General features: G+C 39.8%; 7 protein-coding genes and 1 long non-coding RNA gene across 20 annotated transcripts; 4 read left to right on the top strand and 4 right to left on the bottom strand.

Moving 5' to 3' along the window:
- Positions 1–8,213: 8,213 nt before the first annotated feature.
- Positions 8,214–56,518, top strand: LOC124545335 (PC4 and SFRS1-interacting protein-like). 2 transcript variants are annotated; one of them, XM_047124244.1, is made up of 4 exons: positions 8,214–8,329; positions 8,853–8,995; positions 40,253–40,256; positions 54,628–56,518. In XM_047124244.1, exon 4 carries the CDS (start codon positions 54,650–54,652, stop codon positions 56,063–56,065), a length of 1,416 nt encoding a protein of 471 aa, XP_046980200.1. In that variant the 5' UTR covers positions 8,214–8,329; positions 8,853–8,995; positions 40,253–40,256; positions 54,628–54,649; the 3' UTR covers positions 56,066–56,518. The 2 variants fall into 2 exon arrangements, with proteins under 2 accessions (XP_046980200.1, XP_046980194.1); XM_047124238.1 differs by lacking the exon at positions 40,253–40,256.
- Positions 56,519–122,036: 65,518 nt separating this feature from the next.
- LOC124611465 (mannose-6-phosphate isomerase) lies at positions 122,037–236,338 on the bottom strand. 5 transcript variants are annotated; one of them, XM_047140247.1, is made up of 7 exons: positions 221,683–221,852; positions 203,682–204,009; positions 189,257–189,398; positions 150,112–150,285; positions 149,835–150,002; positions 139,201–139,403; positions 122,037–122,820 (listed from the first exon to the last, which is right to left on the bottom strand). In XM_047140247.1, exons 1-7 carry the CDS (start codon positions 221,742–221,744, stop codon positions 122,617–122,619), a joined length of 1,281 nt encoding a protein of 426 aa, XP_046996203.1. In that variant the 5' UTR covers positions 221,745–221,852; the 3' UTR covers positions 122,037–122,616. The 5 variants fall into 5 exon arrangements, with proteins under 5 accessions (XP_046996203.1, XP_046996207.1, XP_046996204.1 ...); XM_047140251.1 differs by lacking the exon at positions 221,683–221,852 and adding an exon at positions 222,858–223,144 and having other exon boundaries at positions 122,038–122,820; XM_047140248.1 differs by lacking the exon at positions 221,683–221,852 and adding an exon at positions 236,207–236,338 and having other exon boundaries at positions 122,039–122,820.
- Positions 236,339–236,392: 54 nt separating this feature from the next.
- On the top strand, positions 236,393–285,974 carry LOC124545318. 2 transcript variants are annotated; one of them, XM_047124229.1, is made up of 2 exons: positions 236,393–236,504; positions 283,892–285,974. In XM_047124229.1, exon 2 carries the CDS (start codon positions 284,221–284,223, stop codon positions 285,226–285,228), a length of 1,008 nt encoding a protein of 335 aa, XP_046980185.1. In that variant the 5' UTR covers positions 236,393–236,504; positions 283,892–284,220; the 3' UTR covers positions 285,229–285,974. The 2 variants fall into 2 exon arrangements, with proteins under 2 accessions (XP_046980185.1, XP_046980179.1); XM_047124223.1 differs by having other exon boundaries at positions 236,401–236,523.
- A 40,622-nt stretch (positions 285,975–326,596) lies between these two features.
- On the bottom strand, positions 326,597–369,996 carry LOC124611438 (PC4 and SFRS1-interacting protein-like). The gene is made up of 2 exons (XM_047140245.1): positions 369,735–369,996; positions 326,597–328,919 (listed from the first exon to the last, which is right to left on the bottom strand). Exon 2 carries the CDS (start codon positions 328,407–328,409, stop codon positions 326,892–326,894), a length of 1,518 nt encoding a protein of 505 aa, XP_046996201.1. The 5' UTR covers positions 328,410–328,919; positions 369,735–369,996; the 3' UTR covers positions 326,597–326,891.
- Positions 334,660–339,267, top strand: LOC124611454. Its single transcript, XR_006979502.1, has 2 exons — positions 334,660–334,905; positions 338,474–339,267. It is a non-coding gene; the product is annotated as an uncharacterized LOC124611454 (long non-coding RNA).
- A 76,400-nt stretch (positions 369,997–446,396) lies between the features above and the next one.
- On the top strand, positions 446,397–961,985 carry LOC124611375 (ATP-binding cassette sub-family C member 5-like). 4 transcript variants are annotated; one of them, XM_047140240.1, is made up of 32 exons: positions 446,397–446,508; positions 504,291–504,411; positions 506,210–506,344; positions 518,786–518,929; positions 520,286–520,444; positions 520,671–520,818; positions 533,416–533,558; positions 562,162–562,252; positions 572,312–572,485; positions 592,951–593,098; positions 627,885–628,033; positions 658,395–658,505; positions 659,971–660,081; positions 670,701–670,846; positions 670,929–671,049; positions 726,350–726,546; positions 779,383–779,532; positions 779,721–779,847; positions 792,378–792,526; positions 811,910–812,016; positions 820,612–820,799; positions 826,714–826,860; positions 826,952–827,081; positions 839,704–839,857; positions 839,954–840,082; positions 841,634–841,725; positions 851,268–851,452; positions 880,044–880,206; positions 907,029–907,212; positions 938,765–938,957; positions 948,850–949,014; positions 961,419–961,985. In XM_047140240.1, exons 3-32 carry the CDS (start codon positions 506,223–506,225, stop codon positions 961,500–961,502), a joined length of 4,311 nt encoding a protein of 1,436 aa, XP_046996196.1. In that variant the 5' UTR covers positions 446,397–446,508; positions 504,291–504,411; positions 506,210–506,222; the 3' UTR covers positions 961,503–961,985. The 4 variants fall into 4 exon arrangements, with proteins under 4 accessions (XP_046996196.1, XP_046996198.1, XP_046996199.1 ...); XM_047140241.1 differs by lacking the exon at positions 446,397–446,508 and adding an exon at positions 482,645–482,732; XM_047140242.1 differs by lacking the exons at positions 658,395–658,505; positions 659,971–660,081 and adding an exon at positions 632,854–632,964.
- On the bottom strand, positions 942,477–947,961 carry LOC124611422. The gene is made up of 2 exons (XM_047140244.1): positions 947,752–947,961; positions 942,477–944,395 (listed from the first exon to the last, which is right to left on the bottom strand). Exons 1-2 carry the CDS (start codon positions 947,938–947,940, stop codon positions 943,835–943,837), a joined length of 750 nt encoding a protein of 249 aa, XP_046996200.1. The 5' UTR covers positions 947,941–947,961; the 3' UTR covers positions 942,477–943,834.
- A 33,606-nt stretch (positions 961,986–995,591) lies between the features above and the next one.
- LOC124611329 (pyrroline-5-carboxylate reductase-like) lies at positions 995,592–1,074,028 on the bottom strand. Of its 4 annotated transcripts, none has more exons than XM_047140238.1 (9): positions 1,073,810–1,074,028; positions 1,073,610–1,073,726; positions 1,070,785–1,070,880; positions 1,062,942–1,063,064; positions 1,045,763–1,045,920; positions 1,036,495–1,036,576; positions 1,022,835–1,022,974; positions 1,018,883–1,019,094; positions 995,592–995,800 (listed from the first exon to the last, which is right to left on the bottom strand). In XM_047140238.1, the coding sequence occupies exons 2-9, from the start codon at positions 1,073,704–1,073,706 to the stop codon at positions 995,734–995,736; spliced, it is 975 nt and encodes a 324-aa protein (XP_046996194.1). In that variant the 5' UTR covers positions 1,073,707–1,073,726; positions 1,073,810–1,074,028; the 3' UTR covers positions 995,592–995,733. The 4 variants fall into 4 exon arrangements, with proteins under 4 accessions (XP_046996194.1, XP_046996192.1, XP_046996193.1 ...); XM_047140236.1 differs by having other exon boundaries at positions 1,073,610–1,073,709; positions 1,073,812–1,074,028; XM_047140237.1 differs by having other exon boundaries at positions 1,073,610–1,074,028.
- Positions 1,074,029–1,075,904: the final 1,876 nt, after the last annotated feature.

The following is a 1,075,904-nucleotide window of genomic DNA, read 5'->3' as shown; positions in this document are numbered from 1 at the left end:
CAGCCTATTGCGCACAGTTTGAGTCGTAACAGGACGTCCGGGAGCTACACGAAAAGCATTATTCAACATGGTGGCGTTACTTTGAGGGTTCCTCTGAGCCATAATCTGTAGGTAGCGGTCATCCATTGCAGTAGTAGCCCTTGGGCGGCCTGAGCGAAGCATGTCATCGACAACTCCTGTCTTTCTGTATCTCCTCCATGTCCAAACAACATCTCTTTGGTTCACTCCGAGACACCTGAACACTTCCCTTGTTAAGAGCCCTTCCTGGCACAAAGTAACAATGCGGACGCGATCGAACCGCTTTTCTTGTAATGAGGTCAACATTCTGTATTAATTCTGGTAGCATTTTACCAATGAACGACTTTCCAGCATTGTTATGTATTGTCGATGTTTCGTAAACAGTTCTCTTGATATGGGAAGTTCGAAGAATGTCACATTATGATAGGCCTTCCATAATTTTTGTAACTGTCTGTTTATTTTTTCAAGCTCCGAATTTATGACTGTGTTACCCTGCAGATCGTATCTGTGTGGCATGCTAGCAACTATGACGTTAGACACTTTGAGATCATGTAGTGTATATTTTAAACACTGTGTAGCATGTTTACCCTCATTCTGGCAAACATCATTGCTTCCACCCATGATTATGACGGTATCATTCTTGGATAACTAGTTTAGTGAGCTATTGTTTTTTATTATCTCAGTGAGAGGTGCATTCGGTTTTGTTATTCCTCTAGCCATAAGTGACGTAATATAATCATTTATTTTTTCGGCAATTATCCTGGCGTCACTGTCACTGAGCATCACAACTCTTTTTTTTAACTTCACTTGTTTATTACTTGCTGGCATTTTCTTGGCCATGTACTCTGAGTTAAGCTCTATAACTTCTAGTTGGGTTCATTGGGTCGATTTGGAGAGGAGGCCAAACTGCAAGGTCATTGGTCTTATAACTTCCAGTATTTAAAACAGTTGTTGCATGCACACGACAGAAATAACGAACAAGAAGCACTCGTGAACAGTAGTTTGCTAATGTTTTGAACTACTTAAAATGCCGGCGCGCCTCGCCCACTCTGGCTTCAAAACAATGTAAAGTATAAAGCCGGGTTCTCAGCCGCATCTTCTGTGGCGCCACAACTTATAACTTTCTGTAGTTGGATCGTGAGCTACCGTTCACACAGGACACTACAAATGCTACATTGTTGCACAGATTTCAGTATGGCATCAATTGAAATCACATGAACCATTGGGGCTACCAACAGTCTCTCCTCAACGAGCATTCAACATACGTCGCTGCATGTGCTTTTCAAGCTCCTTGGTGGTAGATGAAAAAATCAAAATGTTATTAAGAGATGCTTATGCTAATGGCAAGCTGAACAAGAGAGATTCAATAAATCTCCCCTACATTTGAGCCTTATTTTTGAGGCTGTAAGGCATGAAGGATTAATCATGAAGCCTGAAGGGGGGTAATCAGTTCTGCTTTTTGAAAGTCGTCAGTGAAAAAAGGTATGTGGTGGTAAGTTTTGCAGCAGTCCAGAACTCTGAACACAAGTGCACCATTATGGAATTGGATGAAGTCTGTGATAGTTCTAGAGTTCAGGACCCAGTAATAACAGCATAGAAGAAACAAGCCATCTTTATTCTGCACAAGATGTATGGGGAAGAACAATTGCTATCTAATGGACATGTGGTTCCAGCGTTAAGTAGTTTCCTAATAATTGACTTGGGATGTCATCACCTTTAAGTGTTAAGGCAGCTCTCCTTATAATATTTGGACGCACCTTCTGTTGTATTAATTCTGTGCCCCATGCCATTAGAGATCGCTATCATGAATGCATTGTTGAAAATCACCTGAGTAGCGCACTGCCAGAGAGCAAGGGTGAGACACTGATTGGACAAATGTCACTGACCTTGGAATTCTGAGACATCGATGGCAGTGATGGAGGGCACACTTGATAGCAGCTCTATTGCTGGTTGTGAGGAAATCGGATTGGGGAGCTGGCACACTATGTGAAGAGCCTGTGTCAGCCATTTAGATGCAGCATCAATCTGTTGATGTAGTGACGTGTGCACTCGAAGAGCATCGATGGTGAAGTGCTCAAGCGACAGCTCGATCAGTGAAAGAGGGAGCTGGGCTAATAACCTAGAGCACTCAGAGAAGGAGGGTAGGAAGGTGTATTGTATATATAGCATGGAAAGGGGCAGTGTCGAATGGACCTGGAGTTAATGAGTCAGATGCATATTGTAACAGTCAAGTTGACTGTTTGTTGGGTGAAAGTTTGAAACGTCTAAGGAAATCACCAATTCGTCGACATCAGCGACGTGAAAATTCCATGGCAAATACGGTTCGGATGTTAGATGGACCTGAAGATTCACAGTGCTGAGGACTTGATGCAGGAGTTGTTTGCTGCATACAATGTCAGTCCAGTAGGAAATATGTCAGATGGGGCCAGTGTCGTAGGTATAACACTAGCCTCCACACTTACATTGATGAGAAATGGGAGACCTACTGTGGGGTCTGTAAAGTAAAGATGAAGACCAGGAGATGAGGAAGCGTTTGTTTTTTAATGAGGTGTGATGTAGCAGGGAAATGGGCTGGCGTTAGGTGCTCATAGAATTTACCATGCGGGACAGGTGACAGTTCTGAGTGGCATCTGCGAATGTAGTGCGGAATCAGCAGAGGGTGTACACAGGGTTAGGAGTAAGCTGTGCTGCATGCATGCACTCTGTTGGATTCTGAGCGGAGGTTTCCTGCTGTTCGTCTACTTCCTTGGTAGAGGTCAGAAGTGATCAGGGAGTCAGTGCGAGCAGTGTATGGAAATTATGCCTGGTGATTGTGTGTCACCCCAGGCAACTGTGGGCCCTGTCATGCAGCGTCTGGCAACTGAGTGAGGTGGAGTGTGGTAGAGGATGTCACGTGTAGTGCTAATATTATCAACCATTCGACCACTAAGGCTAACGAAAATGTGTCTGTACTCCAGGATGCTATATGCTCGACCCGCAAGGCGTAACTTATGTTGGGATGGATCCTGGATCCTAAGTTCTCATCATGTATAATACAATGCACAATCTCTGAATTTCAATAATGTTTGGAGAGAGGACCAAGCCACTGATAAGAGCTGTGTGGTCATGCAAATGACTAACCAAGATAAAGAACAGGAGGCTTCATCCACAAAGCCATGAAGGCCAAATATGTTATCTGTCAAGATGAACAACATACTTGAATTATCCTTCAGCTATGGAGGAAATATAGGAAACATACGAGATAAAACCATTTGCATAGATGTTGGCATAGGAGATAGACCTGCAGTGACCGGTGAAGGCAACACAATTTTGGGAGTGTGCGAAATCGTGATTGAACATTGTGGGTGTCTCATTGAGGTGCCACCTGAGGTCGTCATGGGAAGCTTGATGTGATGACCATGTGCAGCACACAACATAGTAGGCACAAGAACACAGTAGGCCATTGCAGCAGGATGACCTCATCATTTACGTAGCATTGGGTGAACATTCGAAAGACGTATGTCTTGTGAAGTGTAGTCCATAGCCCATTTGGGGGGGGGGGGGGGTGGAGGCTGATGATGTGAGATGTGGGAGGTACAGAGGTGCAGTAGACCATCGCTGGAGGTAAATCCATAGCTGCAGATCTCGAAAACGGATAATTTGGAAAAAACGGAGCCATAGAGCGGACAGTATCTATAGAAGAAAAGTAGTACGCAGATCCCAGGCCATCGAATGGAAGTGCGAAGTATGTAATACAGTGGTTACTCATTGCAAGGTTACATCAGATCCAGAGCTTAAAATGTCAACAGGTTGCGTGACGTGCGAAGTGCCGAAATCGACGTTACTGCATGGAAACACTGAAGTTGGTGAGCTGTTTTCGCGTCATTGCGCAATCAGAGAGTTAGAGCATCCATTCGGGTCACGTAAGGGCAGAATTGTTTCTGCTTCAGTTTAGTGGTAGGATGTCGAGGACGACACGTTTGAGATGCACAGTCTACAGTTGCAACTTCGACACGTTGTACGTTGCACTACTGATAGTAAGGTGCATAAGCAGAAATAAACAAACACCAGAATTTAGGCGAGTCTGGGACTGTACACACTCAGGTTGAGAAAATACACACTAATCACACTTCCAGTGCAATGCATCCAGATGCAGTGGTCTATAAAACCAGTGAATGTAGAAGTCCAATGATAGATAACCGCACTGTCAGACCGTAATAAAGTACAAATTCGCGTTGCAGCTGTCGAAAACGACATCGGTGAGCGACGTCGAGGTCTTCAGCGCGGGAATTCCAGTTGTAACGGAGGATGGAAATCACACAACAACACCACAACAACAACAACAACAAAGGCTCTTTGCACCATTTCATTTCTAGAATATGAAGCAATCTACAGAAAAAAAATGGTTTCACAAACAGCCCCTCACTTATCGACCTTAATGACAGTGAAAAATTAATCCACGTGCAGCTAATGGAAATTTGGGAAAAGCAATCGTCACCGAAGTTAATTTCTCGGTAAAGAGGGAGGACAGAGTTACATCTAAATGAAAGGAAAAATGCAAATGAAATTGGTGAAAATTAATTTTGAGAAAAGGGTACAATTAATAAAGAAAGTAAATGTGCTGTCGTTACGTTAACAATTAATTGGTGTTAATTAGATATTTGAGATTTGGTGAAATTACGGTCGCCAGTCCTATGGACAGCTACTATAATATCTGAAAATGAAAGATTAATGCACATATAATTAGCACTAAAAGCGTATAATACGATATTGCAGTGTCTGTGTTATTCTTATTTACGATGCAATCTTCATTCTGACATCCAATGCAAAATCGAGTAACCATTATTCACAAGTCAGGAATTATAATAGACCAGACAGTGGATTTTAGGGACCAATGAACAATTGATCTCTAAACGGCAACAGCAACTCACAAACCTAGGGTGAGTCCTGTCTGGGTTTTGAGGATGGAAACCATTGTCGAAAGAAAGATGGACTAAGATTAACAGAACAGGTATATAAATAACGTAATGTTTATGGAAGTAGAATATTTATTATCTATGTACACGATCGTAGGCGAAAACTTGTGGAGAAGATAGAGTGAACATTGCAGTACAGTTACATTATCCTAGGAGAAAGTGCCGAATTCTATTAAATAGGGAAGCTAGTAATATAGATAATGCGGGTTTCCAGAACTGGAATTCATCACAAAATTCCGATGGAGGGCTCTAGCCAAATTCCATGACTGAGTCGGAGTTAGCGGCAAAACCGACCAGTTCAGAAAGTGGGTGTTTTGAACTATTTCTGAAATACATATGCAATAGTAACAGTGATACTGTATGACACAAAATAAAAGAAATTTTAGGTGTTGATTGCAGCGTGGCTGCAGGCACATTTGCTGCATATGTAATTGCTATCACTAAAGGGATATAAGTGGGCAGGAAAGTCACACATCATTTCATGCAATTCATGCCACGAGTGTCACTAATAGTGAAGACTCTATGTCAGTGGCGTAGGCAGATTCAGTGGAAATGATGAGCTTATACATGAAGAGGTTACGGTGTAACTCATACTACTGATGATGGAATTAGCACATTTATTTGCTTAATGAGGTATAGGCCATCAGCTTTCGACAGGCAGGTCAATATGACATTGTTGTTGAAAGTTAAACAAGATTTCCGTGTGGCACACTGAATAGGGTTTAACTTCCTAAATTATATGAAAGTAAAAAGCATAGAATCTATAGTATATTTGTAAACCAAGGAGTATCACAATATTGAAGTGGAGTTTAATGAGGTGGTTATAGTGTGCGATCAGATAGCAGGTGAAGTTTTTGATGGAATCTGTATAAGGTAGTATATAAATAAAACAAGATTGTGATATTGGAAACAATTTATTGGGGGCATGAGGGCATGACGTCTAGAGAAAAAGACAGTTGAGAATGTTGAGCTCATCATTGAAATTTTTTGTACATGGAGTGTGACAGAAGCGATTTTCAATTCCTGGAGACAACTGACCAAAATATCAGCTTTTTAAGAAAAAATTGAATAAAGATCAAATTAATTTTCAGTTGCAGATATAAAAATAAAAATGACTACAAGTGGTCAAAGTAAGCCTCTTAAACAAGTAACTTCGTTGATATTTACTTGTGAAAAGTGAACTGGGTATAAGTTGTTTCAGTTAGTTGTAGTTCGGGAAGTATTTGAGGCATAGAGCCCTTGACTAAATACAAAATTTCTCTGAACTATGGGTAGATGTTCTTTGAGTTCAAGCAGGAAATGAACCAGAGCCATTTTTGATTTAAGGACATACTTTGAGTTGCAAAGTGGAGAAGATCAAGGACAGATGTGGTGCACAGATCACAAGGGTACAAGTCATGAGTAATCTCAAGGGTGTTAATGATTTAACAGCAGCGCAAAAAGAAGCACTACTGGGATTACAAAGTAGGTATGATAATGTTTTCTCAGAAAAATATTTTGAAGTGGTGTATTTCGAGTATAAGCAGAAAGTTGTGCCACGTGATCGAATCAGGTTAAATTCATAACCTATTACACTTGTGGATGGAGATGTAATGCATATTAGCTTAAATAAAAAGATGGAATGGGACTCTGTAGGTGTCCCATAGTGACTGAAAAAAAGGGATAAGTTAGTGAGAATTATTTTAGATGCACTTAAACTGAACACAATTATAGTTAGAGAGAATGACATCTGAAGTTTCAGTTTTAAATTTGTCCCCCTTTGGGCAAACAGTTCCAATTGCTGTATTCGTTGGATTACTGAGCCAAGCTAATCTGATGCGAAAACTCTCAGTTTATGCTGCTGAAATTTTGATAGCCCTAGCGTCATTGATATAAGGTTTTAAGTTACTGGAAGAGGTTCTCGTAACTCTAAGAAAGGCTGGAATTAAGTTGAAGTTAGAGCAATGTGAATATGTTGGGGCTGACAGTCAGTTTGTAGTCTTCAAACTCACGATGGAAGGAATAATGCTGAATGGCGAGAAGCCAATTGTAAGAAAAGAATGCGAAAGCAATTGAAGTCGATCTACGGTTCATGAGGCTTCTGCTACAAACTCCTGAGCGATATTAACTTTCCGTATCACTGGTCTCTACAGGCTGTTAAAGTAAATCATAGTACAGTAGCGGATCCACTAATTTAAAAATTGCAAATAAATAAATAAATAAAGATAGTTATTGTACAGCCTCAATATGTTGCTTTCAATCAGTCTTGCTCAGAGATTTCAGACTACAGTGTCTGGGGGGCCTTTCAAGAGAAGGTTGTGCAGTAGTGAAGTGACATCGAAGTGTGGCATTTGCTATAGGTGCATGCCATTCAAAGACGCGTGTGGCTACAATATCTCTGAATACGTTGCGATACTGAAGTGGTACTGTGTCACATGCGCTGATAGTATTCAGTGGTTGAAGGTATTTTCTGTTTGATAGAATGAGGTTCTTGTTATAACTTTACATTTTCCACTTTACTAAGTATTTATTAATCTTGTTGAAGGGAAATCTCATTTTTTGGCCGTGATGTTAACTATGCAGACACTCGAATAAATGGTTCAAGACGTATAACTTACTGTCGAAAGGGAGAATGGAAAATGAAAGCTAGTTCACCTAACAGCAGTTGCAGAATCTCTTGGACGATACATCTTTTGTTATGGTATTTGAGCACACAAATTATTTTGAGAAGGAACTTATTTTCGTTTCGACCATTTGTGTAGTTCCGTTTCCTCTTCGCTAACGTTTCTTATGTCGAAACTTACATAATTGAATTTATGTTTCCACACTTAACCGGACCGTGAGATCTGTGCAAGTAGGAAGTTCGATCTCGCCTGTGGAAACTCTGATCCTTAAAGGATATGGTGGGAGGATTCATATGTATGGGTGTCTGTGTGTCTATGTAATCTACAGTACAGGTTGTACCTTCCTCAGCGTAACTTGGAGCACTATATAATTGTAACGGAATTTACCTATTTATTTAATTTAGTTATGGAACGTTCCTGTGTTATAATTTGTATATGTATATATGCTTGTAAATTATTTCAGTTTCTCATTGATATTTTGTAAAGTCGTTGAGGAAGATGTAATTATTTTCTTATCAAAGAAACTTATAATTTTTTGATGTTTGGTAATGTAATTGATTTTCTTCGAGTTTCGAAAGGTACTCTTTATTTGTCATTCTTCGTGTCTCACACAAATCTTTTTTAATCGTGTTCAACTAGGACCTTTGACAGTATAGTTTTATCTTTCTGTTCTGTAGTCTTTGTTACCGGTGCGACATTTTGGCGCACTTTGGTTGTGAGTAACAGGAGCACTGGAAGAGTTATTTGAATTAGGTGAGGAGATTTAGTGTTTTGAGAAGTTATTTTTGCTACAAAAAGTCACGTCATTTCTGATCATGGGAAACGAATACAGTAACGCTTAGTGGGTTGTGTCGTGGGTATTTGTAATGTGAATTGTGTGGAACCTATTGTAATGATTTATTCTCCACTTTTTGTGTCATTGTAAAAATGGCAGTGGGACTGAGATGTCAGTGAAAAGACGCTCCAGTTTAAGAGTAGTTACCACAGTTAATGTTGTAGATGAATTTAGTATGTTTCTTTAGGCGTGTTGTGCTAGAAGAAGTTAAAATTTTACTTGTAATTTGTCGCTTTAATGTTTATTCGGCATGGTGGTTGCGAGTGTTAAGTTTTTGGAAACGATCTTGCGTGCTGTGAAACTTGAAGATGTTTGCGTACTTCAGAAGATATCATTATTGATATGGGAGAACGCCCTACAGAATTGTACTCTAGCATGATATGATATTGAATTGATGGTTACTTTCGCGATACGTTAATGGTACCAATATTTGTGTTGCAGTGTTTGGACTCCTTGGTCTTCGTTGAACTGCAACGTGTTCAATTATGGTGAAAGCAGGCGAATTGTCTTAAAAAGAGCTGGTGGAAGTATCGTGACTGGTGTGCGGCAATACAGCCGCACGTTTTGATACTGACATTTTGGAGGTACGTTAATATATTTGTGGAGTCAATTATTGTTTTCCTGGTAAGCACTTGTTGGAACTTTGTTTTTAAATTGTAAATTTAGTGTTCCTACAATCTAAAGGAATTGTAGTCTGTCCGTTAAATACATGTTTGATTTTTTAATATATCGGATATCTTTGCGAACTATTTAAGTAGAGAATTTCTATGCTGTTTGAATATGTCGGCGTTTTTATTGGAGAAGTAATAAGTTTCTGTTCCATTGCTTGCAGATTTAGTTGATGGTCCTATGTTATATATTGTGTTTAACATTCGGGATTTCCAGTTCAGTAGTTCACAAAGAAGAATTAGGGTCAATGTTCCAGTTTTGGGCGCTGTCGTAATTAGCGTATTATAGACATTAAATGTGCTGTTAGATATAGAAGTATTTCTTTGTTCTTGTTCGGGGTCCTACTTCTGTGTTAAGGCCTGTTTTGAAATTGTTTTGTAAAGGTTTTTCTTTAAGCAACATATAACCGTTTTTCATATTCCACATATTGAAGTAAAACATCCGAAGAAAGTTAATCTCTTGTGAGGTAAGGTGAAGGATTGTAGTTTTAAGTTGAATATGAAAAATCACAAAAATCATGTTGTTAAACTTCATGGCCTTTAACAGCATTTGTGGCTATATGTAGATGTGTGTTTTATTTTGACCACTTACAAAACGGGGCATTACTGAGGACTGGGATAAGGCCTGTCAGTTTTGACCAATGCCATCAGAAGTTACCACAGATGGTGTATTGCAAGGATTTAACAGAATGACGGATGTTGAGAAACAAAGGGATGCAGTACTGAGCAAACAAATGGACATGTCATGTACATCCTGTTCAACTTCCTATGAGCTGAAATGTAGAGGTTAACTACAGTATGGGATAAAATTTTGACATATGTAGATGACCTGTGTAGGTCAACTGAAATATACTATTCAAATTTTACAGGTGTTGCTTTTTTCGCCTCTGCTACTACTAGTACCCTATTCTTCAGCTTATATTAGTACTAGTAAAGGTGAAAAGACCAAAATATGTATCCCATACTTCAGATGACCTATATTTGCCAGCTGTAGAGTAGGATACTAGTGCTAGTAAGACGAAAAAATCGATGTACGTAATATTGGCAGCCTTGTACCTCAGTTGAACTATGTGAAGGCGAATAAAAGGGTCACTTGTCAAATTTTATCCTATACTTCAGTTGACCTGTACAAATACAAGTTTTGTTTTGCCTTTGATACTGACAGTATCAACTTAAAATTAGTTTATATAATCTCTGCAATCCAACAGTCATACCCACATGCCACACACATCACCCTTCTCAGGTTGTGAATCTGAATATTATCCTGCAGTTTCTGAGGTGTTGGCTGAACAAACGAAATTTCTTCCATCTTGTTCTTTAAATGGCATGCAATATGAGTTTGCCCATCACTTTGAGTCCAAAAAGTCTTCTGAATTCCTTTCACAGTAGTAGATTGTTTGGTCTATTCTTCTTTTTCTACTCACAGAATTCTTAGATTTCCTCTTTGGACAAAAGAACGAGGGCTGTGTGTAAGATTTATTGGCTCTCTTAAAATCCTCAGCACTCTGAATCACAGCTGTATTTGGTCTGGAAAGATTGTGTTATAACATTGTGCTCCAACAAGCCTCCTACACCATCACAAGGCCCCTTTCCTGTGATCAGTAGCACTGTATAACCAGTCAGTTGGCACAAGCGACTCGCTCACTTCAGACAGCTGGTAATGATTTTTAAAATGACTAGGAGCACAATCAGAAATGATCTTCTCTGCCCCTGTTTGCAGTTGAAGAATTTTGCACATTGCTAGTAAAAAAGGTCCTTTCATCACTTATAACTGCAACACTTTTGGTCTTGCTTTGAAAATATTTCACTCCTGTAAAAATTGAAATCTGGTCATTACTCTAGTGATACCCTTGTACTTCTTGTGGGAAAGTTACAGACCAGTTCTCAGCAAAATCATGGTTCTGTGGTGTTACTGATTTCACTGACCAATTACCAAGTTCATCAATGAAACTGTCAAAGGCAACAGGTTTTTAAGTAGTTTATTTTCCTCCCGTGTTGTTATGTAATTTCTGCAGAGTTATCTGCTATGTCTTCCAGGCCAAGTGTCTGTAAAGACAGTCCTCCCTTTCCAGGGCAGTCACCACCACATTCTTGAAACAACCAAGTATTTTGATTTACTTGACAGACTACCAATGACTTCACACACCCAACCAAGATGTCATATGTCACTTGCTCCAGCAAGTTCTTCAAAGTTACCACACAGTTCAAAATTCACGCAGTACACACATAAACAGACATCTCTAGGTGGGTGCGGAGCTGCTCATTTAGGTCATAGTGCATGAAATTTTGATCTTCCAATGTGTGAAGTTCTGTAGTTGCTCTTATAAACTGCAAAAAGTTTCTTTAATACTGCAAGTCATTTACCTCTTCACTTTCACAATTTTTTGACCTTCAGCTGTTACAGTTGTAGTGTCTTTTTTGTTGGCACACTGGCGAGAATTGTCCCATTTATCTTCCAGATAAAATGACTGCACTGTTTGAACTTTAGCTGCTTCTACAGGATGACCAGAATAGGGACCTGGTCTTCCAAAGACTCCTTTTACAGACCTCACATTTCGTGAATTGTCTAACATGACTTTGATACTTATGGAATGTGGTTCAAAATTTTCTTTGAAAATGTTTCTAGAATAATAGTTAAAACTTGCACCTTTTCACTATAGGATGCACAGTATTCAACAGCTGAATTGATATTTGTGAAAAATTCCTAGCGAGAGGTGCAAGAGTGCTTTGGTCCATTTTCTTCTGAAGATGGAATTTCTACTTTGAAGACTGTGGTCAGTTTTACTGTAGTGTATTAATCGATAGCTCTAGTCATTTCTCTGTGCTTTCTTGATGCATAGAGCTCATGACTCTTCTTCACTGACCACCGTTTCTTAACAGGACTAACACATACCTCTGTAGTTGACTTATTCAGGGTATTTAATTCTTCCTCTATTGATGCAAAATCTGCACCATGAAGGCTTCACCTTGTTCAGATACTGTCATTGTGGTTATTTTGTCAAAACATTTAGAACACAAAGTTGTCACTGGAAACATCTTCTTTGAAACAGCCTTCAAATGAGAAAACTTATTCCCAATCTGAACAGTCTGTTTTATGTAAATAGTTAGCACACTTCACTCTCCTGTGGCCCCAGTCAGAGGACATGTCAAACAGTCCTTTTCTCAAAACACACTGGAACTGTCCCAACTGGCAAATTCCTCACAAAATCACAGAACTCACTGGATGGTCTCAGATTTCATAAAAGCCTCTTCAGTAAACAACTTAGTACTGAACAACTACAATAAGAAAACCAACAATGAACAACCACAACAAAGAAAATGACTAGAAACTACAACAGAGTGAAAAGAAATAACTGCCATAAAGTGAAAAAAAAGAAATAACTGCCACAAAGGCAATAGATATAAACATTGCAACAAAGAAATTAGAAGAAACAGCTTCAGTGAAGACATACATGACCCTTGAGAGTTAAAAAAAAAAAATTTTTTTTTAATAAAACCTGTCCAGCTTAAAAGTGGAAGCTCTCCTTTACAGGGAATGTAATGTGGTACTAATCAACAGAAAAAAATATTTTATAGATTATAATTTTTGAAAAAATCCGTAAGTTATAAAGAAGTTCAGAATGCTATAGTAAAAGAACTTTGATGGGTAAGTCCAAATGGAGCATTTCTATGTAATCATGAAGCAATTCTTTCAAATAAAAACCCCAACAAAATATCTAGAATTGTTCCAGAGATACAGCATTCTAAAATTTCTTCCAAAATTCGCATCTTCAAAATGCTGTTTCCAGTGACATCTTTGGAGGCCTGTGTCTCGGGGCAGGAATTTTTTTTGGAGAAAAGAAAAAAATACGCGTTTCTTATGAATTTTAACATATGCTAAATTCAATAACATCAGAGACTGAAGGTGACCCCTTTGCCTGAAGTGATACGGATAATGCCATACACGGTCACTCCGATAAGAGGCGACAATTGTGCCATACACAATGTCTAGCCCTCTCTTTTAGAAACACTTTAATTCAATTTACAATGGTGACGCCTCACCGCAGAAGGTAACCGATGTATTATCCATGGCTTGAAAATAGACATTCATTTCTAAGCGTAAACCACAATGTCGGCCGTCGAAGCTGATCGGTTGTATCCCATTTTTTCACTTGACCCAAAAAAATGTTTACAGAACATATATAACAGACCAACAAATTTGGTCTGCATTCTAAGTAGGCCGATTTTAAGTAGGCATATTGAAAATAATTGTTAATTTTTTATTTCAAGATAGACACAATTAAGTCTAGCCCGAGCATCTTGTAATTTATCTGTGCTTGTAGCATAATAAAATATTCCACATGAATTATAAAAATATGACATTTTTAACTAAAGGTTTTTGAGTCAACCCAAAAAAGTATTTCAGTATTCTCCCAGTGAAGTGAAAAATGCACAGGAAGGCTATTGTTGAGGGAATGAAGGTTGCTTCTGCAACAAAGTTGTGCAATGCTCAAAGTACATTAAAGAAATAAGATTTCTGATCGATCTCTGTGAAAATCTGTTGGGCACTGTGGCCCACGTTCAGTCTTGGGAGGAAAAAAGTTGCTGGGCTTGGCTCTGGATGGTTCAAAGATGGGTTTCCAGTTTCTAATGAAAATAGTGATGTATATATGCAGGAAGGTATTGAAGAAGCAGATTTGTGAAATTCTAAGGCTGCATTGCAAACAATCTGCAGAAAGTGATATGCTATTCTGAAGAGAAGCAGAGCTTAGTAACACAAAGCTGCTGAATGTTAATGGGATTAGAGATACAATAACAGCAGTAAAAATAATAAATTGGTTCCAGGAACAAACTGAATGACGATGTCATGTTTGCTTATTTTTCTGGCTCCTAAAGGAGAATTAATTGTAGATTGCTTCTAGGCCAGTTATTACAATGCTTTAGGCCAATCATTAAAATGCTTCTGTTGATTGTTTTTCTATTCCAATCAATTGCTGTAACTTATATCTGCTTAATACATCTTTCTTAAATGCTTGTATAAAGAACAAATCACTTTTCAGCAAACAGTTACTTAAAGGCCCAAAAGTGGGTAAATGTCTGGCCATAACTAGTTTGTGGGGCAAAATGGGGAAATAAACGATTCTGATTTCAATTTTTTTTTCTATAAAACTTGGAAGGTTTAATACATAGTCGTAATATACATACTTCGAAACAATAGAAATGATTTTTTTAAAAGTGATGTGTAAACATCTTTCCTGGAGCAATCATAAAGTCTGTTGTGAATTGTCTGTAAGATAGCCAGAAGTGGTGCCTCAACCCTACAGTAGAAAGTCACTCTTAATAGATTTCATAACATTATTCTTCCTCACATATGGTAACTTAATGTTTTTGCAGGTTGGTTATTAGCTACACAAAATATAGACTGTGGTTAACCTTCCAGTTCTAGTCATAGTCAGAAAGTAGCATACTGTGTGATTTTGTATCAGGTTGGCTTGTTCGAGATAGTCTGCACTTCACTCCATAAGATTTTGTTCAAATTTGGTGTGTGCTTTTGCTAAATGAGATGATTTACAAATTTCTAGCTTTCAAATGCTTTGTGATGAGGGATCTCATAAGTGAAGAGCATAGAAATGTTGGATCAGTGTAACAGAACTTACATATCTTTGAACTGCTGTAAGACAGCAAATAATTGTGGAAAAGATGCAAAGCATGGCAGGATAGTGGAACAGTGCATTTGTACATAATTGGGAAGTTTTATTTGGGTCCCTAGTTTTGGTCCAAGTGGAACTTGGTTGCCAAGAAATTTTGTAATGAAAAAGTTGAAGTAGCTAGATTCCTGTTTGTGGTTGGTTTTGAAACTTCTCCTTTAGTGACTTACTTTCTAGTTAGGCTTACTTGTCTATAAAACTTGTAAGTTTTAGCACTTCTGGGCTCATTATCATTGAGATAAACAGATGTGAAAGTACCTTTGAACAGATTTGCTGCAATAGTGAATTTTGAACCCTTTTATCACTGAAGGGGTACCTCATCCATACTTGGGTTAACTACCATTTGAAAGAGCATCTTTTTCTGTGTGCAATACCAGGTTCCCATGGATGCTTTTTTCATTGGTTAGGGACTATCCAGTAAAATTTCTTATGAAAATATTTTAGAGTATCAGGAATCATTGGATTTTTAAAATAGTTGTCAGTCACAGTAGAATTAAAAGCTTGTGCAAGTCCATGGAAACTTTTGCCACTGCCAGTTAAAAAGAAACTGGCACCAGCATTGCCAAGGTGCCATGCCTGATTGCCACCCAAGACTCACCACAAGGGGAGTCACTTTCTCAGGTTCCCGAGATAGAGTAGTCGTGGGTGACCTCTTGTCTGCTCTGAGCTATGTACTGTCTCAACTCATATACATTTATTTTTCCTTAAATTATTTATCAGCTCAGTTGCAGTATTGCTTTAAACTGTGCAGTGGCTTAACACCCAAACTAGTTGCCAAGTCTAAAAGTATGTTGTTTAATAAAGGTACCCAAGCCCTTGGGAGTTGACTGTTCCTGATGACCTCCATGCTATCACTGACATGACAAAACACAGTATTAGTGCTGCAGTGACTTACAATTTTCATCAGCTTTGGTAATGACTGGTTCTGGGAAACTCTCGTTGACGGTGTTGTAAATGGCACTAGTAGATTTGTGGTAAATGTGCTGATCAGGGAGCCAGCAAGTATGTTTTGAACTACCAAATGAAGCAACTCCAGAGGGCCAAAAGTATACACAAAATTTATTAAATGTGTTTCTCATCAAATGATATTTCTCGAACATCACCAACACACAACCATGTTGTCATGCAAGCATGTGTGCAATTCTGTACTGGTTGTAGTGTTGAAACCATAACTTCTGCATTGGTTCATATATTTTGGCAAAGAAAAACGTTTTCTGAGAATCACGGGCTACTCATTTCTTCTCCATAAAAATTAATTTTGTTTAATTTCTACTTACCAAATTTGAGTACAAAGAAGTGCAGACTTGATTTCCCTGGGGATGCTGTAGGGTAGTGCGTCCAGCCAGTTGTTTTTACAATGTCTCTTATTACAGTGTGCGGATTTGCACGACTTGTTGCAAAAAAGTTTGGCTCAGAGTTAAAGATTTTGGTGTAAATACTAAAATTGTTAAAACTTTTGTGCTGGCTTGCAAAGACATCACTGAAATATGCAGTTTTCCTTTGATTCATCACTTTTGTTTCAGTAATCCCATAAATTTTCTCAAAGGGATGAACTGCAACAATATCGTCTATGGGTGTCAGTAATTATATGAAGCCTTTTGTAATGTCTTCACTTAAAACTTCCGGGCTGATAGGCCGTGGTCGAAGTAAAAAAAACTCTCTCCTGACGTTTCGTCTCAGACTGCTGGAGACATCCTCGGAGGTAAAGCGGCGAACTGCGAAGAGAATTCGAGGAAGTGCTGATTATATATGCAGTACAGAGGGCACCACAGTCGATCACGTGGTGTCAGCTGTGAGATTGTCTCTGGTGATGCCAACATTCTCGATTGAAAGTAATCGATCATCACGCTTGCGGTGCAACGCTGACATCCAAATTTTATCCAGTTTAACACCTTCGTCTTTCCTGTTAAAATTATTACGATGTTTATCAATCTCGATAGCCTCTCTATACAAGCGTGCATAACGAGAGGTTTTTGATATGACGCTTGTCTTGCTGAATTTTATTTCATGATCGCCTTCCTGGTAAACATGTTCCGCTACGGCCAATTTATCCGTGTGACCCAGGCGGCGATTCCTCTTATGTTCGACAAGACGGGTGTTCACACTTCTCTTTGTGGTACCGATGTAAACCTGTTCACAACTACAAGGAATTTTATATACCCCCAGTGTAGCCAAAGGGTGTCGTTCATCTTTTGCCAACCTTAAAAATTCTTTTATTTTCCTAGTGGGTCTGAAAGTAGTTTCCACCCCATACTTGCCTAAAACTTCCCCAATGCGATCTGTGACCTTACTAACGAACGGAGAAAAACTTTGCCCTTGGGCGACTGTTGTTCGTCGTTGCTCCTGGTTCTCTGCCTAGAGCGAAGTGCTCGATCTATATCCTTGCTAGAATAGCCATTCTTCATGAAAGTTGACTGTAGATGTTCAATCTCATCTTTTAAATAAACAGGTTCACAAAGTTTGTACGCCCTGTCTACCAAAGTTTTCATTACACCTCTTTTTTGTCTAGGGTGGTGGTTTGAATCTTTATGTAGATAACGATCAGTATGTGTGGGCTTTCTATACACCTTATGGCCCAACGCTCCGTCCCGTCGTTTAATCACACACATCCAGGAAATTCAATTGCCCATTCCTTTCCGCCTCCATAGTGAATTGGATATTCGGATTAATGCTGTTTAAATGTGTCGGGAAGGCATCCAACTCTGCTCCATGTGTCCATACTACATCGCTATGTCGATGACACGTTCGTGCATGAAATAACATCACTTTAATGTTGGGCAGAGTGCTAGCGTGTCTGAACGCAAAGTGCACCAAACACTCCTAACGATGGGCCTCTACAGCACCTGTATGTGTGTCAGTGTTAACACAGACATCTGCTACTATGTCTGAAATGGGCATGTGATCGTTCGCCCTGTATGTTGGTGCAGTGGCAGAGCGTTCCATGATATGGGGAATCGTGATATTTTAATCATACTGATGGGAGGGCGTGAATCAGTCCTTGTTGACACCTGTACTTCCAGATGGAGACAAGCTGAGGACGGCTCCATTATGCTCTGGGGAACATTCATGTGGGCATCTATGCATCCAGTGAGGCATCTATGCGTCCAGTGAAGCTCTGCAAGGGACTGTAATGGCCAAGGAGTATCATACACTGGTTGCAGACCACATACACTGCTTCATGATTGTTTTTCCTGATGTCAGTGGCAAAGCACCATGTCACAAGCTCAGGAGTGACTGTGTGGTTTGAGGAGCACAGTAGTGAGTTCCAGTTGATTTGCTGGCCCCTGTGCCAACTCCCTTATTGCTTCCCTGGCTGTGCGGTTTGAGGCGCCATGTCTAGGATTGTGCGGCTCTTCCTGCTGGAGGTTAAAGTTCTCCCTCAGGCATGGTTGTGTGTATTGTTCTCAGCATAAGTTAGTTTGTTAGTGTAAGTAGTGTGTAAGTCTTGTGATCGATGACCTCTTCAGTTTCGTCCCTTAGAAATTCACACAAATTTGAACATTGCTCCGCTGCCACAATACGTCGCTGCTGTTCTCCGTGCCAAATCTCTCTCTCTCTCTCTCTCTCTCTCTCTCTCTCTCTCTCTCACACACACACACACACACACACACACACACACACACACACAACCAATTGCTTAGCAGCAGCCGTTTTTGTTTCTAATTTGGACAAACAAATCCTTCATGCCATGGCAGAGCTTACAGCTATCGTCCTGAAAAAATTCATGCGGTTGACTTATTACTCCATCAGAAAGGACTATGCTCATTTTTTCATGTGGTGTTGGTAGCTCATCCTTTTAAACTTCCTAGCTGTTTTAACCATTATTAAGGAGACAAGAAGTTTTGCTGATTTGTAATGGACCAACTCTTGTGTGTGTGTGTGTGTGTGTGTGTGTGTGTGTGTGCGCCAAATTTTCTCAAGTGTGAATTTGTCAAGTCTGACAAGTCAGAACAATTCCCTCTTGTTTATCTGAACCTGCTGCAACTCAAAAAGGTGAAAACCACTAACCATGTGGCTACTCATTAGTCTTTGTACCTGATTGACTTTGTTTGTCACAGCCTTTTAAATTACATTTTTATTGGCACTTTGAATTTTAAGAGGGGAAGCCTTGAGAGAACATGCTTCATTCTATCAATCTTCATTAAATGAAACCTTAACCATTCATAGTTGCTAATTGCAGCGTGTATACGACCCGGGACAACCGGGAGATCCGGGAAAAACCCCGGAATTTTTTCATCTGGGAGAAAACCGGGAAAAAGCCGAAAATTTTTCATTGTTGTAGTTTTCAGTTAAATTTTTGTTGTTTTGACTGGTAAGAACCGGTATTCGAACAAAGGATATTACCGTATCCCGCTACTGCAGAATAATTCTGCAGCAACAAAACATGAACGAGAGAAAAAAAGAAAACGGAAATGAAACTTAAGTTGCAAAGGAAATGTGCTATATACAACAACTAAACACAGTGCTCAGACGAGCGTCTGCCAACATCAAAGTGTGTCAGAGGCCTTGGAAAGACTATGCAATGCTTCATAACAAAAAATTGCCTCTGATGGGCATGACGTGACAGCTGTTTAAATTAGATTCGTTTGAGCAGTTGCTTCTGGTTACAGAAGTGTGGCTGGGTGCCACTATCTAGTATTGTCCTGTTTACGAAATATCGTAGATCTGGGGCTGATGCACAGAGCAGTCTGAGTTGTGGTGGGAAGGTGGGTCGTCTCCACGTGACCTCTGTTTATGTTCAGTGGTTTTTTGTTTCCTCCTAGTTTCTTGCTCTCACGTTAAATGAAAACAAAACGAATTTTTGTGGCTGGGAGCTAGCTAATGTTAGCATAATTACGGAAGGCTACAATATTAATTTCAGATTTTATGTCCACCTTTCTGACAGTCAAGCATTAATCGCCTTGCAGAACAGTGAAGTTATTTTTGTCCGTTTGCTAAAGAGATTTGGCTTTTATTAAATCTTTTCCGCTGAGGCAGTCAATTTATTTGAAGCAAAGTGTTTAATTTCACACTGTTGGCTAGTTTCAACTGTTCGCTGCATTTCAAGTGCACTTATGGCATTATGCAATAATAAAGAACCAAACATGAGATAATACAGTACTGGTATTCCAAGAAAATTTGCATCCGAATCTGGACATACGAATGTGCACTTTAAGCCGAGTTATGCATTTTGGTATGATTCATGAAATTCCGATGCTCTTGAAGTATCCTCTGATGTCTTGTTTCTTTTATGTCCTAATGTAAGATCTTTTAATGTTTTACACGTAGGAACATCAGATTTCCTGCGTCATCGTAGCTAAGCAAGCGTGGTGACGCCCGTTATCTGGTGCTCTCTGGCAACTGCTGAAACGAACCTATTTCTAACAGGTCACGGGAAAATGTTGCGGTTAGTGGTTTGAAAAGTGTTACATTCAAAGTAAATTTCCGTTTACGCAAGATGAACTACGTGCGAGAATGTACGATGAATTTCTTAAATCACAAAGCGTTTGACTCTCATTTAAAAATCAATTCTTTGAGGACGACCATTTAGAAGAATTTAGAGCCAAGAAGATCAGAACATTTACATCGCTATTAAATATTTGCTGGTACATTTGTGTGATGTATCTTAGTGTAACATGAGCAAAAAAGATCAACATTATATGTGGAAGCTTAGCTTCTCTTCCAGCTTATTAATCTTCTTATGTGAATGCTATGTATATTAATGTAAACCATTAACTTTCGTTACTTGTGTGTTCGCGCTGCTTAAGAGTGATCTTGCTATTGACTGACTGCATCACGTGTCTTACGCTGTCATCGGCTGGCGAGATCACGTGACATGAGCTATGACTGGCTTACAAAAGCGCATCGCAATCTCAGTTTCAATGCTTCGGAAAGTGACATGCTGTGTTTGCTGGAATTAAGATTTATACCTTCGTAATACGAAAATATGCAGCGTACGTGTTGCTGCACATCAAATGTCTTTAAAAATGTGTTTTTCCCCCCCCTGAGTTTCTCTTTCTAAAGTGCCGGGAAATTCTACCTCGGTATATAAAACCATAAACATTCAAAGGATTGATGAGTTATACAGTGCCGAGGAGTAGTATACTGTCACTTAACGCAGGAAAGTATATTTTCATCCGGGAGAAAGTGTATTTTTAACCGGGAAAAGCCCGGGAATTTTTTTCCCTTGTCAATGTATACACCCTGTAATTGGCTGCGACCTTCAATATGGCAATTTACACACAGTTTCCCAAACTGAACTGTACTTCCTGAAATTTTTTGTCTGATTTGACAGTTTTATTCAAATACCTTAAATTTTTTCCAATTATGTTGAGCCTTATGTGAAGAAGTATTAGTGTGATCTTTGCACAGATTTATATTTTTAAAGTTGGCTCATTATCTACATCTACATTTCTACTCCACAAGCCACCCAACGGTATGTGGTGGATGACACTTTATGTGCCACTGTCATAACCTCCCTTTCCTGTTCCAGTCGCGTATGGTTTGCGGGAAGAACGACTGCCGGAAAGCTTCCGTGCACACTCGAATCTCTCTAATTTTACATTCGTGATCTCCTCGGGAGGTATAAGTAGGGGGAAGCAATATATTCGATACCTCATCCAAAAACGCACCCTCTCGAAAACTGGCCAGCGAGCTACACCATGATGCTGAGCGCCTCTCTTGCAGAGTCTGCCACTTGAGTTTGCTTAACGTCTCCGTAACGCTATCATGCTTACCAAATAACCCTGTGACGAAACGCGCTGCTCTTCTTTCGATCTTCTCCATCTCCTCCGTCAACCCGACCTGGTACGGATCCCACACTGATGAGCAATACTCAAGTATAGGTCGAACGGGTGTTTTGTAAGCTACCTCCTTTGTTGATGGACTACATTTTTTAAGGACTCTCCCAATGAATCTCAACCTGGCACCCGCCTGACAACAATTAATTTTATATGATCATTCCACTTCAGATCGTTCCGTACGCATACTCCCAGATATTTTACATGTTTGTTCCGCTATCATATAATCATACTATAAAGGATCCTTCTTTCTAGTCCGCGAAAAGCCGCATGGAACTTCAGACACGATCTACTAGGTCATTTATTTATATTGTGAAATGCAATGGTCCCATAACACTCCCCTGTGGCACACCAGAGGTTATTTTGTCTGTAGACGTCTCTCCATTGAGAACAACATGCTGTGTTTTGTTTGCTAAAAACTCTTCAATCCAGCCACACAGCTGGTCTGATATTCTGTAGGCTCTTACTTTATCAAGCGACAGTGCAGAACTGTATCGAACGCCTTCCAGAAGTCAAGGAAAATGGCATCTACCGGGGAGCCTGTATCTAATATTTTCTGCGTCTCCTGAGCAAATAAAGCGAGTTGAGTCTCACACGATCGCAGTTTCCGGAATCCATGTTGATTCCTACAAAGTAGATTCTGGGTTTCCAGAAATGACACGATACGCGAGCAAAAACATGTTCTAAAATTCTACAGCAGATTGATGTCAGAGATATAGGCCTAGAGTTTTGCACATCTGCTTGACGACCCTTCTAGAAAACTGGAACTACCTGAGAGATTTTCCTATCATTTGGAACCTTCCGTTCCTCTAGAAACTTGCGGTACACGGCTGTTAGAAGGGGGGCAAGTTCTTTCGCGTACTCTGTGTAGAATCGATTTGGTATCTCGTCAGGTCCAGTGGGCTTTCCTCTGTTGAGTGATTTCAGTTGCTTTTCTATTCCTTGGACACTTATTTCGATGTCAACCATTTTTTCGTTCTTGCGAGGATTTAGAGAAGAACTGCAGTGTGGTCTTCCTCTGTGAAACAGCTTTGGAAAAAGGTGTTTAGTATTTCAGCTTTACGTGTGTCATCCTCTGTTTCAATGCCATCATCATCCCAGAGTGTCTGGATATGCTATTTTGATCCACTTACTGATTTAAAGTAAGACCAGAACTTCCTAGGATTTTCTGTCAAGTCGGTACATAGAATTTTACTTTCGAATTCACTGAACGCTTCATGCATAGCCCTCCTTACGCTAACTTTGACATCGTTTATCTTCTGTTTGAGAGGTTTTGGCTGCATTTAAACTTGCAGTGAAGATCTTTGCTTTTGCAGAAGTTTTCCTAACTTTGTTGTTGAACCACAGTGTCCCTCACAGTTTTACTCGGCACGTACCTGTCGAAAACGTATTTTAAGATTGCCTTGAACTTTTTCCATAAACACTCAACATTGTCAGTGTCGGAACAGAAATTTTCATTTTGATCTGTTAGGTAGTCTGAAATCTGCCTCCCAAATTACTTTTGCTAAACAGATAAACCTTCCTCCCTTTTTTTATAAGCCTATTTACTTCCATATTCAGGGATGCTGCAATGGCCTTATGATCACTGATTCCCTGTTCTACACTTAGAGTTGAAAAGTTCGGATCTGTTTGTTATCAGTAGGTCCAAGATGTTCTCTCCACGAGTCGGTTCTCTGTTTAATTGCTCAAGGTAATTTTCGGATAGTGCACTCAGTATGTCACTCGATGCTCTGTCCCTACCACCCGTCCTAAACATCTGAGTGTCCCAGTCTGTATCTGTTAAATTGAAATCTCCACCTAAGATTATGACATGCTGAGAAAATTTATGTGAAATGTATTCCAAATTTTCTCTCAGTTGTTCTGCCACTAATGCTGCTGAGTCGGGAGGTCGGTAAAAGGAGCCAATTATTAACCTAGCTCGGTTGTTGAGTATAACCTCCACCCATAATAATTCACAGGAACTATCCGCTTCTATTTCACTACAGGATAAACTACTACTAACAGCGACAAACACGCCATCACCGTTTGCATGCAATCTATCCTTTCTAAACACCATCTGTGTCTTTGTAAAAATTTCGGCAGAATTTATCTATGGCTTCAGCCAGCTTTCCGTACCTATAACTATTTCAGCTTCGGTGCGTTCTATCAGCGCTTGAAGTTGCGGTACTTTACCAACACAGCTTCGATAGTTTACAATTGCAGTGCTGACTGCTGCTTGGTCCCCGCATGTCCTGACTTTGCCCCACACTCTTTGAGGCTGTTGTCCTTTCTGTACTTGCCAGAGGCCATCTAACCTAAAAAGCCGCCTAGTCCACGCCACACAACCCCTGCTACTTGTGTAGCCACCTTTTGGGTGTAGTGGACTCCTGACCTATCAAGTGGAACCTGAAACCCCACCACCCTATGGCGCAAGTCAAGGAATCTGCAGCCCTTGTGTAATACGATATTAAAAGTGGAAAACTTTTGGAATAGACTTCAGTATCATAAATATTCAATTTCTGTGTTACATTTGGAACATCACATACAGGAAAATAGAAGAAACTACTAATGATATTCATGTCACTCTCCTCAAAAACAAAGGAGGCAAGGAAATGTAGCTACCCACATGCAAAGGTTTTTGTGAATTTTTGGTGAACTCTGTAGTTCATATTCACAAAGTTATATTCCCAAAAAATTACTGTATTGATTGCAAAACAATAAACTGTAGATTTGAGAGTTGATTTAACATGACGATAGTTCAGTTAAAATTTTCATCTCTGTGTCCGTTTTACTCTAAAATGACCTCATTATCATTTGCATGAGAAACTTTGTTTGATAATGGTAAACAAAATATTTGATCAGGTGAACATTTGTATCTGAGGAAAATATTAATAGACTAAAAAATCTGCTTCATGTGCCAGTAATATTTTATTGCACAACCAGTTTCGAAGCAGGTGCCACCAACTGCACAGATCCACAATTCTGTGTTATTACTAGAATAAAAACACTGGTTAAGTTATTTATTGCACAACTGATGTAAAAGCTTAAAGCATAATCTTCAGGTCTCAGAACTGCACAGTTGGGTGCACCTGAAGATGAAGCTGCAGTCTTCGAAAGCGGTTGGCAATAAGTTATTGGCAACTGAAGCAGATTTTTTATTGTATTAATAATGCACGATAGTGGAGATTAAAGGAAGAAAGCATTTGTGGAAACATGTTTTTTGTAGAAAAATTGGACCTTTCGGACTTTTAACAAGTGTGCATCAGGTATCCCTGCTGGGGTATGGGTTTCAAAAATAATTTACTTTAGAACAAATTTGTTTATGGATGATTCACCAGGTTGCAGCATAAACAGTATTAGGAAAAGGATAGAATGCTACTCACTGTAAAGATCACAGCTTCAGTTGCAGGCAGGGACGACAAAAGACTGTTACACAGTAGAGCTTTTGGCCAAAGTTTTCCTCAGAAATGAAAACACACATTCACACAGGCAAGTGCACCTCACACACAACTTCTACAATCAGCACCTCTGAACAGAATGAGACTGTCTTATGAATAGCAATCTGGAGTGGGGTGGGGTGGGGAGGGGAGAGGCATAGAAGGGCATGGGAGGCGGGGGGGGGGGGGGGGGAAGAGTGCTGTCTGATGGAGCGTGCAGGGACTGCCAGGCACAGTGTCGTGTGTAGGAGGGGGAATGGGGAGTGGAAAAGGAGAGGAACAGGGAAGGGGAAAGGATGGACACACATGTTGGAAGAGGACAGCACCCAAAGAGGGTGAGTGAGTGTAAAAAGGGAATAGGTGACAGTATAAGAGGCAGAAACTGTTGGGTGGAGGTTTGATTGAGGCTGGGATAATTTTGGGATGCAGAGTGTGTTGTAAGGATAACTCCCATCTCTGCAGTTCAGAAAATCTGGTGGTGGAGGGTTGTGAGGCAGCTATTGAAATCCAGCTGCATGCTGCATGTTGTCACAAGATGCTAGATTTTATTCTTTGCCACAGTTTGGTGGTGGCTATTCGTGTTGGACAGCTGGTTGGTAGTCATAACAGTAAAAAAAGTTGTGTAATGTTTGCAGCAGAGCCATAACACAACTTGGCTGCTATCAAAGGTGGCCTAACCTCTGAAGGGGTAGGATAATCCTAGGGCAGGACTGGAATAGGAAGTGCTGGGTGGGTGGCTGGATTGATTGGACAGGGTTTATGCCTGGATCTTGAATGGGGATATGATCCCTGTGGCAAGGGATTAGGAATGGCATGGACATGGTCTAGGATGTTGTGGAGGTTAAGTGGGTGTCAGAGCACAACTGTGGGGAAAGGCTTTGGCCAAAATGTATAACAATATTTTTGTTGTCTGTCTTCAACTCATCTTTACAGTGCATAGCAATCTGTCCTTTTCCTAATACTGTTGTTAGGTTTTATAAAAAAATTACTCTGCAATAAGTTCACAAAAATGTTGTTTCTAAAACTTGTACACAGACTAATCAACTTGGGAGAATTTTGGTGTACAAATTTTGAGAAGTTGTAATGCCTCTTGGAGCAATAATTGTGACCCACATGACATAGAACTTGCAGAATGTGCAGCATATAGACTGATCTTGCCAGATTTTGCAACTTTATCACAACTGTCCACAGAAATGCAGCACTTCAAAAGAGATCTCATTTTTGAAATGTGGAAGTGAGATTAGTACTTGCTTTACCAAGAACTGGGTGCTGTGGGGTGCGCATAGAACATGCAATGTTGTTTTTCATGTTAGTTTTGATATGGTGAAGTTACTTAGCCGCTGTAGTATTTGTTATGGCTGACATAAAGCAAACACAAGGATTTTAAGAAGCAACATGCTTTTTTCAAGCATAAAAATTCTACTGGGGGAGTCGGAAGCAGTAACAGTGGATCAGTGTAGCACATATTCTACCGTTGCCAGCTACCAGGCTAGGCCATGGCTGCGTATGACATGCAAGCTGTTACCTTTTTATATGCTGACTGCTGTGTTGTCTTGTCGCTTGATGCCAACCATATACTGGTGTTGATCAATTCTGTCTGCAGTAGTTCTGTCAAACTTAAGTTCTGCTTCTTGTGTTAATTCTGTGTTGTGTTTTAATAGTCATGCAAGAATGAGTATGGAAGCAACTCTTTGGCAATCTCATATTCTACTTAACCTGAGTTACCTCTTTTCATTATTTTGACATAAACTTAAAATCCCGATTACACTCTGGCAACTAAAGGAAAGACCTTCAAAAAAATAAAACCCTGCTTATGTCAGTTTCCTTGCTGGTAGTAAAGAGCTCGGCCTCTAGAAAGCATCTGGTATTACGTGGGTTGGAACACTAATTGTGGCAACTATTTATTTACAGTTCGTACAAAATAGATACGTGTTTCAAAGTTTTACTGACCTTCAAAGTAGTCACCACCATTGTGAATAACCCATTGCCAGTGGTGTGGAAGTCGTAGGATACTCTTAGCAGTGCCAGTTACATTGGCAGTTCGAGCGGCGCAGTCTATTGCCTGACGAATTTGTAGCAGTTCTGAAGCGAATGCCGTGAAGTGTTTCTTTCAGTTTAGAAATAGAGTTGAACTCGCGAGGGCTTAAGTCAGGGGAGTGCAGTAAGTCGTATAGCACTTAGCAGCCCCGTCAGTCAAACAAGTCAGTAACAGCTTGCACTGTACGTGCTTGAGCATTGTCCTGCAAAATGATGGTCAGGTACTGCAGAAAGTGTCATCACTTCTGTCTCTATGCTGTTCGCCAGTAGTATGAATTAATACATCCAATGTGCTCCAGCCATCTCCTCAAAGATTTATGTTAATAGGAAATCATTGTGAAATAAATGGTTAGAATTCATAGCTACACAGAAACTAAAAATTGGCTTAAAGTTTCAGGATAATGTAGTTGAAGGCCAGTGCACAAGTATACTGTGTGATCTTCATGTTGTAACTTACTATTTTGAGCTTTTAAGGGGAGTTGGAAAGCTCTATCCTGACAATGTTAAATTTAGTGACTTGGCTTCCCTGTATTTCAGGAACCACTGTAGCTATTGACATGAAACATTTACAGTACTTTAAACTGTATGTTCTGAGTCTGCATTTTTTAATTACATGGTTAACATTTTGTGAACTTTTTCTTACATTATCCTAAATAGTTTTAATTATACGTAACATTGTTTTTCCTTTAGTTCAGTAGACTAAGGATATGTATGTTATTATTCCCTGAAAATTTGAATGCTGTTCTGGAAGTGGTTTCAGAGATTTAGGGAAAAATGCACTAGAAAATGTAAGTTTTCTGGAACGTCTCCTAAAGTTTCAAGACTGTAACTCACTTGATATATGCTTAATTTTTTATTTTCAGTCACTCGGAAGCACCTTGCACCATACTGTATATCATCCTCTTGATCTTTTTCAGAGGTTTTTTCTTCATTCTGGACTCCTTAGTGGCCAACTGTGCTGCGTACTCTGCTTTATCAATGCGAACCTTTTCCATCTGTTCAAGTTCTCTGATGCAGTTTGCTCCAGGATTAATTGCCATATGCTGTAGTGCTTTCATCCTACCAATGTTATCATCATTAAAAGCAATAACAGCATCACTGCCGCCCCCCTCCCTCCCTCGCACTTTAGTATCTTCATTCCAAAAAAAAACATTCTTTGGTGAGTGAGTCCATATGAGATTATTGAACAACTCCATGGGATTGAGTCTGATCATGCATACATTTCTTCAGTAATTCAGGACTTGCCAGGTCTCTGTAAATAGGTTTTATGATATCCATGCTGCTGGGATGGAATGTTTGATTGTCCAGTACTCAAACAGTTCATACATTGTGGTAATTGCACCATGAATCAGGTCCAGGAGGGCAAAGGCTGTAGTTCATCAATCATTTTGTCTGCCAGCCTGCCTCTTACAGTTTTACTATTATAAAGTTTCTTCTTGTCTCTCAAACTTCGTTTCAACTTCCTCAACCTGGTGCCCATCCTCTCCTGCACATTACCTTTATAACTCAGCAATCCACAGCCTTCTGTATAAAAAATTACCGATTTTATTAGATCTTGAAGTAATGCATGTAAAAATTTTAACTTTTATAACTAGTGTAGATTATATTTAAAAAAAGAAAATAAAATACTTTCCATGTTTATAAGTGATACATAGATCATTTTATTCAGGAAACTGCAAATTTTATAGTGAGATAAAAATTTGAAAATGTGAAAAAAAATTCCGTTCTAACTCCCCTCAAAGATGTCTTTGTGACTGTATGTAATATCATTCATTATAGGATGGTTTTCATTATTAAAAGAATTATTTTTGGAGCATAATTTTCAAAATATCTTTGAGGGGTTAAGACTTCCTCTCAGAATATAATTGTCACTAAGCATAGGAAGGTGTAGATGACCAATATACAGGGTGTTGCAAAAAGGTATGGCCAAACTTTCAGGAAACATTCCTCACACACAAAGAAAGAAAATATGTCATGTGGACATGTGTCCGGAAATGCTTACTTTCCATGTTAGAGCTCATTTTATTACTTCTCTTCAAATCACATTAATCATGGAATGAAAACACACAGCAAGAGAACGTACCAGCGTGACTCCAAACACTTTGTTACAGGAAATGTCCAAAATGTCCTCCGTTAGTGAGGATACATGCATCCACCCTCCGTCGCATGGAATCCCCATAAACATGTACCAGCTTTGGATGCGTGTCTTTCGGTGTCTTGCCAAGCTTAAAACAAATCTTAAAATTGATCCTTTTCTCATTCATTGTCCTGTTCCCATTTCTTAGTCCAACAGGTCTAACTCGGAACTCACACGATGCTTAACTGAACTATGGTGGGTGCAGGTTGTCAACAATGGCCGCTACACAGGTGCAGCGTTGTGAGTCAGTAGTGTTGCTCAATCGACTGTTCTGACTTCATTCACCAAACTTTGTCAGATGTTGTATTTAGAAATTTGATGAGAGCCCTTCATGCAGCTCATGCCTTGAGCCCTGTAAGACTTTTCTTAGACGTGATGGATGTTAATGGCAGCTACTCCCAGTTAAATATATTTTTTCTTTTTACAATTGCTCAGAAAATGTTAGAATTGTTCTAAAAAGCATGAACCAAATGTAGCTTGTATTTAGATGAGGCAGTTTGCTTTCTCTAATCATAGTTACTCCTTGTCGACCTAGTCACTTCTCAAATTCCAAATCAAATTGTTTGTGTGCTGGTCGCTCTCACTTTTTTAGCGAAGAAAGTCCAGTCCCTGCTGTTGCTGTCTGACTCTGCACTTGTCCGAAATTTTTATAGTAGTAGGGATTGTTTGGAAAGGACACCTTAGTTATACTGTTTGAAAGTAACCAGTTTTGGATGGTACTCCAGTCAAAAAGCCAACATGGATAGCCAGTGTGATATGGTCATCAGGGAGACGATGCCAAAGTGGTTACCTTCTGCCCCAAACTGAGTAGGAAGTCTACTTAACCCAATTTAAACAAGTGAGAGTGTTATCTTAAAAGGTTCCGAACACAGCTTCAGTGATCGCACATAATGTGACTGCTCAGTTGTTGGGAAACTAATGGCATATTGCGTAGTAATGTTGGCAGCCACTGCCTATTCATTTGCATTCATGCTTCATCAAGCATTATTGGGACATAATACTTGGTTTCTGAACTGAAACCTTGAGACATGAAACACCCTTTTATTGATTGTGAATTTAACAGCCTTTAGCACAGTGCATAGATATTTTCCCATGAGCAAACACACATTACCAAATGCTGCATCATCTCATTAAGAGGGAAATCAGGGAAACTAACAATATTCCACAATATGTGGCAACAAGAACTTTCCCTACCCAATGGAAGAAAAACATAGTTCGTCAATTCTGCAACCTGGCAAAAGTCTGGCATGCAGAGCAAGTTTGGTTATCAACTGATTAGCTTAACAGCAACTCTGTGCAAATACGGAGCAGGTGGATAATATTGTTCCACCTTCATGAAAACAGCGATTGTTCACTTTTGTAGCTTCAGGATGTAGGCAGTTGAATGTTTCACAGGCAGGCCCTATAAAATAAAGCAAGGTATTTAAAGGAATCATCCTGCATTAAAACTACTTTATTCTGCATCAGTCCTCTTCAGTCTGGTTCACCCAATGAATTGCACAGTTCTGTCATTTGAGAAACTGTGTTAATATTCATAATATGCCCTTCGAATAATATTTCTCTCTGTGTCATTGCAGCTATTTAAGTATGGCTGTTGAAAGTGAAAGGTTTTTCTTTTGCTCTTCAGGAACGGTTGCAGCCGACAAAACAAAATTGTTCGCACGGAAAATGCCTACGGTGCACATCGGGTGTTTTTGGTGTGTACATACACATCACAATTGCTTGCAACACTTTTGCCCTTCATGGCCATTTTATATTGTACTGGTAACATATCATACCAATGAGACATACAGTACACAACATTGAACAATGGAAACTTCTGGTAAGAATATCAACAATTAGGAAAAGACAGTGCTACTTACATTAAGGTGGCATACTGAGTTGCAGGCAGGCACAATTAAGGCACGTACATAAAGCTTTCGGCCACAGCCATCATCAGCAAAAGAGAAACACACACCATTCATGCACACAACTGCCAACTCCAGCCTCTCAGGCCGGAATGCTAAGCTGTGATTGGCAGCCATGTGCATGAGGTGTGTCTGAATGGTGTGTTTTTTCTCTTATGCTGATGAAGGCTATGGCTGAAAACCTTGTGTGTCTTAATTGTGCCTTCCTGCAACTTAATGTGTTGTCTTTAGGGTAAGAACCAATCTGTTTTTTCCTACATTATACAAAACTCATGCCAATTAAACATAATTTACAAAAGTATAGGAATCAATAGCAATTGTGAAATATTCAGTGATTTGACCATCAGTTCAAGATGCCATTGCTGTGCCTCACGGTCAGAGTGCTGGGTATTAGCCTGTTAACCAGAGTTCAGTTCTGCCAAGTGGCCAATAGTTTTTTGCCTCTGTTGTGTTAGGTGCCGACTGTCTTTCCTTGGTAAATTGTTGTCTTCGTGAGCGCAACACTGGTGTATATTTTTTATAGTCTGTTTCAAACTCTCAAGATTTAAAAAAAATTCCATCCAAGTTATTTTAAAGGCATTTGTTTTGTAGGAGTAAGAGAATATTATGACTACGTCATTTTAGATTAATCAGACTTCTAGCAAAATTTTATCTATTCTGAAGATCGTATTTGAACTGTATGGGTGAATAACTCATTAAACAATTATTAAATTTTTTGTCATGAATGAAATTGGTAATGATACACTTTTCATCAAATTATGCACTCAAATGTAAACAGTAAACTCAGCAGCAGTCCTTTTGCCCTTTTATTCAGGAACATTGAAGTTCACTATCACTTTAAATTTTGAAAAACAACTAAGCCCGTATTAAGTTGCCAAAGAGAAATTTGTGTGCATGCACAAAACTATTCATGGAAGTAATGGACAAAATGGGAAAGCAGATGCAGCAGAAAAATCATTAAGATGAAATTGAAAGCTCATAAATATTCGTCTCAAAGTATATACACATACTCTGGGAAAAGTAAGTTAAATTATTCAATGTAATGGGTCTGAATAAGGTGTTAAAATTGTCATACAATATTTATTAAAATCTGGTTGGATGTGTATAATGATCCGCCAGAGATACGCATGTACAAAATTGCATGACCTTCCAGTTGACAGGCCAAGTGTAGAATATAATTTTACAGTTAGTGGGATCATTTCTCCATAATTTGCAAGGAAAATAGAACTCAGTAATTTCAGAGACATGGGGCCTGAATATGCTGAGTCTTTGTGGCATTAAATGACTTTGTTAGTCATCTGTGGCACAGTGTTAACTTACGCACACCTTTGTTATATTCATGCTACGTTTGGCACTCATCTGCAAACAAGACAAAAGAATCAGAGGGATGTGAATGTTAAGTACTACCACGGAACTCCAGAGCCTCAAATGATGCCACACAGCTACCACATAACAATACAGTTTTCCTCTGACTTGTACATTAATGCAGAAATATCTCTGTATTTCAGACAGGTAAGCGGTATAGTACATATAAAAAACAGTAAGCAGTAATTACACACAATCACAGAAAATCAAAACAGTCTAAAAGTAAAATCGTACAATAAGAACAACAAATAGTGTTAAAAGTGAATTACGTGTGGCGCTGTCACTGTTTCCAGTGTGTGTTGCTTTCCCATTGGTGCAAGTTTGACACAACTGTAGATAGCAGAACTTATCAAGATGAGTGAACAGTTTTGTTTTGTCGACGTATGTGTGGTTGTCATCCCATACTTTCCAAGACTACTTCAGTAAATAACACATCAAATTCTGCCTTGTAAAAGAAGGAAAGAAATTTGTTCCTTAATGGAATATGCAAACAATGTTGTATTGGAATTTGATATCTCTGGTAACTTCTATGGCATAAGGTAGATAACCGAGCGAGGTGGCGCAGTGGTTAGCACACTGGACTCGCATTCGGGAGGACGACGGTTCAATCCCGTCTCCAACCATCCTGATTTAGGTTTTCCGTGATTTCCCTAAATCATTTCAGGCAAATGCCGGGATGGTTCCTTTGAAAGGGCACGGCCGATTTCCTTCCCAATCCTTCCCTAACCCGAGCTTCGGCTCCGTCTCTAGTGACCTCGTTGTCGACGGGACGTTAAACACTAACCACCTACCTACCATAAGGTAGATAACAAAGTACGAAAATTCCTCCTATAACTGAATGACTTCTGCCCATGATTCAGGAAGGTTCACTAGCTCCTTGACCTTACAATGAATAGGACTACATTTCTGTTCTCAAACATCTGTGCTCAATATATTGTAGGTTACTGTTGTTTCCATGAACCATGGACCTTGCCGTTGGTGGGGAGGCTTGCGTGCCTCAGCTATACAGAGAGCTGTACCGTAGGTGCAACCACAACGGAGGGGTATCTGTTGAGGCCAGACAAACGTGTGGTTCCTGAAGAGGGGCAGCTGCCTTTTCAGTAGTTGCAGGGGCAACAGTCTGAATGATTGACTGATCTGCCCTTGTAACACTAACCAAAACGGCCTTGCTGTTGTGGTACTGCAAACGGCTGAAAGCAAGGGGAAACTACAGCCCTGATATTTCCCAAGGGCATGCAGCTTTACTGTATGATTAAATGATGATGGCGTCCTCTTGGGTAAAACATTCCAGAGGTAAAATAGTCCCCCATTCGGATCTCTGGGCGGGGACTACTCAAGAGGATGTCATTATCAGGAGAAAGAAAACTGGTGTTCTACAGATCAGAGCGTGGAATGGCAGATCACTTAATCAGGCAGGCAGGTAGGTTAGAAAATTAAAAAAGGGAAATAGACAGGTTAAAGTTACATATAGTGGGAATTAGCAAAGTTCGGTAGCAGGAGGAACAAGACTTTTGGTCAGGTGAATACAGGGTTATAAATACAAAATCAAATAGGGGTAATGCAGGAGTAGCTTTAATAATGAATAGGAAAATATGAGTGTGGGTAAGCTACTACAAACAGCAAAGTGAACGCATTATTGAGGCCAAGATAGACACGAAACCCACACCTACTACAGTAGTACAAGTTTATATGCCAACTAGCTCTGCAGATGACGAAGAAATTGATGAAATGTATGATGAGATAAAAGAAATTATTCAGGTAGTGAAGGGAGACGAAAATGTAATAGTCATGTGTGACTGGAATTTAACGGTAGGAAAAGGAAGAGAAGGAAACGTAGTAGGCGAATATGGATTGGGGCTAAGAAATGAAAGAGGAAGCCACCTGGTAGAATTTAGCAGAGAGCGTAACTTAATCATAGCTAACACTTGCTTCAAGAATCATGAAAGGAGGTTGTATGCATGGAAGAACCCTGGAAATACTAGGTGGTTTCAGATAGGTTATATAATGGTTAGACAGAGATTTAGGAACCAGGTTTTAAATTGTAAGACATTTCCAGGGGCAGGTGTGGATTAGGAACTATAGATTAAAACTGAAGAAACTGGAAGAAAGGAAGGAATTTTAGGAGATGGGACTTGGATAAACTGAAAGAACCAGAGGTTGTACACAGTTTCAGAGAGAGCATAAGGGAACAATTGACAGGAATGGGGGAAAGAAATACAGTAGAAGAAGAATGGGTAGATTTGAGGGATGAATTAGTGAAGGCAGCAGAGGATCAAGTAAGTAAAAAGAGGGCTAGTAGAAATCATTGGGTGACAGAAGAAATATTGAATTTAATTGACGAAAGGAGAAAATACAAAAATGCAGTAAATGAAGCAGGCAAAAAGGAATACAAACGTCTCAAAAATGAGATCGACAGGAAGTGCAAAATGGCTAAGCAGGGATGGCTAGTGGACAAATGTAAGGATGTAGAGGCTTATCTCACTAGGGGTAAGATAGATACTGCCCACAGGAAAATTAAAGAGACCTTTGGAGAAAAGAGAACCACTTGCTTGAATATCAAGAACTCAGATGGAAACCCGGTTTTAAGCAAAGAAGGGAAAGCAGAAAGGAGTATATAGAGGGTCTCTGTAGAAGGGCGATGTACTTGAGGACAATATTATGGAACTGGAAGAGGATGTAGATGAAGATGAACTGGGAGATACGTTACGATGTGAAGAGTTTGACAGAGCACTGAAAGACCTAAGTCGAAACAAGGCCTCGGGAGTAGACAACAGTAGAACTACTGACAGCCTTGGGAGAGCCAGTCCTGACAAAACTCTACCATCTGGTGAGCAAGATGTAAGAGACAGGCGAAATTCCCTCAGACTTCAAAAAGAATATATTAATTCCAATCTCAAATAAAGCATGTGTTGACAGATGTGAAAATTACTGAACTATCAGTTTAATAAGTCACGGATGCACAATACTAACACGAAGTCTTTACAGATAAATGGAATAACTGGTAGAAGCCGACTGTGGGGAAGATCAGTTTGGATTCCGTAGAAATATTGGAACACATGAGGCAATACTGACCCTATGACTTATCTTAGAAGCTAGATTAAGGAAAAGCAAACAAATGTTTCTAGCATTTGTAGACTTAGAGAAAGCTTTTGACAATGTTGACTGGAATACTGTCTTTCAAATTCTAAAGGTGGCAGGGGTAAAATACAGTGAGCGAAAGACTATTTAGAATTTGTACAGAAACCAGATAGCAGTTATAAGAGTCAAGGGACCTGAAAGGGAAGTAGTGGTTGGGAAGGGAGTAAGACAGGGTTGTAGCCTCTCCCCAGTGTTATTCAATCTGTATATTGAGCAAGCAGTAAAGGAAACAAAAGTTCGGAGTAGGTATTAAAATCCATGGAGAAGAAATATAGACTTTGAGGTTCGCCGATGACTTTGTAATTCTGTCAGAGACAGCAAAGGACTTTGAAGAGCAGTTGAACGGAATGGATAGTGTCTTGAAAGGAGGATATAAGATGAACATCAACAAAAGCAAAACGAGGATAATGGAATGTAGTCAAATTAAGTCGGGTGATGCTGAGGGAATTAGATTAGGAAAGAAGACACTTCAAGTAGTAAAGGAGTTTCGCTATTTGGGGAGCAAAATAACTGATGGTCGAAGTAGAGAGGATATAAAACGGAGACTGGCAATGGGAAGGAAAGCGTTTCTGAAGAAGAGAAATTTGTTAACATCGAATATAGATTTAAGTGTCAGGAAGTCGTTTCTGAAAGTATTTGTATGGAGTGTAGCCATGTATGGAAGTGAAACATGGACAATAAATAGTTTGGACAAGAAGAGAATAGAAGGTTTCGAAATGTGGTGCTACAGAAGAATGCTGAAGATTAGATGGGTAGATCACATAAATAATGAGGAGGTATTGAATAGGATTGGGGAGAAGAGAAGTTTGTGGCACAACTTGATTAGAAGAAGAGATCGGTTGGTAGGACATGTTCTGAGGCATCAAGGGATCACATATTTAGCGTTGGAGGGCAGCGTGGAGGGTAAAAATCGTAGAGGGAGACCAAGAGATGAATACACTAAGCAGATTCAGAAGGATGTAGGTTGCAGTAGGTACTGGGAGATGAAGAAGCTTGCACAGGATAGAGTAGGATGGAGAGCTGCATCAAACCAGTCTCAGAACTGAAGACCACAACAAAAACAAATTTGCAATATTTTTTTAAGCTTTCTTGTAGTAACACATGTATTAACTGTAATTTTCAGGGCAGGAAAAGTGGGAACCCTGTTTCTTGCACACATATGGCCTTAATTTTTTTTTTGTCTCGGCATTTCTTCTCAGTAAGTGTTCACTTCTTCACTCCCATTTAGTTCCATGTCTTTGATTTTCTGACCTGTCTCCCTCCTTCCTCGCACTACTTCTACTGTATGTAACGAATGCACTTTCTGCTCTTATTAACTTGCAAGATGTTTTGTCAGTGATCGCTGACTTGCTTATTTATTACCCTGTTGTTTACTTTTAAGCTCTGCCTGAAACCTTCCAGCCTCTCCAGGTCTCTTCCAGATGTATGATCTTCTTTCAGCAAGGGTAATCATTATGCTTTGTAAAAAAATACTACCAGCCGAAGCTCTTTCATTCCTATTGCTTAGGTCATGTGTTTGTATTCTTCCTTCTCCTCCTCTTCCTGCTATTCAATTCCAATCACTCATCACAATTAAATTTACGCCTCCATTAAATATTTGAATAATTTTTTTTCTCGCCTTACATTCTTGCAATCTCTTCATCTGCAGAACTAGTTGGCACATAACTTAGAATCCCTGCGGTGGGTACGCACACGCGTGCGCGTATGTATCTATGCAGCTTTGCAAAATCAGTTTTTTTCACAAAGTATTTCAATTCCAGGAGGAATAATATTCACTACTCCCAAATCAAAAGTTTACAATGCCTGATCCTTCTGTCCTGTATAGCAGTCAATGAATAAAACAAAATCTTTGTTTTTGTAAAGAGCAATCAGACATTCATTAAAATATTCTACTAGTCTTTCCTTCATTTTGTCACAGCTTCATCAGGGTTTTGTGCAAGTGCCCTGTTCACCAGTTGCTGAACTTGTGATCCAAATACACCATTGTTTCTTGCAAACACAAGTAAAATAGAGCAAAAAGAAAGAATGCTTTAAGAGCATAGTGTAAGGTGTGACTGTGGGAACGTGACATGAATATGAATATGGTGTACACTACATATAGTATGTTCTCCAACTAATGGAACTGTATGGGTCAATTTCATTTCGTAGTTAAAGCCAAACTGATCTGTGTAGACAAATGCATCTTCATACTGGTAGAATTGGATGTTATTTGGTGCAGTAAACTTCTTGGAATAGATCTTAAAGTTCATTGACATAGTTTTTGCTTACATATTTGATATTGCTGCTTGTTATTATGTATTTTCTTTTGAAAGTGAGTAACCTATGCAGTGAAGCTTTAAAGTTCAGACCAATTTGTTTAGCCCCCTGCGGGCACGGGGGTTAGAATAGGCCCGAGGTATTCCTGCTGTCGTAAAAGGTGACTAAAAGGAGTCTCACACCATTCGCCCTTTATGTGATGGTCCCCACTCCTCTCTCTCTCTCTCGCTCTCTCTCTCTCTCTCTCTCTCTCTCTCTCTCTCTCTCTCTCTCTCACGCCCCCCCCCCCCCCCTGCAAAAAAAAAGTAAAGTAATTCCTGGAGAGCCAATCAATTGGGGAAGGGTGCCTTACATGGTGCATTGTGCATTGAGAACCTTAGCCCACTTTCTTGTTGTGGTATTGCAGTCCTGCTCATCCTCCTTATCTTGAGTGAACACACCTTCCTGGGTGCATTTTTCTCCGCCCACTATGCAGTGTTGTTTTCTGTGCTGACAATCACTAGGGAATTCCTTGTCTCATATCCAGCACGGGAGCAAGTCAGTTGTAGTGTGGCCCCTTGTACCCTGTTGTTTGTAGCCCCCTGACTACACAGGGATCGCTCTGCTGATGCCTGTGCCGTTCACTCTCCACGTATGCTAAGAGTCACCTTGGGGCATCGGGACTCCGCGCAATGGCCATCCTGCCTGGTGGCGTTTGCTGCGGCTGGGTGGTGCCTGTGGGGAGGGCCCCTGGTCGGAGTGGTGGCATCAGGGCGAATGACGCACAATGAAGTGTACCACGTCATCACTTGCTGGTGATAAACGCCAGCAGTCCCTAAGTGTTCAAAGTCTCAGCACAATGCAAGGAAGCATGGTCCTAAATTGTTCCCCTCCCTGACCACACTATGGGAGGAACACCAGGCTAAGGATGACAGCATACCTTATTTGTCCCGGTACGTCTTATTTAAGAGTGCTGATAGAGACTCCTTTGTCTCTATGAAGCCTCAGTTTTTTTTGTAGATCATTTAGAGGACAAGTTTGGAGAGGTGAAGGGCTTGCCCAAAATATGGTCAGGGTCAGTCTTGATGAAAACAGCATCCTTTGCCCTGTCATGGGCATTACACGCTTGTGACAAGCTGGGGATATTTCAGTTACCATTATGCCTCATAAGAATTTAAATATGGTCCAGGGACCTTCTTTTGCAGTCTGACAAGGAGCTGTGTGCCAAATTAGAGCGACGAGGAGTTAATTTCGTCTGGCGTCAGTCGGGGTCCGAGGGATAATCAGGTTCCCACTGGTGCCTTCATCTTGGCCTTCGAGGATGACACATTACCTTAGAAGGTCAAGGTGATAGTCTGCTGCTGTGATGTCAAGCCATATATCCCTCCCCAAATGCGGTGCTTTAAGCACTGGAAGTTCGGCCATATGTCTTCCCACTGTACTTCCAGCATCACATGTGGAGATTGTGAATGTCCATCCCATCCCAAGACTACATGTGCCCCTCCTCTCATCTGTGTCAACTGTGGAGAGCATCATTCCTCTTGCTAACCAGACTGCAGGATTTTACAGCGAGAAAGGAAAATTGTGGAATACAAGACCCTGGACTGACTCACCTACACTGAGGCCAAGAGGAAATTTCAGCGTCTACATCCTGTGGCTATGACCACCACTTATGCCACCACTATGGGAACAGTTGCAGCCCCATCAATTCCGCGAGTTCCAGTTGGCTCTGAGCCGTAAGACTACACCTGCCCCCTTGATGGTGGGAGGCACCTCCCTCTCTGTTGCCTCCACAGCACCTACCTCGGGAGCACTGTCGCCCCAACCATCAGGGACACCAGTTCCCACTTCTCTGCTGGAGAAGTGCAAGTCTTCTTTGGCTCCTCTTGCTAGTAAGGGGTCCCTTGGTTCACTCCTTCCCAGCTTCCTGCTAGTGTGAAAGATGACACCCGCCATTGGCTGAAGCTGCCCAAAAGCAGCTGGTCATAGGGGCTTCACGATCATCCTCAGTCCTGGAGACTGTATCAGTGAAAGCCTCCCAGCCAGAGAAACCCAAGGATCAGTGAGAGAAATCCAGAAAGGACATCCATCATTTCGGTGCTAAAACCTGGTAAAAATCTGCTTGATGTGGATAGCTATCGGCTCATCAGCCTTGCCAATGTTCTCTATAAGCTGCTGGAGCATAATGGTGTGTCAGTTGGGTTGGGTCCTTGCCATGTGGCCTACTGGCTCCATGTCAGGGCGGCTTCTGCCAGGGTCTCTCTACCACTGATAATCTTGTCCTTTTAGTCTGCCATCCGAACTGCCTTTTTCAGATGCCAAAACCTGGTAGTTGTTGTTTTTTTTTTTTTACATAAAGCATACGACACAACCTGGTGACATCATATTGTTGCCACATTGTATGAGTGGGGTCTCTGGGGTCGCTCCCGTTTTTTATCTAAAACTTACTGTCGATCCTAACTTTGTGTCCAGATTGGTGCCTCCCATAGTCCCCCGCCCCCCTCCCCCCCTATTGACAAGAATGGCGTTCTGCAGGGCTCTGTATTGAGTGTATCTCTATTTTTAGTGGCCATTAACAACTTAACAGCAGCTGTAGGGCTGTCGGTCTCCCCTTCTCTGTATGCGGATGACTTCTACATTTTGTATTGCTCCTCCAGTACTGGTGTTGCGTAGTGGCACCTACAGGGAGACATTCACAAGGTGCAATCATGGGCTCTAGCCCATGGCTTCCAGTTTCTAGCTGTGAAGTTGTATGTCATGCACTTCTGTCAGTGTCGTACCATTCATCCAGAAACTGAACTATATCTTAATGACGATCCACTCACTGTAATGGAGACACATTGATTCTTAGGACTGGTTTTCGACGCCCGATTGACTTGGCTACCTTACCTTCGTCAGCTAGAGTGGGAGTGCTGGCAGCACCTCAATGCTCTCTGCTGTCTGAGCAACACCGACTGGGGTGCAGATTGCTCTACGCTGCAGCAGCTCTACAGAGCTTCAATCCCGCCTTGATTATGGGAGTCTGGTTTGTGGTTCGGAGGTGCCTTCAGTGTTGCGTTTAAGTGACACAGTGCAGCACTGTGGCGTTTGCCTAGCGATGGGAGCTTCTAGAATGAGTCTGGTGACCACTGTCCTGGTGGACAATGGAATATCCGTGGCCTACTGTCCAACAGGGTGGATCTCCAGCTGCTCCTGTGATCGCAATGTCTACTTGTAGTCTGTCTCCAAGAAACCAAGCTATGTCCTCAAGACCATTTTGCTCTTTCCCATTTTACTTCACTACGAATCGACCTATCTCTTACTGCGGGGATTCCTGCTCATGATGGGGCCACGCTGCTTCTACGACATGATGTTTGTCATTGTTGCGCGCACGCGCACACACACACACACACACACACACACCTACACTTACAAGCAGTTGCTGCGCGTGTTTTCCTTCCTGAATTTACCTTTTCCCTCTGCACCATTTATACCCCTTCGTCCTCTGCTATCGTGAAGGTGGACCTGATGCAGCTTGTTGCTCAGCTTCCTCCACCCTTTCTGCTTCTTGGTGACACCAATGCCCGTCATCCTCTTGAGGTTCGCCTGTCTGATAGGTTCTCTTTTGGCAGATCATCTTAATCTTGTGTGTCTTAATATTGGTGAATCCATGTTTCTATCTGATTCCACACACACTTATTCACACTTAGACCTCTCAATCTGCTCTGCCCAGCTTGGTCGACGTTTCAAGTGGTGTGCTCTTTCTGATACTTACTCGAGTGACCACTTCCATTGACAGACTCGCCTGTACAACCATACCCAATCACAGTGGCCCGGTCATCGGAAATTCTCTCTTGCTTACTGGAGGCTATATTCCTCCTTGGCAGTCTTTGACGAATGGCCATTTACCAGCTGTGATGATCAGGTCGAGCACCTCGTAGACATTATTCTCTCGGCTGCCGAATCCTCTGTCCCTCGTATTACTACTCCTCCCCGTCGGGTCCCAGTCCCTTGGTGGACTGTGGAGCGCGGCAGTGCACTTAGTGTCTTTCACCGTCATCCTACGTTAACTAACTGCATCCGCTACAAGCAACTACGTGCACAGTGCCGTCTCACTATTAAGGAAAGCAAGAAACCATGCTGGGTTTCCTTCTTCAGCTTTTTCACTAGCTTTATTCTGTCCTCTCTCATTTGGGTTGGCTTGCACTGGCTTTCCGGAACTACCGCCAACTCCCAGATCCCTGGTCTGACTGGCGGGATATGTCATAGTCGACCCTGTCGATGTTTCCAACGCTTTGGGCCGGTACTTTGCGGAGGTTTCAAGCTCCACACACTACCATCCTGCCTTCCTTCCTCGGAAACAGGCGGTGGAGGATTCTCGTGGAATCTCTTTTTCTCTCTTTGAATCGAAATGCTACAATACTCCTTTTACTATGAGGGAGCTCGGGCATGCTCTTGACTCATTCAGGTCTTCTGCTCTTGGGCCCGATACGATCCATGTCCTCATGCTGCAGAAGCTTCCTCCTGCGGGAAAACGCTTTCTCATCGATACCTACAACCGTATTTGGACTGACAGCGTATTTCCCACGCTTTGGCATTAAGCTATTATTATTGTTCCCTACCTAAGCCAGGTAAAGATAAATCTCTTCCTTCCAGCTATCGTCCAATTTCCCTTACCAGCAGCGTTTATAAGGTGATGGAACGCATGATCAGTGGTCAATTAGTGTGTTGGCTGGAGTCACACCATCTTCTCACTAATAACTCAGTGTGGGTTCCGAAAGCGCCGCTCAGCGGTTGACCATCTTGTCACCCTGTCGACATTCATCATGAATAACATGCTGCAGAAGTGACAAACAATGACTCTATTCTTTGATTTGGAGAAAGCCTATGATACCTGTTGGCAGACAGGCATTCTACATACTGTGCACAAATGGGGCCTTCGCGGTCGTCTTCTCACTTTCATCCGGGAATTTTTGACAGACAGTTTTCCGGGTACATGTGGGTTGCTCCTTATCCCACACCTTTTCACAGGTGAACGGGGTGCATCAGGGCTTCGTACTGAGTGTTGTCCTCTTTGCCACAGCCATCAACCCAATTATAGACTGCCTTCCAGCTGGCATTTCCGGCTCTTTTCGTTGGCTTTGCTATTTATTGCAGCTCCCAGCAGACGTGTCTCCTGCAATGCTGTCTTCAGCATTGTCTGGACTGTCTCTATTCGTGGAGTGTCACAAATGGTTTCCGCTTGTGTCAACAGGGTGTATACGACCCGGGACAACCGGGAGATCCGGGAAAAACCCGGGAATTTTTTCATCCGGGAGAAAACCGGGAAATACCCGGGAATTGTTTAAAATTCCGGGAATTTTTCATTGTTTTAGTTTTCAGTTAAATTTTTGTGATGTTGACTGGTAAGAACCAATACTCTAACAAAGGATATTATTATATCCCGCTACTGCAGAATAATACTGTAGCAACAAAAGATAAATGGGAAAAAAAACGAAAATAAAACTTAAGTTGCAAAGGAGTGTGCCTTATACAACAACAAAACAGTGCTCATACAAGCATCTGCCAACAGTAAAATGTGTCGAAGGCTTTAGGAACACTGTTGTTGTTGTGGTCTTCAGTCCTGAGACTGGTTGGATGCAGCTCTCCATGCTACTCTATCCTGTGCAAGCTTTTTCATCTCCCAGTACCTATTGCAACCTACATCCTTCTGAATCTGCTTAGTGTATTCATCTCTTGGTCTCCCTCTACGATTTTTACCCTCCACGCTGCCCTCCAACACTAAATTGGTGATCCCTTGATGCCTCAGAACATGTCCTACCAACCGATCCCTTCTTCTGGTCAAGTTGTGCCACAAACTTCTCTTCTCCCCAATCCTATTCAATACTTCCTCATTAGCTATGTGATCTACCCATCTAATCTTCAGCATTCTCCTGTAGCACCACATTTCGAAAGCTTCTATTCTCTTCTTGTCCAAACTATTTATCGTCCATGTTTCACTTCCATACATGGCTACACTCCATACAAATACTTTCAGAAATGACTTCCTGACACTTAAATCAATACTGGATGTTAACAAATTTCTCTTCTTCAGAAACGCTTTCCTTGCCATTGCCAGCCTACATTTTATATCCTCTCTACTTCGACCATCATCAGTTATTTTGCTCCCCAAATAGCAAAACTCCTTTACTACTTTAAGTGCCTCATTTCCTAATCTAATTCCCTCAGCATCACCCGACTTAATTAGACTACATTCCATTATCCTTGTTTTGCTTTTGTTGATGTTCATCTTATATCCTCCTTTCAAGACACTGTCCATTCCATTCAACTGCTCTTCCAAGTCCTTTGCTGTCTCTGACAGAATTACAATGTCATCGGCGAACCTCAAAGTTTTTATTTCTTCTCCATGAATTTTAATACCTACCCCGAATTTTTCTTTTGTTTCCTTTACTGCTTGCTCAATATACAGATTGAATAACATTGGGGAGAGGCTACAACCCTGTCTCACTCCCTTCCCAACCACTGCTTCCCTTTCGTGCCCCTCGAATCTTATAACTGCCATCTGGTTTCTGTACAAATTGTAAATAGCCTTTCGCTCCCTGTATTTTACCCCTGCCACCTTCAGAATTTGAAAGAGAGTATTCCAGTCAACATTGTCAAAAGCTTTCTCTAAGTCTACAAATGCTAGAAACGTAGGTTTGCCTTTCCTTAATCTTTCTTCTAAGATAAGTCGTAAGGTCAGTATTGCCTCACGTGTTCCAGTGTTTCTACGGAATCCAAACTGATCTTCCCCGAGGTTGGCTTCTACTAGTTTTTCCATTCGTCTGTAAAGAATTCGTGTTAGTATTTTGCAGCTGTGGCTTATTAAACTGATTGTTCGGTAATTTTCACATCTGTCAACACCTGCTTTCTTTGGGATTGGAATTATTATATTCTTCTTGAAGTCTGAGGGTATTTCGCCTGTTTCATACATCTTGCTCACCAGATGGTAGAGTTTTGTCAGGACTGGCTCTCCCACGGCCGTCAGTAGTTCCAATGGAATATTGTCTACTCCGGGGGCCTTGTTTCGACTCAGGTCTTTCAGTGCTCTGTCAAACTCTTCACGCAGTATCGTATCTCCCATTTCGTCTTCATCTACATCCTCTTCCATTTCCATAATATTGTCCTCAAGTACATCGCCCTTGTATAGACCCTCTATATACTCCTTCCACCTTTCTGCTTTCCCTTCTTTGCTTAGAACTGGGTTTCCATCTGAGCTCTTGATATTCATACAAGTCGTTCTCTTATCTCCAAAGGTCTCTTTAATTTTCCTGTAGGCGGTATCTATCTTACCCCTAGTGAGATAGGCCTCTACATCCTTACATTTGTCCTCTAGCCATCCCTGTTTAGCCATTTTGCACTTCCTGTCGATCTCGTTTTTGAGACGTTTGTATTCCTTTTTGCCTGTTTCACTTACCGCATTTTTATATTTTCTCCTTTCATCAATTAAATTCAATATTTCTTCTGTTACCCAAGGATTTCTACTAGCCCTCGTCTTTTTACCTACTTGATCCTCTGCTGCCTTCACTACTTCATCCCTCAAAGCTACCCATTCTTCTTCTACTGTATTTATTTCCCCTATTCCTGTCAATTGCTCCCTTATGCTCTCCCTGAATCTCTGTACAATCTCTGGTTCTTTCAGTTTATCCAGGTCCCATCTCCTTAAATTCCCACCTTTTTGCAGTTTCTTCAGTTTTAATCTACAGGTCATAACCAATAGATTGTGGTCAGAGTCCACATCTGCCCCTGGAAATGTCTTACAATTTAAAACCTGGTTCCTAAATCTCTGTCTTACCATTATATAATCTATCTGATACCTTTTAGTATCTCCAGGGTTCTTCCATGTATACAACCTTCTTTCATGATTCTTAAACCAAGTGTTAGTTATGATTATGTTGTGCTCTGTGCAAAATTCTACCAGGCGGCTTCCTCGTTCATTTCTGTCCCCCAATCCATATTCACCTACTATGTTTCCTTCTCTCCCTTTTCCTACACTCGAATTCCAGTCACCCATGACTATTAAATTTTCGTCTGCCTTCACAATCTGAATAATTTCTTTTATTTCATCATACATTTCTTCAATTTCTTCGTCATCTGCAGAGCTAGTTGGCATATAAACTTGTACTACTGTAGTAGGTGTGGGCTTCGTATCTATCTTGGCCACAATAATGCGTTCACTATGCTGTTTGTAGTAGCTTACCCGCATTCCTATTTTCCTATTCATTATTAAACCTACTCCTGCATTACCCCTATTTGATTTTGTGTTTATAACCCTGTAGTCACCTGACCAGAAGTCTTGTTCCTCCTGCCACCGAACTTCACTAATTCCCACTATATCTAACTTCAACCTATCCATTTCCCTTTTTAAATTTTCTAACCTACCTGCCCGATTAAGGGATCTGACATTCCACGCTCCGATCCGTAGAACGCCAGTTTTCTTTCTCCTGATAACGACATCCTCTTGAGTAGTCCCCGCCCGGAGATCCGAATGGGGGACTATTTTACCTCCGGAATATTTTACCCAAGAGGACGCCATCATCATGTAATCATACAGTAAAGCTGCATGCCCTTGGGAAATATTACGGCTGTAGTTTCCCCTTGCTTTCAGCCGTTCGCAGTACCAGCACAGCAAGGCCGTTTTGGTTATTGTTACAAGGCCAGATCAGTCAATCATCCAGACTGTTGCCCTTGCAACTACTGAAAAGGCTGCTGCCCCTCTTCAGGAACCACACGTTTGTCTGGCCTCTCAACAGATACCCCTCCGTTGTGGTTGCACCTACGGTACGGCTATCTGTATCGCTGAGGCACGCAAGCCTCCCCACCATCGGCAAGGTCCATGGTTCATGGGGGGGTTAGGAACACTATGCAATGCTTTATAACAACTAATTGCCTCCGATGAGCGTGACGCGACAACTGTTTAAATTACATTCGTTTGAGGAGTTGCGGGCGGGCTCTTGCGCATGCGCAGTCAAGTCATGTATGAGTAGTACCTTCTCCCGCTTCTGGTTACGGAAGTGTGGCTGGGCGACACTACTTCATATTGCCCCTGTTCAGAAATATCGTAGATCGGGGGCTGATGCACAGAGCAGTCAGAGTTGTGATGGGGAGGTGGGTCGCCTCCACGTGACCTATGTTTACGTTCAGTGATTTTGTTGTTTCCTCTTCGTTTAATCCTCTCACGTTAAATGATAACAAAACGGGTTTTTTTGTGGCCGGGAGCTATTAAAAGAATTAAAATATGTTCGCATAATTATGGCAGGCTAAAATATGTTAAGTTTCAGTTATTATTTCCACCTTTGACAGTCAAGCATTAATCGCCTTACAGAACAATGAAGTTATTTTTGCCACTTTGCTAAAGAGATTTGGCTTTTATTAATCCTTTCTACTGAGGCAGTCAATTTATTTGAAACGAAGTGTTTAATTTCACGCCATTGGCTAGTTTCAACTGTTTGCTGCATTTCAAGTGCATGTATTATTCTATAATAAAGAACCAAACATGAGTACTGATACTCCACGAAAATTTACATACGGATGTGCATTTTAAGCCGAATTATGCATTTTAGTATGGTTCGTGAAATCCCAATGCTCTTGAAGTATCCTTTGATGTCATGTTTATTTTATGGCATAATGTAAGATCTTTTAATGTTTTACACGCACGAACATATGGGCTTTCTGCGTCATCGTAGCTGCGCAAGTGCGGTGACGCCAGTTATCTGGCGCTTTCTTGCAATTGCTGAAACAAACCTATTTCTAACAGGTCGCGGGAAAATATTGCGAATGGTGGTTTGAAAAGCGTTGCATTCAAAGCAGATTTCCTTTTACGCAATATGAACTATGTGCAAGAATGTACGATGAATTTCTTAAATCACAAAGCGTTAGACTCTCATTTAAAAATCAACTCTTTGAGGACGACCATTTAGAAGAATTTCGAGCCCAGAAGATGAGACATTTTCGTCGTTATTAAAAATTTTACTGGCACATTTCTGTGATGTATCTTGAAGTGTAACACACGCAAAAAAGATCAACATTATATGCGGAAGCTTAGCTTCTCGGGCTACCGCCCACTTTGCCAGACATTTTAGCAGATGACATGCGAGCTGTGGCTCACGTTTTCAAGCTTTTTAAAAAGCAATAATATGACAAGAGATTTGATTTCTACCTGGGGACTCCGGTGTCTTGTCGCTATCCTTTAGATACTCTTCATAATGTCTGACGTTTCAGATTTGTTTTTTCTTCCTTTCTGTTTTGGATCTCGAAACGGTTTTTTACACTCGCAGTCCCAGCATTCTATGGTTGTATACTGGGTGCTTATGACCTTAGATGTTTTGCGCCCTAAACCCCACAAAAAAACTTCGATTCTTGATGTGTTCTGGGGCTCTGAAGTTGTTTACACCGACAGCTTGCTGGCTGATGCTAATGTTGGCTTCACCTATGTCCACAGAGGCCATGTTCGACAGGATTCCTTGCCCGCTGGCTACAGTGTATTCACTGCAGAGCTTGTGACCATATCACGTGCACTTCAGCACATCCGTTCCTGTTCTTGAGAGTTGTTTTTTCTCTGTTCTGACTCCCTGAGCAGCTTACAAGTTACCGGCCAGTGCTACCTTCACCATCCTTTGGCACCGAACATCCAGGAGTTCATCTCCGCCCTGGAATGGTCCAGTCGTTCGGTGGTGTTTGTGTGGACCCCAGGACATGTCGGAATCCCAGGCAATGAACTTGCTGACAGGCTGACCTAACAGGCTACATGGAAACCGCTCCTGGAGATGGGCATCTCTGAAACTGAGCTGCTTTAGGAGACAAAGTGGCATAACAGTATGCACAACAAACTGTGTGTCATTAATGAGACACTGAATCTTTGGAAGTCTTCACTATGGGCTTCTTACAGGGAATCAATTATCCTTTGTCAGCTCCGCATTGGCTATATGTGGCTCACACATGGTTACCTCTTCCGTCGCGAGGGCCGAACTCGGTGTCGCTGTGGCTTCCAAATGACAGTCGTGCACCTCTTGCTGACTGCCCACTTTCAGCTGCTCTGTAGTGGGCTTTTAACTTTTCCAACACCTTACCTTCGGTGTTGGGCAACAGTGTCTCAACAGCAGCTTTAGTTTTAAGTTTTATTTGTGATGGTGGGTTTTATCATTTCATCTGAGTTTCAGCGCATGTCCTTTGTCCCTCTGTGTCCTCCACCCATGAGCTTTTAGTTTGGCCGTTTTAATGTGTAGCAGAGTGGCTGGCTTCTCCTTTTTTTATTCTCAAGCTCAGCCAGCCATGGTAATATGCTTTCTTGTTTTTAATCTCTTCTCCCTGTTTCTTGCACCTCTGTGGTTTTCTTGTCCTATTTTGTCCATTGTAGTGTTTGTTGTCCTCCTGTCAATCTTCTGGTCCTTCCTTTCCCCTTTTGTGCCATAAGTCTTCTTTTTCTTCTTTTCCTTGGGTAATTGTTCTACTGGGAACAAAGGACCGATGGCCTCATAGTTTGGTCCTTTTTCCCCCCTTTTAAACCAACCAATTCGATTAGCGTAATGCAATCCCAAAATATTTAAGTCTTCCATGCACAGAACTTAATTTCTGGCTGGAATAAATTGTTGGTATACGTGGTTTCTAATTCACTGAACTTCCATCTTCAGGTTCCATCTTGTTCCACGACTGCTTTAAAGCATTTAATTGTGTGTTTTTCTTTCCTACATCCCTTTAAACGTATTGAATTTATTTGTAACTTCACTCTACAATCTGTCTTTCAGTTGGTTTGGATTTTATTGGAGCATTTCCTTCATGTAACCTAACGAAATGCCATCAGATTGACATCACAGCATCTCTTGTTTGTATAGACCATGAACATTCCCATCTTGTACATACAGCCCTGCACCATTCAACAGTGTATCTCTTTCAACACTTGTTTATCAACAAATGAAGGAAATAAAGTGTACAAATATTGCACAATCATTTGATCTCTGAAGGAGCTTGTAACTTCCTTACTTTGGAAAATATTCATGGATCTTTTTATGTAAGTCATGAGCTATATTTGCAGGACTCAAGTTGCCGGGATCCTGTGATTACAAGGTGATGAGCCACTGAACCTACATAATCTGCAGCAGCAACATATTGAATGAGCCCTCAGGCACATTATTAAGTGCACAAGATCATCCTTCCAGTCCCTTGCTGTAATTTTCCTAAGGGTTACCATTATTAGCTGTAAGCTCGAACAGCATACAATTAACAGATCACTACTATTTTGCAGTTGTACCCTTCCCCAAACACAAGACACAGCAGAATTCACAACAGGTGTCTCACTGGCTCAGTTTCAGTTGAAGAATCTCAAACTTAGATGGAAAGTGTTACAATACCCAGAGTAGAGTTCGTGCAGAATACTGTGGCCAGTAGATGTGTGAATGGCAGGGCACACTTGAAGAGAGTGGTAGTGGTGGGAGCTGCAGGCAGTTGCTGTAGGGGAAATGCCAAGTGTTGGAGGGGAAGTGCCATTCTAAACTGAAGCCTTCACTCAAATGTTTTATAAATACGAAGTGGGTCCCCACCATGCCTAGAAGTGTCAAGTGTACCTAATTAAGAGTAAAACCTATACCATTCTCATGTTGCCATGTTAACATGTGCAGTTGCAATTGAGAGAGAATTCTGAAAGAGTTGTTTTTTAAGTTTATTAAATAATGAACTGAGGACAAGGAAGGTCAGTATCTTATTCAGATTGCAGATTATTTTCCTCGGGTGTATTTTTCAAAATAAATTTTAGCTCATTTGTAATGATTGCAGTGTTGACGAAATGCTAAACCCTATTTTTCCTTGGCTTTGTATTAATGGTAAAAAATTAAATTTCTGTGTTGCTGTTGTCTTGATTGGAGAATCATTAGTTTGTATTAAAGTTGTATTTACTTAGTTTCTTTGCAAATTTTAAAAGTAAATTGAGGGGATTGGCTCGATTGCAGCAACTGCACCTAATATAAACAGCAATAAAATTTGTCAGATATAGTTGCAGTGCTAGGTGCAGGAGAAGGGATGCTTTCTTGATATTCAGATATACAGGGTGTTTCAAAAATGACCGGTATATTTGAAACAGCAATAAAAACTAAACGAGCAGCGATAGAAATACACCGTTTGTTGCAATATGCTTGGGACAACAGTACATTTTCAGGCAGACAAACTTTCGAAATTACAGTAGTTACAATTTTCAACAACAGATGGCACTGCGGTCTGGGAAACTCTATAGTACGATATTTTCCACATATCCACCATGCGTAGCAATAATATGGTGTAGTCTCTGAATGAAATTACCCGAAACCTTTGACAACGTGTCTGGCGGAATGGCTTCACATGCAGATGAGATGTACTGCTTCAGCTGTTCAATTGTTTCTGGATTCTGGCGGTACACCTGGTCTTTCAAGTGTCCCCACAGAAAGAAGTCACAGGGGTTCATGTCTGGCGAATAGGGAGGCCAATCCACGCCGCCTCCTGTATGTTTCGGATAGCCCAAAGCAATCACACGATCATCGAAATATTCATTCAGGAAATTAGACGTCGGCCGTGCGATGTGGCCGGGCACCATCTTGCATAAACCACGAGGTGTTCGCAGTGTCGTCTAAGGCAGTTTGTACCGCCACAAATTCACGAAGAATCACACGATCATCGAAATATTCATTCAGGAAATTAGACGTCGGCCGTGCGATGTGGCCGGGCACCATCTTGCGTAAACCATGAGGTGTTCGCAGTGTCGTCTAAGGCAGTTTGTACCGCCACAAATTCACGAAGAATGTCCAGATAGCGTGATGCAGTAATCGTTTCGGATTTGAAAAATGGGCCAATGATTCCTTTGGAAGAAATGGTGGCCCAGACCAGTACTTTTTGAGGATGCAGGGACGATGGGACTGCAACATGGGCTTTTCGGTTCCCCATATGCGCCAGTTTTGTTTATTGACGAAGCCGTCCAGGTAAAAATAAGCTTCGTCAGTAAACCAAATGCTGCCCACATGCGTATCGCAGCCATCAATCCTGTGCACTATATCGTTAGCGAATGTCTCTCGTGCAGCAATGGTAGCGGCGCTGAGGGGTTGCCGCGTTTGAATTTTGTATGGATAGAGGTGTAAACTCTGGTGCATGAGACGATACGTGGACGTTGGCGTCATTTGGACCGCAGCTGCAACACGGCGAACGGAAACCCGAGGCCGCTGTTGGATCACCTGCTGCACTAGCTGCGTGTTGCCCTCTGTGGTTGCTGTACGCGGTCGCCCTACCTTTCCAGCACGTTCATCCGTCACGTTCCCAGTCCGTTGAAATTTTTCAAACAGATCCTTTATTGTATCGCTTTTCGGTCCTTTGGTTACATTAAACCTCCGTTGAAAACTTCGTCTTGTTGCAACAACACTGTGTTCTAGGCGGTGGAATTCCAACACCAGAAAAATCCTCTGTTCTAAGGAATAAACCGTGTTGTCTACAGCACACTTGCACGTTGTGAACAGCACACGCTTACAGCAGAAAGACGACGTACAGAATGGCGCACCCACAGACTGTGTTGTCTTCTGTATCTTTCACATCACTTGCAGCGCCATCTGTTGTTGAAAATGGTAACTACTGTAATTACGAAAGTTTGTCCGCCTGAAAATGTACTGTTGTCCCAAGCATATTGCAGCAAACGGTGTATTTCTATAGCTGCTCGTTTAGTTTTTATTGCCGTTTCAAATATACCGGTCATTTTTGAAACACCCTGTACATCAAAACAAAGAAGACTCAGTGTAGCTTTTGGTTAACTTCAAGAATACATGAAGCAGAAGTGTTGACGGCCTTGAATTTTGTTTGTACCACAGTGGAAGTTACTCATAATTAATGTCAAACTTTGAGTGTTTTTAGAATATAATTTAACAGGCAGTAGTAGTTTTTCATTTGTTAACTTGATTGGAAAAGTAGTAATAACACATTTTGGCTCAGCATTGTGTCCAGACTGATCAGAGGTGAACAGAATTTGAGAACATAAATATGGGGATCACATATTTCAGAACAGATACCTGCAAAAATTGTCAACAACTAAGGTGCTTAATTCAATGACATCAGGAAATTAGTTCGTATATTATCTTTAAGTCCTCTGATTTTATGAGACTGGAAATTTTAGCAGAATTGAAAAGTAGTGTCAGTAGATGTGTTTCTAAAATTGCTGAGGCAACATGTTGTCAGAATCAACCAGTAGGAGTTGTATTCCTATACAGTTGGTATTGTCATTATCATTTTGTATCAAGTGGACCAGTGAAATACAGGTTGTACATAAAGTTGGGAACACTTTGTTATTTATTGCAGGAGAACTAAACATTTTACAGATGTAATACCTATTGCATTTTGAAAAGAAACTCTAATCGAATTCTTGCCTTACCAGTCCCAGCATGGCATCGTTGACTGTGGCAGTCACTTCCTGTATTCTCTCCTGGAACTCTGCTACATCACATGGTAGAGGCGGTACATACACCACATCATTAATGTGTCCCCACGGAAAAAGTCACACAGAGTGAGATCTGGTGATTGGGGAGGCTATTTTGTCAAATGGCTGTCCCGTTCCATAGCACAGCCGATCCATCGATGCGGCAGCTCCTTGTTCAGGTATCCATGAGCTTCACAATGAAAATGGGGGTGGAGCCCCAGCCTGCTGAGAGATGAACGGAGAGTCTGATTGCATTTGAGACATCAGCCATTGCTATAACGTGTCAAAGTAGGAATATCCAGTGACGGTGCTCTTGGCGAAGAAGAATGGTCCGTACAGTTTTCGACGTGACAAGGCACAAAAAACATTTACCTTTGGGGAATCATGCTTGAATTCAATGCATTTGTGTGGATGCTTTGTACTCCAGATTCGACAATTATGCCTATTCACTTTCCTGTTAATGTGAAAAGTGGCTTCATCTCTAAAAATGAAGCGATCGACAATGCCAGCCCCATCGTTATTCACTTGTTGCAACTGCGAACAATACCCAACATGCTTGTCTTTGTCGTCGTCGTCGTTGAGCTTCTGCACTAGCTCCAATTCGAATGGTTTGGGATGCATGAGACACTGATCTCTTTGGACTCCTTACAAATGTTATGAATGTCCCTCGTACGCACTCCACATTCACTTCACTCACTGGGACGTCAGCTTCTCTATGCCGGGTACAAGCAACCCGCTGTAACGAATTTGTTGTGCCAGTGGTAAAGGGCCTTGTTGGTGGCCTCTTCCTGTACTTGGTTCTAAACATACGTTGAACAGCTGTAGCACACTTGTTTTTGTCGAACTCGAACACACAGAAAGCTCGCTCCGCACCTGAATTCGCCAGGTTTGCAACGACTGCTGACTATCAGCAAATTAACAAACTACGTTGTGACGGTACACATAAGAAAAAAAACTTTCAGGGTTTCTCTTCAAAATGACATATGTATGGTATCTGTACATCATTTGGTTCTTGTGCAATAAATAATTGAGTGTTCCTGGACTTTATGTACAGCCTGGATAAAATAGATAGGTTTCAGGGCATGCAATGAATAATAAATGAAACATAATGGGATCAGTTGTGTAGTTTAGAGCAGAAACTTAATTTTAAAATGTTCCTGTGCTCTTTTATGAGGAGTTGAACTGGTATGTAGTGTGTTTAGATCTGAGTGATAAAATTTTAGGTGCTACTGTGATGAAATAATTTGCCTAGTGTACTATACTTCTGTATCTGTCTGACTTCACTGAAAGTCATGTTAATCTGTCAAATCTTAATTATATGTTTCTGTAGATATTACGAAGATAAAAAATTCCACAAACAACCTTGTGCTTTTAGCTGACTGAGTTATTTACGTATTTTCTTTTTCTTTTTCAGATTGACACATTTGCACTCAAAAATGAAAACCTTTCATCCTGGAGACAAGGTTTTTGCAAAAGTTCGCGGATACCCACCGTGGCCTGCAAGAGTGGAAAATGTAGTAGCGTCAACTCCCAATAATGTGAAATATAATGTTTTCTTTTATGGTACTGCAGAAACAGCGGTTTGTAAAGTTGAAGACCTGTTTTTGTATTACGAAAACAAAGAAAAATATGGAAAACCAATAAAGCGCAAAGGTTTTGCCCAGGCGTTAGCACAGATTGAGGGAAGAGAACCTCCGCCTCCAAATATGCCGGGTAGTATTCCAACTACACAAAGTGCAGATGGTGAAAGTGAAGGTGAAGGAGACTTGGTCATTGATGAAGCACCGAGAACTTCTGTTTCAAAGCCATTAGTGCCTGATACTGCAGAGGACAAGAAGCGTCCCGTGAAGCGTAAACGTGTGACTGAAATTGGTCCTGATGAACAGGAAACAAAACGAACAAAGCGTCAGAGTACTTCAGGTAACCGGAAGTCTATGAACAAAGAACCTTTGCGCACTCCAGAGACTGTCGGAATACAGCCTTCTCCACAGAGAGCAGAGATTGTAAGTAGATCTGGCCGTAAAATTAAGCCAAAAAAGTTTGCAGATGATGACGACGCTGCTGCAGCTGCTGCATTAGAAGAAGGTGCCATTCAAACCACCATACTTGCTGCTGACGAAGGATCTTCTCAAGAACAAAAACCTTCAGTGAAAATTGAGAAAAGTTCTGCAGACATAGAAGGTGGTGCAAAAGAGCTTAAGAAAACTCTGCGAAAGAACCAGTCGGTGAGGGCAAATGCTCCATCAGGTCAAGCTGTTTGCATCCATATAAATACAGATGAAGAGAAAGCTCTTGAAGGTGCCCTTAAATTGAAGGATTTAATAGAAGCAGGTGATATTATTCCAAAAACTATGCAAATGTACCTTAAAGAAGAATCAGAAAATACACATGGCCAACTGTTAATTGAACGTCGGAAGAGTAAAATTAAATGGCTCAAAACAGAACTTCGCTTGGCACAGCTTGATGGTGCAATAAAAGGCTGTCTAGGTTTATTGAGTGCAGATCCTGACAAATGTTTGCAACATTTAGATGAACTCGCTGGTCTGTCTATTGATCCCTTGATGCTCCTCAAGCAACCGAGCTTAGTAGAAACCATCAGGAGGCTTCGTCATTATGTAGGAAATGTAGACAAGTGGAATTTCTCAGAGCAACAAAAGGCACAGTTCTATCCCAAGACAGCCACAATAAGAAATAAAGCAGCCTACATTTACAGCCAGTTTAAATCACTTTTTACTGTTCCCGATAATCAGTCATTTTGGAGTTCTTTTACAGAACGCAAACTAAAATTCCAGAAGGTTACAACAGCATTCCCTAGAGAGTGTGTCCATTCCTTCATTCAGGATTCAAAATAATCAGAAGATTGAAAATCAGCTCAGAGAGTAAGTCTTCTGTTAATGTGTAATGGACTACTGGAAATTCAAATCTGTTAAATATTTGATTCTTCTTATGTACTGATATGACCCTCGTATTCATACTACTTTTTAACAGTATTAACTGTTACAGAAAAACACTTATGAGGTGTGAAAAATAAATGTAAAAAGCAACTGATTTGGTAGACAATGTTTTAACAACCTTACTATGTTAAAAGGACGATTCATAGTGGTTTGTCATTTTGTAGCTCTTTAAATTTGTGTGGGCTGTTTTTATGTCCAGCTGTCCCATCCGTTAAGAATACAATGTAATGTTTTGCATGCTCTGTTGTAAACTTAGTGAAAAAATTATGGATAGGTGATTGTTTCGTATAATAATATGAATTTTGTCCCATCTTGATAATCAATAAAGATCTGTATGTATATGTATCTAAACTCTTTAAGTTTGATTTCAGTTGATCGTATGTACTGTGCTGAAACTTTCTTGTCCTACATTTGATGCATTATTTTTAATGTTCACATTAATTTTCACTCCATTCCAGCCTGACAAAAGGCTTTTGTTAGCAAACCGTATGATGTGTTTTATTGTTAAAACAGTCAATCTTATCAGGATCAGATAAGTGATTGACAGCCAAGTGTTTACCAGAAAACCACCTAGGTTGTGCCCTCCTTTCTGTTCACTGTTGTTATATCAGTTGTGGTAAACTGTCAGCAGACTGTAATATGTAACTTGTGAGTAATGGAGAACGTGTTGAGATTTAGAAATGAATTGCACAGTTCATGTCACCGTAATCATATTGTATGTGTGGGTACAGTACGAATCTGCCATTGCTCCTATCAGTTTATTTTGACCCAAGTATAAATATAAATTTATATTGTTTCTTAACTGCATAGTAAAGATGCTGAAAGTAGGTAAATATTTACAGAGATCTAAGCAAAGGGACAGTACAATAAACCTTTGTTCTGAAAGAATTTTTCATTGTGTGGTTAAAGACTGAAGATGCCACAAAAAATTTTCTTTTCAAGCTAGACAAAACCAGTGATATAGTCACCATTTTACTCTTCATATAATTATTGACTGTGGTTCATATTATTAAAGTAGGGGAAATATCCTAAAAGTAGAACTGTAACTGAAATGAGGATTAGAAAGTCTTTCCTGTAGAAAGCAAATGGTAAAGTTTGGGAAACTAAGAAACAGCAGTTGTGGTTCTATTTCTGGATTACACACACACACACACACACACACACACACACACACACACACACACAAAATCAAAATTAACAGCTTGTGGACAGAAAATATGGCAATGGTTTTTTCGTGATACAATGTCGGGAGATACATTTGTGACTATATGAAAGTTCTACACTTTGATACCGTAAACCAACATCAGCTTGATTCAGAGGAGTTTTGTCATAAATTTGAATTTATTTTATTGAAATGTGTCCCCTGCTGTACAATCTGGGACAAATTACAACTATTCCAACAGCTCTTTTCTTGCTAATGCCACATTAAGATTTACACAGTACATGGCTAATAAGCTAGATAAATTTGACAGTGGATGTAGGCAACAAATAGTTTTTAAATGCATTTCAATGCCTGTAAAAGTACTATTTACACGTAATTATTACATACAGAGAAAGTTAACCAGCTTACACCGTTTTTGCCTTCTCATGGAACTAAGACTTGAAAATATGAAAAACACAGGGGTAAAAAAAATATTTTCTATAATCTGTGGGTAAAATAATAATGAAGTAATAGATAAGAAATGTTCATGGCAGTGGAGTGTAAGTGGAATAACAAGGTGATTTACGTACATGGTGCTTAACTTTGGTTTTCAAGCCAAGCAAACAGTTCTGTACTGGGCTGCAAATCGAGAAGTGATTTTTGTGTGTGTGTGTGTGTGTGTGTGTGTGTGGGGCGTGCACGCATGTGTACATGTACCTAAAACAATACTCTGAATATCTCATGATCTAGCATCTATGTGCTAAAGTTGCAGTGTTTTAAATACTGCAAAGGCTACGTAAATGATTGATGGCTGGCTGAGAGATACGTAGTTTACTCCGATTGTATGTGGCAGTGCAACTAAAATGAACACATGATACATTATGGTGCAGTTGTAAACATTAGGCTATGTTAGAGGTAAGTCTGTTACAACAATGTTTATTTGAAATTCACATTTGTTGGCTGTGCCAAGTCAACCAAATTATCACCTCTCAATCTAATTTAGACCTTGGTCTAGGCTTCAGATCAGTATGTCACCACACCAAATCTAAAGATTTCACCAAAGTGCCAATTGCACTATACATATTACCAAACAGCTCTACCACTGATGCCAGTGCATCACAAACAAACCAAGTGGTATAAAATTGTATTAAACATACTGGCCGCAAATCAGATGCTCTGAAGTGGTAAGTACACAAGTACATTTTTGTAATGGGTTTCCACTCATATCAAACAAGAGTCAGCAGTACAGTGTTAGTTTTGTAAGATATTAAATTGTTTGTGCAATACCTTCCACATAGAAAGTAGTGTATTCTTTTCTTTGAAGATAGATTGTTTACTGCATCCAATGGAGTGTTACAGTATCAGGCAAGTTAGGAAGTTACTAAGATTGTTGTAAATGAAGATATTCCTCAGCCCAAACCAAACATTGCTCACTATGCAATAATCATGACACAGTTGCATCAGGGGGTGGCAAGACTTGGAGTATGTAGCATTCTTAATATAGGGTGTTTATAAATATTCAATGTGAGCACCATTTGTCTCACGGCATACATCAAGTCTATAACAAGAGTTCATCCCAAACGTTGATACATGTGTCTTCGGTGACTGTAGCTGCTTCAATCTTATTTCTTAGTTCAGGGAGGTCTGCTGGTAGCAGAGGGACGTACACATGATCCCTGATGAAACCCCAAAGGAAAAAAATCTCATGGCTTTAGGTCAGGCGAACGTTGAGGCCATACAAAGCAAGCCCTGTCAATGGGCCCCTTGCTATCGACTTCAGGTGTGCCGTGTGACAAATGGTGCTCACATTGAACATTTATAAGGTTCTTGGTAAAACTGTTAGAGTTGCTCTTTCATTTGACATATTTATAACTGTAAGTTTAATATAATAAATATTATAGAGTGTTACACCTCGATATTCATTTATAAACACCCTCTATTATGGAAGATGAAAGGTGACTTGACAGAAATTGTGAAAAGAGTTCCAGTTCCAACCTTTTAAAGTACTTTCTTGGAAGAACTCAGGGTGCAAAACCATAATGGAAGGGGAATTGATGACCTGGTATTAGTCAGGAAATATCCTAGTTCAAACTCGAAAAAAGAAACTGATAAGTTCTTACCACATTACAGTAGGCCATATAAAATAATTGGCATTCCCCATCCTAAAGCTTTTCTTCTTGTAGATCCCACAATGGGTCAAGAAACAAGTTGATATAACACTGATGTGAAAAAATTTGAACACTCAGGAGAATTTGCAATATTCTGTAGATTTGGCAGTTTGACCATTTACATGTTCCATGTTAGCTGCTTCAGCCTTTCATATTTAGTTTTCCCCATAGTTTTGTGGACTCTTAGCTTTTCTATTATCTTTAAGTGAAGTTTCCTACTAGTATCCTATCCTAGTAGGATAAACTCTACAGAAGAGACAGAGAATTAGAATCACTAAAGTTATTATTCTGTCAGACTGACAAAAACTGTCAAAGTAAAATTACATTAATTAGTGACTAAATATTGCTTGTTTACTATCTTCAATTATAAGTATCTAGTTATTTATTAATGTTTATGATGTAATGACTTCTACAGTCCATGCTGTAAAACAGCATAGCTGACATCCACCTCAGAATTAGCACATTTCTCATCTCTCTAAGTAGATTTGTATCATTGAAAGTGGTCATTTAACTGGTTGAAAGTAGTAAAATCTACACTTGAGACAAGTGGCGCAAGTTCATTATGATAATAAGCAATTAAATTACTTTCGTGCATTTAAGTAGTTCATGATGGGTCAGTAAGTATAGAAGCGTGAATAATTTGTGGGAAAAACAATGCAGTCTTAACTAGATTCTTAAATTGCAATTCAAAGAATTTTCCAGTGTGTGTTCAAACACTGTAGATGATATTACCTGTTGAAAAATTCATGCATGTAAGAATAGCAGACGTATTCTATGACCAAATCACTTTTTCGTTCCTCCCCCTGTCCCACAGTAGCCCAAATTACATGCTTTCACATTTTAGGTACTGCCATAACCCAACAGGATTAGCAACATACTTACGTGAATCCCTCATTAAAATAGGAAGTGATGTGGGATTTTTCAGGTGCAGTGGAGTAAGTTGGTGACATCCTGGCTGAGATTTATCAGGTCTCTAAGGTTGGAGACAGTACATAAACTCTCGGGGTATCAGGCTAGGGATGTAGAAGTGAAGAAACGAGCCTCTTTAAGTTGGTACTTCAGTTTCATTTTATTGCTTCTTGCCAAGTTTATATCAACATGCTGAAGAGCACAGACACTGGATCGTAATTTCAGTGATTGTGACATTGTAATTCTGTCAGAGACAGCAAAGGACTTGGAAGAGCAGTTGAACGGAATGGACAGTGCCTTGAAAGGACGATATAAGATGAACCGCAAAACCGTGCGATTAGTAGACGAAAGGACGTGCCACTCCAATGGGAACCGAAAACATTTGATCGCAAGGTCATAGGTCAACCGATTCCACCACAGGTAAACACGTCTGATATATTCTATACGACACTGGTGACGGCATGTGCGTCACATGACAGGAATGTGTTGTCGACCCATCTAACTTGTACACTTGGCGAATGGGTAAAAAGATTCTTCTACTTTGCCTGCTTTAGGTTTTCTTTTGGATGTGATAATCACTCCAAAAAAGTGATGAAAACATAAGTTTGTCAGATAATAATTGTCTGAAAATAAAAAATTAAATTTTTCACTCGAGGGAAGACTTGAACCAAGGACCTCTCATTCCGCAGCTGCTCACGCTAACCACGGGACCACAGCGCTCCTAAGCCCACATTATCCTTGATGTTGCCTGTCTCACCATGGACTACTCAGTTTGTATATTTTGCTTATTTTTTTCATAGTTCCACACAACCTCTTCCTGATTTCTCGATTGATCTGTGTTCAGTTTTTCAAGGCCTATCCATTGTGCCAACTTATAACTAAATCTGAGGGGGTGCGATGGGGAGGTTCCCTTGTTAGTGTACAAGCCTAGTTGAATAGATTTTTATGCTCAATTTGAAATCTGTGGTTTCCTAATGTTCACTACCTCATATTGGTCTGGTGAAACCAACAAGCTCTGTACGTCTCTATCTAGGTTTCCAGGCTCTACTTGCTAAAATTCCTAATAAGGTGACCATTTTTCTTTTGACCCTTCATGATTTGGACACAATTCTTCACTAATTTTACTTTTTTACACACCAAATACACAGGTTTCTTTTTTTAACACACGAAGAAACATTCATAAGTTTTCTCTTTCTTATGTATAATATTTATGCAAGAGGTTTTTATTAGTACAGTTTATATACATCCTTGAAGTGTAAATACGTGCAACATGTGACCACTTCTTTCTCTTGTGTGTGTGTGTGTGTGTGTGTGTGTGTGTGTGTGTGTGTGTGTGTGTGTGTGTGTGTGTGTGTAGTGGTGAAGCACTGTGATTAGGGTAAACTTCATCTGGGGGGTGCACTGGACATTTTCCCCTAAGCTATATCATAATTCACACACACACACACACACACACACACACACACACACACACACACACACCTGGTGGTAAGTTCTCTCTTCTTTCCACTCCCAGCATTGGACGCTGGGTTTGCTATACCTAAGAAGCTATGAGGGTGGCAGTTGTTGATGCCTAGATGAAAACGCATATTTCCCAATTGGATCTCTGTTTCTATTATATTATATAATCCTAATTTATTTTTTAATTTGAACACACTGCCCGACTCCTTTTTTAGGTCCTGCGAGTGACTTATTTTTTTGTAGGTGCAGGGAACTGTCAGTCTTCATTTTCCTCCCTGCCTTTATGTATTCTGGTCCCGAATAGGAACTTTTCATGGCCATGTTAATATTGGGTTGTATGTCCCAGTGTGCTCATTCAGTCTCTATCGTTTGCTGTGTATGTGGTATAGTCTGGTCAACATATCCTGTACACTCTCTTAGGAATGTGTTTTCCTGTTCCTGTCGTGATTACATCTATTAGTTTATGACTCACATAACAAAGTTAATCCTCCTTCTCTGGGGTCCAAATGGTGCTTTTGATAAGTTTCTTGATCCAGATAGTTGGAGTCTGTCGGTTGTTTAAACAGATCTGTCACACAGGGGTTGTGTTCGCTTGTCATTTAGATTACAGACGTGTTTGCATATCTTCTGGGCTTGTGCTGCTGCTTTACAATATGGCTGATTCCAGTGTATGGCGGCGTGTTGTTGCTTGGTGTCACCTTTCAGTAGACGGTCAGCTTCAGGAGGTAGAAATAAATGCCATACCTTCCCGCCTCTTACGGGAAGGCGTAATACCCTCCATAAATTAAAGACCTGATTCTCAATTAAGGGCATTTCCAATATGTATGCTACATGTGTGTCGGTAAGAATACAGCAGTTTCTATTATTCAGAGGAACCCATACCCATTTCCCTTTTTTAGATCTAGGGGAAAGTGTTGTCACCGATGTCATCTATGATTAGTCGAAGGTATTCTATTACCTGTGCAGGATTAATGATACGCTGCATCCTCTAGTCTGTTTTCTTCTGGGTTTCTTGATTTTTCTCCATACTGGCTCGCTGGATATTAGGGTACTGCTGATTTTAATGATGTTAGTTCCTCCTGGCTTAAGTGCAGCAGTTGTTTCTGTTCCTATTCCACTTGTATTCTGGTTTCAACCTAATATTGTGCTTCACAATCATTGTATACATTAATCTGTCTCCAGGCAAGTAAAATACATTGTGGTATGGAATACATATCTCAATCAAACCCCTTTCTTCATTTAAATAACCCACTCGAATCATTAAGATGCTAATCTGCGACCTTGTCTCCTATCTTCAACTCGGAACACTTCAATACGACCTTTCCTTCTGTAGTATTCTGAATACTCATGGCATATGCACCTTTACACAGTCACCAACACTGCAGGCTCTGTCTCTCTCTCTCTGTCTGTGTGTGTGTTCTATCTCCGGCTCTGCCTGCATCCCTACTGGTGCCCTCGTTCTCGCTGCCCATTTTTCAATGTTCGTTGCTTGCAGCTCTCTCCCAGACTGCAAGATTAGATGGTCTGTTTCTGTTCCATTTGTAGCCATAATGGTCAGCTGCTCTCGACCCATAATGTCTTTGGTGTGTAATCTATTATTATTTTCTGCTTCTCATAAAAGTCTGCCTAAAATTCTTTTGTATGGGATATGTAACTCTTACTCTGCTACATGGAACTTGTGCTATACACACGTTTACTCTCAATGTTAATATTGCAGCTCCACGTCACTATTACTTTTTAGTGATCCCTCTTTTTTATTCTCTCATTCGTCAATCCCACATTGTACTGTCCACTGACTCTTAATATGCTAATCTGAGTGGCGCCATCTGTAAAACTTGATTTCTGTGCCCTTATGCTTAAAAATCATTCTTTCCCATGCAGTCTACTGACTAAACTTTGTAGCATGGGTCAAATGCATAATCGTGCTGTCCCGTGAATCATCATACTTGCTGACCCATTCTTGACATTGAATTGTCGAGCTACATGTTCTGGTTCTCTACAAACATATTATGGTCCTGCATATATTTGTAGGTTTGACTGGCTGCAGATAGTCATCTGTATGCTTTCCATGACCGTGCGATCTCTGCATATCTCATCTGTCCTTGGTGGTGAGATGATTTGGCTGCATGGTGTCTTATTTTTCTGATGTCTCTCCATTGCACAGTGCCTTGCATGATGACCTTTCTTACACCTAACACAATAGTCTGTCACGTCACTGGATTCACCAAGCCTTTCTTCACAAGAGGCGATCTCCATTAATGCTAAATCCACTGCTTTGTTAAATCCTCTCCTTTTTTGATTCCTTGTATGAAAACTGCTCTTGCTAGCATTCCAATGAAAGCTTGGCTCCCTGGACAGCTTCTCGAAACTGTTGCTGCAGTGTGTCCACTCGACTTGCCCATTCAACCATAATAAACAAGCTTGGTATTCCAAAGTCCATTTTGACTAATAGGTCTCGAGCAGAATTTGCTTCACATCTGCCCAGGTTGTGGTCAGATCATGTTCGAGTAACTTACTCACTGTGGCTCCTCCAATCCTAGTGGTATACTATGAATACCTGGAGTAAGTTCAATTGCTAACTCACAATTCTCTAAGAATTCCTTAAGATTGTCTTTATTTCCACTGAAAGTTTTTGGAATTAACTTCAATGCGTCAGATATAGCTATTTGATGGGTGGGGAACCCACTACCTTCCAGATTCACATTAAGTGTTTTTTCATCCTTCCTCGCAGCTGCAGACCTTGTTTTCATGCCAGGGTGTTTAACTCACCATGTTTGATCAGGCGAACAGTGCTGTGTCAGCATCTTGCCTGACAAATTGGTGTAACTTCTTATGACGTCGTATTCAGTGTTCACTGGCAGTGGTCTCGTAATTCAGTGGTGCAGGACAGCTGACAAATTGAAGAGCTCTTGTTCTTCCTTCCTCTGCTTGTTACTCCCGTACACTAAAAGGGCTGCTCTGCCTGTTTTATGGTACCTGATCTATCTCAAAAGCTAAACCAATTTGTCTCAAGACAGAGGCTTGCCAGTTCTAACTTTCGTACTCAACGGCACCTTACTACTTAGATAAGGTACTCAGCCAGGAATCGAAGCCTGGACCCCACATTTGACACATATCTACATATCGTAAGCTGATGGGTGTCGCAATATACATAGTTGAATCCCTCAGTTGAATTGGAAACGATGTGGGATTTATCGGGTCTACAGTCTTTGGTATGCAAGCAGCTTTGTGCAAGGGAATAAATCAGTCAAAGCCTAACTGAGGTTTATCAGATCTCTATGGTTGGAGGCTGTACTTACGGAATTGGGTGTTAGGCTAGGGAAGTAGAAATGAGTGGGGTTGGTACCATGATTTGATTTTATTGCTTCTTCCCGAGTTTTTTGGTTGAAGAGCAGACACTGGATCATAATTTCAATGAGCATAGAACATAGATGAGGCTTGCTTACTAGATACTCAAATTACTAGAACAAGTAGCCTGTCTGGCGTATCACTCTAACCATGTAAAGGAGTCAGGTTTTTATTGCTCAAATCGAACCTTAATGGAACATAGATTATTTCTCCAAACTAGTATAGAGAGGCAGATTAATAAGAGATGTGCCCATACATGCATGAAAATAAAATGGTATCAGAGATAATATATGGTAAGTCACAGTAACAAGTCAGTGATTACCTCACACTTAGAGGCAACATAGATAATTTGAGGTAGAAAACTAAATGGAAGATGTTTTAATTTCTCATATGTGTACACTAGGGCAGGGTTTTCCTAACAGTGTTCTGCAGGAAATATGTGCTCCAACATATTGACAGTTCTAATTATTTTTATTGGGATTTTTGTGTTATTAGTCAAGATTTAGAATTGAAGTAATCACTATAAAGTTTTCTCATCCTTCAAAATGAACAAGGTGTTCCATCAAATTGCCAGTGTTGTCAGAAGAAAAGTTCGTTTGGGAATCCCTGCTCTAAGATTTTGCTGAAATGCACAAAGATGAATAATTAATACTACTGAAAATTGTAAGTGGAAATTTCCCGCAAATAATTAACAATACCGTCCAATTGTAAATAAGCAGAAATTATTTTGAATTAAAAAAAAAAGAAATGATAACAATTACATTTTACAAGATGAAACGAATTAAATCTTAGAGAAAATAATGGGTTACACACTTGATCCTTCTAAAAAAAGATGATCATGACATCTAATGAACATGTGTGTTAGTAATCCAATTTTCAAAAGGATGTTGCCAGCGTAATCTTTTATGTTCAGGTTATACAAGGTACATACGTACCTGCTGTGGGCCAGTTGTGGCTTGGAGGTGTGTTGCAGCCATGGAAGAACAGAGCTCACAATAACAGTAATACTGTAGAAGCCAAAAAACAAGTCTGTAAAAACTGTCATACTGTCTTGTTATTGGTTGTGTGGCTTATTCTCATTGTAATTCCTGATGAAACAGTAATATACATATGTCAGTTAGCTCAATGTGGCATCGGAAGAAGAAATATTGTTTGTTAGTAAGTGAAATCTAGAGATTTCAGCTTCTAGCACCGAAGACACTGCAAGAGAATAGCAGTCTGTTGGCAAGAGGAGTGGTACAGTTACGTGGATTTTACCAGATAGCCCGGATAGTAATTTTGGGAAACAGGGTGACAATGGAGAATGTTACACAAGATAGAGTACCCACCACAGTAGTAAACACTTTTTCATCCACAAAGCTTGGCACAACTGTATGCAAATTATGCTCCATACAGATCATCAGATTGTCACACTCACCACTGTATACTAGCCACTTTCTGGTGTTATGATGAGATTGCTCCATGGAATCCTGCAAAATGGCAAACCAGAAAGATCTCCATTGAGCAAGCCAAGCTGGTGTAGGTCCTATTTGCATCCTTAACAGACCCCACACTGGTGCAGACCTCACCTACAATTTTTGCACCTTTGCCCCAGCTGGGAGCCCACACAGAAGTTGTCTGGTAAAAAAGTTTCACAGTAGAGGGGATGGCAGTTGTTTGGAATCTTTTATGTATTTCATGCAGTGAGAATAAGTAATCCTGCACATTTTAATTCAGCTTATGTCATTTTGTGGTGTACAATTCTTATCCGCACAACAATCTGACTGGAGCAAAGAAGAAAGTTCACTAACAGATTATTTCCTTCAGTACATGAAAGTACATTGCTAAGCATTATTTCAAACAAGTGCAAGGGAAACACAAGATGAGCCAATTAGTTGAAAAAATGGCAGATGAATTGGAAATAGTTTTACAAACATACTCTATGAAATAAGAGGAGAAACAAAAAAAAATCACTAAGAAACCAATTCAAGGACAAGAAATGTGTAGAAAACATCAAAATGGTGTATATCTGGGCTATAAAAATGAATTTGTCACGGAAGGCATATTGTAACCTAACGCTCAAAACTATTGGAAGCGAGTCTTTCATCTGGAAATGTTTGAAGCAGCACTTTTTTGCACCAACAGATAGCAACTACAATAAACACATACAGCTATTAAAACAGCTAATGACAAAACCTGTAAACTAGAAATTCTGGAAATAATAAAATGAATCAATCTAATAAGAGTGTGGGGTGAAAAGAAGTCATTAGCAAAATATTCCTTCATTCAGTCTTTAAAAGTATGCCAACGATGTACCACACTTGCCTGAAACATGGCTGTTTTAAGAAGAAAGCCACTGTAATATCAATAGTAAAACCGAGAAATGCGAACTGTATGGAAGATAAATATGCAATCAGCTTTCTGTATAGAGGCAAAAGTGCTAGAAAAACTTTATTAGCGGTCTAGTCTAACTTAACCTGAGTTTCCTCTGCAGAAAAGCGATGTAGATACTTTCGAAGAAATAAGTTGAAGACAGTATGGTGGATGGTCATGACACGTTAATGGTAAGCCTGGACATACAAGGAGCCTTCAATGGCCAAGTATTCTCAATGCTCTACAGAACTTGGTGTCCAAAAAACTTAGATAATTTAGTTAAATTAATGGCATTTTTGTCAATGTCAAGACTGAATGAAAAATAACTAACGTACGCTTCTAGGGTTCCTGTTGTGGGTCATGGTTCTGGAAAATATTGCATCATTGCTCCATCTAAATCACACAACACAAAAACATGCGAATGCTTTGCTGGGGATTCGGTAATGCTTATGGAAATACGAGGATTTATAATATCAAAATACGAAAAGTTGAATGGCCTAAAAGTAACAAAATTTATTTTAATGATAAGAAACCAATGGTCCTACCAAGAACTTGGAAAAGGGGACAAAACAAAAGTCAGTATCATCTTGAACAATAAACCAGCAGGTTGCGGGAAATCGGTCGGGGCCCTTCTTGAAAAGGTAAAAGCTTTGACACTTTGCAACTACAGTAAAATAATATGAAGCTCACTGTGAAACAAGTAGTGTCACACATAGAAAATCTATCCGCTGTTTCTGAATGTGGAATAGAGGAATTTTTAAAAGGAAAGGTTAATAAAATTAATGAAAAGCAAGCTGTCGTGAGGAAAAACAATGCCTCGAAAGGTGCGCAAAGGACAAGAAGAGATTCAAGTTAAATTTCCTGGTCAAACTGATCACGGGGCAAAGGAATTAAATACTGTAAAAGAGCAAACAGGTGGTAACACATCACACACATCTCAGGTGGATGGCGCCAATGACGACTATCTTAGTCAACTATTCCAAAGCAATGCATGACAGATGCCCAGGTAGACAATTGCCACATAACTATACCCACAGAAATTTAGTGGAAGGACCCACCCTTACTTCTGTCTTTTGTAGGAAAATCTCAAACATAGACAATTTTAGGTGTTCATGCCACAAAATAAAACTGTACATACTACAATTTTCATTAAATATTTTACAAATATTGCCTAAAACGTGGTCTGACCACAAAAGATTCAGTTCATGTCTTCCTACAAGGCGAGGGTGCCCTATGGGCTACCAAAACTGCAGAACATCACTTGTACGAACAATTTGAGAATGCCATTTTGGCACAGTATTGGTCCCAATGCATTCAAGAAAAACTAAGAAAGGAATCTTTGGATTTAGTTAGGAACACTTTTTATCTGTACTAGACTACATTGATTTACCAAATGAAGATGCAAGGGCTATAGTAATGGGAATGGTATGAATCAGGCAACACTACTGTCAACAGTACAGTGAACAATCATGACCGATCAGCTGACACTGCCGTCAGTGGCTCAGATGCCAGCTGCTGGTGGATATGTAAATGTTGACTCTCCAAATCATACGAGAAAGACCAATGATAGGTACCACCTGGGTTATCAAAATAATGGAGTATGTCCCTGGAATAGTCACAATCAGTGGTCTTCCAATGCTTAAACACATTGCAGCTCAGTGCAACACAAAATAATTCAGACAACCAGTTGGCGTACTGAGGCGTAATCAGAATCCCACAGTGAATATTGTCCAAGTCACATGTTGGCCACAGGCTGGAGTTGGGGGGCCAACCGATTTATGCAGTCATGAAGATCTAGATTTGAGAGATGAATTAATAGAGAATTTTCACATGTGTACTGCAAGTTCAAAGGAGATAGTGCACTATATAAACTATTCCAGTTGTTATCTTGCTTGAGGGTGGGGCAATGATCAATTTGATTAAATGAGTAAAATTCGAAAGATGTCAGCTTGTCCAGTTCAAAGTTGCAGGATCATTGTTAGTAATTTGAAACCAGTAAAAATACAAACATTGTTAACATTATGGTAGGAGGCACAGCCATATAATGCATCTTCCTAGTAGTGACAGGTCCGATAGGAAAGTGTATTTCTTGCATGGAGTTCTTAAGGGGGATGTAATGGATTTTGATTAAAAAAAATAAAAATAAAAAAAAATTTCAAAAATATTATTTTCTTGATCTACACAGATTGAGCTATGTTGTGTGTGAATTTTATCATGATAGCACCTTTACAAATGCCTTTACAGTGTTAAATTGATTAACTCTCCATTGGCGGCCCCTCCCACCTTTTCGAGAAACTGATTACTTGGGCAGAATTTTTGTCAGTGTGAAGGCTATTTTCTTCCAATATTTTTGGCTGATGTCTATATCCTTGCCCGAAAACTTTCTTGCATGTGGATTATTTACATTTTGACAATACTAGGTGGAAGGTTGAATTCGCAAACATTTATGTGGAAGTCAAGATTTATGCGTAATGGGTGGTGGAAAAACTGTTTAGGAAACGGAGGTTTCATGGAAATTGGTTTACCAACAAAAAAAGGGGAAGCATCTCGAAATGAACATAAGCTCTTCAGCTTCAGCATCGAAGCTTGGGACAGAATTGTACAGGTGCGTGAATGATGTTGATATGGATTCTTCTGGCTATAAAGTTGTCTGTTCGTGTGTTAGCTGTAAAAATATAGAACACATGATTGTTACTGAAGAAAGAAGAGTGGGAATAGCTTGTGATTTTAAATTAATTTGTAATTCGTGTGGCTATGAATTTTCATTTTCCTCCTCCAAACAAAGCTGACACTGGTACCTATGAAAGCAACTTTAGGTTAGCATATGATCTGAGATGTCTTGGACAGGTCAGGGAAGAAGGTAATTTATTGTGTGGTTTCTGAACATGCCTCCAACTTCTGCAAGGTTTGAAAAAAATAAGTAAAGAAATGTCTGATGCTGTATGCGATACTGCCAAAGTTTCTACAAAGAAAGCAGTGTAGGAATTGGTTGAAATAAACCAAAAAGAAATAGGTCCTAGGGTAATCTCCTACAAATGTCACTGACCTGTGTGTGTGTCTGTAGATGGGACCTGGATGAAAAGGGGTCACACATCTCTGTATGGAGTTGCATCTGTTATTGGTATTGACTCAGATAAAGTTTTATGTGTAGAAATTATGCCACCAGTGTGCAACAAGAAAAATGTCGAACAATGAAGACAGAAACTGTGGCAAGAAAAACATGCTCTAAAAATTATAGTGGCTCAAGTGGAGGCATGGAGAGGCTGTTGCAGTTGTGACGATGTTGTCCAGATCTGAGGACCAGTATGGTATTAGATATACTCAATGTCTTGGTGATGAGGACTCCTCTTCATTCAAAGCTGTAACAGGTAAAAAATCTGTACAATAAAACTATAGAAAAGTTGGAATTTGTTGGCCACATCCAAAAGAGGCTTGGTGGTAGGCTTCGTCGTGTGCTGAAAGAGAAGAAAGGTGAAGTACTCGAGGGTGGAAAACAACTAGGAGGAAAAGGCAGGCTTACTCTGAAAGAAATTGATTCTCTTCAGTTATTTTATGGGAGAGTTATCAGGAAAAACACACAATTTAGAGGCAATGATGTGTGCTGTGTGGGCAATTTTTTCCCCACAAACTATCCACTCACCAATCATCAATGCGCAATCTGTGTCCAAAAGATGATTGGTGTAGTAAGTTCAAGAACAGAAACGAGATGTATTCACACAAACACTCCTTACCAGAACCTGTTATGAATGCAATTAAGCCCACATTCAGGTTTCTTGCAAACCCTGATTTAAGGGCAAAGTGTCTTCACGGAAAGACGTAAGTCAAATGAAAGGCTCAATAATTTAATTTGGATTAGATGCTCAAAAAGGAAATTCTGTGGACTTGAAGTACTCAAAATAGGTGTCTATGATGCAGTTTACAATAATGGCAGAACTGAAGTGCTGAAGAGAGTTGGTGTAAATCCTGGTGTGTTTACAACAAAAGCATTTTACACCATCGACAAGAGCAGGGTCAAGAAAGCTGGCAGATCTGTGTCTTCCCTGCAAATACAGGCCAGGCAGACACGAAGAGGTACCTGGAAGATGAGTGTCAGTGTGGAGGATTTTAAAATTGAAGTAAGCTTATTACATGTAGAAGTATGAGAAGAAAACCATTGAACTTCATTTTATTTGTTATACATTTACGTTATTAGAAGCGTTTTATCAAAAAGTATATGCACTAATGCTATGAAATTTCCAGGAAATGTTCACAACGTTTTGCTGACTCCCTGGAACTTAGAGGATTGTATGTAGAAAAAAAAAGTTAATTTTGGATGTGCAAAATTAAAAACCCTGTTAATGATACAATTTGTAACACAAATTAATAACTGTAGTTCAGTGGTATTATAACCTTCTCAGGACACTACAATAAAATTTTCAGATTAATTGCATGGTTAGAATTTCAGTTATGGCTTTTTATAAAAAAAGACAAAATTAAAAAATCAAATTTCTGGCAAAATATTAATCCTACATATTTTTATATTTTTCCGTTAAAATGCAGCTCTTTTGCTTTACACATGCCAAAGTTTAGATTTGTACATTAATAAATGTGGTTGTAATGATTTTTTAAATAAATGTTTACATTTTTCGTTTCATCTCCCCTTAAGGGAGAAGTGTGTCAAAATTGATTTAAGAGTTGGGTAAATGCTATCTTTGTGTTGATGAGAGGGAAAATTTAATCAGAATTTCTAGGCACCATGATAAGTATTGTCAAAACATTCAATTAGGGCTTCTAAAAAACGAGGCAGTTAAGGGTTAATGATTCATTTCATCATAGTAGTTTGAGTTGTGAAGATGAAACATTAGTTCAGGATCATCAAGCTTTGTTGTGCCCTCACTGCAGTCCACCTCTTGCAATGACTAAGCCCAATGGGAAAGTATGCCTCATACTCGACACAAGGAAAATAAGTTGCATAATTGTGCTGGTACAAACATATCCTAACAAACAACTACAGAGGTTTTTCAGTGTTGGATGTTTTATCTAGCCTTGACGTGTGAGATTAATACTGGCAGATTTTGCCCTCAGAAGACATGGGGAAATATACTGTGCTGGAAGATGTTACCAATACTGCCTGTTGCCCTTTGGAGTGAACACGAGTTCGGGGGTCTTTATAGCCGCATCTGTCAGTGTTTGACCAGAACTACTGGATAAAATAACTGTGCATGTTAATGAAATCCTAACTGCCACACCTACCTAGTAAGAAGACATTGAACTGTTACGGGTGGGGGGGATAATGCACAAATTTTCATTCTCTGCAGTTACTGCAGATTTATCAAAATTCAAGTTTGTGCTAAGCAAGATCAAATTCCTTGGTATCGTAATTTCATCTGAAGGTCGAACATCTGATCATGACAAACTGAGTGGCACTAAGAACACAATGTTTCCAAGGAACAAATGACATCTGTAAGCCTTTACAGGGTTATGTTCATTTTTAGGTGATTTTTCACAACATCAGTTGTGAATAATAATGCCTTGTTAGACCTTTAGAGAAGAATAGCCCATGGTGCTGGACAGTATTGCAAGGAGAACTTTGAAGCTATGAAACATGTGTTAGTTCGCTCAGACACATTATATGATCTTGACATGTCAAAAGACTTTTGGCTTGCCTCTGGTGCTTCATTTTGTGGGCTGGAGAATGCCTCTTTCAATTTTACCCAATTAAGGAAAAAAATGAAATAAGGTTAATCAGTTATGCCAGTAGGACCTTTTCCGACTGCGAAAGGGGATATTCTGTAACTGAAACTAGAGGCCTTGGTTATGGTCTGGGTTTAAAAAAAAAATTAATTACTGTTTGTTTGGGAACCATGTCACAGTTTACTGTGATCACCAAGCTTAGAGTTTCTTACTGTCATGTAAACTGCCACTTTTCATAATATTGTTACATTCCATTCTGGATTTTCCGTTGTTTGTTAAACTGCTGCACAGTGTCTTGCCAATTGGACGTGTCTTCCGTCATATGACTTTGAGTGTGTTTACGTAAAAGGAAGTGACAAAATCATTTCTGACACCATATCATGATTGCCTCAGGAATTGCCTGAATCTAAAGATGAAACCTCTGAATTCCAAATTATGCTGACAAAAGATTCAAATATAAGCTATATTTTCTAGACCTATGTAAGGACATGAAGGAATTATAATGCCATGTGGAGTAAAGTGAAGGTGCTTCTTCAGCAAAGGAATAACCCCAAGATTGAACAACATTATCGGTTATATAAAGGTCCTTTGTTTTACAGGAGAGATGTCCTATCTGACAAGTGGTGTTTTTCCCTCTCTCAATCAAAATACTCTTGTATGGCATACTCATTATGTGGGAGCATTGTGGTGCAAACAAGTGCTGCAGGAAATTGAACATACGTTGCTATTTCCCAAATATGTTGTGATAAGCACAACAAATTCTGAACGCTTGTCTACTTTTCCAAAGGGCAAAACTTTCAAACTGGACTAGTAGGACAGTACTGAATCCAATATTACCTATAAAACCTCCAAGTAGGGTTTGTACTAACCTTTCGGGGCCACTACCTTCCACTTGTGGGAACATTAAATATATTGTTGGCTTATACGACATCTTTTCTAAATATGCAGTTTGATGCAGTGAAATCAGCTGCTGCCACATCAGTCATTAGGAAAATAGTGACGATATTTCTATGGCAGGCAAGCCTGAATCGATTTTATCCAACAACATATCCAATTTCACTTGTCATAAATAGCAGGAATTCTTGAAAGATCAGCAGATTAAGCAAATATTGGTCTTGCATTTCAACCCATAGGCCACCTCACACAGAAGATCTTTCCTGAGTTTGTTTTATGAGAACCTATGCACCTCACGAACAGATCAAATTGGTAGAATTTCAAGGTGTGGTTGAAGAAATAGTTAATAATCTTCCTATATAGTCTACCTTACACACTCCAGCTGATTTAGTGAAAGGGGGAACAGAAAAGGATTGGCAGAAACCCATTCCACGTAAGCCACGAGCAGAAGAAACCCTGAAAGAAAAGATAAAACAAGTTTTGATCTCAATCAAGAAAATACTAATCTGGAAAGGAATAGTACGACAAGAGGCTAGGCAGAATGCAAGTATACTCTATAGGTCAGAAAGTGGTGTTGAAAACCCACTATAATCCTTCACTATTAGTAAGAAAGAATAAGAAATGGCAAGTACTATATACTGGACTGCGCCAGATAACCCAGTCACCAAGAAGGTGTTTACCTATTGGCTTACCAACTACAAGGAAAACTAAAGAACTGTACCCTCATCATAACGTGGAGATGGATTTCCAATAGCTGAATGCATATATTGACAGAAACAATAAAATAGGAAGAGGATAAGCTTTAGTAATGTGATTGCACTAATTACAGTGACAATATATTTCTGCTCTGTTGACAATGTTAAGAAATGTGAACATAAATTACCACAAGCGATTAACTTTTAGTTTTTGTACAGGAAATTCCTTGGCTGTAAGTTCGTCATCTAAAATAGTGAAACTTGAGACTATTATGTACAACATATTGCTTGATATTCTGTGCAGTTTTTGTTTGAAAATGTGCATCAACATACATTTTATAAGTATTTGAATTTTTTAATTACCACTGTTTCTATAATGTACCTTTTGTCATAAACTAATCAAGCAATAAAACTGGAATTTTACAGGTTACATCTGCATAAGAGACTAATAAAACATGTGGAACAGATTTTTGTTTAAGGTCATAGTTGCTTTGGAATTAATTTTTCAGTTTTGTGTTGTTCGGGACTGCTCTATTTTCTCAAATTTTAAAGGAGACCTTTTCTCACAGAAAAGATAATGGACAAGTGCTGCACAGGATTATTCAGTAAGTACTTCTAACAACTATGCCAAATGTCAGGATGTTAGTGTGTATAACTCCACAGAAAAGGTACATTATAGCTCAAAAAGGTCAATTTAACGCAGTTTGCATTAAAGTTTTTATTTTAATTTTTGACACCTCTAGTGACTAATGCTGTCCTTGTCCATAACTTTATTCTCTTCCTTATCTTCCTGGAGTAATCTCTTCCTCTCCCTCCTTTGCCTTGCCAACTTTTGCATTCTTTTCTTCTGCTGCCTGAGCTTTGTCCAATCTCACATCATCGATGCTTCTGAGAATCTTCAGTGTGAATGCACCTAGATGGATGCCTAGTCTTTACAGTCACTTAATCCTACCTACATTTCCACTACTGAACACTAGATGGGCATCACATGCCGCTATCTTCACAACAACTGAGGACACATACTGTTTTTGGGCAATGCATCCATATGAGGTGATTTTAGCTCTCATTTGTCTTCCGTGTACAGATTTTTCCAGCATACCTGAAAACTGGTTCATAACATCTAAAACAAGTGGCAAACCATGTTTGTGGATGTATGGCTTTCTACTCGCTTCTGTCTGAAGATATTTGCACCACAATATGTCACAAAGGGAATGTTGAGGATTATCATCTGTGAAAGTTCGTGAAAGAATATTGCCCACATGGCTTGCTGCACTGTGTAACTTGTCCCTGATAGCTTTTTCATAATATATTTGTAAAGTGTGAATTTCCTTATCTGTCAGCCTGTTTACACAATCTTCTAAAAGCTACATTGTAAACAAAGGAACAAGCAAAGATAATCTTTTGCACAGCCTCCTAGACTCATCTGCAGTTCCTTTCAATTGTGTGAACAAAAAAGTAACGCACAAAAAATTTCTAGCATAGAGAAGGTGGGGATCACAGCACAGAAAGAGGTGCCGTGGCATGCGCAAACAAACTTTTTTAAAACCTATTTCTAGCCACAATTAGATTAAGAAACTTTGCAATGTTATTCTTAAAGGTTAAGTCTAATAAATTAAACAATTAAAAAGTTTTTTTTTGTGGTTTTGCCCTCCATCTGCCCTTTAAGTGAAAACATGCACTTGATGTGTCTGAGGAGAATGTTTGCATATTATGACCACTGCAACCTTAGATTAAGTATTGGTTATGGGCATTGCAGTCAATGGACATGAAACATTTAGTATGTAAGTAAAAGCAATTTGGGATTAAAAAAATTAACAACCCTCTTCAAGGTACAAAAAGTATTTTGTACAATAAGTAAATGACTATGTAAGAATTTTACACACAACATCTAAATCCAGTCAAATGCTATATCCTTACTATATAATCTTCCAAGTGACTGAGTCAGTGATCAGAAAGTTTAAGCAAAAAAGATCATATTTTAAGCATATCAACAATCTGTAAATGTTTAATCCCATATTCTAAGAATTTGATTTAACAGCCATGTGCCTGAATCTGTGGGTCAATGACTGTTCTGTCTGCGTTGTAGGATGTCTGGAATATAAGCATATAAAGTGACTAATAATTACACCCAAATAGATCTAGATAGTGCAGACTTCTAACTGATGGTGATGAAATAATTTAGCTTTCTTGGCTACACAAAATTCAGGTAGTAAAGACTTTTACAGTCACAAGAAAGGTCAAACAGTGTGAGAATAGTGTACTACCTAAATGAGTTAACTAATTGTCCACTGTGTCAGAAAATGAGTAAAACTTGTTAGTCATGTGGTGATAAGTGGTCCATGAATAAAATTCATTGCACTACCAATAAGGGTAGAATGTAGACTATCACTGCAATGTCGGAGTAATTGCATAGCGGTAGCAATGATATTTTTTTAATCTATGGTATTGATTATGATGTCTATGTATGTTCGTATGTGTATAAATGTATGTGTAGTAGCAATAAATTTTGTCATACACAGCAGCAATCAGCTATCTCATATAATGAAAGCAAAGGAAGAGACGAAAGTAATGTCAGATTGTGTTATCTGTGTCCAAGATTGAAGACCCAATGTAAATGGAAGTTGCAAACTTGTGAAATTTTCCTATTCCAAAGGAGTTAGTTTCTGTAAAATGAGTGTGCAGGCAATCTGTGAATGTGCAAATTGTTGGAATAAAATGTTAATGGATTAGACATGACAGCAACTGCATTCTATTTGGATTTCTCACAAGAGAGGCCTTGAAACATGTATGTAAAGCAATATAAATAAGGCAAGGGAGACAGGAATCACAGTAATAATTGATTTTAACAACCAGTTCTAACATGGACTTAAAAGCTAACAGTGTAACTAGTAAGGCACACACCTGCATACCTGTAAGGCATATTCCTGTTAGTAACATAAACCTGCATACTTGTAATATGGTGTGGTGATCTTGAGACGAGTTCTCATGGTGCACTCAAAATGTTATTCCATACAAGAGATAATTGATGTTGCATTCAAAGTTGCAGATGAAAAGTACATGCACGAAACTCCACGGGTGTTTCACGCAGTCGGGGTTTCAGCACTGAACTGGCTGCTGAGGCGATTTAATTCTAGTTGCTAGCAGTGCCTTAGGCATGGAGCCCACATTCTTGAAGTTTAAATGGTTCACTTTGCAATCTACAAACTGATGCATAAAGGTGATGTCACCTGTATCGTCTGTTTTACTATTTTCTATTTAGCTTCTATCAAGTGAATGAACTAGTTTAAAGAGCTACATAGAGCACTTTTTAAACAATGTGTGTATACAGTGTAATACCACTACAGTTACCTAATGGTAACATGGCCTCTGTTACACTCAAGAGAATCACATGCAAATCAATCCTTATATAATTAAAGACCAAACAATAGGGAAATGCACTTTGCTGTGCACATGCAATCGGTCTAATTCCCATGTCTTTTCTATGAAAAGCACTAAGGACATCACAGCAACTTCCTGGAGTCCTGACCAAAGGAGTAGGGAAGTACCTAACTCGATGGTCCTAAAAAAATTTACTGGTGTATGACAGGTCCTTGGTCGTTCCCATCTAGTACCTGCGACTTGCTGTTCCTGATCTCGCACTTACCACAAGCATCAGCCTAATCCAGTATGAATGAACTATATTTTACATAAAATAATTTTTTCAGAAAAATATTTGAAGTAACTTTTGTTTTCTAACTTTCTATTATATGTTAAGCAAACAGACTAAAATCGAATGAAACGCATGAAACTTATGTGTGATGAGTATTAAGTGACTTTAAGTCCATTGAGATGAAAGTAAGGACACTATGATTAAATGTTAAAGAATTACGAGCTAATGCCAAGACCATCTACACAAAAAATGCTATTTTTATGGCGCATGTAATTCATTACGTGAAACTTAGAAAAGTGACTTAAGTATGGAATACGTGCCCTACATAGGCACTCGTTGCAGTGAAAGCAACATTTGATTTCACTGAGAAATTTATAAAGAAAATTCCTTGCTTCAATCAAAGGGGGCGGGGAGGACCTCATAGTAGTTCCTATGAAAAACCATGGAAGAGCCAGTTGACAATATTAATTTATGTAAAACTTTTAGTACAAGATTGAGAACTGCTCAGGCCACAAAAACCTGTACTCACATATGCCATAGAGTTCATCATTATTTCAAAATGGTGGAAATTATTTGCAGAAAATAATAATAGAAGAGTACAAAATCAACAAATCAAGATTAATGTGACAACAATCATTTAAAATGTTGAAAAGCGATGCTGTAGTAATCGAATAAACTACACTCCTGGAAATGGAAAAAAGAACACATTGACACCAGTGTGTCAGACCCACCATACTTGCTCCGGACACTGCGAGAGGGCTGTACAAGCAATGATCACACGCACGGCACAGCGGACACACCAGGAACTGCGGTGTTGGCCGTCGAATGGCGCTAGCTGCGCAGCATTTGTGCACCGCCGCCGTCAGTGTCAGCCAGTTTGCCGTGGCATACGGAGCTCCATCGCAGTCTTTAACACTGGTAGCATGCCGCGACAGCGTGGACGTGAACCGTATGTGCAGTTGACGGACTTTGAGCGAGGGCGTATAGTGGGCCTGCGGGAGGCCGGGTGGACGTACCGCCGAATTGCTCAACACGTGGGGCGTGAGGTCTCCACAGTACATCGATGTTGTCGCCAGTGGTCGGCGGAAGGTGCACGTGCCCGTCGACCTGGGACCGGACCGCAGCGACGCACGGATGCACGCCAAGACCGTAGGATCCTACGCAGTGCCGTAGGGGACCGCACCGCCACTTCCCAGCAAATTAGGGACACTGTTGCTCCTGGGGTATCGGCGAGGACCATTCGCAACCGTCTCCATGAAGCTGGGCTACGGTCCCGCACACCGTTAGGCCGTCTTCCGCTCACGCCCCAACATCGTGCAGCCCGCCTCCAGTGGTGTCGCGACAGGCGTGAATGGAGGGACGAATGGAGACGTGTCGTCTTCAGCGATGAGAGTCGCTTCTGCCTTGGTGCCAATGATGGTCGTATGCGTGTTTGGCGCCGTGCAGGTGAGCGCCACAATCAGGACTGCATACGACCGAGGCACACAGGGCCAACACCCGGCATCATGGTGTGGGGAGCGATCTCCTACACTGGCCGTACACCACTGGTGATCGTCGAGGGGACACTGAATAGTGCACGGTACATCCAAACCGTCATCGAACCCATCGTTCTACCATTCCTAGACCGGCAAGGGAACTTGCTGTTCCAACAGGACAATGCACGCCCGCATGTATCCCGTGCCACCCAACGTGCTCTAGAAGGTGTAAGTCAACTACCCTGGCCAGCAAGATCTCCGGATCTGTCCCCCATTGAGCATGTTTGGGACTGGATGAAGCGTCGTCTCACGCGGTCTGCACGTCCAGCACGAACGCTGGTCCAACTGAGGCGCCAGGTGGAAATGGCATGGCAAGCCGTTCCACAGGACTACATCCAGCATCTCTACGATCGTCTCCATGGGAGAATAGCAGCCTGCATTGCTGCGAAAGGTGGATATACACTGTACTAGTGCCGACATTGTGCATGCTCTGTTGCCTGTGTCTATGTGCCTGTGGTTCTGTCAGTGTGATCATGTGATGTATCTGACCCCAGGAATGTGTCAATAAAGTTTCCCCTTCCTGGGACAATGAATTCACGGTGTTCTTATTTCAATTTCCAGGAGTGTAGATAATGACTAAAGGCTGGAGCTGATAAATTTTACATGTTCGTTGGTTTTTGAAAATTCAGATATGAGTCTAGATACCGTATTTACTCGAATCTAAGCCGCACCTGAAAAATGAGACTGAAATCAAGGGAAAAAAAATTTCCCGAATCTAAGCCGCACCTGAAATTTGAGACTCGAAATTAAAGGGGGGAGAAAAGTTTTAGGCCGCACCTTCAAACTGAAACAATGTTGGTCCATTGTAATATGAGACACAATTTAGGTCGAATGAATGACGATACAGCTACAGTAGTTTGGTTCGAGTCGTAAGCTTAGCAGCTAAGCTTTCCCAGGTAGCCACTGCTATGTGTCAGGCGCTCCGTCCGTATTTATACGGGTACCCTTCCTTTTTCACGTGCTTTCTCTGGTTTGAAATGATTGCTTATTTTTCTTTGGTCTGATAAGTGCCGTTCTCTTTGTTATAGGTGTTGACGTCACTCTAAGCTGAAGATGCTTTGTCGCATTCTGATAATGTTTACGGCCTGTCGCCGCTCGCGTCATGGCTTGCTTTTGTGCGTGCTACCGCTGCCCCCCTTTTTTTTTTTTTTTTTTTTTTTTTTTTTTATATATATATGTATATTCTTCCGCATTTGCTGTTGTCTCACTCTAGTTTCGTAGTTTATTAGGCAGACAGAATTTAAATGAGATAGCAGCAAACACGAAAGAATACATGGCAAAATGTTTATATTCATATTATTCTTATGGTGAAGAGAATACTGCATGCGATTCAAAATTCTTAAAAGTTCCTATTGGCAACCGTCTCTTCTCACAGGTAGGAAAAAATTCAGAACGTAGAGTTGGCCATATTGACAAACATCCCTAACAGTCTTGCCAGTCGGATTTTCGTATTACATTGAAACGTTGCAACATTCGAAGATGAACAATACAGAATTTGTATTTACTTCGATGGATAATGTATGAAAATGCAGTGGTCGAAACTCGGGGCAGAGGAAACAAAGCTCGTCTTCCACTTTTTTTATTTATTTATTGACGCAGAAGTTTTGGTGCCAGTATTTATCTTTGTGCCTGCAAAGCATGCCTGTATAGCGCTACATATATTCGACGGCAAGTTGTGGCGGCACGTACCAACATTTTTCAGAACTTCCGCTTACTTTGCACTCGATTCTAAGCCGGAGGCGGTTTTTTGGATTACAAAAACGGGGAAAAAAGTGCGGCTTAGATTCGGGTAAATACGGTACTTCAATTTCTTTTCCTACTTATGTCAAATGATTTTTAAAGTTGTTTGCGCATGGCAGGAGAAGGCAAACTTAATGCATATGTCATTAATTGTAATAAAGATCAACAAAATGTTCTCTGAATTTTCGTATGTAGTTTATCACTTGTCTTTAATAAACTCTCTCTCTCTCTTTCTCTCTCTCTCTCTCTCTCTCTCTCTCTCTCTCTCTCTCTCTCTCTCTCTCTCTCTCTCTCGTCTTCTTCTTTAGCTGCCTCTCCTCTTCTGCCTTGGCCAGTGCTTGTGTAAACATTTGTGATTATTAGATGACAATAATTGCATTAACTGGGAATGGTGTACATGTACTTTCACAGCTGACTGGCCAGATTTTCAGGTTCCTTTACATATTTTTAACATGTGCCAGAATATGGGCTTGCTGATGAACAATTAGCAGCCATTTTCTACATCTCATGTAGATTGCTACTAATGGTAGTACACTTCTTGAGAGTCTGCAGTTATTATTTCATTACAAAGTCCCATCTCCAAGCATGAATGAAGTTGGCTTGTGTGTAAGAATTAATATACATGCGGTTGCAAATTTGGAATTGCAAGCGTGTTATTCTTGCAACAGAGTACTAATCTATTCTAAAAATTTAAATAATTTTCTCTGCCAATGTAATTCTTCTTCTCGGTCAGAGAGTGAGAGTTATACCTTGTCATGTACAAATCAGCAAGAATGTCTACAATTCTTTTTGTAAGAATTCTATTAATTATTAAATGGGATCAAATTAGGGCAATTTTCATATCAAATAATACATTTCAAGAGTAAATATCATACATCACTATTTCAAAGTTAGCTGAAAAAAATATATGTTGAAGTTCTGCATGATACCTCTCCAAAACTACAATACTTTGATTTTCTAATGATTTGTTAAAATGCTACAGATATCTTTAAATGAGAGTATTTGTGAAACATGTAATGAAAGGGAAAATTGTAATAAAGATCTGAATTTATTTTCAATAAGTACTTTGTTCCCAATACTATGAGATATCATTAATACTTACACACTTCTGAGCTGGCTTTCTCTCTCTCTCTCTCTCTCTCTCTCTCTCTCTCTCTCTCTCTCTCTTTCTTTTATATATAAACTATGAAAATTTGTAACTCTTTTTTGCAAAATTATGTTTTGAAAATATGAATAGTCACAGGACGTTAACTGCCCTGAGAAATTATAAAGTGAAAGGACTGTTAAGTGTCAGGTATAACATTAATGCACAAAATTCTTAAACTGACAGAATATTTGTACATAAAGACGAAAGAATATGAAATTTATTGGTTATTTAGAAATTACTTTCTCCAAAAACCCCATTCTAAATATTCTAAAAATTTCATGGTACTTTAGTTGGTCATTGTATTAGGAAATGTACAATCAAAATGGGCAATACTTGTCTGTACAAAATGTGAGAAATTTTTTAGGTAGACCTATACTCTCAAGGTCAAAACATCATGGACACTTATATACTTTAAACTGATCGCTGATTTTAAGTAAATGTCATTCGAAACTGGTACTTCTGAATCAAAATAATTACTCTACAACATTACAAGTGAGTGGGAAAACAATTCATAATTATGTTTGAAAGCATTTTATAACAAAAATGAGATACAGAATATTTATACTGACTTTTCTTTTTTTGGTATTATTCACAAATTATTATTGTCTTCTGTCATGATTTTACTTCTTCATGACTTTCCATGAATTAAAATTGCCTACAATGTGACAATCAACACTGCACTGTTGAAAAGAGTAAATTTGTTTTTTTAATCTGCTTGTATAGCTGAGCTGAATTTGCACACGGACAAGGATGATCCAACAAGAGCCACTACTTGGGTAATGGGAACTGCACACTGATCTTTTGAGGATGGCCATTTGAAAGCGTTAGCAGGACCATGAGGTGTCATAAAGAAGACATTAATATTTGCAGCTCGTGATACACACTTCTCTCTCCCACCTACCATGTTAGACACACAAGAAATGAAGTAGCTCACTACAAAGTCTTCTAATGTACACTGTGGTTTCTGCATTTCACATGCAGTACCAGGCTACACTTTGTGGAGAACCATCCTTGCAATGTTATGTACCACTCCAGGATGCAATCCAGTAGTGACTTGATTGAATTCCTACTACAGACTTCATAGCAGACCACTCCTCTCTTTTTTAAATGGAATTCCTTTATGTACTTTCATTTAGTATTAAGAGTTTCATTTTTCTTACTAATGTTGATATGGTGTGTACAAATCAGTAGCATCTCTTATAGCACCAAAAAGTTCGTGCAGGATATTTACAGAGACTTCCTACCCCATCACATGCATTTTTTCCATGACCTGTTGCTGAAAATACCCATATTTTGTCTTATTTCCTGTACTACAGTGTTAACCTAGCTCATAAAGCTGAAAATGGTTTTTAAAATGAGATCTAGCATCATCAGTCACATACACATGTTCAATGTCAAGAATGATGTCATCACTGACGATAACAAAACAGTGTGATGCTCCACAGAAGTGAGCAACACATATGAATATTGATACCTGTGGTGTGTGTCAGTGGTAACTCTTGAGTTTCATTCTGCAAAGCAACAGACCAGTTTTCAGCAAAGTTGAAATGGAGAACTAATGCGTCAGTATTCTGGGATGTGGCTGATTTTACTTCTGCTACGGCCTGCCTCTGAATTCTTCGGATGTGATGGTGAGCTACTCCTTTTATGACCCTGTGCCTAACCTCTGTAACAAACTTCTCTGACCCTACTGTCTTCTTCACCAACTGTCCTCCCTCCCTCAATGCATAGGTTATGTCAGTGTCAGTATCCTGAAGGTGTAATGCTTCAACAGTCATCACTTCAGCACGAGGACACACTGCAGACTCCTACAACCAACATTTATCTTGCAGCTATTGACACACACAAAAGCATCAGGTCCATCTCTGTGTATTTCTTTCCTGTGACACTGCTTATGGTGGGGAGAAAAAAACACAACACGTTTCAAATTAGTGCAGCTGTCTGGCATTTTACCCATTTTGGTTGTAAGGAGTAGAATTTTGAGGGACCAATTTTTAAATTTGGGTTCTCCTTTTACATTAGGAGATAGGCTTCTCTTATTGATTTTGTCATATATCGTTTTACCTTTTCACTATTTTCACTAGCAGAGATAGCATCAGCCTGGTTAGGACTTGTGTCTACTGCAGTCTTTTTCATCACTTAGGTAATATTCCAGAGCAACACTAAGTGTATAATCTTGCAATGGATGCCCACAGTAAGAATCTTGGCATGCTCAAGTACCTTTCTCACTCTTTATTTTAAGGGCTTCTGAAATCAAATAATGCGAGGAAGTGGGTATGTATTTCTGTACCTGCTGTTTAGATAAGCTACCTGGTATCGGTGTCAGTAACTGTACCTTCTCAACATAAGTGGCTGCTGAGATAGCAGTATTTTGGTTTTGAAACCACACATCACATTTTGTGCACATCTTCAGGTTGTGCAAGAAGCGCACCTACATTATACTCTTTACAAAGTTTTGAAGATGTTGCTAGTGTAAAACTGGTTTCAATTTCTTCCACTTTTCTTTTTACATTCTGTTGTCTTCTTACGTTACCTGGAGGATTAAGAGGGAACATAGTAGGGGCTACACCAGAAATGCTAACATTCAATGCATCAACAACTTCACACCCAGGAATATAAACATCTGCACTGTCTTTTTCAGTTTCACATTCGGGTGATGGTGATTGTTCAGGTAGGTTGTCACTAAATTTCTTCTTGTAGTGAGTGTAGCAATTCCTGCACAATGGATGTCATGCTCTACAGTTACTTGAGGACCAAGATATTTCCACAACATCTCTGACAGATTTCTAACAACTATGAAGTGTTTTTCACTTTACTTAAACACCACCTTCTTGTGTCTTGTTTCATAGTCCACACATCTCGCACTTTCACTATGTATTTTTTCACTGACATTGTATCTTACACAAAAAGTTCAAACAAAACAGAAAACTCTAAGTAGAATTTTTTGTGCAAGTTCTCATTTGTTTCTTATAAACAGAAGAGCACTGGAAACAATGTTGCAAACATGCATATTTTATACTAGAAATTAAGTGATGCAAAATATGCAGAATATTGAAAATTTTTAACACTTTACACAGAAAAATATTGCCCACTGTGTTTGCACTGACTACTAACATTTTAACCAAACAATATTTTGTGTAATTCTCAAAAGTTTTCGGATGGGGGTTTTCAAGTAAATAATTTGTGAAAACTCATAAAAATGCAATTTTTTACATTTTTAGCAATAAAAATTTACATAATACAGATAGCTACAGCAGATAAGATACTGTTTATGATTACATCAGTAGTATCTGGTAATATGACAGAAAAGATAGCATTCTGTGACTTTCCAGATTAGTGGGGAAAAATTTACTTAAATTTGTAAGTTAAAGGATGCCAATAAGAGAGAGTGTGTGTGTGTGTGTGTGTGTGTGTGTGTTAGAGAGAGAGAGAGAGAGAGAGAGAGAGAGAGAGAGAGAACTAAATTTCAATACACTAAGAGGGAGCTTTAACACAAAACATCTGCCAGGCCACCAGTACTTTTGGTTTAATAGTTATATATTTTTTTGTTCTCTACTGTTTTAAGAGTTGTTGAGAAAATATACATTTCTCGAAGGACTGTACCATTTACAAAAATTAAGATACAACGGAAATACTTTATTTCTTAACACTTATGATATAGAGGTCTAATATATATATATATATATATTTTACAGAGAAATTCATTACCACAAGTTGACATGACCTGTACGATTTGAGATGAAATCACCCAGTAGTGGAGAAAGATGTATTTATACCCAGGTGATATCTTGTATATGTTCAAATATTTGTTTTGTATTATTATTATTTTTGGAGTACTCTTTGGGTCGTGTGCGCTAGATGTAGATGAACAGCAGACAACCAACACTTTGTCACTGTAGGTGCTGCATGGAGCTATCAATACCATATAGAGAGACAAGGATGATCTCAGGAGTACTCTATTCCTATGAAAAACCATGGAAGAGCCAGTTAACAACATAAATTTAAGTAAAACATTTAGTTTGAGTAGAAGCTTAACCACTGCTCAGGCCACATGCCTGTACTCACCACATGTAATAAAAGTTCATCATTATTTCAAAATGGTGGAAGTTATTTGCAGCAAATAGTAGGAGAGTATGAAACTGACAAATCAAGGCTAATATGACAACGATCATTTAAAAGGTTGAAAAGCAAAGCTGCAGGTATATTCAGAAAGCAAATCCTCATCACTTTCATTTTGACTCATTATGTGCCGTTCTGCCTTTCAGTAGCTGACTTCTTAAGCCATCTAATTACCATGGATGAGTTCTGGCTGCAGCACTATGGCCCAAAGAAACAAAGCCAGCAGTGGAAATATGGACTCACTACTGCTCAAAAACCGGAAGAACGAGGCATCATTACACAAGATGACACTGGATTATTTTGAAATGAGCAGGATGTGGTGCTAACAAATTATGTCTGTAATGGGTAAACTACCACCAAGGGGTTGCCAGGAAGCTGTTGAAAAGGGTCCTTTTACTCTACAGCAACATTTCAGGTCATCCTGCCCAGGTCAGAGTCATACATGCTGCTTTTTTAGACCAGAGTTCACTAAATTGTAGATCCCCCTCTGGTTGGGTAAGCCAGATTAAAAAGTTGGAGGAAGGCAATACCATACTACCTCCAACAGAACCACACCTAGTAAAACGCTATAGGGCAACGTTTGAGTTGAAGACAGCTACACCAGCTCAAAAACATTGAAGAAGTGATATTACACAAAAATGTCCAACCAGTATTAGGAGATATTGCTTGTTTCAAGAATTAAAATAAAAATTCAAGAATCTGAAATGAATCTTCTGATAATAAAGAGCAAAGAGTAAATGGAAGTCTTTGGTTCATTGGAACTGCTTTCCTGAAATTTGTGCCTTCCTTTGAAACAAAGTGCTACCACTCTTGCCAGAATTGCAAAATGCCATGACATCTTCATGATGTTATGGAAAAGAGCATAATTTTCCATATTCACCATTCATAGCAGGATATTCCTGCCACTTCCTCTGTAGTGTTTTCATCAACCAACTACAACTGTGACTTTCTCTTCATTTGTTTAAACCCTACAAGTATTAAAAGGCAGCATAACATATCTACAGTATGACTAGACATAATTTAGCAGTCAGTTTGAATATACTATGAAGGGGGGGGGGGGGGGGGGGGAGAGAAAAATCAGATGCTGACAATGCAAGAAATGTTTTCCACCCCTGTGAACAGAGACCTTTAACAGAAAACTCAGTTTCAAACATGATTCCGGCAGCAGTGTGTACACAGCTGAGGAAATGACAGGGAACAATCAATCGGCTTGTACTTACAGTCCTTCAACAAAAATTTATGGACAAGAAGCATTACATACTGTAGTGCATCGAGAATTTCAGGTTCATTCTAGAAACACTTGGCTCTCCACTGTCTCGAACACCCGATATTTTAATGACAAGGGTGAGAGAGCCTTTTTTACTGCACCACACATATCTGTGTGTGCAGAAGGGTCAGCGGTCATGAGAAGCCAGGAGCTGTGTCAGACAAGCGGCCCCGACAAGTTGTTACTAGCAGCACCTTGGAATTTTTATCAAAAAGTCAAAGAGTATTTGTATACCGTATTTACTCGAATCTAAGCCGCACCTGAAAAATGAGACTCGAAATAAAGGAAAAAAAAAAAAAAAAAAAAATTACCGAATCTAAGCCGCACCTGAAATTTGAGACTCGAAATTCAAGGGGAGAGAAAAGTTTTAGGCCGCACCTCCAAATCGAAACAAAGTTGGTCCATTGTGATATGAGACACAATTTAGGTCGAATGAATGACAATACAGCTACAGTAGTTTGGTTCGAGCCGTAAGCTTAGCAGTTAAGCTTTACCAGGTACCATTGCTATGCGTCAGGCGCTCCGTCCGTATTTATACGGGTACCCTTCGTTTTTCACGCGCTTCGTCTGGTTTGAATTGATTGCTTATTTTTCTTTGATCTGATTAGTGCCGTTCTCTTTGTTATAGGTGTTTCCGTCACTCTAAGCTGAAAATGCATTACTGTATTGTGTCATGCATTGTTTATTGCATTCTGATGATGAGTGTTTACGACCTGTCGCCGCTTGCGGCATGGTTTGCTTTCGTGCCTGCTACCGCCGCTTACAATAAAAAAAGAGAGGAATTGTCTCAGTTGCGAAACAATGGCAAGAGACTGCTATTTGTTGTTATTTACACTGCTGCTTTCTTTGATAATGAGCAACAAGAACCAAATAATAAACTGTGTATGATAGAAGATGTTCTGAACGAGAGTTTAGCGAAAATTTTTCTCCGTTTAAAAATCTTTGCAGACGCCTCTTTAGTACATTACTTTCTGCACAGAAATTAGAGTCATCTTCGATTTAAAAATCTAGTCAATTGCCGTGCTTCATTTCTAACTGTATCACTATTAGGCATAAGAATAATACGAATATAAACTTGACATGATATGTGTATACTCCTGCGTTTGCTGTTGTCTCACCCTAGTTTCGTAGTTTATTAGGCAGACAGGATTTAAATGAGATAGCAGCAAACACGAAAGAATACATGGCAAAATGTTTATATTCGTATTATTCCTACGGTGAAGAGAATACTGCATGTGATTCACAATTCATAAAAGTTCCCATTAGCAACCATCTCTTCTCACAGGTAGAAAAAAAGTCAAAACGTAGAATTGGCCATATTGACAAACATCGGCAACAGTCTTGCCAGTCGGATTTTCGTAGTACATTGAAAAGCTGCTACATTTGAAGATGAACAATACAGAATTTGTATTTACTTCGTTGGATAATGTATGAAAATGCAGTGGTCAAAATTCGGGGCGGAGAAAAAAGGTCGCCTTCCACCTTTTTTTTTTAAATGTATTTACTGACGCAGAGGTTTTGGCGCCAGTATTTACCCTTGTGCCTGCAAAGCATGCCTGTGTAGCGCTACATATATTCGACGGCAGAAGTTAGTTGTGGCGGCACCTACCAACATATTTCAGAACTTCCGCTTACTTTGCACTCGATTCTAAGCCGCAGGCGGTTTTTTTTATTACAAAAACCGGAAAAAAAGTGCGGCGTAGATTCGAGTAAATATGGTAATGTTCTGTGGTTTGTGGTGTCATGAGAATTGTTACAGAAACAGATGAAGCGTGTATTGTATAGAGACTCTTACTTCATGTCTTGACTCTGCATGAGGCAGCACGTATGTAATTGTATGGGTGTTTTGTCGATTCTGATATTTGTCTTGGAACCAGTTGGCTTGCTGGAGCTTGTACAGAATAATTGTGACTTTGGGGATGAGAAAATATATTGTTGTTGAACTGAAAAGATTATACGAGTACATGATTTGTGGTGTCACCGCCAGACACCACACTTGCTAGGTGGTAGCCTTTAAATCGGCCGCGGTCTGTTAGTATACGTCGGACCCGCGTGTCGCCACTATCGGTGACTGCAGACCGAGCGCCGCCACACGGCAGGTCTAGAGATACTTCCTAGCACTCGCCCCAGTTGTACAACCGACTTTGCTAGCGATGGTTCACTGACAAAATACGCTCTCATTTGCCGAGACGATAGTTAGCATAGCCTTCAGCTACGTCATTTGCTACGACCTAGCAAGGCGCCATTACCAGTTACTACTGTAATCATGTACCGTCAAGAGCGAATGTATCGTCAAGAGCGACGCTCATCATTAATGGATTAAAGTTAAGTATTCCACCAGCTACGTCCGTTTTTCTAAATTCTAATTTCCTTGTCCTGTTCCAGACCTCATGCCAGCCTGCGTGAGCTAAAACGCGTGCCTTTCGGCTTCCTCTTGTAACCCAGTGTTGGCTCTCCTGCCAACCCACAACATGATTTATTTCAAGAATAGAGAGTTGGTTGATATTATTCCCTTTAACATGATACAGCCTTTGGAGAAGAATTAAATGGTGAGAGGGATGTAGCTGATGACACAAAGAAGAGGATCGGCTGCACGCACAACATATGAGTCAACTGGAAGAGACATGCGAGTCGTGCAACCCAACACAGCACTCTCTCTTGCCGTCCAAGAAAGCGTTAGAATACTGATGGGATCTACACGAAGAAGAAATTCATGCGTTCTTGGGTAACATGCTACCATACAGGATGGGGTAGGACAGGATACGAAAATGTTCCAGCAGAGGGTACATCATGACTGAGCAGTGCACTTCACTGATTTAGTTTGTTACGTTACAGTCTGCTTCAGCAGTAGTGTCTGCTAGTTTGTTTATCTTATTCTTTTTCTTGCAGCACTGTTGGGAGCCTTTATTTCCAAATATTTTTTTCCTTTATTTTGCTGTACCTTAAGTTTATGTCTCTCACACATAAACAAGACTCGAAAAGTAGTAGATGTCATCTGTTGATATTAGAGGACAACTGTAGATTCTCTGTTCAGACAGTAGTGGCAGCTAGTGGCTGCTTCTGCAATTATGGGAGATTGCTTAGGAGTTAAAACTGGATTGATTGTTGTAAAAATAACGTATCTGAGTGAAGTTGGTTGTTCATTCCAACTCAGAAACTGTTGAAAAATCCCCTTGCCTTGTGAATTTCATTCTTAAAAATTCTTCTGAGGGAGTACACTTGTATTCTGAATAAGTTGGGATTATATGAAGTGTCAATAGTGAGGTTTAGAAAGCTGAAAAGCATGCAGTGATGTTGATTGGATTGGTTTCATGTAACAAGTGATTCATTACCTTTTGTGCTGACACTTGTTTGGAATCACACACCTCTGTAAGTAATTGCAAATACAACTGCAGGTCAACTTTAGTGGATGCAAACAACAAGCACTCAAGACTGCCAATAATGAACCTGAAAGACCCCTTCTGCATTAAACTGTTCTAATATGGATTAAGGTACTGTTCTGCAACACAATTCATCATCTGAGTACTTGCAGTGCAAAACACAAGTTAATTACAGAATATGTAGTGACTTTTTTAATCACCAATAACAGAAAGTGCCAAACTATTACAAATAGAAATATATTAATCAATAATTCTTTTATTTATGAGATGAAATTCTATGAAGCATTTTGAGTACTATGAAGTTGAATTTAGTTACCATCTGAGTGGAAGAAGCTTTGTGGTACAGATATAAGAAGCCTTTCTCACATTTATTCAGCAAGGCAGTAAAGGATTGGTGGCTTCACACCTCACACTTTGCTTTTGTAGGAGGAGCCCACTGTATTTTGGAGATGTTTCTCAACTGAGTACTGTCCTTACGATGACAAGTTTGCTTCAAAAGTATATCTTCAATACACATACAGAACAAGGCTATCAAGGAAATCCACTTACTTGGCCCCACTTATGTAGGTTACAGTGTTCACTTAGAATACAATAAAACAGATTTAATAATTCATTTTGTGTTGTAATAAATAGGTGATGATGTGATGAAGTTTAGGTGTAACATTGTAGTTATGTGACATGGCAAGAGCAAGTACATATAGATATGTCTCAATATTATCTGCTGTATAGTGGAACAGAAAGATGAGAGTAGAAATCTACTGGAATTTTAATCTACAAATGAAAGGCTCAGCAGACTGAGAATAAAATGGAAATCCAGGAATGTAATGTCAACTTAATACACATCAACAGAAGAAACTAAAATAGGAATAAAAGAAGAATTTCAGACAGGCACAATGAAAAGACTGAAAGAAGGAAATATCTTCCAACCTGGATTATCCATTGTTTGGATAAAAGAAGCCTAAGTGGTGTAACTTCACTTTTCCATATTTTTTAAAAATAAGGTTAGGAGCCTGTTTTATAGGTGGTGTTATGTTACTGGAGTAAATGGTAACTTGCACAGCAACTGCATAGGTAGCAGCACAATTTCCTGCTGTAAGCAGAGACATCTTTTTGTTGACCCCTGAAGTGTAGTAGTTGTGAGTTACAGTGCCTGCTATTGTTTTGAGTTTCCTCAAATTGCGGTAAATGTTTGATCTTATGATTGTTCCAATAATTAGATTTTACTTGTTTAACTGTTTGAATTGTGTTTAGCGTGATTTACCATGAGTTATATTAATAAAAACATCATCAGGGAACCAATTGTTTGGGATGATAAACTATCCAGCAATGAATATTGACCATCACGTTCTGAGTCATACACTGCCAGTCAGTGTTTTTTATTTTATTATTATCTTGTTACTTTAAATAAAAATTAACAGTTTTCATGGATTCTGATGATTTTAGCAATATAAAGTGCCTGTCTGAGTTATAACAGCTGTAAATTGTATACGATATGATGCTTTCACAAATAAACTCAAAGATTCAACAGATGAGCAACAAAAGGAACAGTTTCAATAAAACCACAAACTGCTTCTATGTAAGGCCAAAAATGCTTGGGAGTTCATGATAGTGGACAGTGAAAAACCAGCTGTTGATAGTTCATACAATGCTGTTTCTTTTGGTTTAGGAAAATCTCTATTCTTTCCTAGACTGACATGTCAAGTAGTTTATTAGAAATGTAATTTATATGCTTACAATTATTTGGGTTGCCATGAGTTGCCATCAAAATTCGAACTCACGTACTTCTGGGACACTAGATCTGAAGGTTCGCGAGAAATTGTTATCTGTCTGGTCAAACACATGAAAACAAGAGTGTAATGCACAGTGTTGCCTGGAAAAAGACATAACAGAAATTTGAAAATTGCCATGGCATTAATGGAACTAGTTTTAACCAAGTCAAGGAAAAAATCCCTTTCATGTCACTGTAATGACAAACAATGACTTCTTGGCTGTGAGAAACTTGCTACAGTCAATCACCAACAGGAAGACTGATGCTATTGAACATCCAGTGTCATGGCTAAAGATTCAGGGAATTTGGCACAAAAAGAATGATCCCTTCACACTATCTTTCAAGGAAACTCTTTCAATGGACATGAAGTTTCATAAGACTATCTAAAAAAGGGTACACAGTTTCTCTGACTTACCTCAAGGAAAGCAATACATAGGATCATGGGCTGTTACAAAACAGACAAAGAATAACAAGAGAGAACTCTGGCCCTTAAATCCACCCATTCATCACCACTAATTTCAGAGTCTTCTTTCTTCTGGCAGTGCTGAAGACATTGGAACGCTGAATGGAAATGACAATAATGATGATGAATACCAAAGGTTACATAAAACTATGTACGAGGGTAAGTCAATTATTATTCGCAATTTAATTATATTTTTGTTTATTTTGAGAGTACTGTCATTTTATGTTGATGACACATGCTTTGTTTATTTGTTGTTATATCTTTGCAATATTCAATCTGCTAGGTTACTTTCGTTATCGCTGCCGAACTGTTAATCATGGCTGCTCCGCTCTCTATTTGTACCAAAGAAGAGCAATGTTCAGTGATCCAATTTTTGTGGTCAGAAGGCACATCAGAGGCCGAAATTCATTGAAGACTTTTGGTACAGTACGAAAACAGTGTTTTGCCACAACGGAGTGTCTACGAATGGATTGAAAAATTCCGAAATGGTTACAGAAGTGTTACACACGATGAAGGAACCGGATGACCGTTTACTGACACAAATGAAGAAACCCTTGAGTGTTCATGTAAAATGATTCTCTTAGACAGATGATTAACTATTGACAAAGTGGCACATCGTCTGCAAATTAGTCACAGTTCCGCCTACAAAATCATCCACAACTGACTTGGGTTTCATAAAGCTTGTGCAAGATGGGTCCCAAAACAACTCACGCAGTTTTATAAACAAACACACTTGGAGATCTGCAAATAACATTTGGATCGCTATGGTAACGAAGGGGACAACTTCTTAGACAGGATCATTACTGGTGACAAAACATGGATCCATCATCATGAGCGAGAGTAAACGGCAGTGTTTGGAATGGAAACATCCAAATTTCGCCATGCAAGAAAAAGTTCAAGACCCAACTGTCTGCAGGGAAACTGATGCTTACAGTTTTTTGGGACGCACAAGGTCCAGTATTGGAACATTATGAGTAAAGGGGCACAGCAATAAACAGTGTACTTTACAGTGAGATGCTTACTGCCCAGGCTAAAGCCTAAAATTCGAACTAAACACCGAGGATTGCTGTCAAAAGATGTTGTGTTGTTGCATGACAATGCCCGTCTGCATACTGCTGCCCACACTGCTGAAATGCTCCAGAGACTCAAATTTGAATTACTGGATCATCTTCCATATAGTCGCAATCTTGCCCCTTCTGACTATTACTTATTTGGTCCACTCAAACAGGCATTAAGGGGCCGTCGATTTGCCTCGGACAAAGCAGTGAAAGAAGTGGTGCAATCCTGGCTTGCAGCTCAACTGAGAACCTTCTTTTATGAGGGCATCAGGAAGCTTGTACAACGATGGACCAAGTGCATTGAAATGCAAGGAGACTATGTTGAAAAATGATGTTCTTGTAAGTTTCCTATTTGATTACAATAAAATTTTATAACTACTTTGCAGATAATAATTGACTTACCCTCATACATACAGTGTTGTTGACTTTCAAGTATATTTTTTATCACAAATAAAATCCTTTTAACTGTTTCAAACACTGGAAAATCCAGGATGGAATCTAACATTATGAAAGGATAGTTGCTACTCACCATATAGCGGAGATGCTGAGTCGCAGATAAGCACAACAAAAAGACTGTCGGAAAATGAGCTTTCAACCAACAAACCCTTTGTCAAAATTAGACAAAAAACACACACATGCACACGCACACGCGCGTGTGCGCGAGACCACAGCCTCTGGCAGCAGGAGCCAGACTATGAGCAGGAATGCTTGATGGGAGAGGCAACCGGCTGCTGGGGGTAAGGAGGAGGGGTGGGGACGGGGAGGGATAGCAAGGTAGGGGCAGGGGACAGTGGAAGTGCTGATTATGGGAGTGTACAAGGATGAGGTGGAAAGAGGGTAGGGCAACTAAGTGCAGTCAGGATGTTAGACAGAGGGCGAGGAGGGAGGGAGTAGCAGAAAAGGAGATAAGTAGAAAGACAGGGTGCACTGGTGGAATAGAGAGAGGGCAGTGTAGTGCTAGAATGGTGGCAGGGAAGGGGCAAGATGGGTAAGGAGAATGACTGACGAAGTTTGAGGCCAGAATATATTGTAGGCAGAGTTTCCACTTGTGCAACTCAGAAGAGCAGGTGTTGATGGGAAGGATCCAGGTAGGACGGGCTGTGAGGCAATCATTGAAATGAAGAATGTCATGTTGGGCAGCATGCTCAGCATCAAAGTGGGCCAGCTGTTTCTTGGCTACAGCTTGTCGGTGGCCACTCTCGCAGAATGTCATGTTGGGCAGCATGCTCAGCATCAAGGTGGTCCAGCTGTTTCTTGGCTACAGTTTGTCGATGGCCACTCTCACAGAGAGGCAGCTTGTTGGCTGTCGTGTTCATGTAGAACGCAGCACAGTGGTTGCGGCTTAGCTTGTAGATCACGGGTGGTTTCACAGGTAGCCCTGCGTTTGATGGCATAGGTGATGTTTGAGACTGGACTGTAGTAGGTGGTTGTGGTGGTGGTGGTGGTGGTGGTGGAAGGATCTACGGAATGGGAATAGGGAAGGGGCTTGCGTCTAATCAATTGCAGGGATATGAGCCATGATGCAAGGGGTTGAGAGTAAGGGTTGTGTAGGGATGGACAAGAATATTGTGTAGGTTTGTTATGCAGTGGAATACCGCTAGGGAAGGGGTGGGACAGGTAGTGGGTAGGACATCTCTCATTTCATGGCACAGCGAGGTGTAGTCAAAAACCTGACAGAGAATGTAATTCAGTTGCTCCAGTCCTGGGTGGTAGTGAGTCACGAGGGGAATGCTCCTCTGTGGCCAGACGGAGGGACTTTAGGTGGCAGGTGACTTGAAAGATACGGCACAGGAGATCTGTTTCTGTACAATGCTGGGAGGATAATTACGGTCTGTGAAGGTCTTAGTGAGACCCTTGGTATATTCCGAGAGGGACTACTCACCACTACAGATGCAACAACCACTCTCTATGGAAGGGACTTCTTGGTATAGAATGGGTGCTAGCTGTCAAAGTGGAGATATTGCTGGTGGTTGGTAGGTTTGAAATGGACAGAGGTACTAACGTAGCCATCTCCGAGTTGGAGATCAACATCAACCAAGGTGGCTTGTTGGGTTGAGTAGGACCAGGTGAAGCAAATGGGGGAGAAGGTGTTTGAGGTTCTGGAGGAATGTGGATAGGGTGTCCTCTCCCACGATGCAAATCACAAGGACGTCATCAATGAATATTAAGCAGGTTAGAGGTTTAGGATTCTGGGTGTTTACATAGGATTTCTCTAGATAAGCCATGAATATGTTGGCACAGGACAGTCCCATGCAGGTGTCCACAGCTGTACCCGAGATTTGTTTGTAGGTAATGCCTTCAGATGAGAAGTAATTTTGGGCGAGGATGAACTTGGCCATGGCGACTAGGAAGGAAGTTGTCAGTTTGGAATCCGTCGAGCATTGGGAAAGGTAATGTTCAATAGCAGTAAGGCCGTGGGCATTATTGATGTTACTCTAAAGGGAGGTGGCATCAATAGTGACAAGCAGAGCAACATTTGGTAAAGGAACAAGAACTGTGGAGATTTAGTGGAGGAAATGGTTGGAATCTTTTATATAGGAGGGTAGACTGGGGTAATAGGCTGAACATGTTGATTTGTGAGAGCAGACATTCTCTCAGTGGGGACACAGTAACCGGCCACAATGGGTCATTCTGGGTAGTTGGGTTTATGGACTTCAGGAAGCATGTAGAAGGTAGGAGTGCGTGCAGGGAGTGGTAGGGATGAGGAGAGATGGACTCCGGTTCTGGGATGGGCCTAAGTATTTGAGGAGAGACTAGAGATCCTGCTGGATTTCTGGAATGGGATCACTGTGACAGGGTTTGTAGGATGAATCTGACATCTGGCAGAGTCATCCTACCAGGTATTCCTTGCTGTTCAAAACAACAGTGGTGGAGCCTTTGTCAGCAAGTAGAATTATAAGGTCGGGATCAGTTTTTAGGTGGTGGATTGCGGTTCTTTCTGTGGATGTAAGGTAGGTCTGCATGTAGAGGGATTTGTGGAATGATGGTGAGGCAAGATTCGAGGTTAAGAAATTCTGGAAAGTTAACAGGGAGTGATTTGGGGGGCAATGAGGGTGGATCATGGTTGGATGGGGGAGTGAACTGAGTCAGACAGGGTTCAACGTTGGTCATTGGTTGATGGTGAAAAGGTGTTTCGACTTCAGGGACCATGAGAAGGAGAGAAGGTCTTCAACAAGTCACCCCCTATTGAATTTGGGAGTGGGGAAAAAGGTGAGGCCTTTGTAAAGGACTGATACTTCTGTGGGGCGAAGGCTTTTGGGAGAAAGGTTCATGACTGTGTCTCGGGTCTGTTTAGGTTCTGGATTCTGTGTGGTGGTGGGAGTGAGTTTTTGAGGGTGGGGTAAATGTTGTAGGTCTGTGATACAGGGCTTGTCAGCTATGAGACACGGGCGGGGGGGGGGGGGGGGGGGTTGGAGGTGGTGGATAGTGGTAATCCGAGGTGGCAGCAGGAAGTGAGATTTTTTGAGGCAGTGTTGTGCATGTTGCTCTAGTTCCTGGAGGACAAGAGTTTTAGTGTGTTTTATGGGATCCAGGAATTTGGGATTGCTTAGCAGGAGATTCTTGCAGATGGTGAAAAGGTATTGCAAAGAGGTCTGAGCCTGACTTGTATGGTTTTGGACTGGTGAAATCCGAACAGATGGAAGTCATGGTGGAAGGAAGGGTGGGAGCCAGACATGGGCAATTTGATGGTAAGGCCATTGGGGGGGTGGGGGATTAAACATGCTTTGCTACAACGCAGAAACAGTATGTGAGTCTGGGTTCTGGATAGGGATAAGGAAAACAACGCAGATAGAACGAGCACGGATCCATGGTGATGGATAAAAACGCGTAAAAATACATAAATAACATAGAATTACACCAGAAAAAAATTGCAAACATACACCCAAACATGTTAGAAGAATCACGAAAAGGATGAAGTATGGGGCTCCAGCCACAGAGCATTCCCCTCATGACTCAGTACCACCCAGAACTGGAGCAACTGCATTACATTGTCCGTCAGCATTTCGACTACCCCTTGTCGTGTCCTGAAGTGAGAAATGTCTACCCATTATCCTTCTCACCACTTCCACAGTGGTATTCCACTGAACCCAAACCACATCCTCATCCTCATCCATCCCTTCACAATCCCTGCAACCCAACCCCTTGCTTTTTTTATAATTTTAATATGCTGCTATGGTACATCATGGCAACGGCCTTGCCGCAATGGATACACCGGTTCCCGTGAGATCACTGAACACTGTCAGGCATGGTCGGCACTTGGATGGGTGACAATCCAGGCCGCCATGCGCTGTTGCCATTTTTCAGGGTGCACTCAGCCTCGTGATGCCACTTGAGGAGCTACTTGACCGAACAGTAGCAGCTTCAGTCAAGAATACCATCAAAACGACCGGGAGAGCGGTGTGCTGACCCCACGCCCCTCCTATCTTCATCCTCCACTGAGGATGACAGGGCAGTCGGATGGTCCTGGTAGGCCACTCGTGGCCTGAAGACGGAGTGCTATGGTACATCATACCATTACATCTGTACCATCACTGCTACAAAAGGGACTCAATACAGCACCCATCAATGTCCAAAAGAGTCTGCAAGTGCAGGATTGCATTCTGCACAGCAGATTGAAGCATGCCTGAACCATGAATTTACTTTCAAAACCTCTTCTTAAGAATTTACTTTATTTACTAGCGATTTATCAAGAACATTAACACATTTAATCACACTATGTGAGCGTGGAAGTAGTTGCCAGGGAGTAACTGATGAAATCTCTTTTAACAAATGGGAATTTTATTCCTAAAAGCTTTTTAAGAAACAGATTTAAAATTATAAGCAGAGAGCACCCTCTCAACATCAAATTACAATTCATTCAGAGGCAGAAAGAAACAAATTTTTGACTGTATGAGCTTCGGGCTGAGAACCTTGCCGTTCCCTTTTGACAGGCCCGTCGTCACGACCCCTCACAACAACCTCTGAAAGACTACACAGGTGCAAATCTGCAACACACTAGATTACCTTAAAGTAAAGTTTTAACAATTCACACAAGCACACAAACTATGGAGGGATGGAAATGGTACAAAACACTAAAACTAAAAGATTAACTTTCCACCGAAGGTGCAACTTGATTTTAACTTCTAAGAAAAGTCTTACGGTGGAAGGGTGGCAACTTTATATACTAAAATGACCATTTAAATAAAAGCCCATTAAATGCAATCTTACATAAAATTATGCAAGGTTGGCCAAACATGCTCTACAGTACGCATATACCACCTCTCAAGATGATAGGCAAGATAAAAACATATTTCAGGAATTAGGCCGTTACACTTCAAGCAATAAATTCGTTAACACACCGAATCCGAGAAACATGACAGAGGCAGCTATTAATGTACGGCAGATTGACAGGGCGATTATCGAACAACCGGAACCGCAGGTTGCTCTAACCCGCCCCTACTCCACAAGGGAAAAACGGACCACCCAATTCATAAATAACCACCTTCCCGTGGGTGGGCAAACGGAGAAGAATGGTGGGACGACCCCAAAACAAAGCGGCTGGTGACCTCACCAAGAAAACAAGTAGATTTTAACAAGTAAATGAAACAACATATCACCAATCACTTAACTTCTAATAAACTGCGATTTCTGGTGAAGACCTGGTGCAGCACCCACAAAATGCTCTCCCGAACCGTCCGCTGCCAGCCGCTTCAACGGACGCAGGAAGGTGCGCCGATCTCCCGTCTCACGGCGTCGCAGCTCGCACCGGCCAGACCGATGTCGTGGGTTGACTCCTGTTGTTCTCATGTCGGCCGCGAAGCCACTACCCCTCGCTATATGGCGCGGCCTACTGGACTCACATGGCGACTTCACATGTGCCGACGCTCAAGGCATACAAGTCATCTTGTGTCTCAGTACCGACCAACCGATCGATCCAACTGCCAATGACCGTTGCCTGAGCAAACTCGAGCGATGCTCAAGGCATACAAGTCATATTGTGTCTCAGTACCGACCAACCGATCGATCCAACTGCCTATGACCGTTGCCTGAGCAAACTCGAGCAGACTGGCAGCCTAACGCGCAGACTCAGATGCAGGAACTAAGCCCCGACCGGGCGACCACTCACTGAGTTCTCTTACTGGCGGAGTGAAAAGACTCTCATTTTGCCGGCTGTAAAGGTTGATCGGTACGACAGACAGACTAGCACTCCGAACGACAGACAGACACTAACTGCCTCACCAATGCAGATGAGGGACAAACTAGCAAGCTGGGGATGAGAGACTGCCTCCACCTGACTCTGACGAGCTCATAGCGTGCTTTCAATGCACATAAACGCAACTTTTCCCCTTTCCCACCAGAGGAAGACACCAAAGCTGCGACTGCCACAGTTGCACCACCGCCAGAAACGGAGGGTGACTGCTTCACACATCGTACTTCGGCGCGCTCTTCAAAACAGCAATTTTTGCCACAGCTCAATGTCCATAGGTATCTGACTACCTCTCGATATGCTACACTTCAGATAAGCACATGTGTGAATGTTCTCCTGGTAAACCCTGTCTGTTAGGAAACCCCACAACCAAAATCACAGGGAGTGAGATAGGTGACTATGCCGGATTTGGAAATGATCGGCTGATAATTCGATCATTTCCAAAAGTGTTTCAGAGAAGCAGGTAACTTCATGAGTGATGTGCGGTGGGGATCCACCTTGCATGAAAACTGTTGGGTTCAATGCTTCTCTCTCCTATAGAGCACGTATGACATGCTGGCAAAGTAAATCATAGCAACACTGACCAGTCACACTGCATGTCTTTCGTCCTTGAGTGCTAACCTGTTCAAAAAAGAATGAGCCAATGATGAACATAGACTTGAAGCTACACCATATGTTGACACGTTCACCGTATGGAGGAACTTCATGCACAGTTACTGGAGGTGAAGATCCCCACACTCAGCAATTCTGTGTGTTCACCTCACCTGTCAGTGAAAAATGAGCTTTGTCTGTACACAGGATGGTCCACGGCCAGCCCTCGTCAACTTCAGTCCTTGCAAGAAAGTGGAGAGTGAAGTCAACATGTCAGTGTGTGTTCTGTGGTGCAAGCCGCTGTACGATATGGATCTTGTATGGATACCATTTGAGAATGGTTCAAAGCACCTTCCATACAGTGCACCATGGGATGTTTAACTGTTGCGACACAGCAAGCGCACTGCCTCACAATCGGGAATTGTGTGCAGTGTTGTCTGCCACAGCGACAGCGACTTCATCAACCAACTGTGGTGCAACTGGTCGTCAACCTCTTCCCAGAGTGACACCCAGTTCTCCAGTTGATTCGAACTACTTCAAGCTCCACATATCAGGTGGCAAAAGAGGACCCTTCCGCATTCCTTTCAGCTGGTGATATTCTCGAAGTGCAGCTGCAGCATTACTGTTGTTTTGATAGCAGAGCTTCACCAATAGTGGCCTGCTCCCTTTGTCCAAGCTCATGTTGACACATCAACAAGTGCAGTGCAACTGGGCAGGTGTGTGGAACTATGAATTACGATGGATAATCACAGCACCTGGTAACCATAGTCGTAACTGGACAGTGGTGCTGTGGAAATCATGCACCACGTACTCTGGACATTAACGTTACCAAGTTTGGTACTCGTATGCTAAGTAGTTTCCATGTTATAATGTGTTAAATAGGGAAAGTTTAATTACAACCACCCTGTAGGCTTAGATGTAAGACCTGTTCCATAAATCCTCCCACCACCATCTACTCCAATCTGGTCACAAACAACACTTATCATATCAAAGGCAGGGCTATCTGGAAACCACTCATGTGACCTAAAAGCTAAGCAGCAACCACTGTGTTGCATTCTACATCATTTCAATGACTGCTTCACAGCCTGTGCCAGCTGGATCCTTTCCATCAACACCAGATTTTCTGAATTGCGCAGGTGGAAACTCTGCCTGCAATATATCCTATATTTCCATAACCCTCCTGGCCTCAACCTTCATTAGTCATTGTCCTTATCATCTAGCTCCTTCCCTTTTCCCATTCCAGCACTACACTGCCCTCTATTCCACCAACACACCCTCAGTCTTTTTATTTCTCTTCTTTTCCACTATCCCCATTCCCGCCCCCCTCCCTCCCACCCTCTGTCTAACCGTCTAACTGCACCTAGCTGCCCTACCCTCTCTCCACCAACTCGATGTACACTCCCACAATCAGCACTTTACCATCCTCTACCCCCTACCCCATTCTGCTATCCCTCTCCCTTCCCCTTCCCCTCTCTGCCCCAGCCTCCTCTTTACCTTCACCACTCAGTTGCCCCTCCCATAATGCGCTGTTGCTTGCAGTCTAGCTTCAGCTGCCAGAGACTGTGATCATGTGTGTGAGAGTTGCGTCTGCTTGTGTGTGTTGTCTAATTTTGATGAAGGCTGGCTGAAAGCTCACTTTCCAACAGTCTTTTTGTTGTGCCTATCTTCAACCCAGCATCTCCATTCAATGGTGAGTAGCAACTATCCTTTTAACTGTTTATATCTCAAGTGGAGTAATTTTGTTAAGGCCGCCCTTACATCAGGTAATAATTGGATATAATTTACTGAAATTCTTAAAACAAGTTCCAAAAAACTATTCTGATAATACCAAAGTATATGATAAACATTTATAAAAGTAATAGAAAAACTGTTGAATTTTTTATAACAATTTTAATAAACCATTAAATTTCTTGCAACAAGAATATGTGCGTTACACCACTTGTGCTGCAAGTGATTCACTCAGAAAAATACAACAGGCTTCTAGTTTTGGAAGACTTCAATGCAAATGTTGGATGAAACAAATGTGGGGTAGTATCAAGAGCACTCACATTACACAAAAAAGTAATGTTAATGGGACTAGTTTGCTGTTAATAAGAATTTACTCAGAGTATCTGTTTTCCATATAAAAAGATATTTTTTGGAACACAGAAGTGAGTAATCAAACTGTTCATGTATTAGTTAAAGTACATCATTCCTTACCAGTCAGTCACAGATGTAAAGAACTGCAGAGGTCCAAACTGAGTCCGACCACGATACTGTAAAAGCTGTAGTAAGACAGAAGTTGACTGGAATAAATGAAATCAGAATAAAAAGAAAATCAGAGCATAGAAAAATTATATCATTTCTGAGAACGGCCAACAAAGTCTTTATAGGGGTGCTGAATGAAAGAATATAAAAGTGAAGATATCCTTGGAGAGTACCAAAATTATTTTCGACCAAACAAAGACAGTTTAGATCAGATATCTTTTCATTAGACAATTAATCAAAAAATATGAATATTGCAGTCTTCAGTTTTTGTTTGTTGATCTTAAACAAGGAGTTGATAGTGTTAAACACATCAGCACTGTATAAAGCACCGAAGGAACTATGCACCTCTGACAAATTAAGAACCTTAGTTCACAATGAGGGACACAAATGCAAAAATTAAGATTGAGAGGTTACATGGTTTTATTGGTGGTAATTTTGGTTCAAGTTAGTTGGCTGTCAGAAACTCCTGTACTGCAGTTGTCTACAAACAAACAAGTACAACGAATTTTGCATTAGTGGAAAGTTGGCTGGAAATCAGATAAGATCATCTTCTCGAGAATTAAAGTTGTCTTTATTTGGTATCAATGTTACTTTAGATCACATTCTGTTGTTGCTCTGTTTGTCTGTCTGAGGTTTTCCTTTTGGGCTTCGTGCGGTGACGAGAGTAATCGAGCTGCACCTAATGTCATCACAAGTACAGCAAAGTGACCTGTGGGCTGTATGCTGCTCCAAGGATTATCAATGACTCAAGCTTTCGATGAACAATAATGTCACCTAAATTTGTTATTTGTAATACCATTCATTTTATGAGTTAAATGTTAGACCAATACATGTTAAGAGTCACTGTATGTTAACAGAAGAATAAGTTGTGTGTTTCCTTCAAGCAGCTGGAGTACTCCTTTAGCATAGTTGCAAAACAACAAATAAGTAAGGAGTACCCATGTGGACTTTAACAACTTTTGCTAAATAAAAATAAGTTTGACAGTTGTGCGCTCACATACAGTAAATAAAAAACTACACATCTGGAGTGAAACAGGGTCATGGACACTATGCAGTGCTTTTTAATGGCGGCATAGTGTGTTACAAAAAATTGTCAAAATACATACAGTAGTGATGAAGTCCAATCAAATATGTGGATATGCAGATGATACTGCATTATGGTAAGGCACAAACACACTTAAAGAAATATATCATCAATGAAGAAACAATACCACGTAACTGTCAAATAGCCAATTTTTAGTTTTTCAGTCAGATGATGTTGTTGACCGTACGCACATCTGCTCTTAATGCCATAATGGTGAATTTTTAATTATTTACCATGAAAAAATTATCTAAAACAATACCACGTATGTGACACAGCAAATAAACAGATTGCAATACAGCAGAACTGTAGAGAATTAAACACCGCGTATCTACAAACTATGGATACTGTAAACAATACCGCGTGAATACAGAAGTGTGCACAGCCACAGCACGTTGTTACTGCCATATTACGTATTTAACAGTGCTCGAAAGTGGTTTCATGTTTGTAGCTCCATTCATGATAATGGACAGCGGTATAGATGATGATCCTTTTACTGAAGAAGAAATTGTTACTCAGCTGAAATTAGCTTACGAAAGCAGAGAATCGTTCCTGAGAGTGACTGACAGAGGTCAGAAAATTGTTTTATTATTCACCTTTGAAAGTTAGTAGCTCCGCAAGTGTCTTATTGTGATATAAATCAGAACACCCCCACTTCACTCGTTCTGTGCTTTATTAGTTTTTGCAAAAATTTCTAGACTGTCCACTTTCTTTTAGGGTCTCCCGATAATGCAGAACAAACAACAGGCGAGAAAAGTCGTAATGCTGAAGTTACATTTACAGAAGAAGAATTAATTTCGTATATGGGGTTCTCGGTTACTGTTCCTACATATAGTGATGCAGGTAAATTTTCTTGGGATTATTGTTAATAGTATAACTGATGTCTTTGTTCTCATAAATACATGAATTTGAGATTCATCTTTGTCTGCTTAAATTAATTTATAAATATTTTTCCATCTGGAAACTTCAGTGGCTGTACCCAACAATGCTCAAAATGAAACCACAGTCACAGTTTCCACTAAAGATGACAGTACTTTACACTCACTGCTATGTGATGGTGCTCATTGTTTGCCAAACACTCTGGATAAATTATCGGAAGATCAGGGGAGCAATAATGATGCTGACAGTGAAGGCCAAGAATTTTATGGTGACGTAAGCAGCGACAGGAAAAGGAAGGCTAAACCACATCTTGAAGATTGGAAGAAAAATGCCATTAAAATTCTTAGAATGTGTGGACAGGCATATATTGGATACAAAAGAAGTCGAATTGGTAAAATCACTCATGATACTCCGAGAGAGGCACAAAAATTAGGTCCAACATGTACTTCAAAGATGTGCCAGAAATCCGTTCAAAGGAAGTGTCATCAGTTTTCTGCTGATGATAGGCAGGCAGTATTTAGCACATTTTGGGAAACGGTGTCATGGGATCAGAGGAAGGTTTACGTTATCAACCTTGTGAACGTAATTCCAATCAAATGTACAGGGAAGAACACTGGCAAATTCAGGAGAAAAGGGACGCTCATTTATCATTTGAAAAATGAGCTGGGGAAACATAAAGTATGCAAAAAGATGTTCCTCAATACTCTTGGAATTAAAGAATGGACTGTCCGATATTGGCTGGGTAATTCCACAGATCGGATAGTCCTGATACAGAATAGTCAGTACCTCGAATTAAACAGACGAAGAAGAAAGATGAGAGAACCTTCATGAAAGAATTCCTGGACTCTCTTCCGAAACTTCTGTCGCATTACTGCAGGAAATCCTCCTCGAAGTTGTACCTTGAGCCTATTCTACAATCCAAACAACAGCTCTATGGAATCTATGAGGAAAAATGTGCGGAGAAGGTTTCACCATTAAGTCGGGCTACCCTTAACTTGATTTTAGAAGATGGTAATATTAGCTTATTTTCCCCCAAGAAAGACCAGTGTGACTTGTGTTGTAGTTACAAGCTTGGTAACTTGAGTGAAGACGTGTGGAAGCAACACACAGTACGGAAAGATCAGGCAAGGATGCAAAAAGATGCTGACAAAACAGAAGCACAGCAGAAGCTCTGCTCAGTGTACACCATGGACTTACAGGCCATGAAAGTAACTCCAGTTTTAAGTGCAAGTGCAGCTTATTATAAAACAAAGTTGGCTGTTCATAACTTTACAATGTATAATTTAGAAAGTCGTGATGCAGTATGTTACGGGTTCGGTGAAACGCATTTGGCTGCATCATGTTTTGCCTCCTGTATCGTGGGCACCCTATTCAGAACAATTAAGGAAAATCCCATTCAAGTCATTCTGTATTCTGACGGCTGCACATATCAGAACAGAAATGTGATATTATCAAATGCTCTTAAGATTAGCAATTGATACTGGAGTATTGATTAAACAAATGTTTTTGGAGAAAGGCCATACTAAGATGGAATGTGACTCAGCTCATAGATCCATCGAGTGCAAGCTTAAAGGATGTGAAGTTACATTTCCTAGCCAATAAGCTATGATATCCAAAAAAGCAAGGAAAAAGTCACAGCCATATGAAGTCCATTACCTAGATTATTTCTTTTTCTTCAATTACGCAGAGCAACGTTCGTGGCTGTATGACTCAATTAGGCCTGGAACAGCTGTAAAAAATGAGTCTACAGTTACTGATCTGTGGGTGCTACAGTACCGCCCAAATGGTATTATTTACTACAAGTGCTCCTTCAACGAGATGTGGCAAGAATTACCGAGGCGTCCGAGGAAAATTCTTGGAGATGTTTGCTTCCCGAAACAATACAAGGAAAGACTGAAAATCAAGAAATCCAAGTGGGATCATTTACAAAAACTTAAATCTGTTCTTCCTAAAGATTGTCATAGTTATTATGACAACATTCCTTATGAATGAAAATTATCGCGGAGGTAACTGTGTGACGAGTATCAGTGCAGTGTAATTCTCTGTTGCTCGTTTGAGTGACGTTTAGGATTTTTCTTGAATAAATGTGCAGACATTATCAGAACTATGTAAACATTATATTTATTTAAAATGTTTCTATGAAGTATTTCAATAAAAAAATTTAATTCTCCAAAACGTGTTCTTACTAGCTTTCTCAGCACCAAATGACAACGTAAATGTGTCAAATTGTGCCGGAAGACTGACAAACAAATATCGCGTAAGTAACAGATCATGGCATAAATACCGAGACAATTCCATGTATGTGCCGTAATTAAGCTTGATCCAATATTTCCTTGTAGTGCTATGACGCAAATTTAGTACCGCTATGAAATGTATTAGGCATTTTAGACAGTTTTTTGTCTCTTGTGTAAAATTCTTATTTTGCTACTTATGCCGTATTGTTTCTTCACCGACGATATGCACCAATAGCAGTATAAGGAGCAAATTAAAATAAACACAAAGTATACACTGTCCGTCCAAAATATTCCAAGACTGACTTTTTTCCTGGTGTATAAGCATTGTCAGTGCAGTAGCTAAGGTGTCAGCTGGTACTAAGAACTGTACGCAACAGATTTGCATTTGACTACTTGGTTGTGAGGAGGCACTGTTACGTAGTGCAGCCGCAGTGTGTCAGAAATCACAATATCTGTAAAACCAGTGTTTGAGACATTCTCCGTAAGGCTTTGAAGAAGAGAAAGTGTATGCAAAGACTTTCCCACATACCTAGATTCCCGAACAAAAATGATGCCTTGATGCCAAACGCTACATGATTAAAATGCAAAATGCTACTAATTCTTTTCTGGAGGAAAAAATAAATATATATCATGGGTGACAAGCTTGGCGGTATCAACATGAACCTATGACAAAATGCAGGCATACACATGAAGGGTCAACTCTTTGACAGCAAAACCAACATTTGAGTCAATGTGACACACGATGTGAGCAATATACCAAAGAAGGACTTTCCTGACACTTTCACACACTTCTATGAACATTCTGTGCATTGTACTCAAGTGTAGGAAACTATGAAGCCTTAAAACGATCCTCTTAACATTCCTCTTTTTTATTAATCCAATCTCAAAACTGTTTGTATTGATGGGATATATGATAGATAATGCCAAATTCTAAGGCCAGAAGAACACCAGATGACCCGAACCCCTCTAATGAATATTTCAAAGGAATCTGCTTCTTCAATTATCCAGGTGTCCTTTTAACCAGTGGTAATAATATATGACAATGTACGAGGGGAAAACATACAGTGCCACAAATAAAGCCTATTTTGCAAACTTACAGATATTTAAGAATTCTCTAGTCACAACAACAATCAAGTTAAAAGTATACTATTACTTGTACAATCTGTAGTTACATATGTGTCACAAGTGTGTACGATGGAAATAGATATGAACACACTAGGAATATTTGAATGAAAAATCAATGAGCTTGTGAGAGGGGCAGCGGAATTGAGAGTAAGATATAAGCATTAACTATAGCAACTTACATTAACTATACCAACTTACACAAAGGAAAGAGACAGCTCAATTTGTCAAATTGCAGGACGTCACATAGAGAGGAATGGTAGATCAAATAATACCCAAGGAATAATTACAGGATGATTGTATACCAGAAGAAAGAAGGGCGAATCAAGATCAAAATAGACCAACAATGTGTTAGATGATCCTGCAAACTGGAGATCTGAGGGTGGAGGAAAGAAACAGAGGAGACAGATGTATGGAGGCTGATTGTTGAGAAGGCCAAGGCCCATCAAACATGTAATGCAGCAGAAGAAAAAGATCCATAGTTACTGTCACAAAGTTCCATTTCCACAAATTCTATTGTTCTCATTGTGAATAACTTATGAAATCACATTCCAAGGCTGGATGCCGCAATATTATGAAAAGGATAGTTGCTACTCACCACACACTGGAGATGCTGAATCGCAGAAACGCAAAACAGAAAGACTGTCGGAAAGTTAGCTTTTGGTCATTAAGGCCTTTGCAAAAACCACACACACACACACACACACACACACACACACACACAGAGCAGAGTAAAATACTACAAAAACTGCTTACAAATAAAGGCATTTTACTGTGTTATGCTATATTTTGCAACAGTAAAGTCTGTTACACTAAAGTCTGTTACACTCAAAATTAAGCTTAGAGGTCAGGTTATTGATGGTTATACTACTGAAGTTGTTAATGGAGTTATATTACTGAAACCACACAAAGTGGTTGAAATGCCATCTAGAGTAAAATACGGGCAAAGCACTCATTGTCCACGTGGCTTTGGGGTTTCATCAGCAGGTGAAGCATGTGTGTTTCTTTACTAGTTTAAAAACAGGATTAATATTCTATATTTTCAGTCTTGGAAAGTATCGTGGCAGTCATATCTTAATAAGTTTGCAGACGATCACTTCTGATCTATGTTTAAGAAGCTGCAACATACTATAATCCTTACAACCAACACCAGGTGCCATATTTTATATATCTGATACTGCAAATCACAATTCCCAGTTGAGACTAATATGGAAGCTTACTAACTATCATTCTTCCTTTCACAAAACTATTGGGAAATGGAAGAACATAACAATGTCATATGGAAGTACCCTCCATCAGGTACTGAAAGGTGTGACAGTACATCCCCTTTGAGCACCAAGCAATATAACATCCATGAGCGCACTTGCAAGTCAGAAAGAAAAGGAGGCTTTGATGTCTGGCACGAGTTTGGCAGGACCCAGATTTCAAAAGTGAGGAGGTGGCTCTCTGCAGGAGGTAGCTGAATTTCACTGTAAACATGTGGTGTGTGGTCCTTAGCATTCCCTGCAAAACTGTACAGCCGCCTAATCATCATTTTAAAACCACAGTCACAACAGCAAGTGCACATGCACCATCGACATGTCAGAGTTTAGCTTATCAGATTGAAGGTCTAATCGAATGAAACAGGTGGGAATTAATATTTATTTTTGTGTTATTAGAAATTTTCCATATTTCGCAAGTAACTATAGTAAAAAATATTGTTAATATTAATTACCTGTAAGAAACTCAATGCAGCATGATGAAGTACAGTTAAAGATGATTTGATTGAGATGCTGCAATCTATGGCATTCACTGTGACTCGGGAAAATCAGCAGTAAGCCATATAAAAGAAGTGATCACTCAAAATAGCACCCACTCTCAATAACATCCACCAATAAAAGCTGGTGAGTTACCGTTCTTCAACATGTGGTAACAGGGTGTTTCACAGTTTCTATTACAAGCTTCTAGCAATTGTAGACATGATGTAGTAGATAAAGTTTTGATAAGGAACCCGTGTCCAGAAATGTACCAGTTGGATTTAAAATAAGTTTGAAGATGAGATCACTTTCAAACCTCCTGCTTCATGGTAAGCATACTGTGGAGGCAACAAGCTCTAACCTGTGTGCTCTACAGGAGTTGCTCCATGTTGTAATCTTACTAGCCCAGAAACTTCACCTCTGCTAGTCTCATAACCTGTCATTATGAATTGTCCTGTTATTAATGGGCTTGACTGACATTTGTTAAAAGAACATAACAACACTGCAGCAAATGATTTTCAATTTCGTCATTTATTGGCACATTATGTCCCCCCCCCCCCCCCCCTTTTTTTCATTTTTTTTTTCTTCTTCTCCATAATCAGCTTTGGTACATCCAGGAGTCACAATATTAGACACAGATTAGTAAGTTACACTTAAAAACAAACATCCACAAAGTTCACTGGTGACAGATTAATCTATTACTCTATGCAACTCTGACACACATAAAGACTTCTACATCTGTCTCTACATCTACAAGGATACTCTGCATATCACATTTTAGTGCCTGGCAAAGGGTTCATCAAACCACCTTCAGAAAAGTTCTCTATTATTCCAATCTCTAACAGCGCGCAGAAAAAGCGAACGCCTATATCTTTCCATGCGAGCTCTGATTTCCCTCATTTATGATGATGATCATTTCTCCCTATGTATGTCAGCGTCAACAATATATTTTTGCATTCAGAGGAGAAAGTTGGGCGATTAAAATTTTGTGAAAAAATTCTGCCTTTGTTTGAATTATTCCATCCCAAATCCTGTAACATGTCAGACACACTTTCTCCCCTACTTCTCAATAATACGAAATATGCTGCTTTTCTTTGAACTTTTTCAATGTACTCTGTTAATCCTATCTGGTAAGGATCCCTTACTATGCAGCAGTGCTCCTAAAGAGAACAGACAAGTGTCATTAGGCAGTCCCTTTAGTAGACCTGTTGCATTTTCTGTGTGTTCTGCGAATAAAACACAATCTTTGGTTTGACTTTTCCCACAACATTCTCTATGTGTTCTTTCCAGTTGAAGTTGTTTGTAATTGTAAATCATTGGTATTTAGTTGAATTTACAGCTGTTAGATTTGACGCATTTCTTGTGTAACCGAACTTTAATGTTTTCCTTTTAGCACTCACGTGGATATCTCACACCTTTCATTATTTAGGGCCAAATGCCAATTTTCACACCATACAGATATCTTTTCTAAATTCATGTTGTAACAGTTCAGCACAGATGATTTGCATAATTACCTAACTTGCAAGTGACTGATAACATATTGTCACACAGATGGTTACGTTATGATAGTTAATCACAGACTATCTATGTGGCTTTAACATAATGATTGCTGAATGAGAACTGCCTCAGACCTTCGTGTGATACCTACTTATAGGCATCTGTTATATAAAAAATTATAATTTGGTGAAATACAAGTTATAATAAGTCAGCTAACAATATAAAAGATAGGCAAATTAAAAGGAACAGAGACACAACAGGCACTGATGCAACTTTATTTAATGAAGACTAGTACAAGTAGAAAATTGCAAAAATGATAGGGTGATTTTAATGTATATGGGGAGTTTCAGAACCTGGAGAAAGGTTTGGCAACGCGAAATTTTCTAATTGGAATAATTAACAAACAAACTATTTTAGTGAAAATTTGCATTTTTCAAAACAGAAAAATTAGGGGTATGAAACGATGGTACTGAATTTCGGACAGAAGTATATTTATGATTTCAATATTCTGGAATATGAAAATTTTGAAACCAGGTAAATTTTCAAATATAGAGTTCCTGCAAACAGTAAAACTTTATTGAAAAGAGGAGAATGAGGACTTTCATAGAAGGTATACCAATTTAGAAACAAGCAACTATTTGTTCACAGAAAATTTCACTTTCAGCTGGTTTGCATGTGTAGTTAATCACCAATATTTCTTTAAAGAAAACGTTTCTGTAAGACCCAACTGCACTATTATCATGAGTAATGTGAAAATTATCCTGCAGATAATGACTTTTAATGAAATACAGAGCAACTCAGAAATGAAGTATTTTGTATATTTACAACTAACGAAAATCGCTCCTTCCAAATTTGAATACACAGACTGATATTTAAACAGTAGCTAACTGAATAAGCCAATGTAAAAAAAAACTTACACACAAAAACTACAGAGCACAGTCAGAACTTAACACATAATCAGTTACTTCACACCATTAATTATAATGGAATTTTGACAATCAACAATAATAATTGAGGCAGTGGCTGGGGAAAGGGCTCATAGACAAATACCATGGTTTGAGATAAAGAGCTGTACAGTTTTGTTTTCTGTCTATAAAAGTATTTTATTTATTTGCCATTATAATTACCACGTTCTGAATTAAATATAAGCTTCCTTATTACAATAAGTTTAGTTTCTTGACATTTATATGATTGTTTTATTAGAACAGGAATTTTTGAAAAAAAAGTGTTATATGTGTTTTTCTGACCAGTAAGTACTATAATAATTAATATATTAACATATAATTAATAAAAAGCCTATAAAGATTTATTCAGATGATACAATTTATTACTGCTGAAAAACATTCCTTTTAGAAATAATTATATTGCAAACAATATTCCAATGTAATCAGTTAATGCATGTAAGGTATTCAAGTCATTTTCAATATCAAATACTACATCCTTAGCTTTAAGAGCAGCTGGATGCCTTTCCATTAGAAAACTTTCAATCCAGTCTTCGCTCTCTTGGTCAGTGAAGCGGCGTAAGTCTCCAACATCTGGTTTGTACTGTAGTTGTATGTAACTCTGAATTTCAAATGGATATTGTTTAGACAAAGGGGCCTCTATGAAGAACTTGCTCATTTGTCCACTCCAGTCTTTGATTATATCAGCACAGTAGCATACATTGAATGTGGAGATCGGCATACAATAACTGCTTCAAGGTATGGTTAAGCTATAAGGGATAATGGTTTTCTTTCTTAGAGCTGATTTCACTGTGAAAAATTTCTATCACATTAGGAAAACAAGTTTCCACACACTGGGAAAAGTTGATGTATACTGCAGTTTCATATACATGAAAGTTATTAACAAAAGTACCCATGGCTTTATTCTTATTTTACTAATCTGCAGCATCAGAAAGAAATATTACATTTCTCAAATCTCTATATTTTATCATTTCCATTTTAGGACAGCCATTACGAAAAGGTGAAATAGAGTTGGCATCTTTCCTTGGTAGAGTTTCTAAGAAGAAGTACATGTAGTGTGTCTTGTAATTATGAAAATGAACACTGAATATGTACATGCATAGCATCTTTTGTGAAACTGACCAGTCTCATTCAGCTTTGGCATCAAAGTTTTAGACATACTCAAATTCCATGACACTACATGTCACAGTGTCTTTATCTTTCTTTAAAATTTCACCTATCACTTCAAAATATTTGTCAACCTTTTCTTGTGAAGTAAATATTCACCTATGTAACTGTTACTAGGCCTACTTTTGTTTCACCTTGTGTACAGTGGTCACATGCATCACTTTTAGGTTTTCGGAATGAGAATCTACATTTCTGTCTAAAGAATTTGAAGTATGTGCTATACCTCGTAATAAGAGGTTTCCCAGTTTGATCCTTCAAAAATTTCCTGAATATTTCAGGAAACGTTTTTACATTTAAATCTAGATCATTGGAATAATATCAGTTAGATTTACTTTGGCAGTAATGACTTTTTTGTGAGACATGGACTGCAAATCATTTGCCATCAGTTCCCGTATATTTTGATCAAACTTAGATGACAAGTTAGCATGAGTGCCTCGTATCCTCAAAAGATTTACACTCCTGGAAATGGAAAAAAGAACACATTGACACCGGTGTGTCAGACCCACCATACTTGCTCCGGACACTGCGAGAGGGCTGTACAAGCAATGATCACACGCACGGCACAGCGGACACACCAGGAACTGCGGTGTTGGCCGTCGAATGGCGCTAGCTGCGCAGCATTTGTGCACCGCCGCCGTCAGTGTCAGCCAGTTTGCCGTGGCATACGGAGCTCCATCGCAGTCTTTAACAGTGGTAGCATGCCGCGACAGCGTGGACGTGAACCGTATGTGCAGTTGACGGACTTTGAGCGAAGGCGTATAGTGGGCCTGCGGGAGGCCGGGTGGACGTACCACCGAATTGCTCAACACGTGGGGCGTGAGGTCTCCACAGTACATCGATGTTGTCGCCAGTGGTCGGCGGAAGGTGCACGTGCCCGTCGACCTGTTTCATTGTGAAAGCTAGCAAAGCAAAGCTCTGAGAGACCTTTTGTCTGTGTACCTGTCAATGACGCAGCATGTCCGCCTTTCAGTGAGTCGCCTCCATGCGTACATTTGCTCCTGTTTCTCCTGCAGCATGAGAAAGGAATTTCATTCTAAAAGCTAGCAAAGCAAAGCTCTGTACCTTTTGTCTGTGTACCTGTCAACAACACAGCAATTCTGCGTTTCATTGAGTCGTCATCTTCGTTCCTAAATAATTCGTTACTCTTAACCAGAACTTTCCGTACATTGTAATACCAGCCATGTTTGAATGTGTAAAGGGCTGTTGCCAGAAAGACTGTTACAAGGAGGAACATTTTAATGGAGTACTCCAAGATGGTGTTTTTAATAAGTTGTGATTAAGTGGTTCTAAAGAATGCTAGCTAATGGTATGATATGTAATGAACAAAAAAGCTATAGCTCTAAATGCTACAAAGACTCAATCGTATATCTGGGATTATAGGTTATGTCGGGGATCTAAGTCAAAGTTTGTCAGAAAATTTTATTAACTTTAAGGCTAGTGTTATTAGAGTACATTGTATTCAGGAGAAAGTTGCTCTAAATACACTCCTGGAAATTGAAATAAGAACACCGTGAATTCATTGTCCCAGGAAGGGGAAACTTTATTGACACATTCCTGGGGTCAGATACATCACATGATCACACTGACAGAACCACAGGCACATAGACACAGGCAACAGTGCATGCACAATGTCGGCACTAGTACAGTGTATATCCACCTTTCGCAGCAATGCAGGCTGCTATTCTCCCATGGAGACGATCGTAGAGATGCTGGATGTAGTCCTGTGGAACGGCTTGCCATGCCATTTCCACCTGGTGCCTCAGTTGGACCAGCGTTCGTGCTGGACGTGCAGACCGCGTGAGACGACGCTTCATCCAGTCCCAAACATGCTCAATGGGGGACAGATCCGGAGATCTTGCTGGCCAGGGTAGTTGACTTACACCTTCTAGAACACGTTGGGTGGCACGGGATACATGCGGACGTGCATTGTCCTGTTGGAACAGCAAGTTCCCTTGCCGGTCTAGGAATGGTAGAACGATGGGTTCGATGACGGTTTGGATGTACCGTGCACTATTCAGTGTCCCCTCGACGATCACCAGTGGTGTACGGCCAGTGTAGGAGATCGCTCCCCACACCATGATGCCGGGTGTTGGCCCTGTGTGCCTCGGTCGTACGCAGTCCTGATTGTGGCGCTCACCTGCATGGCGCCAAACACGCATACGACCATCATTGGCACCAAGGCAGAAGCGACTCTCATCGCTGAAGACGACACGTCTCCATTCGTCCCTCCATTCACGCCTGTCGCGACACCACTGGAGGCGGGCTGCACGATGTTGGGGCGTGAGCGGAAGACGGCCTAACGGTGTGCGGGACCGTAGCCCAGCTTCATGGAGACGGTTGCGAATGGTCCTCGCCGATACTCCAGGAGCAACAGTGTCCCTAATTTGCTGGGAAGTGGCGGTGCGGTCCCCTACGGCACTGCGTAGGATCCTACGGTCTTGGCGTGCATCCGTGCGTCGCTGCGGTCCGGTCCCAGGTCGACGGGCACGTGCACCTTCCGCCGACCACTGGCGACAACATCGATGTACTGTGGAGACCTCACGCCCCACGTGTTGAGCAATTCGGCGGTACGTCCTGCCGGCCTCCCGCAGGCCCACTATACGCCCTCGCTCAAAGTCCGTCAACTGCAGCTGCAGGAGCAACAGGCATGCACGCAGTAGGGAGACAGGTGTGTGTGTGTGTGTGTGTGTGTGTGTGTGTGTGTGTGTGTGTGTGTGTGTGTGTTTGTGTGTGTGCGCATGCACACCCACATTTCTCATACAGCTTTAGAATGGAATTTCATTCTGAGAGCTAGCAAAGCAAAGATCTGTCCCTTTTGTCTGTGTACCTGTCAACGATGCACCACTTCTGCCTTTCAGTGAGAAGTCTCCTTTAATCCTAAATAATTTGTTATAGCTGGTATTACCTTATTCAAAGCAGTAACATATTGTTTGCCTGCATTTCTTGCTGCTTTTCTATGTTCCTTAATCGAAGAGTCTCTTCCATAACACTCGACAGACCTGTTGTGCTGCAGGCCATTTGTACCTTTGTCATGAACACACTGCTTTCATCGCTTCTTTTATAACAACAAAGTGTTAAATTTTAAATTTAAAGTTACTGAAGGTTACCTACCATCATCATGCAGCTGTAACCAGCTGTTCAATGATTCCATCAAACTGCTGTCCTGATATCTAGAGTTAATTGACTGACACAGAAACTATGGAGATCATAGATGAAAGTATGGTGGATTATTTAACCCAATGGATGGAAAAGAGGCACGTAAGTCCACGTGCCCTTTTTCCAGCCATCACCTCAAATACAGATGTCCAACAAAATAAATGTTCAAAACTAAGACAGCCATAAACAGTTATTTTACAAAGTTTCATTGTAGAGCTAAAGTTGCAAAGGTGACTTTCGGAGTAAAGGAGACAAAAATTCAACAGCTATTATCAACTTCAATGTATGTGGTAATTAAATCCAAACAGTACATGTTTATATTCCCTAAGAGGTGGAGAAATGTTGGATATTCAGTTTTGGTGACATTATTGCTCACAAAATACTCAGGAATACAAGCAGAAATTAGGGAACTTTTCTATTGAGAAGGATATTTTAAATGTTTTTCATATCAATGTACAGTGTCTGAGAAACAAAATACTGTGAGCTAGAGAATTTTCTGGAAGATTTTCCATGTGATATTCTATGTATTAATGAGCACTGGCTCTCAGAGGTTGAAGGAACTCTCTATGTTCCATCTGGGTTTGAATTAAAAACAGGTTTTTACAGACAGAGACTTGGTCTTGGAGGTGTCTCAATTTTTCTAATAAGTAATAATCATCTAGACCACCAGTTATTGAGTCTAGGAACTTTCTGCTTAGAACAGTCATTTGAAGCAGCAGGTGTCCTTTTCTCAGGAATTAAGCTGATTCTGATCTCACTCTACCGAACCCCAGCCGCAGACATAAATATATTTATAACCCACTGGGAACAACTGACACAGTATTTAAAGAAGTACAAGACTTTCAATATAATTTATCTAGGGGACATTAATATTGATGTCTTAACCCAGTCAAATGCTAAGACCCAATTATGTAATATTTTAAGATCATACAACTTCTATCTGATTAATGACCAACCAACAAGAAAGAAGTCTTCCCTAGATAATATTCTCACCCACATGGATAGAAATTCATTTTCATACAGAGTTGAAGATCCACTCATCTCTGACCACAGTGGGATCTGGATTAAATTTCCAATGACAAGAACCAAGTATTATAAAAGGGAACAGAAAACGTTCAAAATGTTAGAGGAAAGGAACATAGAAAAACTTAGATTCGTTTTAAGGGAGATGGACTGGGAAAATAAAGTTTTGAACTGTAAGAATGTAAATGAGGCCTTTACAAACTTTTAGTCAACACTTAGCTTTAATATTAATAAATACTGTCCAAAGATAACAAAGGTACTAAATAACCAAAATAACTTGAAAAGGAAACAGAGCTGCAAATGGTTCACTCCAGAACTTGCAGCCCTTAGGAAGATTACAATCATCCTTCATAAAAAAAGCCAAACAAGGAAACCAGGCAGATAAAGATAGGTATACCAGGGCAAAACAAGTCTACAGAAGGGAAATAAAAGCAGCCAATGAAAATTTTATCAATAATTCTAAAAATAAGTGTAAAGCTGCCTGGGCAGTTATAAATAACGAATTAGGAAGAAAAGTAAGAAAGGAATCAGTACCTGTTGCACCTAACATACTTAATGAGTTCTTTGTATATAGTGTTAAAAATATTACTCCCACTGACAATCTCGAGTTAATATATAAACACAGAGTGAGCAACTACGGCACAGATAGAACTAGGGGATTAAATTTTAGTTGGAAACAAGTCACCCCTAGGGAAGTGTCTAAAATAATTGCAAAATTGAGTAACTCCGAAACCGAGAATTATTACGGTTTCTCTAATGCGATATTGAAACAAATCTCAGACACAATATTGTTAACGTTAACTTATCTCATAAATTGCATCCTTGAGGAGGGAATCTTTCCAGATTGATTAAAAATGACTATCACGGTTCCGATCTACAAGAAAGGGACTGTCCAAATAACTACAGACAAGTTTCGATTGTCCCTATTTTATCAAAAGTCATTGAATATTGCATGAAAACACAACTATTGAAGTACTTTGTAACGAACAATTTATTTACAATGCTCAGTTTGGATTTCGGACAGGTAAATCAACCATTAAAGCCATCGACAATATCATCAATGAGATTGTTGCCAATTTCGAGTTACATTTAATTACTAGTATTACACTCTTAGACCTCAGTAAGGCTTTCGACACTATTTCCCATGAGATCTTATTTTCCAAGTTAAAACTATACGGAATAAAGGACTCACAGTTATCGCTAATAGAATCGTACCTTGATAACAGACAACAAATGGTCATAATTGAGAACCAGCTATCAGACATACTCAAAATTGAAACCAGAGTTATTCAAGGATCAGTAATTGGCCCATTTCTCTTTCTAATGTATAACAATGACCTCCCACATAACTTGCCAGACAAATCAATTCTATATGCTGATGACATCAGCTTAATAACATCAAATGGAAATCTGGAAACTTTAGAGGACAAAAATACAGACATGGTACAAAACTCCACCACAAGGTTGCAAAACAATACATTGGTCTTAAATGGCAATAAAACAGAGACAATACATTTTCGTTTGAGTAAGTTGAAACCAGAAGGGACGGTAATCTGTCAAATTGCTAGGAATTTATTTAGACCCGAATTTGAACTGGGGCGAACATATGCACAACAATGCAAGAAACTGTCCAGAGTAATTTTTTTACTACACAAACTTAGGACCCGTGTCAGTAAGAGCCAAATGTTAGAGGCATACTATGCCTTTTTCCACTCGCACCTGGTCTATGGCATAATACTTTGGGGGAACTCTTCAGGGGCTCAGGAAGTTTTTAAGTGACAGAAGAGGGCAGTTAGGGGTATAAAGGGCTTACCAGACAATGAATCATGCAGACCAGTATTCAAGGAGCTGAAAATAATGACTCTCTCTGCAATATTCATACACCACTGTCTGATAGACATCAATGAAAATCAGAGTAACTTCACAGTAAGGGGGGAGGTACATTCACACAACACAAGAAATAAACATTACATTGACACGCCCCAGGTAAGGCTAAAGAAAACCCAAAACTGCCATAACTACATGGGGATTAAGCTATTCAACAGGGAAATGCCAGTACAGCAATTAGGGAAGAAACTTAAAAATTGGCTGATTCTGAATACAACCTGCAACATTCTGGAATTCGAAGAAAACTTGAGACGCCTCCAGAATGAATGATGGTTATAGCATGTAGTGAAAATATAGGCGGCATCATATTCTGTGACAAATTTGATCCAGGAGATGTATAACTGTAAATACTTTTCTTTTCTGTATATTTTTAAAACCTAATTGATACCTTAAAAAAAAGCAACCTGTATGTATGTATTGTATTGTGTTTTGGTACCTTTCCTTGTATTTTTTTGATGCTGTCTATTACAACACTAAGTTGTTTAATGACAATAAAATTTAATTTGATCTGTTTGGTTTTATATTGTTTAGAGGTACTTCAGTATGATCCAGTGCTCTGTTAATGATCATTCTTATACAGAATTTCAATACTCAAATGGAATTTTTTGGTCATGTTATTGAGCTCAGCAAAACTTGTTGAGGCATTATTTGGTCCAGTATTTCTCTACAAAACGTGTGTATATAAACCATCACAGTCTTCGGCCAACCAAGAGACAAGTTGCAGATTAAAGGACAACCAAAACTGAGCCAAATGCAGACAGAGGTGTCTAGGCATTGCAAGTACTGTAATGTGGCACCTGCACGATTTGGTTCAGGTTTCAACTCAGTTGGGAAATCCCACATCCACTTGTTCAAAGTGAAGTGGAAAAGACAGACACAGGTCAGAAACAAGACAGTCCAGCCCCCCCCCCCTTTCTCTCTCTCTCTCTCTCTCTCTCTCTCTTAAAAACAAACACACATACACACAAAATAGTTTCTTCCTTGAAAAAGAATAATCAATTTTTCTTAAACACATCATTTTTTATCAGAGTACATTTTTAATAACCATTCTGCAACTCTCTGAAATATAGATGCATTTCCTGAAGGCTGCATATAAATGTGCATGCTCTTTGCTCTGAAGAACACTGCAACTCTGAGAGCTGAATTACAAAGTTCATCTCGTTTGTGTGCCCGTCCACTGAGCAGTATCTCCTCTACATGACAGATGACTGACTTGACCGCAGACATATGTTTAAAAAATTTTCTTAAGAAAAGTGCATAAAGTTATTTGTATATATATATATATATATATATATATATATATATATATACCGCCATATTTCTGATAACTATGTCATATACAACTATCTAAATTCTTAACTCAGAATAGTTAAATCACTATCATCAAATATTAATATAGTATGACATATAAAAAAAAAACCAAAGCGTAAATTGCGTATATAGCTAAAAACTAAGTGTAAATTTCAAAATTTGTAATTCACTGTTTTTGGCACAGTTATACGAAAAAAAACCTGTTTTGTCAATATTAATTCAGTTTGAATCTACAACCTGTGTGGGAAGTGAATGTTTACTACTTCCACAGCCTGACACATTTGCATGTGCAGTTACAGATGTCAGATTTTACCTGAGACAAAAATTACATTTAAAGTTATACAATGCTGGAATGCAAATTTTAGCAACTGAACAGAGTGTAGTACATGATAATGATCATGAGATAGATATATAACAAATACACAATGCATCTGTACAAGTTACACTAAAATACGGTTTCAATAATTTAAATGGCACTACCCAAAGTACTGTGAACTGTAAGTTATCACAAAGTCACTGCATAAAATTTACACTTAGCACAATACTACATTTCTATGCAGCCTTTTACAGTGATGTGCAATGAATGACACTTCCTTTTCATTCTACACATTACAAAAAGCTTGGTACAATGTAATACCTTTCCCTCTAGTGACCTTCTGAATTGTCAATTCCTGATTCTCTCGGAGGAATAAAACAGTACCTTTTCTCAGTGCCAGTAGGTTCGTATTGGCTTCTCCCTCAATTACTATCAAAATGCTGGCACAGTCTCGACGAATGAGATTATAATTGGATTTTTCTGCCGGCACCTAAAACCAATAAAAATCCCAAGCATGCATATTTTACATTGATGTAAAAACAAGACACCATTTTAAAATAAATGAATATTTAAGTACATTAAAGCAGGCACTTTTCCAAAACTTTTTGCAGTAATCTGGGAGGAGCATGTAATGACAATGAAGAAAATTAGGATAGCACAGAATATTTCTATGGCCAAAGGCAAGAAAATGATCAAAGAAATGAAAACTGAAGTGGCAAAAAGAGTTTTGATGCTAAAAGAAATCTAGGAACAATATATGTATAATGACAGCAAAACATGACACACATCTACAGGTGGAAAACTGGATCTGGAAAAAATGATTTATCAATTATGATGATAATATATGAACTTAAAATTGACCAATTGCATACATTGTATATGTGCTTGTGTTTTTTCTGTATATATCACGATAGCGTAAACCATTCATCACACATTTTGTTGTTATGAATGTATTATTTAAATTTTAAAGCAACTGAAATCAATGTAGATAATATTAACTAAGCAATAAAGTAATACTAGGAAAGTAAAAGATGGAGACAAAAATTCAAAAAAAATATGCTGCCAACTACAAAATGCTTTTGTCGGATATGAGGAGCTATCTAATGAAAAATGTTCAAAATCTGACTAGTTAGAACAAGGTTGTTGAAAAAATTTAATACTCATCATGAAATATGTATTTTAATTATGAATATACACAAAAATTTAAGATGTGCTTTACAATTTTTCTGTTATCATCCAAAACAGCGAGCTGTGCCCTAACAACGCAACAAACTGCAATCCCACCAATAAACAAAACATTCTGTCAGAATTGACTTACTGATACTGAAACAAGTAGGCCAATTGTCTGGATAACTTGTTTCATGACAAGATAATTTTTGGCATTCTTAAATGACAGAAACAATTGCAAGGGACTAATGAATAACCCATTATAACATTTCATTTTCTGTGCTGTTTAGATACAACTCTGTGAACCAATGGCTGAGTAATTTTAATCAATCATGAAGTACGTAGTTTCTCGTCCTCTTCTTAGCTTTTGGTAAAGGTGTGTATGGACTCCATGGGACCAATTTGTTTCTTTAGAACTCGATTGAAAACAGTCTTTTGTCACCTATTCATCAAAGGCTGGTTATGCCTGCAAGACTAGAGAGGTTGATCCTTTACAAATCCAATGATTCTTCACAGCATGTGTAGTGAGTAGTCAGCTACAAAGATGGGAACTGTTTTCATAGTACATCTGACGTGACTTGCTGGTCTGGTCATATGCTAACTGATAGAGCACAAAATGAGGCACTTGTTTTCGACAAAACTATTCTTCACAAACTTTGCTCAAAATGTGCTCTGTCTGTCTGCTGCTACGCTTACAAATGCAATAGGCATATGGCACAACGATACTGATCGACACAGTCCTGTGGTCACAAAATAGTTATTGCTGCAATAAACTGGCACTACACAGTTTGAAAGCAGTGAACTTTTCCACTCCTGGGTGGTAAACTCTGATTAGCTACTCCCTAAACTTCATGTGGAAAGGGATAGCAATTTCGCGGTTCTCTTATCTCACTGGTAGATTGGTGGTTGTAAGATTATGATTGGACAAAACAAGCCATTCGCTTTCCTTAGGAAAGATGAAGTTAAACTGAAATTAAAAGTACAAAGGACATTTTTATGCTAGGCTCCAAGAGGACAGACATTTGTTCTTTCAGCAGGCTCTGAGGCAGCATTCTTCAAGAGTTTGGTGCTGGTGGTATTCAAATCCTGACGGCAAACCTTGAATGGCAGACTTCTAGTCTCTGGGAGCAGTCCAACGGTTATTGACACTGTCTTCACTCTACGAAGGCAGGCGTTAAACTTGTGTGGTATCACTAACTAGGACACTATGCCCCAGCTGAGTTTGTCAAGCTTCATGGCATTCAGGAAGCAAAGGTTTAGCTTAGTTTAATTCTGTTAATTCAACTAGCCATCTCTCTTTAATTCATGAGTGGACGACGGATTCATAATTGCTTTTCCATTTCCAAGCAGATGTAATTTCATCTCACACATGTTTAACTGTCATTTCTATAGTACCATATGAAGAAAGCAATTGCTTTTGTCCCATCCCATCATGTAGTTTGGCCCATCTCATTCCAAGTGATACCGTTTGTCTGTCTTGTTAGTTTTTCCTTGCTGCGCAACCACCAATAAAAGATGTCCATTTCTGATGTTCTCTGAAGGTGTTAATAAATATTCAGATGTAAATTTGAAACATGAATAACTTGTAGAGTCCATACTGCCATTGTGTTACTTATGAGAAATATTAAAGAATCTAATGCATCCTGCAATTATGGTTTCCTTTAAGTAGTTAGAATCGGCACACATACTCCTTTCGATGCATACTACCATTAGCAATAGATACCATTGGACTCACATAAGGAAGAAACCTCTGTGTAAAAGACTGTGCCCTCTTTTGAAAGTACTTCAACTTGTGTCTCTGCTGGCCATGTCATCACCTCTAAAACTGCTCCTTGTTGTTATTCATTTCGATCCACTCATTCTCTCACTTATGTATGGCAGCGATAAAGTTTAACTACTCCTCTTTCCAATTATGCATGATTTTGTGAGTCAATTGTGAAATAAGAACATACTGGGAGATATTACTATGCTCTTTTGGTTATAAATCCTAACACTGGTTTAATGTAGTTTTCAACTACAATCTTCATGCAAGGATTTGTCTCGAAATATGTGTGCAACCATATTCTCTATTTGATTCATTATGACTTTTCTTTTAGGCTTTTTTGTTTTTGACCCTTAGAAGGGCATCTTCAGTCATCAATCAATCAATCAATCAATCTTGTCTTAAACGGTTTCCTGTAACACAATATTCCAAAAGCTTGTAATGATTTCATATAGAGCTATGTTCCAATTGAAGCTTTTCATGGATCTATTTCTGAATCTCAAGGTTTGTAGTTTTGGATTTTAGCAGTTATTTTTCTTTTTATAAAAAGTAATACATTGTTTCAAAGAATAAATCTCATAGCCAAGCATGGCTATCACATCTACCAATTCATATCCCCTTTCCCAGAAGGGAATTGTGGATGCCCTGGATACATATCTGCACCTTGTAGTTTTTTACCTAAACTCACCAAAGGAGACAGGAAAAAAAATCAAATTTGCTGCAATAAGTTACTCTTACTGAGCAGCTTCCATGAAAATAATTGAGGGTATTCCTTTACCTCTAGAGGAGAGCTGATGCAATATGGCATAGTGAATTTGTTCTGGCCATAGGCTCTCTTGTATTACAGCTAGGGATATGCAACAATCTTTTGAAACAGAGCCTTATTAATGTCCTGAAAATTCATCAGTGTGTGGTATTATTTGCCAAAATCAAAAGGTTTTATCATCAGATATACAGATATAAGAACAGTGTCAAGAGCAGTGATTTGCAGAAAGGAGTGTCTGGGTGATGGATTAAAAACAAGGTTTGGCTCATTCTTGTTACCAGTCTAAACATGCTCCTATCAGAGCACAAAAAATACAAATATGTTCCTGTTAATCTAAAAGACTGAGTGAAAAGTGGAGAACTGGCTGCCTCATTCTATATCTCACAGCACCTTTAAAAATCTGCTCAATAATTTTGGCATGTGATCATATTCACACTTTTTTTTTTTAATATGCAACTCACCTCAAACTCCCACAAGCTCCCCTAACTGTAACTCATTCACACCCAGTAGTCCATTGCTGTAAGTCACTCATATCCAAGCACTTCCAGTTGCCCTTTCTCAATCACTCATCCAGCCCAATTCATTGTCATTATTCTTTGTCTGTCTCTGTAATACACTCCTACATCACCATCACAGTCCCCTTTGTTCTGTGCTACTACTACAGTTTCCTCTCTCTCTCTCTTTCACTTACTTACTTCTAATATCTCATTCCTTCCTTCTGCTGCTGTCTCTTCTCAATGTCACTATCTCTCTCTCTATCTCTCTATCCCTCATTGTCAATGTCATATACTCCGTCATTATCACTGGCTCTCACCCACTTCTACTTTATCTTTATCCCCCCCCCCCGGCACTGTCTCCTTCCCTCTTTTCATAGCATTGTTCTGTCACTGTCAACTATGCTCCACTGCCATTTGCCCCTCTCTTTCTCTCTCACTTTCATTGTCTCCTTCACTCTTGCTATAACACAACCCCTATCTAGATTCTTCCAGTATTTATATTACTGTTCTGTGTCTTTGCCATTGTCACTGTTGTCTCCTCTCACAGCATAAAAAAGTGTGAATACAATCACATGCCAACATTTTTAAAGATGCCAAGGAAGGTTGAATGAGGCAATTGGTAACTCACTTTCCAGTCAGAGTCCTTTAAATAAGAAGGAACATTTTGAATTTTTTGTGGTCCAGTAGGAGCCTGTTTCCATTGGGTCCCTTCTTTTCCTTGCTGCAGGAGAGCATGTAATTTATATACTGAAGTGCCAGAGAAACTGGTACACGCATGCGTATTCAAATACAGAGATATATGAACAGGCAAAATACGGCGCTACAGTTGGCAATGCCCATACAAGTGTCTGGCGCAGTTGTTAGATCAGTTACGGCTGCTACAATGGCAGGTTATCAAGATTTAAGTGAGTTTGAAGGTGGTTTTATAGTCAGTGCACAAGCGACAGGACACAGCCAAGGTAGTGATGAAGTGGGAATTTTCCCATGCGACCATTTCAAGTGTAGTGAACATCAGGAATCTGGTAAAACATCAAATCTCCGACATCGCTGTGGCCGGAAAAAGATCCTGCACGAACAGGAATGACAACAACTTAAGAGAATAATTCAACATGAAAGAAGTGCAACCCTTCTGCAAACTGCTGCAGATTTCAATTCTGGGCCATCAACAAGCGTCAGCATGCGAACCATTCAATGAAACATCACTGATATGGGCTTTCGGAGCCAAAGGCCCAATCGTGTACCCTTGATGACTGCATGACACAAAGCTTTATGTTTCACCTGGCCCCGTCGACACCGACATTGGACTATTGATGGTTGCAAACATGTTGCTTGGTCGGGCGCATCTTGTTTCAAATTGTATTGAGCAAATGAACGTGTATGGGTATGAAGACCACCTCATGAATCCATGGACCCTGCATGTGAGCAGGGGACTGTTCAAGCTCGTGGAGGCTCTGTACTGGTGGGAGTGATATGGAACCCCTTATACGTCTATATACAACTCTCACAGGTGACATGTACATAAGCATCCTGTCTGATCACCTGCATCTGTTTATGTCCATTGTGCATTCCAACGGAATTGGGCAATTCCAGCACGACAATGCAACACCCCACACATCCAGAATTGCTACAGTGTGGCTTCAGGAATACAATTCTAACTTTAAACACTTCCGCCGGCCACCTAACTCCCCAGACATGAACATTATTGAGCATATCTGAGATGCCTTGCAAAGTGCTGTCCAGATCTCTGCCCTCTCATACTCATGAATTTATGGACAGCCCTGCAGGATTCATGGTGTCAATTCCCTCCAGTAATGCTTCAGGCATTAGTCGAGCCCATGCCCTATCATGCTGCGGCACTTCTGCATGCTTGCGGGGGCCCTACATGATATTAGGTAAGGGTACCAGTTTCTTTGGTTCTTCAGAGTATGAAAAGAAATGTACTGTACAGTAAAATTTAGATAGTTTACTTATGTGAAAATGAAATAATGCAAAACTAATTTTACATCTCAGACTGGGTTTCATGTGCAAAAAATTTTTTGCATATGTTTCACAAATACATATGATGTTCCTAAATGATAACAGAGACACTTTACAGCATATTTCTCTGTGCTATGTCACTTTATAAACTATGTTTTCACCTCACACCAAATTTTACACATGTATTTTATGTGTACACCCAAGGGTAATTTTGAATCTCTGTATACTGGAAAAGGATAAATATATGAAAGAAGTTTTCAAGGTTGTACGAGACTGGCATCTTAGAAATATATTGCAAAACTTACAGCCATTTGCTGTGCATAGCCACCTCAGAATCTTCGGCTGGATTTTGGACTGCTGGTGACAGCAAAAAAAAAACCACCTTTCTTTGAAGTTTTCTGAGGAACTGCCCATGAACTAATGGTGTCTCCATTAAGTCCCATCATGCCCACCACAAACCACATCAAATGCAAAAAGAACCAACTGATTTGCTTCATTTGCCTAAGCAGGAAGAAGAGTGTAATATTCATACTTTGATTCTGTACTGCAGGATAGTGGTACTAAGACGATCCTCCTGTTGGGTATACAAATGGTCCCTAGCCCAAGGACTATCCAAAACACTTGACCCTGCTTTTTTATCATCCATAGAACCCGAGGTATGAGCACCAGAAAATTCCATTTTGATGTGCTGCATTCTGGAACATACACTATGTGATGACCTGGCTGAAAATGACTTACAAGTTTGTGGCACCCTCCATCAGTAATGCTGGAATTCAATATGGTGTTGGCCCACCCTTAGCCTTGATGACAGCTTCCATTCTCGCAGGCATATGTTCAATCAGGTGCTGGAAGGTCTCTTGGGAAATGGCAGCCCATTCTTCATGGAGTGCTGCACTGAGGAGAGGTATCAATGTCGGTCGGTGAGGCTTGGCATGAAGTCAGCATTCTAAAACATCCCAAGGGTGTTCTACAGGATTCAGGTCAGAACTCTGTGCAGGCTAGTCCATTACAGAGATGTTATTGTTGTGTAACCACTCTGCCACAGGCCATGCATTATGAACAGGTACTCGATTATGTTGAAAGATGCAATCGCCATCCCCGAATTGCTCTTCAACAGTGTGAAGCAAGAATGTGCTTAAAACATCACTGTAGGCTTGTGCTGTGATAGTGCTATGCAAAACATACTCACACTGTGCCATCAGATTGCCACATTGTGCACTGTGATTCGTCACTCCACACAACATTTTTCCACTGTTCAATTGTCCAATGTTTATGCTCCATACACAAAGTGAGGTGTTGTTTGGCATTTACCAGCTTGATGTGTGGCTTATGAGCAGCTGCTCGACCATGACATCCACGTTTTCTCACTTCCCGCCTAACTGTCATAGTACCTGCATGGATCCTGATGCAGTCTGTAATTCCTGTGTGATAGTCTGGATAGATGTCGCCTATTACAATTATGACCCTCTTCAACTGTCAGCGGTCTCTGTCAGTCAACAGAGGTCGACCTGTACTCTTTTGTGCTGTAAGTGTCCCTTCTTGTTTCCACTTCACTATCACATCGGAAACAATGGACCTAGGGATGTTTAGGAGTGTGGAAATCTCACATACAGATGTATGACAAAATAGACACCGAATCACCTGACCATGTTCGAAATCCATGAGTTCCGCAGAGTGCCCCATTCTGCTCTCTCATGATGTCTAATGACTACTGAGGTCGCTGATGTGTGAGGTCGCTGATGTGTGAGGTCGCTGATGTGTGAGGTCGCTGATGTGTGAGGTCGCTGATGTGTGAGGTCGCTGATGTGTGAGGTCGCTGATGTGTGAGGTCGCTGATGTGTGAGGTCGCTGATGTGTGAGGTCGCTGATGTGTGAGGTCGCTGATGTGTGAGGTCGCTGATGTGTGAGGTCGCTGATGTGTGAGGTCGCTGATGTGTGAGGTCGCTGATGTGTGAGGTCGCTGATGTGTGAGGTCGCTGATGTGTGAGGTCGCTGATGTGTGAGGTCGCTGATGTGTGAGGTCGCTGATGTGTGAGGTCGCTGATGTGTGAGGTCGCTGATGTGTGAGGTCGCTGATGTGTGAGGTCGCTGATGTGTGAGGTCGCTGATGTGTGAGGTCGCTGATGTGTGAGGTCGCTGATGTGTGAGGTCGCTGATGTGTGAGGTCGCTGATGTGTGAGGTCGCTGATGTGTGAGGTCGCTGATGTGTGAGGTCGCTGATGTGTGAGGTCGCTGATGTGGAGTACCTGGCAGTATGTGGCAACACAATGCACCTAATATGAAAAAGTATGTTTTTGGGGATGTCCGAATACTTTTGATCTCATAGTGAATTAGGTATGCATACTTTGTGGCAAGACATGGAAATCTATTTCTGCTCTCTTGTAGTGTTTACACAAGAAAGGCAAATAAGACTATGAGAGATTTCCCCTGGTGTCAGCTCCTCACAACTGTTACAAACTTTTCTTTGATATTGTATCAGTCATTGCTTTGGTTGCAATGGGGTCAACAGTCACCACAAATCATTCAAAAGACGATAGTTTTACTATATTTTTTGAAAAAAATTTTCTATTTATTTTGTTTCCACTACTATGCAGTTTAGCTTTTGAAGCCATTTTTAAATATACTCATAATCACAACCTGTAAGAACGGCCACACCAGGCTCCGAGTTCAAGAACTCTGCAACCCATGCAAGTAATTGTGAAAACATATAGTTCTAAGTGGTACTTTGGACAGATAAAAAATCTACTCACCAAGTGGTGGCAGAACACGTGCATAAAACAGGGTTGTAATTAGGTAATGGCCTAATTACATCCCTCTTTTATGCGTGTGTTCTGTTACTGCTTGGCGAGTAGATTTTTTTAACCATCCAGTGCAATTATTTTGTCAAAATTGATTGTTTTGGAAAAATAATGATACATCTGATGTCATGGGCTTCACTGTGAAGATCGATACAGTGGCTATCTTATATGGTGACACAATGTGAACAATAAGTTGTCGGATTATAAGTAAGAGGAGTAAATCAAGAATGCTTGCATGGGGCAAGCAGGCTCTATGAAGAGCAGTTTCACAACACGCATTACTTTATCTAGTTAATTTTTTAAGCCTCCCAACAATTTCAATTTGGCAGGCCATATAAGGTTGCATATTTAAGAAAGCAATGTTTCTTCCTCATTCCAAATTTCTATAACACTTTAGTGTGTTTATCATTCAAATACTATACAAATCTTGAAATCTAATGAGTAATTTGTTACTTGCATGTTTCTTGGATTATAGCTGGGATCTCTTCCTATGATGCAGACCCATTCCATTTTACAAGTACAGTTCATTTGTTATACATACAGAAATTTTTCTATCAAGTACAAAATGTTATCTACATCAACATATATACTCCGCTAGCCACCAAAGTCATATCCCCCCCAACCCTCTGTTCCAGTCGTGAATCGCGCGAGGGAAAAGCGACTGTCTGAACACCTCAGTACATGCTCTAATTTCCCTTATCTTTGAATGGTGATCATGGCGCGATCTGAAAGTTGGTAGTGCTAATATATGCTCTACATCCTCAGCGAAGATTGGACTTCGGAATTTAGACTGCAGCCCCTTCCATTTAGTGCGTCGTCTATCTGTAAGTGTGTCTCACTACAAACTTTCTATGAGATTTGTAATGCTCTTTTGATGGCTAAATGTACCAGTCTTTAGACCTTCTCAATCTCTTGAATCAGACCCAACTGGTAATAGTTCCATACAGACGAACAATACTCTAAGATTGGACGAACTAACTTATTGTATGCAACTTCCTTTGTTGAAGGACTGCATCGCTTCAGGATTCTACCAATAAACCGCAATCTAGAGTTCGCATTGCCTGTTACTTGTGTAATCTGATAATTCCATTTGAGATTGTTTCGAATAGTCACACCCAGATACTTGACGGATGTTATTGCTTCCAAAGACTGGGCATTTATTTTGTACTCTTACTTTAATGGGGATTTCCGCCTTGTTATACACAGTAGGTTACACTTACTAACTGCCAGTCATTACACCCCGCATTTATTTTCCGCAAATCCTCACTGATTTGTTTACAACTTTCGTGTGATACTACTTTCCTGTAGACTACAGCATCATCGGCAAACAGTGTAATGCCGCTGTCATTACCATCAACCAGATTGTTTATGTAAATTGTAAAAAGCAGCAGACCTATTACGCTGTCCTGGGGCACACCTGAAGTTACGCTTGTTTCTGTTGAAGTCACCCCATTCAGGACGACATACTGCTCTCTATCTGTTAGAAAACTTTCTATCCAACTGCATATGTCATCTAATAAACCATACGCGCACACTTTTTGGAGGAAGCGACAGTGCGGAACTGAGTCAAACGCCTTTCGAAAGTCGAGAAATATGACATCAACCTGGAGCCGGTATATAGAGCCGGTTGTATATCATGCACAATGAGGGCCAGCTGTGTCTCGCATGACCGCTGTTTCCTAAAACTGTGCTGTCTGGGCCAGATGCCTTCCAGCCGTCTAAGGATATTAACTGTTTTACAATCCCAGATACACTATGTCAGCCATCCTTGTGTTTGTTCGATAATTGAAAGGGGGAATGGTGCTGCAGTCCTCCACCGTAAACAAGTTTTTGAAAGCTAGGTTTAGAATTTCAGCCTACTGTTTATCATCATCAATTACATTACCCGTATTGTCAGCACGAGAAGGTACTGAATTATTTGTAGCAGTCAAAGATTTTACATAGGACCAAAATTTTTTGGGGTTATTTTTAGAATCTGCAGATAAAATATTGGTTTTAAATTTGTTAAAATAATCTCTCATTGACCTTTTGACAGTTGCTTTCATTTCGCATAATTTCTGTTTGTCAGCGGGGCAGTGACTATGTTTAAAACGACTGTGCAAAATTCTCTGCTTTCTCAGCAACATCCTAACATGTTTGTTGTACCAAGGTGGATCCTTTCCCTCCCCTATATTTTTGCTAGGCACATACTTCTCTAGCATGTGGTGCAAAATACCTTTAAATTCCGAACAAAGATGCTCAATATCTCTGGGCCCCACGGTGATTGCTTGGAGCTGACTATGAAGATATTCATTAATGACACTTTTATTTGCTTTCCCAAACAAGAAAACTCTATGCTGCTTCTTTGGTTTTTTTGCAACTTCCACTGACATAGAAGCCACGACAACATTATGGTCGCTAATACCGTCTTCTTGATTAACTTCCTCAAAAAGATCAGGTCTATTTGTCACCAGGCTATCTAATATGTTCCCATCTCAAGTTGGTTTTCTAACCAATTGCTCAAGGTTGTATGTTGAAAGCGTTCCTAGAATAACTTCACACGAGTCTTTGCTTTGCCCCCTGTGATAAACGTGTATTTTTCCCAGTCAATGGATGCCAGATTAAAGTCTCCACCTACAACTAATGAATAATTGGGATATTTATTTCCTATTTACTCAAGATTTTCCCTGAAACGTTCTGCGACGTTTATTGCGGGTGCTGGTGGTCTATAAAGACATCCTAATACAATGGTCAATCCTTTTCTGATTGACAGCTTTATTCACACTATTTCACAGTCCGACCCACTATTGATCTCAACTGTGTTTAAACAGCTTTTAACTGCAATGAACACACTGCCTCCCATAGTATTAGTACTATCCTCCCTAAACATTGTCCAATCAGAGTTCAAAATTTCATTGCAATTTATGTCTGGTTTCAACCAGCTTTCAGTACCTATCAGAAGCAGATATGATTTCAGTTTGTGTCAAAAGTTAATTTTACTGTCTATTACATTTCTTTACATCGTGGGTAGGTACGGTCAAAGATTTTTATGGCTGAATGTCTGTCTCCTTCCTGTGGAAAATCCAGGATGGAATAACGACAGTATTATGAGAAGGATAGATTGCTACTCATTATATAGAGCTGCTGAGTCACAGATAGGCACAACAAAAAAGACTGCTGACTATCAGTCAGCAGACTGACTCAACAAAACAACTGTTAGATTTAGTAGTCTTTTTGTTGTGCCCGTCTGTGTTCAACATCTCCTGTGCAATACAACAGTTGAGTGAAGGAAATGCAAGTAATTTTCCTTCTAGCACTATATTTTTGAATGTTAATGTTGTCTTCAAACTGTGATTCATTGTTTACAACAAATTTCATATGGGAGCATATGTACTGTGGGGCTGCCCCCAACTGTTTAAAGAGCTGTCTACGAGAAGTTCTAGAAATAGCACATTATCATTGTTAGATACTTTTGTACAATAAACATCATCATCTTCAGTAATGAATTACCCCAGTATATGATGCCATTAAATATTACTGAATGAAAATGAGAAAAGGAAATCGACTTTTAGACATTTTCATCTCCACAATCTGACACGAACTGTAACACAAAAATAGCAGAGCTCAAATATTGTATAGGCACGTGGCTGGGAGAGCAGCTTCCACTCATTTATTTCATTAAATGAAGTTTAAATATAACTGTTTTAAGAAGGGAAAATCATGAAATTTACTTCTGTCATATACTATTCTTGACTACTAACTCATCCATTCATCTAGCCATTAGAAAAGAGCACGTAATGGAAATAGCATGGTCCCAAAAATTAAGCACTTATTTGCATTTATACAGAAATTTAGTTTAGTGTTTCTCATGAGCTGCTGTTCAATTTTGGTTGTAGGATGGATAGGAAGTGTGAATGCAGTGAGCAGGTGCAGGAAGTTGGTTGATTTGGGGGGGAGGACCAAACAACGAGGTCATCTGTTCCATCGTACTAGGGAACGAAAGGAAAGGATAGGAAATTGGCCGTGCCCTTTCAGAGGAACCAGCGCAGCATTTGCCTGAAGCAATTTAGGGAAATCACACGAAACATAAATCAGTATGGCTGGACATGGGTTTGAACTATTGTCCTCCCAACTGCAAGTCTAGTGTGCTAACAATTGCGCCACCTCATTCGGTGATGCAGGAGGAGCTGGACGCAGCCTGCCAACAGCTCAAGACCCTGTTGGCCATAGTCAGCCATTTCCTGACTGCCTCGAGTGTAACGGCAATGGAGAAACTGGTGCATTGCATGGGACATCTCAAGTGTCACTCGTTTCACCTACAGTCTCTGCTGCTGAAGCACCTTCCCACATACCACATGTGGGTCACTTTCACTGCACAGTCAGGGGCAGAATGTAATGTGTTCATGTTGATAGAAGCAAAGGGTGAATGTGAAGACTGGCCATCCGGCCTTGTCCATTCAAACTGTAAGTGAACAAGTGGCCGCTCTTTCAGCAGGATCCAAGCAGTCACACAGGGAGAGATTTGTTATGTATCAGGAGTTCCAACGTTAGGTGTGTTATGGAGTTCCTTAGGAAAACAGCCTCCAGGGCTGGAAAAAGAAGTCCAAATTGCACGCAGTGCCTGCCAGGATGATGGGTGGGTTGGGGAGGGTTGGAGAAGAGAGGCTCGTCCTAGATATTGAGGAGGTTCTGCCTGTGGTTGTCAAGGATGCAAGGTCATGGAACAGAAATGACAGATTAAACGCCACAGGAGTAGGAGGGGCGGGGGGCTGTTCATTGCAATTTACAAAAGTACAGTGTCTATCAAGGCTGAAATTGAGTGTGATTGTATGCGAGTAGCCAGTGTAGTTGAAATCAAGTTTTTATTGGCAAACAAATTCAAATTCCACCACAACAGCTGTAGAATCATTTGAAGGCAGTCTACACTCAGCAGCGAAGAAACACATGATCATACAATATTAGTTGGAGGCAACTTTAACCTACTGAATACAGACTGGGATGTCTATGGATTCACTGCAGGTGAACAAACAGACAATCTTGTGAAGTAATTCTGAAAACATTCCAAAAACTGTCTTGAGCAGCTAGTTCAACAACCCACAACCAATAGAAATATTTTAGCCCTCATAGCTACAAACAGGTCTGATCTTAACAGTAACAGTATAGTGATGATGGTTAGTAAAGCTAATAAATCCATGAAGAAGGTTAGGAGAGCTTTTATGCTGGATAGAACTGATAAGCAACTGTTGACAACCCACTTGACAATGAATGAATATCATTTAATTATAATACAAGTGACATAAAGGAATTATAGGCAAAGTTTTAACTAATAATAACTTGCACTCTGGAGAAGTATGTGCCAAGTAAGTGGATTAAAGGTAGGAAAGATTCACCATGGCCTGAAACAAAATTTCTAAGATGCTGAGGAAACTGAAATTTTTGCACTCTTGCTTCAAAAAATATTGTGAAAATGTTCAGAGACAAAAGTTACGGGAAATTCATGTGTGTATAAAAAGATGGATGTGCAAAGCAGATAACAACTTCCACCACTGAGTGTTAATGAAAGATCTTGCTGAGAAACAGAACATTCAGGTCCTACATAAACGTACTAAGAATGTCAAAAGATTTTATACTGTCACTTGTTGCCTAATCCGGTGTGGCAATAAAAGACAGCAAAAGAAAAGCTGAAGCTTCAAATTTTTCATTTCAAAAAGCATCCATGCAGGAGGACCAAGCATACTTACCACTGTTTGACCACTGCACAGAATCTTGTATTAAGTACATAGAAACAGGCATTTCAAGCACTGGAAAACGACTGAAAGCAAGCATTTGATAACATGTAAGTTGCCAGGTCTGGATCCCAGTTTGACTTTAGACAGAGTGCTCTTCAGCACTGGTTCCTTCACTCCACTTGTTCTTATCGCATACCTTAAACCTGCACAACAAAATCTCAAGTGTCTGCAAAAAGTGCATGTAACTCCTATGTATATGGAGTGTAGAAGAACAGACCTGAAAAATTACAGACCAATACCCTTAATATCGGTTTGCTGTAACATTCTTGAGCATATTATTGGTTCGAGTATAAAAAATTCCTTGACACAGAAAAGCTACTATCCACAAATCAGCACAGCTTTAGAAAGCATCACTTGTGTGAAACTCCACTTGCTCTTTTGTCACACGATATTCCGTGAACAATGCACAAAGAACAACAGGTAGATTCCATATTCCTAGATACCTAAAAAGCATTCAACAGAATGCCCCACTGCAGACTGTTAACAAAGGTCTGAGCATACAGAATAGGTCCTCAGATATGTGAGTGGCTCTACGACTTCTTAAGTAACAGGATCCACTATGTTGTCCTGGATGGTAAATTTTATCAGAGATAAGGATACTGTTGAATGTGCCCTAGGGAGGCAAGATAGGAGTGCACTTGTTCTCTATAAACATAAACAATCTGACAGATAGGGTGAACAGTAATCTGCAAATGTTTGCCGATGTAGGTGTAGTATATGCCAAATTGCAGTATGAGTGACTGTAGGATGATACAGGATGAATTATACAGAGTTTCACTTTAGTGTGATAAATGACAGTTTGCTCTAAACGTAGAAAAATGTAAACTAGTGCAGATGAAAAGACAATACACTCTCCTAATTTTCCAAATACAGTACTAATAGCGTGTCGCTTGACAGTCATGTTGATTAAATATCTACGGGTAACACTGCAAAGCAATATGAAATGGAATGAACACATAAGACAGGAAGATGAATGGTCAGCTCCGATTTATGTGAAAATTCTAGGAAAATGTAGCTCATCTAAAAAGGAAACCATGTAGGGAAATCTAGTGTGTCCATTCTTGAGTACTGCTCAAGTGTGTGGCATCCTTATCAAGGTGGATTAAACTCTGGTTCCAAAAATTAGGAGTACTGTATCTATTATTATATGATTTTAGACTGTACAGTCAGTTGCACCTCCTGAGGTCAACACTATCTTTTTGTGAAACAATATTGAAAAAAATTTTGAGAGCTGGCATTTCCAGCTCACAAGAGAACAATTCTACTGCAACCAATGTACATTTCACATAAGAACTGCGAAGAAAAGATAGAAATATTATTGCTTATATGGAAGCACAGCAGCAGTCCCCCCCCCCCCCCCCCCCCCTCTTGCTCCATTTGCGAGTGGAACAGGAATTGGAATGACTAATACTGGTACAAGGTACCCTCCTCCATGTTTGCAGAGTATGTATATAGGTGTATATAAAAAGATAATTTGTCAAACTCTTTGTAAAGAGAAGTATGGTTTGGCCATATTTTAGGAGGAGCTCGTTTCAGCATCTTCCCGATACCTTTTTATACATCTTTGCTCGTCTCCTCCTCAAACAAAATTAGCCCCTCCTAGTGTTTGTTTCTTGGTTTCTAACGAAGTGAAGTAAACTCTGGTTCCAAATATTAGGAGTACTGTATCTATTATTATATGTATTTAGACTGTACAGTCAGTTGCACCTCCTGAGGTCAACACTATCTATCACATTTGTTTCTTTGCGAATTTAATAAATTCCTGAATCTCAACTTATGTCACAACGTTTTTGTCTCTGGTCTTATCAGTTTACTTGTAATGTCATAACTTTGTGCACATTAGCACTGCCAAGTGGGCTGAACTCAAGCCACCTTTTCTATTTAGATTCTGATAAACATTTTGTTTCTTTAGATGCCATTGTCTGCATGAAATTAAATGCTATGTCACAGCATAAGCCATGTCACATCTTGTGCTAATGGGCAATTTAAGCATTGCAATATCTTTATGTTTCACTTGGAAGCTGCTTCTTATTTACCACAACATGGTGTACGCATAATTTCATTAATGATGTAGATCCAGGCTGAATTATACGAAGGTATAATGATTTACAGATCAGTTATATTGTATGACTTACAGATATTTTGGCAACAGCAAAGTCTGGTACAGGTGGCTTGTATACTTGTGTATATACATCTTCTCCAATCGGCTTAAATAATTTGTCTCCAGCTGGTGCTCCTTTATAATTCAGCATATTACAAAGAGTGTCAACATCTTTATACTTAGGTGTAAGTCCAGCACGGACTACATTATCAGAACAGGCCATACATTCTACACAATCTGCAAGATAAAAGCTTTATTTTAAAAAAGTAAAAATAAATGAGTTACATTCCTAAAACTTCTCTGTGAACTGTATATTTTGGCATTTACAGTGTTTCATATTATTCGTTTTAAACTTTAATGAAAATATTGATGAAATCAATCTGGAGAATAGAGTACCTGGTAGTCACCTATCAAAATGATATTTTGCATTACTTACAAAAATTAAAATACAAATGGAGATGATGTAAAAGTGCTTAAGAATTGTTATTCCATGCATATTGCAATGGGTTTAAGAATTAAATGATTTTAGAGGCCTCAAATTCTTTGAAAGTTCACAAAATGTATATGATCACCAGAAAAAAGTATTAGTCACCTCTTTAAAACAGCGCAACAGTTACATGGAGCACTGCAGATGGTGTAGAATTGACATCCATCAGCCACATTACCCTCTACCGCTGACGTAAGTTATGGCAGTAAAGTGGCTTGTATGTGCCAGCAAGATGTATGGAATCAGTGCAGTAAGATGGATTCATGTGGAAATGTTTGGTAGAAAGAAGCTATTGCATTTTGTTGTGACTATGATCACACTACAAATACAGTTGCCAATTAGTTTAGTATCAATGCAAACTGTCCGATATTTCCATGAACCATTCACAGCCATGTCAGACAGCAGAAGAATAACAACCATAAAAATATCCTAACCGACATGGACCAGACAAATGTTGCACCTTGTAGGCGATGAGTGGTTTCTAAATGGACAAGACTGCTGCTGCCAGGGAATGGCGGCCCATCTGAGCCAGTTTCTGAACCAACATTGCAAATGTAACTGCATTTGGAGGACATTTGTAGTCGGATACCTCACAAATGGCAATTGCTCATATCAGCACATAAATTTGCACCTCTTCAGTACACTACACATCACAGAAACTGGACATCAGTTAATTGGAGACAAGTAAGCGGCTGATTGGAGGCAAGCAATGTATCTGACAAACTGTGATTTTGCCACTTTGCAACTGATGCAAGGCATTCATTGCACCTACAGCACAGTAAGGAATTTAATTCACAGAGCGAGAAGGGTGTAGTTCAGGCCAGAGGCGGTCCTTTGATATTCAGATGACTGTGGAAATGAACCACGATGTTTATTTTGCCATCTCAATGACACAGAGTCGACCTTTCTTCCACATCTCCATGATGAGGATATGCTGTAGACAATCCTGTCTTCCAATATCACAACAGCCGTCTTCATGCAGCTTCATACATGTGTTCCTGGTTTGATGAACACTCTGGTACACTATCACTTTTTGACTAATCCAATAAATCACCTGATTTTAATCCCATAAAAATGCCTGGCTTTATTTGGAACAGCAGGTGAAATGTTGCAGTCAACATCCCTGCAATCTGGTAGCTCTACAGGGTCTGATTATCAGTTAGTTGTTTCAGATGGATACAGCATACTTGCTGATTTGCTGATTTAGACAGTAATCAGGGCTAGAAGCACTGTAACATGTTACTGTGACATTATCTGTGTGTGACTAATTTTTTGTCCAGTGGGTTTACTTCACAACTTTTATGTAGCTACTTATTGTCTTACAACTGCACATTAAAGGAATTTTCAGTTTCACTTCACTGACAGCATGTCAAAGAAATGAAGACTGGACCAATGACAAAATTGTGCAATTCTCTCTCTTTTTTAAAATAATTATTGTTCAATCGTTTCACACACTCAATTGGATATAACATGTATGTGGTATTTCACAAATACATGTCATCTGTGGCTGATTTGTGTATTTCATATTAATGTGCTGTACACATTCCAAGTAACATACCTTGTGAGAAATAGGCATAGTTAACAAGTGGAGGGAAAACAAAAACACCACAACCATGTTTAAATTGGGAGGGGATGTTCAAGTACCAGTTTTTTAGTCTTAGCTTTTACTACAGACCACCAATTCAAGTTTTTCATAGGCTTGGCATAAACTGAATGAAAAATACCAAAAAGTAAAAACCAGCAGAAAAAAACACCCTTTGAAATCCTGAGATTAGAACAAATCAATAAAGGTTGATCAGAACAGACATTGTTAATAGGACTTACATAGAACATAATTATTATTTATGGTGATAACAACTGTCCAGATGTATATTGTGTGTCAATTCCTTCTAAATGCTGTTTAATATTATAACCTCGAAAGTTAACTGCGATGTTTTATTATTTATTTATCTACCTGAACCATAGGACCATGCTAGCCACAGCTACTCAGTCATAGTATGAGTCAATACGTAGTTTACAGAATGCCTATACAAAATTAATATACAAAAGAACTTAAAAAACTAATAAAATGTGAGGAGAAAGTTGTGAGAATAAATAACATATCACAGAAGAAAAGTTCTCAGCTACTGTGAGGAATAGTATTAAAGAAAGAAGTGTTCCACAAAATAATCTTTCGACTTAGATTTGACACTCCGGATTTATCATTCAAGTTTTTCAGTCGCTGAAAGTCTATTAAAAATGCAACTTGCTGAATAGCGCACGTTTTGCTGTAAAAAACTCAAGGAAGTGTTGTCCAACTGCAAATCATTTTCCCCTCTAGTGTTCACTGAATGAATTTTGAGCTGCTTCTGAATGAGTCAACCACAAACCTCGTTATGGAGTATATAAGGTGTTAAAAAAAAATTCCATATTTTAAGAGGCACTAGTATGGACCGAAACAAGAAATGAGTGCCCCATAAACATGCGCTATGGAAGACAAACCGTAAGTGCTATGAGTGCGGGAAAGTAATCTCATGGTTGGTTATTATGTGACGCACTCCGTACACCAGCTGTCACTTGGTTGCATGTATATCAATCTTACAATTAATTTTTGGTGACCATTCTCAAAGTTAATTCTCTGGTGGACCTGCTTTGCAGTGCCACTAAACCGTGATGTGTGACTTCTTATCCTCTGCAATTGAGGCAGGTGCCACAAGAAAGCTTTGATCTACAGGATGTTTGGAAATTCCTGTTACAAACTTCTAGGATTTGTAGAGGGGAGTTAGTACCAAATAACATGAATATGAATCCCTTGCAGGAAATATACTGCTTCTGTGCTACAACCGTCTGAAAACATGTTTGTTAGGTAGGTATGAGTGATTTAACTGTATAAAATTAATGTATATTTTCAAATAACATGGATTACGAACAAAATTTACATTACTGTACCACATCTAACTGCAATAGATCCATATTAAGAGCTACATTATGTTCTGGAGGTATAACAAGGTGAAGAGGGACAGGGAGGCGGAGTGGAAGTTAAAAGTGTGAGGGAAACAAGGTCACCAGATTGTGGTCATGCATGTCCTCTTTCACAGGTTTGCAAAATGAAGAGCGAGCAGGCAATTCTCCATTCTTTCTACTGCACTGCATCACAAAAGGCAACTACAGAGAGCTTCATTAAGTTATACCCACCATTCCGCAGTTCATTTTGTGAGTCACTGGCTGCAAAGTGTTTAGATATGCCCAGGTGTGTTTATTTCCCAGAAAGTTCCTTAAGGTAATTTCCCTGTGTATCTGCTTCAAAAACTCGATTTTTCTTTGTTCATCTTAAATCAATGGCAGTTAAAAAAAATGAACTGGACATCAGGAAGTTGTTTAAAAAACAACTTAAAGATCTCCTGATTTGCATTTACACCCACATTTCTGCTGCTGTAAGAGAAACATATGCTATACAACTGTTATTCTAGTTGACAGCTCTGCTAGAAGATAAGCTTTGCGATGCTTATATGTTTCCCTTGTAAATATTTGGTTTTTGAGTGTTGTTTGCCTATAAACTTTTTCGTAATTAGAGTTGCTGCTATTTCGTCATTCATGAAAGTTATTGTGCCTATAATTTGTTATAATGTGGAGCAATTAGCAGGTGTGAAGTTTTAGAGCTACCAGGAATGTTTTCTGAGTTTAATACTACTATTGCCAATTGATGCTATAATCGTTGCTGAAGAGTAGGTCCTTGAGGTAACTAAAGCTGCCAAAATTGCGAGGAGAAACAGTAAAAGAAAAAGAGAAGATGTAAACCAAGATTATGCTGCTGGAATATATTAGTGAAAACAGATGCGAGTCATAGCTCAAACTTTGAAGTGAATTTCCCAAGAATAAAATTTTCCAACATGCTTACCTATACATAAAAAATCTATTTGAGGTAGACATCTGAATATTTTTTGAGATGTTTCGAGGTACTGTTTGGAGGAGAGCAGAATTCAGACAGTAATGTACTATCAATAGGAATGAAAAATGAAATGAAATGACTGCGTGGAATTGTTGGCTGGCAGGCCACGTCCGGGGAATTTCTGCAGCCGAGTGCAAGTCTTATTTCAGTCAGTGCCACATTGGGTGACTTGCATGCTGGTGATGAGGATGAAATGACGATGAGGATGACACACTACCTAGTCCATGAGGGGAGAAAATCTCCAACCCAGCTGGTAATCGAACCTGGGCCCGCTACATGGTGAGCAAGCATGTTACCACTCAGCTAAGCTGGCGGATAAAAGGAAGGAAAATACATACTGATGAATTATAAAAAAATATCCTTAATTTTGATTATTGGATGTAAATATTTCTAGAATAAAAAATTGTGGCTGAAATGAGATGATTGTTGTCTACATTTTAGATAGACATTTGTTAATGTCTTAAAGTTACAAGCATCTAAGTCAGACAGATAGTCAGTGCATAGTTTCCAAGCATAGACCAGCATATCAATGTGAAGATTTTTTTTAAAGTAATACAGTCAACATGAGAACTTATACAGCTAAATGTATACCAAAATGTTCATGAAGAATCATTCCTATTGTCCTACACTTTTCATGCTACTAAGAGTTCACATTGTTTAGTTAGAGCCGTGTAAATTTTTTGAAAAGTGTTGTTATTTTTCCAGGTATTCACAGACAAGTTACCTTAAAACTGCACTGAATACAGATGTGAATTAGTAATAATACTAATGCAAGAATCGCATACTGCTTAAATATTTGCACACTGTTGTACAATCGTAAAAGGAAACTGATTCTTAGTGATCTTCCACAGCAGCTGTATCATTCTTCCAGGAAAGGCAACTTCCTCCGCCGTGAGCACTGCTTGCTTCTCAGTTTACAGACAGAGTTTGGAACGTAGGAAATGGGATATTGGTTGAAGTAAAGATGTCAGAACAGGTAATGAGTTGTGCTTGAAAAGCTCAGTCTTTACAGTGTTTGCTCATGAAAGACAAAGGTCCCGAGTTTAAGTCTCAGACTAGCACACAGTTTTAATCTGCCAGTAAGTTTCACAACAGCACACACAACGATCAAGAGTGAAAATTTCATTCTGGAGACTAAATCTGTCCAGTTCTCTTATGTAAGCAGCCGAAATAACTTCAATGGGCTAGTACTTATACAGCAGAGTTATATTCAGTTTATTAAGTGAGTGCTTATTTGCAATTGTTAAGTGAGTTTTTGTGTCAAATATGTTCCTATAATCTAGGTTGAAAAGTGCTTAATTTGCAAGAGTGTTGCTGTCAGTGATCTATGTAGTGTTGGTGGAAAATGTGTTGGACTCTTAAATGTGACATCATGCTGGTGCCTGTCACTGACAGCATATTGTAAAGCCATGTAACTGTGTTGTATTCATTTGGTGGAGGATTAATGAAAGACCAGAAAGTTACTTCCTTTCTCTCACCATTGACTGTGTTACTGGTAGCATGCATAAATCTCTTCCATTCAGGAATTGCTGGCATTTGTAGAGTGGACTGCAATGAGTGGAGCTACTTATCACAGATCCACAGTATACTTGCAAGATGAGTGTCAATATGTATGATGATATATGACTGATCATATTTAAATCTAACATGATTGCTCAGTCCCTCTTCCCAAATGAATCATGGACCTTGCCGTTGGTCGGGAGGCTTGTGTGCCTCAGTGATACAGATAGCCGTACTGTAGATGCAACCACAATGGAGCGGTATCTACTGAGAGGCCAGACAAACGTGTGGTTCCTGAAGAGGGGCAGCAGCCTTTTCAGTAGTTGCAGGGGCAACAGTCTGGATGATTGACTGATCTGGCCTGGAAACACTAACCAAAATGGGCTCTCTGTGCTGGTACTGCAAACGGCTGAAAGCAAGGGGAAACTACAGCCATAATTTTTCCCAAGGGCATGCAGCTTTACTGCATGGTTAAATGATGATGGCGTCCTCTGGGGTAAAATATTCCGGAGGTAAAATAGTTCCCCATTCAAATCTCCGTGCGGGGACTACTCAGGAGGATGTCGTTATCAGGAGAAAGAAAACTGGTGTTCTATGGATCGGAGTGTGGAATGTCAGATCCCCTAATCGGGCAAGTAGGTTAGAAAATTTAAAAAGGGAAATGGATAGGTTAAAGTTAGATATAGTGGGAATTAGTGAAGTTCGGTGGCAGGAGGAACAAGACTTCTGGTCAGGTGAATACAGGGTTATAAATAAAAAAATCAAATAGGGGTAATGCAGGAGTAGGTTTAACAATGAATAAAAAAAATAGGAATGCGGGTAAGCTATTACAAACAGCACAGTGAAAGCATTATTGTGACCAAGATAGATACCAAGCCCACGCCTACCACAGTAATACAAGGTTATATGCCAACTAGCTCTGCAGATGAGGAAGAGATTGATGAAATGTATGATGAGGTAAAAGAAATTATTCAGATAGTGAAGGGAGATGAAAATTTAATAGTCACGGGTGACTGGGATTTGACAGTAGGAAAAGGAAGAGAAGGTAACGTAGTAGGTGAATATGGAATGGGGGTAAGGAATGAAACAGGAACCACCTGGTAGAATTTTGCTCAGAGCGCAACTTAATCATAGCTAACACTTGGTTCAAGAACCATGAAAGAAGGTTGTATATATGGACGAGGCCTGGAGATACTGGAAAGTTTCTGACAGATGATATAATGGTAAGACAGAGATATAGGAACCAGGTATTAAATTGTAAGACATTTCCAGGGGCAGATGTGGTCTCTGACCAAAATCTATTGGTTATGAACTGTAGATTAAAACTGAAGAAACTGGAAAAAGGTAGGAATTTAAGGAGATGGGACCTAGATAAACTGACAGAACCAGAGGTTGTAGAGAGTTTCAGGCAGAGCATTGGGGAACGACTGACAAGAATGGGGTAAGAAATACAGAAGAAGAATGGGTAGCTTTGAGAGATGACATAGTGAAGGCAGCAGAGGATCAAATAGGTAAAAAGAAAAGGGCTGGTAGAAATCCTTGGGAAACAGAAGAGAGTTTGAATTTAATTGATGAAAGGAGAAAATATAAAAATGCAGTAAATGAAGCAGGCAGAAAGGAATACAAACGTCTCAAAAATGAGATCGACAGGAAGTGCACAATGGCTAAGCAGGGATGGCTAGAGGACAAATGTAAGAATGTAAAGGCATATCTCACTAGGATAAGATAGATACTGCCTACAGGAAAATTAAAGAGACCTTTGGAGAAAAGAGAACCACTTGTATGAATATCAAGAGCTCAGATGGAATCCCAGTTCTAAGTAAAGAAGGGAAAGCAGAAAGATGGAAGGAGTATATAAAGGGTCTATACAAGGGTGATGTACTTGAGGACAATATTATGGAAATAGAAGAGGATGTAGATGAAGATGAAATGGGAGATATGATACTGCGTGAAGAGTTTGACAGAGCACTGGAAGACCTAAGTCGAAACAAGGCCCCGGGAGTATAAAACATTCCATTGGAACTACTGATAGCCTTGGGAGAGCCAGCCCTGACAGAACTCTATCATCTGGTGAGCAAGATGTATGAGACAGGTGAAATACACTCAGACTTCAAGAAGAATATAATAATTCCAATCCCAAAGAAAGCAGGTGTTGACAGATGTGAAAATTACCGAACTAAGTCACAGCTGCAAAATACTAACGTGAATTCTTTACAGACGAATGGAAAAACATGAATGATAAATAGTTTAGACAAGAAGAGAATAGAAGCTTTTGAAATGTGGTGCTGCAGAAGAATGATGAAGATTAGATGGGTAGATCACATAACTAATGAGGAGGTATTGAACAGAATTGGGGAGAAGAGAAATTTGTGGCACAACTTGACTAGAAGAAGGGATCAGTTGGTAGGACATGTTCTGAGGCATCAAGGGATCACAAATTTAGCATTGGTGGGCAGCATGGAGGGTAAAAATTGTAGAGGGAGACCAAGAGATGAATGCACTAAGCAGATTCAGAAGGATGAAGGTTGCAGTAAGTACTGGGAGATGAAGAAGCTTGCACAGGATAGAGTAGGATGGAGTGCTGCATCAAACCAGTCTCTAGACTGAAGACCACAACAAAAACAATTGCTCGGGTTTAAATCTAGAACAGTAATCTGCTGTGATGCGTTACTCGACGTGTGTTGAAATACCTGAAGTTCTGTATCACTTAGGTGACCCACTTCTATTACAGCAAGAGTCAATTTAAACTTCTGTGCTTCTATAGATAGTGGGAGAGATGAGGCTGGGTTGGTGAATTTCATACCTTCAACGCTGCTAAAAGTATTCCTGCAGAGACAATGAAATCGACATCATTAAATACATATTGCCAGCATGTTACACTTAGGACAGGCTCTTCAGTGTGGTAAACAGTTGACAACACCAGCTGTTGACCGTTTTTTACATAACAGCTTGTCTAACAACTGTAAATAAGTACTCACTCAATAAACTGAAAATAACTGCACTATACTAATATGATCTCAGTGAAGTTACTTTGTCCACTCACATGAGAGAACTTGACAGGAAATGCTGGGGAGATATAGTCTGTGAACTGCAAAGCGAGCAGCACTCATGGTGGGAGAAGTTGCCACTTCTGGAATAATGTTACAGTTGCCATACAGGATGATTAAGGATCAATTTCCCTCTACCATTGTACAACACTGTGCAAATATTTACACAAATTCTGTCCATATGCATTTCTTGCATTTGTATTATTGGTAATTAGTATGTGTATTCCATGTAGTGACAATTCAATTTCTTGGAAATAAACAACACTCCTGGCATGTCTATACACTGTGTCGCCAGTGATTAGTAACACAAACTACAGAAGGGTTGGCATAACTTTGTGAAACACTCTGTAGTTGCTTGTCATGATGTAGTCCGGTACACAGAATGGGAAATTGCCTGCTCACTTTTCATTTTGCAGACCTATATGGGAGAGAAATGCATGACCACAACCCGGCAACCTGTCTTTCCTTGCACTTCTCACCTCCAGCCCCTCTTCCAGCTTACTACACCCCCACGACATAATTTATCCATTCTACTGCACTTAGAGGTGGTATAAAAATTTGATATTTGTCCTTATCCAATGTTATTTAACAATACACATTCATTTTGTATCGCTAAAACACCATTTTTTAAAATTGTGATTTTCCATCCCCTGCAATACGGAAAATATTAGCCCTAGAGAAAAAATAAATGGGTACCTTTCTGTAGGTAATTTAATGTAGTTCAATTCTGTACTGCAAAACATTTTTGCTACAAGTCACTGTTCTCGAGATATTCAAAAGAAACCTAAAAAAGTGACCTATAAATGCCACTCATCCCCATGCTCAAACCCCATGGTCAGGATTTTTTGTGTGTTTTTCATTACACTTCCCCTACCACTGTACAAAAATTTGGAACTACACAAATATTTTCCCTTTAGTTTCTTTCGTTAGCCGGACTAACACACCTAAGTTGACTTATATGCATTTTGGGGGATTTGGTGACTACAATCTTTATGTTAGCCACTATTTCACAAGTTGAAGATTTTCTACATTGATACATTTATCTTTTCCATGAGATTTAGTGTTGACAATATATAGTGGTTAGAAAGAGAGGCATACAAACTGAAGAGTTTTAATGAAAATCATTATATTTCTAAACCCAAGTACGTGTCGGTCCCATTTCATTTTAACTACAATTCGGGATATATTGTTTCTCAATTGAAGACTCAGAACTGTTACACAATCCAGCTTTTGAGATTTTCCAAATCATTCTATATGTACACCAAGGAGGTTCCTTAACATACCTATAACCTTCACAATCTCTGTCCATAGTAACTAATTTTAAATTAACCCCTTTGCAGTCACATTATTATTTTCTGTTAGCAGAAGTAGTAGGCAGTAAATATTATTAGAAGAAGAAGTAGTAGTAGTAGTAGTAGTAGTAGTAGTAGTAGTAGTAGTAGTGGTAGTAGATGTTCATTGTATTTAATTGTTATTCATCTAATCTAATACTGTGATCAAGTGACAATTTTACAAGCATTGTATGGAATAATAAATCAATTTGTGTAACAATTACAATGCTGTGTATTTATATTGATGCCTCGAAGCTTATTTCCAGGCATATGGTTTTCTTCATTGCCTGGCTGATGAGTATGGAATGGCAGTTTATGAAGTTCATCAATTAAAGCAAAGGCATGCATAATAAATATCAGGAGCCAAAATCTTACCACCAGAAAGATATGCATGTGGTTCATTAGGTCCTAAATATATGGCTTCCTCGGGTTTCAAAATAATATGATTGAGCAAATATATGGAGAAGCATCCAACATCTCCAGGAAACTGCATATGTAATCGTCTAAACAAATCACCATTAATCAATGTTCTAGTGTCATCATCTGAAATGAAAGTTTATTATCTCTAAAAATCATTTCTTTAATTTATCATCCATTCGCACAACAATTAACGAATTCAAAACTATCACATTCTGAATTTTTGGGTACCTACCTAATGTGTCAAGTCTTTCCAGCAGGTGTGACAGCTGTTTTTCTATTTTACTGGGTTCACATTTCATCAAAGCAGTGAAACATACTTTAAGGTTATACTCTGCATCCTTTTGTTCACTACATAAAAACTGAGAAGTTACTTCTAGCCCACAAACTTCTCTCAGTTCAGGAACATCTACAGGCACAAAGAATAAATAAATAAACAAGATACTGAAGAAGTCTTGCATAAACCACAACAGAGCAGAAAATATTATCTAAGATACTAAAGGATTAAAATATCCCCTAAGAAAATAAGAGACAGTATTTATTGCTTAGCAGATGATCAGTGAACTGTCTCTATTTCTCAATTAGGCTTTTCCATATGATGTTCTTAACACTGTAGTATGGAATCTGTTTTATTTCTGCTTTTGTCTTATACCCAAAATTATGCCAAGTAACATCACTCTCATTTTACACATTTACCTCCTCTGCAATTCAAGTTACCCATTATATATCAGACAACTTATTAAAATGAAGAAACACAGTAAGGATGCATATTATTCCTACAATGTATTAAAACAAATTACTAATCGATGGACTAGAGAGCGAAAATACTGTTACAACTGCGAATTCTGTTGGGTAGTGTGGTGCTACATATCAATCGTGTACTGTAAAACAGTGTAAAAGTTTTAAAATGTAGAAGAGTGCTAATGTTGCATTTGTTTGTGGTAGTTTGCATGTGGTGAACAATGTGGTTGAATGTCTTCAGAGTGGGACGACGATCTTATTAACTAGGCAAGCGGATTGTGCACACTCCAATGAATTGTCACACGAAGTCGGAGGAGTGCATTAGTTCTGGAGTAAGAGCCACAAACGGCAGTAGGGAAGCATTATCTTGAGGCTGCAGCTCTTCTATCCACGTTTGCGTACAAGTAATATGTTTTTGGAAGGGGTCCGCCTTGAGCAAAAGACTCTCTTTTCCCTTTTCTTCTATTGCCCAAGATATGTTTCGCTGAAGTTTCAGGATCATTAATGACTTTTATTTTCTTTCTATTAAACAACAGGAAAAATACCCTTTACTACTTGCATGCATATAAATTAAAGTTTTTAAGAAAATGTTTAGTAATCTGAAAAAGTAGACAAAGAATTGTACAGATACCATTTTATCACATACTGTGGTTTCCTGGTTCTTTTTTTTTGTGTTACATTTGTTTTCCTTCCACAGTTTTTTCATCTGCAACCATACAGAATGCAGTATGGAGAAGCTATTTACCTCAAAATTGTATACAAACTGTGACAACAAGATGCCAAACTCACACCCAGTGATCTGGGTGCGAGTTTTGGGGAAAAAAAGATAATTAACACACACACACACACACACACACACACACACACACACACACACGCGCGCGCCCGCGCGCGTGCGCGTGTGCATGGCAAAGACACCTCACACAGATTCAAAGCTTCCGCCAAGAACACATTCAACCATTTGTGGCGATATCTTAGCGACAACACTGACCAGAGAGTCTCCATGGTGGATTGGATTATCTGCGAGGCACACAACTAAGACATTTCAGTTGCATTGAGCTCTGTCATGATAAAGTCATTTCACTCAATATTGTGTCATCTATGTTTGTGGTAATTTTCCCTGTATCGGTAAGTGATTACTGTGACTGTAAAGCACAACAGCAAGGGCATTGCATCGGGCTGTCGGTGGTGCCGGTAACAGCTGGTGAGGCACCTGCAGCAATGCAGAGATGGTGACCACACCAGAGCAATCGGCCCCGTGGTTTGGATCAGCAGAATGTGTATTTACATCATTTGGAATTTTGGATGGCAACTCCAAGTTTGTGACATTGATCTGGCAACTCACTTAGCATGGTGACAACAAGTCATACTGACACCCCCGGCACACAATAAATCTGCAATAGCCATATCTGCAGTGATTCAACCCTATCCCACACTCCAGAAATCTACTTTGACAAGCAATCTATGATGAACAGCTAGCAGATAAAACCCCATTTCAGCTTAGGTGGCAGCTCAGAACTTTATTGGACATGACTCTGATGCTGGACACTGCATCATGGGCAAATGTCATACTGCCACCTCACCTCCAGCTTGCTATGATCGCACATGGAGCAAAACCACTTGACAAGAAGACCAGCCTTGTGGGTACGATGCAACATATTCCTTTGCCAAATGTTAGATTTCTTTCACCTACCTCACGTGGTGGACTGGGCCAACCATGGCCAATGACAGCCTGGGCAATGACCAGCCACTACTCTTGTAACCGACAACACTACGCTGTGCCCCTGCTGTTTCCAGGTCACAGAATTGCTGGTACCACACCCAGTTTGGCGACACCGAGAACAACTGCTATTCTCCCAGCGGGTTCCCAGACTTCAAATGCGGGCCACTGTAAATTCATCAGCCCGCACTGGGATGTCAAGTCGTACCTACCACGCAAGATGCACACCTATCATGTTGGCACACCAGATGGATGAAAGATTGTAAGTTCTGGACAGACCTTAGCTCACACACATATTTGTCATAGATACAGGATTGTATATTAGCACAGTTTCAGAAGATATGTTCACACAGCTCACTGATATGTTTGGGGTGCGCCTCAGTGGTACTGACAATTCTCCAATGTCTGTACATGGAAAAGTACATCATGTCATACATCTCAACACAGATTTCCAACGCCTGTGGACTTTCTAGGTCACAGACATCTGGGGCTTGACTTCCCCCAACACTTTCACCTGTCTCCAAACTTGGAACATACTGTGCTTCTTTAGTACACAACATGTGATCTCATCTTGGGGATTTACACTCCATCACCACCTCCTCGGGCGCACACCTAAGTGTACTACCGAGCTGCCTAGCTACAATGAGATAGCCTCACATTGGCTCAAAGTGCCAATTAAAGAAGTCACAGTGGAATTTACCACTTGAAATTTCATTAACAGATGGATAGTTCACTTTGGTTGTCGTTAAACAGTTACAGAACTACAGGGAGATAATTGAAATCCTCGCTACTTGACACTCTGCAACTTTTGCAGCCTCCCTCATGACAGCCTTGTGAAGCATTGGCACTGCACCTGAGTACTGCACTTATGTGCCGTGGCGGAGGTGGAGGAGATCTTGTCATGGGTGTTACTTGGGGTTTGTGCAGCATTTAAAGAGGACCTGAAGGCTTCCCTGGCAGAAGTCCTATACGACGAAGCACTTATACTTCCAGCAGAGCTCATCTTAATGACACCCACCCCAGACCTTGTAGATATCCCAGCATTTGTGGAATTGGTGGAACGCCACACTAGAAAATGCAGGTGACACGCCTATGACACACACTCCACCAAAAACCTTCCTCCACTAAGAAATATTGGACTGTCATTATGTCGTGCTACGTGATGACACTATAGGGCCAGCCCAGCAGCCACCATATTCTGGACTGATTCCAGTTGTCAAGTGCGTACCACACACCTTTGATGTTGTAGTCAATGGGAAAATAACAACGGTATTTGTCCACAGACTCTAACTGGCATGCATCCTTGGTGACCTTGGCACATCATGCCCTACTAATTTAGCCGCTACATGTTGACCACGTTGGTTACTCCCTTGTCGACATGACTTTGGCCTTCTTGCAACCCAGGATTACGGCAGTCGTCACTCTCAATGTCTGTGACTTCCACCTCAAAGACCTCAGTGTCAAACTTGTTGACCTCGATTTTCATAATAGACGTCAACTGTGAAGCTTCTCACACCCACTGCTGCAGTTGCCCACCTGCTCACTCATTTCTAATGATTACCACCATTCACTGACTATGCAGCATTATCCTGTCGTCTGTCAGGAGATGGTGTCTTAGGATTTACCAATGCAAACTGGTAAAAGCTGGATCAAAGACTCTTGCCTCCGTCGCGCAGGTTCAGACAAGTTCCAGTGTTGCCAATTTTGTGTTCAGATAAGTTTCTTTGTTGGCAATTATGAATTCTCAGTCCACTCACCGCTGCGTAGCTTCAGTCAGTGTCGAGCACTGTCCGTACGGTCATCTCTGTGACTCATTTTAGTGGTGTTTCTTTTGCAGCTTTGCATCAGAATGAGTGTTATTAGTAACAGATTTTACGAACTTTTAAGTGAATCAGTGAATAGGAAGAAGGACAACAATTTTTATTTGAAGCGATACAATATTCCCAACATCGGAGGTGAAGAGAAACTCGTAGCACCGGTGTCTGCTGGAAAAGAAGAAATTCATTATTATGTTTGTTTTGATGAACTGTTTAACATACTATATGAGACCCATGTTGCTATAGGCCACGGCGGCCAAACACGGATGATTGTGGAACTGAATTTTAGGTACAAAAATGTGACTGTTGAATCAATCGTTACTTATATGAGATTATGTGAACCATGTCAGTAAAAACAAAAAGCATTAAAAGGGGTGTTGTGAAATCTATCTTATGTAGCGAAATGAATTCACAATGCCAAATTGACTTAATCGACATGCAGGCAAACCCAGACAATAAGTTGAAGTTCATACTTATATACGAAGATAATTTGACAAAATTTCTTATTCACCACGCACTAACTTCAAAAAGGGCTGATGAAGTAGCATATCATCTTTCGGGCATTTTTACCACCTTTGGTGCCCCACGCATCCTTCAGTCTGATAATAGTAGAGAGTTTTGTAACCAAATGATTCAAAGTTTATGTGGGTTTTGGAGTGATACAAAGATAGTCCATGGCAAGCCGAGGCACAGTCAGTCTCAGGGATCAGTCAAACTAGCAAATCAAGATATCGAAAATATGTTATCAACATGAATGGAAACAAACAAAACTTCAAAATCGTCTGAAGGGCCGAGGTTTGTGCAAGCAATGAGAAATGGGGCTTATCGTGAAGGGATCAGATATTCACCATATGAAGCCATGTTTGGGGTACCAATGAAAATGGGCATTGTGACCTCAGTTGCTCCACATGATTTCATAAAAAATATAAACACTTAAGATGATTTGGAAACAATGTTAAACACCACTTCCACTGACTCACAGGAAATTGAAAATAATGGCCAAGGAATAGATGCCAGTGAATCAAGTACTGGAACAGAAGGAATGGAGGTAGAAAGTGTGGCTGCAGCAAGTGAGGAATCACCAATGACACAGGATTTGACGACAGTTAACAGGACACCGGCACCAGATGATGGTTGTGATGAGACGTTGACAACTTCCAACAATGTTAATAAAGTGAAACAGATCCGAGAAGCTGCCAAAGAAGATCTTCAATTGCAGGCAAAGAAAATGAAAGCAGCCTCACGTAACAAAATTTCAAAACCTCCAGCTGGACACAACATGAGGACTAAAGTACCAGATGTAGATAGAGCAAAAATTGATGCAAAATCTATAATAGCAGTTGCGATAAATATTCAGGATGACAAATTTTATCAACTTGGTACCAAAACTGTAAACTGAAGTCATTGTACACTAGGAACCAATTTACATTGTGCAAGGAAAATTTTATCAACGTCGAAGAAATAGCAAGAGAAGAAATTAATATATGGGAAGTGGTTGCCAAACAATCTTTTGTTGGAGGAGAAGGGTTCAAAAAGTGCAATAGCTTAAAAAAAGTGTTCGACTAAAAAATGCTTGTGTAAATCATCTCCCATATTATGTAATTCAAAATGCCACAATAGTCAGCCTTGTTGTAACAAAAATTAACATTCACAAGGTAATATTTTATACAACATTTTTCACTAATATGAAATATTGCTCATTATAATCACATTGGAATGCAAGAATGTTTAAAATACATACATTTACAATAAATACAAACTATTTCAATAAACTGTTAAGCTGATTTTTTAAAATTAATCCAGTTTTACAAGTTGGTATGGGTACATCCTAAGATTTACCAATGTCTCTTGTTAAAAGTTCGAAATCTATGCATATAATAAGAAATTTCAAACTTTTACCATACCGTAATGGTAAGCCTTAGGTTTCACCAGTTAATTCTAGGATTTACTCACCATTTAATTCTAGGATTTACCAATCATCTTACTTTTACAGTAACATATATACAAAACTGTGACTGGTCTTCAAATTTCTAAGGAATTTCTTAAAAACTCGAATTTATATATTTACAAACAGTGAAGGGCACTTTTCCTGTTGTTTAACAAAAAGAAAATAAAAGCCAACGGATGGTGCTGAAACTTCGCAAAAAAATGTCTGGTTAATAAAAATTAAAAAAAAATATATATATATATATATACACATTTTTTCTAGACCGACGCCTTTCAGAAATAAATAGTAAAACAAACTAAAGCAAACAAAAAAATCTCAAATATGTACTTATTTTGTTGTATTCTGATCTGTCAAACTGACATTTATTTTGAGACTGACAATTAAGTAATTATTGTAATATGTGTCCATGGAAATGTTTAATGTGTAGAGTTACTGTATTTGAGAGGAAGAAAATATGGCACATAGACCTGACGATTGTCATATTTATCTATCCAAAAGCATACTGCGCTAACTTCTTGGCTTCCAGCATTTACTGCCAAATTTGAGGATTAAGTCCAAGCTTTATCCACTGTCAACCTAAAAGCGAAGTAAATAATATTCAGCACTCACTGCTCAAGAGAAAAGGTAAGCTCAATAAAAAAATCAGTCATTAAAAAAAGGGGGACATTACATTCTGGCACCATGGTGAAAGGACCCAGAACAATTACCTCTGGAAGTAAATTGAACAGATGAATAAAAATGATAAATCTAATACAGAATTATTAAAGAAGATGTGTGAATATTAATTGAACACTGTTGTCATCGACAATCCTGTCAACAGCAGGATATTACAATGAAGCACACAAATAATTACCAGTACTACAGACAATTCAGAAGAAATTAGTTTTTCAATGAATATTAATTAAGTGACAAAATGTACACCTCAGAAGCACTTAAGAAGTTAACGAATCGAAAGATCGGTGGTCAACGATTACCGAGGCCTACAACGTTTTCATCGCGTCCAAAAAAAATTTCACAGCGGTGGACATGAGCAACATCAGCTGTGCACCTACCGACAGCAACTTAGTTTCACCAGCTAGTCTTCAATATCTCTTACATATTCCCTATTCTCACAGGCAAACAACCCAAATAATTAGACAACATTACCTCAAATTTCAACTGTCAAAAACATGTTCTCAAATTTCTGTTAACAAAACATTAACTTCGTCTTCACAGAACACACAACTTGACTCCAGGGGAAAAAAAGGGAAGAGCATTTATAGGGTTGAGACAAAAATATAGAAACATCATGAGAAATACATGCTTGAACATAAATGCTGATGCTAGCCAACCCTGCAGGTGGTGCAGTTACATTTGACCACAAACAGCAACTGTGCAGTGCCCTCAACTTAGCCGACAATTTTACTTGCCACTCTTGTGTTTTAGTTTGCAATGTGATTGTGTTCAAGTGGTTCTATTTGCTAATTTGTTGTTGTGTTCTTGCATGTATTCTAAAAGCGGAGCCGCAGAACTAATCAAATCTCTTTTCAGAAGCTTTGCTTGCTTTCTAATATAACGTCTTTGTGTAAACCATGAATTCCCTGCCCCATACACCCACTGTCCCCACGTCTCAGCCACAGATGGCCAATGTGGCGGATCAAACGCAAGTTTTTCAGTTTCATACTGAAACCTTACTGACTATAGTCCAACAACTACTGGCTGCACAAGCTGTGTTGGCCACACAACCACAATCAACCAACTAACCAGCCCAAAAAGTGCCGCTGACCAGTATACCAACTGTTCTAGCATAACCTCAAACACCGGAAAGAAGAGGCGGCACGCAAGAGCAGAGAAGGCTGTGAAGAAACATATTATCAGTGGGTAACAGACTTGCAGGGTATGACAAGGAAATGCAAATATAAACATGTTTGCGGTGCTTTATATTCAGACATTATGTAGGGTGATGCAATCGTGTACAATGTTCCTGATGTCAAAATCAGAGAACAAATTTTGAAACAGTCCGATCCATCATTTTAACAGGTAGTGCAAATATACGATTCCGGTGCCTTGTTGGAATAGCTATTTGTCGGATTGAGTCCCTTAGTTGTGATTGCCCCATTCCGCACCAGCAGCGTGCGCTAGCCACACAAAGTAAACAACCTTCCAGGCCACATAGACAGTTCGCTAAACAGGCAGCTACACAAGTGAACAGAATTAAGTCTTGCCCTCACTGTTTTACACGGCACAAATGCCAAGACATGTGCAATCTGTAGGTTTGCAATGGAACAAACATAAGCATTCAGCCCACTTACAAAACTCTCGTCACAAGGCCCATGTCATTAATTCAGCAGGATATTCCAAGTCTGCAACTGGCAAGCATGCAGTTTTGTCAGTGGCATGTCAGTCAAACAAACTTCTTGTTCATTTACTTATTTGTGGGAAACGTGGGAAATTTCAGTTGGACATGGGTGCCTCTGTCACATTGCTCAAACGTTACACACATGCACTGTTAGGCTCCCCACACCTGTCTGCAACTAGCACACAACTGATGGCTTATAAAGGACAAGACATTCCCGTGCTCGGAGCATGTATTGCTCACATATGCGAACAGTGACATTTACAGTGCTACAATCACGTGAGTGTGAAAACATATTTGATCTTGACTCTTTTGAATTGTTTGGCTTTAACATTCAGGACAATTTGTTGTCAGTTTCTGCATTCAGTGCCAGAGAGAGTGTAGCTAGCTTGCTAAAGGAATTCCCAGGACTCTTTTCTGAAGGTTTGGGAAAAGCTTTCAATTTTGTTGCACATATTTTGCTGAAAGACAATGCTCAGCTGAAATTTTGCTGAGCCAGAACTGTTCCCCATTGCATTACAGGACAAAGTCACTGTTGAACCTCAAGACTTGCAAAATAGCAGAGTTATTGCGCCCATATCAGCTAGTCAATGGACAAGTCCACTGGTTTTGCTCCCCAAACCTTCAGGTCACATTCACCTCTGTGCTGACTTTAAGTCTGCACTCAACCAACAAACTGTCACCGATACTTATCCATTGCCACGCCCAGAAGATCTTACGGACAAATTAGGCGCTGGATGCTACTTTTCTAAAATCAATTTGCACGACACATATCTGTAAATACCGCTTGATGAAGAATCACAAAAAGTGTGTGTAGTAAATACTCATTTGGGCTTGTTTAAATATTTGTGTTTGCCTTTTGGCAGTGCTTCCGCCCCCATCATATTCCAGCAGTATTTTGAATAGCTGACTGCGCTTGTGCCAAACTATTCAAACTATTTGGACAATATTGTAGTAGCAGGTCGAACACCTGCAGAAAATATTGCAAATTTACATGCTTTGATTCATATGTTATCTGATGCAGGACTAAAGTGTAAACTGGACAAGAGCGATTTTTCAAACCTGAGTTACAGTATCTTATTCATGTCATAAACAGTCAAGGTGTACATCCTATGCAGTTGCATCTGTTAGCCATACGAGGCTTGCCAGTTCCTTGTAATATCACAGAATTGCAGTCAGTTTTAGGAAAAATGAACTATTATATTTGGTTCATACCGAATGCGCGCAAATCATGTCGCAAAAATGTTCCTTTTGTTTGGACAGATGAGTGCCAAGTAGCTTTTCAAAAACTGAAAGATGCATTGCTCAGTGACTGATGCTTAGTTCACTTTGATCCTGAAAAGCCAGTTGCATTGCAAGCTGATACTCCCTTTTACATAATCGGTGCAGTGCTTTCACACAGGATTGGTGATAAAGACAGACCTATTGCTTTCGCATCAAAAGTGTTGTCCAAAGCTCAGTGTAACTATCTACAAATTGGAAAAGAGGCACTGGCTATTGTGTATGGTGTCACCAAATTCCACATCCATTTATATGGCAGAAAATTCTACTTGGTTATGGATCACACGCCTTTGCAGTCTTTGTTTCATCTGACAATACCAGTTCCTGTATGAACTGCAAAGACGGGCTTTGTTGTTGTCGTCTCAATACCAGTATGAGATTGTATATCGTCCAACAGCTCAACACAGTACTTTGGAAACGCTTTCACGTCTTCCGATTGTCCCTGACACGGACTTTGACACTTCCGCTGCTTCTTGTTATCACATCGTTTCTCAAGATTCTGAATTGCTTCAGGCTTTTCCACTGAACTATAAGAAAACTGCACAGGCTACAGAAGCTGATCCCAATTTGAACATTTTGCTCAATTATATTCGCACATCTTGCCCTCTGGCATAGCCTTGTTGTGCAAAAAGGTGTGATTCTTGTTCAAAATGTCAATGGACAGTCACGTGTATTAAGCCCTAAAGTATTGCAAAAAGAAGGACACTGGGGGATTGTTCGTACAAAACAGCGCATCAACACTGTACTTGGCAGGACATGGACACCCACATAGAACACATGACATCACAGTGTCACGCATGTGCAGAAAATCAGTCTGCTTCGCCATAAAAGTTCTCTGCTTGACCCATGTCGTATTTGCCATGGCAAAGTGTGCACATAGACTTTGCGTGGCCTGTCTGGAACACTCACTGGTTAATTGTGGTTGACTCATATAGCAAGTTTCCTTTTGCTGTGCCCATGAACTCGACAACATCCCATAGCACAATTCAGGTGTTGTCATCGATTTTTTGCCTAGAAGGTTTACTTGAAGTAATAGTGTCAGACAATGGACCCCAGTTCACGTCACATGAATTTCAATCATTCTTTGAATGAAATGGCATACAGCATCTAACTAGTGCACTGTTCCATCCACAGTCAAACGGTGAAGGGGAACATTTTGTCAAAACACTCAAGCAGCACATGGCCAAACTTCACTCCGCACAAACCATTGCAACTATTTCTTGCCTCGTATTGTTCACACCTATGAGATGGACTAATACCGGCAGAATTGCTTCACAGCCATTGCTGTCATGCACTGCTCCACCCTCCTCAACATCCAGTGCCGCAGGAAGGCCACAAGTATCACTTCCCGCCGCATTATATTGTCTTTTATAGGACTTTTAGTGGCATCAGATGGACGGCACGAGGCGAGACCGTCCGTCGACTAGGCGCTTGCATGTATCTTGTTTCAGATCCATATGGTTTGCAGTGCCACCATCAAAATCAACTTTGTATCTGTCACATACATGATGATCTTTCAGTCTCTCTTCTCCCAGATTCAAAGGTCCAGAGGGCAATGCGGCCGCAGCAGCTGCCGGAGGTTGTCAGCACGACACCACGGGATGACCTGATGGAGACGGGACCCTTTGCCTCCTCCCGTCTTACCCATGGAGATGGACCCGCCCACACCGCAGCTGTGGCTGCCTTCTTCATCTGGTTCATGGCAGCAGGGGGTGGACATGTACCTTTCTGGTCATTTTCTGGGGGATGTTTCTGCCGATCGCAGGCCGGATGGCAGGGTATGACTGGAAACTGGTCGTCCCCTGCATCTACAGCTTCCGGCCCATTAGAGTGCCCACCCTCCTGCATCCCCTGCTGTTTTCACACTCCATACATGATGATGCTCTATCATTTTGGGGGGGAGGAATTTTCTGGCACAACCACAAATGTTGGAACGAAGAGGTGGCATGCAAGAGCAGAGAAGGCTGTGAAGAAAGGGCGGCCAATAGTACGCGGAATCGGACAGCGCCACACTAGGCGTGCCCCCTGCAGCAAGGGAATATATACACAGCTCCTGCTAGCCTCGGCTGCTTAGATCAGCCAGCGTCTGCAACATATTTAGTGCTTCGCTATCAGACTGTATTGTTTTCATGTCGCCTCTCACTAGCGACATTTGCTATAGTCAAGTTAAGTATTGTCAATTTGCTTTCCAGGAATAAAACTACTAATGTTATTTGATTGAATTGTTGTATAGCATTTCGAGAATGCTGCAGACTGCAGGCACACTATTAGCAATGAGTGGAGCAAGGCACCACATCAACATTCCAGCAATTTAAGGAAACAGAGGAAGAGTGGATTGGTGCTTCCTTTTAAATGCAGGGTCCCAAGTGTTGAGGTCAATACAAAAACTATTTCCAGCCGTGTTTCCCGACGAACTCGTCTTTGACCAAGTTGTTGTTGTTGTTGTCTTCAGTCCTGAGACTGGTTTGATGCAGCTCTCCATGCTACTCTATCCTGTGCAAGCTTCTTCATCTCCCAGTACCTACTGCAACCTACATCCTCCTGAATCTGCTTGGTGTATCCATCTCTTGGTCTCCCTCTACGATTTTTACCCTCCACGCTGCCCTCAAACACTAAATTAGTGATCCCTTGATGCCTCAGAACATGACCTACCAACCGATCCCTTCTTCGAGTCAAGTTGTGCCACAAACTACTCTTCTCCCCAATCCTATTCAATACCTCCTCATTAGTTATGTGATCTACCCATCTAATCTTCAGCATTCTTCTGTAACACCACATTTCAAAAGCGTCTATTCTCTTCTTGTCTAAACTATTTATCGTCCATGTTTCACTTCCATACATGGCTACACTCTATACAACAACTTTCAGAAACGACTTCGTGACACTTAAATCTACACTCGATGTTAACAAATTTCTCTTCTTCAGAAAGGCTTTCCTTGCCATTGTCAGTCGACATTTTATATCCTCTCTACTTCGACCATCATCAGTTATTTTGCTCCCCAAATAGCAGAACTCCTTTACTACTTTAAGTGTCTCATTTCCTAATTTAATTCCCTCAGCATCACCCGATTTAATTTGACTACATTCCATTATCCTCGTTTTGCTTTTGTTGATGTTCATCTTATATCCTCCTTTCAAGACACTGTCCATTCCGTTCAACTGCTCTTCCAAGTCCTTTGCTGTCTCTGACAGAATTACAATGTCATCGGCGAACCTCAAAGTTTTTATTTCTTCTCCATGGATTTTAATACCTACTCCAAATTTTTCTTTTGTTTCCTTTACTGCTTGCTCAATATACAGATTGAATAACATCGGGGAGAGGCTACAACCCTGTCTCACTCCTTTCCCAACCACTGCTTCCCTTTCATGCCCCTCGACTCTTACAAGTGCCATCTGATTTCTGTACAAATTGTAAATAGCCTTTCGCTCCCTGTATTTTATACCTGCCACCTTCAGAATTTGAAAGAGAGTATTCCAGTTAACATTGTCAAAAGCTTTCTCTAAGTCTACAAATGCTAGAAACTTAGGTTTGCCTTTTCTTAATCTTTCTTCTAAGATAAGTCGTAAGGTTAGTATTGCCTCACGTGTTCCAACATTTCTACGGAATCCAAACTGATCTTCCCCCAGGTTAGCTTCTACCAGATTTTCCATTCATCTGTGAAGAATTCGCGTTAGTATTTTGCAGCTGTGACTTATTAAACTGATAGTTTGGTAATTTTCACATCTGTCAACACCTGCTTTCTTTGGGATTGGAATTATTATATTCTTCTTGAAGTCTGAGGGTATTTCACATGTCTCATACATCTTGTTCACCAGATGGTAGAGTTTCGTCATGACTGGCTCTCCTAAGGCCGTCAGTAGTTCTAATGGAATATTGTCTACTCACGGGGCCTTGTTTCGACTCAGGTCTTCCAGTGCTCTGTCAAACTCTTCACGCAGTATCGTATCTACCATTTCATCTTCATCTACATCCTCTTCCATTTCCATAATATTGTCCCCAAGTACATCACCCTTGTATAGACCCTCTATATACTCCTTCCACCTTTCTGCTTTCCCTTCTTTGCTTAGAACTGGGTTTCCATTAGAGCTCTTGATATTCATACAAGTGGTTCTCTTTTCTCCAAAGGTCTCTTAAATTTCCTGTAGGCAGTATATATCTTACCCCCAGCGAGATCAGCCTCTACATCCTTACATTTGTCCTCTAGCCATCCCTGCTTAGCCATTTTGCACTTCCTGTCGATCTCATTTTTGAGATGTTTGTATTCCTTTCTGCCTGCTTCATTTACTGCATTTTTATTATATTTTCTCCTTTCATCAATTAAATTCAATATTTCTTCTGTTTCCCAAGGATTTCTACCAGCCCTTTTCTTTTTACCTACTTGATCCTCTGCTGCCTTCACTACTTCAGCCCTCAAAGCTACCCATTCTTCTTCTACTGTATTTCTTTCCCCCAGTCCTGTCAATTGTTCCCGTATGCTCTCCCTGAAACTCTGTAAGTATTCGCTGCATTAACTCAATACTATGACCATCAAGTTCAAGTAGCTGCAGCTAGATACCAGTTCTTTTGCTTGCAGAAAAAGCCTGAACAGACAGACTGCCAGTGGCGTGACTAGGAAGTGTAAATTTAAATGTAGTTGTGACAACTTTTACAGTGATTTAATGAAACGTGATACCATAATATTCAATGTCCCAGATAGTAGCTTACAAGAACAGATCTTAAAGTACTCTGATCCATCCCTTCCTCAAATATAGCAAATTTTAGAGCAAAATGATTTGGGTGCCATAGTGGCTGACTTGTTTGACCAGGCCCCAGTTTGTCAGGTCAATTTGCCCCTTGTTTGTGACTGCCCCAAGCAGCCACAACAATTGTGAACACAGCCATGCAGACAGCCACAGAGATGTGTAAACAGGCCTCTGAATTTAGTTAAGTCTTGTACTAGATGTTTTGCTCGCCATAAAAGACAGGATTGCCCAACACATAACACAACATCCTACATGTGAGGGGAAAAAAAGACTATGTCCAAGCAGTTTGTTTGCAATGACACTAAAACACCAATTTTGCCCCCCTCCCCACCCCCCCCCCCAAAAAAAAAAAAAAAAAAAAAAAAAAAAAAAAAAAAAAAAAAAAAAAAAAAGGCTCAGGCACATGCAGTGAAAGTTGCATTTTCAAAACCTACAACAGGTTTTGACAAAAGTAAGATTAAGGTTGTGCCTCCATCTTGATCTAGTGCTGTGTAATGACATTCTAACAAACTATTTGTCTCATTACAAATTGGTGGCCTCCGTATGAACTTTCAGTTAGATGCAAGTGCCTTAGTAACTTTGCTTAATTGTGTTGTGTACAAACAGTTAGGCTCACCATGCCTTTCTAAATCTAGCAAGCACTCCACTGCTTATAATGGACAGGAAACCCCAGTGCTTCGACAGTGTAGGTTGCCTGCCACTTACAAATCTTACACTAGGACAGTGAACTTTACTGTGTTGAAATCAAGAGACAGTGAGAACATATTTTGCTTAGATGCATTGGGTTCGTCTGGACTTAGCATCCACGACTCATTGTATGCATTTGACCCAAAAGACTTTGAAGCTACCTTGTTTAAAGAATTTCCTGAACTATTTTCAAAAGGAAAGGGAAAGGCTAATAAATTTGAAGTGCATGTTACATTGGAAGACAATGCACAGCCTAAGTTTTTCTGGGCCCAGTCCATTCCAATTGGTTTAAGAGACAAAGTATTCAGTGAATTGAAAGAATTGCAAGATAATGGTATAATTGCTCCCATTCAAGCTATTCAATGGTCAAGTCCTCTCATTTTGTTGCCTAAGCATTCTGGTCACATTCGCATTTGTGTTGACTTCAAGTCTACAGTCAACCCACAGAAAGCAGATGACACTTATCTGTTGCATCGCCCTGAGGACAATCGACAAACTTGGTGCATGACATTGCTTTTCTAAGATAGATTTGCATGATGCCTACTTGCAAATTCCACTGGATGAAGACTCACAGAAAGTGTTTGTTGTAAATACACACATAGGACTGTTCAAGTATTTGCGTGTGCTCTTCGGCAGTGCTTCTGCTCCCACCATTTTTCAATGTTACTTGGAACAGCTGACTGCAAAAGTGCCATTTAGCTCAAACTACCTTAACAATACTGCTGTACACCAGAGGAACACATTGCCAATTTGCATACTCTTTTATGATTGTTGTTAGAAGCAGGACTCTAGTGTCGTTTCGAAAAGTGTGACTTTTTCAAACTAAAGTACTTGGGTCATGTGGTAAACAGTCTGGGTGTCCACCTCCTCCAATCTCATTTGCTTGCAATCTCTGACCTGCCCGATCATCGCAATGCGTCTGAACTGCAGTCAGTACTAGACAAGATGACATGCTATATTCTGTTCATACTGAGTGCCACACAGATCATGGCTCCATTGCATCACTTGCATTGTAAAAATGTACTTTTGCATGGACTAAAGACTATCGAGAGACATTTCAGGAACTCAAAAATGCTTTGCTTAGTGACAGATGTTTCGTGCATTTTGACCCTGTCAAGCCAGTAATTTTGCAAGTAGACACTTCCTCTTATGGAATCAGCGCTCTGCTTTCGTACAGATTGGTGCACAAGACAGACCTATTGCTTTTACCTCAAAGTTGTTAACTCAAACTCAGTGCAATTATTCAGAAATTGAGAAAGAAGCTCTCACTATTGTGCATGGTGTGACAAAATTCCATCACTATCTGTTTGATCGCAAGTGAAAGATCACAAGCCTTTGCAGTCCTTGTTTCATCCATCAAAGCCGGTTCCTACACATACTGCTCAAAAATTGCAATGTTGGGCTTGCTTCTATCCCGGAACCAGTATGAAATTGTGTACTGACCTACGGCAAAGCATGGCAATGCAGACACCCTATCTCGCCTTCCGATTTGCACAGAGTCTGATTTTCATGCATCTGCTGCATTTTGTTGCCAAATCGATGCACAGAACTCTGAATTGCTGGAATCTTTTCCCTTGCACTACTGAAAAATTGCACAGGTCATGGAAGCAGACCCAGATTTTGTTGCATTACTTTCGCACACCTTGGCCTTGTTCATTGAACAGTATCCAGAACTCAGTTGTGTGCCGAAATTTTGCACCTCAGCATACCCTTTCAGTTCAACAGGGTGCGATTCTAGTTCAAAATGACAGTGGACAATCGTGTATTCTTATTCCCAAAGTATTGCAAAAGGATGTGTTGTGATTGCTTCACCATGGACATTGGGAATTGTTCGCACTAAACAGTAAGCGCGACAGCACTGTACTTGGCAGGACATCAACGCCCATATTGAACAGATGACATCACAGTGTTGCGCATGCACAGAAAACTAATCTTCTCTGACACAGACATTCTCATCTTGGCCTAAGACACAATCCCCATGGCAATAAGTGCATATTGACTATGCAGGACCATTCTGGAGCACTCATTGGCTCATAGTGGTAAACTCTTTCAGCAAGTTCCCATTTGCAGTGCCTTCACATGATTTTAAACAATTTTGTGATTGAAATGGCATTCACCATCTAACAAGTGCTCCGTTTCATCCCCAGTCCAACAGAGCAGCAGAACGCTTTGTACGCACTTTTAAACAACAGATGGCCAAGCTTCGCACCACTCACACATGGGAACAGGCACTGCAACTCTTTCTTACCTCCTACCGCTCCCACCCACGAGACGGACCATCACCAGCGTAATTTCTGCATGACTGCCGCCATCAGATGCTGCTACACTTGCTACACCCACCACAGCATCCGGTGCTGCCAATGGTCTGCAAGTATCGCTTTGCAATCTTGTAGGCAACTCTGCGTGATGGGAAAGAGGCGTGATGCAGGAAATGGCTCTTTTACATACTAAATTGTAGGTCCCGATGGTTTGCATTGCCGCTGCCAGAACCAAATTTGTAAGTGTCATTTGCCCCATGATTTGCTGATTTTCTTCCCCCAGATTCAAGGCCTATGGACCCGTGCGGCCTTTTCAGCCACCAGAGCACCCCAGGACGAGCAGATGGATGATGCGCCATCACCCCTCCCATCCCCAATCGCCAACCCGATGGACTTGAACCCATCGTCATCATCGCTGTCGCTGTCATCGCCCCAGGACACGCCCTGACTCCTGCACGTGTGCCCAGGCAGCAGTTTTTGGAGGATGTTCCTGTTGCCCCGCAAGCCAGATGGTGGGGTATGGTCAGGAGTACACTACCCTCCACAGTCACAGCTCTTGACTCATCTCTACATCCAGCATCCTGCCTCCCCCTCACTGTTGTTTGCATCCTCCCTACATGACAACAGTGCGGCATTTTTTGGGGGGGGGGGGGGCAGCTGGTGGGGGGTAGCGGAATGTGCTGGCTGAAGCTGTTGCCAGCACAGCGGTCAGCAAAGAGGAAGCTCGACAATTGAATAGTAGGTGCTGGATCAAGCGCGCCTATCACGAGAGAAGCCAGGGACACACCCACAAACAACACCCCACCAACACCCTCTCGACAGCATGTATTTAGACCACCACCGCTGACTGGAGGGCCTCATTCAACCAACCGGTTTAGTGTCTGTCAGTTTACTCGCAGAGCGGGTTTAGTCATGACAGGCTACTACAGTACATAGCAAACAGATTAGTGACTACAGTGGGATTAGTTTACTTCAACCAGAATTGTACTTTACTAGCAGTGAGAAACTAAAGCTTGTAACAGCAAGATTACCAATATTGACATTACATTAGTCTGCCAGAGGACTATTACTGATGTGCTTGTACCACAAAACATGGACTCTATTCCAGTTAAGTAAATGCTTCCAGTTAACGTAAATAAAGGACCATATTAATCCACGTGCACATGTGTATTGTAGAAAGAGGATACCGACCACCCGTAACAACATCCTCTCTCTTGCTTCCTTGCAGTACAAGACTCTACACTGCATATGTTAGTTGCAGCCATAAGAACAGTGTTCAGTATAGTTGTTAGTGTATTATCTCAGAGCTAAGTAAATTCCAATGTCATCAAATTGTTGGTGTCTGTAACCAATGTAAATGAAGTTTGTGGTGATACAAGAGGCACCGCGTCAAAGATTTATACTGCGCACAGGAAAAGCAGAAAACATTATCCACTAAGTCACAATGTGGTCAAAGGTGTGTGTTGAGTGATTGTAACATATGGTCACTGAAGACAATTACAACAAGAATAAGAGGATGACAGCTGTATAAGTCATGACGACACCTGTATAACTCAGTGCAGAACTAAATGTATGTATGTATTATTCTCCTGCATGAACAATTTCTTGCACATGAAATTTAAAACTTCGACTTTCATTTTGCTATCTTCAAATGAGATACCAGACTGGTCAACAAGTGACTGGATGGGAGCCTTAGACCCACTCCTGGATGTTACATAGGACCAGAATTTTCTCCGGTTCTCTGCCAGATCTATTGCTAAGGTATGACAGTGGCAGCAGTTGTATGCTTCATACATATATCTCTTCACAGAAGCACGAATCTCTACTAATTTTCACTTGTCGTCATTTGTGCATTCTCTTTTGAACTGGGAGTGCTAAAGCCTCTGCTACCTCAGTAGTTTCTGAACTTCGTTATTATACCATGGTGGGTCTTTTCCATCCTTAATCCACTTAGCAGGGACATAACTCCCTAGAATACGATTAACAACCTCCTTAAACTTTACCATCACTCCTCTGCGTCCATCTTACTGGAACTAAGTGGTGCCAGTTCACTGTTCAAGTGAGATGCTTATCTGTTCTTCCTAACAGAAATATTCTCCTAGAGTTCTTGAATGATTTAACTTTCATAACCATAGTTGCTATAACGACATCATGATCACTAATCCCCCTTTCTATACTGACATTGTCGTTAAGGACCAGCCTATTTGTAGCTACAAGGTCTAAGATATTTCCATTGCATGTGGACTTCCGAACTAGCTGCTCAGGACAATTTTCAGAAAATGTGTCCTAAAGTACTTTGTATGACTGTTTGTACCCCCTACAATGAATCCATAGGCATTCCAGTCTGTACTCGGTATGGAATGACTTTAGAACTGTCACAGCAGAATCGGGTGGCCCGTAAACCATCCAACATTAACTTGGTTTCACTTACACCTGTTATACGTGACCAGATATATTTTCTGTCACTTTGCTTTGACTTCAATAGAGGCGATATTTTTGTCAACTAAAATAACCACTCCCTCTTCTGTGGTCTCTACTCTCTCTTTCCAATATATGTTCTATGAATCACTAAATATTTCAAAGCTTTCCACTTAGAGTTTCAATCAGCACTCAGGCCTGAGGATAATTTTGAGCACAAGATCTTTCCTGGAAGGCACTAAATTCAGGAACCTTGTTATGAATACTTCCAACAATTTACCACTAGAATTCTGCCAGTCAAAGTGTTTCTGCATATCGACTGGCGAGTGTTCATCAGAGTAACTCAAACTACTGCCTACCATAAAAAACACTCATGTCCACTCCATAATCACTCTGCTACATGAATAGCTGATTCCTTTGTGTAGTGCATCCCTGAGCTCTAAAGTGGAGTCCTACAAACCCCAACCGATAACACAGGTCTTGAAATCTGCAGTCAAGACCATCAGAGTCGATGAATCCTTTGGTTGAGACCCTAAAATCAGCTCCAGACCAAAGGACCAATTCCGATCTGCCAGAGACAGTGCTCATATGTGTATGAGGTGTGCTTGCTCATGTGAATAAATCTCTCTCTCTCTCTCTCTCTCTCTCTCTCTCTCTCTCTCTCTCTCTGTGTGTGTGTGTGTGTGTGTGTGTGTGTGTGTGTGTGTATGTGTGTGTGTGTGTTTTTCCTTTTCTGAAGAAGGCTTTGGCCAAAAGTTCATGTGTAACTCTCTTTTCATTGTGTCTGTTAGCAATCAACGCGTTTTCTTTACAATATGTAGCAATCTATCTTTTCCTTATATTGTTGTTATTACAACCTGGGATTTCCATTGCTTAATGAGTCTACTAATTCCAAGTTCAGTGATTAAGCTTGTCTTGTAAGTACAGCAAAAAAGTTCACAAGACTTTCTATAATATGAGTCTTGCAGGCCACATCTGAAGAAGACATACTGTGTGTGTTGTTTCTTTCTGACAAGGAAATTTGTAATGCTGTGGACAATATGGATTTGGTGCAATGGGTCCTAATTGTAGCTTACTTTGATGATGAATGACTGGGAATTACTGGAGGCTTTGTTTGTTGCTGAGGCTGCTTCTATGTTTTTGAAACTGCCATTCGCAATACTTTCGCATGACCTGTACGAAATGTAAACAGTTGTGATGTCACACTCATCAAAATGAGGCCCATGAGAAAGATGCATCGAAAGCAGTTTGTTGTTATGAAGTATTGCATAGCCTTTGACACATTTTGTGGTCAGCACATGTTTGTATGGGCACTGTGTTATGTTGTTGTAAATGACACATTTTCTTTGCAACTGAAGTTTAATTTAAGTATTCTTTTCTCATTTATGTCTTATTGCTGCAGTGTTATTCTGCAGTAGCAGAGTAAAGTAAAATTTTTTGTTATCCTATCAGTTCTTACAAGTCAAAATTACAAAAATTTAACTGAAAACAAAAACAATGAAAATTCCACAAAAATCCTGGGCTTTTCCTGGATTTCTCCCAGATGAATAAATCCCCAGCTTTTTCCTGGATTTCCCCATTGCCCCAAGGTATACATACCCTATATGTAGTGGTCAACTTGCTTGTCCTCTCTCAGCCACTGAAACATCGCAACTTTCGCATACGGTCTGCCTTATCAATCAAGTTATGATTACCTTTACAATGAACACACATGGTACTTGGATTTGAGCACCCATCTGCTGAATGACTGTTACCACAAGTTCTGAGAACGACATTGACAACTGATATGGTCGAATCTTAGACAACTGACACCTCGTCGAAATGTTGCTACATATGAAACAATGGAAACTCCATGTTGGAAAATCAATAATATTACGAAAAGGATAGATTGCTACTTACTGTAAAGATGACACGTTGAATTGTAGACAGGCATAATGAAAAACACTGTTAAACAGTTAGCTTTCACCCAAAGCCTTCTATACACACACATTCACACAAGCAAGAACAACTCGTGCACACATGGCCATTATCTCTGGCAGTGCCATTACTTGTGTGTGCGTGTTTTCTGTTCTCAAGAACTCTTTGGTCGAAAGCTATATGTGCAACAATCTCTTCATTGTGCCTGTCTACAATACAATGTGTTGCTACATGTGGTCAGACTTGACATCTCATCTTATATTCGCTTACACGTTCTGGCAAATGTTGGGAATCAAAATAAGTTTTTCTGACAGAGATGACCAAGAATTCCCATTTAAAACATGCTTATGTCATCCTGATGCCGAGAAACTCTATCAATGATTGCATTCTATCAATGATTGCATTTATTCATCATCACTAACATTCACATCAACATCATGGATTACATCACACCAGGTTAACCTGTGAGCTGGAATGTAGGCAAATACTGTATACTAGGAAACAGTAATGATTCTACTAAGTTGTTTGCCACTTGTGCAGAAGTTAGGTTTATTATAAGTAATTTGTTCCTACTAAGCTGATATATGTTATGTTCCTCCGTCAGCCTGGTCCTGCTTGAAAAACAATTTTTCCCAATGGTATCATGTGCATGTTGCCAACATCTCCAGCCTTTCCTTCTATGTATATGCAAAAAGGACCTGATAAATTGACTTTGTGTCAATTGTTCTTGGATTTCACATACACAGCTTCTATGTGTATCTGACTGACTGAACTGGAACAGGATGTGCTAAGGTTTTTTTTTTACATCAGTTTTAAACTTTTAAATATTCAAAGCAGTGTAACTGGTAACTGATTCTAAAGAGTATTCCAAGTTACTGTAATGCAATACCTGTGAAGTGATTTTGTCAATTTTATTCAGTAATTTCTTTGCTTTTGCCAGGTGCTAATCTTTCTTCACATCTGTCTCATCAGATAAACATTTACTATTCAACTTACAGTTTGTGGTGTTGACATCCATAGTCAAGAGCTTGCTGTCTTCATTCTGGTTAATTGGGGACTCAGCCACACTTACATCTGAGTACCATGGTTCCTGCATTGCAAGTTCATCCGTATTCAGCCATAAATTGAAATGATTATCTTCATTGTGCTGTCCAGTGTCCATAATATTAATGTTCGCTACAGGGTGTGAAACACCACAAAAAGCACTACGGCACATTGCAGTTGGTGTTGCTAATCATAATTATGGAACATAATTAAGTTGAAAACTTACTTCACAAAATGAGAAAATAAACAGTGTTGTCGACAGCTACATCTACACTATGTGATCAAAAGTATCCGGATACCTGGCTGAAAATTTCTTACAAGTTCATGGCACCCTCCATTGGTAATAATTCAGTATGGTGTTGGCCCCTCCTTAGCCTTAATGACAGCTATCACTCTCGCAGGCATATGTTCAATCAGATACTGGAAGGTTTCTTGGGGCACGACAGCCCATTCTTCAAGGAGTGCTGCACTGAGGAGAGGTATCAATTTCAGTCAGTGAGGCCTGGCACAAAGCTGTTTTACAGGTGTTGAAAAATGCAATCACCATCCCCAAATTCCTCTTCAACAGTGGGAAGCAAGAATGTGCTTAAAACATCACTGTAGGCCTGTGCTGTGATAGTGCCACGCAAAACAACAAGAGGTGCAAGCCACCTCCACGAAGAACATGACTACACCATAATACCACTGCCTCCGAACTTTACTGTTGGCACTACACACAATGGCAGATGACTTTCACTAGGCATTCACCATACCCACACTCATCCACTGTTTACGCTCCTTACACCAAGCGAGGCATTGTTTCGCATTTACTGGCATGATGTGTGGCTTATGAGTAGCCGCTTGACCCTGAAATCCAAGTTTTCTCACCTCCCGCTTAACTGTCATAGTACTTGCAGCAGATCCTGATGCAGTTTGGAATCACGGTATGATGGTCTGGATAGATGTCACCTATTGCAATTATGACCCTCTTCAACTGTCAGCGGTCTCTGTCAGTCAACAGAGGTCGACCTGTACGCTTTTGTGCGGTATGTGTCCCTTCACATTTCCACTTCACTATTACATCAGAAACAGTGGACCTATGGATGTTTAGGAGTGTGGAAATCTTGCGTACAGACGTATGACACAAGTGACACCCAATCACTCGACCACATTCAAAATCCGTGAGTTCTGTGGAGTGCCCCATTCTGTTCTCTCACGATGTCTAATGACTACTGAGAACGCTGATATGGAGTACCTGGCAGTAGGTGGCAGCAGAATGCACCTAATATGAAAAACATACGTTTTTGGGGGTGTCGGGACACTTTTGATCACATAGTGTATTTACATTGGTATGTCAGGACGCTTTTGTTGTATACTTTGGAGAGAAGTGCGCATGATCGTTATCCACCTCCATCATCATTACCGAACCTTGCCACTATTTTGCAGAAAGATTGGTATAGGATTCCCTTGAAAACTGTACAGGTTTTAACACTTCAGCTGCTGCTGTGGAGTAATATGCAGGGACATAATATGTGCATAGTCTTCCCTAAACAGTAAATAAGTTGCACAGCAAAGCAATACGCCGCCGTGGCCATCACACAGTTCAGGGCGTCGCTTACTTACTGATTAACTTGTGAAAGATACGACACTAACTAGCAAATACTATGCAAGACTTCTGGACCAAATACATGAAAAAAATAATTGATAAGATGCCTTGACTGCAAAAGAAAAGTCTCATATTTTATGAGGAAAGTGCAACTGTCTACAGTGGGCCTTTGGCAAAGGGGAAAACTTGTGAACTTTGGAAATATCCCCCAGAGGACCACATTTTGCATCTTTGTTCTCTTATTTCTATGTCTAATGAGTTTGTAGTTGGATACAATTTTGAGTCTGCTGCAGTAGTTAAGAAACCGAAACATGGAATATTTTTCAGAATCTTAGTGTAGAATTTCTCTCACTATAAAACCTCAGACAAAGTGCAGTGATGAGAAAGAGGAATCTACACTGAAAAATAATTTGTTCCAGAAAGCAAAAAGAAAAAAATTCATAATAATGCAGATTCCACTGCAGAGAGGAAGTTTCATTACAGTAGCAACATGATCTGTGAAGACATCAGAAACTCGGCATAAGACCTGTCCAGTGGTACAGTGAATGGAACAAAAAATCTGGAAAACAGTGGCAGCTCAGGCATTTAAAGAATGTGCAATTGCTGTTAATAAGCTGACAGCTATCACTTGCTTGTGCAAACCTAGCTCTGGATTACCACTTCTTCCTTGTCTCTAGCATCTGCTTGTATGATACTTCAACTAAAAATCTCACATAGCCTCAGTCTAATTGCTCTCTCTCATCGTATGTTGGAATATCTCGTCCATTTCCAATGGAGTGCAGTAGTTTTACTGATTAATCTTTCATTAATTGTTGCAAATGAAACTGGAGGTAAAGGAATAAAGTAGACATTGAAAAACCATAACTTACAGAAAATATATTGAATTTAAGAACAACACTGTGAAAGTTATAAAACTTGACCATTTATGCCAAAGCTGCTCAAGCAGAACATACAGATATAAATTCTACATTGCCATTCTATTCTTCTCCACGCTGACTGTATATTCTGTATTGCGGTGCCAAATTCTTCAAAAAAAAGAAGAAGAAGAGCCATTCACAGAAAGTCTTAAAAAAAAAACTGAAGGCACACTTCATAGACAAAGTTTCAAAAAATTATACGAATTTTGCAACTATGATTCTGGTTAGTTGGTATGGCATAACATACGAGGTAAACGAACCCTCAAATCTTATTGTTCATGCTCCTGCAGTATTTAGCAGCAAGGCAGGCACTGTCACTCATGGACTGATTTACTATTAAAATGCCGAAAGCACACAATCCAAATTGAATTCAGTAGCATATTATTTTTCCCAACATATAACACTATGATGATGACGACAGAGAAATTCATCTTGTATGGTGGTGTATCAAGAGCAGGTCATTCCACAAACAGAATAGGACAGGAGAGGACTGGTAGGTCACATAGGTTCTTTGACTAGCAGAGCTGAAATGCTAAACATATATAGAAACAACTGAATAATGTCACTGGTAAGCAGCCTCTTTTCTAATGTTTAATACATTTATCGAAATTCGTTGTAAGTATATACGGAGTAAAGGTGATACCTGTTTTTAATATAATCAAACAGATAAATAATAATTAGTCATTACTGGAACTACCAGTAACATTCCCAACAGAAGCAACTGTTACGGACTGTATCTATATACCACACCGTGTAAGACGCAGTCTCTAAAAGCCGATTCTGTATTGCTGACAATTAAAACTAAAATACCACGAAGATGGTATGCATCAGTCGTCAAATTGGCACGGAGTTCACTATGTTCGTGAATACGCAAAAAATTTGCATCTCAACACAACTGCAACGATTACGTAAGTGTACCACCATCTGTGTTCTCTTCCTCCTCCTCCTCTCTCAAATGTTATGCCTCCTGTTGTCTCTCTTTCTTCTCCTGTTTCTTCCTTTAATGCCTCAACACCTTCATTATTTCTTATTCATCAATAACAGTTTTTTCCTTTTGTGCCCCTTCACGTAATGCTGAACAAGGTGTGCCACTACATGTAACCTGAATCTCCAGTTTCGGCCATAATTAATAATTTTATAATAGTTCAGTCTTAACAATTTGCTCAAACATATAAAATACAGTTCAAACCCAGTTCACTTTGACTCATCACCCACTGTTCCACACTCCAAAGGTACGCCGGTCTCCATAAAATGTTCTGCTGCAGCATTCTTGGCAAAAAAAATAGTTTCTTGCAAACTTACTTTTCATCATCTTGAGCTGTTGTTGTAGCAATGTAGCCTGTTATTGTGACCTCTTCAATGTTGAATGCTGCTCCATAATGTTCTTATAATTTTCTATGTTGTTTCACTTTTGCAGATATATCCCTTTTATCTGATCCAACGTGCAAAAATTCCTCTCCGTTCTGGTCCCACGATCCGCTACACTATCCATCCACTCGACAATGAGTACCGTCCTGCCTACTGTCAGCACGTAATTACAGATCAAGACGACAACTATCTGTTCTAAATCATTAAGTAACAAAGCCATTTATTGTGAATCTGAAAGCTAAGAACTAGTCCCTTCCATTCTTAGACAAACGGGAGGACTGGGCACGTTCACTGTAACATCGGTAAAATGTTGAGTTATTATGCAAATAAGCACCACAATGACTGGGATGTTTATCTACCCTATGTAAAAGCCACAAATAACTCAAATGTGCAAGACAGTATTGGCCTCTTGTCATATGAGATGGTATATGGTAGGAAGATGCCGTAACTTTTCGCTGTTATTAAACCTAAAATTGACAAAAATGAGAAATCAATACAAAAATTTGCAAAAACATTAAAGGCTGAGTGGAAGCGAGTGAGGAGGGCAAATAATAAAGCCCTTGAGTGGTAGGAAAGGACAGGACAACGTACTGTTAGGTTACTTGGGTATAGGGTTGGCCAATGGGTCATGCTAGCAAGTCCCTGTACATTAAAGGGCAAAATGAACAAATTTCTTATGAATTATCAGGGGCCATACCAAGTCATATAGATGATATTTCCTGTGAATGTGTAGTTGCAATTGCCAATGCGAACTTCCACTGCCCACATAAGATACGGTACATCTTTTATGAATACCCTAGGCACATTACTGCAAGTGTCGGTGCTGCTACCTATGATGAAAGCAAAATACAAAAAGAGAAGGAAGGAGACAGAAACTAGGAAGCAGCATCTATGCAAGGTGCAGCATGCACTTGAGCTGGACCAGTAATTATTCATTTTTATGAGGTGTAAGGAAAAGCTTGACAGTTATGTCTATATCACTGTCCTTGTGCGAGGGAGTTATTATATGTTAGTATAGGATATTGGGATGTTAGCATGGAGCCATTACTTAAATCATCTACAGAATATGACAAACACCAGGACCTGAGACAGGGCAGAAACACAGAAGAGAATATACCAGTTCCTTCCTAACATAAAATAAAGATCAAGAATGGCATACTACCTTCAGACCAAGGGAGTTATACAGTATCTGTGATGACTCAGTTCACATCTCAGCTACTTACTGAAAAGACAACACCATACCACAGTTATTTCTGAATGTGGAACAACTGACACTCTGGACTGCATCATTTGGTAGTGTGCCATAGACAAGGCGTTACAGACCAGGATAGGAAGGTCTTTGTCAATACACCTGTACAACACATAATAAGAAGTGAGGAGCTTTGGCACAAACTGAACTTACTGCCAGTTAAATTATCAGCTTACAACCTGCAAGCCTCCATGATCAAAAAACAATGAAGAGGAGGCCATACAATATGGCAGCAAGATGTACCTTGGGTAAACATCTACTTGCAACAACCTTATGGAGGCATCCAGATGAGCCTTAGGGATGACCAGGAAGGATTTCCTAAGACTCTGACAGACACCTTGTAATCTCTTCAACCCTGAGCAGCATGGTAGTACAGCACCTGTGAATCCTGGAGCTGTACCTCAGTGCACCAGAGGCTGCCTACCCAGGCAAATGAGGAAATCTAGTTTCATTTTGATACAAAGTAGATGAGAGGAGTGTAGTGTAGCTTAGTACAGGAGAGCAGTAGCATGTCCCTTTGGATTCTGAATGTATATTTAGCTGTGGGCCAGATGGCTGAAAGGTATAGTACGCAGATTTACTGAATTATTTATATATTTTTTTAAGTAGAGATTTTACATTCCTCCCCCCTCCCCCCCCCCTTAAAGACCATAATGCTTAGTTATATTAACTCATTTGAAATCGTTTGAAGCTAATGTGTATTCTACACATATATAATAACTAATGTACAACATTTGGCCTGTCCTTGAATGAAGGTAAGTCTAAGAAAACAGAAAATACATAAAAATAATAAAATAATGGGAACGGTAGCCAGTATAGTGTGTAATTCAAATGCGAGCACGCTATGGTAATGCAGTGTGCTGGGAGATGATGAACAATGTACATCCATCCTTGAAGGTGGAGAGAGAGTGAAATGGGTCGTCTTCCCCCCCCCCCCCCCCCCCCCCCCAAATGGTAGATATAGAGCAAGGTGTACTGGATAATAAATGGATGACACAGGATTTAACTACTGAACAAACAATATATACAAAGATAACCATGGGCACAATCAATCAAGATTTAGACATGATACAAACCCAATTTAATTTACTAGATGTAAGAACTGCTGTAGTAAGACTTCTCTAGACTCTTAGCAAATAGCATAGAGGGTGCACAGGTGGAAGCGACAGCATTACAGAGTTAGTACACCACTTCGTACATGGACAATGGCTCCTACACAGTTACCTCCAAGATAGGTCCCTGCTGGCTTGTGCAGGGTGCAGGAAAAACTAGAACTACACCATATGCTGAAGCTTGCAGACCAAAGCTTGACATCGTGTTAACACGTCAACAGTTTAAATTAACACCGACAGAGCCAGACTTCATATATTCATTTGATTTCCCATAGCAAGTATCAATATATATTATAGGTGATCTGCAACACACTCGCATTAGGTAAAATAGGATGCTATGAGGAAATATATGCAGATGAAGATGCAGGAAGTATTGGTAATCTGCAAGGAGAAAGGAAGGTATTGTTGATGTCAATGGATGAATTCTAATTAAGCAAAAGAGAAAGTATTACCATACACCCAACCAAGATGGTCCAGAGCGGCATGTGAGCATTTCAGATACAGTTATTGTTAGGTGAAACTGAGGTGGCAGGAGGTCAAAGAGATGTTCTAATGCCGCATCCATTCTTCCAAAGTGTGTTAGGTATTGGTTTTACTCTGCATTTGAATTGGAGACACTGACTGAATTGTTATGAACAAGGTGGACTCAAGGGGATGACAAGGCTGAAATTGAAAGGTAGTGGGATACTCATTAATAATTCAACCTGTGATATAGCAGGAACTTCATTCTGTCTCCCACCTCCTATTCCTGGGACAACTACAATGAAACAGGTACAGCCTTTGTACTGGCCAGAAAGAACATTAGATGTGTTGCACAGAAATGTCGTATTACCACTGAGCATATGTTACAGCTTGTTCGGCAATACCACAATGAGCAGTGCAATATGATTATGCCCAAGAGTGTCTCAGTTTCGGGTATTGCTGTGGTTCTGACATAGCTTTGTGTAATGTGTGTCTACTTCAAGTGGAAAGCTGCCCAAGCGATCAAGAATCCAGTGCAGCAGTTACCAATGGTCTGGGGTAAGCACACACAGTAACATGTAGAATAAGGTACAGCCAATGAACAACATGATTTATGCTGAGAATTAGAGTAAGAGGACAAGGAAAATCTTATGTTTTTATGTGAATTTATAAAACACATTTTCAGAAATTTGTTATCCAGAAATGTACGAATGTCACATCCACAGACAGGATTTCCTCAAGAAGGGAGGAGTGTTGCACAACGAGTCTGTTGTGTATGATGAACTGCTCCTCTGACACTCAGCAAAATGATGGTCATACAGAGGGAAGTGAGTGTCAGCCTGAAGCCAAGACACCATTCCACAAGAAGTCTTGTTCCGAATTAAATAGTGCTTATTCAGGAAGCTGATGAAATGAAACCAGCTAGTCAGCACCTCTGAGGGGTGAAGTTGAGCAATATTACAGCTCCAGCTAGGCTTCTGCAGTCGTAGACTAAACAAGAAACTCAGAACAAATAAAGCCATTGTCACCCAATGGTGACATAAGGTCACTACAGCCTGTCTCTCCTGGGGTAGGAGTGTTGATGTCAGAGAAGTAATGACCAGCAGACACTCATAAATACTACCCCCATATCAGACTATCACTCTCAGTTGTTGACTATCTTCTAGTGCTGATCACCTGCCTGGTGAGTTACTTAACTGAGCCTGGGCAAGAAGCTGCCTTGTCTCTCTCTTGCTGTTCACGAGTCCCTGAAGGCTTCATTGTTGCTGGTCATCGCCCAGTGTGCGTAAGCCTTCTACTTCAGCCATGTTGGATGGTCTGGTTTAAAAAAAAAAATAGTCAGGCTGTCAAAACCTGCACCTAACACAGGTGCTGAAGTCATCTTTGCTGACGCCAATGGCCATCACTGCTAACACGGGCTGTCCTCCAAGCCAGCAGTTGCTGATCTCAGCACCCAACGTGCCAACAACTATCTAAGTCACTTAGAGCAAATAGCCTCCTGCCTGCTGCAATCCCATCTCTGTACCAAAATAAATAAAGCACAATTGTAAACAGGGATGTTTCATTAACAGGTCATTGAGTAGTTCCAGTGACCATCAGCTCCACGACCCATGTTCAAATGAAGAAGCGGTGCCTTCTCCTGAACTATGAATGGCCGATTCCTCCACCTCTATTGGGGTCAACGTCCATCCCCAACAGTTTAAATGCCTATGTGCACTATGTAATTAATCTAATCTGGTCCTCTTGATCCCTACGAGCTCGATACATAGAGGATTGCAATATATTCCTAGCATCATCATTTAAAGCCATTTCTTGCAGCACGGTAAGTAGACTTTCTTGGGATAGTTTGCCTCTATATTCAAGTGTCTACCAGTTCAGTTTCTTTAGTATCTCTGTGGCACTCTCCCATGGATTAAACAAACCTGTGACCACTTGCGCTGCCCTTCTCTGTATACATTCAATATTCCCAGTAAATCCTATCTGGTAGAGGCCCCACACACTTGAGCAATATTCTAGGACCGATTGCACAAGTGATTTTGTAAGCATTCGCCTTTGTAGACTGATTGCACTTCCCCAGCATTCTATCAATAAACTGAAGTCTACTATCTGCTTTACCCATGACTGAGCCTATGTGATCACTCCATTTCATATCCCTACAAAGTGTTACACCCAGGTATTTATATGAGTTGGCCAGTTACAACTTTTGACTCATTGTTGTTATAGTCATAGGACATGACTTTTTTCTTTATGTGCACAATTCTACATTTCTGAAGATTTAAATCAACTTCTGAATCTATGCATCACTTTGAAGTCTTAACAAGAGCAGCCTGAATATTTGTGCAGCTTTTCATATAGAATTTCATATAGAAAACCGCATCATCCGCAAAAAATCTGAAGTTACTATTAACACCAAGTTCACTAATATTCAACATCAACAGTGAGGGTCCAAATAACAGAGCCCTGGGCACACCCAAAGTTACTTCCACATCTGAATCCAAGTTCGGTTTCACCTGACAGGTATTTTTGGAATCCTTCTTCGTTGGCATGGAGGAAGTTATGCTGTTAGAGATTAGAGATTAAGTTTTGAGTTCAGGATATAAGAACCTAAGAATCTACAGCAAATGGATTTCAAGGATATTGGACAATGGTTTTGCTGATCACTTCCTTTTTGTTTGAGAGATATATTATATTATATTATAGTTAAAAAAGAAGCTAAATCATTTATAAATTCGGTATAGAATCTGATACGTATTTTGTCAGGCCCTGGAGCTTCATTCAATTTAATATCTACATCACTCATCTTTGCATTGGCCCAAGAATCAAACTGGGCAATAAACCTGCATTTTCATTTGTGAATAAAATTTGGAAAACTATGCTTAGGATTTCTGCTTTTGCTTTTCTACCCTTAATTTCAGTTCCTATATCATCTGTGAGTATCTGGACATTATCTTTGGTACCAGTATGACATATGATCAGAATTTCTTTGGGTTTGTGCGAATCCTTCAGTAAACCCTGCTATGGTTCCACTACATACATGTTATGTTCACAGTCTATTAGTCTTATAAACCTGAGCCACAGTTCTACATGCTCCTCTCCAGAGCTAAATATTTGAGTTCCTTGTGGAGGTACAATGCTATTGCCTCATTATCTAGTTTGCTGACAATGTAAGTACCTCTACTTGTTTTAGCTGCCCTGTCTACTTTGATGCTGTTGTTACTACCACTTTGTAGTCGCTGATACCAGTTTCTGTGTGGATAATCTCAAATGGAACCTTGCTTCTAAAGCAGAAAACACACACACATTTACACAAGCACAATGTCTGCAGCTTGTGGTCTAGTGGTTAGCGTTGCTGACTCTAGATCACGGGGTCCCGGGTTCGATTGCCGGCCAGGTTGGGGATTTTCTCTGCCCGGGGACTGGATGTTTGTGTTATTATCATTATCATTATCATTACCATCATCATCATCATCATCATTTGTGATAGTGGATAGATTGGACTGCATAAAAAATTGGACTGTTTAAAAATTGGTACTTTGTAGGGGCGCTGATGACCGCGCTGTTAAGCACCCCAAAACCAATCATCATCATCATCATCAACACAAGGACACACACACACACACACACACGCACGCACGCACGCACGCACGCGCGCGCACGACCACTGTGGTAGGACTGCACATTGCAACAGTCTGGCCGCAGCGACCAGACACAGTGGTCATGTGTGCATGAGTCGTGCTTGTGTGAATGTGCGTGTTTTCTTCCTCAGAAGAAGGCCTGTTGGCCAAAAGCTTAAAGGTATAGCAGTCTTTTCATTGTGCCTGACTGTGATGACTCCACATCTTCTCCATTTGGTAAGCAGCAATATTATTGTTAAAGTGCGTCCACACGATGCCTTTTTTTCTGTTCAACTTTGCACATGCGCATAAATTTCCAACAGCACCAACTATATATGCACATTGGTGCATGCGCGATTTCCTGGAAAAGGGATTCACGCATATAGCTCATTGCTTCCCGGCTTTGGTGGGAATCTTTGCACTTTTTAGCAGACGACAAGCAGTTGGGTCCTGTGTGCATTTCACTGTGTGTTGTTGAGACCGAGCGAGGTGATGCAGTGGTTAGCACACTGGACTCGCATTCGGGAGGACGACGGCTCAATCCCGTCTCCGGCCATCCTGATTTAGGTTTTCCGTGATTTCCCTAAATCGCTTCAGGCAAATGCCGGGATGGTTCCTTTGAAAGCGCATGGCCGATTTCCTTCCCCATCCTTCCCTCACCCGAGCTTGCGCTCCGTCTCTAATGACCACGTTGTCGACAGGACGTTAAACACTAATCTCCTCCTCCTCCTGCGTGTTGAGGTTATGTTGTGAAGCGGTTTACATGCACTAATGTATGTTGCCTCCAAAGGTAGTACACTTTTATTTAGAGATGATTACAAACAAAAGAAGTCTGTGCCAAACACCATTTCTAAAGATTATTTGAATAAAAAATTGAGATGTGATGATCAAAAGTACCACGTATTACATAAAAAGTCTCCTATCATATTACTTTAAAGAATAAGACATCATAAATTTTGAAGCATGAAAACAAGGAAGAATTAGCCAGAAATTTTTTTTAAAGTGTCTACGAAAGCTGCGGACGAATATTCATGTTATGGGGACTTAATAGCATAACTGAGGGGCTTGACATCTGAACAAAACAAATGATGGGATATGTGTAGCTCCTCAACAAACAACTAGAAATATAAAAGAAGGGCACTGATGATGCAAAAAATACAAAATTGGAAAAAACAACCTCTGTCCTAATGGATTTTGGCATCTACGCAACTTGCAAATTTGTCGAAGCGGAAGATGTTAATCAACATAGCCTATTAAGCTTTCAAGATCAAAATCGCGTAAACAACTTTCTTTATAAAGTAAAATACAAATGACACATAGGAAGTTAATTAACCTTCACATAACGACCAAGAACCTCCACCTCAGTTTCACAAGTAATCACTGAAATGGTTTGTTTTACAAAGCTAAATAAATAGTTAAAACTGGTATATACATCACCAGTTGCCAGCTAATAAGATGTTATTGCCAGCTTTATCACTGCAGCTTCCCAAGCAGAAAATCTAAAATGCCACTGTGACTACCTTCTGAAATTTGCAAACAAGACATTGTCATTACTTTGTATTTCTCATACCTCTGTTAGATACTTCTTAACCCACAGTCTTTGATGCATTTTCTTTTTTGTTACCCTTAATCTCGGCATAGAGGTAAAAAAAATTTATAGATATTGCAAAGGAAAAGTTTGAAAATGACAATCTAAAAGTCAACTTACAAAAAACAAATATAATTCCCTTCAATTTTGGTGATTTGCAAACTTGTAATGATTCTCAAGATAGTAATATTTTAGGGAAAATCTGCAGTGAGTGTGAATTCCTAAGTATATGCATAGATAGCAAACCACTATGGACACAACAAATTGACAATGTATATGCAAGGCTATCATCTAGCCTATATGTTTTAAGAAGAATAGCTCCATACGTCAATACCCAAACGATGAGAATGATGCATTTTGGTTTAATACATCCATTTCTAGCATATGGTCTTTCATTGTGGGGCAGACCTTCCAAAACTCATGTAGACCGAGCTTTTAAACTCCAGAAAAGAGCCTTGAGAATATTAGCCAAAAAAGATGCTAGAACATCATGTAAGGGATTGTTTATACAATTTAAAATTCTGACTATCTATTCTATGTATATGTTTGAAACAATAGTATTAACTGTAGAAGATAAGAAATATACAAGTCGTAAAGCAGAAATTCATGATCACAATACTAAACAAGTACAAAATCACCATATGATAAACAAAAGACTGAAATAAACAGCAAACAGTCCATATATTAATGGAGCAAAATACTTCAATGCACTGCCAAATGAATTGAAGGTAATAACTGGAGAGACATTCAAAAAACATCTAAAATCATGGCTCATTGAGCAGTGCTTCTATGGCCTTCTGTAGAAACTAAAATCTAAAGTATAATTATGTCAAATAATTTGGACTACATTCTTAAGTTCCTATTATAAAGTAAATTTAGATTGTATACTGTTGTATTGTACTACCAATTGCCCTACGAATGTAATTACATGTTTCACACAAATAAATTACAAATTTTCTTCCAATAAATGCAGCACCAGCTCCCAAGCAATGAGATAATGTGTGGACAAAAAGATGCCCATGCATACATGCTTTAACACTTTGGACGACGATTTAAGTGTGAAGTATATATACTAACATCCAATCCTTTTACAAGATGACTTACTTGCTGTCCACAGCCAATCTTCTTCGCTGGCTTCTGGAATCTCTTTAAACTTCTTCTCCAAAGAGTGATGCTGGGAATATTTAAAATTCTCCCTCTTCTTGTGAAACAAATAGATACTCGAAGGTTACTTTTCATCAACTAACGATATCTTAAAAACTTCATACAGAATAAGTTTCTCCCTTCTCACATAAATATCTGACTTCTTGTAAGTCACTCTTATCTCCTCAAGTCAGAAACAAACCTAATTACATCCACAAAAGAACTGGCTTAATAACCATAACCATAACCCTATATCACAGGATTCATGAAATGCGTCTTGCCTCTAACAAGGTTGGAATAAGAGTTTTTTAAGAGTTCTGTTTTCACTAACGATAGCCACTGACACTATTATCACAGAGTTACATAAATACTCCGTGGTCCTCTCGTACGCACTCACTAAATATCCATAGACTGCCCGACAGGTACTTGTCGGTGCCGTTCGATCGCCGCGTCTACATTCTTCCTGCAACTGAATTTAAACCTGCACACACAGACATATGACATGCTGTAGGTAGGATTCCACTCCCTCACACTCATATCTAAAATATTGTGTGTTCGACACGATAGAAGACTGAGTGGTTCTAAAATTTACGCAGAAATTCTCGAAACACTACAATGTGTTCTTTCCACAAATTTTGTGCATGTCCTTTTATTCCCATGCGTCTGTGATTGCGAACAAGGAAAGACACATCATGTGAACATACCTCAATTCCATCCTGGGCTTTACATTGTGTAGCCACTCACACTTCATTATATTTAGTGGAATTAATTACAATTCTCTTTCCACATAGTCATTGTAATCAAACCGAGTACTTGCCGTCACATCACCAAATGAAGCATCTGTACAGTTGGTATGCGCTCAAACTGCTGTTGTGCTTAACCATTTCTGAGGTGGAGTAACATTCTTAACATCATGAAAGTACAAAATGGCTACAAAATTATCTGGTGAACTTCTGAAATAAATGTGTCAGTGGCATACTAGCAAGTAACCATCCAATGGTGGAGACACCAGTCTGAACAGTGTGCTAGCTGTTTAACATCAATCTTCTTACAATTTCACCCATTTTGATGTTCGTGTTTATACAACTGGAACATTAATTCAGTCCAGTAATTCATCAACCACTTTGAAATGACTGGTGTACCCAAGAGCAGGAAAATACAGATATACAGATACATAATTTACTAGCTGCAGTGCTAAATCATGATATTAGCTATTATTTAAGGAAACACATCTCTTGACTACATAAGATCTAATAATCTGATCCCTGTCCATTTTGTGGTCAAGTCCTGCAAAATACTAATTAATAGAGAACAGTCAGTTTTAGCATTATGTCAGTGAAAACCATTTTGTATATGATAAATATCCCTCCCCTCTTATCAGAATAAAAATTACACTGCAATGGAAAGAAGGATAAGGGAGGGTATCAAATTTGTCAAGTTTTATGTATTAACAAGAATTTATAGAACATGGTTTAATTTCTACAAGGGCCACACATTTCAAAAGCCCTGTAAAGTGTGCATGCATGATTGTTATGGTGTTGTGATGAAGTTGAAAATCATATCAACTGAGAGTAAGACTTTAGACATGACAGTCATATATGTGTTTGCTGGTTTGTATGGCTGCATTATGAGTAATTCAGTTTTAAAATGGAAGCTGAAAATGAGTCACGTTGGATTACACACAGTGACCACAATTCCTACATCAAAATCTAAACCCTACGTGGAAGGAACCCACTTTGAAAGGGGTACATGGGAATAGTGTTGTGGGAAGTAGGACAGTATCACGGTGGTCTGCTCATTTCCGTGAAGGTCAGGTGAGCACTGAGAACAACGCAAGAAGTGGAAGGCCATCAGCTGCAACATACTACACCTCTCAGGTTATTGTTAATGACATTTTGAGAGGGGATTGATGAAAAACAGATGAGGAAACTGCATATGAGGTTAGAATGTTTGTAACTTTAGTTTACAGAATCATAACTGAAAAGTTATTGGTGAGAGAAGTTGCTGCTACATTGGTTCTGCATGATCTGACAGAAGATCAGAAAGCAGGTCATGGAAGAATTGCTCCAATATTATCGAACAGAGGAAGAATAGTCTCTGAAAAGGATTGCTGCACTTGATGAAACCTGGAGACGAGATTTTGGGCCAGAACTAAAGTCTCAGCCATTGCAATGGAAAAATTCTGACTCTCCATGGCCGAAAAACTTGTGCCACCAACAATCGAAGGTGAAACTCGTAGTGCATCTAAACTGGATATGTGAAAAGTAAATGGTATAGAATCAATGTTATATCAGTAATTCCAGTTTTTAATGTTCATTTGTTGACAGTTTTCTTCTGTTAATCACTTCTCCTGTCTCAGACGCCTCCATGGTGACACTCCATCTTTTGTATAAAGAAAAAAGTGTAAACTTGTATCAAAAAGTATTCAATGCAGTGTTTATTATAAGTTTGGAGTGGGGTTTTATTTGGGAGGAGGAAAAAGACATGTCCATTACAATTCCTTCTACAAAAATTTTATATTAAGAAAACAATGCCTTATTGACACAACACGGTCAGAAGAAATTTATTTGTCTATTAAGAAGAAGGCTGAAGAAGAAGATTCTGGAGCTGCTGCTATTAAGAAGAAATGACATAAAGCAATAACATCTGTGGATATTACTTTAGAAGACATAACGAAAATTGGTAGCGATACAGGCAAACTTAGCAATAGCAGCTGTTCAGTCTGCCACCCTCCCCATGTATCTTCAAAGACTTACCATTATTAGCATAAATTTAAAAATAAAAATATATAACTAAATCATGTCACCCCCTTTGAAACTGATGATGGTCTCTGTATATGACATGAAAGGAGTCATAGCTACAATAAAGAGCCCCGGGCATGTGCTACAAACTGTTCCTGCAAAATGTTTTGCATCCGAAGGTCTGACATACTTGCAGCTGGTGTCCTCATTTTGCACAATAATGCAAGACCACACACTGCCCTGCCAGTGAGAGACATGTGCAACAGATATGGGTGGGTAATCTGATATGAGCCCACCAGATTTTGATTTTTTTTTTTTTTTTTCAAATTGAAGGAACAACTCCATGAAAAATGGTTTGATTCAATTATGAAACTTCCATGGCATGATCAGAGTAATCAGACAGCTCAACAATGAAAGTGCCCTATCTCGAATGCAGATGTTCTCAAAATGCTGGGAAGCTGTCATATGCAAGAATGGAGATTATGTTGAAGGCCTGTGAAGATATTTTGTAAAATAAATTATTTTATTCAATTCTATCTTACAGTGTGCAGACCTTTTGAAAAGTCCTTTTATATGTTAACACCCCGTAATTTGGTTGAAGTATTAAAACTTAATATCCTACAGATTATCACAAAAGTTTCATGACAGTAACACACAACTATACAACTATGCAAAATATGTCAGATACGTACGTCTCATAAAATTTTTGACAACCTCAGCTGGTCGGAATCCACACAGTGCTTCAAAATCTGTTAGTGCAATGGCTAGTTCAGGTTTGTGATTAGGATCTTTATACAGATCTGGATATTTCTGATGTAGTATTTCAGCATGAGCCTGTAATTAATAAGTGACATGTTCTCAGGGTTGAAAAGTCATAGAATCAATGTAAAAAATTATCAGTGTTGCAAAGTAAGAAGAGTAAATGGGGAGACACTAGGGATGTAGTACTGACTAAAGGAGAAACACCAGTTGTTCACTGTCAACTAAGCATACCATACAACTTCTTTTTTCAGAGATTATGAGAACAGAAGGAGAAAATAATTTTATGCATGTCCTGCATTGTGCTGCCACAACTGTTGCTACTTTGAGGGATATGTAAATTACCACTTTCTTATCAGATGCCTCTCTGATTGATTTCCATACTCCTATGGCTGGTGTGAAACAACTACTAGAATTCAGAAAATTCTGTCATGGCCTTCTGCTGCTATCTGTAACTATTTGCCATGTTTTTGCCTTTGCAATCCAAAAGACAGATTCTCTTCTGATGGACTGGTCTGAACCTTCACAGTGCTGCTCACCTGTCTACGATTACAGAATGGCATTCATAATTCCACCAAGGGATAGACGGTTTTGCAAAGTGTTCTGAAGACTTTGATAGGAATACCTTAGCTGCAAGACAAATCACTCTTTAACATAAATCATCCATCCTGGACACTGTTTTCATGTTCACACTCAGCTATTTGGCTATACAGCATCAAGTTTTCTTTGCTCAGCACTCATTTCAAGCTCAGCTTCCTTTCACGATCCCTTCTGTTTGGAATGTGCGTCCAGATAGAGCAGATAATGTTCATTTCCCACTCTGCAGTATCTTTGAGGGTGGCTGAATAGAGAGGAAAGTCAGTGGCTGAATCAGCACTGTGGCTGAGCTAAAATGTACTGCTTGACCTCTGTTCAGAAGTCAGTTGCTATATGAGGTCTACAACAGCCTCTAAGAGGTGGCTCAAGAGGTGGAAGTATCTTCACTGATGCATGCATGACAACAGCTACTGCCTTTAAGATGGTGATGAGAGAAACAGATGGAGTGTAACATGCTACTAATTAATGATGTTACCTACTGCTTGATTTGTTATAGTACACGCTGGTACCACATACTCGTACCTCTGACGAAAAAAATCAGACTGCAGATTTTGAGATGTGATACGAGACAACTATTTTTTTACCAGTACAGATGTTATATTTACACTTCTAAAATGCTCAAAAAGATGCTAAAATAATACTTTAAGAAGCCCAATTTAATTTAAAAAAAAATGGAATGCTACCTAACCCTCAGCCCTTTTACAACAAAGGTTTTGTTATGATTCTTCTGAGAGAGAGTAGGTTTCCAGCATAGGGTATAAGCATTTTTCAAGTGTGTTTCCTGGAGACATAAGAAAAATGGCTTTTTCTACGCTAGAAGTTATATCTATTCTATGAGAGTTTTGAACCTATTTATGCTCCATAGTATTAGGGGAACTACCCATTAATGAGAGTTTTCTTTTCTGTTTTCTCTTTGCCTTGCTGATGCTGGAAAAAACTGTCAGGATATTTGGTCCCTCTTGTGGACTTCAATGAGTACAACACTACCTTTGCCATGAGAAGTTAGAATTCTCAGTGACTGGATGGTTTCAAACCAGCTTTCTTTGGTTTTGGTCACCTTTTGGATGAACATTTCTCTATACTTGGAAGTGATGTATTTATATGGACAAGGATATTTGTTTTTTGGCTTCTTGAGATTGCATATTTTTGTTCAAAAGATAAACTGACAAAGAGTTTTTCCATTTTCAAGTGCAGGTGCAAATAAATGCATTTGTGGCCAATTCTGATGCTTGAATTTAGGTTGAGGCATCTCTCTTGGTGGTGGTTTTTTTTAAAAGGTGCTGCAAAGGGTGTTCTTCGTACTGGAGGTCGCATCAACGTTTAGATTCATCATAAGAACTTGAAGCCGATATTGTAGGAAGATAAGTGGAATTAGACAAGGGTGAGATGGGAGATGACGTACTGCAACAAGACCATGACAGAGCAGAGAAAGACATAAGTCTAAACAAGGCCTCTGGAGTAGACAACATCCCCTTAGAACTATTGAGATCCTTGGGAGAGCCAGCCGAGACAAAAATATCCCAACTGGCAGTCAAGGTCTATTAGTAGGGAGCATAAAGGTGGAGGCTAAAACATAATTTCCCAACATATTAATGATAACAGCTTACAAAAAATATAACAAATGAACAAAACATCCAATATGTACTTAGGTATGATATGTACTCCTAATCTGAAAGCTGACTGTGTAAGCAATCATGTCAACATGTAACTTCCATAATCACATGAAATATTAACAATTAATTGAAAATATACGCAAATTGTGCTGTAACTACAATTTCTCCACATAAAAACATAGTATGAGATCACAGCTGGTAAACTTTTTGGGGTATAATGTCATGGTCCATGAAACTCTTCTGTTCCTAATGTTTTGTCCAGGACTGCAGCAGTCATCTTCAGAGACGTTGCTCCTCTGTTGAGTCTTGCTGACTGATGGGTCGGACGGCTGAGAGGGACATGTATTCTGGAGGGAGGGGGGGGGGGGGGGGGGGAGAAAGAGAGAGCATAGCCTGAGTTACACATGATAAACAGAGATCATACGTGTCAAAGATAGAACTTACCTTTCAATTGCTGTTTTGTCAAAGATAAAAAAGGGGTTTAGCAATTCTGCAAAGCTACTGTCTATATGACATTAACATTTCTCCTTTCTTATTAAAATCATCCCTATGTTTATATATTTCAACAGCTTCTCTACACAGCTGTAGTTCATTTTCATATATAAAATTTTTGTTTCAGAAAACTTCACTTTGGGACTTTCTGGCTGTAGAGCATGCTCCTGCTGCAGCCAATTTGTCTATTTTCCCCAGCTGGCAAAGATTTTTGTATTCCTTTAGCTGTGTACTCACACTTCTGTTGGTTGTTCCAAAATAAACTTAACCACACGTACACGTAATTTTATACACGCCATTTGCTTCCACAGGAGGGTGTTAATTTTTTTCAGATTGTAATGCTTGACCAATTTTCTTAGTTGGTGTAAAAACCGATCTAATATCTTGTTTCTGTAAAATCTTTCCAATTTGATCTGTTATTATTTTAATAAAAGGGAGAGAAACTGTATTCTTTCACCATTGTTTTTCATGCTTGCCCTTTGACATACCATTACTTGGTCATAGAATTCTGTTTCATTCTTTTCGTGAATAACCATTTTTCTCAAAAGCCTGCTTTAGATGTTTTAATTCAGCGTCCAGGTATTCCAGCATGCAAATCCTTTTGGTTCTATCATCAAGACTTTTAATGACATCTCTCTTTTTCTGTGGATGGTGATTAGGGTTCTTATGTAAAGTATCTGTCCGTGTGCGTTACTTTTTGAGAAACCTTATGTTCCAAACTTCCATTGGTCTGTCTCATAACTAACATGCTCAAGAAAGGTATTTTGTTGTCATTTTCTATTTCCATAGTGTACTGGATTTTTGTATTTATATTATTAGAAAACCAAAGAATTTGTCCAAAGCTTTTTCATCACCATGTGGCCAGACCACAAATGTGATTCACAAACTGATATCAGTGAGATGGGTTTCTTATCTGGTTTTTCTAAAGCTGACTGTTCGAATTTCTACATATAGAAATTTGCTATAGCAGGACGTAATGGGTTAACCACTGCTAGACCATCAAGTATGTGTTAGTTATGGGACAGACCAATGGACATTAGGAACATAAGGTTTTTCGAAAATAACTCACACAGATAGATATTTAAGTAAGAACCCTAATTGCCATCTACAACTAAAGAGAGGTGTCATTAAAAGTCTTGCAGACAGAGCCAAAAGGATATGCATGCCGGAGTACCTGGATGCTTAATTAAAACATCTAAAGCAGGCTTTTGAGAAAAATGTCTATTTGGGGAAAGAAGTAAACAGAATTCTACAACCAAATAATGGAAGGTTGAAAGACAAGCATGAGAAACAATGATGGAAGAACACAGTCTCTCCCTTTTATTAAAAAAGTAACAGATTAGATTGGAAAGATTTTACAGAAACAAGCTATTACACCAGTTTTTAGTTCAACAAAGAAAATAGGTCAAGCATTCCAATATGTTATGAATTAACGCCCTCCTTTGTCAGAACATGACGCATATAAAATTCTTTGTAGGTAAGATTTATATTAGGACAATCAACAGAAGCATGAATACACGGCTAAAGGGATACAAAAGTCTTTGCTGCCCAGGGAAAATAGACAAATTGGCTGTAGCAGGGCAAGCTCTTCAGCCAGGAAGTAACAAAGTGAAGTTTTTTTGCAGCAAAAATTTTATCTTCGATGATGAATTATTATCCATAGCTATGTAGGCAGGCCATTGAAATATATATACATAGGGATAATTTTAATAGGAAAGAAGAAACCATGGAACTTAACAACATACGGACAGTAGCTCTGTAGAATTGCTAAACAGTTTTTTTATCTCTAACAAAACGACAATTGATATCTAAGTTTTATCTACGACAAGGATCATCTCTGCTTATCAGGTGTAACTCAGGCCACACCCATTTTCCTAGAGTACATTGGCATCTGACCCATCAGCCGCCACAACTCAACAGAGGAGCAATGCCTCTGAAGACATCCACTGCAGTTCTGGACAAAATGTTTAGAGCAGAAGTGTTTCATGAACCACGACCTTATACTCCAAAAAATTTACCAGTAGCAATGACATCCAGTCATGAAAACCTTCATTCTATCATAGTATGAAATCAGCAAAAGTATCCGATTCCATTATCCAAACAATCATTACATCTAACCAATCATAATTCAGTGTTTTAACATGTATTTGTGGTTTAAATTTGAAGACATCATAGTAGTGGATGTATTCACTCATTTATTCATATCTATTGAAATAATGAACAAATGTTTTAATATACAGTGCAAATTGATCATGATCATTTATTATATGCTCTAGGTTTTATATATATGAAGTTAGTATTTATAACTGAATGGTGGTCATTTTGCAAATACATGTACTGAATTCAGTAGTGGCCAGTTGACTAAATGCTTAAAGAGCATACAGAGTAGTGCTTGTATTCTTTAGTAGGTGAACTTTCAGGATGAGAGGCTGTTAAAGTCTTTGTGCAGCCAGAGCAATGCATGCCCTAGAATAGCATGTGTTGGACTTAATAAGTTTCTGGTGGTCGCAAATTAAACACTCATAAATATTTTGGGATTTCAAATAATTTTGAGGGAATGAGTTCTGGACATTAAATTCTGTTGGAACTCAAGAGATTTTCACGTGGCTTTGAGCAATTGTTTTTCCTTGATCACATGAAGTTTATTGTTATTTAAACAGTTTTAGGTAGCTGTGAACTAATATTACACTGCTTTTATTATTTCTAATTGTGACAACCTTATTAGTTATATCAACAAAAACAATAAATTTTTGAACATATGATTTAATTGGATCGATAAAAAAATCTACTCACCAGGCAGCGGTAGGAGAACACACATATAAAAGTATTAAAGTTTGCAAGCTTTTGGAGCCAGTGGATCCTCCTCCTGACAGAAAGGTTGAAAGGGAAGGAACAGAGGTGAAGGAAAAGGACTGGTGGGGTTTATGAAAAAGAGTAGTGTTCAGAAAAGTTGCCCAGAAACCCGTGTCAGGGGAGACCTGCAGGACAGGATTACATGGAAATTTCCTTCTCATCACGTGAGAATGAGTTTAAAGCCACTGAAGCTAATTAATAATTATTTTTGAGAGAGAGTAATGCGTTCAAGAATATAACTTTATTTTTGCATGTCGTTGAACACAGGAACAATACCACAGACCAGATATATAAAAAAAGATCACATAATGCTAGAACAAAACCAAAGAATAAACACACTGTAAATAACATTCTTCACAGAATAAACCCCAAAGTTCACTGTGCAATTTCATTGTGTCACCAGGCAGTTCCTACACAGCCCTCCCTTTGTAGAGCCCAGCTCCGGCACGTAAGGATACTTGTATTTTATAATTCTGCCTGCCCTAGAGTGCTTCTCTGAGAAGCACTTTTGGTGTGGTTTCCTGCTTCTGGCTTGGCGTGTTGCTCTCTGCATGCAACACCTCTTCGTCAAATTGTGTAGACGGCAGTTCTTCACAGGTGTCTTGATTTTCTTCATCACAGGGCGGCCACATGTGCGCTGGTTTAACTCTCTCAATGGAAACTGTTTGTCACTTCCCGTCATGATTTATCTGCAGCGTATGTTCATCTCTCGCGAGTACTTTATACAGCCCAGTATACAGTGGCTGAAGAGGTGTTCGTACAGCATCTGTCCTCAGCCACACATAAGGGCACTCGCTAACCTGCTTGTGAACGAACGGCGTGTTGCTGCCATTTCGAGAACCAGATGTAGGTCGTAGCTGTGCCATGTAGTTGCAGACTTGTTGTAAGACGTAAGGCATGTCGCCCGCTGTCGCTTCCATTGGTTCAATGAAAAATTCTGCCAGCAGCCTGAGGTTCTCTCCATAAACCAGTTCAGCCACAGATGCACCTAGGTCTGATTTGCAGGAAGTTCGGAGACCTAGCAGCACCACTGGCAACACTGAAGTCCAGCTGTCCTTATAGCACATCAATGCTGTCTTTAGTGTCCTGTGCCACCGCTCAAACATGCCATTGGTCACTGGGTGATAAGCGGTTGTGCGGTGATGGCGGGATCCACAGAGCTTGGCTAATTGTTGGAACAAAGTGAATTCAAACTGTCATCCCTGATCAGTTGTCACGTATAGTGGAAATCCAAAACGGGAGATCCAAGAAGCCAAAAATACTCAAGCTACCATCTCTGCTGAAATGTCCAATAGTGGGGAAGCTTCTGTCCATCTTGTATACCAGTCCACCAACGTCAACAAATACTTGTAGCCTTCCGACCGTGGTAGAGGGCCCACAATGTTGAAATGAATTTGGGAGAACCTATTTGTTACCGGGGGAAAATCTCCAACTGCTTTATGTACATGTCATCCAATCTTGTTCCTTTGGCACAGCATGCATGTTGTTACCCAACCACGGCAATCCTTCATTATACTTGGCCAGACAAAATGTTCCGTGAGTAGTTCGATAGTTGTTCTGCTTCCCCGGACGACTGAGTCCATGAATGCTGTCGAAAACCACTTTCCGTAGTTGCCTTGGAAAGAAAGGCCTGGGTTTGTTCATAGCTATGTCGCACCATTTCATCACATTCATGCCCGCTGGCTGGATTAATTTTAACTGAAGTCCGGTTCTTACATACTGTAAGTACTGTTGGAGATGTGCGTCATTAGCTCCTGCTGTGGCTAATTTATCCTAGTCTATGGTTTGTGAAATAACCGAGACCCACAACAGGAAATCGGTGACTATGTTTTTGACTCCCTTGATATGCTTGATATCTGTGGCAGATTGACTGATGTATTCTAAGTGGTGAAACTGACATGGAGAACAGTTATCCTGTGACTTACTAAATGAAAAGATTATTGGTTTATGGTCAGTGTATACAGTAAATGCCCTTGCCTTTACATACGGGCAAAAGTACCAGATAGCTTCACATATCGCTAATAGTTCTCTGTCATATGTGCTTCCTTTCCTTTGTGGGTCTGTAAGTTTTTGTGAGGAAAAAACCCAAAGGCTGCCATTTGTCATTTACTTTCTGGTGCAGTGCGGATCCCAACGCGTCTTGGCTGGCATCGACTACTATTGACAGAGGTGCTTTTGGTACCGGATGAGTAATGAGTACTGCTTTTCGTTAGTCGGCCTTTATGTGTTGAAATGCTCTCTCCATGTCCGAGTTCCATTGCAACACTCATTTGCCATTTGCCGCGAGAGCGTCTGTCAAGGGCACTTGTCCTAGTGCAGCTCGGGGCAAATGCTGTCTATAGAAATTTACCGCACCTAAAAATCTTCTGAGTTGATGGTAAGTCTTGGGGCGGTTCATGTTGTCGATTATTGCTACCTTGTCCTCTCACAGGCGTATGACCTCTGCCGAAGCTTCATATCCTAGAAACATCACTTGCTGTTTTCACAGTTCGCATTTTGCTTTGTTGACTATTATTCCGTAGTGGTTTATGTGGTAGAACACTGCGGACAGTTGCTTCTCGTGTACTTCTGCCGTTGTCGATGAGATTAATATGTCATCAAGATAAGCAAAGCATCCTTTCAACCCGCGCAACACATCATCAATAAATTGTTGCCATGTTTGAGGTGCGTTTTTTGACCTGAAAGGCATTCGGACATATTCGAATAAACCGAAAGGTGTTGTAATTGCTTTTTTCAGTATGTCTTCTTCTGCCACCAGTATCTGGTGATAAGCTTTTTTACAATCAATAATGCTATAGATCGTTGGCCCAGGTAATTGATTTGTGAAATCGCGAATACTAGGCACTGGGTAATGATCTGGTATAGTACATGCGTTTAACTTCCTGTAATCGCCACATGGTCTCCATGGCTCATCTTTTTCCTTTACCAAATGTATGGGTGATGCCCAGGAGCTGTCTGATCTACGATTGACACCTGATGCCAGTAATGCCTCGAATCCTGCTTTTCCTGCCACGAACTGATCGGGTGCTAACCTGCGCGGCCGTGGATGTATTGGCTGACTGGGTGTGGTGTAAATGCAGTGTCCAGTTTTGTGAGTTACTGCGAATTTTTCTACAATCATGTTATCACTTACGGCATGTGACACCGTGTCACAGTTATGCTTACCAGTACGGTAAGTGTCACGTTCCGTGATGCCATCTACTGTCTCTTGATATCGTTTAATCTGTGCATTAGCAAGATCTACAGTAATGTGCATGTCACAAAGAAAGTCTGCACCCAATATCACCTCTGACACAATGAAGGTCCACTGACAGCTTTGTGAGAAACCTAAAGCAACTTCAATTTTACACATGCCATGAGCGACAATGGGCAATTTACTTGCTGCGGTTAATTGCATCAATGGAGTGCCATCTGTTCCTTGATGGTCAGTAAAGGGGAGCACAGTCACATCGGATCCTGAGTCTATTAGGTAGAAACGGTTAGACTTGACATCTCTGAAGAAGCTGTTTGGAGGTGGTAAGAAAATTATTGAGGTTACTCACCCGTCTGTAGATTGCGTAGATCTCACCTCGTTGATGCAGGTGCTTTTCTGTGCTACGGCGGCCCGCTGTGCCTACTGATGGCCGCCGTTCACGTTTGAGTACACACATGGCTGTGCACACTTTGTTGCTCTATCCGCGAAGTGTTGATGGTACCAACATACCCGTCCTTGTTGAATTTCGCCGTTGGCCTTGCTGTTTTCATTCTGTAGCAATTGTGAGACCTGTTGCTCCAATAATGTCATCTGTCATGTTAGTTCTTGCATTATTTTGTTGACGTCTGTATGCTGAGTCTTCTGTATTGCTGATATCACTTCTTACGCTTCTTCCCCATTAAAGATTGCCATGCAAGCCATCTGAGGATTGCCTACAGCCGCATGGACTTTGCTATCTCCAAGAGGCTCTGCATGTTGTCTTTTTCATGAGTTACTAGTGTGGCTTTTACCATGCTTGATAATTGATCTAGCCAGATGTGTTTCAGCGTCGCATCTGACAATTCTTCTGTGTTGACGATACCGCATAAATGTTTCCAAAATTCCAACGGTGTCCTGTCACCTATAGCTTCTTCTTTACGCACCTGCTGCATGCGTTTATTTAACGGTTTATGCATTCCAGTGAGTAATACATTTTTCAATGCTGCATACGGTTGTTCTGCTGGAGGTCAGAGCATTACATCTTCTGCTGCTGTTGCTGCTCTAGCATCCAGCACTTTCACCGTTATCGCAAACTTGGTCTGCTCATCATGGATCTAGCTATGGGCAAATGTGAGCTCAATCACTGCAAACCATAGCTGTAGTTTGTCTGGCAGGAACTGTGGTGTTCGCATGTTTATGTGCTGCATGTTTTTCAGTCAGGCTGTTGGTTTGTACGGCCGCACGCGTGTTTGACATTGGAGTAATAGGCCTCTCCAATGCTAACTTCAGTGCTTCAAGTTGTTCATGTATCTGTTCTTGAAGGTTCACCAGCTGCATTTCTTCATTCCTCTGTGAACTTTCTGAAGTCGATGAATTCTCTTGTTTTTACATCATAATTTTCTTCAAGTTCAGTGTTTGGAGTCACCACTAAAGCTACTGAGGCTAATTAATAATTATTTTTGAGAAAGAGTAATGCGTTCAAGAGTATAGCTTTATTTTTGCATGATGTTGAACACAGGAACAATACCAAAGACCAGATATATAAAAAAAGATCGCATGCACTAGAACAAAACCAAAGAATAAACACATTGTAAATAACATTCTTCACAGAATAAACACCAAAGTCCACTGTGCGATTTTGTTGTGTTACCAGGTGGTTCCTACAAGATCAACCGGATGGGAAGGGAAGGAAATTTCCTTATCATCCTCTCGAGTAGGTCTCCCGACTGGGGTTCTCGGCAACTTTTCCATACTCCCCCTTTTCCTAAACCTCATCAGTCTTCTCCCCCTCTTTTCTTCCCCATTCAAACTTTCTGCCAGAAGAACAAGCCACTGGCTCTGAAAGTTTTAATATGTTTATATGTGTGATCTCCTGCCGCCACTTTGTGAGTACATTTTTACCCATCCAATTAAATTAATTTGTTAGTTAGGTATTTGTCACCAAAGTATTGGTGATAAATGAACTTAAGTTTTTGTTGTGACTGTTAATGATATTTCATGATGATGGATTTTATTAATATTTAGCTGACAAGCTTTTAAGATTTTGCTTCTGTTTTTCATCAATTAATTTATTTTGCATATGCTACTGTGTGTAAATGCTTTGCTTGCACTATGTAACTACATTTTGCGCTGCTGGTTTAACTACTGTTCCAACAGATTTATCTATTTTACTTATATAAGTCCATCACTCACGTATTTATGTCAATATACATGGTATAAACAATTAGTTTGAACTATAAGAATTTGGTTTAGACCACATTACAATCCTACACGATTTCAGTTGACTATTTGTTCCTTACTTTAATTATTTATCTATTATATATTTTCATTTTAAAATTTAAATTTGTTAGGATTTGGGCTTTAAGGTGACAGTGCATGGCCACCCGCTACTGACTTCAGCAATCCATGCTAGTTTGAGGTTGCACATTGCCCTCGCCATCTATTGGATGTAGTTGCAAGTTAGTCTTGCCCCCGATAAAGCCCGTCCTGTCATACAGTGACCAAATCCTGTTAAAAAGTTTGTTGTTCTGGTGAGGATTTCTGCATGGCAACACAGTTCCTCTATATGACAAAACTGATGCTACTCAGTAAATCCCAAGTGTTGAAACAAAAATATCTATATCCACATCTATACTCTGTAAACCACTTTGAGGTGCATGGCAGAAGGTACGTCCCGCTGTACCAGTTATAAGGGTTTCTTCCTGTTCCATTCACATACGGAGCGCAGGAAGAATGATTATTTGAGGGCCTCTCTCTCTCTCTCTCTCTCTCTCTCTCTCTCTCTCTCTCTCTCTCTGTGTGTGTGTGTGTGTGTGTGTGTGTGTGTGTGTGTGTGTGCGTGCGTGTGTGTGTGTGTCCGCGCGCACGCGCAGTAATTCTTCTAATCTTATCCTCACGATCCCTATGAGAATGATATGTTGGGGGGTTGTAGCATATTCCTAGAGTAAACATTTAAAGCTGGTGCCTGAAACCTTTGATAATAGACCTTCTCAGGACAGTTTACATCTATCTTCAAACGTCTTCCAGTTCAGTTCCTTCAATATCTCTATGACACTCTCCCACAGATTAAAGAAACCTGTGACCATTCGTACTGCCCTTCTCTGTATGCATCCAATATCTCCTGTTAGTCCTATCTGGTATGGGTCCCACACGCTTTAGCAATATACTGGGATGGGTTGCACGTGTGATTTAGCCATGACTGAACCTATGTGATCATTCCATTTCATATTCCCACATAGTGTTACACCCAGGTATCTGTATGAGTTGGCTGATTCCAACAGTGAGTCATTCATATTATAGTCATTTTGTGAGGTGCAAAATTTTAAATTTCTGAGCATTTAGAGCATGTTGCCAATCTCTACTTTGTGTCGATATCTTATCAAAATGTGAGTGAATATTTATGCAGCTTTTTTCAAATAGTACTTCATTAAGATAACTGAATCATCTGCAAAAAATCTGAGCTTACTATTAATATTGTCGGCAAGGTCGTTAATATACAACGGGAATAGCAAGAGTCCCAACACAGTTCCCTGGGGCAGACATGAGTTATTTCTACAACTGACAATGATTCTACATTCAAGATAACATGTTGTGCCCTCCCTACCAAAAAGTCCTCAATCCAGTCACAAATTTCAGTTGATACCCCAGTAAATCATGCTTTTGAGAATAAGCGTAGGTGCGGTATTGAGTTGAATGCTTTTCGGAAATCAAGGAATACTGCATGTACATGGTTGCCTTGATAAAAAGCTTTCAGTATGTCGTGTAAGAAAAGTGCAAGTTGGGTTTAACATGATTAATGTTTCCGAAATCCACACTGGTTGGCATTGAGGTGGTCATTCTGTTCAAGGGACCCCACCATGTTTGAGCTCACAATATGTTTTTAAGATTCGCAATCAAATCAATGTCAAGACTATTGGACAGTAGTTTTGTGGGTCACTTCCACATCATTCTTGTAGACGAGTGCAACCAGTGCTTTTATTCCCACAAACTGGGCATGATTTTTTCTTCAAGGGATTTATGATAGATTATAGCTAGAAGGCGGACTAACTCAGCCACAACTCCAGTATAGAATCTGACAGAGATTCCATTGGGCCCTGGAGCTTTGTTCAATTTTAATGATTTTCAGCTGTTTCTAAACACCAGAGATATTACTACTTTTTTCATTCATCTTTTCTGTGGTATGAGGATTAAATTGGGGCATTTTTCCTGGGTTTTCCTTTGCAAAGGAACATTTGAAAATGGATAAGCATTTCAACTTTTGCTTTGCTACCCTCAATTTCCATTCCTGTCTCATTTGCTAGGGACAGGCCACTAATGTTGGTGCCACTAATGGCCTTTACATACGACCAGAATTTTTCTGGGTTCTGTGAAAGATCACTCAACAATATTCTGCTACAGTAGTCACTGAAGGCATCATGCATTGCTCTCTCGACAGCCAAACGTGCTTCATTCAGCATCTCTCTATCTACTGCCCTACACTGTGTTTTACATGTATTATGCAGTAAACACTGTTTCTTTAGAAGTTCCTTTACAGTGAATGTATACTATGGAGGTTCCCTCCCATTATGAACCGTTCTGATCAATACGAGGGGGGACCCAAAAGTAACCGGAATCGTAATGCTGCACATCGTGTACTTGTAGTACCAGGTTGTGCCGCCAGACAGCAAACCAACAATTATATTTGGAGGTTATGAAACAGCTTCGCAGAAGTTTGTCGTGAAAATGTCCAGCTTTGTGGGATTCTGGCGTGTGGTTCCTGCATCACGACAACACTCCTGCGCACACGGCTCTCAGCGTTCGGCAGTTTTTGGCCTCAACGAAGACGACTTCATTGACCCACGCGCCCTATTCACCGCATTTAGCACCCTCGGACTTCTTCCTATTCCCAAGGATGAAAAGAGACTTGAGAGGGAAGCGTTTTACGGATGTGGAAGACGTAAAACGCAATGTCATGAAAGTGCTAGCAGGTATCAAAGAGGACGAATTTAAAAGGTGCTTCGAACACTGGAATGAACGTTTGGACAAGTGTATTAATGCTAATGGAGAGTAATTCGAAGGAGATTAAGGTTGTATTTGAAAACAATAAAGTATATGCTTTCTAGAAAGAAATTCCTGTTATTTTTGGGTCCCCCCCCGTACAGTCTGGGGTGGTGTTGAGCTGAGCATACATAAACTACAGATAAATAGATTCGTCTAAGCAAAAGATCCACGCTGTTCGTAGATGTCAAGTTTCAATGAAACTCTCAGAATACAAAGTCTTGTACAGCTTCTATGGTACACATCCACTCTTTCCATTATTTCTTTGAATGATTTCTATTTAACTACTGCTAATGTGGTACAGTTACAATATTATATGAGTGCTTATATGAGAATTCATTTTTGTTATCTTTGTGAAATTATGCTACACGAAAGTAAGTGAGACAGACAAATGTAAAAAAAGTGTAATGGTTACACAGCTGCAAATATTAACTAATGTAATCAAACAATTGCTGTTCTATATTTTTCTCATTTGATATGTGTATTTGCACGAGGACATTTTGGCTAGAATGTTACAATCCTCAGCATGTTTTATGTTGGCATTATTAAGCATACAATTTTATATGGTCCAGAAAAAGAATTCAAATGCATTACCTTGGTGGGATGAGCCTGAATAGACAAGGCTTTGTTGATTGACAATACTTTAAAAAGAAATGGCAACTGAATACCAAATGATGATACTACTTTTCTACCTAGTGCCTGTGAATTGCCTTCGATCCAGTCCAATAATTTTTCACCAGAACTTTTCACAATAGATGGGCCATTGGGATGAGTTCCCATCCAAAGTTCAGCGTATGGCCTGTTTTCATCTATTATCAATTCTGGTTCTGCACATTTTAGAAGAGATGCCACTTTGCTGTTGAGCCCAAATTTTCCCCAGTCATACTGCTGATATGCACACTTCAATTCCATGGCCGTTATTCTGTAAATTAAAGAATACCAATTTAATTATCATCTTACAACAAAAATTACACACACACTTTCTAATAATGCACTGTGCACATAAAAAGCGTTAAACCACAGTGTATCTTTCCACCCTCAGAAGACAATGAGAATTAGTGGTCCAACTTGTTAGCAACTATGAACTTGTATAACAAAGTAGTTCAAATGCCCACTTTCCCAAAACTTTAATGGGCATAATACTACAGTAATAATAGGCACCTTAGTAACTGTTGGCAATATTACTATCTTTTCCACCTGGTCAAAAACAGCTAAATATTCATGTTCTAACATTTCAATACTTTTATGACACTTATAGTGTAATATAATCATATAGTGTGTTTGTTTCTTTGTTTCATATGTGTTAAGGGGAATTCTGACACTGTAGTGTCATCACTTTCACTTGAGGCAAGAAATTTCCACTGCAGGTCAACATGATATTTTACCACACGGCCAACAACAGCAAGAACTGTCAATATCTCCTAAATTATGGTAAAAATAATACAAAAAAAGATCCATTCACAGTAATCAAAAACTGTGCCATGGCATAGCAGAAGTTTAGTGTTTGTTTTTGTCTGTCAAAAGTTACAGTTTATGAACACATTGTAATGATGCTGGTTAGTGAGGACAGCAAATATCTATAATGAAAAGATGAATAAACGGTACTTCAGATGAATTATTCACAATGTATTATTTTGAAGCTGAGTGTTCATATTTTCTATAATATATTTATTTATTTGACAAGACTGAAATTATTATACTGAAATCAAATAAGTAATGTTGTAACCGCAACAGGAATGGTCGCGGGGTTGCTGCTAACGAAAATGTGGCGGGACCGAACGGGAGCAGCCTTCGAACAAACAAGACGGATGAACGAGAATGCAAAGACAAGCACAACGACGGACGACCAAGCCAGACACCAAGCTAAACAACAAAGAATTAAGCAATGGGGTCACGAGAGATAACCTCACAGAATCACAACAACGTCCATTCGTAAACGGGAAGTAAGCACACGCAACTTAAATAAGCTGTCTGTAAGTGACTCAACATGAATATCGGACTGCCTTGCTGAGTGAGAGGCAGCCACCTAAATACATGACAGGGTATGTCGGTATTGGCTGCTGGGAACACGTGCTCCACAGTGGCACCCTCACGTTAAGACTCGGGGACAGGAGCGCGTGCAGACACAGCATATGATGTGACTGCTGCAGAGACCTCTAGTGGTCATCGAGTCTCATGCTGTCTGGCTCGTATTCGAAAACCGCGGCACTCAGTACCAGAAGTAACAAAAGCAAAAGGAATTTGCATTAGGTTTGGGATGGGGTTGTTTCATGTACAGCATTGTTTTCTATCACCTGAGGAGGCGTTTTAACATTGTTTCTATGTTTTTAAATTCGTTCATTAACTGTGTTAATTTCATTATTCTTCATTATATGTTATTTCCTTGTGATATGCATCTCGATCTCTCATTCATGTGGAATCTGGTGTCTGGTAAACCTGATTCTTGGTTTTATTAATGTTGTTTTTGTTGTGTAAGTTTTGGCCTCCTGCATTGGTCAATGTTTCAGAATTGTGCTTTATGGGTCAACTGATGCTGATATTGCCTTTCATTAATTTTGATGGTTGACTGCTACATGCATCTGTTTTGACTTCTGACTTTTTGTGGTGTGATCTGTTTTAAAAGTTTTGTAGTGGTATCAGTCTTTCATATTGAGCTATGCAGGGTAAACATTAATAAAACCGACAAACTGCAGGGGCAGATTCCTAACTAGAAATGGACAAAAAGTCCTATGAACATGTGTTCGGAAATGGACAGTGTGCGTGCAATGACAACAAATTGTCCCACAACACAGTACAGAGCTGCATTGCATCCACGTCACGATGGACGTTCAAAGTGGCCTCCACGAGATGCAATGCACTCTTTCTCACGTTACGGCCCCTCTCTGGATAGTGTTGTACACACACTATTGAAGTAAATAGGACTGATGACAGATGTCTCACAATTGTGATGGTCTGGTACACAAACCATCAGCAAAATCCTTCCTGCAGAGGGAAACCCCCACCGATAATCTTTGCAATAATTGCAGGTGACAGTGGCAGTTGCAGTTGTCATGCAAGATACACATAATCATACTTTGGCTTACACCATGTTGGCAGGCCACTTGTACTAGAGTTCATCTCAATATCCTGTACAACCCAGTCCTCCAAATCTGATGTACACACAGTCCACTGCCTCCCTGCACATTTGTCAGCCTGGAAGGACAATCACACAAATGCCCAAATAGAGCTTGGAATGTTGTGTTATATATGGTTGGTGTCTGTGAGGGTACTTGTTTTGGTATAGTCATGTGCCAACTCTTTACCGCTTCCAACTGCTTGGCTGTACACAAACTTCATCTTGGCTTGTTCCTGAGACAATTACTGGACCATTCTGCTGCTTACCCGTATATTGCATCAATCATGCATCCTGTAAAACACAAGGAATACATAGCATGTGGTCAGAGGAATCTTCATTCGTCAGTCATCTGCCATGGCAACAATGCATTTCCAGACATGTTCACATGCTCTTTTTACCTCCATTTCTTGCAGTTTGGCAGTTTTATTAATGCTCACCCTGTATAGCTCAACTGATGTTGTCGATACCAGACACAATGTGTTTGCTCTTACTATGCGTTTTTGAAACTATTGTTTTATCTTGTTGCTTTGTTTTTGCATTTCATATACACTCCTGGAAATTGAAATAAGAACACCGTGAATTCATTGTCCCAGGAAGGGGAAACTTTATTGACACATTCCTGGGGTCAGATACATCACATGATCACACTGACAGAACCACAGGCACATAGACACAGGCAACAGAGCATGCACAATGTCGGCACTAGTACAGTGTATATCCACCTTTCGCAGCAATGCAGGCTGCTATTCTCCCATGGAGACGATCGTAGAGATGCTGGATGTAGCCCTGTGGAATGGCTTGCCATCCCATTTCCACCTGGCGCCTCAGTTGGACCAACGTTCGTGCTGGACGTGCAGACCGCGTGAGACGACGCTTCATCCAGTCCCAAACATGCTCAATGGGGGACAGATCCGGAGATCTTGCTGGCCAGGGTAGTTGACTTACACCTTCTAGAGCACGTTGGGTGGCACGGGATACATGCGGACGTGCATTGTCCTGTTGGAACAGCAAGTTCCCTTGCCGGTCTAGGAATGGTAGAACGATGGGTTCGATGACGGTTTGGATGTACCGTGCACTATTCAATGTCCCCTCGACGATCACCAGTGGTGTACGGCCAGTGTAGGAGATCGCTCCCCACACCATGATGCCGGGTGTTGGCCCTGTGTGCCTCGGTCGTATGCAGTCCTGATTGTGGCGCTCACCTGCACGGCGCCAAACACGCATACGACCATCATTGGCACCAAGGCAGAAGCGACTCTCATCGCTGAAGACGACACGTCTCCATTCGTCCCTCCATTCACGCCTGTCGCGACACCACTGGAGGCGGGCTGCACGATGTTGGGGCGTGAGCGGAAGACGGCCTAACGGTGTGCGGGACTGTAGCCCAGCTTCATGGAGACGGTTGCGAATGGTCCTCGCCGATACCCCAGGAGCAACAGTGTCCCTAATTTGCTGGGAAGTGGCGGTGCGGTCCCCTACGGCACTGTGTAGGATCCTACGGTCTTGGCGTGCATCCGTGCGTCGCTGCGGTCTGGTCCCAGGTCGACGGGCACGTGCACCTTCCGCCGACCACTGGTGACAACATCGATGTACTGTGGAGACCTCACGCCCCACGTGTTGAGCAATTCGGCGGTACGTCCACCCAGCCTCCCGCATGCCCACTATATGCCCTCGCTCAAAGTCCGTCAACTGCACATACGGTTCACGTCCACGCTGTCGCGGCATGCTACCAGTGTTAAAGACTGCGATGGAGCTCCGTATGCCACGGCAAACTGGCTGACACTGACGGCGGCGGTGCACAAATGCTGCGCAGCTAGCGCCATTCGACGGCCAACACCGCGGTTCCTGGTGTGTCCGCTGTGCCGTGCATGTGATCATTGCTTGTACAGCCCTCTCGCAGTGTCCGGAGCAAGTATGGTGGGTCTGACACACCGGTGTCAATGTGTTCTTTTTTCCATTTCCAGGAGTGTATTTTACTATTATTGTGATTTTATAGTTGTGAAGTTAGATTTTGGTATGTACCACACAAAACCCATATTTTCCCATTGTAGCCCTGTTAGCTTCAATACCCATTATTAAGAATTTGTTCGATTTTCTACTTGACATTTGTATCTTCATGCTGTGGAAAAGTTTAAGGTTAATGATTGGCATTGTGAAATCATGTTTGTGTTGCATCTTCTTGTGTTGTGTGGTATGATGTCATTGGTCAAAGCTGTCAGGTGGTGTGCTTCAAATTTGTTGTATATGGCACCTAGCTTCTACCAAAAGTAAAAGTATTATGACATTACCGGCATCCCTCTTATATGGATTCAGTCTTATTTTCTTAAAAGAAAGCAGAGAATCAAATTCACAAGTGTGAAAAATCAACTCAGACAAGGGCAAATAACATGTGGCGACCCAAAAGGATCAGTATTGCACACACTTGTTCTTCGACTACATACATAATCTTCCCAGGTGTTTAAAACTTGTTTTTATGAAAACGACAGAACTTTTATTAGTCTTTCAGTGTTTTCCCCCACAGATTCCGCTTTATCAGTGTGTTTGCTGATGTTATAAGCATACAAATTAATGCCCCAAACACAACCTCACCAGACAGCTCAGATTACAGCTGAATATGCCTATAATAGGCTCACATCAAACAGTTTTTATCTTAATATAACAATGACTCATAAAATGCAATTTCAAACAAGGAAAAAATAACATGCTAGCATCAGATGAAAACATTAATTGTCATACAGAAAATGAAACACCTGGCATAATACTCCACCAGATCCGTCCATGTAACAAGTTGAAATTGTGTCACCAGATAAACTAATGAATACAATGAATTACACGTGTTGCTTTTAGATATATCCCTGATGGTCTCTACTTAAAGACAACAATGTTGGCTTATTTTGCGTATTTTCAGTACCTGTCTTACAGACTACAAAGTCTTTCGTGACAGAGTCCTTGAATAAAAAGTTCCCAGTTTACTTGCTGTGTCAAGTTTTGATAAGATCCTAAGCTTTTGACAAAGTTCTCCATCATTGTTGTCAGGGGCTAAGTTTGACTGTTGCGAAACTGGCGAGGCTCCCACTTTTATACCAATAGGATGGCAACTGACTGACTGGATTATGTCTTGAAAACACAGAAATGACACGTTGATTAATTGGGTTTCTGCCGGTTATTCGCATCTTCCCTGCATGATATTTCAACTGCGTGACTTGCAGTCTTCTTCAGGTGCTGCCAAATACTGATTCCAGTGTGTAACGAGTCCAGTATTTATGCCTATATTTTTTTAGGCGTTCCCTCTGCAGTCCGCACCACATCTGGCACTCTGTCCGTTGTGTGCGCCGACCAATAGCAATGGCTGTAGCGGTTTCTTCTAGCTGCAGCTCTTCTGAATGCTGTGCACGTACTTTGTGGCTATTATCCATTGTCAATATAGCTGAACTAAGTTCTGAATGGCGTCCAAGCTGTGCTAGACGTTTTATCTGCCGATTGTCATCATTTGAGTCCTTCTGTGAATTGAGGCGTTCTGTTACCATGGTGTACCGTGTTAGGCGTTCCGTCCGAAGTTCTTGTCCCCCAGGAGTGGCTGCAGTGTCATTTTCAGGCCGATTCTGTTCAAATTGTCGCTCAAGACTCAGAAGAACACCCTCAGATTTGTGTTTGTTGTCTGAGGGACCATTTCACATATGTTTTTTGTTACATGTACTGGGCTATTATTCCTAATTCCATTTTTATACTTGTCTCCCTTGTGGACTGGACGTTGCCTACGTTGCGTCTTCAGAAGGTGGAGTGCTGGGTTCCAAGCCAAGCTCGGCTGGAAACTCATGTCCTGGTTAATGAGATTCTCCGCGACGTTAATCTCAATAGATTATTTATGACGCTGTTCCAGTACCTCGATGTTGGTGTTAAAATCTTGGCATCATTATACTTCATAGAATGATCGAGTTCTAAACAAAGCTCAGCAATCACTGACTTGGTTGCCTGTCTCAGCCCGATGTGCCTTTGGTGCTCTTTGCACCTGATGTCAACGGTCCTGGTTGTCTGGCCGATGTATGCCATCCCATATTCACATGGTAAACGTCTGGTTTCTGTAGATGCAGGTCATCCTTCACTCCCCCTAGCAGAGCCTTAATCTTGGTGGGTGGATGGAAAACGCTTTTAATGTTTTGTTTGAGGAGAATACTGCTGATTTTAGCAGATATCTGTCCAACATATGGCAAATGTGCAGCCTTTTGCATTTCTTCTTGTATCTCCTCAAGAACTGCTGGTGGTGAAATAAGGCGCAGCCTCCCTTTGAAGGTCTCAAGAAGGGTATCCATTTTTGTAGAATGGAGATTGTAGATGTTGTATCTCTGTCGCCAAATTATCTGGATCTGACAGAGTTCTTGACCAGTGAACCAGTGTTCTGAGTACAGTGTTTTTCTGTGCCGGATGGTGGCAACTGCTGGCTTGCAGATACAAGTCGGTATGAGCGGGTTTGTGGTACACACCATGACTGAAGGTACCAACTTCCTTCCTCTTAGATAGTACGTCTAGGAAAGGGAGTAGTCCATCTTTCCCCAATTCCATGGTGAATTTAATGATAGGGTGGCATGAGTTTAGATGGTCCAAGAAAACATCATCAAGCTTTTCCCTCCCATGGGGCCATATGACAAAGGCGTCATCCATGTTTCTGAAAAAGCATTTTGGTTGATCTGGGGTCGATGTAAGGGTGTCCTCTTCAAATCTTTCCATTAAAAGATTGGCCACCACCGATGAGAGGGGGCTGCCCATTGCCACGCCTTCCATTTGCTCGCAGAATTGACCCCCATATAGGAAGTACGTCAAAGTCAGTATGCGTCTGAATAAGTCCACGAGAGCACCGTTGTACATTTCTTCAATCAGCTCAAGTACATCACTCAGTGGTACACAGGTGAACAGGGAGATCATGTCGAAACTGACCATAATGTCAGTGTCTGAGATCTGTAGCTGCCTGAGGCATTGTAGGAAATCCTCTGAGTTGCAAATGTGATGGGCACACTTCCCTACATATGGTGAGAGCATCTTCTTAAGGTGTTGAGCAGTGAGGTAGGCGGCTACACCAATATTGCTGACTATTGGACGTAGAGGAACCGCTTCCTTGTGCACTTTAGGCAGGCCATAAAATCTGGATCATACTGGTGCTTTAGGCCTCAGCTGTTTAACATCAAGATACTGGGACAGCTTCAGCAAAGAATCTATTGAGATAAAGGTGGCAGAGAATTTCATTAACAGGGACACTGGTTTCCAGCTGAGCTTGGCTTGGAACCCAGCACTCCATCTTCTGAAGACGCAATGTAGGCAACATCCAGACCACAAGGGACACAAGTATAAAGAAGGAATTAGGGATGACAGCCCAGTACATGTAACAAAGGACGTATGTGAAATGGTACCTCAGACAACAGACACAATAGCTGAGGGCATTCTTTCGAGTCTCGCCCGACAATTTGAACGGAATTGGCTTGAAAATGACACTGCAGCCACTCCTGGGGGACAAGAACTTCGGACAGAACGCCTAACATGGCACACTACAGTAACAGAACGTCTCGATTCACAGAAGGTCTCAAATGGCTACAATCGGCAGATAAAACACTTTGCACAGCTTGGACGCCATTAAGAACTTAATTCCGCTGTATTGACAATGGATAATAGCCACAAAGTACGCACACAGCTTTCGGAACAGCCGCAGCTAGAAGAAAGCACTACAGCCGTTGCTATTGGCAGCCTCACACCACGGACAGAGCGCTAGACACGGTGCGGACCGCAGAGAGAACGCCTATCACAGCATAGCCATAAATACCAGACTCGTTCCACAGTGGAATCAGTATCGGTCAGCACCTGAAAAAGATCAAGTCACACAGTTGAAATATCATGCAAGGAAGACGCGAATAACTGTCAGAAACTCGATTAATCAACATGACTACGCCTTGCTGGAAAAGCCCGAAGAATTACAGAAATGATATGCTCAGAGGTGGCGCCCTCTACATCAATAGATTTTGTTTGCACCATACAAAATGTAAATCATCATCCAAGTGTGCTGAAATAATTTCAAAATTTCAGGTGAGAAATGAACGTACCAGTAGAAGACACATTAAAACTTTTGGTTGCTCATTTCTCCCTTGATTGTCCACAATTATTTTGACACACTTTCACAACCATTTACTTTTTGTACATTGGAAACAATTATGAGCTGACCAATATAACAGTCATCTGTTCACCATGTCGCCCGCCATAAATAATATTTTTATAGGCGATTTTCAAGAGTCAGCATGCTCCTTTCCACCTTTCCACCCATCCTGTTTCTTCTGATATGGTGACAATACATTTTTAATCTGACCACACAACAGTGAGAGGCTGCAGTAGTTTGCTGACTGTTTGAGTGGTATACACCTAACATAAGACTTTCAGAGGGGGGTGAAGAAGAAAAGGAAGTTACCTTTCCTAGATCTGTTTGTAGAATGGAAATCAGGTGGAAGACTTGGCCATTCTTGTACAGAAAATTTCAAACAAGGATAACCTCGGCTCTGAGATTAATCATCCGATGACAGTGTTCAGAAGAAATGGGTATTTTGTCCATGGTATAAGGTAAATGCTGTCAAGGAAACCAAGACACAATGCTGTTCAAGCAAGCCAAGAGGACCAACACATACTGTGGCTTCTAATCCATGGTGCAAGAACTGCTAACATAGGTAGAGACCTAAACAGGCAAGGAACGAGTCCTAAACAGGCAAGGAATCAGACCAGCCTTCCTGCCACCCAGTAAAATTAAAGAAATGTTGTGACCTGTCAAGGACAATCTTGGCCTGAGAGTTCTAGGCATTCACAAATTCCTTGCAAATGTGGCAAAAGCCATGTGAGCCTGTCCATGTTAACCACTGCCGATCGCTACATTGAGCTCAGCCAGGGTGTATACGTGGACAAGGAAAAAAAATTCCCGGATTTCTCCTGGATTTCCCGGTTAAAAATGCACTTTCTCCCGGGTAAAAACATACTTTTTCCCTGTTAACTGACAGTATATTTTCTCTTGGAACTATATAAGTCCTTTGAATGATTATGGTTTTATACACAGGAGTAGAATTTCCCGGTGCTTTATAAAACTAAACACAGGCAAAAAAACGTGGTTTGGAAAGATCTTTGATGTGCAGCAACATATATGCTGCATATTTTCGTATTATGAAAGTATAAATTCGAATTCCACCAAACACCGCATGTTACTTTTCGAAGCATTGAAATCGAGATTGCGATGCGCTTTTGTAAGCCAGTCATAGCTCATGTCAGTGATCTCGCCAGCCGATGACAGCGTGTATTCAGAGCTTAGGACACATGATGTAGTCAGCCAATAGCAACATCACTGTTAAGTAGCGCCAATGCACAAACAGAAAAAGTTAATGGTTTAAATTAATATACATAGTGTTGCTACATGAAACGCAAAGCTTTCACATATATTGGTCTGTAAGATTAATACGCTGCAAGAGAAGCTAAGCTTTCACATACAATGTTGGTCTTTTATGTGCGTATTACAATTTAAGATATATCACACAAATGTGATCGTAAAATTTTTAATAACGGCTTAAATGTCTGATCTTCTGGGCTCGAAATTCATCTAAATGGCTCGTCATCAAAGAGTTCATTTTTAAATGAGTGTCAAACGCTCTGTGAACTAAGAAATTCATCGTACATATTCACACATAACTCCGTTGTAACTGCCAGAATGGTACTTTGATGGCAAAGCTTTTCAAACCACCATTCGGAATATTTTCCCGCGAGCTGTTAGAAATAGGTTCGTTTCTGCAGTTGCCAGAGAGCGCCAGATGACAGCGTCACCGCGCTTGCGCAGCTACGATGTCGCAGGGAGCCCGTATGTTCGTACGTGTAAAACATTAAAAGATCGTACATTATGTCATAGAAGAAACAAAACATCAGAGGATACTCCAAGAGCATCGGAATTTCGAGACCCATACTAAAATGTCAACATTTAAAGTGCGCATTTGTATGTCCATATTCCCAGTTAAGTAGGCCACGACCTGACATTAAGCTTCTCAATGTGGTTTTCGGGATGTAAATTTTCTTGGAGTACCAGTACTGTGTTATCTCACATTTGGTTCTTTTTATGGCATAATGCCATATGTACTAGAAGTTGAAAACGTGCACTTGAAATGCAGCGAACAGTGTGTGGAATTAAAAAGAAAATTTCTTTAGCAAACCGACAAAAATAACTTCATTGTTCTGCAAGGCAATTAATGCTTGACTGTCAGAAAGGTGGAAATCAGAAATCTGTTTTGCTTTCATTTGACGTGAGAGCAGTAAACGAAGAGGAAACAGCAAAATCACTAAATGTAAACAAGGGTCACGTGGAGACTACCCACTACCCCACTGTAACTCAGCCCCGGGTCTACGATATTTCCGAACCGGTGCAATACCCCGCTACTGCCTCGAGTGTTTGAGATAGGACGTCAAAAATTTTTAAAAAATCGAATTTTCAAAAATATGTTCATTTTGTAGCGCACATCTTTCTGAAGAGTCTGACACATAAAACATGTGTTCGAGGAAATGTAAGACATGTTATTTGGTCGTAAGTGTGCCGAAGGGCATTGCCTCGCCTCCTCACACAGCATTCTTCTATCGTACGTCAGTGTGCTTCGTTCTGTGGAATTGCATATTTTGTAATGGGTGCCATCAAACCATATTCAGGACAGTGGAAATTAAAATGTCCTGTAGTGCCTCTCCTGCTTACAATTGGCCGGTTTGAAATCTTGTCCCTCTTCAGAAAATTTGCATTCTTTATTCCCTATCAGCTAACAACTTGCTGCCCTGTGTGACAAAATTAAATATAGGATACATAAATCCAGTAAAGACACGAGACAAGCAAGACAATACACATTTCTTCAATCCCTAGCTCCTAGAATTTTTTTCGCTTTAATCTTGCTACAGCTTTACATGGGTGCTTTCCTTTCAGCGAAAGAATCTATTACCTCATCAAAGTTCGTGAAATATTTTGCTACATGAAAAGTCGAAATGTCGTCTAATACTGAAAAGGCAGTTAATGCAAATAGGACCCAAGACTGGTGTGGTTTCCCAATCTGATCACGTCTATTTTGTCACTCTCTGCTAGATAAAAAGAAATAGGCCTTTCTAATACTGCAAAAATTGTAATACACACCAAATAAATGAGACTGTTTTGGCACAAACGGTCTTCTTTTTTGTAACGACAGAATACAATTCACAAAGTACCAATATCAAGTGCCTATTAGGCCTACTACAAGCAAAAAGCCTTACGTTAGGAAGTAGTTTCACACTTCATTCATACGCTCCAGTTTCTCAAGTATGAGATCGAAAAGTAGTAGTACGAAATTTTTATATAAACTTGGAATCGTCAAATTGTTCCATAATTTATATGTCGCCGTTTCTTCTCCTTCCTCGTTCTAACAAACAGTCTTGTTAGCACTAGTTCTGCAACTGTTCCTGCCAATATCAAAGCTTATTCGCAGGCTAACTCCACTAACTCTGTCAGAATCACTGGTTTAGTTATCTCGCGATTATTCTCCAGTTAGGCGTTGCTACATGTTCGTACAACGCGTATTCCACGCTTCTTCCATAATAGAATTTAAAGCGGCTGCTAGCTGGGGACTGCACAACTGGCCCTTACTAGTATAGCGATCTGCCCAAAAATTTTCTGTCAAAATTTCATTTTCTTAGATACACCGAGAAGGTAATACGTAATCTTTCTTACCTGTTATTCGTTTATTTCCACTCCTGTAGTCTGAATCTATGGATTTAGCTAGTAATTATAACAACGCTCATCATTCGCAAACCCAATCAACCACACAGACAGTGGTTGTCATTCATCCGTTTGGCCTTACTCCGCTCAGCTCGTATAGCCTCTTTTGTCTGTAGGAAACTTTATTTCTACATGCGACGAGGATTCCCCTGACAGAGACATCATGTACACTATGCACACATTCACAAATCAACTTACGATTGATTCAGAAATCAACTTAGAATGTGTCCAAAAATGTTCAAAAACTTCCTAAAGCCTTTGACACATTTTGCTGTTGGCAGACGCTTGTATGAGCACTGTGTTTTGTTGCTGTATATGGCGCATTTCCTTTGCAATTTAAGTTTTATTTACGTTTTTTTCTCTCTTTCATGTTTTATTGTTGCAGTATTATTCTGAAATAGCGGTATACAATAGTATCCTTTGTTAGAGTATCGGTTTGTGGTTATTCCTGATGTGCGGAGCGGCGGCGATCATTAAATAACACACCAACATGCATTAATACAACTTTATTATGCGAGAATATTTACAACGTCTTATACAGTCGGCAGCACACAACAGAATGGGAAGCAATATGGCGCCGCACAATAAGTCCACATGGGTCAGAGAGCCTGCTATGGCGGAGATATCTCACTCGTAGAGTCGATAGTCGCCCCCTTGCAGTGCGGAGCACGGTGGTGTGCCAAGTCCTGTGCCAGCCCGGTGGGGGTGGGACACTTGAAGGTCACAAAAGCACTTGTCCATGGTGAAATCACACGTACAACACTTGGGGGTAGGTGTAGCAAGCTCGACTGAAGCTAGGACATAATCCCTGTGCCAACAGGGTGGAACCACGGGTCGTCCGGCCCGTGATGTAGGCTGCAAGGGGGGCGGAAGGGGTGGGAGGGGTGGTGGGCCCGTCCAAATCACGATGGGATTCCTGGGAAAGAGGGCAGGCGTCGTGTACGTCGGGGTCACTTGCAGAGTGCTCCTGCAAGGTCCACGCAGGTTTCACCCGGTGGAGTGAAACAGTTACTGGTTTGCCGTTGTTAAGTATCGACAATGTGGAAGGGCCTCGGGACAGGACTTTAAACGGACCAGTGTAGGGAGGCTGCAGGGTTGTCCGTACTGTGTCGTCACGTAACATGATAAATTCACATGTGGCCAGTTCCTTACGCACGAACACACGAGGCCTACAGTGGGCAGATGGCAAGGGAGGTTTGATGAGCACGATGTGCCCTCGGACGCTCTCGACGAGTGCTGGGAGGTCGGAAGAGCTTGGTAGCGGCGTATCCTCGACGAATTCAGCTAGTAAAACCAGAGGCTCCCCGTAAAGAATCTCGGCGAGGGAGGCTTGCAAGTCCTCTTTGTGTGCGGTGCAGAGGCCTAGCAAAACCCAGGGGAGAGATTCAGACCACTGGTCACCATGGCACATAAGTGCGGCTTTAAGCGTGCGGTGCTAGCGCTCCACAAGTCCATTGGCCTGGGGGTGATAAGCGGTTGTGTGAAACTTTGCGACGCCACGGTGCGAACAGAGGGAGGCGAACAGCTATGATTCAAACTGCCTACCTTGGTCGGTGGTCAGTGAGGTAGGGCTTCCGAATCAGGAAATCCAAGTGGCAATGAAGGGCCGAGCCACAGACTCAGCCAAAATATCTTCCAAAGGGACTGCCTCGACCCATCTAGTGACCCTATCAATAACGGACAGGATATATTGAAAACCCTTGGAGGGAGGGAGGGAGGGAGGGAGGGGACCTACAATATCAATATGGGCATGTCGCAGACGTCCTTTAGATATGTCGAAAGTGCCTGGCGGAGGAAATGCATGGCGGTCCACTTTAGCTCTCTGACACGGTATGCAGGCGCGAGCCCACATCCTACAATCATGTTTAACACTGGGCCAGATGTACCTTTCCGTGACCAATCTGGTGGACGCTTTGATGCCTGGGTGAGCTAGGTAGTGGAGTGCAACAAAAACAGAGTGGCGGAGAGCTGCAGGTACGAGAGGGCGGGGGCTACCAGTGGAAACATCACACCAGACCGGTTCTATGGTGCTGGGGAATGCAAGTTGTTCCAGTTTGAGGGAAGAGGTTGTGTTTTGTTGCAAGGCACGAATATCGGGGTCTTCGGTTTGCCGGCGGGCCAGGTTGGTAAGGTCAAGTGGGGGTAGTGATGATGTCGACACGAGACAGGTAGTCAGCGACTACACTGTCAGCGCCTCGGATATATTGTGCATCAGTGGAATATTGGGATATGAAATCCATATGGCGGAAGCATTGTGGGGGGAGATCGCATGAGAGGTTACGGATTGCATCTGCCAAGGGTCTCTGATATGTATAAATCGTGAACGGGCGACCCTCGACATCGGCTCTGAAATATTTGACTGCCTCGTACAGGGTGAGGAGTTCACGGTCGAAAGCGGACCATTTGGACTGGGATTTGGTTAATTTCTTGGAGAAGAAACGGAGGGGTTGGGGGGTATCCAATACATGTTGCTGAAGGACCGCACCAATTGCAGTGTCGCTCGCATCAGCTGTAATAGAAATTGGTGAGTCGGGAGCGGGGTGAGTGAGTGTGACAGCTTTAGAGAGGGCGGTTTTGAGATTTTTGAATGAATCGGCCATCTCCAGTGTCCAAACGAGTTTGTGTTTGCCTTTAGTATCCTTACCCGCCAGAGCGTCAGTCAGAGGGATCTGGATAGATGCAGCATGGGGCAGGTAGCACCTGTAGAAGTTCACCATGCCTAGAAAACGACGAAGTTCAGCGAAGTCCTCTGGGGAAGGGAGGCTAAGTATGAGTTCAACCCGAGAGGAGGTAAGTCAGACACCCTTGGCCGTGACTGTGTGACCTAAGAAGGTGACCTCAGGACTGCTAAGCTGAGACTTCTCGTGGTTGATCTCCACCCCATTAGCAGCGAGCAGTGCAAGCACTCTGGAAACATGGAGAGGGTGTTCCTCAGGTGAGGGAGAGAAAATCAGAATATCGTCTAAGTAGGCACACACGAAAGGGAGGTCCAACAACAGAGTGTCAATGAAGCGTTGCCATGTATGTGCGGCGTTTTTGAGACCATATGCCATGGAACAGTACTCAAAGAGGCCAAATGGAGTGATTATGGCTGTCTTGGGGATGTCATCGGGGAACATGAGAATCTGATGATATGCTTTGCTACAATCGAGAACGGAGAAGATCTGGGAACCATGCAACATCTGGGTGAAATCTTGAATGTCGGGGATAGGGTAGTTATCGATGGTAGTGCGTGCGTTAAGAGCACGATAATCACCACAGAGGCAGAAAGTACCGTCCTTCATCAGCACAAGATGGATTGGTGACGACCAGTTACTATCAGATTGACGGAGAATGTTGGAATCCAAAAGATCTTTAACAATGTCTTTAGCACGGCGAAGTTTCTGCGTGTTTAGGCGGCGCGGCTTATGCCGCACAGGGGGTCCTTCAGTTGTGTTTATTCTGCGGCGTGATTTCCGGAATTGCACGCAAAAACGTAGGAGTGGCAGGGGGGGTAGGGGCAGGGGGGGTAGGGGCAGGGGGGGTAGGGGCAGGGGGGGTAGGGGCAGGGGGGGTAGGGGCAGAGGCTGGCCAAACCGTTAATGGGATCACAGCTGCGGCACAATGACCAGGCTGCGGAGGCTTGTCCACGATTGCAAGAGTGGGTGTGCGGAGTTGTAGAAGCTGCTCTTGTGTCTGCAACAGTTGTGCATGGACTTCGTCAATGCGAACACGCAGGTCAACATTCTGAGTGCGCAATGCATCAACGTCTGAACGCTCGCGCAAGAAAGCTGAGAGAGCAGAAGAAAGGTTTGTAGCAAGTGACATACACTCTGAAAGGACAGAGTGTGAACAGTCAATAGGAACTTCAGGCTGAGGGGGGAATGTTGTGACACACCAGGAACACTCGAACCGGAGACGTGAGTCAGATGGCCGGCTTGCAGATTAGGGGAGAGGGCATAGTGATGAAGAAAATCGAGGCCGAGTACAAGTGCATCAACTTCCGCAGCGTAAAATGTCCAGGTGAAAACCTGATCTGGGGCAAATTTAAGCAGGAGATGTGAGGAACCTAGCACCGGAATCGGGGAATTGTTAGCAGCTATCAGTGGCGGTGCACATAAGGGATCTATGTTACGGGCGAGGGAGGGTGGGATAACACTAATGTCAGCTCCAGTGTCCACTAGAAAACGAAGTTCGGTGTTGGTGTCCTCGACGAAGAGGCGCGAAGCGGAAGACAGTGCAGCAGGCGTCGAACGAGATGCCGGTAGGCGCCGAGAGGCAGCGCGGCGGGACGTGGCGCCTAGACGTGCCCGCCTAAAGCGTTTGGGAAAGTGCACGGGGGCTTGCAGTTGCGGGCCGCATCACCAAATTTAGTGTGGAACCAGCAATAAGGAGGGCCAGCTTGCGGTGCAGGAGCATGGCTGGGCGGTGAGGCAGCCAGCTGCACGGCCGGAGTGTACTCAGGTGCTCGCTCGGCCGTCTCCAGTGACCTTTGGGGCGGCAACGTAAAAGTAGGTGGTGCGGTCGGGCGATCACGGGGTGACGGGGACGTTGCTTGCGCTAACAGCATGGCGCGTGTCCTGCCGCAGCGAGGCTTGGCTTCTGTTACTGCATAATGCATGGGGGCGGCGGATGCCGGACTCGAATGCTGGAGGTACCAGTGTTGAATGATGCTATAGGCACAGCCGGCGATAGGCAGGCGTACTTCGAGGGGCTCAGAGACATGGGACAATAACTGCAGTTGTAGCTCAGAAGGAAGTTTAAGCAGCCAAATTGTCCAAAGTGCAACGTCTGGTAGAAAGTCTGTGTCCTCAACGGCTTGTAAGTGGCGCCACAGCTGTGATGGGGTTCGGTTGTCGATGTGTTCCTCATGGATGATGTGTTGGATCGACTCAGCAGGGGGACTGGATAAGCGTTCAACGATACAAGCTTTAGCAAATTCGTACTTATTCTGCATGGGAGGCGAAAGCAGCAGGTCACTAATAAGATCTGTGTGATCGTGCAGGTGACTAAGAAGGCACACAAATCGGGCTCCGTCGTCTAGCATGCCGTGAATGTCCAACATTTTATCCACCAATGCAAACCATGTCTTAGGGTTCTCCGTTTGTAGGGCTGGCAGTTTTGGGAATCTGCTAGGCGCGAGGTACTGAGGAACGGTCGGTGCAGCGAATGCACTACTTGGAGGTGCAGACGGTGTAGCAGTGTAGAGTGGTGCCAAATCGGGATTGTAGGCACCAGGAGACTGGCACACAGTAGCTGTACTAATCTGGTTATTAGGGACAAAACCACACGATATAAAAACAGCAGGAGTGCAAGAAGAGAGTTCAGTCTTGACATGTGAGTTTGGTTGCATAGTGTAGGCAGGTACAGTTGCTGGGGCCCCGGCTGGTGGGGGCACGGTTGGGTGCGGAAGACTCTCCAGTACTGTGGAGACAGGTGCAGTTAGGACTGGTGAGCACGCGACCAGTGTTTGCCAAGCGAAAGAACCCGGCACGGAAGTCGATAAAATGTTGTGGACCGGCGCGGGTGGGGGGGCCGGTGCCGCCGCGGGCGCGGGTGGTAGGCATGCCGGAGCTGTTAACAACGGGTTCGGGAGTGTAGCGGGCGCGGTTGAAACCGACGCGGCAGAGACGGACGAAACCGTCAGGAAAACATGCGGAAGACGAACAGGAGCCGGGATGGAGCGCGGCGCGGGAGACGCGGCTGCATCATACCTGAGCGGTTGTAAGATGTCCGTGGAGAGTTGCGTAGTCTGTGGCTGTGGAGCAGACGTCATGTGTGGGTGCAGCAGATGAGCAGGAATGGCAGGTGCTGGCAGTGCTGGGGCGTCGATAAGCAGAATGCAGTCCGACGGTCGTGACGCAGCCGTAGTCACGGGAACATGCTGCGGCAGCCAAGCGGGAACCGTTGAGTTTATCTCGGGGTCACGTAGGTAAAAATCCGGTTGACAGCAGAGTTCACTTTGGCACTGAAACTGCGGCATGATTTCCGGAATGGATTCATTTTCCGCTTTGAAAAACTGCATCTGAGAAGTCGCATCACAGGGACTGAACGGTTGTTGAAACATTGTTCGTAGCACAATACAAATCACTGTTAATAGCACTCGCGAATTGAACTAAAACAGATTGGGGTCACCAATGTGGTTATTCCTGATGTGCGGAGTGGCGGCGATCATTAAATAACACACCAACATGCATTAATACAACTTTATTATGCGAGAATATTTACAACGTCTTATACAGTCGACAGCACACAACAGAATGGGAAGCAATATGGCGGCGCACAATAAGTCCACATGGGTCAGAGAGCCTGCTATGGCGGAGATATCTCACTCATAGAGTCGATAGTCACCACAGTTTCTTGCCAGTCAAAATCACAGAAATTTAACTGAAAACAAGAACAATGAAAACTTCCCGGAATTCTAAAAAATTTCCGGGTTTTTCCCGGTTTTCTCTTGGATGAAAAAATTCCCGGGTTTTTCTCGAATCTCCTGGTTGTCCCGGATCGTATACACCCTGTCAGTATCACGTTAAATATAGATATTTGAAAAAGATCAGTTGTGGCCAGGTCCAGACTGTTAAATAAACACATATTATTGTTTTAAAAAATCAGAATACTTCTCATGCATCAAACTAATGGAACTATGATCAGGGAAGCAGCTGAAATTGACCTATGTGAAAACAACTTCAATAGACACACACAAGCTACGCACTTAGCAATGCGTGGAAGCGTGCACTCAATAAAAAATAAAAGAGAGACAGACAGAGAGAGAGAAAAGATGAAGGCTTCTGGCAGTTTACTGGTTGACATGAGAGATGGCGCTGCAAGCAATGCTGGATAAAGCATAAATAAAATCTACAGATGTAGAGGGTTGCACTTCAGTACATGCCATTTCCGTGGTGTCACTGATGTAATCCAGGAAATCAGATGCCATCCTCTGGGTATAAAAATGTGAGCCTCGCCAGTTTCACAACGGTCAGACTTAGCCCCAAACGATAATGATGTAGGCAGTCGTTGAAATCGTGGGATTTTATCCAAAACACATCAAGTAAACCGAGGACTCTTGATGCAACAAAGTACTATGATGTACACAATCACATTATAAGACACAAAACTTATTTGCATTTGGATTTGTACTTTTGGTGCAGAGAAGAGTTAGGCCTATGTACCCTTATGCATTCACAAGCTCAGATTTAAAAATTATATGAGGCACTGAGAACCAGAAACATTTCAAAGGAAAATTAATAACATCTAGATCATTAGACACTCATTCTATATATTATCTGAACATCTAGACTGAATGACTGACAATTTCTGTTGGATATTTGGCAAGTGTTCATTGTAAAGCGGTATGAGAAGCAGTAATGTATTTAAAACGTACTATGCATTTTACAGATGTTGGTAACTATTTACTTTCAATATCCCATTGTAAAGAAGCAAATAACTACCTCAAAATGGGATAAACAGCAGTCTTTTAATATAACTGAAGCAGCAGTTGTGTAATTTCATCTCAAATCATACAAGACATGTCAAATCATGATCATGAGTTTATCTGGAAAAAAATGTGTTAGACCTCTATACCATATGTGTTATAAATAAAATATTTTCATTTTATCATGGTCTTTGTAAATGGTAGAGTCCTCTGAAAAATTTGTAGTTTGTAAATAACTCTTAAAACCACAGTACATATGCCAGATGTTCTGCTATACAGCTCCCTCTTTATATGTTCAAATTTAGTTCACATACACACACTTTTGGGCTTTCTTTTAAGTCACTAATTTAAAAAGAAAATACAAAAATTTAATTTTTCTACTTAATTTTTTTTTTCTAATTTGGAAAATCAGAGAATGCAAACTTCTTTGTTATATTACCAGATACAACTGATACATGAACAATATCTTCTCTACTCCAGCTATCTGTGTTGTGTAAATATATGTTTCTTAAATTAAAAAAAAAAAAAAATCACATTTTTATGAGTTTTTATGAATTTTATGCTCGAAAACCCTGATCACAATACTGGTTAAAATTGCACAATTTATTGCTTGGTTAATATTTTAGTAGTTACTGCAATCAAATAGCGAAATATTTTGCTGTGTAAAGTATTAACAATTTGTAAAATATCATGATTGAATTTCTAGTGTAAAATATGAATGTTGGCGACACTGTTTCCAACTCTCTTCTGTTTATAACAAATGAGTGACAACTTCCACATGACTCCTACTGCATAAAGTTGTGTGTCCGATTTGAACTTCTTGTAAGATACAATGTCAGTTAGAAAATACAGTAATGAAAGGGTGAGGAGTGTGGACTATGAAAAAGCCACAAGATGGAGGTATTTAAGAAAATTGAAAAACACAATTGTTGGAAATCTGTCAGAGTTATTGCAAAAATATGTTGGTCCTCATGTAACAGTGTTACCATCACATTCACTGTGCAGAAATTGCTAAACTCACTACAAGAAGACATTCTGTGATAATCCATTTGAATGATCACCATCACAGGAGTGCAAAACTAATGAAGACACTGCAGATGTTTATGTTCTTGGGTGTGAAGGAGCTAACGCACTGAATGCTATTTCTGTTGTAACCCCCAATATATTCCTCCTTAAGTGCCCAAGCAAGATAAGAAGCATAAGAGGAAAACGGTTATGTAAAAAGGAAAGCGGAAGAATTTTAAACAAGTTTTACGCAAGCAACATCTTCAAAACTTTGTGAAGTATATAATGCTGATGCACTTGGCGCAGAACCTGAAGACAAGGACGTGCACCCGATGCGATGTGTGGTTTCAAACTGTACCCACTGCCATCTCGGCAGCCACCTATACTGAGAAGGTACAATTACTGACACTGATATCCATTCAAGCAGCAGATACTGAATTACACCCCAACTGCCTCACATCACTTAATTCAAAAAGCTGATAAAATACAGAATGAAAAAGGTATTCGAGTATGCCCAGACACCAACTATGGGCATCCACTACAACATGATACATTTAATTTTTGTCCGGGCTATTATACTGTAGTTGAATTCATTTCATCATAAAACCAACATCTCGTCCCCATCCGCAGAGGACATTTTCAAGGAGGATTGTAGCTTCTTTGAATGTCTGATTCACACCCTTACCCGCTACTGTCTAGAGCAAAATTCCACTACTGCACATCTTGTGTTTTGAATTCGTGAGCACAACTGACCACTGTCAACTGCTTTCGTCCGCTTTTGCTATCACCCCACAGTAATAATAATAATGGCGTGAGACGAGGAATTCCCGTCGGGTAGACCGCTTGCCTGGTGCAAGTCTTTCAATTTGACGCCACTTCGGCGACCCCACAGTGGAAGCCTTGTACAAATCCTCTACAGCACCAGAATCCAGATGTCATTCAGTCCTGTAACAGCAGATCTGTCATGTCTGCTCATCTGAATTTCCCTTGTGCTCTTCTAGTTATTTGTTGATCGTTCTTTTATAATACCTACATACACCTCACCAAAACTACACGGAATCTATAAATTCCTGATTTTACAGAGGTTGGCAAGCATCCTCGGCTAATTTTTGGTGATCTTGTATCTTCTGAGTGGGCTTGTATATTACCGTGACATTCCACTTCTTCAAGATTTTTCCTATGTGGTCAGTAACGAAATTAAGGGAAGGCTGGAAAACTTTTGATTTTATCATTGCTTGAGCATTGCTATGATTTCTATGCAGTGCTCTTAACGCTCTCTTCACCTCGGCAAACGAATAACCATTATTAAGCAATGCGCTGGCGAGCTGTTTTAATTCTTCATCAAGCAGCTCTGGTTCACATATTTTCCTTGCTCTATCTGCCAACATTTTTATGAGGCAGGCGTAAGATGGTAGCTTGGGCCACATGGTTTACCAAAAACACATAATACAGACCTTTACCTACACTGGGATTATAATCACCCACGACAAAAGCACGGCATCATAAAAACATTGCCGGATAGAGCATGGAAAATCTGAAAACCAGAGCTTCATGATGCAGAATTAAAAAATCTCACCAGTGCATTGCTCAAGAATGGTTATTTGTTTGCTGAGTTGAAAAGACCATTAAGAGCACTGCTTAACACTCACAGCAATGCTCAAGCGCCACTGAAACCGAAAGTTTTCCTGCCTTTCATTAAGGATGTTGCTGGCCGCATAGAAAAATTCTTGAAAAAGCAGAACATCCTGGCAATCTACAAACCCAGCTGGAGGGTACAAGATCACCTAAAATCAGCCAAGGATGCTTGCCAACCGCTGGAAAAATCAAGATTATAGGATTCCGTGATAGTTGTGGAGAGGTGTACGTGAGTACTACAAAAATAAGTCAAAAATCGACTAGAAGAGCATAAAGGCAATTGCAGAAGAGAGGGAGATTGACAGATTAGCTATTGTGGAACATGCTTTGCAGCCAGGAGACCACAACATTCATTTTGATAGGACTCAAATACTGGCAGCCATAAGCAGATACCAAGACAGGATATAGAGAGATGCCACAGAGATTGTAAAACACCTCAAAAATTTCAATAGGAAGGAGGACAGAATGAAATTGAATGACATCTGGTTTCTGGTGCTGAAGAAGATTCGTACCAGGCTTCCACCATGGTTTGATAGCAACAACAGACGACAGCAGTTGGCAATGGCTAATTGCACTCACATATTCAAAACATGTAACGTCACGCCACTGCACAGAAGCAAAATTTTTCTGTAGTCAGTAGTGGGCCAGGGTGTGTTTTGGACATTCAAAGAAGCTATGATCCCCGCTGAAAATATCCTCTGCAGATGGGGATGAAATGTTGCGTGTTAAGGTAAAATCCATTCACCATGACATAAAAGCCTGGAACATTTTACTAACTGTAATATTGCCTAATTGATGACAAAGACTGCAGAAGGCAAAGTCTTAATCAGACTGATGTTATCTCTGTTTGTAAAAATGGTTAAAAAATTTAAAAAGGTAAAAAATTATATTTAATAAGATCAGTGTGAGAAACATATCTCTTAATGAAAAAGAAGAACTCAAATTTAGAAACTGGTTTCACAAAATTCTACTCCTTATGACCAAAATGGGTAAAATACCAGCCAGTGAAGGAAATACGCATGTGTATTTACTGCATTAATTTGAAATTTATTTGTTTCGGCATATGTTGTCTCATGGGGAAGAAGTGCAGAGAGATGGTGCTGACGCTTTTGTGTATATGTCAAGAGCCACAAGATAAATGTTGGTTACAGGAGTGTGCAATGTGTCCTGGTGCTGAAGGGATGATCGTTGAAGGAATGGGTCATAAAGGAGTACCTCACTATCATATCTGCAGGATTCAGAGACAGGCTATAGCACAGGTAAAATCAGTCACATCCCAGAACAATAACACATTAGTTTTTCATTTCGAGTTTGCTCAGAACTGCTCCATTGCTTCGCAGCAGCAAGTTCAAAGTTACCACTTGCACACATCACAAGTGTCTATATTTACATGTGTTGCTCACTTCCTTGGAACATAACACTGTTTTTCTGTTGTCACTGATGATATACATGACAGTGCACATGCATGCTATGCTGTTGGCATGATAACTGATGACATAGCATCTGGAGGCCATGCATTTCCTAAACATGCGTATGCGACTGATGGTGCAGTATCAAACAATGGAAAATCCAGGATGGAATGCAACAATACCAGAGAAGGAAAGTTGCTACTCACCATATAGCGGAGATGCTGAGTTGCGATAGGCACAACAAAAAGATTCACACGGTTAAAGCTTCCAGCCATTAAAGCCTTCGTCAGCAGTAGACACACATACACACACGCACACACATACACTCTCACAAACGCAACCAGCACACATGTCTGCAATCTCGGAGAGCTGAAACCACACTGCGAGCAGCAACACAAGTCCAGGGTGGGAGTGGCGACTGGATAGGGTTAAGGAGGAGGCTGGGGCGGGGAGGGGGAGGGATAGTATGGTGGTAGTGGCGGACAGTGAAGTGTTGCAGTTTAGACGGAGGACCGGAGAGAAGGTGCGGAGGGGGGAGGGGGTAAGTAGTGGAAAGGAGAGAAATAAAAAGAAGAAATTAAAAGACTGGGTGTCGTGGTGAAATGACGGCTGTGTAGTGCTGGAATGGGAACAGGGAGAGGACTGGATGGGTGAGGAAAGTGACTAACGAAGGTTGAGGCCAGGAGGGATACGGGAACATAGGATGTATTGCAGGGAAATTCCCCACCTGCGCAATTCAGAAAAACTTGTGTTGGTGGGAAGGATCCATATGGCATAGGCTGTGAAACAGACATTGAGATGAGGGATATCATGTTTGGCAGCGTGTTCAGCAACAGGATGGTCCACTTGTTTTTTGGTCACAGTTTGTCAGTGGCCGTTCATGTGGACAGACAACTTATTGGTTGTCATGCCTACATAGAATGCAGCACACTGGTTGCAGCGTTGGTTGTAAATCACTTGGCTGGTTTTACAGGTAGTCCTGCCTTTGATGGGATAGGTGATGTTAGTGACCGGACTGGAGTAGGTGGAGGTAGGAAGTTGTATGGGACAGGTCTTGCATCTAGGACTATTACAGGGATATGAGCCATGAGGTAAGGGATTGGGAGGATGGGTTGTGTAAGGATGGACGAGTAGATTCGGTGGACGGCAGAATACCATGGTAGGAGAGGTGGGAAGGATAGTGGGCAGGATATTTCTCATTTCAGAGCACGACAAGAGGTAATCAAAACCCTGGCAGAGAATGTAATTCAGTTGCTCCAGTCCCGGATGGTACTGAGTTATGAGGGGAATGCTCCTCTGTGACCAGACTGTGGGATTTTGGGAGGTGGTGGAAGACTGGAAAGATAAGGCACGGGAGATTTGTTTTTGTACAAGGATTGTTGTAACTGCGACTGGAACGGTCGCGGGGTTGAAATGACAGAAAGCCCAGCGGGACCCGCGGAGCGGCCCACGAACAACCACACAATGACAGAGGACGGACAAGACCTACGAAGGACAGAACAAACAACAACAAGATCGAAACAACGGAGTCACAAGGAAACTTAACAACCACGTCCACTCGTACACAGAACAAGAAAGTAAGTAAGCTGTCTAATGCGAGGCGATGTGTCCACAGACGTATTCAAGATTAGACTTGATGGCTGAGTGAGAGGCAGGTGCTTAAATACTTTATCGGGGGCGCCGTCATTGGCCGCTGGAACCACATGTTCCACTGTGGCACCATCACACTAAATGCAGGCCAGGAGGCATGCACCGCCACAGCTTACGGTGCGATGGTGCAGAGACCTCTTGGTCTTCGACGCCCATGACGTCTAGCGGGGATTCAAATTCCGCAACACGCGGTACCAGAGAATGGAAGGATAATTACGGTCACTGAAGACTTCAGTGAGACTCTCCGTATATTTAGAGAGGGACTGCCCGTCACTGCAGATGCAATGACCACGGGTGGCTAGGCTGTACGGAAGAGACTTCTTGGTATGGAATGGGTGGCAGCTGTCAAAGTTGGAGGTACTGCTGGTGGTTAGTAGGTTTGATATGGATGAAGGTACTGATGTAGCCATCTCTGAGGTGGAGGTCAACATCTAGGAAGGTGGCTTGTTGGGTTAAGTAGGACCAGGTGAAGCAAATGGGAGAGAAGTTGTTGAGGCTCTGGAGGAATGTGAATAAGGTGTCCTAACCTTCAATACAGATAGCAAAGATGTCATCAATGAATCTAAACCAGGTGAGGGGTTTAGGATTCTGGGTTTTTAGGAAGGATTCCTCCAGATGGCTCATGAACAGGTTAGCATAGGATGGTGCCATGTGAGTGCCCATAACCGTACTGTGGATTTGTTTGTAGGTAATGCCTTCAAAGGAGAAGTAATTGTGGGTGAGGATATAGTTGGAGACTAGGAAGGAGGTGGTTGGTTTGGAATCCATAGGGCACCTGGAAAGGTAGTGTTCGATAGCAGTAAGGCCATGGGCATTAGGAATGTTAAGTGTACAGGGAGGTGGCATCAATAGTGACGAGCAGGGCACCTGCGGTAAAGGGACAGGAACTGTGGAGAGTCAGTCGAGGAAATTTACAGGATGATAGGTTCCGGGTAATAGGTTGAAGGTGTTGGTCTACGAGAGCAGAGATTCTCTCAGTGGGAGCACTTTAACCGGCAGCTATAAGATACTTCCACCAACAAACCATGCCACAGTGATCCCATTCCAGTAATCCAGCAGGATCTCCAGTCACTACTCAAATCCTTAGGCCCATCACAGAACCTCTCCCCAGAGTCCATCTCTCTACTTACCCCTACCACTCCCCGCACTCCCACCTTCTACGTGCTTCCTAAAGTCCATAAACCCAACCACCTAGGACACCCCATTGTGGATCCTTCTATCACTCAACGGACTAATCTCATGAGGTAATCAGATATTTTAGAGAAAACCTCAGTTAACTTGTAAGTAAGTTCCCCAATCGTACTGTAATCATCAGTGGAGACTTCAATCATCCAACATTTAACGGGGAAAATTACGGTTTTCTTAGTGATGGGCATGATAAGGCATCCTGTGAAAGTTTACTAAATGCCGTCTCTGAAAACTACCTTGAACAAATAGTTAGGAACCCCACTCATTATGGAAATATATTGGACCTAATGGCAGCAAACAGACCTGACCTCTTTGAGGACGTCCACGTGGAAACTCATCTAAGTGACCACGACACAACTGTGGCAACAATGATTACAAATGTACAAAGGCCAACTAAAACAAGTAGAAAGATATATATGTTCAGTGAACTACATAAAAATCAGTAGTGTCATACTTCAATGAGGAACTGAAACTTTCAGCATATGGCAGAAGCTTGTAGAGGAACTCCGCCTCACGTTTAAAAGAATAGTTAACCATGTACTGGATAGATAAGTACCTAGTATAACAGTTCATAATAGTATACAGTCACTGCAAAGAAACTTCTAAAGAAACAGGTTACTGCATAACAAATATAAAACAAAGCATAGGGCTATAGATAGAGAGATGCTAAATGAAACAAGTTTCGCCGTCAAGAGAGCAATGTGCATTAATTCAATGAGTACCGTAGCAGAATATTGTCAAATGAAATTTCACAAAATCCAAAGAAATTCTGGTCGTATGTAAATGTTGTTGGTGGCACCAAAGTTAGTGTCCAATCCCTAGCAAATGAGACAGGATCTGAAATTGAGGGTAGTAAAGCAAAAGCTGAAATGCTTAACTCCACTTTCAAATGTTCCTTTACAAAGGAAAACTTAGAAGAATTGCCCCAATTTAGTCCTCGTACCACTTAAGAGATGAATGAAGTAAGTATTAGTATTAGTGGTATTCAGAAACAGCTGAAATCATTATAATTGAATAAAGCCCCATGACCTGATGTAATCCCTGTCAGATTCTCTATTGAATTTGTGCCAGAGTTAGCCCCTCTTCTAACTATAATTTATTGTAGATCCCTTGAACAAAACATTATGCCAAGTTCTTGGAAAGAGGCACAGGTGACACCCATCTACATGGAGGGTAGTAGAAGTGATCCACAAAACTACCATCCAACACCATTGACACCAATTTGTTGAAGGGCCTTAGAACATATTATGAGCTCAAACAAAATGAGGTATCTTGAACAGAATGACTTCCTCAATGCCAACCAGTGTGGGTTTTGAAAACATTGAACATGTGAAAGCTTTAGATCAAGCAAACAAGTAGATGCAGTGTTTCTTGATTTCTGAAAAGCATCAGACTCAGTACCGTACCTGCACTTACTATCAAAAATACAATCACATGGTGTATCAAGTGATATTTGTGACTGGACTGAGGACTTTCTGGCAGGGAGGACACAGAATGTTATCTTGGATGGAGAGTCATCATCAGATGTAGAAGTAACTTCAGGTGTCTCCCAGGAAAGTGTGTTGGGACCCATGCTTTTCATGTTGTATATTAAAGACCTTGCAGACAATATTAATAGCAAAAACAGGCTTTTTGCAGATGGCGTGGTTATCTTTAATGAAGTACTATCTGAGAGAAGCTACATAAATATTCAGTCAGAACTTCATAAGATTGCAAAGAGTGCAGAGATTGTCAAATTGCTCTAAATGTTCAGAAATGTAAAACTGTGCACTTCACAAAACAAAAAACAAATAGTATCCAAGGACTATAATAACAATGAGCCACTGTTGGAATCAGCCATCTCATACAAATCCTGGGTGTAACACTTTGTAGGGATATGAAGGTTCAGTTGTGGATAAAGCAGGTGGCAGACTTCAGTTTATTGGTAGAATACTGGTGAAGTGCAAACAGTCTACAAAGGAGATTACTTGCAAAACACTTGTGCAACCCATCCTATAATACTGTTCAAGTGTGTGGGACCCATACGAAACACGAGTAAAGGGGGATACTGAACGTATGCAGAGAAGGGCAGCAAGAATGGTCACAGGTTTGTTTAATCTGTGAGAGAGATTCACAGAGGTACTGAAGGAACTGAACTGGAAGACTCCTGAAGACATATGTAAACTATCCTGGAGAAAGTCAACTAAGAAAGTTTCACGAAATGGCTTTCAGTGATTACTCTAGGAATATACTACAACCCCTACATATCGTTTACATAGGCATCTTGAGGATAAAATTATAATGATAACTGCCCCCCCCCCCCCCCCCCCCATGAACCATGGACCTTGCCGTTGGTGCGGAGGCTTGCGCGGCTCAGTGATACAGATAGCCGTAGCATAGGTGCAACCACAACGGAGGGGTATCTGTTGAGAGGCCAAACAAACGTGTGGTTCCTGAAGAGAGGCAGCAGCCTTATCAGTAGTTGCAGAGGCAACAGTCTGGATGATTGACTGATCTGGCCTTGTAACAATAACCAAAACGGCCTTGCTGTGCTGGTACTGCGAACGGCTGAAAGCAAGGGGAAATTACAGCCATAAATTTTCCCGAGGGCATGCAGCTTTACTGTGTGGTTAAATGATGATGGCATCCTCTTGGGTAAAATATTCCGGAGGTAAAATAGTCCCCCATTCAGATCTCCGAGCGGGGACTACTCAAGAGGACGTCAGTATCAGGAGAAAGAAAACACGTTCTACGAACTGGAGCGTGGAATGTCAGATCCCTTAATCGGGCAGGTAGGTTAGAAAATTTAAAAAGGAAAATGGATGGGTTAAAGTTAGATATACTGGGAATTAGTGAAGTTTGGTGGCAGGAGGAACAAGACTTTTGGTCAGGATAATAGAGGGTTATAAATACAAAATCAAATAGGGGTAATGCAGGAGTAGGTTTAATAATGAATAAAAAAATAGGAGTGCGGGTAAGCTATTACAAACAGCATAATGAACTAAGTCACGGCTGCAAAATACTAACATAAATTCTTTACCGACGAATGGAAAAACTGGCAGAAGCTGACCTCGGGTAAGATCAGTTTGGATTCCGTAGAAATGTTGGGACATATGAGGCAATACTGACCCGATGACTTATCTTAGAAGACAAATTAAGGAATGGCTCACCTATGTTTCTAGGATTTGCAGACTTAGAAAAAGCTTTTGACACTGTTGACTGGAATACTCTCTTTCAAGTTCTTAAGGTGGCAGGGGTAAAATAAGGGAGCGAGAAGCTATTTACAATTTGTGCAGAAACCAGATGGCAGTTATAAGAGTCGAGGGGCATGAAAGGGAAGCAGTGGTTGGGAAGGGAGTGAGACAGGGTTGTAGCCTATCCCCAATGTTACTCAATGTGTATATTGAGAAAGCAGTAAAGGAAACAAAAGGAAAATGCGGAGTAGTAATTAAAATCCATGGAGAAGAAATAAAAACTTTGAGGTTCGCCAATGATATTGTAATTCGTCAGCGGCAGGAAAGGACCTGGAAGAGCAGTTGAACGGAATGGACAGTGCCTTGAAAGGGGGATATAACATGAACATCAACACAAGCAAAACGAGGATAATGGAATGTAGTCAAATTAAATCACGTGATGCTGAGGGAATCAGATTAGGAAATGAGACACTTAAAGCAGTAAATGAGTTTTGCTATTAGGGGAGCAGGACAATTGATGATGGTCAAAGTAGAGAGGATATAAAAAGTAGACTGGCAATGGCAAGGAAAGTGTTTCTGAAGAAGAGAAATTTGTTAACATCGAGTATAGATTTAAGTGTCAGGAAGCTGTTTCTGAAAGTATTTGTATGGAGTGTAGCCATGTATGGAAGTGAAACATGGATGATAAATAACTTGGACAAGAAGAGAATAGAAGCTTTCGAAATGTGGTGCTACAGAAGAATACTGAAGATTAGATGGGTAGATCACACAACTAATGAGGAGGTATTGAATAGAAATGGGGAGGAGTTTGTGGCACAACTTGACTAGAAAAAGGGATCGGTTGGTAGGAAATGTTCTGAGGCATCAATGGATCACCAATTTGGTATTGGAGGGCAACGTGGAGGGTAAAAATTGTAGAGAGAGACCAAAGAGATGAATACACTAAGCAGACTGAGAAGGGTGTACGTTGCAGTAGGTACTGGGAGATGAAGAAGCTTGCACAGGATAGAGTAGCATGGAGAGCTGCATCAAACCAGTCTCAGGACTGAAGACCATAACGACGACAACAACAACTGCACACACAGTGGAATTCAAACAATTATTCTTCCCATGCTCCATTTGTATACGGAACAGGAAGACATCCTAATAAATGGTACAATGGCATATACCCTCTGCCAAATATCTCACAGTGGTTTGCAGAGTAGGCCTATAGATTTAGATGTAGGGTTCAGGCATTAATGCCACAGTTGACAGTTAGCAGTCTTTCTATTCCATAATTTCTCAAGACAATTAGCATCCTGTGACTGTTCATATTTTCGAAACACAATTGTGAAGTTTGCTAAAAGTTACAAACCTTCCATAGTTTACATTCCAGATTAAAGATGAAAGCAAGCTCAGAAGTGTGTATATGTTAATCATATCTAATAATACTGAGAACACGGTTTTTCCTAAAAATTTCAGATTTCTATTCCTTTCATTATGACATTTTCACAAATACAATTTAGACAGGTCCATAGCATTTTAGCAACACAGAAAATTGAATTTTTTTTTTTGAGGTGTTGTGGAACTTCAACATATATTTTTCAGAAATATCTGGAATTATGATGTGACACATTCACTCTAGACCTGCATGATTTGAGATGAAATCACCCAGCTTGTTTCAGTGTCGCTGCTCTCTTTAATTAGCATGAATAGCAATATGCAGTATAGTGATAGGAAGTTGTTGATATAGTGTAAAGATGAAGTTCGTATGATTTTCTTGTCTTTTGTAAATTCATACCCTGACATATTTCACATCCCTAAATGTCCTCCTTATTGACAGTATCAGCAGGACACTATGAGCCTTGAGGAGGGGAAGAGATCAACAAATGTAATGGACAGTATGGAAGCCTTCAAATGGTGAGGAGGAAAAAAAAGACCTTCAAGGATGTGGAAAGAAGTCACGGCATATATCTAAAAAAAGACAAGCAATAACAAAATACAAGAATACCATAAAAAGTAATCTATATTATGTATTAACAATAAACAATCAATATACAACTTAGCACTGTTCATGTAAGTTTAAACTAGCACTTTTGAAATAAATGTACTACTAAGGAAAGGGCAGGGGAAAGCTCCATCTTCCCTGGTTGTGTTAAAAAGGCAGTGTTTTAACTTCATTGTTAGTTGACTGAATTCTTATTTTTTAAGTAAAATAGGTAAATCTGTGGGCGAATTGTTTTCTTCTGACAATCAGTACTGACGACGACTCATTCATGTGATAAATGAAAGTTGCAAAGTGGTTTAAAAGTCCATTTTAAACTATTGGCTCAGTGGAGGAAGGAAAGGGCATACCACCTCCCGTTTAACCACATTTTGCACAGTGCCGCAATGTTCAAACCAACCTTTACTACGCTGATGAAAATCCCCACTTCACAAAAAAAAAAAAACCTACTGTAACTCGTAGTAAATATGCGTCTGTCATTGCAAATATGATGGCGTAAATAATAACAACAGTCTCCTGCTGTAATTGTTCCTCATGATGTTCATAACTGTAAGAAGAAACTAATAAATGCAAAGTAAATATTGCTATTGGTGGGATTTGAAGAACTACACAATATGTTTCACCCTTCAAAACTTGGTAAGAGTATAAAACTATCCCAAATACACGGCAGATCCGCAATAAATGCAGTGGTTATTACAATAACATTAAAAGCAAAACGTGATCAGAAATTACGCGTTTTTATGCAGTGAACAGTCACACTACCTACACACAACACGCTTTCCGTCGGAAAACGCTTACTATCGAGGAATTGTCTGTACTCTTTAGCGTCACGACAACGTAAACATTGCACGTTGGCGCTCAGCCTTTGAGCAGCCAACCAATGCAATTGAAAATTGTTACGTTTGTGGTGTGGCTGTGTTTGATCTTGATGTTGGCTATACTGTCACTGCCAGTTACTCCAACAGTCCCAAAACAGTCCAATGTTTATTAATGGTGTTTGACAGTAAACACCAAATAAATAAACTTTTGCGTATATAAAGTTTTGGGTGGAAGCTCACAGGTATTTCAGACGAAACTAGGTGTGTTTTTGTAAATATATTACTATACAAAACAAACATATGTACTAATATGTATCCTGCTACTAATAAGTCCACGCAGTCTGTAGCCAATTTAGTGCGCGAAATACACAGTTATGGAGGAATGAAACAAATGCAGTAATAAATACTGTACTCCAATCACTCTGCAGTTGTCACTATCATTCGCTTGTTGTCTCTTGTGAGATTACCTGTACTGACGAATTGATGGGGCAACCAGCGCACTTAAATACCTGTGTTACCACTTCTCAACAGATTCATTTATCGGCACCTTTTTGCGTATAATTATTGTTACTGTTGGTTTGTAGATTTTTACAAAAGTACTGTTGATAGAGGCATATATAACCAAATCTACCGCCTGTAACTAAAAGTTATCTCCTTCAGATCAAAGGGTTCCCCAAATTGCTTACGGTTCACTTTCATTTGAGTAAATGTTTAGTAAACACTTTTTCCTAGTGCAGGCAAAAAAAATTGTGTGCTTATAGCTTAATATTGATGGTTGACTTTGCCATACAAAGCTGAGAGCATCATTAACTGGACAGATAAAATAATAAATATGCTGTTAGAAACGTAATGAGTGTCAAGCATAAAAAGTGAAGGAGACAAGGTAGGAAAAAGCATTACATAAAACTTGTCATAGTATACAGGAACGTGGTGTTTAAATGAAAGACAGCACGTTTGCTATTTGTATCTAAACTGTCATTGCTACAAGATACCTGTAGCAACTTGGAGGTACATATCCAAAGCATGGTGGTGGACAGAGTTTTCTGTGAAACTATTTGACTGCCAAATTTGTCACCTGTAGGTTCAGTCGGCAAGTGTGTAGTGTGTAAATGCTCCCTAAAGTCAAATGGGAATCTGGAGATAGAAGGCATTCTTATTGTGGAACACTATTGGGAAAGTTTAGAAAACTGTCATTTGGAACAGACTGCAGAAAAATTGTATTGCCACCAAAATACTTATACCATAAGAACACACACACACACACACACACACACACACGCAAAGAGAGAGAGAGTGAAAAATCAATTTTCTATGTATACTGAACCTCAGATTTATATTTTATCCTTATCTTATCCAGTTTAAATAACATAAATTCAGTTTTTTTTTATTTTAGTGAATTGAAGATGTCACATTTGTAGAGCTGGTTGCACAATGTACACTTAATGGGGATACTCTTTCCATCACTACATCAATAAAGAGGCATAGGCTGCTGAATTTTGTGATTATATGATACAATAACAAGGCCAAATCAAAGATTGTGCTACCCCCTCCCCTCCCCCCATGGGCTTTGACCTGTGACATCATCAATATGGCAGACACCTATATTTCAAACTTATACATATGGTGACGATGACGTCCCTCATGACATACATGGAGAGACACAAAAATAAAGTAGTTGCAGAAATAACATTAAGCTAACAGGACAACCATGAGGATTACGGGATTTTGTGTGTGTGTGTGTGTGTGGGGGGGGGGGGGGGGGGGGGGGGGGGGAACTGGTATCAGAAGTTTCGTGTGACAGGTATAGCTCAAACAAAGTCCACAAAACTACACACAACTCGTCAAATGCAGTGTGTAACATCATAACATTGCTTATGTAGTTAAAACAATAACATTAATCTTGTAGGTAAGACAAAGTCCATATCATCTATCAATCACAATCCAAGATAATTACCAGCAGCTAACAACACAACACAAAAATTCATAAAAAGAACTACATTAACATCAGTTTCATTATACAACACACACACAGCTATGCTCACAATCACATGTACCCTGGATAGCACAATTTTTTAAAAAATCCATAGAAACACTCTTATCAATGAAAGTCAGCCAACACACAAATCCAGTGATAGCAAAAATCATATGTCATCAACACAATCTCTAGAATGGCCAGCCTAAACTTCTAAAACCATGAACCCCCCAGGTAGAAGCCATCCATTGTCACATATGCAAGATCCAGTAATTTTTTTTTAATCTCATATCTTGTCCACATACACAATACTTCTAATACTTGCCAATTAAACCAAATAACCATAGGAATTTAATCATGGTCAACATTTCATCCGTCATTGCAACAAGCAAGGACCTACAAGTGGACTTCTTTGTCATATCCATAACAACCCAAAAACAAAACATAAAATTAAATCTCCAACTGTAATCAACACAATGCACTAATAAATCCAAACCCAAAAATGAAACTGTTCATGTTACTGCCAACATCAAAATAACACAAACTCTTTCAATATTATTTTTCCATCAGCACTCGAGTAGTCCGATGAATGACTAACAGCACTCACAAACAATTTAGAAACGAACATACCACACTGCCGAGTGCCACCATACTTCATACAATCCACTCTGAATATGTCATACCACCATGAGATTACACAATGGAAAATTCGTCTGGAAATGTGACAACATCGGTTAAAGTGTGGTACTGGGTCTCCTCAACATCTTGGTTGTGGTGGCAGACTGATCTGTAGTGCAGCCCAAGGTCCAGGTTTGGTTGAAAGTTGACAATTTGGTGTTATGTGTGTGTGTGTGTGTGTGTGTGTGTGTGTGTGTGTGAGAGAGAGAGAGAGAGAGAACTCATAGACATACAAAGATTTTTTCATGTTACTGCATTAAGAAAATGTGTAGCTTTGAAAATCTCTGCTGCTTTCTTAGTGTAATTATTAGCTACTAGTGATCTACTAATTTGTTCTTTGCAATTGTGTTAATGTACTGATTACTGTTGAAGAAGAATAGTTATGTTCTGTATGAATGGTGGCTTACTTACAATGAGCTGTCCTGTCTTTATCTGTGTTTTAAAAAGCTAGTATCAAAGCACTGAGATAAATTATGGTGGTTATAAATATATTTACAAATTTCCAAAGTTATTATTTCCGGATTATGTTTGCAATGAATATTTTGTTACATATCCATGATCCAGAATAGTGGACTCTTGTTTTGTACTTTAGGGTTTGTGTTGCATTTTTTATTATACTTGTCATCAATTAAAGCAATAGCACCCCTCAGTTGCAAGAAAGAAGTCTTTGGATCTAGGTTTTGGCACTGCTATGAGTGCCTTCATCAGAAGTAGAACACTCAAACTGGCCTGTAACATAATCACAAAATTATAGGAAAATTTTTTTTAGTGTAAATACTGACTAGAAGTACAAAAAAGAAACAGTACTTACATGTCATGTATAAAACTAAATATCAAGTGATAAAGCTTTAGTCACAAAATTTTTGAAATAGAATACATAGAAGGCAAGCCACTATGGGCTGCTCGCATGTATTGAGCTATGGCAGCATCAGACTGAGGCGCCCGCATTAGCAATTGCGGGCAGGTGAAAATTACACCAAGAGTGCCATCTGGTAGCTGCAAAGACAAACAGGATACTTAACATTCAAAATATAGACAAACAAATGCTACGATGAACATTATTTAGTACATGAAGCAAAAGGCAATATTTTTTTATCTGACAGTAGCAGACACGGTAACAACTAGTCTACTAAGAGCTTAACGGTTTAAAGGCTGAAAACGCCATTTTAGAAATAGAAAGGGAACTGAATAACTTGGCGAGCAGAAAAGCAGTATTAAATGAAATGTAATTAATATAAACCATTTAAAAACAAAAAATTATTAGTTGACTTAGAAAAAATATTTTGGTAACTGCACGGGCACCTCAGTCTGATGCTACTGTAGCTCAACACGTGCAAGCAGCCCATAGTGGCTTGCCTTCTATGTATTCTACTCAAAAATTTTGTGACTAAAGCTTTATCGCTTGATATTTAGTTTTATACTTGACATGTAAGTACTGTTTCTTTTTTGTGCTCCTAGTCAGTACTGAAACTTAAAAAAGTTTTTCATATAATTTTGTAGTTATGTTATAGGTCAGATTGAATGTTTTACTTCTGATGAAGGCACTCATAGCTGTGCTGAAACCTAGGTCAAAAGACTTTTTTTTGCAACCGATGGCTGCTATTGCTTTAATTTTACTTTGTAAACTGTTGCTGACCATGCAGCTATGTTCAAAACTTTAATACATGTCATCATTTATTCTATTTTATTAATTTACTTATCAGGTTCCATGGGACCATTTAAGCCTAAGCTACACAGCCATGTAAAAGTCTGTAGATAGACACAATATGCTGAATTAGAAAAATTATAAACAAGAATTAATAAAAACACCAGAAACCAGAGAGCATGAGAATAAATAACACATAACAGAGAAAAATTCTCAACTACTGCAAGGAAGTCCTGTACATAACAGAGGAGTGTGCCACAAGGCAACTTTTCAACTGTGATTTGAATACTTGGGATTTATCACTCAGTTTTCAGTTCTGTTGTAAGCGTATTGAGAATGAAATGTACGGAATAGTGTACACCTTTCTATACAGTGCTTAAGTAAGTGTTGTCCAAATGTGTATTTATTTCTATATAGTGCTCACCGTATGACTTACATAGTTTCTTCTGAATGTGTCAGTATTGTCAACTACAAATCCTATGAATATATAATGTAATTGGATAGATAAAAAATCTTCTCACCAAGCAGGTGCAGGAGAACATGCATATAAAAAGTATTAAAGTTTGCAAGCTTTTTGAGCTAGTGTCTTCTTCTTCTGGTAGAAGGTTGAAAGTGAGAGAAGAGGGACGAAGGAAAAGGACTGGTGAGGCTTAGGAAAAGGCATCGAATTCGGAAAAGTCACCCAGAAATCTGGGTCAGGTGAGACTTAATAAATGTGATGAGAAGGAAAGACTTATTGTTAGGGGACTGCACTGCACAGAGAGATCAGCCTAGTTCAAAAGCAGATTTCCTGGGCCATCACATCCAATCATCAAGGTATTTTAATCTGGTATTCTATGTCTAAAACCATTGATAGTACCATGTTTATTTGTTTGTGCTTTCAACATTCATGATAATGGCATAGAGTGTGTCAAATACATTACACAAATTTTATTATGTATCAAAAGCAAGAAAACCTGGCTTGGATTGGACTAGGACAGGTGAGGAAATTGGAAGTGGCCACTGTTAATGGAACCGACTCGGAATTACCCTTAGCCACTTATGGAAACCACAGAAAACCTAAATCTGGATGACGAAGTCGGAATTTGAAACATGGTGCTTAACAGAAATAGTTATGATAATATCACATGTATCTAAATCTCATAGTGAGTGTACATTGTGCATAAAAACAATAAGCAATAACATCACTTAAAAAGTTTTGCTTACTCTTCCATAGACTCACAAACTCCTGCCAAAACTATTTAATTCATAAAATTTTGTTGCTCTTCTTGTGTTGGTGGACTAACTTCGTCGAGTTGGTGCATAATCTCAGTTGTACCAGGATAAGAGAAAACAGAAGACCAACAGAGAAATACCTCGCCACTCCTCCCCCCCCCCCCCCTCCATCCTCTCTCTCTCTCTCTCTCTCTCTCTCTCTCTCTTTCACACAAACAACACAGATAGAGCTGTTATCTTCATGAGTGATTAATATTCCTGTGAGCTAACACATTCAATTAAATTATAAAAACATTTCTCAAGTACCCTGCTCAGAAAACCTTTCCTTCTTCCAACCTTGTGACATTTGTTAGTGATAGCTTATTAGCTTATTGAACATCTTTACACCAGAGTATGAATCTCGACTCTGAACCATAGACTGTGAAAATTATTTGTGTGCCTTATGCTGACGTTGTTTTAGTCACAGATTTCTTACTCATGGGTGCACCAGTAAAACTTTAGAGGGGGCCGTCCACACTCAAGCCTTGAAGTGTATCTTTGTAATGCATGTCACAAGTGGCCCTGGGAGTTGTGATGGGAGAGTGGCTGCTTTGTATAGCAAATAACCTAACAATATTTTCATTTTTATCACGAGAGAAATATTAAGTATTCAATGTTATGACCATAACATACTAGATGCTAGAGTCTGATCAAAAGGAATCATCAACAAGTAATTGGAATTGCAATATAATATTATACATAAATTTATATAGTCTATCATAAATAATTAATACCTATTGTAGGCCATCTATTAAAAGTTTTATTTTTATTTGCGTATTTTTCGGAAAAAAAGAAACATTTCATAGACACGAACTTTGGTGTAAGTTTTGTTTAATTTACATATACTGTCAGTTACCAGATTGTTTCAATAAAGTACAGCTTGTGTTGTTAATCCAGCTCAGAAATAAGTGAAAGGGTCATATAGTGTAGATGCAGATCTTTGTTTTCGTTTGTCTCGTCACATAAACAGTGCAAAGTTATTTTATTTAGAAACTTTCGAACTAGTCTTTTGTTTACATACAGTGTGCGTATAGTAAAATCCATTCGGTTGTGATTACATTAACAGATACTAAATTTAAGTAAGTGCTAAGTTCGTGTTGTAAGTGAAAATAAATAACTTTTTACATTTTATTAAAACACCGGAAGCGCTAAACAGTAGGCTCAATTTTTGCTGCTCATAAATATTGAACATTCGTGTTGTGTGTAGCGTGTTAAGTGATTTAATTCTTTTGGAGCATATAATCTGTCTTGTGATGCATGATAAGTGTGGATGTTGCCATACAACAGTCAAAGAGGGAGTGGTATGTGTAGACTGTGGGATGGAATTTCACCGGGGTGCTTGTAGTGGGGAACTGAATGGGGATCTCATTGAGACCCTCCCATGGAGCTGTAGGCTCTGCAAAAAAGACAAGAGAGACACTGAACAGGAGGCATACATTTGTGCCCTTCAGGCTGAATTAGATTACGCAAAATTGGAACTAGATAGATTGAAGGGGAAAAAAGGTCGTTGGAACTGGGTAAAGGTAATAGGCAGTGGGGTAAAGGTAATAGGCAGTGGGCGAAAGGGGAACAGCTCATCAACTTCTTCTACATTTGAGCTATCAGCATCGAATAAATTTGGCTTGTTACCTGAAGTAAGAGGGGAAGAGCCTCATATACAGTATGTTACAGTAGGGTGAAGCAGGCTTCCAGCCAAGAGACTCAGTGTAGGTCGGTACCTGAACCCAGTAGGAAGAAAAGAGTCCTGTTGCTATGTAGTAGCCATAGGAGGGGTGTGGGCCAGATGGTCCAGGAAAAGTTGAGTGTAGGTTGCTAGGTAACAATTATTGTAAAGCCAATTGCTAGCCTTAGCCAGGTGACAGAGGACATAGGAAAATTATGAAAAAGTTTTGGCAAAGAGGATGGGGTCATTATAGTTGGTGGAGCAGGAAATAGCCTGGCTAAGAACAGTAATTAACAGCATTAGAGGTGACCTGGATAAAATAGGAGCAACAACTACACAGAAAAATGTGAGTTTCATGGATATCTTGCAGCCCCATGACCAGCCCTAGGTTAATACTGCTGTGAGCTGTGTTAACTCTGAGTTGAGCGGGTTACTGCTGACTGAAATGAATTCTCATATGAGTGCAGTGCGCATTGCTACAATTGGGAGATGGGGTTATTCTAGACATGCCCTGCACCTGAATAGGAGAGGGAAAGACAGGTTGACTGAACTTCTTGCAGGAAGTCTACAGGGGGCCACCATCACACAATGCAAGATCCCTGTGCTTTCTGATGTCAGAGGGGCACCCTTTATAGGTTAGAATCAAGATTCGGGCAGTGTGTTTTGAAAGATGTCGCTATAACAGAAGAGCCCTACAAGAATGCACAGAAAAGTGAGGTTAGCTTATGTGTTATGTTATGTGGTTTATTCATCTCATTACATACAATTTTCAAATCATTTGATTTGATGTACAGGAGACATGTCAAGGTTTACAAAAGAAACTTTTTTCACTTTTTTTAAGAGAAATACAAAAGTTTACATTATATTTTACATTTCTAAGTTACAGCTACACATGTACATAAAATAATAAATGTATTACAATCCCTGTGTTCAGATTGTGAAGCTGTCCTCAATGAATTCATCGACAGAATAATAACACTTTTCCACCAGGAGAGTAAAGAGCAATCTTTTCAGTGAACCAATTTCCATTTTAAATATATTACTGCCTTTTATTTTATTGAAAATTTTTAACCCCATATACTCTGGCGTTTGGGCATAAAGTTTTAAACGATGTGTTGGAAGTTTGAAGTTATCTCTATGGAGAGTGCTGTAGTTGTGGTCAAAACGGAAATTGTCTAGTGTATGTTGATTTCTATATAGGAACACCACCATCTCATATATGTAAAGTGAGGGGATAGATAGTACTTTTAAATTTTTTAACAGTGGTCGACAGGATTCCCGTTTTTTTGCAACACACATGTTTCTAATTACTTTCTTTTGTAAGACTAGGAGCCTAGTGACATTTGCTGAATTTCCCCAGAAGATTAAGCCATAACGAATAACTGACTCAAAGTAGCAGTGATAAACAATCTTTCTGGTATCCATGTTTGTGGCACCTGACAAAATACACATTGCAAATGCTAAGTTGTTCAGTTTATTTGCTAAGTAATCTATGTGTACCTTCCAATTTAAATTTTTGTCAAGATTTAGGCCTAAGAACTTCACGTGGTTTGCTTCTGTGATATCCTGATCATTGCAAGTTATCTTTATTTCACTCCTTTCTACTGATTTAGCTTCAAATTGCATCATTTTGGTTTTAGTTACATTTAGTTTTAGTCCATTTTGATAGAACCAAGATTCAAGTTTTTCTAAAGTATTTTTGGCTTTTTCTGGAATATTTTCAGATACCTCATTTTCAATTAGAACTGATGTATCATCAGCAAATAAGACTGAATGAACATCAATAGCAAGTGGTAGGTCATTTACGTAAAAAGGAAACAGATAGGGACCCAATATCGAACCTTGTGGGACTCCTTGGGGAACTGTTTTCCAGTCTGATGAATAATTGGTTCCATTTGAAGTTAAAATTACTCTTTGTTTCCTACCTGACAGGTAAGAGCTAAACCATTTTAAAGCAGTGTCTCTGATTCCATACATCTGTAATTTGTGGAGGAGTAGTGCATGGTTCACTGAATCAAAAGCTTTAGTCAGATCACAGAATATACCTGTGACCTTTCTACCTTTATCTAAGGTGGAGCATATTTTTTGGATAAACTCATTTATAGCATTCGCAGTGCTTTTACCCTGTTGGAATCCGAACTGGTTTTTAAAAATTATATCATTTACAGTAAGAAAGTTATTAATTTGTTTTGCTGCAATCTTTTCAGACACTTTAGAGAAGACGGGCAAGAGAGAGATAGGGCGGTAATTCCCCATATCTTCTGTCGATCCTTTCTTGAATAGAGGTTTGATCTCACCATATTTCAATACCTCTGGAAAGCATCCCTGTTCATAAGATTGATTTATAATAGTTGACAGTGGTTGGGAAATAATATCGTACACATACTTGATTACAGATGTTGTTATTTCATCCCACCCATGTGAGGTTTTGTTTTTTAGAGACAATATTTCCTTTTCCACATCCCTTTGGGTTATTTTTTCAAATTGTTTAAAAGATGTGTTCTGGGTGTTTTCCAAATTTGTGATGCCCTGATAGAATGTCATATCCACATCCGATCTTACTATGTTTAGGAAGAATTCATTGAAACAACTTGACATCTGAACAGGGTTTACTATAATTTCATTTTCATGTCTAATTTTCAAAATCTCATGAATTTTTACTTTGGCTCCTAGTTCAGACTGAACAACTGACCACACTGCTTTTGTCTTATTTCTGTGTTCTCGTATGAATTTATTATTTGCTGCTGCTACAACTTTCCTAAATACAGCTTTATACTGTTTGACATAAATAACAAAATCTGGATTTCTGTTTGATTTTAACTCATTGTGGAGCTCTCTCTTTCTGGCACTAGAGATCTTTATTCCTGTTGTAATCCATTTGAGTTTACCATTAACCTTCCTTTGCTTATATCTACGAGGAAATGATTCATTAAATACCTCTAAGAAACAATTTAAGAATTTGTCATAGTTTATCGAGCTTGAACTATTGTAGTTACAGGCCAGCTTATTATACTTAATTTACTGCGGAATAAATCCATTTTACTTTTACTGAGATCCCTTTTTATACACACTTCTGGAGGCTTTAGGTTATTTGCTTTTGGGAGCTCAATAAACAGAGCTGAGTGATCTGAAATACCCAAGTCTAAGCTGTATTTGTGCTTATTTCCACTGTCAAATATGTAGTTAGTAATAATATTATCAATGCAGGTCACTGATCTGCTGTTTTCCCTAGTGCCTTCAGAAAAATTTAGCTTGAAACCAGATTTCTGAATTAAGTCACGAAATTTTGTGGAATCATTGCTTTCAACTAAGACATTTAAGTTGAAGTCTGCTGCTATAACAGCTTTTTTCTTTCTTTCTTTCTTTCTGGAGTTTTTCCAGGAGGCATTCGAATTTGGTTAAAAACACTTTTGTTACCGCACATCCAGGAATTCTGTAGATTGCTGTAACCAATGTATTCAGATCACTCAGCTCTACAGAGCAACTTTCAAACACGCTCTCTTCATTTAAATAATTAAAACTATCTCTTACTGTATAACTTATGGAAGAATTGACAAGAATGCAGGAGCCTCCACGAGATTTGCTTATTCTACAAAAGCTAGCAGCTACCTTAAAATTATTAATACTATTTAGTACTTTTATACTATCTTCTGTTAACCAGTGTTCATTTAGGCAGATTATTTTAATATTTACGGATTCTGAAAGCAGAATTTTTAGTTCGTCGATTTTTGGGAATTTACGATTTGGTAGTTCTGCCCCTAAGCCATTTATATTCAAGTGCATCAATAGATCAATTTTGCTTTTAGTTATTTCACGTGCATCCTTTGTTTGGTACCTAAACTTTTTATTTTCAGTTTGAATTTTTTCTTTGTCACCCCTATCACAATGAATTAGTTTCCCTTGCTTCTTAGGACTTTACACACGTCTATGAACATTTTACTAAGGTTCACAGAGCCTAATCTATTCAAGTGCAGGCCGTCTTTTCCCAGACACTTGCAGTTTAAGAATTTGTTTGGGTCAGTGAATACCGCACCGAGTCTGTTGCACTGTTCCACCAAAATATCAGAGGATTGAGTAATAAGGTAGAAGAGCTTGTTGTGCTTGCAAAATTTAGAGGAAAAGATAGACATCCTGTGCCTGTCTGAGCACCACATAATCACAGGGTTAGATAAGTTACATATAAAAGATTACAGTCTAGCAGCTTACTCATACAGAACTAATATGGGAAAAGGGGGTTGTTTCATATATTAAGTCAGAACACAAGTTCAAAAGCATTGAAACAAGTAGATTTTTTAGTAATCAGCACATAGAAGTGTGTGCTTGTGAATTAATGTTGAAAAACAGTTCACTTTTAATTGTAACAGTATATAGATCCCCACAGGGTAATTTTGAACTATTTATGAGGAACCTGGATTCCTTACTGTGCTGTCTGTCAGACATCAGCAAGCAGTTAATAGTCTGTGGTGACTTCAATGTAGATTTTGTAATGGATTCTGACAGGAAAAATGATCTGGAAACCTTATTTGGATCCTACAATTTGCTCTCAGTAGTTAACTTTCCAACACGTGTGGATAAAGATGTAGGCCCCTAACTGATAATGTCTTCTTTGATGAGGCACAAAGCAAGAAAATAACTTTTTACCCAGTAACAAATGCTCTCTCTGATCATGATGCACAATTAGTCAGGATAAATGACATAGTGCCTTACAATGTTGATATACCTCAGTGGAAGTCAGTCAGAGAATCATTAATGACTACAGGGCAAATGTTTTTAAGAGTAGTTTACAAGAAACAACCTGGGTGAAATTTATAAAGAACCAAATGCCAATATAAAATTTAATCTATTCCACAACAAATTTACATCATTATTTGAAAATAGCTTTCCGCATAAGCTAATCAGAAGGGACTTAAACAGCCATGTAAAAAACCATGGATCATTAAGTTAATTAAAGTATCTTATGAAAGGAAAAGAGAAATGTATCTTTAGGCAAGAACAAGTAGAGATCCTGCAGTAGTTGTGCACTGCAAAAACTACTCAAAATTACTAAGAAAGGTTATTAAAAAATCAAGAAATGTGCACATAACGTCAGAAATCAGTGTGTCTGACAACAGAGTTAAGGCAATATGAAGTACAGTGAAGCAAGAGACAGGACAACCAACCATACAAGAGGATAACATTACTATTGAATTGAATGGAAGGGTTATAAATGACAAGTCACAGGCAGCAAATGTATTTAATAACCATTTCTTAAACATAGTAGCAAGCATAGGGTCCAACAGTTCAAGAGAAAGATCACAGCAATATATTGAAGTAACTCTCATAAAATTACATCATATGAATGTTCCACCAACTTCTTCTTCTGAAATTAAGAGAATCATATATTCTCTCAAGAATAAAAGCTCTTCTGGTTTTCATAGTGTTTCCAATAAAGTACTAAAGATTTGTTACCATATAATAAGTCCGGTATTGTCAGAAATATGTAACGCATTACGAACTCAAGGCATTTTTCCAGAGAGACTAAAATATGCCGTTGTTAAACTCATCTCTAAGGAAGGTGATAAGAAAGGTGTCGGTGGCTACCGACCTATTTCACTGCTGACATTATTTTCCAAAATTTTGGAGAAAGTGATGTTTTCTACAGTAGTATGTTACCTTGGCAACAATAATATCCTCAGCAAATCACATTTTGGGTTTCAGAAGGGTTGCTCTACTGAGAAAGCCATTTACGTGTTCACACACCAGATATTACAAGAATTAAATAACAAAAAAGCATCAGTAGGGATTTTCTGTGTTCTATCCAAGGTATTTGGTTGTGTCAATCATAGTATGCTCCTAGATAAATTGAAGTTTTATGGGATTGTTGGTATAGCCAACCAATGGATCATGTCATATCTAACCAAAAGAAAGCATAAAGTAGTACTTAGTAGTGGGACATAATTCTGCCTGTGGAGAAATCACGTATGGGGTTCCCCAAGACTCATTCTCAGGTCCACTACTGTTTCTCATATATGTAAATCATCTACCGTCTAATGTACAACAAGCAGAATTAATTCTTTTTGCAGATGACACCAGTATTGTAATCACTCCCAGTATACATACAGAAATGGAAGAAATGGTGAACAAAGTTCTCCAATAGTATCATTGACTGGTTTTCTGTGAATGGTCAAGACCCTGAATTTCACAAACACACATCATGTTCAGTTCTGCGCCTCTAAGGGTACTGCACGAGTGATAAGTGTAACACATGGTGATGAAATAATACATAGGGTGGAAACTTAAAAATTCTTAGGTGTCCATATTGAAATTGGAAGAAAAACATTTTGGAACTCCTAAAACAACTTAGTTCAGCCACATTTGCATTTACAATCAAAGCAAATTTTGGGGAGAGAGAAATCAGTAAGTTGACATATTTTGCTTATTCTCATTCAGTAATGTCATATGGACTAATGTTCTGGGATAACTCCTCTTTAAGAAAGAAGATCTTCATTGCCCAAAAATGTGTTGTAAGAATAACATGTGGTGCTCACCCATGATCATCTTGTCGACATCAGTAAGGAGTTGGGCATTCTGACTACTGTTTCACTGCAGAGTGGCTAAGTCTATTACAGAGACTAACTTCACTGTCCCGACTGCCTGATAGAAGCTCTTCAGTACTTTCTGTCCATACTAGCACCCTACATCAGAGTCACGCAGCTATAACCTAAACGCTCGTCAGCGACTATCTCTGGCTACCTGCCTACAGCCCACTCCTCAGCCCAAGTTGGCTGCTGCTATCCACGCTGACTACTGTCGCTCCCGAGAGCCTAACCTCCAGAAAGAGAGCGGAGTGGCATGCTCCTGAGAATTGTTAGCTTTCCCCCTTCAACCCCGCCAGCACTTGGCATGACATAGCGTCAAATACAACTTGTCCTTATTTGGTATTGTTTAATTATTAATTTCGTTATTTTTCTTCAAAAGCTGGGTGGAGGGATGGAGATGCCTCTCCCTATATGGTCATGCACTGTGTCCTGAGCCCTTCATTGGCTCCTCATGATGTAGTGCTGTCCCCGTCTTTCTTTCTCTCTCTGCTCCCAGACTTCTCTCTCCAACAAGAAGTGCTCTGTGTTGATACTCCTAATTGACTGCTTATCAGAGTTCCCCTACACAGAGCTTCTTTTGTCTCTTCATAAGTTGGAATCTGTTTACTTTCTTATTGCGCACAGCTGCCCAGCGGTTTGGACTTCTGGCTCAGCTATCCAGCTGCGTCTTGTTTCTTACGACCCCTCTGGCACGCCCAGCATCCAGCTTTACATTTTAACTCACTTAATGTTTACGTACTGTTTCCATTGTACCGCCTGAGAACGATTGTAAGTAGACTTGGCTTTCTCCTGCGGTTACAACACCTCCCCCACCAGGGAAATTGGCATTACTCCTGAGAGTAGCGTCAATTGTGACTCTTTTCTTTTTATTACATGCTTTACAGATTTTACATTTGTTTGTTACATCAGCACTTGACATGTTATATTTTCATTACACACTTGGTAAACTAAAGTCCATTAAGCCTTTGGCAAATCACAACTACATTATACATGGATAACATACAATAATACATAAAATTATATCAAAATACAGTTTCATTTAACATTGATACATACATTTATACAGTTTTCATAAACATTGGTAAATACAATGACATTTCAAATACATCTTCATTAAGCGTGGACAAGAACATTGGTACAGTGACATTACACATTTTATAAGAAAAAAAATTTTTTTTTTAATCACACTTTTGGTATACATATTTTTATTATTTACGTTTATTTATCGTCTGTTTCTGAACAAAACTGCCTCTTCTTGGCCTTTTCCACACCTTTCATATATTACTACATCTATTTGTCTTCTAGTTAAGCTAGTTTCTGGGTATGGGTTTACAATGGTGTTTCTTATGCATACTGTGCTACAACAATCACTATCTTCAAAATATTTCCATATGCTGTTAAAACAGTCTTTGCAACATCTGCATTGTTTGCAACAGCATGTTATTATAATAAGGATAATTATTGCTACTGACACATACGTGGCTACGGAATAGTGTGTGAAATACCTGGAATATTTCAATTCTTCCTCCTGTCTCTCTACCATTCTCTGGACATCATCTAATCTTTTCCCTGTGATTTTTAAATCATCTAACTGCGTTACTACATGATCCAATGATAAATGTAACGTTAACATTGAGACATTTGGCTTTTCTTCATTTGCAATACAACAATCGAATTCTAGATTAATCTGCGGTTTTATGTCTTTCTTTTATGCATTACTGTGAATTAATCTGTCTGTTTGTATGAACACTCTGGTTCCATATACTTTACATTTACTATAGAAACTTATTTTGCCTACCCCGTTCATTATTACGTCCTTTGAAGGTTCCTTTCCACATAGTACCATTAAGCCTTCTTCCTTAGAAGCAAAGTATAGCCTTTCATTACTATTTAGATGTATCCAAAGGCTCTGATTCAGTGTGACCACTTTTCGCTCACAATCTTCCAGAATTTCTATTGTCGGTTGCAACAACTTGGCTTCACGCTCTTCATAGTCAAATGTTGATAGCAAGGCAAATGACTGTTTGCACAGTCGCCTATTCTTACTTAGTTGTTTGCATTTTAGTTGATCCGCAGAAAGTTTTGTATATCGCCGTTTGGATTCACCTATTAGTAAGAATTCTTTTTCTGGCTGTATGTACACATATCTCCCTTTCATCTCTGGGATCTCTTTAGGTAATGGAAGTACTCTATACAGGTTGAAATTAGTATTATCTATCAATGGAATGTTAATTACATGCCCTAGTATGCTACCTGAGATGAAAACATTTAAATCAATTATTCTTAATAATAGGTAACCTGAGGATTCAGCTACAGGAACAGGAAACTTTACATCTTTTAGTTCATCCCGTATTAAACTTGAAGTATTTTACAATTTGGACCGGGTTAATGATATGAGGCTCCAGTATTCCCTTTTGAGCATTTACAATAGCATTTTTCATTTGTTCGCATTCCTCCTCAATTTGACCAAACACAGCCGCTAATTTTAATACCTGTGGCAAAGGATGCTACACGTTTGAAGCCCATGTCTGTTTCTTTTACATATTCTCTCATGAACCGCTCTAATCTTTGCATGCCTGTTTTTAAAACGTGTTCGTTTGATTCTAACGTATACACTGTCCTATTCATTCCTGCCTATGTGACCCTTACCACTGCCACTTGTTTCTTTGTTAACCTCAGCAACCCTTCTGAGTTTCTCTCCATAGCATCAATTCTTTCTTTATAGTGTGCTGCGTCTGCTTCATTAAAAGTCTCGAACAGTATTTTACTCACCTGCCCAACGAAGTTGAAAACTCCTCTCTTCCTTCTGGTTTCATTTTTCGTCAGCTGTAATACTGATTGTCGCAAACCCGTGATCTTTTCCACGTGATGTGTTACTTGTTGATCTACTAACCTACACTCTATTAATCCTACGTTCAATTGTTTAAGTGTTTCTCAGCACCTTTGTACTGCTGCCCTCCCATGCCTTTCCACCTTCTGAAACCTTTCTGTTATTGCATCTACATTCACATATGTAACTATTCTCCATGTGATACTATATATTTCTACTTGTCCTCTATTACATAATATAATCCTGATGAGCTTGGAAACTGTGTCACTTGGAAATCGTTTGTTGCATACTCTGATGCAGCGATGTTGTATGTTGCTACCACTATGATGAGTTTCACAACTTGCCACTTGAGTGCCATACCTGAAATTTAAAGATCTCTTTCAACCTGTTGGCATGTACTTTTGTTTCCTTATTTCCCTTAATTTTTATTACTACATTAGAACCTTCCACTTTTAATACTTAAAATGGACCTCTCCATTGTGAATCTAATTTCCGAGATCTACCACGTCTCATCGACTTGTCGTGCAGTGACACTTTATCTCCTACCATGAATTCTTTTGGATTCTGTGTCATGTCATACTGTCCTTTACTAATTTTCTTACTCCTTATAATCGAGTCTCTAGCCACTCTGTGGGCTTCCTGCATTCCCGCTCTTAGCCTATTTGCATACGATTCATAATCATAACTTACCTGTTGTGTTTCCTGCTGCAGTACTCCTGGTATGTTGACCGTTCTTCCATATAATAGTTCGAATGGTGTGTAACCTGTGCTGCTGTGTGGTGTAGTGTTGAACACAAAAATTGCATACGGCAGCCACTTGTGCCAAAACTTTGATCGCCTGTTACAAAGTGTCTTTGATACTCTACAAATGTTCTGTGACTTCTTTCTAGTGCACCATTTCATTCTGGGTCGTAAGCTGTGGTATGTGTGTGCGTAACCCTCAACAATTTACACACTCTATTAAAAATGTCACTCAGATAATTCTGACCCTGGTCTGTTAACAAGACTGATGGAATTCCATATCTTAATACAGTGTTTTCCACAAACGCTTCAGCTACCGTTTCGGCATCTTGTTTTTCAATCGGAACGGCTAAGGTAAACTTACTTAAATCATCCTGAAATGTTAACATGTACCTTTTTTCTGTACTGGATACATCTAGAGGACCCACTATATCCATCGCGCATTTTTCAAGTACTGTTTCTGCTGTGCCTGTTATTTCTAATGAACATTTCCTAATGCAATTTTCAGTATCCCGCTTCATTCCGCACCACTGCTTGTACGCCTTGACTCTTTCTAGTGTCCTATGCATTCCCTGGTGCCCTCCCAAGGGATTATCATGCATCTCTTTCAGTATGTTCTCCTTTTCCTCATGACTAATTTCCTCTTTTCCTCTTTGCTATTCGTTTCTGTTCTATTTCAGCCGACACTTGCCGCACATTTGCAGGATTTTGTTCCCCACTTGCTTGTGGTACAGAGATCATCTCTGTCTCCGTATTCTGCCTCGCATCTAGCTCTTCCTTCCCTTCATGCCTTGTTCTGCTTAGCACATCCGCATTACTGTTTAGCTTTCCTGGCTTACCTCATAATCATACTCCTCGTGAGTCAGTCTCCACTACAGGAGTCTCGAACTCGGATCTTTGACATTAAATAGCCATGTTAGTGGCTTATAGTCCATCACCACAGTAAACTTTCGGCCATATACATATGGTCTAGACTGTTTTACTGCATACACTATAGCCAACAAGTCCTTTTCCGTTGTATTATAGTTCAGTTCTGCTGTGTTCAGTGCTCTGGATGCATATGCAATGGGCAAGTCTTCGCCAACCTTCTTTCCTTGCGATAACACGGCTCCCAATGCGGCGTTACTCGTGTCCATTGTGATGATAAATGGTTTTGTAAAATCAGGATACTGAAGTAGCAGAGGGTTTATCAGTTTCTCCTTCAGCTCCTCGAATGCATTGTTCTGTCGTTCGGCCCATTCATACTCCACTCCTTTCTTTAAGAGCTCATGGGGAGGTTTTGCAATTTTGCTAAAGTTTGCCATGAAACGGCGGTAATAACCTATTATTCCGAGAAGCCCTTTTAATTGTTTGGTTGTTCTCAGTTGTGGGAAGAACTTCACCTTCTCCACCTTTGCCATGTCCAGTGATATTCCTTTGTCAGTAATACAGTGACCAAGGAAGATTACCTCCTTCCTCAGAAGTTCACACTTGTCTGGTTGCAGCTTCAAATTGTGCTCTTGCAACCTGTCAAATATTTACTGGAGCTTGTCGTTATGCTCCTGCAGGTTTTTCCCATAGCATACTATGTCATCCAAATATACAAAACATTTAACACCTTGCAAACCTGCCAAGACTGTATTCATCAGTCTATGGAAACATCTTGGGGCTCCCTTCAGTCCCATAGGCATTCTCTTATATTCATAATGTTGATAGTTCGAACTGAACGCAGTTTTTTTCTCTGTCCTCATCCATCAGTATCTGATGGTATCCGCTTGCAAGGGCAAGCATCGAGAAGTATTTTGCTTGCCCTAGCTGGCCCAAAATATCGGAGATATTCGGTAGTGGAAATGCATCGCCTACAGTGATGTCATTTAATTGTCTGTAGTCCACTATGATTCTCCATTTCTGCTTGCCACTGACGTCTAACTTCTTAGGAACCAATAGTAACAGTGTGTTCCAGGCGCTCGTACTTTTGACCTGTTCTGTTTGCTCTTTTAGCACTTCCTTTTGCACTTCAGGGATCCTATACAGTCTAGCATTTACTACCTTCCCCGCATGTTCCGGCGCAATTAGTATTCTGTGCTTCATTGCAGAAGTATAGGACAATCTGTCACCTGGTAGATGAAATACATCTCCGTACTCCACGCAAACCTCTACTAGAGCAGTTTTCTCTTCAATGTTCAAGTGATCCACTATTAACTGCCTTCGCAACACACTAGCACGACTTTCTGTCTTTCTTAAGAAGTCAGTGCTACCTTTTACTTCGCGTACTTTTACAAGTCTTTCTAATTCTTCCGTCACTAACCTGACGTTTCCTAACTGAACTCCATCCTCTAACACGTTCAATGCACTCACTATGCATTTACCATTTCACACTTTTACTAAAGATTCAGGTACATGCACCCCTTGTGCAGTCTCCTGCCTTGGAATAATCATCTCTTTTTCGAGTCCCCTTGGTACATTTCCATCCACCCTCAATAACATTATTCTTTCCTCTCGGGGCCCTATTTCCCCGCCTACTTCTGAATCTGATTTGATCTCATATCCCTTTGGTTCCTCCTCTACTATTAAGGGTATATCTCGTCCTTTCAGTCTTATTACTTTACCTGCATAGTCTTAACTTGACTCTATGCTCTGTCAAGAAATTCCTGCCTATTAATCCATCATAAGGAATATCTAGTCCTCTCCCATACACATGAAATTTCTGTCCTAGTTTTTCTCTACCGCTCACACTTAAGTGTATCTGTACCATGCCTATTGTACTGACGGCTTCACTGGTCACGCCTTCTAACCGAAGCCTTTCCGTTTCATTTATTCTAAGCACACTTGTTCTCTTGAGAAAACGCAACTGTGCTCCAGTGTCTATTAATAACTTCAAATACCTCTTTAACTCTATGCAATACAATATTAAAACATCATTCTCTGTTGCACCGTCGATTGCCCTAACTGTGGGTTTACCTATCACAACAACGTCCAACTGTGCGGCCTTGCCACCTCATAGTTTCCCTGCACTACTTTGTTGGTTTTACTAGATACTGGCAACATGCCATTTCTCCAGGCGTGCCAGGGCCCTTCATGACAGTCTTTAGCATAGTGGCCCTGCCTCTTACACTTGAAGCAGGCTATGTCTTGTACCCTTGTACATGGGACTCCACAGCTCCCTGGTAGGTTACATTGTGGGCATCTCCACTCCTGTAACCCTCCATTGGTTTCTCTATGATTTCCTCTGAAATCTCTTACATGTTTCGGATGAACCTTCCTTAACCTCACCTGGCATTCTGCCTCTGTAGTTTGTGAATTCTTTGCCCGTCATTGCTTGTACTCTGCTCTCTGGCCTATTCTTCCTACACTTGCTTGCAATGTGACCTCTCAACCCACATGTGAAACATTTCAGTTCTTTAATATCTCTAGCACTCTTCACTGCTTCCTTTGCATGCTAACTCTACTACTGCTGCTGCTAGCATAATTCCATCGCTGCTGACGGGTGTTGATATGTATCAAAGGGGACAGGTGAAAATGTGTGCCCCGACCGGGACTCAAATCCGGGATCTCCTGCTTTCATGACATGATATGTATCAACGCCCGTCAGCAGCTGAAGGTATTAATATAATTCTAATTTCATTCTAGACAGCTGCAGGTCATCAATGGCGTCTGTTCTTTCAGACATGTCCGAAAGGACAGACACCATATCCATATAAGTATATAGTTCTGGCAATACCAGCCATGACCTCCTCCTTCTGTGCAGATGCATACATATTCCCCGAACTCTTACGGGACTTGGTAAGAATGTCTTCCACAAGTAATGAGTGTATGGGTTGGCACACTACGAATGTGGTGTGTGGACATACAAGGTGAGAATGTGAGTCTCGTGGGAAGTGTGCGTGAGATAGTCCGTGCAGTCGCACTATCCTCTGTGCCCTTGGTGGCTCAGATGGATAGAGCATCTGCCATGTAAGCAGGAGATCCCGGTTTCAAGTCCCGGTCGGGGCACACATTTTCACCTGTCCCCGTTGATATATATCAACACCTGTCAGCAGCTGAAGGTATTAATATAATTCTAACTTCGTTCTAGACAGCTGCAAGTCATCAATGTCGTCTGTTCTTTCAGACATGTCTGTGCAGATGCATACATATTCCCCGAACTCTTACGGGACTTGGTAAGAATGTCTTCCACAAATATTGAGTGCGTTGGGGTGGGACACTACGAATGTAGTATGTGGACATACAAGGTGAGAATGTGGGTCTCGCTGGAAGGGTGCGTGAGATAGTCCCTGCAGTCGCACTATCCTCTGTGCCCTCGGTGGCTCAGATGGATAGAGCATCTGCCATGTAAGCAGGAGATCCCGGGTTCAAGTCCCAGTTGGGGCATACATTTTCACCTGTCCCCGTTGATATATATCAACACCCGTCGGCTGCTGAAGGTTTTAATGTAATTCTAATTACACAAGTTCTAGTTTATTCAGAAAGAAATACAAATCACCGTAACTGGGTAGTGATTGTACCTGCAGAGTGGCCAAGTCTGTTACAGAGACGGTGATTGACTTCACCGTTCCAACTGCCTGATAGAAGCTCTTCAGTACTTTCTGTCCATACTAGCAGCCTATGTCAGAGTCACGCAGCTATAACCTAAACACTCATCATTGACTCGCTCCTCAGCCCAAGTCGGCTGCTGCTATCCACGCTGACTACTGCCGATACCAGGAGGCTAACCTCGAGAGAGCGAGAGAGAGAGAGAGAGAGCAGAGCAGCGTGCTCCCGAGTTTTGTTAGCTTTCCCCCTTCGACCCTGCCAGCACTTGGCCTGACGTAGCGTTGAATGCAACTTGTCCTCATTTAGTATTGTTTAAGTATTAATTTCATTATTTTTCTTCAGAATCTGGGTGGAGAGATAGAGGTGCCTCTCCTTATATGGTCGCACACTGTGTCCTGAGCCCTTCATTGGCTCCTCATGACATAGTGCTGTCCCCACCAAGGGCCCTCTTTGTTTCTCTCTCTGCTCCCAGACTTCTCTCTCTAACCGGAAGTGCTCTTGGTTGATACTCCTGATACTGCATATCAGAGGTCCCCTACACAGAGCTTCTTTTGTCTCTTTATAACTTGGAGTCTACTTTCTTATCATGTGCAGCTGTCCGGCAGTTTGGACTTCCACCTCGGCTATCCAGCTGCATCTTGTTTCTTATGACGCCTCTGGCACGCCCAGCGTCCAGCTTTACATTTTAACTCACTTAATGTTTACATACTATTTCTGTCTGAGAACGATTGTAATTAGACTTGGCTTTTTCCTGCGGTTACAACAGCATGTTACTTTCACATGTTGCTCTATCTTTGTCACTGGACTTGCATTCGGAACAATGACTGTTCGAACTCGCACCCAGCCATCCTGGTATAGGTTTCCATGATTTCCCTAAATCACTTACGGTGAATTCCGGGTTGGTTCCTTTGAAAGAGCGTGGCCACTTTCGTTCTCTATCCTTCTCTAATTTGAGCTTGTGCTTTGTCTCCAATAGCCTCATTGTCGATGGTACGTTAAACACTAATCTCCTCCTCCTCCGCTACCTTTGGTGATAGATTTTCCAGTGGTAGGGCTGGAGTAACTGGCACAATATTGGTGCAGGCAGCAGATTTTACAGTGGGAACAACTGTCAGGGTAGGAACCTTGATGTAGTGATAATGGCCTGGGATGTCATATGGTTTGACAAATATGTTACAGAATGTAAGAGAGTGAGAGAAAGTGACAGTGAGTGATATAGGAAGGATATCAGAGAGATGTAATCTCATTTCAGGGTTTAACTAGAGTCACTGACAGCTTTGACAGAGTGTTGTATTGAGGCATTTGAGGCTTGCCTGGTACTGGCTGACAAGGGCGTACTTCTGAATCTTTTGGAGGTCAGAGTTGTATTTGTAAGAGGGTGAGATTGCCCAAGATTAGTGTTCCTGAACAAGATCTCTGCAGTACCAGTAGTTGCAGGAGAAGAAATCCCATGATAAGTCGTTGGTGTAGGTATTTAGGGATATAGCGTAGCAGCTGATATGTCTGCCATGGATTCGTAGGCTGTTATGAAAGGGAGCATTTGAAGTAGTAGCTGTAAAATTCGAAGTATTGTTTCTCTTTGTTTGGTTTTATGTGGCATTGGGTGTTGAGGTTTTATGTGGCATCGGGTGTTGAGGAGTGGTTCAGTGGGATGGAGTTCAACATCGAGAAATGTTACTTTGTGCTTGGAAAAGGAGCAGATGAATTAGAATTGGGTGTAAAGCTGTTTCAGGAAATGAGGGAGTTCTTCTGCACCATGAGTCCATAGCACAAAGATGTCACTGATAAATCTACGGCAAGCCAGGTGGCCCAGCTTCAGGTTTTAAGAAATTCCTCTTTAATACCGCCCATGAATATGCTGGCTCAGGGTGGAACCATCCTGGCCCTCATACTGGTCCCCTGATTTGTTAGTAAGTCTAGCCCTCAAATGTGGACTAGTTTAGGGTAAGGATTACATTGTCTAGTATGAGGGTAAATAAGATATACCAGAAAATGTTAGATAGGTGATGGGAAAGAGAGTGTTATAGAGCTTTCCTTTCCACTTATCTTCTTCGTAATCTTCCTTACTTCTCTCTGGATCGTATCATCTCTGGGCTGAAGCTTGCACAGTACCTATCAATGTATTATATTTAACCTCCTACTCTCTCTGATGTGGCAATAGGTGGTCCCTGTCATCCTGGGATCTGAGTGACCTGCCCTTACCTTTCCTACTCATCCCTCTTTTTGAAAGCTAGGTACATACATTTTCAACTTTTAAATGAAACTGAAATGAAATGAAATGTAATGTGGCGAGGGCCCCCCATAGGGTGGACCAGTCATCTGGTTAAAGTCTTTTTAGTTGAAGCCACTTGGGCAACTTGCGTATCGATGAGAATCATATGATGATGAAGACAACACAACACCCAGTCCCCCAGCAGAGAAAGTCTCTGACCCAGCCAGGAGTCAAGTCCAGTCCGCTCTAATGGCATTCTGCCAAGCTGTTCACTCAGCTATCGAGGAGGATGACTTTTAAATGTGTACTACCAGTCATTTTACATCCTGAATGTAATTCCTGGTGAGTAATATTGTGTCCTTGTAATTAAAAAAAATTGCAGTGTGCTTTAATGTGCTTGTTTTTGCATTTGCATGTGTTTGAAAAAATCTCCCATTGTCATTAAGATTACTGAGCTGCTTTGGACAATACTGAATCTGCAGCAGTTCTCACAAAAACTCATTATTTCAGAAATGAGCAGATGTTGTTGATTAAGCCATTTATGTATCTTTTCAATAGCAGCAGTGTTATCACACTTCCTCCAGACAAACCCAGGCAACTGTTTGTTTCCGTCCAACCCTGAATCTGTTGACTTGTTCCTTTATTGTGTTCAGTAGACCTCATAATAAAAGGAAATCTTTCGAGATATAGACTGAAAGTATTCATTGACAAAGTAAAGCAATTGTTAAAAACTGTATTACCAATTAATGATTGTTAGTGTTGTAAATTAATTTATGCATCTCAAGCTAAAATTATTGTAATAGAATTAATAGGAAGACTGTTATGTTGAAAATAATCTGAAGCAACTTTAGTTAAGTTGTAATACATTTATATATTTCCTCAGATTAAATAATAAACATACACATGAATGAATGTAAAAATGCCAAGATAATTGAAGAGCATGCTACAAGATGTGTTAATATGGACTTTATATAATATTTTTGCTGCTGGCTGAAATTGAATAAATATTTAGCTGAACTGCCTCAGAAGATATTGCAGAAGACAATCGGGAATGGAAATATGTGAAATAAGTTGGGACCCAGGTCTTGGTGTCGACATAAAGGGAGATATTTCTAAGTACAAAACATAATGAAGTACCTACTTGATTAGTTTAACTGGCCACTTAGATTTATCTGTACAACTGGACCCTAAAAAACTCATAATGCATGACCAGATCACATTTGCTTATTAAAATTGCATAACACAAGATTTTGTGAGATTAAGACTTCAGCTTTTTGTCGTGAACCAGCTAAAAGTCTGTTTGCAATTATCATCTGAGTACAGTCTGTTATGTTTGAGCATGGACCCATGATTAGTATATTTATGTTATCAGCAAACAGCATAGGTTCTGAATAATTTTTAAGTCACTGGAAGGTAGCACATGCAGTTTAGGAATAGGAGTGGATCCAATAGTAGACTTTGTACAAAACCACACTTTTTTGTTTCCTGTCAGTGAGAGTTTAATTTAATTCATGTGGTGCAATCAGTCAAAGCAATTCTTTTCTTTTCATGATGATTGTAAGAAGGCTTCACCCAGGCCATAGAGGTGCAGTTCATGCCATAACATTTTGTTCTGTGTGTATAATTTTTATGGTTCACACAATCAGAGGCATTTTTAGGTAACAGAGTACACCAAAAGGATAGTTTTTCTTGTTTAGTGCAGTCAGATCTTCGCAGTTTGTGAAATCATATACAACTTCTTTTGTAGAGGATGCTTTACAAAAGCCAAATTGGGACTTAATAATTGGGACTTAATTAACAAGATGTGCTGTGCAGAATGAATGTGCAGAATTTTAGAATGAATTTTAAATCATTTTCCAAAATTATTGTGAAGAAACGAGGAAAAGTGAAATAGTCCTGTATTTGGATATGATTTTCTAACATCCATTTTTTTATACTTGGCTGACATCATTGTATATTCAAGCCTGTTAGTAAATAGGCCTTCAGTCATTGCTAGATCAGTGGTAATTGTATCAAGTGAACAGATGATTTTATCACTGTCAGAGACATCATCATAATCATTTGAATTGCCTTTTTATAATGATTTATTTATCTACTGCTGCCGATTTTTATGCAAAGGCAACAAATTGCACAACTCTATGATCTGAATGTAGAAAAGTGGAGTTGGGTGGTGAATTAAATAAAGCAAAGCAACAAGCTGTCTCTAGAGAAAGATATTACACAATTGACTACAAGGCAATCATAAAAGAAATTACAGAATGGAGGCGTGAGTACAAACTACTACTTCGTCTAGTATTCATAGATTCTGAGAAAGCTTTTTTGCCTTAGGTTCAGTGAAATCTATACTAAAAGCACTAGAGAAACAAGCTGTTGTTTCATCCTACATGACTATACCAAAGAATAAAGGGTATAATGAGCATTAGTGCATATATTTTTATATTTTGTACCTCAATATGTACTCACATCAGTGTGTTGGTTGGTTTTTCTATGCGTCGAACAGTCTTCCCACAAACACATCACAAACTTTACAATCTGATGTTGTCTGCACAGCCGTAACTGCATCATTAAGTGGACTACATCTGTCAGAATAATTGTGTTGTGTCCACACTTCCACAGTTGACCCGCTGCCCAGGGAAAATACTGACAATGTTGTTCAGTACACTGTCATCAGTCATCAATAGAAGTATCTGCACTTTTATCTGTTACACCCTGTCTACTGGTCAGTCCTACAGCATCAGTTAAATTTCATAACAATAGTGAGAAATTTAGAATTGAAGGAGGAGTCAAGTAAAGAGATTGCATAGCACCTTAACTAGTCTGCAGATCTTTGAACTGGAAAAACAAAGAAATACTGTGCTTTAATGACAAATATCTATGCCTCCAAAGCCATACGCTTAAACAACAAAGAATATAAAAGGCCAAGTTTGAATTTAGGTCTGAAAACCAGTTACAATTATACCTAATACACAAACAATATACTTAACAGTAGATTGACACATTAATAATGAAGTTGTAGAACCAGTCGGTGAATTTTTGTATTTGAGATAATTGAGGATGACTGGGTGGATAGAAAAAAGAAATAAAGAAATCTAAAAATGAGTAGGAGTGCTTTTGGTAAAGAATATGATTTCAGTAACTACGTTTCTGACGAATTTTGAAACACAAGTTTACAGTAAATGTTAAGTATCAGTTTTGACTTGGCTGTGTATCATGTGACAACCATTAAAAGTACTGGTGATTGTTCAGTGCACAAATGGAGATATATATTTGTTGGAAATTATCAGAACAAACATGAAAAAATGGAAATGGGAAGACAGGATTGGGAGACATTGTTATGCCTATAATGAAAATTAAATGAAACGGGCAGAACAGTTTAGCAGGCAAATGGTGGGTAGATTCTTTTGTGGTTACCGAGAGGCAAGAAAAGACTGAGCGAGTAATTGTTTGAGGGTTTCTGGATGATAGAAAATGCATAGCAATGACAGGGATATGTACAGATGAAGTCTGTAATTATCAGAAGAGGCTCAGAGGAGACTTTATTCAGAGGATGCTGTTTCCAGAGGAGGCTGTTATCAAACAGTGGATGTCAAATTGTTGATTATGAATTAATCCAAAAGTCTCTGGTATTTTTTAAACTACAATAATTTCCCGTGGTATTGTGAACACTATCTTCTTTTCTTGTGTCATTGTCCCACATCTCTGCAGTGTCAAAATTGTTATTAACAGATTTCGTATGGTTAATTTAAGGGATGGCCTGATGCCCTTCCTGTCACCACCCACTTAAATCCTGGATTGAAATGTGTGTACACCAACTGCCTGTGAGTAATGTTATTCATGTGAGAGCATCCCAAAATTTTCTGAATGTTTGCAAATCATGTAACTGAGACATGACTTGGGTACCAGCCCATTATTCATCTAGTTAGATGTGGGGAAACTGCTTGAAAACCACATCCAGACTGATCGGCACACTGACCATCATTAATCTGGCGGACAGATTCCATCTGGGGACAGTACACTTCCCCATCTCTTTTATCCATCCTGTATCTCGGTTTTTGATTAAATTAGTTTAATTTGTCCTAAGAAAGAATTAATTTTAAATCACTGCCTGCTTCGTAAAAGATCTTTGCCATGTTTTTCATGCAAATTTTCTCAAAACTCCTTGACCAAGCCAGCATTTGTTTTGTTATACATTATTTTTCTCTTACGTTCTGAACCTAATCTTTATGCTGTGTAATGTAGCTTTTTGTGCTGATTAGCTGTGTGCACATGTATATAGTTTTAGTGTATCTGACACACACACACACACACTCTTCTCTCTCTCTCTCTCTCTCTCTCTCTCTCTCTCTCTCTCTCTGTCCCACCCTCTCCCCCCACCCTCTCCCCCCTCCCTCTCCCTTCCCTCTCCTTTCACTTCTAGTGTCTTTTATTTCATTATGTACTCTTTTTTCCTATCTCCATAGTTGTGTTCTCTGTATTGTCCCCTTTTGTTCAAGAAATAACTCTCTTGCATCATAAGCTGTTATAGATTGGTATCAGCCAATGTGTTTCTCACTGGGTAAGGTTTTATTTTCTTTGCATCAAGCAAGTTCCTGAACTGAGTTCAGTTACATCAAGGGTTTTCACTTGTAAAGTGAAGAGTGAAGATATGGATTGAACGAAGTTTTTCAGTATCTGGAACTTTGATGAAGGTAATTTTAATTATTAAATATGAAATGGAAATTACCCTGTTATTGAGAAATTGCTGAACATTGGTAAGGCCAGTTGGAGGCAATATTATCTTTGGAATCAACATAAGATATTTCACGAGCATTGATCTGCAATAAAGTAAATTACATTAAAAAACAGTTCTGAAATTGTAAAATGTGCTGTGATACTAGTGTGCGATATATTAGGAGAATAGAAACATTAGCACAGTCTCTTGAAGATGTATGTGAATCAGTGAGCAATACAGACAAGATTGCCAAAGTTTGATATTGATTTTCATTGAAACGTCATGTGTTTGGTATTGCTTGGGACTCAAGTGACAAAAGCAGGCAGACTTTCAATAATTTAACAACAAGGTTGCTGCAAGAAGATCAAAGTTTGTCGCAGATTGAAGAAATGGCAACTTGTTATCTGCTATTAGAGTTAGTCATACAGAGGGTAAAATCACTATTCACAAATCGGCTTTAAGCAAAAGTTCTGTGAACAAGAAGAATGCTGAGTGCTATTATTGTCAGAGGAAAGATCATTGTAAGGCTGAGTGCAACAGAAGAAAATTGTCAAGAGAAAGTTATCAACTTAAACATCATATACTAAGTGCAGAAATTAGAAACATTTAGGTGACTAGTTGGGTGGTACATTCTGTGTACCTAGATTGAAGAAACACCTTTTTTCAGTGGAAACACAAGCCAGTGAAGATTTAAAGTCATGTTTACCAACAATAAGATTGAGTTACTTAAGGCCTAGTGGCAATTGATATAAAAGCTGAAAATAAATGTTACAGAATGTTACATCTTATCTGGTAGGCCGACAGTTTGCATAAAGTCATCATATGACATCTTCTTTATACTTTCGACACTATTAGCAGCAAATTGTGTATACCTTGTTGATTATATAAGTTTGCGACAACCTTGTTTCATCAAATGAGCGATTATCAAGTGTTCCAATATTACATTTATATCATTCTATTCTATGTATGTGCAATTGTAATGTGAGATTTTGTCTTGCATACACTTACATCTAGATGGAGTGATGTCCATAAATCATTTTGGAACTAAAGTTCTTTTATATACTATGTTGTTAACATAGGTCACATATTTACTTTCTGTTGGGAATAATAGTGAAGCTTTGTGTTAATTTTTGACAGTTGTGAAATGCAAGATCACTCCAGTGACATGTTATGTTTACAAGTAAATGTATCTTAGGTAGTCAGAGATGTTTTTTTGTCAGAGATATTGTGCATTATGCTGATAGTCGATCTTAATGTTGCGTATCGTTTTTTGTTTATTGTACTGTTTTTAGCCCTTTCCTTTTTCTGTTACATCAACTAAGTTTTTTTAGATAATTTTAATGCACATACAAATAGATATCCAAATGGCATTCTGAATGAACAGATGGACCTCAAACGTAAAAATTCTGTGAAAATCTTCATTGATGTGATAGAAAAAGAAAAGGGATAAGCACAAGACGATAAATGAAAAACAATAGACAACATTAAGATCGTACTTCTACATAATGTACAGTATCTCTACAAAAACCTCTCTGACTACCTAAGACATACTTTACTTGTAAACATAAACCATCACTGAAATGAACTGTCATTTTACAACTGTAAAACAATAACATGAAATTTTACTACTTTTCTTCTATAGAAAGTAACATGAAATTTTACTACTTTTCTTCTACAGAAAGTAAATATGTGACCTATGTTCACAGTGTAATGAAAGATAAAGGCTCACAGTACTATTACATTGACATCAAAATAATCAATCTTTTTTACAACTGTCAAAAAATAATATGAAATTTCAGTATTATTCTTCTGCAGAAAGTAAATATGTGACCTATATTAATCATATAGTACATAAAAGAACTGTTGTTCCAAAATTATTTATGGATGTCACTACATCTAGACTTAAGAATAATGTAAGATAAAATCTCATAGTACTATTACATAGACATAGAATAAAACTATAGGATATGATGTCAACAGGAACACTTGATAATGGCACATATTACAAAACAAACTTGTCATGAACTTACAATAATAAATAAACAATTTGTAGCTAATTTGGTCAAAAGCATAAAAATGTTACTTGTAAGGAAAATATTGAACAAGTAAATTGGGCATCATCTGATGTAGCTCTATTATAGTTCAAGACAATATAATGTGTAAACTTTGATAATCTGAAGAAAATGGTTGACTGAACTTTTATTCCAGATTAAGATCAAATGCTTTAAGTAAATTCTGTTGTGAATCATGTTAATGTGGTAAATTGTATAAGAAGGGATTTAGATCAAATTAGCAGGCTCATGCCTGTGCTTCAGGAGCATTTGTTCATGCTGTAGTATGTGGGAAGATGCCACATGCATCATTTTGTGGAGCCAACTATTTTGTTGAAACTTCCTGGCAGATTAAAACTGTGTGCTGGACCGAGACTCGAACTCGGGACCTTTGCCTTTCACAGGCAAGTGCTTGCAAGGTTCACAGGAGAGCTTCTGTAAAGTTTGGAAGGTAGGAGATGAGATACTGGCAGAAGTAAAGCTGTGAGGACGGGGTGTGAGTCGTGCTTGGGTAGCACAGTTGGTAGAGCACTTGCCTGCGAAAGGCAAAGGTCCCCAAGTTCGAGTCTCGGTTTTAATTTGCCAGAAAGTTTCATATCAGCGCTCACTCCGCTGTAGAGTGAAAATTTCATTCTAGGGACTATTTTGTTGTTTCCAAATATGATTGTACTTCATACATGTTTTTAGGAATTAAAGCGTTGTTTCTTCTGTGTTCTTAAAGTTTCAACTGTTGGTGCAAAAGGTAGACAGGGAATAGACTTAAAAGTTATTAGGACTGGCAGTGGGTCAAAGTTTGCTAATGATCAACTTCCTTATCATTTCAGTTGGAGATTGATTATCCATGAAACCAAGTCACCATATACATGAGAGCAGAACGGTACAGCTAAATTTGAAATCTGATCAGTAGTGTCTTTGATAAATTCATTTTAACCAGGATATCTTTGAGATTATCTGGCTGCCTCTCCTTCTTGGCTTTAGATTTTTGCCTTTAAATGACTGTTCTTTAGCACCACTCAGAGAACATATGAGGCTTAAGGTACGTCATGGATATATATGAACAGTTATTGTCCTCCAGCAAGGCATCAGACCAGCCTAAGTCTTATCGCCCAGTCGTGCTATTAAACATTATTTATAAGTTCCTTGAAAGAATTCTATACAATCAGATTAGTCCAGTAATCTTTCAGAACCTTCCTATTGTGCAAGCTGGATTCCGGTCAGGATGGAGCTGCACTGATAAAGTCTTACTGTAACAACATTTATTGAAGCAGGGTACCAAATGAAGCAGAAAACATCAGTTGCATTTGTTGATCTAAGCACATCATAAGACACAGTTTGGAGGCATGGACTGTTTTATAAATTATTGCAAGTTGTCCCATGCAAACGGATGACAAAATTAAATGACATCTTAACTGGAAGGACATTTACTGTAACTACAGAAAAAGACACTAGATGCCCAAAAACATTGAGTAATGGCTTACCACAGAGATCCATTCTTGCTCCTCTCTTGTTTAATTTAAATATACCTGATATCCCCCCCAACACAGTCCAGAAAGTTTGGTTTATGCAGACGACTGGGCAATAGCTACTCAACAGAAAACTTTTGAAAGAAAAGAACTGAAGAAATCTTTACTTTTGTTCTAGACACTTTAATCCACTATATCTGTAAATAGAGGTTACAACAAAACTCAAATAAAACAAAAATTTCATGTTTTCATATGTCCAGTAGATTGGTACAAAGAGCCCATGACATCTGTTTTGAAGGAGACAAACTTCATCATAATATGCATCCAAATTACCTTGGGATCACTTTAGATAGGACACTTTCTTTTAAGTAGCACATGACACAAACATGTGGGGAGCTGAAAACCAGCAAGAACATTCTCCATAAACTCTGCGGCTCTCATTAGAGATCATCTATAGATACTCTCTAGATATCGGCACTCAGATTGGTTACTGCGCAGCAGAGTACCGTGCATCTGTCTGGCTAAACAGTCCACATGTAAAAATATAGATATACAACTTAATGAGGCCATACACATTGTTAGTGGGTCAATACGATTTACTTCAACATACTGGCTACCTATCTTGAGCCACATTCCACCTCCTGATATCAGACGTAAGAGCCCGCTACTCCATGAATATCAGAAAATTGCTAATAACACCGACCTTCCAGTAATGGATGATGTATTCCCTGCAGAGCAAAAAAGACTAAGATCAAGACATCCCACTGAATTCAGTACCATTGATGAATGGAAATGCTGCTGGCAACAAAACTGTTCCACAAAATACCTGAAGCTGCCTTGCATCCAGAAGAAACCCCCTGGACTCGAACAGCCTCAGGCAATTTGGACTACCTTGAACCATCTCCAAACGGGCCTTGGACGATGTGCGGACACACTGCAAGTGGGGAAAATCTTCATCACCATCATGTGACTGTGGTGTGGAACGACAGACAGTTGCTCATGTTGTATCGACATGTCCTGCACATGCCTACAAGGGTCCTTTCAAAGATTTTCTCACAGCAACAAGTGATGATGTTATAAAATACATAAAAGACCTTGATACCCATATGTAGCTGCTGTCATTTGTGTTATTTTATGCTGGAGAGCTGAGCTTAAACGTTGACATGTAGTAGTTTTTTAATTTTTGTATAAGTAATGCCATACGTATGCTTCTCAATTCTGGGCTGTCTACATGTCAGACTACACATTAAATTGCTGTCTGTGTAAGCCTGATTGTGATAAGGCAACTTATGAGAAATAGTTTGGTAAGGAAACATCACTCAAGCATATGAGGAAGTTTGAGCTGAATGCTTCATGCATATTATCAAACAGTTTCAATCCAGATTAAAAGCAAATCAAAGAAGATGGTAATGGTTGGGTACCATAACAGCTATAGATCATATGAGTGTGTAACAAAGAAAATTAACTGTTTCTTGAGGTGTGACCTTCAGTGAAAATGCCGCAAGGTATCCTACTGAACTTGGGATCAACAGCATTATTTACATATACAACTTCGCAGTTGATACAGGAAGAGATGAAGTTAAACAACCATTGAAAATGAAGATTGATAAAATTACACAAGGCCAAGAAGCTGCTGCTACTGAGAACATTTCTAAACTAGGAAGGAATCTTTGAAACTGATGAGCTTGACCCACCAGTTTGTTTCCAAAATTATGTGACTTTCACAGTAGTCATATATTAGCCACAAACTTTCAAGGTGGTGATGGTATTCAGAGACCCTGAAAACTGATACAAAACAATGGAAATGAAATGAAATGAAATGATCATTTGGTATGGCCGGGAGCTGCGTGTGGGGGAGTTGGGCTGCTGATCTGCAAGACTTTTCAGCTGATACCACATTGGGCGACCTGCATGTTGATGATGATGAAATGATGAGGACAACAGAACATCTGGTCCCTGAGCAGGGAAAAATCTCCAACCCACTGGGAATTGAACCCAGGTCTGCTGCATGGCAGTCAGAGATGCTGATCTCTCAGCTGAGGAAGCAGACTAATGAGAAATGAAATGTCCTCAGTGACTCTAAAATAATACCTGGAATTTGTTGGACCTACATCCAGATCAACAGGATATTGATTGTGGATCTGCAGAATTAAATGGAAACCAGATGATTGCATAATGAGGCACAAAGCTAGATTATGTGCTAAAAGATATTCTCAGAAACCTGGTTTTGGCCTGGGCCAGAGAGTATGATATGAACATGAAGCAACTGATGTGAAAAGAGCCTGTCTCAATGGTAATTTGCAAAACGATATTTTCATCAAACATCCTGCAGGTTTCAACATTGATAATGCAAATTAAATGAAATGGAAGAGTTTCCTCAGTGTTGGAATTTAAAAAAATTGTTCGGCTTATTAAAAGCTTTACTCTGATAGTTTTGTGTTCTGTGGTCAAGTTGAGGGTCAATAAGTGTTTCTATCTATTTTTGCTGATGATGAACTAATTATGAGTAAATTAACTGCAACTATAAATAAAATACGTGAAGAATTCAAGATTCATTTTGAAGTTGTGATTGATGATTCCAGGTACTTTGTAGGATTGCAAATCAGATGAGACTGTGAAAGTATAATGCCTTTCTTCTATCAAGAGGGGTTCATCTACATCTACATCTACATCTACATTGATACTCCGCAAGCCACCCAACGGTGTGTGGCGGAGGGCACTTTACGTGCCACTGTCATTACCTCCCTTTCCTGTTCCAGTCGCGTATGGTTCGCGGGAAGAACGACTGTCTGAAAGCCTCCGTGCGCGCTCTAATCTCTCTAATTTTACATTCGTGATCTCCTCGGGAAGTATAAGTAGGGGGAAGCAATATATTCGATACCTCATCCAGAAACGCACCCTCTCGAAACCTGGCGAGCAAGCTACACCGCGATGCAGAGCGCCTCTCTTGCAGAGTCTGCCACTTGAGTTTATTAAACATCTCCGTAACGCTATCACGGTTACCAAATAACCCAGTGACGAAACGCGCCGCTCTTCTTTGGATCTTCTCTATCTCCTCCGTCAACCCGACCTGGTACGGATCCCACACTGATGAGCAATACTCAAGTATAGGTCGAACGAGTGTTTTGTAAGCCACCTCCTTTGTTGATGGACTACATTTTCTAAGCACTCTCCCAATGAATCTCAACCTGGTACCCGCCTTACCAACAATTAGTTTTATATGATCATTCCACTTCAAATCGTTCCGTACGCATACTCCCAGATATTTTACAGAAGTAACTGCTACCAGTGTTTGTTCCGCTATCATATAATCATACAATAAAGGATCCTTCTTTCTATGTATTCGCAATACATTACATTTGTCTATGTTAAGGGTCAGTTGCCACTCCCTGCACCAAGTGCCTATCCGCTGCAGATCTTCCTGTATTTCGCTACAATTTTCTAATGCAGCAACTTCTCTGTATACTACAGCATCATCGGCGAAAAGCCGCATGGAACTTCCGACACTATCTACTAAGTCATTTATATATATTGTGAAAAGCAATGGTCCCATAACACTCCCCTGTGGCACGCCAGAGGTTACTTTAACGTCTGTAGACGTCTCTCCATTGATAACAACATGCTGTGTTCTGTTTGCTAAAAACTCTTCAATCCAGCCACACAGCTGGTCTGATATTCCGTAGGCTCTTACTTTGTTTATCAGGCGACAGTGCGGAACTGTATCGAACGCCTTCCGGAAGTCAAGAAAAATAGCATCTACCTGGGAGCCTGTATCTAATATTTTCTGGGTCTCATGAACAAATAAGGCGAGTTGGGTCTCACACGATCGCTGTTTCCGGAATCCATGTTGATTCCTACATAGTAGATTCTGGGTTTCCAGAAATGACATGATACGCGAGCAAAAAACATGTTCTAAAATTCTACAAGAGATCGACGTAAGAGATATAGGTCTATAGTTTTGCGCATCTGCTCGACGACCCTTCTTGAAGACTGGGACTATCTGTGCTCTTTTCCAATCATTTGGAACCCTCCGTTCCTCTAGTGACTTGCGGTACACGGCTGTTAGAAGGGGGGCAAGTTCTTTCGCGTACTCTGTGTAGAATCGAATTGGTATCCCGTCAGGTCCAGTGGACTTTCCTCTATTGAGTGATTCCAGTTGCTTTTCTATTCCTTGGACACTTATTTCGATGTCAGCCATTTTTTCGTTTGTGCGAGGATTTAGAGAAGGAACTGCAGTGCGGTCTTCCTCTGTGAAACAGCTTTGGAAAAAGGTGTTTAGTATTTCAGCTTTACGCGTGTCATCCTCTGTTTCAATGCCATCATCATCCCGTAGTGTCTGGATATGCTGTTTCGAGCCACTTACTGATTTAACGTAAGACCAGAACTTCCTAGGATTTTCTGTCAAGTCGGTACATAGAATTTTAATTTCGAATTCAATGAACGCTTCACGCATAGCCCTCCTTACGCTAACTTTGACATCGTTTAGCTTCAGTTTGTCTGAGAGGTTTTGGCTGCGTTTAAACTTGGAGTGGAGCTCTCTTTGCTTTCGCAGTAGTTTCCTAACTTTGTTGTTGTACCACGGTGGGTTTTTCCCGTCCCTCACAGTTTTACTCGGCACGTACCTGTCTAAAACGCATTTTACGATTGCCTTGAACTTTTTCCATAAACACTCAACATTGTCAGTGTCGGAACAGAAATTTTCGTTTTGATCTGTTAGGTAGTCTGAAATCTGCCTTCTATTACTCTTGCTAAACAGATAAACCTTCCTCCCATTTTTTATATTCCTATTAACTTCCATATTCAGGGATGCTGCAACGGCCTTATGATCACTGATTCCCTGTTCTGTACGTACAGATTCGAAAAGTTCGGGTCTGTTTGTTATCAGTAGGTCCAAGATGTTATCTCCACGAGTCGGTTCTCTGTTTAATTGCTCGAGGTAATTTTCGGATAGTGCACTCAGTATAATGTCACTCGATGCTCTGTCCCTACCACCCGTCCTAAACATCTGAGTGTCCCAGTCTATATCTGGTAAATTGAAATCTCCACCTAAGACTATAACATGCTGAGAAAATTTATGTGAAATGTATTCCAAATTTTCTCTCAGTTGTTCTGCCACTAATGCTGCTGAGTCGGGAGGTCGGTAAAAGGAGCCAATTATTAACCTAGTTCGGTTGTTTAGTGTAACCTCCACCCATAATAATTCACTTCTACTTCACTACAGGATAAACTACTACTAACAGCGATGAAAACTCCACCACCGGTTGCATGCAATCTATCCTTTCTAAACACCGTGTGTACCTTTGTAAAAATTTCGGCAGAATTTATCTCTGGCTTAAGCCAGCTTTCTGTACCTATAACGATTTCAGCTTCGGTGCTTTCTATCAGCGCTTGAAGTTCCGGTACTTTACCAACGCAGCTTCGACAGTTGACAATTACAATACCGATTGCTGCTTGGTCCCCGCATGTCCTGACTTTGCCCCGCACCCGTTGAGGCTGTTGCCCTTTCTGTACTTGCCCAAGGCCATCTAACCTAAAAAACCGCCCAGCCCACGCCACACAACCCCTGCTACCCGTGTAGCCGCTTGTTGCGTGTAGTGGACTCCTGACCTATCCAGCGGAACCCGAAACCCCACCACCCTATGGCGCAAGTCGAGGAATCTGCAGCCCACACGGTCGCAGAACCGTCTCAGCCTCTGATTCAGACCCTCCACTCGGCTCTGTACCAAAGGTCCGCAGTCAGTCCTGTCGACGATGCTGCAGATGGTGAGCTCTGCTTTCATCCCGCTAGCGAGACTGGCAGTCTTCACCAAATCAGATAGCCGCCGGAAGCCAGAGAGGATTTCCTCCGATCCATAGCGACACACATCATTGGTGCCGACATGAGCGACCACCTGCAGATGGGTGCACCCTGTACCCTTCATGGCATCCGGAAGGACCCTTTCCACATCTGGAATGACTCCCCCCGGTATGCACACGGAGTGCACATTGGTTTTCTTCCCCTCTCTTGCTGCCATTTCCCTAAGGGGCCCCATTACGCGCCTGACGTTGGAGCTCCCAACTACCAGTAAGCCCACCCTCTGCGACTGCCCGGATCTTGCAGACTGAGGGGCAACCTCTGGAACAGGACAAGCAGCCATGTCAGGCCGAAGATCAGTATCAGCCTGAGACAGAGCCTGAAACCGGTTCGTCAGACAAACTGGAGAGGCTTTCCGTTCAGCCCTCCGGAATGTCTTTCGCCCCCTGCCACACCTTGAAACGACCTCCCACTCTACCACAGGTGAGGGATCAGCCTCAATGCGGGCAGTATCCTGGGCAACCACAGTCGCAGTCCGATCAGGGGATGCGTGGGACGAGCTGGCCGTCCCCGACAAACCCCCATCCCGACCCCCACAGTGATGCCCATTGGCAACAGCCTCAAGCTGTGTGACCGAAGCCAACACTGCCTGAAGCTGGGAGCGAAGGGATGCCAACTCAGCCTGCATCCGAACACAGCAGTTGCAGTCCCTATCCATGCTAAAAACTGTTTTGCTAAGAACGTCTGAACTAATCTACAGAGAGCGCAAACAAATCGACAAAATTTAAACGGTTATTAAAATACAAGATTGCCTAGTAAATGCAGTAATGCTGCTACTTGCGCACTGTTGACACTGCTCGGCGGCGGAAGGAGACTAAGCGAAATTACACTATTCAGGTACTAAGACACGATGCTACACTCTCAAATACTATAATACGCTCGAAATTTATGAATTAAACAATGCAAGAACCAAAAACACGCAAAGAAATTAAGAGTTAAACTATGTAACAAATGAGTGAGCTAGGAGTATACGACTCAGTTGCCTCTTAGAAATATTCAACATGAACAATTGCAAACCCCACACAACACTTACTGATTGCAGTTTACAGTGCCCAGCTAAAGATGAGATCCATGGAAAATGTTCCTTTTCATGAGGCTGTAGATGGGTTGATGTTTACTGCCACAGTGACAAGACATGATATAATATTTTTTGTCAGTCAGGTAAGTTGCTGTGGACATGGGGATTAGACTGCAGCTAAATGCGTCTTAAAGATACTGGAGACAAAGGTATTAGATACAATGGTAACAACCTTAAACTCATATATACTCTGATTCTGATTTTGCTGGAGGTACTGATTATTTGTTGAATGACAATGTCAGTATATTGACCAGTGGACTTTTTAACTGGTCATCTAAAAAAGCAAAAATGTGTTGCTAGATCTTCAACAGATGGTGGAGTATGTTGCAGCAGCTGCTGCAGTCACCTGACTTTGTATTTTCTTAGAGGAGCTAGGTGTCAGCATGGAACAACCAACTTAACTCTTTGCACTCAGCCAGAGTACATTACAATTAGTAATGAACTTCACAAAATAGCTAATCACATAAAGTTTCATTACATTCACGAGAAGATAGATAACGGTTGCATTCATGTTTTCTATGCTACAGCTGAAGATCAGTTCGCAGATATATTACTAAAGCATTGTAAAAAGAAAAGTTTCAGACTAATTGCAAGCCGTTATCAGTTGTGTCAAAAATCAGCAAACAAGAGTATTGTGTAGTGTAGCTTTTTGTGCTATTTATCTTTGAATGTCTTTTTGCATGTATACTGGTGTGCAAAACTTGAAGATGGAAGTAAGTTTCACATGATGTGTCACTGCTAAGTAACATAGCTTGACAGTACTTGGACCACACATAGAAACTACTGATATGGTGTAGTACATAAAATAAGTTAAAGAAAAACACAATGACACAAATCGAAATCACCCTTTTACTCAAAGACAATAATTACACCGAAGTCACTGTGATTCAAAATGATCACATGGACATTACAAATGATGGGACATGGTATTTAACAGGTTGTGTGATCACTGCAGGTGGTAATTCATGCTCTGCGATGTGTTCACATGGTGGCCACAAAATTGGTAAGAAGTTCATGTGGCAGGGCATTTCATTCCTCCACCAGCTCACTTTTCAACTGTTGGATGGTTGTTGGTGCAAAGTGTCTCCCCAATGTGTCACATACATGCTCAGTTGGATATAAGTCAGGATATGGGCAGACCAGTCTATTTACAGAATATCCTCTTGTCCCAAGAGCTGCTGCTGCTGCGCAGTTCAGTGCGGTCGCACATTGTCGCCCGTAAAAAAGTAAGGGACAGATGCACCCTGAAAAGATGCACATGGTGATGGAGTACAGCATCAATATAATGTTGATCACTGAGTGTATTGTGTGCAGATATTTTGAGATCAGTACACCCATTCAACATTATGCCTCCCCACACCATAACACCTAGACCACCAAAAGGATCACGTTCAACAATCTTCCTGGGTGCATTATATGTTCCCACCTCTCCATATGGGATTAAGTGCAGTACTCTCGAATGTGATCCTTTTAGTGGTCCTGGTGTTGAGTTGTGTAGAGGCATAATGTTGCATGGGTGAAATGACAATCTTCGGGGGGGGTGTAGTAGTGGTTGGCATCTCTACTGTGTGGCGGCCCAGTGGCAGACAGTTTCCGCCAACATGCAGTGACTGGAATTCGTGCACTGACTGGCCCAACAACATGTTATGTGCTACCAAATTCTATACCTTCATACACCTGATGATGGGATTTTAAGATCTCCAAGCTGCTCATGCTTTAAATAAATATTAGTACAATGGATGTGAATCTCTCCAAATTAATTCATTCCTGTGGTGCATTAAGCGTTCACACCTCTCACGATAAGAGGTTATGTCCAGTGTTGTCGAACACAGTTGTTTTGCAGGTCCAGGTTTATGGTATTGGGAGACATAATGCTGCATGGGTGTACTGATCGCCAAATCTTTGAACTTGGTACACTCATTGTTAACATTACTGCAAAGCTGTACTACTCCTCCATTTGCATCTTTTCAAGGGTGCATTCAGCCCTGACTCAATTTTTATAGATGACAATGCACAACCACATGAAACAGCGCAGGTGGAACAGCTCTTCAGCATATGGGCTGATCTGTCTGTTTCCCCAACTTCAGAGCCATCAAACACATGTAAGATGCTTTGGGGAAATGTATTGCAGTTCCTACACATGCACCAACAACCATCCAGTAGTTGTCAACCACACCGGTTGGGGAATGGGAATGCTCTACTACAAGGATTCCTTGGCAAACTTTTGGCCAGCTTGGGAGCATGTTGCAGAGCTTGCATCGCCATCCTTGGTGATCATACACCCTATTAAGAACAATGTCCCACTGTTTGTAATTCCTGGGGGACCATCTTGAATCACAGTGATTTCAGTGTAATTATTGCCTTTAAATAAGAGTGTCATTTCAGTCAGTTTCATTGAGTATTTCTTTCACCAACCTTCTGTACTATACTGTAGCAGTTGCTCCTTATGTGTGCCAGCATGGAACAACCAGCTTAACTCTTTGTGCACAACTGGAGTTTTGTTAAGCTGTGTTTCTTGGCACTGATACATCATGTGAAAGTTATTTTCCTCATTAAATATATTGTAATGCATTTGATGTATTTTTTATACTTGACACTTAAGGCTGACACACTGTCTTCTATTCCATTGTGTACCCTCCCCTACCACCATTGTTAACTGCGAGTGTTTTATGTCTTGTGCAGTAAATCATAATAGCTTGATGACATCGTCACCTCCAAAGAAGAATCTGAATCTGCATAATAGTGTGTGTGTGTGTGTGTGTGTGTGTGTGTGTGTGTGTGTGTGTGTGTGAGTGTGCGCGCGCGCGCTTGTGTGCGTGCGTGCGTGTGTGCACCTGTGCCTGTGCCTGTGTTCCACAACTGTGTTGGTATGGGTCAAAGGAATGTTGTTCCTGACCTGCTACCACTTGGGGGCTTCTGTCACTAAACTTGGTGGAGATAGACACAGAAGCCCAGCTAGTCCATGTAACACAATTATTCGTTTGTCTCACAAAAACCCTTACAAATGGGCATGAGCAACATCAAGCAAAAACTAAACTGAAGTCAAAGATCTTTGATTCTGTAGTTGAAGTTGTTCAGTTCACTTTCGATAGTCGCCACAGTCCATCCCCGGTAGAGCAGAGCATGGAGAAGAGAAAAGACTAATGAGCCTGTTGTGAGACCATGTTAGGTGATATGGCGGTCAGCTGGTGCTAGGAGGCAAGCTTGCGTGACAGCCATGTCATGGCTGGTCCCAGAGGAAGGTGCCATTTTTCTGTGACCTATGGGGGTTGAGGGCATGCATGTCTGAAACTATGTAGTCTTGGAGCCAAACAGGTGGCCATAGGCTACAACCCGCGTGGGCAAGGGGGGGTTCATCAAGTGTCCAAGAGCTGGGGAAGGTGTGAGCAGTAGAACTGCAATGGAGAGACGGCCATCTGTGGCAATACTGGCTGCAACGTTATGCTTGTGTCAGCATTGACAGTTATCTCAAATGAGCAAAGTAAAGTGATGTGGGTGGTGGGCAAGAAATGATGTAGGTGGAGAAGCAGTAGCCATGAAGCCTGAGCAGTCACAGAGTTGGATTGAGAGGTATGCAGTGTGGAAGTCAGAGGCATCAGCAGCAGTGGGGAAGAAGGAAGTGAAGAGCACTTGTGTTCCCTTAAATACCTGTTCTGCCTACTAGACGGAGTCATCATCTCATCAGCTAGGACATAATCAAACATCTCTTCTGCATCAGTAGCTGTAGACATCACTTCCACATCAGTAGCTGTAGCCTACGATGCCCTGTCATCCAATGCACAAGCAGGTTTTACTCGGTTGATGGAAACTGTTTGACATTTACAATCGAGTTAGATTTTGATGATGTTACTCACATGGCTGAATATTCTTTGTGGACCTGAGTACGGTAGCTGAAATGCCGCCTGGACTGTGTTGTTGGTTAACATGATGAATTCACAGTAAGACAGTTCGTTATGTGTAAACACCCACAGCTAGATGTGTGGCCACAGGGCTGGGGGAGTACATTTGTGATGTGTGAGCAGATGTGCTCAACTAGGGCAGGAAGCTTGTACCTGGGTAGGAGCTTGGAGTCTTCTATGAAATCGGCCAGTAGCACTAGGGGTTTGCATATAGGATATCTGCTAAGGAAACATTCAAGTCTTCTTCATGGGCAGTGCAAATGTCAAAGATCTTCAATTCTGTAGTTGAAGATGTTCATTTCACTGCTTCTACACAGCGCTAGCGTTTGTTTTTGTTCTATCTGCAATGTTGTGTGTTGTCTCTATGTTTGTGCCTTTATGAAATGGAGTGGACAAGAAGCACGATTTATGAATTTGTCATGCTTTGTGAGGCAAAGGAATGCCTCTGAAACTTTTGAAGTCATAGTTATAAAAATATTACACAGAAGCATGACTCCCTACAAAAAAATGCTGTGTTGCTTCGCACCAGCAACTGTCACTTATTTGCCATGTGATTACTGAAAGCCTCTTCTCAAGGTTGGCAGCTATGCAGTTACGATCTGCGGAACATGAAGAAAGCTAAACCAACTGCTCAGCACGTTTTACTGTCAACATTTGATCACCCTGACCAAATAAAGCATTTACTATAACTTTTACATCTAAGTTTCTGAAATTATTTGGATTGAGGAACAAATTGTTAATGGCTGCTGCATTATGACCTTCAATCCATAAGACAAAAGATTGGATTCTAAAAAAACTTTCCTCCATAAAGGCAATGTGTATTTGTCAGGAAATTTCACAGCAGCATACACACTGCTGCAGGGTGAAAATTTATTCCCATTCCATATAAACAGTATCTCAGTGTGATGCCATTTCCAAGGTTTTAAAAAAATGAAAAGATAGAATTAAATCTCTCTCTCTCTCTCAAAGCCCCATTCCTCCTCCTCCTCCTCCCTCCTCCTCCTCCCCCTCCTCCTCCCCCCCCCCCCTCTCCCCCCCCCCCCCCCCCCATACTTCCCCTCCCTCTTGTCTTATAGGGTTGAACCTATTCTAAAATGTTATCAGACTGTCAATATAGCAACATAATTTGGTCACTGACAGGATATGCCTCTCATCAGTTGGAAAGCCTAACTCGGAGAAGGTCAGTTTGGATTCTGTAGAATTTAAGGAGATGGGACCTGGATAAACTGAAAGAACCAGAGGTTGTAGAGTGTTTCAGAGAGAGCGTTAGGGAACGATTGACAAGAACAGGGGAAAGAAAGACAGTAGAAGAAGAATGGGTAGCTTTGAGAGATGAAGTAGTGAAGGCAGCAGAAGATCAAGCAGGTAAAAAGATGAGGGCTAGTAGAAATCCATGGGTAACAGAAGAAATGTTGAATTTAACTGATGAAAGGAGAAAATATAAAAACGCAGTAAATGAAGCAGGCAAAAAGGAATTCAAACATCTCAAAAATCAGATCGACAGGAAGTGCACAATGCCTAAGAAGGGATGGCTAGAGGACAAATGTAAGATATAGAGGCATATATCACTAGGGGTAAGATATATACTGCCTACAGGAAAATGAAAGAGACCTTTGGAGATAAGAGAACCACTTCTATGAATGTCAAGAGCTCAGATGGAAACTCAGTTCTAAACAAAGAAGGGAAAGCAGAAAGGTGGAATAAACATGTAGAGGGTCTATAGGAGAGTGATGTACTTGAGGACAATATTATGAAAATGGAAGAGGACGTAGATGAAGATGAAATGGGAAGTATGATACTGCGCGAAGAGTTTGACACAGCACTGAGAGACCTAAGTCGAAACAAGGCCCCGGGAGTAGACAACATTCTATTAGAACTACTGATAGCCTTGGGAGAACCAGCCCTAGCAAAACTTTACCATCTGGTGAGCAAGATGTACGAGACAGGTGAAATACATTCAGGCTTCAAGAAGAATATAATAATTTAAATCCCAAAGAAAGCAGGTGTTGGCAGATGTGAAAATTATCGAACTATCAGTTTAACAAGTCATGCCTGCAAAATACTAACATGAATTCCTTACAGACAAATGGAAAAAGTGGTAGAAGCCGACCTCGGGGAAGATCAGTTTGGATTCTGTAGAAATGTTGTAACACATGAGGCAATACTGACCCTACAACTTATCTTAAAAGATAGATTAAGGAAAGGCAAACCTACATTTCTAGCATTTGTAAACATAGAGGAAGCTTTTGACAATGTTGACTGGAATACTCTCTTTCAAATTCTGAAGGTGGCTGGGGTCAAATACAGGGAGTGAAAGGCTATTTACAATTTGTACAGAAACCAGGTGGCAGTTATAAGAGTCGAGGGGCGTGAAAGGAAGCAGTAGTTGGGATGGGAGTGAGACAGGGTTGTAGCCTATCCTTGATGTTATTCAATCTGTATATTGAGCAAGCAGTAAGGGAAACAAAAGAAAAATTCAGGGCAGGAATTAAAATCAATGGAGAAGAAATAAAAACTTTGAGGTTAGCTGATGACATTGTAATTCCGTCAGAGACAGCAAAGGGTCTGGAAGAGAGGTTGAACGGAATGGACAGTGCTTGAAAGGAGGATATAAGATGAACATCAACAAAAGCAAAACGAGGATAATGGAATGTAGTCGAATTAAGTCGGGTGATGCTGAGGGAATTAGATTAGGAAATGAGACACTTAAGGTAGTAAAGGAGTTTTGTTATTTGGGGAGCAAAATAACTGATTATGCTCGAAGTAAAGAGGATATAAAAAGTAGACTGGCAATGGCAAGGAAAGCATTTCTGAAGAAGAGAAATTTGTTATCATCAAGTATAGATTTAAGTGTCAGAAAGTCGTTTCTGAAAGTATTTGTATGGAGTGTAGCCATGTATGGAACTGAAACATGGACAATAAATAGTTAAGACAAGAAGAGAATAGAAGCTTTCGAAATGTGGTGCTACAGAAGAATGCTGAAGTTTAGATGGGTAGATCACGTAACTAATGAGGAGGTACTGAATAGAATTGGGGAGAAGAGGAGCTTGTGGCACAACTTGACTAGAAGAACGGATCGGTTGGTAGGACATGTTCTGAGACGTCGAGGGATCACCAATTTAGTATTGGAGGGCAGCGTGGAGGGTAAAAATTGTAGAGGGAGACCAAGAGATGAATACACCTAGCAGATTCAGAAGGATGCAGGCTGCAGTAGGTACTGGGAGATGAAGAAGCTTGCACAGGATAGAGTAGCATGGAGAGCTGCATGAAACCAGTCTCTGGACTGAATACCACAACAACAACAGTGAGCTTGTACCTCATAAGTATATTTATGATTTGTAGATGGTCTGAAATATTGGAGGAGAAGTGACGTGAGTGTGTTTATTAAGGGTACCTATCAATCTAAAAGTTTTTCTACCAAGAAACCAAAGACACATCTGTAAATATTATTCAAAGAAGTATTTCTCTCTGTACTGGCACCTTCCTGAGAAAGTTATACGTATCATTTTGAAAATGCATTATTACTGTGGAGTATTACATCTGAGTGTGTGATAGGACATTGGCTATTCTCGTGTTTTAAAATTGTCCTTGGCATTTACTTGTTAACTGATTTTTATGCACATGATGTGATGGTACTAGATTTAACAGATCTTGTTGTACTAACAAACTAATTATAAATTTGGAAAGTTGCCACTCACCATATAGCAGAGATGCTGAGTCGCAGATAGGCTCAACAAAAAGACTGTCAAAAATAATCCTTTCAGCCCATAAGGCCTTTGTCAAAAACAGACAATAGACACACATACAACCACACTCACACAAACGCAATTCACACATTTGCGTTAGTTTGTGTGTGTGTGTGTGGTCTGTTTTTGACGAAGGCGAAAGCTTTGTTTGTGACAGTCTTTTTGTTGTGCCTATGTATGACTGGACATATCCACTGTATGGTGAGTGGCAACTTTCCTTTTCATAATATTGTTACATTCCATCCTGGATTTTCCATTGTTTAATTATATATTTGAATTCATGTAACAACCCACACAGCATTCAGTACATGTGCCAATATAACTTAATAACGAAACTGTTTATAAAACAGTTAATTGCATAAATCTGAGGCAAAAGGAGCTTTGTACTATTTTCAGAGAGCCATTTTTGCTATGGCAAGTGGTGATGTCATTGAAGGAATTAAAATATATGATAGAAGGTGGTAATTTTTGTGTTAATGTGAACAGGATAAAGCAGGTTGAGAGTGGGAACCATTATCATTTTGTTTGTGTGAATAATGAATAAAAACAGTGTCTGTTCAAAATTTTTGATAGCATCCACTCACAAGGCAGGAGTTGGCTGGTGTGGTAAAACCATTTTTCCTGTACAAAAATAAAAAGAATAGCAACTGTTATATTTTTGTGTTTTTTATTTGTTTCTTTGAGAGAGAGGGAGAGAGTTTTAAATCAAAATTGCATCTGTGTTTTTAATTTTGTGTTTCAGATTTTGTAGGAGTGTCTGCATCTCTGCACCTGCTGTATTTTTCAACGTAGGAATGGATGGTGTTATCTTGGAAACATTTCTTATGACCTGATATAGTTGAAGGCTAGTTGCTGAACTGCTACAGAAATTTTCATTCAACTTCCTACAAGAAAAATAATCTAAATGTTAAGATAGTTTAACAGATCATTGTGTAAATCATTTATTGTAGTGATATAAATAGGTGGTAGCTATCTCAAATTCCTTACCATCCCTGGATTCGGAAGTATAGAGAGAAAAATCACAAGACCACATGTGTGTTTTGTTTTTTGAAAAAAAAAAGAGAGGGTAGAATGAAGAAGAGAAAATCTTCCAATAATAAATCAAAACCAAAGAAAAAGTGTAGTACCCTTAAGAGGGCAACATCTAGGAAGGCTAGTGCTGTGAAAAGAAAAACGAAAAATTCATCTGCAACAAAGCCTCGTTCACAACCGAAGATCAATAGGATAACAGTAGCTGGAGATGGATGTAAAAACAGAAAAAGGAAACATAATAATGAGAAAGAGAGAGAAAAGAGCAAGCGGAGCAGGTTGCCCAGTCACAATGCTTCACACCACAACAGTCGCTGTAATTTGTGTTCACAGCCAGAGCCAAAGGCTACCAGAGGCAAGAGTTCAACAAAGAAGAATGGTTCAAATCATTATCGTGGTGTCATTGAGTTGCCCTGTAAAAAAAGTGTGTTTGAGAAGGCATGTAATCTGAGACGAACGATTGAATCAGGAGACCTTCTGCCTGGTAGCTTGCAGCCACTTCTTAATGACAGTGTAGCAAACAAATACGATATAAATGAGTTGGTTGCTACTGTAAAGGAAAGCAAATCTAAGTGGCAAGAAACTGAAAAGCGTATGCTTGAGCTGGATCATTCTATTAGAGCTGAGCTTTGCATCAATAAGGCAAATCCAGAGAAATGTTTGCCACTTCTTGATGAATTAAATTGTCTTGAGATCGATGCTCTAATGTTGAAACAGAATCCAAGATTAGTCCACACAGTGCAAAAGCTCTGTCAGTTTGTTGGGAACAGAGGAGTAGGTAACTTCACAGAAGAAGAGAAGACAAAATATCTAGATAGTGCTGCTCAGATTAGGAACAAGTCTAAAGCTTTGTTTCAAAAGTGTCAGAAGTTGTTTGGTATTGAAGGAGGTCAGTCATTTAAGAAAGTTTTTAAAGAGAAAGTTCAAGAATACCAGGAAACAAAGAACAGCAAATTTTTAAGGGAATTATGTCAAAGAGTTAATAAAGGTTTTAAAAAAAATCAGAGTTCAAGGCCCTTGAGAAAGAGGGTATCAGGTAACACAAAATAAGATATTAAGGAAATTCCATTTAAATAGCCTCCAAGCATAGTAACCTACAAAGCTTTAACAACTCTTTTTACAGGGCATTTTAATAATAATGATTTCTGGTTTACAGTTGTTAGTTTCTAATATATTGTTTTCTAAGTTACTGGTAGTCATTTAGATGAAAACTGGAAAAACTTCTGCTAATGCTAATATTCATTTCAGTACAAAACTACAATAACAGTTTACTTTACCTGTTGTGTAAATAAGCTTTTTAAGTGTCTGACAATTTAATTATTTGATCAGCTTACAACATGATGATTTATTTTATTGATGGAAGGTTTGAGAAAAGGGAGAAGCCGAGCAAAACCTTGACATAATACCATGAATTTATTATTATTTTATAAAATGGTAACTGATGCCATCATACCTTAACAGAGTAAATATGACTTTGAAAAAGAATGATGAAAAGTGTTAGTATTTGTGTAGGCATAGTATCTGTGTTATGAATAACTGATTAGGTCTGTATCTTGAGGGAATTGCTGTATTTATGACTGAGGAATGGATGTTTTTTATTCATTCTTGTGCAATCTGTGATATCAAATAATGTGTTACAATACGTGTGAAACAGCATTATTAAAATAGTAAATAATATAGTAAATACTTCTGTAACACATTTGACCCTATGACTGCTGTCTTTCTTCCAAATTGTGCTTCTCATAAAACCATGAACCACATTAGGACATTAATAAATTTGGTTTGTACAGAGATAATGGAATTATTTTCTCTTCTAGTTTCTTTACAGCTTTTATTTTTCCTTGGATTAAAAAGGAAAACGTAGGAATGGGAGTTGATCAAATATGCAGAAAGGAATGGTTTTCAGCTTGTGAACAAAGTTAGCATAACTTGGAAACAATCAATCTTCTAACGATCCGAGATCCCTTAACAAAATCAGCACAAAAGCAATATAATGTAATGGATGAAAGTGCTTGTAGTTCTGTGGAGTAAGCCGGCCGGGGTGGCCGAGCGGTTCTAGGCGCTACAGTCTGGAACCACGCAACCGCTACGGTCGCAGGTTCGAATCCTGCCTCGGGCATGGGTGTGTGTGATGTCCTTAGGTTAGTTAGGTTTAAGTAGTTCTAAGTTCTAGGGGACTGATGACCTCAGAAGTTAAGTCCCATAGTGCTCAGAGCCATTTGAACCATTTTTTTCTTTGGGGTAATGCTAAGCTTGGAGTGTAACTCTGAATCTCACTAGATGTTTCCTTTTACAAACCATTTATATTTGGCATAATGAGTAATTTGTTCCATTATTCCCAATATGCATTCTATTTTTTACATTATTTACCCATCTACTACTAACTTGATAATTAATTACATACTAAATCTTGAATAAGCTACTTTTGGAAATTATTTATAGCAAAAATTCAGATTACCTTTAGCTGTACCCTAGCATGATGCCCCCTTAAATAAGTATAAAACTTTTGTTAGACATTTCTGTTATATAAATTCCATGGGGCTACTGTTATGTCCACCTGAAACAGTCAAACCATTTTAACTCATACCATGCTATGTCTCATAAGTTTTGCCATTATAATTTTGTGTCACAGGTCAATTCCCATGTACCTTCTCAAAGGCCTGTGCAACTCTTTTTAGATTTGTTCCACATCCTTCTCACAATGAATCTAGCTAACTTTTGAAAGATATATATAAGCCTATCTAGAACCATAATAATTTAAAAGTCTTCTCAAGTAGATATAACTTTCCACACAGCTAACCATCTATGATAAATGCAGGCACAATTCTTCCCTGCTAAAGGCACACAGCTCCAATTCTTGGTTTTTATTGTTGTATTTAAACAGATTACAAATTCTTTTAACCTAAAAATGAATTCTGTTTCTTCTGATAAATGAAATAATATGCAGTTCTTACTCTTCAAACTACTCTTTGGTTCTGAAAATTCAGTTTTGCTAAAAACATACACTGCACAATAATACAGTGAAATTATTTCAGAGTCATGCTAAGTGAACAACACAAAAATATTCAGTGGCAGCGTACTAGTTATTATGTTTCCCCATTGTAAACTGCTTTTTTCATAACAAACAAGGAAGTAGTGTGGTAGGCATAGTGGAATCACATTTGGGAGAACAGTGACTCAGATTCCCATCTAGCCATGGTTTCATGTAATTATGTAAGAAAAATTTAGGATGATTCCTTTGATAAAGACACAGCCAATTTTCATTTCTCATCTTTCACCTAGTCAATCTCTATGTCCTCACTGTTTATGAGTCATTAAATCCTAATCTATCTTCCTATAAACAGATCTGTATTTCTTGATAATAAATATCACTAAAGCACCTTCCACTAATAACTTTGAAGTGGTTTTTGTGTGTGTGTGTGTGGGGGGGGGGGGGGGGGGGGGGTTACGATTGAACAGCCTCATTTGTTGCATTTTTCTTATATTTATTTTTCCTCCTGTTCCTTCTTATCAGCACCTGTCATGGTAAGACTAAAATTTTACATCTTTTTCTGCAATAAGACCATTTTGTACCTTTATTTTCAGTTTTCTTCTTTTTTTTAGACATACGTGGTCATGTTTATAATAAAGTGCAAATATGTAACAGACTTAAACATGTGCCACTCTGTGGTTTGACATGATTGCAAATTTTTTGCCAAGTAAATTATTCAAGGTTTTTTTAATAGAGACTTTCAGAGACTCAGAGTCTGCCAAGAAAAAACAGAAATTATTTCACATTTGGTTTAGTAAGGAATTTACAACGCCTGAAAAACAGAAGTTTATACTGGCTAATACATCTGACACACACAAAGGATGTAATAATTTTCACAATATTTTACAGTAAGTATAATAGCTAACTGATTCCTCTTCTTGTAGTAAAATGTTGTAAGTCACTGTGGAGGGACACAAGTCGGTCTGCCTGTCAGGAAAGATCAATTTCACACAATAATCGGTTGGTATCTGAAAGATCTTCGTGTTGCAAGCCTTAGAATATATTCTTGCTGTAAATGCAATGATTTCTTTTGAAAGTAGAAAACTTCAAAAATTTATATTCAGTTTCTATGAGGATGCTTAGTCATGTAAAAAATTGCTCACGCCTGGAGAGCTGTGATTCCATCTCCATTTCAGGAGCAAGAACATATTAGCTTCTATCTATGATCGATATTATACCATGGGAGCTGCCAGAGTGTGTGGGGGGGGGGGGGGGGGGGGGGGAGAAAGAGAATTAAAACTGGTGACATAGATCAAAATACATGGGAGATTACTCTGTCCTTGAAAACCTCTGACTATTTAGAGAATGGACTCATGAATGGATCTTACAGTATCATGTAGTAACTAACAGACCCAGACTTTTCAAATCAGTTAACTCAGAGGATGGAATCAGTAATCATAAGGCTATTATGACATCAGTTGACTACAGGTGTTACAATGAATGTTAAGAAATGTAATAGAAATATGTTTGCTTTGCAATAGTGACAGGAATCATAGTGTAGAATATATGAGAAGTCAACAATAACTACTCAGCACAAGGAATGAAGATGTGGATAGTATCCAGGAGCATTGTACAATATGCCTCGGACCTTTATGTGTCGAGAAAGGTTGTGAAAGATGCTAAATAACTACTGTGGTTCAATAGCCAAGTTAGAAAGTTGCAACAAAAGTGCAGAGAGTTTCAGAACTATTCAAGATGAAGCATGAAATAGATACATGAGTCGCAAATGCTTTGAAAAGTATTGAAAATGTCACAGAAGTGGAGGCTATATAAAAAAAAAAAAGATGAAAGAAGGTATACAACATGCGGTAAGTGCCATAAGAACCTGTTTTACAGAACAGAGAACTGCTCGTCATGATATGAAAATCCTCAAACCAAGCTTAGAGGAAGAAGGTTTGTGGGACAAATGGTGACATCTGTTACCCCCATGTACAAACAAACGGGGGACAGCCAATGCTTACCGATGGGACAAGTAACAATACATATTATGCAGAAACCAACTAACGACAGCCAGTGTCAACCAATATCTTCTGCTCAAGTGCCTGACCCAACGCAGATGGTGCCTACGCAAAATACAAAGTGTTGCCAAAAAAGACAACATTGGAGACATAAAAAGGGACATCCAATTTATAAAGGATTTTGTATTGAAGACATTAAATGTAGTAATAAGAGGAATGAAGCAAATTGAAGTGTAAACCAAAATATCATAACAACAGCACTTTTAAGAACTCAAAATAACAAATGAGACATTCAATACAAACAATGAGGAGAACCATCACTATAATATCCACAGAGGATGTCAGTGGACAACAGCACACACACAAAAAAGCAAAAGGAATATCAATAATGTAAAATCCATCATTTGGACAGGAGAAGATGAAAACAATAATTGTGAACCTGTGGAAGGAAGGGCCTGGTTTTATCTAGGCAACTTAAAGAAAAACACCACTTCAGAGGTGGTTAGAAGTTACCTAAAGAGAAAAGGGATGAAAAATAGTATAAAATGTAAAGAACTGCACACACTAGGTGACAAAAACATCTACAAAGTAGGGTTTCCATTCAGATTTTTTGAGGATACAGAGCGGTCAGAATTTTGGCCACAAGGAATAGGAGGTAGGAGATTTCGTTTTGAAACAACATGCAACAGCAAAGGAGAAGAACTGCAGTAACCACACAAATATTCTGTTTTGGACTATCGAAGGTTTAAAAAGTGTGATGTCATTCATACCAACAGAGATACTAGCAAGGTTCGATGCCATCTCACAGAAACCTTTTTAACAGAGGAGCATACTATAAAAGTCCTTTGCATGCCAAACTGCAGGTGGACCAGCAGAAGGTGTTTCCATATTCCTCAAACTATTCCTGTGATTAATAAAGGAAACAATTAGAGATGAAAACACAATTATAGTTAAAACAAGTCAGGTCCCAATAATGAGCATATATACTCAACCACAGATGATTGTAGAAGATGAAATCAAAAGAATAGCAGATACATTAACAGAAATAAAGATCTACGCAAGAGTAATCTTTTCAAGCGATCTCAGCACAAGTAGACTCAAACCAAACACTAAAACAGAACTGATCCTGGAAACGTTGGGAGGAGGAGAATATAGCCTCATCAACAGACTAGTGTTATTCAGAGGTGAAGGCATAACAGCAGTTAACCAGAAAGTACTCGTGGACATCAATGGTAGCACCAATAAGAAAACATATACCAGCACAATGACTTCTGAATTTAATCAGCTATTACCAACAACCTAGCCCAAGTCAAACAGGATATCCAGGAAATTAGACACAGAGAAGTTAAAAGGAAACCTAGGAAAAAGAGAAAAAACAAAATGTGTAATACAGTTACACCAGGCGATGCAAGCTGTGGAACTATGCGCAGTGGCCTCTGAAATCCTGTCAAACAGAAATAAAAGATAGGAAATTGCAAACCGTGTTCGACAATGAGAGTTATGATGAACAGCAGAAGGTGCTGTCAGCACTACACTGAGCCAAAACCACAACTTAACAATATGACCTGTCATTATATGCCAGCCAGAGAAGGTCATACAAAACACAAATAAAGAAGAAGAAGAAGAAGAAGGTGGACCACATTGAAGAAGAGGCTAAACGATGAGCAGAATGTTCCCAAAGAGAGCCATTCACAGTGATCAAAAACCCAAGACCACCACCAATAAAAAGAATCTCAGTGAATACATGTGAAAACCATTTTGAAGCCATCCTAAACCTCCAACACATGGAAACAGCTTATGAATACAGTACAATGGAAACTGTAGAAAGTCACACACCTATAACAATGTAAGAAATGTGCCAAGTGATAACAAAGGCAAAAAGTAAAAAGGCTTCAGGGCCAGAGAGCATATATATAGAATGCATCATGGAATCCTCTAAGGGAAAGGAGAAAGCTGTAGCCTGGACTCATACAGAGGCCTAGCCCTCATAAACAAAGCTTTCAAAATTTTCATGAAATTATTAACCAGAAATCTTACCACTGAAATAGATGCCCAAGTTCCAGAAAACCAGTTTGTTTCAGAAAGGGAAGAAGCACCCTACATGCAGTGAGGACTGCTTAGTAAAGCAAGCACAAGACACACTAAGACATCGAGGGAAAACATATTTTGTAGTCTTTATAGAATATAGCAAAATATTTGACACTGTTACCAGAAAAAAACTCTTCCGAAAACTCAGACTGTTTATTGGTGACACGCACCAAATAGTAAAAATACTTTCAGACATCTTAAGATACAATCACATCCAACTATATGATGGTATCACCATATCCAAGAACTTAACTCAAACAAATGGAGTACTACATGGAGACCCAATCAGTGCAACGCTATTAAACATCAAGACAGCTGGCATCACAAAGATCACCATGGACAGCTCAGCAGCACTCATATTTTATGCTGATGACATGGTAATAGGTTCAGAATACAAAGAAGAGCTACAGAAGGTGCAAAACAGATCAACATTATGGTCTGTGAAAATGACTTACAAATAAACCAAAACAAAACCAAACAGATGATTTTCAGAAGAGTGGGTAAACTCTTACCAAAAGACACGCTGGCCCTTCAAAACAAACTACTAGAAGCAGTACCAAAATACAAATATTTCAGTCAGTCTACAAACAACAATGACATCATTAAACACCCAAGTGAAAGGAAGAGCAGGAGCAGCAATAAAAGCAATTTACAACAGCCTCAAAAGTTTTCAATAGAAGCAGTGATGACACCATTTAAAATGGCCATAGCACGAATAGCAACTTACGGGATCCACATATTCAAGGACAAACTACAACGTCAATGACCTAGTAACACTAGAGAAGTCAAATTCCACTACATGAAATGAATCCTGGGAATTGAGAAGACACTGCTTCAAGATTGGCTTACATCTTAATGAAAGGAACCTCCTCATAGAAGACATCACAGTGTTGTTGCGCTCATGTCCAACACCAAGGCCTACAACAGCACATACCAAATACTCATAGAAAAATACAACTCTGTCTGGAATGACTTCCATTCAGCCTATGCCATAATGACAGAAGTGTGGAAACAGACAAACTACGCACTCCAGCACACAGTAATACTATACTCAATACATGGATTCCTCACAAGTTTTGCCAAAACAAGAGATACCACCAGCCAAATGAACAGTACATGTGTCAACTGTGCAGTGAACACTGTGAAAGGTATCATGCAAAAAACTGCAAAAAAGGAATAATGTCAATAATAGAACTAAGACTAGAGTAATGACATAACAACAATAACAGAGTAAAAGAAGTCAAAGCCATGTTGAGAAACAAAAGCAGAATGAAACCAAAATTAGCATAATGATAGCAGAGCAAAAATAAATCAGTGAATTTGAAAATAAAATTTTGGGAACCAATCTGCCCAAAAATCATAAATTTTGGATTTATGTAAAATCAGTAAGCAGATTTAAATCGTCTGATTAGCTGCTCGGTGAAAATTCCAGCACTGAAGCAGATGATGACAGAGAGAAGGCCGAAATATTGAGTTTAGTCCTATTTTTGTTTCACTCCAGAAGATCCTCCTTTCAAATTCACTCACAAAAGATTTAGTGTACAGAACATTCATTAGACCATATTGATAGTCTGGGACCCTTACCAGGTTGCATTACTAGAAGAAGAAGGAGAATAGATCTAACAAACAATACCACATTTTACCATGAGTTTGGTTCATAAGTGCAAGGGCATTATGGATGTGCTCAACAAACTCCAGGAACAGACAGTGGAAGACATTCTTTTCCATTTCAGAAAAGTTTACTGCTAAAATTTCAAAAACATATGAACTAAGCCGAGTCAGGCGGCATTTTACTTTTTTCTGCATAAGTCTCACGAAGTGGCCACACAGAAAATTAGAGCTCATGTGGAGTAGTGATTGTTCCCATTTATCACTCATGAACATAACATGGGAGAAGAGAAATGATTGTGGTACCAGAAGAACCCTCCGCCACATCCTGTAAGGCATCTTGCAGAGTATGGATGTAAATACTGCACCTTACTAAACAGTAGCAAGCTTTCCCTTCATTGGGGATTTAAATATATTCTCAAGCTGTACTGAATCTCATCTGGTTGGAAACAGTGAGGGGCGGGGAAAGTTAGTTTTCCCATCCCATCATGTCCTGTGACGACCAGTGTGGAGCCTTTCATGGAGTCCATTATAAAATGCACACTGTCGGTAGTCTGCAGTTTCATTTCCCCTGCATTTGCTTTCAGTGTGCAATTATGACAGGAACACCGTGAAATAGATTCTTATTGCTGACACGTTTTATGCAAGAAAACTGCTTGGTTCACACTGCTGCTGGCACACTTTGTGATTCTGTCTCAGCTAATTATTTGTTTAAATATTCACTGAATGCAAGTTCTGTGTAGTGCTAAGAGATTTTTGATTTTACTTGAGTACTTCCCTGTTCCTATTTGTGAGTTATATGGCATAGTTCCAAGACACATGGTGTCAAGTGAAGGAACTCATATACAAGGATAATAAAGTCATTCACAACCTTAAAGAGAATTCCAGAAGACATTTAATTGTGTTGACACAACAGATTGCAAAAACACAGGCATTTGGTATTTCACTTATAATTATTTGGAAAATGTGTGCAGAAATGCGAAGGACAGAAACTTGTGATGAAGAAAGTGAGTCTCAATCTTTCAGGAAATATATTAATGTGCCTAACTTTTATTTTTGGGTTACTTTTATCATAGTTCCCATGAGATATTCACTTTGAATGGTTTCAATATCATTCAAAGTTTTCCATATCTTGTGACCAATTAGCTTTCTTGTTTTTGCTGTACCATATGATGATGGGGACCCTCCATATATGAGCAGGAAAAACTGCTGAGAGCAACAGTGAACTGTGACAGGTTGCTGTTGGCTATTGCGAATTGTAAAAGAGGATAAATGGACCGCAATGGCTCAGATCACTCAGCAACAAAGTGAAGGGCGGCAACTGAGCAGCAACCATACCATGAACACCGCAGTCCCACATTATGATGCAGAAGCATGTACATAATCTTATGTTCCTTTGCTCACTGTAGATAACAGGACACACAGATTTGTCAGTGAACAGTTGTTGCAATCAGTAACACTGTAATTCAGTTTAGTTCCTACTGTGAACTTTGCAAATAATATATGTAAATACTCTGAGATTGCTACTGATAATATCTTTGTAAACAAATCGAAGAAAAAAGTCACATCACAAAACCAACAGTAAATGGGCTATCTGATGATGAAAAGCAGCATCTTGTGTTAAATGTCAAAACTTGTCAGGAGAAAATAATCTGTTAAATCTGAGTAACGGAGGGTAATAAATCAGTCAGAAACTGAGAATTTTGAGGAGATTGCTCAAAGACGTGAACTGGATAGATGTTTACAATACTTCTGACTCATATGGAAAATACAAAGCATTTATTAATAAAGTTACTTCTGTTTTTGAAAATTGTTTTCCCATAAAGGTAACTCAAAGCAAACATAAGTAAAAAAATAAACCATGTTTTACAAAGGAGACTGTAACTACTATCTAGGAACAGCTCTGATGTTAGCATTGTAATTCATTGCAAAGAATACTATAAAACATTGAAGCAAGTAATCCAAAAATCGAAGCAGCTTTATTACGAGAAAAAGATGATTACATCAGGCAATAAAATAAAAACTGTGTGGGATATAGTGAAACAGAGGCAGGTGGGGCCAAAAAGGAAGAGGAACGGATAACTCTTAAAATAAATGAGACATTGGTAACAAGTGCATGTAGCGTTGCAAACTTCTTAAACAGGTACTTTATTTCTATTACTTACAGCTTGGAGTTATCAGGTTCTGTGGACAGTTTAGTGGAGTGCCTGAGACCAGTCTTTAAAAATAACTTCAGTAAAATGGAAATGTCACGTCTCCCGATGAAGTAGCATCCATCATAAAATCCTTAAAATCTAAGTATTCTATTGGATATCATAATATCAATTAACTTAATCAAAGAGTGCTCATGTGAGTTAAGTTCTATCTTAAGTTATTTGTGTAATCAATCTCTTACCAGCAGAACATTTCCAGACTGACTAAAATATGCCAAAGTTAAATCTCTTTACCAGAAGGGGGAAGTAAAGATACCATTCACCAATATCACTTTTGCCAGCTTTTTCAAAAATATGTGAAAAGGTTGTGTTAAAGTTTCTCCTTAAGGATCTGACTGCAAATAATATATTGTCGAAGTCACAGTTTGGGTTTATTAAGAGTTCTTATATATAGAAAGCTATTTACACTTACAGTGAGAATGTACTTAATTCATTAGATGATAAATTAGAGGCTACTGGCTTTTTCTGTGACCTGTCAAAAGCCTTTAAGTCTGTGAACCATGGCATTCTCTTAAGTAAATTAGAATATTATGGTGTCTCCTGCAGTCTTATCTAACTAACAGGAAACAAAGGGTTTCATTGCAAATAGCTGTGCAGTAAGCAGTCAGTCTTCATCTGATTGGGAATTAATTACATGTGGTGTTCCTCAAGGTTCCATCTTTGGTCTGTTGCTTTATCTTGTGTACATTAATGACCTCTCATCTGTTATATTGCCAGATGCTAAGTTTGTTTTGTTTGCAGGTGATGTTGCAATAAGTAGCAAGACAAGTAGAGATTTAGAAGTAGCTGCTAATCAAATTTTTGCTGACATTAATAAATGATTTAAACTTTGAAAAGACCCACTATGTGCAGTTCAGAACCTGTAAGAGATTTCCTTCCAGCATGTGTGTAACATACGATGACATGCAGATTGAAGAGGTAAATTTCTGGGATTACAACTCAATAATAAATTCAGTTGGAAAGGGCATACCACAGAATTGCTGAAGCACCTAAACAAGTGTGTATTTGCAGTGAGAATGATGTCAAATGTCATACAGAATAATGTTCTGGGGTAACTCATCAAACCGAGCAAAAGTTTTTAGTACACAAAAGCATGCAATAAGAATCATTTGTAGTGTAAACTCAAGAACATCATGTAGAAGCCTCTTCAAGGAACTTTGTATTCTAACCACTGCTTATCAGTACATTTATTCCTTAATGAAATTTGTTGCCAGTAATGTATCTCTGTTTCTAATCAATAGCTCAATACATAGTATCAATACTATGAATAACAACAATCTACATAAAGACCTAAAATCACATAACTTGGTCCTAAAAGGGGTCCATTATTCAGGAACACACATTTTCAATAAATTGCCAGCAACCATTAAAAACTTGGTTTCAGATAAAGCACCGTTTAAACAGAGTTTGAAAGATGTTTCGATAGGCAACTCCTTCTACTTCATAGATGAATATCTTAACAGGGACTGTTAGACCAGCTTAAGTAAAAATGTCTGTTAGATTTCAGTTTTGACAGCACTCGGTCACAACAATCCAGATTAGGTATTTTGTGTACAGTAAATTTGTTAAAAGTGCGTAACAGTGTTTCATTTTGACATTGTATTAATTCTGTAAATATTAGCAGTTCCAGTTTACTGTAATGTATTCATCTATTTTGACAATCTCTTGACGAATGATCGGTGTAGTAAGTATTATATTTAAATGTTTTATGTTTTTCATGTTATTCTTTCTGACATGCTCAACACTTATGAGAATCATCTCATTTTTGGGTCTGTGGAGAGAAAACTGAATCTAATCTAATCTGTATGGTTACTGGATACTCAAATTATGGAATGCTTTGCAAGTCCATGCTGTTCATGACAAAACACCCAAAATACAGAATCTCACAAAAGTTTGTTCTATTCTAAGGTTGTACCCTTATTTCCACTCCCAGCTTCAACTTAGATGGACAGGTCATATTCATGCTCCCTTCTGTACCTTCTGTAAAAACACTGCTTTATCATATTTCCAATTGACCACAACTGAATCAGGTACAAATCTACACTTTTAAGTGGTCCATTTGGTTCCTACACCAAACTGTGTCCTTCCTCACTCTGACTTCTTGACAGTATCCCAGGGACTCTCACCTCCAATCTTTTTTCCAGTTGCTCCCCTAGTTCTGTTCCAGTTCTGTTCCTTATGGTACCAACAATATGACAGCTAAAAAAATTATAGAAGGAAAGTTGTGGCAGAATGTAAATAATTTAGGAGTGAAGGAAGTCACACTCTGAATAGTAGGAGTGTTTAGTCATCGACGGGCACACACAAAACAGTTTGGTAGCTTTCAGAAGAAATCCTTTGCAGTAATTTTGTTCAATTCCAGAAGTTCATCAAGGCTCATCCCATAACCTTTCAGATGCATACACCTCCGTCCTTGCCCCCATATGCTTCCCAAAATTCACAAATGTTCTCACCCATAACACTCCATTGTGGCTGGTTACACTGATTCCACCGAAAAGACATTCATCCTTGACCAATGCATTCATCCTAATGCCTATCCTTTAGTACTGAGTACACCAATCACTTCAGGCTGCCTGTGTGTCACCATTAAAGCCAAATTGTCAAATCCTTATATACTCACACCCTTCCCTTGCTTATGAACTCAATGCCATCATACATCTGTCTGGTTAAATTTCCTGTTAACTCCAAACAGACAGGTACCCTCCAAGTAAACATGATCAAATACATCCTCACACACACCTCTGCTATATTTCTTTTGAGGTCAGATTTTGAACCAAATCTGTGGCATGGCCCTTATTACTTTAATCTTAAGCTACAAAGAGGCCATTTAAAGTAATGTTTCCCTAGTGTGGGAACAATAATCTCTTTGTGATGCCCCCTCATCATGACACCTCATCTTACATGGAGAGAGAATTTACTTGGTTCACAGCCAGGGGATGTACCTGAGTATGAGTAGTCAATTTGTTGGTAAACTGCAATGGTCAGTACTCATCCCACCAAAGACATCCAATAAAAATTTGACATGGTGCCTGTAACTACAGAAATGGTCATTTACAAGAAAATATGGGCTACCTTGTAAAATCAGTATTTAGTCACAAGTGTATTCATTCCCTCAAACCATTCAGCCTACTTGGTGCAATGAGCCTAGACAGTTGGTCGCAAACATCAAATGATAGTGGCTATCCTCGCCCTGCAGCTTACATCAATGTCATAAGAACAAATTGCTCACTGAAAGACAAAGAGGATTAGGATTATTGTGGGCCAGAAGTAGAGACCACCACAGACAAAATTATTACAATTTCAGACAACATGAATTTCACTATGTGACCACCAAGGTGTACTTTACTATGATGTCAGATCTTCATAATGTTGAATGCACATGTACAGGCATAGTGATATGGAGGGGCAATTGTCCTGAATGGCGTCCTGTGATAATCCATTCTGTGTAGCTTGCACTGAGCTTGCACTTGTGCTATCTGGTGGTCATGGGTAGGTTCCTGATCACAAACTGCACTACCCTTCACATACTGATGGCAAGGGAGAGAGATTGGCGAAGCAGCTGGTCCTACAGCAGCACCATCAGCTGTAGAATGTTTTTGAACATACTGTGTGACATACATGGTGCCCATGAGAAACACCAACAGAGATCAGACACTATGCGAGGTGTGATCAAAAAGTAACAGGAATTATTTAATTTCAAAGGCTTTATACATCTGATTTTTAAAAAAAAAAATCTCATTGGTACACATATTCCTGTTGTCTGATTGCATTTTCAGATTTTTAGAATATTTAATATATTGTTCACAGTTGAAATGGTTATATGTGTTTCTGAGTACTTCACAAATTTTTACTTTTGAAAAGATGGATCAAAGAATTTGCATTAAATCTGTCTTGAGAAACAGAATAAAGTGCAGCACCATATTTGAAATATTGACTGTTCCTTTTGGTGAATCTGCTATGAGTAAGACAATAGTTTATGAGTGGTATAAAAATTCTAAGAGGTTTAAGAAGACATTGAAGATGATACCTCCCTGGAAGCCCTAGCAGTAACTGACAACAAAGTGGAAGAAGTAAAGAAAGTGATTCTGGAAAATCACCATCAGAGAGGTTGCTGAAGATGTTGACATACGCTTTGGTTCATGCCAAGCAGTTTTTTCAGATGTCTTGAGCACAAAATGTTTTGCAGTAGAATTAGTTCCGAATTTGTTGAATTTCAACCAAAAACAACATCGCTCAGGATTTACCAAATGAAGCTGACAATGGAAGGCTGACAATGATCCAGAACTTCTAAAGAACGTTATAACAGGTGACAAAATGTGGGTGTACAGGTATAACATCAAAACCAAAACCCAGTTGTTCCAATGGAAACTGCCTGAAGAATCAAGACCAAAAGACATTTAAAAAGTTCAATCACATGTGAAGGTTCTTCTCGCTGTTTTCTTTTATTAAAATGGGATAGTGCATCATGAGTTTGTGACTCATAGTCATACAATCAATAAGCCGGCTGAAGTGGCCGTGCCGTTAAAGGCGCTGCAGTCTGGAACCGCAAGACCGCTACGGTCGCAGGTTCGAATCCCGCCTCGGGCATGGATGTTTGTGATGTCCTTAGGTTAGTTAGGTTTAACTAGTTCTAAGTTCTAGGGGACTAATGACCTCAGCAGTTGAGTCCCATAGTGCTCAGAGCCATTTGAGCCATACAATGAATAAGGAATATTACCTGGAAGTTATGCACCATTTGCATGAAGCAATCTAAAGAAAACTACCAGAATTGTGGTGAAACCCCTCATGGAAATTTCATCACAATAATGCTTCCACTCATACCTCAATGGTTGTACATGATTTTCTGGCAAAAAAACAAAACCATTATGTTGGCTCGGTGACTATATTTGCTAGACATTGTCCCCTGTAATTTCTTTCTATTTCCAAGTCAGAAGAGAACCATGAAAGGACATAGTTTTCCGCCATTTTTGAGATAAAAACAGAATTACCAAAGGAGCTGAACACCATAACAAAAAGTGAGTTCCAGAACTGCTTCCAAGACTGGAAAAAGTGCTGGCACAAGTGTATTATATATCTGAGAAGGATTACTTTGAAGGGGGCAGAGTTGATGTTGGTGAATAAATAAAGATTCATTATGAAAAACAAAAATTCCCATTACTTTCTGATCACACTTCATGTGATATAAAACTACACTTCATCACAATTAACTGTCAGGCCATGTAAAGGGATACCATAAGCGAATCCTACTCCACACGTTTCCTACAGTCACAGAAATAGTGGTTATTGCTACTGCAGTGTTCCCATTATAGATATTTTCCTTGTATTGAATATGTTTACTTTTCAGCACATTGATTTGCACTCAAACTATAATTACAAGTGTTGGACAAAAAACTGGAAACTCTGCAGGCAATACATGCTTAAACATAAATGCAGATGCTTGCCGAGCCTGGTGGTGGCACTGTTGTATTTGACAACGAATGACACTTGTCCAGTGCCATCAGTGTGTTGCACATGTCAGTCATAATTTGAACATTGTTCTATCTAAGTGTGAGTGCGTTGTATCGGAGCTAAGTGAATTCAAACATGGGCAAATTGTTGGTGCTCATATGGTGGATGCTTGCGTAATAAGGTAGATAAAATGTTTTGAGTTTCAAGAGGTACTGAATTGAAGATTTGTACTGCATAAAGGAAAAGTGGAAAAATATCATCTGCTAAATCACAAAGTGTGTTGAGTGACTGCGAAAGACAATTGTTGAAGAGGATTGTGGCAAAAAATAAGACGAAAACAGCTGCAAAAGTCACTGCAAAACTGAATATCTCATTCGTGAACCCTGACAGCACGTAAACATTATGAAGGGATCTCCATAAGCTGAGAACTGAAGGGTGAGCTGCAATTCCAAAACCACACATCAGTGTTGCCAATACGTGTAACAGGAATGCATGGTCCCAACACCATAAAACCAGGACTTTGGAGCAATGGGAGAAAGTCATTTGGTTGGATGAGTCTTGTCTCACATTGTTTCCAACTTCTGGCTTAGTTTATATATTATGTCTGCTGTCCCAAGCCTACAAAGTAGACTGCTTGCTGCCAAGAGTGAAACATGCTGGGGTTCAGTGATGATTTGGACAGCCATATCATGGTTACTCTGTGAGGTCACATTCCTTCCAAGGATTACATGACCATTTTGGCTAGTCAAGTCCATCCCATGGTACAATATTTGTTCCACAATGGTGATACTGTGATCCAAGATGACAGGGCCCCTGGTCAAACAGCTTGCATTGCCCAAGACTGGTTTTGTGAGCACGACGATGAATAGTGTCATCTCCCTTGGCCTCCACAGTCACCAGATCTCAATGTTATTGAGCCTTCTTTGTAATCTACTTTTGAGGAACTTGAACACTATTTTGCAGGAAGAATGGCATAAGATACCCTTAAAAACCACACAGAACCTCTGTTTATCCATTTTGAGATGACTGGAAGCTTTTTTGAATGCCAACAGTTTCCTTATACCCTATAAGGCATGGTAATATGTTGTGTTTGCGGCATTTCCATATTTTTGTCCATCACTTGACCATGACTGTGCAAATCTTCAGACTTCTTTTCGTTGGCAGTCAAATAATGTTGTGAGAATGATTCTTCAACAAAATTCTCCACATATTCTTCAATTATTAGGGTTAGGAAAATATTGTTTAATTTTATGGCCAAAGTTGGTGTTATTTTTCTCCAAATTCAGTGTTACTTTTACAAAATTATTTGTTATTTCTGCCAAATTTAGTGTTATTTTTTGCCCAATTCATTGTTTAGTTTTTGCCACTTTCGAAGTTAGTATTTTTTTGTTACATTCAGTGTTATTTTTTGGCAGATTCAGTGCAATTTTTTTCAAGATTCATTGTTATTTTTGTCAAGTTCGTCATTTTTTGCCAAATTCATTGTTATTTTTTGTGACATTCTATGTTTTACCAAATTTGGTGTTACTTTTTGCCAAGTTGAGCATAATGTTTTGCCAGAATTCATGGCTTGATGTTAAACCCTGAGCCTTCTGACATTGTGGTTCATGACGTCACATCACGGGTACTTAATGCTTTAGAAAGAAAGTGGCCATTGGGGGTGAATTTCATTGCTTGCTGATAAAGTCAAACATGAAATCATTATGACATATATGTGCTGTATCGAAGACAACAGAGGCAATCTATTGACTTTTGTGATGTTTGAGAGACTAAACTGAGATATCAATTTTTGCAGTGAATTAAAGAAGCCACTCGTTATTGCTTCAGTTGGAACACTCACTGCAATTTTGGAAGCCCTTTTTTTTAAGTGTGAACCTGCTAGCTTTTGGAAAAAATAACTTCACAATATATTTTTCAAGCAGTAATATGTTATATGGTGATACAGTTCCTGTGTCTGAAACTGCGAGTCTGATTACCTTTTTTTTAATTTATTTATTTATTTTTTTAATGAAAAAATTGCTGACCATTACTTAACTTAATAATTTTTGGAAGGGTTGGAATCTGTATTCCGTCCCTACAAAATAAGTCGAAATTTGGTGTCCACATGTTTCCGCTGATTTTCTGTACGTTAAATTACAGCGAGAAACTGTCTTCGTCGATTCAACACCCATGCGCCGGCTATATATCCCCATCTCCCCCAGTAATTCGCAACAAGCAAAGCAGGGTGGTATGGAGTCCATGTTAAACTCGACAAGAGTAAGGAATTACCTTCAGAAATGATTCAGCTAATTAAAATTAAAGACTGACATGTCTAATGCCAAAGCATAATTTGACAATTGACCTCCATACTGTCAACCAATTACATGTATCATTGAAGAACTGCATCAGTGTGTATGATCTGGTGCTAGTAGTTTATTAGCAAGGATTTTTGAATCTGAGCTGTAGACACAGTTTTGAGATTTTCAGTCTTACCAGGGAGAATACAGGTGCCAATCTGACTTATCTACTTTGAGACATCATTGATGTCATTAGTCACATTTAATGCCAAGGTTAACTTCTCATTTTGTTCCTGTGTACATGATAGGTACAAAATTTTTGCTGAAAATAGATGACTGAAGCCCTTTTTTCTCAAATATCAGTTTCAAGTGGCTGTACAGAGCTGACAATATTTTCAAATGGTTCTTTATATCAGTGAAATGCAAAGTTTTATAATCATCTGACCCTTACTTTCAACACATCTTAAAATTTGCAACAGTACTTTCATTGCAGTTTCCAAATGGCTGTGAATACTGGATTGAAGAATTTTATAACAGTGACCATCAATTGAAATGGAATGAAGATATCAAACTACCTTGAAAAATAATCTATAGCGTGCTAAGCTCTTCTGCATCTAACAGCAGCACTATATGTTTTGTGTGCCAAGGCAAACTACTTTTCTTACATACACTGTCATTAGTCATGCCCTAAGTTTTTAGGATCTTAATGAGAATGTTAACAAAACTTTGAATTTTACTGATCTGAAGAACCATTTACAAGTATTATCCACTCAGCATTAGATGTGACGAATGACTTCCCCAATGTGTCAATGCATACAAGTGAGACTAGCACCTGACTTTCTCCCAGGTGAGATAGAAAATCTCAAAAATGTGTTTGAAGATCAGATTCAATAATCCTAACTAATAAACTACTAGCCCAACTTCAGACCCACTGATGCACTTCTTCAATGATATGTGTAATTGGTTGACAGTATGGAGGATATCTATTAAATTATGTTTTGGCATTAGACATTCTAATATTTAATTTTAACAACTGAATCATTTCTGAAGATAAGTGCCTATTTATATTGAGTTTAACATGGACTCCATACTACACTGATACTTGGTGGCTATTTTTGTGCTAAAAAAAATTAGACTCTCGGTAGTTTCAAACAGGGTATCTGTATCACCATATAACTGTATTTAACTGACTGAGCCACAGAGTACAAAGTTGCTGAATTTATCATTCGCAAATCATATTGTGAGGACATTTTTCCCTAAAGTTGGCAGGTTCATACTGCCAAAGAAAATAAAAGACATCAGTAGCTTTCGATATTCCTGTGAATATACCAATTGAAGATATAATGAACTGCTTCTTTAATTTATCTGCAGAAATGGTTACTGCAGTTTAGTATCTCAAATGGTCACAAAAGTCATTAGATGGCCTGTGTTGTCTTTGATACAGCATGCACACATAATAATGACATCACATCTTGACATTAACAGCACACAGCCAGACTCACCCAGTGGCGAACACTGATACTATACAGCAGCGCTGTTTATCCTAACTGCGGTGGCACATACAAACAGAAGATAGCAAAGTCCAGACTCCGCTGTTATACTTCTGACACTGAAGCAGAAACTTAAGATGAAATTGTGGAAAACACGCAGTAAACATGTTTTGAATTATTTTATGCCTACGGGACCAGTAATACGTTTCCCTAGCACAATTTATGTTAACAGTATGTGGAATTCAATACAGTGAATGTAAAAGATATTTATGCAACTACATATTTCTTCTTTGAAGCCTGGTGAGAAGATGAATCACAGAACTAGACTACAAATTTAGGTGTCTTATGATTTGTTTTCCACGTCAAGTGCAAGACGTTAAACATGAAACATACATTACACCATATAAGATAAAACCTCACAATAAATATTAATGCCTTGATTTAGACAGGAAATCTGAAAGTGTGCTATGTCATGAGGCTAAAAACTTTATAATCTAAAGTATTGCCAATCTGATTTGTTCAAAAAAATATCTCCAAGAGGATGTTTATTTACAGTAAATAGCGCTACAACAGCCAACTACAAATGCCAACTGCAAATGCATTTTTCCTGGGTGTTATATATCTCCACTATTTACTGCTAATGCCCACTAATTTCTTCTTTCTTCATTCCATGGAGAAATGAGCATACAGAATGTACCAGTATTATTGATGAAATGTCCTGGCAGATTAATCTGGTTTTAATCTACGTGGAAGTTTCATTTCCACACACTCTCTGCTGCATAGTAAAAATTCATTACGAATCATTATTGATGTATATAAGTCATTTCCATGTCTATCACATTTTAATATGTTTCACATGACCCATAATTCAAAATAAAATGAATTTATTTTCATTAGAAAATTATAATTCAGTATGTGTTTTTTATAATTTCCACTTTGCAGAAAAAATTGAATTCAAATAAAAGTAAAAGTTATTTTAGAGGCAACTTTTTCCTTTTTCAAAATTTTTTGCGTTGTATTAGGAAACTGATGTCTGGGCACAGACTTTCAAATTACGTAAATATACACAAAGAAAATCGAACAGGGCCAATCCATAACATCCTCTTGTCAGATAAAAGCTCATACATTGTCCAGTCACATTAATGAGACTACAACCTCTATTTGACCACAACATGCAATAACCAGTCATAGGAGGCAGCTGGGAGCACTAGCAGTGAAGGGTATATAGAGCATGTCGGAGAGATGCAGAAAACACAGACATTGTCATAATGCTGAGCTGGGGCAGTGTATCTTATGTCCAAAAGAGTGTGATCATTGGCTTTCAAGACAAGGATGGAAGCATTTCTCAACATTTCGACAAAGGACATAAAATCCTGCATGACAATGGGAGGTCGGGGAGCCCACATTCTTCAGTGACTGACATTTCCCTCAGGGATGCAATGGTGAAAGCAGATCAGCATGTGCACATCACAGCCATTTCCTGGGAGCTTGGCATATTGCATGGGAGTGATTATGACATTGTTCAGAGGTCCTTAGGGTACCAGAAGGTTTCATGTAAGTGGTTGCCTAAGCAGCAAGCAAATGATGTCTTCACTGAATCATCTGGAACGATATTCCAAGGAGGGTGAGGGTTTCCTGGGCTGCATTGTTACCGGTGATGAAACATGGATACTACAGTACAACAATTCACAAGTAATGATGAAGCCAAGACAGCAGACCAAAGGTAGTTCCATAATCAGCTGGACAAATTCTACCATAGGGCACCTAAAATTTAGTGCTGCAATGGAACAAATATGTGAACTGGTGTAGGGACTATGTGGAAAAAGGTACGTAGAATGTGATGTATATTTGTCCTTACCTGTAGGTACCTTATTTTGGGTGTATTTCCTTGTATGAGCTTTCACATTCATGTCACAACAAGTACATCATGCAGGTGCAACGCCACATTGATGCAAAAGGTGTCCTTTGGAGAAGGCAACACTGAGAATTGCCAAGGAAGAATATACAGATTAAAAAATTTACTGATGAGTGAGAAGCTATTAATTTGTTTTATCTTCACATAAAGCATATTGCATATGTCCATGTAATAAATGTACAGTATTATACAATTCAGTGGAAATTTATTTGGAGTAATCAGAAGGAGTAAATAACTGATACACTGAATTGAGATATACTTCAAGAGTAATATTTTTAGGATTCAGCCGCCCGGAACCCTCTCAGCATCAAGGGACACAGATGTCGACAAGGTTAAATCACATTACAAACTGTACTGTAAAACTCTAAGCAGTCATAAGGGCATCAAAATGTATGTACTTTCAAGAAAAAATAAGCTCCTCCAGCAACACAAGGCTGTTCCAACTCATGCAACACAAGGCTGTTCCAACTCATGTGCCTGCCATCAGAGAGCTGGGCACCCATGGGCTCAAATGGACAGGGGTCAGCTAAAGGCTGACATGTTGGCACTCAGCTAAGCGGGCCAGAGTCTACGCACATTCTGCATTGGCCAAGCACACGCAGACAGGTTGGCTGCTTGGTCAGCACTTGTGCAGAATGCATGTAATATGGTTGCTGGGTAGGTAGCCTATATTAGCTTTGCCTGCCTAGGAGTAAGCTGAGAGGCACTCGGCAGTGCCCATGTCCTATGGAACAGGCAGTATCCAAGACCCTTTAATGCATATCACAAGAAAGGTGACCTAGAAAATTATATGGTCATCTCTTTACTCTCATTATCAAAAAGTAATAAAACTATAGTGAAAAATTGATGCATGGGGTACTTCATAAAGTACAATCTTTTGTGTAAAGAACATTTTGGTTTCAGGTATGATAAAAGCACAGGATCTGCTACAGTTCAAAGACACACACACACACACACACACACACACACACACACACACACTAATGCAGATGGATAAAAAACAACAAATTAACTCAAAACGTTAAAAAAAAAAACTCCAATTGCAATTTCCACATAAGCAGAAAATCCAGCAGTAGTCTCTAAAGGTAAAAAGTGAGATCACAGAATGTGAATCAAGAACAAAATTTCTATGGATGTGTGAGGACTCACAAGTAAAGTGGACTGAATATATTACATTCCTCAGGAAGTGAATAGCTTCAGCAGGCTATGCACTTACAATAACAAATTCAGTGTGTAGTAACTCATGCATTATAACAACATATTCTGCATATGTTCATGTTATGATTCATTATGGATAACCTTCTGGACAACAAATGAGTAGAATATACAATCTTTAAGCTACAAAAGAAGACTATACAAATTATAACTAAAAGTAGAATTCTCTGCACTAACTTGTTTAAATTTATGGGAATCTTAAACCTTCCATGTGAATACGTTTTGCAAACAGTGATCCACATGAAGAAAGATATGAACCAATACTCGACAAACAGCTCACTAAATGAACATGGAACAAGACCAAGTCACCAATTACATATCAGGATGTAATCCAACAATGGAAAATTCAGGTTGGAATAATGTCAATATTATCAAAAGAATAAATTGCTACTCACCATATAGAGGAAACATTGAGCTGCAGATAGGCACAACAAAAAGAGTGCTGTACATTTGAGCTTTCAGTCACAAGGTATTCTTTAAAAGTAGAAAAGACACACAGCCCTTTACACAAGCAAAACTCACATGCACATGACAACTGTCTCTGGTCACTGAGGCTGGACTGTGAAGAGCAACTGCGCCTGCTGGAAAACCAGTCTGTGGTTGGTGGGGGTAAGGAAGAGGCTGGGTCAGGAAAGGGCAGGGATAGCAGAGCAGGGGTGGTAAAAGGTGTAGTGCTACTTGTGGGGGAATGCAGGGATATGGTAGGGCCACTACAGTGCAGTCAGGAGGTTGGAGGAGGGAGGGAAGGGAAGTGGAAAAGGAGAGAGTAGAGGAGGGGAAAAGTGATTAGTGGCTGTGTTGGTGGAATAGAAGGCTGTGTAGTGATGGAGTGGGAGCAGAAAACATGGTAGGTAGCTGAATAAGAGGGACTGGCAAAGGTTGAAGCCAGAGGGATAGGGGAACATAGTATACACTCCTGGAAATGGAAAACAGAACACATTGACACCGGTGTGTCAGACCCACCATACTTGCTCCGGACACTGCGAGAGGGCTGTACAAGCAATGATCACACGCACGGCACAGCGGACACACCAGGAACCGCGGTGTTGGCCGTCGAATGGCGCTAGCTGCGCAGCATTTGTGCACCGCCGCCGTCAGTGTCAGCCAGTTTGCCGTGGCATACGGAGCTCCATCGCAGTCTTTAACACTGGTAGCATGCCGCGACAGCGTGGACGTGAACCGTATGTGCAGTTGACGGACTTTGAGCGAGGGCGTATAGTGGGCATGCTGGAGGCCGGGTGGACGTACCGCCGAATTGCTCAACACGTGGGGCGTGAGGTCTCCACAGTACATCGATGTTGTCGCCAGTGGTCGGCGGAAGGTGCACGTGCCCGTCGACCTGGGACCGGACCGCAGCGACGCACGGATGCACGCCAAGACCGTAGGATCCTACGCAGTGCCGTAGGGGACCGCACCGCCACTTCCCAGCAAATTAGGGATACTGTTGCTCCTGGGGTATCGGCGAGGACCATTCTCAACCGTCTCCATGAAGCTGGGCTACGGTCCCGCACACCGTTAGGCCGTCTTCCGCTCACGCCCCAACATCGTGCAGCCCGCCTCCAGTGGTGTCGCGACAGGCGTGAATGGAGGGACGAATGGAGACGTGTTGTCTTCAGCGATGAGAGTCGCTTCTGCCTTGGTGCCAATGATGGTCGTATGCGTGTTTGGCGCCGTGCAGGTGAGCACCACAATCAGGACTGCATACGACCGAGGCACACAGGGCCAACACCCGGCATCATGGTGTGGGGAGCGATCTCCTGCACTGGCCGTACACCACTGGTGATCGTCGAGGGGACACTGAATAGTGCACGGTACATCCAAACCGTCATCGAACCCATCGTTCTACCATTCCTAGACCGGCAAGGGAACTTGCTGTTCCAACAGGACAATGCACGTCCGCATGTATCCCGTGCCACCCAATGTGCTCTAGAAGGTGTAAGTCAACTACCCTGGCCAGCAAGATCTCCGGATCTGTCCCCCATTGAGCATGTTTGGGACTGGATGAATCGTCGTCTCACGCGGTCTGCACGTCCAGCACGAACGCTGGTCCAACTGAGGCGCCAGGTGGAAATGGCATGGCAAGCCGTTCCACAGGACTACATCCAGCATCTCTGTGATCGTCTCCATGGGAGAATAGCAGCCTGCATTGCTGCGAAAGGTGGATATACACTGTACTAGTGCCGACATTGTGCATGCTCTGTTGCCTGTGTCTATGTGCCTGTGGTTCTGTCAGTGTGATCATGTGATGTATCTGACCCCAGGAATGTGTCAATAAAGTTTCCCCTTCCTGGGACAATGAATTCACGGTGTTCTTATTTCAATTTCCAGGAGTGTATATTGCAGGGAGAGCTCCCACCTGCGCAATTCAGAAAGCTGGGGCTAATAGCAAGGGTCCAGATGGCGCAAGCAGTGAAGCTGTCATTGAAGTGAATCATGTAGTGTTGTGCAGCATCTTCAGCAACTGTCTCTTAGCCAGTGTTTGTCAGTGGCCATTCGTGCTGACAGACAGCTTGTGAGTGTCAGGTCCATTCAGAAAGCAGAACAATGGTTGCAGCTTAGTTTTATATCGCATGATCACTTTCACAGGTGGCCTTGCCACCTTTGATGGGGTAGGAGATACCTGTGTCTGGACTGGAGTAGGTAGTGGTGGGAGGATGTACAGGACAGATCTTCATCTAGGACTATTGTATGGATATGAGTCATGATGCAAGGGGTTGGTAGCAGCGATCGAGTAAGGATGGACAAGGATATTGCACAGGTTCACTGGGTGGGGGAATACCACTGTGGAAGAGGAGAGGAGAATAGTGGGTAATATATTCCTCATTTCTGGGCACAACAAAGCATAGTTGAAGCCCTGGTAGAGAATGTGACTCAGTTGCCCCAGTAGTGGATGGTACTGAGTCACAAGGGGAGTGCTCACTTGTGGCCAGACGTTGGGTACATGGAAGGTGGTAGGTGAGCAAAGAGACAAGGCATGGGAGATCTGTTTCTGTACAAGACTAGTTGGGTAATTACAGTCTGTGAAAGCCTCAATGAGACCATTGGTGTATTTGGAGAGGGACTGCTACTCACTACAGATGCGAAGGCCACGGATAGCTAGGCTGTATGGAAGGGACTTATTGGTAGGGAATGGGTGGCAGATGTCAAAGGTGAGGTACTGTTGGTAGCTGGTAGGTATCATATGGGTGGAGATACTAATGTAGTCATGGTTGAGGTGGAGGTCAACATCGAGGAAGGTGGCCCGTGGGTTGAGGAGGACGAGGTAAAGTGAATGTGGGGAGAAAGTGTTGAGGTTATGGAGGAATGTGGATAGGGTGCCCTCACCCTCAGTCCAGAAAATGTCATTAGTGAATCTGAACCAGGTGACTGATTATGAATTCTGATTATTTAGGAAGGATTCCACTAGATGGTCAATGAATCAGTTGGCATATGATGGTGTCGTGCGGGTGCTCATTGCTGTACCACAGGTTCCCTGTAGGTCTGGAGTCAGCAGGGCACAGGAAAGGTAGTGTTCAACAGCAACAAGGGTACAGTCATTCAGGATGTTAATGCAGAGGGAGGTGGCATCAGTAGTGACAAGTAGGGTGCTGTGTAGTAAAGGAACAGAAACTACAAAGAGGCAGTGGAGAAAATGGTTTGTGTCTTTTATATAGGATGGTAGGTGTGTGGGGAGTGGTAGGAGTGAGGAGGAGATACTCAGGAGAGATAATATCAGATGGGCCTTAGGATTTGAGGAGAGACTGGATTTCTGGAACAGGGTCACTGTGACAGGGTTTGCAAGTGGATGAATCTGTCAGCTAGCTGACTCGCTGCCTGGTAATCACTGCAGTTCTAAACCACAGTTGTGGAACCTTCGTTGGCAGGTGGAATAATAAGGTCAGGATCAGTCTTCTTGGTTTCCTTGTTGAGGGATCTGGAAAATGATGGTGAAGCAAGGTTTGAGATTAAGAAATTCTGGGATATTAATAGGGGGTGCTTTGTGGGCAGTGGGATATGACCATGGATGGGTGGAGGAATGAACTGGATCATCTGCTTTGGGTTGAGTCTGATAGGTAGGGTTACCGGCAAGAAAGTGCGAGCGTCGTTCAATAAGTAATGCCCCACACATTTTATTCTCAGAACGTATTTATTGTTAAGTGAGAATTTGGTGACAATACATATCAACATGTCTTGTCCATGTCCTATTTTTCTACGTAATCTCCATCACATTCTGTGGCCATATGCCAAGATTGTGGAAGAGCATTTATCCCCTGGTGGTAAAAGCTCTTCTCCTGTAGCCGTAGCCATGGTTTCACGTCGCGACTGACCCTCTCGTCATCTTCAAAGTGTTTTCCCCGTAGAGAATCTTTAAACACCCCAAAATAACAGAAGTCAAAAGGTGCCAGGTCTGGACTGTAGGGTGGATGAGGCAATGATGTCCAGCATAATTTGGCGAAGTGTTCTCAGATTCACAGACTTGTGTGTGGGCGTGCATTATTGTGTTGGAGCAAGATTTCTGCTGGATTCTTGTCCGATCAAACATGTCGAAAACAGTTCTTGAGTTTATTCAGAATCTTCACCCATGAGAATGACACCACCACAATCCCAGAAGACTGTCACCATGACTTTTCCAACAGAGGGGGTTGTCTTGAATTTCTTATTTTGTGGTGAGTGAGGATTACGCCACTCCATGGACTGCCTTTTTGTTTCCAGCACAAAATGGTGCACCCATTTCTCGTCCCCCGTAACAATCCGTGACAGAAAGACCTCTCTGTCAGTTTCAAAATGCTCCAACAATTCAGATGAAATGGCCTTTCTTTGAATCTTGTTGTCCACTGTGAGCTTTTGTGGAACCCACCGTGAGCACCTCTTTGAATATCTGAGAGTCTTGATTGTTGCAGATGCGCTTCCAATGCTGACTGACAACTGTAGAGCCAGTTGTTGAGTTGTGATGCACCAGTCGGCACAAAGAATGGCATCTGCACGATTCAGCATGTCTGCAGCAGTGGCTGTGACAGGACGTCCTGAGCATGGTTGATCATGGAGCTCTGTTTCTGCATTTCCTGAGGCTGCGATTCAGCATGTCTGCAGCAGTGGCTGTGACAGGACGTCCTGAGCACGACTGATCATGGAGCTCTGTTTCTGCATTTCCTGAGGCTGCAACTTTCTTTAGCCATTACCTAATCATACTCCTATCAACTGCAGCATCACCATACACTGCACAGCCGGCCGCGGTGGTCTCGCGGTTCTAGGCGCGCAGTCCGGAACCGTGCGACTGCTACGGTCGCAGGTTCGAATCCTGCCTGGGGCATGGATGTGTGTGATGTCCTTAGGTTAGTTAGGTTTAAGTAGTTCTAAGTTCTAGGGGACTGATGACCACAGCAGTTGAGTCCCATAGTGCTCAGAGGCATTTGAACCATACACTGCACACACATGTTTATGGATGATCACCACAGTTGCTTTTTCTGCACACAAAATTCAATAACAGTACACTGCTTGTAACATGAGTCGTACATAGATGCCATTTTGATGCTGTACTATGACTCTGCCATCTGCCAGAATGGTTCGAAATTTCACTGGCGCACAGATCAAACATCAAGTGTGAAGCAAGCACCATCAAGGACGTTTGACTATGTATACCAATGGCTTTAAAAAAAATGTGGGGCATTAGTTATTGAATGACCTTGGTATTTCCACTGTAGGGACAGGGAGAAGGAGAGAAGGTCTTTAACAAGTTCAGTATGTTTCAGTTTGAGGGTGGGGCAAAAGGAATCTCATTTGGAATGGACTCATACTCTTGTGGGACTAAGGCTTTTGGAGAAAAGGTTCATTGCTGTGTTTCAGGTCTGTTTAGGTTCTGGATTCTGTATGGTGGTGGTGGGAGTTTCTGAGGATGTGGTAAATCTATGCCTGGGAGGAAGGCTTTGTCAGCTATGAGGGGATGTGGGAGAGGTTTGGAGGCTGTTGTAGAGGTGGTGGATAGTGTAGTCTACTGTGTGAGTAGGAGGTGAACAGGTTGGAGAGTTTTTTGAGGTGGCATTTGTACACTTTTCTAGTTCTTAGAGGGCAAGAGTTTCAATGTGAGATGTGGGAGCAGGAATTTGGGATTGCAGAGCAAGATAATTTTACAGATGGATAGGAGGAACTACAAGGAGGTTTGGACCTGATTTACATGGTTTTGCAGGACTAAGATGATGAGGGGTATGAACTGGCAGAATTCAAACACATGGAGTGTATTTCGGGAGGAGGGATTACAGCTGGAGTTGGGCAATTTGATGGTAAGGTCACCTGGAGAAAATTCATGAACTAGGCAACAACACCTCATATCTATTCATGTCAAACCTACCAACCATCAGCGATACCTCCAATTTGACAGCTGCCACCCATTCCATACCAAGAAGTCCCTTCCATTTAGCCTAGCCTCCCATGGCAGTTGCATCTGGAATGATGAGCAGTCTCTATCCACATATACCAAGGGTCTCACTGAGGCCTTCACAGACTTCAGTTACCCAACTAACCTGGTAAAGCAACAGATCTCCAGTGCCTTGTCTCTCCAGTCACCTACCACCTCCAATGTACCATCTGGCCACAAATGAGCACTCCCCTTGTGACTCAGTACCATCCAGGACTGGGGCAACTAAATCACATTCTCTACCAGGGCTTCAACAACCTCTTGCCATGCCCTGAAATGGGGAATATTTTACCCACTATTCTTCCTATCCCGTCCAGAGTGGTATTTCCCCACCCACTGAACCTATGCAATATCCTTGCCCATCCCTACTCCATCCCTGCTCCCAATCCTTTGCATCATAACTAATATCAAGGTAACACGCTGAGATGAATACCTGCCCCATACATCCTCCCACCACGCACTGCTCCAGTCCGGACACAGGTATTCCTATCCCACTGCAACCACTGTGCTGCTTTCTACGTGGACATGACGGTCAACAAGCTGTGTGTCTGTATGAATGGCCACTGACAAACTGTGTCCAAGAGACAGCTGGACCCCCCCCCCACCCAGTTGCTGAACATGCTACCCAACACAACATTCTTCACTTTAACGACAGCCTGCACCATCTGCATCCTTCATACTAAAGTCAGCCTTTCTGAACTGCATATGTGGGAACTCTCCCTGCAATATATCCTACGTTCCCATAACTCTCTGTCCTCAACCTTCACCAATACCTCTCCTGCTTCCACTTCAGCATTACACAGCCTTCTATTCCACCAACGTATCCACTAATCAATCTTTTTTGCTCACCTCTCTTTCTCTCCCTCCCCCATGAACCATGGACCTTACCGTTGGTGAGGAGGCTTGCATGCCTCAGCGATACAGATGGCCGTACTGTAGGTGCAACCACAACGGAGGGTATCTGTTGAGAGGCCAGACAAACGTGTGGTTCCTGAAGAGGGGCAGCAGCCTTTTCAGTAGTTGCAGGGGCAACAGTCTGGATGATTGACTGATCTAACCTTGCAACACTAACCAAAACGGCCTTGCTGTGCTGGTACTGCGAATGGCTGAAAGCAAGGGGAAACTGCAGCCGTAATTTTTCCTGAGGGCATGCAGCTTTACTGTATGGTTAAATGATGATGGCGTCCTCTTGGGTAAAATATTCCGGAGGTAAAATAGTCCCCCATTCGGATCTCTGGGCGGGGACTACTCAAGAGGACATCGTTATCAGGAGAAAGAAAACTGGCATTCTACGGATCGGAGCATTGAATGTCAGATCCCTTAATCGGGCAGGTAGGTTAGAAAATTTAAAACGGGAAATGGATAGGTTGAAGTGAGATATAGTGGGAATTAATGAAGTTCGGTGGCAGGAGGAACAAGACTTTTGGTCAGGTTAATATAGGGTTATAAATACAAAATCAAATAGGGGTAATGCAGGAGTAGGTTTAATAATGAATAAAAAAATAGCAGTGTGGGTAAGCTACTACCAACAGCATAGTGAACGCATTATTGTGGCCAAGATAGACACGAAGCCCATGCCTACTACAGTAGTACAAGTTTATATGCCAACTAGCTCTGCAGATGATGAAGAAATTGATTAAATGTATGATGAGATAAAAGAAGTTATTCAGGTAGTGAAGGGAGACGAAAATTTAATAGTCATGGGTGACTGGAATTCGAGGGTAGGAAAAGGGAGAGAAGGAAACATAGTGGGTGACTATGGATTGGGGGAGAGAAATGAAAGAGGAAGCCATCTGGTAGAATTTTGCACAGAGCATAACTTAAATCATAGCTAACACTTGCTTCAAGAATCATGAAAGAAGGTTGTATGCATGGAAGAACCCTGGAAATACTAGGTATCAGATAGATTATATAATGGTAAGACAGAGATTTAGGAACCAGGTTTTAAATTGTAAGACATTTCCAGGGGCAGATGTGGACTCTAACCACAATCTATTGGTTATGAACTGTAGATTAAAACGGAAGAAGCTGCAAAAAGGTGGTAATTTAAGGAGATGGGACCTGGATAAACTGAAAGAACCAGAGGTTGTACAGAGTTTCAGGGAGAGCATAAGGGAACAATTGACAGGAATGGGGGAAAGAAATACAGTAGAAGAAGAATGGGTAGCTCTGAGGGATGAAGTAGTGAAGGCAGCAGAGGATCAAATAGGTAAAAAGACGAGGGCTAGTAGAAACCCTTGGGTAACAGAAGAAATATTGAATTTAATTGATGAAAGGAGAAAATATAAAAATGCAGTAAATGAAGCAGGCAAAAAGGAATACAAATGTCTCAAAAATGAGATCGACAGGAAGTGCAAAATGGCTAAGCAGGGATGACTAAAGGACAAATATAAGGATGTAGAGGCTTATCTCACTAGGGGTAAGATAGATATTGCCTACAGAAAAATTAAAGAGACCTTTGGAGAAAAGAGAGCCACTTGTATGAATATCAAGAGCTCAGATGGAAACCCAGTTCCAAGCAAAGAAGGGAAAGCAGAAAGGTGGAAGGAGTATATAGAGGGTCTATACAAGGGCGATGTACTTAGGGACAATATTATGGAAATGGAAGAGGATGAAGATGAAATGGCAGATACGATACTGCGTGAAGCGTTTGACAGAGCACTGAAAGACCTGAGTCGTAACAAGGCCCCGGGAGTAGACAACATTCCATTGGAACTGCTGACGGCCTTGGGAGAGCCAGTCCTGACAAAACTCTTACCATCTGGTGAGCAAGATGTATGAGACAGGCGAAATACCCTCAGACTTCAAGAAGAATATAATAATTCCAATCCCAAAGAAAGCAGGTGTTGACAGATGTGAAAATTACCGAACTATGAGTTTAATAAGTCACAGCTGCAAAATACTAATGCGAATTCTTTACAGACGAATGGAAAAACTGGTAGAAGCTGACCTTGGCGAAGATCAGTTTGAATTCCACAGAAATGTTGGAACACGTGAGGTAATACTGACCTTACGACTTATCTTAGAAAATAGATTAAGGAAAGGCAAACCTACATTTCTAGAATTTGTAGACTTAGAGAAAGCTTTTGACAATGTTGACTGGAATACTCTCTTTCAAATTCTAAAGGTGGCAGGGGTAAAATACAGGGAGCGAAAGACTATTTACAATTTGTACAGAAACCAGATGGCAGTTATAAGAGTCGAGGGGTATGAAAGGGAAGCAGCGGTTGGGAAGGGAGTGAGACAGGGTTGTAGCCTGTCCCCGATGTTATTCAATCTGTATATTGAGCAAGCAGTAAAGGAAACAAAAGAAAAATTCGGAGTAGGTATTAAAGTCCACGGAGAAGAAATAAAAACGCTGAGGTTCGCCGATGACATTGTAATTCTGTCTGAGACAGCAAAGGACTTGGAATAGCTGTTGAACGGAATGGACAGTGTCTTGAAAGGGGGATATAACATGAACATCAACAAAAGCAAAACGAGAATAATGGAATGTAGTCGAATTAAGTCAGGTGATGCTGAGGGAATTAGATTAGGAAATGAGACACTTAAAGTAGTTGATGAATTTTGCTGTTTGGGGACCAAAATAACTGATGATGGTCGAAGTAGAGAGGATATAAAATGTAGACTGGCAATGGCAATGAAAGTGTTTCTGAAGAAGAGAAATTTGTTAACATCGAGTATAGATTTAAGTGTCAGGAAGTCGTCTCTGGAAGTATTTGTATGGAGTGTAGCCATGTATGGAAGTGAAACATAGACGATAAATAGTTTGGACAAGAAGAGAATAGAAGCTTTTGAAATGTGGTGCTACAGAAGAATGCTGAAGATTAGATGGGTAGATCACATAACTAATGAGGAGGTATTGAATAGAATTGGGGAGAAGAGGAGTTTGTGGCACAACTTGACAAGAAGAAGGGTCCGGTTGGTAGGACATGTTCTGAGGCATCAAGGGATCACAAATGTAGCATTGGAGGGCAAAAATTGTAGAGGGAGACCAAGAGATGAATACACTAAGCAGATTCAGAAGGATGTAGGTTGCACTAAGTACTGGGAGATGAAGAAGCTTGCACAGGACAGAGTAGCATGGAGAGCTGCATCAAACCAGTCTCAGGACTGAAGACAACAACTTCTACCACCCATACTCTGCTATCCTTTCCCTCCCTTGCCCCAGTCTCGTCCTCGTCCTCCCCCCTACCGCAAACAAAACAAAAATCTACCGCAGTTTCTCTATGCCGTCTGGTGTCAGTAGCTAGAGGCAGTGGTCATGTGTGTGTGTGTGTGTGTGTGTGTGTGTGTGAGTGTGAGTCGGTGGGTTGGTGTTTTTTCTACTTTAGAACACGACCTTGCAGCCAAAGCTCAAATGTACAGCAATCTTTTTGTTCTGCTTGTCTGTAAGTCAACATCTCCTCTATATGGAGAGTAGCAATCCATCCTTTCCATAATACTGCCAAATTGGAAACTACACGTGTCCAAGATGTAATAAATTGATTATTTATGAAAAACAACCAAGGTGGAAAACTTCAAAACTTCCTTTAACAAACATAAAGCTATGGTACCCCACATGAAAAAAACAAATATTCTATATAATGGAATAAAATTTAACAACAAATTTCCAAAAGTGATCAAGGACAAAAATGAAATACATGCCATCAGGAATATTCATTAGAAAAGTGTTTTCATACTGTCATGAGTTACCTGAAATGATATGTAAATTGTGTTGACAAACATGGTCATGATTAACTGCTATGATTAAGAGTCATTTTACAACATGTTCAATAGCATACAGAAACACACTGCCTGAAAAAAAAAAGAACCACTCAGAAGATGAGGAGGAAACAAAGCAAAACTCCATACCTTGAGGGGGGGGGGGGGGGGGGGGGTGTCATGCAATTCCAATGAGTCATTACAATATCGAATGAAATTCACAAAGAACTCTACAGTATGTACTCATTTATCAGGATGATGTTGAACCACTTCTGACCTGGATGCATGCACCAAATTACTTGAGAAGGATATCATAAAGCCATTGTATCCTTTCCTAAGACAAGCTGGCCCACAACTGTTGTAAATGGACCTCGATATCCTGGATAGAACCACTGGGATGGAGTTGACTTCCTAGCTGGTCCCTCAAGTGCTCTATCCTTTGATCACTACCAGCTATGACCTAAAGTCATATTCAATGACTGCCCACACCATAACATCATGAGTACAACTGCTGAATTTCTCCAAAACATTGTAAGAATGGGACCTCTCCCAGGTCATCTCCATACTTAGCCAACAATAAGTCAATCATGGTAGTGCACAACTACGATTCATAACTGAACACATTACAATGCCATTCATCAGCAGTCCAACCTTCTAAGTTCAGCACCACTCCACATGAAGCCATTTGTGATGTAGTGTCAATGGCAGCCTACGCATGGGATAGTAATGGCCTAGTGCAGCTGCTGCTCGTCCCTGACCAATGGTGCAGGATGACACAGAACCCTGTAGAGAGTCCATTACTTATTTTCAGATGGCAGCCACAGATGTGAAGGGATTACAATGTTCTTGGTGCAAAGTTTGATGATTTCCCTTGTGGTGATCAGACATGGCTGGTCAGAATCTAGATGCCTACTCAACATTCCCATGCAGTCTAACAATGGGCCCTTGTTACATATGAATGTCCTACAAATCTGAATTTGGACAATTTGGCCAGCTGGGCAAATGGAGACCTGGGATGAGGCTTCTTTCAAACTATGTCAGATGCTGACAACACTCTCTCACACAAGAAAATGGCATCTCCCCATTTTTTTTACAGTGATCACTGGACATCTAACACAGTTTGTACGCCTTATGTACCCTATCTGGCCTAGTAACACTACCAATGCATTATCAAGGCAGTTCCACCTGCCACAGAGAATTGTGACTACAATCATTTACGTAACTGTTGATAGTATGTATATGTACAAATACACATGTATCTGTTTACATCTCTGTACTTGTATATATTTATGTGCCTGTATTGTGTAAATTTATGTCCATACAAATTATATTGATGACAAATAAATAAATATCTCAAACAGAATGACATGCTCCATAACAACCAGTGTAGATTCCTGAAACATTGTTCATGCAAAATTCAACTTGTGCTTTTCTCACAGGACATCCTAAAAGCCATGGATCAAGATGCAGTACTTCTTGACTTCTGAAAATTTAATTCAGTACCACACCAATACTTATTAGTGACAGTACAATCACATAGGGCATCAAAGTCAGTCTGGGCCTGGCTTGGTGATTTCGTGGTAGGGGGATGCAGCATGTCATTTTGAATGAGGAGCTGCTGATATACACTGATGAGACAAAATTCATGGGATAGTGATATGCACATGTACAGATGGCAGTAGTATCACATACACAAGGTATAAAAGGGCTGCATTGGCTGAGATGTCATTTGCACTCAGGCGATTCAATAGAAAGTGTTTCCGATAAGATTATGGCCACACCACAGGAAGTAACAGATTTTGAACATAGAATGGTAGTTGGAGCAAGAAGCATCGGACATTCCACTTTGGAAATCATTAGGGAATTCAATATTCCAAGATCTATAGTGTCAAGAGAGTGCCAAGAATACCAAATTTCACACATTCTCTTTCACCGTGGACAACCACAGTGGCCCACTGCCTTCACTTAATGACTGAAAACAGTGGTGTTTTCATTGTATTGTCTCTGCCGATAGACAAGCAACACTGTGTGAAGTAACTGCAGAAATCAGTGAGTAATGTATGATGATTGTATCTATTAGGAAAGTCTGGCAAAATTGGTGTTAATGGGTTATGGCAGTTGATGAGCGATGTGAGTGCCTTTGCTGACAACACAACATCGCCTGCAGCACCTCTCCTGGGCTCATGACCATATCGGTTGGACACTAGATGACTGGAAAACTGTGGCCCGGTAAGATGAGTCCTGATTTCATTTTATAAGAGCTGATGATAAGAGTTCGAGTGTGGCACAGACTCCACAAAGCCATGGACCCAAGTTGTCAACAAGGCACTTTGTGAATGAGTGGTGGATCCATAATAGTGTGGGCTGTGTTTACATGGAATGGACTGGGTCCTCTGGTCAAACTGAACTGGTCATTTATTGTAAATAGTTATGTTTGGCTACCTGGAGACCATTTGCAGCCTTTTATGGGCTTCATATCCATAAACAACTATGGGATTTTTATGAATGACAGAGGACCATGTCACTGAGCCTCAATTGTTCGCGATTGGTTTGAAGAACATTCTGTACAATTTGAGCAAATGAATTGGCCACCCACATCATCTGACATAAATCCTATCCAACACAATCAAGAGGTCAGTTCAAGCACAATACCCTGCACCGGCAACACTTTCGCAATTATGGATGGCTATAGGGACAGCAAGGGCTCAGTATTTCTGCAATGGACTTCAAATGACTTTTTGAGTCCCTGCCACATCAAATAGATGCACTACACCATGCAGAAGGAGGTCTGACACAATATTAGGAGGTATCTCATGACTTTGGTCACCTCAGTATAGAAATAACTTCAGGCTTGCCTCAGGGTGCGTAGTGGCATCTGCTGTTCATACTGTATATTAACAACCTGGCAGACAATAGTAACCTCAAGACGTTGTAGGGAAGCAGCCTACTCACGCCATATAAAATTCATATGCTTTCCATTGTGTGCCAGCCTAGTCCGCTGGAACTAGCTATGACATCACGAATGTTGCACAATACCTTAAAAATAAAATAAATAATCTGAAAAGTTAATAGCATGTCAGGAGTGATGCTAAAATGATAATGTGTTAAGTTTCAGTTTAATAACTTCAAAAGTTTTTGAAATTTGGACGTTTTACGGAAAAATCATTGGCACAACAGAAAGGAGCTAGAAACTTCAAAATTTATATTCACATTCCTTTTTCATTGTAATTTAATGGAAACAGCATGCTGGATCTCACAAAGTAATATTTTGATTGAAATTCTTGATTTTCTGGTTTTGTGTCCCAAAAGTTCGGAAGCAAGATAGATTAAGTAAGTGTTTAGATTAAGGTAGAATGGAGATATGCTATAATAACAAAGATCTGAGAAGTTTCAAAAAGGTAGCTACAAGACTATAGCTGTAGCGTCTCTCCAAAGGGCAGGTTCAGAGCTCATCTACTGCGTACAGTACAACTAAAATAATTCTCTCGTCAAAAGTATTTAACCTAGACACATTAGAATTTTATTATAGATACTTACCTGTGTGCTGATTGCACAAGTAAATAATGAACTTCATTGGCCTTCAGTGAATGAAGCAATTAATTATTTAGTAACTTGAAGTAGTGTTCTGCTAGCCCCAGCGGTTAGTCAGTAAGGCAAATGTTGTCGGCTGCGCCTTCGGCGGTCCGCACCACGGCTATATAAATAAGAGCGTGCGAGCTAGAGTAAGGCCCCAGGTCTCTTCTTGATTCGTGTCAGCCTACATTCCGTGTCGGAAGCCACGTCGCGTTTGTGCAGTTGCCATGAACAGTCTTGGATGCCGTATTACGTAACTCAATATGCACTTAACAATGAGTTCGCATTGGGGTAAAGTGTTAATTATGGAACGACTCCAGTGATTTAGTCTCAGTTTGCGTATATTGTATTTTCACGTGTCGCCACAGGACAGACTTTCTACCATTACTAGCGTGGCGTTTGATGAGTATTAACTTTAAATTTTGGCAAGCATTCACTTTGAAAATTTACATCAGTAACGGATATTGAACAGTTTCGTTATCTAGGGATAATAGGATTCGCACAATAGACTCTGAAAAAGCTCTGATAGTACAATAGCTGATATGGGTAATCATTCGTCTGGAATTTTGTGCTTTATCGTTTTCAGAATATAGTGAAAATGGTTATAGTAAACTGCATTTTCTATGAATCCCAGACATCATCCTAAATCCTCAGAGTAATGAACTTCAATAATCAATAATTTTTATTCTCCATCTGAGTGGGCACAGTGAACACTAATTACAGGCATTACGTTTTTGCTAATTACTTTCTGGTTGCTAACATTGCAGTTAGAGAGCCTGTGTTGAGAACGGCAACAAACCTAACAACAGAAGAAATAATAACAAAATTTTCCACCTGCCGCCCCACAACTTTTCACAAATGATACAATTTTCTGTAATGAAGTACTGTCTGATAAAGGATGCATAAATATTCAGGGAAATCTTGGTAAATTTTCAAAGTGGTGTAAAAACTGGCTACTGGCTTTAAATGTTTGGAAATGTAAAACTGTATGAAAAAATGTAGTATCCTTTGTCTACAAAATCGAGTCATGGCTGGAATCAATCAAATCTTTCAAATACCTGGGTGTTACATCTTGTACAAATACAAAACAGAATAATTACATAAGCTCACAGTCACAGATAAAACAGGTGGCAAACTTTGGTTCATTGATAGGATACTGGGAAAATGCTACAAGACTATAGCTGTAGCGTCTCTCCAAAGGGCAGGTTCAGAGCTCATCTACTGCGTACAGTACAACTAAAATAATTCTCTCGTCAAAAGTATTTAACCTAGACACATTAGAATTTTATTATAGATACTTACCTGTGTGCTGATTGCACAAGTAAATAATGAACTTCATTGGCCTTCAGTGAATGAAGCAATTAATTATTTAGTAACTTGAAGTAGTGTTCTGCTAGCCCCAGCGGTTAGTCAGTAAGGCAAATGTTGTCGGCTGCGCCTTCGGCGGTCCGCACCACGGCTATATAAATAAGAGCGTGCGAGCTAGAGTAAGGCCCCAGGTCTCTTCTTGATTCGTGTCAGCCTACATTCCGTGTCGGAAGCCACGTCGCGTTTGTGCAGTTGCCATGAACAGTCTTGGATGCCGTATTACGTAACTCAATATGCACTTAACAATGAGTTCGCATTGGGGTAAAGTGTTAATTATGGAACGACTCCAGTGATTTAGTCTCAGTTTGCGTATATTGTATTTTCACGTGTCGCCACAGGACAGACTTTCTACCATTACTAGCGTGGCGTTTGATGGGTATTAACTTTAAATTTTGGCAAGCATTCACTTTGAAAATTTACATCAGTAACGGATATTGAACAGTTTCGTTATCTAGGGATAATAGGATTCGCACAATAGACTCTGAAAAAGCTCTGATAGTACAATAGCTGATATGGGTAATCATTCGTCTGGAATTTTGTGCTTTATCGTTTTCAGAATATAGTGAAAATGGTTATAGTAAACTGCATTTTCTATGAATCCCAGACATCATCCTAAATCCTCAGAGTAATGAACTTCAATAATCAATAATTTTTATTCTCCATCTGAGTGGGCACAGTGAACACTAATTACAGGCATTACGTTTTTGCTAATTACTTTCTGGTTGCTAACATTGCAGTTAGAGAGCCTGTGTTGAGAACAGCAACAAACCTAACAACAGAAGAAATAATAACAAAATTTTCCACCTGCCGCCCCACAACTTTTCACAAATGATACAATTTTCTGTAATGAAGTACTGTCTGATAAAGGATGCATAAATATTCAGGGAAATCTTGGTAAATTTTCAAAGTGGTGTAAAAACTGGCTACTGGCTTTAAATGTTTGGAAATGTAAAACTGTATGAAAAAATGTAGTATCCTTTGTCTACAAAATCGAGTCATGGCTGGAATCAATCAAATCTTTCAAATACCTGGGTGTTACATCTTGTACAAATACAAAACAGAATAATTACGTAAGCTCAAAGTCACAGATAAAACAGGTGGCAAACTTTGGTTCATTGATAGGATACTGGGAAAATGCAGTCAGTCTACAAAGATTTTTGAGATTGCTTACAAAACACTCGTGCAACCGATCCTAGAGTATTGCTCATGTGTGTGGACCAATATCGAATAGGACTATCATGAGACATTGAATGTATGAGGCATGCTCAGAAAGTAAGTACTGTGACCATAATTGGCTGTTTTCTTTTTCTTCTGAGGGTTGGAAAAACTGAGGTGGTAGAGGGGGATGCCCTCAACACAGCAAGCATTGCTGGATCATGGGAGCACATAAACACACACTGTAGTGTCCAGCTGCATGAAAGATGTTGGTAAGAAATCCTGTCAAGCATAAGCTGCATGCTGCGATCTGCTTCCAACTCGTGGAAGGTATAACACACACTGAAATTTTTTCATGAATCAAAAGGGTGAAGGTGTTATGGACAGAATAAGTGTGTTTGAGTGATGTAGGGAGTTTAGTGGAGGCAGAACAAATATTCATCACAAACAGAGGAGTGGAGGACCTTGTTTTTTTTTTATGACGAGTTGATGCAAAAAGCTGAGGAAAATGTTCGTGAAGACTGCCGACTGACACTGGATGAAATTTCTTCAATGTTTTCACAACTCTCCAGAATTCTCTTATACATGACACAGAAATGCTGGCATACTGGAAACTGTGGACACAATAGGCTCTAAAACAGCTGACAGAGCAGCATGAGAAAAATGGATCAGTGGCACCAGTGAGTTTCTTTGTGTGACTTGAATTGGAAGGTGAGAATTTCCTCAGCTCTGTTGTGTCTGGAGATGAAACATGAGTGGGTCATTACACGGCTGAGACATAAAGTCAGTCTCACAGTGGTGTCACACCAATTCTGCACCTACCAAAAAACTTCAAACCACAATTTCAGGCAAAAAGACTATGGCCGCAGTATTTTTGTATGGATAAGGCATCATTTTTGTCAAATTTCTGCCTCAAGGAGAGACCATCAATGCACAATGTTGTGAGACTTAAAAAAAAAGAACCAGAAGGAGCATTCAAAACAAAAAGAATGGAATGCTGATGAGAGGAGGGTGCGAGTTGCACAATGCCCATCCTCACACAGCTTTACAACCAAGGTGGCTTGGAAAAATTTGGTTGGAATCTTTTGAATCACCTCCCGTACTCCCCTGACCCGGCATCGTAATGTTGTTATCTTTTCACCTCCCTGAAGGCAAACGTGAGTGGAATTAAATTTTCAACCAATGAGCTGGTGCTAAAAGAGGTTCTGAAGTGGGGAAATGGGCTGTTGGGAAAGTTTTTCGTGCAGGGTATAAAGAAGCTTGTACCATAGTTCACCACATGCATTGGACAGGATGGCGATTATGTGGGAAAATATACAACAAGCATGAAAACAATATCCTGCAATTTTTTCAAATACGCTTTTTCTAAAAAATATAAAAATGCAGTACACTTATTCTCTGAACATCCCTTATATACAATGAAGAGCAGTATGAACTTTCGTAGGTTTGTTTCATCCATGGGAGAGTTTCATGGAAATGATGAAAAAAGTGAACAGGCAGACACTTGAAGATGTATACCATATATCCCAAAGAAGCCTGCTTAAAAAATTTCAAGAACCAGAATTAAGTCAGGAAGCTAATAACGTAGTACCATCCCCTACATAGCACACCTACAGGAACCACAAAGACAAGATTGGACTAATTACAGTGGGCACAATGATATCCAAGTACTAATTCTTCCAGCATTCTGCATGCAAATGGAATGGGAAGAAATCCGGACAAGTAGTGGAAAGGGAAGCACCCTCTATCATGCATTTCACAGTGGTTTGTAGAGTATAGTTATAGATGTAAAGTACTCTTTTTCTTGTGTTCTAATTATATTACTCACACTAAACTCAAATTCTTATATTCCTAACAATCTTCTGCAGCTACGTTTAGTTACTTGAACTAATCTACTATTGGAGACCCACATCTGAAAACATTAATAGGAATACATTTTGAATTCATTAGACAGGTTTTATGTAACAGTTTATTCACACCTTATCTTGACAGTGTGCTTCAGAAAATATACATAAAATATTGTACAGTCTACACTGCATCACACAATGTTCATTTCATTTGAATTAAGGCACATCTGTACATAATACAATTACAAAATAAAACCTCTCATACAAAAATATTCATATAAATGTTGTGATCACAAATACATGCAAAACATTAACAATAATTTTCACATTTATCTTCTTTCTCTAATACAGTAAATTATAAAACATCTACAAGCACTTTTCTTTATTAATGGGCTCTTTACATTAGTTTTGTTTAGAACATTGAGGAGGCAAATCAAGTTGAATCTCTGCTGGGCGGCCAATTTTCTACATCCTCTCTACGTCTGTTGTCAGCATTGGTAGTTCTGGAGTGATGTACTGACCTTCTAATAAATTTTGCTGGCCTACCTACTATTCTGGATAGCCTAGGCTGTGCAACAGGTTTGCCTATTTTTCTTCCTCTCGTAGAAAGCTTTCTTATTACAGTGTTACTAGGACCAGGTTGTGATATCACAGCAGGAAATACTTCACTTGCAGATGAACTGCCAGTTTCACTGGAAAAACTATGTCTATGAGAATAATCTACATTATTTAAGTATGTTGAAGAAGATACATCTTTTTCAAAATTAGTAAACATTGCTTTGTACTTGTTATATATTTGCTGAGATTTACACTGAATAAGAAATATTTTTTCTGTTGCTTTTCCCCCCTCAGAAACAGGTGTCTCTAAGTTGGTAGTGTTTCCTAAGTATTTAGTCAGCTTCCTTACTGTAACTACAATCTGGGGACACCTTTTCAATGTGTTGCAGTCTACTGGCAAGTTTGCCAGTTCAGTTAAATATTTAACACAGTTTTCAAGCTTGGCTTTTGAACAACAAGTAGATGCTTTTATGAGAGCATCTAAGCATAACAGTTGACTCACAGTTTGCAATTGTTTTATTTTAGTCAGTCGAGTAGTTCCAATTGATGGCAAAGCATTCTGTACAGGTGGTTCAGAAAGTTCGACATGTGGCTTAAATATTGTGTTATCTCCTTCTGCAGTTCCAGTCTGCAAAGAGGACTTCCTCTTATGAGACACTGGAAATTGGTGAGATCTGCCTGCTCTGCAAAAATCCACCTGATCATCTTCACTGCCTGCAGCATTGTCTTCACTAACAGTATTAGATAATGTATAATTATTTGGTAACACATTACTCTTGTTTTGATCATAGGAACCACCTATGGCTCGAACACTGTGTTCACTGTTGTCTATATTAATACCTGTCCCCGTTATTTCATCATCAGCAAACTTTTTGGGCTTTATTTTTCGTCCAGAGCGACTCACTCTTTGTGCTTCACCCTGAGACGAAGGTGATGTAGATTCATTTAGAGATTTTTTACTATTTAATTTATCAGCAGACTTCAAAATCTTTGAGCTTCGCTGGTTAACAGAATTTCCTTCAGTTTGTTCAGAACTTTTGGATGCCCTTTGTGATTCAGGAGAGGTTTGGTTGAAATCCGACTCCCAGTCTGACTCGCTGTCTTCATTACATTTTGTTTCAAAGAGCTTATCATTAACTCCATTCTCTATCTGCGCTAATGCCTCATTAAAACCCTTCCTCTTCAATGGTCTTCCAAATCGTTCTTTATTTTCAACATATGGAAACATGTCTTCAGCCTTGCAGACCGCTGTCTCATAGGTCCCATAAAATATTACGTGATATTTTAACTTATTATTTGTTGCTTCTGCTAAACACTGGACATGGGCAGGCCAAGGTGGATACCCACGAACCTTTGCAAAAACTTTGTCACCTTTCTTAAAAGGACCAGCCATTTTAGAACTATAAAATATATCACTACAAATGAATGTGCTGAATGAAGTTGAAATGTTTTAGTGAGGCATTTTTGTGTATACTGTCTAGGAGATAACTATAAGCAAAAGTTATTTTTTTCCTAAGTGTAAGGCAGATGTTTTGAACGGAACTGTATAGCCGTTATGTGATCACATGATGTACTGTAAACTCCAATGTTTCGACTATTTTTAAACAGAGAGCATAAGTCAAGAGATACAAATATAAGCATTCTATGACACTCTATGATTATATTACAGAAACTAAAATCAAGTCAATGTCTGCTTCTTTTCAATGTTGTTTTTATACTGCTCATTGTTTCCACAGTTTAAGTTGTCTTAATTGACTACTGTATGAAATATAAAATGCAATGAGTCAGTGTAGTTTTGACCACACCAACGAACTTGTTAATGTTATTTACTTTAAAATCATTGCAGCAGTCAGAAGCATTCGGCAGTTTCTTGCATAAAAGCAAGTTCCGTCAGCCAAAGGATCTGAAAGAGAAATACAGAATCAAACTCAATGACCCATATACACTATGAATGACTGTACATACTCTGTCAACAAATGACTGTACATACTACGTCTACAAAATATCAAAAATAGTGGGCGCGTGCACGCCCACACACACACACACACACACACACACACACACACACACACACACACACACACGCATGAATTGGAAATTTCAGATTATTTTCATATATTCTCAGAGGGTGGATCTTGTATGTGTTAAAAATTGAGCACCTGAGAATGTTCCTTAACTGTACTGAATGTTTTTAGTTACAAGATTCAGTTACTGACAATTAAGAAATGTTGAATAAATTTGGAAGTAAATATCTGTCTCCTTTGATAGTTGATAACACTGTGCCTGACGATGTAAATTTCATAGTCACAGATTCTGAAAAACACTCAAAAGATTGTTAAACCTTAAATAACTGGCTACGTATAATATTTCAAATGACTGTATACCATATAATGTCATCACACATTTTTATTAAATCAGAACTGTTAATATGTTATCATTAAATCAGGAGTGTTAAGATGCTGTATTCAGAAAAATTTGCAGCGCAGCAACATTTTTAAAGAAAATGAAAAATATTTATTGCAGTTAGCTAGAATATAATTTTGATTATTACTCTCATGGTCTGACAAATACATTTGCCTTACAAATATGAAATGGTAAGATATTTTAAGGAGCTATTAAACAGAATGCATTCTGTTGTTCCTGTTCTTTGAACAAAAAGGACACTCACACAGGTAGCTTTAAGTACCAATTAATAAGTAAAGGAAAAGTGTTATTCATGATGCAAGAAAAATAATTTCACTGAAATTGTTATCAATTCTGTTATTTGCTAGTTCACTGTACTTCTAGATGACTGTGAATGATTTGACTTGGCATCAGCTGGTTAGGACAAAGCATAATGTAAAAAAGGAAAACACGAACACTACAAAAACTGTTCCCTATTGAATAACAACCTCAATAACTGCAGGTAAGACATTCCTAATCTAATGTATTTGTATGTCTAATATTCAATATAAAATATATTACAATTAGAGAAAATATTACAATTACAGAATTTATAGCATAATTGAGAGTTAAATTAGTTCATATGTATGAGTTCCTCAGTATTCAGTGGTTCTGTCTCAATGTTCCTGAATTGTAAATACCTCTACAACAGATCACAGCTCTCTGATACATTGTTCATAACTGGGAAATCACTCTGGCAACAATTAAGCAACTGGAAATTGCTAAGAATGGCTTAATTGGAAGAGCTACCGAGAGTCATGCACCAGGAATACCAAAGATGTGTCAAGTACTATTCTGTCTTCTGGATACTGTCTTGTCTACAGGATTTACCATTATGAGATTTTCACTCTGCAGTGAAGTGCGCACTGATATGAAACTTCCTGGCAGATTAAATTTGTGTACCGGACCAAGACTTGAACTTGGGACCCTTCCTTTCGCGGGCAATTGCTCTACCATCTGAGCTACCCAAGCACGACTCCTGACCCGTCCTCACAGTTTCAATTCTGACAGTACCTCGTTTCCTAGCTTCCAAACTTCACAGAAGCTCTTCTGCAAACCTAACAGAACTAGCATTCCTGGAAGAAAGGATATAGCAGAAACATGTCTTAGCCACAGCCTGGCGGATGTTTCCAGAATGAGATTTTCACTCTGTAGCACAGTGTGCACTGATATGAAACTTCCTGGCAGATTAAAACTGTGTGGTTCGCAGAAGAGCTTCTGTGAAGTTTGGAAGGTAGGAGGCGAGGTACTGGCAGAATTGAAGCTGTGAGGACAGGTCTTGACTCGTGCTTGGGTAGCTCGGATGGTTGAGCAGTTGCCCGCGAAAGTCAAAGGTCCCAAACTCGAGTCTCGGTCCAGCACACAGTTTTAATCTGCCATGAAGTTTCAGGATCTACCATTGTCATCCACTTGACTGAGTGGCGGGTCAGTGGTAGGTCTATGTGCTCTGTGCAGGGCAGACAGGAACCATGTAGAACTCAGGATTACACCTGTCCCCCTAACCAATAGGTTTGAGGTACTGTCTTCCACTGAAACTGAAACTGATCCAGTGAGACTAACTCCGTACTGGGAAATGAGTGGTGTCCCGTGTCAAAGGGAGGTAAATGCAAAATGGCAGGGCTCTATTAATCATTAGCAGTTCAAACATGCAGTAAATAATGGTATCCCTATGGAAAACAGAACCATGGGTGGGAAAGAACACCATGTGCACTCAGTGTGTATGCCTGAGGGCCTTATTTAGCAACTTGAAGAGACTATGGGAAACGGCAGCAATGGGTGGGAAGGAACACCATGTGCACTCAGTGTGTATGCCTGAGGGCCTCATTTAGCAACTTGACGAGACTATTTCAGCGGCCACTAAGGGATTGTGATCCTTGTTATGATAAAAAATGCCTGTTATCTGAGCTTCAAGGTCATATTTGGACCATTCTAATGACTGGCAGAGACGGTTGAGAATAACAGCTTTGCTCACGGCATTACAAGAAAGCTCAAAATGTGCAGCATTTCCCCCAGAACAGATCATAACCCCCTAGTTCTGAGTCAAGTGGAAGGCTTGAATCAGAGGCTACAAAGGTTCTGTAAGAAGCTAGGTTGCAACTTCCTAGACTTGTACCACTGACTTCAGAAATGCAGGCTTCCTTCAAAAGGGTCAGGTGTGCACAAAACATCAGAGGCTGTTACCCAGGTAGCTGACAGCATATGCATCACATACAAGAATGTTTTCAGATAAGGCGACTCTCCATTCATTCCAGATAACAACATCTGTAGGAGACCTGGAAGTATTAATGTAAGATCCAAAGAACGATTCCCATGGATCAGACTACTGAAACCACAGTGGTTAAATGCCAAGCATTCACAACAAAATTCCAAAGTTTGAAGCACCGCTAAAGAGCAGTGAAGCTGAAATAACATCAGGTACATAAATCTGATAAAGACCCGAAATTGACAGCAGTGAGATTTTTGGGGAAAATTTAAGTGAATATCGAAAGGATAAGCAAATGGGAAATGAAGATGGTGCACTTGTCACAGTAGACAAAAAGTCACTTCCTCTGAGATAGAACTTGTTCTTCTATCCTTCTATCAACTACCAGAGTTGTCTCCTGAGGTAACCAAAAATTTAAAAAAAACATCAGTTCACTAGCAGTTAAGTACCCCAATTACACCATAATCTTTGGAGGAGACTAATCATCCAACAATCAACTAAGATGATTACAGTTTTGTTAGTGGTGGGCATGACGAGACATTCTGTGAAACATTACTAAATGCCTTCTCTGAAAGCTATCTAGAACAGATTGTTTGGAATCCCACTCATGATGGAAATCTGTTGGTCTAATGGCAATAAATAGATCTGACCTCTTTGAGGATGACCACACTGAAAATGACATACACTATGTGATCAAAAGTATCCAGACACCCCTAAAAACACACTTTTTTCATACTAGGTGCATTGTGCTGCCACATATTGCCAGGTACTCCACATCAGCGCCCTCAATAGTTATTAGATATCGTGAGAGAGCAGAATGGGGTGCTCCGCGGACCTCATGAACTTCAAATGTGGTCAGGTGATTGTGTGTCGCTTGTGTCATACACCTGTACCCAAGATTTCCACACTCCTAAACATCCCTAGGCCCACTGTTTCCTATGTGATAATGAAGTGAAAACGTGAAGGGACACATACAGCTTACAAGTGTAAAGGCCGACCTCATCTGTTGACTGACAGAGACCGCCGACAGATAAAGAGGGCTGTAATGTGTAATGGGCAGACATCTATCCCAGCCATCACACAGGAATTCCAAACTGCATCAGGATCCACTGCAAGTACTATGACAGTTAGGCAGGAGGTGAGAAAACTTGGATTTCATGGTCGAGCAGCTACTCATAAGCCACACATCACGCTGGTAAATACGAAACGATGCCTCTCTTCGTGTAAGGAACATACACATAGGACGATTGAAAAGTGGAAAAACATTGTGTTGAATGACGAACCACAGTACATAATGTGGCAATCTGATGGCAGGGTGTAGGTATGACGAATGCCTGATGAATGTCATCTGCTTGCGTTTGTAGTGCCAACAGTAAAATTCGGAGGCACTGGTGTTATGGTGTGGCTGTGTTTTTCATGGAGGAGGCTTGCACCCCTTGTTATTTTGCATGGCATTATCACAGCACAGGCCTACTTTGATGTTTTAAGCACTTTCTTGCTTCCCACTGTTGAAGAGAAATTCAGGGATGGCGATTGCACCTTTCAACACGATCAAGCACCTGTTTGTTCATAATGCACAGCCTGTGATGGAGTGGTTACCTAACACTAACATCCCAGTAATGGACTGGCCTGCACAGAGTCCTGACCTGAATCCTATAGAACACATTTGGTATGTTTTGGAATGCTGACTTCATCCAGGCCTCGCCAACCGACATTGATACCTCTCATCAGTGCAGCAAACCATGAAGAATGGGCTGTCATTCCCCAAGAAACCTTCCAGCACCTGATTGAATGTATGTATACCTGTGAGAGTGGAAGCTGTCATCAAGGCTAAGGGTGAGCCAATACCATATTGAATTCCAGCATTACTGATGGAGGGCACCACAAACTTGTAAGTCATTTTCAGTCAGGTGTCCAGATACTTTTGATCACGTAGTGTAAGTGACCATGAGACAGGACAGTCAACTATGATTACCAAAGCACAAAGGACCATTAAAACAGGTAGAAAGAATTATATGTTCACTAAAGTAGACAAAGAAGCAGTAGTGTCACATCTCAATGTGAAACTTTTAACTCAAGACAGGAACATGTACAGGAACCATGGCTCAAGTTTAAATAGTGGACCATGCAATTAATAGATATGTACCTAGTGAAACAGTTTACGATGGGAGGGACTCTCTGTGGCATACAGTCATTTAAAGAAACTTATAAAGAAACTGAGACTACTTAATAGCAAGTATAAAACAAATTATATGGCTTTTGATAGTGTGTTCCTGGATGAAACATGTTCGGCTGTCAGTTGGGCAATGTGTGAAGCCTTCAATGACCACCACAGCTGAACATTAGTGAAAGATATTTCATGATACCCAAAGATATTCAGGTCATATATTGTGCTGGCATTCAGCTGTTGCCAGCACACCGGTTGGCAAAGATAAAGTGCAAAGATTGACTAGTAGGCACTGTATCAAGTTTGCCTATCACGAGAGAGGCCAGAGACACATCCAAAAGCAACACGCCACCAACAGCCTCTCGACAGCATGTATTTAGGCTGCTGCCACTCAACAGAGGGCCTCGCTCTCTCACTCACTTGCTCACTCACTCATTCAGTTTGGCATCTGTCAATTTACTTGCAGAGCGGGTTCAGTTCATCGCAGGTTGTGTTGTAGAGAGACGATACCAGACACCCATAACAACATGTCTCCCTTGCTACCTTGCAGTACAAGACTCCACAGTGGCGAACGAGGATAATTCAGTGGCGATTGAAGACAATGAACTTGGCTGAAGATTTTGCTTGTTTCTCTTGTGTTTTAGCTTGCAGGGATGATCATGTACAAGTGTTTCTATTTGCTAATTTGTTGTTGTATTCTTGCATGTATTCCAGGAGGTGACCTGCAGAACTAATCAAATTTCGCTTTTCAGAGGCTTTGCTTGCTTTCTGATATAAAGCATTTGTGCAAATTACGAATTCCCCACCCCCTCCACCCCCTGCCCCTGTGCCTCAGTCACAGATGGCTAACACAAGCTTTTCAGTTTCAGAACCAACAAGTCACTACTTCATTGATGACGGTATGACAACATGATGTGCAAGACGTTTTGGCCACACAGCCACAACTGACCACCCAGCCAGCACAACAAGTGCCGCTAACCAGTATACCAACGTTCCGGCAATTTAAGAAAACAGAGGAGGAATGGATTGAATACCCGACTTAGTTCAAAGCACATTGTCAAGTTCATTATGTTCACGGTACTGTAAAGTCACAATACTTCCTTTTGACTGTTGTGTTTAAGTTAACACAAAAAATATTCCTAACTGTGTCTCCCCACAAACTCATCTATGACCAAGTAATTGCTACATTAACTCAGTTCTATGACCAGCAAGTCCAAGTATCTGCACTAGATATCAGTTCTTTTGCTTGTACAAAAAGTCGGAATGGACGTACCACTAGTAGTACACAGAATTAACTGGCTTGACTAGGAAATGCAAATTTAAGTGTAGTTGTGGCAACCTTTACAGGGGTTTAATGATACATGATGCCATAACATTCAGTGTCCCAGATAGTAGAAAATGGGAACAGATCTTAAAGTACTCTGATCCATCACTTCCCCAAGTATTGCAAATCTTAGAGCAATATAATTTGGGTGCTACAGCGGCCAATAAGTTTGTCCAGTCCCCGATTTTTCGGATAGAGTCGCCCCTTGTTCGCGACCACCCCTAGCAACCACAACAAGGAGCGCGTACAGAACCGTGCAGACAGCCACATTGACATGTAAAGAGGCCTGTGAATTTAGTGAAGTCTTGCCCTAGATGTTTTGCTCACCATAAAAGACAGGATTGCCCATTGCGTAACCCAACGTGTTACACATGTGGAAAAAAAGCCTATGTCCGAGCAGTTCGTTTGCAATGGCACAATACGCCAGTTTTGCCCACTCCCAGAAAAAAACACGCTTGTGCACATGGAGTAAATGCTGTGTTTTCAAAGCCTACAACAGGTTCTGACAAAAGTAAGATTATGGTTGTGTCTCCTTCTCACCCTAGTGCTGTGCAACAATGTTCTAACAAACTGTTTGTCTCATTACGAATTGCTGGACGTCATGTGAATTTCAGTCAGACACAGGTGCCTCAGTAACTTTGCTTAATCGTGCCAATCTAGTAAACACCTCACGGCTTGCAAAGTACAGGAAATCCCAGTGCTTGGGCAGTGTACTTTGTCTGCCACTTACAAAGCTCACACTAGGACAGTGTATTTTACTGTGTTGAAATCAGGAGACAGTGAGAACATATTCAGTTTAGATGTCTTTGATTTGTTTGGACTTAGCATTCAAGACAATGCGCTTTCAGTGTCTGCTTTTGAACCAAAGGACAGTGTAGCTTGCTTGCTTAGTGAATTTCCTGAACTATTTTCAGAAGGAATGGGAAATGCTAATAATTTTGTAGTGCATGTTACACTGAAAGACAATGCACAGCCTAAGTTCTTCTGAGCATGCCCCATTCCAACTGCGTTAAGAGACAAAGTAGCCACTGAACTGAAAGAATTGCAAGACACTGGTGTAATTGCTCCCATTCATGCTAGTAAGAGGGCAAGTCCTCCCGTTTTGTTGCCTAAGCTTTCTGATCGCATTCGCATTTGTGTTGACTTCAAGTCTACAGTCAACCCATAGCAAGTAGTTGACAATTATCCATTGCCTCACCCTGAGGAACTCAGGGACAGGCTCAGTGCAGGATGTTAGTTTTCTACGATAGGTTTGCATGATGCCTACCCGCAAATTCCAATGGATAAAGAATCACAGAAAGTGTTTGCTGTAAATACATACTTAGGACTGTTCAAGTATTTGCTTTTGCCCTTCCGCAGTGCTTCCGCACCCGCCATTTTTCAACGTTACCTGGCACAGCTGATTGCAAAAGCACCATTTTGTTCAAACTACCCTGACAATATTGTCGTCTCAGGTTGTACACCAGAGGAACACATTGCCAATTTGCTTACTCTTTTTTGAGTGTTGTCAGATGCAGGACAGTGTCATCTCAAAAAGTGTGACTTTTTTCAAACTGAACTACAGCACTTAGGTCATGTGATAAACAGTAGGGTGTGCACCCCCTCTAATCTCATTTGTTTGCAATCCCTGACCTGCATGCTACTTATAGTGTGTCAGAACTGCAGTCAATGTGAAGCAAGATGACATACTACACTCAGTTCATACCGAATGCTGCTCAGATCGCAACTCCACTGCATTGCTTGTGTCACAGAAATGTACTTTTTTGTGGACTAAATACTGTCAAGACACACTTCAGGAACTCAAAAATGCTTTGCTTAGTGACAAATGTTTAGTGTATTTGACCCTGCCAAGCCGGTAGTTTTGCAAGTCAATGGTTCTTCCTATGGAATCGGCACTTTGGTTCCGCACAGAACTGGTGCACAAGACAGACCCATTGCTTTTGCCTCAAAGTTATTAACTCAAACTCTGTGCAATTATTCTCAAATGGAAAAAAGAGTCTTTCACCATTATGCATTGTGTGACCAAATTCTATCACTATTTGACTAGTTGGAAGTTCTTTTTAGTGACAGAACACAAGCCTTTGCAGTCCTTGTTTAATCCGTCAAAGCCAGTTCCTACATGTGCTCCTCAAAAATTGCAACATTGGGCTTTGTTCCTTTCATAGTATCAGTATGACATTGTGCCAAACCCGCGGCAAAGCATGGCAATGCAGATGCTCTATCTTGCCTTCCAATTGGCACAGACTCTGATTTTGATGAGTCTGCCTCATCTTGCTGCCAAATCGATGTGCAGAACTCTTGAATTGCTGCAGTCTTTTCTCTTGTACTATAGAAAAACTTCACAGACATGGAAGCAGACCTTGATCTGAAGATTTTGTTGCCTTACATTCGCACGTCTTGGCCTCACTCACTGAACAGTATCCAGACCTCAGATGTGCACTGATATTTTGCACGTTGGCATAACCTTTCAGTTCAACAGGGTGCGATTCTAGTTCAAAATGACAGTGGTCAATCAAGTGTGCTTATTCATAAAGTGTTGCAAAAGGACGTGTTGTGATTGCTCCACCAAGAACATTGGGGAATTATTCACATTAAACAGTTACCACAATGGCACTGTACCTGATAGGCCTTGGATGCCCATCACAGTGTCGCCCGAGCACGAACATTCGCAGCTTGGCCTAAGACTAAATCATAATGGCAACGAGTACACATTGACTTTGCAGGAACACTCATTGGCTTATAGTCATAGACTCCATTAGCAAGTTCCCATTTGCAGTGCCTATGGCTTCTACCACATCACATAGCACCATTCAAGCATTGTCCTCCATACTTTGCATAGAAGGTTTTCCAGAAGTACTTGTGTTGGACAATGGACCACAGTTCACTTCACATGATTTTGAACATTTTTATGAATGATATGGCATTCGTCATCTAACAATTTATCTGTTTCACCAAAACAGATGGCCAAGCTTCGTACCATGCACCTTCAGGAACAGGTGCTGCAACTCTTTCTCACCTCCTTTCGTTCCCACCCATGAAATGGACCATCACCAGTAGAACTTCTGCATGGTTGCCACCATCGGATGCTGCTACAATTGCTACACCCACTGCTGATGGTCCGCAAGTATTGCTTTGCACTGCACAAGCTTGTTTTTTTTAGGGCTTATGGCAACTGTGGGCACTGGGAACGAGGCATGATTCAGGAACGTATTGGCTCTTTTGTGTACTTGATTGCAGGTCCCAATGGTTTGCAGTGCTGCTGCAAGAACCAAATTCATGCATGTCATTTGCCCCGTGATTCTGCTGCTTTTCTTCCCCCAGATTCATGGCCTCATGGGATCGTGCAGCCCGTGCGGCCTTATCAGCCGCCCGCTGGTGCCACCTGGGCACCCCAGGAGGAGTGGTTGGATGAAGCGTCCCCGCTGACCCTGCTCGCCAACCCGATGGACGTGGACCCATCATCGTCGTCATCACCCTCAGGCCTGGATGTGTGCCCAGACAGCAGTTTTCCACAGGATGTTCCTGTTGCCTTGCAAGCCATATGGTGGGGTACGGTGGGGAGTACACCATCGTCCACAGTCATGGCTCCCAGCTCATGTCTACATTCAGCATCCTGTCAGCTCATGTCTACATTCAGCATCCTGTCCCCCCACCCCCCACAATTGCCATTTGTATCCTCTCTATACGTCACAATGGTGCGGTATTTTTGGGGGGAAAGGGGGGGGGGGGGGACTAATGTGCTGGCGTAAACAGTTGCCAGCATACCGGTTGGCAAAGATGAAGTGCGAAGATCAACTAGTAGGTGCTGGATTGAGTGCGCTTATCATGAGAGAGGCCAGAGACACACCCACAAGTGACATGCTGCCAACGCCCTCTCGACAGCATGCATTTAAGCTGCTGCTGACCGGAGGGCCTTGCTCACTCACTCATCCAGTTTGGCGGCTGTCAGTTTACTCACAGAGCAGGTTAAGTTCATCACAGACTATGACAGTCCATAGTGACCAGATTAGTGACTACAGTGGGACTATTACTGAACAGCTTGCACCACAAACATGGACTCAATTCAAGTTAAGTAAATGTTCCATTTCTTGTAAATAAAGAACTGTATTAATCCACATGTGCATTTGTGTTGTAGAAAGAGGATACCAGCCACCCACAACAACATCCTCTCCCTTGCTTCCTTGCGGTACAAGACTCTACATATACAAATGCTGTTATTGGCACCAAAGATAAGGTCCAGACACTCATGGGTGAGGCAGAAATTGAAACTGAGGGTTGCAAAGCAAAAAACAGAAATGTTTAACTCTGCTTGTAAGCATGCTTTCACAAAGAAAGCCCTGGAAGCTGGCCAAATTTAATTCTCAACCCACTGGCATTGAGAAACAGCTGAAATCTTTAAGTCTTTACAGAGCCAATACAGAAACAAGTACATGAGAATGCTAAAGACACAAAGGAACACCAGAAAACAAGCAAGGCTTTCCAGATGAAGACAGAAATTAATAAGGGAATCTCTTCTGAATCACAGATCCACAAACAAACAATTACAAAGTGTTGGGACAGATAATGCAACTCTAGCAAACAGAACAGAAAACTGATGAAATAGAACAAAAGGTCAAGGAAGGGGAAAAGATTGTAGAAATATGACATGACGTCCCCTGTACCAATTTCAAGCACAGCAGAAGAGTAAGTACTGCTGAAGTTGAAGGAAGTTCAAGAAAACATCAACAGGCTCCACAAGCAGCAGGAGGAAATAATTGGCGAGGAACTCTGCAATTGAAAGTCATTGCACTTAGTCGCCAGTGCAATTGAGTGCAGCATCCTCTCTGTACCTGACATGATGATACGCAGTTACCAAAATCACTCACTCACAGACAATAGCAGCACGCCATCACAGCCGCCAAGTGCAGCCGGTTATGAGCCACATCTGGCATTCAATGAAGCCGCGAGGTCAATGTAAGGGGAAAGCTTTGACTTTCATAACCTCCATCACAGAACCTGGCCGGAACAGTGTGATTATTCAGCATCCATCATTGTAGCCTGTTCATTTTCAACTACATTTTGTGTGCAGTTTTATCGAAGGTGAAGCTGTGACAAAGCTGTGAACATTAGCACAGAATTGCCAGTCTTACCGAACGTTTCAGGAGAAGTTCCTTGTGACATATTAGTCACAGGAAATCAGGCACTTGTTAAAGATGAAATCATGTTGGACAAAAATTTTGTAAACTCAGGTATACACAGCCTTGCCATATTTTTCAAGAAAACATGTCAGAAAAACCTGTTTCTTAACATGCCTTTTGCACCAACTGTTCAACATGGTTCTGTTATGGCAAGCTGTCACACACTTATCAGAAAAGACTAATAGAACGTTGTGGAGACAATGAGGAATCATTCAAGACCCAATTACTAGGGCCTGAACACATTAATAATGAGAATGGGAATGGCAGCCCAACTCACGGTAACAAGAAACACTTTGCACGACCACACCATTTATACAATGGGCGTAGAGACAACAGGTTCCATCCACACATGCCTAACAGCTGTACTACAGTAAACCACAACCAGGGGAACTGGTGAAACGATAAAGGTAACAATAATAATTACAATCAAGGAGATGACAGAGCACAGGGACACAATCATGAAAGACACAGTGCCCAGATTGTGGAGGTGAGAGATCCTTGTAAGGAAAAGAAATGACGGAGACAAGGAACCTACATCCTGCCACAGTTATCACTGTAGGTGGGGTCAACTTAAATGTAATCTGGGACATCGGCAGCCAGAACTCTGCAATTGCAGAAGAGGAACTGGAAAAATGTCTAGAAAAGATCACTTGGCCAATTCTGTGATTACAGGAGACAAAGATACAGAAGCCATTGTAGGAAAGACCACAGAAGTTGCAAGGCAGATATACCTTGAATTTGAGTACCAAGGCCACACACCCAAATGGGACTTCCTAGTCATTAATAACCTCTCCGTCAATGTAATACTGGGCTTGGATTTTATGTGGGAGTTTCAGGCTTTCTTGGATCTAAATCATCATGAAATTATCCTGCACAAAAAAGTTCAGATGAGCATACGTTTTGAAGAGCAAGCAATATGGGCGCACATCCTGTCAACATGCCCGAAACTTTGCCTAAATGTCACTCGTACAGAAGCTGAAGGAAGTTACTCATCATCGATCACGACAATAACAAGCTGGATGGAGTCATGCTCAGTGAAGAGAAAGTAGCAGCTACAATACAGATAAGATTAATGGTGCCAAAGACATTATCAATAAGGAGAAGATCAAACTGATGAATGCAATGAGCAACAATGTTGAGGTCTTCTCATCACAGTCAGTGCAATGAAGGACTTTCAATGTAAGTTCAGGAGGAAAGATCACAAGGCGTTCTTCACTCGACCACACTCCATACCAATAGCATAGAAATGTACACAAACAATACTTGATCAATGTGGAATTGAGCCAGCCATAACATTCTACAAAAAAAACCACCTCATTGTCCTGAAACGAGATGGTACACTTCGCACAGTACTTGACTCCATGGCAAATGAAATCTACACTGAAGCGCCAAAGAAATTGGTATAGGCATGCACATTGAAATACAGAGGTACATAACCACGCAGAATATGGCACTGCAATTGGCAACATCTACATAAGACAAGTGTCTGGTATAGTGGATAGATTGGTTACTGCTGCTACAATGGCAGATTATCAGGATTTAAGTAGTTTGAATGTGGTGTTATAGCTGGTGTATGAGTGATTGGGCACAGCATCTCCAAGGTAGCAATGAAGAGGGGATTTTCCCGTATGAACATTTCACAAGTGTACTGTGAATATCGCAAATCTGGTAAAAAATCAAACCCAATACATCGCTGCGGACCAAAAAAGATTCCGCAGAGCAGGACTAACAATGATTGAAGAGAGTCATTAAGTGTGACAGAAGTGCAACCCTTCTGCAAATTGCTGCAGACTTCAATGCTGGGCCATGAACGAGTGTCAGTGTGAACCATTCAACGAAACATCATCGAAAGGGGCTTTCGGAGCCCACTTGTGTACCCTCGATGACCGTACGACACAAAGCTTTACCCTTCGCCTGGGCCCATCAACACAGACATTTGGCTGCTGATGACTGGAAACATGTTGCTTGGTCAGAAAAGCCTTGTTTCAAATTGTATCGTGTAGATGGACATGCACAGATATGGGGACAAGCTCATAAATCCATGGACCCTGCATGTCAAGCAAGGGACCGTTCAGGCTGGTACAGGCTCTGTAATGCTGTGGGGAGCAAGCAGTTGAAGTGATATTGGACCCCTGGTATGACTAGATAAGACTCTGACAGGTGACACATACGTAAGCTCCTGTCTCATCACCTGCATCCATTCATGTCCATTGTGCATTCCGACAGACTTGGGCAATTCTAGCAGTACAATGTGATACCCCACACATCCAGAATTATTACAGAGTGGCTCCAGGAAAACTCTTCTTTGTTAAACACTTCCACTGGCCACCAAACTCCCCAGACATGCCTGGGATGCCTTGCAAAGTGCTGTTTAGAAGAGATCTGCAGCCCCTCATACTCTTACAGATTTATGGACAGCCCTACAGGATTAGATATACTATGCCTGTCTGAGCATCACATTATTACTGATATGGATAAGGTAAATGTAAGTGGATATAAGCTCTCTGCACATGTAATTAGAGAAAATATGGAGAAAGGAGGAGTTGCCATATATGTCAAAAGTTATCATTGTGCAAAAAGTATAGAAACAAAAAAGTTTTGTGTAGAGAAACATATAAAAGCATGCGCCTGTGAGCTTAAATTAAATAAAGGCACATTTATAATTGTAACTGTATATAGGTCCCCATCGGGAAATTTTCATCCATTTCTGAAAAATTTGGACTCCTTATTGTGCTATCTGTCAGATAGGGGGAAGCAAGTTATTATTTGTGGGGACTTCAAAGTAGATTCTCTGAAAGAGGGTAATAGGAAAAATGACCTTGAAGTATTACTCGGTTCTTTCAATTTGACACCCGTTCTTGATTTTCCTACTCGGGTGGTAAAGGATAGCAGCTCACTGAGAGATAACTTCTTTATAGACCAAGATAAGTTTAACCAGATAAATGCTCAGCCTGTTGAGAATGGTCTTTCTGATCATGGTGCACCGCTAGTTACAATATATGACATAGCTCCATTCAGCAGTACTAAACAATCCTCCAAAATAGTACGTTCAGTCAATGATTCAACAATTGCAAATTTCAGGGAAAGCCTACAGAAGTTAGACTGGCATGAGGTGTACCGTGAACCTGATGCCAATTTAAAATATAATTTATTTCATGACACTTTTGTAAATGCATTTGAAAACTGCTTCCCCAAGAAAATAGTTAAATATACTCGTAAGAAACCATGTAACAAACCATGGCTTACTAAGGGTATAAAAATATCTTGTAACCGGAAAAGAGAAATGTATCTGACAGCAAGAGAGAGTAGTGACCCAGAAACTATCAAACATTATAAAAACTACTGTGCTATATTAAGAAAAGTTATTAAAAAATCCAGAAGTATGTGTATCATGTCTGAAATCAGCAACTCTGATAATAAAATTAAAACAATTTGGAATATTATTAAAAGAGAAACAGGTCAACCAAGAGTACAGGAAGACAGTATTACCATCAAATTGAATGAAAACTTTACGAACCAAAAGTCAGAAGTTGAAAATATTTTTAATAACCATTTTCTAAATGTTGTGGATATAGTAGGATCCAGGTGTTCATTAGAAGATGCCAGGCAGTTAATGGAAGAGGCCATACCTAGGCAATTTGATACAATTGAAATCTCACCCACTTCTCCCTCTGAAATTAGGGATATAATAAACTTGCTTAAAAGTAAAAACTCACATGTAATTGATGGCATTTCCAGCAAAATACTAAAAGCTTGTTCTCAACAAATAAGTAAGATTCTCAGCCACCTGTGTAATAGCTCTCTGGAACAGGGCATTTTTCCTGATAGACTGAAATATGCTATTGTTATACCTTTACATAAAAACAGGGATAGATCTAATGCCAACAATTACCATCCAATCTCCCTTCTAACAGCTTTATCCAAAATTTTTGAGAAAGTAATGTATTCAAGAGTAGCTTCACATATCTGTAAAAATGAAGTACTAACAAAATGTCAGTTTGGTTTCCAGAAAGGTTTTTCAACAGAAAATGCCATATATGCTTTCACCAATCAAATTTTGAATGATCTGAGTAACCGAACACTACCCATTGGGATTTTTTGTGATCTCTCAAAGGCTTTTTCTTGTGTAAATCATGAAATTCTGCTAGACAAGCTCAAGTATTGTGGCATGAGTGGCACAGTGCACAAATGGTTTAATTTGTACCTAACTGGAAGAGTGCAGAAAGTTGCAATAAGCAGTTCTCATAATATGCAAAGATCAGCACATTCCTCAAACTGGGGAACTATCAAGAATGGGGTTCCACAAGGGTCGGTCTTGGGTCCTTTGTTGTTCTTAATATACGAGGGCAGTTCAATAAGTAATGCAACACATTTTTTTTCTGAAACAGGGGTTGTTTTATTCAGCATTGAAATACACCAAGTTATTCCCCAATCTTTTAGCTACACAACACTATTTTTCAACGTAATCTCCATTCAATGCTACGGCCTTACGCCACCTTGAAATGAGGGCCTGTATGCCTGCACGGTACCATTCCACTGGTCGATGTCGGAGCCAACGTCGTACTGCATCAATAACTTCTTCATCATCCGCGTGGTGCCTCTCACGGATTGCGTCCTTCATTGGGCCAAACATATGGAAATCCGACGGTGCGAGATCGGGGCTGTAGGGTGCATGAGGAAGAACAGTCCACTGAAGTTTTGTGAGCTCCTCTCGGGTGCGAAGACTTGTGTGAGGTCTTGCGTTGTCATGAAGAAGGAGAAGTTCGTTCAGATTTTTGTGCCTACGAACACGCTGAAGTCGTTTCTTCAATATCTGAAGAGTAGCACAATACACTTCAGAGTTGATCGTTTGACCATGGGGAAGGACATCGAACAGAATAACCCCTTCAGCGTCCAAGAAGACTGTAACCATGACTTTACCGGCTGAGGGTATGGCTTTAAACTTTTTCTTGGTAGGGGAGTGGGTGTGGCGCCACTCCATTGATTGCCGTTTTGTTTCAGGTTCGAAGTGATGAACCCATGTTTCATCGCCTGTAACAATCTTTGACAAGAAATTGTCACCCTCAGCCACATGACGAGCAAGCAATTCCGCACAGATGGTTCTCCTTTGCTCTTTATGGTGTTCGGTTAGACAACGAGGGACCCAGCGGGAACAAACCTTTGAATATCCCAACTGGTGAACAATTGTGACAGCACTACCAACAGAGATGTCAAGTTGAGCACTGAGTTGTTTGATGGTGATCCGTCGATCATCTCGAACGAGTGTGTTCGCACACTCCGCCATTGCAGGAGTCACAGCTGTGCACGGCCGGCCCGCACGCGGGAGATCAGACAGTCTTGCTTGACCTTGCGGCGATGATGACACACGCTTTGCCCAACGACTCACCGTGCTTTTGTCCACTGCCAGATCACCGTAGACATTCTGCAAGCGCCTATGAATATCTGAGATGCCCTGGTTTTCCGCCAAAAGAAACTCGATCACTGCCCGTTGTTTGCAACGCACATCCATTACAGACGCCATTTTAACAGCTCTGTACAGCGCTGCCACCTGTCGGAAGTCAATGAAACTATACGAGACGAAGCAGGAATGTTTGAAAATATTCCACAAGAAATTTCCGATTTTTTCAACCAAAATTGGCCGAGAAAAAAAATGTGTTGCATTACTTATTGAACTGCCCTCGTATATTAATGACTTGCCATTCTATATTCATGAAGAGGCAAAGTTAGTTCTCTTTGCTGATGATAAAAGTATAGTAATCACACCTGACAAATAAGAATTAACCGATGAAATTGTCAATAATGTCTTTCAGAAAATTAATGAGTGGTTCCTTGTAAACGGACTGTCACTGAATTTTGATAAGACACAGTACATACAGTTCCGTACAGTAAATGGTATGATGCCATTAATAAATATAGACCTTAATCAGAAGCATATAGCTAAGGTAGAATATGCAAAATTTTTAGGTGTGTCCATTGATGAGAGATTAAATTGGAAGAAACACATTGATGATCTGCTGAAACGTCTGAGTTCAGCTACTTATGCAATAAGGGTCATTGCAAATTATGGTGATAAACATCTTAGTAAATTAGCTTACTATGCCTATTTTCACTTATTGCTTGCATATGGCATCATATTTTGGGGTAATTCATCACTGAGGAATAAAGTATTTATTGCACAAAAGCATGTAATCAGAATAATAGCTGTAGTCCACTCAACATCATCCTGCAGACATTTTTTAAGGATCTAGGGATATTCACAGTAGCTTCTCAGTATATATACTCTCTTATGAAATTTGTTATTAACAACCAAACCCAATTCAAAACTAATAGCAGTGTGCATAACTACAATACTAGGAGAAAGGATAATCTTCACTATTCAAGATTAAATCTAACTTTGGCAGAGAAAGGGGTGAATTATACTGCCACTAAAGTCTTTGGTCACTTACCAAATAGTATCAAAAGTCTGACAGATAACCAACAAGTATTTAAGAAGAAATTAAAAGAATTTCTGAATGACAACTCCTTCTACTTCATAGAGGAATTTTTAGATATAAATTAAGAAAAAAAAGAAAAAAACAAACAAAAAAATTATAAAAAAAATTAAAAATAAAACAAAAAATAAAAAAGTTGTTATATTAACTTAATTAGGTTGTTAAATTAACTTAATTATGTCATGTATTGGAAAATTTGACTCGTTCCACATCATTACGAAATATCGTATTCATGATCCATGGAACTAGTATTAATCTAATCTAATCTTTCAGACATTAGTCGAGTCCGTGCCACATTGTATTGCGGCACTTCTGCGTGCTCGCAGGGGCCCTACACGATATTAGGCAGGTGTACCACTTTCTTTGGCTCTTCAGTGCATAATAAAACCGGGAACCAACGGACTAGAAAATATTGAAAAGCTCCTGCACGATTCATGGAGCACAAGTGTCCTCTTCACTTGACTTGAGATAGAGCTACTGGCAAATAGAATTTGATCCGTCCTTCAACATTACAGCCTTACTTGTGTTCGGTCACTGTTAGGGTTTTTGGTGTTTGCTGTTCAGGCTTACCATTTCCTCTGCAGCCTTCATCAGAACCCCAGATCATGTGCTAGATGAGTCGTTATGCAAGTATGTCACGCATTATGTAGACGAAATCTTGACACCGGAAAGCACATTGGGGAACCACAATGTTGTGCTCTGCCACCTACTGATTGCACTCTGTACAACTGAGTTTATGGTGAACTTGCAGAAATCCAAATTTGGGGTGCAAGAGATGAAATTCCTTTGCCACATTATCTCCAAGAATGGGATCTCACCTGACCTTGCAAAAATACAGGCCATACGACATTTTCCACAGCCCCCTACAAAAAAACAACTGACAGGATATCTAGGTATTATCTTGGCCAAAAGCATAGCTACACCATGCCTTTGTGAACTCATGAATAGAGCAGCAGCTTGGACCTGGGACAATCAAACAGAAACATCAAGCATTAAAATCAGCTCTAGTATTGGCATCAATACCTGCACAGCTGCCCTGCTGATTTCTGCACAGTAATGGACAGTGCATTAACAGGGCTTGGGGTGGTTCTGTTTTGGGAGATGGTGCAAGATGGTCACTCATGCACAAGACCATTGTGCGTGGTAGCCGCACATTAAAGAAATCTGAACGAAACTACTCCGTCACAGAGGTGGCAGTCCTGGCCATCATCTGGGATTTCCAGAAGTTCAGATTCTTTTTATTTGGCAGGAAAATCACCATTCCAATGGATCACAAGATGCTGCAGCTTTTACTTATGAACCTTATGCATGGTACACTGGTACAATGTCTGCTTTTGCTCCAGGAACTTGATTTATCAATACAATATGTCCTTGCAGTTCCAACATCATTGCAGGTGCTTTTTCATGCTCCTCTGTGGACCTAACAGAAGGTGTGAAGGAGGATCTTGAAGAGAACTACTTTAGCTTGTACCATCTCAAAAAAATTTGTTTCTGAGAAACATGCGACAGCTTCACTAACTGACATCTTCGCTGAACAAGACAAGGATCCTGCATTGCAGGGAATGAAATGGTGTTAGTGTTGGTGAGACAGTTCTACCTCATCAGAAAAAGGATGCTATTTAGGCACAGGACAATAGACACCCAATGGTTGATCCCAGACACACTTACTGAGAAACTGGTTTTGTTCGTGTACCAGAGCTATACACATTTTGGTGCAAAGAAAGTTTTTTTCAAACTGAAAATGACATGCCATTTTAAGAATATGCAGTGGCAGATTTGCAAGATACTTGTGACATGCAAGGATTGCCGGAAGGCAAAACTGCCATCAACCTCAAATCAACCAATCCTTTTCCCTATCGTCCCATTAAAATTGCGGGAAAGGCCGCAACTGACTTCCTTAGCCCGCTCCCAAGGTCGAGCTGAGGCTACTACTATTTGCTTATAATGACTGAACAGATCTCCAACTACACTGTGCTCACACCAATCAAAAGAGCGATGGGGAAGAGCATTCTGAGCGTATTTAAAAAGCATTTCCTCAAATAGGTAAGACTGGTTTGCAGAATAATTTCAGATAATGGGCCGCAATTTTGGGGCGGATCAATTTGGAGAGGGGGGGGGGCAGAGGGGGGGGGGGACAGTTGAGACATCACAGTATAAAAAATTTGGCATGTGTTCTTACGCAATTTCCAGAAAGTTATCAATGAACTCTCGCACTCTGCCACTATGCTGCCACTGATCATGGTTTTGCGAAGCCAAGTGCCTCTGAATAAGATCAGTGTAGTGATTGATTTCCGGCCGCAATGGAAATTACCTAGAAGAGCAGCTGAACGGAATGGACAGTGTCTTGAAAGGAGGATATAAGATGAACATCAACAAAAGCAAAATGAGGATAATGGACTGTAGTCGAATTAAAACGGGTGATGCTCTGGGAATTAGATTAGGAAATGAGACACTTAAGGTAGTAAAGGAGTTTTGCTATTTGGGGAGCAAAATAACTGATGACGGTCAAAGTAGAGAGGATATAAAATGTAGACTGGCAATGGCAAGGAAAGTGTTTCTAAAGAAGAGCAATTTGTTAACATCGAGTACAAATTTAAATATCAGGAAGTCGTTTCCGAAACTATTTGTGTGGAGTGTAGCCATGTATGGAAGTGAAACAAGGACGATAAATAGTTTAGCCAAGAAGAGAATAGAAGCTTTCAAAATGTGGTGCTACAGAAGAATGCTGAAGATTAGATGGGTAGATCACATAAATAATGAGGAGGTATTGAATAGAATTGGAGAGAAGAGAAATTTGTGGCGCATCTTGACTAGAAGAAGGGATCGGTTGGTAGGGCATATTCTGAGGCATCAAGGGATCACCAATTTTGTATTGGAGGGCAGCGTGGAGGGTAAAAATCGTAGAGGGAGACCAAGAGATTAATACATTAAGCAGATTGAGAAAGGATGTAGGTTGCAGTAAGTACTGGGAGATGAAGAAGCTTGCACAGGATAGAGTAGCATGGAGAGCTGCATCAAACCAGTCTCTGGACTGAAGACCATAACAACAACAACATCGAAATTACAACACCAGGAAATCATACAGTGAGTGATATATCGCATCTGATAGCAGAACACATGCCATGATCTTCCATGTGGGGACAAAGTTCTTGTCAGTGCACACAGGCTATCTAACAAATAGCGGAAACAGGCCAGATGTTTCTTTCCCTGTTTGTGGGTCAGTTACATGTGAGAAGGATTTTGCATTGAAATTTCTTAGAAATAGAATCCATCACAACAGGGAAAATCTATAGGCACCATCATGTAGTGGGTGTCAAACCCTACCTGGAGCAGGTAGCTCGTGCTTTTAATACATAGGAAGCTGTGTGCTGTGGCTACCTAGAAAATAAGTAAGTTTTTGTAAGAAAACATTTTAGAACAATTCACGTTTTATTTGTTTCATAATGTCTCTTTCTGTAGATTCCTTTTTCAATGCATATTCAGTTAAATCATTATGTGTAGTATTTGTGTTCTCTTGTTGTGATAGTCTTACAGTCCGCTTATGTAGCAATCTTGATAAGGGGACGGGGATGGGGAGAGGGGGGGGGGGGGGGGATAAATGATAGGGTCTTTTGGCAATGTCTTACATGCTACACTGTCTAGCGGATAATTATGGTGATATTTTTATTTAAAGAGGTAAGAGGCATTTGAGATGGCGCACAGGTGCATGCATTTTCCTTTAATGAAGGGTGAGATAGGAAGTACTTTTGGGGTCAGTATCCACATGACATACACCCACACTACAAATATTGCAGCATGCCACAAGTTTCGCCCTGCATAATAAGGCAAAAAAAAAGTATGTTTCTGTCAAGCTGGATAAGCAGGAGTGGATGAAGTCAACTGGAGCATTTAATAGGGGAAGAAAGTTGTAGTTTGATCACCATCGTAGATGACATATAAGGAAGATTTTGTGTGTGTGTATGTGTGTGTGTGTGTGTGTGTGTGTGTGTGTGTGTGTGTGTGTGTGTGTGTCCATGTTGAAGATGATGCCAACCATCACAAAGAGTTAGGGCTGATTTTTGCCCATGTCAGAACATACCTGGACCACTAAGATATTAATGAGGATGATGTTTTGTGCCATCCACACTGCAGTGCACTGGGACTGCCAGCAATTTTTAAGAAGGTTAGGGACCCATTAAGAGATTTGGTGTTTATTCTGTGGTTGTCTGAGCCTGCTGCACAGGCGAAATGATTAAGAGTTCATTAATGCTATCGGCAACAGACATTAGGAACAACACCTGGGAATAAGGTATACTATTAGTTAGATGATGCAACTAAACCTTTTTTTCATTATTTTCTTCCAAGTTATGTTTTAGTAATTCGTTACAGGATGATATGCAGCCCCACATTACTGGAGATACTTTCAGGTAAAAGAAAGACCCCAGCAAAGCCGGGTTGGTGTTCCTCACAACAACATAGTATGATAAGTAAATAGTAAATAATCACGATTGGTCAGCCAATATAGTGCAACAGTCGAGGGGAAAGCCACAAAGCAATGAGCTTGAGACATATCAAGGGACTAATATTCAATGTTTTTCTGTGCATATTTAGTAGTGACACACGTGAGCGCTGTTGTAAATAGTTTGTTTACTTTAAGATAAGTAGTACACATTGTTATGCATGCTTGCTTCAGGAATGACGCAATTAACTTAGATTTAATGGCATGAACAGAGGGGTGCTATTACTGTGTGCAACTAATTACACAAACCCAGTGTTACACAACAATAAACATGTGCGTGGATGTACAGATGAGTCATTGAGATTAGTTTCTTTTCCACATGTTCTCCTTTTTATTCCTTTCACTTCTTTGTGTGTGTCCTGTTTAAGTTTTAAAATTTATTTTTCTCATAGTGTTGTATTTATAAATTCTCATATTCTCTAAAGTTCACCTTAACTCACAGCATTCTGTAAATAGTTTATGTAAGCTCCATTAATGCCAACACCCAATGGTGGCGCCATAAATTCTGCTTTGCCATCAAATTGATTTTCCTGATAAATTCAATTCTTGTTGAATAGGTCACAAAGATTGTACAGTTTAATTTTTTTTTTTTTGTTCATTTATCTTTTCTTTGAACTAAACAATATGATAGCAATTATAAAGACCAATTTGTTAATTTTCTTCTTGTGAAGATCATTGGTTGGATGATTTTCAGTAGGATGTATACTATGTTTTTGTAAGACATCAATGGCATGATGGTTGTCAGTTTGTGTAAGTGTATAGTCAGAGGAAAGTAGCACGAGTACCGCACTCACAAACAATGGTGGTATCACAACACAAAATGAGGGGTCTGTCTTCACAAAAGGAGGACCAACTGGTCTCCAACAATGTGCTGACTGCCCGCTTCCAAAGAGGTATTGCTCTCTTGGTCCTCGCCCACATAGCAGGCTCAGCAGCACATCTCTTCATACGGGGCATTTGGCCATGATGTACATGACCTGCTGAAGGCAGGACATTCGTACAGCCGCTGTTGAATATTCCTGATGTCTCCACAAAAAGTGTAAATGTCACCATCATCACTGAAGTTGCATGCATGCCCTTTCCTCACAGACAGAGAAGCACTTTCCGTGCTACTCATCATGCACAATGGTGAAGCACGTAACAAAGTTTGATTGTTTGTTCTAGTAAGAGAATTCCTCTTTGATGTCTGGTTTGCCACGAAAGCAACCTAGGTTGTTATTTCCTAGTGAGGTCTTACAGCAGTAATCACACAGATTGTAGCACAAAAATGCACTTGGTTGGCAATTAACCAGCCTAATATCAAACCTGGCATTTCTGCCCCATGTTACACTATTACCAGACTATACAATTGCCCTCATACCTAAGCTGCCACAATCAAATCTGCCAAGAAGATGACAGGCCTTGGTGTTCCAGTTGGTGTTGCCAGATGCTCCTGTCAGATGTCCTCAGCCGCTCGCACAGTCCCACAAATTGTGACTAGAATATTCAATTAAAAGTCAAAATCAAAGAAGTGTGCATATGTAGTGCTAACTCATTCAGATCAATCATGTGTCTATCTTCAAACACAGCCACATAACTTTTAAAGATTAAAATTGGACGTCACTGGAAGGCTTTATAGTTTTTTGTTCCTTTAATAAAACAATTAAAGGAACATATTGTGTTCTATGATCTGTTTTTCAAAGCATTCCTGTGCTAAATGTTGGACCTCACTGCCAGTCTTGATGCTGTATTTTTGTTGCTGCTTATTGCCTCACTTTTGTTACACTTAACTGATATTTTAGTACCGATAACAAAGGTATTACTTTGTCTCTTCATACGATTTCATCCACTTCTAAAAATGTGCTCATAAACCCATTTTATGTTCAGTGAAACATGTCACATCAAGTGTACATGTTTGCCATTTGTAAATGTGCTGACTTTCATGTGTCTCACAACTTTTATACGTTATTTAAGTCATTTCATGTTTTGTAATTTCATTTTGTTTTAACATACACACCCATGACTGAGCACACCATTTATTACAGATCATATTTTGTTGTACACAACATGCACATGTACTTAGAGGCACCTTTTCACACTTTGACACAGTTGAGAGTTTGTAAGATTTTGGTATATAAATATTTCAGTTTTGTTTTGTGCTCTTCTTTCATTAGAGATTTTTTTATGTAAATGCTCATAGCTTTGAGTTAATTCATAATCTTTGGGATGAATGTGTGGTAATCTGAAGCAATTTTTATGTTTTGTTTGATCATTTTGATGTAAGAATTTAAAGTTACTGTGTACAGAAATCTTGTAATTTCAGTAAATGGAAATTTCGAGGAGATACAACAGATGCTCTCTCTGTGTTCTTTCCTTTTCTTATTGTGTTTTTAAACTTTTCTAGTTTATTTTCTTTCCTCATTGATTGTCAGTTGATAGAAATTGTTCTTGGAAAGGCCTCACCATTTTTCTTATTGAAACCTTTCCTGGAAACACTTCTGGATCAGAGTACTGTGTGATGTGAGGTGGCAGCCTGTTTCAGGACTTTCTCCTGACATTTTACCCTGGTTTCATACTGAATTTGCATATGAGACTCTCTTGCTCCATTTACTTTCCAATTCAGTTTTATTTGCCGACTTTCTGCCTGTACTGGGTATTGTTTACATGAGTGACTACGGGAATGCAGCAATATAAGTAACCCACCCCTCTAACATTTCATTCTTGTAGTAGTTTCTTCCATTAAATGCATCTGCTCTTGACCAGGGGAACTCCATTTTCACTGGTACAAAAACAAGATGAACTTTCACACATTCTGGAAGAGCTGCCAGCATTTTGACTCCCTCATTTTCAAGATACATAAAGTAAAAACACTGAATTAAATAGGCAAATAAAAGAAAACAGCCTGTCCACTATTTGCTGCTTTTCTCAAAAAGTGATATGTGGTTGGATACTCCTAAAAATCATTAGTATTCTCCTCTTGATTCTAATTTTCTAAAACTCAGATCAAGAATCCTATTGTAACTGAGAATCATACCACTATTTGGGCATTATGAATACTCATTGCTAAAGGTTGAAAACTGAGGATGAGGTACTCTACTTTTCAAGTTAATTTTCCTGTTTTCAAGACATACAACCAGATAAAGACATATTATGTAGACACAGATAATAGATGAGCTAGTTTCTATTTCTATTGTAAACTATAAATGAATGTTAAGTTTTACTTTTTCTCCTTATAAGATGTCGCAAGTACATTGTTTCTATCCATAAAGAAATTCTTGCTTGCTTCAAAGGGGATTTTCTTGTAACCACTTGTGTTTATTTCACAATTGAGTTAATTCATTGGAGCTCACCCGCCTAGAGATGTTTCTTTCTGATTCTTCATTGATTCCACACTCTGTATAACATTCCCAGACTAGGAATGGTGCCATTCAGTAACATAAGTAATGCCCAATGACAACAGTGAGAAACTATCATACAGACCAGATGGGGCAAGTCTCATACACGGAATGTACATGCTTAGTTCCAATAGGCCAAACAACATGGTAACAGGTACATTACTGTCACCGTTTCCCATTTTCTATAAAAAGAATTATTTCAAAGCAATGAAAATTAAACAAATAAAAATTATTTGTTTTTTTAAAGATATTTTTAAAAAAAAAATGCCACTTCTACGGCTAATTGATACTTAGGTTTTTTACTTGGTTATTAGTAAAAAATAAAAAGCAAATGTGATGACTGAGACCAAACAAATACTGAAAAATGCCAATTATTCAGAACAAAAATACTGATATCAGTTCTACCTGGTTGATTTTTTTCCATCCCTAGCCTCCAGATATATTTCCTGAAGCCAAGTATGTAGCCAGTTGTATGTCTGCAAATTTCCAAACTTTGCTCTTCCCGTGGAAACGCTGCGCAAAACCCAGCAAAATTTTCAGAATTTCTTACAAACAAGTCTAGTTGTGGGAATGGAGCAATACTTGCAACCCTTTTCCAAAAAGACGTGTCTCATTGGCAGATACATTTTAACTTTCTGGTGGAAGCTAAGGAACAGGCTTCCAGATCCCGATTGGAAGACGACCTGCAATCACATCACATCGGCTCAGCCCAGCAATAGTTAGCAGCTGCCACAGTTTGGCACACCCCGACTTGTTGGCAACCACCTCAATGACCGTCGTGGTGAGAACACATTTGCAACGTCCACTCTGTATTTTGGAAATCGTGATATATTGAAGAAAGAAGACTTCTTTCCTGGTTTCCATTTATTAGTCTTGTTAACTTGATCTATGAGCCTTATGCACCAGTATGCAAGTTTTTCTGCAATCTAATTCTTGCTTCAAAGAGGATTTTTCTTGTAACAACTTGTGTTTATTTCACTATTGAGTTAATTCATTGGAGCTCACCTGCCTAGATATGTTTCTTTCTGATTCTTCCTTTATTCACTGCTCTGGTGTATGCTCTGTTCAAATTCATACCTATTCTTCTGTAATTTTAAAGTTTTGCAATCATGGCTGAAAGCATAATTTGTGTCCATTGTGTCTGGGCATCATCTCAACTGTAATTGCCCAGCATCATGCTGGTGGCGACCCTAGCAACTATTCGTTTTCTTGTCATTTTTCTGTTTTAATTATGTAAATTCATTCTCAAATTGTTTTACAACTTATACATTTATGTGTCATGAAATAAATCAAACAATGGAAAATCCAGGATGGACTGTAACCATATTATGAAAAGGATAGTTGCTACTCACCATATAGCGGAAATGCTGAGTCGCAGATAGGCACAACAAAAAGACTGTTACAAAATGAGCTTTCGGCCACACACACACACACACACACACACACACACACCACAGTCTGGCTCCAGCTGCCAGAGACAGTGGACCGAAAGCTCTTTTAGCGACAATCTTTTTGTTGTGCCTATCTGTGGCTCAGCATCTTTGGTGTATGGTCAAGTAGCAACCATCCTTTACATAATATTGTTTATATGCCATGAGTAAGTTTTAGAGACTTGTTTGAACAAACATTAATTTACAGACCAAACTCTGTCATTCAGAAACCATTGAAGTCAATTATTCAATTGAAATGCCAAGGTCCTCTAACCATAAGCAATGGGTGAGGCCCCTGACAAGTTCAGGAACTTATCCAGTAATGTTTTCTGATATGCGTGGCAGTGGAATTTTCAAGTAGGCTATTAACTTCATGGGGGTAGCCTATCATTTTATATGATCTGGGGTGATAGATTCAGTATCAGTCTAATCTGCATACCCACAGAGTACCTGATGAGCAATAGGTCGTGTTCACAGTACACCTGGCTTCTGGCAACTTTCTTTTGTTCATACTGAAGATCATGTATTTCTTAACCAAACACCATTTATATAGCTAAGTGCTTGCTTTAGTGCATAAGGCCTCAGCTGCAATGCGCCTGAAAGTGTCATTGGTGAAGCTGTTCATGGTTTTCTGAGCCTTCAGCGAGATAACAATGTCATGGTGCACCTGCTTCAGCATTTTGTATTATGTTGGTACAGAACTCCATAGCGTTTTTCCATAAGTTTAATAAGCACAACAGATACACATAACAGAGAATTTAGTCATCAATAATATATTCTCCTTCACTATTTACAGCACTTATCCAATGATGGGTTAACTTCTCAATTCTGTGACTGTGGAGATCATGCGGTTTTGGGGCGAAGCACTCGTCAAATCTTGTCTGAGTGCATTTTCATCCAGGAAGGAAGTTCTTTGAGGGCTGTTTGATAGTGTGTGGAAAAGGTGAAAATTTGAGGGCATAAGATTAGGTGAATAGTGTGGGTGCAAAATGACCTCCCAACCCAACTCCCGTAAGTGCTTTTGTCAGTAGAGCAAAATATGGCGTATATTATCATGGAGTAGAATCATTTCACACAGTCTTCCTAATTGTTGTTCTTGGATTGTGTCTGCAAGACATCTCAGTTTGCTGACAATAAAATGTCAGCAGTGATGGTTATACCTCATGGAAGCAATTCGTAGTACATCACATCATCGCTATTCCACCAGATGCATAACATTATCTTTTGTGGATGCATGCAGGTCTTTGCACGGGGAATTATTGATTTGTTTGGGCTCAATAATTCCTTTGTTTTCCATATGTTAGCATAAAGATACCATTTCTCATCACCAGTAATGATACAGGATAGGATGGCCAGTGTTGTTCATGAGCAGAGGTGCACATATGGCCACCCGCTGATTTTTGTGATTTTGGTTTAGAGCATGTGGTACTCATACACTCAATTTTTGAACCTTCTCCGATGCACGCATATGTCTCATGATGGTGGAATGATCACAGTTAATCACTTTTGCCACTTCTCGAGTACACTGACATGGATTATTATGAATTAAAGCGTTTAAATGATCTTCATCAAACATCAAAGGTCTTCCGGAACATGGAGTCACTAATGTCAAAACAATCGTCCTTAAAATGAGAAAACCATTTTCTTGCCATGCTCTGTTCAACAGAATTATTACCATACTTGGCACAAATGTTACTGGCTGCCTCCTCTGCTGCCACCCCTCTACTGAACCCAAACACAAAAATCTGTCAGAATGTTCTGATTTATCCACTTGGCACTCTATTTTCTAGTGTCCGCAGTTCCAGTCATTATCTCCGAATGACAAAATGACAATATGTAAACTCAAATAGTAACAATGAACTACAAATAAAAAACGACAATCGATAAGTAAACCTGTAGCAACTGGAATACCAACATGTGATAGAAAAATGCTACAAACTTATGCACCAACCTAATTTTTGCCTTTAGGATCACTCACTTCACTGAGTTCATATACACAGTACAGGGTAAGACACTGAATTTGTATCTTGTTCACATATTTTTTTGTCTTAAATCATCAAACAAATGTATTTGATTACTAAAGCATGTAGCATTGGGACATGGTGTTCTTCATAAATGTTCCAAATTAAAAATACAAGTTCATTTGTAATTATGGCATTGCTGACATGTGACAGTGCTTGGCAAAGAGGAACATACGTATGCATATGCTGAGAAAAAATTCCAAGAGACAACTGCAGAGGAGGATACATAATTCACATTTGCTCACAACAGAAGGGCAAATTTTTCGAGCATGTGGGGACGAAGCCAGTGGTGTCCATTCTGTAGGACTGATGAACACCTCTTTTCTCTAGCCCACCAGTGAAGTACTGTCAGGGAGGGATCCTGGGGTGGGAGGAACAGGCATTTGTCTCTGAGGCTATCTTCTTGCTTTCTTTGGCCACAGCATTTCTGATCTTTTTCCTTTCATATTTCCCTTTTTAGGCACCAAATCTATCTTTCCCTCTGTCCATATTCACATAATCTCAAGGCAAGACCCTTCCTTCTTTCCCATTTCCATTTTAAACGTCATTATTGGAACAGCTATGATTAGGCATTCACCATTAGAAAGACCACACTCCTCGGATCTTATACGACAAAACAGTTGATTCAGTTGCAATAAAATACCCATGTATAGTGCATTGCTTTAAAAAATTTTTCCTTATATTAGCAACATTACACTGATATGAGGAAGAAATGGCTGAACATATGACAAACAGATGGCTGAGAAAGTACCATTCACAATGTGCTAACATGAACACTGAAATAACATTTATGACATGCTAACATGACTGCTAAAATAATATTTATGACTTGCTAACATGACTGCTGCAATAATACTTAGGAAACACTAACATAATGCAGTAACTGGCTCATTTCATTTAAAATCACCCAAAATAAGGAACTTTTGTTGCCCTCGTGTCACAGATGTTTGTGATAAATTGGTGTATGAAAGTACCGTATTAACTCGAATTTAAGCCGCACTCGAATCTAAGCCGCACCTGAAAAATGAGACTCGAAATCAGGGAAAAAAAATTTTCCTGAATCTAAGCCGCACCTGAAATCTGAGACTCGAAATTCAAGGGGAAAGAAAAGTTTTAGGCCGCACTTCCAAATCGAAACAAAGTTGGTCCATTGTAATATGAGACACAATTTAGGTTGAATGAACGACGATACGGCTGTAGTAGTTTGGTTCGAGTCGTAAGCTTAGCAGTTAAGCTTTACCAGGTAGCCGTTGTTATGCGTCAGGCGCTCCGTCCGTATTTATACAGGTGCCCTTCCTTTTTCACATGCTTCGTCTGGTTTGAATTGATTGCTTATTTTTCTTTGATCTGACAAGTGCAGTTCTCTTTGTTATAGGTGTTTCCGTCACTCAAAGCTGAAAATGCATTACTGTACTGTGTCATGCATTGTTTGTCGCATTCTGAAACCGAGGGTTTACGGCCTGTCGCCGCTTGCGGCATGGCTTGCTTTTGTGCACGCTACCGCCGCTTACAATTAAAAAAAAAAAAGAAACAAAGAGAGAAATCGTCTCATTAGCGAAACAATGGCAAGAGACTGCTATTCGTTACTACTTACACTGCTGCTTTCTTTGATAATGATCAACAAGAACCAAATAATAGACTGCGTATGATAGAAGATGTTCTGAACGAGAATTTAGCAAAAATTTTTTCCGTTTGAAAATCTTTGCAGACGCCTCTTTAGTACATTACATTATGCACAGAAATTAGAGTCATCTTAGATTTAAAAATCTAGTCAATTGCCGTGCTTCATTTCTGACTGTATCACTATTAGGCATAAGAATAATACGAATATAAACATGACATGGTATGTATATTCTTCCGCGTCTGCTGTTCTGTCACTCTAGTTTCGTAGTTTATTAGGCGGACAAGATTTAAATGAGATAGCAGCAAACACGAAAGAATACATGGCAAAATGTTTATATTCGTATTATTCTTATGGTGAAGAGAATACTGCATGTGATTCACAATTCATAAAAGTTCCTATTAGCAACCATTTCTTCTCACAGTTAGGAAAAAATTCAGAAAGCAGAGTTGGCCATATTGACAAATATCCCAAACAGTCTTGCCAGTCGGATTTTCGTAGTACATTGAAATGCTGCTACGTTCAAAGAGGAACAATACTGAATTTGTATTTACTTCGTCGGATAATGTATGAAAATGCAGTGGTCGAAACTCGGGGCGGAGAAAAAAAAGGTTGTCTTCCACCTTTTTTTTTTACTGACGCAGAGGTTTTGGTGCCAGTATTTGTCTTTGTGCCTGTGAAGCATGCATGCGTAGCGCTACATATATTCGACGACAGAAGTTAAAGTGCGCGTCATTTATGTTGGCGGCCGAGTTTAGGTTCGTTCTGCGCATCTGACGTCACAAAACACAGTCAGCCAATGAACAGAGAACGGCGTTGCCACATCTCGACTGCAGTGCAGAGCATGGACGAGTGTCTTCAGTTTTAGAAACGTTCAGTCGTAAATAAAGTAATAGAACAAAAGCAATGTCTTGATAGCAGACATTCTTTTATAGAAAGTTTGGAAAAAGCATTCTTTATACCAATTGCTTCATATTCTATTAATTAATTAAACCAAACAAGCAATAAGACTCATAATTCAGGCGATAGCAAGGAAAGGTGTTTGTATCACTCTCACGAACCGCTTTTTCGCAATAAAGAACAGCGTAATTGTTTATTTCCTATTGTACTTCGACAAAACGTGAGTAATTCATAGTCATACTAACTGTGTTTGTCAGTATTTTGCGTACGTGTTATACATCTCATGGCGTTACATAGTCTGAGGAGGTGCGTTAGCGTAACGGTCAAGATTTTGGGCTCCTACGCGAAAGGTTATGGGTTCGAGCCTTGTGCGGTGCTTAATATTTTCATTATTTAAATACAATATCGAAGTGCCTTACTTCACGAATTATATTCGTTTGAATGCAATTTTTTGAAATTTCTAGTGCTTTGTCTCTTCATTAACCCTTTCGCTGCTGCAGACAACGTGCTCGCCGCATTCCGCGCTTTGCGCGATTTTGTCATCACTGCACTTCTCGCCTGTGCAAACACATGGTGTCCCCACTGCTTTGACACACTTATCAATCGATTTCACAAAAACTATTTGGCCCAAGAATTTGATTTTTACACGTCTTCTTGACTGATACCTTCCCCCCATAAATGACTTAATTTTGTTTCAATGTTCAACGCAGTTATTATGCAGCATTAAATGTAGTAAACCATTGCACGAAATTTTGAAGAGTTTGCAGAGGTAGAAGTCCATAGCGTATACTTTCCGTATGGTCGATTTTAGTTGCCACAATGTTGAGAATGAAATGTGGACAAGATACCTAAATTTCATATAAAATTTACTATATAACAGTATCTCATTTAATTTAAGTACGACATAGGTGTCGAATGTAATATTGAGAAATATTCCGTCTTTCGCGACTGTAATAAAAGTATTATTTACACCGGACGCGTTTGGCTTTATGTTAAAGCACTTCAATCAAGGAAATGTATGGCACATACACAATGGTGCTCATGTTCTCTTTCTTGTTTTTGTTCCACAGTCGCAGTTTTACCAATGGTACTGAAATATATTCCTCTTCTGCAACCGTAATAAGGGGCTTATTTAGACCAGACGCGTTTCTCTCTTTTGAAGCATCTTCAGTGGACAGTATTTTGTCTCCTCCATTGCCAAGTCACCTTTCGCAGTTTTGTGCTGCGGTAACACAATATTCAACGTTTGTGTTGGCAGATCAGTGTTTTAGCAAATAAATGATGTTTGTGTGTGCCACACACAAAAATTATATTTGACATAGCTCAGAGCACTTCACTGACAGACGGTATATTCAAGTCCTAATGTTTTTGTAAGTCCACAGTTTTGTTTAATGTATTTTGTCTACTTCCTTTTGATTGATTTAAGTGCTTTAAAATAAAGCCAAACGTGCTCAATGTAAATAAAACTTTTGTTACAGTCGCGAAAGACGGAATATTTCTCAATATTACATACGACACCTATGTGGTACTTAAATTAAATTAGATATTGTTATATAGTAAATTTTATATGAAATTTAGGTATCTTGTCCACATTTCATTCGCAAAATTGTGGCAACTAAAATCGACCATACGGAAAGTATACTTTATGGACTTTTACCTCTGCAAACTCTTCAAAATTTCGTGCAATGGTTTACTATATTTAATGCTGCATAATAACTGCGTTGAACATCGAAACAAAATTAAGTCATTTATGGGGGGAAGGTATCAGTCAAGAAGATGTGTAAAAATCTAATTTTTGGGCCAAATAGTTTTTGTGGAATCGATTGATAAGAGTGTCAAAGCAGTCGGAATACGATGTGTCTGCACAGGCGAGCTGTGCAGTGACAAAATCGCGCACAGCGCGGAATGCAGGGAGCACGTCTCTGTAGCAACGAAAGGGTTAATGCGGCCGTGGTGGATTTACTTCATGAACTGCGCGCTCCCCCCTAAACGTAAGCTTGCGAACTATGCTATACTATGACGCTGCTTCTATTGGCGCGTGCGTCGTGTGCAACTGGCAACGCAGCAATCTCCCGCGTCTGGGCGGGCATGCGCGAGCCGCCAAGATAAAAGAATTGAACTATAGTTGTGGCGGCACCTACCAACATTTTTCAGAACTTCCGCTTACTTTGCACTCGATTCTAAACCGCAGGCGGTTTTTTGGATTACAAAAACCAGAAAAAAAGTGCGGCTTAGATTCGAGTAAATACGGTACATAGTGCAAGAGGGATAAGATAATTTTTCTAAATTATCTGATGAAAACAAGTCAGGAGACCATTTTGAAATGTGGGTCTTTTTCATAAATTGGCATTGGTAGGAAAAGTTGGTTAAAAGTTTGTAACTACTGTAACTTCTTTGTTTATGAATCAATTTTATTCAGTTTTGTGTTGTTGGGAAGATAAGAGGATTGACTATGATATAAAAGTATTAAAGTGTCGAAATTGTCAGATACAAATATTTACAAATCTGGTGGTGGTGGTTAGTGTTTAACGTCCCGTCGACAACGAGGTCATTAGAGACGGAGCGCAAGTTCGGGTTAGGGAAGGATTGGGAAGGAAATCGGCCGTGCCCTTTCAAAGGAACCATCCCAGCATTTGCCTGAAACGATTTCGGGAAATCACGGAAAACCTAAATCAGGATGGCTGGAGACGGGATTGAACCGTCGTCCTCCCGAATGCGAGTCCAGTTACAAATCTGGAATGAAAGTCTTATCCACTTTTTTATTTTATTTTTTTAGAAAGGAGTGTGTTCTGTTCAGTGAATTAAAACTGAAAGAACATAAAAAAGTATCTTCATTTTGTTTTGTGACTCTTAGCAAGTGTACAGTAAATAATCTCCAATTTGCATAAAATACATTTGTAACATTCTAAAAACTGTTCATTCTTTAAAGCAAGTCATCAATCAAGAATACTGTGTCTGATCCACAAGTATATAAGAGACGTGTGCTTGTGCCAGGAGCAGGCAACATCATTAAAATGTTTTCATGAAGGATCCAGCAAACTTCAGCATGCTGCGGCCACTAATAATCTGAGAAAGGTCCACTTGGTTTATTGAATTTGACCTTTGTATCTCTGGGTTCTTCAATAGTCTCTGGAATTTTTTCCAAGCCACCATTGGTTAAAAAATAAAAATAAAAAAAAGATTGACTCTTCTCCCAGGAATGGTAGAACCAGTGTCATGTGATTTTTGTAACATGTCTGTGGATTTTGTTACCTCCTCTGTCATAACATAAAATGTTTATTTTCCTGAAATTTGAGTTTCGGCAAATGTAAACAGATCTTTTGGACTGAAAATGTGACTGTCATAAGGATTCTGTAAGCTCTCTCTTGTTGCTAAATGTTTAACAGTGCCACAAACTACACCACATGCATTTTTGCCCTGACTATTGGCAAAAAGTTTGATATTTCAGTTACCCCATGATCTTGCTCGTGATGGTACAAATTTAAAAAGTTTTTATATTGTGCAGAGCTGCCATCACTGAAGTAATTAACAAGTTGGATGCATGGTAACTGTTCCAGTATACTGGTGAGAGAGGTTTTCCTAGTCTATCCCCAATGTTATTCAATCTGTGTACTGAGCAAGCAGTAAAGGAAACAAAAGAAAAATTTGGAGTAGGATTTAAAATTCACGGAGAAGAAATAAAAACTCTGAGAATGAGATTTTCACTCTGCACGATGTGAAACTTCCTGGCAGATTAAAACTGTGTGCCGGACCGAAACTCGAGCTCAGGACCTTTGCTTTCGTGGGCAAGTGCTCTACCATCTGAGCTACCCAAGCACGACTCACATCCCATTCGCAGGAGAGCTTCTGTGAAGTTTGGAAAGTAGGAGACCAGGTACTGGTGGAAGTAAAGCTGTGAGGAGGGGGCATGAGTCGTGCTTGGGTAGCTCAGATGGCAGAGCACTTGCCCGCGAAAGGCAAAGGTCCCCAGTTCGAGTCTCAGTCCAGCACACAGTTTTAATCTGAAAGGAAGTTTCAAAACTTTGAGGTTCGCCGATGACATTGTAATTCTGTCAGAGACAGCAAAGGACCCAGAAGAGCAGTTGAATGGAATGGACAGTGTCTTGGAAGGAGGAAATAAGATGAACATCAACAAAGGCAAAATGAGGATAATGGAATGTAGTCAAATTAAATCAAGTGATGCTGAGGGAATTAGATTAGGAAATGACACATTTAAAGCAGTAGATGAGTTTTGCTATTTGGGGAGAAAAATAACTGATGATGGTTGAAGTAGAGAGGATATAAAATGTAGACTGGCAATGGCAAGGAAAGTGTTTCTAATGAAGAGCAATTTGTTAACATCGAGTATAGATTTAAATATCAGGAAGTCGTTTCTGAAACTATTTGTGCGGAGTGTAGCCATGTATGGAAGTGAAACATGGACAATAAATAGTTCAGACAAGAAGAGAATAGAAGCTTTTGAAATGTGGTGCTACAGAAAACTGCTGATGATTAGATGGGTAGACCACATAACTAATGAGGAGGTATTGAATAGAATTGGGGAGAAGAGAATTTTGTGGCACAACTTGACTAGAAGAAGGGATCGATTGGCAGGACATGTTCTGAGGAATCAGGGGATCACCAATTTAGTATTGGTGGGCAGTGTGGAGGGTAAAAATCGCAGAGGGAGACCAAGAGATGAATACACTAAGCAGATTCAGAAGGATGTGGGTTGCAGTAGGTACTGGGAGATGAAGAAGCTTGCACAGGATAGAGTAGCACAGAGAGCTGCACCAAACCAATCTCTGGACTGAAGACCACAACAACAACAACAACAACAATAGAATGTGGTTGTATCATGCTACAAACAATCACTTACATGACACAGCAATCCCCTGTTTTAAAGAACACAGCAAAATGATGAAGGGTGACATGAATGTTCTGTAAGTGAAATTCTTGTATTGCATGTATAGTTTTGTGCAAAATGTATTATAATGTTGCATGAAGTATCAGAGAGTGTTCCTGTGTAAATTTTAAGTAGTGCCTCTGAGATTTTAATATGTGATGGTGTTGTGTCAAGGTTTGAAGCTTTTGCATGAGATACTCAATAAATTCACTGAATGTCTTCATTAATGTGCCCAACATAGCTCAACCTACTGGGATCCATTGCTTGAAGATAAATTTCAGAATCTTGTAAGGATTCCAGCTCTAGTAAAAAGTTATAGAGTTCATATTCTTAAGGACCCGGAGTACAGTGATGCAGCATGCACTCCTCGTTTTTCAGATTACAAAAAGGATTTTTCTGAAAGTTCAGTGTATGGTCCTTTTACATGAGCAGCACACATCATCACCTTTACATTTTGGTGATAAATACACATACATGTATTATACATTCCATGACTGTTCACAGTAAGACATCCTTTTGGGCAAATAAATGGAGGGAACTAAAAAGTCTTTGCCCTAAGCCTCCCCCCCCCCCCCCCCCAAAAAAAAGAGACTGTCTTGGAGTGAAGAGACTAATCAGATAAGGGAGAGGGGTGGGGGCAAAGAGTCCAAAACCCAAATTCAGGAGGCTCTACCTGGACACAGGTGCTCTTATCTTTGTCTGTGAGGAGATGGTAACTGTGGAATAGCTTAAGGAGATGGTGCCCAAGATATCTCTGCAGGAGGTGGTGAAGCTGCTGGTCAAGACAGTGGACAATCTGTTCAAGGCTACAAAGGCATCAATTTTTATACCGAAAATTCTCAAGGATTCTCCTCCAAAGACTTTGTTTGAGAAAATAAGAGCACAGAAACTTAAATCCTTGATAGAGGATTGGAGGGTAATCAACCAAAAGGTTGTACCGGACAGCCAAACTCTTGTGATGGAAGTCAGTGAAAAATCCTTGGCAGCAATGTGAGAACAAGACATGAAATTGTACTTAGGGTTCTCACAGGTTGGTTGCCGCCAGGCTAATCAAAGACATCAGAAGTGACCATGACAGCAAGTTGGAGGCTGCAAGTGTTACAGGGTAAAACTGCAACACAGTAATGGGGCAACGGCCACCCTGAGTCATCTTCTGGAAAGACATAAAGTGGATGTGGCACTGATCCAGGAACCCCATCTATATTGGGGGGAGGGGGGGGGGGGGGAGGGGGGGCAGTTCAAGCTTCAAAGGAACTGGAGGTAAGCTGATTTATACTAGAAATCTACAGAACTCCAGAACACGTATTTATGTTAAGAATGTAATTTCATTCATGCTAATCGCGGACTTCTGTTTCAGGGACTTAAGTGACCATGAGCATCAAATAATGTGAGGAAGAAAGCATGAGCGAAATTGTATTAGCCTTAGCTTACCTTCCTTATGGTGACTGTACTGCTCCTCTCCAGGAAATGAGGAGACTGGTAAATAGAACAGTTGGTCACAGCAGAATGAACAACTGCTGGTTAGTTGTGATGACAACGCCCACAGCCTAGTGCAGGGAAGCAGCAACAACAATGGCAGAGATAAGGACCTACTCAAATTTGTGCTAGAAAATAGTCTGGAAAGCTTGAATTACAGTAAGGAACCTACCTCCAGGAATATAAGAAGGGAAGAAGTAATTTAGACCCACAATGATGGGTAGTTACATCAAACAATAGTCTGTGGCAATGGAGCCATCCTTATCTGACCATGGGTATATTAAGTTTGAGGTTGAACAGAGTGTTGAACAGGCCAAAGCCTATAAGAATCCAAGGAAAACAGACACACACTCATAGAGGAAAGACATAACTCACGCTTACCTGAAGTCAGAACTTCAACAAGGAACCCGGTAGATTTTGAGGAAATGGCTCATGTAGTGACAGCTGCCGTTATGACCTCATACTTAGAAAACTGCCCAATCATTGACAAGTGCACAAACAGGAATCCGGAAGTGCAAAGTAAGTGAGTAAGAAGCCTGTTTAACCTTGCAAGGGAAAAAGGACATAGGCTAAAATATCAGGAGGCCCTTGTGAAACAAAAACTTGCAATAAAGCAAGCAAAGCTATTTTGCTGGAATGCATTCTATGAGGAAGTGGAAGGTACAGCTGCTTGTGCTAAAGTTCATAAGCTCCTCACTAGAACAGCAACTAATCCAGGAAGTATGTTAAGGAAGGAGAATGGTGAGAATACAAGGACAGCGAGTGAGATGCTGGATGTGCTCCTCAAAACTCACTTCCCTCAGTGCACTCTGTCAGATAAAACGGAGCAGGAGTCTGTCCCAGAGAGACACTTGTTTACAAGTAACCACAGGGAAAATTGGGAATCTGCTATAGAATGCGCTGACTTACAAAAAATCCAGAGGGTGGTGGGAATGTTTCAACTGCTCAAGTTGGTATCTTTACAGTTCCACTGCAACAAGCAAAGGAGGATTTAATCAGACTCCTATATAGACAGGGGCATTACAAAAACTGATTAGTGTGCATGGTAGGAAGAAGAGGCTAGCTAAGATTCCTCTACAAGTAAGCTGACACTAACATCAACCAGGGAAATCAAGTGATACAGCACTTCACCCACTCACCAGGCGGAAAAAGCTCTATACTTTCAGGAAATAGCTTTCTGCATCTTCCTGGATATTGGGAGGGGGGGGGGGGGGCTTTTAGCAAGATGACCTTTGAAACCATGGTTAGGGCTGCAGAAGAGCATGGCAGTGAGACCACCATACGCAGATGGACTAATACCATTCTAAGCAGAAAAAAGGTGGCAGCAACCATGCTGAATGAGAAAACGGTGATCAATACAACCAGGAGGTGTCCAGAAGGAGGGGTGTTGTCTATTTGAACCTGCTTACTGTAGTCAGTCGTTGGTCTCTCTCTACAACTGTTATTCCCCTACATCCAAAATTAAATATTCCATGAGATCCAAGAATGTGTCCCATTGACCTGTCTCTTCATTTAATCATTTTGAACCATATAACATCTTTTATTGTAAAATAAAAGTACACTCTGAGAACTCTTAAAGTGACACCGCAGTCATCTCTATAGCATCAATAACCCTTAAGTTACACTTAAATTTTTCTTAAAAACTACGGGACACTGAACATTACTTTTCATATTTTGAAACACAAAATCAAAACACTGGCTTGGTCAAAAGCTGTAAGAAATTGCAGTACTTGGTAAGCGCTAGGTATTATCAATATTAAACATCAAAGAAATCTGGGATGTCAAGGTCCAATATGTGATCAAAACTGGCTGATATGATATAGAAATAGTAATTTAGAAAAAATACCAATCAGGAGTGATAAACATGTGGGTCTGTATAAAGAGTTTTATAAACAAATAAGAAAAGTTATCATATCCACAAAGAAACTTAAATCCTTAAAAAAAAAAAAAAATATTTTAAGGACCTAAAATACTAACATTATTTGCATTACAGATGTATGAAATGCATCTCTTTCTTATGGTAAAGTGGGCAACTTTACTACTCAGGCTTCCATGTATACAACGACAGATCAAAAGATAATTATAATACCATTATTAATGATTAAAATAAGCAAAAGAGTCACGGTAAATAAGTGAACATATTTCACGACCAACTCCATCTAGCATAAAAAGTTATCTCTTTTTGCTACATTGGTGGCAATGAATATTTCATAGTGATACGTAATTTGTGAGTAATGTAAAGCACGAACATCTATGACGTTCAAATACTTTAATGTCTCAAAATACAGCATGGACATTTCTATTCTGCAGAAGAATTTCTATTACTATAATGGGCAAGTGGCAGTGGACAGGAATTAGTAACTCACGCCTGTAAAATGACTCGTTCCACATCATTACGATTTAGCGTGAAAATGATAAGCAGAACAAGAAATTAACTAACTAAATATACTTTGACACATATGTTTAATAATGTTGCACTCATGAATTATATATGACATGTTTGACTCATCCACGGACAGTGGAAAGCACAAAAAATTAATAACCGCTGGATGATATTTCTGACTCACTTTATCTACAAAACTGAAAGTACGAGTTGAAAATTACAGTAATTTATGAGCAAAATTATCGGTTCAATAATTATGTTGTATATAACAAACGAAACATAAAAATACAAGTTGGATACAAACAATTAAACATTCTGATACTTACACGGCGTTAAAAGTCAATATTTATATATCACATCGTACTTCATATTTGAAATCTGAGTCATATACGGACAATTTCAAAAACTCATAACTACTTTCTCAGGCATTGCAAATCAATGTATTGACAGAGATTTTTCACACTTCTAATAAAGTCATTATAAAATTTCACTAAATTTGACACCGATCTCACATGACTAAAGAACGTCTGTTTACACAATTGGTGGCCAATTATATGTTTACAAACAAACATCCACGGACAGGTTCTCAGCACGACAAGCAGTTCAAAGTTGAAGATATTCATTCTCTTACTTGACTACGATTTGTACTACTCGAGATACTGTCAAATCGATTGTGCTCGATTCCAACCTGACACGACAAAACGGGACTAGAAAACATTCCACAATACATTTAAAATGGTGCATTCACATAAGCCGACAACGGAAAGAAATGAGACAGGATGGAATGAAACTTCATTGTTATTTATTCGAAATTAAATGGCTGCTCTAGAAATATACTACAACCCCCAACTTGTCGCTCACCTAGGAATCGCGAAGATAAGATCATAAGATTAGAATAATTACTGGACGCGCAGAGGCATTCAACCAACCATTCGTCCTGCTCTCCATAACTGAATGGTATAGGAAGAACCTCTAATAATTGGTACAGTGGAACGTACCCTCAGCCATTCACCTCACCGAGCGAGGTGGCGCAGTGGTTAGCACACTGGATTCGCATTCGGGACGACGACGGTTCAATCCCGTCTCCGGCCATCCTGATTTAGGTTTCCGTGATTTCCCTAAATCGCTTCAGGCAAATGCCGGAATGGTTCCTTTGAAAGGGCACGGCCGATTTCCTTCCCCATCCTTCCCTCACCCGAGCTTGCGCTCCGTCTCTAATGACCTCGTTGTCGACGGGACGATAAACACTAATATCCTCCTCCTCCATTCATCTCACTATGGTTTGCAGAGTATAAATGTAGAAAATGGTATTTAGTGCTTTATTTATTTATTTATTCGTGTCTCTTTGATCCAGTAAACAAGATAAAGAGTCGTAATTATACATGAGGACAGTACACTTACTTACAGATGGTAATAGATACAAATTATAATATTGTATAGGAACAAAACATGCTAATAATTACAAGCTTACGCAATTCAAAAAATGAACAGAGGTCTAAAACAATCAAATAATAAATTACAATTATTCCAAATTACAAGTTACAAATTTGATAAAATTGAGCGAAAATTTCCGTGCTAATGCGACACCACCTAAATCACAAGGCCTTACAACTCTCTGCCAGCAGGTAAGTGACGTCATCAACTTCAGGTATAAGGCCAGTGTCACCTACCCGTATCAGCGCAACCTAGATGCCTGTAGAAATGTTATGTGGAGCCATGTAAATAACTGTTTCGGAGCTGTAGTGTTAGTGAGTTGAATTCCCTCGTGGAATCGTTTGCTTTTCTGTGCTTTTAAGTGTATACTGCCTATAGCAGTTCAGAAGAGATCATCACCATGGTGAATAAGTATTGTGTTCCTGGTTGTGACGGTAATTACGATGAGAAGAAGAAGGTTCACATTTTTAAATTTCCAGCCGATGAGAATATGCGAAGGAAATGGTTATCTGCGATCAAAAGAGAGAACTTCGTTAATCAAGCATTCTGTGGTGAGTACCTTTCATTTTAAGCTATACTTATGGACGAAAGTATATGGCAGTTGAAGTTTGAGTATCAGTAAAAGTTTCAGCGACATGCGTGCAGTATATTATTTTTCACTTCGCAGGTCTGCCATTTGCACTTCTGCGAAGGCGATATATTGTGGGAAACACAAGCAGTAGACTGGAAAACTGGGGCTACGTTAACCGCACCACTAAGCGAACCACAACTCCGAGAAAACGTAGTCCCAAGCAGATTTCCTAACTGCCCTTCGTGTATTTCGAAAGTGATGCCAAAAACTAGAGAATCTCCTTCTGATAAACAGGAGCAAAGGGAAGCTTCTTCACTGAGAGCATCCACAGAGGACAGTATTAAATCTCTATAAGAAGATAATAAGAAGTTTTCCTTCAATTCATTTCAAGAACTGGTAAAGAACCTCGAATCTGTTACTTGTAGCGAAAAGTGCTCAAAAGCAGTGAATGGTTCATATATACTGTTTTTTTATGTAGTCACTGAAATAACACCATATCATATTTTGTACATAATTATTAATCGGGAACTCAGTGTAAGCATTTATGTTAAGGGCTGTGAAATTACTTCCAAGAAAGTTCCAAAAACTGTGAGTAAAATCCGTGATCTAGACAATGTTATAATAATTGTTGAAAGTTTAGTGTGAAAAAAAGGAAGAAAAACATCTTCAAGACATCATTGTTGAATTGTTAGATATCTTAGAATGTGAGGAGAAAATTAAATCTGCTGTTGAATTCATAAGAAGCCAATTTCAGTTAAGCTTTTCGCATTCTGAGAGATAAAGGTTTCCTCCCCATGTTTTAGTATTTGCTTCTTTGTTGGTTTTTATTACGGGCCATGCTTACAGATTCATAAGGAGCACTGAAAATATTATTCCGCCTCATCTTAGTACTATTAGAAACATCTGTGCAAATATTAATGTTGATCCTAACAGTCCAAACTTTCTAGTTACAGTAGGGAGAAAGTACCAAACCCAAATCATCAGTGTTGTTTTGTGACACTCATGTTAGATGAAGTACACATTAAGCCACCCATGGACTACAAAGGAAGAAATTTTGTCGGTATGGCACATGATACCACTGCTCTTGCAACAACTGCTCATGTGTTTATGATACAAGGTGTAATTTCATCATTTAAAGATGTTGTCCACATCTTGTCTGTAAATAAAATGACTGCTGACTAGTTATTCAATGTAATAAAAAAGTATTGATTGGGCTGGAAGACTTAGGTTTAAAGATTATTTGTATTTGTATTCTGACAATAATTCAATTAATAGAAAAGCAGTTAATAACTTTGATAATATTCAACAGCTGTGAGGTCTGAGGCGTCTTGTCACAGTTTGTGTGGCTCCCACCATCGGAGGGTCGAGTCCCCCCTCGGGCATAGGTATGAGTATTGTCCTTAGCATAAGTTAGTTTAAGTTAGATTGTGTATTGTGTAAGCTTCAGGGCTGATGACCTCAGCAGTTTGGTCCCATAAGACCTTACTACAAATTTCCAATTTCCACCGTAACTTAGTACTGCTTTCCCTTGTTTTATGTTATAGGCCCAGTACATATTTATAAATGCATCAGAAATAACTGGGGGAATTTGAAGGATTAACTTCTGACATTTTTCTTCCCCAGCTTTGGAAACACCTCTTTGAGAATGCAGACTTAATTTTCTGCAATTAGGTCCATATTTGACATTGAAACAAACAAATTATTCAAATTTGCATATGGTTTAAGTATGAAAGCTCTGTGACCCTCTTCATTAAAAAAACAAAATGTAACGCTTGCTTGTCACATTTTCAGTGAGAACATCAAGTGTTTTTACTGTAGTTAGGGCCTACAAATAACATTAAAAATTATGAATGAACTCTTGAATTTACTAAAATAATAAGCACATGGTGGAAAATCGTGAATGTTAAGTTCCATTTGAAAGGCCTTAGAGTTAGAGAGGAAATACAAAAGCCTCTAACAAGCCACAAGGATAATGAGAGGTGTAAATTTCTAGAAAATTTTCTAGATTGGCTAGACAACTGGAGCTCCATGAATTTGTCAAGTGGTAAGCTCAGTAAGGAAACATACTCGATACTCGAGCATGCAACATATGCATTATTAGAACTGAGAACATATTGTCTGTCAGAACTTAAAATGTCATACTTGCTGCCTGCAAAATTTTAGACTGATGCCTTGGAAGCCAGGTATGGACTGTATTGATGACTATCTGGATCCCTGCACCATGTGTCAATGTGGCAAATATTTGAGGCAGAGAAAAAGCTGAGATTATCAACTTTGTTAGGGTTTTTTACAAGATGACTCAGCTAAGAAAATTGTAATTAGATCTCTACAAAGCTGTGTTCAGTCTGAATGTCTTGATGTTGCCTGAGACATCTCAGCATCAGATATTTGTATGTTAAGTGTTAGTGTGATTTGGAAATTATCGGTCCAGAATTATCAGTGCTTACATTCATTGCTTGATACTGTTGCTACAGCACAGGAAAGAAATTAAAGTATGGTAACTGTGCTCTGTTTTTAACAACAGATAAGCATGTAGTGCTGAGCACAAACTTATTAAAGATCTTGACGTGGCTTGCGATATCCACAGAAAATGCTGATAGTAATTTTTTTTTTCATGTGGGAACTATTGTCAGATGAACACTGTGATCCCTTTCTCTGGCTTCAAAATCAACGGTAAATAGTATGTAAATTAATTCTTGATTGTGTCATGGCCAATGATGATTTTGCAGTAGATGTCTGTGACAAACATTCAGCACTGGAATTGTGTAAATCTGTTGTTTTGACCGATGTTAATATTTTGCTTAACAATTATTGTAAAATGGAAATGACAAGCTGCATAGGTTATTAAACAAAAAGAAACTGAAAACTGTGGTGGAAGGACATATCTTAAACAAAGAAAGTAAAAAATGTACATAGTTTTTATTAATAGTTGTCCGCTTTTGTTAACTTCACTAAGCAAGTTCTCAGTACTAACTGGAGCACATGTAAGCTCTCCCTATACATATTCATTACTTCAGCTCTGATGTTACAAAACTTTCACAGTTTTCAATATAGAGAGAATATACTTTGTGTCTATTATGTTACTGAAATGAGTATCACTTAGTAGAGCGTATGATGGTGAGTGAGCTGTTAGGTGTTAAGAGGAAGGACTGATTAGTGTTTGTCATGTTCCTCCTATTATATATTCTCAAAGTGTTTTAAAAATATTGCTGGCACTTGTTATTCCAAAACCTGTGACTCATGTCTCTGATGTAAGATATTATCATTTTAGATGCTATGCAAATGTGAAATATTTAGTGTGGGGTGCAGGATGGTGTGAGTGTGCAGTTAGGTGGTAAGAGAAGGAGAGATAAGTGTCATTAGTCATAATTGCTTCCCTTATTCCTCCTATCATTTTTAATGTGTTTTGAAAATATTTTGGTTCTGATATCCAACAGGTCATTTAAGAATTTTCTAATTTCTATTGTTCTTCGAGTGCTGCTTTCCTTAACCCCTTGACTGCTGGGGACGTGTTAACTCGTCATGCCTCGCCGTTCCCCAGGAGCACTCGATGGCCCCTGGCTTTCCCTACAGCACTGAGGACGTATTGACACATACCGTGACACCGGACTTTCCACCGCTAGGAACGAGTTTTGGAGCGCAGAGTCACTGCTACCTGAGCACAACAGACATGTAAACACGCAGAGCTGTCTTTCCGCCCTTCTCTTCCAGCAGCTGTTCAGTGGTCTGACTATAGTTCGAGATTACGTATATGTATGTTGCTGTGTCCCCTCTTTGCAGAATTCGACTTCGCTTCCTCTGTTTTCGTCAGTTTTCTTTTGTTTGTTTTCTATGGAAGAAATGTCAAGTCGCCATGGTTGCACAGATAAAGAGATGCTGGGTATGCTCACTAGGAGCGACAGTGAGTGTTAATTATCTGATGTTGCTAGCAGAGTCTTAAACAGAATCTCGAAGCTGTAGTCATCAGCCCTTTACATCAGAGGGGAGAGCAAGAATTAGTCAGCAGTTCCTCTGAATCCGAGGATCTGGAAAGTGACAGTGGAATGCTTCAGAAAGAAGAGCAATTAAGTGACACGTTTGACTGGAAAGAAACAGATTTCCAGCCATTAAACTATTAGTTTGATGACTTGAGCTAAGGACAAACTATTACTTTGATGACTAGAGTTCAGGACACAAATATCAACCAGATACTGACCCAAGCATTCTTTCATTTTTTGTGATATTTATGTCTGAAGAACTTTTGCAACTTATTGGAGACGAAACAAATCGTTTTTACGTTTACACCAAAGAAAATACTACAGAATCAGTGAATTCTCGACTGTCTAAATGGAAAGACACTGGATTCGAGGAAATGTATTCTTTTGTTGCTATTTACCTTATAGTGGTGCAAGTTAAGAAGTTTTTGTGTGATTATTGGTCCAGAGATAATATTTCGAACACACCAGTTTTTAGCGAAATTATGTCCAGAGATGGTTTTTGTCTGCTTCTGAGAATACTACACTTCAGTGATAACTCTGTGAGTACTGGAGGCAACAATCTATTTAAAATTAGGGCGATTGTTGACAAAGTTCATAAGACCTTTCATAATTCATTTCGTCCATATCACAAGCTTTGTATAGATGAAAGACTTTTGCTGATCAAATGACGACCATCTTTTAAGCAATTTATTCCAACCAAGCGAAGTAGATTCGGAATAAAGACGTTTGTACTGTGTGTCTGTCAGAGTGGGTATATTTTGAATTTTTTTGAATGTCGATAATTGGTACTCCAGCTCAGTCCTGTTCCTCTAGTTTCACAACCATGGAACAGATGCATGTGGCACTGTTCGTAAGAAAAGGCCGAACATGCCAAAACTGCAGAAGAAATTAAAACGAGGGTAAACTGAGTCTAAATCCACTGACAAGATCCTTGCTATCATGTGATGTGATAAGAGAGGTGTGCATGTTGACCACATGTTACACAACACACATTTTTGAAACAGAGTTGACTGACAGAAATCCTGTAGAAAAAATAAAGAAACCGCAATGTATTGTAGATTAGAATTAGAGTATGGGTGCAGTTGCCCGTTGTTACATGTTACTGAGCTCAGTGGGATCAGTGCATAAAACTGTGAAATTGTACAAGAAATATTTTTTCAAATTCTGGATATATGTATTCTAAATGCTCATGCTCTCCACCGGTCGGTAACGGCGAAAAATGGGACTCACAGAGTTTCACCTTTCTCTCATAGGGGAGTTTGTAGAAAAATATGCTACAGAACGGAAAAAAGGTGGTTGAGGGAAGGCGCTACGATGACGAGAATCCTCTACAATTCACAGGGAGACATTTTCTGGCTGTTATTGAGAGTGAACATTCGCAGAAAAATACGCTAATGCGCAGATGCGTGGTTTGCACGAAACGGAAAGTGCGCCAGGAACCTAGATACCAATGTAAAACTTGCAATGTTATATTATGTGTAGCGTCCTGCTTTGAGACATTACATCCAAAGAAGCATTAGTAATAATTGCTTTCCAAATCTGAGAAAATTTGACATTTTTGAATTATATATACAACTTCGCTGGTGCTGGTCCAAAGCACAGATCGAAGAGAATGATGAAATAGATGCAACAGGTGTAAAATTATTCAAACACGCATATGTAGCAGTTTGCTAGCAAATGAACGCACTTAGTGATTGAGATGGTGCAATATTTGTACTATGGCAAATGTAATTACTTCGAGTACATTGCGCCAGTATAACAAAACCCTTATCTTAACATAAGTATGATATGTATAAATTATTAACATGTAACATAGACAGTTATATTCTTTTATCAGTAGTACTACAAATACAGATGACATTCTGTATACTTGTACAAAGCCTGTTTTCCATAACTGATTTCAAACGCCTTTGATCAACAACAAATAACGTGCCAAAGTTAAAATTCTGTTCTCTTTGACTCTGTTGTTAGCCAATATGGGGAATTAAACTCACTGTTCTGGGGACGGTGGGGGGCGTAAAATTAGTTGTGTCGAATGAGACTGGCTTTGAAGCATTAATAGAAAACGGTATTTGTAAAAGAAGTATCGAATATACCCTACTTTCATCTTTTCATAAAAATCAACGTCTCTTCGACTAGTTTGTAGATTATTGCAAAATAGTAGGGGAATAAATATTTTCATTCCATATCTTTGTGCTATCAGTCCATTCTGCTCCAAATTTCATTTTCGTCATGCATTCACTCTACTAGAAATGTAAGTCCGAAGTTTACATTGATTTTCGCGCTTGATTTTCGCGCTAAACTTTCATTCCAATAATACAGCTTGGAATGTTGTACAGAACATAGTTTTCTTTAGTAAAATCAGAACGAAATTACCGCATTTTTGACGTTTTTACAAAATCTTCAATTTTGCACTTAATTCATTCAGTACTGGAAACTGCTACGCAAATGAAACTTTATATTTGAGAACCTTGTGTTGTTAGGTTACTACATGCCAGGTTTCACGTTCGTCATAGAATTAGTCCAGGAGATGCAAGAAGCCAAGCCTGGAAATTTTTTTGAGCGCCAATTTTTTTTACCGGCTTTACCTACACTTTTCTGTCTCAATATGGCTCATAAAATTCTTTTCTTTATCGTTCTTAAGAGAACATAAAAAGTTGTACTACTTGGCCAAATTTGATTTCTCTACAAAAACTATTGCCCAAGATTTTACAGCCCAAAGTCGCCAAAAATTCACGCTGGCTCTGCACGAATTGTAATCAGTCGAGAAGTATTCAGCACAGGGCGGGTTGGGCAGAGCGGGCCATTCCAGTCACTTAGTGCAGGTAGCTGGATTACGCTGCAGGCCATGGCGCCTGAGCGCGCCAAGCAGATGGTGTGCCTCCAGCAGTCAAAGGGTTAAGAATGAGGCGTGGCTATTGTTGACACTTTTTATCCAATTCCTTTGACTCTTATCCTTGATGTGAGGTAATGTGGCTTCACATAGTATGCAAATGTCAAATAGTATGGGTGTGGGATGGTATGACACTTGTTATTCCCATACTTTCGACTCTTGTCCCTGATGAGAAGTGTTTCGGTTTCAGTTACTTAGTTTCATGTTCCATGGATCATTTTGGATGATAAACCATAATGGTTTGCAATGATTCATTTCAAATTCACATTGCAAATTAATTTGTATATATGGTTACATGCTGAAGATTTTTAAGTGTATTTTACCATGTAAATGTGAAATGAGCTGTTCCACACTTGTGACCTGAGATGTCTGTTTTTCTGTGAAATATTGTGCTGGTCATATGCACCATTTTGATATTTGTACTAGTAAATTCCTGGATTCCTAATGTTTTAATATGTACTTTTCCTTAGTTCTGGTGCCTTTTTGTGCTGCATTGTGTGTTTTCCGAATATGTTAATTATTGTGTGTACTCACCCTAATATTTAGATAGGTCTTTTTCTGCTATATACCATACCTTATTAATTAAAAAATAAAGCTGTTTCATCCCTCTAACAATCTGTTGGTAGTTTTCCCTTGAGAGCAGCACAATTCTTGTTTCACATTCAAGATGCAACTTTGCTGTCCTTAAGATGGCTCTCATTCGTGTTGCTTATTATCTGCACAGCATTCCTTGCCACATTGCCAATTTGTGTGAGAAGTATTTGTATGTCTTTGACCATGTGCTATGTTGATCTTTTTGAAAGTTAATTGTGGTGTCATGTTTGTATGTCCTTTGTGTCATGAATCTGGATTGCCTTGTTTTTCTTCCTCTATTTGTGTGAAAGTTATTTTTGTGTAGAAATCTATTAGTTGGATATGATCTCCCATTTGAAAAATTAAATCTACTATCTTCCCTACATATTGTGCTGTACCCATTAGAACAATGCTTGAGAACCACACTGTTAATACTTAAGATGTTTTGTAGACGAAACTTTGCAATCTAGAAATGCAAATGTGATATAGTTTGAGTAATTATTACCATCTGTCCTTACATTAACTATTAAGAGGCTATGGCATCAGTGATTATGTCTGTGAAACGAACATAACAAATGAAAACAAGGTTACTTTCATGAGGACTGCTACTTTGTAACTCTGTCCAATGTAATGCTGGGCTGTTTCATGCAATTCATAGATACTTCTGCATGCTTTGGTTGTGCTCATAGGTTTAGTGAGAGTTATCAGTAAACTTTTTTCCATTTTTATTATTTACAATTTACTTCAAACCATATATTTGAAATATGTTATTGATGTATATTATTATCTGTTGAACATCGTTTACATGTGTAAGCTGTATATTCTACAATTTTGTTTGTGCCAATGTTACGAGAATAAAACTGTCATCGTAAATAAAAACTTTGGTACAATTGAAGGTGTTGCTGGAAATGCTAGCCATCAATTAAGGATTAAACTGATAACTTTATCTGCTGTTTCCCAATACAGAACGTTCTAGGAGATAGTAGTTACATGTGTACCGTCAGAATGAGTGCCTACTCCGTTTGTCCTTGTCTTTAAAATTAATGAAACATACAACATACAACAACTCAAAAAATGCTGTTGTTAATTAGCACATTCTTCCACCATCTGTTTCAGGGTTGTATGTTATTTTACACCAGACATACCTTAGAAAAAAAAAGAAAATGCTTTAAATCTCAGTAATGTCATTTCTTGCAGTTCGACAGCTTTTAGCGCCTGGAATTGCCAAAATTGTGTTAAGCGCAAAATATTTTCATGATTCTATATCTGACATAGTTGAAAAAACTAAATGCTTCCGCTTTTTTCCCCGAGATAACAAATCAACTCACAGTAATTTCATTTATAGTCAAGCTCGAGCGTCTTAACGTCTTCTACTGTCTTATATTTATCCGTTTCTAAAACGGTGTTAGCGCAACGATTTGGTGAAAGGCATAGTTGATGCTAAGTGCCTCGCCTGTATTGTGTGACGTCATAGTTGAGTTGTGAGCCCTTGTCTTGTAGGTGGCGTTGGCTAATGTAGGTTATCGTGTTTCTTTACAAGTGGTAACAGAAAATATTAAAAGTATAATGTGTCATTTCTAAATTACCTCCATAGCTTACTAAACCGATGTGTTACAAGATGTATAGAGTGTGAATATCTGAGTTTCGATGGCTGTGAGATCTGCTACATTTGTTGAACTTTTGCTCTTGATATTCAAAATTCGCTGGTATGTCGGTAAAGGTTAGTTTCCTAACAAATATGTTATCATGGAAACGACGTTTAAATATGGCGCAATAGTTTGAAGAAACACAGTAAACTGTGAAAAGTAATATTATAGTAATAGGTGGCGAGTTATCTACAGGAACTGTGTATTACTATTAATTCAATGATATTTTTCAGATGTCAGACAAGTGTTTTGTACCAGAATGTTCAACCGATTATTGTTCAAGTGATGGTAAAAGTTACATCACGGTATTCTGGTTCCCAACAGATACAGACACACTGCAAATGGTCGAAAGCTGTTATAAGGAAAGACTGATTATCTTCCATCCAAGAGATCCATTGTCTGTACTAAGTATTTTGGAGAAGAAAATATTGTGGTGATGATTATAGTGACATCACAGTCTAATAAATACCGTCACGACACTCTCTGGCGCGAAAGTGTTACCGTTTGACAGCTGGAGCGACACTAGCGTTCCAAGCAGTGATAAAGCAGACAGTCACATGCTTCGTAGGGATAATGTTTGTTTATAATTATTTTCTACATAACTAACGGAATAGTTGTTATATTTTTGCGTTACATGCGTTAGTAATTCATCAAGAGACATGAATTATCGTGAAATACACGTAAAAACGGCCGACCACACTGATTCAATAACATTCATGAAGAAACACTTTCGAAAATTTCTATGTTTGCAGATATTTTTACTGAAAGGAAGGGAACATAGACACACTTCATGCATGAGAAGCAATATATTTATTTTGTTGTATGTTGTTATTATAATAGACACTTAAAATTTATTATGGAGTCCAGTGATCCCTTTCTTACACTCTACTCGACTTTCTCATACATGAGGATTTTTCTAAATGAAATTACTTTTGTTTCGAAAGCGAATGCGTTGAAGATTCTTGCTGTTAATGGCTCTGATTTAGTAACAATTGTAGAATTGGTTTCTCCTGCCTTAGGAAAAAGTTTTACTATTTTTAACTATTTATTATCACATCTGCAGGGTCTTTTTTCACATGCAGGTGTGGTGTCTTATTTGATACCATAAATAATGTAGGTATTACATTCCATATACGTTCCCTACATATCACATTCACTCATTTGACTGAAAGTGTAGCGAACATAACTCTGCTTTTTTGGATAGATATGGAAAGTATTTGGTGTCGTGTTGTGGGATGGTAATTAGTTTTTCCCTAATGTGGGCAGGAAGACCGTTCTTTAAAATTTTCAGCACGTCTACTTGAGATACCAGGTTCGTCCAGTATCTGGTTTTATTTAAATATTTTTCGAAACAGCCCCTTAAGCTTCCATACTTGCTATTAAACGGAGCTGGGTTGAATACTCCATGTCTGAGCCACTCTTGTACGGCCTCAGACCAATACTTATTCAAAAATGCACTCTCAAATAGTTTATAATAGTGGCAACATTCCGCCATGACCGTAGCCCATAGCAGAATGTCACCCTGTGTATAGCCAACAACAAGTCTAATTTCCTGGGTTTCGGTCCAGGTACGAGGTAAAGCATTTCGAAATTCTCTGATAAAGACCACAGGGTGTGTTCTTTTCCCTTCAGAAGTTAATACCGGAAATTGTCGATGCCTAAGTAATCCCTCATCTGCAAGTAATGTTGACAGACACGTCACGCTGTCAGTGAAAAGCGTTTTTCTGCTCGCTCGTGGCGTAGTGCATAGCAACTGCGCTTGCTCGACTGCTGGCAAGTGTTATTGCATTGTGCGACCTTCGCTATTTTCCTTCCATGGGCTAGCCCCGTATTGTGGGTAATCAGTGAAGGTATCTAACTTTCTCTAAAAGCATCAGTTTGTTTTTTGTCACATGTTTTTCTGGAATGTCAGTAGTTTTAGCAACACTGCCTCGTACCCTTTCCTCTGCTTCCGTTAAACCCGAATCTATTTTAGCTAGAAATTGACTTTCTTTTTCTTTTAGAGCTTCTTCTACAGTATCTACATAAATGTTGTATTCTGACACTACCTTTTCAGCAAGGGTGCTGACTTATCCAGCATCCCGGCTTCAGCTTTTTCAGTTATTTCCTTTACATCTGCACATAACTTATCTCTCTGTTTCTGACTCCAAACATAACTGATCTACTCTTAGACTCAACATTTATACTTCTGTAGGTAGGTTTTTGCATACGTCTTGCAGCTCTCTGACTGCGTTCGTCACATTTTTCACCTTCGTATCCACTTCGGATTGCGTGTCCTGAATCTGAGAATATGCTTCACTAGGATTTCGTAACTCACCTGCAAGTTGTACCTGATTATAGTCTACGGATGTTACTTTTTCCGTTAGTGAATTTATATTGCGGGACTTGTCGGTAATTATTTCTTCTTTTAGTTGTTTACCAAGCTCTGTGAACTTACCGGATAATTCATCAGATAATTCAGTGCGTATAGTTTTGCTCGCCTCACTGAACTGCTGACTAACACTATTCTTGAAATCGTTAAATGCCTGATTTTGCAGTGCAAACTGTTGTGTTATTAGTTGCATGAGCTGTGTCAAAGTGTTTGTCTCATTGTATCCGCATTGTGAGCTGTTTCCTGTTCTTTCGTTCGCGACGTTGTGAGCAAATAATCAAAGAAATTTTCGCTGTCGCGCACTGCAGTTCCACTATTCGAAAAAATGTTTCCCAGTGAGACCAGACAATTGTCTCGTAGAACGCCATAAAAGTGACATCATGATTAGTTATATTACCAGTGACATCATTTTTTAATAGTGGAGGCCAATCTGGTTGTTTTGGCAGCCATCGTCCCGTTCACGAGTCGGTGCATTACTTTCAACTGTTCCCAAGCTCGGATTTCCGACATCTTGGCATATTGCATTTTGTAATGAATTTTCAACAATGGCAATTCCCTTTGGCTCCATTATGAACAATGTTTAACAAAATGATGATAAAAAATTTGCAGAAACGTAATTTTGTTTGTATCGGTACCTTTCAATTAAAGCAGTTTTATATGCGTATTCTTTTATGAACCTCATTATTCTCTGATACAGGCTGCCAGAATTTGAATGAATTATTTTGCACTTTAATGTTGACTTTACACAAATTTTCGTCTTTCCTGTGGAAATGCCCTCTCCATACAGGATATACATTGGAAGAAAAAGAGATTATTCACTGCGAGAAAGATGGCGCCAAGCATGTCCATATAAGTATACAGTGTAGCAGCTTCCTACCTTTACCCCATAAATCAGCATTCCTGGCGCACCTCGCTTGTAGGTAGAATTTAATTTTAATTTGCTCCTTCAAGTGTCTTTAGTCTCAATCTCATGGACATGTAACAAATGCAACAAGACCTCACTAGGTTCTTGTAACGATAAAATGGACCATTTATCTCAAAAAAAATTTATCTCAACAATTGAAAGGTGTGTTCATACAACGCTCGGCGACATCCTTTGAACGGTCGTCACTGAATAGTGGCAAGAAGTGAGGGAATAGGAGGACAGGCATAAAATATAATATATAATGGAAACTGATTAAAAATTGCTGCTTAAATAATTAAAAAGGAAATTTGGAAAGAATAATTGAAAGAAATTGGAAAGTACTCATATCCTGAGTGAATTTCAGCTGGCATTAATATCAACAGACCTTCAATATTCAAGACATTATTAGATTAACGTTCGTAAATTTACGTACATCCTTTTCCTGTTGCTGCTATTGTGCATAGAGACTGATATGACAATACTGGTTCCGGATCACTCCTTCTCTGGTCACGCAAATTCCTCTTGTTTGCTTCGATCCTCTCGATGCAGGATCTTGGTGCAGGCGTAATGATGAACTGAATATGAATGTGCGAATAAACTTTGCTTTCGTAATAACTTTCTATAGCACTTCTTTAATTTGCGGTTGGAAAACACATTTTTTCAACAATATTAACATGGGGGAACTCGTCTTACGTCAGTCCGCTACCACTTACATAGAGAAACAGATGAAGATAATCAACTGAAGAGGGTATCTCTACTTCTCTTGTTTGTATGCCAATATTATCTATGGTACAAAATTATTATTGTTTAATATATATAAATCTTATATGTATAAAAAGAAAAGAACAGAAAAAATAATAATGATTCTTTACAAAAAGCAATGTTTCATAAATGATGAAAATTTAAATTTGTGTGTCGAAATCGAGAATCGGTTCATAAGTAACAAGGAGGTTAAAATCTATGGAAATGTCCTAACACTGTAAACATGAGTCCAATGACTTATGCACTCCGCCATATGGTTGAAACCAGAACACTGAGTTGTGTGTGTGTTGGAGGGGGGGGGGGGGGGGGTGTTGTTGCCTATAGCACACAGTGTATCACTGAATGTTTACACAAATATTACAAAAAGGGGGCTTCAACGAAAAGCCTTCTATATAGCAGAAGAATTTAAAATATGTAATAAAAATATTCTAACCTACAAAAGCTAATGTATGATGTGAACTCTGTATTACTTGAGTTTTTCTGAAAATGTAATTGTATCATACTGTTGTTTTACTTTCATTGTGCATTTATACTTAATGTTTAACATTTATCAAATGTATCTCATTTATAGTTGTTGAAACGTTTTTCTCAGGACGCGCCTTGTGTTACACACACTGTTTCTCCTTTTGTCATTCTACATGACAGATTTATATTTAAGATTACTTAGTTTGTCCTGTATAGAAGGTACATCTTACTGAAACTTGTTAAAAATATATGACTTTTATGTAGTTATACACAGTATGTAAAATGACATCAACTGCATGGAAAATGCTTAAAGATGAATCAATAAATCGAACCGAAATCAAATGTTATACATCAAAACGTGAATGTAAATTTGTGTAAAAATGATTGCTAATGTTACCTGTGGATGCAAAAAAATGTTCAAAATTGTGTGAAATCTTATGTGACTTAACTGCTAAGGTCATCAGTCCCTAAGCTTACAAACTACTTAACCTAAATTATCCTAAGGACAAACACACACACACACACACACACACACACACACACACACACACACACACACCCATGCCCGAAGGAGGACTCGAACCTCCGGCGTGACCAGCCGCACAGTTCATCACTGCAGTGCCTCAGACCACTCGGCTAATCCCGTGTGGCCTGTGGATGCACAAACATAAGCAGAAAGACTGCTATTTCTTTCAGGAGGAAAATGCTTTAGTTAAAATGATACCTTGGCTTTAAATAGGGACTATTCATTTCGATATTTCACCTCACTGATTTTCATATTTGCAATATTAAGTGCATGAAGGATCAAGCTTGTGGATCAAGGCTTTATGACAGAATATAGCACACAAGTAAAATATATCACTATTATATCCAGAGAGTTTCCAGTGTGATCGAACTTCAGTGCTACGTGTCCATACCTCAGATTTGCATTCCTTTTTATCGTTTCTCTCATACACAGAATGTAAGTTGCAGTAGATTTTTCATATGCCATGGTAATGTTTCAGTGTGAAACACCTATTTATTTGGCAGAATATAATGTTAAATTTATTTTCCTTTGTTGTTGGCAGCTGGTATCACAGTATCTGTCTATGCGCTTTATGTTTTATTTAACTGTTTATACTTCAGACAATTCTATGAGTGAATATTGGGATAAGACAACAAATTATTCATTTAAAATTTTCAACATATTAATTCGCTTCTGTGCATATTTGATTATTCTACTCTGTTCTAAGTATTATGTGGGAGAGTTTCCCTTATTTTTGGAACTATTGCTGTAGAATGTAATCATAATTTATGTGGCCCAAAACTTTGACATATAATACTAATTTCATGGATCTATTTGTTTGATACTATAGTCACAATTCGTTCCCCTCAGTTGAAATGCTCCATCTCGTGACACTGTTGCTCATATCGAGAGAAATATGTACACTGAGTGAGTGACATAAATGTGCAAAACAGGTAGAAAACCAAGCTTCCTCAGCAGCCTAACTGTTGCCACAGACAGCAAAAACCTCTAAAAGAAGAGTTGTCACATCTTTTTGCCGGGACAGCAGGTTCTGTCATTCTTAAAAATGTGGCTCAACTTTAAGGTCTTTTGCATCAACACTTAACTTATATTCAACAAGAACATATGATTATGTCAGGGTTACATCTGATTCTTGCTTGCTACATCCTAGAAAAGTAAATGGTAGCAACATGGGGTATCTGTTTTCACAGGTGATGGAGTATGTTTTGCCACAGAATTCCGTTGATTAAATATTTAGTGAAGCTATGACTAAGTGTTTCAGTGCGACTTTATTTCCAAACCTGAGTCCTTATATGAGACAACAATGGTCACTTGATATTGCAATCTAGTTGGCTCATGCAGTAAGAATTCTGCAAGACTTTTTCTCACACATGGAAAAGTGAATGGAATTATATTAATGTAATTATCTCCAAAGGATAGTGAACTATATTTTAGATAAAGTAGCTCATTAATAACTGGTAAATTTATTTCCTCATGAAAGCGAAATAAAAATTTAATTTCACGAAACTCTGGAGTATCATTTTGTGGCATATAAAATGATCACTCACATGTATAACCCATTTGTTGTTGATATTCGTTTTACAGATATCATAACTACTGGTATGCAAACTACTTGTATGCAAACTACTTGTATGCACTAGTGATTGTAATGTTAATGTAAAATTAAGACTGAAATACATATTCGCGACTGTATAAAATTGTCAAATGAAACTGATAATGTGTATAACGACCTAAAGAGCCTCAGAAGGGGGAGAAATGTGTGAGACACACAAAGACAGGTTATGCTTAACATTAACTGTAAACTTCTGATTTTAATGGTAATGTTTAATTGTACATAAGCTCAATGAATAATTTTTACACAATATTGTTATGTTCCACTTCCTAAAAAGCAACATTTCACTGATTACCTTCTGAAAATCGTATAATTTCGTAGTAGAATTGTCAGAAGGATACCGTGCTGTTTGTTGCATTAACTATTACACCTAATAGTTCGACTAAAATTAAAGCGATCGGCTATTTTGTCCCGATGTAGTCAATGCATAATGACTGAAATTCTTCATCAATAATCTAAGTTCTTAGCTACACAATTTTGAGTATTCCTCCACAACCCTCATGGTAAGTAAGCTCCATGTGAGATGATTTTTTTTGCATTCCCACCAATCGATCATTCACATGCGTAGACTGATTTTATACACACAGACCCAGAAATCGGTGGTACAATATTATCTGGATTTCCAGAAGTTGAAATGTTAATTGGACACACAAATAATTGTATGTCAAAATTTATCATCAAGAGATATTTAGTCCATGACGAACTGTGGGATGTTATAAAAAAAACTCTTCTTTGGGATCGAAGAAACTGGAGGACTCTTGAAACAAAAGAGAAATAAGAGTACATTCATGTATTACAACCTTCAGGGACAAGACAAATTGTTCCCATATATGGGACACGAATACAGCAGCAGAAACATGGATAGCCCTGGAAAAAGCATTGAAGACTCTGGAGTCTATGTAGAGTGGGCTCACTTAGAACATTAATCACAACCAAATTAGATAAATAGAAGTCGGTAGACGACTAATGCAATCGAATCATAACAGTCACAATTGCGTAAAATTAAATGAAATTCTGAGTGAGTGAAGAATGGACAGGCACATGTATCACCACAGATTCTATAAAGTAAAACTACTACCAATTGTCAAACCTAGAGACACAAATAGAAATGAAGAGTCAACATTACATCTAAATAAAGTCATACAAACGGCATTATTCATTGCTACAAGTGCAAAAAGCTCAATATTGTTCTAGTATGGTCGAAAAATGAGCAAGTTCGTCAAAAAGTACCGATAAAAGAAATGTAACAAGTAACAGTCCTTACACATGAAAGAATTTCTTGCAGCAGAGTCTTAGCCATCTGAAAATAGGTAGATTTTGTATTTAGATGCCGGCCGCGGTAGCCAAGCAGTTCTAGGCGCTAGATCTGAAACCGGCCGACCGCTATGGTCGCAGGTTTGAATCCTGCCTTGGGAAAGGATGCGTGTGATGTCCTTGGGTTAGATAGGTTTAAGTAGTTGTAAGTTCTAGGGGACTGATGACCTCAGAAGTTAAGTCTCATAGTGCTCAGAGCAATTTTTTGTATTTAGATCATGTGTTTCGACTCACATCACTAATGATGGAATGAAGTTTCGTTATGCCAAACCATGTAGTAGCTCAATGATCAGTATGGGAGGTGAGGACTTAGTAGCAGAGGCTTCTGGAAGTCTGGCCATCTGCACTGGTGATAAAACAGTGGATGTAGAAGTGTCTGGCATCCTTCTCATTTCAAACACAGCCATGAAGTTGCTCTCAGTTAGTTAAATTGTAAACAAAGGGCATAAAGTAACTAACAAGGGAGATTAATCTACTGTGCAGAAGATGAACTGAATGCCAAAGCATTTCATAAGAACTGGGTCTATTGTTTGAATAGAAGAATAGAAGAGAAAGGAATTGTACTACACACAAGGTAGTGGATTTCTATGGCATCACAGGCTAGAAAAAATGACTCGCAAAAGTATGCTGAAGTTGGCAAAGGTGTCAACTGGATTAAATGAGGATATCTTGGTCAAGGAATCCTGTGAGTGGTCCTAGCAAAAAATACACAGGTGTGCAAAACTTAAGAATGAAAGTAGCTTTCGCATGATGTGTCACTGCCAGGTCGCAAAACTCAATGAAATTTGGACCATACTTAGAAAGAACTGCTATAGTATAGTACAGAAGTTAACTGTTAAAACTACTGAATGAGACGATAACACTTTTATTCAGACACTAATTATGCTGAAAGCACTGAGATTTATGAAGGTCCCCTGGACATTACAAAAGGCAGGACAGCAGTGCATGCTCTGCAGCGTGCTCCAATGCTGGCCACTATGTTAATAATCAGTTTTTGTTGTAGGGAATTCCATTCCTCCACCAGCACAGTTGACAACTGCTGAAAGGCCACTGGTGCATGTGCATGCATTGGAATACACCTTCCAAAAGCATCTCACATATGTTCAATAGGATTTAAAATGGCGAATTGGCAATCTCTTCCACATGCACAATATAGTGTGGACGCACATTTTCATCCATAAAAATGAAATCATGGCCGAGTGTGCCTCTGAAAAGACTCGCAAGGACTGGAGTACAGTGTCACAATAACATTGACCAATGAGTACATCGTGTCCAAAGATTTAGAGGACAGTATGCCCACGCAGCATTATGCCTCTGCGCAGCATAACAACTGGAACGCCAAAACTATCATGTTCAACAGTGTTCCTGCGTTTTCTAACCTCTCCCCATCTGAGAGAACACCCAGAATCACTACACAGACTGAATCTGCTGTTTGAGAAGAGCATTCAACCCTACTTATTCTTTGACCCAGTCAGTATGCTCTTGGCATCATCGCAAATGGTGTCGCTGAGGTGTGGGTGTCAATAGTACACAACATACTGATCGTTGGGCCAAAAACCTATCCCTGTGCAGTCGCTGTGGCACCTATGGAATGTGAGACTGTGCGCTTGCAGTCCTATTAAACGCGGTTCCAGATGCAACGCCCTCTTCGAAGTAGGTCTCTTCTTTGTGTTGCACAATATAGCGTTCATCTGCTGCTGTAGTTAACCATGGTCGACCATATCCTCTCCTTCTGGCTGCAGTGTCTGTGGTTCAAAATGCTCTCCATGCTTGTGAAACAATGCTGAGAGCCAAAGCAAACTCTTCGGATACACTCTACATACTTTGTCCTCCCTCCAGTTTCCTGTTGTTCTTCCATGTGTGAAGTAATCCAGATGTTGCCACCTGAGCATGTTGTAGCAAAGAACGCTACCGGAGTGCACTGTAAATGCTCACTGATTGCAACAAACCGTCTTTTCCCGCTTCTTCATGTACCTGGTGTTGTTGGGCCAGCCATATTTAATGTGACAATCATACTGATCTCATGCCATGTGGCCTTCGACTTGCTGTGCACATCTGGGAGACCTCTGGCATTGTGCTCCCAAACTTTCATTCATTTCCACCATGCAGTTAATATGTTGTTTTATCTAGCTCATCCTTTAGGTTTGTAGAGCAGTGTCTTCTAAGCACTTAGTACATTCTGATGTATATGGACCAATGGAGACATCGTCTATTTGTGGAAATTTTTATCTCCTGTCATTTACTGACGATTTTTCAAGACACAAGTAGTAGTAGGCGTAGACAGGCTTCAGACCAAAGACGCCATTATCCCTCCATATGTAAGCAAATCACCAGTTACTACTAGCCCATGTTTTGTTCATTTGTCAAGTAATTCATGGGCAATAACTGTCATGATAAGACAATTAGGGTCAGTAAATGTAATGTGAATTACTGTTATTTATAGATAAGATGGCAACCTAGTGGGGGACTTGCTTTTATGATTACCCATGTGTCCAAATGCTTTTAGTGTGAAGTGACAACTGTTACTTTAATGACGGTAAGTTATGATCCAATAAATGGCGTCACCCCCATTTTGTTCCTATTGGTCCTACCTCCCACCACCACCTCCACCGTCTCCACCACCACCACTGTGCTCCTATTGGTCCTTCCGCCATCGCCCCCTCTCTCCACAGCTCCTTAATGTCCCCAGTATCCTGAGACTGGTATTTGTAGTATGGACCTTGGCCAAGTAGGAAACTCGTATTCATGTTTACCCAGGTGTTAGTTAAGAGTTAAATTCTTTTAGCATAAAGTGAAAACTGTCGCTTGATAGTGGTAATTTATGACCAAAATATTGGTGTCACCTCACCCGCACTGTTGCAGTATGCTCCTCTCCCTTCCATAACCCCACAGACCCCGAGTGCACCCAGCATCCTGAGATTGTCATTTGGTATATGGACCTCACTTCATCATCAACAGCAGTAGCATCAGTAAATTTTGGTGACGTTGCAAATTTCCTGCATAGTACAGCATCCATTGGTTCTGGTCTAGTTTCCACAAATGTTCGGCAGACACTTTTAGCATGTGATGTAACTATCAGCTCCTCTAGCACTATGTGATTATATTGGATTTGTAAAAAAAAATATTGAGTGGAAGGTTTTGTACGGAAAGGAGTGCACAAGGTACGGCGCTCAAATCCGGACAAATTTCAGTTTGAATTTCCCGCCATATGGTAGTCCCGCCAGAGATCGCGATTGGTGTTCTTGAAAGCCATCGGCATCAGAACCTCAAAATGGCAAAGGTGTTACGGACAAGTGTAGAGCACAACTGATGAGCAGCGATTATCGAAAGTCTCCGCAAATAGTCTTCTGAAGTAGTTCGATTCTTTGGGTACTCGAGATCAACTGTTAAATCGGTTATAATGCTTCAGAGAATTCTGGGGAAGGTTCCGCTTACCTGTTGAGGAAACCTGATTCGAGGAAACACGTGTCACAAGTTGCGGCAATCATCGAAAAGGCTCAGGCGCTGATTTCGGAGTGTCTGGGTCAATCGCTGAGGAAACTGGAGCCAGTAGTGAATGTCAGCGAGCATAGAATGTGTCGGATGGCAGAGGAAGACCTCATACGAGCAGTTTAACCCAAAACTGGCTCTCGGATAACGTTGATATGGTCAAAGGAGTTCTGGCCTCCGAATAGCCCGGATTTCAACCCCCTAGACCACTATGTTTGGAGCGTAGTCGAAAGAGTTACCAATAAGACGAGACACCCTATTGTCACATCTGTATGCATTGTTATCGACGTAGCATTCGCGAATATGGAAGTGATGTTTTAAAGAGTGCGTGCCATTGTTTCATGACAAGACTGGTGACAGTCATTGTGGCTGAAGTGGGTTACATCGAGTAATGTTACTACTCTTGAAAGATACCACTATTTATAAGTAAAAGGATTTTCATTTTCATTTGTATTTTATTTTAATAAAATAAAATAAAATTTGTCCAGATTTAAGCAGCGCGCCAGTATACTTCGGTAATATACTCCACTAACGGACTGCCACCACTGGGATAAGAGTAGAAGAGCTGCACACTGTACTTAAATAAATAATAACCTTACAATCACATCGCAGAAGATTTCATGTCTTCGCTGAATGCTCCAGAGTGCATCTGAGTATCAGATGCCGCCATGACCGAGGGCTGCTGAACATGAAATAACAAGTAATGCCCTCCCACTTTGCCCAGCATGTAACAAGCATAAAAGGCAGAGATGCACTGTGCAGCCAGCTGCGACAGGTGACCCACAGGAGCTCTCTGCTCTCCACCTCTGGATGCAAGAGGGCACACCTCTGACCAGCTCTATGAAAGCCTTCCATATGTATCACAATTAAACTTTCCTCTGACCATTTCCTTTCCACTAGCACAACATATTGCAGCAGACTGTGTGCGCGAATTTGCTTCCCTCCTCACTGCCAGCAGTGCATTTCTTATGACTTTAGAATCTTAGCAGCATATAACTCGCACAAAAAGGATTTCAAAGACAATGTTCAGTACATAGCTCAGGAAACGTCCCATGATTAAGCCTTATTCTAATTAATGTGGATGTCGCTTGTTGAGGTCCACAATCGTATTCAATCCAAGGTTGTTTCAGAATTCATGGCTGTATTTGCATATCGAAACCTCCTTTGTATCGTGAGCTCTGCATCCATTCTTCCTGCCAAGACTGGAATGTCCGGTTCTGAATAAGTTGTCCATACTTCTTATACGGAAGTTTTATGTCTAGTACGGTCCTGTTGAACATAGCCTGCTTTACGAACTGATTTGCTTTTTCATTCCACAGTGGGCTTTCAGCATATAAGGACACTTTTTTTGCCTTGTGAGACATTCATAGTACCAATAATGAATTTATAGAAGATACTCATTGTTTTTTAAGATTTTTATATTTGATTTTGCAAGAAGTACAATTTTACAGTCTAATTATATTACAGAGGATGTGTATTTCTCATTCATACACCACTGTATTGGCTTTAACACTGCAGTTGTTTCAGCCAGACAGATAGAAGTAGTCGCTGGTAATTTATATTTTTGGGCCATCTGCAATTGTGGACTAAATACAGTACATCGCGTGTTGTTCTCTACTGCTGTCTATGATCCATCTGTGTATATACAAATTACCAATTGTATTGTTTCCCCCATTTGTCTTTGCATTGCTGTAATTGTCTCTAAGAAGTCAGACTTTCCCCTCTATCATCTGGAATGAGATGCGATGCTTGATTAAGAAATAATCATATCGGTAAACAGGCCACTAAGTACTTGTGGCAATAGCTTTGCACTCATCTGCCAAATTATTACATGTCAGAATGAAATCAAAAGGTTTTCTACTCAAGTTTCCTAGAGAATTATAGTACAGTTGTAAAATCTGATGAATTGGGTGCTGTGAGTATGATAATAGCTCTACTATGTACTGTTCCATCAGCATCTTCCTCCTCATATAGTGGGGCATCTCTTGCGCTTCCACCAGCAGTTCATTTATTGATATGGGTTTCATTACTCCTAAGCAGGTGCATTTACACTGGTACTGCAATCTATCCGGTTTCTCTAACACTCTTCATGTTGTGTACTTGTGGTACATACATCCCTAATCCAATCTGGATTTAATGAACGAGTGACATAGGAGCAGCAGCACTGAAGCATGCGCTCCTCACCATGTTGTTGTAAGCGATCGAATAATATTAAGCGTTTGCTCATTGGTTTCGATTAAGGTTTTAACATGTGACGTACGAGTAAGCTTACTGTCCAGTGTCATTCCCAAGAACCGAATAAGTGCTTTAAATTCTATTACTTTGTTGGGTATATAACCATTCCTGATGAATATGACTACAGAAGATTTCTCAGGTGCCACCATCAGGCCATTTCCACAAAGCTGCCAACTCAGGTTCTTTATCAATGATGTAAGTTAGTTCATCGCCTCCTGTAATACAACTTGGCAAGTAAATACACTTATCTCATCTGCAAAATGTATAATTCTAACTGGTTGAGTTATTGCCCTCCCCATATCATAGGCATATGTCGCATATAGTAGTGAGCTGAGTACCGATCTTTGTGGTATGCTGTTGTCCATCAAGCATGAGCCCTTGAATCCAGTATTCTTTCTAACATACACAGTTCATTCACTGCTTAATGACGACATATCGTCTACAAACTTAGGTGAAATTCCTAAAAGTATTAATTTATCTAATAGTATACTTGTGTGAATATTATCACATTCTTTTGCAATAACCAAAAATAGTGCTACTGTGTATTTGCTCTCACCAAAGTCAGCTAACACGGAGGAGACTAATGCAGAAATGTTGTCCGTCGAGCTTCTTACAGAAGCCAAATTGCGATCCACCATTAAATATGAAGATTCTACCCACCATTCCAAAAACCTTTTTATTAGTTTTTCCAATATTTTAGCATTACATGCCGACAATGAAGTCGGTCTGTAGGAAGTGGCTAATAATGGATCTTTCCCTTTTTTTATACACAATGTGATCAAAAGAATCAGGACACCTGGCTGAAAATGACTTACAAATTCGTGGCGTCCTCCATCGGTAATGCTGAAATTCAGCATGGTGTTGGCCCACCCTTAGCCTTGATAACAGCTTCCACTCTCGCAGGCATACGTTGAGTCAGGTGCTAGAAGGTTTCTTGGGGAATTGCAGCCCATTCTTCATGGAGGACTGCACTGAGGAGAAGTATCGATGTCGTTCGGTGAGGCCTGGCACGAAGTCGGCGTTCTAAAACATCCCAAAGGCGTTCTATAGGATTCAGGTCAGGACTCTGTGCAGGCCAATACACTACAGGGTTGTTATTCTCGTTTATCCACTCCGCCACGGACCGTGCATTATGAACAGCATGAAAGATGCAATCGCCATCCCCGAATTGCTCTTCAACAGTAGGAAGCAAAAAGGTGATTAAAACATCACTGTAGGCATGAGCAGTCGCTGGAACATGAAATCCAAGGATGCTCACCTCCTGCCTATCTGTCATAGTACTTGCAGTGGATCCTGATGCAGTTTGGAATTCCTGTGTGATTATCTGGATAGATGTCTGCCTATTACACATTACGACCCTCTTTAACTGTTGGTGGACTCTATCAGTGAACAGACGAGGTCGGCCTGTAAGCTTTCGCTTTTGTGCTGTACGTGTCCCTTCACGTTTCCACTTCACTATCACATCGGCAATAGTGGACCTACGGATGTTTAGGAGTGTGGAAATCTTGTGTACAGACACATGACACAAGTGACACCCAGTGACCTGACCACGTTCGATGTCCGTGAGTTCCACAAAGCGCCCCATTCTGCTCTCTCGCGATGTCTAATGACTACTGAGGTCGCTGATGCGGAGTAACTGGCAATAGGTGGCAACACAATGCCCCAAATATGAAAAACATATGTTCTTGGGGTTGTATACATGGAAGAAGCCTGGAGATACTAAAAGGTATCAGCTAAGACAGAGATTTAGGAACCAGGTTTTAAATTGTAAGACATTTCCAGGGGCAGATGTGGACTCGGACCACAATCTATTGGTTATGAGCTGTAGATTAAAACTGAAGAAACTGCAAAAAGGTGGGAATTTAAGGAGATGGGACCTGGACAAACTGATAAAAACAGAGGTTGTAGAGAGTTTTGGGGAGAGCATAAGGGAATAATTGACAGAAATGAGGGGAAAAAATACAGTAGAAGAAGAATGGGTAGCTCTGAGGGATGAAGTAGTGAAGGCAGCAGACGATCAAGTAGGTAAAAAGACGAGGGCTAGTAGAAATCCTTGGGTAACAGAAGAAATATTGAATTTAATTGATGAAAGGAGAAAATATAAAAATGCAGTAGATGAAGCAGGCAAAAAGGAATACAAACGTCTCAAAAATGAGATCGACAGGAAGTGCAAAATGGCTAAGCAGGGATGGCTAGAGGACAAATGTAAGGATGTAGAGGCTTATCTCACTAGGGGTAAGGTAGATACTGCCTACAGGAAAATTACAGAGACCTATGGAGAAAATAGAACCACTTGTATGAATATCAAGAGCTCAGATGGAAACCCAGTTCTAAGCAAAGAAGAGAAAGCAGAAAGGTGGAAGGAGTATGTAGAGGGTCTATACAAGGGCGACGTACTTGAGGACAATATTCTGGAAATGGAAGAGAATTTAGATGAAGACGAAATGGGAGATACAATACTGCGGGCAGAGTTTGACAGAGCACTGAAAGACCTGAGTCGAAACAAGGCCCCGGGAGTAGACAACATTCCTTTAGAACTGCTGACGGCCTTGGGAGAACCAGTCCTGACGAAACTCTACCATCTGGTGAGCAAGATGTATGAGACACGTGAAATACCCTCAGACTTCAAGAAGAATATAATAATTCCAATCCCAAAGAAAGCAGGTGTTGACAGAAGTGAAAATTACCGAACAATCAGTTTAATAAGCCACAGCTGCAAAATACTAACGCGAATTCTTTACAGACGAATGGAAAAACTAGTAGAAGCCAAGCTTGGGAAAGATCAGTTTGGATTCCGGAGAAGTATTGGAACACGTGAGGCAATACTGACCTTACGACTTATCTTAGAAGAAAGATTAAGGAAAGGCAAACCTATGTTTCTAGCATCTGTAGACTTACAGAAAGCTTTTGACAATGTTGACTGGAATACTCTCTTTCAAATTCTGAAGGTGCCAGGGGTAAAATATAGGGAGCGAAAGGCTATTTACAATTTGTATAGAAACCAGATGACGGTTATAAGAGTCAAGAGACATGAAATGGAAGCAGCAGTTGGGAAGGGAGTGAGACAGGGTTGTAGCCTCTCCCTGATGTTATTCATTCTGTATATTGAGCAAGCAGTAAAGGAAACAAAAGAAAAATTCGGAGTAGTTATTAAAATCCATGGAGAAGAAATAAAAATGTTGAGGTTCGCCGATGACATGGTAATTCTGTCAGAGACAGTAAAGGACTTGGAAGAGCAGTTGAATGGAATGGACAGTGTCTTGAAAGGAGGATACAAGATGAACACCAACAAAAGCAAAACGACGATAATGGAATGTAGTCGAATTAAGTCGGGTGATGCTGAGGGAATTAGATTAGGAAATGAGACACTTAAAGTAGTAAAGGAGTTTTGCTATTTGGGGACCAAAATAACTGATGATGGTCGAAGTAGAGAGGATATAAAATGTTGACTGGCAATGGCAAGGAAAGCGTTTCTGAAGAAGAGAAATTTGTTGACATCGAGTATACATTTAAATGTCAGGAAGTCGTTTCTGAAAGCATTTGTATGGAGTGTAGCCATGTATGGAAGTGAAACATGGACGATAAATAGTTTGGACAAAAATAGGATAGGAGCTTTCGAAATGTGGTGCTACTGAAGAATGCTGAAGATTAGATGGGTAGATCACATAACTAATGTGGAGGTATTGAATAGAATTGGGAAGAAGAAGAGTTTGTGGCACAACTTGACAAGAAGAAGGGACCAGTCGGTAGGACATGTTCTGAGGTATCAAGGGATCACATATTTAGCATTGGGGAGCAGCGTGGAGGGTAAAAATCGTAGAGGGAGACCAAGAGATGAATACACTAAGCAGATTTAGAAAGATGCAGGCCTTAGTAGGTACTGGGAGATAAAGAAGCTTGCACAGGATAGTGTAGCATGGAGAGCTGCATCAAACCAGTCTTAGGACTGAAGACCACAACAACAACAACAACAACATGTTTTTGGGGATCTCCAGATACTTTTGATTACATAGTGAATATGGGGACTATGATCTGCGTCTTCCATTCAGAGACCAGTTCTTGATGCATCAAAATTCCATTATATATTTTAAGAAGTAATTCTAAAGCATTCTCAGGCATGTATTTTATCATGAAATATGTGATCTGATCCATTCATGGGGCAGTGTTAGGGCTCTCTTTGATGACTGATAAAACTCATAAATACTAACTGTGTAGTTAGCAAATGTTAAGTTACAGGAGTATCCCTTTTCTCCTGATTACCTTATTCCAAACACTTAGTGGGACAATAAGGTGACAGAATTCTTCTATCGACTCATATGTTGTGTATTATTGACTGCAGGGCCGATATTCCTAAATCTGTTGACCTTCTGGCATATCTCCGATGATTGGTCAAACCACTATAATAATTTATGCAACAACTCTTCTTAGTGGATTTCAGTAGTTTCTTTCTTTTAGCTGCTGTTGGTTTATAGAGTAAAAAGTTGTTCCTGTTGGACTGTTTAACATATTCACATAACTCTGCTGTTCTGTCTTGTACTGCTTTATTGCAGTCGTCATTCCACCATGGATTGCCCAGTCATCTTGCTTTTGTCGATAAAGGTCGTTTTGGGATGGATTCATTTGCTGCGTGATGTATGCTGTTCTTTAGCTATGTATAGGCCCTGTGTGGAGGTTGGTTTTTTCTTATTGATTTTACTTGTAATTCCAAAATTTGGGGATATTTATACCAATCTGCTTAGTTCATGTCCCAAGTCAATTTGTTGGCAATATGTGCTCAGTTACTTTTTTCACACCATGTATTCAGAGTTATAGGGAAAAGACCTGATCCCAAGGTATAGTGCAGAACCGACCATACTGTGATTTGGTTCATACAGGGAGAAGCTAACGTTATATCCACTGTAGTTGGTCTCATCCATAATCCTTGGTTTAATGTAACAGGTCCTTCATCGTGTATGGTCATGTTATAATCATCAATGCAAGACATTATGTACTCCCCTGCCTAATCATTCAAAAGACACCCCCTTGCTGCATGATGGGCATTGAAATCCCCACATGTTAGGAAGGGTTTTGGCATATATTGCAATATTGTGTGCATGTATTGTTCAAAATACTTAAATGTTGGGAAACGATGTACAGATGCAATGAAGAATTGGCGTTTGTTGACACTTACTTTTACTGCTATAGCTTGAAAGTCAAGGTTAGGTAGTGGCATGGTAATTGGTTTATAGTTGAGTTTTGTACCAGCTTTTCCACTCTCTCAATCCGATCTTATCACTTGATATTCTCGACCGCTAATAGACGTATTTGGTTTAATCCAGGATTCACTTATAACAGCGATAGAGGAGTCATTAGTATAAAGTTCATGCATGAACGACTCTCTATTAGCATATAAGGATCTGGAATTCCACTGGAGAACCTTAATATCTGTTGTTCTTTTTATATGAGTAAAGCATAAGAGTAACATATTTCTGTCCTGATCCATATTTTTTTAACTATTGAAGCAATCATACTGTATATATTAGCTTGATCCAGACTATCTTTGTTTAATGAGGAAAACTGTGTTATTAGATTTGTTATGCCAGCCACCCACTGCTCGATTATTGATGCGTTCTTATCCTCCACTCCTGATATGATTGCCTGTTGTGGTTCAGGAGTATGTGGTCATGATGCATATAGATTCTCTTTAATAAGAGAGATTGGTAAATTTATATTTGCAAAAGGAGGGCTTGGAGTTGGCGAATTCTTTATTTGTTTTTGTGTACTGTGATGAACAGTTGCCATGAATCTGTGCTGGATACTCTTTATGGGAAAGGGACTCTTTCTCTCAATCCAGTTTACTACTGTCAAGATTCTCTGCCACAGAAGCATAAGGTCTTTCGTTTACATATTCTTCAACTTCCTTAATGGATATAATGTATGTAGCTGAAGCTTTCTTAACCTCTTGTTGTTTGAGATATAGTGTTCAAGACTTATCTCTCGATGCATGGTTCCCTTTACAGTGGTTGCATCACATTATTTCACTTGGGCACTGAGCTGTCTCAAGGTTCCCTCCAACTGATTGCATCGAATCTGTGACTGACATTGATTACTAAGATGGTCATACCAAAGGCATTTAAACACTGCCTTACTAGTGGTATGTATGGTCTAACATTACACTTTATGCCGTACATCGTCACATATTCTGGTAGGAATTGCGATGCAAACGTGGGCACACACGTTTGCCAGGGTATATAATTTGTCGTTTCTAAATTACTTATTCTCTTGATCATTCTGCACAAATGGGTGACTAATTGTAGGCTGAATAGCATCTTTCAACTCTAACTCTGTGATCTCGGGATCTACTTTTCTAATAACTCCTTGCTGATGTGTTCTGTGGTTTCATATGTCTGCTACCATCTGTTTCTGATGTAGTAGGCTGTCCTCCACAAACTTATTTGCAGTCTCTCTTGTTGATAAACCAATCCGAATTTTGTTTTTCCCCACAACCTTTAGATTTGTGATTTTCTGCTTGTGCTCAGAATCAGAGGTAAGTAAGGCCATGGAGTGATATTTACCTACATTATCATTAAGTCCCTCAACAAATAGATAAAATGGACCTACTGCATTACTGTGATATATGTTACCTTTGTTTTGATCATATATTAGCTGTACATTTGTTGAGCACTGTCAGATTCTTTATCTCCTCCACTACTTGTTGTTGGTGTTGCTGAATGGTAACTGCTCGTCTCTTCTCTTTAATTCTTCCTTCCGCTTCGGTGTACGTTTTGCAGCAGAACTCGTTGTTTGCTCAATGTCCATACTCATGTTTGGGAGAGCCTCCTCTCCCTGTAATTGTCGGTAGTATAGCTCCATGTCGTAGGGGGAATCTATCCATATTCTTTATTTCGGTCGTGCTGTATTTAATACACTCAATGCGTATGTGCCCTAATAAATTTTTCTGCTTTTTCCCTAAAAAATTGGGAGATTAACTATTGCGATCTTATTTACTCGGTTGCTAACCAAAGATCACTCAATACTAAACTAGAGAGACTACTCAAAGGCGTCTCTGTCTAGAAAACTGGGAGGCTCTTTTATGGAGTCGTCATATTATAACAGGGCAGTAGCACTTCTTTTCGTTGTTCTGCTGGTGACTTTAAAGTGATCGTTTCTTTTTTTTTTTTACAAACATGATAAAGAGTTTTGTTGCATATGGATAAAGTAATAGATAGGCAATAGGAAGTGGTATTGTATTGTATTTTATTGATCCAGGCTATCATAGTATAGTACAGTTGTACATATGATATTGGACAGGTCACGAGAGCATATTTACAAGTAATTTTTACAAATTGATTTTTACATTATTTTGTAGTGAGGAAATTAATTATCTTAAACAAAACAGTCAATACAAATCATAGAACTGTACGGTTGTACATATGATATTGGGCAGGTCAAGAGAACATATTTGCAAGTAATTTTTAATAAACTGATTTTACATTATTTTGTAATGAGGAAATTCTCTATCTTTAACAAAACAGTAAATACAAATGTTGTATAGTAAAATACAAACAGCCAGTACAAATGTAATAGTAAAATAATCCAATATATTTCACAGTATACTTCATAGACATGCACAGTGTATAATAATCCAGTATATTTCAAATACTTGCACAGTATATAGTTTTCAGACCTAATTGAACATTTATTATAAATTTGTTTACAATTTTAACACTTTTCAAAAAATGATCAACTGCATAAAAGTATTGGTACAAGAGAAATTTTTTTAACTTAAGGCTCTTGGGTTCTTTGTTGCTTTGATTTCATTTGGTAAATTATTATACATTTGTATCGCAACATCTAAAACACTGATTTGGTAGCAGGTAGTTTTTGACTGAGTGATATGTAGATCAGATTGCTGCCTTGGTGCATAGTTATGAATATCTGCATTGAATTTTAATGTGCAGTCATTGTTTAACACGTATGACTTGACAAATGAGACGATATTATAAATGTAAGCAGAGGGCAGTGCCATAATATCATTTGTTTTGAACTGTTGTCTGCATGCTGTCTTAGATTACATATTATGTGTATTGCCTTTTTCTTGTATTTTGAAAATATATCTACCCCCAGGTGAGTTCCCCCAAAATATGATTCCATACTGTAATGTAGAATGGAAGTAAGCATAATATACATGTATGAGAACAGATTTTGTGACTAATTTTTGTGTATCCTTAAAATGTAACACACAGTTGATAGCTTTTTTGAGATATAACTTGTGTGAGTCTCCCACTTAAGATTTTCTTCAATCCATATGCCAAGAAACTTGACAGAGTCCATACATATAAGCTCTTGGTTATTTAGAATCACATTGGGCATTTCTTGTTTTTGGGATGAGAGTCTGCAGTTGATGTACGTTGTTTTCTGTATATTTATAATCAGTTTATTCTCGTTGAACCATCTGTTGAGTGACGACATAAGCGGTTTAATTTTTTGGTTGTGGTCCTCTGCATCAGTACCTGTTATTAGTATACTCATGTCATCGGCAAATAGTGTGGTATATCCTGTAGGAAGCTTCGTGCTTATGTCATCAATGTATAGCAGAAACAGTATGGGTCCCAGGATTGAGCCTTGTGGCACACCATATCTAATAGGCTTTGTATCAGAGTAGTGGACATTACATTGATGAGTGGTTGTATTCTTTTTTTTTTCAAAATTAATTTCAACTTTTTGTAATCTGTTTGACAGGTAAGATTCTAACCATTTGTTTACAATTCCTCTTATACCTTTATTTCCTAGCTTCTTAGGGAGTATGGTATGGTCAATTACATCAAAGGCTTTGGATAAATCTAAAAAGATCCAGTAGAGATTTCCTGATTATCTAGTGCTTTAAGAGGTTATGTTGAGATACTCATAAATAGCTGTGGTAGTCATCTTTTATTTTCTAAAACCATTCTGGTGTTTTGCTAACAAGGATAGTTTATTAGTAAAGTCTTTCAGTCTGGTGTAAAATAATTTTTCAAATATTTTTGAGAATGAGCTGAGTTGTACTATGGGCATGTAATTTGCTACATCATTTTTAGGCCCTTTTTGTGAAGTGGGGTAATTTTAGAAGTCTTTAGTAGGTCAGGGAAAACTCCATTTGTAAAGGATGCATTTATTATGTGGGTTAGGGGTTCTACAATGGATTCTCCACATTTCTTTACAATTAAATCAGGAAAGTTGTCACTGCCACTGGAATACTTATTCTTTAGTACTTTTATAGCTGTAAGTACTTCAGTTTTGGAGACTTTGTGAAGAAACATTGATGCCTGTACTGGTATGTTTTCCATCAGTGTTTGGTGTTGAGTATTTGGTCTGTGGCATTTTTTATTTATCAGGTTTTCTGCTATTTTGCTAAAATAGTCATTAAAACCATTTACTATTTTGTAGGGATCTGATGTGACTTCATCATTTAGGTTGAGTTTTAATGTTTTGTTTATAACATGCTGCTTACTGTTTGTTTCATTTTTTACAAATGTTCACAAGCGTTTCATTTTATTGTTAGATTCCTTTATAAATTTGTTATTGTATAATTTTCTTGCTTGTTGGATTACTTTTCTGTAGATTGCAAAATAGGTCATACAATATGACCTAAACTGATCGACTTCATGGTGTTTCATGCGATTTTTTAAGTCACCCTTTCTTTGGCTGGAGATCCTTATCCCTTTTGTTACCCATGAGTTTGTTTGTTTGTTTCCGATTTTCCTGGATTTCTGTGGAAATGCAGTATTGAAGTGATGGAGAAATGTTTTATGGAAGGAATTAAATATGTAGTTTACATCATTTTCTTTATAGACCTCTTCCCAGTTTTCAGCCCTTAACAGATAATTAAAAAGCCTCATATGATCATCATTAAATTGCCTTTGCATTTTAGTTTTTGTAGGATATTGTCTTATACAATTTAAATTCGCCATTAGTATTTGGGGTTCATGGTCACTGTAACCTGTGCTGATGACTTGTGGTGGTGTAGTTTATCGCGTTTATGAAAATCTAATCTAGAGCTGTTTTTGAAATTTTTGTGATCCTGGTTGGTGTATTTACAGTTGGGGATGAATGAATTTGTAATATTCAACAATTCGTCTGTTTTTTCCAGGTGTGAAGAAGTCAATATTAAAATCTCCACTTATTAATAGATTTTTGTTTAGTGAGTGAAATTTTGTGAGTAGTGCTTCAAGGGAGTGATTGAAGGTTTGGATGTTCCCATCAGGGGCTCTATATACATTCATTATCAATAGGTTATAGTCTGTTAGGATAATTAAGGAGAATTCAAAGTCTGTCTCTATTTGCATATTATTGTACTTTGTGAGGCAATTGTAGCTTAAATTTTTTTGGCATAGAATGCTGTACCACCTCCCTTACTTTTGTTCCGACAAGAATAACCAGCTAGTGTATAATCACCAAGTGGCGTTTTTTTAATTTTGTCTTTTGTTAACCAGTGTTCAGTAATACGGAGAACATCTAAGAGCGACTTTGTTTTTTGGAAGAGATCTATTTCTAGTAACTTATTAAACATTGACTGCACATTATGGTGTAATATTTTAAAGGAGCTGGTCAGAGTGACCGAGCGGTTCTAGGCGCTACATTCTGGAACCGAGTGACCACTACGGTCGCAGGTTCGAATCCTGCCTCGGGAATGGATGTGGGTGATGTCCGGTTTAAGTCATTCTGGTTTAAGTAGTTCTAAGTTCTAGGGAACTGATGACCTCAGCAGTCAAGTCCCATAGTGCTCAGAGCCATTTGAACCATTTTTTAAAGGATAATAGTGACTGTTTTCCAATTGAATGATTTTTGACACCACTCACCGGGGTTTCTTGTAGTTTTGGTTCATGAAGATTTTGCTTTGCATCTGTTTTCCTTTGATTTGCTGCTAGCACGGAGCTACTGGTGTTCTTACCCATAAAAAATCCTAGCTGTAGGCTGGAGGTCGGCGTTTTCGTGTAGAAGGTCTTGTCACAGCTGCCTCTGTAAGTTACATATGCTTTAATGTATGGTAAAGAAAATAGTGTTCGAGAAATTCAAATACTGTAAAAAGATATCTAAAATCTTTTCTGTTTTCTTCACTCACGTCCAGACAAAGGGAGTACTGGATTCCGTCAATACATAGCATCGTATCTAGTTCTCATTTTACAAAATACAGCTGCATGTTTCGACCATGAGCTGATAGAGAGCTGCTGAAAGATGACGCTATACTAACTTTATTCAGTTTTCAGGCCGTTTGCAAGAGAAAATCAGTCGGAGAAGGCAAGTTGTTCGGTATAAACCATCAGTTTCTGAGGTGAAACCATGTACTGAACTAACAACAAGGATAACATTGCTGTTAATGTATCTCTCTGAATTTGTCATAGCTCATAATAGCTTCTGATGGATTCTTTTAATTTTGTTTTAGAAAATGAATGAGATCCAAACGACAAATACATTGTGTGAATCCGACAGCAATTATGAGAAGCGGGATGCAAGTGTTCAGACAGATGTCTCTCACAGAATTGTGGCCCTTAGGAGAAAAAAGTGAGACAGTTGCAGATGAAACTTGAGCGGTATGAGAAAAAGGTGGAAACAATGGCAAAATGCTGATTAAAGTAACTGTAAATGATAATTTCGAAAGGGTTCTTCAGACTTTATAGTTACCCATTTAAAAACAGTGGTGCAAAGAAGCAATACAGGTGTTCCATTGAACTATCCAAACAATTTGCCCTATCCTTGCATTTCTGTTCATCTAAGGCATATACATTTGTACCTTCTAGGTTTCTTTTGTCCTACCCTTGAATTCTTCATGTTTGGGTATCATCAGTAAACTGTGAACCTCGTTACTACAGGAGGTTTTCAACTATCAGAAACATAATATCAATGACAAACAATATCTTAAAGAATGTGCACTTTTTTTTGGTAGTATGTTAATTAGGAAGCAGCTTGTGTGGAACAACAAAAAAAGTGTATGCAGGCTATGCTGATCTGGGCAATATTGAGAATATAGATGCAGAGTTGGTTACTGAAGCTTTAGTTTTCCAGGCAGTCTCATATGCTGAAAATTTTAAGTGTCCAATTGCATATTTCTTTGTGAATAAACTGTCATCAGACATAACGACTTAAATTGTGATACTTTGTTTACAGTAACTGTTTTCTGTAGGTTTTCTTGTGAGGTCAGTGACATATGATGGTACTGCTGTCAACATTCAGACACTGGAAAATCTTGGGTGCTCACTGAATCTGGAAAATTTTACTCCTTACTTCAAGCACCCTGCCAATGATAATGATGTTCATGCAATTCTTGATCCATGTCATAAGCTGAAATTAGTTTGTAATACTTTAGCTGAAAAGAAAATTATTAACTGCAAAGCTGGAGGTGTGAAGTGAGACTTTATTTTGAAGTTACATTATCTACAAGAGTGTGAATTTGGCAATTTTCACTCTGGTTCACATGTGAATTTCTATAACAAGAAAATTACTTTCCCTTTTTGCAGTCCAGACAATGAGCTCCAGTGTTTCTGATGCTACTGAATTTCTAGAGAGTTCCCACCTGCCAGACTTCAGGATACCTCTGCCTCTGTAGACGTCATCAGAATTATTGATACACCATTTGATGGGTGCAACTTTAGGAATGCTTATGCTAAGGGCTTTAAACAACCACTGAGAAATGAAAACGTAAATTATTGGACTGAATGTCTTTGTTGTACAGAAAACTTTCTTCAAACATTAACATTGATGGTGTGTGTGCATTCGTACATCCACAAAAACATTTGTGGTAGGAGTTTTCAAGTGCATACATGGTGTTGGAAGCCTCTACCAGGAATTTCTGTTTCGGGATACTGAACCACTAAAGTTTTCTTAACATGCAAACTCTCACAATATCATGTAGAATTCTTTTTTTTCTGCATCAGATCTAGGTTTGGTTGGAACAATAATCCCACCACATTACAGTTCCAGTCTGGTGAGAACAAGACGTTGCTCAAGAACAATGTTACTGCAAGTGACTTGAGTAATGAGGATGGCGTTTAGAAAGTGACCTCCACCAGGAGAATATTATTTATTATGTATTAGGATGTGTTGTGAAAAATATTATGCAAATGTTAAGATGTGCTAAGTGCAAAGAACTTATTACTATTCCTACATATACCGAAATGGTCACACTTACTGCAACACTCCTGTGACAAATCAAGATACCTTTACTATGAAGGTTACAGAGGTGTTTTGCTTCACCCTTCTGTAGCAGTGTTTAAAATAGAGCAGCAAACAGAAAAATGCTTTCACTCTTCTCTGGTGAGATTTACTGTAAACGCAAACCATTTTTATAACAGGCTTGTTAATTCTGTCTGTTTTTTTTCTTTGGTGAACAAGCCAATGTATTTGGCAAAGTGCACATGCTAGTGTGTGCCATTGACTGTGAAGACATGCTTGAGTCACAGTTAATATGAAGTATTGCTACTGTGTACCTTCAGAGTACATTAAAGGCACACACAAAAAAGCAACAGCAGTTGCAGAGGGTGACTATTATGGAATGAGACAGAGGTTGGGGAAGCTGATTATATTTTCAAATGTGTGGCTTGTGAATATATATTGAATGAAGTAAAACAACAAATAAAAATTAATTTCATGTTACTAATTTGACCACTTCCTTCCTTTACCAAACTTCTTGCCCATGAATGTTAAAATAACAACCTGTTAAATGATTCACATTAACATTAAAGAGCTGAAATTAGCAAAAAAGCAGTAGTTTAACAGTTTTGTTGCTCTAATGATGTGTACCGAACTTATTTAGTTACGTGTAAAGAGAAATGCACTTTGCGTCACGTGTTATTCTGTGAAAGTTCGCCATGTCTCTAATGAAGTAATTTTGATGTGAAATTTTTTGTGTCAATACTTTGGTCATTTTTGTATTGGTGTATAGTTTCGTCATTCAGAAAATAAAATATGAAAAGGGTAAGTTAAAAGTCTTTTCCAGAGAGGTAGAATTTTTGAGAAGCATAATTTATCCGCAGCTTTATCGGCAGAAATTATGTATGTAAACTTAACAGAATAATTGCGAAATTGATCTTGTAGGGAAGGCTTAGAAGGCACAAGACAGTAGCTAACAGTTCCATATCGGCTTACTACTGTTGGGCATTTGACAAGATTTATTCCAGCATTTACGAAGAGCAACTACGCGTAAAATACATCTCTGGTTACACACAGCAACCAAAAGTGAAAACAAAGAATGAACAACACTATAACTGCATAACATCTCATAAATTTCTTTGATAAGCAGCACTTCGTAACAAGATAATGCCCCTCCCCCCTCCCACACCCGCAGTGTCAATGATATTGGTTGAATTGCACACGACCCCCCAACCGCTTAAGCACTTTCTTTGCGCCTCTTGCAGTTGTGTCGCTTCCAGCGGCGTCACAGGCGCCGTTAGCTAACTTCGGCTGCATGGCGCCTGCACTCGGCTCTGGGATGGAAAGCTGTACTAAGCTGTACTGACATGTCTGTATTGGTTTGTCCAGTTGCCTTGTCCCAGTCGGTGGAGGTAGTGCCACAAACGGACTTTAGTCTGTCAACTGAAAACGTCATTGGGTTACCACCAACTTCCGCTTCAAATTGTTTGTTGCCCATAGTGAGCACGTTGTAGGGTCCATCATAAGGTGGCTGCAACGGTTTGCGCAGTGTCGTGCCTAACGAAAACATGTTTGCATCTTGACAACTAGCGGAATACAAATGAATGAAGAGACTATGGTTCTCTCGGTTCCATGGTGGGCAGTTGCCGAATGTGCGACTGTGTATTCTAGCAAAGTACGAGGCCTCTATCACATCACTCCGAATAGTGTCGAAAAATTCATGTGGGACACGAATCGTTTGTCGATACACCACTTTGACTACCATAGCTCCCACATCCTCCTTTATACCTCCACGGGTGCCGAGCAGAACGATAGGTAGTGACTCAGTCTAATGTTCTGAGGTGTGACAACGTAAGGACGCCTTTAACTCACGATGCAGTCGTTCCATAAGTCCATTTGCCGCTGCGTGGTAGTATGTGATTTTAATCCTATTGGTCCTAGAAGAGAGGCGAGGACCTTGAACAGATGTGAGTCGAATTGTCTGCCTTGATCCGTCGTGATGCATAGGGGAATGCCGAAATGGGTGATCCTCCAGCGGAAAAATGTCGGAGCTACAGTCTCTGCTGTGATGTCTGGCGTCGGAAAAACCACTGGCCGACGTGTGAACTGATCGACTGCGGTCAAACAGTAGGTAAACCCTTCAGATTGTGGGACAGGTCCTACTACATTCAAATGTATGTGCTCGAAACGTTGATTGGATGGTAGAAATGTGCCGAGTGGTAAAAGAACATGTCGCATAATTTTATTGTGCTGGCGTGTAGTGCATTGATGTACGTAAGCCTTGCAGTCTGCATTAAAATTCGGTCACACAAAAGTCCGTTTGACCAGTTTGGTGTTTCTGCGGACTCTTGGGGGTGACAGCTGATGTAATGAAACAAAGGCTTGCTGGTGGACGCTCTTTGTCATAAAAGGACGCACTCTTTATGTTGACACATCGCAGCTGTTACAGGCGTTCGATGCCGGTAGCGGAAGACACTAGAGCCGTAGACAGGCGGGTTCTGCCAAAATCTCTCGCAGCTCCATATCAAGCTGTCGTGCTGCTGCGATGGTTTCATAATCCACAGCGCTTGTGATCCTTTGAATGCGCGATAGAGCATCAGTTGGCACATTTTCTCACCGTCGACGTGTACAATATTGGTTGTGAATCTAAATGGTGGAGCTGGTGTGGTGAGGCTTTGTCAGGATTTTGTTGAAATGCATATGTGAGAGGTTTGTGGTCCGTAACCAGGGTGAATTGTTTCCCCTCAAGCATGTACTGGAACTTCTTAAAAGCATCAAACACCATGTACAGCTCCCGGTCGTACGTGGACCAGTATTGTTCTGCCAGCGAAAGTTCTTGCTGAAAAATTCCAGTGTTTGTCAGCACTGGTTCGTCTGTTGTTGCAACACGGCACCGACTGCTCTAGCAGAAACATCGAGCATGAGGGTATGAGGGTGAGAGGTCCTTCTGGAGCTGGGCGAGTCAACAGTATGGCTTCTGCGATAGCAGATTTCAGTTTTGCGAAATCCTCTAGCATCCCATCAGTCCACTCACTTCCTCACCAGGATTACGTGTTCCAAGTAGGTACTCGTTTAAAAGTGCAGCCAATAAGGCATGGATAAGAACGAAACATCTATTAAAGTTCGTGACACCTAGAAATAGACGTAACGCATGTACTGTTATCGGTTTTGACTAATTCAAGATCACCTCGACCATCTCTTGTGGAGGCCGTGATCCATGGGTGTTGGTGGTGTGGCCCAGGAACTGCACCTCTGGCGCTTCGAAAACATATTTCACTGGATTTATAGGCAAACTGTGTGCACCATGACGGTCGAAAAGCTGGCAGAATGCTCTGTCTCTGATCTGGGCATCACTAAAACGTCATCGATATAGACGAACCAGAAATCAAGATCATGTGCCACTTCGTTCATGCGCCTTTCAACTATTTGGGCAGCATTGCATAGACCGTATGGCATCCTGATATATTCAAAGAATCCCAATGCAGTACACACTCCGGTTTTGGAGATGTCCTCTGGTGTGACTGGTATTTGATAGTAAGCCAGCACTAGATCTATAGTAGAGAAGATGCGTTTACCGTGTACGTTGTGTCCAAAGTCCTCGATGTGGGGTACAGGATATCGATCAAGAATAGTCTGTTTGTAGAGCTGACGATAATCGCCACAGGCGTGCCATCCATTTGCTTTCTTTGGCACAACATGGAGAAGCGAAGACAAGCTACTACTAGATTGTTGGCAGATTCCCTGCGCCAGCATGTAGCCAAACATCTGGTTTGCTAGTTCAAACTTATCCAGTTTCAGACGCTGTGGTCGAGCTTGGATCGATGGACCGGGAGTTGGTAATACGTGGTGCACTGTATTGTGTTGTACTGGTGCAAGCGTGGGTGACTATCGCATAATCTCTGGATGCTGCTGAAGGAGTGCGGTATATAGTGAATCACCCATTACTGTTGGCTTACCAGCAAAGTCACTGTGATGAAATCGACCCTGACTGCTTAGCTTGCTTGTTATGTCCAGAAGATGTCGGTGTCTGAGGTCTGGAAGTAGTCCAAAGAATAACATAAAGTCTGCTCCTGATATGGGATGCACTACATCAACGAACATGAGCTGCCACCCGAATTGACGTTGGAGACCTGGGTGGAGAGATAACGCCACCCATCCATATGTTGGATGGTGGAGACATTAGTGGCAAACAGGTGCCAATCGTCACGACTACAGCGAGGTAGCCATTTGGTTGTGTAAATTGACACCTGACACATCACTGGCAGTTTCTACCAAGAACATGTTTCATGTTCTGCTCAGTGATGAAAAGGTGCTATTATCACTAAGCCCTTATCGTTGCTTCCCTTTCACAAGGCGGGTTACACTTCTGGATCTCTGTACTGAATCGTCTGTGGTACCAACATCGTGGTTGAAAGAGAGCGACGTCGGTTGGTACTTGCATGCAGAACCGCGACCTATGCTGTAAGTTCTGCCAGTTGTGCCTGTAGTGATGCAGATGGTGCTGTGGCAGGATTTTCTGGTTGTGGTGCGACAGCTGCCACAGAGCGTACATTTTGTTTTGAGATATAATTCACTGAAGAGCCAAAGAAACTACTACACCTGCCTAATATGCAGGGCTCTCGTGAGCACGCAGAAGAGCCTCAACACGACACGGCATGGGCACGAATAATGTCTGAGGTAGTGCTGTAGAGAAGTGACACCATGAATCCTGCCCGGCTGTCCATAAATCCGTAAGGATACGAGGGGGCGATGATCTCTTCTGAACAGCATGTTGCAAGGCATTCCAGATATGCTCAATAATGTTCATGTCTGGGGAGTTTGGTGGCCAGTGGAAGTGTTTAAATTCAGAGGAGTGTTCCTGGAGACACTCTGTAGCAATTCTGGACTTGCGGGGTGTCGCACTGCCCTATTGGAATTGCCCAAGTCCTTCCGAAAGCACAATGGACATGAGTGAATGCAGATGATCAGACAGGATGCTTACATACATGTCACTTGTCAGAGTCGTATCTAGATGTACCAGGGCTCCCATATCACTCCAAATGCACACGCTCCACACCATGAGGTTGTCTCCATACCCATACATCTCCGCTCGATACAATTTGAAACGCGACTCGTTCAACCAGGCAACATGTTTCCAATCTTCAACAGTCATTGTCGGTGCTGACGGGCCCAGGAGTAAAGCTTTGTGTCGTACAGTCATCAAGAGTACACGAGTGGGCCTTCGATTCTGAAAGCTCATATCGATGATGTTTCGTTGAATGGTTTGCACGCTGACACTTCTTGATGGCCCAGCAATGAAATCTGCAGCATTTTGCTAAAGGGTTGCAGTTCTTTCACGTTGAATGATTCTCTACAGTCGTCGTTGGTCCTGTTCTTGCAGTATCTTTTTCCAACCGCAGCGATGTCGGAGATTTGATGTTTTACCAGATTCCTGATGTTCACGGTACACCCGTGAAATGGTCGTACGGGAAAATCCCCACTACATCGCTACCTCAGAGACGCTGTGTCCCATCGCTCATGCGCCGACTATAACACCACGTTGAGAGTACTTAGATCTTGATAACTTGCCATTGTAGCAGCAGTAACAAATCTAACAACTGTGCCACACACGTGTTGCCTTATATAGGTGTTGTCGACCGCAGTGCAGCATTCTGCCTTTTTACATACCTCTATATTTGAATATGCATGCATATAACAGTTTCTTTGGCACTTCACTGTAGTTCTGTTGTTATTTATAGTCAGTTATTATTCTCTTTTAGTTATGCCTAGGAAAAGTAAGGTTTTTCTTGGAGATACAGTCATCTGTGTAAGATTGTGTATTTATCCAATCTGTATTCGCTAATACTTGTATGCCGCCTCCTTCCTACGGCGGATGCAAATAAAGTTTTTTTTTCTGCAAGTCCACAATGATAATTTCTTTCACCCTCGAGTTATTAACAAACCAGTCGTCACTGATACGTCGGTAACGACAAAAGAGATGACCTCGATGTGATTTGAGGCCTGAAAAACGCCAAGAGGTGTAATTATTCTGAAAACGACACGACAAAATCGTCAGAAGAAATAATTCCGACTGTCGCGAAACCCACAGTGCGCTTACCCTCGTTCTAGCCGCAAAATCCGACACTTTGATTTGAGCAATTTGAAGCCAACTTCGTCTGCAGCAGTATTACTCCTCAAAACTTTTGCTAATCGTCAGCATGGGGACAACAGGGGTATCGGTCCAAAGTAGCAGTATCCAAGATGGAGGCGATGACGTCATCCAAGATGTCGATCGTAACGTCACAACGTCACAGACACACCCCCCGTGATGTCATAAAAGATGGCGGATTTTGGAGGGAAGTTTGAATTTTGGCGGGATGAAGGTCAATTGGACTACCTCCACTAACCTAAACACCCTACACCCCCCCCCCCCCCCCCCCCCCAGAAAATGATGGAAGTTAAAATTCCAACATCATAATGCGTCACACCTAGGCAGAAAAAAGGACTTTTCTTTATTATTTAACCAATTTCAATCATGTGTGTTCGCCACTGGGTCTGGACTCCAACTGACTTAGTTAATATCGTCGCCTCCAGAGAGCGCCACTGTGACATCAGATCATGACACAAGTACCGGTATTCAAGATGATGGCAGCCACTGTGTTCACTGCGAGCTCCAGAGCCCAACTGACTTAGTTTGTATCATGCCCACCAGAGGGCGCTACCATGAAGTTGCGTGATTACACAAAATCGTCTGCTCTCTCGGGCACGTGCATTATAACCGGACACATGCCGCATCAGTGGCCCACGAGCAACTGCTTACATTACAGCCTCAAGACGGCACCTTCATACTCACGTCGGACATAGCCTTCTGTAAATATGCTAACTAAAGCAACACCCACATCGCGCATCTAACCTATCAATTACCTAAGTACTTCATCCCATTTCAATTTTAATCAAATTCACTAAGTCAATTTACAAGTTCAATATTCAGTGATCAAATGAGAAGTTCCGCATTTTCCCCATGTCAGCAGGGTGTTCATTCATGACCTAGCACCGCTCACCCATAGAATGCTGCACTCCTATTGGCTAACGCATTAGTCACGTGATTCGACTTCATATAGGTAAGAAAACACGCTCGCTATACTTTCAACTACCTAGTTTCAACTACTTCTCAAGGTCCAGACCGCCACCTCTTCCTAGGAACCGACGCCGAGTTTGAATTCTGGTCGTAAAAAGAGATCACTTGGGCTTTCGCTACCAACCTAAGAAAATTGTTGCAAGCAAAGCTCACCCCCACTAACCTAAGCCTCCAGGACGCAACCTCTTCCTAGGGTTTGCTGGTAAAAGAACTTAGCCCACGCTAGGCTGATGGAGAGAGGAAGGAGTGTACTTTATTTCTTTGGGAGCAGTTTATTTAAGGATGGAGTGTATGTATCATAGAACAAATGCTCCGACATGCCCCGCAGCATACAGACCTGCAAACTATTCCTACATAACTCATATATAAGGCTCTACACATACACGCATGCTAATTGTAAACCGTCAAAAATAACGCACTGCACAGCCTACAGACATGCGGACCACTTGTAAATAATGCAATACATTTACGTCTAGATAGCCAAACAACTCCTAAATTGTCAGAATAATAATCCATCTAAAAGACTCTCCTTGCTAATCGTCAACTGTCTAAATCATACACCAGTCTTTATTTAAACAATTAGAAGCAGCATCACCACCAAGTGTATTCGCCACTGAGTCCATAGCCCAACTGACTTAGTTCATGTCGATGCGACTAGAGGATGCTGCAATGACGTCAGGTGATGACGCAAGTACCGTAATCTAAGATGCCTAGTGCCTTCACCACGAGCTCCAGACCCCAACTGGCTTAGTACATTTCGTCGCCGCCAGAGAACGCCTCTGTGACACCAGCTGATGACACAAGTACAGTTATCCATGATGGCTGCAAACAGTGCGTTCTCCACGAGGTCTGGTACTCAGTATCACGAGCAGAGGACGCTGTCGTCCGTTTCCTGATGTAAACCAAGATGGTTAGGAAAAATAGTGGCAAGATGACTCAGCCTGCTCTGGACTGCTGGGGAGAGTAAGGATTGACTGCACTCTATTTATTTTGAAACAACTTATTTAACAATAGGCTATATCTATCACACCGATACAAAAGATCCACCCTGATGTGCCTGGAGCCATGTTGCACAGCCCACAGACACGCAACCAACTTGTAATTTCAGTACACAACAGCAAACTGCTGCTAAATAATTCTTCACATTGATGTGTAGACACGCTCAGTACTCGTAAACTGTCCAAATAGCGCATAGCACAGCATAAAGAGCTGCTCGCGAAATAATGCAATCAACATGCACAAGCACAGTCCACCGCCCCCTTTCCAGTAGAGTACATAGTAGGTAGCGATGAGTGGCGCATCAGTCAGATGTCAAACCGCACACAAGCCCCTGCCCGCCTTGCGCAACCATGCGGTGGCGGCACCCCCATTCTACGTAGCTCCTGAGAAATTCCTATCCGCTAGACACCGATGATGACGCGATCGCACGTACGGTCCGAGGGGCCGTCAGCTGTAAAAGCACTCACAGACCTCTATTTAGGGCCGCGTGCACACAACCCCCGTGAAGAGAGGCAGCCGCAGCTCGGGTCCCTCACATTCCGTCACAGTTCCCGAGTCGGCGTCGTCGAACACCGGTGAAAGTTGCGTTCCAAGTAGCGCTCACGCCAGTCTCATATACCAGGCATCTCCAGGTGCCACTTGCCTTTACCATTGAAGGCAGAATAGCACAGAGCATGTTGACATTCGCGTTAAACCGCACATACCCGTCCCAATACCAGGATACAGGTTGGCTGGCAGCTTTTCTAGGAGCTCTTTGCGGTGTGGGGGAGTAGCCATGTATGTGAAAAACGGTATCCCATTTGAGTCAATTGATGTTTCAAAGTACTGCACTGAAAAGGTGTTTGAATGTTGTGCAGGTGTGGTTAAATTTAGTGGAGCTAAACTTCTTACTGTTGTTATTTATAGATCCCCAGACTCCGATTTCACAACATTTTTGCTAAAGCTAGAGGAGGTTCTTGGTTCACTTTATAGGAAATACAAAAAGTTAGTTATATGTGGTGACTTCAATATAAATTGTATAAGTGATTGTGCAAGGAAAAGGATGCTGGTAGACCTCCTTAATTCATATAATCTTATGCAAACCGTATTCTTTCCAACGAGAGTGCAAGGGAACAGTAGAACAACCATAGACAATATTTTTGTTCATTCGTCATTATTAGAAGGGCATTCTGTTAGCAAAAAGGTGAATGGCCTTTCAGATCATGATGCACAAATTTTAAGTCTAAAAGATTTTTGTGCTGCAACACATGTTAAATATAGTTACCAACTTTTTAGGAAAGCTGATCCAGTTGCTGTACAGACTTTTGTAAACCTTATCAAGGAACAAGAGTGTCAAGATGTTTATAGTGCTGATACAGTAGACGATAAATATAATGCTTTCCTCAAGACTTTTCTCGTGCTCTTTGAAAGTTGCTTTCCGTTAGAACGTTCAAAACAGGGTACTAGCACAAACATGCAGCCTGGGTGGCTGACTAAAGGGATAAGAATATCTTGTAGAACAAAGTGGCAATTATATCAAAACGTTAGGAACAGTCAAAATCTAAATGCAGCAGCCCATTACAAACAGTATTGTAAGGTGCTTAAAAAAGTTATTAGGAAGGCAAAAAGTATGCGGTATGCAGATAGAATAGCTAAGTCTCAGGATAAAATTAAAACCATATGGTCAGTCGTAAAGGAAGTGGCTGGTCTGCAGAGACAGGTAGAAAATATAGAATCAGTGCGTAGTGGGGATGTCCGTGTTACTGATAAGTCGCATATATGTACAGTACTTAATAATCACTTTCTGAATATAGCAGGTGAACTAAATAGAAACCTACTCCCAACAGGGAATCATATAGCGCTCTTAGAAAAAAGTGTTCCGAGACTGTTACCTGAAATGCTCCTCCATGATACTGACAAGAGGGAGATTGAGTTAATAATTAAATCACTAAAGACCAAGAACTCTCATGGATATGACGGGGTATCTAGCAGAATACTGAAGTATTGTTCCACGTATGTTAGCTCAGTACTTAGCCATATCTGTAACTTTTCCTTTAGGAGTGGTTGGTTTCCTGACCGATTAAAGTACTCGGTAGTGAAGCCACTTTATAAAAAGGGAGACAGGGATAATGTTGACAATTATAGACCTATTTCTATGCCATCGGTGTTTGCTAAAGTTATCGAGAGGGTTGTATATACAAGGTTACTGCAGCATTTAAATTCACATAATTTGCTGTCAAATGTACAGTTTGGTTTTAGAAATGGCTTAACAACTGAAAATGCTATAGTCTCTTTTCTCTGTGAGGTTTTGGACGGATTAAATAAAAGGTTGCGAACGTTAGGTGTTTTCTTTGATTTAACGAAGGCTTTTGACTGTGTTGACCACAAAATATTACTGCAGAAGTTGGAACATTACGGAGTAAGGGGAGTAGCTTACAATTGGTTCGCCTCCTACTTTAAGAACAGAAAGCAGAAGGTAATCCTCCACAATATTGAGAGTGGTAATGATGTTCAGTCCCAATGGGGCACTGTTAAATGGGGCGTTCCCCAAGGGTCGGTGCTGGGGCCACTGCTGTTTCTTACTTATGTAAATGATGTGCCTTCTAGTATTACAGGTGATTCAAAAATATTTCTGTTTGCTGATGACACCACCTTGGTAGTGAAGGATCTTGTGTGTAATATTGAAACATTATCAAACAATGTAGTTCATGATATAAGTTCGTGGCTTGTGGAAAATAATTTGATGCTAAATCACAGTAAGACTCAGTTTTTACAGTTTCTAACCCACAATTCAACAAGAACTGACAATTTAATCAGACAGAATGGGCATGTTATAAGCGAGACGGAACAGTTCAAGTTCCTAGGCGTACGGATAGATAGTAAGCTGTTGTGGAAAGCCCATGTTCAGGATCTTGTTCAGAAACTAAATGCCGCTTTATTTACCATTAGAACAGTATCTGAAATAAGTGACATTTCAACACGAAAAGTAGTATACTTCGCATATTTTCATACGCTTATGTCATATGGTATTATTTTTTGGGGTAATTCTTCTGATTCAAAAAGGGTATTTTTGGCTCAAAAACGGGCTGTTCGAGCTATGTATGGTGTAAGTTCGAAAACCTCTTGTCGACCCCTATTCAATAGTCTGGGAATTTTGACATTGCCCTCACAGTATGTATTTTCTTCACTCAGTTAATACTAGGCAGAAATCAAATCTGCATGTGGAATGCACTTCCTTGACTCTTGTGCAGAAAGGAGTGCAGTATTCTGCTGCATCCATTTTCAATAAGCTACCACAAGAACTCAAAAATCTTAGCAGTAGCCCAAACGCTTTTAAGTCTAAACTGAAGAGTTTCCTCATGGCTCACTCCTTCTATTCTGTCGAGGAGCTCCTGGAAGAGCTAAAAAATTAAGCAAATTCCAGTGTTACATTCTTGATTTTCTTTATTTAAACTAACGTCTTGTCGCCTGAATATGTTTCTTATATTTCATTTTATCTGTTTCTACAATCGTGTTATAATTTCATGTATTGACTCGTTCCATGACCATGGAGACTTCTCCTAAATGTGGTCCCACGGAACAATAAATAAATAAATAAATAAATGTGACTGACACATTGCCATCTAAAACATTCTCAGTGTTATTCTTACCTCACATGGCTTTGTGAAAAACAAAAAAATATCATCCGAGTCCAGCTCTCCGTAATATTTTAGTGTCCCAGAAATAGTTAACGCTCTCTTTCTTGTTGTTCCAGCTTGTATGCACCAAAATTTTTCCCATAACAGAACCTGTTTACGAAAATAACATCGAATGTACTCTTCCCAACGCTCCTAACGTCGTACCCTTCCAAGTCTCAACGTACGTAAACGTTCCCTCCTATATCCCACCGCAATCAATCGAGCATTCTCATTGCCTCTTATCGAACTTACCCGCCGAATTAGTGATGCATCCGGTATCGAAACATGATCCACTTTTTCTTTCCGAGGCTTTCTGTGGTTATTTTGCACAGATTGCTAAATTGCACTGACAGTTAAACACGTGAACTTGCCTACACATTATCAAATACATACGAGACTCACAAAAACGTCGGAAACCAGGAAAATATTTACCAGTCTAACAACAATTAAATATTACCATTGCTCCTACATCACGACACCGATCAGTGTACAGTTAATGTCTCCTCTTGACGACTGCGCCTCAGTATCTATAGCGCATATAATTTTCCACGTAAAAAATCGCTCACTGTTATCCACGTACTCAATCTACACATCCCTCACTATAGGACACACAGTCATCCTCTCCAGTCATCCCATAACATAAGGAATAGTAACTTAACAGTGCAATATATACACACTTTACACTGTGTAAGCCACACTAACTTTAAAATACCATATATGCACTTTTACACAAATAGCGCAGTTATCTTTTATATCTGTACAGCACCCGAAAATATTGTTGTATGGCCACACTCGCACTGCCTATATGTCACGATGCTCCCCCAGTCCTAGGGAAGCACTGTCATCGTGTTCTTCCTTTCTACAGACGCTACACTCTACGGTAATAAATACGAGGTGTATTCATCGCCTCGTCGGCGGTCAACGCATATGAGAGATTGAAGGTAGAGCTGATACGACGAGTTCCTGCATCAGAAGAGGAATTTATATGTCATGTGTTAACACAATACATGGGAGACCGCAAACCATCACAGTTTTTACGTCACTTGCACAGGAAGGTGGACATTGGCACTGTGCTTGAGAACCTGCTGCATACGTTGTGAAGTCGCCGTCTGCCGCCACACATACAAGCCATCACATCGTCGCAGACTGGCAGGCCCTTGGGCGCAGTGGACGACTTGGCCGACTGTATAGTGGATGCCACAGGCCAGGCTGCAATTTCAACGTCGATAGCAGGATGCAATGGTGCACTGGCGGTTTAGAACATCCGAATACAAGCCATGCTATCCGCAGCTCCAATTAACACACTGGCAACGACACATCTGGGCCTATTCACTGGCAACAGCTACGTGTACAGATCTTGATAGTCTGGCAGCGAAAGTCGACCACCTCACCAAACGAACTGAGGAGTTACTCTCTCGACAAGGCAACAGCAGCGACATGCACTAGTACCACAGGGGGCCTAGAAACCATTCCTCATCTGCCTCCCGCACTACAGCACAAGAACAACCCTCCATCTATTGGTACCATAAAAATTTCGGAAACCAGGGACATAAGTGTACATCTCCTTGCACGTCGGACACTGTCTCCGATTGCGAAACGTCATTCCAACGCCTCTTCGTCAGTGACAGGAAGACAGGCTACAAATATCTAGTAGATATCGGCTGGGATTTATGTATTTTTCCCTGGAGACCACTACACTGTTGTAGACCGACAAAGTTGTTCTGCCAGTCTGCTGCCAACAATTCGCCCATCACAAACTCTGGCACCCAGCGAATGGAACTGGACCTGGGTCTATGCCAAGCATTCATGTAGGACTTTACTGCCGCAGACGTTATCGAACCTATCGTCGACGCCGATCTGTTGGCGCACTACAACTTAAAACCCGATGTCAGGAACGCACAGTTGGTTGATGGCGACACCGGGCTGTCTGCTTCTGGGTTTTGCCGTCGCGCAGCCGAGTACTCTGCCCAAGTCGTACAAGGAGACGCTGCGGAGCACACCTGCCTACTCAGACGGTTTCTGGCCGTGACGCGGCCCCCAGAGCACCCAAGGAGGTGTGTCACAACACCTCACATTGTATCAAGACCACAGACAGCCCACCAGTCTCTTGCCCCCCTCGGAGTCTAGCGCCCGACCGGTTAGCTATAGCGAAAGCAGAATTCGATGTTATGGTGAGAGAAGGAACCATACGACCGTTTAGTAGTCCTTGTGTTCTCCCCTACACTGTGCCTAAGAAAAGCGGCGCCAGGCGCCCGTGTGGTGACTACCGTGCTCTCAATGCCCTCACACTACCACATCGAAATCCTGTGCTTCTACTGCGTGGCTACTATTACGCGCTAAAAGGAACGACGATTTTTATCGTAATGGACTGCACTAAGGCATCTACACAGATACCAGTTGCAGAGGAAGACGTTTCGAAAACGGCAATGGACACCGCTTTTGGCTTATTTGAAAGAAAGTACATGGCACTCGGCTTGAGGAACGCCGCAAAAACTTCGCAAAATTTTGTGGACTCTGTACTGTAAGGATTACCATGCTGTTTCGCGTATCTAGATGACGTTTTAATTTTTTCATCGACCACAGAACAATACGAACAACATTTTTACAAGTTTTAAAACGACTTAACAAATATGGTGTGGGGTTCAATGCAGCCAAATGTGTGGTTGGGCAGTCGCAGATTGATGTTTTAAGACACAGAATCTCCTCTAAAAGCTCACTCCCCTTACAGAAAAAGTGGAAGCCATATTGCAGATCACACGTCCTCGTATAACTCGTGAGCTACGTCGATTTCTTGGTATACTCAATTTCTACCATCGACATCTGCCGCACTCAGCTGAAGTACAGGTACTACTGACTGCAGCACTGGCTCGTCCGAAAATCAAGGGAACTCTGCCGATTCAGTGAACCGACGACATGAATTCAGCCTTTGAAGCACACTTCCTGCATTAGTAGTAGGCACGAGCCAGATAGTGATCGGAGCCGCGCTGCAACAGTTATACACAGGCGCGTGGCAACCTTTGGCATTTTACTCACATAAGCTGTCGACATCTCATCGTTTGTGGAGTCCACACGATCGTGAACTCCTCGCGATATACGAGCAGTAAAATATTCTAGACCTCAGCTGCAAACAAGAGCATTCACTATCTCCACTGATCGAAAGACAGGATAACAACAACTGTTCACCACGCCAGCACAACCAACTAGTGTTTACTGCACGTTTCAGTACCAGCATCAGACATGTATCCGGAATCGACAACATGGTAGCAGATTGCTGGCCCCATGCTTCTGCCCTTACGAACAACGCGAGCGTAATAAACTTAATGGAACTCGCTGAGGCAGAAAAAAACAGATTGAGGATTTTCAACTGCCTCAACGATCCAGCGCCAACAATCGAGCTAAAGTTAGTAGACGTACCCGGTTCTGAAGTCAAGCTGTATTGCGATCTCTCGAACGGAAAACCAAGACCATTCTTGCCAGCAGGGTTTTGTAAACCAGCTTTCGTCAAATTACACAATTTAAGTCAACCTGGTGTCAGGGCAAAAGTTCACCTCATCTCGCGCCAACTTATGTGGCCCGGAATGCAAAAATATTTTCGAGAATGGGCAAGTGCATTGCATAAAATGTCAACAAAGCAAGATTCAGAGTCAAGTTCATGCGCCAATTGGATACTTTCCAGTGACCTACGCGAGTTACGCCCACGTTCGCAACGACGTCGCATGCTGACTGCCTCCTTCCAACGAGCAGAGATACATTCTAAGAATGATTGATGATCGCCTGACACGCTGGCCTGAGGCAACTTCCATAGACAACATAACAGCAGAAACAAAAGTTTCCATGTTTACCTCAAGCTGGATATCTCGCGTTCGCTGCCCACTACATGTGACAACAGATCGCGGTCTCGGTTTGAGTCGGAACTATTCTCTCAATTAGCCAAATTCTGCGACACAGCGTACCACCGCACTATTAGATACCATCCGGCCAGTAATGGTCTAGTTGGGCACTAGCATGGCAAAATCAAAGCGACGATCATGCGCCGTGGATCAGACTGGACTGCCGCATTACCGATGATTTACTGGGTCTCTGGACGGCGTTCAAACCCAACTTGGACGCTTCACTGCAGAACTAGTGTATAGTAAAACGGTGTGTTTTCTTGGAGAATTCGTCGAAGCACCCCCACCACAGACGCTTGGTCAGCATCACAACGACTTTATATTTAAGCTCGTGCGTCAAACCTGCGCTACAACCGACGTACCCTGGCCTGCACAAGGTGTTGCAATGAGGACAACACGCGTTTGAAATACTGCTAAATGGAAATCCGTCTACAGTGTCAATTGACAGAGTGAAACTGGCTTATGTTCCACAGGAGGATCCTGCTGACAACCGTCCACGACCACAATTTCCTGCTCAAGCACCGGCACCGCCTACCTCTGTCGCTGAACCGCCTCCAGCTGTTGCACAACCGCCTCCGACGGTCGCAGAACTGCCTCCTACTGACGCAGTATCATCATCACACCACACAACGAGATCGGGACAGCCTGTGCGCTTCCCTGCTCGTTACCTGGACGGCGCTCCGCTTCCACCTAGGGGCTGTTGTAGTGACAAAATTCTGTGTGCGACTGGTCGTTTGTGTATTGTGAGCGAACGTGGTTTGTTTACGTCGCGGCTGTCAATTGGCTTCCCATGCCAGCCGCCAAGGGCACTGCAATCGGCACTGAATATTTCACAGCCGTCAACAAGCGTATGTATAACTCTGAGATTCCCTAGTTCTGTTGTTATTTCTAGTCAATTATTGTTCTCTTATAGTTAAGCCTAGGAAAAGCAACGTTCTCCTCGGAGTAATTGTGTTTTTATCCGATCTGTATTCGCTAATTCCTGTGTGCCGCCTCATTCCTTTGCCAGAAGCAAATGAAGTTCTGTTCTGCAAGTCTACAATGATAATCTCTTGCGCGCTCAGTCTATTAACAAAGTGGTTGTCTTTGATATATCAGTAAGGGCTGGCCAAAATGTGTTTCTGTAAAAGGTTAGGTCTTCGGTTACTAATGGCAATTTCTTATTATTAAAGTGGAATGACGTTCTACGATAAGTATTCATACATTATAAGAGAATCGTAAAGAAACAGGACTGTAATCTGTATTTCATACCTGTCTGAGTGCTTAGAAACCTAAAGAATGACAAATGTAGTGTCATTTTTTAATTATTGTCGATTTTTATGGCACTAAATACAGTCTCTGTTGTACAAAACTATGTTATAAGTCAATATAAACGATTGTATTCGCATTCATTCGATACAGTACTCGGAAATGTCACTTGCTGACCTCTTGGCACGCTGCTGTCACAATGGACAACAAAAATCAAATAGAGAGTCGCAACTGTTATGTTAGACTCTGGCTGTACTCTAATTGTATCATCTCTTTCACTTCGTTACCAATTAATCTTATCATACATTCGTCATTTAACTTTTGAATGTTTTTACAGTTTAAAGTAAACCCCTTTATCTTCATTACACTATTTTTATAATTTTTCTCAAAATAGAAACTTTTAGAACCAGACGATACCAATTTTTAAACCAGTTGTTTCCTAAATGATGAATCCATTCACCCAGGATACATTCTGTTTCCATAGTATTTTTATCATCATCAATATACACTATAATGTCTGCGTCAAAATATATAACTGACTCTCCTAGCTCATCCAACATATCATACAACAGAAGCCTTGCAATTGATGTAATGAGTCCTGCTATAAAAATATTTGTAGATGTGTAATTTTCCACAAATGATCCTTAAAATTGTATTTCATCTGTACCATACTCTTATTAACAAAAGTTCTAAACATATTATCTAGTTGATCAGCCAATAGTATCTCATAAAATTGTTGCAGATCTGCAACATACTCTTTTTTTGCTCATATTTTGTTGTTGTCCAAATTTTCTCCATAATGAATTCAGATATACCTTAGCAATAGCTAGTTTTCCTGTAGTTTCCTTTATCTGATCTTAATCCAATTCAATATCCATTTTTTCTTCCACTTTTTTAATATATAACTCCTTGGATTCAAAATCATGAGGAATTGTTTCTAATTTTATTTTCATAACTTCATCTATATAATTTTTAAACATGTTAATTTTATTTCTAAAATCCCATATTAATGTATACTTACAGTTTTATATCATTTTCCCGGAGCTTTCTTTACTTCATCAGTTGTCCAAGTTCCAATAAAATTTCTTTCCCCATCATTGGGATTACACTTATTTATTTTTTCTTCTGGGTATTTGATACACAAAGGAAACTAAAGCTTTGTCATTCTAATCGATGTTTATTGGTACTGGCAATACTGGATGATACAGTCCTCTAGGTGCCAATACTATACATTTTACAAACCAATACTATTTTTAATATAATATCTTGGTCTATATATTTTTGCTAGGTATCGCTCAGGATAATAATCATATTATTCTACAGTTGGGTGAAAACTACAACATCAATATATTTTATTTTTGTGATAATGCCATTAGCTTTAGCTCTTAATTTTGTTATATTAGTTCGACCATTGTAAAATGCATTTTTTGGATTCAAAGATTCGGTAACTTCCGGTAACTTTTAATTTCTTAAGTTTTTATGGTCTAGTGAAGTAATCCATTCATATTCTCACATCTCTAGTACATTATGTGCAACATTTTGTGTCTTTGGGCTTCTTGTTAGTGTCTTTTGGTACAGGTCATCCATCGATCCTTTATTTTCATTTTAATCATTTCGTTTAAAACATGTTTTCTTTAAAACTTTTATATAAATGCAATAACTGTTTTTATTGTATTCCCTGTTTTCGAAATCTATTACCTCTCTAGTTCTCTTTTTCAATTCATAACACTGAGAATCATGAAAAATATCACAATAAGAAAGCATGAAATTTGAATTTTATTTATATACAGGTGTATTAAATATAAGTAATACTACCTTTTGTCATTGTCTAATATTTTTTGTACAAAGTTATAATTATTATATAAATATTGAAATTTCATACATGGACATTGTTCAGTTATTCTTAAGTTTTTTATTAATTCTTTTGAATGTTTCTCCCATTTTTTACGAGATATGAAATATTTTCTATTTTTTCATCAGTGTTCTGGAGCATAACTCTTTTTTCATTTAAATAATTTTCTTTTATATATATATATATATATATATATATATATATATATATATATATACGGGATGGTCAAAAAATGTCTGAAACGCTTGTCATGATGTTGTAGGGCAGATTCTACTGAGACATAAATGTTAAGAAAAAAATGCGATACGTTGCGCCGTTTCCGAGTTATTTAGCATTGAAGTTAGCCAATAAGGTCGTTACACGCACGATTTCAAGTTTCTGCTAACCAAACAAAGCACTCGTTAGGTAACACCGCCCCTGGCAGGCTGCTTGAATGTGAGCACGCGACGCCCCGATTGGCTACATTCAGTGATTAATAACTCCAACCTGCCCTGCAACACCCCTATGAGCGTTTCAGACGTTTTCCGACCACCCTGTATATGCTGTTTTCGGGGCAGGGGCAGCAGCTAGAGAAGACTGCATGTTGGTGAACATTTATTAGAACTCATGCATTCCTCTAAGGGCGGTGGAAGCAAGTGGGCACCTCATGCGTACTGCAATCTTAGTACAAATGAGATCAGTGACACGTCATCTGTGGTAACACAGAGGAGGTGTGAAGAAGAGTAACATTTTTGAGGGAAGGGATTTATCATATGGACGTATATATCACACCCCTCTCTCCCTCTTACTCTTCTCTTTTTCAGCTTGCCGTAGCCTACATTTCGCAGCCCTCCTATAGATAAAAGCCTATGTCTAAATACATATTCCGCAAACCACTGTGCAGAGCATGGTGTGGGCTATGTCATAAGAATATTATCGACTTTTTCGTTCCTGTTCGACTCACACGAGTACTGATCGAATAAAAGTAATTATCCATTTACCTTGGTATATACCCTAATCTCCTATGTGATCATTATTCCAGATATGGTTTTTTTTAATGGAGATATTACAGGGGAATAGTTCTCCAGTGCACTCACCAAGGGAGCCCTACTGCTGTACCTTCAATATATGAGGGGAGCACAAAGAAATTCAGAGCCTTAACACCTACAATTAAATTGAATGATTGTCTATAAATATGTAATTTTTGTCATATTCCTATGATCTCTGCGCTAGATATACGATAGCCTAATGGTATCGCAGTTGTAGTTGGCAGCACAGTGTTTTGTGAGAAATACATCGTCTTTTTCTTTCAAATAGCATATACTGGTACCTCCATAATACGATTCAGCACACTATTCATTGAATCATTTACATTGCTGCAGCTGCATCGCACAACAATGTACAATTCAGAGCTAATAAAAGAGTAGAGGAAGATTTAGCCTTTAATTACAACATTGTTAATTCCCCCCCATACTATTCGAGAGTGGACAGACTGTGATATCATACTCCAGCTAGCACAGTGTATATCCATGTGGGCAGTGCACATATGTGTAGTGGTATTTAAATTTTTTTAGAAACAGACCCACCAGTACTTACATGTCGGTTCGAATTGTAGCTAACAAATCCGAGATCAACACATGCATCTTACTCCAACTCGATCCACATGCTTAGTGCTAGGCATTTTAATACAGGTAATCTTTCCAGTGATAACAAAGGGATTTTTTTGTCCTGTTTATTTGCAGTAGTTAGAATTATTTACGTTCAGGTCAACAGCTAGATGCCCACAGGTCTCCCTGCCTGCTTGTATACCCTCCATCGCCTGCAAACATCCTACATCTGAAACAAATCTCTCACAAGCCTCTGTACAATACAAAGGGTACATCACACCAGTATTGCCAATTACCCTCTTGCACTCATCGAGTAAAAAATGGTTGTCTATGTATGTCCATAGATACTTTAATCCACCCTTATTTTTTCAGGAGAAATACACCATCTCTCCTAGGGCTTTATTATGTTAAATATTCGAATGCAGTTCACCAACCTATATGATCCCAGCAACAACAACATGATGTGTTTCCTTCACTGATCATCCATGCAATACAAGCAGATGTGGACTCTCATGACTGGTAGACAGCAATTCCACAGTACTGAGCAGTTGAATCAATGTAACTGTTCACCAGTAAATATCATTTAAGCATCATCAGGTCTATGTGAGTTAATGTCAGAACAGCATCTGACAATGACCTCAAAGTTATTGTGGAAACTGAGAATTAATGGTGAGGTATGAAGATGAGACGCATTCAAATAGAGTGGGAGAAGATGAGCAGCAAACTGACACATATATATTGAGCCTTAGTTGATGGCTAAGGACAGCACGTTCTGTCTAGGTATTCCTGCCTTCAATGTCAATAATGTTCCTACTCCAACAGGTTTTGGACACAACACATGTGTAACTTGAAATCTACAAAATACAATTATTTGCGAAATACTGTTGCATAGTGAATTGGGGTTAATGTGGAACAAAGAAGAACATTATTTTTTTTTTTAATTTCAGTAATGTCTGTCAGTCCTGTTTAAGTGAAGTAATATTGAGTGTGGTACTTCCCCCATCATTAGCAAACGTTCCATTGAAACTAGTCTTCCATACCAAGTACATGCATATAGCCTCCTTCCTGATTTTAAAAAGTAATTTTCTTATGAAGAAAATACCCAGTCATCCAGTAGAGCAATGGAATCAGATGTGTGGGAAACATAGTTTCCAAACGTCTGTCAGCATTGTTTAAGTACAGTGACTATGTGTCTCGTACTTCCTCCCACCATTAACAAACGTTCCATTACAATGACAGTCTTCTATGCCATGTATGCACATACAAATTACCTCCAGGTTTTGAAATGTGATTTGCTTGCAAAGAAAATATTTCTGTCAGTGCTATTTAAGTACAGTGATGCACCATGTGGTACACCTTCCTACCGTTAACAAATGTTCTATTAAAACTACAGTGAACCATCGGCCTGGATTATCGTAATGGCCCTCTATAGATGTCTATTAGCTTATGGATTTGGCAAAACGCAACATTTCTTTAACATGCTGAATATGTTTGACTACCTGATGTCCAGTAGAGATGTATACACTTTCTTCGCTAAAAAGAACATTGTTTTTAAGCTCTGATATGTAACTGTGGGATGGACTGGTCGAATTTGGTTCTGTCTAAATGCTAGCCATACAGAAGTGCATTTCAAAAATCACTATAGAATGTATGTGCATATATTGTGCATAAGTCTGTAGTTTTAATGAAACATTTTTAATGGGGGTAGGGAGTAATCTACAAAGCATCACTGAACTTAAAATGCTCTGACAGACATTCTGAAATTGCATTATACACTCTGCTTCCATTGTGCTGATGGATGACTGGGTATTTTTTCGTAAGCAAATTGCAATTTCCAAATCGTGTGCGAGTGTATACATGGTCTGGAAGATTATAGTTTTAGTGGATTTGTTAATGGTGGGATGGATTATGTGTTGCCATTGGAGGGAAGAACACGAAATTATGTAGTGTGCAAACTTGTAGATGTCAATTTCAAAGTAGTGTTTCAGAAAGTACCTCTACAATCAAGCAGAATGAGATTACTTAAAAATGACATCGCTCAGTGGCATGATCTCATATGAATGAAGTGACAACTAATGAAACTGTCACCACAATAGCTAACATCACAAACTGGGTTCTCAGATAGTTCTGACACCCTACCTTAAACAGCTTACATGCAATATGCACCAATTAATCAACAAGTAGTTCTGTTTAATAAGAACTACCAAACCTATAACAAGACACAATAATCCACTGAACACAACTGTTGTTGCACCTAGTGACCTGTATGCTTGCACACCAGGTACATGATATCTGGCACGTCTAGTCAATATCACCCTCTCATACCTCACAGCACCAAAAAAATTACTACTTTGTATTAGTAAATAATCAATCAATGCATGTGCCACAGAAAATTACCTGATATGGGATTATGAGTTAATTGCTGTATTACTTCAAATTAAAATTTCCACAGAGCTGTACTGTTCTTTTGTCTGCAATATAAATTTCCCTATCACTGTTCTATCTTATACCACGAAAGTAAAGGGGAAAGACTGTTATATGAACGTAAAGAATATATCTTATTAAATAACGATTATAAGCCCTACTTGAGAATATGAAAAAGTATTGTTGCACGTTTTGCATGAGGGATTTTATATATATATATATATATATATATATATATATATATATATATATATATATATATATATATATATGTGTGTGTGTGTGTGTGTGTGTGTGTGTGTGTGTGTGTGTGTGTGTGTGTATAGAAAATCCCTTATAAATATATGTATATATAAGCACTACTTGAGAATATGAAAATGTAATGTTACACGTTTGCATGAGGCATTTTCGATACATATATAAATTAAAGGGAGGTTAGGTACTGAAAACTAGGTACTTATTATTCAATACATACATTTCACAGTTATGAAACACTGTGAACAAAAACTGACTTGCAGACTGATGATTAAAAGGCTAAGCAACATAGATGACTGATATGTGGTTACCCAATCTCTACTGGTTTCTCATAGGGGTGCAGTTAGGATTAACTTTTGAGGCCTGCACCAGTGAAACCGGTACAAGTCCGTTCTGTAGGGCATGCTCACCGCGCTTTGTCCTCTGGCGCCTCAGTGTAAAACCCATCAGGAATGGTATCCTGGAGTGGAAGTGGATTGGGAATTTGTCTTTGCAGATGTATCTTTTTTTCGGTCCTAGCACCCTTGTATCTCGTTTTCTTCTTCTCCACCTGGAGTACCGGTTTTATCTTCCCTCTTTCCAGATTCATGTGTTTCTACTCTTGAAACTCTTCTTTTATCCAGGCCACATAGTGGTAATTCCAACCTGCTTTACAGAAAGAGCCAAGAGATACAAGGTAACTTACATAAGATGTATCGACAAAGACAATATTTTTTGTGATACAAAGTAAAGGAGGAATTCGTTTGTATAATCGTGATATGCATATGTTATTAATGGTAACTGAATGATGGCTAAAAGGGTATGCTAACACCAGTCCTTATAGTAGAAAGTGACGTACTAAGATGAAACAGCATGGAATAAGAACTATTCTGCCAAGTCTGCAGTAAATGGTATTTGCTTTATGTATGGTAGGAGAGTGCTGGTAATTTGTTAGCAGAGCAGCATGCACTAGTGCATGAAGGGTTTGTGAGAATATAAGAAAACGCAGTAATTATGTATATACTGTGTCTTTTAGCACAAGAAGGAAACATTGAAGAGCTGTTAAATAAATGTTTCGAATGCTGTAATAATGAAAGAAATAAAATAGTGATTAATAGCAAATGTAGCAGTATTCTCAGCAGAAAGTGAGAAGCTATATTATTACACATACAGGGGAAATTGGTCTAACAGAGTCAATACAAACTGTACTTTGATAGAGATTTTTAGTCTGTATGAAAGGTGACTGCTCCAATAATAAAATAGACATAAACATGAAAAACTGGGTACAATAAATAGATCAAGAGTGGTTTGCCATTGACAAGGATAACAGGAAGGTAGGCTCTGTGCTACATAATTAGACAGAAGGTACGCGAGTTGCGGCAAAGCAAAAGATTATAAAAGAAAGAGTTAGGGAACACATGTTAGAATAGCTGGGTAAAGTCAATAAGGTATGGAGAAACTTCATCATGGGAATTTGTGAAGGCAAGTGTGATATACTGTGCATGCAGTTTTAAATCCTTAAGATGGGGTGAAACCAGTTTTCTGAGGGTATGGGAGGGAAAAGGGATAGATGAAGCCAGAGAATGGGTGGTCTGATCCCTGGTCTGGTGAGCCCATGCAAAGAATAATCTGTACCATTTCTTTTATGCAGGGGGTTAAGGAGAGGACACCCACATCACAAATATGCAAATGTAAGTCTACAGTATTAGCACAAATGATAAGGCATGAGTACATTTCTACAAAGGTAGGACGCAATAATATGACTTTTTTGAATGATTTCTTGAAGCCTTCAGTTGCCATTTTCTTTATTTTCTGAATCATTCAAAAAATTCATCGCAGCTGTGGACCGTATTATTAGTCACGCAAATGAAGCATTCTTCAAACTAGTCAAAAGCAAATGAACTTACCTGGGCAACAAATAATTCTCTGAATTTTCATTTCCTTACATGTTGACTTACAGCAAAGGTGAGATATGAAGTTGTGGAAAATAGAGTAGAGTGAAATGTCAGCATGTAGCTCCTAACAGTAAATAAGAGCCTAAACCTTGTCTTTCTCAATAAATTTGAGAACCTGGTGCTGTTGTATAAAGAGACTGAAAAATAGCGTAAGGCTAATTGCCTTTCAGCCGAAGTATGCACTAATGATCGAGCCTGGTAAAATAGAACAAGTCTCTTATGAATTTGCATTCTGCTATGAAAATCTAACAATGTAATTATGAAGTAGCTGGATTGCTATAGTAGTTTAAGAAAAAAATACATTTTCTCCCTTAACTAAGTAAGCATAAGTAAATGTTGAAAATATAATGAAGTGAAATGAAATTATTGTTAAGCCTAATGATACCAAATGCAAAATGACTTACTTAAGATGCATGATCATACACATTCTGCTGTCTGAGGCCATCTCACGACCTCAGTCTCATGAGACATTACTTTAAGCAATTATAATAATATATAAGTGGAAGGTTATAAAAGACCATAATGAGTTAAATGAGTTATTTTATATGACATCTTTCACCTTAGAGAGTGGATCTGTGGTGTAACAGGTTATTTCGCCTTTTATTCGCAATCAGATGAAAGATATCTGTATAAAATCGTTGTTTAGGCAGGTAACATTTAGAGCAGGGGTAGTCAACCTTTTTAATCTACCACCCGATTTTGTATCTCTGTTAGCAGTAAAATTTTCTAATTGCCCACCATTTTCTCAGCAATGGTGATTTATATACTATGGAAGTAGCTTTACAAAAATTATGAAGCAGAGTTACAACAAGTTAAAGCATTTAATTATAATTACTTATCAAGTACTTCACATCAAAATTTAATGAAAACCTAGTGGAAATGTTTTGAAAATCGCTGCTGCTCACCATAAAAGCCGGTAAGCCCAATAGGCTGACTACCACTGATCTAGAGTATTTCCACTGTGCGCACTCCAATTTTGGTTTGTCAGAGAGATTGGGATAAGTGTGACCATTGGACAAGAGACTCTACTTCTTGTGGAGGCGGTGTTTATACTTTGACGTCGCGGTTTTGTGGTGTTTCGGAAGACACAGAGTAAGCACTTCTGTGGACAGTTTAAAATGCCAGCAGAAACAGCTGATAGAAGCTGGGGAGAAATTTCATTCACAGGTGAGCTTCTGTAAAGTTTGTAAGGTAGGAGACGAGGTACTGGCAGAAGTAAAGCTGTGAGGACAGGGCGTGAGTCGTACTTAGGTTGCTCAGATGGTAGAGCACTTGCCTGCGAAAGACAAAGGTACCGAGTTCGAGTCTCGGTCTGGAACACAGTTTTAATCTGCCAGCAAGTTTCATATAAGCACACACTCCGCTGCAGAGTGAAAATCTCATTCTCTTCCCTTCTGTTCTTAGATTAACTTCAGATATATTGTTCTCATGAGTATGAGATTTGCTGCCTACGTTTTAAATGTTGAATACCATTAGAACCAAATACAGAAGCATTCTCTAAACAGGCAGTGACGCGTTTACTGGCGAATTATCGATGTGAGCTCTCTTATAGCACTCGACCTTCTACAAACCCAAGCAGTCTTACAGTACAAGCAGTGGCACTATATAGCAGGACTGAAGCATCAAGAAAACGTGAGAAAGGAACTGTGAATATCATACAAGGTAAACATGCTCATGAGCAACATCAGGGTGTCAGATTGTTAGTGAAATTATTGGTTCAGTTACAACTCATAATAAATGCCTTAAGACACTTCACGGGCTATGATGCTGGCATGGATATAAACAGAAGATTTACACTGCAGAAAAGAGCAGTCAGTATTATCCATGTATGGTGCAGATACTCCTGCAAGAAAATCTTTGTACATCAAAAATAACTCCCAGTTTACTCATTCTGTCTTTACAAATTAATTAATTTTTTTGTGACATGTCAAAACAACAGAACTAAGTACTCTTATACCCTTTTTACAACACTATACAAGAAAGTCATATTACCACTATAGATAAAGAACTGAACTAAAAACAAAAGGCTAAGTGTTAATAGCTAGATACAGTACAACAACCTCCCAGGCTCTATAGTTATTCGCAAAGGGATCTTACTGAAAGTGAAAATGAAATCATTCCTGACTGATTAGTGCTTGTACTTTTTGAATGACTATTAATGTTGAATTAAGTAGATATATTTGTGTACTTTGTTCTGTAATATTTGAATATTTGTTATAATTATGATGTAACATCCAGTTTTGTGGCCTTATTAAGTACACTTATAGTTTTATCATATGTATGTAATCATTTATGCATATATAAAATGTATGTATTTTCTGTTCATGCAAAACTTGTAAAAAATTGCCGTCATGTTCGCGAAAGTCATCAGCTGGTGGCTCCATGCAAAAAATCCGATAAATAAATCTATTAGTATCAAACATCGGCCTTAATTTGCCAAAGAATGATCTGAGAATGTACGTTTGGAGCGCAGCGTTGTATGGCAGTGAAACATGAACAATGGGATACCAAAATGGTTCAAATAGCTCTGAGCATTATGGGACTTAACATCTATGGTCATCAGTCCCCTAGAACTTAGAACTACTTAAACCTAACTAACCTAAGGACAGCACACAACACCCAGTCATCACATGGCAGAGAAAATCCCTGACCCCACCGGGAATCGAACCCGAGCGCGGGAAGCGAGAACACTACCGCACGAATGGGATACCAGGAAAAGAAGATAATCAAAGCATTTGAGATGTGATACTGTAGGAGGATTTTGAAAATTAAGTGGTCTGGTAAGATAAGGAATGAGGAGATTCCCTGGAGAATCTACTAAGAAAGAAACATATTGAAAACATTGACAAGAAGAAGGGACAGGAAGATGGGGTATGTGTGAAGACATCAGGAAATAATGTCCAGGAGCTGTAAAAAGTAATATTGTAAGGGAAGGCTGAGATTGGAATACGTGCAACAAATAATTGAGGATGTAGGGTTCAAATGCTATTCCGAGATGAAGAAGTTGGTGAAGGACAGTAATTTGCTTCAGACCGCAAAATAGAGGCCAGTTCACATTGGCCATCACATCACGTCACACTATGCCAAAATATAGCACAATGCATTTCAAATGGCATTCATACAGGCCGTCACGTAACGTCAAGTATTCTCGAGACGAAAGTTTTGAGGCCGTCGTTGGCTGCTGACATCGGTAGTTAAGCTGGTTTCGGTGCATTCGCTCATATTATAGTAGTGGAGTTTTTACTTTTGTGCCTACAAGCTATGTCAGATTTCTGAAAGCGGTAAATTATTTTCGGTTTAAATAACAGAGCAGAGCTGACACCCGCAATGTACAGGGTAATTATAATTAAAGTAAAACTTTCAAACCGCTGTGGAAATAACACCAAAGGTCAGAATGACGTCAAATTACAACGGAATGTTATTGGAGAAGGGGGAAAACATATGATTGAAGAAAAATAAATATTTACAAAATATAGCAATAGATGGTGCTATAAGCATCATAGTTTAATAGTGGTTGACTACAAATGACAAATGAATCATACAAAAATGCCTTAGATGTACGTTTGACGTTAAACAAACTGTACTACTCAGTGTGTATGGCTCTACAGTTGTGATACAGTTAGTTATGTAAGCCCATCCACAATGACAAGGTCATATCACATCGGATGGGAACAACCGATTTTTAATTGTCTTGAAGCCTAAAACTGCATCAAAACCATCACTCACATCGGCTTTTAATTGTCCTGAGGCCAAAAACAGCATAAAAAGCATCAGTCACATCGGTTTTTAATCATCCTGAGGCCAAAAACCACATAAAGAGCATCGATCACATCGGTTTTTAATTATCATGAGTCCAAAAACCGCATAAAAAGCATAAATCAAAATCAAATCGGATTATTAATTTCCGTGTGACTGGCGCAAAATATGTTCAATATGTTGTCCGTTTTCTGCATCAAGTTGAAACTGAGAAACAGCATGTTCCACAAGTGATCGAAGTGTTTCCAGGGTCACGTTCAGAATGTGTTGCACAATGCATGCCTTCAATGCAGCTAAGTTTGCAATCAGAACGCTGAACACATCGTCTTTCAAATAGCCCCACAGCCAGAAGTCACTCAGATTAAGATCAGGTGATTGGGACAGCCAGGCTGTGGGGAAATGGCGGCTGATAATTCTAGGATTTCCGAAATGGCGCTTCAGCAGCTGCTTAACTGGATTTGAAATATTTGGAGGTGCGTTATCTTGTTGGAGAGATGGAATGACGTGAATTGGCATAAGACACTCTTAGCACTTGCCAATCACGGTACAGATAACAGGGCCAGAAACATCTGTCTCTGCGAAAAGATATGGTCCTATGAAGGAAAATGATGCAGTAACCCCACACCACACAGTGACGTTTTCAGGATGAAGCGGTACTGGTTGATTTGCGTGTGGATTTTCCGTTGCCCATATTCAACAATTCTGTGTGCTGACATATCCTGTAAGATGGAAGTGGGCTTCATCTGTCCACAAAATCTTCCACGGCCAATCATTGTCCATTTCCATGCGAGCAAGAACTTCTAAAGCAAAGGTTTCTCTTGCTGGCAGATCAACAGGAAGCAACTTGTGCAAATGGGTAATTTTGAATGGATAGCGAAGAATGATGTTTAGTACGATTTTACGCTTCAAAGACATTGATATCAATGTTTGGGCAATTCTCCATGCACTACACTTTCGCACACTACCACTTGTCTCCTCCTGCATTGCTGTGTCCACTGCTTCTACTAATGTCAAATCAATTCGTTTCCTCCCTCTACCATGTTACAATTCTTTTCGAATTTCCGAATCATTTTCTCCAGACCTACGGCAGTCATCAGACCATCGCCTTTTATCAAACCCAACAGTCTCCAGAACTTCTGCAGAGTGACTTGTGCACGGTCATCAGTCTTGTAATACAGCTTTACAAGCTGAGTGCGATCGTGCATTGAGACAGTCATGGCGAACGTAGCAGACACAAAACGAGGAAAAGCCATGTACCCGGCGTGTTTATACCAACTTCAATGGGTCGTGCACATGACAGGTGTTCTCATTTACATATTATGACACATACAACGCCATCTACTGATAAATTATCACACTAATTTTTCCTTCTGCCATTCGTTTTTCCACTTCTCTGGTAACATTCCATCGCAATTTGCCATCATTCTGACAAGTGGTGTTATTTCTTTAGCGTTTTGAATGTTTAACTTTAATTATAATCACCCTGTATATAAGTAAGAATGTAAGCTGATGAAGCAATAATTTCCATTAAGACTATATTATTAAATCCTTCTAAAATTTTCTATTTCCGTTGATATCTCTTTGTGGCTCCTGCCAATCTGTACATATGAGTGACACATGCTCGGGAGTACCTACATGGCAAATATTGTTATTATAATAGCTGAGTTATTTATAGCCCGAGTCCAACGGTTTGCTGGTACTGGCGCTCTTGTCATAGATATTACAAATGATTATTAATGGTGTGACTGTTTTCTAATAGTTAGCATGTCCGTTTTAACGCTTAGAATGTACCTTAGTGTGGCATCTTAAGTGAAATATTAAGCACTCACAGTCAGAAGAGCATTAGTTTATATCAAATTGTCCGTCTTCAGTGCTAACATCGTGGATTGCACAATATGTATTGTGCTGAGTTTCATCAGGATTTTGACACTAATATACTGAATGATTTGGTTGAAGAAGCTGATAAAATGGGGATGATAGGGGATTTAGTCCTGAGGAAAATTTCCTTGAAGACGATAAAGTTGTATGTGCAGATGGCAGTAATGTAGACCAAGTATTTGAAGCAGAGAATGAGGAACTCGAGGAAGAATCTCTGGGTGACCAAGGATGAAAAATCTTGCTTATCATGCATCAAAAGCAGAAGACTCTCTTCTCTTTCTGAATGTAAGATACTCTTGGAGCTATAATAATTTATAACTAATATGTAAAACAAAAAATGATTTATTTTCCAATAACATTTTGAGCAGCAAAATTGTCATTCTAAGATATCGAATAGGAGATTTTGTACTTATTCACACCTTTAGTGCTCTGGGGTCTAATTGTTACAGCTAAAAATTGCTGTAAAAATACATTTGAAAAGGCTGTATGCAAGAGTACAGTTGGATGAAGGGTGAGGGGGGGGGGAGTCTTGGTGCTTGAGTTCATTAGGGCTAAGAACATGAGGTAAAAACATTTTGGTTTAAATTGGACGAGAGGACATTTGTGTAGCCATTCAAATATCTGTCTTACTGTGGACTAGTTACGTCAAAGTATATTAAACAAGGCTTGAAAGAAAAGTTTGAGCTGGCACTAAAGCAAATTGTGTGAATCGATTACTTCCTTTTGCAAAATATTTTAATTGCATTGAAATTAATGCTCAGCTAATGGCACTATTTGTATGTGCTCCATTCTGACTTCACATGGAAAGAACACTTTCTTTTTTTTTTGCAGCTTTCTGAAGTGCATCACTTTAAACGTGTACCAGTCGTTTCAAACTTTCCACTAAAGTTGATAAATGAGAAGCTCAAAACGATTTTTTTACACAGTAATCTGTTGCATTGTAGAAATATGATTGGGTTACAGTCAAGCTAAATGCGGAATATAAAATTCATTCTTACATGAACCAAATACACAGAAACGGTTTAAAGCAGATAAGATAAATAAAAAATGCATACTAACATTTAAATTGAAACCTCTCTTTCAGAAATCTAACTTATCCGATTTTACATGTTTTTTGTAAACTTGTATGTGTGCCACTTACATGTTTCAAATTACATTCAAAAACACGGTTTTGAAGCATGCAGCTCTAATATTTTAAACTTGTATGAATGTACTTAAACTCTCCACTAAGGTCTTTTTTTTTTTAAGTCCATTTGATTGCAGCCTCTGAGAGGGAGGACAGACCTTACTAGAGCTTGCAGTCGTGTTATTTTTTCAGCCAGTTTATTGCTTCACATCTTTATTCATTTTGGTTATATTTGATGCTGGGGAACAGAGGATTGGAAGAGGAGGAAGAGGATTTTTACTAACGTCTCCGAATTGGGAACGTGGGAGAGTCGCAAGGGGCATTTATGACATTCGTCCTAGAGTTGAGCGGAAACGTCAAATGTCAGAACTAATAAATGGGTAAAGTCAAAACGAATGTTTTTACCAGATAATCTTTATCTGCTGTCGAGATTCGACAGTTTAAAGTCGAGGTAAATGTAGCGTGCATGTAAAACTCACTCTCATGTGAACTGAATGCTCTAAAACACTAAAGCTATTGAAATACATAAAAAATGGATATTTATGATAAAATTGAAAACTTGCTTCAAAACCCTAGCTTCATTCGGATTTTATGTGCAAAAAACACACTTTTGTGAGTTTTTTAGGTGCACCACTTATGTTTCAGACTTGTGTGAATCGGTTCAAATTTTGTGAGAAGGTAGACAAATAGGTAGTTAATGACCATCCTGTTGGTTTGTGAAAGCTTTATCCATTGGCAGGATATATGTAACATAGTTCGAAAGACAATTAAAGAAAGTCTATGCCGATCAGTGGTAGTCTGAGTCAACAAAAATTGCAATCGGTCGCCGAGCTATGGCTGTCTGATGTCATGGTTACTGTAGATAAAAGTTGGGAACCAGAATGAAAAATTCTCCTGTCATAGCAGAAAAAAGGCGAATATGTCCGGGGTAGAGTTACAGATGTGAAAGAAGGGAACTAGCTTTTCGGCTAGAAGCTTCAAAGGCATTGATATCAAAACATCTTGACAATTTGCATTTAAGTTTGACCTACTTCCCCAGCGGAGATAGCTCTCTTAACTGTGAGTTGTTGGTATCTTTCACTTTATAGGCTGAAGTCCCTGATCCTGTGCCCAAAATCCAGGAGATTCGTCATCACAATATATTGTATGATATGGCTGAATAGCATATATGTAACAGTTAAAAAGATTTTTTTTTTGGGGGGGGGGAGGGATAAAATTTCTGGGGGTGGGTTTGTTCCTGGAAGAATGACATCACGATTATGTTGTTTTACTTGACATGGTGCGTTATATTATGACATGAATACTAAAACGTAAAAGAGCGCGAACATATAAAGGAATTTTGATTTAAATGTCTTCGCCAGATTAGTTGAAAACTAGTTCCATTCTTTTGCAACCATAACCCTGCCCAGGTCATATACACATTCTTTTGTGCCAGAATAGGAACATTTTTCATTCTGGTAATATATTAAGTGAAAAAGTCACTTTTAATGAAAGAGAAAAATGCAGTTACTTATGACGTTATTAGTTGCATAGGAAAAAAAAACAAAATGGACAGATTGTCAGGCTCTGGTTACTATTTAATAATTATTGAATAAAAAGTTCTCAGGTTTCCAGCCACGTCAAGTGATTAAAATTACACGAGCTTTCAGCCAAACACTCTTTGGCCATTGTCAAGCGTTCTTACCTCATAACCACATCCTCCCCCCCATGAACCATGGACCTTGCCGTTGGTGGGGAGGCTTGCATGCCTCAGCGATACAGATGGCCGTACCGTAGGTGCAACCACAACGGAGGGGTATCTTCCATGTAGGCTTTCACGGCCGGCGTCTTTATCAGTAAACTCTTCCGGGCTAAGTTGCCGTGGTCGATCTGTAGAACTTCTTCTCCCTGACGTTTCGTTCTCAACTGCGGAGAACATCTTCCGAGGTGAGTCGACGACTGTCTGTCTGTCTGTTGAGAAGCCAGACAAACATGTGGTTCCTGAAGAGGGGCAGCAGCCTTTTCAGTAGTTGCAGGGGCAACAGTCTGGATGATTGACTGATCTGGCCTTGTAACATTAACCAAAACGGCCTTGCTGTGCTGGTACTGTGAACGGCTGAAAGCAAGGGGAAACTACAGCCGTAATTTTTCCCGAGGGCATGCAGCTTTCCTGTATGGTTAAATGCTGATGGCGTCCTCTTGGGTAAAATATTCCGGAGGTAAAATAGTCCCCCATTCGGATCTCCAGGCGGGGACTACTCAGGAGGACGTCATTATCAGGAGAAAGAAAACTGGCGTTCTACGGATCGGAGCGTGGAATGTCAGATCCCTTAATCAGGCAGGTAGGTTAGAAAACTTAAAAAGGGAAATGGACAGGTTAAAGTTAGATATAGTGGGAATTAGTGAAGTTCGGTGGCAGGAGGAACAAGACTTTTGGTCAGGTGATTACAGGGTTATAAATACAAAATCAAATAGGGGTAATGCAGGAGTAGGTTTAGTAATGAATAAAAAAATTGGAGTGCGGGTTAGCTACTACAAACAGCATTGTGAACGCATTATTGTGGCCAAGATAGACACAAAGCCCATGCCTACTACAGTAGTACAAGTTTATATCCCAACTAGCTCTGCAGATGATGAAGAAATAGATGAAATGTATGACGAGATAAAAGAAATTATTCAGGTAGTGAAGGGAGACGAAAAAAATTTAATAGTCATCGGTGACTGGAATTCGTCAGTAGGAAAAGGGAGAGAAGGAAACATAGTAGGTGAATATGGATTGGGGGGAAGCAATGAAAGAGGAAGCCGCCTTGTAGAATTATGCACAGAGCATAACTTAATCATAGCTAACACTTGGTTCAAGAATCATAAAAGAAGGTTGTATACCTGGAAGAATCCTGGAGATACTAAAAGGTATCAGATAGATTATATAATGGTAAGACAGAGATTTAGGAAACAGGTTTTAAATTGTAAGACATTTCCTGGGGCAGATGTGGATTCTGACCACAATCTATTGGTTATGAACTGCAGATTGAAACTGAAGAAACTGCAAAAAGGTGGGAATTTAAGGAGATGGGACCTGGATAAACTGAAAGAACCAGAGGTTGTAGAGAGTTTCAGGGAGAGCATAAGGGAACAATTGACAGGAATGGGGGAAAGAAATACAGTAGAAGAAGAATGGGTAGCTCTGAGGGATGAAGTAGTGAAGGCAGCAGACGATCAAGTAGGTAGAAAGACGAGGGCTAGTAGAAATCCTTGGGTAACAGAAGAAATATTGAATTTAATTGATGAAAGGAGAAAATATAAAAATGCAGTAAATGAAGCAGTCAAAAAGGAATACAAACGTCTCAAAAATGAGATCGACCGGAAGTGCAAAATGGCTAAGCAGGGATGGCTAGAGGACAAATGTAAGGATGCAGAGGCTTGTCTCAGTAGGGGTAAGATAGATACTGCCTACAGGAAAATTAAAGAGACCTTTAGAGAGAAGAGAACCACTTGTATGAATATCAAGAGCTCATATGGAAACCCAGTTCTAAGCAAAGAAGGGAAGGCAGAAAGGTGGAAGGAGTATATAGAGGGTTTATACACTCCTGGAAATGGAAAAGAGAACACATTGACACCGGTGTGTCAGACCCACCATACTTGCTCCGGACACTACGAGAGGGCTGTACAAGCAATGATCACACGCACGGCACAGCGGACACACCAGGAACCGTGGTGTTGGCCGTCGAATGGCGCTAGCTGCGCAGCATTTGTGCACCGCCGCCGTCAGTGTCAGCCAGTTTGCCGTGGCATACGGAGCTCCATCGCAGTCTTTAACACTGGTAGCATGCCGCGACAGCGTGGACGTGAACCGTATGTGCAGTTGACGGACTTTGAGCGAGGGCGTATAGTGGGCATGCGTGAGGCCGGGTGGACGTACCGCCGAATTGCTCAACACGTGGGGCGTGAGGTCTCCACAGTACGTCGATGTTGTCGCCAGTGGTCGGCGGAAGGTGCACGTGCCCGTCGACCTGAGACCGGACCGCAGCGACGCACGGATGCACGCCAAGACCGTAGGATCCTACGCAGTGCCGTAGGGGACCGCACCGCCACTTCCCAGCAAATTAGGGACACTGTTGCTCCTGGGGTATCGGCGAGGACCATTCGCAACCGTCTCCATGAAGCTGGGCTACGGTCCCGCACACCGTTAGGCCGTCTTCCGCTCACGCCCCAACATCGTGCAGCCCGCCTCCAGTGGTGTCGCGACAGGCGTGAATGGAGGGACGAATGGAGACGTGTCGTCTTCAGCGATGAGAGTCGCTTCTGCCTTGGTGCCAATGATGGTAGTATGCGTGTTTGGCGCCGTGCAGGTGAGCGCCACAATCAGGACTGCATACGACCGAGGCACACAGGGCCAACACCCGGCATCATGGTGTGGGGAGCGATCTCCTACACTGGCCGTACACCACTGGTGATCGTCGAGGGGACACTGAATAGTGCACGGTACATCCAAACCGTCATCGAACCCATCGTTCTACCATTCCTAGACTGGCAAGGGAACTTGCTGTTCCAACAGGACAATGCACGTCCGCATGTATCCCGTGCCACCCAACGTGCTCTAGAAGGTGTAAGTCAACTACCCTGGCCAGCAAGATCTCCGGATCTGTCCCCCATTGAGCATGTTTGGGACTGGATGAAGCGTCGTCTCACGCGGTCTGCACGTCCAGCACGAACGCTGGTCCAACTGAGGCGCCAGGTGGAAATGGCATGGCAAGCCGTTCCACAGGACTACATCCAGCATCTCTACGATCGTCTCCATGGGAGAATAGCAGCCTACATAGCTGCGAAAGGTGGATATACACTGTACTAGTGCAGACATTGTGCATGCTCTGTTGCTTGTGTCTATGTGCCTGTGGTTCTGTCAGTGTGATCATGTGATGTATCTGACCCCAGGAATGTGTCAATAAAGTTTCCCCTTCCTGGGACAATGAATTCACGGTGTTCTTATTTCAATTTCCAGGAGTGTACAAGGGCGATGTACTTAAGGACAATATTCTGGAAATGGAAGAGGATGTAGATGAAGACGAAATGGGAGATAAGATACTGCGTGAGGAGTTTGACAGAGCACTGAAAGACCTGAGTCGAAACAAGGCTCCAGGAGTAGACAACATTCCATTAGAAGTACTGATAGCCTCGGGAGAGCAAGTCATGACAAAACTCTACCATCTGGTGAGCACGATGTATGAGACAGGCGAAATACCCTCAGACTTCAAGAAGAATATAATAATTCCAATCCCAAAGAAATCAGGTGTTGACAGATGTGAAAATTACCGAACTATCAATTTAATAAGTCACAGCTGCAAAATACTAACGCAAATTCTTTACAGACGAATGGAAAAACTGGTAGAAGCCGACCTCGGGGAAGATCAGTTCGGATTCCGTAGAAATGTTGGAACACGTGAGGCAATACTGACCTTACGACTTATCTTAGAAGAAAGATTAAGAAAAGGCAAACCTATGTTTCTAGCATTTGTAGACTTAGAGAAAGCTTTTGACAATGTTAACTGGAATACTCTCTTTCAAATTCTGAAGGTGGCAGGGGTAAAATACAGGGAGCGAAAGGCTATTTACAATTTGCACAGAAACCAGATGGCAGTTATAAGAGTCGAGGGGCATGAAAGGGAAGCAGTGGTTGGGAAAGGAGTGAGACAGGGTTGAAGCCTCTCCCCGATGTTATTCAATCTGTATATTGAGCAAGCAGTAAAGCAAACAAAAGAAAAATTCGGAGTAGGTATTAAAATTCATGGAGAAGAAGTAAAAACTTGAAGTTTCGCCGATGACAGCAAAGGACTTGGAAGAGCAGCTGAATGGCATGGACAGTGTCTTGAAAGGAGGATATAAGACGAACACCAACAAAAGCAAAACGACGATAATGGAATGTAGTCGAATTAAGTCGGGTGATGCTGAGGGAATTAGATTAGGAAATGAGACACTTAAAGTAGTAAAGGAGTTTTGCTATTTGGGGAGCAAAATAACTGATGATGGTCGAAGTAGAGAGGATATAAGATGTTGACTGGCAATGGCAAGGAAAGCGTTTCTCAAGAAGAGAAATTTGTTAACATCGAATATAGATTTAAGTGTCAGGAAGTCGTTTCTGAAAGTATTTGTTTGGGGTGTAGCCATGTATGGAAGTGAAATATGGACGATAACTAGTTTGGACAAGAAGAGAATAGAAGCTTTCGAAATGTGGTGCTACAGAAGAGTGCTGAAGATAAGGTGGGTAGATCACGTAACTAATGAGGAGGTATTGAATAGGATTGGGGAGAAGAGAAGTTTGTGGCACAACTTGACTAGAAGAAGGGATCGGTTGGTAGGACATGTTTTGAGGCATCAAGGGATCTCAAATTTAGCGTTGGAGGGCACCGTGGAGGGTAAAAATCGTAGAGGGAGACCAAGAGATGAATACACTAAGCAGATTCAGAAGGATGTAGGTTGCAGTAGGTACAGGGAGATGAAGCTTGCACAGGATAGAGTAGCATGGAGAGCTGCATCAAACCAGTCTCAGGACTGAAGACCAAAACAACAAACAACAACCACATCCTCCAGACATTTCCGATCGTTCCCCGTTCAATATCCATATTTTTGGAGCCCTAAAGAAAGAGGTTCGTGGCCATCGATTTGCCTCGGACGAAGAGCTGCACGCCTGATTACATTCACGGTTCCGCAGGCAACCGCAAGCATTTTTCTATGAAGGCGTTGACTATCTTGTCTCACCGTGGGATAAATGTACTAAGGATTGTGGCGATCAGTTTTGAAATAATAAACAGTTTATCGGCGTTTTGCGTCTCGTTTTCATTTGACCGCTTCTTACAGCTTTTGATAATTTAAGCAAAGAAGCAGGTGTTTGGATGAACAAATTTAATATAAATCTGTGATGCGAATTACTGCTTGTAGAAATAGTACGTGACCATTTTTCATAGGGCTAATTTTTTTATAGGCCATTTGACGTAACTAGTCCACAGTAAGACAGATATTTGAATGGCTACACAAATGTCCTCTCGTCCAATTTAAACCAAAATGTTTTTACCTCATGTTCTTAGCCCTAATGAACTCAAGCACCAAGACTCCCCCCCCCCCCCCTCACCCTTCATCCAACTGTACTCTTGCATACAGCCTTTTCAAATGTATTTTTACAGCAATTTTTAGCTGTAACAATTAGACCCCAGAGCACTAAAGGTGTGAATAAGTACAAAATCTCCTATTCGATATCTTAGAATGACAATTTTGCTGCTCAAAATGTTATTGGAAAATAAATCATTTTTTGTTTTACATATTAGTTATAAATTATTATAGCTCCAAGAGTATCTTACATTCAGAAAGAGAAGAGAGTCTTCTGCTTTTTTATCAATTTCTGATGAAGTGGGCGTGTCATTCTATGATGCGTTTCGTGATTATTAGTGTCACGGTTGATACGTATAGTGCTGTAGCTGCTGTGCGTAACAGGGATAGTCGTTTTGTTTTATGGGTCTGCCAGATGTGTAGACAGTAAGTAATTCGATTCATTATATCGTAAGAGCTGTTCCAGTTTTCATTTCAATGCTTGGAGTCCTTTGACGATATCTATCCTACCGGTAAAAGATGAAATACTCTACTTCAAATCAGCGCTTTTGCTTTGTTTTGAAAGCTACAGGTGCGCTCGTAAAACTACGTGATGCGTGTGCAACAGTTGTGTTGCAAGGAAAGTAGGACATACAGTAGTTGTTCCGTTAAAAAGTAATAGATAGGTTACACATGAATGTGCAAGCTATGTAGTGCCGATGCAAATGAGTCGACATTGTTGTACCTGACGTAGTTTATAGAATAGTTAGTGTGACGTTAAACAGTACAGTTAGTGTTAACAGTGAAGACCATTTTAGGCGTATAATGTACTTTCTTATAGCTTCTTACATACGAAGTGACCGCATTTTGCGCATAGTAAGAATGCTGTTTTGTAATTTTATGTAGCCAAAGCACCGTTCAACAATACAAGGATTCTTGTAAGACCGGATTCTCCCTATCTTCAGCTCCATAGAAAGCCCCACTTGGTGCAGAATTTTTTACTGACCACGCGAGAATAATTTTTAATTGTAGTAAAGATATATAAATAAGTTAATAAGGACTCACAAACGATGCAAGTTGATACTGAAACTGTGTAGTAATAAATCTTGTTTCAATGAACGTTCAGAACTCGAAGAGCAAAACTCAAAAATTCACGAAATGTCTAAACCGAAAATAACCGAAAGAAATCTGTTACCTATCTGCAAATATTTATGAACATTGATAACGCATACACCAGTGTTTCATAGATATGTCTTTAATATTTGCTGATTCTGTGAATAATATTACCAATTTTTTTTACTGTATTGTTGTGACTGAACTGTTTCATTTCTTTTATTTGCTATATTTAACCTTAAAGTCTATTAAAATGTATGTTTAGTAACCTTTGTAAAAGAAGTTTATCTTTCTTCGCTTTTGCTACCTCTAAGTTAATTTAGTCATTCGAGATAAAGGATTCAAAAGAAAATAAATTATTAAACAATGCCAAATTGTTATTTTCCCTGCAACAGACTTGTTACAAGGTTGAAGTTCATTGGCGGTTGTAAACTAATACCCAGTCACCATATGTGACTGATTAATGTAAACAACATACTTCAATCTGCGTTGTATTTACACTGATACATGTGTTACACTGACATATTCTGAGCCAGTTTTACAAGAGACTGTACTCATTTAACCCACAGTGCAAATAGAAATGTAAGGAGACAACAAAGCAAATCAATGCAAGCTAGAAAAATAGGAAGTTGATTTACAGTAGGCCTACTGAACATAAAATTTCATTCTGCATTGATTTGTACTTGTGTTGAAGATGTTAGGTAATGTTTTCATTAATGATTCTGGTGCCTCATTCTAAGACAAGAAAAAGAAATTATAACTAAAATAGAGTGAATAATAAATGTTATCACAGTGGTAGTGTACAATATAATGTTAAATAAGCCCTACACACACCGAGCGAGGTGGCGCAGTGGTTAGACACTGGACTCGCATTCGGGAGGACGACGGTTCAATCCCGCGTCCGGCCATCCTGATTTAGGTTTTCCGTGATTTCCCTAAATCGCTCCAGGCAAATGCCAGGATGGTTCCTTTCAAAGGGCACGGCCGACTTCCTTCCCCGTCCTTCCCTAATCCGATAAGACCGATGACCTCGCTGTCTGGTCTCCTTCCCCGAAACAACCAACCAACCAAGCCCTACACAAAGAACTTTTATTATTGTCTTTAGTCTTCTGAGATAAGTTGTATGAGACATACCTCATATCTGCTGTTGTAATTATGAAATGTCAGTATATTTTGTGCTGTTCAGAACTAATGAGTATTTGTGAGATATTTCCATTGGCTACAAGTTTTTCCATCTTGAAGGGCGGAAAATTGTGAATAGTAGAATTTCAGTGAGTGGTTGACTGTATTATGACAGTCATTGTCTTCCAAGAAGTGTTTTAAGGTACTGTCTGTGATGTCTACATTTCTTTATAACTCAAAAGTGAAGTGACAATGAAGTCGTGGCAGTAACAGTCAGTAATACTTACAAAGCTACAGCACAAGTGAACTGTACAGTACCTGCCATGACTGTCTCTTGCTTCCTCCACCTACATAGGTCAAATATGAAGTGGGGTAAGTGTAACCACGTTTTGGCATAGTTCAACTTTGACACCAAATTGCCAACTTGTTATTGAAGATATGATTTTGAAATTTTTCATGCTTAAAGTTTAACTTATTGACTTTTAAACAATCTACATTTTGTTTTTGAAAAAAGAAATTATATGGTCAATTAATTGTTTTCAAAATTTTGTGTTGTGAGGTTACACTTGCCCCATGGTTCGGGGCAAGTGTAACCCCGCATTGTTGTACCCATACAGAGCATTGTAAAAGAGACTTGGGGTAAGTGACCTGATTACCCAATTTTTACTGAACTTGAGGATTTTTAAATTATTAAAATATCTTAAATTTTACTCAAGATATGAACTTTTTTGCACACGCCTCTTTGTATATTATGAAATACACAGAAAATGTTAGCTAAACTATAAAAAATAAGTGTTAGCCTAAACCATAAAACACTGAAACAGAATGCTTCATAGATGATTTATTTTTGTTTTAGGCCAGTAATTTATTAGTTTAAATTCTACAAAAGTAATATTTTTTCTTTAGTAGGTAATTTATCAAGAATAATAAAATATCTAGTATCAAGAGAAAAGAAAAATTCACTTTATAAGATCACTTTCTATTATTTTTCATGGTAATTGAACTCAAGTTGTTGGCAATTTGTGTTTAACGATAAACTGCCCTAATTCAACTTATTATATTCACACTTAGGCCCTAACTGTTATTTAGTCACTGAATCTTGTATGAATAAAATGTAACACCAAATGTCAGGTCTCCCCTGCGACTCAAAGTAGGCTCAGGCAGCACTGGAATGACGTCAGAGGATGGAACTTCCGTCTCATCTCTTCTATCAGGCCAGTAGAATGTGGTGCCATGCTTTGTCTTATTTTTGCATCTGAGGAAAATCACTTCTGGATCTCCTAAATCACAAATTTTGGTAACATGGCCAATAAAATTAACCTTCTTACATTTTGTTGCAAAAGCTACCAGAACATAGTTTCCAACTGTAATTTTATCTTTGGCTTCAAAAAAGTTTGCCTCTTTTTCTTCTTCACAGTTTACCATTTCTTTCCTGAGATCGTCCAGTGTTATTATGGTCCCATTTTCTTCATCACCACTTATTAAAGATACGCCTCCTTCAGTTTCACTTTCTTCGCTTGATTCAACTTCCAGTCTTTTTTTTTTCTTGTTACCCACATGAGCAATCAGGGATTTTTTTCCACAACATTCCCAAATGCCATTTCGGATAAAGTAACAGCACTTTGTTTGGAAGATTTACTTTTCATTATCAAGCCCTTTTTTATGTCGATAATGCTGTTTCGTTTTGCTTTCTCTTTTTTATTCTTGTTTCCTTTGAAATCTTTTTCTTTATAGATGGCATCTTGAAAAGTGATAACTTCAGCTCCTGGTGCAATTCTTTCCTTCTTTGTTTTACCAGTGGAACTACCCTATCGGACTGTGTCATATTTTATAAAAGGAAACGTGGTTTAAAAATATAGTAGACTTAAATAAAAAATAAAATATATCTCACACAAACTCATTATGTACAGGAAGGCCAGTTTAGTTGATCTAGTGTGATAGCAAAAACAAGGTTACGGCTTAAATAAATAAATCTGTTCCGGTAAGTTTGTTTGGGGCAAGTGTAACCCCCCCTAGTTACACTTGCCCCAGCCTGTTGGTTACACTTGCCCCACATAGGAAAAAGTTGGGGTAAGTGTAACCATGCCTGGCATATCAAGAGGTTTATCAGTGGAGTAAAATGAATCTCATATTTGAAATTGTCATGCAAAAGTTAGTTTGTAACCAAAAAATTGTGCAGTTATCTTTAAAACTGCAAGAATGACAGACTACCAAATTCTGAGCGTGCCACTCACTCGCAGAGTGAAAATGTAGACTTCAATTCAAGTCCAAAAATTAATTACCAATTTGTCAGATTTGACAACTTATGGTTAAATATAACAAAGAAAGGAGTAAATTAATATGTGTGATAGGTCAGAGGTAAAAATACAGCTTCTTTAAGGCACCATAAGCTGTGGTTACACTAACCCCATGGTTACACTTACCCCACTTCACCCTAATCAATAAATCTTTCTTCTTTTTAATGTAACTTGCAATCTGCATCTCACAGTCTGAATCATGTCCAGTGAATGCTGTTAGCTGTTATTACCATTTGATTCCTCGTTAGCAAGCTTTATTTTGCGGTCACAAATTCATTTATCACTGATACATTGATTCGTAAGAACTGTTAGCCAGAGTCTTCCTCATTTCTTGTTGAGGAAATATAAAAAAAGAAAATGTTCTACTTTAATATACCTTCTATTCTATTAAAATAATTTTGTGATTGACAGTTTCTCATGTTAGGTATTTTAGGCAAACCAACAGAACCAAGTTGCCGCCCTTCATTAGACAGCATTTGGATACAGTGTTGCCTTCTCAAGGACCCTGAGAATTCTGTAATATTAGAATGCTGTCTGGCAGTGCCACTTATGTTTGTCAACTGCCCGTCAGCTGTAAACTTATTTAATTCACTCAAGCTACCTCCCTCTATCCACAATTGACAGATCTACATTTGACCTGCTGATGTGTTATTCTGTCAGGAAATGGTAGACTAGTCAGCAACAAAAGACCACTGAAGTCCATTTACCCAATATTTTCAGGTATCAACAATGAGCCTGTTGCTGAATAAACTACCATTTGAGTGACTATTAATGAAGTTTAAATCAGAAACAGCAACACATGCCAGTTTTCAAATGAATGACGTAAAACAGAATTTGTCATATTTGATAGCAGTTTGAAGTTTTCCTAGGTTAGACCGTCAGTGAGAGAGCACTTCGATTTCCTGCTGCTAATAAGGCGAGTACACCGTTCACTTGTTACACATTTTTGCGAGCTTCAAACAGGTACAACTTATTTTCAGTTATCTGGGTAGTTACTATTTTATTTTTGTAATTTCTTGCGTGTTTGAGTGCCTACTAGACACAACCTTTTATTTTAATAACAGTGTAGTGTACAGTATCGCCGTTGCTACTGACCCTCGTATCGTACAGGCTTTTGTTTGTTTGGTTAGAACAGCTCAGTGTCGGTTAGACCGTCAGTGAGAGAGCACTTCGATTTCCTGCTGCTAATAAGGCGAGTACACCGTTCGCTTGTTACACATTTTTGCGAGCTTCAAACAGATACAACTTATTTTCAGTTATCTGGGTAGTTACTATTTTATTTTTGTAATTTCTTGCGTGTTTGAGTGCCTACTAGACACAACCTTTTATTTTAATAACAGTGTAGTGTACAGTATCGCCGTTGCTACTGACCCTCGTATCGTACAGGCTTTTGTTTGTTTGGTTAGAACAGCTCAGTGTCGGTTAGACCGTCAGTGAGAGAGCACTTCGATTTCCTGCTGCTAATAAGGCGAGTACACCGTTCGCTTGTAGGGTAAACATAGTCATGTGTAGGGACTGTGGTTGTTGTGAGCGGACGCAAGGAGAATTGGCCACTCTTCGGGGGCAGGTGGAGGCTTTGTCTGTTAGGCTCATCGAGCTCGAGGCGCAGGAGTCGGCTCGTAGTGGCGTTGGGGCAACTGTGGTGAGACCTATGCCTACTTCGGTGGCCTTGGAATCGCATGGAACCCCTGATGTCGCTGCGTCTTCCGGCAGTGAGCATCTTACCGGTCAGCCATCACTCCAGGGTGAATGGCGGACAGTGGTGGGCTCGCGCGTGCCTGGCCAAAAGGCGAAGGTGGGATCTGGCCGCGTGGCAGCTGCCTTACCCCTTTCCAACAGGTACGAGGTGCTTCCTAGTGGTGATGACATCGTTTCCGAGCCACCACAGGATGCCTCACCTGTTGGGCCAGTGGCCGATTCTCCGGCAAGGTCCCGACAGTCACAGAGGGCGGGCCTATTAGTTATAGGGAGCTCCAACGTTAGGCGGGTTATGGAGCCCCTTAGGAAAATAGCGGGTAGGTCGGGGAAGAATGCCAGTGTGCACTCGGTGTGCTTGCCGGGGGGTCTCGTCCGTAATGTGGAGGAGGCCCTTCCGGCAGCTATTGAACGCACTGGGTGTGACCGGCTGCAGATAGTAGCACATGTCGGAACGAATGACGCCTGCCGCTTGGGTTCTGAGGCCATCCTTGGTTCCTTCCGGCGGCTGGCTGATTTGGTGAAGACAACCAGCATCGCACGCGGAGTGCAAGCTGAGCTTAATATCTGCAGCATAGTGCCCAGAGTCGATCGCGGTCCTCTGGTTTGGAGCCGTGTGGAGGGTCTAAACCAGAGGCTCAGACGACTCTGCGACTATAATGGTTGCAAATTCATCGACCTCCGTTATTGGGTGGAGAACTGTAGGGCCCCCCTAGACAGGTCAGGCGTGCACTACACACCGGAAGCAGCTACTAGGGTAGCAGAGTACGTGTGGCGTGCACACGGGGGTTTTTTAGGTTAGAGGGACCCCCCCTTGGGCGAAACGATAAAATACCTGACGGCTTACCAGAGAGGACATTATCATCGTTGATAAAGAACGTCCGTCCTCAGAGACCAAAAACAGGAAAAGTTAACGTAATATTGGTAAACTGCAGGAGTATCCAGGGCAAGGTTCCTGAATTAGTATCTCTTATTGAAGGAAATAGTGCGCATATAGTATTAGGAACGGAAAGTTGGTTAAAACCGGAAGTGAACAGTAACGAAATCCTAGACACAGAATGGAATATATACCGCAAGGATAGGATAAACGCCAATGGTGGAGGAGTATTTATAGCAGTAAAGAATTCAATAATATCCAGTGAAGTTATTAGCGAATGCGAATGTGAAATAATCTGGGTTAAGTATCAAAGGTGGGTCAGATATGATAGTCGGATGCTTCTATAGACCACCTGCATCAGCAACCGTAGTAGTTGAGCGCCTCAGAGAGAACCTGCAGAACGTCGTGAAGAAGTTTCGTGATCATACTATTGTAATAGGGGGAGACTTCAATCTACCAGGTATAGAATGGGATAGTCACACAATCAGAACTGGAGCCAGGGACAGAGACTCTTGTGACATTATCCTGACTGCCTTGTCCGAGAATTACTTCGAGCAGATAGTTAGAGAACCAACTCGTGAAGCTAACGTTTTAGACCTCATAGCAACAAATAGACCGGAACTTTTCGACTCCGTGAATGTAGAAGAGGGTATCAGTGATCATAAGTCAGTGGTTGCATCAATGACTACAAGTGTAATAAGAAATGCCAAGAAAGGAAGGAAAATATATTTGCTTAACAAGAGTGATAGGGCACAAATCGCAGAATATCTGAGTGACCACCATCAAACGTTCATTTCTGAGGAAGAGGATGTGGAACAAAAATGGAAAAAATTCAGAAACATCGTCCAGTACGCCTTAGATAAGTTCGTACCGACTAAGGTCCAAAGCGAGGGGAAAGATCCACCGTGGTATAACAATCATGTACGAAAGGTACTACGGAAACAAAGAAAGCTTCATCATAGGTTTAAGAGTAGTCGAATCATAGCTGATAAGGAAAAGCTGAACGAAGCGAAAAAGAGCGTAAAGAGAGCAATGAGAGAAGCATTCAACGAATTCGAACATAAAACATTGGCAAACAATCTAAACAAGAACCCTAAAAAGTTTTGGTCATATGTAAAATCGGTAAGCGGATCTAAATCCCCTATTCAGTCACTCATTGACCACGATGGCACCGAAACAGAGGACGACCGAAGAAAGGCAGAAATACTGAATTCAGTGTTCCGAAACTGTTTCACTGCGGAAAATCGTAACACGGTCCCTGACTTCAGCCGTCGCACGGACGCCAAAATGGAAAATATTGAAATAAACGATATCGGAATTGAAAAACAACTGCTATCACTTAGTAGCGGAAAAGCATCCGGACCAGACGAGATACCCTTAAGATTCTACAGTGATTATGCTAAAGAACTTGCCCCCTTTCTATCAGCAATTTATCGTAGATCGCTGGAAGAACGTAAAGTACCTAGCGACTGGAAGAAAGCGCAGGTCGTTCCCATTTTCAAGAAGGGTCATAAATCAGATGCGAATAATTATAGGCCTATTTCGCTTACGTCAATCTGTTGTAGAATAATGGAACATGTTTTGTGTTCTCGTATTATGACGTAAGAAATTCACAGTGCCGTAGACACTGGCGAGCAGATTGATGCCGTATTCCTGGACTTCAGGAAGGCATTTGATACGGTTCCGCACTTACGTTTAGTGAAAAAAATACGAGCTTACGGAATATCGGACCAGGTTTGTGATTGGATTCAGGATTTCCTAGAAGAAAGAACACAACATGTCATTCTTAACGGTTCAAAATCTGCAGATGTAGAGGTAATTTCGGGAGTACCGCAGGGAAGCGTGATAGGACCTTTATTGTTTACAATATACATAAATGACTTAGTTGACAACATCGGTAGCTCCGTGAGGCTATTTGCAGATGACACGGTTGTCTACAAGAAAGTAGCAACATCAGAAGACTCGTACGTACTCCAGGAGGACCTGCAGAGGATTAATGCATGGTGTGACAGCTGGCAGCTTTCCCTAAACGTAGATAAATGTAATATAATGCGCATACATAGGGGCAGAAATCCATTCCAGTACGATTATGCCATAGGTGGTAAATCATTGGAAGCGGTAACGACCGTAAAATACTTAGGAGTTACTATCCGGAGCGATCTGAAGTGGAATGATCACATAAAACAAATAGTGGGAAAAGCAGGTGCCAGGTTGAGATTCATAGGAAGAATTCTAAGAAAATGTGACTCATCGACGAAAGAAGTAGCTTACAAAACGCTTGTTCGTCCGATTCTTGAGTATTGCTCATCAGTATGGGACCCTTACCAGGTTGGATTAATAGAAGAGATAGACATGATCCAGCGAAAAGCAGCGCGATTCGTCATGGGGACATATAGTCAGCGCAAGAGCGTTACGGAGATGCTGAACAAGCTCCAGTGGCGGACACTTCAAGAAAGGCGTTACGCAATACGGAGAGGTTTATTATCGAAATTACGAGAGAGCACATTCCGGGAAGAGATGGGCAACATATTACTACCGCCCACATATATCTCGCGTAATGATCACAACGAAAAGATCCGAGAAATTAGAGCAAATACGGAGACTTACAAGCAGTCGTTCTTCCCACGCACAATTCGTGAATGGAACAGGGAAGGGGGGATCAGATAGTGGTACAATAAGTACCCTCCGCCACACACCGTAAGGTGGCTCGCGGAGTATAGATGTAGATGTAGATGTAGGAAAAAGTTGCATTGATGTACAAGCATAATTTAGGCTACTTACCTTTGTACATAAATGTGGTGAATGTTTCTCAATTAAGTCATTAGCTACTTCTTTTTATTCAGCAAAATCTCATAGTGATATGGGACTTACCATGTAATACAACGAAAATTGCTAGCTCTAAGTGTACGTATACACAGAGTACATAACTGTTGTTTTGTGAGGATAGGACAGGATAGGTGGTCAACCATGGCCTTGATGAAGGAACTGTCCCAGCATTTGCCTGAAATGATTTAAGAAAATCTAAATCAGGGTGCTTGGACAGAGTAAACTCCATCCTCCTGAGTATGATGTCAGTATCTTAACATCTGCATTGCCTCATTCAGTTGGTTCCTATTGTACAATATTCTTTGATTTGCACACAATTTGCTTCAGATAACTTTTAATATGAAACATAGTTTTTCTCTTCATCACTGCAGACACTAAGGACAACCTCTGAAGACTTCTGGGCCATGAACATGTTGGTGTGCCCCTTGCACTAACTCTATTCGGTTTAGAAAACTGACTGCAGGCCTGTAAACACCCAAATATGCTCCATGTAGGTTTGCACACCCTTACATCCACCCATCATAAAATTTTATTCACTGATAGAAAATGCTATTTCAAGTTTTTTGTTTGTTTCCCGCTGTAAATGTGAGTTCAAAGTGTCGACTGTCTTGTGATTATAAATGTTGATCTGTCAGTGAAGTACTTAGTAATATTTTCGATGATTGAACCACAGATTCGTAGATATACTCACTTAGTGTGGTAAGCATGACCATTTTTTTTTAATCGTTCTTTACATTGAGCCCTCCTACTACTTCTATGTATTATTCTTGTGGCCTTTTTCTGAAGTTTAAAAGTTATGATATTGTTTCATGCCTTCAAACCCCAGAAAAGAATCCCGTAACCAGGAATTGGTGTACATCACCACAAGACATTGGTTGTTATGAACTGATGATAGAGCCCTAAAAGTGTAATGTGCCAATGACATATTCATTTTGCCAGTACCTTTGTGTGTTCATTCTATATTAACTGATGATCAAAATTTGTCTGTAAAAACTTAGTGTTTGTTACACGTTTTATAGATTTGTCATCAGTACTTATAATGACAAAGTAGTTTTACCTCCTTATGTTGCAGTGCGTACTGTTTGTTTTCTTTATGTCCAATGTCAATTTATTACATATTGCCCATCTATAAAACATCTTTGATGGTTTCATTTGCTTTCTGTAATCCATTCCTCTGACCAACTCCTCGCTCTCCTGGAGCATGACAATGCTGGACCTCACACGAACACAGCAACATCTGCTGCAATCTGACATCTTGCATTCAGTGTCATCCATCATTCTCCATATAGCACCAATCTGGTCCCTTCTGATTTTAATCTATTTACAAAACTTAAAGAGCATCTTCAAGGACTATCGGGATTAATCTGTACGTTCTGACTACTGTGAAATATTTGTGAACTACCAATTCCTCACCATGGAGAAATGGGACTTATGAATATGGTATTAAAAATGAATAGCAAATTAGTCCATTTGGTTGTCAACAAAGTCAAATAAATTAAAATTTGATAAACCAGTAGCCCATTTATATCATGAGTGACTAAGCCTAAGCTAAGACGAAAGTGTTATGTTGAAAGCCAAGATATTATGAGGGTGTGCTGAAAAGTGATGCCACCAAATTTTTTATGTGAAAACTCTTAAAGCTTTTAAATGTTACATCTGTATTTTTCTTATCAACATCTATCTCTCTCAGTACAATTGCCCCGGCAACAAATGCATTTCTCCCAGTGAGAGACGAGGTTGTAAATACTGTCACTGTAGAATGTTTGACTTTGTTGAATGAGTCACAACCTCACCTCTGCTTGTACTGCCTCGTCACTATCAAAGGGAAGTCCTTGAAGATGCTCTTTAAGTTTTGTAAACAGATTAAAATCAGAAGGGACCAGATTGGTGCTGTATGGAGGATGATGGATGACAGTGAATGCAAGATGTCAGTTTGCAGCAGATGTTGCTGTGTTTGTGTGAGGTCCAGCATTGTCATGCTCAAGGAGAGCGAGGAGTTGGTCAGAGGAATGGAAGAATAAGGATTGGACAAGGAGATGGTAAGAGCAGATGAACAAATAGGTGCAAGATGAGATGCATGCACAGTGAGTGGGGAAAAGAGGATGTGGAGAGACAGAGCAGGGAGGAGGCGAAGGACAGATAGAGGGGGAAAGACGATAGGAGGGAGGAGGAGATGGATGGGCAGAGAGAGGGGGAGTGGGAAATAGATGGAGGAAGGGAAGATGAGAGTGATAGAGAGGGGGAATAAGTCCATCTGTGGACGAACTCTTTAAATTCAAAACTTTATTACAGCACACTGTTTCTCATGTATCAATATAGTTATGCTGCACGCTGCCATGTTACACACTGCAATTCAGAGCCCCCAAGAGGCAGAGGCTGCAAATATGTAGATTTGAATCACTTATAAACTCACAAGTGAAGCATTTTATTTTATTAAATGTAATCTACACTGGTTGAAAATATTAAAATTTTTATGTGCATTACTTCAACATCTAATAAAGTCGGTAATTTTTTATATAGAAGAATGGGGATTGCTGTGTTATAAAGGTTAAGTTACGTGTTAGTATTGGTCGTGTCCACAAGAGGATGGGCACCAAGTTGAGGAAGTTGAAACAAAGTTTGAGATATAAGAAACTTTGTGATGGTAAACCATAAGAGGCAGGCTGACAGACAAAATGATTGATGAACTACAGCAGTATTATGGGATGGCCATTAGAAATACTGCTGAGGATTTGTTGAAAATGAAGCAGGCAGTATGGGCTACCTTCTTCCACAGACTGTCAACTGATGAAAAACCAGAACACCACCTTTGCCCTCCTGGACCTGATTCATGGTGCAATTATCACAATGCCCAGTACTCAAACTGTTCATACAGCTGTAAACATTCCATCCCAGCAGCAGTCATGGATATCATATCATAAAACCTATTTACAGGGACCTGGCAAATCCTGAATTACTGAAGAAGTGTCTGCATTGTTAGATTCAAAATCCCAATGAGTTGTTCAATAATCTTATATGGATTCGCTTACAAAAAAAAATGTTTTTGCCGAAATGAAGACACGAAAGGGGGTGGGGGGTCAGTGATGCTGTTATTGCTTTTATTGATGGCAACATTGTTAGGGTGAAAGTGCTACAGCATATGGGAATTAATCCTGGAGCAAACTGCATCAGTGAACTTGAATGGATGGACAAGGTTCGCATTGATAAAGCAGAGTATACAGCACTGTTGGCCACTAAGGGGCCCAGAAAAAAGAAAAGAAGAAAAAACATGGAAAAAAGTACAGTGTGGTGCAGGGTACTTCTGAGTGACTAAAAATAAAAAGTCTTTTGAAACTTTAGTAGCCATTCCTGAAAATTTACATTTTCTGTTGCATTTTTCCTTAAATCCCAGAAACCACTTACAGTAGAATATTCAGATTTTCAGGGAGTAATAACATACATATCCTGAGTCTAAACTAAAAGAGCATAACCCTGAGTCTAAACTAAAAGAAGAAATAATGTTATGTATAATTAAAATTATTTATGATAATGTACAAAAAGGTACAGAAAATTTTAACTGTGTAATTAAAAAATTGTATTTCTGAAATCAGTAGCTGAAATGCCATTATTGTAGTTCAGTAGTCTCAGAAATTACAGTTTAATGTCCTGTAAAAGTTCCATCTCAATAGCTGCAGTGGTTTCTGAAATACAAGGAAGCCAAGTCACTAAATTGTCGGGATAGGGCGTTCCAACTCCCACTAAGAATTTTTGTATAAAAAAATTTAGAGGCACTACTTTTCAGCACAGTCACATACTTTAAATCATATATAACATGGGATTACAGCACCAGCTAATGTACTCTGAAAATATGGATGCTCATATTTGGTTCAAGGTAATGTGGACAGAACAATACCTGATGAGGGCTGCTTGAATGTGGTTGCTCCACTGCTAGAAGAAATGTGCTTCTGGCAGATAAGAAAAGATAATGAAACCTTGTACAGTTGGTCCAAACTGGAGAAGTCACTCAGAACCAAGATAATTTCTCCTGCTTTGTTTACCTTAATTGTTGATATTTACAGTTTGTGTTTGTATTTTATGAAACTGGCAGTGTGGATCTTGGAGAAACTCTGTGTGTAGAGGAATGCTCACCCACAGATGTGATTGATTCATAACCCGTTACTCATTCACACTGTCCATGGCATAGTTGTTATCTGAATACTCCTCATCACAATGTAGAAGTGAGGTATGCTATTCTTATTAGACATGCACATAGCTCAAATATCTTTGTTTCCCAGTGTGTAATACAATTTCCACTCACTCAAATAGCTATCTTCAGTTAATTAGAGCTAAAAGAATCATTACTTTTATGAAAATAGAGGCCATCCTTTGAAAGATCAAGATTGAAACAACAGCAGCTTAAACAAAAGCTTTAAACTTAATTACCCAAGCAAAACCCTTTAATTAGAAATAATATTACACTAATGGAGACTTCAGGATGGGCACAACAAAATGGAAAATGAAACACACTCAAATAACCACTCCACTGCAGAGGTGGATGGTAAATATGTTTATGAGATCAAAAAATTATACAATCTTTCATGCTGTTGCTTTTTTTTTCCCAGCACTAACTCATCCCCTCCCACCTACCTCTGACCTCCCTTCCCCCTCTGATCCCTCTACCCCCTATCTCTCTCTTGGAACTGCCAATGTGAAAGCTAGTTTGATTTTTTTTGATGTTTTAAGGGTGCCTGTGTGCCACTCACAGTTCATCTGTAAGAAACTGGTTGTCTGTCTTCTAATTTTTTGGTCATAATTTTAAATAATAGCCAATGGCATCAATACTGCCAGTTGATAATTGTGTACTTGGCATAATCAAACAGTAGCAGTATTTATTTTGTGAAACAAATACTAACAAAGAGATACAGGGGCTGGCCAGTACTTAGCTCAGTACAGCCGGTAGATACACAAAACGGAACAGAAAATTTACGTATCCTAGCTTTCGGAACTTTGTTCCTTCATCATGGAGGAGAGAGGGGACGACGATTTTAAATCCATTCACACGTATTATATGATTTTTTACTAAACATTACTATATTCTTGCAGTTACCTCTGCATACTGATACAACTAGTTATACCTTCTATTCCTTCCTCCTTCCATTCTGTTTCGTTCTACAATGTAAGTTGTACCTTATCATATTCTGTACTACATACTTGATATCATTTTATGAGCACAAATCTTTTATTTTGTCTCTCGTGCTGTGTTGTCTTTGTTTTCTTACTTTGTTGCATATTTCTTGAAGCACTGTTTGTGGTTTTCTTTTGCTGTCTTCGAAAATACTTGTTTCAGTATCTTGTTCCAAATTGAGGATATTCAGGGTACGCTGCTTCTGCAGTGTCGCCTGCCATACTCTCTTCTTTTTGTTAAATGAAAAATCTGTAGCTTTTCCCACTACCTTTCAAATGCACTCAAAAACTGGCCACAACTTTTATTTGTTCATATGCACATTAGTTTGGCAGTATTTGTATAATCTGTTACTATTACTCGTTATGGTCCTTTCTATGGAAATAATGATTTAACATGGTTTTCTACTTCTGATTTAGGTTCTCCTGATGTCACAGTCTTTCACTTTATCTATAGTTTTATCTTTCAGCTCTGAAATTTTATTTGTAAATTTTACTGGTTTTATGTTTGCATCAGAACATTTCTCTTTCTCCACAGATCCCTGTCCTATTTTTATGCCATTTATATTAGTGCCTCAGCTTTCTTTACTTCTTTCATTTCCTTCTGTGCCTGTAGTTTTGGTTTATCATAATCTTCTAACATACAGGTATTGTCAAGTATTTTTTCCCTCCTTTTAGTAGCAGTTGAAATCTTAGAATCTTGTGATTCATTTTTTTATTCGCATGTTCAATTTATATGACTGATCATCTGTTTGCTGTGTATTGCTGGCTATGATATTGTTTCAAGCACCAACTAAAACAGATGTTACAGTCTGAGTATACTTTCAAAATACAAAACGCTGATGTTATATGTGCTTAATGTTCTTAAACTGGTTCCCATCCAAAAGGCCTATGCCTCTTTCAGTAGTGTCTAATGCAACTACACCAAATGCAGTTTGCTTTGAGCAACTCTTCAAGCTTTCCCGGTGGTCTTCACGGGTTTGCCACTGGATCACGTTGTGCAAATTCCAATTTGCACAACGTGATCCGGCGGCAAACCCGTGAAGACTATTTACAACACTTACTCATCACTGTAACTGAGAACATAGTGCACTGTGCTGTCTCCTTTGTAGTGTTTAGCTTCTTTGTTGCTGCACTGAAGGGTATCAGACAGATGCCATATTCCTTGCCTTCCGGAAAGCGTTTGACTCGGTGCCCCACTGCAGACTCCTAACTAAGGTACGAGCATATGGGATTGGTTCCCAAGTATGTGAGTGGCTCGAAGACTTCTTAAGTAATAGAACCCAGTACGTTGTCCTCGATGGTGAGTGTTCATCGGAGGTGAGGATATCATCTGGAGTGCCCCAGGGAAGTGTGGTAGGTCCGCTGTTGTTTTCTATCTACATAAATGATCTTTTGGATAGAATGGATAGCAATGTGCGGCTGTTTGCTGATGATGCTGTGGTGTACGGGAAGGTGTCATCATTGAGTGACTGTAGGAGGATACAAGATGACTTGGACAGGATTTGTGATTGGTGTAAAGAATGGCAGCTAACTCTAAATATAGATAAATGTAAATTAATGCACATGAATAGGAAAAAGAACCCTGTAATGTTTGAATACTCCATTAGTAGTGTAGCGCTTGACACAGTCACGTCGATTAAATGTTTGGGCGTAACATTGTAGAGCGATATGAAGTGGGACAAGCGTGTAATGGCAGTTGTGGGGAAGGCGGATACTCGTCTTCGGTTCATTGGTAGAATTTTGGCAAGATGTGGTTCATCTGTAAAGGAGACCGCTTATAAAACACTAATACGACCTATTCTTGAGTACTGCTCGAGTGTTTGGGATCCCTATCAGGTCGGATTGAGGGAGGACATAGAAGCAATTCAGAGGCGGGCTGCTAGATTTGTTACAGGTAGATTTGATCATCACGCAAGTGTTAGGAAATGCTTCAGGAACTCGGGTGTGAGTCTCTAGAGGAAAGGAGGCATTCTTTTCGTGAATCGCTACTGAGGAAATTTAGAGAACCATCATTTGAGGCTGACTGCAGTACAATTTTACTGCCGTCAACTTATATTTCGCAGGAATACCACAAAGATAAGATAAGAGAGATTAGGGCATGTACAGAGGCATATAGGCAGTCATTTTTCCCTCGTTCTGTTTGTGAGTGGAACAGGAAGAGAAGATGCTAGTTGTGGTACGAGGTACCCTCCGCCACACACCGTATGGTGGATTGCGGAGTATGTATGTAGATGTAGATGTAGATCTTTTGCATACGTCATCCACTTCCCACTATGCAACTGTAAGTAGTTCAGTTGTTTCATCCACATAGTGTGTTGTCTACTCTGTGCCTCTGTGTTTACACTGCAGTTACTCTTTGTTGCCCGACAAGGACTGTTCTGCTTCAAAATTAATATTTTTCAAGTCATTTAAATTTGGAGCCACATTTGGCTGGATTATTTAAATGTATGAAGACTGTGTTAACTGAATCTTATGTCGGTTCTTGGTAGAACAACATTGGTGTTTTTCATTTATTCGTATGAACACTACTTTTAGTATTCATTATTATATCTCCTTCACCACAATGTTCTGGTCTTGGTAAGCCACATGTCAATTTTTACCTTGCTCCCATCCTGTACCTCAAGGACATCAGGGGTTGCATGTTTAATTAAGGCAATTGGAATTTATTTGGTGAGATAGGGAGTTGAACTCACAAGTAAACACAGGAAAGTGGAGATGTGATTGTGAGCATCATACTCCTCCCACATCCCTATTCAGTTTAAATAAAGCCTGATTATCATTCATGTGAAATTAAATAGAGAATAGTATGCGCACAATTGATAGTCTGCAATTGATAACTGCTGTAATGTACAGTAATAAATAAACACTTTTATAGTCAAAAAGTGTTTGCCTACCATGAAACATTAAAACAACAGAAATCAGCAGATCTGTGTATCTACAGAAAAATTGAAGTCCACAAGGGAATAAACAAAATAGAACCAACTGATATATGAATTTCCAGAAGTTCAGTGTTTACTACACGATGTAGTCATTGACGAATGATCATGATACGATCAACTTCAGAGCATTGAACATGTGTTAGCCCGTGGTAGCAGTTATCCTGAGGAAAGGTTTCAGTCTACCACTTGTAGCTGATCACTGCTGACAAAGTCTCATGACAGTACAACAGAGTGAGACGAATCCAGCAACAAGAGTGGATAGTGTCTTAGTGCAGCTAAGTAGCTTGAGTATAACAATATCTAGGGATACAAAATGGAATGATAATATAGTCTCACTCATAGGTAAAGCAGGTCTCAGAGTGCAGTTCATTGGGAGAACACTATGGAACTGCAATTAGTCTACAAAGGAGACTGCGTACAAAACACTCATCTGACCCACCATACAATATTGCACAAGTGTGCAGGATTCATACCAAACAACAGGGGATATTGAATGGATACAAAGAAGGGCATCAGAAATGGTCACATGTTTGTTCAACCCACGGGAGAATGTCACTAAGGTGATGAAGGAACTGAACTGGCAGGTGCTTGAAGAAAGACACAACTATCATGTGAACACCTACTTAGAATGTTTCTAGAACCAACTTCAATTGATGAATCTAGGAATATACAGGTTGATTATACTTAACATTCCAAAATACTGTAAAAAACAAATTGCTGCTCAGTATGATGACGAATTTAAATGGAATATAACTGAAGAAGTGGAAAACATTATGGGAAAAAAAGAAAGAAATTAACAGGAATTTTACCACTAGATTGGGGGTACACTGCTGTTCCTCAGTTTGCACCTGAGGTGCTCAGCATGAATGTCTCAATGCAGGATTGCACGCTGCTGGTAAAGCTCTTTTACAAGATTGGCGACTGTGTGCCAGATGTACTGGACATTCAAGGGTACGCAAAAAGACACTGGTCCAATGTTTGCCAAGGATCTAGAGAAAATGATTATGAAATGACAAGTTCTTTTGAGGTGCTCTGTGGCAAAGGGAGGAAAACAGTTGATCTAACAGCAGTAGAAGGTGTGGCCAAAACACTGCAGGAAGGATCAAACAGTTGTGTGCAGGTATACATTACATGGGGAACTGCACAAATCTTGGACATGTCTGTCAGCATAGTACATAAAATTCTAAGAAACAATGTACATTGCTGGCCATACAGAATTTACCATCTTCATGAATTGTTTCACGCAGACCTGCCAGTAAGACAAATGTTTGCTCTCAAATTTCTTGCTCACATGGAATTGGACTGCGAATGGACATGGCACATTCTGTGGGCAGATGAAGCCCATTTCCATCTACAAAGACATGTCAGTACACAGAACCGTAGTATATGGGCAATGGAAAATCCACTCGCACATCGCTCGGTACCTTTCATTCTGCAAAGGTAACTATGTGGTGCATGTTGAAGGCATCTTTAATCATAGGGCCATATTTTTTCAAGATATGTCCTGCGGGTCCTGTTACCAGTACCAAAACTGGTAAAGGCTATGAGAGTCTTTTGTGCATCATTGTCATACCAACCCTTCAGTGCTGTGGATTTGTGGGCAGGATAATTTTTATGCAGGATAGTGCTCCTCCACACATTGACACTGCACATCCAGCGTAACAGCTGCTGCAGATGATGCATTTTGGATACGCTAGAATTATCAGCTGTCATTTCCCTACTGCCTTTTCATCTATAGCATCTGATCTAAATCCATTTGACTTCTGGCATTGGGGTTATCTGAAACATGCTGTCTTCAGTGCCCCAATTACAAACATAGCTGTATTGAAGGCATGCATTACGCATCACATTCTGAACATGACCCCTGAGACACACTGATCTGATGTGGAATGTGCTGTTTCAATTTCGGAGGGAAAATGGTGGACTGCAGATTGAACATGTCTTGCACTAGGATTGTGACAATTATAAACCAATTAAATTGTAGCTTTCCATGCGGTTTTTGGCTCCAGGACAATTAAAAGCTGATTTTTCCCATCTAATGTAGTACGATCTCGCTTGGGCGGATGGGCTTCCCTAACTAAGAGCGCCACAACTGCTGAATGCCAAACTTGTATGGTCATGCATATTGCACAGTATGGTTCGTTAAATGTGAAAGTCGCACAACAGTGATTGTATCACAGTTCATCAGTCATTTGTAGCTGAACCCATTTTATCATGACGCTTACGACGCCATCTGGTGGGAAAATATTCATTAATTTTTTTTTTGTTTCCATAACATTTCTGTTTTATTCGATAATATTCTATTCAAATTAGAGGTCATTCTGAGCAGCAGTTGTTTTCTTACAGTGTTTTGAAACTGGAACTTTAATTACAGTCACCACATCACATATTACAATCTCCACTGTATTGCTCCCATAGGGATTGCAAAGATAACAAAATTAAACTAATTACAGTGTGCACAGGAGCATTTAAGCAGTCATTCATTTTGCAATCCATCATGAAGCAACAATAATAATTGGTGCAATGGGACGCAGCCTGTGCCTTGCACTTCACAGTATTTTGCAGAGTATAAGAAACTGACCTCTGCTTGTTTTGCGGCCAGTTATATTACCATTTTCGTAGTGGCCCAGACTGCCGATTTATATGGCTGTCACACAGCAGAGTTACCACCACTTGTGACGGAGCTGCTAAATGTATGCTGCCCATGGTCTCTTCCAAAGATCTGTCTTCATCCATTGATTACAAACCTATAAGATCTTCGCCAAAGATGCCAGGTGTGACTAGAACACTCCTCCTCATCTTCCATGTAGTCAATATAGCCTGGGTCTGAAGGTACCTTTAGGCAACTGGGCTTTTTCTATTGATGGGTCCATGTCCTATTAGTACTTCAAAAAGTGGTCAATGATTTTACCAACTCCTCTCCAGTATGCTCTGGGCCATGTGTTTCTTGAACTTATGCAGTAGACATTCTGCTCGACCATTGGAAAGTGGATACAATTGAGCATATGGATGTTACTAAATGCCATTAAGACTGCAGAAGTTTGAAAAGATGTGGCACTGGAGTGGGGATGCATTATCCAAGACGATGACTTAGGGGGGGCCTGCTATTGGAAATATACACTGAAGCACCAAAGAAACTGGTATAGGCATGCCTGTTCAAATACAGAGATATGCAGACAGGACGATATGGCACTGTGGTTGGCAACACCTAAGTAAGACAACAAACGCCCGGCACAATTGTTTGGCTGGTTACTGGTTATAAAGCTTTATGTGAGTTTGAATGTGGTGTTATAGTGTGGACAAGAGCGATGGGGCACAGCATCTCTGAGGTAGCAATGAAGTGGGGATTTTCCCGTACAACCATTTCATGAGTGTACCATGAATATCAGGAACGCGGTAAAACTTCAAATTTCCGACATTGCTGCAGCTGGAAAAATATCCTGCAAAAACGGTACCAATGACAACTAAAGAGAATTGTTCAACATGACCGATGTGCAATCCTACCGCAAATTGCTACAGATTTCAATGCTGGGGCATCACCAAGTGTCAGTGTGCAAAGCATTCAATGAAACATCATCAATATGGGCTTTTGGAGCTTTTCAAATTGTATCGAGAGGATGGTCGTGTATGGGTATGGAGACAACCTGATGAATGCATGTCAACAGGGGACTGGTCAAGCTGGTGGAGGCTCTGTAATGGTGTGGGGCATGTGCAGTTGGAGTGATATGGGTCCCCTGATGTGTCTAGATATGACTCTGACAGTCTGTCATCCCGTCTGGTCACCTGCATCCATTCATGTCCATTGCACACTCCGACAGACTTGGGCAATTCCAGCAGGACAGTGCGACACCCCACACATCCAGAATTGCTACAGAGTGGCTCCAGGAACACTCTTCCGTGTTTAAACACTTCTACTGGCCACCAAACCCCCCAGACATGAACATTATTGAGCATATCTGGGATGCCTTGCAATGTGCTATTCAGAAGAGATCTCCAGCCCCTCATACACTTACGGATTTGTGGTCAGCCTTGCAGGATTCATGTTGTCAATTCTCTCCAGCACTACTTCAGAAATTCGTCGAGTCCATGCCACATCATGTTGCGGCACTTATGCATGCTTGCGGGGGCCCTACATGATATTAGGCAGGTGTACCAGTTTCTTTGGCTCTTCAGTTGATGCCTTATGGCTTCTGCTGAGTTGGAGGAAACTAGTACCACATGGGAGAAATGTAAATAAGCATCAATTACTACCATCCACATATACTGTAGAAATTGTACCGCAAAGTCTGTGCTGAGGTGGGCCCAGGGCCCATGAGGTAGTGCCCAGTAATGTAACTTCTGATGAGGTGCTGACTAGGGTGTACTGCACTCCTGACAGCACACAACCATCTTGGTGATGTCTTGATTGATACCATGCCAATATACATGCTGGTGTGCAAGATGTTTGGCTTTGGACATGCCCCAATACCCTTTATGGAGGAGTGCTAACTTACATATTTGATGTTACTTCTTGTGGAATAATCTTCCGATTGTTGTCTGCAACCACCAATAACAGTACAACTCCATGGTGAACTCTTAAGTTGTTCAAAGGGTGACTGCAGGCTTTTGGCCACCTATTTGGTTGGTTGAAACGATCATCCACCGCATATGTAATCCTGAATGCACCATAAAAACTGTTTAAGTGCCACATCTGCTATTTGCGCATCTGTCAGTAAAAGATCTGTTAGACATGCTGGCGGTTGGTTGTCTGTTTGCTAACAGACCTGGTGGGGAGGCGTCAAATGCCTCTTGTGGACCTACCAGTAACTATCATAAGGTGTCAACATAGGCATGGCAAGCTGTGGGATGTATGTGTGATCTTGTATTAATTATTAATGAGATAAAGGGACCAAAGTAGGTGGTGGGTGGTGCATTCTGGGAGATGGCAGTCAGGTGCGAATATTACCAGCAGTTGTATATGGTCAGTGACCAACTCGAATACTCTAGCAAACAGATTTAATTAAAAGTTATTTGTTCACTGCCTCATAATATATTTCTCCAGCCAAAATACAGCCCCACTGTGAATGCTATTCTCAAACATGGGATGAGTTAGTTGACATTTGTAAGCAGCTGGAAATCAACTTTACTACTGTCAAAATGATTGGCAGCTGCTGCAGATCGGTGTGTTGGAGGAATACCTGAGATTTGTGTACTTTAGATGTATTAATCATCAGCGGTTCAGACATATAGCAAATGATGGTCCCCGTTAGGGCATGGCAGCAAGGGACAGGAAAGGACACCAGGCGCACTCAGTGTGTGTGCCTGGGGGCTTTATTCGACATGTTGAAGAGGTTATCCCATCAGCCATTGAGGGAACAGGGTGCAGCCAGCTGCAGACTGTGGCTCACAGTGGAACAAATGATGCCTGTTCTTGGGTCATTACAGCGATTGGCAGAGGAGGTTGAGGAGACCAGTCTTGTGCATGGATTTGCAATGAAGCTCATAATTTGCAACATCTCCAGACGTAATTGTGCCCCTGTGGTTCTAAGTCAAGTGGTTGGACTGAACCAGATACTTTGAAGGCTCTGTGACAAGTTAGGCTGTGACTTCTTACACTTGTGTCATAGAGTTGAGAAATGTAGAGTCCCCCTAAATAGGTCAGGTGTGCACTACACATCAGAGGCTGTTACTCAGGTAGCATACTGTGTGTGGGATGTACACAAGAGTTTTTTAGATTGAGCAACTCTCCAGTCAGTCCAAATAACAATAGCTGTTGGAAACCCAGAATTATCAGTGTAAGATCGAAAGAAATGCATCCTACAGGTGAGAGTATTAAAATCCTAATGGTAAACTGCCGAAGCATTCGCAACAAAGTGCCAGAGTTTGAAGTGCTCATGAAAAGCAGTGAAGCTCATATAACACCAGGTACAGAAAGCTGGTTTAAACCTGAAATTGATAACAGTGAGATTTTTGGGTAAAATTTAATTGTTTATTGAAAGGATGGGCAAATGGTAAATGAAGGTGGTGTATTTGTTGCAGTAGACAAGAAACTCACTGAGGTAGAAATTGAAGCTGCATGTGAGATTGCTGGGGAAGACTCAGTATCAATGGTGGGGCCGACCAGACTAATCTCCTAATGTAACCATAAACCTTAGAGAAAACCTCAGTTTGCTTGTATGTAAGTTCCGCAGTCATGTTGCTATCACAGCGGAGACTTCAATCATCTGGGGACTTCAATCACCCAACAATTAATTGAAAAAATTACAGTTCTGTTAGTGGTGAGTGTGATAAAAACATCCTGTGAAACTTTACTAAATACCTTCTCTGAAAACTACCTAGAATAGATAGTTAGGAACCCCAATCATGATGGAAATATATTTGATCTAATGGCAAAAAATAGACCTGACCTCTTTGAGGATGTCCAGATGGAAACTGGTCTCAGTGACCATGATGCAGTTGTGGCAACAGTGATTACCAATGTGCAAAGGACAACTAAAACATGCAGAAAGATATATATGTTCAGTAAAGTAGATTAAAGATCAGTAGTATCGTATCTCAGTGAGGAACTTGCAACTTTCAGCACAGGTCAGGAGCATGTACAGGAACTCTGGCTCAAGTTTGAAAGAATAGTTAACCATGCACTGGATAGATACATACCCAGTAGAACAGTTCATAACGAGAGGGAACCTCCATGGTATACAGTCACTGTAAAGAAACTTCTAAAGAAATAGAGATTACTGCATAATAACTGCAAAACAAAGTGTAGGGTTATAGATGGAGAGATAATGGATGAAATGCATTTGACTGTTAAAAGAGCAATGCGTAATGCCTTCAATGACTGCCATAGCAGAATACTATCAAAATACATTTCACAAAATTCAAATACATTCTGGTCATACATAAAGGCTGTTAGTGGCACCAATGTTAGCGTCCAGTCACTAGTGAATGGGGCAGGAACTAAAGTTGAGGGTAGCAAAGCAAAAGCTGAAATGCTTAACTCTGTTTTCAAATATTCCTTTACAAAGGAAAACCCAGTAGAATTGCCCCATTTAATCCTCATACCACTGAAAAGATTAATGAAATAAGTATTAGTGTCAGTGTTGTTGAGAAACAGCTGAAATGTTTAAATCTGAACAAAGTTCCAAGTCCCGATGGTATCCCTGTCAGATTCTATACTGAATTTGCATCTGAGTTAGCCCTTCTTCTAACTATAATCTGTCCTAGATCCCTCAAACAAAAAACTATACCCAGTTCTTGGAAAAAGGGACAGGTTACACCCGTATACAAGGAGGATAGTAGAAGTGATCCATAAAACTAGCATCTAGTATCCTTGACATCAATTTATTTTAGAATCTAGTAACATCCTTGAAATCAATTTATTTTAGAATCTTGTAACATATTCTGAGCTCAAACATAATGAGGTATCGCAACAGAATGACCTCCTCAATGCCAACCAGCATGGATTTCAAAAAAATCTATTATGTGAAATCCAACTTGCACTTTTCTCAAATAACATACTGAAAGCTTTGGATCAAGGCAGCCAGGTAGATGGCAGTGATTCTTAATTTCTGAAAAGTATTTGACTCTGGACTACACCAATGCTCACTGTCAAAAGTACGATCATATGAGGTGTCAAATGAAATTTGTTACTGGACTGAAGACCTTGGGGGGTGGGGGGACAGCATGTTATGTTGGATGGAGAGTCATTGTCAGATGTAGAAGTAACTTCGGGTGTGCCCCAGGGAAATGTGTTGGGACCCTTGCAGTTCATGTTTTATACTAATGACCTTGCAGACAATATTAATGGTAAAATCGGGCTTTTTGCACAGGATGCAGTCATATATAATGAAATACTATCTGAGAGAAGCTGCGTAAATATTCAGTCAGATCTTGTTAAGATTTCAGTGTGGTGCAGATATTGGTAACTTGCTCTAAGTGTTCAGAAATATAAAATTTTGCACTTCACAAAATGAAGAAAATGTATCATATGACTATAATATCAATAAGTCACTGTTGGAATCAGGCAACTCATGCAAATACCTGGGTGTAACACTTCATAGGGATATGAAATGGAATGATCACATTAGTTCAGTCATGGGTAAAGCAGGTGGTAGACTTTGGTTTATTGGTAGACTGCTAGGGAAGTGCAATCAGTCTACAAAGGAGACTGCTTGCAAATCACTCATGTGACCGGTTCTAGAGTATTGCTCAAGTGTGTGGGGCCCATACCAGATAGCACTAACAGGGAATATTGAACATATACAAAGAAGGGCAGCATGAATGATCACAGGTTTGTTTAATCCATGGGAGAGTGTCACAGAGATGCTGAAGGAACTGAAGACAAACATAACATCCCGAGAAATTTGAACAACAAAGTTTCAAGAACTGGCTTTAAATGATTACTCTAGAGATATCCTACAACATCCTATGTGTCGTTCACACAGGGATCATGAGGATAAGATTAGAGTAATTACTGCACACATGGAGGCATTCAAACTATCATTCTTCCCATGCTCTGTACTTGAATGGAACAGGAAGAAACTCTAATAATTGGTACGATGGGGCGTACCCTCTGCCATGTACCTCACGATGGTTTGTAGAGTATAGATGTGGATGTAGATGCTCATGGATTTTTTTGTTTCTCAGAGTGTGAGTAGCTATGCTGGGGTCCTGGGATGGTGTTAGATGCATATGTGTTTGTATGTTCAGACCTATCTGTTGTATGGTGTTATTATACTGCTCCCAATCCCAAAGTCAGGGCATCCATTTTCAGGGTGTACTTTCAGGGGGAAATGGATGGGGCATGGAGCTTGCATTAGACAGTGGCTGAGAGGGGAGAATGCTTGCTTATGTTTGGGAATCCACTGGACATCTTTCCTAGAAGCAGTCGGAATGAAATGTCAGTGATAATTTACTTGACCAAGAACTGTGTGTAGTACTTTAAAATTGCTTGGTTCAAGCAGTTACTGTGTAGCCTGTAGGTGCAATTCTGATGGTTTCACTCCATGTTTTCTCAGATTATGTTCCAGATAATCGACATCTGGCGAAAAAATGAATACCTTTGCAGGTTGCATTGGAGGCCTCTTTGCTCCAGATGTGTGAAAACTTGCTGAAGGTTGTATAAACAGTCTTCTTTATTGTTTCCGGTTACTGTGAAATCATCCAAATAATTTGAGAAATGGGGAGTGTCATGCAGTAATTGCTCCAGGCATCTTTGAAGTATTGCTAGAGTGCTTTCTATGCCAAATGGCAGCATGTGGTATTGGTGCAGTTCAAATAGTATTTTGATATTGTGTGAAATTTTGAGACTCTTCATCAAGAGGTAGCTGGAAGTATGTTTTGAAAAGGTCGATCTATGAGTAGGAGCATCCATCTGTAAGCTGAGAAAATAATTCTTGGGTCCATGGTAGTGGATATACATTCATTGCAGTGTAGGTACTAACTGTGGCCTTGAAGTCTCCACAAATGTGTTGCAGTCTGTGTGGTTTATAGACCATTTTGCTGGAAGATGACCAGAGACTTGATGGAACTTGATGCAGAACACCCCGGGCTATGAGGTGACTTAGTCCGTTCTGAACTGACTGATTGCATGAGCATGTGAGAACTCAGAATGACGTCAACGTGAAGAGTGATGTGTGGTGAAAACCCTTTTGCACACACTAAAATTCATGTTGAAACAGGGAAGGTCAGCTGTTACAAAAGTGCTGATTTCTAGAAAGGAAATGACTTCAAATAGGGCACAGAGTATATAATTATGAAATAAGATGAATTGAAAGAGTCCATGCCAAATTTGTGTAAGATTGGCTTATGCATTACGATTACTAACTGAAAATGGTGGCTGACTGATCTGTATGTGGCCAAGGTGTACCAAATGTCTATAACACGAATTGTTGTTTGACCATACCCAACCGGAGGCATAGTACATGGTGGTTAGAGAGGAGCAAAGTTTAATTGTCATAGGTATCTGTGGAGAACAGTGTTGCTGTAGTGCCAGTATTCAATTGAAACTGTACCCAGTGGTCAACTATGTGGTGCTGCGCCCATAGGTGCCTGTCACTGAATCTTCCCTGCTTCATGTGGACAATGTTGACCTCCATTGATGGTGAGGGCTTTGTAGTCCGCCTTCTGGTGTTGTTGCAGATGGGAATGATGTGGCATGTGCAAGTGCAGGGCAATCAGTGCTGTTGTTGGGGCAGGTATCATTTCTGTGGCAGAGTAGGCACTCGGGACAGGAGGGAAGCTCCAGTTCAGACTGGCACAGTGAGCTGGCTCATGGTGGACAGCTAGGACAGCTGTTGGTTGAATCTTTTACAATTAAGTATTTACTGGCCATCAAACATAAATACAATTTAAATCACTAGATCATTATGAAGAAAAGTCCACAAATAAATAAACGAAGCAGTAGCAGCTGAAACTTCAGAAATTCAGTGTGTGTCACAGAATGCCAGTAGCAACAGTTGAAAATAACGTGAGCAAGTTCAGAGGGTTCCATGTGACATAGGCCACACTAACATCCAGGGTAAGTGCAGTACAGCAGGGTGAAAGAACGAATTTGGTGGAGTCTGTCAGTAGTGGTGGTGAGAGACATTGGCTTAGCATAACTGATGGTGATCTACTGGACACAGCTGGTTAAAGAGTAACTGATGTACATTTTCTCAGTGGTTGGTTAAGTTGCCATTTTTGTAGTTCCCCAGGCAGTCAACTTGTGTGGCCAGTGTTCATATGGTGTAGTTGCAGCTACTTGTGGCAGAGGTGCTAAACCCATGATGTCCATGGTTTCTGCCATCAAGATGCATTCATCCATTAGTGGCAAAGACATAAGAAGAACAAACAAAATATGTAAATATAATCACTGTTTACTTGACAAGTATTTCAACCCTACCAGTTTCAACTTGCACTTGCACTCATCACTTTTGTTACAATATCATCATGGGTAGTGTCATTATAGATTGTTTCTCTTAGAAAACCACAAAAATTTAGTACCTGACAGTTGTCATTTCTTATTTTTCACACATGATTGTTGATCTTAACCACTTGAGCCACTCTTAATCAGCGAATTACTTGTTTAATCAGTACTTATCGCAGCCTTTTCATATCTGTCACTAATTAATATTCTTCCTCTCATCCCGTTTCTCCCACCTTATTCATTATTTGCTTGTATAGTCATTACTATTCCATGTAACACATTTCCTGAAAATTCTGACTGACTGTACTAGACTTCAGCGACCCACCGTCTATAAAAAGAAACGTGTTTCAGTTAAAAACTTCAATTCCACAATGCAAAATGCCTGTCAGGCTACCAAAGATCTTGGCCCAGTACGTATGGTATGCCTACAGTTTGTGGATCAAAATGAATGTATTTTCTGATACGGTCTCATGTAGGGTCTTTGCACAAAATCCATTGTTTTTTTCTTCAAGCAGATTTCACCTTCAGAGTGGTTGAGGAGGATCCAAGAAATATCCAGCTAAGCCTGTCATAACTTATACTTTATGTTTGAAATGTTTTCCAACCACCAGTTTCTTGAGACATGGGAAAAACTGGAAATCAAGGAATGCCAGATCTGGTGACTAAGATGGCTGTTCAAAAGTTTGGTCTTCATTGTTACTCTGTTGCCAAAGCACATTGCAATCCAGTCCTTCTTTCACCCCCAACCTCCTTTTCCATATTGACTGTGTAAAAGGTAAATTTCTGTATTCAGGCCCTAGATGAGCCAATCAAGCTTGACTGACCGCTGTGTCATTCTTTACCAATGGCATCATTGGATGTGGTATGGAGGACATGTCGTCAGCACACCGCTCTCCTGGTTGGTGTGAGGTTTCTTGACCTAGGAACAGCTACTATTTGGTCAGGTAGCTCCTCAGTTGGTTACGTGCACCCTATTTCAATCCTCCCCAAAGAAAAAATATTTGGCAGTACTGAGAATTGAATGTGGGTCCTCTGTGCAGCAGTCAGGTGCACTGACTACTCAACTATGGAGGTGGACTCTGGAAGACATGTAGTATTCAGTTATTGTTTTACTCTTTATCAGCTAAAGAATAAGAAGACTCTGTTTTGCATCCTAGAAATCATCTTTTTAGCCTTCCCAATGATAACTGCCAACTTCATTTCTTCAAAATGTAGCAATATAAATTCATATCAACTGTAAAAAATACTGACCTTTCCTTCTTTGCCATTATTTTGTTACAGTATATCTCATTATGGGTGTATGCTCTCAATCCTATTGCTATTTTGTAAGTTTATTCAGTATACAGGTGACACAATGCCTCCAGTGAGGATGTGGAGTTTAATACTAACTCTGAGATAGGATGTACCGAACTTGAATTTTTCTCTTTCTACAATTGTTTGTTTTCTGTGGCAAACACTTCAGAGTTTTATTCTGCATCCTAGGCTGTCTCTTCTGAGGTGAATGCAATGGCTGGATAATTGTAACGTGCTGGTGCCTTCATCCCTGGGACATTCCACTATCTACCAACCCAGTGCACTGTCACTAATAACAACTTCAAACATTATAAATAAAATTTTATGCAAAGGAAAGTTGCTACTCACCATGTAGCGGAGATGCTGAGTCATGGATGTTGTTGTTGTTGTTGTTGTTGTTGTCTTCAGTCCTGAGACTGGTTTGATGCAGCTCTCCATGCTACTATATCCTGTGCAAGCTTCTTCATCTCCCAGTACTTACTGCAACCTACATCCTTCTGAATCTGCTTAATGTATTCATCTCTTGGTCTCTCTCTACGATTTTTACCCTCCACGCTGCCCCCCAATGCTAAATATGTGATCCCTTGATGCCTCAGAACATGTCCTACCGACCGGTCCCTTCTTCTTGTCAAGTTGTGCCACAAACTCATCTCCTTCCCAATTCTATTCAATACCTCCTCATTAGTTATGTGATCTACCCATCTAATCTTCAGCATTCTTCAGTAGCACCACATTTCGAAAGCTCCTATTCTCTTCTTGTCCAAACTATTTATCGTCCATGTTTCACTTCCATACATGGCTACACTCCATACAAATACTTTCAGAAACGACTTCTTGACACTTAAATCTATACTCGATGTTAACAAATTTCTCTTCTTGAGAAACGCTTTCCTTGCCATTGCCAGTCAACATTTTATATCCTCTCTACTTCGACCATCATCAGTTATTTTGCTCCCCAAATAGCAAAACTCTTACTACTTTAAGTGTCTCATTTGCTAATCTAATTCCCTCAGCATCACCAGACTTAATTCGACTACATTCCATTATCGTTGTTTTGCTTTTGTTGGTGTTCATCTTATATCCTCCTTTCAAGACACTGTCCATTCCATTCAACTGCTCTTCCAAGTCCTTTGCTGTCTCTGACAGAATTACCATGTCATCGGCGAACCTCAACATTTTTATTTCTTCTCCATGGATTTTAATGCCTACTCTGAATTTTTCTTTTGTTTCCTTTACTGCTTGCTCAATATACAGAATGAATAACATCAGGGAGAGGCTACAACCCTGTCTCACTCCCTTCCCAACTGCTGCTTCCATTTCATGTCTCTTGACTCTTATAACTGTCATCTGGTTTCTATACAAATTGTAAATAGCCTTTCGCTCCCTATATTTTACCCCTGCCACCTTCAGAATTTGAAAGAGAGTATTCCAGTCAACATTGTCAAAAGCTTTCTGTAAGTCTACAGATGCTAGAAACATAGGTTTGCCTTTCCTTAATCTTTCTTCTAAGGTAAGTCGTAAGGTCAGTATTGCCTCACGTGTTCCAATATTTCTACGGAATCCAAACTGATCTTTCCCAAGCTTGGCTTCTACTAATTTTTCCATTCGTCTGTAAAGAATTCGCATTAGTATTTTGCAGCTGTGGCTTATTAAACTGATTGTTCGGTAATTTTCACATCTGTCAACACCTGCTTTCTTTGGGATTGGAATTATTATATTCTTCTTGAAGTCTGAGGGTATTTCACCTGTCTCATACATCTTGCTCACCAGATGGTAAGAGTTTTGTCAGGACTGGTTCTCCCAAGGCCGTCAGCAGTTCTAAAGGAATGTTGTCTACTCCCGGGGCGTTGCGTTGTTTCGACTCAGGTCTTTCAGTGCTCTGTCAAACTCTGCACGTAGTATTGTATCTCCCATTTCGTCTTCATCTAAATTCTCTTCCATTTCCAGAATATTGTCCTCAAGTACATCGCCCTTGTATAGACCCTCTGTATACTCCTTCACCCTTCTGCTTTCTCTTCTTTGCTTAGAACTGGGTTTCCATCTGAGCTCTTGATATTCATACAAGTGGTTCTCTTTTCTCCATAGGTCTCTGTAATTTTCCTGTAGGCAGTATCTACCTTACCCCTAGTGAGATAAGCCTCTACATCCTTACATTTGTCCTCTAGCCATCCCTGCTTAGCCATTTTGCACTTCCTGTTGATCTCATTTTTGAGACATTTGTATTCCTTTTTGCCTGCTTCATCTACTGCATTTTTATATTTTCTCCTTTCATCAATTAAATTCAATATTTCTTCTGTTACCCAAGGATTTCTACTACCCCTTGTCTTTTTACCTACTTGATCCTCTGCTGCCTTCACTACTTCATCCCTCAGAGCTACCCATTCTTCTTCTACTGTATTTTTTCCCCTCGTTTCTGTCAATTGTTCCCTTATGCTCTCCCTGAAACTCTGTACAATCTCTGTTTTTATCAGTTTGTCCAGGTCCCATCTCCTTAAATTCCCACCTTTTTGCAGTTTCTTCAGTTTTAATCTACAGCTCATAACCAATAGATTGTGGTCCGAGTCCACATCTGCCCCTGGAAATGTCTTACAATTTAATACCTGGTTCCTAAATCTCTGTCTTACCATTATTTAATCTATCTGATACCTTCTAGTATTTCCAGGATTCTTCCATGTGTACAACCTTCTTTTATGATTCTTGAACCAAGTGTTAGCTATGATTAAGTTCTGCTCTGTGCAAAATTCTACCAGACGGTTTCCTCTTTCATTTCTTTCCCCCAATCCATATTCGCCTACTATGTTTCCTTCTCTCCCTTTTCCTACTCTTTAATTCCAGTCACCCATGACTATTAAATTTTCGTCTCCCTTCACTACCTGAATAATTTCTTTTATCTCATCATACATTTCATCAATTTCTTCATCATCTGCAGAGCTAGTTGGCATATAAACTTGTACTATTGTAGTAGGTGTGGGCTTCGTATCTATCTTGGCCACAATAATGTGTTCACTATGCTGTTTGTAGTAGCTTACCCGCACTCCTATTTTTTTAATTCATTATTAAACCTACTCCTGCATTACCCCTATTTTATTTTGTATTTATAACCCTGTATTCACCTGACCAAAACTCTTGTTCCTCCTGCCAGCGAACTTCACTAATTCCCACTATATCTAACTTTAACCTGTCCATTTCCCTTTTTAAGTTTTCTAACCTACCTGCCTGATTAAGGGATCTGACATTCCACGCTCAGATCTGCAGAATGCCAGTTTTCTTTCTCCTGATAACGCCGTCCTCTTGAGTAGTCCCTGCCCGGATATCCGAATTGGGGACTATTTTACCTCCGGAATATTTTACCCAAGAGGACGCCATCATCATTTAACCATACAGTAAAGCTGCATGCCCTCGGGAAAAATTATGGCTGTAGTTTCCCCTTGCTTTCAGCCATTCACAGTACCAGCGCAGCAAGGCCGTTTTTGTTAGTGTTACAAGGCCAGGTCAGTCAATCATCCAGACTGTTGCCCCTGCAACTACTGAAAAGGCTGCTGCCCCTCTTCAGGAACCACATGTTTGTCTGGCCTCTCAACAGATACCCCTCTGTTGTGGTTGCACCTACGGTACGGCCATCTGTATCGTTGAGGCACACAAGCCTCCCCACCATCGGCAAGGTCCATGGTTCATGGTGAGAGGGGGGGGAGGGAGTCATGGATAGACACAACAAAAACAGTCACAAACAAGCTTTCGGCCAGAAAGACCTTCGTCAAAAATAGACGACACACACACACACACACACACACACACACACACACACACACACGCAAATGCAACTCTCATGCACAAGGCTGCAGTCTCTGCCAACTCAAGTCACACTCTTGTTTATGGACTTTAGGAAGCATGCTTGTGTCTGTGTATGTGCGGATGGATATGTGTGTGTATGCGAGTGTATACCTGTCCTTTTTCCCCCTAAGGTAAGTCTTTCCGCTCCCGGGATTGGTATGACTCCTTACCCTCTCCCTTGAAACCCACATCCTTTCGTCTTTCCCTTTCCTTCCCTCTTTCCTGACGAAGCAACCATTGGTTGCGAAAGCTAGAATTTTGTGTGTCTGTATATAATGTCTGAAGGTGTATAAGGTGGAATTAATGTGTATGAACTGGGATAGAACAGAGAAAGAGTAGGGGGTGGGGAGGGGTTTGTAGGATGAGATATAAGATTGTGTGACAACAGATAGGTGCAGGAAATAAAATGTCAAAATATGCAGGGAGAGTGATCAATTTGAAGGTATAGGATTAATGATATCAGCGGGAGTAATGTGACACATAAGATGCTGCATCAACGATCAGCTTGGTTTTGTAGCCGTATGCTGTGTGCAGCCGAGATAAGCTTTCGCCCAGCAAGGCCACACTGAGTGTGGCTTTAGTTGCCAGAGACTGCAGTTGTGTGTGCGTGTGTGTGTGTGTGTGTGTGTGTGTGTGTGTGTCTATTTTTGATGAGGGCCTTGCTGGCCAAAAGCTTATTTGTGACAGCATTTTTGTTGTGCCCATATGTGACTTAGCATTTCCGCTGTATGGTGATTAGCAACTTCCCCTTTTCATAATATTGTTATATTCCATCCTGGATTTTCCATTGTTTGACAAATAAAATATTTATTGATTGCCAAAGAAGTTAATTGTGATTATTCAATCATCCACACTATCCTTCAATGTAACACTTTGTTTCTAAATCTCTGAGCTGATCCCAAATTTGTAGGCCTACTTATCTGCTTTTTTTTCCCTACAAAAGGGTTAACTGTTCTGACAGCACAAAACTATGAAACAAACTAATAGTACTTCAGAAATTTCAACTTATTATTTCACAGTATATTTACTACTCATTATGATTAGAAACTGGATCATATCTGTCCAAATTAACAATTTAAAAATTATTGAGAAATCACATTTACTTTTAGTCAGCATTAACAAATGTGGCACCTGTCTTGCACAAATCTTTATTATGTTTAATTTTTATTTTTAATCTGCCTTTTAGTATGCATATGGCATCAACTATTTGATATAAATTTAAATATCAGTTGCCCAAAACTATACTATGCACATTTTCTATGGTGCAATCTGTGGACATAATTTTAGGATATCCTGCATGTGTATCTACTACAAATGAATTATGGTCATATTGAATTCAGATGCCCATTTCATAATTCATGAAAATGAAGGTGCAGGCTTTCTTTACACTTTCATAAACTTTGTATGAATTTCTATTGACAGTAATCTGTCCACCCCACCCCCCTCCCCTCCAAAGAAAAAGGGGACAATTTTCCAGTTTTTGTAACTAAATGGAACATACAACATGCCTACTTTCAGCTGTTGTATAACAAAACAAGTTGACACTTGACTTCCACAACATGTACCAACCTATAACAAAATGAAATTTGCATTAACCTCAATGCTGTCTCTATTCCAGGCAAAGAACCTTTCATCTTGTCCTAATATAATGTAATATTTACACCACTACTGTAAGTATATTACACTGTCAAGTTTCAGCTTACCTGTAGATGGAAGATATATCAGCAGATGTGAATTAAGGTTAGTTTAACGTGTCTCTGATAGCACTGTTCTGGAAACCTTGCTTGTTTATTCAAGATGTCTCATGAGTTGATATTATGACTCTACATTACCCTCAAGCCTCTTTTTCTTTGTTACATCATGTTTACACAAAATGTCATGTGTGTTGATATACTCACCTTTTGTCCATGTTTTAGATATCGATCAAACATTTGAGTTTTCCAAGTTAGTTCCCCAATTACTTAGACATATGTTTTGTATATATATTGCAGCAACTTGCATCAGTGATAAAAATTCCACTTAGAATAATAATTCTGTTGGAGAAATATAAAAAAGTCACAGTGGTACCTGGTTCACCCTTATTTATGGATTATTTGCAGGAAATGATCACTGAATGGTATTGAATATTGTCAAGATAGATATTTCTTTCTGATACTTTTTTAAAATACTCACTAGTATTCACAACTGACTGTCCAGCCATAAGGCTGGCATTCCTATGACCTTGACACTTAACGATACTCTCTCTCTCTCTCTCTCTCTCTCTCTCTCTCTCTCTCTCTCTCTCTCTCTCTCTCTCTCTCTCACACACACACACACACACACACACACACAGTCAATGAGTATAAGGATGGGGCAAAGAAAAAAGAGACAGGGGCAGTGACAGAGGTGAGAGGTATAAGAAGGGGTCAGGGTGTGGGATGAGGGTGAAGTGGGGAGATATTATTTAAGAGTACACTCTTGCAATATCTTGGCACATTCTGAAAATTTAGTCATGTGTGCAGCTGTTTGGACTGCTTTTATCTTTGGTGCTTCTGTGTTATCAGGCTGCAGGTATTGTGTAGTTGGATTTAGGGCTAAAGGCAATGCATACTTGGTCAGGATGATATAACAATGAGTTCTACATGTTTCAAGTAAGATGTTACGTAATACTAAGAAAGTCGGTTCCACTCTTTGCGAGTAAGTTAGTATTATGGCTCCCTGCATTAGAAATATTTAATATCTGACGCTTTACTGTCCATTGTTTAGTAAATTATGGTGGCTACTCAAGTGCATCATTCCAATTGCTCTGAAATAGGTTTTCTCTCTTCTGTGATATTAAAAACAATATCTCATTTCTAGAAAGCAGAAGTAAGTATCTGAGAATTCTACAATTTATTTCAGTGTCCAGTGACAACTGATATTACAGTCCATATGTGTTGGTTATAAAATTCCTATTACTTTATCAGTTACTGTTTTGTATTTATGTTTTTGAATTCTGCTCAGTTATTTTATACTTTTATACTCACATAATTGTGCATACTTTCATCATCATTGTTAGCCGTTTGATGTGTGTTTGTGAATAAAGACCTCATCTAGTCTTTTCCATGCATTATGTTCTACAGTTGCAAGTAGAAGTGTTCCTCCTACATGTTTTTAATATCGTGTAACCACCTACCTTGACATAGTTATCTAGGTCTTTTCCAATCTCTTGGAGAACAGCAAAGAACTTCCTTGGTCCATCTACCATCCATTTGCCTGGCCAAATATACTGATAACCTCTATTTCATTTTCATGAATGTCATAATTAAATCTTCCACTACAGCCTGTTTCCTGATCCATGGATTTATTTTTCCATTATTTCTCCATTGCTTATTGACCATTCCTTAAGTGATTTCTACAATAAAAGTCCTTGTTTTATTATCATAAGTCATAACTGGTAATTCATGGCTGGTAAACTTTCCATCTTAATTTAGTATCCTAAAAGCACTTCACGACATTTTTAATTTCCTGTTTCTTTCTTTTCCAGTCCATCCAGTACTTATATTCAACCACTCTAAGTATAGAACCTCAAAAACTGGTTTATGCTTGGACTATTAATTTGTATTGCTTTTTTGATATACAAGTTGTTTATTATGTTAGTCAAATTATAGTTCATTTTCATGCCTGCGTTCAAATTGTCTTTATTAAGCTTATCTATTGACAGTTGAGTTTCATCTGCACTAAAGACAAACTGCACAGTGTTGCCAGCAAGATAATATGTGGTTCTAAGGGCTCCATTAATGCGTAAACCTTTCTCATTTCCCCAGTTTAAGGAGCTCAAAACTCTCCATGTATTTGAAAACAGTTGTGATGATATGGAATCTCCTTTCCTGACACTTCATTCAGCTCTTAATTTCCCACCAACCTGATGGAACCTAATAGAAGCTGTAACATTGACATCTATATTCTTCAGTATATAATATCATTAAATAAGTCAATGTCTTCATTCATGAGGGCTGTTCATACAGAACTAAGTAAAAAGTTTTCTCAGAATATGTGAATCCCAGACAAAGTGGTAATTAATGCTCACTACTCCATTTGTAGTTTTATTCACAAACTCACAAATAGACCATTGTGCTACACCCATTTCTTTTGAAGCCATCTTGTTTGTTTGCTTGATTGATATCCAGTGGCTTTTTTGTGTGGTCGGTGATAATTTTGGAAAAAAGATCTATAGTTTTTTATATCTTATCTTGTCCTTTTTGGTTAGGTAGAATTAATATCAGCATTATTCCAGTTTTGTAGGGTTGTCTTCTTCTTTCCTTGTGAAAGCTCATTTGTACTAACAGTTCTGCTTCACATTTATTGTCCTGTAGACATTTTGTCTTCTTTTGGAGATTTATCTTTATATCTTTTTAATATTATCATTTTCATCCCAAGACTTGTTGCAATACTATTTATTCAGGTCCGCTTCAGCTTGAAATTTATAAGACTTATGCTTTGAAAAATGAAATGAAATGATCGTATGGCATTGTTGGCTCAGAGGTCCCTTTCAGGTTCGACCGCCAAGTGCAAGTCTTATTTCAGTCAACGACACATTGGGTGACTTGCATGCTGATGATGAGGATGAAATCATGATGAGGACAACACAACACCCAGTCCACATGCGGAGAAAATCTCCAACCCAGCCGGGAATTGAACCCGAGCCCGCTGCATGAGAGGCAAGCATGTTACCTCTCAGCTAAGCAGGCAGACATATACTTTTGTCTTCTATACACTTCTACTTGCAAGTTACACTTACCTAAAGTGTATGCCTTTATGTCTAGTCCTAGAAGTTCTCTTTCTGTGCTATGTTTCATTCATTGTGGTATTTCATCTATTCAATATTTTTTTTTCTTCTAACTACCCTTTTTTGACAAATCAGTGTCCACTGTTTTGGCCACTCCCTATCATATATGATAAAACAGAGTGTCACCGCAATGCAATCTGGGACTATATTCTTTCCTTTTCTCAGTTGTTTCCTGATTTTGATTAATTATTTTGTTGAAGTGGTGTAGTTTAGCTGAACTGTTCTTGATGCATTCTTTCATTCATTGTGTTCCGTATACTCCAGCAAGTAGGAAAATCTTCAGGGATGTGGTTATGAATTAACGTCTTAGAAACTTAATCTATATATGTAGTGACAATAAATCATTACTGTGCTACTTAATGTTATTTATACATCTGCCATCTGAATTTAATCAAGTAAATTAGTAAGAAAGCTATTACCAGATAATTTTTAAAGAGAGTGGCTAGTGAAATATGTTTTTAACTTTCGTTTGAACGGTTAGGGATTCTCAATTTCTGGCTTTATGTTAGACAGGAACGTGGTGAATATATTACCACCAGAATGCGTAGCTCCATTCTAAACACTGGACCAGGAGAGAAAGTCTACATGAAAATTATTTTTGTGCCTTGTATTGTGACTGCATAGTTTAGTTGAAAATAATTTTTGCTGTAAACAACAAAAACAGTCAAGGAGTAAATGTATTTGGAAGTTGGTTTAAGAGTTCCAAGATCCAAAAAAAGGCCTTCTGAAAGATGTATGGTTATCTTCTTTACACAATATTCTTACTATTCACTTCTGCTGAACAAACACCATGAGAGACGCCTCTAAGGGCATAATACACTGAACTGAGTTTTTGTTGAGTTAATTTGCATGTTGAACTTGTTATTCAGCTGGATACCAAAGAATTCTACATACTATGGACCATTCAATGTTTGATTATTAATATCTACTTCTAGTACTAGAAGGTAATCATCTTTGTTTGAAGTTGCATAATAAAAGTCTTAGTGAGATTAAAACTTAAACTATTTACCTGTGAACCAATTGTAAGCACACTCAGCTGTCCTCTGAGCCGTCTCTACAAGGGTCGAGTTTGGACCTTGATTGGTATGCTTGTGTTATCAGTAACATAGTTTTTTAACTGTCCTTTAAAGCTATTGGGAGATCTCTTATGTAGGCTAGAAACAAGATTGTGCCCAGTACCAATCCCTGAACAGGTGCAAAATTTTAAGCATCTTGGAAGCAGGATAGACACCAACTGGAAGGGCACCACAGAAATTTATACAAGGATAGCAATGGCAAAGAAGCGTTTTATAAGAAAAGGAGAATTTTCTGCAGTGATCTGGACAGAGAACTCAGGAAGAGACTCATAAAAAGTCTTGTATGGAGTGTTCTTCTATATGGTGCTGAAACATGGACTATGAGGAAGAAAGACAGACAAATTCTGGAGGCATTTGAGATCTGGACATGGCGGAGGATGGGAAGAATAAGTTGGATGGACAGAGTAAAAAATGAAGAGGTACTGAGAAGAGTGGGAGAGAAAAGACAGTTAGTAGATGTAATAAATAGAAGAAAAAGAAATTGCATTGGGCATATATTAAGAAAGAATGACGGACTGATAAAAACAGTTTTAGAAGGTTATGTAGAAGGGAAAAGGAAACGAGGAAGGAAGAGATTCCAGATACTGGATGACATGATGGACGGTACAACATACAGCAGCCTTAAGAAGGAAGCAATGGATCACAGAAAATGGAGAGGCAAAGAACCTGCTAATATAGCAGATAACTGATGATGATGATGATGATGATGATGATGACCAATCCCTGTTGCATTCCACATGTTATGTTCCCTCAATTCTGAATTTATTTTCATGCCTGAGATACAGTTTGTTAATGACACCCACAGCCTTAAAAACTGAGCTGTTATCAATGAAAAACTAGGCAAATCTTCTGCAAGGTAGTTCAAAGAACTCAGAAAAGTGAACAAAAATGTAATATAAAAACAACAGACATAAAATGAAAACTGCCGAAGGCTACATAGAATACGAAAATATAGTGAATGACAATCGTTTTCAAATACTTTCGAATAATGACAGTGCAAAAACTGTGAACATTTTGGAGCTGCATGGCAGAATGGAAGACAGTACAAACAAGATGAGAAACAGTAGGCCGTTTTATTTATCAATTATCACCATCTCTTGCTGGAGGCTGCACGAATTCAGAAATATGAATGTGATCATTAATTTTGTACCCACCACCACAGTCTACATAACTGGTCCTGTGTGAATAAGGATATAAAAAAAAATGCACAAGGCTGTGTAAACTTTAAAAACCTTTGTAGAGTATGGAGTTTTATAGATTTACTCAAAATCTCAAAAGTTATCCTCATATTCAACAAGTGTGTTAAACAACTCCCCAAGAACTACTCACCAGTTTCAATTGTGACAATATTCTCAAAAAGTATTTGGCTCACTCATGTCCATCCAATGAAGCAATTATTTTGAAAAGCGTGTCAGTACGGATTTTGGCCAGGTGTAAATATGAGTACAATTGCAGCTGTTCTGGAAGTTGTTGATCATACTTTTAACAGTTTTTGAGACTAAGAAGACTGTGTCACTTGTATTATGTGAGCTAAGTAAAGCATTCAACTGTATTCCTTTCATCATATCGCTGACAAAATTAGAGTATTGTGGTATACAGAAATCTACATTAGCAGAAATTTCTTCCTACCTGAACAATAGAAGAGAGTTTTTTTCAATTAGAAATAGGCACTCTGCCGTAATAGAAATTGGTACAGGTGTTCATGGCCCTTCCTTCTTCACTGTGGCTGTCAATGACCTACGCCATTGTGTATCACAGTCGGTTATCTGCTATGTTGATGATACAATTTTACTTACTTTCAGGGTTGCCATAAGTTCTGGAAATCAGGGAATTTCAAACATGTCCAGGAAGTACCAGGGAAATTTGAGAAACAACACTGGAAAAATCTTGTTTTTGTCTCAGTAAATGAAATGGTTTGTTTGCTGAGATGTCATGCGTCGTCACTGGCTGTGGGCAGCTGAGTACGTGCGCCACTTCCCTACTCCCTCATTCTTACTGCTTCTCCCCTTCCTACCATTCTCCTCAGCTTGCTGTCTGTGCTGACACCACTTCTTGCCACTGGCCTAGCAGCTGTCGATGAGAGGCAAGGAGGCAGGAGGAGTGGTTTGTTTGGATCTGATTCTCAGATATTGTTGATGCAGCAGCCAGAGATGGTGCTCAGGTATGCATGAGTTGTGTCTGAGGGATGTGTGTATTCTCTTGTTTTCTGACAAAGGCTGTGGCCGAAAATTTAGTTGTCTTTTCTGCATGTCTGTCTGCGACTCAGCAATCATCTTTACGGCGAGTTGCTATCTATCCTCATTAGTATTGATTCTCAGAGTATTTGCACAAGTTATCTGTTGCATGGATTGATCAACACAATCTCATTTCATCAACATGGTGACTGTGACACGTAAATAGCCGGCCACATGAGGGGACTTCCACGACAGGCCAAAACCGCAGGCCATTTCTGTGGGTATCTCTAACAGATCGGGCCTGCTGATCTGAAGCTCATCATTTCCCACTAATGTGCAAGACCTGCCCATCGGACCTAGTCTCACCAATGTGCCTGCAGTTCAGGTCTGTGTGTGTGTGGCATAATGCGGCAGATTTTCATGGTTTATCCAAGGACCCAGGATTGCAGTGCTCCTTGGCAGACCAGAGGCCATGGGCGATGGATTACAGGAATTGCAACTTTCTCACTGCAAGTACATTGTACATGCAGTGTTTTATGGACATTTTATTTATTCTACTACATTTTGGCACTTCAAAAATATGTTTATATATTTGAAAGTATGTACTATACGAAGAAGAAAATTGTAGCAGTCACTGGCAGTTTATACGCTATTTATTCATTTATTTCTTGAAAGAAAAATCACACAATACCTGTAAAATAATAGGCATAGCACAGTGACTAGTAAGCGACAATAAGAACATTGTATCACCAAACATTTTATTGGTGGTCCCTATACACAATTCTTCCCTGCCTCGTACACTTCTTTCAAGAGGCTTACTTTTTCTGTGGTTATTTCTGAAATCAGCGAAGGTATTTTAAATCTGCCTTGGGACTCCAAGGAAATGCATATTTTTGTCTCAAATGTGTTTTGTTTTATTGAAATAAAACAACAGTAGTGGTCTTAATGAAACACACATACAATTTGCCTTGCTTTCTCCATCTAAAAACAGTTCATTACAAAAGATGTTGATGTTAGTGCTTAAGATTTTTGCCCACACGGGGGAGAAATCTGCCATGGGCCCCAGCTTTTGTAGCATCTTTTCCCTTCCGTGCTGCATGTCTAACCTCTTGCTATTCTTTTTCTTTTTCCCCTCCCTTGGGGAACATGCCTGGGATGTTTTCCCCTCCCTTGGGGAACATGCCTGGGATGTTTTTGGGAATGTTCTACACTGTCCGTAGCTGACATGAGAAAAGTCTGACCACTTTTTTAGTTCATTTTTCCTTTCTTTGTTTATCTTCTCCCAACCTTTCTCCACTTTGGCATTTGAGGCTCCTCTTTTTTCTTCTTCCTCCCCGCATTCTCTTGAAGACCAGCGCACACATCTGATGCATAACAGGTGACTGGGTATCGCCTAATTACCAGCCCCAGGTCTACAGGGAGAGTTCACACGTACCTCCTGGTACAGGCCAGGACAGAGAAGGGTGATCGCCTGAGCTGCTACGTTCCCAAATTGCCGATTGGACCCTCTGTCAAGTGTCTGGGAGTTGTGACCTGAGGTGTGAACAATCACCTGGGTGTGCCCCCTTGTGAAGGGGCCCCCAGTTGGAAGGAGCATGCCATTGGAGACACTGACGTTCAAGGAGGGGATTTTCTCGCAATGAGCCAATCATCTTCACAATCAATGTCTACAAAATGTAAACGGAATGAGGCTAACGATTCAAAGACCCTCCCAACTGCACCATGGTTCCTCATGGTTTCATGTACTGAAGACGGTCAGCCTTTCGCAACGGTAAATCCCTTTATTATTCAGAAAGGTGTTGATGCAATTGTCGTCCCTGTGAAATCCTGCTCTCGTTTGTGGAATGGCACTTTGCTTTTGGAGACTATTTCTGATTCCCAAACCACGACAACTGCTTGCCGCTTCACTTGTCCACAGCTATCCTGTTCGTATCGATGCCAATAAAACTCTGAATTCTTCTTGTGGTGTTAGTTACGCTAGGCTGCTCAACAGTCTGATCGAGGCCGTAATCCAAACATACCTCTCTGATCAGGGTGTCATTGCTGTCCATTGGGTGACAAAAAAGGAAGATGCCTCCCTAGTACATACTTGCACTCTTTTTCTCACTTTTGATAGAGTGGTGCTTTCATCCAAGATAAAAGCAGGTTATGAGGTTCTCACAGTCCGACTGTACATTCCAAACCCAATGCACTGCTACCAGTGACATTGTTTCAACCACACTTGAATGTCTTGTCAACGCCTGGCGAAATGTGTAACCTGTGGTAGGGATACACACGAGGGTGATTGACTGCCTCCTTCTCCCTGCTGTATCAACTGCAATGGTGACCATGCCACCTCCTCTCGATGGATCTCGATGAGTGGTCTGTCCAGGAGATCCGAGTAAAGGAAACAGTTCCTTAGCTGTTCGCTTGCAAGTTATTGGCTAGTTGCAAACCCTGCGCTCTATCATCTGGTGCTTATAGTACTGTTCTTGCTACATCTTGTTCCATGAAGGACACGGGCATGCAGATATGTGACCTCAAATTCAGCTCTGAGGAGGTAAAATCGCCCATTGTCATGGTAGCATCGCAGTCCCCTCGTCCAGCTATGCAACAAGCCATCAAACTCTCGCCTCACGGGGCGAAGTCACGGGGCGAAGTCACAGACAAGACAAAAAGACAAAAGGAATATGCCTGTGAAGACTTCCTGCATCTCTCCAGCCAACCAACACTTGAGTCTTCATCTGCTAACCAGAAAGGTTCAAAGAAGTCCAACAAAGGTAAATGGTCTTCTCCTTCGCCAACTTGAAGATCTTCTTCGATGGTGTTGGCATGTGATACTTTCACCCGGCTGGCCTCTGTGTCGTCAGTGCGCACCACCAACTGTTTTTCTGAGTTGGACTCTGCAGGCCGACAACAGAAGAAGGCCAAAGCTTCTGTGGGCCTCACGGAGCAGGATCCTTCTGCCTCTGTGCCCTGTAGCAGTGAGTGTTCGCAGGCTGACACTCAGCTGCAGCTGAGGTGACATCCCTTGATTTTTTCCTCATCATAACTCTCCTCCAGTGGAACATTTGCGGCCTTCAATCTAATGATGAAGATTTATGGCTGCTTTTAGAATCACAGCATCCACTTGTACTCTGCCTTCAGGAAACAAATTGCATCCTCACGACTTTGAGCTTTCGCATTTCGTCCTGGTCTCTTTGGACCTTCTGCCCGAGGTTGGCATTCCATCTCATGGGGAGTCATGTGGAAATGGGAATGTATTAATAATCGCTTGAATAATTGGAAAATTGATTGGAAAGAATAGCTGAGAAAATTTTGGAGGTAATTTATGAATCTGTGCACCATCTTGGGTGAACTTTAACTGATACCAACATCAACAGACCTTGTATATCTGTACATTCAAGGTTAATAAACATAATTTGCATTATGTACTGCTGCTTCCAGTAGTGTGTGATATCAATCACCACAACCATTGAAATTGTCGATCTGTTTGTAAGTTCTTCAACACACAAAGCACAATATTTTTAGTGTAAGTAAACCAAGTTCAATAGGTGCCTCTCAACTCTGAGTCATTACCTTCACATTAATTCCAGTGTGTTTAGTCTTGAGTGTGACAGTGTCAATGCAGGAATGCTCCTCCAGATACAAGTTAATTATTCTTGTCTGCACCGAACCTCTTGATGCAGGATCTCGGAGGTGAGTGAAATGATGAACAGATAGGAGTTTAAATTACAACTGTGCAAATAAGTATTCCTTTTCTAATAACTTTTTATAATACTTTTAATGAATGGTTAAAATGCACATTTTTAACAATGCTGGTATCACAGATTCAAGCATATGTCTGACTGCTACCACTTCCCAAAACAAAAGGGTGAAGATACATGAATTAATAAACTGCAGAGTGTATTTCTTACTTTGTTTCATACAGATATTCAACTATGTATTAAAACATTATCCTTGCCACATAACAACTCGCTAATTTATTTTTGGTGGGATCTTTGGTTTATAGCTCATTCAGGTTACATATAGCTTATATAAGACAAGAAAAGAAAGAAAAATAGTATGATTCAATACATTCTCATACGGGATGACATTCATAGTCAACCTATCTCCCTGACTACCTGTCTTGAGCTTTTCCCTTTGTACCATTTACTCCCCCCCCGTAATTTGATGTCACACACCCCTGTTGAGAATGAGTATGCAGAAGCTGCCAAACTACTGCTGTCCTACTGCCGTGACTTTCTCCTCAGCAATATGCCCGCCGTTTTGTCTGCCATGTGTGGCCACCCATCCTATGCCTCCTTCTCCAATGACTCCTTTGATCTCCAGTATGGGGTGCGTCCCTCTTCTCTGTTACCTCTTGGAGTTCTCTTTCGGCTCTTGCTCTCGCAGATTAACTTAACGCTCCCTGCAACTTTCCTGGTGGGTGTGAACCCTTCAGCACCTTGGCTTCGAGCGGCGACCTTGGCCTTCATTCACTTTCGAAGGACACTACATCAGTCTTGCTCTATCACCTTCAGTTTCCTGACCTTTACGTGGAATTTTGTGATAGTACCTTTGTGTACACTGATGGCTCTCGGACTGACTGTGATCTCGGGTGTGCCTTCGTCGTTGGCACAGATGTTTTTCGGTATCAGCTTCTGGCACACTGCTCAGTATTTACAGCAGAGCTCTTCGCTCTGTATGAGGCCACACAGTACATCCGGTGACACAGTGTTTCCAATTGTGTCATCTGCTCAGACTTTCTCATCGCCCTTCAAAGCCTCTGTACACTGTACACCATCCATCCCCTAGTGCAATGGGTCCAAGGAAGCTTTCAATTGCTCACTCTTGATGGAGCCACTGTGATGTTTGTGTGGGTTCCTGGTCATGTCAGTCTGATAGGAAACGAGTCTACTGATGCTGCTGCCAAGACTGCAGTCCTCATACCACAGCCCACTAGTTCTCACATTCCGTCTGATGATCTCTATGTTGCCATCTGTCAGGAGGTGGTGTCACTTTGGCATTGCCGTTGGTTCTCCTGTCATGGCAATAAGCTCCAGGTTACCAAGTCTCTCCAAGTGGTTTGGATGACCTCCACTCAGCCCTCCCGCCATTAGGAGGTCATTTTAACTAGGTTGCATATTAGGTACTGCCTTTCTAGCCATCACCATTTGTTAAGTGGCGCTCCCCCACCACTTTGTGCACATTGCACCCAATTTTTAACTGTCAACCTTTTCATGACGGAATGCCCTTTTTTCGACCATTTGCATTCCCATTTGGGTTTGCCGTCCGAGTTAAAGGCCATTGTAGGGAATGACACTCAGGCTGTTGAGTACATTTTACTTTTTATGCATCATAGCAATATGGCAAAGGCCATTTAATTTTTAGTTCTGGACCCCTATTTTTCTATTGCGTATTTTGTAGACCTTTCTCAAAGTCCCTGGTTTTACCTGTATTCTCTTCTGTTGTTGGGGATTGACATGTATTCATTTTTAACTCCTCCCTTTGTCTTCGTGTTTCACTGTTTTGACGTAGGCACATATGACCCTAGGAGAAAATGGAGGTCCTTATACTTTTTTGTCAACTTATGTCTTTACTTACCCTTTAGATCTCAAAATTTGTCGGGGAAAAATGCTAAAACCTGTCTGTTAATCCGGGAAATATCAGGGAATTTCACTTGGGGAAACTTGTGGCAAACCTGTACTTTGCATCAAGAATTATAACTCTTGATAAGATTATGCAAGAAACTCTTAACTCTGCATCAAATTGGATTGCAGCTAATAAACTTGTTTGTAATCCAGACAACACAAAACTTATGTGAGGACTGTCTTAAAAATGTAAATAATAAATAAGTCAGTCTCTTAGGAATATATAGTTATGCCAGACTCAGTTGGGAAGAACATATCAACTAAATCTCTAAAAAGGTTTCAGGAGCGTCCTACTTCATGTGGGAACTGAGAGATAGTCAGCAGTAATTATCTCCGTATGATGTGTTTCGCCCTCTTTAAATCACTTGTAACATATTGCCTAATCATACTGGGACATTCTCCTCATATCAGTAATGCTTGTTTCTTTTCTTTTCTTTTTTTTTTTTTTTAATTGTCCATTTTTTTTTTTTTTTTTTTTTTTTTATAACCAAGCTTGGGATACTAACAGTAGGGGATACTAACAGTAGTGTATCTGTACACCTGTGAGTCTGCACTCTGTGAAAAACAGCATTAAAGAATGTGTCATCAGGCATACAATTCATGAACATGGCACTAGAAATAAGGCAAACATTGTCATCCCAAGGCACAGGCTAACTGTAATAGGAAACTCCCATGAAGTGAATACCCTCAAAATTGTTAACAAGTTTCCTCTCACTGCTGACTCTTGCTATTAAAAAAAAAACAAATTTAAATTATATTATTGGCTAAAAAAATCAATGTTACAATATAAAAGAGTTTTATGATATGAAAAATGCTGATACAAATATTTAAAATTATAGCTGTATACAAGATACTTGATTTATACATGTAAAATGAATATCAGTGTTGAAACTTGGATTGCAACTGTAACTTGGTATCACTGGAAATGCCTGTTCTGCTGTATGTTGTCAATGGCAAGCAATAAAGAAAGAATCTGAATCTCAAAAAAGAACTGAAATTATATTAACCAAAAAAATGCTGATGTGCAAAACTTAAAGATGAAAGTAACTTTCAGGTGATGTGTCACTGCCAGGTAACAAAGATCAATGAAACTTGGACTTTACATAGAAAGAACTGCTACGCTTAATGGGATTTAAGTTTGGGAGAATGGGGAGGCCAGTCCATTCACTGAATTTCCTTTCATTCCAAGAGCTCCTCCATAAGCACAGTACTATGTGGTCTGCTGTGTATGCTGCAATTGATGTTAACTCAAAATTTAATATATTTGTCAATGAAGTTACAAGACTTTTTGAAGTAAGTGAGAGAAAATCCGTTAAAATCTGGAAACAAGCCTTGGGTTACCAAAGGCATCAATTTCTTGTAAAACAAGAAGAGAACTGTATGCACCAGCCAACCGATCAAATGATCCCAGTAGGAGTATGCACTATAAACTCATAAAGTTCTGAATAAGACAGTCACTGTTCAAGAAATTGAAAGAGTTATTAAATCTCTGAAAAGTAAAAACGCTGTCGGGATTGACAATATTTCTAACAAATTATTAAAATACTGCTGCAGTCATGTAAGTAAAGTCAAGTAAAGTCCTTTGCCACATTTTTGATGCGTCACTTAAGCAAGGAATAGTTCCTGAGAGGTTTAAGTAAGCAGTTGTAAAACCACTGTATAAGAAGGGTGATAAGATGGATGCTGCTAACTATCAGCCGATATCACTACTGACAAGTTTTTCTAAGGTTTTAGAGAAACTAATGCATGCCAGGATAGTTAAGCATCTCAGGGATCAAAATATCCCTAGCGAAAGTCAGTTTGAATTTCAGAAAGGTTTGTCAACAGAAGATGCAATATTTGCATTTGCTGGCAAAGTCTTGGAATCTATCAACAAAAAACTAAAGTTGGTTGGGTTTTTTTGTGACCTAACAAAAGTGTTTGACTATAGCGGTCAACAGATTCTTTTACAAAAAGCTGCACATCTCAGTATAAGTGGTTCATCAGAGAAATGGCTCGACTCATACCTGTCAAACAGGAAACAGGAAGATGTAGTGGATAGTCAAAATTGAGTCCCATTATCTTCAGAATGGGTTACTATCACATGTGTAGTGCCCCAAGGCTTGGTTCTGGGCCCCCTACTTTTTATTATCTTTATAAATAATCTCCCTCTCTGTATGGAATATTGTAGATTCACCATTTTTGCTGATGACACTACACTACTTATTGATAATTCAGTAGATAAACTTGAGGAAACAGCAAATAAGGTTTTAAGTGAAACAGTGAACTGGTTTAATATTAATGGCTTTTCTTTAAATTACACTAAAACAATCTATGTTCAGTTCCACACAACATTCAAAAATGAAGAAATAGTAGTCAAAATGGTGAGCAGGTGATAATCTGGGTGGATACCTCAAAATACTTAGGCTTGCATATTGACAGAAAACTGAACTGCTCAAATTACATCCTGGATCTATGCAAAAGATCGAGTTCAGCAACTTATGCATTGTTTCTTCTTATAGAAGTATGGAAACCATGAAGTCAGCCTATTATGGTTATTTTCAATCCATTATGGCATAGGGAATTATATTTTGGGGTAATCAGTCACTGGCTAAAAAAGTACTGTGTGCACAAAAAAGAGCCATAAGGATCATGTGTGGAGTCCATCCTAGAGCCACATGCAGGAATCTTTTTAAGAAACTTGGAATCCTTACATCCACTGCACAATATATATTCTCTTTGATGTGCTACATAAGGAAAGAAGAATTCATTTTTAAACAAAATAGTGAGTATAATAGTCATGAGATGAGAAGAAAACATGATATCCACTATGAACAGGCAGGTATGGTACAGAAAGGAGTCCATTTGACTGGCTGTAAGATTTTTAATGCCCACCCTTCAGGAATTAAGTGTTTGGTAGAAGATGAGCTCTTGTTTAAAAAACTTTAAGGCAGTTCCTATTACAAGGATCATTTTATATGATAGAAGAGTTCCCGAACTACAGTGTTTAGCATTTCTTGTATTGTTAAATGCAAATCTGTGTCCAAATCTACATTTGTAATCCTGACTATTGTTTATTGTAAACACATATTTTGCAGTATTTATTTTCTGTAACACTTATTATTTTGTAATATTTATTTAACTCTCAAAATTGATTTTCTGTAGTAGAACCTAAGTTACTCTTTACAGTAATATGTAATCATTTTGTTTTGTTTTTATGTGCTACCATAGATTTCTGACACGTTCCATATCCTATGATACTGTCACAACATAGATCATCAGAACAAAAATAAATAAAACATTGTCATCCATAAAAAAGGTCTGGCTTGAATGCACTCCTGTACACATACTCCAGGGGAAGGAGTACAGTGTCACAATAACATTACGTGGTGATTGTACCATGTTCAAAGATTTGGAGATTATTATGCCCATACAACATTATGTCTCATCATGTTGTGACATCTGGATCATGAAAACAATCATGTTTGACAGTGTTCCTGGGTACCTTATGTGCTCCCACATCTTCCCATATGATGATAAGTAATGCACCCAGGAATACTGTTGAACATGATTGTTTTGGTGGCCTAGGTGTCATGGTGTGTTGAGGCATAATGTTGCATGAGCATACCGATGTATGAACACAGTACACTCACCAGCCACCGTTACTGTGACTCTGTACTCCTTCCCCATTTACATCTGTTCAGTGATGCATTTGGCTCTGACTTCATTTTTATGGATGAAAATGCGCAACAAAACAAACAATGTGGGTGGAAAAGCTCTAGGAATGCAAAGATGGTCAGCAAATAGATTGACTTGCATGTTCTCCCAACTAAATCCCATTGAGCACGTGAGGGCTACATTTGGGAGACGTATTGCAGCACATTCACGTGCACCAACAAACATTCACAAGTTGTCACACACGTTGGAAGAGAAATGGTATGCCCTACCACAAGAACTCCTTGCCACCCTCGTGGCCAGCACAGAAGAACTTGCAGGTCATGCATTGCTGCCCATGGTGATCACACACTCGTGTCTCGCATATTGTAATGTCCAGGTGATCATTATAAATTGTGATGACTTCAGTGTAATATTGTCTGTGACTGAGTTTCTGTTCATCTCATTGTGTTTTTCTTTCTGTTATCTTCTTTACTATACTACAGCCATTTTTTTTTTATATATGGTCCAAGTTTCATAGACTTACGTCTATCATCCTTAAATTTTGCACTTAAGTGAATGACATTAACCATCCATGCTATGAGTTATAGATTTCTGGCCATTAGGCTGGACTCAACGAAGCAAGTTATAATCTTACTGTTAATACACCAATAATTCTTACAGTGTGTGCAGTATTAGACCAAAGAACGGATATTGACGGGTTCTGCATAATACATAAGCATGAATGATGAGGTTTGACACAAAGGAAAACATTATATTAGAATATAATGATTAGAATTTAGTGATATTCGACCCCATATTTGAATATTGCTGTTGTAAGTAATGCAACCTCAGTTGAGAAATGAGTTCGGGAATGGTGAAACTGGCAAAAAGGCTGGAAAAATTTTCTTACAGGAAACAGAGGTGCTTTGTATTAATTCTGTTGCGGTATATAAGGACAAAAGTGGGGCTTAGAATGAAATAAGCACACCTGGAGGAAAATTCACTTCAGGTTTATGCGAGATTCAGCTGCAGAACTTGAGAACCAAAAGGAGCAAGCACACATATGGAGGAGTAGTTGTAGAAGATCTAGCTTCAGTGATGTTTAATTTTTAGATATCAGAGATAAAAACCTTTCAGATTTATGAGAACTGACTTTGTGAATGTTCTAAAAAAATTGAGATATTGTCGAACTAAATTCTCCCACTCTTTCGTATGCCATGGAGGACGTCATGAAAACAGTGTGGAGCTAGTGTTCCTGCTACAGACCTGGAAAAAAACAGGACATAAAACAGTCTAGTCAGATTCATACAAAGAATAGGTCAAATTAATCTGATCTTATTTAGACTATCCCTGAGTGAGCATTATGTAAAAAGATGCAAAACACAGGGTGTTTCAAAAAGAACGATCTGATTTCAAAACTCCATATTTGTTGATAAAAGCATAGTACAAACGTAGGATGAATGTGAAATACTCACAAAATCTTAAAGTTTTGGGTATGCTATCACAAATGCTCTGTGTGTCTAGCAGCATCAGTACGAGCAACACTTAGACGACAGCTGAATTCACCATAAACTTGACGCAGCGTATCTGCTTTTACAGAAGTTACGGCGGCTTTTAGTTTTTCTTCACTTCTTCTTTGTCATGAGGTAAAGGGGAGGTGAACACACTTTCCTTCACATATCCCCACAAGAAAAAATTACATGGAGTCATGTCTGATGATTTTGGAGGCCAGGAATGCTGGACAGTGTCTTGGAGTCCCATGTACACTATCCAGCATTGAGGCAGAGTGTCATTGAGAGACTGATGTACGTTGTTGTGCCAGTGTGGTGCAGCTCCATCCTGTTGGAAAATTAAGTCATCGGAGTTCTCCTGAAGTTTTGGAAAAAGCTAATTCTGCAGCATTTGAAGGTAGCTCATTTTAGTCACTGTGTTTTCCTAAAAAAAGAAGGGACTGCACTCTTTTTTTTTCGTGAGAAATAGCACAAAAACGTTCGCTTTAGGTGAGTCTCTTTCATGATTAAAAATGTCATGAGGATTCTTGAGTCCCCATATGTACACAGTGTGTCAGTTTATTTTGCAACTAATATGAAATGTTGGTTCGTTGCTGACGATCAACTGTGGTAAAAATGTATTGTCTTCCATGTCCTCTAGCAGAACTATGCTGTAGTCAACCTGTTTCCTTTTATTACCAACCCGAGGAGCTTGCACTAATTGTAGTCTTATGGCTTATAGGACAAACAATGCCTTAACAGCTGTCAGACAGTCGTATGAAGCGTTACCAGTTCTGTGCTTGGGTGATGAGTAGACTTTCGTGGACTCCACTCAAATGTTTGCCGAATTATCTCCACCATGTCATCAGAAGTGTGAGATCGATCTGGACTCGTACCTTTGCATAAGCATGCTGTCTCCTTAAATTGGTGACAACAATGACGAATATTTTTGGGTGTAGGCGATGAGTGCTAAAATTCGGATGAAAAACATGCTGGACCAAAATCACTAACTCACTCTTTGCAAACTGCAGCACACAAAATGTCTCCTGTTGAGCAGAAACCATCTTACTTCTGACTGACTGCAAACAGAAGATGCATCGACTAACATCTAATGGCGAAATTATGGGCCACACTCTTTCAAATGACACACATTTCCTTGTCGATATATCCCATGTTTTGTAATTACTACCATTTAAAATTAAGTCATTCTTTTTGAAGCACCTTGTGTTACTGGGTTTCTTGATGACAACCAATTCTTGAAATCTGGTCAGTAAGTTACTCTAATATACACAAAACAGAATGAAAGACAATCAAACTAAAAATTATGAAAAGAATATCTGTAAAGAAGAACGCAAGTAAAAATTCACATCTGAGATGTGTTGCATAATTGGGGATAACTGCAGGGAATTCCATTCATAACACCCTTGGACCCATGTTGATGTGGATGTTTTGCGAAACTATGGTGTCGGGAACACATCCCTACATTTATAGCCAAGATCAATGCTTACAGTGATAGTAACAAGTAACCTTTTGGACAGGTACAAGACTGAGATATGTAAACTTTGTTTATAGCCTTGTTAAAAAGCTGTGTAATCTACACATGCAAAAGGAAGGCAAAGAAACTAGATTTCTCGTGAAGTATTTAAATAACAATATGTTCAGCTTTCATATTTGCTGCATTAGATTCCACACAATGATGTGTTTTTAGCTGACTCCATCTGACATCTTACACATTGAACCTGGTTAAAATATGGTTGATTTGTATGTGGAGTCAGCCACACAATGACAGGAGAAGGTGTGATTCTTGTTTGAAAGCCATTTCTGTCCGATTGAAAGCTAAGGTGCAGAAAGTGGGAAAATGGGTGCCGTATGAACTGAATGAAAGACAGCAAGCAAACTGAAAGACCACTTGTGAAATGCTGCTCGCCAGATACAAAAGAAAGTCGTTTCTCCATCAAATAGTGACAGATGGTGAAAAATGGATATATTCCGAGAATCCTACACATCTTAAATCATGGGTGTATCCAGGCAAACCATCGACATCCGCTGCAAGACCAAATCACTTTGGAAAGAAGGCAGTGCTCTATGTTTGGTGGGATCAGAAGGGTGTCATCTATTATGATCTGCTAAAACCTGGCGAAACCATTACTGATCACTACCAACAGCAAATGATTGATTTAAATGGAGCATTACGTGAAAAAAAACTGGAATATGGAGAAAGGCCACACTCATATTGCTCCATGATAACACCCCATCACAGACAGCAAAATGGGTCAGGGAAACGATTGAGGCAATCATTTGGGAAATACCAGGGCATGTGGCTTACTCTTCAGACTTGGTTCTCGCTGATTATCATCTGTTTGCATCACTGGGACGCGCTCTCGCTAAACAACACTTCAATTCGCATGGAAATGTACAAAAATGGCTTGGTGGCTGGCTCACTTCAAAAAAAGATTTTTTTTTATTGCCCCCGCAGCATTGATAGCCTGCTAGAGAGGAGGGAGAACTGTATAAATAGCAATGAAGATTACTTTGAATAAAGTACTGTTTATCAGTTTCAAACAACAGATGTGTAATTATTGCAACCAAATTCTAGTTTCATACTTCTACATCTGGCAACTACCCTGTGTTTCCTATTTTTGAGATAAGATGTGAACCAACTGAAAGATTTTTCATGGAAGCCATAAGAAGCTAATTTGAGGAGCAGCTGCTTGTGGTTTACCATATCAAATATCTTACTGAGCTCACAAAAAATACTGGGTACACTCTCCTTGTTATCAAGGCATTTGCTTGTTTTAGTGATTAGTTCATTAATAGCACGCATGGCACTTTGGCCCTTCCTAAACCCATACTGATTATTAAGAATAATGTTATGTTTTTTGTTGTATTTTTCTAATTGTTTACATACTATTTGCTCAAATATTTTAGAAATAATTGGTAGTATTGATACTGGGTGAAAATTTCCTATCTCCTCTTGTCTGCCCTTCTTGTGGATAGATCAAACTTCTGCCTACTTCAACCTGTCTAGAAAGCAGCCTTCATCAAACAATTGATTTATTATGTCACAGAGTTTGCAACTTCACTCGGGCTTGTACACAACCTGTTATCATGACTCGTCTGCAAAAGGGGTTCGGTTGTGCACAGTTGCATTCGCACCCTATATTGAGTAAATAGCCATCTAAGTACAGCGGTGAATGAATTCAAGTATTTGTCTAAATCATGATCGTTCACAAATGTCGGCGGCTCTTAGCCGCACCGACCTTACGCCACCGACGGACCACGATCCAAAGACCCCGACCTTTGTCCCCTATCCTCTGTCCTGTGTCCGGTCACGTGACACTACATTAGTCAAATATATTATTTCTAAACATGGCCAACATGCATTTACAATGTTACAATATTAAAATACATAAAACTAAATACCTTATATTATTTTGTAGACAATCATCAGATTATTTACATATTTAAGGGCACTCCACCTTTTTGGCAGTTTCACCCCTCTTCTTTTGTTTAATCACGTCTTTGCCTAAATGGTGTGGTATACGAAATACTCATTTTGCTCTACATAGATCGAAAACTGAACAGTACCTTCACAATAAAAGACAATAACTTATTATGCAGAGGTTCTGAAACATCTTTACAACTTAATTTTTGTATAAAACATGTTATTTAATGTCCAAAATATTATCCCTGCTACTATGCTTTAAATTTGAGTTTTGAACTATTTTGAAGAGCTCTTATGTTTATGGAGTACTCCTATTTCAGTGATCAGATATCCAGCAAATCCAATGATTAGCAAGACAAGCACACCTTACATTATTAATGTATGTACCAAGTTATGCAATGAGACATAGGCAGTTATGTAACTAAGTAATTCAATGTGAAACTGTTATATGCTGCCTCCTCTCTTTATCAAGAAGGTGACTCCATAAATGTATTGACTTGTGCTTGCTACACCCCAACTGTTCTTCCACAGTAAACATTACCACATTCAGGAAATTAGTTATACTATTACAGCATCCCTTGTAACCTTACAAGTTGGGGGCAATATTATCACATGCTGCCTTTATCATTTTTGTCAGAATTTCATCCCAGCCTGCAGATTTGAGATTTTTTAGGGATATTACAATGTTAGTCACTTCATAGCAGGATAGATGAGTAAATTTGAATCCTCTTAATCTGTATCACATTATATTGGGACTTATGTGTGGAGGAGGGAGATCATCAATTATGTTAGAATTTATAAAACACATTGTTGAATTCTTCACATGTATGTCTGGAGTTTGTAATCATTTCCCCATCTATTTCTAATTTAGAGTTAAAACTTTTTGTTCCTGAGCAGCTATTTAAATCTTGACATTCTGCCATACAGCTTTTGATTTATTTATGCCATCTGATACATATTAACTGTTAGCCACTTAGCTGACAAACTATTAACTGTTTGCCATTTAGCTGAAAAACTCTAAATCATGTTTGTTCTTTGCTTTCATGTGCAATTTCCTCTTTCTAATACTAGAGATCCTGATGCCTTCAGTTATCCACAAGTCCCCCCCCTCCCCGCCACCCTCCCCCCAGTCACAAACTGTCATGAAGGGGAAACATTCATTGAAAACAGTCATGAGTTCTGATACAAAACCACTGTAGTTTATGTTCACTGAGTACTGCCTGCTGAACGATGAGGAAGTTTCATTTAGTCTTGAGACAAATGTATCCACATTTTGTTGGCAAGTTCCTGACTCATTTCGCTTTTACAGTGTTATCTAAATTTGGCAATGAGGTAAAGAAGGGCTGAGCTGTCAGACATCCCTAATTCTAAGATAAACTTGGTGGATACAATTGAGAATTCTTTATTAACTAATTGTACAAGCTGCATAGCAGCAGGCATGGGTTATAATTTTAATGAATTTGAAATAATTAATCATGATACTATTTTAACAAAAGAAGTTCATCATTACACCTGAGACATGTACAAGGTTTGAACTAGTACTGCTGTGCTTTAATATTGGCTTGATGTTTCCACAATTATCTAATGAATTTCTTTGCATCCTGAAGATATGCTTCAGTGTTTTGTTCTTCACCTTATTGTATTGGCATAGGATCTTTTCGCTGATGTTTCTTGCTTATTAATTGTATTTGTGTTCCATAGAGTTGATGGTGCTTATTGCAGAGAAACAATATTTTGATAATTCACATCAAATAGAATAAAGTGGACATTTAAATAAAAAAATATTTGGAATGAATTGTAGTTTATGTATAGGATGTAGGGTTCACAGAATGATGGGATGCTGTGATGGATATTGTGTTTGTGTGGTCATAATTGAGAAGATAATCCACAGTTTTTTTATTATTTAGAGATTTCACTGCTGAGTCATGATTTGTTTTTTGTTTTTCAGAATTCTCTGGGGACCTTGAAAAGCAATATACATTAAGCTGAAGCTCATCACATGTACCTAAGAAGAATTAGCTGGGGAATGTAAAAGTACAGTACCAGTCAATATTTGACTCTTTTTCTGAGTAAGTTGGCTTGTTCAGTGCCTGTATTTTTCTAGAAGATTCTTGCATGGGTTACATACCATTTTTGATTAAGTATGGACTTAAAAGATGTATTACAATGAAGTGTGTAATGGTTGTGTCTGTTAATGTATGGCAAGAAAGATGTGATTATCCATGTCATGTGAAAGACCTTTTTTTCAGCTTTTGCACGGTAAATAATTTTTATACCTGCATAATTTGTTCATTGCATGTTATTTGCAAACTAACTAGGCTTGTTGTTATCAGTGCGAGATGCAGCATAACATCCTGGCCACGTTGAATGCTCCAAGAAACCACAAGTACATTTCTGTAAGAAATGTTATGTAAAAAGAGGCCTTTTACCTGATGACAATTGTGTAACTGTTGAAGTGTGCCACAGATAAAATAAAAGCTTGTGACTGATGCAGACATTATTATAGTTTCATTCAGATTAGCAGTCACAGTCATCAAAACATAATCCTGATGGATGAAATGATCATCAGACTCATGTTCACACAGTACGTAGATGTGCCAAAAATCTTCACAGGATACTTAACAGAATTGAGTGTTAGTACTGTGTTCCTATTCCTGCACTGTTTGTTGAACCTTTATTCATGCAAAATTTGTGCACAGGACAGCCAACCAATTTCATCAAATCTATTAAAAACTTGGGGAAAAGTAATTATTTGGAATTTGACTAGTCAAAAATGCTGATGGTATTCTTTAACAGATGAAGGAGCAGTGCCATCACAGAAGCTGTTAACATGCATTATGTTTAATTATCAGCAGTAGTGAAAACTATGTTTGTACTGTGTGTCTTGGCTGAGTTTCCATGTTTTATCACAATTATCTTCTTTTTTTAACCATACTAGCACTGTAGTAAAAACGTTGTAGGTGCTAACACTCCAGTTCTAGCACACCCTAAAGGATTTGAGAAAGCTATAAAATTACAAGGACAGAAAATGGCTGACCAGTACCTACCTTCAGTTGACAAAATTGAAAGACTGCTTATAGACATATTTGAAAGTACAAAAACTATCCTATCCTTTAGAACAGTTAATTCCTTCCTCAGGGAGGAAAGAGGGGTAGAAAGTAGGGGCAGGTCATTCAGACCTCAAGATTACCAGGAGCCACGTATTGGGAGGATGAGGGGAAACCATTGTCCTCACAACAGGGTGAACCATCTCATCGAAGGACCTGACTCATGTACCTCATCTCTCCAATCCTACACATTTCTAATTATTTGTAATCTTATATTCTATGTTTACACCTAACACTTCAGACTAGCATTCTTCTTTATGTTCTCTTCTGTCGTATTACTTTCATACTTAATAAAATATCTTTTTCCTTAGCTTAGGTACATGCTTACATTATTTCTTTCAGCTCTCGTTCTAGCCTCTCCATTTAGTCTGCTTCCTCTTCATAGTACAACCATGTCTCACCGTTTATTCTCTACACAGTGTGACTCTGTGTGTGTGTATGTGTGTGTGTGTGTGTGTGTGTGTGTGTGTGTGTTCTCTCTTTCTCATTTCTGTTTAAGTGAGAATTTCTATTTCTGTTTAAGTGAGAATTTCTGTTTTTAGACCATTGAAAATGTTACACCATCCATTATCCATTCATGCGAGGACAGGAATCCATTTCTCCTAACAGCTGAAAAATAACTGGGGAATTTGAAACTTGTACTATTGTAAATTTTGTGTGTGTGTGTGTGTGTGTGGGTGTGTGTGTGTGTGTGGGTGGGTGGGTGGGTGAGTGGATGGGTGATTAAACATTTATAATTCAAGAATTTTTGTTGTTACAGTAAAAGAGAATAAATGGCAAATAGTGGGGATTTTAGAAAGATCCCCTTGAATGAAGTTTCTCGTGTTCCTGAAATTCAGCCAAATCATCTCTCTGCTAGTCAAGATGAAAGAAGTGATGGAAATGAGGAAGAATTGTAAGTCTTAGTTTTACTGTAATTTGTCTGTTTAGTGTCATCACTTACATAATAGATAACTATTAATCTTTAATTAATGCACTAATTAGGTATTGAGTCATTTTGTGACAAAATTCAAGATAAGATGAGGCATATTATTTTCAGAATACAGAAGTGTATTATAAGAGTTGTAGCTGGTGTTAATTTTAGAACATCCTGCTAAGACCTCTCCAAAGAACTGGGTAGTTTGACAACTACTTTGCAATTATATTTGTTAATGTCCGTTGTCATTACCAATATTTCTCTTTTCATAAAAGATAGGGAAAGGCACTAAGACCAAAATTAACTTCTACAAAGTCTCCAAACATATAACATTGGTACAGAAACAAGCTAAATACGTGGGTACAGATATATTCAACAGTCTACTAGAATAAATTAAATTTTAGGTAGATAGCGTAGCAGAGTTTTGGGTTGACTTATGAACCTCCTTTTGTACAACTCCTACACTCCACTGAAGAGTATCTTCACAAAAACCGTAGATGTAATTGTCATTGTACTACAGTAATGTAATGTTATTTTATGGTTGTGCACCTTAATTAAATTAAATATTCATATTTGATTCCTTTCCTCGCCCCAGAGATTACTCTCCATGGGATCTGTGGAATATGACTTTCTTTTTTTTAGCAGTTTGTTTAACTCTCATCTTGGAAGTAACATCCTGATCAATACAGGGTGTCTCTCCCATGAGCTGTCAAACACATCTCCGGTTTTCGGCAGATATGTGCAATTTCATGTTTGCAATGCATAGCTGGAATCAGCCCAAACACACATGACTCATCTGTCTTTCATGCAACACCCAGTGTCAGTGGAAACCATCAGTTTGTTTCATGTCAAAAACAAAATTATTTTTAAAGACAAATTTTACACGCCCATTAGATACAGCAGTCCCACTTTAGTATAGTGTGGTACTTGTTTCATCAATATCTATTAGCAGGGCAGTAAAGCATAATGACTAATGATATAATGTAATTAGATGGATAAAAAAATCTGCTTACCAAGTGGCAGCAGGAGAATACACATATAAAAGAAAGATTTCATGTATGCAAATTTTTGGAGACAGTGGCTCCTTCTTCTGCTCAAAGGGCTGAAGAGGAAGGAATAGGGGTGAAGGTAAAAGACTGGAGATGTTTAGGAAAAAGGGGTGGAGTTCAGAAAAGACACTCAGAACCCTGGGTCAGGGGAGACTTACCAAAAGGGATGAGAAGGAAAGACTGATTGTTGGGGACTGCACAAGATGAGATTTGAAAACCTTATAGCTTAAAGTTGGAAGATAGGGTAAGATGCAAGAGAGAGATTACTTAGCTTTTCACTCTTATTAACTCATGCACAATATTTTAGTGCTACATTATCTTGTCAAAAAATGATTATTTTCGTTGTTATATTGAATAACCAGTACTCCAACAGTGACAAAGGAGCACTACTGCGTGATGGTAGCAGTCAGCATGGGCCAGAGTGGTGATTTTGCTGCTGGAGTACTGGTTAGTCTTTGTGTTTTACTGTCCCTGTTAATACATGTCAATAAAACACATATCGACCACTTTAAAAATAATTTTGTGTGTAATGGGAAACAAACAAACATTTTTTGTCAGCATTGTGTATTATATGAAAGGCGTGGTGAGCAATATTTGTTTGGACCAACACCAGCTACACATTAAAAAAGTGAAATTGCAAATATCACCTCAAACACCAAAGAAAACGCACCTGATGACTTAAGAGAGATGCCTGATATAACATTAATTATATATAGCATTAGTGTACATCACCTATTCAAAATACATATGCACTTTATGTTCTTTTTACACGACAATGCAGGTCCTAGAAATGTGTTGTTGATGATAATGACTCTGCCACCACCTCTTGAGTAATGACATTGTTGATGTTTCGTTTGTATTATGAACTAGTATTATTTGAGTGAAGGGTGATAATGTATTTGTGGAGATTTTTCTAATGTCTGATTAATGGAAGCAATGATGCAGCAAGAAGTTTTGCCTGGAAGTGGGGTAAACATTTATGAAAACATTTTAACTTTTGATGCAAGCTTTCAGAGAAGATACCCGTGGCTGAACTCTGTATTATAAGTGGTTCTAAACTAGTCATCAGTAAGTTAAATATTATGCTTGACCAAGAAGACTCTAGACCTCAGCTGGTGGTGCTCACGTACAGAAGACTGATCTCATGCATGCCAACTGTTGTGTATTAGTTTATAGCTTTAGATTGTGACTCAAAACCTGAACATGTTTCAGTTTTCAGCTAAGTTTGTTTCTCATTTGATGTCTAAAGACCAATAGGAACATCAAGTGGGCTGTGATAGGAATTGCTGGAAAAAGCTGCTGTTGTGGTCTTCAGTCTGAAAATTGGTCCGATGGAGCTCTCCATGCTTGTCTATCCTGTAGAAGCCTCTTCATGTATGCATAACTACCACAGCCTACATCCATTTGAATCTGATTACTGTATTCAAAGCTTGATCTTTCTCTGTGACTTTCAGTGTTGCAAGGTTGGACCAGTGAAACTTCCCGACTGTTGCCCTTGCAAGAACAGAAAAAGCAGCTGCCCCTCATCAGGGACCATGGGTTTGTCTGACCTCTCAGTGGATACACCGCCATTGTGGTTGCACTGACAATGCAACTATCTGTATTGTTGAGGCAAGCAAGCCACCACACCTTGGCAGGGACCATGGTTTAGTGCGGGGGTGGGGGGCAAGGGCAAGTTAATGACGATGAAACATTCATGTAAGGGGTCATTGCAAGAGATGAATGTTGAGTTTACAGTTAACACACTAACACAAAAGTCTAAGTATCTCACTGACTTGGTACATGTTTGACCCTGGGCAGCAGACTGGTCAGAAGATTTTGGTTATGTTTTGCAATGGTCTGTCTATTTTTTTATATAGTGTTTGAAGGTGACTCCTTGACATTGCAGAAAGAGAGAAAGCATAACCTTGCCCAAAGATGGTTGTGTCTTCCTTTAAGGAGGGGAACTGTGTAGTTTTCATTGTTTGTTGGTTTCTTTCATTTCTGGACCATAGCGAACAACCCAACATTCATCCACTGTAATCAGATGGCTGAAAACCTCATCTTTTTTGCCCTTGCACATTTTCAACATTTCTATTGTAGATACAATGTGAAGCTCCCTTTCAAAGAACACTAACGATCTTGGGGCCCATTGACAGACACTTTTGTTGTGTACAGTACCTCATGCACTAAAACCAACATTTCTGACAATTGTGTGAGTGATGATGCACATATCAGACAGCACTTTTATGATGGTCTTTGGTTTCTCCATTAGAGGAGGTCGGTTGCTTGCTGGTGCATCTTCCAGATCTGTGTGAGTACAGTGAAACAATATTTTTCAATCAGTCATTATTGGTTTTTCATCTTGAGCTTACTACAATTTAATTAAAGAGAACTTTACACCATACGCATTTTGCTTTTATTTGTAAAGCATCTTCCATGTTTATTCTGCAAATTGGGTACATATTTTGTACATTTTTGATTGTTTTAGATCAAAAACGGTGTTTAAGTTGGAGTGCAAGTTACTTACGGTGTTAGTTTACATCTTGTCCAAACCACTGCTTCTTCCCTCCTTGCTAGCAGTGGTTAACATCAAAATACTTATTTTCACCTATGCACCTGGCAGTTTTTGCCATTGTGCAGTATTTCTTGTGCTGCATTTGGGGTATTTGTGCTTCCCCTTTGTAAATTGAACTGAAGGTATGTGTGTTTCTCACTCTGGACAGTATTTATGTCTATTCATTTGTTTTCACGCAGGTTGTGAATGTTGCCAATCTATGAAACTACATCTTTTTTAAAATTTGTGTGTGTGAGAGTTAATGTAAATTAGTGAAAGTGTCTTGTATGTTTAGCAGAGATGTGAGAGGAGATTGGTGGGGGAGGGGCGGTGTTGAGTTTTTATTTTTTATTTTTGTGTGTGTGTGTGTGTGTGTGGGCCTGATTATAGGACAGAAGCTGGGAGGAGGAGGTGGTGGTAAATGGAGCCTGTGATTATGTGTATATCTTTAATGTTGTATTAAGTGATCTAACAGTTAAAAACACCTTTCACCCCTTGCCCCCTCACCCACCTCCCAAATTCCTCTCACATCTCTGCCAAGCTAACAAGACATTTTCACTAATTTCCACTAACTTACACACACACCCACACACTGCACACATTCATCCTGTGCCCACCCCCATCTTCTAATCTCTCTTTCTCTTTCTCCTTCTCTTTCTCTTTCTCTGTCTCTTTCTCTCTCACACACAAACACACATACACAGTACACAGATTAAAAGAAAAGAAATATGTAAATTCACTGGTTGGTAATGCTCACAACCTGCACGAAAACATATGAACAGACATAAACACTGTAATACTGTGCAGAGTGAGAAACACACATAACTTCAGTTCGATTTACAAAAGTGAAGTGTAAGTAACCTAAATACAGCACAAGAAACACTGCACAATGGCAAAAACTGCCAAGTGCATAAGTGAAATGAAGTCTTTTGACATTAACTAGTGTTAGCAAGGAGAGAAGAAGCAGAAACACCATAAGTAATTTGCACTCCAACTTTATACACAAAATGCTGTTTTTAATCCAAGACAGTCAAAAATGTACAAAAATATTTATCAAGTTTGCAAAATAACCACAGAAGATGCTTTATAAATAAAAGCAAAATGTGTCTGGTGTAAAATTCTCTTTAATTAAATTTCAGTAAGCTCAAGAAGGGAAACTGATAATAGCTGATTTAAACAGCTGCTGCAGAAGATGGCCATGCAAACAAACATAGTATTTTTCAGTTTTCCACAGCCTCACATGCTGGTGAATTATCCTTATATGCAATACTTTTTCACTGTAAAGTTCCTTCTCCATCTTCAGTTACAAATAAAAAATGACTAATCAATGCACTGGGGCAGCCATTTACGTACTACAGCAGCCATCCTTCTTTTCACCACTGCAGTGTTACCAAGTGATTCAAATCAGAAAGAACGGCATGGAACAAGAGAAAACAAGACACTCTCACATTGCGCGCACACACACACACACACACACACACACACACACACACACACAGTCCCCCCCCCTCCCCCCTCTCTCAGATGTGCATCCTACCTATTTTAAGGAAAGGTTAAAAATGCCATTTTATGTTCCAGGCATATAAAGCAATTCACAAAGCTTAAAATTTTCAAGTGTTGTATTTGTGTTGACAAGTGGGTCCAAATATGAATGGCTCTGTTGGCTGCACCTACGTAGATACCAAAAGTAAAAAGAATTGACAATTCCAACTACCGAAAGAGATGTCAGGTTACACAGTGGAACACTTAGCCATGGAAAGAGCTCTAAGTAACTATATGAAAATCCAAGATGAGCATGTTGTAGTAGTAATGGACTCACTCTCTGCTTTTCAAACACTATCATCAAGTGGCAAGGATGAAGGGAGCTGCTATTTGCCCTACTAAATAGTTGCTGTGTCAGAAGTATGAAGAAGGAATATCACTTGTATTGGCCAAGGGGCATGCTGAGACTATGGGGAATGTGAAGGCCAACTAACTGGCAGAGAACACGACAAAGAATAAAACAAAACAGAGAGGCATTCTTGATGGGGATCTCATTGTGGTAGTCTAAGACTGAAATTGTTGGAGACTGAGGATCTACACAAGAGCATCTGGTACAGACAAACAGACATACAGAGCATAAAAGATCTATCTATATAAAACTTCAGAATGTTTAGAAAACATAAAAAGAAACACTTTCTTTATCTGATAAAAATGTCACAGGTGCACCATTTCCACTCTAGGGTTCATGAATGTCTTAATGCTTGTGATGTTCAGAGATTGTCTTCAAACTCCCACATGATGGATACTGTATTAGAGATATTGCTGAAAATATCGTCCATTTACATTAATTACATATGTCATCTACTTGCTTGTCTAACATGCTTGAAAAAACCGGATGTTTCATAAATAATGGCTGCAGCTTCAGACAAGGGGCAATCAGTTCTTCTGGAGTGTCTATTGGTGCATCATACACCAAATGTTTTATCTACCTCCACAAAAAGAAATCCATAGGAGATCAACAACATCTGTTAAACAACATTCATCACACAGCAATTGGAACACCTTCTCTGAGTGTCACTAGCATCAAAACCTTTGTAGAACACGAACATGAAAATGATACCCTTGTGACATTTTTGTCATGTTAAAAAAATGTTTATTTTTATCTTCTCCAAATACTTTAAGATATGGTATAGCTAGTTTTTTTATACCCTGTATAATGAAGACACAATGATACAATGTAAAATGGAATACAAAATGTAACCACAGTAGCAAAGGGAAGAAGCAATGTTTTTTTTAATAACCATTGCTAGATTAAAATTCCACCACAGCTTCTATTGACAACAATTCCATAGAATTCTCATCATAACATCACCACACTGCAACTACTATGACTATGAGGAGATGCAGAATGTCAGCCACGTATCATTTGGCTTTCCTAGACACAGAAAGGAATCAGACTGGGTACTTATAAAAAGCTAGTTAAAATGAAACAAAAATTCCCCCTGAATGTGTTGATTCTCATGACATTAGTAAATTGCTCATGGAATTCATGCAAAATATTAAACTAATTTCTTAACCTAAGATATGTAGATGTATTGGCCACAGTACTCTTTTGAGTGTTATTGTTGAGGTCAGTGAAATATGATTTTTAATTATCTAGCAATTTGTGGAAAGGCAGCAAGTTTGAAGGGGACTCAAAAATAAAATGAGAATGAAAGCAATGTGCTGTGGTTAACTAATGTGTTCTAATCTCTACTTACACTCCATTCTAAGTGTCAAAAACAGTTGAACAGATGTAAAGAACAGAGGCAATCTGTGGGAAATCAGCATCTGAAAACATACCATATCATTTTTATAAATCTTCTTTAAACAGTGTCAACAACAACATAATATGTATATTTGAGCTATTTACCAACTACCCGTGGATCAGTCAGTTTATATGATATGTATATTTTTATATCTTTTACTTTTATATATCTTTACTTTATAAAGGGATAACAAAAACTGATCTCAGTGAAATTGTAGTATTTGTTGGCTTCACTGAAAGTTATTCCGAAACATCTTGTTGCCAACAAGATCATTAGAGAGACTGCTTGAATAGGGGAAAGGCAGAGGGGGAAATTGCTCATGTGTTTTCAAGGAATTGCCTTAAGTATTTCATGGAAATCAGAGAAAGCCTAAAAATGGATGGTAGGACAGGGATTTGAATTGCCAACTCCCCCAAGGAAAGTCCAGTGTGTTACAACTGTACAACCTTGCTCGATGCATTAGGGAACGCTTCCTATCACAGACTGGAATTTCTCTCTCTATAATATCTAGCCCATATTACTAAGCTTCAAATGGAGAAAAATTCACTGCTTTTAATGTAGCATTTAAATTCTTCATAATTTTCAGTACCAAAGATGGAAGAACTCTTTATAAATTGTCCCATAAAAGATAAATTGATTTAATTACACATGAGGGTGGAAGTTTGTTAATGTTCCATGTTTTTAATGGTGTAAATATTCTAATTTCCAATAAGAGTGAATTTCAAACATGTTCAGTTACTAGGTACTGTGAAATGAATGATGAGGTCAAAGTCACATAGGTGGAAACATTCCCTCGAAATGTGTGAGCTATTTTGTTGGACAGGGGTGACTGACTGAGAGAGCCTAGTGGTGGCAAATACTGTGGCATTGCAAGGATTTTAACAGTCTATGTGGGCTGATATTTCTTGCCTACATTAAAAACTATTGTGTGAGATGAAAAATCCTTAACATATACATGTAGAGGAATGCAGTATTATCCCTACTGTTTGTGTCTCATACCATTATGGACAGTAATGAATACTAACATTGAGATGAGTAGCAATGCATATTTCTATTGGCTCTTGAATGAGATATTTAATTTTGTTTTGGTACATTTTTGTGTTTTGTCAAATTTGCATTCTCCTCCTGATGTGCACTGTTAACAATGTCCTGTGGATGAAATTTCTGTCTTTCCACTTGGCCAAATGTTGGCATATTAGTAAATTTGCGAAAGTTTCTTCAGACAAAACCAACAGATAAAGTCACTGTTGAAGATATGAGAAGTTGCAAACATGTGTGCCAAGTCGTTTTGAACAGTAAGTACTGACAAATTCTCACCATAAGAAAAATATTGTTTACCAGAGTCCATTGATTGTTGTTCAACTGTTCAGTCATCACATTTAACAGTGTGAGGAAACCCCATTATAAAAGTTTCAAAGGTGTCATGTTTATTGAGAAAGTAAAGCTTCAATTCCTTTGTGGGGTGAGTGATGGTGGAGACGGGGCCAGAGGGCCCAGAGGAAACTTTGCTGACAGTAAAGAATGCATTTTCTTACATCTTGAATGGCGACAACCCGGTGCTGTTGTGCACTTTAGAGCTATACACTACTCTTTATGAAGGATAAAAACATATCCCAATCCAAATTTTGTGCATTCACATGATAACTAAGCACCTCCCCATGTGTCCAATGAACGCATTCTGTCCTTCCATTAGCTTGAGGATGAAGTAGACTTGGTTTAACTTTTTTACTTTTAATAACCTACACAGCTCTTCTATCAAGTCTGACATGAAGTTCATCTCTTGGTCCGTATTGTCTCCGGCACTCCAAACTTCGGTACTCACCTATTAACTGACGCTTGTGCAACTTGGTGTGGCATCAGCACCAGCTCAGTGTTAGGGGAAAAATGGTATATTTTGGTCAGCACAAAATGATCACCTTCTGTGCTTGGTTGTGTTCCTAACATGTCCACCCCAATGAAACTAAACAGTTCTGTTGTTTCTGGCAACTTCTGCAGTAGTACATGCTTCCCATTAAAATCTTCATGCTGCACGCATTCTATACAATTTATGAAGTACTGATCAACATCATTCTTCCTTCTCTTCCACCAGTACTTTACTGCCCCTCTCCGATTCATCACCCTGCTTCCCCATGGCCTGATGAGACGTGATTATGCATTTCACATAGTGCTTCTTGCTTCAGCTCTGCTGACAGAACCACCTGTGGTTCTAATTTTTTTCTCTACACAATAATCCATCATGTGTGCTAAACTATTGTTGCTTGGTATACTGTTTACACTCCTTGTTGGTTCTCTGTGCTGTATGCCATTTAGCAAGGCTCTGATACAGTGCTTGTACTACTGCTGTTTTCTTGCTTAAGCCGTCCGAATTTCAGTGCTTCTTTCCTAGTTTATGCATTACTTTGTATTCAAATTCACTGAGTTTTATTGCCAATCTGACCAGTCTACTAGATTGATCCTTCGAACTTAGTAACCACTTCAGACAAGCATGGCCTGTCACTACCTTGAATTTCCTTCCATTAACTTAAACCAGAAGTATGTTAATCCATACACCAACCTAAGCATATATCTCTCTCTGTGGTAGACTAATCCTTCTCCACTCTGTTCAGCTGTTTTGGCACAAAGGCAGTAGCATGTTCTTCACCTTCAATCTCCTGGCTCAAAACACACCCAAGAGCATGGTTTGATGCATCACATGACAATATGAACTCCTTCTGAAAGTACAGAAACACCAACACTGGACTCGATGTTAACACTTTCTTTAATTCAACAAACGCTCCCTGACATTCCTCTAGTTGCACAAACTTAACCACCTTCTTCAACAACTGCATAAGCAGTTCTGCAATATCCGCAAACCCCTTCATGAATTTTCTGTAATAATTTGCAAGATCCAGGAAAGATTATAAACCATTAGTTGTTTCTGGTATTGGAAAATCTTGCACTGCTTGCACTAATCTAGGATCAGTTTTTACACCATCCTTAGTTATCACAGGTCCTAAGTTATTGACTTCGTGTAGTGTAGAGTGACATTTCTCAGTACTTAGCGTCAAATAGCTGTCCATAATCTCTTGAATACTTCCCTCAGTTGTTGCCTATACTACTGCGTATCTCTCCAAAAGATGATTATTTCATCCAGCTACATCAGTATCTGATGTGTCTGATGACATAACTGTGTCAATCCTTTTAGTACCCCATCCAACAAATGTTGGAATGTTGCTGGTGCATTTTCTAATCCTTGCAGCATCCTTCATAATGATACTGTCCCCAAGGTTTTGCTCTGTCCACTTGAGCCACTTGTAACTGATAGTATCCACCCTTCAAGTCCATTGTCAAGAAGTACCACCATTGCCCAGGATTACAAATCGCTTCTGTGATGTTCGGAATTGGGTAGGCATCTGTCATAGTTTTACTATTTAAACAATGTTACTTGCAAAAGAATTGATATTTCTTTGAGCTATCTACATGTTTCTATGTTAAAATTGCAATTTACTTCCATATTCTGCCAGAGCTACTTCTCTCCTCTATTTTACTGTCAGCCAATTGTTGAGTAATAAATTCCACCAAAATTGGTTACAGAGATTGTGGTATTCAGATTGTGCTTCATCTCCTGTCAGAATCATACTGTATCCAATATTTCACTATCCTCCAGCAGTTCCACTGTACACAACACATCACTTGGTAAGTCAGGCTCCACATTCATCCATAGCAACTTTCTGGTGCCACTCAACACACTGTCATGCGAATTAATCATTAATGTCATTGTTCATAATTTAACTGGATTGCCCTGTAAACTAAGTGTTTCTTGTGACAGATCAACATTGACAACAGTTTCCCCTAGCTGGAATGTCTTCTCACTGGGCTCCACTACATCTCACCAAAGGTCAATTATGGCAATATGTTGATGCAGAAAGTCTAACCCTAGGATCATACAGTAGCCATCACTTAGATGAGGCACTGCTTCCACCCATTGTCTAAATTTGGTTGTCTCAAACAAAAAATTCATCATTACCTATCACAAGGGTCATATACCACTGTGCCTATTCCAAGTAACTTGTAACATGGTGGGTTCCAACATCTGCTACCTACAGCTCTCTTGAGGTCACTGACACATGGGCCCCTGTATCCAATAAAACTCTGTGTTTCCTGCCACTTTTCACACCCACTGTGGCACATTCCACCTCCACATTCATTTTTACTGCATTTGCTTTGTAGGCCCACAATTAAAGCATTTTGCTTTTGATATGAACACATTTCTCTGATCCCTCGTACCTGCTGATATCTCAATTTCTTCATAATCCAATGCTAATCTAATTACTGCATGGAGATCTCTCTAGATGCCTCTGGTACTAAACCTCTTAGGAAAGCATAAAGCACACAAGACTCAGCTTCCTGTAGCAACACTGTGTTTACCTCCTCATTCTGTGTTAACATATAAGTATTTACCGTATATTTCCTAATTCTGTCCGTTGTTGACTGCGGTGATGTCAACTCCCCTGATACCATTCTGAAGAGCACAGTTGCACTCAGTGGCATGAGTGGTGGTGGTGGCAAGCTGGAGGGTCCAGTGGAAACACTGCTGGCAGTAAAAAATGCTTTATTCAACTTCAGTACATGCTTTGTTATGGCTCAATGCAGCAGAACATGCCTCATTCTGTTGACAATGGCCAAAGCTGACGTACGGATGGCGGCTTCCACCTGCTGAGAGAATCCTGCCTAGGCACTTTGTGTTGATTACAGCAGGTCTGCAGCCTCTGTAGGCCACAAGCGTGATGTCAACAGCACACTACTTTTCTGTCAAGAATAGCACTTCGAGCAGCCCCACGGCCCTGCTTGCCTTCAGTGTGGTGGCATGTGGAGACATCTGTACATAGGATCGACTATGCCCTCTGGCAGGAGTTAGACGGTAGATGGTGTTGAAGGCGCTAAGTCCTGTGGGGAACTCGGTGCAGGCAGCAGCAGATGCAGATGGCAGGTATGATGCTGTGGCACTGAGTCCCATGACGAACTCATTGCTGGCGGCTAAAGGCGCAATGTGATCTCGAACCCATGGCTGCTGTTGATGAGGCCCAGTTATCTCACTGTCCAGCAATAGGAATGCCTTTGCTTCAAAATTCAGACACATTTATATCACCCTGAGGCACATTTGCTTCACTAAACATGGCACCTGGGCTCGTCACCTGTAAAAGGAGATGTGCCCCAGTTACGATGACACTGACCCACCTGCTAAGGCCATTACCACTGCACGGTGCAGTTTACACCTGATTGTGGCTAGCCTCACCTTAAAGTCCCATTACATACATGTTATTCTGACTTACATGTTATCACACTGTGGCCACTAGTAGCCTGCGCCTACTAATGCAATAAAAAAGAGAACTGGCATAAAGAAAATCTAAACAACCACCAGTCAAGAACATTTAATGACAAATTTTCTGTGTTTGAGAATCACTCCCTGAACTTAGGTTATGGTAGACATATATTATATGAAAAATAGCTCATATTTTATCAAACAGTTGTCTCTATGAAAACCACTAATCTTTTTTTGTTAAAGGCTCAAAGGCAGGAGGGACAGTTCCTTACAACGTAGCCCTTATCGTGCATATGTAAATACCACTCCACAATATATGACAAATCATGGAATGTCAAGGTATCAGCCTGCCCTCAAAAATCTTATTCCAGTTCGAAGAAATATCAAGTAAGTATTTTGAATGATTCCAAAGCATTTTATTCACAGAGATTAGTAGAAACTAACTCTGTTTAACATTTATTTGTAATGTGCATTACTAATTTTTCTGATAAAGTATAGTTGTGTAGGGCTATTGATTAATATGGAACAGATTAATGAAAATAAAAGGTGTTCATCATTCCTAGATGCCAACACAGCAGGGGGGGGGGGGGGGGGGGGGCAAAAATATTGTTACACTAGGTGAAAATGGTAATGACATTGATTGTGATTTATATAGAAAGCTTTATGAATTGGGGGACTAACGTAAGAAGACACTACTAGCTAACAACTATTTGTATTTCAGTGAAATGTATTTTTACTTTATTCAAATATTTCTGTACTTCCCACCGTTTTCGAACACTTGGGTGGCTACAATTCAACTTATGCTACTTGAGAAGACCCCCATGAAAAAAAAGTGATTATAGGACAATGAATGTTTGTGGAAAAATTTGTTCAGGACATGCAAAAGAAAAATAATGACTAAACCATTGAAGGAAACACATTTTAATTTTCATGTGAAAGGGTAAGATTTGTTAATTGCTTTACCAGGTTTATGTTCTAGGTTACAAATATTGCTCAGTGTAATGGCCATCTGTATATGTGACAGCTTGGAACTATACAAGAGATAGCATTTCACATTTGTTCGGAGCTTATTTCAAATGGTGTACCATGTAATGTTCAGCTGCTTGAAGATTGCACAGTGCATCCAGCATTCTCAGCCATGGCAATAGTAACTTCTTCAACAATTTGTAGCATAATGCGCTGTATGTCTGTCCAAGGAGTAATTCCCAAATTGACAGTTAATTTGACGTTTCAAATCATGTTCTTCAACCCTGGTGCAGAACAAGGACTTCTATGTATTCCTCTAATGTGTCAATCTTTTAAAGAGCAGCAGCAGTGTTGCTGATGTTTTGATAAAACAGCTTTCTGAGTTTAGCGCTGCTCATGTTGTACAGACTCATGTTGACTGTCTGCAGCTGTAATGCATACTGATGCTTGTGTTTCACCTCTGTGGCTCCATATCAGTACTGGTATCTAATGGCAAGTCATGACAATAACACTACTAACAACACAAATCCTGCAGCACATAGTCTGTGCATAATTCCTATAAATTTGAGTACCCATACAGTAAATAGTTTCCATCTGCACTGCCTCAAGTAATTAAAGTTTAATTGTAAGTACCTGGTATAAATGAATCAAGACTGCGATGCTCCATTCATAAAGTGGGCAATGAGAGTCCATTCCAACAACAAGTTTCAAACTGTGTATATTAATATCTTAAAGTTAATTTATTTTTGTTAATAAAATGTTTTGATTTGCTTTTAGGAACAAAAAGGCTTTGGGTATTGATAGTGCTGGCCTTTTTTCATATATTTATTATTCATGGGTTTCACCTTACATGTATCATGCTCACAAAAAAGGCTTCACTTTAGAAGATCTACCTCAAGGGTCACATCTTGAATCATGTGATCTAAATTCTCAAAGGTAAGAGAGTAGTCTGTAATCTGCACATAAAATTTTATACATAAAGTATCAGACATAAAAGAGACAAACAATGGAAAATCTAGGATGGAATGTATCAATATTTTATATATTGAGACATTTTTATACACACATTTTTGCTCCATTCCTTTGTGTTATCTCTACTTATAAAATTTTAAATGAGATAGTGGAATGAGGTATTTCAAATTCTATTTCTACTTTTCCTTAGGTTGCAGCTTATTTGGCAGGATGAAGTGGCACGAGTGGGACTTAATGATGCATCTTTGTCCAGAGTAGTGAGGAAGTTTATACAGACACGTATGATTGTTTCATGCATGCTGTATGCTGCAAGCCTTGTTATGGGATTTGTAAGTCCTGTAAGTATTAGGTAGAATGACTACCTCCATATGTGTAGGTTTATACCCAGATGAATGAATCAACTGTAATTACATTACATGTGCTGGTACTGTGAACTGCCTAAGGTGAGGAGCATCTGTAACCATAATTTTCCCCGAGCACATCTAACTTTACTTTATGGTTAAATGATGATGGCACCCTCTTGGATAAAATATTCTGGAGGTAAAATAGCCCCCATTTGGATCTCTGGGTGGCGACTACTCAGGAGGATGTCGTTATCAGGAGAAATAAAACAGACGTTCAATGGATCGGAACGTGGAATGTCAGATCCCTTAATCAGCCAGGTAGGTTAGAAAATTTAAAAAGGGAAATGGATAGGTTAATGTTAGATGTTGTGGGAATTAGCGAAGTTTGGTGGCAGGAGGAACAAGACATCTGGTCAAGTGAATCCAGGGTTATAAATACAAAATCAAATAACACTAATACAAGAGTATGTTTAACAGTGAATAAAAAAAATAGGAAGCCGTATAAGCTACTATGAACAGCATAGTGAACACATTATTGTAGCCAAGATAGATACAAAGCCCACGCCTACCACAGCAGTACAAGTTTGTATGCCAACTAGCTCCTCAGATGACAAAGAGATTGAAGAAATGTATGATGTGATAAAAGAAATTATTCAAATAGTTAAGTGAGACCAAAATTTAATAGTCATGATGGAATTCGATAGTGGGAAAAGGAAGAGAAGGGAAAGTAATAGGTGAGTATGGACTGTGGGTAAGGAACAAAAGAGGAAGTCGCCTGGTAGAATTTTGCACAGAACATAACTTAATCGTAGCTAACACTAGGTTTAAGAATCATGAAATAAGGTTGTATATGTGGAAGAGGCCTGGAGACACAAGAAGGTTTCAGATAAGTTATATAATCGTAAGACGGAGATTTAGGAACGAGGTTTTAAATTGTAAGACATTTCCAGGAGCAGATGTGGACTCTGACCACAATTTATTGGTTATGAACTGTAAATTAAAATTGAAGAAACTGCAAAAAGGTAGGAATTTAAGAAGATGGGATCTGGATAAACTGAAAGAACTGGAGGTTGTTGAGGGTTTCAGAGGGAGCATTAGGGACTGATTGACAAGAACAGGGGTAAGAAATACAATACAAGAAGAATTGCTAGCTTCGAGAGATGAAATAGTGAAGACAGCAGAGGATCAGGTAGGTAAAAGGAAAAGAACTAGTAGAAAACATTGGGTAACAGAAGAGATAACGAATTTAATTGATGAAATGAGAATATATGAAAATGCAGTAAATGAAGCAGACGAAAAGGAATGCAAATGTCTCAAAACAGATTCACAGGAAGTGCAAAATAGCTAAGCAAGGATGGCTAGAGGACAAATGTAAGGATGTAGAAGCATATATCACTAGGGGTAAGATAGATACTGCATACAGGAAAATTAAAGGACCTTTGGAGAGCTCAGATGGAAAACCAGTCCTAAGCAAAGAAGGGAAAGCAGAAAGGTGGTAGGAGTATATAGAGGGTGTATACAAGGGCAATGTACTTGAGGGCAATATTATGGAAATGGAAGAGGACATAGATGAAGATGAAGTGGGAGATATGGTATGATGTGAAGACTTTGACAGAGCACTGAAAGACCTATTTTGAAACAAAGACACAGGAGTAGATAACATTCCATTAGAACTACTTATAGCCGTAGGTGAGTGAGACATGACAAAACTCTTCCATTTGGTGAGCAAGATGTATGAGACAGATGAAATACCCTCAGACTTCAAGAAGAATATAATAATTCCAATCCCAAAGAAAGCAGGTGTTAACAGGTGTCAAAATTACCGATCTATCAGTTTAATAAGTCACAGTTGCAAAATACTAACACAAATTCTTTACAAACAACTTGAACAACTTGTAGAAGTCATTTTTGGGGAAGATCAGTTTGGATTCCATAGAAATGTTGGAACACGTGAGGCAATACTGACCCTACAACTTATCTTACAAGATAGATTTAGGAAAGGCAAACCTACATTTCTAGCATTTGCAGACTTAGAGAAAGCTTTTGACCACGTTGACTGGAATACTCTCTTTGATATTCTAGGGGCAGCAGGGGTAAAATTCAGGGAGTGAAGGGCTATTTACAATTTGTGCAGAAACCAGGTGGCAGTTATAAGAGTTGAGGGGCACAAAAGGGAAGCAGTGGCTGAGAAGGGAGTGTGACAGGGTTATATTGAGCAAGCAGTAAAGGAAATGAAGAGGTTTGCCGATGACATTGTAATTCTGTCAGAAACAGCAAACAACCTGGAAGAGCAGTTGAATGGAATGAACAATGCCTTGAAAGGAGGAGATACGATGAACAGCAACAAAAGGAAAATGATTATAATGGAATGTAGTCGAATTAAATCAGGTGATGCTGAGGGTATTAGATTAGGAAATGAGACACATAAGGTATTAAATGAGTTTTGCTATTTGGGAAGCAAAGTAACTGATGGTGGTTGAAGTAGGGAGGATATAAATGCAGACTGGCAATGGTAAGAAAAGTGTTCCTGAAGAAGAGATATTTGTTAACATCGAGTATAGATTTAAGTGTAAATATTTGTATGGAGTGTAGCCACGTATGGAAGTGAAACGTGGATGATAAACGTTTTAGATAAATAATTTGGAATGTGGTGCTACAGAAGACTGCTGAAGATTAGATGGCAGATCATGTAACTAATGAGGAGGTACTGAATAGAATTGAGGAGAAGAGGAATTTGTGGCACAACTTGACTAGAAGAAGGGATCAGTTGGTGGACATGTTCTGAGGCATCAAGGGATCATCGCTTTAGTATTGGAGGGAAGCGTGGAGGGTAAAAATCGTAGAGGTAGAGCAAGAGATGAGTACACTAAGCAGATTCAGAAGGCTGTAGTAGTTACTTGGAGACGGAGAGGCTTGCACAAGATAGAGTAGCATGGAGAGCTGCATCCAACCAGTCTCTGGACTAAAGACCACAACAACGACAAGAAGTCGGTTTTCATACCAGTCTCCAGACTAAAGACCACAACAACGACAAGAAGTCAGTTTTAGCTGCTTGAAATGCTGTGTAGTTTTCATGCAATTGTAGGAACAGTTCTATAATACAAATGAGCTAGGCAGCCAGCTAGCATGTTAATATTTGCGAACCACCAAATGTATGCCAGAAATCCAGAAAATTTCAACAAATTGAGTTTTTTGTTAGTTTAAGTTGTTGATGCTTTGCCTCCTAACCAGCATTATTCTTGTTGCTGTGTAAGCATCACTCACATGAGTTTCCTCTTGTGTACTTGCAAATTGGTCCTTGTCATTTGCAGTTGCAGCAGAAACACTCATCTTTAGTAGTGCACTATATCATAATGTGAAAGTGCTAAAACAGGACCAGAGAGAGAGAGAAAATTGTAATTTTGATACTGGGCCTCTGTTGTGTCTTACATAGTAAATTAAAAATTCTCAGTACAGTGCATTTTCTTTTTAATTTATGTTGTTGTGGTCTTCAGTCCAGAGACTGGTTTGATGCAGCTCTCCATGCTACTCCATCCTGTGCAAACTTCTTCATCTCCCAGTATCTACTGCAACTTACGTCCTTCTAAATCTGTTTAGTGTATTCATCTCTTGGCCTCCCTCTACAATTTTTACCCTCAGCACTGCCCTCCAATACTAAATTGGTGATCCCTTGATGCCTCAGAATATGTCCTACCAACCGTTCCCTTCTTCTAGTCAAGTTGTGCCACAAATTTCTCTTCTCCCCAATTCTATTCAATACCTCCTCATTAGTTATGTGATCTACCCATCTAATCTTCAGCATTCTTCTGTAGCACCACATTTCAAAAGCTTCTATTCTCTTCTTGTCCAAACTATTTATCGTCCATGTTTCACTTCCATACTTGGCTACACTCCATACAAATACTTTCAGAAACGACTTCCTTACATTTAAATCTATACTCGATGTTAACAAATTTCTCTTCTTCAGAAACGCTTTCCTTGCCATTGACAGTCTACATTTTATATCCTCTCTACTTTGACCATCATCAGTTATTTTGCTCCCAAAATAGCAAAACTCCTTTACTACTTTAAGTGTCTCATTTCCTAATCTAATTCCCTCAGCATCACCCGACTTAATTCGACTACATTCCATTATCGTCGTTTTGCTTTTGTTGGTGTTCATCTTATATCCTCCTTTCAAGACACTGTCCATTCCGTTCAACTGCTCTTCCAAGTCCTTTGCTGTCTCTGACAGAATTACAATGTCATCGGCGAACCTCAACATTTTTATTTCTTCTCCATGGATTTTAATTCCTACTCCAAATTTTTCTTTTGTTTCCTTTGCTGCTTGCTCAGTATACAGATTGAATAACATCGAGGATAGGCTACAACCCTATCTCACTCCCTTCCCAACCACTGCTTCCCTTTCATGCCCCTTGACTCTTGTAACTGCCATCTGGTTTCTGTACAAATTGTAAATAGCCTTTCGCTCCCTGTATTTTACCCCTGCCACCTTCAGAATTTGAAAGAGAGTATTCCAGTCAACATTGCCAAAAACTTTCTCTAAGTCTATAAATGCTAGAAACGTATGTTTGCCTTTCCTTAATCTATTTTCTAAGATAAGTCGTAGGGTCAGTATTGCCTCATGTGTTCCAGCATTTCTACAGAATCCAAACTTATCTTCCCCAAGGTCAGCTTCTACCAGTTTTTCCATTCGTCTGCAAAGAATTCGTGTTAGTATTTTGCAGCCGTGGCTTATTAAACTGATAGTTCAGTCATTTTCACATCTGTCATCCGCTGCTTTCTTTGGGACTGGAATTATTATATTCTTCTTGAAGTCTGGGGGTATTTCGCCTGTCTCATACATCTTGCTCACCATTAATTTATGTAATACAAGGAAAATATTTGTAATAAAGAGGATGTTAAGTGTATTTGTAGGCAGTTTGAAACAAATGAAAAGTTGATAGGAAAGTTCTAAATTTGCATTCATCTTGAATTTTATTTAGTACATGCAGGTACATTTGATTTTATGAACAAAATAAAAGTTTTCTACAAACTTTCATACAAATTTTCACTTGAGAATTGTATGGCAGTATACACAGTTTTTACTTCTGACAGTGTACTTGTTCATAATCAAAATAAATGCTTAGATTTAAGCTACCATGAAAGAAGAATAAACAATATTAGAACATGATCCTCTTTTTTCAACCAGTTAAATGAAGCATTAACAATACCTAGTGTCTGCTTTCAGAGCTGTTAATTGACAATTTGTTATGTTTCAGCATTTTCACACAATGATTTGGTGCTTTAACTACAAATAACTGGGGTCATTTTGCAGATATGCAGGAGTGCACTCATGTCTGAGTAACTATTTGGCCTAAAAATCTCAGAAATTTTAGGCAATTATCTGACACTGTTAGTGAAGTCTTGGCAAAATTAATCCTCAGATTTTCACCCCAAATTTTCACTGGTGACATAGATGTGGAAATAAATATGGGATGATTACGGACAATAGTGTACGAAGGGTCTGAGCCAGGGAGAGGGGGAGGTGGGAACTTCTATTAGTTTCATAGTTTTGATGAGAAATTATTCTTGGCCTATTCTCTACTGATTAGTATCCAGTGTCCTTTTTTTATTAGTAAATGCTGCAAACTGTTACAAAACCAATTACTGCAACATCATAATTTATGTAGAAATTGAAAACATCACTTCAGTTGTAAAGGTTCTCATTTTTTAAGTTTTCAATGCTTAGACCACAACCAGTTTTAGGCAGTTACATGCCCATCATCGAGTGTGATAATTTTGTGCAGTGACCCCAAGCACCACAATAGAGAGCGCGGGTGTACCACCCGTGAGCACAGAACATGGAGCTTACCATGCTCTGCACTCGCTGGTGGTACACCGCATCCTATGCTCTCCTGCAGCACAAAATTATCGCAGTTGATGATGGGCATGTAATAGCCTAAAACCAGTCAGGGTGTAAGCATTGGAAAATTAAAAAACTGTGCAACTGAATCGGTACTTTCAATCCCTACTATAATGCTCAGTTACGAATGTTCCTCCAGCAGGATTGTTTTAATAATTTATGTATTATCATTTGAACAACATATTCTTACCAGTCTTTAGTTTTTACTGAGAAGGGAATTAGACAGAGCTATTGGGTGGCAGATTGCGGGGCAGGAGGGAGGGCGGGGGGGGGGGGGGGGGGGGGGGAAGGTGGAGAGAGAGAGAGAGAGAGAGAGAGAGAGAGATTTGGGTCATACGTTGGAGGCAGGAGGGGGGGCAGTGGCAAATTGAGGGAACTAAAGATGTTACTTGACTAGGGAGTCAAAATATGTGGAGTCAGTCCTGCACATTATTATTATTCATGAAAAGATGATTACTGAACAAAAATTTTACTTAACAGGTTAGACATGGCTAATAAGGCAAGCTGTAGAAATTATATATGATGCAGCATTTACAAGCAATGCTGTTGGGTGTGAGATGAAGTATCTGTTATTTGGTTAGACATTTGCATTTCTTTGTTGTGATACTGTGTACAACAAGTCTCTGTGGAGTACTGTTGAATATAATTGCAATGTGCTGTCGGTTGTATGATGAACTCTCATTTATTGTATTACTGTGAGAATATATGTAAGCCTCAAAAAACACGATGGCACCCATGCACAGTGGTAAGGTGGGGGGGGGGGGGGGGGGGGGGAGCCATCAGGGAAAGGAAAATGATTTAAATGTCTTTATTATGTTCATTCTTAAGAGGGTCAGAACTTTTTATGGCTACTTACAAGCTGCCATTCATCTCCCAAAATATTAAAAATACTCCATACCACAAGGTTGTGGTGAAGGTGCATGATCTATCTGAGTTTGACTGAGGGCATATTGTGAAGGTCCGGAGGCTCAGCACGAGCATTTCAGAAACTGCACAACTTGTTGGGTGCTTGAGGAGTGATGTGGCGAGTGTCTACAATACATGGAAAAACCAAACTGAACATCATGAGGTTGGGCGGCCACCTCTCATTGCAGATGTCGGACATCGTAGGCTGGACAGACAGGTAAAACGGGACAGGCAGTGAACTGTGGTGGAACTAACATCAGAGGTAAATGCTAGGCAGAGCACAAGTGTGTCTGAACATACAGTATACCAAACACTCCTAATGATGGGCTTCTGCATTGACAACCAGTGCATGTGCTAATTGTGGGGAAGGCAAACCAAAGACTGCATTTTATTGGCAGGATGCTTAGAAAATATAACAGATCTACTAAAGACACTGCCTGCACTATGTTTGTCCGTCTTCTTTTAGAGTACTTCTGTGCAGTGTGGGATCCTTATCAGATAGGGTTAATGGAGTACATCAAGAAAGTTTAATGGATGGCAGCATGATTTGTATTATCATGAAGTAGGGGAGAGAGTGTCTCTGACATGATACAGGGTTTTTGGTGGACTTCATTAAAACAAAGTCATTTTTCATTGCCGTGGAATCTTCTCACAAATTTCAATCACCAACTGTCTCTGAATGCGAAAATATTTTGTTGATGCCAACCAGTACAGGGGGGAAAAAAAGGAAATCAGAGCTCACACAGAAAGATATAGGTGTTTGTTTTTTCACACACTGTTCGGCATTGGAATAATAAAGAATTATTGTGAAGGTAGTTCACTGCACTGTCTGGAAGACACTTACATATGATTTACAATGTATCCATGTAGATGTAGATGTAGATGTTGAACGTGGCATCAGAGCACATCGCCCCCCTTGCCAGAATTTACAGGATTTAAGTGACTTGTATGTGCATATGTAGTTCCAACTCCCTCCGGTGACCTACTAAGGCCTCATTGCTTTCATCTCATGATGCATTGCTGCTGTTATCCATTCCAAAGGTGAACATACTGGCTGTTAGGAAGGTGGTCATAATATTCTCTCTTACCAGTGCATATAAAAATAAAAAATAAATTGTTCAGCAGAAAATAACTCTGAATAGATCAAACATTAATGCCTTTAAACACAAAGTAGCAGAGGGGAAATGGGATTCTGTGTACCAGGTGAAAAGGTCTGACAACAAATGGAATGAGTTCTGTTCGATTGATATAAGATGCAAAAATTGTAGTGTGTAACATATTTTGTAAGTATAATTATTGTTGTATTAGTATTTCTAATGCAAAGCCATTATTATGATGTAAAGAAAATATAAATAAATAAATGCTCCCTCTTGTGACAGCCATTGAGTGGGTAGATACATGACTGGTTTATAATTAATTTTGAGTCTGGAAGGACAGGGGAGAAACTTGTGAAAAGTTAAATATTTCAGGTGATTTGGAAGTGTCTTCACGTGGTTTAATTTGGAGTGTAGTGTTCACAAAGATATAGCTATTCATTGCTGAATCCGAGTCTGGCAGAATGTTTTAACCTGAAACATACAGTCACCTTATTTTTTGATTTCATTTTTGTCACCATTATGAAACATTCTGCATGCAGTAGCCTACATTTTTCGATTGGCTTCAAAAGAGCAGTGCATAATTGTGATGACATTGCAGTCTTATTCTTTTTACAGCATGTCTTAAACATTGGTTAAAAAAAGTTTTAAGGGAAATAAAAAGTAAGAATAAGAGGTAAACAGAAAAAGTCTTTTACAGTATTTATGAAAAGCACATTTGATAGATTTTTTTAGTAACTTCTAAAGATAATATAACCAAAATTGTGGTCATCACTGATAACTAACACTTGAGCCATTTGCACCTGTTCTCCATTGCTTTGTTACTCATTGTGGCCTGAATGATGGTAGCTGTTGCTACATTTCTTTCCTTAGCTGTTCAGTATCATTTGATATCAAATCAGGTGACTGGGCAGGCCAACTGGTCGTACTAAAAAAATGTGTTGGATGACCAGGGAATATTCTTCTTAGAGTTGACAATAAATGATGAAAACTATGAATGGTGACATTATCTTGTTGAAATGACACAGCACTTTTTGTTATGTTGGTCATTCTGGAAAGGTTGTTGCTGGTTTCCTTTCCCAATCCTTGTTCTAGTTTGTGCTACATCTTCAATTACCTTATTGTCAACTGGACATTCAACCTAAAACTTTCTTCTTCTATTTGTTTTTAACATTGCAAGGGGAGAATCTACTGATTTATGGTAACATATAGAAATTAAAATATCTGCTAAAATTCTACTGCTGTTGGAACAGAGTGTTTGTGAAAGTAATTTCTACACTTTTCTTATTACTGATGAATTTCAGTATCATGAATATGTAAATAAACAAGGTGGAGAGAAATTGTGTCACAAAATTTTAACTCTGGATAGCTGATGCCAGTAGGAACCAAAATTACTAATGTTGTGTAGGTCGACAATGCACCATTTTTAAACTACGGAAACTTGGAGCCAAGAGTTCCGATTGGCCATGGGATTGCTCTGTTGCTGGTCGTCAGTTGATGGGCAGTGCTGTGGTTGCTGGTTCACACATACAAATGTCCATCACCCTGTCACTGCCCCAACGTGATACACACACGTGTTGAATAGGTCTTGCTGTTTGTCCCCACTTCATGTCAGAGACATTCACACGTAAGCTTTGCTTCAGAGCACACACACGTCACCTGTGATTTGGTCATACAGTAAGCTTGGCATCACAGTATTTGTTTGAAGAACAATGGGATGTGGTTTTTGTTTATGGACTAGCTGACAGTAATGCGCATGAAGCTTGACAGTTGTGTGAGGAATGGTACCCAATAAGACGCCACCCACACCTGCAAACATTTGCAGCAATACACCGGCGACTTGGCAAAGCAGGCTCATTATGGGATATCAGGGTGATGCTGGAAGACCTCGAACATGACAGGATGCTGCATTTGAAGAGATTGTTGTCAAGCACTTTGAGGAACCATGTACGACAAGTAATTGAGTAGTTGGACATGACATAGGGTCACTCATCTGTTAGTCTGGGAGGTTTTGAGCAATGACGACCAGCATCCTTCTAGTTTCCACCCTGTCCAAGACCTAAGTTCTGTGGCGGACCATGAACACAGGCTAGGGTTTTGCCGGTGGTTTCTGTGATGTGTTGCGCGAGATCCCAACCTCCCCGCCATTGTGTTGTTTACTGATGAGTGCACCTTCCATCAGGATGGCCTTTACAACACTCGAAACGTTCATTACTGGGCAAGGGGAAATCCTCACATCACGTATGTCCATGGACATGAGGAACGATTTATGCTCAACATTTGGGTAGACAATGTGAGTGAACATCTGATTGGGCTGGTCCATCTACCTCCTCGACTTATTGGGGCAAATTACCATCACTTTTTGCAGGAAACTCTACCCGACCTTATGGAAGATGTTCCCCTGGACATACGGCTATGCATGTGGTTGCAGCATGATGGGCTACCCGCACATAACAGTCAAGCTGTGCGCATATATTTAGATGAACTCTTTGACAGCTGGGTAATTGGCGGAGTGCTCGTACGATATGGCCCCAGCAATCACCAGACCTCACACCACCGGACTTTTTCCTGTGCTGATTCTTCAAGGTTCTAGTTCATCCACCCAGACATGAACCACCTAGAAACGAAAAGGAATTAATAGGTTGCATTCAACATGCTGCCAATCACATTGGGGAAATGTCAGGAATCTTTGAAAGAGTTTGGCAAAACACCATTCGACGTTATCAAGCTTGTGTCGCATCAGAGGGTTGCCAGTTTGAGCACCTGCTGTAAGTAAACAATGTCCTAGCTACAAAAAAGGCCCTTTTCAGGTCTGACACAATTTGTAAAAGACTTTCTGTATGTGAACTAACAACTGTTGATTGGTTTGTTCCCAGTATGTCATATCATCTAACTACAATGGATGTGTCGGGACCCCATCAGATTTGCCCCCAGCCCCCCTCCAAGAGGGGAAGGCTGGTGCACTATCACCGAGCATGTGGGCCGCCTTCAGTACATCGTGATCTCTGGCAGGCAAAGCATTTGTGGTCATGTGTTGTCCAGAACATCCGGCAACAGGGCAACCCTGTGTCCAATTGGAGCACCTGGCATCAAGTTTCAGTAGCTTAAAAATTATGCTTTGTCGACCCACACAACATTAGTAATTTTGGTTCCTACTGGCATCAGCTATCTAGGGTTAAAATTTTATGACACAATTTTTCTCCACCCTGTATATTAACATAATTTATTTTGTACTTAGATCTTTGATGTTGTTTGTTGTCGTGGTCTTCAGTCCAAAGACTGGTTTGATGCAGCTCTCCGTCCTACTCTATCCTGCACAAGCCTCTTCATCTCCAAGTAACTACTGCAACCTACATCCTTCTGAATCTGCCTACTGTATTCATCTCTTGGTCTCCCTCGATGATTTTTATCCCCCACACTTCCCTCCAGTACTAAATTGGTGATCCCTTGATGCCTCAGAATGTGTCCTACCAACCAACCCCTTCTCTTCTCCCCAATTCTCTTCAGTACATCCTCATTAGCTACATGATCTACCCATCTAATCTTCAACATTCTTCTGCAGCTTCACGTCTCAAAACCTTCTATTATCTTTTTGTCTAAACTGTGTATCATCCATGTTTCACTTCCATACATGGCTATACTCAAGACAAATGCTTTCAGAAAGGTTTTCCTGACACTTAAATCTGTATTTGATGTTAACAAATTTCTCTTCTTCAGAAACACTTTTCTTGCCATTGCCAGTCTACATTTTATATCCTCCATACTTTTCCCATCATCAGTTGTTTTACTTCCCAAATAGCAAAACTCCTTTACTACTTCAAGTGTCTAATTTCATAATCTAATTCCCTCAGCATCACCTGATTTAATTCGATTACATTCCATTATCCTCATTTTGATTTTGTTTGTGTTCACCTTATATCCTCCTTTCAAGACACTATCCAGTCTGTTCAACTGCTCTTCCAAGTCCTTTGCTGTCCCTGACAGAATTACAGTGTCATCGGTGTACTCAAAGTTTTTATTTCTTCTCCTTGGACTTTAATTCCTAGTCCAAATTTTTCTTTTGTTTCCTTTACTGCTTGCTCAATATGCAGAGTAAATAAGATTGGGGATAGGCGACCGACTCTTACATCTGTCATCTGGTTCCTGTGTGAACTGTAAATATGCCTTTCGCTCCCTGTAGTTTACCCTAGCCACCTTTAGAATTTGAAAGAGAGTATTCCAGTCAACATTGTCAAAAACTTTCTCCAACTCTACAAATGCTATAAACATAGATTTGCCTTTCCTTAACCTATCTTCTATGAGACGTCTTCGTGTTGGTATTGCTTTGCATGTTTCCATATTTCTCCATAATCCAAACTGATGTTCCCAAGGCTGGCTTCTACAAGTTTTTCCAGTCTTCTGTAAAGGATTTATGTTAGTATTTTGCAACTGTGACTTATCAAACTGATAGTTCTGTAATTTTCATACCTGTCTGTACACCTGATCTTTGATGCCACTTCTTTATGGCAGGTTCAGCGATTTGAGTAGTTTATATTATGAGACATTTCACATTTCAGGCTGCAAGCTGTCTAATTTTTGGACAATATTTTGTTTTAATTTTTATTTTAAATGTGTTAATGTATGATTTCATTTCATTTTCATTCAGCGCAGAATAATTTTGATAATTAACATGAACTTTGTTTTCAGACCATATTCATGCGCAATTTGCTGCAATATGCTGAGGGTAGTGAAGAAAGTGTTTGGAATGGTATAAAATGGGCAGCATTCCTTACATTGGCTGAATTCTTTAGAATCTTACTCTTTTCTTGGCACTGGGCTGTTTCATACAGGTAACTGTTTCAGCTTTAAAAGAAGATCTCTCTTTCTTTTTGTCATTTGGATAATATTTGTGACATTATATGAATGCTTTTAAATGCAGTTGCAATGGGTGTTTAAGAGCAATACAGGATAATTTCAGTGGTACTATTTATGGCTGTGGTTTAATTCAGTGCTATAATTCATTGTCATCATCATCATCATACAGCAGTCACAGATCCTGAAGATTAAGCATTGCCTCAAGAAATTACCTTTATCTCCTTTGGTGTTGTGTTGTCTCCTTCCAGTCTCTTAAGCACTCATCTGGGTTAATTCATTTAGCTCATCCTGCCACTGCATTCTGGTGTACAAAAGTGTGATTATCTGCTGTGGTTTTGTGTCCATCGCAGGTTTGTCAACCGAGCTGTCAAATTTCTTGCCACACAGCTAGTCTCCTGAATCTACTTGATTCTCACAGTATTTGTAAGCAGTTAGCCATCCAACTTACTTATACTTCTTTGCATGCCCATTGTCTCCTCCCTCCTCAGTCTTTTATGTATGTAAAAATCCTTCTCACCCTTGTTTAAAATATGTAAAGATTTTTTCCTTCCACCTTTCTGTCAATGTTTTTAATCATTAGAATACCACTGCAAAAATTATTATTTAGTGAATCTCAGTATCTGTTCTGTACATCAAGCCTTTGAGTCTCAGAGGATTATGTTGATTCAAAAACAGTCTGTCACCTATTTGCATCATCTCTTCTACATTGAATAGTAATTCACTGAGTGTTGTCGACGTTAAGTATATTAGATTACATATATTACTAGCAGATAGGCAGCAAAGATTTGCATTTTTTTATTTATTTGACTATATTATGAAGGGGATAGATTGCTATTCACCACATAATGAGGTACTGAGTTCACAGACAGGCACAACAGAAAGACTGCTAGACAAGTTAGCTTTCAGCCGTAAGGCCTCTTTCCGAATTAGACAATGTGCACACAAATGCACTCTCTCTCTCTCTCTCTCTCTCTCTCTCTCTCTCTCTCACACACACACACACACACACACACACACACACACACACACACGGCCACTGTCGGTAGTTACTGAGTCAAGACTGCAAGCAACAGTGCATGATGGAAAAAGCAGTCTGGTTGTTGGGGTTAAGGAAAAGGCTGGGCCAGGGAGGGAGAGGGATGGCAGGGTAGGGGTGGCAGATGGTAAAGTGCTGCTTGTGGGAGCAGGTAGGGCAGCTAGTTGCAGTCTGGTGGAAAGGGGAGGGGGTGGAGGGGGACGTAAATGGCGATAAATAAAAAGACTGTGGGTGCATTGGTGGAATAGACAGCATTATAGTGATGGAGTGGAAACTGGGAAGGGGAGAGGTGGGTGAAGAACCGTGACTAATGGAGGTTGAGGACTGGAGGGTTACGATGGGAACATAGGATACATTGCAAGGAGATTTCCCACTGGGCAGTTCAGAAAAGCTGGTGTTGGTGTGAAAGATCCAGATGGCACAGGTTGTGAAGCAGTCATTGAAGTGAAGAATGTTGTAATTGACAACATGCTCGGCAATTGGGCAGTCCAACTGTTTCTTGGCCACAGTATGTTCGTGGCCATTCACGTGGAGAAACTGCTTGTTGCTTGCGTTCCCACATAGAATGCAGCACAGTGACTGCAGCTTAGGTTGTAAAAAATATGAATGGTTTCACAGGTAGCCCTGCTTTGATGGGATAGATAATGCTTATGACTGGACTGGAATCAGTGGTGTGGTGGAAGGATGTATGGGACAGGTCTTACATGTAGGTCTATTACAAGGATATGAGGCAGGGTTTATGAGCAGGGGTTGAGTGGGAATGAATGAGGATATTGTGTAAGTTTGGTGGGTGGTGGAATACCGATGTGGGAGGGGGGGGGGGGGAGGATAGTGGGTAGGACATTCCTCAATTCAGGGCACAAAAAGAGGCAGTCCCAAGGGAATGCTCCTCTGTGGCTGGAAGGTGGGACTTGGGTTGGGGAAGTGATGGGTGAATGGAGGGATACGGCACAGGAGATCTGTTTCTGTTCAAGGGAGGGTAATTATTGTCTGTTAATACTTCAGTGAAACCTTTAACATATTTCGAGAGAGAATGCACATCACTACAGGTGCGATGGCCACTGGAGGCTAGGCTGTGCGGGAGGGGCTTCTTGGAATGGATTGGTTGGCAGCTGTCAAAGTTGAGGTATTGCTGGTGATTGGTAGGTTTGGTATGGGCAGTTACTGATGTGGCCATCTTTGAGGTGGAGGTCAACATTGAGGATGGTGGCTTGTTGAGGAGGACCAGATGAAGTGAACGGGGAAGCATGTGTTGAGGTTCTAGAGGAATATAGACTGTGTGTCCTCACCCTTGATCCAGATCATGAAGAAGTGATCAGTGAATCTGAACAGGTGAGGGATTTGGGATTCTGGGTCGTTAGGAAGGATTCTTCTAGATGGCCCATAAATAGTTGGCATAGGATGATTCCATGCTAGCACCATAGGGTAGTGCCATGGTGGTACCTATTTCTGTACCTTTGATTTGTTTGTAGGTGAGACCTTCAAAAGAAGAAGTAATTGTGGGTGAGGATATAGTTGATCATGGTGACCAGGAAGGAGTTTGTACATTTGGAATCCATCTGGAGTTGGGAAAGGTAGTGTCTGATAGTGGCAGTGCAGCAGGGCACCATGTGGTAAAGGAACAGGAACTGTGGAGAGTCAGTTGAGGAAATGGTTGGTGTCTTTTGTGTAGGAGGGTATGTTGCAGGTAATATGCTGAAGGTGTTGGTCTGCAAGAGCAGAGATTGTCTCAGTGGAAGCACAGTAACCAGACACAGACTCTGGGGAGAGGCTCTGGGATGGGCCTAAGAATTTGAGGAGAGACTGGAGATCCTGCTGGCTTTCTGGAATGGGATCGCTGTGGCAGGGTTTTTGATTGTACTAATCTGACAGTTGGTGGAATCCTTCTGCCAGGTAATCCTTTTGGTTCAAAACCACAGTGGTGGAGCCTTTGTCAGCAGATAGATTATAAGGTCGGGACAAGTTTGTAACAAGTAGATTGCAGTTCTCTCTGTGGATGTAAGGTCAACTTGCATGTTAAAGGATTTGGGGAATGATGGTAAGGCAATATTCAAGGGTAAGAAATTCTGGAAAGTTAACAGGAGGTGATTTGAGAGAAGTGTGTATGGATCACGTTTGGATGGAGGAGTGAACTGAGACAGGTGAGGTTCAGTGTTGGGCTTTGGTTGAATCTGATTGGTGGCAAAATAGTGTTTCCATGGTAGGGGCTGGGAGAAGGTGTGAAGGTCAGTCCAGCATTATTGAATTTGGGAATGAGGAAAAAGGTAAGGCACTTGGAAATTGCTTGAATGTGTATGTGTATGTTGTCTAAATCAGAAAAAGGCCCCTTGGCTGAAAGCTTAGTTGTCTTGCGGTCTTTTTGTTGTGCCTGTCTGTGACTCATGTGACTCAACATTTCCATTATATGCTGACTAGCAATCTATCCTTTTCATAATTTTTGTTATTATTCCAGCCTGGCTTTTCCATTGGTTTATTTACGTGAATGTTTTAAATAATTTTCCACTCCTGGTTTGCTGTTAACTTATTACTGTGATATTGTGTGAATGAGGCTTAGTGGCATTTTTCACAGATTGTAAGAGTTAATAGTTCTCAGTTTTACAGACAATATACTGTAATTAAATTAAACTTACCCTTATTGCAAATGAAAATAGCTGATGTTGTCATCTGTCATATGATAAACTGGCTGGAAAGCCAAGTGTTTTACCATGCTGCTTTTGGGGTTAAAGGAGGCGAACCTATCCTGGATCAAGTCTGCCTCGCATATTAACAACATGGGCTGTTGAGCCAGATGGCTCCCACAGAGGGAGTGGTATTTATTTTATTTATTTATATACTTGTTCCATAGATCTGTACATGTGAGCAAGTCACTCAGATGTGGAACGTGTCAATGTACATAATAAAATACATAGAATAAAGACATTGTTATAGTATTAATAACAGTGCATAAAAGTCACTTATTAGCTTAAAAACTAGTCAACATAAATGTGAAGATAGCAGTTTCATATTTAGGGCATTATTGCATCTATTTTAACCTTGAACAGTAATCAAAACTCCCCACTTTGGGTTTAAAAGTGACCCAAAAATGGAAATGAGAAAAACAGGAATTTTTACATTAGGGCATTATTACGTTAGTTTAACAGTAAACAGTGTCAAAAAATTTAAAAACATCTTTCCAATCTGGGTTTTACTTATTTCTCTGAAAGAATTCCTCTAGTGAATAAAGTGAGGTCTCAAGTAAATAATTTCTCAAGCTACGTTTAAATACTGATGTACTACTCCTTATACTTTTGATGCTGTTGGGTAGGGAATTGAAAATTTTCGTTCCAGCGTACTTTACCCCTTTCTGAATAAGTGTCAAGTTCTTTGACTCACAGTGGAAATCCTCTTTTCTTCTGGTGTTATGTTCATGATGTAGGCAATTCGTTTCATACAGAGTGGGGTTATTTATTATGAAGCACATCAGTGAATATATGTACTGAGATGTTGCTGTCAGTATTTCAAGTCGTTTAAAAAGATTTCGACATGAGGTTCGTGGGGGTACACCACAAATGATTCTTATTGCTCTTTTTTGTGCTGTGAGGATTTTCTTTGCGGCAGGTGTATTGCCCCAGAAGATGATGCCATAACACATGACTGAATGAAAATAGCCAAAGTAAGCTGACTTTGAGATGGTAATGTCATTGAAGCATGACAAAATTCGTAAAGCAAATGTTGCCGACGTCAGCCGTTTTAGTGTTTGTAGAACGTGATGTTCCCAGTTCAGCCTACTGTCCACGTATACGCCTAGGAATTTTGATAAGTACACTTGCTTTATCATCTGATCATTCTATGTGATAACTATTTCTTTTGGGTTTTTGTGGGTTGTCTGGAACTGGATAAAATTGTTTTTTTTTTTTTTTTTTCAGGTTTATTGAAAGGGAGTTAATACTAAACCAACCCAGAACTTCTTTAAGGATATCATTGACCTCGGATTCTAAGTCAGTAGCTGACACATTATCCACCACAATGCTCGTATCATCAGCGAACATTGTAAATTTACACTTCTTATTGATGGATAAAGGCAGGTCATTAACATATATGAGGAACAGCAAGGGCCCAAGCACTGATCCCTGTGGCACTCCATGCTGCACAATTCCCCACTCAGAGTCCACTGTATATTGTGATACACTATCTGAAACATCTAGAATAATCTTCTGCTTCCTATTTTCGAGGTACGATTTTAACCAGTTCCCTACAGGTCCTGTAATTCCATAATGACAGGCCTTCTTGAAGAGTATCTGGTGATCTACACAGTCGAACGCCTTTGATAGGTCGCATAAGACACCAATTGGCAGCCTCTTGCTGTTTATAGACTCTAGAACACCATTTGTGAATGAGAAAATTGTGTTATCAATTGAAACTCCCTTTTGAAAACCAAACTGCTGTTCAGGTTACCAAGGTGTGCCACAATCCTGTTGTACAGAGCTTTTTCTAGGACTTTTGAAAATGTTGTTAATAGAGAGATAGGGCGATAGTTTGACACATTTGTAGCATCCCCTGCTTTGTACAGGGGCCTGACAACAGAGTATTTCATTCTATCTGGAAAAACTCCTTGTTGCGTGGATGTGTTGCAGATGTGAGACAAAACTTCGGTCACTTCACTACAGCAAGCCTTCAACAGCTTGCTTGAAATATCGTTGATACCAGCAGAATGTTTATTTCTCAAAGACTGTATGATTTTTTTGATTTCATTGGCAGTAATGGGAAGCACACTTATTTGACTGAAAGGTTCTGGAAAATTATTTTTCGTTATACAGGCAGCTTTATCTACAGAACCATGGCAACCTATCTGTGTTGGGACAGTTAAAAAATGTTGGTTAAAGATTTCAGCAATTTCCTCACTATTAGTTATCTCTGAGTTGTCAACAGTTAAAACAATATTTTTGTCTTTGGTGTAGTTTACAGTCCCTGTTTCTCTCTTTATCACATTCCAGATTGTTTTAATTTTATTTTCAGAATTAGTAATTTCAGTTGCTATACACATACTTTTAGAGTTTTTAATTACTTTGGCAAGAATTTTACCAGGGAGGGCATCCAGCCACCAACTGTCACTAATATTGCCAAAACCCAATAAGAAAGCAGACTTTGTGGGGAAATGGGAACAGGCAAAGAAGAAGAAGAAGAAGAAGAAGAAGAAAATTCAGATCATCTGTCTTACAATATTCACAAAAATACATGATTTTTTGCTCCAGTGACATTTGATGTACCAAACTAATTTGATAGACAAGTCATGTCTTCAAATGCATACAGGACAATTGTTTCTGTATAACCAGACAATATTCTCTAACATCAAATGGGTAAGTTGGCAGGTTGCTGCCCAAAAACATTGTGGCTGATGCTCCGTAAACTTTACTGGCATCATAATTGGTTGTATTCATGTCAGGTCTCCGGCTGTAACGTATCTTCATCTGGACACAATATTTCAGCGGTCCACCTGGCCACCATCTTTAGGTGAGTAAGCCGTCTTAATAAGTCTCTGGAACTGAAATGAAATATGCTGTGGTGGCTCCTTTATACATGACTGTGGGTCCATAGTGCGTGCGTGAACATAAATGCCCTCTAGCGCAAGGCACAACAGTGCACCGATGGTGAAAGAACATGGAAATGATAAATCAATATCAAACACTATTGACAGCTTTTGATGACTGAAACAAGTACCATTGTTTCTTAATGTCCGACAGGCCAGGGTTTCAACTTTTAATTAAAGGATACCTCTTATCTCTGTTTATAATATTGTCAGATAGCCAGATTTCAATGGCTTCTTTTACTACACAGTCCCAATACCACGACACAGGGGAGAGCACTTGTGTCTCATTGTACAACATTTTATGTCCTTCAGTAAGACAGTGATCAACCGCTGCCGATTTTTCCTGCTACAGTGATCCTGGACTGTACGAATCATTTGTCCAATGTAGGCTTTCTCACAATGGCAGGGAATCTTGCAGACCCCGGGCTTTCTCAAACCCAAATCATCCTTCACTGAGCCCAGCAGAGCTGTAGTCCTAGCTGGCGGATGGAATACACTTTTAATATCAAATTTCCTTAAAATTCTTCCTATTTTTGAAGATATGCTCCCCTCAAAAGGTACGAATGTCACCAATTTGCATGTATGTTCTGTTGGTTTCCACAAAGGTCCAATCAGTAGAGCACGATGGATCTGATTGTCAGTATAGCCATTCTGCTTGAACACAGATTTTAGATGATCCAGTTCTTGTGTCAAACTATCTGCATCTGAAATGACATAAGCTCTTTTTACCAATGTACATAGGACCCCATTGTGATGGTACGATGGATGAAAACTTGATGCATGAAGATATCAGTCCATATGCAAGGGCTTGTCATGAACACTATGTCCTAATATCCCATCATCCCTCCTGTAGACCAAGACATCTAAAGACAGAAGCTTTCCATCCTTTTTAAATCCCATTGTGAACTTAATATTGGGTTGCAGACAATTAAAATGATCTAGGAAACAATCCAGAGCATCCCTCCCATGTGGCCATACCATAAACGTATCGTCAACGTATCTCCAGAAACAAGTTGGTTTTAAGAATGCCGTCTTCAGTGCCATGTCCTCAAAATCTTCCATAAACAAAATGGTGACTATGGAGGATAAAGGACTCCCCATAGCCACTCCATCTGTTTGTTCAAAGTATTTGTCAATTTTTGTTTAATGACAAATACTTTGAACAAACTGACAGAGTGGCTATGGGGAGTCCATTATCCCCCATAGTCACCAGTTTGTTTATGGGTGATTTTGAGGATGTGGCACTGAAGACGGTGTTCTTAGATTAGATTAAGTTTTCATTCCATAGACCCAAAAAATGAGATGATTCTCATGGGTGTGGAAAAGTCAGAAAGTATAACATAAAAACATAAAACATTTGAATATAATACTTACTACCTGATTATTTGTCAGGAGATCATCAAAATAGGTGAATACAATACAGTAAACTGTATACTGGAACCGCTAATATTTAAAGAATTTGAGGGAGAAGTTTGGGTCAGTTACACCAAACAACACTCCCATTTTGCTGTAGTTCGTTTATTCACCTCTTTACAAAAGCAAGGCTTACAAAGAACTAACATGGCGGTTTCACCCAAAGATAATTTTAGATTAGTTCAAAGACGATACTCAGATCGATACTGGTGTTGACCTCATTGGCGCCACAGATTAATACGCTGTCGGAATGAAACATTGTTATGCCCTATTAATAAATTTATCATACACAAAATACTTAATCTTGACTGTTGTGACCAAATGCTGTCAAAACTGAAATCTAACAGATATTTTTACTTAAGCTGGCCTAGAAGTCCCTGTTAAGATGTTCATGTATAGAGTAGAAGGACTTGCCTATCAAAAAGTTTTTCAAACTCTGTTTAAACCATGCTTTATTTGAAACCAAGTTTTTAATGGTTGCTGGCGATTTATTGAAAATATGTGATCCTGAATATTGGAACCCTTTTTGGACTAAGGTAAGTGATTTTAGGTCGTTATGTAGATTGTTCGTATTCCTAGTATTGGTACTATGTATTGAACTGTTGATTGCAAATACAGATATATTACTTGCAACAAATTTCATTAAGGAATAAATATACTGAGAAGCAGTGATGAGAATACAAAGTTCCTTGAACAGGTTTCTACATGATGTTCTTGAATTTACACCACAAATGATTCTTATTACATGCTTTTGCGTACTAAAAACTTTTGCTCGGTTTGATGAGTTACCCCAGAATATGATTCTGTATGACGTACTAGAATGAAAGTAAGCAAATTATGCAAGTTTTTTAATATTTATATCTCCTACATTTGACACCATTCTCATTGCAAATACAGACTTGTTTAAGCACTTAAGCAATTCTGTGGTGTGCCCTTCCCAACCTCTTCAATCTGCATGTCTTCATATGTTAGACACATGCTGGAAGAAAATCTCTTACAGGTTCTGAACTACATGTAGTGGGTCATTTTAAAGTTTAATGAGAGTGAATTAGCTTTAAACCATTCATTAATGTCAGTGAAAATTTGATTAGCAGCTATTTCTAAATCTGTACTTGACTTGCTACTTATTGCATGTTTGTATCATCTGCAGACAAAACAAACTTAGCTTCTGACAGGGTAACAGACGAGAGGTCATTAATGTACACAAGAAAAAGCGATGGACGAAAGATGGAACCTTTGTGAACACAACGTGTAATTAATTCCCAGTCAGATGAAGACTGCTCCTGCACAGGTATTTCGCAAGGACACCCTTTGTTTCCTGTTGGATAAGAATCAAACCATTTCGCAGTACTGCCAGTGACACCATAATATTCTAATTTACTTCTGAGAATAGTGTGTTTCACACAGTCAAAAGCTTTTGACAGCTCACTGAAAATGTTAGTAGCCTCTAATTTATTATCTAATAAATCAAGTACAATCTCACTGTAGGCATAAATAGCTTTTTCTATATCACAACCATTAAGAAATCCAAACTGTGACTTGGACGATATATTATTTGCAGTCAGATGCTTAAGGAGATGCTTGAACACAACCTCTTCAAATATTTTTGAGAAAGCCGGCAAAAGAGGCAAAAGAGGCTTACCTTCAACATGTTTTAGCCAATGTGGAAGTATTCTGCTGATAAGATATTACTTACACAAATAACTTAAGATAGAAGTCAACTCACATGATGATTCTGATTAACTTTGTTGATATGTTATCATACCCACTAGACTACTTAGATTTTAAGGATTTTATGATGGATGCTACTTCTTTGGGAGATGTGATGTCATTTCCATTTTACTGAAGTTATTTTTAAAGACTGGTCTCAGATACACCATTGCACTGTTCACTGAACCTGATAACCCCAAGCTGTCAGCAACAGAAATGAAATACTTGTTTAAGAGGATTGCAGCACTACATGCCCTTGAATGAAAATTTCACTCTACAGCGGACTGAAACTTCCTGGCAGATTAAAACTGTGTGGCGGACCGAGACTCGAACTTCGGACCTTTGCCTTTCGTGGGCAACTGCTCTACCAACTGAGCTACCCAAGCATGACTCACGCCCCGTCCTCAGAGCTTTAATTCCACCCGTTCCTCAGCTCCTACGTTCCAAACTTCACAGAAGTTCTCCTGCAAACCTTGCAGAACTAGCACTCCTGGAAGAAAGGATATTGCGGAGACATGGCTTGGGTCCCGAGTTCGAGTCTCGGTCCGCACACAGTTTTAATCTTTCAGGAAGTTTCATATCAGTGCACACTCCACTGTAGAGTGAAAATTTCATTCTAGAAACGTCCCCCAGGCTGTGGCTAAGCCATGCCTCCGCAATATCCTTTCTTCCAGGAGTGCTAGTTCTGCAAGGTTCGCTGGAGAGCTTCTGTGAAGTTTGGAAGGTAGGGGACCAGGTACTAGCGGAATTAAAAGCTGTGAGGATGGGGCGTGAGTTGTGCTTGGGTAGCTCAGTTGGTAGAGGAGTTGCCTGTGAGAGGCAAAGGTCCAGAGTTCGAGTCTCGATCCGGCACACAGTTTTCATCTGCCAGGAAGTTTCACTACATGCACTTGTTACCAATGTCTCATGTATTTTTAGAGCTATCTGTTCCTCTTCCTTTTTAGCCCCACCTGTCTCTGTCTTCACAATATTCCATACAGTTTTTATTTTGTTGCCCAATGTAATCATCTTTTTCTTGAACATACATACATACATTAATACATTTATAGCTGTTCCATAGATCATGAATACAACATTTCGTAATGATGTGGAACGTGTCACTTTAACATAAGTTTTCTTTAGACAAAATAATTCATTTCTTGCTTTCTTCCTTTTTTACAGTTACTACTTCATATCTAAAAATTCATCTATTGAGTTGTCATCCAGAAATTCTTTTAATTTACTTTTAGATTTTGGTTGGCTATCTGTCAGACTTTTAATGCTATTTGGCAAATGGCAAAAGAATTTTGTGGCAGCATAATTCACCCGTTTCTGTGCCAAAGTGAGATTTAATGCAGAATCATGAAAAATCATCCTTTCTTCTTGTGTTGTAGCTATGCACTTTGCTGTTATTTTTTAATTGAGATGGGTTATTAATAACAAATTTCATAAGTGAATATATGTATTGTGAAGGTACTGTGAATATACTGAATTCCTTAAATAAATGTCTGCAAGGTGATCTTGGGTGGGCTCCAGCTATTATTCTGATTCCACACTTTTGTGTGTCAGAAGTATTGTAAACATCTATACAGTTCATGTCTTTGAGAAGAAAATGGCTCTGATCACTATGGGACTTAACATCAGAGGTCATCAGTCCTCTAGAACTTAGAACTACTTAAACCTAACTAACCTAAGGACATCACACGCATCCATGCCTGAGGCAGGATTCTAACCTGCGACCATAGTGGTCACGCTGTTCCAGACTGAAGCACCTAGAACCGCTCGGCCACCATGGCCGGCTATCTTTGAGCAATTTAATGTCGAATTGCCCAAAATATTATGCCATATAAAAGCAGTGAATGAAAATAGGTATAGTAAGCTAATTTACTGATATGTTAATCACCAAAATTTGCAATAACCCTAACCATTTCAGCAGATCATTGATGTGTTTCTTCCAATTCAATTTGTCATCAATGCACACACCCAGAAGCTTGGAATATTCTGCTTTAGCAACAGACTTCTGTTCATAGACTATATTTATCAATGGTGTTATGCCATTTACTGTACAGAACTGTAAGTACTGTGTTTTCTAAAATTTAATGAAAGTCCATTTGCAGAGAAACACTTAATAATTTTCTGAGAGCCATTATTTACAATTTCCTCAGCTGCTATGATTACTGGATTACCTGCTTCAATATTTTGCAGTATTCTTCATAATGCATTACAATGCTAACATCAGAGCTGTTCCTAGATAATAGGTTCAGTTTCCTTTTTGTCCCACATGATATCTTTATTCCTAGTGTAATCCATGGTTTGTTCTTTGACTTCTGTGTGATTTGAGTTACCTTTAGGGGAAAACAATTTTCAAAAGTGTAGGTAACTTTAATTAAAATAATGTTTTGTATTTTCAATTTGAGTCAGAAGTATTGTAAACATCTATACAGTTCATGTCTTTGAGCAATTTCCTGAATTTCTCAATTTTTGACTTATTACCCTCTTGTACTCAGATTTAATAGATTTTTTATCCTGACAAGTTTTAACATTTAACACAGCATGCTGCTTGTCATGATCAGATAGCCTATTTACTATTGGTTGTGTGATATGACTTTTTTCTCTAGATTTGTTTAAAAAGGTATTATCAATAGCAGTAACAGAGCATTTACATATCCTAGTTGCAAAGTCCACAATAGAAACTAAACTGAATGATAGTGTGACTGACTGCAATAATTGTTCACTGACAGAGCTTTTCAATAAATCCAAAACCAACTTGTTTCTGGAGATATGCCGACAATACGTATCTGGTATGGCCACATGGGAGGGATGCTCTGGATTGTTTCCTAGATCATTTTAATTGTCTGCATCCCAATATTAAGTTTACAATGGAATTTGGAAAGGATGGAAAGCTTCCATCTTTAGATGTCTTGGTCTACAGGAGGGATGATGGGACATTAGGACATAGTGTTTATCTGAAAGCCCATGCATACAGACTGATATCTTCGTGCATCAAGTTGCCATCCATCATACCAACGCAGTGGAGTCCTAAGTACATTGGTTAAAAGAGCTTATGCCACCTCAGATGCAGATAGTTGACAGAAGAACTGGATCATCTAAAATCTGTGTTCAAGCAGAATGGCTATACTGACAATTAGATCTGTCGTGCTGTACAGATTGGACCTTTGTGGGAACCAACAGAAAATACTAGCAAATCAGTGGCATTCCTACCTTTTGTGAGGAGCATATCTTCAAAAATAGGAAGAATTTTAAAGAAATTTGATATTAAAAGTGTACTCTGTCTGCCAGCTAATACAAGAGCTCTGCTTGGCTCAGTGAAGGATGATTTGTGTGTGAGAAAGCCCAGGGTCTGCAAGATTCCTTGCCATTGCGGGAAAACGTATATTCGGCAAACGATTTGTACGGTCCAGGATAATTGCATGGAGCATCATCGCCACACGTGTTTATTTCAGCCGGAAAAATCTGCAGTGGCGGAACATTGTCTCACTGAAGAACAAAAAATGTTGTATGAAGAGACACAATTGGTTACCCCTGTGTCTTGGTAATGGGACTGTGTAGTAAAAGAAGCCATTGAACTCTGGCTATCTGACAATATTATAAATAGAGATAAGGGGTATCCTTTAAGTAAGAGTTGAAAACTTGTTCTGTTTGACGTTAGGAAACAACGGTCCTTGTTTTGGTCATCAAAAGCTGTCAATAGTGTTTGATATCGATTTATCATTTCCATGTTCTTTCACCACCGATGCACCGTTGTGCCTTGCGCGAGAGGGCAGTTATGTTCGTGCATGTGCGGAGGACCCATGTTTGTGTATAAAGGAGCTGCTGTGGCATGTTTGACAGAGATTAAAAACTGTGTGTTACTTCAGTTAAAATTTTTAAGAAAATGGGATTATGTACCATACAAAAATATCACTGTAACAGTACTTGTAGTCTATGGGAGATGATAGCCACGTGCAAGTAAGCCTGATCTCTTGGCTGCATTGTTACAAAGCTGATCAAGAAGTAGAAAGTCTCATTACCACATATAGCAATGTCACACCTACTGCCTTGTGTTCTCTAAGTTTGGGGTTTTCTCTCCAAAGTTTCGATACCTGTCCAAAGAAGCAGAAAAAATGGGACAACAAAAGGCACTCCCTGTTGCCAAATTCCAGTACTCTATTTTGAGTAGTATAGTGTAAAGCAAGTTCAGACACTATAAAGCATGGAACTTGACAAGAACAATTGCGTGTATGTCTCTGTGCAAGCTCTTATTATTATTCTCATGTTATTCATACAGCCTGTGTGGGATCAATACATATAAGGAATGTTTATATTAATATGTGTAGCTTGGAAATGAGTTTTCAGAATTTTCTAAGCAGTTTGCAGAAGAGTTACAGTGTTTTGCTTTGAATGTTAACTATTTAAAATTTGTCAGCATTTCTATTACACTTTCGAATTTGTGAGACAATTGTTTTACCAATTATATCACCCTTCTTTGTTAACAGTTAGTGTCTCTTGTTAGTTTGAACTAATATATTTCTCACACAATTGAGAAATAGTCTAGTATGAACTATACAAGTGTTTTGTAAGTTGTCTCTTTTGTGCACATACTACAGTTTTGTAATATCCTGTTTGCTTGCCAGAGCATGATGTTTGCTACAGTTTAACTGAACTCATTTGATTATTTCTTTTAATATCTGTACACACTGTTACATCTATACATCTGTGTACATCCATTTCGGTGTGTGGTCAGGGTAAAAACCGATGTGGGCTTGTAAATAATGTTTGGTGTTCATGTGCAGAAAAAGAAACAGTATCAGTTTATTTGCCCATGGGGATTACATGATGTGGATTGTGAAAAGGGTGAGAGAAGGTAGTTGCAGTTTCAAGACCCGTCTCAGAGGAAAAGGGAAGTGCAGTGGTAAAGAAACTAAGCCATTTAGTGTCTTCTCTCGGTGGTGGCTCAGAACAGACGAGCAATACATTTTTCGGCTGTGGCTCTGAAAGCATCTCAGTCTTTGATTTATTGATTAATCCTATGAATCTTTCCAGATTGTGGAATACAGAACACACACACACACACACACACACACACACACACATGTCAGCAGTTACATGAATTTTAGCTTCCTCCACAAAGGTTCTTGCAGTAGCTGCACTGTCTTGTTTCATGTCTTTTGTATCTTAAATCATCTAGAAATTCTGCTATTGAATAGAAGCAATGATCCAATAAGAATGCCCTTAGGGTTTTACAAAATAATAAGAATGATGGTATGTCTTTTGCTTTATACAGAAGACTATTGTAAATTTGTAAAGTGCTGTTTACTGTGTAGGTTTTATAGGCTGATGTCCTTATTGACTGGACATAAAACTATTCCTTTTGTCTTGTATCATGTTCATGGATATTAAAATTTTTATTTACATCTTTTAAACTCTTTCTGTTGTGTTTACAGATTTCTAGTATATACATACGGGGAAGAGGGAGAATTGATGACTTTTGAAAGAGGGGTTTGCAGGAATCTGTTTGTCGAGCATGTTGCATTGCTCTTACAGTTCTTTTTTGAGTTAAGAAGATGACTGAAGTAGGTGGTGTATTACCCCAGAATATAATTCCATACAGTAAGATGCTGTGGAACTGGGTAAAGTAGGCAGTTCAGACAGTGCTATAACTTGCTTTGACAGAGAGTAAACACAGACTTAACATATTTTATTTGGTGTTCCATTAAGTTTGTTTATATGTGTGTGACATTTGAAGCTATTTTGAAGCAATAAGCCTAAGAACATTGTTTCTGGAGAAGATGAAGTTTTGTTGGAGTTTATTGTCACACTGGGGCAGCATACATCACCTTTTTTTTTGTGTGTTTATTATAAGTTTATTCCCCTCAGACCATGTATTTAGCTGTTCTGTAGTCTTATTAACAGCTGTTTGAAACTGACTTGGGGTATTTCCTGTATTCAGGATGCTTGTGTCATCTGCAAAAAGAGTGTATGTTTGTGTGACTTAATGTTCAGGTCTAGATCATTTATATACAGGAGAAAGACGATTGGCCCAAGAATGGGTCCCTGAGGGAATCCTTTATTTAGAACTTCTGCATCTGAGAAACATGTCCTGGTGTTTTCCTTTAGTTCATGTTTTATTTATTTTTTGTTTTCTGTATGTTAAGGAGGAAGTGAACCATTTTAGTGCAGTGCCTCGAACACCATATACTTGGAGCTTCTCCAACTGTAGTTTGTGGTCCAGTATGTCAAAGGCTTTACTTAAGTCTAAAAAAATGCCAGTGGGTCTTTGTTTTTTTTGTCTATTGCTTGTAGGGCATTTTCTATAAAATTATAGATTGCACTGGTTGTTGCTTTATTTTTCTTGAATCCATGCTCAGAATCAGTGAGAATTTTGTTTTTCTCTAAGAATTTCATTTACGTGTTACTTTTTCTATGATTTTACTAAAGCCTGATAATAATGGAACTGGCCTATAGTTTTCAATATTTGTTTTGTCTCCTTTCTTGTGAATAGGGACCACTTTAGCAATTTTTAAACTGTCTGGAAATGTGCCTGTCAGAAAAGGTGAATTTACTACAGTATGTCTGCAAGAGGAAGTGAAATGTTTTTAATACATTGCTTTATGATGTAATCAGGAATACCATCAATCCTTGATGACATTTTCCTATGAACTGATGCACCACTGATGGTTTCATCTGGGGTTGTTCCATCAATGTAGATTGAAGAGGAACATGAGTGCACTTTGTTTTTCTCTTTCTTTCTAGTATCTGTTCTGTCACTGACTATTAAATTATTTGTGATCTCTGCAAAGTAACATTTAAAAAGATTTGCAATATGTTGGGGATCAGTTATATTCTTGTTCTCATGTTTAAGAGTGATATTTCCCGTTTTATGGGACACTTTATTTGCTTCTTCCTTTTCGTACTGCTTGGCTTTTATTTGCAGATTCTGTTATGAACTTATCATCGGCCTTTTTTTCCCCCTGTTGTATCACTCTTCTGTAGATTTGAATTCATTCCTGTATGTAACTGTTTAGAAGAGGGGGTATGTTATTGTTTTTCCCGCATTTGAGTAATTGTCTTTTCCTCGCACTTAATATTTTGATCCCTGTTGTTATCCACAGCTTTGCTTTTTTAGTTGTGCCTCTTATTTTTTGTGTTTTGAGAGGGAATGTAGTTTCAAAGTAATTAATGAAGATGCTAGAGAATTTCTCAAACTTTTTGCTGGTGTCATCTATTTGCAAAACGTCTTCCCATCTTTCTCCTGATAACAGGGAGTTGAATGTTTCTATATTGTGTGTATTAAACTGTCTTGCTGTTATAGTTCTTTTATAGTTCTGGTAGGGCTGCAAGTGGCTTGAATGGTGACAATTTGAGCTTCGTGATCGCTAAGGCTTGTACTTATACGTTTTGCAGTACAATTTATATTCACAAATATGTGATCCAAGGCAGTAGCAGTAGTTTTTGTAATTCTTGTTGGCATTGTTATAGTCTGTTTTAAGTTGAAAGTATCTGTGAGGTTGAGCAGTAGTTCTTTTCTTTTGCTGGTTCCAAGAAAATTGATGTTGGAGTCCGTAAAAAGCACTCTTGATTTTTTGTGTAGATGAATCCTGTTTTGTACATATTCAAGCTTATTTAGATATGAGTCAGAATTTCCATTTGGGGAGTGATGAATACATACTACAACTGTATTTCCGTCACTGACTTCAGTGAGAGCCAGCTCAAAATCTCTTTCTGCACTGAGATGTTGAAACTTATTGATTGATTTATATTTTAACCCATGCTTGGTGAAAATTGCAGTACCTCCATTTTTATAGCTGCTTCTACAGAAATAATTTGCTAGTGTGTATTCTGATATAGGAAAAGAGTCAATTTGGTCATTATTTAGCCAGTGTTCTGTAATGCACAGAACATTAAGAAAGTTAAGTTCTGTATTTGGTAAGATCTCTACATCTAAAACTGTTTCTTATTGACTGAATATTTTGATGGCAAACAGAAAGGTGTTTGTTGCAGTAATTTATTTGATTACCAGTACCAGGGTTTACATGAATATTTGAGATTCCTAAGGGCATTTTTATTATATCACTGACCTCATTCTTGTGTGGTAAGGATCTGTCCATAAAAAAATCATCTGTGTGAGAGCCTGGAGTCTTTTCTGCATTGATGGAGTCTGCTTCTTTTCTTCCAATGTGCTGTGCACCACTTCTGCATAACAGGGAGATGAGAGCAGAGATGATGTGATGATGTATCTGTTGTATTTGATGCTGTATGTCTTATCTCTGATTTCTTGACAACACATATGTCTATTTTTTTTCCACAACAAGCTGCTTCCCTAGCCCATTTAGTTGTAGTCCATGTCCAGTGTGCAATGTATGTCCTATACCACTCAGATCAATGGGTTCTATTTTTTCATATTGTGTGTATATTTTTGAGAGTAACATGTTGGCAGCACTTATCTCTCGGTTTACACATGACCACGGTGGTAGGTCGTATTGGTATGGAATGGTCATTAACAGGACATTTGTATGAGTCAAGTGTCCTAAACACTTCTTTAATTCATCAATAGCTTTTGGAGTTTCGTTTTTAAATACATCACTTGCTCCTCCAAACAATGCAATAAAATCATTATGAGTTAATTTGCCAACTTCAGGCAGGTGGACATTTGCTATTTCAGACATGGAAGCACCAGGCTTAACAAATGCTGTTGCTTTTTCAGATATTCTGTCACTGATCTGTGTAGCAATCTCACAACTATGACTGTCAGCAAGGGCAATAAACTTTATGTTACTTTTTCATGTTTTGTCACACTGGAGCTGTGCATTTTTATGACAGCAGATAGCTGTGAATCTTCATTAAACATTGCAGAGACACATTTCTGTGAGTTCTTTTGTTTTTTGTGTACACTTTGAAGCTCAATATGTTTCATTGTATCAATTAGGACATCCTGGTTTCTGTTTCCTCATCTCTGTATGCCTGAATTGTTTATAATGTCGGAGTTATTTTTGAAATTAGTAACAGAGTAATTCATCTTGTCTTGTGAAATCACACTACACACTGTTGGGCTTTCCTGGTGAATAGTGTGCACTTTAACTGTCTTATCTAATTCTGTCTTATATTTTGAGGCACTTTATGAGTACAGGTAATCCTGTGACATTATTTGATTGTCAGAGTGGTTTTGCTGACAACAGTTTAGCCTATTCTGCTGTGAACTGGTCATTTAATGTCATATCAGCAGATAAGCAACAGATGAAAAGGCAACATGTTTGTAAAATTTAGATAATAAAAATTTCTTGTGTTTGGAGCTTGGGGGCATCTTTTATATTTCCTCCCCTGTCCTTACGTGAATTTACTGGGCGTGAATTCAACAATCTCAATGGGACGTTAAATCTAAGGGTAACAATATTTTAATTTAATTTTACAATTCAATGTTTTATTTTTATTTAACAGTTCAAATCTTGGAAATGAGCATAACCATTACATTACTATGTGGTGACACAGGACTGTGACAGTAGTAGTGTCAAAAAGGTAGCTGAAGCTGGTTTTAGAGACAATTTTCAGGATTACAAGCAACTGAAACACTCAAATGACAAGCACTGGAACATATCATAAAAAAATCAATACAAGTTTAAAGCTCAGTTTTAAAGACTAATAAAGAATGTAATTGACTGATTGCAACTTCATTAGAGAAAGTAATGGACCTGGTGTGATTTGTAATAGAATAGGGGCAACATTATCTTGAATGGCCTCCTCGTCAAATTGCAGTCTGCAGTCTTTTTTCTTCTTCTTCCCTCTCTTTTTTTTTTTTTTTTTTTTTTTTTTTTTTTTTTTTTTTTTTTTTTTTTTAAGAAAAAGTTACATAGGCCTACATTGTCCAATATCCTTACAGTGACCGTGTAACCACCAAGGTGTCACCAATCGGTTAACAACCTGATAACTGTAATCAGGATGGACTGAAGCAGTGTTAAATAAAATTTATTTTGGGTTTGTTAGTATCACCAAATAAGGCCTATAAGTAAAACCACAGCTATTTAATTAACCAGAGAAAAATTAAAAAATTGAAAATATAATAATAAGCACAAGCAACAAGTCAGCTACTTCATTAAATCTTTCTGTATGTCACTAAGTATGACTTACAAAATTAAGTAGATATAACTACCAAATGTGTTGAATGGCATAAGTTGCAAAACATGACACTTCATATTACATTAACATGTCTTACAAATAAATCATTTGCAATAAACACCTGAAGGGCAATTTCTTTAACCCCAATTTATATGATAGCAACTGCAAGGTAATTAAGTTTAGTTAAACTCAATAGCAGGATTGTAAAAATAACTCATGACAATAAATATTAAATGAGCAAACAAGTGTAATAATAAAAAACTATTGTTTGATGCAGTCACAAAGTAAGCAATTCATAAGACAAATAAAACATAGTTTGAATTAAAGAAGACAATCCCTGGCGGGATCACAACCTTGGTAAAATCCAATGGAACCGGTAAAAGACACGTGATCAGTTGGAGTGGCTGTACGTACTCTACACTTGTGAGTGTAACAGCAGAATATAGTCATGCTCAATGTCAGAATAGCAAGCAGGGTGGATAACACTCCAGGAACAATTATGTTAAGATATCATACTGGCAGAATGTCGTAATATGGGTGGCAGCTAGATCTAGAGTGATTTGTTGTTGCTCCTGTGTCATCAACTTATCCAGGGACTCAAGCAATTAGGTGTTGTAAGTATCTGGAAGAAGTGATAAGACAGGATGTATACTGAGAAAGGACTTGTATTCTGGAATGAATAACAGGAATGATGTGGTAGTGGCGTTTGAAGTTTCTTTCAGTTGTGAAGAGAATTGAAATTCAGGTCCCAGGGTACAGCAATGGGATGCTTTGAACAGAAGTCTGCTATTCTTTAGCAATACTCAATACGTGCGTGGAATGAAATTCTGATTGAAGCACACAAATGAAATCAGAATGGGCTATGGGGCTGCATATTCCCAACTTGTTCGTACCCAGTAGAACAGAGGTTGTATTAATTTGACTTTCAGTTGGGGACACAGCAGTTGTTTAGTTACAGCTAATAATCGAGGAATTTTGCAAAGAGAAGTGTCAGGGTATATAGTTAACTCAGTACAAATATAGTTTCAGCTATACAGGGCAGTTCTGCAATTCTCTAGCAGACAAAGCTGTATGTGTCAGTCGATTGTAGCTGGCAGGTAGTCTTTTGTTTGCCAAACTATGTACAAATGAGTAGATTTCCAGGGAACAGGAAAAGTATAAAGCCTACATCCTTCCAATTCAAAATTCAGACAAGATGTGGGTAACTGCATGTGAAGAATGAGTTGGGAGTAATCTTGAGTCAACTTCACAGTAATATCGTTGTAATGCATTGGCTTAGAGTTAGAAATGAGGGGTTATATCCTTTGAAGAGGGGGGCATGGTAATGTATATTCATGAGGGTATGAAGCAAGATTTGAGAGAAACTAAAATCGAACTGAGTTTATTTTGGAAGACTGTCTGTGTGGCCAACACACTTGGCCAACACACGTGGGCCTGAATGGAGTCTATGTTGAAACATGGTTTGTAGTACACAGAATATTGTTAAAGCTGTAGATACACTGATCAGCCAGTACAGTATGATCACTAACCTACTACTGATATAAACCCGTCCAGGCATTAGCAGCATCAGCTGGTGAGGAATGAATGATTGTCAGATACATGCATGGTGCATGTAGTATCTGTGAGTTTGCTCTCCGTGTGTAAAATGAGAAAGGCACACAATCTATCTGAGTTTGACCGAGACCATATTGTGATGACCTGGAGGCTTGGCATGAGCATTTCAGAAAATGCATGATTTGTTGGGTATTCGAAGAGTGCTGTGTTGAGTGTCTTCAACAAGTGGCGAAACCAAGGTGAAACCACATCCACTCATTGTGGGGTTGGGCAGCAACCACTTATTACAGATGTCAGATGTCATAGGCTGGGCAGACAGGTAAAACTGGACGGGTGGCAAACTGTAGTGGAACTAACATCAGACATTAATTCTGCGCACAATGCAAGTGTGTCTGAACACACAGTGTATCGAACACTGCTAACGATGGGCTTCCACAGCTGATGATCCATGCATGTGCCAATGCTAGTACCATGACACTGGCAACTATAACTGAAATGGGCACACGACCATTGTCACTGGACATTGGCGCAGTGGCAGAGCATTGCACGGTATGATGAATCCCACTACCTTCTTCATCATACCAATGGAAGTGCACCAATCAGTAGTCTTCTATGGGAACAGCTACATGACACCTGTACTTCAGTGATACAAGTGATGTTCCCTATACCACCCAATATTTTCTCAGCTTTGTTTAACATCAACACTATGATATATGATTTAGTGGGTTGTTGGAATGTAGCAAATTCATTCTGGACTTGACTTGTGTCTTCTCAAACAAAACTCTTAATTCTACACATGTGTCAATGATAAAAATAGACAATGTACCATTGATTTTACCTTTTAAAGTTATGTTTCCTATCGCTCTTGATGGATGCACTTTGTGGGTGGGGAGTGATGGGCAGTGGCAGAACTGCTCCCATTCACGTTTCTGTATTCACATTTATTCAAGCCTGTTTGGTTAGCTGAACTATGTTGTAAAGACACGCAATTTGCTCTCTTATGAATGATCTTTCTAAAGTAAGCACATTACAGTGCCGATCACTCAGGAACCTTGTAGCCTGGGGGTTTGCAACAAGCGCAGTGCAATTTGGCAATGAATGCACCTCTAGTGGGCTTTACCTTAGTGGAAGACTGAATGGCCTCCTTGCACAGAAATGTGAATTGTACAGTCTTCCATAGTGTAATCGGCGAAACATAATTCACTTTAGCATCTATGTGTGGTCATTGCTGCAAACAGATATGTCCAAATGGTAAGTTTCCACTTTGCTGTCTAGTACTTTTTCCTTTCATTGCTTTCCCCCAGTACAGATCCACAACTTGACACAGCCCTTATTTGGCCAGCAAAGTGCTGTAAATCCTTACCAAACTTTTGTCTCTGTAGTGGTCAACCCTTTGCTTATCTCGATACCTGTCCACTAGCCCTTTTACAAGGATGCCAAATGCTGTATTATTTCTCATCCGTTCCATGAAATTTACATAAACATGAGCCACCCCTTGCAACTTAGGCTGGTGATTACTATCAACATTCCATCACTCCCTGTGGACATTTTCCCAGTGTCAGTGTAACTTTATGTGAAAATGTGGACATTTTCGCATGGTGGGAACCAGTGAACCCATTGCAACATCAATGCAGATCAGGAGAGAACTGCCTATGGGATACTCAGGAATTGGAAAGTGAGGCTAACTGATGGCACAGTGCTGCACTACAGTGTTGCATTCAGTAATGGCTGTTACATTCAATAATGCCTCATTAAAGCACCTCTGCAGATCTCCATTCCTCACCCAGAGTTGCTCCTTCCTAGCTTGTAATTGTGGATCAACCTCCAGCTGTCTAGGTGACCTGGTTGTTGGCATTCCTTTAAACTAAACACATCAAAACAAACAAAGCAAATTCAGTGGCATAGGTACCGGTGGCATCTTCTCCCTAAAAGCAAAGCTCACAATTTACATCTGCAGATTGATCAACTACATGGCAGTGTTTGGCAGCAACATGGCGGTGGTGCCTAGAGTTGGGCCAGCACTCTGTTGTTTACCACGATATGGCCTTGTGCTCATGTAGCAGAGGAGTGGGTGAGGTTGCACAACCTTGTGAAGTTGCAGCAGCAGTGGTGGCAGTGCAGGTTAGGCCGTGGTGGCAGCTGGGAGTGACTATGCAAAGCACTCATCCACAGCACGGAGTTGGGCAGCCCTCACAGTTGTTTCACGCATCTGCTAATGTCTTAGTAATTTGTATGCAGCACCTCATGGCCAAAGACAGGGTGAATTTGGCATCCTGATAGTGATGTGAGTTTGTAAACCCACTTTGGAGTGTAATCATGATCAAAAAGTGAAATGGGCTTGTAAATAATATATTGTACTCATGTTCAGAAAAAGAAACCGTATCAGTTATTTACTTGCCCATGAGGACTGTGTGGTAAGGATTGCCAGGGGAATGAGAGAAGGTAGGTCCAGTAGCCCAGAGGCACATCAGAGGAGAATGGAAATGCAAAGGTAAAGAAACTAAGCTGCTTAGGATCTGCTCTAGGCAGCCGAGAGCCTCTGTCTCAGAAGTCAGCTGAGCATGTGACATCATTTGATTGACAGAGTAGCTTTGCTGACAATGATTTGGCCTATTCTGGCATGAACTGGCCAGTTGTTGTATCAGCTAAAATCAATGACCTCTTTGTAAAATTTAATAATAAAAATTTCTTGCATTTGAGGCCTGTGAATACCTTGAACATTTATGTGATGTGACTAATTATGAACAAATTATTTTACCCTCTATGGCTTCTATGCCACTGCATCATGCTGATTTAACTGGATATAAAAGAAAAATTTTGGTTGAGAAAACTAATAAATAGAGACATAGCTCTGCTGGCCAGTATTTACCTTCAGGGGGTACCTATGCCCAGACTCATACAGAAGAAAAAGGAACACACTACCTAGCTTTTGGAAGTAATAGTTCCTTTGTTGAGTAGAAGCCATAGACAGGCTGATGAAGGTTAAAAAGGAAGGGCAGGTGACTCAGATATCAGGATAGGAGAGAGTGGATGTGAGTGTAGGCAAAGATGAATGGGGAGGCATCAGGAAAAGTAGGTCAGAGATGGTACAATGGTGAACACTGTGCCAGCTTCTGTCCAGACAAGATAAGGACATAGTGAGCAGTAAAGATAGATTTGGGGAAGGAGAGGCAAACAGTGTAGTTAAGAAGTACCTAATTTGCCAATGCTCATCTTGTATCTTTAATTCATTTATTTATTAACAATATTCAGTAAGTCCCCCTATAAAGGAGAGCTTTCATGAAAGTGGAACAAATCAAGCTATATATTAGAAAGGAGAAGCAGCCACAGCATACAACTGTAAAGCATACTAACAACAAACTTCCTTGCAGTACCTTCTCTCCATCTGCAAAATTATCCTACTGTGCAATCCCTAATTCCTGGAACCCATAACACACACTGAAACTCTTGCCCTCCGGGAACTAGAGCAACATGCACAGTGCCACCTCAAAAAACTCTCCACCCTTCTCACTTCCTACTCCCTCCTTGGAGTACCACTGATCACCACCTGTACAACAACCTCCACACCTCCCCCACATCCCCACATAGCTAACAAACCCTGTCTCCAGATCTACTACACCTACCCCACCCTCCAAAACTCCCTCCCACCGCCATATAGAATCCAGAATCTAAACAGACTCAAAACACAGTCTTCAACTTTTCCTCCAGAAGCCATATCCCCTCAGAAATATTAGTCTTTTCCATAGGTGTCACCTTTTACTCCACTCACAGATTCAGTCATGCAGGACTTGTTAAAGACCTTCTCTCCTTTTCCTGGACCCTACAGTGGAAACAGTTTTTCACCAGCAACCCAACCAATCAGACCCAACCAAAGACCAATGTTGAACCCTGTCTGACTCAGTTCACTCCTCCGTCCAACCATGATCCACCCCCACTGCCCCCAAATCAACCCCTGCTAACTTTCCAGAGTTCTTAATCTTGAACCTTGCCTCACCATCATTCCCCAAATCCCTCAACATGCAAACTAACCTTACATCTTCAGAAAGAACCGCAGTCTGCCATCTAAAAACTGATCCTAACCTACCTGCGGACAAAAGCTAAACCATGGTTGTTTTGAACTGCGAGGATTACCCAGCAGAAGGACTCCGTCAGTTGTCAGATACATCCACCTACAAACCTTGTCACAGTGACTCCATTCCAGAAATCCAGTAGAATTTCCAGTCACTCCTTAAACCCTTACACCCATGCTAGAAACCTCCCCTCGGAGTCCATCTCTTTGCTCACCCCTACCACTCCTTGCACTCCTCCCTTCTACATGCTTCCTAAAGTCCATAAACCAAACCACCCAGGACACCCCATTGTGGCTAGTTACTGTGCCCCCACTGACAGGATCTCTGCTTTCTTAGACCAACACCTTCTACCAATTACCCAGAACTTGCTCTCCTATATAAAAGATGCCAACCATTTTCTCCACCGACTCTCCACAGTTACTGTCCCTTTACCACATGGTGCCCTGCTTGTCACAATTGATGCCACCTTCCTTTACACTAACATCCCTAGTGCCCATGGCCTTACCGCTGTTGAACACAACTTTCCAAACCAACAACTTCCTTCCTAGTCACCATGACGAACTATGTCCTCACCCACATTACTTCTCCTTTGAAGGCATTACCTACAAACAAATCCAGAGTACAGCTATGGGCGCCCGCATAGCACCATCCTATGTCACCTTATTCATGGACCATCTAGAGGAATCCTCTCTAAACACTTAGAATCCAAAACTGATCTCCTGGTTCAGATTCATTGATGACATCTTTGCGATCTGAATTGTGGATGAGGACATCCTATCCACATTCCTCCAGAACATCAATAGCTTCTCCCCCATTTGCTTCACCTGGTTCTCTTCAACCCAACAAGCCAACTTCTTAGATGTTGACCTCCACCTCAAAGTTGGCTACATCTGTACATCTGTCCATATCAAACCTACTAATCACCTGCAATACCTCCATTTTGACAGCTGCCACCCATTCCATGCCAAGAAGTTTCTTCCATGCAGCCTAGCCATCCGTGATTGTTGCATCTGCAATGACAAGTGGTCCCTCTCAAAATATATTGAGGGTCTCATTGAAGTCTTCATAGACTGTAATTATCCTCCCAACCTTGTACAAAAACAGATCTGTCTTGCCTTATCTTTCCAGTCTCCCATCATCTCCCAAAGTCTCACCGTCCGGCCACAGAGGAGCATTCCCCTCGTAACTCAATACCACCCAGGACTGGAGCAACTGAATTACGTTCTCTGTCAGGGTTGCAACTACCAATCGTTGTCTCCTGAAATGAGAAATGTCCTACCCACTATCCTTCCCTCCCCTCCCACAGTGGTATTCCACCGTCCACTAAACAATATACTTGTCCATCCCTACACAAGCCCTGCTCCCAACCCATTACCTCATGGCACACATCCCTGTAATAGATTTAGATGCAAGACCTGTCCCATTGAGAAAGAGTATTCAAAAGAGTAATTTTATGTAAGTAATGTTTAAATGTCGTGAGAAATTTTTAGTTCAGGCCATACAAGCGGTTATGTTTTGAGGATCGTCATTATTGAACTACTGAATTTAGAATGCCAGTACACTGAAAGGAGATGGTATGTTATGAATACTGCTGGTACTCTTAAATGCTAGTTATATCACCTTGGAAAATTGAACCATAATACATATACACTCTTGGAAAACGAAAAAAAAGGTGCATCTAGAAGCAAGTGACTAGTGCATGTCGTACTTGCACGAGACACCAATAGATGGCAGTTAATGCAATGATCAGTCACACAGCACTGCTGACAAACTAGGAACTGCATTATCAGACATGCAATGTTGCAAGCTTTGCAGCAGTTGTTCACTTCCAGAGTCAGTAGCAGCCAGTTTGTTGTGTCATACGGACATACAGCTGTGTCTGCAACATTGTTAACATGCTGTGACAGTGTGGATGTGAATCATTTGTGCAAGTGATGGGGTCTGAGCAAGGGTATATAGTCGATCTGTGGGAGGTGGGGTGGTCATACAGCAGAATTGAATTACACCTGGTACGAGAGGTCTCCACAGTGTATGGTTGTTCTTACCAGTGGTCCGCAGGAGGTGCACATGGCCGTCAGCTTGGGTCTGAATCGCGGCGATGCACAGATGCACACCATGGCTGTTGGCATCTTACTGTATGCCGTTAGGGCACCTTCTGCTCACACGCCAACATCGTGCAGCCTGCCGCCAGTGGTGTTGTGATGGGTGCTTAAGGAAGAAGAAAAGCAGACTTGTTGCCACCAGTAATGAGAGTCTCTTCTTCTGCCTTGGTTCCAATGGTGGTCATACACTTGTGTGTTGTCGTGCAGGTGAGCACCAGCATCTGGAATGTATAAGACAGAGGAACACAGGGCCAATACCTGGTATCAATGTGTGGGGAGCTGTATCTTACAATAACTGTTCTCCTCTGGTGATTGTAAACATTGCACAGTGCACAGTACATCCAAAACATCATTCAACCTTTCATGCTACCGTTTGTGCACCAATAAGGCAATGTGCTTTTTCAACAGAATAACGCAGATCCACATCTATTCCGTGCCACCCAGCTTCCTCCCCAAGATGCATGTCATGTACCATGGCCAGCATGGTCCCCAGATCTGTCGCACATTGAGCATGTTTGGGACTGGTTGAAACATCATGTTCCATGGTCTGCAACACAGGCAGGAAATCTGGCCCAGTTGAGACAGCAGGTAGAAACAGCATGGCAGGTCAGTCTACAAGAGTACATTCGTCACCTCTGCATTAGTCTCCATGGGAGAATTGCAGCCTGCATCGCTGAAGGAAGGTATATAGGGTAATAGTTCTGACATTTTACATGCACTGTCAGCTATATTCAGGTGCATATGGCTCTGTCGGTGGGATCATTTGTTGTATACATCCTCAAGAGTATATCAATAAAATTGCCTTCTACTGGGTCAATGAATTCATGGTGTTCTTTTTTCATTTTCTGGTAGTGTAGATTCAACTCTTGCACAAACCTGTTGACCCTACATATGTTACCTATTGTGGCATTTGTCAGCACAGATTGACCATATCAAAATCTAAACACATTGCTACAATACAGTTACAATATATCTAACACAATGATGTGTGTAACATTGCTATTTCATCAGTTAATTGATTTGATCTTTTTTGTTTAGGACAGGCATTAGGTTACGGGCAGCTTGCCTTGCTTTACTGTACAGAAAATTATTTCGGCTCAATAATTTGGGAGACAGCTCTACTGGCCAGGTAAGTGCATGGCAAGTTATCTAATTTGTGTGCCTTCATGAAAAAATAAAATGTTGTATGTAGCTGTGTAGTGAAGAAGTACTGAAAATAAAATAAAATTCCAGTCCTGAACATTATGATTAGTTTGCTTGCTTTACACTTAACAAATTGAGTCATGCCATCTCCCATTATCTATAGTTCATTACTGTACTCTTCTGTGACTCGTAACTCATAACATTATATTGATCTGACATTCTCACTAACTCTGGATCTTTATTTTGATAGAATCTTGCTATTTTTGCAAAACATTCAGATACTATTCATCATGGAATAAAAGTAATATATTTTACCACATCTTGTGAAAGTGGTCACGTACTTTGCTGTATCATTTTGCTTTAATTGTAATAAATTAGTTAACTTCTATTATAATCAAAATAAGGGAAAGACAGCCACTTGCCTATAGCAGCCTAATGAGTAGAACACAGAAATGTGTAACAAGAAACAGCATTCACACTAGCCTTTGAGCTCTTGCTCTTTTTATAGTAAAATTACATACATTCATACACACAACCACAGAAACTTCCAAATGTACACTCTCTTAGGTGCAGCAATACTCATTACTGATTATCAGTTATTGAAAGCATTTGCTTGGGCTATTGGATGTAGGAAGGAGGTTGGGGAAGGCCACATAAGTTAAGGAGGGGATTACGGGATAGAGTGAGGTGGGTCTTTTGACAGATGACTTAGTGGATGCATAAAAGGACAAAAGGAATTGATAGGGTAGAGATATAGAGTGACAAAGACCGATGCAGGGGAGAGACAGAGATGGAAAGGGGGAGGGGAAGAGAGAGAGAGAGAGAGAGAGAGAGAGAGAGAGAGAGAGAATGGTCACTTGGGGAGGGGAGGGGGGGGGGGGGTAAGATTTTGACAGGGAAGGAAACAGAAGAGAGAAACAAAAAGATAGGGGGGGGGGGGGCAGTGAGAAACAAGTTAGCCTCCATCACTCTATATCTCCTTTGTGCTCTACACTGTAAACTCCTTTTGTCTTGTGCAACCACTGAGTTATTTGTCATAACTCCTGCTTTGCTCTATCCTGTTGCCCCCTCCTTGTGTCGTGCATTCTTCCCTGTCACCTCCTGCCTCCATGAGCCTGGGCAACTCGACTGCTTTCAGTTATTGATCATCAGTAATTAGTTTCACTGCAGCCATGGGAGTGTACACACACGTGTCTGTGTGGTTGTGTTTGTGAATGGGTGTAACTAGAAAAAGAGCAAGAGCTCAAAACCTAGTAAGAATGCTGTTTTCTGATATGTGTCAGTTATGTATCTGTTATGTATCAGCCCACTTAGTTTATATATTGCTCCATCCAAGAATTTCCATTATTGTTTAGCTTCTGTTATAATAATTTTCTTTGAAATAAGTACCATCAGTTTAAAACAATGAAAATACAAGTTTTACATTAATTTAAGTTTTAAATATTTGTTATTGTTAACTGGCTCCTCCATGGTTTTTCGTAGAACAGAGTATTCTGAGATCCTCCTTGGCTGCCTGCGCAGTGTTGGTAGCTCCTTGCAACCCTAAGCTGTGACTTAGGGATGTCTACTGCAAAACTTCATTCTCTGAAAGGCGTCCAAGGAGCATCTCAAACAAATAATAGAATACAGCATAAAACAAATATTTGAACTTATAATACGATATCGTCTACATAAAAATACATACTACAGCACTACTTAGGCTCCATTTCATTATTATTAGAACTATAACCAAACTACTTGTATGCATGCTTATCCATTTGTAGATGACTAGTGTACAGAAACTTTCACAACTATTAATATTCATGATAAAATTTTTTAATTCAATTTACCAGAATTCTGTGGCTTCACATTTGGTCTCTTACTGTTTAGCTAGTTTTTCTTAGTTACAGTACGTGTTAATATCGAACAGTTTATATTCTCCTTGTACAAAGCAAATCATCTGCCATTTCTTTCATACACAGTACCATGAAATGGAAATTGTTTTTACTTACTTTACACATTTTATTCCTTCACGGCAAACTTTAAGGTGCAATTAAAAATTCAACCAAATATTTTCTGCCATTGTATAAATCAGCAAATATTTCTGGTGGACAAACCTATACATGGTAAACAAGAGTCATAAACATAGATGCATCAAAATAAGCTTGTAAGAATGTATCTACCTATCTACCTACAAAGCAGCATCAGACTGGAAGATACTTATACTAAAAACTGACATATTCATTGCTTTATACTTCTGAGGTTCCTTTGTTGGGCAAAAGAGAAAGAAGAGGAAGAAAGATGACAGTGCAATACAAGGGTTAGGGAAGAACACGAGCTTGCATCTAGGTTACGGCAGACATAGTCACTGATTTGTCAAGCAATAGATGCAGGAAGAAAATATTGCAAGTAGGGACAGAGGTGGAGAGAGAGAGAGAGAGAGAGAGAGAGAGAGAGAGAGAGAGAGAATGGGGAAAATAAAATAAATGCAGAGTGGGAAGAATGAAACAAGAAAGAACAGTAATCACAGTTTATAAGGAGAGTGAGTAGATGCTTTAGTGGTATGGCAAATAAAAGTGTGTATAATATCAATATAATAGAGGGAAACATTCCACGCGGAAAAAATATATTTAAAAACAAAGATGATGTGACTTACCATCCGAAAGCGCTGGCAGGTCGATAGAAACACAAACAGGCACATACATACACACAAAATTCAAGCTTTCGCAACAAACTGTTGCCTCATCAGGAAAGAGGGAAGGAGAGGGAAAGACAAAAGGAAGTGGGTTTTAAGGGAGAGGGTAAGGAGTCATTCCAATCCCGGGAGCGGAAAGACTTACCTTAGGGGGAAAAAAGGAAGGGTATACACTCGCGCACACAACACATATTGTATAATATCATATATATTATTTCTCAAGTCAAAATCCCTTTTTCTCAACAAGTGTGTGCAAGCAGAGTATAGGTGCTGTAGGTCACTGCGACAAGAACCGAGGTGGAAGGTATGAGACTGAAGGTGTCCAGCACAGCAGAAGCAATTGGTGTGACCGAAAATCCATGCAAGTGGGAGGCAGGTTGTGTAGAAGGTGCAAGAGCGAAGGTGTCTGTCATTTCAGAAGTGACTAGTGTTGCCGAAAATTCATGCAGGTGGGAGAGATGCACAGAGATGCAGGTGTCTGACACAGCAGAGGCGACTGGCATCACCGAATAAGTGGGTGGTAGAGCTGAGCAGAAAAGGTGAATTGCAACACCTGGTGAGCATGCAGGCAAACTGAAGCAGCAGAGGCAACCGGTATTGCCAAATAAGCATGCAAAAATGAAACCGTGTGAGTGGAGCCTGCCACAGCATGGGGGATTTGTGGGGGGTGGGGTGGTGGTGGCGGTGGTGGTGGTGGGGGGGGGGGGGGGGGCTGGCTTCATCAACGCAAATTGAGAGAACACTGCAGAATGAGAAGCTGTGTGGAGTGAGGCAGCATGCTGTGGACTCACCAAATGGGCCGTGTAGCTCCAACTTCGTCTCTGTGCCAGCAGAGTGTTGTGGAATGGCGTGGTGATGTCCGTTACAGGGACAAGGTTGGTGAGCAGGCCACTTGGTGTGGTGTGGTTGCCATGCAGGGAACAGGTGAGGTTGGCCATATTGTGCCAGGTGAGGCTGGCTAGGTAGCACTGAAAACCTGTGAAACAAAGTCATGCCATTCCACCATAGCCATGCGTGATGAGGTAGATATGTTAGCAAACTCATGGTCAAACCTCACTGTTGGTATGGAGATGTCCGAACGTGAAGGACTAATATGGTCCTTGTCGGTGGTGAACAATGGGAACCGAAGCACTCGAAATAAAGGTGATAAAAACTTGCAGTTTTGTAATGTTGCTAACGGTTGTCGAGTCACCTCTGTGGCTATTCATGCAGTTAAGGTAATGTATGGCATTAATAACATACATTTCAATGGAACTACATTTATTAAACACTGAATAACAAGACGCAATACAGCAGAAAACATGAGTGTTACAGCATGTGAGAAATCCAGCATTGGGCAGCTCCAAAGAAAGTCACTCACAGATAAAACATGCTTTTCACTTATCAATAATCACCACAAATTCTTGAAATTGTGTGCATGTTCACTTATTACGATGTCCTCTTATTCACCTCTGCATCCACCATTTCTTGAATTCATTATCTAGCTATGCGCTGTATGGAGGAATAAATACTGTCCAAGAATTCATGCACTAAGAATATGTTTTACCTGACTCTGAATTTATAAACTGAATTGTACAACTTGCATATTACCTCCGTCACTGATCGTCCTTTTCGGTTGTCATAGCTTCTTTCGTTTGTTGTTGGTTTTTTTAATAAAATTCTCATCATTTATCTTTGAGGTCGAATACATGAAAAAGAAATATGTTCAGGTTAAATTTTACTTAAATAAATTATAGTTAATTATTATTTCACATTAATTCAGTATAAAATGCTCAATCCAAAGGTTCAGAGTTTGGTCCTGGAGCATCATACCATGTCTCAAATAATTTTATCTTCTCTGCAAATTGTTGAAGAAATCTTTTGGTTACTTTTTTCAATATGCTGTCTTTCTTTGTCCTTTTTAAACATAAGTAAAATAACTGAACAGTCTGATAATCTTGCAGTCCACACCAACTGATCTTAAGACACTTTATTTATTTTAGCAAATATGTTACAAGAATGTGAATGTGAGTGTGCCACTCTTTGCACCTGCTCAGCTTCACAACTCCCAGGAAAAGACAAATTATGCCTGACTTTCTTCATTTATTTTAAGACAATAGAAAACTGGATGAAATAAAGATAAAATTTCTCAAGTGAGTGACTAATCGATTATGAAGAATACGTGATAAGAAAAATAAGATTAAAATGATAGATAAAACCACAAAACTGAACAGAAAGATTTATGTCACAACCAGGAGGTGTGATATATTGCAAATGGATCAACTGCTCATGTCAAGGTTATGATTTTCTGATTTTATAATGTAAAAGAACACCTCTATCCACTGTTCTCCCTTGATGCACATTTTCTCTCTCCTGCTAAACATACTTTTCCAATGTTCTGATCAGATCTTGTTCTCTTCTTCATCCAGTTTCCTTGCCATATGGTTTGTATCCTTCTGAACAGCTTCACAAAATTTGCGCTTTGCATTCTTCTGCAGGTACATACTCCAGTCCCATTAAGTCTAAGACCTTCTTCATCAGACAGCTGCTTGTGAAATGAACTGATTCATATACCAAATGATGTGCACCACTTTTGGGACTTCTGTGCCAATAAAGATCAGTTTCTATCACTGATATGTACAAAACAAAGTTACTTATTTAAAGTGATAGTGTCATAAGTCAGTTGACAAGGATGCACTGATTTTGAGTTCTCATTCATGTGGAAATTATTAGTGAGCGAATCAAGCATCATAAAGAGAAAATGTGATGCACATTTTCTTACACATTATCAAAGTAAAAATGGTTAAGCCAGCATTTTCTTCCTACAGAATTATTGTGAATGATCCTATAGGAATAGTTCCTAAATGTGCACCTAGGTGTTCTGTAACGCTCAGGCTGTGTTGTGTGAAGGCACTTTGTTCTTTTAAATAATAAGTAAAATTTATAGTCTTCTTTTGCTCTTTAGGTGTAGCTGACCTATAATAATATTGAAATTACCTATGTCTTGTGTAGCTTGCTTCATTCATGGACTAAGAAGTGATACTGTGGAATTATAACTGTGTGCAATTTGTGCTTCCTCCTATATCAATATTTTTAAACTTAAATCAGTGGGTGGTAGACTCCAATCTGTCAAGGGGCACAAGTTTTCCATTCCTCATTTCTTTGAATTTACAAAACTGATAACTTCAACTAGCATTTTATAAACATTTTGCTGTTCTGTCCTGCTGGAGCATTATGTCAACCCAAATGAAAGTGCAATAGTCCATCTTTGACATGGTAACAGTACCAGTTCTTCTAATGAGGTGCCTACTAATTGTTGCTACAACACCAATCGTAGATGGTGCCAAATATTCATGCACAGGTCACACAATTCTTGCATATTATTGGCAAATGGGTTATGAACTCTAACTGGCATTCTTCATCCATACAATACTGATATAGTCTATATCTTTCATGAGAGCTTTTAAACCCAAGTGAATGTACTCCTTAGATTGTACTGTGGAAATGCAATCAGTCAACAAAGAAGACTGCTTACTAAACACTTTGGCATTTCATAGTAGGATATTGTTCATGTGTGTAGGACACATGCTCAATAGAACTGACAGGGGTACTGAATATATTAAAAGACAGGCAGCACGAATGGTCACAGGTTTGTTTCACTCACAGGAAAGTGTCAGGGAAATTCTGAAAACCTGAATTGACAGACGCTTGAAGATGGACACCAGTTACCCTGCTAAAGCCTATTGACAAAGTTGCAAAAATGAGTATTAAGGGAAGAATCTACAAGAATATACTTCAACTCTCACATCGAGACACAAAAATATACTTCGACCCTCCAATGGAGACAGCACAGCCGAGGCTAGGCCGATTACAGTGCACACAGAGGCGTTTAAGCAGTCATTCTTCCCATCCTCTGTACATGATTTCAACAGAAACTTTTAACATGTAGTACAATGTAAGCACATTCTCCCATGCACTTCCCAGTGTTTTGCAGAGTATATCTGTAGATATACAGTCATGAGTGGCTGGTGTATGTTTAGTTGTGTATGTGTTGAGTAGGCAGTTCATTAGTAGGCAGTGTTTTCTGGCCTGACCACTGACATTATGTAACAGAAAACATGATTCAATTGTAGAGCAATTCTTTCTAATTATTCTAATGTCGAATCACAGTATCAGTTCAACAAGCACGCATGTTATAAATGTCTACTGTGGGTACGTTGTCCAACAATAGTTATTTTGATGACACTCATTTTCAAGTGGATGGTTTGTCACACTCTACCTTTTGTCACAATCATTAAAATCAGCAGTTTTATCCTTTTTTCTGTACAGTGAGTCAAACTGTTGATTCTCCTATGTTGCAAAAGTCTGTAACTTAATTTTTGTAACATATCACACTTGTTGTAAAAATTAAAAAAAAAAGCATTTCATAGTGAACAAAGTGATTGTAATCTGATGAGGAATTGGAAGACCATAATGAAGAGTCACAGAAATGGACAAAATGCTACAGGTTCCAGCACACGGTGATAATGCAACTAGAAACTAGTTATGAATGTTCAAGAAAATTTCATTAACTTCTCTGTTTAATACTGTACTTGAGTTGTTGTTTATTGCAGTTGTTGTATCACACTGGGGAGAGGGGGGGGGGGGGGGAGGACTTTAGTGTCTGATAATGTTGCTAACAAAAGTATGTTAATATAAAGAAGAAAGTGTAAGAATTCTAAGGCGGAACCTTGTTGAATGCTACATGCTGATTGCTCTTTCCTATTGATTTTTTTTTTTTTTTTTTTTTTTTTTTTTTTTTTTTTTTTTTTTTTTTTTTTTTTTTTTTTTGACATCACATGGACAGTTTTACAGAATTTTCTGTGGCACCATGATATACTAAGTTATTGAAACTGATATTATGTTTTGTGCTGTCAAATGCTTTCTACAAAACACAGCATATACTGCTAGTCTGCAATTCTGTAATTTAGTGCCCAGTGTATGTGAATTCTCACTGTAAGTATAAGTAACCTTTGCAACATCAAAACTAGACATTTTCCTGGTTTATATTTTTTGATATTTCTGTTATCTAACTTATATAGAGGCTTCACTTTTGCATATTTTAACTTGCCAGGAAATGTTCAGAGTTTATGTGTAATAACGTTTCAAGTTATATGTTTGATTAAATATTTTTTATGAAAAAAGACTTTCTTTGCAGAAACTGGACAGATAAATAATTGACTTTGAAGAGCAGTGTCCACTGTTTTGAAACTTCTTCACTTATTAATGTTGTGTGGTGGTAACGGACTCTAACATGGAACTTTGTCTTTCACAGGCAATGCTCTTGCCAATTCAGGGAATGCTCAAGCAGCTGCAATTCTGCCAGAACTTCTCACTCAATTTCAAGATTTCACTGAAACATTTCTTACTGGACTAGCATTCCTTGAAGAAATGATAGCTCAAATAAAATGGCTTAGTGACATCCCAGACATTATTTCTAAAATGAATCTTTCACTCTGCAGTAGGGCATACACTTTCTAGCTGATGAAAACTGTGTGTTAGGCCAGAAACCTTAAATTTCCAAGCTCAGGTACTGGTCTGGCACACTGTTTCAATCTTCCAGGAAGTTTCAAAACCGCAAACACTCTATTGCAGACTGAAAGGTTAATTCTGGAAACAAACCCTAGGTTGTGGCTAAGTCTCTTTGGGTCAGGCAACAACCAAGTAGGCACACTTTTCAGTGGTGTCGCTTTGGACAGCCATGTACCCTTTTTTTTTTTCTGGCACACCTTTTTCTGTCAGAGACAGCAAAGGACTTGGAAGAGCAGTTGAATGGAATGGACATTGTCTTGAAAGGAGGATATAAGATGAACATCAACAAAAGCAAAACAAGGATAATGGACTGTAGTCTAATTAAGTCAGGTGATGCTGAAGGAATTAGATTAGGAAATGAGACACTTAAAGTAGTAAAGGAGTTTTGCTATTTGGGGAGCAAAATAACTGATGATGGTCGAAGTAGAGAGGATATAAAATGTAAACTGGCAATGGCAAGGAAAGCGTTTCTGAAGAAGAGAAATTTGTTAACATCGAGTATAGATTTAAGTGTCAGGAAGTCGTTTCTGAAAGTGTAGCCATGTATGGAAGTGAAACATGGACGATAAATAGTTTGGACAAGAAGAGAATAGAAGCTTTCGAAATGTGGTGCTACAGAAGAATGCTGAAGATTAGATGGGTAGATCACATAACTAATGAGGAAGTATTGAATAGGATTGGGGAGAAGAGAAGTTTGTGGCACAACTTGACCAGAAGAAGGGATCGGTTGGTAGGACATGTTCTGAGGCATCAAGGGATCACCAATTTAGTATTGGAGGGCAGCGTGGAGGGTAAAAATCGTAGAGGGAGACCAAGAGATGAATACACTAAGCAGATTCAGAAGGATGTAGGTTGCAGTAGGTACTGGGAGATGAAAAAACTTGCACAGGACAGAGTAGCATGGAGAGCTGCATCAAACCAGTCTCAGGACTGAAGACCACAACAGCAAAAACCTTTTCCTGAGTGTGTATCAATGATTATCCAATACACTGCACTCCAAATCAATCGAGGATCATAGTGTTGGTAGGTGAAATTTGGTTTAAGATAAAAAGTTGTAGCAGACATATTTTGTTATGGTGAACACATTATTGAGCATTACATTTCCCTGAAGGGCCATGCCAATGCCTGTGGTATATGAGTATATCTTTAGATGGACATAGAGACATCCCTTTCTTTTTGTGTGAACAGTGACTGTGTAAGCCTATACAAGTGACATCCGTGATGATAATATGCATCCTCATGCTAATGCAATAAGTGATAATGCATCCTATTAAACCACAATGCTCTGTCACCCTGGGATCATTTCAGAGACAACAACATTCCATAGCTTAAATTTGGGGTATGTCATTCATCCAACTTGATGTCCCGACCCGAATCCCATAAAGCATATTTATGAAACTCACGAGCCTTTCCTTAAGACCCTTGCTGTGCTGAGAGAAACTTTGCAAGGAGGTTGAAAGTCACTTCCTGAGGAGCTCACCAACTCTCTCAGTAACCACATTACCTATAACTGCATGTATTGTATTCCTGCTTGAGGTGGTAATTAGAGTCTGTATTGATGCTGCTTCCTCTATATCATTGTGTGTGTTTCACTGGTATTCTAACATGGAGCATATATTGTTTTATGCCAGCTTTTCAGGTTTATACTTTGCTCAAATTTCAATACATTTAACAAACAATGTTTCGAGTTATTATTTTTTGTGTATTACTATGATTTGTGAAAACCAGTATATTTCAATGCGACTAAAGTTGAGTGCAATTTTGTATTATATTTCAATGAAAAGTTACATATCTTTAATTATTTGTTTTGCCATCCTTTAGCTCATAAATATATTTTCCAACGATGGACAGAAGATAATGGATATGGCTTTGTTTGTACCAATGATAATTGGAGGGCCAATTGTAATAATTTGTGGCGTGAGTTACATATTGTGGCTGTTGGGTCCGTGGGCAGTCCTTGGTATGACATCATTCTTGTTGTTTTATCCACTTCAGGTGAGCTATGAATTTTATTGTTTTACTGCGTAGCCTCAAGATTACAGGTTTTTAATCAGTACAATAATTATACATAACTATTAACCATAAATAAAAATTGTAAAAGTTTATTTATTTATTTATTTTTAAGTTCCATGGTTCCTTGACATGAGTGTACTGCTAGGGTGTATGATGTGTCAGATTATTACAATAATAATCCTATGTAAATGGTCATGAGACGTACAATCTAAATCATATATAAACAGATACTTGAGGAAAAAAAGAAAAATATGTATGGAAGAAAAAGTTCTATTTGCCCATTGACAGTAAATTGATATACACCTCCCAAGGTTATAATTCAGTAGCTTTTTGAGTCCAATAAAAAGTAAGGAAGAAATAATGGTTTACAGAACAGTATAAAGGACAGACATGATGGCTGCTCAGGAACCAAGATTGAAGGAGATACAACAGTAAAGTATGAGGCTGTGTTCCTTTGTAGCTGGTATCAATCATTTCACCTTCGCATACCTACTGTACTAGCCAATACTCTTGATTGTATGTTTTACATGCTCTAGTCTTTGACTACTTCTAATTACCATAGCACAACTTTGATCAGTGGATCACCTTTTCCTCTGTGTATTCTCTAGTACTTTACCTGCCCACTCAGTTTTTACAATTTTCCTCCACCCCACAATTCAGATGCTTCCAGAGCTCTGTGGGTCTAATTTTCCTTACAAATGCACTCCTGGCATGTTAGGTATCCTCCAAGTTACCTGCTCTTCAGTTTAGAGATGTTCCCGCAATCCAACAATTTCTCAACAATAATGCCATTTCATTTCCCATTTCGCATTCTCTATATGGCTATTACACCTGACTCTTCCCCTCTGCAAGTGCTGAACCATGCACCTAGGATGTTGTTGTCATTATTGCTGAAATTCTGTTTGCATTCATATACTTAATGCACTAAAATAAATACCACCCCCCCCCCCCCCCGCCCCTTCTGGTCCCTCTGTGCCATCTGTATACATGGTATCCTTTGGAAAAAAGTTCCCTGTCCCCATATCCGCTGCCAGCCAGGAATCTACAGCTACCACAATAACAGCCTCAGTTCCTCCAATTAATGTACAAAATTTTGTTTCGTTCCCGATTGTGTTCCTGCAGTTTACCAGGAGACACATCAGTGTCCTTCTAGATGCTCTCTCATTTGAGATGTATTCTGACTCCTTTTATTGTACCCCTTTTTCCTCACAATCATTTAAATTTTCAGCCCTTTCACTGAATGTCTGTTTTTTTTTTGTAATTGCATTTACATTTGTAAAATTGTTACTACAATATGTATATTGCATTCTATTTGTGAAGGTGCTAAGCACTTATCAGTAATGAACTTACTTAGGTCTATGAACACTGCACTCACAGCTTATATACACTCCTGGAAATGGAAAAAAGAACACATTGACACCGGTGTGTCAGACCCACCATACTTGCTCCGGACACTGCGAGAGGGCTGTACAAGCAATGATCACACACACGGCACAGCGGACACACCAGGAACCGCGGTGTTGGCCGTGGAATGGCGCTAGCTGCGCAGCATTTGTGCACCGCCGCCGTCAGTGTCAGCCAGTTTGCCGTGGCATACGGAGCTCCATCGCAGTCTTTAACACTGGTAGCATGCCGCGACAGCGTGGACGTGAACCGTATGTGCAGTTGACGGACTTTGAGCGAGGGCGTATAGTGGGCATGCGGGAGGCCGGGTGGACGTACCGCCGAATTGCTCAACACGTGGGGCGTGAGGTCTCCGCAGTACATCGATGTTGTCGCCAGTGGTCGGCGGAAGGTGCACGTGCCCATCGACCTGGGACCGGACCGCAGCGACGCACGGATGCACGCCAAGACCGTAGGATCCTATGCAGTGCCGTAGGGGACCGCACCACCACTTCCCAGCAAATTAGGGACACTGTTGCTCCTGGGGTATCGGCGAGGACCATTCGCAACCGTCTCCATGAAGCTGGGCTACGGTCCCGCACACCGTTAGGCCGTCTTCCGCTCACGCCCCAACATCGTGCAGCCCGCCTCCAGTGGTGTCGCGACAGGCATGAATGGAGGGACGAATGGAGACGTGTCGTCTTCAGCGATGAGAGTCGCTTCTGCCTTGGTGCCAATGATGGTCGTATGCGTGTTTGGCGCCGTACAGGTGAGCGCCACAATCAGGACTGCATACGACCGAGGCACACAGGGCCAACACCCGGCATCATGGTGTGGGGAGCGATCTCCTACACTGGCCGTACACCACTGGTGATCGTCGAGGGGACACTGAATAGTGCACGGTACATCCAAACCGTCATCGAACCCATCGTTCTACCATTCCTAGACCGGCAAGGGAACTTGCTGTTCCAACAGGACAATGCACGTCCGCATGTATCCCGTGCCACCCAACGTGCTCTAGAAGGTGTAAGTCAACTACCCTGGCCAGCAAGATCTCCGGATCTGTCCCCCATTGAGCATGTTTGGGACTGGATGAAGCGTCGTCTCACGCGGTCTGCACGTCCAGCACGAACGCTGGTCCATCTGTTGCACCAGGTGGAAATGGCATGGCAAGCCATTCCACAGGACTACATCCAGCATCTCTACGATCGTCTCCATGGGAGAATAGCAGCCTGCATTGCTGCGAAAGGTGGATATACACTGTACTAGTGCCGACATTGTGCATGCTCTGTTGCCTGTGTCTATGTGCCTGTGGTTCTGTCAGTGTGATCATGTGATGTATCTGACCCCAGGAATGTGTCAATAAAGTTTCCCCTTCCTGGGACAATGAATTCACGGTGTTCTTATTTCAATTTCCAGGGGTGTATCTGCCACTCACTATATATCCAGATACCATGTCCTTAATATGCTATCTATCTGTAATTTTTTCAGGCTTAGTCTACAGTTCATTAACAATAAATTATGGCCAGGAGATTCATCTACCCACAGAAATGTTCTGCAGCTTAAAATCTGGTTGCAAGATCTCTGTGAGACCATTACATAATCCATTTGAAATCTTTTGGTGTCTCCGGATCTCTTCCGTATATACAACCTCCCTTCATGATTCGTAAACCACGTGTTAGCAGTTATTAAATTGTGATTTCTGCAAAATACTGTCACACGATTTCCCCATTCATTCCTTTCCAGCAATCCATGCTCTCCTACCAGTTTTCCTTTCCTTACTTTTCCTACAATTGGCTTCCAATCTCCCATCACACTTAAACTTTCACCTCCCTTAAAGATCTGAATAATTTATTTTAAGTCATCATAAAATTTTTCAATCTCTTTAGTACCTGCAGAGCTAGCTCATGTATGGACTTGTACTACTGTGATAGGTCTTGGCTTTATATCTGTCTTGGCTTCCAGAATGCATTCACTACACTGTTCATTCCTGTTGCCTTATTTATTAGTAGACTTTCTCCTGCAATACCCTGTTTCATTTTGTATTTATAACCCTGTATTCATCTGATGAAAAATTTTTCTCTTCTTGCCACCAGTCCCTTCTTTTAGTCAAGTTGTGCCACAAATTCCTATTTTACTCTGATCTATTCAGTACCTCCTCATTATTCATTCAATATACCCATAAAATCTTCAGCATCCTTCTATACCACCACATTTCAAAACCTTCTACTGTCTTCTTGGCTAATTTTTTTTCTTCTATAGACTCCAGACAAATACCTTAACAAAAGACTTCCTATTACATAAAATTATATTAGATGTTAACAAATTCCTCTTTTTTAGAAATGCATTTCTTGCTGTTACCAGCCTCTGCTTCTGCATCCTCAGTTATTTTGCTGCCAAGATAGCAAATGTGATCTACTAATTTTAATGCCTCATTTCCTAATCTAATTCCCTCAGCATTGCCTGATTTAATTCGACTATGTTCCATTACCCTTGTTTTGCTTTTGTTAATGTTCATCTTATAATATCTTCTGAGGACACTGTCCATTCTGTTCAGCTGCTCTTCCAAGTCCTTTGTCACCTCTGTCAGTATCCCAATGTCACCAGGAAATGTCATTTTTTAAATTTCTCCTGCCTGACCTTTAATTACTTTTCCAGTTTTCTCCCGTATAGACTGAATAAAAACAGGCATAAGTTACAACACTGTCTAACTCCATTCTCAAATATTGCTTTCCTTTCATGACCTTCAACTCTTATAATGAAGTCTGGTTTCTTCTTCACTTGAAAAAATTAAAAAAATTGTGAGACAAGACTGTTGGCCTGTTCTCACTTTCAGGAGACAACATTTTAACTATTGCTAGTAGAAACACATAAAAGTACACACACTATCCTAGCTGTCAGAGATATTAGTTTTTTCCTTGGGAAAGAGAGATGTTTGGGTTGGGGTAGGTTAAAAAGAAAGTGCAGGTCACTCAGACCCCAGGATGAGAGGTGGATCCTCAAGAATCTCCTCACTGTGGATCTAAGGGACAAAAAAAGGAGTGATCAAAAAATTTCCATTTGATGGGCATACAGTGGAGAATCAGGATGCCAGTCAGGCAAAACTGCCGTGAGCACTGAGGAAATCATCACACTGATGCACAAGGCTAAAGATACCCATTTGGTAAAACACAATGTCCTGCTGTGTGAAGAAGTCTGTAACTGCCTGCTGCACATTGTCATCCAACATGAATCAATTATTCATTCAAGGCCTTTTTTAAGGGACCAAAGGTGTTATGATTGCATGGGGAGAGATCAAACCTGTAGGGTGGGTGCTTGTGAGTCTCCAGCTTGAATTGGTGTAACTTCTGTGTTACAACATTTGTGATGTGGGTTCATCTTGTGTTTAATCGTGACTAATGTGGAAAGTGGAATAGCATTCTGCAATGGTGGTTTTCAATTGACATGGTGCCCCATACACATTTTTCATTCTCTGATGGTTTTCTACATGTATTTATCCTCCAGCAGCTAAGAAAAGAAAATCAGCATGTTCATTATTTTTGGATGCATCTGGTAATAACATCGCCATAGTTCGTGTTTCCGCATATAATTTATATGTAACTAGCTGAAAAAGAACCACATCACTTGATCTTTGTTTTCTGAGAACATTCTAGATCACTCGAGGACATTCAAGAAGATTGTAATAATGGACACTTGCAAAAATCGTAAAAATTATTTCATACTCAAAGATAGTCTTGAAGGATCAAAAATATTCTTTAAGTAAAAAAATACTCTTTAAGTACTCCTATATCCATTTAAGTATTTCACAATAGCCTAATTTGAAATGAAGTACTCTGTCACTTGTTTATTCATTTCTTTATAGAACATCAAGAACATACTAAAACATCTGAGAACTTATTTATGAATAATAGTGTGCTACATTGCTATGTAAGTTGTTTATGTTTTAGCTCATTCTCAATGAGCCCATTTCAGCAAATTGCCACCGTCAGGTGCTCTGTACATACATAGATAAGCGATGGTCTTAATATAATGGTTTCGTAATTATACATGGAAAACAAGTAACATCTGATACACAGCTCCACTGTACACCTGGGAGAAAGTAATAATTCCAAAACAGATAGGACATGACAGCAACGATGTTACTTGTAAGGTAAAACACCTAATGACGTTTTATAAATTTTCAGATCATAGTTACAACCCCATTATATTAAGACCATCAAAAATGGGCTCATTTTGAATGAAATAAAACAAAAACAACTTACATAGTAGTGTAGCTCACTATTATTCATAAATAATCATGTCATTAAAAGACACATTTTACACTGTGGGCCCCAAAGAACAAAAAAAATCTGAGAACATTCCACAACATTTATAAATATTTATAAAAGGAAAATTCTGGAACCTTCTAGATCATTTTTTAACCTCCTGTAGCATTCCATAACATTCTCAAACCTTTCAAAAAATTCTGTAACATTCTGGAACACTCTCCAATGCTCTCAAACATTTAAAATGCACATTCTGGCCAGTCTCGGCCATTTTGGTGCTTAGTTCTCAGCTGCTTCACTGACTTCCCATAAGAAGTCCATGCCTCTTTTGACACCCATGTCTTTGAAACCAACCCCCCGCAGTTCCAAACCGAAACCTGCATCATAGAAGGGGCTTGGAGGGCTTCCACACTATATAACCTTCATGGGGCTGTGGGTGTAGATTGCAGAGTTATAGTGGCACACACAAGCAAACCACTCTTTTTATTATATGGATGCCAAGACAAAAAAAGTGATGAACCACAAAGGAGTTATCCAAAAAGAATGGCAATTGGTAGATGTGATGTACATATACAGACAAAAAAGGATTACAATTCCAGAAAAATTGGATATTTTATTCAAGAGGAGGAACTTCAAAATTGAAGAAGTCATTAATGTATTGGTTCACCACTGGCCCTTACACAAGCAGTTACTTGGCATGACATTGATTGATAGAGTTGTTGGATGTCCTCCTGAGGGATGTCATGCCACGTTCTGTACAAATGGCGTGTTAGATCATCAAAATCCCAGAATGGTTGAAGGGCCGTACCCATAATGCTCCAAACATTCTCAATTGGGGAGAAATCTAGCTAAATTACTGGCCAAGGTAGGATTTGGCAAGCATGAAGACAAGCACAGTAGAAACTCTCACTTTGTGCTGGTGGGCATTATCTTGCTCAAATGTAAGACCAGGATGGATTGCCATGAAGAACAACAAAACAGGCATAGAATACTGTCGATGTACCACTGTACTGTAAGGGTGCAGAAGATGACAACCAAACGGGTCCTATTATGAAAAGAAATGGCACCACCAATCATCACTTCTGGCTGTCAGGCTGTATGGTGGGCAATAGTCAGATTGGTATCCCATTGCTTTCTGTGGCATCTCCAGAGCCTGCAAACCTGTTGACTGGAGTGGAATTATTGTCAGTGATAAGTCCGGCTTCAAACTGAGTGCTGATGACCAGTGAAGATGTTTTTAGAGATGCACTGGACAGTGGTTGTATACCAGACTGACTGTTGCAAGCTATGCGGCCCAACAACCAGGAGTGATTGTCTGGGGTGTCGTTTCTTTTCATAGCAGTGGTCATTTGGCTGTCATTCACAACACCCTTGCAGCACAGTGGAATACTGATGATATTCTACACCCTTTTTTGTTGCTGTTTGTGGCGAGCTGTCCTTGTCTTACATTTCAGCAAGATAATGCCTGCCCACCCACAGTGAAAGTTTCTGCTGCTTGTCTTCATGCTTGCCAAACTCTACCTTGGACAGGAAGGTTGTCAGATCTCTCCCCAGTTGAGAATGTTTGGAGTATTATGAGTAGGGCCCCCAACAATCTCAGGATTTTGACGATGTAACGCACCAGTTGAACAGAATTTGGCATAATATCCCTTAGGAGGACATCCAACAAGTCTGTCAGGCAATATCAAGCTGAGTAACTGCTTTGATAGTGGCCATCTTACACTGAATGTTTTTGGAATTAACTGTGGGACACATACAGGTGCTCTTACTTTGTGATATATGGCATGTAACCACTCGTCAGCCTTATAGATTGGTTTTTGTAAGATTTACTGTCCTACACTCGTACTCTCTGCTGGAAGTAGTTAACCTTTCCTCCAAACCTCTCTCCCAATCCGAAACCTCTGTCCTATCCAAAGGCCTCACCTTCAGCCCCGCTCCCAGATTCAACCAAACAGCCCTCGTCAAAGATTTACTGTCCTACACTCGTACTCTCTGCTGGAAGTAGTTAACCTTTCCTCCAAACCTCTCTCCCAATCCGAAACCTCTGTCCTATCCAAAGGCCTCACCTTCAGCCCCGCTCCCAGATTCAACCAAACAGCCCTCGTCAAAGATTTACTGTCCTACACTCGTACTCTCTGCTGGAAGTAGTTAACCTTTCCTCCAAACCTCTCTCCCAATCCGAAACCTCTGTCCTATCCAAAGGCCTCACCTTCAGCCCCACTCCCAGATTCAACCAAACAGCCCTCGTCAAAGATTTACTGTCCTACACTCGTACTCTCTGCTGGAAGTAGTTAACCTTCCCTCCAAACCTCTCTCCCAATCCGAAACCTCTGTCCTATCCAAAGGCCTCACCTTCAGCCCCACTCCCAGATTCAACCAAACAGCCCTCGTCAAAGATTTACTGTCCTACACTCGTACTCTCTGCTGGAAGTAGTTAACCTTTCCTCCAAACCTCTCTCCCAATCCGAAACCTCTGTCCTATCCAAAGGCCTCACCTTCAGCCCCACTCCCAGATTCAACCAAACAGCCCTCGTCAAAGATTTACTGTCCTACACTCGTACTCTCTGCTGGAAGTAGTTAACCTTTCCTCCAAACCTCTCTCCCAATCCGAAACCTCTGTCCTATCCAAAGGCCTCACCTTCAGCCCCACTCCCAGATTCAACCAAACAGCCCTCGTCAAAGATTTACTGTCCTACACTCGTACTCTCTGCTGGAAGTATCACTTTGCCACGAAGAAAAATGATCCTAATCCTACTCCTAATGATCCGACTCCTCAAGACACCATCCAAATTGAACCCTGCCTGGAACAGTTCCGTCCTCCGTCACAGCGGGACCCACCTCCTCTTCCTCAAAATCACCCTCTCCAAACCTTCCAGGAATTTCTGACTTCCAGCCTTGCATCTCAATCCTTCTTAAAAAACCTTAATCCTACACCCAACATCACCACTGCTGAAGCCCAGGCTATCCGTGATCTGAAGGCTGACCGATCCATCGTCATTCTTCCGGCGGACAAGGGTTCCACGACCGTGGTACTTGATCGTCGGGAGTATGTGGCTGAGGGACTGCGTCAGCTTTCAGACAACACCACATACAAAGTTTGCCAAGGTAACCCCATTCCCGATGTCCAGGCGGAGCTTCAAGGAATCCTCAGAACCTTAGGCCCCCTGCAAAACCTTTCACCTGACTCCATCAACCTCCTGACCCCACCGACACCCCGCACCCCTACCTTCACCTTCTTCCTAAAATCCACAAACCCAATTATCCCGGCCGCCCCATTGTAGCTGGTTACCAAGCCCCCACAGAACGTATCTCTGCCTACGTAGACCAACACCTTCAACCCATTACATGCAGTCTCCCATCCTTCATCAAGGACACCAACCACTTCCTTGAACGCCTGGAATCCTTACCCAATCTGTTACCCCCGGAAACCATCCTTGTAACCATTGATGCCACGTCCTTATACACAAATATTCCGCACGTCCAGGGCCTCGCTGCGATGGAGCATTTCCTTTCACGCCGATCACCTGCCACCCTACCTAAAACCTCTTTCCTCATCGCCTTAGCCAGCTTCATCCTGACCCACAACTTCTTCACTTTTGAGGGCCAGACATACCAGCAATTAAAGGGAACAGCCATGGGCACCAGGATGGCCCCCTCGTACGCCAACCTATTCATGGGTCGCTTAGAGGAAGCCTTCTTGGTTACCCAAGTCTGCCAACCCAAAGTTTGGTACAGATTTATTGATGACATCTTCATGATCTGGACTCACAGTGAAGAAGAACTCCAGAATTTCCTCTCCAACCTCAACTCCTTTGGTTCCATCAGTTTCACCTGGGCCTACTCCAAATCCCATGCCACTTTCCTTGACGTTGACCTCCACCTGTCCAATGGCCAACTTCACACGGCCGTCCACATCAAACCCACCAACAAGCAACAGTACCTCCATTATGACAGCTGCCACCCATTCCACATCAAACGGTCCCTTCCCTACAGCCTAGGTCTTCGTGGCAAACGAATCTGCTCCAGTCCGGAATCCCTGAATCATTACACCAACAACCTGAAAACAGCTTTCGCATCCCGCAACTACCCTCCCGACCTGGTACAGAAGCAAATAACCAGAGCCACTTCCTCGTCCCCTCAAACCCAGAATCCCCCACAGAAGAACCACAAAAGTGCCCCACTTGTGACAGGATACTTTCCGGGACTGGACCAGACTCTGAATGTGGCTCTCCAGCAGGGATACGACTTCCTCAAATCCTGCCCTGAAATGAGATCCATCCTTCATGAAATCCTCCCCACTCCGCCAAGAGTGTCTTTCCGCCGTCCACCTAACCTTCGTAACCTGTTAGTTCATCCCTATGAAATCCCCAAACCACCTTCCCTACCCTCTGGCTCCTATCCTTGTAACCGCCCCCGATGCAAAACCTGTCCCATGCACCCTCCCACCACCACCTACTCCAGTCCTGTAACCCGGAAGGTGTACACGATCAGAGGCAGAGCCACGTGTGAAAGCACCCACGTGATTTACCAACTGACCTGCCTACACTGTGATGCATTCTATGTGGGAATGACCAGCAACAAACTGTCCATTCGCATGAATGGACACAGGCAGACAGTGTTTGTTGGTAATGAGGATCACCCTGTGGCTAAACATGCCTTGGTGCACAGCCAGCACATCTTGGCACAGTGTTACACCGTCCGGGTTATCTGGATACTTCCCACCAACACCAACCTATCCGAACTCCGGAGATGGGAACTTGCCCTTCAGTATATCCTCTCTTCTCGTCATCCGCCAGGCCTCAATCTCCGCTAATTTCAAGTTGCCGCCACTCATACCTCACCTGTCTTTCAACAACTTCTTTGCCTCTACACTTCTGCCTCGACTGACATCTCTGCCCAAACTCTTTGTCTTTAAATATGTCTGCTTGTGTCTGTATGTGTGGATGGATATGTGCGTGTGTGCGAGTGTAAACCTGTCCTTTTTTCCCCCTAGGGTAAGTCTTTCCGCTCCCGGGATTGGAATGACTCCTTACCCTCTCCCTTAAAACCCACTTCCTTTCGTCTTCCCCTCTCCTTCCCTCTTTCCTGATGAGGCAACAGTTTGTTGCGAAAGCTTGAATTTTGTGTGTATGTTTGTGTTTGTTTGTGTGTCTATCGACCTGCCAGCGCTTTTGTTCGGTAAGTCACCTCATCTTTGTTTTTATATATAATTTTTCCCACGTGGAATGTTTCCTTCCATTATATCAAAATACCTTCATTTGTACACAACATCCACTACCTCTGTAGCTAAAACTTATGTGTGCCTGAACTACTCAGAAACTTCGCAAGTCTTCACCCAGTAGTGTACATTAAGAAATCCACATCTGTCGTGTCCTGACATCGGTGGGAGAGGAAGAAAAGGAGTTACTGGTCAGTCTGTGCTCCTGAGCGGTACAGAGCAGAAGGCAGAAGCATAATTCACATTGAAGGCATTTGATTGTTTTCTTCTATCTGAGCCAACACTGGTACAGGCATTTACTAGAAATGCAGGTGGTGAGACTTGGTAGGGAACTGGTTGTGGAGACTCCTGGACAAACAGGGTTTTGAAATAGTTGTTTATTCCAGACAGGACTAACTAATACACTGGAGGCTAGTTCTAGGGTTAGAAAATGCGTGAATAATACTATTACAAAAGAAGACAGTGTAGAAGTCCAAGGAGTGGATGCTAACCACAGTAGCAAACACTAGCAGCATCTTAAGGCAACAACTAAGTTGCAAAACAAAATACAATAAACGTGACAGTGTTCACTGAGGCACTCCAAGTGAGAGAGCAGACTTACATGGAGCTGGACCAAGGCTGGAGTTGATGGACGTGGATTCGGCACCCAGATTGTCTGACTGAGAACTCCGCAAAAAAGCAGAATCTAGGGGTTTTAAAGAGTCATGTCGGGGCACTGTTTTTCCCACTTAAAGCCACCCAGCCAATCCCGCAGGTCTCTTGCAGGCCCCTGCCAGTCACAGTTTAGTTAGGTCCCATCTACTGCTCCTAAGGTGGGGATGTTAATGCTGTTGCACTAACTAAGTCTGTATTTGGTATCAACATTGTTCAGCTGAAAGGTAAATGTAACTGCTCTGCCAAATAAGGCTTGCATCATTATTGTTATACGTAATTTAGCCCAGCCCCTTGGGCTCCCCGGAGTAGGGACTGCTAGGTCAACAGTTTTTTGGCGTTTTTGCTCTCTTTGTAACCCTTGTGAGCCTACTGATGTTGCTGTTCTCAGGGCTGGTATCAAGCTGGCTTTATCGCTAATACGTGCCTTTTGGTTACAAAGTTCTACAATGGCAACATATCAGTGTCTAGATGACATATGAAGTTACATGTTAATTCCTTGAAGAGTGGCTAGCACCCTGGGACCATGTCTGAGGGCGTCTGCATTTTCGCAAGGCTCTCCCCTTACAGTTTACTTCATGTAACGATATCTCTCCTAGTTTCGTCTGCCCTCAGCATCGTCTCTGCTTCCGCGCCTTGGAGCGCCTGTCCTCCTTTCTCACAGCTTCAAGATAACACTACAGTAGCAAGGAATAATCAGTATATTACACATCTAATATTGTTGCAGAATTGACCGTGCCTTAGGTTTAATCTTTACAGAAAGCTCCAAACTTGAAGACTACAGTTATTCCTGAGGGTGAAAGCAAAAATTATAATTTGTGCCTCCATATCATGAGGGAGGAGGGTAGAGGTGGGCAGGAGGGGGGGGGGGGGGCAGAAGCAGCCACCTTACCTATCTAGGCAGCCATTTTGAGTACAAAAATCTTTTAATGTTAAAATTTGTGCATCATGGTCTGAAAGCCATTCACCCTTTTACTAATGGAGTGCCCATCTGGCAACGAAGAATGAATAAAACTATTGTCTGTGGTTGTGCTACTGTTCCCCTGCACCCTGGCTAGAAAAAGCACAGTCTGCATCAGCTCATATGGATTTAGGAGATCTTCCAACATCCTTTTTCTTGCACAACGACATACAAAATTATTGTTGAAGTCACCACATGTAACTAATTTTTGGTACTTCCTAAAAAAAGTGAACCAAGATATCTCTCTAATTTGAACATAAATGCACTGATGTCAAAGTTAGGGGACCTATAAACAACAACAATTTGAAGTTTAGTTTCACAAAATTCAACTGCCTCTGTACAATATTCAGTGCATTCTGTTCAGTGCAGTGCCATGATACGTCTACAGACTGAAATGGAATACTGTTTTCTACGTATGTGGCCACTCCCCCACTCCACAAAAAAAGCTCCTTGAAAGCAGCCAGCTACTCTGTATCCTGTAAAGGAAGCCTCTGAATTGTCAGATTATTTAATTTGTGCTCTGATATACCGGTAAAGTCAGAGTCAACATCTATAAGCAGTTCACTATCTTTATCTCTAATACCTCTTATATTTTGATAAAATATGCTAATTCCTTCTCTACGTGGATACCTGACCTCCTCTGGAGGTGACTCCTTTGTTAGAGGGAGTTCCTTTAAGCAGGGACACCTATCAGCTGACGTCAATCTAAAAAAGGTGCTGCTCTAACACCAAATACTATAGGAATTTTTCCATGAGTGATCCCACCAACGTGCACTACACTGTCACCTATAAGCTTTGCCAGCCTTCCCTTCCCATACCTATTGAGGTGCAGGCCATGCCTAGTGAAACCCGATCTACTGATAAATTCAGCTGACATCGCTGCGATGTAAGCTGTGCCCTCTTCCATCGGTGCTATCTCCAGCTCCACATTAACACGCTTAACAGAAACATTAAGATGAGGTCAATCATGACGTTGAAACAGTTGCACAAAGTTCACACTAGTGGCACTAGTTTGAGTAGCTATCTTTACCATGTCACCATGTACATCATACTCCCCATCCCTATCAAGACTATTTCCTGCCGCACCCACAATCACTAACAAATCTTCTTTTGGAAAATCGTACATAACTCTCCTGTGTTAACAGTCACTTGAGCCAATCCTGCACTAGGCTTCACGATGCTGGTGAAGCAGTACCCACTTCCCAACACTTCCTGCAACTGCTGACCTACACCTCTGCCATGTGAACTACCTAACAGTAGAACTTTCTTCTTTCTGTTAGAATTTACAACTGACTTAGTCTCCCTAATTGCTGCATGTTTCCTACACCCACAGCTACAAGAGGCTCCTCTCCACTCAACTCTGACAGTTGGTCAAATCTATTGGTTATATGCAATGTACAACTATCTGAATATGTCCTCCTCCTAGCTGCCTGCTTACCAACTGCCAGCTCCCACACCCCAGTGCCCTTCACCCTCCTCAACCTGTCTAGTTCCTCTTTTGTGCATTGTAACTGCACCTGAAGGGCACAGATCTCATGCTCCTGCTCCCATATCAACTAATTTCTGCTACAAATACTGCATTTTCCACAAGAGGATCTTGCTAGAATGCCCACTGGCTTCCTCACTGCACCCCCTCCCCCTCACCCCCTCCCCCTTTTGAAAATACTTTGTACAAATCTCACACCATAACCAAACCTACAACAACTACTGTTAATGCATACAGTCCATTGCTCACTGGCCACATTTGATTTTCATCTGTAGCTCTGAAATTCAAACATTGTCCACTGTTCACCTTCATGTGAAGATGAACAAGCAATATTGAGCATGTCACTGTCAGGGACTTGATGTGACTCCAGACACACCTGAAGTGTCACAGTTATCACCCTAAGGACTCTAAAGCTGTTGCAGCCTATGGCAGAAACCTGGCCCCTATCAACCATAGCCAACATAGCTTCTAGATGTTTGCAGACAGTGACCATCTTCCCTTGCCTGTGCTTAAAACAAACACAGTCTCTAGGCATATTTCATTATGAACTATCAAGGTATATGAATGATTCTAAAGAATGAAGAGCACCTAATAAAGGGAGTAAAATTAATGCTTTTCACAAACCAAAGTAAGTGCTGCACTTGACACTCCCTACTGAGGAAGCTAATGCACTATGATTTTCGTAAGTGCCTAACTCAATAATAGCACCTCATGATTTTTTCCAAACTTACGGTAATCAGTTACTGTGAGAAAAGGTTGTTTACAGTTAGTCTGCTATATTTAGCTACGTTCATGCTTCCGTCACTGATGAACTTTGTAGTTATTGTTCCAAAATGCAATGATGTTGCATGCTACATCACCGAAAAGAATTGGCATTTGACTAGCTGTGTGGTGGAGGCACCCTGAGGCATATCAGAGACTACCGTAAAATCAGATCTGCTTGAACATTTGGCAGTGGAAATGGTCTCTTCCTGGTGCAACTCACACAATTTGATTGAAACTCAAAACTTGTTCGTTTCAATTAATATAAGGAAATGCCCAGAAATATCAACCAAGAAAATGCAAAATATGTAAATGACATTAAAACAAGAGACAAAAATTTAATATATTCATGTAAGTTGAAAATTAAGTAGCAATCAGTTGTTGGAAGTTCCATGATGAATTGAAACCAACAAAAGTGTTTCACTCATGAAGTATTTCCAAGACAATGACCCCTTCCTTCTTTTGCTACACTGCATATATCATAACTATTGCTGTAGAGAATCAAAGAACAGTTAATTCTGTATTGCATCCAAGAATGTGTCTCTAGATATTGATAAAATCAGGAAAAAAACCTGAAAATATCAAATAATTCTTCAACATGACATATTCAACTGTTGTTCAGCATGTCAAACAATTGGGACCTCACTTTCTTCTGGTGTATACAATGTTCAAATAACTTACTGGACTGCAGCAAGATGATGACATCGACAGCTGCAGTTATTTCAACAGGACCAAAGTATGTCATATTTTTCTTTGCACAATGTTTCCTTGCTCTAGGTGTGCCTTGAAAATGACAAGGTGTGCACCTGTTGAAATATCAGTGATTATCGGTCATCACACAGCTGCATTTCTGTAAATTATTGGAACATGTCAAACAATTGATTATTTAATGGAAAAAAACATTGATTTAATGTCTCATAGCCTGTCTTCATCTGACTTATCATCTAACAACTTCTTTTCATTTCATTTTCATTTCATTTATTTATTCATCCAGAAATCCTGTTGTGTTATTACACATAGATGTAGGGTAAGTTACGTTTAACATGCTTTGATAAATAAATATACTTGTTTTGTAGGTATTCAGTTACATGCATAAGTATAGACATTCTTAAGATATACATTTATATAAATTATATGCTGTACATAGCGAATCATAACTTTTTTGGTATGTTACATACAGTCATCAGATAATGATTACAGAGTAACACGATTTAGTTTGTGTTATTATAAATGCAGATGAGCCATAACAAGGAACAGTTGTATCTGTGAATAGAGTCAAATAAGTCAGTTGAAAGTAATATTTTAACACATGCAGTAAAATACATTACAAAAATTGTTTTAGATTGCTATTCATAAATTCTTCCACTGAATAGAAGCAGTGCTTCTGTAGGATTGACTTTATTTTGGATATGAATCCTTTCTGGCAAGACCTGACATTTTCAGGTAGCTCCTTGTACAGAAATACTCCCCTGTGCCTTACACTACTGTGCCCTTTATGTAGCTGTTGATCAGCTATATATATGTCATTGGAATGACGAGTATTATGATAGTGAACATCTCTATTTTTTGTAAATATATGGAGATTTTCATGGATAAAAGACACTGTTTCATGAATATAGATGAAAGGCACTGGCAAAATACTGAGCTCCTTAAAGAGATGTTTAGTGGTGGAAGACAGGGGTACTTGTTTCATTGTCTTAATTATTCGCTTCTGCATAATAAATACATTCTTATGGGAGAAGCCCCAAAAAGGAATGCAGTATGTAATTATTGAGTGTAATAATACAAAGTAGGCACATTTTAGTGTTTTGATATCACAGATTTAACTTAAAATACTAAAAGCATAGCACAAACTGTTCATTTTACTTAATAATTTATCTTTATTTATATCCCACTGTAGTGTGTCATGTATCCACACTCCAAGGAATTTTGTGGCTCTTTCTCGCTGTATGGGCACATTCTCAATCCTGATATCATCTATCACAGACGATACCTTGTGTGTCGAGTAGAAATTTATATACACTGTTTTATCTTTATTTAGGAGAAGTTTGTTTTTGTTCAACCAGTTTACCAGACTACAATTTGTATCAGCAATTGTGGAATTTAGTTGATGAGGACAGTGATTTGAAAACAGTATATTGGTGTCGTCAGCAAACATTACTGGTAGACCTTCCTGAATGCTTTAGGGCAGATCATTGATGAATATTAGAAATAAAAGGGGACCAAGTGTAGAGCCTTGGGGAATACCTTGTCTTACAACTTGCTCCTCTGACTGAGCATTTTCACCAATTTTTGATGTAATCACTACTTTCTGTACTCTGTCTGAGAGATATGACCAAAACCAGTCATTGCAATTTCCCCTAATCCCATTACATAGTAGTTTCTCCAAAAGTAATTCATGGGTGACAAGATCAGAAGCTTTAGTGAGATCAAGAAACACACCTGTTGTGTGTTTTCTATCATTGAGTGCCCTATAGATTTCATTTAAAAATGAGTATAATGCTACATTTATTGACGTCTCTTTCCTAAACCCAAACTGGTGAGGACTTAGTATGCAGTTACTTTCCAATATATTTATAACACGGTCATATACTGATTTTTTGAGGACTTTTGATGAGCTTGATAAGACTGAGATGGGTCTGTAGTTGTTTACATCACTCCTTTCCCCTTTTTTAAACTTTTGCTGCTTTAAAAATTCTAGGAAATTGACCTGATGATAAAGAGCAGTTTATTATATCTGACAGTGGTTCACACACATGATGGCAGACTCATTTTAAAAGGCAATCTGATATACCATCAGGACCACAGGAATGTTTGTTTGGTCTCTACCTTATAATATTGCAGATTTCATTTGGTGTGACTGGGCCAAGGAAAATTGATTGTGGGAATAATGCTAAATCTGAGTGATGAGTGAGTGCAAGAGTCTTGATTAAAGAAGAAAACTTGTCACCCATATTTGTGAAGTGGTCATTAAATATTTCACATAATTGCTTAGGGGCAGTGATAACACCATTCTGATCTTTAGTGCAGGTTATTGAGTGTGTCTTGTCTTTTATGCCAACTGTTTCATTTATCAGTCTTCACACGGCTTTTGATTTATTACTTGAGTTGATAATGAATTGCCTATTATACATTTTCTTTGCTTTAGAATTCTTTTATACTGCTTGAAATAGTTACGGAATACCTCACTGTCTATAGTTTTACTGTAGGCATATAGCAGTTTCTTATTTCTGCAAGAGGTTTTTATTCCTGGTATTAACCATTTATTATTGAACAGTTGAGATGTGTATTTTTTAGCTGTAAATTTGATGGGGAATGCCACTTCATAGCAATGTTGCAAGATACTCATAAATTCATTAGCCTTTCTGTCGACATTGCTGGCACAATAGACACCTTTCCAGTCAGCTTTATGGAGCAGAAGTGAGAAATGTGCTATATTTTTTTTTTTTGCTAGTTGATCTTTTGTAGGTCTGTTGGGGAGGTTCTGTCTGTCTATTTGCATCTTGCATGGTCATATTCAGTATCAAGCAGTTGTGATCTGATATACCGTTGGAGATGTTGTCTAGTTTGCAGGCAGATGACATGTCATTGTTAACCAAAACAGCATCTATTACAGAGGAACTGCTATTAGTTGTTCTAATAGGTTTTTTGTTTAAGTTTATCATGTTATAACATTGCAATATATTCACTATTTTCCGGGAAGCAGTGGATTCTACTAGAAAATCTATATTAAAGTCTCCACATAAGATAATACTGGGATATTTTAAACTGTACTGTTGTAATAGCATATCTAGTTTAGAGGTGAATATTTGTATGTTACCATCAAGTGGTCTGTAGATACATATAACTAAAAGCTTAATACATTTAACTTCTACTGTGACGTATTCAAAATGCTTTTTACAGTTCGTATGCTTGGTTTTAAGTAATGGATTACATTATACATTATCTCGGACAAGTATTAGCTAGCCACCTCCCGTTTTATTAGTTCTGCAAAAATTGTTGACCATTTGAAAGCCTGGAAGTGAAAAATAGGCAGCTTCATTATCTTTCAGCCAATGTCGGCTATACAAAGCACATCTATAGTGTCTCTAAAGCTTTCCAAAAATATTTGTAGTTCTAAACTTTTGTTCCTTATGCTTTGCATATACTGGAAGAAAACACAAAATTTTGACTTTTTGTGTGAGTACACTGGTTTTTGAAGTGAGTGGGACTCGGGCACATTACTGGGTACAACACTAACTCTGTAACTCTTTTTGTTCTTTAGTCTGAAAAAGATTTCCTTTGAGAGTTAACTATTGCAGGAATAGGCAGCTGTGATAAGCAATCACTAGTTTTATCTATATTAGGTGTGCTGAATTGAGCTCTGATGTTGGTATGATCCAAACTATTTTTGCACTTGGGTACCAAATTTTCGTGAGACCTGTCGGATGTAACAGTAGCATTGGGGGTGATGTTCAGTTCTCTGTAGCCGAGTGGTATTGTGGGCCTACTTTGTACTTTTGTTTTCTTTACAGTTTCTGTTATGAATTTAGCGATTTCATTTCTACCTAAGTTGTTAAGGTGAAATCCATTTCATGTGTATAGATCTCTACTAAATTAACTTGCTTTTATTAAGGTAACATTTGCGTATTTTGAGCATAATTTATGTATCTGTGAGTTAGTACTTGCTACTTCTACATTCACACATGACCAATTTGGAAGATCGTGTCTGAATGGCACGTCAACCAGAAACACTTTTTTAGATATAATACAAGGTAACTTCCTTCTTAGAGTAGTTATCAAGTGTTGACTGTTGTTGCAAGCAACATTGTTTGTTCCTGCTACAATTATCACGATATCAGATGTGCTTGTTGTGGCAGAGTTTTGGTTTCTGGTTTTCAGGACAAACTTTGCACTGACCTCAGGATAAACATAACCTAAACATTTGAAGTCTACATCTTCATTTAAGAATTTAGATACATTGCGGGCTTGGCTGTTGCCCAATACAATAGCTTTGAAATTTTTGTCACATGAATTTTGTTGACCAAGAAGGTTCGTATTTACTTCCACATTATTTTGAAAACTATCGATTGATAATTTCGCGGGATTTACCTGCACTGTTTTTGGGCACATATTAGTTTTACCTGATGAAAGAGATGTATGCACAGTACCTTTTCATTCCCTTATGTAAATGAAAAATTTGTGGTCAGCAATTTTCAGCATGTCAAGAAACTGTTGAATACTTCTAAAATCATATTTTTTAGGTACCAACATCAATGCGGAAAAAATGTTTTCAGGAGTAGTTCAGACACATGCAGATGTGTATACATTGCAATCAAGAATATTTTGAGAAACATTGAAACAATTTGTACAAAAAATGTTTTCTTTGTAGACTTTGTGAGAACTTAAAAGGGAGTCCTCATGAGACATGTAAACTAAACATTTTCTTACAAACCAAATGCTACAGTTGCTGGTATTGCTACTGGACCACATTTTTCTGTGTTAAGTCTGTATGTTGACTGAATATGCTTCGGTAGTGCCATTAATAAAAGATAATATTTTCATCAGGCAGACACTTGAGCTTGAGAAATAATATGTAGGAATAGATTAATCAATTGGTATTATAGCACATATAGTGTCATACTTGATCTTAGATTATTGCAAGAAATGTGCAGTCCTTCCATTAAAAGTAGGTTTACTTATGTTTCATTCTTATTACATTGAATTTTCTCTCCCTTCTAGTATGCAATATCAAGGATGACTGCATATTTTAGAGGAAGAGCTGTGAAAATAACTGATAAGAGAGTGAAGCTAATGACTGAGATACTTAATAGTATTAAGTTCATCAAAATGTATGCCTGGGAAAAAGGATTCTGTGATTCACTTTTAGGTGAGCTCCATACCTTAATTTGACACTTTATGTTATTTCAGTCCACATTCTATTTAGATTTATTTAATCACTACTTATCTCTGTGATACAGAAAAGTCGAACACACACACACACACACACACACACACACACACACACACACACACACTGATATATACACCTAATATAGATATATACAATTCACTACATATAGCAATTTCAAAAATAATATTGCACCATATATTAAGATTAGTTTTGCACCTGCAGTTTGATTTTTCTAATTTGTTAATGTGCTAGCTATTTTTTATTTTAATACTCTTTAACTATATAATAACTTTTCTTTGTAAGATATGGTTTAATAGTTTTCTTGTTGTCTCAGTTTCAGATACTTCTTTAATGATTTCTATTGATTTATTATTGAGTCCCTGGTAACATATACTATTTTGAGTTTTAAGTGCTCAGTGTATCCTGCATTTTGTTTGTGTATATAGCTGTTTTTGGCATAATGATGGGAACATGATTTTCTCTTGTTCCTTCTGCATAAACCCTAAATTATTGCTGTGTATATAATGATAGAATGAATAACAAGTTACACTGAGGCAGTTGATGATAATACCCTTAGGATATATGAACCAGATGAAAATCTGTTTGCTATTATTTTAATATGGTCTCTGCATTTTTGTTTTCTGCTCACATTTGTACACACAATTTTTTGTCTTTACACTGTTTACTGAGACAGAATTTCTGTTTGCTTTAGTATTGTTATTGTTCATACTGTTGCTCATAATTATGTTAAGGGTTACTTTGTTTTTCTCTGACCATTTGTGTGTACTTTTGTCTTATCATCACCTTTACACAACAGTGGCACTGATGTCTTTATTTATAATTATTGAATTGCCATAATAGAAAATAGAATTTTGTCTTGTAGCCTGACACTTTTTGGAGACACGTTAAGGCAAGTAAAAAATAAGAGTGGGACCTATTTGCGAATCCTACGGTAATGCACTTAAATCTGATAGTATCGTATGCAGTGCAATTTCTGTTAGCTGGTGAAATTTCTATAACTATGTACATACTCTGCAAACTGCTGTGAAGCATATCACAGAGGGTGCTTAACATTGCGCTGCATATGAAGGTGTTCTTCTCATTCCAGTCATGTATATAGCATGAGAAGAATAAATGCTTAGATGTCTGTGTACATACTGTGATTGTTCTACTCTTGCCTTTGTGGTTCCTTCGGAAGTGGGTGAAATATATCTCCAGATGCTTCAGTTAACACCATATCCCAAAAAGGCTTTCACAAAATAGTTGATCTTTTTATCTTCAGGTGTTCATCAGTTCTGGTTTTCATAATTTCCATAAAGATGTCCCATAGACGAACCTTTGACTGACTATTCATGCTGCCTTTTGTATATGTTCAGTGTTCTCTGTTAGTCCTGTTTAGTATGGGTCCCACATGACTGAGCAATATTTTAAGATTGAACATACAAGTGTTTGTAAGAAACCTCCTTTGTAGACTGACTGCATTTTCCCAGTATCCTGCAATGAACTGAGGTCTGTCACCTGCTTTACCTATGACTGAGCCTGTGTGATCATTCCATTTTGTAGCCCTGCAAATTGTTACACCCAGGCGTTTGTTTAATTTGATTGATTAAAATTGTGATTTATTGATATTGTAGCTATAATACCATTTCTGCATTTTATGAAGTGGACAGTTTCACATTTCTTTCTATTTAAAGCAATCTGTCCGTCTTAGTGCCATTTTGAAATCTTCTTAAGATGTGATTGATTTGCAGCTCTTTTCAGATACTATTTAATCATATGTAACTACATTATTTGCACAAAGATTGGGGCTACATTTATATTGTTTGTCAGATCATTAATTATAATGACCATCGTCAGTTTTCTGCTATGTTAGCACGTCCTATGTGTCTAAATTTTCTGTAAATGGTTGCTTCCTTCTTAAAGGTGTTGTATGTGTTGCCATTCAGAACTTCATCCAGGACAGTGGCGGCCCGGTACCATGTGGCAGTGTGCTGCAGCACACTATAAAGATCACACTAAAATGCCATTTCTCTTAGAGTGTGAGCCAAAAGTCACACAAAAATTATGCCATTTTACATTGAATGCAAGCTGGAAATTGCATTAAATTTAAGCCATTTCTCATGGGATTCATGTTGGTATGCAAATAAAAGATCAAAAACATGTTGTGTAACACTCTCTCTGTGAACTGGAAACCAATGTCAAGTGCTGAAATGGTAATCAGCCACACAACAATCAACTCAGAGAAGAGAGACAGCTGCCTGTTTTCGACTGCCCATGCACTAATGTCACGTCACCCTTCTGGTACCAAGAGTGATACATTGCTCTCTGCACATGTCAGCAATTTTCTTTCAAATTGTGTGTAACATATTGTGCAGCGGTAGAGTATGAGATGTTTTTGAGGAGCAGTTGACATAATAGCACTGTGGCAAAGTCCTCAAGCATGCAGAATGAAAGTTCATTGACTCTGGTTTGGTTCCCACTACCATCTCAATTTTTTATTTTTTTATTTTATTCTCCACAATGTTAAACTATTACCGTATTTACTCGAATCTACGCCGCACTCGAATCTAAGCCGCACCTTAACAATGAGACTCGAAATCAAGGAAAAAAAAAATTTCCCGAATCTAAGCCGCACCTGAAGTTTGAGACTCGAAATTCAAGGGGAGAGAAAAGTTTTAGGCCGCACCTCCAAATCGAAACAAAGTTGGTCCATTGTAATACGAGACACAATTTAGATCGAATGAATGACGATACAGCTACAGTAGTTTGGTTCGAGTCGTAAGCTTAACAGTTAAGCTACACCAGGTAGCCATTGCTATGCGTCAGGCGCTCCATCCGTATTTATATGGGTACCGGTACCCTTCCTTATTCATGTGCTTCGTCTGGTTTGAATTGATTGCTTATTTTTCTTTGGTATGATAAGTGCCGTTCTCTTTGTTATATGTGTTTACGTCACTCTAAGCTAAAAATGCATTACTGTACTGTGTCATGCATTGTTTGTCGCATTCTGATGAGTGTTTACGGCCTGTCGCCGCTCGCGGCATGGCTTGATTTTGTGCGCGCTACCGCCGCTTACAATTAAAAAAAAAAAAAAAAGGGAGAGGAATCGTCTCATTAGCGAAACAATGGCAAGAGACTGCTATTTGTTGTTACTTACACTGCTGCTTTCTTTGATAATGATCAACAAGAACCAAATAATAGAATGCGTATGATAGACGATGTTCTGAACCGGAGTTTAGCGAAAATTTTTCTCCGTTTGAAAATCTTTGCAGTACATTACATACTGCACAGAAATTAGTCATCTTAGATTTTAAAATCTAGTCAATTGCCGTGCTTCATTTCTGACTGTATTACTATTAGGCATAAGAATAATACGAATATAAACATGACATGATATGTATATTCTTCTGCGTTTGCTGTAGTCTCACTCTAGTTTCGTAGTTTATTAGGCAAACAGGTTTTAAATGAGATAGCAGCAAACACGAAAGAATACATGGCAAAATGTTTGTATTAGTATTATTCTTATGGTGAAGAGAATACTGCATGTGATTCACAATTCATAAAAGTTCCTATTAGCAACCATCTCTTCTCACAGGTAGGGAAAAATTCGGAATGTGGAGTTGGCCATTTTGACAAACATCCCTAACAGCCTTGCAAGTCGGATTTTCGTAGTACATTGAAATGCTGCTACATTCGAAGATGAACAATACGGAATTTGTATTTACTTCGTTGGATAACGTATGAAAATGCAGTGGTCGAAACTCGGGATGGAGAAAAAAGCTCGTCTTCCACTTCTTTTTTTTTTTAAATTTTTTTGCAGAGGTTTTGGTGCCAGTATTTATCTTTGTGCCTGCAAAGCATGCCTGTGTAGCACTACATATATTCGACGGCAGAGTTAAGTTGTGCCGGCACCTACCAACATGTTTTCGGAATTTCCGCTTACTTTGCACTCGATTCTAAGCCGCAGGCGGTTTTTTGATTACAAAAACTGGAAAAAAAGGTGCGGCTTAGATTCGAGTAAATACGGTAATTATAAAAGTAAATAGATTTAAAACAGTTCAGTTTACATATGTAAAACTAATGTATTCATTTATTACTATCGTTGTTAGTCAATAGACTATAGATGGTAGTAAAAAGAATGAGTATATGAGGAAATTTAGTGTGAAAATGTTTTCTGTAAATGATCTGCTAAAGAAGCCATTTCTCAGTAGATCTCTGGAGGAGAAAGTGAGTTTTAAAGAGCTAGGTAGATCTATTCCAAGTGTAAATCTAACATCAGGAGAACTTGAGGTGATGCTTACTGATTTGGCTCAAACTATTTGAATAAAAACAGGTAGATGCCCCTTTCAGTTTCCTAGAATATTTCACCTGAGCAAGCCCTAGGAAAAAATGAAACATCCTCTAAAGATTTACACATGAAAGATTTTTAAGCAGCAGCTCAATTTTTGTTGTGGTAGCCCAGTCGTCAAATGCACCAACTGACAATTCATTGGCTTGGGTTAGATTCCCACTCCTACCCTTATTTGTTTTCCATCACAGTGTCAAATGATTAATTATTAATTGTAAAATTTAAATATATTTAAACAATTCAATTTATATACAGAGAATTGATACATTCAATTTAATTATGGTCACTACCCTTGTAAGGGCTATAGGTCACCATGTAGCACACTGGTAAAATTTTTCACAAGCTGCCACTGATCCAGGATCTGAAACCTTTTCTTCCCTCATATCCTCTTCTCTGTTTTTATAGTCCCTGTCAATGCTCCCCCTTCTCCCCTCTCCTTGTTCTACCCATCCTCCTGCCCCCTCCCCCCTTCCCTCTTCCCTCCCCTCACCTATCTTAATATATGCTCTGTTCACTTTCTTTTCCTTCTTTTTATTATGGTCAGTAATTTTCTTTCGTCTCCCAGTGTCCTGAGTACCTCCTCTTTTTTTCACTCTATCCATCCAATTAATTCTTTCAATCCTCCACCAAATCCGAATCTGAAACAGTGTGATTTTTTTCCTCACTGATCATGGTTCAGCACCATACAGAAGAATACTCTATACAAAATGTTTTATTAGTTTTTTCCTCAAATCTGTTTGCATATTTCTGAAAAAACTCTCCTATTCATACAAAATGCCTTTTTGCCATTGTTATTGTGGTTTTAATTTTAGTGCTGTTCACCCAGTCACTTTCTATCCAGCTACCTATGTATTTAAAGGTTTGCATAAGTTCTAATATTTCTCCATTCAGCATTGTCTTTCCCATTTTATTTCCCCGTAGTGCCATTACTTTTTTTCTTTGTACTGATATCCACTGCATAACTCTTTTCTTAAGCTTCACTGGAATCAACCGTATCTTGCAATTCTTTTTCATCTGTTGCTGGAAGGACCATGTCGGCTGCAAACCTCAATCAGCATGTTGATAATATTATGAACAGGATAGATTGCTACTCACCACGTAGCGGAGATGCTGAGTAGCAGGTAGGCACAACAAAAAGTGTGTCAAGCAAGAAAGCTTTCGACCAAAAAGGCCTTCATCAGAATTAGAGTAGCAGATAGGCGGCACAACAAAAAGTGTGTCAAGCAAGTAAGCTTTCGACCCAAAAGGCATTCATCAACACACACACACACACACACACACACACACACACACACACACCACACATGACCACAGTCTCCAGCTGCCGAGGCGAGACTACGAGCAGCAGCAAATGATGGGAGAAGCAATCTGGGTAGTCGAGGTAAAGAGAAGGCTGGGGCAGGGAGGGGTAGGGATAGCGAGGCAAGGGTGGGGAATGTGAAGTGCTGTTTGTGGGAGCACACAGAGATGAGGTGGAGAGAGGATAGGGCAGCTAGGTGCAATTGGGAAGCTAGACGGTGTGGGGGACTGTTGGGGGGGGGGGGGGGGGGGGGACAGAAAAGAAAGGGCAGTGTAATGGTAGGGATAGGTGGTTGTTGGACAATGAATAATGAAGCTTGAGTGTCTAGGAGGGTTATGAGGACATAGGATATACTACAGGAAGAGTTCCCACATTTGCAATTCAGAGAGTCTGGTGTTGGTAGGAAGGATCCAGATGACACAGGCTGTGAAACAGTCATTGAAATGAAGAGCATTGTTTTGCACAGTATGCTCAGCAGCTAGGTAGTCCACCTGGTTCTTGGCCACAGTTTTTCAGTGGCCATTCATGCGGACAGACAGCCTGTTATGCCCACATAGAACCCAGTACAGGGGCTGCAGTTTAGCTTCTAGATCACAGGACTGGTTTCACAGGTAGCTCTGCCTCTGATGGGATAGATGATGCTTGTGATCAGACTGGAGTAGATGTATGAGACAGGTCTTGCGTCTAGGTCTATTACAGGGATATGAGCCAAGAGGCAAGGGGTTGGGGTTAGGGGTTGTATAGGGTGGGCCAAGGATGTTGTTTAGGTTCAAAGGGCAGTGAAATAGGAAGGATAGTGGGTAGGACATTCCTCATTTCATGGCATGATGGGAAGTAGGCAAAAGCAAAGTGGAGAATATTTTCATTGAAAAGCCTTAGCCCCACAAAAATATCAGTCCCTTCTAAAGGCCTTATCTTTTGCCCCACTCCCAAATTCAATCCTGCAGGATTTGTTAAAGAACTTCTCTCCTTCTCTCAGTCCCTACAGTGGAAAGACTTTTTCACCACCCACTCTGCCAATCAGACTCAACCAAAGACCAACGTTGAACCCTGCCTCAGTTCACTCCTCTGCCCAACCATGATCCACCCCCACTGCCACCTAATCACTACCTGTAAACTTTTGTAATATAACATGGTGAAAAATGATTGTTGTGTGGTGAAGTTTGGCATATGTATCGTTGCTTAGCACAAGAAAACAGAATACCACATCATATTACAGATATCCTCCACCAAATAAATAATACATATCTTGTGTAATCCAGGGTGATGCTTCTTAATGCTGCCATAAGTTCATCTTGTGCAATGGTAGAAATAAGCTCCAGGAATTTGTGTTCACAACGAGTTTTATTTTGCATGCTAGATGTTCGGCGGTGAACTACATGTAAGATTGACCCAACACTGTCTCACGACTGATGTTAAACTGGATCCCAACTGAGATATGGCGGCGTACAGTTCACCTCTGTTTATATGATTTTAAACAATTACTGATATTGTTACATATAAAATTTTTAGGTTTAAGAATTGAAACTTTTACATACATCTTCCAAAATTACATAGAAATTTACATGAAATAAAAGTGAATAATTTCCTACAAAGACAGTAAAGAATTTGTTTCTATTCAGATTATAAATTATATGTTTTATCATTACAACAGTATATTTCATTGATTTGCATTTATCATTTTACTTACTTAAAGGATAATTACCCTATCATTTTCAGGTGAACAGAGGGATTAGTTTTATTGAATGAAAAGCCAAGATTCAATTAATTAAATTTTGTACAAGTAAAACTTTTCATTTTTTTATAGTCGTAATTACAATTCCATTAACTAACACCAATTAAAACATTAGTATGTTTAATTCTGACTCAGAAATTATCATGTCATATTTCTATTAGGGATACAATTTTTTTTAGTTTGAAAACACAAAAATAGCCGTCTTTCAATGACTAGCAATATTGAAACTCTAATCGTTAATTACTCCATAATTATACAATAGCAATTTTATTCATACCATGTACCTGAATGTTGTATAATGTACAAATTGTGATGGTACATCAGCTTTAAACCCAACATGTTTCCTTCTCTCTGCCAAAGCCTCCTACTTACCCACACCACCGAGATTGCTTCCCCTGTCATGCACTGTTGCTTGCAGACTGGCCTCAGCCAGGACTGTGGTCATGTCTGTGTGAGCTGCATTTGTGTGTGTGTGTGTGTGTGTGTGTGTGTGTGTGTGAGAGAGAGAGAGAGAGAGAGAGAGAGAGAAATTCCGATGAAGGCCTTACTTCCTTGACACTCTCTTTATTGTGCCTATCTGCGACTCAGCAACTCCCTACATAGTGACTAGCAATCTGTCCTTTTCATGATATTGTCGTTTTTCAGTCCTGGATTTTCTGTTGTGCAAACACCATATTCTTATTCCTCCAGTTATTATCCTCATTCCATCTACTGGGCCATGGTGAGCCTTGTTTCCTAAATATGGTAAAACTTTATCAAAGCAGAACATGTATAACCCATTTATCTGCCCAAACCATGTAACTATTTCACTCCTGACACATTCAGTACACTTTTGTATGCTAATTTTTTGTGTAACATGGAATGTTCCTACTGTAGCTTATACAGTATTATTGTACAAAGAAACTGGTACACCTACCTAATAATGTGTAGGGCCCTCGCAGCCACGCAGAAGTGCCACAACACAATATGGCATGGACCAACTAATGTCTGAAGTAGTGCTGGAGGGAAATGACACCATGAATCCTGCAGGGCTGTCCATAAATCCATAAGAGTATGAGGGGTGTGGAGATCTCTTCTGAGCAGCATGTTGCAAGACATCCGAGATATGCTCAATAATGTTCATGCCTGGGGCGTTTGGTAATCAGTGGAAGTGTTTAAACTCAGAAGAGTGTTCCTGGAGTCGCTCTGTAGCAACTCTGGATGTGTGCGGTGTTGCTTTGTCCTGCAGGAGTTTCCCAAGTCCGTCCGAACACACAAAGGACATGAATGGATGCAGGTGATCAGACAGGATGCTTACGTACACGTCACATGTCATATTCATATCTAGACATATCAGGGGCCCCATATTACTCCAATTGCACATGCCCCACACCTTCACAGAGCCTCCACCAGCCTGAACAGTCCTGTGCTGACATGCAGGGTCCATAGATTCATGAGGTTGTCCCTATACCCATACAGTCCATGTGCCTGATACAATTTAAAACAAGACTTGTCTGACCAGGCAACATGTTTCCAGTTGTCAACAGTCCAGTGTCAGTGTTGACAGGCCTAGGCAAGGCATAAAGCTTTGTGTTGTGCAGTCATTAAGGGTACATGAGTGGACCTTCAGCTCTGAAAGCCCTTATCTATGATGTTTTGTTGAATGGTTCACACGCTGACACTTGTTGGTGGCCCAACATTGAAATCTGCAGCAATATGTGGAAGGGCTGCATTCTGTCACATTGAATGATTCTCTTCATTCTTCATTGATCCTGTTCTTGCAGCATCTGTTTCCGGCTACAGCAATGTCGGAGATTTGATGTTTTACCAGATTCCTGGTACACTCGTGAAATGGTCATATGGGAAAAATCCTCACTTCATTGCTACATAGGAGATGCTGTGTCCCATCATTTGTGTGCCGACTATATCACCACATTCAAACCCACTTAAATCTTGATAAAGTGCCATTGTAACAGCAGTAACCAATCTAACAACTGCACCAGACACTTGTTGTCTTATATAGGCATTGTTGACTGCAGCACATATTTTGCCTGTTTACATATAGCTGTGTCAGTTCATCAGAGGAAATGGTTTGTTCATGAGCACTCTTAATTGGCAATGTCTCTTGTTTTCCATTATGATTGACATGTGTGGGTGCACACTGGAACATTGTTGCACACCTGAGAACACTCTGCTGCAATTTGTGCAGGGAATAGGTGGGTGTAGTTCCATTGAACAATGGTTTTACCAGCATTCCAAAGTAATTTAGTACCTGCATTATTTTCTGCCCCTTTTCAGTTGACTAGATGCACTCTGGCTGATAACATGATGTCAAAGAAAAAGTGTTTTTACTAACACGTAATGAAAAGTTTAGGATAATCAAGGCGAGTAAGACACATTCTCTGTACACAAAATTAAATTGCATTTCATATGTGGTAAAACACAAATTTATGATACTTTAAGAAAAAAGGATAAGATATGGGATGAATGGATGAAAGGGAACAGGCAAATAAGAAGAAAGGTGAAGAAGACAGGAAATCAAAAAATTAATGAGATAGTGTGAGAATGGTTTGTAAGTGTGGTGGCAAAAAGTTTAGCTTTGCCTGGATAAAAAATTTACCTTTGTCTGGACCCATGTTACAGAGTGAGGCTCTGAAACTAACTGAAGAACTTGGAAATAGGGTGTTGAAGGCATCAGCAGGAGCACTGGAGAGTTTCAAAGCAAGGCACAACATTGTGTGGAACGAAGAGTATGGGCAAGCTAAGGTCGTGCAGGAAAGTGTAGCAACAGAATGGAAGACAGTACTGTACAATCCAATTTCAAATTATGACCAAAAAGACTTGTTCAATGCTAATGAAACAGAACTGTTTTAGAATGCATTACCTTCAAAATATGTAGTAATTTGAGGTAAAAAGTACACTGTTCGAAACATGTCCAAGGAAAGACTCACTTTACTGCTGTGTAGAAACATATTAAGTGAAATGGAGAAGCCATTGCTGATGGTAAAGGTGGCAAAACCACATTGTTTCAAATATGTGGACGCAAGAAAGCATCCGGATACATGATGAAGCAATAAAGAGATGTGGGTGATGAGTGGTCTTATGGAAGATGGCTGATCTTTCTTAATGCCAGAATGAAGAAGGATATTGCCAAATTGTTCTTTTCATGGACAATGCAACCTGCCATCTGAAAGCCAAGTTGCAGACATGAAATTGGCTTGGTTCCCACCAAGTTCAACGAGCCTCACATAACCCATGGACCAGGGGGTTATTTACACATCCAAGTCCCATTATAGGTGATTATTGATACAGTCTCTTATTATTAGTGTTGAAGAAGCTGAAAGTGTATTTGCTGTTGCACAGTCAGTTTCTCTCCTGGTTGCAGTAAATTGGATTGGCTTGGCAATAGGGAAAATAAAGCCTGAAAATGTTACCAAGTGCTTCAAGGGAGTGGGGTTTGTGGTTCAAGAGCAAGATACTTGTCTGGCCATCAGAGCTCAAGAAAATGCAGCAGGTATTGTTGAATTAATTAAAATGCAAAACACTTCATGTAGTGCAGATCACTACATTCAGAGTGATGATTTTGTGTCAACTCACTCCACTTGTACTTCAGGGACAGATTTGATAGAAATTTGCAACACAGAAGTTGATCAGGAAGAAACAAAAAAGGACGGCGAGGAGCGAAATGTCCCTAGAAAAATTAATATTCCTGAAGAAGTTGTGATGCAATTTGCAGCTCGCATAAATTTTCCCAAGCTGTTGGAACTATTGTATAATGTTAAAAATTGGGTAGAAAAAACGAATCTGAATAGGAAATTCAAACAGTTTTCTCTCCTTGGTATGTGGCAAAAAAGTGAAACGTAAAGCAAATAAACACAGGCTGTAGAATTGGGTAGTTGTACAATCTATTTCAATCTATTAGAGTTTGACTGAGGGCATTTTGTGATGGTCCAGGGGATTGGCACAAGCATTTCAGAAATTGCACAACTTGTTGAGTATTCAAGGAGTACTGTGGTGAATGTCTTCAACACATGGCCAAACCAAGGCAAATCACATCTAGACATTGTGGAGTTGTGTGGCCACCCCTCATTACGGATGTCAGACGTCTAGGCCAGGCAGGCTGGTAAAACAGGACAGATGGTGAACTGTGGCAGAGCTAACATCAGACTTTAATGCAGAGCAGATTACAAGTGTGTCTGAACACACAGCAGCACACTGCACACTCCTAACAATGAGTCTCTGCAGCTGATGACCCATGCATGTGCCAATGTTAACCCCTTGACATTGGCAGTTACAACTGAAATGAGTGCATGACCATTGGCACCTGAAGTTGGTGCATTGGCAGAGCATTAGATGGCTTGATGAATCCTGATGCCATCTTCATCAAGCCAACAGGAGGACTCGAATCCATCACCTTTCAGGGGAACAGCTCCTTGACACCTGTATTGCAGGATGGACAGAAGCTGGCAGCGACTCCATTTTCCTCTGGGGAACTTTCACGTGGGCATCCATGGGTCAAATGGAGCTCGTGCAAGACACCATGATAGCCAAGGCATATCATACGCTGGTTGTAGACCATGTACACTGCTTTATGATCATCATGTTTCCCACCTGCAGTGGCATTTTTTAGCAAGATAATGTGCCATGTCACAAGGGCAGGAGTGTGATGGAGTGGTTCAAGCAACACAGTGACAAGTTCCAATTGATGTGGTGGCTCCCAACTTGCCAGCTCTGAACCTGATTGAACACATCTGGGGTGCGATTGAATGTGGTGCCAGAGCTCATTGCTCCCCTCCCCAGAATTTACAGTAATTGGGTGACGTGTGTGGAGATGCAGTGCCAAGTTCCCTCCAATGACCTATCAGGGCCTCATTGCTTCCATGCCATGATGTGCCAAAGTTTGACATACCAGCTATTAGGTAGGTGTTCATAATGTTCTGGCTGATCAGTGTACATACGAACATACATAATTGTTCACTTGAAGATGACTACGCAGACAAAATTGGCTACTAGTGTGGAATAAAATGTTTTGTTTCAAGCTTTAGCAGAATTTTACAAATCTGCCTTCTGTGAAACAATATTTTTTGATCACAAGACATGTTTCAACACTTGCCTGGTACCTCCTCTGGGCTTGACATTATTTCTTAATTTGTGTTGTTTGCATCTGAAATTTATAGAACAGCAATTTTCGGTAAATTATAGATTGACGACACACCATATTTTATCCCCACAAGGCTTTATATTTACTCTTGGAGTAGAATATAAACTGGCACTTACACTTCACAGATAACCTTGTTAATTTTTTTATTTTTTATTCTCTGTAATTCTGGTGTATACAAACAATTGTTTTATTTTTATTTTTGCAGGAATTTTTATTCCTTCTTACTAGCTTTTTGAAGTGTTGTGTGGATGTGTACCTGAGTACCTGATTGGAAATGCTACATAACAGTATTACTGAGTACAAAATAAATCAATAAATAATAAAATAAAATAAAAAATTTTAAAAAACGATGTTCAAGTCACCACATAGCAATATATTTGGGTACTTTGAGCTGTAGAGTCTAGTTTTCAAATGAATATTATGCCAAGGATTGCTTTCTTATTTTGCATTCCTTGTCTGGATGGAATGGGATACAACAATTGCCCTAAGTACAATAACTCCGTGTCCCCTCCTCCCCAAACAACATATCACAGTGCTGCACATGATGCACTATGCATGAAATTCCAGACAGAAATGAGACAAAAAGCGTATGAGCAAAGCAAACACCAAGCACAGGCTTTCTACATCATCATAGCTGCACATGTGCAGTAAAGTGAGTTTTCTGTTGCTCTCTGGCAACTGCTCAAATGAAGCTATTTCTAACAGGTCATGGGAAAATATTGTGAATGGTGATTTGAGAAGTGTTACTGTCAAAGTAAATGTCCTTTTGTGCAAGATGAATTATGTTACTTCTGAGAATGTATGATGAATTTCTTAAATCATCGAGTGTTGGACTCTAATTCAAAATTTAACACTTTGAGGACCAGCCACTCAGAAAAATGTGAGACTCAGAAGACCAGCCATTTATGTCATTATTTGAAATTTTACTGGCACATTTGTGTTTGATTTACCCTTTAGGCTAATGCATGCAAAACTTTTTCTGTGGTAGTAATATAATATGTGTATTAATTTAAAATGTTAAATTTTCCTATTTGTGTCTTCATGCTACTTAATAGTGATGTTGCTGTTGTCTAAGTACAACACATGCCCTACGCTTTGAATATCTCCTGTCATAGGCTGGTGAGATCAAATGATGTGAGCTATGATGGGCTGACTGAAGTGCAAAGCAGTGTGGATTTCCTTCAGAAACTAACATGCTGTATTTGGTGGAATTCGTATTTATACTTTCACAACATGAAAAATATGCAGTGTAGATGTTGCCTCACATTAAACATCTTTCCAAAATGAGTTGATGTTTTTGCCAAGTTTTGTTTCGTTAAGTGGCAGGAAGTCCTAAATGCCTGTGTATAAAACCTTTGCTATTCAAAGGAATGATAAGTTTTATACTGTCACTTAATGAGGAAAAATGGTATTTTCATCTGGGAAAAGTGTATTTTAACCAGGAAAAAAGTTTGTTTTCACCTGGGAAAATATGTATTTTTAACCAGTAAATCTGGGAAAAATCCAGGATATTTTTTCCCCTTGTCTGTGTACAACCTGGTCAACCAAAATAGTCCAGTAACATAGTTCAGAGCCGCTGATGAAAAAATCATGTTAAGCTACCATTACTGACACCCAACCAAGCCAGCCATCAGTAGCTCCTGATGTGGCTGAGGGACAACGTCAGTGAGTGTTGACCATTCTGAATCAGTTTTTGAGTGTATTCAAGTGTGGAGTAGACACTAGGTGTACAAGATGACCTACTGTGAAATACCATATCAACTCTGGGGACTGTCCCACCCTCTAGTTGGTCAGCAGATGAATGACAGATAATTCAGGCAGAAGTGGAGATCAGTGTCCTTAGCCCTTCTCTATGGTTTTCATTAGGAAGGACAGAATTTCTGTATCAGTTAATTTCAGCTGAACAAATTTATCAAAAGAGATGTATAAACATTGCTACAGATGATGACATCTTCGACTGTCTGAGAGGAGCAAAGAATTTCTCTATTATGGTTATGCAGAGTGACTACTGGCAGATTGAAGATGATGAGTGGCTGTAAGTTGTAGGTAATTATGTATAAACTGATCATGAAGGGTAAAGGTTAAGTTGAGTGTTATATAGCTGGTGAATTGCAGTGGGATGGCTGTATAAGGCAACTGAGATGTATTGTATGCTGTAAGGTTGGCTAGGACTGCTGAGCAATGGCTGGTTGTGTGACTGCTTTCAGGAAATCCTATGTTGTTAAGTACGTTGCACGGCCGAGCACTCATAGGCAGAATGCTGAAACAGTGAGATTCTGGGTGTATCTGAAAGTAAATTATATATTTTTGGACATTACTGGCATATCAGTTATGACTGGTTTGTTAATAGCCTGAGAGTGCAAGAAATTATCACTGTTTACTTGCAGAACAAAACTTTATTTGCTTCCTCCGAAGGAATGAGGCAGGATACAAGAATTAACGAATACAGATTGGATAAATAGACACTCTTACATGGATAAATATATCTCCGAGAAGAACGTTACTTTTACAAGGCATAACTACAAGAGAATAATAATTGACTAGAAATGACAACAGAACTATATTACGTCTAAATAATGTGTACGTTCTGTTGCGGCTGTGAAAAATTCGATGCCGATTGCAGTGCCCCTGGTGGCTGGCATGGAAAGCCAACTGACAGCCATGATGTAAAGAAAACGACGTTTGCGCACAATACGTGCACTGATAGAAAGTGAAAATTGTCGCTACATAGTCACAAAAAGCACTAAAAAAATTGTAATAGAATGATGATCTGAATAAAGTCATCACCACTCGTGTTCTACAAAAAATTTAGTATTGTTGTTTAGGTTGTACGTGGTAAAAATATTCATAACAGAAACAATTTAAAACGTGCCATCTGGCATAGATGGTTTCCTACAAGCTGAGGCTATGAGACTTAAAGTTAAATGAAAGAGGAATTTATTATAAACAAAATACTGTACTACAGTGGTTGTGTGTCAAGGAATAAAGTCTCCACAATTACATGAAAATATTGGTCTGTGCAAAAATAGTTTATTTTATTGATTGTATGTATTAATAAGAAATTCTAGTATATAATGTTGTAAGAATGTCATTTGACTAAATCAGTTAATGCAAGGGCTTGAAGAATTAAGTTGTGAACTTGACTAGGTTCCTGCAGCTCCAGCTTCTAACATAAAAATAATGTCTAAAACGCATAATTTCAGCTATATGTAAAATTAACTGGTGTAATAATGAGATGCAAATCAAATCGAAAGATGTACCTTATTTGTTTGGTATGAAATATGTTTAAAAATTGTAAATGATTTTAAATGTTGGTCTAGAAGGCCTAGAACTTAAAAGGTAACTTTATTACAGTTCTGGTCGCATGACCAAGTTATGGAGGAAGGAATCAGTAAATGTTTAGGGGTCTTGTGTGTTGGTGTACTTGCCCTGGGTAAGAGCTGAGTGGCCTAAGAACCACAGATGTTTGGGTGTGACTACTTGGTAGGAAGATAATTTGAACTTGTTTATTGAGCGCAACTGATAACAATTCTGGAGATGTGTTTTATTCATTGTGTGTCTGTATGATCAATTGTATTGTACTGTATTTGAGAATCAGTCATTCAGTGGACTGCGTGAACTAGTTGAATGTGGGAAATTAATTTACATTAGTGGGTTTGCATACTGGACAATGCAGCTGAACAAGTAAAAGATTGCCTGTGGCCTAAATCTGTGTCAGAATACATCATTGTCCAAACAGACTATTCACAGTTCATCTTATTTGATGTTTTGTATTGAACTGTGCTTTTGATTTGTTCATTAGGCTATTCTATTATTATTTAGAGAATTTCTTGACAGCACAGTGCAGTTTCTCCCAACCAGTCCCTAGACTAGTATTCGAGTCACTAAATCTATTAAATGGTTGTGTGCTTGCCCATTGGTTGTTTGGTGGCAGCTGATTGTTACAACTGATAATTAACTTTAATTTAATTTTGTTGCTACAAAGCAACTGGTACAAGTCAATAGGCAAGCTTTCATCAGAAATGAAGCACCATAGAACACATGGTACTGCATGAAGCTGATCTGCAAAAGACTACTTTCATAACATTTGATGACATATGTGACTTCAAATTGTGCTATTTAGTTTGTGTAGCACTTCAGCCACCCTAGGATGCATGATGGATTACTCATTTCAATATCTTATATAGATGACAAGTTTTGCTTTCTGGATCAAACTGTTATTATCTCAAAGGTATTTGAAGAGCTTAAGCAACTTGACAACTGTGCTTAAGTGTGTCAATTGTGCAGGTCTTTGAATCTGAGAGAGTAACTCTTCATTGCTATAGTTATGTAAATTATGGGGTACCTAGTTGACAAAAAAGATTCTCTCCTGATCTAGAGAAATTGAGAGCCATAACGGATTTTCTTACTCCTCAGCACATTCACAATGTAAGAAGCTTCCTTGAAATGTGTTCCCACTATAGATGCTTTATAAAAGGTTTCAGTTGTAAGGCATGATTGTGGCAAGAACTACTACGGGATGATGCCAAATTTTCTTGGGTCAAAGAGCAAGAAAGATCTTTCTGTATCCTTAATGGAGAAGCTGACATTTTTACTAGTCATGACACCTTTCTAATAAAGATGCTGAGATGAAACTACACACTACTGATAATGGTTACAAGATAGGAATAGTTCTAGTGCAAATCCATGGGGGCGTTGAAAGAGTGATTGCCTATGCCTCCAGAGTTCCTTGCAGTTTGAACAATCAGTAAATTCTGACCCTATTTATATGACAGATCATTCACTATTGTGACTGACCACCATTCTTTATGATGGCAGACAAATTTGAAAGCTCCATAAAGATATTTGTCAAGATGAGCACTAATACTTTAGGAATATGTCATAGTAGTGTACAAAAATGGATGCAACACAAGGATGCCAAATGCGTTTCAAAGAATTGATTGGAGGTTCATTACAGTATTACATCTGAGTCATCACTATAATAATGAACATTGTCTGAATACCACAGTTTGTATCAGAATTTTATTTATTTTCCACTAGTTATAAACCCTTGCTTTGCAACAGAAGATAAAGAAGTGTCTTTACCTCAAATGGCAATAAATTCATTTTTACTAGCCAAGAAGTCAAATATAAATAAATCCTATCTGAAAAAGCAAAGCAGTCTCTTTAAGTTTTTAATACACATAGTGAAATCAGTAAAACTGTATATCCAAGCCAAGTAAATTCAAAATGTTAGTTTCCGTTCACAAAGATAAGATTGCAGCACTTAATTCTGCTACTGATTTAAATATCCAAAAATGCCTCTGTCACTAAGGTAAACAAACTAACAGCACTATCTGTTGGTTCTTTGGTGTACTATGAAACTGACACTGTCATCTATTGTTTCTTTGTTGTAGTACGTGATCACTAAGATAAACATTCAAATTACTATGCTGAGCAGTCTCCTAAACTTTAAGTTATGAAATCTTTGTTATCCTGTGTTATGATTTTCGTGAAATAAATCCTATACATTTTCTCCCGAGCTACGGTAAAGTTACCTGTGAAAACTGTGAGTAAATTCATGCAATGGGTTTGGAGATAAGTATGTTCAAATAGAGAGACATGATGATTTGGCAGTTTAATTATTAGTGTAGATGTAGAAGACCAGTTTGAGGCATTACAGTCTGCCTTCAGGTCAAAAGACCTGTTGCACCTTGACACACAACAGTTGCTGTAACAAGTTTTTGGATTTGAATATGGCCTTTACTGACTGAAACCTCTCATTAAGAATAAATAAAGTTGTCATGTAGACTCTGATATTCAGACAATTAGAATGTACAGGAGACTGTGATGTCTCCACAACATGATAATGCTGCTTTTTAGTAATGAACGTGACAGCTAAATAAATAGAATATCTGTCATTACTGAAGACCATAGAGACCTTAGAGAAGGATGAATTAAGCTTTCAACCAAAAGGCCTTCTTCTAAAGTAGAAAATGCACACACATTCACATAAGCACAATTCATGCACACTAGTTGCTGAGTCCCGACCATGTACAGGAACTGCACATGTTGGGAGAAGCAATCTGTGTGTTGTGTGGGTAAGGAGGAAGTTGGAGTGGAGAGGGGGATGGATAGTGGGGTTAGAGGTGGGGAGGCGTAGTGCTGCTTGTGGGAACATGCAGGGACATGTTAGGCACAGGGTAGGGCTGCTAGGCACAGTTATAAGATTTGAAGGGGGGGGGGGGGGGGGGGGTTAGAAAAGGAGAGGAGGGGGAAAGACTTGTGGGTGCATTAGTGGAGTAGAAGGCTGTGTACTGCTGGGGTGGGAACAGAAAAGTGGGATAGGTAGATGAGGTATAGGCAGAGGTCAGGGGGATTATAGAAACATGTGGTATAGGGCAGGGAATTTTTTCATTTGTGTGACAGAAAAAAACTGGTGTTGGTAGAAAGGATCCAGAGGGCACAGTGTATGAAGCAGTCATTGTAGTGAAGCACATAGGGTTGGGCAGCATGTTCACCAACTTGGTGATAGAGCTCTCTTTTGGCCATATTTTGTCAGTGGTCATTCATGCGGGCAGGGAACTTGTTGGTTGTTATGCCCACATATAAAGTAGCACAGCAGTTGCAGCTTAATTTGTAGGTCACATGATTGCTTTCACAGGTAGCCCTGCCTTTGATGGGGTAATACATGCCTGTGATTAGAGTGGCGTAAGTGGTGGTGATAGGAGGATTTATGGGAAAGATTTTGCATTTAGGTCTATTGCAAAGATGTGAGCCGACCGGGATATTGCAGTCCATCCTTGCTCCTTGCTCATCCCCCTGCAATAGACCTAGATGAGAAACATGTCTCATACATCCTCCCACCACCACCTACCGTATGCCAACCTAGTCACAGGCACATTTATACCATCAAAGGCAGGGCTACCTGTGAAAGTAGTCAATGATTTGGCAGACAGGGTTGGCAGCAGTCTGCGGATTTTTGCTGATGATGCTTTGGTGTACCGTTTAGTGATTGTAGGAAGATACAAGGCGACTTAGACTATTGAGAAAATTTAGAGAACCAGCATTTGAAGCTGACTGCTGAATGATTCTATTGTCGCCAAAATAAAATCCGCCTAAGGGCCACAGAGATAAGATTCGAGAAATTAGGAATCATACGAAGGCATATAAACATTTGCTTTTCCCTTGCTCTATTTGTGAGTGGAACAGGAAATGAAATGACTCTGCTACACACAGTATGGTGGCTTGCAGAGTATTCTTGTAGGTGTAGTTGCAGATGTAATCTACAAACTAAGCTCCAGCTACTGTGGTGTTTTCTATGTAAACCTGACAACCAACAAGCTGCCTGTCTGCATGAATGGCCACCGACAAAATGTGGCCAAGAGACAGCTGGACCACCCAGCTGATGAATGTGCTGCCCAAAACAATGTGCTTCACTTCAATGATCGCTTCACAACCTGCACCATCTGGATTCTTCCCACCCACACCAGACTTTCTGAATTGTGCAGGTGGTAACTCTCCCTGGAATATATCGTAAGTTCCCATAAACCCCCCCCTCATTTCAGCCTTCGCTAGTCCCTGTGCCTCATCTACCAGTCTCCTTCCCTGCTCCCACCCCAGCACTACACAACCTCCTATTCCACAAATGCACCCACTACTATTTTACAAACCATAGATTGGTTTTTCCAGCAGATGCAGTTGCTGTAAGCAGTCCATCCTCAGCAGTCAGAGACAGTGGACATATGTGTGTGAGCTATGATTACAGTATGTGAATGTGTGTGTGTTTTCTACTTTAGAAAAAGTCCTTTTGTCCACAAGATTAAGTTGTGTAGTGGTCTTCAGTCCTGAGACTGGCTTGATGCAACTCTCCATGCTACTCTATCCTGTTCAAGCTTCTTCATCTCCCAGTACCTACTGCAACCTATGTCCTTCTGAATCTGCTTAGTGTATTCATCTCTTGGTCTCCCTCTATGATTTTTACCCTCCACACTGCCCTCCAATGCTAAATTTGTGATTCCTTGATGCCTCAGAACATGTCCTACCAACCGATCCCTTCTTCTGGTCAAGTTGTGCCACAAACTTCTCTTCTCCCCAATCCTATTCAATACTTCCTCATTAGTTATGTGATCTACCCATCTAATCTTCAGCATTCTTCAGTAGCACCAAGTTTCGAAAGCATCTATTCTCTTCTTGTCCAAACTATTTATCGTCCATGTTTCACTTCCATACATGGCTACACTCCAAACAAATACGTTCAGAAACGACTTCCTGGCACTTAAATCAATACTTGATGTTAACAAATTTATCTTCTTCAGAAATGCTTTCCTTGCCATTGACAGTCTACATTTTATATCCTCTCTACTTCGACCATCATCAGTTATTTTGCTCCCCAAATAGCAAAACTCTTACTACTTTAAGTGTCTCATTTGCTAATCTAATTCCCTCAGCATCACCAGACTTAATTCAACTACATTCCATTATCCTCGTTTTGCTTTTGTTGATGTTCATCTTATATCCTCCTTTCAAGACACTGTCCATTCCATTCAACTGCTCTTCCAAGTCCTTTGCTGTCTCTGACAGAATTACAATGTCATCGGTGAACCTCAAAGTTTTTATTTCTTCTCCATGGATTTTAATACCTACTCCGAATTTTTCTTTTGTTTCCTTTACTGCTTGCTCAATATACAGATTGAATAACATCGGGGAGAGGCTACAACCCTGTCTCACTCCCTTCCCAACCGCTGCTTCCCTGTCATGTCCCTTGACTCTTATAACTGCCATCTGGTTTCTGTACAAATTGTAAATAGCCTTTCGCTCCCTGTATTTTACCCCTGCCACCTTCAGAATTTGAAAGAGAGTATTCCAGTCAACATTGTCAAAAGCTTTCTCTAAATCTACAAATGCTAGAAATGTAGGTTTGCCTTTCCTTAATCTTTCTTCTAAAATAAGTCATAAGGTCAGTATTGCCTCACGTGTTCCAATATTTCTATGGAATCGAAACTGATCTTCCCCAAGGTTGGCTTCTACTAGTTTTTCCATTCGTCTGTAAAGAATTCACGTTAGTATTTTGCAGCTGTGGCTTATTAAACTGATTGTTCGGTAATTTTCACATCTGTCAACACCTGCTTTCTTTGGGGATTGGAATTGTTATATTCTTCTTGAAGTCTGAGGGTATTTGCCTGTCTCATACATCTTGCTCACCAGATGGTAGAGTTTTGTCAGGACTGGCTCTCCCAAGGCCGTCACTAGTTCTAATGGAATGTTGTCTGCTCCCGGGGCCTTGTTTCGACTCAGGTCTTTCAGTGCTCTGACGAACTCTTCACGCAGTATTGTATCTCCCATTTCGTCTTCATCTACATTCTCTTCCATTTCCAGAATATTGTCCTCAAGTACATCGCCCTTGTATAGACCCTCTATATACTCCTTCCACCTTTCTGCTTTGCCTTCTTTGCTTAGAACTGGGTTTCCATCTGAGCTCTTGATATTCATACAAGTGGTTCTCTTCTCTCTAAAGGTCTCTTTAATTTTCCTGTAGGCAGTATCTATCTTACTCCTAGTGAGACAAGCCTCTGCATCCTTACATTTGTCCTCTAGCCATCCCTGCTTAGCCATTTTGCACTTCCTATCGATCTCATTTTTGAGACGTTTGTATTCCTTTTTGCCTGCTTCATTTACTGCATTTTTTATATTTTCTCCTTTCATCAATTAAATTCAATATTTCTTCTGTTACCCAAGGATTTCTATTATCCCTCGTCTTTTTACCTAGTTGATCCTCTGCTGCCTTCACTACTTCATCCCTCAGAGTTACCCATTCGTCTTCTTAACTGTGTAACAGTATTTTTATTGTGCCTCTCTGTGACTCAATATTTTTTCCTATATGGTGAGTAGCAGTCTGTTTTTTTCATAATGTTGTCATTATTCCATTCAGGACTTTTCATTGTTAGATATTATGTAAGACATTCTAGAGACTGCCAATGACAAGAACTTGTGCCTCAGCTACCTGCAGAACATCTTGTACCAGGTCCTCTTAGAGTTACTCCATTTAACCAGATTGGGGAGGTTTCCTAAGTCAACAAATTACCTATTACGCTACCTCCGATAATGAAAACCTGATTTTATGTGACAGCTCTGAAGATTGCCAAGCTTCTTATCAAAAACTTAAATTTGATTCATGGTACAATGATCTCTGATTTTGGAAAAGTGTTTTGGCTGAGATTAATGTCAAAGGTAACTACATGACACAACAACATCCGCAGGATCACAAGTATCTGTTATCCACAGATGAATCATCTCACAGAATGGATTGATTATAAAGACATCAGCAGATTTGCTCTGAATGAGGTTGACATCAAGCAAAGAGACTCGCATGTGATTCTGTGTCTTGTGACATATGCGTGCATTAGAGCAAAATGAGGCACTATAAGTTTCAATCCATTCTTCCTGACCTATGATGAAAATGTTAAAACATCAATGAATTTTTTGCATTCATTTCAGCCTGATGATGATTACATCAAAAATGTTATCAAAATAAGTGAAGAAGAAAGATAACTGGCATATTTATGGATATAGGAATCCTAGATTAATGTCTGTGAGCATTATAATGCCAACCCCTACCCTTTAAGCTACATCTCAGGAGACCTAATTTGGATTCTTATACATATAGAAGATTGAGCATCTTCGACCAATACTCAATAATGCGTCACACTGACACGTCACCTGTACACAGTGATTCAGAGTTCCTATTACAAAGTTCTAGGTATTGTAGAGGGGACTCAGGACAGCAATACTTGGAAATAAACTCATGTTGAGAAATGTTCCATTTGGAACATTTTGGACAACAGAAGGCAATACGCTTTGACAGAGGTTGGTCATGTCACATGACATCTTGTGTGATGTCATGTCACGTGTCATCAGAGAATAACCCAATGGTTTGAAGCACATGTACATCAGTTGCAACTGAGTGATTGAGAAAGATGGTGCATTACAGAATGGCAGGATACACATTTTCTGTGTACACTGAGATGTCACTCATTTGCAGTGAAACTGGACTACAAGGTCAATTAGCACAACACTTGTATCACGAATGATTTCCAGCTCATGCCCATCCATCACATACAGTTTTTACAAGATTGAAACAATGGCTTCGGGAAACTGGCACCTTCAAGGCTAATAGGACTGACCGTGGTCATGGCGGGATGTGTCACTCTTTTGACATGTAGGAAAAAGTCCTCCAACTGGTCAACCAGTATCCCTCAATGAATACCTGCAACAACACAGATGTATGGCACAGGAATGTCTGGTGAGTTCTCCATGAACAGAAACTTCACCCATATCACTTCCAGATGGTGCAGGCAAGCTGAATTTGTGCCACATGTAGATTACTGCATCTGGTTCCTACTCCATTGTGTCAATTTCCAGACATTCCTCAGATCATTCTTTTCACAGATGACTATGAAAAGTATAAAATGCATCTCACCATATAATGAAAAATTGAGTTGCAGATAGGCGCAACAGAAAGACTGCTAAACAGTTAAGCTTTCAGTCAAAATTAATTAGACAACACACACATACACTTTCACACAAATCCAACTCTCACAAACACTACCACAGTCTCTGATGAGGCCGAGAGAGGGAGGGATAGCAAGACACTAGTGGGGGACAGTAAGGTGCTGCTTGTGGGAGCATACAGGGGTGAGGTCTAGGGAGGATAGAGCAGCTATGTGCAATCTGGAGGTTAGATGGAGGTCATGGAGGGTGGAGGAAGGGGGGGGGGGGGGAGCAGAAAAGGAGAGAAATGGAAAGACTGTCAGTGTGTTGGTGAAATAGAAGCCTGTGTAGCTGTTTAGGGTTCGAATGGGAAGAGAGAAATGGATATGTGGGTAGAGGACAATGGGTAATGAAGCTCGAGGCCAGGTGGATTATAGGATCATAGAAGGTATTGCAGGGAGAGCTCCCACATGCAGAGTTCAGAAAATGGTATTGGGAGGAAGGATCCAGCTGGTGCAGGTTGTGAAGCAGCCATTGAAATGAAGAATGTTGTGCTGGGCGGCATGCTCAGTTACTGGATGGTCAAGCTGTTTCTTGGCCACAGTTTGTTGGTGCCCATCCATGCAGACAGACAGCTTTTTGGTTCTCATGTCCACATAGAACACAGCACAGTGGTTGCAGCTTAGCTTGTAGATCACATGACTGATTTGACAGGTAATCCTGCCTCTCATGGGATAGATGATGCTTGTTACCAGACTGGAGTAGGTGGTGGTGGGAGGATGTATGAGACAGGAATTCCCTCTAGATCTGTTTCAGGGATATGGGCAACAAATAAAGAAATTGGGAGCAGGTATTGTGTAGGGATGGAGGAGGATATTGTGTGGGTTGGGTTGGTGGTGGAATACCACTGTGGGATGGATGGAAAGGGTAGTGGGTAAGACATTCCCCACATTTCAGGGTATCATGGGATGAAGTGTATCTCACAAATGAATATCTGCTCAAACGTTGTAACAGTCACACTTGTGTTGAGGAAAAGACTCATGCTTGAATTTCAAAATCATTTTGGTATTACTTCGAGGGCTGATATTATCCAGGGTCATCTGATAGCCCAGTGTATTCCATCACCCCAGTTAATGGGCCACATCTACTTGGCCTTCCTACAAGATATACTGTTGCAGCGTTTGGAGGACATGCCACTGCACATCCCTCCAACAATGTTGTTCCAGCATAATGGTGTACCAGCTCCCCTTTCACGTGATGTCTGTCACCAACTTCACATTCAGGGACAGGTGGATAGGTTGCAGTGGACTGATTAGTTGCCCATCCGATCAGAACTTTTTCCTGTGGGATTACATGAAGAGTATTGTTTATGAGACTCCTGTGGAGTCACAGGACGATCTCCTTGCCTATGTAATGGCTGCAGCAGAGGTCATTCAGGACACTCCAGAGCTTTTGGACCTTATGTACATGAACACTGTGCACTTTGTGTAACAAAACTTGATGTCACCACTTCGAGCATAAACTGTAGTTCACGCAGGCATAAGATGGTTTTTGTGTGGGCAGTGTATCATTTGACTTTCTTTCAAAGTCATTTATCTTATCTACAGCACATTTCCAGACATGGTTTTATTACCAAATATTGCTGTCCTGAGTCCTCTGTACAAAGCCTATAACTGTGCAATAGGAATTCTGGATCATCCTGTATAACTGAGGGTGATGATTCTGCATTGAGGAAAGAACATTACAAAGATTTCTTCCGTACCCTTTGCAATAGCCCTACCATACACCTGAGATGCAGATTGATGATACAGGCTTCTGACTCAAGGAACATGAAGACTTGCCTGGCTATGGCAATGTTCTGGAAAAAAATAACTTCATTTGAACATTGCAGTGACCATGAGGGCATGACAACACAACCAGAATACAAAGATCGACCAGTGCTTTCACACAAAGGAGCACTGATGGGATCCATATCCAGGAATCTGAAGTCTATTTGAACACAGTACGCCACTGTTTTGCCAGGATGGGATGCAGTACCACATGTTGTAAATATTTCCCAATGGTGTTGTGGTTGTAGTTATTGTCTGGTGATGTGCAGGTTACTGGTTTGATTCCCACATCCCATAATTGTTTATTGCTTAACATTTGTGACTTACAGAAGGTTCTAGGACTCATTTGTGAATGGAATACTGTAGTTTTCTATATCATTCTATGTATGTCCAAATAGGAGAACTCTTTGCTGAGGCTGGTCCATCTACTTTCTTTGTTTTTATGTATGCTCAGTAAAAGTGATTTCAGTGTGAAGTATAAGTTCTTCTTGATGATCCTGTACTTCTGACTAATATTTGATTCTGGATTCTACATGATAATGTTGCTTATGAAGCAATAAATAAACTGTAGCCATCTAATGTAACTAAGAAATAAGTGTCTTTTTTGAAGTACTGGAATTTCAACTAATTTTATTATATTCATTTATGATATCTATTGTACATTCAATTGTATTCATTCTCTGTAGGGGCCTAGTTCATCCCAAGCTGTATCTAAGATCTAAACAGCTCATAGTGAAAAATCGTCATTTGTCTGTCAGCCATCAGTCACTCTAGGAGTACTCACCACCAGATCCATACACCTCTTTGGAAACTAGCTTGGAAAAATACCCCATTAAAAGGTTGAACATTCTGAAGAGGAGCAGCCTTAGCCACCAGGTAGCTGGGGCTAAACATATCATATCATATCTGTTCAGTTTCTCTTCTACTTGGTGATTACCAATCTGTCCTCTTTTACAGACTCTACAATGATTCTGGATATTCTGTCAGTTAAATTCCCATTGAAAGTTATTTAGTTTCAGCTTTAAATACAGAGGTTGTTTCTTTTTCATTTTTTCATACTTACGATGCCTAAGCAGTCATGGCATTTTAGATTTTAATGGCTTCTTTGATTGATGGTTTGTTCTTGAGTGAGTTGTTGATTCCATTTTTATACATGAGATTAAAACAACCAACCCAGTCTTCTTCTTCAGGTGATGCAAGCTGCATTGTATATGTACTCACTACTTGGACTGCAGCCATACTTGTTGGAGACCGAGTAGTGAGTACGCAGTGATATGTCTGCCAAAGGTAGCACAGGAAAAATACCCAGGCATAAAATGAATATGAAGTTTATTGTAACACACATAAATAATCTTCTCTGATGGGAGTTAGTGTGGAAAACAATAACCGAACACAAATCACTTCTTGAATATTGAAAGGACAATAATAAAATCTGAAGGCTGAAGGTCTGAAAATGTCACATTATATTGAAAGTTGCAGAATACAATGTTCGTATACTAAGTGTGCCACAGTCAAAGGGATGTGCAAAAAATAAAGTCCTAAGAGAAACTTAAAGACTCAAAAGGATGCACAAGTGTTTAGGTCTGGTGTATTGCCAATGGAAAACAAAGACGGTATCAAAGGCCAGGTCTCTTCTGTACAGAGTCCAGGAATGGGATAGGTCCATTGCTTGCAGCTCCTGGAGGGCAAGGTTGACATCAATGGCATTATTGTCATAGAGGTGACCACAGAGTGAGATCCTTATTGTGTGAATGCTTTTACAATTGGCACCTGCCCAGGAAACTCACTTCGAGCAAACTCCCTGAATGTAGCCCAGACACTGGCCTAAATATTGCCTGGGTCCCAGGACACTGAAGGTACTACTTTCGGTCATGTAGCCTGTAGATGAGGAAGGGTCTGTGGGGCCAGTGACTCTGGTAGTAATTGGGTTGCCACATGGTGGCTGGTTGTAGCGCACCCATCCCCTGTCCGTCATCTGAAGAGCTGTCCCCTATGAGATTCGTGCCCATATAACATGGCTGTATTGTTGCTTGCTGGCGAGTAGGCACAAGGTTTAAATATAGCATTCCTCTCCTGTTCTCCACTCCCCCCCCCCCCTCCACCCCTCCCTTTTAAAGGGGATTAGAGGTGGCAGTGCTTCTCAATGTCTCTAGTACGGACTGGATTTCCACTGATGGCCAAGGCACCTGGGAGGGTATGGGGGGGGGGGGGGGGGGCAGAGGTCCATCTCCATCAGCATTGGTGCTGGTGTAGCAGGTGGAACAAATGCAGGCCGCTGTAGAGAGCCAGCCACAGGCTGGAGCTAAGACAGGCTTGTGGTGTCTGGTTTGGGCGTTGTGTTGTGGAGGATTTCACCTCTGGAACAAAAGATGGTGATAGGCTACTGGATCCAGGAAGAGGGCCAGAGCAAGGGCACAATTGGTTAATGTGCTTATGGCACACTGTGCCATCTTGAAGTGTCACCTCAACAATAGCCTGGCCCAGAAGATTGGAAACGACTGCAGAAAACTAATTCTGGCTGCCTTTGGTGAAAAATAGATTCCACACGGGATATTGGAGAGAGGAACAGTGGTTGCTGGACCACAGAGAGGTGGGGTAGGCACTGGTGGGATGGATGACAAATGATTATAACCAAGGTGTTTGGACAGGAGTTTTTCTGCTGGGTTGATCAGTCCTAGAGAGTCGAACAATAAGAAGCCAGAAAGATTCTAAGAGCCTTGTCCAGAGGGTGATGGATAGCTGGGATTTAAAGGTATGAATAAAGTGTTTGGCTAGACTATTAGAAGCAGGGTTGAAGGGCACAGTATGTATCAGTGCTACATCTTTTTCTTCACAGAAAGCAGATAATTACAAAGAAACAAATTGAGGGCCATCAACCATGACAGTAGTTTCTTGTAGCCCTTCAGTTTAAAAAAATTGTGGACATAGTTTTAAGTAGTCCTTGGCAACCAACTAAGCAGACAGGAGATACTTGATAATGGACTTCCTCAAGGCTCAGTTTTGGCACCAATCCTGTTCAGCTTGTATACATCTGACCTCCCTGAAACAGAGTCAAGGAAGTTCATCTATGCAGATGATCTGGCCTTGGCCACCCAGCAGAGAACTCTTGAATGTGGTGAAGAGATCCTATCTGCAGATCTAAGCACAACAGATGAATACTTCAAAAAGTGGAGACTGATACCAAATCCAACAAAGACTGAAGTCAGCTGCTTTCACCTTAACAACAGAATGGTCAATGCGAAGTTGAATGTCACCTTTAATGGTCAGGTCCTTCACCACGAAGACTCTCTAGAATATCTAGGAGTGACTCTTGATAGAACCCTCTCTTACAGGAAGCAAATAGAAAACACCGCAGCAAGCTGAGATCACACAATAACATCATACAGAAGCTGAGTGGTACCTCATGGGGCGCAAGAGCTACGACACTGCGATGTACTGCCTTAGGGCTGGTCTATTTTGTTGCCGAATACTGTGCCCCACTGTAGCTCAATAGCACACATGTGAGAAAAATTGACATGGACCTAAATGCAGCAATGAGGACAATAACAGGCTGCATCAAATCTACTCCTTTATACTGATTACCACATCTAAGCAACACTGCACCACCATACCACCAAAAACAGAATGCCATCCTCAAGGAATACCAAAAATTAGTTAAAATCCCCACTCTTTCAATGCACTCTGATGTTCCTGCACTCCAAATGAACCGATTAAAATCTAGGCAACCGTCTGTCCTGATGGCAGAATCGCTACAGGCAGCTACTTTCAGTATCAACAAAAAGCGCACAGAAATGTGGAACACTATTGTCCATGAGGAACATCAGAAGACCTGACATAAGACCAGCCAGTATGGAACTAACGCGTTGTGCCTGGAAAACATTTAATCGGATCCGCACCGGCCACTGCTTCTGTGCTGAAAACCTCTACCGATGGGGAAGGGCTTCATCTTCTCAGTGTGACTGTGGAAATGAACACCAGACAATCCATCACATTGCAACAAGCTGTAGCAGAAGAACTGGGAACGTGGAAGATCTCTTTGATGTGACAGAGGCAGCCCTTGAATGGTTCGACTAATTAGATGTTAATTTATAGACTTATTTTTTAAATTATAAATTATGAAATTCATATATTTTGTAAAACTCTGTAGTCCACAATTGCTAGCCGCCATTCATATGTAATGCCATATGCTAAATAAAATAAATAGTTTGAATGGTCTGCCCTGTGCATGTAGAAGACATGCATGAGACATAGGAGAAGCCACTGGTAGCATCTATAGTGATTAACCAAGTGTACTCTAGGAAGGGACCAATAGCCAGGGGCAGAAGTGTCTGACCAAGAGAAAGAATGATGTGGAGGGGTATCCAACTTATTCTGGCAGATGGAGTAGGAGATAACCATGCAGACGATTACTGCATCCATGACCACCATTAGGCATGTTGGCAGGCCAGGCACTAGGTGAGAACTATGTCCCAGTGCTCCATGTGCAAGAGAGATGAAATGCATGGCTGCCAGGATCATGACTGTTGTGGCTATTGTCCTCCTTGAGCAGGAGCACATCGTAGGGATGGAGAGCTCGTTCCAGTACCAGCAAGTCTCAATCTCTGGGTGTCCCAGCTGCTTGCAGTCTGACAGCCAACTGTGTTGCAGCAGGCAGAGTACCTTGTGGAGTGCTGGGTCCTCAGTGGTGTAGTGCATGATGAGCTTGGTGTCCAGTGGAAGGCTGGCTAAGGCTGTCACAGCAGTGACATCTAGGAGGAACCCAATTTTGAGATCTATGTCAAAGCCAGCGGCCTTCCCCAGGGGCTGATGAAAGAGGTGGTCAACAGTAGCATGTCAGGTTGTTGAATGGTACTGAATGTTGTAATTGTAACTTGAAAGAAACAGAGCCCATCGCTGAAGGTGGCATTCCATTTTGTTTGGAATATTTGATGACACTTTGAAAAGAGAAAGTAGCAGTTGTGCTCCATGAACAGCATGAAATGGTGACATAGTAATGTAACTGTTTTTAGGCTAAACATGATTGCTAGGGCTTCTTTTCCTATCTGACTAGTTACGCTTTGCAGCAGAGAGAGTCTTGGACACAAATGCAATTGGTCACTCCATCCCATAAACTGCATATGAAAAACTGCCCCCAACCTGTAGTATTATACATCAGCTGCCAAGATTAGGGGTTTGGTGGGGTCATATGCCATGAGGCACGCGGGGTGAAAGAGAGCCCATTTTAGTCTGGGCAGCTTTATCACAGGCTGGGGTCCATTGCCAGCAAACAATTTTCCATTAGAGGTGTTGTAATAGCTGTGCAATGACTGCTGCATTTAGAATAAATTTACAGTAATAATTGAACTGCCTCAACACTGATTCCAGCTGGCTGGTGTTGGTGGGGCCAGAAGTTTTTGCACTGCCTCAGTATAAGGTGGATAGGGCAGATGGCCTGATACACTAAAATGTGACCCAAGTATTCCACTTGGTGAACAGAAAAACAGCCCTTATCTTTATTGCATGTGAGATTTGTGTATTGGAGGACCATGAACAGTGTGTGCACGCTGTTAGCCAGGTTCTGTGTGTCCTTGCCTGTGACGACAAGAATCTTGTCTAAATAGTTTATCGTGCCTAGACTATTGTGGGTGAGGTGCTCAAAGTAGTGCAGAAGAATGGTCAGAGCACTGGAAATGCCAAATGGAAGTCTCTGGTACTGAAACAGTCCAAAAGGAGAGTTAATCACTAAAAAGGTTTGGGAATCTTCGGCAAGTGGAAGCTGGAGATACACATCACGTAGATCAGTCTTGGCAAATACATTGCCATCTGCAAGGTGAATCATGATATCCTCTACCTTGGGAACAGGATAATCATCTATGACAGGTTGGACATTAATGGTTGTCTTGAAGTCTTCACAAAAGGCACAATGTGCCATTTGATTTTTCTGTGAATGGCCCATTGGTTGTGGGGAGTGGGAGTGAGAATACCCTCATCCTGCAACCTCCCTAGCTCTGTCTCTGAGCTTCTTCTCTGATTGTGAAGGGAACATTTCAGGGTTTGAAGAAATTCATTGTCACTGATGGGAAAGGAGCTACATATGCCTCAAAATCTTTGACACCTGACAGGGGATTTGTGCACACTGAGCTAAATTTGGAAGAGAAGTCTTTTAGGTTGGGGTTTGTGCCCAGTGACTTCATGGTGGGGAGTGGAGTCATGGATTTCTAAGCCAAGAACATTGAACAGATTCAGGCCCAAGAGACTGATGGCTCCAGGAGAGTTGATGACCAGAATTGTGGCTTTAATGGCAGTCAAATGCTACTGAACTTGGTCTGTAAATTGGCCATTGACTTTAATGATGTTATTCTTGTAACTAAGCAGTGAAGTACCAAATGATTGAAGATGAATGGACCCCTACACAATAATAAGAGTGCCAATCTATGATGGTTGCAGTGGTCCACGTGTCTATCTGCAGCTCGATGGTCACATTATTGGGGGCTGCTGTGGCCAATCGAGATTTCTAGGCGTGAGGAAGTACAGATTGGATATAGGGTACATCTGGGAACAGATTTGCCCTGCCATCCACCCTTGCATCCAAGGGTCCATTACATGCACAGTCAACAGCCGACATTCATTTTGAGCACTGCTTGGCACAACTCAGACCTATGTTCAGATTTCGCAGAAGAGGTGCACTTAGCACACCTGTAGTGGCACTGGCGTCTATGGTAACTAAAAAAACGCAGGCTGCAGGAAGGGAACTGTTAAAGGTGCTGTTTGTCCTCTGAGTCTATGCCTGCATCATGTGAATCTGACCAGCGTATGGGGTGTGGCTGGAAATGAGGGCAGCATGTTGGTCAGGCAGCAAACCAGTGAATACTTGTGATGGGTTCTGCAGGGTGGCCGGTGATCTGAGAGATGTTTTTTAAACTCTGATAATGAAGACATGTTTCTAAGAAAGGATTCTTCAATTTAAGGAGATCTGTGCGTAGTTCTTCATTGGGGGTGTACTCAAATCCCAGACCAAGAAGGCCACTTATGAGTTCTTCTACTGCGGATAACTACACTGGAAATGCATCATGAGATAAATCCTAGAGGAGGGTGATCCATTTGCTGTAAGCCTGTCTGTCAAGCTTATGGCAGCTGAAAAACTTGTGGTGGGCTGTCACCATGTGCTTCTGGAGTCAATGTATTCTAACAAACTGGACTTTAACATGTCAAAGAGCAGAGCATGGGGCTCCACTTCCAGGTTAAATTGTTGCAGAAGGTGGTAAGTGTCTGGTCATGTGCACACCAGAAGGACGGTGCGCTGCCAGGTGTCACCTGTGATGCTGTGGGCTAAGCAGTGCTGTTTGCTGCATACAGTGTTGTTCGCCCATATCTTGATCTTCTTGCCAAATTGCTGAAACAGCAGGAGCACTGTCCGAAAGTCATTGAACATGGATTCAATGTGGGAGAAACAGTTTGAGAGCCCCAGAGGTGAGGTGAAAATGGCCGACAACTGCGTGATCAGGAGTTCGTTGGTGTACTGCATCTGTTGAACAGAGACATCCGCTGGTTCTGTTATGCTGGAAACAACGTGGCAGTCAGTGTACTTGAAGATGGAAGAAGGAAGAACACATACCAAGACACAATCTACCTGGGTGAGAGTGCATGCGTGGGACACTGACTCAAAGAAAAAGAAAAAAAAAAAAAGAAACAACAACAATAACAACAACATTGTTGGCAACTGCTTTGTCCACTGAAGGCAGTACAGGAAAATTACCCGGGTATAAAATGAGACGAAATTTATTGTAACACACATAAATGATCTTCTCTGTGAGGATTTAATTTGGAACACAACAACTGAAGACAAGTCACTTCTGAAATATTTAAAGAACAGTAATGATACCTGAAGGCTGAAGGCCTGAAAATGTCAAAATAAACTGAAAGTTCCAAAATTCAGTTTCCATACCATAAGCATGCAACAATCAAAGTCTGGAAGGGACATGCAAAAGTTAAAAGTCCCAAAGGGATGCACAAAAATTTAAGGTGAAGCATATTGTTGATGAGAAACAAAGACAAATATTACAAATTCAAATTGCCGGTCATGGCATCAGAAACCAAGTCTCTTCAGTGTAGAGCCCTCAAAGGGAGTAGGATCGATGGGACAGGGTCATTGTTGTAGCAGCAGCTCCAGAGTGAGATCCTGATTGAGGGAATACTTTTGCAGTCAGTGCCTGGCTCAGGAAACTCACTGGGAGTGAAGTGTTTGAGCTTAGCCTGAGTGCTGGCCTAAATACACACAGACACAGGGATACTGCAGCTACTACTTTTAGTCATGTGGCCTGTGGAGGAGAAAAGGTCTGTGAGGACGGTGACTTCTGGCAGCACTTGGGTTGCTGCTCGCTGGCTATCCCTTGTCTGTCATCCAAAGAGCTGTCCCTTTGAGATCTGTGCCCTCATAAGTTTTCTGTGTTATTGTGGTGGGTGAGTAGGTGCAAGGCCTTGACACAGCTTGCAGCATCTGAAGAAGAAAACTGCATCAGTCACTGAAATATCTTGTATAAAAATAGTCACCAACTCAAGTGAACACCAAGAAGCCCTGTATTAATCATGAACTTTCTGATCTTATTCAAAGCTGTCTTTATTATCTATTACTTTATCTTCAGAACATTATAATTCCACTTTCAATCCAACAATTCACTTCGTTCATTTTATGGTTATAAGTATTGCATTAGTCTCAGACCATTTGGCAGCTAGTAATCTGAAACCCGTATGTAAATAGATAAAATTTGGTAGCTGCATGCTGAAAAATGTGTTACATATACAATGAAGAATGTAGCGTTAATCCCAATGCACTGTATCTCAATGTGGAAAAACCTTGCTTTATATTTGGCTTACAAGACCATTGTTTGGGAATATAAGTGTTAGTTTCATTGTGTTCATGTAATAAATTGAAACTAATTTAATTTCTGTTAATTTTCTGCAGAAATTCGCAAAGCAGAACATCAGCTACTTGAGAAATCAGCTTACTGCCAGAGCCTCAGCATTTCAATAGCACCAACAGTTCCAGTCATATCTGCAATTGTAACATTTCTTGCACATCTAGCAGCTGGTAATAATTTGACTGCTTCACAGGTTAGACTATTCTTTTATTCTAATGAACATCATTTAAATTTTAAATTGTGCTTCTGACCTCTGATATTAATACAATCTGAAATTCTCCGAAGATCACAACTTCAATCAATAAAAACTGAAGTAAAGGGCAAAACAGATGTGAAAGTGGCGATAAGAACACATTAAACAGTGTGTTTAAATCTTTTCCTGTATTTATCAAATTGTTATCATTGCTGTCTAAGGTGAAATTTGTCATATCATCCCTTTAATATTGTAACCATGCAACAAAAAATATTCCATTTGCAATGTAACTGATATGATTAAGTATGGAATTGCATATTTCCTGATTAAATACCATTGATGTTAATTGTTTCTTTGCAAGACACTAGAAATACTTTTGTTTTAAATTTAGCTAGTTTCAGGTGGAGATTTTTTTTTTCAGTAACATTTCATCCAACATCAGTTTGGTAGAAAAATTTCACTGAGTTCATTATAAAAGTTTTTATGCACAAGGGCATACCCCAAGGAAGGGAGAGTGGAGGGCACATAACCTCCCTCCACTTTTTTCCTAACCAAACTTGTTTTCTGCCTCCTAAACAGTATCAGTTTGGAGAAAGTCTGAATATATAATGGATAATGATTTTTAAGAAGTTTATCCAGAGCCACCTGCCATTAAATTGCAAAACTATTTCATCATTCAGTGCAAAATTAAAATTAGTTACTGTCATAAAAATAGTCTAATGATGACATACTGTAATCTGTCATCAAAATACCCTGCCTATTATAATCTGTCTTCAAAATACAATGTATAAGCAACTACTTGTATGACAATGTACTACATCTTGTAACATTTTTTTAAAATTCCATCACGTCCACAAGAAAATTTGTTTTTAAAGGAATTACTTCTTTTTCTGATGTCCCTCTTGCAGTAGCATGAAATTGATAAAATGCTTGTGGTACTGAGTCTCATATATACTGCAATACAATTTTCCTCTTAAACTAACCCCACTGATTTTCCCTTTGAACTAGTTACCTTTTCTTTAATGCCATTTGTTAATATCCATGTAAAATTTTAAAACTGAATGTGAATCCTATTGATTATGTCTTCACACGCAAATATGCTATCTGTTAAGGTGTTACTATCTAGCACATTATTCTGGCAGCAAAGCTTACAGTTCATATTTGGTTGCATACTAAGTGATTTTCCATATCTTGTTTATGATCAGACTGCTTCAAAAATTTAGTACTGAAATAATTGCAAATTATAATCTGCCTCCAATTGTCTGACAGCTTGATATAGGTCAGAATCTTCTGGTTATTTCAGTTCTTATTAAAAATATCTGCAAGTTTCTGCATGAGTTTCTATGAAGTGTAATAATTATAAATGTCCTTATAGGTACTTGACAGGCACATGTTTCAATCTGTTGATCTATACAAACTCTGCTTGTCTCTATAGTGACACATTTAAGATTATTTTTCACATGCAATGATTGATAATTCTTTTTCCTCTATTTTAATTCTATTATTTATCATCATTTTATTGTCTTCAGTGGATCACTACTGTCAATTTTATAAAAAGGATTTTTCAGTTTCCTATTGGCCCAGTACTATTTTATTACCTCATACTTCAACTTTCTTTCTTTGCCTCAGCAACCCTTACCTTCTACAGCGGAACATTATAAATTCAAAATCTTCAACATATAATGTTACCAATGTTGTTTACATGGTGTTGACATAGGCATGGCACATAACTAGGTTTTCATTTCTGAGCTATTTAAGTAAGCACCTAAATTAAGAACTTTTTCAAGATTCTAAATTTTTAGTGCATTATACTAAACGTAGCCTTTAGTTTGTCTTCCTTTATGTCCTTGAAAACCTTAGCTACTTGAGTCTTCCACAATACTGCCTGCCTAAATGAAGGGTTTAGTCTAAAGGAAGGTGCCCCTCCCGCAACAGGTACCACAGGAAAAATTACACCATATGTGATTATAAGCCCTTCCCTCACTTTCCCTATCAATCTTCCCATATGATAATTCTGCTGACTTGCCTTTATTCTTACAATTAAAGTGCAGACTATGTTTTTTGAATCTGAGTTCATGGACATTTGCTGCTCCTGATGTGTCAGTTCATTCCCGATACTATACCTCACTTACTCCCCTCAGTTACCAGTACTTGATCCTCTGCATTAAAATACCTAGTTCATTCCTCTGTCTCTTGTGACCTGGCCAAGCTTAGCACTAGGTATCTTAATGCTTGTCACGTGAAGTCTTGACCCTGCTTTTGCCTGGAGCAATTGGTCTGCTTTCTTGCATGACAGTTACCAAGCAGCAAGACCAATTTTTCCCAATTTGATGGTACTTCTTTTCTTGCTGAAATATTATTCTGCTGGGCTACTGCTTTATAGTTATACATCTGCACAAGGCTCCTGCTCACTGGCATCAGACTATAGTTTATGGTAGTATTTCAGTTTAATTGAGAAAGATCTGTGCAAATCATCCCCTTTCATCTAAAACCTAACTCCACCCCATCCTTCTTTCGCGCATCCTAAGATTGTCCTACATCAAGATTTGTTAATTAGATGCTGTGTTGAAGAGCTCAAATTATAGCCTCCTTTTTTGTAATGTTAATACTTCTGCTGCATTCCTCATACATAACCAGAATCTATAGTGTGTAACTAGCCATTACATTCTGCCTACAGTACAAATGTGTTAAACATATCTGCAGGTTTATTTTAAAAATTGAAAAGTTGGCTAGCACAGTTCATTTTACTGGAGCACTTATCTGATTATTTTAGCTGCAGTCTTGTAGCTACATAGTAATTTCTTATTCACAGTCCAGAAACATATGAAGAATATGCAAAAATCATAGATATTGGACTCTCATAATAGTGTTGGAAATCAGTATGCTAGTTGTGTACCTTTTCCATTTATTACATTTTCCAATTAACTTTCCATAGCTTACCCAAAAATCATTACAACATTTTATTCTTGAAGGATTTCACATTTCCAGTTCTGACAATTGTTATTGTTATCCGTCCACAAGTTCTGAACAATAATTTTTACATGCTATATTTTGGAATTAGTTTGGAAGGCAGGAGACGAGGTACTGGCAGAGTTGAAGCTGTGAGGACAGGTTGTGTCATGCTTGGGCAAGTCAGTTGGTAGTGCACTCGCCCGCAAAAGGCAAACGTCCCAAGTTTGAGTATTTGTCCCGCAACATTTTTAATCTGCCAGGAAGTTTTATATCTTGGAACTACTTTTCATGAGCTCTCACAGACCTGCAAATTGGCACTGTTGGCTGTAAACAAAGAAAATGAATACAAAAGCATATTATAATATTTATTTTTAAATTTTCATAATTTTTGCCATTTTTCTGTATCCATGTTTGACAGTCACATTTTCAGTTACCTTTAGTTTCAAAATTTGGTTTCTGTAGTGCATGTGTTTTTTGTTATACATAATTGCTTTGATTACTCCCACAACATGGTGAGATATATCCACATAATTTTTAATTTTAAATAAAATATTATAAAAATATAATTTGATTGGATAATTATTTAAACCATCTCAAAATGATGCAAAAACACCTCAGAAACATTAACAGTAGAAGTACTTTTCACAAATGTGCACAATTTTACACATCAGCTACCAAAACTTGAACTGTGACAAAACTATTATATTAATGTAACTTATGTAAATTAATGTAAATGAGACCAAGAGATGAATACACTAAGCAGATTCAGAAAGATGTAGGTTGCAGTAAGTACTGGGAGATGAAGAAGCTTGCACAGGATAGAGTAGCATGCAGAGCTGCATCAAACCAGTCTCAGGACTGAAGACCACAACAACAACAACAACTTCATTTTATTTATGAAAGATGAGTTCACTTAAATTTTTCCACAGAATAGATTAATTGCAATAAAATATGGATGAATTGCAGTGAAGGATCCAGGGCTTGAATGTAAGTGACAGTTTTATTATTATGAATGTTGCACGTACATTTCAGAACATTGCCTTCCTTTTGTGATTTCTGTGCTTCACTGCGTCATGTCAACCTTTAGTATACTATCCTATCCACTCAGTTGTATTACAAATCCCAACAATACATTTCTGACTAATCTACATTTAACAGCTGTGACAGTGTTTTAATCAAGACAAGTGAGTTGTTCAGAATTTATGAAATGTAATTAAAACTTGAAATACAGAACATATATCAATAAAAGCACATTTTTCAGAAGTTAGTACTTGTAAGAAAATTAACTTCTTACTTAGCTTTACATTTATGTACTTTTTATAGGTTTTGTAGATAACTGTGAGATAGCAGGACAAGAATGAAGTCCAACCAATTAATAATTAACCATCCACACCAAACAACACACTCCCTCACCCCAATCTACCTGCCAAATTGCAGTCCTGGCAGTGTGTATATGGCCAGTACAGAGTGTGTGTGTGTGTGTGTGTGTGTGTGTGTGTGTGTGTGACCCACTATTTGGTGAGTTGCTATCATCATTCTTACATAATTTACATTTTGCCAAACTTTTACATACTATGTGAATTCAATGTTATCCATAGTTAGGTAGACAGAATTTTGAAAATTTCTTCACGTAATTTTTGTAAGTGTAATAATATTTCAGCTCATCTGAGCCTCTCTTCTGTTGCATGCAATTTCACAGGATGTGAAGGAAGTAAAGGTGAAAAGATAATACAAGCACTTGAAGATGAGAAACCGAAATAACAAGTTGTAAATGAAGGATGAAATTATATGTGAATTTATTAAAGATAAGGCAAATCTATATAACATTATTGTTCTCAGAAACATTACAGCAAATTGTTCATTTCTAGGCATTCTCTATACTTACATTCATGCGACAACAAATCAACTTTGTACTCATCATTCTGAATGAATGGAGTATACGTTTCTTCGATGGACTGATTGCAATAAAAAGGATTCAGGTCTACTATATGACATTTTCTGTGTTTGCATGACATGCTAAGAGTGCTTTTGGTGTTAGGAAACTAAATTATGTGTTCTAAAATGCTTTGTAGATACAGTTTCAATGCATGAACTAACTGTAGTGCTGATACTTATCTAGAAATAGTTTAATTACATTATTAGTATTACTTTACGGTATTTATGATGTCCATCACTGAAAAAAGGTTCAGCGTAACTTTAGCATAATGATAGAATAGGGTTAATTATGTCCAAAATGCATGCATAAGCTTTTATATATGCTTTTCAATGTTCCTCTCCACTAAAACTACAAAATAAATAAAAATATTACACCACTTTATTTTATGGATTACATGGGTTTTGTCTGCATTTGGAATGTTTAACCATCACTCCGATTTTGTAGTGCTTTAGGAAGTAGGCAGTAGGCACTGTAGCAGATTGTCAGCTTTCATTATGTTAATTCTGTATTCAATTTTAGTATCTGAACATTAGGAACAATAGATAATATATCATTAAAATAAATGTGTTTTTGACGAAAAATTAAGGGGATTGTATGGCAGAAAGAGAGAGATAGTGTGTGTAAATTTGAAGGAAGGTTGGGAGGACTATCAAATAAATCAACATAAAGCACATTCAGAGTGTAACAGGGTCATATGAACATTGAGTGAATTTGTACATATCAGCCAGCAGCATATATAATAGAGAAAAGGTAAAAAAAAAACCTCTCTCTCTCTCTTTTAATCAGAGGTTCTTCTCCTGGCAGTAGAAATGAAGATGGGAGACATACGCACATTAGGCAATTGTTAAGTAGGAAACCTACTAGGACCAGAGTATTCTCCTGGACTCTGGTCCTAGTAGGTGTCCTACTTAACAATTGCCTAATGTGCTTATGTCTCCCACCTTCCTTTCTACTGTCAAAAGAAGAACCACTGATTAAAAGAGATAGAGTTTTTTTACCTTTTCTTTTTGTTTATATTTGCTGCTGGCTGATATGTACAAATTCAGTCAATGTTCATATGCTTGCAATGATTTAAATAAGTTGGAGTTGGATCTAGCTCAAAAATATTTCTTTTCCCTCATGGCTGAAGAATAAATTTAAGAATATTATTACTACGTTAACTCCATCTACAGGCCCTGTGGGCCCACACCTCAATTGTGCAACTGGATTCGTGATTTCCCGCCAGAAAGGTCACAGTTCGTAGTAATAGACGGAAAGTCATCGAGTAAAACACAATTAATATCTGGTGTTCCCCAAGGAAGTGTTATAGGCCCTCTATTGTTCCTGATCTATATTAACGACTCAGGAGACACTCTGAGTAGCCGTCTTATATTGTTCGCAGATGATGCTGTCATTTACCATCTTGCAAAGTCATCAGATGATCAAAACGACTTGCAAAATGACTTAGATAAGATATTTGTATGGTGCAAAAAGTGGCAATTGACCCTGAATAAAGAAAAGTGTGAAGTTATTCACATGAGTACCAAAATAAATCAGCAAAATTTTGATTATGTGATAAGTCACACAAATCTGAGGGCTATAAATTCAACTAAATACTTAGGGATTACAATTACAAATAACCTAAATTGGAACAATCACATAGATAATATTGTGGGTAGAGCAAACCAAAGGCTGCAATTCATTGGCATAACACTTAGAAGGTGCAACAGGTCTACCAAAGAGATTGCTTGCACTACGCTTGTCTGCCCTATTTTGGAGTATTGCTGTGCGGTTTGGGATCCGCATCAGGTGGGACTGACGGATGACACCGAAAAAGTACAAAGAAGGGCAGCTCGTTTTGTATTATCATGAAATAGGGGAGATAGTCTCACAGATATGATTCACAAATTGGAGTGGTAATCTTTAAAACAAAGGCGATTTTCGTTGTGACAGGATCTTCTCATGAAATTTCAATCACCAGTTTTCTCCTCCAATTGCGGAAAGATTCTGCTGCCACCCACCTACATAGGGAGAAATGATCATCGTGATAAAATAAGAGAAATCAGGGCTTGCACAGATAAATTTAATTGCTCATTTTTCCCGCGTGCCTTTTGAGGGTGGAACAATAGAGAGACAGCATGAAGGTGGTTCATTGAACCCTCTGCCGGGCAATTTGTTGTGAATAGCAGAGTAATCATGTAGATGTAGATGTAGATGTAGATGTAGAGGTAGAGGGGAGGATCACACTACAATGGATGTACTCAGATATCCAGGAACAATGATATATTTATTACGTCTAATGAACAAAATATAACAACACAATTTTGTGGGTTGTGAGTGAGCCTTCACCACTTGGTTTGATTAGAAGTCAACGGTTCATGAAATTACTGGTTTTATCGTAATATGATTCACAATGTTAATGATACACAAACATAAACTATTCCTCTTACATTGGAACTTTCAAGAAAAGTAGTAAATATCTCAAGGACTGGTGATATGCACAGTTTCACATCATAGAATTCATTTGAACACTTGACCAGGAAAGATGTTACCTTTTCATTGAGAGATCTGACTCACTGGAATTCATTCATTCTGACTCACTGGAATTCATTCATTCAACCATATGTACTCTTGTGTTAAATAGACACCAGCAAGGTGAAGAAATTTGATGGATATGAGAAATTTCTTGATAATATATGGAATAAAAACAGCCCCTAGTTGTGGAAGGTAGTAGTCAAGAGCTTTTGACTACTACCTTCCGCAACTTGAGACTGTTTTTATTCCATATAAACAAGTTACACATTTATTAGAAAATCCTTTAATTCAAAGAAATACTAGTTGTTGCTCATCCATTTATACTGTTTATTTACTATTTATAAATTGTTGCTTATTTGACATTTGTGTAAATACCCTGATAATTGTGAAAAAAAATTATGTCTATGCCTTTTGTATCAAAAAGGAAGTCTGATTGAGAAAACAATTAAACTTATAAGGAATGAAAACAGCAGGACAATACTTACCCTTCGGAGGCATATTTGCTAGTACTAACAATAGAAATATTTTAAGTTAAAGATAGCCCTAGCTTTTAGAATTACCAAACGTTTCTTTTTCATGGAAGAAGACGTATTTGTTTGGAAGAGATTTGAAAAAATGGAGAAATTCATTCTGTCCTTGAACTGAGAAGGACCCAGCTGTTAGGAAGATGAGAAGGGGGCAAAGATGAAGAAGAAAGCATCAGGAAGAGTAATAAGTCGAAGAACAAGCTCTGTACCAGCTTCAGTTTAGAGATGATGGGAAGATCAGAGAAAGAAGTAAAGATAAATTAAAAAGCTAAAGAGAAATGAAAGATGGAAATTGTAACACAGTTAAGAAATAAAAGAAAGTGAAAAAGATAGAGAGAGAAAAATTAAATTAAAGAGGAGAGAGGAAGAGGTGACGATAATAAACGTATATTAGCAATTAAATTACACCAAATGAGGCAAAGATCAAATGTTACTTATAGGGGTGAAGTCCAGGAGAATAGCAAGTTCCCATCCATGGAATTGGGGAAACTAGTACTTGGGGAGATCCAAATGGCCTCTTGAGTAATGCTGTAGAGCATGTTCAGCAACTGGGTACTAAGTCCCAAAGTGGAACATTTTCTGTTTCCATTCATGTGTTCAGCTAGTTTAGTCGTATGTAAAAACGCTGTGCAGTGAACACATCATTTGGTAAACAGCATGAGTAGTTTCATGTATTGCTCAGTCTCCAATGTTTTTGGATTTCCTGAAGTAGTTACGAGGTAAGTGGTAGAGGTTTGCTGCATAGTTTAGATTTTACAGCAAGAACAACTGCTAGGGTAGGAATTTGAGGATGGGGCATGGCCCTAGAATATCATATAGTTTGAGAAGTTTCTTGCTTTGATAAGCATATATTAGATGTACTGTTTGTGCCAGTAGATCCATAGTGAGGAGATCCTCCAGGATGTAGAGCATGTAAGATAATGAGAATACACACTACATTTTTGGAACAAAAAAAAGATACACTGATGTACCTTCCACAGATCCCAAGTGAAATGGTCCTGATGGATGTGGAATAAGTCAAAAAATCTTAAACATATCTTCATGTAAAAGATAATAGCAAACTTGTCACAAAACATGTAAATTTTCAATACACTGGGGTGCATATGATAATTCTTATGCTATTATAGTCATACATCACCAAATTTTTACAACAGTTATTTAAACTGATTGCACTGCCACACTTAATTTGCACAGCAGTCAAATTGTGCATAATACTTGCATTATTTGGTATTATTAGTGACATTTACAGGTCAGATGGTTCTTGTAAGAAATTCATCAATGGAGTAGAAAGAGTTGGCCACCAATAAATCCTTAAGGCTTCTTGTAAATGATTAGTAGTTAAAATTTTTGTAGCTGGTAGCAAGTTATTGAAAATGTGTGTTCCTCAATAATGGACACTTTTCTGGACCAAAGGAAGTAACTGTAAGTCTTTGCAAAGATTATTCTTATTTCTATTATTGGTCTGATGCACTTAACATGCTCTGAGTCTGAAAAACAGATTCACGGTGTGTCTCATAAGGATTGGTCAGTTTTCAGGGATATGACAGGAATGATCATTTGAGCACAAAAGTCTAGTAAATTTTGGCTCTAAAATGCATTGCCTTAAGAGCTATGATACTATTAAACAAATCTCTTCTATTGGAAGCTCTTTATTTTTCATATTTTTGGAGGAGCTACTATGGACCAAAACAAGAAGAAAAGTTTGGTGAATATGGGCTCTAAAATGCATACCTTAAGAGTTATGAGCACTTTTTCAGTATACGTGATGTGTTTCACAGTAGTGAAGATGAAAAAGTGATCACAGCTCTTAAGGTATGCATTTTAAAGCCCGTGTTTACTAGAATCCTTTTGTTTCTGTCATATACCTGAATATCGACCATTCCTCCTGGGACAGCCTGCATTTTTAATGATATATGAAGGAATAAACAGTAGTTATCATCTCCAGTTCCTTGAACAAAGCTCTGCAGAACGTTCTTTAGTTCACACCATAAAAAATTCGTATTATACATTTTTGGATGTGGAAAACTTTACCTTGATTTGATGAGTTACTCCAAAAAATGATCACATATGATATTATGGAATGAAAATAAGTAAATATTCGTAGCTTTTTAATTTTTATGTAACCTCAGTCTGACAACATTCACATTGCAAATAGAGATTCTTTTAGGCACTTAAGCAGTTCTGTGGTACCCTCCTCCCAGTTGAATCCATTATCAAGCTGTAATTCCAAGAATTTAACAATGTCAACTTCTCTTATGTGCTTGTAATCACATTTCAGACATATACTGAGGGAAAATCTCTTGCTAGCTCCAAACTGCATGTAGTGTGTTTTTTCAAAGTTTAGTGACAAATAATGGTCAAACTGCAAACCACCTTACACTATGTGTCAAAGGATAGACTATGTACCATTTTTACTCCCCCCCCCCCCTTTCCTGTTCCAGTTGTGAATGACTCATAGAAAAATGATTGCTGTTAAGTCTATTAAGTGAGCTCAGATCACTCTGATTTTACCTTCTTGGTATTTTTGCAAGGTGCACATAGAAAGAAACAACATACTGGTTGACTCTGGTAGGAATGTACACTCTTGGAGCTTCAGCAGTAAACCACACCATCATACAGAATGCCTCTCTTGCAGTATCTGCCACTCATCAATGCTTTCATACTTACTAAATGAACCTGTAACAAAATGGTCTTCTTCTTTGGATCTTCTGTATTTCCTCCATCAGTCAAATCTGGTACAGATTCAGACTGATGAGCAGTATTCAGGTATTGGTTGAATGAGGATTTTGTAAGCTACCTTCTTTGTGTATGGACCACATTTCCTGAGGATTCTTCCACTTAAACTCATGAGATATGATCAAAATGCTCAAAAATGAGTATGTGACTGACTGGATATTCAGTGATGTCTGTATCATTAGATGCACTGTATGTCTTGAAGAAAAAATCATTTCCACTGCCTTCACCATAGGAGAGGGAAACAAAAGAGATTCTGGAGTTAATTCACTCTGATGTCTGTGGGCCAATGAGAGAAACATCTCAAGGTTGTGATTTTTTTGTGACCTTTATAGATGAGCAAATAAAGGTGAAGTTGCTAACAAGTTTGTTGAATTCAGGAACCTAGTTGAAAATCAGACTGGTCACAAAATTAAACCTGCTTGTTGCCTTAAATGTCATGTTGTATCCTGCTTGAGTCAGGACTACTGCCATCAACAAAGCTATTAAATCTGAAATCATTGCATAAGTAAAGGACTGGCTGACAGAACTCCTCACGAGAAGTGGCTGAAGAGAAAACATGACCTATCTCATCTTCATACATTTTGTATAAATCATAAAACATAGAAAAGTTTGATTCTAAGGGAAGGAAGAGATTTTTGTAGGCTGTTTTGACTGTTTGAAAGCCTATTGTTTGTGGTACCAAGAGTTCATAGAATTCACATGTCAAGAGATGTGAAGTTCCTTGATCATGACAGTTTTGAGCCCAAACAAATTTATGTGGACTTCTGTGAAGATGAACTATATCATCACCAAAGAGGAGGCATCAGCATCGATTTTGTTGAAGGAGATTTCAGTTGTGGTACAAACATTGAATCAGAGCCATTATCAGATGATGAACCACTCTACAGCTTTGAACAAGATGGGCTTCCAATCAATAAATACCAAGAATTCAGCATTGACCTTGACTTATAATGTGTTGAAGACAATAATTCTTCAAGCTTCTCACCTTCTCAACAGTTTGTGCCAGATGTAGACTCATCAGATGTTTCAGCTCATGTTATTACCTCCATTGCAAATGCAACAGAAATCAGTGACAATGATGCATTATGTGCTTCAGATCATAGAGATTGGCTAGAGGCTATATATGATGAAATCAGGTCACTGGTGAAAAGTGATACCTGGGACACTAGACAGACCAAAAAAAATGAAAGTGTAATTGACTGTAGGACTGTTTTGAGAAATAAATACAGAAGTCATTGATCTCTCTCTCTCTCTTTTTAATGAGAAAAGCAAGAATAGTTGCACAAGGATTCAACCAACAACCTGGGCTTAAGTTTGTGGAAATGTTCTCTCCAGCTGCAAGAATTGAATAGTTCAGGCTACCCATGGCTCAAATTTGACTTGCATGTCTCTGAACTGGATATCACCACTGCATTTCTCAATGGTAAATTAGCACGGTAATATCCATGGAATAACTAGTTGAATTCTTAAAATTGATGAAAGATGAAGAGGAAGATGATCATAGATTCAAGAAGGCAAATAGCATTCTCCAAACATTGAAACATGGTGATAAAGTGTGTACACTTAGAAAAGCCATTTATGAACTGTGCCTTGCTGATCAACAGTGAGATGGCAAGTTGAATGCAACCCTTTAACACCAATAGTATTCAACCCACAATTCCAGATCCATCTATTTTTCTAGACAGTGCAGAAAAACATTCAGTCTACCTTCTCATTTATGTAGATGGCATTGTAATCACTTCAGCAGACCCAGAAAGGACAAAACAAATCAAGGATGAGTTGTTTGCCAGACTTGATGTCAAGGATCTTGGTGCCATAAGATGCTATCTGGGCATTGAAGTAGATCAGTCTGGTGACAAAATCGAATTATGTGAAAGGAGGTGTATCAGAGAGGTTTTATACCAATTCGGAGTGGATGACTGCAAGGCAGTAAGGACTCCATTGGCAAGTGAAAACAAGTTGAATGCAAGAGGTACAAATACAGAAGATGGCACTCATTATCCATTCAGAGGAATGGTTGGAGCATTGTTGTACATTGCCTCTGATGCTTGATGTGACATGTTATCCAATCAGTAAGCTAAGCCAGTACAACAACAGCCATATTTTTATTCACGGCCAAGTGGCTAAGTGAATTCTTAGATACCTAAAAGGAACTACAGACATGAAATTGACCAACATCAAGGATAAGGAATGAATATTCAATTTCACAGATGTTGACTAGGGGAAGTTCCAATGCTGATAAGAAGTCATATACAAGCTACAACATTACTTTACCCAGATCAGCAACCTCATGGTGTTCACGCAAGCAGAGAGCTGTTGCTCTTTCATCAACTGAAGTTGATTATGTGAGCTTCATGGAAGCAGCAAAGAGAGATGAGTGTGGCAAAACTGTCAGACATCACCCTATTCAATGACAATCAGTCAGCTGGGAAGTTACCACACAACCCAGTTTTTCATTCAAAGATGAAGTAAATTCATACAAAATAGCACTTCATACAACAAGCTCTACAAGACATTCCACTGAAACTGGAATATTAGCCAACACAAAATATGATGGCAGATTTACTGTGAAGGTTCTTCATGCACTGAGACAGGAGAAATGTGTTGAAGAATTTGGACTTCAATCCTAGAGCCACAAATTTAAGAGTAAATTTTTATTTATAACTGTCTAAGACTTGGGGGCATGTAGAGATTCAAATTTTACCATCATGTAATACCTTTGATGTCTATAGAAGTTGCTATTCACTTGTTTTCAGGTCTGTTGTTGTGCAGTTCTGTGTTATGCTCCACAGAGTAAATTATAAATAAAGTTGTTTGGTAAGTACATGCCAAGCCTGTGTTGGAAAACCATTTTGTATCAAATTTTAATACAACTAAATACATATTCGTATGTTTTCCTGGGTGCCACTCCTCCCTTATTGCCTAGCCAACTGTATAGCAAAGTCACACCTTTTTTATACACAATCCCTTCTGTAACTAAGCTTTTAATTGCATTGTACTGCAGATATTTTTAATATTGCAATTTGATGAAAGTGCTCTGACAATCCCAGTTTTTTAATAGTGACATCATGATTTGTTTCTGTTTTATTAGTTAATGTGTGAACAGTAATTGATGATGGAAGATAGTAACTTGTGCCTACTGTGTCGCATGCTGGTTCTTCCCCTGTTACCGATTTCATGTCCCTTCTTGGTACTGACGTAGAAGATGATTCTGTTAAGGATAGTGATCCCACTGATGTTACTGTTGCTAAAGTTGCCAATTCCTCCTTTGCTAGTGGTAATGTACTTGCCTCCATTGATGTATTTTCTTAGTATATCTACAAGTTGTGAAGGAGAAACTGTTCTCCTTTTTTTTTTTTTTTTAACCGCTAATAATTTTGTTTTTCGCCTCATCAACACTGCTGCTATAATAAGTGGTGATGTAACTAAGGACGAAGGTATTTCTAATATTACTACAACTGAAGGTGTCACTATCTTTTCCGCTGTTCATATATTTGCCCTCTTTATCACTGCTGCTTCTGTGTCATCTACAGGTATAGCGTGATGGATCCTTAATGCAACTATGTGGCAGCGATATTTTTGCCCTGTCATCAGACTGCCAGCTACAGTGCTAATAGGGAATATATTTCTCCTTCGCTGCAAGACCTTTGTGCATGTAGGAACCTTGCATAGGTAGCACATGTTTGTTAGGTAGTACAACATTGTTTATTCAGGGGAAGTATTTCAAGTGAAATGATGAATAAAAGTATTCTATTTTCAAAGCATATTCATGTATGAATCATACATGAGTACAGAAAAAGCACATGCAGTAAGCAGATTATTTCCAGAGTAATTCCCTGATGCTCAAGTTTGTAACTGGAGTATGATTCGTTGATTGATAAGTAAATTTCATGAAATGGGGAGGGTTCTTGATAGGAAACATAGACAACCACATACAGCAGTCATAGAAGAAACTGCAGATAGCATTGAGCATGCTCTGAAAAGGTCTCCTAGGAAGTCAGTTCGATGTCTTTCTTAACAAATGGAAATTTCCTATGGCTCTGTTCAAATGGCTATGAAGTTCCTAAAGTCTCAGCCCTATAAAATAACTACAGTGCAAGAACTTAAACCCATTGACCAATGGTTTTGTGTATGGATTTTGAATATGGTATACGATGGGGGAATTGACCGTCACCTAACTTTCTTTTTGTATATATCATTGTTTCACTAAATAGGTGTTATTGGAGTTTAGAAAAAGCATAAAGTAATTCATGAAGCATTGATGCAAGATCAACAAATAGGAGTGTGGTGTGCTGTTTGCAGTGTGACAGTAATAGCCCGCCCCCCCCCCCCCCCCCCCTCGGTCTATTTTTTAAGGAAACCATTAACATTGAGAGACATGGGGAAAATTATTTTGCAGCATATAGCCTCCTTGTTCCTGTGATTGAACCCTTTGCAATTTTTATCTCAAGGGGGCACGGCGGGAGGGGGGGGGGGGGGGCGAATTAAAAGAAAATGTGTAAAAATCAAATCTACACACATCAGATGAACTGAAAATTAACATTTGGAAAGAAATTGCTGCCATTTCACAGAGGGAACTGCACAGGCTAATGAGCAATTTCCTAAGCAGAATACTTTAACAATGAAGGGCTGCAGTTCCAGCATATCCTTGTGTAATATATGTGAGTAATTTACTTTTCATTATAAGTGTTTATGTTATGTGCATTAGAAATAGCTTACACAACAAACTATATTGTATCTATGGCAGACTTCCTGTCACCCACGCAGTGAGCAAAGCAGCTGGCCTCGCTGACCAGCTGCACACCATGAATATGGTTGCATGATTGATCACCCTCTATTAGGGCAAAGATAGTTGCTGATTGTTTTATTGTGTGTAGTTTGCTCTTTCTGGATCCTCTGCCACATTCTGATCACCTGTTAGCTGTAACAAGTACGTCTTCCTAATTAATTCAGCTTTATTATTATTAACGTTGTTATTATTATTATTATTATTATTAGATACTTTTGATTTTTGAACCTCCTGTTTGCACTTGGGTAGATCATTAGATCATCCCAGTGTATTAGGCCTATTACAATAACTTTTTGAAATGTTATTCTTATCCTCGGTGGTTGAACTCGTTTCTAAATATATGCAACCACAAATTATTAAGCACTGATATGGCAATACAGGATACTATTATTACACTCTTTCAAAATTATGAGTAGCTAATCATCTGGTTCATAAAGCCTGTAGCTTTAAGTCCCTGCTGTTATTGTTAAATTTTTCGAGTTCCTATACAGTTGACAGTTGTTTTATAATCCAGAATTAAATGCCTTTTTTTTTTTTTTTATTTCTTGGCTTTTCACAAACGAAAAGTCACATGGAGGACATAATTCATTTTTAATGTACCCTTTACATGTTTTTGTGTTCATAAACAGTTTGTTAACTTCATTTGGGTATTAAATGAAGCATCCATTTAGAGGTTCCTGGTTGGGAACAGAGTCAGCATTCCCAGCCAGTGGTTCAGAATCGCTACAGCTCACTGTTGACGATCACCACCTGAGGAATGTGTGATATGTCACGTGGACCAAGCTACTCACAGTTGTGGAGACAGACAGGCATCCGTGATTCAGTCTTGTACAGTCAATTATGTGAACTACTATCAGTCACACCCTACTGTTCATTGGCTATTGACCATACGTAGTGCCTGGATTTTCTTCTTATTGTTATTGGCCTTCATTCATTGTTCTCTTTTGATGAATTTTGCTTTGTTTATGGATTACTCATATGTATCAGGAGTGGATAAAAAAGTGTTGATGAGGTCCTTACCATATTGTGCTTTTGGCAACACATTCTCACCCAGTGCCAGTGTTATGGATCCCAAGTTTCTGGAACTTTGGCAGCAACAGCTGTCACTACAACAGTGGCAGTACAAGGAACAATGGCAGCAATAGCAAGAACAGTATGTTACTCTCCTATAGCTTGTGTCTTGTCAACAAGAACATCAGTCGGTGGTCCCAGCTGTGATCCCACTGCCATTCGCTGCTTTTGACGAGTATTTGAAGAACAGTCAAGTCTACCTCTAGTGTTTTGAACGCTACTATTTTGCTTATAGCGTTTCTGGCAGGCAGCAGAGTGCATTACTCTTGTCTTCTAGTAGTTGCTTATACAAAGTGGTGTGGAATGTAGAAACTGCAACCACTCTTGGACCCAAGTACTTTGTCTTTGAATGATCTCTGTGCTTTGTTAACCAAATACTTTGGTCATCATACATGCTTTATTGCAGCTAGGCTAAAGTCTGTTGAGTTTACTTTATGGTGACACTGCCCACAAATCACATATGCAAAGCATTGTTGACAAACTACAAACTCCTCAATCATTTGTCCGGTCAGTACAAGAGTTGGTAATTGCTCTTCAGAGGACAGGAGATCCAGGAAACTTGTCTGTTCTTCGATCTCATTTAGAGTTGTTGGCAGCAATTGATCCGAGTCCAGAATCAACCTTACCAACCTGGTCTGAGTGTTGTGGTCCCCTTGAAGCTGTGAGAATTGTAGTAACTGACCTAGTCGAATTTATTCTACATCATGGTAGTCAAAGACTTCAAGAGACAAGCCATACGCATAATCCAAAATACAAATAAGCATGTCCAAACTGTAAACTTTTGTATGCAGAATCATTGATTCGGGATGTAATTGTGCACCTTGCCTCCAAGAGGGAAGTTGCAACAAAAGCTGCCATACACTGCCTTTGATGAGTCTTTAGAGAATAGTGAAGACTACCTCCAGTGTTTTGAACTGTACTGTTTTCTTATAGCTTTTCTGGCAGACAGCAGTGAGTCACTTTTGTCTTCTAGTAGTAATTTATACAAAGTGGTATTGAATGAGGAAACTGCAACCACTCTTGGACCTAAGTACTTTGTCTTTGAATGATCTCTGTGCTTTGTTAACCAAATACTTTGGTCATCATACATGCTTTATTGTAGCTAGGCTAAAGTCTGGTGAGTTGTAAAGTCTTACAAAGCAAGGGCTGCCAACTTGCAGGGCATCACATGCAAGTGCAATTTCACATGTCCGAACTGTAAACTTTTGTATGCAGAATCATTGATTCAGAACATAATTGTGCACCTTGCCAATAAGAGGGAAGCTGCTGCAAAAGCTGCCATATGCTGCCTTTGACAAGTCTTTGGAGGACAGCCAGGTCTACCCCCAGTGGTTTGTCCTGTACTGCTTTGCTTATAGCATTTCTGGCAGATAGCAAAGTGCGTCACTCTTGTCTTCTAGTAGTAGTTTATACAAAGTGGTGTAGAATGTAGAAACTGCAACCACTCTTGGACCCAAGTACTTTGTCCTTGAATGATCTCTGTGCTTTGTTAACCAAATACTTTGGTCATCATACACGTTTTATTGCAGCTAGGCTACAGTTTAGTAAGTTGTAAAGGACACTGACAGTCTTACACAGCAAGGGCTGCCAACTTGCAGGGTCTGACATACAAGTGCAATTTCACATGTCTGAACTGTAAACTTTTGTATGCAGAATCATTGATTCAGGATGTAATTGTGCACCTTGCATCCTAGAGGGAAGTTGCAGCAAAAGCTGCCATAAACTGCCTTTGATGAGTCTTTGGAGAACACTGAAGTCTACCTCCAGTGTTTTGAACTGTACTGATTTGCTTATAACTTTTCTGGCAGACCGCAGTGGGTCACTCTTGTCTTCTAGTAGTCATTTATACAAAGTGATATAGAATGTGGAAACTGCAACCACTGTTGGACCTAAGTTCTTTGTCTTTGAATGATCTCTGTGCTTTGTTAACCAAATACTTTGGTCATCATACATGCTTGATTGCAGCTAGGCTAAAGTCTGATGAGTTTACTTTATGGTGACACTGCCCACAAATCACATATGCAAAGCATTATTGACAAACTACAAACTCCTCAATCATTTGCCCGGTCAGTACAAGAGTTGGTAATTGCTCTTCAGAGGACAGGAGATCCAGGAAACTTGTCTGTTCTTCGATCTCATTTAGAGTTGTTGGCAGCAATTGTTCCGAGTCCAGAATCAACCTCGCCAACCTGGTCTGAGTGTTGTGGTCCCCTTGAAGCTGTGAGAATTGTAGTAACTGACCTAGTCGAATTTATTTTGCATCATGATAGTCAATGACTTCAAGAGACAAGCCATATGCATAATCCAAAATACAAATAAGCATGTCCAAACTGTAAACTTTTGTATGCAGAATCATTGATTCAGAACATAATTGTGCACCTTGCCAATAAGAGGGAAGCTGCTGCAAAAGCTGCCATACACTGCCTTTGACAAGTCTTTAGAGAACAGCCAAGTCTACCCCCAGTGGTTTGAACTGTACTGTTTTGCTTATAGCATTTCTGGCAGATAGCAAAGCGCGTCACTCTTGTCTTCTAGTAGTCGTTTATACAAAGTGATGTAGAATGTAGAAACTGCAACCACTCTTGGACCCAAGTACTTAGTCTTTGAATGATCTCTGTGCTTTGTTAACCAAATACTTTGGTCATCATACATGCATTATTGCAGCTAGGCTACAGTTTAGTAAGTTGTCAAGGACACTGACAGTCTTACACAGCAAGGGCTGCCTACTTGCAGGGTCTCACATGCAAGTGCAATTTCACATGTCTGAAGTGTAAACTTTTGTATGCAGAATCATTGGTTCAGGATGTAATTGTGCACCTTGCCTCCAAGAGGGAAGTTGCAGCAAAAGCTGCCATATGCTGTCTTTGATGAGTCTTTGGAGAACAGCAAAGTCTACCTCCAGTGAACTGTACTGTTTTGCTTATAGCATTTCTGGCAGACAGCAAAGTGCGTCACTCTTGTCTTCTAGTTGTCATTTATACAAAGTGGTGTAGAATGTAGAAACTGCAACCACTCTTGGACCCAAGTACTTTGTCTTTGAATGATCTCTGTGCTTCGTTAACCAAATACTTTGGTCATCATACGTGCTTTATTGCAGCTAGGCTACAGTTTAGTAAGTTGTCAAGGACACTGACAGTCTTACACAGCAAGGGCTGCCAACTTGCAGGGTCTGACATACAAGTGCAATTTCGTGTGTCTGAACTGTAAACTTTTGTATGCAGAATCATTGATTCAGGACGTAATTGTGCATCTTGCCCCCAACAGGGAGGTTGCAGGAAAAGCTTTGACTATGTTCAGTTATAGTCTTGGTAAAGTGCTTCAAATTGCTAAATCTTTTCATATTGCTTCTGAAGCTCAGCATGCTTTCAAAAATGATATTCAAGTGCCAAAAGTAGTTCATTGACACTGCTAGCAGCATTCAACTAATGATTCTGACTTGTAATCTTCTTTTTTGGCCTCTAAGTTGCATCTGAGTTCACTGGAATTCTGACCACTAGCATCTCGTAAGAGACTCAAGCACACCAATCATTCTGCTCACTGCTTACTGTCAAGTGACCTTTTCTTGTAATGGTAACCAGGGGTCAGATACGTTTTCCTTCCTCGGTGTTGCGATGTGCTTCATGCGCGTCAAAGAAAGTTCACTCTTTCAATGACTATGGCACCCAGCATTCCAGAAGCAGCTGCCTGCACCAACTACATCTACATCTTCATCTACATCTACATCTACATCTACATCCATACTCCGCAAGCCACCTGACAGTGTGTGGCGGAGGGTACTTTGAGTACCTCTATTGGTTCTCTCTTCTATTCCAGTCTCGTATTGTTCGTGGAAAGAAAGATTCTCGGTATGCCTCTGTGTGGGCTCTAATCTCTCTGATTTTATCCTCATGGTCTCTTCGCGAGATATACGTAGGAGGGAGCAATATACTGCTTGACTCCTCGGTGAAGGTATGTTCTCGAAACTTCAACAAAAGCCTGTACCAAGCTACAGAGCGTCTCTCCTGCAAAGTCTTTCTCTTTAGTTTATCTATCATCTCCGTAATGCTTTCGCGATTACTAAATGATCTTGTAATGAAGTGCGCTGCTCTCCATTGGATCTTCTCTCTCTCTCTTCTATCAACCCTATCTGGTATGGATCCCACACTGGTGAGCAATATTCAAGGAGTGGGTGAACAAGTGTACTGCAACCTACTTCCTTTGTTTTCGGATTGCATTTCCTTAGTATTCTTCCAATGAATCTCAGTCTGGCATCTGCTTTACCGACGATCAACTTTACGTGATCATTCCATTTTAAATCACTCCTAATGCCTACTCCCAGATAATTTATGGAATTAACTGCTTCCAGTTGCTGACCTGCTATATTGTAGCTAAATGATAAAGGATCTTTCTTTCTATGTATTCACAGCACTTTACACTTTCTACATTGAGATTCAATTGCCATTCCCTGCACCATGCGTCAATTCGTTGGAGATCCTCCTGCATTTCAGTACAATTTTCCATTGTTGCAACCTCTCGATATACCACAGCATCATCTGCAAAAAGCCTCAGTGAACTTCTGATGTTATCCACAAGGTCATTTATGCAGTGGATTGTTGAGTCTGGAGCAATCGGGGCCTCCTCACAGCAAACCACCAGCTGTATGCTCACCGATCGCAGGACAGCACATTGATCCACATCATCACAGTTGCAGAGCTGCCTTGGAAACTTATGTCGGATGTGATGCTTTTTGCCTAGTTCATGAAATTCCAACTGGACACAAGTGCAGCTGTATCATTAATCAGTGAAAAAGTGCCAGCAGCTCACCTCTCTGTTGTTGCAAAGGACACAGCGCCAGGTCATGTCTTACTGCTACAAGATTATACCTCTCCTTGGAGAACTGTCGTTGGCTGCTAAGTACGGCGATGTTGACCATGTACTAATCTTCTTAGTTGTGTGCTCCCCTACTGTTGCTAACATCTTTGGCTCAGATACTTTTGCCAATTTTGGTTTCAAAGTAGTGGACCAAGTCAGTTTAGTGTCCAAAATGGTGCTCCTTCATGACCTCAGTACTCTGAGGAATTCATACAAAGAGATTTTTGAACCGATGCTCAGATGTGCAAGTAATTTTACCACTCCTATATCTATGAAGCCTAGAGCAATACCACAATTTTGTAGTGCATGCATGCTCTCTAGCATTTGTAGTGAGAGAGGCTATTTAAGCAGAATTGATTCAGATTCAGGACCAAAGCATCTTTTCCCCATTTCCCTGGTGTCAGCCATGCAGTGGGTGACCTCTGTGGCTGCCCTAGATACCCAACTGGTCTTTACACACTTGTAACTTTAAGTCCACTATAAATGCCCAGAATATAGTAGAAGTCCTTGGGTAATAGGAGAGATATTGAATTTAATTGATGAAAGGAGGAAATATAAAAATGCAGTAAATGAAACAGGCAAAAATGAGTACAAACGTCTCAAAAATGAGATCGACAGGAAGTGCAAAGTGTCTAAGCAGTGATGGCTAGAGGACAAAAGTAAGGATGTAGAGGCGTATATTAATAGGGCTAAGGTAGATACTGCCTACTAGAAAATTAAAGAGTCCTTTGGAGAAAAGAGAACCACTTGTATGAATATCAAGAGCTCAGATGGAAAACTAGTTCTAAGCAAAGAAGGGAAAGCAGATGAAAGGAGTATATAGAGGGTCCATACAAGGGCGATGTACTTTAGGACAATATTATGGAAATGGAAGAGGATGTAGATGAAATGGGAGATATGATATTGCGTGAAGAGTTTGACAGAGCATTGAAAGACCTAAGCCGAAGCAAGGCCCCAGGAGTAGACAACATTCCATTAGAGCTACTGATAGCCTTGGGAGAGCCAGCCATGACAAAACTCTTCCATCTGGTGAGCAAGATGTGTGCGACAGGTGAAATACATTCGGACTTCAAGAAGAATGTAATAATTCCAATCTCAAAGAAAGCAGGTGCTGACTATCAGTTTAATAAGTCACAGCAGCAAAATACCTACACGAATTCTTTAAGATGAATGGAAAAACTGGTAGAAGCCAACCTTGGGGAAGATCAGTTTGAATTCTGTAGAACATAGAAATGTAGGAATACGTGAGGCAATACTGACCCTACGACTTATCTTAGAAGAGAGATTAAGGAAAGGTAAACCTACATTTCTAGCATTTGTAGACATAGAGAAAGCTTTTGAAAATGTTGACTGGAATACTCTCTTTCAAATTCCGAAGGTGGCTGGGGTGAAGTACAGGGAGCAAAAATGCTATTTACAGTTTGTACAGAAACCAGATAGCAGTTGTAAGAGTTGAGGGGCATGAAAGGGAAGCAGTGGTTGGGAAGGGAATGAGACAGGGTTGTAGCCTATCCCTGATGTTATTCAATCTGTATACTGAGCAAGCAGTAAAGTAAACAAAAGAAAAATTCAGAGTAGGAATTTAAGCCCATGGAGCGGAAATAAAAACTTTGAGGTTTGCCGACAACATTGTAATTCTGTCAGAGACAGCAAAGGACCTGGAAGAGCAGTTTAACGGAATGGACAGTATGTCAAAAGGAGGATATACAATGAACCTCATCAAAAGCAAAACAGGGAATTAGATTAGGAAATGAGGCACTTAAAGTAGTTGATGAGTTTTGCTATTTGGGGAGCAAACAAAATAACTGATGACGGTTGAAGTAGAGAGGATATAAAATGCAGACTGGCAATGGCAATGAAAGTGTTTCTAAAGAAGAGAAATTTGTTAACATCGAGTGTAGATTTAAGGGTCAGGAAGTCTTTTCTGAAAGTATTTCTATTGAGTGTAGCCCTTTATGGAAGTGAAACATGGGCAATAAATAATTTAGACAAGAAGAGAATAGAAGCTTTCGAAATGTGGTGCTACAGAAGAATGCTGAAGATTAGATGAGTAGGTCACGTAACTAATGAGGAGGTACTGAATCGAATTGGGGAGAAGAGGAATTTGTGGCACAACTTGATTAGAAGAAGGGATCAGTTGGTAGGACATGTTCTGAGGCATCAAGGGATCACCAGTTTAGTATTGGAGTGCAGCGTGGAGGGTAAAAATTGAAGAGGGAGACCAAGACATGGATACACTAAGCAGATTCAGAAGGATGTAAGTTTCAGAAGGTACTTGGATGAAAAAGCTTGCACAGGATAGAGTAGCATGGAGAGCTGCATCAGACCAGTCTCTAGACTGAAGGCCACAACAACAACAACAACGACAACAGATGCCCAGTCCAACATATATCTCTATCATGTGCCTTGCCTGGAGGGTTTGTTTACTAAACTTAGCAGAGGGCCTCTATTTTTCATCAATAAATCTATAAGATGCATATGTACAACTGCCATTCAGTGATGCATCGTGTCAGCTGCTAATGTAAATACCATTTTCCGAAAGTGTTTAGAATATTTGATTGAAGGTATTCTGCTCTGTGTCAGTTGTTTAGATTTTATATTTTTAAGGTGTTGAATCATCCGGAACACCACAGGAATCTCAAATCCCTTTTCAAATGAGTTGAGGAAAATGACTTACTCTGTCAGTTAGAAAAATGCAGTTTCTTTGCCCCCAACATCATAAACCTGGGGCACATTCTTAGTCACAAGGATATCACATGCACACATGACCATATCAACTTGATCCCTAATATGTTGACTTTTACTAACCTTCAGCAGCTACAGTCACTCATGGATAAAATCATGTACTATGCCAGCTTTATTCCCAAAGTCATGCAAATTGTACACCCTCTTTAACATTCCTGCAAGTGGACAAAATCGTTGGTGGCTGAGAGGCATTACAGTTGACAGGCACCACCAGAAGAGTGAGTGACATGTCAGGTGGGCCCGACTGCTTGCAGCATGGAGCTACACAAGCACCCATGAGTTGCTCTCAGTAGCACACCACGTGATTTGTACTTAGATGCCAGCCTGGCTGTGGTCACTGACTTTCTGGTTACTGTTATTGGTGTTCCTTCCATGTTCAGCTCACAGTGTGATCTTGGCTTTTTTTATGGATTACTTATTTGTATAAGGAGTGGACATAAAACCCCCTAAATCAGCTCCACAAGAAGGGTATCTGATTTGTATAGTTGGCCACCTATCAACAGGGTTTTGATCACCATAAGGATGGTCTCAAGGTGGCATTGTATCTGATGCCATATATGCTGGGCTTGCAATTTACACTTGCGGGGGACACATCCATGAATGAAATTTCTATATTTTTGCCCCTAAGTTGTCAGATGGTTCTGAAAAGCCTATTGCTTTCACGTCCAAAAAGTTGATTGCACCACAACTTAACTATTCACAAATTGAGTTTTAACAATCATTTACAGGGTCAAGAAATTTCATGTGTATGTGTTTGGCAACAAATTCCACCTGTTGACTGGCCACAAGCCCTTGATTTTGTAGTCCAGGGATCATTCTCAGCTCTCAGAAAAAAACAGTGCAGTGTCTAAAGTGCCGAGCATTGTTTTTAAGAGGGTACCACTGTGAAATCCACTTTCACCCCATCACCATACAGGCCCACACAGACACCTTAGCACCTCCTTCTGTGCCCTGACATGTAATTTGGTTGCTGGGAGAAAGTTTGTTTTGCTCTTGACCAATATCTACAAGAAACTCTGGATGAACTCCCACTGGTCTTGCCAGAGGTAGCCATGATGTTGTTCCATGTCTGGTCCTGCAGAAAGTTTTGTCTGCAGTTCAGAAGTAGTTTCCAGACTATGTTTCCCGCCAGGCCAACTTGGCCTTTCACAATTACTTTGTGTTGTGCTACTGGCTCAACACCATGAAGAATATCTTAATGTTTGCCACAGTGGTCTCTGAATGCTGGGTTGTCATTCCACCCTGACATCTTCCAGCTCCTTCATGATTTGCATTGAGGTATGATACACATGAAGGCATTGGCCTGGAGGCATATCTACTGGCCTGGCATTGATGCTGACTTTGAACGCACTTGCACTACTGTCATACCTGCTCCTTTAAACAAGTGGACCTTGTGCTACATTTCTTGCTGTGACCCAACCCTGGCCACCCATTGGATAGGGTCTATGTTGATTTTACCAGGATGTTTCAGGTAGCTATGTGGCTGGTGGTGGTGGATGCCTTTTCAAACTTCCTTTATGTGGCACGGATGCTGTACACTACCACCCCTGCTATCATCCGTCCCTGCTCAGTGATACTTGCCATTGAGGGAACACCATTTATCTGCTTGTTGGATAATTGGCCCCAATTTATGTGAACGCAGTTCCGTGGATTCTGTCACCATAACAACATCGAACGCCTGTCCCCCATCCTCATTCACTCCAACTCCAACATGGAGGCTAAGTGGATGTTCCTTATGTTTAAAACACAGATGCGGAAGATCTTGCAGGTATCAGCTATTGAGGAAGCTCTGCATCACTTTCTTGCAGTGTATCAGTTTGCCCCCATCAACAGCGTCACTCAGGTCAGAATGCTGCCCACATGCTGGCATTGTGCACTGTTAGGCCTCTCATGCCCCATCCAACATTCCCTAGCCATATACTTGCCAGTCCATGCATGGGAGGACCTGTGTCTGGGCATGCACATTTGGCTGCATCGGGGATGAATCCAAAGTGTATGCTGCTGGGCACATCTTTCTGGCACACCACTGCTACTGGCTTTGGTCACAGTTACAGTTGCGCCATCACCTCCGACATCCAGGCTGGACACGAGGGTCACCACCAGCTGTACCTCTTGCCTTTGCCATGCACCCCCCCCCCCCCCCCCCCCTCTCCTCCTCCAGTCTCCAATATGACCTCTGCTCCCTTGGCCTTGCTCACTGGAAGGCTGGTGAGGGTCTCGTGGTTTGGTAACCCATGGAGCTGGAACCAGTCCCTCCCCTCTGACCTTCCCTCACCTGTGTTGTACCGGTGCAGTCTGTTGCTTCCAGCATGCTGCCACATCCATAGTCTTCTGCCTGGCCGCCTGTGTTGGTTGCTGGCTGTGACTGGATCCTTCGGCAGGATATTCTGCTGGCCTCCCTCACCCCTACGCCCCACCCCCTTTCCCCTCCAGCACTGGTATAGGGTGGCATATTCTTGACCCTATATACCAATATCAGGGGAAGGGATTTAATGTTCCTGCTAATAGCTGGTATCAATTTGCAGCTCTGAGATGCTAAAGGTCACAGTTGACAATCACCACTGTATGCGAAGCAAGCAGCTGTGTTTCAGTGTGGTACAGTCCTGCACAGTCCCTGTACTTCGTTGTTCTTGTTAGTGGCCTTCATTCAGTGTTCTGCCTTTGATAAATTTGGCTTTGTTAACAGATTATGTGTTCATATTGGAAGCAGACAGAAAACCATTCTTCAGTTATCGTGCTTTATGTCTGCATCAAGACAAATAACTCTGTTGCTGTAAAATATAGCTCAGTTTTTCAGTGAACATTTTTGGCAAATATATTATTGGGACCTACTGCACTGGTCATAACTTTTTACATTCTAGTTGTAAGGTTCAGCTAAAGATATCATCTTGTAATGCAACACTTTAGCATACCCTGAAAAGCCTAGAAGGTCTTAATGTGCCTGTAATGCTAACTTCTAAACCATTAAAACACATTTCCACTGTTTCGTCATGACAATTGCAGTAAATTTCACAACACAATATGTTTTGTGGGTTCATTTGAGTAAAACACTATGATTGATATCACTGCTGTATTGCTGAACAATGCCTAATGCCTTCTGATACATTCACACCAAGAAAATGATGAAAAGTGGTCAAGAAACCAAAGAAGTTGAGGGCTAGTGTGTCTACTAAGATGAAAGACAGCTTTATGTGAGTAAGTCATTTAAGCAGTGGATTTTCAAGGTAGTAGGCAAAAGAATGTAATGAAGGATTATTACAGATGATGATGGGATCAGAACAAGATAATGCTTCAATTGCTGAAGTCAAAAGTATTCATGAAAAGCAGTGTATATGAGAGATCAGTTTTCAGATCTTACTAAAACTTAGAGGTTTTTCATTCATTACTGAATTAGAAGTATAACAGGATCTACCTGGGAGCCTATGTAATGTTTGTGACAGACCCCGTTTATATTATTGTATAATAAGCTGTTCTTATAAAGGTCTGCACAACACAAAGTACGTATGCATTGATGCCTTGGAATGAGAGCTCAATGTTTAATATTTAATGAGGAATTCGTAACAGAAATGGCACTGTCTACTTAGAAAGGTTTTACTCTTTCAGGCTTTTTTAGGACAATGCATAAAAGTCACATGAAACCTTTGTGTTCACATGTGAACATAATCTTTGTAAACATCAGTTATGTGGATAATCAAATGATGGAAACCTGAAAATCCTTAGAAGCATCTTTTAAATATGTTGAGAATTGAATTTTTGTTCATCAGTAACAGGAAAAATTTAGTGACTTTTGATCTTGGTATGAATGAGTCAGATATCAAACACATCATGTCATTTATTATGAGAGAAAATTATTGACCAATATTTACTTTCAGGAGTGAAAAATGTAGTACTGGCAACAGACACATACTGAAGTAATAGTGAGTACCTAGTTCTTACACTGAAGAGGCAAAGAAACTGGTACGCCTGACTAATACTGTGTAGGGCCCCCGCTTGCATGCACAAGTGCCGCAGCACGTCAAGGAATGGACTCGACTAATGTCTGAAGTAGTGCTGGAGGGAATTGACACCATGAATCCTCCAGGTCTATTCATAAATCCATAAGAGTACGATGGGGTGGAGATCTCTTCTGAACAGCATGTTGCAAGGCATCCCAGATATGCTCAATAATGTTCATGTTTGGGGAGTTTGGTAGTCATCGGAAGTGTTCAGGGACCCCATATCACTCCAACTGCACATGTGCCACACCATTACTGAGCCTCCACGAGCTTGAACACTCCCCTGCTGACATGCAGGGTCCATAGATTCATGAGGTTGTTTCCATACCCATAAACGTCCATCTGCTTGATACAATTTGAAACGAGATTCGTCTGACCAGGCAACATGTTTCCAGCCGTCAGCAGTCCAATGACGGTGATGGTGGGTCCAGCCGAGGCATAAAGCTTTCTGTCATGCAGTCATCAAGGGTACATGACTGGGCCTTTGACTCCGAAAGCCCTTATTGATGATGTTTTGTTGAATGGTTTGCATGCTGACACTTGTTAATGGTCCAGAATTCAAATCTGCAGCAATTTGGAGAAGTTTTGCACTTCTGGAATGTAGAACAGCTCTGTTTAGTCGTCATTAGTCCTGTTCTTGCAGGATATTTTTCTGGCTGCAGTGATGTCGGAGATTTGGATATTTCCCAGATTCCTGATATTCACAGTACACTCGTGAAATGCTCATACTAGAAAATCCCCACTTCATTGCTATCTTGGAGATGCCGTGTCTCATTGCTCACGCGCCGACTATAACACCACATTCAAACTCACTTAAACCTTGATAACCCTGCAGTTGCAGCAGCAGTAACTGATCTAACAACTGTGCCAGACACTTGTCGTCTTATATAGGCATTGCCGACCACAACACCATTTTATCGCTGTTTATATCTCTGTATGTGAATGCGCACGCCTGTACCATAAAATATCAGGAGTGCAGCTGCATAAATTATGTGGCTGCATGCCCGAAATGTTATGAAACACTCTTTGTGCTGCAAAAATATGAAGATGCACATGCCTATACCAATTTCTTTGTCGCTTCATAGTAGAATTAATAGCTCCTTCAATGAAGACGAGAGACGTATAGTTTAGGCAAAACCCACGTCATTATAGGTAGGTCTCTCACATGATGGGTTCTGAGTGACTGACCTTTCCTTTGACCCCTGTCTCTTCTCCAACAAAGGAACTATTAATTCTGAAAACTAGGTATTGTGCTACTTTTACTTTTATACATATCTGTTACCAGCTTCATACGTTTCACCACCTACACTTAAGTATTGACCAACAATTCGATATTGTAATTTATTAGTTTTCTCATTTAAACTTTCCTTTGTTAAAAGTCATATTATTCATAGAAGTAGTGACTTATATTTTAGATTACTCAGACAACTGGCAGTTTATTGTCAGCAGTATTGCTATTTACTTGCAATATCAGCCTATATTGATAATAAAACCATATGACTTGGTCTTGAGTACTGAATTTGTGAATTCCGTTGCCATCAGATTTAATTAATGGCAGACATAAAAGAGACAATCATCAGATAAAGTGATTACATTCTTCTTTGCGTATGGAAATGTTACTTGGCATAAATTTACAAATCATATTACTCTAATATGTCTTCAGGCCATTCATTTAACCATAACTGTATACCAATCACAAAATGTTTTCATGTGTAATTTAGACATATAAGGAACAATATTAATATATCAGGATTTTTAGGCATATAGGAAAGAGTATTAATTATATTTTTAGACTTTTCTGGTTCTCCATACGTGAAAAGAATCATAAGTAACCTGTTCTATATACTGGCGCTTTTGGGCCATTCATAATCAGTCTGTACAATACTTTGGGATCAATTTTTAACTTTTTTTTAGGTGGTGAGTGATGCACATTTGAGATGTATCACTACATATAATTACTTAAAATCATTTTATGGAGTACTATAGGTATAAAAAAAAGTACTTGTATATTAAGTTTTTAATTTTCTTCAGAAGTGATATAATAATAAAATCAATAATAAACATAAATTCATGAAGCAATTATTTGTAAAAGGATTGTTGAATATGCTCATATTTTCAGGTGAAAGAAAGGTCATTGTTTGGAAGAGCGATTGTACTTCATTTACTAAAATTTGAACAGTTAATGATATTAGTGAATAATTCTTCAGTTGAACTGTGACTGAATTCTCTTTTCATTTATTTTCAGGCTTTTCCCATTTGTGCAGTTTTTGGAAATCAATTAAAAGATGTTCTAAGCAGATTACGTGAAGGAAGTAGAGTTATTGTTGAAGGGATTATTTCTCTCTCTAGAATAAAGGTCGTTTATCATTTTCAGCAATATGATGCTAATAACTTAAAGTTTTATTCTGTTTTGTATATCATAAAAATCTTATAAGGCCATCCATATTACTTTTTAGCATTGAGTTCAATAATAAATAATTTTTATTTTTAAATGGTGATGAATTAGTCTATTTCTTAGTGCCCTACGATTCTCATATATGTGTTTCATTGATTAAAATATTATTCACATTCACAGTAAAGTAGGTTTGTAATTACATGGTAAGGCACATGGAAACTAGAGTGATTGAAATAGTTAGTTCGAACAGTTTAAACCATTAGTTCTTTGTAAATGGAAAGTAATATGTCCATTGGGGTGAGATGGTTACAATTACATACCTATTTTGATCGAGGTACAAGACTGATTTCATATTGATCAGCATCATTGTTCATGTTTAACCTGTTGATTTTCTTGTGCATTATCTATTCTTCTTCACCATTGCTAATGTCATGACAGGGAACATTACCAGAAGAACTTTTACATTGTGGTCATCAAGACACCAAGAATTGGGCACCTTCTTCGAGATCCTTCTGATTACTCTAGTACTGGGAGCCCCAGGAAAGGAAGAAAATGTGGAGTCACTATGGATGTGCTGATGCTGCATAGTTAGAGTGTTTATTAGGATGCGGTTAGGCAACTTAATATATAGTCATGGAGCATACCATATGACACACGAACTGTTAAGTTCTAATTGCTAAATAATTTGAGATAGTAATATTGGAAAAGGATTAGTAGTACATTTGCATAATTATGCAGTAACCAACTTGCCACAACAGTTGTTACTTCCCTTTCCTACAGTGTGGTTTCCAGTTAATAAGACTTCTATTTCATACTCTGATGCATGCTGATGTTGTTGGTGGTTCTTTAAAGGAGAATATTTTTAATTATTTTAATATAGCTTCAGTGTAAAAAATTACATTCTGTGTAAGATATTTGCTGCTGACGTGACAGTATTTAGCAAACTTGTCCATTGTTATAGTAATCACTCCAGTCAGTAATTTCCAAAAGTGTTTGCTCGTTTTCCACATTATCTTGAAAATCTCATTCTTAACTGTCTTGGTGGTCGTCTATCTTATAGGGATTCTTGATGTATAAATTATAAGGAATATAGAAAACCTCTTTTTACCACATTAAAATGTCAGAAAAAGAACAGTCATGCACCAAAAATAAATGAACTGCTGTACATTATAGAGGATAATGCTATCTGTTTCACCCTGTCTGTCATTCACTACTGCTATCTTCATATGTTTATTCAGGTTACTGTAGCCTGTAGCTTAGATTGGAAAGTTAATATTTATCATTTCATGTTACAGGCTAGGCTCATAATCATGATGACATAAAAATGACAGTGACGTGCATGTCATCTTGCGTAATATTGATCATTGGACTGACTGTAAACATCCTCATTTTCCTGTCATTTATTATCTATAACATCCATTTTCAGGCATTTCCTCTGATTGCTGTTCTTAATGGTCAAATAAGGAATACATTCAACACTTTGCAAATTGGTGTGGCCAATATTTATGATGCAGCAATTGCTTTTGGAAGAATAGAGGTGCATTTCTTATTGATTCATGTAACAGTATTCAAAAATGTGTAACTTGTTTCACTTTTTCCCATTTTCTAAGATTCCATCATTGAATTGTTCATTGTTAATTAAACTGTGATCAAATCTGTCAGATAATTAACATACTTCAGCACAAAAATAATAATGAAAGTAAAGTTTATTATATATTTTATTACTTTTTTACAGCAACAGTTCAAGACACTATCTATTTAGAGACAGTAAAATAAGTAGATACTGACAATGTCTTTCTAGGACGGAAATGTGGAAGACATACCTCAATATCGGAAATTCATTTCTACTGTACCATGTTTGTATATGTCTGTTAGAGATTGGTGATTATGTTACCTATGAATTTATAGGTAAACTAAGGAAAAGCAACCACTCACCTATAACATACTGATGTGTGGTGCATAGACGCATATAACAGTAAACAGTTGCACACTACTGCAGCAGCAATACTAATTATCGTTTATTGAGAGCAGCTGCCTGGGCAAAAGGAGGTGGGCTAGTGCAAGACATGTTTTTCGACCAATGACTCAACGGCTGCACATCAGGAGATTGGGGGGGGGGGGGGGGGGGGGGGGGGAGAAAGAGAAAGAGAGAGAGAGAGAGAGAGAGAGAGAGAGAGCGAGGTGGGAGGAAGCAGTACACAGTCTGGATGGGGAAGGAGACATGTGGACAAAGAGAGAAGGAGAAAGGTAAGGTGAGGCAGTGAGAAACAGGTTAATGGAGGCTTAGGCCAGAAGGATTGTAAGAGTGCAGGGTGTACTGGGGAGACAAATCCCACCTGTGTACTTAAGAGAAACTTGTGCTAGAAGGAAGTATGTGGTGAAACAGCTGTTGAAGTAATACTCCTTAATCCGCTTCAGCTGGTCTTTCTCATTTCAACAAACTACCTATGTAGTTTCTGGTGGCTCTATAAATATGATTGCTCATTTCAAGTGTGCCATCCATCAAGAATACCTCTCCTTTGACAGCAGCCACCCATTCCATGTTAAAAAGTCTCTTCCTTGCCACCCATGAATGCTGCAACTGCAGTGGAGTGTAGGATTTGTCGAAATATACTTACAACCTTACCAGAACCTGAATTGGCAGACAATATCCTATCCAGTTCATCCAGCTGAGTCACCTGTTGAAAGACCTACCTCACATTATCCCACTACCCTCTCCTTGTCTTGTGTGCTCTTTTCTACCCTATCCCCACCTCCATCCAAACAAGCAACTGCTCCAAATAAGTGATAGTGAATAGTCAGTCTCACCGAAGCTGCAGGAGTGTGCATTTGGGTGGTTGTGTGTGTATGAAGAAGTGTACTTTACGTAGAATATCAACTTGAAAGTTAGTGTTTATACTGTTTTCTGCTACATCTGTTCTACGGTGAGTGATTCCCTTTCCATTATTTTATGTATTGTTCCATCCTGGAATTCCATTATTGTTTTACATATGATAGTTGATGTTTTCCCGGAAATGTAATATTGCAAAGGAATTCAGACAAGTAGCTGGGACACCTCCATTTTTTTTTTCAATATTAGAACTGAATACTTTGCAGCAGTGCTCAAAGTAACTCAGTTGCTGCCTTCTGAGAGGAAATTCATGCCTTGGGGTGACAGTATGTGAAATACAGGGTTATTACAAATGATTGAAGCGATTTCACAGCTCTACAATAACTTTATTATTTGAGATATTTTCACAATGCTTTGCACACACATACAAAAACTCAAAAAGTTTTTTTAGGCATTCACAAATGTTTGATATGTGCCCCTTTAGTGATTCGGCAGACATCAAGCCGATAATCAAGTTCCTCCCACACTCGGCGCAGCATTACCCCATCAATGAGTTCGAAAGCATCGTTGATGCGAGCTCGCAGTTCTGGCACGTTTCTTGGTAGAGGAGGTTTAAACACTGAATCTTTCACATAACCCCACAGAAAGAAATCGCATGGGGTTAAGTCGGGAGAGCGTGGAGGCCATGACATGAATTGCTGATCATGATCTCCACCACGACCGATCCATCGGTTTTCCAATCTCCTGTTTAAGAAATGCCGAACATCATGATGGAAGTGCGGTGGAGCACCATCCTGTTGAAAGATGAAGTTAGCGCTGTCGGTCTCCAGTTGTGGCATGAGCCAATTTTCCAGCATGTCCAGATACACGTGTCCTGTAACGTTAAACTTTGAGATTGCACAAAACACGTTAACTTTTGGTGAATTGCGAATTTGCTGCACGAATGCGTGAGGATTCTCTACCGCCCAGATTTGCACATTGTGTCTGTTCACTTCACCATTAAGAAAAAATGTTGCTTCATCACTGAAAACAAGTTTCGCACTGAACGCATCCTCTTCCATGAGCTGTTGCAACCGCGCCGAAAATTCAAAGCGTTTGACTTTGTCATCGGGTGTCAGGGCTTGTAGCAATTGTAAACAGTAAGGCTTCTGCTTTAGCCTTTTCCATAAGATTTTCCAAACCGTCGGCTGTGGTACGTTTAGCTCCCTGCTTGCTTTATTCGTCGACTTCCGCGGGCTACGCGTGAAACTTGCCCGCACGCGTTCAACCATTTCTTCGCTCACTGCAGGCCGACCCGTTGATTTCCTCTTACAGAGGCATCCAGAAGCTTTAAACTGCGCATACCATCGCCGAATGGAGTTAGCAGTTGGTGGATCTTTGTTGAACTTCATCCTGAAGTGTCGCTGCACTGTTATGACTGACTGATGTGAGTGCATTTCAAGCACGACATACGCTTTCTCGGCTCCTGTCGCCATTTTGTCTCACTGCGCTCTCGAGTACTCTGGCAGCAGAAACCTGAAGTGCGGCTTCAGCCGAACAAAACTTTATGAGTTTTTTACGTATCTGTAGTGTGTCGTGACCATATATCAATGAATGGAGCTACAGTGAATTTATGAAATCGCTTCAATCATTTGTAATAGCCCTGTATAATGTGCATGTGTTATAAATGAACTGGATGACAGAGCAATTCCATAGTCCATATGATGATGAAATTATCAAAGAATTGAAGCAAAAATTATATGTAGCCAATAAGTCTAGAAAAACGTCAGGTTGTGACTTACTGGTTCCACTATTCTGATGTATTAAGAAGATGTTGGGAAAGTCTGAGGTTGTGTATTATATGGAAAGCAAGAAAATTAGATTACAATAAAGAATATTAGATGTTCTACTAGAGGGCTACAGAATGAAGTGAAAAGAAAGGCTATGAAGTTCTTTTATGAAGATGAGGAACTAGACTGATTCTGCTCTGGAAAATGAGTGCAACCAACAATGGTACACAGTAGTGTGGTATTAGCGAATGAGTAATTTATAATAATGAGAAACTACTCTTCTGAATGTTCCCTAAGTTTGACATGACAAAATTTATGAGATACTTCCAAAGCAAATCCTGGAAAATGTGTTGACTTTTGTCCCCTGATCATTATATTTTAAAATTCTGTGCAACAAATGTGCCCCCCCCCCCCCCCCCCACTGTTGGTATTAAAAAATAATGGATATGCTTCACACCAAATTAAGCTTATGGTGAATGAGAGAATACAGGACCAGTTTCTGGAAGAGGAGGGTATCAGGTTAGTGATCTTTCTTCCATGTATGGGCATGTCCCTTCAAAAATAACAAGAGTAATGAAAAAATGCTAGGTGAAAGAGATCATTTTGCCTGCCAGCCAAGACAGCAACTCCTGTGGGGACTATGAAGTCAAAAATCTGTAAAGTTATAAGTGAATCTGGGGAGTGTTATCTAGGACAAATCTCATGCATGGCTGAAGAAAGTGTGTTGAATTTCTGTGACACCTATCTTCTTCAACTAACTAAATTTCTAGTCATTGAGCATTGTATTTCCACTGGTCACTCAATTAATTTGGCCAGCATTCAAATCACAGTCACAGAGCCATATTTGTGTGATTTAGTGACCAAAGAAGTGGCAGAAATTTGAATGGCAGAAATATGGATTCCCCAGAACAAGTTATAGATCCACTTGTAGCTCATCTACTTTCTCACAGGAATCTAAATGTATTTTGTCATGTTTTTACAAGGCACTCTGATGGTTCGATATTTATTTTATTATTTTTTTTTAAGACTCATTAATTTCTCCATAATTGTGGAGTTCCTTTGTCACTGTGTTATCAGTGAAACAGTTCACAGTAGGATGAATTTCACATGTCCTCTGTGAGTCATGTATCATGGCACCGGATGGAATTAATAGACACAGATTTCCACTCAGAAGTCTGTCACTGACTCACCTTGATAAAAAATTGAGAATTTGCAGCTGTAGTATTTGAAGGGAAATACACGTATGGTACAGACCAGTAACTGTATGAAATTATTTCAGAGTGTCACCATTAGTGAGGAACATTATGATCTAAGTTCACCACACATCTAAACATTGTGATGTTAGGTCACCACACATCTATTAGAAAAATGTATTCACTCATCTAGTTTCCTCTCTCTGTCTCTGTCTCTCTCTCTCTGGGGCTCCTGGCAACATGCTGCAGCATGGGCAATGACAGTACGGGCAATGAGGCGGAGAGGGGTGGAAGGGACACAGAGACCTTCACCTCCATGCTGGTGTCCTCAGGAACCGCTGCTGGTGTCCTGGAGCACAAGTTGTTACCTGTGTGGGTGTGCGAGTAGCGATGACTGGCGTTCCAGGTCTGACAGAGCTGGTGGTAATGGCGCAGGTGGTCGGCACACAGAGCCAGTTGATACGACAGCACTCCAAACCCTTCAGAGTGTCAATAATTGTAAGGCACCACCCATGGGTGGCAACCACAGTGGCTTGCAGTAAGAGGATTTTATCCCATATAAGGGTGCCCAGATAACTGAGTCTGGCATAAAGCACCCAGTGTGCCTGGTCTGGGGTTCCCTGGGCTGTGGGGCCAGGAGGAGGAGAGTATGTGGGTGCCGTCCATGGGGCCAGGTTATAGTCGTCAGCATCGATGGTTCTGTAGGTTCTCAGAAACGTTGTGAGCATTGATGTGGTGCTGGAAGTGCCCAACAGTTTCAACATTCATTGTTTAAACATTTGGACCATATGCTCCGCTTTGCCATTGGAGGATGGGTAAAATGGTAGACTAAACAGATGCCATTGGAAGTGCAGGACTGTTCAAAAGCTGTCACCATAAATTGGGGCCCATTGCCAGACATCATGTTGCAGGGAAACTCTTCGATCACTAGAATCAGGACAAGGGCATTGAGAGTTGTGTCAGTGTTGATGGACATGTATAGGTAGCTAGAATAAGCATCCATGACAATGAGCTACATAGAGCCGAGAAAAGGGCTAGTGAAGTCCAGGTGAATTTAGTCACAGGGGCAACAGCTGGTGGGCCAAGGGGTGAAGTACTGCGAAGGAGCAGCCTGGTTCCAGGCACAGCAGAACGGCTGTGCGACATGGCCTCCACTTCTTTGTTCAGTCCCAGCCAGCAGGAATGGCATCGTTCAGGGACTTTCATCCATGTTATACCCCATGCCCATTACAGAGAAGTTGCAAGACCTGAGGGCACAGGGTAGGTGAGATGAGTACATGATGAGTATCAACCGCGAGGACAAGCAGGAGAACATACACAAAACTTTTTAATGGCAGAGATGATCACCGATGTGTCTTTTCACTTTGCATCTTGGAGAATCAGTTGCTCAGTATTGTTAATGTCATCGTTCCTATGTGCTGCACTGCACCAGTACCATAGAGAGAAGCATCGGCAAACAAAAATTGTGGCAGAGAAAATGGCATAAGGCAGGATGCTCAGTGCAGCAAATGTTTCAACTGTGTGAAAGTGTGGTCATAGTCAACCATCTGCCTGAATTGCATGCCATTCTTTCACAACAAGTTGAGTGGATGCATAATGTGGACCACTCATGGAAGGAACTTATGATAATTCACCTTTCCCAAAAAAGCCTGCAGGTGGTACATGTTGTGGAAGCACGGTAGAGAGTGGTGGCAGAAATGTGGCAGTCAGTGGGCTGGATCCCTTCTTTGTTGAGCAAGTGTTCAAGGCATTCCACTTCCTCCTGAAAAAAAACTGACTTTGTGTAAGAGGCACAAAGGTTGTACCAATGGTCCTGGTGCATACTGCCTGTAACAATTGAGTCATCAAGATAGATAGTACAAGTAGGAATGGAGAAGATTAACTGTTCCAGGTATCTCTGGAAGATTTACTGAGCAGAAAAAACCCCAAAGGGCAAAGACTTGAATCTGTATAAGTCAAAGGCAGTGTTGATGACCACAATGCATTGCAATTCCTCATCCCTTGGGATCTGAAAATATGCATCTTCAAAAATATTCACTTCCAGCAAGCTTCATGAGGAGGTCCTCTGGATGTGGTATGTGGTAGGTTTCCAATTTTGCCAAGGGATTAATTGTCAATTTGAAGTGTCCACATAGTCAGAGAGCGTCATTTGGCTTCTTAATACCACGAGGGGTGTGGCCCAAACACTGGTTTTAAGAGGTTCAATTACCCCAGTTTCAAGGAGGTGACTGAGTTCTTGCTTAACAGCCATCCATAAGGAAACAGAATAGGCTGTGCTTGGCAGAAGCAGCACACTGCATCTGGACATAAGGACATACGAGCCTAGAAATTCATTGTGCACTCCAAGCCATGTTCAAATAAAAGCACAAAGGTGATACAGAGGTCACTCCTGGAAGCAAACTATGTTTCAAATGATGTGAACCTCATCAGTGATCAAAAATCCAAAAGTGGGAAGGTGTCCAGACTGAAAATGGTGCTAGCAGAGTGACTATCGACAAAAAACAGAATTATCAGCCACACAACCTTTTGTATGCAGCATTGAATGTGAGTTGATCCCAGAGAGAAGGGTGGAGCCAAGTCAGGGGAACCAAGATGAGCGTATGTTTGGATGTTAATCAAAGAAATGGTTGTTCCTGTGTCTACCTGAAACAAACTTCCCAGTTTGCTAGAATTTCATGCACTGTCTCAATATGCATGTGAGGAGTGACATCTGACTGCCCAGATGGTTGACAACAGACAGCGCAGAGATGCTCATCTTTCCCACAATGGGTACAGTGTGCCCAGTGATCCAGACAGTATGCCTGTGGGTGTGCTTTGAAGCAGTCAGGACATGACAGGAAACCCTACTGCTTATGCCGATGTGGTGTGACAGGCTGTTCAGAGGCTATTGACACATCCAAAATCAATGAATCGCAATGCCACCATCAGGAAAAAGACATATAAGAATTCCACCGCCAAGGTGATGTCTGGACTGCCACTACTTGGGGTCAAGCCATGAGGCATTTATTTGCAGCCTGTGCAATCCTGAAAGAGTGCATGATTTTCAATATATCATGGGAGCCAACTGGACCATTACATCTCAGATTTAAGAATCTGCATATGAAGGTTTGCAAACTGGGTTCATGCAAGTAAAATCACAATGTCGACTCTACCCTTGCAAGTCTGTCCCCAATGAATGGTATGACTGACCAGATTGCTTTTGATATAGATGGAACTCAAGGCACGATATGACCACATGGAACTGTTGTGATTAATAATCAGACAGCAACAAGCACATCTCAAATGTGAGCATGACAAGATTCGAGAATGAAGCGAACTTCTTTAATAAGATAAACGTCTCTAGGGAAGCTTGAGACCATTGGAGAGCATTCTCAGGTACCTGAAAAACGATGAGGTACTGTTTCAGCTGCTGCAAGTACATGTCTCAATCATCTTTGATGTCATTAAATGACAGGAAGACAGGTGGGTGGGGTCTCCTTCTGGTGGGAAGTGACCACAGTCTGGATGTGTTGGGAACCCTAAACCTGTAAGCGACCTGACAAAAGCTGAATTTCCTCATGGAGCAATTCAGTCTGTCATTTAACTGCTGTTGCTGTTGCTGTTCCATGAGCTGCACAAGCTTTACACCCATGGCATGCCTCTAACCTTCTTTCTTGTCATCAGTTATAGTGACTGGAATCAGACAAGACTAGGAATGACATGAGAGCCACGGGAGATTGGCTTAGTGGCTTGGCGAATCAACAGCAAGCTGCCAGAGAGTAAACAGGTGGACAGCAATTAGATAAAGACAGACAGTGGAGATAGCATGGCTGAATAACAAGTCCAGCAAGTAACCCAAGATCAGTATCTAAGACGATGCAAAATAAGAATTAAGACAGCAATGTGTAATGAGTTCAGTACAGTAGCACAGAGAAATCAAGACTGATTGTGGAGGTGATGGCCTTAACTGGCTGCCACAGGCACTGATAAGCCAGCAAGGTGGCTGAGTCCTCATGGCACCACTTGCAGCAGCAACACCAGCACATGCAGATGTAACAGCACTGTGTGGCACCTATAGTTGAGTTCCATAGCTTCTTGCAGGCCTTTGAACTTGCTGTGCCAGGATACAAGACCTTTATTTTCAATATTATGTTATATCACAGTGTAGATGTTCTAGCATTTCATGTCACACATTATCATCAACCATTAAATTTAAAAATCAGGAGCTGGTCTATTCCTTTATTCCATTTTTAAATTGAGATACAGCAACAAAATTCTTAGCTATATTATAATTACACACTATACATGCTGTATCATCATAAGTTGTTTAATGATTCATCTCTAGTTTTTAGGATCATAACAAACAAATCCATCAATAAATTTGTGATAGGGTGTTTCTTAGTATCATTTCTGATGAATTTACACTTCCAAACTCTCTTCATTTGTTGTATTTCAGTTCACTCCTTATCACAGTGTGACTGTTTATTAAATGAGATACCAAGAATTACAAATTTCACATAGTGTTCGGTGACATGAAAGGCAAATAATTCTAACACATAATCAAACAATGTAAAGAAGTTTGTTGTGGAATTTCAATATAGTGAAGGATGAAAAAGATTTGTAACTGTATATAGAGCTGTCTGTGCTTGGGAGTGATTGAATTTTTTCTGTTAACTTTCTTACTTTTGCATGTTTGGGTGGAGCACACTTTTCTAACTTTTTCTCTGTTTTAGTGTACTGCTGGTCTTTCATATAACATAAAACTGTTCTATTATTTGAAAGCATACTTGTCATTCAATGATTTATATGAGTATTCATATTTTTAATGTTTCAATTTCTGCAATGAAACTAGTTATTCAGCATTACTCATTACATTTCTGCCTTTAATGTTTTCTGTTGTTGCAGAAGTCATTTAACGATGATCTTGTTAATAGGCTTTGAATTTGCTTCTGTAATGATTATCGATAACTCTGCACATAGTTGTAACACAGTGTACAGTGGTCTTTTGGTCTACTATAAACAGAGAATAATTGTTTTAAAAAAGAAATTATAATACGTTAATGTCTGTGTAAATTGCAACACTTAGAAGGGTACATGCAAGCGAATGGAATTTTATAACATAGATTAGGTAAATGATCCATTAGATATACAAGATGGTGTAAGGCAATAAGATGCATTGCTGTGCCTCCTTTTTAATACTAACTTGGAGAAGGTCATGAGGGATGCAAACCTCCTGTCCATGGGAATGATCTTCTACAAGTCAATGCAGATACTACCACATGCCAATGACATAGATACAGTCTCAACAACTAGAAGGGCAGTGGAGGAGGCATTCTTTGAACTTGAGCAGGTCACTGGGAATATGGGAATGAAAATAAAACAGCAGAAAACAAAATAAATGACTGCTGGGAAAGCATGGAAAGAGAACATGCCACCCTCAATAATGTTGGGCAATTATAGTTTTGAGAAAATTGACCAGTTTAAATATCTGTGATTGATAATCACCCATTGTGATAATTGGCAGAGAATTGTTGGTGAGACCAAGGTTCACAATGAATTGTGAAGCCACAAAAGAATAGATGAAGAAGAGGTATAGTACAAACACAATTATTATTACAGATATGATGGTAAGTCTCCCCTGACCTGCAGTTCTGGGTGACTTTTCTGAAATCTACCCCTTTTCCTAGATCTCTCCAGTCCTTAACCTTCACCCCTCTTCCTTCCCCTTCAGTCCTTCTCCCGAAGAAGAAGCCACTGGCCTTAAAAGCTTGCCAAATTATTACCTTCTTTAATGTGCGTGTTCTGCCGCTGTTTGGTGAGTAGGTTTTTTCTCTATCCAGTTACATTACATCATTGATTTCTGCTGCACATACACATACACAGAAATCAAACTGATGGGAACACACACACAATTTTAATGTTTGACCTTTTAGACAGCAGAATTATTCTGATGAAGAAAAAGAAATGGAATGAAGTTTTACTTACTCATGTTCATGGCCAATACAGATTTGTCCAGGGTGGGAAAGAAATATGTAATTCAAAAGAAAGTTGTGACAATAATATGCAAAACCATAAGTAATAGTTAATGGTTAAACTGTGTGAAACATTAAGTAATTGTTAAAGGTTAAACTGCCTTGCTCCTCAAATTATTTTTGTATCCACATTTGATTTACTGCAATTTTCTCATAATCTTTCCACAACTTAAACAAACCATGTTTGATAACTACAGTGTTATGCTACACTTTTGCTCCCAGAATAAAATCCACACTTTTTGAAAAGTGCTTGACCCAAATTATCATACCTGCACACTGTGTTACAATACATTAATGCAAACCTTTAACTTATTTCTTAAATGATGGATAAATTTTTGAAATTATTCTAACAGAAACTTCTGGTGCTTCAAGATATGATGTCCTACATAACTCGCCCTGTTGATAAAACTCAAGCACTGTGTATTAACAATGGAAGCTTTGCAATGGATGGACCTGTTGTCTCTGATGTTGACAATAAACCAGGCTACACTACTTCTGAGTGAGTAAGAAAAGCTTTTTCACTGTACTGTAACACTTATGTTATACAGACAATGTTGTTAATTAATTAATCTGGTTTTCAGCACATGTGCCAATGCAGAAGACAATTCAGATGCCACTGAAACAGAAAAACTAAAGTCATACATTGCCACATCTGAAAAAAATGAGAATATTATTTCTGATATTAATTTACTTGTTTCGAAAGTAAGTATAGCTTAAAAGGTCAACAGTAGTCTAAGAAGGAGTGGCTAAACCAGCCTTGCTATGAAACTTTATGATTATATGTAGTATCAACAGAATTTTGATTGAGCTTGGCATTGTACCTGTAGGACCCAAAAAAAAAAAAAAATGAAGCAGACAACAAAGCAGTATTTAGAAACAAAACAAAATTATCACATGTATTTTGTTTGATTTGTGATTTTCACATTCATTTCTTTGCTGTCACCTCATTATTACCTGCTTTAGCCTTTTGATTAAACTTGGCAGTACATTTTCATGAAAACATTATAGGAGGAGTAATGCTTTCTTGATTTGTGGCAGTCAGCACACCACAAATACCTCCCAGGTTGTGCCAAATGATGAGCACTTCAGTAATCTCAGCCTTCACTGACTGCTCGATATGGGTTTGGCTTTCTTGATGAACACTGCCAGTCCTCTATAACTATAAGCCTTGGGCAAGCTTCAGGGCCCACCGTGTGGCACATCTGGTGTAATGTTATGTTGTTACAGTGAATATGGTCATGGGTTAATTAATTGCCTGCATCATGAGGGTGATATAAACTTCTATAAAAAAAAAGAAAAACTCAACCTGAGGGTGCACTGTGTGCCAATGGGATGGATATCTCTTGAGGTTAAATAGTCATTAGCGGGCAACCTCCGGGAAACCTGCTGCATCTCAGTTGTATAAGGCTACCCCATGTAAACGAGCCTCTGTCTGGGCCGACTCATGTTTGCCTAGTGTTTATGAGTATACCATGATGACTCTATTACTTAAAAATAATCCTAGTGGTATAGGTGAAACAACAGGGAGCAATTACACCCACTCAACAAAAAGGGCTTTAGATAGCCCACTGAGAGATTCAGCTCAAAAGTGACAGTCAATGAGTAATAGGATACTTATTGTGTCCAGAATATGTTTTTGGTTTTTAAGACACAGGAAATAAACTCAGAAAATGTGTCACCTTTCTACATAAATAAACAATTAGAATGTGTGGCAGCCACACTGAACTCTATCAGACCTTTGAGGAATGTCATACTATTGGTGGAAAGTGCCACATCACATGAAACAAAACCCCTACAGAAGGCAAAAAATCTTGAGTTGTACCATATTGTTTCTGTATTACACAATATCCTTAATTCTAGCTAGGTGGTTGTAACATGCAGCGACCTGATGGACATAGATGTAGAGGATCTGAATGAAGAGTGGGTAGGTGCCGGGATGACATATGAAAAGAACTAACTGAAGTGAATCAAGAATTAATCAGAAAAGACCGATATCTTTGTTCTGACCATCAGTTCTCCAGTGTTGCCTAAGCACATTCAAGCAGGATTTATCCACTCGGAAGTTAGATCATGTGTCTCAAACCCAATGTGTTGTTGAAGTGTTAGCACTATGGACTCATCACCACAACATACAATGGAAGGGCAGTTTGTGGCAAATGTGACCAAACTGCCCTCAAAGACAGTTCTTCAGCTTTCCTGTTCTGTGTGAATTGCAACACAACCATGCTGTTTAGACCCTCGAATGGCACATTTTCCTGTATGAAATGATGATTCAGGAGATTAAAAACACAGGGTGAGTACCATATATAGAATTTAAGAAAAGGTACATGTAACTCAGAAACCACCAGCCTGAGAAAATTCATTTGCTACAGTGGTCAAAATAACGTTCCAGAAAAAGGTCTCCTCAGTGCAGATTATGTCAACAGAAGCTGCCACAGACATGTGCATATGCAAGTTCTCTTGCAGTGAAGGGTTTGCCATAAAAGATCTTATTTCCCCCATGGAACCAGCAAGGCCTACAGACAAATGATTTCCTCAAGCTCCAAATCAGACCCTACAGGCACAGATCAAAGTTGAGGGGTGTGTCCACAATGACAAAGTCTCTTCTCTGTCTAAGGAGAAAGTTGTGGTTAACATGTTCAGACTGAAGTGAAGAAGCCCAAAGCCATCAGATCATGCTGTGCTAGTCTTGTATGGTGAACCTGATGCAGGACACACTGCAGACAATTGAAAACTGTATGAGGCAACTAACGAGTCCTTCCAACAAGTCCTTGTCTGTTGAAAAATCCCCATCTCGACAGAAAAATATGGACGACGAAAGTAACAAAACTAGCAAAGGGAAGACCTTTGTGGTCTTGTATACAAGAAACATGTTTCAAACTATCAGACACCCCTGTGCCAAGATGTTATTACCTGCATAGAAAGGAAAACCTAAGGTGGGAAGAGAAGTAAAGGAGATAGCCATCTTTGTTTATTATACATGCCACCCCTGAGCTCTCTGTGTCAACACCAGCCTATAAGCAGTTGCTATTGCAGTACATGTGCAACCCTTCATTATTGTATATTCCTTCCATCTGTGCCCACAAAAACAAAGTGACCAGGAGACTCATATCCAGTTTTTCATGCAACTCCCCTGGCCTTTTCTATCTGTGATGATTTTAATGCACACAGTGTGCTCTGAGGTGGTTCTACCCCCTGCCCCTGGGGCCAAGTTGCTGAGAGTCTCTTGTTACCAGAAGATTAGCATGTTTTGAATATGGACCTGAGCCACACTTTAGCACTGCTACAGAGTCTTTTTCTGCAGTCAATCTTTCATTATGCTCAACTGCTCTCACACACACTTCTCTGTGGGAAGTGGTCAAGGTCTACAAAATGTTCAAATGTGTGTGAAATCGTATGGGACTTAACTGCTAAGGTCATCAGTCCCTAAGCTTACACACTACTTAACCTAAACTATCCTAAGGACAAACACACACAACCATGTCCGAGGGAGGACTTGAACCTCCACTGGGACCAGCCGCACAGTCCATGACTGCAGCGCCTTAGACCGCTCGGCTAATCCTGCACGGCAATGGTCTAGTTTCCAGTCATTTTCTAATGTGGATACTCCTTCTGGAGATAGTGCAGACCCCAAAATAAGTCCAAGATGGGTGCTCAGTTATTCAAACTGGATGTTGTATAGCATCATTCAAACATAGAATGTCTAGGAACGGGTGCATCACATCACCACTATGATCCACCAAGCTGCTGATGCATCCATTCCTAAGTCCGCAGGAATTCTAAGAAGACAACCTGTGCCTTGACGGAGTCCAGAATGTTGTTCCACAATCAGGAGCACTGTGTAGGTCCAAACACAAGCCATCAGCTGAAAATCTCACAACCTTTTGGGCTGTGAGAGCAAAATGTTGCTGTGTTAGAAAGAGATGGAGAGAAGCTCATGGCAGGTATTCCTGAACCCTATTAACCATTTCATTTTTGAATTCACAGGAAATCATCATGAGGGTTCCAGGCAAAGATACAAGGTGCACAGTTACTGCTGTTTTGAATGATATTCTCCAGACTAACAAAAGAGACTCTGCCCAGGCAATGGGTGAACATTTCGCTCATATAACAGCTACCACTTAATGGGACCCAGTTTTCTGTCAACAACACGCAGTCACTGAGAGGGGTGGTGTTGACTTCAGTTCAACCAACAATGAAGTTTACAATAGCTCTTTCTCAGTGTGGGAACTTGTGTTGCACTGTCTGTGGTATGTGATATGTCACCAGGTCAGGACAACATTTGTTACAGCGTGATGTAGCAGCTCAATGGAAATGTCTAAAGAATTCTCCTAAATCTTTTAATTTCAGTTTTGAAGCAGGACAATTCCATGAATCATGGAAAGATTCTGTTTTAATCCCCCTCCTCAAACCTAGGAAAGGTTTATGAGCCCAAGTGTTGCCCTCACTAGCTGGGTAAGGAAGACCTTGGAGTGGATGATCAATCACCACTTAGTGCCGCGCGGGATTAGCTGAGCGGTCTAAGGCGCTGCAGTCATGGACTGTGTGGCTGGTCCCGGCGGAGGTTCGAATCCTCCCTCGGGCATGGGTGTGTGTGTTTGTCCTTAGGATAATTTAGGTTAAGTAAGGTGTAAGCTTAGGGACTGATGACCTTAGCGGTTAAGTCTCATAAGATTTCACACACATTTGAACATTTGAACCACTTAGTGTGGACCTTAGATTCCAGGCAGTTCCTTGTTCGCTAGCAGTATGGGTTCAGTAGGTGTCACTCTACCATTGATAATATGACTCTGATGGAGACAACTATACAACAGGCTTTTCTGTGGAGAGATCAGCTAATATGTATTTTTCATGAGTGACTAAAATTAGGTAGTGCCACAGCGTGTGGCTGATGTTGAAACCAGAAATCAGTCACTTGATGTCTCACACTCACTGCTTTTGAGATACCATACTGAATTCATTGTATTTCATTGTTTCTGTATTATAACTTGCTTTTTATTATAGTACACTGTTTAAAAGTGATGATGCATTGAAGATTTATCTCAAACACTTCACTTTAGGTATTATTTGTTATAGTTAAATGCCAAGTAATGACACATCAGCTGTGATTGGGTTAACAGTAGTAATATTCAACGTTGTTTGCCATCTCTGTGGTCATGTGGTTAGAGACGTGCAGTTACAGGGCTTAAGGAAGTAGGTTCGTATGTTGGTACACACTAATATTTTTGTTTTTGATTTTGTAATACATTCAAGGACCTTCTTATTCATGTATCACAGATATATTCTGCAATATTCAAAGTTATCTACCTACAACAGAGCGTTCTCTCAGTAATGAATTTCTTCAGTTACGTGACTTCAGTCAGATTATATAATGAAAGATAAAATTGCTGCAAGTGGAACTACTAGCAATGATATTTATACTATTTCTCGTCACAAATATTTGACCATTTCTTTCACATAAGTCACAATATCCTGCAGTGTGGTTAGGCAGGAATCTAAGAGTGCAGCCCTCTCAGCTGCTGCTATATTACTCTTGGATGAACGTGCCCCAATCAACATATGACATGCTTCCCTCCTTTACAGAATCAAGAGCTAGTTTAAAAACAGCCTGTTCATCACCAACAGCTAGATTTTGTTTCCAAGGAATTATTGTGGATTCATTTAATAACCGGTATTTTCTTGGGATTGACTGGATGGTGCTACATGTCCACAGTCTGACTGGAAATTTCATTCTCTAACTACCTGGCATTTGGAGAAGTTTGAATGTATCTGTGGCTCACAGTCTAATACTATATCTTGACATTCTGTGATCAATTTCATGGAGAAAACTTGTCATTACATGGCCTCATCATTGCTGGGGATAAGCTTATGTTTTGCGCTGACACCCAAGCTTTTACCAGTCATTGATTTTATAAGTTCTATTGAATGGCCTGTTTAAAAATATCTCCATATGCTATAGATAAGTTTAGAAGGGTACCATGTCATGTGTTGACTGGGACATGTTCATCAGAGAATAATATAACAGCAGCTGAGAGGGCTGCTTTATATTTAGTCACAGTGGGTCCGGATATCTTTATTTCACTAGCAGACAAGGGCAATGCTACAGGGGTGTTGGACAAGTGTGATTATGTTCAGAAGATGCAGTGTATCGTGTAATTGGTGCTGACCCTACAAAAGGTGTTGAGAGAAAAACTAACAGTCTCCTGAAGAAAAGTTCCTTGTCACAGGAGCTTATAAACCACAATAATTATTACTGTGGTGTCCCAACTAGATCATATGACCTTCCAAAGATCCACAAGAGTGCTATTCCTCTCAGGCCTATTATCAGTAAAATTGGTGGCTACAACATATTGTGTAGCAAAACACCTTGCTACCTGTTGAGCCCACTAGTAGATCATGGACATCACATTAAGAACTCGGCAGATTTCTTATTTTGATTAGAGGGACTGTGTTTGAACGAGTGGTGGTTTAGTAAGTTTTGATGTGCACTGACATTCCTCTGTCTGATTCATTACAGTTAATTGAGTTTAGGTTTGTTGTTGTATTAATGAATGTATTTCATCATGTGTTGACTTCCATTTACTTTTTATTCAATGACCAGTACTATAAACACATGGATGGAGCTGTGATGGGAAGCTCATTGTCACCTGATATTGCCAATTTACTTATGGAAGACTTTAAGTAATGTGTATTGGAGTTGACAGCATTGGAGGCTGCATGTTTTTTTCAGATATGTAGACAATACTTTTGTTGGTTGGGCATGGGAATGAGAATTTAAATGGCTTTTTAGAACATCTGAGTTCAGTCCACCTAAGTATTTGTTTCATGATTGGAGGTGTGAAAGGATGGCTGTCTTCCCTTTGTTGATGTGTTGGGCAGGAGGAAGGCCAATTGTATGTTGGTACATGCTGTTTCTTGATCTAGCTCAGTGTGGAGGGGTGCTTCATACCTTGGCTCACTACTTCATACCTTGGCTCACAGGGCTCATGTCATCTTAGACCCAGAAAGTTTGGCTGCTTAGTTAGCCCATCTGAAAGTCACATTTTTCCAGAATGATTATAGTGTAAGATGGATCAGACATGTTTTACGCTATCAACTGACTGTGCACCTGGTGAGTGATGATATTACTGAGGTGACACCTTAGTCTATAGTTTTTTTTTTTTTTTTTTGCTTATCCAGAGAATTGGTCATATTTTGAGGAAATATGATGTAAAATGTGTTTTTTGACCACTATTTAAGGATATGGTTCTTTTAAGATCCCTAAAGGGTAATCTTGGTTTGTGTAAGGTTGGTGGGTCTGTATTCCTTGCAGTTATAGCAGTTATAGCATTTCATATATTGATCAGACCTTCAGGAAAGTGGAGAATCAGTGCACTGGGCATAATTGTCACACAAACTTACAGTAGCCAAACACATCTGCCGTTGCAGAACATTGCCTTGGCACCAATCATCTTATGAAATATAACAACACGACGATTCTGGCATGAACTTCCAGCTATGAGGATAATGTTATTAAGTAAAACAGGTGAAATTAAATTAGCAGGTGGCGTTTAAATAGAGAAGGGGTTTAAGTTTAAATTCTGTTCTCTCCCTTGTCACTAAACAGAGGACAGCATTTATGCTACTTCACTTGGAACTTCTGAAGTTGGTCATCTTTGGTTGTGTGGTGGCACTAGTGTTTACACACACACACACACACACACACACACACACGTGTGTGTGTGTGTGTGTGTGTTGTCTTTCCAGATATGCTCTGCAAACTGTGTTTTTAAATTCCCTTGCACGATGCCTTCTTGCTGCGTTTGTGCCTTGAAAATGACAGAATTTTCACCTGCCATCATATTGATAGATGTTGAAACTGTCATCCAACTGGATTCCTATAACTTATTTGTACTTCAAGTGATTTATCAATTACAGTTGAATTTATCAGTTAATAGAGTGTAGCAATTACATGAATACTCAGTTACAAAGTCAATTTGTCAAACACAGTTCAATCTAGAAAGAAAAGTAATAGAGATATTCATTACCAAAAGCCACACCTGATAGAAAACTAAATAATTTCTAATTGATTTTTTACAACACTAATTATGTGGGTTTGTACATTTGTCCTTGTTAAGTATATTTAAAAACAAAGATGATGTGACTTACCATACGAAAGCGCTGGCAGTTCGATAGAAACACAAACAAACACATACATACACACAAAATTCTAGCTTTCGCAACCAATGGTTGCCTCATCAGGAAAGAGGGAAGGAGAGGGAAAGACGAAAGGATGTGGGTTTTAGGGGAGAGGGTAAGGTGTCATTCCAATCCTGGGAGCGGAAAGACTTACCTTAGGGGGAAAAAAGGACAGGTATACACTCGCATACACACACACATATCCATCCGCACATACACGGACACAAGCAGACATTTGTAAAGGCATCTTTGCCTCTTTACTTCCGCCTCGACTGACATCTCTGCCCAAACTCTTTGCCTTTACAAATGTCTGCTTGTGTCTGTGTATGTGCGGATGGATATGTGTGTGTGTGTGTGTGTGTGTGTGTGTGTGTGTGTGTGTGTGCGAGTGTATACCTCTCCTTTTTTCCCCCTAAGGTAAGTCTTTCCGCTCCCGGGATTGGAATGACTCCTTACCCTCTCCCTTAAAACCCACATCCTTTCATCTTTCCCTCTCCTTCCCTCTTTCCTGACGAAGCAACCATTGGTTGCGAAAGCTAGAATTTTGTGTGTATGTATGTGTTTGTTTGTGTTTCTATTGACCTGCCTGCGCTTTCGTATGGTAAGTCACATCATCTTTGTTTTTAGATATATTTTTCCCGCGTGGAATGTTTCCTTATTATATTCATGTCCTTGTTAAGTGATTGACATAATGGCTCTCATACAAGGAGGCATAATTTTAGAAGCAATTATTCAGGCAATTTGAAGCCAATCAACAGAGATAAAATGAGAAATGAACAAGAAATTTGCTCAAATGGGTAACAGAGTTTCAAAGGCTGATAAATTGGAGGGTGAGATAAGTTTTCAATTAAGAGAAAGCACAGACAGACTAGACAATGTGTTCTACACGGGAAAATAGAAGCTATAAGATTTCAGTGATTATTTGTATTTTATATTTAGTGGAACATAATACTGACAACAATGTTGAACATTATGATGCTATTAACTCAGTAAATGAAGAACAAATAACAGGTACAGAATGTACTTTGGAATATATTATAGCTAAGAATGTAAAAACTGTTAAAGTGTATGCCAATGAAATCGAACATCAGTTGGAGATATTACCAGCTGTTGTGGTATACTCAGGTAGTGCAGAAAAAATTCATAATGAACATTTAATCGGTAAGCTACTGTTTTCTGATAATAGTAACTCATTATGACCATCAGTTGCTTTTGACTGATTAGTATCATCACTTGCTACTGATAAATTGTTACCTTCTCTTGCTTCAGAGAACTTATGGTCACCTGTTATTACTAAGAATGTGCCAGTTCCTGACACTGTTGAGATTTTTTATCGTCTGTTATTGCTGAGAACTTACTACATTCTGTAACTACAGAAAAATTATCTTTCAACACTTTGAATTTTCCATCTCCGCTACACTGTGTTACTACTAAAGTTATGATAACATATTGTTGGGGAAGTTGGAAAGTTAGCTTTCAGCCAACAAGGCCTTTGTCAGAAACAGACAACATATACACAAGCACACATTCATGCAAATGCAACTCATACACTCATGACCACAGTCTCCGACAGCCGGAGACAGATTCGCTGAGTCTGGCTCCAGCTGTCAGGGACTGTAGTCGTTTGTATGTGTGTGTGTGTGTGTGTGTGTGTGTGTGTGTTTTGGAACAGTGTGTTTTAAGTTGCACATTGTAAAATAAAAAACACCCGCTTTGATTACATCAAAATGAATGAGGCACAAATTTTGAAGTTTATGGTTGGTACTATGTAATGTTTTCACTTGAAGAATAGTTTGTCACTTCCACTTCCTGTTGCTTCAGGTCACCACATTTAGAAGTGTGGTTTTAGACCTTTAGAATCACGAGGCACATTAGTTGATGTGGTATGGATTTAAAACTTTTCACAGGACTGCCAAAAAGAAAGTGTGTATTTACTGGCAATATTAAAATAGCAAAGTCAGAGATTATTTTGCATGTTGTGTAAAACTACTTTTTCAGTTCACAATAGGTCATTATGATGCTGTGCAATGCATTAATGTGAATAAATGCTTTATGGGCTGATGAAAAGAATAGGTTTAATTTCAAAACTTTTAAGAAAATAATTATAACTTAGACTCATTTTCAGGATACCTCTACTTGAAAATATCAAACTCTTGAATAACGTAAGTTCATCTGTAAAATATAACAAAAAAGGTTTTCTAGAAACAACGCACAACAAAACTCCCAGGCCAATTGAGAGTGAGAAATAGGTAAACTAAGAGGGTGATCTGCAAACCAATGCCTCCAAATTTTTTATGTGAAAACTCTTAAAGCTTTGTAAATAAAACAAACATTATTAACATTGTACATCTTTATTCTTTATGTCTGTGTATTTATTTCTCAATATAGTCACCCTGGTGATGAACACATTTCTCTCAACAAGAGGGCAGTTTGTTGACAGTGTCACTGTAGAATGGGTGATTTTGTGGATAGAGTTATAACCTCAACTCTGCTTGCACTGCTTCATCATCATCAAAGTGAAGGCCTTAAAGGTGTTCCTTGAGTTTTGGAAACAGATGAAAATCGAATGAGGCTTGGAGATCGATCGATGATGATGAATCCAAGGTGTCAGATTGTGACAGTTATTGCAGCAGTCATGAGTGGTGTGGCATTGTCCTGCTCAATGAGACAGTGCTCCCATGTGTGGATGAACTCTTGGAGTTCTAAACTCAAGTATAACACATTGTTTTTCACACTGACACAGTTGCATTACACAGCACCTTTTTACACACTGCAGTTCAGAGCCCTCTATCAGCAGAGGGTTGCAAATATGGAGACATGAAGAATAAAGATGAATATTAGTAATGGTTGTTTCATTTAAAAAACTTTAAGGGTTTTCACATAAAAAATTTAGTGGCGTTACTTTTTAGCATGACCTCATATGTAAGTTACAATATTGTTGATCGTAGTCAAAGACCTAATTAAATTAAAGTGATATCTTGTGTTGCATTTGATAACAACAAAACAATGACATATTTACTTGATTAGTAATGCAAGCTGTTTTTATAGTGTGACTGACAAAATAGTGCAATGATTTGTGTAGTTATAGCATAAACCAGGTGTTGTGATACAAATTTGCCATGCAGATGAAGTATTATCAAAAGTTTCCACAAATTTTAGATTCATTTCAGCTTCTAATTTGTGTCTCATGGTTTGACTTTGGAAATCTGGTTACCATAACCTAAGAATAAATCATGAATGAAGACTCTATTGAAAATAATGTTGTGTACTTTATAATTTGTTTTGATATGTAGGAATGTTCTCTCAGGATGAAAATTTTTTTAGAGGTGAAGGAGGCCACAGACTGAATAGCAGAGGCATTGAGTTGTCAAGAAGCACACAAAAGAAAATAATACTTTGCTAGCTTTCAGAAAAAAATCCTTTGGTGAGCTAGAGTGTGCACCTACATTGTGCTGTCTGGACATACAATGCCAGGGTTGCAGCTTGCCAGGTGTAGTCGGTTGGGCATTGTGTCAAGTGTCAGGGGGGATGGACAGAGGGGGAAAGACATGGGTGGTGGGAGATACAGTTCTGTATGGGTAGGTAGTAGCTTGAAGTGAGGCAGAATTCAGAGGAAATGACAGGATAGAAGTTGTGTAAACTTTTGGATACAGAGTGGGAGGACTATAGGATGGTGGAAGTCATGCCCAGAGGGATTATGGGAGCAAAGGATATATTGCAAGGATAACTCCCATGTACATAGTACGGAAAATTTGGTATTGGAGGGAAGGATCCAGATGGCACGAGTTATGAAGCAGCCATTGAACTCAAGAATGTTGTGCTGAGTGGCATGATTGGCTGCTTTAGAACAGAGACCAAGTAGCTTCTGAACAAAGCATTCTAATGTGCTAACACCAAAAAGGGAACTTTTCATTTTTTTAAATTTATTCTGGAAAGAATAATAAAGGGAGTGATGTACATAGTAAGAACACCATAAACATGCTATGATATTATATAGTTCAAATTTGCCAGGTATCTCAGATTAGAATCTAGTTGCATTGGTATTCTTTAAGAGAATGGAGACTGGCTGTTTATGCCATTATTTAAAGCACTACTGGTACATTAGTAATTGATGTATCTTCAAGACTAATACATATTAAAAGGGCCAAGCTTTGAAATTTCTTTTTCATATTTTCTTTAGTTCATTTATAGATTACAAATTTTAAGATAATGATGGCAGAAAGTATAATTACCTTCCGAGGACAAAGTGCGAGGTGAATTATTGAGCAATTTTGTCCTTTTGAGCTTCCAAAATTTCTTGCTTGCTTAACAAATGTCATGTGTTTGCAGCAGAATTACAGCAAACTCTGAAATCTGACGAGTGCACCGATGGTATTACTTCAATGTGATCATATTGGCTCTGCCATTCATGACAGCAGCTGTTGCATCTGCTAATATTTGTTTCAAAATAATTCTAGAAATTCACAACAGGAGGCAATACCAGTCAAGGAGCAGGTCACAAGATGTATATACATTGTTCCCACAGGAAATGAGTCGTTTCCAAGCGACAGGTGGCTCATGCATCGAGAAAAGGCCTGATTTATCCTTGAGTGCAGCCTTTTTAACACGAAGTAGTGGCCTGAGTTCTGCTCACATTTGGTCTCCAAAGTGTTAAGTTCCAGTAATGAAGGAAGTATAACAATAAACGAATAGACAAAACGTGTAACTGAAACTGATTTTTCTTGTGTATATGAAAAAATTGTTTATATCTAAACACACATGTTTGCTTGTGTCTGTGTACATGCGGATGGATATGTGTGTGAGTGCGAGTGTATACCCCTTTTTTCCCGCTAAGGTAAGTCTTTCCGCTCCCGGGATTGGAATGACTCCTTACCCTCTCCCTTAAAACCCACATCCTTTCGTCTTTCCCTCTCCTTCCCTCTTTCCTGATGAGGCAACAGTTTTTTGCGAAAGCTTGAATTTTGTGTGTATGTTTGTGTTTGTTTGTGTGTCTATCGACCCTATTCGTTCGGTAAGTCACATCATCTGTGTGTTTAGATATATTTTTCCCACGTGGAATGTTTCCCTCTATTATATTCGTATCATTAATTTGAAAAAATTATTTCATTGACAAAACTGATTCACGTAACAAAACTCTTTTTTTTTTTTTTTTAAGCCTATGTAGTTACGTGACTTTGAAAAGAAACAAGAAGAGAGAGGATAATGATCAAAGTAGATGAATGATTGATTATTGAAAAAATAGAAATCTGGATTATGTTCAAATATACCAATTGAAAAAATACTAATGTAATAGTTTATGTTTGAATTAGATTACCTAACAATGATATGCTTACCCTTTTACGTGGGACAGCATGTGTAAGGGTACAGAAAATGTGTGTAGTTACATTCACGAAGTCTTCTATACTATCATCGTCAATTGTAAATGAATAATTATGTTGTTTTTTAATGTTATGCTAAAGGGTACATTTAAAATAAATCACAAGTCTGTATTTTTGTGTATGATGTTATGCATCAATGACATAATTGATTAATGGTGTTGAATGTCAAGCAAAGAAAGATAACAAGTTTCTTACCTGCTTACAAAAAAGAGAAGAAAAAGGCTTCCCTTTGTACTGAGTTGCCAACAAGAGACCTTCAGCTCTGTGAATGATACTGTAAATGATGTGTAGTTTTAATTCAGAAAAATTCTAGGCAGTATGGTCATTAGTTATTTGCATATTCTGTGGCTTGTAATTGTGATCTCTTGTTATAATATAGGATGAGTATTTTACAATTACAACACACTTTCCCAGTGGAAAATACGACAACTTGTTGACCATATACATGACTCCTTTAAGCAATATTTTCCACCCATAAAGTGATTAATACATGACTACATTCAATCTCCCTCTCTCAGCTTTGATTTCTGTTTGTATTTGAAGTTAAACAATGGAAAATCAAGGCTGGAATGTCAACAATATAGGTAAAAGGATATATTGCTACTCACCATATAAAGATGACCCTGTGTGTTGCATACAGGCACAATGAAAGGGTAATTACACTTTATAACTTTTGGCCAAAGCCTTCTCCAGCAAAGAAAACACACGTACATTCACACAAGCAAGCACAACACATATACACATGACCACTATCACTGCAGTTCCAACTACAGTGCAATTGTTACATGAATAGCAATATAGAGCAGGGCAGGGTAGGGGGAGGGGGAGAGAAGGGCACTATCTGGTGGAACATGCAGGGCTAGATGGCATCCAGTTAAGACTGCCAGGTGCAGCAACAGGAGGTGTGACATGGGGAAAAAATGGGAAACAGAAAACAAGAGGAGCAGAGAAGGGGATATGGCAGGTGGTGCATTGGCAGAAGGTGGCACAGAATGTGGTTTAGGAGATGAGAAAAGAGATGAGGTGATAGGACAGAATAGGTGGAAACTATTGGGTGGAAGGTGTTGGGATGGTAGGTTACTGTAGGATAAGGTTGAGATAATTTTGGAAGCAGGGAATGTATCATAAGGATAGCTCCCTCCTACACAGTTCAGAAAAGCTGGTGGTGGAGGGGAGGTTATAGACGGTCTGAGTTCTGAAGCAGCTATTAAAATTAAGCATGCTATATTTAGCTGCATGTTGTGTCATAGAGTGATCTACGTTGCTCTTGGCCACAGTTTGGTTGTGGCCATTAATCCTGGTGGACAGCTGGTTGATAGTTATACAAATATAAAAAACTGTACAGTGGTTGCAGCAGAGATGGTATATGACATTGTTACTTTCGTACATGGCCTGTTATTTGATGGTGTAAGATAAGTCTGTGGCAGGACTGGAATAAGAAGTGCTGGGTTGGTGGATTGGGCAGGTCTTGCACCTGGTTCTGCCATAGGGCTGTGATCCATGAGGGAAGGGGTTGGGATTGGGAGCAGTATAGGGATGGACCAGGATGTTGTGGATGTTGGGTGGGTGATAGAACACCATTGTAGGAGGGGTGGGAAAGAGCTTGGGTAGGACGTCCCTAATTTCAGGGCATGGTGATAGATAATCAAAGCTCTGACGAAGGATATAGTTCAGTTGTTCCGGTCTGGGATGCTACTGTGTGGAGAAGGGTGCTTCCTTTGTAGCTTGGGGCTTAGGAGAATTTGGGGGATATGTGAAGATGACATGGGAAATCTGTTTGCAGACTAGGTCCAGGGGATAGTGACTGTTATCTGTGGAGGCCATGGTGAGACCTTCAGCATACTGGGAAAGGGGATTCTTGTCACTATCCCCACGTGCCAAGGCTGTACGTGTGAAATTTTTCATGTGGGAGGGTGGCAGCTGTCAAGATGCAGGTACTGTTGGTGGTTGGCGACTTTAATGAGGACAGATGTGCCTATGAAGCTGTCATAGAGGAGGAGGTCAACCTCCAGGAAGATGACACATTGTGTTGAGGATCAAAGGAAGCAGATGGGAGAGTAGGTGTTGAGGTTGTATTAATCTAGCTCCCACATCAAAGATACCAACCACTTCCTTCGCTAACTCCCCACCATCACCACTCCTTTACCCCCTGGTCCCTACTATTCACTGTAAATGTCACTTCCCTGTACAGCAACATCCTTCATACCCATGGTCTTGCCGCAATTGAACACTATCTTTCCCAGTGCCCTTCAGACTCGAGACACACTACATCATTCCTTGTACACATAATTAGTTTTATTGTAATATGTAACTACTTCTACTTTGAAGGCAAGGTGTGCAAACAAATCCATGGCACAGCCATGGGAAACTGTATGACACTTTCATATGCTAATCTGTTTATGGGCCTTCTAGAGGAAACCTTGATAGCCTCCCAAAACCCCAAACCCCTGGTCTGATTCAAGTTCATTGATGATATCTTCATGATCTGAACTCAGGGCTAAGACACCCTTTCCTCATTCTTTCACAACCACAACACCTTATCTCCCATCTTCTTCACTTGGTCCTCTTAAACCCAATGTGCCACCTTCCTGGAGAATGATCTTCTCCTCTCTGATGGCTCCATTCATACTTAAGTCCCATTAATTCCACCAGCCACCAACAAAACACGTATTTGACAGCTGCTATCCCTTCCACATCAAAAAACCTTCCCATACAGTCTGACCATGCAAGGACGGTGTATCTGCAGTTACAAGAACGCCCTTTCCCAGTATGCTGAAGGGCCCTCCAAGGCCTTTGCAGACAGGCACTATCCCCAGACCTAGTCCACAAACAGATTTATTGTGCTATTTCCCCCACCCTTCCAACTCCTCCCTCCCCACCCTTTCCTCCCAAGAGCCAACTACAAAAGAGTGCCCCCTCATCCCCCTGTCCCCCCTATCTCGTCAAGACTTTGATTATCTTATCGTCATGCCCTGAAATGAGCGACATCCTACCCATGCTCCTTTCTACCCCTCAAAGTAGTGTTCCATAACCCACTCAGTCTCCACTACATCCTAGTCCATCCCCCTATCACTCCCAATCCCAGCCCCTTTGCAACATGGATCATATCCCTGTGGAAGACTCAGGTGTGAGACTTACCCAATCTACTGACCCAGCACTTCCTATTCTAGTCCTATCACAGGCTTATCTTACCCCATCAAAGCCCAGGCCGCCTGTGAAAGCAGTCGTGTTTTATACCATTTCTGCCACAACCAATGCACAGTTCTTTCTATTGGTATGCCTAGCATCTGGCTGTCCACTAGGATGAATAGCCACTGCCAAACTGTGGCCAAGAGCAAAGTAGATGATCCTGTCACACAATGCATCTGAACATAACATACTTGATTTTAATAGCTGCTTCCACCAACAGTTTCTCTGAAGTGTATAGATGGTAGTTATCCTTATAACACATTATCAGTTCCCAAACTTATCTTGGGCTCAACTTACGGTAATGCACCATACCCACACCCTCCACCAAACAGTTTCCACCCATTCTGTCTTACCACCTCCTCCCTTTTCTTGTTTCCTCACCCTCATTGTGTGCCAACCTCTGCTCCTCTCATTTTTACTCCTTGGTTTTTTCCCCCCCACTCCACATGGCATTGCACCTGGCAGTCAAGTCAGGCCATCATTAAGCCCCTGCATGCTCTGCCAGACAACGTTCTTTTCTCCCCCCCCCCCCCCCCCCCCCCCCCCCCTCCCCAATATCAGGCTTCTTCTCTCCTTTTCCGATCCTCCAGATTGGCCTTAGTGGTCATGTGTGTATGAGTTGTTGTGCTAGCTTGTGACCGAGCGAGGTGGCGCAGTGGTTAGCACACTGGACTCGCATTCGGGAGGACGACGGTTCAATCCCGTCTCCAGCCATCCTGATTTAGGTTTTCCGTAATTTCCCTAAATCGTTTCAGGCAAATGCCGGGATGGTTCCTTTGAAAGGGCACGGCCGATTTCCTTCCCCATCCTTCCCTAACCTGGGCTTGTGCTCCGTCTCTAATGATCTCGTTGTCGACGGGACGTTAAACAACACTAACATAACCTAACCTAGCTTGTGTGAATGTGTGTTTCTTTTCCTTGCCAAAGACATTTTTGGCTGAAAGCTGTAATGTGTAACAATCTTTTCATTGTTCCTGTCTGCAACTCAATGGATCTTCTTTATGGTGAGTAGCAATGTATCCTTTTGCTAATATTTTTGTATTTGATGTTAATTTTATTATCTGTTAAATTCTTTAAATCACTGTATAGGTGGTGAAAGACATTATAGTGGAATACCTCACTTCTTTCTTTGTCCCACTATGGCTGAGTGGTGGATAGTATAAACCATTTCTCCTTCTAGTGTTGTATTTATGAATGTTACTGTTCTTTTTGAACTGTGATTGATGCTTGGCAGTAAATTTCATAATGGAGTAAATGTACTCTGAGTCTACTGTCTACTGTCAACAGCCCTCCACATATAATCCTCATTACACACCTCTGTGCAACAAACTCATTTTCCCCTCAATGATGAATTGCCGCAAAATATGATGCCAAGAGACATTTATGAATGAAGTTAGGAAATGAAAGTAAATTTTTTTACATTTTCATCTTCAAAATCCTATATTATTCATAATGCAAAAGTTGCAGTGCTTAAATATTTAATGGGATCTGTAACGTGTGACTTTGCCTTCAGGTTCTTATCAATGTAAATACCTAAGAATGTATGATCTGTTTCACTTATTGGTTTGCCCTTATGCATTATTACTGATGGTGGGGTCAGGCCTTGTGCAGTATGTATTGTGTTATATCTAAGATCAGTGACAGACCATTTGCAGGGCCCAGATATTAATTGTGAAGAAAATAGTATTTACATTTTAAATTGTTGAAGTTTTTTTCAATCATCATCAGAAAAGAGAACAATTTCTGCACAATGATGGCTTTCATTACTGGATGATTAGGTGCTGGTAAATCTTCCGGGTTTATGAAACTTCTCCATCATACCGACATGATGGCAGATCATTTACATATAACAGAGTGGATGCAATATTGATGTCTGTGACATAAGCATAATGATTATTCTCCATTCTAAAAATGCTATTTTATTGTGCACACTCTCGTGTGTTCTTAATGCATAACACAGCATCCTATTCGTTAAAGAGAATGAAGACCACTTACTAGCAAGATGGGTATGTGGTTTCAAATATTTTGAAGAAGCAACCTCAGTTGCACAAATTTTCTGGTCTTTACCAGGTTTCGGCTAAATTAATCTAGCCTCCTTCAGAAGCATAAAATTACTATAACATATTTGAGTAGGGCACAGTCAACATTAAAATTAAAACCTATAGTACCGTTGTACCATGTCGAATGAAAACTACTTAACTGAAGTCCAGCCCCAGCATCTCTTCACCACGTGGTCAGTTGGCAGAGGCAAGTATGTTGGTACTGACCGTTGCATGCAGAATTGTACTGAGCACATAGCAACTCATGCGCATGCACATATGGAGAGTCAAGGCTGTATATCATTGGCTGTCTGTATATCACGTGTTAGGAGCTGATAACCATAATTGTAAGCAAACTAAGGATTATGTACGAGGTGCATTCAAGTTCTAAGGCCTCCGATTTTTTTTCTCCGGACTGGAAAGAGATAGTAACATGTGCATTGTTTTAAAATGAGGCCGCATTCATTGTCAATACGTCCCAGAGATGGCAGCACCGTACGGCAGATGGAATTTTACCGCCAGTGGCGAGAATGAGAACTGTTTTAAATACTTAAAATGGCGACGTTTTCCTTACTTGAACAGTGTGCAATCATTCGCTTTCTGAATTTGTGTGGTGTGAAACCAATTGAAATTCATCGACAGTTGAAGGAGACATGTGGTGAAGGAGTTATGGATGTGTCGAAAGTGCGTTCGTGGGTGCGACAGTTTAATGAAGCAGAACATCGTGTGACAACAAACCGAAACAACCTCGGGCTAGCACAAGCCGGTCTGATGACATGATCGAGAAAGTGAAGAGAATTGTTTTGGGGAATCGCCAAATGACTGTTGAACAGATCGCCTCCAGAGTTGGCATTTCTGTGGGTTCTGTGCACACAATCCTGCATGACGACCTGGAGCATCAGGAATCACTTCAAAGTTGTTATCACGAAGAAACTGTTGCGTAACTTTAGCTCGATGTGCGGGTGCGTTGTCTTGGTGAAACAGCACACGCGCAGCCCTTCCCGGACGTTTTTGTTGCAGGTGGGTGCCACGAATGCTGACGGATGACCACATGGCTGCCACGAATGCTGACGGATGACCACATGGCTGCCCGTGCGGCATGTTGCCAAGCAATGTTGACGCGCAATGACAGCATGAATGAGACTTTCTTTTCGTCGGTTGTGACAATGGATGAGACGTGGATGCCATTTTTCAATCCAGAAACAAAGCGCCAGTCAGCTCAATGGAAGCACACAGATTCACCACCACCAAAAAAATTTCGGGTAACCGCCAGTGCGGAAAAAAATGATGGTGTCCATGTTCTGGGACAGCGAGGGCATAATCCTTACCCATTGCGTTCCAAAGGGCACTATGGTAACAGGTGAATCCTACGAAAATGTTTTGAAGAACAAATTCTTTCCTGCACTGCAACAAAAACGTCCGGGAAGGGCTGCGCGTGTGCTGTTTCACCAAGACAACGCACCCGCACATCGAGCTAAAGTTACGCAACAGTTTCTTCGTGATAACAACTTTGAAGTGATTCCTGATGCTCCCTTCTCACCTGACCTGGCTCCTAGTGACTTTTGGCTTTTTGCAATAATGAAAGACACTCTCCGTGGCCGCACATTCACCAGCCATGCTGCTATTGCCTCAGCGATTTTCCAGTGGTCAAAACAGACTCCTAAAGAAGCCTTCGCCGCTGCCATGGAATCATGGCGTCAGTGTTGTCTGCAGGGCGATTACGTCGAGAAGTAACGCCAGTTTCATCGATTTCGGGTGAATAGTTAATTAGAAAACAAATCGGAGGCCTTAGAACTTGAATGCACCTCGTAGATGAAGTTCCTATGTGTATTAACTATATGCAAATTGTATTAAATGGCAGGAAATTTACTTGGTTGGGTATATAAAGTTTAAGAACAACCTTTACGACTTTAAGCACATATGGTCATCGTGTAAAGTATCCCCACTGAACATGCCTAATACCGATCACTTTACTTGTCTCACTTATTTAAAACCTTAATCATTATTTATAATTTAATTAGGGTGTAACTGGGTGTACAATGCCCTGGTCATCACACTTAACTAGTGTTGACCGACATAGGTCAAGCGTATTTATTAGAGTGTGACGGTTCGTACAACATCTCCATCATCACGCTTACGTGCTATTGACTAACATAGGTCAAGTATACTAAAATATAGTCTACGATGTATGTTAGATGGGTAATATTTTCTATAGGTAACATTGTGAGTAACACGGTACACATGTAACGTTATCGTTACAAGAGAAATATTTAGAGCAACTACGTTCGGCTTTACTTTGCTGCATAATTATTAAATTCATCTATGCTAATGACCGACATAGGTCACGCATATTAATTATAGTGTGGCGGAAGGTACAACATCTCTGTTATGCTTATATGCTATTGACCAACACAGGTCAAGTATACTAACCTATAATCTACAAAGTTAAGTTCATGTATGCTATTGACCAACATAGGTCAAGCATATTAATTAAAGTGTGGTGGAGGGTACAACATCTCCATCATCATGCTTATGTGCTATTGACAGACATAAATCAAGTGTACTAACATATAATTTACAATGTACCTTTGACGGGAATATTCTTCCATGGGTAACATTGTAAGTAACACGATACGCGCATAATGTTATAGTATCATAGAAAGGGGAAGTATTTAAAGCAGCTAAGTCTTACTTACTGTGCTGCATAATTGTTAAAATCAACAATAATGGTGCCCAAACTCTTGTGAAAGAGTAGTGGGCCAAAATTACATTTAACGGGAAGCGCGAGGCTTGATGTCTCACATGATATGCAGCAACCAGGAGAGAAATATGGTAGTCGATGTAATGGGGATAAATTAAACCAATTATTTCTCAGCAGCGGCTGATTGTTCTGTATTGGATATCATGTGTTTAAAAATCTGCATCTCTCTAGAACATCTAGCCTTGTTCCTTTTACCTCACAGTGCAACAGCTCAGTATTAGTTGGAGGACTGGGTTAATGGGCCATTTGGACAAGGTGCTCTGTAAAAGTCGAACCCCGAGTGCCGTCACCACTTCTCGTTGGCATATGCTCTTTATATCTTGCTGACAACGCTTTCCCTGTTTGGCTGATGTAAAAGCTAGGGCACTCACTGCATGTGATTTTATATATCTCGGAGAGAGACAGTTTGTCCTTAGCCATTTTTAAAGAGTGGATTAAATTGTTCTTACGTTACATTCTAAGATGCTCAATGTTTGGTCTACAGGCACGTTAGTATAAAGACTTGTAATATCAAGTGACGCAAATTTTGATGTTTCTGATCATTTTATTGCTTTCAATTTATTTTCTAATTCAACTGAATTTTTAACTGAGTAGTTATCTGTGAAAACAAAATTATCTTTTATCTTATAGTGCAGGTATCTGGCTAGCTTGTGGTATGCGCTATTAGTGCTGTCTACGATTGGTCGAATTGTGTGATTGTCTTTGTGGACTTTAAATTGACTCTTCAGGGTGGGTGGTTTGGGGTTCATATTTATGAGTTTTTTTTTTTTTTTTTTTTTTTTTTTTTTTTTTTTTTTTTTTTTTTTTTTTTTTTTTTTGAGACCTGCTCATATTTCTTTTTGTAAGGCTAGGGTGGGATCTTTATCAACCTGCGCCTCCACAAGAAATAAATTGTCAGATATTGAGATTGATGAACTTATGACCCTTTTGAACATCTTGAAACACATTACTTCTCCTTTAATGAAAAAATATATTCGCAACATTTTGGGTTAGCAATGGGAAACCCCCTGGTCGATATTGTATCCAAAATATTCATGACTGTTATGGAATCACAATTTTTTGTAAATAATACAGAGACAGCAAGTAAAATAACATTTTACGCAAGATATGTTGATGGTATACTTCTCATAGTTGATGGTTCCCAGGAAGATATTGACCAGATTTTTTCAACATTCAATAAACTCCATGATAACATAAATTTCACTCTCAAAATGGAATCTCCCAATAGAACGCTAAATTATCTAGACCTTAATCTCACTATAGTAGACAATCATTCAGAATTTAACATCTTTAGAAAATGTACCTTCTCTGACAATATCATACCAGCTGACTCTGTGCACCCACAGTCTCATAAAATGGCCTTCTTTCATTCCAGTTTACATAGAGCATTCACTATTCCTCTTTCTGCTAAGGCATTGGAGAACGAATTATTAACACTCGAAGTGATTGTGCAAATAATGGGTATAAACCAGACATTGTAAGACAACTCTACAACAGGAGAGTAAATAACAAGAGAAGCATGACTTCATCGACATTAGGTACCACGTCAGATCATAACCATGGGAACATAATCTCCATTCCTTTTATAGGTAAAGCATACCAATAACAGCCTTAAGAAAAATTTAATCCACTGTTTAAAAATAGCTAAGGACAAACTGTCATAATTCAACCTTCTGCCACTACAGATTGGTCAGTGAAAGTACAGTTGTGACTTCAGTTCCATCTCTGATAACGAATGTAACGTTCCCTTTTCCATATGGGAGCAGGATTTTGTGTTATCTGCAGCTCATGACACATAACCTATTCAAGATAAGTGTCCATTATACAAAATGTCAGTTTGGTTTCCAGAAAGGTTTTTCAACGGAAAATGATATATATACTTTCACTAATGAAATATTAAATGCTCTGAGTAACCAGAAGTCACCCGTTGGGATTTTTTGTGATCTCTCAAAGGCTTTTGATTGTGTAAATCATGGAATACTTCTAGATAAGCTCAAGTACTGTGGTATGAATGGGACAGCGCTCAAATGGTTTAAATCATACCTAACTGGAAGAGTGCAGAAAGTTGAAATAAGCAGGTCACATAATATGCAAAAAACTGGTGATTTCTCAAACTGTGGAACAATCAAGAATGGGGTATGGCAAGGTTTGCTCTTGGGTCTTTTGCAATTTTCTTAATATATATTAATGACTTGCCATTCTATATTGACAAAGGTGCAAAGCTAGTACTTTTTGCTGATGATACAAGTATAGCCATCACACCCAAAAGACAAGAATTAACTGATGAAATTTTAAATGATGTTTTTCAGAAAATCATTAAGTGGTCCTCTGCAAATGGGCTCTCATTAAACTTTGACAAAACACAGTATATACAGTTTCACACAGCAAATGGAATGACACCATTACTAAATATAGACTTTGATCAGAAATCAGTAGCTAAGGTAGAATATTCAAAATTTCTAGATGTATGCATTGATGAGGGGTTGAACTGGAAAAAACACACTGAAGATCTGCTGAAACGTTTGAGTTCAGCTACTTATGCTATTAGGGTCATTGCAAATTTTGGCACTATAAATCTCAGTAAATTAGCTTACCACACCTACTTTCATTCTCTGCTTTTGTATGGCATCATATTCTGGGGTAACTCATCATTGAGTACAAGAGTGTTCATTGCACAAAAGCGTGTAATCAGAATACTTGCTGGAGCTCATCCAAGATCATCCTGCAGACACTTATTTTTATATCTATATATATATATATATATATATATATATATATATATATATATATATATATATATATATCTCTAAAAACAAAGATGATGTGACTTACCATTCCTACGTGGAATGTTTCCCTCTATTATAACTATATATATATATATATATATATATATATATATATATATATATATATATATGGTTATAATAGAGGGAAACATTCCACGTAGGAAATATATATCTAAAAACAAAGATGATGTGACTTACCAAATGAAAGTGCTGGCAGGTCGACAGACACACAAACAAACACAAACATACACACACAATTCAAGCTTTCGCAACAAACTGTTGCCTCATCAGGAAAGAGGGAAGGAGAGGGAAAGACGAAAGGAAGTGGGTTTTAAGGGAGAGGGTAAGGACTCATTCCAATCCCGGGAGCGGAAAGACTTACCTAGGGGGAATAAAGGACGGGTATACACTCACACACACACACACACACACACATATCTCCATCCCATATGGAGATATGTGTGTGTGTGCGAGTGTATACCCATCCTTTTTTCCCCCTAAGGTAAGTCTTTCTGCTCCCGGGATTGGAATGACTCCTTACCCTCTCCCTTAAAACCCACATCCTTTCGTCTTTCCCTCTCCTTCCCTCTTTCCTGATGAGGCAACAGTTTGTTGCGAAAGCTTGAATTGTGTGTGTATGTTTGTGTTTGTTTGTGTTTGTTTGTGTGTCTGTCGACCTGCCAGCACTTTCATTTGGTAAGTCACACCTCTATTATATATATATATATATATATATATATATATATATATATATATATATATATATATATATAAAAAGAAAGATGATGAAACTTACCAAACAAAAGCGCTGGCAGGTCGATAGACACACAAACAAACACAAACATACACACAAAATTCTAGCTTTCGCAACCAATGGTTGCCTCGTCAGGAAAGAGGGAAGGAGAAGGAAAGACAAAAGGATATGGGTTTTAAGGGAGAGGGTAAGGAGTCATTCCAATCCCGGGAGCGGAAAGACTTACCTTAGGGGGAAAAAAGGACAGGTATACACTCGCACACACACACATATCCATCCACACATACACAGACACAAGCAGACATTTGTAAAGGCAAAACTCTTTGCCTTTACAAATGTCTGCTTGTGTCTGTGTATGTGTGGATGGATATGTGTGTGTGTGCGAGTGTATACCTGTCCTTTTTTCCCCCTAAGGTAAGTCTTTCCGCTCCCGGGATTGGAATGACTCCTTACCCTCTCCCTTAAAACCCATATCCTTTTGTCTTTCCTTCTCCTTCCCTCTTTCCTGACGAGGCAACCATTGGTTGCGAAAGCTAGAATTTTGTGTGTATGTTTGTGTTTGTTTGTGTGTCTATCGACCTGCCAGCGCTTTTGTTTGGTAAGTTTCATCATCTTTCTTTTTATATATATTTTTCCCACGTGGAATGTTTCCCTCTATTATATATATATATATATATATATATATATATATATATATATATATATATATATAAAAAACCTGGCCCAGCTCGAGCAGCAATACAACCATCTTTCTGGCATCAGCATCACCTAAATGGTATATTTTTGGCCTTGAGAAGGCAACTTGGAGACACAATATCCTCGGACAGCTCCATGCATGGGCATTTTGAGAATTTCCACCAATCTTCATTTGATCTTACTTTTCAACATCAAGTTCCAACATCCCCTCTGATCACACTGAGCAGGAGAATGGTGTTCCTTGAGGTGCTGTAAATGTGACTGTCTTTTCCATCACCATTAATAGCACAATGTCAACAGGTAAACATCCTGTCCAATGTTCTTTGTTTGTTGATAATTTCTCTATCTTTTGTGCCACCTTGAGCATTGCAACAGCAACTGATCAGTTGCCACTGACTGTCTGATGTTTGGTGGGATAGTTGGTGAAGGGGAGTTTTAATTCCTCAACCAAAAAGTCTGTGTGTGCTATTTTTAACTACTCATGTTCTGCTTTAAACTTTCGTGAGTTGGAAATATAGACACTGTTCTTAATTTTAAAGATGTGGTGAGGGGTCTGTGCTGCACATTTAATTCTTATGTGGTTGCCACATTGCAGGGATCTGAAGAGGCAGTCCCTCACAGCATTCAGTATTTGGAAATGTCTAGCCACAATTCAGAAGAAACAGACCAAACTTGGCTGCTCCAGTTTTATATAGCCATCATGTGCTCTCGGCTTGATTATAGGTGCACCGTGTATGGACTTTCAAGACCCCCTTTCTGAACATGTTAAATATGGTGCACCATGAAGGAGTTAGGTTGCCACTGGGGTCTTTAGGACCAAGTCCATACCAAACCTCTGCGTTGAGGCTGGTGAGCTGGCACTTCATGTCAGGTGACAACTCTTCCCCATGTGACAGACCTCTGAAACACTGTCCATGCCAAAGACACCTACAAATCATACTTTTTCTCAGCCACCAGTCAAAAGGCTATTTCATATTTGACAATGAGCAGTGAGGCCCTGTGGCACAAAGGATTGCCTTTTATAGACTGGTGTGGCTAATTTAAATGTTTTACATTGTGATTATGGCAGATGTCCATATTGTCTACTACAGAGGCCCAGAATTATTTTAGCCTCGATGAATTTTAAGTAGGATTGAACTCCAGATTTTATGTTTCAACCTGTACAGTTTTTCATCTGCTCTTATTCCCTTAGAGCCCTATAAGCATTGCAGTAATTGTACCTGGCAGAAGAAATAGTCCATTTAATACAAAACCAACTGTACTCCCTTCAAGAGTATCAGATATCATTGTACTAGGCACTGGGGCATGTGGGAATTTGGGGAAATGAACAGTCAGACCATGCCACCAAGGAGGCCTACAGGGAATGTGATATGACACAATATGCTATTCAACTGCAGTCTGTCATTTTGCTGGTGAGTCAGAGATCATTGCAATCATGGGAGGAAGAGTGACTGGCAGTGAGAGACAGTAAGCAATGATGGCGAAACCAACTATCTGTCCTTGATGTTGCTCCTGCTGATCATTCCATTGGGATGAAGTGGCCCTGACTTCCCTCAGATTTGGCACTGTTTCCTCCCTACTCCAATGAGAGGTCCCCACAATGTTTGATGCCTGTGGCATGCAAATCAGTGTACACCACAATTTAACTGAGTGTATTTAATATTGTGATAAGTAGGCAGATTCAAATTTAAATGGAGAGCTATTCTGTATTTTAGCTGATAATGAGATGAGTGTGGCAAAGCTTATAAAATTTCTGTTTATGTATGTATTTGCTATTTTCTTTTAGTTTATCTAAATACAAGAACAGGCCAAATGGTGCACATGGATTGGTATGAATATAACCAAATATTTTAACAAAAAACAAAGATGATGTGACTTACCAAACGAAAGTGCTGGCAGGTCGAAAGACACACAAACAAACACAAACATACACACAAAATTCAAGCTTTCGCAACAAACTGTTGCCTCATCAGGAAAGAGGGAAGGAGAGGGAAAGACGAAAGGATGTGGGTTTTAAGGGAGAGGGTAAGGAGCCATTCCAATCCCGGGAGCGGAAAGACTTACCTTAGGGGGAAAAAAGGACGCGTACGCCAACCTATTCATGGGTCGCTTAGAGGAAGCCTTCTTGGTTACCCAGGCCTGCCAACCCAAAGTTTGGTACAGATTTATGGATGACATCTTCATGATCTGGACTCACAGTGAAGAAGAACTCCAGAATTTCCTCTCCAACCTCAACTCCTTTGGTTCCATCAGATTCACCTGGTCCTACTCCAAATCCCACGCCACTTTCCTTGACGTTGACCTCCATCTGTCCAATGGCCAGCTTCACACGTCCGTCCACATCAAACCCACCAACAAGCAACAGTACCTGCATTATGACAGCTGTCACCCATTCGACATCAAACGGTCCCTTACCTACAGCCTAGGTCTTCGTGGCAAACGAATCTGCTCCAGTCCGGAATCCCTGAACCATTACACCAACAACCTGACAACAGCTTTCGCATCCCGTAACTACCCTCCAGACCTAGTACAGAAGCAAATAACCAGAGCCACTTCCTCATCCCCTCAAACCCAGAACCTCCCACAGAAGAACCACAAAAGTGCCCCACTGGTGACGGGATACTTTCCGGGACTGGACCAGACTCTGAATGTGGCTCTCCAGCAGGGATACGACTTCCTCAAATCCTGCCCTGAAATGAGATCCATCCTTCATGAAATCCTCCCCACTCCACCAAGAGTGTCTTTCAGCCGTCCACCTAACCTTCGTAACCTGTTAGTTCATCCCTATGAAATCCCCAAACCACCTTCCCTACCCTCTGGCTCCTATCCTTGTAACCGCCCCCGGTGTAAAACATGTCCTATGCACCCTCCCACCACCACCTACTCCAGTCCTGTAACCCGGAAGGTGTACACGATCAAAGGCAGAGCCACGTGTGAAAGCACCCACGTGATTTACCAACTGACCTGCCTACACTGTGATGCATTCTATGTGGGAATGACCAGCAACAAACTGTCCATTCGCATGAATGGACACAGGCAGCCAATGTTTGTTGGTAATGATGATCACCCTGTGGCTAAACATGCCTTGGTGCACGGCCAGCACATCTTGGCACAGTGTTACACCGTCCGGGTTATCTGGATACTTCCCACCAACACCAACCTATCCGAACTCCGGAGATGGGAACTTGCTCTTCAATATATCCTCTCTTCCCATTACCCACCAGGCCTCAATCTCCGCTAATTTCAAGTTGCCGCCACTCATACCTCACCTGTCATTCAACAACATCTTTGCCTCTGCACTTCCGCCACGACTGACATCTCTGCCCAAACTCTTTGTCTTTAAATATGTCTGCTTGTGTCTGTATATGTGTGGATGGATATGTGTGTGTGTGCGAGTGTATACCCGTCCTTTTTTCCCCCTAAGGTAAGTCTTTCCGCTCCCGGGATTGGAATGACTCCTTACCCTCTCCCTTAAAACCCACATCCTTTCGTCTTTCCCTCTCCTTCCCTCTTTCCTGATGAGGCAACAGTTTGTTGCGAAAGCTTGAATTTTGTGTGTATGTTTGCGTTTGTTTGTGTGTCTTTCGACCTGCCAGCGCTTTCGTTTGGTAAGTCACATCATCTTTGTTTTTTGATAAATTTTTCCCACGTGGAATGTTTCCCTCTATTATACAAATATTTTAACATAATTTCAAATGTGTTATTTTATCTAAGCATTATGATGCTTAGGAGAAAACAATCTACATAACAAAAACAATATTTTAAAATAATATTAAAAATGTACTTCTTACCCTTTGGCCATCTGGCCCACAGATAAGTGTTCATCCAGAGGACACATGTTTCTAGTTTACTGAACTATGCTACACTGCTACTTCACAAATTTTGTAATTTTTAATTCTGGGCTATACTACACCACTACACTACATTATACTAGTATACTTGGTAAAAGAACCCGGCTAGTTTTCTTCATTTGTCTGGATAGTTATCTCCTGGCATGCTGAGGGACAACTCAGGGTTTGTAGGGGCTGCTGCTGTGCCACTCAAGAGATTGGGAGATGGCTGTCAGGGTCCTAGGAAATCCTTCCTGGTCCTCCCAGAGACAAATCTCCTCGCTGCCCTTGGAAGGTCACGTTAGGTGGATGTTCTCCAATGATGCACCTCATTTTCATGATGTCTGCCCTCTTCTTGGGTATTTCTTGGTCATGTAGGCTTGCAGTTCATAATCTGATATTTCGGCTGTCAGTGAGTTCAGGTTATGCCACAGCTCCTGACTCCGTATTATGTTATAACTGTCCTTGTCTGTGACATCCTGTCTAATGGCACACTACCAGATGATGGGGTCCAGATGCCGATTGCTCCACATTCACAACTGTGTGTGGTACATTGCCATGTTTCCAATAAGTAACTGTAATGTGGATCATGTCCCAACAGAGCATGTATAACTTCCTTGGTCAGAAGGAAGTATGGCATTGTGAATCTTTCTTTTATGTTAAGAAGAAAAATAGGTAAGTTATCGTCCCTGTTTCTGTCATCTCTCAGATTTCTTGCCATTCTCTATCAATGCATGCCTCTATTTTGTTATTTGGCAAGGCTCTTTTGTCCAGTATCTCCTTTATCCAATTTTATCTGCCCTTTTTGAACCAGTATTGTACACCTTTCTTTCTTATGGCTAGATCCATAGGTAGCAAGCCTAGTATCTCCAGCAGTGCCTCAGACAGTGTTGTTCTATGAGTGCCTGCCAGGCACACATAGAATATGTGCTGACCTTGCCTTTCTGACCTTATGTCAACAATAGTGAATAAGATTACATTGTTGTTCATTCATACTGCACTTAGAGGCAGCTGAGAGCTTCTTTAGCCAGTTATTATTGTTTTGTTCAGGGTTTTAATGACTCTTTGATGGACAATTTCTGTATATGCATAAAGTTTTGCTTTTCTTCGATGTTTATACTAAGGTATGTACATGTATCAGTTTTTCACAGGTTGTCTTTTTTATTTTGATCGTGGGGTTTCTCAGTCTTGATAACGTTCCTTTTAGTAGTGTGCTCGCCTTTCAACCACTACATTGCTCATGTTTGTGTATGTCACATACTATACACACACCTCTTCCTTCCCCCCTCTCTTAATCCATCTCTTCTTCCCCTCTCTCTGCCCATCTCTTTCTCCCGCTCCCCTGTCAGCCTGTATCTTCTTGCTCCCCTCTTTCTGTACTTCTCCTCCTTCCTCTTTTTGTCCATTTTCTCCACTCCCCCCCTCTCTCTCTGCCCATCTTCTTCTCTCCCCTCTCTCTCCCTTTCCATCTCATCTTCTCCCTGTCTCTGTGTTTATCTTCTAAATCACCCCCTCTCTGTACATCCCCTTCTGTCCTCTCTGTCTGCCCATTTCCTCCTGCCCCCTCTCTTCCTGAGCATCCTGCCTGCCATCACTCTCTGTCCATCTGATCCTCTCGCCGTGTCAACCTTCCCCCAGGTATGCCTAATTGAATGTGTAGCCCTTGCAAAAGAGATCAGTAAAGCAGGCCAATACTCTTTCAACAATATTCCAATTGTTCAGTGCAGCCTACATGTTAAGGGGTTGAAAAACCGTTTTTAGCCAATGATGTAGATGCTACCAAATGAAACAGGTTGATACACCAGGCCAGTACTTCTCCAACACAACATGCCTATAATGCAGGAAAGCTTACATGTCAGTGGTTTGTAAATTATTATGTTCCCCAAACATGTAGGCTGCCATGCAAAGCAGGTCAATAAAGTAGATTGACATCATTCTCATACAGTATGCATATTGTACAGGGTAGCCTATATAGCATGGGTGGAAAAAAAATTAAAATAATACATTTTTGCCCTGTCTTCACTACTATTGGAGCTATGAAATTGTAAATCCCAAAGTGCTGATACCCGTGAAGTTTGGTGTTAGTGTGCCAAATATAGTTGAAGTCAATGCAATGTTTTTTGAGGACATTCTGGACATAAATACATAGATGCATACAAGCATTCAGATATACATACATGCATACATTCAATCTGCTTTTTATATATGTATACTTTTCCGTGCAGCATGTACAGGGTGAGCACAAAGTCGTGCCCTGATTACAACAATTTATTACAGAATAACCGTTTGACATAATAATTTATATTTGATGCCATTACCTAGGTTAGTGTTACTAGTTTTTCTTTTTTTTTTAAGACAATTTACGTTAGTAAATCTCAACGTGTGCTCCCTTGGTAGTTCAGAGAATGTTGAGGCGGTGTTCCATGTTCCAGTTACCACCACATGTTTTGTAACATGTGTTCTGTCACAGTACCCACAGCAGCTTGTATCCTAGCCTTCAGTTCGTTGGCATCAGCAACTGGTGTGACGAATACTCTGTTGTTAATATAGCCACAGAAGAAAAAGTCAAGTGGCATAATGTCTGGTGAGTGGGGTGGCCAGGGTGTTGGACCGATATCCGGAAATGTTTCATCCAGGAAATCACGCACTATCAAAGCCCAGTGGGAGGAGGGGGGGGGGGGGGGGGGGGCGGGGTGCGCTCCATCTTGCTGGAAAATTATTTAGGGTTGATATTCTTCTATCTGTGGGGCAATGAACTGTTGCAAAATGTCTAAGTAAATGTTAGCGGTAATGGATTTTTCTGTGAAGAAAAACGGTCCAAAAACCTTGTTATGCATGAGGTCGCACCAAACATTCACTTTCTCGCTGTAACTGTACAGTAGTGTTGGAGACTCTGAACCCCATATATGGACATTATACCTATTTACCATTCCACTGCCATGAAAGGTGGATTCAACGGTAAAGCATATGCGACTTAAGTAATTGTTAGCGCCATCAACCCTGTTGAGAATCTCAGTTGCAAATTCAGCACGTGTCAGCAAATCATTCGGTTGCAAGGCCTGCACAATTTGCACTTTGTAAGCATGCAACCTAAGCCTTTCATGAAGAATCTTCACCACACTTGCTTGTGGTGTTTGAAGTTCACATGATGCTTGACAAGTTGATTTAGATGGACTCCATTGAAATGATGGCCAAACATGATCACCACTTGCATCACTCACAATAGGCCTGCCACTTCGAGGACGATCTTCATTGCTGACTGTTTCATTAAAATTTGCATACCATCGCTTTATTGATTTAACATCAGAAGGGCTGTGTCCATAAGAAGTGCAAAATTTATGCTGAACACTGATGTGCGATTTCGCTTTATGAAACCAAAGCACACATTGCGCTTTCTCCTGCTTCAATGCCATTTTGCCAGCAACTAATGTGACCTAACAGACCGCGTCGGTGTTGTGGAGCAGTAGCGCCATCTATTGGTCACAACAACTAGTAACACTAATCTATGTATTGGCATCAAATGTAACTTATTATGTCAAATGGTTATTCTGCTATAAATTTTTTTAATCAGGGCAAGACTTTGTGCTCATCCTATATATTGCACACATCTCCTGCTCCCCACTCTTGCTCCATCTCATCCTTGCCCCACTTTGCCCGTCTCCTCCTCCCCCTCTCCCTCACCATCTTCATTGTCAATGTCCTTCTCCTCCCTCTGTTCATCTCCTCCTCACTCACCTCTCTGACCCACCTTCACTTTGCCCCTTCTCTGGCAAAAAGTCCACCTTGCCCCTCTCTCTGATCTATCTCCTTCTCTCCCCCTCTCTGCCCACCTCCTCCTTTCAACTCTCTACCCATCTCTTCTTCCCACCTCTCTCTCCTTGCCCATCACCTCCTCTCTCCTCTCTCTCTGTCCATCTCCTCGTCCCTACCTTCTTTTATCCATTTATTGCTCCACCCCCCTCTCTTCCTGTCTATCTTCTTCTCTGCCTCTCCCTATCCATCTCCTCCTCCTCCTCTCTCCCCCATCCTGCCTCCTTCTCCTCTCTCTGTCCATCCCCTCTTGCCACACTATCTCTGTCTATTCCCTCCTCAATCCACCTCAAACTTTTCTCAGCCATACCCATTCACACATGCAGTAACTGCAAAACAGATCGATAAGGCAGGCCTGTACTACTCCAACACAACACGTCTGTAGTGTAGTGCAACATACGTGTCTGGGTCTGGGAAACTGTTTCTTCAACCTGACTTGTAGTCTACCCTGAAAAGCAGTTTGATAAAGCAGGCTGATACAGTACTCACACAACATGTGTTTTGTACAGGGCAGCCTTTACAGCAGGGACTGAAAAAACATGTTTCTTGTTTCTCCACTCCTATTGGCACTAAGAGGACTACTATTCTTAATTTGTTTTCTACTCTTGAATTATGTAGTCTTTAAGAACTACCTTACTATTTTCCTCCAGTTTAGCCCTTATATCGGTAGATACAATAATTAACATATTGTTTGCCTAGGCAATGCAGCCTTTAGTGTTTGTTACATTCTGAAGCTGTTTAAGTAATGGGTCAATGCCAACATCCTAGAACTCTGGACTGCAAAGAGAGCCCTGCAGGCACCCTTTTTTGATGTTCATCACAATTTTCTTTCCTGGCTATTCCATTTGCACCTGCCTGATTTTGGTTCTCTTGGATCTTTGTAGACTGCTATAGAGACACCTGGGACAGTCAATCTGTTTCATTCTTTTAAACAGGGCAGGCACCACGAATTATCAAATGCCCCAGCTATCTTAATTATTATGCCTAAAACATACTTCTCATCTGAGGTGTTCACAACATTCACTGCGTGATTTATCGCATCCTCTGTGGATTTTTCTTTCTTGGAATGATACTGCAGGGAGCTCATGTCTATGAGCAGTCTGTGAATCCCCAGGCAGTGGCACAAAAGATTTTCCTTTGCTTTGGCTGGAGTATTTACTAAACAAATCAGTCTGTGTGATTTTGGTTCTCTTGGATCTTTGTCTTCCACTTTTTGTAGTATAATGATATTTGGAATTTTCCAGGTTCAGGGCATCATCCATACAAAAGACAGTCAATAAATAACACTGTTGCCCAAGGCACAATTTGGTTAACTAGCTGATGCAACACTAGTGCCATAATTCTATTAATTCTATCAATCCATGGACTTTTTTCTTCTTTAACTTTCATTACTACCAGCCTTTTTCCCACTGGGCCAATTGAATCATAATGATACTGTGCTAGTAATTAAGAATGAAGATACTGATGGTACTCTGCATCTTCCATCATTATATCATCCAGCAACTGAGTGGTACTGCATAGATATCTCCTAGTCTGTCATCATTGTGCCATCAAGCCATTACAAGGTTGATAATACAGTGGGTGGATGAACCTTGTTTATTGCAGGTTTGTTTGGAAAACCTCAAATATCTGTTACCATTTGGTCCTTAATGTTTGCCTTCATTTTTCTGCTTGTTTTTGCTGTAATAGCTCTCTGCATTGTTGTTTGACTGTTAGATGGAAACTCAGACTTTTTTGTTGTTCTCTGTATTTTTAAGATATTCTCTGATATGGCACAATGTTGAGTTAGCATTTGCATCCATTAAAAATGTGTCTGTCGTGCCAATCAAATATTGCTGCTGTTTTTAGCTTTTCTATATGTGATTGTATCTTCTGACTGTGCTGAAAATATTGATTAGTTATATAAAGTTTCCCCAAGGCAGCCATTGCTTCTATTGTCACCAGCTGTTCACTGCAGAATTGATATATCTTTGTAACTGTTATATTTTTATCTGGCACCCCAATGGTGGTCATTCGCTGATGACCTGCTGTTATGTTTTAACACATAAAGTGCCATAATTCTATTAATTCTATCAATCCGTGGACTTTTTTCTTCTTTAACTTTCATTACTACCAGCCTTTTTCCCACTGGGCCAATTGAATCAAAACGATACTGTCCATCAACAAAGGAGGTGGCTTACAAAACTCTTGTTCGACCTATACTTGAGTATTGCTCATCAGTGTGGGATCCGTACCAGATCGGTTTGACGGAGGAGATAGAGAAGATCCAAAGAAGAGTGGCGTGTTTCGTCACAGGGTTATTTGGTAACCGTGATAGTGTTACGGAGATGTTTAATAAACTCAAGTGGCAGACTCTGCAAGAGAGGCGCTCTGCATCGCGGTGTAGATTGCTCGCCAGGTTTCGAGAGGGTGCGTTTCTGGATGAGGTATCGAATATATTGCTTCTCCCTACTTATACCTCCCGAGGAGATCACGAATGTAAAATTAGAGAGATTAGAGCGCGCACGGAGGCTTTCAGACAGTCGTTCTTCCCGCGAACCATACGCGACTGGAACAGGAAAGGGAGGTAATGACAGTGGCACGTAAAATGCCATCCGCCACACACCTTTGGGTGGCTTGCGGAGTATAAATGTAGATGTAGATGTAGATCTACTTTATGTGTGTTATGATGTGTGCCATAACTGGCAGGTAAGGCCCTTTTTCTGGAATAAGGCTCCTGTAGACATAATATGTGCAGATCCATCTCCTCTAACACGCTGCTGAGTTTTTGCATAACTGTGGCACTGTGCATCACATTTATTTGGATGATTTTAATCATTTTTCTATGCTCCATTGCCATTAGGGTAAGAGGTGATAGTATGAGACTGCTACTGGCACCTTGAGAGCACATAGCTGTGGCAACATTTTGATCTTGCCACATATACAGTTCACCTGTCTATATAAACATAGATTTTTGCAGCAAATTTCACAGTCACAGTTTGTCAACTGCATTTTTTGTTGTGCGAAGAACATCTTTTATTCTGTTGCTGCTTTGGAAAGTTGGCTTCATGCCTGCTTGGCAGAAAATTTTTCACACCCTTTCAGTGACAGCCTGAACATATGGTAACAAAATGATGTTTTGTGCTTCCTTCCACTCTCCTCTATTGCCTTCATTCTTTGTCGCTATAGTTTTATGTATTAGTTTCATCCCATAACGAGTGGCACCAAAAGTGGAGTTGAGGTTTCGTAGTTCACCCTTTAGATAGTCCTTATTGCTGATCCTGTGAGCCCTCTTGGTTAAAGTGTGCAGGGTGGATTTCTTCTGTATAGGGTGTTGATGAGAGGAGGGATGAGTGTACCTGTCAGTACTGGTTAACTTCCTATATATTCTATGGCCCAGTTTACCATTAGGCTTTCTGTAAACTTCCACTTCGAGGAAAGGCAGCACCCTATTCTTTTCTATCTCTGCAGTGAATTGGATTCTACTGTGCTGTGAGGTGTTGGTGCAAATTTCGTATCTCTTCCTCCCAATGTGGCCAGATAACAAAGGTATCACCAATATATTGGAGCCAAAAATCTGGGTGTAATGGTGCGACCTTGAGTGCTATTTCTTCAAATGCTTTCATTAAAATGTCTGCTGCAATAGGCGAGAGAGGGGAGCCCACAGCGACACCAACTGTCTGTTCATAGAATTCCCCTTTCCACCTGAAATAGGTGGTCATTAAACAATGGTGCACTAGGTCACAGATATCGGGTGCCATGTGTTCCTCTAAGCTGTTCATGGAGTCTTGTACTGGTACATTCATGAAAAAAGACTTCATGTTGAAGCTGATCATGAGATCTGTGGCTGAGACACACTTTTCTTTTAAAATTTCTGCAAAATGGGTGGAGTCCTTAACATACAACTTGGAAATTTACAGAAAGCCTGATGGTACACTGGGCCATAGAGTATAAAGGTAGTCAACCAGTACTGACCAGTACTTGCATGCCTTCTCTTGTAACAACCCTATGCAGAAGAAATCTGCCTTGCACACTTTAACTAAGAGGGCTCTTAGGATCAGCAGTAAGGAACATTTAAAGGGTGAACTACAGAATCTCAAGTCCACTTTTGGAGCCAATGATTATGGGATGAAAGTAGTATGTAAAACTATGGCAACAAAGAATGAAGGCAATGGAGGAGAGTGGTAGGAAGCACAAAACATCACTCTATTACCATATGTTCAAGTATCACTGAACGGGATGACAAAATTCTCTGCTGAGCAAGCATGAAGCTGATTTTCCCAAACAGCAACAGAGTAAAAGATGTTCTTCACACAGCGAAATATGCAGTTGACAAACTAAATGCTGCTGGAGTTTACAAAATCAGGCGTATTAGGTGAGAGGGGGTGACTATCAGTACATGGATAACTGAACACGAAAGATATATCCGTCTAAGACAACACACCAAGTCAGCGGTGACAGAACACCAGGATGAGTGCAACAAACAGATTGATTTTTGTGAAGCTCGCATACTGGTGAAACAGCCTCTTACTTTCAGGAGGAAGATTAGAGAGACAATATAAATAGCCAAGCGACCCACCAACATGAACAGAGAAGACTTGTACTTACTTCCCATGTCTTGACTGCCAGCAATAACAGTGTTACAGGACAACAGCTCACACGAAGGATACACATAGGTGTGTGGGAGACCGCAGCAGCTAAGGTACTGCACCTCAGCCAGTGCTCGAAAGCAGGAAAACAATGCAATGTCATAACGTCCACTTGGTTTTCCATTCGCTGATTTCCACCAATTACAAGCAGTAATGCAAACACCAATCAAAATGTTGGGTTTCCACCAATGAAAAGAAATAACAAAAGCACCAATAAAGAACTTCTAACATCCCTCCCCTCATCCTTAACAACCTATTGGAATTAGATAACAGCCACATCTGCGACTACATAAGAAACAAAGTTTTCTCAGTAAGCAGTAAACAAAAACACCCTGAAGAAGGTCACTTGCAACAGTGACCAAATTGTCGACAGCTTGACATATTGACAATGTGGCCACAAAACCAGAAAAAATTTTTTATTGACAATTCAGCCATCTGTCATCATTAATTGTTTGTACAGATGCACAAAATCAAGTGTCTCCTGCCTCCTCTTAAAGACAAAGTCAAGTAAGGTCTGTAGTTCCTCTGTGTTTGCAGGCAAGTTGTTGATACTAAGCTGAATATGGTCAGTTTCCTCTGTGAAAAGAAAATTTGTGGTACAGCCTTTCGGATGAATGTGCCTTATCAGGTGACTTATTGCTATGGTTAAGATCTGTGTATCCTCAGCTAGTCTCATTGCATTGTAAACACTTCATAAACTGCATCTCACTTCTTTCTCAATGAAGGTTCCTGTTTATTGCAAAGATGACAGGTAATTTTATAATCCATTTGATCAGTGGTCTCAGGTATAACATTTTCTTCCTGGGCAGTATTTCATCTTCTTTGACTGTCGACTTCATATTTCTTGCATTTGTAGTTACACTCTGGTTTTCTGTGATGCTTGTTAGCAGATTACTTAATGATTCAGGATCCATATTCCATTTTTTGAATTTCCTGTTCCCAAAACATTTGGTACATCACCACAGTCTGTACCTCATTGGCTGCATGATTACTTTCTTTTCGCACATGGAATGCACTCTGGCGTTCACTTGCTATTTTTACAGTCCTTTTTCAAATAGTCAGGTTCTTCACAGTGGGACCATATTGGTTTGTTTTCTTTCAGTACTTTCCAATGTGCCCATAGTCATATCAATTATAGCATTTGGTCACTGCAGCATAGTCCTTCACAGTGGTTGATAGAAATCCTATCTTTTCCTTGTAACTATGCTTTTACTTTTGTAAAGAGTCTCTGCTCCAGGCTAAGATTTTAGGCCGGAGACGTGTCACAGAGTGGCTGGCTCATTCCTTTCATTCCTGCAATCAGCCAGCCAGTGCTATCTACTGATTATAGTCACTTTTTCATTGCTTTTCCTTTTTTACTTTAAGTTTTATATCTGACAATGTAGTTTCATTGGTGTTGTTTTGTGTATGTAGTTTGTGTGTGTGTGTGTGTGTGTGTGTGTGTGTGTGTGTGTGCGCGCGCGTGCTTGTGTGCGCTTGCGCATGAGAGAGAGAGAGAGAGAGCATGAGCACCCACACTTTTTTAAGAGAGTTTTTTATGTTTTTCTTTGCAGTTCTGTTTTTAATAATTTTGTGAACTTTATCCACACTCGTCCCATAAAATTTTAGTACTGGCGCTATGGATATTGCTGTTGTGGACTCATGCTCCCATATCATCATGTAGATATTGAAGTCCATGTTGATGCCTTGTCTCTTGGCCTTCCTATAGGTTTAAATACAGTACTGTACCATTGCCTGTAAATCAGAACAGGTATGCAGTTGGATTGGAGACTTCCTAGTTAACAAAATTCTTTAAACCGGTCTCACTGGGGAGACATTGTCAGAAGTGAAGATATTGTCTAAAGTGAAGTATCTCCAAGAAGTGCAATTGGAACTACTATCCATGATATATATTAATAACTTGTAGGATATCTTTTATATATCTGTAACACTTTTGTAGTTGATGCAGTTGTGTGCAGGGGTGTCCTGCCATCATAAAATTATTACAAACTGCAGGAAGGCATGTAGACATTCAGCCCTAGGTAGGAACTCATACACTCAACATAAATGAATGCAATATATATATAAATAGACATATAAATAGACAAAAAAGACCTTATATCATTTGATTATGTGCTCAATATCAGTCACTAGAATAAGTCTCAACATTCTAATATCTAGAAGTGTCAGTTTTGCACACATTGAGATAGAATTACTACAAGACTCTAGCTGTGGGTAACACAGATGCCAGACAGGCTTAGCAGAAGAATAGCAAGGAAGAGTTTTTCATCCACAAACCTCAATTTGCCCGGTTATTGTGTGTTTTTCATTGGTCTAGTATCCGTATCAAATATTGTTAATCCAAGAGATACAAGATATTCTAAGAAGAGGTGCACACTTCATCATGAATTTATCAAGTCAGTGTGTATCACATAAATGCTCAACAAACTCCAGTAGGAGACATCACAAAAAAGTGACGTGCATTGTATAGAGCCTTAGTCTGAAAAATCTGAATGCCAGTTTTCCAACACAGTGCAAAAAGTGCATTATTTCCTACTATTGTTCATAATGACCATGAGGAAAAGATTAAATATATCAAGCATATGCAAAGCAGACCAACAGTCTTTCTTCTGAAAAGGAAAGTAATTCTGGTACAGTATGTATACTTGCACAGCACAGATTTAGGTGAAAATCTGTGTGGTTTTGTAGTACTTTCATAACTCTGCTTTTGGTCCATGACTTCCCTTTCCAGTCCCTTAATATTTAACATTGCACATACTTATATAGCATCAATCTGATAACTCTCCTGAGTTGCAGCTGTGAGGCAGAAATATTTTCCCACCTTTGAAAACCCATTGTCTTCCATCACAATATTATTTTCAAAATGTTGACCTTTCATTTTTTTAAAGTACCAGTCAGCTTGGCAGATGTTGATTCTTCTTTGCCAAAGCAGCAACACAGGACAACACAGACTATCCAACAGCTTCTCTCCTTAGCTGTAGTCATTTTTGAGTCATCAGTCTCCTGAATGGTTTGATGCAGCCCGCCACAAATTCCTCTCCTGTGCCAACCTCTTCATCTCAGAGAAGCACTTGCAACCTATGTCCTCACATTATTTGCTGGGTGTATTCCAGAGTCTGTCTTCCCCTACAGTTGTTACCCTCTGCAGTCCTCTAGTACCATAGAAGTCATTCGCTGACATCTTAACAGATGTCCTATCATCCTGTCCCCTTCTCCTTGTCAGAGTTTTCCATATATTCCTTTCCTCTCCAATTCTGCACAGAATCTCCTCATTCCTTACCTTATCAGTCCACCTAATTATCAACATTTGTCTGTAGCAGCACATCTCAAATGATATAATTCTCTTCTGTCCCAGTTTTCCTACAATCCATGTTTCACTACCACACAATGTTGTCCTCCAAACATACCTTCTCAGAAATTTCTTCCTCAAATTAAGGCCTATGTTTGGTACTAGTAGATTTCTCTTGGCCAGGAATGCCCTTTTTGCCAGTGCTGATCTGCTTTTGATGTCCTCCTTGCTCCATCCTCATTGGTTGTTTTGCTGCCTAGGTAGTAGAATTCCTTAACTTCATCTGCTTCATGTCCCTCAATCCTGATGTTGTTAGGTTTATCACTGTTCTCATTTCTGCTACTTTTCATTACTTTCATCTTTCTTTGGTTTACTCTCAATTCATATTATGTACTCATTAGACTGTTCATTCCATTCAGCAGATCATGTAAATCTTCTTCATTTTCACTCAGGATAGCAATGTCATTGGCAAATCATATCATTGATATCCTTTCACCTTGAATTTTAATTCCACTCCCAAACATTTCTTTTATTTTCATCATTGCTTCTTTGATGTACAGATTGAACACTAGTATTACACCCTTTTTAATCCGAGCACTTTGTTCTTGGTCGTCCACTCCTATTATTCCCTCTTGACTCTTGTACATATTGTATATTACTCATCTCTCCCTGTAGCTTAGCCCTATTCTCAGAAATTCATTTTGCTCCTTTTTACATTGCCCTACGCTTTTTCCAGTTCAACAGATCCAGTAAATGTGTCTTCATTTTTCATTAGTCTTGCTTCCATTATATACCACAGTGTCAGAAATTCCTCCCTAGTGCCTTTACCCTTCCTAAAGCCAAACTGATCATCATCTAACACATCCTCAATTTTCTTTTCCATTCTTCTGTATATTATTCTTGTCAGCAACTTTGATACATGAGCTATTAAGCTGCTTGTGCGGTAATTCTCGCTCATGTCAGCTCCTGCACTCTTCAGAATTGTGTGGATGATATTTTTTCTGAAAGCCAGGTGGTTTGTTGTCAGACTTATACATTCAGCACACCAACGTGAATAGTTGTTTTGTTGCCACTTCCACCAATGATTTTAGAAATTCTGGTGGAATGTTACCTATCTCTTGTGCCTTATTTGATCTTACATCCTCCAAAGCCTCTTAAATTCTGATTCTATTACTGGATCCCCTATCTCTTCTAAATTGATTCCTGTTTCTTGTTCTATCACATCAGACAAATCTTCCCCCTCATAGAGGCCTTCAATGTACTCTTTCCACCTATCCACTCCCTCCTCTGCACTTAACAGTGGAATTCCCATTGCATTCTTAATGTTACCACCTTTCCTTTTAATTTCACTGAAGATTGTTTTGACTTTCCTATGTGCTGACTCAGTCCTTCTGACAATCATTTCATTTTCGATTTCTTCACATCTTTCATGCAGCCATTTCGTCTTAGCTTCTCTGCACTTCCAGTTTATTTCATTCTGCAGTGATTTGTATTTCTGTATTCCTGAATTTCCATTAATGCTTTTGTACTTCCTTCTTTCATCGATCAGCTGAAGTTCTTCTTCTGTTACTCATGGTTTCTTCACACTTACCTTCTTTGTACCTATGTCTTTCTTTCCAACTCCTGTGATTGTCCTTTTGAGAGATGTCCATTCCTCTTCAACTGTACTGCCTACTGAGCTATTCCGTATTGCTGTATCTATAGCCTTAGGTCTGCCCTGATAGCTGAGTGGTCAACGTGGCAGTCGGTCACGCCAAGTGGTTCGGGTTCGATTCCCGGCTGGGTCGGGGATTTTCTCAGCTCAGGAACTGGGTGTTGTGTTGTCTTCATTATCATTTCATCATCATCAGTGGAAGGCAACAGGAAACCACCACTGGAATCACTTCCCTAGATGCTCATGCGGTGGACCTTCCTGATGAGGCTTTCCCCATGACAAGACCTGCCCTAAGGCAGAACACAAAGTTTTTTTTATAGCCTTAGAGAGCTTCAAGTGTATCTCATCATTCCTTAGTACTTCTGTATCCCACTTCTTTGCATATTGATTTTTCCTGACTAGTCTCTTAAACTTCAGCCTACTCTTCATCACTATTACATTGTGATCTGAGTCTATATCTGCTCCTGGGTACAAGTGACAATCTGGTATCTGATTTCAGAATCTCTGTCTGACCATGATGCAATCTAACTGAAATCTTCCCTTATCACTCGGCCTTTCAAGTATACCTCGTCTAGCTGAAATTTATTACAAAACTCAATTAGTCTTTCTTCTTTCTCATCCCTTGTCCCAAGCCCATATTCTCCTGTAACCTTTTATTCTACTTTTCCCCTACAACTGCATTCCTGTTTCCCATGACTATTCGATTTTCATCTCCCTTTACATACTGTTTTACCCTTTCGATATCCTCATATACTTTCTCCACCTCTTTATCTTCAGTTTGCGAAATTGGCATGTATACCTGAACTATCGTTGTCGCTGTTGGTTTGCTATTGATTCTGATAAGAACAATGAACTGTTCACAATAACACACTCTCTGCCCTACCTTCCTATTCATAATGAATCCTACTCTCGTTATACCATTTTCTGCTGCTGTTGATATTACCCTGCACTCATCTGACCAGAAATCCTTGTCTTCTTTCCATTGCCCTTCACTGACCTCTGCTACATCTAGATTGAGCTTTTGCATTTCCCTTTTCAGATTTTCTAGCTTACTTACCATGTTCCATGCCCCAATCGTACAACCTTAGCCTTTCGTTGGTGATTCACTCTTTTTCTCATGGTCATTTCCCCCATGGCAGTCCCCTCCTGAAGGTCCAAGTGGGAGACTATTCTAGAATATTTTGTCAATGGAGAGATAATAATGACTCTTTTTACAGTCACAGGCCACATGCCCTGTGCATACACATTATGTGTCTTTAATGCAGTGGTTTCCATTGTCTTCTGCATCCTCATGCTGTTGATCATTGCTGATTTTTGCGCCCTTAGGAGCCATTTCCCACCCCAAGGACAAGAGAGTGTCCCCAGAATCTCTGTCTGCTCTTCTGCCCTCTTTGACGAGGCCAATGACAGAATGAGGGTGACTTCCTATGCTGGAAGTCTTCAGCCACCAGTGCTGATTAACAATCAAAATTTAACAGGTAGCAGGTTTTGAACCAGAGACTGAGGACATTTTGATTACTAATCAAAGATGCTACCACCAGACCATGGTTGCATTCGTTAATGAGAAAATAAATCATATATTGTGAACTGTACTTTAGTGATGGTTTTTTTTTTTCAAGTTAAAAATCCAATCCATCTGAACTCATTTACATAGAACTTAATGTTAGCAACAGTTGTACATGATGATGTATGTTCTCTGGATCTTTTACTGGCCTCTTTTGCTGAGAGATCACTGTTGGGAGCTACTTCCTTTGAATATATGGCAGCAGAGCTTGTGTACCTGTTTGTCTCCTGAACAGAGAGTACCTGCCACTGGCTATTCGTTGCTGCACATCTCTCTGGGACTATGAAACATAATATAACTTCAAAATTTTGTGTGTAGTGCATCTTTTCTCATTTTAAACCATATGCTGAAGAATTTTGCAAAATTCTTCTAGTACACTTGTAAGTCTTGATTCAGCTAGTCATCTACATCTACCTCTACATAATTACTCTGCAATTCACAATTAAGCCTCTGACACATGATTTATTGAGCCACCTTCAAGCTATTTCTCTACAACTCCACTCTTTGAGTGGTTGATGGTAAAAATGAACTCTTAAATCTGTCCGTGTGAGCTCTGATTTCTCTTATTTTATTATGATGGTGTTTCACTCTCTGTAGGTATAAAATAAAGCTCTCTTTTCTTGGCACAAGATACTTTGACCTAGCTTTAGACACTTTTTCTCTTAGCATCTACTGTAATCGTCCATGACCGGTTGTAAATAAAAACTGGGTTATTAATGTCGAAAATTCCCTTTGAATTATACAATTGAGTCAGCACAGCATGAAATTCAACCTTTACACAACGACACAAGCTCAGCACAATAGGCTGGGTGTGGTAGGACTGGACCAAGTGACACATCAGGCAATCACCATCGACAGTTGCACTGAATATTTTTTGGCACATTTAAACAAGACAAATAACAAATAAAATCATCAACACATTTTTTGTTACTGCAGTGATTGGTATTACCAAAGTAATTCAGAGTACAGGCAACAACAATTCAGATACCATGGCAAACAACCATGTTACTTAAATAGCAGGCACCCAACAATGCAGGATATAAAACATAAAATTTCATGTGACCAAGAAACCTCGTGGGATTCAACAAACTATGCCCAGAAGTGGACGCCTGCACACTCTGCTGTTTCCAATACAGGCTTGACATTGACCGCCAAACGAGAGCAGCAATGGTCACAAATAGGCATGAGAAATCCCATAACTAGTGGGTATCTACAACAGACTGACATCTGCCTTAAGTAACTAGAAAGACAATAATCCATTACAGCACATCATCTGCAGTACAAATCTATTATCTTATGTGTGTAAGGCCAATTATACATTAAACCGTGAGTGAACTAGATACATGGCCAGCCGGCACACGTGGGTAAAGGGGGCAGAAAATACACAACAGCACAAGCAAGTGGTAACCCAGGACCTGGCCTCTCAGTAACTTGTAAGAATTTATCCTACTACTCATTTAGAATTAGACACGCATCTCTCAGACACACTATCACTTCATATAGAAACGTAACAGCAATGTTTTTGTAATTTGCAGCAAAATATATCCAGGGAAAATTTTATCCATGTATATCTCTAGCAGTTGGCCGGCTTAACTCTGTCATTTGATATAAATTCAATAACCAGGCAGCACTTAGACAAGGACCAGCCAAACCGTTTTCAATGGCGGTTAACACTGACACTAGCAATCTACGCACATAATTTATCAGCACTCCATGCCCTAGTAAATGTTAATCATCATATCACATATAGCTCTCATTAGAACCTTGCATACTGAGCAAGTTGGAATTAACACATTCAAGGACAGACTCAGTAGGAGTAGCAATGGCTGGCCAAGAAAATGAAGTCAACAGCACGGAACCCAGTAGTCAATTCCAGCCACAATTTACAGCACAAGCAAGAACCTTACCCTCTTGCTTGTTCAATGAAGTCAGCCACCACAGATCCCGGTGCCAGGAGACATGCAGGAAGCGAAATACATCAACGGCTTCCCAGTAACATGACTGCTTCCCTGGCAGCGATATTTGCTATGGGGCCGTCAACTGGGTAAACAGCCCCTTTTAGATGTGCTCTTCCTTATGCCTCGCACGGAGCCTGTACTGTCCACCAGACTTCCCAAATGACATTACTGCTCAGCATCTCAAAGCAAAATCCTCGCTACTTGCTAGAGCTTACCCCTCACTCCCCAATTGGTCCAGTAGTTGGGTGCCACCGCACGCTCTGCCTACACCACCGGAAAGATGACCCATACTGGCAGCGGGAATATCACTGAATGAGCCACATTGCTCATCCTCCCCCTCAGAAAACAGAAAACCATCCCCCATTCTTCCAAGACAAGAGACCAGAGCTAGCTCGCTCCCTTGATCTGAGAGATGTGGACCCATGAGGTTTTCCCCATCCGACTATACTGAACCAGCAAACTGACTGGGTTCAGGACCCATAACACTTGGCAGGGTCCCAAAAAAACGTGGTGATAACTTGCTCGAGATTTTTTCTTTCCCTTGCCCCCTGCCAAAAAATTATGAATGAAAACTGTTGTCCCTGGCTGGACCTTAAATGGACAGTGCCCGTCATTGTATGGCTGCACTAGTTTCCAGTGTGCAAGCTCGATATTTTTCCTGGCACGTTTTCAGTTCTGCTGAATGAACTCGCTAGTCACCTCCTTGGGCAGTAAATCATTGATGGACCACAAATTGGCGAGTGGGTAGTTCACAGGATAACTGAGCATCAGAGAGAGAGGGGCAGCCTTACACGCTTCGTGGCAGGCAGAGTTGAAGTCTAAGTTCAATCAAGTGATCATCTTGTGCCATCTTCACTGTGACTTCTGGTGGAAGCCTATGAAAGCGGCCTTAAAATTGCAATTCACTCTCTCCGCAAATGAAGGTTGCGGGTAGTAGGGAATAGTAGTGATATGATGTATAGCACTTTCAAAACAAAATCTCCTAAATTGCCATGACACGAAAGCAGGGGCGTTACCACTAACAAGCGACCTTGGTAGACCAAAGATTGAAAAAATGTTAGTCAGATGGCAAATGGTTAAACCCACTGTTATTCCACTACTAGGAACGAGCCATACAAAGCATGTGAATGCAACCACCACTAACAATATATATCTATTGCCATTCCATGTTCTTGGTAATGATCCTATATAATCAATGAACGCCTTGTCCATTGGTGCAGTCTCCCTGGTAGATTGCAGCAACCGTCTCCTCGCATTAGAGTTGGGCTTGGACTCCCTACAAATGTGGCATTGCTCTACTAATCTATGAATGTTCTTGTACAATGTTGCCCAGGTTAGATGCTCCCGAATCTAGCAATAGTCTTGGCGACTCCCATGAGGCCTCTCACCACAGAATTATGGAAATAATGGAAAATCACCAGGACTAGTTCACTCGGCAGACAAACTATACTTTTCCCTTCTTACATGAGATTCTTATTGCTGCCACATGACACTTGCGGTCAGACAAATCATTTGTTATGGGCTAATAATTATTTGGTGATAGACAGTTAGAGTTAGAAAGAAATCATCAATCATTTTTCCATAATGCCGTCTATTTTTGTTTGGAGTGTTAATCATAGAGAATAAACCAAAACTGAACTTCAGTACCCACAAGTGCTCTAAATCAACACTATCTCAGATGAAATCAATGTTGAAATCTTTGCATACAGTGATTTCTACTTGTTTCTGCTAAATGTAATTGTTTAATAAAGTTTAAAACCCATCTTGTTGTGGGCTGATCATTGTCAGAACTGCTGTTTTGTTTGTTTACAAGTCTGTTACTTAGTACAGCAGTCAAAGTCCCATGTAACATAGTACTTATTCAGCTATATGTGCTGTGGCTTTCTTCTACTTTTTGCGTGTATAGCTACTCTCCTTTTCCATTTACTATGCCTACAGTAATGTGATACTAGGTTGTAGCCATCTAGGTGCATCCATTCTGTTTCTGTGACTTCTTAATGATATTTTTTTCACTAGTAGAATACTTCTAGAAATGTCTCTAAATTTTTCAATTTCACATCACCATATGAGGGGCTCCTCTTTTTTACTTAATATGCTTCTTGTGTTTTGACAGAAAAGTCTAGACATATTTTGTTTGTCCTTTTTGTACTGTCCAGTATGATGTTTTCTGTTTATTTACTAACTGGTGCCGCTATGTTTACAGTCTTTCAGAAGTTTGTACCTTAAAAGAGGTTTAATAAAATTGTAAGAAATCACGGTAATTGGACAGACTGCTTTGGTTATACTGAATGATTCTGGAAATTATTCATGGAAATAATCTCTTCCCAGAAACATTCAGATGTTGGGCAAGTTGGCCACTTTAGGGGTGATGCATCAGTCATACCATGTGTGATTGCTCTACCCTTTTGAACTAATCCTGAACTCGGCATTTACTTGCTCTGCAGAATGATTTGTCCAAGGCTTGTCATATCACTGAAAGATTGATACAATTTTCCCATCAGGAGTGAGAAGCATTGTCAGTGATATACCTGATACTCAGTTGTGCAGTTGAGGTTACTGACCAAACATTACTGGCCTGCACCAGTTATCGTCTTCATCAACATCTCTACCTACAGAACATAAATCACTGGTAACATTGCTAAGCATTGCACTTGGCTTAAAAATCCTAATTACTGCTCCTCAATAGAATGATATTCTTGGTCTTATTATCTCCTTGATTAGTCTTGACTTGCACCCTTTCTCTTCCAACTATTCCTGAACTCTTTGTGTTGCTTACTCATTTTTGTTTAATCTCCATAGCACTGAAGCTTTTGGAGATATCTAGATTACAGCTAACAGAATGGCAACATCTCTTAAATCTCATGTCTGATTAGATAGTTTGGACCACAGTCTGGAAACCTACCTTATTCCAATACTTATTGCTCCAAACTATAGCTCTCAGATGCTCTAATTCTGCTTATCCTAAAGCTAGATCAACTTTAAATTTTAAGATCAGCTGCTTCTTCTCCAGACTCAGTGAGTGCAACAGCCACAACTTGCTACAGTTCTGAAAGCCAGCCACATTTCCTTCAAGGCAGGTTGCTTCACGACATCAAATATGAAAAGCATAGGCAGTTTTCACACTGTTGGCCATTTCATTGCATTAATACAAAAAAGTAAAAATTCATACTCATTTGTTCTTGGTTTTTGACTCACTCATTATGTATGGACTAAAAACTCCATTTCACAGAACCAACCGTACTTCAAATGTATTTTTTAACTGCTGTTTTAATGTATTTTAAGTGGACTTTGTGGACAAGCAGGTAAGTGTCAGTCTGCAAATCCTAAAAAAAAAGTTGGAGATCTATCCTCAGTTGTGTCACTTACTGCTTCTTCCACCTCTTGGAATGATTTGTTGATATGAACATTGCCTAACTACACCATGCTTGGGAGTCCACATTGAACTGTAAGGCTCCCTATAACATGCTAGATAAATCAGTTAAAGGTGAAATAAAGAGGATATACCACCACCAAAAGGACAATGTTTAGTTAAACACAGTGTTTTTGAAACCAATTTTTGGGAGTTACTTTCATTATCCTGATGTAGTGGTCAAGATACATGTGCCAAGAAAAAAAACCATTATAGGTGCAAAACTGCAACAGTTTTAAGGGCATGGTACCAGGAGAAATGGGAAGATATGAGACGTGATTGTGTGATGAAGTTCTGCATCTCCACTGGGGCTCCCAGAGTATCTTTGAAGTTTTTTGCACTTGCACCCAAAAGAAAACAGCTCCAAGTCTTCAAACATTCTTTCTCTGCATACAAAGATAAAGGAACTAAAATATGTAAGAATTAATTGAAAAGAATTAACATATTCTATAGTTAAGGGCCTTTTTTGTGCAGATACCATGTGAAGAAATTCTGTTCTCCATTTAGTGGGCTAGTTTTTGATGTCCAAAATAATGCATCAGATGTACAAAGAGAGACTTCTGGTGATGTCAGGGGATTTCACAAAATGTATGTAGTGTACTTACATCTGATCACATTTCCACAGTGTTTTACCTATATAGAGGCCTTTGGTCTACTGCTAACACACCACTAATGACATGAAACTTGTGTGTAGTGCAGAAGCAAGGATTTTGTAATTAAGATGTAGTCTTGTAGTTAGGGAATATTATAGAAATTTCTTTTCATGTCTTGAACATTCCTGTGACAAACTTACAGCAAACATTCAGCTGCAGCTATCTGTGCATTTTTCACAAAAAAACTTTCTCACTCTGTAACAGAAGGTAGTCACTGCTCAATAACAATTATTGTTAAATATAAATGATTTATTGCAGCAAAATAGCCATTATAGTTACACATTAGATTAAAATCATTTGAGAGTGAATTACAAAGATGTATTGAGTGTCTGTATCATTCTTAGTAGTAGATTACATTCAGTGCAGGTATTATAACAGATTATCATTTGAACCATTTATTGCATAGTCTCTAATTGATCTGGTACTCTTGTTGCATATTTCTATATGGTATCTCTCACAAGACTGTCCACACAGTGTACACTTGCAAAGGTTTGATAGTTCATGATATGTTGTATTTGCACAAATTTCATGGTGGAATCCGTGTACTGCGAGTCTTGTAAGTACGTGTCTCATCTCAAAATTTGCTGCTGTCCAAGTGTGGTCGATCATGGCCCCGGATCCATAGAATTCCGTTGGTACTTCCTCTCTTTTCTTGAGTAGTGATCTTAGTAGGTTCTCCGATGCTGATGTGTTGGGAAGTAAGAACCTTCTCCTTAGATCCTCTATGAGGAAAGATTCTCGGGCGAGAAGGTAGACTATTCTTGGTCTTGTGGTTTCTGCTACCCCTAATGCTCTTTTGATGTAGGTTGCTTTTACTCTTTCCAATGTTTCTAAGTTCTTTTCATTTAGGTGTGTCCATATGATTTCTCTCTCATAAGCCAGTATCAGTATTATTTTTGATTTGAAGAGTGCCATAGCTGTGTCTATATTTAGTGTTCTCATGGAACTTATATCGTTTATTATTGTTAAATATATGTTGAAATATGTCAAAGGGACATTTTCATTGTGTATTGGGTACAACATGCTGAACTGTCACATGTGCTGGAAGCATGTGGTGGTGTTCCCCACACCTACAGACCAACAATTTGTCATTCCTTAAGAACAGCACTAGAGCAGTAACCTGAGTGAATAGCTGAAAAACTTCTTTTTCTTTATCAGCAAGTGAAACTGATCTTGTAGTTACCAGTGGATCTACAAAATAAGTCATATGAGTTTTTCCTCTTTATTTCAAGTCCATGATTGTTCAGAAAAGTTGATATGTTATCAAATTCAGTCAGCTATGACCATACTGAGATATGAATAAAAGTGTAAAGTCAAGAAATGTACCAGACATGGGGCAACAAAGTGATACCCAACAACAGTATATGTAAAATGCTTCTGACATGGCAATATAATGAAAAATGTGACATGCACTGTTAACAAAGTAAGCATCATGTTTGCAGTGGCCTTGTCAATTTGGGTGTATTCTAAGTATTCTGTTACTTGATATAATCTTGAGGGTGTACCTCATTTTCATTTGTTGGCTTTGTATTCATACTCATATGTTAATATGGTATTTACTGAATAAGATCACTAGTCTTCAAACATTTATTTGTGATCATAAACACAAAATAAAGAGGAAGCTTTCTACAGTTCCTGATCAATGTGTTCATCAGTGCAGTAATGTCACATGTGTATTTCCACTTTTTACAAGAGCCAGTTCAATAAGCTGACCATGGACAAAAATGAAAGAATATGTGACTGAAAAAACTGTGTGGAGGAAGTTTTTGATTGTGATAAGTCATATCTACTTGAAGTTGCTGAAGAAACAGGACCAGTGGAAGAAGTGACATCAGAAATCAGGGCAATGAAAGCTGGAAAACCGGCAGGACGAGATAGGATGCATTCTGGGTTCCTCAAGTTGTTGGATGGAAAACAAATGGAATCATTGACAAAAATATTCAATAAAATTTGTAAATTGTGTTCATTTCTCGAAAATGGCTTCAATCAGAGTTTATAATCTTGCAAAAAAAAGTGGAGCAAAAAATGTGATTTCAGAACAATAAGTTTGAGCCACATCCCCAAAATATTTCTGAAAATGATTCACAAAAGAATATACAAGGTTTATGAAGAACAATGACACCTACACGGCTCAGTTTCAGAAATAATGTTGGCTTTTAAGAGGCTCTGTTCTGCATTCAGATCTTATTCCAGATATCTGTAGACGTGAACTGTGATGTCTGTGTCTGTTTTTATTGTTTATCAAAATATTTTTGAAAGAGTAAAACATTACAAAACAGGCAAGTTGCTGAAAATAGTGGGATAGATAAAGACCTCCACATCATTATTAATCTAAATTGGAATCAATATGGTGCTGTTAGAGTATGAGAAACCTGGCAGATTGAAGATATGCTAAGGAGTGATACCAGGCTGTATTTTGTTGCCACAGATATTTAATCTTTATTTGGGATACATCTTCAAAGAAGCCCTTGAAAATGTTGAAGAAGGAATCATCTTGAATGGAGAGAAGCCAAACAATATCTGCTGTGCTGATGATACTGTAATATTTGCTGACAACTTAAATAGCTGCCATCGTCATGTATAGCATATCAACAAAAGTAGTAAGTGTTACGGCCTATAAATCAAAATAAATAAAACAAAATTAATGGTTATCAACGAGAAAGATATATCAGACTGTCAGCTAAACAGTAATGGCAAACTTATAGCACAAGTAATCAAATACGCATGTCTGATAACATTAACAATAAATGGGATAACAAGAGTCCGTATCGAGAAAGCCAGAATCTCATTTTGTAAAATGATTGTTCTAGAGGCATCATCTTTCAGTCAAAGCAGAATTAACATTTTTACCTTGCTACATATTTCCCATCCTTTTCTATGGAGCTAAGACCTGGACTTTGACCAAAACAATATGCATAAGCATTTGAGATGTGGCTGCACAGAGGAATGCTAAGAGTGCTATGGACAGAAAAATTACTAACAGTGACATTGTCCACAAAACAAACAAAAACGTAAGTCCTAAACAGAGTAAAATGCAGAAAATGGCAATGCCACAGTCATGTAATGAGGAATGGAAAGAGGTATAAAAGTTGCAGAACATTTGTCATGCAAAGATACCCAAGTTCAAAAAAGAAAAAGATGTTGGCTTGGGAACTTACAGACATGGATGTCGCACTTGGGCAATGAACATTTTAGAGTAAGCAAAAGTGATATGGCTATGATGGTCACCAACTTATGAAGCGGGTAGGTGAGAGACGAATAAAAGGAATGACAAGGAGTTCAATGAAGTGAATTGCACACTGAACATGTGACAAGTGAATGTCAAATGACAAGAATCTTCATTAAGTCATTCAAGTATGTAATCTGTGAAAGGTATTTATTATTTTTATATGTTTGTAGTCATCATATAATGACTGTGGAAAATGCCATATTGTTAAATAAATGTTCTTGCACACTGTTATTTGTATTATCTTAGCCGTTTTTGACAAACTAGAGGGTACAATGTTGAAAAGATGAATTGCAGACATAAATAGTTAGCAATGAAGATAATAAGATCCTGGAAGTAATTACATGAGATTTATAAAGCCATGTAGAGTATGTCAAAAGAAAAGGTGTTTTAGCAGGTATGATTAATGCTAGAGGTAAAATAACACAGAAAGAATGTGCCATATTCTTTGTAGAAAATTACATAGTGGTATGTATGTCTTTCATTAAATATATGATCAGTTTTTATTTCATAAAGCTACTATTAAGTATCTAGGAATATATGTCCAGAATAATTTAAAGGGAACAGCCATACATTACAAGGTGTTGGAAAGGAAGATGCCAGACATGTTCATTGGATGATCCTAAGGAAATATGGCTCACAGAATTCTCATGCGAAGGAGTCTTGAGTATGGCTTATGTGCCTGGGACTTATGTCGGGTAGGATTAATAGGGGATGTGGAGAAGATCCAAAGGGTAGTTGATGTTTTTTTGTAGGTTTCCTTCATAAGTGTGAGAATGTTATGGAGTTGCTCCTCCACCTCATGGTAGATGTCTTCTGACTCAGGGAGAGATCTACAGATAAAATTACAAGAACCTATAGTCTGAGAAGAGTCAGTCAGTAGATTATCATCATTCCCATTTATCTTGTAACATGGCTGTGGCGGTTTTATCAGAAAAAAATTGAGCTGATTTGAATTACCAGCAGCTGCTCTTCCCAATACCATTTCCCAGTAAAACATGAATAAGTGCAAATAACAGTAACACCTGAAATACTTCATAATATTAACTGGTCAGATAAAAAAATCTACTCACCAAGCAGCGGCAGGAGAACACACACACAAGAAGGTTTAACTCTTACAACCATTCGGGACCAATGGCTCATTCTTCTGGCAGAAGAGTTGAAGAGGAAGAAAGAGGGGTGAAGGAAAAGGGCTGGAGAGATTTAGGGAAAGGGGTACAACAGTTCAGAAAAGTCATCCAGAACCCTGAGTCAGGAGAGACTTTCCTTCTCATCCTGTGCAGTAAGTCTCCTCTGACCCGGAATGACTTTCCTGAAGTGTACCCATTCCCTAAGCCTCTCCAGTCCTTTCCTTTCACCCTCTTTCTTTCCCTTCACCTCTTCTGTCAGAAGAAGGAGATATTGTCTCTGAAATCTTATCAAAGTTAAACTTGTGTGTGTGTGTGTGTGTGTGTGTGTGTGTGTGTGTGTGTGTGTGTGTTCTCCTGCGACTGCTTGGTGAGTAAATTTTTTTATCTATCCATTTACATTATATTGTCAATTGATGATTTTCACTGAAGTACTTTCTGCTACATATTGTAGGTCAGATTGCAGAATATAGATGGAGTTGTAGAACATGTGTTGTCTCATACATTTGATGATATAATATAAAATACTGATAAATTAACCAGATTACTTCTTTTTTTTCACTTTCATTTGTGAAATTTATGTGAGTTAGGGTGCATGACAATGCATTTTGATTGATTTTTGATTTTATTTAGAATCACTCAAGATTTTCTAAAACCTAGGAGAAATTATCAAATTGTGGTGTATCGTATACATAAATTAATGTTTTCCTTTACATAGATAATTCAAAATATGTAATTCGAATACTTCTTGATTGTTTTTCTGTGAGCTGTGCCTAGTGATGCCTTAACAGTCATTTAGGAGCTCTTCTGTTTCACCCATTTTGCTATTTAAACATTGCACATTTTTTTATAGCTGTGACAAAGAATCTATATGTTCTAGAGTCTGTGCTGAATACCCATAAGATGTGATGATAAATGTGTTCTTTCCGTGGAAACAGACTTACTACTATGTGTGCTCTCATTAAGACAATACTTTTAAAAATAAGAAAATTGGTGTTGGCGTTGCTTATCGTTGTAAAGACCACCAAAGTCCTCAGAAATTTTAACCATTACTTATCTTTTGTTTTGAATAGGGTCAGCTGATTGGTATTTGTGGTCCTGTTGGTTCTGGAAAAACGTCATTACTCTTAGCAGCACTTGGACAAATGAGAATTACTTCAGGACATGTATTTAGGGATGGCTCCTGTGCTTATGTTAGCCAAGAAGCTTGGATACAAAATGCAACTCTGAAGGAGAATGTATTGTTTGGAGAAACATTTGAGGCTAAACGGTATGAGAGAGAAAGCAATATCAGTGTTGGTGCTGGTGGTTGTGGTGGTGGGGATAGTAATTGTACTAGTGATAATAGCAACTGTTGTTGACATTCTCTTTACAAGGTGCATCAGGGCAATGTACATAATGACACATCTTACTTAAGTTGAACTTTCCTGTAAGCTACTAACTATATGCTATTATATGTTATTGTAGAAACTGTTATACCATCACCTGCAGCTTAATGTACTAATCTGAAATGACAAAGCTCAGGCTTTCTTGTGTTAATTGGGGTAGTCAACATGTTAAAGTACAACTCACCATATGTATTGTTTTTGTTGTACTTGGAGATTCAAAGCCAGGGTAATTTATTCGACTTCTTTGTTTAATGATACACATGACAAAAGAGGGAAGCCAGCACAAGCAATTTCTAAGTGTTATCACTCATTGTTAACACAAAAAATAATTATGTCAGTGAGCTGAAATGATTACTGTTTTATTAATATTTCAAAAGAACTGCTGGCACTGCCAGGTGTGTTCTGATTTACAGTTTTCTGCATAAAAAAGTTATGAACAATAATCATGCAGGCTAAATTCTGCAACAGCAAAAACAGAGCTGGACTGACAAAACCTCTTAACAATAGTGAGCTGAAGATTGCTCTGTAATAATTAACAGCAGATATCCGTTAATTTGGAGAGGTAACAGAGATGCCTTTCTCACGCTATCAAAGTCAACATATTGTGGTCTGTTACTAAGAAGTCATCAAGCCATTCTTATACCTGGGAACCTAATCAGTATGCTTGCATCTTTGTTAACAGTCTGTAGTGGGGCACATGTAAAACGATTTCTAGAAATGTAGGAATATGAAATCTGCCTCTTGCTCTTCATCCATGGTTCAAAGAATATCATGTCAGAAAAGAGCAAGCTGAGTTCCGAACAAGTGATGCGTTCTAAATCCATGTTGATTTGTGGGCAGAAACTTCCCTTTCTCAAGATAATTTATTGTATTCAGAATAAGCTGAAGAATTCTGCAGGAAACCAATGCTAGGGATATTGGTCTGTAATTTTGCAAATTCGTTCCTGTAGCCTTCTAATATACAGAAAGAAATGCATTTTTTCCACTCACTTGAGAGTTTGCATTGGACAAGAGATTCACGATAAATGCAGGCTGAGTAAGGGGCCAATGTAGAGTACTCTCTGTGAAACCAAATAGGGATTCTATCCAGACTTGGGGACTTATTTGTTTTCAATTCTTTCAGTTGACCCTTTACACCAGGGATGCCTATTACTATGTCCTCTATTTGAGAGAATGTGCAGTGGTAGATTTATACAGTTCTATGTGAATGATTTCTGAACTGAGAAATTTAAAACTTCAGGTATCCTTTTGATGTCTTTTATTGCCACAGCAGACTGATCAACTAGTGACTGGATAGAAGCATTAGACCTGCTTATCATTTTTATGTAGAACCAGAATTTTCTCAGGTTCTTCACAAGATCTTTTGCTAAGGTATGACAGTGGAAGTTGTTTCTTGCTTCAAGCATTGATCTTTTTACAAATACATGAATTTCTAAGAACTTTAGTCTATCATCATTTATGCATTCTTTTTTGAACCAAAAGTGCAACTGTCTCTGTTAACTCATCATTTTCGAAATTTTGCTATTAAAACATGATGTGTCTTTTCCATGCTTAATCCACTTACTCAGGACATACTTCTCCAGAGTATGATTTACAATCAGTTTAAAGCTTCCCTATAATTCATCTGTGTTCATCATATTGGAACAATATGATAGCCATTCACCGTCTAAGTGGGATGCTAACAACTGCTTGTCTGCTCTTTCTAACCAAAATACTCGCCTAGCCTTCTTGATGGATTTACAGCTTTAGTAATCACCATTACTGTGATGGCATTATTTCACTAATCCCTTTCTCTGTACGAACACTGTCAGTAAGGTCAAGCCTGTTTATAGCTACAAGGTCTTAAATGTTTTCATTGTTTGTGGGCTGTTCAACTAGCTGCTCTTGACAGTATTCAGAAAATGTGTTCAACACTGCCTCACAAGACTGTCTGTCCTTATCACCTGCAGTGAATCTGTGGCTGTCCCAGTCTATACTCAGTATATCAAAGTCACCTCCAACTAGTATTGCATGATCTGGCTATTTCTGTGCTAATGAGTGCATCCTTTCTTTGAATGATTCTAAAAAAGTCTGATAGTTTCTTTGTGTCCAGAAAATGTCACAGTTAGACTCAATTTCAACTTCTATAGACACAATATTTTTATCAACTGTAATAACTTTTCACCCTCCTGTGGCATCTAATATGTCTTTCAGATATCTGTACCATGCCTCATTAAACATTTTGGAGCTTTCTATACATTTCAGCCAGTCTCAGTTCCAAGAATAATTTGAGTGTAACAATTTTCTGGAGTGCAGTAAATTCAGGAACTTTGTAATTAATAATTCTACAATTTGATGTTAAAACTTTGTGTGCAATCTGATTTTACTCTTTGCGCATCAACTGACAAACATTCATCAGAGAACCCAAACTACTGGTTAGCCAAACAAAAATGCCTGTGCACTGTACAAGTACTCTGCTCTCCTACTTCGTACTTCCTTTGTCTAGAGCACCCCTGACCTATCAAGGGGAGTCCTACAATTCTCTGCCTCATAACAGAGATACAGAAATCTGCAGCCAAGACTATCAACAATGGTGCTTTTGTTGAGACCCTCCAAACAAAAGGACCTTGATCAACTCTGGGTGTGATGCTGCAAATTGTGATCTCTGCTTGCACCCGACGAGTTTGGCCACCAGTCTTGACTACTTCTGCCAGTCATCCATATGAACTGAGGTTGGCCTCAGAACCAAAGTGACAAATGTCGTCAGTACTGAGGTAAGCCATGACTTGCAGAGGACTGTACCTTGCACCCTCAGTTGTTGCAGGCAGTCCCTCTGTCACATCCCAGATGAGGCCACCTGATAGACATACAGAGCGCACATTAGACAAATTTCCAGTGCCAGATGCTTTTCACCCAAGGGCCTCCATAATGTGCCTAACATTGGAGCTCTTGATAAGTAGCAAACCCCTGTCCCCATGTGCCTGCTAGAACCATACTGAAGGAGTGGCCAGAAGTCCACGTACAGGTTGATGTACACCTGATATATCCTATGTGATGTGCCAGATTCTCTGTCACCGCTCTATCCTGAGGTAGCAGCGTGAAGATGTCTGACCATGCCCAAACCCATGTTCTATTATTCATGAACTGTGTCCAGCTCCTCCTCCATTCATGCACAGCATGCCCACATCCTATCTATCCTAGTACTAATAACCCAAGACTTAACTATAAAGCATACATAAATATGTAACTTGCTACACTCCTGATGTTTAACGAACAGAGGTGGAGCTTGACTGAGCTATGACCAATAGTCGCTGGCCATTCAGAACAAACAAATGAGAATAGAATGAAATTTTCACTCTACAGTGGAGCGTGTGCTGATGTGAAACTTCCTGGCAGATTAAAACTGTGTGCCGGACCGAGACTCGAACTCGGGACCTTTGCATTTTGCAGGCAAGTGCTCTACCAATTGAGCTACCCAAGCACGACTCACGCCCCATCCCCACAGCTTTAATTCCGCCAGTACCTTGTCTCCTACCTTCCAAACTTCACAGAAGCTCTCCTGCAACACATTTTTTCCTCGGTTAGTTTAGGATGACAAAATGTGGAGTTTGTTGTGGGACATAATAGAATACCCTCGCTTCATCACTTACAGTTTCATGAAGTTTCAAGAGGTGACGGCACTATACGTTGTAGCAATTCTGCCTGCTTTGTTTATTCCTTCATTTGTTGTCCTCAGTGTTGAGGTACTGTTTTTCTACACTGGTTGAAAAATGGGTTTTGTAATTTGGACACTGACTGTAAATGATGTAACCAACAGGTACACATTTGCGTTTCACTGTAGTTTACTTTCACTTTGCACAACCCCCCAATAATACACAGTTATATATGTATGGACAGTGCACTATTATTTAAACTTTCCATAAGCCTCATTAATAGTTTGCAGGCGAACCTTGGCATACTGCTACAATAGTTTACTGTTGAACATCTACGAGCAGTAAAAACATAACCCCATAGTTCACAGTTCTTCAAATACATTGAACAGTCACTGTCATTGCTTTAATGCATGGCCTACTGGTGTAACAATTATTTCATCTACATCTACATCTACATTTATACTCTGCAAGCCACCCAACGGTGCGTGGCGGAGGGCACTTTATGTGCCACTGTCATTACCTCCCTTTCCGGTTCCAGTCACGTATGGTTTGCGGGAAGAACGACTGCTGGAAAGCCCCTGTGCGCGCTGAAATCTCTCTAATTTTACATTCGTGATCTCCATGGGAGGTATAAGTAGGGGGAAGCAATATATTCGATACCTCATCCAGAAACGCACCCTCTTGAAACCTGGACAGCAAGCTACACTGCGATGCAGAGCGCCTCTCTTGCAGAGTCTGCCACTTGAGTTTGCTAAACATCTCCGTAACGCTATCACGCTTACCAAATAACCCTGTGATGAAACGTGCCACTCTTCTTTGGATATTCTCTATCTCCTCTGTCAACCCGACCTGGTACGGATCCCACACTGATGAGCAATACTCAAGTATAGGTCGAACGAGTGTTTTGTAAGCCACCTCCTTTGTTGATGGACTACATTTTCTAAGGACTCTCCCAATGAATCTCAACCTGGTACCTGCCTTACCAACAATTAATTTTATATGATCATTCCACTTCAAATCGTTCCGCACGCATACTCCCAGATATTTTACAGAAGTAACTGCTACCAGTGTTTGTTCCGCTATCATATAATCATACAATAAAGAATCCTTCTTTCTATGTATTCGCAATACATTGCATTTGTCTATGTTAAGGGTCAGTTGCCACTCCCTGCACCAAGTGTCTATCCGCTGCAGATCTTCCTGCATTTTGCTGCAATTTTCTAATGCTGCAACTTCTCTGTATACTACAGCATCATTTGTGAAAAGCCGCATGGAACTTCCGACACTATCTACTAGGTCATTTATATATATTGTGAAAAGCAATGGTCCCATAACACTCCCCTGTGGCACACCAGAGGTTACTTTAACGTCTGTAGACGTCTCTCCATTGAGAACAACATGCTGTGTTCTGTTTGCTAAAAACTCTTCAATCCAGCCACACAGCTGGTCTGATATTCCTTAGGCTCTTACTTTGTTTATCAGGCGACAGTGTGGAACCGTGTCGAACGCCTTCCAGAAGTCAAGGAAAATGGCATCCACCTGGGAACCTGTATCTAATATTTTCTGGGTCTCATGAACAAATAAAGCGAGTTGAGTCTCACACGATCAATGTTTCTGGAATCCATGTTGATTCCTACAGAGAAGACTCTGGGTTTCCAGAAATGACATGATACATGAGCAAATAATTCTACAACAGATCGATGTCAGGGATATAGGTCTATAGTTTTGCGCATCTGCTCGACGACCCTTCTTGAAGACTGGGACTACCTGTGCTGTTTTCCAATCATTTGGAACATTCCATTCCTCTAGAGACTTGCGGTACACGGCTGTTAGAAGGGGGGCAAGTTCTTTCGCGTACTCAGTGTAGAATCGAATTGGTATCCTGTCAGGTCCAGTGGACTTTCCTCTGTTGAGTGATTTCAGTTGCTTTTCTATTCTTTGGACACTTATTTCGATGTCAGCCATTTTTTCATTTGTGCGAGGATTTAGAGAAGGAACTGCAGTGTGGTCTTCCTCTGTGAAACAGCTTTGGAAAAAGGTGTTTAGTACTTCAGCTTTACGCGTGTCATCGTCTGTTTCAATGCCATCATCATCCCAGAGTGTCTGGATATGCTGTTTCGAGCCACTTACTGATTTAGCGTAAGACCAGAACTTCTAGGATTTTCTGTCAAGTCGGTACATAGAATTTTAGTTTCGAATTCACTGAACGCTTCATGCATAACCCACCTTACGCTAACTTTGGCATCTTTTAGCTTCTGTTTGTCTGAGGGGTTTTGGCTGTGCTTAAACTTGCAGTGAAACTCTCTTTGCTTTCACAGTAGTTTCCTAACTTTGTTGTTGAACCACGATGGGTTTTTCCCATCCCTCACAGTTTTACTCGGCACGTACCTGTCTAAAACGCATTTCACGATTGCCTTGAACTTTTTCCATAAACACTCAACATTGTCAGTGTCGGAACAGAAATTTTCGTTTTGATCTGTTAGGTAGTCTGAAATCTGCCTTCTATTACTCTTGCTAAACAGATAAACCTTCCTCCTTTTTTTATATTCCTATTTACTTCCATATTCAGGGATGCTGCAACAGCCATATAATCACTGATTCCCTGTTCTGCGCTTACAGAGTCGAAAAGTTCGGGTCTGTTTGTTATTAGTAGGTCCAAGATGTTATCTCCACGAGTCGGTTCTCTGTTTAATTGCTCGAGGTAATTTTCGGATAGTGCACTCAGTATAATGTCACTCGATGCTCCGTCCCTACCACCCATCCTAAACATCTGAGTGTCCCAGTCTATATCTGGTAAATTGAAATCTCCACCTAAGACTATAACATGCTGAGAAAATTTATGTGAAATGTATTCCAGATTTTCCCTCAGTTGTTCTGCCACTAATGCTGCTGAGTCGGGAGGAAGGTAAAAGTAGCCAATTATTAACCTAGCTCAGTTGTTGAGTGTAACCTCCACCCATAATAATTCACAGGTACTATCCACTTCTACTTCACTACAGGATAAACTACTACTAACAGCGACAAACACACCACCACTGGTTGCATACAATCTATCCTTTCTGAACACCATCTGTGCCTTTGTAAAAATTTTGGCAGAATTTATGTCTGGCTTCAGCCAGCTTTCCGTACCTATAACGATTTCAGCTTCGGTGCTTTCTATCAGCGCTTGAAGTTCTGCTACTTTACCAATGCAGCTTCAACAGTTTACAATTACAATACCGATTGCTGCTTGGTCCCCGCATGTCCTGACTTTGCCCCCCACCCTTTGAGGCCGTTGCCCTTTCTGTACTTTCCCGAGGCCATCTAACCTAAAAAACCGCCCAGTCCATGCAACACAACCCCTGCTACCTGTGTAGCCACCTGTTGTGTGTAGTGGACTCCTGACCTATCCAGTGGAACCCGAAACCCCACCACCCTACGGCGCAAGTCACGGAATCTGCAGCCCACACAGTCGCAGAACCATCTCAGCTTCTGATTCAGACCCTCCACTCGGCTCTGTACCAAAGGTCCGCAGTCAGTCCTGTCGACAGTGCTGCAGATGGTGAGCTCTGCTTTCATCCCGCTAGCGAGACTGGCAGTCTTCACCAAATCCGATAGCTACGGAAGCCAGAGAGGATTTCCTCTGATCCATAGCGACACACATCATTGGTGCCGACATGAGCGACCACCTGCAGATTGGTGTACCCTGTACCCTTCATGTCATCCGGAAGGACCCTTTCCACATCTGGAATGACTCGCCTGGTATGCACACGGAGTGCACATTGTTTTTTTTTCCCCTCTCTTGCTGCCATATCCCTAAGGGACTCCATTACGCACCTGACGCTGGCGCTCCCAACTACCAGTAAGCCCACCCTCTGCGACCGCCCAGATCTTGTAGACTGAGGGGCAACCTCTGGAACAGGACAAGCAGCCACGTCCGGCCGAAGATCAGTATCAGCCGGAGACAGAGCCTGAAAGTGGTTCGTCAGACAAACTGGAGAGGCCTTCCGTTCAGCCCTCCGGAATGTCTTTCGCCCCCTGCCACACCTCGAGAAGACCTCCCACTCTACCATGGGTGAGAGGTCAGCCTCAATGTGGGCAGCATCCTGGGCAGCCACAGCCGTACTCCGATCTGGGGATGCGTGGGACGAGCTGGCCGTACCCGACAAACCCCCATCCAGACCGCCACAGTGATGCCCATTGGCATCAAGCTGTCTGACCAAAGCCAACACTGCCTGAAGCTGGGAGTGAAGGGATGTCAACTCAGCCCGCATCCGAACACAGCAGTCACAGTCCCTATCCGTGCTAAATACTGTTGTGCAAAGAACATCTGAACTAATCTACAGAGAGCACAAACAATTAGACACAAAATTTAAATGGTTATAAAGATACAAGATTGCGAATTAAATGCAGTAATGCTGCTACTTGCGCACTGCCGTCACACTGCTCGGCGGCAGGAGGAGACTACATGATTTTACACTATTCAGGTTCTAAAACGCGATGCTACAACTCTCAAATACTATAATACGCCTGAAATTTATGAATTAAACAATGCAAGTGCCAAAAAACACGAAACGAATTTAAGAATTAAACTATGTAACAAATAAGTGAGCTAATAGTATACGACTTGCTGCTGGCAGCTGCTTATCCAACAGCAGCAGGGAGCACACTGGCTATGACCAACTGACACTGGCCGTTCAAAACAAAAACAGAAGACAGACGACTACGCGAATTTACACTATTCATGTACTAAAGCGCAATGCTACAACTCTCAAATACTATAATATGCCCGAAATTTATGAATTAAACAATGCAAGTACCAAAAAACACCCAAGGAAATTAGGAATTAAACTATGTAACAAATAAGTGAGTTAAGAGTATACGACTTGCTGCTGGCAGCTGCTTATCCAACTGCGGCAGGGAGCACTGTTAAGTTGATACATTGTTGTCATTCTAAGCAACACAGGTTCTTCGTCTGAAACTCGGCTGTGGACTGACTGACTCCTGACCAAAAATTGGGCCCTTATATATCATCACAATAATAGGTGCTGAAACTACACATTGTTTGAAGTTTAATTTACAGAAATTACAATTAAAACTTAACTAATTCGATTAACTGAATACATCGAATAATTGGTTCTTCTTAACGTTTTCTTCTACTACAAAAGTTAGACCAAATTATCTGTTTAAATCATAAAATTAACATATATCGTTTTGCAAAGAATACTTTTGACAAAACTGTTAATTGCTTTGGAATTAATTAAGGGCTGGTTTTGCTAACATGTTTCTGACTAGAACCAAATAGATACTTAAAGATTATTATTATTTTGTCTTCCAGATGTTTATAATTAGTACAGAATTTATATTTGTTTGCACCTTCTGGCTTCCAACTGTCTGGCTCAATGAAGGACACACTCCATGGGAAGCGGTACTTGTACAATGGGGAGGTTATTGATGCAGCAAGACGTTGGCTCCTATGATGACCAGTAGAGTGTACCATGCATGCACACAGGCCTTCCAGTAAGGTGGCATGCTTTGAGCAGACATTATGTTGAAAACTAGGGTTTTGTAGTCAAAAGAGTGGGAAATAATATGGTATATTAGAATTCTGAATAAAACCGGCCTGCTTTCAGAAAAATAAAAAAAAAATGTATTGCATTACTTAATAAATGTTCTCGTATGTGAATTACTTTCCACTTAACATTCCACATGGAGAAATGGTTACTGTTTGAAGATGATACTAGTGTTGTAATAAATCCCATGAGAGGAAAGTAACAGATGAGGTTGTTAATGATGTTTTTCACAGAATTATTAAGTGTTTCTCTGAAAATGGACTCTCCCTTAATGTTTAGGAGACACACTATATTTAATTCTGTACAACAAATAGAGTCTTACCAACAACTGATGTACCAAATGAACAGGAGTCAGTAAATTGGGAAGAATGCTCCAAATTTTTGGGTGTACATATTAATGAAAACTGAAATTGGAAGAAGTGTATTAGTCAACTTCTGAATCAATGAAGTTCAACTACTTTTGCTCTTAGTATAGTTGCTAGTCTTGGAAACAAGTGAATCAATCTCCTGCCATTGAGCAGTAAGAATAATACATGGTGTTCACTAGTGATCATCATGTGGGCAAGTCTTCATGTAGTTAGGCATTTTAACAGCATCATCACAGTATATATATTGGCTAAAGAAAGTTGTCATAAAGAATCGATGACAATTTGAGAAAAATGGCGATGTCCACAACTACAACACTGGGCAGAAAAAATTACCTGTATTATCCATGATTAAAGCTGTCAGTGGCTCATAAAGGAGGTCACTATTGAGCATACAAATTTGTGATCATTTATCCAATATCATAAAATGTCTGATAGGTAGCGAAGCAAGTTTTAAATCTAAACTAAAATCATTTACCTTAGAAAACTCCTTCTATTCCATGGATTTGTTTCATGTAAACTGCTTCACTCCACATCTTTTCAACAAAAGAATCGTTCAAATGATCTGTCGAGTATGTAACTAACTAATTAACTAACCTTCGCTCCTGGCATTATTTAAATTTTGCCAAGAACTTTGCAGCAGTATACAGTGGAATTACTAAACGCTTAGAAAACAAAAGAGGTAGCAGTAGCACACAACTTGGATTTCAAAGAGGATTATCATTCAACAGGCTAGGTTTACCTTGACAGTTGTCATATATAACAATCAATAATTCAAACGTATTATTGTTTGGAATATTTTATGACTTTGATCATCCATTTGATTGTGTGAACCATTATGTTTACATATAAGCCTGCAGTTTCGTGGTTTTTCAGAGAAAGTAGTGTATATTAGTTTCACATTAATTGCACTGCAACACGAATTTGTAATTTCAGGCAATCTGACATGGTGTAACATATGATTCTGTTTTGGGCCTTCTGTTATGAGACACATAAATAATCCTCAATTTGAACTATCAGACGATGCCAGTCTTAACCTTGTTACAGATGATAGGGGTATAGAAATAAAAGTTAGTACCAGTGCTCTTACTGAAAAAGTAGATATTGAAGCATTTGAAAACATAAACACATGGCTCAGTGGAATTAGTTGTAATTGAATTTGACAAGTCTTAGTAAATACAGTTCACTACTTTTTATTTATTTATTTTATTTTTGGTCCAGTAAATCCTTTTAGTACATTGTTTGTACATATTTAGTTATTAAGTGAGACTACATGATTAGCACAATCAAGGTACATAATAATATAATGTGAAGTACTACATTGTTTGTACATATGGTATAGGGCAAGTCAAGGGTAGTTCAATTTATTTATAATTCCAGTAGTTGTTAGGTGTGACTACATGATCAACACAATCAACATAAATAATAATATAAATTTATATAATACATAATTATATAATTAACAATATTTAGTAAATCAGATTTGCTTATAATGATGCTCCAGAAATTCAGAGACAGAGTAGAAACAGTGGTCAATCCTGAACTGTTTCAACTTTACTTTAAATGTACCTAATGTCGATATGCATTTTAAGTAACAAGGTTTGCTGTCATATAAATTAACTCCAGTACAGTATAACTCACTTTTTTATAACTCTGTACTTACTGCATTTATGTGTAAGTTAAACTTCTGGCTTGTTTTGTATGAGTGTAAATCATAGTTATGTTTGGACCTCATGTAAAGATTAGTACAATACAATGTACAAACTAGACAGAGGCAGTATTTTTCAGGTTTTTGAAATGGGTGTGTATATAAATCCTCACATTTAGTTTGCTTTATCACTCTGATAACCTTTTTCTGTACTTAAATAGTTTTTTTTTTAATTGTAGAATTGAGCCAAAAATGATTCTGTACATCAATAGCAATTATATATTCCAAGGTACATTGTTACCGCTGATGAGCAGCTTGTGTTTTGAATAAGAATCCTGAAACATAAACAAGTGTATTCAGTTTTTATTTTGATTGTTGAGGTGTAACTCTCACTTCATAGCCTCCTAAACATGAAGCATAAGAACTGCATATGACACATTTAAGACATTTATTTCTTCAGTGGTGAAAACAGGGTTTGCAGGATGGAGGTTTGTGTAGTGTGAATGTGAACTCCCACAATTTTTTTTTAATTAATGATAAATGTGTTGATACTTCTTATACAACTACACAGGCCTTAGAAGTAGTCTACTCAAGCAATGAAATACAATAAATAAATAGTGACAAGTTTTGTGGGTTTCAGGCAGATCTTAACCTTCAATTGGAAAACTCTCATGTAAGTTTTAATTAAAGGCCTTTTTAGTTACATTTATAGTGAACATGATTGCTACTGTAAGTAATTTAAAAATGAAGAAACTTGAGTGTTCTGTACATTACCATTCAAATTTCAGGAAACCAAATTTACAGAAATAACATTTTCAGAATATGGAAGTATGTTTTTAAAATTGTATTTGGTGTTAGTTCTAGAACTTCCTGCAAACCACTCTTCAAAAAACACATTGTTTTGTGAACTGTTTCACAATACGTATAAGGGTTGTTCAAAAAATTTCAGAACTTTGTCCACAATTTTTTTTTTACATTTACCTTTTACTTATTGTGCATGGTCTCCTTCAAAATACTCTCCTCCACAACTGAAACACTGCTCCCAATGCTTTTTCCACTTCCCAAAGCGGTCTTGGCACACCTCTTGCTGGATCGTGCAAATTTTGTTTTATCTCATCTGTCGTTGCAAATCTTCATCTTTTCAACAGCATTCCCAACTTTTCAAATAAAAAAGTCTGCAGGAGCTAAGAGTGGAGAGTAGAGAGGATGAGGCAGCACAGTGATATCGTTTTTTGTGCAATAGTCACACACTACTAGGGGTGAATGTATGGGTGCATTATCATGATGCAAGAGCCATGAATTGTATTGCAACATTGTAGGTCATTTCCTTCTCACATTTTCTCGCAACATATCTTGATAATAACATTGATTAAAAGTTTGTTGCTGTATTACAAATTCATGATGAATTAATCCTTCAAAGTAAAAAAAAACTATCAGCATGGTTTTGACATTTGACCTGACATGATAAGCATTTTTTGGTCTTGGAGAGCCTTTCCCAAACCATTTTGAAGACTGAACCATGGTCTCAGCATCATAACCATAGACACACTTAAGGAACATCTTATTCTTATTGCATGATCCAAAACCTCTTCACAGTTTTTGAGGCAAAGGTCTTTTTGGTCTTGGCTCATGAGCTGTGTGACGAGCTTGGCAGCTACACAATGCGGTCCAAGATGTAAGGATTTAATGACATGATCCAACTGAAGTGTTACATTCTTCTGCACTCTCTCTGACAGCACAGTTTGGTGACATTACTGATGTGAGCTTCGTTGGTAGATGTTGAAGGGCATCCTAAACAAGGGTCATCTTTAACTTTTATCTGGTCATTTTTTTATCTGTGTGAACCATTTGTAACACCGAGTGCAGCTTAAGCACTCATCACCGTAGACTTCCTGCAACTTTCGGTGTGTCTCTGTAAATGCTTTCTTGAGTTTCATGCAAAATTTGATGCAGACACATTGCTTCTCTAACTCTGTCATCTTAAGATTCACAAATTGTGCAACACAATATTCTACTCAATGCAGCAGTGAACAATAACTAACAGACATAAAACAATGAAACTTTTGGCAGTTACACATTAAACACTGGCATTTGCAAGGATGCCAACCACATTATGCTCCAACACACCACTGGCACGAAATCACGAATGTTCCAGAATTTTTTGAATGGACTTCATATATTAATTGATCTCCTTTCCAAAAGAAAGGATTAAAGAACTCTAATCCATTGAAGAGTATCTTCATGGAAACTCTGTAAAATTAATGCATTAGAGTATAAAATAATAAAATTAATACTATTAAGTCATTTCATTGTGTTGCCCTTACATAAACTGTACATTTTCACCTCTCTCTACATCAAAGTGCACTATCTCTACAGGACCTGTGGAATTTGATTGATGTAATGTAATATGAGCATCAAATTAAGGCCCATTCTTCATAAGGAAAGAAAACAGTGCCACTTACAACAATAAATATAGGTATAAAACAGTTGTGTTGATAGTATTGCTGTAAATATCTAGTCTTTTTACAAAATGATTTAAATCAGTCATGCTGTCATGTGTTTAAAGGCAAATAATTTAACACTATTCAGTTGCAGTTTCTGCTTAATCGAATTTAACAGCCACCAGTTAATGCCATAGACTCCACAAAATTATCTACAGCATTATTGCTGATGTAACTGTGATAGAAATATGTAAACCTGTTTAGTTGAATATAAATTATCTTGTATTTTATTGTAAGCACAGTTGAAGTAGTTCCATAATCTTATTTAGCACATAGTTATTGATGACCAGTACTCATATCTTTATTTTATCACTTAGTAAAAAGAAGGGCAAGTTGAGTCTTATTTTCTTATTTTTTATGATCATCTCACTTGTTGTAGTGTAAACAAATTTCCCTATTTTTTATCATATCAAAATTACACAAAATGTAAGTAGAATTTGTCATTAGCCACAGTGACAGATTGGTTTTCTGTGATTATGTTGTAACAAAGGTTATACATATGTACCAAAGGAAAATTCTACTGAGAGAATAAAGAAATGTGAGACTCATTTGCTGGACAATACCTACCTTGAAGAGATGAAATGTTTAGTATTGCCAATAGACACACACAAAATTAAAAGGTATGGCATTATTCTAGCTTTTGCAACTGCTAGTTCCTTCATCAGGGATTACAGAGGGATAGAGTGGAATGAGTCAAAAAAAGAAAGAAAGGTCACTCAGACCCCAGGGCAAGATAAACCTACTTGTAGTGAGGACAAGGGGAGACAAAGATGAAGGTGGTGTCAGAGTATAGGTCAGAGATGGTACATTGGTAAGCACTTCAGTTCAGAAATGATGAGCAGAATTAGAAATAAAGATAGCTTAGGGGGAAGAGAAGTGAATAGTGCAATTAAGAACATGAGACATAAGAAAAATAGCAGAAGGAAGGAAACGAAGATGGCAAAAAAGGGTATAGTGAAAAAAGGAAGTGGTGAATGTGTTAATGGAAATTAAGTCCAGGAGGGTGGTGGGATGTGAAAATGTATTTGAGGGCAAGTTCCCATTTCTGGAGGGAAACTAGCATTGGGTGAGAGTGTCCGAATAGCCCATGTGATGTAGCAGGTATTAGGTCTCTCAAATCATGTTGTAGAGCAGCTTCATCAACTAGTCAGTGAATATCCCCAAGGCAGACAGTTTTTGTATGCACATTCATGTGCTCAGCCTGTATAATGGTGGTCAAGTCTATATGAAAAACTTTCTAGCCCATACAAGTTAGTTGACAAACAACAAGTGAGCTTGACATAATAGGATTTTCCACTGGTGAAGTTGTTGTAGATGATAGTGGGTGGATACATGGGGCAAATTTTACAGGGGAGATGATTTCATGGGTAGGAATTTTGTGGTAGGGGTAAAGGTTTGGGAATATTATACGGTTTGAGTGGAACATTATAGAGGTTAAAAGGACAATGAAAGGCAACACTGCATGGGAAGAACATCAGGGAGAGAGGATCTAATTTCAGAGCTTGACTTGAGAACTATAGATTTGATTTGTCATACATCAAAAGTTTTATTAACAGTGATAAATAGAAGAGTTCATGGAAGACTGGAATAAAATATTGCAGAGGAACAGTATGGATTTAAAAGAGAGAAAAGTACAAGAGGTGCAGTTGGACTGCTGAGAATTATATGTGAGAGATACATTAAAATAGGAAGAGAAGTTTATACCCTTTTCACTGACATGGAGAAAGCCTTTGATAGAGCACAGTAGAATAAATTAATGGACATCAGTGGAATAAATTAACGGATATTCTTAGGAAGAATGGTGTCAATTGGAGGGGTAGAAGACTGATTAAAAACCTATACCTACTATAGAAAATACAAGTACAGAATGGGAATAAGATGACAGAGGAAAGCACAGTTGGAACGGGGGTGAGGCAAGGCTGTTGCCTCTCCACAATACTGTTTAACATATATTTGGAGCATATTACTCAGGAACCTTTGGAACAAAATAGAGGACTGTGGGTTGGTGCTGTGGGTTGGTGGTAAGAGGTTAGAATCTATTCAATTTGTGGATTATATGATATCTTAGCAGAGAGCGAAAGAATTATGACTAGAATGCTAAAAGATTTAAATAAGGCCTGTGAGGAATCTGGAATGAGAGTTAATAAGAAAAAGACAATATGTATGATGGTAAGTGCAAAAAAAGCAAGAATAATATTATAAACTTCGGACAAGAAGATATAAAGCAAGTTAGTGCTTTCAAATATCTGGGAAGCATTATTACAGATGACATAAGGTGTAGTAATAAGGAGGTGTAAACACACATAGCAATTACCAAGGAGGCATTTAATAATAATAAGAGGCTTCTATGTGGGTGCATGGACAAGGACCTGAGGAAGAGACTGGTGAAGTGCCTCGTATGGAGCATGGCATTATACAGATGTGAGACAGGAACACTGAGGAAAGAGGAAGAAAGAAGAATAGAAGCATTTGAGATGTGGATTTGGAGGAGGATGGAAGGGGTAAAATGTGTATACAGAGTGAGAATTGATGCGGTGTTGAGAAGAGCGGGGGAAGAGACAGAAATTTTAAAGGTATCAGGAAGAGAAATCACAACTGATTTGGACACTGGATAAAAAGAGGTTGTTTACTGATGTATGCTATGTTAGGAATGGTGAGTTGAAGCAAAAGAGGATGCAGAAGGTATCAGATGATGGATAGTGTAAGGATAGGAAACAATTATGGGAAAACAAAGAGGGTAGCTAATGATAGGGCTGTGTGGGAGAGCTACAGTGAAGACCTTCCATTGGGCAGAACACTGATGATGATGATGATGATGACTTGAGAAAAAGACTTTTGAGTCACTGAAAGTGAATGTTTTTTCTTCTGAGTTAAACCTGATTGATGTGTATGGTTTATTGCTCCATAACAGACAGATGGATAATTTATTATGGGACTCATATCTACTTCATAAAACACAGATCTAGAAAAAAAGCTACCAGGCACTGTGCACTGTCTTTCTATTCCTGATGGGAATGATACTGTGGGAATCAAACCAAAGCTGCAGATCAGCAACTGTAAGTACTCATTATCAGAACTGGCCAAGGTGAAATCAGTATTGAAATATCCACACAGTATTGCTTCTCAGACACCACTTAATTGCGTAATGAAATTTAAAATATTTACTGTTGGGGATCTGTATACCATCAAAACTACCATCCAAGTTTACTGCTGGAGTACAATGCTCAAAGTCCTGTTCAATGTAGTAAATTTTTTTTTTTTTTTTTTTTTTTTTTTTTTTTTTTTTTTTTTTTTTTTTTTTTTTTTTTTTGCGGCCTGGGACTTCATTCCATTATTTTAGTGGATAGCCACTCCCCATTTCCTGATGTAATGTCATCCAATCTTATATCCATCTGTGGGCACCATTTCAGTTTCTGTGACTGCCGTACAATTTTCTTTTACACATAGTGCATCTGTAGAAATAACTTTAAATTTTTAATTTCCCACAGGGATATGAGAAAGTCATCTTTCTTATCTGACAATCTTCATATTTTGTGATAGGAAAGTCCATATTTATTATGATTGTTACTATTTATAATGTCCAAGCTGTCATATTTTTTTTTGAGTGATAGTTGCTGCTGGGTGTGTAGTTATTCTACTGTGCTATCTTAAGAAAGAATTTATCCTGAAAAAAGACCTAATGAAAGTATTAAAAAGCGGAGGGTTTTTATGGAAAGTTTAGGTTTAAATCGAACGCTTCTTTAAATTAATTGATCAGGTTGTCTCTTCCCGGAAACATTCAGCTGTAGATCATGTCATCTGTGGTGGGATCGTGTGAAAGGGTGATGCATCAGTTTTCTCATATATGATTGACTCACACTGTTAAGCAACTCCGAAAGCTTCGATGAGCACTTCATCCCTAGCTTGTCATATTTCCAAAGAGTGACACTGATTAGTGTGAGGAACATTCCCAGTTATGTACCTGATGTGAACCTCAATTGTGTAGTTGAGATTTTTGGTCAAAGCGGTTCCTGGCATCTCCAATAATCTCTGCATTATTTTTGTTACTAATTTTTTTCCCCCACACAATTTAAATCACAGGTAACACCACTAAGCACTGCATTTGGCTGAAAAATTTTGGTTACCTAGTATTTCGTACTCAGGGATTTCTTTACTAGAGTGGCCATCATAAAATTAGACACCTGAAGGTCACACCTTCCCCCTGCAGTCTACCAGTGGTAAGCACTGTAATTTGCCCATCTCATATCTTTGTTGCCACATGGTCACCTAACAGCACAATAGGACAGTGCCAGCTGAAAGTTCTGTGTTTCTATGCAATAGTGTGTGTTCATGTGTGGTTTCATTCTTCTGTGTAACGGTGAACTGATGTGTGTTTGGTAGTGAGCGAAATTCAAGAGCAAATGCCCATGGTAGTGCTACTCTGGTTGGTATGCCTACAGGATGAAAAGACAATGTAAAATTGTTGTATCGAATGCACTGAAGATTTTTTACTTATCTGAGCAACACTGAAGAATCCAGGAATAATACAAATTGTGCACAGGTTCATAAAATGACAACAAAACCTTGTGGTATTTCCAAATCGACTGTATTCTGTGCTAACAGTGCAGTAACATTGCCAGAATCTCTAGATGTTAGCATGTGATTTGATTTTCCAAGAAAAGGATAAATGAAAATGGAAATTAACAGAATTTAATGATTTTTGACAAACCATTAGGTCATAGAACTTTACTTCATTGCTACAACAGAGGAAAATATCTGACAGCTAGAAAAATATAGAGTGATCACTATAAAAAAATTAATTATTCTGGCTCAGATACCCCCGTTCCTTGTCTTCTCCATTCACTTGGTTGATGCAGCAAGAATGAAGTTTTGTGTAAGATGTGTTTACTATGAGCTGAGGACAATTATCTTGTAGTATACTTTGATAAAATTTGTGGTTTCACAAAACCACACACAAAAATATATTTTGCTCAACAAATGGAAATACTGGCCTGAAAGTACATGCAGTTACTTTTGTGTAGTGCATATTGGTGATCTGGGTGATGGCTGCAGTGACGAAAGGTCAGTAAGAGCTACAAATAAAAAAAAATTTAAATGATAGGGAATATTCTCAGCCGTATTAAGTTGAGCTGTCAGAACTAAAATCCTGGCAGCGGCCTACAAGTACCCATGCACGACACCTCTTATGGTATTTTAGTTTTTATCTTTGAATACTTTTATGTTTTCATGATACAATATTTGTCACATGCACGTATAAACTTTGAGGATGTTCATATATTATTTTCAATTCAATATATCAGTGGTTCTGTTTCTTTCATAGGTTGAAGTAAAAAAACTATTTTTCTTCAAAATTTCTAGTAATGTTAGTTTTTATTTATTTATTGATTTTCATAACAGCTGCCCAGAATTTTCTTTTGGAAGGCACTGCATCATATTCTAGACTAAAAGTAGAGGTGTCTCTCTTTTTTATCCAACATCTGAAATTATCACTAACTGGCAGTGCTGTAGGATGGTAAGATGACTTTGCAGAGCCTATTTTTGTGACAGCCACTATAGTTTTGACAGTCTCATCCCAAGACTACTCTCCAGCAAAAGGAATTTTGTGAACTTTTTAACCCAATGACTACTGTTAGCCTTAAACTGCTCTTTTTGCCTCTTTTGTCAGTGTGTTCCTGAACTCCATGGCTAGTCTGCACACATTTGTTCAGTCTTCAAAGGAGTGACCCTACTGGAAATGTCTAGACTAAAGCTAGCAGACTTGCAGCTTCTCGTATAACTCTTACCTGATTTGATATCATAAGTTATTTGTGTAATCAATCTCTTATCAGTGGAATATTTCCATACTGGCTAGCATACACTGAAGTTAAGCCTCATTACAAAAAGGGGGACAAAGATATGCCATCAAACTATTGATCAATTTCACTTTTGCTCGCTTTTCCAAAAATATTTGAAAAGATTGTGTTCATGCATTGTCTTAAGCATCTGGCTGCAAAAAGTATATTTTCGAAGTCACAGTTTGGGTTCCTTAAGGGTTACAATAAAGAAAGCTATTTAGACGTACAGTGAGAATGTAATCAATTCATTAGATAACAAATTAGAGGCAACTGGCATTTTCTGTGACCTGTTAAAAGCCTTTCACTGTATGAATCACAGCATTTTCTTAAGCAAATTAGAATGTTATGTTGTCACCGACAGGGCTACAAAATAGTTGGAGTCCTATCTAACTAACAGGAAACAAATGATGTCATTGTGAAATACCTGTGCAGCAAGCAGTCTTCATTTGATTGGGAATTAATTACGTGTGGTGTTCCTCAAGGTTCCACATTGGGTCTGCTGCTTTTTCTTGTGTACATTAATGACCTCTCATCTGTTACATTACCAGATGATAAGTTTGTTTTGTTTGCAGATGATACAAACATTGCAATGAATAGCAAAGTCAAGTATAGATTTAGAAATAGCTGCTAACTGAATTTTCACTGACATTAATAAATGGTTTAAAGCTAATTCACTGTTATTAAACTTTGAGAAGACACACTATATGCAGTTCAGAACTTGTATGAGACTTTTTTATCATTTTGTTAACAGTTCCAGGCAGTGTAGGGTCTTGATTTAATTATCATTTCATTAACAGTTCCAGATTACTGTAATGTATTCACCTGTTTTGTCAACCTCCTGAAAAATGATCAGGGTGCTAAGTATTATATTCAGATGTTTTATGTTTTTTTGCATACACTAGAATCATATCAGTTTTGAGTCTCTGGAACAAAACCTGAATGTAATCTAATCTAATCACAGTCCATTCATTTACACTTTTCCTCATTTTACCACTGTCAAATGTACATTTTAACTGCTCCAAATCTGTTTGTGGTACTGTCAAATCCATTTTTATTTTAAAACAGCTGTTCATTCTCAATAATATATTTGCTGACAGTTTATCTGTTCATGGAATTCAGACTCTCAACAACTTTTCCAACTTTTCTCTGTGATCAACATTGATACTGGCAAATTATTAGTCCCGGGAATTCCATGGCTTCAAGAATGTTTTGATTTTAAATTTGAAGTCGAATAACAAAAGACAAAATAAATATTATTTTTGTGTGATGTAATGAAAAATATTATGAGAAATTAACAGTTTTCTCATCTTTTTGTTTTACTTGTACTGTAAAATCTTACTTCTTGCCAAATTTCCAGATTATAGCTCAATGGGAAATACCCTATAGGTTTTAATGAATGAGTTTGCAAGTATCAAAATACGTGACATTAATGTCTGTCTCTTTTGATTGCATTGACTTTGAAGCTTAACTTTTTTACAGCACCAAGGTACCACAGACCTTAGTATGTGACATAAATTTCAACTAGATATATGTACCCATTCCTGAGAAAAAGGGGTCTAACTGACGAACAGGCAGACAGACGGTCAGATAACAAGTGACAGTTGTCAAATTTCATGGTTCTCTACAAGGGGTACCCTACAGATTATTTAATATTGTGTCATCTGTCCTTTTGCACTGCATAGTGAAACAGCTTGATGTAGCTTAGACTCAACTTATCCCCTGAAGCAATATTGAGCCATGCTGCCTCTATAGCCATCCATAATTGTGAAAGTGTTGACAGTGCCAGATTTTGTGCATGAACTGTCCGATGGATGGTCAAATCATTCACTTGAATTGTCCAGAATCTTCTCCAAGCCAGTCGCAGACACCTGTGACCTGGTGACATGGCCATTTTCATCCACAAAAATTTCATTGTTGTTTGGGGACAAGAAGTCTGTGAATGGCTGCAAATGGTCTCCAAGTAGCCGAAAATTACCATTTCCAGTCAATGATCAGTTCACTTGGATCAGAGGACCCAGTCCATTCCATGTAAACCCAGCCTACACCATTATGGAGCCACTGCCAGCTCACTTGGTGCCTTGTTGAAAATTTTGGCCCAGAGCTTCATGGAGTCTGTGGTACACTTGCACCCTGCCATCAGCTTTTACCCATTTGAAATTGGGACTCACCTGACCAGGCCATGGTTTTCCGATCATCTAGTGTCTAACTGATATGGACATGAGCCCAAGAGAATCACTGCAGACGATGTTGAGCTGTTAGCAAAGGCACTCCCGTCGGTCATCTGTTGCCATAGTCTATTAATGCCAAATTTCACCACATATCCTAACAGATATATTCATCAAAGGTCCCACTTTGATGTCTGTGGTTCTTTCACACAGTATTGCTTGTTTGTTAACACTGACAACTCTACGCAAACACCGCTGCTCTCGGTCATTAAATGAAGGCCATCAGCCGCTGCGTTGTCCACAGTGAATGGCAATGCCTGGAATTTGGTATTCTCAGCACACTCTCAGAATGTTGAATTTCCTAACAATTTCCAAAATGGAATGTCCCACACATCTAGCTCAACTGCCAATCTGCATTCAAAGTCTGTTAATTCCGGTCATGTGGCCATTATCACTTGGAAACCCTTTCATATGAATCACCTGAGTACAAAGGACAGCTCTGCTGATGCATTGCACTTTTATGCCTTGTGTATGTGAGATTACCTCCATCTGCATATGCGCATAGTACTATCCCATGTCTTTTGTCTCCTCATGTATGTGACATAAATAGCCATACCTTTTGATGCACTGGCGTAGAAGCTTATGTTAATTACATTATCAAGGGACGATAGACCTTAGTATGTGACATAAATTTCTACTTGATACGTGTACTAGTTCATAAGGAAAAGGGCTTAACTGTCAGACAGATAGACAGACGGACAACGAAGTGGTACTACATGGGTTCCGAGTTTACCGATTACGGTACAGAACCCTAAAAACCATAGGCAGTTTTCACACTGTTAACCATTCCTCCCTCCTCTGGCACAGTTTCCACATTTTTCCATTGTGAGAATATTTTTTAGTCTAGACAAATCATTAAGCAACAGTTTCTGAGTGAAAAATAAGATTATGTGATTTTTTGATGATTATTTACTCAAAAAGTACTGATTTCTGATACTTATTTCATGTATGTTATTAACTTTATTTACTACACTGGACCACTTGAGTCATTCCTTGTTCATTTTTCTTGGCATGTTCTACAATTCAGTTCTTACAATGTTCACAGCACTGTGTTATTGAATACCGTTTCATTCCTTCTTATCGTAATTTTCTCAGTTGCTGAATTCCCGAATCCCTTATCCTCATATCTTCTTTCTAAGATTTCTCATCACAAGTTGTTGTAAAATCCTGTCTTCTTTCATTCTCAAGATGTGAAAGAAATAAGAGATTCTTTTCTTCTTCATTAGGCTGGTGATTGTGTCACTCTCTCAATAGATAGATTTATTGGGAACGATTCTCCAGATTCCTTTGGCTTGATATTTTTTTCATTTCGCAAGCATAAGTGGCTTTCAGAAGGGTTACAGTTTTAGAGCCTTGGATTGTAATATTTACTTACAAGAATTTCTTATTATAAATGGACCAGGTTAGAAATCAAACTTTTACATTTTGTTGATTCTGTTTATCCATGTTTTGTAGTGCTTCGAGAATTTCTGCGTAAATTCTAGAACCACTTGGCTTTCCTCCATCTTGAACACATGATATTTTAAATAGAAGTGCGAGAGAGATGAATCCGACCTACTGCGCACTGCATGTTTGCGTGTGCAGGTCTAAAAAATGTGGATGCGGCGGCCGAACGGCGGGCGACAAGTACCTGGTATACAATCCATAGAGTTTCAGTGTATGTGTAGAGAAGAACAAGGAGTGTTTGTGTATTATTCTGTGCTTTTAATGACTGTGATGATTGTTAACGACAAATGAAGAAATGAAATTAGACTTTCAAGTAATTCATGTGTTGGACTTGCTAGAAGCAAGACATGTTTATAAATCACAAGTAAGACATGTTCATAAATTATGTGGTTGTTAAACCAAAACTATTGTAAATGTATTTAACTGATTCTAATGTGAGATGAATCAGTTGAATTGCAAACGTTCAAATATTTATGTGAGAGATGGTGAGTTTGTTCTTTGTGGAAGTTGAAATATACCAAGACTAAAATAAAAGTATTCTGTGAGTATCCACATATTTCATGAGTAGAGAGAGAGAGAGAGAGAGTGAGTGAGTCTGAGTCTGGTAAATTCCCTTAACTAGCCTTATTCTTTGGAGAAGAAGTTTTTGAGATTGACATGGCCGACTATCCAGTGAGGAAGATCAACTGTGTCTACCAAGTAAGTCAACTCATGTGAGAGAGGTGTTCTAACGGTTTTGGTGACAAGAGAAGCGGTGCAACACTGGATTGCGAACTTCACACTTCTCTTACTACAGTTGACTTACTTGAAACATTTAGCCAATGCTCTTCTCTGGATACATGGCTGCATCGATCTCCACAACTTCTTCTCCGAAGAAATAGTGCTGGTTAGAGGAACTAAAGATGACTCTCTCTCTCTCTCTCTCTCTCTCTCTCTCTCTCTCTCTCTCTCTCTCTCTCTTGAAATAACTCAGTACCGTCATACTTTCAGTTCATTTCAGGTATATTTTCATTTCTACAAGTTTCAGATAAGCATACAAACTCTTGCAAGTCAGCTGTGTTGTTAACCATTAGATACTATTAAATATAATTACAGTGTGGTGGGTTTAATAACCACCAGAAATTCAAAGACAGATCTTGCTTCTACCAAGTCTAACACCAAAATTGAGTAAGAGTCCCTAGACAAAACGAGTTTTGATTGTCTATAACAATTACAAGTATTTGACCACCAAGGAAGAACAGGTAATTACTCCTTGTACTTTCCATGCAAGTTCTATGGCGCGAGCGGCAAACACTTGTAGGCGTTGCTCGGCTGACGCAGCTTCTGTCCTCCCATAACCAACATCCATCCTGCACACACAGACATGTGTTGTGCAGTAAATAGGCTCTCTCTCACACTTATCTTTAAAATATTGCGTGTTCGAGGTGGCAGAAGGTCGAGTAGTTCCAGAATTTACATGTAAATTCTCTAATCACTACAGTGTCAAGTTGGCAGATCAGCTCCACATTGATTCTTGTTGTCTAAAGCATTAGAGTTTCTTTGTCAAGTAAGTTTGACTTGATGACTTCTCCAGGATATTTAAGCTGAGGAACTGCATTACTTTTGTGACTGTTTTTGAAGACTTTACTTATGCACAAGCATTCTGTGGGTATGATCTCAGTTTTCTCAAAGGATATTTGTAATCCTATTTTAAGACCTTTTGTGGAGACTGGTGATTTGGGAACAAACTTCTTCCGTGTCAGCTCCAAGGAGAGGTAAATAATCTAGAAACCCCAGGCAGCCCGTTCTTATTTGATTTTCAGTGCATTTCTTTTTTGTCAAATTTTCATGACGTGATTGAGGACTATATTGAAAATACTCCCATCTCCTTGTGTACAACCAGTTTTTATTGTAAAAGCATTTGTAATTCTCTCCTTGACCTTCACCTTAGAATTTGTGTTGGTTAAAGTTAGTTCAATGATTTTTATTAAACTGACTGTATGATCTGAGGATTTTTAAAAATGTGGATGTGTCAATGCTATCGTATGCTTTTTTGAAATCAAATTAAGAACTGTTGATTTCTGTACGTGTAAAATTCCATTGTTAGATTCAGGATGAGAATTTGGGCAGCTTCTATAGTGGTGAAATCATCCTTGGTATTGTCCAAGTTGTTTTTCCATAGTGTTTTTGATTTTGTTGTAAATGATATGGTAAAAAATTAGTATTTGCAGTCTAGAAGTGTTATTCCTTTGAAGTTATCTGGGTTGGTTTTACCTCACAGATGGGTTATTCCTGTGATCCATTGCTCTGAAATATTCTGTGTGATCCACATTTTGACTAGTTAGTGATGGAGATTTATGATTGCGGGTTTTCCTGCCTTTTTAATATTTCTGCACAGATCAGGTCTTCAACACATGCCTTGTTATTTTTAATTTCTGTAATTGTGTGTTCTATGTTATTGATAGTTGGAGGACCTATGAGATCTGCCGAATGTCTGGTAATTATATCGCAATTTCTTTTTCTTGAAATTTTCTTCTGTCATTTCTAGGCTGCTTTCAAGATATTTACGTTTTGTTTGTCTGATGTTTTTATGGTTGGACTTCATTTGTTGTATTAATTCTAGATTTAGTACTTCTGACTTTTGGGTTTGATGGTTTGTCCAAGCTCAGTGTCTTCTCTCTATCACCTGGTCACATTCCTCATTCCATCAATCATGTTTCTTCCTGGGATTTATTGGAGCTAATTCCTCCATTATCAATTTTAACTTGATGGTCAATTAATGTAGTGATTTGGTGTCGACAGGCTCTACCCCAGATTTCGTGCAGTATACCAAATTTTTTACTAATTTGTTTTGGTTGAATTTTCTCCTGTTTTTATTTTGAGGTTGCTCTTTACCACAGAGCACTAATTTAGATGTTTGAAATTTAGTGGTTAGACCCTGTGTCCATCATACTTAGGACTTTAATGTTGTAGATTTCACGATGGCGAAATTTGTCTACGAAACAAGATATAGCTGCCAGTCACCTTTTCGGGGTGTTACCACGTTTTTAATTTATGAGATTTCCTTTAAAGCATGTTGATTTTTAGATAACTTTGTGTTTCCTGCAAATTTAAATCAGTGTTGGACTGTTTTTGTTGGTTTGTTTATGAGCTGGTATGTTGCTATCCTCCTCATAGACCCAGATGTGCATTGTAATCACCAGGGAAAAGGTTAATTTTGATGGAGAAATGTTGATTAAGGTTTGATTCATGAAACCTCAGCATTTTTGTGTTTCTTTAGGGGGTTCTTTCTTTGATTGGTGGGAGCATATACATTGATAACTGTGTATGTCTCATTTGTATATTTTGAAATTAATGTTGCAAGTTTGCATGATGGAGATTTAAATTTTATGACCAAGTCAGCGATTTTGAGATTTATTATAAATCCATTTTCAAATTGTGGCCAATTTTTCATGACTCATTTTCCTGGTGTTCTTTTATAAAGTTGGCGTCCTTATGATTCCATACAGTCATGATCACATTCCTTATTTCCTGAAGGGCCACGATTAGAATTCTGTGTCCGTTCATAATGTCAGTAATGATCTCTGCATGCTACACAAAATAATAATACACCACAGACAAAGATTAAATTAGATTAAATTAGATGTACATTTCTTTCCATTTGATCCTTAGTGAGGAAATCTTTGGAATACGGAGCATGTCAGAAAACAGGAATATGCAATAAATATTTCCAAAATATGAACAGATATGCTAATGTATCTTCCAAGGAGCCAAAATGAAACTGGCCTTGTGGGTGTTGAATCGGATCAAATAAACAAAAACATAAGCATATTGTCTCATAGAGGAAGGTGTAAGTAAATGAATGACGAACACTAACTCCACTTAATGAAGGTTTATTAAGCACTTGCACATACAAGAGCACGGAGCAAACTGCCTCCAGCCAGAACACATACGGTATATATACAGCTACAGAACATTCCAGTACAATGATTCTTGCCATTTGTGGATACTTCTAGAATGTACTCAAACCGAATATAGAAATTAAAACGTTTCAGTTCAGGTGAGTTTTGAAGTCATGAACCTCCATGCAACAGTCCAGTATCATAACCACTATTCTATGGTGACTGTGCTACTCAGTTTCTTCTGCGACATTGCCCCCTCCTTAGGAGAACAGCGTCTCAGTGTTACGTCCTCCTAGTCCAGGAATGAGTCATCGGTCCTGCGTACTCCAACTCTCAGTGGCTGATGTTCACCCTGGCGGTGATCTTCTTAGAACTTCCCTTGCTGCTTGTTGCCCGTTGCTGGAGATTCGAATTTACGCTGGGTTGTGGGATCATTATAGGGCTTCATTTGTAGGATGTAGACTGTATCTCTGATCTTTCATCGTTTTATGTCGGGGTTGAAATCTTCAACTTTGTAAGTAACATCAGACAACTGTCTTACTACCTTATAGTTTCCAAAGTAGTGCCTGAGGAGCTTCTCAGAGAGACCAACCTTCCGAACAGGAGTGAAGATCCAGACGGGATCACCATGCTGGTAGACAACAGGACAGTGGCTCGGGTCATACCTTTGGCAATCGTTTACTTGAGCCTGCAGTGTGCTGAGTCAAGTTAACTGCCAAGCTTCCTCATCTGGCCGCTGTAGTCGTCGTCCACGTTATCAGGATGTAATGGAAACACAGTGTCCATCGCCGTCGTCGCCTCACACCCATGCAACAGGAAAAATGGCGTAAAGACTGTGGTGTCTTGTTTGGCGGCGTTGTAGGCAAACGTCATGAAAGGTAGCACCTCATTCCAGTTGCTCTGCTCAACATTTATGAACATTGATAGCATGTCGGCCAAGGTCTTATTAAGGTGTTCAGTAAGCCTCTTAGTTTGCGGATGGTAGGCAGTCATCATGTGATGAGTAATGTTGCACCAATGATTTATCTCTGTCACAAGATTAGAATGAAAAACTTTCCCTCGATCCATTATTAATGACCTTGGGGCACCGTGTTTTAATACAATGTATTCTATGATGAATTTGGCTACCTCGAAAGCTTCGGCTGTTTTCACGGCTTTTATAATGGCATAGCGCATCAGATAATCAGTGCAAACAATAATCCATCTATTGCCACTAGCAGACATTGGAAATTGTCCAAGGAGGTCAATCCCAACACGCTGGAAAGGCGTTTCGGCAGGTGGAATTGGTATGAGTCAGCCAGGTGGTTTCTGGGGAACTGCCTTTCTCCTCTGGCACTCTTGACAGTGTCACACATAGAGACGAACACTCCTAGATAAACCTGGCCAGAAAAATCTCTTGCTGATCCTATTGTATGTCTTAATAAATCCTAAACGTCCGGCCTCAGGTGTGTCATGAAATTTCTGTAGATAAGTGCATGCGTTTGAGAATCACTGGTAGCCACCTCTTTCCAAACGGATCAAAGTTTTTCTTGCAAAGTAACCCATTAACTACCTTAAATTGTCCTTTCACATCCTCTGACTGATTTAAGGCAAGCATAATTTGAGATATCTTGGCGTCCTTCTGCTCAGCAGAGAGATCCTGGAGTGCAGTGAGACATTCACTGTCTTCAACAAAGTCTTGATGGTCTTGCACAGGGTTTCTTGAAAGACAGTCGGCATCTTGGTGTTTTCCTCCACTTTTGTACACTTCTGTACTCTTGAAGACATAGTGCACATCTGGCAAGTCGTCCTGTTGGATCCTTAAGACCTGTCAACCAACAAAGTGAATGATGGTCTGTAACAACTGTGAATGGCCTTCCATAGAGATACTGTCGAAATTTGCACATGGCTCAGATCACAGTAAAACATTTTCTTTCTGTAGTTGAGTAGTTTCTCTCAGCTTTTGTGAGTGTCCTAGAAGCATAGGCTATAACCTTCTCTTTTCTATCCAAAAACTGCACCAGAACAGCACCAATCCCATACCTACTGGCATCTGCGTGTAGTTCTATAGGTGCTCTCTCATCATACAGGCCAAGTACAGTGTCAGCTTTTCGCAGCACATCTAAAGAATCTTGTTGAGCACCACCCCAGATAAATTTAGCATTGGCTTTTAGCAGCTCTTGGAGTGGCCTGACTTTAATACAAAAGTCTTTGATAAAACAACAGTAATAAGAACACAGTCTGAGGAAGCTTCTCACATATCTAATACTTTTACGAATAGGAAATTTTGTTATAACTCTCACCTTTTCTGGATATGGCTGCAGACCTTTGTTTGACTCAAGGTGCCCAAGTATTTTGATTTCTTTTGCTCCAAAGACACACTTTTTTGGATTAAGTTTCAGTCCGGCTTGTTGGAGACACTTAAGAACGGCCCTCAGTCTTTTTATGTGTTCATCAAATGTCTCTGAGATCACTATAATATCATCTAAATAACAAAGACACATTGTCCACTTCAGGTGACATAGAAGATTATCCATCATCCGTTCAAAAGTTGCTGGTGCATTACACAAACCAAACGGTATTAACTTAAACTCATACAGGCCCTCAGGGGTGATGAATGCAGTTTTCTCACGATCAGCCTCATCTACTTCGATTTGCCAGTATCCGGAGTACATGTCCATGGTTGAGAAAAACTTAGCCCCCTTCAGACAATCTAGTGTATCGTCAATTCATGGAAGAAGGTAAATGTCCTTTTTATTTATCTTTTTAAGCTTTCTGTAATCAACACAAAAGCGCCAACTGCCATCCTTTTTCCTGACAAGAACCACTGGTGACGACCATAGGCTCTGCAAAGGCTGAATGATGTCATTCTTCATCATTTTTTCTACCTGGTTGCGAATTATTTGACGTTCCGTTGCTGACACATGGTATGCTCTGTGGCTTATTGGTTGATGGTCTCCAGTGCTAATCCAGTGCTTTACTGTCGATTTGTCTAATATGTTGTTTGCCTGTGGATTGAAGCACTCAGAGAACTCTTGAAGAATGGCAAGTAGCTTTTTCTGTTGTTCCTTAGTGAGATCTGCTGATAGTCAAGCTAGAAGATCTTGTCTCGTAGTGGTAGCATTAATTTCGCCCACAGACTCAGCATGGGAGGTTTCTATGATGCTCAGCTGTTCTGCAATTAATGGGTCAGCGTTTACTACACACATGAGTCTTCGAAGGATCTGCGGTTGTCGGCGACAGTTAACTATCCACAATTCACCGAATCCGTTCTGAAACGAGACGACAGAGGCTGGGATGACTAAGTTATTCTTCAGTGGTATGCTTCTCTTACATTCCACTACAAGATCCATGGGCTGATGCATGGCATGACACATGACAGCTACCTTTCTAGTGCTGACTGCAGGAATGATCACTTCATCCAGCACACATAGTCTCCATACACTCGAATGTGCATCTTCCTGTCCACAGTATCTCATCTCGTCTAGCATAACCTTTGATCAACCACATTCTATAACTGCTTGGGAAGCTTTCAAAAAGTCCCATTCGAGAATGACATCATGACTACACTCTTGTAAGGCTGTGTATGGTCACTTATACCCACACGAAAGAAACATCTTCCTGTAGGTTTTACATATTTCCCATTAGCTACCTTCAGCAGAGATGTTTTGCTGTCGACAAATACGGTTTTCTGCAACTGGCGATGGTACTTCTCCAAAATGACTGAATATGATGCTCCAGAGTCCACAAGAGCTTGAGCTGGTCAGCCATACATGAGGATATCGACGTAGTTTCCTATCATTTTTGTTGTGATCGACTGCAGAAGATTTTTCTCTTTGGCATCCTCACATCCAAGGAAGGTCGCACCCTTTAATTTCCCAGGTTGCAGCGGCTAGGTGATCAGCTGGAGCCTCTAAACGGTGATGGAGACCTTGATCGGCATGTTAGGGAGCATCCACTCCAGTGGCTAGCTTGTGCCAATGGTGACCTATGTCGTCCTGCACCCACATCTTCTTGTTCATCTTCAACATCCCGGAGTTGCCATCAACTAAGATCGGTCTGCTGTCTTCTGGCGCGGGCGTCATCAAATATCCACCGCCTTTCTCGACAGTAGCGCACCACATGTCCCGGTCGTTCGTGGTGGAAGCATACTGGTTAGTTGTCCTGGATCCTCCAGACATCAGTCTTCTTTGGTGCCCAAACAGGTTCCTCATGCAGCATTGTAAGAATGTAACATCACATGGGTCTTGACTTTCTCGCCGTTTTAAAGGGAAATGAAGGACAAGAGATTGGGTTCAATGTCTGTTCCACTTCCTCCCTTATGACCACTTGAAGCGTCTCAGTTTTTTGCTCACCATGCAATCCAAGTGCCTTCTGAACTTCCTCTCTCACTATCTGATGAAGAACGCTTGTGAAATCAGTTACTTCCTCCATCACAGACATCGATACAATGTTTGGAAGCTGTTCAAACTTCTTGCGTGTAATTCTTTTTTGATGCATTGTCTCGATATACTGGCACCATTTTATGAAGTCGTCTGCTGTCTAAACTTCCTTCAGGAGTAGGGCTTGATACATGTCCTCAGAAACACCTTTCATGAGATGTGCTACCTTATCTTCCTCCTACGTTTGAGGATCCATTATTTTACACAGCTCCAAGACGCCTTGAATGTAGGACACTGTAGTTTATTCTGGATGCTGTGCCCTGCACTTCAATTTATCTTCAGCCTTGCACTTCTGTTGTTGTGTGTCGCCGAAAAACTTGTGCAGTTCCACCTGGAATACTTCCCAGCTTCTGAACTTCTCCTCGTTGTTCTCGTACCATTGCTTGGCAGTACCCTCCAAGTAGAAAAATACGTTAGCCAAACACACGGTATGATTCCTTTTGTTAAATTTAGCTATACGCTCATATACCTTCAGCCACTTGTTTGGATCTTGGCCATTGTCACCCAAGAACCTGGAAGGATGTCTCATGTGATGGCACACCGTTACTCTCATCATAATGCCCTCAATGCTCTCTTCTTCTTCTGTCTCCGATAGATTGCAATCTGTTGAATATGGCTCGAACTCGGGTTTCTTGCCACGTAAATGGCAGCTCTGTCATGGCCTGATGGGAGCCACTGTGTCGTCGATAATGTGTGGTATCACAAGTTCCAGTACCCAGTGTCTCCACCAGAATAATGTCACGTAGAGGAAGGTGTAAGTAGATGAATGATGAATACTAACTTCACTTAACGAAGGTTTATTCAGCACTTGCACATACAAGAGTGCAGAGCGAATTGCCTCCAGCCAGAATGCATATGGTATATATACAGCTATAGAACATTCCAGAACAATGATTCTTGCCATTTGTGGATACTTCTAGAATGTACTCGAACTGAGTATAGAAATTAAAGTGTTTCAATGCAGGTGAGTTTTGAACTTACGACCCTCCATGCAACAATCCAATATCATAACCACTATACTATGGCAACTGCGCTACTTGGTTTCTTCTGCGAAGATATTTACATTTAAAAAGATATAAAACTTGTCACCAAATATTTAATGTTCAGTACACTTAGGTCCACATTGTTAATTCTTAAGTCATTGTAGCCACATACATCAGATAAAAGAAAAGAAATAAAAAACATTTGACTGCACTTTTTTACAATGATTGCATTACTACACAAAATTTGTGCAGGAGTCACATTGTATGCAATATTCACATTATGTGGTATTATTAATAACATACATCAGTTGGTTCTGTTAGTAAATTCTTCAATGTAGTTGTCAGAATTAGCCATGAATAAATCTTTAGAGTATTCTCAAACTGAACTTTATTATTAGTTAAACTTTTTATGGCTGCTGGCATCTTATTGAAAATGTGTATTGCTGAATAGTGAACACAAAGTAAGTTACTTTAAATCTTTGTGAAAGTTATTCTTATTTCTAGTATTGGCTCCATGAGCTAAGCTGTTGGTTTGAAAAAAGAAATATTTTTAATGACAAATTTCATTAAGGAATAAATGTGTTTGGAAGCAGTAGTTAGTATCCCAGTTCCTTAAACAGCCCTCTGCAGGATGTTTTTGAGTACACATCCCAAATAATTCAAACTGCAGATTTCTGGGCTCAGAAAACTTCAGTTTACCTTTATGAGTTACCCCAGAAAATAATCCTGTATCACATTATGGAATGAAAGTAAGCATAGTATGCTACTTACATGAATGTGTGGTGTCTGTTCTTTCGGATATGTCTGAAAGAAAATTTGATAGGCTTAGCTGGGCAGTGGATCCCCATTTTCAGTGTGTATGCACAAATATGTCTGACCACCTGTGGGAATCTCAGAGAGTGAATGTGGAGGAAAGGGACAGTGACAGCAGAAACGTGGCACTCGATGGGATTGTGGATCGGCTGTGAGGTGTGCCAAGATAGTCCTGCAGTTGCGATAATGCTGTGTCCTGGATGGTACAGTGGTTACCGCACTTGCCTAGTAAGCAGGAGATCCTGGGTTCGAATCCCAGTCTGGTACACATTTTCACTCACTGCCGCTGATTCCGCATAATGTCCCAGTGCAGCTGACAGCCTTCCACCTTTGATTTACATATAGTACCCTACCATTTTAATTTTTATATTACCTATGTCTGACAGCATTTGCATAGGAAATAGAGATTTGTTTAGACACTTCAGCAGTTCTGTGTTATGCTCCTCCCACTTAAATATTTGTACTAACACATAATATCATATGTGTAAAAACATGTGATGCAAAAGCATGTTACAAAACATGCTTCAGCTCTGCTGCTTAAGGGAAAAATCCCAAATTTAACTTTGAAAAAAATTCTTTAACCTCACAAGGAAAAACTAAATTAGCTAGGTGATGGGGTACTAATAAATTTTCTATAAAAGCTTATGTTCCCAAATGTGAGTTTTTAGGCAGTTCTCAAGAAATTACAATTAGGTTAAGATGAATTCACTGCACAAGTATTAAGTGCATAAAAATTCTAGTAAAATATAGTAGGTATTACAATTTGATGAAAAACTCACAACTGCTGTATATTAATAGCCTTTTATAAAATATTCACTCTTGTTTACAACAACATTACATTGCTTAACTTTTTAACCATTGGAACTCCAACTGTTATTACTATTTCACTCTTGATAAGTGGCCTTACTTGGTTATAGATTCTTCTGTCCTCAGTAGCATCAGAAGTGCATTCTGTCGAACTGCAGTATTGTATAGATATTCTGTCTATATTAAACTGTGATGAACACAAAACTGTGGGTTTTCAGATTCATTAATAGGCATGTTTATTTTCCTTCACCACACTATCTAGCTATGACCAGTGTCTCATGTTAACTCTCATAAAAACTATACTATTAATTTTTATCCAAAACAACATCATTAACCAACCAAACACAGCTTCCTTGTATTCTGAAGTTAGAAACAACCAACACGTTCACTGGCAGCTCATATAAATAGTTCCTATTGTTATCATGGCTAAGTTCATGTACACAGAACTGATCTTCTAGTCAAAGAGCTCACTCTCATCACAGTCTGATTGATTGTCCATTAACTAAAGTTCAGTAATTAATGGCAGTGAGCATACTGGTTCATTCAAAATAAAATTCACCAAAAGTACAACAACACATTAGTAGTTACTGCTCATATGACTCACAAAGAAATCACATGAATTACTGCATGGTATTATTGCACAGCATGCTGAACCTGTACTTTTTACATGCTTAACTCCCCCCATGAACCATAGACCTTGCGGTTGGTGGGGAGGCTTGCGTGCCTCAGCGATACAGATAGCCGTACCGTAGGTGCAACCACAATGGAGGGGCATCTGTTGAGAGGCCAGACAAACGTATGGTTCCTGAAGAGGGGCAGCAGCCTTTTCAGTAGTTGCAGGGGCATCAGTCTGGATGATTGACTGATCTGGCCTTGTAACACTAACCAAAACGGCCTTGCTGTGGTGGCACTTCTAATGGCTGAAAGCAAGGGGAAACTACGTTCGTAATTTTTCCCGAGGGCATGCAGATTTACTATATGGATAAATGATGATTAAAATATTCCAGAGGTAAAATAGTCCCCCATTCGGATCTCCGGGTGGGAACTACTCAGGAGGACGTCGTTATCAGGAGAAAGAAAACTGGCATTCTACGGATTGGAGCGTGGAATGTCAGATCCCTTAATTGGGCAGGTGGGTTAGAAAATTTAAAAAGGGAAATGGATAGGTTGAAGTTGGATGTAGTGGGAATTGGTGAAGTTTAGTGCCAAGAGGAACAAGACTTTTGGTGAGGTGATTACAGGGTTATAAATACAAAATCAAATAGGGGTAATGCAGGAGTAGGTTTAATAATGAATAAAACAATAGGAATGCGGGTAAGCTACTTCAAACAGCACAGCAAATGCATTGTTGTGGCCAAGATAGACACGAAGCCCATGCCTATGACAGTAGTACAAGTCTATATGGCAACTAGCTCTGCAGACGACGAAGAAATTGAAGAAATGTGTGATGAGGTAAAAGAAATTATTCAGATAGTGAAGGGAGACGAAAATTTAATAGTCATGGGTGACTGGAATTCGATAGTAGGAAAAGGAAGAGAAGGAAATGTAGTAGGTTAATATGAATTGGGGGTAAGAAATGGAAAAGGAAGCCGCCTGGTGGAATTTTGCACAGAGCACAACTTAATCATAGCTAACACTTGGTTCAAGAATCATGAAAGAAGGTTGTATACATGGAAGAACTCTGGATATACTAGAAAGTTTCAGATAGATTATATAATGGTAAGACAGAGATTTAGGAACCAGGTTTTAAATTGTAAGACATTTTCAGGGGCAGATGTGGACCCTGAACACAATCTATTTGTTATGAGTTGTAGATTAAAACTGAAGAAACTGCAAAAAGGTGGGAATTTAAGGAGATGGGACCTGGATAAACTGACTAAACCAGAGGTTCTACAGAGTTTCAGAGAGAGCATAAGGGAACATTTGACAGGAATGGGGGAAAGAAATACAGTAGAAGAAGAATGGGTAGATTTGAGGGACGAATTAGTGAAGGCAGCAGAGGATCAAGTAAGTAAAAAGAAGAGGGCTAGTAGAAATCCTTGGGTGACAGAAGAAGTATTGAATTTAATTGACAAAAGGAGAAAATATAAAAATGCAGTAAATGAAGCAGGCAAAAAGGAATACAAACGTCTCAAAAATGAGATCGACAGGAAGTGCAAAATGGCTAAGCAGGGATGGCTAGAGGACAAATGTAAGGATGTAGAGGCTTATCTCACTAGGGGTAGGATAGATACTGCCTACAGGAAAATTAAAGAGACCTTTGGAGAAAAGAGAACCACTTGTATGAATATCAAGAGCTCAGATGGAAACCCAGTTCTAAGCAAAGAAGGGAAAGCAGAAAGGTGGAAGGAGTATATAAAAGGTCTATACAAGGGCGATCTACTTGAGGGCAATGTTATACAAATGGAAGAGGATGTAGATAAAGATGAAATGGGAAATATGATACTGCTTGAAGATTTTGACAGAGCACTGGAAGACCTAAGTTGAAACAAGGCCCCAGGAGAAGAAGACATTCCATTAGAAGTACTGACAGTCTTGGGAGAGCCAATCCTGACAAAACTCTACCATCTGGTGAGCAAAATGTATGAGACAGGCAAAATACCCTCAGACTTCAAGAAGAATATAATAATTCCAATCCCAAAGATAGCAGGTGTTGACAGATGTGAAAATTACCGAACTATCAGTTTAATAAGTCACGGCAGCAAAATACTAATGCAAATTCTTTACAGACAAATGGAAAAACTGATTGAAGCCAACCTCGGGGAAGATCAGTTTGGATTCCGTGGAAATATGGGAACACTTGAGACAATACTGACCCTTAGACTTATCTTAGAAACTAGACTAAGAAAAGGCAAACCTACGTTTCTAGCATTTGTAGACTTAGAGAAAGCTTTTGACAATGTTGACTGGAATACTCTCTTTCAAATTCTAAAGGTGGCAGGGGTAAAATACAGGGAGCAAAAGGCTATTTACAATTTGTTCAGAAACCAGATGGCAGTTTTAAGAGTCGAGGGGCATGAAAAGGATGCAGTGGTTGGGAAGGGAGTGAGATAGGGTTGTAGCCTCTCCCCGATGTTGTTAAATCTGTATATTGAGCAAGCAGTAAAGGAAACAAAACAAAAATTCAGAGTAGGTATTAAAATCCATGGAGAAGAAGTAAAAACTTTGAGGTTCGCCGATGACATTGTAGTTCTGTCAGAGACAGCAAAAGACTTGGAAGAGCAGTTGAACGGAATGGACAGTGTCTTGAAAGGAGGATATAAGATTAAAATCAACAAAAACAAAACGAGGATAATGGGATGTAGTCGACTTAAATCGGGTGATGCTGAGGGAATTAGATTAGGAAATGAGACACTTAAAGTAGTAAAGGAGTTTTGCTATTTGGGGAGCAAAATAACTGATGATGGTCGAAGTAGAGAGGATATAAAATGTAGACTGGCTATGGCAAGGAAAGCGTTTCTGAAGAAGAGAAATTTGTTAACATCGAGTATAGATTTAAGTGTCAAGAAGTTGTTTCTGAAAGTATTTGTATGGAGTGTAGCAATGTATGGAAGTGAAACATTGATGATAAATAGTTCGGACAAGAAGAGAATAGAAGCTTTCGAAATGTGGTGCTACAGAAGAATGCTGAAGATTAGATGGGTAGATCACATAACTAATGAGGAGGTACTGAATAGGATTGGGGAGAAGAGGAGCTTGTGGCACAACTTGACTAGAAGAAGGGATCGGTTGGTAGAACATGTTCTGAGGCATCAAGGGATCAGCAATTTAGTATTGGAAGGCAGCGTGGAGGGTAAAAATCGTAGAGGGAGGCCAAGAGATGAATACACTAAGCAGATTCAGAAGGATGTAGGCTGCAGTAGGTACTGGGAGATGAAGAAGCTTGCACAGGGTAGAGTAGCATGGAGAGCTGCATCAAACCAGTCTCAGGACTGAAGACCACAACAACAACAACATCGATATTACATGTATGAATACTGATCACAGTTTCTAATACTTTTTTGGCAAGGTATGAACTTCACATTCATAGATATGGGAAATTGCTGTCCAATTTCCCTTCTTGCTGTGTTTTCTAAAATATTTTAAATGATGTTCCATATCAGATTCAAAATTTTTGTCACAAGTTTAATATAATCTCAAAAAATCAATTTTCTTTCAAAAAAGGCAAAAGTACAATTTATGCAATTAATGAATTTACAAATAAAGTTTGTTACACATTAGATAAATCACAAAAAGCTGCAGGGATCGCCTGTGACTTATATACAGGGCATTTGACTCTGTGAACCACTTACTATTATTACACTGAAGAGCCAAAGAAACTGCCACAACTGCCTAATATCGTGTAGGGATCCTGTGAGCACACAGAAGTGCTGCAACACAACATGGCATGGACTCAACTAATGTCTGAAGTATTGCTGGAGAGAATTGAAACAATGATTCTCTTCAGTCGACGTTCGTCCCGTTCTTATAGGATCTTTCTCTGGCCGCAGCAATGTAGGAGATTTGATGTTTTACCAGATCCCAATATTCATGCCACATTTGTGGAATGGACGCACAGGAAAATCCCCACTTTATCACTACTTCAGAGATGCTGTGTCCCACCACTCGTGTGCCAACTATAACACCAAGTTCATACTCACTTAAATCTTAATATGCTGCCACTGTAGCAGCAGTAACCGAACTAACAACTGCATCAGTTACTTGTTCTCTTATATAGGTGCTGCTGACAATAGCACCATATTCTGCCTCTTTACATATCTCTCTATTTGCAAACACATGCCTATACCAGTTTCTTTGGTGGTTCAATGTATATAAAATGCAAAACTATGGAATTGCAAACAGTGACTTACAATGGTGTAAGTCATATTTGACAAAGAGACAGCTAAGGGTAGTCATAAAATCAGACAAAGGAAAATACTCCTCAAAATGGAGAACTACCTCACGAGGGGTACCACAAGTATCAATTCTAGGCCCTATACTTTTTCTTTTTTACATAAATGACTTACTCGTAAATATAAGTCATTCAGTTTTATTAGCTGAAGACACATCAGTACTGATAGCAAATAGAAATGCAGAAGAAATTGCCAAAAGAGTCATAAAAACTTCACAAAATCTAGATTTGTGGTTCCATCTGAACAGCCTAAAACTAAATATTTCAAAAACACAGGTTATACAATTTAAGGACCGAGCGAGGTGGCGCAGTGGTTAGACACTGGACACCCATTCGGGAGGACGACGGTTCAATCCCGCGTCCGGCCATCCTGATTTAGGTTTTCCGTGATTTCCCTAAATCACTCCAGGCAAATGCCGGGATGGTTCCTTTAAAAGGGCACGGCTGACTTCCTTCCCCGTCCTTCCCTAATCCGATGAGACCGATGACCTCGCTGTCTGGTCTCCTTCCTCAAAACCAACCGACCAACAATTTAAGATGAAACAGTCAAAAATAAATGATATTGAAATTACACAAGTAAGTCTGGAACTAAATGAAGCAGAATGTGTTAAACTCGTAGGAATGCAGTTGGACAGAAATCTGTCTTGGTCCTCACATATAGACCATTTAAAAAATAAACTGAACAGCCTAGCATTTGCTATGTCAATCTTAGCCAATGTCACTGCCATAGAACGAAAAAGGTGGTGTACCACAGCTAATTTGAGGCAATAGTGAGATACAGCATTGTCTTTTGGGAAAATGTTAGCAATTTGACAAGAATATTAACTTTACAAAAAAAAGGATATAAGGAACATGAGTAGTACAAAGTCAAGAGAATCTTGTTAGCCACTGTTAAGAGACCTAAACATACTAAGTGTTCCCTCACTGTATTTATAGAAAACAATTCTTTTCACAAATAATAATCCAGAATTGTTTGCTCCAAATAACTTCTGGCATGGGTTTGTAAGCAGAAACAAATAAAGTTTATGCTTCCTACACGTAGAGTCAATCTTTTCGCGCAGACTCCATAATGTATGGGGATGAAAATATACAATAAGTTAAAAAAGAACAAATTTTCAAAAGACTGAAACTGATTCAGTAAAAAGAAAATGATATAGCACTCTCGTACAAAAATGCTATTACTCTATTGATGAATTTTTAATAATGATCTTACCATTTGAGCAGGATAAAAAGTAATAGTATATATACTAAGATACTTTGTAGTTCTAGTAAATGTTGTATTACATATACAACGTATTATAATTATAAGCTTGACGAGTCTCCTGTACAATAAATCAGTGATTTGACATGTATGTTATGAGACAGTAAAATTTTGATTCTGATAGAGATGTTGACCATGAATTTACTGGGCATGGGCTCACTAAAAGTACAGAGTGTACATAATATCACACTAACAAACATAGGGATGGTAACAGATTCTTTTCTGGGTGTGAACTCGCTGAAAGAAAAGCCCAAGTCACTACAAGTTGTCATCACAGTGATTGCAAACGTAGAGTACATGGTGATTGTGGTACATGGGTTCAGGATTGTTGGCTGAGGGGTTGGACAGTTAGTATTTACAGAATGGAGTAGTGATTTTTTTTTTTTTTTTTTTTTTATCGCACTAAATATATTTCAGTTTATAAAACTGGAAGGTAAACATTTAGTAATGGGGATAACGTGTAAGTTCCAATAATGATTTGCTTTAACTAAAAGATAGGTAGGTGGTTGGTAAAGTATAACAGTTCGTACTACTATCTGATTAGCACACTGTTTACATTGACAATAGGTTATCATTTTACATATAAAATTTTTGTATTCACAATTTTGTTAATTTATGCAAATTCTTAATTAGGGGTGTAAATGAATAATAATATTTGGTTCAGAAAAAATAGTGCAATAAAACTATAATGTCAAATCCTGGAAGTAAACAAGAATAAGGGCACAAATTTTAAAAGTAAATTTGGGTGTAACTTACCTTTAATACCTTTCAAGTTAAATAGTTCCTGGGAAAATGAATGTCATGACTGGAAAGAATGAAATCTGGACTCCCTAGTGAGTGGCACCAATGCTCTCAAAACTACTGATTAGTTCTAACTAATATTCATATAACATGGTGTTGCAATGATTTTGATTACTAATTTCTTGTGCTTATTACATTTTTAATGAAAACTAAATGTACCATAATAATCAGCACATTGTAAACTATTACACGCACAAGAAAATTATTTGAAACATTGTATGAGCTGTATTTTGGCATTTTTAGGCACCCTAGTGTGTATAAATAGATTTAGGTCAAAGATCAGGGAAAAATAGTTATTTAAGACCAGTAGGTCGACAATAGGTGGATTGACTCCACTTTGATATGTTTTATCTTCATTGTTATAAACACTTTTGCTAACACTTCTAAAGCTACAGATGCACCATAACTAAACTTCTAATTAGCCATTACTTCTGTAATAGCTTTGTAATCACTCAACTATTAAATTTAGTGCCATTTGCAAGTTTCAGGGATCCTTTAAACATAATAGCTGATGTGTTAGGCCTTGAGCTAGGTTAGAGACCAGTCTGTCAGCATAGTAAAAAACTGTCACTGTTGCAAAAGAGTGCAATGTAAGCTGGTACCAAAATCTTTATTGCTCCTAGTAGTGCTCAAAAGCCTAAGAAATCAAAATTCCATTTTCTTGTCTAAACTGAATCTTCTTAAAATTTATTTTTATTATTCTTTCTATTCATTTAATGAGTTTGAAAGGTGAATTATCTAGATAATGTATTATCATAAGCAACTCTTGTCTGAACTGTTACCATTAGCACTGTGTATATAAAGTCACTATTTTTCAAGGATTAAACTGATGTGTCTGTGCCATTAATGTATTTGATAACAATATGGAAAGAATAGTGCTACTCACCATATAATGGAGATGCTGAGTCGCAGATAGGCACAACAAAAAGACTGTTAAACAATGCTTTTGGCCAAACTGGCCTTCATCAGAATAGAGAAAAAACACACACACGTGACCACCACACCATCTCTGGCTAGACTGCGAGCAGCAGACCATGATGTGAGAAGCATCTGGGTGGTGGAGGTAAGGAGGAGGCTGGGGCAAGGAGGGGAATGGATAGTAGAGTACGGCTGGGAACTGGTAAAGGCTGCTTGTGGGAGCATACAGTGACGAGGTGGGGAGAGGATAGGGCAGCTAGGTGCAGTTCAGAGGTTGAATGTAGAGCAGGGGCTGGAGGGGGGAGGAGGAAGGGGTGACAGTGGAAAAGGAGAGAAGTAAAAAGACTGAGGGTGCTTTGGTGGAATAGAGGCCTGTGTAATGCTGAAAAGGGAACAGGGAAGGGGATAGGTGGATACCAGCAATGACTAACGATAGTTGAGGATAGGAGGGTTATGGAAATGGTGGTTATATTGTAGAAATAGTTGCCATCCATGCAGTTTAGAAAAGCTGGTGTTGGTGAGAAGGACATTGTGTTATGCAGCGTGCTCAACAACTAGGTGGTCCAGTTCATCTTCCACATTTACTCCCACTGATATCATTAATCCTAGATGCTCAGATTGATCACTCTTCCTGTGTCACTCTCATATATTTTCGCTTTCTTCCTGTGCCACACAAACTTGTATCTCACCCTACCACCCCTCCCCACCACTCCACTTCTTCTCCTCTCTATTCTAGCCCGTTATAACTTTATGTAATCGAGTCACATCTACCGTCCCCCTTCTTCACACTTATCCACTCACAGATCTGCAACCCACATTGCAATCTTTTTATTTGTTTTTTCTTTTATCTCATAGTGTTTTCACATCGATTTCAGTTGGTTTTTGCCTTTTGCTATTGGCCTACTCCCTCGGATTTCATCTTGTTTCCCCATATTTCATTCGTTTCATTCTTTCATGAATTTTCCCACATTTTTTGGTATACTTTTGTGAATGTTTTTGGATGTATTCCTACTTTATTTAGGTGTTTTTATGCGTTTTTATCCTGCACCATGACTTCTTAATCCTTCTCTCTGCATCAATACAGAAGAGTTTCCTTATCGCTAGCCAGCACCCAGTCCCACATACTGTTCCTGTGTGGTCGCTAGCCTCATGGGCTTACCATCAAATTACCCATCTTCGGCTGCAACCCCTCCTTCCACAATGACCTCCATTTGTTCAGATTCTGCAGTTATTAACGCTCACCAAAAGTCCTGCAAAACCATGTCAATCAGGCCAAAACCTCCATGCATCTTTTTTTTTTTTTTTTTTTGGTCATCAGTCTACTGACTGGTTTGATGCGGCCCGCCACGAATTCCCTTCCTGTGCTAACCTCTTCATCTCAGAGTAGCACTTGCAACCTACGTCCTCAATTATTTGCTTGACGTATTCCAATCTCTGTCTTCCTCTACAGTTTTTGCCCTCTAAAGCTTCCTCTAATACCATGGAAGTCATTCCCTCATGTCTTAGCAGATGTCCTATCATCCTGTCCCTTCTCCTTATCAGTGTTTTCCACATATTCCTTTCCTCTCCGATTCTGCGTAGAACCTCCTCATTCCTTACCTTATCAGTCCACCTAATTTTCAACATTCGGCTATAGCACCACATCTCAAATGCTTTGATTCTCTTCTGTTCCGGTTTCCCACAGTCCATGTTTCACTGCCATACAATGCTGTACTCCAGACGTACATCCTCAGAAATTTCTTCCTCAAATTAAGGCTGCTATTTGATATTAGTAGACTTCTCTTGGCCAGAAATGCCTTTTTTGCCATAGCGAGTCTGCTTTTGATGTCCTCCTTGCTCCGTCTGTCATTGGTTATTTTACTGCCTAGGTAGCAGAATTCCTTAACTTCATTGACTTCGTGACCATCAATCCTGATGTTAAGTTTCTTGCTGTTCTCATTTCTACTACTTCTCATTACCTTCGTCTTTCTCCAATTTACTCTCAAACCATACTGTGTATTCATTAGACTGTTCATTCCATTCAGCTGATCATTTAATTCTTCTTCACTTTCACTCAGGATAGCAATGTCATCAGCGAATCGTATCATTGATATCCTTTCACCTTGTATTTTAGTTCCACTCCTGAACCTTTCTTTTATTTCCATCATTGCTTCCTCGATGTACAGATTGAAGAGTAGGGGCGAAAGGCTACAGCCTTGTCTTACACCCTTCTTAATACGAGCACTTCGTTCTTGATCGTCCACTCTTATTATTCCCTCTTGGTTGTTGTACATATTGTATATGACCCGTCTCTCCCTATAGCTTACCCCTACTTTTTTCAGAATCTCGAACAGCTTGCACCATTTTATATTGTCGAACGCTTTTTCCAGATCGCCAAATCCTATGAAAGTGTCTTGATTTTTCTTTAGCCTTGCTTCCATTATTAGCTGTAACGTCAGAATTGCCTCTCTCATCCCTTTACTTTTCCTAAAGCCAAACTGATCGTCACCTAGCGCATTCTCAATTTGCTTTTCCATTCTTCTGTATATTATTCTTGTAAGCAGCTTCGATGCATGAGCTGTTAAGCTGATTGTGCGATAATTCTCGCACTTGTCAGCTCTTGCCGTCTTCGGAATTGTGTGGATGATGCTTTTCCGAAAGTCAGATGGTATATCGCCAGACTCATATATTCTACACACCAACGTGAATAGTCGTTTTGTTGCCACTTCCCCCAATGATTTTAGAAATTCTGATGGAATGTTATCTATCCCTTCTGCCTTATTTGACTGTAAGTCCTCCAAAGCTCTTTTAAATTCCGATTCTAATACTGGATCCCCTATTTCTTCTAAATCGACTCCTGTTTCTTCTTCTATCACATCAGACAAATCTTCACTCTCATAGAGGCTTTCAATGTATTCTTTCCACCTATGTGCTCTCTCCTCTGCATTTAACAGTGGAATTCTCGTTGCACTCTTAATGTTACCACCATTGCTTTTAATGTCACCAAAGGTTGTTTTGACTTTCCTGTATGCTGAGTCTGTCCTTCCGACAATCATATCTTTTTCGATGTCTTCACATTTTTCCTGGAGCCATTTCGTCTTAGCTTCCCTGCACTTCCTATTTATTTCATTCCTCAGCGACTTGTATTTCTGTATTCCTGATTTTCCTGGAACTTGTTTGTACTTCCTCCTTTCATCAATCAACTGAAGTATTTCTTCTGTTACCCATGGTTTCTTCGCAGCTACCTTCTTTTTACCTATGTTTTCCTTCCCAACTTCTGTGATGGCCCTTTTTAGAGATGTCCATTCCTCTTCAACTGTACTGCCTACTGCGCTATTCCTTATTGCTGTATCTATAGCGTTAGAGAACTTCAAACGTATCTCGTCATTCCTTAGTACTTCCGTATCCCACTTCTTTGCATATTGATTCTTCCTGACTAATGTCTTGAACTTCAGCTTACTCTTCATCACTACTATATTGTGATTTGAGTCTATATCTGCTCATGGGTATGCCTTACAATCCAGTATCTGATTTCGGAATCTCTGTCTGACCATGATGTAATCTAATTGAAATCTTCCTGTATCTCCTGGCCTTTTCCAAGTATACCTCCTCCTCTTGTGATTCTTGAACAGGGTATTCGCTATTACTAGCTGAAACTTGTTACAGAACTCAATTAGTCTTTCTCCTCTTTCATTCCTTGTCCCAAGCCCATATTCTCCTGTAACCTTTTCTTCTACTCCTTCCCCTACAACTGCATTCCAGTCGCCCATGACTATTAGATTTTCATCCCCCTTTACATACTGCATTACCCTTTCAATATCCTCATACACTTTCTCTATCTGTTCATCTTCAGCTTGCGACGTGGGCATGTATACCTGAACTATCGTTGTCGGTGTTGGTCTGCTGTCGATTCTGATTAGAACAACCCGGTCACTGAACTGTTCACAGTAACACACCCTCTGCCCTACCTTCCTATTCATAACGAATCCTACACCTGTTATACCATTTTCTGCTGCCGTTGATATTACCCGATACTCATCTGACCAGAAATCCTTGTCTTCCTTCCACTTCACTTCACTGACCCCTACTATATCTAGATTGAGCCTTTGCATTTGCCTTTTCAGATGTTCTAGTTTCCCTACCACGTTCAAGCTTCTGACATTCCACGCCCCGACTAGTAGAACGTTATCCTTTCGTTGATTATTCAATCTTTTTCTCATGGTAACCTCCCCCTTGGCAGTCCCCTCCCGGAGGTCCGAATGGGGGACTATTCCGGAATCTTTTGCCAATGGAGAGATCATCATGACACTTCTTCAATTACAGGCCACATGTTCTGTGGATACACATTACGTGTCTTTAATGCAGTGGTTTCCATTGCCTTCTGCATCCTCATGTCATTGATCATTGCTGATTCTTCCGCCTTTAGGGGCAATTTCCCACCCCTAGGACAAAAGAGTGCCCTGAACCTCTATCCACTCCTCCGCCCTCTTTGACAAAGCCGTTGGCAGAATGAGGGTGACTTCTTATGCCGGAAGTCTTCGGCCGCCAATGCTGATTATTTATCAAAATTTAGGCAGTGGCGGGGATCGAACCCAGGACCGAAGACATTTTGATTATGAATCAAAGACGCTACCCCTAGACCACAGTGCAACCACCATACAGAATCTAAACTGACCCGAAACACTGTCACGAACCTTTCCTCCAAAAGCCTTAGTCCCACAGAAGTATCAGTTCCTTCCAAAGGCCTAAGTTTTTGCCCCACTCCCAAATTCAATCATACAGGAGTTGTTATTGACCTTCTCCCCTTCTCCCAACCCATATAGTGGAAACACTTTTTCACCACAGCCACAGACCAATGTTGAACCCTGACTGACTCAGTTCACTCCTCCTACCACTCTATCCTACCGTGATACACCCCCACTCCCCCCCACCCCAATCACTCCCTGTTAACTTTCCAGAGTTCCTTAACCTCAGACCTTGCCTTGGCATCGTTCCCCAAATCCCTCAACATGCACACTAACCTTACATTCGCAGAAAGAACTCCAATGCACCACCTAGAAACTGATCCTACCCGTATAAATAATCATACCTGCTGACAAAGGCTCAACCACAGTTGTTTTGAACTCTAAGAGTAACCTGGTGGAAGGACTGCACTAGCTGTCAGATTTATCCACCTACAAACCCTCCCTGCCATAGTGACCCCATTCCAGAAATCCAGCAGGATCTCCAGTCTCTCCTCAAATCCTTAGGCCCATTCCACAATCTCTTCCCAGAGTCCATCTCCCTCCTCACCTCTACCACTCCCACACTCCTACCTTCTACATACTTCTTAAAGTCCGTAAACCTAACCACCCAAGATGCCCCATTGTGACCAATTGTTGCGCCCCCACTGAGAGAATATTTGCTTTCATAGACAAACACCTTCAGCCTTTTGCCTGCAACCTACCCTTCCATATGAAAGATAGTAACCATTTCCTCCATCTACTCTCCAAAGTTCCTGTTCCTTACCACATGGTGCCCTGCTCATTGCTGTTAATGCTACCTCTCTTTACACTAAGATCCCTAATGCCTATGGCCTTGCCTCTATTGAACACTACCTTTCCCAATGCCTGATGGATTTCAAACATATAGCCTCTTTCGTTGTCACCATGAATCCTCACTAATACTTACTTCTGCTTTGAAGGCATCACCTACAAACAAATCCGGGGTACGCTATGGGCACCCACATGGCATCATCCTATGCCAATGGTCCATCTAGAGGAATCCTTTCTAACGATACAGAAACCAAAACCCCTCACCTGTTTCAAATTCACTGATGACATCTTCATGATCTGTATCGAGGCTGAGGACATCCTATCCACATTCCCCCCCCTCAACGTCTTTCCCCCTATTTACTTCATCTGGTCCTCCTCAACTCAACAAGGCACCTTCCTCTATGTTGACCTCCACCTCAAAGATGGCTACATTAGTACATCCTTCCATATGAAACCTACCAACATGTAGCAATACCCCACTTCAACAGCTGCCACCCATTCCTTCTGTACAGCGTAGCCACCCATGGCCATCACATCTGTAGTGACAAGCAGTCCCTCTCAAAATATATCAGTAGTCTCACTGAGGCCTTTCCAACCTTGTACTAAAACAGATCTCCCATGCCTTATCTCTCCAGTCACCTCTCCCGCAGTGTTATTCCGCTGCCCACCGAACCTCCACAATATCCTTGTCCATCCCTACACAACCCCTGCTCTCAACCCCTTGCCTCATGGCTCACATCCATGTAGTAGACCTAGATGCAAGACCTTTCCCATACATCTTCCCACTACGACCTACTCCAGTCCAGTCACAAACATCACCTATTTTGTCAAAGGCAGGGCTATATGCGAAACCCGTAATGTGACCTTCAAGTTAAGCTGCAACCATTGTGCCGCATTCTATGTGGGCATGACAACCAACAAGCTATCTGTCTGCATGGTCTCTGACAAACTGTAGTGAAGAAACTGCTGGACCACCCTGGACCATGTAATCTTACCCTCCCTCACATCACCCATTGATTTTCACTCTTCAAAATATCTAACTCTTTTAATAAGCTTTGAGAGGAGTAAGATTTACAAATAAATTTTTTACTTACCTTATTTTCTCGTAGTTGGCTCCAGTCCATCAACTGTAGGTGTTGATTCTTGATGCTGAAATTTTTGACATTGTAGGTTCCAAATGACATGATAATTCTGAAGTAAACCTGCTTCATAATTTCTGTTTCTGTAATTTTTTCATTATGTCACATTTTTCTATATTGAACCACCTTTACAGTCTCCACTTTTAAATCAAAAATTACATTGTTATTGCCAAAATTAAAAACATGTCCAAGGCGTGACCCATACTACCTCATTCTGCTGTAGTAACAATATTCCAAAGAATTTACAACTTTCTTGACAAAAGAAGAATCTTCACCAAGTTATATCATTATTTTATAAATGAATCCAGAAATAAATTTAATAAATATCATCTGATTGTGCAATTAATAATAGGAATTTTAAGTGTGCCAGATATTTTGTAACATCAAATGTTTCTAAAAGAAAAGTAATTTTAACTGTTCATACAGAGTTAGTACATATCGATTGTAACAAAGAAAATGAAGTGATTTATTTTTATATGTTTTAGCCTGAAATATAATACATTCCATACAAAACCATATGAAATTCTTTTAGCTAAACAGCTGAGATGGCCTTTTTGCCTTACGCAGGAAGAATTTCCTCCAGGATTGCCCATATTTTGCAGAAATATGATGTGAAATGTGTTTTTTTGGCCACCTTCTAAGATTAAAACCCTTTTGGTGTCCGTAAAATATGATCTTGGTTTGCGTAAGGCTGGTGTCTATCATATTCCTTGCAGTTGTGGCCTGTCATATATTGGTTAGACAATCAGGACTGTGGAAGACCGGTGTATTGAACATAAGCATCACATATGCTTACAACAGCTGAGCAAATCCGCTATTGCAGAACATTGCCTGGACACCGGTCATCCTATGGAATACAACAACACGGAGATTCTAGCTTGCACATCCAGCTATTGGGATAGTGTTATTAAGAAAGCTGTTGAAATCAAACTATCAAGCAACCTTATAAACAGAGATGGTGGATTTTGTTTAAATGCTGCTTGGAATCCAGCTCTGTCTCTCATCAAAAAACAAAGGGATAGAATTAGTGCTACCTCACCTGGTGATTAATAGTCACTATTGATATTTCTGATGTTGGTTATCTTTGGTTGTGTGTTGACTCTGCGGTTACTTGTTCTGTGCATGGTATCTTCCTTGTTTCTCCTCTGTGAACCGAGGTATTAAATTCCCTTGCACATTGTTTCCTCCTTGCAGTTGTGCCTTGAAAATGGCAGGGTGTGCTCCTGTCAAAATATCAGCGGTGGTCGACGACGTCACCCGACAGCAAACCCGTATGGCCAGACATATGTATGGCCTTTACATATGTCTGCTTGTGTGTGTATATGTGTGGATTGATATGTGCATGTGTGCGAGTGTATACCTGTCCCTTTTTCCCCCTAAGGTAAGTCTTTCCGCTCCCAGAATTGGAATGACTCCTTACCCTCTCCCTTAAAACCATCATCCTTTCGTCTTTCCCTCTCCTTCCCTCTTTCCTGATGAAGCAACCGTGGGTTGTGAAAGCTTGAAATTTGTGTGTGTGTTTGTGTTTGTTATTGTCTCTATCAACATACCAACGGTTTTGTTTGGTTGCAACTCAGCATCTCTGCTATATGGTGAGCAACAACTATCCTTTTCATAGTATTGTCATTATTCCTCTGGGATTTTCCATTGTTTGATTCTTCCATTAATGTATTTATGTTATTTCTGCACAATTTATTTAGTGTCACATTTGTAATGTTACTTAGTATTTGTTTTAGAGTGTATTAATATTTTATTATGCAGCTTCTAACAATACTGCAATAGCATTTCCTGTTGACCATAATTCGGATGCATGTTATAGATGCTGACGTTTAATTAAATACATGTGAAGTTCCAACAATTTCCACTTCTAAAACAAGAAAATTACCATGTATAACCTTGGAGTACATATTCAAAAATAAATAAATACTGTGAAATTAAGTCACTAAGCTCAAAGATGAAGTACATCCTAAACAAAACAATTTGGTACTAGAGGCAACTTCTTTCTTCTTTGGAGTGTAATTCTTGTGTTTATAATACATAGTGCTGTGAATATTTGAGTTTAGTATCATAGATGTGCTGCATAACAGTACAAAGCTTATGTAAGATTGCATGCTTCTGTTGCCATGGTCAGCTGTAACAGAATCATTCTGGGCATGAAACTTGATCATGGATTAAAACAGAATGATATACTGAAACTTAAATTCAGACCAGTGCATTCCCTGGATAAGCTATCTAGAGATATCTGTCTACTGCAGTCTGCTAGCAGTACCTCTTCCCTTCATTCTGTATTTATGATGCATTATTTTATAAAAATAGATTCTCATTTCAGTTGACTTGGTGATTTGTCGAATTTGTTGCTGAATATGAATGCTTACAGTGAACCAGCCACCAATTACTAGAGGCACTGATCTAGTTCTTTTGGTCACAGGTATGGAACAGTAGATGCCTCATGGCTGCATGTTCTTGTTCTGTCATCAATCCTATTGGTCCTTTGCTGGCATGCAAACAATGGAAATCTTAACGGAAGGTGAAACTCCTATCACACAGTAGCCTAATGTTGGGCCAAGTGACTATGTGAAAAATATGACCTTGCAAACAAAGGGTTACCCTGCTATATTCTACAGAGTACAGTGCCACATTACATTTGTTCCTTGCTTTATACAACCTCATTATTTATGTACCACTCCATACCATTTGTTGTGACTAGAACAGCTTGACAGTGAACCCACTTCAGTTAATAGTAGAGCACAAATGATGCTGTTTAGTATATGTGATAATCAAGATACCAGCATGGCTGAAAACTGATAATTTTCTTTTATCAATGGATGAAATATGTTTTTCGTTATCATTTTTGTAACTTCATGGAATTTGTTATCTAAGAACAAGTTATAATTTAAAGATATGCTTCGTAATCAAAATATTTTTTGATGATAATAAACAATTAAGTAATAAATTGTTTGATAAATTATGGGCTACATCTCCTCTGCAGCCTTTTTTACATGAGTCCATTGTTTCTAGTGGGGCTTAAACTTTGTAGATTCGGAGATTGGAGTGTTTCCTTAATGCCCTTGTAATGTCAAAACTATCTTTACAATTATTTGCAACAAGAGCAGCAGAGTAAGTCATTTGATCCATGGGTGTCTTAGCCTCAAATTGAGTATGATGTCTGTGGTACTTTAAGGCAGAAATTGTAGAAGCAACAAAATGTTCATGTAACTCAACAATCAAGAAAGTAAGTTGAGATAAGTAACAGACCACTGGTCACAGTTAAATATAGGGTAGAAATAATATTCCTCAGAAATGAGCACTCATCTTTTAATGTCTTTCAAACAGCTACTGACAAATTACATAACTCAGAACAAAAAAAAACACAGTGATGAGGCCCAGGAGCCTATGTGATGCTTCTTCTGACCATTGCCTTTTTTGCCTAAGGTGTCGCTGAAATGCAGTGCTGGAAGGGCAAGTAGCTACAACATTGTTGTTTGGCAGTTTTTTGTCAGATTTTGGTACTAGTGCTTCTACTACTTCTTCTGCATGTATGTCATAAATAATTTTCACAGGGCTGAGTACTCACCATAACAATCCTTTTGCCAAGGAATCTGTGTGACAAGACCAGGGATTCAGCCTGAATTCTACACATGCTCCTTCCCCCCCCCCCCCCCCCCTCCTCCTCCCCTCTCTCTCTCTTCAGACACACACACAGCATTTTAAACACAAATAATTAAAAGTTATATTTTTATTCTGACAAACAGTCATGAACTCTGCAGTGATTTCAGGTCTTTAAATTGTATTTTTGCTTTATTTGTGTGTGTGTGTGTGTGTGTGTGTGTGTGTGTGTGTTTTTGTGTGTGTGTGTGTGTGTGTGTGTGTGTGTGTGTGTGTGTGCACTTTCACACAAGAGTAATTCTCATAAACAAAGTTAAAGAAAAGTATAAGTACTTCATAAATGTATGTTGCTGAAAGTAATTGATGTTACCTATTTATGTCTCTTTAGTAGTGATTAGCTTGTCAGTGATAATGAGGCCTTATATAGTAATATTTCTTTTCATTCCATTGATTTCGTAATATCAGAGAGACAATTCCCCAGGTACTATGAAGCTGTTTATAGCTGTGCACTAGTGGAAGACATTAAACAACTGCCAGGAGCAGATGAAACTGAAATTGGAGAAAGAGGCATAAATCTCTCTGGTGGACAGAAACAGAGGGTGGCTTTAGCAAGGGCATTGTACTGCAACAGGTAAGTCTAATACCATGATTTAAATGACGAAGTGTGTCAAATTCCATTACAGTTAGCTAATGCTAAAGTAATCAGTTGGTTTTGAAAATTTATAATAATTAAAAATCCTTTGCAAAAAAATATTAGATCATAGTTTACACCCTTGAGATAATATGACCCACACAGACTTCTTTCTTTGGCCCATTTAGAGACATATACTTTTTGGATGATCCACTGAGTGCTGTTGACGCTCATGTTGGTGCTCATATTTTTGAGAAATGTATTCTTACTGCCCTTAAAGACAAAACTGTGCTGCTTGTGACTCATCAAGTGCAGGTACTGTAATTATACACACCCCTTTAATTTGAAGCCATATTTTAATTATGTACGTTGTGTAAACTGAAATTGTTTACAGTGTACTATAATAGTATCTGTTGGATTGAGACATACTATTTGATATAGGACACTTCTGCTCTATCAAGCTAGGATACAGCCTCAAATTGGCCTACAGAAGCCCCGTAAGGTACAGCATATGCAAACCACATGAGATTTTAGCTACAATCATCCTTGAGTATTACAAATCGTTTGCTCTTGCACTTACAAAATGCAAAATCCAAATTTTTAAATTGTACCTCAAAATTTTCTAGATTTTAACAGCAAAAAATCAACAGTTAAATAATTTTTTTTGTCTGGTCCTCTTACTACAAAACTAGTGTGCTTGTAAGGATTATATTAAGACTGAATTGTAAATGTAATTAGTTTTTGCATGAAGTTTACAGAGTCTTTTTTCTTTCATTACTGTTACAGGAAAGTTAAAATTAATAATCTTAATGAAATGGCTGACTCAGCCAGAAGTGTAAGAATGTGACCAAATATTGAAATTCTTGTGCTCTGCAACTTAGGTGGCATTTATAGTCCAATTTGAGCTTGTTTCCTGGTTTGACAGACCACAGGTCATCTACTACATCAAATAGCTCATCTTCAGTTCCCTTACACCCCTGTGGTATGTTGTAAATAATTATCATTTACACCCTGTATACCTGTTTAATTTGAAGTCATATTTGAAGTGTCACTTTTGTATGAATAAAATTATTAAATGAACATTATTATCTTTGGTGGAAGACATCCTTTCTCATAAACTTTATCCTCTCTTATTACATATGTTGCTAACCTTCAACACCATTCAAACTCTTACTTCATTTAATTGCCTCTTGTACCAAACCCTCGTAGCTCCCAGACCCTGCCTTCCTGAACTCTACATTCCCAGAAACTTCTTTCACCCTCCATCTCTTAACAATATCATCAGGTTATCTTCAAAGGCCTAATGTATCGAGAAGTTTTAATACTCTCCCACCTTCAACTGCAAATTGGTGTTTAACCTATTGATCTTCTCAAGAATCTCCATTCTGTTACTCATTACCACTAGAGAAAGCTTTCCTTCCCCACCCTTGCTTCTGACCACTGCTACACAAATCACATTTAGAACTTTCTCTGAAACTGTTTTAATTGTCATACAATTAATCCTTCCCCCATCGTTTCCATGTAACCTTTCAGAATTCCTGACCTCAAAACTGGCTCTTATTTTATTTCCCCAAAAACTTTCCTAGTAGGTCCAACATCATAGCTGTGGAAACAAAAACCTATTTATGATGCAGTAAACCTATCCCAAACTTAACATTTTGATTGTTCCTAATGAGTTAACACATTCTCAACTTACTGTAGTAATCTTCCCACATTTATCTGATTCCATAAGACTAACATGGCTCATTAGAAAATTAAGCCCATCCCAAAATCTGACACTTGAACCCATCTGCCTCCTCATCATAGAAATGCTGGGCACATTTGCCTTGTATCTGCTTCCCAAACTCCACAAACCCTACTCCAATTGTCTCTCAATTAGTGACAGGTTACATCACTCCCACTGAAATATCTCTTACCCAATTTTATCAGTATCTTCAACCAAATGATCAGTCTCCCTTCTTCTATCCAAAATAATTACCAATTCTTCCACAGCTTTTCAACGGTTCCTTAATCCTGACTCTTTTCTTGTCACAGTGGATGTAACCTATCTACACATCAAACAATCACATACCCTAAAAATAACTTCCTTCTACTTATAATACAGTTCTTTCTATTTCTTGCAATAATTTTCTTATTCTACAACCATATAATTGTCGTTGCTTCTTTGATGTATCATCTAACTTGAACCTGACTGTGCTCATTCTAGTTTATTTCAGTTACATAAAATCTTGCAAGTTGTTTTTAAGTCCTTTGTCTTCTAAAAATTCTAGGACATCGATTAGTTAAAAGACTATTTTCTAGGATTTCATAAATATTATAGCTTACAAAAACTTATCAGCTTCAAATCAGTTACTCAATAAACACATGATTTTTAACATGTAAATTTGCCTTTTAAAAGATTTTTTAAAATTACTTGGTTCTCCTGATGACTCCTTTGACTCTGTATGATTGAATGTTTGTTATTGCCACAGACAGAGCCCCCACCACATCCTAGTGACTATTACACTATTTTCTGAAACCCACATACATACTGGTACTTTCAGTATACAGACAAACAGAAATATAATCACCTCTACCTGCCCATCCTGTACTCCTTTGTCTATAGCCCTTATATTCTTTGAACAAGCATTTTCAAATCACATGCTAGTTTAATTCTGCAAAATTATTGTTTCCTCTTATGTGCCACCCCTATAAATAACTAATACATACCATTCAAAATCTTTAATTACTTTTAAGACAATGGCATTTATCATAATCAATGAGTTATTTTACAAGTATGTCAGCACCTGTAATCATTTACTACCACAGTACCTTTACGCTAAGAAAAGAAAATTATTTATTAGTTTTTGGCACGTTCGTATCACACTACCCAAAATATGTAATTTTAAACTACTATGACATTAACTGAGTTCTCCATTGGCATTTGACAAAACATGACAATAGTTTTAAAAAGGAAACACTTTCCCAACGTTCAGTAAATATTATTTATTTTAACATGAATTGTCTTTCAGCTTCTTAGGCCAACATCAGGCGACAATTTTCAGCCTTTATTTCCTCAGGGAAGTATGTATATAATGATCTCACTTTTTTGTGTATCTGTATCAACCTCTTTCTATTCCAGGTCCTATAGATTTTTACTGTTTCTCTTAGTAGTTGTACATTTCACTTTTGAACAGGTAAGTGTTAATTAACGTTTGCACAGTAGTAGTGGAACTATTTGTGTCTACTTTCCTCTGTGACTGTACACTTTTGTTTTCTTATTACAGTTACAGTTTACGAAAGAAACTGCATGACCAATATCTTCTCATCCCTTACATTCATTAGAACTAAGAGTTTTCATTGTTTAATTTACATTCTCCCTCCCAGCTTCCCCCCCCCCCCCCCTGTCTCCCCCTCCAAATAATAAATAAACAGAAATACATTATGGAGCTATAATTTGTGAAGCTAACACCCAAGGTCAATATTGTACATAAATTGCCCTCTGATGTATGGCTGAATTGGAATGTAACAACACTACTGTTAAGGGCTCTATGGTTTCTGTGGCTTCGTTGCACCTGTTGCTTTCTGACAATTAATAAATGAACTGCACTCAGTTTCACTAAAATATGCAATCAGTCAAGAATGAATGGGCTAGTGACTATGAATTATTGTAGCTGGGCTGAATGTTTGTAATTGAACTGAAAGTTTATTTAAGCAGATTCCATAACTGCTTTTTATTAGTGCTTACTGAGAGCCTAACTGGTACTGACAGCAAAGTCCTACACTAAATGTGTTTAAAACAAAATAGTGAAGTTTGTAACTGCTACATGAAACCTTATAGATTGTAGATAACAGTGCAAATTTGGTATATTCTGACTTATGATGCCCAAAATAAAATACTGTTTTGCAGATTGAAAATAAATATGAGTCCCAAATGGTTACTGCATTAGAGAACTAAACATAAGACCTCACTGTGCCTAGAACAGGAGAAAGGAGTGCAGTATTCTGCTGCATCCATTTTCAATAAGCTACCACAAGAACTCAAAAATCTTAGCAGTAACCCAAACACTTTTAAGTCTAAACTGAAGAGTTTCCTCATGGCTCACTCCGTCTATTCTGTTGAGGAGCTCCTGGAAGAGCTGAAAAATTAAGCAAATTCCAGTGTTACATTGCTGATTTTCTTTATTTAAACTTACAAATTGTCGCCTGAATATGTTTCTTATATTTCATTTTATCTGTTTCTATTATCGTGTTATAATTTAATGTATTGACTCGTTCCATGACCATGGAGACTCCTCCTTAATTTGGTCCCACGGAACAATAAATAAATAAATAAATAAAAATAAAAACAATAATTACAAATCACAAATGATCCACCAGCAGCAGACAAATACAAGTTGTGACTTTGGCAAAGTTGCAAGTGTTCATCCAACATTCAAAACTGGATATGTTCCAACTTTTCATAACACTCAAAAAATCATCAGTGAATGGAAAACCATTAAAAAATACTAGTGTCCTAACTGTGACTCAATAACAAAATTTATTAAAATGCAGAAAGCACACAAGCAGATAATTATAAGTAATTACCAAACCATGTGGTTGATTCATTATGCAGAGTAATGTAAGTCATCCTTCTAGTGTGGTCTAAAACTGAGTCTCTTGTCTAGTATCAGGATGGCCATCATATACCATTAGGCCAAACTTTCCAAAACCTTAGACTCACAGTTTACTCCAGTACAAAGTTACAATTTCAGTATTCTTATTGCTAGCTAATATGTAGTTAAACAGGAGGATGCATGTTTTCATCCAGGTTAATTTTAAATGTAGCATTAGGATCATGTTCAATCTATCCTTCGTACGCTGTTCTTTTTGCCATTCTAAGCTAAGTTCTGTAGGTTCTCTTACATTCAAGACAAGCTTTGTACTAGTAGCATCCCTAGATAAAAAAGAAAGTACAAGTGAGAAAGGAGAATATAATGAAGCGAAGTGTGTACCAAAGCAGAAAGAAGGTATCCTCACAGACAGATAATCCATCCAACCTCACACCGCAAGTTCCCTTCTGTGGGAAGGCTTGTCTCAACAGCTCAGAGGAGTGGTGTTTGTATATTATACAGAGTGAATTACACCAATCTTTCCTACCACAACTGCAGAAAGTAATTCTCACCTGACTATTGAAACTGAATGATGATCAAAAACATCCTCTGGCTCTAATATGAAAGGATTAAAATATAAACAGATCACACAATTGTCTGTCATTATTCCATTAATAAATATGTCTGTTGAGTGACTCAAAGACAAATCCACAACTACATATAGCCTAATAATTCACCATGCCTCATATATTTAGGCCATCTAATTATATAACTCTTAACTTGTGATTTCTCAGGTTTCTCATCAAATTGATTAATGGTGTGGTTTCAGGTGTTCAGATGAGTTGTTGATTCTGTTTTATCACAATATTTGAATGACTGACCCACTTGTCTTCTTCAAGTGCTGCAGACTGTGTTCATATGTGTTTTTGCACCACTATTTATTGCCAAGTTCATCTCCTGTTATTCTCTGAAAGACATTGAGTGTTTAATTAAATGAATTTGTGATGCCTTATACACCAGTGTGCCATAAATGAACTCAATAGCATCAAAGAACTTCTCCTCATTGGGGTTCACAGTCACACATAATTTCTTAGAGGATTTCACATTTGGCAGTGACTGTAGAAATTATTTATTTCATCGTTGTAATTTTGGCTTAAAGGCCATTTTCAAGTAGTACTACAAAAGATTTTGCTTTAGCACATGTCAGGCTTTTAAAATTCTCTGACATATGTACATGTCATCATCAAGTTGTGATATTATTAATAAAAGCTGCAGGTATTTATATTCACTGTTGACACATTAATTCCATGTTCTCTACATGACTGTCCATCAAATACACAGTTACTGACACATTAAGCATGTGTGTGAAAACCAAACCAATTTTCACATTTCCCTTTCTGCCACTTATATGTAAAGTTACTTCTCACGGCTATCTCAGAAGAAAAGGATAACACGCCTATCAGAGAAGTTCTTTTACATTACAAATGAATTATTTAGTGATGATCTTTTCTTGGAGCAGTTTTTAAAGATTTGTAATCAACCGTTTTAAGTAGATAACCTCAAATATAAATAAAATTAAAAAGTAAATTTCAAAATAAATCCAATACATGAGAAATAATTAAGTTTTTGAATAAATAATGAAATAATCTCATTTATGTTTGATCCATGTTTGACCAAATACTCTGTATATAAGTGTATAAAACTATTTGATTCGTGTTATTAAAGCTGTAAAATTACAATTTTTGAACTTGTCTGTATTGTACAGTAAATTTATGATGTGTTTCAAATAATTCATTTCTTATAATCATAAACAGATACTACACTTAGCAAAAGATGAATTATTGACCACTACTATTACAATCTGTATGATCTCAGAACATTGCCATTTTCATTTATTTGCAAAATTTCCAGACTTCCTACATTTACTGCTTTTAGTGTCCCACAGGATACAGTATACTATTGACTTCATTACTTGAGTGACTGAAGAAAATAATAGCACTGCAATCAGTCACTAGCCTTGTCTGGGCAAACTTGCCAAGAGCAAACAAATGCTCTAAATGTCTTACCAGCTGATGCACAAGCATAAACTGAAGCAAAGTTGTTTGGGAGCCGGAGAGTAACTGCTCAAGCATAAAGCAAGAGAAAGTCAGGAACACATTACAATTGAAGTAGTGGGACTGCCTTTGACACTTGACTAGAGGCTTCATAGAGTGTAAATTGACTGTGGCCTGCTACACCACACATTTTTATGGTACTTTGGAGGCCAGACACAACACTTCAAGTTGTAGTCTCTGCCAGTGCAAGCACTGCAGCTAATTTCATGTCCCCACAATTAAGATCTCTGACAGCTATATTGATAACATTAGCAGATGTGAATGTTTGGGAGAAAATAGCACTAACCACTTTTCTCAGCACTGTTTGTTGCCTTATGTTTTCATGAGTGGGTGTTTGCTGTTTTGTCACTTATTTTTGAAAACTTGTCACAGTCATCATCAAACTATGCTGATGTTGCTTCAAAAGACTGAGTTCACTGGGCAATGCCATTGAGACTTGGGTCTGAATTGCATGTGCTTTAGTATGCACTTTGTTGTCAGATGCCAAATGCAGTAACATGTCTACAGGTGCTTTCATGTAAGACTTTTCACTAATCCAACATTCAAATTTGCTGTGGCAACTCAGATTTTGCAGATCACCTATTCTATCTAAATAGGACTAGCATAATTTTTTATGTTATATCAAATTGTAGTCTGACAGCTACAATGTAAGTTTAGTGATCAAAGTGCATAGTCAGCAACCTGTAAATATCAGTGAATGATTAAGTATCTAAGAGGTGTTTTAAAATTTGGTCTACTAGAAGCCAACAATCAGCCCCTTGCTGAATAGGATCGTCACTTCCCTGACAATATATTCTGAAATGACATAGATAAACCCGCTAACACCTTCAACACAAAGAAATTTGTGAGTCGAGAACTAGATGGAGCTGATGCTGCTTGTGTTGCTTCAGATAATTCAACAGGACCTCATATTGCTGTTTTTCATATTTCTGTTGTTGCTGCAGCATTAATCACTGCTTCCATAGCTCCAGAAACTTTGGATTCTTAGTGAAGTAGTTGACAATGCACATGGGCCTGAAGTCTCATTGTTCAGTTCTCTATAAGGGAGACATTATATTCTCACACCTCAGATGTGACCATCTCTAGCATAATAATGTTATAATTGCTGTCATCTTTCACTTCAGCTTTAAATTTATGCAACTGTTCACAGCTTTTGGGCACTTTAATATCTAGAATTTTTTGTCATACATCAAATTCCTGGATTAGGTGAATCAACAATGCATTTGGCTTTCCTAATTGGTCTATTCAACATTTCACTTGGGCACCTGATTGATCTATTTGATCACTCATTTTCTCCATCATTTAAAAATTCATTCCTCACACTAGCTCAAGTACTTCTTTAACAATTGCTACTCATCATATAGTGAAGATGCTGAGTCACAGATAGGGACAACAAAAATACTTTCACAATTAAAGCTTTCAGCCATTGGCCTTTGTCAACAATAGACACACGTATGCACTTACGAAGATGCAACTCAGACACATGACTGCAGTCTCAGGCAGTATTCCAGTTGCCTGAGACTGCAGTCGTGTGTGTGAGTTGCGTTTGGGTGAGTGTGTGTGTGTGTGTGTGTGTGTGTGTGACTATTGTTGACAAAGGCCAATGGCCAAAAGCTTTAATTGTGAAAGTCTTTTTGTTGTGCCTATCTGTGAATCAGTATCTCTGCAATGTAGTGAGCAACAACTTTCCTGGATTTTCCATTGTTTGATTTTAACATAGTTTTAAATACCTCAGTTCATGACTGAAAGTGTACTTTCATGAGAACTCCATTTGATCATATGTTGCCCTCTCTTGCTTTTCACTTTCAGCATGAGCCATCAAAATATAATTAGATCAGTCAAAACCCACTGTTGGTGGCTTGGAGACAGCCTGCTAAGAATCTAGATCTACATGTATACTCTGCAAATCACCATAAATTGCATGGCAGAAGATGCTTCCTGTTGTACCACTTATTAGGGTTTATTCCCACTCCATTCACATACGAGTGTGAAGGGAATGATTGTTAAAATGCATCTGTGCAGGCTGTAATTAATCTAATCTTGTTCTCACAATCCTTATGTTAGTGGTATAAATGGGGCTATAGTAAATTTCCAGAATAATTATTTAAAGTCAGTTCTTGAAACTTTGTAAGTAGGCATTTCAGGACAATTTATGTCTATCTTCAGTCATTTCAGTTTTTCAGCGTCTCTGTGACATTCTTCCACAGGTCAAACAAATCTGTAACCATTCGTGCTGCACGTCTCCGTATATGTTCAATACATCCTATTAATCCTGTTTGGTGTGGCTCCCACACACTAGGGCAATATTCTTGAATGAGCCACACAAGTGATGTGTAAGCAATCTCATTTTCCACAAAATTCTACCAATATACTGAAGCCTACCACCTGATTTACCCACAACTGAGTGATCATTCTATTTCATATCCCTACAAAGTGTTAGACCCATATATTTCTACGAGTTGGTCAATTCCAGCTGTGACTCACTGATATTGCAGTCATATGATATGTTAGACCCACATATTTCTATGAGTTGGTCAATTCCATTTATTGCACAGTTTTACATTTCCGAACATATAAAGCAAGTTGCCAATCTTTTCACCACTTTGAAATCTTATGAAGATCTAACTGAATATGTATGCAGCTTTTTTCAGAAAGTGCTTCATATCATCTGCAAATAGTCTGAGATACTGTTAACATTATCCATAAGGTCATTAATATACACACATCAAAAAAAGTTTCACATCACCTTGATCAGAAAACTGGAATAGAGATCAATATAAACATCATTTTCACTCTTTTTATTGCTCATGAAAACCGTGCATTGCATGTTGTACCACCATACAGCGAGACCTTCAGAGGTGGTGGTCCAGATTGCTGTACACACTGGTACCTCTAATACCCATTAGTACATCTTCTTGCATTGATGGATGCCTGTATTTGTCGTGGCATGCTATCCACAAGCTCATCAAGGCACTGTTGGTCCAGATTGTCCCACTCCTCAATGGTGATTCTGTGTAGATCCCTCAGAGTGGTTGGTGGGTAACGTCGTCCATAAACAGCCCTTTTCAATCCATCCCAGGCATGTTAGATAGGTTTAATGTGTGGAGAACATGCTGGCCACTCTAGTGGAGCAATGTCGTTTTCCCAAAGGAAGTCATTCACAAGACATGCACAATGGGGGCCTGAATTGTTGTCCATGGAGACAAATGCCTCGCCAATATGCTGCCCATATTGTTGCACTATCAGTTGGAGTATGGTATTCACTTATCATACAGCCATTATGGTGCCTTCCATGACCACCAGCGGCGTACGTCGGCCCCACATAATGCCACCCCAAAACAGCGAGGAACCTCCACCTTGCTGCACTCACTGGACAGTCTGTCTAAGGCGTTCAGCCTGACCGCGTTGCCTCCAAACATGTCTCCGATGATTGTCTGGTTGAAGGCGTCTGTGACACTCATCAATGAAGAGTATGTGATGCTAATCCTGAGTGGTCCATTTGGCATGTTGTTGGGCCCATCTGTACCATGCTGCATAGTGTCATGGTTGCAAAGATGGACCACACCATGGGTGTCAGGAGTGAAGTTGCGCATCATGCAGCCTATTGTGCACAGTTTGAGTTGTAACGCAACATCCTGTGGCTGCACGAAAAGCATTATTCAGCATGGTGGCTTTGCTGTCAGAGTTCCACCGGGCCATAATCCATAGGTAGCGGTCATCCACTGCAGTAGTAGCCCTTGGGCGGCCTGAACGAGGCATGTTGTCAATGCTTCCTGTCTCTCTGTATCTGCTCCATGTCCAAACAACATCGCTTTGGTTCACTCCTAGACACCTGAACATTTCCATTGTTGAGAGCCCTTCCTGGCACAAAATAACAATGCGAACATGTTTGAACCGTGGTACTGACCGTCTAGGCATGGTCGAACTGCAGACAACACGAGCTGTATACCTTCTTCCTGGTGGAATGACTGGAACTGATCGGCTATCAGAACCCCTCCGTCTAATACGCGCTGCTCATGCATGGTTGTTTACATCTTTGGGCGGGTTTAGTGACATCTCTGAACAATGAAAGGGACTGTGTCTGTGATACAATATCTACAGTCAATGTCTATCTTCAGGACCTCTGGGAACCAAGGTGATGCAAAACTTTTTTTGATGTATGTACAACATGAACAAGGTTCCCAAAACACTTCACTCCCAAAGTTACTTCTACATCTTACACTGACTCTCTGTCCACAATAACAAGCTGTGCCTTCCTACCAAACATTCCTCAGTGCAGTCACAAATTTCACTTGATACTTCATATGTTCATACTTCTGACCATGAGCATGGATGAGGTACTGAGTCAACCGCTTTCAGAAATCAAGAAATATTGCATCTTCCAGACTGCTTTGATCCAAATCTTTCAGTATATCATGTAAGAAAAGTGGGAGTTGGGTTTCACATGATCGATGGTTTTGGAATCCCTGCTGGTTGGCATGGAGGAGGTCATTCTGTTCGAGATGCCTCATTATGTTTGAGCTCAGAATGTGTTCTAAGATTCTACAACAAATCAATGTCAAGGATATGGTTAGATAGGCTAACTCAATCACAAATTCAGTACAGAACCTGATAGGAATTCCATCAGGCCCTGGAGCTTTTTTTCAATTTTAATGAATTCAGCTGTTTCTCAGTACCAGTTACACTAACTTAATTCATTCATCTTTTCAGTGGGTTTTCCTTTGTAAAGGAACATTTGAAAATTGTGTTAAACATTTCAGCTATTGCTTTGCTACCGTCAATTTCTGTTCCTGTATCATTCATAAGCAACTGGACACTAACTTTGGTGCCAGTGACAGCTTTACATATAACTATAATTTCAGTGGGTTTTGTGAAAGATAAATTGACAGTGTTCTGCTACGGTAATCATTGAAGGCTTTACACACTGTTTTCTTGACAGCCAAACATGTTTCATTCAGCATCTGTCTATCTACTGTCCTAAGCTTTTTTTTTTACACCTATTATGCAGTAACTTCTGTTTCCTTGGGTGTTTCTTTACAGTGAAGCTATCCCATGGATGACCCCTCTCATTAGGAACTGTTATATTGGGTACATATCTATGCAGTGCATGGTCAACTATTTTTTTACACTTGAGCCATAGTTGTTCTACATGCTCCTGCCATGTGCTGAAAGTATCAAGTTTCTCATTAGGATATGACACTACTGCTTTTTTATTTAGTCTGCTGAACATTTTTATCTTTCTACTTATTTTACCCATTATTTGTACTTTGTTAATCACTGTTGCCACAACCATGTCATGGTCATTGATAGCAGTTTCAATGAGGACACTCTCTAAGAGGTCATATCTATTTGTTGCCATTAGATAAAATATATTTCCATTGTGAGTGGGGTCTTGAACAATCAGATCTAGGTAGCTTTCAGAGAAGGCAGTTAATAATGTTTCACATGATGTCATGCCCACCACTAACAAAACTGTCTTGGTTGCTGGATGGTTATAGCATTGACCGATGATTATGTATCATTGGGAAACTCACATACAACCAAACAGAGTTTTTCTCTAAATTTATCATTTACATCAGGAGATGAGTCTGATTGGCAATACAAGGATCCAGTAACCAATTTATGACCACCCCTGGCACTGAGTCTTGCCCGAAGAATTTTGCATGCAGATTCAATTTCTATCTCAGTGGATTTGAGTTTCTGGGTTACTGCGACAAATACACTATGTGATCAAAAGTATCTGGACACCCCCAAAAACATACTTTTTCATATTAGGTGCATTGTGCTGCCACCTATTGCCAGGTACTCCATATCAGCAACCTCAATAGTCATTAGACATTGTGAGAGAGAAGAATGGGGTGTTCTGCGGAACAATGTGACATTGGCACAGAGTTGCTAAAATGCAGAAACATTTGGGGGTAATACAGTGGGGAACATTTGATACCCTCTGCATGCACATTTTATGTTATATCTTCTATTGCTACCACACGATCATTTTTCCATATGCAACTATCATTGTGGTAAATTTCTGTTATTAAGTTTATTTTCTGTTCAGATTTTATGTGAAATACAAATATTTTTATGTTTGATTTTAGACTTTCTTGTTGTACTCCTAAACTAACTGTACAGATACTGTATAGCAATTCCTTTTTCATTTTAGTTTCTTAGCAGATGTGATAAAATTTATGTCCTGAAAGATGGTCGTATACTAGAGGAAGGAACACATGAAGAGTTGATGGCTTCTGAGAAGGAATACTCGATTATGATCAAAAGATATACAGCAAACAAAGACCAAGAAAACAATGTTTCGTAAGTGGTGCCTTTATTTTGTTATGAACACCAAAACTGCTACATATATTTCGATTTAAGTATTATAAAAAGTGTCATATGAGTACAGTGAGACTTGAAATCTCAATAGCTGTTTTAACGCTTTTTTCTGTTTTGTCTTATTTTAAGAAACTAGAGCTTCTCAAAAACATGAGAAAATTATATACACTACATGAAGGTAAATGTATTTTCTTTTCATCTTTGCTTTGTCTACCTCTCCTTGGTTAACATTATAGCTTTTATTTCCACTTTTTAGTTGGTCAGTAAAACCATCTGCCTTCATATAAATATTTCTTTTTATTTCTTTCAATAAGCCTTCATATAAATATTTCTTTTTATTTCTTTCAATAATTAATGATCAAATTATCAGCATTCCTCTTCTCTGATATCTAAACTGCCTTCATATAAATATTTATTTTTATTTATTTCAATAATTAATTATCAAATTATCAGCATTCCTCTTCTCTGATATCTAAACTAACTGGCAGTTGGTTATGTTGTATCTGAATGTACTAGTATATTTCATTTAATTTAACCCTAAAATAAAATATTTTTGGTCTCTCATGCTGGAAGTAAAGACCATCTTATTAAAAAGTTAGAAATTGTTTAGTGTATAAGAACTCTACTATTATATAATAATTTCTTTTTCATTTTAGTTTTGTTAGCGAATGTGATAAAATTTATGTCCTGAAAGATGGTCATATACTAGAGATTGGAACACATCTAACTAACAAATCAGAAATTTTTGTAATACTGGTATGCATGGCTGTTAATCAGGTTAATATTTTTATTATTTTTGTATATCAATAGGCCTGTTATAGATTTTGCTTCAGTTAATTGAATTTAGTTCGTTACAATACTGTTTTACTATTTTTAAGAGATCTGAAGGTGACAGCAGCTGAAAATGGTAATTGTGAATCGTACATTTTATGTGATCAAAATGGACCTTTACAAATAAAGTGCCATAACATGATTATGGACTCATTTATAGACTTTATATCTTCAATTGAAGATCAAAAGTGCTGTCCCAGTTTTATTCTTGCACATTGCAAAGATGAGTGATATAGATGTTAGTGTCAGTGGCGTTGAATTGCAGGTGAATTGCTAAAATAAAACATAATCCCTGTCAGATTCTGTACAGAATTTGCTGCTGACTTACATCCATTTCTGACCATAATATTCAGTACATTTCTCGATTAAAAATCAGTGCCTAGTGGTTAGAAGAAAGCAAAATTCATACTTTTGTAAAAGAAGGGCAGAATTTGAAATAGGCAAGAAAAAACAAAAGCTCTTAAAGAAAAGACCAAAAAATATAAAATCTCAAGTAAAATGCATGGGAGACATATTATACCCATTTGAGATCAAGACAGGAGATCTACAAGGTGATGGACTATCACCAATCCCATTAAACTTTGTAACTGAAAAAGTGATCACACAATGAAAGAAAAAATTAGCACAGTCTAACATCAGAAATGGAATGAGTACATGCTGATTGGAAAAAGTATGTTTCAAAACTGATTGTTTGCAGATGATTTAGCAGCTTTGACTTACAATACAGAGGTAGCACAAAAACAGACAGAAATACTCAACCAAACAGCAGGAACAGCAGGACTACACATCATATTTTGAAAAACCAGAGGTAATGGAAAATGGCAAGAAATCATCAAAATTAAACAAAGTTCAGAAATATCAGACAAACAGCCAAATTTAAGTATCTACGAGAAGTCATCCAACCTAAAAGGGGGTGAAAAAGAAGCCACCAGAGCAAGATTAAGACAGGACTTAGCTTTTCACTTAACAAAAGGTGTTTATAATAAAAAATAATTATCCAGAAACGCCAATATTCACAATTACTAAACAGTAAATCAGTCTAAATGCATATATGCTTCAGAAAAAGTAATTTTAGGATCAATAAAGAAAGGTGAGTAAATCAGGAAAAAGGAAACTGAAAGACTTTCAGGTAGTGAAATCATAATTTCTTGGTATGGGTTCCTTAGTAAAATCTTTTATTAAAAGGTCAGTTGCATGAATGTGTCTTGAGTGGATACCAGATTCCAGCTAAACAAAAAACTACAGACCTTACAAGAATTTCCAAAATAATGCATTATTTTCTTTAGTCTTCGTTGATGACTCCTATAGTGAAGTCTTGTGAGGTCCCTCTTGGCACTCCATGTGGTGTTGGGAGTTCCATGCAGCACCTGTCATGGCATAGGAATATCTGCTGGTGAACTTCACCCAATGAGTAACTCAGATAAATGATAAAGTGTAAAACAGATATTTGAGTTACTGTAAACTGTATAATGAAACAGTCATGATTACTCATTTGTAGATGACAAGGAAACAGGAAATTTTGCAGCTGTAATGGTTATGGGAAAAATCCTAAGTTTAATTCATCTAAATTCTGTACCCTCACAAAAGAAAGATTATGCAGATGATGTTAGGATGTAGGACACCAGCAGAAGGATTTAAATAAAGAGATGAAATGAAATGATCGTATGACATTGATGAATGGGACTTCCAACTGGGGAAGTTCGCCACTCAGTTCCAAGTATTTTTCAGTTGACACCGTGTTGGGCAACTTGCTTGTTGATGATGATGAAATGATGATGATGATGATGATGATAATGATGACAACAACACAACATCCAGTCCCCAAGTACAGAAAATCTCCAACCTCCCCGGCAATCGAACCCTGACCCACTGCATGGCAGTCACATGTGCTGACATCTCAACCAAGGAGGCAGACAATAAAGAGATAACAGAGATATGTACAATCAAGTAAAAAAAAGTGCAGAGAATATTAAGGAAAGAAGAGTAGTGATATATGATCACATTCAAATAATGAATTGTGTCAGATTGGCAAGAAAACTCTTAAAACATTTTGAAAAATTAAAAGTGTCTTAGCACAGTGAATGGAAACCTTAAAAAAACTGACATAAATAAGGAAGAAATTGAAGAGAGAATAAAATATAGAAACAAAATTAAGATTTCCAAGAAAAACAATTCAAAAATACATGAAAAAGTAAAGAGCAAAAGAGGTAAAAGAAAACAGGTAATAGATGAAGGAGTATCGGAGAAAGTGTGGGTCTAATTTAGTAACTTAAATATGATCCTTTGTTGGTCTCAAACAAAAGAAGAAGAACATGTGGCTACAACAATTAAGCAACAATACTAGATAAGAGTCAACAGTAGTGTGACCTTAAATTATCCATCAGTGAAAAGAGATATAGAATAAAATTTCAGAATATTTACATATTTCATTGTCTTATAAAATCTTGGTACAAAATATTAGTAAAGGGCTGCACATACACATTCCTGGTTTGACAAACACTTGGTCACCCTACAAAACCTTGACTGGTTTGCTAAATCATCTAATCTTAATACCACAGAAAATGTCCATGATTGTTTGTAACTGCATTTGAAAAATGGCATTCTATATTCCAGCAATTTTGCCACTCTATAGGATTGACCCATCAGTGAGTGACTTGAGTTGGACATGGTATCCCTTAAACAACTGTGAGTTCTCTTCCTTGCCAAATTGAGGCCATGATCAAACCTGGAGGAGTATTATGCACTGTGAGCATGAAGCTCTCATGACAGAGTGAGTGGCTGGTGGTAGCACATCTGCATCACTCAAGTTGGTGGACCAGTGTGGTCCTGGCCTCCCCTATTCATTGTCTGAGTGAACTAGTGGCTGTTCCTTCAGCAGAGTCCAAACAGGAAGATAGTATTGAAGGTTGGAAAGAAAGCCAGTGTGCAATGGGTATTTCGACTGGTGGGCCTCATCCCAGATGTTGAGTGGCCTTGCCTGTGGCTATTGAGTGTACAGGGTGTAGTCACCTGCAATCTGTGGCTCATGTAGGCACCAAAGATGCCTGTTGCATGGGTTCTGAGGCCATACTCAGTTTACACAGGCAGCTGGTGATGATGGTGAAGAATGCTGGACTCACACATGCGGTGCAAGCAGAGCTCGCAGTTTGCAGCATTGTTCCCAGAGTTGATTGTCATCCTTTGGTTTGGAGCTGATAGGAGGATCTCAACCAAAGGCTTTGTCAACTCTATGGTGGTCTTGGTTGCACATTTCTGAACTTCCATTATTGGGTGGGGAATTGAAGGACTCCACTTGATAGTTCAGGAGTGCACTCCACAAAGGAAGCAACTCAACTACTCTGGTAGTAGGCAACTTCTGTAATGTACATGGGTTTTGTTTAGGCTAGGCAGTAGTTTGAGGTGCTCTGATGAACTCTCACCAGACAACACACAGGTAGTGAAGTCAGACTGTGTTCAGCTTAAAGACACTTCAACTGTCAAAATTTTATCAGTAAATTTTCAAAGTATTTGTAACATAGTACCCAAATTTACTGTCCTCCAGAGAAGTTCTTGTGCTCAAAGTTTTCTTGGCCCAAGAGCTGGCTGAAATCCGAAGTAGATACCTCTGAGATATTTAGCAAGTCTTGGAACATATATCGGAAAGACAGATTAGATGCCATGGAAGGGGTAGTGTTCATTACAGTTCACAAAAATATTATCTCCATTGAAGTCAAAACTGGGTGTGATATTGAAGTTATCTAGTCATATATAACAGGTCTAGGTGAAACCAATCAACTGTTGGGTGCTTTTCCTAGCCATCCGATTTTGCTGTGACAGTTATTGAGTTATTCAAAGGAAAGTCTATGGTCAGTAATGTGTAAATACTCAGATCATGCAATACTAGTTGGAAATAACTTTGACCTACCGAGTATAGATTGAGACATCTATGGCTTCATTCTAGGGAGTACAGACAGACAGTCTTGTGAAGCACATTTGATCACATTGTCTGAAAATTGTCTTGAGCAGCTAGTTCACATCCCATACACAAGTGAAGTACCTTAGACCTTGCAGCTATAAACAGGTCAGACCTTATCGGTGGAATCATTATAGGAACAAGGAGGCTAGGAGAGTGTTTCCCTTAGAATGAGCAGCTAGGCAATCATTAGCATCTAAATTAGATGGTGAAATGACATCATTTAGTTCCAGCATGACGCACATTGAACAGTTATGGACAAAGTTTATACAGATTGTAAATTGTGCTCAGACCAAGTATGTGCCCCATAAGTGGACTAAGGACAGAAAAGACCCACCATGGTTTTGCAACGAAATTTAGAAAAAGTTGCAGAAGCAAAGGCTTTTGCAATCTTCTTGGTTCAAAAGGGAATGTGCAAATGATGACAGGCAATGGTCAGTAGAGATTCGTGCATTTGTGAAAAGATCTACGTGTGAAGAAAACAACTACACTGTTATACCTTAGCAAAACATCTGGCCATGAACCTGACAAAATTCTGGTCCTATGTAAAATTGCTAATCGGATGTAATGCTTCCATCCAATCACTCATTGGCCGATCTTGTGTGGCATTAGAAGATAACAGAATGACCATTGCACATGTGGATGTAACATTGCAAAGCAATATGAAATGGAACAAGAATTTGAGGATTGTGGTAGGGTAGATGAATAGTTTACTTTGGTTTATTGCGAGAATTTTAGGAAAGTGTGGTTCATTTGTAAAGGAGACTGCATATAGAATGCTAGTGTGACCTATTCTTGAGTACTGCTTGAATTTTTGGGCTCTGCGCCAGATCAAATTAAATCCAGAGGTAGGCTGCTAGATTTGTTACTGGTAGGTTTGAATAAGATGCAAGTGTTATAAAGATGCGTCTGGAACTCAAATGGAAATCCATGCAGGGAAGGAGACATATTTTTCGAAGAACACTACTGAGAAAATTTAGGGATCTTGCATATCAAGCTGCCTGCATAACGATTTACTGCTACCAACATACATTTTGCATAAGGTCCATGAAGTCTCTTTTAACTGATTAAATTTGTCCATGTGATGCACTCTACACATTGTAAGTTAACAATAGAGAAACCTGAATAAAAATCAAACTAATTACTCCACTTGATCAGTGTGTAGGAAATAGTGTACTCAGAAAGATAGTGAGTGTAAAATAACAATGAACTATATTGGTGCAGTTGATTAGTATTTAAAACAGACAGATAGGTTTGATGGTTCAAAAATTTCATTTCTATCTCTTCTTGTTGTAGACTAATTCTGCTTAATTGCTTCCATGTACATATCTGCTTGTCCACTTCTATAGCTGAGTGGTCAATGTAGCTAACTGCCATGCAGAGGACCAGGGTTCCATTACCTGATCTGCCACAGGTTTTTCTCATTGGGAGGACTGAAACATGCTGCAGGCAGCCTCATGATGACAATTAAGGAGCTACTTGACTGAGTAGTAGTGACACCAAGTCACGAAAACTGACAACAGCTGGAGAGCAGGGTGCTGACCCCAGGCCCATATGTACAGCATCCAATGATGCCATTGGTGGAGGATGACATGGGACTCGTTGGTACTGATGGGCCTGCCAGGACCTCAGTGTCAAAGTCACTGTTAGTGCCAGCACAATATCTCCACAAAATCAAGTCCATAATTGCTAACTTCAAGATTATCAGATAATAAAATAATTTTTACACAATGAAACAATATTGTTGATTCTGATGAAACTCCAAGAAGCTTCATTTATCAATGAAGAATGTGACACATACATATATGTGTTTCACCTCAAGACAGTGCAGAGTTGCAAAATTACTTTCGTTTGAAAAAGACAGACATGGATATTAATTATTAGATTTTGAACATGGAACTCTGTTGCCTCTATGAGCTTCCTTGGTTATTTACTGATGATGCCATCTGCTCGTGGATAGTGACCTATCAACTCACTGCCCTTCAGGGAGAATCTGCAAATGTTGAGTTCAATTTTTCTACATGGACATATCATGAAGCATGGAGCAATAGCTAACCTACCTCATTTATAAAATTGATACTAGTGGCATGTACACTCACAAGAGATCACTGTGTCATCACTCATCACACCACACTGTCACTATCACATGTATGTGTTCTGGGAGATGATATTTCTGGCCCAAGTTCCAGAACAGATTCCTATATTGTTACTTGGTGTCTCATAAAATGAATTACCATTCAAGCACTATTCCATAAGTAATGGAACCATGGTCTCAGAGTAATACAATGGATTGGTGAAGATTTTACAAAGAGTAAAAAATAGGCATTTAGCTATGTCAGGTCTAAATATTGTAAATATTGGTTGGTTTATTATACCCAGACGGTACAGATTTTGTCAGAACTTTTTTTATTTAATGTTAATTATTCACAAATTATCAAGCAGAAAGGCAAAAATGTAATTTACCGTATTTACTCGAATCTAAGCCGCACTTTTTTTCCTGTTTTTGTAATCCAAAAAACCGCCTGCGGCTTAGACTCGAGTGCAAAGCAAGCGGAAGTTCTGAAAAATGTTAGTAGGTGCCGCCACAACTAACTTCTGCCGTCGAATACATGTAGCATGCTTTGTAGACACAAAGATAAATACTGGCGCCAAAACCTCTGCGTCAATATATAAATTTTTAAAAAAGGTGGAAGACGAGCTTTTCTCCTCCGTCCCGAGTTTCGACCATTTTCATACATTATCCAACGAAGTAAACACAAATTCCGTATTGTTCATCTTCGAATGTAGCAGAATTTCAATGTACTACGAAAATACGCCCACCATGAACCATGGACCTTGCCTTTGGTGGGGAGGCTTGCGTGCCTCAGCGATACAGATGGCCGTACCGTAGGTGCAACCACAACGGAGGGGTATCTGTTGAGAGGCCAGACAAACATGTGGTTCCTGAAGAGGGGCAGCAGCCTTTTCAGTAGTTGCAGGGGCAACAGTCTGGATGATTGACTGATCTGGCCTTGTAACACTAACCAAAACGGCCTTGTTGTGCTGGTACTGCGAATGGCTGAAAGCAAGGGGAAACTACAGCTGTAATTTTTCCCGAGGACATGCAGCTTTACTGTATGATTAAATGATGATGGCGTCCTCTTGGGTAAAATATTCCGGAGGTAAAATAGTCCCCCATTCGGATCTCCGGGCGGGGACTACTCAAGAGAACGTCATTATCAGGAGAAAGAAAACTGGCATTCTACGGATCGGAGCGTGCAATGTCAGATCCCTTAATCGGGCAGGCAGGTTAGAAAATTTAAAAAGGGAAATGGATAGGTTAAAGTTAGATATAGTGAGAATTAGTGAAGTTCGGTGGCAGGAGGAACAAGACTTTTGGTCAGGTGATTACAGGGTTATAAATACAAAATCAAATAGGGGTAATGCAGGAGTAGGTTTAATAATGAATAAAAAAATAGGAGTGTGGGTTAGCTACTACAAACAGCATAGTGAACGCATTATTGTGGCCAAGATAGACACAAAGCCTATGCCTACTACAGTAGTACAAGTTTATATGCCAACTAGCTCTGCAGATGATGAAGAAATAGATGAAATGTATGACGAGATAAAAGAAATTATTCAGGTAGTGAAGGGAGACGAAAATTTAATAGTCATGGGTGACTGGAATTCGTCAGTAGGAAAAGGGAGAGAAGGAAACATAGTAGGTGAATATGGATTGGGGGGAAGGAATGAGAGAGGAAGCCGCCTTGTAGAATTTTGCACAGAGCATAACTTAATCATAGCTAACACTTGGTTCAAGAATCATAAAAGAAGGTTGTATACGTGGAAGAAGCCTGGAGATACTAAAAGGTATCAGATAGATTATATAATGGTAAGACAGAGATTTAGGAACCAGGTTTTAAAATGTAAGACATTTCCTGGGGCAGATGTGGATTCTGACCACAATCTATTGGTTATGAACTGCAGATTGAAACTGAAGAAACTGGAAAAAGGATGGAATTTAAGGAGATGGGACCTGGATAAACTGAAAGAACCAGAGGTTGTAGAGAGTTTCAGGGAGAGCATAAGGGAACAATTGACAGGAATGGGGGAAAGAAATACAGTAGAAGAAGAATGGGTAGCTCTGAGGGATGAAGTAGTGAAGGCAGCAGAGGATCAAGTAGGTAAAAAGATGAGGGCTAATAGAAATCCTTGGGTAACAGAAGAAATATTGAATTTAATTGATGAAAGGAGAAAATATAAAAATGCAGTAAATGAAGCAGGCAAAAAGGGATACAAACGTCTCAAAAATGATATCGACAGGAAGTGCAAAATGGCTAAGTAGGGATGGCTAGAGGACAAATGTAAGGATGTAGAGGCTTGTCTCACTAGGGGTAAGATAGATACTGCCTACAGGAAAATTAAAGAGACATTTGGAGAGAAGAGAACCACTTGTATGAATATCAAGAGCTCAGATGGCAACCCAGTTCTAAGCAAAGAAGGGAAGACAGAAAGGTGGAAGGAGTATATAGATGGTTTATACAAGGGCGATGTACTTGAGGACAATATTATGGAAATGGAAGAGGATGTAGATGAAGATGAAATGGGAGATAAGATACTGCGTGAAGAGTTTGACAGAGCACTGAAAGACCTGAGTCGAAACAAGGCCCTGGGAGTAGACAACATTCCATTAGAACTACTGATGGCCTCGGGAGAGCCAGTCATGACAAAACTCTACCATCTGGTGAGCACGATGTATGAGACAGGCGAAATACCCTCAGACTTCAAGAAGAATATAATAATTCCAATCCCAAAGAAAGCAGGTGTTGACAGATGTGAAAATTACCGAACTATCAGTTTAATAAGTCATAGCTGCAAAATACTAACGCAAATTCTTTACAGACAAATGGAAAAACTGGTAGAAGCCGACCTCGGGGAAGATCAGTTTGGATTCCGTAGAAATGTTGGAACACGTGAGGCAATACTGACCTTACGACTTATCTTAGAAGAAAGATTAAGAAAAGGCAAACCTACGTTTCTAGCATTTGTAGACTTAGAGAAAGCTTTTGACAATGTTAACTGGAATACTGTCTTTCAAATTCTGAAGGTGGCAGGGGTAAAATACAGGGAGCGAAAGGCTATTTACAATTTGTACAGAAACTAGATGGCAGTTATAAGAGTCGGGGGGCATGAAAGGGAAGCAGTGGTTGGGAAAGGAGTGAGACAGGGTTGTAGCCTTTCCCCGATGTTATTCAATCTGTATATTGAGCAAGCAGTAAAGGAAACAAAAGAAAAATTCGGAGTAGGTATTAAAATTCATGGAGAAGAAGTAAAAACTTTGAGGTTCGCCGATGACATTGTAATTCTGTCAGAGACAGCAAAGGACTTGGAAGAGCAGTTGAACGGAATGGACAATGTCTTGAAAGGAGGATATAAGATGAACATCAACAAAAGCAAAACGAGGATAATGGAATGTAGCCAAATCAAGTCGGGTGATGCTGAGGGAATTAGATTAGGAAATGAGACACTTAAAGTAGTAAAGGAGTTTTGCTATTTAGGGAGTAAAATAACCGATGATGGTCGAAGTAGAGAGGATATAAAATATAGACTGTCAATGGCAAGGAAATCGTTTCTGAAGAAGAGAAATTTGTTAACATCGAGTATAGATTTAAGTGTCAGGAAGTCGTTTCTGAAAGTATTTGTATGGAGTGTAGCCATGTATGGAAGTGAAACATGGACGATAACTACTTTGAACAAGAAGAGAATAGAAGCTTTCGAAATGTGGTGCTACAGAAGAATGCTGAAGATAAGGTGGGTAGATCACGTAACTAATGAGGAGGTATTGAATAGGGTGGGGGAGAAGAGAAGTTTGTGGCACAACTTGACTAGAAGAAGGGATCGGTTGGTAGGACATGTTTTGAGGCATCGAGGGATCACAAATTTAGCATTGGAGGGCACCGTGGATGGTAAAAATCGTAGAGGGAGACCAAGAGATGAATACAGTAAGCAGATTCAGAAGGATGTAGGTTGCAGTAGGTACTGGGAGATGAAGAAGCTTGCACAGGATAGAGTAGCATGGAGAGCTGCATCAAACCAGTCTCAGGACTGAAGACCACAACAACAACAACACGAAAATACGACTGGCAAGACTGTTTGGGATATTTGTCAATATGGCCAACTCTACGTTCTGAATTTTTTCCTACCTATGAGAAGAGATGGTTGCTAATAGGAACCTGATGAAATGTGAATCACATGCGCTATTCTCTTCACCATAAGAATAATACGAATATAAACATTTTGACATGTATTCTTTCATGTTTGCTGCTATCTCATTTAAATCCTGTCTGCCTAATAAACTGCGAAACTAGAGCGAGACAACAGCAAACGCGGAAGAATATACGTATCGTGTCATGTTTATATTCGTATTATTTAATGCCTAATAGTGATACAGTCAGAAATGAAGCATGGCAACTGACTAGATTTTTAAATCTAAGATGACTAATTTCTGTGCAGAATATGATGTACTAAAGAAGCGGCTGCAAAGATTTTCAAACGGAGAAAAATTTTCGCCTAACTCTCGTTCAGAACATGTTCTATCATATGCAGTCTATTATTTGTTTCTTGTTGATCATTATCAAAGAAAGCAGCAGTGTAAGTAACAACAAATAGCAGTCTCTTGCCATTGTTTCGCTAATGAGACGATTCCTCTTTTTTTTTTCTTTTTTTTTTTAAAAATTGTAGGCGGCGGTAGCACGCACAAAAGCAAGCCATGTCGCGAGCGGCGACAGGCCGTAAACACGCACTATCAGAATGCGACAAACAGTGCATAACACAGTACAGTAATGCATTTTCAGCTTACAGTGGCGTAAACACCTATAACAAAGAAAACGGCACTTATCAGATCAAAGCAAAATAAGCAATCGATTCAAACCAGACGAAGCACGTGAAAAAGGAAGGGTATCCATATAAATACTGACGGAGCGCCTGAGCGTAGCAATGGCTACCTGGTAAAGCTTAACTGCTAAGCTTGCGACTCGAACCAAACTACTGTAGCTGTATCGTCATTCATTCGACCTAAATTGTGTCTCATATTACAATGGACCAACTTTGTTTCGATTTGGAGGTGCGGCCTAAAACTTTTCTCTCCCCTTGAATTTCGAGTCTCAAATTTCAGGTGCGGCTTAGATTCGGGAATTTTTTTTTTCTTTATTTCGAGTCTCATTTTTCAGGTGCGGCTTAGATTCGAGTAAATACGGTATTACAGTTTTTAAAGATTTGGTTGATGTACCAGCAACAATGTGAGTGTCTAACCAAATGAAGATTGTACAGACACTGTCAAAAGGGGCAATTATTTGACAAGGGTGTTTTGGAAACAGCAAAAGATGTTGCAGACACAAAGGAAGGGAAACTGAAAAATATTTCAAGAGCAGTAAGGCAGAGAATAAAGGCAAATCAAGGGGTTCAAGATATATTGGAATGTGATATAAGATGATTTACATAGACAGATCAGAAATCTCACCATGAAGATGATATACTTACATACCTAAGTAATGTAACTTTGAAGGAAGGAGAGGTACAAGGGAACTATTGTGTTTCCACTGAAATGATGAAAGCCAGGGGAAATATTATACTAAAGGAATTTGTTGCAGTTATTTTATTTCACAGAAAATCTATGTACATGTCAATCCAGGGCATGCGAAATATTTACTGCTGTTGTCACAAACCTCATAGAAAAACGTATTTAAAGGTTTTCAAGGTTTTCAATGATGTTAGCCACATTTGGGCATTAAAATGAATCAATGGTAAAAGGTGAAAATTTTGTGCCAGATCGGGACTCAACCCAGATCTCCCGTTTAATGCGAGTAGTCACCTTAACTTGCTTGACCATCTGAACACGCTTTCAGTCCAACCCAAATTCAAAGCCTGTTACACACTAGTAGCGTAGAGTCACCTGTCTGTGACCCCTTACTCACTATTTCAGATTCCTGCAAGAGATCAGGCTTAGTGTGCATCAATACTGAAAGGATGGATCTTTGGTCATGACACTGTATGGTGTATGCTCTTTCACATATGTCCAAAAAAATTTTTTTTGGTTGTTACCATCAATTCATTTCAATGCCTAAATGCAGCTAACATCATTGAAAACATTTGAAAAACTATTTGTTTGGCCTCTGGATCATGTAAGGTGTCTGTTCTTTCAGACACACACACACACACACACACACACACACACACACACACACACACACACACCTAACCTATGGTGTGATGACTGATGATCCATTCTTTCTGTGTAGTTGCACACCAAGGCTGATCTCTTGCAGGAATCTGAAATCACTTGTAAGACATTCATGGGTATGTGACACAGGGCTAGTAGTGGTAACAGGCTGGGAATTTAGGTCAGATGGGAAGTGTGCTTGGATGGCCAAGACAGTTAAGGCAATTGCTCGCTTTAAGCAGGAGATCCAGGTTTGTTTCCTGGTCCAGCTCAGAAGTTTTGCCTGTTACCATTGATTCATTTCAATGTCAAATGTGACTAACATCACTGAAAACCTTTGAGTAAGTATTTGTATGGCCACTGGATCACATAAGTTCTTTTGGGTATGTCCAAAACAACAGACAAATGCACTGCAATATTCATGAAATGGAAGGTGCTGTTGATGTGCAGCTTTCATAGAATGGATTGGTAGTTGGGCTCATTTTGTTAGCAAATAAACAGAATGTAATAATGCTTAGAAAGTGTATTTTTTGTGCAAACATACACTTTTTTAAATGGAACAATGCCTGTTGACATTACCAAACTAAAAGTAGGGTAAATTAAAACGTCAGTGGTGTTTGTTGCAGGATTCTAATGTGAGTCATTTACGAGATATCATATTTTGAGAAGTTTCAGGACCGATGCTTGCTTGTGCCATTCAGCCTGCATAGTTGCTGGGTACAGTGTTGTTATGTTTGCTTATAGTGTGCTTGTGTGTTCTGTGAATGCACTGTGACTTGCTAGTTAGTTAGTGTGTGACAGTCCAAGTAGTAGGTCATGAATGGATGATAGGATTTACCAGTACAGAAAATGCAGACTTGCACATGTTGTATGGAGAGTGTAGAAAGAATGCAGTTTGTTCTTGTATCATGCATGTGGGAAGATATCCCAATACATGTGCATCATCTCAGCAGTTACTTATCAACCTCTTCAACTAGTTATGTGAAAGTGGTAGTGTAACACCTAGACAATGTAACAAAAGGAAAAAAGTGTTGACAGAAGATGAGGAATTAATGTTCTTGCTGCTATTGCAGTTGATCTGTGCATTAGCTCCCGCACAATCGCGTGACGAACTGGCATGAGTCAGGCAAGCGTCCTAAGCATTCCCCATCAACATAGGTTCCATCCCTATCACATCTCTCTCCATCAAGTGCTGCATGGAAATGGTTGTGAAAATTGTGTTAACTTTTGTACATGGGCCTTAAGACAGGGTACTCCAGATGTATCATCTATCTTGTTTAGTGATGAAGCAACATTTACCAAACATGCCCAGGCAAACTACCAAAACATGCACTATTGATTTGTTGACAAAACCCATTGGCTTTGTCAGATGCAATGCCAGCATCTGTGGACTATAAACATGTGGTGTGGGATAGTGAACTATCAGCTCATAATCCCGTTATTCATGGATAGAACACTGAACATGCACAAGTATCACAGCCTCCTAACATATTGTCTTGCATAGGTGCTAGAAGACATTTCTCTGCAGACTAGGAGGAACATGTGGTACCAATTGATGGCTGTCCAGCCCATAGTGCACAAAGTACTTCAACATGTCTTCATGAATTGTTTGCAAATCATTGGATTGAACACAGAGGCCTTGGGCAGCCTGTTCCCCAGATTTGATGCCTGTAGGCTTTTTTCTGTAGGGAAAGTGAAAGATGCTGTCTACAGAGACATACCAACTACACCCGATGGTATGCAACAACATATCACTGCAGCTTGCTTGGACATCCCCACTGAAATACTAGCACCTGTGCAGCAGTCATTCCATTCCAGAGTGGAAGCATGTACTGCTGCTGCTGCTGGTCATTTTTGAACAGAACCTGTGATGGTCAGTTGTCTCATTACTGGTCTTAATCTGCATAAATACTAGTACAATACAGGTATTGAACAAGTGTTGGAGTGGGAACTTTTCAAAATATGGTATCTTGTTAACGACTCACATTAGGATCCTGCAAAAAACACCTCTTACATTCAAAATTAAGTGGCTTAACAATGTAGGAAAAGACAGATTGCTACTTATTATAAGGAAGACTCGTCAAGTTGGGGAAAGGCACAATTAAAAGACACTTACATAAAGCTTTCAGCCATAGCCTTCATCAGTAAAAGAGAGACACACACCATTCACATACACAAGCAAGCACACCTCATTCACACACCAGTGTGAAGGCCCTGTGTGAGTGGGAGGGAGGGGGGAGGAAAGGGGAGACGAGACGGGGGAGCAAGAAAGCAGAGGAGCAGGGAAGGGGAAAGATGGGTGTGTCTGTTGGCAAAGGGCGGCACACAAAGAGGGTGGGAGATGAGAATAGGGAGGAGGCGACAGGACCGAGGGAGTGGAAGGTGTTGGATGGAGGCTGTAGGGACAACAATACCGTAGATTGACGCTGGAATAATTTCGGAAGCAGACATATTGTAGGATAACTCCAATCTGCACAGTTTTGGAAAGCTGTTGATAGATGGGAGGATCTAGATGGGTCAGGTATTGAAGCAGCCATTGCAGTCAAACATGTTATGTTCAGCTACATGTTGCACAACAGGGTGATCTACTTTGCTTGTGGCTGAAGTTTGATGGTGGCCATTCATCCTGGTCGACATCTGGTTGTTTAGTCACACCAATAAGTAAATCACTGAAGACTATGGACTCTTAATGGATATGGTGGAATGCCTAGCAGAATATTAAAATACTGTGCTGCACATGTTAGCCCTGTATTTAGCCATATTTATAATTTTTCCTTTAGGAATGGTCAGTTTCCTTAACAATTAAAGTACTCAGTGGAAAAGCCGCTCTATAAAAATGGAGAAAGGGGTAACATAGACAATTTTAGACCTATTTCTAGTCCATCAGTGTTTGCAAAAGTTATTGAAAAGGCTGTGTATGTAAGGATAATTGATAATTTTATATCACACGATTTGTTGTCAAATGTGCAGTTCGGCTTTAGAAGTCGTTTGACAACTGAAAATGTTATAGTCTCTTTTCTCTGTGAGGTACTGGATGGGTTAAACAAAAGGTTTCAAATGCTAGGCATATTTTTTGATTTAACTAAGGCATTTGATTGCGTTGATCACAAAATATCACTCCGGAAGTTGGACCACTACGGAATACGGGGAGTAGCTCACGATTTGTTCACCTCTTACTTTAGCAACAGATAGCAAAAGGTCATTATTCACAATGTTGAGAATGGCTGTGATGTGGGGGTACAGTCAAGTGGGGGATGCCCCAGGGATCAGTGTTGGAGCCACTCCTGTTTCTTATTTATATTAATGATATGCCCTTTAGTATTACTGGTATCTCTAAAATATTTCTGGTTGCTGTCTGCACTAGCTTGGTAGTAAAGGATGTTGTGTGCAACACTGGCTCAGTTTCAAATAGTGCATTTCATGACATGAGTTCATAGGTTGTAGAAAATAAACTAAAACTAAATCACAGTAAGACTCAGTTTTTACAGTTTCTAACACACAATTCAACAAAATCCAACATTTTAATTTCTCAGAATGGACATATGATAAGTGAAACTGGCAAATTTCTAGGTGCTCCGATAGTAAATTGTCGTGGTAAGCCCATGTTCAGGATCTTGTTCAAAGACTTAATGCTGCCATTTTCACTATTCGAACGGTATCTGAAGTAAGTGATTGTTCAACACAAAAATTAGTCTACTTTGTTTATTTTCACTCACTTATGTCACATGGTACTACATTTTGTGGTAACTCTTCCCATTCTTTTAGGATATCTTTGGCTCAGAAACAGGAGTTTCGGGCCAATAAGTGGTGTAAGTTCACAAACCTCTTATCAAACCCTGTTCACTAGTCTGGACATTTTGAGATAGGTCTCTCAATATATATATTCCTTACTGTCATTTCTTGTTAACAATATCAGCTTATTCCCAAGAATAAGCAGCTTTCACACAGTTAATACTGGGCAGAAATCAAACCTGCATTTGGATCGGACTTCCTTAACACTTGTGCAGAAAGGTGTGCAGCATACTGCTGCATCCATTTTCAATAAGCTACCACAAGAACTCAAAAATCTTAGTAGTAATCCACGTGCTTTCAAATCAAAACTGAAGAGTTTCCTCATTGGTCACCCCTTCTAATCTGTCAAAGAGTTCCTTGAAAAATTAAGCTGATTCTTCTTGTATTGTTGATTGCTTTTACTTAAACCTATGGCTTGACTTCTTTTGGGTTCATAAACATTTTATTTTTATTTGGTATTACTTTTACATTGTAATTTCATGTACTGACACGTTCCATGATGTTGGAGATTTGCTTCTCAAATTGGTCGTGCGGAACTTGATGTGTAAATAAATAAATAAGCCAATACAAAAATCCTTGCAATGTTTGCAGTAGAGCTGGTATGTGATGTGGCTACTTTCGCAGGTGGCCTGGCCTCTGATGGGGTAGGATAATCCTGTGACATGATTGGAATAGGAAGTACTGGGTGGGTAGATTGGGCTGGTCTTTCTAACATTTTTGATGACTAAGAGTGTGTGAAGTGTATGTGTAAACTCCCCACTTCTCTTACATGAGATAACTCACTTAGGAATGCACAGCCGATCTTCTTCTCTGGATAGCCGGCTTCTGGAATCTCTACAAACTTCTTCTCCGAAGAATGATGCTAGTCACAGGAAGATTTAAGACTCTCTCTCTCTCTTTGTGAAATAATGAGGTACTCGAGGAATACTTTTCAGTAGCTATGGGTATATTTGAGCTTCATAAAGAACAAAATTCACACTTCACACATAAACATTAGACTTCTTGTAAGTCAGTTGTATAGTCTCACATTAGAAACAAATTTGAGTACATTTAGCAATGAGTTGGCTTAACAACCATAACTCTATTACAAACAAATTGTAAAATACATCTTGCCTCCAGCAAGCCCAAGATAAGAGTTTATTCACAGTTCCGAGTCTCAGTTGTTCTTTTGTCACTAACAATAGTCACAATTACAAACAGCACAGAATAATACAGAAGTTCCTTGGTTCTTCTGTGTACTTTTCACTGCGACTTCCATGGATCACCCGACAAGTACTTGTCGGTGCCGTTCAACTGCAGCGTTGACCTTTTGCTTGCAACTGATTTCACACCTGCATACACAGACACGTTATGTGGAGTAGACAGGGTTCCTTTCTTCCACTCACCTCTAAAATATCATGTGTTCGAGATGGTTGAAGGCCGAGTGGTTCTAGAATTCATGCGGAAATTCTCAAAACACTACATATCCCTCAACCCCCCTCAGATCAGACTTACGATATTTTATATATAATTGTTATGTACCTAACATCACTCACAAAAACATTTCATATCATAACAATATACTTTTCTCATACATGTTTCTCCATACATCTTTCACTTTAACAACAATGGTAAGTAGCAGTCAAAAGAAACAGATCACAGACATCAGGCAGTTAGCTTGGACCTTGGTCAATATAACCTCATTCAAACATTAGTCAATATGTGTCTGCATCATAAAGTTGTTCTTCATTGAATATGTCAGTTTACGAACCTAATTCTCGTTCGTCGCGTGAGGTGTTACTGTTTTGTTTCAGTATGAAGAAAGCAGCAGCTGAGGCTCATCAAATACTCTCAAGTATGTATGGTAATGACCCTGTTAGTGGAAGAATGTGTCATGAGTGGTTTCAACATTTCAAGAACGGTGATTTTAACGTTGTAGACCGGCATAGTGGCAGAAGAGAGAATGTTTTTGAAGATGCAGAATTGGAGACATTGCTGAGTGAAAACTCACATCAAACTCAAGAAGAATTGGCACAATTATTAGGAGTGACACATCATGCCATTTCAAAATATCTCAAGGCTATGGGCATGATTCAGAAAGAAGGAACTTAGGTCCCATATGAGCTGAAACCAAGAGATATTGTGTAGTTCAGGACTATCATATTTTTCAGCAGAGAATCGACTATAACATGAAATTCACTCCTTATTTGCAGTTATCAATTTTTTTTAATTTTTTGCATTCATTTGATGGAGTTAATAACCTAAAGAAGCAGTTTTCCAATGCACAATGTTTTGCTTATTAGAATTATAGTTTTTTGTATATGTAATGAAGCTAAAGTAATTCAAAGTACATGCAAATACATATTAACAGTTCTGTATTCCATATATTTTCAGTGGAAAAGATCAGTAAACATCCTCTTCAAAACTTCATTAATAAGTAAACCTTGTTGCAATATTTTTCTTCGTCCCCCAGCCGCATATCATGTAGCGCTTACAACCATGAACATATAGTCAGTAAACATTATTCTATAGAATATTTTGAAAGGAAAATTTCTCTTGACTTATCATTTTATTTAAATCTAGTGTTCTTCAACTTTATTTTTATTTTTTCCAGGTTGAAAGAAGCAGTGGAAGCTGGTTTGAATGATGTCAGTTACCTTAACTCTGATATGTCTGGAATGGACATGAAAGGAGAACACCATACTCCAGGAAACATTCAAGGTGAATCCACATTGTATAAATCTTTATAAAATATGATCCTTACAGTGAAATTTGTGTAAACCAATACTGTCAACCCGTTTAGAGACCGCCACTTTTTTTCATATTTTTTACACTGCTCCACAGACAAAGCAATCTCCATTTTCACTGAAAATAGTATCTCATAGCTCATTGCTAAGGGATTGTTTCATGTTATTTTATTTTTTTATTAATGTCCACAGTCACTGAGGAAGACACATTTAAGTGTTGGTCAACTCAAACCCAGCACTCGGTGCTATGTCAACCACCATATTAAAAGTACACATAAATGAACATTTTAACACATTCTGGTTGATATCATCCTCCCTATTGGATTATTTTGTTATTTATTTGCATTTACTTAATTTTTTAAAAGGAATTTTAGGATCCATATATGAGGACTTTAATATACACTCCTGGAAATTGAAATAAGAACACCGTGAATTCATTGTCCCAGGAAGGGGAAACTTTATTGACACATTCCTGGGGTCAGATACATCACATCATCACACCGACAGAACCACAGGCACATAGACACAGGCAACAAAGCATGCACAATGTCGGCACTAGTACAGTGTATATCCACCTTTCGCAGCAATGCAGGCTGCTATTCTCCCATGGAGACGATCGTAGAGATGCTGGATGTAGTCCTGTGGAACGGCTTGCCATGCCATTACCACCTGGCGCCTCAGTTGGACCAGCGTTCATGCTGGACATGCAGACCGCGTGAGACGATGCTTCATCCAGTCCCAAACATGCTCAATGGGGGACAGATCCGGAGATCTTGCTGGCCAGGGTAGTTGACTTACACCTTCTAGAGCACGTTGGGTGGCATGGGATACATGCGGACGTGCATTGTCCTGTTGGAACAGCAAGTTCCCTTGCCGGTCTAGGAATGGTAGAACGATGGGTTCGATGACGGTTTGGATGTACCGTGCACTATTCAGTGTCCCCTCGACGATCACCAGTGGTGTACGGCCAGTGTAGGAGATCGCTCCCCACACCATGATGCCGGGTGTTGGCCCTGTGTGCCTCGGTCGTATGCAGTCCAGATTGTGGCGCTCACCTGCACGGCGCCAAACACACATACGACCATCATTGGCACCAAGGCAGAAGCGACTCTCATCGCTGAAGACGACACGTCTCCATTCGTCCCTCCATTCACGCCTGTCGCAACACCACTGGAGGCGGGCTGCACGATGTTGGGGCGTGAGCGGAAGACGGCCTAACGGTGCGCGGGACCGTAGCCCAGCTTCATGGAGACGGTTGCGAATGGTCCTCGCCGATACCCCAGGAGCAACAGTGTCCCTAATTTGCTGGGAAGTGGCGGTGCGGTCCCCTACGGCACTGCGTAGGATCCTACGGTCTTGGCGTGCATCCGTGCGTCGCTGCGGTCCGGTCCCAGGTCGACGGGCACGTGCACCTTCCGCCGACCACTGGCGACAATATCGATGCACTCTGGAGACCTCACGCCCCACGTGTTGAGCAATTCGGCGGTACGTCCACCTGGCCTCCCGCATGCCCACTATACGCCCTCACTCAAAGTCCGTCAACTGCACATACGGTTCACGTCCACGCTGTCGCGGCATGCTACCAGTGTTAAAGACTGCGATGGAGCTCCGTATGCCACGGCAAACTGGCTGACACTGACGGCGGCGGTGCACAAATGCTGCGCAGCTAGCGCCATTCGACGGCCAACACCGCGGTTCCTGGTGTGTCCGCTGTGCCGTGCGTGTGATCATTGCTTGTACAGCCCTCTCGCAGTGTCCGGAGCAAGTATGGTGGGTCTGACACACCGGTGTCAATGTGTTCTTTTTTCCATTTCCAGGAGAGTATTTTGTTAATCATGTACTTATACATGTTCATGCTCATGCATCAGACTTAAAATTATGTCAACCTATACACAATAGTAGCAAAGTTATTAATGAACAAAGTAATAAAATAGCCTTGAAAAATATAGTAAATGTATTTTACATCTCTGTGGCCCTGAGCACTATGGGACTTAACTTCTGAGGTCATCAGTCCCCTAGAACTTGGAACTACTTAAACCTAACTAACCTAAGGACATCACAGACATTCATGCCCGAGGCAGGATTTGAACCTGCGACCATAGTGGTCGTGCAATTCCGAAGTGTAGCACCTAGGACCACGCAGCCACTTTGGCCAGCTTACATCTCTGTCACTTCCGAATTAATATCATAGCCCTGGAAATTTACAGCACATTTTTAAACTCCCCTTTCGTTCATAGAAACAGGAAGACTTAGTTTTCTTTACATTTTTTCAGATTCTGTAAGACTCAGATCTTGTGACTCAGGATATCTGAACTGGAATCTGCCAGAGTTTCAAACAAACATCAAGTCCTTCTCCAGTGAACAGTTCCTCAATTCAACCAAAGTAAAACTTAATGGTTTTTGCTTTTTAGCTGGAAACTTCACTAAAAGCCAATTCCCTGGTTTAGGATCATAAAAATTGTCACCATTATTATCTTACTCTTCACCTTATTCATCTGATGAACCTTTAATGGAATACTGCCCATCTTCATCACAATCAATGAAATCCTTGGACACTGACTGTTTGTTTTCCATGTTAGTTTTCATGACTTCTCTTTTCTTTTATTTCTCAGTTTACATGGTATGAAACATTTATTCATTTGACTGAGATGTTCCACCATCAGTATTGGCACTGGCGAAACTTTTTCCTGGCTCAGTTTCTTTTTCTGGTACCTGGTTATTTTTCGTATCTCATGTCCTGGAGCACTTTCATGACTACTTCTCCCACCAGTGCCAGTGTGTGCTGAAATTCTGGAGATTCTGCCATACAACATTGTGATGACAATATCGTATTAAGGATTTTTTGTGGATTGAATAGAGAAATGCCACAGGTCCAGAATCCATGGTTTAAGTTGGCAGCTGCAATAGGATTAGTGGTCTCCATCAACTCACTAAGAAGAGTAGGAAAGTGCTCTTTGGAATTGAAGTCAGTCTTCTGTCTGCTTCCTGGTGCCATTTTGTCAATACTGATAGCCATGCCATTGTAAGCTTGTGAAATGCCATGTCTAGAGATTGTAGCAAGTGTGTGGCATTCATAGGGAGACAGATGAATTTAATTATGTGCTCCTTACACATTTTGAGCACACTTAATGAAAAATGGGAAGGCACACTGTCACACAGCACTAGTTTCACACCTTCTTTTTTCCTGGCCAAAGGTATTACAAAAGTCTGTAGCCAATCTTTGAATATGGCTTCATCAAACCATCCAGACTTTGACCTGTTATATCTGGTTCCTGCAGGTGCTCCTTGTGTCCAAGTATGCCACATATGTTTACATTTATAAACATCACATGCAGCAGGAGTTCACCATTGGCTGTACCAACAAATATTCTGGTTACTGATTTAGAAGAGTTCATTATATTCCCCAGAGACCTGGTTCCTCATTTGTAAATTCAGACTTTTCCATCATCTAGATTGGATTCATTGTACTGTAGGATCTTAGAATTGCTGATGCCCTCTAGACTCTTTTGAAGGTTTGCGAAGTAGTTCTTAACCATGTCAATATCAACCTGAAACATGGATAATAAAATAATAATAATTTTGAACAAAGAAAATAAAAATTCATTCATGAACCAGGAAACAACATAAAATCAATTATGTCACTGTGTAAAACTAAGGTACATTTACTCTCCTGGTAGTGATGTTTCATGAAGTTTTCGTTGCCAGCATGACATTTCAATGAATGAAACTGTCCACCCACTCTTCTCCAGGCAAATTGTTCTCAAACACTTTTGCATTTCATCAGCTTTTGTCAAGATAGTGTTTTACTGAAAACCAAATGTCAAATTTCAGAAATGAAAATATGTGCTCTAAGACAACCATTGGGTCTTCTGCAATGATGTTCTTCGTCTACATTTAATGCAGTTTCTGTTCGTGTTCATTATCTGATCACACAAGGTAATTCGTGGCATTTCATCTTTGTTTGCAGCATTTCTAATTGATAATGCATTTGTCTTCATAACTTCAACTGCTTTTCAAAATGTGGATGTTTGGAAGACATGTTTGTCATGTACCACATTTCAGAGAAGACTGACAACAAAAGTATAGAATTTGCAGCAAGACAACAAAGGTTTTTGTGGCAGGATGAAATCTTGCCATAATCAGTCAGCTTTTTTGCTTTGTCAGATGCCTGGGTGAATCTGTCCTGGGATACTAATTCAGTTTGTGACAAGTCTCAGCAAAATGGAAAAAAAATATTATTGTTGTTTTGCTAAGTTGATAAATCGTGATTATATAAATACAATTATTCTGTACTTCAGCACAGCTTAAGAAGGCTAAATTGACAAAAGTTAGACACAGAACTTTTTTTTACTATCCATCCCATTGGTAACAATGGCTTAAAAACATCAAGGACACACTGTATGTTCCACGCCAATTTGTGAGGTCAAAGGAGAGATCTTATCAGTCAGCTAGAAGCCAGGAGTAGCTAACTAATACACAAATTTAGAAAGGGTACACACTGGTTGAATATAGATTCCCCAGGTCAGTTCTAGATATTTCTATGGTACTCTGAAATGCAGATTACAAATAAATAAACATTAAGCAATACGTTACAACGTAATGAAAAAGATAGTCGCTACTCATGGTATAGGGGAAATGCTAAGTCACAGAAAGGCACAACAAAAGACTGTTAGAAAGTTAGCTTTTAGCCAACAAGGCCTTTGTGAAAAGTAGACAATGTACAGACACTTACACACTCTCACACAGACTCAGCTGGCTCCAGCTGCCAGAGACTGTGGTTATGTGTGTGTGAGTTGCATTTGCGTGAGTGTATGCGTCTATGTATGTTGTCTACTTTTGACAAAGGCCTTGTTGGCCAAAAGCTAACTTTCTGACAGTCTTTTTGTTGTGCCTTTCTGTGACTCAGCATCTCTGCTATATTGTGAGCAGTAATTATCCTTTTCAATATATTGCTACATCCAATTCTGGATTTTCCAGTGTTTTAAGGGATATTTTATGTGTAATTGGCAACACTGATGCAACATGTCCATCGACTTTTACCAGTGCTCACAGTTTAGATGTCTCTGTGAACAAATTTTCATGCATATTGTTTGATAGGAGTGTGATTTGCATATTTTGTTGAACTGAAACAAAAATCTGGTGTAATAAAAATAAAAGAAACTGATTTTTTCACTCCGCTAACATGATTTGTATCAGTGTTTGGAGTTGTCTTCCAAGGCAGAATGCTCAGTGTAAGTTATCTGCCTTCTTCTGTGGGAAAATACATAACTTGCTTAACATTAGACTTCATGAATGATTCATGGGCTTTCTTCTTAGACATTCCTCCACTTTATTTGATTTGTTCAATCAGAGATTTTCCAGATACATTTTCCCTTTCCTCCACATACACACTGTACATGCTTTTCTCTGAACTGTGTATGTGGAAATTATCATTACAATAGAGCCTTTGATCTCTAAATCTTCGTTAAGTCCCATAGTGCTCAGAGCCATTTGAACCTCTAAATCTTCTTGGCCTCATCAGCCTATGCTGTGCCTGACACCCGCCTACACACCTGGACCATGCTCCACTTCACTTCTTGCACAATCATGCTCCTCTCTGTAGTCTCACACTTCAAACTCACATATGCCACATTCCCATCTTCTGAAGTTTCTGCCCCTCCCATCATTCCATTAACTCCCACTCCCTCCAACTTTCCGCCCTTCTCCTTGCCTCCTTTCTTTCATCACCTACACCACCCAATATAACCATCACCCCAGTTGAGCTACATGTCTGTGTAATATAGTCATCGGGGACAATGTGGCCATGCAGGTGTGTGTATATGTGTATTCTGTAGTTCTCTGGAGAAAGACTTCATCTAAAAGCTTAGCAACTGTTCCAGAATTGTTACCATGCATATCAGCCAGTCAAGCCATCAGTTATACAATGAGTTGTCAACTGTTGCTATGTTTATTTTGCTGATCTGTCTCTTTACAAATTTAATTTAGAAATGAAATGAAATGAATTTCTTTTGGAAGTAACAGTTATTGCTCTCATCAGTGTGGAATTATAACTTTGCCGTCCCTGTTTGTATACTCCATCATGGGATTTGTTGTTGACAATATAGACTCATTCAGAAGAAACTGCAACATTTGATCAGTGAACAGCAGACAGAAAAACGGTTTGTACTGACATAACACTTTGCTAAGATATGAATTCTTCAGCAGGTTTCATTGTCAATAGGCTTCCAGCAAAACTGAAAAAATTGAGTGATAAATCCCAAGTCTTCAAATCCAGGTTGAAAGGCTTCCTAGTGGCACATGCCTTCTATTCTGTACTGGAGTTCTTTGCAGAAGCTGAATACTTTTCACTGTAATGTATAATTTATTCATATACTTTGTGAATACTTTTTACTGTGTTTTATTCATTCTTTAGTTCCTTTTGTTTATAATAGTTTTAATCAGCATTCTGTAAAGTATGTAATGACTCAACCCATGACATAAAAAATTGTCACATAATGCCACAAAGTGCCTGCAGAATTTTGCAGAACAGTAGGAAGTGTTCCTTATTTAATATTGTTGTGTTCTGCCAAACACCAAGGAAAATTCGGTGAGTAAATAAATAAATAAACATTGAAAACTATGCCTGTTACCAAGTGCCTAAACAGTGGCTGTGAAAACAGTCATTGTATGATCACTTTTGCTGTATTCAACATTCTTCTTAAGTGTGAGAGATTGTCTTATATGCTTGTCATTCACATTATAATAATTACACTGAAATAAGAAATTTTAGATTCAAAATGTAAGCATGCAACACACATTTTGTGAATTAGGTGTGATTTCAGTATAATGACTTTTCTTTTCAACCTAAAGAGATGGTCGGTTTGCAAAAATTTGGGAGGACGACGGTTCAATCCCGCGTCCAGCCATCCTGATTTAGGTTTTCCGTTATTTCCCTAAATCACTCCAGGCAAATGCCGGGATGGTTCCTTTGAAAGGGCACGCCTGACTTCCTTCTCCATCCTTCCCTAATCCGATGAGACCGATGACCTCGCTGTTTGGTCTCTTCCCCCAAACCAACCAACCAACCGACAGGTTTGCAAAATGCTGTACCCACAGTCAACTATATCATGTTCAAAATTTTGTCCTGTCATTTCTTATTAAGATTATTTATGTATTCCTTCCATAAACAATATGAAAGCTGGATTTCCACTCCAACCGAAAATCAATTCCATCTCCCATATTGCAAAAATTAAGCGGATTGTGGAGAATGTGACATTTACTTCAAGCTACACAGCAATCTATTCTGAGGAAAAAATATATAGAGAGTCACTGTGAACCTCACACTTAGCCTTGTGGGACATGTATAAATTGTTGCAGGGGTAATCGTAGAATGGAGTATTCAAACTTATGGATACTTTGAGACAATCAACAGTTCCCACACAGAAACAAAAGTTACATGTAATACCATGTACATTTGAAACATACAGCACTGTTCCGGTCATGTGATATCAAGAGACCTTTCTTCAATATATTATTTTAGCGATTATGATCTTTGGTTAATGGAAAGTTTAGTCCTTGTAGTTAGGTGTTTATCTCACTTTGTAGCTAACATATATTTGATAGTTCTCTATTCTTTCCTTTTCCTCTTATAATATTGTGGCCTCCCATGACTCGAAGATTTTCATTGTTTTTCAGACATCATATTACTTTCTGGTCTCACAGATGCTGTCTGTTTCATTGTCGGTTTGTGTCTTAGTCATAATATTAAACTATACAATGATGATTGATTTTTTTCTTTGAATTCTTGGAAGAATGTATCTGTCATTGCATATATTGTTGTACCTATTTCCATATTCACATTGAGGCTAATACACTTTACACAATCAGCTGAAGCTTCCTTGTCCTTTCATTATAGCTGCTTCCCTGGAAATAAAAAAGTGTGTCTGACAACTGACTCTGTAGAACGGTTGTTCAGATCTTCTAGCTCAGGCTGCACTTTATAAATCTAGTTGCTGATTAACACAAACCTTTGTAATGTGACTATTGCTTCTATCGTTTGGTATTATCTATCATAGCATTGCTGCTCCACTTTTGACTTTCCTGCCAGAAGTCTTCAGTTACCAAAACATAAGATATTTGTTGAATAAATTAATAGTATCTGGAAATAATGCTGGGTCATTATATTATTATCAAATACATTACATTCAGTTAACTCCATAAAAGGTAATACATACAGTTTTCATAACTGTTGTTGCTGAGCTCCAAATGTTAAATACAAATGAATGTTGTTATGATAGGATAGAATGTACAATTAAGTGGTAGTTATTAAATTCTTTGTCCTTTCATTATAGCTGCTTCTCTGGAAATAAAAATGTGTGTCACATGACAACTGACTCTGTAGAAAAGGTTGTTCAGATCTTCTAGCTCAGGCTGCACTTTATAAATCTGGTTTCTGATTAACACAAACCTTTGTAATGTGACTATTGCTTCCATCATTTGGTATTATCTATCATAGTATTGCTGCTCCACTTTTGACTTTTTGCAGTTGTTTTGTTCCAGTACCATGTCATTGTATTATTCTTGGTTTCAGGACAAACAATCATGGAAAAGGAAGAAATTACAAAAGGAAATATTCGTTTTTATACTTACCAGTCATACATTTCTGCAGCAGGAGGCTATTTCATTACACTCATAGTTTCATTATGTTTTTTATTAAATGTGGGCAGCACAGCATTTAGCACATGGTGGCTTGCTTTGTGGATCAAGGAAGGAAGTGGGGTAAGTTATATTTTATTTAGATATTGTGAAAAGTACTGTAAATATTGAAGGAAAATGTCATGACTTTCTTTCCATTCTTGCCGTGGCACTTTTTCCCCCTTTCTTGAATCAACATATCCAGCTGTCTACACTTTTTTTCAGCTCTCTTCTTGATTTCTAAAGGAAATAACTTCTGAATACTGCCTACCTTTTCATTTGGTGTATTGGCCTCTAATTATTGAAAATTTTGATATCTGCAACTACCTCATGAGTGTTAATTTTAAGTCACCTGCACCCACCCCACCCCCCCTCTTTCCTGTACCACCCTCCATATGTATCTCTCTCTATTTATTTATTTCTCTTGCAATGTAGTTTTTGTAAACTACATAATTGCACTTGACACTATAAACGTTTATTTGTATTATTTGCTTTGATTTGATCATCATTTGAGCCTTATATCCATGACATTTACCTAATCATTTAGAATTCCTGTACATCAGTGCATGACATTGGTGGGTCTTTATTCGTGACAGACAATGGTAATGCCCTAGTCCACTGGGACAACAAAGAGCCATTCGTTATTACTTAATGGTGTCCACAGAGTTTCATTCAATATTATTACCTTCTGAATGCAGTTCTTCAGAATTTCTTGAACTGGTTGCAGCCTCTTAGTGTCATACCTCTCATGGTCATATGTGGACAAAAGTATAAGTACTTGCTTGCATATTGTAAGGCTCTTATATACTGTTTTACATTGTAACTGCTCACTACTTATCCTTACATACTGCTGTTCAATAGGCTTGGCTACCATAAACTTGGTCATTGCATGCTGAAACATAAGGATGTACTTATTTCCTTGGTTTGTGTGATTTAATGGAAGCACTACATCAGCATCACACATTTTGAAAACGTGTTCATGCGTCTTTATCATCTCTAAAATATATTCTTCTACATCCTTCTTCATATCATTTAATGCTCAGTACTTTTTTTATTCGCTGATAGATTCTTTCTATGCCATGTTGTCCTCCAGTGGGAGATACGTGAAACTGTTTTAATTTTGCAGCTTTTTCATGTTGATTTATTTCTTCTACCATGCTCACTTAAGATGTCTCACATTCCCAGATATACTCTTCTATATCTGTGACACAGCTTTCACAATTTTTAATATAATCTATTACTGTTTTCAGTTCAGCTGTCTCATTTTTCTGTGTCCTTGGTGATCCCGCCTGTCGCCTGCTTGCTTGTGTCAACAGCCCTGCTGCCTGTGCCTGCCTGTAAGTCCCTGACCCATGCTACAGCTTTCTCTTCTGCCTTGTCCAGACCTAGGCTACTGTTGCCTTCTGGTCATGCACCAACCACCCTGACCTTCCTTACTCACAGATGTGCATCAGCGAATTCATTTTGTTTCCCATTTTTGAACATCATCTGATGGTCTTATTCCTGCAACTTTGACATAAACTTCATCAATCAGGATGACACCTACCCAAATTGGTCAATACATATCAGTAACTTCCTGTCAAATATGTGCAGTCTTAAGTAATATACTGCCCAAAAGATGGTTAACATCTCCCTCCCAGTCATACTGTACCCTCTTTCTGCCTTATTCAGCATCCTCAAGGCATGTGGGAAAGATAATTTGCTTCTAGTTTTTCCCTGACTCAAAACTGCTCTTATATTTGTCTCACTAGTATCTATGTTAGTTATAAAGCCCTTGTCAAGGTCCAGATACTGCAACATTAGTGAGCTGATCAGCTCCTGTTCCTGATACTGAAAATCATTTTCCAGCTTGAATCCCAGGTGGAAGATATTTTCTTTTTTAATAACTCATGTAGCTAACTAAGTTGTTTATAAAATGCCTCTGTATCCCACAAGTCATAGATATCCCCTTAGTTGCTTTGTTGTTTTAGGCTGTGAATACTCCATTGTCACTTTGACTTTCTGTGGGTCTGGCGTCAAGCCCTCAGGTGATAAAATATGGGCAACTAGTATACTTGTTGTTGCAAAATTTTGCACTTGTCCACCTTTAACTTTAAATTGTGGAGTCTAAGTCTTTCAAATATTTCTGTCAGCTAAACATTGTGTTTCTATAAGGAGCAGCCAAATATCATCACATTATCCAAATAAACGAACAATTTGTCACCTTGTAAGCCTGTCAAAAGAGAGTTCATCAACTTCTGAAATGTACTTAGTGTTGTTTGAAGATACATGCACATTCATTTGTACTCTGAATGTCTGTACACCATATTGAAAACCACTTTTTCTTGGTTTGTTCTATATAATATGACCTAATAAAAACCATTCACTAAATCTAGGATCAAGAAGTATTTTGGCTTTCCTAGACCATCAGGAATTTTTTCTATCCTTGGTAATGAATTTAGGGAGATTTCATCAGTCCCCCATAGTCCACAACTATTCACCACTTTTGCTTTCTACTTGCAAGCGTTTTCTTTGGAATCATAATTAACAGAAAATTCCAATCACTTTTGCTTGGTACTGTGATGTCATCCTCTGAAACCTTTCCAGTTTCTTGCTGGAGCATCTCTTTTTGTGCTTACAGTATTCTGCATTGTTGCATAAGTATCACCCTGCCTTCTGCCTCTGTTAAGTTTAATTTCATGCACTATATAATCTGTATAAGATAATTTGTCTCTTGGTAAATTAAAAACATTGCTTTACATGCTATGTAGCTCAAATTGCTGCCTTCTCTGTGGTGTGCAAATGACTCACTCGGATATTCTCTTTTAGTATACTTACTCTCGTTTTCAACTGTGGCTTGTTTCTATTCACACAATTCATGCTGAATGATTACCACAACAATGCCTTCTCTGGGACTGCTTCTGGTACCAACAGTGGGCTTTCTACTGACACACTCTAATCTGTAGCGTTTAGCACACTTGTTAGCCATTCTCCTAATTCTACTATTGCTAATGCTTCAGAAGAAACAGGGCCTTGGTGATCCCCTGTTTCAGAATGATAGCCTCTTTGACTCTGTTCACCTCTATATGTATTCAGTACACCCATTCCTTTCAGGGTTTATTGTTAGTCTTGTTCAACTTTGCTTTACCCCTTTTGGTTCCCTCCAGTAATACCTGTTGCATGTCTCTGTCGTGTTTCAACCATTTGCTTTCTGTCCCTATTTGCTCTCGCTTTTATACATGTTTCTCGACTTGCACTCAAGCCTTTGTTGAAAGATCTGTACTGTGTCGAGCTTACTCTGTTACTCAGTCTTTGTTTCTCTATGTGAATTTTGCTCGGCATCTGAGCTTTTCTGAAATTGCCTTTTCTTTCCAGTACCTGCACAACTGTAGTAGCAAGTGTACAGAGCTCAATTTTCACCTGCCTGGATTTCAATCCATCCCCTGTGGATCGACAAGCTTCTGGTGATGTAATTGATTATGCTTCCATTTTCCTTGAAGAAGTCTCGGCTCACCACCATGTGAAATGAAAGATCCACATCTTCCCTAATTACATGGAAGCAGTGTGTCACTTTCATGCCAATTCTTGTCCATAATTTGAGTGTTACAGTTCCCTTTATCCTTGCAACCATACTAGTGATTCCCTGAACCAGATTTTTTCATCCAGATTATACCTTCCACTGTTTCCCAGAGTATTTCCCTGAATTAGGTTTATCTGCAGTGCAGTGCCCATGAGAAATGTCAAGCAGTTATTAGTGCCTTCCTGGCACTCCAATTCTATGAACTTGTTTCTGTTTTCATGGCTGACTCTTAATATCTTTCCAGGAAATGGCTTTCTTGCACTCTTACTTCATTTTCCTAGCTTTTACTTTTCCTATGAATGCTCTGTGCATGATAAACACTCTCTGGGCAATCTGTCGGCCACCACTGTTGCTAGATGCCCTCGCACTGTCGGTAACCTGTTCCCCCATCTATGTGTCATCTGCAGTCTCACATCACTGTCAGTTACTCCTGGCCACCTTCTGGGATATCCAAATCGACTCTGGGCGCGATCTGGCCACTATGCTTTGGCCCCCAGGCCCTATCTGGTGCTGCATTTGTCCTGGCCTCTTCCTCTTTCTTTTCCTGGTGCCATCCATTCCTTGGTGCTGGAAAGGGCCATCCTTCTCAAGAACAGTTGACAAACTCTCTTTTACTGTCCTAGTTCCTGGCTCTGCCACTGGCCTATGTATGGGTTGTTCATATAATGCAAAGTGATCCTTAAAGCCTTTCCATTGCTTTGTGTGTGCTAGGGCTGTGCAAGTTCAATTTTACAAAGAGGAGTGACTATTCTGATAACTCATAGCGCGACAACAACTTCACACTTATTCACGACCATCCAATCTCACACCTGGCTCCAGAAATTAAAACTTGTATGTCACATGGAACGAGTGGTCTAGACACTTAAAGTCATAGCAAGCTGAGGAAGGTCCATCCAGTTAGTGAACGCGGTGATGGCAAATGAATGTTTTGAAAGAATTATGGAAATTGGTCAGGAGATATATGAACAAAAGACAAGACTTGAATAACAACAATCTTTATCCTCATCTGAGCAGAAGATGAATGAATGACTTGATAAAATTGCACAATTCTTATCATGTTTCTCTGGAGGGAGGTATGTGACTAAATATGAATGTGAGCAGACCGAGAGCAAATACTAGACATGCAGTCTCTGAGTCTGTCCTACATAGAAGTCTTGCCTTATGTTGGACACCACTGCCTCCACCTTTATACTCTGCGGCAGGCCATGTAGCCACTTACACATTGGCACATCTAGCCACCACCCTACGAGGCCTTGTGTGTGACCATATGCATATGTGCTCACTGCCAATGAATTGCGGCACCTCATGGCATCTTCATGTGAGCTCCACATCAATATCTTACCACACCCAATGACACCCTACTGGTGGCATTTTGTTGTACTCTCTAGTAAACATATTTGTTCTGGCTCCTATTCTTTGCCTTTTTGGTATTGCATTTTCTAAATATGTTACACATAATTTTTAGTGGTCAGCAGTATATGTAACTTCCCCCTGCTCCTTTAAGCACAAACAAAAAAGAAAACACCATTGTTAAATTCATACCCTACAACCAGTACATATGTTATAATTAGCAAACAGTACTATTCACAATAGTGTTGTACAGTAGTATTCTGTAATATGTAACAATAAGATATTAGCTTTTGTTACTTGTGTTTTTGCATAAGTACAAAACACTGTTACATGTTTGATCCTTTACATTCTGCCTGCCCTGTGTGAATAGGTCCTGTGCAACATACGGGTTTCATACATCTGCTGCCAGCATCCTCTTTGAGAAGTGATAAGTTATTGTATGCATATTGTGTTCGTTACCACTTGCCTAGTGAAGCAACTGTGACCATGGTCCTAAGTACCACGTAAGCTTGCTTACTTTTCTTCGTGCTAGGATGAGATGTGTGATGAATGAGGGAGAGCAGAAGGGAGTGACTTTAGTGGTTTGCTGACTTCAGATCATTGGATGAAAAGAATAAGCTCATATGAGACATGATTGAGATGGAAATGTGCTGGCATTGTTGTTTAAAGCACCATCCAGTCATTCATCTCAGTGTGATCTAGAGGGACTTTAGGATGTGACAAGTGTAGATCTGTTTGGCCAAGGTGAGTACCTGGTCCCAAACAAGAAAAAGATCACCAGTTAAGGGTAATTAAATTGTGATTCAGTGGCTCTCAGAATTTCAGAAATATCTACTTCCAGGACCCTGTAAAGGACAATTTCAAACAAGACCGAGACAAATAAAGGAGCACAATATTGTAAGTAGAGGTTATATGTGACGTAGAAACTGTAGGCAGTGACCGTAAATATTAATTGGCCTGTTGTGAAATATTTTTAGAATCTAAAATATTACTAGTCCTTATTGTACTAGAGATGTGTGTTGTTCAAGGTATCACATTCACCCTTTTGGTAACAGCAGATCTCAGAATTTTCGTTTTTATCATTTCCAGAATGTGACAATAGATTTGGGAAATGTAACAGTCATCAGTCACAACTTAAATGATAATCCAAAGTACCACATGTATCAGCTTGTTTATGCAGTAACAATTGCAGTTATTTTGGGAACTAGCTTGCTGAGAGGGTTCATGTTTACAAAAGTAAGTACCACTGAGATTTCTAATCTAAGTACATGTTTACTTACAATACTTGTTGTCTACTGTTGTGCTCAAACTATTGCTAATATTTTAGGTGTCTTTGAGAGCATCAACAATACTGCACAACAAGTTGTTCAAGAAAGTGGTGGAGAGCCCACTGTATTTCTTTGAAACAACGCCTCTGGGAAGAATGCAAACTCTTTTCTCAAGAGACATAGATGAAGGTGAAAGCTATAATGTTTCTTAAATAATACAAAGTTAACAGACTATTGATAAATTGTTGAATGCAGAAACACATAAACATGACCAAATTATGCAATAAATTGCAGGGAACCATCCAAGTTGCAATACTAATTTTCTTTATTACTTCATGATTAGTTTTGAGTCCGAGCGCATTATCAAACCATCCATTAAGCTAAGCAGTAATATCCATTATGACTGCCACATTTGTATCCATTCCAGCTAAACACATCTTGCAAATTAATAAGGTCTGAACCGCCTAGTGAATGAAGTTGCCTGGTGAATGAAGTTGCCTGGTGAATGAAGTTCAAACCTGCACTAATTTACAAGATGAGTTTAACTGGATTGAATAGGCATGTGGTTGTCCTAATGGATGTTATTGCATACCTTAGTGGATGATTTGATAATAAGCTTAGGCTTGAAACTAGTCATGAAATAATTAAGAAAATTAATATTTGCAACTTGGATGAATCTCTTCAGTTTATTGCATAATGTAGTAAACCATAGTGCTGCTGACATCATGCCTTCCAGAATCCTGGAAATTAATTAACAGAAACATAAATGAGAAGAAATAGTCAGTAGTTTTAGATGTGAGTAAAGGCAGTGAATCAGAGCATATGTATTCAACCCCATGAATCAAGGAAAATAAAATGGTAAGTTCACATAAGAGACGATGAAATTGTTAGTGTAAGCCATCAGGAGATCCAGTATCCTATACAGCCATACACTGAAAAAAACTGTAGGAGGGTATTGCTAGTGGGACTAAGGGCTACAGAATAACTTGAGAAAGGCATAAAAAATGGAATGGATCACTCATGGAAAGGAAGATGCAGGAATTTGTCTATTTTGTTTTTAAATTGAAGATCATGTGCAAGGAAGCACCGGACCAGTAGCAATTCAAGGGGGTAACAGACTGAATAAAAAATGAAAGTACTGGCAACCTGCTTTGTAAAGGTAGTGTGTGTGTCCTCTGATTCAGAGTCAGTACTTTAATCCCTGTGAGTTTTATTCTTGACTAACAATCAGTGTTGTCACTCCTAACAGGATGCTCATTGTTTTTACCAAAGCAGTACCCTTGAAATCTACAGAATTTGTTAATATTGTTCTTTCCATCCCTTTATCACTACTTTTGAGAGAAGATTCATATTTCTGGTTGCCCCCTTCTCTTTGAGCCTCATTTCCACTGGATCATATTCACTCATCTTCCCTCATTACATTTAAAAATATTCAATAGTTCTGAGTAACTTACTATGGAACTAACCTTAGATGATACTCACCCAATTATTTTCTCCTGGACATATCTGGCCATTGTTATAATAAACAGTTTTGTTCAATGTCTGTCACTAACAAGTTTATCTAGAAACTTTGCCCACAAGAGGCATCATTGAAAATATTTTTTGCTTTTTTCAGACTTTATATACAGATTCAACAAATTCTTTTCTTGCTATGTCTATGTTATCATAAATTTCTCTCTTCAGATTTTAATTTTATTCAAATTTCATTAGGTATTTATGTAGTTCTTCTTTTATTAGTTTTATGTTTCTTTGTAATCGATTTTTTTTCCTTGAGACTCATAGGTATCAGTTCGAATTAGGAGCTTGTCCACATTATTTGTTCAGTTATATTTGATCTACACTTTCAGTTAGACAAGACAAAGGTTTATTGTTGTTTTTTAAATCCTTAGCATTATCTGTTTAGTTCATAAAACATTCACAAAATTTCTACATCAATTTTGACTGGTAATTTAAATACCTGTTTACTGATGTGTTAAACATACTCTAATTATTAAGTACTCATATAGTTGTAAAACAAAGCATAGGGCTATGGAGTGGAAAGTGCTGAATAAAATGCATTTGACTGTCAAGAGAGTAATATGTGAAGCCTGTGTAACTAGTGTAAATAATCTTACTGGAAGATTTCTCACAAAACTGAAAGGAATGTAAAGGCTCTCACAGACACCAAACTAGGAATACAGACACTCCTGGATGGCACCAGCAGCAAAATTCAGGGTGGGAAAGCAAAAGCAGAAGTGCTGAACTTTGTTTTCAAATGTCCCTTTACAAAGGAAGATATGCAAATAATACCACAGTTTAATTCTCACACTGCAGCAAGGATGAGTGATGTAGACATTTATGTTATCAGTGTTTAAAAGCAACTGAAATCACTAAAATTAAACAAATCTTCAGAGCTTGATAGAATTCCTGTCAAATGCTGTACTGAATTTTTAGTCGAGATATCTGCCACTTTACCCACAGTATACCCTACATCCATTGACATCCAGTATTGAAAGACATCACAGGCAACACCAATCTACAAGTATGGTAACAGAAGTAATCTACAAAACTAGGATCCATCTCATTGACATTCGTCTGTTGTAGAATCATAGAACATATTCTCAGCTCAAACGTAATGAATTGTCTTGAACGGAATGATCTCCTCTGAGCCCAACAACTAGGATTTAAAATATATATATCTATATATTAAATCCTAGTTGTTGGGCTCGGAGGATATATATATATATATATATATATATATATATATATATATATATATATATATATCTAAAAACAAAGATGATGTGACTTACCAAATGAAAGTGCTGGCAGGTCGACAGACACACAAACAAACACAAACATACACACAAAATTCAAGCTTTCGCAACAAACTGTTGCCTCATCAGGAAAGAGGGAAGGAGAGGGGAAGACGAAAGGAAGTGGGTTTTAAAGGAGAGGGTAAGGAGTCATTCCAATCCCGGGAGCGGAAAGACTTACCTTAGGGGGAAAAAAGGACAGGTATACACTCGCACACACGCACATATCCATCCACACATACAGACACAAGCAGACATATTTAAAGACCAAATATATATATATATATATATATATATATATATATATATATATATATATATATATATATATATATATATAAAAAACAAAGATGATGTGTCTTACCAAATGAAAGTGCTGGCAGGTCGACAGACACACAAACAAACACAAACATACACACAAAATTCAAGCTTTCGCAACAAACTGTTGCCTCATCAGGAAATAGGGAAGGAGAGGGAAAGACGAAGGGATGTGGGTTTTAAGGGAGAGGGTAAGGAGTCATTCCAATCCCGGGAGCGGAAAGACTTACCTTAGGGGGGAAAAAAGGAAAAAAGGACGGGTATACACTCGCGCACACACACACATATCCATCCACACATATACAGACACAAGCAGACGTATTTAAAGACAAAGAGTTTCGGCAGAGATGTCAGTCGAGGCAGAAATGCAGAGGCAAAGATGTTGTTGAATGACAGGTGAGGTACGAGTGGCGGCAACTTGAAATTAGCGGAGATTGAGGCCTGGTGGATAACGGGAAGAGAGGATATATTGAAGAGCAAGTTCCCATCTCCGGAGTTCGGATAGGTTGGTGTTGGTGGGAAGTATCCAGATAACCCGGACGGTGTAACACTGTGCCAAGATGTGCTGGCCATGCACCAAGGCATGTTTAGCCACAGGGTGATCCTCATTACCAACAAACACTGTCTGCCTGTGTCCATTCATGCGAATGGACAGTTTGTTGCTGGTCATTCCCACATAGAATGCGTCACAGTGTAGGCAGGTCAGTTGGTAGATCACGTGGGTGCTTTCACACGTGGCTCTGCCTTTGATCGTGTACACCTTCCGGGTTACAGGACTGGAGTAGGTGGTGGTGGGAGGGTGCATGGGACAGGTTTTACACCGGGGGTGGTTACAAGGGTAGGAGCCAGAGGGTAGGGAAGGTGGTTTGGGGATTTCATAGGGATGAACTAAGAGGTTACGAAGGTTCGGTGGACGGTGGAAAGACACTCTTGGTGGAGTGGGGAGGATTTCATGAAGGATGGATCTCATTTCAGGGCAGGATTTGAGGAAGTCGTATCCCTGCTGGAGAGCCACATTCAGAATCTGATCCAGTCCCGGAAAGTATCCTGTCACAAGTGGGGCACTTTTGTGGTTCTTCTGTGGGAGGTTCTGGGTTTGAGAGGATGAGGAAGTGGCTCTAGTTATTTGCTTCTGTACCAGGTCGGGAGGGTAGTTGCGGGACGTGAAAGCTGTTGTCAGGTTGTTGATGTAATGCTTCAGGGATTCCGGACTGGAGCAGATTCGTTTGCCACGAAGACCTAGGCTGTAGGGAAGGGACCGTTTGATGTGGAATGGGTGGCAGCTGTCGTAATGGAGGTACTGTTGCTTGTTGGTGGGTTTGATGTGGACGGACGTGTGAGTCCACCGAACCTTCGTAACCTCTTAGTTCATCCCTATGAAATCCCCAAACCACCTTCCCTACCCTCTGGCTCCTACCCTTGTAACCGCCCCCAGTGTAAAACCTGTCCCATGCACCCTCCCACCACCACCTACTCCAGTCCTGTAACCCGGAAGGTGTACACGATCAAAGGCAGAGCCACGTGTGAAAGCACCCACGTGATCTACCAACTGACCTGCCTACACTGTGATGCATTCTATGTGGGAATGACCAGCAAAACTGTCCATTCGCATGAATGGACACAGGCAGACAGTGTTTGTTGGTAATGATGATCACCCTGTGGCTAAACATGCCTTGGTGCACGGCCAGCACATCTTGGCACAGTGTTACACCGTCCTGGTTATCTGGATACTTCCCACCAACACCAACCTATCCGAACTCCGGAGATGGGAACTTGCTCTTCAATATATCCTCTCTTCCCGTTACCCACCAGGCCTCAATCTCCGCTAATTTCAAGTTGCCGCCACTCACACCTCACCTGTCATTCAACATCATCTTTGCCTCTGCACTTCCCCCTCGACTGACATCTCTGCCCAAACTCTTTGTCTTTAAATATGTCTGCTTGTGTCTGTATATGTGTGGATGGATATGTGTGTGTGTGCGAGTGTATACCCATCCTTTTCCCCCTAAGGTAAGTCTTTCCGCTCCCAGGATTGGAATGACTCCTTACCCTCTCCCTTAAAACCCACTTCCTTTCGTCTTTCCCTCTCCTTCCCTCTTTCCTGATGAGGCAACAGTTTGTTGCGAAAGCTTGAATTTTGTGTGTATGAAAAGCAACTCACGCTCTTCTCATATGACATCCTGAAAGTCATGGATCAAGATAATCAGATGGATTCAGTATTTTTTGAAAGCATTTGTCTTCATACCACACCACATTTATTTACAAAAGTACGTTGATTTCAGGCATAAAACAAAATAAGTGACTGGACCGATGATTTTTTGATAGGGAGACCACAGCATGTTCTCCTGGCTTAAGTGTATGATGTATGTTTTTATAACCTGGCAGACAAGATTAAAATTAACCTCATATGATGCAGTTAACTACAATGATGTATTCTCTGGAAAACAAAAAAAAATTCTGCACAAGTATCCCATCAGATTTTCATAATATTGCAAATGTTATAAGTAGCAGCAAGAGAAATTACATTAAAAAAATGTAGAAATGCTCAAGCTTTTGGAGCCAGTGGCTCCTTCTTCTGGCAGAAGGGGTCAAAGGAAAGCAATAGAGATAAAGGAAAAAGATTGGTGATGTTTAGTAAATGGGAAGAGTTATGGAAAATCTACCCAGAAACATAGCTCAGGGGAAATTTATTGGACAATATGAGAAGAATAGACAGATTGCTTGTACATGCACCAGACAAGAATTGAAAACCAGAGAACTTAAAGGTAGAAGATAGGGTAATAAGCAAGATTACTCAAAAAACATGATGTAAGAGTCGTAAGAGTGAAAAACTAAGTGCCTTACACGTGGTAGCCAGATGAGGAGAGGAGAGAGAGGAATAGAATAAAAATATCTATCGGAGAAGGTCTTGGAAGGCCCAACAGTACTGACTGACCTCCGTGTCATCCTCACTTCTAAGGCGTCATTGGATGCGGGTATGGAGGGCCATGGGGTCAACGCACTTCTCTCCCGGACGATCTCAATTTCCATGATCTGGAGCTGCCTCATCTCAGTCAGGTAGCTTCTCAGTTGGCCTCACAAGGACCAAGTGCACCCCACTTGCCAACAGCACATGGCAGACCTGGGCAGTTACCCATCCAATTGTTATCTGTGTCTAGTGGTGCATAAATTAAGTGATCTAATGGAAACCAGTGTACCATTTGTGGCAAGGCCATTGGTAGGAAAAAAATAAGCAGGTCAGAAAACAAACGATAAAATAATAAACAATAAAAGGGCATGAAGAATAGGAATATTTACTGAAAAGAAAGCCTGAGACCATAGAAATTAATGTAACTTTAGGCCAGGTGGGCAGCAAGATCAAAGCACATTGTGATGTGACTCCCCTATGATTTATTGATAGCCTTTGGTAGCTCTTTGTTGAATACACACCTTCTGGTTGCCAGCAGTAGTCAATTTATGTCAATTTTTGAAATGATTTACACAACACACCATCAATTAAAATGATATATCTTCATATTCCTTGACACTCATAGTCACTCAATGATCAGATTGGTTACAATGTCTCACATTGAATAATAATCACAGGTAACCTCGTCTACTCTGTTATGAACTATTTTGACAGTGGCAATATTTTATAGTGTCCATTCAGAAGCAAATACTGACTTTATCAACATATATATAAGACAGTAACCACACAATGTTGATAAAGTGAATCACTCCCAAAGACTCAAAAAACTTTACAGAGACATTCACACTGTTTTATAGATATTATCATACTGGTGACAAACTGCTGGCTCTTGATATAGGTATTCACTCTTTGATTACTGGTTGCTGATTCCATGACTAATGTATCTATTCTAGATATTTATGTAAGTGCATAGAAATAATTATTAAACTTTGTTGTTACATTTTAGTTTTAATAAAAGCAATGTGTAAATTAGTTACAATGACATTATAAAGGAACAAGTAGTAATTTGATTTATCTAGATGTTGAGTTACTGCAGGTTTAACAAAGTTAGCTGGACTATTTATTTAACACCACATACACTTCTGCTGGGATTTACCTATCTTCACGCAATATCCCTATCTTCATGCAATACTCTTAGGTTCATAATTTTCTCAGTTTTCTTAATTTTTTAATTAAACATTATTCTGTTAACCAAACATGTTTAACAGTTCAAAAAAATTAGGTAATGACTCAGTCTTAAAGGCCAAAATAGCCAAAGTATCTTACGGGAAGTAGAAGTTATAATTACCAGTATTTTTTTATTTATTTTTTTTATTTATTTATTTATTTATTGTTCCGTGGGACCACATTTAGGAGAAGTCTCCATGGTCATGGAATGAGTCAATACATGAAATTATAACACGATTGTAGAAACAGATAAAATGAAATATAAGAAACATATTCAGGCGACTAGTCGTTAGTTTAAATAAAGAAAATCAAGAATGTAACACAGGAATTTGCTTAATTTTTTAGCTCTTCCAGGAGCTCCTCGACAGAATAGAAGGAGTGAGCCATGAGGAAACTCTTCAGTTTAGACTTGAAAGTGTTTGGGCTACTGCTAAGATTTTTGAGTTCTTGTGGTAGCTTATTGAAAATGGATGCAGCAGAATACTGCACTCCTTTCTGCACAAGAGTCAAGGAAGTGCATTCCACATGCAGATTTGATTTCTGCCTAGTATTAACTGAGTGAAAGCTGCAAACTCTTGGGAATAAGCTAATATTGCTAACAACAAACGACATTAAAGAAAATACATACTGTGAGGGCAATGTCAAAATTCCCAGACTATTGAATAGGGGTCGACAAGAGGTTTTCGAACTTACACCATACATAGCTCGAACAGCCCGTTTTTGAGCCAAAAATACCCTTTTTGAATCAGAAGAATTACCCCAAAAAAATAATACCATATGACATAAGCGTATGAAAATATGCGAAGTATACTACTTTTCGTGTTGAAATGTCACTTATTTCAGATACTGTTCTAATGGTAAATAAAGCGGCATTTAGTTTCTGAACAAGATCCTGAACATGGGCTTTCCACAACAGCTTACTATCTATCTGTACGCCTAGGAACTTGAACTGTTCCGTTTTTGGAAAACTTGAAATGCTTGCAAGAAAGTAACTAAAGGGCTTCTGACTTATGTACATTATTTTATAAACCATTACCTTTTGCTCAATGGAAATCTCAATTCCTCATGTTTTGTAGGAATCTACTACAGGTAATAAGTCATCAAATAAGTTGTTTTAGGTAAACTAACTATTCCTTTTGCAGTTAAGTATCATGAGGGTAGTTTGTGAACGATAATATTTTATGAATAAGACACGGAATAATAAATTAATGATATAGCATATATATCTAAAAAGAAAGATGATGAAACTTACCAAACAAAAGCGCTGGCAGGTCGATAGACACACAAACAAACACAAACATACACACAAAATTCTAGCTTTCGCAACCAATGGTTGCCTCGTCAGGAAAGAGGGAAGGAGAAGGAAAGACAAAAGGATATGGGTTTTAAGGGAGAGGGTAAGGAGTCATTCCAATCCCGGGAGCGGAAAGACTTACCTTAGGGGGAAAAAAGGACAGGTATACACTCGCACACACACACACATATCCATCCACACATGTGTGGATGGATATGTGTGTGTGTGTGCGAGTGTATACCTGTCCTTTTTTCCCCCTAAGGTCATTCCAATCCCGGGAGCGGAAAGACTTACCTTAGGGGGAAAAAAGGACAGGTATACACTCGCACACACACACACATATCCATCCACACATGTGTGGATGGATATGTGTGTGTGTGTGTGCGAGTGTATACCTGTCCTTTTTTCCCCCTAAGGTAAGTCTTTCCGCTCCCGGGATTGGAATGACTCCTTACCCTCTCCCTTAAAACCCATATCCTTTTGTCTTTCCTTCTCCTTCCCTCTTTCCTGACGAGGCAACCATTGGTTGCGAAAACTAGAATTTTGTGTGTATGTTTGTGTTTGTTTGTGTGTCTATCGACCTGCCAGCGCTTTTGTTTGGTAAGTTTCATCATCTTTCTTTTTAGATATATTTTTCCCACGTGGAATGTTTCCCTCTATTTTATATATATATATATATATATATATATATATATATATATATATATATATATATATATATATATATATATATAGAAAATAACTGTAGCACACGGAGCTAACACCCGACTTCCCCTTTGCTGCTTTAACTTTACTGGTAGGTTTGAACAAAACGTGTTACGGAGATGCTTCGGGAACTCAAATAGGAATCTGTGGAGTTAAAGCAGTTTTCTTTTCAGGAAACACTACTAAGAAAATTTAGAGAACCAGCATTTTAAGCTGACTGCTGAACAATTCCGCTCCTGCCAACATTCATTGTGCATAAGTACCATGAAGATAAGCTATGAGAAATTAGGACTCATATGGAGGCGTACAGGCAGTCATTTTTCCCCTCACTGTATTTGCGAGTGGAACAGGAGGAAAAATGACAAGTAGTGGTACATGGTACCCTCCGCCATGCAGCTTGTGGTGGCTTGCAGAGTATCTATGTAGGTATAGACGTAAAGCCAATTCCCCCCTGCAAACAAAGTTCTGAGAAACTGGTGTAAGGATTGGGAATCTAGATGGTATGTGTGCTGAAACAGACAGCGAGATCTCTACTGCCATGTTGAGGCAGTGAGATCTGTACTGTCATGTTGAGAGTGTACTCTACCACAGAATATTGCATGTTGCCAGTATACACCCTCTGACTATGCCCGTTCATCATTTCTGATAACTTATAGTAGTCATACCAATGTAGAAGATCCAAGAATGTTTACATAACAGCTGGCATATGACATATGTAGCTTCACAGGTGATTCTCCCCTTGATAGCATGTTTTGCCAGTTACAGGGGTGTTGCATGTGGTGGTAGGAGGGTGCATTGGTCAACTCTTACATAGTGGACAGTCACAGGGGCAGGGGTTACAGGGTAGGGAAATAGGTGCACAAGTAGCATCAGATCTGACCAGGATTTTGCAGAGATCGGGGGTGACTTAAAAAGCTTGTGGGTTTCCACATTTTTATGTGTTTTCTCCTGCCACCACTTGGTGAATAGATTTTTGTCTGTCCATATTGTACTGAATGCTACAATTTGTGTGTAAATGAAATGGTGTGTCACATAGGTCCAGTCACAGATAAAGCAAGTGACAGACTTCAGTTCATTATCATGATACTTGGAAGATGCAGTCAGTATAATGCTTAAAAATATGAGCAGTCCATCTTAGAATATTGTTCATGTGCTTGTGTGTGGGGGAGGAGGGGGGGGAGGGCATACCACATGAAACTAACAGACGGTATTGAGTCTACACAAAGGAGAACAGTGTGAATATTCACAGGTTTATTTTACTCATGGGAAAGCATCATAGAAATTCCACAAAAAAACAGATTGTGAGGCTTGAGTGAAAGGTTGAGAGAGGGAGAGAAAGGGGAATATGAAAGAACATAATTAATGAAGATAGGGAAAAATAAAATGATATGACTGATCAAGAAATGATGGGGAAATGATTGGAGCATTTACTTTACTTTTGATAGAAGAAATCTCATATACATTAATTTTTTATGGGGTTTGCAGAAGGAAGTACTTTCAGTTTGTGTGTGTGTGTGTGTGTGTGTGTGTGTGTGTGTGTGTGTGTGAAGATCATTTTGTTTTATGAATTGGATTAAGTAGACTAATTAAATTAAGTGGATAAATTACAATGTACACATAGATAATTAGGTAGTTGTTCTTACTGCACTCTGTATGCAAGTGGAACACAGACAAAAACCCTAATATGTTGTACAATACTAAGTACTTTCTGCTATACACTTCACAGTGGATTGCACAGTGCGTGTTTAGATTAGATTTTATTATAATAATTCAGTTTTACATTCATTCTGTTCATTTACTGTTCACCACTGTTTCTAAAATGTTGTGTACAATATCACTCATCTTAACTACCACCACAGCACTATAACATTTTGCTATAATGCTATTCTGAAATCAAATCACCATTTTCTGTATCATTGTATGGTGGATCTCCTTGTTGACAGCAGCAGTAGATGTAGTAGCTGCCCAAAAATAGCCAACTACAGTGACAGTGATGGTGATGTTTTTCCCTCTATGCAGAAGGCGTAGATGATGATATGGCATCCATAACAGTGGTGTCTGCTTGTTTGTCAGCAAAATCAACCTGAAAAATCAATCAGAATTAATTTCATTCGATGTGAGGCTTCCCCTGTATATCCATATGGAATTTGCATTCCATCCTCTTTGTACTGATTTCATTTATTTATTTATTTATTTGTAAATTCACCAACATTCTTATTCAAAGCCAGTTTGTGTCCCACTTTATTTGTTTTCTTTTCTTCTCTAAGATTATCCTTTACCAGGGAGCCAAATTATCAATTTTCACTGATGAGATGAATATTCTGTTTCTCTTTTATGTATTTCTGTAGAACTGTGTGTACATAATAGACTCCACTGGTATAAATTGTGGGAAAAGCCAATAACATGAAATAATTCCTCTCTGACATAGCTTGTCTTTAATACTTTAAGAATTACTGGTGGTATGTCTTTTTTTTTAATTTGCACATTTTGTTTTTATCATTGACACAGAGGATTTCCCAGAAAGACAAACTTCCTTCTGTAGTAGAAATATTTCATTAATAAGTCAGTCAGAACAGTTGCCATTTGTTTCTACAGAAATTTGTAAATAAATTTTCTTTGGTTTTTAATCTCATAAAATTCCAAACCTCTAAGTTAACATAAATTTCTTTCTCTCTTGCTACATCTTCAACTTCAACATTATAACTTCAGTTTTGTAAAATAAATAAATTTATTCAGAATAATAAAACTATGTTCTAAAATCCTTTTGGAAACAAACTCATATTCATTCACAATTTCTTCTTCTCTTTACAGATAATTGATGTTACAAACGGCCGACTTCAATATAATACAAGCATGAATTGTATCTTTTGACAGACAGATAAATTCTAACATTTCTTTTACCTTGCATTAGTTGATTGGTTTACAGTAAATGGATATTATTTCATTTTTTATTTTTACAATTAAGACCAAAGGATATTTTGCTTGTCACTGTCATATGCCGTCACAAAACAGACTGAGTTGTCTGATACTGCAAAGGTCACCTTCTGTGAAGAAGATGATATTACATTGTCACAAATCCCATTAACTTCACATGAAACGAAGAAATGCATACCTGCATGAATATATTGAAACATAAATATTCTAAATACTTCAAAATATAAATTCGTGAACGCTTACTGCCTGTTATCACTCAGTGGAATAGATAGCGGTGTTACTAACGGTAATTTGTAAAACAGCTGTTTTGTACTAAAGGTCCCATTAACTATTAGACTGCATGGAAGGTCTGGCCACATAATAAAACCACATGAATTAAGTATATTGTTGCCCTTTGAATGGCATGTTTGGAAGTGCTGAAAATGATCTTCTTTTCTATGTTAAAATCATATTATTAGTACTTCTGCACCTAATGAACTTTATAAATTCTTTAAGCTTTTTCTAAAAATTAAAAATCTATAGATGTGTCTTCTATACTGATAAAGTATTTGCACTAATGAAAATCATTTTAAAATTTTTTATGGTGTTATTCTAATTGTACATACATTTCATAGTTTTCTTTCTTTACAGTTGATGTTCGTTTGCCTATCACTGTGGAAACTATCATGCAGAATATACTTCTAGTTGTTTTTGCAATCCTGTTTATATGTGTTGTCTTTCCATGGTTTTTCGTGGCAGTTATTGTATTGGGTGTAGTCTACCATTTGATAAGTAAGATATTCAGGTGAGTATGCTGTGAAACTATATACCTAGAATTGTCATACATTGCATAGAATTAATGTTTTTTAAACATTGGTAATTTAATTTTTGTGTTTTTAAGGTCTGCCATTCGTGATATCAAACGCTTAGATGCAGTTACACGGTCACCAGTTCTCAGTGCTATTGGCTCAACTGTTAGTGGTTTAAGCACAATACATGCATTTGCAAAAGAAGGCATATTTATTTCAAAGTGAGTAAGAAAGAAGTGAAGAAGTGCTCATTTAAGAATATACATAAGAATTTAATGACATGTATTTGCCAGAAACATTGTTTCACTTTGGATATTGACAATTTCTTGTATTTACCCAGTTAACTCCTAGAAAATAAAAGATATTCAAACTGTGATAAATGAACTGTCACTAAACCAATGATATCAATCTAAAAATGAGAAAGAAAAGGGTTTACTAAATTTGCATCTTGTGCTATCAAACACTCAACATTTATCACATTCCCATTGATTTAAGTGGATGTTGAAATTCCTGTAGACTGCTTTGACATCTTCTCATATTTTTCAAAAATCTTTTCATATTCAAAAACATGTATTCTTGGCAAGGATTTGACCTTGGAAGTCTCATGGATCATGTCAGAAGTTTTCATAGCAGATCTGTTCAGTTTAATCCCAAATTTGCTGGCACAGGAGTATAACATTGAAAAATGGTTCCCTGCATATTGACTCTTGATGCTAGTACAAAACAAACACACACACACACACACACACACACACCACATTCCCTTCATTTGCTCATTCCAAAGAATCAGAACAATATGAGTCGAGTCATATACTTCAGGTAGTATTCCCCTCTGCCAATGTTATCTATTGAGAGTATATTTGGCAACAGAATAGCCTTCCACCTTGCACTGAACAGTGACTTGTAGAGTACATATGTAGGTATAGAAGTAATACTGATCTACAGGTAAAGACAATAAGCTATGAATTTATAAAGATAGCATAAAACCTATTCTCCACACTTCACTTACTATTCCTGAAAAGCATTAAACTTAATGTATCCAGCTATTGAAATACAATATCAAAATTTGCCCTTTGGGCTCAATACATATGACAGTGTAAAAGGGTCTGGAATTTCATACTGTTCTTCACTGCACTTGTTGCTGATGAGAAACTACACACTGCCGCCTGTCTTCCTCCTGTTGTCTACAGTTCTTAATATGAAAAGCTTTCCAGTGGACTCAAAGAACCTATGTGTGGTTTGTGTTCTCATATTGTCAGCAGAGTGAGTCTGGCTTCCCCATTAATTTTTAATAAATTCATGTGTGTCTAGTTTTATGTTAGATGCAATTACACCAAATTATTTATAGTTATCATACAATAATTTGAAACAGTATTGACAACGATTTAACTGCTCATTGTAAGTGCAACTATGCATGTATAGTGGTCAAACTCTACATCTTTTTCACTTAATTTCTTTAAAGTTAACTTTCTTGGAATAAGTGCTACTAATGCTAATCATTAACCATTAAACTTAAATTATTGAATTTAGTACATCATAGAACTTTTGTCAATAGCATATAGATGCACCATGTGTTAGACATAATAACATTTTAAATGGTAATATGCATTCCATAACCTAGGGTGGAGTAAATGTATGTACGTTCTGATGAAACGCAGGAACCTAACTGCAGCTTTTATTTGATAACACACAGTTATTTCATAACATACAGTTATTACAGATATTTTGACAATAATAAATGTATTTTTTAAATATTTTTGTTAATTTTACAGATTTGTCCAACTTTTTGATGAAAATTCAACATGTTCTTTCCTGAGCATGGTTTCCATGAGATGGCTTGCTGTCAGAATTGATAGTTTAGCAGGTATACTGAGATGCAGCTTTCATTTTTTATACATATAAATTTAGACTTCTTAGTCATCAACATCAACATTCACTGCAGTACCGTATGTTGTCTACCTTTTAAAGTAATTTTGTTTAATTGGATAGATAAAAAATCTACTCACCAAGCAGAGGCAGAACACACACGTAAAAGATTGTTGTGATTGGCAGGCTGTCAGAGCTAGTGGCTCCCTCTTCAGGCAGAAGGGTTGAAGGGTAAGGATGAAGGAAAAGGTCTGGAGAGGTCTAGAAAAAGAGGTAGATTTAGCGAAGGTCGCCCAGAACTGTGGGTCTGGGGAGACATACCATACGGGATGAGAAGGAAAGACTAATTGTTGGGGACTACATCAGATGACATTTGAAAACCTGAGAGCTTAAAGGTGGAAGACAGGGTAATATGCAAGATAGAGATTACTACTAAAATATTGTGCCAAATTAATAAGAGTGAGAAGCTAAGTGCATTGTATGTAACAAAGGTGGGAGGGGGTGGTGAAAAATAGATGGGAAAGGCAATGAAAAATGTAGAAAACTAAATCGGAGTGAAGCAAAGAGTAGTTATAGTGAAGAAAACCTGAGACAGAAGAAATTAACGTAAATTAAGGCCAAGTGGGTGGCGAGAACCAAGGACATGTTGTAGTGCTAGTTCCCACCTGTGGAGTTCTGAGGGACTAGTGTCTGGGGGAAGAATCCAGTTGGCGCGTGTGGTGAAACTGGTGCCGAGGTCATGAATGTCATGTTGTAGAGCATGCTCTGCAACAGGATATTGAGAGTTGCCAGTATATACCCTCTGCCTCTGCCCATTCATCCTAATTGATAATTTGGTGGTAGTCATGCCCATACAGAAGGCTGAACAGTGTTTACATAATAGCTGGTATATGGCAAGTGTCATTTCGCAGGTGGCTCTTCCTTTTATAGTAAATGTTTTGCCAGTTACAGGGCTATTATAGGTGGTGGTAGGAGGGTGTGTAGGGCAAGTCTTGCAGCTGAGATGGTCACAGGAATAGCAGCCATAGGGAAGGGAGATGGGTGCAGAAGGAGCTTTGGGTCTGACAAGAATATTGCGGAGATTGGGGGAATGATGGAAAGCTATTCTAGTTGTGGTGGGCAAAATTCCAGACAGAATGGATCTCATTTCAGGGCATGATTTTAGGAAGTCATGGCCCTGTCGAAGTAGCTGATTAACACATTCCAGACGAGGATAATACTGAGTCACCAGTGGTGTGCTCTTAAGCTGTTTCGTGTAGGGATCAGCAGTATCAGGATTAGATGTTATGGCCTGGGAAATCTGCTTTTTAACTAGGCTGGTGGGGTAATTACATGTAGTGAAAGTTGAGGTGATAATGATGGTGTATTGCTGTAAACAGTCTGCATCCAAAAAAATATGTCTGCTTTCGATCCCAAGGCTGTATGGGATGGAACCTTTGACATGGAAAGGATGGTAACTGTCAAAATATAAGTACTGTTGTTTGTTGGAAGGTTTAATGTGGACGGAAGAGTGTAGCTGGCCTTCAGTTAGACCGAGATCAGAATCAAGGAAAGTGGCATGGGATTTGGAATAGAACCATGTGAACTCTAATTGGGAAAAGATATTCAGAGATTTAAGAAATTTTAGCAGGTCTGCCTCACCATGAGACCATATGGTAAAGGTGTCAGAAATGTATTTAAACCAAACCATGGGCTGAAGACTTATGGATGCCAAGCCCCTTCCAAGTGACCCATGAAAAGGATCCATCCTGATTCCCAAGGCTGTTCCCCTGATCTGTTTGTATGTCTGCCCCTCAGAGGTGAAGTAGTTGTTGGTACGTATAAAGTTGATTAAGTTCAGTAGGAAGGATGTCATAGGATTGGGATCAGGTGGGTGCTGACGGGGGAAATTTAGCAGTAGACAGACCAAGGCCTAGCATTGAAAGTCCCCATTTCTGGATGCAATGCTACCCTACATCAGACGCTTTTACAGTTTCAAATATAGCAATCTCTTACTCTTATCCAGTTAATCTGTGTCCTACATGCCTCATCAGCAAATTTCCACTTTACCAGACATCTCTCCTTCTTCAAAATCCTACAGTTATCTGTCCCTCATGTTTCCTTGAATGGTATCAGTCGCCAAGGCCATTTTAAACTGTAACAAATGCCAGACTTCACATCAAAAAGCTATCCCAACTTCTCCTAAACTACCTGAACAGTCGTATTTCCCATCCTGTCCCTCTGCATCTCCCTAAACACCCACACCATCAGCCACCACCCCTCTCCTACAAACCGAGCTTGGCCAACTTTCTTAACATCCCACAGCCTTCACCACTGCCTCCCAGATCAAGAATAACCCATAATCCCAAGAACCAGTCACAACAGTACAGTGTCCTTAACCTCTCATCTGAAGCACTCTCCCCTCCTGAATTATCTGTATTATCTAAGGACCTCACTTTCAGACCTAAACTTGCATTTCATCATGCTGCTTTGGTAAAGGACCTACTTTCCCTCACTTGTAATATCCATTGGAAATACCAATGTGCAACCCAACCCCAAAACCTTTCCAACAGAAAACCTGACATTGAACCCCGCCTTGAACAATTCAGACCCCAATCCCAACTTGATCCACCACCACTACCTCATAACCATCCCTTCCAAGCCTTCCAAGAATTCCTCACATCCAGCATTGCCTCACAACCCTTCCTCAGGTCCCTACAACATGATCCTAACCTGTCCTCTGCAGTACTCCAGGCTCTACAATCCCTAAAAGTTGACTCCATCATTATCCTCCCAGCATATAAAGGATCTACCACTGTAGTACCTGACCAAAAGGAGTAGGTTAGTGAAGGTCTACGCCAGCTGTCTGACACCTCTACATACAGCGTCTGCCATCCAGATCTCATCCCCGTGTTTCAGACTGACCTGCAGTCCCTCCTTAAAACCTTAGACACCTCACAAGGTCTAACATCTAAGTCCATAGAACTTCTCAGCCCTCCCAAACCATGCACCCCCACCTTTTACCTTCTTCCTAAGATCCACAAACCCAATCATCCTGGCCGTCCTATAGCTGCTGACTTCAAACCACACACCGAACGCATATCTGCCTTAGTTTATCAACACCTGAAACCCATAGTACAAAAACTCCCCTCCTACATCACAGATACCATCCATTTCCTAGATCATCTGAAATCCATGCCCGTCTCACTCACACCACACACCTTGCTTGTCACCATTGCTGCCACCTCCCTCTATATCAACATCCCCCACATACATCGTTTGTCCGCTGCTGAGCATTTCCTCAGCCAGTGCCCACCTGATTCCAAACCTATGACATCCTTCATACTCACCTTGATCAACTTTATACTTACCAACAACTGCTTCACCTTTGAGGCGCAGATGTACAAACAGATCAGGGGAATCACCATGGGAACCGGGATGACTCCGTATGACAACCTTTCCATGCGTTGCTTGGAAGGGGCTTTCTTGGCATCAATAAGTCTTCAGCCCCTGGTTTGGTTTAGATACATTGATGACATCTTTACCATAAGGATTTATGTTATGGTTGACCTGCTAAAATTCCTGGAATCTCTGAAAACTTTCTCCCAGTTAGATTTCACATGGTCCTATTCCATATCCCATGCCTCTTCCCTTGATTTTGAACTCATCCTCACCGAAGGCCAGCTACACACTTCCGTCCACTTTAAACCTTCCAACAAACAACAGTACTGACATGTTGACAGTTGCTGTCCTTTCCATGTCAAAGGTTCCCGCCCATACAGCCTTGGCATCCAAGGCAAACGTATTCGTTCGGATGCAGACTCTTTACAGCAATACACCGTCATTCTCACCTTAGCCTTCACTGCATGTAATTGCCCCACAAGCCTACTTAAAAAGCAGATTTCCAGGGCCATAACATCCAATCCTGGTATTGCTGATCCCTCCACAAAACAGCTTCAGAGCACACCGTTGATGACTCAGTATTATCCTGGTCTGGAATATGTTAATCAGCTACTTCAACAGGGCCATGACTTCCTAAAATCATGCCCTGAAATGAGATCCATTTTGTCTGGAATTTTGCTAAGCACACCTAGAATATCTTTCCTTTCCCTTCCCAATCTCCACAATGTTCTTGTCAGACCCTGTGCTCCTTCTGCACCCCATCTCCCTACCCTATGGCTCCTACGCCTGTGACCATCCCTGCTGCAAGACCTGCCCTATGAACCCTCCTACCACCACCTATAATAGCCCTGTAACTGGCAAAACATATACTATCAAAGGGAGAGCCACCTGCAAAACGACTTTTCATATACCAGCCATTATGTAAACACTGTTCAGCCTTCAACATCGGCATGACTACCACCAAATTATCAGTTAGGATGAATGGGCATAGGCATGCTATACAACATGACATTCATGACCTCGGCACCTGTTTCACCTCACACGCCATCTGGATTCTTCTCCCAGACCCCAGTTCCTCAGAACGCCGCAGGTGGGAACTAGCACTACAACTTGTCCTTGGTTCTCGCCACCCACCTGGCCTTAATTTATGTTAATTTCTTCTGCCTCAGCTTTTCTTCACTGTAACTACTCTTTGCTTCACTCTGTTTTAGTTTTCTACATTTTTCATTGTCTTTCCCATCTAATTTTTACCATCCCCTCCCACCTCTGTTACATACAATGCACTTAGCTTCCCACTCTTATTAACTTGTGCACAGTGTTTTAATAGTAATCTCTGTCTTCCATATTACCCTGTCTTCCACCTTTAAGATCTCAGGTTTTCAAATCTCATCCAATGCAGTCCCCAACTATCAGTCTTTCCTTCTCTTCCCATAGGGTAAGTCTCACGTGAACCTCAGTTCTGGGTGACTTTTCCAAAATCTACCCCTTTTCCTAGACCTCTCCAGTCCTTCTCCTTCACCCTTCTTCTTTTGCCTTAACCCTTCTGCATGAAGAAGGAGCCACTGGCTCTAAAAGCTTGCCAATAACAACAATCTTTTAATTGTGTTCTGCCACTACTTGGAGAGTAGATTTTTTTATCTAATCAATTAAATAATTTATATCTAAAAACAAAGATGATGTGACTTGCCAAACGAAAGTGCTGGCAGGTCGATAGACACACAAACAAACACAAACATACACACAAAATTCAAGCTTTCGCAACCAACGGTTGCTTCATCAGGAAAGAGGGAAGGACAAATGTCTGCTTGTGTCTGTGTATGTGGGGATGGATATGTGTGTGTGTGTGCGAGTGTATACCTGTCCTTTTTTCCCCCTAAGGTAAGTCTTTCCGCTCCCGGGATTGGAATGACTCCTTACCCTCTCCCTTACAACCCACATCCTTTCGTCTTTCCCTCTCCTTCCCTCTTTCCTGATGAAACAACCGTTGGTTGCGAAAGCTTGAATTTTGTGTGTATGTTTGTGTTTGTTTGTGTGTCTATCGACCTGCCAGCACTTTCGTTTGGCAAGTCCATCATCTTTGTTTTTAGATATATTTTTCCCACGTGGAATGTTTCCCTCTATTATATTCATACAATTAAATAATTTTATCAATAATTGATTGTTTTCGTTTTTAAGTAATTTATAGTTTTCAACAGTATTTCTGTGTAGAGGAATGTCCACAACAAAATAGTGACCACTCAGCATTGAACATTTCACCCTATTATAGTTATCTTACTCACAACATGACCTTACAGACCCATAATCGTACAACGTGTACATCTTTGCTTGTGCCATTTGCTGATAGGTGGCAACAATGGTAAGTAGCAGTCAAAAGAAACCGATCACAGACATCAGGCAGTTAGCTTGGACCTTGGTCAATATAACCTCATTCAAACATTAGTCAATATGTGTCTGCATCATAAAGTTGTTCTTCATTGAATATGTCAGTTTACGAACCTAATTCTCGTTCGTCGCATGAGGTGTTACTGTTTTGTTTCAGTATGAAGAAAGCAGCAGCTGAGGCTCATCAAATACTCTCAAGTATGTATGGTAAGGACCCTGTTAGTGGAAGAATGTGTCATGAATGGTTTCGACATTTCAAGAACGGTGATTTTAACGTTGTAGACCGGCATAGTGGCAGAAGAGAGAATGTTTTTGAAGATGCAGAATTGGAGACATTGCTGAGTGAAGACTCACATCAAACTCAAGAAGAATTGGCACAATTATTAGGAGTGACACAACAAGCCATTCCAAAATATCTCAAGGCTATGGGCATGATTCAGAAAGAAGGAACTTAGGTCCCATATGAGCTGAAACCAAGAGATATTGAACGGCATTTGTGTGTGTGTGAACAGTTGCTTCAGAGGCAAAAACGGAAGGGATTTCTGTATCACATTGTGAATGGGGATGAAAAATGGGTTCATTACGAAAACCTTAAATGCAAAAAATCATGGAGATATCCCAGCCATGCTTCCACATTGACAGCCAAACTGAATATTCACAGCTTTAAGATCATGCTCTGCATTTGTGTGGGACCTGCTCAGCGTCATGTACTATGAGGTGTTAAAACCAAGTGAAACAATCACAGGTTCTTGTTACCAAATTCAGTTAATGCGTTTGAGCAGAGCATTAAAAGACAAACGGCCACAATACAGCGTGATGCATGATAAAGTGAGTTTTGCAGCATGACAATGCTCAACCCCACATTGCAAAAGAGGTCAAAACATTCTTGGAAACGTTAAAATGGGAAGTCCTACCCCACCCGCCGTATTCTCCATACATTGCTCCCTCTGACTATCACCTGTTTAGATCAATGGAACATGGCCTGGCTGACCAATACTTCCAATCTCATGAAGAAGTCACAGGTTGGATCGATTCGTGGATCGCTTCAAAAGATGTACAATTTTTCGATCCGGGATTTGTACACTGCCTGAAAGATGGGAGAAAGTAGTGGCCAGCGATAGAAAATACTTTGAATGATACATATGTAACCAATTTGTTTGATTAAAGCCTCAAATGTTGGGGGAAAAATGGCAGTTGCAAAGTTGTACAGCTTGTATTCAAATGCAATATCTTAATAACACTTCATTTTGTACAGTAAAAAAGCTGTGACCAACCAGTTAATTATATCACATTCCTGCTTCACAAAAAATTTCTGTCTTCGTTATTTTCTTTGTGTGGCCTTATGGAAAGGTGTATGCATTAAGCAGAAATAATTCTGTAACTTGGTGGAATTATTTACCTTCCTCAGAGTATATTAATAAGTTTTCAACATTTCTATCATAGACATCCTCCACCTCTACCCCACTTCCACTGCCCCCTACCCCCTCCTCCAATTATTTCATTGATTCAGACATCATATCCTGTAAATCTTATCATTAAGGAGAGCCTTTAGGGATGTGGAACCAGTCACGCTCCACATTAACAGGCTGAAGGACCCATTACAGAATACTAATAACAAATTGTGATTAGTGATAATTTAATTTCACTGATAAATAAACACCAATGAGGCAAAACATCATGAATACTGTATTCCACAAAGCTCAATGCTACATGGTAGCATTGTGGACATGTAATGTGGTAAGGAAAACACACAATTGAAACAGAGACAAATGAGGAACATTCTAATGATGATGTGGGCCACAAAAGGGGGAATCCAGTGACTTTGATAGAGGGCAGTTTGTTGTGGCCTGGCACCTGGGAATGAGCATCTCAGAAACGAAGTTGGTCAGCTGTCCATGTGCTACTGTTGTAAGAATCTATGGAACATACTTGAAGGATGGTGAAGCCACAAATAGGAGACAAGGTGTCGGATGTCCACAACTCATCATAGAACATGGAGATTGGAGGCTGGCTCATTCAGTAAAGCAGGATGAGTAGCAGACTGTGGCAGACGTGAAGGAAAAGTACAGTGTTGTTGTAGGCACCATTCAGTGCACATTGTTGAACATGGGGCTCCACAGCAAATAATCCCTAAATGTTCTCATATTTATCCAATGACTATGCCTGTTACATTATAATGGGCACAGGGACATTGAAATTGGACTATGGAACAATGGAAATGTGTTGCTCGTTCAAACAAATCATATTTTTTGTTACACCAGGCTGACGGTTGTGTCCGGATACACCCTGATCAAGGCCAACGACTGCTCAAAACATGCACTTCATCACAGCTGCTGTCAGGTGGGAGTAGTATTATGCTGTGAGGGACATTCAGCTGGGCTTCCCTGATACCTATGATAGAAATTGAAGGCACCATGACTGCTGTGAACTACGTGAACATTATTGTGAACCACCTGCATCACTAATTGGCCATGTCATAAAGTCAGGATCTTGCTAGAATGGTTTGGTAAACACAATACTGAACTCTAGTTTACATCGTGCCCACCAAATTCTCCTGAGCTGAATCTGATGAAACACATATGGCATTCTATAAAGCATCAGGTCCAAGCTCACAATGCACTGGCCCATAATTTATGGGAATCGCGTGACGTATGCATATATACCTACACTCATATACCGATGAAAACCTACCAAGGGCTTGCGGAAACCATGCCATGCAGAATCATTGTTGTATTGCGTTCTGAAGGTGAACCAGCATACCATAAAGCAGGTGGTAAAATGTTTTGGCTCATCGGTGTCGAAATCAGTTCTAGATTTGTTTAGATGTGTGTAGAATTGTTAGGAAAAAAGTTGCTGATTTTAAGAAAGTCACTTGGCCTCCTTTGGTACTACTGCTACTTAACTGTTGTTTTCATTTACTAGCATCCTCAATGCTCCATACACTTTCAGTGCTGTTATATCATCATCTTTTTTTTTCTTGTGTTTGTGTCCCAGATTGATGCAGGATTGGCATGGTTGTTAATGGATTTGACATTGTTGTTTTAAGAGGTGGCCAGATGCCATCATCTTTTTTTTCTTGTGCTTGTGTCCCAGAATGATGCAGGATTGGCATGGTTGTTAATGAATTTGTCATTGTTGATTTAAGAGGTGGCCGGATGTCAATCATGTTTACCTTATTACCCCCCAGGATGGAATATGTGTACCCCAATTGTCTGTATGTTATGGTAGTCATGTGAAAGTGAACAAAGGTTGTTCTAAATGTTTGCAAATCATGTAACCAAGATGGAACACAGGTACCAACCCAGTATTAGCCTAGTCATATGTGAGACACTCCCTAAAAACCACATACAGGCTGGACAACTCACCAGCCCTCATGGTTAATCCACGGGGCAGGTTCAATCCGTGGCTGGTGTGCCTCCCCATTCATGAAGCAGCACTTTAATATGCACAGCTGTCTGGGCCGGCTCAGTACTATTATATCATATTCTCAAGAAATAGCGTATATACAAACTTGCTTCATAAAACACAAAAAATTAGAGCAGAAGATGCACAATAGCTACTAAATATATGAAGGAATAGATCTCGTGTCTCCTTCTACAGCTGATGTAGGTTGTGTATATAGCTTATTATATAATCAGTTTTACCTTTGGATGTCTATTGGGCTGTTTATGTACTTGAATTCCATGATACTTTTATTTTACTGTTTTGCAAAAATATGATAAATATATAAATCAAACACATTTTGGTCATTAGTTATTTGTTTGCTTTTTTTTTTAGTGGTTGCTGTGTGTCTCACTTCCTGCTTTGTAATAGCATTCCGAGATGTGATTCCACCTGCTCTGTCAGGACTGGCATTATCTTACTCGGCTCACATCAGTGGAATTTTCCAGTATACAGTTCGTCTTGTCTCTGAAACAGAAATGCGTTTCATTTCAGTTGAAAGAATCAACTCATATCTTAGGGTAAGTTGAATCTTTTCATATTATCTTGTAAAATTTATTGTTTACAGTTAATGTTTTTAAAAGCTGAGGTGACAACTAGTTGGATTAGTGTGCTCTTGCACAGATCCTATTCACCAAACATGTGTCAGGACAGGATGAGAGTTGGACAACTAGTAAATATAATGATAATTTCCTTCGAACCTTTCACATAGAAATTTGTTAAATTTTAAGGGCTGCTTGGGAGACTTCCAAAGAAAGAAGGGTTGCCTGCAGGCGGGAGCCCATCTCCACAAAGTGTTTATGAAAAAATGAATGTTAGATGAGGTCCATGTGGTGTGAAACTGGTGTCTGTTTACATGCCAGCACACAAGAATATTGGAATTAACTGCTATGGCTATCAGCATCAGTGTCAAAAAAGAGAAAAGCCACAAACGAAAACCTCATGCACCTCACCTTGAGTTATAACCCATAGCAAGATCATGTCACCAGTTGCCAAGGTGAAATTGGTTCATGAAACTGACACTGTCGCAAAGAATAACTATTGTCATATTCTAGAACAAACTGAAGAATACTGTCTGACCAACCATTTTGCACAGTGAGGAAGTACTGTCCACAATAATGTACTGACAAGGGCATGTGTGGCTCATTAGTGATTGTGATATACACAAATACTTTCATGACATTGTTGCCAAATACATTTTCAGCAGGGCTTTATAACTCCCATTCAGTTCCTGAGTTCTGTCTTCCTTTACAGAATGTCATCTGTCTCCATAAAATCAGGTTAAGTATAAAAGGTATTACATTAATTGTCTGTAATTTGTGCTTCTTTTAGCTCACTAATAAGTATTTTTTTCCACTTGCAGCACTTTTCTTTTCCAGTTTAAGTCATCAGTATTCGGATTAAGCTTATCAGCTTCATCTTTCACTATATAGTTTTTTCACTGAGCCTTAATGACACTGTAATGAGGCTATTGCTGGGATTCTTTAAATTTAAAAACATATGGAAGCACCATGGCCTGAGATGCCAATTGTAAAGATAGCATCTGAAATAATGGGTGCCATAGACCAGTGAGAGAATCTCCTTTTCAGTGGGCTATTATTCTGCTCAGCCAGATTTAGCATGCATAATGATGCATAACTAATTGCTTTCTCATTGCCACCCTGCATTTGAGGGATAATGCAGCCTACATGACAGTCACTGACAACATACAAAAGGATAAATGGCTCCTCAAAATCTGGATAAGTTCAAATAGATGATTACATCAACATTTTATTTCATTCTGTCGTAGCCCTTTTGCTTTTTCTGTCTCGAAATCTGCCAGAAAACCCAAAGAGATTCTGGTCATACATAAAGCACACCAGTGGCAAGACACAACCAATACCTTCACTGCGTGATAACAACTGTGAAGTCACTGATGGCAGTGCCACTAAAGCAGAGTTATTAAACACAGTTTTCTGAAATTCCTTCACCAAAGAGGGCGAAGTAAATATTCCTGAATTCCAATCAAGAACAACTGCCAAGATGAGAAACATAGAAGTAGATATCCTCGGTGTAACAAAGCAGCTTAAATCACTTAATAAAGGCAAGGCCTCTGGTCCAGATTGTATACCAGTCAGGTTCCTCTCAGAGTATGCTGATAAAATAGCTCCATATTTAGCAATTATATACAACCACTCGCTCACAGAAAGATCCGTACCTAAAGACTGGAAAATTGCTCAAGTCACACCAATACCTAAAAAGGGAAGTAGGAGTAATCCGCTGAATTACAGGCTTATATCACTAACGTCAATTTGCAGTAGGGTTTTAGAACATATACTGTATTCGTACATTATTAAGTACCTCGAAGAAAATGATTTACTGACATATAGTCAGCATGGATTCAGAAAATATCATTCTTGTGAAACTCAACTAGCTCTTTATACTCATGAAGTAATAAGTGCTATAGACAGGAAATGTGAAATTGATTCCATATTTTTAGATTTCCAGAAGGCTTTCAACACTGTTCCTCACAAGCGTATTCTAACCAAACTGCGTGCCTATGGAGCATCGCCTCAGTTGTGTGACTAGATTCGTGATTTCCTGTCAGAAAGGTTACAGTTCGTAGTAATAGACAGGGAGGTGTTATACGCCCTCTATTGTGCATGAACTATATTAACAACATAGGAGACAATCTGAGTAGCCATCTTAGATTGTTTGCAGATGATGCTGTCATTTACCATCTTGTAAAGTCATCAGATGATCAAAATGACTTGCAAAATGATTTAGATAAGATATCTGTATGGTGTGAAAAGTGGCAATTGACTTTGAATAAAGAAAAGTGTGAAGTTATTCACATGTGTACTGAAAGAAATCAGCTAAATTTCGATTACGCGATAAGTCACACAAATCTGACGGCTGTAAATTCAACTAAATACTTAGGGATTACAATTACAAATAACGTAAATTGAAACAATCACATAGATAATATTGTGGCTAGAGCAAACCATAGACTGTGATTCATTGGCAGAACACTTAGAAAGTGCAACAGGTCTACCAAAGAGACTGCTTACACTACAGTTGTCCGCCCTATTCTGGAATATTGCTGTGTGGTGTGGGATCCGCATCAGGTGGGACTGACAGATGACATTGAAAAAGTACAAAGAAGGGCAGCACATTTTGTATTATCGCAAAATAGGGGAGGTAGTGTCACAGACATGATACGTGAAATGGAGTGGCAATCATTAAAACAAAGGCGATTTTCGTTGCGATGGGATCTTCTCATGAAATTTCAATCACCAGTTTTCTCTTCCGATTGCGAAAACATTCTGTTGGCACCCACCTACATAGGGAGAAATGATCATCACGATAAAATAAGATAAATCAGGGCTCGCACAGAAAAATTTAAGTACTCGTTTTTCCTGTGTACTGTTTGAGAGTGGAACAGTAGAGAGACAGCATGAAGGTGGTTTACTGAATCCTCTGCCAGGCACTTTATTGTGAATATCAGAGTAATCACGTAGATGTAGATGTGTTGTTTATCAATCTTTTGGATTTGTCTTTTTATCTTATTCTTACTTCTACACAAGTCAGAACTGTACACTGCCTGTGTTTGTGCCATGTGAAATAACAATATCTTTCTTCCCAAAATCGTCAGTGCTTTGATACAAATAAGCATCTATCCGGCCAGCATACTCTATGCTTCAAATGTACTTGATTGTTATTCAGACATACTTCTACACAAGTCAGAGCTGTACACTGCCTGGGTTTGTGCCATGTGAAATAACAATATCTTTCTTCCCAAAATCGTAAGTGCTTTGATACAAATAAGCACCTAACTGGCCAGCATACACTATGCTTCAGATGTACTTGATTGTTATTCAGACATTTGTTCCTTGTAATTGGATCAACCAGGCATGTTCCCTCATTAACACCTTATCATTTAACTTTATGCAGATATTCTCTCAGCAGTGATAACTACCTTCTTTTTATTTTTTACTTTGGCATTGAGATATGTGGCTGAGCTAAAGTTCAGGAAAGTGCATTTCTTTCATTAATATGTACAGTATGGTGAATGATTCCATGCAGTTGAATTTCTTGTGTTCATAAATTGGAGATGCCTTGGAAACTGCAAATGAAAGCATTTCCTAATATAGCATCAAATTTCATAATATAGCGTCTAAGTCTTTCTTGTACTTGTGATTTTTTATCTCCCATTATGTAATTCAAATTTATTTCTCTGCAAACAGATAGGATGTATAAAATTTCTTCCTAATCCACTGACTACAGCACAATGAGTTCATATTTTCCCTTTCAATGGAAGATACAGAAAACACACCAACTTGATCATATAAATAGGTGAGAAATTTTGAGAGCTTTCTATAGCTTTCCTGGTTAAATTTATGTTCGCTACATGGGCTATTGGACTTGCCTTTGCTACTAGGAGCATGCAGTAGAGGCTAGGCTGCTTCTGTTTGCATTTCCATATTAAGGCAGCAGTGTGACATACTCCTTCCATTTCTTGACAATCGCAGTACACATCATGGTCCATAAATCGCAATTCGTACCCAAAAATTCCTGAGCTTTTTGTAGAGTCCAGCTACACTGTTGCACTGAGCTTCTGCAGCAGAAATGCATCTGGTGCTCTGAACTTTGTGCGACAGCGGCATGAACTGTTTGGATTCCTTTGGTAGTAATGCAAACCTGACTGTTTCTTGCAATGTATCATATGCAGCCCATTTAATCTCCCCTCCATTGCAAGATTTAGACCTTCTCGCAAATACAACTGCAGGTATTTCAGCTTTGTTAATGATGCATTATTTTACTCTCTCCTCTCTCTCTCTCTCTCTCAACACATACACTTTACCAAAAACACATTGAATACGGGTGGCGAAGGTCTGAAATTGTTCATCATGTTATTGTTAAAGTGTAGACAGTTTGTCATTACATCTAGTTAATCTTTTATTATCTCTGTATCTCCATGGAACCAGCACATATTTCAGCTTTCTGCTGACTCGAAATAGGTTGGAACCTTTCCTGTCAGCTTCAGTGTTTTTAAATTTAACTGGCATACATTATTTCAGTGGCACATCTCACCAACATCCTTGTTGTTCTGTCAAACGGTACTAACATTTTTCCCAAACTTTCCCAAGAGGGAAAACGTAACATAAGGTCAAGAACCTGATAACACCAAATACTTGTGACACTGCAGCACAGGCACATTAATAAATGCATAACATTTTCTCTCAGCCTTCTGCAAAGGTGCTCCAGGCACTTCTGCAAGACTTAATTTTCAACTCACAACAGCAGCCATTGAGGAAACAGGGTGCAACCAACTGCAGATTGTGGTGCACATTGGAACAAATGATGCTTGTCGTATGGACTCCGAAGTCATTCTTGGATCATTCCAGTGACTGGCAGAGAAGGTTGAGAAGATCAGCCTTGCATGTGGAGTTTCAATGAAGCTCATATTTTGCAGCATTGTCCCCAGAACTGATTGTGGCACTTGTTTCTGAGTTGAGGGGAACGACGGAATCAGAGACTTCAAAAGTTCTATGACAAGTTAGGCTGCAACTTCCTGGGCTCGCACCATTGGGTCAAGAACTGTAGGGTCCACATAAAAAGGTCAGGTATGCACTACACATCAGAGGCTGCTACTCAGGTAGCTGGCTGTGTGTGAGGTGCACACAAGGGTTTTTTAGATTAGGCAACTCTCCAACCAACCCAGATAATGATGGCTGTAGGAAATCTACAAGTATCAGTGTAAGATTGAAAGAAATGCCACCCACAGATGAGAGTATTAAATTCCTAATGGTAAACTGCTGAAGCATTCACAACAAAGCCCATAGTTTGAAGCACTCATGAAAAACAATGAAGCTCTAATAATACTAGGTACAGAAAGCTGGTTGAAACCTGAAATTGGTAGCAGTGAGATATTTGGGGAAAATTCGAGTATATATTGAAGGGGTAGGCAAATGTGAAATGGAGGTGGTGTGTTTGTCACACTAGACAAGAAACTCAGATCCACCAAGACAGAAGGTGAAGCTGCATGTGATATTGTTTGAGCAAGACTCATCTCCTGATGTAAATGATAACTTTAGAGAAAAACTCTGCTTGTATGTAAGTTTCCCAATCATATACACTACTGGCCATTAAAATTGCTACACCATGAAGATGACGTGGTACAGACATGGAATTTAACCGACAGGAAGAAGATGCTCTGATATGCAAATGATTAGTTTTTCAGAGCATTCACACAAGGTTGGCGCCGGTGGTGACACCTACAACGTGCTGACATGAGGAAAGTTTCCAACCGATTACTCATACACAAACAGCAGTTGACCAGCATTGCCTGGTGAAACATTGTTGTGATACCTCGTGTAAGGAGGAGAAATATGTACCATCACGTTTCCGACTTTGATAAAGGTCAGATTGTAGCCTATCACGATTGCGGTTTATCGTTTCGCGACATTGCTGCTCACATTGGCCAAGATCCAATGACTGTTAGCAGAATATGGAATCGGTGGGTTCAGGAGGGTAATACGGAACGCCGTGCTGGATCCCAACGGCCTCGTATCACTAGCAGTCGAGATGACAGGCATCTTATCCGCACGGCTGTAATGGATCGTGCACCTGTGTCTCGATCCCTGAGTCAACATATGGGGACATATGCAAGACAACAACCATCTGCACGAACAGTTCTATGACGTTTGCAGCAACATGGACTATCAGCTCGGAGACCGTGGCTGTGGTTACCCTTGACGCTGTATCACAGACAGGAGCGCCTGCAATGGTGTACTCAACGATGAACCTGGGTGCACAAATGGCAAAACGTCATTTTTTTTGGATGAATCCAGGTTCCGTTTACAGCATCATGATGGTCGCATCCATGTTTGGCGACATCGCGGTGAACGCACATTGGAAGCGTGTATTTGTCATCGCCATACTGGCGTATCATTCGGCGTGATGGTATGGGGTGCCATTGGTTACAAGTCTCGGTCACCTCTTGTTCACACTGACGGCACTTTGAACAGTGTACGTTACATTTCAGATGTGTTACGACCCGTGGGTCTATCCTTCCTTTGATCCCTGCGAAACCCTACATTTCAGCAGGATAATGCGCGACCGCATGTTGCAGGTCCCTTACGGGCCTTTCTGGATACAGAAAATGTTCAATTGCTGCCCTGGCCAGCACATTCTCCAGATCCCTCATGAATTGAAAACGTCTGGTCAATGGTGGCCAAGCAACTGGCTCATCACAATACGCCAGTCACTACTCTCGATGAACTGTGGTATCGTGTTGAAGCTGCAGCTTTGTTAGTGGTAGGCATGATAAGACATCATGTGAAACATTACTAACTGCTTTCTCTGAAAACTACCTAGAACTGATGGTTCAGAACCCCACTCATGATGGAAATATATTGGATCTAATGGCAACAAATAGATTTGACAGTCTCTTTAAGTCTGTCCTCATCAAAACTGGTAGTAGTGCCCATGATGCGAGTGTGGCAACAATGATTACCACAGTACAAAGGACAACTGAAATAAGCAGAAATATGAATATGTTCAACAAACTAGACAAAAAATCAGTAATGTCGTATCTCAATAAGGAACGTGAAACTTATAGCACAGGTCAGGAGCATGTAGAGAAACTCTGGCTCACATTTAAAAGAATATTTGACCACACATAGGACAGATATGTATCCAGTAGAACAACTCATAATGGGAGGGAACCTCCGTGGTATACTGTGACAGTAAGAAACTTCTAAAGAAACACAGATTACTGCATAATAGGTTTAAAATAATGGATGTGGCTATAGAAAGAAAAATGCTGAATGAAACACGTTTGGTTGTCAGGAGAGCAATTTGTCATGCCTTCAATGGCTACCGCAGCAGAATATTGTCAAGTAATCTTTCACAGAACCCAAAGAAATTCTGGTCATATGTAAAGGCTGTTAGTGACACCAAAGTTAGTGTCCAGTCCCTAGCGAAAGAGATAGGAACTGAAATTGAGGGTAGCAGAGCAAAAGCTGAAATGCTTAACTCTGCTTTCAAATGTTCCTTTACAAAGAAAACCCAGGAGAGTTGCCTCATACCATTGAAAAGATGAATGAAATAAATATTAGTGTCAGTAGAAATGAGAAACAGCTGAAATCATTAAAACTGAACAAAGCTTCAGGCCATGATGGAATCCCTGTCAGATTCTATACTGAATTTGCGGAGTTAGCCCATCTTCCCAATATAATCTATCCTAGGTCTCTTGAACTGCAGACTGTGCCCAGTCCTTGCAAAAAAGGTGCAAGTCACACCTGTCTGCAAGAAGTGATCCACAAACTACCATCCAATATCCTTGACACTGATTAGTTGTAGAATCTTAGAACACATTCTGAGCTCAGACATAATGACATATCTTGAAGAGAATGATCTCCTCAATGTCAACTAGCATGGTTTTCAAAAACATCAGTCATGTGAAACCACACTCACACTTTTCTCACAACCTATTGAAAGCTTTGGATCAAGACAACCAGGTAGATGCAGTGTTTCTTGATTTCCAAAAAGCATTTGCCTCAGTACCACGCCTATGCTTATCATCAAAAGTATTATCATATGGGGCATCAAGTGAAATTTGTGACTGGATTGAGGACTTTTTGGCAGGGAGGACAGAGCATGTTGTCTTGGATGGAGAGTCATCATCAGATGTAGAACTAACTTCAGGTATGCCCCAGGGAAATGTGTTGGGACCCCTGCTCTTCATGTTTTATGTTAATGCTCTTGTAGACAGTATTAATTGTAAAATCAGGCTTTTTGCAGATTAAACAGTTATCTATAACAAAGTACTATCTGAGAGAAGCTGCATAAATATTCAGTCAGATATTGATAAGATTTCAACTTGATGCAGAGGTTGGCACCTTTCTCTAAATGTTCATAAATGTAAAATTTTACACTTCACAAAATGTAAGAACATAATGTCCTATGATAATAATATCTGTGAGTCACTGTTGGAATCAGCCAACTCATACAAATACCTGGATGTGACACTTTGTAGGGATACGACATAGAATGATCACATAGATTCAGTCATGGGTAAAGCTGGTGGTAGACTTCAGTTTATTGGTAGAATCCTAGGGGAAGTGCAATCAATCTACAAAAGAGATTGCTTACTAATCACTTGTGTGACCCATCTTAGAATATTGCTCAAGTGTGCGGGACCCATACAAGATAGGACTAACAGTTGATACTGAATGTATACAGAGAAGGTCAGCATCTATGGTTACAAGTTTGTTTAACCCACGGGAGACTGTCACAGAGTTACTGAAGGAACTGAAACAGCAGACTCTTGAAGACAGACGTAAACTAACCCAAAAAAGTCTATTAACAAAGTTTCAAGAACCAGGTTTAAATGATTATGCTAGGGATATACTACAATCCCCCATGTGTCACTCACAAAGGGATCATGAAGATAAGATAAGAATAATTGCTACACTTGTGGAGGAATTTAAACAATAATTCTTCCCATGGTCCACATGTGAATGGAACAAGGAGAAACCCCAGTACCTGGTAAAATGGGACATACCCTCTGTCGTACACCTCTCAGTGGTTTGTAGAGTATAGATGTACATTTTGATGAAACTTCCTGGTGGATTAAAACCGTGTGCCGGACTGAGACTCGAACTTGGGCACACAGTTTTAATCTACCAGGAAGTTTCATATCAGTGTACACTCCGCTGCAGAGTGAAAATCTCATTCTGGATACATGTAGATGATTGAGCCTCTGTCAAAGGGCATTACACTGGAACTTCCTGGTTGTTGCTCCATGCTGTTTGTGCCCTGGTTATTGGTGGAGTATAATTATACAAAACAACTGCAAAAGAAAAGGAAAGTCTTTTCATTTCTTATAGCAGTGAACTTGTCTTGTGATGTCTCAGACACCTGCCATCCCTGTGATGGTTGACACTTGTGGCTCGCAATGGCATTGAGATGGTGGTGGTGTCTGCAACTTAAATCAAACTCTGCTGTTGCTGACTGCAAGGCCAGCCCCTGTGCATGCATAGTGTAGCAATAGAGTTACTTGGACCAGCTGTGGCACATGTCAGCAGTTCAGCAGTAGAATACACTAAATTAGCTCCAGGTGTGTACCTCTCATGACTTAAGTTTTTGGCTGCAAGGTGGCAGCTTGGCATATCTCCCTCACAGCCCCATACACATATTTCAAGTCTCATGCCTCAAATTAAATGACAGCATTTCATGGCCAAATCAGAACGAAAAACAGTGAATGAATCACACAGCTGTACCAAATTTCCATAGGTCCTAATTCAAAGGATCTGTTTAGGAACGTTAGGGGGTAGGTAATTAGATCATAGGCAGAAGCTAGTCTTTCTAAATTTCTGGCAGAGGAACAGATGAACTCCATGAGGAGTGAAATTATTTGTCAGCATAGGAGTTGTGGAAGTACTCAAAGGAGCTGTTTTTGTTGGTGTCCAGGAAGAGAAAAGCCAAAACCCAGAATATCAAATATATTATCCCAAGATACACTCCGCAGTGAGTTATGGGACGTTACTGGTCTGAGAAATTGTGGCCATAGCAAAGAGTAGGTATTGCCCTATTCCAGAGTGAACTGAACAGTACTTGTTTGGTCACTCACTTCACATAGTAAACTATGAATTAAACTGGGACTGCCTGCCAGATTAGTATAATTTCTAAAGAAAATGATGAAATTCTGAAAAACTGGCATCATGGATTTATACAGCACACTCGTCCCATGCTCAGCCGTACTTTATTGTGTTGTGACATGCTCTCTTTGTTTCCAAAGTGCCTGTGATTAGAAAGTAACCAGAGCAAATCCTCTTTCACTGGCCAGTGAAGAACTTGATTTTGCGGTGCTGAAATAATTCATTTTCATTGCAGTTCCATTGGAGTATAAGGCCTTAATGCATGACCATGACCATAAAATACACATAATTTTTTATGCTGCTAATGAATCAATATTTCTGTTACAAGTTTAACACTAATAATAGTAACAGGTCACAATAATAGATTTTGACACTGAAAATTTCTGACAGATTAAAAATGTATTCCAGATTGGGATTCAAACCCATAATGTTGCCTTGGTGAATGCTCTTAATGACCAAGCTTTTCAGGTGTGATTCACAACCTGCCCTCATGGCTTCAGTTCTGCCAGGTGTTCTCCCTTAATTTCCAAACTTCATAAAGTCCTCCAGCATACTTAAATGGAACACCATTCCTGTCAGTTTTTGCAAATAAATGGCATAGCCGCTGCCCAGAAGTTGTTTTCAAAATGATTCTTGCTCTCTGCGTCAGAGTGTGCACCCTCAGTATAGAAATGTACAGATGAGGAAACCAATGGTGAGGAAACCAATGGGTAGCCACTCAAGTGTAATTTATGATACTTATATTGCAATACTTGTGATAATAATTTCTCAACAGTTTACAGTGTCGACAAGGAATTTTTGGCCAAAAATAGAACTTTGATGAAATGTTTTTGTGTATATGTAAGAAATTTGATAATTCTTGTTAACAGCTTTAAATTTCGCAGCAAAGTAACAACAGTTGTCCTGTGGTGCTCAGAATAGGAAAAGTGGTAATGTTATTAAAGTGTAATTAAATTTACTAAAATGTTATAAAAGTTGTTCTGTATCGTATTTCTATTTGAGCAGCATGTCACATGTATCATATTTGTATTTGAGCAGCGTGTCATATATACACACTTGTAAAGCTAGGTATTATACCAGCAGTAATGGATTGTGAATCTCCATGTCAAATAACAGTATCAAATAGTATAAAGTACTATTATAGATTACTTATAGAATCTCAGAAACAGATAATGAATCACTGTATAAATGACTTCCTTATATTATATATAAAAACAAAGATGAGGTGACTTACCGAATGAAAGCTCTGGCAGGTCGATAGACACACAAACAAACACAAACATACACACAAAATTCAAGCTTTCGCAACAAACTGTTGCCTCATCAGGAAAGAGGGAAGGAGAGGGGAAGATGAAAGGAAGTGGGTTTTAAGGGAGAGGGTAAGGAGTCATTCCAATTCCGGGAGCGGAAAGACTTACCTTAGGGGGAAAAAAGGACAGGTATACATTCACACACACGCACATATCCATCCACACATACAGACACAAGCAGACATATTTAAAGACAAAGAGTTTGGGCAGAGATGTCAGCCGCAAACATGCCTTCGCCTTAGCCAGATTACGCTCCCATATTCTATTTTCTCAGGCTTGTCTGACATTTGGCATCACCCCCAAAGGCCTCACACTTAAAGTTCACATCTCTGCCTGCAACCCTTCCTTCCATCAGTCCCTATACCAGTTCCAAACTGAACAATCCATTGCCCTCACCCACCTAATCCTTCACCTACACATCAACTCAGCCAATGAACACACCCGTCAACTCCTATCCTTAATAAAAGTCCTTAATCTTTCCTCTCCCACATCCACACCGGCTGTTCAGAGCATCCTCCTACAGGCCAACCGTAAATTAGAACAGCATGCCACCCTCCACCTCAAAAAACTATCCAATCTCCTGGTTTCCCACCTCCGGAAAGGCAACTCACTCACCCTTCACAACCTTTCCAGCAAACCTCAACCTCCTTTCATTGCACACAAACCCAGTCTCTCCCATCTACTCAATCTCCCACTTCCAGCTCCACTCCCTCCAAAACCTCAAAATTCCGATCAACACAATCTGGAACCACAACACCCTAATTCAGTAGTTAACCTTTCCACCAAACCTCTCTCCCAATCCGAAACCTCTGTCCTATCCAAAGGCCTCACCTTCAGCCCCACTCCCAGATTCAACCAAACAGCCCTCGTCAAAGATTTACTGTCCTACACTCGTACTCTCTGCTGGAAGTATCACTTTGCCACGAAGAAGAAAAATGATCCTAATCCTACTCCTAATGATCCGACTCCTCAAGACACCATCCAAATTGAATCCTGCCTGGAACAGTTCCGTCCTCCGTCACAGCGGGACCCACCTCCTCTTCCTCAAAATCACCCTCTCCAAACCTTCCAGGAATTTCTGACTTCCAGCCTTGCATCTCAATCCTTCTTAAAAAACCTTAATCCTACACCCAACATCACCACTGCTGAAGCCCAGGCTATCCGTGATCTGAAGGCTGACCGATCCATCGTCATTCTTCCGGCGGACAAGGGTTCCACGACCGTGGTACTTGATCGTCGGGAGTATGTGGCTGAGGGACTGCGTCAGCTTTCAGACAACACCACATACAAAGTTTGCCAAGGTAACCACATTCCCGATGTCCAGGCGGAGCTTCAAGGAATCCTCAGAACCTTAGGCCCCCTGCAAAACCTTTCACCTGACTCCATCAACCTCCTGACCCCACCGACACCCCGCACCCCTACCTTCTACCTTCTTCCTAAAATCCACAAACCCAATCATTCCGGCCGCCCCATTGTAGCTGGTTACCAAGCCCCCACAGAACGTATCTCTGCCTACGTAGATCAACACCTTCAACCCATTACATGCAGTCTCCCATCCTTCATCAAGGACACCAACCACTTCCTTGAACGCCTGGATTCCTTACCCAGTCTGTTACCCCCGGAAACCATCCTTGTAACCATTGATGCCACGTCCTTATACACAAATATTCCGCACGTCCAGGGCCTCCCTGCGATGGAGCATGTTTGTGTTTGTTTGTGTGTCTGTCGACCTGCCAGCACTTTCATTTGGTAAGTCACATCATCATACACTCCTGGAAATGGAAAAAAGAACACATTGACACCGGTGTGTCAGACCCACCATACTTGCTCCGGACACTGCGAGAGGGCTGTACAAGCAATGATCACACGCACGGCACAGCGGACACACCAGGAACCGAGGTGTTGGCCGTCGAATGGCGCTAGCTGCGCAGCATATGTGCACCGCCGCCTTCAGTGTCAGCCAGTTTGCCGTGGCATACGGAGCTCCATCGCAGTCTTTAACACTGGTAGCATGCCGCGACAGTGTGGACGTGAACCGTATGTGCAGTTGACGGACTCTGAGCGAGGGCGTATAGTGGGCATGCAGGAGGCCGGGTGGACGTACCGCCGAATTGCTCAACACGTGGGGCGTGAGGTCTCCACAGTACATCGATGTTGTCGCCAGTGGTCGGCGGAAGGTGCACGTGCCCGTCGACCTGGGACCGGACCGCAGCGACGCACGGATGCACGCCAAGACCGTAGGATCCTACCCAGTGCCGTAGGGGACCGCACCGCCACTTCCCAGCAAATTAGGGACACTGTTGCTCCTGGGGTATCGGCGAGGACCATTCGCAACCGTCTCCATGAAGCTGGGCTACGGTCCCGCACACCGTTAGGCCGTCTTCCGCTCACGCCCCAACATCGTGCAGCCCGCCTCCAGTGGTGTCGCGACAGGCGTGAATGGAGGGACGAATGGAGACGTGTCGTCTTCATCGATGAGAGTCGCTTCTGCCTTAGTGCCAATGATGGTCGTATGCGTGTTTGGCGCCGTGCAAGTGAGCGCCACAATCAGGACTGCATACGACCGAGGCACACAGGGCCAACACCCAGCATCATGGTGTGGGGAGCGATCTCCTACACTGGCCGTACACCACTGGTGATCATCGAGGGGAGACTGAATAGTGCACGGTACATCCAAACCGTCATCGAACCCATCGTTCTACCACTCCTAGACCGGCAAGGGAACTTGCTGTTCCAACAGGATAATGCACGTCCGCATGTATCCCGTGCCACCCAACGTGCTCTAGAAGGTGTAAGTCAACTACCCTGGCCAGCAAGATCCCCGGATCTGTCCCCCATTGAGCATGTTTGGGACTGGATGAAGCGTCGTCTCACGCGGTCTGCACGTCCAGCACGAACGCTGGTCCAACTGAGGTGCCAGGTGGAAATGGCATGGCAAGCCGTTCCACAGGACTACATCCAGCATCTCTACGATTGTCTCCATGGGAGAATAGCAGCCTGCATTGCTGCGAAAGGTGGATATACACTGTACTAGTGCCGACATTGTGCATGCTCTGTTGCCTGTGTCTATGTGCCTGTGGTTCTGTCAGTGTGATCATGTGATGTATCTGACCCCAGGAATGTGTCAATAAAGTTTCCCCTTCCTGGGACAATGAATTCACGGTGTTCTTATTTCAATTTCCAGGAGTGTATATAATAGAGGGAAACATTCCACGCGGGAAAATATACATTTAAAAACAAAGATGATGTGACTTACCATACGAAAGCGCTGGCAGGTCGATAGAAACACAAACAGACACATACATACACACAAAATTCAAGCTTTCGCAACAAACTGTTGCCTCATCAGGAAAGAGGGAAGGAGAGGGAAAGACGAAAGGAAGTGGGTTTTGAGGGAGAGGGTAAGGAGTCATTCCAATCCCGGGAGCGGAAAGACTTACCTTAGGGGGGAAAAAGGACGGGTATACACTCGCACACACACACATATCCATCTCCACATACACAGACACAAGCAGACATTTGTAAAGGCAAAGAGTTTGGGCAGAGATGTCAGTCGAGGCAGAAGTAAAGAGGCAAATATGTTGTTGAAAGACAGGTGAGGTATGAGCTGTGGCAACTTGAAATTAGCGGAGGTTGAGGCCTGGCGGATAACGACAAGAGAGGATATACTTTAGGGGGAAGTTCCCATCTCCGGAGTTCTGACAGGTTGGTGTTAGTGGGAAATATCCAGATAACTCGGACGTTGTAACACTGTGCCAAAATGTGCTGGCCATGCACCAAGACATGTTTAGCCACAGGGTGATCCTCATTACCAACAAACACTGTCTGCCTGTGTCCATTCATGCGAATGGAAAGCTTCACAGTGTAGGCAGGTCAGTTGGTAAATCACGTGGGTGCTTTCACACGTGGCTCTGCCTTTGATCGTGTACATCCTCTGGGTTACAGGACTGGAGTAAGTGGTGGTGGGAGGGTGCATTGGACAGGTTTTACACCGGGGGCGGTTACAAGGGTAGGAGCCAGAGGGTAAGGAAGGTGGTTTGGGGATTTCATAGGGATGAACTAAGAGGTTACGAAGGTTAGGTGGACGGCGGAAAGACACTCTTGGTGGAGTGGGGAGGATTTCATGAAGGATGGATCTCATTTCAGGGCAGGATTTGAGGAAGTCGTATCCCTGCTGGAGAGCCACATTCAGAGTCTGATCCAGTCCCGGAAAGTATCCTGTCACAAGTGGGGCACTTTTGTGGTTCTTCTGTGGGAGGTTCTGGGTTTGAGGGGATGAGGAAGTGGCTCTGGTTATTTGCTTCTGTACCAGGTCGGGAGGGTAGTTGCGGGATGTGAAAGCTGTTTTCAGGTTGTTGGTGTAATTGTTTAGGGATTCCAGACTGGAGCAGATTCATTTGCCGCGAAGACCTAGGCTGTAGGGAAGGGACCGTTTGATGTGGAATGTTTGGCAGCTGTCGTAATGGAGGTACTGTTGCTTGTTGGTGGGTTTGATGTGGACGGACGTGTGAAGCTGGCCATTGGACAGATGGAGGTCAACATCAAGGAAAGTGGCATGGGATTTGGAGTAGGACCAGGTGAATCTGATGGAACCAAAGGAGTTGAGGTTGGAGAGGAAATTCTGGAGTTCTTCTTCACTGTGAGTCCAGATCATGAAGATGTCATCAATAAATCTGTACCAAACTTTGGATTGGCAGGCCTGGGTAACCAAGAAGGCTTCCTCTAAGCAACCCATGAATAGGTTGGCGTACGAGGGGGCCATCCCGGTACCCATGGCTGTTCCCTGTAATTGTTGGTATGTCTGGCCTTCAAAAGTGAAGAAGTTGTGGGTCAGGATGAAACTGGCTAAGGTAATGAGGAAAGAGGTTTTAGGTAGGGTGGCAGGTGATCGGTGTGAAAGGAAGTGCTCCGTCGCAGTGAGGCCCTGGATGCGCAGAATATTTGTCTATAAGGAAGTGGCGTCAATGGTTACAAGGATGGTTTCTGGGGGTAACGGATTGGGTAAGGATTCCAGGCGTTCGAGAAAGTGGTTGGTGTCTTTGATGAAGGATGGGAGACTGCACGTAATGGGTTGAAGGTGTTGATCTACGTAGGCAGAGATACGTTCTGTGGGGGCTTGGTAACCAGCTACAATGGGGCGGCCGGGATGATTGGGTTTGTGAATTTTAGGAAGAAGGTAGGGGTGTGGGGTGTCGGTGGGGTCAGGAGGTTGATGGAGTCAGGTGAAAGGTTTTGCAGGGGGTCTAAGGTTCTGAGGATTCCTTGAAGCTCCGCCTGGACATCAGGAATGGGATTACCTTGGCAAACTTTGTATGTGGTGTTGTCTGAAAGCTGACGCAGTCCCTCAGCCACATACTCCCGACGATCAAGTACCACTTTCGTGGAACCCTTGTCCGCCGGAAGAATGACAATGGATCGGTCAGCCTTCAGATCACGGATAGCCTGGGCTTCAGCAGTGGTGATGTTGGGAGTGGGATTAAGGTTTTTTAAGAAGGATTGAGAGGCAAGGCTGGAAGTCAGAAATTCCTGGAAGGTTTGGAGAGGGTGATTTTGAGGAAGAGGAGGTGGGTCCCGCTGTGACGGAGGAGGGAACTGTTCCAGGCAGGGTTCAATTTGGATAGTGTCTTGGGGAGTTGGATCATTAGGAGTAGGAATAGGATCATTTTTCTTCGTGGCAAAGTGATATTTCAAGCAGAGAGTACGAGTGTAGGTCAGTAAATCTTTGACGAAGGCTGTTTGGTTGAATCTGGGAGTGGGGCTGAAGGTGAGGCCTTTGGATAGGACAGAGATTTCGGATTGGGAGAGAGGTTTGGAGGAAAGGTTAACTACTGAATTGGGGTGTTGTGGTTCCAGATTGTGTTGATTGGAATTTTGAGCTTTTGGAGGGAGTGGAGCTGGAAGTGGGAGATTGAGTAGATGGGAGAGACTGGGTTTGTGTGCAATGAGAGGAGGTTGAGGTTTGCTGGAAAGCTTGTGAAGGGTGAGTAAGTTGCCTTTCCGGAGGTGGGAAACCAGGAGATTGGATAATTTTTTGAGGTGGAGGGTGGCATGCTGTTCTAATTTGCGGTTGGCCTGTAGGAGGATGCTTTGAACAGCTGGCGTGGATGCGGGAGAGGAAAGATTGAGGACTTTTATTAAGGATAGGAGTTGACGGGTGTGTTCATTGGCTGAGTTGATGTGTAGGTGAAGGATTAGGTGGGTGAGGGCAATGGATTGTTCAGTTTGGAACTGGTATAGGGACTGATGGAAAGAAGGGTTGCAGCCAGAGATGGGAACTTTAAGTGTGAGGCCTTTGGGGGTTATGCCAAATGTCAGGCAATGCTCTAAAAACCTGGGTGAACTACAAACAATAAATGAGTACTGTAAGGATAATCTTTCATCAGAAGCATAGGTCCAGATGTGATGATGTGCTGCAACACTTTAGCTCTCTCTCTCTCTCTCTCTCTCTCTCTCTCTCTCTCTCTCTCTCTCTCTCTCTCTCCCCTCTTTCTCCCCTCCCCTCTCCCTCTCTTGCTGTGTGTGTGTGTGTGTGAGAAAAAGAGCCGTGTTCATACATTGGTGACAGTAGACTCATTCTGCAGTTGGCCTCAAATGATGGTTCTCTAAATTTACACAACAGACCTTGTGAAAAGAGCTTCATTTTCCCTAGAGGGATTCTTGTTTGAGCTGATTGAACCTACCAGCAACAAATCTAGCAGCACTCCTCTGAATTGCTTCAGTGTCTTCCATTAATTCAACCTGTTGTGGGTCCCAAACACTCAAACTGTATTCAAGAATTTGTTTCACTAGTTTTTCTATATGCTGCCTCCCGCAGTAAAATGAAGTCAAACATTTGCCTTCCATACTGCCAACCTGACGTACTCATTCTATTTCATATCACTTCTCAATGTTATGCCTAGATACACACATCAAAAAAAGCTTTGCATCACCTTGATTCTGAGAGTTATGGAACATGCACAGAAAATTGGAATAGAGATCAACATAAACATCATTTTTGCTCTTTTTATTGCCGATGAAGACCATACATTGCATATTGTACCACCATACAGCGAGACCTTCAGAGGTGGTGGCCCAGATTGCTGTACACACCCGTACCTCTAGTACCCAGTAGCACATCCTCTTGCATTGATGCATGCCTGTATTCATCGCAGCATACTATCCACAAGTTCATCAAGGCACTATTGGTGCAGATTGTCCCACTCCTCAACAGCGATTCGGCATAGACCCCTCAGAGTGGTTGGTGCGCCATGTCATCCATAAACAAACCTTTTCAATGTATCCCAGGCATGTTCGATAGGGTTCATGTCTGGAGAACATGCTGGTCACTAGTCGAGCCATGTCATTATCCTCAAGGAAGTCATTCATAAGATGTGAACAATGGGGGGCGCAAATTGTTGTCCATGAAGACAAATGCCTTGCCAACATGCTTCGGATATGGTTGCGCTATCGGTCGGAGGATGGCATTCACATATTGTACAGCTGTTACGGCGCCTTCCATGACCACCAGCGGCGTACATCAGACCCACGTAGTGCCACCCCAAAACAGCAGGGAACCTCCACCTTGCTGCACTTGCTGGACGGTATGTCTAGGGCATTCAGCTTGTCTGGGTTGCCTCCAAACACGTCTCTGATGATTGTCTGGTTGAAGCCATATGCGACACTCACCGGTGAAGAGAACATGATGCCAATCCTGAGCAGTCCATGTAGCATGTTGTTGGGCCCATCTGTACTGTGCTGCATGGTGTCGTCATTGCAGAGATGGACCTCACCATGGATGTCAGGAGTGAAAATGCACTTCATGCAACCTATTGCACACAGTTTGAGTCATAACATGACGTTGTGTGGCTGCACAAAAAGCATTATTCAACATGGTGGCATTGCTGTCAGGGTTCCTCCAAGCCATAATCCGTAGGTAGCGGTCATCCACTGCAATAGTAGCCCTTGGGCGTCCTGAGTGAGGCATGTCATCAACAGTTCCTGTCTCCCTGTATCTCCTCCATGTCCGAACAGCATCGCTTTGGTTCACTCTGGGACACCTGCACACTTCCCTTGTTGAAAGCCCTCCCTGGCACAAAGTAACAATGCGGACGCGATCAATATTGACCGTCTAGGCATGGTTGAACTACAGACAACATGAGCCATGTACCTCCTTTCTGGTGAAATGACTGGAACTGATCGGCTGTCATATCCCTTCCGTCTAATAGGTACTGCTCATACATGGTTGTTTAAATCTTTGGGTGCGTTTAGTGACATCTCTGAACAGTCAAAGGGACTGTGTCTGTGATACAATATCCACAGTCAACTTCTATCTTCAGGAGTTCTGGGAACCGGGGTAGTGCAAAACTTTTTTTGATGTGTGTATTTAATCAGAGTGACTGTGCCAAAATGACCCTATTAATGCTGTATTCGAACATTACATGATTGTTTTTCATACCCATCAGCATAACTTAAAATTTTCTACATTGTTTTTCATACTCATCAGCATAGCTTATAATTTTCTACATTTGGAGAAAGCTGCTATTCATCACACCAACAAGAAATTTTGTGTAAGTCATCTTGTATATTTCTGCAGTCACTCAACAACAACATCTTCCTGTATGCTCCAGCACATCACCAAACAGCCATGAATTGCAGCTCACCCTGTCGGTCAGGTCAGTTATGTGCATAGAGAATAAAAGGAATCCTATCACACTTCCCTGAAGCAGTCCTGATCGTACCCTCATCTCTGATGAATGCTTATCTTTGAGGACATAGTCCAGGGAATCTACATGACAAAAGGGCAAGCTGAGTTTCGCACAAGTGACACTTTCTAAATCCATGCTGATTTGTGATCAGAAGCTCTTCTGTATCAAGGAAATGTATTATATTCAAACTCAGAACGTGTTCAAGAATTCTGCAGTAAACTGATGTTCAGAATATTCATCAGTTGCTATGGGAGTCAATTTCTTTACCTTTCTTATGTAGAGAAGTCACTTGCATTTTATCCAGTTGCTTGGGATTTTTCACTATGCGAGTGATTCACAATAAGATACCACAGAATTGAGATTACATCTTGACTTTGTGACTTATGCATTTTCAACTCTTTCATTTGCTTTTCTACATCGTGGGTGCCAATTTCAGTGTCCTCCACATGGGAGTCTGTATGACAGTCAGATGGTGGTATGCTTGTGTGATCCTCCTGCGTGAATGATTTCTTAAACACAGCTTTCCTTTTACTCTCTTCTATTGCCACTCTAAACTGATTTATGAGTGACTGGGCAGAATCCTTCCGCCCACTTAGTGACTATAGATATGACCAGAATTTTTTCATGTGCATGGCAAGATCTTTCACTAAGGTATGATGCTGGAAGTTGTTGTGTACTTCATGCATTGATCTTATGGATGCACGTATTTCCAATTATTTTTGCGTGGCAACATTTCCACACTCTTTTTTCAACCGAGAGTGCAGCAGTCCTGTTTCCTCAGCATTTTCCATATTTGATTATTAAACCATGGAGCGTCCTTCTCATCCCTAATCCTCTTACTTGACACATATGTCTCCATAGTGTGATTTACAATCAGTTTGAACTTTATCCACAATCCCTCTATGTCCGTCATTCTGTCATGCTGGAGTTAAATTGTGCCCATTAATTGTCTAAGTGGGATTCTGACAACTTCTTATCTACTTTTTCTAGCATAAGCACTCTCCTGGTCTTCTTGACGGATTTGTTAACTTTAATAACCATCGTTGATATGATGGCATCTTGGTCACTAATTCCTGTCTTTATGCTAACACTGTTGATAATGTCAGACCTATTGGCAGACAAAAGGTCTAAAATATTTCCATTGCGTCTGAGTTGTCTAATTATTTGTTCAAGGCAGTTTTCGGAAAACTTTTTCGGAACTACTTCACAAGACTGTCTGTCCATACCGCATGCAGTTAATCCATAGATGTCCCAGTCTATACTTGGCAGATTAAAGTCACCTCCAACTAACAGTGCATGATCTGGTAATCTCCATGCTATTGATCGTAGACTTCCTCTGAATGACTGTAAAACTGTCACAGCAGAATTGGGTGGCCACTAAAAACAACCAACAATTAACTTGTTTCCACTTAGACCTGTTATATGCATCTAGATAACTTCAATGTCATGCTCAAATTTGACCTCAATATTTTCATCAGCTGCGATGAACACTCCACCTCCAATAGCATTTAATCTGTGTTTCTGATATATGTTTCATGAATCGCTAACAATATTATGATATATCTCATAACATTGTTACATTCCATTCTGGATTTTCCATTGTTTGATATTTGTCATGAATCACTAAACATTTCAGAGCTTTCTACTTCCAGTTTCAGCAGCTCTCAGCCCCATGAATAGTTTGAGCCTGAGAAATTTCCATAAAGGCAGTAAATTCATTACATGTTACAAATACTTTAACATTTTCAAGTTAAAATTTTGACAGTCAGATTGTTGACAGGTTGTACATGATCTGATTTTTCTCTCTGCATATCAGCTGATGAATGTTCATCACAGGACCTCAAACTACCACCTTGCCTAAAAACCTCCATCTCCACTCCACTACCTGAGTAGCTGCTTCCTTTGTGTAGCACACCCCTTACCTATCAAGGAGAGTTCTACAATTCTGCATCCTATGTGCAGAGCCAGTCCTGACAAAACTCTACCATCTGTTGAGCAAGATGTATGAGACAGGCAAAATTCCCTCAGACTTCAAGAAGAATATAATAATTCCAATCCCAAAGAAAGCAGATGTTAAAATTACCGAACAATCAGTTTAATAAGCCACGGATGCAAAATACTAATGCGAATTCTTTACAGACGAATGGAAAACCTGGTAGAAGCTGACCTCAGGGAAGATCAGTTTGGATTCCGTAGAAATATTGGAACCCATGAGGCAATACTGAGCCTACAACTTATCTTAGAAGCTAGATTAAGGAAAGGCAAACCTACATTTCTAGCATTTGTAGTCTTAGAGAAAGCATTTGACAATGTTGACTGGAATACTCTCTTTCAAATTCTGACCATGGCAGGGGTAAAATACAGGGAGCGAAAGGCTATTTACAATTTGTACAGAAACCAGATGACAGTTATAAGAGTCGAGGGACATGAAAGGGAAGCAGTGGTTGGGAAGGGAGTGAGACAGGGTTGTAGCCTCTCCCAGATGTTATTCAATCTGTATATTGAGCAAGCAGTGAAGGAAACAAAAGAAAAATTCAGAGTAGGTATTAAAATCCATGGAGAAGAAATAAAAACTTTGAGGTTCACCGATGACATTGTAATTCTCTCAGAGACAGCAAAGGACTAGGAAGAGCAGCTGAACGGAATGGACAGTGTCTTGAAAGGAGGATATAAGATGAACATCAACAAAAGCAAAATGAGGATAATGGAATGTAGTCGAATTAAGTCGGGTGATGCTGAGGGAATTAGATTAGGAAATGAGACACTTAAAGTAGTGAAGGAGGTTTGCTATTTGGGGAGCAAAATAACTGATGATGGTCGAAGTAGAGAGGATATAAAATGTAGACTGGCAATGGCAAGGAAAGTGTTTCTGAAGACCATTGAGTATTGCTTTAAGTGTCAGCAAGTCATTTCTGAAAGTATTTGTATGGAGTGTAGCCATGTATGGAAGTGAAACATGGATGATAACTAGTTTGGACAAGAAGAGAATAGAAGCTTTCGAAATGTGGTGCTACAGAAGAATGCTGAAGATTAGATGGGTAGATCATATAACTAATGAGGAGGTATTGAATAGAATTGGAAAGAAGAGAAATTAGTGGCACAACTTGACTAGAAGAAGGGATCGGTTGGTAGGACATGTCCTGAGGCGTGGAGGGATCACCAATTTAGTACTGGAGGGCAGCGTGGAGGGTAAAAATCGTAGAGGGAGATCAAGAGATGAATACACTAAGCAGATTCAGAAGGATGTAGGTTGCAGTAGGTACTGGGAGATGAAGAAGCTTACACAGGATAGAGTAGCATGGAGAGTTGCATCAAACCAGTCTCAGGACTGAAGACCACAACAACAACATGTGCAGGTCCAGAAATCTGCGGCTATGATCATCACAGAATCAACAGAGCCCCTTGTTGAAACCCTCCATCCAGCTCCAAAACAAAGGACCCCCATCGACTCTGGGATGGTGTTTCAAATAGTGAGCTCTGCTTGCACCCTGTATGTGAGACCAGCAGTCTTCACCACTTCCACCAGCCACCTGTAGGAACAGACTGTTTCCTCAGAACCCAAGCAACAGGCATCATTGCTGCTGACCTGACTAACAGCTTCTAGACTACTGAACCCTGCACCCTCGATAGCCACAGGCAGAACCTCCTTCGCATCTCAGATAATGCCCCTTGTAGACTGACCTTTAGGTTGAGGAAAGCTTTACTTTTTGCAATGATAGTGTGCTTTGTTGTATGTGTCTTTAAAAAAAATATGAATGAGCATTTTTCACAGTTAACTTAAAATTTTATGTGACTCTACAAGAGTTATGCCTGACACCCAAATTGGTCAATGTACAGCAGATTTAGCTGAGCATTGTATGACTGGTAAATTGCAGCGTAGTTGCCGGGTCAGACAAGTAAGCAAGAGCTGTCAGAAAGTGGGAGGGGCAGCAGCAAGTGAGCAACAGGGTAGGTAAGAATTAAATATTTGGTCAGCCAGTAAGTAAATTTTGCTTGGATTTCCCCATGGGGGAGAGGGCTGAAGGCAAGATATTGCATGGGTTTGGACATTCAGCATCGTGGTGAGATTCTGACTGTCTACAACTAAAATATGTATGTATTCACCATAACAGTAAAATCACTTCCAAAATAACTACAGAAAATCTAGAGATTGCTTTCAAATCACAATAAAGATGTGATTCCTATAAAATTATCATCGTGTTTGTGCCATATTATTGACTAAGTTATTGGCTTTTGTACATGAAATTGCTTATAACAACTGTAACAAAAACTGGAGATGTGGTACAAATGCATTTACTTCATCATCTGTTGATGCTTGAAATCAGCTATAAAATGAGCATATTTGACTTCAGATGAACAGGCCCTCTTACTTACTTACTTACTGGTGAATGCTGCAGTCCTTGTAGAACCTTGGCCTCCTTTGTCACCTGCCTCCACTTGCTTCTGTCTACTGCTTACTTCTTCCAGTTCCTGATTCCCATTGCTTTGAAGTCCTCTTCCATATCATCAACCCACCTTTTTCTTTTCCTTCTTGTCAACATTTCCCTTACCAGTTCATCATCCTGTAATCTACATCCTTCATAGTCTGATGTATGACATCAGCCACAATTCCATTTCATGAGGTGAAAATCCATGCTCATCTCCCAACCTGTAGGACCAGAATTTTATTTTCTCTTTGTGTTTATTCCCCTAAGGGGATCGGCCTTCCTGTTCCTAAATTGGTATGGCTCATCTGTCGAGGCCTGTCTGGCTTAGCTTCAGTGCCCTGCCAGTAGCTATGGTGGCATAGCCCTCAAATTCGCTGGAGCACGCAAACCCCCCTACCCGGCACTGAAGGTGCCTTTGATAAGGCTGTGCCCTGTGAGACAGAAACAGACTACCTCTGTCTAAGCAGACCATCTATTTACTCTAAATAAAAACCATATTCAGGATGTGTCTGATATGAATGTAGGAAATGAGAGGACTGGTAGAGTGGGTCATAACAAGCATATTTCACATAGTATCCCGTATCAGCATCCCATAGCATAGGCACTAGATGTTGTTGAACAGTGTCTGGGCTGCCAAGAGTGTAGGCACATAATATACCATCTGAGCCACCATGGTAGCAGCTCTGTAGGGCAACGATTTCAATGTATTTGTGACGTCAAGGTAAAAGAGACATCAGGTGGAAGTTTTATGACTTGTAGTCGACATAGTTGCAGATATTCCAGGTGGGGCAACATTGCAGGTTTTCTGCTTCTTACTTGGATGTGAACGCAGTTCTTTTGGCTGTGCAAATGGCTGTTTGATAGGTGTTGCATAGAGGGCAGCACCTTTACACACTGTGGAGTCTGGTTTCCCCTGCATCAGTTTGTCGTGACATGAGGACACTCTTCTGTTTGCTACTGTGTGGTGTGGACAGGGAATGGAGTGCTATTCTCGGGAGGAAATGGCAGACATGCATTGTGCTTACAGGCCAGGGGATGGAAATGCTCACACTGCCCAATGTCTATATGTTCGGTGGTTTCCAAATCATCGAGTGCCAGGTCCACACACATTTGCTGCCATCCACAGTTCCCTATGAGGGACAGATTTACTTGAGGTGCATTTTCCACTGCAGTGTTCTCGTAATGGCACCGTGCATTTAAGGTCTACTTTGAAACGTGGTGCATTCATTTTGTGTCACATGTACGAAGACCTAATGGATGCATCATCATTGCACAGTGCGTACACCATGGTTTGAATAGGAGGCATTAGCACCACTGGAAAACACACCCTGAACAAATTCATGGTGTGTTGCATGGGAAATGGGTGTAAGCCATTCCACATTTGTGCATGTATAGCAAGAAAATGATTTCTGCCCCTACTGCGTTCAGAAGACTCATGACCTTAACCCAGATGATTTTCTGCCAGTTGTTTTCGCAAAGTTGTCATTGAACAGGACTTCCTAAACTGTGTACTTTTTATGCACAAGGTATTCTTTACATGAGAGAGCATGTTCAACAGCAGCACACATGGGCACGAGAAAATCCACATGCGACCTTTGTTTGTGGTCACCTAGATTGCTTTGCTGTCAACATTTGGTCCGGCTTGGTAGGCAATAATCTGATTGATCAATAACATGCTTCCCCAGTAACTGAACACAAACAGATACTTCCATCTTTTTACAATAAACCCTGCCAGAGCTGTTGGAACATGTTCCACTCAATGTTCGACAGTGAATGTTGTGCCAACACAATGGTGCACCTGCGCACTTCACACAACCTGTGTGAATGCATTTGGATGAAACCTTTGGTGAGAACTGGATAGGAAGAGGTGGGCTGCTGGCATGGCCTGCACGTTCCCCTGACTTGGCGCCCATTCATTTTTTTTCTTTTGGGACCATCTGAAATTTGTCATTATAAAATACCCACTGAGACTGATGAAGAGCTGATAGTGCACGTTGTGGCAGCCCCAATAGAGCTTCCACTTTGCCAGGAGTGTTCGAAAGAGTGTGACAGTCACTCCAGTGCCACTGCATGGCATGCATTCAAGCAGGAGGGTGTAATTTTGAGCACCTTTTGTAACTGTTTTCAAATAAATATAAACTTCACCCCAACTTCTCATTTATCTTTTTGCCACAAATACATTGAATTGCCCTGCAGACTGCTACCATGATGGTTCGAAAGGTATGTTGTGTGCCTACCTCTTGGTGGCATGTGACGCTGTTCAACGACGCCTAGCACTGTACGATAAGGGAAGTGGGCATTGGTTGCTATGTGAAATATGCTTATTATGAACCACTCAACCAGCCCTCTCATTTTCTACATTCATTTCAGATACACCGTGTATATTATTATTACTGAGTGCCAAAACAAAACATTCTCCACTGTTACATGATAAGGATAACTTTGTCATGAATTATTTGTATTAATTTTTTAATTTACTGTTTATTTAATGAAAAAATTGTTAATTAATATTTGCAGACAAGGCACTAGAGTAACATATTGAATATATCATTAGTGTGAACCTGGGAAGAGAAAATACAGTAGCACATTTGACTAGTGATTGCCGTTCTAGTTTATGCGATGTTTAGATTGTAATAAAAAGTTGATTATATGATAATATGTGAATGATATGAAACGGTGTTCAAGTGCAGTTGTAGAAATATTATATAATGTATAGCAGCTGCAGGATGGTTAAGTTCCAATGATACTCTGAAGAAAGCCATCGATTTTTCACTCCTGTTTTTAACCTATTATTGATGTACTATTGACAGCTTAATATTTACGTGAGTGTACTAACATCTGCTAGTAGATTATGCATTATGGCAATGATGGCCCATAAGCAGTGATCATACTATTAACTGACATCTGCATTATATAATGTCAGATAATTATGTAAGTTACTGGAATAGGTAAGAAAATATATTTTTCAATTGCAACATTTCCTAGTTTTGTTTGTTATTTCCAGGAGCATTTGTTGTTGAAATGAAAGAATGTGTCAGTACTTCATTCAAAACAGATTTTACAGACTAAAAGCAGTAAAAGTTAAATACCATTTGAGACAAAAGAGAATATCTTATATCACTCACATAATAATGACAGGTAGATACACAGTTGATGTAATAGATATTGGATCCCTAAGTTGCTCAACTTTTTGGCAATTCTCTATACAGGAGAAAGGAACAAAAATTAATAGGGGACATAATATGTAATGGCATTGGTAGTGTTCCTAAAACATAGGCCAGAAGAGACACTGGGAATGGAAAAAGAGTTGTAAGCTACAATGAAATAAGAGCCAAAATTGAGCTTACAAAGTGCTTATGAACAGCAGAGGTCAGTGATGTTAGCGTAACTGGAAATACGTAACATAATGCAAATAAAAAATAAAAATTAAAGGAAGTCATATCTAAGAATGTGTGTGGTAGGAGTGGGGATGAGACAGCAGGGGTTGACGGGGGAGATGAGGAGAACATAATAAATATCAATAAATTCAAAAAGAATGAGAGATGATAATAGGTTAAGATGCTGAGAAAATACTTATTGTTTTGTTTTGGTAAGGGATAGAAAGTGACAAAGAGAAAAGAAATGCAGGAAAATTAAGAATGGTGTGGTATAACAGTATGATACAGAACTTCTTGAAGCTTTAGTTCACATTTTTGTCTTTGGAAGCTCCATTTTTGAGTGTAAATTCAAGTAATCTAAGTTGTGAAACAAATACTCAGGCTCATGTTCTTAGCAATGAGATATTGGTTTTTGTGACACAGACTGATTGCAGCCATACATTCACACTGAAAACTTGGTGGTGGTCATTCCATTTTGAAATGTTGAACACAATTTACTATTAATGCGATATACCATAAATTGCATGAAACTCATACCAAGATTGCTTCTTTTGCCAATAACATGAGTGGATACTACTAGAGATAAGGAATGATGTGTAATAAATTCACAATATTTCTTACCACTGTCTGTACAAAATTGTATTTCTGTGTCTGCTTTTTTTTGACAGAAATTAATGCCAGAGGATTTCAAAACAGCAAAAATCAATGTGTTGCCAGAATGGCCTACAAAGGGCAGAATTGAGTTCAAAAATGTCAGCCTCTGTTACAGAGAAGGTTTGCCAAATGTCTTAATGGGTATTAATTTTATCATTGAATCTGCTGAAAAAATAGGTATGTTAATAATATACTGTTTGTAGCTACAATAGCCAAAAGAAAAATAAATGTAAAATGCTTCTTAAATTTTATACATAAAAAAAGGAAAAGGTTGCTGAACAGCTACAGATATTCTGACACATAACTATAAAATGCTTCACTAGTTGTATTAGCTTGTGTTCCTGGAACAGATAATCCCTTGCTAAATCCAGGAGCCAAAGCTTCTTCAGAAATATATGCTGTGCTTTTTAGGTGTACAATCCAAATAACCATATTATTTGTGGATGTAGTTACAACTACTTTTATTTTATTATTTTTAGTAATTATTGCAAACATAGACTTGTTCAGTTTGTTGGTTCTTCAGTTGAACAAAATCCAAAATGATTTGCTAAAATTTGGAAATTGTCGCTGATGTACAAAGTAAACAAGTGAAATATACAAATCCACTGCATATGTGGTTGCATGCTTCCACTTATATAGTTGACATTAACCCCAATTATCTGAAGATTAAAACAAATAATTTTAATTAAAGATTTAATGTTGTAGGAGAAAAATGTACAAACTGTGCAATCATCTGTGAAATATTGTACTATGGTGCAAAAAAATTGTCAAATAGATTTCATTTTAATTAGTTTTAAAGTTATTTCCAATACCATGCCTGTTATCCCTTCAGAATATTGTGCCATGCTAGATTGCTAAATTAAGTAAAGAATAATTCATGTCTTATTTTCTGGGTTCTAGCTGGAACCCAGTTCCACATACTGTTCCTGCATTCTTGATTGGCACATGGAATCCCCCCAGATGGCCTTACCATCAAATTACCCATCTCCGGCTGCCACCCTTCCCTCCACAATGACCTCCATCTGTTCAAATTCCATCAATCCTTAACCCTCACCAGCACGGTCCTGCAAAACCATATCAACCAGTCCCAAACCTCCTTGCAATATCTTCCCTCCACACACAAAATTCTCCTTCTGTGCAATCCCAAATTACTGGATCCCACATCACACACTGAAACTCTTACACTTGAGGAGCTAGAGCAGCATGCACTATGCCAACTCAAAAAACTCTCCAACCTGTTCACTACCTGTTCCCACCTTGGACTATCACTATCCACTACCTCTACAACAGCCTCCACCACATACACTCATAGCTGACAAACCCTGTCTCACAGACCTACTACATTTACCCCATCCTCAAACACTCACTCTCACCACCACACAGAATTCAGAAATTTTGCAGACCCAAAACACGGTGTTTAACCTTTCTGCCAAACCCTAAGCCTTGCAGAAGTATTAGTCCTTTCCAAAGGCCTCACTTTTTGCCCCACTCTCAAATTCAATCATGCAGAACTTGTTAAAGACCTTCTCTCCTTCTCCCGGTCCCTACAGTGGAAACACTTTTTCGCCACCGACCGTACCAATCAGACTCAACCAAAGACCAATGTTGAACACTGCCTGACTCAGTCTATTCCTCTATCCAACAGTGATCCATCCAAGTGCCCCCCAATCACCCCCTGTCAACTTTCCATAATTTCTTAAGCTTGAACCTTGCCTCACCATCATTCCCCAAATCCCTCAACATGCAACCACAGAAAGATCTGCAATCCACCAAATAACTGATTTTTCAGTAGCCGGGGAAACATGTCTCATTTTACTGGAATTTCGGGAAACGAGCAAGCAACCAAGGAGGCCAGCAAAGAACGCAATGTGCCACTCCCCTATGGGCTGTCATCAGTAAGAAGCCATGGAATGGTGGGAGGATGGGCGTTGTTCAGTAAATCATGGCTTCATACTTTTGTAGAAGGAAACCTCAGTCTGGGATGTGTAGAGAACACAAATCACTGTACACATTTTAACTGAGACAAGAGGGCAGAAGCAAATGTAAATGGGAACTTGTCCTCAAGATGAGACAAGAGAAATATTAGTTTCTTTTGTGTCTGGACTCTGGTTTAAGCTTTTGGACTGCATGTTTTAATGTCTTGTAAAGTGTGTGATTTATAATTTTTTAAGCAACTGATCAGCCAACCACATGTATATATTCTTGTGTTGTAGAACAAAGTTTTAATTTCATTTTTTATGATATGTTTTAGAACTGAATATAAACATGATTGTAGTATCTCTCTCTATCTCTCTGTGTGTGTGTGTGTGTGTGTGTGTGTGTGTGTGTGTGTGTGTGTGTGTGTCGCTGGGTGTTAGTATACTTTATAGATGTAGCTTGTAGTGGCTTCTTCTGCCAGTTAGTGTATAATGTACAATTTTATTAATAGGAATTATGGAACACAGTGTGTGAATGAATGAATGAAGACATTTTTCTTGAAAGATATTAATTTGTTCTCCACAAACAGACTGAAATTAACTTTGATGTATCGAAGTACATCCAGTGTAAAACCTGACCTCTGTCTTATCAGTTACGCACATGGAAAAATTTAAACAATAACTGGGATTACAAAAGGTGTTGGACGTGCATGTTAAAAACTTGAACTGAAATTCATATGCTAATATTATAGAGCTTTTGAAATGCATAAATTAAGTGGCTATGATAACAGCCTCTCTGTATGTGAAATTTTGTGACCAACAATCAGTCACAGCTCATTACATAACAATGATGTCTACCTCTGTAGCTGGGTGGCCAGTGCAGCAGACTGACATGCAGGGGACCCAGGTTCAATTCCTGGCCAGTCAGGGATTTTATCTGTTCGGGGACTGGGTGTTGTGTTCTCCTTATCATCACTGATGCATAAGTAGTCAAAGTGGTATCAAATAAAAAGCCTTGGACTAGGTGGCTGAACAACCCCAGTCATTAATGTTATATGTTTATTTCATTCCACATAATAATGATACTAGAAACAATATTATGAAAATCATAGTTGCTACTCACCATGTAGTGGAGATACTGAGTCACATACAGGCACAACAAAAAGACTGTCAGAAAATGAGCTTTCGTCCAACAAAGCCTTCGTCAGAAATAGACAACACACACACACTCACGCAAACACAACTCACACACACATGACCACAGTCTCTGGTTGCTGAGACCAACAAGCAGCACCGCGTGATGGGAGAGGCAACCGGGTGGTGAGATTAAGGAGGAGGCTAGGGGGGAGGGGGAGGGATAGCAGTGTAGATGTGAGGGATGGTAAAATACTGTTTGTTAGAGCATACAGGGACAGGGTGGAGAGAGGTTAGGACAGCAGGGAGGTAGCGGAAAAGAAGAAAAGTAAAAAGAGTGAGGGTGCATTGGTGAAACAGAGGCTATGAAGTGCTGGAAACAGGCAAGGGCTAGATAGATAAGGATAATGACTAATGATGGTTGAGACCAGGAGGGTTACAGGAATGTAGGATATATTGCAGCGAGAGTTCCCACCTGCGCAGTTCGTAAATTGGTGGGAAAGATCCAGCTGGCACAGGCTGTGAAGCAATCATTGAAATGAAGAATGTCATATTGGGCAGCGTATTCAGCAACGGGGCGGTTCAGCTGTTTCTTGGCCGCCGTTTGTTGGTGACCATTCTTGCAGACAGACAGTGTGTTGGTTGTCATGTCCAGGTATAATGCACCACAATGGTTGCAGCGTAGCTTGTAGATCACATGACTGGTTTCACATGTAGCCCTGCCTTTAATGGGATAGGTAATGCTTGCGACTGAACTGGAATAGGTGGGATCTATGGGGCAGGTCTTATATCTAGGTCTATTACAGGACTATGAGCCATGGGGCAAGGGGTTGGGAGGTGGGGTTGTGCAGGGATGGACAAGGATGTCGTGTAGGTTTGGTAGGTGGTAGATTACAACTGTGGGACAGGTGGGAATGTTAGTGGGTAAAACATTCCTTATTTCGGTGCACAACGAGATATAGTTGAAACCCTGGCAGAAAATGTGATTCAGTTGCTTTGGTCCTTGGTGGTACTGTTTCACAAGTGGAATGCTCTTCTGTGGCCGAACAATGGGACTTTGGGAGATGGGGAGTAATTGGAGACTGTGAAGGCCTCAATGAGACACTTTGTATATTTCAAGAGGGACCACTCATCAGTACAGATGTGACAGCCTTGGGTGACTAACCAGATGTGGGGTTTGAGATTCTGTGTGTTCAGGAATGATTCTTCTAGATGGCCCACAAATAAGTTGATAAAGGATGGTGCCATGTGGGTGCCCATAGCTGTACCCTGCATTTGTTTGTAGGTATTGTCTACAAAGGAGAAATAATTGTGGGTGAGGATGCAGTTGGTTATGGCAACTAGGAAGGAGGTTGTTCATTTGGAACATAGTGTTCAGTAGCATTAGGGATGTTAGTGAAGAGAGAGGTGCCATCAATAGTGACAAGCAGGGTAAAGAAACAGGAACTGTGAAGAGCTGGTGCAGGAAATGTTTGGTATCTTTTATATAGGAGGGTATGTTGTGGGCTATAGGCTGAAGGAGATGGTCCAGAGTAGAGATTCTCTCAGTGGAGGCACAGTAATCAGCCACATTGGAGTGCACTGGGATGTTGGGTGTATGGACTTTAGGAAGCATGTAGAAGGTAGGAGTGGGGGAATGATAGGGACGAGGAGAGAGATAGACTCCAGAGAGAGGTTCTGGGATGGGCCTAAGGATTTAAGGAGAGAGCGGAGATCCTGATGGATTTCTGGAATGGGGTCAATGTGGCACAGTTTGTAGGTGGATGAATCTTACACCTGGTGGATTCCTTCTGCTAAGTAATCACTGTGCTTCAAAACTTTGTCAGCAGGCAGATTTTCTGTGTGAATCAGAGCTGATGAGAACCTTTTTTGTTTTGATGACACCTCATCTGTAATATTTCCTTCAGGATTGCATGCTATGTACAGTGTACTGATTGAGAAGGTAAATCCTGAAGACTGTCATGGGGAAAACAACTCAGCACTTGAGCGAGTTCCCTTGGTTTGAGCTATCAGTGAATAATAGCATGAATAACAACCTTTTGCAGCACAGACCAGTGTAAGACATGGAGGAAGAGAGTCAGTGAGGTTCTGGAAGGTACTGACAGCGATGTGGAGCCATGCCAACTCCAGTACCTTGGTTAGCTGTGTTAGGTTTGTAGGTGGAGTTACCATAGTGCGTATGACTCGATCGAGCTGGTCCCAAGGAGACTCATTTGGTTTTAAGTCTGGGGAGCAAGATGGCCAGGGTAGTAAGGTAAATTCACCCTGGCACTCTTTGAACCATGCATGTACGTGGCAAGCTGTGTGACATATTGCATTTAGCGTGCTGTCATGCCTATTAAAAACAAACTGCACATTTGGGGTGGTCATGGTCCTCAAGGATAGATGTATACTTGTGTTGATTCATTATGCCTTCCAGATTGACAAAATCGCTCAGGGAATGACACAACATTCCCCAGACCATTACGCTCCCTACTCCGGCCTGAGCCCTTTTGATGATTGTTGTAGGGTGTTTGCTTTCAGATATTTCATGCTATTCACATCAAAAGCCATTTGACCATTGGAGTGTAAAGCATCTGAAAAGGCCACTTGTTGCCACTCTTTGAACATCTAGTTGTTGCATTGGCATGCAAATTCCAGTCTTCATCACTGATGAACAGCAGTCAGCACAGGTGCATGAACCAAGTGCCTGCTGCGGAAGCCCATATGCAACAACATTCACTGAATGGTCATTGAGAGTACACTGTTCCACTTAGTTCATCTTTCAATGCCAATAACAAGTTTACAAACTTATTGACTTTGGAAATGCTCCCATCCTTGCCCTGAAAGCCAATGATCATATCCTTTTGGATTTCAGATAAATCTCTCTGTTTTCACATTACAACAATGACTGCAGTGTTTTCCGTGCACCCCCAACATGCCTCATATACCTTCCACTACTAGTGCTGCCCCCTCCATATGTGAGTGATTATTGCATGTTGATGTTGAACATAGGTGTTTATCACATTAATGTACTTTGACCATGTATTAAACTATAACTGGGCGATGTGTCATATAACACAGACAGTACAGAGTATCACAGACAGTGCAGAATCTGGCAACCATATAGAAAAAGGGAAGTCCTATTTATAATTGTTTATGTAACTTTTGACATCAGTGTACCACTCTCCTAGTAATTATACAGAATTATTCATAGAAAATAATATTCTTAAAATGTAAAATTGCAGAGTTTTTATATTTGATGATATTAGGTATAAGGCTGAACATGTGAAGCCTCTATTAGACATATTAAGACCATTAAACTTCTACTGTCTAAATGACAAATCCACCACACTCAGTGCATGCTTAGATAATATAACCTGCAACTTTCAGCGAAATGAAGCTGAATTTGGTACTGTAAACCACAGGATGTCAGATCATGCAGGGCTGTGGGTTAGGCACCCTCTAAACAACAAGACAGGCAGTTCTTCAACTGAGTTAGTAAGAGTAATCAGACCAATAACAGATCATAAACTGAATCAGTTAAAAACTGATCTTAGTCGCATCAACTGGGATACAGTACTCACTAATGATATGTCTGCTAATGATTCAACACTGCAATTTATAGAATTATTTGTAAAAAACCATGACTCATGTTGTCCCAAATATCACAGAAAACACACAAAGCATAACTGGAGTAATAAACCTCAAGAACTGAGAAACTGGTACACAACACACCTGCACAAACTTAGGGAAGAAATGATGGTGCACTATGACAGATTGCGACAGAACAAGCTGAGGAGGAAATTTACACAGCAGCGAGAAGAGTGTATAGATAGTAAATTAGAGCAGCCAAGAAGAAAGCTAATGACAATTCAGTTCAACAAATAAGTGTAAACCAGTGTGGAAATTTATCAAAACAGAGATAAGCTATGAAAAGAAACCCAACAACATTCCAATTCAATTGAACATATTAAATGCACACTTTACCTGTTCTGGCTCAAATAAAAATCTCATTGAAGATGCAAGTAAAGCTATAGTTTTTCTTCCAGCTCTAGACAGTGAGCAACATGACAACTTCTAATGGACACTTGTGTCCTACAGACAGGTTAACAAAGCAATTGCCATACTTAGCAACTTAAAAGCAGAAGACTTCTATGGACTTTCAGATCATCTAATAAAAAATATAAAGAACGAAATTCTACTGCTGCTAACCAAAATCATCAACAAAATGCTACTCGAAGGAATCTTCCCAGATTGCTTAAAAATTACTATTGTAACACCTATCCATAAGAAAGATGATAAAGCATCTCCTGATAACTATTGTCCCATGTCACTCTTACCAGTAATATCAAAAATCATAGAGTATTGTATGCACAGATGAACAAGCACTTCAAGAAAAATAATCTAACTAGCTCCTCACAATATTGTTTCATACCTTGTCTTTCCAGGGTCAGAGCAGTGGAGAATATCATTACAAAAATAGCTGATTCTTTTGAGACTAATAAAACAACCTGTGCGACTCTTCTAGAGTTGAGGAAAGCTTTTGACAGTCCCTCCCATTGTATACTTATCAGAAAGCTCCAATACTACAGAGTTAGAGAGAATGCTCTTCACCTTAGCAACAGAAAGCATATGGTAACTATAAACAACCAAAGGTGAGACTCATTACTTGTTACAAAAGGCATTCCACAGCGCTCAATACTGGGTCCATTCCTGTTCATTGTGTGTGTGTGTGTGTGTGTGTGTGTGTGTGTGTGTGTGTGTGTCTACAACTGTTGCCATACAAGCTGACGATTTAGAGGAGCTGCAATGTAATTAAATATAGCAGTGGACCAATGCACTAACTTGTTCCAGGCAAATTATTTGCAAATTAATAACAATAAAACTGAAGACATTGTTTTCAGTTCAAGTGTGTCTAATGAAGATAAAAAAATAATCAAACTATTAGGTTTGCACCTAGATCACAAACTCAGCTGGGCGAGTCATACAGAAAGATTGTGCTCAAAATTTTCTCAGGTGATTTATCTGCTGCACATACTGAGGAATAATGTAAGCAAAACCCTACTATTATCTGCTTATTTTGCATTTTTCCACGCCCATCTTACCTGTGGAACTCTTCTATGGGGCAACTGCTCCAGCTCAAGAACTGTATTCAAGTCCAAAAAAGCCTAACAGATGTATAGCTGCACTCCCTGTCATTCTAGTAGAGTCACCCAGAACCCTTGATGAGTAGCAGGGTACCCTTTACTAGGTCTTTGTGAGACACAATCTCTTCAGCGATTAATGTCCCAAATATTTACTGTCTTTTGGCTTCCTGTGCTTCGCATTGGAAATAGTTTACACTCAGGGGTTTCTTTCTTGAGGCCGATTGTGTGCAGCTGTTTCTTGAAGTTCCCATGGGTAGTCAACAGACCTACAACGAGTTTAATCTGTCTTCTGTTCAAGCCCAGGATTGCAATACTTCTCTTAAAATATGGTTTGGGCATCACTAATTTACCATGTTTTCAATTTTGAATCTTAATGCAATACTCTGTGTGCTTCTTTCTGACCCAGCCACATAATTTAGATTTTACCATACCATTAGTGATGATTAAGACAGATTCTGAAGCAACAAATGGACTCATCGCTGCTGCACTAGACAGCCTATCAGCTTGTTCATTACCACTAATCCCTGGGTGACCAGGGACTCCCATTTGGTCAAACCTGTTGCTTTCTCCAAGCCTCACAAGGGAGTCATGGCATTCTTCATTGGTCTTTGATCTCATTGCAGGGGACTAATGAAGATTTCAGAAATGCTTGGCTGTCTGAATGAATGTAGATAGTATGATCCTTGTAGCACTTAAGTAAATTCTCATGTACACATGCTCTTACAGTGAATATCTCTGCCCAGAATTTCATAGTTGGCATCCCTGGAGAGACTGCAGTACCATATACCTTGGTCCTAGCAGCTTCATCTGTTTTGACCCATCCACAAACCAGACTGTCTCCTGAACAGTATCATGGTTCATTCTTCCAATGCTCCGTGCTTCCAACTGTTACACTGAAACATTTGTTGAAGCAGCTGGAAGCTGTTTCATAGCCAGTGGGAATTTCTCCAACCATTCCTATATTTACCACAGTCATTATATTAATGTGGGATACTGGATATCCTAAAGGATTCCAGTTTTTAACCTTTATACCCCTGCTAGTGTCTCCATTGTAACCCAAAGGTGTAACGGAGACAAGTCCAGCATAGTCTGCTTTCCTGCAGTGTTTTTGTTGCTAATTCCTCCTATTATGCAAAGCAGGCCAATCTCTGCACCTTTCCAAGGTCCTCAGCAGCCACCTTTTGCTCTGCTTTATTCCACCATACTGGAGTCCCATAAAAGTATCACAGGTTTTATAACAGATTTGGATATCCAGTACATGCTTCTGGGACCCAGATCACAGTTTTTACCACAGGCCCTTGTAGTGCACGTGAGAGCACCTTTTGCCTTGGAACTTTTATTCTTCTGTGTGAGGAGTCCATGTTGGTTTTGCATCCTTGGTTACCCCTGTGTATCCCTGGAAAAAGTAATCTCTATCATTTAACTCTATAATGAGTTCATTCATCACCTGGTTCTGCAGTAGTGGAGACAAAATCCCACGTTGTAGACACTGTCTGGTGATGTTAATCCGCATTTTTACATCTGTCAATGTGACTTTTACCTTTCATCTGCTCAACATGGTGGTCTTAATGCCATGCTATTTGGCAGCTCTAAACTTGGATTTGAAGGTCATGTTGCATAGAGCCCCCTCAGTATCCAGGAAGATGCAGTGAGCAACTTCTTGAATGTGTAGAGCTTTTTCTACCTTCCTAACAATTTGGTAAAGAGCAGTTTTGCATGATTTTACTGGTCGATACGCATGTTTTTTTTTTTTTTTTTTTTTTTTTTTTTTTTTTTTTTTTTCATGTAGAGGAACCTCAGCTACCATTCTCTTTATCATGTTCACATTAACCAGTTTTTTTTTTTTTTATAATGTCTGTAAAAGAAAGAGGGACAGAGTGATTAGGCCTATATCCTTAGCCTTGGTATGATCAGTTCTCCCTGACTTCTGAATGAAAACAATGTTTACTGTCCTCCAAGTATTGGGGATGACTTCTGCTACTAGACTGACTCTAAACAGACTGCATATGAATTTAATTATTCCCTCCTGCTTCTTGCAGTAGAGCCAGAAAAATCCCATCTGGGCCTGGTGACTAGAATGGTTGGAAAACTCCACTGCCCACTGGATTTTCTAGAAGTCAATCAGCAATTTGTAAGCAGTCTTCTTTTAGACTGATTGTATTTCTGTAGTATTGTACCAATAAACTGAAATCTGCTACCTGATTTAGGTTACTATGTTTCTTCATCTTGTGAAGGGCACAATTTAATAATTGCGAACATTTAAAGCAAGTTGTGAATCTTTGCACCACTTTAAGATCTTATCAAGCTCTGGCTGGATATTTGTGCAGCTTCTTTGAAACTGTACTTCATTGTAGATAACTGAACACCTACTAAAAGTCTGATGGTGTTACGGGTCCTCCCCAAGTTACTTCCACATCTATCAGTGACTTTCCATGCTGGATAACTTGCTGTGTCCTCCCTACCAAAAAATCAATAATCCAATCACAAATTTCTCTTGATACCCCACATGGTCATACTTTTGATAAAAACTGTAGGTATGGCACTCAGTCAAATGTTCTTTGGAAAGCAATAATATGGCATCTACCTGACAGGCTTGGTCTGTGGCTTTTATTATGTCACATGAGAAAAATGCAAGTAGGGTTTCGCAAGATCGATGCTTTCAAAATTTGTGCTGAGGTCATCCTATTTGAGATACCTCATCATGAGAATGAAGCCGTTCATGACAGCAGTGTTGTATAAAACACTTTCTGACTTCTTGCCATCTCAGTTCAGGGTAAAACCTTGAGCTTTCAATGACAGCTCAGTTGTCTTTACCAGGAGCAACTGACTTTCAAAACTACTGTTGTGGTGGCCTTATATAGGCTATAAATGGCTTAACACTGTTGCGGATGGTTTCAGCTTCTAATGACCACCACTTGCATTCCAAAATTAATCATCTGAAATATGTGTTCCAAAAGAATGGCTATGATTCAGGTGATATGAAGTCAGTCTTCTCCAAGAAAAGGAAACATGAAAATGAACATTCATATGATGAGCCACTGATTGTATTCCTCCCTTTCCACAGTGCTACATCCAGCAAAATAGGCAGAGTCCTGGGAAGATAAAATGTATTTTCCAACCTCGTAGGAAGGTAAAGTTGATGCTAGCCCTGGTTAAGGACAGACTCAGCCTCAGGTTCCATGGGATTTATGATGCCCCTTGTAAGAGCAGAAGCAAATAAATCAGTCAGTCCATCCGTATCATTTCCATATAATAAAAATCAAGAACTTGAGAAATCTGTAGTTGCTGAGCACAGCTTCAGAAAAAAATACAAAATATTATTTGATGAAATGAAAGTTTCAGCCCAGGCTCCTATATAATGGGATTCTGTAATTGAAGAGGCTGTAGAAATATGAATCTGTGAGAAGAACTTGAACCATGACAGTGGATATAATATTACCAGTGCCTGGAAATGAGCTCCCAATGCAAAAAAGAGACTGAGATATTCATCACAGTATTTACACTACTACAGGAATAGTGGCACTACCAGTGTAGACATTGACACCATTTGTGATAGCATTACATAATCATCAACCAATCAGAAGATATCTATGGGCTATATAAGGACCCTACAACATTAGTTTTGATAGTCAGTTGCTCCTGATGAGGACAATGCAGGTAATCATCACAATCTCAAAGTTTTACCTGAATTGATGTGGCAAGAAGTCTGACACTTTTTTATACATACTTCATGATGCTTGAACTCAGAATGTTTCCCAAAAAAAAAAAAAAAAAAAAAATAGATGTCAAACATATTTGATGGTAGTTTTGTGGGTCACTTCTGCTACCCTTCCTGTAGACAGGTGTGTCCTGTGCTTTCATCCAGCTATGGGGCTCTTTTTTTGTTCTAGGGATCTACATTGAATTAGAGTTAACAGAGGGGCTATAATAATCGCAACTGCTTCTAATTTCCTGTAACTGATTCCTGTTCCTGTTGCTGTTGCTGTTCGGTCGAGACTGTTATATGAAAAGTTAATATTGCTGTGGCCTAGCTATGTATTCTATTGTATAGGTGCCTACAAGCAAGCAAACACCTGTCATTTCTCTATAGTTTTTCAACTTGTTTGACTGTGCTTGTGGGTGCAAATGTCAAATATCACACACAAAATGACTACATATAAGTTATTCACACACATAAATAAGCTACATACTAGTATTTGAGAGCAGGTGTTGATGTGATAATAAACACTCTTGGGAATCTGTATAGGAAGTGTTCCAAAGTTTCAATAAAGCGAGGAAGCAGTCTGCCTCAAATAATTGAGTAAAAACCATTCTTTACACTTCATTTCCGTAATGCCTGCCGAATACCAAAGTAGTAAAACTAGAGTCTTCCACATAAATCACTATGTCAACACACTTTGTAATGTCAAAAATTATGTAAAGTCCTCACATTGAACTGGTCATTTACAGCACACATGTGATTTTAATCTGCTGAGTTCCTGTGAGAGTTATAAAAGATATAAATCAAAAGCCAACATGAACCGATGTTCAAACCAATCCCAAACAGATGTGGCCTTGTGACATGGTACATTATAATCCATAAAAATTCCATCATTGTTTGGGAACATGAAGTCCATCAATGGCTGCAAGTGGTCTCCAACAAGCCAAACGTAGCCACTTCTGGTCAATGATTAGTTTGGGTGTACCAGGTAACCCAGTCCATTCCGAATAAACAGAGCCGGTACCGTTATGGAGTTTCACCAGCTTCCACAGTGCTGTGCCTTGTTGACACCTTGAGTCCATGGCTTTCTGGGATCTGCACCACACTTGAATCCTACCATCAGCTCTTACCATCTGAAATCAGGAGTCATCTGAGCAGGTCATAGTTTAACAGTCTGCTAGGGTCCAACCTATATGGTCAGGAAAGGTGCTGCAGGCAGTGTCATGATGTTAGCAAAGGTACTCACATTGGTTGTCTGCTGCCATAGCCCATTAATGCCAAATTTCGCTGCACAGTCCTAATGGATATGTTCGTTGTACATCCCCAATTGATTTGTGTGGTTATTTCACACATTGGTGCTTGTCTTTTAGCACAAACAACTTTGCACAAATGCATCTATCTCTAATTATCCTTCCATATTCAAAGACTAAAACCCTTCATGTGGCCATAATCACGTTGAAAACATTTTCACATGAATCACATGAGTACAAATGACAGCTCTGCCAATGCACTATTTTTTTATACTTTGCATACACAATTCTATTGCCTTCTGCATATGGGCATATTGCTATTGTATCAGTTTGTCAACTTGGTGTATAATATGTAGCCAAATTGCTCTACAAATAATTTATGAGTCATTGTTAGAAAGTAAGATTTCATGCCACTTTCACTAAAACAAAAACATCATAAAAAGCAAATGTATGTATGGAAATAACCTTCTAAATGAATGTTATACAAGTGTGACCAAATGTTGTACCCAGTCCCAAATAAAATATGAATGTACAACATCCAGAAGTTGCCTAGTGAAAAAATATGGATTTACAGCAGGAAATGTAAAAATTTTTGAAAAGAGAGTAATATTATTGATCCTCTCCAGGTGATACTGCCTTATCTAGTACTGACTGTCCAGGCAGAGAGGTTTGCATGTATGCTTGAAGCTGAGAGCTATTTTGGCATCAGCATAGATACTGGCAAGGTCCCCCAACCTGGACAGGCCTCATTGGATGAACCTGATGAAAAGAGCCACACAGTGCCCCATCTCTTCCTAAATTCTTTCTGTAATTCTGTCCCCAGCAACCTAGTTTCCCAACTCAAGGCATGATTCAATCCGTGCTGAGGAGAAGTGCATGGAACATGGGAAGATACCTCATGAATGCAGCCTCAGGGATCCTGGGTGAGTTCCCTGAGAAAGTAGCCTTACACTGGTGTGAGGTTCAACTAGTGTCCATCCGATATATCCAAAATTATCATGGGTGCAAAATGGAGTGCACAGAAACTAGTTTAAAAACTGATGAACATCTTGATACCTCAAATGCCCAAACATCAGGTGTTGAACAAATGGAAGCTCTTTCTGTAACTGGACAAGGGGACAGAACAGTCCAAGAAGTGGAACGTATCACTGATAAGTTGGAACAGATCAAGACTGAAGCCTCGTCTAGGGCAGAGAGGAGGAATCTTCTAAGAGAACAGAGAGAAAAGGAAGGCATAGAATGGGTTCTGAAGAACAAATGGGTGGTATTAAAACATCTTGAACCTAAGATCTCCAACAAATAACCATTTCAGAGTAAAATATTACACCACCTGTAAAATTTTGCACCAGGCATGAGTTATTTGTTTACTGTTCAGTAAAATATTGCTTCAGACATAATGCAGCCCAATTGTGCTTCTATTCTTGTGCAGAGGATGAGTTGGTTGCTTTTTGTAAGCAGCTGTAAATCACCAAGACTAATGTCAAGTAATTGCAAGCTGATGCATATAGATGTGTTAGGAACGCTACTGAGAATGTGCTGCATGATGCTATTAGTGCATGTGAGTGTGCATGCACTGAGTGTGGTATTGCTGAATGTGTGTTTGACTCAGCCGTCAAATGTAGCAGGCCAGCCACTGGAGGCTGCCTTTGGGAGCCATGCACACAGCACGGTCATGTTTTTATATATAAAGAAATTAGTTTTATATTTATAAATATTGAGCCATACTTATAATAGATTATTATTTGTTATACAACTTTACAGGCAACACTGCTACTTGCCATGTAGCTACCAAAAATTTTCAATGCCTGAATCTAAATATTCAGATATTTTGTAGGAAGAGTGGCTAATGACATATGGTTTTATTTATTTATTTTTTATTTTATTTTATTTTATTTTATGCAAGAGCTTGTTGAATATCTTACCACCAAAGTACATCATTCTATTCTGAACCCTGTAATTGGGGCAAAGCATTCATGAAAATTATTTTTGTTCCATATATTGTGACTGTGTATGTCACAGTTCAGTTCAGACAGATTTGGATTGGGGCAGTAACTACCAAATGAACATGGTTAAGGTTTCTATTCTGCAGAAGAGAACTATAAGTATGGTAGCAAAGGTGAATTCAGGTACATCACGTGACAATCTATGTTCAAAACAAATGACCCTCAATGTCAAAGGGACAAAGTCTCCTAATTTACTTCCAAATGAACCAAAAATCTGGGCTGGAATCTTTTAAAAAGCAGCTTAAATAATGGTGTATCATTAAATTCAGTATGTGTGTGTGTGTGTGTGTGTGTGTGTGTGTTTGTTGTCTGTTTTTGACAATGGCCTTGTCAGCATAAAGCTAACTTTCTGATGGCCTTTTTGTTGTGCCTTTCTGCAACTCAGAATCGCTGTTGTATGGTGACTAGCAACTACCCTTTTCACTGTTCCAAAACGAATGTCAAGTGTGTGTACATTTACATGTCTATTAGCAGTTCTGAAATTTTACCTTCCGAAGATAAGTAATTGCCATTAGTTCTGTCTCCGTGATCTTATATGTTTTAGCGATAACTTTGCCCTAGCCCTAAACATAGTGATAAATGGCATAGAAACAAATGATTATTTGTGCTGTGTTGTGGTGTATTACAATAACAGACTGCAATAATGTGCATTGCTGTTAAAATGTTTTGGTGTACAAATATCATTATTTGTACCAGGGTAAGTCAGTTATTATCTGCAAAGTAGTTACAAAATTTTATTGTAATCAAATAGGAAACTTACAAGAACATCATTTTTTGACATAGTCTCCTTGTGTTTCAATGCACTTGGTCCATCGTTGTTCAAGCTTCCTGATGTCCTCATAAAAGAAGGTTCTCGGTTGAGTCGCAAGCCAGGAGTGCACTGCTTCTTTCTCCGCTTCGTCCGAGGCAAATCGACGGGCCTTTAATGCCTGTTTAGTGGACTAAACAAGTGATAGTCATAAGGGGCAAGATCAGAACTATATGAAGGATGGCCCAGTACTTCAAATTTGAGTTTCTGGAGTGTTTCAGCAGTGTGGGCAGCAGCATGTGGACGGGCGTTGTCGTGCAACAACACAACAGCTTTTGACAGCAGTCCTTGGTGTTTGCTTTGAATTGCAGGGTTTAGCCTGGAAGTAAGCATCTCACTGTAACACACACTGTTTATTGTTGTTCCCCTTTCCTCATAATGTTCCAGTACTGGACCTTGTGCATCCCAAAAAACCATAAGCATCAGTTTTCCCGTGGACTGTTGGGTCTTGAACATTGGGGATAGGCTACAACCCCTTCCCAACCACTGCTTCCCTTTCATGGCCCTCAATTCTTATAACCGCCATCTGGCTTCTGTACAAATTGTAAATAGCCTTTCGCTCCCTGTATTTTACCCCTGCCACCTTCAGAATTTTCTCAACCATTGCTTCCCTTTCATGCCCCTCGAATCTTAGAACTGCCATCTGGTTTCTGTACAAATTGTAAATAGCCTTTCGCTCCCTGTATTTTACCTCTACCACCTTAAGAACTTGAAAGAGAGAATTCCAGTCAACATTGTCAAAAACTCTCTCTAAGTGTACAAATGCTAGAAATGTAGATTTGCCTTTCTTTAATCTATTTTCTAAGATAAGTCATAGGGTCAGTATTGCCTCACGTATTCCAACATTTCTATGGAATCCAAACTGATCTTCCCCAAGGTCCTCTGCTACCAGTTCTTCCATTCATCTGTAAAGAATTTGCGTTATAATTTTGCAGCCGTGACTTATTAAACTGATAGTTCGGTAATTGTCACACCTGTCAACACCTGCTTTCTTTGGGATTGGAATTATTATTTTCTTCTTGAAGTCTGAGGGTATTTCGCCTGTCTCATACATATGGCTCGCCAGATGGTAGAGTTTTGTCAGGACTGGCTCTCCCAAGGCCGTCAGTAGTTCTAATGGAATATTGTCTACTCCGGGGGCCTTGTTTCGACTCAGGTCCTTCAGTGCTCTCTCAAACTCTTCACGCAGTATCATATCTCCCATTTCATCTTCATCTACATCCTCTTCCATTTCCGTACTATTGTCCTCAAGCACATTGCCCTTATGTAGTCCCCTATATACTCCTTCCACCTTTCTGCTTTCCTTCTTTGCTTAGAACTGGGTTTCCATCAAAGCTCTTGATATTCATGCAAGTGGTTCTCCTTTCTCCAAAGGTCTCTTTAATTTTCCTGTAGGCAGTATCTATCTTACCCCTCGTGAGATAAGCCTCTACATCCTTACATTTGTCCTCTAGCCATCCCTGCTTAGCCATTTTGCACTTCCTGTCGATCTCATTTTTGAGACGTTTGTATTCCTTTTTGCCTGCTTCATTTACTGCATTTTTATATTTACTCCTTTCATCAATTAAATTCAGTATTTCTTCTGTTACCTAAGTGTTTCTACTAGCCCTCGTCTTTTTACCTATTTGATCCTCTGCTGCCTTCACTATTTCATCCCTCAAAGGTACCCATGCTTCTTCTACTGTATTTCTTTTCCCCATTCTTGTCAATCATTCCCTAATGCCCTCCCTGAAGCTCTGTACAACCTCTGGTTCTTTCATTTTTTCCAGGTCCCATCTCCTTAAATTCCCACCTTTTTGCAGTTTCTTCAGTTTTAATCTACAGTTCATAACCAATAGATTGTGGTCAGAGTCCACATCTGCCCCTGGAAATGTCTTACAATTTAAAACCTGGTTCCTAAATCTCTGTCTTACCATTATATAATCTATCTGAAATCTGTCAGTATCTCCAGGCTTCCTCCATGTATACAACCTTCTTTTATGAGTCTTGAACCAAGTGTTAGCTATGATTAAGTTGTGCCCTGTGCAAAATTCTACCAGGTGGCTTCCTCTTTCATTTCTTACCCCCAATCCATATTAACCTACTACGTTTCCATCTCTCCCTTTTCCTACTACCGAATTCTAGTCACCCATGACTATTAAATTTTTGTCTCCCTTCACTATCTGAATAATTTCTTTTATTTCATCATACGTTTCTTCAATTTCTTCATCATCTGCAGAGCTAGTTGGCATATAAACTTGTACTGCTGTAGTAGGTGTGGGCTTCGTGTCTATCTTGGCCACAATAATGCGTTCACTATGCTGTTTGTAGTGGCTTGCCCGCATTCCTGTTTTTTTATTCATTATTAAACCTACTCCTGCATTACCCCTATTTGATTTTATATTTACACTACTGGCCATTAAAATTGTTACACCACGAAGATGACGTGCTAAAGATGCGAAATTTAACCGACAGGAAGAAGATGCTGTGATATGCAAATGATTAGCTTTTCATAGCATTCACACAAGGTTGGCGCCAGTGGCGACATCTAAAACGTGCTGACATGAGGAAAGTTTCCAACCAATTTCTCGTACACAAACAGCAGTTGCCGACGTTGCCTGGTGAAACGTTGTTGTGATGCCTCATGTAAGAAGGAGAAATGCATACCATCACGTTCCCAATGGCCTCGTATCACTATCAGTCGAGATGACAGGCATCTTATCCGCATGGCTGTAACAGATCGTGCAGCCACGTCTCGATCCCTGAGTCAACGGATGGGGACGTTTGCACGAACACTTCCACGACGTTTGCAGCAGCATGGACTATCAGCTCAGAGACCATGGCTGCAGTTACCTTGACACTGCATCACAGACAGGAGTGCCTGAGATGATGTACTCTACGACGAACCTGGGTGCACAAATGGCAAAACATCATTTTTTCAGATGAATCCAGGTTCCATTTACAGCATCATGATGGTCACATTCGTGTTTGGCGACATCGCGGTGAACGCACGTTGGAAGCATGTATTCGTCATCGCCATACTGGCATATCACCCGGCGTGATGGTGTGGGGTGCCATTGGTTACATGTCTCGGTCACCTCTTGCTCTCATTGACAGCACTTTGAACAGTGGACGTTACATTTCAGATGTATTACGACCCGTGGCTCTACCCTTCATTCGATCCCTGCAAAACCCTACATTTCAGCAGGATAATGCATGACAACATGTTGCAGATCCTGTACGGGCCTTTCTGGATACAGAAAATGTTCGACTGCTGCCCTGGTTAGCACGTTCTCCAGATCTCTCACCAATTGAAAACGTCTGGTCAATGGTGGCCGAGCATCTGGCTCGTCACTATACGGCAGTCACTACTCTTGATGAACTGTGGTATCATGTTGAAGCTACATGGGCAGCTGTACCTGTACACGCCATCCAAGCTCTGTTTGACTCAATTCTCAGGCGTATCAAGGCCGTTATTACCTCCAGAGGTGGTTGTTCTGGGTACTGATTTCTCAGGATCTATGCACCCAAATTGCGTGAAAATGTAATCACATGTCAGTTCTAGTATAATATATTTGTGCAATGAATACTGGTTTATCACCTGCATTTCGTCTTGGTGTAGCAATTTTAATGGCCAGTAGGGTATAACCTTGTATTCGCCTGACCAAAAGTCTTGTTCCTCTTGTCACCGAACTTAACTAATTCCCACTGTATCTAACTTTAACCTATCCATTTCCCTTTTTAAATTTTGTAACCTACCTGCCCGATTAAGGGATCTGACATATCACACTCCGATCCATAGGACGCCAGTTTTTTTTCTCCTGATAACAACATCCTCCTGAGTAGTCCCTGCCCAGAGCTTCGAATGGGGGACTATTTTACCTCCGGAATATTTTACCCAAGAGGACGCCATCATCATTTAACCATACAGTAAAGCTGCATGCCCTCGGGAAAAATTATGTCTGTATTTTCCCCTTGGTTTCAGCTGTTGGCAGTACCAGCACAGCAAGGCCATTTTGGTTAGTGTTACAAGGCCATATCAGTCAATCATCCAGACTATTGCCCCTGCAACTATTGAAAAGGCTGCTGCCCCTCTTCAGGAACCACAAGTTTGTCTGGCCTCTCAACAGACACCCCTCTGTTGTGCTTGCACCTACGGTATGGCTATCTGTATCGCTGAGGCACGCAAGCCTCCCCCCAATGGCAAGGTCCATGGTTCATGGGGGTGTTACCTGACCTAATGAATAATATTGTGAATATTGTTTGTTTACCTGACCTAATGAACAATATTCACATAACCTAGATCAAAAACTACAGTATGTGTCTTTTCAGACCACTATCTGGCTAGCCATTTTAAGCGATAAGTAGCCTTGGATACTTAATAGACTTTACCTTCATTCCCTTTTGGTACAAAACTATCTGGTTGCTTCATAAAAATAGTGTCCTCCAAGTTCTCATATAAGAAAGCAGCCTTGATATCAAAATGATAAATCTAAAGACCCCCCCCCCCCCCATGAACCATGGATCTTGCCGTTGGTGGGGAGGCTTGCGTGTCTCAACGATACAGATAGCCGTACCGTAGGTACAACCACAACAGAGGGGTATCTGTTGAGAGGCCAGACAAACGTGTGGTTCCTGAAGAGGGGCAGCAGCCTCTTCAGTAGTTGCAGGGGCAACAGTCTGGATGATTGACTGATCTGCCCTTGTAACACTAACCAAAATGGTCTTGCTGTTCTGGTACTGTGAACAGCTGAAAGCAAGGGGAAACTACAGCCATAATTTTTCCCGAGGGCATGCAGCTTTACTGTATGATTAAATGATGATGGCATCCTCTTGGGTAAAATATTCCGGAGGTAAAATAGTCCCCCATTCGAATCACCGGGTGGGGGCTACTCAAGAGGACGTTGTTATCAGGGGAAAGAAAACTGGCATTCTACGGATCGGAGCATGGAATTTCAGATCCATTAATTGGGCAGGTAGATTAGAAAATTTAAAAAGGGAAATGGATAGGTTAAATTTAGATAAAGTGGGAATTAGTGAAGTTCGGTGGCAGGAGGAGCAAGACTTCGGGTCAGGTGAATACAGGGTTATAAATACAAAATCAAATAGGGGTAATGCAGGAGTAGGTTTAATAATGAATAAAACAATAGGAATGCGGGTAAGCTACTACAAACAGCACAGTGCCAAGATAGACACGAAGCCCACACCTACTACAGTAGTACAAGTTTATATGCCAACTAGCTCTGCAGATGACAAAGAAATTGATGAAATGTATGATGAGATAAAAGAAATTATTCAGGTAGTGAAGGGAGACAAAAATTTAATAGTCATGGGTGACTGGAACTCGAGAGTAGGAACAGGGAGAGAAGAAAACATTGTAGGTTAATATGGATTGGGGCTAAGAAATGAAAGAGGAAGCTGCCTGGTAGAGTTTTGCACAGAGCTTAACTTAATCATAGCTAACACTTGGTTCAAGAATAATGAAAGAAGGTTGTATACTTGGAAGAAGCCTGGAGATACTAAAAGGTATCAGATAGATTATATAACGGTAAGATAGAGATTTAGGAACCAGGTTTTAAATTGTAAGACATTTCCAGGGGCAGATGTGGACTCTGACCACAATCTATTGGTTATGAACTGTAGATTAAAAGTGAAGAAACTGCAAAAAGGTGGGAATTTAAGGAGATAGGACCTGGATAAACTGAAAGAACCAGAGGTTGTACAAAGTTTCAGAGAGAGCATAAGGGAACAATTTACAGGAATGGGGGAAAGAAATACAGTGGAAGAAGAATGGGTAGCTCTGAGGGATGAAGTAGTGAAGGCAGCAGAGGATCAAATAGGTAAAGAGAAACCCTTGGGTAACAGAAGAAATATTGAATTTAATTGATGAAACGAGAAAATATAAAAATGCAGTAAATGAAGCAGGCAAAATGGAATACAAACGCCACAAAAATGAGATTGACAGGAAGTGCAAAATGGCTACGCAGGGATGGCTAGAGGACAAATGTAAGGATGTAGAGGCTTATCTCACGAGGGGTAAGATAGATACTGCCTACAGGAAAATTAAAGAGACCTTTGGAGAAAGAAGAACCACTTGCATGAATATCAAGAGCTTTGATGGAAACCCAGTTCTAAGCAAAGAAGGAAAGCAGAAAGGTGGAAGGAGTATATAGGGGACTACATAAGGGCAATGTACTTGAGGACAATAGTACGGAAATGGAAGAGGATGTAGATGAAGATGAAATGGGAGATATGATACTGCGTGAAGAGTTTGAGAGAGCACTGAAGGACCTGAGTCGAAACAAGGACCCCGGAGTAGACAATATTCCATTAGAACTACTGACGGCCTTGGGAGAGCCAGTCCTGACAAAACTCTACCATCTGGCGAGCCATATGTATGAGACAGGCGAAATACCCTCAGACTTCAAGAAGAAAATAATAATTCCAATCCCAAAGAAAACAGGTGTTGACAGGTGTGACAATTACCGAACTATCAGTTTAATAAGTCACGGCTGCAAAATTATAATGCAAATTCTTTACAGATGAATGGAAAAACTGGTAGCAGAGGACCTTGGGGAAGATCAGTTTGGATTCTGTAGAAACGTTGGAACACGTGAGGCAATACTGATCCTACGACTTATCTTAGAAGCTAGATTAAGGAAAGGCAAACCTACGTTTCTAGCATTTGTAGACTTATAGAAAGCTTTTGACAATGTTGATTGGAATACTGTCTTTCAAATTCTGAAGGTGGCAGGGGCAAAATACAGGGAGCAAAAGGCCATTTACAGTTTGTACAGAAAGCAGATGGCAGCCATACGAGTCGAGGGGTATGAAAGGGAAGCAGTGGTTGGGAAGGGAGTGAGACAGGGTTGTAGCCTCTCCCCGATGTTATTCAATCTGTATATTGAGCAAGCAGTAAAGGAAACAAAAGAAAAGTTCGGAGCAGGTATTAAAATCTATGGAGAAGAAATAAAAACTTTGAGGTTCGCCTATGACATTGTAATTCTGTCAGAGACAGCAAAGGGCTTGGAAGAGCAGTTGAACGGAATGGACAGTGTTTTGAAAGGAGGGTATAAGATAAACATCAACAAAAGCAAAACAAGGATAATGGAATGTAGTCGAATTGAGTCGGGTGATGTTGAGGGAATTGGATTAGGAAATGAGACACTTAAAGTAGTAAAGGAGTTTTGCTATTTGGGGAGCAAAATAACTGATGATGGTCAAAGTAGAGAGGATATAAAATGTAAACTGGCAATGGCAAGGAAAGCGTTTCTGAAGGAGAAAAATTTGTAAACATAAAGTATAGATTTAAATGTCAGGAAGTAGTTTCTGAAAGTATTTGTATGGAGTGTAGCCGTGTATGGAAGTTAAACGTGGATGATAAATAGTTTAGACAAGAAGAGAGTAGAAGCTTTCGAAATGTGGTGCTACAGAAGAATGCTGAAGATTAGATGGGTAGATCACATAACTAATGAGGAGGTATTGAATAGAATTGTGGAGAAGAGGAGCTTGTGGCACAACTTGACTAGAAGAAGGGATTGGTTGGTAGGACATGTTCTGAGGCATCAAGGGATCACCCATTTAGTATTGGAGGGCAGCATGGAGGGTAAAAATAGTAGAGGGACACCAAGAGATGAATACACTAAGCAGGTTCAGAAGGATGTAGGCTGCAGTAGGTTCTGGGAGATGAAACTTGCACAGGATAGAGTAGCATGCTGAGCTGCATCAAACCAGTCTCAGGACTGAAGACCACAACAACAACAACAAATCTAAAGATCAAAATTAATAGCTAAACTAATGAGAGCTGTAAGAGTACTATGTCTCACAACTGGTAAAAAAGTTTCATCATAATCTATACCAATATTGTGAGTAAATCCATCAGCAACAAGTCTAGTACAATAGAGTGTTCAACTCAACTACTCACTTGTTACCTACAATACTTTTCCTCTTTACTGGGTCCACAATTTCGCAAACACCATTGTTCTGAAAACACTTCATTTTCTCTTTCATGGCTTTTATGAAGTCTCTATCACTGCTTGACATAGTATCTCGCAGACTAACAGGATTTGCTCCCAAACTGGAAAAACTACTTACCAAATAGGTGACATACTCAAGGTACTCATTTGTGGGTACACAGGCTGACCTAATTGGCTGATCTTCTGGAGCATCAGGGTCTGATGGCAGCATCTCAGTCTCTTATATGTCTAGCACTGACAGTGTCATGCACTCATTTTCCAGAAAAACGACACTCTTGCTTTTCACATTTTTTTGGAATTATGTAGGTCAGTTTATCTGTAACCTTTTGTCATTCCATTGTAACCTACAGAAACAAGTTCTTTAGCTTTGACATCCCACTTTCTTCTTTTTTTATCTAGTATATGAAAAAGAGCTCAACAACCAGACACTTTTAAATGACTCACAGAAGATACTTTTCTCTTCCACAACTTCTGTGGAGTCTTGCCTTTAAATTCTCTATGAAGAACATGGTTCTTTATGCAAACAGCAGTATCATATGTCTCTGCTCTATATTGCTTAGGCAGACAAGATTCAAATAACATTTATGCCTTTCTTAACCAAAAAAAACTGACTACAAATTAGTGGTTTAGCCCGGGACAAGAATAACATTTCTGAATGTAGATACACATGATGAACTGACAAATACATCTCCTTTCCTTTTGCTTATTAATTCAATAGTATCAGCACACTTCACAGTTTTTTGTTGGCAAGTTTCTGGTACAAGATCTTGAAGCCATCCCTGCCTTGAAGTCGTGTGCGATGATGCTCTGGAATCAATAATCCACTCATTCTGGTTGAAATCTGACATACCAAGTCCATCAAACAATTACTTTTCTGCTCCCTTGAAATACTTCTTTGAAGATTCTTGCTTCTGTGGACGCTCAGACTTTAGTGACCACACTGCCAGCAATTGAAATATTTTTTATTTAAATAATGAAACACTGCACCAGTTATGTACTGAAACATTTTTATTTTCTGCCTTTCTTGTTTGTCTTTAGAAGAACCTGCAGTGATTTTGTGAGTAAGGCACTATCACCACCACCTTTGTCCAACTTCCATTTAGCAACTTCCATACTTCCATTTAGCAAACTTTGCTTTTATGTTTTCTGATGTGAAATTTTCATCCATTTTACTGGACTTGATACCTATCTTGTAAAGTAGACAAACTTTTGGTAAGCCTCTAAGCATAATGAGTGCAATTAGTCCATCATCAACTGGTCTGCCCATGCTCTGCAGTTTGTTGACTATATCCGGAATATGAGTTACATAATGCTGAACATCTCCTTCAAATTTAGATAATGTAGTGTCCAACAGAGCATCTCACTTAGCTTTATTCATACCAGCAAGCAGATGTTCCAGGGTATCCAAAGCTTCCTTTCCTTTGTTATGTTGTCCACATGTGCATACAGAGATTTAGCCACATGCAAAAGAATAAGTATCCACACATCTGTATCCTTCTCTGCATTTCTAACTATACTTGCACCCTTGGTATAGTTCCATAATTTTTCATGCATTAGAATAAGTTTCATCCTAAATTTTTATGTGTTGTAATCATTCTTGCTTCTTAGTTTGTGTACCTCTGGAATAGTGGTTTTCATCTAACTTCCATTTGAAGACATTTTAGGAAACCTGAATTTACAGATTTCTTCCAAAAAACAAGAGTTTAGACAATGATGAATTTCATGAAAGACCAACTATAATAAGTGGACACAAAATGAATAAGCTTGTTCAGTTATTTATATTCCTACCAACATGACATACATAGTTCACTGCACAGATTTACCATCCTGGGTCCATAAGATGTTAGCAGAGTGTGGTTAGAACATTATGGTGTTTATGATGGTAAACATAAATAAAAATTACGTTGTTCATAATACTTGTATTCACAGAAACTGCATTACATTTTATACACAGGCAAAAGGAATAACAACACAAAAATAGTCCACACATCACAAAAGGCATTGATAAAAATGAAACAAGGAGCCAGATTACCATTGTAACAACACTACCACTTAACCTGGCAACAATTTCAACTTATTAATAAGATACATGTTTTGTTCCATAGCAAGTGGTTTAGTTAATACAGCAGCAGGCATTTCCTATGATTGCAACTACAGAACAACAATCTTCCTTTCTTTTTACACATTGTCTAATAAAATGTCCTTTAGCACAAACATGTTTCAGTCTAGTACAAAGCACAGGATTTTGTGACAGTCTAATAGAACACTGGTTGTCATGAAAAATGATTACAGAATTTTGATGCCTATCATTTAAAAATTCTTCTGTCAGCTGCCTCAAATACACAGCCTCTTTGAATGCAGAATTTAAAGCTACTTACTCATCTTCAGTAGTTGAGGTTGTAACATTCTCCTGTTTCTTGCTCACACATGAAATTTTATTTTTCCCCAGTGGAAAAGCACTCCTCTATTGAAACAACACAGTAGTTAAATCTCTACAAAATTTGAGTCCAGTTACAGTACATACAGAATTTTAAAATCTCCTTTGTTAAACATAATGCCATAGTTCATAGTGTCCTTGAGATAATGAAGGACTCTATTTTGCTGCCCTCCAGTACACACTCATAAACTTACAATTACATTGTTCCATTAGAACTGATGTACACAAACATCCACAAGTTCCAGATATGACCCATGAACTTTATCACCTCACACGTCCCAAAGCTTTAATCTCTGCGTATGGAATTACATGTTACAATTACAAAATAAGTAAATATAACTGCATAATTTTCATACAATTTTGTAATGAATTGTTGGAACAGGACAGTCACCTTTCTCTGGTGCAATAACTAGTCGACAATGAAATTACAATGAAATCCACACCTTTTGCTGCTTACAGGCATTGATAAATATCAATGGGGACAGTTGAAAATGTATGCCCCTACCGAGACTCAAACCTGGGATCTCCTGCTTACCATCTTCAAATTAGTAGACAGTTTATACATGCATAACTATTCAGAATTTATTGTTAAGATTACACTAACATCATCACTGACAGAAGTTGCAGACAATATTCAAAGTGATTCATGCAACTGTTTTCTTAATAGGTATTGTTGGCCGGACTGGATCTGGTAAAAGTTCTCTTGTAGCAGCTATCTATAGAATGGCCGAACTGTCATCTGGGAAAATTACAGTTGATGGTGTTAACATAGCAGATGTCAAGCTCCAACATCTAAGGAGTCGCTTGTCTGTTATTCCACAAGATCCTGTACTGTTTTCAGGAACAATAAGGTGAAACCTTCATACATTTTACAGTTAGTAATTGTGTTTAAAATCCATCAGAATCAGACATTACTTTTTACTCATTTATGTTTTCAGTCTTATGCATATTTCTCATTGATCACTTAGCATTATTATTTTTTATTGTCTTTTCTAACCAAGGAGCTCATCGGTTTTATGACACAAGCACTACAGTATGTACAAATTTCATTCTACACTGCCAGAAAAAAAATAGTCATCCTTTTAGAGGTTTCTGTTTCACTTAAGGTTTGTTGTTGCAACAGTGCATATGGAGTACATGAAATGTTTACATTTACAAATAATAGCACATGGAGTTATAAGGTATCCATCCCAAAACACCCATATTAGTATGTGATGTAGCCTCCACAGGTGACAATGAAGGTGCTGATCCTGGCATCCAGCCAATCGTAGTAGTAGTAGTAGTAGTAGTAGCAGCGGCAGTAGTAAACTTTATGTGCACGTACACATACATGCGCACAAGGATGAACAGCATTCTAAAAGTACAAGGGTGCATAGTACCCTATACGAACTTTTATTTAAACAGTATATACAACTTTGATTAATCGCATAAAATATATTTTTCATGGATTATTGTTAAGATTTAAATAAAAACACATAGTGGTTGTGACTCTTCTGTCCAAAATACTAATTCAGATAATAGAAACATTTGACTGAAAACACTATTGACACTGACTGTGGCATATAGTATCAACATAGTACATGAATGTAATTACTTGATACTGGGTTGTTGAAGATTCTCCCTCGCACTGAATTGCAGTCGTTCAGTAAGACAATTTTTTCATTTCTTTTATATGCACTGGAATTTTTTATACAATTTTGTACTTGAATGTTTGTTTGTTTCTGTGTAATATCCTTGTTTACTCTTTTTACATGGATATCATTACACATTCTTGTATTATATGAATGTAGACATGAGATGGTTGTGAAATTTTCACTTCACTCTCACTTTTTTGTAGTACAGTCACAGTAAAGTTAGATTATTTAGCTTTTGAAATAGCTGCTTGGAGGGTTACCCTCAAACTGTTGGTAAATACTCTAACAGCTCATTTTTGTAGTGTGAAGATTGTTTTTAGATTTATTGGATTATGACTCCAGAAACTGAGGCCATGAGTAATAGCACTGTGAATGTAAGCCAAGTAGACACTTCTGCTACACTGTTCACTAGACACGTTACTAATTACAAGTACTGCAATGCAAGCAGAACTTAACTTGCTAGCGAGATAGTAGATGTGGGCTTTCCAGCCTAATTTTCATCTTTGTGGATACATTAAAATTTTGCGATAGCTGCTCTCTTAACATCTTTACTTTGTATTCTGAGGTCCAGGACATTTTGTGACTTTGTTTTCCTGTAATGGATGTAATTAGTTTTTGAAATATTTGAAGTTAACTTTCTCATTTCAAACCAATTTTGTAAATATTTCAAAACTCTAGTTGCAGATGTTGGCAGTACTTGGTTTACATTAGTCACAACATTTGTATCATCAGCAAACAGGGTTATATGAGTAGCACTGATTGGCATTTTGATATCATTAAATAAATTAAAAATGAGAGAGGTTCTAGAACACTTGCCTGTGGTATCCCAATTGGTACAAATTAAAATCAAATCTGTAAGCAATACTTTGGATTTTAATGTTGGCTGAGGTAATTTCTGCTACCTGTCTTCTGTTATGGAGATAAGACTGAAAGCATTTTTTCACAGCTCCTCGTATACCAATAGCTTCTAACTTGTCTAGCAAGATATCATGTTGGACAGTATCAAGTCCAAATTTATTCCTATTGTACAGTTGTGTCTGTCTAGTCCTATTACAATATTTTCAATGAAATGATTCTGTACTCTATCCTTTGTGAAAACCTTGCTGGTTTACAGACAAGAGATTGACTTTTTCAAGGAAATTTGTTATTCTATGTTGCATTACTGTCTCTATACTTTTGAAAATACAGATAACAAAGCTGCTAGTCTATAATTTCTCACTTCATATATATTGCCCTTTTTATACAGTGGTTTTATTTTTGAGATGTTTAATCTTTGAGGAAACAGTCCTTCAGATAATGATATATTTATGATGTGTGAGAGCGGTTCTGATATGACATGAGCACATGTTATTATGACTGAAGCAGATACTTTGTCAACCCTGAAGACATTTTATTCTTCATTGTTTTTATCAGTCTTAGAACTTCTGATTTATTTGTGGGGCATAGCAATATTGAAATGACACTTTGTTCTCTTGGAACAGAGGTTCCACTGTTCCTAAGGCAATTTTTACTCAGGTTGACTGCAATGTTTATGAAGTAGTCGTTTATGTAATTTGCAAGGGTAAGATTTCTGAGTAACACACCATGATCATCTTCTAAAACAATGTCATCTTGACTTTTAACATTATTATTTATTTCTGTTTTTTACTACATTCCATATTGTTTTTGATGTGTTTGCTGACCTTAAAATTATTTTGCCATTGCGCATTGTTTAAGCTTTTTTAATCACCTTCCTGCCAATGTTCTTATACATCTTAACATAGTCTGCGAAGTGTTTATCTTTGTTGTTTTTTTTTTTTATTTGACTGGTATATTTTAGAGTTTGGCTAGATACTCTGAGAGCAGGTAATATCTACTGGCTGTTGTTCTTTGGCACAACACTTATTTTGTTAACTGTTTTGGAAAACAAGTCTCCAATAGGGACATGAAAATAGTAGAAAAGATTTGTATAAGTCATCGGTTGTTGTTTTTGAAAATACATTTTCCCAGGTTTTGTTTGCTAACATCCAAATAAAAGTATTTACGTTTTCTGTGCAGAAGTGTCTTTTATATTCCCACTTATCTAGTAAAGCAAAAAGAAAACTGTATCTGTCAATCCGAAACAGTTCCAATGTTGATGCTATAGCACATTACAAGAAATACTGCAAAATATTAAAGACTGTAATACGGACATCAAAGCAAATATATTACAAGGAAAAGATAGTCATAACAGATAACAAAATAAAGACAATATGGGATATATTGAAGTAGGAGACCAGTAGAACCAGACATGAAGAGGAACAAATAGCATTAAGAGTAAATGATACATTGGTGACAGATGTGTATAGTGTTGCAGAACTTTTTAACAAACATTTTATAACTATTACTGAAAAGATGTGGTTGTCAGGTTTGGTAGATGCTCCTATGGAATACCTCAGACCAGACATTTCAAGTAACTTCCATAATATGAATTTGACCCTCACTACCCCAACAGAAATAATGTCCATCATAAAATCTTTAAAATCAAAAACATCTAGTGGGTATGATGAAATATCTACAAAGTTAATTAAAGAATGTGATTCTGAGCTAAGTAACATATTAAGTTATCTGTGTAACCAGTCGTTTATCAGTGGAATATTTCCTGAATGGTTGAAATATGCTGAAGTTAAGCCACTGTTTAAGAAAGGAGATAAGGAAATAGCATCAAATTTCCATCCAATTTCACTGTTGCCAGCATTCTCAAAAATTTTAGGAAAAGTAATGTACAATTGGCTTTATAACCATCTTATCTCAAATAACATACTGTTAAAGTCACAGTTTGGATTTCTAAAGGGTTCTGATATTGAGAAGGCTATCTACAATTACAGTGAAAATGTGTTTAATTCATTAGACAAAAAATTGCAGGCAACTGGTATATTTTGTGATCTGTCAAAGGCATTTGACTGTGTAAATCACAATATCCTTTTAAGTAAATTAGAATATTATAGTGTAACAGGAAATGCCACAAAATGGTTCAAATCTTATATCTCTGGCAGGAAACAAAGGGTGTTATTAGGAAAGAGACATGTATCAAGCTATCAGGCATCATCCAACTGGGAACTAATTACATGTGGGGTCCCACATGGTTCCAGTTTGGGGCCCTTACTTTTTCTTGTGTACATCAATGACCTTTCATCAATAACACTACCAGATGCCAAGTTTGTTTTGTTTGCTAATTATACAAACATTGCAATAAATAGTAAATCAAGTGTAGTCTTAGAAAGATCAGCTAATAAAATATTTGTGGACATTAAACACTGGTTCCAAGCCAATTCTTTGTCACTAAACTTCGAAAAAACACACTACATGCAGTTCAGTTCTTCTAAGGGGTGTCCCACGAATGTATACTTAACATACGATGACAAGCAGATAGAAGAAGTGGACGGTGTCAAATTCTTGGGATTACAGCTTGATAACAAATTCAACTGGGAGGAGCACGCTACAGAACTGCTGAAGCATCTTAACAAATCTCTATTTGCAATGTGAATTGTGTCAGACATAGGGGATATAAAAATGAAAAAGTTGGCATACTATGCCTACTTTCATTCCATAATGTCATATGGGATTATTTTTTGGGCTAATTCATCAAGCCAAGCTAAAGTTTTCCGGGCACAAAAACGTGCAGTAAGAGTTATATGTGGTGTAAACTCAAGAACATCCTGCAGCAGCCTGTTTAGGGAACTAGGGATACTAACTACTGCTTCCCAATATATTTATTCCTTAATGAAATTTGTCATTAAAAATATATCACTTTTTCAAACCAACAGCTCAATTCATGGAATCAATACTAGAAATAAGAATAATCTTCACAAGGATTTAAAGTCTCTTAGTCTTGTACAAAAAGGTGTGCATTATTCAGGAACACACATTTTCAATAACTTGCCAGCAGCCATAAAAAGCTTAACAACCAATGAAATTCAGTTTAAGGGAAGCCTAAAGGATTTGTTGGTGGCCAACTCCTTCTACTCCATTGATGAATTTCTCAGTAGAACTAACTGATTTGTGTGTGTGATATTATAATTTCTGCACAATTTCATTGCAGTAATGTGTTCGTTGTATATATATATATATATATATATATATATATATATATATATATATATATATATATATATATATATATAATGGAAGGAAACATTCCACGTGGGAAAAAATATATATAAAAACAAAGATGAGGTGACTTACCGAACAAAAGCGCTGGCAGGTCGATAGACACACAAACAAACACAAACACACACACAAAATTCAAGCTTTCGCAACAAACTGTTGCCTCATCAGGAAAGAGGGAAGGAGAGGGGAAGACGAAAGGAAGTGGGTTTTAAGGGAGAGGGTAAGGAGTCATTCCAATCCCGGGAGCGGAAAGACTTACCTTAGGGGGAAAAAAGGACAGGTATACACTCGCACACACGCACATATCCATCCACACATACAGACACAAGCAGACATATTTAAAGACCATATGTCTGCTTGTGTCTGTATGTGTGGATGGATATGTGCGTGTGTGCGAGTGTATACCTGTCCTTTTTTCCCCCTAAGGTAAGTCTTTCCGCTCCCGGGATTGGAATGACTCCTTACCCTCTCCCTTAAAACCCACTTCCTTTCGTCTTCCCCTCTCCTTCCCTCTTTCCTGATGAGGCAACAGTTTGTTGCGAAAGCTTGAATTTTGTGTGTGTGTTTGTGTTTGTTTGTGTGTCTATCGACCTGCCAGCGCTTTTGTTCGGTAAGTCACCTCATCTTTGTTTTTATATATATCTAAAAAGAAAGATGATGAAACTTACCAAACAAAAGCGCTGGCAGGTCGATAGACACACAAACAAACACAAACATACACACAAAATTCTAGCTTTCGCAACCAATGGTTGCCTCGTCAGGAAAGAGGGAAGGAGAAGGAAAGACAAAAGGATATGGGTTTTAAGGGAGAGGGTAAGGAGTCATTCCATTATATATATATATATATATATATATATATATATATATATATATATATATATGTGTGTGTGTTTGTGTAAGTAAAATCTAACTTCTGCACCATTTCAGTGCATTAATGTGTTCATTGTAAATAAGTATTATAGTAGTTGTATTGCACGTTTATTACCTTATAAATAAATAAATAAACTTTTTTATTTTAGATTCAGTGCATTAGTATTTGTAAAATGACTCTTTCATATAGTGTTCATTAAAAATTGACGATCATTCCACTTGGGACCTGTGGAATGGTACATTAGCTTATTTGTTTTAGTTGTAAATTTGTCATGTATTGTTGTTTTTCTGGCATGTTCTAAATCCTGGAGGACCTCCTCACTACGGATCAATAGGAATGAAAGTAAATCTAATCTAATCTTAACTTGTACTTTGTTACCTTGGGTATAGAAGAATTTATACATGTGACAAGTGTGTTGTGATCTGAAAGACCTAAGTTACAATTTGTGTCTCAGTGAAACCATTTTCCATGCTTGTGAAGATATTATCTAATAGAGAAGATGAAAACTCTGTTATTCTACTGGGGTTCGTAAAGAGTGGTTTCATGTAAAAGCTGTTTAGGATACTCAGAAGCTGTCTCTTTTCTTCACTTTCAGTTAACATGTTAATGTTGTAATCCCCACATAAAAATAATTTCACTTCATTATTATATAAACTGCTTAACACTGCCTCCAGCTTTTTACAAGCCGTGTTTTTATCGCCCATTGGTGACCTATATATTTGTGTAACAATTAGTTTATTGCTCTTGTCCTCAGTTTTTGTCTCTGTGTCACATGATTCAAAATCTTGCTCAGTATTTAGATGGTCCTCTTCTGTTTTTGTTTAAACTGTAATTGTGTTTTTGTATAGATGCATACTCCACCGTTTTTACATACATTGCGGCAATAATGAGATGCTGATATAAATTTGCTTATATTCATAACATGTAATTCATTTTCCTTGCACTAGTGGCCTGACAAACAAATTCATGAGACATCAGCAAAATTAGTTAAAGCTAATTCTAAATATAACAATATTTTGAAAAGGATTGTTGCTACTCACCTTATAGCAGAGATGCTGAGTCGCAGATAGTCACAACAAAAAGACTGTAAGAGTTGTTGACTGATGAATCACACAGGTCACTTTTCATCCCATCATATCCCACACACGCCCAATTGGAGATAAGTCCACAGACAGTGCTGGCCAGGGTAGCTACTACACATCTTGCAGAACTTGTTGAGTTTCACAGGCAGTGTATGGGCAAGCATTATCCTGTTGGAGCAACACGTCACCCTCCCGTTGTGCCGGCCTGAGTGGCCGAGCGGTTCTAGGCGCTACAGTCTGGAACTGCGCGATGTCCTTAGGTTAGTCAGGTTTAAGTAGTTCTAAGTTCTAGGGCACTGATGACCTCAGGAGTTAAGTCCCATAGTGCTCAGAGCCATTTGAACCATTTTTGAGCCTCCCGTTGCAAGAGTGGTAAAAGAACAGGGCTAAAAAATTCTGCACATAATGAGTTCTGGCTAGAGTCCCCTCCAAAAACACCAAACATGAACGAGAGTTGTAGCTTATCTCACCGTAGACCATAAGGCCTGGGGTGGAGCCAGTGTGCCTTGGACAAATGCATTCTACAAGACAACACTCACCAGTTCTATGTCATACACACAAATGACCATCAGTTTGTGCAGGCAGATCTGTTTTCATTGCTGAAAACCATGGTGTGGCATTACATCTTTCAGGTGATCCTCACCTGGTGCCAACCGAGCCATGCGCATCAATGCTGTGGCATGAATGGAAGAAGGACTAGAGGTGTGCACGCCCATAGTCCCACTGCTAATAACCAGTTTGCGACGTCTGGGCTCACAAGCCATCTTATCTGTGCTGTTGTAGCTGTACGATCTGCCACAGCTGCCCTTAAAATACAGCAGTCCTGGTGGACAACCAGAACCTCCTCTACGAGTGTGAGAATGTTCACTTGACCACTGATACCAGTGTTGTTGCACAAATGATGGAGCACATCCAACTTGTCTGTCTATTCTCCAACAGCACTACCCCTCTATTCAGAAGGCCACAATTTGACCCCTTTCAAACTCACTCATTTGGCTGTAGGAAGCAAGAGTGCATCTCAACCTGGTTGCTTGCTTGCTTCACACATTTGCACCACACTTAGTCTTCTGGCTGTGAGCATTCCTTATTAAAGGATAGACACAGGTGCTCCCTTGTAGCTATGCCACTACAGTATATGTTGGTAGATGACGTTGAAACCATAAGCAGTACATCTACTATCCTCCATACGGCATATGCCATCATCAGATCAAAATTGACATTGTCTTTCCAGGTGTACTATTTTCTTTTCCTAGCACTGTATTTAAACTATTTTCTCATTGTGACATCATGTTGTAGGAAAAATCTTGTTATCTGTTATTTTGTCATAATTCTGAGAAGACCTCTTGAGCAGTTTTCTTTTATAAAATGTTGTGTATTGGTTAATGCAGAAGTAACACAATGGTGTTAAGTAAAATGTCCTCAGTCTTCAATCTTCCAGTGGTTAAAACGCCATGAACTTTCAGTCAGTTTTGCTGTTGTCAAATGGAATGACTGCTGATGGGCTCCTTTTATGCCCTTATAAAGGGTGATTGTTTCCACCTTGTACAAACTCTAGGGAATGATTGGTGGGACGATACAGAACAAAAAAGTTCTAATGAAGTTATGTCCGGAAATGCATGGTTTCCATTCTAGATACCATGTATTCAATCCTACGTTGTTACAGAGACTGCAGTCTAATATGTGCTGTACCACACAGCCAGAGTTGCAGTATGCATGGTTTCCTCCTAGAGGGTGCTACTGTTCCTCATAGTCATGTCTTAGCACCCTCTCCTGCCATAGTAATTGGTAATATTGTGTCTGATTCACTTCCATTGCTGACTCACATTGTAGTAGATGTGATACGGCATTGTACACAGTGGTTCCATATTCAAATTGAGAGCTTGCCGACATGGTGTTTACTTATTGAAAGGCAAATGGCAACAGACGGCAGGCAGCAAGGTTGTCTCAGGAGACCTATCCCCTCTGACAACTACAGCTTTCAATGTTTCCAATAGTGTTTCCCCATTTGTCCAAGACAGGTTCGTTTCATGAAGGACATACGCCAGACTTGGAAGAAAATGTGATTAACTATGTGGAAGGCGATTGTCATGTCAATACCAGGCAGTTGACCCACCAGTACTGGGTAAGCCAGAAGACCATGTGGAACATTCTCCATGATGATTGGTACTACCCTTATCACTTAGAGTGCACGAAGGGCTTACTAGCGACAGACTTTCCATATTGGAAGCAGCTTTGTCACTGTTATCTTCACCAGGCAACCACAATTCCAGGATTTGTGTCATCCATCCTACTCACAGATGAAGCCACCTTTATGTAGAGTGGTATCTTCAGCTTTCATAATGGTCATCTCTGGAATAGTATGTAGAACGCCCATGGTATGGTTACAGGAAATCATCAGCATCAGTGCTGCCCGGATAATTTGCAACCATATTTTGGGACCAGTCTTCCTTCCACATAGCCCAACATACTGGAATTACAGACATTTCATGCGGGTGACTTTTCCCCTCATGGTGGAATAAGTGCCATTGGTGATTTGAAGGGTTATGTAGCTGCTGCATGATGGTGCTCCAGCCCACTTTGCTGCTAACGTCCAGACACATCTCAATCGTGTCGTCCCTGGTCAGTGGATCAGACGAGGGGATCCAGTTGCATGGCCTGCTTGTTCACTGGATTTCAACCTGTGCAATTTCTGGTTACTGGACCATTTCAAAAGTATTGTGTATGCAGAGCCCATTCCAGATGTGGTGACACTGGAGCAGAGCATTCATGCCGCCTCTGACACTGCTTGGATGCGGTCTGGCCAATGTGGACATGTAAGACAGAACAAGCTACAGTGCACATATGCATACATTGAAGCACATGGAAACCATTTTCAACACATACTGTAACTGTGGTTTGCATGGTACAGCGCATATTAGACCGCAGTCATTGTAACAATGTATGATTGAATAAATGGTCTCTAGAATGGAAACCATGCATTTCCATACATGAGTTCATTAGACTTTTTTTGTTCCGTATCCCCTCGTCGATCAATCCCTATAGTATGTACATGGTGGAAAATATCACCCTGTATACTCTAGTTCTTGGCAGTGACACCTCTGGTGCAGATGCTATTGCCAATTATATGCATATGTTAGCTCTGCATTATATGCAGCCCTATGATCACTGGATCCCAAGTTGAGCTGTACGGTGCTGTCTCTATTAAGAATGTCAGTGATTTTTATTTTGATGGCTTCCTTACCAGTGGGAATTGTGGGGGTTCATGATGGCATGATAGTCTGTTACTCTTGTTTATGACCCCTACAACAATGTGACAATTCTGCTGTAGAAGAACTTAAATCATCTACAGAAAGCTTTAGGCACAGGGCATAATGCTGTGATTAATTATTAAATGATGGGTGTACCCAGTGTGTGGGTTTTAGAGTTGTGGATGCTCTTCATACACAACTGAGTAGCTCTTTTGCTGGCAGAAACTGGGTTATCATATGGCTGACAATGACTGCTGTTAAAGAATGGTGGTAGTTTGGCATAATGAATCAGAAACATTTGGATAGTCTTCAGACATCCCAGCACCATCTGCCCATCTATGCTGTCATGTTTAATTCTAGGTTTTTCAGTGAGGAACTATGAATAAATGCCACTCCAAAGACTTGGTGTCATTCACCTCTTCATGAGAATGAGCGCTACATTACATTAGTAATAACCATTTGACATAGCAATCTGTTCTGGCAATAGTGCCTCAATAATTCTTAATTGAGTATTTTGATAACTAAGGTTTTTGTTAATATGAAGTCATCAGGCAATATGTTAAGAGGAAACTTCACCAGCTGTGATGCACTTTGTTGAAAATTTGCACCATGCGCAATTAAATGAACATCTTATAGTTATTTTAATTTCTGTCGGTCTGAGATGTAATTGAATAGCTCAGTTATCAGATGTGTTTTGCTTTTATAGATAAAGCATTAGCAAGGTTTATTTTGTTGTCATTGTCAGCAGAAGTTACTTTTCATTATTTTAATTATTATAGACAGAATGACAGTTTTGATTAAGTTTCACATTTTAAAGATATTACTGTCAGAATATGTGTTCCTATTTACATATACCGAGCGAGGTGGCGCAGTGGTTAAACACTGGACTCGCATTCGGGAGGACGACGCTTCAATCCCGCGTCCAGCCATCCTGATTTAGGTTTTCCGTGATTTCCCTAAATCGCTCCAGGCAAATGCCGGGATGGTTCTTTTCAAAGGGCACAGCCGACTTCCTTCCCCGTCCTTCCCTAATCCGATAAGACCGATGACCTCACTGTCTGGTCTCCTTCCCCAAAACAACCCAACCCTATTTACATACCCTAGTTTCATTTCTTTATGCCTTTTGAGCACACTTTTTTTTATTTTTGTACATTGTTTCTTTGGGCACTTTACTTTTTGTTTTCAAACTTTGTATTATTTGTAACTTAGGGAACTTCTCGATGGATATTACCATTTTGCTGTCAGTACTGGTGGATATTACCATTTTGCTATCAATGCTGTGTTGCTGATTTTATTTGTGTTACACTGTTTAGGGGTAGTGCCGATATCAGATAAGAAAATCAAACAACAGAAAGCCTTGAATGGAATAACAAAAATATTATGAAAAGGATAGACTGTTATTCACCATACAGAGGAGATGCTGAGTCGCTGACAGGCAAAACAAAAACATTCCTATAAATTTTAGCTTTTGGCCAGAGGGCCTTTTTCTGTGGCGGAAGTTATACACACACACATTCGCAGAAGAACAACTCACATGCACATGATCACTATCTCTGGTCACTGAGTCCAGCCACAGCAGCCATAGACAATAATCATGCATGTGTGAGTTATTCTTGCGTGAATGTGTGTGTGTGTATAACAGTGTTGTTGTGCCTGTCCGTCACTTAGCATTTCCTTTGTGTGGTTCAATGTTAATAAAAACTTTTTTAAAGTCTATAATGAGCAAAAGACGTGTTGCCTGCTCATAATGTTTACAGTATAACCATTGGAGATGCTCCAGAAAAGAGGATCACATCTGGTGAATTAGCTTTTCAGTTTAGAGTACCCTTAAGCCAAAAGTAAAAATAAAATAAAATAAAATAAAATAAAAAAGAAACAGTAATTATGACAGGTATTGAAGAGGAGGGCCACACAAATAATTCATGCACCTCTTAATTTATGGTGTTCTGGTTACAATCGGTACATCTCAGTATTATTCATAACTATGCTGTAGCCCCTAACACAAGTTACCAGAAATGGAAATAAAACAAAATTACTTTTACTCATGATATTTTAGCCCTCAGTAAATTTGATGGTCTCTGAAGCACTTCTCATGTGTGAGATTGCTGAAGAAACAGTTCAACTGGGGAAACATATTCTTGCTGCTACTAGTATAATATAACATCACAGAATATGTTTGCCAGCTGTCTTATAATCAAGTTACGACCTGGAGTGACACAGAATTATCCTTTTAAATTCAATTCACAGTTTCTTGTCATTTCATTGAAGGTGTTTCATTGAAAGTGTGATATTGAGTTAGTAAATTTATATTTTTGAGTCCAGGGAGATCAATAATAAATAGTGTCTCATACATTGCAAATTATCTGCCTTAGCCATCACTGGGGCAGTGAGGGAGACATACATGCTGCAGTTGTTTGCTAGCTCTGTGGTAACTTGGTCATGCTGTAAAGTGTAGGTTGCATTAGCTGGAGAGCAACTTTTCACCTTTTCTGTGGCAGATCTTCAAGCAGTCACATCAAAAATCAATAAGAAAATCTGAAGAAAACTTCTCCATCATAAGTATTCTTACTACTTTCAGCATCTATAGATCTGATTGTGAAAAATTTATGATATTGCAGAATTGCGTGTTCAATAATGCTTGTGGTACTGAATAATTTGCTAGCTGGTTCACTGAACATTTCTGTTTTGTAGTAAAAAATGTTTAACATCTTTCTAAGTTTTGATGATGTGGACATGCTCTTGTTATTGATATCTTATGTTTTGTTAAAGTGGAAGTATTGAGTCATTGACAAGCACCCACAAAAGAGAATGAAATCTTTGTCAGTTTTCAGAAAAAAAGTCTTTGATGAAATGGAGACCGTGGACACATATGTGTGCACGTGCACGAGCGTGCCCACACACACACATACACACACACAAATGCGCTTGCATGTGCTTGCGCTCACCAGTGGGGCTTTCATGCCTACCTCCCCATCTTTGTTTCTTCCTTCCTTCCTCTTCAGACACCACTTTAGGCACAGAGTTGGTGACATGCTGTCAGATAGTCTTGTGCAGGAAAATAATGTTCCCCAGGGCAGTGTTTTAAATGTTATTCTCTTTGCCATAGCCACTGACATTATCATGTCCACAGTATGGTATCTTATCCAATATTCCTTAAATATTGATGATTTTGCAGACTACTGCTCTTCCTCCAATGCCACAACAGCAATTAGTCAGCTGCAATTTACAGTGAAGAGGTTGGAGCAATGAACTACAAAGACTGATTTAACTTTTTCGTGCATAGAAGTGTGTGTGTTCATTTTAATTGTTCTTGTCATATTTTTAATTCACCTGATGTGTATGTGGGATACTCTTCCTTTTTAAAGACTCTGTGAGCTTTCTTGGCCTCATTTTTTACTCAAAACTGTCACGGTTACCTCACCTCAAAGATCTGAAGGCAAGATCCCAGATGGCACTGAACACTCGAAGTGCCTTAGCCACAGGCCCGTCTGTTCCAGTTATAGGGCCTTTGTGCGATCATGGCTGGGCTCTGGGTGCACAGCATATGTGTCAGCAAGGCCTTCTTAGATGAAGATCATTGACGCTATATTACCAAGAGGGGATTAGGCTAGCCTTGGGTGCTTACAGGACCAGCCCCATATCCAGTCTCTGTTCTGAGGCTGCTGGAACGCCACTTTCCATCTGGTGGCAACTCCTCATGGTGTGTCAGGCGGTCAGTTTCTTATTACTCCCACCTCCCCAGCATACCATAGCATTGCTTGTCCAGCTATGGAATACTTTTTTACCCATCATCCGTAAGCAACAAGGCCATTTGGGAACCGCACTGGAGTCCCTTAATAAGGAGCATGTACAGGCTCAAATTTGGGATTCTGACTGACTGCATCCCTGGTTACTGGAGCAGTCCAGAGTAATTTTAGATTTAATGCAGCAGAGGAGAGGTTACACTCCTGCATATGTTTCAATACATTATTTATGGCATTTTAACTGAGCAACACAACTGTGTAGATGTAGTCATGGACAGGTGTAAACAGGGGGACTCTGCAGGTTGCTTTGTTGTATTCCCTGATCGTGTCACCAAGGTCTGAGTGCATCATGACTTTACTGTCCATGATGCAGAATTATATGCGATCTTGTGGGCACTGGAGCTAAGTTCCTTGTCTGTTCCAATTCCATTAGTGCCCGTCACTCTCTATAACCCTTGTACCTAGCAGGTAAACTAGTCCAGAATATCCAGGATCCCCTCCTCCAACTAGAAAGGTTGAAGAAGGAGATTTCTTTCTGCTGGGTACCAAGCTGTATGGGTATTGCGAGGAATGAAGGGGCAGATGGAGCAGCCAAGGAGGTGTGTAGAGATCCCCAAATACATCATTGTGCCATCCCCCACATACTATTGCTTCACTGTTGAGGTTCAGTGTCTTGCATTGATGATAAAAAGAGTGGCTGGCAGTGGCAAACAATAAGCTGTGTCTAGTAAAGCCCACAGCACAGTACTGGTATGCCTTGTTCCAGCCACACAGGTGGGATGAGGTCCTCCTTACTCATCTTCATGTAGGCTACAACTTAATGATTCTTGGATTCTTGCTCTGGTGCTAGTGGCATACAATCACTTTATGCCACATTTTATTCGACTCCATTTTATTTTCAGATAAATGGCAGCCACATACTTACCAACAGATCAACCCTCTATTTTAAGTGATATTCAAGCAAATGTGGTGAGTGTGTTAAGGGTTCTAAGATAAGTCTAACTTGTTTCCTAAACTTTTATGGAGATGTTCTTAATGTGTTAACAGGGTGGCTTTCTCAATCATGTTTCTTGCAAATTGTCAGCCAGTCACACTTTAGCTCTTCTTTTGTCTTGCGTATGTTTTAATCCCAGGTGTACCATGTTTCACCATTTCTCCATTGTCTTAAGGCATGTGAGATAGAGTGATTGTGAGGGTCATCACAGTGGGGTGGGAGTGAGTGTCCTTTTGTTGGTTTCCTCCTCACTCTGTGATGACAATATTAATCATTTTACTCACATTTGCTTCTCTTATAATCTTTAATGCTGATAACCTTTTGCAGTTGACTGCTCTTAAACTCCAAACAACGAACACACACACCTGTACACCTACATTGTGTCAGCTGGACTCACAATGTCAGGATTGCAGGCCAGCAGGTCAAATGGGGTGGAGATCGTGTCAAGTGGCATGAGCAGAGGAAGAAAGTTATAGGAACTGTGCTCTTGGCCACAGTTTAATGATAACCAATAATTCCAGTGGACAGCTGATTGGTAGTCATGCCTACATAAAATGCTGTGTAGAAATTGCAGCAGGCCTGGCTTATGACTGAGCTGCTCTCACAGGAAACCCTGTCTGTGATGGGATGTGTGAATCAGACAGGTCTAGCATCTGGGTCTTCCATTGGTATATGACCCCTGTGGCAAGAGATATGGAAAGGGAGTGGCATCACCATGGACCTGAATGCTGTGTGGGTGGGTGAGGAGGCTCTTGGGTAGGCTGTCCATCATTTTCAGGCTTGATGATAGATAATCAAAGATATGGTGAAGGATGTGGTTCAATTGCTCCAGTCTGCGTTGATATTTGAAGATGAGGGGAGGCACTCATTGGCAGCTGATTCTTGGGGATGGTGGGATGATTAGGCAGGGGGAGGGGTGGGAGATGAGAATATGGAGTGGAAAATCTGCATATGGACTAGGTTTAGGGCCATCCATGGCCAGGCTATATTAGAACATTTTTTAATGTGGAGAGGATGACAGCTGTCAAAATGCAGGTACCTTAGGTGTTTAGTGGGTTTATTATTGCACACCCCCCTCCCGACACAATTCCCACCCCAGTCCGCCTGCCGAACTGCAATCCTGGCGTTGAGTGCCAAGTCATCACAATTTAGTGCACGGTTGTGTGTGTGTGTGTGTGTGTGTGTGCGTGTGTGTGTGTGTGTGTGTGTGTGTGTGTGTGTTCTCTACTTCATCAAAAGTAGCAAAGATTTTTTCTCTTTTGTGTGTGTGTGTTGATGACACAACACTTCTGCTGTTCAGGGAGTGGTCCCCTTTACTACTAAATTATTTACATTCTGCCAAAACTTTCCCTAATATATTTATATTGCCTGGTGGCTCCCTTCCATCCTAAACCTTGTGTCATCTGTCCTTTGTTACTGCTCATGATTTACATCTACTTTGTCTTTCCCAACTTCTACATTCTCATGTCTCCATATGATTTATTTCTCGCCTTTGTTATGGCCTTTGTTACGCACCCACTATACTGGTGTCGACTATTGTGGCCATGCATGAATCTTGTGATACCCTGCAACACTAGTCAGGGCCATTTTGACTGCACTGCACGCTGTCCTGTGAACCACCCATCTGCTGGATCACAGCTAAAGTACTTAAACAAACCATTACTTTTCATCTCCAAATCAACCCATACCTTGTCACACATTCTTCCTGACAGAATTTTATGTTCTTTGACTATCCACCCTCCCCTGCTCTCCAGAGGCACAGTACCTTAACTGTAACTGAATATCCTCAAATTACATAACTATCCTATTGCCCTTCTGGTATTTTCACAATCCCAGACCCGTGCCTTTGTATCCATAGCTCCCTTTACAGTGTTTTTGTTCTCCTACTTTCCAAATAATATCACATTTTCGTAGCAAGATCACATCTCTCTATCTGCTCCAATTCAGAAAAGTATCCCTATCCTTAAGTAAAAACCAGCCCCACATCCTGCTCCTTAATTGCTGCGTAAACCATGGAATCCCCCCAACAGCCTAACTATAAAAATTCCCTTTTCTGAATCCCACTCTTCCTTCCACAATGACCTTCATGTTTTCTGGTTCCACCATTCCTACTTCTCACAAACCTGGTACAGCAAATATTCACCTCAATGGTGCATGCACGCATGCCAAAATCACCTCTGTTCCCTCAGCAAGTTACTGTTACCATGTAATCCTAACTATATACACCACATATCCAAAATTGAAACCTTGCCCTCCCAACAGTTGTAAGAGCTCTCCAGACACCACGTCTATAAATTATAAACTTGTTGACATCCTGCTCCCATCTCAAAGCAGCACACCCCATCAACACCTTTTCTACCCACAGTGACCCCCTTGCCAAACCCTCATAGCACCCACACCCCCTGCCTTGCTGACCTTCCCAATGTGCCGCTTCCTCCAAAATTCCCTCCATAAAATCTAGAACACAAGAAATTCAAAACACCGTTGTTAACCTTCCCCCAAAATCCTCAATCCTACAGGAGTTTCAGTCCTATAGAAAGGTCTTACCTTAAGTGGCCTCCCCCCCTGCCAACCCACATTTAATCATTTTGCACTTGTCAAATACCAGCTATCTTACTCCCAGTCCCTGCAACAGCAAACTTATTTGCTATCAATCCCTCCAACCAGAATCAACTTAATACCAACATTGAAACCTTGTCCCCTCCCAGTTCAGACCACCATCCAACTGTGACTCTCCTCCCTCCCATCTAACCCCCCCTCCACCCCAGTAAACTTCCAGGAATTCCTTACCTCCATCCTAGCCTCACCATCCTCCTCAGATCCCTTTCCAGGAACACAAACCTCTCAACAGAAAAAGAACAGCTATTCACAACCTCAAAACAGACCCAGATTTAAACATCCTCCCTGCAGGGAAAGGTTCCATCATTGTTGTGATGAATCACAGTGACTATCTGACTCCTCCACCGACAAGCTCTGCAATAGTGAACCCATTCCAGAAGTCCAGTATAACCTCCAATCCTTGCTGAAATCCTTGGGTATATCCCAGAATCTTTACCATAAATCCATCTCCTTTCTCACTCCAGTGATCTCCAACATACCCACTTTCCAAATGCTTGCAAAATTCCACAAACCCAACAATCATACTCCTCCATTGTAACTGGTTATTATGCTCCCACTGAAAGAATCTCAACTCTTGCAACTGAAACCAACAACCAACCAAACAACCAACCAGCTGCCAAAGCCTAGCCTCTCATATGAACCATTCCCATCACCAATTCTCAACTAACCGCAATCCAATCCCACCCTTATCCCTATTCTTCAATGTTGATACCACCTTCCTATGCCTCAACATCCCTCACGCCCATAGCTTTGTCAATATCTACTTCTTCTCCAAATGTCCTTCTGACTCCAAACCCACTACCTCATTCCTTATACACCTTACCAACTATCTACACACTCACAACTACTTCTCCTGTGAGGGGATGGTATATAAACAAATTCATAGCACAGCCATGGGCACCACATGACACTGTCCTATGCCAACCCGTCAATGGGCCATCTTAAGCAAAACCTTCCTAGCCTCACAAAATCCCAAAACCTCTTGTCCAGTTCAGGTTCATTGATGATATCTTCATTATCTGGACCCAGAGCCAAGACATCCTATCCTCATTCCTCCACAACATCAACACCTCTCCCATCCACTTCACCTGGCTGCCTGAAACCCAATATGCTACCATCCTGGATGCTGACCTCCACCTCTCGTATGGCTCCATCCACATCTCTGTCCATACTAAACCCATTAACCACCAACAGTACCTCCATTTTGATAGCTGTTACCTCGTCCTCACCAAAAAATCAGTCTGATACAGCCTGGCACCCCATGGATGGTGTATCTGCTGTGGCAAAGAATTCTGTTGCCCAGCATGCTGTAGGTCTCACTAAGCCCTTCACAACAGGCACTACCCTCCAAAACCAGTATGCAAACAGATTTCCTGTGGCATATCATAACATACCCCTAATCTTCCCACCAAGCACAAAAATCAGCTGCAAAGAAGTGCTCCCATCGTCAGCCATTATCACCCTGGACTGGAGCGACTGAACCATATCCTTTGCCAGAACTATGGCCATCTGTCATCATGTCTGGTAATGGAGGACTTCCTACCCAAGATCCCTCCCACTCATCCTAAAATGATATTCCATCAACCACCCCACCTACATAACACCCAGTCCATTCCTATGCTACTCCCACCCCAACCCCTCATCACAGGGTCATAACGCCAAGGCACCATATCTCATCATCAGTAATGACATTGAACATTAGTGCTCAAATTGGTGATGTTCAAGGAAGAATGCAGATATGGCCATCACCTTGATTTTTGTTGCTATGAATTAGAGCATGCTTTACTCTACTCCCAACTTTTTAAACTTGCCCATTGAATACAAATGTCACACAGAGGTTAAATGATCACAGTGGATTTCTTTGATGACATGCATCCCATACACAGCAAAAATGTTTCAAACTGCTTCTGTTGCCACCATACTAGAACTTCAACTAGAAAATTACAGTTGATAAATACGTTAAGAGAAACCTGTGTCCCAATACGGTTTCTAAAATAAAGGGAGGAGTTGGCACAAACCTTAGCTTTGCATTTACACTGTGTGACATTTACCGCTAGACCACGAGCTGATACATCATCAGACTTGCTTCTAGTAGGAGACATAACTTCCTCCATAAACTTTTTGTTGCTACAGTCTTTCTGTTTTATACAGATAGCTGGACTTAGGATTCTGAGGGAGTGGCCAGATTTATTGGCACCTTAAGTGAACAACTCAGACTTTGATTTTGTGGCAGCTGACTAGTGGCCATATTTTATGTGAAAGACTTAAATGGAAAAGTAAAGTGGTCCTATCACACTTCTTTAGGACACTCCTGAAATTATCTTTGTGTCCAATGAACACCCACTGACCTAGATAACATACTTCATTACATTACTCAAAAAGTCTTTGAGCCAATCACATATTGGAGATCCTACACCATATGTTGGGTCTTTTGTTAGTAGTCTACAATGTGGTCGAACATCAAATTCTGTCCAAAAATTGAGGCATATAGAAGCTGCCTATTGGTCTGCACCAGCTGTTGACAGGATATTGGTTGGTTGATTGGTTGGTTGGTTTATTGAGGGGAAGGGACCAAACAGCAAGGACATCAGCCCCATCGGATTAGGGATGGAAATCGGCCATGCCGTTTCAAAGGAACCATTCCGGCATTTTCTGAAGTGATTTAGGGAAATCATGAAAAATCTAAATCAGGATGGCCAGACAAGGGATTGAAACATCATCCTCCTGAATGCGAGTCCAGTGTGCTAACCACTGCACCACCTCACTCGGTGAAAGGATATTCTGTGTGAAAATGATGAGCTGGGTTTTGCATGGGTGATACTTTCTAAATTGCTGCTGATCTATGGACAGAAGCTTCTCTCATTATATTCAAATTTATTATATGCTGAACAAGACTGATGTTAAGAATATTGATGTATAATTTTGTGCATTGTTCTTTTACCTTTTTATACATCAGAGTAACCTAATCATTTTTTCTGGTCACTTAAGACTTTTTACTGTGCCTGAGATTCATGATGAATGCAAGATAAGAAAGAGGCGATGCTTATTTACATGTCATCCATGTGGAACAGTGTGTGGCAATTAAATGATGGGATCTCCTGTGTCAATGATTTATCAAGTGCAAGATTTAAGCCTTTGGCTATTCTTCTTCCATCTTCAGTTTGTGCAACAGATTGGTCATTGAGTGACAATAGAAGATGTTGACCATTTACTATGTAATACCAGACTTTTCTAGGATTCTTGAAAAGACATTTTGCTAACCTATAGCAGTGGAAGTTGTTATTTTATTGTATGGAACCGGGGACCTAGAAACGACAGACAGGCTTTGTCCCTATTTTAGCCCTCAGTGGTTCACAACACCACAACAGGCTACGGCAGTCCACTCACCCCTCTGTCGCCAAACACAGAACCCAGAGTTATTGTGCAGTTTCGCCCCCTCCCCCCCAGTGGACACCCCCCCCCCCCCAGTGGACACCCCCCCCCTCACCCCACCCCCACCCAGGAACATCTCACACCAGATGAGTGTAACCCCAATGTTTGTGTGGTAGAGTAATTATGGTGTACGCGTATGTGGAGAAAGTGTTTGCACAGCAATCGCCGACATAGTGTAACTGAGGTGGAATAAGGGGAACCAGCCCACATTCGCCGAGGCAGATTGAAAACCACTTTAAAAAGCATCCACAGACCTCCCGCGCACCGGACCTTGATAATCCGCTGGACAGATTTGTTCCAGGGTGCCTTCCTGCCCAGAAAACAGTGCGTTAGACCGCACGGCTAACTGGGCGGGCGGAAGTTGTCAAATAGTGTGCATAGCTCTCCTTATAGACTAACTTCTGCCTGTTGACATTTCTGCTCCCTTCTCTGCACTGAGATTGCAGCAGTCTCTGTTTTCTCAGCATTTTCTAAACATTATTATTGAACCAGATTTTTCTTTGCCATCCTTAACGTATTTACTTTTGTAAACTTATCCAGAATGTAATGTGTGCTAAGTTTAAAATTTCTGCAATATTCCATTACATACATTGTACTCAAATTAAATTATTTCCATTTATTTTGTAAGCAGAATACCAACAACTTCTTATACAAACATAAAAACTTCCCTATCCTTCTTAATGGATCTATTGACTCTAAAAATCATCATAGCTGTAATACTGCAAATAAGGTAAAGTCTGTTTGTAGCCACAAGGCCCAAAATATTTCTGTCACATGTGGGCTATTGGACAAATTTACTGAAGACAGTTTTCAGAGAAACTATTCAGATGTACTTTACAGGACTGTTTAAATTCTCTGGGGATGAGTGTATAGACATGTGAGTCTATACTGCGTGGGTTGACGTTCGCTCTTCCTCCTGCTGCTATGGCAAGTCAGGGTAATTATATTCAGTGAAGCTTAGACTTTCCTGGAATACATCTGCAACTTTAGTAGTAAAGTTGGGTGCCCATTAAAAGTAGCCAATGACTAATTTGAGTGCACCAAGGCTGGTTACTCACACCCAGGAATGTTCACAGTCAGGCTGAATTTTGACCTCGCTAGACATAGTATTTTTATATATTGCAATGAACACATCCCCGCAGCACAATCTAACCTGCCTTCTCAATATATTTCCATGTCTCAATTAGATATGGATGCAGAGAGTAACAAAGTATACTATTCTCCAGCTTTACTAACACGCATAAATTTGACAGTTGGAAGTTTTAATTCTTTACCTGAGATGATAGCATTACTGTCAATATTTTTCTTTTAGTTAAGGAACAACTTTCCAACACATTGGTGCTGTGTCTATGCTTGTTGAAGGTGTCAGTTATAAGTAATTTTTGATTCAGTTTATTATCTATACCATAATATCAAAATACAAACTACAAACATATATTTCTAAATAATGGGAAGAGAAGTGGTAACCACTCACCATGTAGTTGAATAACTGAATGGTTGACAGGCATGCGCACATGCACCCACCCACCCACACACGCCTACACACACACACACACACACACACACACACACACACACACATACACACATGCACCCACCCACCCACCCACACACACACACACACACACACACACACACACACACACACACACCTTGGTGGACTACATTGCTGTGGCACTGGTATTTCACCAGGGTGAGAGGTTGTATCAGGAGGTGTGAGTGAGAAGAGCAAGGAAACAGGTAACAGAAGGTAAGGGTGGAGGGAAGGGAGGCTCATAGCTGAAAGGGAGAGACTGCAATGAACTGGAATAGGATGGCACAGAAAGAGCAATTAAGTGTAGTACACAAAGGGAGTATTGAACTAGAAGAAGATAGTTCGGTGTGGGGGGAGGGGATAATAGAACAGAGAAGGTTTAAAATTGCAGAGGCAAAAGACTGAGTGAAGATATGCCAAGTGAGTGAAGTGGAAGACATGAGGCCAAGAGATGGGTGTGACACTAGTGGAGATTGAAGACAGGAGAATTGCAAGACCAAAGCATGAATCAGTTTGTTTTAACATTGGTACCGAGTGGGACTTTATACCTTTAATATACTATCTTCAGGGCAATAAATATCAGAAGTTTCTCATGTCTGATGAGAAAAACTTGTAATAATCAAATAACACACAACCTGTGGCAGTTTATTTGTACATTAATTCCAACAGTTTTCTTTCCTCTCCTGGAGGCAATGGCTGCATTTGCTGCATTATGATATTGAAAGATATATTGAAGCACAGTTTACGTCTAAGTAATTCAAGAGAAGCTTGTATGTGTACTTGAGGGAGGGGAGGGCACATGGGTGTGAGGAGATCCAGGTAGCATGGACTGTGATGAACATGTAATGCCCAGCAGCATGTTCTGCCTCTGAGTGCTCAACAATGCTCTGGGCCATACTTTGACAGTGGCCAATAATTCAGGTGGACATTTGCTTGATGATCATTCCCACATAAAAGACTGTGTTTAAGTTACGGTAAAGATAGTATATGATATAACTACATTCACAGCCCCATGAACCATGAACCTTGCCGTTGGTGGGGAGGCTTGCGTGCCTCAGCGATACATATGGCCGTACCGTAGGTGCAACCACAATGGAGGGGTATCTGTTGAGAGGCCAGACAAACATGTGGTTCCTGAAGAGGGGTAGCAGCCTTTTCAGCAGTTGCAGGGACAACAGTCTGGATGATTGACTGATCTGGCCTTGTAACATTAACCAAAATGGCCTTGCTGTGCTGGTACTGCGAACGGCTGAAAGCAAGGGGAAACTACGGCCGTAAATTTTCCCGAGGACATGCAGCTTTACTGTATGATTAAATGATGATGGCATCCTCTTGGGTAAAATATTCCGGAGGTAAAATAGTCCCCGAGAGAAGACAACATTCCATTAGAACTACTGACGGCCTTGGGAGAGCCAGTCATCACAAAACTCTACCATCTGGTGAGCAAGACGTGAGTTGTGATGTGTAGCTGTATTAGTTTCGTACCATTGCTTCCTTTTATTCCAGATCAATGAGCCATTGTCTCATGTGAGACAAAAATAAATTCAGTGATATTTTTGCAACTACTCAAGAGGACGTCGTTATCAGGAGAAAGAAAACTGGCGTTCTACGGATCGGAGCTTGGAATGTCAGATCCCTTAATCGGGCAGGTAGGTTAGAAAATTTGAAAAGGGAAATGGATGGGTTAAAGTTACATATAGTGGGAATTAGTGAAGTTCGGTGGCAGGAGGAACAAGACTTTTGGTCAGGTGAATACAGGGCTATAAATACAAAATCAAATAGGGGTAATGCAGGAGTAGGTTTAATAATGAATAAAAAAAAATAGTAGTGTGGGTAAGCTACTACAAACAGCATAGTGAACGCATTATTACGCCCAAGATAGACACAAAGCCCATGCCTACTACAGTAGTACAAGTTTATATGCCAACTAGCTATGCGGATGATGAAGAAATTGATGAAATGTATGATGAGATAAAAGAAATTATTCAGATAGTGAAGGGAGACGAGAATTTAATAGTCATGGGTGACTGGAATTCGTCAGTAGGAAAAGGAAGAGAAGGAAACATAGTGGGTGAATATGGATTGGGGGGGAAGAAATGAAAGAGGAAGCCATCTGGTAGAATTTTGGACAGAGCATAACTTAATAATAGCTAACACTTGGTTCAAGAATCATAAAAGAAGATTGTATACATGGAAGAATCCTGGAGATACTAAAAGGTATCAGATAGATTATATAATGATAAGACAGAGATTTAGGAACCAGGTTTTAAATTGTAAGACATTTCCAGGGGCAGATGTGGACTCTGACCACAATCTATTGGTTATGAACTGTAGATTAAAACTGAAGAAACTACAAAAAGGTGCTAATTTAAGGAGATGGACCTGGATAAACTGACTAAACCAGCGGTTGTAGAGAGTTTCAGGCAGAGCATAAGGGAACAATTGACAGGAATGGGGGAAAGAAATACAGTAGAAGAAGAATGGGTAGCTCTGAAGGATGAAGTAGTGAAGGCAGCAGACGATCAAGTAGGTAAAAAGACGAGGGCTAATAGAAATCCTTGGGTAACAGAAGAAATATTGAATTTAATTGATGAAAGGAGAAAATATAAAAATGCAGTAAATGAAGCAGGCAAAAAGGAATACAAACGTCTCAAAAATGAGATCGACAGGAAGTGCAAAATGGCTAAGCAGCTAAGCAGGGATGGCTAGAGGACAAATGTAAGGATGTAGAGGCTTATCTCACGAGGGGTAAGATAGATACTGCCTACAGGAAAATTAAAGAGACATTTGGAGAGAAGAGAACCACTTGTATGAATATCAAGAGATCAGATGGCAACCCAGTTCTAAGCAAAGAAGGGAAGGCAGAAAGGTGGAAGGAGTATATAGAGGGTTTATACAAGGGCGATGTACTTGAGGACAATATTATGGAAATGGAAGAGGATGTAGATGAAGACGAAATGGGAGATATGATACTGCGTGAAGAGTTTGACAGAGCACTGAAAGACCTGAGTCGAAACAAGGCCCCGGGAGTAGACAACATTCCATTAGAACTACTGACGGCCTTGGGAGAGCCAGTCATCACAAAACTCTACCATCTGGTGAGCAAGATGTATGAGACAGGCGAAATACCCTCAGACTTCAAGAAGAATATAATAATTCCAATCCCAAAGAAAGCAGGTGTTGACAGATGTGAAAATTACTGAACTATCAGTTTAATAAGTCACAGCTGCAAAATACTAACGCGAATTCTTTACAGACGAATGGAAAAACTGATAGAAGAGGACCTCGGGGAAGATCAGTTTGGATTCCGTAGAAATGTTGGAACATGTGAGGCAATACTAACCTTACGACTTATCTTAGAAGAAAGATTAAGAAAAGGCAAACCTACATTTCTAGCATTTGTAGACTTAGAGAAAGCTTTTGACAATGTTAGCTGGAATACTCTCTTTCAAATTCTGAAGGTGGCAGGGGTAAAATACAGGCAGCGAACGGCTATTTACAATTTGTACAGAAACCAGATGGCAGTTATAAGAGTCGAGGGGCATGAAAGGGAAGCAGTGGTTGGGAAAGGAGTGAGACAGGGTTGTAGCCTCTCCCCGATGTTATTCAATCTGTATATTGAGCAAGCAGTGAAGGAAACAAAAGAAAAAATCAGAGTAGGTATTAAAATTCATGGAGAAGAAGTAAAAACTTTGAGGTTCGCCGATGACATTGTAACTCTGTCAGAGACAGCAAAGGACTTGGAAGAGCAGTTGAACGGAATGGACAGTGTCTTGAAAGGAGGATATAAGATGAACATCAACAAAAGCAAAACGAGGATAATGGAATGTAGTCAAATTAAATCGGGTGATGCTGAGGGAATTAGATTAGGAAATGAATCACTTAATGTAGTAAAGGAGTTTTGCTATTTAGGGAGTAAAACAACTGATGATGATCAAAGTGGAGAGGATATGAAATGTAGACTGGCAATGGCAAGGAAATCGTTTCTGAAGAAGAGAAATTTGTTAACATCAAGTATAGATTTAAGTGTCAGGAAGTCGTTTCTGAAAGTATTTGTATGGAGTGTAGCCATGTATGGAAGTGAAACATGGACGGTAACTAGTTTGGACAAGAAGAGAATAGAAGCTTTCGAAATGTGGTGCTACAGAAGAATGCTGAAGATAAGGTGGGTAGATCACGTAACTAATGGGGAGGTATTGAATAGGATTGGGGAGAAGAGAAGTTTGTGGCACAACTTGACTAGAAGAAGGGACCGGTTGGTAGGACATGTTTTGAGGCATCAAGGGATCACAAATTTAGCATTGGAGGGCAGCGTGGAGGGTAAAAATCGTAGAGGGAGACCAAGAGATGAATACACTAAGCAGATTCAGAAGGATGTAGGTTGCAGTAGGTACTGGGAGATGAAGAAGCTTGCACAGGATAGAGTAGCATGGAGAGCTGCATCAAACCAGTCTCAGGACTGAAGACCACAAGAACAACATACGTTCACAGGTATCCCTGCTTCTGATGGGGTATGATATGGCTGAGACAGGTCAGGAATAAAAGGATGCACTTTGAGGGTGCATAGCACAGGTCTCACATCTGTATCGTCCACACAGATGTAATCCATGTGGCAATGAGTTGGGACTGTGTGTGTTGCATAAGGATGGAAGAAGATATTTCATAGATTAGATGGGCAGTGCAATACCAGTTAGAGGAAAGTGGGAAGGATAATGGGAAGGATGTTCTCCATTTCAGGGCATGTCGAAAGGTATTCAAAGTCCTAGCAAAGCACATTGTTAAGTTGTTCCAGCACAGGACTATATTTGTAAATTGGGAGTGGGCTGTGTCCCTTTGCAAAAGATTTCTTGTGAGCGGTGGGGGAATTAGATGCCTGTGTGTATATGACACAGGAGATCTGTTTGTGGGTGAACTTTTAAGGATATTGTTTGTCTGTAAATGTCGAACTAAACTGCAGTATGAGCATGGGCACCATCATGTACCACCCTGCTTGTAGACCATAACATGCGAGAGACTGATTGTCGCTGCAGATGTGTTGTCCACATGTTGCCATGATTTATGGGAGAGAGTTTTTTGTGTGTAAGGGATGCCAACTGTCATAATGGAGGTAGTTGATGCTTTGTGGCCTTGATATAAACCTAGATTTTTATGGAGCCATCAAGGGATGGACGTCAGTGTCAGGTAAGGTGTCATGTTGGTCCGAGGAAGTTCTGAGGAAGTATGTAGCAGAGAAGGTGTTGAGGATGTGGTGAAATGAGCATAGAATGCCTTATATCTGGTTTTAGACCATAATGATGTCATCAATAAACCTAAAGCAGAAGTGGGGTTAAGCATCTTGGATAACTAGGAAGGTTTCTTCTAGGTGGCTTATAAACAGGTTGATATATGAGACTTCCCTGCAGGACCAATGGCCATTTACAGATTAGTTTGTGTATCTACCATTAGATAATCAGTTATGTGTAATGCCATCCTCTCACACAATGAGTTGTGATGTGTAGCTGTATTAGTTTCGTACCATTGCTTCCTTTTATTCCAGATCGATGAGCCATTGTCTCATGTGAGACAAAAATAAATTCAGTGATATTTTTGCAACATACCACTAAAGGTTAAAACAATAACAGGCAAGAATGCTCTCTACATCATAAGCAGAATTTGTGAGATGCCATATTGTCTTTGTTATTTTTCAGTTGAAGCCTATATTCGGTGGATTTTATATTATAACTGACTCCATATGAATGTATGCTGTTTCTACATACCAGCACATTGAAGATCTTGCTCAAAAACACGTCATTATTGGTATAGTGTGTTGTACTAAATGCCAGGAAATGTCATTATTGGTGGTTAAAAAATTTTCATATTTAGTTCTTTTCATATTATAACTTGTTTGTTATGAAAGTACACCATTTTAAGGCAACAGCACATTGAAGAGTCATCAAAAATGCATTGTTCTTGGTAGGAGTTGTTGTAATTGTATGCCAGTTAATAACATATCACTGATTAAAGCCTTCAGAAGATCAGAACATAAAATACAAGGTAGAATACTGAGTCACAAAACAAAGTGTAGGAGGGTCACTCTGTGCTTTATCCATTTTATTTATTTATTTATTTTTATTTTTGTTTTATTTTCTATATTCTTACCTTCATATTTTATAAAAGGTTATGGGATTTTCTTATCAAATTTATAGAAATATTTTCTATAACATTTGATGTTATGTAAATATAAGTGCATTCTCTTTCAGGAGTAAGTTTGTCCAATCTTGTAAATTTTTATAAACTGATGTCCTTACTGATTGGACATGGAACATTTCTTCTTGTCTTGCAGCATGTTCATGGATACTGAAGATTTTATTTGTGTATACAACAGACAGAACAATACAAATAGCACATGGAAAAGGGAAGAAACATGCATTTTAATAGAGGTAACTGTAGGAATTTTTTGTGTGTCCATTATCATAAACAAACTCTATGGCTTGCAAGCCAGATACAGCCAGCAGCCAACAGAGGACACTGGAGAGCGCTATAGTGACAAATCACATTAACTGGAATGTTCCATGTGACATAGGTGCTGTGTCTCATGAGGTTCAATTTCCTCTCTACGTCAGTGTTAGCTGCCTCATCCTATGTGATGACAACTTAGAATATAAATAGTTTGGTGTGCTAGGAATGAGGTAGTATGTTTGTAGTTGGCAGAACATTGGGAGAAATAGTGCTTAATACCAGCAAGGTCATGGTCATGATGTGTCTTAGTGAATATGGACTTAGTAAATCTTCCTGGCAGATTAAAACTGTGTAACAGACCAAGACTTGAACTTGGGACCTTTGCCTTTCGCAGGCAAGTGCTCTGCCAACTGAGATAAACAAGCATGACTCATGAACTGTCCTCACAGCTTTACATCCACCACTACCTCATCTCCTACCATCCAAACATCACAGAAGCTCTCCCGTGAACCTTGCAAGAGTAGCCCACCTGGAAGAAAAGATATTGCCAAGATATGGCTTATCCACAACCTGGGGGATGATTTCCAGAATGATTTTCCACTCATGGGTCTGGAGGTAGTGTCAATAGCAACAAACAAGGAACCAGGTTGTCATGAGTTGGAAACGGTTGAAAGATGGTGAAGGAAGTGATTTGTGTTCTTGTAATGGGAAAATAGGCTATAAGTAATTGGTTGGAGGTGTTAGTCAACAAGATCAGTAATCTTTCTACAGAAACACAGTACCAGTTTGCAGATGCCTTCTGTCAGACAGTTGCTCTGGTTCATCACCACAGTGGTGGGAGGATGTTGGGAGGACAGTCAGATTAGGGTGTGCTTTAAGATTGTACTACGATCTATCACTATGTCAGAGGACCATATGTGTTTAAGATTACACTCTTCCATTCACATACTAAATTCCAAAATACAGGGTATACCAAGGAGACTCATCCGATTTAAAAAAAATCATAACTATTATGTTATCTGAAATACATGCGTGAACAACATTCCGTTGGAAAGAGCAAACTCTCGAGTTTTGCATGGTACATCAGAATGAATCATAAAATTTAAAAAATTGTAACTATTATGTTATTTGAGATAAGGTGTATGGTTCATTTTTCTTTGCCGACAACAATTTTACAGGAAGCACATATCACAATATGCTTGAGAACTTTCTTTCCCACAGCTGGAGACTGATTCGAATGACTTCATTTACAAGCAGGATGGGGCACTGCCACACTGGCATCTGGAAGTGCAGGAATTTTTAAATCAAAGGATTACTGAATGATGGATCAGTCGCACTGGACCAACTGATTCAGCCTTACATTACTGGCCTCCAATGTCACCAGACATGACTGCAACCAATAATTTTTTTGTGGGGGTTTATAAAAGACTGTTCATGTGCCTCCATTACCAATAACAGTGAATGAACTGAAACATCACATAACAGTAGCTGTGGAAGCTGCAACTCAAGGCATGCTCACTGCAGTGTGGGAACAATTTGAATTCCTCATTGACATGTGCTGTGTATCTCAAGAGGGGTGTATTGAAAACCTATGGTAAGGTATGAAAAAAAATGTTTTGAGCTTCCTGTTCATCAAAAAACAAAATTCACTGCATATGTTTATTAGTTTCAGAAATATAGATGTTCCAAATTGGATGATTCTTTTTTATATATCCTGTATGTCTCCTTACATGATACAAATAGTCAGCTCCCTGCCACAGTCTCGAATATCAATGAGTGACATCCACACTGAGAGAGAGTTATGAGGGGATGAATAAAAATGAAAACAATAACTGAAAAGTAAATTATAATTCGTGCAGTTTTTAATAATGGTTGTTTGTTTCAATAAACGTCTTTGCTAAATTTTATGAAGCTGCTCTGCCTGCTAGTTAGGCAAAGCCTTGTTGGCTAAAAATGAAAACCATATGTTGTTGTGAAAAAAAAGTATTGGAAGGAAATGGTGTTATGCTCTGTGAATTTTGTTCCATGCTACAATATTGGTAAACACAAGGAATAATCCCTTCAATAATTAATAAACCGCAACAATCAGCAGGAAACAAATGGTGCTACTAGCTTATTATTAGTTGGTTATTCGGGTTATCATGTAAGACATCCATCCACAGTTTCAAGTTGGGATCCATGGCTTTTGTCCTTACAGTGTTCATATGGAAAATCTCCTAGCACTTCTGACTCAGGGGATGTGCTAGTTTTCTAAGTTTCGAAAATTTGCCATCCTAGAAATAAGGTCCTTCATGTTTTGTACCATTTAAAACACTTTATAAAATACTTGCAAACATTGCTACATCCTTAAAATCCAGGATACAGAATAATGTTTTTATTGTAAATTATGTTTGTAAACTTCCATATATCATGGTAATTTGTCAGCAATTAAACCTGTGTTTTTACAAATAATAACAGCAGCATATTTTTTGCCATGAGTAATGGAATTTCATGTTTAATTCCAGCCATCATTATGCAATGAACTGCTTTGCATTTTTTCCTAACACATAAATGTCAGCTTGTTTTTTTCTAACACGGGAATCCTAATTTCCTTAACATTATTTGTCACAAACATCATCATCACATTTCAAATTTAAAAGTCCATGTAGCAATAATAATCACCTCACATTAAAATTTGCAGGTCAAACCTAGATGTAAATTGTCAATATACAGATGCAGAGATCTGGCTTGCATTGGAAAGAACAAAACTACGAGACAAGGTTCTTTCAATGAAGGGACAGTTGGATGCTAAGGTCACTCAGGAAGGGGACAGTCTGTCTACTGGTGAGAAACAATTACTGTGTCTTGCTAGAGCACTGCTGCGGAATTGTAAGGTATGTTGTCACATTTTTCCATAGTTAAATTATGCAAATTGGATTAAACTAGAAAAATAAGGAGCTGCATTTGAATTATTATATCATTAGTCATAACATTTGACTTTAAACAATTGTATCTTAGATACTATTATTCATGGTGAACATCAAAATAAGAATCATATAGATAAGAGAGTTGAGCACTGTAGTGAAAAATGTGTGTGATGCACAAAGCTTACACTGGGACACTGAGAAAAATCACAAATTCGTTGGATGCAATTTGTTACCGCTATCCTCTTTACTTATCAGCTATGTTGAAATGTTACACAAATGCTGCTTACTCTCTGACTATTTGTTTTAAGTTTTTTTCACTTGCGTCTCCAGTCACATGAGATTTGAAACTGAGCTCATTGACATAGTCTCTCCAACTTATTTTGGTTCTGATTCCCTACATAAAATTCATCTTTTATTTTTTTCTCCCTTTCTTTTGTTTATTGGCCCTCATTTTCACAAAACCATATTTGGCTTACCCTTCCAGGTATCATTAAAATATTTAACTTGCTTTCCAATTATGCTGAATGTGTTCACTTTAATAAACTGTTATTTAAAAGTAGAGTGACTTGCATAGTTCAATTATTGCATTATGCTGGGAACACCTCTTTAACATAGATGAAAAGATTGCTTAAGCTTTTTGCATCAATTGCTATTCCAGTCTGGATATACTTATTGTGCGTCATGAATAAATAAAAAAAAAGGGTAGTTATATGCATTTGCCTTAAAGCAGTCAATACTGCAGTACCATATGTGAAAAGGAAAATTAATTGGAGACTATTAGATGGGAAGATGGGAGGAACCAGGGGCACGGGCCTTGGGAGTTACCTGCTGAGCGCCCCACACTTTTATTCCGACCTCCTTCCTAAAAAATTGTATTGCATTTTTATTGCTCCTGTAGTCTACAAAAGCAGCTTATACTTAAGATATCAGTCAGATGGAAGTTATTATTATGCATACATATTAAATTACAAATAATACACTTTTTTCATTTAAATATTTCTGTAATACACTACATATATTTAACTGCATTATGGATGACATGTTGAATTGCAGACAGGCATGACAAAAAGACTGTTACACATTGGGTTTTCAGTCAAGGCCTTCCTCAGTAAAGAAAACACACACACACACACACACACACCACACACCGCACACCCCATGCACAGCCGATCTCTATCTCTGGTAGGTCAATTGTAATACCTACATTTAAATATTCTTTGATGGATTAAAAGGAGTGGTGCTGTAAATATGACTTCAAAGGTTCTCCAAGGGTTTTGACCTCAGTATTTGCTTTTATCTTTTTGGGGAATTTGTTATAATGTTTAATTCCCATATGCCAAGTGACCTTGAATGTCTTTTTTGCTATCTGCTGTCTTTACCTATTACATCTAGGAACCTATTGTTCTGAAAGCTTAGAAGGCAGTTTTCAATGATGTTGATGTTTAGTTTGTGGGGCACTCAACTGCGTGGTCATCAGTGCCCATACAAAGTCCCAATTTTTTACACAGTCCAATCTAGTCACTTTCATGAATGATGATGATGATGATGATGAAATGATGAGGACAGCACAAGCACTCAGTCTCTGGGCAGAGAAAGTCCCCAACCTGGCCAGGAATCGAACCCGGCACCCCGTGATTCAGAGGCAGCAATGCTAGCCACTGGACCACGAGCTGTGGATGGGACAGTTTTCAATTTAAGTGTATCCATACGCTCTATTGGCAGTTATTCTTCTTGCAGCAGTTTTTATGTTTACTATTGAATTTTGTTTAATTTGTTATTTATTACTAAGTGGGTCATTTAATTCCCACTAACTGAAACCAGAAATAATTAGAAAATAAAATGTTATCTGCATTGTAACCCTTTAATAAAATTCCAAAAATGCATCCAGCAACAAAGGACAAAATTAAAAAATTTTATTAAATATTTTTCTTCAAGAGGGAAAAACCCTCAAGTTGAAATTCCATTCCAGCACAATTTCTGCACACAAGATGCTCTAAAATTTTGAATTTTTCAAAATATTATTTTGGAAGTGTTCAGTCTGAGTTTTTAAAAGTCTTCAAAAGATATTCATATTTATTCCAAAACATGAAGCATAATATTATGTTACTTGCAAGATTTCATATTAAGGGGCTCCGGAACGCACTATACTTGCAATGTTAAAATAACGCTTATAAATTACATCGTCCCTCACAAAGTATTTGAGGTAGGAAGTTGAACTTTTTACAGATTAGTTATTGGAATATGGGCTACAACTTAACACAGGGATTTTACAAAATTTTTGTTCAGTTATTAAAGATGATTTTTTTTCAATTGTAATGAAAATTCACAACATTTTTTTGCAATTTTTTATTTATATATTCAAAAATATACAGTTTTTTGGAAAAAGGCTATGTTAAATTATGCAGAAGGTACTGTGTAACATTTACTGAAAGTTTGAAACAAATATGTTTGGAAGATCCTTAGAAAACATGTAATTAGTATGAGAAAATAAAAGTTTTGGGAATCGAGCGACAAAGATTGGATTAACTTTTTAGTGCATTCCAGGTCCATAGGATGGATTATCTTCATCCTCTGCAAACTCCTCCTCCAGCTTCCTCTTGTTCCTCCTCCTGTTTACTCTTGCTTGTATTTCTAGACTCTTTACAGCCCTGTCTGCAGCCCGAAGGCGTTCCTTGTCTAAAGCAAGCATCGCTCGTTGTTGTATTCATAGATTTTGCTACCATTTTCTTCAGTTGCAGTTACTGCAACACTGTTCCAAAAGGTGGTCATGTATGAACACTTATCACATTTCAGTTGTATTTCACTAGCAAGCCCTACGTGCTTTATTATGGAGAGTTCCAGACCAACTTCACTACAATGAATACATCTTACACAGTTTGAAAAAATTCCTTTGAGAACTGACATATCAAATATTTCATTCACATCCGATTCGCCCATAAAACATTCATAGTTTTCACTCATTGAACCAAGCTTCTTCTGTGAAGTATTTTCTTTCCCACTTTGACTGCTATGGGCAGGTGTACTTGAGAGGTTAGGTTCACTCACTTGGTTATCGTCTTTATTGTTTACAGTAATAACACATACCTTTGGCTTTCCAACATTTCCCCTTTTCTTAAAAGCCTTCAGAGGATTTCTAATAACTTTACTTTTACTCATTATTATACTTCAACAAAACAGAGACTCAAGAAACAGAATTAATTACGAATATTTTCGAGATAACGACAGAGTAAATAAACATGAAACAATCAACAATCACACCAGTGATATATATTGAACCATCACAGGTTAGCCACAACACATACTTTATCTCACATCACTAAAATGTACCTGATGAACACGGACGTTAATAATAACACCATTTGACAGCAGTTTAACAGCGCCACAGTGGGTCACGCCCATGTAGAACACATTTCAAAAAAAATTTAAAAATAGTTGTAGTCTTCGGAATTGAATAAATTATATATCTATTAAAAGGTAATAGTCTGCAGATTCAGAAAACGCAAAAAAGTAAAAATTGAACTTTTCATGATTTTGAGCCTTTCCGGAGCCCCTTAAGGCTTCTTCATGTTCCATTCACATGATCAAAATGGGACCAGTTACTGTTTAAATGCTTTTGTACACATTGTAAATAGTCTGATCTTGTCTTTGTAGTTCTGTAGGAGTGACACATAGGGCACATCTAGTATATTCCTAGATCCCTCACTTAACACTGGTTCTTGAAATTTTGTAAGTACGTTTTCACAGAATAATTAGCATCTGTGTCCAAGAAACAGCCACTTCAGGTTTTTCAGCATTTCTTTAATTCTCTCCCAGGAGTCAGACAAATCTGGGACCATTTGTGCTGCTCTCCTTAGTATACATTCAATATCACCAGTTTGTCCTGTCTAGTATGAGTCCCACACACTTGAGCAATATTTTAGGATAAGTTACAAGTGTGATTTTGTAAGCAGTCTCCTTCATAGAGTGACAGTATTTTACCATTAGCCTTCAAATGAATCAAAGTCTGACACATGATTTATCTACAACAAAGCATGTGAGATCCCACTTGATATCCATACAGTGTTTTACACTCAGGAATTTGTATGAGTTGAGTGGTTCCAATTTTGATTAATTGATATTGTGGCAATAGAATACTACATTTTTTGTTTTGTGAAATACACACTTTTACATTTCTGAACATTTAAAGTGAGTTACCAATCTTTGCATCGCTTTGGTTTTCATCATCATCTGATTAAAGAATTATGCAGATTTTTTCCGGCAGTACTTAATTCTAGATAAATCAGTCATTTGCAGAAAGTATAGGGTTACTGTAAATGTTGTCTGCTATGTCATTAATATACAGCTGTACAGTAAAGGTCCCAACATCCCTTCCCTTGGGCACAACTGAAGTTCTTATACTAGATCTGTCACTGACTCTTCATCCAGTACAAAGTGCATCCTTCAAGAAAACTTCAACCCAGTCACCCATTTCATTTAGTACTCCACACAATCATACTTCTGTTGGTAGGTGTTTGTGCGGCATGCAATAAAAGTACTGAATCTGCCATAGGTGGCTGCAAAGGAATAGGCGAATGCTTGGACAAAAAATAGAAATGATTAGAAGTACACATAATCTGAGTAAAATAGCTACTTTACTGAAGTTGAACAGCAAGTCCAAGAGAGAATCTGCTCTATAGGCAATGTCATTGTAAACAAACACATTCACAGATAGATTGCTATAAACTGCTGAGGCTCCAGCTGACTCTGTTCATAGACCGCTATCAGGCAGGGCTGGCCTCACTGTGGTATCTTCTTATTCCAGCATAGTGGTGGCACTACCTGTGCATGCGGCCATAGCTGTGGCTTCAAGATGTCCGCAGATTGGTACAGCTGTCGCATAGTTTACTGCAAACCTCAGGATGCATTCTGCCGGAAGGGGTGTTGATACTGTATGGCGTCACAATCCTCTCCCTACCCTCTCTACCCGCAAATAAAAAAAATAAAAAAAAACTTTTTGCCACTGTTTTATATTGGTCCTGGTGAAAACAACAATGGGTAGGATTTGGGCGCAGTTGCCACTGACCAGTCAGGAACCAAAACTGCAACTGATGCCAGCTCCTGTCCACATGCTGACATCCACTGGGGCCAGAAACAGTGGCTGAAAAATCTTCCATACAGTGTGCCCCTATGCCCAGGGATGGAACATTTCCTTCTATCAGTGAAGTCACAACAGCACCTGGAGGTTCCGTGGAGGCCAACCAGAAGGTGGCAGGGTGAAGTTGAGCCACCTCTCGTGGCTGGAGCCTTGATGATGGGGTGACAGTAATAGCAGCACATTCATTATTGGCTCCCTGTCCTGTATCAGCAGTAGAGGACCAAAGGGAGGTGAACGCAATGAGCCTGTGGCATCCTCCTTGGCACCAAACCTGGAAAGGGAAAATGTGCAGCAGGGTCACACAGCTCACACAAGCGAAGCTGATTCTGATGATGCTTCTGTAGCCCAGTGGGACCTGTAAGACATAAAGGAGCATCCCAACACTTTCTTGATAAGGCCTTGTTTCCAGCACCTGCATCTGCCAGAAATTCAGAAAAAACCTCATTAACCTTAAATTTAGAGTTCTGGGGAAGGAGGATCGATCATTGCAGAGGATGCAGCAGCTGCAGCAGCATTCGACGTCAGCATCCGTGCGAGAGCTTCACTGGTGACTTGCTGTTGTGTGGCTGGGAACTGTATGATGAGAGGAAGGGCATTAATGCCTGGTTCCACATATGTGAAATGCATAACCTGTTCACGTGGTACTTTATTGTTTGGATAAAATGTTCTGCTTCACCATTAGATTGAGGGTGGGTCGGTGCTGCCATTACATCCTTGATACCACTGGTGACACAGAACTGTTGAAATTTTGCCGAAGTACATTGGGGTCCATTGCCCAAAACTAAAACTTCCGGTAGACCTAAGATATAAAAAATTGATGTCAGAGTCTTTATAGTACTAGCTGCCATGGTGGATTCCATGGGCACCACAAACAGAAGCTTGCTAAATGCATCTACCACATAAGCCAATGACAGTTCCACTAGGGACATGCATAGTCAATAAGCAGATGCTGCCAAGGGGTGCTGGGCTTAGGCCAATCAAAAAATTTCTGTGGTGGGGCAGTCTAGCGTTCCACACATTGTCAGCAGTGTGAAGTGAATTGTTTGATTTGCATGTCCGTCCCAGCCCGTGTACAGTGACGTCGGGGGAGGTGCCTAGTGCATACAGTGCCCCAATGTCTTTGACGAAGAAGGCGAAGAATTTCCTTCTGAAGCAAATGTGGCACTACTGCACAAGATTGATCATTGTCCATATGTAATAGGATAACACTCTGCTGGACAGAAAAGTTGTGCTGAAGAGCAAAATAATGGCATACCACCAGATCACTATTCTGCTCAATTGCTGCAGCCAACTGTTGCAGAAGTACTGCAACAGAATATTGAGACTGGGGTCTGCAGCCAATGCCCGAGCAATCTGATGGTGGTCAGTGGGAAAACCATCAAGTGTTTCATTCTTCTGAAAATTACAGTGAAGGCAAGAGTCCTCTGAAGTGTTGAACACCAAATCAGTGGCAGTTGGTAGATGAGAAAGAGTGTCCATGTTGAATGCTTAGCCATTGGCCTGTGCACAATTTCGTCCTGGTAATTGGAGAGGAGCAGAGACCGTCTCTGAAACTTTTTCACCATACACAGAGGGATTGGCTTGGAAGAGTTGAACAATAAGTTGAGAGGTTTGTGCTCAGCCACCAAGTAGAATTTTCTGCCATATAATTATTGGTGGAATTTGGCCACCTGTATATGATAGCAAGAGCTTCCTTCTCAATATGCAAGTATCTGCACTGCACTTTATTGGGGAGTTTCTATGTAAAGGCACTGTCCTCTAGTCCATTCCTGTATGAGAGAACAGCACTAATTCCGTAAGAGGATGTACCAGGCACAAGCACAATGAGTTTGGCGGGATCAAAATGCACCAAATAACATTCACTCAATAAAGCACATCTAAAATTCTGTGACTTGACACTCTTTGGTCCACTCAATCAGAACATTCTTTCATCAAAGATGATGTGATGGAGCTCCAGTCTGTGCAATGTCTGGAATGAACCAAATGAAATAAGTCGGTTTACCCAACAAAATTGGATTTCACTGACATTCTAAGGGGCTGGGAAGTCCCTTGTGGTGATTAAATGTGTCTGCAAAGGGTGGATGCACTGACGGTTAATCACATGTGTTAAATATTAAATGTTAGCCTGGAAGAAGGAGCACTTGCTTTTATTAAACTTTAATCAATCATTTGGGAGCATTTGAAACAATTTCCTGAGATTGGAAAGACATTCATCAGGAGCACAACCCAAAATGATTATGTCATCCAAATAGTATAAACAATAAGGAACTGTAGCAGTCAACTATAACAAATAATGTTGAAAAATTGCAAGTGAGGGTCTCAAAAATAACTCTATGTGAGTGTTGATCACCAAATCTTGTTCTGATTATTCTTCCAAAGGAAGCTGCAAATAAGCATCTTGAAGATCAGTGTTGGAAAAGAAATGATTTGCACCAAGTTTGTCCATGAGTTCCTCAGACCATGGCAAAGGAAAGGAGTCAATCATGGTTTGTGGATTTACTGTTCCCTTGAAATCAGCACAGAAATGTAATCTGTCTGAAGGTTTTGTTATTGCCACTAAAGATGATGCCCACTGACTGACTGCTACAGGGAAAATCACACAATTGTCTTGCCAGGATAAGAGTTCTTGTACCACCTGATTCTGATAGCATGAGGGACTAGCCATGTGTGGCAAAACTGTGGTTGCGCATTGTCTTTCACGGTAATGTAAGCCTCAAAATTATTAGCTCTTTCATTGTCTCCTTGAAAATTCTCTCTAAATTCACCACAAAGTTGAGCTACTCTCTCTATATTCAAAGAAGAGTTTACAGAGAGGATATTGTCTTGACTTTGCAAACCAAAGAATCAAGCAAATCTATGTCAAAAATATTTTCATTGGCATGTGAACACAAAACTGTGAATGAAACTGTTTTCATTGTGTCACAGAAAGTAACAGGTAAGCTGCAAATACCTAGCACAGGCGTGTCATGTCCACCATAATCAGAAAGAGATGCCTGCAACTTATGTAGTTTGGGGCTTGCCTAAGAGTTTGTAAGTATTTGTGTTCAGCAAGGTCACTGATCAACCAGTGTCCAATTGCATGCATGCTTTGTGATTGGCAATTTGTTATGTGACAAACAGTTTTTATTTGTCTGATGGTAAATAGAAGAAGTGTGTGACTTCTTTTCCTTTGCATTTACTTTGCACTGTTTAATACTAGAGCTTGGACAAAATTGTGTTGACATTCATTGACTGAGACATTTGAGAACATGCAAAGTGCATTTTGAACTTGTGTTTTTACAAACAAACAGCTTGATTGTGACTGTGCTTGCCACAATAATAACACTTAGCATCACAACAGGTGCTCATGTGCTGTGAAACTCAGGTAGTTTGCTACCTAGCACACTGAGTCTGTTTACGTTTCTGCCCTGGCTGAGGCTGTGCACACTGCGGTGTGCAAGCTACAAGCACACTCCATTTATTACTAGTATATATTGCACAAATAGAAGTGGAATCAAAGTTGAGGGAAAGGAAGAGGGATGCAGGAAAAAGATTGGTGAGGTTTAGGGAAAAGGGTAGAGTTTGGAAAAGTCATGCAGAACCCTGAGTCAGGGGACACTTACCATCCGGGGTTCAGCTTGTCCCTACCTTTAACTTGATGTACCTGCAGGCAAGCATTGAGCCATGCATGGTACTCGAACCACTCCTCCTGCATTGAGTCAAAAGCATGGAATGGTGGTACGGGAACGGGCACTGCTGGCTGTGGCAGTGCTGTGATTGGTGGAGGTGGTGATATGGGGTTTGCTTGTGTAGTGAGCAGTCTGTCATCATTTCCATTAAATTATTCAGCTACTGCACCTGAAACTGAAAATCTTTGTTAGTTGTGGTTCTTTGTGGAGGGCTATCCGTGATCAACACACAACAGCAAGAAAGATAAGGGAACACACGAAATAGTTAGGCTCCGAAGGTACAAGAACACACAGTTAATTTGGAGGCAGATGCAGGCCAGGATTTGAAATGAGAACAGAATCAAGAATTGGGAAGCACAGAAACAATGACAAATCTGCAAAAAATAGAGAAACACAATAATAAATGTTCTCACCAGATGGCTGTAAAGTGAGAAGTAAAACCAGAAAACTCATGAGCATATATTCGTCACCTGTGTTGCACCCACCAGAGATGGGTGCCAAGGAATAGGTGGCTGCTTATATAAAAAGCAGAAATGATGAGAAGTACACATAATCTGAGTGACTCAATAACTTGACTTAACTTGAACAGCAAGTCCGAGAGAGAGTCTATTATACTGGTGTGGTCCTAGTAAACAAACACATTCACAGACAGGCTACTATTAACTGCAGAGGCTTTGGGTCTCTCTACTCGCAGAGTGCTAGTAGACTGGCTGGCCTTGTTGCGGCACCTCCTTATTCCAGCACAGTGGTGGTGCTACATACACTTATGCTCTTAAGTGATCTCCCCCCACCCATCTGCACCCTCTCCCTCCTGTTATCATTTTTTCAATAACTCTCGACTTATTCTCATACCCTCACTGAAGGGCAGACCTGTAGTTCAGAATGATAGTAGCTCTGTGATCCATTTTGTGTTTTTTTATTGTGATTTTAACATATGTAATAGTCCACAAATTAATACAACAAGCAATGTATTGGTATGTGTAGGGGTCAGTACAATTTATTATATTAAAAATATGCAGAACTAATATTTATTTCTTTTTGGTTATCTACAAAACAGATATTAATTCTGGATGAGGCTACAGCAGCAGTAGATCCTGAAACAGAAGCTTGTGTTCAGAGTACAATAGAGTCAGAGTTCCAGCACTGCACAGTACTCACAATAGCACATCGGCTGAATACTGTTATGCACTGTGACCGTATTATTGTGATGGATAAAGGGCAGGTATGTAAAAAATTTGTTTTTGCATTATTGTGGCTGCAGTATTCAGTGCTAATGAGAATGTTGTAATGACATGTTTAGTTCTGTAACTGACTCAAGTATTATATGTGGATATAATTATATGTTATGCTTGCAGGTCAAGTGATAAATCAGTTGTTTTTTAAATGTGATGTTGCTTTTATGAGGTTTGATCAAATTGTATGTGGAACTGTTTAATTTTACGGAGAGTATATATCTTATAATCACAGTTTTTTGTTATATTGTTGTATTTGCCCTGAATATATTTTGACATTGCTAGTAGAAATAGATGTCTACTTTACTGTTTACTGATGTTTTGGAGTGCTTGCTGACTTTGAGGTTGTGGAAAAAATGGGGCAAAAGGATTGAATTAGTGTGGAATATACTGCAGGACATTCAATAGAGCATCAGTTATCCAAACTAAGTGGGGGATGTGGATGTTTGGAGAACCAGTTTCTTTGAATAATCCAACTGTATACTTCTATTTACCTACAAATCCACATATGTTAATAGTAACATGAATCTCTTTTATTATTACAAATGCAGGTACAGTAGGAGTGTATGTAATCAGGGTTGCCACAGGTTCTGGAAATCAGGGAATATCAGAGAATTTCAAACCCATCAGGGAAATTTGAAGGGGGGGGGGGGGGGGGAATTACTACTGCTCCTCCCCTTCCTACCAATCCTTCCAGCTTTCAGTCAGTGCTGCCACCACTTCTTGTAACTAGCCTAGCAACTGCCAACAAGAGGCAAGGAGGCATAAGGAGTGCTTTGTCTTGACTTAAAAGTGTTTTAACCAGGCCATGCTTGCTTTAAAATTCAATGGCCCTCCAAGATTTTCATTAAATTGAATTGCCTTTTCATATAGAATGGGGCAAGAGACAGGTTCTCCTTGTATGAACCACTTGTAAACAATGTCGTATCTAGATCTGCATTCATGGTGAGCTTCATATTTTTGGGCAATATCATAGCTGAGAGGTAGGGAGGCATGCATGAGAGAGTAACGGTTTGGTTAAGTGGTCGTTTGGTCGACTGACATTTGGATAATCGACACTCTACTATATCAGTTTTGATTAATCTTCTGAGGGTACAACAAGCATTTGAAAATAGTACAAATTTTACAAAAATAACTATTTGTTGAAGATTATCAACTCTCTAGATGCTCCCGTACATCAGCAGCTGGTGACAATGTTCAGAATGTGAGGAAACTGGTTACTGACAATCACTGATTCATTATCAGAAAGATGGCTGATGATATTGGCATATCATCTTTTCCCAGGATCATTGTAGATTCTTGCAGAGAGTAGTTTCAGTTTCCAAAAGAGTGAATTGGGGACCTGTGCAGATCATGGCTTGCAGGTCAGTCATGCAGCAAGCAGCTTTACTGCCACACCCTTGCATTAAGTTCAGAATGGAGGCTAGGGTGAGGGTATGGTGACAGGAAATGATAAAGAGCATGTTTACCAAATAATACATTTATTCATCACAAATCAGTACATGATCAACTGACAGTCAGTTCTGTTCCTAAATGTCTTTGCACTCACAATTGCACGACCACAGTAAATGGTGTTAGTACAAGTAGTTTGGCTGGTCATGAACCATGGACATTGCCGTTGGTGGGGAGGCTTGCGCGCCTCAATGATACAGATAGCCATTCCGTATGTGCAATCACAACGGAGGGGTATCTGTTGAGAGGCCAGACAAACGTGTGGTCCCTGAAGAGGGGCAGCAGCCTTTTCAGTAGTTGCATGGACAACAGTCTGGATGATTGACTGGTCTGGCCTTGTAACACTAACCAAAACGGCCTTGCTGTTGTGGTACTGCCAACAGCTGAAACCAAGGGGAAAATACAGACATAATTTTTCCCGAGGGCATGCAGCTTTAGTGTATGGTTAAATGATGATGGCATCCTCTTGGGTAAAACATTACGGAGGTAAAATAGTCCCCCATTCGGATCTCCGGACGGGGACTACTCAAGAGAACGTCGTTATCAAGAGAAAGAAAACTGGCGTTCTACAGATCGGAGCGTGGAATGTCAGATCCCTTAATCGGGCAGATAGGTTAGAAAATTTAAAAAGGGAAATGGATAGGTTAAAGTTAGATATAGTGGGAATTAGTGATGTTCGGTGGCAGGAGGAACAAGACTTTTGGTCAGGTGAATACAGGGTTATAAATACAAAATCAAATAGGGGTAATGCAGGAGTAGGTTTAATAATGAATAAAAAAATAGAAGTGCGGGTAAGCTACTACAAACAGCATAGTGAACGCATTATTGTGGCCAAGATAGACACGAAGCCCACGCCTACTACAGTAGTAAAAGTTTATATGCCAACTAGCTCTGCAGATGATGAAGAAATTGATGAAATGTATGATGAGATAAAAGAAATTATTCAGGTAGTGAAGGGAGATGAAAATTTAGTAGTCATGGGTGACTGGAATTCGACAGTAGGAAAAGGAAGACAAGTAAACGTAGTAGGTGAATATGGATTGGGGCTAAGAAATGAAAGAGGAAGCCGCCTGGTAGAATTTTGCACAGAGCATAACTTAATCATAGCTAACACTTGGTTCAAAAATCATGAAAGAAGGTTGTACACATGGAAGAACCCTGGAGATACTAAAAGGTTTCAGATAGATTATATTATGGTAAGACAGAGATTTAGGAACCAGATTTTAAACTGTAAGACATTTCCAGGGGCAGATGTGGACTCTGACCACAATCTATTGGTTATGAACTGTAGATTAAAACTGAAGAAACTGCAAAAAGGTGGGAATTTAAGGAGATGGGACGTGGATAAACTGAAAGAACTGAGGTTGTACAGAGTTTCAGGGAGAGCATAAGGGAACAATTGACAGTAATGGGGGAAAGAAATACAGTAGAAGAAGAATGGGTAGCTTTGAGGAATGAAATAGTGAAGGCAGCAGAGGATCAAGTAGGTAAAAAGACGAGGGCTAGTAGAAATCCTTGGGTAACAGAAAAGATACTGAATTTAATTGATGAAAGGAGAAAATCCAAAAATGCAGTAAGTGAAGCAGGCAAAAAGGAATAGAAACGTCTCAAAAATGAGATCGACAGGAAGTACAAAATGGCTAAGCAGGGATGGCTAGAGGACAAATGTAAGGATGTAGAGGCTTATCTCATGAGGGATAAGATAGATACTGCCTACAGGAAAATTAAAGAGACCTTTGGAGAAAAGAGAACCACTTGCATGAATATCAAGAGCTCATATGGAAACCCAGTTCTAAGCAAAGAAGGGAAAGCAGAAAGGTGGAAGGAGTATATAGAGGGTCTATACAGGGGCGATGTTCTTGAGGACAATATTATGGAAATGGGAGAGGATGTACATGAAGATGAAATGGAAGATATGATACTGCGTGAAGAGTTTGACTGAGCACTGAAAGACCTAAGTCGAAACAAGGCCCCTGGAGTAGACAACATTCCTTTAGAACTACTGACAGCTGTGGGAGAGCCAGGCTTAACAAAACTCTACCATCTGGTGAGCAAGATGTATGAGACAGGCGAAATTCCCTCGGACTTCAAGAAGAATATAATAATTCCAATCCCAAAGAAAGCAGGTGTTGACAGATGTGAAAATTACCGAAGTATCAGTTTAATAAGTCACAGCTGCAAAATACTAACGCAAATTCTTTACAGATGAATGGAAAAACTGGTAGAAGCTGACCTCGGGAAAGATGAGTTTGGATTCTGTAGCAACGTTGGAACACGTGAGGCAATACTGACCCTACGACTTATCTTAGAAGAAAGATTAAGGAAAGGCAAACCTACGTTTCTAGCATTTGTAGACTTAGAGAAAGCTTTTGACAGTGTTGACTGGAATACTGTCTTTCAAATTCTGAAGGTGGCAGGGGTAAAATACTGGGAGCGAAAGGCTATTTACAATTTGTACAGAAACCAGATGGCAGTTATAAGAGTCGAGGGACATGAAAGGGAAGCAGTAGTTGGGAAGGGAGTGAGACAGGGTTGTAGCCTCTCCCCAATGCTATTCAATCTGTATATTGAGCAAGCAGTGAAGGAAACAAAAGAAAAGTTCAGAGTAGGTATTAAAATCCATGGAGAAGAAATAAAAACTGTGAGGTTCGCTGATGACATTGTAATTCTGTCAGAGACAGCAAAGGACTTGGAAGAGCAGATGAATGGAATGGATAGTGCCTTGAAAGGAGCATGTAAGATGAACATCAACAAAAGCAAAACGAGGATAATGGAATGTAGTCGAATTAAGTCGGGTGATGCTGAGGGACTTAGATTAGGAAATGAGACACTTAAAGTATCAAGATTTTAAACATGGCTGCAACAGCAACTGTTGAAATTCTTCACGATAAAGGATGACAGCCAAAAACAGTTGCAACTGTTTTTGGCTGGCATCCTTTATCGTGGACACTTAAAGTAGTAAAGGAGTTTTGCTATTTGGGGAGCAAAATAACTGATGATGGTCAAATTAGAGAGAATATAAAATGTAGACTGGCAATGGCAAGGAAAGCGTTTCTGAAGAAGAGAAATTTGTTAACATCGAGTATTGATTTAAGTGTCAGGAAGTCGTTTCTGAAAGTATTTGTATGGAGTGTAGCCATGTATGGAAGTGAAACAAGGACGATAAATAGTTTGGACAAGAAGAGAATAGAAGCTTTCGAAATGTGGTGCTACAGAAGAATGCTGAAGATTAGATGGGTAGATCACATAACTAATGAGGAGGTATTTAATAGAATTGGGGAGAAGACGAGTTTGTGGCACAACTTGACAAGAAGAAGGGACCGGTTGGTAGGACATTTTTTGAGGCATCAAGGGATCACCAATTTGGTACTGGAGGGCAGCGTGGAGGGTAAAAATCGTAGATGGAGACCAAGAGATGAATAAACTAAGCAGATTCAGAAGGATGTAGGCTGTGGTAGGTACTGGGAGATGAAGAAGCTTGCAAAGGATAGAGTAGCATGGAGAGCTGCATCAAACCAGTCTCAGGACTGAAGACCATAACAACAACAACAACAACAACATGGAGGGTATACAGTCTTCAATGATATGAGCATGGTGCTCAATTGTGTGACATTGAGAAAAGAATGAACGCCTGTTTGAAAAGAAACAAACTTCTTTTTTCTCAACCCATAGGGAATGGTGTACTTTACAAACATGATGAAACAAAAATTAGATGAACAGCACCAAATTTACTTCATGCATGGGGTGATGGGAAGCTCATGCTAAGCTTGATCCGCATGGTTTACAAGTAGAGAATCAGACTCAGGAATACGAGTCTGCACAGTACTGTTGCACAGCTTGCACTGGTTTGTCCGACTCCCACCCATGCTTGGCACACCATTGCCAAAACTTGTCCTGATGATAAATGTGCACACCAGTGGATGACAACACTTGCTGTCTTCAGGCTTGCTGTAACTGGAGTTCTGTCAGTCACACATTTCTGCAGTATGGTTGCTACACACATCACCTCATGGAGAGTGGAGCTTGAGAGCTGGAAGAAAACACAGGTGATCAACCTGCAGCTAGTATATTTTTGGGGCTCACACCCTTCATAGTGACATTAGTGTGAGTGCTATGGTAGAGGGCCAGTCAGTGGTGATATGGTGGCAGCTGGAGATGTCAGTGCTTGGGGTCACCAGAGATATGGTTGGCATGTCCTCATACAGCTGGCTAGCGACAGCAATGGCAGGTAGTTCTGGCTGTGAACTGTCCATAGTAATATGTGGTATAGGCACACATTACTATGATGAACTATTACTGACGCACTTAGTTGTGGAAGCACAACATGGCATTTGATCCGGTCTTGAAGCCTGATGCAGCAGTGCACAGAGGCTACACAAAAGAGTCTATACGCATGTGAGTATGGCATTGTTGTGACTCCAACATTGATCCTGGAACTGAGATGGACAAGCTCAGTCCAGAAACGATTAAGTAAAAGTATGAGGTTGCTCAACCCAGTATCTATAGGGCACTTCAGAGAAAATTTAAGAAATGCTAATTGGGTAGATGTATATAATGAGCCAAATGCTAATGATAAATGAGACATATTTCTTGGTAAAATTATATCTCTTTTTGAACATTGTTTCCCAAAGAAAATTACTAAATTTAACACCACACATTTTTCAAAGAAACCTTGGATTACAACAGGTATTAAAGTGTCTTCAGAAAGAAAAAGAAAACTGTATGAGGTAGCAAGAACTAGTAAAGATCCAGAAGTAGTTTTACACTATGAAAATTATTCTAACACACTGAGAAAAGTTGTAAGGAAATCAAAAAATATGTATGTTAGAGAAGAAATTAACAACTCCGGCAATAAAATCAAATCAATATGGAATGTTGTTAGAAGGGAGACAGGAAAAGTAACCACTGGGGTAGGTAGTATTGCTATTAAAGAGAATGAGACCATCCTGACGAACAGTACAAAAGTAGCTAACGTATTTAACAACCATTTATTATGTGTAGGAGAAAAAATTTGTGAGAATAGTTCAAAAGAAAAAGCCAGGCAAAACATGGAACAGTCAGTTTTGAAAAAAATTAGTCAGATTAAGTAGATGACATCTCTAATAAGATATTAAAACAATGTGGAGCAATTACAGCTGGTGTTCTGAGTCACATATGTAATGCATCACTAACTCAAGGTATTTTCCCAGACAGGTTGAAATATGGCAGTCAGGCACCACAAATGAGGGGCGTTTGAAAAGTCCGTGCAAAGTCCGAGAGATGGCACCACCGGCACAGATCGAGGTCATGTTTAGTTAGTAGCATCTTTGGAAAGAATGCACACCAAGTTTTAACCATATTGGTCTATTTCTTTGTGTTTGGTATTCGTGTGAATCAAGGAAGGCGAGTGATTGTCAAAAAATGGACGAAAAAGAATTTCGTGTGGTGATTAAACATTACTTTATGAAAGGCAGAACGCCTCAGGAGACTAAAGAGAAGCTTGATAACATTACAGTGAGTCTGCACTTTCAATTAGAACAGTTTATAAGTGGTTTCAAAATATTCGGAATGGCCATTATGGGCACAAGTGATGCTGAATATTCTGGATGCCCTGTGGAAGTTACGACTCCAGAAATCATTGATAAAACCCATGATATGGTGATAGATGGCAGAAGAGTTCAGGTGCGTGAGATTGCTAGTGCTGTGGGCATCTTGAATGAATGGTTACATAATATTTTGCATAAACATTTGGACATGAGAAAGCTATCCACAAGATGAGTTCCTCAATTGCTCAGCTATACCAAAAACGGAATCATGTGAAGTGTTGCAAGGATGGTTTGCAGCTGTTCAGGAAGAATCTGCAGGACTTAAAGCATCGTTTTGTCACTGTGGATGAAACATGGATGCATTACTATACTCCTGAGACCAAACAACAATCTAAAGAATGGGTTACCAAGGGAGAATCTGCACCAAAAAAGGCGAAGACCATTCCTCTGGCCGGAAAGGTTATGGCGGCTGTCTTTTGGGATTTGCAAGGGATAATCCTCATCGATTATCTGGGAGAGGGTAAAACTATTACAGGTGCATATTATTCATTGTTATTGGACCATTTGAAAACTGAGCTGCAAGAAAAACTCCGGCGATTGAACCGCAAAAAAGTCCTTTTCAATCACGACAATGCACCAGCACACACCTCAGCTGTTGTAGTCACAAAATTAATGGAAATAGGATCCCAACTTGTTTCACAACCCCCAATACTCCAGACTTGGCTCCCGTGGACTACTGTTTGTTTCCCAATTTGAAGAAATGGCTGGCGGGACAAAGATTTTATTCAAGTGAGGAGGTGATTGCAGCAACTAATAGCTATTTTGCAGACTTGGACAATTCCTATAATTCAGAAGGGATCAGCAAATTAGTACAGTGTTGGATGAAGTGTATAAGTCTAAAAGGAGACTATGTCGAAAAATAAAAAAGGTTTGCCCCAAACACTTAAGTGGTTTTTATTTTTGCATGGACTTTTCAAATGCCCCTCGTATGTCAATAATTATCGGCCAGTATCCTTGCTTACAGCATTTTCAAAAATCTTCGAGAAAATAATGTACTCAATAGTGGTTAGCCACTCAACAGTAATGGGATACTTCGTAAATCACCATTTGGATTTCAAAAACGCTGTTCCACTGAGACAGCGACATACAATTTCACTGTCCACATAATAGAGTCTTTAAATAGTAAAATGTCACCAACAGGAATTTTCTGTGACTTGTCCAAAGCATTTGATTGTGTGAACCATGACATTACATTGCAGAAATTACAATTCTATGGTATAAATGAATAGCATATGAGTGGTTCAAGTAATACCTACAGAACATGAAACAAAAAGTTTCTTTATATGGGTCAAGTGATTTAAATAAGTTTGCCACTTCATCTAACTGGGGTGAAATTACATTAGATGTTCCACAGGGTTCAGTTGTGGGTACCCTTCTGTTCTTGATGTATGTGAATGACCTCCCTTCTTATCTGAAACAAGAAGCTGAACTGACACTGTTTGCTGATGATACAAGCATCATTATTATTCCAGTAAAAGAAACTCCAATTGAAAATGATACAAATAAGGTCTTTGGAAAAGTCATTAATTGGTTTTCTGTAAATGGGATTGCTCTAAACTTTGAAAAAACACAGTACATCCAATTATCTGCTGCAAAAAGTACAGTTCATTCAATAAATATAGCACATCAACAGAAGTCAGTAAACAGGGTAGAGCATACTAAGTTTTTGGGTGTACATATAGATGAGAATCTTAATTGGAAAATTCACGTTTTGGATCTTCTAAAGTGACTAGGTTCAGCAACTTTTGCAATCACAATAATTGCCAATTTTGAGGATATAGAAATTGTAAGCTAACATACATTGCACACTTTCACTCTCTGATGTCATATGGAATAATATTTTGGGGTAACTCAACACTTAGACAAAAAGTATTCACAGCTGAAAAGAAAGTGGTTAGAATAATGTGTGGGGTTCATAGTCGCACATCTTGTAGGCATCTTTTTAAAAGACTGGGAATTCTTAGAACAGCCTCACACTAAATTTGCTCACTAATGAAATTTGTTCTCAACAACATGGACCAGTTTAAAAACAACAGTGACATTCATGATTATAATACCAGAAAAAAGAAAGACTTACTCTATCCTTTACTCAACCTGTCTTTGGCACAGAAAGCGGTAAAGTATGCTGCTATAAAAATTTTTGACAAATTACCAGATGAAATAATGTGTCTGACAGACAGCAGTAATAGCTTCAAAAAGAAATTGAAATCATTCTCCATTACAACTCCTTCTATACCACAGATGAATCCTTGAACATGAATAAATAAATCTATACATATAGTATATGCATGTTGTGCCATTTAAGGGAATGGGGTAGATAACAGAAATATTAATGTTTAACACTGTACTGTAATATATATATATATATATATATATATATATATATATATATATATATATATATATATATATATATGTTAAAAAATCTTGTTTCATATGTGCATTTCTTGTGCACTTGACACGTTCCATTTCATAACGGGTACCATACCGTGCAAGCATGGAACACACAAGCAACTAACTAACAAGGGGTGACATCTGGAGTGAGCTCGACAGGAAAGCAAACACGAAAACTGGTGCAGAAGTCAGACTGACCTCAACAACCAATGCAGTGGAGGCTGCTTTCCCATTAACCTCAAGCTCTGGACATTGCCCTCCAAGCCATTGGACTTGTCCGTATACAGTTCCAGGATCCATGTTTAATCAAGTCAGTGTTGTACTTGGGTGAGGAAGGTCACATGTAGAAATCATGTCAGGGCCACCAGAGAAGAGGAAATATTTGGAGATCACAAATTACAAGTTAGTCATGTAGTGAACTGGCTTTACTACCACACCAATGCACTACTTTCAGAAAGGACGTTAGGGTGAGGGGACGGTGATGGGAATTGATAAAAAGAGCATGTTTGTCAAATAATACATTTATTCATCACAAATCAGTACATGACCAACTGACCATAACTTCTATTCATAGACTGCAGTAAATGGTGTTAACACAAATAGTTTCACTCAAACACTGGTCCTGGAGGGTATTCACTCCGCAGTGGAAGGGGCACACCATCCAACAACATGACTGCAGTAAGACAGTGGATCTGCGTCCAAAATGAAATGAGCTACTTCCTTCTCAACCCATGCGGAGCTGTGTACTTTGCAAAAATGACAAAACGAAAACAAAATTAATAATGCCAAATTAACTTGACATGTGCTGGTGGGGAGCTTACACATAGCTCAACCCATGTGGTTCACAGGTAGCAGAATCAGACACAGGAATATGTGTCTCCATGGTACTGTTGCTCACCTCACACAGGTTTGTCTGACTAGGCTCGTGAATGGCACACTGTTGCCAAACTTTGGCCTAACAGCAATATGTGTGCTGGTGGATGCCATGTGCCGCACACTTTGTTCAGGCTGTAAGTCCAGTTCTGCAGTTCATGCATTTTTGTAGTACAGCTGGCACAAGTTAATAAAATATAAACTAAAATTTATTTGCATGAAAATTAACAATGAAGAAGAGTGAGAGAATGAATACAATACAATAATGTTTTTAATTGTACTGATGTGACAGAGTGTCATAGGAGGGAGCTCTTTCTTATTGTACACAAAAAGTCATGATGACTGACAAAGTGCTATTCAGCAGAGTCACAGCAGTGTATGATATTAAAAACCACATTTACTGGGAATAAGCATGGATAAAAATTTTCCAAAATTAAAAAGGTTAGAAATAAGTGGGTCTTTTGTATCATTACTGTATCACTCTTGCTGGAATTTTCTCCATTTCTTAGCTGTCATACTCTGCTGTCTTGAGTCATACCACAATCACCTTCAGTGTATAATGTTCAACAAAAAAATACACAGAATTATCATTTTTCTCAAAATATCTTTATTTTGTCCCCTTCAAAGTAGTCACCATTAAATATAATACATTTGTGTCAGCATTTCTAAAACACAATTTTAAATGATATTTAGCTCCTTCATTGATCCTACATTGATTCTGTGATGCTAGTTATTTTCAGCTTCAAGAATAGGATGATTTCATTTGGAGCCATGTCTAATGAAGGGGAAGCAGAGACATGATAAAGATATTGCTTTTAGTCAAACATTGATGAACATATGGGGAAGTGTGAACAGCTACATTATTGTGGTACTTTTACCACGAAATATTTGGTCACAAGTAAGAGCATTTTCTTCAGATTGCTGCATTCATGCCCCTTTTAGGTTCTCGGAGAAAATAACTCGTGACCCTCTACACCATTGAAATTGAATATCACAGTGAGCAGAACCTTCTTGTAACATTGAACTTCAGAAGCAGTTTCAAAATCATTGTAAGCGTCATTCAACAACTTCTGAACAATGCTAATTTAGTGCTGCTTTTGGATGAAAATCACTGATTTCAGAACAGATCTGCCTTCCGCATATTTCTTACCCAAAACAATGCAAAAGTTGCTTGGCATGAGCCAAGTTATACTGGATAATTTTTTCTGATGATGGACTTGTTAAGCTGAAAATGGATTTTTGTTTTTCATTAATAAATATGAAGTAGTTTTGTTGAGCAGTGGCAAAGTACTCATGTAGCTTCACTGAAGAATTCATAGTTAATGGAACTCAGCACATTATTCTTAATGAGGAGAAATTGTCAGATTTGAATATAGGTTCAGGCAATTTTATAAGGCCATAACTATTCATGATATGTATAAATGTCCTGGTGGATAATGCTTTTCACAGAGTATGTTATATAGAGAGAAGTTGAGACACCACACAATTGTAGTAGGCTGCTGCAAGACTTGGTGCAGGGGCTGTCAGTCGATCTTTGACATAAACCAGTGTAACGCAATGGGCACAAACTGGTAAAAGGACCAATCACTGTTTGTTTACACAGTTGGCAGTCAGTCACTGGAATCAACCAGAATTGGGGAAATGATAGTGTTTGTTGAATTATTGTCTTCCTCACATGAGACAGTTGCTTGTGGAATATATTTGTAGGTATAGATTTGTCCTCATAACTCATTTTTTAAATACAGCATACCAGCTTAAATTTCTGATGATTAGATGATTGTTTCATTCCTATTCCTGACACCTATTAACTGTGAAAGCTAGTGAAACATGCTGCAGAAGTATATTAGTCATTATTTCTCCTGCTCAGTAAAAGCAGCAGAAAGACATCCACGATTATTACCAGGTAAAAATTTCAATAGTTCATCTTCTGTAAGCCCTTAAAACATAACACAAACAAAAACCGTGATTTTGAAGAAGTAATATATATTTTTCACTGTTTTTTACTATAAAATGAGCAATGATGCCCTAGAAACTGTTGAATAAAACAATACGATTTAAGTATGTATAACTGTGACAATGTTTGGTTGCAGGTTGTGGAAATGGATACACCACAAAATCTTTTGTCCAATCCTGACTCAGTATTCAATATGATGTGTTCTGTGTCTGATGCATAACTGGAAAGCAGCTGTGACAACTGATATGGATTTGGTTACTCATAACAATACATATGAGATAATGTAAATTTTCTCAGAAATTATCAACTGAATTACAGACATCACATAATTTGGCATAACTGCCTGAACGAGTGTGGTAAAGATTCATTGCATAAATTGTGGTGCCATAGTGCAAACAATGGTCTTTTACAAATCCTTCCATCTTTATTCATTTACATAGCATCAGACTGCTTTGAATGTTTCATACTCACTGTAAGCGAACAGTAGAGCATCAGTTCCCTCAAATGCAGCATCATAAATATATATTTCTGGTTATGTGCAGCTTGTGTGAGAGTCACCCACTGAGCATCACCAACTGACTTAGGTTATCCTCAGTCCTTATAGCTCAATAATATATTCTCATTATTTATTAATATCAGATGTAATTCGTGTATGTACATTTGTCCTGTAAAAGAAAAAATATATTCGTCTTTAAGTTCTTTACACTTTGTGTTTTTACTATGTGTTTAATTATAGGCTAATTCCATTCTTACCATCAGGATATATTGTAAGATAAATTGAAGAGGAAAGGAAGGGAGGAAAAGGCTGTATCAGTAAATATTCATCTTCTGTGCTCTCTCTTTTTATTTTTCATCCAGAAATACATCAGTGAAGTATTTTGCACTAATCAATCACAAGTCCATAAGGACTGTAATAACTAATTTGCCAATAATAGTACAAGTTAATTGCTTAAAGAGAAAATGATGACTATTACATTCATGTTCTAGTGCTCCAAAGTGATGATTTGTAATTATCTGTGGGACAGCTGTAACAAGAAGCAATAACTCAGATGGGTGGATGGTAATGTCATGCTTTTCTGAAAGAACTGCTTTCTCAAGTCACCACCACCTAGCTGCATTGGGTGAGAACTGCCACCTGACTTAATTCAAGAAATTAATACAACAGCACTTTGTTCAAAATTAATGACACTAAAACATAATGTCAATAGTTATGTTAATATACTCCAATCATATTTATGACATTCACGTGCACTGCCATTTGACGTGTGGTAGTAATTGAAGGCACCTTGAATACTATGATCTATGTGAACATAACTGCAGACCACCTACATGCCTTAACCATATTCCCTGACACTGAAGGCACCTTCCAGCAGGATAACTGTTTGTGTCATAAGACCATAATCATACTACAATGGTCTACATCTACATCTACATCTATATTTATACTCCTCAAGCCACCCAACGGTGTGTGGCGGAAGGCACTGTTCCAGTCGCGTATGGTTCGGGGGAAGAACGACTGTCTGAAAGCCTCCGTGCACGCTCTAATCTCTCTAATTTTACATTCGTGATCTCCTCGGGAGGTATAAGAAGGGGGAAGCAATATATTCGATACCTCATCCAGAAACGCACCCTCTCGAAACCTGGCGAGCAAGCTACACCGCGATGCAGAGCGCCTCTCTTGCAGAGTCTGCCACTTGAGTTTGTTAAACATCTCCGTAACGCTATCACGCTTACCAAATAACCCTGTGACGAAACGCGCCGCTCTTCTTTGGATCTTCTCTATCTACTCCGTCAACCCGATCTGGTACGGATTCCACACTGATGAGCAATACTCAAGTATAGGTCGAACGAGTGTTTTGTAAGCCACCTCCTTTGTTGATGGACTACATTTTCTAAGGACTCTCCCAATGAATCTCAACCTGGTACCCGCCTTCCCAACAATTAATTTTATATGAACATTCCACTTCAAATCGTTCCGCACGCATACTCCCAGATATTTTACAGAAGTAACTGCTACCAGTGTTTGTTCCGCTATCATATAATCATACAATAAAGGATCCTTCTTTCTATGTATTCGCAATACGTTACATTTGTCTATGTTAAGGGTCAGTTGTCACTCCCTGCACCAAGTGCCTATCCGCTGCAGATTTTCCTGCATTTCGCTACAATTCTCTAATGCTGCAACTTCTCTGTATACTACAGCATCATCCGCGAAAAGCCGCATGGAACTTCCGACACTACCTACTAGGTCATTTATATATATATTGTGAAAAGCAATGGTCCCATAACACTCCCCTGTGGCACGCCAGAGGTTACTTTAACGTCTGTAGACGTCTCTCCATTGATAACAACATGCTGTGTTCTGTTTGCTATAAACTCTTCAATCCAGCCACACAGCTGGTCTGATATTCCGTAGGCTCTTACTTTGTTTATCAGGCGACAGTGCGAACTGTATCGAACGCCTTCCGGAAATCAAGCAAAATAGCATCTACCTGGGAGCCTGTATCTAATATTTTCTGAGTCTCATGAACAAATAAAGCGAGTTGGGTCTCACACGATCGCTGTTTCCGGAATCCATGTTGATTCCTACATAGTAGATTCTGGGTTTCCAAAAACGACATGATACTCGAGCAAAAAACATGTTCAAAAATTCTACAACAGATCGATGTCAGAGATATAGGTCTATAGTTTTGCGCATCTGCTCAATGACCCTTCTTGAAGACTGGGGCTACCTGTGCTCTTTTCCAATCATTTGGAACCTTCCGTTCCTCTAGAGACTTGCGGTACACGGCTGTTAGAAGGGGGGCAAGCTCTTTCGCGTACTCTGTGTAGAATCGAATTGGTATCCCGTCAGGTCCAGTGGACTTTTCTCTGTTGAGTGATTCCAGTTGCTTTTCTATTCCTTGGACACTTATTTCGATGTCAGCCATTTTTTCGTTTGGGCGAGGATTTAGAGAAGGAACTGCAGTGTGGTCTTCCTCTGTGAAACAGCTTTGGAAAAAGGTGTTTAGTATTTCAGCTTTACGCGTGTCATCCTCTGTTTCAATGCCATCATCATCCCGGAGTGTCTGGATATGCCGTTTCGAGCCACTTACTGATTTAACGTAAGACCAGAACTTCCTAGGATTTTCTGTCAAGTCGGTACATAGAATTTTACTTTCGAATTCACTGGACGCTTCACGCATAGCCCTCCTTACGCTAACTTTGACGTCGTTTAGCTTCTGTTTGTCTGAGAGGTTTTGGCTGCGTTTAAACTTGGAGTGTAGCTCTCTTTGCTTTCGCAGTAGTTTCCTAACTTTGTTGTTGTACCACGGTGGGTTTTTCCCATCCCTCACAGTTTTATTCGGCACGTACCTGTCTAAAACGCATTTTACAATTGCCTTGAACTTTTTCCATAAACACTCAACATTGTCAGTGTCGGAACAGAAATTTTCGTTTCGGTGTGAGAAATGTGGTGGTGGACTTAAGTTGATGTGTTGGCCACCAAACGGACCTGCCTTGAACCCAATGGAATACATTTCAGATGCTGTCAGGGCATGAGTATCAAGCCCACACACCATCGGCCTGTAATTATGGGAACCTCATGACCTGTGCATAGACATCTGTGGCCACATACCTCCAAGCACCTACCAACATCTTTTCAAACCCATGCCAGGCAAAATCACTGCTGTATTGCATTCCAGAGGTGGACCAACATGCTATTAAACATGTGGTCACAATGTCACGATCCATCAGTGTATATTGCTATAAGTGATCACTGCCTTGGCTTGATGCTGCTTCCCATAAATAGAAGCCTCAAATGACTGTTTTAATTATGCCCTTGTTAAAAGAGGGGACTTTTTCATTGTTGCAATGAACAACTCAAGATATTGCTATGTTTTGTTGTTTGCTTTTGGTTCTCTCAGAACAGAAAGTTTTTTGCAGAGGCCATCTATGTTGAATGAGAAAACATATACATTTATTTTTTGAAATTGTGTTTTATATTAAAAAAAAACTAGTTGCAAAGAGGAATAGTAGATATATGAGAGAAACTGTAGACATTCTACAATTTTACTAGTATTTCGGCTCTGATATAATTTAGAGATATGTCTTAGCAATAAAGGTAATATTTAAATATGATTAATATTCAAGTGATTAGGAAAAGAAATAAATTCACAGTTAATGAGGTATTTTACTGATTTTCTATGTCAACACTCAAAATTTTCTGCGTGACAAAAGTGGGAATAGAAATCATGATGATCTTATTGCAGGCAGATTTGAAGATAATAGTGTATGGTGGAATATTTAGGAGTATTATTTGTATGCTAAAGAACTAACCACCTATCCAGCCAATAATTGGAGATTTTGAAGCAAGACACACGTCACCTATAGTAGCAAAGATATTCAATGTCTTGCATCTGAAAACCCTGGATTCATAAATAAGAAATAACATAGTATGTTTCAAAAAGAGTCGTCCCATTTTTCATGAATAAAGCTAATAACCTGGACTGAATTTTAACTTTTGTATAAAAACTAGAAGTTTACCTCTGCTTCAGCCTGTTGGTGGTGCAGCTAGCTCATTCTATGATCGATTGCCCAATGTGTGTTGTGTCAAGATGGTGATAACACAGCAATGAAAGACATGTTGCTCTCTCTGCTTCAGAATTTGTAATTTAGTTACAGCTGTGCAGCATCCATTTTATCGAGAGTATGCCACAGCACCTCTTCACTGCCTCAGTGATGAATCAGCTGCAGAGAATGTACAGATCTCACATTGCAGCACTGGCCTCCAAGTTTGCCCAATCTCATGTTATGTGATTCTTAAACAATGGGAAGTCTAGGATGAAACAACAACAGGAAGAATTGAGTTGGAGACAAGCACGGTGAAAAAGAAAGCTTCGAATATTTCAGCTGTCGGGTGAAATTCATCTTCAGATGTAAAAAACACACAGATACATTTGCTCATAAACAACTTACACACACATGGCCACTGCTTCTGGGCACCAAGTCCCAAATGTGAATGACACTGATGTGAACAAGATTCTAATTGGGTTGAATAGTGGAGGTAAGTGAGAGGCATGGGATTGGGATGGGGAGGGACAACAGGGTGGGAGTGGGGGAAGATGCTATTTCTGCCTTTCAGGCTATGCAGGGATGTGGTGGGGTCAGGGTAGGGTTGCTATAGTTTAGTCATTGTAAATCAATACCTGACATTTGCAGTGAACTGGGCATGGCAGCTTAACGAGCCTACCTCAACCGATAACATTATGCAGTTTTGTAAATGTCTCTATGGCAGTGCCTCAGGGAGAGAAGAGGAGAGATATAGAGGAGAGAAATGCTGAAAAGACTATGTAGATGCATTGGTGGGTTAGAAGATGTCTGTAGTGCCGGAGTGAGAGCAGGGAAGTGTACAACCAGATAGAGGACAGGAAGTAGTGTAGCATATGTTGTATGGAGAGTTCCCACATGAACAGTTCAGAAAAGCTAGTGTTGATTGGAAGAATACAGATGGCACAAACTGTGAAGCAGTCATTTAAGTGAAACACATCTCGTTCGGTGGTGTGTTCAGCTACTGGGTGGTCTAGCTGTCTCTTGGCCACAGTATGGTGGTGGCCATTCCTGGAGACAGACAGCTTGTTAGTTGTCATGCCCATGTATAATACAGTACAATGGTTTAAGCTAAGTTAATAGACTACATGGTTGCCTTCACAGGTGGCCCTGCCTTTGTGGGGTAGAAGATGCCTGTTACAGGATTGGAGTAGGTGGTGTTGAAGGGTATATGGGACAGGTTTTGCATCTGGGTGTACAGCAAGGATATGAGCCAAGAAGCATGGGGTTGGGAGCAGGGTTGGAGTATGGACAGACAAAGTTATTGAATAGGTTGGATGAGTGGCAGAATAACGCTGTGGGAATAGTGTGGAGGATATTTCACATTTTGACTGTATAGAAAGGAGATCTTGTTGTGGAATGGGTGACAGCTGCCAAAGTGGATGAATTGTTGGCAATTGGTAAGTTTGATCTGGATGGAGATACTGGTGTAGTCATCCTTGAAGTGGAGGTTACCTGCACCTTCCTATGCTAAACAATTTATAGGTCATCTGGAACAATCCTTCCTAACAATCCAGAATCCTCTAGCTCCTCACATGGTTCAGATTCACTGATGACATCTTCATGATCTGGACAAAGGGTAAGGACACTCTGTCCCCATTCCTCCAGAACTTCAACACCTTCTTCTCTATTCGCTTCACCTGGTCTTCCGCAGCACAACAAGCCAACTTCATTTATGTCAATTACCACCTCAAGGATGGCTACATCAGTACCTCTGTCAGCATCAAATCTACCAACCACCAAAAGTACCTCCACTTTGACAGCTGCCACCCATTCCACACCAAGAAGTTCCTTTCATACAGTCTAACCACCCATGGTCTTTGCATTTGTAGTGATAAGCAGTCTGTCTCCAAACAAATATGTCAGGGGTCTAACAGTGGCCTTCACAGACCAAAATTACCCTCCCAACCTTTTCCAGGATCAGACATCCCATGCCTCATCTCACTAGTCACCTACACTCCACCATACACCCATTTTCCAGCCAAAAATGAGCATTCCTGTTGCAACTCAGCCCTACTCCACCCCTGCTTCCAGTGTCTTGCCTCATGGCTCATATCCTTGTGTGCCTGCAAGAGACGCAGTAAAATGTAAACTCTGTAAAAAGTTTAGATACACATTGAAATAACTGATCTTTTGTTTTCAGTTGTTTATCTTTTCAATTGCAACTGATGTCACAACATATATATGTGCATTCACAGTAGTTTCCTTTGTGTGTTGCTAAATAATCAAAATTGGTGAGCCCAAAACATTTGTGAATACACATGAATCCTTCCAGTCACCATCCCAATTTTACTCTGACTATTTAATAGGTCTTTAAAGGAAAGGTCGCCATCAAATGACACCAGTAAGCAAATATCACATGAGGCAGTGAAAATACTATCTTTCTGGTGAAAAAAAATGTAAAGATATTGCAAGTGGAGACCCAATTTACTACCACTAACATTTGCAAAGAGATGACAATGTATCATTACAATGGGGGATCACTTGATAACAAAGTTACTGAACTAATTTCAGATTTTGTGTCCAAACCATTACCAGACTTAAAAAAACATATTATCACAGAATTTGAAGAATCAGAATCATAAAAAGCTAAAAAATTACTAACCAATGTAGACCTAGGAGACAAACAGATATGTACTTTGCTCCAAGAGATGTGTGTTCTTGCTGACATGCAAGTAACTGATGATATTGTAAGAGGTATATTTCTTCAGTGACTACCAATCAAATGCATGTTCTATACTTGCAGCTAATTAAGATGTAAGTATCAATGCAATGGCTTCTGTAGCTGACAAAATTGTAGAGATTACAATGCCCAGTCAGTTTATAAATAACCTTACAAGGTGAGAGACTTTCTTCCCAACTGGAAATATAGCTTTTGGAACTAAAGACCCAGGTTCAGAAAGAAAAATGTAATACACACATGTGGTGAACAACTATTGAACCTCAAAATATGCTTTCAAAGAAGATATCTATGACCATTTCTTCTCGCAGGTGTTTGCCAGCCAATTATTGCTACTGATTTCCTTAGCCATTGTCGTCTGTTGCTTGATTCTAAACCAAAAATGTTACTTGACCAAAAAACTTTATTCACTAGTACAGGCTCTGCAAAAGAGTCCACTGACAGTTTAAAGTTTCTGATCGACCTACAGCACAACTATCGAGACTTTCCAAAGGGGCATCATAACGTTCTCATGTAGAAACCTAATTTCAGTTTTCCTGAATGTGCAATACACAATCACAACATGACCTCAAGTGCATGTACAGATCAGACACATGTCATCAGAAAAATTAGTGCAAGCAGTACTTGAATTTCAGGAGATGATCAAGCTTGGCATACATCAGCCTTCTAAAAGCTGCTGGTCCAATCTTCTCAGTCTATTCCAAATAAAGATGGAACTTAGCATCCCTGTGGAGATTATAGAGCTTTAAAAGCTGCCACACTGCCAGACCCTATCCAGTACTCCATTTACAAGATTTCAACTGCCAGATCTCCAACAGCCCCCCCATGAACCATGGAACTTGCCGTTGGTGGGGAGGCTTGCGTGCCTCAGCGATACAGATAGCCGTACCGCAGGTGCAACCACAACGGAGGGGTATCTGTTGAGACACCAGACAAACATGTGGTTCCTGAAGAGGGGCATCAGCCTTTTCAGAAGTTGCAGGGGCAACAGTCTCGATGATTGACTGATCTGGCCTTGTAACACTAACCAAAACGGCCTTGCTGTGCTGGTACTGCGAAAGGCTGAAAGCAAGGGGAAACTACAGCCGTAAATTTTCCCGAGGGCATGCAGCTTTACTGTATGATTAAATGATGATGGCGTCCTCTTGGGTAAAACATTCCAGAGGTAAAATAGTCCCCCATTTGGATCTCTGGGCAGGGACTACTCAAGAGGATATCATTATCAGGAGACAGAAAACTGGCATTTTACGGATTGGAGCGTGGAATGCCAGATCCCTTAATTGGGCAGGTAGGTTAGAAAATTTAAAAAGGGAAATGTATAGGTTAAATTTAGATATAGCGGGAATTAGTGAAGTTCGGTGGCAAGAGGAACAAGACTTTTGGTCAGGTGAATACAGGGTTATAAATACAAAATCAAATAGAGGTAATGCAGGAGTAGGTTTAATAATGAATTAAAAAATAGGAGTGTGGGTAAGCTACTACAAACAGCGTAGTGAACGCATTATTGTGGCCAAGATAGACAAAAGCCACGCCTACTACAGTAGTACAAGTTTACATGCCAAATAGCTCTGCAGATGACGAAGAAATTGAAGAAATGTATGATGATATAAAAGTAATTATTCAGATAGTGAAGGGAGATGAAAAACAATAGTCATGGGTGACTGGAATTCGACAGTATGGAAAGGAAGAGAAGGAAACATAGTAGGTGAATATGGATTGGGGCTAAGAAATGAAAGAGGAAGCCGCCTGGTAGAATTTTCCACAGAGCACAACTTAATCATAGCTAACACTTGGTTCAAGAATCATAAAAGAAGATTGTATACATGGAAGAATCCTGGAGATACTAAAAGGTATCAGATAGATTATATAATGATAAGACAGAGATTTAGGAACCAGGTTTTAAATTGTAAGACATTTCCAGGGGCAGATGTGGACTCTGACCACAATCTATTGGTTATGAACTGTAGATTAAAACTGAAGAAACTACAAAAAGGTGCTAATTTAAGGAGATGGACCTGGATAAACTGACTAAACCAGCGGTTGTAGAGAGTTTCAGGCAGAGCATAAGGGAACAATTGACAGGAATGGGGGAAAGAAATACAGTAGAAGAAGAATGGGTAGCTCTGAAGGATGAAGTAGTGAAGGCAGCAGACGATCAAGTAGGTAAAAAGACTAATAGAAATCCTTGGGTAACAGAAGAAATATTGAATTTAATTGATGAAAGGAGAAAATACAAAAATGCAGTAAATGAAACAAGCAAAAAGGAATACGAACATCTCAAAAATGAGATCGACAGGAAGTGCAAAATGGCTAAGCAGGGATGGCTAGAGGACAAATATAAGGATGTAGAGGCTTATCTCACTAGGGGTAAGATAGATATTGCCTACAGGAAAATTAAAGAGACCTTTGGAGAAAAGAGAACCACTTGTATGAATATCAAGAGCTCAGATGGAAACCCAGTTCTAAGAAAAGAGGGGAAAGCAGAAAGATGGAAGGAATATATAGAGCGTCTATACAAGGGCGATGTGCTTGAGGACAGTATTATGGAAATGGAAGAGGATGTAGATGAAGATGAAATGGGAGATATGATACTGCGTGAAGAGTTTGACAGAGCACTGAAAGACCTGAGTTGAAACAAGGCCCCAGGAGTAGACAACATTCCATTAGAACTACTGACAGCCTTGGGAGAGCCAGTCCTGACGAAACTCTACCATCTGGTGAGCAAAATGTATGAGACAGGCGAAATACCCTCAGACTTCAAGAAGAATATAATAATTCCAATCCCAAAGAAAGCAGGTGTTGACAGATGTGAAAACCGAACTATCAGTTTAATAAGTCACGGCTGCAAAATACTAACGCAAATTCTTTACAGACGAATGGAAATACTAGTAGAAGCCGACCTCAGGGAAGATCAGTTTGGATTCCGTAGAAATGTTGAAATACGTGAGGCAATACTGACCCTGCGACTTATCTTAGAAAGTAGATTAAGGAAAGGCAAACCTACATTTCTAGCATTTGTAGACTTAGAGAAAGCTTTTGACAGTGTTGACTGAAATACTGTCTTTCAAATTCTGAAGGTGGCAAGGGTAAAATACAGGGAGCGAAAGGCTATTTACAGTTTGTACAGAAACCAGATGGCAGTTATAAGAGTCAAGGGACATAAAAGATAAGCAGTGGTTGGGACGGGAGTGAGACAGATTTGTAGCCTCTCCCCGATGTAATCCAATCTGTATATTGCACAAACAGTGAAGGAAACAAAATAAAAATTCGGAGTAGGTATTAAAATCCACGGAGAAGAAATAAAAACGTTGAGGTTTGCTGATGACATTGCAATTCTGTCAGAGACAGCAAAGGACTTGGAAGAGCAGATGAATGGAATGGATAGTGCCTTGAAAGGAGGATATAAGATGAACATCAAAAAAAGCAAAACAAGTATAATTGAATGTAGTCGAATTATGTCGGGTGATGCTGAGGGAATTATATTAGGAAACGAGACACTTAAATTAGTAAAGGAGTTTTGGTTTTTGGGGATCAAAATAACTGATGATGGTCGATGTAGAGAGGATATAAAATGTAGACTGGCAATGGCAAGGAAAGCATTTCTAAGAAGAGAAATTTGTTAACATCGACTATAGATTTAAGTGTCAGGAAGAGAATAGAAGCTTTCGAAATGTGGTGCTACAGAAGAATGCTGAAGATTAGATGGGTAGATTACATAACTAATGAGGAGGTATTGAATAGGATTGGGGAGAAGAGATGTTTGTGGCACAACTTAACTAGAAGAAGGGATCGGTTGGTAGGACTTGTTCTGAGGCATCAAGGGATCACCAATTTAGTGTTGGAGGGCAATGTGGAGGGTAAAAATCATGGAGGGAGACCAAGAGATGAATAAACTAAAGAAGGATGTAGGTTGCAGTAGATACTGGGAGATGAAGAAGCTTGGACAGGATAGAGTAGCCTGGAGAGCTGCATCAAACCAGTCTCAGGACTGAAGACCACAACAACAACAACAATCTCCAACTGAAAGTTATTCTCATCATGATTTAACTTTTTGTATTCCTATTTATATAATATTCTTGTTGTTCGAGCATGAGATGAAGAACATATAGTGCATCTTGAGTGACTAGATAAAATTCATTTTAACAATAAAGAGGGAAAATGCATTTTTGAGGGGAGATATTCTTGAGTTATGTGTCTTATCAAGGCATTTCACCAATAGAAAAAAAGTGAAAATTGTCAAATAGTAGCAGATGGGGGGATGGGGGGGTCTTGCCCCAGAAAATTTTCTAAATTTTAGATGAAAAATGGTGAGTTTTAAAGTTTTTTAAGCATTTCAGAGTCATATGATCAACAGTAGAACCCCGAAAACTGGACTCTCGATAACTCAACACTCCGGGAAGCTTTACAAGCCTGACACATTTTTTGGCTTTGAAAAATGAAACAAAACATAAACACGTACGGTATTTTCGTAGAAAGCTAATTTAATTTACAGTAATAATCATGCTTATAGAACAGTGAATATATAGCTCTGAAAAGGCTGAAATTATATTTAAATAAATCCTAAACTATCATTAAAAGAATAAAACATAAAATATTGCTGTCGCACAGTAATAGCACTTCGATTAATAAGTGAAATAGCTAGTTTAAGCTTACTCTGAATAAGGCTCAGAGTTCATAAAATAAAAACAATATCTCAAAGTTAATGCTTTAATACATTTAATAAAGTTAATACAGTACGACTAATACTTTCAGTCAAAAAGTATGTAAATAGCGGGTTTTAATTGGATGTTGCAACCTAAAAATATTCAAGTATTTGAAAATATCTAATACAGTACTATAGTAATACAGTACTGAACTAGTACTAATATTTCGAAACTGAAAATTTAACATTATGTATGTATTCTCTATTTTATAAAGATTTTTAATATTGCTCTAAATGCCATTATTAGGTCTAAAGTGCCTTTAGAAAGGTGCAAATGTCGACCGCCTGATTGGATTACTGAATATGAAGTTGATGACTGGTCGAATATCCACTTCATCCAAAACATCTCTGTGGGCATGAGGAACAGCCAAGTTGTTCAATCGCTTCTGTGTCATAGTTGATCGGAGATATGACTTCAAACGTCTAAGGGCGCTAAATGACTTTTCTGTTGTTGCTGTCGTGATTGGAACTACTTGGAGAAGCTAAATGCACTTCACTACTTCACATAACATTTCTGCAAGTTATGATATTGTGCCCTGCCCGCGACGTAATAACATACTAGTTTCTTCCCCCATGACAAGACCTGCCGTAAAGCAGAACACAAAGATTTTTTTTTCTTTTTCTGTCAAAGTATTAAGCCTTAACGATATAATTTAAGCATTAAGCCAATGAACTGCGCTGGAAATCAACGAATATGTACGCCCAGAATATCGTGAGCCTGTGTTTTGACTATATAAGAAAGAGCGCACGCCTTTCCTTACACTACCTCTCTTTCTTTTTTTCGCGCATCTTGCTATAACAGGCCCCTATTTTCGTGCATTTTGTTCAAATGAATTAAACTTGTATTCCTGTTACGAATTTATTTAATCGTTCCATTATTGTCGCCAATTGCTACTACTGATAGGATCTTATTATGAATACTTTATTATTTCGCTCTAGAGTTGAGCTAAGATTATTGTGATTTACAAGTATTTCACCGAAATACGGCACAATTCTTTGTTATGTTCAAAACAGTGAGAATTATTCACTTGTAAACTCTCAGAATCTTAGCTCAACTCTGGAGCGAAAGAATAAAGTATTCATAATAAGATCCTATCAGTAGTCGCAATTGGCGACAATAATGGAATGATTAAATAAATTCCTAGCAGGAATACAAGTTTAGTTCATTTGAACAAAATGGAAGAAAATAGGAGCCTGTTAGCGTAAGATGTTGTTGGAAAGGCGCGCGATTTAAAATAAAATAAAAAAAGAAACAGAGAGAGAGAGAGAGAGAGAGAGAGAGAGAGAAGAAGAAGAAAAGACGGGCGTGCTTTCTTATATAGAACAAAACACACATAATAATGATACGGCGCTCACATTATTCTGGGCGTACATATTCGCTGACTTCCAGTGCAGTTCATTGACTTAGTGCTTAAATTATATCGTTAAATCTTAATACTTCAATTGAAAAAGAAAATAGTATGTTATTACGTCACGGGCAGGGCACAATATTATATCGCCCCCCGGACGGGAATTTAAAAAATTTAAAAACTATTTACAATATTTTGAAATTACTGTCCATCTTTATTAATAATAGATTATCTGATTAGTTATTGACAGCTATCAGATACTTCAATTCATCACAATTATAGACAGATATCAGATACTTCAATTCATCATAGGGTTTACGTTCCCTTTTCAATGTCCACTGTTTAGCCTCCACTGGCTTCCTATCACTATCATGTGCACCCTCATATTTCGATTACGGTTTTGTTAAATTTCGACAGGCTCACCCATTCGGCAGTGGAGGGTCCAGGAAAAACAAAACTGCTTAAAAAAAAAGGTCCCGTGAGCCGTCTACTAGCTATGTTACAATCAGGTCTTTATGATATTTTCAAATAGTAGTTAGACATTGCATTTGTATTCTATGTTAACCAGGGGGCTAGAAACGACGGAGAGGCTCCGTCTCCACTGCAACCGCAGTGGTCCACAACCCCAAGACGACTACCGCAGTCCCCTTCACCCCTCCGCCGCCCCACACCGACCACTCTTTCAGGGTTATTGTGCAGTTCGGCCCCCTCCCCCCCCCCCCCCCACCACCAATGGAACGTTTTACACCAGAAGAGTGTAACCCCTATGTTTGCATGGTAGAGTAATGGTGGTGTACACGTACGTGGAGAACTTGTTTGCACAGCGATCACCAACCCAGTGGAGCTGAGGTGAAATAAGGGGAACCGGCCCGCATTCGCCCAGGCAGATGGAAAACTGCCCAAAAACCATCCACAGATTGGGCAGCTCATCAGACCTCGAAACAAGTCCACCGGGCGGATACGTGCCACGGACCAAGCACTCCTTCCCAATCTGGAAAGCCGTGCGTTAGACCGCGTGGCTAACCGAGTGGGCAGATATTGCATTACTGTTGAGGTTTTCAATATTTTTTTACTTTTTTTTTTACATTGACGTTAACTAACATTTAGTTTGCACTATTTGGAAGTTACGCTTTTATAGAATATTACCAGGTAGTAAATATTTAAAGTCAATTCGTTGAACTAGTGTTCGACTATGTTGATATCTTATGAATCCTTAAGTATTCCAACTTAAATCTCAATTAATTACATTATCACAGAATAATAAATACACTTTTTGCCATTTATGTCATATTAGTAGGGAAAAGGATATTCCTCTGGATTATGATTACACAATTCATCATAAATTGTAAAAGAAAAGATCTTAAATATTTCAACAATACAGTTGCATTAAAATTTGTATTACTGTGAGTTAACAATGTCTTAATAACGGTACTCTTAAAACTCCGACCACAATCTATTGGTTATGAACTGTAGATTAAAACTGAAGAAATTGCAAAAAGGTGGGAATTTAAGGAGATGGGATCTGGATAGACTGACTAAATCAGAGGTTGTACAGAGTTTCAGGGAGAGCATAAGGGAACAATTGGCAAGAATGGGGGAAAGAAATACAGTAGAAGACGAATGGGTAGCTCTGAGGGATGAAGTAGTGAAGGCAGTAGAGGATCAAGTAGGTAAAAAGACGAGGGCTATTACAAATCCTTGGGTAACAGAAGAAATATTGAATTTAATTGATGAAAGGAGAAAATACAAAAATGCAGTAAATGAAGCAGACAAAAAGGAATACAAACGTCTCAAAAATGAGATCGACAGGAAGTGCAAAATGGTTAAGCAGGCATGGCTAGAGGACAAATTTAAGGATTTAGAGGCTTATCTCACTAGGGGTGAGACAGATACAGCCTACAGGAAAATTAAAGAGGCCTTTGGAGAAAAGAGAGCCACTTGTACGAATATCAAGAGCTCAGATGGAAACCCAGTTCTAAGAAAAGAGGGGAAAGCAGAAAGATGGAAGGAATATATAGAGGGTCTATACAAGGGCGATGTGCTTGAGGACAGTATTATGGAAATGGAAGAGGATGTAGATGAAGATGAAATGGGAGATACAATACTGCGTGAAGAGTTTGACAGAGCACTGAAAGACCTATGCAGAAACAAGGCCCCGGGAGTAGACAAAATTCCATTAGAACTACTGACGGCCTTGGGAGAGCCAGTCCTGACAAAACTCTACCATCTGGTGAGCAAGATATACAAGACAGACGAAATACCCTCAGACTTCAAGAAGAATATAATAATTGCAATCCCAAAGAAAGCAGGTATTGACAGATGTGAAAATTACCGAAGTATCAGTTTAATAAGTCACGGCTGCAAAATACTAACGCGAATTCTTTACAGACGAATGGAAAAACTGGTAGAAGCCGACCTCGGGGAAGATCAGTTTGGATTCCGTAGAAATGTTGGAACACGTGAGGCAATACTGACCTTACGACTTATCTTAAAAGAAAGATTAAGGAAAGGCAAGACTATGTTTTTAGCATTTGTAGACTTAGAGAAAGCTTTTGACAATGTTGACTGGAATACTCTCTTTCAAATTCTAAAGGTGACAGGGGTAAAATACAGGGAGTGAAAGGCTATTTACAGTTTGTACAGAAACCAGGTGGCAGTTATAAGAGTCAAGGGGCATGAAAGGGAAGCAGTGGTTGGGAAGGGAGTGAGACAGGGTTGTAGCCTGTCCCCGATGTTATTCAATCTGTATATTGAGCAAGCAGTAAAGGAAACAAAAGAAAAATTTGGAGTAGGCATTAAAATCCATGGAGAAGAAATAAAAACTTTGAGGTTCGCCGATGACATTGTAATTCTGTCAGAGACAGCAAAGGACTTGGAAGAGAAGTTGAACGGAATGGACAGTGTCTTGAAAGGAGGATATAAGATGAACATCAACAAAAGCAAAACGAGGATAATGGAATGTAGCCGAGTTAAGTCGGGTGATGCTGAGGGAATTAGATTAGGAAATGAGACACTTAAAGTAGTAAAGGAGTTTTTTCTATTTGGGGAACAAAATAACTGATGATGGTCGATGTAGAGAGGATATAAAATGTAGACTGGCAATGGCAAGGAAAGCGTTTCTGAAGAAGAGAAATTTGTTAACATCGAGTATAGATTTAAGTGTCACGAAGTCGTTTTTGAAAGTATTTGTATGGAGTGTAGCCATGTATGGAAGTGAAACATGTACAATAAATAGTTTGGACAAGAAGAGAATAGAAAGTTTCGAAATGTGGTGCTACAGAAGAATGAGGAGGTATTGAATAGGATTGGGGAGAAGAGAAGTTTGTGGCACAACTTGACTAGAAGAAGGGATCGGTTGGTAGGACATGTCCTGAGGCATCAAGGGATCACCAATTTAGTATTGGAGGGCAGCGTGGAGGGTAAAAATCGTAGAGGGAGACCAAGAGATGAATACACTAAGCAGATTCAGAAGGATGTAGGTTGCAGTACGTACTGGGAGATGAAGAAGCTTGCACAGGATAGATTAGCATGGAGAGCTGCATCAAACCAGTTTCAGGACTGAAGACCACAACAACAACAACAACTCTTGTAAAACTAGGGCCCACTGTTCGAGTCGCGTGTATAACAATTTACATGATAGCAGAAAGCTAGGAGCCTGATGGTCACAATATATTCGTATACGTTTCCCATCCACGTAATTGTGAAACTTCTTTAGGGCCCATACAACAGAAAGATTCTCAAGTTCAGTTACCGGGCATTATTTACAGACGATATTCTTGTAAAACTAGCGCCCACTGTTCGAGTCGCGCGTGTAACAATTTACATGATAGCAGAAAGCTAAAGGCCTGATGGTCACAATATATTCGTATACGTTTCCCGTACACTTAATAGTGAAACTTCTTTAAGGCCAATACAACAGCAAGAGCCTCAAGTTCAGTTACCGTGTATGCCATTTCGCATGCTGACAAAGTTCTGCTCGCAAATCCAATCTACATCTACATCTACATTGATGCTCCGCAAGCCACCCAACGGTGTGTGGCGGAGGGCACTTTACGTGCCACTGTCATTACCTCCCTTTCCTGTTCCGGTCGCGTATGGTTCGCGGGAAGAACGACTGTCTGAAAGCCTCCGTGCGCGCTCTAATCTCTCTAATTTTACATTCGTGATCTCCTCGGGAGGTATACGTAGGGGGAAGCAATATATTCGATACCTCATCCAGAAACGCACCCTCTCGAAACCTGGCGAGCAAGCTACACCGCGATGCAGAGCGCCTCTCTTGCAGAGTCTGCCACTTGCGTTTGCTAAACATCTCCGTAATGCTATCACGGTTACCAAATAACCCTGTGATGAAACGCGCCGCTCTTCTTTGGATCTTCTCTATCTCCTCCGTCAGACCGATCTGGTACGGATCCCACACTGATGAGCAATACTCAAGTATAGGTCGAACGAGTGTTTTGTAAGCCACCTCCTTTGTTGATGGACTACATTTTCTAAGCACTCTCCCAATGAATCTCAACCTGGTACCCGCCTTACCAACAATTAATTTTATATGATCATTCCACTTCAAATCGTTCCGCACGCATACTCCCAGATATTTTACAGAAGTAACTGCTACCAGTGTTTGTTCCGCTATCATATAATCATACAATAAAGGATCCTTCTTTCTATGTATTCGCAATACATTACATTTGTCTATGTTAAGGGTCAGTTGCCACTCCCTGCACCAAGTGCCTATCCGCTGCAGATCTTCCTGCAGTTCGCTACAATTTTCTAATGCTGCAACTTCTCTGTATACTACAGCATCATCCGCGAAAAGCCGCATGGAACTTCCGACACTATCTACTAAGTCATTTATATATATTGTGAAAAGCAATGGTCCCATAACACTCCCCTGTGGCACGTCAGAGGTTACTTTAACGTCTGTAGACGTCTCTCCATTGATAACAACATGCTGTGTTCTGTTTGCTAAAAACTCTTCAATCCAGCCACACAGCTGGTCTGATATTCCGTAGGCTCTTACTTTGTTTATCAGGCGACAGTGCGGAACTATATCGAACGCCTTCCGGAAGTCAAGAAAAATAGCATCTACCTGGGAGCCTGTATCTAATATTTTCTGGGTCTCATGAACAAATAAGGCGAGTTGGGTCTCACACGATCGCTGTTTCCGGAATCCATGTTGATTCCTACATAGTAGATTCTGGGTTTCCAGAAATGACATGATACGCGAGCAAAAAACATGTTCTAAAATTCTACAAGAGATCGACGTAAGAGATATAGTTCTATAGTTTTGCGCATCTGCTCGACGACCCTTCTTGAAGACTGGGACTATCTGTGCTCTTTTCCAATCATTTGGAACCCTCCGTTCCTCTAGAGACTTGCGGTACACGGCTGTTAGAAGGGGGGCAAGTTCTTTCGCGTACTCTGTGTAGAATCGAATTGGTATCCCGTCAGGTCCAGTGGACTTTCCTCTATTGAGTGATTCCAGTTGCTTTTCTATTCCTTGGACACTTATTTCGATGTCAGCCATTTTTTCGTTTGTGCGAGGATTTAGAGAAGGAACTGCATCATTTTTATATCGCTCTTTTCTTCGGTTTTAACGGTTTGGAACAGACACGCCCCCAAACTGCAAAAAGAAGCATCAGTTGCAATGCAAAAATCCTGAAGCATGTCCAGATGATACAATAACTTTGCATTTACAAGTGCCGTTTTTATTGTCGAATCCAGTTTGAGATTGATAATTCCAGATCCAAGAATTATTCTTCTGTAGAAGTGATAAAAGATTTTCTTCATTCAATAATTGATTGGGTACGAAATGTCAGAAAAACGAAGCAGCTCCGAGAAAAGACCTTAGCAGTTTTTTGGTTGTTGGTACAGCGAAGTGTTCAATAGCGTCCAATTTTCCAGGCTCAGGCATATGATTCCTTCGGGCAAGATAATGTGCCCGAGAAATTTTATCTCCGATCTCCCAAATTTGGATTTGGATAGGTTGGCAGTTATCCCCGCTTCGTTGAATTTGCGGAAAATTGCTGGCAGTATCTCAATGCGTTCATCCCACGTAGCAGTGGCTATTAACAAATCGTCTATGTACGCCATGACTGTTGAGAAGTGTGGGGCCCAGAACCTTGTGTAATGCTGCAATGAAAACTCCCACACTGACGTTCAAGCCAAAGGGTAGTACCTGGAATTGGTAACTTGCGTCCAGCAAAAATGAATGCAGTGTCTTTTCTAGACCTTTCGCTTAATAGAATTTGCCAGTACGGTTATCGGAAATCAAGGCTCGAGAGGAAACGAGTACCATAAAAACGTTGTAAAAGTTCCTCTAAATTTTCCGGTCTGCTTTGGACTGGTATGATAATTTTGTTTATGTTTCATGCATCAAAGATCAAGGCTCGAGAGGAAACGAGTGCCATAAAAACGTTGTAAAAGTTCCTCTAAATTTTCCGGTCTGCTTTCGTGTTTATGTTTCGTGCATCAAGCACTAACCTTATCTCGCCCCCCAGTTTGGATACCGCTAAAAGGGGACTAGAATATGGGGAGTCCGATGGTTCGATTATTCCCCAGTCTAACATCTGATGTATTTCCGTCTTTACAGCCTCCTTTGTACTCCACGGCACGGCATATGATGTCCTACAAAAAGTTTCGTGTGGGGTGACCTCCATGTTATACACAAAATTCTTTATGATGCCTGGTTTATTAGCAAATATAGGTATATAATCTTCAATGAGATTTGCATGTTCTTCCTTCTGTGTTTGGTTCAGATATGTCGACTCTGAGACTTGCTAAAATTGTTTCTGAATTGCTAGGTACTGCTGAACTGTTAACTTCTGAGCGCAGAAATTCTGATGTCTCGCAATCCTCAGTATTCTTGGGTTGACCGCCCGCATCTCGTGGTCGTGCAATAGCGTTCTCGCTTCCCACGCCCGGGTTCGATTCCCGGTGGGGTCAGGGATTTTCTCTGCCTCGTGATGGCTGGGTATTGTGTGATGTGTCCTTATGTTAGTTAGGTTTATGTAGTTCTAAGTTCTAGGGGACTGATGACCATAGATGTTAAGTCCCATAGTACTCAGAGCCATTTGAACCATTTTCTTGGGTCGACCAATTTAACAATAACATTATAACAGTATCTATGTGCATTTGGAGTCCTAATTAACTGTAGTGCAATTCTTTTACCTTTGTTTGTAACCACGCATTTTCCCGCAGGTAGGTCAATCTTTGCATTTCTACCCCGTAGAAAATCCCATCCCAGGATGCAAGGAACCAATAAAATTTTAATTAGGAGGAAGTGGCACGTAAGTTGCTCGTTTTCTACATAGCACCTGTTGCTTAACTATCTGTATGGTAGCTCCTAATGCGCCAGAAACTAGGCAATTTTGCACGGGCAATATTGGTAATCTCTTTAAGCGGTTAATTTGGTCGAACAAGGTCTGATTTATGACACTTTAAGTGGCACCAGTATCAGTGATTGCTTCCACATTAATACCACTAATAGTGACCATAGTTGCAGCTTGTACTATGTATTCATCGTCATGTTTACAGACTTCAATTTCTTCTAATAATTCATCCCTGATGTCGGCACCGTCGTTGTAACGTAGTCCTTTCAGGTTAATTGTTCGGTTACCTCCGCTTATAGATCCAGCCGTGTTTGGGAGGCCGTTCAGAACGGTCGGCTCTAGTTTGACTGTTGCTGTTGGCCGGATTGTTCTGCGACTTCGCATACTCGGGCCGTAGTAGAACGACTAATGTCAATAAGATTTTGACTGGTCGTGTTTGGAATGACGGGCACAGCTTGCATTATATTCGGCGTCTGGTTACCGAACCATAAAATTTGTTGCTGGTCTGACCATTGATTGCCGTTATTACTATTTGGATATTGGTTCTTGTTCCGTTCATTTGTGTTTGACTGATTCGGAGGACCATTGTTGTTGCACCATTGATTTCCATTCGGCTCTTTCCATGGTGTCGTTTATTTCCATTTCTGAACTTGCGCTGACGGTTCATGCCATTTCCCGAGTTACTGTCGCCATAATTCCATTTATTGGCTACGTAACCGGTATTCGCATCATTCGAAACATGGTTCGGATTATTGTTATAACCAGGCACATTCATTTCGTCGTATTGACCTTTCCTGTGCTGATTACGTTTACTCTGTTCATTACTACTCGGATTATCAACACAGTGACAACTGTTGCAGCTATTCATGAATGCTTGGTAGGACTTTGTGTCTTCTTGGATTAGGTCTAAGGAGTCCGTCACCGAAAGGAAATGCTCCAGATCTTCATCTGGTGCATTTCTCCCTTAAGTTGATCGGTAATTTTGTCTTTAACATGCGTAGTACTTCTTTGTGTGGGCAAGACCGCCGTATTGTAGGTGGTCTTGGCAGAACGTATTTCTTCCCGTACGCGCTGTACAGCGTTGTCAACGGCAACATTAATTTTTGCATCAAGTTCCGTCTCTTTAGTAGTTATCCAATTGGATATTCCAACATTTATTTGCCTTTTGTGAGATTCTAGCTGTTCGTCTAAAATCTTTTAATTATTTATTTTGAGATTTGTAATGGCAGATGTTAAGTCTTCCACATCCGACTTTATTGCGGAATGCGAAGTTTGTAGATTTTCAAAATCACTGTCCAGTATATTAACTTGGCTCAAAATTGGTGCATAAGCTTGCTTCATATTCAGTAACTCGGACCTGATGTTTCCTAGTTCGGTTTTTATTTCATTTTATAATTCTTTATCTCTCTGGTCCTGTTTCTTTTAGCGTAAAGCTTCCCTTTCTTTCTCTCGCTCATCGTGTTCGCGACCGTGTGATTCCAACTTTTTCAGGAAAGCAGAAACCAGGTCAAGCGCAATACTGTCTTCCGTCGTTTCATTAGATTGATCGGTATGCGCTGCAGTTTCATTAATCGCAGTGGTCGCACGACCGTTTTCGTTATTTGTGTGATCTCCGAATTCACGGCGGACATGTTCAAGTCCGGGGTTTGATTTTCTAACACATTTGCAGTAAAATCTATGAGTGATTCATTTAGATTTACCGCTTCATTTTCGAAATCTGGTGGTGAAGCCATGGTTTCAATTGGTAAATTCTCTTTTTTACCGACTTTGACCATAATATGAAATTTTGAAATGTTAATATTTAACAGTTACATACGTATATAAATAACAGTAAATACTATTAATACAATAAATAATTTTCCTGACTACGATGCTCTTTTATCATTGAGCGACCAAGTCGGCCATTTTATGTTCTCTACCTTCACATGCAAAACAATCTTACGTCGATTTTTGCAAAATTGGATTTTTCTTAACACTCCCTTCCGAAATCACTGAGCCATACCATAACTAACTACGGTTTCACTTTCTGTAGAAAATCAAAGGAAAAGAATTCTATAGAAGAAAATTACGATCTTGACAGAACAAAAATTCATTTGAATGACTTTTTACCTTAAGATGTACAATTTGTCGTAAACAGTATGGTTGACTATTTCCACGTCGTGGTACAATGAAATAGAAACACACATTTTGCATTAGTAATTGCAATTCAGATTTTTGCATACATTTATTCTTACGATGTGGGCCCACGTTGGACGCCAAATATACTCAGATTCAGATTCTTTATTAGTCATTCAGCATTGTTACATGCAATAGACTTCGTCAGTTCACTTAACCTATTAATTTTACAAAATAAATTTTTACATATTTAAGTTGATATTGGGCATTTCTAAAAATTCTTCTAATGAATAGAATGGATTAGTTAACAAGAAGTTATGAACATTATCTTTAAATAATTTGTCAGGCTTGATTGACCCATTTTTAGACAATTTGTTATATATTTTAACTGCCATATACTTATGACTATTGTTAGTTTTAGCTAATCTATTTTGTGGCAACAGCAGAGAAGTACATGTTCTTGTATAGTAGCCATGCCTTTCATTTGTTACACTTAAATTAGGTAGTTCAGCAAGTATGTAGTTAACACTGTCAAGAATATATAAATTAATTACTGTTAAAATTCTATATTTAATGAACAATGGTTTACAATGTGTTCTATTATCTACCTTAGCCATTACTCTGATAGCTTTCTTCTGGATCACCATAATTTCATTTATTTTTCTGCTGTTTCCCCAGAGTATTAACCCATACCTTAAAGCAGACTGAAAAATGGCGAAGTACGCTGTCCTTACGTACTCAAATGTCACACAACACATCAGTCTCTTCAACAAATATATAACTCTTGACAACCTAACCACTATGTGATCAACATGAGAGTTCCATGTTAGACTGTTGTCAAGTACAATACCTAAAAACTTTGCCTTTTGTTTTTCTATTTTTGTAGTCTTTGATAGACTGAACCACGTATTCTGGGTCTTTTCCTCATTTAATAGCAGACCATTGGCATTAAACCATGATGTTGCATTTTCTTTTGCCAATTTCATATCACTTACAAGGTTATCAAGTACATGGTTTACAGATAGAAAAGTTGTGTCATCTGCGTACATATAAGTCATTTATGTGTACAAGGAAAAGAAGTGGTCCCAATTTAGATCCCTGTGGCACTCCATGTTGAACCTCGAGTATGTTTGACAGATGACTTCCTGAACTCACCACCTGGTTCCTTTTATTGAGGTATGATTTGATGAGTTTTAAACTTTTATCACATATTCCATAGTACTCAAGTTTAGAGAGCAGAAGTGAGTGGTCAACACAGTCAAAAGCTTTGCTCAGATCACATAAGGTTACCTGTGCGTGCGCATGGTCCTCAAATGCTGCTAGAATGTCTCTGACTAAGAGCTCTATGGCATGTATAGCTGACCTTCCTTTTCTGTAACCAAACTGTGATGCACTTAACATACCATTTAGTTCTAGGTACTCATACATCTGCTTATATATTATGCCTTCAAACACTTTTCCTAGTACTGGAATTAGTGAAATTGGTCTGTAGTTTGCAGGATCTGATTTGACACCCTTCTTAAAGACTGGAGTTACCTTGGATAGTTTGAGAGGATCAGGAAAAAACCTTTCTATGAGACACAGGTTTATAGAATATGTTAATGGTGCTGCAATGTAATGTATGATTTCTTTCAATAGATTGTTTGACATATTAAAAATATCTGTACTGTATGAATTTTTCATTTCTTTGACTATTTTAAGAACTTCATGTTGGCATACCTCTTTGAAGTGTTTCAATGATGATCTGGCCCTATTATGATTTAGGTTTGCTCTCTTCAGATAATCTAAGCATTAACTACGGTATTTTATTGATGTGGGTGGATATGATTATGGAATTATGGAAATTTATGCTTCGGCTAGCGTAAATGGTAATGGATGTAAAATAAACTTAAGTATATTCATATATTTGTAATAATTCAGCAATTGAAAAAAATATTTCAAACTAATTATGTCTCAAAACAGCACATTGACGAAATCTCAAGTTCTTATCGTAATTCGTACAAATTAGCATTTTGTGATTATTAAGCAGAATTTCTTCAACTTAATGTATCCCAATTATTCTTGATTTTTTATTTTTAAATATGAGCATGAGACTGGTTATTTTTATTACTTAAATATCACACACAACTATTGGTACATGGATTAATTAGAGGTATCACTTATTATCATTAACTAAAAGTAAATGAATTAAGTATTTCACATGCCACTTTTTAGTTTTTAGAACAAAAATTATTTTTATCAGAAAATGCACACCATACAATCGAATGCATAAGACGATCACTTCACTTCTTAGTTTATTCTGCTCTTTTTTACCTTTTATTGCTTGAAGTGAAGACGAGTAGACCTGTAGCGTGCTGAAAAGCGTTTAATTTGTGTTTTTGTAATCTCAAGGAAATTTCTTACTAGCTTCTCGCCTCGCGAGAGCTTCAGAATGATTTAATTTAATCTCGTGAGCATCGCGTTGCCATCGTAATAAAAAAATCTATAATATTCATAAATTGTGATTGCTACTGCGAAATGAAAGCAGAAATGTTAAATTAAACAATTATTATTTAACAAAAAAGTTTTTTTACTGAAATCTAACATTTTGTGAATAATTGTCTCTGCTTTGAACATAACAAAGAATTGTACCGTATTTCGATGAAATACTTGGAAATTACAATAACCTTAGCGCAACACTGGAGCGAAAGAATAAAGTATTCATAATAAGATCATATCAGTAGTCACAATTGGCGACAATAATGGAATGATTAAATAAACTATTAAAAAAACTATCGCGCCTTCCATTTAATATACAAATCAAGCCCTCATATATTTTTTTCCAGGTCGGCAACACTTAGATGAGGGCACTGAATTTTTTTCGCTGACACCCTCTACTGGGCTCATGGCATGACAATAAAGACGTAAAAAGAAATAAGTCTTGAATTGTAACATTGACTCGAGGTAGCCTGCACATTTGTAACATGCCTCTGTTTTTTCCTCTCCAGAATATGTCTTAAAAAACTCTAGAAGTTCTTCAAAGTTTTCCAATATTCTCAAGATAAGAGTACTAGAAGCTCGCATAGTCCATCAATTCGGGCAAAGGGGTCGAAGACCAGCTTGATCGTTGGCACTCTCAGAGCGTATGCCTCTGAAAAGTGCCATCCTTTTGTTGGATTCCCTTACTGTATTTTTATTAAGTCCTTGGCTAAAACAATAATATCCCTCATAGACGTAAGACTGCAGAGACTGTCTACAATTGCCAAGTCTAAACTGTGAGCAGTGCAGTGCAGTGCACATAACATGCTTTTGGTTGTATATCCAAAACTAACTTTTTTAGTCCTTTGAACTTACCTCATATTCGAGTCAGCATCATAGCACTGTCCTCTTAAGTTATCCATTGACAAATCAAGACGAGCAAAAAATTTTTAAAACACCAAACAGAGTTTGTGATTCAGTTTTGGGGGTCTCGTACAAGCCAATAAAATCTTCGTTGATGATTAAGGAATCATTGATAGTATGAATACAAAATGACACTTGTTCATGAATCGAAGAATCACTTGTTGCATCATTCATAATAGAAAAACGTTCAGTCTTCTTGATTGAAGCCAATACCTTTCTCAACACAGACTTTCCTAGTAGATCAATGATCTCGTTTTGAATATTGTGAGATGTCCACCTATACTCCAAACGCCCTAACCAATCTTTAAACTCAGGTATGTCATTCTTTCGGAGTTCCGACAACTGAAAAAAATTTGAGTTTACATCTTCGTGCCCTCTAACTGCTAATCCTTTGTCGGCACAGAAATTGCACGGTAGTAAAAATTGTCTCAAGAACTAAACGGCCTTTCTTCATATCACTATCTAACTGTTCTTTCAATTGGGAGGCCACACTTCGGTGAGTGATAGAATTTAGTTTCCTAACACCTTCTTTATGCACATATATATGTATAATACTCTTTTTATTTTTATTTATTATTATTATTATTTTTTATTTTTTTGAGGAAAATTGTAATAGATTTTTAGCATTTGCCTCTTTGCAGGTTTTGCAGTAAACTTTTTCGATCGACGCTTCATATTCTAGCGATGTATATTTGATCAACCAAGACTTCTGAAATGATCCCTTACCGGATTGTCCAGGTTTCGGCCGTGAAGGGTTCTCGCCTGAAGTCGACGAAGCAATTGATGACACAATAATTGTTAGAGGTTGCCTTGCAGTATAATCAACTTCCAAGCGCGCCTTTTTGGTAACAAACTTATCCATTGCAAATTTAATTCACAATACACTAAGAGACTAAAGTAAACGAATAAAATATAGTCATATAAAATAGTTCACTAGGGACGAAAGTCAGAACAGTAAACACGTCTGCAGCATTCACTGAACGATACTATCCACGCTGAATGACTGTGACAGCAGGGTGGACTTTCTACAGCCGCGGTATTGTAATGTCTCGAAGCATCAAGGCGACGCGACACGGTGGGTTCCAGGCGCTTCTGCTCCAGTGTTTTTGATGTCGCCGCGGCCACAGTGCTGTCCCGCCGGCGCCAAACTTTACCCAAAGGTTCGCGCACCGGGCAAATTCTAAGTGTGCACTATCATTATTCACACCACCCATTTTCAGTTAACCTGCCTACTGCTGTAATAATTATTTGTCTTAACTTATTACTGAATGTATTTTAAAAGGTAAATCTCATCAAACAAGGAAAATAAAAAATTCCAACATAATTTTGCGATTTTACAAAGCATAATATAGGTAATAATTTTCTTAAATTATTGGGGCGGAGGGGGGGGGGGGGGGCTCTGCCACCCCAAACGAATTTTTGTGGGGGCTCGGGCCCCCTCAGGCCCCATGGAGTCGACACCTGTGCTGGGTGGTCGTGGAAATTCTTATTACTGACAGCTGCACTAGACTCCTTTCTCACGTAGATGGTTAAAATTATCAGCTACAGCAAATTTCTTAACAGTGGAAGGATTAATGTTTTTGAAGATGACAGAAGTGGCCATCCATCTGTAGTCAGCAACAAATTGGAACATAAATCTGATGAAACACTTTGTGAAAATTGCATGTCACAATATCTGAACTGTTGGAAAACTTCCACAGATTTCTTGGTGTTCTGCAGGAACTCATGACTAAGCTATTTGGGTACAGCAAGTTCTGTGCTCTTTGGGTTACCAAACACCTTCTTGTAAAGACAAAACTCAAAGGACGACTGCTTCTCTAGACTTTCTTTTTCATTACTCTGTGGAGGAAGAAAGCCTATTTAATGCAACCATTACCAGTGATGAGACACTGTCTTCCTACGTTAACACAGAGAAAAAGTAGCAGTCAATGGTAAGGGCCCACACCACCTCACCCAAAAGTAAAGCACACCAAACTATCAGCCACAAAAACTGTATATGTCTATTGTTTTTCTTTTTCCAGTGGCGTGGTTGGAGGTTGGGTGGGAGGGGGGAGGGAGGGGGGGATGCTCGATGGGGGGTTAAAGAAATCTTATTTGAGGATTTTGTGAAGTGTAGAAAGTCAAACAAAACTGAAGCCTACTGTGAGATATCAAGAAAACTAAGAAGAGCTATTCCGAATAAGTGACACAGTCTCTTATCTATAACTCATGTTTTTGTGCTATACTCAGTGCCACATTATTCAGCAAACACGAAAAGTTGTTCAATCAGTTAAAATGGGACTTATTTTAACAATCCCCCTACAGCCTATATGGGCTCCAAGTGACTTCCATCTCAGTATGCACATGAAAAATTGGCTTGGCTCCCAACATTCTGATTCCAGTGCAGAACTTCAACATGTTGTCATGAGGTTGCTGCTGTTTCTGACACCAAAATGTTATGCAAAGAGAATCTGTCAACTCATTAAGAGGTATAATAAATGCTTAACTCTGAATAATGAGTATGCAGAGACGTAATCCAAAGGTGTAGACAAAGATTTTTATAATAAATGTGCTTTAATTATTCCAGTACTTTATTTATAGCATTGCTGAGGTTACATTACATATGGCTGCCATAGTATGTTTTATGGATGGTAATGTGTGAGTGTGCGAATGGAAAGGAAAGTGGTTGTGTCAAGAAGCTCAAGAACTCTCAAATTGTATCCTCAAAAAAGTTAGATTAATGAGATAATAATCAAATTTTTTTTATTACTATTATGTCTTACAGACTTATTTTGGTTTGAGAAGCAAACGTAGAATGTGCTTTCAATCATTACCAGCCATAGACTGGCGATTTTTTTTAATCTGTTACATCTTACAGTAAACACAAGGTGTTTCGACTGCTGGCCCAGTTGAGGAGCAGGCTGAGTAAAAAATAAAGCTTTGGGCTGATGAATAATATACACTGACTGACAAAAAAAGTGAAGCAACCAGAAGACATAGTCAAAGGGCAATGCAGCTTTATACATGTACACTCTGCTGGAGGGTACATAAATGACTGGAGATGCAATTACTGTGACAGGTAACACAGCCACCAAAGTGCACTAGTGTCATTCATGTTTAGCATTATCATCAGATCAGAAATATACATAAAGCATGAGAACATAGTCACATGTTGAGTGATGACTGTGAAGGACAAGGAGATGTCACATACTTGTGTGAGACAGCATTATCAAGCATTTGACAGTTTGAAATGTGCCTAACAGAGTTTATTTGGCTGACTGGTCCAGTCGTGCAATATCCATATTGGTGGGACATTCAGACATTACAGTAAACTGATGTTGTGCTGCATAGGAACAGGAGGGCAGGTACAATCATTGTCAAGATTCTGGTTGAGTACGCCTACCACCACAAGGGAGCATCATCACATTGTTCACCAATAATATTGTCAACATCTGTCACGTTTTTGCATGATGCTCAGTCCCACATGCCCAGCAAATGCAAAAGTTGTCGAATCAGTTAAAATGGGACTTATTTTAACAGTCTTCCTACTGTTCACATGAGCTCCAACTGACTTCCATATTACTGTGCACATGAAAAACTGGCTTGGCTCCCAACACTTTCAACATGCTGTCATGAGCTTCCTGTCATTTTTGATACCAAAATTTTATTCAGAGAGAATTTGTCAACTCAATAATAGATATAATAAAGGTTTAACTCAGAATAGTAACATATGACACTTCACATTTGTGCTGGCCATTTGATTACAAGTAACAGGCTCCATGCAACATTTTGTGTCATCACATACCACAGTTCGGACACTAGCAGCAGCTGCACTGGGCAATTACTGTCACATCCATAGACTGCCATTATTAGCACAAACCAAATGGCTTGTTTGGGGTGGTATCATAATCCAGGTGCATGGACCGCTGATTAGTGGTATCACATTGTGTCCAGCAATGAATTGCAGTTCTGCAGTATCCCAGATGACCATCATCAGTGAGCATGGTGGTGATCTGGGGAGAGGTCCCATTCTTCCAATGTTTTGGAGAGGCGTGGCAGTGTTACTGCTGGCATCATGATGTGGGGCGTCATCGGGTATGACAAACGATTTTATATTCCGGGCAACCACAGCTGTTGAAAGGTGTGATGTTAGGAAGAACTCTGCTCACAGCTGGTAAAATTGTTGTTTATTAGAACACGACCAGTTATGTGGCTTTAAGCTGCATCATCAAGTGATCAATGTTAAAAGATCATAGACATACCCATCGCACCGAGTCAAAATTAATTAATTATTCAATTGTTCAGAGAATATCATCAATACTATGGGGAGCGCAAGAAGTGGCCCTTTCTTTAAAATTTGCCTGCATCAGTATGACACAGGTCGGCAGCTCAGTGTAGGGCAAGGCAAAAGTGTCCCTCACAAACAACAGAGAGACTGACTGTGTGATGCTGAGGTACTCCTGTCAGCAGCAAGCTCCCCAAATCTGCCCATGAAAGGTGTTGGGGCCAGCTCTGATGTCAACTCCATCCTGGAGCCAGTATCCAAAATATCAATGATCAGTCACAACAGTTGTGAATTGCTTCCCTCAGGAGAAGACAACAGCTTTATGACACCCTTCCCCACCAAATCAGGACACTCATCCAGGCCAAAGGGGTTGCAATGTCAAACTTATATTCTCTGTAAACTTGACTTGATTTTGTAACCACTGAAATAACATCACATATCCTCCCAAACTATGAAATTTTATTCCATTCTCTTCTCCCCTTCTGTTTTGTTAGGCAGTGTATGTGCGAGCTGGCTGGTAATCACCACCGTACATCGTACAGGGTGGTGGTGGTGGTGGTGGTGGGGGGGGGGGGGGGGAGGGGGGGTGGTGGCAATCATTAATTTATTTGTCCATATTAATACCAACATAAAAATGTGTATCAGGATAGTGGTTAGAACTGATATGAAAGTCCTGGCACGTGCTCTAGAATCAGACCCACAAAGTGTCATGGGCCCAAATGAGGAATAAGCAAACAAATTGATAGAAACCGAAAGAGCATATGGTTCTTATAGTATTTCATGAATGTCCCCTGAAATAACCTGCAAGGTTGTAGTGAAATTAACAGATTTATTCTTGATCTCGTAATACAAAGCATTCTTCGTAAAGAACAGTGTGTGTACTATCAACAATACTACAAAAAGGCGGATTGTTATTCTCCGTAAATATGACGCATTGAGTTGCAGACAGGCACAACAAAAAACCTGTTACACACTGAGCTTTCAGCCAAAGCCTTCTTCTGAAAAGAAGAGAAAACATATTCACACAAGCAAGCACACTTCGCGCAGACGTGGCCACTTTCTCCCGCCGCAGAAGCCAGAGGGCAATGGTCTACTGTGAAGCTGAAGCAGCAGTCTGGAGTGGGGTGAAGAAGGGGAAGGATAGCAGGATACAGGATGGGAGGGGGTGGGGGGGGGGGACCAGCACTTCCTGACAAGAGCGTGCAGGGACAAGACGGTGGCTGCCTGGCATGGCATCGGGAGGCTGTGGAGGAGAATGGAATGGGAGCATGGGGATAGGGGTAAGGTGGGGGGGAGTGATCAGAATAGGAGAGCAGAAAAAAAGTGAAAAGCTGGTGGCGTTTGCAGAGAGCAAACATGAATTTGGAGGAGGTGATAGACCAGAGATGGCAGAAACTGTTGGCTGGAGGATGTGGGGGCAGTAGGTTAGCTTAGGTTGAAGCCGGGATTATTTTGGGAGCAGAGAATGTGTTGTAAGTATAAATCCCATCCACAAAGTTCAGAAAAAGCTGGTGGTGGAGGGGAGGATCCAGATGTTACAGGTTGTGGAGCAGCCACTGAAATGAAGCACATTATGTTCAGCTTCATGTTGTGCCACAGGTGGTCCACTTTGCTCTTGGCCACAGTTTGGTAGTGAACATTCACCCTGGTAGACAGGTAATTGATAGTCATACCAATATAAAAAGCTGTGCAACAATTGCAGCAGAGCTGGTATATGACATCGTTGCTTTCACATGTGGTCGGGCCTCTGATAAGAGTAGAAAGCACTGGGTAAGTGGATTGGGCAGGTCTTGCACCTGCGTCTTCCACAGGGATATGATCCCTGTGGCAAGAAGTTGGGATTGGGAGTGGCATATGGATGAACTAGGGTGTTGAAGGTTCATTGGGCAGTCGAACATCACTTTAGGAGGGGTGGGAAGGATCTTGGGTAGGATGTCCCTAAGTTCAGAGCATGATGACAGATAATCGCAGACCTGACAAAGGATGTGGTTCAGTTGTTCTAACCTGGGTTGGTGTAGGGTGACGAAGGGGGGAGCACACTTGTAGCTTGTTGTTGGGGATGGTGGGAGGATTGGGTGTTTTTGGGGGTATGGAATGGGAAACCTGTTTGCAGACTAGATCTGGGGGTAGTGACTGGCTCTGAAGGCTGTTGTGAGACCCTCAGCTTTGGGCGGCAAGAGAATTCTTTTCACTGCAGATCTACTGCCCCCTGCTGGCCAGGCTGCACAGAGGGATTTTTTGGTTTGGGAGGGATGACAGCTGTTGAAATGCAGGTGGTTGATGGATTTAATGTGGACAGTGGTGTGGATGGAGCCATCAGAGAGGAGGTGGTCAATGTCCAGGAAGGTGGCATGCTGGGTTGGGGTGCACCAGGTGAAGCGGGTGGGAGAGGTGATGAGGTTGTGAAGAAATGAGAGTTGGGTGTCTTGGCCCTGAGCCCGGATCAAGACAATATCATCAATGAACTTAAATCAGATCAAGTATTTGGGGTTTTGGAAGGCTCAGAAGGTTTCCTCTAGATTGCCCATAATAGGTTTGCATAGTTGGATGCTATGCAGGTGCCCTTAGTTGTGCTGTGGATTTGTTTGTAAACCTCCCCTTCAAAGAAGAAACTGTAGTGTATTAGGATAAAGTTAGTAATGTGTATGAGGTGTATGTGTGTAGTATAAACTGCGTGTTATTTACTTTCTTTTTGCTATCTGTAGATCTCCTGAACAGGAATTTGTTCCATGGTATCCATTTTTTTAAATTAAGATTTTGGTCACATTAATTGCAATATAAAGTCAAAATGAATCTTCCATGCTTGTCATAACAAATCAACAGAAAATTAGGTCATGTGAAACACCACCACTGCTGTGTTTCGAGACTGCAGTTCTAACTCTTACAATATGGTGTGATCCTTTGGAGTTTAACTATTTAGTTCAGTACCTTCAAGCAAAATTCCCATCCCAAGCAATGTGTTTCAAAAACAAAATTCTACTTTCTTGTGTCAAAATCCAAAGCTTTAGAATCCATTCCTGTCACTTTGCATGTTAATCAGACTTACTCTGAAATGTTTTTCGATTTCATACATTTCAAATAACAGTCATTGGTTTACATCAGGTTCACATGTGATATCTTTTTGCCAAACTGCCATCTCATCTCAGTGTAGTGAAGCAATACATTCTAAACTTTTGTAACTGAAAACTTTGAGAGTTATATGTAAATTAATAGTGATAATATGGAAATGAGGATTTATTAAGCTACCTGCAGCAGACAAATATGACAACACACAATGAAATAAGCAGTTGTGGCCGGGACTAACAAGTAATTCCTAACATAACTCCAACACGATGGCTATTGCAGTATTCAATAACACTTTGCCATATACATGACCACATTGTCATGTTCTTGTACGGATCATTTCAGCCAATGGTGCAAATGTTCTACATCATCAGGGTGGTAAGTTTACTAAAAAGTACACCACCCTGAAGAAGGCTATTTACAATGCTGTCAATCAGAATTTATTTATTTATTGGAACAGCTAATAGGTTATGAATTTAATGGAGGAAAGGAGGCAGGGGTGAAATTGATATCATGAAAGAATCAGAGGCAATATTAGGCTAACAGCTGATTAACTGTGACAGATTCAAAGGAACAAAGTTTGAATCAAATCACTGCCAGTCAACCATTTTGTGATACTGCTATACATTAAGCAACTATCTTCTACAGTCAATAAAATCAAATTAAAAAGCATTTTGTGCATTTTCACTTAATGTAAATTCATATTTAATTTCTGTGAAGACGTATAACTCATGAATCTATTAGTCTTCTGTACAACATATAACTGGACTCAATATTGAGTGATGACAAGTAAGTCATCCTTGTATCACATAGAAAATTATGTAAGGAGAACGTACAAACCATTCTTAAAACTTTTATTTCAGAGTAAGATATTACATACATGAGATTATGACATGATCAACAATATTATGTACATCATTTAAAATGACATTTCATCATTTTAACAAATTTGTAAATGCATCTGTATGTAGCTTTCCCCTCACTTGTTTTTTCCAAGCTCCGCGGCACGTTTTGTAGCAGCTTCAACAGCCTCCATTAAGGTGCTCCTGTAAACAGAACGTGTGTTAAAAATGTTTTCTCAGTACAACAAACTATTAAGTCACACAGTGAAGCTAAGAATGAATATTCCCAAAAAAGTTTTTTGTGAACACACACAACATGAAGGCAAGAGATACTCTATGTACAGAACTGATCTCATTATGATACCTGTCCAACAAATGTGGCAACAAGTGATTATAATATTTTTAAAGGGGGAAAAAAATCTTTAATATCATGGTAATATTTTAGCATAGTGGGAGACTTTAGTTTCTCTTGGCATGTAAAATATTTTAAACAACTTATAAGAATGCAGCCAGTTAATGTCTTTGTCAACTGCCAATATTTTGCAAGATGAACACGCCGTCATTTGCAAGGCCCAAATCCAACAAGAGAGTGCTGTGCAAAGATATTTAAACCCTCGGTAGGAGGCTAGCTGGCCAGAAATCATAATATAGCATATGCCGAACGACAACAAGCATGCCATAAACAAAGTGCCACCACACACCCAAAAATTGCCCATATCGGAAGTTAAGGATGACCCTGACCAAGGCAACATTCTGCAATAACAAATTTGCTCAGACATTTTAAGTGTGTGTAACTCTTGCACTCTGTACACAGGTCTTCTCCAGTCCTGATGGCTTTGGCCAAAGTATGACATGCCGCAGCTGCTTGGGATATGGCAAACCGAGGTCATCCTTTACAGACCCTGAAATGACCCTAATTTTAGATAGTTAAAAATGCACTTTACATCATTTTTCTGCAGAATACAACTGCTCTTGATGGAAATTCTAATGAAGTAGGACAAAACGGCAGCAGACTTACATAACGTCTCATTATTTTCATCAGTCACCCAATATTTGGTTGGTCAATAGAGCACTGTGTGTGTGTGTGTGTGTGTGTGTGTGTGTGTGTGTGTGTGTGTGTGATATGTCTTACACTATAAACATTTTTGAAGAATGCAGACTTTCAATGTGTGAGATTATTTAGGCCCTGTGAAACAAGGTACAGTACACCCCTTCATGCTGAGTCAGATGGTGACAACTATCAGCCTGAAGACACAAAGTAGTACGAGTTAGCTTCCTAGAAATGGCATACCTTAATATACCATCAAATTTCCTTCTGATCAACATGTCAAGGAAAGGAAGGTGGCCATGAGTCTGATGTTTTAGTTTGTTCTGATGCGGTCTCTCTCTCTCTTCGCTCACTAAAAGTAACTTATTTCAACATGAATTGCCTACCACTTACTTTTAATCAATGACCAGTTTTATGAGCTGAAACGTGGAGTTTCAGTGGGGAGCAGAGTGTCATCTACTATCAACTAACATTGTTATGGAAGACTTTGAGGAACATGCCCTGGAGTCATTGCCATGAAACATGCATGCTTGTGTAACTACGTAGATGAAACTTTTGTGGTTTGCTTCATGGCAGTGAGATTGAGAACAGTTTTTTAGAACACTTGAATTCAATCCAGCCAAATGTTTGTTTCACTATGGAGGTGAATAAGGGCAGCTGATTTCCATTCCATGGTGCGTCATCGGGAGAAAGATTGATGGTACATTTCGCCATGCTGTTTATAGAAAGCCAAATCTTATTTGTATCTTTAAGGTGACAGTTGTCACCATCTGGCTCGGCATGACAGGGACTTCATACCTCGTTTCATCTCAGGACCTGAAAGATTATCAGATGAGTCAGTCCATCTTGCCATCACTTTTCTCCAGAATGAAAACAGTGAAAGACGCATGTTGCGTGAATCACAAGGTGGCACTTAAGTCTATGGTCTCTTTGGCTTATACAAGTAGCATGTTCAACAGGATTGGTCATATTTTGTGGAAACTCCCTGTGAAAAGCATTTTTTGAACACCATCTTAGCTTATGGCCCTTTTAGAGTCTGTAAAGGTGAGTGTCTACCTTATTTCATGTAGTTGTGGTACATAATACATTCATCAGATCATCATGTATAGAGCATGAGCGTCACACACACTTACAACAGCCTAACAATTCTGCTGCTAAAGAACACTGAATGGGTAGCAATCATTCTTTGGAATGCAACAGCGATTCTGGTGTGCATTTCCAACTATCAAGCAGGCAGTTGAGACTGGGGCGTTTGCTTAAATTCTGTTTGGAATCCTGCTCCCTCCTTGGTCCCCCCAGGGGGTCCACAACTCTTTTGTGGATACGTGCGTAGCAAACATGGGACCCCGAGCTAATGTGGCCCTCCTTCCTTTCCGGGCTGCATACCTTCCTTTTCCGCATCCTTCCCTATCCCCCATCTTGCCCCCCCCCCCCCCCTCACCTCTGGCTCTTTCCTTCCCTTTCTCCCCCTCTGGGGGTATGGTTTGTGCCTATGTCCGGAGACGGACGCTCGTAAATGTAACGCATTCTTCGCCTTCTCTGCTTGTATGTCTTCATCCTTCCTTTGTACTTCTCTTTTCCTTACCTCTTCTCTTTACCCTTTTCTCCGCTGCGGCGTTTGAGACCTCCCTTCTTTCCTTTCCCTTTCTTTGTTTTTCCCTTTCTCTTTCTTCCTCCCCGTGCGTGTCTGAAGGCCGACCCACGCATTTTCGTGCATAGCCGGTGATGGGATAACGCATAATTCCCCGCCCCAGGTAGACAGGTAGGACACGTACGTACCCCCTGGTAATGGCCAGGCCCAGGGAGGGGTGATTACTCGAGCTAATACCTTCCGAAAGTGCCGACTGGTCCCTCCGTCCGTTTGTCGGGAGGTGTGACCTGAGGTGTGAACAATCACCTAAGGTGGGAGTGCCCTCAGAGAGGGCCCCCACAAGGAGGAGCGCACCATCGGAGACGCCGGTAATCATGGGGGATTCTTCCGCAATGGTTTCCTCATCTTCCACTATGTCTGCTCACAAGCGTAAATTCACTGAGTCTCAGCCACAGACAGTTCTTCCATCATTGCCACAGTTCCTTGTTGTTTCTCGGTCTGACGAAGGTCACGACTTCTCCACGGTCAACCCTTTCATTATTCAGAAAGGTGTCGACGCAATTGCAGGTCCTGTAAAGTCTTGTTCCAGATTACGGAATGGCACCCTGTTGTTAGAAACAGTCAGTGCCCTCCAGGCACAAAAATTGCTGCGTACTTCTCTGCTCCACACCTTCCCTGTCCGGGTTGAAGCGCACCGCACTCTAAATTCCTCACGTGGAGTCGTTTATACACTCTCCCTCGACAAATTGTCTGACGAGGAAATTCAGCACTACCTGTCTGACCAGGGCGTAACGGCTGTTGATAGAGTTATGAAAAGGGTTGACACAAACATCATACCAACCCGCACTGTCTTCTTGACATTTGACAAAGTTCAACTCCCATCGAAAATCAAAGCAGGCTATGAGATAATTTCCATTCGCCCTTACGTCCCAAACCCTACGCGTTGCTATCGGTGTCAGCGGTTCAATCACACCAACCAGTCCTGTTCCAATCCGGCCAAATGTGTTACGTGTGGCAAGGATGCCCATGAGGGTGCTTGTCCACCTCCATCCCCTCGTTGCATCAACTGTATGGGTGACCACGCTGCTTCCTCTCGAGATTGCCCCATTTTTAAAGACGAAAAGCTCATTCAGGAAATCAGAGTGAAAGAAAAGGTGTCGATCTTTGCTGCTCGAAAATTATTCGCCAGTAGACAGCCCACCATGCCTCAGACAGGAAAATACAGCACTGTCCTTGCTTCTCCTCGGCCAACAAAGGAGGTGGCCACGCAGACTTGTGACCTCACCTTTAGTGCCACGGTCGTCAGATCGGCCAGTGCAAAGATCACCCGTTCAACCTCACCACTTTCGCCTGCCCACTCTATGGCTCACCCTTCATCGGGTTCTGCTAAATCTCGAGCCCAAAAGTCAGGCACCAAGACTTCGAAAAAAGAGCATACTCGTGAAGATTTTTTACGTACCCCAACTTCACAACCATCGGTTCCTCCTCCATCTAAACATCATGTTTCCAAGAAGGCTAATAAGAAACCCAGTTCATCTCCTTCTCTGCCAAGGCGTGTCTCATCTGCAGCACCACCTGGCGGAAATCGCCCTCGGCCGTCTTCTGTGTCGCCGAGACGCACTGCTGGCGGCCGATCAACCGGCCAATCGCTGGTGGCAGGAGCTGCTCCTGAACAACCTATGGATCAGGATCTTCTGCCTTCGGCTGAATGCCATTCCATGCTGTCGGTCGCAAGCTCTGAGCAGTCGTTGAGTTGACGGCAACCTTGGTTACATTCCTCCATTTTCTGTTCACCCTATGTCCATTATCCACTGGAATATCTGCGGCATTCAAGGCAATCGGGATGAACTGTCGATCCTCTTACGATCCTACTCGCTGGTCATCTTCTGTCTTCAGAAAACAAAGCTGCGTCCCCATGACCGCTTTGTTCTCCCCCATTTTCAGTCCATCCGATTTGATCTCCCCTCTGTTGAAGGCACTCCAGCCAATGGAGGACACATGATTCTTCTCCATGATACTCTCCATTATCACCCAATCCCCTTAAACACTTCCTTCCAAACTGTCACTGTCCGTCTTTCCCTTTCTGGATATGCCTTTTCTCTTTGTACTGTATACATTCCATCGTCCACACCAATGGCACGAGCTGATCTCCTTCATCTTCTTGGTCAGCTTCCACCCCCCCCCCCCCCCTATTTGCTGTTTGGGGACTTCAATGCCCGCCACCTGCTTTGGGGATCTCCACATCCTTGTCCACGTGGCTCACTATTGATAGACGTCTTCCACCAAGTGGATCTAGTTTGCCTGAACACTGGGGTCCCTACATTTTTGTCTGCCTCCACGACAAATTTCTCTCATTTGGGCCTTTCGGTCAGTACTGTTCCACTAGCTCGGCGCTTCGAATGGTTCACCCTTCGTGATAGACACTAGAGTGACCACTTTCCATGTGTCCTTAGACTGCAGCCTCAACTGCCATGTATGCGCCCGCGACGCTGGAAGTTTGCCCAAGTCGAATGGACACTTTTTTTTGTCTCTAGCGACATTCGATGACCGTCACTTTCCTAGCGTCGACGATGAGGTCACGCATATTACAGACGTTATTCTTACAGCTGCGGAACGTTCAATACCACGTACCTCCGAATTGCCCCGGCGCCCCCCAGTTCCTTGGTGGAACGAGGCATGCCGTGACGCAATACGTGAGCGGTGACGTGCAATTCGTGTTTTCCGCCCCCGTCCTACTTTGGCCAACTGTATCCGTTATAAACAGTTCCGTGCGCGATGCCATCGCGTCATCCGCGATAGCAAGAAGGCAAGCTGGAAATTCTTTATTAGCTCATTTAACACCTTCACTCCCTCCTCGGAAGTTTGGAGTCAGATTCGACGGTTATCAGGCGCGCCTAGTTTCTCCCCAGTCTCTGGGCTCACTGTCGCGCATGACACATTAGTGGACCCCGTCGCAATTTCTAACTCATTGGGTCAACACTTTGCTGGGGTTTCGAGCTCTTCAAATTACCCGCCAGTGTTTCTCCCGAAGAAACGTGCAGCGGAAGTGCAACCTCTTGCTTTCTCCTCTCAAAATCACGAAAGCTATAATACTGTTTTCTCCATGCGGGAACTCCAACATGCACTCTCTTCTTCTCGCTCCTCTGCCCCAGGACCGGATGGTATCCACGTCTAAATGTTGCTGCATTTATCAACCCATAGTCTGCGTTACCTCCTTCGCCTCTATAATCGAATTTGGACCGACAGTACTTTTCCTAGACGATGGCGGGGAGCTATCGTCGTTGCTGTTCCGAAACCTGGAAAGGACAAACATCTCCCCTCTAGCTATCGCCCATTTCTCTCACGAGTGCCATATGTAAGGTTTTGGAGTGTATGGTGAATTGCCGTTTAGCTTGGTAGCTGGAGTCCCGCAGTCTTTTAACACGTGCCCAATGCAGATTCTGAAAGCATCGTTCTGCAGTTGACCATCTTGTTGCTCTCTCCACTTATATCATGAACAATTTTCTCCAGAAACGCCAAACAGTAGCAATATTTTTTGATATGGAGAGAGCATATGATACCTGTTGGAGGACAGGCATCCTCCGCACACTGTTCTCTTGGGGGCTTTCGAGGTCGGCTGCCCCTTTTTCTTCGCGAATTTATGGCAGAGCGCACATTTAGAGTGCGGGTGAACACTACTCTCTCCCGTACTTTCTCCCAAGAAAACGGGGTACCCCAGGGCTCCGTGCTGAGTGTTGTACTGTTTGCCATTGCCATAAATCCAATTATGGATTGTCTCCTTCCTGATGTCTCGGGCTCCCTCTTTGTGGACGATTTTGCGATCTACTACAGCTCTCAACGGACCAGCCTTCTCAAATGACGTCTTCAAGGATGTCTCGATCGCCTCCACTCTTGGAGCATCGAAACTGGCTTCCGTTTTTCTCCCAGTAAGATCGTTTGTGTTAATTTTTGACAACGTAAGGAGTTTCTTCCACCCTCCTTACATCTAGGACCTGGTCAACCTTCTGTTTTCGGATGTTGCTAAATTCTTGGGTCTTATGTTTGACAGAAAACTGTGCTGGTCCTCCCACGTTTCCTATCTTTCGGCTCGCTGTCTGCGATCCCTCAACACCCTCTGTGTCCTGAATGGTACCTCCTGGGGAGTGGACCGAGTGGTCCTTCTCCGCCTCTATCGCGCCTTAGTGCGCTCGAAATTGGAGTATGGAAGCATAGTTTACCCCTCTGCTCGGCCGTCTATTCTTCGTCGTCTCGACTCTATCCATCACCGTGGATTACGTTTAGTGTCTGGAGCTTTTTACACCAGCCCTGTAGAAAGCCTTTATGCTGAGACTGCTGAACCTCCGCTGTCCAATCGGCAAGCAGTCCTTCTGAGTCGTTATGCTAGCCATCTGTCTTCCATGCCTGCTAATCCAGCCCATGACATTTTTTTCGACGCCTCCTTTGATGTAGGGTATGCAGGCCGCCCCTCCTCCCTACTACCACCGGGAGTCCGCTTCCGTCAACTGCTCCATTCTCTTTCCTTCAGCTTTCCTAAAACCTTCTTGACAACTTGGGGTACAGCACCGCCTTGGCTCCGTCCTCGGATCTGCCTGCTCCGTGACCTTTGTCAGTTTCCCAAGGATGGTACCCCTTCACTTGTTTATCGTCGGGCATTTGCTGCTCTATGTGCACGAATGAAGGAAGCCACATTTATTTACACTGATGGCTCGAAAACATCGTTAGGTGTAGGGAGTGCCTATATTGTTGGCGATACCCCAAATCAATTTCGGCTTCCCGACCAGTATTCGGTTTATACTGCGGAGCTTTACGCTGTTCTCCAGGCTGTCCACTACATCCGCCGCCATCAGCGGATACAGTATGTTATCTGTTCAGATTCTCTCAGCTCTCTCCTCTGTCTCCAAGCTCTTTACCCTGTCCACCCTCTGGTCCACCAGATTCAGGACTGTCTGTGCTTGCTCCACCTGGGGGGCGTTTCGGTGGCGTTCCTCTGGCTCCCGGGACACGTTGGTATCTGTGGAAATGAGGCGGCCGATATAGCGGCCAAGGCTGCAGTCTCTCTTCTTCGGCCAGCTATTCGCTCGATTCCCTTCGCCGATCTATGGAGCGTTTTATGTTGTCGTGTTGTTCTTTTATGGCACGCACATTGGTCGGCACTTCCCCATAATAAATTGTGGGACGTGAAAGCTCTTCCTTGTGCTTGGACCTCTTCCTCCCGAATGCGTCGTCGGGAGGAGGTAATTTTAACTAGACTCCGGATAGGGCACTGTCTTTTTAGCCATCGACATCTTTTAAGCACCGATCCTCCCCCACTCTGTCCCCACTGCTCTCAGCTGTGGACGGTAAGACATCTTTTAATTGAGTGCCCCTATTTTACTACGTTACGCGCCCGTCTACAGCTGTCGCCTGATATATCGTGAAGTTTAGCAGGTGACATGCGCTCGGCCGATCGCGTTCTCGAGTTTATTAGTGCCAGTGAAATGACGTCAGTCATTTGAAGCTTTTTTTGGGGACAATCAACCCCTTTCTGCTTTTAGCTTCTCCAATTTTTTGAGTTTCGTTCCCATTGCTGGTGGTGTCCATTTTCGGTTTTTACTGTTTCCTAAGTCATGGACCGGACGCTAATGACCATAGCTGTTTTGCGCCCTAAAGCAAAAAAAAAAAAAAAATCTCTCCTTGGTCAAACAATAGAGGAATAGAGTTTATCATTGTTCACCCTTTGGTAACCAATATTCACTATAAACAACTACTGACATTGCCACATTTCATTGTGAAGTGGCACTAGTTGTTTATGATGTGTGTGTGGGCTTTCTGTAGATGCCATTATATTTTTCTCGGTCAGTGAAGCCCTGTCAAGGATTTAAACGTCTTTGCACAGCACTCTCTCATTGCATTTGTGCCTTGTGAAAGACCAAGTGATCACCCATCGAAATATTGGCAATTGTCTATGATATCATCCAGCTGTATTCCCGTAAGTTGTTTTCATATTTGCCAGCACGTTTTTACATCAGTAGAAACTGTTTAGGTCATGCAACACATCAATGCAGTAAGCTTATCTAAACCTCTTTCAGAAGAGATGAGGGAGCACTGCAGAGGAATGCATGCCTGAAGAATTGAAATTCTTTTATTCCACTCACTCTCCCTCTCCCTCCCCACTTCTCTCCCTATCATTGCCTCAGTCTCAGTCTCAACCTCAACCTCTACCTCCTCCCCCCCCCCCCCCCCCTCCCTTCCACCAGTCATGTAAAAAAATTGAGAAACTTACCAGGTACAAAACGTTATTGTAAAATAAGAGATCACTGTAAGCACTGAGTTTGGTATCCATTGCTGAAAAAACACTGTAAATGCTAAAACAATAACAAACATACCAGACTCGTCTGTGGCCTTACGAAGCATTTCTACTTAATAACACTACTCAACAGCATTTTGCATCTGGGATGTGATACATCAACTAGTATGTATTTTGGTGTGTAGAATCCGAATATATCTTTCAAAATGTTCTAACATGTACCATTTTTGAGTTTTTAAACTTTTTTTTTATTTTGCATATTCAGTATCTTGCTTTTTGCTGTTCTTCTGTTTTGATGTTTAACTGTTCGTTTTCATTTGCAGAGGAGAGCTATAAGATCTACAAATCGTCAGTAAATGGTTGGTGTGGTAATCCAGTGGTGTGAAAGAGATCCTCAGTGAGTGTTTCCTGTGAAATATAGTGCAAACTTTTTGTGTTTAAAACTTACACTAAGAAAAATGGCAACTAGTAAATCTCATTGCTGTCTAAACCACTCCAACAACGTTCGTCATGTGTGTGCGAAACTCACTCCAAAAGCCCAAATAAAACCAATCACTGCTTTGAGTGAGAAGGCATATTGCCTGCATAACCTGTACTACAACCTTAACTGAGTCATTGAAAGGAAAACACCAAGCCATGCCATTCGCTATCCTGATCGTGTGGTGTGAACCTAATGACTGTTACTTCTGTCTTACAAATATTTCGGGACATTCGAGCAAAATTAGACATAAAATAAAGTATCCAAATGTATCTTCAGTGCATTTGGCTGTGCCCTATTATGAGGGACTGACTGTTCCTGTCTGTAACTTGAAATCCATGGAACCAGACACGATGTTAAGTGAATCAGAAAGTGTTAAAACATATAGAAGAGTACTGTCCTCAATATCCTGACACTTCGCCTCAGCTCTTTAATCAAAAGGAATTGAACGATTTGGTTCATGATCTATAACTTTCGAAACAGCAAGCTGAACTCTTGGGGTCGAGACTGCAACAACGGAACCTTCTAGCTCCAGGGACAAAAATTGCCTGATTCAGATCAAGAGGTGCTTCCTTCACTCAGTATTTCGATATGCAGAATTCAATGTGTGTAAGTAGAGACCTCAATGGTCTGATGATGCAGCTAGGTGTACAACATATTCCACAGGAGTGGTGACTATTTATTGACTCCAGTAAAACCAACTTGAAAGCAGTACTACTGCATAATGGCAATGCATTTCCATCGGTACCTTTGGCTTACACAGTAGAAATGAAAGAAACTTATGAAACCATGGTTTTCCTGCTAGAGGCAATCAAATATAAGGATCACAAATGGCAGCTTTGCTGTGATTTAAAAGTTGTTGCGCTCCTTACAGGTTTACAGGCTGGATTCATGAAATACTGCTGCTTTTTTTGTCTTTGGGACAGCCATGACACCAAGAACCACTATACAGTCAAGGAATGGCCTATAAGGAAGTCATATGTTCCTGGTAATGTAAATGTGAACAATACCCCCTTGGTTGAGCTCGATAAAATCATTTTGCCTCCCCTTTATATCAAGATGGGTCTTATGAAGAACTCCGTAAAAGCTCTGGATAGAAGAGGTGAGGCCATCAATCACTTAAAAGAAAAGTTTCCCAAAGTAAATGAGGCAAAACTAAAGAAGTATATTTGTTGGACCACAGATAAGAAAATTTCTGAAAGATCCAACCGTTGATACCAAACTCACAGATATCAAATTAGCTAATTGGTCTTCTTTTAAAGCAATTGTGCCAGGCTTTTTGGGTAACAGAAAAGACAAAAACTATGTTACCATTGTGAATGATCTGGTGGACAACTGTAAGAACATGGGATGTAGAATGTCGCTTAAAATTAACTTTTTACATCCTCACCTTGATTTCTTACTGGAAAATTTGGGAGCTGTAAGTAATGAGCATGGTGAACGCTTTCACCAAGACATTCTTACCATGTAACACCATTACCAAGGCCATTGGAATCCTTTGATGATGGGTGACTACTGCTGGGATCTTGTTTAGGGAGAGTGATGAAATGGCAAACAAAAGAACGGCTCCATCACCACATTTTTCAAAAACCAAAGACGATTAAAGGTGAAAATATCTTCTGAACTAATTTGGACTTTTTATTGGCATCAAGCCCATATATACATACAAAATAGTATTTATTTCAAACGTTCTGAATTTGTATTTTTGTTTGACTTAATTGTATCAATTTTCACTATTACCATTTTTTTATTCTGCTGTGTATCTAGGGAATGCGACATCACAGAGAAAAACTGATTTTACCAGTGTACTCAGCACCCCAAAATTAGGTAAATCCATCCATTTACAAACCAGATGCAGAAAAAAAGTTTAAATTTGTTAATTAGTGTAATTCATGCCTTGTATATAATAGGACTAAAAGCAAGAAGAAAAGAAAGCAACACAGTTCTCTCCTACAGAAATCTTAGTATTAAATGGGAGAGTTTATGACTGATGAACTGATAATTTAAGTAAAATGTAGTTGGTCATAAAGGTTGCTGAGTTAACATAGCAATTTATTCAGGAGGGAAAAATCATATTAATAATAAGGCATTCATACTCTTATGGGATGCTAAAATACCATATTTAATATTTTCCAGTGATTTATAGAATTTATTTTCCTTGAATAACTCAGTTTTCAAAATTACATCAATGTTATGCTTCTATGTTGCCAATAAATATATTTAAGTATGAATCCTCCTCGCTGTTGTTGTTGTTGTATTCAGTCCTGAGACTGGTTTTATGCAGCTCTCCATGCTACTCTATCCTGTGCAAGCTACTTCATCTCCCAGTACCTACTGCAACCTACATCCTTCTGAATCTGCTTAGTGTATTCATCTCTTGGTCTCCCTCTACGATTTTTACCCTCCACGCTGCCCTCCAGTACTAAATTGGTGATCCCTTGATGCCTCAGAACATGTCCTACCAACCGATCCCTTCTTCTAGTCAAGTTGTGCCACTAATTTCTCTTCTTTCCAATTCTATTCAATACCTCCTCATTAGTTATGTGATCTACCCATTTAATCTTCAGCATTCTTCTGTAGCACCACATTTCGAAAGCTTCTATTCTCTTCCTGTCCAGACTATTTATCGTCCATGTTTCACTTTCATACATGGCTACACTCCATACAAATACTTTCAGAAACGACTTCCTGACACTTAAATCTATACTCGATGTTAACAAATTTCTTTTCTTTCGAAACATTTTCCTTGCCATTGCCAGTCTACAGTTTATATCCTCTCTACTTCGACCACCATCAGTTATTTTGCTCCCCAAATAGCAAAACTCCTTTACTACTTTAAGTGTCTCATTTCCTAATCTAATTCCCTCAGCATCACCCGACTTAATTAGACTACATTCCATTATCCTCATTTTGCTTTTGTTTATTTTCATCTTATACCCTCCTTTCAAGACACTGTCCATTCCGATCAACTGCTCTTCCAAGCCCTTTGCTGTGTCTGACAGAATTACAATGTCATCGGTGAACCTCAAAATTTTTATTTCTTCTCCATGGATTTTAATACCTACTCCGAACTTTTCTTTTGATTCTTTTACTGCTTGCTTAATATACAGATTGAATAGCATTGGGGAGAGGCTACAACCCGTCTCACTCCCTTCCCAACCACTGCTTCCCTTTCATGTCCCTCGACACTTATAACTGCCATGTGCTTACCGTACAAATTGTAAATTGCCTTTCGCTCCCTGTATTTTACCACTGCCATCTTCAGAATTTGAAAGAGTATTCCAGTCAACATTGTCAAAAGCTTTCTCTAAGTCTACAAACGCTAGAAACTAGGTTTGCCTTTCCTTAATCTTTCTTCTGAGATAAGTTGTAGGGTCAGTATTGCCTCACGTGTTCCAACACTTCTACGAAATCCAAACTTATCTTCCCCGAGGTCGGCTTCTAGCAGTTTTTCCATTCGTCTGTAAAGAATTCGCATTAGTATTTTGCAGCTGCGACTTATTAAACTGATAGTTCGGTAATTTTCACATCTGTCAACACCTGCTTTCTTTGGGATTGGAATTATCATATTCTTCTTGAAGTCTGAGGGAATTTCACCTGTCTCATACATCTTGCTCACCAGATGGTAGAGTTCTGTCAGGACTGGCTCTCCCAAGGCTGTCAGTAGTTCTAATGGAATGTTGTCTACTCCAGGGGCCTTGTTTCGACTTAGGTCTTTCAGTGCTCTGTCAAACTCTTCACGCAGTATCATATCTCCCATTTCATCTTTATCTACCTCCTCTTCCATTTCCATAATATTGTCCTCAAGAATATCGCCCCTGTATAGACCCTCTATATACTCCTTCCACCTTTCTGCTTTCCCTTCTTTGCTTAGAACTGGGTTTCCATCTGAGCTCTTGATATTCATGCAAGTGGTTCTCTTTTCTCCAAAGGTCTCTTTAATTTTCCTGTAAGCAGTATCTATCTTACCCCTAGTGAGATAAGCCTCTACATCCTATTTGTCCTCTAGCCATCCCTGCTTAGCCATTTTGCACTTCCTGTCGATCTCATTTTTGAGATGTTTGTATTCCTTTTTCCCTGCTTCACTTACTGCATTTTTGGATTTTCTCCTTTCATCAAATAAATTCAGTATCTCTTCTGTTACCCAAGGATTTCTACTAGCCCTCGTCTTTTTACCTACTTGATCCTCTGCTGCCTTCACTACTTCATCCCTCAAAGCTACCCATTCTTCTTCTACTGTATTTCTTTCCCCCATTCCTGTCAACTGTTCCCTTATGCTCTCCCTGAAACTCTGTACAACCTCTGGAATAGTCAGTTTATCCAGGTCCCATCTCCTTAAATTCCCACCTTTTTGCAATTTTTTCAGTTTTAATCTACAATTCATAACCAATAGATTGTGGTCAGAGTCCACATCTGCCCCTGGAAATGTCTTACAACTTAAAACCTGGTTCCTAAATCTCTTTCTTACCATTTTATAATCTATCTGAAACCTTCTAGTATCTCCAGGGTTCTTCCATGTATACAACCTTCTTTCATGATTCTTGAACCAAGTGTCAGCTATGATCAAGTTATGCTCTGTGCAAAATTCTACCAGGCGGCTTCCTCTTTCATTCCTTAGCCCCAATCAATATTCACCTACTATGTTTCCTTCTCTTCCTTTTGCTACTGTCGAATTCCAGTCACCCATGACTACTAAATTTTCATCTCCCTTCACTACCTGAATAATTTCTTTTATGTCATCATACATTTCTTCAATTTCTTCATCATCTGCGAAGCTAGTTGGCATGTAAACTTATACTACTGTAGTAGGTGTGGGCTTCGTATCTATCTTGGCCACAATAATGCGTTCACTATGCTGATTGTAGTAGCTTACCCACATTCCTATTCATTATTAAACCTACTCCTGCATTACCCCTATTTGATTTTGTGTTTATAGCCCTGTAGTCACCTGACCAGAGTTTTGTTCCTCCTGCCACCGAACATCACTAATTCCCACTATATCTAACTTTAACCTATCCATTTCCCTTTTTAAATTTTTTAACCTACCTGCCCGATTAAAGGATCTGACATTCCACGCTCCGATCGGTAGAACGCCAGTTTTCTTTCTCCTGATAATGACGTCCTCTTGAGTAGTCCGCGGCCGGAGATCCAAATGGGGGACTATTTTACCTCCGGAATATTTTACCCAAGAGGACACCATCATTTAATCATACAGTAAAGCTGCATGCCCTCAGGAAAAATTACAGCTGTAGTTTCCCCTTGCTTTCAGCCTTCGCAGTACCGTAACAGGGAAGATGAAGTGTGGCTTCAGATGAGAAATTCCTGGAAGGTTGTCAGGGGGAGGCTGGGTGGAAACATTCAAGTCACAAATGGAGAGAGGTCGGAGCTGTTTGAGAAAAGATTTTGTGTGTACTTTTAGCAGATTGAGGATAGTATATTGAGAAGGTATAAATATTGAGATACCTTCCTCTATGATATTGGGGTGAAACACTTCGTAAAGTAAAACTTGTCCTTTAACAGCTGGAGCAACATTCACAGTATCACATGAGAAAGCTGCCAGTTACTTTTTTCGTATTCCTATCTGGAAGTGTTTCTACCCAACACAGAATATATCACATCCATCCAAGCCCTTCAGGAAAGCCTTTCTTGCTGACCTACATCCTTAGACACCTCTTTCACCTCCTGTAACATACACAGCTCTGTAACTCCCTCTTCTGGCTCCCAACACTGTCTTTCAACAATCTTTTGAAATTATGTGATTGATTTCATGATGCCATCAATTGCCATTCTCTTTATTTCACATATTATTGTGCAATATCGGCCTTAGGCCATTTTCAGGTATCTAAAATGGAAACCTTAACACTGGATACATTAGTGACACTTGTGATTTTGATGTAGGAACTAGTCTTATCTGTAAATATACTAGGCACATTATATCTTCCTTTATGGATGATTCTTTAGTAGTATATTATGCCACGTATGTCCTTGCCCATGTGACTGCATGTAATTCTCATGAAATATGTTGGGAGAGGTTTCTCACTATTTTAGGAGCACATTACTTTTGAGCAGTTGTTGCTGAGCTTTAAGATATATAAGGTCCATGTTTTAACGTACTTAACACTAGAAAGATTCTAATTATTTTACAGAAATTTGTTAATTAACCTATGTATGCCTTTTTTCTCAATTATGTTTAATTATCATTCATCATTGGTGTAAATATGACTGTATGTAATTTCTTTGAAATAAATTCTAATTATTTGTTCTCTTATTGTGGTAGCATGTCATTTTTGAATAGCTGTTACAAAGTTATTACATACATAAAATCAACCCAGTACTCCAATGAAACAGTAATGCGCTTGGTATATCTAGATACAGGACTTGTTCCTATGTCAAAATTAGAAGTGTCACTAATATATCCAACATATAATGCTTTTATTTTTAATACTAAAAAATGGGCTAAAGCTGCCACTGTACAATCATACTTGAAATAAAGACAATAGCAACTGGAGGTACCATGAAACCATTCATAAAATTCATCACAGTGGCAGACACTGTGGCACTGAAAATCTTCTGAAGCTCTGACCCCTACAGAAGTCTCAGTCTTTTTAATCCCAAATAAAGGTTTTGTTAGTTATTTGTATGTTGCATGGATTATAATTATATCTCTCACTGTAATGTGGAATAAGATTGTCTTCCCAATTTCAGTACACTTTCCCAAAAACAAATGGGCAAAATGTTGATTATTTTACACAACTGTCTTAAGCAATTCTTTTTTACGTACTGTGTTTTATACTTCACTAATTGCACACTCCAAGAGATATTTGTCATGATATGTGATGGGAATAACAGAACTGATATAAGTCACCTGGTGTATGAATTTGAAGTGACCAATATTCACTTGTTTCAGGTCATTACCAACCTTAGCCCAATGTACAATGTAGCATAAACTGATATCGTCACCATATTGTGTTGTCTTTGCTGTGCTAAATTTTGTTTTGTGTGATGTTAACTCCACAGCTCAACTCTTATTAAGTCAGGCTATGTTGGCAGCAAAAGTGTCTTCAAGGAGTCTGCAAATAATATACTAAATATCTCTATCAGTCTCTCTCTCACTCTCTATAGCAGGGGTAGACAGGGAAACGGATAGCAGGTAGAGATGGGGGAAGATGCTTGTAATGTCTGTGGGAGCATGCAGGGACATAGTGGGAACAGTGGAAAGCTAGGTGCAGCATTGGGAGTCTGTGTAGGGGGGAGAGCAAAGGGGAGGGGAGAGAATTAGAGAAGGAGAAAGGACTATGACTATGCAGGTGCACTGTTGGGATATAAGGTGTTCGCAGGACTGGAGTGGAAGCAAGAAAAGTGATGCGCAGCTGGAGGATAGGAACTGGCAAAGGTTGAGACCATGGAGGTTACAGAAACAAAATTTATTGCCAAGGAGAGTGCCTACCCCTGCTGCACACCCAAAAAAAAAAATTGCTGCTCACGCAGCCGCAGTTGGGCCATGGCACCCAAAGGCAACAGTGTTTATGTGTTTGTCAATTATGCTTTTATGAATGTATGCGAGTTATTCTGCCTATGTCTGATGAAGGATTTAGTCAAATAGCTGAAAATACATAGAAGTCTTTTTTTTATTGTTCCTGTCTCTATATGTTGAGTAGCTAGCTATTCTTTTCATATTATTATTATTATTATTATTATTATTATTATTATTATTATTACATTCTGGATTTTCCACTGAGTGCATCCCGTGTGTGCATGCATAAAGCTGCCAAGTAGGTGGTTAAAAATGGTTATGGCAGAATCCTTCATTTCTTTCTGGGCTACATTAAGGTAGATGGCTATCATGTGCTCGTGTGCTAGAGCACACTGTAAATATCACATTAAAATTATGTCATTCCTCTTTGAATGCAAATTGGAAATCACACTAAAATTACACCATTTCTCTTCAAAAATATGCAAATAAAATGGACAGTACGGTTTGCACCTCTCTCTCCACAGTGATCAGAAACCAGTGTTGAATGCTGACGCGATGGTCAGCTGCACTATGCTCAACTCAGAGAAGAGAGACAGCAGTATTTTAAAGTGTGCACGCTCTGATGTGACGTTATCCCTTCTGGCACTACAAGTGAACCTTGCCCACAGCATAAGGTCAATACTTTTCTCTGAAACTGCATGTAATGTACAGTGCAAGTATAGAGAATGAGTAGTTTTGGAGGAGCAATGTTAAACAATTAACTGTAAAATTTAAATATATTTAAACAGTTCAATTTATCATATAAAATTAATATCTTTACTTTAACAGTATTATGAAAAGGATAGCTGCTACCCACCACATAGCGGAGATGCTGAGTTGCAGATAGGCACAACAAAAAGACTGTCATAACACACACACACACACACACACACACACACACACACACACACACACACACACACACACACACACACACACCACAGTCTCTGGCTGCTAAGGCTAGACTGCGAGTAGCAGCACATAATGGGAGAAACAACTGGTTGATGGTAGTGGTGGTGGTGGTGGTGTGTGTGTGTGGGGGGGGGGGGGGGGGGTTAAGGAGAAGGCTGGGGCAGGGAGGGGGAAGGATAGCAGGGTAGGGGGTGGGAGATGGCAAACTGCTGCTTATGCGACCATACAGGGACGAGCAGGAGAGAGGCTAGGGCAGCTAGGTGCAGCCGGTTGGTTGGTTGGTTTAAAGAGAGAAAAGGGACCAAACTACGAGGTCATCAGTCCCTTGTTCCTAATAAAACAATGCCACAAGGGTGAGAAAAGAATGGACAAAACATATAACACAAAACGGAAAGAAAGGAAAAGCCACAAGAATGAAGGGAAGGCAACAAATACCGAAAGGAAAAAAACAGGACAAGAAAACAAGTGAGAGACACTAGAAACAGAAGGGAGTAAAACATGACAGCAGATTACAGTGGCTGGCCAACCATGAGAATAAAAAGGGAAAGCCAGCCACTCTGCAACACATTAAAACCTCCACCCTAAAAGCACTAGGGTGGAGGACACAGAGGTAAAAAGGATATGCCCTAAAACCTACATAGAAGTATAAAACCCACTCTCACAGATAAAATGTAAAACTAAAGCTGTGGTGGAGGCATTGTCACTGAACACCGAAGTCAGGGTGCTGGAAAAGTTAAAAGTCTGCCGCAGAGCGGTTAAAAGTGGGCAGTCCAGCACGAGGTGGAAAGCTGGCATTTGGGAGCCACAGCGACGTTGAGGTGGGTCCTCACGATGGAGTAGGTAACCATGCTTAGCCACTTATGGCCAATGCGGAGCTGGCAGGGGAAAACTGATTCCCTGCAAGAGGCCTCCATGGAAGACTTCCACACATTCATAGTCTCCTTAATGACAAGCAGTTTGTTGTGGGTGCTGTTATGCCATTCCGTCTCCCAAAGCTGGAAAACCCTGTGGTGTAACAAAGAACGCAGGTCAGCTTTGTAGATGCCTATCTCCAGAAGCGGTTTCTGCACTGCCTGTTTGGCCAGCCTGTTGGCAAGTTCGTTGCTGGGGATTCCGATGTGTCCTGGGGTCCACACTAACTCCACGGAACAGCGGGACTGTTCCTGGGCATAGATGGACTCCTGAATGGATGCTACCAGAGGGTGGCGAGGGTAACACTGATTGATAGCTTGTAGGCTGCTAAGTGAGTCAGTACACAGGAGAAATGACTCGCCAGGGATGAGCGAATGTACTCAAGAGCACAAGATATGGCCGCCAGCTCAGCAGTGAAACCACTGCAGCCAACTGGCAAGGAGTGCTGCTCAATATGTCCTCCACGAACATATGCGAAGCCTACGTGACCATTAGCCACTGAGCCGTCGGTGTAAACCACTTCAGAGCCCCGGAACAGGTCACGTCAGGAATCGAGAAGAAGTGACAGCGGAGAGTGGCGGGGTTAAAGGAGTCCTTAGGGCCACACAAAAGGTCCAGATGAAGCTGCGGCCGAGGCATACACCATGGAGGCATATGTGAACGGCCCCGATCTGGGCCGCCGATGCGGGAGATGGACGGATGCGGGCGGGAAAAGGTGACGGTAAATCGGATGCTCAGGGGAACTACGAATGTGTGCTGCGTAACTGGTGAGCAGTTGTGCACGTCTGATTTGCAGTGGAAGGACACCAGCCTCCACCAGTACGCTGGTCACCGGACTTGTCCTAAAAGCTCCTGTCACTAATCAAACCCCACAGTGGTGCACAGCATCGAATAAATGCAATGCTGAAGGTTAGACGGAGGGCGGGGTGGGGGAGGTATCGGAAATGGAGAGAAGTAGAAAGACTGTGGGTGTGATGGTGGAATAGAGGGCTGTGTAGTGCTGGAATGGGAACAGGGAAGGGGCTAGAAGGGTACGGACAATGACTAACGAAGGTTGGCACCAGGACATTTACGGGAACATAGGATATATTGCAGGGAGCTTTCCCACCTGTGCAGTTCACAAAAGCTGGTGTTGGTGGGAATGATCCAGATGGCAAAGGCTGTGAAGCAGTAACTACAATGAAGAACACAGCATTGAGCACTGTGCTCAGCAAAAGGGTGGTCCAGCTGTTTCTTGGCCATAGTTTGTCGCTGGCCATTCATGCAGATAGACAGCTTGTCATGCCCACATAGAATGCAGCACAGCTGTTGCAGCTTAGCTCATAAATCACTAGACAGGTTTCACAGGCAACCCTGCCTTTGATGGGATTGGTGATGCTCGTGACCGGACTGGAGTGGGTGGTGGTGGTGGTGGTGGTGGTGGTGGTAGTGGTAGGGTGTACAGGACAGACCTTGCATCTAGGTCTATTCTACATAGCCATGACAACCAACAAGCTGTCTGTCAGCATGAATAGCCACCAACGAACTGTGGCCAAGAAACAGCTGGACCACCCTGTTGCTGAGCATGCTGCCCAACACAATGTTCTTCATTTCATTTCAATGACTGCTTCATGGTCTGTGCCATCTCGATCCTTCCCAACAAAACCAGCTTCTCTGAAATGTGTGTACTCTCCCTGCAATATATCCTACATTCCCATAACCTCCTAGCCTCAACCTTACCCATATGGCCCCTTCCCTGTTCCCACTCCAGCAATACACAGCCCTCTAGTCCACCAATGCACCCACAGTCTTAACTTCTATCCATTTCCACACCCCCCCCCCCCCCCCCACCAACTTCCGTATAACCTCCTGATTGCACCTAGCTGTCCTACCCTCTCTCCACCTCGTCCCTGTATGTCCCACAAGCAGCACTTTACCATCCTCCATCTCTACCCTGCTATCATTCCCCCTCCCCGTCCCAGCCTCCCCCTCACTCCAACCACCCAGTTGCCTCTCCCATAATGTGCTGCTGCTCGCAGCCAGGCCTCAGCAGCCAGAGACTGGTCGTGTGTGTGTGTGTGTGTGTGTGTGTGTGTGTGTGTGTGTGTGTGTGTGTGTGTGTGTGTGGAGGGGGGCATGGTATGTATGGTCTATTTCTTATTTTTGACAAAGACCTTGTTGGCCAAGAGTGCACTTTCTGAGAATCTTTATGTTGTGCCTACATGCGATTTAGCATCTCTGCTATATGGTCATTAGGAACTTAATATCATGTTCCTAACACTGTTATATTCCGTACTGGATTTTCCATTGTCTGATATATTCAACTGAGTATGGTTACAGTTAAGTCAGATGGTTACAAGTAATTTCTCCTTCGAGTATTTCTGAATAATACTGTTGTTTTCAAACAAACAATAATTGCTAACAACGAACTTCATTCGGGAGTAAATGCACTGTGGGCTGTTGTCAGTGTGCCCAACTGCTTAAAGAGATGCTTACAAGAGCTCCTGAAGCGGACACCTCGTGTTAATCCTATTACATGCTTCTGTGCAACAAACATTTTTGCCTGCCCTCTCCTCTAAGCTGTGTTACCCCAGAATATGATGCCGAATGACATTAGTGAATGAAATTAGGAAAGGTAAGTCAATTGTTTGACATTTTCTTCTCAACTATCTCTTATTATTAATAATGTCAAAGTTGCAGACCTTAGACATTTAACAAGCTCTGTAACATGCAACTCCCAGTTCAGTTTCTTATCAGTAAAACACACACAAATTCAGAATATCAATTTCATTTATAAATTTACTTTCATGCATTGTTTCTAATAGTGTGGCCAGTTCTTGTGCAGTACAGAATTGCATGTCTTGTGTTTCAGTGTAGTTCAGTGCCAGTTCATTCCCAGAGAACCAGATATTAATTTTCAAGTAAATATTATTCACTTTTTTCAAGAGCAGAACTGGGTACGGAAGGAGTGACCCATTTTACAACTCTTGGAAGCAGAAATGCCAAACATTGTCAATGAGCAAATCACTTGCCAAAGCAGGCTAATATTCGCTCACTTCACATCAGACGTTGCTTAATGAACCCCCATGTCAGGGCAGTTAATTAGATATACAATTTATTCTTGGTCTTCTAGATCAAAATAGGAGTTTTCAAAGGACCTCACATTTATGTCCTTTTATTTGGTGAATGATTTACCAAGAAGACTAATTCACTAATAAGAACAATGGAATGAATATTTCTTTTAAAGAAGTTAGGAAGAACTTTGTTGGTATAAAAGTGTAGCCAACTATGCGTATTTGGCTGGAAGAATGATGGCTTTCCACAATCTTTGGATTGCACAGGTGTGATTATATACTTTCTCAACAGTACTCTGGTTCAGCTCCTGGCTACACTGAAGCCATTTCTTTGAAAAAAGAATATTACATTAAGAGCTTCATATTGTGGAACAAGAATATATTGGATGACTACTATTGATGCATGAAAATAAAACTACCGTGAACAAGATCACAAACATAACAGCAGGAAATGTAAATTTTTATATGGACAGTATGTCTGCACATCATTTTATAATCACATTTTCTTCTCATTGCCTTCATTATGTTTATATTAATTTCCTATTGCTGTTCTGACTACAAGAAAATACAGATACTAACAGACACATCTTATTACTTCAAGAATACCAGTAAAGGAAAACACTCGTCACGGAGTGGCTGCACTATTAGTCTGAGACACACAGGCTGAATATCAATATCTGACTGGTGGCAAGGTTGTTGAGGCACGATTCTATAAGCCGTCGGCCAGCCAGTAGATTGCACTATGGAGATGCCTTGCACGCATCTGAGAGTGAAGGCCCCTGCGATATCCATGGCATGCCATACCACTGTGCACCCAGGTTGTGGGTGTAGAATCTTACGTGGGTCACTACAATTGTAATAAATAAATCTTTCATACTCAAAACAAGTTTCTTCCATGTGTCCTTGTTTATTATGACAGAACTGATTATTTTTTAAATAAAGGAAGGAAACCTCTTATGTGCTGATGGTATTATAGTCAGTCTGTCAAACAATTACCACAGTGGGAGAATATCTGAGGTTGTATTGCAAACAAACAACAGATTGTGCCAAAATTGACTCCGGATATTTCATGTCTTGAACCAGTTCACAACAACTAGTTCATAACAGGTGTATGGTATCAACATCAAACTTTTCTTCTCAAGTGTTACCCATTTATTTAGTTATTTCTGTACTGATACAGCTAACAGCAATGAAATGTGTACAAGCGTTTCCAACATTAGCTACTACTGTATAATAAGTGACTGTATTGCCAATATGATGATATATTAAACTGTATTACATGAGAGATATTTTGAAATTTGTTTGTTCTCTTACTGATGTTTGAAGTACCTGCATCATCCACATGAGAAGGTGCTAGAGGAGTTTTCTAGACTTTCTTGAAACTGGGTAAGTAATATACAAGTCAGATTACACCACATTAGACCAATTTCTCTCTCTCTCTCTCTCTCTCTCTCTCTCTCTCTCTCTCTCTCTCTCTCTACTGTTCAACATACCTGACACCTCCCTTCTCCAATGCATGGATACCACAGATTGTAGTACCTCCAGGTGAGCACACTTCATCTTTCAACTGCCCTGGATGCTTCCCTGTCTCTAGCACCATTTTTGCAGCACCTAGCACAGTCTGAGAAGCAAACTGTGTTGCCATAGCTCGAGGAACACCCATCTTCACTGCACCATCAGACAATGCTTCAATAATGAGGTACACCTATTAAAAATGAAAGCCTTAGTATGTGGTAACATGTAAAAAATAGACATCAATAACTTTCATGAAACAACTAATTAAAATGACAATCCAAGCAAATATTTACACCCTAGTATTAAGAAACAATGACAGTGACTAAGCTATTTACTTAAAGCTGGCACCATGTAGGGGCATAGGTGTGTGTGTGTGTGTGTGTGTGTGTGTGTGTGTGTGTGTGTGTGTCAGCTTGCACACGTGTGTGCGCACTGTAGCTCGTCAAAGGATAACTCCAAACCTAGCACATTTTCCTTCTTTTGTATGTGCCTTTCGATGACTTGACATTTCTGCTTCTCGCTGAGAGATCTCTTTTAGTCATTTTTTTAAGTATTTACTTGAAGTAAAATGTTTATGTAAATGTTAACAACTTTTTAGCAATTTAGTATTATTTTGTGAAGCACCACAAGTAACACAAAAGCTGTCCACTCTGCTCCGCTAAAGAAATGGAGTCCTCACTAATTGAAGCTGTAATCTATTGACATTGGCACTCACAACCAAATTAGTGCTGCAGAAAAATATGTATAAACTTAAAAAAATATTAATTTGTTATTCTCCATAATTTAAGGAAAATCTGCTTGTTTTATGAACAATCAATTTTGTAAGTTAATAAAAACAATGCATTATCACAAATACTTACAAATTTTTAAATATATTTAATTAGTGACTGATCCAGGAAAAACCTTGGATACTGAAAGTACTGAAGCACTGCACAAGAAATGGGAAAAAGCTGCAGCTGTTCTTTGTGCGAGTTTGAATGAATAAAAACATGATTGGTGAATTGAGAACTTCCTTCTGACATGCTCTTCTTAATTAACATAAGTCTCCTCTGTAGGAAGAAAGTGTATAAACATGTTTTGTTGCTGGGTAAATTTCAAAATAGAAGAGAATCTTCACTGTGTTTGTATACTTGTTTTTTGAAATGTCATGATCAATGTCTTGTTCTGAAGTTTGCACAGCTTACAAACTTTTCAGTTGCCAACTGAATTGAGGGCTTTATTAGCTTGGCATTTGCCAAGAAAGAAATATGAACGTAATCCACCATCATGCTATTTCACTACCAACATTATACAGATATATAAGATGCACAAATCCTATCTCACTACCAACATTATACAGATATACAAGATGCGCAATGCCGAGATTATTTCTCACACAATTGTTACTAACATAGTTGCACCAGCAACAGCAGCCTACTCTCTAAGCACTTACCAATGCTAAACATCATCACAGGGCAACGCAAGTATGGTACACAGAATGCTATGAATATTAGAGATCAAGAGCAGCAGTGTTGATCCACAGCAACAGCTTTAAATCAATAACTTATGTTAAATTTTAATGTCACCTCTCTATACAGGTGTTTCTACATTCTTTGGAAAGGAATGTGGTTTGGTGTAATAGTTGGCCTGATACTGAAAGTATCTCCTGTAATATAAAAATATGCACTTACTATTCAACATAGCCTCCTTTTATGTCAGTGTACATCATCCACCATTTTTTCCCAGAGGATAAATTCCCTCCAAGAAGTACAATTATGGAAGATGTGCAAAATGCTGATCTATGACTGCCATAATCTCTTCAATAAACTAACAAATTTTCAAAGAAAAATTACTACAGATGCAGCAATAGGTGGAAAAGAAAGTGTCAGCTCTGGAAAATAGGCTGGACAATCTGCAGCATGTCAATGGTGCTAGAAATATTACTGCCACATAGTTAGTGGTCTGCTGTTGATACAGCTTAATGCACAGATTTCTCAAATACTTAAAATAAATTTGTACTACAGACAATTTAATGAGCTGTATCTATGAATTTCAAATGTGTGATATCTGGAAATTTCCCTTATGTATGATAACAGTATAATGCCAGCTGATGTAATACCTGACATGGAGCAAATAAATGTAATGTAATTGGATGGATAAAAAAAATCTACTCACCAAGTGGCAGCAGAACACACACACACACACACACACACACACACACACACAGGTTTAACTCATGCAAGCTTTTTGGAGCCTGTGTGTGATGAAGCAAGCTGGGATATTTTTACTTCGTCTCTTGTTTTGCCATCTGCCTCCCTAAAATTCATTTTTTCATGTCTGACTAATTACCTTTAACATAAGAGAGTATAATCTGTATTTTCATAAATATAAGAGAAAAGTTGGCCCTCAGTTTTAAAGAATTTAACACCAGATTTAATTTTGTGCTTAGTTTTTTGGTATGTAATTGATTTTCTAATTTATTTTGACTGTGCCTAGTTAGTATCTTTTGTTATAAGGTGAAATCACTGATTGTTTTTTTTTTAACTTAAATTCTATTGTTGATGTATAAACAAATATAAATTCTGTACTAATTATAAACATTTGGGGGAACAACTAATAGTAACCTTAAAGGATCTATTTGGCTCTATTCGAAAACATGTTAGAAAACCCAGTCCTTCATTAATTACAAAGTAATTAACAGTTATCAAAAGTATTGTTTACATAACTATATATGTTTATTTCATCATTTAAATAAATAATTCGGCCTAAGCCTTGTGATAGAAGAAACTTTTAAAAGGAACAAATTTTTTGATGTATGCAGTTAATTTAATGAGTTAAGTTTTAATTGTAGTTTCTGTAAATTTAACTATTATTGTGAGGATACATAAGGGCCCGATTTTTGGTCCAGAGACAATCAGTCCACGGCCGAGTTTCAGACGTAAAACCTTTGTTGATTAGAACAACAACAATGCTTCTACTTAACTGTGAAATAAGTGCTACACAATTAGGCCATGGGTTAAAACAATGGCAGTGTCTGCTCCATACGTACCTTTCTATTCTTCAAGAACTGTGAACTTTGGTGGTTAGGTTTTTACTGCTCATAGATGTTCAATAGTAAATATTGTAGCAGTATGTGGATGTTTGCCTGAAAGCTATTAATGAGGCTTCTGGCACTGGCCATATAACTGTGTAATACTGGAGGGCTGTGAATAGTGAAAGTAAAAGACTGAAACGCAACTGTGCATCTGCCAGCTACATTATTTAAAGTAGACAGTAATTGCACTTCCTCAACCCATTTGTCAGCCAGAAAGTACGTCAACACCGAGGACAAACAAACGACGAGACAAAGCAGGCAAACATTGTCACAATACATAATAGTTGTGGCCTGCACTAACAAATCTTGGCTAGCACAGAAGAGTTAATCTAAGTATCAATGGTACCATAAAAAATTGTTTGCCACTTGCAGTACAGTTTCATAGATATGGAAACAATATCCCTCTTGTCAAAGATGACAGCACAAGATTAACTCATGAAATTTCTTTATCTACATTTAGTTAATACAAAAAATATTAATTAATATGAAAAAGATTATAAAGTAACTGGACAGAAAAAAATCTACTCCCTAAGCAGTGGCAGGAGAACTCACACATTGCTTCTCATCCCGTCTGAAAAGTCTCCTCAGACCCAGGGTTCTGGGTGACTTTTTTTGAACTCTACCTCTTTTCCTAAACCTCTCCAATCCTTTTCCTTCACTCCTCTTCATTCCCCTTCAACTCTTCTGCTGGAAGGAGAAGCGACAGGCTCCAATAGCTTACATAGGATAAAACATTTCTTTAGACGTGTGTTCTCCTGTCACCACTTGGTGATTAGATTTTTTTTTATCTACCCAGTTACATTATATTGTCAAAAACTGATTACTTTTGTTCAAATAGATTATTATGTTATACATACATATGCAGGCCCACATCCAGACAGACCACCAGCAGCATCAATCAAAGATTCCGAAATTTCTTGGCAAATGCCTCCAGTAGAGAGCATCATTTTCACTACTTCTGCATCCTTTTTAGTAGCTGTTGTACCACAACTGAAAACTGATACATTAATTTTGCATTAGCAATTATTCAAAAATGAGTCTTGTGCAGTTACAGAGAAAAATAGTGTCAGTTTACTTTTACACGAGTAAGAAAGGTTATAATTTCTATGGGGAAAATATAAAGGCAAAGAACTGCTTTACACAATTTGAGTCACCTAAGCTGTAAACCTTTCTGTAATCTGGTAAGTAGTTTAGAAGAAATTATTTTATTCTGATAATAGGAGTGCTTTGTTCCTAATAATTAATAGATTTATATCTTTTGGAAAAGTTTGTAATTTCATACCCAGTTAAGGAAATAAAATGAACTGGCTAGGGAGAAAACTTGTTACTACACCACTGCAGTACCACTACATTAGGGATGAAGAAGGAACAGAGTTTGTAGTTTGACAGAACTTTCTATCATACATGAACACATAAGGCAAATATTTCTCTAAAAAATGGATTTAATGAATTTTTGTCAATTACAATTTGTAAATAATTACAAAATGATTATGCTGCTTCATGATGAACAAGTGTGTGTGTGTGTGTGTGTGTGTGTGTGTGTGTGTGTGTGTGTGTGTAAGGGGGGGGACCTGAGCACAGCAGTTTCGTATACTTCCTTGATTGAAAGCGAGCCAGCATGTCCAAGCATCATATTTATATTTAGCCAACAGTCAGTGACTACAAGAAGATGCCGCCATTCTGCTTTCATTCCTTGTGATCATTATTTAAGATGCTGTACGTGTAAACTGAAAATTCTTTTGCTACATATGTTAAACTGGTTAGCTGCTTTCTGTATCTCACAGGAGAAAAGTGAATCACAGACAGGCAAAATGAAAGAAAATTGGCCAGGTGCGAGGAGGATTCGTGCAGTGAGGGTTCCGTACAAAATTATCTATATAGACAGTTCATCTGTTCCAGGAATCGAGAATCTCTTCCATTTATTTCTGTTACTGACATTTGATTTTGGCAAGACAACAGTCTCACGGGCTCCAAGATTTTAGAGAATATTTTAATTTTAATAATATAAATGTGACGAAGTCATGCAGGAGGCAGGCAACCATATCACTAGCTCTCCATTCAGGCTGACTGAGTCGCAATGGTGAAAGTCAAATATCATGCAATTAATGACTGGATTGTTCATATGGCATGTTTCAGAATGTATCCATAGTTATATAGTTAGAGATATGGCGGCTCAGGAGGGGAAGAAATCCAGTGTGTACTCCGTGTGCATTCCGGGTGGAGTCATTTCTGATGTGGAAAGGGTCCTTCCGGATGCCATGAAGAGCACAGGGTGCAGCCAGCTGCAGGTGGTGGCACATGTTGGCACTAATCTACATCTACATCTACATCTACATGATTACTCTGCAATTCACATTTAAGTGCTTGGCAGAGGGTTCATCGAACCACAATCATACTATCTCTCTACCATTCCACTCCCGAACAGCGCGCGGGAAAAGTGAACACCTACACCTTTCTGTTCGAGCTCTGATTTCTCTTATTTTATTTTGATGATCATTCCTACCTATGTAGGTTGGGCTCAACAAAATATTTCGCATTCGGAAGAGAAAGTTGGTGACTGAAATTTCGTAAATTCGACGAATTGCTTTAATGACTTCCATCCCAACTCGTGTATCATATCTGCCACACTCTCTCCCCTATTACGTGATAATACAAAACAAGCTGCCCTTTTTTGCACCCTTTCGATGTCCTCCGTCAATCTCACCTGGTAAGGATCCCACACGCGCAGCAATATTCTAACAGAGGACGAACGAGTGTCATGTAAGCTGTCTCTTTAGTGGACTTGTTGCATCTTCTCAGTGTCCTGCCAATGAAACGCAACCTTTGCCTCACCTTCCACACAATATTATCTATGTGGTCTTTCCAACTGAAGTTGTGCGTAATTTTAACACCCAGGTACTTAGTTGAATTGACAGCCTTGAGAATTGTACTATTTATCGAGTAATCGAATTCCAATGGGTTTCTTTTGGAACTCATGTGGATCACCTCACACTTTTCGTTATTTAGTATCAACTGCCACCTGCCACACCATACAGCAATCTTTTCTAAATCGCTTTGCAACTGATACTGGTCTTTGGATGACCTTACTAGACGGTAAATTACAGCAATATCTGCGAACAACCTAAGAGAACTGCTCAGATTGTCACTCAGATCATTTGTATAGATCAGGAACAGCAGTGGTCCCAGGACGCTTCCCTGGGGAACACCTGATATCACTTCAGTTTTTACTCGATGATTTGCCATCTACACTCCTGGAAATGGAAAAAAGAACACATTGACACCGGTGTGTCAGACCCACCATACTTGCTTCGGACACTGCGAGAGGGCTGTACAAGCAATGATCACACGCACGGCACAGCGGACACACCAGGAACCGCGGTGTTGGCCGTTGAATGGCGCTAGCTGCGCAGCATTTGTGCACCGCCGCCGTCAGTCTCAGCCAGTTTGCCGTGGCATACGGAGCTCCATCGCAGTCTTTAACACTGGTAGCATGCCGCGACAGCGTGGACGTGAACCGTATGTGCAGTTGACGGACTTTGAGCGAGGGCGTATAGTGGGCATGCGGGAGGCCGGGTGGACGTACCGCCGAATTGCTCAACACGTGGGGCGTGAGGTCTCCACAGTACATCGATGTTGTCGCCAGTGGTCGGCGGAAGGTGCACGTGCCTGTCGACCTGGGACCGGACCGCAGCGACGCACGGATGCACGCCAAGACCGTAGGATCCTACGCAGTGCCGTAGGGGACCGCACCGCCACTTCCCAGCAAATTAGGGACACTGTTGCTCCTGGGGTATCGGCGAGGACCATTCGCAACCGTCTCCATGAAGCTGGGCTACGGTCCCGCACACCGTTAGGCCGTCTTCCGCTCACGCCCCAACATCGTGCAGCCCGCCTCCAGTGGTGTCGCGACAGGCGTGAATGGAGGGACGAATGGAGACGTGTCGTCTTCAGCGATGAGAGTCGCTTCTGCCTTGGTGCCAATGATGGTCGTATGCGTGTTTGGCGCCGTGCAGGTGAGCTCCACAATCAGGACTGCATACGACCGAGGCACACAGGGCCAACACCCGGCATCATGGTGTGGGGAGCGATCTCCTACACTGGCCGTACACCACTGGTGATCGTCGAGGGGACACTGAATAGTGCACGGTACATCCAAACCGTCATCGAACCCATCGTTCTACCATTCCTAGACCGGCAAGGGAACTTGCTGTTCCAACAGGACAATGCACGTCCGCATGTATCCCGTGCCACCCAACGTGCTCTAGAAGGTGTAAGTCAACTATTCTGGCCAGCAAGATCTCCGGATCTGTCCCCCATTGAGCATGTTTGGGACTGGATGAAGCGTCGTCTCACGCGGTCTGCACGTCCAGCACGAACGCTGGTCCAACTGAGGCGCCAGGTGGAAATGGCATGGCAAGCCGTTCCACAGGACTACATCCAGCATCTCTACGATCGTCTCCATGGGAGAATAGCAGCCTGCATTGCTGCGAAAGGTGGATATACACTGTACTAGTGCCGACATTGTGCATGCTCTGCTGCCTGTGTCTATGTGCCTGTGGTTCTGTCAGTGTGATCATGTGATGTATCTGACCCCAGGAATGTGTCAATAAAGTTTCCCCTTCCTGGGACAATGAATTCACGGTGTTCTTATTTCAATTTCCAGGAGTGTATTACTATGAACTACAACCTTCCTGACAGGAAATCACGAATCTAGTCGCACAACTGAGACGATACACCATAGCATCACAGTCGTCGGTAACAGTACCATCGGCACTGCGCAGCGAAGGTATTGACTGCGTCTTGCCGCTTGTGTACTTTACATACGACCAGAATTTCTTCGGGTTTTCTACCAAATTTCGAGACAATGTTTCGTTGTGGAACCTATTAAAGGCATCTCGCATTGAAGTCCGTGCCAAATTTCGCACGTCTGTAAATTTTAGCCAATCTTTGTGATTTCGCGTTCTTCTGAACTTCGCATGCTTTTCCGTTGCCTCTGCAACAGCGTTCGGACCTGACGTGTGTCGCTTTGGATCTGAGGAAATTCTCTCTGGATTCCAGCAGCTATCTGATTTGGTGAAGGCTGCCGGTCTTGCTTACGAGATGAAGGCAGAGCTCACCATCTGCAGCATCGCTGACAGAACCGACTGCAGACCTTTGGTGCAGAGCTGGGCGGAGGGTCTGAATCAGAGGCTCAGACGGTTTTGCGACCATGTTGGCTGCAGATTCCTTGACTTGCACCATAGGGTGGTGGGGTTTCGGGTTTCGCTGAATAGGTCAGGAGTTCACTACACTCAGCTGGCGGCTACACGGGTAGCGCAGGCTGTGTGGCGTGGACTGGGCGGTTTTTTAGGTTAGAAGGCCTCGGGAAAATACGGGGTGGGCTGCAATCTCAAAGAGTGCATGGCAAATATAGGACAAACTTGGATCAAGGAACAGTCGGAATTGTAGTTGTAAATTGTTGTAGTTGTGCTGGGAAAGTCCCTGAGCTTCAAGCGCTATAACAGAAAGTGCAGAAGCTGAAGTCGTTATAGGTACAGAAAGCTGGCTAAAGCCTGAAACAAGTTCTGCAGAAATTTTTACGAAGTCTCAGCCAGTATTCAGGAAAGATAGATTAGGCAGAATTGGTGGTGGAGTGTTTGTGTTTGTCAGTAGTGGTTTATTTTGTAGTGAAGTCGAAGTAGATATTCCGTGCGAATTGGTACGGGTGGAGGTTATACTTAACAGCCGAACTAAGTTAATAATTGGCTCCTTCTACCGACCCCCAGACTCCGATGATATAGTTGCTGAACAGTTCAGAGAAAATTTGAGTCTCATAACAAATAAATACCCCACTCATACGGTTATAGTTGGTGGGGACTTCAACCTTCCCTCTATATGTTGGCAAAAATACTTGTTCAAAACCAGTGGTAGGCAGAAAACATCTTCCGAGATTGTCCTAAATGCTTTCTCTGAAAATTATTTCAAGCAGTTAGTCCACGAACCCACGCGAATTGTAAATGGTTGCGAAAACACACTTGACCTCTTAGCCACAAAGAGTCCAGAGCTAATAGAGAGCATCATGACTGATACAGGGATTAGTGATCACAAGGTCGTTGTAGCTAGGCTCAATACCGTTTCTTCCAAATCCACCAGAAACAAATGCAAAATAATTTTAATTAAAAAAGTGGATAAAGTGTCACCAGAAGCCTTCCTAAGAGACAATCTCCATTCCTTCCGAACCAACTATGCAAATGTAGACGAGATGTGGCTCAAATTCAAAGATATAGTAGCAAGAGCAATTGAGAGATTCATACCTCATAAATTGGTAAGAGATGGAACTGATCCACCATGGTACACAAAACAGGTCCAAACGCTGTTGCACAGGCAACGGAAAAAGCATGCGAAGTTTAGAAGAACGCGAAATCCCGAAGATTGGCTAAAATTTATAGACGCGTGAAATTTGGCACGGACTTCAATGCGAGATGCCTTTAATAAGTTCCACAACGAAACATTGTCTCGAAATTTGGTAGAAAATCCAAAGAAATTCTGGTCATATGTAAAGTACACAAGCGACAAGACGCAGTCAATACGTTCGCTGCGCAGTGCCGATGGTACTGTTACCGACGACTGTGCTGCTAAAGTGGAGTTATTGAACACAGTTTTCCGAAATTCCTTCACCAGGGAAGACGAATGGAATATTCGAGAATTTGAAACACGAACAGATGCTAGCATGAGTTTCTTAGAAGGAGATACCTTAGGGGTTGCAAAGCAACTCAAATCGCTTGATACAGGCAAGTCTTCAGGTCCAAATTGTATACCGATTAGGTTCCTTTCAGATTACGCTGATACAGTAGCTCCCTACTTAGCAATCATATACAACCGCTCGCTCACCAATAGATCTGTACCTACAGATTAGAAAATTGCGCAGGTCGCACCAGTGTTTAAGAAGGGTAGTAGGAGTAATCCATCGAACTACAGACCTACATCATTGACGTCGGTTTGCAGTAGGGTTCTGGAGCATATACTGTATTCAAACATTATGAATCACCTCGAAGGTGTGCAACACAGCTAGCTCTTTATTCACACGAAGTAATGGCTGCTATCGACAGGGGATCTCAAGTTGATTGCATATTTCTAGATTTTCGGAAAGCTTTTGACACCGTTCCTCACAAGCGACTTCTAATCAAGCTGCGGGCCTATGGGGTATCGTCTCAGTTGTGCAACTGGATTCGTGATTTCCTGTCAGGAAGGTCGCAGTTCGTAGTAACAGACGGAAAATCATCGAGTAAAACTGAAGTGATATCAGGTGTTCCCCAGGGAAGCGTCCTGGGACCCCTGCTGTTCCTGATCTATATAAATGACCTGGGTGACAATCTGAGCAGTTCTCTTAGGTTGTTCGCAGATGATGCTGTAATTTACCGTCTAGTAAGGTCATCCGAAGACCAATATCAGTTGCAAAGCAATTTAGAAAAGATTGCTGTATGGTGTGGCAGGTGGCAGTTGACGCTAAATAACGAAAAGTGTGAGGTGATCCACATGAGTTCCAAAAGAAACCCGTTGGAATTCGATTACTCGATAAATAGTACAATTCTCAAGGCTGTCAATTCAACTAAGTACCTGGGTGTTAAAATTACGAACAACTTCAGTTGGAAAGACCACATAGTTAATATTGTGGGGAAGGCGAGCCAAAGGTTGCGTTTCAGTGGCAGGAAACTTAGAAGATGCAACAAGTCCACTAAACAGACAGCTTACACTACATTCGTGTGCACCATCCCTAAGTGGCAAACCTTTTTAATTATATGGTAAAGCAAAGAAATGAATGAAGCAGCCTCCAGCTACAGTACCAATATTTTTCAACGATCTCTTACTTAGCTTTTATTTTAGAAAAAATTTAATATTCTTACATACAATTATATCGTTCTGTGATTCTGGTTGCTGGAGCAGACACATACATTTGTTTTTTAGCTCTAGGCGACATCGTATTATTTCAAATGATGTTTTTATTTTCACTCAAATAAAGAAGGTGACTGTACAAAACTTTTAATGTATTAATTACAAATGTGATGGATCATGATATAAATGAAATTTAGTAATCCTAAAGTTTTAGTGCCAGCAAAGGACAGAGACTGACTGGATGTTCTGGACAAGAAAAAAAACAATGGCAACAAGACAAGCAGTAAAAACTTTATTTAATTTCCATCCAGTCAGATTGTCTTCACTTAGAATAGGAATCCACAGTTCCCAACAAAGGGGAACATGAGATAAGATACTAACATACACACCACAAACTATTTGTAGAATATATGTTTTATGTAGTATATTACGTAATTTTCAGCCACTGTTTCAGTACAGTAATTAAAACTCCTTAATTCATGCTTGACTAAACTTAAAGAAAACAGATTGCATTAGGAGAATGGGGAACTAATTTCCCATTAAGGATGTGTCACTTTGTCACATATAAACTAAAGGCACGATTAATAATTTAGTCAGTCTGTTCTAACATCCTAACTACGGGGCATGCAAAAGTTGCACCATAATTTCAAAACAATTCATAACTTGGAAATTATTACTTATAGAGAACTATGGTTTGTTGTAAAACATTTAGCAGCTTTCAAATTTTTCCTTAGTCCTTTGTTGAAGATTTTACTTGGAATGCATTAAATTGGTGACAGACCAGAAGAAGGCACAATGTGTCATCTGGTATGCAGAATCCAAATCTCTGACAATGGTAATATGAAGTCATCCATGTCAGTATGGGAAGGCATGATTGGCAGAAACAAAGGAACTTTAAAGAGACAAGCAGTGTCAAAGAACATCCTCAACATGGACATCGCCATATGTCTCAAGCACATATCGGCAGAGTGCAATCTGCAGTTCGATGCAGCCCCTACAAAACAATTCATTGTACATCACAAAAGTTGCAGGAAGTGCTGCATGACATTTTCTGAGAGGTGGATGGGTCATGATGGTCCCATCATATGGCCCCCATGCTCTCCCGAAGTCACACCGTTACACTTCTTTTGTGGTGTTTTGTGTACACAACACTAGTCAGTGACATTGTTCCCTTCATGCACGAATCAATGAAGCAATCAAAACTGCCACTGCAGCAATGCTGTCTTGCACATGGGCAGAATTCATAATACCATCTTGATGTTCTACAAGTGACAAGGGAGCACACACTGAAATTCTAGCATAACAGAAAAGAAATTTGAGAGCTGATAATTGTTTTACAAAAATCCATGATGCTTTACCTCTACAAGCTTCGATGATTTTCTTAAATGATAGCAGGATACCCTGTATATTTTTACTGATGTGAGAGAGGTATCTATTGCACAACTTATGGTGACAGCTTTACAAGTGATCAGCACAAAACCAAACCATATGCATGTGCAATTACATCTAAGCTAGTAGTTGCAGATAAGCAAGCCTGACGGTGTTTAAGGGCTGGCTGGATGCTGGAGAGGGGACACAGTTTTGAATTATGCCAGAAGCATGTGGTACAATATTCTGTATGGTGCATCAGCCGCATATTCAAGTTGTTACTTTCAGTTATTCATATGTATGCCCTCATAAATTGCGAAAATTTTATTGCTGTGTCATGTTTTGGACTCTTAACATTGTTCAGAGAAGTTTTGTGGAGTTTAACAAACTTTTAATACTTCTAGTTGTGGGTGCTGGTCAAGTGCTAGTTTTTCCAAGAGTTAGCAACAATTGGGCTTTTTATACATAAAGGAATTACACAACTTGGCTACGAGCGGGCATTGATTGAAATCAATGGGGAAAGTTGAAAATCTGTACCACCAGGATTCAAACCCAGGTCTCCTGCTCACTAGGCAGATGCTCTGACCACTGAGCCATCCAGACAGAGTGGTCACTGCAGTTGCACTGTCTATCCTAGCAAACCTCCCATCAGATCCAAATTCTCAACTTATCCACACACTACAAATGTACTGCCCCATGCACATTATCCTCTTGACTAGCAGCATTAGTTTATTATTAAGTATGGATGTACCCTGTGTGTCACATGAGTGTGAACTTCTTTTTGATGATTTCATCAGGCAATATGTCAGAGGACTGGTGCTGTCCTTTATTTTGCTGCATGCACGTGTGAGGGCCTTGAATAGCTTCTTTAGTGCTGTGGGAACCAGCTATTTATTACAATTTACACAAAATATTAAAAAAAATTATGCCTAGCCCTCCTTAAGTGCATGGTAGCCTGTACTTCTGTCATATTTTATGCCACTGTTCTCTGGGATAAACTTAATAATTAAGGCTATGTTAGTTTCTGACAATTCCGGTTAATTTGAATCCCTGCATTATTGCAGCTTATGTAACACTGTCACAGGAATCTCTTCAATATGTCAAGCTGTTCTTGCTCCAGTGATCACAAACATCTTTTTTTTTTTTTGTAGTCTGTGGTCATTTGTTGTTACCAATGTAATTTTAAACTGTAAATATTTATCTTAAAATTGACTTCTTGTTATTTTTTAAAAGTTGTTATTTGGAAACATCTACACATCAAATTTCCTGTCTTATGTATCTACTAATTATGAGATATGAGTAATTATCAATGCTCTGGTAGAAACAAGAGTTGAATAATTACCATCCATAACTGATCAGTCATACCCACTACCAGATCCTACCCTTCCAAAGGGTACATGTGACCAGCCTAATGTCACTATGTACAATTATTATAAGTGAAACATTTTTCCACTACTTCAAATGTAATTGGTGTCATGCAGCTCCATCAAGTTGGAGTGATATCAGCCAGGTGTAACTTTTGTGTATCAGCACCTTTTATTTGATATTAAATTCTGCATAAAATAGCAATCTGTCTCTTGTTCAAAAGAGAGACACATTATGCTGCAAATATAAGTACTAACTCCATTTTAAAGATTTTGAGCAGCTATTTCTAGTAAAATTTCAGTTATCCTTTATTATATAGTCCAAGTTTTGCCATGAACTGTTATATAATAAAATCTTAGAACCTAAAAACAGCTAATTTATCATAAGACTGATGTTACAGCTTGATTAATCTTATGCAAGACAGCCAATACCTGAGAAGAAAACGTTTCATGAAATTTTCACAAAGTGTTGAAGAGCTTGAGGATAGTGAGCAGAATACAATATAATATCAATTGTCTGTAAGTAAACACGCAGATGGTCCAAGGCAATGCATACCATAAATCTAATAGCAGTAATTTCATTAAAAGATAATATAGAAATCTAATTATTGTCAGAAATTCAGAATCACATTGTGATAATAGTAAAACTTGATAAGAGCAGAATGTGTACAATTCGGAAATCTGCCCAACCGTTGAAGCATTTCAGTCCCGATGCATTCAATGCACTTTTATATGCTAATTTTTTGTATGAAGCGGAAGATGCCTAACACAAAAACAGAATCCAAATTTTAAGACTTGATTAATAATTCACTGTGTAATGCACAAAAGAGCTTATACTGTACTATTATATACAGTATAACTTAGTTACTCTCAACTCTACAAGTACACTAGTTTTAACACAGAGACTGTACAGCCCTGAAAATGTTGTTAAGAGGCACAAAATCAAGAAAAGAGGTTTGGTGGGACATCAAACCACACAGCTCTGCGCAACAATGAACAAGTTATGTGCAGCGTTGGCACAGCAAAGGAAACGGTTCATTGGTGAGCACTCCATTGGCATGTCTCATTTTCCACTATTATTGACACGCATGGGTCGACACTTGAACATTGGTGCACACCTATGAACACTCCACTGCAATCTGCATGAATGAGTGAATGAGGTGGGTGTTGTACCATTAAACAATGATTTCACCCGGAAAGGTCAAGCATTTAAAGGAAATGCACTACCTGCATTATTTCCTGCCGGTTTCAGTTCACTAGTAGCACTTAAAGTGATAACATGAAGCCAAACAAAAAGTGAGTTGCTAACACCTAACAAAAAGGTTAAGATAACAGACACAAGTGAGAAAGACAAACTCTCTCCACATGAAATAATAATGCGTTTAAGATGTGGTAAAATACAAGTTTATGATACTTTAAGAAACATGGATAATATATGGGATGAATGGATCAAAGGGAACAAAGAAATGAAAAGGAAGATGAATAAAAGGGAAAATGAAGAAATTAATGAGATAGTGTAGGAATGGTTCAAATGTGCCTGGGCAGAAAACTTAACTTTGTCTGGACCCATGTTGCAGATTGAGACACTGAAAGACCTAAATTGCTTGTAAATGTGGAGGTGAAGGCATCCACAGCATGGCTGGACAGTTTCAAAGCTAGGCACAACATTCTGTGAAATGATGTGTGCGAGGATGCTAAGGATTTGCAGGAAAGTGTAGCAGCAGAATGGAAGACAATACTGTACAATCTAATTTCAAATTATGACCCAAAAAACTTGTTCAATGTCTGTTATCGTGCACTGCCTTCAAAATCTCTAGCAATTTGAAGAGAAAAGTGCACTGGTGCAAAAATGTCTGAGGAAAGACACTGCTGTGTAGAAACATGTTAGGTGAAATGGAGAAGCCATTGGTGATTCGAAAGGTGGAAAAACACGTTGTTTCAAAAACATAGACATCAGTAAGTTTCCAGATAGATGATGAAGCAATAAAAGGATGTGGATGGTGAGTGGTCTTATGGAAGATAGCTGATCTCTCTCAATGCCAAAATGAAGAAAGGAGATTGTGAAGTTTTTCTTTTCATAGACAATGTAACCTGCCACCTGAAAGTCAAAGCTAGTAAATGTGAATTCAGCTTGGTTCCCACCAAATTCAACCAGCTGTTGCATGCATAATCAATGTTATGCAATTTGCAGAATACACCAATTCACCCACGTTTTGGAACTATTGTATGGTGCAAAAAATTGAGCAGAAAAAAACAATTCCAATTTTGAACAGGTAATTCAAACAGATTTCCCTCCTCGATATGTGTCAAAAAAACATGAACTGTAACACAAATAAATGTGGAAATAATATGTACGTACACACAACATAAACAAATTTAAAGTTAGAATAAAAATACAGAAATGCCATATTGTTCGTGAATTAATGTAAGTCTAGTGTTCTATTGTACAATATACAGTATATGAAAACCTACTGTACAGGAGTGAAGGTAAATAAATACATGCATAATTACAAATTTACACTTTTATTCACGATACCTGACATTTTACGTAGCGTACTGAATTATGCGTGATACGGAAACTTGCCCAATTTGGGAAATTAATTTGATGCCATGCGATTCCGTTTTGAGCAAGTTTTACTGGAATAATAATAATACCAATAATAATAGTAATGATAAGCAGGAGAAGAAGAAGAAGAAGAAGAAATTATGTCTCATACTACTTAAAAAGAAATCACTGAGTATATGCACTATGTGAACGGAAGTATCAGGACACCTACTAGCGGGCAAAATATGGAGGTGGTGTCCACCCCTCACCTTTATGAAAGCTTTAACTCTTTTGGGGACACTTTCAATAATGTATCTGAATGAATGGAGGAATGGTAATTTCTTCCTCAGCAGGTGTTGAGGCGTTCTATTGGGTTCAGGTCAGGACCCTGAGTAGGCTAGCCCATTTCAGCAATGTTATTGTCTATGAACTATTGCCTCGCAGATGTTGCTTCATGACTGGTCTTGATTTAGGGGTGGTTGTTCTTTCGCATTTCCATTTCACAATCACATCAACAGTCGACTTGGGCAGCTTTGGAAACGTTGAAATCTCCCCAATAGATCTGTTTCTCAGAGGACATCCAATGACTAGACTACATTCAAAGCCAATAAGCACTCCTGATCGACCCATTCTGCTGTTACTGCTTCTCTACTAACAACACATTAACCACCCCTACTAACAATACAATAACCCCCCCCCACCTCCCTTTGTACTGGTAGGTCTGCCTCTTGCGATAGCTGGTGGTCTACTCTACATTACAAAGAGGTGTCCAGATACTTTAGTTCAGATAGTGTATAGAGCAAAGTTTTCCAAACTCCTACACACTCACTTGGTTGTTCACATAAGCCAGCATAAAAAACCATTAATACATCTAACATTTGTATTTATCTTTTCATGTTTCTTTCAATACATTTTAGAAATATACCAATGCAAAGCTACATGTTATGCCATTATGAGACAAACAGCACAAAATAATGACACCAAACAAATGGCATGAATTAAGAATGTCATTCGTCTTAACATCCAACAGGGCAAAAACATTCTTTTTTCCACAAGTTGTAATATATAATTCACAACTGTATAAAAGAGATAATCTCTTCACTCTCTCTAAGCTTTAAGGACTTGTGACTACTTAAGTTAAAATACCCTCTCCCAATTTAATTTTCACTGTAAACTTTTATCTTTGTGGCATCATTTATTGAACTCTTGTTATCCAGTGTTCCGTCCAAACATTTAGTCTAATTCTAGTTATTCACTGTTGGACTACTTTCCGTACAGGCCTGTTCTCTCCACTTTGTCCTACACAATAAAGTCCAACAATTTATACTTTCCTAAGTATATACAAAAGATAAGAGATTACAATCATACCCGAACAGCCTGCTCCAACTAGTACTGGTGTGTTTGGCATCACACGGATGACACGAGCATCTGGCACAATCCTATGAATTTTCTGAAAAATTTATGCTGTGTTACAGATGAGTCGACGCAATGAAATGTGAACATATGCAAATAAGATTATAACAAGTGCAACCAAAAGATGTGGCAGAGTACGGAGAGATAAGAAATCTGTTTTCCGTTTCATCATTTAACGTCACCAGAAATTTCATTCCTTAATACACTGAAGTCGCACTTTGTCTTTGATTTCTGTCCAAAACACATTTCTCAGCAGCCATTTTCGCTGGGTGTAAATAAGTCTCCTCCTTATAACCTGACAAGCTTACATATCACATGTTGCTGCTGGTTCATAAAATCACCTATTCTTAAGTAATAAAAGAGGAAAAACTTGATGGGCAAATAGCACTAAGAAGAGATGTTATAATGGAAACAAAGATAGGTAGATTATAATTGTCACAAAAGGGTGTCAAATGCGCTGAAACATAAAACTGAACTACAAATGTGTGAAATACATGGTGATGTTGCTTACTTTGAAAAGCATGTGATAAACTCTCCAAAACAAAATTAAAAATCTTAAAAACAAATGATATCACACCAATCTTTTGATGCAACAAAGAAAGGACATATGTAACAAATAAATCAACAATCCTACATTCAAAATAAATAAAACTACGTTACCAAACACAGTATAATAATAACTGTATTACTTCTATAGAATGTGCATGGGCAGATTCAAGTCGGTTCCAGTTCTGACAGGATTCAGTGTTTCAGTTTGTGAATTCATCTACTACATTCAAAGCAATATTACTTCAGCATATTCCACTGAACTCTGTAATGTCAATTTCCTACACATGTGTTTCATGTTTCACACAAAAACCAAATAATTTTCAATACTTTTTGAAGAGTAGCTTTTGCCACAAAAATTTACACACATTAACATTTCTAAAAATACCACATTTTATATCAAAATCTAAACCTTCTGTGCTACTGTGTTTTAGAATACAACAATCAGTTGTTGTGTTGTAACAGACTTCTCATAGAAATACTTTTCATAATTTTGACCAATAATCTTAACAAAAACAATGTACCTATCTTCATCATCTACCTGCTAGTACAAAATCAAAAATGAGCAATGTTTAACAACCAATTGCACATTTAACTAATATTTACTAACGATTCCCTTTTTTTTAGTTTAATGAGTGACTGCTGAGGGCATTTAATGGGGGCTCTACCACACATTTTATACTGCCTGAGACCACCGGTCGACCTGTGTGATACTAGGTATGAGGTAGACCAAGACAGTTTTATGGGTGCCTGCCATGCGGACTGCTGAAGGGCTCATTGTATCTCTCAAGTAGAACTCTGGTGCTGGTACCACTTATAGACCGACACCTCAGACGACTACCCCAGCAGATACTAAATCCCCCTCTCCTGTGTATAGTATTCACTTCTGTATGTTCCTGAGTTTTGCTTCAATGTCATCCCCTTTTCATTCTCATCACTAAGGGATGTAGACTGTGGTTCTTAACCCCACAGAGCTACTTAAAAGGATCTGACACCTTTGTGTAAAACAGCTTCAAACTCTTTATTACTTTACAAATGAATGAACGTTTTAAATATTTGACATTCAGAATGTAAACAAGAAAAATTTTAGATAGATTTTGAAATTATGTTTAAAGCTTGTTGGAAACCCTGAAGTGCACTAATTCTCAAATACTACATGAATATAGTCTGAGTCACCCCCACTCTCACCCTTTTAGGAGGTAGGTGGCTCCTACCCCCACAGTGCTTCTTTCCAAATATCAAGTGATTTATGTACTAAGTTTGGTTGAAGTCGATCCAGTAATTTAGGAGGAGACGTTGAACCTACAAACCTATAGAGGTTGGACAAAAATATGGAAACACCATGAGAAATATACACTTGAACATAAACACAGACACTAGCCAAGCCTGCAGGTTGTGCTGATGTACATGACCACAAACAGCATCTGTGCAATGTCCCCAACATGTTCCAAATACCAATCAGGGTCAGAACAGTGTTGTGTGTAGCTGCGTACTAAGTGGATTTAAACATGGTCAAAGCGTTGGCATTCATATGGTACGTGCATCTGTAACCAACATAGCTTGACGTTTCCAGAGGTACCACTTTGAAGATTTATAAAGCATACAGGCAAAGCTAAGAAACATCATATGCTAAGTCACATCACTGATGAAAGTGCGCATTGAGTGATAATGACACAGTTATTCGAGAGGACTGCGACAAAAAGAAGATGAAGGCAGCTACAAAATTCACTGCAGAACTGAATGTCAGACTTGTTAACAGTGTCAGCACCAAAATAACACAAAGGGAGTTCCAGAATCAGGGAGCTGCAGGGTGGGCTACAATTCCAGAATCACTCACCAATCATGCAAATGCCCATATTACAAAAACGGGGTGCTGAAGCCATTAATTAAACTTGGACTATGGAGCAATAGAAGAAAGGCATTTGGCCAGATGAGTCTTATTTCATACTGTTTCCAACTCCTGCCCAGTTTTACGTTCAAAGAGTGAAACATAGTGGTGGTTTGGTGATGATTTCAGCAACCACATGACGGTATTCTATGGGCCCCATGGTTACTCTGCAAGGTCACATTACTGCTGAAGATTATGTGACCATACTGGCAGATCAAGTCCATCCCATGATACAATGTCTGTGCTACAATGGAGCTGCTGTGATCGAAAATGACAGGGCCCCAGTTCAAACAGCTCACATTGTCCAGGACTGCTTTTAAATGTATGAGGATGAAGTGTGTCAACTCTCCTGGCCACCAAAGTCAACATATCTCAATATTATTGAGCTTTTGTGGTCTAATTTGGAGAGAAAGCTGCGCAATTGCTAACCACCTCCAACACCTCTACCTGAATTTGCTGCTATTTGGTAGGAAGAATGATATAAGATTCCCTCAAAAACCATGCAGTACCTGTACTGAACCATTCAAAGACAAGGCAAGCTGGTTTGGATACCAACAGTTTTCCTATACTGTATCAGGGATAGTAATGTGTTGTGTTTTTGGTGTTACCACATTTTTGTCCACCATACACTGAGGTCACAAAAGTCATGAGACAGTGACATCAGCGTGTATATGCCGACAAGGAAAAAAAAATTTCCATGTTTCCCGGTTAAATTACACTTTTTCCCAGATAAAAATACACATTTTCCTAAGTGAAAATATACCTTCTCTGTGTTAAGTGACGGTACTGTAAAACTTATCAATTCTTTGAATGGTACAGTTTTTATATACCACTTGCCGGCACTTTAGGAAATGAAACCTAGCAAAAATATATCACGTTTTGGAAAGATCTTTGCTGTGCAGCAACATGTATGCTGCATATTTTCGTATTACAAAAGTATAAATACGAATTCCACCAAACACAGCACATTAGTTTACGAAGCACTGAAATACAGATTGTGATGCGCTTTTGTCAAGCAATCATAGCTCATGTCATGTTATCTCACCAGAAAATGAAAGTAGCTATTCACAACATACGACACTTATGTGTGCAAGGTGTTTTTTTGTTGTATATGGCACATTTTCTTTGCAACTTATGTTTTACACTGGCCTTTTTCTCTCTTTTATGTTTTATTGCTGCAGTATTATTCAACAGCAGTGGGCTAAAGTAAAATTCTTTGTTAGACTATCAGCTCCTACAAGCTGAAATTACAAAAATTTAACTCAAAACTAAGAATTACAAAATTCCTGGAATTCTAAAAAAATTCCTAGGTTTTTCCTGGTTCTCTCTCCGATAAAGAACTTCCCAGTTTTTCCCAGATTTCCTGGTTGTCGCAGCAAATATACACCTTGGACATGTACATTTAGAAATGGGGGTAGTATCATGTTCACAAAGTACAAAAGAAAGCAGTGCAGTGAAACAAATTCTGATGTGATTATGGCAGCATGACAGGAGCGCGGAATGGTAGCTGGAGCTAGACCCATGGGACATTCCATTTGAGAAATTGTTAAGGTACTCAATATTCTGAGATCCACAGTGTCAAGAATGTGCTAAGAATACCAAATTTCAGGCATTCCTTCTCACCATGGATATCACAATGGCCAGCTGCCTACACTTAACAGCCGAGAGCAGTGGAATTTGCACACTGTTGTCAGTGCTAACAGACAAGCAACACTCTGCAACGTAACCACAAAAATCAATGTGGGACATACGACAAACATATCCGTTAGAACAGTGCAGTGAAATGTGGTGTTAATGGGCTATGGGAGCAGGTAATCGACTCGGATGCTTTTGCTAATAGCACAACGTCACCTGCAATGTCTCTCCTGGGCTATTAATTTTATCAGTTGGACCCTAGACAACTGGAAAATCTTGGTTTGGGCAGATGAGTCCCAATCTCACTTGGTAAGACCTGATGGTAGGGTTCAAGTGCTACCACAAAGCCATGGACACAGGTCATCAGCAAGGCACTGTGCAAGCTGGTGGTTATATAACGGTGTGGGTTGTATGTACATGGAATGGATTGGGTTTTTTGGTCCAACAGAACAGATCATAGACTGGAATGGTTATATTAGGCTACTTTGAGACCACCTGTGGTCATTCATGGACTTCATGTTCCCAAACAACAATGGAGTTTTTATGGATGACAATGCGCCATGTCACCGGGCCACAATTGTTCGCAATTGCTGGACAATTTGAATGAGTGATTTGGCCTCCCAGATCACCCTACATAAATCCTATCGAACATTTATGGGACACAATCTAAAGGTCAGTTCATGCACAAAATCCTGCTCCAACAACACTTTCACAATTATGGATGGCTATAGGGGCAGCATGGCTCAATATTTCTGCAGAGGACTTCCAATGACTTATTGAGTCCATGCCATGTCAAGTTGCTGCATTATGCTGGGCAAAACGAGATATGACATGATATTAGGAACTTTTGTCATCTCAGTGTATGTACCATACATAAATTTTTATAAGATATAAAGATGGCAAGCAAATAGTTCTAAATTTTTAGTATGTTGCTGCTAGACAGAAATTTGTGAACCTGCGTTTTTTGTACATAATGCATGGAATGAATGACCACACAATAATTAAGTTCTCTCTGATTCACCTAGAAACATCCTGATAAAACTGAAGACAACAGTCTCAGCAAGAAGTAAATAAATTTTCTTGAACACCTTTTGAAATGAAAATTGTTGATCAACTAATAAGAGCAGAATACACTATCAGCAAGGTTCCTACAAACTTAAGCTATGTAAGCACAATAATGAAATAATTCTTTTACAATTAACAGCAAGCACAAATCATTTCAGATACTTTTTTTCAGATTCAGTATTAACTATCAAAGCAACATTAGAACCTGAGTTCCACTGTGATATTTTAGCAATGGAAGACAAAAATGTATCAATTCTTACATGTATATGACACCACTTCTAAGTTATTGTCAAGGACTGTAAATCTACTGCATAACAATCTTGACAGTACTATAACTAGAGTGAAAACGTTTTTCTTCTTGCTTTAACCATTGACTATACATTGACGACAATGACAATGACGATGATGATGATTATTATGATTATAATTAAGCATTAAACGGGGCTAAAGTACTTAGTTATCATTTCCTCAGTTCATAGGAAAAGTGACAAAGAGATTTGTTAGCTACAGGGTCTGTGACCATGTCATCGCGGTTGAAAACACGAGTGGCAGTAGCTCTCTAGCAGGATAGTTAGAAGTGAGAGGAGAAAACAGGCAGCTAAAAACTAACTAGTCACTGAGGGATACACTAAGAAGGGTCATCACAGGAGTACAACTAAAATGAGGCAACAAATTAAAATGAGGTAAGGAAATGCAGACAGTGTGGACTGGAGAGCTAATTATCTTAAACAGTTAGATAAATAAAATACACACACAAAAGTTTAAAAATATGTGACAATGCGGAGGGAGAAAGAAGCCTGAGACCACATGGGACACCTGCCACAGCAAGAGGTACTCTGTCCACAACCAACCCAGACACCAAACATGAAGGTTCGTTAAATTTTGTTGTAAAATCTGTTTTCCCTCTGGGAACTTAGAACTTTCATAGCTGCTAACCGATCATCCACAAGTATCTAGGTAATGAGGCAAGCAAGTTGACAGCTCATCTCAAACCAGCCAGCAGACCATACTTAACAAGAATATGGGCGGTCGTGAGAGGACTACCAAAGCTGCAATGAGGTGAGTCCTCCATACACTAATGGAACCTGTGAGTAAGTCTGTTGTGGCCAACACACAGTCAGCACAGTACGATGGCAATTTTCTGAGAAACCCAAAGAGAAGTACGGCATGCTTTGGTGGTGCTCTCAATTGCTCTCAGCTTGTTGAAGGTTGTGGCGGCCTGCCATCCCATATCCCAGGTTTTCAAAATGTGATGTCATACTTGCAATCTTGAGTCTGTGCCTGGTACTCAAAGTTTGTCTCCAGTGATTGCTTTTATACAAGTTTGACTCAAGTAGTTGCTTATTTACTTAATTTGTAAGCAAGTTCATTTCCTGGAATACCCACATGGTTCAGTGTCAAGATGAATGTTACTGTCGTACTGGAGTTGTGGTGGTCAGCTAGTAGATCTTGGATGGTAGCAATCAAAAGGTTTCTGGTGTACTGTGATATGCCTGGTATACAGCTCATGGACACTCTACAAACCAGGAAGTCCTCTGAGGCGAGACTTTTAAGGTACTGCAGAACCCATGATATGGTGTCCAATTCTGCAGTTTATACACTCACACACTCTGAAGAGAATACTCCTCGTGCCCCTTGTGTGTGCAAAAGCAAAACTGGCCCAGTCATTATTTTCAGTCCATTCATGCAGATGCTTGTGAAATATGGATAGTCAAAGAAAACTGAACAGAACAGGCATCAAAGAATGGTGGGATCAGCATTTTTCTTAGGGCCTCAAAAGAAGTCCATCTGAATCATAGGACTGAGTACATACCACAGAGGATGCCGAGAGGGGACTCCACATCACAGACATGAGTGGACTGTTAGAGGTCCTTGCACAGAGCTTCCAATTGTACTCCAGTTGGTCTACCCATTTTTGGGTGATTCGTAAACAGTCTGAACTGCTGGTTGTGAAACAGAGTTGAATAACACGGATGGGTACGCGTCTGACAGACTGTGTCAGTATAGTTTGCCAGTTGCTGGTATCTGACCCTCAGTGGTGGCATACCAGCTTCCATCTGTAGACTATCTACAGGGCTTGTACCAAAAGCTCCATCTGTGCTGGATAGGGTCTAACAAGCTCAGAACTGACAGTGCTGTCAACCTGTAAGCAATACATTGTGACAGGTGGAATAAAATCAAAGCATTTTAGAACCACAAGAGAACTGTGTGGTCTGCGCACCATGTACTGGTGAGAAACCTGAGGGTATTACATTTCCCCATGTAAATTTGCCTTGAGCCGACATACATGAGGGTAATCATGTTAACTTATTGTCAAATATGAGACTAAGAAGTTTACAGTTTAAATGACTTCAAGTAACTGATTACTGAGGTAAAGTTCTGGGTGTGAGTGCACAGTCCTGACTACAAAAGTGTATGACGGACTCTACAAAAGTGCATGACTCAAATTTTCATGGGAGAAAACTGATACCCTTGATTCATGGCCAAGTTATGTACTTTCTGCAAGGCCCCCTGAAGCTGACTCTCTGTGGTGCACCACGATGAAGATCTTTAATACAAGCAAAGATTGTCCATATACTCATACAATGATGGTGAGACCGATGATCCCACTGCAGCCATGATGTCGCAGTGATGGCAAAGAGAATTATGGTCAAAACTGATTCTGAGGGACCCCAGGTCCCTGTACACATTTGTCACTAAGAGCCTGTCCGGACCCAGAACAGTCCTAGGGATAGAAAGTTCTGTATAATAATAGGTAAGCAGGCCTGGAGTCCCACTTGTGCAGATTAGTCAGAATATGATGGTGCCAGGTGGTATTCTACACCACCAGCAGATCAAAGAACACAGCAACCAATTGTTGGCAATGTGTGAAAGCACTGCGCACTGCAGATTCCAGACAAATCAATTGGTCTGCAGAGGATTGGAATACCCTAGAGCCACTGAAATTGCGATAAATGTCCTTCGAATTCCAGCAAACAACACATGTCCACAGTTGACCATTATTTTGAATAATTTACGCAGTCCATTTGTTGGAGAGATTGGTCAATAATTAGTAAAAATTTACGAGTCTTTTCATGGAGAATAATAATACTCTCCCACCACTTGGGTGGGGGGTGGGAAGGGGCAGGGGTTGAGAGGGGATGGTTGTTTGGGGGGGGGGGGGGGGGGCCGTGAACTCCCTTACCAGCTAAACAATGAAACAGAAAACCCCAAGAACATGTTTTATGGTGTCATTGCTAAGGTTTTTAAGGATTTGATTATGGATTTTATCGAGTCTATGCTGAAGTGCTACAGAACTCCAATTCACTAAATGAACACTGTGATTCAAGCATGTACATGGTCAGATAAGTAGTTCTAATTTGCCATGCACATCCAGGTCAGGAAGTTAGGATGGTAGTTACTGCATCAGGGAACATGCACGGACAAATCAAATTCGTGGATTTTTCCCCGATTTCCCGGTTAAAAATGCACTGCCACAGCACAGGCTACCTGGAATAGTAGCCATTGCCGATAGTCCCAGTGCCCCGGAATGGCCAGGCACTTACTCCTCACATACATGGGGATATTACAGCTCTGGCATCAACAGTGTAATCCCTGCATTATCAGGGGGCTACAACTGTGAGGATACATGATGACCTCCCGCCTGCCCAAAACAGATCAGCTACAGTAGTGGACTGAATGTAAATATAAATCCATTCTAATAGTAGGTGCAGAGATCACAGTGCATGATGGGCAAACTGTCAATGTAAAAGCGTCATTAGGTATAGGACTCCTTTTATTCACCTCTTATGACAGGCAAGGAATAACCACAGATCGATTCTAGTCCTTGACACAGCAGGACTGACTACACATTCTGCAAGGATTTATTACCTCATACACTATCGAAAACACAAATAGATGCTCAGTACTGCTGAGTTACACAAAATAACATTTGAAAAACTATTAGTTTTTTGTTCATCACAAAACAGACCAAAATGCACAAATAATTACAAAGGAGTGGGAGAGGTCGGCACCTTAAACATGAAAATAACCGATTTGAGATATATGCAAATCAGTATTAGCCGAATATACAATGAAAACCCATCTTACCTCCTCAAGTACTTTCAATGGCACGCCAGCCAACAATGAAACAAAGAGTTTATTGCTGACCGGTTGCTTCAAAGTATTTTTTATGTCCATCAATGCTGCATCCAAGTAAATTGGTTTCATTGCGAGAAATATAACATCAGAGTTTTCCACAACACAACCTGGAAATGATTGAAATAACTGTCAGGATCAAATTTTTCTTGGAAAAAAAAAATTTCTATGTCTTACGAGAATGTAAAATGTTCACAGCCATAATTTTCATGTATTACCTACAATCTCCAAAAATCAAGCCTGGATAGTTAAAGGGCATAAATTTTGAGCAACGAACAAATACTTAAAATTTTATATTGTTATCAAACAAAATGACACAAACATTTCAACACTGTTTAATTCAGTCAATCTATGTTCTTCTTAGCACATATACCAAAATAATACGATAAATGATTTTAAAAAATGAAGTTGTAAGGAAACAACACTCCTATTAAAAGGGTGAAGGCAACAACTGGTAATTATGTCACAGCAGAGATTTGACAGAAAAATTACAACAAATCATACTAATGGAATGGAATCAGGAAATTTCTATGGCACAAAATAATAATTTTTACACCTTTTGAACCTCATAGCTCGTCACACTGTCATTTATTACATAACTCCAGGTAAGTTCCCTCTGAACATTAATCACTGGAATGCAATATTTACAGTAACAACACTTTTTTCACATGATTTAATTGTCTAGAATGAATTACCACCTGAAAAAAGCTGCACAAATATCCAGGCAAATCTTGAAAAGTTTTCAAAGAGATGTAAAACTAGACAACCAGCTTTAAATACTCAAAATAGAAAATTGTGCACACCATGAAGCACAAAAACACAGTGTCCTATGATTACAATACCAATGACTAACAAATAGAATCAGTCAATTCATACAAGTATTTGGCTGTAAAAATGTTCACGAATATGAAATGGAATGATCTCGTGGACTCAGTTGTAGGTAAAGCAAGTGGCAAACTGATTTATACGAGAATACTACACAGAGGCACTTAAGCAACCATTCTTCCAGTGCTCCATATGCAAATCTAATGGGAAGAAACCCTACCACAGTACAATAGGAGTACCCTCCACCACACACTTCGTAGTGGTTTGCGCAGTATGTTTGTAGATGTTGATATTGCTATTTTCTGTGTATATATATTTTTAAGCGATGTAAGGGAAAAATGTAGCCAGTGTAAAGAAAGAGATCGTTTGCAATATACTTTTGTATCCTGTTGTAGCAATGCAAGGGGGCATCGAATTCGTTATAAAAGTCAGTAAATTACTCAACAGACAGTGTCAATTCGTGACTTCATAGTCCAGACACGAGTTGACTGTGATCTTGACCCATTATAGCAAGCTAATAATTTCTCTCAGGCTATAAATTTTTTTTTTGTCATCAGTCTACTGACTGGTTTGATGCGGCCCGCCACAAATTCCTTTCCTGTGCTAACCTCTTCATCTCAGAGTAGCACTTGCAACCTACGTCCTCAATTATTTGCTTGACATATTCCAATCTCTGTCTCCCTCTACAGTTTTTGCACTCTACAGCTCCCTCTGGTACCATGGAAGTCATTCCCTCATGTCTTAGCAGATGTCCTATCATCCTGTCCCTTCTCCTTATCAGCGTTTTCCACATATTCCTTTCCTCTCTGATTCTGCGTAGAACCTCCTCATTCCTTACCTTATCAGTCCACCTAATTTTCAACATTCGTCTATAGCACCACATCTCAAATGCTTCGATTCTCTTCTGTTCCGGTTTTCCCACAGTCCATGTTTCACTACCATACAATGCCGTACTCCAGACGTACATCCTCAGAAATTTCTTCCTCAAATTAAGGCTGGTATTTGATATTAGTAGACTTCTCTTGGCCAGAAATCCCTTTTTTGCCATAGCGAGTCTGCTTTTGATGTCCTCCTTGCTCTGTCCATCATTGGTTATTTTACTGCCTAGGTAGCAGAATTCCTTAACTTCATTGACTTCGTGATCATCAATCCTGATGTTAAGTTTCTCGCTGTTCTCATTTCTACTACTTCTCATTACCTTCGTCTTTCTCCGATTTACTCTCAAACCATACTGTGTACTCATTAGACTGTTCATTCCATTCAGCAGATCATTTAATTCTTCTTCACTTACACTCAGGATAGCAATGTCATCAGCGAATCGTATCATTGATATCCTTTCACCTTGTATTTTAATTCTACTCCTGAACCTTTCTTTTATTTCCATCATTGCTTCCTCGATGTACAGATTGAAGAGTAGGGGCGAAAGGCTACAGCCTTGTCTTACACCCTTCTTAATACGAGCACTTCGTTCTTGATCGTCCACTCTTACTATTCCCTCTTGGTTGTTGTACATATTGTATATGACCCGTCTCTCCCTATAGCTTACCCCTACTTTTTTCAGAATCTCGAACAGCTTGCACCATTTTATATTGTCGAACGCTTTTTCCAGGTCGACAAATCCTATGAAAGTGTCTTGATTTTTCTTTAACCTTGCTTCCATTATTAGCCGTAACGTCAGAATTGCCTCTCTCGTCCCTTTACTTTTCCTAAAGCCAAACTGATCGTCACCTAGCGCATTTTCAATTTTCTTTTCCATTCTTTTGTATATTATTCTTGTAAGCAGCTTCGATGCATGAGCTGTTAAGCTGATTGTGCGATAATTCTCGCACTTGTCAGCTCTTGCTGTCTTCGGAATTGTGTGGATGGTGCTTTTCCGAAAGTCAGATGGTATATCGCCAGACTCATATATTCTACACACCAACGTGAATAGTCGTTTTGTTGCCACTTCCACTAATGATTTTAGAAATTCTGGTGGAATGTTATCTATCCCTTCTGCCTTATTTGACCGTAAGTCCTCCCAAGCTCTTTTAAATTCCGATTCTAATACTGGATCCCCTATTTCTTCTAAATCGACTCCTGTTTCTTCTTCCATCACATCAGACAAATCTTCACCCTCATAGAGGCTTTCAATGTATTCTTTCCACCTATCTGCTCTCTCCTCTGCATTTAACAGTGGAATTCCCGTTGCACTCTTAATGTTACCACCGTTGCTTTTAATGTCACCAAAGGTTGTTTTGACTTTCCTGTATGCTGAGTCTGTCCTTCCGACAATCATATCTTTTTCGATGTCTTCACATTCTTCCTGCAGCCATTTGATCTTAGCTTCCCTGCACTTCCTATTTATTTCATTCCTCAGCGACTTGTATTTCTGTATTCCTGATTTTCCCGGAACATGTTTGTACTTCCTCCTTTCATCAATCAACTGAAGTATTTCTTCTGTTACCCATTGTTTCTTCGCAGCTACCTTCTTTGTACCTATGTTTTCCTTCCCAACTTCTGTGATGGCCCTTTTTAGAGCTGTCCATTCCTCTTCAACTGTACTGCCTACTGCGCTATTCCTTATTGCTGTATCTATAGCGTTAGAGAACTTCAAATGTATCTCGTCATTCCTTAGTACTTCCGTAACCCACTTCTATGCATATTGATTCTTCCTGACTAATGTCTTGAACTTCAGCCTACTCTTCATCACTACTATATTGTGATCTGAGTCTATATCTGCTCCTGGGTATGCCTTACAATCCAGTATCTGATTTCGGAATCTCTGTCTGACCATGATGTAATCTAATTGAAATCTTCCCGTATCTCCTGGCCTTTTCCAAGTATACCTCCTCCTCTTGTGATTCTTGAACAGGGTATTCACTATTACTAGCTGAAACTTGTTACAGAACTCAATTAGTCTTTCTCCTCTTTCATTCCTTGTCCCAAGCCCATATTCTCCTGTAACCTTTTCTTCTACTCCTTCTCCTACAACTGCATTCCAGTCGCCCATGACTATTAGATTTTCATCCCCCTTTACATACTGCATTACCCTTTCAATATCCTCATACACTTTCTCTATCTGTTCATCTTCAGCTTGCGACATCGGCACGTATACCTGAACTATCGTTGTCGGTGTTGGTCTGCTGTCGATTCTGATTAGAACAACCCGGTCACTGAACTGTTCACAGTAACACACCCTCTGCCCTACCTTCCTATTCATAACGAATCCTACACCTGTTATACCATTTTCTGCTGCTGTTGATATTACCCGATACTCATCTGACCAGAAATCCTTGTCTTCCTTCCACTTCACTTCACTGACCCTTACTATATCTAGATTGAGCCTTTGCATTTGCCGTTTCAGATTTTCTACATTTCCCTACCATGTTCAAGCTTCTGACATTCCACTCCCCGACTCGTAGAACGTTATCCTTTCGTTGATTATTCAATCTTTTTCTCATGGTAACCTCCCCCTTGGCAGTCCCCTCCCGGAGATCCGAATGGGGGACTATTCCGGAATCTTTTGCCAATGGAGAGATCATCATGACACTTCTTCAATTACAGGCCACATGTCCTGTGGATACACGTTACGTGTCTTTAATGCAGTGGTTTCCATTGCCTTCTGCATCCTCATGTCGTTGATCATTGCTGATTCTTCCGCCTTTAGGGGCAATTTCCCACCCCTAGGACAAAATTTTATGGATTATGAAATACAAGTTCTTGAAGTTTATTCAGAAACAGAGATGTTTGATTAATAATTACATGCCATAATTTATTTGTTTAATATAAAGGTGTTTTGAATTTTGTATGCATAAAAAAAGTTAATTTATGTGCAGCTTTTACTCTGAAAAGAGTTATCACTTACAGTGCTAGAAGTGCATGTGTACAGTTCACTGATCTATGTGGTGAATTTTATTTTGTGATCATTATCCAAATGGAGAGTAAATCCAGTTTCATTTAAACTTTACGTGAGATACACACATCACGTTATTACAGAAGAGTCGTTTAGCCCATTAGGGAAAACTGAAACCTGCATGCTCGATTTGAAATACGTTACACGCCAGTGCGTGATCAAACTGTCCAGTAAATTGCATACAGTAATTTCAAATGCAGTTGGACTTAATGCACAAAGTTGGAAATTAATTTTGAGTCTAGTGCTGAATTTGAAAAAAAAAATGAACCGAAAGTTTATTCAAAATATCGAGGTCCAGTTTTAATTGAGACATGCATCACCTTGTTGATTAAGTTGCCTAGCAACACTGTAAAGCAGCTTAATTAATTCATTAGAACAATTTGTGACATATTAAAGCCCATAACACACACAAAATGTTACATGAAGTTTGCTGAGTGTATGAGAGTGTTTTTCTTTCCATAAATACCAATAAACCGGCAGCTTCAAAAGTTAAATTATTAACTGTTGTGTAACTTCATTAATTGTCCTACACCACCACAGAACTTGTATCATGTCTCTTCACAAGAGATGTCAAGAAGCCAGGATAAACAAGAAGAAGAAAAAGACTAAAGAAGAGGCAGCATCAGTATACTGTCCTAGAAGTGGTTCAAATGCATGCTTATACCAAATAGGTCTACTAGGGGTAAAGAACATATATACAAAAGGGCAGCATCTATGGTGACAGGTTTGTATGACCTGTGGGAGTGTCACAGAGATGTCGTAAAACCTGAACTGGCAGATGTTTAAAAATGGATGCCAGCTATCCCATTAATGGTTAACAAAGTTTTGGGAACCAGAATTAAATGGGGTGTCTTTGACTACCATTTCCAATATGGATTGAGACAAGATGACACTAAATGCCATACGCATGGAGACATTTCAGGATTTAAGAAACCATTCTTCCAGTGTTCCATACACAAATCGAATGGGAAGAAACCCTAACATGGTAACCTCCACCACACACTCTATAGTGATTTGGTCATATGTATTTAGATGTTGATATTGCTATTTTTTGTGTAAATTTTGTTTAAGTGACGCAACGGCTGAATGGATGAACTCCAATGATGCATTTAAGGGACCAAACTACTAAGTCACTGGTCCCTCCATCGTGGGTTTGTCGAATCAATAAAATACTTCTAAACTGAAGAAGGTGGACACGTAAAATGACCATTAGCACGTTCATTGAGGATAGAAAATGTAGAAAGGAATAATAAAAACAGCTATAAAGGACAGGTAAAACCTGTAATGTGGGGATATTATGCTGACCAAAAACAGCCGAAAGCTTCCCAGGACGTGTCATGAGGAGAGAGCCACACTTGCGCATCCGACTGGCAGCCTCAGTCATTTATATAAAACTGATCAAAAACAATACAAGTAAATAAGATAATGTCCTTATATCATATTGCCTGACAAAAAGGTGAAGAATCCAGGAGAGGAGGAGGAGGAAACTAAATGAAACTTCACGGGTTGAGATGGCAGGTGATGCTACTTCAACGATTACAAAATTGAGTCAAATTTACAAAAAACTTGACAGTATCAGCCTGCATACAGTATGACATTGCACCCCCTTTGACTTGAATGCATATACTAATTCAGTTGAGAAGAATGTCTTAAGTTTGTTTCATCCTCTCTTGAGGCAAACTGGCAAACAACTGTTTTAATAGGTCCTTAATATACTGGATAATGGCAACAGAACAGAACTGATGTCTGAGCCGGTCTCTCGTGTTCTACTAGGGACAGATCTGGGTACCTTGCTGGCCATGGGAGTACCTCAACTTTGAGCAGACAGTTCATAGAGAGACGCCTCATGGGGACAAGCATTGTCCCGTTGAAAAACGAGCCCCGTGATGAAGTCATATGAGAGATAACACTCGAGGATGAAGGATGTCCGAGACATGCCGTTACACTATCAGAGTTCCCTCAATTATTAACATCTCTGACGCAGAGTCACATCCGATGAAACCAGGAGTAACACACTGCTGTGCTTCTCCATAACATTGGAAGACTAGGATCTCTCCCCAGGTCACTCACCGACAATGGTCATCCAGTGCAGTGCAGAACTGCATTTACTTTTAAGCACAATGCAATGCCATTCATATGCATTCCACTCTTCCCAGTCACGGCACCACTCCAAATACAGACTTTTATGTCTCATGTTAATGGTAGCCTAGACATAGGGTGGTAATTTTCTAGTCAGGCTGCTGCTAATCTCCAACCAATGATGCAGGATGACACAGAATTTTGCAAGGAGTCTATTACTTGTTCTCAGGTGGGGAGCATAGACTTGAAGGTTTTACAGTGAGCTCGGTGCATATTACAGCGATCCTCACTTGTGGTAGTATGACTTGATAGACGAGAACTTTGACTAAGGATATGCCTGCTGTCACATCCTCATGCAGTCCACCATCGAGCCACTGTTAGTAAGTCTAAACACTGCACAATTTGACTGGCCAGATAGCAGATACTTACAATGAAGCTCCTTTCAGTCTCTATCGGGTATGTTAACAGTATCTCACACTAATAAGTTGAATCTCTGTCTCCATCACAACAGTCCCTTATATACCCTCCCAGGCCTACTAATAACACTAAAAGTGTACAACACTAATGCACTCTGGTGGCCAATCTACCTGTCTCTCAGAATTGCAACTGTAATGATTTCCCACTCACTGTGAACTGTAGTTTACAACTCCCATTTCTATTGTAACATGCCATTACTGTTATGCACTGTTTCCGATGTTTGTGCCCATGAGATTCCTTCTTGTTTTTGGCAACTAATGTTTTTGAAAGAAACATCATGTAAAAAAGGTTAGTTTCAGCAGCACTGCATAAGGCATTGCAGTTAGATCTTCTTCCTCTATTATCATCTTTCCCCAGTGACAGTCAGCTGCCGCTTGCCATGCCATTTTTTCCAGTTTGACAGCCAACCTTCACTTGCTGCATACAAGTTACTGGCACCAACTTCTTTGTTAAATGCAGCTGCTTTTTCCTTTATTATCAGGTCACTGGAATTCCTTTGATGTGTTGTTTTATGAACCATCTGTAAAAAGGAACATCCAGTCCTTCATTCTCATTCTACTGCATAGCCTTCCATTATGCCAACTCACTCTCCATCTGGGTTGCGTTCTATCACATATCATCATTCTTCTTTTTGATGTCATATACAGTTGATTGTCCAGCAATGTACTGAGCAGCAGTGGCTTTGTGCTACAAACCTTGGTTCAACTTATCTAAAATTGCAAGTTTCTGCTTGAGATCTAGCAAAATGTGTTTCCTTTAAGAAGCAATGCAACTGAAATGCAAAGAAAGGAACAATTTCAAATACATATAGCGATGTTTAACATTGTAATTGACTAGTCACACTGTTGCATGCCATCATTCGTGGTTGTGCATGTCATTTAAGCTAGAGTGACTAGAGGCCATGTGTGGGCCAGATTACTGAGAGGACAGTCTACTGAGTGTTGGATCAGTGAGAGTTTAGTGTAACAAGATGAACAAAACTGGATAATAGAAAATTGTAGTTTCCGAGCAGACTTTACCTAGTCAGACAATATCACAAAGAAGCAGCAGAACACTGCAAGATGTAGAGTCTTTTACACCAGATAGCTAGTTAGTTTTGTTTTAGGGCGCAAAAACAAATGGGGTCAAATGTGCCCAAGTCAGAACTGTAGAACACGAAAAAAAAATAAATAAATAAAAAATAAAAATGAGTTAAAAGTGACTACACGTTAAGCCCAATCAACAGAAGGAAAGACAGCTAAAAGCAGGGACTTGAAACAGGGTTGACAGCTCACACGTCATTCACTAAAACAGCCGATAACTCCAACGGCAAATAAATGAGAACATAAGTGGTTAAAAAGTGGGCATTCCATCAGGAAATGACAAACCATCAAAGGTTGAGAGCAATGAGCACAAAGTGGTGGGGGAGCACCACTTAACAAATGGTGATAGCTAAAGAGATAGTGCCCAATATGCAACCTAGCTAAAATGATCTACTAATGGCAAGAGGCCCGAGAGGAGGTTGTCCAAGCCAGTGGGAGAGGCTCCATTCCTCCGGAGCTTGTTCCCATGAATGGAGGACAAATGGTGATGCCAAAGTGACACCACCTGCTGACAGCCGACAACAAAGAGATTATCGGAGGGAATGGAAGAACTAGCAGGCCGAGGTACGAGAACTGCATCCTTGGCAGCAGCGTCAGTGGCCTCATTTCCTGTCAGACCTATGTGACCAGGAAGCCACATAAACATCACAAGGGCTCAATCAAGCAAGAGCAAGTGACAGCTTTCCTGGGTCTGTTGCACCAAGTGATGGACAGTGCATGGCACACGGAGGGTCTGAGAGCGTTGGAGAAGATGACATAACTGAAAAGCCTGTATCTCTGGATGTACTGCATGGCCTGATACAGGGTGAAGAGCTCTACTGTAAATACTGAGTAGTGTTCTGGAAGCCGATACCAAAAGTTGTCAGTGCTAATGACAAAGGCACATCCAACAATATGTTCACTGTCAGTCCGAGAGCCGTCAGTGTACATGAATGTACTATCACTAAGTTTCGTGCGATGGTCGGTAAACTTGTGGTGCTAGAACAAGGCTGGAGTAGTGTCCTTAGGAAGAGAATGCAGGCCAAAGTGAAAATGGACCACCACACAAAGCCAAGGTGGTGAAGGGTTCACATAGTACTGGGAAAGGGGCAGGTAGAGTAAAGTTAAGCTGCCGGAGCAAGAGCCGAAAGCGAACTCCAGGAAGTAACAGAGAAGAGGGATGTGCCCAATACCAGTGATCAAAGAAGTCATTGAAAAAGGAGGCATAAATGCATAAACGAAACACCCATAGTCTAATTTTGAACGGACAAGGGACCAGTGCAAGCGTAGGAGGGTGGTCCAATCCGCTCCCCAGAAAGTAACACTGAGGACATGTAGGACGCTGAGGGATTGTGTATTGTGGGCAGCCAGGTAAGACACAGAGGAGGACCAAGAAAGTTTCCTATCGAGCATGAGCCCCAGGAATTTCATAGTTTCAACAAACAAAAGAGCAACAGGCACAAGATGTAAAGATGGTGGAAGAAACCAATTGCACCACCAGAAAGTCATACAAAAGGTTTTGTCAGTGGAAAAACAAAGGCAATTTTGAAACTTCCTGGCAGATTAAAACTGTGTGCCCGACCGAGACTCGGGACCTTTGCCTTTCGCGGGGCAAGTGCTCTACCATCTGAGCTACCGAAGCACGACTCGTGCCCGGTACTCACAGCTTTACTTCTGCCAGTATCAGTAAAGCTGTGAGTACCGGGTGTGAGTCATGCTTCGGTAGCTCAGATGGTAGAGCACTTGCCCGCGAAAGGCAAAGGTCCCGAGTTCGAGCTGTGAGCTGAAGAGCTGTGAGCCCTCTGGGGAGTAGCTTGTTAGTGGTAGCTACAGTATAGCATACTTTTCATAACTCTACAAGTTGTTGGGACAGAGTCTTCCATAACTCAGGACCTGGCATCTCTCATTCTAAGAGGTACTTTTTGGTAGCCTCCTTGGCTTGATCTGCAAGTTTGTTCAATGTCCCTGCAAATGGGTGAAAAACTTAAGTTTTATACAATAACACAAAAGCTCAGTGACTAACATTTAAAAATTTAAGAATCATTTAGCTTCTCTTTCTTTCTTTCTTTCTTTTGGAAATAAAGAAGAGCAATGGCTAGGAAAGATTATCAGACCTACAAATGTTTTAACACAAACTGATAATGCCCACTGTTATGGCATTGGCCCAAGCAGGCCACAGCAGCCATACAGGTAGCTTACCAGTTACAAAATTCCAGTGGCCAGCCCTCTAATATTGCTACTTCAGAATCCTGCACTCTGCAGGCTGCCTAATGTTAGGCTAGGTTGTGCTACACCATCATGTGGGTCAGTAATTTTCAGGCATACATGGCAGTAATGCCACCTCGATGAGTATACCTGAGGATTCAATCCACCCAAAGATCACTTACATTGGAGACTTGTGTCCACAGCTCATAGTCTAGTGGCTAGCGTTGCTGCCTCTGGATTACAGGGTCCCAGATTCACGATTTTTCTGCCTGAAGAGTGGGTGTTTGTGTTGTCTTCAACTTTTCGTTGTCGTCGTCGTCAACATCCATGACAGTGGCTAGATTGGACTGTGCAAAAATTGAGGCTTTGTACAGGCACTGATGACCGCACAGTTGAGCATCCCACAAACCAAATATCATCATCATCATCATCATCCCATCACTGGTGACTTGTCTCGTGACACAACAGCAAACATGTCCTAACATCGGACTGAGAGTCTCACATGTCTGCTGCTGGCACTGTGCTACAATTCAATTTCAGTCCTGACTGAATCCAGCCTCGGTTCCAATGCAGTCTCCACGTCAGTCTTCACAGGCTGCACCTGCTACTATATGCAGTCATGGGCCTTTTAGCACCCTCTAGCCTGATTCTGATGTCAAAACTGGGACCACCCCTATGGTGCCACTCAGGACAAGCCAGTGCATAGCACTCCACTGACTCTTGAGATCACGTGTTCAACCCAGGCCATGCCCAGCCCAGGTAGCCACCTCCCAGGCTACCAGCAACAATTGCGGTTGCCAATTTCTTCATTGTGAGCTGTATTGTCACCACCTACCAGCATTGCAGTTGATGCATACCACCACCTCAGTGCTATCTGGCCACAGCTGCTGTGAATAAATGCTATTTATCTTCCAAGAGCATTCTCTGGCTTCACTGTTGCCATACTCCTAGATTACCCATTCCCTGAGGTTACTTGGCATCCAGATGGCCATTATCCTATCCTTGGATGACTACATAGTGGTCAGTAACCCATATCACCACATTTTATGTCAGAAGTGCTGCTGGAAACCAGCAAGTGACATTGCAGGTAATCAGCTTATGACAACACTTCAGCTTAGTGAGTGCAATGCACTATTTTCACATTTGTGATTTTGCCATTTGTATTGGTACTGGTATTGTAGGCACAAGCTCTGCAATTTCCAAACCAGTGGTAGAGAAGGTTACCACGGCAGAGGTAGTTCAGACATTGCTAAACCAAACAGATGCATGCAGGCTATGTGCAACCATGCAAGCAGCTAGAAGCATTAATGGAGGACAGGAGGGAAGAATCCTCATCCATTGTGTCAACATCCTTCCTAGAGGCTCCTTTCACTAGTTGGGAAATTAGCCTGTCTGGCATACCAAATTAAACATTCTAGGAAATTTCCTTTGAAGCTGTTTGCAGCATGCTGTATTGGATTTGGTCAAGACCATGCACAGTATCACAAGCCTCAGACAGTGCCTAATCCAGCTCTCAAAAGGCAGTTGATGACTCAGAATATTTTGATCCAAGTTCAACTCACTCTTCTCTATAGCTGTGAAATAGTGGCAGAACACTTTATCGTGGCAGTGGTAGTACTCATCGCATAATGCTCTGTCATTGTCCGGGGATTCTTCAGGTATTGTTTGGAGACACACCTACTTCAGCACTGCTGTTATAGGTAACTGAGTTTGCCACCAGTCTTCCTGTGAGGCTTTCCATACTTCTGTAGAACACATAGAGCAACAGAGAGAAAGTCCAGGAATGCACTCGGGACCTTTGCCCGCGAAAGGCAAAGGTCCCGAGTTCGAGTCTCGGTCGGGCACGCAGTTTTAATCTGCCAGGAAGTTTCAACAGTAAATTACTTCTCACACAATGTATCCCAAATCAACATGCTGATACAGTTGCGCAAGCAAGGGTCAATAATTGGTTGTTAAAATTCGAACACCAGGCACGTTGATTACAGACCAAGGTTCTAACTTCACGTTGAAACTAATAAAACAACTGTATTGTTTACAGCAAATTCGTAAGTTAATAACAAATGCTTTACACCCACAAGCGAAAGTCAGATCAGAACAGGTACACAGGATGATAGGAAAGATGTTGAGACACTGTTTCAACAGTTATCATAATGATTTGGACACGCTATTACCTTATACATACATGCAGTATACAATTCAAAAACACATGAAAATAAGGGTCTATGAATGAATTGGTAGACGATCAGAAGATGCCATCACTGTTCAAGACATTGAAACATGGAAAGGGGAAGGATGGTGAATCTGGGCAGAAGTTTGCAAGAACATTACAGACAGTTAGCACCAAGTACAGGAAGCAATATGAAGCCCTTTGAACAACAGGAGTGAAAGGGGCAATGGAATGCTAAGTTGTCTAAATACCACGTGGGACAATGGATAATGCTGACAATATGTTATACGCCAAAGGGGAAGACTACAGAGTTTTGCTCATTATGAGGATCCGTACTAAGCAATGATGACCTCACTGGTAAATGTGAAATTACAACTACTTACATAGACAACAGTCGTCCATGTTGTGCATAGCTGATTCTTTCAGGGCGCACCAGAAGCTTTGCCAGCATTACCAGCACCTGTTCCAAAAAAAGGGAGGAGGAGGTAAGAAAGGAAAAACAGAACAACACTTGATAAAGCCGCTTCCCCACACATTAAGACTCAGAGTCAGGTCAATGTAAAGAAGAGACGAGAAAGAGTGAAGTTCCCCTGCTCTTGATAATGTCATTGATCAGATATGATAGTGTGCTATTGGTGCTGCTGCACTTCTGCAGCCATTGAACGGATACTGTATTAAAAATTTTGGGGATTTTATTAGGTGCATGTCATGTACCATGGTAGTGAGAATACGTGAAGTGAAAAATGAGGGTTTTTGTTTTTTTTATTTATAAGTATATGTATTTTCCTTCAGGATAACACAAATTCATGGAGCACTGCGGTGGCTATATCACTATATGGTTGCTGAATGACATTCAGACACTGTTGACACATGACAGGTACAGAACTAATTTGGAGACTGATTGGATTTCAGTCCAGCAGTATGTCAACAGTTAGGTGGACGATTGATTCTGGTGTCTTGTTAGTGTAGTAATTGAGGGTTTGTTTTTGCTTAGCAACAAACTTCAGATGGCAGGAGATCGTGTTTGTTTCTTTTATGAATATAGTGTGAGTAAAGTAGCTCATTTTCCGACTGCGTGGACACAGCTGTGGCCACATTTTTATTTTTGGAAGCAGCAAATGCACAGGAAACAAGAGTCTTTATAAAGTTGATCGAGAAATGAACTGTTATGGAGGGAAGGAGGGAAAGTTTGTTTAATTGTGTGTTGGCTAGACACTTGTATGGGTTGATGACAGCAGAGAAGCTCCATCAGTCGGTGAGGGAACAGACAATGGTGTGTCCTTCCATGGTAGTCCAAACTGACAGGGGCACACACGCAATGAAACTTTGGGGGGGGGGGGGGGGGGGGGATGCTGATGCCAAGGCATGCCGTGAGGCATCCTTGTAACCAAAGCATACTTTTAAAAAGTAGGAGCACATTGGGTATACCCTGTTTATCACTACTAGCTACAAGCAAGGGTGCACAAAGGGGGCAGAACAGTTACAACCACAGGACACTGGTTACTGCTGAACAAAATCCAATGAGACACCTGGGGACCAACTTATACAGCTTCCCATGGCAATACGAAGGACTATACTTTTTGAATTTACATATTCTCTGCCATATCAGCCCATGATCCTTTTTAAATCTTACCAGCAAAAAACCTAACCTACCTGAATGATAGCCTTAACACTACCATAATAAATTCCTTCAAAAAAGCTAACAGCAGCACACAATGCACACATTAGCCCAGAACAGTCATTACACAATATTCAACAGTATTGCAATGGGTACCAGTACAAGGCCACGGTAATGGGAACCTCGTCCTCTGGAATATTCTTAATCTAGGTTGTCATTTGCACTGCCTATCTCCAGTTCACTGGAGAACTAACTGCCCTACTGATCTCCCAATCCATTAGCTGTCAACCAAATGGCTCGACCACCAGGTGTCATCCGAGTGATTTGCACCAAAAGAGACTATGCTGTGAGTTCCGACTGAATAAGAGGAATAGAGAACAACCTGTACCCATTAAGTGTGGGTGAGTAGAGCTGTAAATACAATAGAATCATTTAATTTTAGTACATTCACCAGTTCAGTAGCAGTCCAGAAATTGGAGGAACGAATTCTTCCCAATAGGGGGAGGAATTATGGCACTGGCTCAAGCGGACCATGGCAGCTGGACAAGAGAGCTGCCAGTTACGTAATTCCTGTGGCAGGTAATGTAATTCTACTACATCAGCATACTGCACTCGCAGGCTGCCTTATAATGGGCCAGGTTGCTCCACTCCAACACCTGGGACAGCACTTTTCAGGAGTACATGGCAAAGAGTGGGGCTTTCCAGTCCAACACCACCAAGTGGACAAATATATCTAGTTGTCCAGCCAAGCCAAAGGTCACTGCACTGGAGACTTGTCTCTCATTACTTGAAGTTAGACCTGTTACATCATACTGGGCCTCCAACACGTCTACCTCTGGCATCGTGCTACACTTCAACTATGATCCTGACTTACTCCAGCCTCAGCTCTGATGCACTCTCCACACCAGCTGGCAGCCTCTGCAAGCTGCACCTACTACTGGATCCAGTCATAGAACTGTTAGCTCCCACTAGCCAGATGCCCTCAGGTGTCTAACTGGAACCATCCCAGTGGGGCCATTCACCACACATCAGGGCCTAGCACTCCATCAATAAATGCTTCCAAGAGCATTATCTGACTTTGCAGCTGCCGCAAACTCATAGTTACCCACTCCTGAGGTCACCCATATTCGACATCCTGATGGCCAGGCCACCAGCCTGTTGTAATTGGGTGACTATGTAGTGGTCAGCAACCCAGACTGCAACACCAGATCCCGTGTTGTGGCTTCACCTTTCTATTTCATCTTTTACAGTTCATTATACTTTTACTGCACCCATTCACACTATTCGCACAACACAGTTAAGTTTCAAAAATATACATGGTGTTTTTTATGCTTACATCCATATTTGACACCATACTATCATCGTTTTCATCTTCTTTTCAAATATTTCAAAACTTTTGTCTAATTAACATTCTCTGATTTATGGCATTCCCTCTTCCTAACCTCTCCCTTCATGCCCACAGAGTAAAGCAAAATGTAATCTCATACATAGGAGTGACTAGACTACTTCAAAAAAATAAAACGATTTACATGAGAGCAACATACTGAGCACTTGTCTTTCCCCTCATCTGCCAGATCTACACGGTACCAAAAATGTAAAATGAGGTTGCCCTGACTTTAATATTACAGCTTTTGCATCAGATACAGGCCAAGAATTACCAACTGAGTACGTAAGGCAATATGATCAAGAAATAAAGGGAAAACAGAGGAATACAATGTAAATGCAGTGATAAAGAACTGTCACTGCTAAAGCAGGATAATCAGTCTTTCTTAAAACTGTTACAGCTTCAGAATTTGTCTTTCACTCACTGCTATACAGTCATACCTGGAATTAGCTCCTACAGCTGAGCATTGATCTATTTTATCACACACCACAGACAACTTTAAGCTCCCAACCAAGGGCACTAAAATTTAACTTAATTCCAAAACTTCATCTACTTCTGAGCTTAAATATTAGTTGCCTAAAGATCATGTGGCCTAACATTCCTTAGATATCGTAACACGTCATGACTGCAAAATTTACTGTTCTATTGAAATTCCCTTACAGATTAGGCTTTCAGATAATTCAGCACTGAGAGTTGATCCTAGTTACTTATCTGTCTGAACAAGGAAATGTTAATCTTCTTTATCAACACATTCCATACGGGCTTAGAAGAAATTTTATCTCACAGGTATCAATTTTAGGGCTTATCTTTTTTCTATGTAACATAACCAAAAAGTAACAAAAATGTCTTCTCTGGCTGTTAATGAAAGTTTTTAAAATTAAAATACATATTGTTTATCTATGGTAGACTTCTTTTCATCCTGAAAAAAATACTCCATCCGTAAATAACTTCATAACAACTTGAGTTAGTAGGGTATTAGCTGATACCAGATTCAAAAACTACCCATTTTCACAGATGGCACCTCTGTTACTGAAAAATCCACGATCACCAGACTTGACTAGCCACCAAATTTCAAGCTTAATTCACACAAAAACGTGTTTTGTGTGCAGCAGAAATCCCACTTGAACACAAGCAATGAAGAAATCTGTGCTCTCTCTCTCTCTCTCTCTCTCTCTCTCTCTCTCTCTCTCTCTCTCTCACACACACACACACACACACACACACACACACACACACACACACACACACACCTTTTTTAAGCTATGCAGCCACTTTCTCTGGAGGAATCCCAACTCATAAAACTGTAGTTACTGTGAAAAGTACAATTACTTAAATAATGATGAAAAATGAAAAACTGACACTCATAAATTTTCCCTTCAGGACAGTTCAGAACATGACAAAGCAAAAATCACAACATTCTAACCATGACTGAAATGTGATACTGGTGAATCCTCTTCATATCCCTCTTCCAGATCTTCATCTGTGTCTTGGTGTGCAGCAGAAACCCCATTTGAACACAAGCAATGAAGAAATCTGCGTCGTTTCACTGAAGCACAATGATCATTATACAGTTGCTTCAAACTGTTCTGCACATTTTGTGAAAGACTCTGAAGCTAATATAAATCTTTGTTACAAAATATAAAATGTGTCAGCTTAACAAAATACAGAGACAACACACCTAGGAAACAATACCAAAACTTCTTCACTTTTATACTGTACTGATATCAAAAAGAAACAGTCAAAACTGAATTTCTAAGGGGTTCCCCTAAAAATAAACAAACTGTTCAAGTCAAATGTCAGGTTAGTTTGTGAACATTTACAACTTTCAAAGATTTCATACAATCTAAATCTAACTCTCAGTCTTACACTGATCATTTACAACTCCAGAGGTAATAATATCTATTTACTGTGCCCATACATAATATCCTGGCTACAGACACCTACAAGTGTGGGTGAATTTCAATTTTTGTGCTTTAGAAGTTGAATTAAAATCTGTTCAAGTGAATTCTTTAAAGAAGCTGGGAATAAATATCAATCACTATCTAAGACCCCTACACACACACACACACACACACACACACACACACACACACACACACACACAGTTCTTCTCGGTGTTTTATCCTACAGCTTTGCTCCTTCATTTCAGGTTTTTGTTTTCTTCTTTTCTTCTAATTAGTTACTATAAAAGTCATTAATATACAACATCAGATGAATATTCCACACAGTTTGGGTTAAGGGGGGGCTGTAGCAACAATACACATACAATACACATAATCTGTTATTTAAGCTGTATTCTGAATTCAGAAACTTCTGGAAAGAAAATGTATGTGATCTTTGTAAATAGTTGTTTCCTCATTCATTCTGGCAGGATACCAAAGGAAACAAATTGATCAGCTCTGTAGCACTCTACATTCTAATGGCAAAAAGATCAAAATAGGTTTACAGATGTCGTGAGGACAGTGGTACGGTATAAAAAATTTGACAGCTACAAGGTGCTCTCAAGTAAGCCACACTGGTTTACCTCACCAATTGTAGAGAAATATCTTAACATAATATACTGTGTGTGTCCAAATTATAAAAATGGGATCTACATGATAAATCTGAACAAAATATGGATTTGGTTTTACAGCCTTATATGAAGAATAAGTGACTCCAAATGGATAAGGCAAAGATGTCCTTGCCGGTTAGCACCCTAAAAGACGGGATCATTGTCATGACCACCCAAAGGAATTAAATGCATCTTCAATATCTTTGATTTTAGCCCAAATATAAGAATATTTTAGTACATTAACATTAAAAATGATCTAGAGGAAATGGGCATACAACCAGAAGGCATACAAGATAGAAACATCAACATTCTGATATGAGGAACTGCAATCAGTGCAAAATTGTTAGATAAGTGCTGTGCTACAATGTGTTGATGCAAAACATCTGGCTTCGACAAATAAACAATAAATGAGAACATTTGTCATGAGGATTTTAAGCTTACTGTGGCTCTCAGATGGTCAGCTAACAAAATAAACGATAATGGTGATGACAGTAAGAATGCTGCTTTTGCTGTTCCATGTGGACATGATATAACTATGCCTGGAGTAAAAATGAGGAGGCAAGAACAAAACACATGCGAGAAAGAGGAAATCACACCAGTACGTAAGAGGTGACTTTGGCAATGGCATCAACAACCTTATTATATGCAATGCATCAAGTACAAGCAAGATGATGTATAGATACCTGAAGCAAATCAAAGCACTGGCAGAAGAGGGGCTGTACACAGTAATCTTATGGTTGCAAAGAGCAAGTCATCAAAGATTGTCATATTAGAGCCAGCAGCAGATATAATGGCCTACCTAGATTACGAAAAAGCTTTAGTTTCCATGGCATATACATGGATTTAGCAGTCCTAAGGATTTATAATAAGAACTGTTCAACCATCATCACACTCTTATCCATAATGAAGTGTTGGAGGACACATCTACGTATAAAAGGCAGGAACAAAACTACAATACTGAAGGAAATTAGGCTTAAGAGGCAAAAATTTCAAGAGGGCAGTTTAAGCTCATCAGGGATGACAAAGCATATATCTCAACAGTAGTAAAAATATTTTCTGTAACACAAGCACGACATTTGGCTCAGACTTGCAAGAACCACATATCAACGTCTTTGTTCCACAAGATTTACAATTGGCTGTTAAGTCAACTAAAGCTATGAATCCATCCTAAGTAATTCCAAAGCATACAGCTGACTTATCTGATGTTAGAGATACTGCTGAAACATTGTTGCCAATGCACGCGTGTAAGATCTCCAAATGCAGTATGATCAAAGTGTCTCATATGCATCCATCTCAAATACCTATTAAACAGAAGACAGATTGCTATTCACCATAAAGATGACATGCTGAGTTGAAGATGGGCACAACAAATACACTGTTACACATTAAGCTTTCAGCCAGAGCCTTCTTCAGAAAAGGAAACACACACACACACACACACACACACACACACACACACACACGCGCGTGCAAGCACACGTCTCACACATGCACGAGTGCTTATCTCCGGCCAGGCTTAATGTGTTAATGTGTAACTGTCTCTTCGTTGTGCCTCCTCATAACTCAACATGTCATCTTTATGGTGATTAACAGACCTACCTGGACTTTCCATTGTTCCAATAGTTACTAAACATTCTTATTCTGAAACAGAAGAATGAAAAAATATCAACACATTCAAAAGAGGAAAGACTATGGCTGACATATGCCATGCTGTACTTTATCTGAGAGACCAGCCAGGTTTATTGATTAGAAAACAACAACATGTTGACAATGTTGCCATTTCTTCTTCAACAGCACAAGGAGTTTTACAGTAAACTTCACAACATCTGATCCCAAGAATGAAGTGGTGTACGAAACGTAAGTCAATACTGACGGACCTTTCTTGCCCCGTGAATTTAATTTTGTTATTCTTTTGTAAAAAATGTAAAATAAACGTGATTTGGTTGCTGTTACAACAGTTATGCTAGTTGCAGAATCACTGCCATATTACTGTCCTTGTGTTACCACAAATAAAATTTAGTGCCTCTGTATTAATGGTACTCAGAACCAGTTCCCTGTTACTCAGTAATTTATTTATTTTCTAATTTGTCTGATTTTTTTTCCAGTGATGAGATGGGCAGCAGTAAAATTCTGTGTGTCTTAACCTCATCTCAATTTTTTGGATACAACCAAACTATACACAAAGTTACATTTTTTTATTCTCTTGACATTTAGATGTTTTTCCACATCTACTCTTCATGTATTTAGGCATGCTCCAAAGAGGTCAACTACGGCATAACACCACAGAAACCTGTCACAAAATATATCTTCCTGACTGGCTCACTTTAGAAGTCTAAACTTCTCACATCTGTAACTGGATAACTCTGGAAGCAATCCAGAGGAAAACACAGGGAATTCTGTCAAAGGTCATCCATCAAGCTAAACCAGCAACAGCATCCCAGATGAGAAAGGGGCCAGGAAGCCAACAGCTGCATGGGAAGCAACATTGGCACTGGAGCAGGATTTTCTCATTCCAGGAATCAATAGGAATACATTACGTACTGCTCCATCTGCCAGAAACATGTGGAGCAGTAGCAGGGTCTAAAGATGAAAAACTTTACATTAAGATGGTAATATGTATTAGAAAAGACCTGCGTGGGAAACATGCAATCTCAGGCATGCAGAAAGAAAAAGATTTCTAATAATGACTTAAGTTACATCATATGTGTATCCTAAATGGGATAGGAACAGGAGATAGCTGTAGGAAGTACAGCGAAACCATATGACATTACATATACATGTAAAACTCTGGTGCACTCCTATTTTGAAAATGCACGAGGTAGCCAAAATAATATACCATAAATAGGGGCACCAGCCTCAAAACAATACATACGGTCCTCTCACAGTTTTATGAAATACAAGATTCATAATTTCCTGCTGTGTAACTCATAAAACAACCATTTTCAACTGAACTAATATACAGATGAACAACAAAGCTGAGGAAATTGTCTTTCACCTAGCCATTTCTGTTCCCAGCACACACAATGTGTAAACCACCTGCAATAAGATGGCCAAATACCCAGCAAATGAAAAGTGGAAACATAAATTTATCACATCAATCCTGTGGTAATACTGAACATCACATTAAACCAAAGCAAACAGTGAAAAAGTTTACGGAACACAAGAATGCATACATTCCTTTGTCAGCAACTGTACAAAACTTGTTACTCAACACCTGCAGAATAGTTGAAGTTCTCTGAGACCATACTAATAACCCTTTTTAAATGATCATCACATTGTCAATACTGTTTCAAAATAAACAAGTTAATAAATAATAATAATAATAATAATAATACAAGTATTATGGCCTTCAGTTATACACATCAGTTTTGCTCCTCCACATAGTCTAATGTTATTTATTCACATTCCATCAGATTCTTGTTTCAATCTTTCCTTTCATCTTGGAATCCAGTTAAGAACTTCCTTGTTCCTCATATCATCATTTTTTTTTTTTTTGGTCATCAGTCTACTGACTGGTTTGATGCGGCCCGCCACGAATTCCTTTCCTGTGCTAACCTCTTCATCTCAGAGTAGCACTTGCAACCTACGTCCTCAATTATTTGCTTGACGTATTCCAATCTCTGTCTTCCGCTGCAGTTTTTGCCCTCTACAGCTCCCTCTAGTACCATGGAAGTCATTCCCTCATGTCTTAGCAGATGTCCTATCATCCTGTCCCTTCTCCTTATCAGTGTTTTCCACATATTCCTTTCCTCTCCGATTCTGTATCATCCTACAGCTTGCTTACATGTCCTACCCACCAGCACTCATAATCACATCTTCCACTCCAGCATGTTTCCAGACCCATTTGTGTGGTTTTTTTTCTCTCTTTTCTTTTTTGTGACTTTCCCAGCAACTCACAATATTCATCTCTTCATGGCTCACTGAGCAACGCTCAGTTTCTGAATGGTTTTCGCATTCAAAGTTTATGTTTCCTTACCATAAGTTAAAATTGACAATATACAGTAACTGCAAAAATTCCCTTTTCAGATACATTGAAACAGTTTTGAAAATCCTGTTTAGTTTACCTAAAGGGCGAAGTTGCACTTACAATCTCAGTGGCTTTTCTGGTGCAAGCTGCAGTTGGTAACTGTTTGTGCATTGAACGATAGAAAGTGGACATGATGAATCATAAGTTGGGTAAACAGACAAGATGGCAAAACCAATGACAAAACAGCATTGATAAATGTCTTCATCATGTTGAGTGTATGAAATTCTGTAGCAGCATAATGCAATATGCTGTGCAGAATGCTGTTGTATAAACAAATACTTTGTACAGTTAAACTGTAATCTTAGGTGCTTGCCTAACCACCACCTTGGAAATCAAGACTTTCTGAGAGTACCCCACAAGGTTTAGAAACACTCACTCATCAAGCTACGCTGCAAATCACTGCATCACTACAACCAGTTTTCATATGCTAACATTCACTGGCTTTGCCACTTCGCAACCAAACTAACATTTCAACCCAACCTAGACCTCAGGCTAGGCTACAGATCACTGTGTCTCCACAGTCAATTTTCCTCCAGTCACATATGTTGGCTTTTCCAACTCACAACAAAACTAGAACATTGTAATATGAAACAGTATACCAAGAAATCGTGCTATATCCCAAGAAACAAACAATACTACAAACAAACAAAATACAAAACCAGTAAGCAACCTCAACCTATAATAGCCACATCAATAATCGTCAATCTCTCACTCTCCACGTTGAAAACATAGGAAATCAATTAATACCTTCCTCCAAAACAAGTCATTAAATTCAGCCATTCTCACTAGCTACCATATACTATCACCCAATTGGCTATGACCAACGGAAGTGAAATGTCAACATCAGCACAATGTGGAAAAGCCACCGACACCATAAGAGCATTTCAGCCAACTAAAAGCACTCCAGGCCACATGTGCTCTTCTGTTTATTTCTTTCCCTGTCCATCCAATTGTCTTCACATATCATACATACAAGAGTTCATCAGCAGGATCTATGGCCACTGTTAATTTGTATTACTTTCTTTTTGATGCTTTAAATACACATTTTAAGTCTTGTCGTAATTTTAGGCCTACTTTCAGTAATAAGTGCTTCAAATCATCTTTGAAATTTATCTCTGGTAAAGGCAAACAGTATGACGTTGCAAGCAAAATGCATGTGGTTAAATTGTATTTCATGTACACTTGGTAAAATCCTGAAAAGCATGTATGATTTCCTGTCTATTGTTACTTTCTGTGGCGTCTGCCACAATAACTGATGAAATCTGTGTGCACCCAAACAACATCAGTGTGTTTTTTCATATTCTTAAGTTATGTCTCTTAAAAATTATCACTCTAGTGTCACTGCCTCTCTGAGGCATGTCTAAATATTTTTATTTCACTTCTCATGGTCTCTCATCCTCCATTTACAGTTCACTGTAAGTTCTCAACATCTTTTGAAGAGTTGCCTTGTTCCAAATGAGTGTCTTTTCCTTTTAGTTTTTTCATACCTAAAACATCTTTTTAGTGCATTTCCTCAAATAATTGTCTTTTTGTCTCTGTTGATCTCATTTTCATTTTACAGAATTCTGAACTTGTTAATCATTTGGTATGATGCATGTTCCATTGTCGCTCAAATTCTTATTTGTTTTTCTACTTTGTACCTGTTCCACTGTGTGCTTTCCTATTTTGTCAGTAATTCACATACAAAAATTTGAACTTAGAAAGTGGTTTGACACTGTTACTGGCTGCATAATTTCTTTACCATCTGATGACACATGGTTTGAAATGTAGTCCTACTTATATTCACATTGTTCGCGACTTATGGTTCTAGTATCACTTTCGTTATTCCATCCCTGGTTTTTCTTTTTGCAACCAAAATGACAAAAGATAAAATACATTGTTAAAAACATAAAAGTTTTTATCTAAGTTTCTCACAAAGTCAACAGAGAAACTTTGGAAAGTTCATTACTACACGCAAATTCTAAATACGCAGTAACAAATATAATCATCATATTAACACTTTCAGATGCAAAATTTGCATATTTCTGTGCTATTTGTTTGAAGGTTTCTAAATGTTTAAAATTTTGCTTGTAACTTAACAAACTTTTAATTGTAGATGTTTGCCTATACAAAAATTTTAAATGAAACAAATTTGTTCTCTGTAACTGGTAACAGTACTAAATGTATGATACTGCATTTGTTGCACATACTCAATGGTTGAATGAAGTTAATTGCTACACTAATGAACTTTTTCTTATTATCTCCTTCGCCAAATAATTCTATGGAACATAGTCAATGAGAAAGAAAGAAATTCAAATTGTTTGAAATGTGGTATTACGGGAGACTGCTAAACATCAGTGGGTTTTAACGAGGACAGAATGAAGCTGTTTTACAAAGAAACAATGACAAAAACTTAAAACGCACAAATATAACTAATCACAGAGAGAGAATGGTAGGGCACATATTACATCATCAGGTTTAGCAAAGAACAGTAGTTAGGGGGATGGTGGAAGGAAAGAATCACAGAGACAAGACTGAATTTGAGGATACAGGAGAGATAGATAATATGTGATGCAACATCTATGTAAACAATATCTGATACATGACAGGAATGGAGAACTTCATGAAATCACTCTCAGAACCGATGACTGAAACAATGATCATTCATACTTTTAACACTTATAACAAAAAGTTTCTATAGTTTAGTACCATTTTCTGTTGTAGTGTGCGTCCCAAATTGAATCCAAGGTCCTTTGTTTGTATTTGAGGGGGACGATACATAGATGTTGCTTGCTTTCAATAGACCTGCAAAAAAAATTTTAATAACATTTTATCACATAAAAATAAAAAGGATACTAAGAACACAGTACACACCATGAAAAAAAAGAATGAATTTTATGAATAACCTGGAACTGAAAATTAATTCAAGTCCAACAGCTGTACGGTGCAACTGATACATATGTCCACCAACTTTCGGGGCAACAATTTCTTCTTTTGTACATGAGGGGAAAAAAGGAGCAAGTCTAGCTTCATTTCGTAACTGACGTATAATGTCTAAGTTGCAGTTAGCTTACTTTGCTTAAACACCCAATACCATGCATAGTATGATAGCAAAAAATCTATTGTCAAGTCACATTTGTACAGGGGGAAAAAAAAAAGACAAAGAAAAAGAAAAGAAATAGAAGTACAGTATACTCTTCAGTACTCTCCGCATATCAGGATTGTAGTAGACACTGAATGACGACTCCCTTCAAGGTGCATTTCTCTGTGGCTACATACTGACATGCCTTTCCACAAGTTGTTGTTATTTTGATCAAACTTATGCTACACAAGCCATGTGGGTGGAGTATTTTGTGTTATTGGAGAAAGCCAGTGAGAATCTGCTTCCCTTAATCTAGCCTTTTCCCTTCCAGTATGTTTGCTATGTCATTTTATGCCACTAACTTGCAAAAAATTACACATCAATAACTGTTCCCATAAAATAATAAGAGGGTTTTTCACAAAGTAAACTTAGTTTTCATGAAGCATTGGAAGTAGTAAGATAAGAAAACAGCCGCTACTGAGACTCAGTATGTGCACAGATGCAGCACTGTGAAATCCACTCAAACTGAGTATTACAACTTAGTAACCAGTCAAATGCAGAATACTTTATATAATATACTTTTTAGTTGCAAAAAAGTCATAATTACTGACATTCCTTTTGAATTTGTGCCACACAGGCATTGAATCTAACACACAAGGGTACGATGCATCGATCGTGTCATTTGTTCAGGAGTGGAAGGACAAATGCTTATGATGATGACATAAGTGGACATCCACGAGCAGTTAGCAATGAACTGGTACACAGGAAATTGCCAAAAATGTTTATGAATACTATTATTTCACAAGGTTCAACTGTCAAAAAACTTCCAGCAGATTTCTCTGAGTTGTTTACATATGACTCTGATTAAAACAAAATAGCTTAGCCTATTACAAGTTTAGTGCTCATTTGTTGCAAAACCCTTTATCTGTGAATCACAAAAACTTGGCTGATTCTCAGAGCTTTCTTCTTTATAGCGGTGTGCTGCATTTTGGTTTCAATCGCTCACAATGAGAGAGCCTTCAGGGATGTAAACTATGTGAAGTTAAACACTGGGGAACACATCAATTTCTGTAAAATATACTAATAATATATTTTGACTTTTGTTAATCTACTCACATAACTATGGGCATTACTTCTAGACTGCTTCATATACATGCATGAAAAAAAAAACATACTTTAAAAACTCAGTGCTCCAGTTCTGAAATTTCTAAGCTTCTGCTCTTGTCTACTACTTCATACTAAACATTTATGTATTACTAATTATTTCGGAAGATGCTATCAGCTTTCCATAAAAAGGAAAAATTAAAAATCCATGTAATATGAACAGAACAGTTAGCCAAGATTTATCAAGTTGTCTGTTATCCAAGACATGTTATATGAATTTACACTGCAGTTTTAGTTTTTATGAAGAAAAGTGCATTTAAATATAGCACAAAAATAAACTTATCACAGCCTTTATCTGGGATTCACATACTAGGATTCGCCAGTTCTCTACCAAATCATCATCTTCCAACATAACCTAGACGTCAGGCTACACTTTAAATCAGTTTTTTCTGAAAATGTTCTGAAATAAAGTGTGTAATGTTATGTGGAAGAAAATGGCAGAAACATCAGAAACATGTCATTCTCAAACAGGACTTTTGGGCATATGAGATAAACATATTTCAAAATGCTGCACAACTGTATTTCTTTCCATGAGAATCGGTAAACAGGATTAAATAACAAAAACGTTAGATGGCATATAGGGTGCACAACAGTAGTCACTGTATGCCTAAGGTACAGAGCCTCAGTGTTTACCAATTTCATTAGTAGACTCGCATATCAAACAGATTACATCTACATCTATACTCTGCAAGCCACCTGACAGTGTGTGGCGGAGGGTACCCTGAGTACCTCTATCGGTTCTCCCTTCTATTCCAGTCTCGTATTGTTCGTGGAAAGAACGATTGTCGGTATGCTTCTGTGGGGGCTCTAATCTCTCTGATTTTATCCTCATGGTCTGTGATTTGTAGAAATGGCCACTAATTTTCCCATTCAACTGCCTCTAAAACCATCTTGTCGTTTTCACATTATGGTTCGTTTTCCAAAGGAATCATTCATGGATATGGGATCAAGCACTACTAGAAATCTCCCTTGTGTGACAATGTGATGAACCGACAAAACGTGCTTGTAACAGGTTGTCCCTCTATTGTTGTAGCGTGGTCTAGATGACAGTTTTACAGAAATCCTTTATGTATGTATACGATAACATTTTTCCACCTGGTTCTCAGTAAGCACAATCTATGTTTGCTATCCTCAAATTGTATACACAAAATTGCGGAAGGTGTCATGTAAATATTGTGACAGGCACAATAAAGGTGCTTAATTTTCTAAACAGTAGACTAAAGCATAACCAACTGAATATTATGCTAACTGATTCTATAGCTTAAAAGTGACTACTGAATAAAATTACCAGTCCGCAGGAGTGCTCCTCCGATAGCTTGTGCCATATTCCCGGCTCCCACGAAGCCAACCTTTCCCACGCCTTCAAGTGTCTTGCCTGCATCCATATTCTGTTGATATGAAAAAATATTTTTAAGGAAAGGGAGACTGTCGCCGCAACGAAACACCGACAATAACAAGAAGCTAGATCAGCGGGGCTCCTCAGACAGTACCATCAGAAAACAATATGACTCCCACAATTCCCGTTCACAATATGCACCGTTACAATAAATAACAATGATGGTACTGTCATCACCTCTTCCACACCGGTAAAACGGTACACGAAACTGTCATAGCAACCACATGTCAATTAAATATACATCGGTCTGTTTGCCATCCCCTCTACGACTCTGATTGGCTATCTCTAGTGACGTTTACTTAGCATGTAAATACGTCAATGCCACCGATAAGGAAAGATGGCGGCGTGTTTACAAGATCTTGTTAATCCGCAAGACCATGGTCCAAGTTGCTAATCGCGCGGTAAATAACGCGATTTGATGCCAACGAAATGTCTTATATGTCGCGAGAAAGTGATTAGATGTGTTAGACAATATATAGTAATGCAAAAATAGTGTAACTCAGGTTGTTTTGCCCAAAGGACAGTGTGTGGAGTTATGTGCTACAGGTGCGAAGCAGCTGTGGAATTGTGTGTGCAAGACTTGAATTAAATGCCTTCGATTAAATCTGTCAAGATATAGGTACTGTTAAAGACTGCCCTACAATTGCGGAGAAAATGAGGCAGTGTCTGGATAATGCAGTGCCGGATTAAACCCGTAGAAAATGCTATTGGGTCATTCCATGTCAAATCAACCAATTGTACTACATGATTTGAACCATGACCCCTCAGATTTGGACGAATTTTTTTTTCAGGTAATGTACCCACTAACACTAGTTTAAATTTGAGATTTCAAATTTTTCTGACCTATGATTTTTGAGTTTCAAGGGTTTCAAAATAAAAAAAACTCCGTTTCTGATCAATCGATGATTGTTTTAAAATGCTGTAGCTCAAAAACTATACAACCTAGAGAGCTCAAACTTGCATCATTGTTTTCCTCTATAAATTCCCTTCAATTTGATATGTAACATGACTATGCTACGTAAACATGAAAATTTTAAATTATTCCAAACAAACATTTTTTGAAATTTCCAAAATACGTACCCTCGGATTTTTTTTATAAAAATTGTATGTGTTGTCCAGTCTAACTGACTAAATGCATGCAAAATTTCAAGATGGGATCTCAATGGGTTCTTGTATAAAATAATATTTTACTATCACAATACACACTAGTGAGGTGAAAAGCAGACTATTTCTCCGCTATGAATACTAAGGTAGGCCTATGAAATTCTAACAAACTTAAATTATTATGTTAGCCTTTTTATGCAACATTACCCTCTTATTGTTTGTCAATTCATTAAATGATATAGTGTTGTTTTAATTTAATGTTCATGATTCTTTTAACTATGCATCAGAAGGTCGTGAACACATTTTAATTGGTAATATATGTGCTACAAGTTAAAATTTTCAATAAAGCCACTCACCTTCATCCTTAGTTGTAAATGGCAGAGATTATCTTTTTCTTGGTTTTCCAGGTGTTATTTGTAATCATTTACAACAAGTTCCTTATATTAGAAATTGGCATGTAAGTAATTTCATATGGGAAAAAGATTAACTTATTGGTTGGTTGTTTGAGGAAGGAGACCAGACAGCGTGGTCATCGGTCTCATCAGATTAGGGAAGGATGGGGAAGGAAGTCGGCCGTGCCCTTTCAGAGGAACCATCCCGGCATTTGCCTGGAGTGAGATTAACTTATTGATATCTGCATGGATAGAACTGTATTTCGAATACCAAATGGTATTTACAAAGTTAATACACATTGTATTTATACAACTTAGGGTTTAGTGAGGGTAAGTGTAACATATTATAAACGTGCTTCTTTTATGACTTTTTAAGATATTTTCCCAAAGCAAGGAAAGACAGCTTCATTTCTTTAGCACTTAACGTGTAGGTTCTACCCGTAGCTGTTGTTGGATTCACTGTTTGTAAAAGAGTGTTTCCTGGGACATCTAATATATCTCTTGGTTGTGGATAGTAAAAAGCCTGGGCTGGACCCTTTGGGTGTAAAAAATTTACTCAGTACATGTCATTGTATTTTTCTTCAGTGCATCCTATCCACCTAGAGTCGTCATATGCTACTGTCACAAAATCAGCAGTAATATTTTCCATATGTGACGGTGTTATTTGGTTCAGTGTTGTCACATATTCAAG

This window comes from Schistocerca americana, chromosome 1 (genome assembly GCF_021461395.2).
Source record: "Schistocerca americana isolate TAMUIC-IGC-003095 chromosome 1, iqSchAmer2.1, whole genome shotgun sequence".
NCBI lineage: Eukaryota > Metazoa > Arthropoda > Insecta > Orthoptera > Acrididae > Schistocerca > Schistocerca americana.
This window is presented reverse-complemented; position numbering and strand designations above follow the sequence as displayed.

What these genes read in the sequence shown, in the direction of transcription:
- LOC124545335 (XM_047124238.1), top strand. Translation starts at nt 54,650, where the DNA reads ATGAAAACCTTTCATCCTGGAGACAAGGTTTTTGCAAAAGTTCGCGGA.
- LOC124611465 (XM_047140247.1), bottom strand. Translation starts at nt 221,744, where the DNA reads ATGACGTCTGCTCCACAGCCACAGACTACGCAACTCTCCACGGACATC. An exon ending in TTCAGGCTCATCCCACCAAG is followed by an intron (nt 189,399 to 203,681) that starts GTAATGCATTTG and finishes TATTAATTACAG; the next exon opens with GCTCATGCTGAAATACTACA. An exon ending in GGAAAGACTTGACACATTAG is followed by an intron (nt 150,003 to 150,111) that starts GTAGGTACCCAA and finishes CTTTCATTTCAG; the next exon opens with ATGATGACACTAGAACATTG.
- LOC124545318 (XM_047124229.1), top strand. Translation starts at nt 284,221, where the DNA reads ATGAAGAAGAGAAAATCTTCCAATAATAAATCAAAACCAAAGAAAAAG.
- LOC124611438 (XM_047140245.1), bottom strand. Translation starts at nt 328,409, where the DNA reads ATGGCTGGTCCTTTTAAGAAAGGTGACAAAGTTTTTGCAAAGGTTCGT.
- LOC124611375 (XM_047140240.1), top strand. Translation starts at nt 506,223, where the DNA reads ATGGCAAATAGTGGGGATTTTAGAAAGATCCCCTTGAATGAAGTTTCT. An exon ending in ATTCTGTGATTCACTTTTAG is followed by an intron (nt 593,099 to 627,884) that starts GTGAGCTCCATA and finishes AATTTTCTGCAG; the next exon opens with AAATTCGCAAAGCAGAACAT. An exon ending in CACTGCTGCGGAATTGTAAG is followed by an intron (nt 938,958 to 948,849) that starts GTATGTTGTCAC and finishes TCTACAAAACAG; the next exon opens with ATATTAATTCTGGATGAGGC.
- LOC124611422 (XM_047140244.1), bottom strand. Translation starts at nt 947,940, where the DNA reads ATGGAAATGATGACAGACTGCTCACTACACAAGCAAACCCCATATCAC. An exon ending in GCAGGTACATCAAGTTAAAG is followed by an intron (nt 944,396 to 947,751) that starts GTAGGGACAAGC and finishes TTCCCTTTCCAG; the next exon opens with GTTTGGTGCCAAGGAGGATG.
- LOC124611329 (XM_047140236.1), bottom strand. An exon ending in GCACACTACAACAGAAAATG is followed by an intron (nt 1,063,065 to 1,070,784) that starts GTACTAAACTAT and finishes ATTGTGCTTCAG; the next exon opens with TGAAACGACGCAGATTTCTT. An exon ending in AGTATCACATTTCAGTCATG is followed by an intron (nt 1,045,921 to 1,062,941) that starts GTTAGAATGTTG and finishes AATCATTTCCAG; the next exon opens with GTTGTGTTGTGGAAAACTCT.